General features: G+C 36.9%; 5 protein-coding genes, 3 non-coding genes and 4 pseudogenes across 43 annotated transcripts; 9 read left to right on the top strand and 3 right to left on the bottom strand.

The window, feature by feature from the left end:
• The first annotated feature begins 29,217 nt into the window (after nucleotides 1-29,217).
• On the top strand, nucleotides 29,218-41,918 carry CTHRC1 (collagen triple helix repeat containing 1). Its single transcript, XM_010354524.2, has 4 exons — nucleotides 29,218-29,516; nucleotides 33,838-34,059; nucleotides 36,144-36,360; nucleotides 41,406-41,918. Exons 1-4 carry the CDS (start codon nucleotides 29,367-29,369, stop codon nucleotides 41,546-41,548), a joined length of 732 nt encoding a protein of 243 aa, XP_010352826.1. The 5' UTR covers nucleotides 29,218-29,366; the 3' UTR covers nucleotides 41,549-41,918.
• A 1,737-nt stretch (nucleotides 41,919-43,655) lies between these two features.
• LOC115899866 lies at nucleotides 43,656-43,762 on the top strand. Its single transcript, XR_004059454.1, has one exon. It is a non-coding gene; the product is annotated as a U6 spliceosomal RNA (small nuclear RNA).
• Nucleotides 43,763-57,377: 13,615 nt separating this feature from the next.
• Nucleotides 57,378-73,426, bottom strand: SLC25A32 (solute carrier family 25 member 32). The gene is made up of 7 exons (XM_010354521.2): nucleotides 73,071-73,426; nucleotides 65,935-66,085; nucleotides 63,146-63,231; nucleotides 61,566-61,726; nucleotides 60,344-60,457; nucleotides 59,924-60,069; nucleotides 57,378-58,965 (listed from the first exon to the last, which is right to left on the bottom strand). The coding sequence occupies exons 1-7, from the start codon at nucleotides 73,222-73,224 to the stop codon at nucleotides 58,830-58,832; spliced, it is 948 nt and encodes a 315-aa protein (XP_010352823.1). The 5' UTR covers nucleotides 73,225-73,426; the 3' UTR covers nucleotides 57,378-58,829.
• Nucleotides 73,427-73,498: 72 nt separating this feature from the next.
• On the top strand, nucleotides 73,499-100,745 carry DCAF13 (DDB1 and CUL4 associated factor 13). The gene is made up of 11 exons (XM_010354523.2): nucleotides 73,499-73,802; nucleotides 77,910-78,109; nucleotides 78,632-78,739; nucleotides 83,716-83,805; nucleotides 84,714-84,869; nucleotides 88,258-88,335; nucleotides 90,351-90,433; nucleotides 92,438-92,602; nucleotides 97,726-97,861; nucleotides 99,226-99,389; nucleotides 100,563-100,745. The coding sequence occupies exons 1-11, from the start codon at nucleotides 73,499-73,501 to the stop codon at nucleotides 100,648-100,650; spliced, it is 1,572 nt and encodes a 523-aa protein (XP_010352825.2). The 3' UTR covers nucleotides 100,651-100,745.
• A 61,472-nt stretch (nucleotides 100,746-162,217) lies between these two features.
• RIMS2 (regulating synaptic membrane exocytosis 2) lies at nucleotides 162,218-954,985 on the top strand. Of its 35 annotated transcripts, XM_030937577.1 has the most exons (30): nucleotides 162,357-162,532; nucleotides 326,888-326,920; nucleotides 327,304-327,390; nucleotides 371,162-371,372; nucleotides 390,601-390,612; nucleotides 442,921-443,231; nucleotides 563,307-564,232; nucleotides 599,586-599,794; nucleotides 601,311-601,430; nucleotides 604,601-604,700; nucleotides 605,517-605,640; nucleotides 607,897-607,943; nucleotides 611,146-611,258; nucleotides 620,823-620,953; nucleotides 624,491-624,662; nucleotides 630,456-630,609; nucleotides 655,251-655,319; nucleotides 670,152-670,308; nucleotides 684,689-684,805; nucleotides 709,335-709,514; nucleotides 710,393-710,502; nucleotides 733,152-733,184; nucleotides 758,703-758,803; nucleotides 784,253-784,425; nucleotides 841,459-841,700; nucleotides 939,157-939,298; nucleotides 942,901-943,013; nucleotides 943,683-943,784; nucleotides 945,133-945,272; nucleotides 952,160-952,378. In XM_030937577.1, the coding sequence occupies exons 1-30, from the start codon at nucleotides 162,357-162,359 to the stop codon at nucleotides 952,376-952,378; spliced, it is 4,824 nt and encodes a 1,607-aa protein (XP_030793437.1). The 35 variants fall into 35 exon arrangements, with proteins under 35 accessions (XP_030793447.1, XP_030793437.1, XP_030793438.1 ...); XM_030937578.1 differs by lacking the exons at nucleotides 326,888-326,920; nucleotides 327,304-327,390; nucleotides 390,601-390,612; nucleotides 599,586-599,794 and adding exons at nucleotides 599,389-599,456; nucleotides 617,336-617,383; nucleotides 693,992-694,057 and having other exon boundaries at nucleotides 733,143-733,184; XM_030937580.1 differs by lacking the exons at nucleotides 326,888-326,920; nucleotides 327,304-327,390; nucleotides 390,601-390,612; nucleotides 599,586-599,794 and adding exons at nucleotides 599,389-599,456; nucleotides 693,992-694,057; nucleotides 711,326-711,358.
• On the bottom strand, nucleotides 233,405-303,443 carry LOC104655134 (annotated as a pseudogene).
• On the bottom strand, nucleotides 237,426-237,532 carry LOC115899865. The gene has a single exon (XR_004059452.1). It is a non-coding gene; the product is annotated as a U6 spliceosomal RNA (small nuclear RNA).
• On the top strand, nucleotides 334,788-335,911 carry LOC104655170 (annotated as a pseudogene).
• On the top strand, nucleotides 340,564-340,663 carry LOC115899840. The gene has a single exon (XR_004059438.1). It is a non-coding gene; the product is annotated as a small nucleolar RNA U13 (small nucleolar RNA).
• Nucleotides 444,947-445,688, top strand: LOC104655125 (annotated as a pseudogene).
• LOC115899858 lies at nucleotides 508,617-508,714 on the top strand (annotated as a pseudogene).
• An 80,599-nt stretch (nucleotides 954,986-1,035,584) lies between the features above and the next one.
• On the top strand, nucleotides 1,035,585-1,052,422 carry DCSTAMP (dendrocyte expressed seven transmembrane protein). Of its 2 annotated transcripts, XM_010354493.2 has the most exons (4): nucleotides 1,035,615-1,035,651; nucleotides 1,044,321-1,045,361; nucleotides 1,050,618-1,050,926; nucleotides 1,051,872-1,052,422. In XM_010354493.2, the coding sequence occupies exons 2-4, from the start codon at nucleotides 1,044,333-1,044,335 to the stop codon at nucleotides 1,051,944-1,051,946; spliced, it is 1,413 nt and encodes a 470-aa protein (XP_010352795.1). In that variant the 5' UTR covers nucleotides 1,035,615-1,035,651; nucleotides 1,044,321-1,044,332; the 3' UTR covers nucleotides 1,051,947-1,052,422. The 2 variants fall into 2 exon arrangements, with proteins under 2 accessions (XP_010352804.1, XP_010352795.1); XM_010354502.1 differs by lacking the exon at nucleotides 1,050,618-1,050,926 and having other exon boundaries at nucleotides 1,035,585-1,035,651; nucleotides 1,044,321-1,045,159.
• The last annotated feature ends 23,442 nt before the right edge of the window (nucleotides 1,052,423-1,075,864 follow it).

A 1,075,864-nucleotide genomic window follows, 5' to 3' on the forward strand; every position in this document is an offset into this window, starting at 1 on the left:
TCACACACACTCAGGTAAATGGGTCTGCTCTGAAGACCAAAGTTTGCCTTGAGTGATGTGTTCTAAGATCTAATCTTGGGAGGATCAGGAGTCCAGGAACACAAGCAAGCCCATTTGATTCTCACAATAAGCCACATTCTCCAGTGGCAGGTTTAACATCAACATACATTCTCAAAAATCAGGGGGAGGTATAACTAAATGAGTACTCACTCAGACAAACTACAGAGGCATTTGGTAAATCTATTTGTAAATAAAGTGAAAAAGAAGAGGCTCTGCTTTCTTCTCAGCCCTGTGTTGCTAATTAGTTAGGGAAAAAATTGAAAGAGGTCATATGCACAATCCTGTGTCAAAATAAGAATTCCTGTTACCCTGGAAAAATACTCTGGTTTCTCACTTATATGAACTCTTACACAATAGTTGGTCCAGAAACAATTCAACTCATCGAAAAATGAATAGCAATTTTAAAGTGGAACTGAGGACCTATGCAATAAAGCTACAAGAAAAAGAAAAGAAAAGAAAAGAAACAAGACAAACAAATGGCAGACACAGAACACCTCCCAGAAAATATTGCTATAGGGCAGATAAAATGTTTGACAAAACATGTCATTTTTACAAGTTTTAGAAATCAGTGAAACAACACTGTAAAAGAAATAAACAACATAAGAGCTTGAAGATGACATGGGGAAAAGATACAAGGAGGCAAAACATGAATTACTGCCAAAACTCAGTAAAGAAATAGAAAAGAGTTGGAAGCAGCACAGAGGATAACAAACATTTCCTATAACATGGTAATGGACATAGAGAAGAGGACTGAAAATAGTAAAATAAATAAAAATGACTAAGAGTTAAAGACATTGAAAGAGAACATGGTAGTTATAGAAGACAAAGAAAATTAGTATTTCTATAACTAGTGACCCCAAAGAAGATAACCAAAATAACAGAACATATAATATCTAATAAGAGGCCAGGCACAGTGGCTCGTGCCTGTAATCCAGCACTTTGGGAGGCCCAGGCAGGTGGATCACTTGAGGCTAGGAGTTTGAGACCTGGCCAGCATGGCAAAACTCCATCTCTACTAAAAATACAAAAATCAGTCGGGCATGGTGGTACATGCCTGTAGTCCCAGCTACTTGGGAGGCTGAGGCAGTACAATCACTTGAACCTGGGAGGCAGAGGTTGCAGTGAGCTGAGATCGCACCACTGCATTCCTTGGAAAACTGTGGCAACTCAACAAACACAGGGCCACGAAGGCCCAACTCTTTTAGAAATGACAGTTTGGGTCTTCACTTGGAAAAAACCAAATGAAAGGCTGGTGGACGAAGAGGGAAACGTGGGGTGGGTAAGGGAAGAGGCAGCTATAGGATATGAGCTTAGGCCTCAGAACTTGCCCCCTTTCTGACACTACCTAGATGAAAGCATTGGTTTGTTGCTGATTTAAGTTTTATTTCAGGAGCATAAGCATTACCCTACAGTAGTCATGGTGATATTTAAAGGATTTTGTTACTTTTATCCAAAAGAAAAAATAAATATTTTAAAGTTTTTTTGTTTTGCTTTGGTTTTTGAGTCTCGCTCTGTTGCCAAGGCTGCAGTTCGGTCGTGCGATCTTGGCTCACTGCAGCTTCCACCTCCCGGGTTCAAGCGACTATCCTGCCTCAGACTCCCAAGAAGCTGAGATTACAGGCACAGGCCACCACGCCTGGCTAATTTTTGTATTTTTAGTAGAGATGAGGTTTTGCCATGTTGACCAGGATGGTCTCGAACTCCTGGCCTCAAGTGATCCCCCTGCCTCAGCCTCCCAAATGCTGGGATTACAGGCATGAGCCACCACACCCATCTTAAAGTATTTTTATATCAAACAATTCTTGCTGTGCAGCTCCCAACACATTGGATCAACGAAGGGCATTCACCCCCTCAGGAGAACATCAGATACAGCCAAGAGCACAGGGGTCAGGGGATGTGAGTGACTAAACGTGTCCTGGCCCCATACAGCCAGATCGGTTGCAAAGAGGAAAGTTGCCAGGGTGGGTGTGGGATTCCTGAGACCTAAACTGGATCCTGGCTTTCAGACTGGAAAGATCCCAAGGCATCAGACTATCCAAAAAGAGAACTGCTTGGGCAGGAAGGAGCTCTAAGGGCTGAATGTGGGACGAGGCAGGGAGAGGGCCAGAGGCAGCCACCTCTCCAGAGTGCCCCTTGACTCCCTGCTTCATTGATGGACTCTAGAAATAGCCAAGTGCTCCCAGAAATAATCACAAATTATGGTATCTGTCAGGCACCATCTCACGGATAAGGATCTAATGGAAAACACTAAAGGTCCTTGCTCCCATGAAACTTACATTCCAGGAGGTATCAGAAAATAAGCAAGTTACTGAATAAACAAACAAGGTCAATTCATATAGGGAAGGTATTAAATACTGGAATATTACTCAATGATGTTAACCAAAGCATCGTTTATAACAGAAGCTGAAGTGTCTACAAATATGCAACTGGTTATATACTTTATTCCATTCCGTGGAATACTGTGAAAATACTAAATTAATTAAAAGACAAGGAAGAACGGTAAGTGTTCATAGGGAAAGATGCCCACGATTCACTGTTAGTGAAAAAAGCAGGTTATAGCATCATATGTATATGATAATCCTATTTGGTTTATATTCTAATGCAGTTTTATATGTATAATGACTAGAAATATATGTACCAAACTACACACAATGGTTATTTTAGAGGAGTGAGATTATGGTGGGGGTCAATAGCAGGGAAAACTTTTACTTTCTGCATTGTGCACTTCTACATTGTTTGATTTCAAAATAAATACATGCTATTCCCCACCTACCTCCAAAATAGGGGTGGAGGAAGAGAGTGGTAGCTCAAAGTGGTAAGAAAGAACAGCCTGTTTTGCAAACTTCTATTACTTGTTTAACTAATTTGATGCTTCAGGTAAATAGAGGCATATCGCAGTTCAAGCTACATATCAAGATATAAATGAAAATAAGCAACTTTATGAATTTAATTATCTTAAACACTATTCTAGAAGTTTCCAAATTATTTATTACCAGATAAACTTTTTTTTTCAGTTTTGTAAAAGATAAAATATGCTTGTTTCTGGAACACAACATGTAAAATTTCATTGATTCTATATATGATATTAATGTATAAAATGCAAAGTTGGTTTTTACCTTCTACTATAACTTGGTTTATAACTGAACTTTGATGAGTGTCATGTGTCTCTGGATAGACATCTTAGAAATATTTGATGTGTTTTAGCCCTATACAGAATTCTAAGTTAAATATTTCAAGATGGCTTTGGTCAGCCAAGCCTGACTGCTGGTATGCAGACATGAGCAAATCACTAAGAAAAATAATTAAAACCCTTACTTTGGATAGGCAGCTTGGAAACCAGCATATCTGTTGAACGTATTAACAATGACTCATAGCCACATGAGTTAAATATACTGAGGAATTAAGTGTTTAGCTCATAGTTCTGGGTGTCCTGAGGTCTGGGATTACTATAACTCCAACAGAAAATAGTGATTGGATTAGATACTGGACTCGACTCCCAACTTCAAGGCCAAGAGTTTGCTAATAATGTACCCTGTAGGACTCAGACAGGAGGGGAACCTCCCTGCCTCCTTCTGCCTTCTGTTTTCCAGGACTCTGTCAGGCAAGAGGGGGAAAATATCTTTGCAGCAGGCCGTGGTGTGACTTGGATTATTGCTTCAGATGCAAAGTCCAAAAATCTCAGAACAAAAGTAGTTCTGGTGACAAGTTGTAATGAGAAAGAAAGCTGTAGGTGACAAGTTGTAAGGAGAAAGAAAGTTGTATTTTCTCGCCATCTTAGGAGATCCCCAGGAGCGCTCAGGACAATGCAACTTGTATCTGGGCCTCCTCCAGCAGGGGAAGCAGCAGACAGGTGTCTGCTGGCAATCTGTCACCTTCTCTTTCTGCGTGCTCCTGACCTTGGGAGTCACAGCTCTGCAATGGGAACACTCCAGAGCTCTGGGCCTCCAGGGACAAACTATGCTCTGGAAAGGAGCTGATGTGCTTGCTCACCTCAAACTGTAAATGCTGTTGGGGTATAATCTTTCCAGATACATGGGGAAAAAACTGTAGAATTTTGCTGATTGAGAAAAAGAAAAAACTACTAATACACGCAACAATGGATGAATCTCAAAAACATTACACTGAGCAAAGGAAACCAGACACAATGCGCACACAAAAAGCACATCGTCCAGAAGTGGGCGAGAGACAGGTTAGCCTGGAAAGGGTCATATGGTTGTATAGGCATGTCTATCATCTCTCCATAAAATATGTGGGCCTATGTCATCTATTTGGGCTTCATCCAAAGTTCTGAGGAAAAAGGAACAGTCATCTTTAACATATCTGTGTCCTCAACCAAAAGCTGTCAATTGCCAACTCAGTATCCATTTCCCCATTCTTTTTCACTGCAAAACTCCAATTTACTTAAGTAGCAATTCTATTCTACATGGGGAAATTAGTCCCAGGAGTTTCTTCTTGATTTGCCTAAGTCTATTATGGTTATCTCATTCGCGGGATTAAGGATTATTTTAGGGTTGAGTATGTGGCCTCCTTCTGGCCAATGAGATGTGAATAGAGCAGGGGGCTCCTGAGAAAGATTCTCTTCCTCAAGAAAGAAAGAATGCAAGAGATGGTCCTCTTCTTCCTCTAGGCATTGTTGCATCCATCAGGGACACCTGAGTCAGCTGTCTCCCAGGGAGGATGATAGTGTGAGGACAAAGCCAGAATCTTAAAATGTCAGAACCTAAAGATGGAAAAAAAACTTGAATCTTTGATGATGTGGTTGAGCTCTGAATTAATTCAACCCAGAGCAGCCCTCCTTCTGAACTTCTTATTAAAATAGAAAATAAATTTCCTTCTTGTTTAAGTCATACTGAGTTGGAGTTGATATTACATGCTGCTGATAGCACCTTAACTGATTTAACAATTGACTTTTTGCGCGGCGATGCATATTTCCCAATGTAGTGTCTATCACATAAAAGACACTCAGTCAATGTTTGTTGAAATATTATAAGAAATGTATATGGCTTGGCACAGTGGCTCACGCTTGTAATCCCAGCACTTTGGGAGGCCAAGGCAGGCAGATCACTTGAGGTCAGGTGCTCAAGACCAGTCCGGCCAACATGGTGAAACCCCTTCTCTACTAAAAATATAAAAATTAGCCAGGCATGGCGGTGCACACCTGTAATCCCAGCTATTTGGGAGGCTGAGGCTGAAGAATTGCTTGTACCTGGGAGACAGAGTTTGCAGTGAGCTGAGATAGCTCAACTGCACTCCAGCCTGGGTGACAGAGTGAGAATCTGCCAAAAAAAAAAAAACAGTATATATCAGACACTTGGATAACTACAGATACATCATTCCATCCAAATAAATCTGAATTTGAGCTTATTTATACTGCAAAATGAGTAGAAAATTAAGAGGACATGATGTAGGATTTATGTGGAGTGAGGCCATCTGGGAATCACTGATGATCAAGCATATCAGGGAGCTGGGCACAGTGGCTCGTGCCGGTAGTATCAGCTACTCAGGAGGCGAAAGCAGGAAGATAGCATGAGTCCAGGAGTTTGAGGCTGCACTGAGCTATGATCACACCATTCCACTCCAGCCTGGGCAACAGAGAGAGACTCTGTCTATAGATAGATAGATAGATAGATAGATAGATAGATAGATAGATAGATAGATAGATAGATGAATGAATGTAGCAGGGAAAGCAACAGTAACCATCTGGCTGGGGAAATGTGATTTACAACTACAGGAACTTCAACCTTCAGTATGAAATCCTTGAAAATTCTGCTATAAACATGAGGGAATGATGGCAAGGCAGAATAAGTGACAAGCTGCAAGTTTTTCTGAATCTGAAGGCTGGTTAAGATTAATCAAACAGATACTGAGCCTCTAGAACAAAAGATTGGAAGCTTTTTGTTACACCCTGAGTTCCTCTACTCTTAGGTACTTAGATAAATCTTTGGTACTTAAATAGATCCATACAGATCTGCTTTGCATATTGCCACAGCCAAAGCAATTTTTACAATGAAGGTGATAGCAATTCCAGTAAGCCTTTGTTCAAAAGATTACCCAGAGCCATGGTTTCGTGTGGACCTTAGTCAACACTGTACTATTCCACCCAATCATCCCTATTGATTTAAAATGGACTTTACTTTTTTAGAGCTATTTTAGGTTTACAGCAAAATTGAGCAGAAGATGCAGAGAATTCCCAAATCCTCCCTTCCTTCTACTGTCAACATCTGCCACCAGAGTGGGGCATGTGTAGCAAGTGATGAGCCTATATTGATGCATCATTATCATCCAAAACCCATAGTTTACATGAAGGTTTACTCTTCATGCACTTGGCAAATGTATCATGACATACATCCACCATTATAGTATGGTACCGAGTAGTTTTTATGTCTTCTTTATAAGCTTATAAACTGCATATGCATTTTATTTTTACTGGTGTAACTAGAGCAGGCAGAATAGAAGAGGGAATGGAACAATCACCTTACACTTCTTTCAAACAGATAAACAGTGAAGATTTATCACAAGAATTGAGACTTTCTTTTTTGGTGCAGAAACAAAGAACACACCACTGGAAATAAAGACCAGTGAGGAAACAACTAGTGAACCGAAGTGCAGTAATGATGATTATTATAGAGGTATGACAGCAATCATGAAGAGCAATTTGAAATAAATGCCTAATAATTGAGTTTCTGCTAAAGAACCAATACTCCAGGAACTTAAAGACATACTAAGTCTAGGAAAAGAATCTGAGCATTGTGAGAATCTGAGACTAAGTTTCATCTGAGGAATTAGCAAGAGATAACAAACTGCTTGTGCAAATGACTAACCAGAAAATCCAGTGTGTCAGTGACATTTTCCAGACATACACAAGGCTTCTTTAGTAAGAGGGACCCCACACATGATCCTCCAAAGAGGAAAAAAAGCACATTCCATCAAGACTATTGTGAAATCCTGGGAGATAGGAAGCAAGCATAATATGGACAATCCACTGAGTAAGTGGGGAAGTTTGCAAAGTTTCTTGGATTTTGCATAAAACATTTATAAAAATCTTCTCTGGAACATCCATTGCAACTACAAATAAGCTGAGGCTACTTACCTAAAAACAGAGCTGGGTTCTGTGATTAGCTTTTGTGTGCTAGAAAAACTACTGGTACAAGAGAGTGGGTATCATGGGTTAACATCTATGAATGGCTCTTGATGATACATCCTTCAAACTTGGGGACTTATTTCCCCTGGTACTTTATCCTAAGCCCAACTCCTGGAGGTCTCTCATTTCCAAAAGATAACTAGAGCTGAAATAACTGGTAGGAGGTTGGGTAAACAAGCCAAAGACTTTGCTGTGGTTGACAGGAAGGGGAAAATGGTAAGAGGGTCACTGCTAAGTAAGACTGTGTTCTGTGGCAGACATTCTTATGTTGTGTGCTCAGCAGTCAATCACCACACCACCACTCACCCTTCTTTTTTGCTATAGAACCCAAATGTTGTTCATTATCCCCCAGGTGGCCGTGTCCTTCAGGGGAGACACTGTCTCTTTCTAGCCTCGTGGGGTTAATATCCCTTGCCAAGTGACTTGTTTTAGGAAACAGGCATGTGAGACAATCCTGGCCAATGAGACAGGAGGGAAGCCTGCAGGAAGGACTCTGGGAAGAATTTTCGCACTTTTGAAAGGGAACACACAAAGGATCTTTTCATGTGTGGGAAGGTCAGGAAGGAGGAAATGCATGCTGTGGACAAAGGCTAACGGCAAGGAGATGGGCAGGAGAAGAACAGCACCAGGGTGCCAAGAAAATCAATGAGCTCCAAAGCCCAAGAGATCACCAAAGATTCAGGAGACGATGCAGTGCCAAAGTCTCAGGCTGAGGAACAGAATCAATAGTCCTAGAATCTAGGAAGACAAACAGGTGCTTCACAGGGTGACACTTACTTCTGATCTCATACTAAGGATATTTATTCTCTGTTGTGCAGTTTAACTCCATTGCACAGGTGTGTGTGGGCTCAGCTGTGTGTGTGAGGTAAAGGAGAATGTGAGTTACTCCCACGTGGGTGGATCTTGGTCACAGCACAGACTAAGGTCCTGCTCCTATCACAGGGCCCTCTCCCGGTTTTTGTCCTACTTCTCTGGCCTCTTCAATGGAGCTCTTTCCTTCTTCTGCCCATCTCATAGTCATCTGTTCTCAAAATATGGTCCAGGAACCCTTGGGGGTCCCTTGGGCACTTTCAGGGAGAATGTAACAAAATTATTTTCATAATAATACCAAGGTGTTATTTGCTATTTTCACTCTCCTCCTCTTACACATCCAATAGTGGAATTTCCAAGAGATATGATATGACTTTTTTTTGTTTTCAGAATATAGCTTTTTAAATTAAAACTTGTTATTTATTCTAACATATAATGGGTTAATTACTGCTATCTTAAAATGAACTAAAAAAGAATTTTTAAATTTCTCTGTTTCAAATTCTGATGTATGGTTCCTTGACTAGCACCATCAGAGCTTATTAGAAATGCAGAATCTTGAGCCAGGTGCAGTGACATGCACCTGCAGTCCCAGCAATTGGGGAAGCTGAGGCAAGAGGATCACTGAAGCCCTGGAGTTTGCGGCTGTAATCTGCTATGATTGCAACTGTGAATAGCCATCGCACTCCAGCCTGGGCAACATAAATAGACCTTGTTTCTTAAAATAAAAAAATAAAGAAATGCAGATTCTTGGGACCCTTCCCAGAACTATTAACTCAGAAGCCCTGGAGGTGGGACCCAGCAATCCTGTTTCACAAGCCCTCTGGGGGACGCTCATGCACATGGAAGTTTAAGAAACTCTGCTGTCATACACCAGTCCCCCAACATTTCTCCAAGGTGAGCAGAAACACATTCCCGAGTCTTCTGAACACAAGTCCCCAAGAGGCCGTGGCTCCCACATGGGTTATGCACCTGTGTTAGGGTACTAGGGCTGTCATAACAAAATACCTCAGACTGGGTGGCTTAAACAACAGAAATTTCTTTCCTTACAGTTCTGGATGCTCAAACTCTGAGATGAAGGTGTCAGCAGGTTTGGTGTTCCCTGAAGCCTCTCTCATTGGCTTGCAGGTGACTGCCTTCTCCCTGGAGCATCACGTGGTTTTATCTCTGTGCGGGTGCATCCCTGGTGTTTCTCTGTGTGTCCAAATTTCCTCTTCTTACTAGAACACCAGTCATATTGGACTAGGCTCACCCTAATGACCTCATTATAACTGAATCATCGCTTTAAAGGCCCCGTCTCCAAATACAATCATGCTCTGAGGTTCTGGGGGTTAGAGCTTTAACATATCCACTTTTGAGGAGACACAATTAAGCCCATAACAGCATCTAACTGTCAATAACTTCATTTACGCTATTGGTGGGGGAGCATCCAAGAAAGCTGGTAGGCTCAAGAAACTGAGGCTTCAGAAACATCCTGCTCAGAAATTGCTCTCCTGTCTAGTGACAGAGTACTTAGGTTTATTGTTTGCCATGTTAAAATTCAAATATTCCTAGGAAGCATTCACTGAAACACTAACTGCTTTCCCCATATAATCATGTTGCCTTCTCTCTGACTGAGATTAGGTCTAAGGAACTAGGAATTCAGGCCTGATGTGAGCTGTAAAGTACAACGAAGTCAGTAATCCATGATGGCAATTTGGAGATGGGTGGAGAGACACACAGATGCTATGGAGGGGATCCCTGGGGGAAGGTGGGAAAACCTCCGTGGGTCTATTTGGGCTCATTGTTTAGATCACTGTGGAGCAGGAGAAAGAGGAGCAGTGAAGGGCAGTTGGCTTGGATTTTTTGATTGTTTCTGCGGAAGGGGAAGGAGAGTGAGAGCAGGCACATAATGAATGGTTACAATAGGCCTTCAGAAGGAGAGGTCGAGGGGAAAGTGAGTGTTATGTACAGTGATGGTCCCTACTATCATTGGCAGGGTCAAGTAATCACCCTGCTCCCAGATTCTAAAACTGATGGGAAGAAAATGTCAGTTTACTAATGGTAAAGCAGGCTTATAGAATGCAGCTTGGACAAAAGCCAGCCTCCTGAAGCACCCAAACATTGCTGCAAACCCAGCCTCAGTATGTCAGATAACTGGCCAAACCTACTGGAGCCCAATAAATAGGCCCAAATCTTCACCATCTGCTCTGCCACTTCATCGCAGTCCTTCTTCATGGACAGACTACTAGATTTCCTTTCTTGCACCTCCATCTCCTTTCTCCACAAAAGATGCTTGAACCAGGCCCTGCATGTCTCCATGCACTACAGTTCTAGCATAGAGTTGAACATCACACAACATGTGCATTTCCAGACAAGACTAGGCCTTGAAGCCCAAAGATTTGTTGTTGTTGTTGTTGTTGTTGTTGTTGTTGTTGTTGTTGTTGTTGTTGTTTGGGATGAAGTTTTGCTCTTGTTGCTCAGACTGGAGTGCAATGGCACTATCTCGGCTCACCTCAACTTCCACTTCCCAGGTTCAAGCGATTCTCCTGCCTCAGCCCCCAAAGTAGCTGGGATAACAGGTATGCACCACCACGCCCGGCTAATTTTGTATTTTTAGGAGAGATGGGGTTTCTCCATGTTGGTCAGGCTGGTCTTGAACTCCTGACCTCACATGATCTGCCTGCCTGGGCCTCCCAAAGTGCTGGGATTACAGACATGAGCCATCGTGCCTGGCCGAAGCCCAGAGGTTTTCAACATCCATTACTCATTACCATTGCATCTGTAAACACATTTACTAAACTTCCCTCATCCCAGAACTATAGCATCATTTGCACATTGGTTTGCATCCATACCAAAATGCCATACTTCCATATTTAGGTATCTGCCCTCTAGGATGAGACATAAGAAATAAGTCAGGCTACTTAGCCTCAGTGTACCTTCCGGCCCTGTCTTCCTCAGCTACCTTGGCTTGGTGGTCATCTCTATGTTGATGAGTCCTCCACCAAGCTTCAGAACTGTCTTTCCAACTGCCTGTAGGACAGCTCTCTCAGATGTCACTCAGGCACATTCAACCCAAAATGTCCAAGATTGCATTTGTTTATTTACACCCTGAAAATTGCTCCTTTTGCTATACTTTATATCCCAGTTTATGATCACAATCCATGGATTGTCCCCTAAGCTAGAAATCCAGAGAGGGGAGAAGAATCACTGTGGTCTTCTCATTCTGGTTGCATTCCCTAGATTTTTCTCACCACCCAGCTCAGTTCCTTGCCATCTCTAACCTCTACCAGTGGGCCCCAACCTCTTTTCTCCCAAGAAACAAATATTCATGCATCATCAGAGCTTATGTGTGCAGGACACTCTATGGCCATCAACACGCAGCACTGATGAAACAGGCTTCAGATCCTGGGCAGCTTCCAGGCCCTGTAGGAACCAGAGACCATCCTCAGACTGATCAGACACAGCACTGTGGCTGAGAGCCACTGGCTTGCATGACAGCAATAGCTTTCTAAATGATCTTCCTGGATATAACGTGGCTCCCGCAAGTCCTGCCTCTCCATGCAACCAAAAGTTTCTGCCTAAACAAACCTGACCAGGCCAGTCCTAGTTAACAACCACCCAAGGTTTCCCACAGACTCCAGGACAAAACCAGGGAACACAGAGCTCACCATGCACTGACCCCCACTAGCCCCTTCCAGCCTCATTTCTGGGCATGCTCTGCCTTGCACCATAAACTCTGACAACCCCAGCTGTACAGCTTCTTAAATGTGGGGTTGTTCCCTGCCCCTGCCCTTTGCCTGGCTAACTCCAACCTGCTCTTTATAATGGCCAGGTATTATCTCCTCTAGGAAGCCTTCCATGGCCTCTTCCTCTCTTCAATCTCCCCATCTCTGGCAACCTATACTCACTTTTACCATGGCATCAATCACCCTGTTCTACACTCACCACATTAGAAATCTTTCTGTCTTATCATCTTTCCTCAGTGTCTAGCAGGAACCTAATTCATAGCAGGTGCTCCATAAATGTTAGCTGAGTGAATGAAAGAATGAATTCCAGGAATAACGGAGAAACCTCATGTGACAGAGTTAACAGGGCACCATATGTTAGAGGCAGTACAAAGTGCAGGAGGTGATTTACACCGTTGCCAGGTGAGGCAGGGCTGGGGGTGGGGGGAGGGGTGTGGGATGTCCTCACAATGGAAAGTCCTGCGATAAAATCGAGAAAAAAGTGGAGTGTCTAATCCCTGCTTTTTAAAGTATGGGATCTGTCCCCCACAGCCTTGCCACTCTTAAACTGTCTGTGATTCAAGACTGTTTTGAGACTAGGCATCCAATCTCAGGCTCTAAGACATGTACTACCTACCAAGCTCACTTTCCGGGAGTTAAACATTGCCTTCTCATATCCTGTTTCTAGAATATAATCTTTGTCTACCAAAATCAACCACAATTGCCATATGCAAACTACCCTCAAATAGGGGGCTCACAGAGGTACCGCTGCACATTTAGACAGTACCTGTGTTCCTGCCTACTCACCACCAGGGCAACTGGACTATTATCACAATGCAAACATCAGCCCAAAAGGCTCGCTTCCACTCTTGGCACTCCCTGGGATGCAGCAGATCATCTCAGGGAGGTTACACCATCCCCTTGAGCACAACAGACCAAGGCTTTCCTCTTCCTTCTGTGACAGGCCTTCAGGTTTTTGCATCTTGCTTCCCTTAGCTAGGCTTCTTCATTTTTTCAACAATTCCTTCTTTTGAGATGGTTTCCCTTCACAATCATGCTCACTTTACTTAGGAACATTCCTCTGCTGTATTCACAAAATGTTGCTCTTAAACTGTGATGTCTGGAGTAGAACCCGGTACTGGAGAGGTGTTCTTAAGAATGCACAACAGTTGATATCTGTCACTGCACTTATTTCTTATAGTGGTTATAATGCCACTAAAATGGCCTTGGTTTTCAGTAGCCATATCAGCCCATCCTTGATAATTGTAAAATATGGAGCAATATAATGATAATTAAGCCAGGCGCAGTGGCACACACCTGTAATCCCAGCACTTTGGGAGGCCAAGGCCGGCAGATCACCTGAGGTCAGGAGTTCAAGACCAGCCTGGCTAACATGGTGAAACCCTGTCTTTACTTAAAAAATACAAAAATTAGCTGGGCATATTGGTGTGCACCTGTAGTCCCAGCTATTCAGAAGGCTGAGGCATGAGAATCATTGGAATCAGGAGGCAGAGGTTGCAGTGAGCTGAGATCATGCTACTATACTCCAGCCTGGGCAACAGACTGAGACTCCATCTCAAAAAGAAAAAAAAAAGATAATTAGAGTAGAAATGCATGATTTTGTATTTGTCTATGTGCATGAATACGGGGTGGCAAGGCAGGGTGACTGGGAGGTAGCCCAGGAATGTTATATTCCAGCCATAACCTTGAAATCTTGTCAGACGCTTAATACAGGGTTACCAAGATGCAGAGGTTCCTGGAGACATATTGAGCAGATGCTGAGGATATAGCCTGGCTCTTAGAAGAATTCTACCTAAAAGAAAAGGTAGAAAGGAGTAAGGTAAGGGTGTAAATTTCCTGTGATACCCAATGGAGCAATCACCTTAACAATTAAGGCCCATGCCAAGCACTCCAGTTATCTGATGAAAAAATTTTACAGTGAAACCATGAAGCGGTAGAGCCCCAGGTCATCCCTTCTTATCCCTAGCATGAGAGTCACACACAACTGACAGTAGCATCTAACCTGGTACATTTAAACCCCAAAAGAAAATTCATATATAGCTGGGATTAGTAGAAGTGTATATCTGCTTAATGGATACATGAGAATTTTTGTTATCTCTCATTTTTCAGTTTCTGGTGATTTTCTTCTGTATGAGAATTCATTGGTTTTCACTTAGCAAGTGAGTAATTCAATATCTGCATGCTTCCCCCTCCCCATTATACCCTCATCTATTCAGCTGATATTTTTCTTGCTTTGGAGCATGCAGCTAGAGCATTATATTAGCTATCTCTTTTAGCTTTGGGTCATCTATAAATTTTGAAGCATGCTTTTCTATACAGTCCATAAATCAAGGGGTCAACAGTGTCCACAAAAATAAGAATCATTGGCCATGTGCCATGGCTCTTGCCTGTAATCTCAGCACTTTGGGAGACTGGGCGGGCAGATCACTTGAGCCCAGGAGTTCAAGACCAGCCTGGGTAACACTGTGAAACCCCATGTCTACCAAAAAAAAAGTACAAAATTTAACCAGCATGGTGGTATGTGCCTGTGGTCCCAGGTACTTGGGTGGCTGAGGTGGGAGGATTGCTTGAGCCCAGGGGGAGAAGGTTGCAGTGAGTCATGATTGCACTTCTGCACTCCAGCCTGGGCAACAGAGTGAGACCCTATCTCAAAAAAAAAAAAAAAAAAAAAGAAAAAAAGAAAAAAAAAGTAGGAATCATTAACTAGCCAAGAATTAGAAGGAAAAGGTGATAAAAGGATGTTTCTGATAACTTTGATAATACTACTACAGCATCTGATAATATTGCCAATGGATTATTTTCAAATCACAGTAAAGAACATGGGAAGGCAGTTTGCCTAGACTTAATTTTAATTTTCTAAACAGTGGTTAGCAAGTCTTAAGAACCAGTAATCTCTTTGCCATATTGACAATGAATTATTCCATTATCTCTTGTTTTGTACTTAGAATAGTTACCAATTTCTTGTTTTGTATGTGTATTAGTCCATTCTCACACTGCTAGAAATACCTGAAACTGGGTAATTTATAAAGAAAAAAGGCTTAATTGGCTCACGGTTCCACAGGCTATATAGGAAGCATGGCTGGGTTGGCCTCAGGAAACTTACAATCATGGTGGAAGGGGAAGCAGGCATGTCCTACATGTCCAGAGTAGGAGAAAGAGAGTAAAGGAGGAAAAGCTACATACTTGTATTAAACAACCAGATCTCTTGAGAACTCACTCACTATCACCAGAAGAGCAACAGGACAATCCACCCCCATGATCCAATCACCTCCTACCAGGACCCTCCTCCAGAATTGGCGGTTACAGTTCAACATGAGGTTTGGGAGGGGGCACAAAGCCAAACCGTATCAGTATCCAAACCTCTTAATGTTTCTCTCTCCTGTCACCCATCAGTTGCATTTTTTTTCACTTTTTAGCATGCTTTATTGGATAGTTTAGGGAGAGGTGAAACTGTATTCAGCTTGCTTTGTCATTTACTAAAAGCCCTGTGAAGTGAGGGAGAAGATTAAAATTATTGGCTTATTTCAATTTCCACTACAATAACATGACTTTTTACCAACAATGCAATCGCATCTCTAACAGAGGAGCTGGAGAAGAATAACAAGAAATCATAGTGCAGCTGATGGAGTTGGAGATTTGTGGAAGGAGACTGGAGAAGTGGACATATTTTTTAAACATAAGTGTTTTGAGATGCAGTTTTAAAACTTCTGCTTACTTTGGCTTCCTTTTATCAAAAACAGGTAGTTCATTGTACTTTGAAAGAGACAAACAGGCTGCAAAGAGTCATCTGAACTGCCGAGAAATGTCTTTAATCTTGACCATTTTCAAACACCGATCTCCACAGTGAACAATTTTCTGAGGAATTCTTACAAAGCAGAGTCTGTTCGGAGGATGCTGATTTAAAAAACCTCTGTACACAGAGCATAATGAAGAGGGGAAGAAAGTGCATGGCTTCAGGTAACTTAATAAAAAGGGAGAAAATTTGACCTGAAATGAAAGACTACCCACGTTGAAAGCATATAGTATGCTATGATTCAGAATAAATGAAATAGAATTCTTCCAGGTCTAAGAAACCAGAGCTTCCCCCCAAGCACTGGTTTAGCTTGCAGCTGTATAAATATGCAGAAATAAAAAAGGATGCATGTAAAACGTACTTATCCATAAATGCAGGCCAGGGACTTTCGGTCATCTTTCACCAATAATTTAAGGTGTATGATTTTCCATCAACTTGTATTCTCTTAGAACTACAAAAATTCCAATCACTCATAAACTGGTAAGGATGGCGTATATTTAATGTCTATCAGTACAGAGTGTGGGTAGGTTAACCATTTAATACCAATCCAAACAGCCTGGTAATCTAGGTGTTTGGGAATGTGGGTGAAGATGCCACACTGTTGGATTTTATGGCTACTTGTGTGCGTGTGAACATGAGCCAGTGGAGGAAGAAATTCAGTAACCTCCTTCTGGGACTGATTGGTGCTGTTTGCCTTCAGATCTATTCTTTGATCTTCCCTGGCTCTGCTCCAACTTCTGCAGGCTGTTTCCCAGGCTCCTGCTTCATAGGCCTTCAGTTGGGCATAGCCAATCAAAGATTGGAGGATAGAAAGAAGAGAGAAGCCAAAATATTCCTCATCTGACTTCTCTGCTACAGGTGGCTCTTCTGGCAGTGGCTTCTTTTTCATGGCTCCAGCTTCCAATGGACAAGCCCAACATGATTCCAACTTTGATTGGACACCTTAAGTCTCTCCATCTTAGGGGTGGTAGCAGTTTACAAGCTACTGCCAATCTGGGGTGGAGGTGCCTAACCATGCTCTGTTTAGCTTGTAGTCTGTGTGGATGATCCATTTCTCACATTAAATTTACTCTTTTAAAATAATCAGAGTTGTTTCTGTTTCCCAGGTGGACCCTGAATGATAAAATTGATGTATAGGTTAGGTGTTTTCCACTGAATCATGACTTCCTTTAATCTAGATGGAATCCCCTAATTAACTTACTAAAGTAACAATAGCTAATATGTCTCGAGCACTTTTTTTTTTTTTTTTTTTTGAAATGGAGTCTTGATCTGTTGTCCAGGCTGGAGTGCGGTAGCGTGATCTCGGCTCACTGCAACCTCCACCTCCCGGGTTCAAGCAATTCTCCTGCCTCAACCTCCTGAGTAACTGGGATTACAGGTGCGCACCACTACATCTGGCTAATTATTGTATTTTTAGTAGAGACAGGGTTTTGCCATGTTGGCCAGGCTGGTTTCGAACTCCTAACCTCATGATCCACCCACCTTGGCCTCCCAAAGTGCTGGGATTATAGGCATGAGCCACCATGCCTGGCCTCCAAGTTGGTCTTCACATAATAATTGTATGAAGAAGGTACTAACACTAACCTCATTTGAGGAACTTGAAATTCAATTAGATTTTAGATAACTTGTCCAAGATCATGCTCATTAAGTGGCTGAGTCAGAATTTAATCATCGTTTTTATAACCAAGGTCCAGTGTTCTCACTTTTAATCACTGTATTATGTTGCCTTTGAACATATTGTACTTATAAAAAATGTAGCTAGGCTGGGTATGGTGGCTCACACCTATAATCCCAGCACTTTGGGAGGCCAAGGCAGGAGAATCACTTAAGGCCAGGAGTTTGAGACCAGCCTGGGCAACATAGCCAGACCTTGTCTCTACAAAAATAAAAAACAAAAAATTAGTCAGGTATGGGGTACGTACCTGTCATCCTAGCTACTTGGGAGCCTGGGATAGGATTGCTAGAGCCCAGGAGTTTGAGGCTGCAATAAGCTATGATCACGCACGGCACTCCAGCTTGGGCAACAGAGAAAGACCCTGTCTCAAAAAAATTTAAAAAGTGGATAAAAGTCAAGTATCTTACAATTAAAACAAACTCACATTACAGAAAATAAAAGAACTTACGGAATCATATAACTGAAAAGTACCAGCTCACTTCAAGACAGGGTCCAAACGATGTTTTGGGTCTTTATGTCTTTCTTTCTCTCTGTCTCTTGGAAGAGCTCGCTCCAGTGGCAGACAAAACAGCAACTGGCAGCCCAAACTCATATTCTGCCAGCTTAGGAAGGCCAGCAGAAAGAGCCAGCATTTGCTGCTAATGGCTTTAAAAATAAAAAATCCCAGGGAGAGCCCTGATTAGTCTGGTTAAGATCATCTGCTCATCTCTGAACCAATTACTGTGGCTAAGTGAATGGGGCCCTGAAGTTGTTGGGGCCTGGATAACACGTCCCCTCTCAGTGGTGGTGGGTCAAAGCAAAGCCCTACTTGACCTACAGAGAATGAGAATGGGTTCCTTACTCTAAAGAAGAATTCTGTCACCAGAAGAAATCAAAGAAGTGGTTTTAAAAACACAAAGGCAAAGGCTGTTCAACAGAGGAGAGTTCACATTCCTTCCCAACCTCAGAAATATGATGAATTCCCTAGACATTTCCCACTCTTGGTGGGTTATTTTCTACAGTTTTCAACTCTAAGCCCTCCCTCTATACCCTGCTCTGAAATGCTAGGTCTAGAGGCTAAAAACTACATCTCCCAGATGTTCTTACCAGCTGGCTTACCACCTGTTACAGTCTAATGATTGGACAATTGGAGGCACTAGAAAGACATAGCAAGGCACAAGGAGAGAAAAAGTAACCACTTCCTGTTACAGATTTCTGCTAGCTCCACAATAACAGCAAAGCCTAGTCCAGCTTCTCTCACCACTTCCAGTGCCAGCTGTGCTTTGCCCCCGTTGATGGTTCAATCCCTCCGCACTTGCTGCTCCAGAGAGAAGTCTAAGAACTGAGTCAGAGTAGGGGTGGACCTTCTTCTAAGTTCAAGCTTCTAGGACCTCCTCACAGACACTTCCTCCCTTTTGTTTCTCCAGCCCTACAGATGGTAGCCACTTCCATCAGTACCCATCTGGCTTACCTCAGCATCCTAGTTTTCCAACAGCTGGGTAATCAATTTCCTGTATTGTGTCTACTCTGGTTGAAATATCTAGCATGGTTTATGCTACTCTGACTAAACAGGTTCTTCTTATCTTCATTCCAGTGACTGTCCCATTGATGCTAAAAAATTGGCACTTGCAGCCTGTTTATATCTCTATTTCAGCTATACAAAGTTTATGAGCTCTTATAATTAATATCACCACTTTTTAATTATTTTCTTTTTATAAAATAGAAATGTACAAAATAGTCGAACAATCGCACAAATACCACTATACAAGGATAGACGTGCTGTTGGAACGGAACTTTTGACTGGCAGGCAGTAATCACATGATACTTTGAAATGTTTATCATTGGCTGATACATGAAAGATACACTTGGTACAAGGATGACTGAGAAACAAGTGACCACTTAACATTTTAAAAGTTGAGAACTGCTTGTATTTGCTTTCCTGCAAAGGAAATATAAAAATTTTGGTGGCCACCTATGGCCATTAGCATAATTAGAACATTTTTATTAACCATCTTCATCTTCTTGAGCAAGCCCGATACAGTTTTGTGCTTTAAGGAGACAAGTGATGAAAATCAAAAACTTCTAACCATAGCTAGTCACCTCATACAGTAGGCAGAGTTCTAAGATGACCCCCAAAATTCCTGTCTTCTTGTAGACAAGTCCTGTATAATCCCCTCCCTTGGGTGTGAGTGAACCTGTGACTATGATCTATGTCACTGTCATGATTATATTATATTATATTATATTACATTATATTATATTATATTATATTATATTATATTATATTATATTATATTATACAGCAGAAGGATTTTCCAGGTATAATTAAGGTCCCCAATCAGTTGACTTTAACTTAAAAGGGAGATTATCCTTGGTGGGACTGACTTAATTGTGTGAGCCCTCAAAAGGGACTAAATCCTTCCTGAAGTCAGACATTTAAGACATGAGATAGAGCTCCTTTAAAGGGGGTCACATGGCAGGAATCTGAAACCAATTTCTGGTACCTGAGAATGAGCCCTAACCCACAGAGAGCAAAAGAATGGGAACATCAGTCATACAGCCATAAGGAAATAAATCCTTCCAACATTCTGAAGAAGCTTGGAGGGGACTTTTTTTTTCTTTCCCCCAGTGGAGCTTCCAGATGAGGATGTACCTGGTGAACACCTTGACTTCAGCCTAGGATAATACTGAGCAGAGGACCTAGGTAGCCATGCTGAACTCCTGACTCACAAAAATGGTGAGATAGTAAATTTGTGTTATGTTAAGCCACTACATTTGAGGCAACTCATTACAAGTAATAGAAATGTAATATAATATATAGGGGGGTGGGAATTCCTTTTGCAATAGCAGCAAAATATATAATAGTCACAATAAGAAAAGGGCACAGTGGCTCATACCTGTAATCTCAGCACTTTGGGAGGCCAAGGTGGGCAAGTTCAAGACCAGCCTGTGCAACACGATGAGACCACATCTCTACAAAAAAATATAAGCCAAGTGTGGTAGTGTCTGCCTGTAGCACCAGCTATTCAGGAGGCTGAGGTGAAAGGACTGCTTGAGCTCGGGAGGCAAAGTTTGCAGTGAGCCATGATCATGCCACTGCATTCCAGCCTGGGCAACAGAGTAAGACTCTGCCAAAAAAAAAAAAAAAAAAAAAGAAAGAAAGAAATGCATAAGCTAAATTTTAAAAATTATAAAACTTCACAGATCAATAAAAGGGAATTTAGAAAAATGGGGAGACATATTATGTCCCTATGAGGAAAGATTAAGTGTTTTAAATACATCGGTATTTAAAGAATTTTTATGTCCAATAAAAATGCATTAATAGCCCAATAGAAAAAAAAGTGAAGGACTTGAACAGAAATGTTGGAAGACTTGGAAATAGCCAATAAACTTGGAAATGATCAATAAATATGGTCAATTTTAAAGTGGCAAACATTTCAAATACAATAATATTTCAAGTTGAGGGTGTAAGAGATGTGTGCCCTCATCACTGCAATGGGTGTATCAAGTGGTATAATTTTTATAAAACATAATTTTATATTGCATATCAAGAGTCTTTAAAAAGTTCATCCTCTTTGATTTAGTAATTTCACTTCTAGTATTCTATCCATAGGATATAATGACATGTGTGCTAAATGATTTTGTAGAATGATATTCAATGCAGTGTTTTTTATAAGTTGAAAATAGCCTATGATAGCAAAATTTCCAGCATCTATTCCACTTCAAATGATTGAACTAAGTCAAACTACACTCATTCCCCTGGATAATAATTGGTTAGGAAACTGACATGTGGTCTAATCCTGGCTGAAGACATGACTAAGTTCTGTAACATGACTTTGGAGGAGATTCCTTGTCCCTAACAATGACAGAGAGAGGAAACTATAGCTCATCTTTTCTGGATATTCTGTGCCTGAATGTGGTGTCTAAGACCATCTGATTATCAGGAGGAGAAAGCCAGAGGGTAAAACTGACCCACTGAAGATGATAGAACAGAATGATGGAAAGACGTGGGCATTCTCTTGCCTCAGGGTCTTTGCGTTGGAATACCCACTGCCTGGAATGGTCTTCTCATAGATACCTGCACAGCTTACTTACTTCCCTACCTTCAAGCCTTTGCTCAAATGCCACCTACTTAAGAGACCAAGCCTGACCACTCTATGCAAAATTACAATTGGCTTCCTCTATACTGCCACTAACACTTTTAGTTCCTCTTCCATCTTCTATTATATTCTATAGAATTTATCACCAAACATACTTATATAATGTATTTATTATATCTATTGTTTACTGCCTGTCATGACAAACTAACTTTTAAGCCCTTTGAGGGCTGGGACATTTATTGTTATTATTTATTGATAAATTCCTGTAGCCTTGAACAGGGCTGAGAACACAGTGGGACTTTGATAAACATTTGTTCAATGAATGAATTAATGAATCCAGCAGTAGTGATGGATTCAAGATTCAAAACTTGGATCTACTGACTTCAAATTTAACAACTGCCCCCCTTGATGGTGTGCTGCTTTCAAACAGAAGAAAGGCTATTAAGGGCACAAGTGAATGGACTTGCTATGCATAGTTTTAGAAAGCAAAACCAGGGTATATGTATCAAAACTACATGCAGCTTCTTAAGGGAACAGTTTCTTCGGCTAATCCCAACCCACATTCTCCATAGTGCAGCTCGCTGCTAACTCTAGTTTTACCATTCCCTTGGGGTCCTTTCACTTTAAGCCCTTTTTGTCTGTATGACAGCTGAGTCCAAAGCCACTTTTTTGCCTTTGTTTCTTGTTTTTGTTTTTTAGAGACAGGGTCTCATTCTGTCACCCAGGCTGGAGGGCAGTGGTGTGATCACAGCTCACTGCAGCCTCCAACTCCTAGGTTCAAGCAATCCTCCTTCCCCAGCCTCCCAAGTAGCTGGGAGTATCGGCACACAACACTATGTCCGGCTAATCTTTTTATTTTTTGTAGAGTTGAGTTCACTATGCTGCCCAGGCCGATATTGAACTCCTGACCTCAAATGATCCTCCTACCTTAGCCTCCCAAAGTGCTGGGATTACAGGCATAAGCCACCATATCTGGTCTGCTTTGCCTTTAAGCCTTTCAACCTTTGGCTCAAGTGTACACAATTCTTTCCTCAATCTCCAGTAGTCACACTGTGGAAGGCTACAATATTCAAAAAGAATATTATTAAATACTGTACAAGAACTAAGAATTCTCCAACCTTAGTACAACCCTGCTTTGACACTTTGACCTTTAGAAAGTTCTTTGAGCTCTCCGAGTTGCCTTTAATTATGTGCATCAATCGTAAAATAAATGGATTGAATTAGATTATCTCTAAAACTCTTGCGAACTCTCAAAGCCTATGATTCTACTCTACCAAAGAATTAGAACTTGCATCACATGAACTAAGCGGTGATAAACTACATCCAACGGTATTAACCCATTCATTTCCCTTTTCAATTCCTTTCAATGGAGAGGTTTTTTTTGTTTTTTTTTGTTTGTTTGTTTGGGAATGTGCATTATATGTGCATGAAAAATACTACTTGAAGCTACTTCTAATTATTAACTACTTAAGAATTTAAATTTAAAAATCAAGTTTTTCTTAAGTTTTTGAGCTCAACATGGAAGATTCAGGTTCAATTGACTCATTTATTTAAAAGATTCAATTTACCTAAAATGTAGCTATATTTAAAAACTGAGTTAAATCATTTTACACATTTTAAACAGCACTTACAAATTTAATATATCTAATTTTCTCAAATGCCAAATGCCTATCAGGGCAAACTTTAAAATCTAATGAGAAAGCCTGGCACGATGGTGCTGTAGTTAGTCCAGCTACTCTGGAGGGTAAGGTGGGAGGATTGTTGACCAGGAGTTCTAGACCAGCCTAGACAACATAGTGAGACCCTGCCTCAAAAACTGAAAAATAATTTTTAAAAAATCTAGTAAGAAGAATAATTTAAAACACCCAAGCTCTTCTTTTAAATCTAATAATCAAGCTTATAAATGTAGTAGTTAAGTTTTATCAAACATTTAAAACTTTTACAAACTTGACTAAATTTTGTTATTCATTTCAAATTAATATCAGAAATCTAATGTGTTACATGTTCTTAAATGTCTCAAATGTTTCAATAACATTAGAATATTAATGTTTAACTAAAACATGTCATCATAATTGTTAAAAGACTTATTCCTAAAATTAGGCTTCAAAATTAGAATCTACAAAAGGCTGTTTGTTAATTTGTGGTTCAGAAAGGGTCACTCTGGAAATAGCCTTCATGATACAAAAATAATCCATAATCTCTAAACAGAGCTAAAATCTATAATGGTAGAATGAGCTCAAGTTTTAGACCAAGAAAACTCAGATAGACTGAGAGAGTACATTCCAGGGATGGAAAGATAAATGCCTTTGCAAACCCGTAGAAGTATAAAAGTAAGCATAGAGACAGTGTAGTTAATAAAACCATAGTGGTATACTTTTGTGCTAATTTTAGGACCTCAGAGACAGGATATGTGAAAATCCTCTTTATGCTGTAAAACATTTATACGTTATTATATATTATCTTTACATTCATGATATCTGGCTTACTTTACATTGTAATTTGGTCAATTCTGAGAATGTATAGTTTAAAAATGCCTGGATGTTAATGCAGGGCTATCGTTTTGCTGAAACCCAATCTGGACCCTACATTTACACAGAGCGACCATCTGATGTCAGTGGGTGATAGTTGCAGCAACAGCAACAGCAACAGCAGGCACTGGAACTGGAATTGTCTAAAAGACAGACTCTTGGGTGGTTCCTTGCTCTCCTTTCCAGCCCGGAGACTGCTGCCATCACAGTGATTTGGCTGCTAAAAGGCAACAGCTGGGACTTTGTTCAGTTTTATACAGGGCCAGTTTCTTTTCTTTTTCTTTTTTCTTTTTTTTTTTTTTTTTTTTTTTTTTTTTTGATACTTTAAGTTCCGGGATACATGTGCAGAACGTGCAGGTTTGTTACATAGGTATACACGTGCCATGGTGGTCTGCTGCACCCATCAACCTGTCACCTACATTAGGTATTTTCCCTAATGTTATCCCTCCCCTAGCCCATCTCCCCAACAGGCCCTGGTGTGTGATGTTCCCCTCCTTGTGTCCATGTATTCTCATTGTTCAACTCCCACTTATGAGTGAGAACATGTGGTGTATGGTTTTCTGTTCCTGTTAGTTTACTGAGAATGATGGTTTCCAGCTTCATCCATCTCCCTGCAAAGGATATAAACTTATCCTTTTATATGGCTGCATAGTATTCCATGATGTATATATGCTACATTTTCTTTATCCAGTCTATTATTGATGGGCATTTGGGTTGGTTCCAAGTCTTTGGTACTGTGAATAGTGCTGCAATAGACATACATAAACATACATGTTCATGTGCCTTTACAGTAGAATGATTTATAATCCTTTGGGTATATACCCAGTAATGGGATTGCTGGGTCAAATGGTATTTCTGGTTCTAGATCCTTGAGGAATCACCACACTGTCTCCCACAATGGTTGAAGTAATTTACACTCCCACTAACAGTGTAAAAGTGTTCCTATTTCTCCACATCCTCTCCAGCATCTGTTGTTTCCTTTTTAATGATTGTCATTCTAAGTGGTGTGAAATGGTATCTCATTGTGGTTTTGATTTGCATTTCTCTAATGACCAGTGATGATGAGCTTTTTTCCATATGATTGTTGGCCACGTAAATGTCTTCTTTTGATAAGGTCTGTTCATATCCTTTGCCCATTTTTTTGATGGGTCATTTGTTTTTTTCTTGTAAATTTGTTTGAGTGCCTTGTAGATTCTGGATATTAGCCCTTTGTCAGATGGATAGATTGCAAAAATTTTCTCCCATTCTGTAGGTTGCCTGTTCACTCTGATGATAGTTTCTTTTGCTGTGCAGAAGCTCTTTAGTTTAATTAGATCCCATTTGTCAATTTTGACTTTTGTTCCCGTTGCTTTTAGCGTTTTAGTCATGAAGTTTTTGCCCATGCTTATGACCTGAACGGTATTGCCTAGGTTTTCTTCTATGGTTTTTTATGGTTTTAGGTTTAATGTTTAATTCTTTAATCCAACTTGAGTTAATTTTTGTATAAGGTGTAAGGAAGGGGTCCAGTTTCAGTTTTCTGCATATGGCTAGCCAGTTTTCCCAACACCATTTATTAAATAGGTAATCCTTTCCCCATTGCTTGTTTGTGTCAGGTTTGTCAAAGATAAGGTGGTTGGAGATGTGTGGTATTACTTCTGAGGTCTCTGTTCTGTTCCATTGTTCTATATCTCTGTTTTGGTACCAGTACCATGCTGTTTTGGTTACTGTAGCCTTGTAGCATAGTTTGAAGTCAAGTAGTGTGATGCCTCCAGCTTTGTTCTTTTTGCCCAGGGTTGTCTTGGCTATATACGGGCTTCTTTTTGGTTCCATATGAAGTTTAAAGTAGTTTTTTTCTAATTCTGTGAAGAAAGTCAATGGTAGCTTGATGGGAATAGCATTGAATCTATAAATTAGTTTGAGCAGTATGGCCATTTTCACAATATTGATTGTTCCTATCCATGAACATGGAATGTTCCATTTGTTTGTGTCCTCTCTTATTTCCTTGAGCAGTGGTTTGTAGTTCTCCTTGAAGAGGTCCTTCACATCCCTTGTAAGTTGGATTCCTAGGTATTTTATTCTCTTTGTAGCAATTGTGAATGGGAGTTGACTCATGATTTGGCTCTCTGTTGGTCTGTTTTTGGTGTATAGGAATGCTTGTGATTTTTGCACATTGATTTTGTTTCCTGAGACTTGCTAAAGTTGCTTATCAGCTTAAGGAGATTTTAGGCTGAAAAGATGGGGTTTTCTAAATACACAATCATGTCATGTGCAAACAGAGACAATTTGACTTCCTCTCTTCCTATTTGAATACCCTTTATTTCTTTCTCTTGCCAGATTGCCCTGGCCAGAACTTCCAATACTATGTTGAATAGGAGTGGTGAGAGGGGGCATCCTTGTCTTGTGCAGGTTGTCAAAGGGAATGTTTCCTGTTTTTGCCCATTCAATATGATATTGGCTATGGGTTTGTCATAAATAGCTCTTATTATTTTGAGGTAAGTTCCATCAATACCTAGTTTATTGAGATTTTTTAGCATGAAGGGCTGTTGAATTTTGTCAAAGGCCTTTTCTGCATCTATTGAGATAATCATGTGGTTTTTGTTTTTGGTTCTGTTTATGTGATGGATTATGTTGATTGATTTGCATATGTTGAACCAGCCTTACATCACAGGGATGAAGCCGACTTGATCGTGATGAATAAGTTTTTTGATGTGCTGATGGATTCAGTTTGCCAGTAATTTATTGAGGATTTTTGCACTGATATTCATCAGGGATATTGACTTGAAATTTTCTTTTTTTTGTTTTTTTGTTTTGGTTTTGGTATCAGGATGATGCTGGCCTCATAAAATGAGTTGGGGAGGAATCCCTCTTTTTCTATTGTTTGGAATAGTTTCAGAATGAATGGTAGCAGCTCCTCTTTGTACTTCTGGTAGAATTTGGATGTGAATCCCTCTGGTCCTGGGCTTTTTTTGGTTGATAGGCTATCAATTACTGCCTCAATTTCAGAACTTTTTATTGGTCTAGTCAGAGATTTGACTTCTTCTTGGTTTAGTCTTGGGAGGGTGTATGTGTCCAAGAATTTATCTATTTTTTCTAGATTTTCTAGTTTATTTGTGTAGAGATGTTTATAGTATTCTCTGATGGTAGTTTATATTTCTGTGGGATCAGCGGTGATATCCCCTTTATCATTTTTTTATTGTATCTATTTGATTCTTTTCTTTTTTCTTCTTTATTAGTCTGACTAGTGGTCTTTTTATTAATCTTTTCAAAAAACCAGCTCCTGGATTCATTGATTTTTTGAAGGGTTTTTCATGTCTCTATCTCCTTCAGTTCTGCTCTAATCTTATATCTTGTCTTCTGCTGGCTTTGGAATGTGTTTGCTCTTGCTTCTCTAGTTTTTTCAATTGTGATGTTAGGGTATCAATTTTAGATCTTTCCCACTTTCTCCTGTGGGCATTTAGATCTTTCCCACTTTCTCCTGTGGGCTATAAATTTCCCTTTAAACACTGCTTTAGCTGTGTCCCAGAGATTCTGGTATGTTGTGTATTTGTTCCCATCGGTTTCAAAGAATTTATTTATTTCTGCCTTAATTTCGTTATCTACCCAGTAGTCATTCAGGAGCAGGTTGTTCAGTTTCCATGTAGTTGTGTGGTTTTGAGTGAGTTTCTTAATCCTGAGTTCTAATTTGATTGCACTGTGGTCTGAGAGACTGTTTGTTACGATTTTCATTCTTTTGCATTTGCTGAGGAGTGTTTTACTTCCAATTATGTGGTCAATTTTAGAATAAGTGCGATGTGGTGCTGAGAAGAATGTATATTCTGTTGATTTGGGGTGGAGAGTTCTGTCAACGTCTATTAGGTCTGCTTAGTCCAGAGCTGAGTTCAAGTCCGAATATCCTTGTTAATTTTCTGTCTCGTTGATCTGTCTAACATTGACAGAGGGGTGTTAAAGTCTCCCATTATTATTGTATGGGAGTCTAAGTCTCTTCGTAGGTCTCTAAGAACTTGCTTTATGAATCTGGGTGCTCCTGTGTTGGGTGCATATATATTTAGGATAGCTCTTCCTGTTGAATTGATGCCTTTACTATTATGTAATGTCCTTCTTTGTCTTTTTTGATCTTTGTTGGTTTAAAGTCTGTTTTATCAGAGACTATGATTGCAACCCCATACAGGGCCAGTTTCATGGGCATTTGACCTGTGCTGTCACACAGGGCCAGGCACTTAGAAGGACCCCACACACGATTTATTGCTCTGTTGACACCATTTTGCAATTCTGAATAATCTTTTAACAAAAGCCCCTGCATTTTCATTTTGCACTGGGCGGGGCAAATTATATAACCAGCCCTGGCTTTACAGTTCATTTGGATTTTTGCTGCTTCTAGAAAAACAAGTGAGATTTACCTGTAGTTAGCTACCAACCCAGGAGTGGGCATTCTCAGAACTGCCCTGACCTGCTTCCCTGCTAGACCGTTTCCTCTCTTTAATATCCATCAGCTGGACTCACCAACTCCGGAAAACCTGTAGGGGTCTATAAGGAGACCCCTGCTGAGCTGAATTTGACTTCACAGTATTGCCATCCGTCACAACCTCATGTCGTTATGGGTGTGGCAAGACTTCTGTTATGCCTGATTCCAGCCAGTTATATATAAAGGATCTCCTGCTCCAACCTGGCCCTACCTGGTGGGTACCCTGGGCCCTGAGAATGCTTTCTTCTAGAATGGACAGAACAAAGGAGGACAGAGGGGGTTACAAAAAGATAATATCCATCAGAGGCAAAGAGTATTCAAAAGTGAACTTCTACCATTTCCACTGGATGTTGATTAACTTCCCTGAGCCTCAGTTTCCTCATTCGTTTATGAGAGTAGCCCAGGAGGCATTAACCCTCCCAACCCGCCAGGATTGCTGAGAGGACAGAGTACGCGTGCAAGGTTTTGCATTATGCCAAGAACTTAGTGTGTTAGCACTTTTGAAAACAGCGTTTACACATCATTTGGATCGTGGAACTCTTGGAAAACCTGATACTTATGGTTCCTTCCAGACCCCGCCCCGCCCCCACCTTCCAGCCTCCAAAAATGTCACCCCCCAAAAAACAAATAAAAAGGCTTGCCGACCCAAGCCGTAGACTGACGGCCCTTGAAGGTGGCTCCTGGACCCAGGTTAAGCCACGTGTCTCTAAAATGTTCATTTAGGCGGCGCTGTCTTCCCTGCTGGAGTCCCTGACCTGCGGCTCCTGACCACGGCTACTCCGCCCCGACCCTGCAGGCGGGCTCTCCACTGGGGTCTGCGCAGCCCCACGGGGGTCCTGGCAGGCAGTGCGACTGCAGTAGGAGAGGGCGGGCTCCGTCTTCGGTCCGCCCCACGCCCGGCTCGGGGTGGGGGCTCGGGGCCTATTACGGGATGGAAGCTCCGGGTGTCGCGGGGGCGGGAGGTATTGAGGGAGGGAGAGAGGCCCGCGGGTGAAAGGCGCATTGATGCAGCCTGCGGCGGCCTCCGAGCGCGGCGGGGCCAGAAACTGACCACGTTCAGCTCCTCGGTCTCCTCCTCCGCCTCCAGCTCCGCGCTGCCGGGCAGCCCGGAGCCATGCGACCCCAGGGCCCCGCCGCCTCCCCGCAGCGGCTCCGAAGCCTCCTGCTGCTCCTGCTGCTGCAGCTGCCCGCGCCGTCGAGCGCCTCTGAGATCCCCAAGGGGAAGCAAAAGGCGCAGCTCCGGCAGAGGGAGGTGGTGGACCTGGTGAGTCCGGGGGAGCCGAGCCGGACCGCCGCTCTGGTGGAGGGGACCTGGCCGCGCGCCGCACAGGCAGGGCGTCAGTCCGGGTGTTGGGGGTGTCTGCCTGTACAGCTGTGTGTCGTGTGTCTTGCTGGGCCTGGGTGTCATGCTTTTTATTTACAGGTAAAGAAGGACCTTGGTTATGCGTGCAGTGAGTCTTGGAACTCAGAGGCGAGACCAAAATGGGAGGCCATCGTGGAGCGGGCATGCGATATGGGCCCAGTGGGACTCCCTGAAGTACAGGGAGTCTCCCAATAATTTCTGGCCCCAGGGGTACCCCTTGGGAAGGGTGGGAGGGATAGGGTGGCAGTGAGAGTAGGATGAGGAGCTTGGGTAGGTCCGAAGTGGACCTGGGAAAAATCCTGGCCTCGCTGATCCCATGGACCTGGACCTGGGCCAGGGCGGTGCAACGTGTCCTTTGTTGGGGCTGGTGGCCACGTCTGCCTGCGAGAGAGAAAAACAACCCCCACAAAGCATCCGTCCAACTCTTTGTAACTTGAAGACTATGAGTCACGTTGGGTCATCTTCCTAGGGAGTATGGGCTGCAATTTACTTTGTTGGACAACCACAGCTGGGACTAGGAATGGTTCAGAGGGTTTAAGGCCGGAAGGGGAAATGAAGGGGCCGGGCGCTAACCCCCTAAGGACCTCTTTTGCTTCTTCTGTTTAAACCAAATGGGCAGTCAGTCCTTACACACACCCTGGGTCTTCGGATGTGGCCGCCAGGTAGGAGCATCACAGTCAAGCTAGGGGAGAAAACAGTTTCCAGGAAACTGGAAATGAACGGCCGTAGTGCTTTCCAGGGGCTCATCTGTGGGAAGGTATGTTTGCTTAAAATCCTTCCCTCTAAAAATCAACAAACCCAGTGGAGAGCGGAGAGGTTCTCTGCCCTGTGATATGAGGGAGCCTTTCACAGCTACCATAGTCCTTGGCATATCATAAACTTCAGTCTCACTTAAAGACAAACACGACTTACAGGCATTGCAAGACGTAAGTTGGGGCAATTTTTTTTTTTTTTTTTTTAAAGAAAGGTTTGAATTTGTTAAGCTGCCATTTTAAACTGAGCTAATATACCAAGTTCCCTGGCAGCTAGTTCTATATTGGATTCAAAAGTGCTGGAAAAAAAATTCCCCCCATTTCACTATAGCACTTTTTGGTGACAGGCTGTGTAATTTTTCTCCACAAAAGGGGACTATGTGTTCAGGCAACAGTTCTATTTTAAGTGTCCAAATTATTAAAACTGTACCAAATGAGTGTGGTTCATGTCTAGTTTGCATTTTATGAATTTGTAGTTATGATACACAAAATGCCCATTTTTCCTGTGAAGCTTGCTATTTTTCCCCCTTCAAGGATTTACGGTACCTGTGGTTTCCTACAACTCTAGCCAGACTTGGAGAAGATTTTGCAGTCAGGCTCAGGTGCATCCTGTAGGTTGAATTTGGTTTTGCTGACAGAAAAAGTCCACAGTCATTAAGGTTTCAGCAGATTCTGTAAAGCAACTTCTTTGTATAGGATCTTTCAAAGCGTTCCTTTCAAGCTTCCACCAAGGTCTGCCCCCTGGTGGCCAGCGAAAGAAACAGGGGCGTATAAAAGTGCGCTTCCCTTCAACATTTTTTTTTTCATTCCACAGACATTTACTGAGAGTACTAAGCATGTGTTGGGTTAGCATTTTAAAGTAGAAGACTGATGTAACACCTGTGGAATCGAGTCAAGTAAAGTTATATAGTTTCTGAAATGTATCTTTTAGATGAAAAGGTGAATAAAAATTCCCAATATGGCACGATGGACATGTTGGGCCAGATAATTCTTGTGGGGAGTGTCCTGTGCATTGTAGCATATTTGGCAGCATCCCTTGTTTGTACAGACTAGATACCAGTAGCAACCCCCCTGCCAAGTTGTGACAACCAAAAATGTCTCTAGACATAGCCAAGTGACCCCTGGAGGACAAAATTGTCCCTGGTTGAGATCCACTGATATATAAGAAAATAAAATTTAGTCTGTGTAAGCATCTTGCCCTGAGGGGAATAATGGTTAAAAAAAATCAAAGAATATCAGAAGCAGTCTTATTCCCATTTGAAATGTATATCTAAACATTGTATATATCTGCTTGTGAAAGTGAATTAAATTACTAACATAAAAATAAAGTCTAAAACACACCAAACTTTTGAAATATTTCGTACTTTTAAAATACTTTATTTAGTGTGTCTGAATACTTTTGCAATTGTTAAATGCTTTTTCTTTTCTTTCTTTTTTTTTTTTTTTTTTTTTTTTTTTTTTTTTTTTTTTTTTTTTTACTATTTCTCTGACAGTAAATGAGTAGTAGTGTCTTTTTCTTCTTACAGTCAGGAAAATGGCAATGTCAAAGACTTAAAAAATCATTTATCAAACCAAAACTCAAACTGGCGATGGAAAAGCAAATTGATTAGCAAACATCAGTCTAATTATATCAGATTTTTCCCAGATAACTATTGGATTTTATCATCCAATCCCAGATACTGTAGTCAAAAGATAAGCTTTGAAGTTACTTTAATATCTAAGAAACTTTGTTTTTTGTTTTCACTGGAAAGTAGTTATACAGAATGATAATACTAGGCAACTTACACAATTAGAGGAAATGTTAGAGTAAAAATTTAAATGGATTGGCTTGGGTTTTGGAGTGTCTAATAAATGGCACCTTTGTTCCTAGCTGAACCAATTCAGGTGTAGACACAGGAATTAGACAGGTGGAGCACAAGATATCACCTTTACCACTGATCATACAGCATTGGTGTGTATGGCTTATGTGTGCTAGGCTGGTGGGTTTGCTAATGCTCTCTTCCCCAGGTCTAGACCCTGAAAGGTCCACCCGGGGCAGTGGACACACTTACCCAGAGTCGCTGCCTTGCACTGGTCTTGGGGGAATCATAGGAATAATAATGGCTGACACACGCAGTGTTTGCTGTGTTCCAGGCATTGTTCTAAGCACATTTTATATATTATTCACTTAAATCTCATACAAACCCTATAAAGTAAGACTCTTTATTATCATCCACATTTTACAGATAAGGAAACAGGCACCAAAATGTTGAATAACTTGCCCTGTCTCGCAGAGCTAATGTAAGGTGGCGCCGGGATAAAATCCAAAGAAACTGGCTCTAGAATTCATGCTACAAGATATCCTTCCCCAAAACTAACATAGAGAATCCTAGTCCTTACAGACAGTTTGACAGATTGTGAATGGTCCTCTGTTGGGAACTAATGGTCAGCTGAAACTAGGGCACTTACTGCTTCTCCTTGGGGAGGAGGGGTGGGGTGAGAGGCCAGAAATGTTAAGCACTGCTTACCCCGCTTAAAAACAGGGAGAAGCGGCCGGGTGCGGTGGCTCAAGCCTGTAATCTCAGCACTTTGGGAGGCCGAGGCGGGCGGATCACAAGGTCAGGAGATCAAGACCATCCTGGCTAACACGGTGAAACCCCGTCTCTACTAAAATAAAATACAAAAAAGAATTAGCCGGGCGAGGTGGCGGGCGCCTGCAGTCCCAGCTACTCGGGAGGCTGAGGCAGGAGAATGGCATGAACCCGGGAGGCGGAGCTTGCAGTGAGCCGAGATCGCGCCACCGCACTCCAGCCTGGGCGACAGAGCGAGACTCCGTCTCAAAAAAAAAAAAAAAAAAAAAAAAAAAAAAAAAAAACAGGGAGAAGCAGGGATTTTCATATCCAAGTTGGAGATACTGCTGGTACAAGATAATGATTGACTCTTAAGATTTTATTTTATAATTATGTTCCCTAGGAATTTATCTTAGGGAAATAATTCAAAAGAAGAAAAAGGCTATATGGATAAAAATAATATTCATAAGAAAAAAGTAGAAATAAACTATGTATCCAAAAATAGTGCAATGTTTGCATAAAACTGTAAAAGTCCAAGTCTCTTTGCAAGATACAGAGTTAGAAGAAAAAAGCAGAATATCAAACTATTTCCACCTTGGAATACAGCTATTTAAAATTGTATATGCTTATAATGAGCAGTAGAAGGGAGCAGGTAAATGAAATAATTTCGTCCTCCTCTGATGTGTGTGTGTGTACCTGTGTGTGTGTAAGGTTTGTGCACTAAAAAAAAAATGAAAGAAATCACAGTATTTTAGAAATAATTTGAAAATGAATTCTCTATAATAACTCATCTAGAACATGGGCGTGTGGTATGAAGGGATTCTTGACTCCAAGCGCTCAAAATAAATGCAATTCTAATCATACTGAGTCTTTGACTCTTAAGTGGTGAGAGTTTTCTTTGCCTTTTCTTTCTCATTATAGTATAATGGAATGTGCTTACAAGGGCCAGCAGGAGTGCCTGGTCGAGATGGGAGCCCTGGGGCCAATGGCATTCCGGGTACCCCTGGGATTCCAGGTCGGGATGGATTCAAAGGAGAAAAGGGGGAATGTTTGAGGGAAAGCTTTGAGGAGTCCTGGACACCCAACTACAAGCAGTGTTCATGGAGTTCACTGAATTATGGCATAGATCTTGGGAAAATCGCGGTAAGTAAAGTTTGAATTATTTTAAAATTGAAACAAAATTTAAGGGTTTTCATATTTTAGTGTTAATTTTTAGGTGACATTTTATTATTATTTTTTAACTAAAAAGACTTAAAAAAGAGAAGTATGTAGCATGTGACTTTTAATCTAAAACTAATGAAAAACTTTATAACATTTCAGAATTTCATAAAGATATTTCTAAGACAAATGCATATCATTTTAATCATAGTATCTAAAATAACATACTTTTTAAAAATGCAAACAAAAGAGAGCATATGTGTCTGTGTTGGACAGTAAGCAACTTTCCAATCTTATCCTAAAGTAAATTTAAATTTAGTCTAAGAAAATTTGCCCTGGCTTCAGACATAAAGGTGGGAAACAATTTCCAAGAAATTACCACATTGATCTGGAAGCAGAAGTCCACTGGTGTTTGTCTTTATTCAGGTAGCATGCCCAGCTTAAAACTGCTAAGCCTAAGAGAAGTGAAATGGGTTAGATGTGAGATACTACAGCAATTATTTTAAGTTATTCTGCAACATGAAGGCTGAGAGGTGGGGAATTACTCAAAATAGCCTGTCTGGTAATGTATTTTGACTAATGTTTCAGTCACTTTGATTAGTGTTTGCTTCAAAAGTAATTGGCAAGTCCACTGGCATGGAAGAGAGTTGAAGAAGTTGATGCTATTTATACGTCTCTTTTCTCTTGTTGACCAACTCTGTATATGGTTCCATATTCACAACATATTACTTCATGATTTTGCTGCTACCATCAAGCAATTACAAGAAATTTTCGTTTCATAAGACTCTAAGATTTTAAGCTGCACTTTGTATAATCCCTATTCCTTATCTCAGCTTTTTCTGCTCTATTATCTATAAGAGTTTGAGACTATCTTAATTTAATTGTTTTGTGATAGAATTTCTATGTAGCTTCCATAGTTATGATGACTCTGACTTTTTCTGTGTTCATGTGTGTTTCTAGAAAGCATTTTGTTAAAATGTTCCCTAGTTATTTAAACATCTGACATTGATAGACTTGGTTGTTTATAGTTGTTCATCAAAGGTTACTGAGTTCTTTCTAAAAGCTATCCTTGTGGGTTCTGAATTATTAATATATTTTCAAGTTCCTTTTAGCAATGGTCAGGATGGGTATCAGAACCTTCTACAAGTAAAGGATAATGGGTCCATGAGTCAATAAACAGTCAGATTTGCAATGACCAATGAGAAAATAAGCAAACAAGAAACCTGGGCCTTATCATTGTGTCATATAGATAAAGACTAAAAACTCTGCCTATCCTTTACTCCCTCATACTGTTTGCTGTTGCTCGAAAAGAAACAGATCAAGAGTGAATACGAATGGACAGCACTAGTCTAGAATGTAAGTTCCATGAGGGTAGGGATTCTGGTTTGTTAACTGCTCTATCTGTACCATCTAGCACATAGCAGGTGCTCAGTAAGTATTTTTTGAATGCAAAAAAAGAGGAAATACATAAATTGAGTTTATCAAAAGTACTAAAGGCTAGCCTTTTTTGGTAAATCTGAAAGATACCCTCAATGGGGTGAAAAGTTCTAAGAAAGCTGCAATTTGATTTTCTTAGAGTTTCTATATCAAAATCTCTTATCTAGCTTGCAGAAAATCTCTCTCCCTCTATAAAAGTTAAGTTTTTTTTTTTTTTTAATTTTTTTGAGACAGTCTTACTCTCTTGCCCAGGCCAAAGTGCAGTGGCACAATTTCGACTTACTGCAACCTCCACTTCCCGGGTTCAAGCGATTCTCACACCTCAGCCTCCCGAGTAACTGGGATTACAGGCGTGCGCCGCACCACACCCCGCTAATTTTTTGTATTTTTAGCAGAGATGGGTTTCGCCATGTTGGCCAGGCTTGTCTCAGACCCCTGGCCTCAAGTAATCTGCCCCCCTCGGCCTCCCAAAGTGCTGGGTTTACAGGCATGAGCCACCACGCCCAGCCGAGTTAAACTTTTTAAATACATTTTGGGGAAAAGGATAGTTAAGTAAAATTCACCAATCTCAAAAGCTCTTTTTAATTAGAATAGAAAATGTTACTTAAATCCCATTTCTATGTTTGTGACAGGAGTGTACATTTACAAAGATGCGTTCAAACAGCGCTCTAAGAGTTTTGTTCAGTGGCTCACTTCGGCTAAAATGCAGAAATGCATGCTGTCAGCGTTGGTATTTCACATTCAATGGAGCTGAATGTTCAGGACCTCTTCCCATTGAAGCTATCATTTATTTGGACCAAGGAAGCCCTGAAATGAATTCAACAATTAATATTCATCGCACTTCTTCTGGTATGTAAAATTGCGACATTGTAAGATATACCTCAGATCTAAGTAAGATTAGTTTTGAGTCCCACTATCATGTTGGTTCACTAACCTACTGTAAAGGCACCTCTACAAGTTTTCAATGCATGGTTCTCCACCCTGGGTTGTACTTCTGCATTACCTCTCGATCTTTTAAAAATATATAGATGCCTGGGCCTTATCTCTGATGAACTGACTCAGAATCTCTAGCCGTAAGACCACAGCTTCTGTGTTTTGTTTGTTTTTTAATATTGTACTTTAAGTTCTAGGGTACATGTGCACAACGTGCAGGTTTGTTACACATGTATACATGTGTCATGTTGGTGTGCTGCACCCATTAACTTGTCATTTACATTAGGTATATTTCCTAATGCTATCCTTCCCCCTCCCCAGTCCCCACAATAGACCCTGGTGTGTGATGTTCCCCTTCCTGTGTCCAAGTGATCTCATTGTTCAATTCCCACCTACAAGTGAGAACATGTGGCGTTTGGTTTTCTGTTCTTGTGATAGTTTGCTGAGAATGATGGTTTCCAGCTGCATCCATGTCCCTACAAAGGACACAAACTCATCCTTTTTATGGCTGCATAGTATTCCATGGTATATATGTGCCACATTTTCTTAATCCAGTCCATCACTGATGGACATTTGGGTTGATTCCAAGTCTTTGCTATTATGAATAGTGCCACAATAAACATACGTGTGCATGTGTCTTTAGAGCAGCATGATTTATAATCCTTTGGGTATATACCCAGTAATGCGATGGCTGGGTCATACATATGGCATTTCTAGTTCTAGATCCTTGAGGAATCGCCATACTGTTTTCCACAATGGTTGAACTAGTTTACAATCCCACCAACAGTGTAAAAGTGTTCCTATTTCTCCACATCCTCTCCAGCACCTGTTGTTTCCTGACTTTTTAATGATTGCCATTCTAACTGGTGTGAGATGGTATCTCATTGTGGTTTTGATTTGCATTTCTCTGATGGCCAGTGATGATGAGCATTTTTTCACGTGTCTGTTGGCTGCATGAATGTCTTCTTTTGAGATCCCCTGGTGATTCTGATGTGCCCCAGGCTTGAAAATCAATGAGTTAAATGACATGGCAAAATAGCCAGTAATGCCATAGAGCAGTGGTCTTTCAACTTTGGCTGCATGTTGGGCTCACTTTAGGAACTGTGGAAACTTTAAAAAGAAATGCCTATCCCACCCTTCCAGAGAGTCAGATTTAATAGGTCTGGGTACAGACTTGGCAATGGGACTTTCTAAATATTTCTTGGTTGGCCGGGCATGGCTCACACCTATAATCCCAGCACTTTCGGAGGCTGATGCGGGCAATCACTTGAGCCTAGCAGTTTGAGACAAACCTGGGCAACATAGTGAAACCCCATCTCTACAAAAAAAAAAAAAAAAAAAAAAGCAAAAAAATTAGTCCCAACTGCTAGGGAGGCTGAGGTGGGAGGATGGCTTCAGCCCAGGAGGCGGAGGTTGCAGTGAGCTGAGACTGCCCCACTGCACTCCATCCTGAGTGATGACAGTGAGAGTCCCAGTCTCAAAAAAAAAAAAAAAAAAAAAAAACAACTCCTGATTATTCTAATGTTCAGCCAAAATTGAGAACTACTGGCTCAGACTAACTGATTTTTCTGCCTTATCCTTTAAAAGGGTGGATACTGTCTGCCAAATTTGTAAAAGAGAAAATTTTTATACTATTTCTGTATTCTCTGTTTCCACTTAGTATGAGAAAAAAGACATTCAGTGGTCACTTAAACTGTCAGAAAAATATCATTGGGTTGTTTTATGTACTTATGTATTTGTTTATTTATTTATCTATTTTAGAGACAGGGTCTTACTCTGTTGCTCAGCCTGGAGTACAGTGGCAGGATCATAGCTCACTGCAACTTTGAACACTTGGCCTCAAGTGATCCTGCTGCTCAGCTTCCCAAAGTGCTGTGATTACAGGCATGAGCCACCATGCCCAGCCTGTTTGTTCTATTTTAAGATTCATTAAAGAAAGTTTAGAAAATACCAGAAAGTAGAAGAGTTAAAAAAACAAAAAACAAAACAAAATGCAAATTATTAATCTCATCCTCTAGAGACACCACTATCAATATTTGTTTGTCGGCCATTTTGGTTTCTTGAGTTGCAGTGGATGGCACACCATGACAGCACAGCCTGGTAGCATCAGAAAGTGTACATACTGTTATATTCATATGCCTTTTCATAGAAGAAAAATAAGAAACTGTACATATGGTTAGCATCATTCCCTTGATTTCTTGGACAGATTTTTCACTAATCTTATACTTAAAAATGGTTGAGGGGAGGGAGGAGATAATCTCACTCTTCCCTTCCCTCAGAAATAACATTTTAGCATTATTTGGGGCTCCAAGTTAGATACTGAACCCCAAAACCAATTTATTCCTAAGCAATCAAGGGCATCCCCTCTACATTTTCCCTCAGATCCTCACAATATCCTTAAAACATAAAGAAGAGATTTTAACCCCCCTCTCTTTGCATATTGAGAAACCCAGGGAAATACAGCGTCTTACACAGGAAAGTAGAATTGGTGTTCAGGAGAGCAGAAACCAACTCCCTGTTCTCTTGGCTTCCAGTTCTCTTTGTAATCAGATTAAAAACCTTCTTCACTAAGTCCTTAGATATGTGCTTCCCATCTAAGAAACAGTCTTTAAAATAAGAATCTAGATATTAAAAATAAAATTTGATTAGGAAGTGATATGTTTAGACAGTGGTTGATATAAGCAACTTACATTCTATTATCTTTAAGGTGTGTGTTAATATTTTGCTAATGTAAGCCCTTAGGCCCAGGAACTGTGACTTATACATGCATATACTTTATAAATAATTTAACATAGCATTTCCCAACCATTGTGTGCAAACTCATTTGGTGTGATCAGTTGGGTGGAGTGTCACAAGTAATTTGTTAAGAACAGTTTTGTATTATTGTGGATTAAAAGTTACCTCTGTAATAGAATCACTTTCTCTGACATGCTGATAGTCTCTCTTAAGGGAAAGGAAAGGGGTGCACTTACAGTTAGCATATCAGAGGATGGCTTAAAGCCTTGATATGCCCGTGGGAGTTTGACAAATGGTTGTCATCTGTTACACGGGTCTAAGAGGAAAACAGGTTGAGAACTCCCAATCCAACATATCGTTTTCACTTAACAAGCTATCATACTACATTATCACAGCAAAAATGTTCATTCAACATTATTTCATCTGCTAAAGACCATGAAGTGACCATTTGACTCTCCTTAGATGAGGCTGATGCAAGACCCAAGTTTGTCTGATGTTCTTAGGCCATAGGGGGAAGTGAACAAGTTTCTAGGCCATGGCTATCAAGACCTTGGGAAAACATGAGCATTTCTAGGCATTTCCACTTGTCATGGTACTAAGAATACCAGATTAAATGGGATTGTGGTCCTACTATTTAGTTTCCCCAACTTGGGAAGAGGCCTGAACCAGAGACAGGTCCCTGGATTCTGAGAGACTTGCCTTGGATTTACTCCTGTGATAGTTTATGTAAGCAGATTGCTTCAGACCTACATCCCTGGGTCTCAGCAGGAATGCAGTAACCTCAATCAAATAGGAAGCCTAACTAGTCACATGAAGTCATCCACTACAGTGCTTATATACCAGGATTCATTTTCTTTCTTTTTTTAAATTATTATTATACTTTAAGTTCTAGGGTACATGTGCAAAACATGCAGGTTTGTTACATAGGTCTACATGTACCATGTTGGTTTGCTGCACCCATTAACTCATCATTTACATTAGGTATTTCTCCTAATGCTATCCCTCCCCCTGCCCCCAACCCCACGACGGGCCCGGGGTGTGATGTTCCCTGCCCTGTGTCCAAGCATTCTCATTGTTCAATTCCCACCTACGAGTGAGCAAACTATCACAAGGACAGAAAACCAGGATTCATTTTCTTAAAGAATCTGCCAACCTACAGTTTCTTCTCCAGCTTTACACATACATCAAAGGTACCATGTCTTTTTGCCTGCTAAAATGGTCACTAAGAGATTTTTTTTTTTTTAATTTAAGAGAAGACTTTGGTAAGATGGAATGCAACTTGTATTGTTAGTAGTTGAAAGTCCAGAGGACATGTGAAAAGGTGCATAATTACAATGCATAAAAACACAGAGGAAAAGCAGGTTTGTTTTTTTTTTTTTTGGTTTATGTTTTTTCACTATGAGGAAATTCTGTGTAAAATGGGATTCCCAGATTGAAGGACTGGTGTAATGATTATGTAGAATTTCTTTTAATGTTATAAAAGTTATTTCTTCTGGTGGGCACACTGGCTTATGCCTGTAATCCCAGCACTTTGGGAGGCCGAAGTGGGCAGATCATGAGATCAGGAGATCGAGACCATCCTGGCTAACACGATGAAACCTCATCTCTACTAAAAATACAAAAAATTAGCCAGGTGTGGAGGCGCGTGCCTGTAGTCCCAGCTACTCAGGAGGCCGAGACAGGAGAATTGCTTGAACCTGGGAGGCGGAGGTTGCGGTTCGCTGAGATTGCGCCAGTGCACTCCAGCCTGGGCAACAGAGTGAGACTCCATCTCAAAAAAAAAAAAAAGTTATTTCGTCTACTTGTCTAGCATCACTTATCAGATAAGTGTTGGAAAGGGTTTTCTTTTTTAAAAAAGACTTGCATATCAAATGAAAGTCTTGGCTTTAAAAAGTATAGATAGCCTTTCTTTGTTTACTCAAATAAATTGCTTTTTTGTTTTAAGCTATCTCTGTAACTATGCAAATTCTGGTTTTAAGATTGAAACCTGTAAGAACACTGACTGTTAAACTTGTATCATAGAATGGATATGTATACATCTTTTAAAAATATTTATGTATCAATTTAGAAAAAGAGGACTTTATTATGAAAACCTTATCAAGTATTAGAATGTTTAAGTAGCATTACATTAAACAGAATTACAAACTAGCTTTCTAAAGTTATAAAATTAAAGGATTTTGCTCTTTGTTCTAAAGAAAGATGTAACTTTCATCTTTGTCTTGCAGTGGAAGGACTTTGTGAAGGAATTGGTGCTGGATTAGTAGATGTTGCTATCTGGGTTGGTACTTGTTCAGATTACCCAAAAGGAGATGCTTCTACTGGATGGAATTCAGTTTCTCGCATCATTATTGAAGAACTACCAAAATAAATGCTTTAATTTTCATTTGCTACCTCTTTTTTTATTATACCTTGGAATGGTTCATTTAAATGACATTTTAAATAAGTTAATGTAATAAACATGGTTACAGACCAAAGTGTGACTTCACACCGTCTTTAAATCCAGCATTATTCATTTTACTCTAATCAAAAGTGGTTTCAATATTCTTTTTAGTTGATTAGAATACTTTCTTCATAGTCACATTCTCTCAACCTATAATGTGGAATATTGTCGTGGTCTTTAGTTTTTTCTCTTAGTATAGCATTTTTAAAAAATATCTAAGCTACCAATCTTTGTACAATTTGTAAATGTTAAGAAGTTTTTATATCTGTTAAATAAAAATTATTTCCAACAACCTTAATATCTTTAAATTAATTGCTACTAAAATGGAGTTTCTAGTACTTTATATCTGAAAAGTTTAACATAAATCCAATTTGTATTTATTCATTTAACTCTCATTTATATAATTTTTAGTACATATATAATATGATTCCATTTTTAAAGGAATACAAAGAGAAAGTGGTATTTACATGTCAGGAAATATATCAGCACTTTAGGAATTTTATCTTTATTTAACAGAGAGTAACAAAGCATGGATTCTATCCTCAAATTCCTTAACATTTGGTAGAGAATATCAGACATATATAGAAATGACAATAAATTAAAGGTTAATATGTTGATTACTATAAAAGTATTGAAGTGGGTGATGTGGTTCAAAGGAAGAGTGATCATTTCTGGCTGAGGTGATCAGAAAAAAATCCATGAAGGCAGTATACATGTAAGATTGGTGAAGTTAAGTTCTGGGCTTGAATTGGAAGTATCTGTATGAACTCATAAAGTACTTTATCTTAAATAAAGCTACAAAACAATAACAAAATCTAGCTTTGTTTACTGAAAAGGCCCAGAAACAATTACCGATCCAGTAATGCCCAGAATGTGACTCCCATTTCCTACTAAAAGGAACTAAAAATCATTGAAGAAATGGGAGATTTCACCTATGGGGCAGGAAATGTACAATATGACCGTGGAACATTTTGTCATACTGGAAAACAAGGCAGCTATGAAAAACAACTCAAAAAGATCCAAGAGCCAACTTCAATTGGTTCTCACTGTTAAAGATGATACAATTTAAGCATCAATAAGAGAATAACTGCAATGGTTTAAAACATCAAATGTTTAAATACATGAGTTCATAATACATTAAAATAAAAATTATTGGTCAACTTACAGTATGCCAGCAAACCAACTTGTTACTTTGAAAATTGGTAAATAGAACCAAACATTTCTTCTGCTTTCTCTGTATGTACTGTATCTCTGAGTAACCAAATTGTTGATGAAGAGAAATTTCTCTTTCTAAAAGTATACATACATACACACAATATTATATGTCTTGTAGTAACATCACATGTTGGTGGTATAGTTTGTAAATGAAGAAAGAATGATAAAATTCCAATACTACCTTTTTTTCAACCCCTCATGAAGGGACCTAGTAATGAACATCAATGACTGATAACATTCCCAAAAGAGATAGACCAGCTATGTCCCTCTAATGAAAGTATATAACAGCACTTAGGAAGTAGTTATCCAAGACACAAGTAAGCCAGGATCTGATTTAGCCTCTAGTTCTAACCATTAATTTGTGGGAAATACAGGGGATAGAAGAGCATGTTCATTGACACCACAGGGATATAATCAGCAAAATCCAGACTGTGGGAAACTTGAATGACATAGTTGATATTAAATAATTATTATTTGTGCCAGGTAATAGTATTGTGGTTCTTTTTAAATAGTACTTTTATCTTTTAGAGATACTGAAATATTTAAGATAAAGTGATGTGACATCTTGAGTTTGCTTCAGAATAACCTAGAAATGGGAAGTAGAAGGAGATATTATTTCTAGATGAAATAATATTGCAGATAGGGAGATGTTAACCAAGATGGGTAAAAATTTTGACAAATGGGGAAAGTTGTTAAGAATAGTTTTGGTAGAGGCAAGAACATTAGTAAAAACACTGGGGTATTAATAAAATAGAAATTATGTTTTTAGGTGGGTTGAGCTTAAGTAATGTGTGTAGAAACAGTAAGAGACAAAGGTGGTATGCTCATTTCGGCAGCACATATACTAAAATTGGAACGATACATAGAAGATTAGCATGGCCCCTGTGCAAGGATGACAAGCTAATTCATGAAGCGTTCCATATTTTTGCTGGTACCATTCCTTCTGAAACTATTCCAATCAATAGAAAAAGAGGAAAACCTCCCTAACTCATTGCATGAGGCCGGCATCATCCTGATACCAAAACCTGGCAGAAACATAACAAAAAAAGAAAATTTCAGGCCAATATCTCTGATGAACGTCAATGCAAAAATCCTCAGTAAAATACTGGCAAACCAAATCCAGCAGCACATTAAAAAACTTATCCACTATGATCAAGTTGTCTTCATCCCTATATGCAAATCAATAAATGTAATCCATCACGTAAACAAAACCAATGATAAAAACCACGATTATCTCAATAGATGCCGAAAAGGCCTTCAACAAAATTCAACACCCCTTCATGCTAAAAACTCTCAGTAAATTGGGTATTGATGGAATGTATCTCAAAATAAGAGCTATTTTTGACAAACCCACAGCCAATATCATATTGAATGGGCAAAAACGGGAAGCATTCCCTTTGAAAACTGGCACAAGACAAGGATGCCCTCTCTTACCACTCCTATTCAACATGGTATTGGAAGTTCTGGTCAGGGCAATCAGGCAAGAGAAAGAAATAAAGGGTATTCAAATAGGAAGAGAGGAAGTCAAATTGTCTCTGTTTGCACATGACATGATTGTATATTTAGAAAACTCCATCGTCTCAGCCGAAAGTTCCCTTAGGCTGATAAGCAACTTCAGTAAAGTCTCAGGATACAAAATCAATGTGCAAAAATCACAAGCATTCCTATATACCAATAACTAACAAACAGAAAGCCAAATCAGGAGTGAACTCCTATTCACAACTGCTATGAAGAGAATAAAATACATAGGAATACAACTTACAAGGGATGTGAAGGACCTCTTCAAGGAGAACTACAAATCACTGCTTGAGGAAATAAAAGAGGACACAAACCAGTGGAAAATCATTCCATGCTTATGGATAGGAAGAATCAACATCATGAAAATGGCCATAGTGCCCAAAGTAATTTATAGATTTGATGAGATCCACATTAAGCTGCCACTGACTTTCTTCACAGAATTGGAAAAAACTACTTTAAACTTCATATGGAACCAAAAAAGAGCCCGCATGGCCAAGACAATCCTAGGCAAGAAGAACAAAGCTGGAGGCATCATGCTACCTGACTTCAAACTATAACACAAGGCTACAGTAACCAAAACAGCATGGTACTGGTACCAAAATAGATATACAGACCCAATGGAACAGAACAGAGGCCTCAGAAATACCACCACACATCTCCAACCATCTTATTTTTGACAAACCTGACACAAACAAGCAAATGGAGAAAGGATTACTTATTTAATCAATAGTGTTGGGAAAACTGGCTAGCTATATGCAGAAAACTGAAACTGGACCCCTTCCTTACACCTTATACAAAAATCAACTCAAGATGGATCAAAGACTTAAACAGAGACTTAGGACCATAAAAATCCTAGAAGAAAACCTGGGCAATACCATTCAGGACATAGGCATAGGCAAAGACTTCATGTCTAAAACACCAAAAGCAATGGCAACAAAAACCAAAATTGGCAAATGGGATCTGATTAAACTAAAGAGCTTCTTCACAGCAAAAGAAACTATCATCAGAGTGAACAGGCAACCAACAGAATGGGAGAAAATTTTTGCAATCTATCCCTCTGACCAAAGGGCTAATGTCCAGAATCTACAAAGAACTTAAACAAATTTACAAGAAAAAAACAACCCTATCAAAAAGTGGGCAAAGGACATGAACAGATGCTTCTCAGAAAAAGATATTTATGCAGCCAACAGACATATGAAAAAATGCTCATCATCACTGGTCATTAGAGAAACGCAAATCAAAATCACAATGAGATACCAACTCACCCCAGTTAGAATGGCGATCATTAAAAAGTCAGGAAACAGGCCAGGCACAGTGACTCATGCCTGTAATCCCAGCACTTTGGGAGGCCGAGGCAGGGGGATCATGAGGTCAGGAGATCGAGACCATCCTGGCCAACATGGTGAAACCCCATCTCTACTAAAATACAAAAAATTAGCCTGGTGTGCTGGTGCGTGCCTGTGGTCCCAGCCACTTTGGAGGCTGAGGCAGGGGAATCACTTGAACCTGGGAGGAGGAGGTTGCAGTGAGCCGAGATTGCACCACTGCACTCCAGCCTGGTGGCAGAGGGAGACTCTGTCTCAAAAAAAAAAAAAAAAAAAAAAAGGAAACAACAGATGTTGGAAAGGATGTGGAGAAATAGGAATGCTTTTACACCGTTAATGGGAGTGTAAATTAGTTCAACCATTGTGGAAGACAGTGTGGTGATTCATCAAGGATCTAGAACTAGAAATACCATTTGACCCAGCCATCCCATTACTGGGTATATACCCAAAGGATTATAAATCATGCTACTATAAAGACACATGCACACATATGCTTATTGCAGCACTATTCACAATAGCAAACACTTGGAACCAACCCAAATGCCCATCAGTGAGAGACTGGATAAAGAAAATGTGGCACATATACACCATGGAATACTATGCAGCCATAAAAAAGGATGAGTCCATGTCCTTTGCGGGGAGATGGATGAAGCTGGAAACCATCATTCTAAGCAAACTATCACAAGAACAGAAAACCAAGCACTGCATGTTCTCACTCATAAGTGGGAGCTGAACAATGAAAACACATGGACATAGGGAAACATCACACACCAGGGCCTGTCGGTGGGTGGGGGAGCTAGGGGAGGAATGATATTAGGAGAAATACCTAATATAGGTGGCAGATTGATGGGTGCAGCAAACTACCATGGCATGTGTATAACTATGTAACAAACCTGCATGTTCTGCACATGTACCCCAGAACTTGAAGTGTAATTATATATATATTTATAATATATATTATATATATTTATTTATACTATAAATATATAAATATATATTTTATATATAAAAGAAAAATAAATGGAAGTAAAAATAAATGTATAAATATACATTTATATATTTATTTATATTTATATATATTATATATTTTTTATATATATATAAAAGAAAAATAAATGTACATCAGGGCAAAAAAAAAAAAAAAGAGTCAAAGCTGGTAAAGGAGGTTGAGAAAATACTGTGGAGGCCATGAATGCCAGAGTTATCTGTAGAGCTGTGGAGAGCTATTGACAGTTTGGTGTAGAAGAACATTATATAAGAAAAACTCATTCCAACAGCTGAGTTAAAAAACAAAAGTTAGAGGTACGAAGAGTAGAGGAAGGCCAGCTTAAGAGGCTGTTAAGACAACAAAAAGACAAACTACTTAGTCAAAAGATTTGCAAAATAAATGAATAGGCATTTCCCCAAAGAAGATATATGAAGAGCCCACAGACACATGAAAACATGCTTAACATCATTAGTCATTAGGATAGTGCAAGTTAAAACTATATTGAGATACCACTTTACATCGACCAGGATAGTTATCATCAAAAAACGGAAAATAAGTGTTGGCAACGATATGGAGAAAATGAAGTTCTGATACATTGCTAGTGGGAATACAAAATTATACAGCCATTGTACCCAGAAGAACTGAAAACAGTGGTACAAACATAATCTTGAACATGAATGGTCATAGCAGCGCTCTTCACGATAGCCAAAACGTCAACACAATCCAAATGTCCATCAACTGAAAAAGAATTGATAGTCAAAATGTGGTGTATGAATACAATGTAATATTATTCAGGCATAAAAAAGGAATTAAGTGTCAGTACATTCTTATAACATGGATGAACCTCAAAAATATTACACAGACAGACACAGAAGGCAACATGTGGTATGATTCTATTTATATGAAATGTCCAGAAAAGGCAAATCCATAGAGACAGAAAGCAGATTAGTGATTGCTAGGGGTTAGAGGAGGGAATAATAGAGAATGATTGCTTAATAGGTATAAGGTTTCCTTTTGGAATAATATAAATATTCTGAAACTACAGAGTGATGATGGTTGTACAACACTGTGAATATACTAAATGCCAATGAATTGTGCACTTTAAAGTGGCTAAAATGGCAAATTTATGTTAGATATATTATCCACAATAAAAAAAGGTTACTGGAATGGTATGGGCTTTGGTGATGACCATAGGAATAAAAGAAAGAATAGATTTGAGAAATGTCAAAAGTTGCCACTCTAAAGAACACACCTCTGCCTCCTGGGTTCAAGGGATTTTCCTACCCCAGCCTTTCCAGTAGCTGGGATTACCAGTGTGAGCCACCACACCTGGCTAATTTTTGTATTTTTAGTAGAGACCTGGTTTCACCATGTTGGCCAGGCTGGTCTCAAACTCCTGACCTCAGGTGATCCATCTGCCTCGGCCTCCCAAAGTTATTTCTTGTGTAACAACCTAAAAGCACAGGCAACCACAGCAAAAATGGACAAATGGTATCACACCAAGTTAAAAAGCTTCTGCACAGCAAAGGATACAATCAACAAAGTGAAGAGACAACCCGCAGAATGGGAGAAAATATTTGCAAATTATCTATCTGACAAGGGATTAACAACCAGAACATATAAGAAGCTCAAACAACTTTATATTAAAAAAACTAATAATTCAATTTAAAAATGGGCAAAAGATTTGAACAGACATTTCTTGAAAGAAGACATACAAATGGTTAACAAGTATATGAAAATGTGCTCAATATTACTGATCGTCAGAGAAATGCAAATCAAAACTACAATGTGATATCACCTCACCCCAGTTAAAATAACTTTTATCCAAAAGACAGGCAATTAATGAATGCTGGTGAGGATGTAGAGAAAAGGGAACCGTCATACACTGTTGGTGGAAATGTAAATTATTAGAGTCACTATGGAGAATGGTTCGGTTTCTCAAAAAAACTAAGAACTATCATATGATCCAGCAATCCCACTGCCAGACATATAACCAAAAGAAAGGAAATCAGTATATTGAAGAGATATCTACACTCCCATATTTATTGCAGCACTATTCATAACAGCAAAGATTTGGAATCAACCTACCTGTCCAACAACAGACAAATAGATAAAGAAAATGTGGTACTTATACACAAAGGATCCTGTCATGTGCAACACATCGATAGAACTGGAGCACATTACATTAAGTGAAATAAGCCAAGCACAGAGAGACAAACTTCACATGTTGTCACTCATTTGTAGCAGCTGAAAATTAAACAATTGAACTCATGGAGATAGGCAGTAGAATGTTGGCTACCAGAGGCTGGGATGGGTAGTGGGGAGTCGGGGGAGAGTGGGGATAGTTAATAGGCACAAAAAATAGAAAGAATGAATAATATCTAGTATTTGATAGCACAACAAGGTTACTACAATTAAGAATAATTTATAGTACATTTAAAAATAGCTAAAAGAGTATAACTGGAATGTTCGTGATGCAAAGAAACGATACAGGCTTGAGGTGACGGATGCCCCATTTACCCTAATATGATTATTACATGTCGTATGCTTCCTGAATCAACATGTCTCATGTACCCCATAAATATGTATCTACTATGTACCCATAAAAATTAAACATTTCAGAAAAGTGGTTCCTTGAGATGGAATCTACTCCTGGTGAAGATGCTGTCAATATTGTGAAATGACAACAAAGGATTTGGTATATTACATAAACTTACTTGACAAAGCAGCAGCAGGGATGGAAAAAATCAACTCCAATTTCGAACAAAGTTCTACTGTGAGTAAAATGCTATCAAACACCACCACAAGCTACAGAGAAATCTTCCATTAAAGCAAGAGTCAATCGATGTGGTAAACTCCATTATCTTATTTTAAGAAATTGCCACAGCCACCCCAACCTCAGCAACCACTAACCTGATCAATCAGCAGCCATCATGAGGCAAGATCCTCCACCAGCAACAAGATTACAACTCACTGAAGGCTGAGATGATTGTCAGAATTTTTTTTAGCAATAGAGTATTTTAAAATTAAGCTATGTACAAGGTATTTCTAGACATAATGCTATTATACACTTAATAGGCTACAGTATAATATCAACATAATTTTTATATACTGGGAAATCAAAAAGTTCACATGACTCATTGTGATATTCACTTGGTTGCAGTGGTCTGGCACTGAACTATAAAAATATCTCAGAGATCTCAAAGGTATGCCTATATACCTATAAATCTCTTAATAAATGAGAGGAAATTTATTAGGGGAATTGGCTCACCCAATTACAGAGGCTGAGAAGTCTCACAACAGGCCATTTGCAAACTGGAGAACCAGGGAGGCCAATGGTGTAATTTTCAGTTTGAGGCTGAAGCCCTGGGAACTCGGGGCGGGGGTGTGCTGGTGTAAGTCCAAGTCCGAAAGCTGGAGAATCTGGAGTTCTGATGTCCAAGGGCAGTCAAAGAAAGGTGTCCCTTCTCCAGAATAAAGATCACATTCACCTTTCCTCCCTGCCTTTTTGATTGAATGCGGCCCTCAGCTGATTGGACTGCACCCACCCACACTGAGGGCAGATTTTCCTTCCTCAGTCCACTGATGTAAATGCCGATCTCTTCTGGAAACACACTCATAGACATAGCTAGAAATAATGCCTTAAGAGCTAGCTGAGTAACCCCTAGCCTAGTCACGTTGACATCTAAAATAAACCATCACAGACTTATCTCATTATTGCACCTAATAACCGGCTTACAGACATTTTGCTTCCTGTCCCGGCAACTCTGAGTTTGCTGGTTTGGAGAGCTTAGTACCCACGAGGGGAACAAAATAGTGGTTCCACTGAGTTGTAGGATGAGACAGGTTATCAGTTTCCTATTGGCTGCATAACAAATTACTACAAATTTAGTAACTTGAAACAACACAAATTCATTTATCTCATGGTTTCTGTGGGTCAAGGGTCTGGATACAGGTTAGCTGAATCCTCTGCTCAGTGTTACCAGGTTGAAATTAAAGCATTGGTTGGGCTATGATCTCATCTGAGACTTAGGATCCTATTCCTAGCTCGTGTGGTTGTTAGCACAATGCAGTTTCTTGCAGTTGTGATTAAAGTTCTCGTTTTTTTTTACTATTAGCTGAGGACTGTTCTCAGCTCCTAGAGGTCACCTTCAGGTCCCTATGGTCCCTACTTTCACAACAGGCTGTTTTTCTTCTAGACCAGCAGGATAACTCTTCTGCTTTTAAACAACTTGCCTGATTAGATCATACCTACACAGGATAATCTCCCTTTGGATTACAGTCAACTGATTAGGAACCCTTTGCCATATAGCATAATCATGGAGGTGCTATCCAATTATATTTACAGGTCTCAACCATCCTCAAGGGGAGATTACACAGGGTGTGTACAAGAGAGGGAAAGTTATGGCATTCATCTTAGAATTCTGCTTATCAGACTGCCACCTGGTCATTTTGCACTTCATATAACACTTAACCAATGGATGAAAAAGAGGGGGTTAATTTATTGGCTGCAGTGATTGATCTCAATTTCCAAGGTACATTGGTTTGCTTCTGCAAATGGAAGCAAGGAGGACTTTCTGGAACCCAGGAGATGTTCTAAGATGCCTCTTAATACTTTCATGTCCAACTGTAAAGGTCAAATGGAAAACCACAAGAATCAGAAAAGGGCAGGATGATTGAGGATTCAGACCTTTCAAAAAGGAAGGCTTGAAGCCCTCTACTAGGCAAAGAACCCACAGCAGCTGATTCTGACTGTGGGAAAGGGAAATATAGAGGTAGTTGGAGGCGGAAGCTATAGATTATCAACCATAATTTTGTGACCAATCACAGAAACAAGAACTGTAGCTCTGCATATTTTCTCTTTGCTTGTATGCATGTGTTTATTTTTATTTTCTAATTTCTCATTCTCCCTATTTTTTATTATACAGGTTCCTGAAGGTCAACTTTACAATTCAGTCTTAACAGAAAATTAGGTGGGATGATGATTGAATTGAGGAGTAATTAATATATGCAGCAATGAATCCAATGACTGTTGAGACTTTGTGTCTTATTTTGGGGAACAGCAAGAGCTTCACTTATCAGAAGGATAACTATCTTGCTAGGCCAAAATATAGTTAGTTGCTCTGTTGTTGTGCAGGAGTTCAAATATGTGTAGAAAGGTGCGTATGGAAGCTGAGCAGTCCAAAGGGCCCCCTTGTCAATTTATCGCTTCTCAGCTCCAAATTCATCCTTCAGTATTTACTCTGTGATAACAGATTGATCAATAAGCATTTCTCCTTTACAACAAGAATAAGTAGAGGACATTGGAGGGGCACTGCAGGAGGAAAGGAATTTCTCATCCTGGTGTCGGTGTGCTCATTTTTTTTTTTTTCTTTTTTGCTCCCACTGCAAGGTCAGTGGTGTATGCATCTGGTGGTGTTTTGCTCCGGTTGCACACAGAATATACAGTCTACCTTGCAGTCCCAGCCTAGGAAGCCTGGTGACCACCTTGCTGCAGCCCTCTTGAGATGCACCCCACATGCTCCTGGCCAGGTACCTGTAGCAGTGCCCTGACTCTCTCTGTATGCCCACCCATTAATCTCAGCTTTCCTTTCTCCTAAAGGTAGGCTTCTGAGGTCCTTCCAATGTGTGTAAGTTCTGCCCCAGTTTTACACCTGCAGAAATGTCCTAACTCTTTCTGCAATCTGCTCACTAACCTTGGCTTGCCTGTGTCCCAGAGGACTCTTTCCTGTTTATCAGACAATTCTAAACCACCTCTGGCCCGAGGCACTCCAGCAAACTTCCACATCATCCAGTGGTCTGCAGCCACAACTTCTCCAATAAAGTCTGAACACCAGAGGGGGACTCTCTTCCAACTTTGTCCTTCTTTGGCTACTCAACCTTGGCCCTAGAATAGTTTAGATTCTCTAAACATATTTATATTGTTCTACCACAGCATAATAATCCTTTAAACTTAGCGTATTTAAATTACGGTGTGTTCTGTCTCCTGGTTGAACCTAGACTGACAGATGTAATTGATTTGATTGTTAAGTTTGGGATAGGGAAGTGAGCACGAGTGGCACTTTCTTTCCCTCCTCTCTCTTTGGAAATAAGCTGCTTACAGAGAAAATGCATTCTGCCCCACTTCTCCTTGCTGTAGCTTTCACAAGAGCAGGCCATAAAATAGTCTTAGTTCAGTGTTGTCTGCGGTTTAGATGGGTATATGATTCTGGGGCTTGGTATAAGGAAACCTACTTTTACATCTATATAAGCCCCATTTTCTCTCTAATTTTAGCTTTATCATTAATAAAGGCAATATCCCATGCTCCCTCTACCTCTTGTCTATGTCTGGATTGGCTTGGAACTTGGATGGGAAAGAGATCAATGTGAATCACTTAACAAAAACAGCTTGCTGCTTTTCCTTTTGATATGTTCAATGTGAACAGGTTTTATAATTTCCTAGCCTTTACAGTGGTACAAGTCCAATATCATAATATTGAAATTTAATACTAAACACAATTCTGGAATATTACATCTCAGAAAATCCACCAGGGAGAACTTACAAATCATTCAACTTTTGTACAGTTGGACCTTCCACCATAAGCATATTTTATTTTTCTAAGTCTATCAATCTTCTACCTTTGTGCTTTTCATGAGTTGAATAATCTCTTTAACTTATATAAATATGAAACGATGTTTTCCTATAAAACTGAACACATTTTAAAGAAACTACGTGATCACACAATGGTCCCAAAGTGCTCAATTTTCATAAAGTTGACTTCAATTTCCACAAAAACAAGAGTCCACCTAGAACAAAACAGCTGATGAGGAAGTGACATACAGAATTCAGGGTATCACAGATTCTGTGCCATCCGGGAAGTTTTCAGTTGCAGCAAGTGATAGAAAAACCAAACCGAGACTAGCTTTAAAAATACAGAAAGTCGGCCGGGCACGGTGACCCACACGTGTAATCCTAGCACTTTGGGAGGCCGAGGTGTGCGGATCACTTGAGGTCAGGAGTTCGAGACCAGCCTGGCCAACATGGTGAAACCCTGTTTTTACTAAAAATATAATAACTAGCAAGGTGTGCTGGCACACGCCTGTAGTCCCAGCTACTTGGGAGGCTGAGACAGGAGAATCGCTTGAACCTGGGAGGCTGAGGTTGGGGTGAGCCAAGATCACGCCACTGCACTCCTACCTGGGTGACAGAGCGATACTCCATCTCAAAAACAAAATAACCCAGGAAATCTACTGGGTCACCCACTGAAAACTCCAGAAGTACATGCTGCTAGGTGTACGGGTTGATGCAGAATCCCATGTAACACAACAAAGTACCTAGTTTTCTTTCAATTTCTTATTGTTACTTCCTTGGTGCTGACTCCATTTTGGACAAACTCATTCTGTTTAATCTACGATTCTAAATTGGCTTTGAGAAGCTCTAAAAATTAGCTGTAAGTTCTTTCACCTTGAGTATAGTGACATCAATTCTCTTTGCTGTTTCATGAATGAGGAGGTTCCTCTGTCACCCCTAATGAGGATTCATGAAACAGCAAAGAGAGAATTTATGTCACTATAATCAGGGTGAAAATGACTTTAAGAGTCACTCTGACCAGACCAGCTTAAGTAACTATGCCAATTCCAAACTACTCGTTATGGATAGAGATGGCACATTCAGATTTGCTCTGTTTATTAGGGCCTACCTCTGGTGCAGGTGAGGCTGATCCCATCTAAATCACAAAACTGAGAATGGAGGGAGGGGGTGGGTTTCAAAAAGAAATTCAGGGGCCAGGTGAGGTAGCCCATGTCTGCAGTCCCAGCTACGAGGTGGGAAGATCCTTTGAATCCAGGAGTTTGAGCCTGCAGTGAGCTATGATCATGTGATCATGTCATTGCACTCTAAACTGGGTGACAGAGCAAGACCCTGTCTCAAAAAAAAAAAAAAAAAAAAAAAGAACTTCAGACTACTACTCCAAGAAGGAAGAGGAGACATGGATGCTGTGCAGCCAATCAACAGTATTCACTACAGGTACTTCCAGAGTTTTTCTTCTATTTAGTCCTTTAGAATGAAATTTAAGACTTTAACCCCAAACTTCACATAATTTCTACACGTTACCTAACACATCTTTGGAAAACAGGCATAAAGGTAACTAAATCATCTCACAGGATTTTGTTTGTATAAGCTATTTTACAATAGCCAAAGAGACCTTGTTTTAAAAATGGTAATAATACATACTTTATCTGGAGGATTTTATATTAAGTGTCCACATTCAAAAGACAATATTAACTCTGATGACTCATAAACTCCAACATACTTTTCAGTTGATATCCCTTTTTTAGTGTTTAGAAGACATAACTTTCTAAATATTGTCACACTACAAAAGCACATATTGAAATGTAATAGCCTTCTTTTCACAAGGCATGGTACCCATCACTGTCCATTGTCTTTGATTACATTCTCTGGTGCATAGCTCCAGCAAGTTTTTTTTTTTTTTTTTTGGAGAGAGTCTCGCTGTGTCACCAGACTGGTGTATGGTGGCGTGATCTCAGCTCACTGCAACCTGACTCTCTGGTTCAAGCTATTCTCCTGCCTCAGCCTCCAGAGCAGCTGGGATTACAAGCATGCACCACCACGCCCAGCTAATTTTTGTATTTTTAGTAGAGGCGGTGTTTCACCATGTTGGCCAGGATGGTCTCGATCTCCTGATCTTGTGATCCGCCCACCTCAGCCTCCCAAAGTGCTGGGATTATAGGTGTGAGCCACTGTGCCTGTCCCCTTATCCTGTATCTTTATCTTCAAGGGTTTCCCCTTTGCCAACCTCTCCTACCCACACTCCCTCGTAGAATTGCAGTACATTTACAAGCTAAAGTTCTTTACCTTCAACTGCCAAAATCCAGGAAAGAAGAGTCCATAGTGAAATGAATACTTACAGTCACCCCACCCCCTAAGTTGCTTGCAATGCATCATCAGCCTCTATAATTTGAATCTGCTTTATCAGTGGCATCAATCTTCATCCTATTGAAGTATCTATTGGTTGACTAACACTTTGTTTCGAATTTGTTCGTCTTATCTGACCAGTCTTCCTCTGTCACCCCCAAGCAGTAGCCATGTCTCTCTATTCTTTAATTACTCTCACTTCTCTTTTACCCAATAAAGCCCACACAGGTTGTCAGGCTCCGAGTTCTCATGTCCTGGTCCCAATCTTCCAGCTTTCTCTTCCTTTTCCTTTTATTATCACGTTGACAACTCACTGTTCAAGGCAGGTCACCTGTGCTTTCCTTTTTCCATGGTTCCCTCTGGAATTTTCATTCAATGCCCAGCTTAAATGTTTCCCCCTCCATGAACCCTGCTCTAGTTCCCCCAAGTTACAATTCACCACTTCGGACTCCATCAACCAGGTCCAAGCTGCCACCTGCTCATGACTCGACATTTGTAAAAGCTTCCTAACTAGTATTCCTGCTTTTTTGCCTTTCTCCTGTTTCCTCTATACAATCCCCAGAATGATCTCTCAATCGAAACTCTTTACCATGGCCTATAAAGCCTGGTCTCTGCTAACATTTATTGGCCCAGGCACACTAAGAGCTTTTTAAAAATTCATTAATTTAATCCTCTCAATAATCCTACAGCTATGTACTTTTAATATCCTCATTTGCAGCAGATGCTGTTAGTGACTTACCCAGACCCCTTTTACAGGACTGCTGCACCCATACCCTAGCTGCTGTAGGTGTTGGCTGGTAAGAGTTGACACCTCCGCCCTTACTTGGAGGATTGCCCTTGGCTGAGAGGTACCTAGTCACTCCTCCATCCCTTCTCCCCATAGCCAGTGGTCAGTGACAACCTGATGTGGGAACCTAATGGCTCCGCCCCTTCACCTCTGGGCAGGACATCTGCTGTGGCCCAATTTATTCGGCAGAGTGCCCTATAAGGTCAGGCTGAGGCTACACTACTCCTGAAACTCTCCCAGCCTTATCCTGTTTGCTTTACTCCATTATAGATTTCTCCTGAAAGTGCTCCCTCAATCACTTGCCCAAGAATCCCCATCTCTGGCATTGTTACAGAGGAACTGATCTAAGACACCATTTTACAGATCAGGAAACCTAAGACAAAGAGGGCTGAAGTGACCTGCCTAAGGTCAAACAGAAAATGGGAAAGCTGAATTTTGAGGCCAGAGGGCCTGGCGGTCCAACCTGAGCTCCTTCCCACCATACTGCAATGGCCACTTCTCCAACCTCCTCTCTCTCCTCACCCATCCCCTCTAGCCAAGTTAATTCCTGCCTCAGGCCCTTTTTACTTCCTATCCTCTCTGCCTAAAATGTGTTTCCTCTCATTGTGGCTTGCTTCCTCACTTCTTTCAAAATGTTCCAAATATTACCTCAGAGACCTTTCCTGACCCCAACCATAATACCTAAGATAGCAACACTATTCCCCAAATTCTGCTGTAGTTTTATTTATAGCATTAAATACCTGAAATTATATTATGCATATATTTCCTTTTCTGTCCCTTACACCAAGATGAAAATTGCCTGAGGGCAGGAATACTGTCTGGCTTATTTGCTATATCCTCAGTGCTTGGCGACATACCTGGCAAAGAGCAGGAACTGAGTGACTATTGGTTGTTGAATGACTGAAATTGAGTTCTCTTCTCTCAGAACTCTTACCAGGCTTTGTGAGATATTCCTTACATGTTCTTAATCTATAGCTGTGATTATTTAATGCATTTATCACACAAGCTTGTATGCTCTCAGAGGACAAGAATTATGTTTTATTCATTTGGGAGTATATAGGAGGTTTTTAAATAATAGTGCTGTCTTAAACACCAAATATCAATTGCAGTTCATTTTTTCCATATGGGGACCAATACCAAGATTTCATATGAATTATAGTATAATCCAGAAGTATGAAAAAATACATCACATTTAACTGATAAAGCATTCATCTGCATGTTACAAGATATTACAGTAAATACAACTAGGTACTTATCATTTTCTCTTTACTTTAAAAACAATGCCACTTCCAAAATATAAAAAAATAGACCTATTTTTAAAGAACTACTTAAAGATGGCTTTGAAAACAATACTGTTTTATTTACAACGAATAGATGGTAGTGCAACAGCACTCGTGGATGTTTATGATAAATAAAAATACTAGTATTCTGGCATCCTTTGGGAACAAGGCCCTTTTATATTTATAGATGTCTACAATGACTCATAAAAGTAAAAATCAATAAAGGCTATTAATTTGTATTTCAACCTGAATTTGAGAAACCAATGAAAATTAATCATTCATTTGGGATCTAGATCCATATATCTGAAAACTAAAGTATAAAGTTTCTCCTTTCCATTCACTTTGTCGACAAACACATCCCAAACATTTCAGCATCTGTAAAAGGTGATTTAGCATCTGTAATAAGTGATTTATAACTATATATGCTAAATAAAGGTTGACACAGCTGGATCCTAGAAGCTCAGACTTTATAAATTTACAATAGATTAAGTATTTATGCCAAAAAACAAGAAATTAATCTAGAATTTTATTTTAAATTATGGAAGTCTCTGGGGAAAAAAAAATAGCAATGGGATGACAACAGATGTCAGATATTTCTCTGAGAAGTATATAGTTTCTCCATTTTCACTAGGTAGTGCATCCCAACTGAATTAAAACTAAAGCATATTTACAGTGGATTTTTTCTCACTAAAATTTCCCAATTCTAAAATGGTCTGGATTTGGTCAACACCTTATTCAATAAATCCTTAATTCACCTTGAGACATACAAAGACATTCTTTTAAGGAGCCATTTCCTTGGTATTGCACAAAGGTTAACTTTAAAGCAATCTAGGCAATTAAGTTCACAAAAAGAAGTACATTCATCTAATCCATTTAGCAAATGTTGTGAATCAGCTTCCACCAATAAAAGGCAGAAATCTGTGAAACTCTATACTTCATGTCAGTTTTAGCACTGTGTGGATGGCAGCCATTTCAGGCAGAGGTACCCAAGTTCCATACATATGGGGAAGGCAAAAAGCAGAAATACATTGCGGAAGACTTAGCAGTTCTCTGACTTCTGATGACTATAGACCAATTTCGAATATGAGCCACGTTTCTATGCAGAATTCTTCTTTTATGCCTTAAACACAAAAGAGCTTGTTGCTGCCTTGGGCAGATATACTGGAATTGTCCTCTTTTAGCTTACTTTCTCTTTTCTCTAAGGTCAAGTAAAAAATGTGAGACGTTTTCATATACCACAAAGGTAATACAGCAGGCTGGAGTCACTCTAATCAAATTAGGAGCAATTCCCTTGTAAAATCCACCGATGCCTTCTTTCCTTTAGAGGGAAAAATAGATAATGCTTAATTTTCTATAGAGCTAGCTTGAAAACATGAAAGTTTTAACTGACACAAGGCATGGAGCAAGCAGCAGTCAAACCTCACTCTGATTTAAGTTCATGTTTTCAATGTCCTAAATTAATGTCGTTTATAAGCCATTTATAGGGATTTACATTCCTTTTATGGATGGACTGAGGAAGAGAGGGTCAGAACATCTCAAAACTGAACTAAAAAGTCCTTTCAATTAGCTATCTTTCAAACGTTTTTAAATGTATGAATAGGCAGGAGCTTTAATTGACCTAATGTAGGCATTAAAAAACCTCACAGCTTGGATAAATACTAGCCAACATTAAATACAGCACATACAAAGATAACTCTATTTCCTTAATGCCAATAATATGGAATATGGCCTAGAAATTTGTCACTTAGGTGTTCATTAAATATTTCTTGAACTGAATTAAATTTAAACATCCTAAATGTTCCGCTCTGTTCTTTTAGAATTAAAGGGAAATATGGTGATGTCTGCCTATAATAATTTAATCTCATACTGAAGAACAAACCATCTCTTTCCTATATGGAAACAAGTATTTGTAAAAGTTATGGTGCCAGTAGCAGGTGTGGAGCCTTCTTGAATGTATTAAGCTAGCTTATGACTTCTTATATTCAACACCATTCAGATATTTTATAACACCTAAATTTTATTTTCAAAAACAATTTCACACATTTGATTCTTATAACAACCTATTAGCCTAGAAAGTCTTATTTTACAAATGAAGAAATTAAGCCTCTGAGAGATTAAGGCCATGGTCACATACGTAATAATTGGGAAAGCAGGGACCACCATCATGTTTTCACCACAGCAAACTGGCCTTCGCTATAAAACTAGTATCAACAAGATGGTCTAGGATATGCAAGGTACCTTATCAAAACAATTTTTGATATAGCGCATGCTCTCACCTCCATGTCTTTGTGATTACATCTATTACACCACTGTAAAACATGTGTTGATCCTGAAGACGAGCTCTTACAACTTGATATGGGTATGTTGCTGCGACAGCAAATATTTTGGATAGTGCTGCAACAGATATATATTCTACTGTGCTCTAAAATGGCAACACAAAACAGTTTTTTCTTTAGACAGGATTTCTTTTAAAATACAGAAGTAAAAATTATATAGAAAAAACATTTAAATGGATCTTCAAGGGATTCTATTTTTGACATTTGTGTGGCATCAGCCTATAAATATTTAACTATAAATCAGTGGCAAAGCCAGTACTCATCATCACAGCACTACCACCGAAGTAAGCATGACAAAAATTTCTACCTATTAAATACCCATAAAAGGAAATGATACCATTTTTACAAGAATCATCTTACCAACTGGGCTTCTGGTAATCTATTGATATGCTGGTTGTACTTCAACTTCAGCAATTCATATGCCATAAACTGAAGGGCACCGTGTGATGTTCCAAACAGCCCAGGAACAAATCCCTACAAGGGAATGATTTTTAAAAAGCAAAACAACATATGTTTGAAGAACAATATATTTAAGTAAAATACTTTCTCTTCTCTCTCATTACAGCACTTTATGCAAATTCATTTAATTTTGCACAAGTCACATTTTTAAAATATGGGGTTAAAAACTTGTAGTAATATAAAGAAACAGGTAGTATTCTCTTCTACTTTATTTTTAAAGGTTTGGATGTTCATATATTAGTTTTTCTTTAAACAGTAAACATATAAAGAAGACCCACACTGTCAAGATTTGAGGCGTTGAGTGGGAAATTAAATTCTGGAAAGTTAAGAAACTAAAGGTAATGGTAAATCAATGAACTGTGCATAGGTATTCCAAAAGAATAAAGCAGAAAGTGATGAAAAAACATAAAATTGAGTAATATATTTACAAAATTCTTGCCCACAGGTCAGTAAAATCCTATCAGCCTCAAAATGATTTTAAAAGCTATTACTCAAATCTTGAAAAACAAGCTGAAATTCAATGTGTCTAACTTTGATTTTAAACTATGTATGCTTAAAAATTTCTTTATGGGGTAAGCAATAGATGGGAATAGAAGATAGAAAAAGGGAAAATAAAAAGGAGTTATAAAATCAGAAAACAGATTTGACACTAGGAAGAAATTTTTAAAATATTACAACAGGCAAAAGGTTGGGTTTGTGTCGTTATTTTTAATTTATGTAAGATTTGAGATGAATTAAAAAACTCAATAAAATAAGATCCTGTTAGGACTGCTACTGTCTTCTCCAGACTACATTATCCCAGGTTCCCAAGAGACCACAGCTTCCAAGGAATGGAGTAAGGAATAAGTGACCTGGTTGTGTAACTTATCAAATAGATACTTGACAAAGTTTTAGACAGATCTCATGCCCACCAATGTCATGATGATACATCCTATGTTAATGGGGACAAACAGCTTAAAGTACAATTTCAGTATTATTAACTATATTTCGGTTTTCATTAAACTGTTTCTTGCTTAAGTTTGGCTTCTTTTCAGGACTTACTATAGGTCATTCAGAACTAAGACAACAGAGCCAATGGAAATTGCCATTTTCAGTTATTTAAAATATATTGATAATTTATTACCTTATATAATCCCCGCACACCTTCATACTTATATATTTTCACAAGTGTATCAAACATTCCTTTATACTGTCGTTGTGGGGCGTTAATAACAGCATCATACTGTAACATAAGGCGAGTTTTTGTTACCCATAATGGGTTTGTGATGCAGAGGGTCATGGCTCCTAAAATGAGATTTCAATAAGATTATTCAGCATACAGATACTTTCGCACTTACGACAACCCAAATTAAAAACAGCACATTTATGTAAAAAAAAAAAAAGATAATGCACAGGACCATATCTGAAATTGTGAAATGTAGTCTCTGAGGCACAGTCTTAGGGTCAAACAGTAGACGTCATTTTTGGTAGTCATAAAAAGTTCCTCATGCAGTTAGTGAGAGGTAAATTAAAAGGAAAATGGAAATGTGAAATGCTTTCCCTTTGAAGTGTAAGGATAGCAAAAATGTCTTGACTCCTAAATAATGTGGCCTGGTGCAGAGAACAGATGGTAAGCAGATACAGACCTCAGGTGTAGCACATGGTATAATCCGAGAGGGGTTTAAGATAGGCGAAAAGGACCAGGAATCTGGCACCCCAATAATCTGTGCATGTGAAACATATTTCTACCCCAACTTTATCACAATCTTTCTCAAATCCAAAGTAACTACTATGCCTCAAAAATTAAATAATTATGTAATATAATAAGTCACATTTTACATCCTTTATAGAGTGACAATTTTTTAAAAAAACTCATCTGGTTAAGTTTTTCATTTGCCAGGTTTCCTAAGTGGTCCTTTATGCAACAAATATTTGGTCCTGTTATGACTCAGGTTTTTGCTAGTGGCTATTTATTCAAAAATGACTAAGTTAGTTTCTGACTAATCAAACATTAAGAAATCAAGGTATTAAAGTAGGAGTTATAAAGACTTATGGCTCTTACTGTTTTTTTCTTCTGGATAGTATACACAAGTGAGGCGATTAAACAAGGCTACTAAATTGTAAAATTTGAAAACTAAAATTATACTTTAAAGAAACACTATACCAAATCATTTTAAACCATTAGGGATTCATAACTTTTCTAAACTTTACCACTCTGTCGTAAATAAAATTCTTGAAATCTGCACAGAGTAATAATAAGAATTTCTTCTAAGAAATTCCATGTAACAGCTGGGCGTGGTGGCTCACGCCTGTAATCCCAACACTTTGGGAGGCTGGGGCGGGCGGATCACGAGGTCAAGAGATCAAGACCATTCTGGCCAACATGGTGAAACCCCATCTCTACTAAAAATACAAAAAATTAGCTGGGCTTGGTGGCGCGTGCCTGTAGTCCCAGCTACTTGGGAGGCTGAGGCAGAAGAATCGCTTGAAACTGGAGGGCAGAGGTTGTGGTGAGCCAAGATAACGCCACTGCACTCCAGCGTGGGCAACAAGAGCAAAACTCCATCTCAAAAAAAGAAAAAAAAAAAAGAAATTCCATATAACTGATTTAACACGGTTAGATGGGCATATTTAAACTGAGGTGTTCAAAGAAAAAAAATCAAAAACAGAAACTGAAAATTAAGTTTGGAAGGTGACATTTTTATATTTCACACATTGCCTTACCAGCTTCAGCAGCTGAGACAAGGTATTCTGTTGCCTCTAACCGTTCAGCTCTTCCTTCTGTCTTATATGACTTGATGGCATTGTAACTAAAAGAATTAAATGCGAGCAGTTTAATTTGAACAGGTGTCATAAAGTCTGTTTTAAAGTGTATGTAACTCAACAGCAGTACCCCAAAAGCAAAAGTCAATGCATAATGCAACCACAAAATGAGACCTTTTTCAAGAATGAATTTGCTGGAAGTGGTTTGCTGCAAGATTATACCACCCCTCCCTCTCAAATGAATATGGCTAGCAATACAAATGTAAAATATTTTAATCAGACACTCTTCAATTAATCTCAAAAGACAGGAAAACCGGGAGGAGGTGAGAGTACAGTAGTGGTACACAGACTGGTCATAAAAGACAAAAGGGACCAAAGAAGGAGTACCTAACAAATATATACTGAACACCTGTGTTCAGCTACTATAGTTAGCTTTCTAATAGACGATAAAAAGATAAACATGTGATGAATTTTTCTTAACAAATTAATAAGGACTATTAAGTGGCACACAAAAAATAATAAAAGACAACACAGACAATAGAAGAAATTCAGGAATTATGACTGAGACAACAGAAAGCTTTGTGTAAGAGGTAGTATTGAGACAGGCAGTTTCAACAGGGAAAAAGATGAGCATGGTGAAAAGTAATAAAGGTGGGTGGGAAGACAGGGAAAACTGACCACACTTGAGTGGTAGACTGAGATTTGCATTTTATTTGGTAGAATATACCCATTAAATGTTTCAGAGTAAGGGAGTCAAATCGGCCTATTTCCTTTAATGCCAATTTCTACTCTTCGCTTGGATGACGATGTCAAGTGAACACATTCTTTTTTTTTTTTTCAGAGACAGAGTCTCATTCTATCACCCAGGCTGGAGTGCAGTGACACAATCATAGCTCACTGTAACCTTGAATTCCTAGGCTCAAGCAGTCCTCCTGCCTCAGTCTCCCAATGAGCTAAGACTACAGGCATGCAGCATCATGATGCGAGACTAATTCTTTTTTAAAATTTCTTGAAGAGATGGGGGTCTCACTATGTTGCCCAGGCGGGTCATGAACTCCCAGACTCACGTGATCCTCCCACCTTGGCCTCCTAAAGTGCTAGGATCACAGGTGTGAGCCACTGCACCTGGCCCAAGAAATCCTTATCGTGAAAATTTTATATGGCTTGTCCTTAGACACTGTCTTGGAGAATCTATATAACTTGAATTCATAAAGCGTGTGTGTGTGTGTGTATATATACATCTATATATGTCAAGGGGTATGTGTGTAGTTTCACACACACACACCTCTCTAAAGAGAAGAAAAAGAGAAAAAACATTTAAACAACTTTAAGGCTGAATTTTATTTTGCTTTCACTTAAAAGTTACTTTAAGATTGGTTTGGATACTGCCATAAACATATGCGAGATCAAGCAAAATATATGACACAAAGAAGACAAAGGCAAATACACTAGATAGATATTGATGTTTTCCTAACAATGAAACCTATTGAAGCAAAGAAAAGCTTCCTTATTCATGGTTTCAGTTTCACGGATCAGAGGCATGCTCAGAGCAGCGCATGCTCCTGCAATACAGTGTGATGATGCTTTGTGACAATGCTCTTTTTCACTAAATAAGCTGAATGTGCCTGCCACAGGAACTTTCCATGGCTTCTTCAGGAGGCAGGTGAGAGCAGTTATTTTAAATGGTGATGACATCTGACTGGTGAAGGAGGAAGGAAAGGAATGAGCTGGGAAGATGATAGGGCAGGTCAAACAAGAAGAAACAATTTGCCTCAAACCCTTTCGGCCATGCACTGGCTTTTGCTTTCTGTTCCCAACAGGGATTTCCTATGGTACATATTCATATGAGGACCCCAAGGTCTATCCTCTCCTGCTTTTCCACCTTCATCATAAACAAATGTATTTTTGTAAGCCATTGCAAATATTTTGGGAATCTGGCTGAGGATAAACAAGTAATTAATGATACTTGTATTTATAAATTTTCTATTTATGAAATTAATGAATATTAATAAATTAATGAAACTTGTATTTATAAATTTTCTATTTGGGGCACTCTGCAACTAATCTCTGATAAATGGAGAAAATAACATAGTTATTTAAACAATCTTTCTTTATCAAAACTGAATACCAAAGAGGGCTGAAATCCACAGGATTCATTTTGGACAACAGCTGCAAGCTCTTCCAGTCTCTACAACACTTTCCAAAACCACTAATAAATAACAAACCGACTGATTCAACTTTTTCTAATCTAGTGATATTTTGACTCTACTAGAAATGCTCAAGAGTGTGTACTGATATGGCCAAAACACCTAATAAAACACCAAAGGGGCCCTACAATTTCACTGCAAATTATCTGGAGTTGGCTGTTTTTCAAATGGCTTTAACTAAAATAAAAAGCTCTCTTTAATACGTATTTAGCTTACAAAAGTAATCAGATAAACATTTCATCTTCCTGAATTCACCCCACAGAAATGGCTTCTGTAAGAGTATTACTCCACCTCATCTCTTAGCGTTTCTCCTATTAAGAACTTTCTTCCAGACCAAATAATGCCTCTGATAATCAAACTAATAAACCATTTTGAATCAAACTAATCAAACTAACTAATAAGCCATTTTGTTCTTTCTGATCCTTCCAATTCAGAGAAACTGATTAAATGACTCATCTTATTTCATCATGTGACATGTAAAAATCACTAAAAACAAAAATTCCTTTTTTATTTAATATTGTAAAATGTCCCAAATCTACTCACAAGAAAAAGTAGAGTCCCCAGGATAAACCTGCACCCCACACATTTGGGGTTACTCCTTGATAAAGTCCTCGTAGTCCATCAAGTTTCCAAATAGTAGTCAAGCAATGTAAAATTCCATTATATTTTGGTCTCAGTTCCAATCCATCGCTCACTGCATTAAGGGACATACAAAGTCAGGTAAGAACAAAGTTCTAGCTCTGTATCACATATAAACACAGATACTGCACAATCGGTTATATAAAGGAGATAGAAGAAAAATTTTTTTAGATGGAAAAATTATTTTCCAGGCTTATATATATATTTATTATATACATTTATATAAATATATACATACATATATATTTTTTGTGACAGAGTCCCACTCTATTGCCCAGGCTGGAGTGCAGTGGCACGATCTTGGCTCACTGCAACCTCCACTTCCCAGGTTCAAGCAATCCTCCTGCCTCAGCTCCCCTAGTAGCTGGGATTACAGGTACGCACCACCATGCCCAGCTAATTTTTGTATTTTTTTTTTGGTAGAGACAGGGTTTCACCATGTTGGCCAGCCTGGTCTCGAACCCCAGACCTCAGGTGATCCATCCGCCTCGGCCTTCCAAAGTGCTGGGATTACAGGAGTGAGCCACCATGCCCAGCCCAGGCTTTAATATTTTAAAACTACATTCATGAATTTATTCAAGTGTTTATTGGGGGCATACCAAGCACTCAAATAATATTTTAGGAAATATTAGATTAGTTCTTAAATAATCCGAAAGTCTCTTAGGTAACTAGGTTTCGACACCTAGGTTTTGTTTTCGCTCCAAGGTTAAGGATTTGAATGTTAAAAAATATTACTCAAAAAATAAACTAGCTAGGAGCCTCAATTATATCGAGTGCTAGCAAGACCTGAGGAATGGCAGGAAAGAAAATGCAGAGGATGGGGTAACTTTTTTCCTGGAAATTCTTTTTATCCTCCCCACCAACATACGTCAAAATCCAAGTAGAAAGTAGAAAAGTATTTCACTTGAACACATTCAAAATTGAAGTAGTTTTCCCCATCCCTTCCGAAGCTGCTCTTAACTCGAGTGTTCCATATAGCTCAACAAACGTTATCATCATCTACATAGATGCCCACGCCAGATACCTGGGGACTATCCATGAACCCTCCTCCCTCCCATCCCTTTTTATCAAATAACAAGTCTTTCTGATTCTATATCACAAACTTCTCTTGCACCTGTCTATGTCTCAGTTCACACTGCCATCATCCTACTTTGAGATACCATCCATTTTCAACTAGCATCATCAGCATTTAAAGTAGTCTTCTTGCCAATTTTGTAAAAAATATAATCTAGATTATAAATCTGGCCCTTTTTCATTTCACCTCTCTGTAGGAAACAGAAAGCACATTCAAAACAGGGTAACTCTAGGGCATGAGGGAGAGTTAAAAGGACTATTTACAAAGGTATGAGCAGGTTGTAGAAAACCACAAGGAATAATACAGTATCAATTATTTCTTTACTGTTTTGAAAAATCAATTATATAAGTTGAGTATTAAGTATCTCAGTAATCGGCAATGGCACTCTACATCATGCAAACCATTCTACATTATACTATAGTATATCCAAGCTTGTAATTTTACTATATATAATTTTGTATACAGCTTTGTTTTCCACTCAAGATTATTTGTGAGCATTCCCCCTTGTCATTCAATAGATTCCCCCAAATAAGATTTTAACATATGATATTATGGCTTTCCATCTTATAGATATCCCATAATTTACAGTCATTCCTCCATCTGACATATGAATTTTTTTTTTTTTTTTTGGCTATTACAAAAAGTCCTCTAAAGAACATTCTGTACAACAATTTGCATGAACACTTATTATTGCCTTAGAATCAGCTATTAGAAATGGAACTGATATGGGTCAATGGGTATAAACTTAAGTTGCAAATACATACTGAACCTGCCTTCCAGAAAGTTTATACAAATTACACCCCACTAGCCATATGAGCATCCCTGGTTCACTGTCCCCTTCCCACTACCTCACTGTGTATAATCCAGCCTGGCAAAGAAGAATCACTATTTACCATTGTCAGGCAAAGGGGGAAAAGTCAATTTCTTTCATCATTAACCCGGCAATGTTACAGCATGAAGGAAGATTGCAGTACATCAGGTTTTGTCAGAAGACCTGGGTTTGATATGTAACTTCCCTAATTCGCTACATGGTCTTACCCTTTCTGAGCTTCAGCATCCTCATTTATAAAATGGGGATAAGTCATGTAACTCACAGGGTTGAGGTTTATATAAGACAACAAGTTTAAAGGCAGGCAGCAGAATGACAGGCTCTTGAGAAATGTTTTCCTGCAGAGTTTATATTCTTTCTGATGCTTCCCCTGTATTCTGTGTGTCTCATTCTTCTGTATAGATCCCTTTTTCTAAGAACTTTCCATTTGCCTCTCAATAATAAACTCTTAATACCATTTCTCTCTTGAGGTAAAAAGCAAAACCAACCATAAAAACACTACCTGTTCTTTTCATAGGTATAAACCAATGCTGAACTATAATTTCCCTAACATAAAATTAAAATTGTTATATAGATGAAATACAGTAAATTTTTTCGATCTAAATCAGGGGTCCCCAACTCCCGGTACCAATCCATGGCCTGTTAGGAATTGGGTCGCACAGCAGGAAGTGAGCTAGGTGGGCGGAGTATGGGCGAAGCTTCACCTGTACTTACAGCTGCTCCCCATTGCTTGCATTACTGCCTGAACTCTGCCTCCTGTCTGATCAGTGGTGGTACTAGGTTCTTACAGAATCTTGAACCCTATTGTGAACTGTGCATGCAAAGGATCTAGGCGGCACACTCCTTATGCGAACCTATTGCCTGATGATCTGAGGTGGAACAGTTTCATCCTGAAATCATCCATACCTCCTTCACCCCCATTCATGGAAAAATTATCTTCTATGAATCAGTCCCTGGTGCCAAAAAGGTTGGGGACCACTGGCTTAAATAACCTCATGACTGTTTTAAAAACATTTGCCACTAATGAATTAGTATGTTGATCTAAGTATCTATCAAATAACTTACAATGGCCTATCATAGCACTAAAAAATGCCAATAGACACAAGCTGAAGATAAAAAGTTTGGTGCACAGAAAGGAGCCAAGACAGGACACTCATTTTAAATTCATTTTCAAAGAAAGACAATATAATGACTTTTTAAAAATTACCATCTAGCACTATCACCCTAACACAACCTGTTTAATTTGCTGGATATTAGTTTTACCCCTCCTTTCCTCTGTGACAGCTCTGTGACAATTAAGAGTTTGTCTCTCTTAAGAAAATTAATCTCCCCCCTACCTGTGCTCTATATTGGTGTCTTCAAAATTGCAGATGAATCAAGAAACCAATTGAACAGACAGCTAGTATCTTTTCTTTAAAATCAGACCGGAATTGAAAACAAATATAAATGACATTACAAGTAGTAAGGATAAGTAATGTTTCATGAAACTTGTGTTTCAGTAATGTTTGTGTGTATATGTGTATGCACTGGATAGCAAAGGTAAAATTTATTTCCCACTAAGTGTTTTGGTCAAAAAAGCTTGTTCTGGATCCTGCTTCTTCAGACAAACCCCCTTAGTTAGATACCTTACTCCTTATCCTCCTGCCTCCGTTTCCCAATATCTTCCTTGATTTCAGTTCTTTCCCATTAGTATTTAAACAGACTTAAGTTTCTCCTAAGTATTTCCTCTTTGATCCCAGTGCCTCCTCATCAGTTAAGTGTCTGCAATGAGAAAACCAGCCCCTCCCCCTCCCAATCTCAGCAGAGACTCTCTCACCCCACTGCAATCTGGTTTGAGCTTTACCAATTACTGCAAGCGCTCTAATTAAGAACCTTCAAAGGCACTCTGGAGTCCTTTCTTAAGAACCCCTTAATACACCTGATATTGTGTAAAGCCCTCTCTTCTCACACTATCTTGAATGTCCTCTTGCTTCTTCGCCAATAAATTTCCTGGGCCCCCTTTTCTCTGCCCATCCTTAAATGTTGATTTATAGGCACAATTTCCACCAAACAGGGGTGGTGTCTCAACCATTAAGCGGCTTCAACTGCCATCCCTGTGCTACTAGTCCTGATGTCTCATTCCTAACATCCTGCCCTACTAAGGGTTGCGGTCTTACTGCCAGTTTCCATTTTTACATGGCATAAAAGATAATGTCAATCTGGCAGCTTAACTTTCTGGAATCATTCTTTATTTTCATCTCTAGCATTTTAATTTACCCTTTAGCTATACTAAACTACCCACTCATGGTTTCAAACTAACAGCATATGTTATGGAAACAGACTTTCTGAGCTTGACTCCTAGTTCTAGCAATTACTTTGCAACCCTAAGTCACTTGATTACTCTCTGCCTGAGTTTTTCCATAAGATAGGAAAAATACTAGAACCTAACTCTAAAAATTATAAAGGATTACATGAGTTAGTACATATAAAGCTCTTAGAATTATGCCTGACATATTGCAAGCACTCAATAAGTACTAGCTTATTTATGCTACTGGATCTTGTGATACCACATACTTATACAACTTTACTCTGCACTACTGTCACTGAATTTTACATTTGGTTCCTTAATATTTTGGATGTAGTCATACTCTCTATATTCTTCACAAGAGCTCACACATATCTTTAACTTGCAGATTAGGCTTTTGGGTATTTAAGAAAATTATTATTTTTATATCTCATTCACATTCTTTGTTGGGACTCTCTCATCATTCTTGAGGGTTTAAAATTACACAGTAAAGTTAAAAGGAGCCTGAACAATCATCCAATCCAATCTTTCCACCTAATACAAGAATATCTTCTAATTTTTGTCATCCAACTACTATCTGAACCACTTCTGGTCATCATCAATTTCATTTCTGAGCACTACCACGTTGCCAAACCAAAATCTGCTTTCTTGTAATTTCCATTCAACCTGTGTCTGACCTTAGGATCAACCCACAATAAGGCAGCCCCCTTTCCCACATGGAAGTTCTCTAAATATCTTGAGTTTTTTTTCTCTCCTGAGCTAAACTAGTTCCTCCAGTCATTTTTCATATGAAATAATTTCTAATCTTTCTACCACCCTGGACACCTCTGAGTTCCAATTTATACTTGAACTCACAGAAAAATTCCAGGTTTGGTTTAACAGCGCATGCATTCAGAATTAACCCCCATATCCTGTCTTCATTAGATTTTAATTTTATTAAATGAGTTTAATTACATGGGAGCATAAAAACTACAGTATGTTATTCAGCATTGATGCTGATAATCAATAAATTTTTATTTGTTATTTATCTTCTTAAATTTTCCTCCTATCATCATTTCAGAGCTACACTGTGAGCTTTATTATTACAAAGTCCTGCTTCCACTCCTAGATTTAGGCCTCCAATCCAATCTCAATCTTTTTATCTGTCACCTCAGCCCCACTAGTCTTCCAATACTCTTCCCAATTCATCAAGACTGTTAATCTTCTCAGGTATCAAGAATTCCCTTTCCTCAGGAATGATATGCTTCAAAGCACTATCTAAATTCATCAGGCCAACCACGCTATTCTTCAATGATCACCTCGACTATCACCTCTTCTGCTCCTAGATAAAATGCTACTGAAGAGAGACACTAAGTCATACAGGCCTGCACCTGCAGCCAAGTCTAAAATTCTTGTAATGTTCAAACCATTGTATAACAGGGACTTACAGGGGTAGTATGGTGAGGTGTTAAGTGCCAGAGGGTTCCAGAGTTAGATTACCTGGGTTTAAATCCCAGATCCATCTTTACAAACTTGTGACTTGGGTAAGTTAGTCAATTTCTGTTATCCTCACCTGTATAGCAGGGATCATAAACTCACAGGATTGTTCCTGTGAATAGATTTACAGGATAATAAATGAGATAATGCATCTAAAGCATAGTTCACTGCCTTGCTCCTAGTAAACATTCGATAAAGATTACTTGTCAATAATTATTTGTGCATGCATCATAAAACTTCATGAAATTATATGCCTTTGTGTTTTTCTAGAGATAATATTTCATAATTTTCGATGATTTTCCTTCATAGAACGGCTTCTTGTTTCCTCCAGCTGTCAAAATATTAGCCCTTCTATGGGAAACCCCAAGCCCCAATCTTCCATTGAACCTTAAAGATACATATGGCCATCAGCATTGTAGAATTTTCTTGACGGTTTATGGGTATTTATATTTTGTATTCGTATTTCTTGATTTTATGTTGTCTAGAATTACCTTTTATATGACTAAGTCTAACGACTCCAATTAAATTCTAAGTTCCCTGAAGGCAGGAACTTTATTAGATACTTCTGTAGCCCATACAGCAGTCTACAAACATTAAGAGAACATAAATCAAGTGAACTGAATTACCTAATGCTAAGATAAACAACTTCTGTAGATTTAATTCTCAAGGCAGAACTTAACTTGTAACAACTTTATTTGGAAACTATTTTCTGCAATTTCAGTTATCAAAGATCATCTTCGAAACTCTTTTTCCAGACTTCAGTGTCGAGTTTAACTTCTAAAATGCTTTATTTCAACATATTTAATTCATCTAATACACTTAAAATAGTATTTCGATTCTAGCAACCTATTCTTTCACAGGACCTTGTACCATTCCATAACCGCCAAAAAACAACCATTCAAGAAAATTCTATTCCAAATCTCCCAACCATTCGCTGAAGATTACGTCCTATCCCAATACTAGTAGAGCTGCCAAACCACGTGGGTATGCTAAGATTTCAAAGTTCCTCCAAGAGTGAACGATTTGCACGTGTGAGGACTAAACCTTAAAATGTGACCATCTCTTATTTCACAAATCAGGCAAATCCCATCTTCTCTGCCAATGAGGATGTTTTTACTCAGACTTCTCTACATACACGCCCCCTCCCTTAGCCTTGAGGAGCGTGGAAGATCGACCGCAGGCCGACCCCTCTACAGAGCAAGCACATTTCCTCAAATCTAGTTCAGGTGAGCCAAGGCGGACAGCACCCCGTTCAACACTCCTCCTCCTCCTAGAACGGAAAAGGCGGAGGAGATTCAGGCCTCCTTTTGAATCTTTACCACCCGGTTTGGGCTGACAGTAAGAGGATGCAGCCCGGTGTCCGGGCGGGCTCTTACCGGCGAAGCGGATCTTCACGAGGTCGAGCGGGTGCAGCGCAAGGTTGGATAAGACGCCGCCGCTCACGCCCGCTACTAGGTTCTCATACCGGACGTGGCGGAATACCGTGCTCCACCCCGACGACCCGGACGCCGAATGGCCCTGGCCCGTCATAGGCTCGGGGCCCACCGACACCACGGCGCCCAGGGCCGCGGAGGTAGGACGCGATGCAGTGGCCGCCACCGTGGCGACGGTCGCCCCTTTTGAGCGCAAGTCCACCTCCGGGACCGGCGAAAGAATTCTTACGCCCAGGGCGCGTGAGCGAAGCCGCAAGACTCTAGTACTAAGGGGGCATGAATGGGGAGCAGCCACTACGTCACGCCGGCGGAAGGCGCGAGGGAAGGGAGGTGGCAGACTCGGCCGAGTCTCCGCCTTGCCTCGCCCACAAATGCTCCAGCGCACAGACGCGGAAGACACCGCACAGCAACAACCGCCCCTTGCTAACGTTTGCCAGCAAAACTACGGAGCGCCGCAGGATCCAGTTGAGCCAGCCGGCCTCCGCTCCGCGAGTCACGTGACTGGAAGTAGTCTGGGGAAAGCGGAAGTCTCTTGTGGCAGTAGGCGGCGGTGGGCGGAACTCGTACTGGAGAGCTCGTGGAGTCCGGCCGTTGGAGCAAGCAAGATGAAGGTGAAGATGCTGAGCCGGAATCCGGACAATTATGTCCGCGAAACCAAGTTGGACTTACAGAGAGGTAAGATAAGTTGGTAGGGAGAAAAGGACGCTTTCCGCGAGTCCTTGGGTCTAGCCTCGGCTTTCGCGGAGTAAAGCAGGGGGAGGCTGGCACTCCAGGCTGGTTCTTCCCAAGTTCCCTTTCGCTAAGGCAAACTTTGTGCTTACAGAGTCGCTGCGGAACTGGATAGCAAGTAAAGTCTGTTAAAGTCCTTTTTCTAAGAATTTCCTCTAGTCGTGAGTGGGAAATAGTTGTCTATAGTGGAGAAAGATTCCAGCTGCTGCTCTAGGAGTGTCTTCAGGTTCCTATTACTGAAAAGTGGACTTGAATGAACCAAATTCGTGGGTTGAAGGGCTGAGAGTTAAACAGGCTTTTAAAATCTTGCTACTGCTCTTCTTGCCACTTTACTACTTCACATTAGTTCTGGATGTTGGAAGAGACAAAGATGAATTTAAAAGCATCAGTTTTCAGTTTTCTCTTACCATCCCTTAAGACGTTTGATGAAAGAATAGTTAAAATGAAATTAATTTAATCTTCCTGGTCTGTTCCCCCATTGACTGCTAACCACTTATAAATTGTACCTTGTGATACCTAAATGACAAGGGACCAACCATGCATAAGCAGATTGTTCTAAGTAAAGAGACTAGCAGGAGCAAAGGTCTTCAGGCAGGAATGAGCCTAAGGCATAGAAAGAAAGGCTGTGTCATTAGAGTTTGAATGAGGGAGGTTACAGTAAGTGAGATGAGATGAGGCGAGAACAGTATTTCACTATTTTGATTGAGTAGTAGATATCAACATGTGTGTCAGCATTGCTAAGAAGTCTTTGCTCAAAAGATGTTTACAGTTTGTCACAAGGCAGTAATGTTTCTAAAATATAAATTAGATTTGTCATCATTCCCAGTCCTTGAATTTCTGGTCCCACCTTCCTTGTCACTTTTTGTCAGTCACTACGTTTCCCACAAGTGGTTTAGTATTCACCCTTGCCAATCTCAGTGCATTTCAGTCATCTTTTTTAAGGCTTCCTGTGGCACACACCCTTACCCAGTTTAGCCACTTTCTCTGGAAAACTTTCACTGAACAATAATCTGTTCCTACTTACCTCCTGCATGAGCCCCGACCCCTTCAGCACCCGTATTCTATGATTCTATCACTTCATCACAGTGTTTATCACATTGTCTCATTATTTTGGTTAATAGTCTTTCCCATCAGACTTAGCGTCCAAAAATGGGAAGAATCATGTTTGTGTATGCACTATGTTTAGACAGCACCTAGCACATAATAGTTGCTTTATAAATATCTGTTTCTCCATCTATAAAGATTCGTTTTTGCCTACATGAAGAGATTTAGAAACAAAATGATTATCTTGTTGGGGTTTAAAACTGTTGAAATTATTAAAATGCTAATTTTAGTTGTAGAAACAGCTGCTGACATCAGAGTAGATGGAAATTTTCTAGACTTCAAAAATAATCTTTGCAAAACTGATAGATGAGACTGAAAATTAAATATATTAAATAAATGTAGCCAACTATGGACATTATCACTTTGGGTATGCTTGTCTTTGTGAAGTACAGGTGGCATTCTGCGTTTTGCACAGTACCATATTAATTGAACCAATCACACTCTTTGAGAGGTTTACAGTGATTGAAATCACATCTGTTAACCATGAAACTTTGCAAAGTGGGTAATGGATTCCAGTATGCATGTCATCCAGTTAATACAGTACTGTGCGAAAGTGAGTACTGCCTGAATTTTTTTTGTAATAGTAGCCGTTAAAACCAAACATTGAATTAAGCTGAAATTAGAACCTTTAAATATATTGCGGTGTTAAATCAAGATTTTTCTTAACAAAAAAAGAACATATTTGGCCCGGCGCGGTGGCTCACGCCTGTAATCCCAGCACTTTGGGAGGCTGAGACGGGCGCATCACAAGGTAAGGAGATCCAGACCATCCTGGCTAACACGGTGAAACCCCGTATCTACTAAAAATACAAAAAAATTAGCTGGACGTGGTGGCGGGCGCCTGTAGTCCCAGCGACTCGGAGGCTGAGGCAGCAGAATGGCGTGAACCGGCGGGGCGGAGCTTGCAGTGAGCCGAGATGGCGCCACTGCACTCCAGCCTGGGCGACAGAGAGAGACTCCGTCTCAAAAAAAAAAAAAAAAAAAACTTTAATTACATGCCCTCATTAACATACACATATGTTGAGGAGAAGGGATCTGCTCAAAAACTGTGTTATTAACGGGGCGCGCAAAAAGTTTGAAGACTGCTATATAGGGAGCCTCTGGAAGTTTTAAGCGTAGGAGTGACATGTAAAAAGCTGTTTTAAGATGACATCTCATAATAGTATAAATTGCCACCAAATCAAGTAGGGATGATATTACAGTAGCACAAGTATAAGGTAATGAAGACCCAAACTGCCTGGGGATGCAGTGGCTCACACTCGTAAACCCAGCACTTTTTGGGAGGCAAAGGTGGGAGGATCACTTGAGTCCGGGAGTTCAAGAGACCCCCATCTCTACCAAAAATTTAAAGATTAATGGGGCATGGTGGTGCATGCCTCATGTCCAAGCTACTTGGGAGGCTGAGGTGAGAGGCTAAGGTAGGCGGATCACTTAGGCTCTGGAGGTTGAGGCTGCAGTAGACTATAGTCACACCACTGCACTCCAGCTTGGGTGACAGAGTGATACTGCATCTCAAAAAAAAAAAAAAAAAAAAAAAACAAAGTTACTAGAAATAGTTAAAGGGAAAGATGGATAAATGTTGCAAAGACATGATGAATAGAACTTGGAGTTTTGGTAGGAGGGAATATGGAAGATGGAATACATAAGAATGACCTAGGGTAGAGCTTTGTTGAATGTTAGGTATAATACCATTACCAGGGAGTCCGAAAGAAACAGCAAGGTGAAGTCATGGGGTAAGAAGATGCATTTACTTTTTACACATTGAGTTTTTTAGACATATGAGCTTAAAGTTACTAAGCATAATTATATATAAATATGTATATATTTATATACATATTTATATATAGAGAGAGAGTTTTGTTTTGTTTTGTTTTGTTTTTTGAGATGAAGTCACGCTCTGTCAGCCAGGCTGGAGTGCAGTGGCACGATTTCGGCTCACTGCAACCTCTACGTCCCAGGTTCAAGCGATTCTTTTGCCTCAGCCTCTCGAGTAGCTGGGACTACAGGCACGTACCACCCTCCCACCGGCTAACTTTTTGTATTTTTAGTAGAGATGGGATTTCACTGTGTTAGCCAGGATGGTCTCAATCTCCTAACCTCATGATCTGCCCACCCCAGTCTCCCAAAGTACTGGGATTACAGGTGTGAGCCACCACGCCCGGCCCTAATCATGATTATTAACCAAGACAATGTGTTTAACAGCATATCAGAACAGTTAAAACATAGATTCTGGAGCCATACTACCTTGGTTTGAATCCTGTCTGCACCATGTAATATTCAGGTTAGTTAACCTCTTTGTGCCTCAGTTTTCCCATCCATAAAGTGTGAAATAGTAATAGAACTTAACACATAGGATGCTGTGGAAATTAAACGATTAAGGTTTTTGGAACAGTGCCTGGCACCTGGTGAACTCTCATGTGAGTCTTTTTTAAGTAAGTAAACAAACATAGAAAGTGCTCAGTAAATAATAGCTGGGTAATATCATCATAATCACAACTTCATGTGTCTATCAGCACAGTATTTAGCACCAGAGATTAATAATGTTCCCTGCCCCACAGGAAGCTTAGAGTTCTGTTGAGCAAACATCATGCACATGTTTTGTCCCAGGAACTGTGCTAGGCATAAGGAAATACAAATGAGAAGTGTATTGGAAGCTCTGACAGTGAACACTTACCACCCAGTTGAAGAGTGTACTAGGACATATAAAAGGGAAAGGCTGTATGTATATATATCTAGGGTCTAATTGTTTTGCAAGATGTATGCATCCCATGATTTTCAAGTAATTTCAGAAAGATTTCTGAACAGCAGGTTTTCTACTTTTGTATTCTTAGTGTTAGATATAGAACAATGTCACTAACTAAATGCTTATTGAATAACAGAGTGATTAACTGAGGAAGACAGCAGGAAATATTAAGTGTGAATTATCAAGAAGAATAATTCTTATTTCAGTTCCAAGAAACTATGATCCTACTTTACATCCTTTTGAGGTCCCACGAGAATATGTAAGAGCTTTAAATGCTACCAAACTGGAACGAGTATTTGCAAAACCATTCCTTGCGTCTCTGGATGGTCACCGTGATGGAGTCAATTGCTTGGCAAAGCATCCAAAGAACCTGGCTACTGTCCTTTCTGGGGCATGCGATGGAGAGGCAAGTGTCACTCTAAATGTTGATATTTTCAACTAAAAGTAGTTATATTACAAATGTTTTTTCCTTTAGTTTTTAGTTACTGTAGGTTTTACTTTATTGGATTTCAGTTTACTTCTCAAGACTAAATTTTGTTGGGAATACTAAGTTTAGTATTTTCTTCTTTAAACCTAAGAAATTATAAATGCAGTAGTTTAAGGATCAATTTGATAGTAAATTAAATAATCATTTTTATAATTTAAGTATTTAAGTGTGAGTGTTTTCACAGAAGATGTCAACACCTAATTTCCTACTGTGGCAAGTGAAAAGGTTTTGCAACACTTTAAACTACAATCAACAGAGTATTTGCCAGATTGTATTTTTTGCTCGTCGATATACTTATCCATGTGCATTGCATTGTTTTAATCCAAAGGATTTTGGTTTTGGCTCCCCAGTAGAGTGATTTGTAGCCTTGTCAATGTTGAATTTATCCTGAACATTTTACATTTATAGTTCACTGAAATTTCCTGGTATGCTTTATCATAGGTTAGAATTTGGAACCTGACTCAGCGGAATTGTATCCGTACAGTACAAGCACATGAAGGCTTTGTACGAGGAATATGTACTCGCTTTTGTGGGACTTCTTTTTTCACTGTAAGTATAACACCATTAAGTCATTCAATTTGATCGACATAGGTAAGAATAATCTAATTGAATACATTTTTTTCAAGTTCATTTATTTGTTCCTAGGCCCTTTTGGAGTTTCACAATGCAAGGTAGCTTATTAAACCTTGAAAATTACTAGTTTTCTTTATGTAATTCAGCCTTCCCCATAATGTAACATGATTAAACTAATACTCAATTTACCACAGAAGTGGAATTAATGAGAGGTGAGTCTAGAAAGAGTTTGGCTTACTCTGGAGGATTTCTGGTGCTAAGATGAGTAATTTGTACTTCTGTTAGTCAGATAGTAAGGAATCATTGAAGTTTTGTGCCTGTGTGTGGCAAAATATCCAGAACGTAAAATTTACTATCTGTTTTTAAATACACAGTTTGGTGGCATCCAGTACATTCACATCACTGTGCAACCATCACCACCATCCGTCTTCAGAACTTTTTCATCTTCCCCACCTGAAACTAGAGTCATTAAACAATAACTCCCTTTTCCCCTCAGTCCCCAACCCCTGGTAACCAGTTTGCCTCTGGTGATTTTGACTATTCTGGGTACCTCATATAAATAGAAACATATTTTAAAGAATTATACCATTTTGTGTATGTGGAATAAGCCTTTTGTGTCTGGCTTTTTTTACTTAACATAATTGTCTTCAGGGTTTATCCATGTTGTAGTACATGTCAGAATTTCCTTTCTTTTTATGGCCAAATAACATTCCATTGTGTATGTCACGTTTTCTTTATCCGTTCATTCATCAATGAGCATTTGATTTGTTTCCACCTTCTGGCTGTTGTGAATAGTGTTGCCATGACCATTGGTGTACAAATACCAGTTCAAGTTCATTGAAGGTCTTTTTTAACAAGGGGAATGACAAAATCTGAGTTGTGCTTTGAGTTAAGTAATTTGACAGCAGTTAATGATTAGTTTGAAAGCCATTTTAATAGTTTGGTAGGCAATAATAAGAGGCTACCTTATTATGGAGACTGAAAACTAGAAATCACTGGTTGGATTTAGAAACACTTTGGAGGATTGAAAGGTTTGACAACTGAGAGGTGCCTGGGAAGAGGTTGGTTCCTGTTGCTGAGGAGCATTAGCAAGTTTGGAAGGGTGGCATTGGAAAGGATATGATGTGACAAACTGGACTGGTCATGGGCTGTTCGAGTGAAGATGTCTATCATACCTTTACAGATTCAGGTCTGGAGCTCAGGAGGGAGGTCAGAGCTGAACTTGACATCATCAATATAGAATTAATCCTTGAAGCCATAGTACGGCATCACTGGGAGGAAATGAAGAGGAAAATATAGAAATACAAAGATGTCAAGGAAGTAGCCTTGGAGAATGCCCACCTCTGGGAAGTGGGAAAACTCTGGGAGTATCCAGAGAGCTCAAAGAATCTGAATGAGCATAGTGTCCTAGAAGGAAGGAATAGTCAGTTGTGTGAACTACTACAAAGAATAATGAGAAATGAAGACTAAGAAAAACATTTTAGGAATGTAGAGATGTAAAAAATAGAAAGTTAAAGATCATGTAATTCTAGTCTTTCACTTCTAACACTGTTAGTTTGGTGTATGTCTTTTTAAGTGTTTTGACCTACCTATACAACAGTTTTTATATACTCATGCACTAATCAGTCAAATAGATCTTCCTTATTCTTGATTTACTGGTGACTTTTTAAAAAGCAGGTTGAACTGAGTTATAAAGTGTAGGTTGCAATCTAGGTTGGCTGGGTGCAGAAGCCAAATTACAAGAGAATAATAAAGGGAAAAGATGACTTCTGGGAAACCTGATAGCTACAATTTTAAAGATTGTCATGTGAAAAAGAAAATAGACTAATTTGTTGCTCCATAGAGAGGCACTGGAAATAGGTGTTAATGTTAAAAGATTTGGTTTTGGTGTAAAAACTTATTTGCTGTCAAAAAGCAGAATAGGCTACCTTGCAAAGCATTCAGTTACTTTTCACTAGAGGGGTGCAGATAAGCTGCCTGACCCTGCAAGCCCAATATTGTGCAAGGAATTGGTTGGCAAGTGGGAATGGATGACAACTAAGGCTTCTTACACTTGGTTATTCTTTTGGATATATTGATTAATAGCTCAGCCAGAAGACTTAGTGTATTATTTATTTATTTATTTATTTATTTTAATGCTTAAAATGAATAAAGGCTCATTTGCAGCATTATTCACAATACCCAGGATATGGAATCAACCTAAAGTGTCCAGTAGTGGATGAATGAATTTTTTTAAATAGTACACATACGTGCACACAGGAATACTATTCAGCCTTCAGAAAGAAGGAAATCCTCTCATTTGCAGCATACATGAATGAACCTGGAGGACATGATGCTGAGTTAAATAAGACAAATACCACGTGATCTCACTTGTGTGGAATCTAAAACAGCCAAACTCATAGAAATGGAGTAAAATGGTCATTACTAGGGGCTTTGACGGAGGGAGACTGGGGAGATGTTGGTCAAAAGAGACAAAATTTCAAATGGATAGAAAGTGTACAACATGGGGATTATAGTTAATAACAATATGCTGTCTTGACAACTGCTGTGAAAGTGAATTAAATGTTCTCACCGCAAAACAATAAGTATGTGAGGTAATAGATATGTTAATTAGCTTGGTTTAGCCATTCCACAGTGCCTACATATATCAAAACACAATGTTGTACATCATAAATATATATAACTTTTATTGGTGAATTAAATAAAAACATTTTAAGAAATGAATAAAGACTGAAAATGTTTCATATTCACCACTTATTTCCCCCACTTTATTTTTTTAAAGTGACAGGGTCTTACTATATTGCTCAGGCTGGTGTTGAACTCCTGAGCTCAAGCCTGTCTCAGCCTCCCAAAAAGTGTTGGGATTGCAGGCATGAGTCACCATGCTCAGTTCATTGTTTCTCCCTTTTTCAAAAAGTTTTTTTTGTTTTTTTGAGATGAAGTCTCTCTCCCTCTGTTGCCTAGGTTGGAATGCAGTGGCACGATCTCTGCTCACTGCAAGCTCTGCCTCCCGGGTTCATGTCATTCTCTTGCTTCAGTCTCCCCAGTAGCTGGGACTACAAGCTCCCACCACCACTCCTGGCAAATTTTTCTTTTTTTTGTATTTTTAGTAGAGATGGCGTTTCACTGTTAGCCATGATGGTCTCGATCTCGTGACCTAGTGATCCACCCGCCTTGGCCTCTGAAAGTGCTGGGATTACAGGCATGAGCCACTGCGCCCAGCCATAGAGATATTTTTGAGTAATGTGTGCTTTGTCAGAGATAAGACATGTGAAGATTACTTGCTGGTACAACTTAAAGAATGTTTTTAAAAAATTTAGTACACAGTGTTGCAAAACATAAATTTTTATTACATGAACTTCACTAAGATTTCCCAATTTGTAATACCAACAATTCCTTCTTCAGCATAACCAGCCTGGAGATGAGATGTTGTTGTAGCCAGGCACATGTTCTTGTTTGGCTACTCATTTCTATAAAATGAGAAAACCTTTCCCAGAATTGGTGGTCTGCTGAGGTTTGTACTCAATAGACTGCAGAACATTTTGGTCATTTACAAGGAAATTCAGTCTTGAGCTTGCAGATACTATCAGAAACTTGATGGAGGGATGCTGTCTTCAGGAATGGGATGCTCGGGGACACAGTTTACCCTGTGTTCTGTAGGTGCTAAAATGTCTCTTTGGGTCAAGCCAGGTCAGTCAAGACCTGGTACCTAGATTACATCTTACATTCTCCTGGTAGAATCAGGTTTCTAGAATTGAGTTTATAGTGCCAGTGGCTCAGAGTCAGAGTTGTTAATAAGATGTAGCCCTATTAAATACTTTTTGTCTATTACAAAGATGTTGTTAAGGATTCTGTTCATTGGCATCCTCAACAAAAGACATCCCTGTGTAATCTTAGTACCAAAACCTTTCCTGATCACTTACCTGTTCTCATCTCATGGGCACTGTAAAGGGTTTTGCAAGAAGTGTTTTCCTTTTTGAATTTGCTGCAAGGAAAGAGCTACATTCATATTCTTCCCATAGATAAATATATCTTTGTTAATGTTTTTATCAAAAAGTGGATATAGATTGTATCTAATATATAAATGTAAGATTTTAAGTTAAAACTAGCAGTTTGGTATATATGCAGTTATACAGTACCACATTTATGATTTTGTTTTCAACCTCAAACTATATTATATATTCTGTTTTGTAGTCTGTTTCACCTGATAGCTTGAACATGTCTGCCAAATACCCATGTCTAAATTACCATAGTTTGTTGCTTTGCCTTGATTTGGGCTAACGTGCCAACAATTCAGCTCACTGTTGCTGTTTTACTATTTGTGCAGCTGTCAGCACAGTGAAAAGACAAACTATGTCTTTACTAACATTATGAAAATAGTTTTGACCATGTAGACCCTGAAAAGTTCTCAGGGTCCTCCAGAGGCCCAAAGTTCACAGTTTGAAAACCACTGACTTAGTAGTTTCTGCAATTCATGCAGAAAAGGACTTTATCTATTTCAATATTATAACAATGCCTTCTCTCCAGTATTTTCATGTTTTTCATTTTAGTTTTTACATTTAAAACTACCTGGAATTTTATTTTCATGTAGGCATCAAATTGGCTCAATTTTTAAAAATGACTAACCTGATATTATAATACCATTTTTTATAATCCATTTTTTCTCTAAGTTGAAATGCCATGTTTATCATAATATGCATGACCTAACTTTGCCACTGTTCTTGTTTTTCTTTTGCTCTACTCATTATATTTTTAGTTTTATGTACTTTATATATTTGTCACAAATCTCTACTAAAACAAGGTGGGATATAAATGCATCAATAAGTATACTGGAATGATATGGTATGTTATCTCTTTTAAACAAGATAGTTATAATTTGATATATGTGTTGGCAAGTTTTAATTTATAACTGTTGTTCATTATCATCATCATAATAAAACAAATATTTCTAGGTTGGTGATGACAAAACTGTGAAGCAGTGGAAAATGGATGGGCCAGGCTATGGAGAGGAGGAAGAGCCATTACATACAATATTAGGAAAGGTACAAAAGTAAATTGACTAATAGCTTGCCTATTAAAATTCTTTTATTTGAAATTATTTTATAGTTATAATTTCCAGAGATGGGGAAGAAGATGCAAATAAGAAACGAAATACTTTAGGCTGTAATTGTTGACCCATTTACGCAATATTTAACGCAGCTAAGGTCCTTTGATGCTAAAGAATTTTAACAGGTTTTTTTTTTGATATTCATTGTAGTAGAGTTTGATTTCTGTTTTTAGTTAGAGGATACAATGAAACATTTCCTATAGCAAGACCATGGAGAAAAAGATAGACGTTCAGAAAATGCTTCAGCTTGTCCGGTTTATATCATCATAGATCTTACACAAAACTCAGAATTTCTTAGTTGAAAGACTCCTTTAGGAAATGAAGAAATTTAATAGTATTATGCATCATGTATAAATCTTATTAATGTTTCTACCAAATTATTCTGCAAATCAGATGATGGGTGGTTTTGTTTTATAATGTTTACATTTTTATATTCACCTAACAATTCTGAAATTAGATTTAATCTTTAAATTAAATATACATTTTAAAAATCACTTTGTCATTTCAGTATTATAGTTAGTATATAATATATAGGTTCTGCTTTAGGTTTCAAGAAGTTCTAAATGTTCTTAAAGGGGTAGGGGAATGGGGTATGAGTAGAGATAATTTGTAGTTGGAAACACGTTAGTAATTTCTAAAACAAAATTGGTTTCATTCTTAAAATGTCTTGTCTCTTTATGGTATTGTTTCCCCCTTTAAGTAAGGACTTCAAAGAAGTTTCTTTGTGAACAGGACTTTTCTCAAAAAAAGATAGTGTAGATAAATATGTTTAAAATATTATTCTGCAGATTTGAATTGGTAATGAAAACAATCCTCTTGATAACAATCTTTTTGCTTTTAAAGACAGTCTATACTGGGATTGATCATCACTGGAAAGAAGCTGTTTTTGCCACATGTGGACAGCAAGTAGACATTTGGGATGAACAAAGAACTAATCCTATATGTTCAATGACCTGGGGATTTGACAGTATAAGTAGTGTTAAATTTAATCCAGTTGAGGTAATGTGTTTTTTTAAAGTATGTTTTGCTTTTTGTTTCCTTATTATTGCTTAATAATTTCAGTTCTGTTTAGGAAACTTTTGAATGTATGATAGAAACTTCTGAATTTTAATGGTGTTTTGGCATTTTGTCAATTTTCCTGATTGTATATGAGTTCTGATACCTTTGCTCAAATCCCAACATGTTTCCCAGCAGTTTAGTCCCAGATACTAGAGTTAAGCATTGTTAGAGGAGTGGTGTGTGCATTTCCCCATTGGGGTAAAATCCAAGTAAATATAGTCCTGTTTTAACTTTAGTTTTACTCATGCCTTCAACCTCATGTGCCATAGATTATGTCATTTTACATTTAGGAAAATGTTAATTTTTCTACCCCACTTGGCGGTCAGAAGAAGGAGCATTGGACATCATTTTGTCTATTTGTAGTTGGTAAGGTACCAATGCTTCATAAAAACATTTGTGATTATTGTTGAACTGCATGGTAATTAGTTACAGTTATATTTTTCTTTGCTCAGAAGTCTGAATTGTGATTCCCAGTTCCTCCAGGCCTAAGGGAAGAGTTGGAGATTGGCCACTACATATTGTCTGTTTAGGTCTGAATTTAGGAATGGAGGCTGTCCCGAAGGCTAAGCTAACCCTTGGACTCCAGATCTTTCTCTGAACTTTTTCTTAATACATAACAATAGATGAACTGATTGTCCAAAATACTCAGTAGGGATACTTTTTTCCTGCTGAAAGAAAAGGCAATCACAGCATATCTAAGCCAATTTTAGCAGTTATTGTGAGGCTACCATTTTAGGTAGTATGACAGAAAAGTCCTAATATGCAAGTGTTATGCTCTTAAAGACTCAACCTGATAAAGGTTAGGAAGTAAGGTTGAGTCAAAATAGGTATAAACATTGTTTTATGAATGTACTGGAAAATGAGATGCTGCAGTGCAATGTGAGCTTGGCCTTGAGGAATTGCTGAGAAGTCAGAGGACACTCTTCCTGCAACTACCACATGCTTACACACACACTTTCTAGAGAGGCTACAGGTCTAGAATAGGTTGGCAAACTAGTCTGTGAGCCACATGTGGCCCCACTGCCTGTTTTTGTAAATAGAGCTCTACTAGAAAACGGCCATGTTCTCTTGCGTTCTTATTGTCTGTAGCTGCTTTTGTGCTATGATGACAGAGTTGAGTAATTGCCACAGAGACCATATGGCCCACAAAACCTAAAATACTTACTCTCTGTCCATTTACAGAAAAAGTTTTCTGATGCCTGGTCTGGAGTATCTGTCTCTATTATATCTTTCTCACTCTATCCTCCATCTTCCTTCCTTATGTTCCCCTTGGTTGTAGAAGAGAGAAATGGCATGGAAAGGCATCTACCCTTGCAGAGCAGGACCAACTGTAAAAGTTGATAACATAAGTGAACATTTTTTAAAAGTGCTCTCCAAATTGAAGATGGCGATGGTATTACTTACTAAAAAAAAAAAAACACAAACAAAACCCAGACAGACACTGGTTCTTACTATTTGGAGGAACAAAAAAGTCTTTTGCTTCTCTGTTTTGGTGAACATCTGTGTCAGAAGAGCTGATCACCAATTCTAAAATCATAATTATTGGGGATGACCTAGTGACCATGTTTTTCAAACTTGCCTGTATAACAGCTGTATTTGTTCAGCTGTTTTTTTTTTTTTTTTAATAACTATTAACCTTATGAACTTAGTGGTAAAAGTAAATGGTGTGCGTGTCTCTTATCCTATTTTAAATTTAATGGAAAGGGCATGTTGCTGTGAACAAATGGAGTGTATTTGTATTTGTCTCCTCTAATCATTAATAATTAATTTTCTCTGAAAATATTGAAGCGTAGAATTCTGGTAAAGCCAAAAGTTTATGCTGATCATTGGCACGTTTTACAGTGTGAAAGTTGGCATTTGGTCTAGGTAGATTGTTTTGCTTTGTTCAAAGTCTTTCTTTTTAGAAATGGAACCTGGTCAGACCCTGAGGTGACAATGACATAACAAACCAAGAAAGGTTGAGGGACCGCACTAGGGAAGTCTCCGAAAAGCAGCCATTAAGATAGCAGGTTTTCAGAAAGAACTGAGAGGAAATCATGATCATAACATTAGCTTTATGATATGTTATTTGAACTGTATACAGACAGTAGGAGGAGTTAGCTGGCCATGCAACTATTTAGTAAATAGCTCTTCTTGCAGCCCCCATACTTGCAATAGGAAGTAATTGTAGGCAGAAGCCAACAGTTGTGAGTGTCAGGAACCATGAGTGAGGAGGAATGATGCTACAGAGAGAGGGTTTTAGGGATCCACTGGATGATAAAGGGCTTATTTTTACTTAATGCCAAGGGGTTATGTAAGTACCATGCACATTTATAATTGACTTACAAATAAAATAATTAGAAAAATCTTCAAGCAGTTGGACAAAAGACAGGCCTAATTTATAGAGAGTTAAACATAAAGGAACATTTACTAATAAAACAATAAATTTATACAGCTAGGAAATGCTGTCATACAGATACTAACTTTTAAATGACACTACCCAGTGCTGCCCAGTTGCATTAAAATGGACGTATCCCACATTGTAGTGTATACTGGTACAGCTCTTTGGAAAATAATTAGCCCTAAATATCAAAAGACATAAAGTTGTTCATACCTTTTGATTCAGTAATGTCATTCATGAAATTTTATCGTAAGGAAATAATTCAAAAGAAGAGATAAATGTGGGGGGGGAAATGTTTATTGAAGTATTACTTATAACAGTAAAAAACAGGAAACAAGTCTTAAGTTGAAGAGTGGATAAGTAAAATACGTTTTATTACAAATTAGAACACAGTAATATCTGTACATTATCATCCCTGACATCTAAAATACATGCATGGGGGACGGGCACGGTGGCTCATGCCTGTAATCCCAGCACTTGGGGAGGCTGAGGCAGGTGGATCACGTTAGGTCAGGAGTTCGATACCAGCCTGGGCAACATGGTGAAACCCTGTCTCTACTAAAAATACAAAATATTAGCCCATTGTGGTGGTGCACCCCTGTAATCCCAGCTACTCCAGAGGCTGAGGCATGAGAATTGCTTGAACCTGAGAGGTAGAGGTTGCAGTGAGCCAAGATTGTGCCACTGCACTCCAGCCTGGGTGACAGAGCAAGACTCTGTCTCTAAATAAATAAATAAATAAATAAAATAAAATACAAGCATGGGGATTTTACAATGAAAATACTTGGTTTAAGTTGCTGAGATTATGGATGATTTATTGTACCCTCTTAAAATGGACTTTGTTTTTTAACATAAATATTAAGGGCAATTAAATCATTTGTTTACTGAATGGATGTGGTTTGCTGCCAGGTCTGGCTTTTAACTGGTAATTGTTATACTTGTTTTTAGACTTTTCTCTTGGGAAGTTGTGCATCTGACAGGAATATAGTACTGTACGATATGAGGCAAGCTACTCCTTTGAAAAAGGTGAGTTTCAGTTTTGACTTTTGCTTCTTACAGTTGGTATTATATATTCCTCTGTAAATAGAGTGACTAAAAATATGGAGCAAATATTTTCTCAGAATTAAAAAAATTTTTTGTACAGGTGTTCTTAGAACTCTCCATGATGCTAGCCGTGTTCTTTCAGCTCCTCATTGCTTTTTAGAGACTCTTAAATTTCTACTAGGTATTGTATCCTAGTCATCATCCTTGTGTCTTCCATGATACCAGTACATTTTAGGCCTCTAATTAATACTTACTGAATTGAAAGTTCTTAAGGGTATTGCATCCTGTTACTTAACCATGTAATAATATTCAAATAATATTCAATTAAATTCAAGCCCCATGATTATCATGTGACATATACAGTATTTTATTGCAGAAAGTTTTAGAACTCATTCACATAACCAGCTTTTTTTTGTTCAGTTACATGCTGATCAATACTAGTTTGACATTTAGGCAAGCACTATCCTGTTCAAAGTAACATTTCCTAACAATTCTAAAGTAATAATTTCAGGACTTAGATATCAAAGCTAATAATACAACCTTAAGCTAACTCTCCAAGAGGGAGACAGGTACTGTCTATAAGTAAGGAAAGGAGTGCCATGGTAAGTAAAAGGGTGTAAAGTTTATCTCAGGTACTAGAATTTTGAGTGACAGAAAGGGCTGGGCATCATTCAGATGCCACAAGTCTGTTTTCATAGTTCACATACAAAAGAAATGCTTTTAATACTTGCTTTTGTTATTCCTAAATCATTTTTACAACAGGTAATAAACTAGAGATATTAGGAGAGTACATTCATTGAAGTTTGAAATAGATAAATATGATAATCTTTCCAAAGTATCACTTATATCATTTCATTCATTCATGTGATTTAATGGGAAGATCCTGTATGACCTTTGGTCTTAGACTTTAAGCAAGTTAACCTAATCTGTGTTTCTCCTGTAAAGTGGTGGTATTAATAACTATCTCACAGCACTTTGCCGAGAATAAAACATGATACTTGAAGCATTTAGCAGAATGCTGACATGAGGTACTAGTTTAATAAATGGTCATTTCTTCCCCCTCCCACCTACCTAACACTCATTCTGTTTTTTTTTTTTTAATTTAGTTTATTTTTTGTTATTATTGCCTCCTGCTTTGCACATTCTCAGTTTTTAATGGAGCTCCATTAATTTTAGGTTGAAGAAAATGTAGCCTGGCTTTCAAGGTGCTCTGAAATCTGGTTCTAATTTGCAACTCATTTATTTCTTTTAGTCAGTAAGGTAACATTGAATTGGAGTTTGTTACATGTAGGTCACTTTGATAGATGTAGGGATTGTTAGACACTGCTACTTTCTATTGCTTCTTTGCTCCATCTGCTAGTCTATCAATGTTTCTTTTATCCTTTCTCTCATAAAAGTAGTAGTTCTTAATCAGGGGTTGTAGTCCCCTACCAGGTACAGTTCTGGGAATGCAAGAGGGACATTTAGTGGGAGGTCCCTGAGTGACAAAATATCCTACAGTGGATAGTCATACACAACAAAAGATAATCCTGCTCAAAATGCCAATAGTGTTCCCATTGAGAAACACTGAATTACTGATCCTTCACAGGTCAGTTCCAATCATACTTGTCTTTAGAAACAGTTCTCTATGTTAACCCTAAGCTCACCATTAATTTTGCCCCTAATTTGATACTTAGTCATTTGTTACTTTATTGTTTATATTTTAACTTTTATTATGTGTCACATTTTTCTGACTAAACTATAAGTTGTTTGAGATTAGGGGACTGGCAGTTAATCATTTCTGTTTTTATATTTACTACTATGCCTGTGTATTTAAGAAGCAATTACTGATTGCTTTCTCTTCCCATTGCACTGAGCTGAGTACTTTACACATAATAGGTGTTTATGAAATATTTGCTTAAATCAGTGGGGAAAAAAGCGAAAGGAAGTGGGAAATTCATCCATTTTAGAGGTAATTAATTTCATGGTAATGGGATAGTATATGCTTCCTTTCTCAGGTTATCTTAGATATGAGAACAAATACAATCTGTTGGAACCCTATGGAAGCTTTCATTTTTACAGCAGCAAATGAAGATTATAAGTAAGTTTCCCTCTTCTAAAAACTTGTGTATTTCTATCAGGAATGGCTTAATTGTGTAAGTCGTACTAATAAAATATATACCACTAGGTAGGTATACCTATAAAGTTTGAAAACTCATTTGTTTAGCTTTAAAAAGTTTTCCAAATTGGAGAAGAACTTCTTAGAAAAGTATTTATTTTGTCAGTATTTAGAATGATGTAGACCAAGGACAGTAAACAACTAGCGGACCAAATCCTTTCTGTTGCCTGTTTTTATAAAGGTTTGTTGGAATATGGCCACACCCACGTGTTTATATATTGGATATGGCTGCTTTTGTGCTATAATGCCTGAGTTGAATAGTTGCAGCAGAGACCTTATGGCCCACTTGCCTGAAAATGTTTGCCATTTGGCCCTTTACAGAAGAAGTTGGCTGATGTTTGATGTAGATCTTATAAATAATGACTGAACCATACATGTTTTAATGGAAATGAAAATATCTGCCTGCAATGTTTATTGCAATGAGTATCAGGTAGCTGATACTCATGTAGTCATCAGCTATCACTATTCAGTCAGACGGAAGAAAAATTATGGTTATCTTTTCAGTATCCATATAAGGTAGGTGGGACATGCACGTTATCCCCTTTTTAAGATGTTAAAGCAGGGAGATTAATCTCCCAGGGAGGAAGGAGTGTCTTCTCTTTTTTTGCCACAAAGCATTTATTATAGTGTTATGCCTTTGATAGATTCTTAATACATGTTTTTTTAACAAGGCAGAAGTTTGTTGGTGGATTGAACTTTAGATCTTCTGTATTGTTTTATGTTCCACTATATAGATTTGAAAGCAAAAAAGTAGTATTAGCTCATAAAAAGATTTATTATATGATGTTTTAGTGGTGCCAACTAAAAGCATCTTTTATGACTTTCTGCTAAAAATAGGTTTAGTCCAGGAGTTTGAGGTTACAGTGAGTTGTGATTGGGCCACTGCACTCCAGCCTGGCCAACAGAACAAGACCCTGGTGTGTTAAAATAATAAAAGAAGCTCAATTAGACTCTCATTAACTAGCAATACCAAACCACAGTAATTGAAGCTTTTTTTTTTTTAACCTTTATTGATGTTTTGAAATTAAGTGACATCTTCCAGTTAAAGGCAATAAAAGACAAGAGTAATACAGCAAAAAATCCAAACGTTGGGATTTTATTAAGCATTATTTATAATAAAATGTTGGAAACTATTAAAATATAGGGAAATATCGCAAGGACAGAAAACCAAACACCACATGTTCTCACTCATAGGTGGGAATTGAACAATGAGAACACTTGAACACAGGAAGGGGAACATCATACACCGAGGCCTGTCGTGGGGTGGGGGGAGGGGGGAGGGATAGCATTAGGAGATACACCTAATGTAAATGACGAGTTAATGGGTGCAGCATACCAACATGGCACATGTATACATATGTAACAGACCTGCACGTTGTACACATGTACCCTAGAACTTAAAGTATAATAAAAACATATAGGGAAATAAATTATTTGAACTTATATATACAGCCATTAAAATATTTTCAAAGATTGTTTAATAATATGGGTAATGCTCATTAATATGCTACGTGAAATATCAGAATATAAAGCTTTACATAGTATTTCAATTTTATTAAAAGTATGCGTTTAAATAGTATGGTGAAAAGGTTTTTTAAAAAATTATGCTGCACTAAATAACTGGCCTCTGGGTAGCAGAATTAAAGGTAATTTTTGTATCGTGTACTGCTTTGAAATTTCCACATTTTCTACAATGAGATTGATAAGGAGGAAAATGTGTCGGTGTATGTGTAAGTGGAGTCTTAAGGCATCATAAAAACTGCTGAAATTTTTCCTTATCCCTCACCTGCTTGTGTACAGCATTGAGCTTTTTGTTTAGATGTGCATTGTTTTGCATATGGGTCTTGTTTTCACTGGTATCTTTTAGTACTGCATATGGCATCTTTCTAGAAATAATGTGTCAAATATTTAAAAATTCTTTTACAGCTTATATACTTTTGATATGCGTGCACTGGACACTCCTGTAATGGTCCATATGGATCATGTATCTGCAGTGCTTGATGTGGATTACTGTCCCACTGGGAAGGAGTTTGTGTCTGCTAGTTTTGATAAATCTATTCGAATCTTTCCTGTAGACAAAAGTCGAAGCAGGTATGTGCCTACCAGTAAACCATTTATATTCTTATGTCACAACAATGGGGATACATTCTGAGAAATGAGTTGTTGGGCGATTTCGTCATTGTGTGAACATCATAGAGTGCACTTAAACAAAACTAGACGGTATAACCTGTTGCACACCCAAGGCTGTGTGGTCATATGGTGTAGCCTGTTGCTCCTAGACTACAAATCTGTTCAGTATGTTACTGTGCTGAATACTGTGGGCAGTTGTAACACAGTGGTATTTGTTTATGTAAACATATATAAACATAGACAAAGTACAGTAAACATCCAGTATTATAATCTTAATGGACCACTGTCATGTATGCAGTCTATCATTGACCAAAATGTCATATGACTATTTTGTTTCATTTTTCTTTGTCCTGATTATTATTTATCTTTTCTGAGAGGGTACCTGAAGTTTAATAAAGTTTTTTGCCCCAATACAGTTTAAGAAAAATTAGTAATAATACCTTACATTTGTTATTTTTTACTTAGTCAAATCCAACTCTGTACACCAAACCAAAAATTAAAAAAGAAATAAAAGTAAGTTTAAATTGTCAAGACCATCGTCCTCGATTTTACTTTAGTAGGTATATGGCTTGGTTGATGAGAGGTAGGAGATTTGAATACTCAGCTGTCCCATAGTCTCGTGTGTGTGTGTCTCATTCTGTAAGCATATTGAGTGTGATTCTAATATTTAATATTTGTATTGTGTTTTGTATAGTTTGGCCCTGTACTACATACTATATGTTATTAAATACAGTATCTATTTATACATCTATTGTGTCATATTTTTGTATAGAGGTAGTTTACCAGAAAATGATGGCATTTTAAGGGGTTTGCAAGGGGAATTTTGTTCTCTAGTTTTCGCTTCATAGACTGACTTTAAGTCCTGTACAGATACAGCCCCCTGTGTAGTGAATTATGGTTTACAAAGAGCTGTTATACACATTCCCATTGTTCCTTAGTAATGCTTTAGATGTGTTCCTGGAAGCATGCATAAAATAAATCCAAATAAATGGAAATAATTTTTCTCAAAAAATTATGATAATTGGATGGTTATGGTCATAGCCAATCTGCTTATCTAACTCTTTGCTGTTTTACTTGTGATATTTGTCTTTTTCCAATGTAATTTGAGGAAGCCATATGAATTTCTAAACCATGTATCGTCATTGTCAGCAGATAATTGTCATCATCACTGTTTATCTGATTTTGAAGGTGCTTCAGTTAGAAGCATACTGACAGGAGTGTTTTAATGGCTTTGATCTTCATTTCATCATTTCTGTTGTAGAGCTTCTGCTATGTGTTCCTATGTGACTACTGCTTCCTTTATCGCTGCCTTGATATTCTCCTAATTGTCATGAGGGGTTTTTTTGGGATTATTCATTTAGGCCCAAGGCAAGATTAATAGCTTCCATTTTTCTCACACCTCTGGAAAATGTTGAGAATCAAGAGAATATGGTCCTCCATCATTTCTTGGCACCACAACTTCCAAAGGTAGTAGGATAATATTTTTCCAACATGATACGTAAGTAGGCACAAAGAATGAGAAGAGAACAAAGAAAAAAACAGGACTGTGTAGTTACCTATGATTCCAAGGGGTCAGCAGCTGAGTTCCGGCTGAATTATTCCAAAGCTAGCATGGACAGCTGAATGTAGGTCTAGCTAGAAAGCTCACATTATTCCAAAATTGTATAAAAGGGTTCTTCTGGCCGGGCGCGGTGGCTCAAGCCTGTAATCCCAGCACTTTGGGAGGCCGAGACGGGCGGATCACAAGGTCAGGAGATCAAGACCATCCTGGCTAACATGGTGAAACCCCATCTCTACTAAAAATACAAAAAGCTAGCCGGGCGACCTGGCGGGCGCCTGTAGTCCCAGCTACTCGGGAGGCTGAGGCAGGAGAATGGCGTGAACCCGGGCGGCGGAGCTTGCAGTGAGCTGAGATCCGGCCACTGCACTCCAGCCTGGGCGACAGAGCGAGACTCCGTCTCAAAAAAAAAAAAGGGTTCTTCTATTTCATTTCCAAGGAATTGTCTCCTGATGTCGTTTGGAGGATTTGTAATCACAGTCTTAATATGTGTTAACGTCCTGTTGTGTTTAGATATAAATAGTGTTCCCTCTGACCTTTGCCTTTATCTGCTGGAAAGCCAGTTCTAATTTGTTTCTGTGGTTTGTTTCCTATCATTATAAACATCAGATAACTCGTGCTTGGATGAATAATCTGTATTTAAAAAATATTTTCCTTTAAAAGACCTTAAAATGTCTCAAGCATAATATTTTTAAAATAAATTTTGAGTAAATTTTTTAAAACTACAGTTAAGTCAGTATTTAGAAGTAGGCTTTTGTTGGAAGTTCATTCAGTATTTACTGAACAAACAAATTAATAGTGTTCACATGGAAAAATTAGTGTGACCGTGTATATAAAAAATTTAAGGCTTTAAAAATGTATTTGTCTCCTAATAATAGACTTTTTTTTTTTTGAGACGGAGTCTCGCTGTGTCCCCCAGGCTGGAGTGCAGTGGCTGGATCTCAGCTCACTGCAAGCTCCGCCTCCCAGGTTTACGCCATTCTCCTGCCTCAGCCTCCCGAGTAGCTGGGACTACAGGCACCCGCCACCTCGCCCGGCTAGTTTTTTGTATTTTTTTTTTTTGAGACGGAGTCTCGCTCTGTTGCCCGGGCTGGAGTGCAGTGGCCGGATCTCAGCTCACTGCAACCTCCGCCTCCCGGGTTCACGCCATTCTCCTGGCTCAGCCTCCTGAGTAGCTGGGACCACAGGCGCCCGCTACCTCGCCCGGCTAATTTTTTGTATTTTTAGTAGAGACGGGGTTTCACTGGGTTAGCCAGGATGGTCTCGATCTCCTGACTTCGTGATCCTCCCGTCTCGGCCTCCCAAAGTGCTGGGATTATAGGCTTGAGCCACCGCGCCCGGCCCCTAATAGTAGAACTTTTGGTGAGCTTAATAAACTTAGAATATATGCAGACATAAACATGTCTAGAAGTTAAGAACTCAGCATAGTTTATCATTGAGGAGGATTCTCAGTTACTTAAGTGACTAACCATTGGATTTGACCGGTCTACTGCATGAACAGATTATGTTTAATGGTTATGGAAGCCTGACTGAATTTCCCTACTTCAAACGCATTATACTGCTTTGGAAAAAAGGGCTTCTTAGGTACATGGAGATTATAAGAAATGAGTCTTCAAAAGCAGAGCATTGAGGGGGAGAAGAAAAAGCAGTCTATCATCTAGTTTTCATTTTAATAGGACATTCTTTTTAATCTTTTAAAAATAAATTTCTTATGGTTTATCAAAGTGCTTAAAACATACCTATCAGAAACAGTGTAAAAGACTAGTTTTGAGAGTATGGTTGAGAGATTTTTTTTTTTTTTTGAGATGGAATCTGACTCTTTCACCCAGGGTAGAGTGCAGTGATGCCACACGGCTCACTACAGCCCCTGTCTTCTGGGCTCAAGTGATCCTCCTACCTCAGACTCCTGAGCAGCACCACACCTAGCTAATTTTTAAAATTTATCTTTAGTAGGTATGGGGTCTCTCTATGTTATTCGGGCTGGTCTTAAACTCCTGGGCTCAAGTAATCCTTTTATCAAAGTACTGAGATTACAGGTGTGAGCCACCACACCTTGCCTACTTTAGAGATATTTTTTATAGGTATGAATATTTGATTTAGTCATTCTGTTTTGAGTTTTCTTTTACCGTGCATAGTTTATTGAGTCTATTTCCTTCCTGTTTATGTACTCTGCATTTTGAATAATTTAATCCAGACACAGAAATTTTATTTATCCAGAAGTTTCATCTTACTTTTTCTGACCTTGTATTTTACTTGCTTTTTAATGCCTTTCTTAACACTTACTAATATATTATCACCTGTGAATTCACCTAGCATATTTCACAGCCTTTTCTAATAGGTATTTGACATCTCCGTTTATTAAATGATTCCTACCTCAACTTATCAGACACTTCTGTAGCCTTCCCTTTCTTTTCACACATGTAAATCATCAACTCACTTTAATTAAGCTTTTTTTTTTTTTTTTTTTTTTGAGACAGAATTTCACTCTGTCATCCAGGCTGGAGTACAGTGTCATGAACTTGGCTCACTACAACTCTACCTCCCAGGTTCAAGTGATTCTCCTGCCTCAGCCTCCCGAGTAGCTGGGATTACAGGCGTGTGCCACCACACCCAGCTAATTTTTGTAATTTTAGTAGAGACAGGATTTCACATGTTGGCCATGCTGGTCTAATTAATTAAGCTTTTTAAACAATTTAACCAAAACAAAATTCTGGCATTAGATTCAGCATATCAGGAGGTACTCTTTGAAGACCATTGCATTTCTTTCTTTTTCAGTAAAATGAAGGGAGAAAAAAGTGTGTTGACCTGAATTGATTTGATATGGGGAAGAGGCCTTTTAAGATCAAGTCCTTTCTTATTGTTACAAAGTTATCTCAGTTGAACATCATATTTTGTTTGCATTTTATGCTTTTTTTAAAATTTATTTTTTATTTATTTTATTTTTTTTGAGACGGAGTCTCGCTGTGTCACCCAGGCTGGAGTGCAGTGGCGCGATCTCGGCTCACTGCAAGCTCCGCCTCCCGGGTTCATGCCATTCTCCTGCCTCAGCCTCGCGAGGAGCTGGGACCACAGGTGCTGCCACCATGCCGGGCTAATTTTTTGTATTTTAGTAGAGATGGGGTTTCACCGTGTTAGGCAGGATGGTCTCGATCTGCTGATCTCGTGATCTGCCCACCTCGGCCTCCCAAAGAGCTGGGATTACAGGCATGAGCCACCGCACCTGGCCGCATTTTATGCTTTTATTCTGTGAACTTTTCTGTACATCTGATTTTGCTTAGTTTGTTCATATTTATTTCTCTTACTAGATAGTAAGGTCTCTGAGAGCAGAGATTTGTTTAATACCCCAGCACTTAACACAGAATGTTATTAGTTGGGTTCAATAAAAATGCATTGACAATAATTTGAATTTTTATTTTATACTCCTATAGGACTCAGAAACGATCTCCTGATACTTAATAGGCAGTGGTTACTCAAAGAAAATCTGTACCAAAATCCAAAGGGTTTTAACTTAATTCCTTTTCTATAGGGAGGTATATCACACAAAGAGAATGCAGCATGTTATCTGTGTAAAATGGACTTCTGACAGCAAGTATATTATGTGTGGATCTGATGAAATGAACATTCGCCTGTGGAAAGCTAATGCTTCTGAAAAATTGGGTGTGGTAAGAGAATTCATTTTCTTTCATTGTCATAAAGCTGATTTCTAATTTTATTAGATATTACATTGTGAAAATTTACTTTTAGGTATTTTTGGGTATTTTGATCAAATTGACATAGCTATGATAAAAAATAAGTTAGCAATAAATGGGCAAGGTTGTATTGATAATTATTTGTTTTTTTTTTTTTTTTTTGAGACGGAGTCTCACTCTGTCACCCGGACTAGAGTGCAGTGGCCAGATCCCAGCTCACTGCAAGCTCCGCCTCCCGGGTTTACGCCATTCTCCTGCCTCAGCCTCCCGAGTAGCTGGGACTACAGGCGCCAGCCACCTTGCCTGGCTAGCTTTTCATTCTGATCTGTTGGAGACACTGTACATTCAAATTGACATTTAAGACCTTCAGAATACCTTTGTTAATTCAGATGTTTGATAATATGGAGTCTTACTGGTATTTTGTGTTTTGCTTGAGGTAGGGACAGAAGATGCAGGAACTAGAAGCTCAGAACTTAAGAGCTCATATCTCTTTTGTTAGAGAAATAGTCATCCAGCAACTCAAAGGCTGCAAGTCCCTGGGAGATCTTTTAATATCAAAGACACAATGGAACATTTAATAAATACAGAAAGCTTCAGACTTTAAAAAAGATTCCATGAAAAAATAGCAGGTGTTATCACTGGCTGGTTACCTCCAGGATAGGGGATTATGGTTGATTTTGTTTTGTTCTTGATGTTTTTCTTAATGTCCCATATTTTCTATAAGAAACATACAGAGTGTTTATATTAGAAATAAATACTAAGTTTAAGAAGTAAAGAGTAAGTGTGAATTATTATTTGCTACTTAGCCGTGATAGGAAAATCAAAGGCAATTCTGTTTTAAGTTTAATGATTGATAAGTATTGCATTGTGCCTAGGTCCATCCTTAAATGTTCCTCTAAATCATATCCTTAACATTTGTTAAACAAAGTCTAGTTCTTATGGAATTGGATACTTATTTTTACTTTTCTGTTTCATTATGTTTAACTCACCTCCCTACCCACCCCCAGAATTTTCAGTGAGTGATTTAGGTGTTTTTCTATGTTATTGATGCCTAGGGAAGGTCCAACTCAGTGATCCACACGGCCCTACTCCTTCAGCACTGCTGCTTTCTACTGGGTGGCATCTATTCTACATGGCGAGTGTGTTGTCTAAAAGGAAATTCAGTGCTTGCAGAGCTAGTGTTACTAATATAACCTTGTAAAGTGTAGAATTACATTGGCAATTTTGGTTGCATATCATAAAAGTTTAGGTTTGGGGGAAAAGGGTGCTTTCTAGTTTCTTTATACTGAAGCAAAACAACACACTATTCATTAAGATACCAAAATGTGTATTTTCAGCTTACATCACGAGAAAAAGCAGCCAAAGATTATAACCAGAAATTGAAGGAGAAATTTCAGCATTATCCTCATATAAAACGTATAGCTCGTCATCGACATCTACCAAAATCTATCTACAGCCAGATTCAGGAACAGCGCATCATGAAAGAAGCTCGTCGACGAAAGTATGTTTTGAGGCATTTGACTCTGTCTATTACCCTTTTCTGACTTCTGCTCTAATCTCACTGAAAACAAACAACTGCCATTCAAGGGAGTAGTTTATGTGCTGTTATTTAATGGTACATTAGTGATGTGTTTGAAGACTTCTACAGAAGGCCTTTCTTTGTTTTTTTTTTTTTTTTTTTGAGACGCGGGAGTGTCGCTCTGGAGTGCAATGGCACAATCTAAGTTCACTGCAAGCTCCGCCTCCCGGGTTCACGCCATTCTCCTGTCTCGGCCTCCTGAGTAGTTGGGACTACAGGCACCTGCCACGATGCCCTGCATTTTTTTGTATTTTTAGTAGAGACGGGGTTTCACCGTGTTAGCCACGATGGTCTCGATCTCCTGACCTCGTGATCGCCCACCTCAGCCTCCCAAAGTGCTGGGATTACAGGTGTGAGCCACCGTTCCCAGCCCAGAAGGCCATTTCTTTTTCCTTTTCCCAATAAAGGGAAGCAATGACTATCTGAGAATGGGAGAATTTCCATTACCTGTTTTTGAGAATATGTTTAAAGGACAAACAAGGAAAATGAATTACCAAAATAAGAAAACACTTGCTCATATTAAAAATTATTGTAAATAATGTTTTAAAAAATAATTTCTGATGTAGCTGGAATTCAGAGATTTTGTGTACTTCCAAGTTAAAGAATTAATCTATAGTAGAGCTCTTAAGTAAAAAATTTTCTAATATACTTTATTATAACATGACATCTATCATTTTGGATATAGAGCAGAGCTACTGCCACTACCACCATTTCCCCTGTGAAATATTCTTCTCTTTGAAATACTTGAAGTCATGCATGAAATTCTAAGAGGTCTTTATTTTTCATTTAGAATATACAAATGGCTATTATTTCTCTGTCTTTGGGTAGATGTTGCGGTAGAATCACTTTTAGAAATTGTATTAACTGTGGCAGTTTTTAGACTTAGTGAAGGACCCTGTTAGGTAAATAGGATAAGAAGCAATTAAATAAGTAAAGTTGATTTCTTGGTACTAACTTCCTTTTACCTATTGTCATTGTGAAACTATTTTTTTAAATAGATGTTTTTCTAGTGAAAGAAAATGCTTTGATTTTTCTGAGAAAGTTTTAAGATGAATTCTCATAAACTTGCTTATATTTTGTATGTTTTATTTCTAGGGAAGTGAATCGTATTAAACACAGCAAGCCTGGATCTGTGCCAATTGTGTCAGAGAAGAAGAAACACATAGTGGCAGTTGTAAAATAATTGGTATTCCTAACAATCCTGATGTATAATTATTTGTTACTTTTGATTTGAGAACTCTACAAATAAAAGTGCTGGTACTAGATTAATTGCAGACATTTTAGTTCTATGTGTAGAGCTTTATTGTTATTCCTTTTAGCTACCCTGAAAAATGATCCCTAAAGGTGGCCTAGTTGATAAGACTATCTGTTTTATCCTTAATCTGCATTCTTCTTTCATTGTAGAATACAGTATTTGCAACTCATTTTTTCTTGTTTTTATTACAGATAAACTTTCTTTCTGATCCATTATTGTAGACACTGTACCTTCAAATTGACATTTAAGACCAAACCATCTCTTAAACGTTATCTTTAATATTACTTTGAATAATGCTTGCAATGTTTCTTCCTATGATTCCACATAACATTTAGAATAAGGATGTCAATTTTTTACAACTGAATTTATTTCTAGTGCTTATATTTGGCTTTTTGACTCTTTCAAAACAATCAGCCTGCATTTATATAAATTTTATAAATAATAATCTAATTTGGGTCAAGTTAAGATATTAAAAGTTCCTTTCAGCGTTGAAACTTTGGCCTAATTTTGGTAAATAATTTTCAATCGCACTAAATCCTAAATAGCTGTGTGACATAGGTTTTTTTTTAATCATCAACTTAGTAAACTTTATTATAAATATGTATAAATCCAAATTTTAGGAAATTGTAAGTAAAGAAGAGATTTTAAAATCCAAAGAAAAGAATGTGTTAAGAATAGTCATCGGCCGGGCGCAGTGGCTCAAGCCTGTAATCCCAGCACTTTGGGAGGCCCAGACAGGCGGATCACAAGGTCAGGAGATTGAGACCATCCTGGCTAACATGGTGAAACCCCGTCTCTACTAAAAAATACAAAAAACTAGCTGGGTGAGGTGGCGGGCGCCTGTAGTCCCACCTACTCGGGAGGCTGAGGCAGGAGAATGGCATAAACCCGGGAGGTGGAGCTTGCAGTGAGCTGAGATCTGGCCACTGCACTCCAGCCTGGGCGACAGAGCAAGACTCTGTCTCAAAAAAAAAAAAAAAAAAAAAGAATACAGTCATCACTCTGTATCTGTGGGAGATTGATTTCAAGACCTACAATGGATGCCAAAATCCAAGGATGCCAAAGTCCTTGATATTAAATGGCATAGTATATGCATATAACCTCTGCATATTCTCCCAAATACTTAAAATCATCTCTAGATTACTTATAATACCTAATACAATGTAAATGCTAAATAAATAGTTGTTATACTGTATTGTTTAGGGAATAATGATGAGAAAAAAAGAGTCTGTACATGTTCAGTACAGATGCAATTTCTTTTCTCCAAATGCCTTTGAGCCACAGTTGGTTGAGTCTATGGGTGAGGAACCCACAGATATGGAGGGCCGACTGTACATTATCATTTATAGGAAAAATGTGAAGTGTGCACGGGAATGATAAAGATCAAAATCAAGAGTGGGAGGAGGATGCAGTCAGGGTGCAGTACACAGGAGATTTCAACTCTTTTGGTAACATTTTCTTAAGCTGCATTTTTTTCTTTTTTTTATGCTTTCTTGGATATCTGAAATATATTTTTCTTAAGGCTGGTAAGGGATCAACCATAGTTTTTAATTCTGATGATTTTTTTGTTTTTGAAACTGAGTTTTGTTCTTGTCACCCAGGCTGGAGTGCAGTGGCACAATCTCGACTCACTACAGCGTTTGCCTCCTGGGTTAAAGCAATTCTGCTTCAGCCTCCCGAGTAGCTGGGGTTACAGGCACCCACCACCATGCCCAGCTAATTTTTGTGTTTTTAGTGAAAACGGGGTTTCACCATGTTGGCCAGGCTGGTCTCAAACTCCTGGCCTCAGGTGATCCACCCACCTCGGCCTCCCAAAGTGCTGGGTTTAGAGGTGTAAGCCACCATGCCCAGCCTGATGATCTATTGTAGGACTCAAATTACTTGATTTTTAGGTTGAATGAAGTTCACCTGTGCACCTATAGTGCTGTTAGTTTGTGTGTGGTTTCAAAGAATATGCAAATACTGATCCATAAATGTGAGCTCCTCTGTCAGTTTAAGCCCTTCAAGAAACAGATGACTAGATGGTATAAGACATGCAAGAGATTTATTGGAGGAACTCACTTGTGTAGGACAAAGAGGAGGGAGTAGGAGTAGGCAGGGAGAGCCTTCAGACTACCGTAAACCTAACACCTGTGATAAGAGAGGGAAGGAGGATTGGTAGGAGGAATCTCAGACTGTTGATGCAGTCCTACAGAAGGTCGGGCCAGGCTGATGGGGAGTCCTCGAGCCAAAGTTGCCAGCCAGAGGAGTTTGTGTTGCTTGCACTTATACCATCACTGTGCCGTCCAAGGCAGGGAGCAGCCCTGGGCCTTGCAGCTAATGTAGTAGTGAATCCAAAGGGGTGGCATCTAGGACTGCCAGTCAACTGGGCTTCCTGTTCCAGATTTCTAGATCTGCCAACGTCTACCTTTTTGCACCACATCGATCTGTCTCTTGCAGGTTTTGGGAGCAACTCCTCCATGGTTCCATTGTAATCTCTCAGAAGGTGGAGGTTGGTCGTGTGGTCAGTAACCCTTTTCCCTGAAGGACCAAAACAGATACTCATCCTCTTTGTCTTCCACTGCAAATTTTGAGCAGCTTATAATTAATTAAGGAGAAATAATTCCAGGTAGGAAAGCTGTTTCATCATATAGCAATATGTTAACCTTTACAGGCACTGAGAAGAAGCCTAACAGAAAAGAGCATCCGTCTCTTAAAGCCTTCCCTTGAGTAATCAATTCCAGTTACTTGGGCCAGTTTTCAAGTGATTTACAAAGTTGGTAGAATAGAAGTTTACCTTATTTTTTTAATTTTTTTATTTTTTACCTTTCCCTTTCACCACTTTACTCTGATCTTTCTCTTTTTCTGCTTTTCTTGCACATGTTTTGGCTTATCTAAAATCTGAGTGTACCTTAGCCCAGTTGATATACCACCTAAAAAATGAATGAACTGTAGTATGATGTTTGCCTGGCATCTTGTCAGGGCATTTGGTAATACTGCCTTGAAGTTGTTCCACCTGCTGAGTCACTGGCACTACCTCCTGCTACAACCTGTGGTTTCCATAGTGATGTCTCAGTGGCTTTCACACAACAGAACCTGACTGGTTAAAGACCTGAGCTGTTTTCTGTAATTAAAGTCTTACTCATCTAGAAATGGGAGCATGGTTTTGATCATTTTGAAATGCAACTTTATGAGTAAAAATCTTATGAAATAAAATGCACAGATATGTTTTAAGGACTGAGGTTGTTAGGGTAGAATCCTGAGAAAGAAAGTAAGGATGGTGGCAACATGAAAGGGTTACTAATGGAAATGAAGAAACATAAGTAAATACAAAGGATTTACAGTAGCCCTTCAGGTAAGAAAAGGCTTACTCCTGGCCTCAGGTGATCCACCCACCTCGGCCTCCCAAAGTTCTGGGTTTAGAGGTGTGAGCCACCATGCCCAGCCTGATGATCTATTGTAGGACTCAAATTACTTGATTTTTAGGTTGAATGAAGTTCACCTGTGCACCTATATGCCCCATTCTTTTATATTCCCCATTCATCATCATATTTTTAGAGAAAAGGAAGGGAAAAGACTTAAGGATTATCATGGGCAAGAAGAGTTAATCAGCAAATCAAGACATCTTGTTCTTAGGGAACATTCGTGGTCAGCTTGAATGCTTGAGCAATAAATTCAAAATTGATTGCTACCCAGTGAACATCAGTAATTCATACAGGGCCTTAAAGTCCCATATTAGAAAATACCAAATCAGTAATTAATTCCAGTGACAGGGATTTTGAAACATGGATCAGTGTTTTCTAGTTTTGGGGTATTGTGACACACCTAATAGTGCTAATGGTGCATACATTTTAAACATTGTTTGCTTTGATTCCCTTCCCTTAAAGTTATTTAAATAGATTAAGTCAGGGCCAAGAACCTGGATGAATTAATGATTTATTGAATGAGCATTTTTTCATTTAGTCAACATGTATTGAGTCCCAGCTAGGTGCCTTTTTAAGTCAAAGGCAATACCAGCTTCGTGGCCAGATGTTTTCACAAGCATTGAAGCCAGTATCCAGAAATGAGCTCATTATTTTGCTCCAACCCCTAAATTTCATCTTCTGTGTTCCCTGTCTCTGCATGACACACCATCCACAGAGATAGCCAAGACACAAACCTGGCACAAGTTTTATTAAATTAATACTAGTAACAATTGCAGCTAATGTTTATCGGATATCTACAACACTGCAAATGCTTTACATGCACTTAATTTAATTTTCCTAAGAACCACAAAAGGAAGGTCCTATTATCCATATTTAGTCTCAGTACTGTGCACTGAATCTATAAAAGATTCTAAAAGAGCTCAGTCTTAAATAAACATGAAAACAAGTAATTGCAGTACATTATGATGTCTTAGCAGGATACTATAGTAGCGCCCAAGAGGAAAGCCTGACTTCCTGCTGGGGAAAGAAGCCCTTCAGAGGTGAATGGCATTTATCAAACACCATTTGGTTCTGGGATATTGCATGAGTGAGTAGAAATACAGTAGGGCTGTCTTCAAAATCTGTGATCCGTCATTCAGATATGGCACTATTAATGAAAGAAACTTCCAGCAATCTGTATCAGAAATTCATTATCTTAGGTCAAATAATACACATTTGTCCCTTGTATACATGGGGGATGGATTCCAGGACCCTACAACCCTGTCCTGCATATACCAAAATCCATACATTCTCAAGTCCCCAAAGTCGGTTCTGTGGAACCCCTGGGTATGAGAAAGTTGGGCCTTTGTATGTGCATGTTTCACATCCCATGAATGCTGTATTTTTTATCTGTTTGAAAAAAAAATTCTGCATAAGTAGAGCTGTGCAGTTCAAATCCATGTCATTTAAGGGTCAACTATAAGATTTGGGCTAATATTCTCCAGAGAGATAAGCAACTTATGGGATAGAACTTTCATTAGGGTACTTAAGATTAATGGGTCAGAAAGCACAAAATATAGATCTAGGGGGTCTTAGGGCAGAGGATAAGAAAGGGCAAGTATTAGGTAAAAATGAAGGTGGGTGTGAGAAATGGAGGCACGGAGCCAGAGCTGAGTGTGCTGCAAATCCTGTGGATGGATGGGACCATGACAAGATCAGCCAGCAGCGACAGGAAGTAGGCTTATAGCAGGTATACACACATGCCCATGCATACCGAAAGGAACAGAGGGCAAGCCAGCAGCAAAATATATACATTGTAATACGCATAAACACACACACACATATATGTATCTTCTGCTCTTTACCCACCGTAATTCATCCACCCAAGGAGAAAATCAGTTTTATCTGTAGGGCCAGCTTTAAAAATAGGCCTAGCTTTAAAAATAGGCCTGGATGATTTTATGATTTCCTATTCTGCCTTCAGTGAATAAAACATCTTTACTGCAACTGAACACAAAGATTTAAAATACAGTGGTTAGTTGAGTAAACAGTTTTCTTGTAGACTGGGGATCATTTTGTTACAGGGAATGATATTTTCCTCAAGGCATTTCAAGCAGTTTGTGAGCAGGAATCTCACACAGAAACCCAAGTACAGGAACCCCAATATAGCTGGGCCAGACATCCAGGACTCTGGAGCTGGACACTAGATAGCCACAAAAATGAGACTTTTTGTGCCTCTATTCTGTACATTCTCTGCTAATTACCTTGTCCTTCCTCACAATTTCTACTCTTCCATAGCTTCAGCTCTTCATGTCCCAAAATGGCTGCCCCAGACTGACTTGACATCACTTTGCAGTTCCAGCGCCCCATCAGTTATCCACTTACCTCTCTGTCTTTCAATTTCAGTTCCTAAGAGAAGAAAACTTAGCTAGAAATGTGTATTTAGGGGAAGGGTCTTTTGTAGCAGTGTTCCATCAGAGGCCCTGGTTAGCAGCTTTCAGATGTCTACCTTTGACAGCTGTCTACCTTTGACAGCTGTCTTAGCTTGGGCTAGAAGTAGGGGGTCTTCAAAATGAGCCGTGGGTAGGCAAGCCTATAAAATGCTTAGTACATATCAGTTGATCATCAAAATAAATAGCAATACCAAATCAGTATTTTCACATGGGGAGGGAGGTGAAGAAACTAAGGAGTAAGTAGCACAGATGGCCTTGAGTCAATAAAGGGCACTGGAAGAGGGGCAAATGTTAACTTTATTTCCACTGCCTGTTTTCCTAGATCCATAATTCTAGGCCGCCTGATATACACCCCAAAAAACAGCTCATAGGCTCAGTCTTGCCTCTGGTGCTACTGAATGAAATAAGAAGTATAATGAGGGCTTGGAATCCAGTTAAGCTCCCTAGACCCTCTGTGTCTCCCAGGTCTGGGTGTAGATCCCAATTGACATTTTTTCTCCAAGTGGCTCCACCCTGAGCCCCTATGTTGAGTAGTGTCATGGAACCCTGACTAGCTCCTACCAAATCTGCTTCCTCATGGCTGCCAGCCATGCCTGGCTTATTACTGGCATAATGGACACTTTGGTATATGTCTTTCCTGGTTCCTAAATTGAACTACCACACAGAAACCCTCCCTCTGTGCTCTGGCCAACCACCGATGAACCCCTGAATTCTGCCCAAACTTGCAAAACCACACTGCTGAGAGTACTGCAGGCATTCCTGGTAAATGCAACCCTTAATTGGCCAAGCAAGAGCTGAGGTCTTAGCATGCATTGCACCCGAGAAGAACACAAATTTTGCAGACTTCATAATTATCTCAAAGGGAATTTTATCTTCACTTTAGCAGGGATGAAATAGAAACTTTATATAGAAGTGTTGCTCTCCAGCTAACACATTCAGGAAACCTTGCTTTGCATCATTTATGAAGGTTTTTGTTGGGTTTAACACCTTGAACTTCCTTATGAAGAAACTTGTTTCCCTCGAGGACTTATTAATCAAAACATCACACAAAAGTTCCCTTAAACAATTAGAATTGGGAGGAAGATAAGCCCAAATATTGCATTTGTCATGACAATACATGTTCCTCAAAGCTATTCTCAAAATTTCTAATTTTAATTTTAAAATTCACTTGGATTTACGTGTGTTATTACAGCATATAGAATCCCAAATATAAGAGTTTCAAGCTCGAATGTAAGTACTAAGGAATTAGAACAAATATATTTGAGTTTAGTTTCAACTCTATAGGAAAATAGGTTAGGAAATTAATTTGTAAAAAGCAGTCTTGTTAATTAGATTTCTTTCCAGGTGAAATATGAAGCTTTGAAGAGCATTATCCAATCTGATTTATAATGAATGAATGCACTTTCAGCTGTAACAAAGAAATTTCCTATTTATCCATCTGGGACTTTCAAATCACTATTCATTTTATGAGAAAAAAATTTGAAATATTTTCTAGAGGAAATACATATCTTAAAATACTTTTACTAGTCATGTTTTGCTTAAGTTAGAGTAAATAAGGTAGAAGAAATTAATTGCTCCAAATCTGTTGGTACTCTATAATAATCAATTATGCCTCTAGTGAGTGATTGTAGGGCAAAACACCTCTGAAATTCAGTCATGTCTTATGTCAAATGGGTATATGAAGGTGGGCACACCCACACCTTTAGAGCTGAGGATTTCTAATGAGACAATGCTGTGCCCTAGGCAAGTAGCAATCTTGATAAAGATATCTGCTTCAAGATCTAAGAATCAAAGTCAAGTGTAGGCCTGAGTGGTATTTGTTATTTGAGTTACCACCATCAGTGGAGGTAACTCATGGGCAGAGCTCCTTTGCTGCCCTTAAAAACATTTCTGAAATCTTTGGCTGAAATTCTACCCCTTTATTACCATACTACTTTTATAAATTATCATAAGCAGTGTGCATAAACATTTGTCCTTTCCCTGGCTGCACAGCATCTATTTTGATGGAATCCGTACTGTGTAATTCTTGGAAATGATGGAGCCAGAGACTTCCTTTCCCTACTCCCTTAGGGACAAAGCCAATTGGGTGTTCCTGCCCAGGATGTTGCATCTGGGGTTAGTGAAGCCAGTGTACAGAGACAGCTTTGAAGTGACAGGGAGATGCGTCTAGTTACAGCAGTGGCAGTCATGTCCATTGAGATATCCCAAACAGACCATTCCTGCAGTAGGACCTTGGCCTAGTTCCTTCTCCCTAACCTTCCCTGGCCCCTATCAAATTTCTAGCCTTCAAATCCAGCCTTCCTGTCCAATCTTTGAGCCATTCTATACCTTTGCAACAAATTCCTTTTCTACTGAAGTTAGCAAAAGTCAATTTCTGATGCTGTAACCTAGATGTGTATAGTCCTTGGCCAATTAATTAACTAGAAACCTACCTTGTAGAAGTTACATTAGCGAGGTTCTAATTAATTAGCTTTTCTTAAGTAAATCTTGCCTTCCTGATAATTATTTTTCTTAAAAAAAAGATTGGTGGGGAATGCTGCAAAGAAGGTAAAGCCCTGCACTATCTTGATCTGAGTATCTTGCATATGAACTACTTCTGGTTTGGATAGGAATTTTTTTCCTCCTATTGGGGCTGTACATTTCCTTCTCTCTCTCTCTCTCTCTTTTTTTTTTTTCTTGGTAACTATGTCTTGTTCTTCCCAAGACCATTTTTTTTTTCTCATCTCCTGCCCCTTCCCACATTCCTACCACTGATGCACTAGTTAGCCCCAGTTGGCGAAGGAAGGGGGATTCTGCAGAAGGAAGGAGCACAAAGGAAGGGAAAACTTTAGTCAGCATCTGGGAAGGGGAGAAGGGGCAGGAAGGAAAGCCTGTCACATTTTTATTTTAGTAAATTTCACTATTCTATATTCCATGCCCAATTTCTGCTTTCCACTTCTTAGGATAAAGACATGAGGAAAAATAGAAGAGGAATGGAAACCTTCTTGTCACAACTTCTTACTCTCAGTCCCTTATTTTCAACTAGACTACAGGGGACTGCATTGTTTATTGTTAACTTCTCAGCACATAAACGGCATCTACCACATGATGTGCTCAATTGAGTTTATTCAATAATTGTGATGGATCTCTTCAGCATGAAGAGGTCCACCAACATTCTTCCCACTGTTATCTCAAGCCGTCAATCCCTGCCTTCTCCAGCTGTCATACAGCCTACCTGCCCCGCAACACAATAGCATTTAGCCTCTCCCACCTGCCCTTGCAACATGTAGAAATTCCTATTCTATTGTCTTTGCCAGTTTTAAAAGAAAAAAGAAAGGAAAAAAAATTCCTATTCTAATTACATTAAGGCTTAAAATAAGTTCTTGTGAACTGGTTTGGAAATTTATCCACAATTTATATCTTGTTTGTTCATTGGAAAATATAGGGGCCTGGTGTAGTGTCTCATGTCTAATCCCAGAGCTTTGGGAGACCAAGGCTAGAGGATCACTTGAGGCCAGGAGTTTGAGAACACCCTGGGTAGCATAATGAGACCTTGTCTGTACAAAAGAAAATAAAATCCTAGGCGTAGTGGTATGCCTGTAGTCCTAGCTGCTACTCAGGAGGCTCAGGTGGGAGGATTGCTTGAGCCCAGGAGTTTGGGGCTGCAGTGAGTTCTGATCACACCACTGGACTTTAGCCTGGGTGATAGAGTGAGATCCTTTCTCTGAAAAAAAAAAAAATATATATATATATATATATATAATATATAAAATATATATCATATATTAAGATATATCATATATAAAACATTTTATGTATAATATATATAAATATATATATAAATATATATTTATGTATGCCACGAGTCAAACAGTGGTCTTACAAATAATCTCTCATAAGGTGATTTCAGGTAGGTTGTGAACTGCCTTTCCAGAGGAAGTCAAGTAGAAGAGTACTAATGTCAGCAGTGATGACTTATTAAGTAAAGGAGGCTTCAGTTTAAAGTTGATTTGAGTTTTGATGAAGAAAATATTTTTGGCCGGGCGCGGTGGCTCAAGCCTGTAATCCCAGCACTTTGGGAGGCCGAGACGGGCGGATCACGAGGTCAGGAGATGGAGACCATCCTGGCTAACATGGTGAAACCCTGTCTCTACTAAAAAATACAAAAAAAAAGCTAGCCGGGCGAGGTGGCTGGCGCCTGTAGTCCCAGCTACTTGGGAGGCTCAGGCAGGAGAATGGCATAAACCCAGGAGGCAGAGCTTGCAGTGAGCTGAGATCCGGCCACTGCACTCCAGCCCGGGCGAAAGAGCGAGACTCCGTCTCAAAAAAAAAAAAAAAAACAAAACTATTTTCTTTATATTTGTATTGTATTTATAATTGATTAATATATCAATGTACTAATAACTATTTCCATTCTTCAAATTCTCTATTCTTTAAATTCTGTCTTGAGCAGTAAATCTGCACCAGATAGCCGAAATGAATTTTAGTAAAATGTTTAAGAAGTATATTTGACAGTGCCAAAGAAGCTGTAGGGGAGCCCCCAACTTGCAGACTCTGCCAACAACCACCAACATTCTTCCCCTCTGTCATCTCAGGCCATCGATCCCTGACTCTCATCCAGCAGCCATACATTTTACCTGCTCTGCAACACAATAGCATTTTTCTACTAGTTCACTTAGTTATTACCCAGACAGTAGACTTATACCTTTGGATGTCCTTGGCTGTCGCTTCATCAAGTCACAAGGTCCTAAACATCATCTAAACATCTTTCAATCTTTCCTCTTCTATTCATCACCACTGCCAACACCCCAATCTAGCTCACCATCATCTCTCATTCAGACTATAGCAATGGCCCCCTAATCTGTCTTTTTATGCACATTTTGCCCCCTTTTAATTTGTTCTCCACTCTTTAACCAAAGTGATCTTTTTAAAAAGCAAATTTCTCTCACAACTCTCTTCTTAAAAAAATATTTCACTGGCTCGCTATTGCCATTATAATAAAGTCCAAAGTTTTTAACCTGCATTATCAAGGCTCTACCCTCTCCATCAACATCTTGGGTTCCATCTCATGCTACACTCCTCCTCTATGTCTGTGGTGGATTTCTCTTAGTTCTTTGATGACGTTTTATTTTCTCCTGCCTTGAGACCTTCCACAAATGTCTCCTCTGCCCTCACGGCTTGTCTCACATTCTTCAGGTGTGCTCAAACATCATTTTCTCAGAGAAAACTCTCCTGACCCCACAGGGCAGGTATGTCTTTGTCACATAATCCCATGGCACTTCTCTGCTAACTGCGAGCCCTAAGAGGACAGGGACTATGCCTGTCTTATCCTCATTTGTCTTCTCTAATTCCTGACCTCTCTACTTTGTCACATCCACCAAAACTCCCTCTTTCGCCTATGCCCTGAGGAGATATTATGTTATTATTTTCTCATTTCAAATTCCCTTAGAGAAAAATATCCCACATTTAACATCCTACAGCCCTGAGAGTCGTGAGAGAAGTATCTAATCAACCTATTTCAACACTCCATTTTGGAGAGGTGAAATGGTATAGTAATTAACATAGTGGTCCCTCAAGTTAGACCTTGAGTTCAAATCCTGACTTTGCCAATGACAACAAGTGTGACTTCAAGTAGATTGCTCAACCTCTAGTCATGACAGAGTTTCCTCATTTGTAAGACAGTAGAAATACTTACCTTAAAGGGTTGTTAGGATAATTAAATGAATTAATATATGTCAAACGGAACAGCACCTGTATATAATGCATGCTATGCAAGTATTTGCTATTATCATTTTGAACACAGACTCTGGGCCACACAGACTAGCAAAGTTAATTCTATGAGGGTAGGGCTTATGGTGGCCTTGTTTATTTTGGTTTACTCAATGACTAGCACAGTGCCTCGCATTAAATAGTTGTACATTAAATATTTGTAGCAAGAATACAAGAATGAGTGAATGAATGGTCATCATTCATCAAATATCATAATGGATAATAGCAGAAAAGATACTAACCCTTATTAAGAAATTTCCATAAACCTCCTGTCCTTATGTGAAAAATGAGGGAAATAATAGCTTCTTTACAGGACTCTTATGAGATTTCAGTGACAATTAAGTATGTAAACTGCAATACCAGTGCCCAGCACACTAAGCTCAACAATCACGGGCTTTTCTCTCTGCACTCAAAAGTTAGTAGGTCTAACTCTTTTCCTGGGTTCCAACATTAGGTTCTCAGTTTGGCATCCTTGGATGTCCTCTTTATTATGGCATTTGTGACAAGATGATGTCTTCTCAACATCCTATTGTTGTTATAAAATCTCTGTGAAAGGTCAGCAGCCTCCTCTGCCTTCCATATTAACCAGCACTTTCCCTGTCCAGAAGTTATTGCATCTTACGGATATTGAGAAGATTAATGGAAGTGATTAGAATGTACTTTCCGAACATAAAGCATTGTACTGTAGGAGTTTGTCAAAGGGGATTAATATTACCACATATCTGTAGAAGAACTTCATGAAGACCCTGTGTATCTCTCAACTTTAATGACTAAGATTATAGATATGATAGAAATCTGTAAATAGCATGGAAAAGCAAATTTATTGAAGTCTAGGACAACTGCATTACCCAGCTGTATACAGTGTGTTCTTTCTTCAGAGGCTGCAATAAATGAAAAAGATGGTTGCCATAGAGATAAACTGTGCCCTTTGGCTAGCTGATTAGAAGACCATTTCAACCTAGTATAAGAGAATATATTTTGTCTGTAAGTGGTATTTACAGATAATTTCTATCACAGTTGTAACCCAAGTTTTTAAAGCTGAAATGTTAAACCTATAAATGTTGAATTCTATAAAGGCTTTTGTTCCTTTGGTAAAATTTATTTTAACATTTATATGCTTTTTTCCCTTGGAAAATGTGTTTTTAAAGTTCTTCCCCCTAGGATACTATAAAATCTTCCTTGAAATCTACTCTGCCACATAGTTGGCTTAATTTACTTTAAAGCTAATATTTTATTTTTTGAATCATTTGTCAGAGGCAATATGGTGTATCACAAAAGCTGCACCAGCACAGGAAATGCTTATGAAACATGGAAAACCCATTTAATAACATAGTAATGGGTTTTCATAGTAATCAGTTAGCACAAAGATTTGTGGATGGTAATATTCAGATCCTTATGTAGTCATTTAATCTGTTCTTCAAAATTCAGAAAGTAATTACAAATACACAGCCGGGAAAATCTGCCAGTTGATGCAAGCATTTGCTGCAGGGAGAAAATTTGTCAAGGTTAAGCTTATTTTGTCTGGTCGGGTAAGATAGGTTCTGTGGATAACAAAGAGGAAGCTGGATTATTTTGTAAATTGAATGAATTTTATGTCATAAATCTGACCACTGTTCCCTGAAATATTGCTGCATAAATCCAGTTTTTAGGTGTGATAACTTAAAAGATTTGTATTCCCCAGGGAAATAATTTTCCTGACGTTGGGGATTCAGTCACAAATTTAATTTGCCCGGGCCAACGTTTAGAAAATTGCTTTCTTCTATGCTGGTGGTGACTATGTTTATATCACTTTGCATGTGCGTGTGTGCATGTATTTAACTGGACATTTAAAAGTAGGGAGAATAGTAGAGAAAGAGTGTCTTACCAAATATCCTGGATTCCAAATCGTGACCCCTTCAAGTTCTAAATTTAGGTAAGTAAATGGTCATGTAGCTTGTTTCTCATCTCTCCCATTCCCAACCCGCAGTGTCTTTCTCTTGAATGTAGTAAAACCAAATAGATCAATATACATCAAGATCTTTAGGACCTGAAAAGTAAGGCCACAAATCATGAAGGGGAGAATGTCAGTTTTCTTTTTTCCTGTGATGTAGTGAAACTTGAGCCACTACGTACTTCCTAGGTTGACAGCTGAAATAAAAGTCAAAACATTGTTCATGTTCTTGTTTATTAGGCCTAAAATTAGTTATTTTATTTCTTCATCTAAGAATCTCTTTTACATTTGTACAAGGAAAAGTGTGGTAAATAGTGAAAGCTGGCCAGCCTAAAGCCCATTCCCAGCCCTCTTCTCTATCTGCAGTCCTCCACTAGAGAGGCTGAAAATGCTGAATATTTTTTTTTCTACTTCCCTTGCACCTAGGGGTGGCCATGTGAACCTGTTCTGGCCAGGGTGGCATAAGCAGAAGTCTACTATGAGGTTTCTTTTTCTGGGAAAGCATTTCTTTCTTAATAAAGGAACAGATGTTGTTGGTACTACCTCTTCCCCCGCCTCTTCTTTATGCCTTAAATGTGAACCTGATACCTGTTACTGTGGTGACCATATTGTGACCATGAATCCAAAAGAATAAGGTGAAGGATTGTGGAATGAAAAAACAGAAAAGGCCAGGGTCTTTTAGGACATCACTCACCAGGAGATCCAACCTGCTATCTCCTGTCTTCTAATTATGAGACAAATAAATTACTTTCAGCTTAAGCCAGTGTTAGTTTGATTTTCTGAATACTTAACAACCAAGAAAACAGTCTAATGACAGACTTGTTTTTAAGTTTCAGTCTAAAAACCACCCCCCACTCCAAAGGGTAAGTGAATACTTTTCATTTATTATCTATTTTAGGTAAGATTGTTCTATCTGTAATAATCATTATAACTTTTCTTTGATTCAGTAAGTAAGCTGGACCTTTTTGAAAGGATGGAAAAGAAGTGATAGTTTGGTACTATGCAAACAGTTCATTATCAAGATGTGCATGTAACACAGTTCAAGAATCATCCTCCAAGTGATAATAACTTTTTTTTTTTTTTTTTTTTTTTTTTTTTTTGAGACGGAGTCTTGCTCTGTCGCCCAGGCTGGAGTGCAGTGGCCGGACCTCAGCTCACTGCAAGCTCCGCCTCCCGGGTTTACGCCATTCTCCTGGCTCAGCCTCCCGAGTGGCTGGGACTACAGGCGCCTGCCACCTCGCCCGGCTAGTTTTTTGTATTTTTTTAGTAGAGACGGGGTTTCACCGTGTTAGCCAGGATGGTCTCGATCTCCTGACCTTGTGATCCACCCGTCTCGGCCTCCCAAAGTGCTGGGATTACAGGCTTGAGCCACCGCGCCCGGCCAGTGATAATAACTTTTAACCAGTTTGGAAATGAGGCCGATTACAGACCATGAAGGGGTAGGGTTCAGGTGGCTTATCATATCAATGCATTTTCTTTGGAAGGTAATGAAACTGACTTCTATAAAGCGGAAAGCACATCCTCTCTGTAAGGATTCTTAATTCTTCTACCTCAATTTTGTATTGAATAGATACAAAATAGAACTCGCTCTCTTGACAGGCTCCTCTGTTTTTAGTAGAATGAGGTACAGCTCTTCCAAAGCACCTTTTTTGTGGACTCTGGTCCTAATAAGTACTCCACAGAATAGCAGATGTACTTCTATAGTTTCTAAGCTATCAGCTGCCATGCCATGTATCTATCAGCTTTGTCATCTGACACTATCAAGTTCCCCATGATCTCGCAGTCACTTCAGATAGCCAGTCTAGTTCGTTAATGCCACCTGTTCTGAACCAATTCTCCATCAATTGTTCGCTGATTCTGGCTTCAAATTTGTACATCGGATCATTCAATAACAACTATCAACTGCTTTTTGTTTTAAGTTGAGGTTAAATTCACATAACACAAAATTGTCCAGTTTAAAGTATACAATTCAGTGACATTTTATATATTCACAATGTTCTACAACCACTAACTTATCAAGTTCCCAAACATTTTCATTATCCCAAAAGAAAACCCTGTACATATTGGCCAGGCGTGGTGGCTCACGCCTGTAATCCTAGCACTTTGGGCAGCTTGAGCTCAGGAGTTTGAGACCAGCCTGGGCAACAGTTTCTACTAAAATACAAAAGAAATTAGTGGGGCGTGGCAGCGTGCGCCTGTAGTCCCAGCTACTTGGGATGTTGAGGTAGGAGAATTGCTTGAACTCAGGAGGTGGAGGTTGCAGTGAGCCGGGATTGTGCCACTGCACTCCCGCACTCCAGCACTCCAGCCTGGGCGACAGAGTGAGACTCTGTCTCTACAAAAAAAAAAAAAAGAAAGAAAAGAAAACCCAGTCACTCAAAATTATTCTCTCCTTCCAGCCTGACACAACCACTAATCTGCTTTCTGTCTCTATGGATTTACATATTCTGGATATCTAAACTAAATGGAATCGTATATGTGAACTTTTGTGTTTGGCTTCTACTTAGCATACCATTTTCGAGGTTCATCCATGTCACAGCATGTATCAGTACTTTGTTTCTTTTTATGGCTGAATAATATTCCATTGTGTTCATATACCACATTTTGTTTAGCCATTCTTTCATTCACAGATATCTATGTCGTTTTCACCTTTGGGCTATTGTGACTAAGTGCTGCTGTAGACATTCATGTACAAGAATTTGTTTGAGTACTTATTTTAATTTTTTTTGTCTATATACCTAGGAATAGAATTGCTGGGTCATAGGGTGATTTTATGTTTAGCCCTTTGAGGAACAATCACACTGTTTTCCACAGCAGCTGCACCCTTTTACGTATCCACCAGCAACATACAAGTGTTCCAATTTGTTCACATCCTTACCAATGCTTATTTTGCTTTTTAAAGAAAATGATAGCCATTCAATTAAATATAAAGTTGCATCTCATTGTTGTTTTGACTTGCATTTCCTTAATGACTAACACTGTTGAGCATCTTTTCATGTGCTTGTTGGCCATTTGCATATCTTCTTTAGGGAAATGTCTATATGAGTTCTTTGCCTTTTTTTTTTTTTTTTTTTTTTTTTTGAGATGGAGTCTAGCTCTGTCGTGCAAGCTGGAGTGCAGTGGCGCGATCTCGGCTCACTGCAACCTTTGCCTCCCGGGTTCCAGAGATTCTCCTGCCTCAGCCTCCCGAGTAGCTGGGATTACAGGCACCTGCCACCACACTCAGCTAATTTTTGTATTTTTAGGAGAGATGGGGTTTCACTGTGTTGGCCAGGCTGGTCTTGAAATCCTGACCTTGTGATCCACCCACCTTGGCCTCCCAAAGTGCTATAAGTACAAGTGTGAGCCACTGCACCTGGCTTCTTTGCCCATTTTTAAATTGGGTTGTTTGTCTTTCTATTGTTGAGTTCTGTATATATTCTGGAAATAATTCCTTTGTCAGATATATGGTTTGCAAATATTCTCTCCTATTATATGAGCTGTCTTTTCCATTTCTTGATAATGCCCCTTGATGCTCAAAAGTTTTAGATTTTGAAAAAGTCCAGTTTAGTTTTTCTTTTGTTGTTCATGCTTTTGGTGTCATATCTAAGAATTCATTGCCAAATCCAAGGCCCTGAAGATTTATCATTATATTTTCTTCTAAGAGTTTTATGACATCAAATACTTATGTGACATTTTCAGCATGACTAACTGAAATGAAATGTTGAAAAGGAATATAGTTTATGCACTAATCTGCTCCAGAGAGCACTTACCTAGTGCCAAAGGCTTTTTGTTTTCAATACTATGTAATTAGATGTTGGTCTTGAGTTCTGCTACCTAGACATCACATTGTACTCTTAGCATCTAATTAACAGAGAATGTTAACTGATGACCTAAGTGAGAAAAATACAATTTAACAAGAAGGTCAGCATATCCCTTGGACTTGGAAAATAGACAGGTGGTTCAAGGACAAGGTGCCAAGCTTCTTACCAAATGAAGACTTGTGGCACAAACCACTCTTTGCTATGTTGAAAATACCTTAGCTACCACCTAAACTCATTTTATTTCTTAAACAGCTCCATTAGTGAATAGCTTTCATTGAATGTCATGACAGAGACTCCACCAGTAAGATATAAGTCATAGCCTTGAAATGTAGTAGGGCTGCCCTCATAATGATATCCAATAGACAAGGCCAGCCTTTGGAAAATTAGACTAGAGATTAAGTTTGTCTTTAGTATCTATTGTACTTACTGAAGTTTCAAAGAAAGCACATCACTCTGACTAGACTGGGCCCCAAATACAAGTGATATAAGTTTTCTTGGTGGAGGAACCATTGACTTTTAGCTTTGTGGGCTGAAAAACTAGATTTTTTTTTTTTTTTTACTTCCTACAAAGTGTGCAAGTTTAGGGGGAACACATTCATTCTAACTTAACTCACAAAAGGATGCTTTATAAGTCAGGAAGTCAGTATCAGAACTTATGGGTGGCAGAATTTACATCTCCCCAGATGCCAGTATTGGCTATTTGCTACAACTTCTTTCTCTTAGTGGTAAATCCACTTGAGAGAACAAATTGTTGGTGCTGTGCTATGGTGAAAACAGTAGAAGGGTGTGTGATGGGTCCAGGTAAGAGGGATCTTCACCTGCTCTCTTAACTCACAGTATGAGTGTACTTGCATAAATATTAGTTGGTTTTCCTCAAAGAGGTCTGTCTTTCAATAGGTACCTGTTCATTCCCATATAGATTTTCTCTTTTGTAGCCCTGATAGAAGTATATTCAGAGTATCTATCTAGGAGAATCTATCAGGACCTACAGTTGTACCCATATCAGAGAAGATCATGCTTTTCTCTTAATCTAAAGCCCAGTTATCAAATTGCTGCTCCTCTAGAGGGCTTATACTTCTAGTAATCCAGCAGTTTCAATAACTTAAAATAAGCCCTGAAGTCATCCATGTAGGAGGAAGTTAGTGATACTTTATTTTCTCCTGCTTTTTTTTCTCTCAAAAAAGCAAGATTGAGAGGCGGGGTGCTGTGGCTCACGCCTGTAATCCCAGCACTTTGGGAGGCTGATAGGGGCGGATCACCTGAGGTCAGGAGTTTAAGACCAGCCTGGCCATCTTAGTGAAACCCCATCTCTACTGAAAACACAAAAATTAGCGGGGCATGTTGGCACGTGCCTATAATCCCAGCTGCTTGGGAGGCTGAGGCAGGAGAATCGCTTGAACTTGGTAGGTGGAGGTTGCAGTGAGCCAAGATCATGCCATTTCACTTCAGCCTGGGCGACAAAGGAACTCTGTTTCAAACAAATAAACAAACAAAAGCAATATCAAGTCTGAAGCAAAAGTGAAGTGGGTCCTAAGTGCATTTAATACCTTCCCTTCCTGCATTGCAAACTACAATATTACTGTGGACAAACAATATATATTTCAGGGTTTCTCAGAATGGGATCTTGGTATCACTAGTAGTACATTGGTTGATTTTAGCTTTTACCCAGGTGAAGAGCTTTTATTTTTTAAGGTTATGCATTTATGTTAATGTGTGTTAGCAAAAGACCTAACTAGCTTATCAAACTCCTGGTGTCCTAGATATTGTGGCTTAGAATGAAGCTAAAGTGTAAAGAATTTTTAAAAATTGTTTTAAAGAATTATATTAAGCAGATAAGAATGGTATGAGAATATGGCAAAGATGACGAAGGTAGAACTCAAAGACTAAAATTTGGGAATTTATTTCTCACCTTATATTAGTAACAAAGTTTTAGCAGCATTTACACAATGTGTCTTTATAGCTGATTTGACCCATCCAATGAATCCCATTCTATTCCCTATCTCCTACTTTATTTGACTGGTTATACTCATAAATGCTTACCCCTCCGTCACTTGACATAACAAAATATCAACTTCATTTGGAAAAATGCTTACTATGGCAACCTCTCCATGGGACATCTTCTTTCAATTTTCCTCTTCGCTCAAGCATTCAGATTCAGCATTTATCTACAGATGCACTCCCTGTGATTATGTCTCATCCTAACGTTCTCTTATCAGTAGGTCACCCTTGCCTTTCTCTAGCCTTTCTTTCTGTTCACCCACTCCTGAGATGCATCTCTCTTGAAAACTTCCATTTGGGAATATATTTCTCCATCTTGAACTAAATAAATGTGCATTATTTTCCTCTCCATGACATTCCTATGCACTCTTCTTGCTAGTTCTTTCTGCCTACTACAACACTTGATGAAAATAATTACAACAAAAATAGTTAGATATAATTACTGGCTATTTTTATATAATTAGATGTAGCTTGCCCTGGTCTATTTTAGGTGTGTTCTTACGTAGACGTTGACATTGGTCTTCTAAAGTGAAAGTGCCCTTCCCTCTGGAAAGGCTGGATAAAACTAGTATCAATTTGTTTTCTTGCATTTCTTTTCTCCTCCTGTATGGCAGCACAACAGTAATTTGAGGCATTTGACAATATCACTGAGTACACTACAGCTTTTTGAAAAATCCAGTGACTTCCTTAATTGGACTAAGAGACAGTGGCTCTATTTGAGCTTGTTTATAAACCACTTAATGGGAGTTATTTCTGCAGGTGCATCTAATTTTTATTAGTTTTAATATCAAGTTAACTTTTCCTCGACTTTACCCCCAAATTATATATAGGATGTATAATTATATATAGGATAGCTATATCCTATTTGGAGCCTTAATGAATTACTGCACTCTTCTATGCAGTTCCTCAGCATCTCTACTCCCTGGCTCTAGGCCATGCCCTATAGTAAGACCTTTCTATCTCAATCAGGTGCTCAATTGTAAAGTAATTGTTGTTGCTAACCAGATTTTGGTTGATTAAAACTTGTGATTCAAAAAGATAATTCTTCCCTCAATGAGTGTGTGGATTTAAGGATATAGTACTCCTGTCTATATGGAGGCAGCAGTAATTGAGATGTAAATGGGTTTTATGTTGTACTAAGTGGTATAGGATTAAGGTTCTGAAAATACTGACAGGAGAAGGCTAGAGATATAACTATGAGAGAAAAGGATGGATAGAATTAAATCTGGATGTGAGTTAGAGAAACACTTGGGAAAAGCTCAGGAAGCATGGGAAACTGGAGCAGACACAGGAAGTTGCAAGGATGCTTGGAGAGTCCAATGAGAGAAGGGCATAAGCTTTATACAGATCAGTTATCTAGAAAAGCCTTGAAAAGAAGCAGCAGCTTCAATCACTTCATCTAAGCAGACTGAAGGAACCTTGAGATGAGAAATTTGATAAAGAGCTTTAGGATGGAATCCAAATATTAAATACAACTGCCCAAGCAGTATCTGAAGGTTGCAGAGAACATTTTATCTTCAGTTGGGAGTGAAAGCAGTAACTGGTGGCTAGGACTAAGCTGAATTACCAGCCGGCCTGGCAGTGAATTTTGAGGAACAATCTATTAAAATTGGGTTTAGTGAGTTAAGAAGCATCAAAGCTGTTTTAAGTTGCCACACTGTATTCCTGTGACTCTGAATATTCTGAAATTTCCTCACTGCAGAACAATGTCATGTTAAAACCCAAGTGACTGACTGGACGGAAATAACAGGAGCCAGAAAGCAGAGAAAGCTAGAGACATTCAAGGATAATAAAAAGAAAAAGCCTTGGTCCATAAGGTGGTGACGGAAATTTACCAGTCATGGAATTCTAGGAAGATTCTCTCTAGGGGTTGCTCTGATACGTTTTTGTACCAAAGTACAAAGATAATTATTTTGGGGTGTGGGATATTTCTAGTACCCTTCAAATCATGCCCATGTCTAGTGCTGAGGATGAACTGAGGTAGGTCAAGGTACACTTAGAAAAAATGCACATAGAAATCCCATGCATAACTGGAGTATAAATGAAATACTTTTATATATGTTTTCTTTCAAATCAAATTTACCCCATATTAAAAGTTAAATTAAAAAACCACAAAGCTAAATTCTCTAGCCTTCATTTTTCTGCCACAATTCCTCTATTATTCCCTGCAGTCAAAGGTTCATGTTATAATTTGGAGTTGAGGAGCAATAATATGTTTTTGATTGCTTATGATGTAAGTTTCTTTTAACTTGTTTTATTTTGGATTTGATAAAATCTCAAAAATTTTTCTCAGAGCCTTTTCCCTCAAAATACCAATTATATTATAAAACAGGGTTTGTTTGTTTTTCTAGTTTTTAAAACAAAGCTGCTAATTGACCCCAGTGGTTAACATAGGCAGCACAAAATACTGATTTTGGAATGTGGAAAATTTATTAAAACGAAGTGGCTTGCATGGTAGAATCAGAACTGTACCAACAAAGAAAAGCATGGCATATGACACTGTGCTTCCTCAGAAATGGGAGGCCCATGTCAAGTGTTAGGCATAGCTTGCATCTGGCACAGGGACAGCCATCAATCAAACCTGGGGATACTCTCCTGGGCTATTTTGTGCTTCGATCCCACGCACTGCAATGGGGTAAAAACTTAGTGCGGGCCAATCAGTCAAGGGGAGAAAGAGATCATCTATCAGGGATTTGACATTTGCACATGCAAGACCGTGGAAGCAGCTAGGGTAGATGGGGATGATAGATAAAACATTTTTTGAGAAGGGAACAACCACATTAAAAAGCTGCCACACCTTGTCTTCCTGCTCTACCATTTCTCAGTATCAATTTCACTCTGCTTCCTCTGTGTCCTTCCATTATGATATTAACAACTGCTGGCCGGGCGCGGTGGCTCACGCCTGTAATCCCAGCACTTTGGGAGGCTGAGGCGGGCGGATCACAGGGTCAGGAGATTGAGACCATCCTGGCTAACACGGTGAAAACCCGTCTCTACTAAACATACAAAAAAAAAAAAATTTAGCTGGGTGTGGTGGCAGGTGCCTGTAATCCCAGCTACTCGGGAGGCTGAGGCAGGAGAATGGTGTGAACCCGGGAGGAGGAGCTTGCAGTGAGCCGAGGTTGTGTCACTGCACTCCAGCCCGGGCGACAGAGCGAGACTCCGTCTCAAAACAAACAAACAAACGAAAAAACTGCTATGTCTCATGTTAGATATTGTTGAGGAGTCACACTATGGTTGACCCCTAAAACTCGTCATTTCCAAGGTACATTAAATGAGAATTCATGTTCCCCACTAACTCCTTCATGTGCCTTCCCAAACACAAATGCATATGTGCCTGATGTTCAGGCTATATATAGTCTTCTGTGACATTTTTTTTTTCTCCACTAAGGTGTCCTTGGTTTTCACCTGTAAATGTTTCCTGTCCCTGTGAAATGGCTCTGTTTAGACACCATGTGCTCTCCACTACACATATTTTGAGCACCTATTTACTATATACCCCAAATGGATATACATAGAGAAGAGCCTGCAAATAGGTATGATTTCCCCTTGTGTCTGCAGCTTCCAGGAATTCTAAATTCTCTAGCTCACAGTCAGCTTTTAGCAATATCCTTTAAAAATGCTTGTATTCTTCTTATCTGCTTGCATGACACCTGGGGTTTCTTCCTCCTAGGCTGTGCCACAAGTGAGTCAATATTCCCACTTATCACTCCTTGGAAGTTTGTCTCTCCTTGGATTTCAGTATACTTTGTTGCCCTGTGATAGCAGATCCTTGATGGGTTTAAGAAAAGTTATGATTATGTTGATTATCTGCTTTTCTTATTTGTTAGGATGGAAGCAACCTTTTTTCCAGCTTTCTACATTCTAGATGGGAGTGGATTATGTTCACTTTTTTTTTTTAGACAGAGTCTTGCTCTGTTGCCCAGGGTAGAGTGCAGTGGTATCATCTCGGCTCATTGCAACTTGCGCCTCCCGGTTTCAAGCGATTCTCCTGCCTCAGCCTCCTGAGTAACTGGGATTACAGGCGCATGCCACCAAGCCAGGCTAATTTTTGTATTTTTAGTAGAGATGGGGTTTCACCATGTTGGTCAGGCTGGTCTCGAACTTCTGACCTCGTGATCCACCCGCCTCGGCCTCCCAAAGTGCTGGGATTACAGGCATGAGCCACCACGCCCGGCTGGAATTATGTTCACTTTTAAATATAATTGATTTGGGCTGATGGCAGGATAAGGAAGCAGATATTTCCAAGAAGTAGTTGCAAATATAAGACACAAGATAAACAAATTCAGATGTCTTCTTGTTGACGAAGAGGGTCAAACTCTGTAAAATATTTGAAGAGATTTATTCTGAACCAAATATGAGTAACCATGGCCTGTGACACAGCCCTCAGGAGGTCCTGAGAACATGTGCCCAAGGTGGTCAGGATACAGCTTGGTTTTGTATATTTTTAGGGAGGCATGAGACATCAATCAAATACTTTTTTTTTTTGAGACAGAGTCCAGCTCTGTCGCCAGGCCGGAGTGCAGTGGCGTGATCTCGGCTCACTGCAACCTCTGCCTCCTGGATTCAAGCAACATTCCTGCCTCAGCCTCCCAACTAGCTGGGATTACAGGCACACACCACCACGCCTGGCTAATTTATTTTTGTATTTTTAGTAGAGACGGGGTTTCACCATGTTGGCCGGGACGGTCTTGATCTCTTGACCTCATGATCCGCCCTCCTCCTCGGCCTCCCAAAGTGTTGGGATTACAGGCGTGAGCCACTGCGCCCGGCCTATTAAATACATTTAAGAAATACATTGGTTTGGTTCAGAAAGGTGGGACAACTCAAAGTGGGGTGGTGGTTTGGGGGTTTCCAGGCTATAGATAAATTTAAACATTTTCTGGTTGGCAGTTGGTTGAGTTTATTTGAAGACCTGGGATTAATGGAAAGGGATATTCAGGTTAAGATAAATGATTGTGGAGACCAAGTTTTATTGTGCAGAGGAATCTCTCAGCAGACTTCAGAGAGACAGCAGGTTGTAAATATTTCTTATCAGACTTAAAGGAGTGCCTGGCTCTTAGCTGATTACCTCCTGGATCTGGAAAGAAAGAAAGGAAAACAAAGGAGAAATCCACATTCTCTACAGAATGTGGATTTTTCCCATAAGAGACTTTGCAGGCCAATTTCAAGTATGGCAAGGAAATATATTTTTGGGTAAAACATTTTTTCCTTGTCTTGCAATGTGGCACCAGAGTCAGATTGAACAGTTAGTCACAATATATAGGGTCAAACAAAACCCATCTGATGAGAATCTATGGTTTGTAGGGCATGACTCCCCAGACCCCTTAGATAGGAATTTAGGCAAAATAAAAAATCTGAGCTTAGTCCTCAATATGTAGAAGTGATAAACAAAGCCGATAGAATAGATAATATTTTAGGAAAAAAATAAAATGAAAAAAAAAATCCCTGATAATTGGAGACTCAGAATTAAATCACTAAACTTACTGCAAAAAGGATAATATTTGTATGTATTGTGTGTTTGATGGGAAGCAGATGGTTTGACAAAATAATAATTATACTTTCCTTGTAGTCTGCTGTCATTCCAGTTTTATATCTGATTTCCAGCTATCTATCCCTTTTAGTTAAGCAGAACTGTTCCTAGTGAATCATCTGAAGGTTTTTCCTCTCTTCTTTCTCAGCAAGTTAATATTGATGTATTTGGGCTTTATCAACAAAGAAAGAAATTACTGTTTCTTTAATTTTTTCCTTTGAATTCCTTTCATTATTTAAAGTGGTGATGCTTCAAATAGCTAAAGACTAATTTTTTTTTAAAAATGGTGATTCATTCATTTCCTCTGCCAGAGCCACATCTCAGCCTCAGGGCTCAAGGATGGCAGCAGCATGAGGTTAATTCTGGACTCAAAGGCTGCTTGCTTGAAAACTGTTAGCTTCACTTCTCATCTCCTTGTGGGCAGGGAGCTGCCACTGATTGCATTTACAGAATAACAAATGAGGATTAAGCTTTCTATTTGGGAGATATTTTGAGCAAAATTAAACATGGTGTAGGCAGGGTGGATTAGATTGAAATGATCCCCATTCTGACAAAGCCCTTAAAACACACACACACACACACACACACACACACACACACACACAGCTAGTATTCACCCTCAAGAACAAGGTAAATCACAAAACATCTGCAGTGTCCTACCAGTTTTCCAGTAATTGCAATAGAGTATAATTAAGGTAACTAAGTCTATGGACTCTGTGTTTAAATGCTGGCTGTACCACCTGCTAGCTATTTAACCTTGAAAACATATTTGACCTTCCTAAGTTTCAGTTTCCTCCAATGTTATATTGGGGTTAATAATGACAGCTAACATTCATTGAGTATATATCATGCCCAGAGTGTCCATTCACTTATTTATTTCTGACTTAACAAATTGGAAGATGGGTCAGAAGAAAATACTCAGACTTAAGCCCAAAGTTATGGAAATTACAGAAAAGATAGTAAAAGATACATTGACACAGCAAATATGCTTAACACATATGCATCTGGAGTCCCAGAAGGAGATGTGAAAGAATATGAAGTTTATTATTTGCCACCCACTGCTTTAAGTACTTTACAGATCTATCTTATTTAATCCTCATAAAAACTCTCTGAGGTAGGTACTATTCTTGCCACACCCATTTTACAGATGAGGAAACCAAGGCACTAAGTTAGGTAACTTGCCCAGGGCTACACAGCTGGTAAGTGGTAGAGCTGGGATATAAACCCAAGCAGCCTGAGCTGTGTCCACATTTTAAACCAGCCTTATTCTGAGGAGGAACATATGTCAACTCATTAAATGCTCACCAATAAGTCCTATGAGTACTATCATTATCCCCATTCTATAGGTGAAAGAGGTTAGGCAATTTGGCCAAGACTACATAATTAGGTAATGATAGAGCTAAAATACAATGCCAGACAAGTCTGTCTCTAAAGCCCACAATCATATTTTTTATGCTCTATCCTCTGTCAGTAACAGTACCTTCATCATAGAGTTCTTTGAGAATTAAATGGGAAAGGTATTTAAAGCACTTAGTCCAGTCCTGGCATACACTCAGATGTTATTATCATTTACTATTACTATTACTGATTGTCCTCTGATAGCTGTAGCTCCCTAAGAGCTCAAGTTGCAATCGCAGTGAGGTGGGAGTAGCAGGAATGTATAGCACGCTGCCTGAATATGACACCCTGCTCTTAGCAGGTTCCTAAGATGAGGAAACTATTAGAGTTCCTAAAATGAGGGTCCTTGCTAGAGATTCCATGTATTTCAGTTCATTTACTCCCATTGTCTAACTGCGGTATAGAAGGTGACTGGATACCAGAAAAATTGTAGGGAAAGAGGAAGGGCCTTTAATCCTTTGCTGGGAGTTTTAAAATTTGATGTAATTTCAATCTGTCTTGACTGAGAGCAAGCTAGCACAGAATACCACATCACACTCCACAAATGATGCTAAAGCATTTATAATAGCAGGAGTTTTTTTTTTTTTTTTTTTTTTTTTTTTTTTTTTTGAGATGGAGTCTCACCCTGTTGCCCAGGCTGGAGTGCAGTGGCACAATCTCAGCTCACTGCAACCTCCGCCTCCTGGGTTCAAGCAGTTCTCATGCCTCAGCCTCCCAAGTAGCTGGGATTACAGGCACATGCCACCATGCCTGGCTAATTTTTACATCCTTAGTAGAGATGGGGTGCTGCCTTAATTTCTCCTCAATTGATTTATAAAGAAATGTATCTTATCAAAAGACCAAGGAAGGAGGATTTGTAAACAAAGAAGATTTCAGGAATTTGCAGGTTTTACATGTTCTTCTACCTCAGATATATAGCTTACTCTTTTTTTTTGGGAAGGGGCACAGAAAAATTTATGTACCTTGTTAAATAGCAGTAGACAATAGTTATGGTCTGCTAGCCCCATCTGGTTCCCATGAGAAGTAAAAAGGTCTATAAAGGCATTGTCAGGGAGGTTTTGGCCTCTTGTAAGAGATTTTCCTGAGGTTTGTAAATAACCAAGTGTTCTGCTTATTTACTACTTTGTGGCACTGGATCAAATAATGTATGTTGATACATAATACATAGATTAATGCATTTTCCAAACTCATGACCAGCTTGAAATATTGTTATAGATCTTACAGTCTAAAAAATAATTTTTAATATTTTGTAATATTTTTAGAGATATCAGTGAAGGATTTAAAAAATAAGAGACAGAGAGTATAATGTAAAAATTTTCTCATGGAATATTTTTTGTTACCAATGTGAATTTATTGATACTACCTTGATGCTAATAGTGAATTCTTTGAAGGCAAGGCATTCATTTGTTTTTTAGTTCACAGGGAACCTAACATAGTAACTTGAATGTAATAGATGCTTCATTATTGTTTGTTGAATGTATGAATGATCAAATAAATAAATTTAGTACCATCCCTATGTAAGTTCCAACAAATTTTAAATCATAAATAACTAAATAACACCATTAAAATGGATTCAGGAAAAACTGAAATATTTTTAATTGTATTTGGGCCATGTAATAAATAGAATGGTGAATACAGTGAGATATTAGTAATAAAAATTGAATTATTTTAATACGATGAATTATCACTGAAAGCATGTCATTTGCATATTTATTTTACATATATTAACAAAACATTAGCAAAAAACAAAAGGGCAAACAAGAGAGGGAAAAAAGTAAATATAAAGAATTGGTGATTCTATTCACCATTTCATGTGATAGGAGACGTGAATCTACTCTCTCTGAAGGCCATCTTAGTTTCCGTATGCCTCCAGTAGGGTGTGCATCTATATTTGGTGCTTGAAGAGACATATTTTTGTACAAAGCGATCCTTAACCAAACCAACTGTTTCATTTGGTTGTCAACCACAGAAACATTGGAGGACAAAAACTGGCAGTATTGTTCTTATTGAGGGAAGAGATGTTGGTCTCTTATATAGGAGACTTCCAGTACTATGTTGAGGATATCTGTGTCTATGTTCATCAGGGATGTTAGCCAGCCATTTTCTTTTCTAGTAGTTTCCTTGACTGGCTTTGGTATCAGGGTAATGCTGGCCTTGTAAAATGAGTTTGGGAATATTCCCTCTTCTTCAGTTTTTTGGAAGAATTTGTAAGAGTTTGAGAAGGACATCCAGTTTGTTGACATATCATTGCTCATAGTAGTCGCTTATGATCCTTTGTATTTTTTCGATATCCATTGTAATGTCTCCTCTCCAATTTCTAATTTTATTGGAATCTTCTCCCATTTTTCTTGGTCCAGTCAAAGGTTTGTCAATTTTATCTTTTCAAAAACCAACGCTTAGTTTTATTGATCTTTTCTATTTATTTTCTAATCTCTAGCAATATGATGTCTTAATTACACCTGCAAAGATTCTGTTTCCAAATAAGACCACATTCTAAAGTTCTGCGTGGGTATGAATTTTTGAAGGACACTTTCCATTACAACAGATATTGGTTCTACACTAACAGTCGTAGAGGAACAGCTCCATGCTGGCACTTAATGACCTTCTGTGTATCCACATAGGCCAAGTAGGCAAGTTGAACTGCAGCGAACTTCAGAGGATTCTTGTGATTTTGCCTGAACACAAGAGAATGGGAGGCTTGTGAGTTCTTACAAGGCCATTTCCTACTTGCCTCCTACCTATCTACCAAGGATGATGTCTTGAAACAGTTTCTCATCACGTTCTGGGTTTTTATAAAGTATGAGGGTTTCTGCCTTGTTCTTAGCCCCTACTTAGGGCACAGCTGCACCTTATAAAACTACTTATCTGTACTGTGTCATTGGCTTCTCAGCAACAGCTGTCTCATCATTTGTATGGCAGTCATCTGGCTCCTTATGTTTTGGTGTAGCCATGCCCAAGGTCTGCAGGGACCTGGTACCTTATGATCCTCGTCCCTTTGTCTATGTAGGTAACAAACAGTCTGAATCTAAAAAGGACTTGTTTCTTTTATTGGCAAAATCTGGTAGTCAGACCTTGCTTTTTGTTTCATAATAATAATAAAAAAGGCAGTTACTTTATACATATCCTAAATAAGTAAAAAAAAAAAAAAAAGAGAGACAACTTGTTCAATGAATCATTTGGGGGAAAACTGGCTAGATATTTAGAAAAAATCTGCATCTCTACCCCATTTGAATTTTTATTGAAAAATTTTATAGGGACAAAGTCTCACTTTGTCACCAGGCTGGAGTGCAGTGGTGCAATCATAGCTCACTGTAGCCTTGAACTTCTGGGATCAAGCAATCCTCCTGCCTCAGCCTCCTGAGTAGCTGCGAATACAGGAGTGTGCCACCACACTTGGCTATTTTTTTTTCCCCACAAATTGTCCAATAAACATTTATTATTCATAATTAATGAATGGAACATTAAAATAGCATTATTTTTAATCTACTAGATTGGAAAGATTAAATATAATTGTAATATCCATGCTGGTGAAGGTGTGGACAACAGCACTCTTGCCTAGTTGGTGGGAATATAAGTTTGTGCAAACTTCGTTGGAAGACAGTATTTGGCACTCATTTAAAGTTGTATAATATAACCTACCATTTGACCTATTAATTCCTCTTCTAGGATACACTTTCATGAATACATGAAGGTGTGCGAAAAAATGTTCATTTGATGAACAACTCCCTATTCACTTCCTCCCCTAGCCCCCAGCTTCTGGTGACCAATATTCTACTCTCTACTTCTGTGAGTTCAACTTCTTTAGATTCAACATATAAGTGAGCTCATGAGGTATTTGTCTTTCTGTGCCTGACTCATTTAACTTAGCATAATTTCCTCTAGGTTTATCTATGTTGTCGCAAATGACAGGATTTCCTTCTTTTTAAAGGCTGAATAGTAATTAATTGTGTATGTGTACCACATTTTCTTTATCCATTCATCTATTCATGAACATTTAGGTTGGTTCCATATGTTGGCTATTGTGAATAATGCTGCAATGAACACAAGAGTGCAAATATCCCCTTGATGTATTGCTTTCAATTTATTTGGATGGACACTGAGAAATGGGATTATTGGATCAATGGTATTTCCTTTTTTAGATATTTGAGAAACTTCCATACTGTTTTCCATAATGGCTGTACTAATTTACCTTCCCACCACCAATGCACAGAGTTCCCTTTTTTCCACATCTTTGCCAACATTTGTCTTTCATCTTTTTGATAAAAGCTGTTTTAAACAGTGTGAGGTGATATCATGGTTTTTAATTTGCATTTCCCTAATTATTCATGATGCTGAGTATTTTTTCATGTACTTGTTGGCCATTTGTTTGTCTTCTTTTCAGAAATATCTGGTGTTTGTCCATATTTTAATTGGGTGTTTTTATCTTGCTATTGAGTTATTTGAGTTCCTTGTATAATTTGAATATTAATCTCTTATTATATGTATGGTTTGTAAATATTTTCTCCCATTCTATGCACTGTCTCTTCACTTTGTTAACTGTTTCTTTTGCTGTGCAGAAGCTTTTTAGTTTGATGCCATCCCATTTGCCTATTTTCACTTTTGTTGTCTGTGATTTTGGGGTTACAGCCAAAATGTCATTGCTCAGATCAATGTCATAGAGCTTTTCCTCTATGTTTTCTTTTAGTAGTTTTACAGTTTCAGGTTTTACATTTAAGTATTTAATCCATTTTGAGTTTACTTTTGTATATGGTGTGAGGTAAGGATCCAATTTCATTCTTCTGCGTGTGGATTTCCCAACATCATTTATTGAGGAAACTTTCTTTTTAACATGTGTGTTCTTGGCACTTTTGTTGAAAATCAATTGACTGCAAGCCTTTGGGTTTATTTCTGGGCTTTCTGTCCCATTCAATTGGTTGACGTTAATGTTTTTATAACATCATTGTGGTGTTTTGATTATTATCGCTTTATAACATGTTTCAAAATCAAGGAGTGTGTTACCTCCAGCTTTGTTTTTTTCACTTAAGGGTACAAAGTTTGAGACAGATGGGAGGAATAAAGTAGGGACTTGAGATCTGTTAATGTATTGTATATTCCAAAATAACTAAGAGTAAATTTTGAATGTCCCATCATAAAAATGGTATTTTTTTAAGGAAGGTATGCAAAGTTGATGAACATGTTAATTAGCTTAATGATAGGTAAGCAAAGTGATGAATATGTTAATTAGATTAATCTAATTAGCTTTAGTTACAATAAATCTACTTTGTCTGCATATATCAAAACACTGGGCCAGGTGCAGTGGCTCAAGTCTGTAATCCCAGCGCTTTGGAAGGCCAAGATGCATGGATCACCTGAGGTCAGGATTTTGAGACCAGCCTGGCCAACATGGTGAAACCTCATCTCTACTAAAAATACAAAAATTAGCTGGGCATGATGGCAGGTGCTGTAATCCCAGCTACTTGGGAGGCTGAGGCAGGAGAATTGCTGGAACCCGGGAGGCAGATGTTGCAGTGAGCCAAGATTGTGCCACTGCACTCCAGCCTGGACAACAGAGCAAGACTCTATCTCAAAAAACAAAACAAAATAAAACATTGCATTGCATCCCATAAATGTATACAATTATAATTTGCCAATTAAAAATAATATTAATAAAAAAGAGCATAGGAAATTACCACAACACAGAATATTCAATGATTTGTGAGAAACCAAGATAGAAAACTAACCATAATAACACAGAGCAGGTGTGCAAGTGATGTTCCATGGATGTGACATCTAACCTCAGTGATTCTGTAAATCAATAGTACCTATGTCTGGGTTACTTGGCAGAAATGACGATCACAAGTGAAAAAACAAATCAGGTAAATTGATAAACTGGTGACAATCTAATTCAATTGTCTTCTAATATTACCTAGACTTCTTTAGGTAGGTTGTCCAGGAGACAGTATTTGCTGATATTTGTGCCTCTAAGAATGTACATATGTTTCTATGATAATAATGCATAATTTGCAATATGATGGAATGATACAAATCTAGGGAGCCAAAATCCTGTATTAGTCAACTCTGCATTCTTTTTCAAGTGAAACAATATTTATTGAGCACATATTATATACCTGACCAATCTGGACACTGGGAATACATCAATACACAAGATAAAACTCTTTCCATCATGAAAATTACATTCTGGTAGGCGAGAGAGTCAAAAAAAAAAAAAAAAAACAAAAAACAAAAAACCTATAAACAGAAATATATGTACAGGTTGAGCATCCTTAATCCAAAAATCCAAAATCCAAAATGTTCCAAAGTCTTCAATGTTTTGTGTGCCAACATGGTACCACAAGTAGAAAATCTGATGCCTGACCTCATGTGACAGGTTTCATGAAAAACTTTGTTTCATTTACAAAACTATTTAAAATAGCACAAAAAAATTACCTTTAGGGTATGTGTATAAGGTATATATGAAACATAGATAAATTTTGTGTTTAGACTGATTTCACCCCCAGGATATTTCATCATGTATATACAAATATTCCAAAATCCACAAAAAATGTGAAATCCAAAACATTTCTGGTCCCAAGCATTTCAGATAAGGGATACTCAACCTGTAATATAAATTCAGGTAGTGAGAAGTTCCATGAAGAAAAATAAAGGGAATCAAGGATATTGAGAATGACAAAAGGCAGGTGATCTAATTAGAAAACATGGTAAGGGACGGTTTCTCTGAAGAGGTAGCATTGAACAGAGACCTGAGACATATGACTCTACAAGGCAAGAAGCTTCCAGGCAGTGGATGGAGTGCATACAATATCCCTGAGACACAAGTTAGCTTCATACAGTATATATGAGGAAGACTGAGAAAAAGCCAGTGTTCCTGAAGTGGGGAAAGAGACAGAAAGACTGGTAGTCAGGACCCAAATCACATAGGGTTTTGTAGTTCAGATTGTATTCTGCATATTTTAGAAAGCTTTTAGAGGCTTTGGAGCAGAAAAGCAACATGATTCAGGCTACATTTTGAAAACATCACTATGGGGAAGAGATCCCATGGGAGACAAGACTGAAAGCAGGTAGACTAGTTGGGAGGCTACTGCTGTGGTCCAGGCAAGTGCTGACAATAGTCTGGGCCTGTTATGCAAGTTGTAGTAATGGTGAAAAGTGACCGGATTTTACATATAGATAGATAGATAGATAGATAGATAGATAGATAGATAGATAGATAGTTGTTGTTGTTACTGTTGTTGTTTTTGAGACGGAGTCTCACTCTGTCACCAGGCTAGAGTGCAGTGGCGTGATCTTGGCTCATCGCAACTTCCCCCTCCTGGGTTCAAGCCACTCTCCTTCCTCAGCCTCCTGAGTAACTGGGACTACTGGCGCGTGCCACCACACCCAGCTAATTTTTGTATTTTTAGTAGAGGTGTGGTTTCACCATGTTGGCCAGAATGGTCTCCATCTCTTGACCTTGTGATCTGCCCACCTTGGCCTCCCAAAGTGCTGGGATTACAGGCGTGAACCACTGCGCCCGGCTCATAATATATTTTAAAGGTAATGTTGGCAGGTCTTGCTGATAGATTGGCTGAGGGATGTGAAAGAAAGAGAGGAATCTGACCTTTCTTATCAAAAGATATAAAATAGTCACTAAAATTTAGCTGCATGAGAATATGTACTACCAGGATATCCTACACCAATGTTAAGGTGAATGATAGAGTTGAAGTTTCTCAAACTACTTAACCTTAAAGTAATAAATTAATGACTGAATTCAACCATCAGTTTCCAAATAAATGTTTGAATTAATTCTTAAAGAAATAAAATACATTAACCAGGTGTGGTGGCTCATGTCTATAATCCCAGCACTTTGGGAGGCTGAGGAAGGAGAATCCCTTGAGGCTAGGAGTTTGTAATCAACCTGGTCAACATCGTGAGACCTCGTCTCCACAAAAAATAAAAACATTAGCCAGGCCTGGTGGCAGGTGCCTGTAGTCCCAGCTACTCGGGAGACTGAGGCAGGAAGACTGGCTGTAGTGAGCCAATATTGCGCCATTGCACTGTAGCCACTCCCCCCCAAAAAAGTGCATTGTAGCATCGTTTGTAATAGCAAGAAAACTGGAAACAACTTTAATGACTATCACTAGGGGATTGGTTAAATAAACTATGGTACACTGATATAAATGGCAAAGTATGCAAAACATTAAGAATGATATAATTCTACAGTACTAATATAGAAAGGGTTCCAAGATACATTTTAAAGAAAAGTGCAAATTGGTAAAACAATGTGTACATTATAAACTCATTTGCCTTAAAAATTACATGTATATGCTTAGCAAATTTCTGAATGATTTTAAAAGACATTATTAACACGGGTTACCTTTGGAGAGTGGGAGTGGGAATAAGAGTGGCTGGAGATAAATAAAGAAACTTTTGAATTCCTTTTTTGCAATGAGTATAGTGTATTTTATTTCATTATTTAATTTAATTAATTTATTTAGAGACAGAGTCTTCTCTGTCGCACAGGCTGGAGTGCAGTGGCGTTATCCTAACTAATTGCAACCTCAGACTCCTGGGCCCAAGTGATCCTCCCACCTCAGCCTCTGGAGAAGCTAGGACCACAGACATGCACCACCACGCCTGGGTAGTTTTTTGTTTTTGTTTTTTTGTATTTTTCATAGAGATGGAGTCTTACTATGTTGCCCAGGCTGGTCTTGAACTCCTAGGCTAGAATGATCCTTCTGCCTCAGCCTCCCAAAGTGTTGAGACTATAGGCGTGAGCCACATCACCCGGCAAGAATAGTGTATTTTTAAAAAATCTATTTAACATAAGTTGTAAAAACTTACACTGTATAAGTACTCTGTAAATGTCTAAATTTACACAAATCTCTAAAGATTTTTCCCAAATCACAGTCTTCAAATTTAAATTTCAGTTTTATTGTGAGTCAAAGCACTAAGAATAAACAAAGGCCCAGCACATTTTACATACTATTGGAGAAAAAAGGAGTTAAAAACACGGCCCATGTGATCAAGTAGTTTCCAATCTTTCTAGCAAAGCATAAAAAAGCAAGTAGTTGTCTGCACCAACTGTAAGGCCAGAGTGATTTCAGAAATATGAGGCATGTATATTGTTTTAAGAGTTGGAATAACTGGAAAAAGTTTCATCTGGCTGTGAGACTTGAACTGAACTTTGAAGATGAGAGAATTTAGAGGGGAGGGAAGCAGTAAAGTCATTTCAGCAATATGCCAACACTCGTGCAGGCATTAAAGCAGGAATGTGCTTGGTATCATGGGGAAAGTGCCTAGGTAGTTATCTCTGCCTGAAGCAAGTGTATGTTTTAGGCATTAATGGGAGATAAAATTTATGCATCTTTGGCTTACGGAGAGCTCTAGCTTCTCAGAAAGAGAAGCTTGGACTTGATATTCTAGGCAATGTAGATTCTTAAGCAGGATGAGTAGTGACATGATGAAAATCATGTCTTTCTTAATTATTAGAAAGATTAATCTGGTAGGCACATATAAAATAGATTGGAGTAGGATGACCTATACTGGGGTAACAACAGCGAGGAGGAAAGAAAAAGAGTGAAAGTAGAGAAAATGGTTAAAACAGAAAGACTTACGAATAGTATGAATATACGGGATGAACTGGAGGATAGAGTCAAAAGTGCGTCTTAGTTTTTCTAGCCTACATGCCTAGAAGAATTGATAAATTTGATAATGCTCTACAAGACACTTTGCTAACTGGTTGAAGCTAATGGGAGCCTTATTTCTCTACCCTTTATCTACCTCCTAGGTATCATCTTTGCTTCCCTAGTATATATAATATATATAACATTTTATATATATTTTAGGATTTTTCCCTAGCCATTTATTTTATTTTTTCTCATTTATATTTGTAAATAACCAATCCCAAATTCTCCCTGTTCTCAATGCCATTTCTCTTTTAACTTCTCGAAACTTTCCTCTAACTAAATTTTCATATCTTCTTCTTCTATCTCCTATTATTATTTCAAATCTGTTAAATTTCATATTCCCAATTATTACTTGAGGCCATTAGGGAGTTATCTTTGTACCAACCCAGCACAGCACCATGTGGAGTAGAAGTTAATCATCAGGTACCATGGGGATTTATAATTAAATTGAAGATGATGATAATAGTCAAAGATGTCCCCACATCTTTCATCTTGTTTTTCTGAGATTTATTTATGCCATCTCGTTCTCTTAGAGAAACCATATGGGTTGACATGCTTAAGAATGACCTTATAAACTTCATAAAAATATTATATGCTGAGCCACAATGAAATGTCCTTTTCTTATAAAAGGTAAAACACAAAATCTTCTAAGGTTCATTCAGTGAAAGTTCTAGAAGAAAAATTTCTAGGAGGAGAAGCTGACTAAACTACCTTCAGTTTTCCACCTTTACTCAACTTTCCTTGGGAAGATTTGTGCTGTTACAATTTGAATTATGCTGGGCACTAAACTCTGGCCCAAATGTGAACAATATTTAGGTGATTATTTTGAAAACTTCATTAGATATTAAAATAAAAGAAAAATTAAAATAGCAAAGAAAAATCAAGCATAAAAGATATGAGTTTTGATGATGAGATAATTATAACTATCCAGCAATCCTAAAGAATTAATTCAATTTTGAAAGCATGGTTTCCTTCCCTTTCATGTTCCTGCCTCCATACGACAGGGCATCTCATTTACCATCACAAAAGAGCTGTTTTCTTGACAAACTGACTCATTCTTGGGCCAAGGCTTAGGAGCCTGGTTTGAACTTCTCAGACTAATTAAGATCTTCCCACCTAGTTCAGGTTTTAGCCTGAGGTATACAACTTACCCATAGTGTTTTACTGGAATTATAGTTGACACAGTTATTTATCCAAAACTTTCTTACTGAGGTTAACAGATCTGAGCATTTCTCAGTGAGGTTAACTTCTTGAGTGTTCTGTGAGACACTGACTTAAAGGACTATCATCATCATCATCATCATCATCATCACAAAATGATATGAATCATTATCACCATAACACATACATAGTGACAACAGAGTAGTCCTTTCATAGAAACACATAGGGAATGAAGAAGGAAAAAGTATCCTGGGTAGACAGTTACGACCTCCTACCCTCTGAGTTTGAAAAGTGTTTAATCATTTTCATTTTTTTCTAAAAAAAAAAAGAAAGTTAAATTAAAATGTTCATTTGGACCAGGCATGGTGGCTCATGCCTGTGATTCTAGCAATTTGGGAGGCTGAGGCGGGTGCATTGCTCGAGTCCAGGAGTTCGAGACCAGCCTGGGCAACATGGCGAAACCCCATTAAAAAAAAAAAAGGTTCATTTGCAGGTGAGCTAGAATGTGAAATAATGTTTCATTGATTCACTTAACCAGATAGATTTAAAGTTTTTTCAACATTTATGTTAATAATAAAAGCTAAAAGCAGTAGAAAAAGTTCCTCAACATTTTAAAAGAAAATAATATTCCTATACCTGGATTTTTTTTTTCAAGTGTCAATATTTTGATTGATAGGCAATCAAAAGGTTGCCTATCAGTTGTTGGCTTATTATCAGGGCTTATTGATTTTAAATTAAATTCAACAAATATTCAGTGGTGTAAAAGACACTGTGCTAAGAGAATAGGCCAATATAAAGCAACACAAGACACTTTACATATTTTCTTTTTCTTTTTAATTTTTTATTTTTGAGACAGGGTCTCTTTGTTGCCCAGGCTGCAGTGCAGTGGTGCGATCTCGGCTCACTGCAACCTCTGCCTCCTGGGCTCAAACCATGCTCCAACTTCAGTATCCCAAGCAGTTAGGACTACAGGCATGTACCTCCATGCTTGGCTAATTTTTGAATTTTTTTGGAGAGACAGGGTTTTGCCATGTTGCCCAGGCTGGTCTCAAATTCCTGGACCCAAGGGGTCTGCCAGCCTCAGCCTCTCAAAGTGCTGGGATTACAGGTGTGAGCCACTGTGCCCGGCTGACATTTCACATGTTTTTAAGGAGTTCATAATAATCCAGTGGAAAAGACAGAACAACTATCAGAACTAATACCTTGGAATGTATTTTTTAAGGTTTGAGTTAGATAAACTGTAGTAGTTATTTGAATACTTATTGTTTATTGAATCTGCTTTTAGAAAGGAGTTTTAACATGTTATTAATTATCACCTCTATTCTTTGCTATGGTAAATTTAACTTTACAAAGATCCTTCCTTCCTTTCATTATTAGGAGTATATTTAATAGAGAGAAAAATCAATAGATGAGTGCTAATGATCTTAATTTATAAATAAAATGTTGCATCACAGATAGCTGATTTTACTTTCTTATTTTGCAGTGCAACAATTCAAGGATAATTTTTGTGAATATTTCAGGTCAATCATATTTGAATTAAAAATTTAAATTAAAAAATTAAAATGCCAGCCATCTGTAACTCTACAAATAACAGTTGTACTGTGAAGCCTTTATTATTAGAGACATATAATATTCCCCAATTTCAAGTCATAACATATGTAAAATATATAACATGTGGTTTCCATTAATAAAATATTTTGTATAGAAATAGCAAAATATTTGTACACAAAGTATTGGGTCTGTCATTACTTCCATTTGCAAGGGATGAAGACTGCCAATATTAAGTCAGGTTTACAAGAGCATCTTGGGTTGTAATAGTTAGGGAAGCAATAAAGAGGTCAAGGGAACAGTTATAAAAGAAATGAATAGAATATGTTTTCCCAGGTGCCACGTGGGGAAAAACACTTTGCTAGATCCAAAGGAAATAAGAAACTTAAATAGACATTTTCAAGGCTAAAAAACCTACTGATGGAAGAATAAATATAATCATCAAACACAGCTATTAGAAAATCATATTGGAGGCTGGGCCGAGGCAGGTGCATCACCTGAGGTCGGGAGTTTGAGACCAGCCTGACCAACACGGAGAAACCCCGTCTCTATTAAAGATACAAAATTAGCCAGGCGTGGTGGCAAATGCCTGTAATCCCAGCTTGGGAGGTTGAGGAAGGAGAATCGCTTGAATCCAGGGGCGGAGGTTGCAGTGAGCCGAGATCAAACCAGCCAGGGCAACAAGAGTGAAACTCCGCCTCAAAGAAAAAAAAAAAAGAGAAAATAATATTGGCCTCAAACTCATTCTGAAAGCAGAAATGGGATTCTGTGGGCTCTTGTTTTAGGGAGTGAAGTTGCCTGAGTGGGCTTTGGGAGGCTGACACCAGAGGAGTACTTGAGGCCAGGAGTTTGAGGCCACCTTGGGCAACACAGTGAAACCTCAACCTACCAAAAATAAAAAATCAGCCAGACAGGATGGTGCATGCCTGTAGTCCCAGCTACTTGGGAGGCTGAAGTGGGAGGACTGCTTGGGCCCAGAAGTCCAATGCTTCAGTAAGCTATGATTGCACCACTGCACTCAAGCTTGGGCAACAGATTGAGACCCTGTCTCTAAAAAAAAATAATAAAATTTAAAAACAAACAAACAAACAAAACAAGCAAACAAAGCAAGTCAAGCCCGTATTTATAGAAACTGACACTGTGGCCAGGTGCAGTGGTTCACACCTTTGGGGGCCACGGCAGGCAGATCACTAGATGTCAGGTGTTCAAGACCAACCTGGCCAACACGGTGAAACCCTATCTCTACTAAAAATACAAAAAATAGCTGGGCATGGTGGTGTGCGCCTGTAATCCCAGCTAATTGGGAGGCTGAGGCAGGAGAATCGCTTGAACCTGGGAGGCAGAAGTTGCAGTGAGCTCAGATCATTCCACTGCACTCCAGCTTGGGCAACAGAGTGAGACTCCATCTCAATAAATAAATAAATGAATAAATAAACTGACATTGGCAAAGAGGTTGTCTTTAGTTAGGCCTTAAAGACAATGGAGTGGATACTGTCTGTTGGCTCCATAGCTAACAATCATTACCTGCCTTCCCATTACTAACAGTATCCAGACTTTAACTTGGATAACATATATTCTTTACCACAAGCTCAAGTACTTTGGGGAAAGCTGATCCCACTTCAAGCTTCAGCAGGGGGGCTGGGGAGGGGGCTGTGGCTTCTTTAAAAACAAACATTGGTACATTCAATTTCTCCTGCTTACGTCATTTTTTGGCTGGAGGTGGGGATGGGTAATGGGAAGGGGAGAACATGACCCAACCAGGGTGAATTTCAGGACCCTTGTTTGAAATGCCAGCTAAGAAATGTCTGGGAAAACACCAGGAAGAGAAAACATCTCTGTTCCTCCAACACCATGTTGGATGGATGTGAAGCCTGGAACCAATAGTGATTTTGCTAGATGTAAGTTGAGGGCCAAGGAAATATATGGAGGAGGGTACTGCCAAGATACCTGCAAAGAAACAGAAGTAGAGCCACTGGATCAAGCCAATGTGAAGCCTATCTTACTGCTGGACCAATATATTTTCTTACTGTTTGACTCAGTTTAAGTTTTGTTTGCTTGTTTTGTTTCATGTAGTTGAAAGCCTTCTGATTTAGATGGTTACATTTGAAATAAGTAAAGAAGTTAGAGTGTTTCAGAAAAAATAAGAAATGCAAGTAAGTTAGAAACTCCTGGAAGATAAAAAGTAGACCAATATTTTGAAGATGGAGGGTGTATACAATGTAATGGTAAAGTGTAAAAATGTCCAAAAAAAAAAAAAAAAAAAAAAAACTGGTTCAGAGGCAGATGTAGAAAACTGTAAAACTTGAGCTATGGATTTTGGACCTTTTGTAGGCAAGGTGAGTTAATGGGTTTTGACTGGGGAATGTAAAAATAATAAACATTTACTGACTACTTATTATGTACTGGGCATGATACTTATATTATCTCATTTAATTACTGCAATATTTAACAAAGTCTTATAATTTTTCCTGTTTTGCAAATGAGGAACATGCTTAGTACTGTGGGTACTAAGCAGTAGAGCTGATATGAAACCCTTGCATCTGATCTCAGAGCAGGCACTCTTAACTAATGCTTTAGTCTGCCTCATAATAAAAGTGGTGTTTTTAAAAGATTAATTTGATAGCAGCAAACAGAATAATTTGGAGGAGAAGAGTAGAAGAGATTGAAGCAAGGGAAAATAGTTCTTGCATAAAATTTTAGTACAACTGAAATATTACAAAGAAAGAATTGATGTATTAATATCTGATAATTGATAGTATGTAAGAATTGATTAGAAATAAGGAAACCATAAGGAATAATCATGGATGTTTTTAACATTCCTTCCTTGGGAGATTTGTGGAAAATGATGACACCAATGACAGAAAAATGGAAGTCAGACAAAGAATTGGTTTTTTGTTGTTGGAGGAGATAGTGTATAAACTCTGTTTTAGATATATTCAGTTTGAGTTGATAGTGAAACCCTCAAGTATAGATGCTATAAAGACAAACGGGAATGAATAACTGAAAATGGAGACACAGTTTTAGATATTAGCTTCATTGAAGTAATAGTTGAAACCATAATTTTATCATTAATCTTAAAGTGAAGGTAAAACAAAGTAAGGGCATCATCATTATTTTTTAAAAAATTCCTGCATACATCTAGGGACCTTTTGGTTGTTTGCAAAAACTTTTGTTATCTACTTGGGAGGCTGAGGTTCAAAAATCTCAAAACAAAAAAACACAATACAAAAAAAACCCTTTTGTAATATTTATAGTGAACTTGGGTAAAAATTCTGCAATATTCTCTCATGAGTGAAGAAATGATAAGAAATAACATGTTTATGGTTGTACCTTATCATGAGCATGAAGTCAATACATGCTTATATATTGTAACAGGAACTTCATTGATAAAGTAAATAATTCCTATAAATGTATTATTTTAACAGTGGGATGGTCAGAGTCCTTCTATTTCACTTTTGGTGCTATTTATTTTTTCAAAGATTGTCATCTATAGTGTTAGGGTAAAATCTGGATATATCTCAATCATCTCTTTATAACATTTAAACAATTCTATTTTCCCCTATTTTTTGTGACCACATTGCAAATATAAAATTTATCACTTTCATGCTACTATTTTTTTCCCTTATGCTATCTCTATGTGATTTTCATTGTGATTCTGAAATCAACATCATTTGCTAACTTTTACGTTTCACATTATATACATATATATTGAGACAGAGTTTCACTCTGTTGCCCAGGCTGGAGTACAGTGGCACGATCTCAGCTCACTGCAACCTCTGCCTCCCAGACTCAAACGATTCTCATTCCTCAGCCTCCTGAGTAGCTGGGATTACAGGTACGTGCTACCACATCTGGCTAATTTTTGTATTTTTAGCAGAGACGGGGTTTCGCCATGTTGGACAGGCTGGCCTGCAACTCCTGGCCTGAAGTGATCTGCCTGTCTTGGCCTCCCGAAGTGCTGGGACTACAGGAGTGAGCCACTGCACTTGGCCCACAGCATTTTTTTTTGTGTGTGAAAAAAATTGCTTAAAACGTAAAGATTTCAGAAATTAGTTGACATTAACAAAAACTAAAAAAAACAATACTTTCTGTCTACTGACATAGTTAAGTATTATGATAATTTCCCAGCATCTATTTCACCCTTCCCTATTATGTGGCAATCATGTGGTTTTGTTGGGTCAAGCATATCAGGTAATCCCACTCCCTTGCTACAGAGATAGGTTCAGGTTAGTCAGACTTAAGTCATAAGAGCATGGCATGCCCTGGCCACAGGGATGAATAGAATAAAAGGTGCTCAAATCACTGCACAGTTCAGAATTTCTATTGAATGGATTTAGGAGTAGACTAGCTCAGATGTGGAAAGGCCCTGACCGTTTTTGTCAGCCATATTATGTCCGTGAAAGGAATCATTGTTAATATCAATACCATAGACAGCGAAGTACAGAACCAGAATGAAATTGAGTCCTGACATAATAACTAGGCTGCTGGAGGCCAAGTAATAAGGTTTCCATCTACCTGCTATAGCTTCTGAATAGTAAGCAGTTTTTCTATCAAGTGTGGGTTGGTATCCCTGCTTGACTTAAAATGAGTTTTACAGCTGTTGGGAAACAGGAAAAGGGGCTGGACTACACAAAGACATCCAAAATTAACACAAACACACATGGGTTTCCTGGTATGTAAATTCTTTTTGAGACTGGAGATCTCCCATTACAGAACTTAGTACATAACAGATTCAATAACCAAACTTTGTGACCTCTCAATATTAAATGACTAAATGTGCAAAAGAACCACCATTATATAGGACAACAAAAGCTATACATTTTCTATGAAACAGTATGTGCACAGATTTTCAAAGCTGTGAAAATACAATAAAGAACACAACACATTTTGGTCACTTTATTAAATTACATTAAATAGTTTAAGTTTCAACTACCAAACAGCACTTTGAATGGTGAAAACACAGATAGTATATTGTCATGCTTGAATGCTTTTCTTTAAAAATACAATTCCAGTCCTTATATATATTATTAAACAGCCTTAAAGGAAGAAGTGACATCTTTTCTACAATACCTAATATACTCAATGCAGAATATTTTGTAGTCTTCCCTTAGCTATGCTCATTTTCCCTCCACTTTCATAAAATCAGATCTATATTTATGTGCCCCAAACAAAACTTTAAGAGCAGATACATATCTGTCCCAGTAGCCCTTGTTTCCTTCGAGGGTAGCATGTTGTGAGGCTGTACAGACTTATTCTAACAGTAAAACAGGTCAATCCTTTTACGTGTTTATTACACTCCAAAATTGACCACATAGTTGGAAGTAAAGTACTCCTCAGCAAATGTAAAAGAACAGAAATTGTAACAAACTGTCTCTCAGACCACAGTGCAATCAAACTAGAACTCAGGATTAAGAAATTCACTCAAAACTGCTCAACTATATGGAAACTGAACAACCTGCTCCTGAATGACTACCGGGTACATAACGAAATGAAGGCAGAAATAAAGATGTTCTTGGAAACCAATGAGAACAAAGACACAACATACCAGAATCTCTGGGGCACATTTAAAGCAGTGTGTAGAGGGAAATTTATAGCACTAAATGCCCACAAGAGAAAGCTGGAAAGATCTAAAATTGACACCCTAATATCACAATTAAAAGAACTAGAGAAGCAAGAGCAAACATATTCAAAAGCTAGCAGAAGGCAATAAATAACTAAGATCAGAGCAGAACTGAAGGAGATACAGACACAAAAAACCCTTTGAAAAATCAGTGAATCCAGGAGCTGGTTTTTTGAAAAGATCAACAAAATTGATAGACAGCAAGACTAATAAAGAAGAAAAGAGAGAAGAATCAATAGACGCAGTAAAAAATGATGAAGGGGATATCACCAACAATCCCACAGAAATACAAACTACCATCAGAGAATACTATAAACACCTTTACGCAAATAAACTAGAAAATCTAGAAGAAATGGATAAATTCCAGGACACATACATCCTCCCTAGACTAAACCAGGAAGAAGTTGAATCCCTGAATAGACCAATAACAGGCTCTGAAATTTGAGGCAATAATTAATAGCCTACCAACCAAAAAAAAGTCCAGGACCAGATGGATTCACAGTCGAACTCTACCAGAGATACAAGGAGGAGCTGGTACCATTCCTTCTGAAACTATTCCAATCAATAGAAAAAGAGGGAATCCTCCCTAACTCATTTTATGAGGCCAGCATCATCCTGATACCAAAGCCTGGCAGAGACACAACAAAAAAAGAGAATTTTAGACCAATATCCCTGATGAACATCAACGCAAAAATCCTCAATAAAATACTGGCAAACCAAATCCAGCAGCACATCAAAAAGCTCACCCACCATGATCAAGTGGGCTTCATCCCTGGGATGCAAGGCTGGTTCAACATACACAAATCAATAAACGTAATCCAGCATATAAACAGAACCAAAGACAAAAACCACATGATTATCTGAATAGATGCAGAAAAGGCCTTCGACAAAATTCAACAGCCCTTCATGCTAAAAACTCTCAATAAATTAGGTATTGATGGGGATGTATCTCAAAATAATAAGAGCTATTTATGTCAAACACACAGCCAGTATCATACTGAATGGGCAAAAACTGGAAGCATTCCCTTTGAAAACTAGCACAAGACAGGGATGCCCTCTCTCACCACTTCTATTCAACATAGTGTTGGAAGTTCTGGCCAGGGCAATCAGGCAGGAGAAAGAAATAAAGGGTATTCAGTTAGGAAAAGAGGAAGTCAAATTGTCCCTGTTTGCAGATGACATGATTGTATATTTAGAAAACTCCATCATCTCAGCCCCAAATTTCCTTAAGCTGATAAGCAACTTCAGCAAAGTCTCAGGATACAAAATCAATGTGCAAAAATCACAAGCATTCTTATACACCAATAACAGAGAGCCAAATCATGAGTGAACTCCCATTCTCAATTGCTTCAAAGAGAATAAAATAACTAGGAATCCAACTTACAAGGGATGGGAAGGACCTCTTCAAGGAGAACTACAAACCATGGCTCAACGAAATAAAAAAGGACACAAACAAATGGAAGAACATTCCATGCTCATGGATAGGAAGAATCAATATTGGGAAAATGGCCATACTGCCCAAGGTAATTTATAGATTCAATGCCACCCCCATCAAGCTACCAATGACTTTCTTCACAGAATTGGAAAAAACTATTTTAAAGTTCATATGGAACCAAAAAAGAGCCCACATTGGCAACACAATCCTAAGCCAAAACAACAAAGCTGGAGGCATCATACTACCTGACTTCAAACTATACTACAAGGCTACTGTAACCAAAACATCATGGTACTGGTACCAAAACAGCATGGTACTGGTACCAAAACAGAGATATAGACAAATGGAACAGAACAGAGCCCTCAGAAATAATACCACACATCCACAACCATCTGATATTTGACAAACCTGACAAAAACAAGAAATGGGGAAAGCATTCCCTATTTAATAAGTGGTGCTGGGAAAACAGGCTAGCCATATGTAGAAAGCTGAAACTGGATCCCTTCCTGACACCTTATACAAAAATTAATTCAAGATGGATTAAAGACTTAAATGTTAGACCTAAAACCATAAAAACCCTAGAAGAAAACCTAGGCAATACCATTCAGGCCATAGGCATGGGCAAGGACTTCATGTCTAAAACACCAAAAGCAATGGCAACAAAAGCCAAAATTGACAAATGGGATCTAATTAAACTAAAGAGCTTCTGCACAGCAAAAGAAACTACCATTGGAGTGAATAGGCAACCTACAGAATGGGAGAAAATTTTTGCAATCTACTCAGCTGACAAAGGACTAATATACAAAAGCTACAAAGAACTCAAACAAATTTACAAGGAAAAACCAACCCCATCAAGAAGTGGGCAAAGGATATGAACAGACACTTCTAAAAGGAAGACATTCATACAGCCAACAGACACATGAAAAAATGCTCATCATCACTGGTCATCAGAGAAATGCAAATCAAAACCACAGTGAGATACCATCTCACACCATTTAGAATGGCAATCATTAAAAAGTCAGGAAACAACAGGTGCTGGAGAGGATGTGGAGACATAGGAATGCTTTTACACTGTTGGTGGGACTGTAAACTAGTTCAACCATTGTGGAAGACAGTGTGGCGATTCCTCAAGGATCTAGAACTAGAAATACCACTTGACCCAGCCATCCCATTACTGGGTATATACCCAAAGGATTATAAATCATACTGCTATAAAGACACATGTGCATGTATGTTTATTGCAGCACTGTTCACAATAGCAAAGACTTGGAACCAACCCAAATGTCTATCAATGATAGACTAGATTAAGAAAATGTGGCATATATACACCATGGAATACTATGCAGCCATAAAAAAGGATGAGTTCATGTCCTTTGTAGGGACATGGATGAAGCTGGAAACCATCATTCTCAGCAAAAAACCAAACACCGCATCTTCTTACTCGTAGGTGAGAATTGAACAATGAGAACACTTGGACACAGGATGGGGAACATCACACACTGGGGCGTGTCATGGGTAGGGGGAAGGGGGAGGGTTAGCATTAGGAGATATACCTAATGTAAATGACAAGGTAATGGGTGCAGCACACCAACATGGCACATGTATACATATGTAACAAACCTGTACATTGTGCACATGTACCCTAGAACATAAAGTATAATTAAAAAAATAATTAGGCTGCTGGATTAATCAATTCTCAATTCTGATATCTATTTCTGAATTTTCTAGTTACATGAGCCAATACATTTCCTTATTGTTTGTCATTTTGTATTGAATTTTCTTTATATGTTACTGGAAGTGTCCTAAGAGGTAGAGCTTTCTTTTTCTATTGATAAGCTAACTGTTGTTATAGAGGAAAGCCCTGTAGATTCCAGCTTTACACCTCTATACTCAGTTCTTCCTTCTTGACTAAACTACTCATGGCAGTTGCATAAGGCTTTGAAATTGAGCTTTATTTATTCCTTACTTACATGCGAGGAGTATGTCTGTTATCATTCTCACAGACTTACTTACAAATGAGCTCATTCCCTCAGGGGTGTTATGATCTTCCGGGATTTCCAAAGCATGATGTTGTTTCTTAAGAGAAAATGATGTTGTTGAGCCTGCCAAGATTTCCCCACCTTCAATATGGTTTACAAAAATGCCATTTCTTAATTCATTGACCATCACGTTAAAAAAAATTAAAGCATCTTACAAGAAAAAAAATACACATTTTAAAAGTAGTAAACAAAAAATAAAAACAATGGGATGTTTTCCTTGTCGACTCCTTGCAACACAGATGCCTAACTAATCCTCAATCAGTGCTGTTCAATAGAAATTTCTTTCAAGGTGAAAATATTTTATATCTGCACTATGCAAAATGGCAGCCACTAGCCACATATAGCTATGAGCACTTAAAATGTGGTTAGTGTAACTGAGGAACTGAATGTTTAATGTTACTTAATTAACATAATAAATTAATCTATGTTTAAATTTCAATAGCCACATGTGGTTAGGATGGCTATGGTTAGTGCTACCATATTAGACAACACAGCAAAAGATCACCCCTAGAATACTGCAGGGTTAAATAAGTGGCAATTGAATGCTGTAGCATTTCTACAGTTTTTTCAAGTGCACTTCTACAGTTTTTTCTTATCTTTGAGATGTTGTTCAATGTGCATTTAATGAGGTTTTGTTTTGTTTTCTTTTCATTCTTTTTTCTTTTCTTTCTTTCTTTTTTTTTTTTTAAAGAGACAGTGTCTCACTATCTTGCCGAGGCTGGAGTTGAACTCCTGGGCTCAAGTGATCCTCCCATTTCAGCCTCCCATCTCAGCCTCCTGAGTAGCCGGGACTATAGGCGAGAGGCACACCTGGCTTATTTAACAAGATTTTATTAACTTAAATCGAATTGAGACTACTGGATTACTGTGTGGGCTCCTCTCTCCTTCACCTATCACAGCTGTCTGGTCACCAAGTCCTATTCATCCTACATCTTAAATACATCTTAAAGATACCCTTCCTTTCCATCTTCATCACCACTGTTTTCTTTCTATTTGGCCTTTATTATTGCTTCTAATATTCCTCTTTATACCACTCTTGCTTCTTTCCATTTCATTTCCTATCTCCTCATAGAATGAACTCCCTAAAAACAATCTCACCATAACACTTCCTTGCTGTAGAATACACTTCCCCCACTTAAAATGTGGCCCAAGACCAGCAGTATAGGCATCAATTGGAGCTCATGAGAAATGCAGAATCTCAGCCTCCACTTCAAACTAACTGGATCAGAATCTGCATTTTAACAAGATCTACAAAGGTGTTTATTATGCAGATCCAAGAAGCACTGTTGCAGCATGAAGTCCAAACTCCTTAGCATATCTTGAAGTGTCTACATGATTTGGTCCAGCTCAGTTTCCAGCCTCATCTCCAGCAACTGCTCCTTCTGTGCTTCTTCAAACCTACACTCCGGCAGGGCGTGGTGGCTCCCGCCCGTAATCCCAGCACTTTGGGAGGCCGAGGCAGGTGGATCACGAGGCCAACGTGGTTTGAAACCCTGTCTCTACTAAAAATATAAAAATTAGCCAGGTGTGGTGGCACACGCCTGTAATCCCAGCTACTCAGGAGGCTGAGGCAGGAGAATCGCTTAAACCCAGGAGGCAGAGGTTGCAGTGAGCCGAGATCGGGCCACTGCACTCTAGCCTGGGTGACAGAGCAAGACTCTGTCTCAAACAAACAAACAAAAAACAAACAAAAAACTCTATACTCCAAGTCATACGAAATAATGTGCAATTCTGTGTATCCAACTTTGTTCCTCTGTCGAAATAACTCGGCTGGGCGCGGTGGCTCAAGCCTGTAATCCCAGCACTTTGGGAGGCCGAGACGGGCAGATCACGAGGTCAGGAGATCGAGACCATCCTGGCTAACAAGATGAAACCCCGTCTCTACTAAAAAATACAAAAAACTAGCTGGGCGAGGTGGCGGGCGCCTGTAGTCCCAGCTACTCGGGAGGCTGAGGCAGGAGAATGGCGTAAACCCGGGAGGCAGAGCTTACAGTGAGCTGAGATCCGGCCACTGTACTCCAGCCTGGGCGACAGAGTGAGACTCCGTCTCAAAAAAAAAAAAAAAAAAAAAAAAAAAAGACGAAATAACTCCTTTTTCCAGGTCTAGACCCAACTGAAAATTTTTTTTTCTATGCTTCTTCATAAGAATTAGGTATCTCCTCTTTGTACTCTCACAGACTTTTATAGATATTACTCTTACAGAACATACCACAATGGATTATAAGTATTTATGTGTCTCTTTTGAGGGCAGGCATTATTTCTTACACAGCTATGGTGTTCTCAATAGTTCTCAGTACATGCTTGCTGGTTGAATAATGTCTTTCAGAGGTACATATTAAATAATTGTAGTATTTCATAGAATCATTACATTTGAAAGCAATACAGAATCTTACTGGACCGGGAGTGGTGGCTCACGCCTGTAATCCCAACACTTTGGGAGGCCAAGGCGGGAGGATCACCACGTCAGGAGATTGAGACCAGCCTGGCCAACATAGTGAAACCCCCATCTCTACTAAAAATACAAAAATTAGCTGGGTGTGGTGGCGCGTGCCTGTAATCCCAGCTACTTGGGAGGCTGAGGCAGGAGAATTGCTTGAACCAAGGAGGTGGAGGTTGCACTGAGCCGAGATCATGTCACTGCACTCCAGCCTGGTGACAGAATGAGATTCCATCTCAAATAATAATAATAATAATAATAATAATAATAATAATAATAATAAATTCTTACTGATCATGTTATAGAGGATTTTTATTTTACAAGGGGAAAACTAAAGCCTTCAAAGTTGAATGACTTTTACAAAATTATTGGCATGGTAACATTTTCTTTATATTAGACACCCCATAAAATATGCAGCTAATAAACATGATAAACTTATTTTTCTTTCTCTGGTATAGGGATGAACTACGTTTCTCTCCACTAGTAAGATAAAGAGTCTAATAAAGTTGGGTTATTCTTGATTTCTTCTGTTAATCCTTTCTTCACTCTTCCCTTCTGGGAAATGACAGGGCTTTTTTCTATCTCCTTTTCACTTTAGTGTTATATGATGCTAATCAGAAAGACAGTGAAGTAATTAGGGATGCAGTACCATCAGTACACAGCTGATAGTAAGCTTTGCATCTCCTTTCATCAGATCTAGGATGAGGTTTCTTGAATTTCATAGTGCCTGGCAGAGTAAAGGACATGGAGGAAAGCAGCTGGACCAGGCACTATCTAGATAAGATTAAATCAATCCTCGTAGGCACAGGGAGACATCTGAAGCATAGAGCAGCCAGTCACATTGTGGAAGATAAACCCACCTTTTGTTTCAGAAAGCCACAATTGTGGGAAATCTTGGATTGCAGGCTATTCCTAATTTCCCAGATTTTGCCCCAAACTTCTATAGTCGCCTCCTATATGATTTTACATAAACGGTGATTATTTTTTTTTTCCAGTTGGTAAGCTTGCTATGACTTTATCTTCTTGCACTGAATATCAGGCCTATGTTGATTACTTCTATATCAATTATAATGCTTGTCTTACAAATCCCTGGGTAGTTTGACTCTTTTTTTTTTTTGCCATGAATCTTTATAAGAAGATGGGCTTGGTATTCCTGGTATTCCTATTATTGATAGTTATTTCTGAATTCCAGCTGGTGTCAAAAATCTTTTCCTGGGGAGAATATAACCTAATTAGAGTGATTTATTCTTTTCTAGTGGGGAATTCATTAACTTAATTTCAACCAACATTTATTAAATGTCTACATGTAGTATTGCAGTTACAGGATGGTCATGACATACACCTTTGCTTTAGGAACATATTGTCTAGATTTTTAAGATTTTCCACACCCATTACATATTGTGCATCTGAGTCTAATTCATGTTACACTAAATTTAGCAAGACTATGTAATGTGAAGTGCAAACTGGGATACTGTGGGGAGTGAAAGGAGTTGTAATTAATAATCATACCTGATCAACAGGTTAAATAAAGACTGTCTTGGGAAAATGAGATAGTGTCAGACAAAGTGGAATACATGGTCACCTTAATTAAATATCAGTTTCTGTTATACTTGTATTTTCACATTTTAAGTACGATAGTTATTAGGGACCATGTTGGGTTAGATATAACTACTTTATGACGCCTATTATATGCCAGGCACTACAATAAAAGTGTGCTCAGATTTAGTCAGGGAAAGCAAATATATGCATGCAATCATATTGAGCAAATGCATATAGTGGAATGAATACTGGACAGGGAGCCAGGAGACCTAGATTTGAAAATTAGCCTTGAATTTCAAGCACTCCCTTTGGTCACATCATTTAACCCCTCTGAGGCTCAGTTTTCTTACCTGTAAAATGGAATGATACTAATTTTTCATAGAATGAGAAGGTAAAAAAATGTGACAGCACTTGACACAGTATGTGTCAAATAATTAATGCTTGATAAAGGGTTATCTGAGTTTGCTGATGTTCTAGTTTAATGAAAGACAACCAGAAAGGAAGCTAGAAGACTCACTCTCTTTGTGAAAACTTATTATGCAGATTTTTTTCTGATCTTCCATTGCCAATCCTGCGAGTCATATTATTTTGAAGCAAATCTCAGATATCACATCATTTCTTCTGGAATTATTTTAGTGTTTATTACTAAGGATTTCTTATTTTTAATATCATTACAATACCATTATTATCCTAAAATTAACAATAATTCCCTATTATCCTCAAATACCTACTGTCCAAATTTCCAATTCTCTTATAAAAGTTTTTTCCAGTCTTTTAAATAAATTCAGAGTCCACAGGCCAGGCACAGGGGGAGGTCGAGGCAGGAGGATCACTTGAGACCAGGAGTTTAATATTGGCTTGGGTAACACAGTGAAATCCTGTCTCTGTAAAAAGTTTTTTAAAAAATTAGCCAGGTGTGGTGGTACCTGCCTGTGGTCATAGCTAGTCAGGAGCCCAACACCAAGAGGACCACTTAAGCCCAGGAGGTGAAGTCTGCAGTGATGCAGTGAGCTATGATTGTGCCACTGCACTCCAGCTTGGATGACAGAGCAAGACCCTGTTTCTAAAAAAAAAAAAAAAGAAAAGAAAGAAAGCAAAAGAAAAAAAATTCAGGTTCTAAATGAAATTTCATGAATTATTTGCACTTGGTTGATGTATTTTAGTTGCCATGATACACCAGTCAGAATGGCTATCATTAAAAAGTCAAAAAGTCAAAAAATAACAGATGCTGCTGAAGTTGCAGAGAAAAAGAAGCGTTTATACACTGTTGGTTGGAGGGTAAATCAGTTCAACCATTGTGGAAGACAGCACAGTGATTCCTCAAAGACATAAAAACAGAAATACTATTTGACCCAGCAATCCCATTACTGGGTACATACTCAAAGGAATAGAAATTCTTCTGTCATAAAGACATGCAATCAACCTAAATGCCCACCATGGTAGACTGAATTAAAAAAATGTGGTACATATACACCATGGAATACTGTGTAGCCATAAAAAAGAATGAGATCATGTCCTTTACAGGAACATGGATGGAGCTGGGGGGCCACTATCCTTAGCGAACTAACACAGGAACAGAAAACCAAATACTGCATGTTCTCACTTGTAAGGGAGGTAAATGATAAGAACACACGGACATGAGCTAAATGATAAGAACACATGGACACATACAAGGGAACAACACATACTGGTGCCTATCGAACAGTGGAGGGTGGGAGGAGGGAGAGGATCAGAAAAAAAAAAAACTAATGGTACTAGACTGAATACCTGGGTGACAAAATTATCTGTAAAACAAACTCTCAAGACACAAGTTTACTTACATAACAAACTGAACTTGTACCCCTGAACTTTTTCTTTCTTTCTTTCTTTCTTTTTTGTTTAGAGACGGAATCTTGCTCTGTTGCCCAGGCTGAAGTGCAGTGGTGCAATCTCAGCTCCCTGCAACCTCTGCCTCCCAGATTCTAGCAATTCTCCTGCCTCAGTCTCCTGAGTAGCTGGGATTACAGGTGCAGGCCACCACGCCTGGCGAATTTTTCGTATTTTAGTAGAGACAGGGTTTCACCGTGTTGCCCAGGCTGGTCTCGAACTTCCTGAGCTCAGGCAATCCACCTGCCTCAGCCTCCCAAAATGCTAGGATTACAGGCATGAGCCACCACGCCTGCCTTACTCCTGAACTTAAAAGTTAAGTAAAAAAGGATAAAGATGTAATTAAGAAAATAATAACATCAGTTATGCTACGTCTCTACCTCTAATATAGTCCTGTTTCACTTTACAGACATGCTTATTGATTGCTAGGAGGGAAGCAAAAATAGAAACAACTTTATAATGCTATAAATGAAAGATGAAGTCTGGGCGAGGTGGCTCATGCCTGTAATCCCAGCACTTTGGAATGCCGAGGTGGGCGGATCGCTTGATGTCAGGAGTTTGAGACCAGCCTGGCCAAAAATGGTGAAACCCTGTCTCTACTAAAAATACAAAAATTAGCCGGACGTAGTGGTGGGCGCCAGTAATCCCAGCTACTTGGGAAGCTCAGGCAGGTGACAGAGTGAGACTTCGTCTTAAAAAAAAAAAAAAAGACAATTATTATGTTCCCACTTTTAATATGAATAGCTCTACGAGTTTTATGACATAACAATAAATAACTTCCTATATTGCTAAATACACAAAAAGTAATTAATAATGCTTACCTACACTAACATCCATTAAGCTTTTCATTATTTTTTGGCCTTGAATTCCAATAATTAAACTTTACTAATCTCTAGCTTCTTTTCCAGGAACAAACAATGTATGTTTCTCTCTGAGATTGTGCTCTTTGGCCATCGCTAATATAATACTATTATTTTAATTAAAATGAAATTATAGTCCTATAACCAATAGCCATGTACTTTGAGTTGCTTCTACAATAATGGTGATTAACTTTGGATGAACCAGTCATATTCTCTCACCCAGTTCCTGGTCAAGAAATAACATGTTGTCATCTGACAACTGGCAAAGATTAACAGTCAGCTGTGGCCACTGCACTGACTGACTCACTCAGGGATTTAAACCATGACCTTGGCCTCATTATCATGCTGTTATAATCTACTGAGCAAAATAGTTACAAAAATAAATTCTGAAAGCAGGAAGCAAAATTCTGTTATTTGTGTCTCCAGGCCCAAACCATTATGCATCTGAGTCCATTGAGTAATTCTACTAGTAGGCATTTTAGACATGGGTGAAGAACTGAAAGCAGGATATCCTCCTGAAAATCAAAGCTGATCATGTCAGTTCTCTCACTAAAAAACCTCCACTGTCTAATGATGTAAGTTCAAATTCTTCAGCACAGCATGTAAGATTGTAGCATAATCTTACCAGAACCAATTTCTCCAGCTTTATGTTTTGCTACAACTCCTTGCCTCCCTTTCTTCATACTCTAACAACTGTAATTTTCTCATTATTTTGTGACTGCTCATGTATTTTTTCAGTATATATTTATTGAGTCTCCATAATGTATGAGACACTCTGATAAGCCCCTGGGGAAACTGAAGTTAAAGGCACATTATTTGATCTTAAAGAATTCATGGTCCAGCCTAGGAGACAGACAAGGAAATAAATGGCCGCAACACACTGTGACAAGTGCTATCTATAAGCACAGTAGGTATACTGGTATGACAGTTTAGGGAAAACACGTGGAATAAAGGGAGAGAGAGGGACGAGTATATGGTGAAGACAAAGAAATTAACTAAGAAAGTTATGAGAGAGGGAGTAGAAAAGGTGATCTAAGTTGAGGGAATAGAAAGTCACAGAGATGAGAAAATTCACATATTCATTAAAGTGCAAGTAGACTGTCATGGCTGAAGAGGAGGATGTGTTTGTAGGCTGGCTTGGAGGCAAAGCTAGAGAGGTAGACAGCAACTTAATCCTAAAGGAATCTGTACAGCTTGGCAAATACTTTAGATGTTACTTATTTGCACTGCTTTTCCCTTTTTTTGAGAATGCTTTTTCCCTTTTGCTGCCCAACTTAGACAAATATAATAATGTCAAATCCTCTTTCCAGAAAGTCATTGAACAAATATTTGTTGGAACACCTACTATGTGCCATGTATTGTTCTAAGTGTTTGGGATACATTAATACAATTCATACTCTGTCCTTGTGCTTATATTGAAGTACAAGGAAGTAGATGGTAAATATAATAAACTAGTATATATTTAACTTGGAGTAAAAATACAGTTGTCAGAGAGAGTGGTAAGTGCTGTGGCAAAAAGAAAAAGTAGCGTAAGGTAAAGATCATCATAATGACCAGGGAGGGTGTGAGGCAGGTAGGAGTATTTGACAATTGAGCAAAAGTTTGAGGAAGAGGGATTTAGCCAAGTGAGTATCTTAGTGAAGGGTATTCTAGGCACAGGGAACAGCTCAAGGAAAGCCTAAAAGAAAGTACTAGGAGATGAAGTCATTGATCATGTGGGACTTGTAGGCCATTTAAAGAACTCTTGTGAATGAAGTGGGGAGCCACCTTGGGATTTGGCCAGCAGAGTGTTTTGATCTAATGTTTTAGGAGGCTTCCAGTTTGGCAGTGTTGAGAAGAGACTATAGAGCTGCAAGCATAGAAGCAGGGAAACCTGTTATGAGAATCTATAGAAATGCCCACCATCTAAGCATATTTACATGCAGTAAGGGGTGCTGCAATGATTCTGAGCATCGTGAAACACCCAGGTTTTGTAGCAGAGTACTAGGTCCTCAGTAAATTCTAGTGAGGTAACTATTTTAGTTTGTGACTTTAGATATACCTCCTAATACTTATTTACTTACAAGTAGCCCTTACTCATATGTAAAAATGAAAGTCCACAGAATTATAGATTTCAAGAGCCTATAGGAACTGCAGAAAGGACCTGCGGTTTTTTTGTTGTTTGTTTTTTTATTTTTTGAACTCTGTCACCCAGACTGGAGTGCAGTGGCCTGATCTCAGCATACTGCAACCTCCGGCTCCCAGGCTGAAGTGATTCTCCTGCCTCAGCTTCCAAACTGGCGGGGATTACAGGCGTCTGCCACCAGGCCCGGCTACTTTTTTGTATTTTTAGTATAGATGTGTTTTCACCATGTTGGCCAGGCTGGTCTTGAACTCTTGACCTCAGGTGATCCACCCACCTCGGCTTCCCAAAGTGCCGGAATTCCAGGTGTGAGCCACCATGCCCAGCCTGTTTGTTTTTTAATATATCTTTCTTTATGTTTTTGAGAGGGAGTCTCGCTCTGTTGCCCAGCCTGGAGTGCAGTGGCATGATCTTGGCTCACTGCAACCTCTGCCTCCGGGGTTCAAGTGATTCTCCTGCCTCAGCCTCCCAAGTAGCAGATATTACAGGCAGCTGCCACCATGCCTGGCTAATTTTTGTATTTTAGTAGAGATGGGATTTCACCATGTTGGTCAGGTTGGTCTTGATATCCTGACCTCAGGTGATTCACCTGCCTTGTCCTCCCAAAGTGCCAGAATTACAGGCATGAGCCACTGTGCCCAGCCAGCCTGTTTGTTTTTTAAGACAGGGTCTCACTCATCACTCAGGCTGAAGTGCAGTGGAGCATTCATAGCTCACTGTAGCCTTGAACTCCTGGGCTCAAGGGATCCTCTTGCCTTGGCCTTCCAAAGTGCTGGGATTACTGGTTAAACCACAGTGCCTGGCCAGGACTTGCATTTTGGGATTAGTTGATGGCCTGTCAAGACCTTGAAAATTCAGTGATGAAGACAGTTGTTACTTCTAAAGTTCAACAAGAACATTGCAGTTTTGACTCAACTTTAAATGTGTTCATACACTGAGGCACAGGCCAAAGTAAAAGATAATGCTGTACAGGACACAGTCAGATGAAGATTTTAAGTAAAACACTGTACCAAAACAAACTAAACACCTCTAAGATCCATATTGTAGAAAGACCAAAAGACAGAGATCTTGTGAATACATTTTACTTTCTTTACTTCCGAGCCTAGCGATCTTCTGTCAAACTGGGGCAAGTACTTTGAAAAGGAGTTCATTTACGCTAAAGTCAATTTAAAAATTCTATATGATATATATTCTATGTATGCGACATAGAAATACTGTGACAAATTTTTACTTCGTCCAGGTGTGTGAATAACAGTGGAAGATTGTTTAAAAGACTTCCTTCTACTCCTAAGTAGTCCCTTTAATAGGAAAAACACATCTAGTTGTAGTAAAAACTGTAAAAAGGAAACACAGTAACAGTAACCTCACTGACTTCTGCTTCATTCCTGTAAAAAGTCATATGTTCCAGTGATACTGGCTCATGCCCATTGTATTTCATGAGCTGGCACTGTCTTCAGGTAGGTGAAGCATGGGTGGGGTTGCAGGGAGATACAGCCTCAGGCACCCAGCATGCTAACCATATGGCTGCTAGAAAGCAGTGCAGGGCCCAGGGGGTGACCCTCTACTGTAAAGGAAGCCAAAATCGTCTAATTTGGACTGCGACTTTGAAGTTCACATTTTATAGACTCAAAATAACTAAGCTATTTTAACCTCAAAAAGTTTAAACCTCAGAGCAGTGTGGATATTCTGGTTTCTGGTTCTGCTTGGGTTGATAGTTAGCTGGGGTGGGGGTGTTTGTTTTTTTCAAATCTGGCACAGAAATAGTTGAATAAGGTAGACTGTTCCACCCATTCCTTTTGATTATTTTTAGTTCTGCTCTCTGCTCTTCTGAAGGAGCAGTTAGTGCATTTTAGCAGTACTGAGGGTTTCCTAAGCAAAAGTCAAAGATACATGTATTTACTGGTACATGTTATTGTGTATGAGAGGAAAGTATGGATAGTAAACGTCAATTTCAATTTCAGGTAAAAAATTCTGTTCTCTTTTAAAGTGTTGGTTTTAGTTGTCGCTTTTTTTTCTTCTTAGTTTGCCACTTTTTTTTTCCTTCTCCGTTATCTATTTTACAATGCATATAGTGTAGTTCTCAACATTTGTTATACCTTAATCACTTGGGGAACTTTCAAACTATATTCATGGCCAGGGTCCTAACACCAGAGTCTGATTCATTTGACATATGGGCCCAGGTGGTATTTTTGAAAAGAGACCCAGTGAATCTTCAACTCAGATGACTGGAAAAAAAAAAAAAAAAAAAAAAAAAAAAAAAAAAAAAAAAGTGAGACAGGTAATTTTAGAGTGCATCTAGGATTGAAAACCAGCATGGTTTCAAAGTGGCTTAAAAATATCTAGGTTCTAGTTCCAGCCCTGCCACTTACCAGCTGGCTGTTCTTGGTGGTCTTCTGTTTCCCATAGGATGATGAGGTTAGATTAGAAATTCATAAAAATTGTTGAACTCTAAAACAAAATTAAATAAACTGGGATTCATATAATTTCATCTGGTTTGCTCAGCTCCAAAGAGATGAAAATGGAATGATCTGGAGTATGAGAGTGTTGCTTGAAACAAATGAGTAATAATTTAAAAAAACAGCTCTTAAGTAAACTTTTCCCTCTTCCCAATTACAAGGCATGGGAGAAAAGAAAAACAGACATTTAAGCTTAGAAATCACAGGAGACTTTCAGGGCTGCTTTGCCTGTCCCCAGCTCTCTTAAGTGGGGAGCTAGTCAGATGGTACCTGGGGAACAGAGGGAGGAGGGAGAGCGCTTACTACACACCAAGAAGGTAAATATAATATAAACCCCAAAGGCTTTACGTTACTCATCAGACCACAATACGGCTTGGTACTAAGCAGCGGGCGTGTGGAAGGCTGGGTGGGGTGCGCACACACGCTCACCCGTGTGTACACACGCACACATAACTCCCCCCATCCCCCCGCGCACATACACCCCAGCTCAGTCACAGTCACCGGCATTGCTTGCCCAGGGCGCCCGGAAGAGCAGACGAGCCACCCGGCCCCGCCCCGCCCCCTCCGGGAGGGCTCTCGGGGCGGCGCCCAGCCCCGCGCAGAGCAAAGGACAGCGGCGGCCACCTCCGTTCTCCAGCAGCTGGTTTCTCGTCTTCCTTTGTCCTATGTCACTGAACCCATCTCCGTGCTTCGAAAATCTGACTCTAACCCGATCTCTTCGCGTCTTCGCCTCTTCTTTCTAGACTAGAGTGAGCGCCAAAAAGGGCCTGATAGACAGAAGCCGTTGGCCCCAGCACCGGCCCAGCCCCTGTCTCTGGACGATTCTTACTCTTTTCACCCTCACAGCCTCCAGTGGTCGCTCATCTTCGCACTCTCCCAGCCAACCCTAAGTCTCCTCCTCTCTCCCCGCGCTGTCCCGCGTCCTCCCCTCAGGATCCCTCCGCACATTCTCAGCGTCCAGCGCGGTTTTCCACAACTTCCTCACGCCCGGCGCCCCTCGCCCTGTCCCTGCCCTCTACACCACCTGCGTTCCCCACTCTCTCCAACCTTTCTCCCCCGCTATGCCCCCTGGCGGGCCTCCAGCTCTCTGCCCCTTTCCTGGCCCCCATCCCTGACACCCCAGGGACCCTTCCTCCCTACTCACGTCCTCCCTCCTTCCAGGATCCCGCCCCGACACTTCGGGGGCCCTCCCGCTCGCTACGCGCACTCTTTCTCTTCAGGTCCTGACACCCGGGCGCCCCCTCCCCGTCACCCGCCTTCAGCTCCAGCCCTGACTCTCGGGCATCTTGCCACCCTTACGCTCCCCGCCCCACCCCGGTCTCCCCCACTCCCCCGCCTCTACCTCCCTACCTGACACACCTGGCACCCCTGCCCCCACCCCCGCTCACACTCTTCCCCCCACCCCCGACATCTCGGGCGCCCCCTCACACGCTCGTATTCTCCACACTTCCGTCCCCGAAAACTCGGGCGTCCCCTCCCTTCAAGCTCAGTCTCCCCTCCCTCCCCGACCCGCCCCGGCCCCAGCCTGGAGATCGCGCTTGGGAAGGGCGGCTGCCGCCTGCGGGGCGCCCGCGGTGCCCGGGCCTGGGAGGCTAGGAGGTGACGCGGCCCTCGCGGGCAGAGCCCGGGAGGCGGAGGGGCGGAGGAGGTGCGGGCGGCTGCACTGAGCAGCGGCGGCGGCGGCGCAAGGCGCGCGGGCCCTCCGCGCCGACTCCATGGACCCAAGGGGCGGCGGCGGCGGCGGCGGCTGAGCGACCCTGGGCCGGGCGCGTGATGAAGAGGGGCCGGCGCCAGACCCTGCTGCACGTAGGAGCTCGCCTGGATCCGGGCGTTGGCAGCCGAAGGGCCCTGGCCCCGGGACTCTCCGCCGCTAGCCCCTGTCATACCTTCTCCACTTTCGCTTCTCCACTCTAGCCGGGGGTGGAGTAGTGGGGTGGGGTTGGGGTCTCCGCGGCGGCTTCCGGCCCCGCGGCCCTCTCCCGGGCGTGCCTGGAGTTCTCCCTCTGTGGCGCGCGGGAGCCCTTTGACGCGTCAGCCGGCGGGACGGCTGAGTTGCTTCTCTGGGAAACCGTCCCCGCTTCCTCACGACCCTCCCCGCTCCCGCCTGGGTGCCCCCCGGGCCGGCAGTACTCTGCCTCCGGGCACTCGAAGCGAGTTCCCGGGGGGCTGGTTCGCAGGCACCCCTTCCCCTCCGAGGCGGCGCGCGCGCTCCCGGCCCCGACCGCTGCCGGACACACTCGCGCCCCGGTCCGCCTGTCGCCCTCCCGCCTGCTCCCTCCAGTCACCCCCACCCTTAGCTGTCTCCGCCACCTTACTCCACCACCCTCCTCCGCCTCTCCGCGCACTCCGCGTCCCGGCCTCCAGCTCCCCTTTCCCTTGAACCGCTCACTTCACTGCCCGTCGCCCCCGGAAAGAAGAAACATTTCCCGAAGCGCACTCTTCAGCCCTCCCTTCCCACACGCTCGCCCTCCCCTCCCCCTGCTCTTTCTTGGGGGAGGGGGGCTGTCGCCTTGGATTGAAGGCCATTGATTTGTATGTATTTGTCCCAGCGCTGGAGGCTGCCCCAGCCGCCGCGCCTGTGCCGCTGCTGCCAGTGGAGTTGCCTCCCCGCTTCCCTAGGGTGGTTCGGCTCCACCAAACATGTCGGCTCCTGTCGGGCCCCGGGGCCGCCCGGCTCCCACCCCGGCAGCCTCTCAGCCACCTCTGCAGCCCGAGATGCCTGACCTCAGCCACCTCACGGAGGAGGAGAGGAAAATCATCCTGGCCGTCATGGATAGGCAGAAGAAAGAAGAGGAGAAGGAGCAGTCCGTGCTCAAGTAAGGACCTGGCTCCATATTCCCGCCTCTCTCCCTGCCCTCCGCCCCCTCGGCCGCTGCCCTGCGGCCGCCTGCGCGCCCCAGTTCGCCGCCCTCCCTCCCGCCGGCGGCGCCCAGGCCACGAGGGCTGCGGCCAGCGCCGGCCGCCCGGGCTGTTTTCTGGGTTTCTGAGCGCGGGGGTGTGTGTCGGGTAGGGAGGGCGCCAAGGCCGGCTGAGGTGACGGTGGCTAGCCTTAGGGCGGTGTGACTTTCCCTGGCGCCTTTCCGGATTTCCCCGCTGGTCATCTTGGCTCCAGGGCCCCAGCGGGACTGGGGCTGAACCCAGGCTCTGCGCGTACCCTTTCCTTTCCCGCCGCGCGGAGGCTGTGACTGGGGCACAGAATCCAATATGGCCGTGCACAGGTGCTCCCTGGCCGGACCCAGGCGAAGGCGCGCTGGCAGGGGATGCGGACGCTACCCTGGTCCCATGCCTCCGCGGGGCGGCTCCACCAGCAACGCGGGACAGAGCAGGGCTGCCCACGGTGGCTGCGGGCAGCGGGCGGCGGTGCGGGCTAGGGGCCTAAGCTCTGTCGCGTCTCGGGTGGGTGTGCGTCCGCCGCCATCTTCCAGCCCCTCCCCCTCGGCGAGTGCTAACACCCTGCACTCTCCTGCTCTTCCTGTTTGCAACTAGTAAATCTGTTTAATCCTGAAGAGACTCCAGTTCCTACCATCACTGCAGTTTGGGATACTCCCTACCTTGTGAAGTTCTACTATTCGTGCTCACAGTCTTGACAGCCCGGGTTTTTCCGAGGGTGGGAGGAGTGAAAGCAGCACCCAGGCATCCGTTTACCGGCTCTGGAACTTCAGCACCAGGGAACTGTCCAGACAGGGTTATCTTTAGCTCTGAGACTCCTTTTCTGGTTAGTCTAGCAAAGAGATTTGTTTCTACAAGGTTTGCTTTTGAATGTTTTATGGTTATTTTATTTCTCAGTTACTTCGTGAAAGAGGTTGTTTTTTATGTTTTTCCAACTTGGCTTTTTTCTTTTTTTGAAATGAGTTATTCAGATGATTCTTTTGCGTTTTATCAATTATACGTTTCCCATATTCTCTACAGAAATATACAATTGAAAGTTTAGAGTTCCTCTGTGAAGGAACTAATACACTCACCTCAGGTACATTTTAAAAGCAGGTTGTTGAATTTGGTTGTCTTTCATGTACTTATAAAGAAACAGGTTTCATTGTCAATAGATATATATTTTCGTATTTTAATGAAAAATACAACTTTAAATAATTTATAGTAACAAATATTCATAAATCTTAGAGAAAGATACTATTTCTCACAAAATATTGAGTGGCTAAAAGAGCAAATATGTTCCTGACATAACTGAAATTAAGAATTTCTTCATGAAAGCTAATTTCTAGGGTTGAATACTTATTTGGGAATGCTATTTATTAACAGCCTTGGGATATGAAGAAATTAAGAGACTTAAGCAGTTTACTCCAACTATTGGAAAAATAAAGCATTATTTTTAGAAGCTTTTTGAGCATGCTTCTTACTGTGCCTGACTTTATTTTGTATGCTAACAATGCCAAGCTTTTGATGACTTGCAGTTTGATATTTAAATATATGAACTTTTGCCTTTTACTATCATTGATAAAAATTGGTGTGGCCAAAATGATGCTCCAGTTAAATGTAGTTTTATTTTTTTGACTTACCTATTTAAATATAAAATGTGTTTTTATTTCTTCATAGTAGAAATACTATGTGGCTAGTTCACTGTAGTTCTAAGTTTATTTATTGTTTTAATATAGAAATTTAAGTGGACTTTTAAGTATTAGGATTATTCAAAATGAACAGTATGTTAGAGATGTTGTAAAAGGGTTTTCCAGGTAGCTACATGTGTATATATTATATCTGTATGTAAACCTACATACTATTCAAATACATATAATATTTACGTATTCATGTTTACATAGTTTAGATAGAAACAGATGTTCTCTAAATACATATTCATACAATCTATAAAATTACACTGATGAAAAATATATATTCAGATTTATTTTAAATATTTATTTGCATTGCTTCCTAACTTAGTCTTAGGAAGGGGTCGTACCTCAAAATGGCTTTCATGGTTTCACAATTCTTGTTATATTTATTTTAACACAGTTATTTGGGGGTTAAAGCATAATATATTTGGACATTTGGTTTTAAATGTTTTTAATTTCTTTTTGATAAAAGAGTAGGCAAGGAAATGAGGAAATGAATAGACTTTATAATAGAATTATAGTAATGAGAGACAAAAATCGTTTTGAAGATTTTGATGGTTTACTAAATAATACATTGTCTATATTGAGTATTAAATAACAAATACATAAGAAAAATAATACTAACATTCTTCAATGGTTACTATTTCCCATGAAGTTTTAGGGTTCACTTACCTGGTCATTACTATCCTTTGTTTCTTTTTAGTGCTGTTCATTACATTGGAAGTTAACATGTATTTTAAGAGTAGAGAGAAAAATAAACTGAAATTTAAATGCGTGTCTGCTGCCTTTTAACAATTATGTTAAAAAGTACGTTTGATGTGTGAAGATATTGCAATGGTTAGATAAAAATATTTTTGCATGATCTATGAATTTCAATGGCCATATTAAGTATTCATGCAAAGTGGAGAAAAAGGAATTTGAACCTTATTAATATTTAATATATAGATGACAATACCTAGATGCATATAATTTTTAAGTAAATATGCATATAGTAAAAGATTCATGCTTGAGATATTTTTAATAAGAGAACTGAATGATCAAAACTGAGACCATTATTATTATCTTTCACCTTAGGAGCCTGAATAATTAAAAACTACTCCTAATTATTAGTAATTTCTTCAAAGTTCAGCTGAACATCCACATAGGAAGTCTATCATAATCAAATAATACCATTTTACATGTGAGCAAGGTACTATAATTTTGGAAGCATTTAAAAATCTCAGTAGAACCCCGATCAGTAATTACTTTAAAAAATCCTTTCATGTGTTCCTGTAGCAGTTTTAATTTGGCTAATTCCATTTATCAGTAAAATTTATAATGTCCTTTTACTGACTAAGGTTTTGTTTTTTTCCAATCTTCCAAGACATCTGAATGATTAATGTTTTTAAGTCTTATCTTTAAAGATTGTAAACTTCTTGAGGGCAAGAATCAAAATTTACCCTTTTTTTGAGTTTGTGTTTTGCAACATCCTTAACACCTGCACATAATAAATACTTAATAAATTGTTTATTTGAATTGTGGTAATGTTAATGAGGTAGCTTATCAATTTTGTGGGACAATGAAGAATCACTGTTTGAAAGAAAAGCATAATTTATTAAAAGTTGAATTTCCAGTGGGATTTTTTGTGTAATTGTGAAAAAATGTCTGAGGAAAGCAAACCCACTAAATCAATAGAGAAGTATTCCTTCAGTCAATACTGAGTTTCTAATATGTACATATCATAGCCTTTCAGATAAGCTTTTTGTAACACAAATTAGAAATTATATGTTTCTTGATGTGTATATTTTCATTCATAGTTTAGATTTTCTGTTAAAGGGTTAATTTGCTCCCCAAATAAAGGAAGGCAAGAAGTAAAAATTTTCCTGATAGATTAGGGTAACAATTAGTATATATATTTAACACATATATAGTGAGCAGTTCTCTATTTTTTAAAATAATTCAATTTTAAAAGTATTTTCCAAAGTTAATTTATAAAATTTTGAAATAAAATTTCTTTTTTTTTGAGACAGGGTATTTCTTGCTGTGAGGCCCAGGCTGGAGTGAGGTGGCACAGTAACGGCTCACTGCATCCACGACCTCCTGGGCTCAAGCGATTCTCTTACCTCAGCCTCTTGAGTAACTGGGACCACAGGCAGGTGTCATGACACTTGACTAATTTATTTTTTGTTCTTGTAGAGATGAGGTCTCCCTATGTTGCCCAGGCTGGTCTTGAACTCCTGGGCTCAAGTCATCCTCCTGCCTTGGCCTCTCAAAGTATTGGGATTACAAGTGTGAGCCACCTACAGCCCCCAAGTTTCTTAGCTACCTATTTCCCTCACCCAGAGCCAACTACTGTTACTAGTATATTTTATATTGTCTACTCTTCCAGAGACAGTCTATGCATAAGAATGCATGTGTATATATAATATTGTGTGTGTATCTGTATATGTGTGTATGTGTGTGCTCATACACGTATATATGTATGGATGTAAACGTAAAAACACAAATGTGTCCTACAGTTTGCTTTGTAGGAGGTCAGTTCCACATCTGTGACTGCATAGCTGCTTCGTTAATTTTAATGGATATAGTATGTATGGTATGTAATTTAAATGTACATACATTTCCTACATGTATGAATGTGTATTTGAGACAGATTCCTGGAAACAAAGTTGTTGGGTCAAAGGGTTAGTATATTTTAAATTTAATAAATATTGTGAAATTTACTTTTGTAGAGGAAATGCGTATAAGTGACGTGTACTAAGGGGACTTTCCCACATCCTTGCCAACTTAGTGTGTGGCAATCTTTACCAATATTTCAGTGAAAAAGATGCCACTGTAGACTTATTTGCTATTTTCTTATTAGAGAGATTGAGAGCCTTTTTAAAAAAATTTGGTTAGAGCCATTTGTATTCCCTTTTCTATTAGTAATTTTTAGTGATTTTTAGAGATTTTAGTGATTTACATGTTATTTATTTTAGGACCTTGTTTATGCCTTTTTTGCTGGTCAGGGTTAAAAAAATTTGAATTTATTGTAGTTTTGTTTTATGGATTTTGGATTTGTGATATTGTTAGAATGACCTTCCCTATTCTAGTATTTTTAAAAACTACCAATTGAATCATGAATACTTTTAAATAAACATTGCATATGTAAACCAATGTTGCCATTGCCAAAAAAGTGAAAAACTATAGTTTTTAAGGATTCAAAATGCATTCTAAAAAATTGATAGACATTTTATAAGAAAACAAGCAAACAAAAAATTGATTTACATTTTATGAGAAAGTACCCAATAAATTTATATATATTCTATATTTTAAAGTAAGGGCAATTAAATAATATCTTCCTCTTGACAATAGATTTTGATAAAGAACTAATTGTATTGTGCGATGAAGAAAGAGGTAGTGGAAGCAAGTTTGATAGACCAGATTAATTTTGACTTGACACCTTACTTTACTAATTAATAATGGCAACGTCTTGCTTATATTATTAAACTCTGAGTTTGCTCATCTATACTATTTGAGTAATAACACCTATTTTGAAGGATTGTGATTGTTATAGACTAAGTATCCTGGTGTAAGTAGTTGTGCAATAAATAATCATTATTGTTAACTGATATAGCTAGCTCTCTTGAAACCTTAGTATTATCATAGGATTGCTGGGTGAAATTTTCTTATTTTCTAAAAATTGAGAGATTCTTTTCCTTGTCTATTATGAAGTCAAAATATGCCTGGAGGGCTTTTAAGTGACTTTGTTATTTGTTTGCTGAACATAACAAAATATATAATAGTTTTGAACAACTTGAAAGTAGTTTCCTCAGCAAACAAATAATACAGTTTATATATTATGAACATATATCTATATTATATATACCTGTCAAAACTATTATTTTTCGTACAACATGGTGCTAGCTAAATGCTTTTTAAGGCATTTGGAATTCACAACTTTTGTATAGTTACATGGTTATAAACATTTAGTATTTGTATATAATACAAATAATTTGATAGGTTCTGCTAAACAGACGAACTGGAAAAATGCTCCTTTAGGCACAGGAAGAATGCCCTTTAGCATTTTTTTTCTTCCATTGAAGCTTATGTTCAGCTTATGTTTGCTTATGTTCAAAAACACGTAAGAGTAGGGATGGGGAGAGGGTGGGTGACAACTTGAAAGTAGTTTCCTCAGCAAATACCATTCTTAAGGAGCCTGATAACTAAGACATAGCAGTGAAAATAACACTGACATCAAGTTATTGGTAATTAGCAAGATACTGATAGTCAAAGGTGAATTGAGGGGACTTACTTGTGGAAACTACTTTGTAATTGACTTTAAATTTTTCTAGGTTAAACTTTTTACTCTATTATTTAACTAAAATCTGTATTTACGTATTTGTCTTATTCACATTATATCTAAGAACCCAGAGAACCATATTAGGTTAAGCTAATTCTGAAGTATGGTTATTGAACTTAGAACGCCTCACATCACCCCTCAAATACATGTATTAGAACTTAGAACTTCACATCACCCCTCAAAAACACGTAAGCTTTGTATGATTGCTGGTTTCTCATCCTTCTGGCTTAGCTTCAAATTTGGATCTTTAGAAAGCTCTTTTCTGACCACTCTTTCTTACATAGATTCTCTCCATTATTCTTTATAACAATACCTTTTGTATATCCCTAATTATGCTTCTCAAAATTTATAATGATTTATTTACTTGTTTATAGTCTGGCCACCCTGCTAGATTATCAACTCAAAGAGAGCACACACCATGTCTGTTTTGTTCACTAATGCAGCCTCAACTTCTAATTTAATACAATGCCTTACACATAGTAGTACTCAAAAATATTAATTGGGTGAATGAACACACACTGGGAATGAAATGCTATGTTCATCTAGGTGGTACCAGCTTTCAAGGTGAACTCCAATAATCTTAAAAAAAAAGATTTGCTCATGTAGTAGTGCCCTTATTTTTGAAATCAAATGTAATTTTTAAACATATGCCCATTTTGCATATTTTCCATGGAAGGAAACTTACAGTGTTTGTGTATGATTACAGCTTATCTTTCTTTTGGACTAAGAGCATATCTTTTTTTGACTAGAAACCAGAAGAACATTGTGATAGAGATCATTTTTTAATTTAAGGAATATTAGGAATTAGGGAAAATTTGGCTGTAAATTACTTTAAGAGAATTAATACATTTTCATTGTGTTTAGCACAGCTGAGTGATAAGGAGTACACAGAATGCTTTGGATAGAAATAGTTCATGCCCTCCAGGGACAGACCATCTAAGGCCAACCATAATCATATGAACACATAAAAATGTAAAGTGTCATGAAAAAATACCAGTAAGGTGTACATTATAACCATAGTAAAAAATACGTCAGACTAATCTTACTAGTAGTTTCTTGCCTCTGTGGTATTGCTTGATTATATTGTGTTGTATTACATGGTGTCACATAGTTTGTCCTGTTAAAATATCTGAAAGTTTCACTGCTAGATATTAAAAACTTTTGTATTCTCTAGTCATCTAATGAAATGCAGATATCTCTGGGTGTTGAAATAATTTAACTATTATTAGGTAATTCTTAAGGAGTTTATTGTAAGAAACATAATAAACCACATGAAAATTTTGCATGGTAAGTGCAAGGAGACTACTGTGCACTACAGTGTATCATGGATATATTTTACAAGAGGAGCACCTGATTCAGTCCTGGGAAGATGCCATCTAGGCTGAATCTCAAATGATGAGTAGATGTTAACTGGGCAGATTGTTCTCTAAGCAAAAATCCTAAAACTCCCAATTCCTCTTTGCCCCCCAAACCCTTCATTTGTAAACAAAAACAAAAGAAGACGACGATGCAGGACATGGTCAAGAAATTTGCTTGAAGTGGTTCAGAAGAGCACAGGTTTAAATGGAGATGCGTCAATAGAGGAGACTGGAAAGATGGCAAGGTTCAGACCCTAAAAAGCCTTCTATGCTATTCGTTGGATTTGGCAATAGGGAGTCATGGGGGGATTTTAAGCAGTGACACAATATAATTAGACTTCTGTTGGAACAAAAAACACTCATTTAATAGATTGGTTAGAAGGTGTAATACTAGAGATAAGGGCACTATTTAGGAGATTCTTACAGTAATCTAGGTAATAAATGATGAAGATATGAAATAAGGCAGTAGAGGTGGAGGTGGAGAGTCAAGACAGATTTCTGAAAAATTTAGGAGCCAAAATTGCCAGGATTTGATGGTTGTGTGTTAAGGGTCAGGTAAACTCGTATGATACCAGACTTGCTTAACTGACTACTGTACATAATATGTATCTGCCTGTATCTGCTTATCTCACTTATCGTTAGCTCTGTGAAGTCATCTGGTCCCAGGACCAGTGTTCTCTTGAGGGAGCAGTTGTGAAGTGGCTTATTTTATTGTTTTAGTTATTCTAGAGAGTTTGTAACATTGATATGAGTACTAGAAGTGACTACAACTTGGGATAATGGGATGGTAGTAAAAAGGGCCAAAAGGGAGAAAGAAGAAAAGGGACAAAGAACAAAAGGGAGAAAGGAAGATTAGGGCTCTTGGAATCCATTCATAATTAGAAGGAACCCTTCTTAATATCTTAGTTTATAAAACTTTTTCTACTGGATATATTCACACCATGTAATCTTTTCAGAACTTCAGGACTATCATCCTTTTGTTGAATATTCCCTACTTCCATTGATAACTTAGTCTCAATGAATTTCTCACCCTCTGGTTTTATTTCATTCTTTGTATATTTTAAACTATCACACAATCTTTGTTTTATGTTAGGCTTAGCAAGGACAAATTTTCTTCCCTGTATATATTTCTGTATCACCTCTAAGGGAATTTTGGAAATGTGCGTGTATTTTAGGAAAATATAGAGAGGAGATTAGTTATGGAAATGACATGCTGAAGTCGGTGAAGAATCTGTGCATCTTTATATTAGCTTACTGAATTATTGCAGAATTTCAGAAAGTGCTTGTGTTATAAAAGGGAGATAAATTTTGGGTTTTGTAATGGAAAATTCCAGAAATAGGAATTGAGGTAGGCTTACGGAAAGGGGAAAATTAATAAAAGGTTTTGATACAGGAGTAATATATTATTTTACCTACTTTCTTTCTAATATGGGTAACCTACAAAATTGAAGACAACTAGATAGTATAAATTAATTGGCCAAGAACTAACAACTGTAATACAGTTTATATATTATGAACATATATCTATATTATATATACCTGTCAAAACTATTATTTTTCGTACAACATGGTGCTAGCTAAATGCTTTTTAAGGCATTTGGAATTCACAACTTTTGTATAGTTACATGGTTATAAACATTTAGTATTTGTATATAATACAAATAATTTGATAGGTTCTGCTAAACAGACGAACTGGAAAAATGCTCCTTTAGGCACAGGAAGAATGCCCTTTAGCATTTTTTTTCTTCCATTGAAGCTTATGTTCAGCTCAAAGAGAAAAATAGTTTGGTAGTTTCTTGCATCCTGTAATTAGGCTTCTGGGAGGCTAAAACTAGGGAAAAAGGTTACACTAAACAATATAACTAGGTAGTAGAATAACCACAATGGTATTTGGTACTTTGGTATTGTTCAGTTGACAGATGGAGGTGGTGCTCACATTCATTTTGTTTTGTTGGCATATGTGGTATCTATTATGATTTTTATAATACTTTGCTTCCCAGGCACATAGATGAAAATCTGTTTTATCACACATAATTCCTTTTAACCAAAAGCTGTCTTCAATCTGAAAGAATTAATTAATGCTTTTATTAGCACATTTTTTTTTTTACTGGGCCAAAATCTAGGTGTAGGCAGGGCTGCATTTCTTTCTGGAAACTATAGGAGGATTGTTTCCTTGCTCATTTGGGTTGTTGAAAGAATTGTGTTCTTTAAGTTATAGGACCGAGATTCTTGTTGGCTATTCAGCTTAGGACTGTTCTTACCTCCTAAAGGCCTCTTTCTGGTACTTGCACGTAGCTTGCTATATCTCTGAACAAGCAGTGGGGTATTTTGAATCTTTATCACGATGCCATCTCTCTGACCTTTCTTCTGTCATTGCATCTCTCTCTGCCTCAACTAGAAAAGATTTTTTTCTCTTTTAAGAACTCATGTGATTAGCTTGAATTCACCTAGATATTCTGGAATAATCTTCCTGTTTTAATCATATCTGTAGAGTTCTTTTTGCCATATAAGGAAACATATTTATGTGTTCCTGCGATTAGCACAGAACATCTTTGGGGGGCCATTTGTTCTCCTTATGACATTCCGCTAAAGAGTGCTAGTAGATATAAATTTGGATATATATTTTCTACAAAGTAGATACTGAACTACTCTTATTTTTTAAAGTGTATTTTGTATTCAGAGATACAAATTCCATAATATCTCTGAAATAATATTTTACTATATACGTATTACTATAGTTTCTAATAGTATATTGCCCTCAAATTACCACCAATCTGCATTCCACTTTTTATTTAACAGTTTCCTCCAGAGTTAAAATGTTGATTTAACTGGGTTTGGGGTGGAGGGACTGGGGGCAAGAAGTGTGAATTGTTCTGTGCTCTGTACATAAAGATTAAGTACTATTCCTAAGTAGTAGTCATGTTAGTTAATACTTATATTTGTTTTTATAGGGAGAGGAGTAAATAATTTTACCATATGACTAACATAGTGAAGAGTCATTGAAATATTTTCATATGCAGTATTTTCATTATCCGATGGTCATGTTAAAAGACACAGCATAGCTTTATATTCCAGTATGAGTAAGTAAATATTTGAATTTAATTTTTCCACAAGAAGTGGAAATTCTTGTGGCATGTTTGGTTGAATAGCCATACTCTACATAAGTGTGCCTTCATATATTATTTTTTGTAATTTTTACCCAAGAGTCTGGTTTAATGAAAAGATGTACAGTACTATATGTTATGATTAAACTTCATGACAGGGTTTAGGATATAATCAGTTGTTTAACTTTGGCATATAAAGATTAAAAGCAGCTATGAAATAAAGTAGAAAAAGAAAGTAATCCAAGATTTTTCTTTAAAACTACTAATGTAAATATATGTTGCAGTTAACAGTATGTTAGGGTAGAGTAGATAGCAGAGTCCAGTCATGATAGAAACTATAATAGTAATTTGAACAGGGACATTTTAATATAAAGGATTACTACCTGTAGCAGGGTGCAGCCCTCTTGTAGGGGTGAGGTAGAGTACCTACGACAGAAACAAAATTCAGAGAAGCCCTTCCTGCATGTCTGAGGCTGAGATTCAACCCTCATTGGAGGATGTGATTGTGGCCCACTGAGCTGTCTCAGGCTGTGGCAGGCAAGCAGGACATCATCTGTGGGAATGTTGGTGGGACTTGCTGAGAAGCTGGCTGAGGTGCTTAGGAAACTCATTGGGAAGCCACCTCAGGGTGCCAGTGAGACTTCTTGAGAAACTGTCTGCTGGGGTGCCACTGAAACTTGGGTATCTATAAGCTCCTGGCAACCATGTGCTGTAGCAAAAACAATAAAACACCTGGAACCTTGAAGTCCTTTTTTCCTTTAATGTCACTATGGCTCCCTCTACTGACAAAGTTTAACATTTTGCCAACTGCAAAGGAGAAATGGTGACAGAGTCCAGATTCACTATCACAAAGCAGGTCAAAGAAGGGTGGATTTGGAGCCAAGAGGCAATAAATTTATAGTAGGCTATGTTATCCCCAATATTTGTACCTTAAAACAACAAAAATTTATTTCTTTTTGACGTTATATGTTTTCTCTGGATCCCTTTGGGTTTCTACTCCATGTCATCATCCTGGGGCACAGGTTAGTGGAGAAAATGCTTTCTGGAACATTCTGAGCAGCTGAAAAGGGAGACTGCGGTGAATCCTAAGTTATCTCTTAAAATTTCCTCTCAGAGGTATGCATACAACTTCTGCTTGCATTTTGTTGGCCAAAGCAAATTTCATGATCATGCCTACCTAACTCAGCATGGAAAAGTGCAATCCTATCACGTATAGAGGGAGAACCAGGAGTATTTGTTGAAAAATATAACTATCACAGGATTGATAGAATTGGCATTAGAAAAGTGGGCAATCCTTAGGATAATTGTAGTTCCCCCTTTACAATTTTGTCTTATTTGCTTTATACTTTCTTTTTTTTTTTTTTTTTTTTTTTTTTTTTTTTTTTTTTTTTTTTAAGTTTCTGGTTTTCTTTTTTTTTTTTTTTTTTATTATACTTTAAGTTCTAGGGTACATGTGCATAACGTGCAGGTTTGTTACATATGTATACTTATGCCATGTTGGTGTGCTGCACCCATCAACTCGTCAGCACCCATCAATTCATCATTTATATCATGTATAACTCCCCAATGCAATCCCTCCCTAAATTTTAGTGAAAAATGTATCAACATAAAAATTGATGATGCCTTTCACTTCTGAGTTCGTGAAGTCAACCTAGACAATGAGCTTAGTCATTTGTGCAACATAGTGAACCTGATCAGCTAAATCAGCAGGAAGTTTTTTTTTTTTTTCTGAAGGTTAGGTACAAATAGACTTTTATTTTTAAATTTTGCATTTTGAAAATGTTGCATTAACTAATTCTTATAAGATATAGAAAGTGACAGGGCTGGAGCCTGCTGTCCAGGTCATGTCATTCCTGGACGTATGCATGGTCCTTGGACTGGATTTCCCAGGATGTACCCAGAATGTATGGGCTTGGAGGCTGCCTGCAGTCGGCAAGTGCTCTGGGTGAGCTGGGCTGGGGAGTTACAGGTACATGTAATATGAAATGACTGTATAGGATTTTTTCCCATTATGGTTAGTCTTGGATAGGGGATAGAAAATGAGATTTAGATATTCGGATAATAGTCCTGGCTCCATCATTTATAAGAGCAAGACTCTGTCTCAAACACACACACACACACACACACACACACACACACACACACACAAACAAAAAACAAAAAACTTCTTTTTTTTTTCTGATTGATAGAAACTGCTTTTATGCTATTAGAATTTTAAAATTCATCCTCCTTAAATTTTACTTCAAAGCTAGCATAATCTTTAACTTACTTCCTTTTCTTTCAGTGACAATTGTAATATTGAAATTTCCTCTGATAATGCGAATGGTATTCTAATCCATTTGAACTTTAAAAACAATATAAAATATTTAAAAGTAATGTTGGTATTCCACAAGTATATGTGATGCTCTGCTCATCTTAATAATTTTTCTTTAGGACTCATGTTGCAACATTTGACTATCAATGATATTGACTATCATTGACTGTCACTCATACTGTAACATTGTCTATCACTTTCATCTCACTATTCTGAAGCTAAACTGTTGCTTTGAATCTATAAACTTTGTCATATTCATTAATATACTTCCACACAGTTTATGAAAATTTTTTATTAAGTTCATTCAGATGTTCTAAACTCAGTTAAGCCATTTTTTTGAAGTCAATAACTACCTTTCAACAGATCTGTACAGTGAGAATAACTTATAATTTCAATGATATTTTTAACCCATAAACTTCAAAATAAAAGCTTTTCCTTTCATAGACAACAAACTTAGGTATGGAACAACAGAGAACAATATTCTGATCTTGTTTCTTTATATAAAGCCAACAGTAATTGGGACTGAAGCAGCTTGGAATTGATAAGATTTTTCATTTTGATAACATTTGATGTGGAATTCATATCTAAAGGCAAAATTTTACATTCAAGAGCTCTGGAAATAAAATATTACTTGAATTTCAGATTTTTCAGAATGAACTCTGATTATAGAATTTTTCTACTTGTCATCACACATTTATACAATATTTCTATAATATTTTATAACTATTAATATTTCAAAATCTTAATTTACCAATTTGAATATATTTTGTTTTTGGTACATCTTTGCAGGACAAATACCTTTTTAGTTATTCCTCTTTAGTGGCTCCAGTGTCAGTTATTACCTTAATACTGTTTACTAACTATAGATTCATTAATCTGCAGTGAAAACTTTAGTTAGTAATTTTGGTTAGTGTTGTCTCTATATCCTCTCATGTGCCATCTATACACTTACTAATATCATTGAAAGTGACACATGTTCTTTGTCTTTTTTTCTTTTTGGTTCATCGATTTCAAATATAGTGTTGGCAGTTGGCAGTTTCTATGTAGACTTCTAAATGAGAGGTTTTGTATTATGCTTTGTTATTTTAAACCTGCAGACATTTAAAAAAGTTAAAATCTTGCTTTGTGCAAGGCGCAGGCATTGTTTATTGGCCCCATAACTTTAGGTACTAACTTCTTCATGCAAATAGGACACTTAGTTTGAGGAAGAGAGGAATTATAGAAGTACAGGAACCCAAATTTGAGAAATGTATTATATTGCTGAAATAATGATTTACTTCAATAACTAAAATTTCAAAAATTGCATACTTGTACTCATACTTATATTTTCAAAAAAGTCTGCAGTCCCTTTACTGAACTTATTTAATTAAATTGTTACATTATTTTTTATTTTTAAAATTAAAACAATCCATTATGAAATTCTGTCACGAATGACTGTCTTGGTAATTGTTAACATTAAAAGCCAATAAGAAAGAAATAAAGAGGACCAGAATGAAAGAGGGAAGAAAAGAAGGAAATATAAACAATAAAAAGATTGACAAAATAATTTATATCCTATGTGGTACATCTAATACTAGATGTTGCTATTGATGCAGTGTAGTAATCCTACACACTTTATGTGCTGGAAAAATATAGAAACAAGAGAATATGAAAAATAAATGTTTTACATGTGTATATAAGACAAAGAATTTCAGTGATAATAACCCAATTGGGACAAAAGTAATAATTAGACTACCTGAGATGATTCAATGGGAAGGTCAGGGCAGAGATGCTACATGGTGCTGCTTCTACAAAGCCATATACACTCTACTCTCTAAAAGAATTTAAACAATGGATATCCCCTTATACATGTTTAAGTCTGCATCTAAAATTTTCCAGCAATACAGCATAGGGAATCAAAGATAATGATTGTTTTTGGTTTAAGTATTTATTTGTTATTCCTTTAAACAAATGCATTTTGAGCGTCTGTTCTATACCAGCCACTGTACTAATTTAGGAAACAGAGGAATAGGACACAGTCTTTGCCCTTGAGGTGCTTATCATTTAGTGGGAAAGAGTCATGTAAATAAATAATCCAAATGCATGATAAGTGCTTTAAAGTACTTATATACCAAGTGTTGAACAGAGGAAGGGGCTAGTATATGAACATGGAGGATTTAAGGAAGTCTTTATAACCAAAGATCACATTCAAACTGGCCTTGCAGGAAAAAGTATATGGAGAAGGAGAAGGGCATTTTAGACATATGCAAAGCATGGACTGTGAAAAGCATAGTGCATAGGGTCTTTGGGGAATAGCCAATATTCCTATATTGCTAGGTGCATGGAAGATGGAAAGAAGGGATGGAGTGGTAGAAGGTGAAGCTAGTTGGTGAGAATCAGTTACAAAGGGCATCAAATGCAGGACTGGTATTCAATTGGTATGCACCAGTACAGAGACACTAATTTTTAAAAACTGAATCACTTTGATGCAGATTAGTAAATATTATGGAGAGAATAAATTATCTAATGATGTTGTCTAGTGCAGTCTTATAGAATTATGGAACTTAGTAACCTTGCTGGTATGTATTAACATGGTCCTTGGAAGGCATGTACTGCCTGGAGTGTCAGTGCCTGCCTGATACGCTGTGTTTTTTGTGCCCTGTTGGTGGAGGCAATGAGAGGCTGCAGTGCAAATGGTTTTCGTGGTAACTGCATTTTGGGGGGAGTGTCCTGAGGCATAGTGCTTTCAGTCTCTGTGGAAAACACAGAGCTAGATCAGGGGTATCCAATCTTTCGGCTTTCCTGGGCCACATTGGAAGAAAAAGAATTGCCTTGGGCCACACATGAAGTACACTAATATGATAGCTGATGAGCTTAAAAAAAATTGCAAAAAAACTAATTAATATTTTAAGAAGGTTTACGAATTCGCGTTGGGCCACACTCAAAGGTGCCCTTGGCTTGCGGGTTGTACAGGCTCAATCTAGATGTTTATGTGACTATGACATGCCGACAGTCTGCCCAGTTGTTTTAAAGTTGTAGCAAAATGGTGGGTATCAGGGACCTAATGACTCTCATTTGAATTATGAACGTGTCAAGAGAAGTTTAATATTTTTCTAAATATCCCCATGGCTCTGTTAAGAGATTGACACTTTCTAAAACTGAACAAATGATTTGCAAGTTATTAGAATGACTGTATAAAGAATTTATGCTATAACTCTGATGTGTCCAATCTTTGGACTTCCCTGGGCCACAATGGAAGAAGAGGAATTGTCTTGGGCCACACATAAAATACACTAACACTAACAATAGCTGATGAGCTAAAAAAAAAAAACTCATAATGTTTTAAGAAAGTTTATGAATTTGTGTTGAGCCTCATTCAAAGCTGTTCTGGGCCACATGTGGCCTCCGGGCCACGGGTTGGACAAGCTTGTTGTAACTCTTGTCATATGGAAAGCAGGTATCTATATATCTACATCTATAGTTTATTTGGAAAAAAGAAAATATATTTTAATGTTAATTTATATATTGATTTTTGTATTAATTTTATATTGCTGTATCAGTTGTTAAATATTTAGAATCACCTATGGTTCTAAGTCATGCTAAGAAATTTGAATTTATCTTATTGGCATGTTTGATCTGTAGTGAAAGGTTTTGAAATGAGATAGTGATAGGGCCTGTTATAATATGTTAACAAGTGACTTCTGATGACTTAGTGTAAAGTCTCACTAGCATGAGAATTCTTACCAGTGCTCACTAGCATGAGAATTCCTACCAGTGCATTTTCACCGGTACTGCCTTGTATCCTGGGATCTTGTGTCTCTTCTGGGTTTGTCCTCTGTATTGCTGCAGAGTATATTCTTAAAAATGAAATTTAAATAATTAATTTTATGGCCGAAGAATCTTTTTAGGCTTTCTATTGCTTTGAATACAATTCAAGCTCCTTTTGCATACACAGTCCTTCACAGCCCCTCTCCAATTTGTTTTTCCAGCTTCATCTTCCATACCACCTTTTCATGTATCTTTACTTATAGTTATAATAAAACTTTTACTGTTTTTGGAGCATTGAAGGAGTAAAGGGGACCCTTTCATAATATGGAATAAACAATTCAGTGAATTTATTTATTATATGTACTATGTATCCTGAAATATTTGAAATTGGGACCAAATCAGTGTTGCTTTCATTTTAAAATCACCTTTGGAAGAAATTCAGACCCCATTAAAGACATAAAACTCTCATTACTCATTTTCTTCAACTTCAATAGGAAATCTTATGGAATTGTTTTGGAACACATGCTTCCAATCTGCCACCAGATTTTGCAGCAGGAATTTATATAATCATGCCATAGCTCAAACTGTCTCACAATTTACCATATGTTTCAATATTTCCAATGTTTTCAAACACTCTCCTCTCTTTCCCACCCCTTCCAGTTCACATTTCTCAGCTTTGTCCCAGCTCTTACCCCACAATTCTCATTCATTTCTCTGATTCATGGTTAATCCTTGTTATAGCCTTCCAGTTTGGAGTTCATTCTATACTGGTTCTCTTTCCTGGACCTTTTTTTAGTCAGTTAAAATAAGCAATGCTTAATCCTGACTTTAGAATTCTTGATTTTCTGACTTGGGTTCTGATCTCTCAGATCTCTCAGTACATGTTTTCATGGCTTTACTACTTTTTTTTAAACCTCTGTTTAAATTTACCAGAGCCAGAAACATTATGGTTTAGACTCAGGCTGGCTCCTGTAACAATATAATATTTTCAGTAAAATTTTTCCTCTTAGAAACCCTGTATTCATCTGGTTAGAGCTGAGGGGAATTTCTGTAGTCTAAATCTAATCAATTAAAATGGCTTTTTATGAGTAACTGGATTTTTATGACTGCAAATATTGCTTTCCTGCTTATTTTCCTTCTAATCCTGTATTTACTTAGCTGGTTCGAGGAGTCAAGGCAGTACAGTGTATGTAAGGAAAGGCTTTGGCATTAGTCAACTCTGGGTCGTATCCTAGTTTCCCAGTTACTAATTTTGTGACCTTGAGCAAGTCACTTAATCTCTTGGACTCTGTCTCTTTATCTACAAATTAAAAACAATGACTATTTCATAGGGTTGTGGTGAGATGCAAATGTAATGTGACGGGCACACAGAAGACATTCAATAAATGTTAATAGGAAAATAGATACTATGTATTTTAGGCTACTTTTTCTACTATTATTCTTGTGGTCTACATCCCCATCTGAAGTTAGATTCATTTGTTTATATGAAGGTCAGTCTTGATGGTTAGAACGTGAGCCTAGAGTGAGAGGAAGTGAGAAGAATACAGGTGAAATTCATCTGAGTATTTGTCCTTGAACATTGTCTTTACTAGGGAGTTTTTGAGATTGTTGATAACAGCAAATTGCTCTGTTGGGGTAAGAAGGTGTTTTTTGTTTGTTTAAACATTTTTAAAAATAAACAATGTGCTGAAAATAGTTAAACAGAGTGTCATCTTTGCTCTTTGCTTGCCATTAGTAATCTGACAATTATAATTTTAAAGTATTTTCATAACTATTTCAAAATAGTAATAATTTAAAAATAGTTCTAAAAATTCTGCAAACAAGCTTATTCACATCTAAGCCCTGCTGTGGACTTACCATGTAGTTTGACAGGTATATATTTCAAGATTGTTCATGACTTTTTCAAATTTTATGCAAACAGTAGTATTCTTAAGTTTATATTCTGTTTTGACCATTCTAAGTACTGAAATCACCATCTTTCAAATACTTTCATCTGGAGCTCTGATTACCTTATATAAACATAGAAAGTTCGAAGACTATTCATTTTTATCTCAATTTTCATTATAAAAATGCAATAATAACAATAGTTTTTAAAATGAAAAAAGTGTGTGTAACCTCACCATCCTATACAACTGTTCATTTTTACATCTTCCTCTCTATTTTTATCTGTATGTATCATATGTTTTACATAGATGCAGTCATGGTATATATACAGTTTTATATTTTGCTTATTTATTATAATTTTTTACTTAATAGGATATCATAAATATTTCTTCCATGAATAGATTTTCTCAGCCATCTACCTCAGCATCTGTCACATGCCAGCCATATTCAATTAAATGGGTTCTTCTCCATTCTAGTTTTCAGTAATTGCAGGAAATTTCACTGCAATTAAAACAAAAATATTCAACATTTTACTATTCATTTTTGCTGTGTGTTTTGCTTTGATTTCTGCTCCGGTGTTATGCCAAATGTGGGACATAACCCTATTTCCTGGACTCTAAAATTTTACTCATATCAGGCAGCTGCATTAGTAGCATTTCTCTGGAGATTTGGGGATAAAGATGATGAGGTTCCCACAGAGTGGATAATTCAAAATTGAATTAGACTTTCTTATTCTGAAAAAAGAAAAACCACTTTGGGCATTGCTACCCACTTGTGCCCATTTTGTTGCCCCCTGCTTCTTCCTGCTCTACCTTTCTTCTCTCATTTCTTTCCCACTCTCCAATCTCTATTAGTTTTGTAATATCAGGCTAGTAATGTTTTTTTCTTTCAGTCTATTTTCTGTTGGAGTTTCCTTTCAACTCTGCAGTGGTTTATCAAAGTATTTTCCTAAATGGACAGTTTCTTCCTCAAAGAAAAAATCTTCAATATCATTTGGTAAAGTATTTTTCCTCCATTTTGCTGCATAGTCTTTTCTATAAATTGTTGCTCAATATAGAATTTTGTTGGTCTTTAGGGGATTCCTTCAGACTTAGGTTTGCCTAGACCTAACTAATATTAAGATTTCCGTAAGGGTTTTACTGTATCTACTTAAGAGAAAGGTGAAGAGCCATTAGGTTGTCATTATAATTAGATTTCAGCAGTTTTTTTTCCTAAGTTCATATGGAGTACAGTGATACTTTGATTAACAAATTCTTCGAGGATATAGCTCCTTTAAAATAGCCTCAGTAAAATAGAAGAAAAGATTATTGGTCATGTTAAACAGAGTTGTTCTGATTCTTGTGGCTCTAAGGCAGTGTTACTAATGGCAGTGTGGTTTCTATTTATCTGCCCAAATTTGATGATAATGAGGCCTGGGTCATCATAAAGTAGTGAGCTTGTTGGAACTTATCTTGTGTTCTTTGTTGTTTTCCCATTTGATACCTTTCTTTTTACCACTTACAAATGACTTGTTCCTTTGGGTGTCTGATGCTTTCCAACTCTTTATTCTCTCTTCAGTCCCTAGTGCATTAGAAAAAGAGTAATCTATTATTTATGTTTTTCCAAATGGGAAATAACAATACAATAACCTTAAAATTTCTGAATGGCTAATAAGTTATAACCTTAAACAGATATTTACTTACCGGTTAAGCAAGTTATTGGTAACTTACATTTTTGTGGAGACTGAGAGCAGAAATTGAGTGTGATATAGCGTTCTTTTCCTCCTTGAGTTTAGTACAGTGCCTGACACATAGTAGGTGTAAGTAATGAATTAATGAAGGAATTAAAGACACTTTATTTGAAGAGTTTCAAGAGATTGATAGAAGAAATGAGGGGGTACAATGACGGGATTTTAGAATCATAGTAAGAATACTTTAAAAACTGACCTTGAATGTAAACTGGAATTAATAATTTTGCTGTGACCAGGAATGATGATGGGATGTGTGTGTTTATGTGTGTGTGAATGTGTGTGTGCGTGTACGTGTGTGTGCGGTATGAGAGAGAGGGAGAGAGAGAAAAACGGGAGAAACATATGGGAGATTGTTTACTCTTTACATAGAGGATGTCTTGAGTCTTCAGTATCCATTCTGTGTTAATGCATTATTTGCCAAACTGTGCAGATTCACCATTTGATTTTGGTTCACTTGCCACCTATTCTTTGCCTAGGTAAGATGTGATTGACTTTGACTGCAGCTATTTGGGTCTTGCCCATGGACTTAAAGTAATTTTGTGTGTGTGTGTGTGGTGGGTTAGGATTGAGTCATTCTGTGATCATTTGTTATTTTTAAAATATCTGTCTTGAATAAGGAAAGTAGGTAAGTTGAAAATGGACCAGTAGGTTGGGGCAGGATTAGGCAGGGACTTATATGACATGGCAAGGAATTTGGCTTTATTCTAATTATACTGACAATGTAAAGCAGGCAGGTTGAGGGGTATGATATTGGGGGATGTGATGATAGTGTTTTAGAGTGAGGGCAAAAGAGGTGGTAGATTTCTGGCTCAAATAACAGTTCAGTTTTGAACAAATGTGAAGTTTGGTTTGTGATATCAAGTAAATAGATGAAGTCGTATGTCTCCCAAGACTTGTGATTATTTTTTTTCAATTTTTCAGGTGAGCTAAGATATTTTGACATTTTATTATTTCTGTTTTCTAAAATATTTACTATGTTTCTCTTTTTGCTTATGGAATAGCGCTGATAGATTTGAAATAATACGTGAAGTACAACCCTATAGGTATGAGTTATAATTTCTATTGTAATTAAAATTGTTACTTGCCTTTAGTCTTCAGGACTAAGATGATTTTGCTACCCAAGAAATGAATTGTGGTGTTTGTGGAAAATATTTTCTAAGTACTGACAACTGTAATTATAATAAAAATTGGATTATATTTTAATAAAGATTTATAGTTTTAGAGGGACTTTCTGTTTTTGCATTTGAACTGCTGATTGTTTAAATTAACAATGGTCCACCTTCATTTGCCCCAAGCGTTATTAAAATACATAACAACATAGGTGTCATTGGTATACTTAAGGAATAGGCTAAGAAGGAAAAAAAAAGGAGTTGAAGAGAGAGTATAGAGAGTTGGAATGGATGAATGAGAAAGAGGAAGAGTGGACAAGAAACACAAAAATGACAAGGTTTCTCTTTTGGCTCGTGGGATAGTGCTGATACATTTGAAATGAAACATTTGAAATGAGGAGATCCATGCCACCGAAAGTTGTGTGATTAAGAAAACAAAAGCCACACTAAATATTTTAAACAAAGAAAATTTAATATATAGGGAATCAGTTGCCAAAAGTCCTGGTAGGGCTGGAGAAGCAGAAAATGGACAATGAATTTATCAAAAGATCAGTAACTGCAGGAAGACACTACTGCTCCTTGGGCTGGGAGAGAAAAAAAGAAAAATGGTGTTAAACAGCTAATAAGTACTATGATGCTAAGGTTGTTGGAGTACTACTGCTACCCTTGAAGCTGCTGCTGCTGCTTTGCAGGATGCCATGAGCCTGTACTTCTACTGATCCAGAAAGCCTATAGCCCTGTTGATGATGCTGAACTCACCTCAGAGGATGCTGAAGCCTGCAGTCACCCATTGCTACCCCTGCCAGAACTGCACTGTTGTTGCAGTAGCTAGAATTTGCATTGTGGTTATCTGGTGCTGCAATTGCTGCTAGAACCAGAGACCATGGGCAATCTGCTGAGTTACATGGAATACTGATACTGCTCCTGCAGGAATTAGAAACAGAAGGAAGAAAATAAAATGATTTACCTTCTCCTGCCATCCAGTTTTTACCAGTGTTTCCCAGTGGTAGAACAGAGTTGGAAACCAGCTTTCAAGGGAGTGTGACAAATGTAATCTTTAGAGAGGACAGTCTGAAATAAGAGCAGGAATGCGTTGAGAGCTAATATAAAGCCAGCATAGGAAGAAGTTACAAAATATTGATTCTTTAATCATAATAAGAAGAAAGAAACATTTCTGCAAATTTTCTGAATGATGTCAAAACTCTTCTTTTTTTTTGTGGTTAAGTGATTAAGTTAAACTTTGAAAGTGAGATAGTTCTTCATTGAAGTATCAAGGTATTTTTGTTTCAGGCAACAAAAATGGCCCCTGTTAACTTTAACAGAAAATAAGTTATTGTAAGCCCTAAGGAATAGCTCTAAGAAAAGTTGACTAGTCCCTGGAAAAGACAGAAATTAGGTTAGCTCTGGATAGCTGTTTGCAGAAACTAATGGATGGCCTGTTCAATGTGCTACCCACTGTTTACATGGATCAGCTTCACTATTTGCTGCTTAAAGTTCACATTACGTGGAAAGAGGCAGTCTGGCCTAGCTTGGGTTAGTTACCTACCCTTGGACAGAGGAGGGTATGGCACCTTGATTGACATCAAGACTGTATTCAGTAATTGAGGACTAGTTCTCAAAGAAAATTTGAGATATTAGAGGAGAATAGATAATAGACAGGCAAAAATGACAAAATATCTACTAATTGAAGCTTGTTTTAAATTAGCAGTAGGTAGCTCAAAACCATACCTGAAAGTTCTTGAGCACTTAATATGTAACAGGCGCTCTGATCTCTTTTAATAATATCTTTGAGGAAGTTGTCATTATTATCCTCATTTTACAGATGAGAAAAATTGAGAGGTGCACTTCTGATGATGGTGGATTAGGCAATTTGGACTAACTCTTCCACTGAGAACAACTAGAAAAGCTGGAGCAAATATAAAAATCATCTGTTTGTATCAGAGAGCTAACACATCATTGAAGACTGTGGGGACAAGATCCTGGAGAAGAAGGAAACCCAAAAGGTGAGCTGTGCATTTGAAGCCTCTTTCTACTATGGGAATCTCCTGTTTCCAGTAGAGGTGGCCAAGAGGCTGAGAAGCTAAGAAGAGCTTTTGAAACACTCATGGGGTGGGGCTAATGGAGCAACAGTTTGAATTCATGGTCCACAGAACAGGGAGATCGCCTGCTAAATCCGCCAGGCTTTGGGTTAGGACCTGAAGGGTGATTCCTTAGGAGTAAGGATGAGCTGCGAATTGAATGGTCCACATACAGAAGAAAACCAGTTTAGAACCATCATAGTCTTTAGATTACAGACACCTAAGATTGTTAATGAATCTAGCTACTTGTTAAAGCAAAAGTAAATTCCTTCTGATGGAAGATAATACCATCCTAGGCCTCAAATAATTTCTACAGTTTTTACTTATAATGTCTTACATGGATACAAAATAATCAGGTATATAAGACATAAGTTATATGATGCCATGTAACTGAAACTAAGATAAACAATAGACCATAGTGATAGACCAACAGGGTATTCAAATAATGGAGTTCTGTCACTGAATTTTAAAACATGAATCTGTTTAGACTAGCAAAATATAAGAATGAGTGCTTTGGCAGAGCACTGTACATCATGAAAATTAAAATCAAAATAAAAAAAACTGAAAAAGGCAATAAATGAAATCAAGAACTCATTGAATGTATTTAACAGCATTAAATACAGGCAAAGAGAGAAATAGTTAACTAGGAGATATGAGAAAATATGTGTAATAAAGCACAGAAATATAACCGTATGTAGGAGAAAGAAAAAAAGTAATAGAAATGGGGAGTATGTATAGTTGGAGTTTCAGAAAGAGAGAATGAGAGTGCAAGAGACCGATACCAAATATTTGAAGAAATAATGGCTGAGAATTTTTTCAATACTGATGAAAGACACCAAGCCATAACTTCACAAAGTACTGTAAAATTACGAAAGAAAAATAAAAGAAAACCATAGCTAGGCATATCACAATAACTGCCAAAACCCCAAAACAACAAAAATCCTAAAAGGATCCAGAGGAAAAATGTAGCCATTTTCAAAGTATCCCCAATAATGTTTACAGCTGATTCTCAACAGAAACAATAAAGGCCATTAGACAACGGGCTGATGTCTTCAAAGTGCTGAAGAAAAAAACTGCACAGTTAGCATTTTGTTTCCAATTAAAATAGCACTCAGAAATAAGGGCAAAATAAAAGACATAGCAGACATATAAAACCAGAGATATGTCACCAGCTTCCCACACTTAAGGTAATACAGTTATCCCTCAGTATCAGTGGAGAATTAATTCCAAGACCCCTTGCAGATACCCAAATCTGTGGATGCTCAGGTTTCTAATATAAAATTGCATAGTATTTGCATATAGCCTATGCACATCATCCAGTATACTTTAAATAATCTTTAGATTGCTTACAATATCCAATGCAGATTCTATGTAAATAGTTGTTATACTGTATTTTTAAATAAATATTACTTTTTATTTTTTTCCCCAAAATATTTTGATCTATGGTTGGTTGAATATGGATGCAGAACTCATTGATATGGAAGGCTAACTGTATTAAAGAGTGTTATTCAGATAGAAGGAAAATGGTCTCAGACAGAAAGCTAGAAGTGGAGAAAGGAATGAGGAAAGATGACAAGTATAAATGTGTGGATAAATAGAAATTAATGTTGGCTGTAAAACAATAAAATGTCTTAGTGGGTTTTAAATATATGGTAAGAATTAAAAATACATGATAGTAGGATATATGTTGGGACAGTATAAATGGTTTTAAGTTACATTGCCAGGAAGAAGTAAACATATATATGTTAGGGTTTGATGATTTGTAGATGCATGTTATAATTGCTGAGTTTATTTTAAAATGTTAGTAGCATAATGTATACCTTCCAAGCTAGTAGAGAAGAAAAATATAATAAAAAGTATTTAATTAATTAAAAAAGACAAACAAGGAGAGGAAAATAAATATAGAATAGTTGGAGGCAAATAGAAAGTAGTAAAACAGTAGATTTGACCACAAATCTATTAACACATTGAATGTAAATGGACTAAGTGTTATAATAAAAAATTGACAGGATAAAAAACAGAATCCAACTATATGCTATTTATGAGATGTGTCTAAAGTCTCTTTTATAGATATTTAAAATATATAGAAAGATTAAAAATAAAATGATATTAAAAATATACTTTGCAAGCACTAAGCAAAAGAAATCTGGTGAAGCTGTATTAATATCAGATAAAGTAGAATTTAAAGCAAAAATATCACTAGAGGTAAGGAGGGACATTTCGTTTTAAGTTTTAATTCACCAGAATTTATAATAAATGTATAATACCTCTAATTTTTATGCATCCTAATATAGGCTAAAATATGTAGAAGGAAAGTTTTACAGAATTGTAAGTAAAAACAAAAACAGACAAGACAAATCTATGGTGTTAGAAATCATAATGATACTGACTGGGAGGCTGGGGCTAGAACTGTTTTATTTTTTGCTTTGAAATGCTGGTTACATGGATGTATTAAATGTGAAAATTTAATGACCTTAACTTTTATGGTTTATGTACCTTTCTGTCTGTATGTTATACTTTCATTAAAAGTTTATTTTAAAAATGGACAGAATTTAAAGGTTAATACAAATTATAATGAGAAACATTAACACACAGACAAAACAAAACAAGATTATCAGTAGATCAAGCAGACAAAAAATAGTAAAACTATAGAATATATGAACAAAATAATAAATATGCTGGCCTTTACTGGTATATACAGAGCACTTTACCCAATGACTACAGAATACCTTTAATGTGCACACTAAACAGCTGCAGAGTACATATTCAAGGACACATGGAATACCAAAATCGACCATCTCCTATATTATAAGGCAATTCTCAAAAAAATCAGAAGATTGAAATATACAGTCTGCATTCTGATGAGAGAAATATGCATTCTCTCATCACCATGCTGGAAATCAATAATGAAAATAATAAGAAGATTCTTATATATTTAGAAATTAATAAATAACCTTCTAAATAATCCAAAGATTAAGGAACAAATCACAAAGAAAATTAAAAGGTATTTTTACCTGGGAGTTTCTGGGTTGCTGAACACCTGGAGTTGCTGGGAGGTGTTACACCTGGAGAGGGCATGGGAGCTCTGCATGCCCACACCCTCATACTTCACCCTTTATATTACAGTGCATATCTGATCCACTCTTTGGTTTTGTAGACCTATGAGTTAAGAATGGCTTTTACATGTTTAAATGATTTTGAAACATCAGAAGAATATGACATAAAAAATATGGAGTTCAAATTCTTATTCAAATGTCTGTTCATATGAATTGGAATTTTAATAAACTAGTAAATGTTTTAATAAACATTTAAATAAACTAGTAAATCTACCATATAGGTAGTGTTGTGAGAATTAAGTGAAAAAACTAATGAAGTTTGTAATACAGTCCATAACCATGGTATTTACAGGTGCTAAATATTTATTTTCTCTTACACCCTCTCTTTAACACTATGTCAGCAGACTTTGTACCTGAGGCTACATAAAGACAAGAAAAATAATTAGTTAGAAATGACACTGTGCAATATTAAATAACTATAGTCAATTTAGGCATGAATTATATGCAATAAAGTACAATAAAATGCAGATATAACTATTGTGTACTTCTAGTGTTAACTTCTAATTCTCCCTCATTAAGTTATGTCAAAATGCTGAGCCAGGCATAGCTGAAGGAAATAGCTTTGTTATGTTCCCAGTTAGATCATCTTATTTCATTTTCTGGCTCTTCATTGTACACAAATATGATCTTCTTTTTCATTGAAACCTACTTCCCACTTATTACACCATAGAATTGTGATTTAGTAGCTCTGAGATGTGGTCTCAGGAGTGAAGGAAAAACTTTTCTGAATGTTCTGATTTCTCTATTTGTCATTCCATTGATTGGTTTTGGTGGGGAGTCAGCAAGTACTGCTTATGGGCAAAATCTGATCAACTTTTGATTAAAAATATAGCAAATTAGGAATTGATAGGAGCATAGCTAATCTGATAATAAATATTACAGTGCATATCTGATCCATTCTCTGGTTTTGTAGACCTGTGAATTAAGAATGGCCTTTACATGTTTAAATGCTTTTAAAAAGTCAAAAGAAGGATATGACTTGTGAAAAATATGGAGTTGGAGCAAAGCTGTGCTCATTTGTTTATGTATTGTATGGGCTGCTTTTGCACTATACTGGCAGAATTGAGTTGTTGGGACGGTGACCATATGTGGCACACTTAACTTTACACTGCTGTTTGGTCCACTGCAAATTGCAGTGATATGGTTACAACTCAGCAGCATTTTGAGTGCCATGAATATAGCTGTACTATGACAGTTCTGTTTCGTTTTTAATTACTGGTGAATACACATCATGTCAAACAATAAAAAAAGAGAAACCAAAAAAATAGAAAAAATAAGAGAAAATGGACTTCAAATGTGGTTTTAAAGTACAGTAGAGTATGAGTTGCTAAGTTAGATGACAGAGTATTGAGTTTATTATGTATTAGTGCTGTAGTTATAGTAAAGGGATATAATATATATTGGCATTACCAGACTAAGCATTGATCACAATATTCTCAAGTAGGGAAAATTAGAAAATTTAAAATGGAATATAAGCAGATTTTCTTTACGAAAGTAATAAATGAAAATGAGGCTGTGACCAAAAAGTAAGTTTCTAAGTGGTTCTCATGTTAGCCAAGCAAATAAATCCATTTCAGATGGTTACTTAATTAAATCATATTTGTTTTTTTTTTTTTTTTTTTTTTTTTTTTTTTTTTTTTTTTTTTTTTTTTTTTTTTATTATACTTTAAGTTCTAGGGTACATGTGCATAACGTGCAGGTTTGTTACATATGTATACTTATGCCATGTTGGTGTGCTGCACCCATCAACTCGTCAGCACCCATCAATTCATCATTTATATCATGTATAACTCCCCAATGCAATCCCTCCCTCCTCCCCCCTCCCCCCTCCCCATGATAGACCCCAGTGTGTGATGTTCCCCTTCCCGAGTCCAAGTGATCTCATTGTTCAGTTCCCACCTATGAGTGAGAACATGCGGTGTTTGGTTTTCTCTTCTTGTGATAGTTTGCTAAGAATGATGGTTTCCAGCTGCATCCATGTCCCTACAAAGGACGCAAACTCATCCTTTTTTATGGCTGCATAGTATTCCATGGTGTATATGTGCCACATTTTCTTAATCCAGTCTGTCACAGATGGACATTTGGGTTGATTCCAAGTCTTTGCTATTGTGAATAGTGCCGCAATAAACATACGTGTACATGTGTCTTTGTAGTAGACTAATTTATAATCCTTTGGGTATATACCCAGTAGTGGGATGGCTGGGTCATATGGTACATCTAGTTCTAGATCCTTGAGGAATTGCCATACTCTTTTCCATAATGGTTGAACTAGTTTACAATCCCACCAACAGTGTAAAAGTGTTCCTATTTCTCCACATCCTCTCCAGCACCTGTTGTTTCCTGACTTCTTAATGATTGCCATTCTAACTGGTGTGAGATGGTATCTCATTGTGGTTTTGATTTGCATTTCTCTGATGGCCAGTGATGATGAGCATTTTTTCATGTGTCTGTTGGCTGTATGAATATCTTCTTTTGAGAAATGTCTGTTCATATCCTTTCCCCACTTTTTGATGGGGTTGTTTGTTTTTTTCTCGTATATTTGTTTGAGTTCTTTGTAGATTCTGGATATTAGCCCTTTGTCAGATGAGTAGGTTGCAAAAATTTTCTCCCATTCTGTAGGTTGCCTGTTCACTCTGATGGTAGTTTCTTTTGCTGTGCAAAAGCTCTTTAGTTTAATTAGATCCCATTTGTCAATTATGGCTTTTGCTGCCGTTGCTTTTGGTGTTTTAGACATGAAGTCCTTGCCCATGCCTATGTCCTGAATGGTACTACCTAGATTTTCTTCTAGGGTTTTTATGGTATTAGGTCTAACATTTAAGTCTCTAATCCATCTTGAATTAATCTTCGTATAAGGGGTAAGGAAAGGATCCAGTTTCAGCTTTCTACTTATGGCTAGCCAATTTTCCCAGCACCATTTATTAAATAGGGAATCCTTTCCCCATTTCTTGTTTCTCTCAGGTTTGTCAAAGATCAGATGGCTGTAGATGTGCGGTATTATTTCTGAGGACTCTGTTCTGTTCCATTGGTCTATATCTCTGTTTTGGTACCAGTACCATGCTGTTTTGGTTACTGTAGCCTTGTAGTATAGTTTGAAGTCAGGTAGCGTGACGCCTCCAGCTTTGTCCTTTTGACTTAGGATTGTCTTGGCAATGCGGGCTCTTTTTTGGTTCCATATGAACTTTAAAGCAGTTTTTTCCAATTCTGTGAAGAAACTCATTGGTAGCTTGATGGGGATGGCATTGAATCTATAAATAACCTTGGGGAGTATGGCCATTTTCACGATATTGATTCTTCCTATCCATGAGCATGGTATGTTCTTCCATTTGTTTGTGTCCTCTTTTATTTCACTGAGCAGTGGTTTGTAGTTCTCCTTGAAGAGGTCCTTTACATCCCTTGTAAGCTGGATTCCTAGGTATTTTATTCTCTTTGAAGCAATTGTGAATGGAAGTTCATTCCTGATTTGGCTCTCTGCTTGTCTGTTGCTGGTGTATAAGAATGCTTGTGATTTTTGCACATTAATTTTGTATCCTGAGACTTTGCTGAAGTTGCTTATCAGCTTAAGGAGATTTTGGGCTGAGACAATGGGGTTTTCTAAATATACAATCATGTCATCTGCAAACAGGGACAATTTGACTTCTTCTTTTCCTAACTGGATACCCTTGATTTCTTTCTCTTGCCTGATTGCCCTAGCCAGAACTTCCAACACTATGTTGAATAGGAGTGGTGAGAGAGGGCATCCCTGTCTTGTGCCAGTTTTCAAAGGGAATTTTTCCAGTTTTTGCCCATTCAGTATGATATTAGCTGTGGGTTTGTCATAAATAGCTCTTATTATTTTGAGGTACGTTCCATCAATACCGAATTTATTGAGCGTTTTTAGCATGAAGGGCTGTTGAATTTTGTCAAAAGCCTTTTCTGCATCTATTGAGACAATCATGTGGTTCTTGTCTTTGGTTCTGTTTATATGCTGGATTACGTTTATTGATTTGCGAATGTTGAACCAGCCTTGCATCCCAGGGATGAAGCCCACTTGATCATGGTGGATAAGCTTTTTGATATGCTGCTGAATCCGGTTTGCCAGTATTTTATTGAGAATTTTTGCATCAATGTTCATCAGGGATATTGGTCTAAAATTCTCTTTTTTTGTTGTGTCTCTGCCAGGCTTTGGTATCAGGATGATGTTGGCCTCATAAAATGAGTTAGGGAGGATTCCCTCTTTTTCTATTGATTGGAATAGTTTCAGAAGGAATGGTACCAGCTCCTCCTTGTACCTCTGGTAGAATTCAGCTGTGAATCCATCTGGTCCTGGACTTTTTTTGGTGGGTAGGCTATTAATTGTTGCCTCAATTTCAGAGCCTGCTATTGGTCTATTCAGGGATTCAACTTCTTCCTGGTTTAGCCTTGGGAGAGTGTAAGTGTCCAGGAAATTATCCATTTCTTCTAGATTTTCTAGTTGATTTGCGTAGAGGCGTTTATAGTATTCTCTGATGGTAGTTTGTATTTCTGTGGGGTCAGTGGTGATATCCCCTTTATCATTTTTTATTGCATCTATTTGATTCCTCTCTCTTTTTTTCTTTATTAGCCTTGCTAGCGGTCTGTCAATTTTGTTGATCTTTTCAAAAAACCAACTCCTGGATTCATTGATTTTTTGGAGGGTTTTTTGTGTCTCTATCTCCTTCAGTTCTGCTCTGATCTTAGTTATTTCTTGCCTTCTGCTAGCTTTTGAATGTGATTGCTCTTGCCTCTCTAGTTCTTTTAATTGTGATGTTAGAGTGTCAATTTTAGATCTTTCCTGCTTTCTCTTGTGGGCATTTAGTGCTATAAATTTCCCTCTACACACTGCTTTAAATGTGTCCCAGAGATTCTGGTATGTTGTATCTTTGTTCTCATTGGTTTCAAAGAACATCTTTATTTCCGCTTTCATTTCGTTATGTACCCAGTAGTCATTCAGGAGCAGGTTGTTCAGTTTCCATGTAGGTGAGCGGTTTTGATTGAGTTTCTTAGTCCTGAGTTCTAGTTTGATTGCACTGTGGTCTGAGAGACAGTTTGTTATAATTTCTGTTCTTTTACATTTGCTGAGGAGTACTTTACTTCCAATTATGTGGTCAATTTTGGAATAAGTGCGATGTGGTGCTGAGAAGAATGTATATTCTGTTGATTTGGGGTGGAGAGTTCTATAGATGTCTATTAGGTCCGCTTGGTGCAGAGATGAGTTCAATTCCTGGATATCCTTGTTAACTTTCTGTCTCGTTGATCTGTCTAATGTTGACAGCGGAGTGTTGAAGTCCCCCATTATTATTGTATGGGAGTCTAAGTCTCTTTGTAAGTCTCTAAGGACTTGCTTTATGAATCTGGGTGCTCCTGTATTGGGTGCATATATATTTAGGAGAGTTAGCTCTTCCTGTTGAATTGATCCCTTTACCATTATGTAATGGCCTTCTTTGTCTCTTTTGATCTTTGATGGTTTAAAGTCTGTTTTATCAGAGACTAGGATTGCAACCCCTGCTTTTTTTTGTTCTCCATTTGCTTGGTAGATCTTCCTCCATCCCTTTATTTTGAGCCTATGTATGTCTCTGCATGTGAGATGGGTCTCCTGAATACAGCAGACTGATGGGTCTTGACTCTTTATCCAGTTTGCCAGTCTGTGTCTTTTAATTGGAGCATTTAGTCCATTAACATTTAAGGTTAATATTGTTATGTGTGAACTTGATCCTGCCATTATGATATTAACTGGTTATTTTGCTCGTTAGTTGATGCAGTTTCTTCCTAGCCTCGATGGTCTTTACATTTTGCCAAGTTTTTGCGATGGCTGGTACCGGTTGTTCCTTTCCATGTTTAGGGCTTCCTTCAGGGTCTCTTGTAAGGCAGGCCTGGTGGTGACAAAATCTCTAAGCATTTGCTTATCTGTAAAGGATTTTATTTCTCCTTCACTTATGAAACTTAGTTTGGCTGGATATGAAATTCTGGGTTTAAAATTCTTTTCTTTAAGAACGTTGAATATTGGCCCCCACTCTCTTCTGGCTTGTAGAGTTTCTGCCGAGAGATCTGCTGTTAGTCTGATGGGCTTCCCTTTGTGGGTGACCCGACCTTTCTCTCTGGCTGCCCTTAAGATTTTTTCCTTCATTTCAACTTTGGTGAATCTGGCAATTATGTGTCTTGGAGTTGCTCTTCTGGAGGAGTATCTTTGTGGCGTTCTCTGTATTTCCTGAATTTGAATGTTGGCCTGCCCTACTAGGTTGGGGAAGTTCTCCTGGATGATATCCTGAAGAGTGTTTTCCAACTTGGTTCCATTTTCCCCCTCACTTTCCGGCACCCCAATCAGACGTAGATTTGGTCTTTTTACGTAATCCCATACTTCTTGCAGGCTTTGCTCATTTCTTTTTCTTCTTTTTTCTTTTGGTTTCTCTTCTCGCTTCATTTCATTCATTTGATCTTCAATCGCTGATACTCTTTCTTCCAGTTGATCGAGTCGGTTACTGAAGCTTGTGCATTTGTCACGTATTTCTCGTGTCATGGTTTTCATCTCTGTCATTTCGTTTATGATCTTCTCTGCATTAATGAGTCTAGCTGTCAATTCTTCCACTCTTTTTTCAAGATTTTTAGTTTCTTTGCGCTGGGTACGTAATTCCTCCTTTAGCTCTGATAAGTTTGATGGACTGAAGCCTTCTTCTCTCCTCTCGTCCAAGTCATTCTCTGACCAGCTTTGATCCGTTGCTGGTGATGGGCTGCGCTCCTTTGCAGGTGGAGATGCGCTCTTATTTTTTGAATTTCCAGCTTTTCTGCCCTGCTTCTTCCCCATCTTTGTGGTTTTATCTGTCTCTGGTCTTTGATGGTGGTGACGAACTGATGGGGTTTTGGTATAGGTGTCCTTCCTGTTTGATAGTTTTCCTTCTGACAGTCAGAAGGACTCTCTGTTGGTCTGTTGGAGATTGCTTGAGGTCCACTCCAGACCCTGTTTGCCTGGGTATCAGCAGCAGAGGTTGCCGAAGATAGAATATTGCTGAACAGCGAGTGTACCTGTCTGATTCTTCCTTTGGAAGTGTCCTCTCAGGGGTGTACTCCACCCTGTGAGGTGTGGGGTGTCAGACTGCCCCTAGTGGGGGATTTCTCCCAGCTAGGCTACTCAGGGGTCAGGGACACACCTGAGCAGGCAGTCTGTCCGTTCTCAGATCTCAACCTCCGCGTTGGGAGATCCGCGGCTCTCCCCAAAGCTGTCAGACAGAGTCGTTCGCGTCTGCACCGGCTCCCGCTACTTCCCCTGTTGGTCTTCAGCTGTGCGCTGTCCCCAGAGGTGGAGACTACAGAGACAGGCAGGCTTCCTTGAGCTGCTGTGAGCTCCACCCAGTTCGAGCTTCCCAGCGGCTTTGTTTACCTACTTAAGCCTCAGCAATGGCGGGCGCCCCTCCCCCAGCCTCGCTGCTGCCTTGCGGATAGATCGCCGCAGACTGCTGTGTTAGCAGTGAGGGAGGCTTCGTGGGCGTGGGACCCTCCCGGCCAGGTGTGGGATATATTCTCCTGGAATGCCTGTATGCTTACAGCGCAGTATTGGGGTGGGAGTTACCCGATTTTCCAGGTGTTGTGTGTCTCAGTTCCCCTGGCTAGGAAAACGGATCCCCTTCCCCCTTGCGCTTCCAGGTGAGGCGATGCCTCGCCCTGCTTCAGCTCTCGCTGGTCAGGCTGCAGCAGCTGACCAGCACCGATTGTCCGGCACTCCCTAGTGAGATGACCCCAGTACCTCAGTTGAAAATGCAGAAATCACCGGTCTTCTGTGTCGCTCGCGCTGGGAGTTGGAGACTGGAGTTGTTCCTATTCGGCCATCTTGCTCCGCCCCTCCATTAAATCATATTTGATTGTAGAAACTGAAAAAGTGTATCTAGAGAAAATAAACATTAAGCCTTTTGGTGGGAACAGTTTCTCAAAGAGTTGAGGGTATTGGGAGCAGCATTTCTAGTCAGTTACAAAACACAACAAGTGATTTTGAATGGTTTTCCTTGACTCTTGCTGACCTGACAGATGTTACCAATACTTTTCTGTTGTTTTTTATTTAGGAGTTAGTATTGAGTTTTAATAAGCCTCTGTGAATAGTCAGTATGGAACAATGAGTGGCAAGAACATTTTCAAATAATTTGAGAAAACATTAGTTTAGTACAACCTGAGGTGGAATCTGCTAAGATGTGTTAAAAACTGATAAAACATGGGAGGCTGAGGCAGGAGACCTGCTTGAACCTGGGAGGCGGAGGTTGCAGTGAGCTGAGATCATGCCACTGCACTCCAGTCTTGGTGACAAAGCGAGACCCTGTCTTAAAAAAAAAAAGAAAAAAAAAAGAAACAAAAAAACCTGATAAAAGATAAAAATAATGTATGGAGTAGAAAAAAGGCTTAGTTGGACAACTTTTCAAAGCTCGTAAAAATTAAGGTGTTTAGAGCTCATGGTTATTCATTGTGTTATTTATGAGTAGATATTCTGCAGAAAATATTTGAATCATCATGTGTTATTGAGTCACTAGTGTCAACAGTGAACTTCATTCCTTCTTATAGGAAAATTTTGTGCATTTTTGTCAGAAATTGAATATTATGACTCGCTCTATCAAATAGAAGTGTGATGGTCTAGCAGTCATAAAATTTTATTTCAATTTTTTGAGCTCAGGGCTGACATTGAACTGTTTCTGAAAAATGCACTAAGCCCTGTTATTGAACACTGGATGGCTCTGGAAATTTGCTTTTGCTGCAAAATTGATAAATTTCTGTGTTCAACTTACAAGTTCCACATTCAGGGTAAAACTGTGCTTACATGTGGAGTTTGTAAGTTCTACCATGGAACTTAAAGTCATTTCAATGACAATAATGTTTATCACAAATAATTTCAAGCTACTTTATATGCTTCTTATGCTGTCGATAGTTAAGTAGTGAACTCCTCATTCCCACACAAATTTTCAGTTGATATATTTTCCAAGCTCAGACTATAGTATCAACCTAATTTTTCAAACTTTGAAGCAAGTACAAAGGACATTTACATATTTCAAAATGTATTTAACTGTGTAATTGAGGAGTTACTATCCTACTTTCATCTGCAATGTATAATGTATAATAACATGCTAAAAGGCAAATATCTGGAGAAGTCTCAAACTCAATTCTATAAGTATCCTCTAAGTGATGAATATCATCAATTAAAAACATTCTCATTGTTTGATATCAGTACATATTTGCATTTCCTATCTGTGCGAAAAGATATTACTAAAATGAAATACACAAAATCATATTACAGATCAGCATTAACCAAAGGACATTTGCAATTGATTTGGATCATTTGGAATACTAACTTTGAATCCCAATTAAATGAAATATTTTCCCCCCAAAGAGAATTCCATTATTCTCATCAGTAGACCTGTATTATTACCCTCAATTATTTGAATTTTATCAATAAGGATTTTGTAGAAATTTGTTTTTTATTCTTTTAGCACTACACATTATCATTAATTTTGCCTTTTGACTTACAAAGCCTCAAATATTTACTGTCTGGCACTTTACAGAAAAAAAAAAAAGCTTGCCAACCCTTGATTTAGGCCAGTAAAAAATACCAGTTGAGACTTATTTGAAATCTTTACATTGTATTGATTTTCTTCTTTGAATGAACAAGATAAATTTATTTCTCTTTAGCTTGAAAATACCCAGTTTACTGTTGCCTCTTTCTGGCTAAAAGAATGTTTTTTCGCCTTTGATTATAAATTGTTACTTATGACTTTAGAATGTACTTATGTATGGTTAATTTCAACAGCTACCTTTATCATCAGCTCTGAATGTCAGAACTTCCTCTTTGTGAAATTTTATCCTAGTTTTGTAAGCATTAACTGTAGTAGAGGTTACACTAGCAGAAGTAGAGTGAGTTTGGAGGAGTAAGTGTAAATGCTTCCTCTTCCCTTGCTATGCAGCCTATCGATTGCCCTTAATTATTTCTACATAGTTTAGCAATGAGCTATACTGCTAGAAAAGCCTTCTCTCTACCTAAACTTTTGACTCTGATATTAGAAACTACCAGCAGCCTTGCTCAGAAATGTGATTATTCATTCCATATGTGGCAGATCAGGCTCAAATATATCTACAAGATTTTAATACTATAATGTGTAACCCCATTATTGAGTTGATTACAGCTAGAAGAACTGATTTGAATGCCCGCAGAGCTTTGCCAGAATTCAACATTGGCGTTTGGCTAGACTCCAGGAGCCAGTGGTGTACTTTGGCCATCTGTTCTGCTTCCTCACCTTCAGTTCTTGCCAAACTGTGGGGCAACAGTTTGGTGCATTTTGATTAATGATAGGTTTAGCAATGGGTGATGGCTTAGTCTTTCAGGTAGCTAAATGCGACAAGATAAGTAGGGCTCAACTTTAACAAGCTTCCGAATACTCTGAGATTAGTGTGATGAACAGTGTGAAATAACATAAGGAACAAAGTTAAGAAGGAGCTAAAATTTATAGAGCAGTAGGCATGGTGTGAGGTGCTTTATGTGTATCATTTTATTACAGCAAAAAAATCCAGGAGGAAGGTGCTACTATGCTTATTTTATGGATGAAACTCAGAGATCAAGTAATTATGGTAGCAGATAGTATGTTAAAAGCCGAGTCCATCTGTCTTCAATATTTGTATTTTTATGATACAGTTGACACAAGTAGAGACTATAGAAAAAGTAGAAGAAGCCAATAATAAAATAGTAGTTTGGGTCACCTCTGACTTTAGTGTCATGTTGTGTTTTACTGGGGAGCCAATTGTTTGGTTCAGACTTATTTTCTGGGAATGGAAACTACAGAGATATTCTGATAACCTACTTTGGTTGTAGGAAGTTCTAGGAAGATGCTCTCTTGATTTTGTATCAGCAGAAACACACAAGGGCACTTTTGTGGGTATTGGACCAAATTAAAAATTTAAGGTTTATTTAAATACTTTTATAAATGTGATTTATGGTAGAGAAGACTTTAAGACTCTCCATGGACCTAAGAACAAGCAGTAAGAAAGGAGAAGTATTAATATAGAGTATAGAAACTGTGAAATAATCTTAAGATGTGCATTGGTCACTGTATCAGTCCATTCTTGCATTGCTATAAAGGAATACTTGAGACTAGGTAATTTATAAAGAAAAGCAGGTTAATTTAATTAACCTCATGGTTCCACAGGCTGTACAGGAAACATGATGCTGACATCTGCTCAGTTTCTGGGGAGACCTTTCAATCATGGTGGAAAGTGAGGGGGAAGCAGGCACATCTTACATAGCCAGCGCAAGAGCAAGAGACAATGAAGGGGGAGGCGCTATACACTTTTAAATAGCTAGATCTTGCAAAAACTCACTAACCATCGTGAGAACAGCACCAGGAAATAGTGCTAAACTATTCATGAGAACTCTGCCCCTGTGATCCAGTCACCTCCCACCGGGTCCCACCCTCCAACACTGGGGATCACAATTCGATGTGAGATTTGGATTGGGACATAGATCAAAAACATATCAGTCACACTTTGAAGAATGTCTATTTTTGGATTGTAAATTTAAAAATGACAAGAATTATAACAAAGGAAAACTGCAACACTTGACAATAGGTTGTAAAACAAAAACCAAACTCACAACTGATAAATTAATTCTCTAATCTATTTATTGAACTTTTAGTTCACTATATGGCAGCATATTTGCCAGGTACAGGGGATACATAGATGAAGAAGACATAGTCTTTGTGCTAATCTCTATTAAGTCTCAGTTTCTCACCCATAAAATCAGTTTGTAATACTTAGCTCAAATTATTTTGCATCTATGTGAGGTTTAAATAAGAAAATACATTAAATTCATATAAAGCACTTGGCTACATAGGAGCTCAACTAACACAATAGTAAAGGAGACAGAAATTAACTGTGATTATGTTGTAGTTGAGGTTTCTACAAATACTATATGGTTAACGCCTCAGAGCAAATGGCATTGAATCCTGAAGAAACTTAAATGAAATTGGAAAAATTTGATTTTTGGAATTGAAAACTTAGAATAGTTCAAAATGTGTCTCACCGAACACCTGCTTTATTCAGAGATATTGTTAAGGATATGACAGTTTTAGTAAGATCTAACGTATTTGTCAAAGAGTAGTTCTTCAATCTTTCTATTCTACCAGTACAGCAATTTCAGCAATTTGAGACCTTGAGATTTGAGTTCTAAGCCTGGTTTTTAAACATCTGACCTTTAGCAAATTAGTTTTTTATTTGCCTCAGCCTCCTTATATAAAGTGAGGATAATAGTACTTCCTTCATAGGATAGTACTTACCATGTCTGGCTTGGTAAGTGGTCAGTAAAGGGAAATTATAATAATGATTTTTAATAATGCAGTAATATTAAGTAGTCAGGTAGTATTCCCTGATTGCTGCTTGATTATAGTCTTTGCCATGGTCTTTTGCTTTAATCTTCCCAACTAAGGGGAAAATGGAAAGGTTTGTTTTCTATGCCATATTTTTTTTTTCTGCCAAATGAGAATGGGAGATGTTTACCAATATACTAACCCTGTGCCTCTCTGGAGGGCTATGCGATATATTTTGGTTACCTGCAAAAAAACATAACTTTTTGAATTTTATGGCCAACACAGTTAATTTCTGTTTTATCAAGAATATATGGAATCATGTTTACTGTAGTATGAGATATTTAGGATAAACATTAGAAAGAATTTCCTGATATAATCCTAGAATTGATATAAAATCTCTCCTATGGTCTTTAAAATGGCATATATGTGTATATACATACAGCATAGTTAGGCTTTGACCTATTTGATAGAGACCAACAAAGACCCAGTTAGATGCAAAGCCCTGTTGCTTCTTCCTTTCTTTGTAATATTGCTTTTCTTTCTGTTTCTTTTGTTAATATTCTAATAACAATCTTATCTCATTCTGGAATTATTGCAATTGTAACAGATTTCCTTATATTCACCTTTTATTCTTTTTTAAAAATTTTATTTTTCCATAAGTTATTGGGATGGGGTGGTATTTGGTTACATGAATAAGTTATTTAGTGGAGATTTGTGAGAACCTGGTGCACCCATCACCTCAGCAGTATACACTGCACCGTATTTGTTGTCTTTTATCCCTTACCCTTCTCTGCTCTTCCCCCCAAGTCCCCAAAGTCCATTGTATCATTCTTTTTTTTAGAGACGGAGTCTCGCTCTGTTGCCCAGGCTGGAGTACAGTGGTGCAGTCTCGGCTCACTGCAAGCTCTGTCTCCCAGGTTCACACCGTTCTCTTGCCTCAGCCTCTCGAGTAGCTGGGACTACAGGCACCCGCCACTACGCCCAGCTAATTTTTGTATTTTTGATAGAGACGGGGTTTCACCGTGTTAGCCAGGATGGTCTCGATCCCGTGATCCACCCACCTCAGCCTCCCAAAGTGCTGGGATTACAGGCGTGAGCCACTGCGCCCGGCCTAGTCCATGGTATCGTTCTTATGTCTTTGCGTCCTCATAGCTCAGCTCTCACATATCAGTGAGAACATATTATTGTTTGGTTTTCCATTCCTGAGTTACTTCACTTAGAATAATAGTTTCTAATCTCATCCTAGTCTTTGCAAATGCGGTTAATTCATTCCTTTTTATGGCTGGGAAGTATTCACCTTTTATGCTTTGCATATTATATCCACGTTAATTTTTCATAAGTTATTTTTTAGAAAAATTAGCTAGGAGTAATGGCATGTGCCTTTGAGCTCAGCTACTTGAGAGGTTGAGGCAGGAGGATCACTTGAGTACAGAAGTTTAGGGCTGTAGTGTGTGATGGTTGCACCTGTGAATAGTCACTGCTCTCCAGCCTGAGCAACACAGGGAGACTCTGCCACTGAAAAACGATGACATTATTTTCCTACTAAAAAATCTTTGATGGCTTCTCATTCATTTAGGGAAAAAAGTCCAAACACTTCTGACAGGCATATAAAGGCCTCAAAGACACCACCAAGATGGCAGAGTAGGAGATACCAGCCTTTATTTCACACACACAAAAACAAGTATAGACAGCTATCCATAAACTGAAATAGGTCTGAGAGGGCTCAAGCGTCCAATAAAGTATCTGAAGCAACAAAGTGGAGCAGAAAACATGGAGAATATCCATATAGGAATGATCACTGGAGAACTGGCTTACCTGAGATGCCAGGAGATGTCTAGGGGCAGGAAAGAAAGGAAGAGACTATCAGTATGAGCTATATTGTTGAAACCACCATCATCCCCAAGAGCCTGCTTCACAGAGCATGCAGGCATTTTTTGCCACCAAGGTAACCAACAGTCATTCCCTCTAAGGGATCCCAGAGAGGGCCACACAGCTGTATATTCTTCCCCTGCCCAAGAAGCAGCCACTGTTAAGTTGCTTCAGGAAAGGAAATGCTCTCTCTCTTCCAACCCTTCCTGTGCCCTAACCCCTGAGCTGCAGTCACCTTGAGAGTGCCCACACACACTTCAGACTCAGGCTCTGTGGCTGCACTGTGCTTGTTCACATTCCAGACATTGGAGCCATTGCCATAGTGAGTTAATTTGCATACTGGGCCTTGGAGCCAAGCTCTTGCTATGCATGCCAGTGCTCTAGGCACCAGCTCAGTCACCTAATGGAGCAAGAACCTGACCCAACCCTGGAGCCATAGTAACTCTGTGCACATCTACGTTCCCATTCTTGGCTGCTTGGCTGCTTCACAAGCATCACATACTATTACCAATATGGCAGTGGGGTTGCCTGTGCCACAGACAACAGTGCCATTTCTGCCCTGGATCTCAGAGTCATAGGTACTCCACACATGTTTGTGCCTCAGGCCTCAGCTCCATGGGTACTTTACAGGTGCCACTCATCTGACACTGTTGCCACCACCACCATCAGTGGGCTCATAAGCCAGACCCAATGTGAAAAGGGACCCCTTTAGTCACAACTTCCTCAGTGGGAGAAAAAGAAATTGGGTGGATCTTAGCAGTCATCACCACTGAAGACTCCAATCCTTCCCACCATTGTGGCCATCCACAGTGTTGGCCGCTGAGGCTCCTGCAGTCTTCATCAGCACTGACCTCAGCTGCCAGAGCTCTACAGAGACAACATAGCTGCAGTCTCGCTGGTGCCAGAACATCTGTACTCCACTCATGCAAGCACCCTTGTATCCCCACCTTAGGGGAAAGTATTTCCGCAGTGAAACTAGCTTATAAAGTCTTGAAGAGTTGGCTGCTGTACCAGATGTGCAGCCATCAACATAAAATGACAAGCAACATGAGAAAGTGAGGTATAACACCACCAAAAGAACATACTAATTTCCCACTAACTGATGCCAAATAAATGGAGCTATATAAGCCTGCCTGAGAAAGAATGCAAAGTAATTGTTTTAAGGAAACTCAGCAAATGTCAAGGAATACAGAGAAATCGTTCAACAAGCTCAAGAAAACAGCAAATGAACAAAACACTTTTGAGCTGGAAATTGTAAGTAAGCAAACAAAAAAGAAATCTGGAGGAGAAAACACAATGAATGAAAAATGCAATAGGGAGTTTCAGCAGCAGAATTGATCAAGCAGAAGAAATAATCGGTGAATTCAAAGACAAGTTACTTGAAAATATACAGTGAGAGGAATAAAAAAGAAACAAAAAAGAACAAAGAAAGCTTATGGGATTTATGGGACAACATCCAAAAAGCAAAGTTTTGAATTATAGGGGTTTGAGGAGAAGAGAGAAAGGGGCAGAAAGTTTATTTACATAATAGCAGAACACTTTACAAATTGGGGAAAATATAAATATCTAATTACAGGAAGGTTAGGGAGATCCAGTCAGATTCAGTCCATATACGACCACATCAAGACACGATCAAGCTATCAAAGACACAGAGAGGATCCTGAAAGCAGCAAGAGAAGAGAAGCAAACCACACATAATGGAGTTACACAGTAAGGCCAACAGCCTGCTTCTCAGCAGAAACCTTACAAGCCAGGAGAGAATGGGATGATATATTCAAAGTGCTGAAGGAAGTATCTGTTAACCAATACTTTACCCACAAAGCTCTTCTTCAGAAATGAAGGAGAGGTAAATACTTTCCCATACAAACAAAAGCTGACAGAGATAATCACCACCAGACCTGTCTTACAAGAAATGCTAAGGAGAGTTCTTCTAGCTGAAAGAAAAAAAAAAGAAATGCGAAGGAGAGTTATTCAAACTGAAAAAAAAAAATGCTTTTCAAGTGGAATGAGAAGGGTGCTAACTAGTAATATGAACACATATTAAAGTATAAAACTCACTGGTAAAAGTAAGTACACAGTCACATTCAAAATACTCTAGTACTGTAATGGTGGTGTGTAAATCGCTTATAGCTTTAGTATGAAGGTTAACAAACTATTAAAAATAGTAATAACTACAATAATTTGTTAAGGGATATACAATGAAAAAAGATATAAATTGTGACAACAAAAACATAAAATGTTGGGGAGGGGTGTAGTAAAAGTATAGCTTTAAAAATGCAATCAAAGTTTAGCTGTTATTATGTTAAAATAGTCTGTTACAACTATAACATATTTTAGATAAACCTCATGGTAAATACAAAATGAAAACCTATAGTAGATATATAAGGCTAAAAAGTAAGGAATCAAAGCACACCACTGCAGAAAATAATCTAATCACAAAGTAAGATGGCTGGAGAAGGAAAAAGGAACAAAAGATCCACAAAACAACCAAGAGCAAAGTTAGAGGGAAGGAAATGGTAAACTGACAAACCTTTCGCTGGACTGTGAAAGGAAGAGAAGACTCCATTAAATGAAGTCAGGAATTAAAGAAAAGATATTTCAACTCAGACCACAGAACCACAAAAGATCATAAAAGTCTACTCTGAATAATTATACACCAAAAAACTGGATAAACTAGAAAAATAAGATTAATTCTTTAACACGTATAATCTACCAAGACTGAATCATGAAGAAATAGAAAATCTAAACAGATCAATAATGAATAAGGAGCTAGAATCAGTAATGTTTCCCATCAAAGCAAACCCCAGAACCTGATGGTTTCACTGCTGAATTTTACTAAACATGTAAAGAAGAACTGATAACAATCTTTCTCAAACTTTTCAAAAATAAATGAAGAGGAGTGAATACTTCCAGACTTATTTTATAAAGCTGGCATTATGCCAATATCCAGACACGGCCACTAAAATTAAAAATTTCTTAAAAATTTTAATTACAAAGAAAATAAATTCACAGGCCAATATTCTTGATGAACATAGATGCAGAAATCCTCAACCAAATACTAGCAAACTGAATTCAACACCATATTAAATGGATCATCCACATGATCAAGTGGGATTCATCCTAGGATGCAAGGATAGATCAACATACACAATTCTGTAAATGTGATACACCACATTAACAGAATGAAGGACAAAAATCATATAATCATCTCAATAGATGCAGAAAAGCATTTGACAAAACTTAACATCCTTTCATGATAAGTAAAATTCTAAAAAATTAGGTAGAGAAAGAATGTACCTCAGGCGTTATATCACAAACTCACAACTAACATCATTCTAAATGGTGAAAGTTGAAAACTTTCCTCTAAGATCAGGAACAAGACAAGGATGCCCACTCTTACCACTTCTAGTCAATATAGTACTGGAAGCTTTTGCCAGAGCAATTAGGCAAAAGAATGAAATAAAGGCACCCAAACTGGAAAGGAGGAAGTTAAATTGTCTGTATTTGCAAATAATATGATCTTATATTCAGCAAACCCTATAGACTCAGCCAAAGAACTACTAAAACTAAGAAATGAATTCACTAAAGTTGCAGGATACAAAATCAACCTACAAAAATCAGTAGCATTTTTGTGCAGTAAGAATGATGTACCAGATAAAGAAATCAAGGAAATATCCTGTTTACAATAGCTACAAAAAAAAATCTAGGAATACATGTAACCAAGGAGGTGAAAGATAAGTACACTGAAAAGTATAAAACATTGATGAAAGAAATTGAAGATGACACAAATAAATGGAAATTTCATGTTAATGAATTAGAAGAATTAATATTGTTTAAATGTTCATACTACTCAAAGCTATCTACAGATTTAATGCAATCGCTATGAAAATTCCATGATATTTTTCACAGAAGCAGAAAAACAATCCTAAAGATATTTATGGAACTACAAAAGACCCTGGAGAGCAAAAGCAGTTTTGAGCAAAAAGAACAAAGCTAGGGCATAACATACCTGATCCTAAAATCTCCAAAGCTATAGTACCAAAAGAGCATGGTATTATAAACAGATATATAGACCAGTGGAACAGAATAGAGAGTGCAGAAATAAATTCAGGCATTTCCAGTCAATTGATCCTTGACAGAGATGCCAAGAATACACAATGGGCAGAGGGCAATCTCTTCAATACATGATATTGGGGAAACTGCTACTCACATGTAGAAGAATAAAATTAGACCCTTATGTCACACCATATACAAAAATTAACTCAAAATGGGTTAAATACTTAAATCTAAGATCTGAAACTCTTAAACCTCTAGAGGACAACATAGTGGAAAAGCTCCATGACACTGGTCTGTACAATGATTTTTAAAGGTATGATCCCAACAGCGAAAGTAGCCAAATGGAATTACATGAAACTAAAAAGCTTCTGTACAGCAAAGGAAACAATAGAGTAAAGAGGCAACCTACAGGAATGGAGAAAATATTTGCAGACCATACATCTGATAAGGGGTTAATATCCAGAATATATTAGGAAGTCAAACAACTCAATAGCAAGAAAACATACAACTCAATTTAACAATGGGCAAAGAGCCAGGCAGGCAATCTCTACTAGAGCTTCTGGCCCAGCAGTCCCGCTTTTGTGTGATTTCAACAGGTAGTTGCAGACTTCTGTTGTCCAGGGAAGCGCCTGAATGGCAGGGCAGGTGACTTTGCCTACCCCTGCTGCTGGTAGCCAGGTGGGCAACACCTACTACAGCTTCCAGCCCCACTATCCCTCTTCTGCCTGAGCTCAGCTGGTGGGTGCAGCTTACCCTTGTCCTGGGAAGCAGCTGTGTAGCAGGGCAGGGCAAGTGGCCCTACCCACCTCCACTGCTGGTAGCCAGGCAGGCAGTGCCTGCTAGAGCTTCCAGCTTTGTGAGCATGTTTCTGCCTGCATTTGCTGAGGGGAGCAATCTCCTGTTGCCCCAGAGACACGTAGATGGCAGGGCAGGCAACTCCACCCACCCCCACCTCTTGTAGCCAGACAGACCACACCTGCTAGAGCTTCCAGCCCAGTGGTCCCACTTCTGCCTGAACTCTATGTGCCGCCACAATGCCATGTTCCCCTGTGAAGCACTCAGACAGTAGATTAGGGTCAAACTGGTGAAGATATGGCTTGTCTGCCAACTGTGTACCCTGCCTGAGGGAAACCCTGTGCACCAGAACACCCAAGAAAAGAAATACAGGCATGGAGACAGTAATTGGAGGGGGCTCCCACAAGACCCACGAGCAAACTAGAATCAAAGCCAGTTGAATGAACCCAGCTTATACCACAATCAAACCCTCAAGGTCATCAAAGAAGATAAAAGCAAGAAAAAAAAAAAAAAAACCCCAAAAAACCCATCCAAAGAACAACAACTTCAAACACTGAGGGAACATCAGCCCACACATATGAGAAAACCAGTGCAAGAACTCTAGCTACTCAACAAGCCAGTGTCTTCTTACCTCCAAGTGACCGCACTGGTTCCCCAGCAATGGTTCTTAACCAGGCTTAAATGGCTGAAATGTCAGAAATGGAATTCAGAATATAAATAGGAATGAAGATTGTCACCATTCAGGAGAAAGATGAAACTCGATCCAAGGCATCTAGGGAATATAATAAAATAAGACAGGAGATAAAGACAAAATGGCCATTTCAAGAAAGAACCAAACTGAATTGATAGACTCGCTGTATAATGCAATCACAAGTATTCACAGCAGAATCGACCAAACTGAGGAAAGAATCTCAGAGGTGAAAGACCCGCTCTCTGAAATAATTTAGACAGAAATTAAAAACAAAACAAAACAGAGTGAACAAAACCTCTGAGAAATATGGGATTGTGTATAGAGACCAAATCTACAACTCGTTGCCATCCCTGAAAGAGAGGAAGAGAAAGCAAGCAACTTGGAAAACATATTTGAGGCTATCATTCACAACATTTTCCCAGCTTTGCTAGAGAGGTGAACATTGACATCCAGGAAATGCAGAGAATCCCTGTGAGATACTATACAAGATGACCATCACCAAGACACATAGACATCAGATTCTCCAAGGTTGAAATAAGAGAAAAAATGTTAAAGACGGCTAGAGAGAAGGGGCACATCCCTTACAAAGGAAACCCCATCAGGTTAACAGTGAATTTTTTAGCAGAAACTCTACAAGCTACAAGAAGCGATTGGGGGCTTATTTTCAGCATTCTTAAAGAAAAGAAATTCCAATAAAAAACTTCATATCTAGCCAAACTAAGCTTCATAAATGAAGGAGAAATAAGATCCTTTTCTAACAAGTAAAGTCCTTAGGGAATTCATTACCACTGAACCTGCCTTACCTGCCTATCTCTCTGGTCCTTAAGAGAGGGCTAAAAATGGAAAGGAAAGGCTTACTGGTCACCACAAAACACACTTAAGTACATAGATCATTGACACTATAAAGCAACCACACAATCAAGTCTGCATTAATAATCAGCTCATTACACACTGACAGGATTGAACCTGCACATATCAATACTAACCTTGAATGTAAATGAGCAAAATGCCCCAATTAAAAGGCACAGGGGGGCAAGCTGGATAAAGAAATAAGACCCAATTTTATATTGTCTACAAGAGACCCATCCTACATGCATTGATACCCATAGGCTCAAAGTAGGGGGAGAAAAATCTACCAAGCAAATGGAAAACAGAAAAAACAGTAGTTGCTATTCTAATTTCAGACAAAACAGACTTTAAACCAACAATGATTTAAGAGACAAAGAAGAGCATTACATAATGGTAAAGGGTTCAATTCAGCAAGAAGAGTTAACTGTCCTAAATATATATGCACTCAAAACAGGAGCACCCAGACTCATAAAGCACATTCTTAGAGTCCTATGAGGAGGCTTAGGTAATGACATACTAATAGTGGGAGACTTCAAAACCCCACGGACAGTATTAGAGACATCATAGAAGCAGAAAATTAACAAAGATATTTGTGACCTGAACTCAACATCTGACTAAATGGGCCTAACAGACAGCTACAGAACTCTTCACCCAAAACCAAGAGAATATACATTTTTCTCATCTGCACATGCCACATACTCTAAAATTGACCACACAATCAGTCATAAAAAAATTCCTCTGCAAATTCAAAAACACCTAAATCATACTCAGCACAATCTTGGACCACAGCTCAATGAAAATAGAAATCAATACTAAGAAAATCACTCAAAACTGATCAGCCATGAAATGTGCTCTCTGTAGGGATAGTGGCTGTTCTCCCTGAGTCCCTGACTCCCAGCCCCATGAAGCAGTCCCCATCCTATTACCTTCTGATCCCTGCTGCTTTCTGACCAGCTTTGCTTTTCATCTGTGCCTTTAGGAAATGTTTTCTCAGGCCTTGGCAAACAAGGTACATCTTAAGATTGTGTCCTGTATGTGATCACAATTATCTTGAGTTATACGCTGCCTCACTGAGACATCCTAGCTAAAATTAAGGCAGTTTTCCCCTTAGGCTTCCAGTAAACTCCCATGGAAAGTGTTCACAGACACAGAAAAACAAATTGACCAAGTCGGCAGAATTCTTAGTTTACAGAGGTAAAAGATGTACTTTTCATGAAATCCTAGGCCACTGGTATTTGTTAGGATTGAGTGGAAAGAGGTTTCCCTGTTCCTTTAGGAAAGTGAATTAAGAAAGAACAAGTGACAAGAACAATAGGGACTTTTTCTTGGTCTCATGTTATCCTTCCCAAAGTAGAAGAGAGATTCCTTCTCTAGATCTCTGTATCCTGTCACACATTGCTGGTTTTCAACAAATGTTGAATAAATGAGTGAATAAAGATATTGGAAAAAAAAAAAAAGAAAATCACTCAACACCATGTTGATTACATGACAATTAAACAATCTGCTCCTGAATGACTTTTGGGTAAACAATGACATTAAGGCAGAAATCAAGAAATTCCTTGAAACTAATGAGAACAGTGATACAACATACCAGAATCTCTGGGACACAACTTAAGCAGTTTTAACGGGGAAGTTTGTAGTGCTAAATGTTCACATAAAAGCATTGGAAAGATTTTAAATTAACAACCTAACATCATACCTAGAGAAACAAGAGAAACAAGAGCAAATCAACCCCAAAGCTAGTAGAAGACAGAAAATAACCAAAATCAATGCTGACCTGAAGGAAATTGAGATACACACAAAAATACAAAAGATCTCTGAATCCAAGAGTTTGTTTTTTGGAGAAATAAATAAGAATGATAGATTGGTAGCTAGGTTAATAAAGGGAAAAATAGAGAACATCCAAATAAACACAATCAGAAATAACAAAGCAGACATTACCACTGACTCCACAGAAATACTAAAAAACCTTCAGAGACTATGATGAACACCTCTATGCACACAAACTAGAAAACTTAGAAGAAATGGCTAGATTTCTGGAAACATACCACCTGCCAAGATTGAACCAGGAAGAAACTGTATCCTGGGACAGACCGATAAGGAATTCTGAAATTTAATTAGTAATAAAAACCCTACCAACCAAAAAAAGCCCAGAAGCAGATGATTCCACAGTTGGATTCTATCAGATTTATAAAGAAGACCTGGTACCATTTCTGCTGACACTATTCCAAAACAATTGAGGAGAAGGGACTCCTCCTTAACTCATTCTATGAGGCCAGTGTCATCCTGATACCAAAACCTGGCAGAGACGCAACGGTGACAAAAAACTTCAGGCTAATATTCTTGATGAACACAGATGCAAAAATCTTCAACAAAATACTAGCAGACTGAATCTGACAGCACATCAAAAAGCTGATGCACCACAATCAAGTTGGCTTTATCTCTGGGATACAAGTTTTGTTCAACATATGCCAGTCAACAAGTGTGATTCACCACATAAACAGAATTCACCACATAAACAGAAACCACATGGTCATCTCAACAGATGGAGAAAAGTCTTTCAATAAATTCAACATCCCTTCATGTTAAAAACCTGCAACAAACTAGGCATTGAAGGAACATACATCAAAATAATAAGAGCCATCTATGTAAAACCTGCAACCAATATTATACTGAATGGGCAAAAGCTGGAAACATTTCTCTTGAGAACAGGAAGAAGATAAAGATGCCCACTGTCACCATTCCTATTCAACATAGTGTGGAAGTCTTAGCTAGAGCAATAAGGCAAGAGAAAGAAATAAAATGCATCTAAATAGGAAGAGATGAAGTCAGACTATTTCTCTTTGCCAGCTATACGATTCTATACCTAGAAAACCCCATAGTCTTTACCCAAAAGCTCCTAGATCTGACAAACAACTTCAGCAGAGTTTTAGGGTACAAAATCAGTGTACAAAAACCAAAAGCATTTTTATACATCAGCAATGTCCAAGCTGAAAGCCAAGTCAAGAATGCAGTCCCATTCAGAGTAACCACAAAAAGAATGAAATACCTAGGAATACAGCGAACTAGGGAGGTGAAAGATCTCTACAATGAGAATTACAAAACATTGCTCAAAGAAATCAGAGGTGCCACAGACAAATGGAAAAACATGCTGTGCTGATGGATAGGAAGAATCAATATCATTAAAATGGCCATACTCAACATTCAATTTCAGGAAATACAGAGAACACCACCAAGATACTCCTCGTGAAGAGCTACTCCAAGACACATAATTGTCTGATTCAACAAAGTAGAACCGAAGGAAAAAAGCATTAAGGGCAGCCAGAGAGAAAGGCTGGGTTACCCACAAAGGGAAGACTATCAGACTAACAGCAGATCTCTTGGCAGAAACTCTACAAGACAGAAGAGAGTGGGGGCCAAAATTCAACATTCTTAAAGAAAGAATTTTCAACCCAGAATTTCATATCCTGTCAAACTAAGCTTCATAAGTGAAGGAGAAACAAAATCCTTTACAGACAAGCAGATGCTGAGAGATTTTGTCACCACCAGGCCTGCCTTACAAGAGCTCCTGAAGGAAGCACTAAACATGGAAAGGAACAACCGGTACCAGCCACTGCAAAAACATGCCAAATTGTAAAGACCATCGATGCTAGGAAGAAACTGCATCAATTAATGAGCAAAGTAATCAGCTAACATCATAATGACATGATCAAATTCACACATAACAATATTAACCTTAAATGTAAATGGGCTAAATGATCCAATTAAAAGACACAGACATGGCCGGGCGCGGTGGCTCAAGCCTGTAATCCCAGCACTTTGGGAGGCCGAGACGGGCGGATCACGAGGTCAGGAGATCGAGACCATCCTGGCTAACACGGTGAAACCCCGTCTCTACTAAAAAAATACCAAAAAAACTAGCTGGGTGAGGTGGCGGGCGCCTGTAGTCCCAGCTACTCAGGAGACTGAGGCAGGAGAATGGCGTGAACCCGGGAGGCGGAGCTTGTAGTGAGCTGAGATCCGGCCACTGCACTCCAGCCTGGGCGACAGAGTGAGACTCTGTCTCAAAAAAAAAAAAAAAAAAAAAAAAAAAGACACAGGCAAATTGGATAAAGAGTCAAGACCCATCAGTGTGCTGTATTCAGGAGACCCACTCATGTGCAGAGACACACATAGGCTCAAAATAAAGGGATGGAGGAAAATCTGCCAAGCAAATGGAAAACAAAAAAGAAGCAGGGTTGGCAATGCTAGTCTCTGATAAAACAGACTTTAAACCAACAAAGATCAAAAGCAACAAGGCCATTACATAATAGTAAAGGGATCATTTCAACAAGAAGAGCTAACTATCCTAAATATATATGCATCCAATACAGGAGCACCCAGATTCATAAAGCAAGTCCTTAGAGACCTACAAAGAGACTTAGACTCCCACACAATAATAATGGGAGACTTTAACACCCCTCTGTCAGTATTAGACAGATCAACAAGAGACAAGGTTAACAAGGATATCCAGGAATTGAACTCAGCTCTGCAGCAAGTGAACCTAATAGTCATCTACAGAACTCTCCACCCAAATCAACAGAATATACTTTCTTCTCAGCACCACATCACACTTATTCCAAAACTGACCACATAGTTGGAAGTAAAGCATTCCTCAGCAAATGTAAAAGAATAGAAATTGTAACAAACTTTGTCTCAGACCACAGTGCAATCAAACTAGAACTCAGGATTAAGAAACTCACTCAAAACTGCTCAACTACTTGGAAACTGAACAGTCTGCTCCTGAATCACTACTGGGTACATAACGAAATGAAGGCAGAAATAAAGATGTTCTTTGAAACCAATGAGAACAAAGATATAACATACCAGAATCTCTGGGACACATTTAAAGCAGTGTGTAGAGGGAAATTTATAGCACCAAATGCCCACAAGAGAAAGCAGGAAAGATCTAAAATTGACACCCTCACATCACCATTAAAAGAACTAGAAAAGCAAGAATAAGCACATTGGAAAGTTAGCAGAAGTCAAGAAATAACTAAGATCAGAGCAGAACTGAAGGAGATAGAGACACAAAAAATCCCTTCAAAAAATCAATGAATCCAGGTGCGGGTTTTTTGAAAAGATCAGCAAAATTGATAGACCACTAGCAAGACTAATAAAGAAGAAAAGAGAGAAGAATCAAATAGATGCAATAAAAAATGATAAAGGGGATATCACCACCGATCCCACAGAAATACAAACTGCCATCAGAGAATACTATAAACACCTCTACGCACATAAAGTAGAAAATCTAGAAGACATGGATAGATTCCTGGACACATACACCCTCCCAAGACTGAACCAGGAAGAAGTTGAATCCCTGAATAGACCAATAACAGGCTCTGAAATTGAGACAGTAATTAATAGTCTACCAACCAAAAAAAGTCCAGGACCAGATGAATTCACAGCCGAATTCTACCAGAGATACAAGGAGGAGCTGGTACCATTGCTTCTGAAACTATTCCAATCAATAGAAAAAGACAGAATCCTCCCTAACTCATTTTGTGAGGCCAGCATCATCCTGATACCAAAGCCTGGTAGAGACACAACAAAAAAAGAGAATTTCAGACCAATATCCCTGATGAACATCGATGCAAAAATCCTCAATAAAATACTGGCAAACTGAATCCAGCAGTACATCAAAAAAAGCATATCCACCATGGTCAAGTCAACTTCATCCCTGGGACGCAAGGCTGGTTCAGCATATGCAAATCAATAAACATAATCCATCATATAAACAGAATCAAGACAAAAACTACATGTTCGTCTCAATAGATGCAGAAAAGGCTTTCGACAAAATTGAACAGCCCTTCATGCTAAAAACTCTCAATAAACTAAGTATTAATGGGACGTATCTCAAAATAATGAGAGCTATTTATGACAGACCCACAGCCAATATCATACTGAATGGGCAAAAACTGGAAGCATTCCCTTTGAAGACTAGCACAAGACAGGGATGCTGTCTCTCACCACTTCTATTCAACATAGTGTTGGAAGTTCTGGCCAGGGCAATCAGGCAGGAGAAAGAAATAAAGGTATTCAATTAGGTAAAGAGGAAGTCAAGTTGTCCCTGTTTGCAGATGACATGATTGTATATTTAGAAAACCCCATCGTGTCAGCCCAAAATCTCCTTAAACTGATAAGCAACTTCAACAAAGTCTCAGGATACAAAATCAATGTGCAAAAATCACAAACATTCCTATACTCCAGTAACAGAGAGCCAAATCATGAGTGAACTCCCATTCTCAATTGCTTCAAAAAGAATAAAATACCTAGGAATCCAGCTTACAAGGGATGTGAAGGACCTCTTCAAGGAGAACTGCAAACCACTGCTCAATGAAATAAAAGAGGACACAAACAAATGGAAGAACATTCCATGCTCATGGATAGGAAGAATCAATATTGTGAAAATGGCCATACTGCCTGAGGTAATTTATAGATTCAATGCCATCTCCATCAGACTACCAATGTCTTCACAGAATTGGAGAAAACTACTTTAAAGTTTGTATGGAACCAAAAAAGAGCCCACATTGGCAAGACAATCCTAAACCAAAAGAACAAAGCTGGAGGCATCACGCTACCTGACTTCAAACTATACTACAAACTATACTAAAAACTTTGGCTACAGTAACCAAAACAGCATGGTACTGCACCAAAACAGAAATATAGACTAGTGGAACAGAACAGAGGCCTCAGAAATAATACCACACATCTTCAACCATCTAATCTTTGACAAACTGGACAAAAACAAGAAATGGGGAAAGGATTCCCTATTTAATAAATGGTGCTGGGAAAACTGGCTAGCCATATGTAGAAAGCTGAAAACTGGATCCCTTCCTTACACCTTATACAAAAACTAATTCAAGATGGATTCAAGACTTAAATGTTAGACCTAAAACCATAAAAACCCTAGAAGAAAACCTAGGCAATACCATTCAGGCCATAGGCATGGGCAAGGACTTCATGACTAAAACACCAAAAGCAATGGCAACAAAAGCCAAAATGGACAAATGGGATCTAATTAAACTAAAGAGCTTCTGCATAGCAAAAGAAACTACCACCAGAGTGATCAGGCAACCTACAGAATGGGAGAAAATTTTTTCAGTCTACCCATATGACAAAGGGCTAATATCCAGAATCTACAAAGAACTTAAACAAGTTTACAAGAAAAAAATCAAACAACCCCATCAAAAAGTGGGTGATGGATATTAACAGACACTTCTCAAAAGAAGACATTTATGCAGCCAACAGACACATGAAAAAATGCTTATCATTACTGGCCATCAGAGAAATGCGAATCAAAACCACAATGAGATACCATCTCACACCAGTTAGAATGGCAACCATTAAAAAGTCAGGAAACAACAGGTGCTGAAGAGGATGTGGAGATATAGGAACACTTTTACAATGTTGGTGGGACTGTAAACTAGTTCAACCATTGTGGAAGACCGTGTGGTGATTCCTCAAGGATGCAGAACTGGAAATACCATTTGACCCAGCCATCCCATTCCTGGGTATATACCCAAAGGAATATAAATCATGCTGCTGTAAAGACACATGCACACGTATGTTTATTGTGGCACTATTCACAATAGCAAAGACTTGGAACCAACTCAAATGTCCATCAATGATAGACTGGATTAAGAAAATGTGGCACATATATACCCCGGAATATTGTGCAGCCACAAAAAAAGGATGAGTTCTTGTCCTTTGTAGGGACATGGATGAAGCTGGAAACCATCATTCTGAACAAACTATCGCAAGGATAGAAAACCATACACCGCATGTTCTCACTCATAGGTGGGAATTGAACAATGAGAACACTTGGACACAGGGTGTGGAGCATCACACACTGGGGCCTGTCATGGGGTAGGGGGAGGGGGGAGGGATAGCATTAGGAGAATGCTAACTCATCATTAAATGATGAGTTAATGGGTGCAGCACACCAACATGGCATATATATACATATGTAACAAAGCTGCACGTTGTGCACATGCACCCTAGAATTTAAAGTATAATTTAAAAAAATGGCCATATTGCCCAAAGCAATTTACAGATTCAGTGCTATTCCTATCAAACTACTAATAGCATCCTTCACAGAGTTAGGAAAAGACTATTTTAAAATTCATATGGAACCAAAAAAGAGCTCAAATAGCCAAGGCAATGCCAAGTAAAAAAAGAAAGCTGAAGGCATCATGCTACCTGACTTACAGCTATACTACAAGGCTACTGTAAACAAAATAGCATGGTACTGGTACAAAAACAGACACATAGAGCAACGGAACAGAATAGAGAGCCCAGAAATAATGCTACACACCTATAATCATCTAATCTTCAACAAAGTCAACAAAGTCTAGCAATGGGAAAAGGTCCCCCTGTTCAATAAATAGTGCTGAGATAACTGGCTAGTGTTTGTGAAATATAGAAGCTGGACCCCTTCCTTGTACTGTATACAATTAGCAAGTTAAGATGGATTAAAGACTTAAATGTAAAACCTGAAACTCGAAAAATCCTGAAGATAATCTAGGGAATATCACTCTGGACATAGGCCCTGGTGAACATTTAATGAGGAAGACTCAAAAGCAGTTGCAACAAAAATGCACATTGACAAATGGGATCTAAAGTACTTCTGCACAGCAGAAGAAACTGTCAACAGAGTAAATAGACAACCTGCAGAATGGGAGAAAATATTTGCATACTATGCATCCAGCAAAGGTCTAATATCCAGCATCTGTAAGGAATTTAGACAAATTTACAAGTAAAAAACCAACAACACCATTAAAAAGTGGGCAAAGGACATGAACAGATGCTTTTCAAAAGATGACATACAGGCAGCCAACAAGCATAGGGAAAAATGCTCATCTTACCATTAGGGAAATGCAAATCAAAACCACGATGAGATACCATCTCACACCAGTCAGAATAGCTATTATTAAAAGGTCAAAGAATAACAGATGCTGGTGAGGTTGTGTAGAAAAGGGAACACTTATACACTGTTGGTAGACATGTAAAAGTTCAGCCATTGTGGATGGCAGTTTGGTGATTTCTCAAATAACTTAAAACAGAAGTATTATTCAACCCAGCAATCACATTATTGGGTACCTACTCAAAGGAATATAAATCTTTCTATCATAAAGACACACGGAGATGTATGTGCATTGCAGCACTACTCTCAATAGTAAAGTCATGGAATCAGTCCAAATGCCTATCAACAGTAGACTGAATAAAGGAGATGTGATACATACATACCATGAAATACTGTGCAGCTGTAAAAAGAGGATCATGTCCTTTGCAGTAACGTGGATAGAGCTGGAGGTCATAATCCCAAGTGAATTAATGTGGGAACATAAAAACAAATACCACATGTTCTCATGTGTAAGTATGAGCTCAACATTGAGTACACATGGACACAAAGAAGGGAAAAGCAGACATCAGGGCCTACTTGAGCATGGACAGTAGGAGAGGGAGAGAATTTTAAAAACTTCCTATCATGTGCTGTGCGTATTACTTGGGTGATGAAATCATCTGTACACAAAAGCCCCAAGAAATGCAATTTACCAGTATAAAAACCCTGCACATGTACCCCTAAAGCTAAAATAAAAGTTAAAAAAATGTGCAAAGGACCTGAATAGAAATTTCTTGAAAGAATACATATCAATGGCCAATAGGTATATGAAAAAATGCTCACCTTCACTAATTAACAGGGAAATGCAAATTACACTCACAATGATATATTACCTCACAACTATTAGAATGGCTACTATAAAAAAGGTAAAATATATGCTTTGGAAATTATGTTGAGAGAAGGTAACCTTTACACATGATTGGTAGGAATGTAAGTTAGTACAGCCATTATGGAAAAGAGTATGGAGGTTCCTCAACAAACTAGAAAGAGAACCAATGTATGATATAGCAGTCGTTTAACCAAGTATATATCCAAACTATATGATTTCGTTGGTCAAAGAGATATCTGTACTCCCATGTTCATTGTGGCATTATTCACAACTCCCAAGATATGGAATAAACCTAAGTGTTCATCGACAGGTGAATAAAGAAAAAATATGGCCTGGCATGGTGGTTAATGCCTGTAATCCAAACACTTTGGGAGGCCAAGGTGGGAGGATCACTTGAGCCCAGGAATTTGAGACCAGTGAGGTGTGATTGTGTCACTGCCCTGCAGCCTTGGTGTCAGAGCAAGACCCTCTCTCTTAAAAAAAAAAAAAAAAAGACAGAAAAAAAAGAAAAAGAAAAAAAGTGCTATAAATGCACAGTGAAATACTATTTAACCTTTTAAAAGAAAGGCAATTCTATCATATGCAACAATGTGAATGATCTCAGAGGATATTATGTTAAGTGAAATAAGCTATGGACAGAAAGACAAATACTGGGTGATTTAACTTATATGTGAACTCTAAAGAAGTTTAATTCATAGAAAGAGAGTAGAATTCTGTTTACCAGGGACTCTGTGGTGGGGTTGAAATAAGGGGATTTGTGAGATGGTGAAAGGACACAAAATTTCAGTTAGATAGAAGGAATATGTTCAAGACATATATTGTGTAACATGGTGACTATAGTTAATAACATATTGTACAGTTGAACATTTCTAAGAGTAGATTTTAAGTGTCACCACACAAAAAATGGTATGTGAGGTAATGCATTTGTTTTATAGCTGGATTTAGTCATTCTACAATGTATACATGTTTCAAAACTTGTGCACCATGAATATATGCAATTTATACTACTTGTCAATTAAAAAATGAAGATAAAAAATTCCTGTAAAGCTTGATCCAAAATAGCTACTCAAATGTAAAATGACATACTTTCTCAAGTTATTTTCAGCTTAAAACCCCTTTTACAAGTTATCTCATCTTATACTTGCAATGATCCCATAATGTAGAGGAAATAACATTATTCTTACAGATGCAGTAACTGAAATTTAAAGAAGTAACATTCAAAGTTATACTGGGGTAGCCAGGACTCGATCTAGATCTTTTGAATTTATACCTACCTCTTCTCCATAGGAAATTTTGTGTATTAGTTAAGACTGGCATAATGCTGTGTCGAGATCACTTTAGCCATAGAACTCAGAGAATATTTTGTAAGCTAGTATATATTTTTTATAATATTGAGGAGTCACTGCCAGAGAGTTGAATGTGTTCTCAGTAATTTTGTGTTTTCTTCGTATACCACATGTTTCTATAGGAAAAAAATATATTGATAAAGGTTAGGTTCCCAGAGTTAACCCCAAAACCTACCTAACAAATAGGTAGTTTTAATGACAAAGCAGGGTTTGTCATTTGTTGTAACATTATAGTATTTTATCTACATTAGCTTCTATGGATCATGGCAGGAACCTAAAGCTACTCCTATGGGAATATGCATTATGGGTTAAAACAACTGATTTAGGAAAGATAATTTTAGAATATAATCAACTTGAAAATTGGATGTGGATAAATAGAGTTAGGATCAGTGGTTTAGGAAATACAAATCAAAATATAAATTTCTGATTGGAGAGAATTAAATGGGAAAATGTATGTAAAGTACTTAACACAGTGTTTGCCTCAATAAATGCTAGTAGATTCTCAAAAACTGATAGCTTATTGTCTCTCTTCTTGAAGGGGTGGCCTGCCCCTCCACACCTGTGGGCGTTTCTCGTTAGGTGGAACGAGAGACTTGAGAAAATAAATGAGACACAGAGACAAAGTATAGAGAAAGAAAAAGTGGGCCCAGGGGACAGGTGCTCAGCATACAGAGGACCCACGCCGGCACTGGTCTCTGAGTTCCCTTAGTATATATTGATAATTATCTTTACCATCTTAAAGATAAGGGAGTGGCAGGATAATAGGATCATTGTAGAGAGAAAATCAGCAGTAAGACATATGAACAAAGATCTCTGTGACATGAATAAGTTTAAAGAAAAATGCTGTGCCTTGATATGCATATGCAGACATCTCCATAAACCTTTTAACAGCATTGCTCCAGCAAGTCCCACCTTATGCTGTAAGGCGGTTTTTCTCCTATCTCGGTAAACAGAGCATACAATCCGGTTTTACACCGAGATGTTCCATTGCCCAGGGACGGGCAGGAGACAAATGCTTTTCTCTTACTTGAGATTAAGAAAATGGTGATGACCTTTAACCAGCAAGCAGCCTTTAGGCACTTGTTTAACAAAGCACATCCTGCACAGCCCAAAATCCATTAAACCTTGAGTCACCACAGCACATGTCTCTTGCAAGGACAAGGTTGGGGGTAGGGTCGCAGATTAACAGCATCTCAAATACAGAACAAAATGGAGTCTCTTATATCTACTTCTTTCTATATAGACACAGTAACAGTCTGATCTCTCTTTCTTTTCCCCACATCTTTTTTAAGGATCATATTACTGATCCTTAGTGATTACTGACACTACAATATAATCTCCATTCTGTCTCCTGCTGGCTAGGATAGGAACTACCTTATCTTAACACTGGACTGCTAAGCAGTGCGTTTTCGAAAGCCCTTTCGAGACTTTTCTGAACTGCCAGCATCAAATATTCCATTCACTGTGAATATGCTAACTCCTGAGAATTTTATAACCTTAACCTGTCTTTCTGGGCCTTCTTGGTCAGGAAAAATGTCCGTGTGTTCATTCTGATTTTCTTATTTTCTTTCCCACTTTTAGGGAAAAACACAGAGTAAACATAGTTGTGCATTGGTTTTAGACTTTGTGATATTTTAAAACATGTTTTATATATCATTTAGAATATATTTATCACCTGCTGTGTTCCAGGCACTGTTCTAGAAATTTGGGACACTACAATGAATAAAACTATCAAATAAACCCTTGATAATTTCTACCATACAGGAGTTTACATTCTATGTCATTGCTATTTGCATAAGTAATGACTGTAACAATCTTATGGCCGGAGTATGTTTTTGTTTTTATTCAACACTTTTCACTTGTAACTAACTGAATTGTAACTCCTTGATTTATAACTAAATTACAAACTTTTCAGTTATAATTTAGGCCTAACCATGCACAATTTTGAAAATATACATAAATCAAGCATAATAAAATAATTTCTAGTATTATAGAAAGAGTACTGAAAATGAGTAGTCTGTGCTCCAGTTACAGCTCTCCTGTAAATGAATGTGCAACCTTGAGCAAGTTACATAAATTCTCCCAACCATGGGTAAAATTAAAATTTAAGATTGGATTGTCTCCAAAGTTCCTTCAGTTGTAAAAATTTCTGTGATCTTGAAGTTTTCAACAGGTATGTAAAGTACCTTTGTTTTTTCTTTTTTTTTTTAACAAGTCAGCAAAGTAAAATTTCAGTTTATTTTTGGACCACATTGTTTTACAGGTAGGCATTAACTCAAAACAAACAAACAAAAACCCCAGCAATTTGAAATTTGATAGACAAAAGAGGAAAAAAAAGAAACCTTGTTTTTATTTTTATTTTAGTTTGGTTTAGTTTAGAGAGAGAGTTTCACTCTCCCACCCAGGCTGGAGTGCAGTGGCGTGATCTTGGCTTACTGCAACCTCTGCCTCCTGTGTTGTTCAAATGATTCTTGAGCTTCAGCCTCCTGAGTAGCTGGGATTATAGGCGTGCACCACCACGCCTGGCTAATGTTTGTATTTTTTGTAGAGATGGGGTTTTGCCATGTTGGCTAGGGTGGTCTCAAACTCCAGGCCTCAGGTGATCTGCCCACCTTGACCTCCCAAAGTATTGGGATTATAGGTATGAGCCACCGTGCCTGCCCCAAATCTTTTATCTTTGGCTTTTTTAACCATTTCATACAAACCAATGACTAAGTACAGCTAAGTACATACACGAAAAAATTTACTGGAATGCTTGGGATAAGATAGTAATTTTGTCATAGGTTTTGCTTTTTTTAAACAAAATTTTTCCTCCTTTGAGATTATAAATATGAACATGGTCACACCACAAGTAAAGTCAGAAGTAGGACAGAGAACAATCCGAAGGGGGGTTTGGTCATTGGAGATCACTAAAAATGGCTGACCCAAACAATATGTACAAAAATATAAAATGTAAATTAAAAATACAAACACATTTCCCTTTTAAAGTACTTTTAAGAAAACAAGCAGGGCCTTGGAAGTTTTAGTTCTTTTTTCTCCTCTGTCACAAATTCTTGTGGTTTTGTTTGGGTGGTGGAGAGCACTGCTGGGCCTCTCTCCCCAAAGGTGACCATGTGTTTAGATTCTGAGATAGAAAATGGAGAGGAAATATATCATGGTGGCCTTTCAAATATTTTTTAACTTTTCTTTCTTTTTTTTTCTTTTTGCTGTCTGATCATCCTTATTTGGTCTATTTTGGTATCAGCATCATCATCCTCTTCAGCTACCCATTTGCCCATAGCAGCCTCAGCTCCCTCATCTTCATCTCCATCCTCTTCCTCACCATTATCTTCTTATTTCTCTTCCTCTTCCTCCCCACCTTCTTCTTCTTCTTTTTCATCTCTCTCATTGCCAGCCTCCTGCTCCTCATTTTCCTAATTAGCCTTCCTATTAGCAGGGGCATCTCCTCCATTTTCTGCCTCCCCATAACTTCCTTCTCCTTTATGCCCTTGGTGGTGATCTCACAGCTGGTGTCCATGGCTGCTTCACGGTGGAGCATGCCAGTGATCTGATACAGGGAATTAAAAAGAAAGCGAGAGTTCAGGGACTCTGGTGATAAAGCTTCAGAGTTTCCTGCTGTGGATGTGGCTGCTGTGAGAAGGGAGCAGGACTGAGAACAATGCAAAGATAGATTTTAAGAGCAGCCAGTGAGGCTAAATTATCTTTTCTTTAGAATGCGCTCTTTTCCTAACGACACTGTCAACTCATGGAGGATCCAGAATTTAAGTCTCATTATAAGTTAAAACTAGTGCCAGCACACTGAAGACATTCAATACATACTTAATGAAATTATAGCAATATGTGTTAGATTATAAAAAACTGGAATGTCTGAGGTTTTATTCTATGGACAAACTAACAAGTTAGCCTGCCATGGTTTCAAGATGCTGGCAGAAGAAATGAAACTCTGGGTCAGAGATAAAGGAGAGTTGATTACTCACAGCAATAATAGTAGGCAGTGTATCATCATTTGTTTCAATTCGGTAAGCTCCTATTCCAACAGGGTGCAATAAAGAGGGCCAGATTATACCTGCACATGCAGTGAGCTGAATTATAGGAGAGGAGCTCTCAGGCTAGGGCGTCAAATCTTTCATAGCATGTAGTAAGTATGCTTTACTGCCCTTTGACCTAGAAGGAGACATTGTTTTCCAAAGCTGACCCCAAATCTGTCACTGAAGCAGAGCTTATCTTCCAAGTGTTTACGGTGCAAATGAGATAGTTCAGAACAATAAGTCATGCATCTTCTTACAGGATATGAAGAAACAAGGGACATCCATGAATTGCCTTCCAACACAGAGTATTAGAATTATTGTTATATTAAAGGATAAAATAGCTGGGCATGGTGGCATGTGCCTGTAGTCCCAGCTACTCGGGAGGCTGAGGCAGGAGAATCACTGAACCTGGGAGGTGGAGGTTGTAGTGAGCCAAGATTGCGCCATTGCACTCCAGCCTGGGTGACAAGAGTGAAACTCCGTCTTAAAAAAAAAAAAAGAAAAGAAAAAAAATATATATATAAGTTTAGACTTGATCTTATCTATCTCTACCAACTAAAATATTAGAAACTGATAAACATGTGCCCTTTTTATAAACAACCTTCAGAAGGGAGCACATTCTGAAAGCAACATTTAAGTAAATTCTTGAATGTTGCTGAATATACAGATTGAACAATTAACTATACTTGCTCATTGACTCAAGGAAAGGATGGAAAGGTAGCTCATATAATAATTCAAGTGTTTTACATATAAAGTAATTGGGCTGTGTGTCAATTTCTGGGGATTCAGAGATTGTTAAAGAACACAAGATAAACACATACAATCATTTGAAATTTAAGATCTGTTTTTAAATTTCAAGACTAAGTTTATTTCAGACATTTCTTTCATTTATCAAAATTCTTAATGAAAAATGAAACCCCAGATACCATATTTATGTTATTTTGAGGTTGTGTTAATAAATATAGGTGTTCTTTTTCTGTTAAGTGGGAATTGTTAGCAACTTCACTAGTAGTGCTTGTAAACAGACAACAACAACAAATCCTACAAACCAGACATCAGTGAAAACAAACCAACAACCAAAAATTACTATCTGTACCTTTAAATTCCTAAGCATTTTTTAGAGTTTATTTGACAAACTTAGGTTGGATTTAAAATTTAGCTCAGTGACTCAGTTGCAGCTGTTCCAAATAATTGGTCATGAGCTTTTTATACTAGCTGGCTTAATCTAACAGAGTGCAGCTTCCTGTGGCTTTTTCCTCTCAGTGACCAAGAATCTGAAATATATATATATCTTAAGAGATTATCTTAGTCATTCATATTTAAGAATAACAACTTAGTATAGGCTTAACAAAAGAGCAATTTTTATATACTTTTTATTTTAGATAATTTTGATCTGGCTAGATAAAAATAATAGGAATTCTAAATAACTATGTATTTTAAAAATAAGAAACATACCCATTGAATCAATCTAGAAAATCCAGGCATATGAAAGAAGTACTCCTTTAGGTTAGAAATAGCTACTTTAACACTTGTTATATAGCCCAATCACTGTGTCTTGATATCTGATTTATTGCTTCTGTAATGATTAAAATTATTTCTCTGTTATGACAGTGATAGAAGTCAAGAGATACATAAACATTACCAGTTCTTGCCCATCGAAATACATTTCTTGTTTAAAAAAACCCCCCAAACCACGGCACCACTTCTTTTCTCATATCAGCAACAACAAAACTATGGCAACAACAAAACTAGAGCAACAAAACAAAAAAGTGTGCTCCCATTATATCTTGAGTTAATAAATGTTAGCTTCTTGACTGCCATAAAAGTGAGTTAATGCCTACCTGAATGAGTTACTCAAGATCTTTATATGGGCAGGTGTTTTTTCCCTATCTTTGTTTTTATGGCCTGTATGAGTCCATTTTCATTCTGGTGATAATGTACCTGAGACTGGGCAATTTACAAAAGAGAGGTTTAATGGACTTACAGTTCCACATGGCTGGAGAGGCCTCACAATCATGGTGGAAGGCAAGGAGGAGCAAGTTACATGTTACATGGATAGTGACAGGCAAAGAGAGAGCTTGTGCCGGGAAACTTGCTCTTATAAAATCATTAGATATTGTGAGACTTATTCACTATCATGAGAACAGCATGGGAAAGACCTGCCCCCATGATTCAGTTACCTCCCACTGAGTCCCTCCCACAACATGTGGGAATTCAAGATGAGATTTGGGTGAGGAAACGACCAAACCATGTCATTCCACCCCTGGTCATTCTCAAATCTTATGTCTTCACATTTCAAAACCAGTCATGCCTTCCTAACAGTCCCCCAAAGTCTTAACTCATTTCAGCATTAACTCAAAAGTCCACATTCCAAAGTCTCATCTGAGATAAGGCAATCCCTTCTGCCTATGAACCTGTAAAATCAGAAGCAATTTAGTTACTTCCTAGATACATTGGGAGTACAGGCACTGAATAAATACAACTGTTCCATATGGGAGAAATTGGCCAAAATGAGGGGCTACAGGCCCCATGCAAGTCCAAAATCCAATAGGGCAGTCATTAAACCTTAAAGTTCCAAAACAGTCCTTTGACACCATGTCTCACATCTAGGTCATGCTGATGCAAGAGGTGGGTTCCCATGGTCTTGGGCAACTCCACACCTGTGGCTTTCAAGGATACAGCCTCCCTCCCACTGCCTTCATGGGCTGGTGTTGAGTGTCTGCAGCTTTTCCAGGCACACAGTGCAAGCTGTCAGTGGGTCTACCATTCTGGGGTCTGGAGGATGGTGGCCCTCTTCTCATAGCTCCACTAGGCGGTGCCTCAGTAGGGACACTGTGTGGAGACTCTGACCCTACTTTTCGTTTCTGCACTACCCTAACAAAGGTTTTCTATGAGGGCCCTGCCCCACAGCAAACTTGCCTGGACACCCAGCCATTTCCATACATCGTCTGAAATCTAGGTGAAGGTTCCCAAACCTCAGTTCTTGATTTCTGTGCACCCACAGGCTCAACACCATATGGAAGCTGCCAAGGCTTGGGGCTTCCACCCTCTGAAGCAGCAGCCTGAGCTGTACCTTGGCCCCTTTTAGTCATGGCTGGAGCAGCTGGGACACAGGGCACCAAGTCCCTAGACTGCACACAGAAGGGGTACCCAGGGCCTGACCCACAAAACCAGTTTTTCCTCCTAAATCTCCAGGCCTGTGATGGGAGGGGCTGCTGCAAAGGTCTCTGACAAGCCCTGGAGACATTTTCTCCATTGTCTTGGTGATTAACATCTGGCTCCCTGTTACTTATGTAAATTTCTGCAGCTGGCTTGAATTTCTCCCCAGAAAATGGGATTTTCTTTTCTATCACATTATCAGGCTGCAAATTTTCCACACTTTTAGGCTGGTTCCTTTTTAAAACTGAATGCCTTTAACAGCACCCAGGTCACATCTTGAACATTTTGCTGCTTAGAAATTTCTTCCCACAGATACCCTAAATCATCTCTCTTAAGTTCAGAGTTCCACAGATCTCTAGGGCAGGGGTAAAATGCCGCCAGTCTCTTTGCTAAAACATAACAGTAGTCACCTTTGCCATTCCCAACAAGTTCCTTATCTCCATCTGAGACTACTTCGTCCTGGATTTCATTGTCCATATCATTATCAGCATTTTGGTCAAAGCCATTCAACAGGTCACTAGGGAGTTCCAACCTTTCCCATATTTTTCTTTCTTCTGAGCCCTCCAAACTGTTCTAACCTCTGCCTGTTACCCAGTTCCAAAGTCACTTCCACTTTTTTGTGTATCTTTTCAGTAGCACCCCACTCCTGGTACCAATTTACTGTATTAGTTCATTTTCACACTGGTATTAAAGGACATACCCAAGACTAGGCAATATACAAAAAATAGAGGTTTAATAGACTTACAGTTCCACATGGCTGGGAAGGTCTCACACTCATGGCGGAAGGCAAGGAGGAGCAAGTCACATCTTACGTGGATGGTGGCAGGCCAAGAGAGAGCTTGTACAGGGGAAGCTCCCTTATAAAACCGGCAAATCTCATGAGACTTATTCACTATCATGAGAAGAGCACAGGAAAGACCTGCCCCCATGATTTAATTACCTTTCACCAGTGCCTCCCACAACACATGGGAATTCAAGATGAGATTTGGGTGGGGGCACAATCAAACCATATCATGGCCTTAAATTGCAGTCCACATTGTTGCACTGCAGTGCCTAATTCTGTTGCATACTCTTGGTCTTAATTCTCCTGCATAGGAGAAGAACATAACTTTTGTTAAGACATGTACTAAAGTTAATCTCTTTGTTCAACTCATCCGAAGTGTGTTTATTTGAAATATGGTTCCGTGCAAAATTTAACTGATGTAAAACAACTCCATCAGATTCTGTACCTTTAAATGAGTATTGTCTTCTTCAAAGTAGTCACCTTGGGAGACTATGGGTTTATTCCAGCCATCTGTCACTGTTGGTATTAGGGTTCTCTAGAGGAACAGAACTAATAGCATAGATGTATATATAAAGCAGAGTTTATTAGGGAGTATTGACTCACATGATCACAAGGTGAAGTCCCATAATAGGCCATCTGCAAGCTGAGGAGCAAGAAAGCCAGTCTGAGTCCCAAAACCTCAAAAGTAGGGAAGCTGACAGTGTAGCCTTCAGTTTGTGGTTGAAGGTCCAAGAGCCCCTGGCAAACCACTGGTTTAAGTCCGAAAGTCTAAAAGCTGAAGAACTTGGAGTCCGATGTTTGAGGGCAGGAAACTTCCACCATGGGAGAAAGATGAAATCCAGAAGACTTGGCCAGTCTAGTCCTTCCACATTCTTCTGCCTGCTGGCAGCTGATTAGATGGTGCCTACCCAGATTGAGGGTGGGTCTGCCTCTTCCAGTCCACTGACTCAAATGTTAATCCTTTGGCAACACCCCCACAGATACCCAGGAACAATACTTTGCATCCTTCAATCCAACCAAGTTGACACTTAACCATCACACTGCTCTTATCATTTTTTAGGAATTAGGCATTGTTATCTTTTTGAAGAGTGAGAGTGAGGAGAGAGAGACTGAACGTTATATGACACAGCTCTACAGCCTTTTAACCACACGTGTAGAGAAGCCTCATACTGGGGACTTTTACTGGGTTCTATTTATGTTGTCATCTGAGACTTGACAGACATATGGGCTAAAGACATGTATGTGTACAGAAGTTCACTGTTTCTCATTAAGATTTACACTAGCCTAGGAACTACATAGCATCTGTGCCCTGGTTAGTGACAGAATGAATAGTCTAGGTGCAGTTTATAAAAGCTGCCATACAGCAACTCTCTTTAGCTCCAGTGGTCTTTGTTAGATGTCAGCGTACTAAAGTGAAGGAGAGAGGGAGAAGGAAATCTGATTTTGTGCTGTTTAATTTTTTTTTTTTTTTTTTTTTGAGACAAGGTCTCACTCTGTTGTTCAGGCTGGAGTGCAGTGGTGCCATCTCAGCTCACTGCAGCCTTAACCACTTGGGATCAGGTGATACTTCTACTTCAGCCTCCGAAGTAGCCAGGACTATAGGCATGCACCACCACACCTGCTAATTTTCTTATTTTTTTTTTAGACACATTGTTTCTGCCATGTTGCCCAGGCTGGTCTTGAATATCTGAGCTCAAGTAATCTGCCCACCTTGGCCTCCCAAAGTGCTGGCATTACACTGCACCTGGCCTTGCAAATGTTTTGATCCTATGAAATTTTATGTAATTGTATAAAAAGGAGCAGGTTGAGAAGAATGACATGTAGAATTTTACTGAAGGTGTAAGTCAAGAATAGGTCTACTATACTGTTAGTATTGGTGCTATAGTCTTATGGAGTATCAGTGATGTCAGTGGGCTTAGGGAGGCCTCTGAACACCGGTGAGACGTTGACCCCAGCCACTGTCCAGGTTCTTGACACCTTTGTAAGAGAGTTCAAGGACAAGTCAAAGCAAAAGTAAAAAGTATTTTTTTAAAAGTGAAAGTACACACTCAAGGGTGGGAGTATAGGCCTACTCAGGAGAGTATGTGGTGCCCAATGTGTTTGGGGTTTGTCCAAACCAAAAAAGGTTTTTCAAATTAAGAGGCAGAATGATCATAAGGATTTCTGGGAAGAGAATGAGATTTCTTGGAATTGAGGTGCCACCGAGTTTTTTAACAAACATGGGTATACTTGGAACTGTCATGGTCTGGTGAGATGTGGTTTAGTATAATAATGAGTTTATAATTGAACCTGGGGTACAATTTAAGTCAAATCCAGTGCCATGTTAGATCTAGCTAGTCTTAACTGGTATTTCTTATATCCTGTTTGTTAGGGTCTTATTGGCTCCTCCCCCTTCCCCATTCCTGTAGCTGGTTTCTGTGTTCCTTCTATGTTAGTCATGTGAAATTGTTGCCTGGTATTTCCTGTTTCTTCTGTGACCACCCCATATTCCTGTCTCATAAAGAAGCCAGAAAAGGGCTCTCTTTCTCAGTTGTTTCAGGCATACGTTCAAACTTGTCATTTTCTATAGATTTTCAACACTGCTCTGATACCCTTCACTCTTCGCTGGTGACCTGACTTCCTACTTTGTTGGGAAAATGGAGTCTATAACATGTGTACTCTCAGTTTTTCTACTTTCCACTTAATATTGCTTGGATATATTTACGTATATTTGTATTTTGTAGTGAACATTTGTTGATGACTTCTCCCAAGATAGAAACCTGTTCATCCTATCTAATTGTATTCTAAATTTCCTAGCCATCTAATTTAGGTGGTAATTACTCTGGAACAAGATGTATGGAATCTTCAAGAGCAAAAATGGTCTTATTCTATATCCTTTCCTGTATCCTTGTACTGATTATTCTTATCCTTTACTAACCCTTCATTTTCCTGGCCAATTCTTACTCAGTTATCTCCCTTTCTGTCTCCTCGAATCCCTTCATTGAGATAATTCACATACTGTATAGTTCAGCCTTTCAAAGTGTAGAGTTCAGTGCTTTCTAGTATATTCTCAGAGTGGTGCAACTATAACCACAGTCTAATTTTAGAACATTTTGTTCTTTTGTTCCTCCTGAAAGAAACCCTGTACCTGTTAGTACTCCCTCCTCCCTTTTCCCTTCCCTCATCCTAGGCAACCACTAATCTTTCCATGGATTTGCCTGTTCTGGAGATTTCATATAAACAGAACCATACAGTATGTTGTCTTTTGTGACTTCTTCTTTCATTTAGCATAATGTTCTCAAGGGTCATTCACGTCATAACATGTGTCAGTACTTTACTTCTTTTTTTATTGTGATAAAATGCACATGTAAAATTTTACCATATGGCATTTGGTACATTTGCAGTGTTGTGCAAACATCACCACTATCCAGTTTTGGAATATTTTCATCACCCCAAAAGGAAACCCTGTGTTCATTAAGTACTCACTCTCCATTATTCCCTCACCCCAGCCACTAATCTGGCAACCACTAGTCTCTTTCTGTCTCTCTAGATTTGTCTATTCTCGATATTTTATATAAATGGAATCATACAGTATGTAATTTTTGTGTGTGCCTGGCTTCTTTTAGTTAGAATAATGTTTTCAAGATTCATTCATGTCATACATGTATAGTACTTTTTTGTTTTCTTTTATGGCCAAATAATAATCTGTTATATGAATATGCCACATATATGTGGACAAATGTCCATCAGATGATTTATTTCCACTTTTTTGACTATTATGAGTAATGCTGTGAACATTCATGTACAAGTTTTTGTGTAGATGTGTGTTTCCATTGTTCTTGGATATATACCTAGGAATGGAATTGCTGGGTCATATGGTAACTCTAGGTTTAAGTTTTTAAAAAACTGCCAAACTTTTCCAAAGTGGTTGCACTATTTTACATTCCCACCAGCAATGTGTGAGGGTTTTACTTTCTCCACATCCTTCCCAACACTTTTTATTTTCTCTTTTTGATTGTGTCCATCCTGGTGGGTATGAAGTAGTATCCTACTGTGGGTTTGACTTGCATTTCTCTAATGACAAATGATGGTGAGCAACTTTTCATGTGTTCATTGGCTATTTTTATATTTTATTTGAAGAAATATGTATTCAAATCCTTGGCCTGGCATGGTGGCTTATGCCTGTAATCCCAGCACATTGAGAGTTTGAGGTGGGAGGATTTCTTGAGCCCAGGAGTTCAAGACCAGCTTGGGCAACATAGTGACACCCTATCTCTACAAAACAAATAAATAAATAAAAATAAATGAAATAGAAACAAAAAAATTAGCTGAGCTTGGTGGTGTGCCTCTGTAGTCCCAGCTACTCAGGAGGCAGAGGTGGGAGGATTCCTTGAGCCTGTGAGGTTGAGGTGGCACTGATCTGTGATCCTGCTACTGCACTCCAGCTTGGGTGACAGAGCAAGACCCTGTTTCAAAATAAAATAAGAATAAAATAAAGTAAAATAAATTAGAATTATGGTTTAGAGATGGTTCAATCACAGTTTTATAACCTTGTTTATCAAGAGTGAAAATTGGAAATTATTAAAAGTAGCTAAAAAGGTAACACATACCAGTGTTTAATGTTTCTGTAACTGTTGGTAAGGCTTACATCTAAATCTGATGCAGAATTCTTAATGGTATTGGAACAATCCTTTTCTCAGCCACATAGTATTCACTGGTGCTATAAGTCTGGAAGAGACTGGCTGTGGGTACTACTTCTTGTCTTCAGCTGTAACTGTGATCAGCTGTGACTGTGCAATATCAGCAAGTGCACTTTGTATCTTTTCTAGAAGCATTTCCGTAGATAAACAATATGTAGAAGCCTCATGGTTTTGTTCTAGCTTACATAAGCTAGTAGCCTATAAACCAGCTGTAGATTCTTCACAGGGTAAGGAATCTATCAAAACATCAATGTCTTTTACTGTTTGTGCAATCAGTGCTGTAAAAAGCTGAGCATACTCTTCTGTAGGGTTAGCTGGCTGGTCTTTGTTAATTGCTGTCTCAATATTATTAAAAGAGGCAGGAAGATCACATTGCTGCAACACATCAGTGGCATTACAAAACTGATCTGAAAGCGAGTTCATGGTGTCTTACAGCTGCATGAGCTGATCACCATGTTCCTCTCGCTCTTTTCACTTTCTTGATGGTGCCCTTTGCACAAAGTTTTAAATTTTGATGTCCAGTTTATCTTTTTTTTTTTTGTTTTTGTTGCTTGTGCTTCAGTGTCATATCGAAGGAAACCATTACCTACCCCAAGGCCATGAAAATTACTTTTATGTTTTCTTCTAAGAGTTTTATGGTTTTGGCTTTGACATTTAGGTCTTTAATCCCCTTGGAGTTAATTTTATATGATGTGAAATAGGAGTCTAACTTCATTCTCTTGTATATGGATAAACAATTTTCTCAGCACTATTTGTTGTAAATACTATTCTTTCTCTCCTGAATAGCCTTTGCACCTTTGTCAAAAATCAATTCATCATTGATATAAGGGCTTATTTCTGGACTTCAGAGCAGTAGAACTGATCTGAAAAAAAGCTAACTTGGATTTTGATACTAATTGTATCGAATCTGTGGGTCAATTTCAGGAGTATTGCTGTCTTAACAATATTGCGTTTTGTGGCTTATGGACATGGGGTGTCTTTCCATGTATTTAAATCTTCTTTAATTTTTTCCCAATAATGATTTGTAGTTTTCAGTATACAAATCTTAACACTTCTTTTGTTAAATTTGTACCTAAGTGTTTTTTTCTTTTTGATTTTTTTTTTAAAAAGATACAGGGTCTTGCTCTTTTGCTCAAGCTAGAGTATAGTGGTGTTGATTTCAGCTCACTGTAGCCTTGAAATCCTGGGCTCAAACAGTCTTCCCACATCTGCCTCCTGAGTAGCTAGGACTACAAGCATGTGCTATTACACCTGGCTAATTTTTTTTTTTCTTTTTGCAGAGACAAGGTCTTGCTATGTTGCCTGGGCTGGTCTTGAACTCCTGGCCTCAAGCAGTCCTACTACCTCAGCCTCCCAAGTTGCTGGGATTATAGGTGTGAGTCATGATGCCTGGCTCATGCTATTTTAAACATGCAGTTGTTTTCATAATTTCATTTTGGAAATGTTCATTGCTAGTATCAGAAATACGATTGATCTTTGAATATTGGTCTTGTATCCTGCAATTAGTTTTAATCTACTCAGTTCTTAAGACTTCTGTCAAATGTCGCGTGTTCCAGGAAGTTTTTACACATCCTTTAGGACTGCATTAGGTAACCCTTCTTTATGTTGCCCTAAATCCTTTGCCATACCCTCATTATACAATGTACCTCTATGCTGCTTTGTTGCTGTAGGTTTGTTTGTAGACCTCTCATCTAAACTCTTAGATTGGTTTTCAGTACTGATGTTGCCAGCAAATTCTCCACAAAGAATAGAGTTTTGGAAAAATAGCACCGATGAAAAAATAGAATTGAAAAATGTATGAATTATCTCATTCTTTGTTACTTATTTGTTCATTATCAAAAGATAATTTTTTGAGTTCTTTAAATGAGTTAGCTAAACTCACATGAATATCGAATGCTCTTATAAATAAGTCTCTCCCATTTCATAAATCCTCTGATGCTTTGCTTCTCTAAACTTTTCCAGGAAAAAATTTTTGCAGGAGATTGTAAATGTGTTTAGGGGTGGAAAAGGTCGATAATGCTCCAGCACACTGGCAGTACCTTAGGAGCATGGAATTGTGTTTTATTTACTGGTAGCATAGTCCCCAGTTGTTAGCATGGTCCCTGATAACATGATAGGTATCAATAAATTAATTATTGAATTTATGTTTCTACCTGCAAATCTTGACGATAGTTTGTTCAAAAATAACACATTTATTGAGCACCTACTAAGTGCCAGTCACTAGTCTAGTCTCTGTTTTGTGTAGTGATTAGAGCTTTCATGGAGCTTAGCTTCTAGTAAGTAGGGAGAACTCAATATTTCCAGATAAAGTTTGCAATTAAAAGTAATTGCAACAGCTCAACTACTTTTGCACCAGCCTAAACATTTACTGACAAAAGCTATTGTTTTTACTGTTTTTCCTATACCAATGACTCAAAATAAATATTTTGGAACCTTCTTTGACTGCTGTTGTACTGTCCTAATGACCAATTGGTCTACTTATAATTTTTCCTTTTTCTTAAGTATCTGTATAAATTCTCACTCCTTTTTCTTATCTGTTATGATCTGTCATCAATGTTAGAGAACACAGACCTGTTAACTAGATTATAAATTCGACAACAGCAGCTATGATGTGTATATGCTGTAGTATTGTGTTTGGCACATACTATGTATTCATTAAGTGTTTATTGAATGAATAAAGAATGTCACTTTGATCTTAAAAACATCATGGATACCTATGTTCAACAAGATAAAATTTCAAATCCCCTAGTATACAACACTCTTAATAGTCTGATCAATTTACCTTTCCAACCACATCTGCATTGTTCCCCCTTTCCCACCTTAACACTTGCAAGCCTCCTTGAAGTTTCTTGAAAATACTGTAATAGGATGTTAATGGAGATGGAATATTAACTTATCAACTGGGAGTGTAGAATAAGGCTGCCTTCCTTTTTTTTACTTTTGTTGTGGATACTGTGACAACAAATAGTGAAAACCTAATTGACACACATAGATTTCTTATATATGGCATATATATTTGTCATATGTATGTTTGTATATGTATATATGTACCTACTATATGTGTATATCTGCATTTCTATTCTTTTTGTGATTTATGGGCAAAAGATGTTATATTAGTACTTTTTGTTTTGAGTAAAAAAACTCACCTTAAACTAGCATAAGGGAAGAAAAATAAATTTATTTGTTCATATAACTGGAAAGTTCAACAGATAACTGGATTCAAAGCCTCAGAGAATATCTTTAGGAATTCTTTCCATTGGTCTCTTGGTTCTGTTTCCTTTTGTTTGCTTCAAAAATTTTCTTCTATCTGCTCTGCCACTGGGAAAGACACACTGCTTCCATATTTAGGCTGCATTGTCCAAATTTAGTAGTCCCATTACATATTTATAATGCAAATAACAAAAACAACAGCAACAATAATAGTAATAGTGTGTCCAGAATTGGTTCCTTCCAGTGGGTTCTTGGTCTTGCTGATTTCAAGAATGAAGCCGCGGACCCTCGCGGTGAGTGTTACAGTTCTTAAAGATGGTGTGTCCGGAGTTTGTTCCTTCCGATGTTCAGATGTATCCGGAGTTTGTTCCTTCCGATGTTCAGATATGTCCAGAGTTTCTTCTTTCTGGTGGGTTCGTGGTCTTGCTTGACTTCAGGAGTGAAGCTGCAGACCTTCTTGGCGAGTGTTACAGCTCATAAAAGGTGGTGTGAATCCAAAGACTGAGTAGCAACAAGATTTATTGCCAAGAGTGAAAGTACAAAGCTTCCACAGCATGGAAGGGGACTGCTGGCTCAGGAGGCCAGTTTTTATTCCCTTATTTGGCCCCACCCACACCCTGCTGATTGGTCCATTTTACAGAGCACTGATTGGTACATTTTACAGAGTGCTGATTAGTCTGTTTTTACAGAATGCTGATTGGTGTATTTACAAACCTTTAGCGAGACACTAGACACTGAGCACTGATTGGTGCATTTTTACAGAGTGCTGATTGGTACGTTTACAAACTTTTAGCTAGACACAGAGCACTGATTGGTGCGTTTTTTTTTTTTTTAAATATGGAACCCTTCACGAATTTGCGTGTCATCCTTGCGCAGGGGCCATGCTAATCTTCTCTGTATCATTCCAATTTTAGTATATGTGCTGCGGTAGGGAGCAGGGTGCGTTTTTACAGAGTGCTGATGGGTGCATTTGCAAACCTTTAGCTAGACACAGATCACTGGTGTGTTTTTACAGAGTGCTGATTGGTGTGTTTACAAATCTTTAGCTAGACACAGAGCACTGATTGGTGTGTTTACAGTCCTTTAGCTAGACAGAAAAGTTCTCCAATTCCCCACCCAATCCAGAAGCCCAGATGTAATGGTATTGATAACTAATATTAAAATGTATTTAATGCTTTTTATATGCTAATTACCATGCCAACACTTTATATATGTTATACTGTATTTTATCTTCATAATAGCTCTTTGAGGAAGGTATTATTAGTAGCTACATTTCAAAGATGAGGAAATTAAGATACAAACCAATTAAGTTACTTGTTTGATTATTTAACTAGTTAGTGATAGAGCCAAGAATTAAAATCCAGGCAGACTCTGTGCTTGCCACTATGCTATACTGTCTGCTTAGGGAAGAACTCTTATTATCTCTGCTTTGTCTGTCACATGCCCTTCTCAGACCAGTCACTCTGTGCAAGGAAATAATGGTACCATGTTTACTCAGAGCTGGGTCATGTGCCTAGGCCCATAGCCAGCCTTACTAGAACCACATGGCATGGAGGAGAATGTTTCCCTAAAGAAAGTAATCTTGGGTATATTAAAAAAAAACTCCATGTGTCCACAAAATAAACATTTTGTTGACCATGATGCTTAACAACAGAGAGTTCTGTATTCATCGTTGAAAGCTCAGTGGCATCTGTCAGAGGCTAACAGTATTGTCAGTTTTTTGTTTTTGTTTTTGTTTTTGTTTTTTTTTTGAGATGGAGTCTCGCTCTTTCGCCCAGGCTGGAGTGCAGTGGCCAGATCTCAGCTCACTGCAAGCTCCGCCTTCCGGGTTTATGCCATTCTCCTGCCTCAGCCTCCCGAGCAGCTGGGACTACATTAGCTGGGACTACAGGCGCCCGCCACCTCGCCCGGCTAGTTTTTTGTATTTTCTAGTAGAGACGGGGTTTCACCATGTTAGCCAGGATGGTCTCGATCTCCTGACCTCGTGATCCGCCCGTCTCGGCCTCCCAAAGTGGTGGGATTACAGGCTTGAGCCACCGCACCCGGCCTCAGTATTGTCAGTTTTGATTACAGACTCATTAAATGAGTTTTGTCTCTTTTAGGTGGGATCATTTGCTGGTAGTACATTGTTTGAGTCATTAAATAATGCAAATCTTAAACTAATTAACTTTTGAAAACACATCACTTTGGGAAGTTTCAAAGTGGTTTAAAGCCATCTATATTTTAAAGGAAATTTGATTTGTAATAACCTTAAAAAGTCTTAAATGGAAAAAAAGGAAAATGAAGCAGATAAAATAATGACAAAATATACTTTTCTAAATATTATTTAGACTACTTTAAAAAATATATTGAAATTTAATCCAGATAAGATCACGCTTGTTAAAGCATAATGACTAGCATAATTTTAGTGATTAAGATAGAGTTTGTCTTTTGCCTTTATTTTTCTTTTTGATTTTAGATTCAGGGTATACATGTGGAGGTTTGTTACATGGATATATTGTGTAATGCTGAGGTTTGGGCTTTTGAACCCATCACCCAAATATTGAACATAGTACGCAATAGGTCGTTATTCATTCATTACCCCTTTCTTCCCTTCCTGGCTTTGGAGTCCCAGTGTCTATTGTTTCCATCTTTACGTCTATATGTACCCATTGTTTAGTTCCCACTTGTACATGAGAACATGTGGTATTTAATTTTTTGTTTCTGTGTTAATTCAGTTAGGCTAATGGTTTTCAGCTGCATCTGTGTTGCCACAGAGGACATGATTTCATCCTTTTTTATGGCTCTGTAGTATTCCATGTTTATCTGTCTGTCTATCTATCTATCTATCTATCTATCTATCTATCTATCTATCCATCCATCTATCTCACATTTCCTTTATTCAGTCCACTGTTGATGGGCACCTGGGTTGATTCCATGACTTTGCTGTTGTATATAGTGCTGCTATAAACATACAAGTGCAGGTGTCTTTTTGGTAGAATGACTTCTTTCCTTTCGTTAGGCACCCAGTAATGAGGTTGCTGAGTTGAATAGTAGTTCTATTTTTAGCTCTTTGAGAAATCTCCAAACTGCTTTCCACAGGAGCTGAATTAATTGACATTCACACTAACAGTGTGTAAGCATTCCCTTTTCTCTGCAGCATTGCCAATATCTGTTTTTTTTTTTTTTCCACTTTTTAATGGCCATTGTGACTGGTGTGAGATGTATCTCATTGTGGTTTTATATGCATTTCTCCAATGATTAGTGATGTTGAACATTTTTTTCATATGTTTGTTGGCCACTTGTATGTCTTCTTTTGAGAAGTATCTATTTATGCTCTGCCAACTTTTTAATGGGGTCATTTATTTTTTATTTGTCAATTTAAGTTCCTTATAGATTTTGGATATTAGTACTTGGATACATAGTTTGCAAATATTTTCTCCCATACTGTAGTTTGTCTGTTTACTCTGTCGATAGCTTCTTTTGCTGTACAGAAGCTCTTGAATTCAATTAGATCCTAGTTGTCAATTTTTGTTTATGTTTCATTTGCTTTTGAGGTTGCAGTAATAAATTCTTCCCCTATGCCAATGTTCAGATGAGTATTTCCTAGGTTTTCTTCTAGGATTTTTATGGTTTGAGGCCTTACCCTTAAATGTAAGTCTTCAATTCATTTTTTTTTTTTTCCCAGACAGAGTCTCGCTCTGTTTCCCAGGCTGGATATGGTGGTGTGATCCTGGCTCAGGTCCTCCGCCTCTCAGGTTCAAGTGGTTCTCATGCCTCAGCCTCCCAAGTAGCTGGGACTACAGGTGCATGCCACCACGCTCAGCTAATTTATACATACATACATATATATATATATATATATATATATATATATATATATATTTTTTTTTTTTTTTTTTTTTTTTTTTTTTTTTTTCGGTAGAGACGAGGTTTCACTATGTTGGCCAGGCTGGTCTTGAACTCCTGACTTCAAGTGATCTACCTGTGTCAGCCTCCAAAAGTGCTGGGGTTACAGGTGCGAGCTACCGCAGCCAGCCTTGTCTTTAATCCATCTTGAGTTAACTGTTGAATATGGTACAGTTAGGGATCCAGTTTCATTATTCTGCATATTACTAGCCAGTTTGTCCATTACCATTTATTTAATAGGGTATCCTTTCTCCATTGTTTATTTTTGTTGACTGTCTAAGATCATTTGGTTGCAGGTGTGCAGCTTTGTTTCTGGGTTCTCTATTCTGTTATGTTGGTCCCTGTGTCTGTTTTTGTACCAGTACCATATCGTTTTGGTTAGTATAGTTCTGTAGTACAGTTTGAAGTTGGGTAATGTGATACCTCCAGCTTTGTTCTTTTCACTTATAATTCTTTGGCTATTTAGGCTCTTTTTTGGATCCATATGAATTTTAGATTTTTTTTTAATTCTGTGAAAAATGATGTTAGTAATTTGATAGGAATTGCATTTGATCTGTAGATTGCTTTGGGCAGTCTGGACATTTTAATGATATTGATTCTTCCAGTCCATGAATATGGAATGTTTTTCCATTTGTTTGTGTCCTCTGTGATTTCTTTCATCAGTGTTTTTTAGTTCTCCTTATAGAGATCTTTTACCTACTTGGTTTGATGTATTCCTAGATATGGGCAAAAACAAAGGTTTTTAGATAATTAATTGTATTATTTTCACTGGCATGTCAGTATTGTATTTATTTGTTTCAGGTTTTTGCATCTTAAATGTTCCCAGTTAGCCATTGACTTCAGCAAGCTATATATAAATATATTTTTTCCTGTGTAAAAGTGTTTCATCTGGCCAGTGTATGTATGCTTCATTCTTTTGCAAGTTGAACTGTTTACTTATATTGTAATCTGCTTAGAATGACCTAAGAGATAACACTTACTGGATGCTATTCAAATAAAAACTGGATATCATATTTGCCCTAGGTTCCCCCACTTTAATACATAAAAAGATATTTGGACAAACCATAATAATTCTGGTATGGACTGCTTTTGCCATTCTTTTTTATAACAATGAATCTTCAGACAGTTCTCTCCAACACCAGTCTTTGTGTAGTTTCCACTAAGCTTTGGTATATAAAAGCAAGTATCTCACAGACTGATATTGTTCATAGCCTTGTCCTGAACTCCTTGCTTTAGTTTATTATGGTTGACTTACTCTTATTTTTAAGAGATGAATTTCTCTGTTTATTTCTTCACTTTATTCCTCTGATATGGAACTATACCAAGAATGTCATTTGCTGTCTATAATGTTTGGATTCACTGCAATTCCATTCTGTCTTTCTAAGCTGTCTTTGGTTACCCTTCATAGATATGCTTCTTGGTCTTCCCTGGTTCTTGGGACTCTCTGCATTGTTTCAGTGTTACACAAGTGGTACTTGGCTGGTAGACATTTTCATGAGCTTTAGTAATTGTAACTGGTGGGTTAAAGGAAAGCCCTTGGGAAGAGAAATACATTGTTTACCTTAGAACATTCTTTGATTTAAATGTTTACTTAGCGTACACCAAATGTGTACTTAATGCTTAGGATCTGCCGAAGATACAAAGGAGATAGGAGATATTTCTAGCCCTTGCTGTGAAGTAACTTTAAATCTAGACTTTTGACTATATTACATTGAATGCCTATGATAGCAATCACAATATCAGCATTATAGCTCTTAAAAATTTTTACATGGAAGGATTCTTGGCAGAGTCACAAGAATGTGTCCCTTTTTTACTATCAAAAGGTCCTAATTTATCTGACAATGGACTCATATCCAGAATATATAAAACTCACACAAATCAATAAGAGAACATATTATTCAATTAAAAAATGGGAAAGACACTTATGAGATTACTAGATAAAAGAACTTATATAAATGGCCAATGAACATGTGGAAAGTGCTCAACTTCGTTAGTCGCAATGGGAATACAGAATAAAACCACAATGAAACACTACTGTATACCCACTAGAGTGGCTTAAAAAAAGAGACAATATTAGGTGTTGTAAGGTTATGAAACAATTGCTACTCTGATACATTGTTTTTAGCAGTTTAAACTAAATTTAGCCGTTTTGGAAAATGGGCAGTATCTACCAAAGCTGAACCTATGATATCAAATTTCATTCCTAGGTCTATACTCAGCGGAAATGAATACATGTACTCACCAAAAGAAAAGTCAAGAATTTTTACTGCAACATTGTTTATAATATTCCTATATTAGTTTCCCATTGCTGCTGTAACAAATTACAACAAATATTGGTTTCAAAGGTGGTGAAGTGAAGCTGGCTACACTCCCCCCACCACAGGAAATACATATTTATATAATATGTTTATGTTTTGTATATAATTTATATATATAAACAGACACATATATATGTATATACACACATACATAAAGCACTGAGATTATCACCAGTAATATTCCAGAACTCAAATATGCAGAAGAGACAGTTCCTGAGACTACAGAGAATTGAAAAAACTCTGAACAGATTAAGAGAATTGGACTTCCGTGATGCTTCTCCCCACAATCTGCCTGGCACCAAACATGCAGAAAGTTTCCCCAAAACTACAGTTTCTACACTGGAAAGAGTGAGATCAAGGTGGATAACTAGTTTTCCTTCTAACTTGAGTTTCCTAGCAGGAGACTGTCCCTGCCTCAACCCAGGGAAAACATCAGGAGTACTTGAAGGAAAAATTATCCTTGAGAACAACCAGACACCTAAGTGGGAGGGCAGGACCACTATCCTCAGCATGGAAACCCTGCTATGTAAGTCAGCCAAAGGAGATGCCATGCTGTAGGAGGTTTGTTCCACAGGTCCCCTGGGCGTGAATCCCTAGCCAGCCTTCCTACACTGTAAGGCTATCCCCTTTGGGACTCATCTGGGATGGGTGGCACTCTGAATGTTTACTACAACCAAGGCAAACTTAGGTTTAATGCACCAGCTAGTGCCAAAAAGGACATAGCCACATAGCAGAAAAAACAAACAATCATAAGAAACAAAATCAACATGTAAATTGCAAAGCATCTGTAAGCAAACATATCCAGTAAAAACCACAATAAGCCAGATAGGTAAGACTGGAATAAATAACTAATCCTTGAATACAAAGACGTAAATGTATGTTCACAAGAAACAACAGCAGACAGAACCATGATCTCCTCAAATGGAGAAAGAATGAAACCAGTGGCTGACCCTAATGAGACAGTCATATGTGAACTCTCTAAGAATTCAAAATACCAGTTTTAAGGAAACTAAATGATCTCCAAGATAACATATAAAAACAAAAAAAGAGCCCATATAGCCAAGACAATCCTAAGTAAAAAGAACAAAGCTGGAGGCATCATGCTACCTGACTTCAAACTATACTACAAGGCTACAGTAACCAAAATAGCATGGTACTGGTACCAACACATACATAGACCAATGTAACAGAACAGAGGCCTCAGAGATAACACATCTACAACCATCTGATCTTTGATAACCCTAACAAAAACAAGCAAATGGGGAAATAATTAACCTGTTTAATCAATGATATTGGGAAAACTGACTAGCCATATGCAGGAAACTAAAACTGGACCCCTTCCTTACACTTTATACAAAAATTAACTCAAGATGGATTAAAGACTTAAATGTAAGACCTAAAACCATAAAAACCCTAGAAGAAAACCTAGACAATAGCATTCAGGATGTAGGCATGGGCAAAGACTTCATGACTAAAACACCAAAAGCAATGGCAACAAAAGCCAAAATTGACAAATGGGATCTTATTAAACTAAAGCACTTCTGCACAGCAAAAGGAATTATCATCAGAGTGAACAGGCAACCTACAGAATGGGAGAAAATTTTTGCCATCTATCCATCTGACAAAGGGCTAATATCCAGAATCTACAAGGAACTTAAACAAATTTGCAAGAGAAAACAAACGACCCCACCAAAAAGTGGGCGAAGGATATGAACAGACACTTCTTAAAAGAAGACATCTATACAGCCAACAGACACATGAAAAAATGCTTATCATCACTGGTCATCAGAGAAATGCAAATCAGAACCACAATGAGACACTATTTCAACCCAACACTCATAAGTGGGAGTTGAACAGTGAGAACACATGGACACAGGGAGGGGAACATCACACACCGGGGCCTGTCAGGGAGTCGGGGGCTAGGGGAGGGATAGCATTAGGAGAAATATCTATTGTAGTTTACGAGTTGACGGGTGCAGCAAGCCATCATGGCGTGTGTATACCTGTGTAACAAACCTGCACGTTCTGCACATGTATCCCAGAACTTAAAGTATAATTTTAAAAAATTTAAAGTATTAATACAGTTACTGTGTGATCTATCCATTTCATTTCTTGGTATTTACCCAGTATGGGTGAAAATAAATATTTACAAAAATGAAAAAACAATTCAGAAATCATCAGAGAAATTTGACAAAGAAATTAAAATACTTTTTAAAAGCCAGACAGAAACCTTGGACCTGAGAAATACATTTCCTGATCTGACAAACTCATTAGAGCCTCTCAGTAGCAGAAAATGGATGAAGCAGAGGAAAGAATTAGTGAGTTCAAAGACAAGGTTTTTGAAAATACTGAAATATGAAATACTGAAAATAGAAGAGGAATAAGAAAAAATTTAAAAGGAATGAAGATCATCTACAAGATATAGGAAATTACCTTAAAAGAGCAAATCTAAGATTTATTGATGTTCCAGAGGGAATTGAGCAAGAGTGAGTGGAAAGATTATTTAAAGAAATAACAACAGAAAACTTTCCTAACCTTGGAAAAGAAATAAATATCCAGGTGCAGGAAGGTCAGAGAGAACACCAAACAGATTAGAGCCGAATAAGAGTACCCCAAGGAATATAATCAAATTCTCAAAGGTCAAGGACAAAGAGAATTCTAAAAGCAGCAGGAGAAAAGAAGCAACTAACATATCGGCCAGGCATTGTGGTTCACGCCTTTAATCCCAGCACTGTGGGAGGCCGAAGCAGGTCGATCATTTGAGGTCAGGAGTTCAAGACCAGACTGCCCAACATGGTGAAACCCCATCTCTACTAAAAATACAAAAATTAGCCGAGTGGAATTGGTGTGCACCTGTAATCCCAGCTACTTGGGAGACTGAGGCAGGAGAATCATTTGAGCCTGGGAGTTGGAGGTTGCAGTGAGCCCAGACCACACCACTGCACTCCAGCCTGGGTGACAGAGTGAGCCCCTGTCAAAAAAAAAAAAAAAAAAAAAAAAAAAAAAAAAAAAAAAAAAAAAAAAAAAAAAAAAAAAAAAAAAAAGCAACACATAAAGGAGCTCCATTTTTTATGGCAACTGACTTTTCAGTGGAAATCATACATTTCAGGAGGGGAGTGAAGCAACATTTTCAAAGTGCTGAAGGAAAAAATCTGCCGTTTTAAGAATACCATAGCTGGGCACAGTGGCTTACACCTGTAATCCCAGCACTTTGGGAGGCCAAGGCAGGCATGTCATCTGAGGTCAGGAGTTTGCGACCAGCCCTGGCCAACATGGTGAAACTCCGTCTCTACTAAAAATACAAAAAAAATTAGCTGGGCATGGTGGCACACACCTGTAATCCCAGCTACTCAGAAAGCTGAGGCAGGAGAATCGCCCAAACTGGAAGGTGGAAGTTGCACTGATCTGAGGTTGCACCATTGCGCTCCAACCTGGACAACAGAGCAAGACTCTGTCTCAAAAAAAAAAAAAGTGTTTAGCAAACACTATCCATCAGACATGAAGGAGAAAGTCTTTCCCAGATACACAAAAGCTGGGAGAATTCACCACCACGAATATGGGAAGAAATACTTAAAGGGAGCCAGTTACAATGGCATGTGCCTGTAATCCCAGCTACTTGGGAGAAAGAAGTGGGATAATTGGTTGAGCCTGGGTGTTCAGGACCAGGGCAGCATAGTGATACTTTCTCTCTCTCTCTCTCTCTCTCTCTCTCTCTCTCTCTCTCTCTCTCTCTCTCACACACACACACACACACACACACACACACGAAATGCCAAAGGGAGTTATTCAATCTGAAAGGAAAAAATACATGCAAAAAGAAAACATCTGAAGGTATAAAACCTACTGGTAAAATTAAGTACAAGGACAAACCCAGAATAATAGTGTAATTACAGTGTGCAATCCATTCATAACTTTAGTATGAAGCCCAAAAGACAAATCTAACAATAATAATAGTTACAGCTACCTTTTAAGAGAAAGTCTATATACGTATTTTGAGACAACATAAAGTCAAAATGTGAGCGGATCGATTTCAAGTGTAGAGTTTTTTTTTTTCTGTTTTCTTTGTGATGTAAGGTAAGTTTTCACTTCTTTAAAATAAAATAACTTCTTAACCTATAAGATGTTTTTTATAAGCTTCATGGTAACCACACTGCCAAATCTTACAACAGATTCACTAAAAATAAAAAGTAATGAATTAAAATATAATACCAGAAGCATTGCTTAACCACTGTATTAGTCTGTTCTCACACTGCTATAAAGAACTACCTAAGACTGGGTAATTTATGAATAAAGACTCACAGTTCTGCAGGCTGTACAGGAAGCGTGGTTGGGAAGCCTCAGGAAACTTACAATCATGGTGGGAGGGCAAAGAGGAAGCAAGTATTTCTTCACATGGTGGCAGGAGACAGACAGAGTGAAGAGGGAAATGCTTCACATTTTTAAACAACCAGATCTTGTGAGAACTCACTCACTATCATGAGAACAGTAAGGGGGAAATCTGCCCCCATGATCAAATCACCTCCCATCAAGTCTCTCCTCCAACACCGAGGATTACAATTCAACATGAGATTTGGGTGGGTACACAGAGCAAAACCATATCAACCACCAAAGGACACAGTAAGAAAGGAAGATAGGAATTACAGAATGACTAGAAAACAGGCAACAAATGGCAGTAGTAAGTCCTTATCAGTTACAACCTTGAATGTAAATGGAATTAATTCTCCAACTAAAAGGCATAGAGTGACTGAATAGCTAAAGAAACAAGTACCAACTGTATGTTTCTTACAAAAAACCCACCTCACCTGTAAAGATACACATAGACTAAGCTTGAAGGGGTGGAAAAACGTATTTTATTGCAATTGGAAACCAAAATCAAGCAGAAGTAGCTATACTTAGATAAAATAAACTACAAATCAAAGACTATAAATACAAAACATGTGTGCATGTGTGTCTGTGTAAAATGATAAAGGGGATCAATTCAACAAGATGACATAACAATTATGCATTTCTGTGGACGTGACACTGGAGCTCCCTAGTACATAAAGCAAACATTAATAGACCTAATGGGAGAGATAGACTGCAATGCAATAATAGCAGGGTACACATGCAATCCAATCTAACAAGCTTTAACCATAAAGAAATAGAAAACCTCAAACCAGTAATGAGTAATGAGATCAACACTGTAATAAAATGTTTTCCATCAAAAGAAAAGCCCACAACTTGATTGCTTCATAGCTGAATTCTACGATACATTTAAAGATGAACTAATACCATGTCTACTCAAATTCCTCAAAAAAACTGAAGAGAAGGGAATACTTTCAAACTCATTCTACTAGGCAAGCATTACCCTGATGCCAGAACTAGACAAGGACACAACAAAATAAGAAGACTGCAGAGCATAAATGTAAAATTTTCAACAAAATACTAGCAAACCAAATTCAACAACACATTAAAAAGATCATTCACCATGGTCAAGTGGGATTCATCCCAGGGAATCAAGCATGAGCCAACATATGTAAATGCATAATACATCACATTAAAATAACCAGTAACAAAAACTATATGATCATTTCAGTAGATGCTGAAAAAGTATTCAATGAAATTTGACATCCTTTTATGCTAAAGACCCTCAACATACTGAATGTAGAAGGAACATAACTCAAAATAATAAAGGCCATATGTGAAAATCCCCCAGCTAACATCATACGGAATGGAGAAAAATTGAAGGCGGTTTCTTTAAGATCCAGAACAAGACAAGGATGCCTGCTTTCACCACTTTTAATTATCATAAAAGTGAAAATCCTGGCCAGAGCAATTAAGCAAGAGAAGGAAATTAAGGGCATTCAAATTAGAAAGGAAGAAGTCACATTAGGTTTGTTTGCAGATGACATGATCTTATACTTACAAAAATGTGAGGTCAGAGGAGGGGCAACATGGTGGATAGAAGCCTCCACCAATCATCTCCCCCATAAGGATACCTCACCACCAAAGGCCGCAGTGTGCCGTGTCTCCAGGTAAACTTGAAAAGCAGTCTAGGCCATAAGGACTGCAACTCTAAGGTGAGTCCTAGTACCGAACTAGGCTGAGAGACAGTGAATTGGGGGTGATGGCATGCAACATACTGAGACACCACTGGGGCAGCCGGGGAATGTAGGCATCACTCCTCCCCTAAACTCAGGCTGCACGGCTTGTTGCTACAAAAGAGAACTCTTCCAATTGAGGAGAGGAGAGGGAAGAGTGGAGAAGACTTTGTCTTGCATTTAGAATACCAGCTCAGCCACAGCAGGATAGGGCACTCGTCAGAGTTGCGAGGTCCCTGTTCCAGGCCCTAGCTCCAGGTTGACATTTCTAGACACATCCTGGGCCAGGATGGAACCCACTGCCTTGAAGGAAAGGACCCAGTCCCGGCAGCATTCAACATCTGCTAATTGAAGAGCCCCTGAGCCCTGAATAACCAGCAGCAATACTTAGGTACTACATTGAGGACCTTGGGTGAGCCTGTGAGACTTGCTGGCATCAGACGAGACTCAGCACATTACCAGCTGTGGTGGCTATGGGGAAAAACTCCTTCTGCTTGAGAAAAGTGGAGGGAAAAGTAAAGGGAACTTTGTCTTGCACCTTAGGTACCAACATAGCCACAGGGGGATAGAGCACCAGGTGGACTCTTGGGGTCCCCAATTCTAGGACTTGACTCTTGGATGGCATTTCTGGATGTGTCTTGGGCCAGAGGGGAGTCCATGCTTGGAAGGGTAAGTCCCAGGCCAGTCAGCATTCACAATAAGCTGACTTAAGAGACCTTGGACCTTAAAGGAGCATCTGAGTTAGTCTAGCAATACTCCTTGTGGTTGGCAGGTAATGATGCTACAGAATGAGGCTCCTCTGCCTTTGGAAAGAGGAGGGAAGAGTGGAAAGGACTGTGTCTTGTGGTTTGAGTACCAGCTCAGCCACAATAAAATGGAACACCAGGTAGACTTCTAAGGTTTTTGACTCTAGTCCCTGACCCCCAGATGGCACCTCTGGACCCACCTTGGGCCTGGGGGACCTCCCTGCCCTGAAGAGAAGGACACAGGTCTGTCTGGCTTTGCCATCTGCTTATTGCAGAGCCCCAGGGCCTTGAGCAAAATAGGAAGTAGCCATGGAATGGTTGCAGCAGGCCTTGGGCAAGCCCCAGCGCTGTGCTGGCTTCAGGTCTCACCCAGTGCAGTCATAGTGGTGGTGGCCACAGGGGTGCTTGTGTCACTCCACCCTCAGCTTTAGGTGGCTCAGAACAGAGAGAGAAACACTTTATGTTTGGGAGAAAGACAAGAGAACAGTGTCTCTGCTTGATAATCCAGAGAATTCTCCTAGTTCTTGTTTAAGATTCTCAAGGTGGTACCTCTATGAGTTTGCAAGAACCACAGCATTACTGGGCTTGGGGTGCTCTCTAAAACAGATAAAGCTTAGATCACAACATCAAAATCCCTTCAAATATCTGGAAAGCCTTCCCAAGAAGGATGCCTACAAATAAGCCTAACTAATGTACACTACAGTAAATTGTTATGTCATCTTCAATGCCTAGACACTGAAGATCTGCTAGCATCAACACCATCCAGGAAAACATGACCTCACCAAGTGAACTAAATAAGGCACCAGGGATCAATCCTGGAGAAACATATGTGACATTTCAGACAGAAAATTCAAAATAGTTGTGTTAAGGAAACACAGCTATTTTGAAATCAAAGATAACACAGAGAAGAAATTCAGAATTCTGTCAGATAAATTTAACAGAGATTGCAATAATTAAAAGGAAGGTGAAATTCTGGAGCTGAAAAATGTAATCAACATACTGAAGAATGTAACAGAGTCCTTTTATAGCAGAATTGATCCAGCAGAAGAATTAGTGACCTTGAATACAGGCTATTTGAAAATATACAGTCAGAGGGGACAAAAGAGTAAAGAAAAACAAACAAACAGTGAAGCATACTTACAGGACCTAGACCTAGAACTAGCCTCAAAAGGGCAAATGTGTTATTGTCCTTAAAGAGGAGGTAGGTGGATAAGTGTAGAAAGTTAATTCTAAGGGTAGCAGCGTCAACATGTATCACGTGAGTGGGGAAAAAAAACACAGCGGGATAATAACAAAGAACTTCCCAAATCTATAGAAAGAGATTAATACCCAAGTACAAGAAGGTTATAGAACTAAAGCAGTACACCCTTTAGCATATTTAAACAGATTTAAACTGAAGAAGACTACCTCAAGGCATTTAATAATCACTCCCAAAGGTCAAGAATAAAGAAAGGATCTGAAAAGCAGCAAGAGTAAACAAACAAATAACATAAATAGAGCTCCCCAATATATCTGGCAGCAGACATTTCAGTGGAAATTTTACAGGCCAGGAGCAAGTTGCATGACATATTTAATGTGGTAAAGGAAAAACACTTCTATTGTAGAATAGTATATCTGGCTAAAATATCCTTCAAGGAGAAGTAAAGACTCCCAGATGAACAAAAACTGAGAGATTTAATCCTTACTAGGCCTGTCATCAAGAAATGCTAAAGGGAGTACTTCAATCAGAAAGAAAAGGACATTAATGAGCAATAAATAATCACCTGAAGGTACCAAACTTACTAGTAATAGTAAGTACACAGAAAAACAGACTGATTTAACACTATAACTGTGGTGTGTAAACTTCTCTCATCCTAAGTGAGAAGACTAAATAATGACATAATCAAAATAACTACAGCATTTTAAGATATAGTTAGTACAATAAGATATAAATAGAAACAAGAAAAATTTAAAAAGAGGAAGGATGACGTTATGGCATAGAGTTTTATTAGTTTGCCCTTTGCTTGTTTGTTTATGCAAACAGTGCTAAGTTGTTCTCAGGTTAAGATAATGGATTATAAGATAATATTTGCAAGCCTCATGGTGACTTCAAATCAAAACACATACAATGTATACACAAAAAATAAAAAGCAAGAAACTAAATCATACCACCAGAGAAAATCACCTTCGCTGGAGGAAGACAGGAAGGAAAGAAAGACGGAAGAGAAGATCACAAACAACCAGACAACAAATTTAAAAATGGCAGGAGTAAGTCCTTACTTATCAGTAATAACATTGAATGTAAATGGACTAAACTTTCCAATCACAAGATACAGACTGGCTGAGTGGATGAAAAAACAAGATCCATTTGTCTGTTGCCTAAAAGAAACACACTTTACTTATAATGACACACAGACTGAAAATAAAGGGATGGAAAAATATATTCCATGTCAATGGAAACTATAAAAAGAGCAGGAGTCTGTTGATATGAACAGACATTTCTCAAAAGACATTTATGCAGCCAACAAACATATGAAAAACAGGTCATCACTGGTCATTAGATAAATGCAAGTTAAAACCACAATGAGATATCATCTCATGCCAGTCAGAATGGTGATTATTAAAAAGTCAGGAAACAACTAATGCTGGTGAGGCTGTGGAGAAATAAGAAAGCTTTTACACTGTTGGTGGGAGTGTAAATTAGTTCAGCCATTGTGGAAGACAGGGTGTTGATTCTTCTAGAACCAGAAATACTATTTGACCCAACAGTCCCATTACTGGGTATATACCCAAAGGATTATAAATCATTCTGCTATAAAGACACATGCACACATATGTTTATTGCAGTGGTATTTACAATAGCAAAGACTTGGAACCAACCCAAATGCCCATCAATGATAGGCTCGATAAAGAAAATGTAGCACGTATACACAATAGAATACAATGCAGCCATAAAAAAAATGACTTCATGTCCTTTGCAGGGACATGGATGAAACTGGAAACCACCATTCTCAGCAAACTAACGCAAGAACAGAAAACCAAACACCACATGTTCTCACTCATAAGTGGGAGTTGAACAATGAGAATGCATGGACACAGGGAGGGGAACGTCACACACTGGGGCCTGTTGGGGGATTGGGGGGAAGGGGAGGGAGAGCATTAAGATAAATATCTAATGCATGCGGCGCTTAAAACCTAGATGATGGGCTGACAGGTGCAGCATACCACCATGACACATGTATACCTATGTAACAAACCTGTACATTCTGCACATGTATCCCAAAACTTAAAGTAAAATTTAAAAAAATTGCATCAATCATTTAAAAAAAAGAGCAGGAGTCCCTATTCACATATCAGGCAAAATCGATTTCAAGATAAAAACTATAAAAAGATACAAAGAAGGTTGCTATAAAATGATAAAAGGGGTTAACTCAGCAAGTGGATATAACAATTGTAAATCTATATGCATCAAACACTGGAACAACCAGATATATAAAGGAAATATTGTTAGAGCTAAAGAGAGAGATAGGCTCCAGTACAATAATAGCTGAAGACTTGAGCACTACACTTTCAGCATTGGACAGATCTTCCAGACAGAAAATCAGTAAAGAAACATCAGACTTAATCTTCACTATCCATCAAATAGATCTAATAGTTATTTACAGAGCATTTTATCCAGTAGCTGCAGAATACACATTCTTTTCTTCAGCATATGGATCATTCTCAAAGATAGAACATATGTTGGGTTACAAAACAAGTCGTAAAACATTCAAAACATTGAAATCATATCAACTATCAAGCATCTTCTCTGACTACAATGGAATAAAACTAGAAATTTATAGCAGGAGGAATTTGGGAAACCAAACAAACACATGGAAATTAAACAATATGCTTTGAAATGACCAGTGAGTCAATGAAGAAATTAAGAAGGAAACTGAAAAATTTGTTGAAACAAATGATAATGGAAACACAATGTACCAAAACCTATGGAACGCAGCAAAAGCAGTGCTAAGAGAGAAGTTTGTAGCTCTAAGGACTTAGGTCAAAAAATAGGAAAAACTTCAAATGAAAAATATAATAATGCATCTTAAAGAAATAGAAAAGCAAGAGCACACTGAACCCAAAATTAGTAGAAGAAAAGAAAGAATAAAGATCAGAGTAAAAATCAATGGAATTGAAATGAAATAACACAAAAGATCAGTGAAACAAAAATAGATTTTTTGAATTGTTAAAAAAATTGACAAATCTTTAGCTGGAATAAGAGAGAGAGAGAAAAAAAAAAAAACAGAGAAGATCCAAATAAATACAATCAGATTGAAGAAGAAGACATTACAACTGATATTGCAGATATTTAAAGAATCATTACTATGAACTACTATATGCTATTAATATGTTATCAATAATAACATTGAATTTAAATGGACTAAACTTTCCAATCAAAAGATATAGACTGGCTGAATGAATGAAAAAACAAGACCCATTTATCTGAGCAACTATATGCCAATAAATTGGAAAATCTAGAAAAAATGGACAAATTTCTAGACATATACAACCTACCAAGATTGAACCAGGAAGAAATCGAAAACCTGAACAGACCAATAACAAGTATGAGATCAAAGACATAATAAAAAGTCTTTCGGTAAAGAAAAGTCTGTGAACCTCATGGCTTCATTGCCAAATTCTACCAAGCATTTAAAAAAGAGTGGATACCAGTTCTACTCAAATTATTCTGAAAAATAGAGGAAGAAAGAATACTTCTAAACCCATTTTACAAGTGCAGTATTACCCTGATACCAAAACCAAAGACACATCAGAAAGAAAAAAGAAAAAAAAAGAAAGAAAGAAAGAATAGAAAGAAAGAAAACTATGCACCAATATTTCTGATGAATATTGATACAAAAATCCTCAACAAAATTCTATATAACTGAATTCAGCAATACTTTAGAAGGATCATTCCTTATGACAAAGTAGAATTTATCCATGGAATGCAAGGATGCCTCAACATACACAAATCAATGTGATATCTCATATCAAGAGAATGAAGGATAAAAACCATATGATTATTTTAGTTGATGCTGAAAAAACATTTGATAAAATTCAGCATTTCATAATGAAAAATCCTCAAAAAAGTGGGGATGGAAGGAGCATACTTCATAATAAAAGCCATATATGACGGATGCACAGCTAATATACTGAATGAGGAACAACTGAAAGCCTTTTCTCTAAGACTTGGAACATGATAGTGATGCCCAGTTACACCAGTGTGATTTTACATGGTACTGGAAGTCCTAGCTATATAGCATTCAGACAAGAGAAATAAAGGGTATCTAAATTGGAAAGCAGTTGTCAAATTATCCTTGTTTACAGATGACATAACCTTATTTTTGGAAAAACCTAAAGACTCCACAAGATGACTATTAGAACTGATAAACAAATTCAGTAAAGTTGCAGGATACAAAAGCAACATACGGAAATCAGTAGCATTGCTATATGCCGACAGTGAACAGTGTGAAAAAGAAAAAAAATCCTATTTACAAAAGTGACAAGTAAAGTTATCTAGAAGTTAATCAAAGAAGTGAATGATCTCTACAATGGAAACTATAAAAACACTGAAGAAAAACATTAAAGAGGACACCAAAAAATGGAAAGGTATTCCATGTTCATGGATTGAAAGAATCAATATTGTTAAAAGCTCTACCCAAAGCAATACAACCCAAAGCAGTTTATGGATTCAAGGCAATCCCTATCAAAATACCAATGGCATTCTTCACAGAAATAGAAAATTATCCTAAAATTTATATGGAACCATAAAAGACCCAGAGTAGCCAAAGGTGTCGTGAACAAAAAGACCAAAACTGCAGGAATCACATTATCTGACTTCAAATTATAGTATAGAGATATAGTAACAAAAACAGCATGGTGTAGACCAATGGAACACAATAGAGAACCCAGAAGCAAATCCATACATCTACAGTGAACTCATTTTTGACAAAAGTGCCAAAAATGTAAACTTGGAAAAGGGCAGTCTCTTCTTTTTTTTTTTTTTTTAAAAATTTTTTTTTTTATTATACATTAAGTTCTAGGGTACATGTGCATAATGTGCAGGTTTGTTACATATGTATACTTGTGCCATGTTTGTGTGCTGCACCCATCAACTCGGCAGCACCCATCAATTCATCATTTATATCAGGTATAACTCCCAATGCAATCCCTCCCCCCTCCCCCATCCCCATGATAGGCCCCGGTGTGTGATGTTCCCCTTCCCGAGTCCAAGTGATCTCATTGTTCAGTTCCCACCTATGAGCGAGAACATGCCGTGTTTGGTTTTCTGTTCTTGTGATAGTTTGCTAAGAATGATGGTTTCCAGCTGCATCCATGTCCCTACAAAGGACGCAAACTCATCGTTTTTTATGGCTGCATAGTATTCCATGGTGTATATGTGCCACATTTTCTTAATCCAGTCTGTCACAGATGGACATTTGGGTTGATTCCAAGTCTTTGCTATTGTGAATAGTGCCACAATAAACATACGTGTGCATGTGTCTTTATAGCAGCATGATTTATAATCCTTTGGGTATATACCCAGTAGTGGGATGGCTGGGTCATGTGGTACATCTAGTTCTAGATCCTTGAGATATTGCCATACTGTTTTCCATAATGGTTGAACTAGTTTACAATCCCAGCAACAGTGTAAAAGTGTTCCTATTTCTCCACATCCTCTCCAACACCTGTTGTTTCCTGACTTTTTAATGATTGCCATTCTAACTGGTGTGAGATGGTATCTCATTGTGGTTTTGATTTGCATTTCTCTGATGGCCAGTGACGATGAGCATTTTTTCATGTGTCTGTTGTCTGTATGCATGTCTTCTTTTGAGAAATGTCTGTTCATATCCTTTGCCCACTTTTTGATGGGGTTGTTTGTTTTTTTCTTGTAAATTTGTTTGAGTTCTTTGTAGGTTCTGATATTAGCCCTTTGTCAGATGAGTAGATTGCAAAAATGTTCTCCCATTCTGTAGGTTGCCTGTTCACTCTGATGGTAGTTTCTTTTGCTGTGCAGAAGCTCTTTAGTTTAATGAGATCCCTTTTGTTGCCGTTGCTTTTGGTGTTTTAGACATGAAGTCCTTGCCCATGCGTATGTCCTGAATGGTACTACCTAGGTTTTCTTTTAGGGTTTTTATGGTATTAGGTCTAACATTTAAGTCTCTAATCCATCTTGAATTAATTTTCGTATAAGGAGTAAGGAAAGGATCCAGTTTCAGCTTTCTACTTATGGCTAGCCAATTTTCCCAGCACCATTTATTAAATAGGGAATCCTTTCCCCATTTCTTGTTTCTCTCAGGTTTGTCAAAGATCAGATGGCTGTAGATGTGTGGTATTATTTCTGAGGACTCTGTTCTGTTCCATTGGTCTATATCTCTGTTTTGGTACCAGTACCATGCTGTTTTGGTTACTGTAGCCTTGTAGTATAGTTTGAAGTCAGGTAGCATGACGCCTCCAGCTTTGTCCTTTTGACTTAGGATTGTCTTGGCAATGCGGGCTCTTTTTTGGTTCCATATGAACTTTAAAGCCATTTTTTCCAATTCTGTGAAGAAACTCATTGGTAGCTTGATGGGGATGGCATTGAATCTATAAATAACCTTGGGCAGTATGGCCATTTTCATGATATTGATTCTTCCTATCCATGAGCATGGTATGTTCTTCCATTTGTTTGTGTCCTCTTTGATTTCACTGAGCAGTGGTTTGTAGTTCTCCTTGAAGAGGTCCTTGACATCCCTTGTAAGTTGTATTCCTAGGTATTTTATTCTCTTTGAAGCAATTGTGAATGGAAGTTCATTCATGATTTGGCTCTCCGTTTGTCTGTTACTGGTGTATAAGAATGCTTGTGCTTTTTGCACATTAATTTTGTATCCTGAGACTTTGCTGAAGTTGCTTATCAGCTTGAGATTTTGGGCTGAGACAATGGGGTTTTCTAAATATACAATCATGTCATCTGCAAACAGGGACAATTTGACTTCTTCTTTTCCTAACTGAATACCCTTGATTTCTTTCTCTTACTTGATTGCCCTAGCCAGAACTTGCAACACTATGTTGAATAGGAGTGGTGAGAGAGGGCATCCCTGTTTTGTGCCAGATTTCAAAGGGAATTTTTCGAGTTTTTGCCCATTCAGTATGATATTAGCTGTGGGTTTGTCGTAAATAGCTCTTATTATTTTGAGGTACGTTCCATCAATACCGAATTTATTGAGCGTTTTTAGCATGAAGGGCTGTTGAATTTTGTCAAAAGCCTTTTCTGCATCTATTGAGATAATCATGTGGTTCTTGTCTTTGGTTCTGTTTATATGCTGGATTACGTTTATTGATTTGCGAATGTTGAACCAGCCTTGCATCCCAGGGATGAAGCCCACTTGATCATGGTGGATACGCTTTTTGATGTGCTGCGGAATCCGATTTGCCAGTATTTTATTGAGGATTTTTGCATCGATGTTCATCAGGGATATTGGTCTAAAATTCTCTTTTTTTGTTGTGTCTCTGCCAGGCTTTGGTATCAGGATGACGTTGGCCTCATCAAAGGAGTTAGGGAGGATTCCCTCTTTTTCTATTGATTGGAATAGTTTCAGAAGGAATGGCACCAGCTCCTCCTTGTACCTCTGGTAGAATTCAGCTGTGAATCTTTCTGGTCCTGGACTTTTTTTGGTTGGTAGGCTATTAATTATTGCCTCAATTTCAGAGCCTGCTATTGGTCTATTCAGGGATTCAACTTCTTCCTGGTTTAGTCTTGGAAGAGTGTAAGTGTCCAGGAAATTATCCATTTCTTCTAGATTTTCTAGTTTATTTGCGTAGAGGTGTTTATAGTATTCTCTGATGGTAGTTTGTATTTCTGTGGGGTCGGTGATGATATCCCCTTTATCATTTTTTATTGCGTCTATTTGATTCTTCTCTCTTTTCTTCTTTATTAGTCTTGCTAGCGGTCTGTCAATTTTGTTGATCTTTTCAAAAAACCAACTCCTGGATTCACTGATTTTTTGGAGGGTTTTTTGTGTCTCTATCTCCTTCAGTTCTGCTCTGATCTTAGTTATTTCTTGCCTTCTGCTAGCTTTTGAATGTGTTTGCTCTTGCCTCTCTAGTTTTAATTTTGATGTTAGAGTGTCAATTTTAGATCTTTCCTGCTTTCTCTTGTGGGCATTTAGTGCTATCAATTTCCCTCTACACACTGCTTTAAATGTGACCCAGAGATTCTGGTATGTTGTGTCTTTGTTCTCACTGGTTTCAAAGAACATCTTTATTTCTGCCTTCATTTCGTTATGTACCCAGTAGTCATTCAGGAGCAGGTTGTTCAGTTTCCATGTAGTTGAGCAGTTCTGATTGAGTTTCTTAGTCCTGAGTTCTAGTTTGATTGCACTGTGGTCTGAGAGACAGTTTGTTATAATTTCTGTTCTTTTACATTTGCTGAGGAGTGCTTTACTTCCAATTATGGGGTCAATTTTGGAATAAGTGCGATGTGGTGCTGAGAAGAATGTATATTCTGTTGATTTGGGGTGGAGAGTTCTACAGATGTCTATTAGGTCCACTTGGTGCAGAGATGAGTTCAATTCCTGATATCCTTGTTAACTTTCTGTCTCGTTGATCTGTCTAATGTTGACAGTGGAGTGTTGAGGTCTCCCATTATTATTGTATGGGAGTGTAAGTCTCTTTGTAAGTCTGTAAGGACTTGCTTTATGAATCTGGGTGCTCCTGTATTGGGTGCATATATATTTAGGAGAGTTAGCTCTTCCTGTTGAATTGATCCCTTTACCATTATGTAATGGCCTTCTTTGTCTCTTTTGATCTTTGATGGTTTAAAGTCTGTTTTATCAGAGACTAGTATTGCAACCCCTGCTTTTTTTTGTTCTCCGTTTGCTTGGTAGATCTTCCTCCATCCCTTTATTTTGAGCCTATGTATGTCTCTGCATGTGAGATGGGTCTCCTGAATACAGCCGACTGATGGGTCTTGACTCTTTATCCAGTTTGCCAGTCTGTGTCTTTTAATTGGAGCATTTAGTCCATTAACATTTAAGGTTAATATTGTTATGTGTGAACTTGATCCTGCCATTATGATATTAACTGGTTATTTTGCTCGTTAGTTGATGCAGTTTCTTCCTAGCCTCGATGGTGTTTACATTTTGGCGTGTTTTTGCAGTGGCTGGTACCGTTTGTTCCTTTCCATGTTTAGGGCTTCCTTCAGGGTCTCTTGTATGGCAGGCCTGGTGGTGACAAAATCTCTAAGCATTTGCTTATCTGTAAAGGATTTTATTTCTCCTTCACTTATGAAACTTAGTTTGGCTGGATATGAAATTCTGGGTTTAAAATTCTTTTCTTTAAGCTCGTTGAATATTGGCCCCCACTCTCTTCTGGCTTGTAGAGTTTCTGCCGAGAGGTCTGCTGTTAGTCTGATGGGCTTCCCTTTGTGGGTAACCCGACCTTTCTCTCTGGCTGCCCTTAAGATTCTTTCCTTCATTTCAACTTTGGTGAATCTGGCAATTATGTGTCTTGGAGTTGCTTTTCTCGAGGAGTATCTTTGTGGCATTCTCTGTATTTCCTGAATTTGAATGTTGGCCTGCCCTACTAGGTTGGGGAAGTTCTCCTGGATGATATCCTGAAGAGCATTTCCCAACTTGGTTCCATTTTCCCCCTCACTTTCAGGCACCCCAATCAGACGTAGATTTGGTCTTTTTACATAATCCCATACTTCTTGCAGGCTTTGTTCATTTCTTTTTCTTCTTTTTTCTTTTGGTTTCTCTTCTCACTTCATTTCATTCATTTGATCCTCAATCGCTGATACTCTTTCTTCCAGTTGATCGAGTCAGTTACTGAAGCTTGTGCATTTGTCACGTATTTCTCGTGTCATGGTTTTCATCTCTGTCATTTCGTTTATGATCTTCTCTGCATTAATTAGTCTAGCTGTCAATTCTTCCACTCTTTTTTCAAGATTTTTAGTTTCTTTGCGCTTGGTACGTAATTCCTCCTTTAGCTCTGAGAAGTTTGATGGACTGAAGCCTTCTTCTCGCATCTTGTCAAAGTCATTCTCTGACCGGGTTTGATCCGTTGCTGGCGATGGGCTGCGCTCCTTTGCAGGGGGAGATGCACTCTTATTTTTTGAATTTCCAGCTTTTCTGCCCTGCTTTTTCCCCATCTTTGTGGTTTTATCTGCCTCTGGTCTTTGATAATGGTGACGTACTGATGGGGTTTTGGTATAGGTGTCCTTCCTGTTTGATAGTTTTCCTTCTAACAGTCAGGACCCTCAGCTGTAGGTCTGTTGGAGATTGCTTGAGGTCCACTCCAGACCCTGTTTGCCTGGGTATCAGCAGCAGAGGTTGCAGAAGATAGAATATTGCTGAACAGCGAGTGTACCTGTCTGATTCTTACTTTGGAAGCTTCCTCTCAGGGGTGTACTCCACCCTGTGAGGTGTGGGGTGTCAGACTGCCCCTAGTGGGGGATGTCTCCCAGTTAGGCTACTCAGGGGTCAGGGACCCACTTGAGGAGGCAGTCTGTCCCTTCTCAGATCTCAGCCTCCGTGTTGGGAGATCCACTGCTCTCTTCAAAGCTGTCAGACGGAGTCATTTGCGTCTGCAGAGGTTCCTGCTGCTTTTGTTGTTGTTGTTGTTACCTGTGCCCTGTCCCCAGAGGTGGAGTCTACAGAGACAGGCAGGTTTCCTTGAGCTGTTGTGAGCTCCACCCAGTTCGAGCTTCCCAGCGGCTTTGTTTACCTACTTAAGCCTCAGCAATGGCGGGTGCCCCTCCCCCAGCCTTGCTGCTGACTTGTGGTTAGATCGCAGACTGCTGTGTTAGCAATGAGGGAGGCTCCATCGGCGTGGGACCCTCCCGGCCAGGTGTGGGATATATTCTCCTGGTGTGCCCGTTTGCTTAAAGTGCAGTATTGGCGTGGGAGTCACCCGATTTTCCAGGTGTTGTGTGTCTCAGTTCCCCTGGCTAGGAAAAGGGATTCCCTTCCCCCTTGCGCTTCCCAGGCGAGGCGATGCCTCGCCCTGCTTCAGCTCTCGCTGGTCGGGCTGCAGCAGCTGACCAGCATCGATTGTCCGGCACTCCCTAGTGAGATGACCCCGGTACCTCAGTTGAAAATGCAGAAATCACTGGTCTTCTTTGTTGCTCGGGCTGGGAGTTGGAGACTGGAGCTGTTCCTATTCAGCCATCTTGCTCCGTCCCCCCAGGAACCTGCTTCGCCCCCCCAGGAACCGCAGTCTCTTCAATTAATGGTGCTGGGAAAACTGGATATCCATATGCAGAAGAATAAAACTAGACCCTTGTGTCTCACCATATACAAAAATCAAATCAAAATTGATTAAAGACTGAAATCTAGGACCTCAAATTATGAAACTGCCACAAGAAAATATTGGGGAAAATATTTAGAACATTGATTTGGGCAAAAGTTTCTTGAGTGATATCCCACAAACACAGGCAACCAAAGCAAAAATGAACTAATGGGATCACATCAAGTTAAAAACCTACTGTAATGCAAAGGATACAATCAATAAAATTAAGAGACAACCCACGGAATGGGAGAAAATATTTGCAAAGTACCTGTTTTCACCACTGTGATTCAACATAGTACTGGAGGTCCTAGCTAAAGCATTCAGACAAGAGAAAGAAATAAAGGGAATCTAAGTTGGAAAGAAGATGGCAAATTATCCTTGTTTGCAGATCACATGATCTCATATTTGGAAAAACCTAAAGACTCCACAAGAAAACTGTTAGAACTGATAATGGGACAATAACCAGAGTATATCAGGAGCTCAAATAACTCTAGGAAAAAATCTAATAATCCATTTAAAAATGGGGAAACAGTTTGAATAGGCACTTCTTGAATTAAGACATACAAATGACAAACAGGCATATGAAAAGGTGGTCTATATCATTGATAATCAGAGAAATGCAATTGAAAACTATAATGAGATATCATCTCACTCCAGTTAAAATGGTTTATATCCAAAAGACCACCAATAAGAAATGCTGGTGAGGATATGGAGAAAAGGGAACCCTTGTACACTGTTGGTGGAAATTTAAATTAGTACAACCACTATGGCAAACAGTTTGGAGTTTCCTCAAAAAACTAAAAACTGAGCCACCATATGATACAGTACACCTACTCCTGGGTATATAAACAAAATAAAGGAAATCAGTATATTGAAGAGGTATCTGCACTCCTATGTTTGCTGCAGCTCTGTTTTTACAATAGCTAAGATTTGTAAGCACCCTAAGCGTTTATACACAGAGGAATAGATAAAGAAATTGTGGTATATATACAAAATGGAGTACTATTCAGTCATAAAAAAGAATGAGATTTACTCATTTGCAATAACATGGACAGAACTGTAGATCATTATGTTAAGTGAAATAAGTCACAGAAAGAGAAACATGTATTCTCACTTGTTTGTGGGATCTAAAAATCAAAGCAATGGAACTCATGGACATAGAGAGTAGAAGGATGGTTACCAGATGTTGGAAATGGTAGTGGGGGCTCTAGCGGGAGGTGGGAATGGTTAATGGGTCCAAAAAATAGAAATAATGAATAAGATCTATTATTTTATGCACAACGTGGTGACTGTAGTTAATAATTATTTAATTGTACAGTTTGAAATAACTTAGATTGTAATTGGATTGTTTGTAACACAAAGAATAAATGCTTGAGATGATTGATATCCCATTCTTCATGATGTGCTTATTTTGTATTGCATTTCTGTATCAAAACATCTCATGTATCCCATAAATATATATACCTACTATGTACCCACAAAAATTAAAAAAAAAAAGAGAAAAACCTCAACGTATCACCAAAAAACTGTTAGAACTTTTAAACGAATTCAGTAAAGCTTGAGGATACAGAAATCAGTATCATTACATACACCAATAACAAAAATCTGATAAAAGAAATCCAGAAAGCAATTTTTGCCAGGCATTGTGGCTCATGTCTGTCATCCCAGCACTTTGGGCAGTGAAGACGGAAGAATCACTTGAGTCCAGGAGTTCCAGATTATCCTGGGAAAGATGGTGAGACCCTGTTTCTACTATATATAGATGTAGACATCTTCGAGGGTTATTCTGCCTACCATAATCCCCAAACTTGAAACAGCTTTGAAGCAGAAGGCCTTTTGAGTCTACCTCTTTAGTCTCTATTTTTCTTTCACTTTGTTTCCACTGCCACTGACTTTTCTTTTTGGCTAAAATGATTGCAGCTAGTCCTTCTGACTTTTAGTGTTGTGCTTCTATTCATTTTCTACCAAACTTTCTTACATTTTATAACACAAAGACTTAAATTTGAGTTATTATATTATGTAATATGTAGAAATGTAAACTATAAAATACTATGCTTGTGTTTTTTAATACAACTATAAAGTTTTATGAATTAATTACAAACCAAATTGCAAATCTGTTAACATTCAAATTATTAATATGTATGTAACAGTGATACTTGAATATTGCTCCATATGAAATTTAAGTTGGAAATAGTAAACCATGTGTTACATGATTCACTTCCACTACTTTTTACATGTTTGGACCAATTTAAAGCCTTTTACTCATTCAGCAGACTAATATCATTTGTATTTCTCGATAGAAATGCTATACATAAACATTTAACTTTGTTATTTTTTCATAAGTGTGCTATCATTAATGTGCTATTTGGCTCCTCTGCAGTCATAAACACCAGTACAAACAAAGGCATGGAAATCTTGTACTTGATTTTGACACAAGTGATCTAAGATATCATTGTGTTACTATTTTAATTTTAATTTTTTATTTTTTGAGATGAGATCTTACCTGCAGCCCAGGGTGGAGTGCAGTGGCATGATCTTGGGTCACGGCAGCCCTAGACTCTGGAGTTCAAGCTGTTCTCCTGCCTCAGCCTCCTGAGTAGCCGGGATAACAGGCGCCTGCCGCCACGCCCAGCTAATTTTTGTATTTTTTAGTAGAGAGGAGGTTTCACCATGTTGGCCAGGCTAGCCTTGAGCTCCTGACTTCAGGTGATCCGCCCACCTCGGCCTTCCAAAGTGCTGTGATTACAGGCGTCAGCCACAGCACCGGGCCATCTTCATATTATTATTTTTAGGTGTTTATTAAAATGAAAGTACTAAGTATAAGATTCTCACGGGGCAGCAGTCCCCAACCTTTTTAGCACCAGGGACTGGTTTCGTGGAAGACAGATTTTCCATGGACAGGGATTGGGGTGGGGATGGTTTCAGGATGAAACTGTTCCATCTCAGATCATCAGGCGTTAGGTTCTCAGAAGGAGAACCCAACCTAGATCCCTCCTATGCACACTTTCCAATAGGGTTCATGCTTCTGTGAGAATCTAATGCCGCCACTTTAATCCGACAGGAGGTGGAGCTCAGGCAGTAATTCCTGCTGGCTGCACCCCTTCTGCTTTCTGGCCTGGTTCCTAACAGGCTGCGAACTGGTACCCATCTGTGACTTGGGGGTTGGGGATCCCTGTGAGAATTCCTGGAACCTAGGCTATATCCCCGAAGCCCCAGGTGTCTGTAGATCTTTGAGAAAATCTCATGTTTTAATGCCTTAACATTGTTCTTTGCATGCTTTCTTCCTGTGAAACTCTGCTACTGCAGATCCTTACATCTGTCAGAATTTTTTATTTTTTTCCAACAATTTATCGTGAAAAATTTCAAGCATACAAAAAAGTTGAAAGAATTTTATAGTGAACACCCATATACCTGCCACCTAGATGTTAACAATTAATATTTTATTATACTTGCTTTATCATACCCATCTATTCCTTTATACATTCATGAATCTATTGTATATTTCATCCACTTCCCTGCCCTTAGGAAGGCTTTTTTTTTTTTTTTCCCCAGCATGAATTAGTTTTGCTTGTAGAGAAACTTCATATTAATGCTATGTAGACTATATTCTTCTGTGTAAGGCATATTTCACTGAGGATAATGTTTTTGAGATTCATTTATGTTATTGAATGTATCAGGTAAATTTTTAGGATATTTCCTAATTTGTGGTTCTTGTTGAAGTCTTTTTGTAGACATATGTTTTCTTTACTTTTGGATAAATACCTGTAAGTGAAATTGCTGGATAGTAGGGCAAGTTTATGTTTATTTTTATGAGAAATTGCCAGGCTTTTTTCCAGAGTGCTTTTACTATTTTATACTCCCACCAAAAAAGGTATGAGAGTTCTGGTTTCTCTGTATCTTCACTAACATTTTGTGTTCATTTTATAATATGTAGAGGTAGCTCACTGTGGTTTTAACTTGCATATCCCTGATGACTAAAGATGTTAAACTTGTCCATGTGCTTGTTGATCATTCATACATATTCCTTCATGAACTGTCTGTTCAGATGTTTTGCTCATTTTTTGCATTGGGTTGTTGGATTTTTTTAATCAATGAGTTTTTAAGTTCTCTTTATTCATGCTGGATATGAATTTACTATCTCATCTATGTTTCACAAATATTTTCTCCCAGTCTATGCTTGTCTTCTCATTTTCTTAGTAATATCTTCTGATGAAAGTTAGTTTAAAGTTTTGATGAAATTGGATTTATCACTTTTAAAATTCTGTGATTATTGTCTCTGTGTTCTTTCTAGAATACCTTTGCTTACCTCTAAATATCACAGATATTCTGTTTCCTTCTAAAATCTTTATAGGTTTAACTTTTATGTTTAGATCTATAATCCATGTTGAATTAATTATTGTACATGGTATGAATTGAGGGTTGATACTCCTTTTAAAGGTTTTCCCATCTGGATATCCAGTTTTGCAGTATTAGTTGTTAAACAAAATTTTTTTTCCTCAATGGAGTGCTTCAGTGTTTTTGTAGAAAATCAAATTATTTCATTTTTGGCTCTGTATTCTGTTCCACTGATTTATTTGTTAATCCTTATGTTAGGGCCACACTGTCTTCATTACTATGGATTTAGAATAAATATTGAAGATGGGATGTTTAAACCTCTTACCTGTTTTTCTCTCTCAGGGTTGGATTAATATTCTCTGTCCTTTTGTACATCCATATAAAGTTAAGAAAGAATCAGCTAGTCAATTATTACAAAAAAGCTTAGTGAAATTATGATTGGGATTGCATTGAATCTTTAGATCTATTTGGAAAGAATTGACATTTAACAATATTAGAACTTCCCATTCATGAATACTGTATACCTCTTGATTTATTTACATGTTCTTGGAGAATCTTAGGACATGTTGCCCTTTGATGTCATGGGAGCAGGTGGTGTAATCAATAAAACTTAAAGAAGAATATTTTGAGAAAGTGTTTGAGGTTAGAAATCCTAATTTCTCACTATAACATTTTCACAATTTTCTTTCTGTTTATTTACTTTTTTCTCCCTCCAAATACTTCTACCCTTAATTTATTATAACAACCATTATCCTATGTCAAGGAGTAATGATTCTACAAATACAGTATTTTCTTCCATTTCAGAGATGTTTATTATTGATAGTTTCATTTACCAACTTCATTTTCATCTTGTAAGCTCTTGGTATGTTGCAAAGTAGAGCACTCATCCCAGTGCACCTAAAATCATTTAGTGTCCATGGCATCTTGGCATTGAGTAATCACCTAGATAAATATGTTTTCCCTTAATTTTCAACAATATTAGATAAAACAAAGATTCAAAACTATACAAAGCCAATATATGACATAGAACAGTGGTTCTCAAAGTGTGATATGTGGGCCATTGGCAGTCTTCAAGATCATTTCAGGATTTATGTGAAGTCAAAACTATTTTCATAATCATACTAAGGTTTTATTTACCTTTTTAATGGTGTTTATATTTGCATCTGGTGCAGAAGCAATGCAGGTAAAACACAAGAATAAGATATTAGTATTAAACATTTTTTAATACACATTTTTCACCACAAGGCACATGCAGAAAATGAAAGTCAGATTGACTTAAGGTCTTTAATAAAGCAGTAAAAATTATTAATTTTATTACATCTCGACCTTTGAGTACACATTGTTTAAATATCCTGTGTGATGAAATGGGAGGTACACATAGAACATTTCTACATATTGGAGAATGATTATCCCACAGAACTTGTACAGTTATTTGAATTTTGAGCCAAACTAGTTGCTTTTTTTTCATGGGACTCAATTTTTATTTGAAAGAAGTGCCAAACTGTTGTTATTTACATTTGGGTGTTTGAAGACATTTTCTTGAAATTGAACCAAGTTGAGCCTGTCACTTAAAGGAAGACAACTGACAGTATTTGTTGCCAGTGATAACATTTGAGCTTTCAAGTAAAAATTAGAATTTTGGAAAACTTGTTCACCACCATGAATGTGACAGTATCTTGAGTTTTGAAGACTTCTCTGATGAAATCAGTGGTGATGTTAATGATATAATTTTGGATATTGTGTGATGGAATATGTTAACATTTGGAATATTTGAAGAACTTCCTCCAACTGACCAATGTGTGCTGCTGCAAAATTGTACATGGGTAAAACATCTATTCAAAGTGCAAGAGGGACCAAAATATTTTAATGTAACAAAGTACAGAAAGTTCATTGATATGGTTTTGGTTTTTACATACAGTTAACCTTTCTGAAATGACTACCTGCTGATTTTTGGTAGAGCATATTACCAAAAGATATCTACAATGACCTGAACAAATTATTAAATATTCTTTCCTTTTCCAATCAAATATCTATGTGAACCCAAATTTTCTTCATTTACTTCAACCAAAGCAATATGTTAGGACATGTAGAACATAGAAGCAGGTATGAAAATCTAGCCACCTTCTATTAAGCTAGACCTTAAGAGTTTTGCAAAAATATAAAATGATATTATTTTCCCAGTAAATCTTTTGAGAAATGTAATTACTTTTAATTAATTAATGTTAATATAAACAGTACATAACAGGTTACAACTTATGTTAGCATGCAATGGACTTACTATTAATAATTAAAAATCAATTTAAAAATAAATAGAAAATTTAGTTTTAATTTCTAATAAAGTAGATAGAAATATATATATAACTTATTAAACAAAAACACATTCAGATCCTCAATAACTTAACTAATATGAAGGGATTCTGAGGCAAAAAATTTGGAGAACTGATGAAATAGAGGAAAGACATAGTATTTTAGATGTACAGTTGATTCTAATTTTTTTAGATTCTGTATTTGTGAACTGACTTACCTGCTGAAATATATTTGCAACCTCAAATTTAATACTTACAGTACAGCACTTTCACGGTTATTTTTGGGTGTGTACATGCGCAGAACAGTGAATAATTTGAGTAACTCCAGGTGGATGCTCCCAGCTGAGGTTCAACAAAGAGACACTGCCTTTTTGTTTCCTCTGTGATAACTGTTAACAAGTGTCCTTTTTGTGGCCTATTTAGTGCCACATTTTTTTTTTCATTTTTATGCTCTTTGTTGGTAATTTTGCTATTTAAAATAGCAAAATTAAAAAGGTATAATCTAGCGTTCTCAAGACAAGATGTTCCTTATGGAGAAAATACATGTGTTAGTTAAGTTTCATTCAGGCATGAATCATAGTGCTAATGACTATGAGTTCCATATTAATCAATCAACAGTATGTATTAAATAAGGCATGTTTAAACAGAAACACATATAAAAAAATCCTATGAGTTGATCGGTTGATGAAAATGTGATCAGAGGCTGATAGGAAGCTAACCCTACATATTCCTCCTTGGGAGCAGTAGTTCAGTATTTGCTAATTCATTGTTTATAGCAATTTTATACAACACCTAAATGGTCTGTAAATAATGAGAATCAACTGTATTTATGTTCTCTGATAAAAGGGAATGCAGATTGCGGCTGGACAGCATATCCATAGATACTTATGGAAATACAGGATATTAGTAAATTGTAAACGTTTCTAACCTCAAGACAAAGAAAGAAAATACAGACAAAGTAGGTTGGTGATTACTTGACTTCAAATCTTTAGATTTGTTTCTAAGTTGCCTAACCTTCATTTACAATATCTAAGTTATGTTTCACCTGGCTGCCATCCGTATAAGACATGGTTTCGAGAAAGTCCATGAAACCTGGGAGCAGTTCAGTGAGATTTGAAAGCCAAATAGCTCATGATTATTCATTCTGAGGTAAATTTTTGCCAGTGTTCATCCGCATTCTTTTCATTTCTTTTTCTCGTTGTGGTAAGATTATGTTCTGTAAGTAGATGACCATGTCATGTAAATATAAAATGGATGGTTTATGCTTCTGCAGAATTTAGTGTTATACTTGGTAAAATTATAAAAGTTTGATATATGTAATTCTCATTGTAGAAAATTACTACAGTAATTTTTATTATTTATAGACTGTCAAATCAGAGTTTCTCTTTTCCCTTTGTTTGTCTTTTAATATTAATATCTATTTGAAGTGTCCACGTTAGCAGATTTGTGATTGTACAATTAATCCTCATCATATAAACACATATCCTAGTTTATGTATATTTCCTTACAAATACACAGTAAAAGGTAGAATTTCTCATCTTATTTTCCATAGTTACATCAGAATTTCTAGAAATACAGTGTCTTGTCCCTCACCCTCAAGTTTTTCATTCAGATTCATGAGATGGTAGAAAGTGTAATAATAATAATTGGCTGTGGGGCCCTGATATTTGAACCTTGACAGAGGGAAGTAAGAAGAGTTAAGGTTTAGAAAAGGATGGACTTACTCTTAAATCTATAAAGTAAGAAGGGAAGTGTTAGGGCTCTGGAAAATTCCAAGAGAGAGACCTAAGCAGTCATTTGGATTTGTGCTTAGACATGACAAACTTCAAATTTAGAAACGGCAGTATAAGAAGAGGCAATTTTCTGTACTTAGCAGTTGGGTCAGTCAGTTCATTCTTCTTGGGGAGCAGTGGAGCATCTCAATGGAAGAGACATAGTTGTTGCTAACCTTAGTGATTTACCTCAACCCTCCAAATAGTATGATATTTAGTCATAGTATAATTTTTTTTTTTTTTTTTTTTGTTTTTTGTTTTTTTGTTTTTTTTGAGACGGAGTCTCGCTCTGTCACCCAGACTGGAGTGCAGTGGCCGGATCTCAGCTCACAGCAAGCTCCGCCTCCTGGGTTTACGCCATTCTCCTGCCTCAGCCGCCCGAGTAGCTGGGACTACAGGCACCAGCCACCTCGCCCGGCTAGCTTTTTGTATTTTTTAGTAGAGACAGGGTTTCACCGTGTTAGCCAGGATGGTCTCGATCTCCTGACCTCGTGATCCGCCCGTCTCGGCCTCCCAAAGTGCTGGGATTACAGGCTTGAGCCACCGCGCCCAGCTGTCATAGTATAATTTTAAGAAGAAATGAGGACTTCCTCTTCGATCACATCCCACAGAACACCTCTTCCATCTTTCTTTTCCTATGAATAAACAATAGGAGGTTTTTGTTCTTATTTTTGGTAACTAATTAACCTACCAAGAAGTTACTTTCAATATTTCTCTTTTACAAACCATGTTGCTGTGAACATGATAGTTAATTCATGGACTGTAGAGCATTTATACCTTTTACTCTTTTAGATCTTTCTAATCTAATCTTCTGAAATTTGTCTTAATTTGAACTTATTTTCATATCTTTTTTCTTTTACAAACAACTTTTATGTACTTCTTAAATAATAAGTCAATTTATTTAATAACGACAATTTCTAAATTTCAAAATTGTTCAGGATATTATCAGTGCTGTATGTTTTATTTTTTGAAATATTTATTTAAGTTGGTATGTGTTTACATGTTACTAACTTGCTTATTGAAATTATTTAACCGTAAATAATACTTTGCCAATTAATTTAGGCGATAGCCAATTAATTTAAGTGATCACCAATTAAGATGACAGCAAATACTCAAATACTTTATAAACCTTGGGTTTTTGTTTTGTTTTTGTTGTTTTTTGGTAGAGGTGGTGCACATTTGCTTAATACTTCACTGGATTGAATAGGCTTTGCTGAATTGCCATGTGGTGAATTAGCTCTGCTTATAAATATAAAGATCTCAAATATTAACAATTTCTTTGTGTTGGAAAAGTTCAATATCCTCCTTCTAGCTATTTGAAACTATATATTGTTAACTGTAGTGGATATGCTAATTACTTTTATCTGATCACCATACATTATATGTGTTGAAACACTACTATGTACTCCTTGTACATGTGCAATTATTACTTGTCAATAAAAAATAGAATTAAATATCTGGCTGATTATAAAAAATTAAAATTTGACCTGAAATTTGACTTTTTTTGTTACATGGTACTGATTCCTGTAAAAATAAAATAATAATAAAGAAAAAAGAATAAAAACCTATCCAGTCATTTTTTAAAGACAAAAGCTTAAGCACTTTGCCAAATGGTTGTTATTTTGTAATAATTACATCACTAATTTGCTGAGCTCTATTGGAAATACTTTATTCGTAAAACATAAAAGAAGATAGTTTCCACATAATATGAATCTTAATATTTTTTCCACCAAAACAGTGCAGTTATTTCCATAGCATTGTTGTGTTGTGTACATGAAGTATTAAAGAAGCCAGGAAATGATTTGGATAACAATGTGGTAGAAATTAAATTTGATTCTAAATTCTGGCAGTGGAAAGTTAACAAACAGCCTAAGAACATATGCTTATTTTCTCAGTTGAGCATTCTAATAAAAAAAGATCAAAATTATTGGTAGAAAAGAAGTGCTTATTAATAGAGCATAATAGATAATGACCATATTTTCTTTATAGTGAGTTTTAGCTGTATATAAAGTTCTAGTTCTCTGATAGCCTGAGAAAACACACATAGTAGCACAGTTTCAGGCCTTTCTGCTCTCATGCATAAGACAGCCAAATGCCATCAGGCTTTTTACTTTCTGGCATGCACATTATTTTCTGTTGGCCTTGTTTCCTCTTGTGTCCTTGTTTATGCATACCCTTCTGGCTCTAGCTCCATTTAGCCTCCTGCTTCAGGTTCTACTTGTTTTCCTGGCTCTGGCTGTGTTTATTTTCCAGTCTCTGCTTCCTTTGTCAGCCCAGTAGGTCCCACACCTCCTGCCTCTCTGCTTACTTAATGTTCATTTCCTTTTCTCTGTTCAATGTTATACTTTCCTTCTGTCCCTAATAATTATCCCTCTCCTTTGCACTCCTTTATATATATAGAACTACAATGATTTGAAACCTGTAGGGTGACTAACCAACCTACTATATCTGCATCTATGATAGGTAACTATGAAGGCACCTCGTGTTATTTGGTTATTTTTTTGTATTCAGCTGCTCTCTGAACCTTAGGAATATTCTGAATGTTGTCCAGAGGTTTTAAGCTATAGTCATCTGTATAGAATAATGTTTTTTAAACTGTGGGTCATGAAATCAATTTGGTGTGAATAAAACTATTAATTAAGAACAAGATGTAAATTGAAAATAATAGGCTATGTCGTGGGATATTGCACTTAGCAAGTATTTCATGGAATTTTATTTTTAGTTATATGTATTTCTGTAAGTATCTATTATATGTAAATGTCTTTCTTGCTATGGGTCAAGTTCAAAAAAGTTTGAATGTAATTGTATGTAAGATATACTTTTTAGGCTTAGCTGCTTTCAAAGTATGCTTATTTGGATCAACCACTTTATATGTTTGTGATCAATTTTAGAAACATTCGTAGAAAGCCTTGGAAAAGTGGATCTGAACTAAATCAGATTTACCATAGAAACCTTTAAATTCCATCACAACTTTTATATGAGCCCCAGAATAACATTACTGTCTCTGAGGTGCTTAGATCAACTTAATTTAGTGAAACCACTATAAAAGCTGGGATTCCAAAGCAATTCCTGATCATATGGACATTTGAAGCTCTGTTGCAGCTCTTTTGGTCTTGTGCTACATTTTGAAATGAATAGGCTGAGAGAGCTAAGATGAATGCATTGAAAGATATCAAGATATTGAAATAAATCCTATTCATCTTCCTATTCATAACCTTGCAAAAATGGAATTCATTGAGATAATAATTTTATTTGTCAGAAAAATATGCGCTAGGAGATTTTATGCTGTGGCAGGATTATTAATTGGGCCGATTCAAGTGGCAGAAGTGGTTAATGAATTAATAACAAGTAGTGCTAGAAGCAAAACCTTACCTGTATACTCTGTCCTGGCACAAGGACATTATTGTTACTTGCCCAATTGGGGAGTGTTCTTTGACATGATGATATAATGGTTTTCAGTGGCACATCTTGATCTCAAAGTCTTCCAAACCAAGAGCATCTCTTCCATAGTTTAAAGTACAGAATTCTGGGGTTTCAACAAATACTTGTTCCAAAAGTAAATAGGAGATAGAGCTTCTTTTAAAGGAAAGTCCTGGCTTTGCTGACAGGTGGTTCTATGATCTGCTTCTGTCTATAAGTAGGATGACCAAGATAGATAGGATCTTTATATTTTTTACAATAAGTTATTGTTGTTACCATTGATGTATCTGTTAGCTAAAACATATTGATATTTCTATTAACCCAGAAGACCTACTCTTACTGGCCTCAATTTTGAATATTTTCTCCTCTCAATTTTTGCCAAGAGCTAGGGAGAGACAGCTGTTATGCAAAAGTTGTCTTAAAGGCGTATTAAAACTCTTCTCCTTCCTCTATTTTTTTCTTCTTAAGAACAACAATAACACTACTGCTACTACTTAACAGTTATACAGCACCTAATATACGAACCAGGACCTTTGATCTGTATTTGGATTTTATTCAAATACAAATGAACATTAGTATCTATTGTGAAATAGATACTAGTTTTATTCTCCATGAGACGGAGTCTGGCTCTGTCCCCCAGGCTGGAGTGCAGTGGCGCGATCTTGGCTCACTGCAAGCTCCGCCTCCCGGGTTCACGCCATTCTCCTGCCTCAGCCTCTTGGGTAGCTGGGACTACAGGCGCCCGCCACCACGCCCGGCTAATTTTTTGTATTTTTAGTAGAGACGGGGTTTCACCGTGGTCTCGATCTCCTGACCTTGTGATCCAGCCGCCTCGGCCTCCCAAAGTGCTGGGATTACAGGCGTGAGCCACCGCGCCCAGTCTCTCCATTTTTTACAAATGAGGAAATTCAGGCTCCGAGAGGGAAGGGAACTGTCCAAGGTATCACAGGTAGGTAGTGATGAAATCAGCATACAAATCTATTATGTTTGACTTCAGTCTGTATTGTTTTTATTTATTTTATACATAATGTATATTTTAATATATAAATAAATATATATGTGTGTATGTATATATATTTTTATATATATATATTTTTTCTTTGAGACAAGGTCTCATTCTGTTGCCTTGATTGTCATGCAAGGGTGTGATCTCTGTTCAATGCAACCTCCATCTCCGGGGCTCAGGTGATTCTCCCACCTCAGCCTCCAGAGTAGCAGGGACTATAGGTGCACACCACCATGCCCAGCTAATTCATTATTTATTTTTATTTTTTTTTGTAGAGACGAGACGTCACTATACTGCCCAGGCTGGTCTTGAACTCCTAGGCTCAAGTGATCCTCTTGCCTTGGCCTGTGAAGTGCTGGGATTATAGGCATGAGTCACTGTACCTGGCCATTTTTTATTTTTAATGTTTGTGCATACATAGTAAATATAGGGTACATGAGATATTTAGATAAGATATGCAGTGAATAATAATCACATCATGGAAAATAGGTATCTGTTCCTTCAAGTCTTTATTCTTTGTGTTACAAACCATCCAATTATACTCTTGCAGTTATTTAAAAATTTACAATCAAATTATTTTGACTATAGTCATCCTGTTGTGCTATCAAATACGGTCTTATTCATTCTTTCAAACTATTTTTTTGTGTCCATTAATCACTCTCATCTCCACTAACCCCTCACTACCCTTATCAGCCTTTGATAACTCTCCTTCTACTCTCTATCTCCCACAAATTTTTACATCCCACAAATTTTTATATCCCACAAATGAGTGAGAACATACAATGTTTGTCTTTCTGTGCCTGTCTTACCCCCAGTTGCATTCATGTTGTTGCAGATGACAGATTCTCAGTCTTTTAATAGCTGAGTAGTACTCCATTGTGTATAAATAGTACATCATTTTCTTTCTTTCTTTTTTTTTTTTTTTGAGGCGGAATCTCATTCTGTCACCCAGGCTGGAGTGCAGTGGTGTGATCTTGGCTCACTGCAACCTCTGCCTCCCGGGTTCAAGCAGTTATCATGCCTCTGCCTCCTGAGTAGCTGGGACTATAGGCATGTGCCACCATGCCTTGCTAAGTTTTTGTATTTTTAGTAGACATGGGGTTTTGCCATGTTAGCCAGGCTGATCTCGAACTCCTGACCTCAATTGATCCGCCTGCCTTGGCCTCCCAAAGTGGTGGGATTACAGACATGAGCCACCATGCCTGGGTCACATTTTCTTTATCCATTCATCTATTGATGGATGCTTGGGTTGCTTGTAAATCTTGTCTATTGTGAACAGTGCTACAACAAACATAGGAGTGCAGATATCTCTTCAATATGCTGATTTCCTTGTTTTGGCTGTGTAACCATCAGTGGGAGTGTTGAATCATATGGTAGCTCAATATTTTAGTTTTTTTTGAGGAACCTCCGAACTGTTCTCGTTAGTGGTTGTACTAATTTACATCCTCACCCACAGTGTATGAGGGTTCCCTTTTTTCACATCCTCTCTAACATTTGTTATTGCCTGTCTTTTGGATACAAGCCATTTTAACTGCGGTAAGATATCTCATTGTAGTTTTGATTTGTATTTCTCTGATGAATTAATCAATGAATCAATGATTTGAACACCTTTTCTTATGCCTGTTTGTCATTTGTATGTCTTCTTTTGAGAAATGTCTATTCATATCTGTTGCCTATTTTTAATGGATTATTAGATTCTTTTCCTATAGAGTTGTTTGAACTCCTTATATATTCTGGGTATTAACCCCTTGTCAGATGCATAGTTTGCAAAATACTTTCTCCCATTCGGTGGATTGTTGCTTCAATTTGTTTATTGTATCCTTTGCTATACAGAAGCTTTTTAACATGATGTGATCCCATTTGACCATTTTTGGTTTGGTTGCCCGTGCTTATGGTGTGTTGTTGAAGTCTCCAGCTATTATTTTATTTGGGCCTCTCTCTCTCTGTAGCTCCAATAATGTTACCTTTGTATATCTGGGTGTTCCAGTGTTGGGTGTGTATATATTTACAATAATTATGTCCTGTTGCTGGATTGAACACTTTATCATACAATGACCTTCTTTGTGTCTTCCAGTTTTTATCTTGAAATCTGTTTTGTCTGATATAAATATCGTGACTTCTCCTCTTTTTTGGTTTCCATTGGCATGGAATATCTTTTTTCATCCCTTTATTTTCAGTCTATATGCATACATATAGGTGAAGTGTGTTTTTTTGTAGGCAACAGATTGTGGAGTTTTTTTTTTTTTTTTTTTCATCCATTCAGCCACTCAGTGTCTTTTGATTGGAAAGTTTAGTCCATTTATATTGTTATTATTGATAAGGACTTACTCCTGAAATTTTGTTATTTATTTTCTGGTTGTTTAGGTGGTCTTCTCTTCCCTGTCTTTTTTAGTGTAAGTGATTTCCTCTGGTTGTATGATTTAACTTTTTGCTTTTTATTTTTTATGTATCTGTTCTGTGTTTTTCGATTTGAGGTTACTGTGAGGCTTGCAAATACTTTCTTATAACCTATTATTTTAAACTCATGACAGCTTCACACTGATAACGTAAACAAACAAACCTGACAAAATCTAATAAAAATTCTACCCTTTAACTTCATCTTCATGCTTTTTAATTTTTATTATTTATTTATTTTTTTGAGACGATGTCTTGCTCTTGTTGCCCAGGCTGGAGGGTTGGAGTGTAGTGGCACCATGCCCGGCTAAGTTTTGTTTTTGTTTTTTTGTATATTTAGTAAAGACGGGGTTTCACTGTGTTAGCCAGGATGGTCTTGATCTCCTGACCTCGTGATCTGCCCACCTTGGCCTTCCAAAGTGCTGGGATTACAGGCATGAGCCACCACACCCGGCCCATGCTTTTTTAAAGTTACGACTTTTATTTTAGGTTCGGGATTATGTATGCAGGTTTTTATATAGGTAAACTGCATGTCATGGGTGTTTATTGTACAGATTATTTAAACACCTAGGTAATAAGCATAGTACCCAATAAGTAATTTTTTTTTTCTGATCCTGTCCCTCCTCCCCACCTTCACCCTCAAGGAGGCTCCAGTGTATTTTGTTTTCTTCCTAGTATCCATGCATTCTCATTGTTTAGTTCCCATTTACAAGTGAGAACATGGCAGTATTTGGTTTTCTGTTCCCGCATTAGTTTGCTTAGGAAAGTGGCTTTCAGTTCCATCCATGTTGCTGAAAAGGACATGATCTCCTTTTTTTATGGCTTCATTGTGTTTCATGGTGTGTATGTTCTACACTTTCTTCATATAGTCTATTATTGATGCACATTTGGGTTGAATCCATGTCTTTGCTACTGTAAATAGTACTATTATGACCATACACAAGTATGTGTCTCTATGGTAGAGGAATTTATATTCATTCTTTTTGGTATATTCCCATTAATGGGATTGCTGGGTCAAACGGTAATTCTGTTTAATGTTATTGTGTAATTGTCACGCTGTTTTCCACAACGGCTGAACTAGTTTACAGTCCCACCAACAGTGTATGTGTTTCCTTTTCTTAGCAGCCTTGCTAGAATCTATTATTTTTTGACTTTTTAATAATAGCTATCTGACTGGTGTGAGATGGTATCTCATTTTGGTTTTGATTTGCATTTTTCTAATGATTAGTGATGTTGAACATTTTTTCATATGCTTGTTGGCCACATGTATGTCTTATTTTGAAAAGTGCCTGTACATGTCTTTTGCCCACTTTTTAAAGGAGTTGTTTGTTTTTTGCTTGTAAATTTGTCTAAGTTTTTTTTATAGATGCTGGATATTAGACCTTTGTTGGATGCATAGTTTACAAATATTTTCTCCCATTCTGTAGGTTGTCTGTTTACTTTGTTGATAATTTCTTTTGCTGTACACCTCTTTAGTTTAAGTTCTATTTGTCAGTGTTTGTTTTTGTTGCAATTGCTGTTGGCATCTTCATCATGAAATCTTTGCTAGGTCCTATATCCAGAATGGTATTTCCTAGATTATCTTCCAGAGTTTTTATAGTTTCAGGTTTTACATTTGAGTCTTTAATCCATCTTGAGTTCCTATTTGGATATGGTATAAGGAAGGGGTCCAGCTTTAATTTTCTGTAAACACTAGTCAGTTATCCCAGCACTATTTATTTATTAGGAAGTCCTTTATTGGGCTTGTTTTTGTCACCTTTGTCCAAGATCAGATGGTTGTAGGTGTGTGGCATTATCTCTGGTTCCATTGGCCTATGTGTCTTTGTAACCGTTCCATGCTGTTTGGTTATGGTAGCCTTGTATACTTTGAAGTTGGGTAATGTGTTGCTTTCAGATTTGTTCTTTCTGCTTAGGATTGCCTTGGCAATTTCTGCTCTTTTTTGCTTCTGTATGAATTTTTAAATAGTTTTTATTTCTAATTCTATGAAGTATGTCGTTAGTAGTTTGATAAGAATAGCAGTGAATCTGTAAATTGCTTTGGGCAGTATAGCCATTTTAATGATATTGATTCTTCCCATCCATGAGTATGGAATGTCTTTCTATTTGTTTATGTCGTCTCTGATTTCTTTGAGTGGTATTTTGTAATTCTTATTGTAGAGGTCTTTCACTTCCTTCATTAGCTGTATTCCTAGGCATTTTCTTCATTTTGTGGCAGTTGTGAATGGAACTGCATTCTTAATTTGGCTCTCCGCTTGGACATTGTTGGTGTATAGGAATACCACTGGTTTTTGTACATTGATTTTGTATTCTGAAACCTTGCTGAAGTTGTTTATCAGATCAAGGTACTTTTGAGGATAGAGTAGGAGGTTTTATGGATATAGAACTATGTCATATGCAAAGAGGGATAGTTTGACTTTCTGTCTCCCTATTTGGATGCCTTTTATTTCTTTTTCATGTCTCATTGCTCTGGCCAGGACTTCCAATACTGTGGTGAATAGGAGTGGTGATAGAGGGCATCCCTGTCTATTCTGGTTTTCCAGGGGAATGCCTCCAGCTTTTGCTCATTCAGTATGACATTGGCTGTGGGTTTGTCATAGATGGTTCTTATTATTTTGAAGTATGTTCCTTCAATGCCTACTTTACTGCAGGTTTTTAACATGAAGGGATATTGAATTTTATCAAAAACCTTTCCTGCCTCTATTGCGATAATCTGTTTATAGTCCTATTTATGTGATGAATCATATTGATTGATTTGCATTTGTTTAGCCAGCCTTGCATCCCAGGGATAAGAGCAATTTGATTGTGGTGTAGTAGCTTTTGGATGTGCTGCTGGATTTGATTTGCTAATCTTTTGTTGAAGATTTTTACATGTATGTACATCAAAGATATTGGCTGGAAATTTTTATTTTCTTTATTTTCTTTCTTTCTTTCTTTCTTTCTTTCTTTCTTTCTTTCTTTCTTTATTTTTTATTATTATACTTTAAGTTCTAGGGTACATGTGCATAACGTACAGGTTTGTTACATATATATACTTGTGCCATGTTGGTGTGCTGCACCCATCAACTCGTCAGCACCCATCAATTCGTCATTTATATCAGGTATAACTCCCAATGCAATCCCTCCCCCCTCCCCCCTCCCCATGATAGGCCCCGGTGTGTGATGTTCCCTTTCCCGAGTCCAAGTGATCTCATTGTTCAGTTCCCATCTATGAGTGAGAACATGCGGTGTTTGGTTTTCTGTTCCTGTGATAGTTTGCTAAGAATGATGGTTTCCAGCTGCATCCATGTCCCTACAAAGGATGCAAACTCATCGTTTTTTATGGCTGCATAGTATTCCATGATGTATATGTGCCACATTTTCTTAATCCAGTCTGTCACAGATGGACATTTGGGTTGATTCCAAGTCTTTGCTATTGTCAATAGTGCCGCAATAAACATACGTGTGCATGTGTCTTTATAGCAGCATGATTTATAATCCTTTGGGTATATACCCAGTAGTGGGATGGCTGGGTCATATGGTACATCTAGTTCTAGATGCTTGAGGAATTGCCATACTGTTTTCCACAATGGTTGAACTAGTTTACAATCCCAGCAACAGTGTAAAAGTGTTCCTATTTCTCCACATCCTCTCCAACACCTGTTGTTTCCTGACTTTTTAATGATTGCCATTCTAACTGGTGTGAGATGGTATCTCATTGTGGTTTTGATTTGCATTTCTCTGATGACGAGTGATGATGAGCATTTTTTCATGTGTCTGTTGTCTGTATGCATGTCTTCTTTTGAGAAATGTCTGTTCATATCCTTTGCCCACTTTTTGATGGGGTTGTTTGTTTTTTTCTTGTAAATTTGTTTGAGTTCTTTGTAGATTCTGGATATCAGCCCTTTGTCAGAGGAGTAGATTGCAAAAATTTTCTCCCATTCTGTAGGTTGCCTGTTCACTCTGATGGTAGTTTCTTTTGCTGTGCAGAAGCTCTTTAGTTTAATGAGATCCCATTTGTCAATTTTTGCTTTTGCTGCCGTTGCTTTAGGTGTTTTAGACATGAAGTCCTTGCCCATGCCTATGTCCTGAATGGTACTACCTAGGTTTTCTTTTAGGGTTTTTATGGTATTAGGTCTAACATTTAAGTCTCTAATCCATCTTGAATTAATTTTCGTATAAGGAGTAAGGAAAGGATCCAGTTTCAGCTTTCTACTTATGGCTAGCCAATTTTTCCAGCACCATTTATTAAATAGGGAATCCTTTCCCCATTTCTTGTTTCTCTCAGGTTTGTCAAAGATCAGATGTCTGTAGATGTGTGGTATTATTTCTGAGGACTCTGTTCTGTTCCATTGGTCTATATCTCTGTTTTGGTACCAGTACCATGCTGTTTTGGTTACTGTAGCCTTGTAGTATAGTTTGAAGTCAGGTAGCGTGATGCCTCCAGCTTTGTTCTTTTGACTTAGGATTGTCTTGGCAATGCGAGCTCTTTTTTGGTTCCATATGAACTTTAAAGCCATTTTTTCCAATTCTGTGAAGAAACTCATTGGTAGATTGATGGGGATGGCATTGAATCTATAAATAACCTTGGGCAGTATGGCCATTTTCACGATATTGATTCTTCCTATCCATGAGCATGGTATGTTCTTCCATTTGTTTGTGTCCTCTTTGATTTCACTGAGCAGTGTTTTGTAGTTCTCCTTGAAGAGGTCCTTGACATCCCTTGTAAGTTGTATTCCTAGGTATTTTATTCTCTTTGAAGCAATTGTGAATGGAAGTTCATTCATGATTTGGCTCTCTGTTTGTCTGTTACTGGTGTATAAGAATGCTTGTGATTTTTGCACATTAATTTTGTATCCTGAGACTTTGCTGAAGTTGCTTATCAGCTTAAGGAGATTTTGGGCTGAGACAATGGGGTTTTCTAAATATACAATCATGTCATCTGCAAACAGGGACAGTTTGACTTCTTCTTTTCCTAACTGAATACACTTTATTTCTTTCTCTTGCCTGATTGCCCTAGCCAGAACTTGCAACACTATGTTGAGTAGGATTGGTGAGAGAGGGCATCCCTGTCTTGTGCCAGTTTTCAAAGGGAATTTTTCCAGTTTTTGCCCATTCAGTATGATATTGGCTGTGAGTTTGTCATAAATAGCTCTTATTATTTTGAGATACGTTCCATCAATACCGAATTCATTGAGAGCTTTTAGCATGAAGGCTGTTGAATTTTGTCAAAGGCCTTTTCTGCATCTGTTGAGATAATCTTGTGGTTTTTGTCTTTGGTTCTGTTTATATGCTGCATTACATTTATTGATTTGTGTATGTTGAACCAGCCTTGCATCCCAGGATGAAGCCCATTTGATCATGGTGGATAAGCTTTTTGATGTGCTGCTGGATTCGGTTTGCCAGTATTTTATTGAGGAATTTTTGCATTGATGTTCATCAGGGATATTGGTCTAAAATTCTCTTTTTTTGTTGTGTCTCTGCCAGGCTTTGGTATCAGGATGATGTTGGCCTCATAAAATGAGTTAGGGAGGATTCCTTCTTTTTCTATTGATTGGAATAGTTTCGGAAGGAATGGTACCAGCTCCTCCTTGTACCTCCAGTAGAATTCGGCTGTGAATCTTTCTGGTCCTGGACTTTTTTTGGTTGGTAGGCTATTAATTATTGCCTCAATTTCAGAGCCTGCTATTGGTCTATTCAGGGATTCAACTTCTTCCTGGTTTAGTCTTGGGAGAGTGTAAGTGTCCAGGAAATTATCCATTTCTTCTAGATTTTCTAGTTTATTTGCATAGAGGTGTTTATAGTATTCTCTGATGGTAGTTTGTATTTCTGTGGGGTCGGTGATGATATCCCCTTTATCATTTTTTATTGCGTCTATTTGATTCTTCTCTCTTTTCTTCTTTATTAGTCTTGCTAGCGGTCTGTCAATTTTGTTGATCTTTTCAAAAAACCAACTCCTGGATTCACTGATTTTTTGGAGGGTTTTTTGTGTCTGTATCTCCTTCAGTTCTGCTCTGATCTTAGTTATTTCTTGCCTTCTGCTAGCTTTTGAATGTGTTTGCTCTTGCCTCTCTAGTTTTAATTTTGATGTTAGAGTGTCAATTTTAGATCTTTCCTGCTTTCTCTTGTGGGCATTTAGTGCTATCAATTTCCCTCTACACACTGCTTTAAATGTGACCCAGAGATTCTGGTATGTTGTGTCTTTGTTCTCACTGGTTTCAAAGAACATCTTTATTTCTGCCTTCATTTCGTTATGTACCCAGTAGTCATTCAGGAGCAGGTTGTTCAGTTTCCATGTAGTTGAGCAGTTCTGATTGAGTTTCTTAGTCCTGAGTTCTAGTTTGATTGCACTGTGGTCTGAGAGACAGTTTGTTATAATTTCTGTTCTTTTACATTTGCTGAGGAGTGCTTTACTTCCAATTATGGGGTCAATTTTGGAATAAGTGCGATGTGGTGCTGAGAAGAATGTATATTCTGTTGATTTGGGGTGGAGAGTTCTACAGATGTCTATTAGGTCCACTTGGTGCAGAGATGAGTTCAATTCCTGATATCCTTGTTAACTTTCTGTCTCGTTGATCTGTCTAATGTTGACAGTGGAGTGTTGAGGTCTCCCATTATTATTGTATGGGAGTGTAAGTCTCTTTGTAAGTCTGTAAGGACTTGCTTTATGAATCTGGGTGCTCCTGTATTGGGTGCATATATATTTAGGAGAGTTAGCTCTTCCTGTTGAATTGATCCCTTTACCATTATGTAATGGCCTTCTTTGTCTCTTTTGATCTTTGATGGTTTAAAGTCTGTTTTATCAGAGACTAGTATTGCAACCCCTGCTTTTTTTTGTTCTCCGTTTGCTTGGTAGATCTTCCTCCATCCCTTTATTTTGAGCCTATGTATGTCTCTGCATGTGAGATGGGTCTCCTGAATACAGCCGACTGATGGGTCTTGACTCTTTATCCAGTTTGCCAGTCTGTGTCTTTTAATTGGACCATTTAGTCCATTTACATTTAAAGTTAATATTGTTATGTGTGAACCTGATCCTGTCATTATATTAGCTGGTTATTTTGCTTGCTAGTTGATGCAGTTTCTTCCTAGCATCGAGGGACTTTACATTTTGGCATGTTTTTGCAATGGCTGGTACCTGTTGTTCCTTTCCATGTTTAGTGCTTCCTTCAGGATCTCTTGAAGGGCAGGCCTGGTGGTGTCACAATCTCTAAGCATTTGCTTGTTTGTAAAGGATTTTATTTCTCCTTCACTTATGAAACTTAGTTTGGCTGGATGTGAAATTCTGGGTTGAAAATTCTTTTCTTTAAGAATGTTGAATATTGGTCCCCTCTCCCTTTTGGCTTGTAGAGTTTCTGCCGAGAGATCTGCTGTCAGTCTGATGGGCTTCCGTTTGTGTGTAACCCGACCTTTCTCTCTGGCTGCCCTTAACATTTTTTCCTTCATTTCAACTTTGGTGAGTCTGACAATTATGTGTCTTGGAGTTGCTCTTCTCGAGGAGTATCTTTATTTCCTGAATTTGAATATTGGTCTGCCTTAGTACGTTGACGAAGTTCTCCTGGATGATATCCTGCAGAGTGTTTTCCAACTTGGTTCCATTTTCCCCGTCACTTTCAGGCACACCAATCAGACGTAGATTTGGTCTTTTTACATCATCCCATACTTCTTGGAGGCTTTGTTCATTTCTTTTTACTCTTTTTTCTCCACACTTCTCTTCTTGCTTCATTTCATTCGTTTGATCTTCAATCGCTGATACTGTTTCTTCCAGTTCTTCGAGTCAGTTACTGAAGCTTGTGCATTTGTCATGTAGTTCTTGTGTTATGGTTTTCATCTCTATCAGTTCTTTTAAGGTCTTCCCTGCATTGATTATTCTAGTTATCCATTCATCCATTCTTTTTTCAAGATTTTTAGTTTCTTTGCACTGGTTATGTAGTTCCTCCTTTAGCTCTGAGAAGTTTGATTGACTGAAGCCTTCTTCTCTCAACTCGTCAAAGTCATTCTCCGTCCAGCTTTGTTCCATTGCTGGCAATGAGCTGCATTCCTTTGGAGGGGGAGATGCGCTCTGATGTTTTGAATTTCCAACTTTTCTGCACTGCTCTTTCCCCATCTTTGTGGTTTTTTTTTTTTTTGAGACGGAGTCTCCCTCTGTCGCCCAGGCTGGAGTGCAGTGGCCGGATCTCAGCTCACTGCAAGCTCCGCCTCTCGGGTTCAGGCCATTCTCCTGCCTCAGCCTCCCGAGTAGCTGGGACTACAGGTGCCCGCCCCCTCGCCCGGCTAGTTTTTTGTATTTTTTTTAGAGACGGAGTTTCACCGTGTTAGCCAGGATGGTCTTGATCTCCTGACCTCGTGATCCACGCGTCTCAGCCTCCCAAAGTGCTGGGATTACAGGCTTGATCCACTGCGCCCGGCCCATCTTTGTGGTTTTATCTGCCTTTGGTTGTTGATGATGGTGACGTACTGATGGGGTTTTGGTGTGTGTTTCCTTTCTCTTTGGTAGTTTTCCTTCTAACAGTCGAGACCCTCAGCTGTAGGTCTGTTGGAGTTTTCTTGAGGTTCACTGCATACCCCATTTGCCTGGATATCAGCAGCGGAGACTGTAGAAGATAGAATATTGCTGAACAGCGAGTGTTGCTGTCTGATTCTTGCTCTGGAAGCTTCGTCTCAGGGGTGTACCCCATCGTGTGAGGTGTGAAGTGTCGGTCTGCACCTAGTAGGGGATGTCGCCCAGTTAGGCTACTCAGGGGTCAGGGACCCACTTGAGCAGTCAGTCTGCCGTTCTCAGATCTTACCCTCTGTGCTGGGAGATCCACTGCTCTCTTCAAAGGTATCAGACAGGGGCATTTACCTCTGCCGAGGTTTCTGCTGCTTTTTGTTTAGCTATGCTCTGTCCCCAGAGGAGCAGTCTACAGAGGCACGCCTGCCTCCTTGAGCTGTGCTGGGCTCTACCCAACTTGAGCTTCCTGGGGACTTTGTTTACCCAATGAAGCCTTAGCAATGGTAGGTGCCCCTCCCCCAGCCTCGCTGCCTCCTTGCAGTTAGATCTCAGACTGCTGTTCTAGCAATGAGGGAGGCTCCGGGGACGTGGGACCCTCCGGGCCAGGTGTGGGATATAATCTCCTGGCGTGCCGTTTGCTAAGACCCTTGGTAAAGTGCAGTATTAGGGTGGGAGTTACCCGATTTACCAGGTGTTGTGTGTCTCGGTTTCCCTTGGCTAGGAAAAGGAATTCCCTTAGCCCTTGCACTTCCCAGGTGAGGCGATGCCTTGCCCTGCTTCAGCTCTTGCTGTTCGGGCTGCACCAGCTGACCAGCACCAATTGTCCGGCACTCCCCAGCGAGATGAACCCAGTACCTCAGTTGAAAATGGAGAAATCACCCGTCTTCTGTGTCTCTCACACTGGGAGCTGGAGGCTGGAGCTGTTCCTATTCGGCCATCATGGGCACCTGAGCATGTATTTTCAAATAGCCTATCTTCAAGATCAGTAATTCTCTCTTCTGCCTGATCTATTCTGCTATTAAGACATTCTGATGCATTCTTCAGCATGTCAGCTACATTTTTATAACTCTAAAATTTCTGCTTGATTTTTAAAAATTATTTTAATCTCTTTGTTAAATTTATCTGATAGAATTTTGAATTCCTTCCCTGTGTTATCTTGAATTTCTTTGAGTTTTCTTAAAATAGCTATATTGAATTCTGTGTCTGACAGGTCACATGTCTCTCTATTTTCAGGATTGAGCCCTGATGCCTTATTTAGTTTGTTTGGTGAGGTCATACTTCTCTGGATGGTTTTGATGCTTGTAGATGTTTGTTGATCTCTGAGCATTGAAGAGTTAGGTATTTATTGTAGTCTTCACAGTCTGGGCTTGTTCCTGCCTGTCTTTCTCGAGAAGATGTTTCAGGTATCAGAATGGACATGGGTCTTAGGCCCAATACCACTGTGGTTCTTGCAGACTCATGCAGGTACCACTTTGGTGGTCTTGTATAACATCTGGAAGAGTTCTCTGGATTACTAGACAGAGACTTGTTTTTTTTTTTTTCCCGTCGAGACGGAATCTCCTGCTGTCACCCAGGCTGGAGTGCAGTGGCGCCATCTTGGCTCACTGCAATCTCTGCCTCCTGGGTTCAAGCAATTCTATTGCCTCAGCCTCCCAAGCAGCTGGGATTACAGGTGCTAATTTTTTGTATTTTTAGTAGAGATGGGGTTTCACAGTGTTTGCCAGGCTGGTCTCAAGCTCCTGACCTCGTGATCTGCCTGCCTTGGCCTCTCAAAGTGCTGGGATTACAGGCGTGAGCCACTGCACCTGGCCGATACTCTTATTCTTTTACCTTACTTTCTTCCAGACAAATGGAGTCTCTCTCTGTGCTGTGCCACCTGGAACTGGGGGTGTGTTGATGCAAGCACTCTTGTGGCTACCACCGCTGATACTGCATTGGGTCAGACCTGAAGCCAACAGAGCACTGGGTCTTGCTTAAGTCCCTGGTTACCACCTATGTGTATTCAAGGTTCTAGGATTCTACAATTAGCAGATGGTGAAGGCAGGCAGGTTTGGGTCCTTCCCTTCAGGGTGGTGAGTTTCCCCAGGCTCCAGATGAGTCTAGAGATGCTTTCTGGGAGCTAGGATTTGGAGTCAAAACCTTAGAAATTTGTCTGATATTGTATTCTACTGTGGCTAAGGTGACACTTAAACCACAATATAAAGTCCCTTTCACTCTCCCCTCTCCCTTCAACAGACAGAGGAGTCTATCCCTGTGGGCATACCAGCCCTAGCCCACTGAGGTGTTGGGGAGGATTCTGCCAGGCTATCGCTGATGTTCATTTAAAGCCCAAGGGCTCTTCCATAAAATTGTGGTGAATGCTTCCATGTATCAGACTCACCCTTCAGGGCAGTGGGCTCCCCCCTGGCCTAGGGCAGGTCCAGAAATTTTCTCCAAGAGTCTAAGCCTGGGGTCAGGGACTTCACGGGCCTACTTATTGCTCCACCCCACTGTGGCTGGACTGGTACCTAAGATGCAAGACATAGTTTCCTTTAGGTGTCCGTCTGATTTTATCAAACAGAAGTATTTCACTATAGCCACTGCAGCTGGGAATGTCCCGGGTTGCATCTGTAGTCAGTGCATTTCAGACCCCAAGGCCCATGGCATACTTACCTAGGTATCACTGCTGGTTATTCGGAGACTAAGGGCTCTTCAAGAGTCACCAGGTGATTAATCCTCGCAAGACAAGTACTGGATTCTTCCTTCAAGACACACTCATGGTCCTGGGTGTGTCTAGTAATGTCACCTGGTAGCTAAGGTCAGGAATGGGGTCCTCATGACTCTTCTCAGTGCCCTATCCTGCTATGGCTGAGCAGGTATGTATTCAAGATTCAACACAAATTTCTCTTTACTTTTCTCTCTCTGCCTATTAAGCAGCAGGAATGAAACACTTTTATTACTGTGAGCTCCACTCTTGGGTGTTCAGGAAGGGATGGTGCAAGCACTACTTTTACCACCCCAGCTGGTGTCTCCATAGGTCACGTGCCTCCCTAGGTCACGTGCCTCCTTAGTCCTCTGGCTCGAGCCCATCCCAGCACTGTAAGTTGCCTGGGAATTGCAGTCCTTATGACCTAGACTGTCTTTTCAGCTTATTTAGGATCCTAGAGTACTTCTGCCTGTGGTAAGTCTTGCCAAGAAACTCGAGTTCTGACCATAAATGGATGGGCAATTTCCCCCTGGCCAGGTCTGGTCCAATTGCTCTCTCCATGCCTGGGCACTGGCTGAGCCCATCACAGCTTTGCTCTCCACTATGACAGGGCAATACTGAGATCTGTGTAATGTCCCCCAATCACTCTGCTCTCCCTTCCCTAAGTGCACAGACTCTGTGCTGCATGGTCTTTGCTAGTGCATTCGAGAGGCATGGCACTGACAATTTAAGACTGTCTCTTTGATCCTTCTCATGCCCCTTTTAATGATATAGAGTTAAAGCCAGGTACTGTGATTGCTCACTAGATTTTTGGTTCTTGAGATAGTGCTTTTGTGTGTGCAGATCGTTGTTGGAATTTGGTGTTCATGCAGGGTAACAAATCATGTAGTCTTCTATTCTGTCAACTTGCTCTGCCTTCCTCCAGAGCTTGTATTCTCAAATCATGGTGATTGCAGCAACCCTCCTTTCTATTCAAGTTTCTAAAATTAATCTTTATAATGAGAGTGATCATCACAAAGGAGTATATCTTAGTATATCTTTCTATCTCCATAAAAAGATTCAATATTATGCTTGTAACAGTTGCAGAAGTCCCATGAAATTAACAGCTGTGTCATATTCCTATTAATACATGTTTCAGGGTAATGCTGTTGAGGACATTACCTAATATGATGTTTACTGCCCTTTATATGAAGACTTTTGTGACACATTTCTAACAGATATTAAACTTTTGACTTTACAACTGAGTTGGTATTTGTTGGAGAAATTTCTATCTCATTACATTTCTCTGTTTCACATGCAATGCTAATTAGGTCTTTTAATTATGTTTGTATTATATTATTTGCTCTTACTGGCTATAATTAGCATAATAAAGGTCTTTTTAAAACGTACCTTTTAATGCTCTAAAATTGACTACATAATTGGACATAAAACAATCCTCAGCAAATGTAAAAGAACTGAAATAATACCATGCACACTCTCAGACTATAGTGCAATAAAAATAGAAGTCAAGACTATGAAAATTGCTCAAAACCTACATAGAAATTGAACAATGTGCTCCTTCATGACTTTTGGGTAAATAATGAAATTAAGGCAGAAATCAGGAAGTTATTTGAAAATAATGAGAATAAAAATACAACTTACCAGAGTCTCTGAGACACAGCTAAAACAGTCTTAAAAGGGAAATTCATAGCACTAAATGCCCACATCAAAAAGTTACAATGATCTTACATTAACAACCTAATTTCACAACTGAAAGAATTAGAGAAGCAAGAACAAATCAACACCAAAGCTAGCAGAAGATGAGAAATAACAAAAATTAGAGATGAATTGAAGGAAAGCAAGATACGAAAAATCATTCAAAAGATCAACAAATTCAGGAGTTGATTTTTAAAAAATTTAACAAAACAGGCCACTAGCTAGACTAATAAAGAAGAAAAGAGAGAACATCCAAATAAACACAATTAGAAATGATGAAAGGAATGTTACTACTGACACCACAGAAATAAAAACAACCATCAGAAACTACTACAAACACCTCCATGCACACAAACTAGAACGCTTAGAAGAGATGAATACATTCCTGGACACACACACCCTCTGAAGACTGAGCCAGGAAGAAATTGATTACATGAACAGACCGATAATGAGCTCCAAAATTGAATCAGTAGTAAATAGCCCGAAAACCAAAAACACCCAAGACCTGATGGATTCACAGCCAAATTCTACCAGATGTCCAAAAAAGACGTGGTACCATTCCTACAGAAACTTGAAAAAATCAAGGAGGAGGGATACTTCCCAACTCATTCTACGAGGCCAGCATCATCTTGATACCAAAACCTGGAAGAGACATGATAAAAAAAAAGAAAGCTTCAAGCCAAAATTGTTGATGAACACTGATGTAAAAATCAACAAAATACTTGCAGACTGAATCCAGCAGCACAATAGAAGGCTAATCCATCATGATCAGGTAGGCTTCATCCCCGGGATGCAAGTTTGGTTCAACACATAAAAATCAATAAATATGATTCATCACATAAGCTGAACTGAAGACAAAAAAAAACACTTGATTGTCTCAATAGATACAGAAAAGGCTTTTGATAAAATTCAACATTTTTTCATGTTACAGACTCTGAATAAACTAGGAAATGAAGGAACATACCTCAAAATAATAATAGCCACCTGTGACAAACCCACAGCCAACATTATATTGAATGGACAAAAGTTGGAAGCATTCCCCTTGGAAACTGACACAAGACAAGGATGCCCTCTCTCACCACTTCTATTCAACATAGTTTTGGAAGTCCTAGCCAGAGCAGTCAGGCAAGAGAAAGAAATAATGGGCATCCAGATAGGAAGACACGAAGTCAAACTATCTTTATTTGCAGATGACATGATTCTATATCTAGAAAACCCCATAGTCTAGGCCCAAAAGCTCCTTTAGCTGATAAACAACTTTAACAAAGTTGCAGGATACAAAGTCATTGTAAAAAAAAAAAAACACTAGTATTTCCACACACCAATAACAACCAATCTGAGAGCCAAATCAGAAAGGTAGTACCATCCACAATTGCCACACAAAAAATAAAATACCTAGGAATACAGATAACCAGGGAGGTAAAAGATCTCTACAATGAGAATTGTAAAACTCTGCTCAAAGAAATCAGAGAAGACAAAAACAAATGGAAAAACATCCTGTGCTTATGAATAGGAAGAATCAATATCATTAAAATGGCTATACTCCCCATAGCAATTTATAAATTTGGTGCTATTCTTATCAAGCTACCAATGATACTCTTCATAGAACTAGAAAAATCTATTTTAAAATTCATATGGAACCAAAAAGCCCAAATAGCCAAGGCAATCCTAAGTAAGAAGGACAAAGCTGGCAGCATCACGTTACCCAAGTCCAAACCATGCTACAAAGCTACAGTAACCAACCAGCATGGTACGGATATGAAAACAGGCAAATAGACCAATGGAATAGAATAGAGAGCCCAGACATAAGACCACATGTTTATAACCATCTGATCTTCGACAAAACTGACAAAGACAAGCAATGGGGAAAAGAATTCCTATTCAATAAATGATGCTGGGCTAACTGGCTAGCCATATGCAGAAGATTGAAGCTCCTTCCTTATGCCATACCCAAAATTCAGCTGAAGATGGATTAAAGACTTAAGTGTGAAGCCCAAAACTATAAAAACCCTGGAAGAAAACCTAGTTGATACCATTCTGGACATAGAAATGGGGAAAGATTCCATGACAAAGACACCAAAAGCAATCTCAACAAAAGCAAAAATTGACATGTGATCTAATTAAATTGAAGAGCTTCTGCACAGCAAAAGAAATTATCAACAGAGTAAACAGACAACCTATAGAATGGGTGAAAATATTTGCAAAGTATGCATCTGACAAAGGTCTAATATTCAGCATCTACAAGGAACTTCAACAAATTTATAAGAGAAAAACAAACAAGCCCATTAAAAAGTGGGCAAAGTACATGATCAGACACTTCTCAAAAGAAGATGTATATGCGTTCAGCAGGCATATGAAAAAAATTCAGTATCAGTGATCATTAGAGAAATGCAAATCAAAGCCACAATGACATACCACCTCACACCAGTCAGAATGGCTATTACTGAAAAGTCAAAAAATAACAGATGCTGGCAGGGTTGCAGGGAAAATGGAACACTTATAAAGCATTGGTTGGGGTGTAAATTGGTTCAACCATTGTGGAAAGCAGTATGGCAATTCCTCAAAGAGCTAATAGCAGAAATACCATTTGACCCAGCAATCCCATGGGAATATAAATCATTTCACCATAAAGACACATGTATGCAAATGTTCATTGCAATGTTGTTCTCAATGGGAAAGACCATGGAATCAACCTGAATGTCCATCAGTGACAGACTAGATAAAGAAAATGTGGTACACATACTCCATGGACTTTCATGTGGCCATGAAAAATGAGATCATATCTTTTGCAGGAACATGGATGGAGCTGGAGGCTAAGTAATGCAGGAACAGAAAACCAAATACCACATATTCTCACTTATAAGAGGAAGCTAAATTATAACTTACAAACACAAAGAAGGAAACAACAAACACTAGGATCTACTTGGATGGAGAGGGTGGGAGGAGGGAGAGAAGCAGAAAAGATAACTATTACAAAAACCCTAAGGAAATGGTTTGGGGAAGAACACAGTAAGGCATATGATTAATTTTTAAATTGGCATTACAGTTAATGTATGTTGTAAAAGACATTAGAGTAGGGACAGGATGAAAAGAAGTTTTCTGAAGCTGGAGAGACCCAGACACTTACAAAAAAGGCAGAATCTGGTAGGATGAGAGGAAGGGAATTATTCTGTGAGACCATTTTCAAGGCTGTAGTAACTATGACTTTTGTCTATCCATCCCATTTCCCACCCCTCTTCTTCTGATTCCTCTAGAGAAACTATTCCCTGACTACATGTTTCCTTAGGGGCCTCTCAATGGCAGTATCCTGTCATCTTCACACAGATGAGTACTTACCCAGATCATTCAGTTCACATGTGCAGTCTTCCCAGCTGGGGGACTACTTTAAGAATGAACACATGACCCAAGTGGAGCAAATGAGAGTTTTCTCTGAGGGTAATGCAAGGACATTGGAAGACAAACCTATTTTCACTCATGGTCGCTAAGCTTGAGAATTTGGTTCAGGGATATTGTCACCCATCTTGACTACCACATAGAGGGAACTTGTCTGTAAAACAGACAAAGAGAGGCAAAAAGGTAGAGAAAGAAAAGTTGCCTGAATGACAGTGTTTGAACTTCTAGATCCAGATATGCCTGAAGCCAATCCATTTCTGGATATGTTCCCGTGTTATTTGAGTCAATAACTTCACTTTTTACTGGAAACAAAACAAAACAAAACAAAACAAAACAAAAAACAAAACCAATGTGGAAAACAGTGAGTACTTGAAAAGAGGAAACGCTCTTAAGTAACAAGAGAACCAAAACCAAGAGATATGGCAAGAAATATATGAAGTAAGATTATCTTAGAAAAGTATCTTTGTAAAATTTATTATTGTCTGTTTTGTAAAAACTGCCTATTTCAGAAAAAAAAAGCAAAGTTGTATTTTTTAAAAACCAAGCTAAAATTCTAGATGATATCAACATTGTGGTTGAGGGAGAGTAGTTGTACATCAAAGAATCATGAAAATATATTTAAATATTTATCTTATTAGAGAAATTATGTAGATATTAACATACTTAAGAAGTAAAGATATGCAAATAAATGTTTGGAATCTTGGGGAAATTCCCAATATTTGGGTCTGAATTAAGGAAAAATATTCTAAGAACAAAATCAAAATCAAACTTTTAAGCAGCAGAAAAAAAATCTTCTGCATTCAAGGGTAGTAAACAGTGGGGAAGAAAAGAAAGAGCAGTAAAATAAATCAGAACTACAAAAAGGAGGCAGGAGAAGAAAACAGATCACTGAGAGAAAGACTTCTACTTTCTCTGTAAATGTAAACCTAAATGAAATAACACATGACAAAGACCAACCACTTTCTCGCTTCCTTCACCTCTACCATCAGTACTCAAAGCTACCACTACTACTGCTTGCCCATAGGATTCTCCCTTTAATCTGCATTTTGGCTTCTCTACTTTTATAACAGTTCCTAGAAAAGGCTATGTATTTTTGTGCTACAAGATACATGTACATAGCTGGAAATACTCAAAGGGAGAATATGAACATTTCTATGAAACAAACACATAATTTTCTGTATAATACCAAATATTTTATCATTTATATACACCTATAAATGGACTTATTTTTGCATTTTACCTATAACATACAGACTAGTGTTTTAGAAACTATTGCTCCTAAACTCTAGCTGTCACCACCCTTGCCTATGAGAATGAGCCACTATACTTATGAATAATAAGGTAACATTTGTCAAACTGTTGGTCAATAAAGTGATTGTCAATGAATGCTGAAATATTTTCCATATTAAAAGTAGTCAATAAATGTTACAATAATCAATCCAGGTTGTGTATGTGGCAACTTTTCAATGTCAAATTGTTTTTCATCTGACACCAAAGATGTTCCTTCACTGCTAGATGATATTTGCTCAGGGAATACAAGCTTAAATTTTTTTCTAAGTTAAACATATATATGACAATAAACCCATAATGAAAACTCAACACAAATTACTTTTAATTCTTGTTTTAGATGAATATGAAAAACTGAATGTTGACTACATCATTTAAAAACATATATATCCCCAAATTTCTATGACTGCTTACTCAAGTTTATCATTATTAGTTTGTGGTGAAAACCTGTTTTTTATCCATCATCCAAGGGAAAAATGACAGCAACCGATTAATGTAAGCAACTGGAATTCCAAAACATTAATTTTGTGTAAGAGAGTGCAAAGAGAATGGGCAAAGGAGATTTAGACAGACCTAGTCGCTATTCTTAGTTACATTATTTGGTATTTATGTGATCATCAGGAACTTACTTTATTTCATTGAGTTTCTGTTTATAATTAATAAAATTGTGATCATACCAGATAAAGGATAGTAAGTGCATTAAATAAGATATATAGAAAGTGCCTGGCATATAGCAATTACTCAGTAAATAAGAACACCCTTTTCAAAACTAAATTTTCTTTTCAAATTTTAAAAAAATTATTCCTTTAAGTATTTACTGTGAACATATTATCCTAAGGGAGAAGAATAGGTAGATAGAACAATGATGTGGGAAGGAAAATTTCACTCCATACTTTTTGTAATTTTTGAACTATGTGACTATATTATATATTTGAAACTAAATAAATGAAATTTAAATAAAAATAATAAAACAGTAAATTGAAAAATATAGTCAAATAAATATTACACATGAAGTCCTAATAATTTTATGTGATTCCCCTGAAAGTAGGGATTATGTCTTATTTATGTTAGAAATGCTTGTTTCTTGTTGCCGTAAAGAAGTAGCGCTTGAACATAAATTTAATTTCCTCAGCAAGACCATTTTTACTTCCTGCAGAAAGGATACACCTGCCAGCAGTTTTGCCATGAGAGTACACTGAACAAAGGAGACAGGGTCAAGACCACCCTACTGCTATGTCTGGTTTCTGTTGGCTGGAACGGAACCTCACATTCTGTATTTGTCCTGATTGGTTAGCAACTTAGAACTGTTTAAAAGAGGCAAAGGCAGAGGAGAACAAAGGAAGGAGGAAGTAACTTGTGGAATGTTGAGAAAGGTAAAAACACCTTCAAATAAGGAAGAGGAATAGGCTATGACCTAATGCTTGCTTGTACCAGTATAAGCATGCCAGGGCAAATATTTAGGCTAAATTATGGGAGCTAAGAACATAAAGTTCATTGATTTTTTCATTATGGCTAGCAGATATTTAAGAATGTTAGCACAGGTCCTTGAATAAATTTTGCTTCTAAGAGAAGTTACTATTTATTCCTAATTAGATGGGGAGGAAAGTCTTTGAAGAGGAACCCCTACTTTACTTTTTACATTTATCTCTGGGACCCAAAATTTTTGAACAATGCTTGGCACATAGTAAATATTCACAAACATCAGAACAAATGGATGTAGGAGAAATGGTTGTATTTTTGAGACATCTATGTACATTTTGATCATATATGTACAGTAGAAAAAATAAAACTGAAATTAACTCTTATTGTTTCTAAGTACCTAAGTTATATAATAGAATATGAGTACAGAAACTTAATTTACTGGACTATCAGTGTAACCAAAAATAATTGGTTCCCAAATGATATATTTAATGCTTGTGTGTATAAAAATAATCCAAAAATATTGTGATTTGCCATAGTATCTTTTTTTAAAATTATCATTAATTTCTAGAGATTTGTAGAGAAAAGTATATTTCTAACAGTAGAAAAATTATTCACAAAGAATAAGGTTATCACCCTTTATGGAAGAGAAGACAAAAGTAAATTATGAAAGAAGAAAAAATACTTTTGCTGTAGTGGATTATAAGAATTTATGATTTAAAGTAGAGCAACAAATTAGTGTTAGAAAGGTATCTATGTCTGATTAAATAAATACAAACAATGACACATACATTATATTCTGAAATTTTTCAGCATCATCACTATAAGTCATATAAACCTTGAGTCCAGAAGAAATGTGAAGATACTATCTGGAAGATTACCTCTAAGTGTTTTTTTAATGCATAACATTTTAAAAAGACAAATGCAAAACACATAAAAATGTTATTAGTATTTGAGTGACAGTGTCAAGATTGTGGGGAATTTTATCTTTCCTGTTTCTATTTTTCACTTTTTAAAATAATTACATATATGTAACATTTTTAAGATGCCATCTGGGTTTAAAAAAAGTAACCACCCACTGTACACTATGATTGTAGCCAGGTCATAGATTGAGCAATCTCATACACACAGATGCAAATTCCGTTTTCAATAGTCCTCAAGAAAAGGGATTTGCAATTAGCACCACCTGTTTAACAAGGGTGCTGTGATTCAGTCTATCTACCTTATTTGATAACCTTATGTGCTCTCCTATCTTCTCTCCCCTGCTATCAAATGGAACACCAGCCACAGGCAGTTGGCTAAACAGCCAGGGAAACTGCTCTAGTCACTCAGGCATTTGCACATGTCTAAAACACTTTATGTCCTTTTGTGATAAAATTACTCAAAACATAAAGAAAGGAAGTAGCAGCAATAAATCATGCTGGCGTAGTACAGGTTATTTATTCTGAACAGGATGGCTGACAAACGAACCTGCTGTCACAACATATGAGAGCACTTAAAATAATGAGAATTTCTGAAACAACTTGAAAAGAGTAAAGAAAGACACTGTCTCTGTTTTATCCATAAGACAGTCTCAAAGCAAATGCAGGTGACAGATTTGATCTGACATATTGATGGTTAAAAAAAAGCAACATGATCTCCCAGTGTGGTTTTGCTGGTTTTTATATGAAAGAGTATGGGCTTCTGAGTCAAGCAGACTGAGGTTTTATGCTAGCCCTAACATTCATCCCTAGTAAGTTATTTAACCATTTTATTACCCATTTGTAAAAATGGGGACTACAATAGCTACTTTATAGACTGGTAGTTGGGATTAAGTAAAATAATAAAGTACAGAACACATTTTATGGCTATATAAAATTTTTTAGATGTTTGAAATAATTTCTAATTATAAAAATATGTAGTATGTATGGCAAATAATTGGCTCTCAATAAATGTTGAATCATTTTCTTGGTACAGACATAAATATTAAAGTAGGGTTTCTTCAGTTTTTTTTTTTTTTTTTTTTTTTTTTAAAGAAAGGAACTAGAGGTTATCAAGTATCAAGTTCAGACCTCTACCTCTAGGGAGATCTATCACATTAAATAAATATCCTCTGATGACCTTCAGCACAATGGTACAAGAGGGATTTTTCTCAGTGTCTAAGAGAAAAGAAATTTAAAAGGGAAAATATGATCAATTAAATCCAGAATAGACTAAGTTAATGTTAATTGTAAAAGAAAGACTCACTTCTAAGGACCTCTCTAGTTTAAATGGCTAAAAGCTACAAACCCATAGTAAGCGAAACTCACAAACAAAACCCATTATGATAGTTAATTTGATGTGTCAACTTGACTGGCCAAAGGATGCCCAGATTAAACATTATCTTGAGGTGTTTCCAGATGAGATTAGCATTTGAAAAGCTAAACTCAGTAAAGTGAATTGCCCTTCCCAGTGTGTGTTGCATTATGCAATCAGTTGAGGGCTTGAACCAAATAAAAGGCAGAGGAAGGAGGAATTCTCCCCATTTGCTGACTGCCTGCCTGCTTAAGCTAGGACATCCCTCGGACTGAGATCTGTATCCTCAGCTCCACTAGTTCTCATGCCTTCGGACTCTGACTGAGTTACAACACTGATTTCCTAGCTTGCAAATGGCAGACTGTGGGACTTCTCAGCCTCCATAATCACGTGAGCCAATTCCTCGTAATAACTCTCCCTTTATATAAGAATTTCTTTTGCTTACTGTCACCGTGAAATTCTTCAGGGAATAATCTAACTTTGCTATGCATGTGTATATGTGTAATATTAATAGTGGATATCATTTGCTTGTTTGATTTTATTCTATTTAATACACAAACATTTTATATAATGACTTACTATGTATCAGGCACTATTCTAAGTATTTACAAATATTAATTCATTTAATCCTCTTCACTCTAATGGTAGGGACTCTTATCCTCAATTTAAAAGATAAGTCTTATGAGTGGTTTTCATCTTTATACATATCTGTATTTTCTGATTTTAACCAATGAATATTTATAGACACATACATATACACACAAATAAAATGGTGCACAGAAAATACTAAGCCCCTTTTTGGCAGAAGAATGTGGAAGGGTAAAGGAAATAAAGTAAATATGTAAAAATAGCATTTTTACTTTTTAAATATAATCAGTTTATATCCTGTCAGATTCTTTAATTTTATTTCTTACTTCAACTGGCTGTCTTTCTTGTTCATCCTGCTACTAACTCATACAGTGTTTTTAGGGGGAAGGAGGTTGGCTATGTAAAGGGCTGGGGCAGGAGTGTTTGTTTATTTTGCAGTATAATGCAACCTTCTTTTTTTTTTATTATTATACTTTAAGTTCTAGGGTACATGTGCACAAAGCAAAGTTGTCCATCAACATTTTTTAAGCACCTACTATATCAGGCACAAAGTCAGGGCACTTAAGGAGTACTGAATAAGGTAGATACTAAGACTCAAAGTATCCTGCCCACAATAAGTTCACATTCTGGTTCAAGAGCTACATTCTAGAACAGAGCACTGAGAAGGCAGAAATGAAAAATGGATTTAATAATATAACATTTTGCTTTTGTCTTTTTATTCATACAACAGCATAAAATCAAGGATAGAATTCTTTACATTACCTAACGCAGTAACTTACAGTTTACAAAATGCTTTCCCATGTGTTTATTTGTTGTCCTTAGAACAACATATAAAGGGAGAATTATTTCTAATGATAAAGCCTGTTTAACACAGTATGAACCAAAGCTTGAATAGTTTGAGTGACATCTGGAGATCACAGTGATAAAGGGTATAATGATGAAAGAAAGCAAAGTAAGTTAAAATTATCTATGTTAATTCAGCAAACATTTAACAGACATTTATTGAATGCAGGCAGGTCTGATGTAGTTATAATTGTACATCAATGAACTACATAGTTTGTAGTCCTGCTGGCTTTGTAACATTATTCTGCTTTTATGATAGATAGATGCATACATACATGAATACATTATATAATACATATAAAATGTAGACATACATTTATTATGTGTATATATGTGTATGTGTGTGTAAATATATATATACACACACTAGTAGAGTTAACTGTTCATATATTTATCTTTTCTCAATAGGGTATGAACTCCTTGATAATAGGAAACATGTTTCATTCATCTTTATGACTTCAAGACCTAGCAAAATACCTGTCATATAATAAGTACGTGATAAAGGTTTTTTAAGTGCATAAGTGAATTATAAATTCTCTATATATTAACACTTTAGATGGTACATTATCTGAAGCATAGGGACACAGTTTAATTTAAATATATGTGTTAACTCTCATGAAAATGTTTCATTCAGGTATTTGTATTAAGAGAATTGTTGAATGTTGAAAACCTGAGTTTTGATTCATAGATTGAAGATATTCAGTTCTTAATAAAGCATGGTTACAAAGCTGTCAACCTCTTCTGTTACCAACTAATTGCAATTATTCTTTACTGCCAGTTTTTCTTTGATGTGTATAAAAAATGAATAGGGCAGTCATTGAAGAAGCAATATACTAGCAGCAGCCAAGAAAGAAAAATGTAGTAATAATAACTAAATATTCCAGACTAACTGCAAAAATATGAACATCAGCAAACAATTATTACAATAATGTAATATAGGACACAACATAAAAAACTACAAACAAGTTTAAATTATTCTAAGCAGCTGTTTCACATAAAAATGATACAACTGAATGTTTTCCAGTAATGCATATATTGATCTAATACCATAAAAAATATTGATGTCTACTGGGGGAACCAGCCCCCAATATTTCAATATAGGTTCTTTCTACTTTCCCTAAGTGTCGGCCAGTCTGAGAAATAAAGAGAAAGAGTACAAAGAGAGAAATTTTATAGCTGGGCCTCCAGGGGTGTCATCACATATTGGTAGGACCATGATGGCAACCTTGAGCTGTGAAACCAGCAAGTTTTTATTAGGGATTTTAAAAGGGGAGGGGGTGTACGAACAGGGAGTAGGTCACAAGGATCACATGCTTCAAAGGGCAATAAAGATCACAAGGCAAGGCAAAATTAGAATTACTGATGAGGGTCTATGTCCCACTGTACACGCATTGTCTTGATAAACATCTTTACAGGAAGCAGGGTTTGAGAGCAGACAACTGGTCTGACTGGAATTTACCAGGCTGGAATTTCCCGATCCTGGTAAGCCTGAGGGTACTGCAGGAGACCAGGGCATATTTCAGTCCTTATCTCAACCGCATAAGACAGACACTCACAGAGCAGCCGTCTATAGACCTACCCCCGGGAATGCATTCCTTCCCCAGGGTTTCAATTATTAATATTCCTTGCTGGGAAAAGAATTCAGCGATATTTCTCTTACTCGCACATCCATTTATAGGCTCCCTGCAAGAAGAAAAATATGACTTTATTCTGCCTGACCCCGCAGGCAGTCAGATCTTATGGTTATCTTTCCTTGTTCGTTGAAAATTGCTGTTATTCTGTTCTTTTTCAGGGTGCACTGATTTCATATTGTTCAAACACACATGTTTTACAATCCATTTGTACAATAGCGGTCCTGAGGTGATGTACATTTTCAGCTTATGAAGATAACATGATTAAGAGATTAAAGACAGGCATAAGAAATTATAAGAGTATTGATTGGGGAAGTGATAAATGTCCATGAAATCTTCACAATTTATGTTCAGAGATTGCAGTAAAGACAGGTATAAGAAATTATAAAAGTATTAATTTTGGGAACTGATAAATGTTCATGAAATCTTCACAATTTTTGTTCTTCTGCCTTGGTTCCAGCTGGTCCCTCCATTCAGGGTCCCTGACTTCCTGCAACAGATGTCCTTTAAGAGTTCATCAAGAAAGTAAAAAGAGAGATCAGTTTTACAGTGGAGAACTACTGACTTCACATGCTATAACATAATGATTGTCAACCCAAAATAGTAATCAGTTAAGCTCATTTTATTTGGTGTAGAAAAAATAATCATTTATACCTTTCTTCATGCTTTAAATTTAGATGAAGCATACTTTAGGTGCTTTTAATTTATGTCAACCTAGTGCTTTTCAAAACCTAAATGCACCTGCTCTTTTATGTAACTGGGTGCCAAATTTACAACTCTCTTCATGGATTCAGGCTCTCCAAAGTTACTGAGCAACTGCATGTATACTATCTAGACCTCAAACAATTTCACAATCCAGAGTTACCTGTAATTAATTTTGTTTAATCATTGTAATATTAACAAATTAGGTACTTTATATAAGGCATTGGGGAAAATAAACTGGTGAGGAAACAAAACATTAAGCGAACAGTAAATAAACTATGGCTGGTTCCAGACAAGTTGGGTATGCGCACTCCACTTTATTTTCTCTACTAATTGCAATTTTAAAACTCTAGACAAAATTCAAAAAGCAACTAATAGAAGACCTTACAAGAGAAAGAAAATAAAGTGGACTGGATAGGAACTTCAAGAGAAAACCCCTGGGAGTGAGTGGGAGTGAGATCCCTTCTTTTTTTTTTTTTTTTTTTCGAATCGGAATTTCACTCTTGTTGCCCAGGCCTGGAGTGCAATGGCATGATCTTGGCTCACTGCAACCTCCGCCTCCTGGGTTAAGGCAATTTTCCTGCCTCAGCCTCCCGAGTAGCTGGGATTACAGGCATGTGCCACAACGACCAGCTAATTTTGTATTTTTAGAAGAGATGGAGTTTCTCCGTGTTGGTCAGACTGGTCTGGAACTCCCAACCTCAGGTAATCTGCCCACCTCAGCCTCCCAAAGTACTGTGATTACAGGTGTGAGGCACTGTGGCTGGCCCCTGGGTTTTTCTTTTTGTTTGTTTTGCCCTCTCTATACCCCAGCATGGGCACTAAAGAGACCCACAACCCAGAAACATCAACAGACACATACTAAAAAAAAAAAAAAAAAAAAAAAAAAAGTCCCAAGGAAAGCCTGCTGTCTCTAGCTAAAGGATCAGAAAAAGGACAGCCAACAGAACAAAAACATTTTGATTGTACTTGCCTGCTCCAGGAAAACAGCATAAAAACAGAGACTCCTTCCTCTCCCCACGGAGCACTGCAGCTTCCCAGATTGTGAGCAGAGCTCTGTCCACCAACCACAGCCTGAAAAACCAAGCAGCACCCACTCCATACCTGTGGGGATTGTGGTAAGAGCCCTTTTATCCTTGCCCTGCAATAGTGAGAGAGGCCCCTGTTCCCAGATACAGGTTCTCAGCAGAAACTGTATTGCATCCTTGCCCTTCAGTAATGAGATAGTACCTCTTCACCCCCAACCCACACCGGCTGCAACTGGGTGCTGCAGCCAACAGATTGTGGACAGACCCTCTCCTTCATCCCCATGATGCAATCATGAGCCAGAATACCATGTCCTCTCAATTAGAGAGCTGAAGGAGGATTACTGAGAGTGTTAGAGGGAAGAATTTTTATAATCTGCATATGAAGTCCTGGACAGATCCCTGAACAGACAATGCAAGAAGCTGACCAAAATCAAAACAGCAAACACTTTAAGAACTCAGCAGTGGTATAAAATAACTCCCAGGTTTTAGATTGGCTTCGGGATAACACATAAGTGGGGCAGACCAGAAGCACATTGGAAAGGCTTTGAAAACTAAACTGACATTTGAACTGCAGCCCACAAAAATAAGCAAAGATATGTATATGTCATCTAACAGGAAGTAAAAAATAGGAAGAAGGGTATCATAAAATAATATGTAAAAGGTACAGGATACCATTTAAAACTACTTGTCATATTCAGAACTAGGAAAATTTCAATTTCAGTGAAAAAATACAATTAACATATGCCAACACTAAGATGATATAGATGATGATTAATTCCAAATATTTTAAAGCAGCTATCATTAAAAGGCTATCACTTTAGAACTAAAAAATGGAATAACCAAAAACCATACTAGATGAGCTCAATAGCAGAACAAGATGAAATAGGAAATAAACTATAAACTTGAAACCTGAGTAATACCAATTTTAAAATCTGATGAACAGAAAAAAGAAATTAACAAATGAACCATCTTGGATACTCTGGCAGTACAAAGGAAGGCAGGGAGATGGGGAGTAAAATATCTAATATATGTATCCTCAGAGTCCCAGAAAAAAAGGAGAAGAGCACAAAACTAAAAAGAAATTTTGAAGAAATACGAGCAAAAGCTTCACAAATTGGGGGAAAGTCATAAACATACAGATTCAAGAAACTGAGTGAACCAATGTCAGTCCAAACCAAAAGAAATTCCGGCTGAGATACATCATAATCAAATTTCTGAAAACTGAAGACAAAAAAAAAAAAAAAAAAAAAAAAAAATTCTCGAAAGCAGCCAGAAAGAAATGATGCCTAACATAGGAGTAATAATATTTTGACTAGGAGAACAGCAGCAGATTTTTTCAAATGAAAGCAGATTTCTCATCAAAACCCATAAAGACTGGAAGTAAATGGTTACATTTTTGAAATGCTGTAACAAAAGAACTGTAAATTCAAAATCTTAAATCTATCAAAAATATCCTTCAAGAGTTAAGGTGAAATACAAAGCATTCTCAGATGAAGGAAATCTAAGAACATTTGTTATCCACAGGCTTGCTCTAAAAGAATGAATAAAGGCAGTTTTAGAAACAGAAAGATAGGAAATAATAACAGGAAACTTAGAACAACCATAATGAAGAAAGAGCAATAGAAAGAGTAAGTATTTGGGTAATTATAAGAGAATATTTTCCTTTTGAGTTCTTTATGTTTGATGGCTGAAAGAAAATTACAGCACTGATGGGTTTCTCAAAGTATATAAAGGAATATTTAAGACAACTATATAACAAAGAGGACAGGTAGAGAGGCTTATAAAATAATAATATTTCTAGATGTGGCTGGGTGTGGTGGCTCATGCCTGTAATCCCAGCACATTGGGAGGCCAAAGTGGCCAGACCATCTGAGGTCAGGAGTTTCAGACCAGCCAAGCCAACATGGTGAAACCCTGCCTCTACTAAAAATACAAAAATTATCTGGGCATAGTGGCAGGTACCTGTAATCTCAGTTACTTGAGAGGCTGAGGCAGGAGAATCACTAGAACCAGGTAGGCAAAGGTTGCAGTGAGCCAAGATCGTGCCGTTGCACTCCAGCCTGGGCAACAAGAGCAAAACTCCACCTCAAAAAAAAAAAAAAAAAAAAAATTTCTACATGCTACTTAGAGTGGTAAGATGTTGAAAGACTATGATAAGTCACACACACACATAAACACACACACATATTCCTAGAAAACTATGAAAAGAGATGTGCCCCAAACACTACAGATGAAAGAAAATGAAGTACTAGAATAATAAAATATGCTGCAGTAACCCAAAAAAGAACAGAAAAAAAGGAACCAAAAAAAGAAAAACAGTGAGAACAAGTGGAACACAGCCCAAAATATCATTCTAATGAGCAGTGAATTGAGCTGTTTTTGTTTTTTTAATATGCTTGTTGGCTGCATGTATGTCTTCTTTTGAGAAGTGTCTGTTCATGCTCTCTGCCCACTTTTTAATGGACTTGCTTGTTTTTCTCTTGTAAATTTGGTTAAGTTCCTTGTAGATGTTGGATATTAGATCTTTGTCAGATGCATAGTTCACAAATATTTTCTCCCATTCTGTAGGTTGTCTGTTTACTCTGTTGATAGTTTCTTTTGTTGTGCAGAAACTCTTAAATTTAGTTAGATCCCATTTGTCAATTTTTGCTTTTGTTGCAATTGCTTTTGGTGTCTTTGCCATGAAAACTTTGCCTGTTCCTATGTACAGGATGGCATTGCCTAGGTTTTCTTCCAGGGTTTTTATAGTTTTGGGTTTTATATTTAAGTCTTTAATCCATCTTGAGTTGATTGTTGTATATGGTATAAGGAAGGGGTAAGGAAGGGGTCCCACTTCAATCTTCTGCTTATGGCTAGCCAGTTAACCCAGCATCATTTATTGCATAGATATTCTTTTCCCCATTGCTTATTTTTGTGAGTTTTGTTGAAGATCAGATGGTTGTAGATGTGCACCCTTATTTCTGGGCTCACTATTCTGTTTCATTGGTGTACGTGCTTGTTTTTGTACCAGTACCATGCTGTTTTAGTGACTGTAGCCTTATGGTATAGTTCAAAGTCAGGTAATGTGATGTCGCTGGCTTTGTTCTCTTTACCTAGGATTGCCTTGGCTATTTGGCCTCTTTTTTGGTTCCATATGAATTTTAAAGTAGATTTTTCTAGTTCTGTGAAGAATGTCATTGGTAGTTTGATAAAAATAGCACTGAATCTAAATTGTTTTGGGTAGTATGGGCATTTTAATGATATTGATTCTTCCTATCCATGAGCATGGGATGTTTTTACATTTGTTTTTGTCTTCTCTGATTTCTTTGAGCAGTGTTTTGTAATTCTCCTTGTAGAGATCTTTTACCTTCCTGGTTAGCTGTATTCTTAGGTATTTTATTCTTTTTGTGGCTGCTCTGAATGAAACTGTGTTCTTGACTTGGCTCTCAGCTTGGACATTGTTGGTGTATAAAAATGCTGTTGACTTTTGTATGTTGATTTGGTATCCTAAAACTTTTTTGAAGCCATTTGCTAGGTCTGAGCTTTTGTGTAGAGAGTATAGGGTTTTCTAGGTGTGGAATCATAAGTTGGCAAATAGAGATAGTTTGACCTCATCTTTTTCTATTTATATGCATTTTATTTCTTTCTCTTGCCTGATTCCTCTAGCTAGGACTTGCAGTATTGTGTTCAATAGGAGTGGTGAGAGAGGGCGTCCTTGTCTTGTGTCAGTTTTCAAGGGGAAAGCTTCCAGCTTTTGCCTATTCAGTATAATGTTGGCTGTGGGTTTGTCATAGATGACTCTTATTATTTTGAGGTATGTGCCTTCATTTCCTAGTTTATTCAGAATTTTTAACATGAAAGAATGTTGAATTTTATCAAAAACTTTTTCTACATCTATTGAGATAATCATGTGTTTTTTGTCTTCAGTTCAGCTTATGTGATGAATCATATTTATTGATTTTTTTTTTTTTTTTTTGAGGCACAGTCTCACTCTTTCACCCAGGCTGGAGTGAGGTGGTGTGATCTTGGCTCACTGCAACCTCCGCCCCCCGGGTTCAAGTGATTCTTCTGCTTCAGCCTCCCGAGTAGCTGGGATTACAGGCACCTGCCACCATGTCCAGCTAATTTTTGTATTTTTAGTAGAGATGGAGTTTTACCATGTTGGCTAGACTGGTCTGGAACTCCTGACCTCAGGTGACCTGCCTGCCTTGGCCTCCCAAAGTGCTCGGATTACAGGCATGAGCCACTGCGCCTGCCCATATTTATTTATTTATTTATTTATTTATTTATTTATTTATTGAGATGGAGTCTCCCTCTGTCGCCCAGGCTGGAGTGCAGTGGCACGATCTCGGCTCACTGAAAGCTCCACCTCCCAGCTTCAGGCCATTCTCCTGCCTCAGCCTCCCGAATAGCTGGGAGTACAGGCATCCGCCACCACACCTGGCTAATTTTTGTATTTTTAGCAGAGGTGGGGTTTCACTGTGTTAGCCAGGATTATCTCGATCTTCTGACCCTGTGATCCACCCACCTCAGCCTCCTAAAGTGCTGGGATTACAGGCATGAGCCACTGCGCCCGGCCTTTTTTTTTTTTTCTTGAGATGGAGTCTCGCTGTGTCGCTCAGGCTGGAGTGCAGTGGTGCCATCTTGGCTCACTGCAACCTCCACCACCCGAGTGCAAGCGATTCTCCTGCCTCAGCCTCCCAAGTAGCCAGGACTACAGGCACGTGCCACCATGCCTGGCTATTTTTTTTTTTTATACTATAGATGGGTTTTTTGCCATGTTGGCCAGGCTGGTCTCGAACTCCTGACCTCAGGTGATCCACTTGCCTTGATTTCCCAAAGTGCTGGGATTACAGGCGTGAACCACTGTGCCCGGCCTGATTTTTATGTGTTGAACAAACTTGCATCCTGGGGATGAAGCCTACTTGATCATGGTGGATTAACTTTCTGTTGTGCTGCTGGATTCAGTTTGCAAGTATTTTGTTGATTTTTACATCATGTTCATCAACAATTTTGGCCTGAAGTTTTCTTTTTTTTTTCTCTTGTCTCTTCGAGGTTTTGGTATCAAGATGATGCTGGCCTCATGAACTGGGAAGCGTCTTCCCTCCTCAGTTATTTCATATAGTTTCTGTAGGAAAGGTACTATGTCTTCTTTGGACGTCTGGTAGAATTTCGCTGTGAATCCATCAGGTCTTGGGCATTTTTTGGTTTTCAGGCTATTTATTACTGATTCAATTTTGGAGCTCATTATTGGTCTGTTCGGGGAATCAATTTCTCCTGGCTCGGTCTTGGGAGGGTGTATGTGTCCAGGAATTTATCCATCTCTTCTAAGTTTTTTTGTTTGTGTGGGTAGAGGTGTTTGTAGTAGTTTCTGATGGTTGTTCCTGTTTCTGTGGCATAAGTAGTAACATTCCCTTCATCATTTCTAATTGTTTTTATTTGGATGTTATCTTTTCTTTATTAGTGTAGCTAGTGGCCTATTAATTTTTTCAAAAAACCAACTGCTGGATTTGTTGATCTTTTGAATGATTTTTCATGTCTCGATTTCCTTCAGTTCAGCTCTGATTTTTGTATTTCTCATCTTCTGCTAGCTTTGGGTTGATTTGTTCTTGCTTCTCTAATTCTGATTGAGTTGTGAAGTTAGTTTGTTAATTTGAGATCTTTCTTACTTTTGATGTAGGTTTTTAGTGCTGTGAGTTTCCCTCTTAACACTGCCTTAGTTTTGTCCCAAAGACTCTGGTAAGTTGTGTCTTTGTTCTCATTATTTTCAAAGAACTTCTTGATTTCTGCCTTAATTTCATTATTTACTCAAAAGTCATTCAGGAGCATTTTGTTTAATTTCCATGTAACTGTATTGTTTTGAGCGACTTTCATTGTGTTGACTTTTATTTTTATTGTTCTATGACCTGAGAGTGTGTTTGGTGTGATTTTGGTTATTTTACATTTGTTGAGGATTATTTTGTGTTTAATTATGTAGTTGATTTTAGAGTATATTCCCTGTGGTGATGAGAAGAATGTATATTCTGTTGTTTTTGAGTGAAGAGTTCTGTAAAGGTTTATGAGATCCATTTGGTACAATACTGAGTTCAGGTTCTGAATATCTTTGTTCATTTTCTGTGTCAATGATCTGTCTAATTCTGTCAGTGGAGTGTTGAAATCTCCCACTGTTATTGTTTCATAGTCTATGTCTCTGTAATTCTCTAGGAACTTGCTTTATGAATCTGGTTGCTCCTGTGTTGGGTGCATATGTATTTACAATAGTTAGGTCTTCTTGATGAATTGAACTCTTTACCGTTATGTAATTTCCTTCCTTGTCTTTTTTGATTTTTGTTGGTTTGAAATCTGTTCTGTCTGAAATGAGGATTGTCAACCCTGCTTTTTTTTCTGTTTTTCATTTGCTTGGTAGATTTTTCTTCGTCCCTTTATTTTGAGCCTGTGAGTGTCATGTGTGAGATGGGTCTCTTGAAGACGTCATACTATTGGGTCATTTTTATCCAGCTTGCCACTCTTTGCTGTTTAAGTGGGACATTTAGCCCATTTGCATTCAGGGTTAGTATTGCTATATGTGGATTTGATCCTGTCATTGTGCTGTTGGTTGATTATTATGTTGGCCTGTTTGTGTGGTTATTATGTTGGCTTGTTTATATGTTATTATTTTGACTTGTTTGTGTGGCTTATTTTACAGTGACAGTGGTCTTTGTGTTTATGTTTGTTTTTGTATTAGGTGGTAGTGGTCTTTCTTTTCTATATTTAGTGCTTCTTTCAAGATGTCTTGTAAGGCAGGTTTGGTGGTAAGGAAGTTTATCAACATTTTCTTATAGAAAAGGCAGAGAGGCTTTCAGTTGCCCCTGGAGGCTCTGTCCAGGGAGTTGCTGAGTTGGTACTGACTTAGCTCTGGTGGGGTGTGATTGGAGGCCCAGGCCTGGATGACCCACCCGGTGAGGAGATATGGGAATGGGCAACCACATAACACTCTGGCCACTTTTCCATAGGGCTGCTTCAGTGTGCTTGGGGCCCTTTCCAGTCCCTAGTCACCTTGGATTTTCCAGAACCTGGAGGTGTCACCAGTGAAGGCTGCAAAACAGCAAAGATAACAGCCTGTTCCTCCCTCTGGGAGCTTTGTCACAGGGAGGTACTGACCTCTTATTGTCCCAAGGGCACCTGCAGGAAGTGGCTGGAGACCCCAGTTAGGAGGTCCTGCCCAGTGAGCAGGAGTAGGATCAGTACCTTCTTAAGAAAGAAGTTTGGCCACATTTTGGCTGAGCAGCTGTGCTGTGCTGGGGGTCCACCTCAGCCCCCAGTCATGTCACACACTCTGAAGCCTAAAGGCTGGAATGGCTAAGTTGTCCAAACAGCAAAGATGGGAGCCTACCCCTTCCTCTAGGAGCACTGTACCAGGGGGAATTTAGATCATTTTTGGCTGGAGAGCTCGGGCAGGGAGTGGTTGGAGGCCTTAGTTGGGAGGCTTTGCCTAGTGAGGAGAAACAGGATCAGGCACTCCCTTAAAGCAGCAGTCTGGCCTCGTTTTGGTAGAGCAGCTGTGCTGTGCTGGTGGATCCCTTCTACTCCAGGTCAGCTCACACTCTCCATAGTGTGAAGACTGGAATGGCTAAGATGCCTTAACAGCGAAGATGGTGGCCTGCCCCACTGCCTGGGAGCTCCTTCTTAGGTAGGTGCAATGCTGCTACTGGTAGCTGGCTGGAATTTCAAGCCAGTTGGTTTTATCTTGTGAGGTGCTGTGGAAGTGGGGCCTGCGGGCTGTTGCTGCTCAGTGCCCTGGAGTCAGTCTGTTTCCTAGGGGTATGCACAGAAGTCTAACTTCCCAGTTTGCTGGAACTGCCGCTACTTTTGTCAGAAATTGCAAGTATCTATCGCTCTGGGGTGTCCATGCATGCCTGAACAGCTGCTCTTCTGAGACTCCATGTAGCTTGGTTTGTCAGACTGAAGGCCCTGGTTGAGTGGGTTCACAAGGAGATCTCCTGACTGAGGGTTGTATAGATCTGTGGGAGAAATGTGGTTTCCCAGGGTCACTCATTCACTCACTGCTTCTTTGGGCAGGGGAGAATTCCCTGGGTCTGTGTTGCTCCCATGTGGGCCATTGCCCTGTTTTGCTTTTCTTCATTCTCTTTGGGTCAGGTTGTTTTCCTGATTAATTTCAGCGCAAGTACCTGGATGTTATTGTTGAAGGTGTATTTATTTGGCCCTTATATTCCTTTCCTTGAGAGCCATGCACACTAGCTCCTTCTAATTGGCAATCTTGGCCACTCTCCTTGCTTTTTTTTCTGTATAAAACTGCCTCACAACAATCTGCATTTTGGGGAGGCACAGCCTTCAAGAAAAATGAAAATGTCCTCTTTAAAGAACAAAAGGAATGTTTGGCTCACATAAGGAAAGTTCTCACCCAAGTTCTCAATCAGATCTATTTATGCAAACGAAGGATTCAAGCTTGTTTAGTTCTGATTGGCCAAGATAGTTGAGCCCTTGATTGGGTGACTTCTTAAGACCCAAACTAGAAGGCTCTGTGAGATGTTTCTTCTAAAGGGCTAGTGATGGGTCATTTCTTGCCAGGTTTTCTTGGCTTTGGTCACAGGAACTGTTCTGGCTTATGGGAGTAAAGTAGGATGTTTATCTAGATTTGCCTTTTCTATGAACAAATGGCATGTAAACACTCTTCTTTCACTCCACCATGGCCGCTTTGTTCTGTAATCTCAATTTGGGTATTTCTTCTATTAGTCACAGTGAGTACATCTAGTCTGGAGTGCTTGGAGTCTCATTTACAGTTTAACTTCACACTAATGTGTTAAGAATTTTTGCATCTGTGTTCATTAAGGATATTAGAAACTTTCTTTTCTTGAATTTACTTTTTCTAGTTTTGTTATCAGAATAATAATGCTGGCTTCACAAACTGAGTTGGAATGTGTTCCATTTTTTGAAAATGAGTGTGATTTTTGTGAAAGATAAGTACTTGTGAAAGATAAGTATTACTTATTTTTAAAATGTTTTATAGGATTCACCATTGAAGCCATGTGGGCCTGCAGTTTTTTGTGGGAAGGTTTTTTGTTTTGTTTTAACTTTTCATTTTGAAATAATTTTAACTTTTTAGAAGAGTTGCAAAAATGGTTCAGAGAGTTCCTGTATCTTGTTCACCTAGGTTTCTGCAGTCAACAATTTACACAATTACAGTGTATTTATCAAAACAAAGAAAACAGCATTGGTACAACACTATTAAATAACTGTAGGATTTATTCAAATTTTACTATATTTTTTACTGACGTTCTTTTTCTTTTCCAGGATTCAATCTAGGATAAGTGCATTTAATTGTCATGTCTCCTTCATCTCTTCCAATTTGTGACAGTTTCTCACTCTTTCTTTGTTTTCATGATTTTGATTCTTGTGAAGAATACTGGCAAAAGTTGTGAAAACAAAGAAAAAGAGTGTTCCTTAATTTCAGTTTTTATAGATGTTCTTCAGTTTGGGTTTGTTTTTATTTTTCCCCTGATTCAACTGGAGTTTTGAAGTTTTTGGAAGAATACCACAGTGGTATCACATCATACTGGGGGCTAATTTTGATCATATTGTTAGAGTTGTGTCTCTCAGGTTTCTCTGCTGTAAAGTTATAATTGTTTCCTTTTTATTTTCTCTTAGTTGCAAATGAGTCACTAATTTCAGTCGCTGTTTAAGGGGAGAGGAATTAAGCTCCACCACTTGAAGAATGAGTATAAAATAATTTTTAGACATCTATCTAAACCACAGTAATTAATAAGTATTTGGGGGGAGATACTTGAGGCTATGCAAATATTGCTTCTCCTTTAAGTTTTGATTTCTAATAGTAGCATATATCAGTGGATCTTACCTACAACAGTTACTACTGTGATGTTCTAATGATGACTTTCTATTTTCTTCATGACTTTAATGTTTATTATTTGGCATTCTTCTGTAAGGGAAATATGTGCCATCTCCTCTAATTATTTATTTATCTATATCAGTACAGATTAATGGATATTTATTTTTCGAGGGAGCATTATAATCCATATGGGGTTTTTGTTTGTCCTCAAATAGTTCCAGCTTTGGCCATTGGGAACTCTTTCCGGTTGATTTTGTGCTTTTTGACATACTCCATGTTTTTATGTTTTTGAACAATTTCTTATTTTCTGGCATTACAAGATAATCTAGGTTAACTTTGTATTTTTTTCTGCCTACCTGGAAAATTAGCCATTTCTCAAAGCGTCTTTGATTGGAGAATGGTATTTAGAAACAAAGATCTTTGTACCAGATGTGCTCATTGCAATTGGGATGTCACTGTTTCTAGGCTCTCTCAGCAAACAAAATGAGGAAATACTTGTATATATAAACTTGTGTAGACACACATATCTATATTTATTTCTCAACCTCTATTTATTTATTCATCTATCATCTACCTTTAAAATATGTAAATATGTGTGATTTTATACTGATATGTCTGATTCTAAATTTAGCACTGCAGGCAGTGTTCATTCTAGCCTCCTCTCTTTGTTTATTTGTATTCTGTGGCAGTTATTTACTCATTGCTCAACCACAGTATAAATGTAGAATAGTTTCACAATTACTAACTTGTATAGTATGGAAACAAGTTTACCAGAGTACAATGCTTATGTATTGTTATTTTTTGTCTTTGGTATTACAATTATCTAGTTAAAATATCCTTTCCTAATGTTCTTTAGGACACCTCCTTTATTCCTCACTCTCTTTTAACTAACTAGGTTATATTGTACCTTTTAAATACAATTTGATCAATTTGTCACATTTTGTATTCCTTCCAGGGATTTTTTAAAAAACTTTGCAAACATTAACATTTAATGTTTATGATGCATAATTCCATGGGTTTTGACAAACACATAATTATCCAGCAGCACTATAGAATAGTTTCAACACTCTAAAAATTTCCTTGTGTGACTTCTTTGTAGTTAATACTTCCCTCTATCATTGACCCATTAGCCTCTACTCTGTTTTCTTTATCTATAGTTTTGCCTTTCCCAGAATGTCATATAATTTGAATCAAACCTTATGCAGCTTTTTAGTTCTCAATTGTTTCTTTTAGCAAAATACATTTAATATTTAGTCATGCTGTTCATATCAGTAGTTTATTTCTTTTTTATTGCTGAGTAGTATTCCCTTGTATGGATTTACCATAGTTTGTTTATTCATTCACCTCTTAACATCTTGGTTGTTTTCAGTTTTCTGAGATTATGAATAAAGCTGCTAGAAACATTGATGTATAGGTTTTTGTGTGAACATGTTTTCAGTCTTCTGACTACATACCTAGAAAGTGGGATTGCTAGGTCTTTTGCCTTTTTATATAAACTTTGAGTCATTGTTGATACGCACAAAACAACTTGATGAGATTTTGACTGGGATTACCATGTTTCTATAGATCAAATCATGAGAACTGACATCTTAAAAATGTTGAGTCTTTTTATCTGTGAGCATGACATACTTCCCTATTTATTTAAATTTTCTTATATTTATTTCATCAGAGTTCTGTAGTTTTCCTTTTATAGATTTGGTATATATTTCTTTGGTTTATATATTGATTCAATTTTTGAAATAGATGTAGACATGTCCTTTTGTGAGCATTGGTACATTGTATCTTTCAAGGAAATGGTTCATTTCATCAAAATTATCAGATTTGGGATAGTGTTCTTACTATTTTTTTATCTTTTTAATGTCATGTGATCAGAAGTGATGGACTGTCTTTCATTTTTTATATTAGTGATTTGTGTCTTTTCTTTTTTCCTTTATTAGCCTAGCTAGGAATTTATCAATTTATTGGTCTTTTCAAAGAGGCAGCTTTGGTATTGTTTATTTTATCTATTGATGCCCATTTTCAAGTTCATTGATTTTTAACTTTTATTATTTATTTTCCTCTGCTTACTTTAGATTTTATTTTCTTTTTCTAGTTTACTAAGGTAGAAGCTTTATTGATTGTAGATATGTTTTATAATATATGCATTAAAATGCTAGACATTTTCATCTAAGCACTGATTTAGCTGCATCTCACAAGTTTTGATAGATTGTATTTTCGCTTTCATTTAGTTAAGCATATTTTTAATCTATTTTGAGACTTGACTCATGTATTTTTAGAAGCGTATGGTTTAATTTCCAGATATTTTGAGATTTTTCACTGTAGTTTTGCTGTTAATTTCTTATTTAGTTCCTCTGTGAACTCAGAGCATACTTTGAATGATTTGTATTCTTTTAAATGTATTAAAGGGCGTTTCATGGCCTAGAATGTGGTCTGTCTTGGTGTATGTTCCCTGGGCGCTTAAGAAGAATGTGTATTATGTTGTTGTTGGATGGAGCATTATAAAATGTTCATTAGATCAATTTTATTTATGCTGTTCATTTCAACTACATCTTCACTGATTTTCTGCCAACTGTATATGTCAATTATTGATAGCTGTGTAAACAGCATCTGTAACAGTGGATTAATCTCTTTATCATTGCAAGTGTATCAGATTTTGCCTCCTGTATTTTGATACTTTGTTGTTATGTACGCACACATTAAGGATTGTTATGTTTTCTTGGGGGCATTCATCCTTTTATTACTATGAAATACCTTGATTTATCTCTGATAATTTTCCTTGCTCTAAAGTTGGCTTTGTTTGAAATTAATGTGGATACTCTAGTTTTTGTTTATGTTTAAAGTGAGTTTCTTGTAGAGACAATACATTGCTTGGTATTATTTATTTCTTCAATTTCTTATTGATATATAATGGATATACAAATTTTAGAGGTATATGTAATGATTTAATACATTAGTATATTCTGTAAGATTAAATCAGTGTCATTGGGATGCTCATCACCTTAAATATTTGTCTTTTCTTTATGCGAGAAACATTTGAGTTATTCTCTTCTATTTTGAAATATACAATAGATTATTGTAAACTATTATTACTGTACTGATCTATCAAACACTAGGTCATATTTCTTCTGTCTAACTGTATATATGTACCTATCAATCAATCTTGCTTAATTCCCCATTCCCATGGGGCTATAGCTTGGTTATTGTTTGTTTGTCCCTACCAAATTTCATGTAAAAATTTGATCCCTAGTATGGCAGTGTTGGGAAGTAGAGCCTAATGTGAGGTGTTTAGGTCATGGAAGTGTATCCCTCATAAGTAAATTAATGCCCTTCTTGGGAGTGGAGGGTGAGTGAATTCTCATTTTGTTCATTCTCATGAGTTTTGGTTGTTAAAAGGAGCCTGGCACCTCCTGCCCTCTTTCTTGCTTCCTCTCTTTCTGTGTGATCTCAGCATAGCACCCCTTCACCTTCCACCATGAGTGGAAGCAACTTGAAGCCCTCATCTGATGCAGATACTGTTGCCATGCTTTTTATAAAGTCTGCAGGACTATAAGCCGAATAAACATTTGTTCATTATAAATGACCCAGCCTAATGTATTCCTTTATAGCAACAAAAATGGACTAAGACATTGTGTCTTTTTGTTTTCATCCATTCTGATAGTCTCTGCTTTTTAATTGGTATATTTAGACCATTCACATTTAAGGTGACTATTTTTAGTAGGATTTATGGTTACTGTATTTGTAACTGTGCTGCATTTATTGCGCTTGTTTTATTTCTTATTTTGTCTTCTAATTTTTCTCTTTCTTCTTTCCCTTTATTTTAGCATTTTATATGATTCTATTTTCTCTCTTCTTTTAGCATATCAATTGTACTTCCTTTTAAAATTTTATTTTGGTGGTTGCTTAAGAGATTGTAGTGTTTATTTATAATGAATCCAAGTCCACTTGAAAATCACACTGTACAACTTCACAAATGGTGTAAACCTGGTAACAGATTATTCACAATTCCTCTCTTCTGTACCTTATAACATCACTATAATTTATTTCACTTATCCATAAAATACTATCACAGAACACAATATTGCTACAGTTCCGTATTTGACAAACTGATAGATTAAGAATAAGAAAAATAAAAGGTTTTATTTTATCCTTATTTATTCCTTCTCTAATGCTATTCCTTTTATTAAATGTACATCAGAATTTCTGATCTATATAATTTTCTTCTCGCTGAAGCAAATGAAAAACTTCTTTTTAATATTTCTTGCAAGGCAGATCTGGTGACACATTTTTACAATTTTTGTTTGTTTGAGAAAATATTTCTTCCTGACTTTTGAAGGATAATTTGACTGGGTGTAGACTTATAGGTTGGTTGGTTTCTTTATTTAACACTTTAGATATTTCATTCTACTTTTTTCTTTTCTGTATGAACAGAAGTCTGATGTAATTCTTATACTGTTTCTCTGTACATAAGGTGTTTGCTTTTTTTCTTTCAAAATGTCATCTCTGTCTTTCATTTTCTGCAGTTTGAATAGTATATTCTTATTTGAAACATTTTTTGATATTCATCCTGTTTTGGTGTTCTCTGAGCTTCCTGGATTTGTGGTTTAGTGTTTGTCATTAATTTTAGAAAATTTTCAGTTGTTATTACCGAAAATATTTTTTGTTCCTTTCTTCTCCATCTGCTATTCCCATTACACATACGTTATAGTTTTTATAATTGTCCCTCAGTTTTTGAATATGCTGTTCCATCTTTTTCACTGTTTTGTCTTTTTGTTTTTCAGTTTTAGAAGTTTTTATTGACATATTTTCAAGCTCATTGATTGTTTTTTTGCCCAAGTCTACTGCTCTGTTGATGAGTCTGTCAAAGGCATTCTTTATTTCTATTGTTTTCTCTTTTTGGCATTTCCTTTTTGATTCATTCAAGAGTTTGCCTCTCTTTGCTCATAGTGCCAATGTGTTCTTGCATGTTGTCTATGTTTCACATTGGAACTCTTAATATATTAACCACAGCTATTTTTCCCAGTCTAGCAATTCCAAATTTTCTGCCATATTTGATTTATGCTTTCATTGTCTCTTCAGAAATTTTTTCTTGCCACTTAGAATGCCTTGTAATTTCTTATTGAAAGCTGGACAAGGGTTACTCAGTAAAAGGAGCTTAGGTAGTTAGCTTTTAAGTGTGACGTTTTATGTTTATCTGGACAAGAGTTAGACTATGTTTACTGTTTATTGTAGCTGTGGCGTCAGAGGCTATAATTTTTTCTATTGTCTTTGTGTTTATCTTTTTTTTTTTTGCTGTTTTGTGTTTCTGTATTGACTCCTTACTAAATAGTTTCTGAGGATTGCAGTTCTTTTAGTTGTTTCACCTGTTATTATATAAGAACTCTACTGATTTGGGGGTAGGTGTAGAGGGAGGAGAGGCATCTGATAGTTCTGTCATTGGGCCTCAGTCTGTCGATAAGCTTGAGTTGAGTATTTTCTTCTCCCTACATTGAAGGCTAGAAAGGACTGGAATTTGCTATTTTCCATTGTCTACATTGAAGGCTAGAGGAGGATGGAATTGGGTATTTACCTTCCTCAGGCCTGTTAAGCTTTGGCAAAACATCGTCTTTTATAAAATATTTTCCCTTGAGAGAAGACCTTGTTAAAAGAGAGAGCTTCAAGTGCATTTCAAAATGGTTACTTTCCTTCTCCCCCTATTGGATGCAGGAGAGGATTTTTCTCTGATTTTCACTGAGAGAACCTGGTAGAGCTTCTGGAGATAAAACTTATGCAAGTGTGTTGGCACCCGTAAAACTGAGAAACTAAGGTTTGGAATTTGAAACTTAAAAAGTAGTCTACCCTGAGCCTCTGGCAATTAATTATAAAGTGTTGTGGATATACTGGTTCCACCTGCATGCCTCTGCTACTGGGTTTTGGTTCTGGTAAGCTGTGCAACTTGGTATTTGTCTGTTTAGTTTTTGTGGCAGCAATTTGCGAGGTCACATTAATTTGTTGATGATGCTAACAAGAGTTGTTGATTTTCAGTTCAGCTTTTTTTCTCGTTTTGAGGATGGGAGTGATAATTTCCAAGCTCTTTATATGTCAGATTGGAAACCAGAATCTCCTCATCAGCTTCTTGGAATGGACGAATGTAGGCGTTCACTGTTAATAATGTTAGCATATTGTCAGAGAAATAGGTGATGTAATTAGTTTCTCATATTACCAATTTTTAATTCATTATCTCAACATTTTAATTTTGGTGAGATACTTTGCAGTGTGATTTTATCTCAAATATTGGCAAAAGGAGAAGAATAATTTTATACTTTTAACTGTGTTTAAAGACATTTTATAAAATATAAATCTTTTAAATATTTATACATATTTTGTTTGGGAGGATGATGCAAATGTTTTACATTTTATATATAGATATTTTTATGAAACCCAGTTTTAATAATTTAGAGTTTTATGCCTATGTTTTCTAGTGAAGATTTTGAAATTGGAAACTGATTTTTAGATTAATGTCAACATTTATGATACAAACTTGTCACTGATTAAGAGCAACATGATTTCTTGCAGATTCTCACCCAGGACTTCTTTAACAAGTAAATGAGCTCATTTACATGTTTATTTCTGTATTTCTTGTTTTTCGCAAACTATTCTTTGGTGAAGGATCATTTTAATTGTTCTTCATTTTAATGAGCTCATATGGTAATCTTTCTTTGCCATTATCTTTTTATCTTTTTGTGAATGTTTTGTTCTAAAAAGAGATTTTTGTCTTTTTCTCAAAGAAATACAAGTTTTCTAAATACAATTCAGTGTCACTATAGTTTGCTTGTGTTTGAATGTTTATATGACATTTGGTGTTAAAATAACAATCTTTTAAATATTAATCCATTTGTGACTATATTTAAATTCTAAATGACGTGACTTTCGTTCTTGCAAATAAGATATTACACTCTGAATTTTATAAAGAGAATACAAGATATAATTTTATTGTTAATATAGAAATGTATACCAGTTATATTTGTTATTGTGACACAAATATGTCTAAGAGTATGCCTTTCATTTATTGCTATATCATTAAAAAATGAACACATTGTGAAAGTGAATCAATTTGATCTAAAGAGAATTTAATTTACAGTGTTAGGTATAGCCTTCTAATGAAAGTCTAGGATTTTGCTGACCAGTTTTCATGACTAATTATTAGTTTCCCTTTGAGAAGGTAAAAACTAATAAACTGATCATGTAGTCATAAGTTTACCTCAGGATAAGTTCTAGGAAATTGTGGAAGTCAAATTTCAGAGGTCTTTTTTGTTTTTTTTGAGTTGAGCTTTTTGGATGAGTAGGATTTTTTTTTCTTTTTTTGGATTTTTTTTTATTATTATACTTTAAGTTCTAGGGTACATGTGTATAATGTGCAGGTTTGTTACATATGTATACTTGTGCCATGTTGGTGTGCTGCACCCATCAACTCATCAGCACCCGTCAACTCGTCCTTTATATCAGGTATAACTCCCTCAGAGGCCTTTATTATGCTTGTGTATAATTTTTCTCTACCTTATAATATCCAGTCTTATTTCATTTTGATATTCAGTGATCTATATTGGGTCAGTCTCCCTTAATTTCCTGAATATTGTGAAAGCAATACACACTAATAGGTCTGTAGAAGGAATAATTTAATTTTAATAAAGGAATGTTAAAAAATGAATAATATTAATCCCAAGAATGACTCACTAAATGTGTGCCACATGAGGTGGAAGGTTTTTTTTAGTTAGGTGTACCTAATTTTTCATATCATATGCATCATGAATTGTCTCCTTTTTTTTTCTTCAACTTTTATTTTAAGTTCAGGAGTACATGTGCCAGATGTTCAGGTTTGTTACACAGGCAAATGTGTCCCATGGTGATTTGCTGCACACATCATCCCACAACCTGTGTATTAAGCCCAGCATTCATTAGCTATTCTTCCTGATGTTCTACCTCTCTCCACACCCAGCTCCAGCAGGCCCCAGTGTTTGTTGTTCCCCCTGTGTGTCCATGTGTTCTCATCATTCAGCTCCGACTTATAAGTGAGAACATGTGGTGTTTAGTTTTCTCTTCCTGTGTTGGTTTGCTGAGGATAATACCTTTCAGCTTTATCCATGTCCCTGCAAAGGACATGATTTGGGCTGAGACAATGGGGTTTTTTAGATATAGGATCATGTCATCTGCAAAGAAACATAATTTGACTTCCTCTCTTCCTATTTGAATACCATTTATTTTTTTCTCTTGCCTGATTGCCCTGGCCAGAACTTCCAATACTATGTTGAATAGGAGTGGTAGGAGAGAGCATCCTTGTCTTGTGCTCATTTTCAAGAAGAATGTTTCCAGCTGTTGCCTATTCATTATGATATTGGCTGTGGCTTTTTCATGTATGGTTCTTATTATTTTGAGGTATGTTTCTTCAACCTAGTTGATTGAGAGTTTTTAACATGAAGGGATTTTGAATTTTATTGAGGGCCTTTTCTGCATCTAATTAGACAAATTATGCATTTTTTTACCTTCAGTCCTGTTTATGTGATGAGTTACATTTATTTATTTTTGTACGTCAAACCAACCTTTTATCTTGGGAATGAAGCCTACTTTATCATGGTGGATATGCTTTTTGATGTGCTGCTGAATTTGGTTTGCCAGTATTTTGCATTGATGTTTGACAATTTTTCCATCGATGTTCATCAAGGACATTGGCCTGAAGTTTTTTGTTGTTGTTGTATCTGTGCCAGGTTTTGGTATCAGTGTGATGTTTTTCCATTGATGTTCATCAAGGACATTGGCCTGAAGGTTTTTTATGTTGTTGTATCTGTGCCAGGTCTTGGTATCAGTATGATGTTGGCCTCATAGAATGAGTTAGAGCGGAGACCCTCCTTTTCAATTTTTTGGAATAGTTTCAGTAGAATGGTACCAGCTCTTATTTGTACCTCTGGTAGAATTCAGTTGTGAATCCATCTCGTCCTGGGCTCTTTTTGAGTTGGCAGGCTATTTATTCCTGCCTCAATTTCAGAACTTATTATTGGTCTATTAACAGATTCAATTTCTTCCTGGTTCAGCATTGGGTGGGTGTATGTATCCAGACATTTATTCATTTCTTATATATTTTCTAGTTTATGTGCATAGAGGTGTTTATAGTATTCTCTGATGGTTGTTTATGTTTCTCTGGGGTCAGTGGTGATATCCCTCTTATTTCTGATTGTGTTTATTTGATTCTTCTTTCTATTAGTCTATCTAGTGGTCTATTATATTAATTAAAAAAAAAAAAAACCCAGCTGCTGGTTTCATTGTTTTTTTTTTTTTTTTTTAAGAATTGCTTTTTAATATTTGTTATCACCTTCAGTTCAGTTCTGATCTTGGTTATTTCTTGTCTTCTTTTAGCTGTGGAGCTTTCTCTTGGTTTGCCAGTTCTTTTAGGTGTGATGTTAGGTTGTTAACTTGAGATGTTTCTAGCTTTTTGATGTGGGCATTTAATGCTATAAATTTCCCTCCTAACACTGCTTTTGGTGCATCTCAGAGTTTCTGGTACATTGTGTCTTTGTTCTCATTAGTTTCAAAGAAGTTTCTTATTTTTCCCTTAATTTCGTTATTTACACAGGAGTCATTCAAGACCAGGTTGTTCAATTTCAATGTAGTTGTGTGTTCTTGAGTGATTTTCTTATTCTTGAGTTCTAATTTGATTGTGCTGTAGTCTGAGAGAATGTTATTATTTCAGCTCTTTTATATTTGCTGAGGAGTGTTTTACCTCAGATTATGTGATACATTTTAGTTAGATAAAATTAAGTGCCATGTGGTGATGAGAAAAATGTATATTCTGTTCTTTTCTTGGTGGAGAGTTCTGTAGGTATCTATCAGGTCTACTTGATTCAGTGCTGAGTTCAGGTCCTGAATATCTTTGGTAATTTTCTGTCTCAATCTGTCTCATATTGACAGTGGGGTGTTAAAGTCTCCCACTGTTTTTGTTTGGGAATTTTAAGTCGTTTTGTCTCTAAGAACTTGCTTTGTGAATCTGATTGCTCCTGTATTGGGTGCATTTATATTTAGGATAATTAGCTCTTCTTGTTGAATTGAACCCTTTATCATTCCATAATAACCTTCTTTGTCTTTTTTGATCTTTGTTGGTTTAATGTTTTTGTTTTGTCGGAAACTGGAATTGCAACCCCTGTGTTTTCTGTTTTAAATTTGTTTCGTAAATTTTCCTCTATCCTTTTATTTTGAGCCTATTGTGTGTCTTTGCATGTGAGATGGGTCTCTTGAAGACAGCATACCAATGGGTCTTGGTTTTATAACCAGCTTGCAATTTTGTGTCTTTTAATTGGGGCATTTAGCCCATTTACATTTAAGGTTAGTATTGTTATTTGTGAATTTGATTCTGTCATCATGATGCTAGCTGGTTATTTTGCATACTTGTTTATGTGGTTGCTTCATAATGTCACTGTTCTGTGTACTTCAGTGTGTTTTTGTAGTGGGTAGTAATTGTTTTTCCTTTTCATATTTAGTGCTTTGTTCAGCAGCTCTTGCAAGGCAGGCATGGTGATGGAAATTCCCTAAGCATTTGATTGTCTGAAAAGGATCCCTTTTCTCCTTCACTTACGAAGTTTAGTTTGGGTGAATATACAATTCTGGGTTGGAATTTCTTTTCTTTAAGAATGTTGAATATTGGCCCCTAATCTTTTCTGACTTCTAGGGTTTTTGCTGAGAGGTCCTCTGTTAGTCTGATGGGCTACATTTTGTAGGTGACCTGACCTTTCTATCTGGCTACCTTTAACATTTTTTCTTTCATTTGTATATTGCAGAATCTGATTATTATGTGTCTTGGGGTTGATCTTCTCATGGAGTAACTTACTGGGGTTCTCTGTATTTCCTGGATTTGAATGTTGGCCTTTCTCTGTTGGGGAAGTTCTCCTGGATGATATACTTAAGTATGTTTTGCAACTTGGTTCCATTCTCCCCATCTCTTTCAGGTACGCTAGTCAGACTTGGGTTCCATCTTTTTAAAGAATTTCAAATTTTTTGGAGGTTTTGTTCATTTCTTCTCATTCTTGTTTATTTTTTTTCTGTTCTTGTATGTCTGTCTTATGTCAGAATGATACTCTTCAAGCTCTGAGATTCTTTGCTTGATCTGTAGTTCTCATGTTGTGTTTTTCAGCTCCATCAGGTTGGTTATATTCCTCTCTAAACTGGCTGTTCTGGCTATCAGCTCCTGTATTGTTTTATCATGATTCTTAGCTTCTTTGCATTGGGTTACAACATGCTCCTTTAGCTCAGCAAAGTTTGTTATTACCCACCTTCTGAAGCCTACTTGTCACTTCATCCATCTCAGCCTCAGTCCAGTTTGTGCCCTTGCTGGAGAGGTGTTTTGGTCATTTGGAGGAGAAGAGCCATTCTGGCTTTTTGAGTTTTTAGCATTTTTTTGTTAATTCTTTCTTTATGGGCTTACCTACCTTTGGTCTTTGGGGTTGGTGACCTTTGGTTTGGGTTTTTCTGGGGTCTTTTTTATTGATGTTATTGTTTTTTTCTGTTTGTTTTTCTTTAAGTGATTGCACTGTTTCGTGGGGCTGCTGTGGTTTGTGAGGGGTCCCCTTCAGGCCCTAGTTGCCTTTGTTTTTCTCCTACCCAGAGTTATCACCAGTGAAAGCTGTGAACCAGCAAGATGGCAGCCTTCCCTTTTTTCTGGAAGCTTGGTTTCAGTGGGGCACTGACCTGTTGCTGGCCCAAATATGCCTGTAGGAGGTGACTGGAAACTCCTGCTGGGAGGTCTCACCCAGTTAGGAGGAACAGGATCAGGGATCTGCCTAAAGAAGCAATCAGGCGGGCCTTTGGTAGAGCAGGTATGCTGCATTCAGGGGTCCCTTCTTTGTCTGGACCATTTGAATTCTCCAAAGCTGACAGGCTGGAATGGCTGAGTCTACTGAACCGCAGAGACAGAGAACCACTGGGAGCTTCATCCCTGAGAAAGATCAAAGCTGTGTCCAGAGAATCCTTGCTGGAGTGGCTGAAGCCATCACAGGGAGGTCTTGCCAAGTGAGGACGAATGAATTGGGTTCCGCTTAAAGGAGCAGTCTGGCCATGATCCGTCAAGGCAGCTATGCTGCTCTCTGGGGGACCCCTCCTCGTCCAAACTGCCTGTATTCTTCAAAATTGGCAGGCTGAAATGACTGAGTCTACTGAACCACAGAGATGGTGGTCACCCACCCCCCTGGGAACTCAGTCCTGACTCAGGCAGACTCCAACCTGCTGCTACCAGCTGGCTGGAATTCCAGGCCAGTGGGTCCCAACTTGTGAGGCACCATGGAAGTGGGGCCCACAGAATGATGCCACTTTGCTTCCTGGACTCAGTCCCCTTCCTGGGGGCATTCACACATGGATCTCCTGCCTTGCCACAGATTCCGGGGCCAGAGCATGCAAAACTCCTGGGTCTCTCTGTGTGTCTAAGCAGCCGCTCTGCTGAAACTTCACATAGCTATTGGACCCAAAGCCCTGGTGATGTGGGCTCACGAGGAGATCTCCTGATCCATTGGTTGCAAAGATCTGTGGGAGAAGCATGGTTTCCTAGTCAGGTCACACAATCACTGACCACTTCCCTTGGCTCTGTGCTGCTCCCAGGTGTGCTATTGCTCCACCCTGCTTCTCTTTATTCTCTGAGGGTCAAGTTGTTTGCTTAGTCAGTTTCAATGTGAGAACTCAGATATTTCAGTTGAAGGTGCTGAACTGACTTGCTCCTTTCATTCCTCTCCTTGAGCACTGTGAACTGCAGCTGCTTTCAATCGGCTGTCTTAGCTTTCCACAACTGTCTACTTCTAAATCAGTTTCTGACTGTGAATTTTTAGATTTTTGTAATATAAAAATATCTTCTCATCTCAGAGAATTAGAAAGCAGTTTCTTCTATATGCTATTTTAGACAAGACTTTATTGAACTCAGCAGAACTAGAAGTGAAGCACTGACTTATTATAGTTATTTATATACTATTTATTTAAATTCATTTTCAGTCTGGAATAGTTGTTTGCATAATTAACTTATGAATATTTCTAATTTAATATACAGTTATTTTAATAGCTATTTTAAGAGAGTTTGGATACTTGCTCTCCCCCACCCCCTATTCCTTTCTCTGCTTCTTTAGGCATAAAGAAATTCATTTGTGGCCGGGCGCGGTGGCTCAAGCCTGTAATCCCAGCACTTTGGGAGGCCGAGACGGGCGGATCACGAGGTCAGGAGATCGAGACCATCCTGGCTAACATGGTGAAACCCCGTCTCTACTAAAAATACAAAAAAAAAACTAGCCGGGCGAGGTGGCGGGCGCCTGTAGTCCCAGCTACTCGGGAGGCTGAGGCAGGAGAATGGCATAAACCCGGGAGGCGGAGCTTGCAGTGAGCTGAGATCTGGCCACTGCACTCCAGTCCGGGCGACAGAGCGAGACTCCGCCTCAAAAAAAAAAAAAAAAAAAAAAAAAGAAATTCATTTGTAAGCCTTTAAAAAATACATTCATAAAACTCTATGTTTTATTTAAAATACTTATGCCTTACCTCAATATTAAGGAAAAATTAAGAAAAGGAAATCTATTTGTGCTTAACCAAATGTAATTGTGTTTAATATAGTATGTTAACATAATTATTTTAAAATCTTTAATATCAATAAAAACATTCAGAAAACTTCAGGACTAAATCATTGCTTTAAAACAGAGGTAGAATTTTAATATTAGTTTTCTGTTGAGAACAAATGATTCAATTTCTCTTTTTTTGTGTAAAATTGATTGAAATGTATAATTTCAATATATGGCAAAGCACTAAGTCTTTCTATATAAAATTCTTATTTTTGGTGTCCATTTTATATGAACACAAATTTGTAAATAGAAATCTCTTCATAGTACAGTGCACTCAGTTGTGCAAACTTATCTTTTTAGGGTCAAAGAAGAACACAAACCACAGCTGACACAGTAAGTAAATGTATTAAGAGTGTAGTAGGCTTGACTTCTGTACTTTTGCCACATACTGCTTTCTGGTATTAGCTTATACTAATACTGGATAGGCTGCAGCTAGTGTGTCTTCTGCTTTCTGACTCTCTGGCTTGTAAGAGAGCTGCCTGCAGCTTCTTACTTCACCCACATAGTGACTGGATGTAGTTTTTTGCTGCCTGCTTGTGGACTAGTTAAGTGTTCAAATTTAATTTCCCTACATTTTGACTGCCTGGATAATTGGAGCTCACATTACCATTGGCTGTAGCTTTTGTGCCTGTGTATTTTTATTATGGATAAGAAAACATTAACCTACATTGTTATTCATTTGGTTATTCAGTCACATTATTTGCTTATTTAAACAGGTGGTTTCCCTTTAGTGGAATCACTGAACTGGTAAATAACGTTCTTCAGCCCCAGCAAAAACAACAAAATGAAAAGGAGCCCCAGACGTAAGTAAGCTGATCTATATAGACTAAATATTATCTCTGATAGTATAACATACTGAAAAGTATGTGTTAAAATACTGTCTTTGGAATAGTATGCCCTCAGAAAGGAAATTGATACTATTACCCTTAATGGAAATCTAAAAAGATGGCAAGGATAATTAACAGGGTAGTAAAAAAGAAGAGGTAATTCCCCCTACCCCGCTATATTTTAGTATAAATAATGTAAGCCATACTTATTCAGTAAAACATCCTTTTCCAACAATGCAATATATAACTAGAGTGTGTTTCTTTCAAAAATTATTCTAGAGAACGTGAAAAGACATTAACCCCCAAATTCAATCTTTGGTCAAATAGTTTTGGAAAGGTGGTTTTAAAAAAGGTTAAGCAAGTTTCTTTATTATAATTATTCTGAGAACCCAAATATGCTCCAAGGGTATTAGAACATACACTGTTTAATACATTTATTTGACCACTGAATCCTGTTTTTACTAAACATTTCATTAGATTATGAAACATAATTTGGGAAATGTGGCAATATATTCTCACACTGACCTGAAACATTAAAGAAGTATTGATATCATTTTTTTTGTTAATAGATTAAAAACACTGTTTAGAAAGTTGTTCACTTCTGTATCATTTTAATTTTGTGCAAGCAATATTATTTATGTTGTGAAGTTGAGGTAGCTCAGGATGTGAGAGAGACCGCATATATTTAAATTCCAGTCTTCTGACAGTTGCCATAATATTCAGAGGTGCTCCAACCACTTAGCCTCAGTGCTTCCTTTTGAATTATGACTTCGGAGAAGCTGGTTTGGTTGTAGGAATGGACAAGTTGAAAAGTGACATGGACCCCAGGAGAGAATGAGAATGACGAGTATGATGAAACACTCAGAAAAACATTCATGTTTTGCCTTTAATGCAGAGTAAAAGATAAACATCTTTTTTGTCTTGTTGCTATTGATGAGGATAATCTCCTCATCCATTTTATGCTACTTTGCATACATTTTATATTATATTTTGTCAGGGTTTTAGTTTCAACTGAAGTAAAAGTATGATGTGATATACTCTTCCTAATAGTTAATATGTAGTTCTCAAATTGGAACTTTTCCTGTACTTAAGGTCATTGAAGTCAGGCCAGTATTTGTCTTGCCTGCTGTTTTATTCTTGGCATTTAGCAGAATGCCTAATACATAGTAGGAACTCAATAAATATTTCTTCATAATTGATTTATCATATTTTATCCTTTTATGATACAGGAGTTTTATGACATAAGGAGTAAAATTAAATTTAATAATTTCTTTTCTAACTAGCAAGCATTATGTTAAAATGCCACACAATGTCATTGTTTTGCTTTTTCACTATGGCACTGAAGCTTAAAATAAAATAAAATGGAGAAACCAATAACAAAACATAATTAGATATAATTTTGTCTTGGTTTTAAATGAGTTCAGTTATGTATCTTGTGTGTGAGGTTTTGAAAATAATCAAGATTGTGCCATATTATGTATTAGATTACCATGGCCATTAAATAAAATGACAGATATTTTGTGACTTTAAAAAAATGATATTTAGACTGGGCGCGGTGGCTCACGCCTGTAATCCCAGCACTTTGGGAGGTCGAGGTGGGAGGATCATGAGGTCAGGATATTGAGACCATCCTGGGTAACACGGTGAAACTCCATGTCTACTAAAAATACAAAAAATTAGCCAGGTGTGGTGGCGGGCACCTGTAGTCCCAGCTACTCGGGAGGCTGAGGCAGGAGAATGGTGTGAACCCGGGAGGCAGAGCTTGCAGTGAGCTGAGATTGTGCCACTGCACTCCAGCCTGGGTGACAGAACGAGACTCCGTCTCCAAAAAAAAAAATGATATTTAGATTACTGTAACAAAGTGACATTTGATCGGCATAAACACAAAAGAAATCACTTTAATAATAAATATAATCTAATCTGCTTTGATTTTTGGATAGGAAGATGGTAGAAAAAAATAGCACTTTTGGATGATTTAAAAATTAATTCTTGACTAATTGGTATTATTTCAATTAAGATGTCTTTGACCACTAATTCATTCTTCCTCTATGATTTATGTAGTTTTAAAAATTCAGAATCAATATATTCTCTTAATAGTTACATTCTTCATCTTACATTCTTGTTACATTGAAGATTTTTAGTATTTGTTTTTCTAGAAGCCTTCCTTTTGTCTTTCTGAACCACAGACCAGGGTTACTTCGGAATGCCCTTTAATTCACTTACTCTCTGTTTGAAGTTATAAGGCTTCTTCTTTCTAGGTTATCTTGTTTCTTTCCCAATATGAATACTGTCTGAGTGGGATAACTTCCTATCTGCTTACTTTCTATTATTCATCCATAAAATTATTTTAGGGAGCTGAATTCCAGGTATTCATTTTAAGTTTTAAATGTTGAAAAGTATTTTTTCATATTTTGTGCAAATACTTTCATAGCAGAATAACGAAATATTCTACCAGATAGCTAGTATTAAAAATCTATTATGTTTCCTAAACAGTAGTTCCATTTTAATCAATTTATATAAATTCCATTTTGTGGTTGTTGAAAAATGTAGTGATGATGTAGGCTTCTTGAGGTCTGTATTTTTGAGGTTTGTTCATTTCATATTCTTTAGCATAACAGAAGATTTACTTATTTTGATTTTGGTAATTGATGTGAAATTATAGATATAAGTAGACTATTGTATTCAACTTTTCATGAGAATTGAGGCATAGAAAATTGAATGAGCCTTTTGTTTTAGTTGCCAGTTAATTCACCCTTCGTAGAAACTGCTTAATATATAAATTAGATAATTTTAGTATTTCTTTCTCTTTTCTTTTGCTATCTTTTGTATCAGCATTAAAATGAGGGAAAGTTTTCTGCAAAGACAATATAACGTAACAGGTTTTATGTAAGGTATAAAACAAGCCTCTGGATAATTAAAGATGGAAATACTAGGAAAAATGATAAATGCCTTATAATGCGGCTGTCATTTTAACTTTGTATCTTCAATACATAGCAAAATGGTAAAGGTAATTAAGAAACTTTTCTAATGCAAATACATTAAACTAATCAATTGGATTACTTTACTTTGAATTTTATATTTTAGTTTTATTTATGTTTTGCTATGATTAATGTATGTTTGAAATACTAGGAAAATCTAAGATTTGAATTATTGGAATTAGATAACCACCTAATATAATAATCCTCTTTGGTTGTAAGGTCTTTTAATAGAAACAAAATGTTAAAGGGAAGAGTGTTTTAAGCATAGGGAACATGATATGTGAAAGTCTTTAAGTAGCAAGGTCACAAAGAAGACCAACGTGGGTGTAGTATAGTAGATGAGAGGGAGTGTGGCAGGAGATGAGGTTCCAGAGGTAGGACTCAGATAGGGCGGTGGTTTTACAGAGAATGATAAGGAGTTTGAATCTGAGTCTCAGTATACAGGGAAGATATTTAAGAGATTTAAACATGGGAGTGACATGATTTACTTTATTTATTTATTTTTATTTTTTTGAGATGGAGTATTGCTCCGTCACCCGGGCTGGAGTGCAGTGGCACCATCTTGGCTCACTGCAAGCTCCACCTCCTGGGTTCAGGCCATTCACCTGCCTCAGCCTCCTGAGTAGCTGGGACTACAGGTGCCCACCACCACGCCCGGCTAATTTTTTGTATATTTAGTAGACATGGGGTTTCACCGTGTTAGCCAGGATGGTCTTGATATCCTGACCTTCTGATCCGCCCATCTTGGCCTCCCAAAGTGCTGGGATTACAGGTGTGAGCCACCGCGCCCGGCTGGGTTTACTTTATGTATATAAAGATCATTCTGACTGCTCTATGAGTAGCATGAGTGAGAATAGAAATGGAGAGAGCAACGGAAGAGGCCTTTTTTGAAGACTTTGCTAGTGATAGTGATAACCTGGACCACATTGATTACAAAGAAGATGGAGAGAAGTAAACTGAGAATATATTTGAAGATTGAAATGATATGATTTGTCGGAGGAATAGATTTAGAAGTTGTTGAAGAAGGGAAAAGAACCAAAGATGACTCCCAGATTTCTAGTTGAAAGAACTAATTGGGTCATGATGTTATTAAATATGATCAAGAAGAGGAGAAGATGAACAGGTTGGAGGTATAAACTAAAACTTACATTCTGAACTTTTAAAATTTAAGATGCTTATAATTATCCAGCATTAAAGGAGAGAGATGGACTGGCCAGAGATATATGTTTGAGAGTGGTTAGTATGGCACATAAGGCTAGAAAAATGCATAAAATTACCTAGAAAGAGAGTGTGTGATAAAGAGCAGACACAAAGATTTGTTAAGCTCTGAAGAATCCTTATACCTATCCTGGGTCCTGAGATAAAAAGACTATGGTTCCTACTCTCAAATAGTTCATGGTTAAGTGGAAAAAAGAGACAAGCTGATAACTAATTAAAAACAATCGTGTGGGGACTTCTGGTTTTCTTTTTGATAGGTGAAAGAGCGTGAAAGTTGTCACTGCTGTTCTCACAACAAGAAAAATGCTGATCTGAAAACCAACAACTTTTCTTAAATCCACCAGAAAATTGAGGTCACAGGGCAAATCAAGCCCTGAGTAGTGTAGAGAGAGGGACAAATATAAAGAATAAGTTTACTGGGTGAAGAAACCACAGATTCTGTTAGGAAAACTTAAACTATAATTGATGAACTGCTGGAAGCTGAATGTGGACTAACTTAAAAGTTAAAACTTCCTGGGGTCCTAGCCCACAATTGTGGGAAGCCCCCACAATTTTTAGGTTTTACTTCTAGGAGTACCATGAAGCTCTGAAAGTGAAGATCAGAGAAAAGTCCCCTCATGCTTCCAGCTGGGGGAAGGGAAAGTAACCATCCTGAAATAGTCCAGGGGAGGAGTAATCATTTTGACATACTCCCAGAACTTTCTGTTCCCCACCTTCCCTCAAGAGAAACAACTTTACCAGAGGTGAATCAATATGAGAAAAGGAAAATAACTCCAGTCTTTAGATTTTCCGCCTCACCTAAGGGGGACAAGAAGCTGAGAATCACTTTCAGAGTCACAGCCCAAGAGCACAGGTTCACTAAAACTGAAACCTATTCATAGGAGTAGGTTTCTCTTCCAAGTGGCAACTCAGATTTAGGCTGCTGCTTTCTTGTAAGCCATCCGGAACACATAGCTTCCAGAGTTGCTACACCAGTGGAAGACAGAGAACGGAAAACTCACACTTACTCTTTTTTTTTTTTTTTTTTTTTTGAGATGGAGTCTCGCTGTGTCGCCCAGGCCGGAGTGCAGTGGCCGGACCTCAGCTCACTGCAAGCTCCGCCTCCCGGGTTTACGCCATTCTCCTGCCTCAGCCTCCGAAGTAGCTGGGACTACAGGCGCCCGCCACGTCGCCCGGCTAGTTTTTTGTATTTTTAGTAGAGACGGGGTTTCACCATGTTAGCCAGGATGGTCTCGATCTCCTGACCTCGTGATCCGCCCGTCTCGGCCTCCCAAAGTGCTGGGATTACAGGCTTGAGCCACCGCACCCGGCCCACACTCATTCTTAATTATGTAAGACAGAAGTGTCATAGGTCACTTTTGCTCACAGATTATTGCCTAAAACTTCTCACAAAGCACTATCCTCTATATAATGAGTTCTAGTAATACCTACAGTTAGTTTACATTTGATTCTTATTTATTGCAATGAGATAGAAATTTTAGGATGTCAAAAGATAAAGATTTGCCAGAAGAATAGTTACTGTAGCAAGGATTGCTCTGGCAACAAAATTTTTCTGGAAAGGAATTTTGAGGAAAGAGACTGTTTGCAAATGGGGTAGACATAGTTTTCAATGATAGAGGAAAGTGCATTCCAGAAAGCAAAGGGAGGATCCTAATTTTATAGCAAACGTTTCTGCCCATATTCTTAATCCAGTTTCTTTATGAAAATGAAGGATTCAAACTTGCTTCCTTCTCATTGGTTAACACAGCTCAGTTCTGACTGGTTGTTACAGCTGGGTTCTGATTAGTTGATATAGCTGAGCCCTGATTGGTTCGTTTAGGTGAGCACAAAGTTCAGGAGAGGTGTGGGTTTTCTGGAAACTCAGAGTATGTGATGACCGCTACTTAGCAAATGGCAGCTTGGCTGTCTTTAAAATCTTTAAAATCTAGGCCCAGTTAGCCACTTGAATTCCATCTTGAAGGATTAGTTCTTTCAGGTTCACATTTGTTCACAACTCCAATACAGTAGTTGCTTCTACCGTAACTGCTATAATGACTGAGATCAAGGTCTATTTTTTACAAGACTGAAGGTTAGATTATAATGTAAAGAAAATTCAAACGTACAAGTGTCCTCAGGAAGGAAATTTGCTACTTGTAGTGTTTTAAGTAACAGCTATTAGGTTGGTGCAAAAGAAAATTACTTTCAATGCCAAAACTGCAATTACCTTGCACCAACCTAATGTTAAGTTTTGTCAGTGAGATAACAGGGAGATTTTTGCCTTCTCTTAGGTGGTAATGAAAGACTAATGGAGATAAAGAATGATAACACTGACAATATGTGAATGTATACACATATTCTGAGAAGCCTTTAGTTGGTCACCTGGGATGCTAAAGCACACTAATAAATAAGATTAAAAGTAAACAAAATTATTTTAGAAAGGAGGAGCCCAGAAACCAGGAAAGTTATAATCTTCTGTCTTGGGTGGAAGCTGTATAGTTTGGTTTGTCATTTGCTTGATCCGGGAGTCATTAGCTGTTTTTTTTCCAAAGATCATCTGCTTCTGGACTCCCATTGGAGAAGATTTTCAAACCCAGGGAAAATGCTGTGTGTCTTTTTAGTTGTGAAACATGAATTCAAGGGTCAACGTTTTGGGGCTTTTAACTGAAGTGCTAATTATTAGCATGACTTATTACACTCTTTTCATTAAGTGTCCAGGACAGTTTTTCTCCCATGTCTCCTCCAGAGTGCTAAATCTGCAGATCTCAGGTCATAGAAAGTTGCTTAGAAGGATGTTTTGGAAAGACTGCTTTTACCTGTTGTTGACAAGACTGAGTGCATCACGTGGTTTCTTTGCTTTGTCTACTCATCTTAGCTTGCAATAGCAGAATATAGGATCAAAGGTGAAATTTAAAAATATGTGGGGCAGTCCATTATTCATTCATAAGGAGAGAGCAGATGGGTCCCCAAAAATGTTTATCTTTTTGTTTTGAAGGCTAATGGTGATGGAAATTGAAGAGTCCTTGAGGATATTTAATTTTAATTTTAAAATTTCACTTGTTATTTCTACTTTTTCTGAAGATTAAGAATGATATAGCAAAATATTGTTTTTGTAAGCTATGTGCTGCTTACGGTGCTTGACTGGTCAAATAAGTTGATATGGAGGCAGTCACAGTGGTGCCTGTGAGGACAGAGAAGGGAATGAGTGAAGAGGAGCAAGACTCTGGCACTACCATGGGCTGCGGGCTGCCTAGTGTAGAGAAAGTGCTGGCCACTAATCCTGGCAAGACACCTATCAGCCTTCTGCAGAAGTACAGGACCAGAATAGGGAAGAACACCTGTGTACAACCTTCTCAAAGCCGAGGGCCCACCAGCCTAATTTCACCTTCCGGGTCACACTGTTGGCGACACCAGCTGCACTGGTCAGGGCTCCAGCAAGAAGGCAGTCAGGCACAAGGCAGCTGAGGTGGCCCTCAAATACCTCAAAGTGGGGAGCATGTTGCAGCCAGCCCCAAAGGACAGCAGTTCTTTTTCTCCCCTAGACTCTTCACTGCTTGGGGACGCTCTGTTTTTTACTGCTGCAGCAACTGCTACCCCAGTTTCATCTGTTGTCCTAACCAGGAGCACCCCCATGGAAAAGCAGCCTCTGCTCCTCCCTTCAGCAGTCCGAGTGCATCCCTATTGGTGCTCTTCAGGAACTGGTGGTGCAGGAAGGCTGGTGGTTGCTAGAGTACACAGTGACCCAGGAGTCCAGGCCAGATCACCGCGAATAATTCACCATGACCTGATGAATGGAGTGTTTCATTGAGATTGGCAGTGACACTTCCAAGTGTCACGTTAACAAGGTGTAATGCGGTGACCAAAATGCTGCTTCGAGTGCACACGTTGTCTCTGGATGCCTGGGATGGCAATGAGGTGGAGCCTGATGATGACTACTTCTCCACTGATGTGGGCTCCCGCCTGGATGGTCTTCGGAACCAGGGCCCAGGCTGCACCTGGGATTTTCTACAAAATTCATTGGAGAGAAGATCCTGTCCTTCTGCAATTGCTCCCTGGGCTCCCTAGGTGCTCTGGGCCTTGCCTGCTGCTGTGTCCTCTGTGAGCTTTCTGAGAAGCAGGCCTTCCACGTCAGTTACCTGGATGTTGAGGAGCTGAGCCTGAGTAGACTCTGCCAGTATCTGGTGGAACTGTCCATCCAGCTGGTGGTGATGAGTGGGAATGAAATCAGCGGGCTGTCTACTAGGGCCCGGAATAAATATGCTGCTTCGTGGATAAAACAAAAACAAAAACAAAAACAAACAAACAAAGCTGATACGGAATTGTGAAATGGTAAAGGCAGTTCCTGGACATAGATGTGTTTCCAGGTCCAACATAGATAATCTTTAATCTGAATAATATAAAATTTACAGAATCTTTTTCATACCTTAGAATCATATTAAATGCTGTGTGGCTCAAGGCAGGGATAAGTAAATAAACTTTTAAAATGACAAATGAAAGATTGCTCAGAAAAGGATATTTAAAAAAATTGATAAAAGCAGCAAAGTGCTTATTGCTAAGTAACATAAAACATACAATGGAAAGTGCACAGATTGAAAGTATAGAAAGTAGCACTGAGATCAAGAAGCAGAACATTAACAGCCCTCCAGGATTTCCTCATGCTCCCTTTCAGGGAGAACTGTTTCCCATCTCCAAGGGTAACTTTTATCCTTTAGCCTAGCACCACTATTTTCTGTCCAGCACTGTTATTTTGGCCTATTTTTATTTAGAGTTTACAGAAAGAATCATACAATGTATTCTGTTGGTTCTGTATTGTTTTGCTCAATATAATGTTCATGAGATTCAGCTATATAATTGCATGCAGTTGTATTTCATTCATTCTGAGTGCTGTGTGTCCTCCAGTATCTGAATATACTACATTTTATTGATCAGTTTTACTATTGATATGCATTTGGGTTTGTTTCTAATTTTTGCCTATTATGAATAGTGCTGCTGTATACATTCTGATGTCATTATTGTTTTCCTATTAGTTTGGAGGAGAATTTTGGAGTTATTTGTGAAAGTAAAGTACTTCAGCTACTTCAAAATACTTTAAAATATTAAAGCTAGTAACTCTGTAATTGCCCTAATTTCCCATTTAGTTATTTGGTAATACTATAGATGCTGTTTGTTGTTGTTGTTGTTGTTTTTTGGGAGACAGAGTCTTGCTCTGTCACCCAGGCTGGAGTGCAGTGGCGCGACATCAGCTCACTGCAACCTCCGCCTCCCGGGTACAATCAGTTCTCCTGCCTCAGCCTCCCGAGTAGCTGGGACTACAGGCATATGCCCGCCACCCCTGGCTGATTTTTTTGTATTTTTAGTAGAGATGGGATTTCACTGTATTTCCCAGGCTGGTCTCGAACTTCTGAGCTCAGGCAGTCTGCCTGCTTCACCTCCCAAAGTGCTAGGATGACAGGTGTGAGCCACTGCATGTAGCCTAGATGCTGTTTTTTGAGCATGCCTTACTATTTGATGTTTTGGTGCCTTTGCATCTGGCCTAGAAAGGGAGAAAAGGTGTGATATGATACGATTTGTTCTAAAATACAAATTTTGATATTTCACTTGTTATTTCTACTTTTTCTGAAGATTGAGAAAGACACAGAGAATGATATTGAGAATGATATAGACCTGGGGTGTCCAATCTTTTGGCTTCCCTGGGCCACATTGGAAGAAGAATTAATTGTCTTGGGCCACACATAAAATACAGGAACACTAATGATAGCTGAGGAGCTAAAAAGAGTTTCCAAAAATGTTATAATGCTTTAAGAAAGTTTACAAATTTTTGTTGGGCTGTATTCAAGGCTGTCCTGGGCCTCATGTGGCCCATGGGCTGCAGGTTAGACAAGCTTCATACAGACGGAAGATGTTTTTGTATTAGCTGTGTGCTTCTTATGGTGGTGATTTCTTCTAAAATACAAATCAGAGCATATCACTGTGCATCATACAGTATTCGAAAGTTTATAGTTAATGACATCAATTGAGATTAAGTGCAACTAAGTTTACACAAATTGTAAAAAATGCAAATAATGTTATCAGAGTTTTTTCTTTTTATGTTTTGTGTGAAAAACACATGTTATTATACCTAGGCAACAGTGGATAAAAGTGTTTTTGCTCTCCAATTTCTTTTTCAAAGAAGTACTTTTTTTGGTCAAGCAGAAAGCAGTTATAGGTGGAATGTGTATAATGAACTCAAAATGATTCTTGTATTTATCACCATATTTTTATTTCAGAATTGAGTTGATACTTTTCTTCAGGAAGCAAATTCAGAGAAGCAATGAAACACCTTTTCCCTTTGGAGTCAGGAAGGGTTATCTATCTATCTATCTATCTATCTATCTATCTATCTATCTATATACAGTCATATAAATATAGTCATTCTCTAGTGTCAATAGCAAGCTACAAATGTAATTTTTACATATTTTTTAATCTCAGTCTCTAATATCAAGATTATTTTATTTTGTGAATGGAGTAATAATGTCAGCTCTGAAGATTCTGTATCTAGCGACTACATAAATTTTTCAGGAGGAGGCCAGGTGCGGTTGCTCATGCCTGTAATCCTAGCACTTTGGGAGGCCGAGGCGGGCGAATCACGAGGTCAGGAGTTTCAGACCAGCCTGCCCAACATGGTGAAACCCCGTCTCTACTAAAAATACAAAAAATTACCTGGGCATAGTGGCGCATACTGTAATCCAGCTACTCAGGAGGCTGCGGCAGGAGAATTGCTTGAATCTGGGAGGCAGAGATTGCAGTGAGCTGAGATTGCGCCATTGCACTCCAGCCTGGGTGACAGAGCATGAGATTCTGTCTCAAAAAAAAAAAAAAGAATTTTTTAAATTTTTCTGGAGGGAAAGACTCTCTTAATTTAATTACCTTTTCAATACAGTTTCAGTTATGATGGCATCATGAAACAAAGCCATTTGTATTAAAGATGTGTATTACAATAGAGAGAAATAAAAGGTATTCAATTAGGAAAAGAGGAAGTCAAATTGTCTCTGTTTGCAGGTGACATGACATATTTAGAAAACCCCATTGTGTCAGTCCCAAATCTCCTTAAGCTGATCAGCAACTTCAGCAGAGTCTCAGGATACAAAATCAATGTGCAAAAATCACAAGCATTCTTATACACCAGTAACAGACAAACAGAGAGCCAAATCATGAGTGAACTCCCATTCACAATTACTACCAAGAGAATAAAATACCTAGGAATCCAACTTAAAAGGGATGTGAAGGACCCCTTCAAGGAGAACTGCAAATCACTGCTCAGTGAAACAAAAGAGGACACAAACAAATGGAAGAACATTCCATGCTCATGGATAGGAAGAATCAATATTGTGAAAATAGCCATACTGCCCAAGGTAATTTATAGATTCAATGCCATCCCCATCCAGCTACCAATGACTTTCTTCACAGAATTGAAAAAAAACTACTTTAAAGTTCATATGGAACCAAAAAAGAGCCCGCATAGCCAAGACAGTCCTAAGCAAAAAGAGCAAAGCTGGAGGTATCACACTACCTGACTTCAAACTATACTACAAGGCTACAGTAATCAAAACAGCATGGTACTGGTACCAAAACAGGTATGTAGACCAATGGAACTGAATACAGGCCTCAGAAATAACACCATATATCTACAACCATCTGATCTTTGACAAAGCTGACAAAAGCAATGGGGAAAGGATTCCCTATTGAATCAAGGGTGCTGGGAAAACTGGCTAGCCATATGTAGAAAGCTGAAACTGGATCCTTTCCTTACACAGTATAAAAAATTAATTCCAGATGGATTAAAAACTTAAATGTAAGACCTAATACCATAAAAACCCTAGAAGAAAACCTAGGCGATACCATCCAGGACATAGGCATGAGCAAAGACTTCATGACTAAAACACCGAAAGCAATGGCAACAAAAGCCAGAATAGACAAATGGGATCTAATTATACTAAAGAGCTTCTGCACAGCAAAGGAAAGTATCATCAGAGTGAACAGGCAACCTACAAAATGGGAGAAAACCTTTGCAATCTACCCATCTGAGAAAGGGCTAATATCCAGAATCTACAGAGAACTTAAACAGATTTACAAGAAAAAAAACAAATGCATCAAAAAGTGGATGAAGGATATGAACAGACACTTCTCAAAAGAAGACATTTATCTGGCCAAAAACACATGAAAAAAAGCTCATTGTCACTGGTCATTAGGGAAATGCAAATCAAAACCACAATGAGATACCATCTCACGCAAGTTAGAATGGCGATCATTAAAAAGTCAGGAAACAACAGATGTTGGAGAGGACGTGGAGAAATAGGAACACTTTTACACTGTTGGTGGGAGTGTAAATTAGTTCAACCATTGTGGAAGACAGTGTGGCAATTTCTTAAGCATCTAGAACTAGAAGTGCCATTTGACCCAGCAATCCTATTACTGGGTATATGCCCAAAGGATTATAAATCATGCTATTATAAAGACAGAGGCACATGTATGTTTATTGCAGCACTGTTCACAATAGCAAAGACTTGGAATCAACCCAAATGTCCATCAGTGACAGACGGGATTAAGAAAATGTGGCACGTATATACACCATGGAATACTATGCAACTATAAAAATGGATGAGTTCATGTCTTTGCAGGGACATGGATGGAGCTGGAAACCATCATTCTAAGTAAACTATCACAAGGACAGAAAACCAAACACCGCTTGTTCTCACTCATAGATTGGAGTTGAACATTGAGAACACATGGACACAGTGTGGGGCACATCACACACCAGGGCCTGTTGGAGGGTGGCAGCCTGGGGGAGGGATAGAACTAGGAGAAATACCTAATGTAAATGACAAGTTGATGGGTGCAGCAAACCAACATGGCACATGTATACCTATGGAACAAACCTGTACGTTTTGCATATGTACCCTAGAACTTAAAGTATAATAAAAAAAAATGTGTGTTAGAGATTCTTTCACAGTTCATAAGTGTGAATGGGTGTTTAATGCTCATTTGAGATGTTCCTCCCTCAAACCTTGGTATGATGTTTGCACATTACCCATCTGGTGTTAAAAAAAGAAATGTGTGAAAGATAAAGGATTAATATTGATAAAGAGCTTCATGTGACTTCTGGCATAAAGTCTTTTTTAGCCAGTAGTTCAGAAATGGTTTTGAGATATGCTATGAGTCTAAAAAGAATGAATCAAATATCTGATATATTTGAGATAGATTTGTAACCTTTCTCAGCATTGTCTTAGTGATTTCTATAACTAGTGATGTTACAAACTTAATTGGATATTAGATAATATGGGGAATAATCCTTAGTATTCTACCCCACGCTGACTTTCCAGCTTCTTCTATTGTATTTTCCTCCCTGTTTTCACCCCATGCATACCTTATTCCAAATGAGAATACTTTCAACTTCCTGAATTTTCCATTTGCTTTCATACTTTGCATATGAAAAAATACAAGCCTGAAATTTATCCTTCATTTTATGCCTGTCACAATTTTGCATGTCTTTCATGGCCAAAATGCTTAAAAACTAAAAAATGTTTTTCTTCTATTAAGTTTTATCAACACCGTTCACAACTAATGCTTCTTTTCCTTGTGCTCCAGTAACATTTTTCTTATATGTTAATACTTATCTAGTACATGTTTCAATTGACTTGTTAGAATAAAAACTTTAGACAAATTAAATTTAACAGAGTTTAATTGAGGAAAGAATGATTCCTGAATCAGGAATCCCCTAAACCAGAATAGGTTCAGAGAGACTTTGGCACTGCCACGTGGTCAGAGAGGATTTATGGACAGGAAAAGGAAAATGATGTGTAGAAAATTAAAATGAGGTACAGGAATAGCTAGATATGTTAAAATTCAGCATTTGCTACAGTTGGCCACAGGTGGCCAACTGTTGGCTGAAACTCAGTGATTGGTACAAGAATAAGTTGCAGTCTGTTTATACATCTAGTTAGATTATGGTTCACTATGTACAGAGAAACCTTTAGACCAAACTTATAATGAGGGCAGTTTTCAGCTAAGCTTAATTTAACAATTCCCTTCATTTGGTCAACCTGAGAGGTTGACGAAAACTTTATGCATTGACATCATTCTTTAATGATCATTCTTTAAGTACATGGTAAATGTACTTGCTTGGTCTCAAATCTCACTAGAACATAACAGAACAGTGGGTTTTGTAAGTCCTCGTAAACAGGACTTTAACTTACTTTTTTTAAAAGATATCCTAGAGGAGACTTCCTTATTATGCTGGAATGTTCTGTTTTCAAGAGAGAAAATCATTTCGGGTCTTTTATGGGGGGGCTATCTGCGTCTTTAAAGTTTCAATTTGATTATGTCACATTTAGCATGAGTGACTCCATTTTGATTTGATCCGGTCTGGTCTGTTAAGGCCTAGTGTATGAGCTCAGTCCAAAACAATGACCTCCCATAATTTTGTTTAACTCACTCCTTTTGGTCAGGTTTTTACTTAGGTGAGAGTGTGACCAAAGCTTGGGTCATTAGCACTACTCTTAGTTACCATCATTTAGGGTTTCCAGTCACAGTATGTCATTCATAGGTTATGGTGTTCTCATAATCATGCATTCCTTTGAGTTTTTGTTGTTCTATTTGAAAAGAAACCATTTGACCTTCTATAGATGACTGTATGCAAACATTTAAAACTTTTGAGAGAATACAGTGCACCAGGGAGACTACTGTTATGACTGTCAGGAGGATAATACCAAGAGTTTGGAGTATGCCTTAGCCAGGATCCTCATGAACCAAATCAGCTAAAATCAAAGACCAAAGAATGAACTAGATAAAGTATCTGTTTGTTTCAACCAAGCAACCTATTCGTTAATCCCCTACAACAGAATCTCTGTAATACCTAATGTATGTATCATGTGCAACAAGAAGTGCCAGTAACTGCACAGATAATTCTCTGTTCAGCAGTAAGTTATAATTTTATATCTAGCATAACTTTAGCAAGATAATTTAAAGAAGCTTTTTGTGCAGCCATAGCCTTTGCAGTAGAATCTGCTGTAGAACCTGCTATAAGGAATACATTTTTAATAATTGCCTCATTTACTCCAAACTATGTCAAAAGAGACCACCCATCTTCAATAGTGAAGGCCTTCTGGCAGTTTTCTCTTTAACTGATGATGTAGGTTAAGAGGAGTGGACCACTGTTCTGTTTCTGACAGATTATGAAGCAACAAAGGTATCATTAACATTTCTTGAACACGTTGTTTTTCATCTTTCATCTATCAAAGCATAGGTTTTCCATAAATAAGTTTGGCTGCAAAATCACCCACAAATAAAAGTATACCTCATGAGTGCACACAAACTCCTTTCCAGTTGTGTTGTTCATAGAGGTATAAGCAAGGAAAATTTTAAGAAGTAAGAGTTTCATGATAGCAGAGAAGTCTTGATCTGTGATCTTGTGAAAGCTGTCTGCATCTGGAATGTCATCTGCTTCTAGGGAGAAACTTCCATGGTTAGCTTTACCTTAAGGTCTCCAATGGGTGTATAGTTCCAAGAGTCTGTAGGGGCTCTTCTGAGTTGTGAGATTACAAGCTCAAGGCTCACAGTCCCACAGTTTTGTTGCAGTGTGGGTTACAAGGGCAGTCTTTCCTTGATGTTTCCAGAAGACCAAATCTCTGAGTTTTAGATCACCTGGGTTTGATTGCCCTTTGTTGGTAGACCACGACAAGCTTTCTTTAACCTGGTGAAAATACACTTTGGCATAATACATTAAAGCCTGTTAGAGTTTAGTCATATTAGAGTTTAGGAGTGGAAGATACATGAGGTTCTATTGTTAGGAGCGTAGGCCTTCCAGTGACGATTTCATAAGGGATCAACTTATATTTTCCTCTGGAACTTGATCTGATTGTTATCAATCTGCAATATCTTTGACCAAGGCAACCTAGTTGATTTAATTAGCTTTGCCTAATGTTATTATATTTGTAACATCTTATTTAACTATTTTACTGTCCAGTGAAACAAGTACCTTTATCACTAGAGATTTTTCCAGGAATGTCCCATGAAGGAAATACATTTTCTGATAACCTTTTAGCTACTCTTACAGGATTAGCCTTCTTGTATGAGAAAGCTTCTATATAACCAGAATATATGCACTGAAAACAACAATGGAATGAAATCTCTCTATGTTCAAATGGCCCATCAGGTAGCAGAAATATACCTGAAGTATATTTGTCACAAGTCATTTTGGTAATTTAGAAGAGTCACCACACCAGTATGTGAGTGTGTGCGTGTGTGCATGTATGTGCACGTGTGTGTATTCTATTTGGATCATTTTATCTCCTCCGTGATGAGTCATGGAGTATAGACTATTTATTTATTTACTTATTTATTTAGAGATGGAGTCTTGCTCTGTCACCCAGGCTGGAGTGTGGTGGCACAATCATAGCTCAGTGTAGCCTTGAACTCCCAGGCTCAAGCAATTCTCCCACCTAAGCCTCCTGAGAAGCTGGGATTACAGGTGGAAGCCACAATGCCCAGGTAGAGCTTTTAATAATGGAGGTTTAAGTACTTAGGAAATACCAGGTGACTGTCCAGCCTCTCTCTGTGAGTCTACACTTAACATTGGATTTATATTCTCTTAAATACCAATTTTGTTTCTCCAAATCAAGTGTGTAGCATTGTTTTCTAGATGGATTATCATAGTTTATTAATCTGTGTTTTCATGCTGCCGATAAAGACATACCGAAGACTGGGTAATTTATAAAGGAAAGAGGTTTAATGGACTCATAGTTTGATGTGGCTGGGGAGGCCTCACAATCATGGTGGGAGGCAAAATTCACATCTAACATGGTATCAGGCAAAGAGAGAATGAGAGCCATGCGCAAGTGTTTCCCCTTATAAAACCATCAGATCTCATGAGACTTATTCATTACCAAGAGAACTGTATGGGGGAACCCCCCCCCCCGCCATGATTCAGTTGTCTCCCCCTGGGTTCCTCCCAAAACATGTGGGAATTGTGGGAGCTACAATTTAAGATGAGATTTGGGTGGGGACATAGCCGTACCATATCATTTCATCCCTGACCACTTTGAAATCTCATGTCCTCATATGTCAAAATCAATCATGCTTTCCCAACAGTCCCTCAAAGTCTTAATTCATTTCACCATTAACTCAGAAGTCCACAGTCCAAAATCTCATTTGAGACAAGGCAAGTCCCTTCCACCTATGAACCTGTAAAATCAAAAGTAAGTTAGTTACTTCCTAAATACAATGGGGGTATAGGCATTTGATAAATACAACCATTCCCAATGGGAGAAATCGGCCAAAACATAGGGGCTACAGGCCCCATGCAAGTCTGAAATCCAGTGGGACAGTAAAATCTTAAATCTCCAAAATGATTTCCATTGATTCCATGTGGCTCACATCCAGGTCACACTGATGCAAGAGGTGGTTCCCATAGTCTTGGACAACTCTGCTCTGTGGCTTTGCAGGGTACAGACCCCCTTCTGGCTGCTTTCATGGCCTGGCATTGAGTGCCTGTGGCTTTTCCAGGTGCACAGTGCAAGCTGTCAGTGGATCTACCATTCTGGGGTCTGGAGGATGGTGGCCCTCTTCTTACAGCTCCACTAGGCAGTGCCCCAGTGAGGACTCTGTGTGAGAGCTCCAACCCCACATTTTCCTTCTGCACTGCTATAGCAGAGGTTCTTTATGAGGGCCCTGCTCCTGCAGCAAACTTCTGCCTGGATATCTAGGCGTTTCCATACATTCTCTGAAATACAGGCAGAAGTTCCCAAACCTCAATTCTTGACTTCTGTACATCCTCAGGCTCAACACCAGGTGGAAGCTGTCAAGGCTTTGGGCTTGCACCCTCTGAAGCCATAGCCCAAGCTGTACCTTGGCCCTTTTTAACCATGGCTAGAGCAGCTGGGATGCAGGGCACAAAGTCCCTAGGCTGCACACAGCCTGGGCCCAGCCCACAAAACTATTTTTTCCTCCTAGACCTCTAGACCTGTGATGGGAGGGGCTGCTGCAAAAGTCTCTGACATGCTTTGGAGATATTTTCCCCATTGTCTTGGCAATTAACATTTGGCTCCTTGTTACTTAAGCAGATTTCTGCATCTGGCTTGAATTTCTCCTTAGAAAATGGGTTTTTCTTTTCTGTTGCATCATCAGGCTGCAAATTTTCTGAACTTTTATGCTGTTTCCCTTTTAAAACTGAATGCTTTTAACAGCACCCAAGTCACCTCTTGAATACTTTGCTGCTTAGAAATTTCTTCTGCCAGGTACCCTAAATCATCCCTCTCAAGTTCAAAGTTCCACAAATTTCTAGGGCAGGGACAAAATGTTGCCAGTCTCTTTGCTAAGAAATAAGAGTCAACTTTGCTCCACTTCCCAACAAGTTACTTATCTCCATCTGAGACTACGTTAGCCTGGATTTCATTGTCTATATCGTTATCAGCATTTTGGTCAAAGCCATTCAACAAGTCTCTAGGAAGTTCCAAACTTTCCCACATTTTGCTGTCTTCTTCTGAGCCCTCCAGACTGTTCCAGACCTCTGGCCTGTTACCCAGTTCCAAAGTTGCTTCCACATTTTCAGGTAGCTTTACAGTAGCACCCCACTCTAATGGTACCCGTTTGCTGCATTAGTCCATTTTCATGCTGTTGATATTGACATGCTTGATGCTGGATAATTTATAAAGGAAAGAGGTTTAATGGACTCATGGTTCCACATGGCTGGGGATGCCTCACAATCACGGTGGGAGGTGAAAGGCACGTCTTATATGGTGGCAGGCAAAGAAAGAGAGCCAAGCAAAAGGGGTTTCCCCTTATAAAACCATCAAATCTTGTGAGTCTTATTCACTACCATGGGAATAGTAGGGGGGAACCGCCCTCATGATTCAGTTATCTCCCACCGGGTCGCTCCCAAAACGTGGGGATTATGGGAGCTACAGTTTCAGGATAAGATTTGGGTGTGGACACAGCCAAAGCATATCACATTGGTAATTTGACTTGGATCATGGAGTTCATTCAAGTAGCACTTCTTAATAATTTCAGTGCTGGCTGATTTATTATGAAAATCTGGCAAAGTATTTTCTTGGTATTCAATTAATTATTGTCCTCCTTGGGTTAGCAGTTTTATAAATCAGTTAGTCTTTTCATTGGAGTGCGAGGAATCCTTACTTAGTCCAAATGATATGATCCTAAAGTCATCAGAAACCTGTATTCAAAGGTGCTTCTTATGGTCCTTTCTACCCTTTCCATGAACTTCCTCAAAGACACAACACTTTAGGATTTTATTTGCTTGTAAAGAGTTGTTTTAAAATGTATCAGAATTAAGCACTTAACAGTGGACAGGAATTAATATGATCATGGTCAAAGACACAAGTGAGAAGAAAATTTGGTTATTTCTGTGGCCTATAATAACTTAACATAATAACTATAGTTATGACTGATTTCCTACCAAGATATAATAGAATTTTAGGAATCTCATACAGTTTTGGAATGTATATTAATAACATATTCATAAAAATATAACTCAAAGAGGGTAAAACATTTCTTATTTGACAATGCTTCCCATATGCTTTTTTTGTTGTTGTTAGATGGAGTCTCGCTGTCGCCCAGGTTGGAGTGCAGTAGCGCCATCTCCACTCACTGCAAGCTCCGCTTCCCAGGTTCATGCCATTCTCCTGCCAGAGCCTCCCAAGTAGCTGGCACTACAGTTGCCTGCCACCACGCCCAGCTAATTTTTTTATTTTTAGTAGAGACGGGGTTTCACCATGTTGGCCAGGATGGTCTCGATCTCCTGACCTCGTGATCCGCCTGCCTCAGCCTCCCAAAGTGCTGGGATTACAGGCGTGAGCCACTGTGCCCAGCTCCCATATGCTCTAATATACCAAATAAGTCTGTTCATCTCTCTCTTGAATGTTTCAGGGTCCCTCTGTAGCATTCCAAAGTAGTTTGAGGTCACAAAAAGACAACTTTTAATTTGAAGTTTGATTTGGGGAAGCATATCAAATATGTCAAAGGTTTAAAACAATTAAAATAGGATCACTAGTCATTGTAAATAATATTTATTTAGCCAAAGGGATAAATAAAAGGTTTTAAAAACCAAAAATCTGTTTTCAGTTTTCCAAACAATCTGGAGACCTAATGAAGACAATATGGGACAGTATCTGTGTCTGCCTTTCTCTTCTATTGTTTTTTTTTTTCCCACAGTTTACTCAAATGTTGAACAGAAATTTATCTACTATCTCTTATTAATATTATATGAAAATCTTGTTCAAAATAAAAAACCAAATGTTACTTATTAACAGATAATAATGTTATTATCAATTATATTAGGCCATTCTTGCATTGCTATAAATAAATACCATTGATTGGGTAATTTATAAACAAAAGAGTTTTAATTGGCTCACAGTTCTGCAGGCTTTAAAGTAAACATGGTGCTGGCATCTGCTTGGGCTTTTAGGGAGGCTCCAGGAAGCTTACAGTTCAAGGTGAAGGGGGAGCAGGCCAGTGCAGGAGCATGGCTAGAACAGGAAGAAGAGAGGGTGGTGGGGAGAGGTGCCACACATTTTTAAAGATAACCAGAGTTAGTGAGAACTCACTCACTATAGGAAGATAGCACTAAGACATGAGGGATCCAGCCCCATGACCCAAACACTTTATACTAGGCCTCACCTCCAGCACTGGGGATTACGATTCTACATGAGATTTGGGTAAGGACAAATATCCAAACTCTATCATTCCATCCCTTGTCCCTCCCAAATCTCATTTCCTTCTCACATGGCTAAATACAATCATGCCTTCACAATAGCCCCCCAACATTGTAACTTGTTCTATTGTTTAAAGTCCAAAGTCCAAAGTTTCATCTGAGACAAGGCCAGTCTCTTTTACCTATGAGCCTGTAAAATCAAACAAGTTATCTACTCCCACAATACAAGTGGGGTATAGGAATTGGGTAAACATTTTATCCCAAAAGGTAGAAATTGGCCAAAAGAAAGGGGCTACAGGCCTTATGTAAGTTTGAAACCAAGCAGGGCAGTCATTAATTCTTAAAGCTCCAAGAAATCTCCTTTGACTCCATGTCCTGCATGCAGGACACACTGCTACATGAGGTGGGCTCCTATGGCCTTGGGCAGCTCCACCCCTGTGGCTTTGCTGGGTACTGCCCCTGTAGCTACCCTCATAAGTTATTGAGTGCCTGCAGCTTTTCCACATGCAGGATTCAAGCTCCCACTGGATCTACTATTCTGGAATTTGGAGGATGGTGGTCCCTTTCTCACAAGTCTACTAGGCAGTGCCCCAGTGGGGATTCTGTGTGGAAGCTCCAACCCCACATTTCTCCTCTGCACTCTCCTAGTAGAGATTCTCTGGGAGGGCTCCACTCTTAGGAGGCTTCTGCCTGGCCACCTGTGCTTTTTCATACATCCTCTCAAATTTAAGAGGTGGCTGCCAAGATTGCACTCTGTGCCTGCAATCTTATGTGGAAGCTGCCATGGCTCATGGCTTGCATTCTTCAAAGTGTCAGCTCAAGCTGTAGAGCAGCCAGCGTGCCAGGTGCCATGTCTTGAGGTGCCACAGGGTAGTGGTTTTTGTTCTCCCAGGTCTCAGTGCGGGTGATAGGAGGGCCTGCTGTGAAGGATTCTGAACTCCATCAAGGTTTTTTCTCCATTGTCTTGAATATTAGCAGGGGGCTCCCATTTAGTAATGTAAATATCTCTAGTAAGTTGTTGCTTCACAATCAGCTTGAATTCCTCTTCCAGAAAAGCTTTTCCTTTGCCACATGGCCAGGCTGCAGATTTTCCAAACGTTTAGGCTCTGTTTCCTTTGAAATACAAGTGTTGACTTTAGATTATTCTTTGGTCCCACATGTGAGTATAGGTTGTTAGAAGCAGGGAGGCCACATCTTGAACTTTTTGCTGCTTAGAAATTTCTTCCTTCCGATACCCTAGGTCATCACTCTGAAGTTCAAACTTCCACAGGTCCCTAGGACATGAAGAGAATGCAGCTAAACTCTTTGCTTAGGCATAACATGCGTGACATTTATTCCAGCTCCCAGTAAGGTTCTCATTTCCATCTGAGACCTTGCCAACCTTGATTTTAGTGTCCATACCACTATCAGCATTTTGGTCACAACTGTTTAATCAGTCCCTAAGAAGTTCCAAACTTTCCCTCATCTTCTTGTCTTCTTTTGAGCCCTCCAAACTCTTCTAACATCTGCCCGTTACCCAGTTCCGAAGTTGCTTCCTCATTTTCAGATATCTTTATAGCAATGCCCTACTCCTTGGTACTATCCATATAGAAGTTAATATTGCTAAAATCTTATAAACAAATCCATCCAATCTCAGCTTTTGACCACACAAGATTTTCATAAACCTTTTATAATCTCTTAGAAATATTTAAATGTTTTTATTTTTAAGTTTTTAAAAATATATCTATATCATTTTTATTCTTTTAATTTGGAGCAAACTTTAAGTAACTTCTAGATGGGCAGAATTGATTTTCTCAACAAACGCATATTTTTATCCCTTTACAACTTTTCTCACTAAAAACATCTTACTTTTCTTTATACACTCTGTCTACAGAATTGTTTTTCCTATATCTAGTAGTTATAGTTACACACATTAACTAAAATTTTAACTCTGAGTAACCCTAGTTTTTAGCAAAAACCTAGCGTAAGTAATTTTGAACTGTTTTATATCAGCATTTGCAGATGAAAATGATTTTATGACTTTTTGAATTATGTTTTCTCAAATTTTTGTTTATTAATTGATTTAATTTTTTAGCATTTTTATGTAACATAAAAATAAGATGCCAAAGTATATGACCTTGAATTTATGTTTAATAATTAATGTTTCAGTATTTTAATCTACTTACAAATGAATCATTTTTTGATTATTTGTTACTTAATTTAATATAACATGATTTGAAGATTTTAAGTTACTGAAAAGATTAAATGATTTTCCTGCCTCAGCCTCCTGCGTAGCAGGGATTACAGGCACCTGCCACCATGCCCGGATAATTTTTTGTATTTTTAGTAGAGATGGGGTTTCATTATCTTGACCTGGCTGGTCTTGAACTCCTGACCTCAAGTGATCTGCCCGCTTTGGCCTCCCAAAGTGCTAGGATTACAGACATGAGCCACCAGACCTGGTTCTGAAAAGAATTTTGAAATGTGACCCTCTCTAAAGTCTTTCCTAGTAGTCCTGGGTCTCAGGTAGCCACATGGCATCCTGGATGGCTATGAAGGCCAGGGCCCATTTGGGTCCTGAATTTACATATTAGGCATAGAACTCAGAAGAGAAGACAGCTGTGAAGGTGATTCCTGTTCCATGCAACCCTTTGCAGAATGGCTAGGAGGCAAAAGTGGACCAGGGAGGAAGGGGCCATAATGGGCTTGACTCGGCCCTGCAGCTGGTGGTCTAAGTACTTGAGGACATATCTTCAGGTCCTACCTTGGATGCCTGTCCAGATCCCAGAACCTAGAGGCTTGAAACATAAACATAAGTTCACCGTCAAATTAAACAAGTATTAAAAATATTAAGGAAGCACCTGTTTTATGACCTTAAAACATGTAACAGAGATAGCATAAGCCTGTCTGACCAGTACACACAGGCAGAAATTACCGAATTATATTTAACTGACAATTTTGAAGCCAATTTTGAAGACAATTAAAGTTGTTTTACCAGCAGTTTTACAACTACTTTTATTTACCAAGTATTAGCACATGCACATAACACATATAGACTTACAGACATACAGACACTCAGACAAAAGCAGATCTTTTAGCTTTTATAAAGAATTCTGTTTTGTGGACTTTTAAATAGTTTTTCTTTTCCCTGTTTACTCTATCAGTCTTCCAATTACCTGTTTTTTTTTTTTGTTTCTTTTTTTTGTCCTAAGCAATTATTAGTTAAGCAACAATTTGTCTTTTAAAGTGATGACTCTTAGGTGAAAAAAAGGTAGAAAATTTATGTGTGAAAAGCACAGAGCTGAGACTTCAGGCCTAAATATTGTATCTCCATTTATTCAAACCAAGGAAAAAAGGTACATAAAGACCCATTTAAGACAAGATGGCCAGAAAACTACCTTAAACAAAGGTAAGACTTGTTATGTAAATTAAAACAATGGTAAGAGTTTCTAGTGACCCAGTCTTCCCTTTCATACACCCTTGCAAATGGAAATTTCCTTATAGATGTAAACTTTTTTGCAAAAGGGTTTTTAATATAGACTGCTAAATGCCAGAAAGGTATATTTTCTTTTTTTTTTTTTTTTTTTTTTTGAGGCGGAGTCTTGCTCTGTCGCCCAGACTGGAGTGCAGTGGCCAGATCTCAGCTCACTGCAAGCTCCGTCTCCCGGGTTTACGCCATTCTCCTGCCTCAGCCTCCCGAGTAGCTGGGACTACAGGCGCCCGCCACCTCGCCCGGCTAGTTTTTGTATTTTTAGTAGAGACGGGGTTTCACCGTGTTAGCCAGGATGGTCTCGATCTCCTGACCTCGTGATCCGCCCGTCTCGGCCTCCCAAAGTGCTGGGATTACAAGCTTGAGCCACCGCGCCCGGCCAGAAAGGTATATTTTCAAAACAATTTAGTTCAATAGGTAGTCTTTTAAACTAAGCTATTGTTTCTTAGCTAAAATTACTGAGCTCAGGGTAGAGCCCCTCAAGTAATAGGGCAAAGAAAACCTTTATGCCTGGATTTAGCATGTGTGGCTCTTAAAAAGAAGCAAGTCTGCTTTACCTGAGGGCCTACCTTTTATAAACACTTTATCCAGAATAACTTTCTTTTTCCCTTCAGAACAGGATAGTAATTAAGCCAAAAGTTAAGGAGATTCAATTCTTATTATCAATTAGCTGCTTAAACTTTTTATTTGCCTTTTAAACAGTCTTTTTTTTTTTTTTTTTAATAAAGAGGGAATAACAATATTGAAATATTTTTAGAAGCTTCTGCATATCAATAGGCATATCTGGGTGAGCCTAATTCAGGAGCCCTCATTTTAAAATATACTTCTTGGCTGGGCAGGGTGGCTTACACCTGTGATCCCAGCACTTTGGGAGACCAAGGCGGGTGGATCACTTGAGGTCAAGAGTCTAAGAGTAGCCTGGCCAACATGGTGAAACCCTGTCTCTACTAAAAATTCAGAAAAGTAGCCGGACATGGTGGCGCACATTTGTAATTTCAGTTACACAAGAGCCTGAGTCAGGAGAGTAGCTTGAACCCAGGAGGCAGAGGTTGCAGGGAGCTGAGATTGTGCCACTCCACTCCAGCCTGGGTGAGAGTAAGACTCCGTCTTAAAAATAAATAAAATATACTTTTAAAGTGTAGTGTTGTTCATTTGGAATGTTTCAGTGAATTTTTAAATTACCTTTAGTAAGATTTTGCCATTTCTCCAAGTGTTTCCTGCTTTTGGGGCTTAATACTTATACATGTAAATGTAGGTATAGTTGGAAGTTGGCGTACTCAGTTCTTTAGAAATTAGGATTCCATTTGCACATGGAATCTTGGCTTTGCCTCTCAGATCCCCTTGATCAACTTGGCCAATGATTTTTTCCTACTCAAGTATGTAAAAAAAAAAAAAAAAGAAACAAAGGGGATGGTACTCAAAAGTCTTTAAGAACTCCTGAAAGCTGGAGTTCACATCCCCTGCAATATTGCCATTTACTGCCAGTTTCTACCTGACCTAGTCAGACACCTTAGGCCTCTAACTGGATTCAAGCCAGATAATTACCAGATAGAGTGTGATCTGGGACCCAGTTTAGTTTCTGTCATGACTTCTGAACCCAGTTCAGATAAAAAATTTGCTCAAACAAACTTAGATAGCTCAAAGCAGAAATCCATGGATCTTAAGAATCCGAGAGAGAACTTACCCATAGTCCCCAGTTTCTGTGAGAGCAATGGACACAATGGCCAAGCAGGTACTTTGCTCGGTTACTCAGTGCTCCTGGGGCTCACTAGAAAGTCTATTTTGGTTCCCACTTCTGATACCATGTGTTAAAATTAAAAATTTTGGACAAATTAAATTTAACAGTTTAATTGAGCAAAGAATGATTTGTGACTCAGGTAGCCCCCCAACCAGAACAGAGTCAGAGAGACTCCAGTACTTCTGTGTGGTTGGAAAAGATTTTTGGACAAAAAAAAAAAAAGAAGTGACATACAAAAATATAGAAGGGATGTATAGAAGGAGCTGAATTAGTTACAGTTAGGTGCTTGCCTTATTTATTTATTCTGTATGTATGTGTGTATTTATTTATTTATTTATCTAGCTATGCTTCACTGAAACTCAGTGATAGTTACAAGAGTAGGTTACAGTCTGTTTATACATCCATTTAGGTTACAGTTCACTATGTAACTGTACTCCAGACAAATATATGGCGAAACCTTTAGGGCAAATTTATAAGGAGGCAGCTGTAGGCTAAACTTAATTTAATAGACTTAATTATATTTGTTTCCATGTCTGTCTCCTATCTATGCATGTCCTTATCTATCTTATTTTACTGATGACAAGAACAGGGTAATATTCAGCTTTATATTTTTCTCTATCATGTGTCAAATAGTATATACACAATACATATTTATTCATTATTAATGTAAACATTCAGTAAATATTTATTGAGAACTTGACTGTGAGCCATGTATTATGCTAGTCACTGGGATAAAATGGAAAGCAAAAACAAAGCAATTCTCATGACTTTTCTAATTAGAGAGGTAGAGATTAATGAGATAATTACATACATGAACAAAAGGTGCAACTCCAGTAAATGTCATATAATACAGTGCTTTGAAAATATTTAACAGAGGGATTTGACCTAGTCAGTGATGTTAAGGAATACCTCTCCAAGGAAGTGATGTTGAAGTGCACGAGAATAAGGAGGAGTATGGAAGTATGGTTATATTATCTTCATGACATTGTTAGAGAACTTGCTTTTTCTTTCTTTCTGAAACAACATATAGAACATGGAAATATTTCTTAGAGGTCCTTAATCTGTTTTGTATATGAATCCATTTGACAGCCTGGTGAAGCCTATTGACTGTTTCTCAAAATGTTTTTAAATGCACAAAAGATAATACATGCAATTAAAAATGAAGTCAATTCAATTGAAATACCAATCTATTCATGGACTATCTGGGGGTGGATCACAAGTTAAGATAGAAAAATTTGAGTTAAAAGAATCACCTGTAATCCATACAGGTGGTTACTGTTTTTCTGAGGATTGGCAATAAATGCAGATAGATGTTTTTAGGTGGTAAGACTCAACACTGTGAAGATGTCAATTATCCTAAAAGTAATCTATAAATATAATGCAATTTTAATAAAAATCCCTCTAGGATTTCCAAGAAAGTTGGATAAAAGTGTTATAATATTTATATGGAGGAACTCATTTTACAAATAGTAAGTTTCCATGAAGAAGACCAGAGGCAAACCCATTTTACCAGATAGCAAAGCAAGTTACAAAGCCAGAATACTATATATCCTGAAATATATGGATTCTCCCCTTCCCCTGAAACCATCCCTCTAGTAAAAGGAAACTGCTCGATTTGATTCCTCATAAATCTTATCTTATGAGGAGCTCTTAATTTCTTTGTTTTGAACTACAGAGAACTGCTTGAAGAGAACATATTGTCCTGAAAGGACCTCAAACTAGTTTTGTATACCTATGCCTATAGAGAAACAAGAAATTTAACATCAATCAAATTCACAGTGGTATGACCTCACAGTAGCAAGTGTTGGAAATCCTAGTAAACAAACTTTTTAAAAGATTACTTAAAAAAGGAGTAATATAGGTAGTTAACTTTTGGAGAATATGAAAACACACTTACAATATGAATAGGGAAACAACAACAACAAAACTATGTGGCTGGGAAAAAATTTTCCAGGAACAGCAGTAAACATGAATTGAAAAATTCTCATTATTTCACAGAACTCAGAAGTGAAAAAATGTTTACTTTAGAAAATACGAAATTCATTGAGTTTCCTTAGTGATGAGGGAGACTTTTATATAGAAGATATACATGAAAAATTTAGATACAATAACTTTATGAGATAAGAAAGTAGAAAAAATTTCTAAATTTATATTTAAATATTTATTTGTAATAAAAGTTTTAAACTAATTTTATGATTATATCTTTGCCTCTTTTATCTGCATCAAGAATTTGCAAAATATGGCCTGTGGACCAAAATCCTGCCTGCTGTCTGCTTTTGTAAATAGCATTTTATTGGAATATAGTCAAACTCATGTTTTCATATTATTGATGGTTACCTTTGCATCCCAGTGGCAGAGTTGAGTAGCAACAGAGACTGTATGGACCACAAGGCCTAAATTACTTACTATCTGGTGCTTCACAGAAAACGTTTGTTGACTTCTGATCTACATCACTAGAAAGTTATATATTCAAATTTATATATTTAAGATTTTTTTCATCTTTAATTTTATTTGGAGTTTGGTTGTTGTTATCTTGTTCTTGAGTAAAAGCAGACACAAACACCATTGAAACAGAATGCAGAGTTCATAAACAGACCTATGCATATATGGGAACTTAGTATATGATAGATTGAGATCACAAATCAGTGGAAGAAAGGACAAACTAGCTAGTATATGATGCTTGGAATTTAGAGTCTCTATATGGAGAAGATTAACATTAAATCCCTGCATCACAGCACATATAAAAATAAACTTCAGATTGATTAAAAGTCTAAATATGACTAGTAAAATTATAAAGCTACTAGAAGAAACCACAGAAATTTTTGGTGCCTGACTTAGGGTTAGGTAAGGTTGTTCTGTTCTGTTTTATTTTGTTTTATATAGCCAGCCACCAAAGCCACAAATGATGAAGGGAGAAATTGCTGTATTTGACTACCTCAAAATTAAAGATTTCTGTTTAACAAAATTAACAATCTGAGAGAAGAAATTTCCTATGTTCAACTATGTATATATAGGCTATATAGTGTATACTCCTGCATATCAAGAATAATAATACAGGAAATCCAATCCAGTAAAGGATATGAATAGGCAGTTCATAGGAAGGGCAGTCAAATTGGCTGGATTTCACCGAAATCAGAAAACTATGAACTAAAAAATGGGACATCAATTAATATCCATCAAATCAGCAAAAATTTAAAAAGTTGAATAATAATCACACATTGGCAAGGATGAGAGGAAACTAGAATATTCATACTTTGCTTGCAGATGTACTAACAGGGTTAATCCATTTGGAAGAGCAGTTTAAAAGTATCTAGTGAACATTAGTATGTATATCATATTTCTGCATAAATGCCCTAGGGAAAACTTTATATGCATTTAACAAATATGGCATAGATATATTAAAGAGTAATGAATTATAAAGGGCCAACTTAAAGAAATGGATGAATAAAATGTGTTTATCCAAACGGAAACATTATACAGCCATTAAAATGCTTGAACTAGATGCAGCAGCTATAGGGGTAAAGAGCACGAACTCTTGGAACAACACTAAATTTGGATTTGGCTTTTACAATTTACCAGCTGTTTGACTATGAGCCACATAATTTGTCTGTAGAATAGGGACAATAATATGAATAATGGTAATACTATCTGTTTACCTGATACATAGTAAGTACCATGCATATTAGCTATGGCTTATCTATTTAGATTTTAATATAAAAATGTAAAATTGAGTGACAGAAATAGATGGAAACCAAGTAAATGGCACATGCCATCTATGCAAATATACAAGACTGGTTTCCTCAGGGAAGGGAGATCAAATTGGGGAAGGGAAAATAGTTAAATAGAACAAGAACCAAGCATGGGCAGTGCTACCAAGGGTATGATCAATTATATTATGGATACCTAAGGTTTTAAAAAAGAGAATTAAAAAAAGTGTACATAGCAATCCATTCATTCATTCTAGACAGAGGCAAGAGCATGTATAAAATACAGACTAAAATGGGATGAAAGAAAAAGAATTGAAAGAAAGAAAGACTTTAGCAGAAGGTGGGAAAAGAAACTGCAAAAAATGAAGTTAAAGATGTGTATCCAAGGTTTTGTAGGTCCTCATAAGATTTTTCTTCTTAAGGACAATTAGCAGTGAGAGAAGAATAACTCTTTTTTTAAGTAGAGAGAGTTTTTTCTGTAGTGTAGAGTAGATTGAAGGGAAGAAGCATGGATGTGAGTAGCCTAACTAGGAGACTATTCTCTAGATTAGGTGGGAATTGATGTTAGCAAGATCTATAGTATTGGCAGCATATAATGGAGAGAAGTGGAAGGATTCAAAGCACATGTAGGATGTCAAATTGAAATAACTTATTGGTAGATAAATTATGCATTTGAGGGAGAGAGACAATTCCAGAATCATTCTAGATTTCAGGCCTGTATAATTGAATGGTGGCACCATTTACTGATACAGGGAACAATGTTCAGGACTTTATGCTGCTTCCACTCTAACAGAAAACTGAAGGCGAGTGGGCAGGTGTGAAGAGATCACATGGTTAAAGAGGAAGCAAGAGAGTAAAACGAAGGAAGCCAGAGTCTTTGACAATTCACTCTTGTGAGAACTAATCCATTTTAGTGCAAGAATTCACTCACCCCCAAGGAAGAGCATTAATCTATTCATGAGATATCTATCCCATAACCCAAACAACTCCTAGGCCGCACCTGCCAACACTGCCACATTGGGAATCAAGTTCAACATGAGTTTTGGCGGAGACATTCAACCCATAGCACTTGGTAAATTGTCTAGTAATCCAGTGTCTCTGGAACTGAAACAATATTGCTCTTTCTAATTTTTCTGTCTTGTTTTTTCTCCCAATGGGGTTTAGTCATTTACTGAGAAGCATCTCAAAGATAGGAAATGTATCAACAGTGTTGCAGTGGAAATGTACAGTATGGCACAAATGTACAAATATGTGTCAAATTTCTACACTTGGAAAGATGATTCTTCTAAATGGTGGGAGAAGCTCTGATGCAGAGCTCATTCATTTGTGGTCCTGATCCTCCTGTAGTGGTGCTTGTTTTGTGTTAGCAGAGCTTCACTTAAACCTGGTGTGAGATTATCAGGGAAAAACAGGGTATTATCTGAAGTGACAGAAAAAGTTAATAAAATTGGTTTTAAAACAGTTTTCATTGATATTAGGTGTAGAAAGGAAGTATACTTTTGTGATGAAGTAGATATAAGGACTCCTGGAATTTTATCTTTTAATTTACTGGCTGACTTTAGGTTAGCACTTTGAAATCTAACTTTTCTTAATGTCAGGTTTTTTGAGCTATAGTTTATTTACAGTAGAATTCACCTCTTATGTATACAGTTGAGTGAGTTTTGACAAACATAAAGTCTATCAGCATAATCAAGATATAGACTATTTCCTTTACCCCAAAAGGTTTCTTGTGCCCATCACTCCACTTCAGCCCCTGGCAACCATTAATCTGATTTTGCTTTTCCCAGAATGTCATATAAGTGAAACTATATCATAGAGAAGTATGCAGTCTATGGTACACAAGCCAGTTCTATCCCACTGCCTGTTTGTGTATAACCAATAAGTTAAAAACAGTTTTTTACACTTTTAAATGGTTGATTAAATTTTTTTAAATTTGTGCTACTTTGTAATTGTAAAAACAATATAAAATTCAAATTTCAGTGCCCATAAATAAATCTTTACTGGAACACAGCTACACTCATTCATTTATATATTGTTTATGACTACTTTCTGGTTCAAACTTTTTTTTTTTTTTTTTTTTTGAGACGGAGTCTCACTCTGTCCCTCGGGCTGGAGTGCAGTGGTGTGATCTTGGCTCACTTCCGCCTCCCGGGTTAAAGCAATTCTCCTGCCTCAGCCTCCCGAGTAGCTGGGATTACAGGTGCCCACCACCATGCCTGCTGATTTTGTATTTTTGGTAGAGATGGGTTTCACCATGTTGACCAGGCTGGTCTCGAACTCCTGACTTCAGGGATCTGCCCACCTTGGCCTCCCAAAGTGCTGGGATTACAGATGTGAGCCACTTTCCCTGGCACATACTTTTATATCCTATTAAAAAAATATTTTCTTAACCTATCTAAGAAGTCTTTCCCAAGACCCAAATCCCAAGATCACAAAGATTTTCTTGAATGTTTTCTTCTAGAAGTTTTATAGTTTTAGCCATTATATTTAGTTTTGCAATTCATTTTGAGTTAGTTTTTGTATAAGGTGTAAGATGCAAGTTGAGGTTTTTGTTTTTTACACATGGATTTTCAGCTACTATTTATGTTAGTCTGTTTGCATTGCTATGAAGAAATACCTGGGTAATTTTTAAAGAAAAAAAGTTTTATTTGGTTCATGGTTCTGCAGGCTGTACAAGAAGCAAAGTGCTGTCATTGGCTTCTGGTGAGGCCTCAGAAACCCTCCATTCATGGTGGAAAGCAAAGAGGAAGCAGATATGTCACATGGCAAGAGAGGGAGCAAAGGCAGGGAGTAGTTCCAGACTGTTTAAAACAACTAGTTCTCCTGTAAACTAGCAGAGGAAGAACTCACTCTATTAGCATGAGGAGAGCACCAAGCCATTTATGAGGGATCCACCCCCATGACCCAGACACCTCCCAACAGGCCCCACCTCCAACATTGGAGATCAGATTTCAATATGAGATTTAGAGGGTACAAAACATCCAAATGATATCATTAGTTTTACATGTAAATTTCTAATTGCTTAAAAGACAATTTTTTTTCTCCATTGAATTACTTCAGGACATTTGTAAAAAATGTTATGATCACTAAGTATTGTACTACTCCTGGACTTCCCATTGCATCCATTGATATGTATCTTTATCCTTTGTCAATACCATGTTTACTTGATCACTACAGCTTTTATAGTAAGTCTTCAAATCAGGTACTTTGAGTCTTTCACCTTTCTTCTTTTTTAAAAAATATTTTTGTTTATTCCAGGATTTCACTTTTTCACATAAAGTTTAGAGGTAGCTTGTCAATTTTTAATAAAAACAATGCTGGGATTTTTATTGGGAATGGCATTGATTGAATAGATTGATTTGAAGAGAATTGTGATCTTAACAATTTGAATCTTGCCATTGGTTAATGTGGTATATTTTTCCTATTATTTAGGTCTCCTTTGATTCTTTTATCAGTGTTTTATAGTTTTCACCATAAGAAGCTTGTTCCTATCTTGTTAGAGTTATACCTGGATCTTTTTTCTTTTTTTCTTTTTTGCTGTTGTTGCAGACTGTTTATAAAAATATTCATTTTCAGTTGGTCATTACTACTAAATATAAATGTAATTGTTTTTTGTATATTGATCTTGTGTCCTGTGAGCTTGCTAAATTCATTTAGTTGTTACAAGAGGTTTTTTTTTTTTTTTTTTTTTTTGCTCGTTTCTTTGAGATTTTATACAAAGACAAGTAGGGCAACTGCAAATAGTTTTCTGTTTTCCTTTCTAATCTGTAAACTTTATTTTCATTTTATTTTCCTGCCTTAATGTAGTGGCTAGAATTTTCAGTTTGATGTTGATTAGAAGTAGTGAAAGAGAACACCTTGCTTTATTACTGATCTTAGGGGGAAGCATTCAATTTTTCACCATACAGTGTGATGTTAGTGGTAGACTGTTTTACAGATGCTTTTACTGTGCTAAGGAAGTTTCTGTCAATTCCTAGTTTGCTAAGCAGTTGTGTGACATGCTTTCTTAGCAAATTTTTAGGTAATCATATTAATATGACAGATTATATTGCTTGAATTTAAAATATGTATCCAAACTTACATTCCTAAGATAAACATCACCTGTTTGTGAGGTATTATTCTTTAACACATTTTTGGATTTGATTTGCTAATATTTTTAGTGTTGAGGATTTTTACAAAAATATCTGCTTATGAGAAATACTTTATTGGTCTATAATTTCTTCCAGTATCTTTGTAATTTTTTTTAAGAGATGGGGTCTTGCTTTGTTGCCCAGGCTGGAGTACAATGTGCAGTCATAGCTCTCTGCAGCCTTGAATTCCTGGGCTCAAGCAATCCTCCTGCCTCAGCCTCTTGAGTAGCTGGGACTACAGGGATATACCACCATGCCTGGCTTCTTTGTGTGGTTTTAGGGTCAGAGTAATACTGGCATTAAGAGATTAGTTGGGAAATGTTCCATCCTCTGTTTTCTGGGCGAGACTATGTAGAATTGGCATTATTTCTTCCTTCAGTGTTTGGTAACATTCACCAATGAAACCATTGAGAACCAGAGTTTTAGATTTGGAAGGTTCTTATACTATGAATTAAAGTTATTTAATAGATATAAAGCTTGTCAAGCTATCTTTTTTTTTTTTTTTTTTTTGGTGAATGAGTTATGCTAGTTTCTGTCTTTCAAAGAAAGACATAGATACATATGGGCATATGGTTGCTTATAGTATTCCTTTGCAGTCTTTTAAATTAATTTAGATTAATTGTGAATTCTGTAGTAATCTCTGTCATTCTTGCTATAGGTAATTTGTGTCTTGTTTTTTTCATCATTCTAACTTGAGGTTTATTAATTTTAGTGATTTTTTTCTTGAATTTTAAAAAAGTTTTAAATTTAATTTTAAATTAACAAAAATTATGTATACTTATACAACATGATGTTTTCAAGTCTGTATATGTTGTGGAATGATTCAATCCAGCTAATTACCATATGCATTACCTCACATACTTATTTTTGTGGTGAGAACACGTTAAGTCTACCCTCTTATGATTTTCAAAATACAATATATTGTTATTAACTATAGACACCATGTTGTACAATAGATCACTTGAATCTCCCATCTAACTGAAATTTTGTGTCCTTTGACCAACATCTCCCTAACCTCCCATACCCCAGTCTCTGGTGATCATAATTCTACCCTCTACATCTATGAGTTCAACTTTTTAAGATTTTACATGTAAATGAGATCATGTACTATTTGTCTTTCTGTGCCTGGCTTACTTCACTTAACATAATGTCCTCTGAGTTCACCTGTGTTGTCACAAATGACAGGACTTCTTTCTTTTTTATAGCTGAATAGTGTTCCATTGTGTATATATAACACATTTTCTTTATTGATTCATTCACTGATGGATACTTACTTGATTTATATCTTGGCTATTGTAAATAATGCTGCAATGAACATATGACTATGGATATCTCTTCAACATAGTGGAGTCTTTAGGGTTTACTAGAGATAAGATCGTGTTGTCCACAAACAGAGACAATTAAATTTCCTTTTCAATTTGGATGCCTTTTATTTCTTTCTTATGCTTAATAGCTCTTGCTAGGATTTCCATTACTGTGTTGAATATAAGTTGCAATAGTTGGCATCCTTGTCTTCTTTCTTGATCTTAGAGGAAAGGTTCCAACTTTTCACCATTGAGTATGATGTTAGCTGTGGGTTTGTAATGTAACACCTGTATTGTGTTGACATATTTCTTGTATACCTAATTTAAGAGTTTATTTATCACGAAAGGATATTGAATTTTATCAAATGCTTTTCCTGCATCTGTTAAAATGATCATACGGTTTGTGTCCTTTATTCTGTTAACATAGTGCATCACATTGGTAGAATTGTATATGTTGAACTATCTTTGCATTCTGAACTGTCAAGGCATCCAACTTAATCATGGTGGATGATCCTTTTGTATGTGCAGTTGAATTCAGTTTGCTAGTATTTGGTTGAGGATTTTGCATCTATGTTCATCGAGAATATTGGCCTGTAATTTTATTATTTTTGTAGTTTATTTTCTGGCTTTAATATCAGAGTAATGCTGGCCTCATAAAATGAGTTTGGATGCATTCTCTTCTATTCAGTTTTTTGGAAGAGTTTGAGAAGGATTGTTATTAGTTCACAACAGTGTCTTATGATCCTTTGTATTTCTGTGTGTGAACTTTAATGCCTGATTTCATTTACAGCAGCCTCCTTTTTCTTAGTGTAGCTATAAGCTTGTTGATTTTATCTTTTCAAGAAAACAACTCTTAGTTTTATCTTTTCTATTTTTTAAAATTTCTGATTTCACTGATTTCCGCTCTGATATGTATTATTTCCCTCCTTCTACTAACTTTGGGCTTAGTTTGTTCTTCTTTTCATAGTTTCTTTGGTCGTAATTTTAGGCTGTTCATTTTGGATCTCTCTTCTTTTTTTGATCTACCCATTTATTGTTATAATTGTCCCCTTAGAATTGCTCATGCTACATCACATATATTCTGGTGTGTGTTGTTTCCATTTTTCTTTGTCTCAAGGTATTTTTTTAACTTGCATTTTAATTTCTTCTTTGACCCACTGGTCATTCAGGAGCATATTGTTTAATTTCCATGTGTTTGCATAGTTTCCAAAATTTCTCTTATTATTGATTTCCAGTTTTATTTCATTGTGGTCAGAGAAAATACTTGATATAATTTTATTTAAAAAAAAATTTTTAAAGGCTTGTTTTGTGGGCTAACTTACGGTCTGCCCTTGAGAATGATCTATGTGCTAAGGGGAAGAATGTGTGTTCTGCAGTCATTGGATGAGATGTTCTGTAAATACCTATTAATTCCATTTGGTCTGTAGTGCAGATTAAGTCTGATGTTTCTCTGTTGATTTTCTGTCTGGATGATCTGTCCAATGCTAGAAGTGGGGTTTTAAAGTCTTCAGCTATCATTGTATTTAGTTCTATCTCTCTTTTTAGCTCTAATAATATTTACTTTCAATATCTGGATGCTTCAGTGTTTTGTGCATATAGATTTATAATTGTTACATAGTTTTGCTGAATTGATCCCTTTATCATTACATAATGACCTTCTTTGTTTCTTTTTATAAATTTTGTTTTGAAATCTATTTTGTCTGATACAAGTATAGCTACTCCTGCTCTTTTTTTGGTTTCCTTTTGCAATAGGAAATCACCTGAAGGTACAAAACTCGCTAGTAATTGTAAATGTGCAGAAAAACACAAAATATTATAACACTGTGATTGTGGTGTTATCTTGAATAGAAAGATTCCTTTTTCCATTCCTTTATTTTCTGTTTATGTATATCTTTATAGGTGAAGTGTGTTACTTTTAGGAAACAGATCATTGGGTTTTCTGTTTGTTTGTTTGTTTGTTTTAATACATTCAGCTACTCCATGTGTTTTTTTTTTTTTTTTCTTTGAGATGGAGTCTCGCTTTGTTGCCCAGGCTGGAGTGCAGTGGTGTAATCTCAGCTCGCTGCAACGTCTGCTCCCTAGGTTCAAGTGATTCTACTGCCTCAGCCTTCTGAGTAGTTGGGGTTACAGGCATGCGCCATGATGCCCAGCTAATTTTTTTTGTATTTTTAGTAGAGATGGGGTTTCAGAATGTTGGCCAGGCTAGTCTCAAACTCCTGACCTCAAGTGATCCTCCCACCTCAGCCCCCGAAGTTCTGGGATTACAGGCATGAGCCACCGCTCCTGGCCCCATGTGTCTTTTGATTGGAGAGTTTAGTTGATTTACATTCAATGTTAATAAGGATTTACCCCTGCTATTTTGTTTTTTATGGTTGCTTTATGGTCCTCTCTTCCTTCTTTCCTTCCTTCCTGTCTTCTTTGTAGTGAAGGTCAGTTTCTCTTGTGGTGTGCTTTAATTGCTCGTATTTTACTTTTTGTGTATCTGTTGTGTGTTTTTTCATTTGAGGTTACCATGAAGTTAACAAATAACATCTTAGAATCCATTATTTTAAACTGATGACAACTTAACACTGACTGCATAAACTAATAAGCAAAAACAAAACTAATAAAAATACTATACTTAACCTTTATTCTCGTGCTTATTATCTTTGTTGTTTCTGTTTATATCTTATTATAGTGTCTATGTCTTGAAAAGTTTTTGTAGTTACTATTTTTGATGCATTCATCTTTTAATCTTTCTATTTAAGATATCTGTAGTTTATACACCACAATCACAGTGTTATAATATTTTGTGTTTTTCGTGCATTTACTATTACTAGTGAGTTTTGTACCTTCAGGTGATTTCCTATTGCTCATTAACATTCTTCTTTGAGATTGAAGAACTCCCTTTAGCACTTCTTGTTGAAAGGTCTGATGCTGATTAAATCCCTCAGCTTTTGTTTGTCTGGGGAAGTCTTGATTCCTTTATGTTTGAAGGATATTTTTACTGGATGTACTATTCTAGGATAAAAGTTGTTTTCTTTCAACACTTTGAATAATCATGCTACTTTCTCTTGGCCTGTAAGGTTTCCACTAAGAAGTCTGCTGCCAGACATACTGGAGCTTCATTCTATATTGTCTCTATCTTTTCTCTTGGTGCTTTTGGGACTCTTTCTTTATCCTTTACCTTTGGGAGTTTGGTTATTAAATGCCTTGAGGTAGTCTTCTTTGGGTTAAATCTGCTTGGTGTTCTATAACTTGCTTGTGCTCAAATATTGATATCTTTCTTTAGGTTTGGGAAGTTCTCTGTTATTATCCCTTCGAACAAACTTTTACCCCTATCTCTGTCTATACCTTTAAGGCCAATAACTCTTAGATTTGCCAATTTAAGTTATTTTCTAGATCTCGTAGGTATACTTTAGTGTTTCTTATTCTTTTTTTTCTCTTCTGACCATGTATTTTCAAATAGCCTGTTTCCAAGGTCGTTAATTCTTTCTTCTGCTTGATCAAGTCTGCTGTGAAGAGACTCATGCATTCTTCAGTATGTCAGTTGCATTTTTCAACTCTAGAATTTCTATTGATTCTTTTACATTATTTTAATCTCTTTGTTAAATTTGTCTGATAGGATCCTGAATTCCTTCTCCATGGTATCTTGAATTTCATTGAGCTTCCTCAAAGCAGCTATTTTGAATTCCTCTGTCTTAAAGGACACATATTTCTGTCTCTCTGGGATTGCTCCCTAGTGCCTTACTTAGTCTGTTTAGTGTGGTCATGTCTTCCTGGATGGTCTTGATGCTTGTGGGTATTCTTTGGTTTCTGGGGATCTAAGAGTAGAGTATTTATTGTAGTCTTCACAGTCTGGGGTTGTTTGTACCCATTCTTTTTGGTAAAGCTTTCCAGGTATTTGAAGGGACTTGGATGTTGTGATCGATGTCTTTGATCAGTGTAGCTGTGTCATCACAAGGGGCCACACCAATCCCAGGAATGTTGCAGACTCATAGCGGTACTGCCTTGGATAAGGTCTTGGGTAAAATCTGGAAGAATTCTCCGGATTACTAGGCAGAGACTCTTGTTCTCTTTCCTTATTCTCTCCCAAACAAATGGAGTCTGTCGGAGTCTCTTTCTCCTCCCTCTCCCCTCTCCCCTCTCCCCTCTCCCCTCTCTCAGAAATGGTATTTCAGAGCCAGGGCCAGGGCCTGGAGTCAGTGGGGGCCTCACAGCTCTGCCTGGTACCATATTCTACTGTGGCTGAGCTGGTATCCAAGGTGCCAGACAAAGTCCTTTATACTCTTCCAAGTGAGGGATAGAGTCTCAGAATTGTGAGCTCTGCTACCTGGGGTTGAGGGAGGGGTGATGCAAACACTCCCTTTGCCACCTTGGCTGGTATCTCACTGGGTTGCATGCTCCCCTCATTCACTGGCTTTGAGCCCAGCACAGAATCAGGAATTGCCCAGGAATTGTGGTCCTTGTGGCGTGGACTGCCTTTCAGGTTTATTTAGGACCCCAGACCCCTTTAGCTCATGGTGATGGGGCTTGCCTTTGCCTGAACTCTGGTTCCTACTGCTGGGATGGGCAATTCCCTTCTGGCTAGGGCTGATCTAAATGCTCCCTCTATGAGGGGTGGCTGAGTTCTGCCTGGTGTTGCTTTCATCTGTGACAGGTCATCACTGAGTTTCAATGCAGAGTCCCACAATTACTACACTCTCCCTTCTGTAAGTTCGCAGATTCTCTTCCTGCACTCTGTGGCTGCTGCTGATAGGTGAAGGAGGGATGGCATTAAGAATTTAAGACTGTCTTTTCTACCCTCTTCAGTGCCTCTTTTTTATATATAAAGTTAAAACGAGGTACCGTGATTGCTTACTTGATCTTTGGTTCTTATGACAGTGCTTTTTTGTGTGAATAGTTGTTCAATTTGGTGTTCCTGTGAGGAGGATGATTAATGGAGGCTTCTCTTCCATCATCTTCTTATACTTCCTTGCTGGAAATGATTGCTTTTTTGGTAGTGTTTTATCTCCTTGGTTTTTCATGATTATGCTTACCTTCTGCTGATGTCTGTGTATGTAGGAAGTAGGGACTTATTCCATCTGTTTAGATTGTCTTTGTCTGGAAAATGTCTTCACCAGTCAGCCCATGTGGTGATTCTGGGCAAGCTGTTTGCATGGTTGGTAGGTGGGCTTGTTGCTGGAATTCTTGAGCAGACTGAACCAGTGCCTGGGTCAGCAGGTGTGTGTCCCTCGTCCCTGGGTTCGTTGGGTTGGGCTTTGATCCTGGAACCTCTGTTGTGAACCGATTCATTTGGTCTGTAGGCTTTGTCCTCAAATCTGTTTCTGTGGGAACTGACCTTAAACTTGGGCCCACAGAGGCTGACCTGGCATTGAAGTTGCCCTTGAGCCTGTGTCAGGAGGGGCTGGCTAGGTATTGGGATGGCATTAGTGCACAGGTGCACTGGGATGGACTTTGTGACCATGGGACCTGACCTGTTACTTGGTTGGTCCTGGGGCCTGAGTCTTTTAGGGTGGAACTTGTTTTGTGTCCACAAGAGTGGATTTGGACACTCTTTCCATATGGTTTGTCTTGGCACTGGGTTCTACTGCCATACTATTGGTCTGTTGGTCTGTTGGAGTGTGACTTTGCAAGGGCTGGCCTGGAGGGTGGGGCCTCAGGGACCAACATGGCATTGTGTATGCCTAGAATCTGTTTTTGCAGGTTCTGACCTTTGCCTTAGACCAGGATGCTAACCTGTCGCTGTGTTGGGCTGTTTGCAGTGGTATGGGCCGCTGTTTTACTGGGCTGGTCTGAAACCTGAAGGAAGCCTGGAGGCTAGGACTACGGGGGCGGTCTTGTGCTGAGTGGGCCTGTATCTTGTATCTGCAGGTGCCACCCTGGAGGCTGGGTCTTTGTGTGCTGGCTTGATGACTAGGGCTTTAGGCACTTGTGCTGTGCTGGGACATGCCTTGTAACCTGGGGCCATGTGAGCCAGTATAATAATGGGAGTATTCAGGAGTCCAGGATGGCTGGGGCTGTCCTGGCTCTGTAATATGCCTGGAGGTTGCATGTAGACCTTGTCCACTGGACAGGCCTGGAACCTAGAGCTGTGGGATCTCCAGGGTGGGCTGGGAGGCTTGGTGTGCAGATAACAAACAGCCTGGATCCTGGGCTACAGGGGCTGGTTTGGTGCTAGGTGTGCCTGGAGCCTATATCCACAGTGGCTTGTCTGGAGGCTGGTTCTGAGGATGCTAGCCTGATAATTGAGCTACAGGGCCTGGCCTGATGCTGGGGTGTGCCTGAAGCCTGGGGTCATGGGAACCAGGCTGGCACTGAGGGCATTGTAGAAGTCTGGAGTCATCCTAGAGATTGAGCAGGCCCAAAGACCAAGTCTGGTGGTCAGGCATGGAGCCTGGGGATGTGGGATTTGTTCTGGCACTGGAGTGGACCTGGAGGCTTTGTCTGTGTGAACAACCCTGATGTCAGACTGTGGGGGTCTGCCTAGCACCTCATTTTACAGTAAACAATTGCGTGGTATTGGAGTTCAAGGCAGAGTTGAGTGTTCTGTTCTCTGTTTTTCTCCCTAGCAATGAGTATCTCTGTTTATCTCTGTGGTTGGGGAGGGATGAACAGGAAATGTTAAACTGTCCTTCTTACCCTGTTCAGTGCGTCTTTTATTTTTTTTTGCTACACTCAGTTGCTATAATCTCCCACCTGGTTTCCTTAGGGCTCATGAAGGTGTTTTCACATGTGGATAGTTGTTCAAATTGATGTTGCTGTTGAGGGACAAATGTTGGAAAGTCCTATTCTCTTAACTTGCTTATGTCAGTCTGCATTGATTTTTTTCATAAAACCAGCGTTTGGTTTCATTGATTTCTGTTCTAATCTCTTGTATTTCTTCTGCTTTCTTTGGGTTTAATTTTCTATTTTCTTAAGATTTTGAGGCACATTTTGTTTTTAATATAAGCGTGTATTTCTTTTTCTAGGTCTCTTTTTCCATATGGTACTTCCAAGGAGTATCATACTCTTTCTATTTTAAGAACTTCCTTTAAGTTCCATGCAGTGAAGGTCTACTGCCAATGAATTTCTTCAATACGTGTCCATCTGGAAGAGTTTCTATTTTTAAATTTTATTTATAATTTTTATTTACTTATGCATATTTTCCAAAGCCTAATTTTACCGTGTATGAGATTCTGGGTTGACAGGTTTTTTTTTTTTTTTTTTTTTTTTTTCTCTCAATTTATAGACATGACTTCAAAGCTTTCCAGCTTGCATGGTTTCTCAAGAGTAATCTTCTCTAATTCTTATCATTGGGTCTCGCTACACAATGTGTATTTTTTTTTTTTTTGGCCGCTTTCAAAGTTTTTTCTTTATCTTTGGGTTTTAGCAGTTTGACTATGAAGGCAAACTAGGGGCATGTGTTTATGTTTGGTATTTGATTTGACATTTGTGCTTCCAGGGATTCTCTGAGGTTCTTGTGTTTAATTTGGTGTCTTTCATTAGTTTTGGAAAATTTTTGGTCATGATCCCTTCAAATATTTCCTTCATTTCTATTCTTTTTCTGTGAACAATTATACATATGGTAGGTTGAGTTAACTCTTGGATGCACTGTTGTTTTCTATTCCCCACTTATTTTTATTTTTATTTTAGTTTGGATAATTTTTATTGACTAATTTTTAAGTTTATTTATATTTGCCTCAGCACTTTCAAGTCTACTCAAGAGCCCCTAAAATGAAGGAATTCTTCATTTTTAATAGCATGTAAATTTTCTTCCATTGGACTGGAGCGCCTATGTAATATTTTTTCTCTCTCTGGATTCTTTATATCACTCTTATTGAGACTGTGTCTCAATGATTTGAAGTTCATAGGTCTTGACTTCACTGTGTAAGTCAAGTTAGCTTTCTGTATTTCTGAAGTTAAATGGTAGAAAAATAATATTGTAAGTATTTTAGAACATATGATTGAAAATGTACTCCAAGTGGTAGATAGAAATTTAGAAATATAATCTCAAGAAATATTTCCATAAACATGTATTATATTAATTGGTTATTTAATATGTATGTTAGAAGGTAGAGACTGGGTATGTTGGTTCACACCTATAATCATAGCACTTTAGGAGGCTGAGGCAGGTGAATGCCTTGAGGTCAGGAGTTCGAGACCAGCCTGGTCAATGTGGTGAAACCCCATCTCTACTAAAAATATGAAAATTAGCTGACATGGTGGTGTGTGCTGGTAGTCCTAGCTATTCAGGAGGCTGAGGTGGGAGAATTGCTTGAACTGGGGAGGCAGAGGTTGCAGTGAGCCAAGATCGCACCACTGCGCTTTAGCCTGGGCAGCAGAGCGAGACTTCGTCTCAAAAAAGAAGGTGGAACTAGTTGCAATACTTTTGCAAATAGTGTGCCATGAAAAGTGTTAATTTATCATCAGAAAATTAAATTTTCATTCTTTTTATTCTCATCTTGTATATTTTTTGGTTATAAAATTGTGTCTATAAATTGTGATAATTTTTCCTTTAGAGATCATCAGGAAACCAATTTTTTTCTTACTTATTTTCTCTGCAGAAAACTGCATCAGCAGTTTGAAATGTATAAGGAACAGGTAAAGAAGATGGGAGAAGAATCACAGCAACAGCAAGAACAGAAGGGTGATGCACCAACCTGTGGTATCTGCCACAAAACAAAGTTTGCTGATGGATGTGGCCATAACTGTTCATATTGCCAAACAAAGTTCTGTGCTCGTTGTGGAGGTCGAGTGTCATTACGCTCAAATAAGGTACAGAAATGAAAATTACAATTCTCTTCTAGTTAAGCTTATTGTGTTTATCCATTCGCGTTACAGAGTATGTTAATTCAGCCCAAATAATGCTTTGTTGAAATTAGCAAAAACAGTATTTTAAAATGCTTGTGGCCAGGCGTGGTGACTCACGCCTGTAATCTTAGCCCTTTGGTAGGCCGAGGCGGGCGGATCACTTTAGCCTAGGAATTCTAGACTAGCCTGGGCAACATGGTGAAACCCTGTCTCTACAATAAAAAAAAAAAAAAAAAAAAGACACACAAAAATTAGCCAGGCATGGTGGCAGGCTCCTATAGTCCTAGCTACTCAGGAGGCAGAGGTGGGAGGATGACCTGAGCCAGAGAGGTCAAGGCTGTGTTGAGCCATGATTGTGCCACTGTACTCCAGCCTGGGTGACAGAGTGAAACCATGTCTCAAAAAAAAAAAAAAAAGTTTGGGCCAGGCGCGGTGGCTCAAACCTGTAATCCCAGCACTTTGGGAGGCTGAGGTGGGCAGATCACGAGGTCAGGAGTTTGAGACCAGCCTGGCCAATATGGTGAAACCCCGTCTCTACTAAAAAATACAAGAGTTAGCTGGGCATGGTGGTGTGCGCCTATAGTCCCAGCTACTCAGGAGGCTGAGGCAGGAGAACTGCACTTCAGCCTGGACAACAGAGACTCTGTTTCAAAAAAAAAAGTTTGTGCCAGTAAATTCTTTAGACTTTGCATTTATCTACTTACTAATCTTACCACCTACTTATTTATTTAAGTAATTTTTAAATAGGAAGCTATTGTTTTATATGCATTACTTAGACATAATTGTGGAAATTAGTTCCCCTGTGTGATTTCATTTCTTCATTTTCTTCATTAATCCCCATTTTTCATTATTTTGTTTTACTAAGAACTAACCACTTCTAATTGTTTCCCCTGGATTACCTGATTATGATTTTTTTTTCTTGACTAGGTACATTGACTAGAAACTGCAGTATAATTTTGAATAAAATGGATGATAGCAGACATTCCATTGTATTGTTCTTAATCTTAGGGAGAAAGCCCTTAGTCTTCACTATTAGGTATAATGTTAGCTGTACACTTTTCATAGATGCCATGTATTCCTACTTTGCTGAGTTTGTTGTTGTTGTTTGGTTGGTTTTGTAAGATCAGGAATAGATGTTGGATTTTGCCAAGTGCCTTTTCTGCATCTGTTTAGATTAATCATATATTTTTTTATTTTGTTTGTTAATGTGGTGAAATACATTGGTTGATTTTTATATGTTAAATCAGCTTTTATTACTGGGATAAACCCCATTTTGTCATGATGGATTATCTCTTTTATATATTAATGGATTTGATTTGATTATTTTTTTTTTTAGGGATGAGTGTCTTGCTATGCTGCCTAGGCTGAAATTGAACTCCTGGGCTCAAGTGTTCCTTCTGCCTCAGCCTCCCAAGTAGCTAGGATGACAGATACATGCCATGGTGCCTGGCTGATTTAATACAATTTTTTTTTTACAACTTTTGCTTCTATGTTCATGAGGCATGTGTCTGTATTTTTCTTCCTTGTAATGTTTTCTTTGGTTTTGGTATTGGGATAATGCTGGCCTGATAAATATGTTGGGAAGTATTTCCTCCTCTTCAACATTTTGGAAGAGATTGTGTAGAACTGGTAGATTTCACCAGTGAAGCCATGTGGGCATGCAATTTTATTTGTTGGGAAGGTTTTTAAGTAAAGTTTGTTTTCTTAGTGGATATGGGGTTATTCAGGTTATCTTTCCCGAATAAGGTTTCATTGTTATATCTTAGTTTGTCTACTTCCTCATAAGTGGTTGAATTTATTGGCATGAACTTGTTCATGGTATTCCGTTATTAGTCTTTTAGTATCTATGGAATCTGCAGTGATGCTACTTCTTTCATTCCTGATATTGGTAATTTGTATCTTTTTTGTTCCTGCTCAACCTGGCTAGAAAAAGGATCTTACTCTGTTGCCCAGCTGGATTGTAGTGGCACAACCACAGCTCACTGCAGTCTTGACTCCCTGGGCTCAGGTAATCTTGTCACTTTGGGCTCCCGAGTAGCAGGGACTATGGGTGTGTGCCACCATGCCCTGCTAATTTTGAAAATTATTTTTGTAGTGATGGGCTCTTGCTATGTTGCCCAGGCTGATCTTGAGCTTCTGGCCTCAAGCAGTTCTCCCACTTTAGCTTCCCAAAGTGCTGGGACTACAGGTGTGAGCCACCACGCCTGGCCCAGATTTTTGTTTTATTGATTTTTCTTTGTTGTTGATTTCTGCTTTGATCTTTGATCTTTTTTCTTTTCTTTTTGTTTCTTCTCTTGTCTTTTTCTGCTTACTTTGGGTTTAATTTTATCTTTTTTACTTTCTTAAAATAGAAGCTGAGGTCATTGCCTTGATACTTTTCTTTCTTTCTAAATTAGGAGTCACATTCTATAAATTTTCCCTAGGTACTACTTTACTGGCATCATCACAATTCTTGTGTGTTGTTTCTTCATTTTATTAAGTTAAAAATACTTTCTCATTTTTCTTTTCTTCTTTTACCTATAGATAATTTAAAAGTGTGTTATTTATTTTTCAATATTGTGGGGTTCCTAGGGATCTTTTTGTTAATGATTTCTAATTTACCTCTCTTGTGGTCTTAGAATATACTTTATATGCCTTGAATCATTTGGAATTTGTTGATACTTATTTTATGGCCCAGAATATAGTTGACTTTGGTAAGTGCTTTATGTGCACTTAAGAAGCATGCATATTCTTCTGTTTTTGGCCAGAATATTTTAAAATGCCCATTCAAGGCCAATTTCATTGATAGAGTCATTTAAGTCTGCTATCTCACTGTTGATTTCCTGCTTATTCTATTAGTTGTTAAGAGAGGGGTTTTAAAATATATAATAATATGTAGATTTGTCTATTTCTCCTTGGAGTTCTATTAGTTATAGTTTTATGTATTTTTAGGCTCTGTTTTTAGGGACATAAACATTAGGATTGTTATATCCTCTAGTTTAACAGACCCCTTTTTATTAAGTGATATTCTTTATTTTTGATAATATTCTTTGCTCTGAAATTCACTTGGTCTAATATATATATATAGACCAAGTCTCTCTCTCTCTCTCTCTCTCTCTGTGTCTCTCTCCCTCTCTATCTAGATATATATTTGGAAATGGAATTACATATATGTATTGCCTTAGGTATTAGCATAGTATATGTTCTTCTATTATTTTACTTAAAATTTATTTGTTTGAAGTACCTTTCTTATAGCCAGCATATAGTTACTGGATCTTGCTTTATTATCCAACCTGACAATCTCTTCCTTTTTATTGGATGCTTATAAAATGTACATTTACTGTGATTATGGATATGGTTTCATTTGATTACATCATCTTGCTTTTTGATTTTGTCTTATGTCATCTGTTCTTGGTTTTTTCATTTTTAGCCTTTTTTGAGATTGCTCAAGTATTTTTATGATTCATATTTTCTCCTTTGTTGGCTTAATAGCTGTAACTGTTTTGTTATTTTATTAAGTTATTCAAGATCTGTAGAATACATAGTTAAATTATTGTTGTCAACTTTCAACTGATATTACACTATTTCATGCGTATTATAAGAAGCTTACAATAATGTTGGATTCTATGTTACTGGTGTCATATTTTACTTTTATTCATTTTATAAACCCCACAATATATTGTTATTCTTTTTGTATAAAAAGTTTATCTTCCAAGAGTTTCAAATATTAAATAATTTTTGAAAAGAACTGTATTTATTCTTATAGTTGTTTCTGGCATTATTTATTTGTTTTTGTAGATCTGTAATTATATCTGGTATCATATTTTGTCTGTCTTAAGTATTTCCTTCAGTATTTCTTGAAGGGCAAGTCTGCTGCTAATGAATGGTTTCAGTTTTTTTATGCTGAAAATTTTGCCTTCATTTTTTAAAAATATATTTTTGCTGATTGTGGAATTCTTGGTTGACAGTTTTTGTCTTTCAGTATTTTTAAATTGAAAATTTATGGATACATAATGTTTAATAGTCATACATATTAATGTGATACATGTGGTAATGATAACAATTGTACAATGTGTAATGATTAAATCTGGATAATTGGGATATCTGTCACAGCAGACACTGACCATTTCTTTGTTTTGGGAACATCCCAAATCTTTTCTCCCAGCTATTTTGAAATATACAGTGAATTACTGTTAACCATAGTCTCTTTCTTGTTGTAACTGAGCACTGAACTTGTTTTTTCTATCTAATTATATTTTTTATACCCATTAACCAACCGCTCTTTATTCCCACTTCCTCCTACCCTTCCCAGCCTCCAGTAATTACCATTCTATTTACTACCTGCATGAGATCAATTTTTTTCCCCCACATATGGATGAGAACATGTGGTATTTGTCTTTCCGGGCCTGGCTTGTTTCACTTAACACAATGACATTCAGTTCCATCTGTGTTGCTGCAAATGAGAGGATTTTATTCTTTTTTAGGGCTGAATAATATTCCATTGTGTATATATACAACATTTTAAAATTCTTTCATCTGTTGATGGTCACTTAGAGTGATTTCCTATCTTGGCTATTGTGAATATGGTTCAATAAACAGGGGAGTACAGGTATCTCTTCAATACATTTATTTCCTTTCTTTTGGGTACAGACCTGATAGTGGAATTGCTGGATCATACGGTGGTTCTATTTTTAGGCTTTTTTTGAGGAACCTCTATACTCTTCTCCATAGTGGCTGTACTAATTTATATTCCTACCAACAGTATACAAGTGTTCACCTTTCTCTGCATCCTTGTTAACATTTGTTATTTTCTTTTTCATAATTGTGATTTTGATGAGGGTGAGATGATATCACATTGTGGCTGTAATTTGCATTTCTCTGATAATTAGTAATGTTGATCATTTTTTCATATACCTGTTGGATATTTGTATTCTTTTGAGAAATGTCTATTTATATCTTTTGTCCATTTTTAAATCTGATTATTTTTTATTTTGCTACTGAGTTGTTTGAGTTTTTTTGTATATTCCAGTTATTAATCCCTTATTAGATAGATAATTTGTAAATATTTTCTTTCATTCTGCGGGCTATCTCTTCACTCTGTTGATTGTTTCCTTTGCTAGGCATGATCTTTTAGCTTGATATAATTTCATTTGTCAATCTTTGCTTTTGTTGTCTGTTTTTGAGGTCTTATACAATAAATATTTGCCTAGACCAATTTTTTTTTTTTTTATAGTAGTAGTGAAAGAGTTTCAGATCTTAAGATTTAAGTCTTTATTTTGATTTGATTTTTATATACGGTGACAGAATTCTAGTTTCATTCTGCATATGGATACTTAATTTTCTCAGAACCATTATTTAAGAGACAATCCTTTACCTGGTGTTTATACTTGGTACCTTTGTTGAACATTACTTAGATGTAGATGCATAGATTTATTTCTGATTTCTGTGTTTTTTTCCCTGGGTCTGTGTCTGTTTTTATGCTAGTAACATGCTATTTTGGTTACTCTAGCTTTATAGTATATTTTGAGGTCAGGTGATATAATTACTCCAACTTTTTTTTTTTTTCTTTGTCTTTTGGCTAAGAAATGCTTTGGCTGTTTAGCATCTTTTTGGTTCCATTAGAGTTTTAGGATTTTTTTTTTTTTCTGTTTTGTGAAGAATGTTATTGGGTGTTTTTGTTTGTTTTGTTCATCCACTGAGTTCAAACGATCCTCCTGCCTCAGCCTTTTGAGTAGCTGGGACTATAGTATTCATCACCATACCTGGCTAATTTTTTGATTTTTTTTTGTAGAGATGAGGTCTCACTATGTTGTCCTGGCTGGTTTCACTCTCACACTTCTGTCATTGTTTTTTGTTTGTTTGTTTGTTTTGTTTTTAAGACAAAGTCTTCCTCTTTTGCCCAGGCTGGAGTGCAGTGGCATGATCTCGGCTCACTGCAACCTCCACCTCGCAGGTTCGCATGATTCTCCTGCCTCAGCCTTCTGAGTAGCGGGGATTACAGGCATACCCCACCACATCCAGCTAAATTTTGTATTCATAGTAGTGACAGGGTTTTGCCATATTGGCTAGGCTGGTCTCTGACCTCAAGTGATCAACCCATTCAGACTCCCGAAGTGCTGGAATTACAGACATGAGCCACCAGGCCTGGCCTGTCATTGGTATTTTAATAGAGATTACATTGAATCTATAGATTGCTTTTGGTAGTTTCAACATTTTAACAGTAGTAATTCTTTCAATCCATGATAATAGGATACTTTTCCTTTTTTTTTGGTATTCAATTTATTTCATCAGTGTCTTATAGTTTTCATGGTAGAGATCTTTCTCTTCTTTAGTTAAGTTTATTCCTAGGTATTTTATTTTATTTTATTTTATTTTATTTTTGTAGCTACTGTAAATGGGATTGCTTATTTGATTTTTTTTTTCAGATTGCTGCTGGCGTACAGAAATGCTACTGATTTTTGTATGTTGATTTTGTATCCTGTAACTTTACTGAATTTGTTTGAGTGCTAAGTGTTTTTGGTGTCATCTTTAGGGTTTTAACATAAGACTCTGTTATCTGTGTAAAAGTCTAATTTGACTTCTTCCTTTCCAATATGAATTCCTTTTGTATATTGCTGTTGCCTAATTGCTTTTGCTAGAATTTCCAGTACTATATTGAACAAATGTGGTGAAAGTGAGTATCCTAGACTTGTTCCAGATCTTAGAGGAAAGACTTTTAATTCTTTTTCCCTTCCATATGGTGCTAGCTGTAGGTTTGTCAAATATGGCCTTTTTTTATTTTCAGGCATGTTTCTTTTATATCTAGTATGTTCAGAGTTAAAAATCATTGTTAAAAGTGTTTATTGAAATGTACTATCATGACTGTATGGTTTTGGTCTTTATTTCTGTGATTGTGATGTGTCACATTTATTGAATTGTGAATGTTGAACCATCTTTGCATTCCTGGCATGATCATGGTGATTGATCTTTATAATGTTTTATTCAATTCAGTTTGCTACAATGTTTTTTAAGATTTTTGCTTGTATGGTCGTTCTTCAGAGATACTGGCCTGTAGTTGTCATTGTTGTTGTTTTTGTGTCTTTGCCTGTTTTCATTCTCAGATTAATACTAGCCTCATAGAATGAGTTTGGACGTAGTCTCTCCTCTTCAAAATTTATTGGCAGAGTTGGAGTAGGATTGGTATTAATTCTTCTTTTAAATATTTGATAGAATTCAGCAGTGACTCCATGAGGTCTTGGGTTTTTGTTTGATGACAGACTTTTCATTATGGTTTTAATCTTTTTACTCATATTGGTCTGTTCAGGTTTTCCATTTAATCATGATCCAGTCTTAAGAAATGTATCCATTTCTTATGTATTTTTCAATTTTTTTGCATATATTTGTTCATAGTAGTCTCTAATGATCCTTTGTATTTTCATAGTATCAGTTTTAATGTCTTCTTTTTTATCTCTGACTGTATTTATGTTGGTCTCTTCTTAATTACCTAGTGAGAGGTTTGTTAATTTTGTTTATGTTTTCAAAAAGCCAACTTTTCCTTTCATTTTTCTTTTGTGTTTTTGTCTCAATTTTAATTATTCCTGCTTCTTTATTATATGTTTTCTTTTATTAATATTGGGTTTGATTTGTTCTTGCTTTTCTAGTTCTTTAACATGCATTATTAGGTTGTTTATTTGAAGTCTTTCTACCTTTTTGATGTAGCCATTTATTGCAGTAAACTTCCCTCTGCTTTACTGTATCCCATCAGTTTTGGTAATTTAGCATTTCCATTTAAATTTGTTCCAAGAAAGTTTTTAATTTGCTTCTTAATTTCTTTCTTTCTTTTTTTTTTTTTTTGAGACGGAGTCTCGCTCTGTTGCCCGGACTGGAGTGCAGTGGCCGGATCTCAGCTCACCGCAAGCTCCGCCTCCCGGGTTTACGCCATTCTCCTGCCTCAGCCTCCCAAGTAGCTGGGACTACAGGCGCCCGCCACCTCGCCCGGCTAGTTTTTGTATTTTTAGTAGAGACGGGGTTTCACCGTGTTAGCCAGGATGGTCTCGATCTCCTGACCTCGTGATCTGCCTGTCTCGGCCTCCCAAAGTGCTGGGATTACAGGCTTGAGCCACCGCGCCCAGCCTGCTTCTTAATTTCTTCATTGACTTATTGGTCATTCACAAGCATGTTGTTTAATTTCCATGTATATGTACAGTTTTCAGCATTCCTCTTGTTACTGATTTTGAATTTGTTCCTTATGGTCAGAAAAGATACCTGATATGATTTTTACTTTAAAAATTTGATTATGACTTGTTTTCTGGCCTAAGACATAATCTGTTCTGGAGAATGTTCTATGTGCTAATGAAAAGAATGTGTAGTTTGTCACAGTTGGATGAAATATTTTGTAAATGTCAGTTAGGTTCATTTGGTCTAGAGTTTTAGTTTAATTCTGGTTTTTTTGTTGTTGATTTTTCTGCCTACATGCTGTGTTCGTTACTAAGAGCAGGGTGCTGATGTTCCTCAATATTATTGTATTGCAATCTATCTCTTCCTTTAGATATAATAATATTTTCCCTATATATATTTGGGTTCTATGACATTGGTTGCATATAGATTTACAGTTTTTATATCTCTTGAATTGACCCCTTTATCATTAAATAATGCCATTTTTATAGCTTTTTACTTGAAATCTAATAGCTTCTGCTGATCTGTTTTGTTTTCTACTTACATGGAATATCTTTTCCATGTATGTATGTCTTTAAACAAGTGAGTTTCTTGTAGACAGCATATAGTTGGATCCTTTTTTTTTTTTTTTAATTCATTTCGCTTCTCTGTCTTTTAAGTGGGGGATTTAGGCAATTTACATTCGATGGTATTATTGATCAGTAATCACTTACTACCATTTTAAAATTTGTTTTCTGGTTATTTTGTAACTTCCTTCTTCCTTTCTTTCCTACTGTCTTCTTTTGTGGATAAGTGATTTTTTTTTTCACCTGGTATTATATTTTAATTCCTTCCTTTTTATTTTTAGTGAACCTATTATAGGTATTTCTTCATGGTTTCTATTAGCTTACAAAATACATTTTATAGTTATAGAAAGTTATTTTAAACTGATGACAACTTCCCTTTGATTTCAAAGAAAAGAATCAAGCAAGCAAAGTGAAAACTACACTTTAGCTTCATTTCCCCATTTTCTCTTTGTTATCTCAAATTTAATCTTTTAAATATGCCTTTCTCTCAACAGATTGTTGTAGTTATTATTTTTGGTAGACTTTTAGTCTTCATGCTAAAGATACTACATGCCATGATTACAGTTTTTGTGTAGTCTGAATTTGCCTGTGTAGTTACTTATACCAGTGAGTTTTATGCCTTCACAGGATTTTTTTGGATCATTGTTTCTTTTTTTTTTTTTTTTTTTAAATTAACTCAATTTTATGTTTCTTGTTAAACAGGTCTGGTGGTAATGAATTCCCTCAGGTTTTGTTTGAAAACTTTTCTCCTACATGTTTGAAGGATTGCTGTGTTGAGTACAGAGTTCTCTGCTGCAAGTTTTTCCTCTAGCACTTTGAATATGTCACCTCACTTCCTCTTGGCTGCTACATCTGCTGCTACGTCTGCAGCCAGATGTATTGGAGTTTTTTAATATGTTATTTGCTTCTTTTCTCTTGCTGTTTTTAAGATCCTTTCTTTGTCCTTGATGTTTGAAAGTTTGATTATTATACATCTTGGAATAGTCTTATTTGGGTTGAATCTGCTTGGTATTCTTTGACCTTGTACCTGTATATCCATCTTTTTCTAGGTTTAGAAAGTTCTCTTATTATTTCTTCAAATATATTTTTTACACAGTCTCTTTGGCAGCCCCCTCTACAAGGCCGATTACTCATATATTTGTCCCTTTTATCCTATTTTCTAGATCGTGTAAGTGTGCTTCATTTCTTTCATTTATTTTCTTTTTTATCATATGTGAATTTTCTAATAGCCTGTCTTCGAGTTACTGATTCTTTCTTCTGCTTGATCAATTCCACATGGAGACATTCTAATGCATTTCTTATTAATCATTGATGTTTCCAGCTCCAGGATGTGTTTGGTTGTTTAATCGGTTCAGTTTCCATGCTGCCTTTTTTTTTTTCTGAGAAATATCTGAATTCCTTCTCTGTGATTTCTTGAAGTTCATTGAGTATCCCCAAAATAGCTATTTTGAATTTCTTGCTTGAGAGGTTACGTATCTCTATCACTCCACAGTTGGTTACTGGGAACTTATTTAGTAAATTTGGTGAGGTCGTATGTTTTGGATTGTTCTTGATGCCTGTGTATGTTTGTTGATGCCTAGGTATTGAAGAATTAAGTATTTATTCCAGTCTTTGTAGTCTGGCCTTGTTTGTTCCAGTCCTGCAGAGGGTCCTCCAAGAATTGTTGAGGGTACTGAGTATTTACTTAAGCCGGTGGTAATTGTAGCCATTTCAGCACTAGAGGGTACTCCAAGCCCATGTGTGCTGCAGATCCTCGCGATCCAACCCTGATGGACATAGGGAAGATAAGGTTCCCAGGCAAAGTCTTTAGCTTTCTTCTCTCCCTTTTCCCCCAGTGAAAGGGGTCTCTCTCTGCACTGTGTTGCCTGGAGTTGGGGGATGGCTGACTCGGCACGCCTGTGACCATAGCAAGTGACACCTTGCTGGGTTACATTCGAATCCCATGGCATCTCAGATCAGCACGGTACAGGGGCTTGCCCAAGGACCCCGGCCACTATTGCCTGACTGCAACTGATGTTTACGTAAGGCTAAGGCCACTGTAGTCAACAGGCGGTGAAACCTGCCGGGACTGGGACTTGGGTTTGTGCTGCCGGAGCAACATATTTCCTTTTGGCCTAGGGTACGTCTAGAAGGGCCATCCAGAAGCAATGGCCAACTGGGAGCTTTGGGATCCTGCCTGGTGGTTTATTTTACTGTAGCTGGGCTGGTACCCAATTGTAAGAAAAAGTTTCCTCTGTTTACTCTAAGAGGAAGGAATCTCTGCGCTGTATTGCCTGAAGTTGGGAGAGGAGTGATGCAGGCATTCTTTAATAGATACGACCAGATAGTTTCGTGCTGGGTTGCGCTTGGAGTACACAACCTTCGAGAGCAGTGCAGTGGCAGGGTTCACCCAAAGACTGCAGTTGCTGTGGCCTGGATGCCACTGAAATTTATTTGCGGCTCAAGGCCACTTTTGTTAGCCTGTGGTGAACTGGGCCGGGATTTGGGTTCTTTCTGCTGGGGTGGCAAGTTCTCCTCAGCTCCAGGACTTGTTCTAAATGCTCCCTCCAAGGGCACTTGTGCGATTCTGCCTGGTGTTAGTGTTCCACTCTAAGCACATATTCTTTCTTCTGGCTGTGCTCTCTAAGGTTGGGTGAGGAGTGGTGTAGACAATGCTGTTCTTTTCATCCTCTTCAATGCATCTTTTCTTGTTACTATGCTAAAACTAGGTATTGTGATCTCTCACATGATGTTTTAATTTTTTGTGTAAATAGTTGTTCGAAGTTGATGTTCTTGCCAGGGACATGATCACAGGAGATTCTCTTTCACCATCTTGCTCCGCCTTCCCTAAATCATTCTCTCTTTCAATATTTTAAAGGCACTGCTTTTTTGCCTCCTCCCCTTCACTGTTTCCATTGAGAAATATATCATTCTCATCTTTGATTTTCTGTGCATAATGTAGCATTTTTTCACTTGCTGCTTAAGTATTTTTTAACACTTGTTATGTGCAATTAAATTATGGTTTTTTTGGTGTGTTTTTCTTTGTGTCTCTTTCGTTTTGAGGTTAGTTGAGGGCCTGGGGGACTTTTGGCCATTATTTTTCAAATATTTTTACTGTTCCCTCCTTTCTCTAGACAGCTTCAAGAATTTCTGTTCCCAATATATTAGGCAACTTAAAATTGTCATACAGTTAGTTCACTTATGTTCTTTCCTTTAATTTTAATTTTATTTTTTCCCTGTGTTTTATTTTGTATTCCTTATATTATTGTGCATTCAAGTTTACTTGTCTTCTACAATGTCAAATCTGCTCTTTATAGAATTCAGTGTATTTTTTAAACATCGCAGACATTGTAGTTTTTATGACTAGAATTTTAATTTGGGACTTAAAAAGATACATTCTATGCTCTATGTAACTTTTAAAACATATAGAACACAGTTATAATTATTGTTTCAATATTCTCCTTTGGTAATTCTAACCCCCCTTGAGTCCAGGTTAGTTTTGCTTGGTTACTGTCATTACGGTATGTGGGTTTTTTTTTTCTTTCTCTTTTTGTACTTTTTTCATGTGTGGTAGCTTAGGTTGGATGACAGGTGTTATATATTTTACTTTGTTGGATGTTGGCTATTTTTGTGTTTCTGTAACTGTTCTTGAGCTTTCAGATGTAGTTAAGCTACATGGAAACAGTTTGATACTTTTGCACATTCTTTCAGGGTTTGTTAGGTGTGTTTGGAGCAATGCTCAGTTTTAACACTAATTATTCTCCTCTACAGAGGAAAGACTGAGTCTTTAACCAATATCCCGTGAATTATGAGTTTTTCCAGTCTTGCTAGTAGGAACAGCTATTTTCTTTCTAATTCTTTTAGATGTTCTTTTTTTTCCTTTAATCCCATTCCCTTGAGTATTTTTCTCACATGTATGTTCACTGATCATTACTGAACTGAAGACTTGAAGAAACCCCTAGAATTCTGTTGGGTTCTGCCTCTGTGCAGCTTTCTGTATCAACTCTGTCTCTTTATATGTTGAGGGTTAGCCTGATGGGGATGGTTTATGGAAGAAGGATGGAGCCAGAGGCACTACTCCCCACTTATCTCATATTTTCCTTAAGTCTGAGGATTTGTAAAGATAATAAAATATAATCTAGATTTTAGCTCAAGGAAGACATCCCTGGATTTCTTTCATTAGTTTTTCTACATTTTTATTCAAGCAAGAGACTTGTCATGTATAAAGCTTGCCTATATTCTAAATAAAAAGACTATGGAATTTAATTTTTTTTTTTTTCAAATTTGATCATCATGCTTAGTTGCCTTATGTAGAAGTCTTTTGTTCTCAACAGGTACTAAATACATTGATTTATCATAGCCCAAAAGGATTAATCTCAATGAAAGCTGGTCTTACTAAGCTTATGAAATAGAATAATGAGAACACAAATATTACATAGCTTATGATTTAATTATAAAGCTATTTAAAAATTCTCTTAATGATCTTTTAAGAGAACACAATAAAATAACCTTTTGTTTTAATTTTGAGGCTCTTTCATGTGGAGCCATCCTTAACATTTAATTAATTCTCTTGAGGTACATTTAGGACATAGAGAATAAATGAAGGGCAGGACATATGGAAGTACCAACACAACAAAATTTTATGAAATATTGGTTCTCTTTGTTTCCTTTTAAGATGATACCCTCTTAATAAATAAAAGCCATATATTTAGTCAAGTGAAAAAATAATGACTTTATAAGGAAACAATTACTTTGTAATGATTGGATAGTGATAGTAGAAAGACATTAAAAGTAATTTACAATAAGGATTATTTTAAACGTCAAAGTGTGGCAACTTTAACTTTTTGTTTCTTTTGCTTTTTGGTAAGAAAAATATATTACAACCTGCTTAATCACTAATTTTGAAAAAAATAAATAATGTACATTTTCCATAATTGTATTATTTAACTTAAAATGTAACATGAATTTTTTCACTTCATAAATTATCAGATTTTAAGCATAATGACATAATTTTATAATGGTTATAAAGGAAAGTGATTTTTAAAAATTTTATTTTATTTTTAGAAAGTGATTCTTAAGCAAGTTCTTTGAAATATATTAATATACATTGCCAATTTGGGGGTTGTTTCTCTTCGGGAATCTCTGGGTGAGTTCACAAGTTCTTTATATTCTGAAATATATTACAGCAGTCTTGAAAGTGAGGTAGTATATCACTAATGTGGAAGGAATGCTTTTTGGGAGTAAGTGGTGTGAATAACTTCAAGGGCAAAGTTTTTAGTAATGTGTTCTTAAAACTGATCTACTTTAGAATACTTTCTTTTTTGTGAATCTTTCTTTTTCAACTCACTTTTACAATTGTTCTATTTTTCAAAAGAAAGGTACATTCCTCAACCTTACCTATTCTGAATCTAGTTTTTATATAGTACATTGGCTCAGGGTGTAGAAATCTCTGGGGCACCACACAAAGTGACAATTCCAGAATGTGTTGTCCTTAGGGAGAGTTCAGAGGCAAAGCAATGAGAGGGTTTGTAAGAAATATAGAAGGGGGCAGTGCCTTATTTAATTCAGGCAACAGATTTTTGGCAAGATTCTATTGCCTCTTCGATTGTTTTTAGAATTAGAAATTGAATGTGAGATGGCCATTTGTGAATCATTATAATAGCTATTTTAATTTAAAAATGGAGTTGGACTCTTTTTGATAGGAAGCCACATTTGATGGTTTAACAGTGTGGAGTGGTTTGCCAAATGGGTTATACAGTAGACATTTTCTATATATATTCCGTGTATAAGCTAAATATGCAGTTCCGAGATTTGATGAAAATATATCGGGCAGGTGCAGTGGCTCAAGCCTGTAATCACAGCACTTTCGGAGGCCAAGGTGGGGTGGATCGCTTGAGCTCAGGAGTTTGAGATCAGGCTGGGCAACATGGTGAAACCTCATCTCTATCAAAAATATAAAAAATTAGCCAGGCGTGGTGGTGAGTGCCTGTGGTCCCAGCTACTTGGGAGGCTGAGGTGGGAGGATCGCTTGAGCCTGGGAGGTGGCGGATGGAGTAAGCCAAGATCTGCCACTGCACTCCAGCCTGAGCAACAGAGCCAGACCCCATCTGAAATATATATATATCACACTTTTAAAATGTACTTGTACAATATACAATATATCTGAAAATGCATCCTAACCATTTAAACTTTAATTTTCATTTTTTTTTTAAGAGATGTGGTTTCACTCTGTTACCCAGGTTAGAGTGCAGAGGTACAGTCACAGCTCATTGGAGCCTTGAACTTATGGGCTCAAGGAATCCTCCTGCTTCAGCCTCCTGAGTAGCAGAGATTACAGGTGCACACCACCTCACCCACTTAATTTCTAAACTTTTTTTTTTTTTTTGTAGAGACATGGTCATGCCACCTTGCCCAGGAAATAGTCTTGAACCCCTGGACTCAAACAATCCTCTTGCCTTGGCCTCCCAAAGTGCTGGGATTTCAGGTGTGAGCCACCATGCCTGACTTAAAACTTAAATGTTAATTTAAAAATGTGTGAGGAGTATATAGTTTTAGAGATTTATTTTAGATTAGAGATAAAATACTTGTAGCTCACTGGACATATGGCAAAGGCAAGGTATGCTTGGTTATTGGTACATCTACATTTGAAAGCTGCTTTTGGTATCCACTTGTTCCTAATCTCTTGGTGTCAAGGATTCTGCTTAGTACATGATGTGCTCATCAGTAGTTAAGCTCCTTATTGGTAGATAAGGTGAGTACCAAGTTAGATAGATTTCATTTAGCATATATAAGGAAGATTAATCATAGAATCTATAATGAATTCTAATCGTAATAGGAGACTATACAACAGTTTAAGATATAAAACATTCATGATACCACCAAAACTGCAGGATGGCAAAACAGTCTGTAGATACAGGAGCACAAAGGAAATGGAAAGCAGGCAAGACATGTAAGGTGGGTTAGTCATTGGTCATGAATTCCTTTGTCCCTTTTAAATGGAATACCTAGTTAACTTCACCCAATTTCTTTTCAGAGATTCCTAACAGAAACCTTTAATTTCAAACATAAGCAAAAAGTAAATGAACAATGAAAGAATGTTTTTTGAAGTTAAAATAAAAGTATAGTAATAATCCTTATTTTAAACTTATTTTATGTTAAAATCCATTAAATAGGACATTGGATTTTTCTCCCCCTCCCCTCCCCTCCCGTCCCCTCCCCTCTCCTTTCCTTATCTTACCTTTCCTTTCCTTTCTTTTTGATGGATTATCACTCTTGCCCAGGCTGTAGTGCAGTGGTGAAATCTTGGCTCATTGCAACCTCTACCTCCCGGGTTCAAGTGATTCTCCTGCTTCAGCCTCCTGAGTAGCTGGGATTACAGGCGCGCACCACCATGCTTAGCTAATATTTGTATTTTTAGTAGAGATGAGGTTTCACCACGTTGGCCAGGCTGGTCTCGAACTACTGACCTCAGGTGATCTGCCTGCCTCGGCCTCCCAAAGTGCTGGGTTTACAGGCATGAGCCACCATGCCCGGCCTAATGTCTTGTGTTTCTAAGTTCTTTGTAGTAAATATATTAGAATACTGCTGAATCCCACTTAGTCCAAACAGACTTTCTATGTATTTCCTGTTGCTGGAAGAACCCCCAAATCTACAGCTCCTATAATTTTCAACTTTTTAATTGGCCCCACTATCTACTTTGTCATCTAAGCCAGAAAGGTAGGAATCATCTCAGATTTCTTTCCTTTCCCAACATTTTTTGATTTTATCATTTCCTCTTTCTCTATGTAAACTACAGGTACTGTCTCTTTTAGGTTCTCATCTTCTGTCACTTAGACTAAGGCCAGTCTTCTAATTGGTCTCTCTGCTTCAGTTTTGGCCTGTTAATCACATCCTTCAAATACTGCTGTAGTGATTTGTAAAATGCAAATTTGGTTATTTTTACCTTCTGCTTAAAAATGATTCAGTGATTCCTTATCACCAGAGAGAGTCACCACTCTCTGATGTATTCCTTGCCTAACTGTAGGCATGAGATGAGCTTCACTCCATTCTAGATGTCTTAACTGGATTATACTACTTGCACTTCTCTTATCTCTGCCTTTTTTTTCTTTTTTTTTTCCTGAAATACTTCTTTTATTCCCTCTAGATCCCACTCCCAGTCCACAATTCTTACCCACTTGATGAGCACTTACTTATTTTTCTGGATTTAAGCATCATCTCCTTTATGATGCTTTCTTTGGGTATCTCATGTGAATTAACTACTCACTTTTTTGTGCCACACTGGATTCTTCAGACCTTCAGTCTAGTACTCTTAAAAGTTTGTTATTATTAGTTGATTAGATCTGTTTAATTCCCCTTGACTGCTGTAGGCTTCTATGTGATTGGCACATAATGGGTCAGTGAATTAATGGAAGAAATAAGTCTAGTGTACTTACCATGGGCATGTTATTGTGGGGTAAGCATTGCGTTTAAGTACAGCTCTATGCTGTAGCTCAGCACTGTGATAATGTTTTATGGAAGATGGCAATCTAAATTTGTGGATGAATTAAAAATATAAACTATACAGATAGAATTTAATTGTTGTTATTCTTGGATAAAAGAAGACCAGCCCTGAGAGAGAATATTGTAGTGGGGTGAAAGGTATTTTTGGGTTGATTAGAGAAGGTAGTCAAGAAGTGAAAGGCAAGTGATGGTAGTTTAACTACATAGAATATAGAGCACTGATATAGAGGGAGGGATCAGAAAAATGGAATATTCTATCTGAAGAAGGATTCTGAGGGGAAATTAACATTAGTTTCCTAGGAGACTGGGGAACTAATCATGGAAAATTGCACAAAGAATAATTATTGACAGATGATTTTGTCATATGTAGTCTGAAATGGTGCCATGACAATCAAGAGGAAATATAAGAGGGGGAAAATAATAGAATCAGTGATATGTGATAATAAGAAGGTAGATTTGGGAGTAATACTTAAAGTAAATTGGTCTTGTGGAGAGGAAGGGTGACTGATTATTAGAAGTGATAAGATGGTAAGGATGGCCATAAGGATGGTTGATTATGAGAAAAAAGTAGTTGGTATACAGTTTTTTTAGATAATAAAATAGGATAAAATGTTAATAACTATTTAAAAGAAATTTTAACACATAATTATATTACTAAATTTTTAATGACTATTCCTGGGCATACTTCAAGTTACCACTGGAGTTTCCAGGTCTAGTTATTATGACCTAAAATAATTAGCTGATCAATTAAATTATAGAGAAAAGAGATATAAAATCAACCAAGGACATTGGCATTATATAGAGGCAACACTATCGAGTGGCTGTAGTGCAAGATCTGAAGTGAGACAAGATGTTGTTTTTGTTTTTAATTTTATTTTAAGTTTCAGGATACGTGTACAGGATGTGCAGGTTTGTTACATAGGTAAATGTGTGCCATGGTGGTTTGCTGCACCTATCAGCCCATCACCTAGGTATTAAGCCCACATGCATTAGCTATTTTTCCTGAGGCTTTACGTCCCCCACCCCTACTGCCTACCCCCCACCAACAGGCCCCAGTGTATGGTGTGTTGTTCCCGTCCCTGTGTCCGTGTGTTCTCATTGTTCAGCTCCCAAAAATGTGGAATTTTAAGATAGGACTGTGCAATTGTCTTTCCTCTGAGTCACAAATGCTGTACTATCACCCATATTTCAAAGAAACAGTGATATCTCAAAACACATGATTTGGTTTTTAATTATTGTAACTTCTTGTATCAGTCATTATTATTGCATTATCACTTTCACTGTTATTATTACTTTATGTTAAAGAAAAGAGAAATGAAACAATTGAGTTTACTTTGTAGTTTATTTAAATGACCTTTTGACTAAAATGCGTATTTTCTTATTTTCTTTTCCACACTTATCATATTGGGAAACAGTGACCCCAAATTACCAGTGGTAATCATAATGACTTTAAAAAGGTTTTCTTTTTAGTTATATTAAGTATAAAAGACTTCTGAAAAAATTGGGACAGAGATAAACTTCAGAAGCAATATGTATAATTCATGTAAAATTACATTTTATCGACTTTTAATAGTATATGATGAAATTAAACATTGATGCTATGTTTTTTATTGTCTTTGTATATAAAACTTTTTTCTTAAACATTTTTAAGTCTTTTGAGCTCAGTGTTTAACTGATTTTGTTTGTAGAAAGAGCATTCTTTTTTTTTCCAATGTTTGGATATTTAATTGCTTTTATGGAAATTATTTTGTTTATGTATCTTAATATATTCTCTTATGTAGCATGCTTTTGCTTGAATTGAATGAAATGTATGGAAAAAAATTCCCCCCCTAAAATTTTTTAAAATCTAAAATTTTAGATTTCAGTCAAAATGTAATTTAGACGTTTTCAGAATTTTAATTTCACTAAAAAAACTTGTAAAAACTCTTATTTGTTTTAAGAATGGAATTAATTATTTCTTTTTTGTTTTGTCTTTTCTGTCTTTTCTAACTTGCTTTCGTGGATATTCACTCCAGGAGGACAAAGTGGTTAGAGTCTTTTTTTCTGTCTAATATTAGTTTTTCCTTATTGTTGTTATTGCCAGTTTTAATTTTATAGCTATATTTGATTGATATACTTCTCAGTGTTTTGTTATAGTTATGATGCATGGTCATTGCTAAACATTATGGCATATTTAAGCATGCTATCTGCTTTTACTGAAAAACTTACATTAAATTATTTACACTTTTTATATTATAGATAAAAAATTGATTATTTGATTTTTAAAGAGGCTTGCCTTTTTAGAATTTTTTTCAAGGAGACCTCATAGCATTACTCATTGTGATAAAATTTCTATAATCTTCTATTATGCTAAACTCATCGTTGCACTGATAAGGTTTTAAAATCTTATCTTTCTGACTTAGTATAAAGGTTTAACTGTTGTAATAATGAAGTAATAACACTGAATACGAATTTTCTGAAGTATGTATTTGGCAGTTGATTATAAGTATTTCATGTATTTTATTTTTCTCATATGTTTTAGAATTTGGTAAAATATTTATCTTGTTATCTTCATGTTAAATATTGGATATATTTATACTTTAAAAATAATCAGGTGGATACTACTAGACTACAGGCTAGGTTTTAATAATCTGTTAGTGTATGCCCTTAGTGATCTGATTTGAATTTGGATTTGCCATGGAGACTGATGACTCCCTGCAAATACAGATAAAAATCCTTTTATCTGATTCTTTTGGATGAGTCAGACTTAAACTTGAGGACTTTTCAAGTTTACCCATTTCAAATTGGCATAAAACTCAAAGAGAATATCATTCAGCTGATAGTTTCTAAATAGTGTCTTCTTTTTTTTTTCTTTTACCAGCTGGAGCCTTTTTCTTCCCCTCCAAGTCTTTAGTTACTCAGTTGGGGATGATGTAGATGGTGGCAAATATTGAATGTGGGCTTAGAATACAATCTCTGAGTAGAAGAAAGGTTACTGCAATTTCTTTCTTTTTCTTTCCTTTAAAAAAAAAACCTGTAGGAATCCTACCAAATTTTAGATGCAATTTTGAAGATACATGGGTCAATTTCTGTAGACATGTCCCAGACTATGCATCATCCTTGATCTGGGGCAGGTTCCCTAGAGAACCTATAAGCTATCTACCAGCCCACCTGATTTTCTGACTCACAAGCAGCATAATTCAGGCAATTTATAACCTTTAGAATATCTGGTGCTGCGTTTGTGTACAGAGTTAATGCAGGATGCATAATGGTCTAATTATTGTTTGTGGCTTCCGTAATGAATTCTGACACCTGCCCCAGAAATGAGGCACTTAATGATGATAAAACCCAGCTCTAGAAATGACTTTTATGTATTGATAAGATTTCATAATTTAGCAGTCTATATTGTAAACTAAAGATTGACTACAAGATAAAAGTATAATTTTGTGTGGATTTGGGACATTGCAAATAAAATTCAGCAGGCCTTTTTATAATACTATATACATCACTGTTCAATAGAACTTTCAGCAATGATGAAAATGTTTTACATCTTCACTATCCGATTCAGTATGTTCTAGTCACATATAGCTATTGAACACTTGAAAAGTGGCTAGTTGACTGAGAAACTGAATTTTAAATTTTCTTTAATTTTAATTAATTTTAATTTAAATAACCACATGTGGCTAATGGTTAAAGTAAACCTAAGTCTAGATAGCAAATTCTATGAGTTTTCAACTTCTAAGGCAATATAGAAGCTCTTGAACTCATGCTAGCAATATGATGTATATTCTAGCAGTGGATGTGAATGCCATACAGACTCTAAGAAGAGTATACTTGTTAGTCCCAGTCGTATCTAATGCCAAGGAGGATAATGGGCAAGGGACATTCTGTCAAGGTAGAATCAAGGGATATGAAAGACAGTCACCAAGGGAAAATATCTAGATAGCTCAATCAGGGGCAGCCAGATAGGCTAACCAATGAAACTAAGCTATTGTTCATATATGGGTTGCTGTGTGCTGTGGACAGTTGTTGCTGTATATTTATGATTGTTCGTATTTATGAATGAGAGTTTTTATTACAGTTACCCTGTTTTTTCTCAATCATTGTGTATTAGGTGAATTGGGAACAGGTATAATTTGTCTTCTAGTGTATAGTTGAGTGGTTCACAATGATGCACACTGGGCCATGATGGTAAGATTTGTTTTTCCTCAGAGATCCTGGATTTGGAATTAGATTTTATAACTAGATGAAACTTTGGGATTACCTCCTTTAGGGAGGAGGTGAATGTATTACATGCAAAATATACATATGGAATGTTGAAGAGCTGAAAAAGGAGACTGTTATCGACTCTGCTCAATGGCTCAACAGCCTTTTTTGTGTGGGGGGGTGGGGAGGAAGGTGGGGGTCACTCACTCTGTTGCTCAGGCTGGAGTGCAGTGGTGTGATCTCAGCTTACTGCAACCTCCACCTCCCGAGTTCAAGCGATTCTCCTGCCTCAGCCTCCCAAGTGGCTGGGATTACAGGTGCCCATCACCACCCCCGGGTACTTTTTTTGTGTGTGTATTTTTAGTAGAGACAGAGTTTCACCATGTTGGCCCGGCTGATCTAGAATGCCTTGGCCTCCTAAAGTGCTGGGATTACAGGCGTGAGCGACTGCGCCCCTCCTCCAACAGACATTTTTAACTTCCTTCCCTCTTGCAGTCCCCACTGGAAGAATATAAACTATTCTTAGCTTTCCGTGTAACTGGGAATGGCTGTGTGACACAGTTCTAGCAAATGAGTTATAAGAAAGTATTTGAGGACTGCTGGGAGGTCGTGAGTTAAAAAAAGGATGTAGCTGGCACAACCTTTTAGTGCAAAAGTAATGTTTTGACTTGACCAGCCATTTGTGATGATGAAGTAAGGGCCAAGAGCACTGGAGTTATTAGTCATGACATTGTTGAGCCACTGATTCGATGTAATCAGATACTTTTCCCAATGTCAGAAAAATATTCCCTTCCCAAATTTGTTTCTGTCACCAGTAGTAAATGTTTTTTTGCTTCTTATACCTAAAAATACTCCTAATGGAAACACTAGTAAGATATGCAGTGTGCAGCAGGGAAGCCATATAAACATCTAGAGTTGATTTTCTTCAGAAATGCAGAAGTGCAGTAAAGGAAGTGCATGATGATCATTGCCCAGTACTCATCTATATGTTTTTGCCTCTATACATGTTTTAAGAAGTAGGATCATTTAACATACTTTCTCATTTATTACATATAAATAGCCTCAGGCTGTTAGTAGTAAATTACTATGAACATGTTGGTCTTAGAGATTGAATTTTTCCTCAGTTATGAATTATTCTATTTTATATAGGATCAAAATAAAGAGAATTGAAATTTTTTAAACATAATTTTACATTTTCCAGACCTTTTAGGATGCATAGAGCAAATAAGTAAACTTACGCTTTATGGTAAATTATTTTCTCACAGGCCAGAACATGTATCTAACTGTTCATCTATTACTAAATACTGACCTTGGCATGTCTAGTGAGAACCACATGAAATTAAAGTTTTGGAACAAAATTAAGCCCATTTCACTGTCTAGAGTGAATATCATGTCTAGAGGCATATCATCTGTTTATAGAAAGACAACTTTAATATGGGTGTTAAATTATTCCTTTTTCTCTTTTTACAACAGTTATTAGTTTTCTTAGGATATTGGTATCTCTTGAGACAACACTAGATAAAAATTTCACTTGTTATTAACAGGTTGTTAACTTTTATTGTACATGAATAATGTTACTAATGATCATGATTATTGAAATGAAGATTGTGGAAGGGTGATATATGATCTGCAGTAATTCTCACATTTCAGAAGCATACAAGTTATCTCTTGGTTTGCAGCTGCAGCTACGATATTCAGAGGAAGGTGCTCTGTGTTTTCAATGTAATCTCTTTCTGATTAAGCACATTATACCTTCATAATTTAAGCACATAGGCCTTCATAACCTATGTATTCTTCTAGCTGCTCATTGTTATTCTCATATAGAGTTGCAATTTAGCATATACTTAAAAGTATTTTTCACATTACATCATTTTTGATTATTCCATTTCATCTGGGCAATGGCTGTGTGGAGCTGGAGCTTCATTCTAGTAAATACTGACTTAACAGTGGTAGATTAATTTATTTTAATTTGCACTTCTATTTATTAATACAGTAACATGTAAATCACCTTAACAAAATCGTTCTAGAAACTGAATATAACAGTCTGTCATAGCAAACTCATAAAAAAATCGCAAGTTTATATATTACTACTACCATTAGACCTATTGTATTGTAAACCTGACGAAGACCAGCATTCTTACATTGTTTAACTAGGAAATTAGACAAACATCCAGAGTATTTTATCAGCAACATAGAAGTATTTTGGACTGTATTATTCAGACAGCATACTATTCAATAAGAATATGGGACAAAATGAATCTAGAAGGCTAGAAGAGTTTTGAGTAGTTTAAAAGACAGAAAGAGACTACTGACTATTTGTTTGAATATATTATACATTATGAATCTTTTTTCTAAACTTAGAATGTATAATTCTAAGTTCAGAAATTATAATTTTAAAAATTATATATTTTATATATAAAAATTTATATATTAAAAATTATATATTTTATATATTTTAAAATGATTTTTATTATAAAATTTAATTATAAAATTTAAAATTATAATTATAAAATTATAATTTTAATTCTAAGTTTAGAAATTATAATTTTAAAATTTTAAAATTCAAAATTTTAAAATTTTAATTAAAAAATTTTTTTAATTTTAAAATTTAAAATTTAAAATTAACATTAAAATTAAATTAATTTAAAATTAAAATTAAAATTATTTAAAATTAATTAAAATTTTAATTATAAAATTAAAATTTTAATTTTAAAATTTAATTATAAAATTAAAATTTTAATTATAAAATTTAATTATAAAATTTAAAATTATAATTATAAAATTATAATTTTAATTCTAAGTTTAGAAATTATAATTTTAAAATTATAGTTTTAAAAACCATTCACCTGCTTGCATATTTAGAATAAATGCACAAATGGACTTAGAAAACCTGATTTAGGTCTTGATATGGTTCAGATTTGTATCGCTGATCAAATCTCATGTTCCGTTGTAATCCCCAGTGTTAGAGGTGGGGCCTGGTGAGAGGTGATTGGATCATGGGGGTGGATCCTTCATGAATGGCTTAGCACCATCCCTTTGGTGCTGTTCTCCTGATAGAGTTCTTACAAGATCTAGTTGTTTAAAAGTGTGTAACACCTCTCTACTCCTCTCTTTTGCTCCTGCTCTGGCCATGTAATATGTCCTGGCTTCCCCTTTGCCTTCCGCCATGATTGCATGTTTCCTGAGGCCATGTTTGTTTGTTTTCTGAGGCCTCCCCAGAAGCCGAGCAGACGCCAGAATCATGCTTCCTGTACAGCCTGAGAAACTGTGAGCCAATTAAACCTGTTTTCTTTATAAATTATGCAGTCTCAGGTATTTCTTTATAGCAGTATGAGAATGGACTAATACAGTTCTCCTATAAAAAGGGATTAAAATTCACACTATGAAAAGTCTGTGAATTAAAATATCCTATAGGGCAATTATAAAAAATGTATATGACAACTGAAAATATTAATAAAGAACATACGGTGAAGTTTTATAGAAGATGATATTAGTAAGAACTGATTCAAAATGACTTTCAGTTTGGCTGGAATAGAGTTCACAGAAAGTTGGAGAGATGACAAAGCATACTTATAATTGCAGCATACCTAACTTTTTGTGAGCAGGCACAGGTCATACATTTTTATTATACATTTTACTGCTTTTTTATCTTTTAGATAAGTTTGCTTTGAGCAAGTTATTTCACTCGTGAATACCATTCCATCCAATCTATAACTGAAAATGAAATCTATTTTCTTATCCTGCATGGGATTCCCATAACTATAAAATACCATCAGTGAGAGTTTATGAGCTCCTGAAGTGGGAGAAAATGTCAGTGGCTATATAGGGTTGGTGAATTTGAGAGTTAAAGAGAATAAAAAGATAGAGGAGTCAAGGATGACAACTAGCTTTCTGCATTGAATGAGGATATTTGTGCTGAAACCAGTATATGGAAGATGGAGGAGCCTTTTTGGGGTGGTGGGGGTCAGAGGGTGAGGGTAGGGAAGGCAATGATTTTATGAAGATATTGAATTTGAAGAGCCTTCAGGAAACCAGGGTAGATATGTTTATTAATAATATCATTTAACATTTATTGGCCAGGTGTGGTGACTCACACCTATAATCCCAGCACTTTGGGAGGCCAAGGTGGGCAGATCACTTGAGGCCAGGAGCTTGAGACTAGCCTGGCCAACGTCATGAAACCCCATCTCTACTAAAAATGCAAAAAAAAAGTTAGCCTAGTATGGTGGTGCACGCCTGTAGTCTCAGCCACATGGGGTGAGGGAATGATTTCGGAATTATTCAAAAACATTACAGTTATTGTGCACTTTATTTCTATTATTGTTACATTGTAATATATAATGAAATAATTATACAATTCATCATAATATAGAATCAGTGGGAGCCCTGAGCCTGTTTTCCTGCAACTAGACGGTTCCACCTGGGGTCGATGGGAGACAGTGACAGATCATTGGGCATTAGATTCTGGTAATCAGTGAGCAACCTAGATCCTTCCCATGTGCGGTTCACGATAGGGTTTGTGTTCCTATGGTAATCTAATGCCGACACTGATCTGACAGGAGGCAGAGCTCAGGCGGTAATGCAAGTGATGGGGAGCTGCTGTAAATATAGATAAAGCCTTGCTTGCTCCCACCACTCACCTCCTGCTGTGCAGCCCAGTTTCTAACAGGTCATGGATTGGTACTTGTGATCTGTTGGGGGTATCCTTGATCTAATAGGTTCTGCATAGATTCTTCTCTTGTTAGCTTTGTTGGGTCTTTCCAGGGCCTTGATTTAATCTGTCTGACTAGGACAGAGCTGGGAAAGAACACCATATGGACCAGGTCTTTTTTGTATGAAACTGTTTGTGATTTCTCTTGTGATCTCTGGCAGAGTAAATGGATATATTTTCATTTTCAAGACCAGTCTGACCAACGTGGAGAAACCCTACCTCTACTAAAAAATGCAAAAATTAGCCGGGCATGTGACCCACCCGTAATCCCAGCTACTTGGGAGGCTGAGGCAGGAGAATCGCTTGAACCCAGGAGGTGGAGGTTGCAGTGAGCCGAGATCCTACCACTGCACTCCAGCCTGGGTGACAGAGCAAGACCCTGTCTCCAAAGAAACAAACAAAGAAACAAAAAGAAAATGATTTGTGGGTTGCTTTTTGTTAAAAGTTTGCCTTACCGAGGACTTCCTTACCCTCACTATCTGCCTAAATAATTTCTTAACTCCTGTACCATCAGTGCTTTATTTTGATCTTTTGATGATGTCATGTTTCTCTGATTATTCACGATCTTTTGGACTTGTACTGGTGTGGGCACATTTGAGGAAGGAAGCACTTCTTGTTCTCTTTACAAACTGGCTTCAGCAGGAAAAGGCTTTTACCAGTTAGCCTGTTCAGAGATTCTAGACCAAGTGTCTTCAGGATCCATGGGCAGGCTTGCTGCTGGAGTCTGTGGGTCAGATGGCTTGGTACCTAGGTCAGTGGATGAGCAGGCCTGACTCTTGTGCCCACAGGGGCTGGCATGTTTCCAGCATATGTGTGTGTCCTGAAGTCTGCATTCATAAGGACTGACTTGCAGCCTAGGGTATCATGGGCTGGCCTGGTCCTGGGTGGATCTAGAGCCTGGGACTGTGGGTGCTGGCATGGAGTCTATGTCCACAGGTACTGGCCTGATGACTGGAGCTACCAGGTCCAACCTGGAGTCTGAGGCTGTGGGGGCTAGCCTGGTGATGGGACTTGCTTGGTCCCTGAGTCAACATGAAAGGCTTGAAGTCTAGGTCTATAGGGTCTAGCCTGGAGCCTGAGGCCACAGAGCTGGCCCAGCACTGGAAAAGGACAGGAACCTTGGTGTGTAGGGGCTGGTCTTATCCTGATGTGGGCCTAGAGTCTGAGTTCACTGTGGGGGAGCCTGGAGCCTGGGGCCAGGAGGAATGGTCTGGTGCTAGGGGAAGCTTGGAGATGGGATCCACAGGAGCTGGCTTTGTGCCAGTGGTCCCTGGGGAAGGCCTGATGCTGGGGTACCCACTGAAGTCAGGTGCTTATTTCACTCTCTTCCCCACTCAACCCGCAGAAATTATCTCTCTTGGCACTGTACTGCATGGATGTGAGGGAGGGGTGATGTAAATAATGTGAAACTGTCCTTCCTACCCCTTTCAATGCGTCTGTTCTTATTTCTGTGTTCCACCCAGGTACTATAATCACTTACCTGGATTCCTTAGCTCTTATGAATGTATTTTTATGGTTGGATCGCTGTTTAAATTGATGTTTCTGAGAGGGGGTAAGGGTAGGAAAGTCCTACTCTGCCATCTTCCTGATATCACTCTCTGCATTTCTCTTATTGTGTACTATTCCTTTCTCATTTATATTACTATGTTTGTATTTTTAAATATGGTTTCTTTGTTAAAGAACATAATTCTTTATCACATATGCTGAAAATATCTCAGGTTTTATTTTTTCTTTTGACTTAATTTAGATGTAAAACCATTTAATTGCCTTTAGTCAAATTTATCAGTCTTTTTAGCATTGGATTTTGTTACACATAGTAAAAGTTTATTTCAATATTACAAAAATAAATTCTCCAATATTTTATCTTTTTTGTAGAATAGTTATTAAGTTTTAAAAAATTTTTATGGCTTTGATTTATTCAGAATTCATTTTGATGTACAAGATAAGATATGGATCCTACTTTATTTCATATTGTTACTCATTTGTCATAATACTATTTATTGAGTAACCTATTTTTTATCCAGTAATATTCACAGCTACTTTTTTCATATATGGAAATTCCCATATGCATTCTGGTACATTTCTGGTCTCTTTAATCTGCCCATTGATTTTTCAATTATTTTGCCAATACAAGTACCACATAGTTTAATGACTGTGTCTTTTTAGTATGTGTTACTAGTAGCTTGTAGCAATGGTCAGTGGCATACTAAGGGACTGTTGTTGGGAGTGGACCACCCTGGCTATAGACAGTGTGAGGTGGATGAACTGTCTGTAGAAAATATTTTAAAAATATGGAAAGGGACTAAAAATTGGCCTGCTTATTAACTCCATATGTGAACAAAACTAAATTTAATACTAAATTTAGTGTTAAAATACTCCTCCGCACTGTGGCAGATTACAACTCCTATCTCCCCAACCCCCACATTTGTTTCACTACTGGAGTTAGTTTCTTCACATTACTCTTCTTTACAAAAATTTCCTGGCTATTTTATTTCCTTTCAGTAAAAAATTGAAGTGTAACTTGCACATAGTAAGATGCACAGAATTTAAGCATAGTTTGACGAATTTTGAAAGATATGTATATTCCCAATGTGCCTAGCACCACACCAAGATACATATTGTTTCCATCATCCTAGGAAGTTTATGCATGCCCTTTTCCTGTCAGTTTTTTATCCCCATCTCCCAAAAGACAATCACCCTTCTGACATTTATTACCATAGGTAGATTTGTCTGTTTTTGAACTTCATATAAATGGAATCATATAATATGTAGCATCCTCTTTCAATTCAAAATCTGTGAGATTCATCCATGATGTTGCCTATAACTGTAGTTTGTTCCTTTTTATTGCTGATACTACTTTATTATATGAATATGCCACAATTTGTTTATCCATTCTTCTGTTGTGGGAATAAGGATTGCTTCCAATGTTGTTGGCTACAATAAAGCCACTATAAACATTTGTGTTCAGGTCTTTTTGTGGGCTTTTATGTTTCTTTTTGGTAGAACCTAGGAGTAGAGTATGCCGGGTCAAGAAGCTGGATTCAATTTTCATTGCAAACAGTTTTGCAAAGGTCATATGCAATTTTATATTCTTATCAGCCAAATATGAACACTCTGGTTGCTCCCTAACTTCCCCAACATTTGGCTGGGTTACTGGTTTGGCTTTTTATTTCCATTTTTCTAATGACCAATGATGATGAGCATTATTTGTGTTTTTTTGCCATCCATATTACTTCTTTTGAGAAATGTCTGCTTCAATCTTATGCCTAAATTTGGGTTGTTTGTCTTTTTATTATTGACTTACAGATGTTCTCACTCTATATATACCGAACAAATATCATATATAGATGGTTCCTGACTTATGATGGTTTGACTTATAATTTTTAACTTTACAATGGTGAGAAAGCAATATGCATTTATTATGCTCCTTGACTTATGATGGAGTTACATCTAAATAAACCCATCATAAGTTAAAGATATTGTAAGTTGAAAATAAGCTTTTAACTTAAGATATTTTCAGCTTAATGTTGGGTTTATAGGACATATCCCCATTGTAAGTCAAGGAGCATCTGTTAAGGATTGAGAATATTTTCTGTCTGTGGCTTGGGTTTTCATTTTCTTAATGACGTATTTTGGAGAACAGATAATTTACATTTTGATGATGTCCAATTTATTAACTTTTTCTTTTATGGTTAGTGCTTTTTGTAGCCTAAGAAATCTTTCCCTGTCTCAGGGATGCAAAGATATTCCCCTGCTATACTTTTTTAATTTAGTTTTCTTTCTTTATTTTAGAATCAATTTATTTAGTCCTAAATAGCCCATATAGGTGTGTTTTACTGGGGTCACATTTAATTTATGGATACGTTTGGGAAGAATTGTCATCTTTATGATATTAAGTCTTCATATTCAAAATTAGAATGTTTTTAATCTATTCACCTTCCTTTATGTCCTTCAATAGGATTATTTATAATATATATATATATAGAGAGAGAGAGAGAGTGTGTGTGTGTGTGTATATATATATATATATATATATATATTTTTTTTTTTTTTTTTTTTTTTTTTTTTGAGACGGAGTCTCACTTTGTAGCTCAGGCTGGAGTGCAGTGGTGCTATCTCAGCTCACTGAAACTTCTGTCTCCTGGGTCCCAGTTAAAGCAGTTCTCCTGCTTCAGTGTCCCAGATAGCTGAGATTGTAGGCATGCACCACTATGCCCAGCTAATTTTTGTATTTTTAGTGGAGACAGGGTTTCACCATGTTGGCCAGGCTGGTCTTGAACTGCTGACCTCGTGATCCGCCCACCTCGGCCTCCCAAAGTGCTCGGATTACAGGCGTGAGCCACCGCGCCCAGCCAATTTTATATATTTCTTAATAATTTTATTTTAAGATTATAAATAAAATATTTTTACTACTTCTACTTGTTTTTATATAGAAAGAATATTGTGTTTTGTGTGTTATTAATGTATACAGCTACCTTTCTGAATGATATTATTTGAATTTTTTAGTTGTTTCTCTTGAATTTTAACAATATGCAACCATGTGACCAGAAAATAATAATTTACCTTCTTTCTCATTTATTTCTCTTGTTTAATTGCATTAGCTAGACTCTTGAGAATAATGTGAAATAACAATATATTCACTTATGAAACTCAAATAATCTATATAACTTGTCATTTTGTTATATTTTAAATTTTACTTGATGATGGTTTGCAAATATTTTCTTCTATTCTGTGGGTTGTCTCTTCACTTTGTTTATTTCCTTTGATTTGCAGAAGTTTTTTTTTTTTTTTTTTTTTTTTAACTTCATGTGATCTCATTTGTCCACTTTTGCTGTGGTTGCCTCTGCTTTAAGGTATTACTCAAGAAATCTTTGCCCAGACCAATGTCCTGGAGTGTGTCCTACCTGGTAGTAGTTTCATAGTTTCAGGTGCTAGATATAAGTCTTTTGGCAAGAGATTGGGATCTAGTTTTATTCTTCTGTATATGGATATGCAGTTTCCCCAGCACCTTTTATTGAAGAGACTGACATTTTCCCAGTGTATGTTCTTGGCACCTTTGTCAAAAATAAGTTCACTGTTGATGTATGGATTTGTTTCTGGGTTCTGTATTGTGATCCATTGATCTATGTGTCTGTTTTTATGTTAGTACTGTGCTGTTTTCATTAGTGTAGCTTGGTAGTATAATTTGAAATCAAGTGATGTGATACCTCCAGTGTTATTCTTTTTCCTTAAGATAGCTTTGTCTATTCTGGGTCTTTTGTGTTTCCATACAAATTTTACTATTTTTTTTTTATTTCTGTGAAGAATCTTACTGGTATTTTAATAGGGATCTCATTGAATCTGTCAGTTACTTTGGGTAGTATGGACACTTTAACAAGATTGATCTTTCCAGTCAATGAACATGGAATATCTTTTCATTTTTTTGTGTGTGTTCTCTTCAGTTTCCTCCATTAATGTTTTACAATTTTTGTTCTAGAGATCTTTTACTTCTTTGGTTAATTCCTAGGTGTTTGATATTATTTGTGTTTATAGTAAATGGGATGGCTTTCTTGATTTCTTTTTCAGATTTTTTACTGTTGGCATATAGCAATGCTACTGATTTTGGTATGTTGATTTTATATTCTGGAACTTTACTGAATTTATCAGTTTGAATAGGTTTTTGGTGGAGTCTTTAGGTTCTTCCAGATGAATTCTTTTCTGGTTGCTCTATCTAGGACTTCCAGTACTATGTTGAATAAAAGTGGTGAAAGTGGTCATTATTGTCTTGTTCCAGATCTAAGGGGAAATGCTTCTAGTTGTTCCCTGTTCACTATGTTACTAGCTGTGGGTCTGTCATACATGGCTTTTATTTTGTTGAGGTGTGTTCGCTCTATACCCTTTTTTTGGGGGATGTACCCTTCTTTTAGTTTTCTGTGCCCTTTTTAAAAAGTTTTTCCCTGTACAGTGTTATGCTAGATATAGTCCTGTTACATACGGCTTTTATTTTGTTGAGGTATGCTCCTTTTTTTTTTTTTTTTTAAGATTTCTATCTTGAAGGAATGGTGAATTGTATCACTTGCTTTATTGTTATCAGTTGAAATGATCATGTCGTTTTTGTACTTCATTCTGTTGACATGATGTAACAAATTGATTGATTTACATATGTTGAGCCATCCTTGTATCCCTGAGATAAATCTCATTTGGTCATGATGAATAATCTTTCTAATGTATTGTTGAATTTGGTTTGCTAGTACTGTGTTGAGAATTTTTGCATCAATGTTCATCAGTGATTTCGGCCTTTAGTTTTTTTGTTTTTCACTGTGTCTTTGTCTGATTTTGGTATCAGGGTCATAATGGCCTCATAGAAGTAGTTTGGAAGTATTCCCTTCTTTATTTTTGGGAATACTGTGAGTAAGATTGGTATAAGTTTTTCCTTAACTGTTTGGTAAAATTCAACAATGAAGACATTGGATCCTGGGCTTTTCTTTGCTGGGAAACTTTTAATTATGGCTTTGATCTCATTACTTGTTCTTGGTCTAGCCAAGCTTTGGAGTTCTTCATGTTTGGATCTTGGTAGGTTGTATGTGTCTATGAATTTATCTATTTTTTCTAGGTTTTCCAACTTATTGGCATATTGGTGTTCATAGTAGCCTCTAATGATCCTTTGACTTTCTGCAATATCAATTTTAATATCTCCTTTTTCATGTCTGATTTGATTTATTTCAGTTTTCCTTCTTTTTTTCTTAGTCTGGCTAAAAGTTTGTTTATTTTGTTTACCTTTTCAAAATACTAACTTTGTTTTATTGATCTTTTGTATTTTTTCATTTTATTTTCATTTATTTCTGGTATGGTTTTTATTATTACTTCTACTAATTTTGGGTTTGGTTTTCTAGTTCTTTAAGATGCACTGTTTGTTTAAGTTTTTCTACTTTTTTGGTATTCGCTTATTGCTATGAACTTTCTTCTTAGTACTAGTTTTACTGTACCCCATAGGTTTTGGTATGTTGTATTTCCATTTTCATTTGTTTCAAGAAACTTTTCAGTTTCCTTCTTAATTTGTTCATTGGCCTACAAGTCACTCAGGAGCATTGTTTAATTTCCATGTGTTAATATGGTTAGTAAAATTCCTCTTGTTATTGATTTTTAGTTTTATTTCATTGTGGTCAGAGAAGATACTTAATATAGTGTTAGTTTTTCTTGAATTTTTAGACTTGTTTCGTGGCCTAGCATATGGTCTATGCTTGAGAATGATTCATGTGCTGAGGAAAATAATGTATATTCTGTAGTTGTTGGATGCAGTGTTCTGTAATTATCTATTAGTTCCATTGGGACTATACTGCAGATTATGTTTGATGTTTCTTTGTTGACTGCCAGGATGATTTGTCCAGTGCTGAGAGTGGGGTGTTGAAGTCTTCAGGTATCATTGTATTGTCGGTGGGTGGCAGAGGGGTTGGGTCTCTCTCTCTTTCTTTAGCTCTAGTAATATTTGCTTTCTATTTCTGGGTGCTCCAGTGTTGGGTAATTATATTTTTGCAGTTGTTATATATATAGAGGACCGCTAATAATATTCGCTTTCTATTTCTGGGTCCTCCAGTGTTGGGTGATTATATATTTGCAATTGTTATATTCTTTTGCTGATTGACACCGTTATCATTATATAATGACCTTCTTTGTCTCTTTTTATAGTTTTTGTCTTGAAATTTATTTTGTCTAAATATAGCTAACTTGTACACTTTAACCTAATTTCCCCACTTTTTAACTTTTGTTGTTTCTATTTATATCTTATTATACTGTCTTTGTTTGGAAATTTTTTGTAGTTACTATCTTCATAGATTCATCTTTTGGTTTTTCTACTCAAGTTATGAGTAGTTTACACATCACAATTGCATTGGTATAATCTTCTGTGTTTTCCTGTGTAGTTACCATTAGCAATGAGTTTTGTACCTTCGGATAATTTTTTATTGCTCATTAACATTATTTTCTTTGAGAGTGAAGAACTCTAGTATTTTCTGTAGGACAGATCTGATGTTGATGAAATCTCTCAGCTTTATTTTGTCTGGGAAAGTCTGTATTTCTCCCTCATGTTTTAAGGATGTTTTCACCGTGTATTAGTTCATTTTTATGTTGCTGATAAATATGTATCTGAGACTGGATAACTTACAAAGGAAAGAGGTTTAATTGACTCACAATACCATATGACTGGGAGACCTCACAGTCATGGCAGAAGGCGAGGAGGAGTAAAGTCACATCTTACATGGATGGTGGCAGTCGAGAGAGAGCTTGTGCAGGGGAACTCCTCTTTATAAGACCATCAGATCTTGTGAGACTTATTCACTATCATGAGATCAGCATGGGAATGACGCACCCCATGATTCAGTTACCTCCCACAGGGTCCCTCCCATGACACATGGGAATTGTGGAAGCTACAATTCAAGGTGAGATTTGGGTGGGGACACAGCCAAACCATATCACACTGGATGTACTGTTCAAGGATAAAAGTTTGTTTTTTTTCTTTCCCACTTGAAAGATGTCATGCCACTCTCTCCTAGTCCATAAGGTTTCCACTGAGAAGTCTGCTGCTAGACATATTGGAGCTCCATTCTATGTTGTTTTGTTTGTTTCTGTAGCTGAAAAGAAGCTTTTATCCTTGACCTTCAGGAGTTTGATTATTAAATGTTTTGAGGTAGTCTTCTTGTAGTTAAATTTTGGTATTCTAATCTTCTTGCACTTTAATATTGATAGCTTTCTGTAGGTATAGGAATAAACTTTGAACAAACTTTCTAACTCTGTCTCCTCTTTCAGGCCAATTAACTCTTAGATTTGCCATTTTGAAGCTATTTTCTAAATCTTGTAGTCCTGCTTTATTCTTTTTCATTATTTTTTCTTTTGTCTCCTATCACTGTGTTTATTCAAATAGGCTGTCTGCAAGCTCACTAATTCTTTCTTCTCCTTGATCAATTTTGCCATTAAGAGACTCTGATGCATTCTTCAGTATGTCAGTTGCATTTCTGAACTCCAGAATTTCTGCTTGATTCTTTTTTAATCATTTCAATCTCTTTGTTAAATTTGTCTGATAGGATTCTGAATTCCTTTTCCATGTTATCTTGAATTTCATTGAGCTTCTTCAAAACAGCTATTTTGAATTTTCTACCTGAAAGGTCACATATCTGTCTCTCATGCCTTGGTCTGTTTGGTGAAGTCGTGTTTTCCTGGGTAGTCTTGTTGCTTGTTGATGTTTGTTGATGTCTGGGCATTGAAGAGTTAGGTATTTATTGTAGTCTTTACAGTCTGAGGTTGTTTGTACTTGTACTTTCTTGGGTAGGTTTTCCAAGTATTCAAAGGGACTTGGGTGTTGTGATCTAAGTTTTTGGTCACTGTAGCCATATCTATGTAAGGGGGCACCCCCAACCCATTAATGCTGTGACTCTAACAGACTCACCTAGGTGCTGATGCCATGGTGGTCTTGGGTAAGATCTGGGAGAATTTCATGTATTACTAGGCAGAGACTCTTGTCTTCCCTTCGTTTCACCAAAGAAATGGAGCCTCTCTTTGTGCTGAGCTGCCTGGGGTTGTGGGAGGGGTGACACAAGCACTCCTGTGGTCTATACCACTGTGACTGTGCTACGTCAGATCCAAAGGGAGCAGAGCTCTGGGGGTTGCTTAAGGCCCGTAATGACCACTGGTGAACATATTATCTATGTTCACTCAAGGCTCAAGGGCTCTATAGAAATCAGCAGGTGATCTTGAAATATGTTTACTTCGAATCCTTAATTTAATTTTGAAAAACCTGTTACTTCATCACATATTTTTAAGATGACATCTAACATTTTCATTGTATGTTTAAGTGGTTGCAAAGGGTACAAATTCTAGCATATTATCAATATGACCTTTTACAGTAAAACTGTTACAGCCTCTTTAAAAATGTATCCAGTGGAATATAAATAGCATAGCAGTTTGATAACTTCAGTTAGCCTTAAAAATGAAACAAACACATGAACAAACTTTTTGTTTAACAATTGAAAGTTTTCTTTCCTTGTTTTTTATTGAATTTTTATTTACATTTCCTACACATGTAATATATTTTTTGCTAGAATTTTTAAAAAGATAACCTTTTTATATTTTTTCAACAAAATATGTATATAAGTTGAAATTAAACATTTTAAGAATTTCAGTGACCATAAGTCTTAAAGTTTTGAAAACTATCTATTGGATTGAGTTTAATTGTAATAATTATTAATACACAATTGTTTAAAATAAGTGCAAATTTTCATTACAAGTAATTAAATATAAGACATAAAATTTTACTAGAAATTCACTTCTTAATGTGACAAAAAGGACTGGTTTTCTTTCAAAATTGTTCATAAATCCATGGACAAATATTACTTAGTACAGACCCAGATAGAATTCAGCATCAATTCTATTTCTGTTTCCTTCGTTTTTATAGATGCAAATGCTGAGGAAATATGTTCACATTAATGACTAGATGTGAATAGAAGGAGTTTGGTTAAAACAATTCGCTCAATTCTTTGAACTCTTTCCAAATTATGTGAACAAAATTATAGTAATCTATCATCACAAATTATTTTTAATTATATATCAGCTGACTATTAATTTAGGTTTTTCCTCAACTTGTTGAAAGCAAATAATTGAAAACACTAGGCTTGCAAAATGATTTGTTACCCAGTTGGTGAGTCATTCTGTCTGTTTCCGGGACTTATACCAAAAAAGCTGTACCAAGACTTATCAAATGACTATTTAAACTTAACCATCCTTTCACTTAGAGGCACCTTGTTTAAGCCAATATGCTAAAAAGGATTTGGAAAATGCTAAGTTTAGTGTCCCTGCCAATTACAATTACTATTGATAAAGTTATTTTGCCATTTCACATGCTTTAAATTATTTTTATAAGTATCTTAGAACTGTATATTTAGCTTTGAGTTTGTAGAAAATGTGAAACGTGAGCTAATTGCCAAAGCTGGTCCTGTTGTCAAACCAATCAGCCACAGGAAACTGTCAGAGAAAGTCTCACTTTACTTTGCAATTTAAATAAGTATGTTAATACAGATCATCTGAGAATGTGATTACGTACTGTGACAAAAGCTATGTATGAGTGCACCCTGTTTACTTACTCACCACTTGAGAAAATTCAATATTATATGTATTAATGCTGTATTAATAATAGTTCCCATGTTAATGGTAGCATCTGATACTCCAATCAGGACTCAACTTTTTAAGAACAGTTTGTTTATGAATATGAATGCTTTCAATGTAGGCTTTAAAGTATAGGTGTTATCCATTAGGCTATTTCTTATGATTATCCATTGAGTCAGCTCCATTCTTGAGATGGATATAAAGATCCTGAAGATCCTTATATATTTAGCCAACTAAAACCAAAACAACCCAAATGTGAGTATTCAGTTTTGAATTCTCTTAACTAGTGGATTCCTGGGCAAGTCTCTTGTATGTGCCATCATTTCATCAAATACGTTATTTTTGTTATGATTGCAAATGACTGGAACCATATGTACATAATGAGTCTGTAAGTAATATCTTCTGTCTACCATTACTTTTGCCACAATCTGAATAATGCCTCCTGCAGTTTTATAAACTCTACAAAGTTTAATGATATCTGTAAGGGTTTAATACAATTGCACTGACAGACTTATCAGGCAACATCCTTTTAGCTTTTCACTTTTGTAGCAGACATAGTAACCCTTTTGGTCATATAAGATTTCCTAGCTTTAGTAGTAAGCAATATTAATTTATAAAAGCTCTCCAAAGCCAGTCTTGAGTAACTGTTTGTAAGTTGCTAATACCATCTGTTTTCTTATAATGTGAATAGTTTTCTTTAGGGTTTGAATGTTTTGCCAATAAATGATGCTTCAAAAGAGATGGTTTCATACTGTTTCCTTTGACAACAATGTCTCAAGAGCAGAATCTCTTGGGTCCTCTGGAGCAGTGCATTCTTTCATAATTAGGAGTCACTTTCCCAGGAAGATTATATGTCTGAGGACATTATCTTATATATACTCATACCGTTCTTCTTAATGCTTTATGAATTCTAACAAATTTCAAGTTATTAAATAGCATTAGTTTATCATTAGATAGCATACCATGAACAGGCTTTTTAAGGTCTGATCTACATTATTAGCAATTAAGATATTTTTATAAAGATATCAGTTAAAAATAATAATCTCAACTGCTCCTTACCCTCAAATTATATTTCCCAGTATTAGTGGAAATAGAATTAAGTTCTTTTTATGCCCTCTTCCAAAATTTTTGTTTAGCAAGTACCTTGTTTTAGTCATGGGTGTGTAACTGTAGCATCACTAATGTTCTCTGGACACAGAAGAAAATTCTGCACCTTTAATAAGCAAGTACTTTTGTTAGCTATTGACACAACTCCATTTATGTCAATATCTAATCTACAAATGCATTCTGTATTTCATGTATATAACAGGAATCAGCCACATATTTCTGTCTTTTCAAGATATTTGGCAATTGACTATAATGAATACTTTAGAGATCTATTGAGAAACTAAGTTAAGAAAATTATGATGACTGCAGAATTATTGCCAGATAAATTTGTTTATCTGCAGTTTCTATTCCATTGGGTTAACAGTGTCTGATTTGAAAATATTCTTTAAAAATTGATAACTCTGGATTATTAGGATGAAAAACCCACATTATAGTTTACTCAGCTATCAAGATCATTTAAAAATGACATAACTGAGCTGAAGTTTCTTTTTTGTCATCTCCTATAATCAGCATCTATATTTCTTTATTACTTGTCTTATGACTTTATTGATATCACAGATTCTTTTGTTTACATTTATATTGTAAACATATTAATTTATGCTCTATGGAAGTATTTGAGAAAACCTGGTTTTATCTGGTCAGATAGTATGCAAATTTAAAGAGAATGAATCTAAAACTTCCCCATTAAGTGTAATCTTTTTTTTTTTTTTTTTTTTTTTTAATTTTTTTTTATTTTTTTTTTTTTTTTTTTGGGTACAGCAACTTTTTTTTTTTTTTTTTTTTTTTTTTTTTTTTTTTTTTTATTATACTTTAAGTTCTAGGGTACATGTGCATAACGTGCAGGTTTGTTACATATGTATACTTATGCCATGTTGGTGTGCTGCACCCATCAACTCGTCAGCACCCATCAATTCATCATTTATATCATGTATAACTCCCCAATGCAATCCCTCCCTCCTCCCCCCTCCCCCCTCCCCATGATAGACCCCAGTGTGTGATGTTCCCCTTCCCGAGTCCAAGTGATCTCATTGTTCAGTTCCCACCTATGAGTGAGAACATGCGGTGTTTGGTTTTCTCTTCTTGTGATAGTTTGCTAAGAATGATGGTTTCCAGCTGCATCCATGTCCCTACAAAGGACGCAAACTCATCCTTTTTTATGGCTGCATAGTATTCCATGGTGTATATGTGCCACATTTTCTTAATCCAGTCTGTCACAGATGGACATTTGGGTTGATTCCAAGTCTTTGCTATTGTGAATAGTGCCGCAATAAACATACGTGTACATGTGTCTTTGTAGTAGAATAATTTATAATCCTTTGGGTATATACCCAGTAGTGGGATGGCTGGGTCATATGGTACATCTAGTTCTAGATCCTTGAGGAATTGCCATACTGTTTTCCATAATGGTTGAACTAGTTTACAATCCCACCAACAGTGTAAAAGTGTTCCTATTTCTCCACATCCTCTCCAACACCTGTTGTTTCCTGACTTCTTAATGATTGCCATTCTAACTGGTGTGAGATGGTATCTCATTGTGGTTTTGATTTGCATTTCTCTGATGGCCAGTGATGATGAGCATTTTTTCATGTGTCTGTTGGCTGTATGAATATCTTCTTTTGAGAAATGTCTGTTCATATCCTTTCCCCACTTTTTGATGGGGTTGTTTGTTTTTTTCTCGTATATTTGTTTGAGTTCTTTGTAGATTCTGGATATTAGCCCTTTGTCAGATGAGTAGGTTGCAAAAATTTTCTCCCATTCTGTAGGTTGCCTGTTCACTCTGATGGTAGTTTCTTTTGCTGTGCAAAAGCTCTTTAGTTTAATTAGATCCCATTTGTCAATTATGGCTTTTGCTGCCGTTGCTTTTGGTGTTTTAGACATGAAGTCCTTGCCCATGCCTATGTCCTGAATGGTACTACCTAGATTTTCTTCTAGGGTTTTTATGGTATTAGGTCTAACATTTAAGTCTCTAATCCATCTTGAATTAATCTTCGTATAAGGGGTAAGGAAAGGATCCAGTTTCAGCTTTCTACTTATGGCTAGCCAATTTTCCCAGCACCATTTATTAAATAGGGAATCCTTTCCCCATTTCTTGTTTCTCTCAGGTTTGTCAAAGATCAGATGGCTGTAGATGTGCGGTATTATTTCTGAGGACTCTGTTCTGTTCCATTGGTCTATATCTCTGTTTTGGTACCAGTACCATGCTGTTTTGGTTACTGTAGCCTTGTAGTATAGTTTGAAGTCAGGTAGCGTGACGCCTCCAGCTTTGTCCTTTTGACTTAGGATTGTCTTGGCAATGCGGGCTCTTTTTTGGTTCCATATGAACTTTAAAGCAGTTTTTTCCAATTCCGTGAAGAAAGTCATTGGTAGCTTGATGGGGATGGCATTGAATCTATAAATAACCTTGGGGAGTATGGCCATTTTCACGATATTGATTCTTCCTATCCATGAGCATGGTATGTTCTTCCATTTGTTTGTGTCCTCTTTGATTTCACTGAGCAGTGGTTTGTAGTTCTCCTTGAAGAGGTCCTTTACATCCCTTGTAAGCTGGATTCCTAGGTATTTTATTCTCTTTGAAGCAATTGTGAATGGAAGTTCATTCCTGATTTGGCTCTCTGCTTGTCTGTTGCTGGTGTATAAGAATGCTTGTGATTTTTGCACATTAATTTTGTATCCTGAGACTTTGCTGAAGTTGCTTATCAGCTTAAGGAGATTTTGGGCTGAGACGATGGGGTTTTCTAAATATACAATCATGTCATCTGCAAACAGGGACAATTTGACTTCTTCTTTTCCTAACTGGATACCCTTGATTTCTTTCTCTTGCCTGATTGCCCTAGCCAGAACTTCCAACACTATGTTGAATAGGAGTGGTGAGAGAGGGCATCCCTGTCTTGTGCCAGTTTTCAAAGGGAATTTTTCCAGTTTTTGCCCATTCAGTATGATATTGGTTGTGGGTTTGTCATAAATAGCTCTTATTATTTTGAGGTACGTTCCATCAATACCGAATTTATTGAGCGTTTTTAGCATGAAGGGCTGTTGAATTTTGTCAAAAGCCTTTTCTGCATCTATTGAGACAATCATGTGGTTCTTGTCTTTGGTTCTGTTTATATGCTGGATTACGTTTATTGATTTGCGAATGTTGAACCAGCCTTGCATCCCAGGGATGAAGCCCACTTGATCATGGTGGATAAGCTTTTTGATGTGCTGCTGAATCCGGTTTGCCAGTATTTTATTGAGGATTTTTGCATCAATGTTCATCAGGGATATTGGTCTAAAATTCTCTTTTTTTGTTGTGTCTCTGCCAGGCTTTGGTATCAGGATGATGTTGGCCTCATAAAATGAGTTAGGGAGGATTCCCTCTTTTTCTATTGATTGGAATAGTTTCAGAAGGAATGGTACCAGCTCCTCCTTGTACCTCTGGTAGAATTCAGCTGTGAATCCATCTGGTCCTGGACTTTTTTTGGTGGGTAGGCTATTAATTGTTGCCTCAATTTCAGAGCCTGCTATTGGTCTATTCAGGGATTCAACTTCTTCCTGGTTTAGCCTTGGGAGAGTGTAAGTGTCCAGGAAATTATCCATTTCTTCTAGATTTTCTAGTTGATTTGCGTAGAGGCGTTTATAGTATTCTCTGATGGTAGTTTGTATTTCTGTGGGGTCAGTGGTGATATCCCCTTTATCATTTTTTATTGCATCTATTTGATTCCTCTCTCTTTTTTTCTTTATTAGCCTTGCTAGCGGTCTGTCAATTTTGTTGATCTTTTCAAAAAACCAACTCCTGGATTCATTGATTTTTTGGAGGGTTTTTTGTGTCTCTATCTCCTTCAGTTCTGCTCTGATCTTAGTTATTTCTTGCCTTCTGCTAGCTTTTGAATGTGATTGCTCTTGCCTCTCTAGTTCTTTTAATTGTGATGTTAGAGTGTCAATTTTAGATCTTTCCTGCTTTCTCTTGTGGGCATTTAGTGCTATAAATTTCCCTCTACACACTGCTTTAAATGTGTCCCAGAGATTCTGGTATGTTGTATCTTTGTTCTCATTGGTTTCAAAGAACATCTTTATTTCCGCTTTCATTTCGTTATGTACCCAGTAGTCATTCAGGAGCAGGTTGTTCAGTTTCCATGTAGTTGAGCGGTTTTGATTGAGTTTCTTAGTCCTGAGTTCTAGTTTGATTGCACTGTGGTCTGAGAGACAGTTTGTTATAATTTCTGTTCTTTTACATTTGCTGAGGAGTACTTTACTTCCAATTATGTGGTCAATTTTGGAATAAGTGCGATGTGGTGCTGAGAAGAATGTATATTCTGTTGATTTGGGGTGGAGAGTTCTATAGATGTCTATTAGGTCCGCTTGGTGCAGAGATGAGTTCAATTCCTGGATATCCTTGTTAACTTTCTGTCTTGTTGATCTGTCTAATGTTGACAGCGGAGTGTTGAAGTCCCCCATTATTATTGTATGGGAGTCTAAGTCTCTTTGTAAGTCTCTAAGGACTTGCTTGATGAATCTGGGTGCTCCTGTATTGGGTGCATATATATTTAGGAGAGTTAGCTCTTCCTGTTGAATTGATCCCTTTACCATTATGTAATGGCCTTCTTTGTCTCTTTTGATCTTTGATGGTTTAAAGTCTGTTTTATCAGAGACTAGGATTGCAACCCCTGCTTTTTTTTGTTCTCCATTTGCTTGGTAGATCTTCCTCCATCCCTTTATTTTGAGCCTATGTATGTCTCTGCATGTGAGATGGGTCTCCTGAATACAGCAGACTGATGGGTCTTGACTCTTTATCCAGTTTGCCAGTCTGTGTCTTTTAATTGGAGCATTTAGTCCATTAACATTTAAGGTTAATATTGTTATGTGTGAACTTGATCCTGCCATTATGATATTAACTGGTTATTTTGCTCGTTAGTTGATGCAGTTTCTTCCTAGCCTCGATGGTCTTTACATTTTGCCAAGTTTTTGCGATGGCTGGTACCGGTTGTTCCTTTCCATGTTTAGGGCTTCCTTCAGGGTCTCTTGTAAGGCAGGCCTGGTGGTGACAAAATCTCTAAGCATTTGCTTATCTGTAAAGGATTTTATTTCTCCTTCACTTATGAAACTTAGTTTGGCTGGATATGAAATTCTGGGTTGAAAATTCTTTTCTTTAAGAACGTTGAATATTGGCCCCCACTCTCTTCTGGCTTGTAGAGTTTCTGCCGAGAGATCTGCTGTTAGTCTGATGGGCTTCCCTTTGTGGGTGACCCGACCTTTCTCTCTGGCTGCCCTTAAGATTTTTTCCTTCATTTCAACTTTGGTGAATCTGGCAATTATGTGTCTTGGAGTTGCTCTTCTGGAGGAGTATCTTTGTGGCGTTCTCTGTATTTCCTGAATTTGAATGTTGGCCTGCCCTACTAGGTTGGGGAAGTTCTCCTGGATGATATCCTGAAGAGTGTTTTCCAACTTGGTTCCATTTTCCCCCTCACTTTCAGGCACCCCAATCAGACGTAGATTTGGTCTTTTTACGTAATCCCATACTTCTTGCAGGCTTTGCTCATTTCTTTTTCTTCTTTTTTCTTTTGGTTTCTCTTCTCGCTTCATTTCATTCATTTGATCTTCAATCGCTGATACTCTTTCTTCCAGTTGATCGAGTCGGTTACTGAAGCTTGTGCATTTGTCACGTATTTCTCGTGTCATGGTTTTCATCTCTGTCATTTCGTTTATGATCTTCTCTGCATTAATGAGTCTAGCTGTCAATTCTTCCACTCTTTTCTCAAGATTTTTAGTTTCTTTGCGCTGGGTACGTAATTCCTCCTTTAGCTCTGATAAGTTTGATGGACTGAAGCCTTCTTCTCTCCTCTCGTCCAAGTCATTCTCTGACCAGCTTTGATCCGTTGCTGGTGATGGGCTGCGCTCCTTTGCAGGGGGAGATGCGCTCTTATTTTTTGAATTTCCAGCTTTTCTGCCCTGCTTCTTCCCCATCTTTGTGGTTTTATCTGTCTCTGGTCTTTGATGGTGGTGACGAACTGATGGGGTTTTGGTATAGGTGTCCTTCCTGTTTGATAGTTTTCCTTCTGACAGTCAGAAGGACTCTCTGTTGGTCTGTTGGAGATTGCTTGAGGTCCACTCCAGACCCTGTTTGCCTGGGTATCAGCAGCAGAGGTTGCCGAAGATAGAATATTGCTGAACAGCGAGTGTACCTGTCTGATTCTTCCTTTGGAAGTGTCCTCTCAGGGGTGTACTCCACCCTGTGAGGTGTGGGGTGTCAGACTGCCCCTAGTGGGGGATTTCTCCCAGCTAGGCTACTCAGGGGTCAGGGACACACCTGAGCAGGCAGTCTGTCCGTTCTCAGATCTCAACCTCCGCGTTGGGAGATCCGCGGCTCTCCCCAAAGCTGTCAGACAGAGTCGTTCGCGTCTGCACCGGCTCCCGCTACTTCCCCTGTTGGTCTTCAGCTGTGCGCTGTCCCCAGAGGTGGAGACTACAGAGACAGGCAGGCTTCCTTGAGCTGCTGTGAGCTCCACCCAGTTCGAGCTTCCCAGCGGCTTTGTTTACCTACTTAAGCCTCAGCAATGGCGGGCGCCCCTCCCCCAGCCTCGCTGCTGCCTTGCGGATAGATCGCGGCAGACTGCTGTGTTAGCAGTGAGGGAGGCTTCGTGGGCGTGGGACCCTCCCGGCCAGGTGTGGGATATATTCTCCTGGAATGCCTGTATGCTTACAGCGCAGTATTGGGGTGGGAGTTACCCGATTTTCCAGGTGTTGTGTGTCTCAGTTCCCCTGGCTAGGAAAACGGATCCCCTTCCCCCTTGCGCTTCCAGGTGAGGCGATGCCTCGCCCTGCTTCAGCTCTCGCTGGTCAGGCTGCAGCAGCTGACCAGCACCGATTGTCCGGCACTCCCTAGTGAGATGACCCCAGTACCTCAGTTGAAAATGCAGAAATCACCGGTCTTCTGTGTCGCTCGCGCTGGGAGTTGGAGACTGGAGTTGTTCCTATTCGGCCATCTTGCTCCGCCCCTCAAGTGTAATCTTTGACACAGTGTTTTGATATATAATCTTTACCATCCTAAGGACATATCCTTTTATTCCTATTTCTATTACCAAGTTAAAGAAATACACTTGTATTTCTAGTTTTCTAATAATTACTTTAAGACATAAATGGGGTTGAACTTTATTAAATGCTTTTTCTTCATTGATTGAGAGAATCACATGTTTGTTTTTCTCCTTTAGTCTATTAGTATGTTGAAGTACATTTGAATTGGATCATCCTTACATTCAAGGAGTTAAATAGTATTAATTATAATATGATAGGTTTCCTAGTTGTGTAGGATTTTTTGTTGTTTTTTGTTTGTTTGTTTTTTGAGATGGAGTGTCGCTCTGTCGCCAGGCTGGAGTGAGTGGCAGGATCTTGGCTCATTGCAACCTCTGCCTCCCAGGTTTAAGTGATCCTTCTGCTTCAGCCTCCCGAGTAGCTGGGACTACAGGCATACGCCACCATGCCCAGCTGATTTTTGTGTTTTTAATAGAGACGGGGTGTCACCATGTTGGCCACGATGGTCTCGATCTCTTAACCTTGTGATCCGCCCACCTCAGCCTCCCAAAGTGCTGGGATTACAGGCGTGAACCACTGTGCCCGGCCAGGAGTTTTATATTTAAGTTTTCGCTTATATTTTGGCTCCAAATATATGTCAGTGGAATTGGTATGTGCTTTGCTTATCTTGTGTCAAAATTATATTATTTTCATAAAATGAGCTGTATGGCTTTATTTTTTAAAATTTAATTTTATGGAACAATTTACATAAGATACGAATTAATGGTTCCTGAAAAGTTTAGTAGGATTTACCTGCAAAACTAGCAATTTTTATATGAACCCTACTGATATGCCTTCAGCTCATTCCAAATGGTACCTGCAAATTTAATGGTTCCTGAACATAACAATAGCATCCTGTACCTCTATGCCTAAGGGCATTTTATGGCCAAGGGAACAGGCCTAACCTGAAGGGGAGAGACAGGCATGCCAATGAGCTAATATATAAATACCCCAGACCCCTTGCTCCTCAGTGGGTTGATTCTGAGAAGGTCTCATCATGGCCAAACTTTGCCCTTAGAAATAATCTACTCTTTAATTGACATCTATTGGCTTTCCTCCCTTTCATGTTTCACTTCTCCACTCTGACTATACTTTTTTGGATTGTCATTCAAATAAACTTCTTTGCATCAAATGTTGGGCTCAGGATCTGCTTGTAGAAAAGCCTGAAATAATACAAAAGCCATCTGGGCCTAATATTTTCTGTAGAAGAGCTACATTAAAACCTTTTTTAGTTGAGATATTTATATAGTAAAATTAACTATTTTAAAGTGTATAAATAAGTTAGTGGTTTTTAGTACCTTAACAGTGTCATGCAACCATCACAATTTGTCCAGTTCCAGAACATTTTCATCATCATCTTCCCAAAAAACCCCTGTACCCATTAGTAGACACTCCCTTACTTCTCTATACCCCTGCAATCACTAATCTACTTTCTTCTTCTATGGGTTTATCTATACTGCACATTACATATTATGCTTTTAGGGCTCATCTGTGTTGTGACAAGAGTTAGTACTTTGTTCCTTTTTATGGCTGAATTATATTCCATTGTATGGATATACCACATTTTGTTATTCATTCATCAATTGAAAGACACTTTTGTTGTTTATACTTTTTGGCTGTTGTGAATAATGCTGTGCACATTCATTTGCAAGTTGTGTAAACATTTGTTTTCAATTATCTTGGATATTACCTAGGAGTGGAATTCCTGGGTTATATGGTAATTCTATGTTTAAGTTTTTGAGGAACTACCAAGTTGTTTTTCACAGTAACTATATCATTTTACATTCCCACCAACAATGTACAAGAGTTACAGGATCCTCACATCTTCACCAACACTTATTTTCTGTTCTTTTAAAAAAATGATATATATTTCAGTGGATATGAAGTGGTATCTCATTGTGGCTTTTGATGTGCATTTTCCAGTGACTAATGACATTGAGCATTGCTTCTTGTGCTTCTTGGCCATTTGGATATGTTCGTGCAGAAATATTCAAGTCCTTTGCCCATTTAAAGTTGGGTTGTTTGTCTTTTTATTGTTGAGTTTTAAGAGTTCTTTATATATTTTGGATGCCAGACCCTTATCAGATATATAATTTGCAAATATTTTTTCTTATTCTATGGGTCATCTTTTCATTTTCTTGAAAATATCCTTTGATGCCCAAAAGGGTTTTTTTTTTTTTAGTTTTTTTTTTTTTTATGAAGTCCAATTTATCTATTTTTTTTGGTTGTTTGTTCTTTTGGCATAATATCTAAGAAACAGTGCCTAAACCAAAGTCATGAAGATTTATTCCTATTTTTTCTTTAATAATTATATAGTTTTAGTTCTTACATTGAGGTCTTTGGTCCATTTTAAGTTAATTTTTGTGTATGGTATGAGTTAGGGGTCCAACTTCATTGTTTTGCATGTGGATATCAAGTTGTTCCAGTGCCATTTATTGAAAAGTCTATTCCCATTGAATGATCTTGGCTCCCTTGTTGAAATTCAGTTAACCATAGATGTACGGGTTTATTTCTGAACTCTCAATTCTATTCCCTTGATCTGTATGTCTATCCTTATTCCAGTATCTCACTGTCATTATAACTGTAGCTTTGTAGTAAGTTTGAAATCAGGATATCTGAATTGTATAAGAGGTCTCTGGTACCTTATTAGTTCCTACTGGTATATTTTAAAGAGTAGCTGTATTTATTTTATTCTATTTTATTTTTAACTTTTAAGTTCAGGGGTACATGTTCAGGTTTGTTACATAAGTGGACTTGTGTCATGGGGGTTCATTGTGCAGATTATTTCATCACTCAGGTATTAAGCCTAATATCCATTAGTTGTTTTCCTAATCCTCTCCCTCTTCCCACCCTGCAACCTCTGAAAGGCCATAGTGTGTGTTGTTCCCCTCTATGCATTCATGTGTTCTCATCATTTAGTTCCCACTTTTTTTTTTGAGACGGCGTCTTGCTCTGTCACTCAGGCTGGAGTGCAGTGGTGCCATCTGGGCTTACTGCAACCTCCGCCTCCCGGGTTCAAGTGATTCTCCTGCCTCAGTCTCCCGGGTAGCTGGGACTACAGGTGCGTGCCACCACACCCTGCTAATTTTTTGTATTTTTAGTAGAGACTGGGTTTCATCGTATTAGCCAGGATGGTCTTGATCTCCTGACCTCGTGATCTGCCTGCCTTGGCCTCCCAAAATGCTGGGATTACAGGAGTTCCCACTTTTAAGTGAGAACGTGTGGTATTTTGTTTTCTGTTCCTGTGTGAGTTTGCTAAGGATAATGGCCTCCAACTCCATCTATGTCCCTGCAATGGACATGATCTTGTTCTTTGTTACACCTGCATATTATTCAGTGTGGTACGTGTACCACGTTTTCTTTATTCAGTCTATCATTGATGGGGATTTAGGTTGATTCCATGTCTTTGCTATTGTGAATAGTGCTGCAGTGAACATGTGTGCATGTGTCTTTATAATAGGATGATTTATATTCCTTTGGATATATACCCAGTAGTGGAATTGCTGGGTTGAATGGTATTTCTGACATTAGGACTTTGAGGAATCACCACACTGTCTTCCACATTGGTTGAACTAATTTACACTCCCACCAGCAATGTATTTTCTCCAGAACCTCAAAAACTAGTTACATTTAAACTGTTTTTCTGAAATGTTATTATATGTTGTTAAGAGTATTATACATAGAAATGGATATTCATCCAGAATAAATAAATGTGTCCACCTCCCAATAAAAGACCTAGTAAGGTTCTAAAATCAGTTGGGATATATCAAAAGTATACCTCAGTTGAACAAATCTGGAAACTTCTGAGATAAGCAATCCAGATTATATTTTCATTTAAATATTTAATTTTAATGCACATAAAATAATCTTAAATATTTTGTTTCTGTGTTTTGAATTTTATTAAAAGTATTTTTATTAGAAACATTTTATAATAAATATAAATAATAAAGTTCTTATATGTTTATTTTTTTCTTAAAGACACTTTCATGAAAGCACATAGTATTTAGATTGTAGAAATTTTCTAAGCACACATATTTTAAAGGCAGTAATGTATAATTGTTATATACCTATAGTTAATATACTAATTCACTAATTTTTTGAACACATTTTGGTGTTTTTTAGGAACCTGGGAAATAGTAGTGAACTAAAACAAACGATTCTTACCTTCCAGAGAATATATTCTAATTAGGAGATGCAGACAACAAATGAGATAAATAGTATTAGAAATTGTAAGTGACTTTGAGAAAGTGTAAACGAATACATTTTTAATTTTTGTGGCCATAAAAAGTGATAATTGAGCTTGAAAGGGATGAGGGAGTTAGTGCTGCATATGTTTAGAGGAAAGGCAGTCTAGAAGGACATAACAGTAAGTATGGTACAAACAATAAGACCCTATGGTGGGAGCATGCTTGAAATGTTGGAAGAAGAGTGATGAACCCAGTGTATGGCCAGGGCAGAGCAAGTGAGCATGGAGCAGAGAAGCAAAAAATGGTAAGAGACAGGTTTGGGGAGTGAGACTGTAAAGAACTTTTTGTGTCATTGTAAGGACTTTGGCATTTATTTGGAGCAAAACAGGATGTATTAAAATGTTCTGACCAAAAAAAACAACAACAACAACAACAAAAAACCAATATGACCTGCTCTTACTCACATTTTAACACATTTTAAAGCCTTACTTTGATAGTTTTGTTAAGATACATTAGTGGAGGTATGAAAAGAATAGAAGCTGGAAGATTAGTTATGAAGAAATAATTTATATGAGAGATACGTGGTGACTTAGGCTAAGGTAATTGTGGTGGAGTTGGTGAGATGTCATCTTTGTGGATATATCTTAAAAGTGTAATAGGAGATTCTCTGATGAAATATATGTAGGATATGAGAGAAAAATATTACTCCCAAGATTTTTGGCCTGAGGCAAACTGGAAGAATGGTAAGTTGCCATTAACTGCTATGGGTAAGACTGCAGATGGAGCAATTTCCTCGTGAAGGTCTGAAATTCACTTTTGGACTTGTTACATTTGAGATAAATCAAAATACAAGTATACTGAAGCTTAGATATAAATAAGGCTGTGTTTTTAATTTTGTGCTGTGGTAGTGTTGTGATATAGTTTATCTTAGAATAGTAAATCCTCCTTGGTGGGCAAAGTTGGACTTGTCTTGCATTTGGAGTAGGTCAGATGACTATACTTGATTAGTGATGTTATTGCTTTTTAGCAGTATAGGAGAAAGAAGCACACTTCGCAAAGGGAAGTTCATATATTAGTCCATGGCTTCTGGAAATTTATTTGCAAGAAATCATGGAGGATCTCAAATAGTTTTGTCCATTAACCTTAAAGTTTTCAAGAATTAGCAGGGTGTGGTGGCTCACACCTCTAATCCCAGTACTTTGAGAGGCTGAAGCAGGCAGATTCCTTGAGTCTAGAAGTTCAAGACTAGACTGGGAAACATGGTGAAACCCTGTCTCTACAAAAAATTAATTAAAAAAAATTAGCTGGATATGGTGGTGTGTGCCTGTAGTCCCAGCTACTTGAGAGGCTGAGGTGGGAGGATCACTTGAACCTAGGAAGTTGAGACTGCAGTGAGCCGTGATCAATCACACCACTGCACTCCAGCCTGAGCAACAGAATGAGACCTGTCTCACATACATACATATATACATACATACATACACACACACACACATACATACATACCAGTGGGAATCTGAGAAACGGGTGAATGAAGCTTTATACCCTCAACTTTTTTCTCTGAATTAACATTCCTTCTTTAAAAATTTCTTCTCTCCAAGGTTGTTCTGGTGATTTCCATATAACCAAATTTCATTGCTATTTCACCATCATTGCCTCTAGTTTACATCTCCAATTCTCTTCAATTTGTATAAAGCATCGTCTTCTTTACCATCTGTTAATTTTTATATAATTATGTCTTGTCCTTTATCTTTTATAATTTATCCTCTTCAGAAATTTTCGTGTTCCAATCACTATTTTAAATGAAACCTTCTATGTGAATATACTTTCTATTTTTTTTTTTTTTTTTTAGACAATTTTACTCTTGTTGCACAGTCTGGAGTGCAATGGCATGAGCTCAGCTCACTGCAACCTCTGCCTCCCAGGTTCAACCAATTCTCCTGCCTCAACCTCCCGAGTAGCTAGGATTACGGGCATGCGCCACCACCCCCAGCTAATTTTGTATTTTTAGTAGAGACGGGGTTTCTCCATGTTGGTCAGGCTGGTCTCAAACTCCCGACCTCAGGTGATCTGCCTGCCTTGGCCTCCCAAAGTGCTGGGATTACAGACATTAGCTACCGTGCCTGGCCATATGCTTTCTATTTTTTTTTTTTTTTTTTTAGATGGGGTCTCGCTCTGTCGCCCAGGCTGTAGTGCCGTGGCGCGATCTCAGGTCACTGTAAGCTCCGCCTCCCGGGTTCACGCCATTCGCCTGCCTCAGCCTTCCGAGTAGCTGAGACTACAGGCACCCGCCACCACGCCCAGCTAACTTTTTTGTATTTTTAGTAGAGACGGGGTTTCACCATGTTAGCCAGGATGGTCTCGATCTCCTGACCTCATGATCCGCCCGCCTCGCCCTCCCAAAGTGCTGGGATTACAGGTGTGAGCCACCGCGCCCAGCCACTTTCTATTTTAAGAAAAACTAAACTCTCTTTTCATTTTTTAAACCATGATTTTACTTTAATATTTTTAATTTTGGGATACATAGTAGGTGTATATATTTATGGGGAACATGAGGTGTTTTGATAGATGCATACAATGGGCAATAAGCTGTATTAGTCTGTTCTCATGTTGTTATGAAAAAATACCTGAGACTGGTTGTAAGTCTGTTTTCATGCTGCTCATAAAGTCATACCCAAGATTGGGCAATTTACAAAAGAGAGAGGTTTATTGGACTTACAGTTCCATGTGGCTGGGGAGGCCTCACAATCATGGCAGAAGGTGAAAGGCCCATCTCACATGGGGGTAGACAAGAGAAGAGAGCTTATGCAGGGAAACTGCCCTTTTTAAAACCATCAGATCTCTTGAGAGTTATTCTCTGTCAGGAGAACAGCACGAAAAAGACCTGCCCCCATGATTCAATTACCTTCTACTGGGTCCCTCCCACAACACATGGGAATTCAAGATGAAATTTGGGTAGGGACACAGCCAAACCATATCACTGGGTAATTTATAAAGACAAGTGGTTTAATTGACTCACAGTTCCACTTTGCTGGTGAAGCCTCAGGAAACTTACAATCATGGTGGAACACATCTCTTCACAGGGCAGCAGAAGAGAGAATGAGTGCCAGCAGGGGACATGGCTGGCACTCATTCTCTTATAAAACAGACCCTTATAAAACCATCAGATCTCCTGAGACTCATTAGCATGGGAACAGCATGGGGTAAACCGCTCCCATGATCCAATGATTTCCACTTGGTCCCATACTTGGCACGTGGGGATTATTACAATTCAAGGTGAGATTTGGGTGGGGACACAGAGCCAAACCGTGTCATAAACACATCATAATGAATGGGGTCTCCATCTCCTCAAATATTTATCCATTGAGTTGCAAACAATCCAGTTACACTCTTTAAGTTATTTTAAGATGAAATGACTTATAGTTTTGTAATTTAAGCATCATAACTGGCAAATTCTTGTATATAATGGAAAAGAAAACTGTCAACTGATAGTATATTTGGTTGTATTTATGTCTTTAGTCTTTGAATCAGTAAATATGTGATGGAAAATAATTCTTCTAGTTAATATCACCACATTTTCTAATGGGGAATTATGATACTTTTCCAACTGATTCTTTTTCTTTTACTGAAGTTACTAAATTTTTAATGGAAATGTTTTGTTTCTTAGGGGAAGAAATAGGTTAACAATGTAATACCAATATGCACTGAATCCAGTTGGGCCATATTGAACAAAGTGCTATAGCACAGACTAGTGGGAAAACTTAATAACTGCAAAAATGTTCCATTTCCTTAATCTTGTAGGATATACCCACTGTTTTAACAACTGTCTTAAAAAAAAATTACTTGAAGGAATTTAAGCTTAGAACGCAATTCTGAATTAAAATAAGATTTTTAAATTTTATATTTATTATGAAGGCAACAATGACCTATTCTGATAATAATCAATAAACAATCAAATGCTTCTCAATGACTAATTTACTTTGGAAACCACTTCCTAGTTTTTTTGATGAAGTTTCATTTAGAACAGAACATTTATAAAATGAATTTTATACTCCCACTGCTTCACAAGAAAAGGCCTGAAAATAAGCTATATTGTATTTGTAAAATTATATTTGTGTGAAAATTTAGTAATTCTCAATTAACTGATATATTTATGTCAAATGCACATTTACTTCCAGTGTGATTATGAGTATCAATAAATATTTCCATTAGGTTCAACTAACCTTCCTTCGTTCCAAGTTGGACATTCCTAGTTGTACATACCCATCTCCTCCTACTGTTTTTCCTTACCTGTCATTTTAAAATTTTGAAATATTTCAAATATATCAAAAAGTTTAGAGAGTAATACCAATTATATGTATCTTAATATTTTGCTATAGTATTTGTTTTTTGTTTTTGTTTTTTGAGATGGAGTCTCGCTCTGTCGCCCAGGCTGGAGTGCAGTGGCCAGATCTCAGCTCACTGCAAGCTCCGCCTCCCGGGTTTACGCCATTCTCCTGCCTCAGCCTCCCGAGTAGCTGGGACTACAGGCGCCCGCCACCTCGCCCGGCTAGTTTTTTGTATTTTTTAGTAGAGATGGGGTTTCACCGGGTTAGCCAGGATGGTCTCGAACTCCTGACCTCGTCCCGCCCGTCTCGGCCTCCCAAAGTGCTGGGATTACAGGCTTGAGCCACCGCGCCTGGCCCTGCTATAGTATTTGTTTTGTATTTTTTTAGGAGTACAACAATTATTTTAAATACTTATTCCATCCATGTTTTTATTTGTATACTTTATGCTTATAGACTGGTAAACCATATATATTACTATTTTACAAGGTTTTTAGTTTTATGTTATCATACTGTATATGTTTTTCTGAAACTTGCTTTCTTTATCTCTATATTTTGAGAGTTGTCTCAAAATTTAGATTTGTCTGAATCCAATTCCTTCTGAATGTTGAATATAATTCTGTTGCATGAATATGCTACAGTTTATGCATTGTCATGCTGATGTAGGTTATCTAATTTTTTTTTTGTAAAATTGACAGTGCTCAATGAACGTCTCTGTTAATGGCTTCTTGTGGTTGCTTGAGAATTTCTCTAGGGTAGAAGTTAAGATTTCTAGGTCATAAAGTATAGATATCTGTTTTCAGTTTCACTAGATACTGCAGAATGGCTCTCTAAACTGGTAGAAATAATTTACATTCTTGAGGGGAACGTTTGCATTGGTTGCTTTACTTCTCCAGTTTTTGATGTCAGAATTATGAATATTGCCAAACTGATGAGTGTGAAATGTTAACTAATTGATTTAATTTTGCATTTTCTGACTGATGATATTAAGCACCTATTTATTAATCACCTGTATATAGTCCAGTTGGGCTTCTCTCTGGAATTACATACTCATTCCTTGACCTAGTCTTTTTCTTATTAAACTGTGGGAATTCTTCAGATATTCAAAATGAATATCCTTTGTTAACTCTATATTGCAATAAAACTCCTCCCAGATTGCGAGAGAAGGTTTTTACTCTTTTTACTTTTTCATATTGTTTTACTATTCAAAAGTGTTAAAAAACCTTAATGTAATCAAAAATTTCAGTTTATTATAGTTTGTGCTTTTTGTATCTGGGTCAAGAAATCTTCTGTTTTCATTATTTCATAACGATTTTCTGGATTTTTTTTCTAAAAGCTTTGAAGTTTTGCCTTTCATGTTTCAGTGTTTAATCCATTTGAAATCGATTTTTTGTATATGGTGTGAGGTCAGAATCTCTTTTTTTTCCTAAAATGAGACAACCAGTTGTCCCAGCCATATGAATTTGATAGTGCATTGTTTCTCCACTGATTTGTAAAGTCAACACTGAAGTATATGAGAGTCTGTTTCTGGAGCTTTTATTATGTTGCATGTTCTAGTTAGCATCTGTCAACTAATCCCACACCACCTTAATTTTTGTCACTTTACAATAAGAAGAGCAAGTCCACCTTAAACTGCTATTTCTCTTGAGAACTATCATGATTCTTCTTATCTTTGGTTCTTTCATGTTTATTTTATAATCAGCATGATAAAATCTGTGGAAAACAAGATAGGAGTTTTGATTAAAATTGCATTGAATTTTATAGATTTAATTTGGGCAGACTGACATCCTTTTAGTATTTGTTCTAGTCATGCCAAAATAGTAAATCCCTCCACTTACGTAAGTTCTCTTTTAGGGCTTTCAATGAAGTTTTTTAGTTTTTATTATTATTCTTCTTCTTCTTCTTATTATTATTATACTTTAAGTTCTAGGGTACGTGTGCATAACATGCAGGTTTGTTACATAGGTATACATGTGCCATGTTGGTTTGCTGCACCCATTAACTCACGATTTACATTAAGTGTTTCTCCTAATGTTATCCCTCCCCCTGTGCCCCACCCCCGACAGGCCCTGGGGTGTAATGTTCCCGGCCCTGTGTCCAAGTGTTCTCATTGTTCAATTCCCAGCTATGAGTGAGAACATGTGGTGTTTGATTTTCTGCCCTTGGTATAGTTTGCTCAGAATGATGGTTTCCAGCTGCATTCATGTCCCTGCAAAGGACAGGTACTCATCCTTTTTTATGGCTGCATACTACTCCATAGTATATATGTGCTACATTTTCTTAATCCAGTCTATCATTGATGGACATTTGGGTTGGTTCCAGGTCTTTGCTATCGTGAATAGTGCTGCAATAAACATAAGTGTGCACGTGTCTTTATAGTAGCATGATTTATGATCCTTTGGGTATATACCCAGTAATGACATCACCGGGTGAAATGGTATTTCTAGTTCTAGATCCTTGAGGAATTGCCACACTGTCTTCCACAATGCTTGAACTAATTTACACTCCCACCAACGTGTAAAAGTGTTCCTATTTCTCCATATCCTCTCCAGCATCTGTTGTTTCCTGACTTTTTAATGATTGCCATTCTAACTGGCATGAGATGGTATCTCATTGTGGTTTTGATTGGCATTTCTCTAATGACCAGTGATTATGAGCATTTTTTCATGTGTCTGTTGGCTGCATAAATGTCTTCTTTTGAGAAGTGTCTGTTCATATCTTTTGCCCACTTTTTGATAGGTTTGTTTGTTTTTTTTCTTGTAAATTTGTTTACGTTCTTTGTAGATTCTGGATATTAGCATTTTGTCAGATGGGTAGGTTGCAAAAAGTTTCTCCCATCCTGTAGGTTGCCTCTTTACCCTGATGGTGGTGTCTTTGCTGTGCAGGAACTCTTTAGTTTACTTAGATCCCATTTGTCTGTTTTGCCTTGTTACCATTGCTTTTGATGTTTTAGTCATGAACTCCTTGCCCATGCCTATGTACTGAATGGTATTGCCTAGGTTTTCTTCCAGGGTTTTTATGGTTTTAGGTCTAACATTGAAGTCTTTAATCCATCTTGAGTTAGTTTCTGTATAAGGTGTAAGGAAGGGGTCCAGTTTCAGCTTTCTACATATGGCTAGCCAGTTTTCCCAGCACCATTTATTAAATAGGGAATCCTTTCCCCATTTCCTGTTTTTGTTTGGTTTGTCAAAGATCAGATGGTTGTAGATGTGTGGTGTTATTTCTGAGGCCTCTGTTCTGTTCCATTGGTCTGTATCTCTGTTTTGGTACCAGTACCATGCTGTTTTGGTTACTGTAGCCTTGTAGTATAGTTTGAAGTCAGGTAGCAGGATGCCTCCAGCTTGGTTCTTTTGGCTTAGTATTGTCTTGGCTGTGCAAGCTGTTTTTGGATTCCGCATGAAATTTAAAGTAGTTTTTTCCAATTCTGTGAAGAAAGTCATTGGTAGCTTGAAGGGGATGGCATTGAATCTATAAATTACCTTGGGCAGTACGGCCATTTTCATGATATTGATTCTTCCTGTCCATGAGCATGGAATGTTCTTCCATTTGTTAGTGTCCTCTTTTATTTCGTTGAGCAGTGGTTTGTAGTTCTCCTTGAAGAGGTCCTTCACATCCCTTGTAAGTTGGATTCCTAGGTATTTTATTATCCTTGTAGCAATTGTGAATTGAAGTTTGCTTTGTGTATGCTTACTTGTGTATGCTTCACAAAGTTCTCTTGATGATTTTTTCAGCTCCATCAGTTCATTTATATTCTTCTCTAAACTGGTTATTCTATTTAGCAAGTCATCTAACTTTTTTCAAGGTTCTTAGCTTCCTTGCATTGGGTTAGGACATGTTCCTTTAGCCTGGATTAGTTTATTATTACCGACCTTCTGAAGCCTACCTCTGTCAACTCATCAGTGATTTGGCTCTCTGTTTGTCTGTTATTGGTGTATAGGAATGCTTGTGATTTTTGCACATTGATACTGTATCCTGAGACTTTGTTGAAGTTGCTTATCAGCTTAAGGAGATTTGGAGTGACACGATGGGGTTTTCTAAATATGCAATCATGTCATCTCCAAACAGGGACAATTTGACTTCCTTTTTTCCTAATTGAATACCCTTTATTTCTTTCTCCTGCCTGATTGTCCTGGCCAGAACTTCCAACACTATATTGAATAGGAGTGGTAAGAAGGCATCCCTGTCTTGTGCCAGTTTTCAAAGGGAATGCTTCCAGTTTTTGCCCATTCAGTATGATATTGGCTGTGGGTTTGTCATAAATAACTCTTATTATTTTGAGATACATTCCATCAATACCTAGTTTATTGAGAGTTTTTAGCATGAAGCGCTGTTGAATTTTGTCAACAGCCTTTTCTGCATCTATTGGGAAAATCATGTGGTTTTTGTCATTGCTTGTTTATGTGATGGATTATGTTTACTGATTTGCGTATGTTAAACCAGCCTTACATCCCAGGGATGAAGCCGACTTGATCATGGTGGATACGCTTTTTGTGATGTGCTGCTGGATTCGGTTTGCCAGTATTTTATTGAGGATTTTTGCGTTGATGTTCATCAGGGATATTGGTCTGAATTTCTCTTTTTTTTGTTGTGTCTCTGCCAGGCTTTCATATCAGGATGATGCTGTCCTCATAAAATGAGTTAGGGAGGATTCTGTCTTTTTCTATTGATTGGAATCGTTTCAGAAGGAATGGTACCAGCTCCTCTTTGTACCTCTGGTAGAATTTGGCTGTGAATCCATCTGGTCCTGGCCTTTTTTTTCGTTGGTAGTCTATTAATTATTGCCTGAGTTTCAGAGCCTGTTATTGGTGTATTCAGAGATTCACCTTCTTCCTGGTTTAGTCTTTGGAGGGTGTATGTGCCAGAAATTTATCCATTTCTTGTAGATTTTCTAGTTTATTTGCACAGAGGTGTTTATAGTATTCTCTGATGGTAGTTTGTATTTCTGTGGGATCAGTAGTGATATCCCCTGTATCATGTTTTATTGCATCTATTTGATTCTTCTCTCTTTTCTTCTTTATTAGTCTTGCTAGCAGTCTATCGATTTTGTTAATCTTTTAAAAAAACGAGCTCCTGGATTCATTTTGAAGGGTGTTTTATGTTTCTATCTCCTTCAGTTCTGCTCTTATCTTAGTTATTTCTTGCTTTCTGCTGACTTTTGAATGTGTTTGCTCTTGTTTCTCTAGTTCTTTTATTTTTATTTTATTTGTTTATTTATTTTAAAACTTGTGAATGATTTATTTATTTATTTATTTTTTATTATACTTTTAAGTTCTAGGGTACATGTGCACAACGTGCAGGTTTGTTACATATGTATACATGTGCCATGTTGGTGTGCTGCACCCATCAACTCGTCAGCACCCATCAACTCGTCATTTACATCAGTTATAACTCCCAATGCCATCCCTCCCTGCTCCCCCCTCCCCTAATAGCCCCAGTGTATGATATTCCCCTTCCTATGTCTAAGTGATCTCATTGTTCAATTCCCACCTGTGAGTGAGAACATGTGGTGTTTGGTTTTCTGTTCTTGTGATAATTTGCTGAGAATGATGGTTTCCAGCTGCATCCATGTCCCTACAAAGGACACGAACTCATCCTTTTTTATGGCTGCATAGTATTCCATGGTGTATATGTGCCACATTTTCTTAATCCAGTCTGTCACTGATGGAAATTTGGGTTGATTCCAAGTCTTTGCTATTGTGAATGGTGCCGCAAATAAACATACGTGTGCATGTGTCTTTATAGCAGCATGATTTATAATCCTTTGGGTATATACCCCGTAATGCGATGGCTGGGTCATATGGCATTTCTAGTTCTAGATCCTTCAGGAATCACCATAGTGTTTTCCACAATGGTTGAACTAGTTTACAATCCCACCACCAGTGTAAAAGTGTTCCTATTTCTCCACATCCTCTCCAACACCTGTTGTTTCCTGACTTTTTAATGATTGCCATTCTAACGGGTGTGAGATGGCATCCCATTGTGGTTTTGATTTGCATTTCTCTGATGGCCAGTGATGATGAGCATTTTTTCATGTGTCTGTTGGCTGCATGAATGTCTTCTTTTGAGAAATGTCTGTTCATGTCCTTTGCCCACTTTTTGATGGGGTTGTTTGTTTTTTTCTTGCAAATTTGTTTGAGTTCTTTCTAGCTTTTGTATATTAGCCTTTGTCAGCTGAATAGATTGCAAAAATTTTCCCCATTTTGTAGGTTGCCTGTTCACTCTGATGGTAGTTTCTTTTGCTGTGCAGAAGCTCTTTAGTTTAATTAGATCCCATTTGTCAATTTTGGTTTTTGTTGCCGTTGCTTTTGGTGTTTTAGACATGAAGTCCTTACCCATGCCTATGTCCTGAATGTTGTTACCTAGGTTTTCTTCTAGGGTTTTTATGGTATTAGGTCTAACATTTAAGTCTCTAATCCATCTTGAGTTAATTTTCGTATAAGGAGTAAGGAAAGGATCCAGTTTCAGCTTTCTACTTATGGCTAGCCAATTTTCCCAGCACCATTTATTAAATAGGGAATCCTTTCCCCATTTCTTGTTTTTCTCAGGTTTGTCAAATATCAGATGGCTGTAGATGTGTGGTATTATTTCTGAGGGCTCTGTTCTGTTCCATTGGTCTATATCTCTGTTTTGGTACCAGTACCATGCTGTTTTGGTTACTGTAGCCTTGTAGTGTAGTTTGAAGTCAGGTAGCATGATGCCTCCAGCTTTGTTCTTTTGACTTAGGATTGTCTTGGCAATGTGGGGTCTTTTTTGGTTCCATATGAACTTTAAAGCAGTTTTTTTCCAATTCTGTGAAGAAAGTCATTGGTAGCTGGATGGGGATGGCATTGAATCTATAAATAACCTTGGGCAGTATGGCCATTTTCACGATATTGATTCTTCCTGTGCATGAGCATGGTATGTTCTTCCATTTGTTTGTGTCCTCTTTGATTTCACTGAGCAGTGGTTTGTAGTTCTCCTTGAAGAGGTCCTTGACATCCCTTGTAAGTTGGATTCCTAGGTATTTTATTCTCTTTGAAGCAATTGTGAATGGAAGTTCATTCATGATTTGGCTCTCTGTTTGTCTGTTACTGGTGTATTAGAATGCTTGTGATTTTTGCACATTAATTTTGTATCCTGAGACTTTGCTGAAGTTGCTTATCAGCTTAAGGAGATTTTGGGCTGAGATGATGGGGTTTTCTAAATAGACAGTCATGTCATCTGCAAATAGGGACAATTTGACTTTTTCTTTTCCTAACTGAATACCTTTTTTTTCTTTCTCTTGCCTGATTGCCCTAGCCAGAACTTCCACCACTATGTTGAATAGGAGTAGTGAGAGAGGACATCCCTGTCTTGTGCCAGTTTTCAAAGGGAATGCTTCCAGTTTTTGCCCATTCATTATGATATTGGCTGTGAGTTTGTCATAAATAGCTCTTATTATTTTGAGGTACGTTCCATCAATACCGAATTCATTGGGAGTTTTTAGCATGAAGCGCTGTTGAATTTTGTCAAAGGCCTTTTCTGCATCTGTTGAGATAATCTTGTGGTTTTTGTCTTTGGTTCTGTTTATATGCTGGATTACATTTATTGATTTGTGTATGTTGAACCAGCCTTGCATCCCAGGATGAAGCCCATTTGATCATGGTGGATAAGCTTTTTGATGTGCTGCTGGATTCGGTTTGCCAGTATTTTATTGAGGATTTTTGCATTGATGTTCATCAGGGATATTGGTCTAAAATTCTCTTTTTTTGTTGTGTCTCTGCCAGGCTTTGGTATCAGGATGATGTTGGCCTCATAAAATGAGTTAGGGAGGATTCCTTCTTTTTCTATTGATTGGAATAGTTTAGGAAGGAATGGTACCAGCTCCTCCTTGTACCTCTGGTAGAATTCGGCTGTGAATCTTTCTGGTCCTGGACTTTTTTTGGTTGGTAGGCTATTAATTATTGCCTCAATTTCAGAGCCTGCTATTGGTCTATTCAGGGATTCAACTTCTTCCTGGTTTAGTCTTGGAAGAGTGTAAGTGTCCAGGAAATTATCCATTTCTTCTAGGTTTTCTAGTTTATTTGCGTTGAGGTGTTTATAGTATTCTCTGATGGTAGTTTGTATTTCTGTGGGGTCGGTGGTGATATCCCCTTTATCATTTTTTGTTGCACCTATTTGATTCTTCTCTCTTTTCTTCTTTATTAGTCTTCCTAGCGGTCTATCAAATTTGTTGATCTTGTCAAAAAACCAGCTCCTGGATTCATTGATTTTTTTGGAGGGTTTTTTGTGTCTCTATCTCCTCCAGTTCTGCTCTGATCTTAGTTATTTCTTGCCTTCTGCTAGCTTTTGAATGTGTTTGCTCTTGCTTCTCCAGTTCTTTTAATTGTGATGTTAGGGTGTCAATTTTAGATCTTTCCAGCTTTCTCTTGTGGGCATTTAGTGCTATAAATTTCCCTCTACACATTACTTTAAATGTGTCCCAGAGATTCTGGTATGTTGTATCTTTGTTCTCATTGGTTTCAAAGAACATCTTTATTTCTGCCTTCATTTCGTTATGTACCCAGTAGTCATTCAGGAGCAGGTTGTTCAGTTTCCATGTAGTTGAGCAGTTTTGATTGAGTTTCTTAGTCCTGAGTTCTAGTTTGATTGCACTGTGGTCTGAGAGACAGTTTGTTATAATTTCTGTTCTTTTACATTTGCTGAGGAGTGCTTTACTTCCAACTATGTGGTCAATTTTGGAATAAGTGTGATGTGGTGCTCAGAGGAATGTATATTCTGTTGATTTGGGGTGGAGAGTTCTGTAGATATCTATTAGGTCCGCTTGGTGCAAAGTTGAGTTCAATTCCTGGATATCCTTGTTAACTTTCTGTCTTGTTGATCTGTCTAATGTTGACAGTGGGGTGTTGAAGTCTCCCATTATTATTGTATGGGAGTGTAAGTTTCTTTGTAAGTCTCTAAGGAACTTACAGCTTTATTAATCTGTGTGCTCCTGTATTGGGTGCATATATATTTAGGATAGTTAACTCTTCCTGATGAATTGATCTCTTTACCATTATGTAATGGCCTTCTTTGTCTCTTTTGATCTTTGATGGTTTAAAGTCTGTTTTATCAGAGACTAGGATTGTAACCCCTGCTTTTTTTTGTTCTTCATTTGCTTAGTAGATCTTCCTCCATCCCTTTATTTTGAGACTATGTATGTCTCTGCATGTGAGATGGGTCTCCTAAACAAAGCAAACTGATGGGTCTTGGCTCTTTTTCCAATTTGCCAGTCTGTGTCTTTTAGTTGGACCATTTAGTCTATTTACATTTAAGGTTAATATTGTTATGTGTGAACTTGATCCTGTCATTGTGATATTAGCTGGTTTTTGCTCGTTAGTTGATGCAGTTTTTTCCTAGCATCGATGGCCTTTACATTTTGGCATGTTTTTGCAATGGCTGGTACCTGTTGTTCCTTTCCATGTTTAGTGCTTCCTTCAGGGTCTCTTGTAGGGCAGGCCTAGTGGTGACAAAATCTCTAAGCGTTTGCTTGTCTGTAAAGGATTTTATTTCTCCTTCACGTATGAAACTTAGTTTGGCTTGATATGAAATTCTGGGTTGAAAATTCTTTTCTTTAAGAATGTTGAATATTGGCCCCCACTCTCTTCAGGCTTGTAGAGTTTCTGCCGAGAGATCTGCTGTTAGTCTGATGGATTTCCTTTGTGGATAACCCGACCTTTCTCTCTGGCTGCCCTTAACATTTTTTCCTTCATTTCAACCTTGGTGAGTCTGACAATTATGTGTCTTGGAGTTGCTCTTCTCGAGGAGTATCTTTGTGGTGTTCTCTGTATTTCCTGAATTTGAATGTTGGCCTGCCTTGCTAGGCTGAGTAAGTTCTCCTTGATAATATACTGAAGAATGTTTTCCAACTTGGTTCTGTTCACCCCATCACTTTCAGGTACACCAATCAAATATAGATTTGGTCTTTTCACATTGTCCCATACTTATTGGAGGCTTTGTTCATTTTTACTCTTTTTTTCTCTAATCTTGTTTTCTTGTTTTATCTCATTGAGTTGATTTTCAATCTCTGATATCCTTTCTTCCACTTGATCAATTCAGCTAATGATACTTGTGTATGCTTCACAATGTTCTCGTGATGTGTTTTTCAGCTCCATCAGTTCGTTTATGTTCTTCTCTAAACTCGTTATTCTATTTAGCAATTCATCTAATTTTTTTCAAGGTTCTTAGCTTCCTTGCATTGGGTTAGGACATGTTCCTTTAGCTTGGAGGAGTTTGTTATTACCGACCTTCTGAAGCGTACTTCTGTCAACTCATCAACGTCATGCTCCGTCCAGCTTTGTTCCGTTACTGGCGAGGGGCTGTAATTCTTTGGAGTCAAAGACTTGCTCTGGTTTTTAGAATTTTCAGCCTTTCTGCTCTGGTTTCTCCCTATCTTTGTGGTTTTATCTACCTTTGATCTTTGATGTTGGTGTCCTACAGATGGGGTTTTGGTGTGAATGTCCTTTTTGTTGATGTTGATGCTATTCCTTTCTGTTTGTTAGTTTTTCTTCTAACAGTCAGATGCCTCAGCTGCAGGTTTGTTGGAGTTTGCTTGAGGCCCACTCCAGACCCTGTTTGCCTGAGTATCACCAGCAGAGACTCAGTTGGAAACGTAGAAATCACCCGTCTCCTGCCTTGATCCTGCTGGGAGCTGCACACCGGAGCTGTTCCTATTCGGCCATGTTGGAATGGATCCTCAGGAGGGTTTTTTTTTGTTTGGAGGACTCTTGTATGTTATTTTCTTTTCTTTCTTTCTTTTTTTTTTTCTTAAGACAGGTCTCACTTTGTCACCCAGGCTGGAGTGCAGGGACACATCTTGGTTCACTGGAGCCTCGACCTGCTGGGCTCAAGTGCTCCTCCTGTCTCAGCCCCCCCCCAAGTAGCTTGGGTGGGCCATGTCACTGTGCCCAGCTAATTTTTTAATTTTTTGTAGAGGCCAGGTTTTGCCATGTTGCCCAGGCTGGTCTTGAACTCCTGAGCGCAAGCAATCTGCCCACCTCAGCCTTCCAAAGTGCTAGGAGTATAGGCATAGCCACCGTGCCCAGCCTATTATTATTCTTTATAACAGACGTCTTTAAAAATTTTATTTAATGTTTTGTCATTGGTTATAGGTGGTGTATAGAAATCCTGTTTATTTTTCTTAATCATGATTTGATCGAGGAAACTTACTGAGCTCCCTTACTACTCAATATTTTGGCTGTAGATTTTTGCATTTTGTATCATAATCAAATGACGTTCTTAATCAAATAGTGTTCAAATAAGGACAGTTTTATTTCATCCTTTCTCGTGTGTGTATGTGTGTGTGTCTATGTGTGTCTGTGTGTGTGAGAGAGAGACAGAGAGAGAGAGATTGAGGAGAGATTTACTTGGCTAGCATCTCCAATACAGTGTTGAACAGAGGTGGTGATACTGGGAATCCTTTGCTCATTTCTTACTTTAAAAGGAATGCTGTTACCTTTAATTCTTAAATATAAAATGGGATATAGAGTTTTTGTAGATATCCTTTCCTAGGTCAAATCATTGCTAATTTCCATAATATTTAGTTGCTAGATTTTATATTGTTTTCACACAAATGAATCTTGCATTTTATGAATGCTGAATGGTTTTTCTATGTGTATTGATAACGTCATTTTATTTCTATTTTAATTAAATAATCTGATGAATTTCATTAATATGTTTTTTGAAATTAAACTATTCTTGCATCTTTGGTGTAATCTCCCCTTTGTCATGGTAGGTTCGTCTTTGTTCATTTCTTTCTCATATATATTTGCTATATAAAATTAAGGATTTGGTTCAAGATTTTAAGACGTATGCATTCACTTCCACTTGTACTATTGGGCTATTCACTTTAATTTTGTCTGTGGTAGGCAGAAAAATGGCCCCTCTAAAGATAACCATGTCTTAATTCCTGAAACCTATGAATGTTATCTTACATGGCCCCCAACTCTTCCCTTTCCTCAAAAAAGATGCAGATGTGATACAGTAAAGATCTTGAGATAGGGAGATTATGCAGGTCAGCCCTAAATGCAGTCCCTTGTATCATCAGTGCATATGTATCTGTGCACAAACACAGAGGAGAAGACAATGTGAAGATTTAACAGAGAGTTCAAAGATGCTGTTCTTGAATATTGGATTGATGTGGCCACAAGCCAAGGAATGATGATACTCACCAGAAGCTGATTGCCAGAGGAGACAAGGAACTGGTTTTCCCTAGAGCCTTCTGAAGGAGCGTGGCCTTGTTGATATCTTGATTTTGGTCAGGTGATACTGAAATTGGACTTCTGGTCCCAGAGCTGTGAGGGAATACATTTCTTGTTGTTTTACGCCACCAGTTTGGGGTAATTTGTAACAGCCAATTCAGGAAATGGATCCACTGCTATTTTCTGATATTGCCATTAAAAATTTCTCATAAATTGAATCATGGAAGTTTCCATTTTTCCCCCTTCTATAATATTTTGTATAAGTTTTAGATAGCTATTTCTTCAGTGATTGGGAGAAGTCAACTGTGAAACCATCTAGGACCTCCTGTCTTTCTCTCTCTTCTTCTCTTTCTTCCTTCCTCTTTCCTCTGAACTTACTTCTTCCATATTAATAATTTCGTGGTTGCCTTCATGCAGTCTCTGGGATCTCCAATTCAGAACCAGATATTCATTAATGAGCTGGGGTCTTGCCTTAATCATGGTATTGTGTGATATTGCAAATTAATATATTAGTGATATTTTACATTAGTGATCTTATAAATTCATATACATAAACCAAGTCTGTGGAGGCTTTGTTCAGTGTCAGAGTTACAAGTGTGTCCCACTTGCCTAAGCCTAAAGCTTCTAGGAAGGTGTAGGTTGAGATTTCCACAGCATTTTTTTCAGCTTTTTTTTATTAATGAAGAAGGCACCAGGCATCCAGAAGTGAACATGAATTTCAGTTTCTCATTTCACATGGAGCACTTCTAGTTCTGCTAAACCATAAGACCTGTGCTCTTATTCACTGATACCTGCTTTTTGGCTGGGGACATAGTAGGCCTGAGGCTTTAGCTCTGCTCGTTTCCTTTCATTTGTTTTTTATTTTTATTTATTCGTTTATAAGTTAAAATTCTGGGTGTAGAAACAACAGTCTTTCTTTTGAAAGACATGTCTGCTTTCAGCAAAAAAAGGTTAAAAGTTTAGATTTATATCATGGCATACAACAAATTACTTACATAGGTAGAGGTAAAAATAGAGTTTGGGGAAAGTAATAGAGAAGGTTAAAAGTTTAAATTTAGGCAAAGTGGTAAATCTCAGTATAATTTTAATTATAATGTATCTGAGGCTTTAAGTGCAAGTTACATTGCATTTCTTTGCAATTTTGTATTTTGTTTTGATAAATAATAATGTAGATATCTAAAATTTTTAGTAATACAAACTTAATGGCATAATGTATGATTGTATTTTCAGCTTAATTGTCTTGTTTTTATTATCATTTCCTGTCTTTTAATTAATATTTGGCATTTACAGTTGTCAAAACTTGGAAGATGTATTCATCATATTAATTATGAAGCTGTTAAAATTTCTACTTAATTATCTGATTGTTTCAGTTTTCTTATTTAACCAGTTATTTATTGTAAGTTTACAGAACTTAATACTTAGTAATTTTATCCATCCCAGTTCTCTAATTTAATTGGTTGAGTTTCATTTGCTATTTCTTTGGAGCATACCCACATACTGAATGAATACCTCAATAATTCTGATAATGCCATCTGTTTCTTTTCAAAGGAAATAGCTTAATATTAACATGCTTTAAATAGTGTGTTAAAGTTCAACCTTAGTAGCAGTTTCATGTTTTCAGCAATCCCATGCTTTGTTCCCTGTGACTTGCTAAACCATCTGTTTTCTAGTTTCTGATATTTACTCCAAGCCCTTCTACCTTTGATCTGTTGTGCTGTTTCTTTTGAGAGCTATTATTGGTTGATTTTGCTATATTCAAAACTTGCACTTTTAACTTTTTTGTTTTTTGAGACAGAGTCTCACTCTGTTGCCAGGCTGGAGTACAATGGCAAGATCTCGGCTCACTGCAACCTCTCCCTCCCAGGTTCAAGAGATTCTCCTGCCTCAGCCTCCTGAATAGCTGGGACTACAGGCACGTGCCACCACGCCCAGTTAATTTTTGTAATTTTAGTAGAGACGGGTTTTCACCATGTTGGCCAGGATGGTCTCAAATCTCTTGACCTCATGATCCTCCCGCCTTGGCCTCCCAAAGTGCTGGAATTACAGGCATGAACCACCACGCTTGGCCACTTTTACATTCTTTAAGTATCAGCCCAGGCTTCCTTTTCTATCTTCTTCAGCCTTCCTCCTTCCACCCCACAACTCCTGCCTAAAGCTGGGAAATCAGCCATTTTATCAGAAACCAGAAGCTACCAGGACTTCTCTTTCTCGAGGTGTATCTGGTCCGTACTTTGTACTTGGGCAAATATTAATCTCTGAACATAGCCGACAATGTTCAAAACACGTGTAATGCATATATTATATTATAATTGCCTTCCTATTTAGATTCTTTTATCAGTTAGCTGGCGTCTTTTTTCTCCTTTGCCATTAAGGCAATGGATGGCTTAAGGGATGAAATCGATGAAATGGGAAGATTGAAGCTCATTACTTCAAGCCTGAGGGTATTTGAGGAAAGTATTAGGTATACAGAAAAGAAAAGTCAAGGAAAAGCTTGCTTCTTCTATTCTTCTATATTGTAGGGGAAGAGAAAGAAGACAGGTGAGGCCAGTAGATGATTAGAGGTATGTTCCAGTCTCTTCTTTCCAGGCTTTGACCCAGGATGAGGATGCATTTTGGTTAAATTGAAGGACACCTTTACTCTTATTATTATTTGAGATCCATGGAAGGGAATCACCCTTTGGGATGCCCTAGCATCCTTCAGGGGCATAAGTACTTCAGAATGAACTTGGCAGTGCATCATGATTCAGAAAGGCCAAGAAAAGGCCAGACTTGACTTCCAGAACTATCCTTTGTTGTAGTGTGGCATGAGCATAACTACATGTCCCAGACATGACACCCATCTATAGTGAGGGATGAGATAACTTTGCAGAAGAAGCTGCAGAGTAGACAGCTTGTGCCATAGAGAAATAGAGGATCATTCAGGGACTAAGAGAAGTTGGCAGTGCTGTGGGAACTGAAGTGAGATTAAGTTTTTTGAGAAGTACAAGTCTGTCTAAGTTGAGAAGAATCAGACTATGGATTTGATGAGCTGCAGGTTGTGTAGCAGCATAAGCCTTGCAGAACACCTGAATACTTTCTTGGAGAACAGCCAAAAAAGGAGCAGAAATATAAGAAATAGAGAATTTGTCCAAAGGAGCTATTATTTATCAGCCTACAATTTACTGAGTGGCTTTAAAGAAGAATCTGGCAGAATTACCTGGAGGATTTGGGGAAAAATATTACTGGGCACTGCCCCAGAGTTTCCTATTCAGTAAGTCTGGGGTGGGACCTGGGAATTTGCACTTCTGGTGATACTGATGCTATTCTCCCTGGGATATTCTTTGAGAAGCTCTGCTCTAAAATACATTAAGTAACCTGCTTACCTTGTGAAAAATTTTATTTTTCAACTGCTACAAAGCAGCAAAATGCTGTTTCTGCAGATGATAGTGATTGGATAATTGTCTGTCTCACAAGCTCTCATTTCTGTTTCATTGTTGATTACCAGGCACGAAAGGATGCTCTTCTTCAGTACTCTGAGTGTGACCTAATTCAGATAAATTTATATCTTAAAATAATCTAAAATATATTATCACTGAAGCATAAATAACAACTTGTTTAAAATAGAAAAGTTGAAATTCAAACTTCATTTATTTTTGCATTATTTTGTGGTTCTGTTTTGAGTGACTTTTTAAAAGAGATCTGCAGTACTTGCGTTTGTCACAAGATGGCATCAAAAGACTGAGATGCTGACTCAGATTTGATTTTTGAGACTGTTGATGGGTTAGGTATATTTCATGTCTATTCAAATCAATTATAGCAAAATAAATTTGAACAATGAGGCATATTCTTTTTAATTTCAGTGAAATAATGGTGTTTTCACATCAAAATACTTATAAAAATAAAATACATACATATGTTGATATTATTTATGACTAATTCTTTAGGAAATTAAAGAACATACATCTTGGCCTAATAATATCAAATATATTATTACCATATTTCCCCCAGTAGAATTTTAAACAACTTAAACTTAGCAAACATTTATATCTTACCATTCTATAATTTATAAGGTTTTATTATGTTAGTAGAAGATGTAGTTCCTGCCTTCAATAAGCTTCAGATTTAATTGGGGAGAAAAGAAATGTATATACAATTCAATGAAAGAAAAAAATAATAAAAATGAGCAAGTACAATGTTGTGTGATAAGATCTGTACAAACTATGAACTGGAATAATGGACAATAAGATAAAAAATCTACGTGGTATTTTACAGAAACATTTTTGTGTCAGTTGAAAACACCATGTTGAACCTTTTACTGTGATTATCTATACTGTTGTAATTTATTTTATGTGAGAAAATGTTTAGCAACCTGGAGAGCTGTGTAAGAGTAAGTATTTGACATAAACAAAACATTTAGCACTCACACACTTGAATTATGAATGCTTATTTTATGATAATATGACTTTTTAAATGATTAATTGAAAAGGATTTTTCGGAAAAGGGTGAAGGGTTTTCTGGCCACAGAGATATTAATTACAATATGTTTAGATTTCTGGAATCTGAAAAATATATCTGTTGAAAAATTGAGTATAGAATAGTTGTGCTGGGATTTGGGGAGAGGAAAAGGGCTCTTGCTGTTTAATGGGGTGTAAAGTTTCAGTTTTGCAAGAAGAGTTTTGAAGATCTGTTTCACAATGTGAATATACTTACTGCTACTGAGGTATACAATTAAAATGGTTAAAATGGCGAATTTTATTTTGTGTCTTTTGTCACAATAAAAACATCAAGTGCATTACTATAAATTATTAGCAATTAATAGGTTTTTTTATAGAGGATCAACAAGGCTTGTAGCTTTATTTTAGCCATTAAGTGCTACTTGAAAAAAATAAAAGCCCCCTTAAGAATAATATAATTGCTGATAGAATGTTAACCTAATATTAACAGCTAATTTTCTTTATAACAAGTAATATTCTAGATATTTTAAATAAATTATTTCTAATATTCAACCTCAAAATACAGGGAAATTATCATCTTTATTTCCCTATTTTATCATTAAGGAAACTAAGTTTTATAGATATGAAGGTTCAGTTCCTTGTTGAAAGTTGCAAAGTTTCTAATTTTGGAGTTGGTATTTAAACCCAACTGTCTAGCTTCAAAATCTATTTTCTGTGTGTTACACAATGCCTCTAATTTAAATAAAACTAATTAAATAGTACAAACGAACAATCAGCAATTTGGGACTCTAGTTTGCTATCTCTGTGGTCAATAAATGTTGTCTATTTCATTAGAATTATTCAGAAAAATTAAAAAAGTATGTATTATTTAATTTACAGTAGCAGTTAATTAGGATTATGTTTTAACTTCAGAAGGATAACCATACAATTTTTTGTTTGCTTGAATTTTTGTCTCTTTTTGTTTGTTTTTAACTTTTGGGAACACTAATTTTTTCCCCCTATGTCTTCATGTGCAGGTTATGTGGGTATGTAATTTGTGCCGAAAACAGCAAGAAATCCTCACTAAATCAGGAGCATGGTTTTATAATAGTGGAACTAATACACCACAGCAACCTGATCAAAAGGTTCTTCGAGGGCTAAGAAATGAGGAGGCACCTCAGGAGAAGAAACCAAAACTACATGAGCAGACCCAGTTCCAAGGACCCTCAGGTGACTTATCTGTACCTGCAGTGGAGAAAAGTCGATCTCATGGGCTCACAAGACAGGATTCTATTAAAAATGGGTCAGGCGTGAAGCATCACATTGCCAGTGACATAGCTTCAGACAGGTAAACATTTTGTTTAATCTTTAGGCAAATGTTTTACTTTTAGTCTTCATTCCAAACAGAGATAACAATACATGAAATGTTTAGGGAACGGTGAGTTGTCTAAGTAATGTAAACATTCGTATGTTTTACATAAATACTGTATGTGATGTTCAGGACTTGACCTATCATAGGTTTGAACTGTCTTAGATGGGATGTGGGAGTGTTAGGTTATCAGATAGATTTCCCAGAATAAAGAAGTGAAATAAAACAGGGAACTTAGAAGTTTTTGTCATAGGAAAGACAGACTGGCATTGGACTAATGGGAATGAAGAAGAGATGGCTATAAGACACTTTATAGAGGTTGGATTGATGGGACTAGTTGGAAGTGGGAGTTAAGATAATGGGGAAGGTTAACAATATCTCCAAAGGCTGTATCCTGGGCTGAAGGATGATGTGGTTTTTCAAGCAAGTATATGCAGACCCAACATATACTTGGGTCTAACTCTGTTGTAACTATTTTGGCTCAGTTCTATGGGCTTCTCTGTGTTCAAAGTGTGATACTTAAAATAGTAAATAGGGCTCTTATATTTCCTACCTTTGGAAGGAGAATAAAGGATTTTGATGGGAAGATTCTTTTTCTTCCTTATTTATTTATTTATTTTCTTGAAACGGAGTCTTACGCTGTTGTCAGGCTGGAGTGCAGTGGCACGATCTTGGCTCACTGCAATCTCTGCCTCCTAGGTTCAAGTGATTCCCCTGCCTCAGCCTCCCAAGTAGCTGGGACTACAGGTGTGCACCACCATGCTTGGCTAATTGTTTGTACTTTATAGAGGCAGGGTTTCACCATGTTGGCCAGGATGGCCTCAATCTCATGACCTCGTGATCTGCCCACCTCAGCGTCCCAAAGACCTGGGATTACAGGTGTGAGCCACCGTGCTCGGCCTATTTTTCTATACCTTATTTTTCTGTTTGAATAAAGATAAATTTAAATTTGGTTTATACTATTTCTGTTGCCCAGAAGTAGCAGGTACATTTATTTCTGTGGTGAATAAGTACAAAGTCATGCATTTCTGCAGAAACTAATTGTATATATAGTATGGTGGGTTCTCAGGTATCAGTTCTAACAAGTAAGACCACTGGGAGTCATTTTAGATGGTGCCTAAAGTCACCACTCCAATACGTTGCTGGATCTTAAGAGAAAAAGAAAACAATGACTGCACCAGTTCTTTTACAAAGTGGTAAAAGGGAACAGTATATGTAATCCTATCTCTGGGGAAAGCAGTCATCTTAATCTTGTGGAGACTTCTTCTGGGAGACTGGGTAGAAAGACCTCAGAGTTATCCTATATAGAGGACAAGAAAGTTGGAGTATTTATTTATCAACTCTCCTTTGTTGTTGGTCCAGGGCTGATCCTGGGAATTGTTAACTCTCTGAAACTCACTGGCTAGAGAAAGCGCTCAGGGAGAGTGTAACAGACACTTATAGTAAGCCGATATTACTATGTAGGGAATGGTGAATTATGAGGCAATATGGTTGGGTTGCTGGTAGTATCCGCTACACAATGACTTCAGAGATCAAGAAAGTTCCCCAAATGGCAGTTATAATGGTCAAGGTATATGAAAAAAATAGATAACCAATGGAGATAGGATTTTTTAAAAATGAGTGAATGAATGACTAAATAAAATGGATAATGAGCTCTTTTTCATGGCACCTCGGAGGCATTCACCTGCTTCAAGATGAAACTGGACATCTTCCCAGCCACTGGCTGCCAGAAACTCATTGAAGTGGACAATAAATGCAAACTGCTCTTTTTATGAGAAGCATATGGCCACAGAAGTTGCTGCTGATGCTCTGGTTGAAGAATGGAAGGGTTATGTGGTCCTAATCAGTGGTGGTAACGACAAACAATGATTCCCCATGAAGCGGGGTATCTTGATTCATGGCTGTGTCCACCTGCTAATGAGTAAGGGGCATTCCTGTTACAGACCAAGAAGAACTGGAGAAAGAAAGAGAAAATCAGTTTGTGGTTGCATTGTGGATGCCAATTGGAGCGTTCTAACTTGGTTATTGTTAAAAAAGGAGAAAAGTATATTCCTGGATTGACTGATACTACGGTGCCTTGTTGCCTGGGGCCCAAAAGAGCTAGCAGAATCCTCAAACTTTTCAATCTCTCTAAAGAAGATGATGTCCGCCAGTATGTTTTAAGACAGCCTTTAAACAAAGAAGGTAAGAAACCTAGGACCAAAGCACCCAAGATTCAGCGTCTTGTTACTCCATGTGTCCTGCAGCACAAATGGCGGCATATTGCCTGAGAAGCAACATACTAAGAAAAATTAGGAAGATGCTGCAGAATATGCTTAACTTTCGGCCAAGAGAATGAAGGAGGCTAAACAGAAGTGCCAGGAACAAATTGCCAAGAAATTCAGACTTTCCTCTCTGCGAGCTTCTACTTCTAAATCTGAATCCAGTCAGAAATAAGATTTTTTGAGTAACACATTGATAAGATCAGACTCAAAAAAAAAAAAAAAAAAAGGAAAATAGGAATATAGACTCCATTTGTTTAAAAATTAACCACATGAGATAGCTTTTTGTGGAGCTTAGAGAGGCAGGTTTAGGAACAATACAACGAAATACTAAAACACTAGGTCACATAATAGAATATTAAGTTTTGGAATGCATTTCATCAGGAAGTTACGCATGTTAAAAATAAATTCAATAAATTTATGAGTAATTAATTCATCATTATAGACAAGGGAAAGCCTATCTGTAATCTTTGTGTTTTTTGTTTTGTTTTGTTTTGTTTTGAGACAGAAGTCTCTTTGTTGCTCAGGCTGGAGTGCAGTGGCATGATCTCAGCTCACTGCAACCTCCGCCTCCTGGGTTCAAGCGATTCTCCTGCCTCAACCTCCCAAGTAGCTGGGATTACAGGCACTCGCCACCATGCCTGGCTAATTTTTTTGTGTTTTTAGTAGAGACAGGGTTTCACCATGTTGGCCAGGCTAGTCTCATACTCCTGACCTCAGATGATCCACCCACCGCGGCCTCCCAAAGTGTTGGGATTGCAGGCATGAGCCACTGCGCCTGGTTGCCTATCTGTAATCTTAGAAGAAGGTGGTAATGAGAACAAATAAAAATTTTATATTCCCTATTGCCTCTTTCACTCACAAGTACTGGCCTGAATAAACAATTGAAATTGATTTATTGTGGGGAGCCGACAGGTTGTAGTTCCTTTTAGTCTTTTCTCTTTTGCCTGGTGCTTTGGCTGCTATTACTAATAAATTCATGCTAAATGACTCAAAGCATACTGTATATCTTCTTTCCAAATCTTATAAATGCCCAACCAATAGCTCCTTTTGTTCACAAAAATTACTTTTAGTCAGGAAAGAAGTTAGAGTTTAATATCAGATTTGGTAGTTATGCCTAGAAAATGGAACTCATTATAATTTACATAAACGTTTATTTGGGAAACACTTTAAAGAGTATTTCTTTTATTTTGAAATGCAGATTATACAGTAGTTAATTAGACATTTATCTGTAGCCAGTATTGAGTCCTTTGAATTTTTTCCCCTACAGCAAGGGGTCAGCAAACTATGAACCTGGGCCAAATTTGACTTGCCATTTGGTTTTTGTAAACAAAGTTCTTTTGGAACACAGCCACTGCTGTTCATTTACTTATTGTCTACGGCTGCTCTCAGCTACAGTTTCATAGTTGAGTTGTTGTGGAAGACGATATGGGCCTCAAAACTGCAAATATAGGACGGGTGCAGTGGCTCATGCCTGTAATCCCAGCACTTTGGGAGGCCGAGAAGGGTGGATCACCTGAAGTCAGGGGTTTGAGACCAGCCTGGCCAACATCTTGAAACCCCATGTTTACTAAAAATACAAAAATTAGCTGGATGTGGTGGTGTATGCCTATAATCGCAGCTACTTAGGAGGCTGAGGTGGCAGAATCGCTTGAACCTGGAAGCTGGAGGTTGCAGTGAGCCAAGATCGTGCCATTGCACTCCAGTCCAGGCAACAAGCATGAAACTCTGTCTCCAAAAAAAAAAAAAAAAAAAAAAACTGCAAATATTTGCTCTCTGATCTTTTACAGAAAAAGTGTGCCAGTCCCTGCCCTAGAGAGCAGTTCTCTTAGTGTTGTAGAAATTTCTCCCTTTGCCCATTTTCTTTTGTCACCATTTAAATTTTTTCAATTAAACCTATTTTTTTTTGTTCCTTTATCTCCCACCCTGCCTCCCAGCTTCTATCCTTCTCTCTCTGTCTCTCTTTCTTCTTTCTTATCAGAATGGGTTTTCTTGCAGTATTTGAATTGGACAGGGAAGTGGAGGTAATGCTAGGAATATGATTTCAGTTTAAAGCATTAGTAATTTGTTTTTTCAATACCATTCAGAAACCAGTGGCTTCAGAAAGGGAAACTTCAGTTCAACTTAATTTAGATCTCTATGGACTTGTAACTATATTTGAGACAGAAAAGTATGTTATTCTTTTAAGGAGCTTTGATCTGTAACGTGATGCAGTAGTTTTGACCTTTTTAAATGACTTGTTATTTCTCTCACAGGTTTTGGTACAGTGTTTTACAGATAGGCCATTAGTATTTATTGAATGAATGAATATCAAGTTGGCCCTAGACCTTAGCGTTGAGTAGGCAAATACTTACTTAACATATACTCATAAAATTGCAATTCTTTATCAACTTAGATGCAAAATATTTTTGAGTTTCAAGTATGTTTTTATTTCAAAATAACTTGTGAAATACATTTTAAAACTGGATTTTTTTCTGGTTAGGAAAATAAAAACAGTGAAAACTAAAGTAAAACTGTTTAAAAACATTTAGCTGATATTTCTTACATTTGAAATTATTTAATAGTTGGATGCTTCATAATTTTCGTAGTTGAAAATAAGTGAAATGTAGGAAAGTTTTTTTATTTGCAAAATTTTACTATTTATTTAATATGTAGCAGTTTCTACAACATTTAGAGAAGTTAAAAAGTAAGAAATATGGATAGTTTGTTTGGTAGATGAGAAAGAACTAGAAGTCAGAAAACCTAGGCCCATAGTGTCATCATTTCTAGATGTTTATTTTTTTCTCTGTGTCTCCGTTTTCTCATCTCTGGAATGGGAAAAGACAGTCTAAATCCTGAGAAGACTTCCAGTTCTAAAATTCTTTATTGTGTTGTATTTTAAGCTCCTCTGCCATGAGATAAACTTGAAGGCATTCTCTTTCGCTATTTTTTCTCCTATAACTGGTTGTTGTATGACAAATTAATGCAGGATTGTCTTCGTTCATATTATAATTCATTGTTATAATTCATTCATTCAACAGATATTTATTGAATTTCAGTATAGTATTTGTTTCTACATTTTACTGCTTACATGATGACTCTTAATGAAAATACCAAGGGTAATAAAAATATAAAACAATTATCTTGGATCTAAACTGTAAAGTTTTAAGGTAGGTTCAGCATGATGAATATTTAGCAGTTTGGTAATCACCATTTCCTTGTTATCTAATACTTATGACTTTCCAAATATCTCTGTGACATTGATTATTTAAAAATAAAAATAATATTCAAAATATGTACTTAACACTTCTGCTTCCAGTACAGATGGAATAATAGTGCCTGGATTTACTCTTATACAATAGGCATAATAAAATAAAATAAAAGGCATCTAGATTGAAAAGAAAGAACTAACACTTTATTCACAGAGAACATGAATATTTGTAGAGAACATTAAAGGGATCTATAAAATTGTTACTAGAACTGGTGAGTTTAGTAAGGCTGTAGAATATAGTCAATATCTGATAACCATTTATATTTCTAAATAGTAGCAAGGAAACACTTATAAATAGAAATTTAAAAAAATTTTAAGACCATTAAAAATACAAAATAAATTTATACTAGCACCAAAAAATGAAGTACTTAGATATGAATCTAACAAAATATGCACAAGGTTTGTGTGTTGAAAACACTGAAACACTGATGAAAGAAATAAAAGAAAGTCCGCATAAATGGAAAGATAAACTGTGTTCACGGATCATACAACTCAGTATTGTTAAGATGTCATTTCTCCCTAATTTGATCTATATATACAGATAGATTCTAAAATTAAAATAGAAATGTTTGAAATAACCAAAACAGCTTTTACGAAGAACAAAGTTAGAGGCCTAACACTACCTGATTTGAATACATTTTAAGTCTACAGTAATCAAAACATTGTGGCATTGGCATAAAGACAAATGGATCAGTGAAACAGAATGGAGAGTCTTTATATAAAGCCATTCATGTATAGACAAGTAATTTTTGACAGAGAGGCAAAGGCAATTCAGTAGAGAAGGGATAGTGTTTTCAACAAATGATGCTGGAATAACTGAATATCCATATGCAAAAAAGTTTGAAGCCTAGTTCTTCTTATTGTATAAAATTAACTGAAAGTGGATCATAGAGATACATGTAAAACCTAAAAGTATAAAACTTCTGGAAGAAAATATTGGATAATATTATTTGATCTTGGTTTTGGCTAAAACTGTAAAGCTTGTAGGAGGAATTAGAGGAGAACTTCTTCCAGATTTTAGAGTAGTCAATAATTTCTTAGACAAGACGCAGAAAGCACTAATTCTATAAAATGAAAAAAAAAAAAATCCGCAACAAATTAGACTTCATCAAAATAAAACTTTTATTCACTGAGACACTATTAAGAAACTATATAACCACATTGTATTTCAAGAAATTTCAAGAGAAAATATTTGCTTATTGCTTAAAATGCATATTGCTTAAAAAGGTATATAAAGCACTCTTAAAATTCATTAACTTAAAATAACTGTAAAGTATAAGAAATTGGAATAGGCTGTTTATAAAAAAATATAAATTGCTAGTAAGTACAAGAAGTGTCCTATGTGTTTAGTTATTTGAGAAATACAAATCAAGACTATAAAGTGCCAGGAGCGGTGGCTCACGCCTGTAATCCCAGCACTTTGGAAGGCAGAGGCGGGTGGATCATCTGAGGTTGGGAGTTCAAGACCAGCCTGACCAACATGGAGAAACCCCATCTCTACTAAAAATACAAAGTTAGTCGGGTGTGGTAGTGTATACCTGTAATCCCAGCTATACTCAGGAAGGCTGAGGCAGGAGAATCACTTGAATCCGGGAGGTGGTGGTTGCCGTGAGCCAAGATGGCGCCATTGCACTCCAGCCTGGGTGACAAGAGCGAAACTACATCTAAAAAAAAAGACAACCCCCCCCCCAAAAAAAAACTATAAGGAGATATTTTGATATATCCACTAGGAATGCTATGATTTAAAACAACAAAAATTCTGACAACACTTACCTTTTGTGAGAATTAAGAGGAATTTGACTGCTAACATCTTGCTAATGAAAGTATAAAACAATTAAAATGGTATAAACATGGGAGGCTGAGGCAGGCAGATCATTTGAGGTGAAGAATTTGAGACCAGCTTGGCCAATATGGTGAAACCCTGTCTCTACTACAAATACAAAAATTAGCTGGGCGCGGTGGCACATGCCTGTAATCCCAGCTACTCAGGAGGTTGAGGCACGAGAATTGCTTGAACCCGGGAGGCAGAGGTTGCAGTGAGCTGAGATTGCACCACTGCACTCCAGCCTGGGTGACTGAGTGAGATGCTGTCTCAATAAATAAATAAATAAATAAATAAATAAATAATAAATAAAGTGGTCTAAACATTAGAAAAGTATTTGACAGTTTCTTATAAAATTAAATATACACTTTTCCAATGACCCAGCAGTTCTGCTCCTAGGTATTTAATTAAGAGAGATGAAGTAATATATCTACAAAATACTTGTATGATAATGTTTATAGCAGTCTCATTCATAGAATTTCCAAAGTGGAAACTTCCCATATGTCCATCAACAGGAGAATGAATAAACAAACTGTGGTATATTCAAGTATATTCAAATAAGTGTATTATTTATCAATGAAGTGAGGGAACTATTTACATGCACAGAAACATGGATAAATCTCAAAGTCATTGTGATGAATGGAAGAAGCTAGACACAAAAGAGTACATATGATATGATTCCATTTATATGAAGGTCAAGAAGAGATAAAACAAATCTATAGAAAAGAAATCATAACGATGTTTTCCTTGAGGGAACTTTCTGGGGTGATGGAAACCTTCTGTATCTTCCATAGGGATATGGATTACTGGGTGATGTATTTGTCAATGGCTATTACAGTAGTAACATTTAAGATCTGTGTACTTTTAATTGCATGTAAATTATATTTAGTAAAAAATTAAAGGAGAATTATGTGCATAATTGCTACATTTTAAAATCACTGGTTTCATTGAAATTTTATTAGTAGTAAATGTTTAAGACTTATTGTGAAATCGAGTCTAAATTAATGAAATTTTCTTTATAATCAGTGTTTCAATAATGGATCTTTTCAGTAGATTCAGATGCTTATATTTATAGAATACTGATAGTGTACCCAAAACCAATCAATTGTATTTAGAATTTACTAAGTGTGCATTACATATGGTTTAAGGACTATCTGGGTAGTCTGCTTTCATGAAATCATGATCATGATTGTCATGACTCTTTTTCGAAGTGGTCATCTGTGCTATGTGGTAAGAAAAAATAGCATAACCATGAGAGAAATAAGATAAAATGTTGTAAAGGGAAATAATTTGTAAAAGGAAAAAAAGTATGGTTAAGAAAAAGGTTAAACTGTAGAGCTAAGGAACTAGAAAAAATAAATCACCAATGTTTTTCTTAGGTGAAAAAAGATCTAGTAACCTGGAAGCAAATGATCTCATAACCTTTATTCCTAGATATTTCTTCTTATGCTTTTTGGAATACAGGTAAAACAAAAAGGCAACAAAAATGGCTATGTCTTTCGTGCCACTTTCTATGAATTTATGCACATTCAATAAATGCTTGGTGCATATGATGAATGAGAGAAGACTATAATAATTAACAAATGTCTTTAACATGACTGATGTCTTTTCTGTAGCATTTTTATCTTTTATTGAAAGGATGATTAATAGACTTGAAGACAAATAATGATCTGTTCTTATATGGCCAATGCTTAATAGACTTTTTTATTTTCAAGAATATGATATGAGCTCTGAAAGACAAAATATCTCCCTTAAAAAGGATGTTTAACGTAGTATAATAATTGGTTTTACTGCATAGAAGTCAGTTTGTTCTCTTGGAATACATAACTTAAATATTTCAATTTTTAGGTGAAAAAAAGAATCTCTATTTCTATTTTGAACTGAATTAAACTTGAACCATTGTCAACTTTCCTTCATTTAAGTGACCTATAAATAGAGTTGCAACATGTGCCAGCTTGCCTAGGACAGTCCCAGTTTACACATGCTGTCCCGGCATTCTGCGTAGATTGACATTTGTTCTGGATTTTATATGAAGTATTTTATTAAGAGTTGCATTAAAATAAGCTGGGGTGAGTTTGGAAGGTCCCCATTTTGTACTTACATACTGCTTCTGCCATGATTTCATACTGTGTGGGATGCATGTGTGGTGAAGAGTTCTCAACTGAAATATCAGCAATAATCCATCTTTTTCCTAACTTTTCAGATACAAGACAGCTAACATTTCTTTTTAAAGGACAGGATGCAAGGTGCCACTACTAAAACGAAGTGTGATAGAAAGATCTTTGGTGGTGATGGTAGAAGTATTTGACATTGCTGTGCCATTTGCCTTTTGATGTATTGGTCAGTTTTGTCATGATCCATTTTTTGGCCTTTGAGAGGGGAGACTATAAGGTTGTTGGAGATTATAAATTAGGGTAGGAAATAGAGGCTGAACAGTCCTGTCATAGAATTTACAGAAGGTAGTCTGGATTTTTTTTCTGCAGTGGTTTGTCATTTATTGTATAGTGTAAATTTATAAATATTTGTGTATTTTATTATTTGGTAATTTTAAAAATTTGCAATAAATATTTCAGCAGCAAGATGCTAAAAATGAAAATGCGTTTTTACTGATGAATGTGGAACTTGTGCAAATTTTTTGTTGACATTTGCTATCCACTAGGGGGCTAGTAGTCACAGAATACATCCTTGCAAAAAGAAAAATATAAACCTGTTGAAGAAGCAACATCAATTTCAAAAGTTAGTAGAATTATTTTAATAAAACCCAGCGATGACAAAGATGTGCAAAGTGCATTTTATAAGTTAGCTGTGAAGCATGACTTTTCCTTTAGATTAGACAACTGTTCTTTTTAATTTTAGTCAATTTCAATTCCAAGTTGTGTGTATGTGTGTGTGTGTGCAATCAAAAAGTAAATCATTGGCTCCATTATCAGAAAAACTTTACTATACTAGTAAGTGTTGACATTTTAAAAGGCATTTTAAAACCAATGCTTTTCAACACTAAGACATTTAAATTTTCTCTACAAAAGAAAGGGATGAATTGAACAAATTAAACAAATTTCATTATGCAACAGTCATGTGTATCTTCTTCCTCAGTGTATTCCTAGCACCTCACACAGTAATTGATACATAGTAGTGCTCATTAAATAGTTGTTGAAAGACTGAATGAATAGATAAGTAAAAAAGCTTAAGAAAAAAGAAGGAAGAATTATAAGTATATTAGAGTGTCTGACAGAACCCCAGGAAAAGAATGAAGATAGACCTTACAAACAATTAGTTATGGACTCAAATGCTATGAACTGTATCCCCATATCTTGCCTCTGTTTTTCAGTATATCTGTTCTTTTGTGTCTTTCCAAAATGTTTTCACTGGTCAGCTGTTCTGTGTGGAATGAAAAATGGTCATCAATAGAAATTTGTGAATAAATGAAAGAAAGGAGTTTTGTACTGGTCTTCATATTGAAAATCAGTACATTATTGGCATATATATCATACATCCTGCTTGGGAATTAATATGATAACTTAAATAAAAGCTATTTTATTTATTTTGGTAACTGAGAGATTCAGTAGTCAAAATGTTGTGATGAAAATACAGTTGAGGTCTAAGATAGCATATAGTTGAACAGTGCTTTATGCTAATTAGGGTTGATAGAAAATAAATACCAACTGCCATTTGAAAGCTGTTAAAATATTTCATCATTTGATTTCATAATGGTATGCATATGAAAGTATTTTTAAATGGGCTGTATGCATTTTGATCTGACATTGGTTATCAAAATTGATCTGTGGACCATAAAAAAATCATCCTCTCTTAAAAAGATACAAATAGAATTTTGTTTCATGCCTCTTAAACTGGGTACAAAGACAAGGGTAACAACTTCTGAACTCAATCGTAGCATATAATTTTAAGTTATCTTTTTTTGCTGACATTTAAAAATGTCAAAACTTGCCATGACTTTGACATTTTTAAAAAGTTTGTTACTTTTCTTCATAGGTTGGAAGTAAAAAAATGAAGTAACATGAAAAGTACACATTTTTATTTATGTATTTTTGATTTTTTATTGATATATAATAGATATACATATTTTGGGGGTACATAGGATATTTTGACACATTATATAATATGTAAAGATCAAATCAAGGTAGTTGGGATATCCATTACCTAAATATCTTATCTTTATGCTGGGAACATTCAAATTATTCTCTTCTGGCTATTTTGAAATGTACAATTGATTATTGTTAACTAGTATCATCCTACTGATCTATCAAACACTAGGTCTTATTTCTATCTAATTGTATATTTGCATCCATTGATCAACCTCCTTATGCTCCTTCCCTCTGCCCTTTCTGGCCTCTGGTAACCATCAGTCTACTTTCTAGAGATCTTCATGAGATCCACTTTTGTAGATCCCACATGAGTGAGAACATGTAATATTTGGTCTTCTGTGCTTGGCTTATTTCACTTAACATAATGACCTCCAGTTCCATCCATGTTGCTGGAAATGACAGGATTTCATTCTTTTTAGGGCCAAATAATATTCCTTTCTATATATATGTCACTATATATATATATATATATATATGCCAGGACTTCTAGTATTTTATTTTTTATTATTTTATTTTATTTATTTATTTTTTTGAGACGGAGTCTCGCTCTGTCGCCCAGGCTGGAGTGCAGTGGCCAGATCTCAGCTCACTGCAAGCTCCGCCTCCCGGGTTTACGCCATTCTCCTGCCTCAGCCTCCCGAGTAACTGGGACTACAGGCGCCCGCCATATCGCCCGGCTAGTTTTTTTGTATTTTTTTAGTAGAGACGGGGTTTCACCTTGTTAGCCAGGATGATCTCGATCTCCTGACCTCGTGATCCGCCCGTCTCGGCCTCCCAAAGTGCTGAGATTACAGGCTTGAGCCACCGCGCCCGGCTAGGACTTCTAGTATTATGTTGACTAAACATAGTGTAGTGAAAGTAGGCATCCTTGTCTTGTTCCAGATCTTAGAGGAAAGACAGTTTTTCCCCATTCGGTATGATATTAGCTGTGGTTTTGTCATATGTGGCCTTTATTCTTTTGGCGTATGTTCCTTTCATATTCTGTTGAATTTTTTTTTTTTTTTGTAAAGGGATATTTACATCCCTTGAAATTATCAGATGAATTTCTCTTGAAATTATCAGATGAATTGGAGTTCTTTTGTATGTTACTTGCTTCTTTCCTCTAGCTGCTTTTAGGATCCTGTCTTTATCCTTTACCTTTGAGGATTTGATTATTAGATGACTTGAGTTAGTATTATTTGGGTTGAATCTCTATGATATTCTCTGACCTTCCTCTACCTGGATATTTATATATTTCTCAAGTTTTGGAAAAATTTCAACATTATTTCTTTGAATAAGCTTTTACCTGTTGCTCTTGTTCAACTCCCTCTTAGACACAAATAATTCTTGGATTTGGTCTTTTCTGATACTTTTCTATTTCATGTAGATCATCTTTATTATTTTTCATTTTCTTCTTTCTCCTCTTATCGTATTTTCAAATGGTTGTCTTAGAGCTCTCCGATTCTTTCCTCTGCTTGATCCATTCTGTTTTTGAGAGCCTCTAATGATTTTTTTCAGTTCAGCTGATGTATTTCTCAGTTGCAAGATTTCTGTTTTTAAAAAATTATTTTAATATCTTTGTTAAATTTCTCAGATGAATACCTGAATTGCTTTTCTGTGTTAACTCGGAGATCACTGAGTTTCCTTAAAAATGCTATTTTTATATTTGAGAGAGCTCACATACCACTCTCTCAGTGGCATCAGTAACTGGTTCCTTGGTTTGTCCATTTGGAGAGATAATGGTTTCCTGTTTGCTATTGCTTTTGTGGATGTCTTTCTATGTCTTTTCATTGAAAGATTATTTATTCCAATCTGCCCTGTCTGGCTTGTTTTGTTTTTTACTTGACTTGTTTTCTTAGAGATTCTTTTTAATTTACCTGTTGATTTTTTTTTTTCCTAGGTTGCTGCCTTCTTTTTGGTGTTGGATGGTACCTTAAGCCAAAGTTTGCCTGGCTATAGTAAATGATTGGGTTGCTGCCCATCCTGAATGGGAAAAGTCCAAAGGGGATATTCTGGCAGTGTTGGGAGGCTGGCCAGGGGTTCATGCCCAGGGGATCTGTGGAATATACCTCCTGTAGCATGGTGCTGTGGACTAGCCCCTCTGATTTGGCATCTCCTTTGATTGAGTTAAGGAACAGTTTCCAGGACTGAGATTCAGTACAGAAATTGTGAGTTGCGCAAGTATTCCATGCACTTCATGGTGGGCAGATTATGGGGAAAGGCATCAAATATCTTACAGTTTTCTTGGAGTTTTTTCCCTTCTTTGTGGCCCTGGGAACTGTCTCTTCCTCATGTTTAAATTCTGGGATATTGCTGATGATAAATTGGTGCCGTATATTTGTTTTTCATTTTCTGTGGGGGTGGAGGGAGTGAAGCCAGCTTGGTTCTTTGTCATTTTGGAACCGGAGCAAAAGTATATATTTTTAGTAAAGTTAAAATTATTTTTTCATCAGCAAGTGTTAAAAGTTATTTTGTTCAAAATGACTTAGTATTGTTGCTATAGAGATGGCTTTGACAGGTACTTGAAAAAGTTACTATGCTTATTTATAAAAATGGTTTAAAATCTTGTTTCCATAATTACTCAAATTTTTTGATTTGCATGTTCTCTGTGAATGTGTTTTGGAGTAAATTTTAAGACTTCTCAGTTCTTGGAGAAGAATTTTCTCATGTTTCAAGGTTTATTTCTTCTGTATATTATCTCTGCTATTGTTTGTTTGTTTGAGACAGAGTTTCACTTTTGTCAACCAGGCTAGAGTGTAATGTCGTGATCTCGGCTCACTGCAACCTCTGCCTCCCAGGTTCAAGCGATTCTCCTGCCTCAGCCTCCCAAGTAATTGGGATTACAGGTGTGTACCACCGTGCCTGGCTAATTTTTGTATTTTTGGTAGAGACAGGGTTTCACCATGTTGGTCAGGCTGCTATCGAACTCCTGACCTCCAGTGATCTGCCTGTCTCGGCCTCCCAAAGAGCTTGGATTAAAAGTGTGAGCCACCACACCTGGCCTTATCTCCCCTATTCTGTATATTTACTGCATACTCCAGCTGCTCAGTTTCTGTTTTCTTTTTTTTTTCTCTAACACTGTTACTATTTTCGTTTGAGTGTGTATTTTTATAGACATCCTCTGCAAATATAAGAATATGTATGTGCACTATATATACCTATTTCTTTGAAGTGATACCATACTATATATAGTATTTCCTTATCTTTCTTTTTTAATTTAGCAGCATATGTTGGAAATCTTTCTTTACCAGTGGATAGAGTGTTCTTCCTCATAAATTTTAGTGGATGTGTCATATTTATTTAGTCTGTAATAATGGACAGTTAGATTATTACCACTTTTTTTCTATTACAAATGCTATCATGATACATAAATCCCATGTGTGTGTGTGTGTACTTATAGTTTTGCATAATAGTAAATCTGTAAGATAAACGAAAATTCCTAGAAGTACAATCTCTTGGTTAAAGAATGTATGCAGTTTAAATTTTTGTAGTCATTGTGATATTGCCCACTAGAAAGGATACACAAAGTTATACTTCTATCAGTAGGTATTAGGGTTTTACTTTCTAATTAGCCAACACAATATTATATAACTTTTGATCTTTACCAGTGCAATAGATGAAAAATGATACTGCATTATGTTTCTAATTTTTCTTTTTTTATCATAAGTGAGTCAAACTGAGCATTTCTGCATATGTTTAAGAATAGTTTTTTCTTTTAAAACTCTGTTTATATCTTCTTCCATTTTTCTATTGAGTTTTTGGTTTTTATTTCCATGGATTTTTAGCATCTCCATTTACAATGTAGAAAATAACTCTTTGTGGAATGGACTGTATGTTAGTTTTCTGTATCTATATAATGAATGACCACACACTTAGAGGATTATAAAAACATACTTTTTAATTTCAGTTTGTGTAGGTCAAGATTAGAGTACAATTTAGCTTAGCTGGGTCTTCTGCTTAGGATCTCAGGAGGCTGAAATCAAGGTGTTGCCTGAGGCTGAAATCTCATCTCATGCTCAGGGTCCTCTTCAAAACTCCCTGGTTGTTGACAGAATTCACTGCCTTGCAATTGTATGACATGCCCTCAGCCCTTAGGGGCTACCCAGTATTCCCTATCAGATGGCCTTCTTCATAGCATGGCAGTTTGTTTTTTCAAAGCCAGTCTGTGCTGCTTGGGATCTCTCTGACTTCTGTCTCTGACCTCTAAACTCTCTTTTCAAGGGCTAACATGATTTATCAGACCCACCTAGGGCCTGATAAAATTAATTTCCCTTTTGATTAGTTTGAAGTCAACCAAGGAGGGACCTTAATCACATCTGCAAAATCACCTCACTTTGTCATATAATGTAACCTAATAATGGGAGTGATATCTCATCATATTCACAGACCCTGCCAACATTCAAGGGGAGGGATGATGACCAGGGTGTGTAACCCAGGTGGTGAGAATTGTAGGAGCCAGCTTAGAATGCTGCTCACCTCAGATTGCAAATACTTTCCCCTAGTTTATTATCTTTCAGTTTTGCTTATATTACTCTTTTTACCAATGCATAAACATAAACATACATTATGATGGATTGTATTCTTTTTCTTTTCTTTTTTTTTTTTTGAGACAGAGTCTGGCTTTGTCGCCTAGGCTGGAGTACAGTAGCACAGTCATGCTCACTGCAGCCTCAACCTCCTGGGCTCTAGCAATTTTTCCACCTCAGCGTTCCAAATAGCTGGTACTACAAGTGTGTGTCACCATGTCCAGCTATTTTTTTCTATTTTTTAATTTTTAGTAGAGATGGCATCTCTCTAGCCTGCTTAGGCCGGTCTCAAACTCCTAGGCTCAAGTTATCCTTCTGCCTTGGCTTCCCAAAGTGGTGGGATTACAGGTATGAGCCACCCTGCCCAGCCTATGTTTTTCTTTTATGGCTCTTGATTTATTTATTTTTAATGGAGATATAATTCATGTGTCATAAAATTAATGCTTTAAAAATATACACCTCAGTGGTGTTTAGTTTATTTTTGAAGTTGTCCAACTATTACCACTATCTAATTCCAGAATATTTCCATAAATCCCAGAAAACTTGTGCCCATTAGCAGTCACTTGTCATTCTTCTCTTTCCTCAGTCCTTTGCAACCACTAATCTACTTTATGTCTGTGGATTTGCCTATTCTGGACATTTCATAAAAATAGTATCATGCGGCCGGGCACGGTGGCTCAAGCCTGTAATCCCAGCACTTTGGGAGGCCGAGACGGGCGGATCACGAGGCCAGGAGATCGAGACCATCCTGGCTAACACGGTGAAACCCTGTCTCTACTAAAAAATACAAAAAACTAGCCGGGCGAGGTGGCGGGCGCCTGTAGTCCCAGCTACTCGGGAGGCTGAGGCAGGAGAATGGCGTAAACCCGGGAGGCGGAGGTTGCAGTGAGCTGAGATCCGGCCACTGAACTCCAGTCCGGGTGACAGAGTGAGACTCCGTCTCAAAAAAAAAAAAAAAAAAAAAAAAAAAAGTATCATGCAACCTGTAGCCTTTTGTTACTGGCTCTTTCAGTTAGCATAATGTTTTCAAAGTTCATTTATTATGTGGCATGAATCAGCAATTCATTCCTTTTTATGATGGAATAATATTTCATTGTATGTATATACCACATCTCTTTTATTCATCAGTTGATGGACTTTTGAGTTTCTCCTTTTTAGCTTTGTGAATAATGCTATTACAGACATTTGTATGTAACTTTTTGTGTGGACATATGTTTTTAATTCTCTTGTCTGTATTTTTATTATAAGCGTTCTGGGGAGTATGAAGTGGTTTTTATTTGTATTTCCCTAATGACCAGTGATGTTGAGCATCTTTTCTTATGCTCATTGGCTATTTATATATCTTCTTTGGAGAAATACCGAATCAAATCCTTTGTTGAGGTTCTACTTAAAAGGCCCTTTCTTCTTCACTAAGATTAATACATATTTCTGTTATTCTAATACTGTTATGATTTTATCTTTACATTGTAAAAAAAATTGATCTGTCTGAAATTTATTAAAGTATGGTGTCAGGTGAAACATGAACAAAGCCTCCAAGAAGTATGGGACTATGTGAAAAGACCAAATCTACGTCTGATTGGTGTACCTGAAGGTGACAGGGAGAATGGAACCAAGTTGGAAAACACTCTTCAGGATATTATCCAGGAGAACTTCCCTAACCTAGCAAGGCAGGCCAACATTCAAATTAGGAAACACAGAAGACACCACAAAAGAAACTTCTCGAGAAGAGCAACTCCAAGACACATAATTGTCAGATTCAACAAAGTTGAACCAAAGGAAAAAATGTTAAGGACAGCCAGAGAGAAGGGAAGCCCATCAGACTAACAGCAGATCTCTCGGCAGAAACTTTACAAGCCAGAAGAGAGTGGGGTCCAATATGCAACCTTCTTAAAGAAAAGAATTTTCAACACAGAATTTCATATCCAGCCAAACTAAGCTTTATAAGTGAAGCAGAAATAAAATCCTTTACAGACAGGCAAATGCTGAGAGATTTTTGTCACCACCAGGCCTGCCTTACAAGAGCTCCTGAAGGAAGCACTAAGCATGAAAAGGAACAACCGGTACCAGCCACTGCAAAAACATGCCAAATTGTAAAGATCATCGATCCTAGGAAGAAACTGCATCAACTAACGAGCAAAATAACCAGCTAATATCATAATGACATGATCAAATTCACACGTAACGATATTAACCTTAAATGTAAATGGGCTAAATGCCCCAAATTAAAAGACACAGACTGACAAATTGGATAGAGTCAAGACCCATCAGTGTGCTATATTCAGGAAACCCACCTAACGTGCAGAGACACACATAGGCTCAAAATAGAGGGATGGAGGAAAATCTACCAAGAAAATAGAAAACAAAAACAGGCAGGGGTTGCAATCCTAGTCTCTGATAAAACAGACTTTAAACCAGTAAAGATCAAAAGAGACAAAGAAGGCCATTACATAATGGTAAAGGGATCAATTCAACAAGAAGAGCTGACTATCCTAAATATATATGCACCCAATACAGGAGCACCCAGGTTCATAAAGCAAGTCCTTAGAGACCTACAAAGAGACTTAGACTCGCACACAATAATAATGGGAGACTTTAACACCCCACGGTCAACATTAGACAGATGAACAAGACAGAAAGTTAACAAGGACACCCAGGAATTGAACTCAGCTCTGTACCAAGCAGACCTAATAGACATCTACAGAACTCTCCACCCCAAATCAACAGAATATACATTCTCCTCAGCACCACATCACACTTGTTCCAAAACTGACCACATAGTTGGAAGTAAAGCACTCCTCAGCAAATGTAAAAGAACAGAAATTATAACACACTTTCTCTCAGACCACAGTGCAATCAAATTAGAACTCGGGATTAAGAAACTCACTCAAAACCACACAACTACATGGAAACTGAACAACCTGCTCCTGAATGACTACTGGTTACATAACGAAATGAAGGCAGAAATAAAGATGTTCTTTGAAACCAATGAGAACAAAGATACAACATACCGGAATCTCTGAGACACATTTAAAGCAGTGTGGAGGGAAATTTATAGTACTAAATGCCCACAAGAGAAAGCAGGAGAGATCTAAACTTGACACCGTAACATCAGAATTAAAAAGAACTAGAGAAGCAAGAGCAAACACATTCAAAAGCTAGCAGGCAAGAAATAACTAAGATCAGAGCAGAACTGAGGGAGATCAGAGACCAAAATACCCTTCAAAAAAATCAATGAATCCAGGAGCTGGGTTTTAAAAAGATCAACAAAATTGATAGACCACTAGCAAGACTAATAAAGAAGAAAAGAGGAAGAATCAAATAGACGCAATAAAATATAGTGAAGGGGATATCACCACCAATCCCATAGAAATACAAACTACCATCAGAGGATACTATAAACACCTCTACACAAATAAACTAGAAAATCTAGAAGAAATGGATAAATTCCTGGACACATACACCAACTCAAGGCTAAACCGGGAAGAAGTTGAATCCCTGAATAGACCAATAACAGGCTCTGAAATTGAGGCAATAATTAATAACCTACCAACCAAATTAAGTCCAGGACCAGATGCATTCACAGCCGAATTCTACCAGAGGTACAAAGAGGAGCTGGTACTATTCCTTCTGAAACTATTCCAATCAATAGAAAAAGAGGGAATCCTCCCTAACTCATTTTATGAGGCCACCATCATTCTGATACGAAAGCCTGGCAGAGACACAACAACAACAACAAAAAGAGAATTTTAGACCAATATCCCTGATGAACATTGATGCAAAAATTCTCAATAAATACTGGCAAACCGAATCCAGCAGCACATCAAAAAGCTTATCCACGATGATCAAGTTGGCTTCATCCCTGGGTTGCAAGGCTGGTTCAGCATATGCAAATCAATAAACATAATGCATCATATAAACAGAACCAAGACAAAAACTACATGATCATCTCAATAGATGCAGAAAAGGCTTTCGACAGAATTCAGCAGCCTTTCATGCTAAAAACTCTCAATAAACTAAGTATTGATGGGACGTATCTCAAAATAATGAGAGCTGTTTATGACAGACCCACAGCCAATATCATACTGAATGGGCAAAAACTGGAAGCATTCCCTTTGAAAACTGGCACAACACAGGGATGCCCTCTCTCACCACTCGTATTCAACATAGTGTTGGAAGTTCTGGCCAGGGCAGTCAGTCAGGAGAAAGAAATAAAGGGTATTCAATTAGGAAAAGAGGAAGTCAAATTGTCCCTGTTTGCAGATGACATGATTGTATATTTAGAAAACTCCATCATGTCAGCCCCAAATCTCCTTAAGCTGATAAGCAGCTTCAGCAAAATCTCAGGATACAAAATCAATGTGCAACAATCACAAGCATTCCTATACACGAATAACAGACAAACAGCCAAATCATGAGTGAACTCCCATTCTCAATTACTACAGAGAGGATAGAATACCTAGGAATCCAACTTACAAGGGATGTGAAGGACCTCTTCAAGGAGAACTACAAACCACTGCTCAGTGAAGTAAAAGAGGACACAAACAAATGGAACATTCCATGCTCGTGGATAGGAAGCATCAATTTCATGAATATGGCCATACTGCCCAAGGTGTTTTATAGATTCAATGCCATCCCCATCAAGGTACCAATGACTTTCTTCACAGAATTGGAAAAAACTACTTTAAACTTCATATGGAACCAAAAAAGAGCCCACGTTTCCAAGACAATCCTAAGCCAAAAGAACAAAGCTGGAGGCATCCTGCTACCTGACTTCAAACTATACTACAAGGCTACAGTAACCAAAACAGCATGGTACTGGTACCAAAACAGAGATACAGACCAATGGAACGGAACAGAACAGAGGCCTCAGAAATAATACCACATATTTACAACCATCTAATCTTTGACAAACCGAACAAAAAGAAGAAACGGGGAAAGGATTCCCTATTTAATTAATGGTGCTGGGAAAACTGGCTAGTCATATGTAGAAACCTGAAACTGGATCCCTTCCTTACACCTTATACAAAAATTAATTCATGATGGATTAAAGACTTAAATGTTAGACTTAAAACGATAAAAACCCTAGAAGAAAACCTAGGCAATACCATTCAGGATATAGGCATGGGCAAGGACTTCATGACTAAAACACCAAAAACAATGGCAACAAAAGCCACAATAGACAAATGAGATCTAAGTAAACTAAAGAGCTTCTGCACAGCAAAAGAAACTACCATCAGGGTAAACAGGCAACCTACAGAATGGCAGAAAATTTTTACAATCTACCCATCTGACAAAGCGCTAATATCCAGAATCTACAAAGAACTTAAACAAATTTACAAGAAAAAATCAACCCCATCAAAAAGTGGGGAAAGGATATGAACAAACACTTCTCAAAAGAAGACATTTATGCAGCCAACAGACACATGAAAAAAATGCTCATCACCAGTGGCCATCAGAGAAATGCAAATCAAAACCATAATGAGATACCATCTCACACCAGTTAAAATGGTGATCGTTAAAAAGTCAGGAAACAACAGGTGCTGGAGAGGATGTGGAGAAATAGGAATGCTTTTACACTGTTCGTGGGACTGTAAACTAGTTCAACCATTGTGGAAGACAGTGTGGCGATTCCTCAAGGATCTAGAACTAGAATTACCATTTGACCCAGCCATCCCATTACTGGGTATATACCCAAAGGATTATAAATCATGCTGCTATAAAGACACATGCACACATATGTTTGTTGTGGCACTGTTCACAATAGCAAAGACCTGGAGCCAACCCAAATGTCATCAATGATAGACTGGATTAAGAAAATGTGGCACATATACACCATGGAATACTATGCAGCCATAAAAATGATGAGTTCATGTCCTTTATAGGGACATGGATGAAGCTGGAAATCATTCTGAGCAAACTATCACAAGGACAGAAAACCAAACACCCCATGTTCTCACTCACAGTTGAGAATTGATCAATGAGAACACTTGGACTCAGGGTAGGGAACATTTTGGGGATAATATTTCACGTAATTGGGGTCCAATGTTAGTGTTTCCTATCATCAAAATTTCATCTGCTAACACTGATCTGTAATAAGAGGTATTTGATCTTCAAAAATTTTCTTTTCATACAGATAGGTACTGCCAAACACTGATATCAATTGATAAACATATAATCTAACTATGCATATTTATCCCTTGTAATACATTTCTAGGTTTTTACTAGATTCTTCTACTAAAAGCTTAGCATGTTATTATATTGCAGATTAGCCATTTCTAGTTGAAGGTCCTCAACTGCACAATTAAACAAATTTTGAAATACGGAGGTTTCTTTGTATTCACATTGAAGTCTGATAAACATTGCTGGAGCTGTAGTTTGAGCTTAGAAGATATTTCTACTGCAAAACTGCAGGGATAGAGATCTTGCTATTTTGTTTTAACTTTTGACACCAAGTCAAGTATATAAAACAGCTTGACATTAGTTAAGATTCAAACATTAATTGTTGAAATAACTTTACCACAGTATAAATTTCTCTTAAAAATAGTTATTTTTTGTCTCACAATTTTGGGTTAAGCTCATTAAGAAAAGTCACCAAATCTGGTGACTTAAATTTTCAAATTTTTCTGGACTTTGCTTTCCTGTGAGTTGATAATATTGTGATGGGTGTTTAATCTGGTAACATGTGATCCACATTGCACGGTGCCTTAAAGCTGTAACATTCAAAGTCCACTTTCCTTATCCTTTCTTGATATGACATAATGTGTGCACAGTTAATAAAAAATAAATGAAATGTCACAGCACAGTTGAGTGCATGCTACTCAAAACACTGTGGAGTCACAAACATGTCACTGTAATTTGCAGTTGCTGAGCAGCACTGCAAAGCAATGAGAGCAAACATGTAATCTGTCTCGACTACTCAACTCTGTCATAAAAAATATTGATGAAAGAATCGATAGACAATACATAAATGACTGGGTTGGCTGTGTTTAAATGAAATTTAGTTTATATACACTAAAATTTAACAGTGTGGCGATTCCTCAAGGATCTAGAACTAGAAATACCATTTGACCCAGCCATCCCATTACTGGGTACATACCCAGAGGATTATAAATCATGCTGCTATGAAGACACATGCACACATATATTTACTGTGGCACTATTCCCAATAGCAAAGACTTGGAACCAACCCAAATGTCCATCAGTGACAGACTGGATTAAGAAAATGTGGCATATATACATGATGGAATACTATGCAGCCATAAAAAAGGATGAGTTCATGTCCTTTGTAGGGACATGGATGCAGCTGGAAACCATCATTCTGAGCAAACTATCACAAGAACAGAAAACCAAACACCACATGTTCTCACTCATAGATGGGAATTGAACAATGAGAACACTTGGACACAGGAAGGGGAACATCACACACCGGGGCCTGTTGTGGGGTCGGGGGAGGTGGGAGGGATAGCATTAGGAGATATACCTAATGGAAATGATGAGTTAATGGGTGCAGCACACCAACATGGCACATGTATATATATGTAACAAACCTGCACGTTGTGCGTATGTACCCTAGAACTTAAAGTATAATAATAATAATAATAAAATGAAAAGTACAAAGAAAAAAAAATAAGCCTGTATTTATTGTTTTTCCCACCAGATGGCGAACATGCATCCTAAAAGCAAAAGATTTACAATTCTCTGTTCCACCTGAACTAGTTGTAGAGATTGTTTTGTTGACATCTGAGATTGTAGAAAACAAATCTTCACGTGTATCACTGCCTTTCATATTCAAATATGATATTTATTCCCAAATGTTTATCTCTAGTTCTGACATTTCCCAGTACTAGACTTGTATTTACAACTCCAAGTTTTTTAGTCTTACCTTTTGTTCCACAAATATTTCAAAATCAAGATGTTCAAAATGTAAGTATATACTTCCTCCCAAAGTAGCAGCTTCTTTGTTATCCCCTAGCCCATCTTATTCACCATCAATCATTCTTCTGGCCAATTAAAGATACTTAGGTATCATTTTTCTAATCTTCTTCCTCTTGATTTTTATAATATGTACATATTTATGATTTTGATTAATTTCATCCCCTTCCCCATCAACTCCCCATATTTATGATTTTGATTAATTTCATCCCCTTCCCCATCAACTCCCCACAATATATTTTTCTGCCTTTCTGGCCTCCTGTTTTTCAGCTTTATTTACTGCTCTCCATTTTCTACTGGGTTTCCTGCAACGTGATATTAAAGTGTAGATATGATGAAGTCATTAAATTGCTCACTTTTGATGCCTTCTCATTTTGCACTTAAAGTTCAAATTCTTAGCTTTCTAAGAGAAATGAACATTTACTGGGTACCTACAATGTTCTAGATTTTGTGAGAAAAAAAATTAATGAATGTAATTTTAATTCCCATAAAAATGTCATAAAGTGGTATTTAAGATATCCTTTTATACAAAAATAATTTTTAACATACCAAAATTAGAGGTAGAGTTTCCAGTGGAACATGGGTTTTTCTAACTCAAAAGCCTGTTATGCCCCTTTTGGAGACTCACTATTATCTACCTTTTCTCACCTTATCTCCCACCACTTTTTTCCCTTTCCCCTATAATCTAGCCTCAGCAGATCGCTGATGAATTTTTAAAAATCTTTCATCCTTAAAATTTTAAGTATTTGCTCATGTTTTTCCTCTTATCTAGAATTCTATTCTTGCTATGTATGTATTAATTCAACAAATATTTATTGAGTATTGATTGTGTGTCAGGTTTCTAGATGCTTAGAGTATAGCTGTGAACAAATAGACAAAACTACTTTTTAGTTGGGAAAGACAAAGAAATAAAAAAAAACTAGTATGTTGGATAGGAGTGTAGCTTTAGTCCTGTGCATTTCGCTGTCCAGGTTATGTGTAGCAGAACTCCAGGAGGCACAATTCACTTAGTGTGAGTGGCACAACTTGGAGTTCTGCACCTCTGAGGTCCTAGTGACAAGTGCTGTGGAGGAAGATAGTATAATAATATATGGGAGGAAGGAAAGGGATTTTTTTGTGGGGAAGCAGTTTATAATTTTAAATAGGGTGTTAGGGAAGGCGTTGCTTAAGATTTAGTTAAGACTTAAAGGAAGTTAAGACTTAAAGGAAGATATCTAAGACGTAGATATCTGAGGGAAGGACACTCTAGGCAGAGAAATAGCAAGTGTCAAGATTCTTAAGTGAGGGTGTGCCTTGGCATATCGGCCTAAATCTTACCTTTTTCTTCGAAGCCTAACTCAAGTATTCCTAGTTACATGAATCATTCCTGTATGTTTTTAAAGCAAGAATTACATTTTTGCTTAGAAAGGATACCTTTATTAATGCACTTACCACTATGTTATCTTCAGTATACTTGTCAATGTTTCTTTTTTCTCTTACTCAATTTCGAACAACTTGAGGGCATACTGTCTTTTACATCTTTGGATTTATACATACCAAGTTAAGGTTCTAGAAATTGAATACTAGCTGAATTAGAATAATTGAACTAAATCACTGAAAAAAGTAGTAGCTACCCATTATCTTCTTCATATCTTTTACTTGTTACAATTATCCTGTGTTTACAAAAACGGAATTTACTTAAAGAATCTGGTAATTTTCCCTGCCCCCTTATCCTCATTTCGCCCCAGTGTCTTTGTAAAATCATGTTAACATGCATAAAAGAATTAAACTGCTTGTTGCTACATATCAGATTGATCTTTAGTATTCAATTTTTTCTTAGAAACCTGCAATGATGATGGATCATTTAAAGTGTATTAGCATATTTTTATAAAAAATTGTTATGCCTATTTGCTTTAACCTGTCACATTCTAGCTTCATTTTAAATAATTTGCTTGAATGTCTTGCTTTTTTCCATGCTCTCCTATCTATTTTTGGGCAGCATGACTTATGTCCCAGTTTGTCACTGCTGGTCCTGGCTCATATATGTTATCTTGGCATAATTATTAAGAGCACCCTTTTCACCCTCAAAAGTATCCTGGGGTTGACAATGAATTACATGCTCTTCCTATTCTTCTTTGAGGCTTTCTATGTGATAGCTCATATACACGCTGCCCAATACTTGTTAGACTTATTGAAAATTCCCAATGGAATCATACTGCAGCAAATATTACTTCAGGTACGTAGTCTACAATATTGATTGAGTATATACTTTATATATAACAGTTTATATGGAGAAATACAAAGACAGTAGAAGATTCTCTGTGTCATATAAATTTAAAATCTAATAAGTCAGGATTAATGATATAGTTATATAAACATAAATATTTGAAATGGGCAAATATAAATATATGAAGATGTAATTTAGAAATATATAAAAGTAGTCAAATAATTGACTACTTTTATACATTAACAGATTTAAATGATGAAACCAAATAGGGAAGTTTGGGAGAAGTTTTGTAGATTTGCTAAAACCAAAGAAATTTTAATAAAGGAATTTTAAAAGAAGATACAGCGTTGTGTAAAAATAGCATGAAAGCAAGTTTATATAGTATAGACATTCCTATTTTATCAGTTTTTCTTCTGTCACTCTTATTTTATTTTGGTCTTCAGATACAGTGAGGTTTGTTAATCATTTGTCAATTTATGGCACTTCGGTGATTTGTGTTTTTTTCCCACTTAAATATGTATCTTTACATAATACAGAATATTGCTTTGTGTATGTATGTGTTTTAAATTACCTAAAGGATATGGTGCTTTAGATCTTACATTTTAAAAGATTCATTCATGTGGGAATATCAATTTGTTATTCCAGACTGCTGCATTATAATGTGGTAGACAGAATAATGGCCTCCAAAAATGTCCACACCCTGATCCCTGGAACTCCTGTATGTTACCTTACCTGGCAAAAGAGACTTTGCAGACATGATTAAGGTTATGGACCTTGAGATAGGGAGATTAATTTAGATTGTGTATGTGGGCCCAATCTAGTCACATGAAGCCTTAAAGGTAGAAAACTTTTTTTTTTTTTTTTTTGGCTGTGTCAATGAGATGAGATAGAAGAAGGACAGATTCAAAGCAGGAAAGGAACTAAAATGCCTATTGTTGAGTTTGAAGATGGGGGAAGGGGACCATGAGTCAAAGAATTTGCCAGCCTCTGGAAGCTGGGAATCTCCCTCAATTTATAGCCAGCAAGAAAATGGGGACCTTGGTCTTACAACCACAGAGAAGTGAATTCTGCCAATTGAATGAGCAAAAAATAGATTCCCCCTAGAACCTCCAAAAAGAAACTCAGCTGGCATCTTAATTTTAGTCCACTGAGACTTCTACCAGACTTTCTGACCTACATAAGTGTAAGACAACAAACTTGTGTTTTGAACCATTAAATTGGTGGTAATTTTCTTTACCTCAACAATATAAAATTAGTGGATACTCCCTTTTGTGAATACACTATATTTTATTTGACGTTCCATTAGTGATGGACAATCTAGGCTATGTCAAAACTCGTTACTATGAACAGTGAGTCAGTGAACATTCTTGTACATGTCTCCTTATGGACCTATGCAAGACTTTGTAGTCTGTCTATGTAGGTGTATATAATTAATGTGGCATAGGGTATGTATACTTTATTTCACTAGTTTTGTTCTCAAGAATGCCTCTGTCCATACTTCTACTTGTAGTGCTTAAGGATTTGTGATTTCCCGTATCATTACTAATATTTGATATTACTGAGAGTTTCATGTGTTTGCAGTCTGGTGGATATGAGGGGGTATTTTTGTTTTAATTTGCAGTTTCCTCATTACATTGAAGCTGAGGATCCCCTCACATACATATTAGCTACTTGGATTGCCATTACTATGAAGTATTTATTTATCTGTCAATTTGAAAAAATTAGCTCCACATCATTTTTGTCTGTTGTTTTTTTTAGCAGGCATTTTAATGTTGATGTAGTTAAATTCATTACTTTTTAAAATTTATAGTTTGTGTTCTTTTAGTCAGGATTAAAAAGTCAGTCATCATTCAGAATTCCCTAGAAATACTCTTTTACACTTCTACTACCAGCTTTAAAGTTTTTACTTTTCTCATGTATATTTTAAATTAATTCAGACTTTACTTGTGGACATGATGAAGTATGAATCCAAGTTTTTTTTTTCCCATATAGTGAGCCACTGTTCCCAGCAGAAGCTATTAAACAAACCATTCTCATATAACTGGTTTTTGCACTTATATATAATGTTTATAATGCACTTATATATAATTAGGCCACTTTTGAGCTCTCTGTTCTGTCTTATTGGTCTATTTTCTACCCTGTAATACTACCACACTGTGATTTTTTTTTTTTTTTTTTTTTTTGGTTCTTTGGCATTTTTTACATAAATGGTTGCACCACTTGTAATGAAAAAAGCCTTATTTTTACTTTTCAAGTCGTAAGCCTTTTGTTTCATTTTCTTATTCTATTTTACTGGCTAGTGCCTCCACTAAAAGAAGTGGTGAGGATAACATCTTTGCCTTCTTTCCAGTCCTAGGGTGAATGCTTTGAGTCTTTCACAATCAAATGTGATGTTAACTATAGGTTTTCCATAGATGTCCTTTATTAGACTGAAAAAATTGTCTTCTATTACTAATTTGCTGAGAATTCTTTCATGAATGGCTATGGAATTTTGTCATTTGCTTTTTTTAATGCCTCTATTGAAATGATCACATGGTTTTTCTTCTTTAGTCCTTTATATGGTGAATCATACTGACTGTTTTCAAATACAGCATCAATATTGCATTTCTGGGATGCTCCTCTTGGTCATGATGGTATTATTCTATTTATGTATTGCTGAATTGGATTTACTAATACTTTGTTTGAAAATTTTTAAGTTTATGTTCATGAGGGAGAGTTGTATGTAGTTTCCTTTCCTTGTAACATCATTGGTTTAATCAGGGAAATGCTGGCCTCCTAAGATAAGTTAGGAAATTATCTTCTATCTTCAGTTTTCTAGAATAGTTTGTGTAGAGCTGTTATTTCTTTAAATGTTTGATAGACTTTGCCTCTACTGCCATTTGGGCCTAGAGTTCTCTTGTAGTTCTGTATTTTTATTTATTTATTTATTCTATTTTTTTCTATTTTTGAGACGGAGTCTCGCTCTGTCACCCAGGTTGGAGTGCAGTGGTGTGATCTCGGCTCACTGCAACCTGCGCTGCCTCTGGCAATTCTCCTGCTTCAGCCTCCCAAGTAGCTGGGACTACAGGCGCACACCGTTACGCCCGGCTAATTTTTTTTTGTATTTTAATAGAGACGGGTTTCACATGTTGCCCAGGCTGGTCGCGAACTCCTGAGCTCAGGCAATCTGCCTGCCTCCGCCTCCCAAAGTGCTGGGATTATAGGCGTGGCCACGGCACCCAGCCAGCAATGTCTTTAAAAACTATGAATTCAGTTTTTTCAATGATTATACAGCCGTTCAGGTTATTTATTTATCCTTGAGCATATGGATATTTTTACAGTCTAGTAAATATATAGCCATGGTAGCTATATTTATTCTAGAGATGTCTAAATAATCATTTAAAAAGTATTCTTTCTTTTCCTTTTAAAATATTAGAAGCAGAATAGACATTTTCATACTCTTTTTCATCTTAACCTTTTTCCTATTCCATACTAATCTATATATCTTACACCTATATTTAATTCCAATTTCAACTCACTTTTATATCTGCCAGTACTATTGGGATAATTTTAGTGATCATTTCTCGTTGTTTCAGGCTGGACTTAGTGACTTTTTATTTTTCATCTGAGATATTCAATCATTGTCATTCACCTTTACCTTGCAGAAGTTTTGCCTTTTAGTCTGCTATCCACTTGTTTTGTCCTTCTTATTTAAAGTCTAGGGAAGTTGTTATCTATTTCCTGTAGGGCATGACTTCACCAGATAGTCCACTTTTGAAGCACTTGCTTTTCAATCATACTTTAACTATTGTAAGCCAATATCCAATGTCATAATCAGTGACATTTAACTGACCAAGACACTATGTTACTTGCTATTTCTTGACAATATCTGTAAATTCATTTTTAACAAGCTTTCTTTCAGCACCATATATTCATTTGTAAAATATATTTTGTTATTGATAATTGTATCAAGGAAATTGCTTTAGTAGTAAAATTACAAGCAAAGAAAAGCTAGTAAGGCTTTAAAATGGGGGTATTTGTTAGCCAATGTTGGTGGTTTTATTAGCCAACAGCACTCTTTTTTAAGCTGTTGTGGAGAGAATTTTAACACCAAAATGACCATTTTTGAGACTCTTTAATTTATTCCAACATTAATGTGTGTCTTAGATTACCCAAGTCTCTCATGCATTAACAACATAAAATTTAATAAGTTGTAAGGCGTTCTTAACTGATATTTGTGTATATGCTCGTATAATCCTTTTTCACAGATATTTTACAGATATATTGGCAGAAGTATATATGTGAGTGTGCATAGTGGACTGTGGGAGTACATTGCATCTAGTTGGGCTTTTATGGCAATATTAATGCTATATGCTGACTTCTCACCCACCTTTCCCCTTACCCTTTGGCCCTCCCAATACACACACGTGAGGTAGTTCTGATATTGGTCAAGGATATAATGGATAAAGACTACAAAATTTGGCAACCATACTAAGGTGAGGCAAGGGTAGGGGCTGGTGAATGTAAAAGTATTTGTTTAGATCTTTTTGTAAAGCAAATAAAACAGTAATAAAGAAAGTGATTTGAAATAAATTTCTTCTTTTATTTGCCTCACTGGGTATTTTTCTGTCTTAGAGCCAATGTGCTAAGACAGACCTAGGTTGAACCAGTTAGGAAGTACCTTTTGGAGGATCAAAGGGGAAGAAGAATGAGACTAAGGAGCTAGCCACTACATTGATCTTGTTTATTACTGAAGTTTAAGGAGCAGAAATAGTCTTTTCAAGGGTCATACAAGGTCCAGCCACCTCATTAGAGTTAAAAAAAAATGGGGGCGGTGGGGAGTTGGAATCAACACTTTTAATAAAGATGAAGATACATTTTCCTATTGTATATTTTTAATTTTCCAAGGATTCAGGCATTTAAGTTGGTCAATTCATAATAACATGAATTGAGCATCATGGTGGAACCTTTCAGATTTTTTACTCATTTACATTGAAGCATCTGCACTTATATTCTCTGCCTTCCTGCTTGTTACTATAGAAAAGATAAGCAATCCCTGCTCTAACTGTGTGTGGAACCTACCCTATTTTTATCTACTCAAGGACATAGTTCATGGAATTCTCTGAAATGCAGTATGAGATTGGGTGGGGAATAAAGTTTTATAAAAATAATTATCATAGTTCAAATTTTTATGCTAAATGATATGGAATAACTGAATAACTTGAATAATTTTCATAATTTAAAACGTCTTTTATATTGGGAATTTGACTTCTGCTTATTCTGTTTAAAACTAGTGTTATGTGTCAAATGTAAGAGGTAACTTAGACGAAAGTGGTGGTTCTCAAACTTTTTGGTCTTGGGGCCTCTTTACAATCTTAAAAATGCTTGAAGACCTCAAAGAGGTTTTGTTTATATGGATTATATTTATTGATATTTATCATATTAGAAATAACTGATAAAAAATTTTAAAATATGCATTTATTAATTAATTTAAAAATAACAGTAAACCCACTGTATGACAACTAACTGTATGCGGTAGACAGAATTCTAAGTTATGTACAATGAGTCTTACCCTTCCCTTGGGTATGTATAAAACCTGTGACTTGCTTCTAGCTAGTAGAGTATGGCAAAGATGTTGGGATAGTCAGTTATATAGTTTTATTACATTATATGAGATTATGTCTTCAATTGGAGCAAGAGATTCTTCTGCTGGTTTAGAAGTAAATAAACTGCCATGTTGTAAAAGGGCTGTGAGAGAGCCATGCGTCAGGGATCTGTGTGGGGCCTGTAGGAGCTGAGTAGTATGTTTCTGACAGCAAGCGAGAAAGTGAGGACCTAAATCTTTGAGCCACAAGGAACTGAGGCATGCCAACAATCACATGAGCTTGCAAAAGGATCCTGAGCTCAGAAATAAACGTGGTCCAGTGGACATCTTAATAACAGCCTTCTGAGGCCCTGAGTCAGAGGATCATTTAAACTGTACTTGGACTCCTGATCTATGGAAACTGTAAGATAATAAATATATGTTTTTTAAGCTATTAAAAATGTGGTTATTTGTTTTGCGGCAATGGAAAACTAGTACAGCATATTTCAAAAAAAGTAAAGAAAAATTTAGTGAGAAAAGTGACACTATTTTACATTTTGGGGAAATTCCATTATTGTCTAACTTAGTGGAAGACAGCTTCTGTATTCAGTATATCGAGATATCACACATAATTTAGCCTCTGAAAAACTCCACTGTACACCCAAGAGAGAACGAGAATCAAAAAGGCAAATAACATTTTAGTATTATGCATATAGGTTTGACCCTGCAGATCCTCTGAAAGGGATTTGGGGATTCTACTGAGGGCACTGGATTACACTTTTAAGAACTGCTAGATTTTGGAATAAATTTTCAGTAGTCTCCTCCTCTACCACCAACAGAGTATTGAATTGTATGTGGACAAGATTATATAAGATAACGTAACATATATGGAACACTCAGCTTCCTTGACTGTTTTTCACTTGATTTCTGCTTTTATCCTTGAGTTTGTCTATGTGGTTTATTTTCTCTACTCCTTCTGGTAAGAAAATGCAGTAGATCCTTACTGACTCTCATTTCTAGGAGGAATAGATAGAAATATGTTTAATATATAGTGAATTGAGACAGTTTGTCTAAATCATCCTGGCATACTTTGACTGTAGTATTTACCTGCAAAGGTGCTGTAGCCATTGAGAGATTTGATTTAAAAAGATTTGATTTAAAAAGAGGAGTTTTTAAACTGTAGTTTTTCACTTATAAGAAGTTTATAGGAATTTTCTTTTTTTTTTCTTTGAGAGTCTTGCTCTGTCACCCAGGCTGGACAGAAGTACAGTCATAGGTGACTGCAGCCTCTAGCTCCTGAGATCAAGCAGTCTTCCTACCTTAGCCTCCTAAGTAGCTAGGACTACAGGCGAATGCCACCATGCCCAGCTAATTTTTTATTTTTGTTAAGATGGGGTCTGACTGCATTGCCCAGGCGAGTCTCAAACTCCTGGCCTCAGGCAATCTTCCTGGCTTGGCCTCCTAAAGTGCTGACATTACAGGATGAACCACCACACCCAGCCTTATTTTTTAAAAAGTGTGTGTATCTATTTTTATGTATGTGTTTTTTCTGTATGTGTAATACTTAATAATGGTACTAATTGTTATTTCTCTTGAGTGTTTTTGTTTAATTTTGTGTGACCATTTTTATTCCTAGGAATCCTGAAGAGTGAATTAGTCCCATGCATCTCAAGATAGCTTAATACTTGATAAATTCGCTATTGTCCTAAGATTTGGGATGCAGCTTGGTGTTACAAACATTAATATATTGTGTGGATTTTGTCTTTAGTAATCTGCAGCTACTTTTTTTAAAAAAATAACCAAGTCAGCAAAAATAAATACTACAGAGAATCAAAATTGTTGTTACATATAATCAACTATTTTTATTTCCGTGATACATACCTGAGAGTTGTTGATATCTATTATTTGACACAGTTGGAAATTTTAAGGTATAATTTGGAACTCTTTGTTTGGAAATAAGGTCTTTCAAGGTGGGTTTGAAGGTTATTGGTAGAACAGTTCTCACTTTGCTTACCTAATTACACAGTACTTGAGCTGGAAAATTAAACTTTATTTTGACTTCCTAATCCCTACTAATGCAATCTCTCTTTCACTTTTTCATTTTTTCTTTTATTACATTTCCACCTGAACTTTTCAATCTATTTCTTAGAGTTAGTTTTCACCTTATTTTTCCTCATTGATATTTTCAAATTCCTATTGAGTTTTCTGTATACTCAATCTCTTTAATCACTTTAATCTTCCTTTTCTCTGCCTCAGTTGTGATAAAGCAGGATTAATAAATTTTAGTTACATCTCTCAGAAATATTTATAATATTTTTCACATAACCAAGATGGCAAGACTACAGTGTGTAGGGAGTCAAAATTGTTGCAATGTAAAATAACTTTTTTATTTCTGTGATATATATCTGAAACTCACTTATATGAAAAATTTAACATAAAATTTATGTCTAGAATAAAAACCCCTGTCTAGAAATTGGTAAGACAACAGATTCTCTTCTATTTGACTTTGTTTAATAAGAATTAGAGTCACGAGGGTGGGAGGTTTATGAAGATTTGATTTGTGCCCTTGCAATATTTCTTTTTTCTGCCTAAACATGTTTGAATCTATGCTTTATTGTTTTATTCTCTCAGAAAGTATAAGGCTTAAGAGTTATGTTTATCTTCAAGGCTGAAGGCCTTGTTCTTTTTATCTGTATTTTTATATCACCTTTGGCTTTTAAGTTCCAAGGACCCTTAAAAACTGTAACACTAACTTACATTTTAAATGAGAGTTCCATAAGAAGTTGCTGAATGACAGAGATACAGTAGTACCACGTAAGAAGCACTGGACTATAAGTCACAAGATCTAGGTACTAGTTCTAACTTTGTGACCAACCATTTGGTCCAAAAAGCCTTGGATGAAACATCATATCTCTTTTCTGTAGAAGGAGGAGGTTTAGATTCTATTTTAAATGTGATGGGATCTTATCTTAGATAAATCTAAGAGTTACTTTTTACTCCTATCTTGACCATGACCAATCAATGACTAAGTCCTGTTGATTCACCATCTACCTTTTAAGTCTGTTCTTTTTTCTCTATCTTATTATGATCACTTTAATCCAGGCCAACTAAAATCTTGCCTGGACTATTACATTAACTTTCTAAATGATCTCTCTGCTTCCACATACAGTAAGATAATATTTTGGTGTATTTATGGTTATATATCCTCCTATGTATTTCTTGTTAACTCCTGAATCTTCTCCATTCTGGCTGCTAGGACTTGATACATCTGTTGACTCAAAAAGGATTGTTACAGCAGAACACATAATTATTCATGGATTTGATTAAAAATCAGAATCTCAACACTTTTCCATGCTCTGTAGGATGTGGCTACTGTTTCTTCTCCAGCTATTTGATTTCTCCCTGAATTGACCTCTTGTGGTTCTTTGATTTTGCCATAATCAATGTCATCTCTTGATCTTTGTATATCTTTGTATATGAGTATTTCATATCTGGAATACTCCTTTGTCCCACTTTTGGCTTGGCCAATGCTTATCATTTGGTGTTTTTCATTTTGAATCTATTTTTGTTGTTTGTTTGTATAGGAAAACTTCCTATGAACTTCTGAACTCCAAGACTATTTCAAGGTAACCTATTATTACAAGTTTTCTTAACATTTCTAATCTGAATTCTCAATAACACATATAATTTCTTAGTCTCTGTCTTCCCTGCTATACTACAGATAAAAACTCCTGTAAGGGCTGGATGGTGTTCTCCCTATTTCCTTTTTCCTTTTCTTTTCCTCTTCTTCCCTCCTCCCTCCACTCCTTTTTCTTTCTTTCCTGCTCTAGTACTTAGAAAAGTACTTCTGATACTTTAGTCAGTATTTAAATACTTGTTGAGTGAATGAGTGAATTTTGAACAGTGATTTATTCTCCCAATACCTGCATAAAGCACAATACCTTGAATTGCTGTAACCTTAAGATTCACCACCTTTGGCTGAGGACTGGAATTCAGACTGAGGGCACCATCGAGTGGGGAGGCGCCATCCTCAAGTGGCTTTGTAATCAGCACATATTACTGATGAAAGGATATGAGTAGACTTAGAGGACTGTGGAGGCATATTTGGTATGCCTGGTACTTGCACATTTATAGGAGGTCATTTAGCAGGAAGCTGACATCCTGCTAAATACAGGTAGGGTAAAAAATCCAGGGAAATTTGAGATATTAGTCTTGATGTAATCCCTTTTGTAACTAAAGCACGATGGAGCAGAAGGCATTTGGGATTCAGCATAAAATTTTGAAGGAACTTTGTAAGTCAGATAATCTTAGCTTGTGCATAATTCAGTCTTCCTTTATACAAATCCCTTATGTCCTCTTCTTGAATACATTCAAGGGCAGCAAGGTGGAACATAACAGCAATTGCTTGAGCCTTTGTCACAGGACTAATTCTAACCAGTTCACTCTTCAGTAGCTCTCCAAAGACTTCTGCCTATATTGGAATAGAAAAAAATGTTCCCATTAGAATCACCATTAATATTGCCTCTAAGCTGAGCCTCCTTAGAGGCAATTGTATTAGTTCTAGTGGCTTCCTGGGCTGTGCTGACAAGGAAGGTGGGCAGGGAAAGATAAAAAAGAAAGAAAGGAGAAGGGAGGCAATGAAAGAGTCAGCCAAGTACCTTCCAACTCACTGTTTCCCATTGACACTCAATCAGTGGCAAGCAGCTAGTCAGTACTTGCAGCGTATTTAACTGAATGTATTATGTAGCTGGCAGTGACAATATATTCTAGTTTATGAGAAATGTTCTGTCATATGCAAGTTCTAGTGAAAACAAAGTACTTTAAACTTTATTGTTATATCTTTATGTAGATATTTTTTCTTCAGTGTTGAACCTAATGATGTCCTTTAAAATCCTAATGTTCTTAAAACTTCTAAGGCACTTTTTTCTGACAGCCAATGTCAAAGTGAAACAAATATTTGTATTTATAGAATAGGTAGCCTTTGGGAGAAAAGATCCCTCACCGCCTTTTGTTCATAGTGTAATGAGTAGAGAGAGGAATTATATAAAAGAAAGGAATTATGAATGGGCACTCTTGGAGGCCAATATTATTCCATAGTATTTCATTTGTTCACATATTTTGCTGAAACACTTTTAATAGTTGTGCCAATGATTACTATTTCTAATATCTTATTTAATAACAATGTGCACTCAATATTTGTTTCTCGAGGAATCTAGGTGCACTTGGAAGTTACTAGGTAACAGGTGACTTGTAGAGGCAGTTTGCAAGTTTAGGTGTGAGTCCTTGAAATCCCAGGGCTATAAATATTCCTTATATTGTTGGCTCTTGGTGAATGTAACTATTGGAGATGGAGTTGAAGCTTATTTATGTTGATATAGCTCCCTGAAATTGTAATGTTGCTTTCAGTGGTTCTCTTGTTAGTTACCAAGGAAATACATACTTGGAACTAGCAGTCCTAACTCTGAAAGATTTTCCAAATTGTTTTTTCAGGGATCTTGGTCCTTTTTCTTTTAATTGGTAGAATCTCCAGGTGTCACTCTGGACATTCTCATTGTGGAGCTTAAATCTAGGTTTGGTACTCTATAACTAACTCTTGTATTCAACAAGAAAGATATTTCTGCTGTTGCCAGCTTTTATTTTTATTTAATTAAATTAATTAATTTACTTTTGAGTTGGAATCTTACTCTGTCACCCAGGCTGGAGTGCAGTGGCACGATCTTGGCTTACTGCAACCTCTGCCAGCTGGGTTCAAGTGATCCTCCTGGCTCAGCCTCCCAAGTAGCTGGGATTACAGGCACCCACCACCACACCTGGCTAATTTTTTGTATTTTTGATAGAGACGGGGTTTCACCATGTTGGCCAGGCTGGTCTGGAAATCCTGGCCTCAGGTGATCCACCCACCTCGGCCTCCCAGAGTACTGGGATTACAGACATGGGCCACCACGCCCAGCTGTTGCCAGGTTTTAGGTGTTGGAACTGCTCTCGCAAAACCTGCTTTTGTACTGGATTATTAAAGCAACCTAGTAATACTTTTGAGAATAATGCCCCTCAAACCAAAGCAGAGTAGGATTAGCCCTTACACTTCTGGCTTAGAAAGAAGAGTGAGAGAGATCACAATTATGGTGCGGCTTCACACATTTGTGGTGGCTTTCACCATGCTTCCCCTTTCTTTTTTGAATTAGATGCCAGAAACTGTTGTGTTATTAGTCTGTTCTGCAGCAATGGTCAGAATTATCGATAGATACAGGGTTAAGTCCCTAAGCAATGCTATAAAATGTTTTTGTACATCAGAAAACAACATGTTTTTTTCAGCTGGCCATCAACAAATTTTTAAAACTTATGAAAACTGATGTAACAATTTTGGACTGTTTCCTGATTTTTATCTGAAATTTTATGAGTAGAAATGTACTAGTCATCTTTAGATTTGTAGTGTGGTTATTTAGGTCTAGGCTGTTCTTCCTTTCTTCCATTCCTGAGTGTACTGTATGGTTCATCCTAAGTTGAAGCATAGATCAAATTATTACATTATTATTATTATTATTATTTTTGAGATGTAGTTTCGCTCTTGTCTCCCAGGCTTGAGTGCAATGGCACGATCTTGGCTCACTGTGCAATCTCCACACACTGCGCGATCTCGGCATACACCTCCACCTCTCGGGTTCAAGCAATTTTCCTGCCTCACCCTCCCAAGTAGCTGGGATTATAGGCGCATGCCACTATACCTGGCTAATTTTTGTATTTTTAGTAGAGGCGAGGTTTCATCATGCTTCCCCTTTCTTGTGAATTAAATGCCAGAAACTGTTGTGTTATTAGCCTGTTCTGCAGCAATGGTCAGAATGTCGGCCAGGCTGATCGCGAACTCCTGACCTCAGGTGATCTGCCTGCCTTGGCCTCCCAAAGTGTTGCGATAACAGGCGTGAGCTACCGTGCCCGGACCAAATTACCTTTTTTGAATGCCTTCTTCTTCCTCCTTTTGTTAGGAATTCCATCATCTGCCTTTTTTCTTATATGTTATCCCTGAGGTCAATTGTTCTATGATCAGTGCCTCAGGGAAATACAGAATACTTTACAACAGAGTACTTTAATGTGCAAAATATATGAAGATACTGTTTTCAAAATGTTTGTCTTTGGACTATCTTTCTTATAACCCTTAGATTTTTATCAGTCGGATGCTTCAAGTAGTTAGTGGAACAAGAATAATGCAATGGAAGAGAGAATGCAGTTGTTTCAATTATATAGTTGGGACTACAGATACAAATTTTAAGAAAAGGAAAAATTCCTTTAGCATTTCAGGGATTTTTGTTATAGATTATACATGGTGTATATCTTATGATTTTAATGATTCATTAACTTTATTTAGTTATTTGTTTATTTTCATGTGTGGAATATTTTAATAGAAATGCTTTGGTACTCTTAAAAATTAAAACTAAACCCAGCCTGTAAAATCTAAGTGTGTCATGAATTATCGTGGCTTATCAGGTTAGAGACTTGTGTTGTTTTTAATTCAAGAGCATAACTTTCCAATTTTGATTCTTTTATTTAATTTTTGAGTTGGTGTTAACTTTCTTAAGATATTTAGCTTAGCCACTAGGCATTTATAAACCAAGATTCTTAAATAATTTTAATTTAAGAATTTACACTTCTTTTTTTTCTTATTTATTTATTTTTATTATACTTTAAGTTCTAAGGTACATATGCACAAAGTACAGGTTTGTTACATATGTATACATGTGTCATGTTGGTGTGCTGCACCCATTAACTCGTCATTTCCGTTCGGTGTATCTCCTAATGCTATCCCTCCCACCTGCCCCCACCCCATGACAGGCCCCAGTATGTGATGTTCCCCACCCTGTATCCAAGTGTTCTCAATTTTCAATTCCCACCTATGAGTGAGAACATGCAGTGTTTGGTTTTCTGTCCTTGCGACAGTTTGCTCAGAATGATGGTTTCCAGCTTCATCCATGTCCCTACAAAGGACATGAACTCATCCATTTTTATGGTGCATAGTATTCCATGGTGTATATGTGCCGCATTTTCTTAATTCAGTCTATCTTTGATGGACATTTGGGTTGGTTCCAGGTCTTTGCTATTGTGAATAGTGCCACAAAAAACATAAGTGTGCATGTGTCTTTATAGCAGCATGATTTATAATCCTTTGGGTGTATACCCAGTAATGGGATGAAAAAAGGAACATGCATTCGTATGTTCATTGCAGCACTACTCACAATAGTAAAGACATTGCATCCATCTAAATGCCCATCAATGGTAGACTGCATAAAAAAAAAGTGGTACATATAAGGAATGGAATACTATGCAGCAATGAAAAAGAACAAGATCATGTTTTTTTGGAGGAACATGGATGGAGCTAGAGGTCATTATTCTTAGCAAACTGATACAGGAACAGAAAGCCAAATACTGTATGTTCTCACTTATGAGTGGGAGCTACATGATGAGAACACGTGGACACATAGAGGGGAACAACAGACACTGTGGCCCATTGGAGGGTGCAGGCTAGGAGGAGGGAGAGGTTCAGGAAAAATAATTAATAAGTACTATGCTTGATATCTGGATGATGAAATAATCTGTACAACAAACCTCCATGACACAAATTTACCTATGTAACGTACCTACACATGTACCCCTAAACTTAAAAGTTAAAAAAAACTTAAAAAGAAAAACAAAAGAATTTACACTTCAAATATTTTTGAGGATGATGTAAAGAAGTTAGTGCTGAGTTTTGGTTTCTCTTGTCATTTGGATGTTTCATAGTACTAATTACACAATTTGAGTTATTACAGAATTTTAGGAACTTACTGTTTAAGAAGGAGAAGTCAGGCACAGTGGCCCACACCTGTAATCTTAACACTTTGGGAGGCTGAGGAGGGAGGATTGATTGAGGCCAGGAGTTCAAGACTCACCTGGGCAACATAGTGAGACCCCCCATATCTACAAGAAAATAAAAAATTATTCAGGCATGATGGTGCACACCTATAGTCTTAGCTACATGGGAGGCCAAAGCGAGAGGATCAGCTGAACCCAGGAGTTCGGGGTTACACCCAGGTGACACAGCAAGACGCTGTCTCAAAAAATATATATCTATACCTATATCTATATTGATATAGAAGGGGAGAAACCATTGCTAATGATACAGCTAATCACATGAAAGCTAATAATCTACTATTTTATTTACTTGAGCATTGCTAAAGAAAAGTTCATGGGCCAACATCATATTTAATATGTGATGGTTAATGATTGTATTATAATTTTAGAGTTCTCCACTGTTTGTAAATTAAATTTTGAGCTTTACTTGTGGCTAGTGTATCAAAAAGTATAAATAAAAAAATTTGTCATGTTCTTACCCAGAAATAATCAATATTATCATTTTGGTTTATATTGTTGCAGTGTGCTCTCAGATTTTGAACATTTAAAAACCTTCTGAGATATACTACTAAATATTTATTAAAATGTTGTACCAATGTACACTCCTACCAATAAATATGGTATGAGACTGTGCATTTTTTGATCCTCTGGTCAATATTTTGTCAATTTAATAGGAAAAATACATTACCTTATTATTTTTATTTGCATTCTTTTGATTGCTTTTAGATTGAACTTATTCAAGTGTTGATTAGTTTTTTAGATATCTTCTGTCATGAATTGCCTTGCTTCCAAAAGTTCCTTAACACATCTTCTGTTAGAACTCTTATTATCACTGTCATTTCCAGTGAGACACTAAAAATTCTAATAGAACATACATAGAGAAAGCAATTGCCATCATCTATACCATTTGTAAGAGTTAATGTCTCTCTGCTGGACTCAATGTAAATATGGAGCTGATGCTTGGAAGTCCTTTTGAGTTTATCTAATTTTTCTGGAAAAGGATAATCATAAGCCCGACATCCTATCAGCATTAACGGATAGAAGGATAGAGACTTGGACAAGGAAAATATAAATATTTGTCAAATGAGTAAGTGTGATAAATAAAAGATACTTGAGCGTAATTATTAGAATTCAGATACCAGTAATTTGATTCCCTAAATAGTTCATAGTGAGTTTACTTCCAAACACTTTATAATTTATAAAATGCATTGGTACTTACGAGATTTTAATACAGTAATTTCAGTATGAGGTGATATAGCTTATTTTATATTTGGTAAAACCATCACTCAGATACATAAAGTAAATATGCTGAGGTAATATAGCTAGTTTGGGTTGGGGTCAGTACTTAAAACCAGGCTGCCTGACGCCAAATACAGTGTTCTTTCTGTTCTGACAGAAGTCTCCAGTATTTATGTTACATGTGAACCTGCACTATATTGAAAATTTAAAACAAACATTATCTGTAAACATTCTTTGTAATATTCAGGATATCCATAACAAATTACAAAGTCCATTAAAAGCACAATGTTTTTGATTGCAAATATTGGTTACTCCTGTGTTTATGACCCTTATAAGATGATGTGGCAGACTAAAAATAAATAAGCAAAAAAACCCTGTAGAAACTGAGAACCAAATGAAGTCCTGAGGTGGTTTCCTATCCTGTCTATGTATGTTATTGAAAAAGAATTAACTTTTTGTTAACATGTAGGCATCCATTTATTCAATAAATGTTTAATGAACTGCCTACTCTGTACTAGGCACTATGCTTGATGAGTGACACAAGAGTGCAGGACTTAAACTCATGGAATTGAGGGTAAAAGATATTAAACATTTTTTTCAAGTAAATATATAGTCACACATATCAAATGCTGTGAAGAATGAGCACAGGGTATAATGAGAATGCATAATAGGGGACCTAATTTAGGTCAGAGAAAGTCTTTCTAAAGGAGGGACATTTGAGCCCTTAAGGATGAGTAGGAGCAGGTTAAAGGGTGGTAATGGAGAAGGAAGGTGGAAGAAATCATTTCTGGGATACTGAGGGAACTAGAAGAAAGCTGCTCGGTAGTATGGGTGTTGTATAGTGAGAGCTGGAAAAATAAGTCTCCGAGGAAGGCAGTTGATATATCATTGACTCTTTCAAATGAGTCATTTTTAAGTCTCTTTCTAGTGTTTACATTACTTAGACCACTTTGATGCTTTTTCTATGACTTGGTCTTCATACGCAATTTTGAAATATAAAAGAAACCTTTTTAATAACAAATGTTGTTTTGCAGTATGATCACCTTCTTACTTAGTAGACTTGTTTCTAAAGGGCTTCTGATTATTGATAAAAATTAAATCTATTTAAAAGGGGAGACTTTAAATTTTTTCCCATCACAGATAGTATGAGCTGTGAAATTGACTTGAAAATAAGAATTTTTAAAATGTTTGTTTACGCTTGTAGAAATTGACCTTTCATAGATGTGAAAAGTCAACTCATAATCAGAGGCTTAAAAATTAAAGCACATCAGGTTGCTTCTGCTTGAGGTAAATGGAAGAAGCCCATTTAAAGTTACTTGTGAGTTAAAACATTTGAGATATTTGCTGTAACTAAAATACCTTTGATTAGGACACTGACAGGTAGTTTTCCTATTCATCTATCGAAATTGGCCATTTTACAATAGGTGTGCATGTGTGTGTGTGTGTGTGTGTGTGTATGTGTACATGTGCACATGTGTGTACATGTGTAAAAAAATAGAATCATAGGGAGGGAGCATAGAAAATGGAGTCCAAAGCAAAGACTCCAAAAGCAAAAAAATATAAATTTTTTTGAAAAAAAATTCAAAATATGTTTGCTATCTTTTATAAATTATGTGATATTTAATTCAATACAGCTTCAGGCCAGGCACAGTGGCTCACGCCTGTAATCCCAGCACTTTGGGAGGCCAGGCTGGGTGGATCACTTGAGGTCAGGAGTTTGAGACCAGCCTGGCCAATATGGTGAAAGCCTGTCTCCACTGAAAATACAAAATTAGCTGGGCGTGGTGGCACACTCCTGTAATCCCAGCTACTCAGGAGGCTGAGGCAGAATTGCTTGAACCCGGGAGGCAGATGTTGCGGTGAGCACCACTGCATTCCAGCCTGGGTGACAATGAGTGACACTGTCTCCAAAAAAAAAAAAAAAAAAAAAAATTCATTAATTTAAAAATAAATAAATAAAGCCTCAGTTTCTTTTCATCCATAAAATGAGAGTGGCATTAGCACATACAATGTTTTCTGGATATTAAAAAATAAATTTGGAAGTGCTTTATAAACTGAAAATACTTTATGATTTTTAGGCATGTATGTGTGTTTGACAAATAGATTTGTGTATGCCTGTAAAAATCTGAAATAATAAATAATATTGAAGTAATAAAATAATAAACTGAAATAATAAAATAGGGACATTCTTAGTTGAGAAGAAACCCATAATTGAACATCTTGTTTTTAAAAATGGTTGTTTAAAAATTTATATTATTACATGTTTAATTTGTGTTGTTCTTTTGTGACATGATTATGCCAAAAAAGAATTCATAGCTTTTAAAAACTTAATGTATTTAAATGTCTGTTTATTGATAGTGTGTGGAAAAGGATAAAAAGGCAATGAGTTGAGGTAAAAAGGGCAAAAAGGGCTGGATCTACTAAAGAAATGTCAAAGGTTAGGAGCTATTAAAAGTCAATAAGTATACTAAACATCTCTGTAAGTGAGTTGATATTTAAAATTTGGCTTACACACTAGTTTTAGAGATCTGTTATAGAAAGATAGCTGCCCTTTGGTATAGGATAACCTAAATGTTTATCAGAAACAGAATTATTCAATGATAATAGATGATGATGGGGTGGCTTTCCAAGACCGTAGGAGCCCTCAGGAAACATTTTCTTCTACAAAATACTATGACCACCATTATTGAAATAAATTAGTAATAACTGATGAAGTGTCTCCGGCCTTGACTGTAGGGATTTTCCTCCGCTTGGATTTGGAGAGAAGTTTTAATTTAGTGTGTGGTGTTTGGGTGAATTTTAATTGATAAGCTATCTTTTTTTCCTAAAATTATGTGAATAACCATGTAGTCACTATGTATATAGCCTTTAGAAAGGAACTAGATTCAACATTATCCACTTTGCTTTAAAAATAAATAAATGGAGAAATTTTAAAATGAGAAATTAAAACACCTAAGTACATGTTTTCCAAATGTACTTCTCTTAGAAGCACGGCATTTTAAATGCAGATGATAAATGCTCTATTGTTGATCATATTTTCATTGCTTCATGACATCAAAAGAAGAATCTACGACTTATTTTTAGAGTGTTCTGGTCCTTTGCAGCAGCTTGCACGTTGAAGAGATACACTCTGTTGCTGGAGTTATTTGTTTTTCAGGAAAAGAGAAAAGGGTTGGGGAAATGCATGATTTCTCTTATTCTTACCCAGTAGTAGCATTGAGAAGATACCTTGTTCCCATTTTTATTACTTCTGATATTTTATTGCTGGCAGCCAGATGTGCTAAAACTCCTGACGACAGCATCTATTCATTGCGTGTTTTTAATAGGCTTAGAGAAATATGAGTAGAGTACATGAGAGCAGCTCAGCTTCACACTTCAGCTGGGAATGCCCAAAAAGCTTACTGCTGTTTAGAATTCTTGCTACAGTCAGGAGAAAGCCGAAAGCTGCACGGGTACTGAATCTCTTACAACTGAATTAGAAGAATAATGACTGTACAATTAACTATCAACCTCTGTTCATTTAAGCACAGTTTTTACAGAGCTCAGGAGAAATATGGAACTTGATTGGCATGTTTTTATTTGATGGTGTCAGCAAATAGATGATTTTAAAGACAGGTGGTAGAGAAAAATAAGAGAAGGGGGAAAAAAAAGAAAGAAAATGCAATTTGAGACATTGCGCCAGGTCTGCAATTCTGTTTTATCTCATTTTCATGGGGTTTTTTCATCCCCACCAAATATCTTACAAAATGAGCTTTTTGGACAAACACTGAACAATGCAAGGTGAGTAGAGCTAAACTCTATTTTCTTTTAATATTGTTGTTTTCAGAATAATAATCTTATGTGCCTGTAAAAATTGTTTTGTATTAAAGTGCTAGTATTACAAAGGTGTTGTCTTTTTACTGTAAATTTAAAATTTTACGTAGCATTCTTAATTTGATTTTAAGAAGGAAAATAAGCTTACTTCAAAGCAGAAAAAGCATCTTAAATTTAACTAGCTTGACCTCTGAAACGTAATACAGATATCAGGCTGTTTCATTATTTTGTTTTCTAAATACGTAAAATGACTTAAAAATGCCAGATAGATGTTTTCTTTGTGATCATGGCAGTGATTACATTGCATATATAAGGATGGGGCCATATAATCATATGTGATTTGGTTGAAAATGTGAATTAGCAATCGTGCATGCTCCTGTGAAACATGTGGTAGATGTTTTCTAGGTTTAAGAGATTTCTCTATGCAGGGTAGCTCGATAATCACTTTTAAACAAGATATATTGTGGAACTGCGAATAATGCTTTGCATTAGGTCGGCTAATTTGGCAGGATTCTTTGTTATAAATTCCTATTGCTTTTTCAACCTGATCATTTTCCTGTGGTGAAGCCTGTTAAATTATGAACATATCTTTCAGATGGTTTCTCTGGCTTACACTAAAAGATATTCTATTAAAGAATGCTTTTGGAATGCAGTTTTATCACCCAGTTCTTTGCTCATTTAAGTTGTTTGGCTTTTGACAATTTCTCATGTTACATACTTAGTATAAAAAAGACCCCATTTTAACTAAATATATGTGGAAAAGACTGAGAAAGAAATTCTGTGAACATGGCAATGTACTGAAACCTTCTGGAAACTGATGGGGAACTAATAGTGCATAAAACATTGAATGGTTTTACTCGTCTCTTCTTTTTAGTATCTCTGCACAATGTGAGGCATCCTGTTTTGGAGATTTAAAAAATACCTGTTATACAATATGTATCTTAATTTAGCAAATGAAAACAAGGCTTTTAAAATTTGTTGGCATTTAAAATGTTTACTGATGATAAATATATTTACAACCTTTACTTTGAATATGGGATAACATATCTATTTCTTATAAAATTTCACTTTCTTTCCTCAATCCAGTTTTATTCAATAAATGAATTGGATTTTGTTTATATTTTATCTTGAGACTAATTAAAAACATAAAACAGTATATGAAATGTTAGGATATGCTAAATTGGATATCTATATTTTAAGATGCTTTTTTCCTTTTTTAAAGTAATACATCAGTTTAGTGTCTATAATTTATGAAAAAATATCTATTTTATGTTATATTTAAATTAAAAAGCAAGTATGGCTTTCTAAAAATTTCCATGTCCTGAAGCTACCAGAGTTTTAGGATTTGTACTCATCCTTTATAAACCTTTTCCTTGTTTTAATTCCATCTTTTTTTTAATGCTAAGAATTTATGTGTAAACTTATTAATATTAGGGTTTAGGTATAGAAATTATGCTATTAACAGCATAGTAAAGAATTGGTTTTAAAGTAAGTATTATTAATTTAAAAATCTGAAAATAACTATTTTTTGAGGAAATTGTGTGCATCCCTATCACTGTGTACTTGCTTTGGCTTCAAGTTTCTTTTATTGTTGGCATGCCTCTAATTTCAGTAAGAGCCTTTAAAGCTGTCATTAAAATCTGGACTTTTATGCTGCTGCCCTTAAACATTAGACTATGAAGTTTTTAATAATCCTATATGACCAATATGGTTTAACTTATATTGATTATTATCTAAAATTATCCCAAACTACCAATTAATCAATAAAGAATTTATCTTGCTTTAGGGGAAAAAATCCCTGCCTTTATATGTCCTTAACTTATTAGTCTTTAAAAATCATGTGACCTTATATCACAAATACATCTATGCATCTTCATAAATGATCAGCTACTTGATTTACTTTTAAGATCAATCAAAAAGTTCTGCAAATAGTTATTGTTTTAGAAGTATGATGAGTGAAAAAATAAGTATATGAATTTTATGCTTCCACATATTTTAATTTTTTGGTTATTTTTTGTGTTCAGTTTAGATACAAGGGTCTTTTAAACCTTTTATTCTGCTTATATTCTTTTAAACAATATAAGTGCTTATGTATCCTGCATAGGTATTAACATTTTAGTTAACACTAAAGTGGAAAGTAAAGATATAGACTAAAAAATTATTCTTGAACAAAAATATCATGGAAGAAGAATGACCTGAATATGTCATCAAAATATCTCATATGCAAGAATTTAAATTTTTTTTCTGAATAATGGACCTTTCAATTAGACCTCTATGATCTTCTTAAGCATCAATTTAAGCATCAATTATATAACTATCACCTCTGGAAAGAACAGTGTTGGTTGTTAGTACATGAATAGTGATCATTTAATTGTTTGGAGTAGTTGACATGGAATATTCAGTATTTGTATTGTGACATTAACTATAATCTTTAAATTGATAGAAAAATAGCCATCAATTTGGACAATTAGATATTTTATTCTGAATTGCTTTCTAGTAGGGATTACTAGAATAGTACTATGCATCATCTGTAGACAATATATTATTAAAAGGGGGCCCTTTCAAGTAGTTTTTAAACTAAGACTTCTGTTTGGTAGCTAATCTTATTCTCAAATCTGCAACTCAACTTTCATTAGGATTTTAGATGGTGAGGCAGTTGACTTCTATGACATATTAGCAATAAAACATTAAAGGATGAAAACCTTCCGTAATAACTGCTCCAGAAAAATTTCCAAGTTCAATTTGTCAAAGGAGGAAAGATTTTTAAATCCACCAGTAATACTGTATGTGTCATAAGTCTCCCAACTGGAGATTAATATAGATTGTTAAGTGAATTCATTAAGTAATGATTAAATGAAATTTATCTATGAGTAATAATTATTAAAATATTTTAGACTAACTTTTTGTTGGAAACCGTACAGCACAAACCTTATTTTCATACTGAAAGTGTTTAGCTTATTCTCTTATTGTATGGTTCTTGAGTGCCATTTTAGTGCATGAAGGAGGCAGCAGGATTCTTTGTTCTTTTGCAGCTAAAATGAAACAACTGGAAGTCTAGCAAAAAAAAAAAATCGTCTTCATCCTGCATAAACTCACTTGACTCACTTAATAGGTTTTGATGAAATGCCACTTTAGTTTAATTTTTTGTTATCAAGTTTTCTCATTGTAAACTCTCTCAAGTGAAATTACTTAATCAGGACACAAAGATAATTGCTTTTATCATTAATAAAAAAGTCAAGTACTGAGTTCAATGTGAAATCTAATTTTTGTCAGCTTGTCTTTGGAAGCAAACATAAATATTGAGATGCTAGAAGATGTATTTTTTAGCATGGTTCACTGCATTGAGTTATCAATTGCTTTGGGCAATATTCAAATAAACATGCTAATGATGGCTATTTTTTGTGATAAAATTCATCCTCTAAGTTTTTCCATTTGCCAATTTTTAGCCATCCTTTTTATACAATAAAGAGATCTGTATTTTCCTCTAGATGTATTTCTTTGCCACTGAATGTGTGACAGTGAATTTGCTGTGCCTTCTGGCCACACAGGGGCATAATAGAACTGGAATTTATTTAGAGTAGATATTAAAAACAGTCTCTCCGTATACGTACAATGAAATATGCAGACTTTCATATTTAAAAGTAAGCAAAGAAAAAATATTAGTAGACTGAAGAATATTTGAATTTTTTTTTTTCAGTTACAAATAAGATAACCATATGATCCAGTTTGCCTGGAGTACTCCCAATTTATGCCTGCAGTCATCCAGTGATTATTATTAGTACTATTCTCTCTCAAAGGTGTTGCAATTTGAAAGTAAATTACAGGGCTACTCTAATTATAAAAGTGAAATATAAAGCTTAAATTCACTTAGTTTAAGTGGATTCTTTTCCATTGAAACATTGACACTTTTCTAAAACATTAATATTTTAAGTAAAATGTGATTTGCTAAATAAATGTTTATTTAGTATTATTTTTGGTCAGAAGTTCTAAGTTATTCCTGTAGCATTTATTATTGATTTGGTTTACAATCAAACCAGTAATTTGTGTTCAGGAATTTTGGCACAGATAATGATTCTTCATCATGGTACGTTAATGACTACTTTGACATTGAAAGAACAACATGCTTACTTTTCATAGTTCTCAGGGTGCTCTCTACACAGTGTGCTTTGTTTGGACTTGGTATGATTCCAGCACAACCGATTTTTCATATTGCAAGAAAAGTCTGTGTTACGAGTTATAAAGCACCCAGTCATCTAATATACACATTTTATGTACATATATATACTTTATTAAACATACATAATTGTGGTTATAAAATATTTTTATAACTATAACATTATTCATTATAGACATAAAAGCGTATAACACAATTATCTATTTAGACTTCTAATCAAAATGGCTTTTGATTTAGATATGTGTGTCATTAATATTTTCACAAGAATACCTGTGGACCTTAGCGATGTACTACAATTATTAGTATAGGTCCTTAATCTGACACTGATCTACAGTCTTTAAGCATTTTCTTTATTGAAAACAGTTTTATAAAGCTACTGCTTTTGGTGATGACTGACAGGTAAATGTTAACTCTACTTTTAAATTATCAACTTCTGTATGATCATAAAGGATTTTAAAAGTTGGAAATAATTACTAGTAAACTTCTTTAATTCTGGCGCTACTCACTAAATAGTAAAATGAATTCATTTCATGTGGGCTATAGGCTTTCTTCTTATCCGTCTATGAATTACTCACAAAAAATTCATGGCCCCAACAAAAGAATTCCACAATTTCAGTTTTGCTTTCAAATTTGAGAAATTGTAAGTATTTTAGAAAAATGTGTGAACATTTCTTATAGGGCAAAATAGAAAAACCCATTGCATGTTAAAAATTATAGTATCTTAAAATATGAGGGCTCTTTATTTTGCCTAGTATTTTTTAAACTATGCTTTCTGTTTTGGGCAGAGAACACTTTCAAGGTCTAACTCAATATGTAAAGCAGATAAAAGTAGAGCAACTCCGGTACAGAAAGTGGGATATGGGACCCATGTTTGGTTCTAAGAAACATATTTGGAGACTTTTTTATTCTACTGCTGTCATTTTACTCTTGAACAAACTAAAGTCCAGCTGCTTACTTAAACTCAGGACAGTTACTTATATGGCTTTAAACTTTTCATTTCATTGTAAGTCCTTTGAAATGTCAGACATAGAGTTAATGGAAAAGGACAAGGAAAACTGCTGCGTTTAAGTAAGGATTTATTTGTGCCTGATTTTTCTACTACACATTGTAGCTTTGTGTTGGGTAGTATTGAACATAGCAGTTATGCTCATATCTAGGGTCTGCTGCTTACTGGCTATGTGTTACTGGTAAAGTTGCTGTCCTAAGAACTCCTTGAGTTAGGGGCTACATATTTATTAATCTCTGAATTCCCACAGTTATATTCTTCACACTCCTTCCCAGTCAATACCCACTCCCCTCAGCCTCCAGAACCAACTGTTGTACTGCTTTTCCCCACTAGTGTAGATTAGTTTTGCTTGTTCTGAAACTTCACATAATCAAATTTTATAGAAGCTGCTCTTTTTTGGTAAGGCACTTTACTCAGCATAATTTCATCTATTTATTTGTTTTTATTTTTATTTTTTGATGTGATCTCACTCTGTTACCCAGACTGGAGTGCAGTGGCGTGATCTCGGCTCATGACAACCTCCCCTAAGCTCAAGTGATCCTCCCACTTTAGCCTCCTGAGAAGCTGGGACCACAGGCAATGTGCTACCATGCCTAGCTAATTTTTTTTTTGGTAGAGATAGGGTTTCACCATGTTGCCCAGGCTGGTCTCAAGACCCTGAGCTCAGGCGATCCACCTGCCTCACCTCCCAAAGTGCAGGGATTACAGACATGAGCCACTGCCCCTGGCCTACTCAGCATAGTTTTAAAACATTCATTCATATTGTGGTGTGTGTGAGTAGTTTTTTCCTTTTCATTGCTGAATAGTATTTCTTTTTATGAATATACCACACTTTCACGTAAGTCTTTTTGTGGTCATCTATTTTTATTTCTCTTGGGCAAATAACTAAAAGAGAAATTTGTGGATCATAGGGTGGATGTATGTTTAGTTTCATAATGCCACATCATTTTTAAAATCACATTTAAATGATACTTATCTACAGTTTTTAAGTATTTTCTTTATTGAAAGAAGTTTTAGACTCCCACCAACAATGATTGAAGGTTTTGGTGATGCCATATGCTTTCCAACATTTGGTGATACAGGTTTTTAATTTTTATCATTCTGGTGAGTTTATAGTGGCATCTTCTTATGATAATTTTATTATATTTGCCTCATGACTAACAACTCCAAGAACTTTTTCATACTGTTGTTGGCTATTTGTGTATCCTTCTTTGTAAAGTGTCCAATATTTTTAAAATTAGGCTGTGTTTTTATTAAATTCACTAGTAAGTGAATGTGTGTATATATATATATATATATATATATAATGTATGTTTTCTCCCATTCTGTGGTTTGCCTGTTTATTTTCTTAACAATGCCTTTTGATGAGCAGAAGTTTTAATTCCAATAAAATGTGATTTACTAATTGTCTCCCCTTGTGGTTTTTATTTTCTGTTTGCTCTCTAAAAATCCTTGTTAACCCTTAAGTCAGGAAACTGTCTTTCTCTGTATCTTCCAGAAGCTTGAGTTTTAGATTTTTGGTTAACATGTATGATCCATCATAAATTAATTTTGTGCATATAGTGTGAGGTAGGGGTCAAGATTAATATTTTTTTCTGGATGGATATCCAGTTATTTCATTACCATTTGCTGAAAAGGCTTAAAGGTTTCTATTCCTCATTGGATGGATTTGTCACATTTGTAGAAAATTGAATAGTTGTACAAGCATGGTTCTATTTCTGATCTGTGTAATACGCCAGTCTTACTTTTTGTAATCTTGATGTCAGGCAGTGTTAATCCTCCACCTTTGTTCTTTTTGTCCAATAGGTTAGATAGTGCAGGTCTTCTGCATATATATATTTCAAATATATATATATTTGAGATATGGTCTCTCTCTGTCACCCAGTGGTGTGATCGTAGCTCATGGCAGCCTCCAACTCCTGGACTCAAGTGACCCTTCTTCCTCAGCCTCCCAGTAGCTAGAACTATTTTTGTAGAATTTTGTAGAGACAAAACTTTTTTTTTTTTTTTTTTGTCTTGCTATATTGCCCGGGATATTCTGGAACTCCTGGCTTCAGGCTATCTGCTATACTTCTGCCTTGGCCTCCCGAAGCACTGGGATTACAGGCATGAGCCACCATGCCCAGCCTCATATATTTTTTATAATCACTTTGTTAATTTTGATTTGAAAAGTTTGCTGGGATTAAATCTCGGATTGCAATGTATTTTTGTAGATTGATTTGGAGAGAAATAACATCTTAACATTGAATCTTCCAGTGTTGTATCTCTTCATTTATTTAGGTCTCCTTAAATTTATCCAAACAATGTTTCATAGTTTTTAGAGATCTTGTATGACTTTGTGATAATTTCCATATTTTAAGTTTTTTATCTCATTATAAATGGAATTCTTTTTAAAATTTCAATATCTAGTTGTTTGATGCTAGTATATTAAAATCTAACTTATTTTTAATATTAACCTTTTATCTTTTAACTTTTTCAAATTCACTTACTAGTTCTAATAGTTGCTTTGTAGATTTGTTATGCTATTCCTTGTAAACAATCATATCATTTGCAGAGACAGTTTTATTTCTTTTCTAGTATTTATGCTTTTTATTTTTTTATTGCCATATTATAATGCATACAACCAACAGTATAATGTCAAACAGAAGTTGTGAAGTCTCTTTGTTAAATAATAGTTTTTTTTAAAAAAAATCACAAATGGGCCAGGCGCGGTGACTCACGCCTGTGATCCCAACACTTTGAGAGGCCGAGGCAGGCAGATCAAGAGGTCAGGAGTTCGAGTCCAGCCTGACCAACATGGTGAAACCCCGTCTCTACTAAAAATACAAAAATTAGCCGGGCATGGTGGTGTGTGCCTGTAATCCTAACTACTCAGGAGACTGAGGCAGGAGAATCACTTGAACCCAGGAGGCGGAGGTTGCAGTGAGCCGAGATCGCGTCACTTAAATTCTTTTTTTTTTTTTTTATTGTATATGCCTGCTGTTTATTATTATTATTTTTTTTATTATACTTTAAGTTCTAGGGTACATGTGCATAACGTGCAGGTTTGTTACATATGTATACTTGTGCCATGTTGGTGTGCTGCACCCATCAACTCATCAGCACCCATCAGGTCATCATTTATATCATGTATAACTCCCCAATGCAATTCCTCCCCCCCCCCATGATAGGCCCCAATGTGTGATGTTCCCCTTCCCGAGTTCAAGTTTCCTCATTGTTCAGTTCCCACCTATGAGTGAGAACATGCGGTGTTTGGTTTTCTCTTCTTGTGATAGTTTGCAAAAGAATTTAAGAATTTTAAGAATCGCGCCACTGCACTCCAGCCTGGGTGATAGAGTGAGACTCCATCTCAAAAAAAAAAAAAAAAAAAAAAGGAATGGGTGTGCATTTTGTGAAGTGCTTTGTCTTCAGTAACTGAAATTATTACATAATTCTTATTCCTGATTCCATAATAATGCTAATTGTATAAGTTTAGTTTCTGAATATTAAACCAACTTTGCATTTCTGGGTTAAATACCACCTCATGGGATATTTTCCATGTTATATATTGCTGGTGTAGATTTTCTGTGATTTTCATAGGTTTTTTTTTAGCATTTATGTTCATGAGAGATTTTAGTTTTCTTAAGTTGAAATGTCCATGACAGGTTTGGGCATTGGGGTTATTTTGGTCTCATGAAATGAGTTTGGCATTTGCTTTTTCTCTACTGGATGAACAGTTGGTATCAAGATTGGTGTTATTTATTCCTTAAATATTTGATAGAATTCACCAGCAAAACCATCTGGACATAAAGTTTTCTGTATGTGAAAATTTTGATAAAGTATTCAATTTCTTTGGCTGCATGTATGTCTTCTTTTGAGATGTGTCTGCTCATGTGCTTTGCCTATGTTTTAATGGAGTTTTGGGTTTTTGCATGTTAATTTGTTTAAGTTCCTTATAGATTCTGGATATTAGACCTTTGTCAAATGCATAGTTTACAAATATTTTCTCCCATTCTGTAGGTGTCTGTTGATAATTTCTTTTGCCGTGCAGAGGCTCTCTAGTTTAATTAGGTCCCACTTGTCAATTTTTGGTTCAGTTGCAATTGCTTTTGGAGCCTTTATGTCATGAAATCTTTGCCAGGTCCTAGTCCAGAATGGTATTTTCTGTTTTTGTTTTTTTAAAGTTTTGGGTTTTACATTTATGTTTTTAATCCATGTTAAGTTGATTTTTGTAGGTGGTGAAAGGAAGGGGTCCAGATTCAATCTTCTGCATATGGCTAGCCAGTTATATCAGCACTATTTATTGAATATGGAGTCCCCTTTCCCCATTGCTTTTTTTGTCAACTTTGTTGAAGATCGGATGGTTGTAGTTGTGTGGCTTTATTTCTGGGTTCTGTAATCTGTTCTGTTGGACTTTATATTTGGTTTTGTACCGGTACCATGTTGTTTGGTTTAATGTAGTCTTGTAGTATAGTTTGAAGTTGGATAATGTGATGATGCCTCTAGCTTTGTTCTTTTTGCTAAGGATTGCTTTGGCTATTTGGGCTCTTTTTTGGTTCTATGTGAATTTAAGAATCTTTTTTTTTTCTTTTTTCTAATTTTGTGTAAAATACTGTTAATAGTTTAAAAAATGTTAAAACAGCTCTAATCATTAGAGAAATGCAAATCAGAAACCAGCATGAGATACCATCTACACCAGTCAGAATGGCTGTTATTAAAAAGTCAAAATAACAGATGCTGGCAAGGTTGTGGAGAAAAGAGAATGTTTATACACTGTTGTTAGGAACATAAATTTGTTGAGTCACTGGGGAAAGCAGTTTGGAGATTTCTCAACCCAGCAATCCCATTACTGGGTATATACCCAAAGGAATATAACTGTTCTACCATAAAGGCACATGCATGCATATGTTAATTGCAGCACTATTCGCAATAGAAAAAGCATAGAATCAATCCAGATGCCAATCAATAATAGACTGGATGAAGAAAATATACGTATACATCATGGAATATTATACAACCATAAAAAGTATGAGATTATGTCCTTTGCAGCAACATAGATCGAGTCGGAGGGCATTATCCTAATCAATTTAATGTGGGAACACAAAACCGAATACTGCATGTTCTCACTTACGAATCGGAGCTAAGCTTGAATACACATGGACACAAAGAAGGGAAGAGTAGACACTGGGGTCTACTTGCGGATGGAGGATAGGAGGAGAATGAGCATGGAAAAACTACCTATCAGGTACTATGCTCATTACATGGGTAATGAAATAGTGTCTATACCAGATCCCCAAGTAAAAAACCTACACATGTACCCCCAAACTGAAAATTAAAGTTGGAAAGAAAAAGGTAATAACAATATGATGACAAAAATAATACAAATTTTAAAAAGAATTCAATTTCTTTAAGATAAATAGGATTGATTAGATTTTCTGTTCAATCTTTCTCAATATGGTCAGTTATGTTTTTCAGTAAATTTTTATTTTTATTTAAGTTGACTAATTTGTTGTTATAAATTTCATATTTCTTTATATCTTGTTAATATCTGTGGATCTAATAGTGATGACCCTTGTTTTATTCTGATACTGTTATTTTGTGATGTGTGATCTTTCTCTCATTTGCATATCAGTTTACCTAGGAGTGTATCATCTTTTTTTTTTTATTTCGTTACTTTTCTCTCTTGTTTATCTACCATTTCAATGATTACTGTTCCTGCCTTAATTACTCCTTTTCTTCTACTTATTATGGATTTAATTTCCTCTTCTTTTTAAAGCTTCAGAAGGTGGAACTGTATGATTTCTTCTGATTCATGGATTATTTTAAAGTATGGTCATTTCTAAAGATTTAATTTAAAAATATCTTATTATTTTTTATGATAACATTTTATTCTGGTGAGAGAAATATCTTACTATTTTTTTATGATGACATTTTATTCTAGTGAGAGAACATACCTGTATAATCTCAATCAGTTTAAGATTATTGGTATTGGTTCTACTGCCCACTGTGAGGACTATCTTGAACATTCCACATGTATTTGAAAGGAATGGGATTCTGTACTTGCTGGATGTTGTGGTCTATAAATATCAATTATGTCACGATGTTTAATAGTATTGTTCAGATCTTATGTCTCAATGACTTTTTATCCTATTTTTTCTCTCAATTGCTGAAAGAAATGTGTTAAAAAATTTTAACTATGATTATAGAATTTATCATCTTTTTAATTCTGTCAGCTTTTGCTCTATGTGCCTTAAAGCTCTGTTACTGGATATCTACACATTTGTGATATTTATGTTTTATTTTATTTTATTTTTTTTTTCTTGAGACAGGGTCTTGCTCTGTTGCTCAGGCTGCAGTGCAGTGGTACAACCTTGGCTCACCGCAGCCTCATCTTTCCATGCTCAAGCAATCCTCCCACCTCAGCCTCCTGAGTAGCTGGGTCTACAGGTGCAAGCCACTGCACCTGGCTAATTTTGTTTATTTTTTATAGAGATGAGGTCTCACTGTGTTTCCCAGTCTGGTCTCAAACTCCTGAGCTCGAGTGATCCTCCTTCCTTGGCCTCCCAAAGTACTGGGATTACAGGCATCAGCCACCGTGCCTGGCCTATGTTTTCTTGATTAATTGACATTATAGGAAAAGCTTTGTGAAATGTTTCTCATTTCCTTGGTATTACTGTTTGTGTATAAGTCTTATTAATATTAATGTTTTTTTGTACTTGTTCTATGTTTATTCTTGGTTTACAGCATTTGCTCCCCCTTCCAAATATGAATAGTCAATGATTTTTTTAAAAGACTCATATCAAAGTAAAGAGAAAAGAGGTGAGAAGCCTCCTCATCTTTGACCTGCAAGAGGGCTTTTCTTTTCCTTCTATGTGGCTAATAACACACAGTGTCAGGGAACACTCATTGGAGAAAAACCAGTCGCAGAGTGACTCAAGGTCAGTGGTCCTTTCTAATTGTGTAACTCTGAATAGTCCAAGCCAGATCCTAGGCTTCACTGAGCACTGACCTCAACCAATTGGCCTACTCTGAACACAGAGGAGCTCCAGAGAATTTTCACACCTTGCTTTGCTTCCTTTGCTTTTTGCTTTCATAATGATATGAAATCTAATTTTTGTAAACTTGTCTTTGGTAGTTAATAGTATTAAATACCATTTTGGGGGCATCTTTTCTGGGCTTTGTCTTTTACATTAATTGCCGTTTTTTTTCTTTTCAAACCCTGCAAGGTGGTATTACAAGTTTCGTCATACCATTAAGAAAGTGAGGCTCAGGTAGAGTCCTGACCAGTGATTATTCTTTTGCTGAAATGGAAAACCCAACTAAAAATGGCTTAAGGAAAAATAGTATTTATCAGTTCACATAACTGAAAACAAAACAAAACAAAACAAAACAAAACTGATAGTACTAGTTTCAGCCTCAACTGGATCTATGGACTCACAAAAAGCCTCAGAGTCCTGTTTTTGTCTCATGGGTCTAACCCTTAGTTGAAGGTGGTCAGGGAGATCACTAGGATAGCTCAGCACCCTATGTCCTTTCCTTTTTATGTCTCAATAGTGAAAAATGCTCCTGTTACAAAAACAAAAACATCTTATTTGATATTAATATAACCATGTATGCATACTGTTTCTCTAGTGTGTCTTTTTCTAGTCATTAACTGTCAATGTATCTGTGGCTTTAATATGCAATGTATCTTTTATCACTTTAAGAGCATAATTGGCTCTTACTTTTTTCATCCACTTTGACAATTTTTGCCTTTTACATAGAGTATTTAGTTCATTAACATTTAATATAATTATTGATATATTTGAATTTAGGTATTTGTTTTATGGATTTTGTTCCACTTTTATTTTTGCTTCTTCCTGCCATATTTTTGAATTATATGACTACATTGTGGAACTCATTTTTTTTAACTTTTATTTTAAGTTCAGGGGTGCATGTGCAGATTTGTTACAGAGGTAAATTTGTGTCATGGGAGTTTGTTGTACAGATTATTTCATCATCTGGGTATTAAGCCTAGTACCCATTAGTTATTTTTTCTGATCCTCTCCCTCCTCCCACCCTCCACCCTCCAAAAGGCCCCAGTGTGTGTTGTTCCCCTCTATGTGTCCATGTGTTCTCATCGTTTAGCTCCTATTTTTAAGTGAGAACATGCAGTATTTGGTTTTCTGTTCCTGTATTAATTTGCTAAGGATATTAGCTTCCAGCTTATCCATGTCCCTGCAATAGACATGATCTCATTCTTTTTTTATGGCTGCAATTTTTTATTTATCTATTTGCTTATTAGCTACATATATTCTTTACCATTAGTTCTTATTGGTTGCACTTTCACAATCTATTTACAATCATTCACAATCTATTTAGTGTTTATATTGTGCCATTTTATGTGAAATACTTTAAATAGTCTTATGTATTTTAAACAAATCAAGAGAAATGAGTAGTCTTTTACATTTATTCACATATTCCTCATTTTAAGTTTCTTTTCTGAAGATGCAGATTTCCATCTGATAGACTTTTTCTTCAGCCTGGAGAACACCCTTTAGTATTACTTGAAATGCAGATATTCACATCTCCATTTGCTTTTACCTGAAAAAACCTTTACTTAGTCTTCATTCTTTATGAATATTTTTGGTGGAAATAGAATTCTATTGTTGACAGTCTTTTTTGTTTATTTTTAAATTTACGTTTCTGTAGTTTAAACTGGCCTTCATAAATTTTTGATGAGAAGTAAGTGGTTCATGATGACAAGTCATTGGCACTTGATAGTCTTTCTGTATTTAATTTGCTTTCTTTGGTTTCTTTCAAAAATTTATCTTTATCTTCTGTTTATAACAGTTTTGTTATGATATGCTTACATGTGTGTTTTTATTGGATTTATTTTGCTTGGGTTGGCTGTACTTTGTACGTGTATAAATTTATGCTCTGTTTTAAACCAAATTTTAATTTTTAACTTAATTTAATAAGTTTGGCCATTGTTGTAGCGTTTATTCTACGCTGTTTTCTATTTTTCTTTTGATTTCTCAGTTATTTGTATTTTAGACTTTTTATAGATTATCCCATCAGTTCTTGGAATTTTTTTCAACTTTTTTCTGTGTTCTTTAATTTTAAATTTTATGGATTTTATTTCTTTCAGAATCTCTTATCAAAGGCAAAGCTCATCTAGTGAATTATTAATTTCTAATGTTTTATATTTTGTTCTAAAATTTCCATTTGTTTCTTTTTTTATAGCCACTATATCTCTGTTGCGATATCCTATCTTTTTACTCATTTTGAGAATCTTACCTTTATTTCCTCAAGCATAGGTGTTATAGTGGCTTTAAAATCTTTTTCTACTAATTTTAATATCTGGGTTTATTATCTCACAGTCTTCATTCGTTGTTTTTTCTCTTGAGTGTGGATCTTGTTTTCCTATTTCCTAATATATCAGGTAAGTTTGAAGTGTATTTGGACATGACTGATAATGCTTTATAGGCTCTGATATTAGTTTGTCCCTCTGAAGGATGCTGATATTTGTTTGTTCGTTTGCTTGTTTATGTATTTATTTATTTTTTGAGAAAGAGTCTTACTCTGTTGCCCAGATTGAAGTGCAGTCTAGTGATCAGAGTTTACTGCAGCCTCAACCCTCTGGGCTCAAGTGATCCTCCCACCTCAGCTTCCTGAGTAACTGGAACTACAGGCATGCACCATTTTTTTTTTTTTAATTTTTTGTAGAGACAGCGTTGATTATTTTTAAAAGAAGTTAGTTTGAGCTTTAGCTATTAACTCTGTTTCCCTTGAGATGACAGTAGCTTAAAATGTAATTTAATTGTTTTAATTTTATCTGCGCTTTTATTTTTTGTAAATTATAAGTCTTTTCTTTTTTCTTGTTTTAAGAAATGGGGGTCTTATTCTGTCACCTAGGCTGGAGTGCTGTGGCACAATTATTGCTCACTGCAGCTTCAAACTCCTGGGTTGAAGGAATCCCCCTGCCATGGCCTCCCAAAGTACTGGGATTGTAGGGGGCATACCACTGTGCTCAGCAGAGCTCCTTGAAGTCTTCTTGTGTATGCATGAGATTTTGGCAGTGTTTTTTATACACATAATTTTATTTTTTCTTTCTTTAGCTTTCTTTTTGTCGTATCTCCCTCACTTTCCAGTCTGTTTTTGCTCAAACTCCTTCCTCAGGTTTTTCAAGTCAGTAAGCCTCTGAGGTCTTTTCTTTCTTTTCTTTTCTTTTCTTTTTCCTTTCCTTTTCTTTTCTTTTCTCTTCTCTTCTCTTCTCTTCTCTTCTCTTCTCTTCTCTTCTCTTTTCTTTCTTTTTCTCCCCCTTCCTTCCTTCCTTCCTTCCTTCCTTCCTTCCTTCCTTCCTTCCTTCCTTCCTTCCTTCCTTCCTTCCTTCCTTTCTTTCTTTTCTTTCTTTCCTTCTTTCCTTCTTTCCTTCTTCTTTCTTTCTTTCCTTTCTTTTCTTTGAGACAGGGTCTCACTCTATCGCTCAGACTGGAGTGCAGTGGCACTGTCTCGGCTTACTGCCACCTCCTGCTCCAGGCTCAAGCAATCCTCTCACCTTAACCTCCTGTGTAGCTGGGACTACTGGCATGCGCCATCCTGCCCAGCTAGTTTTTGTATTTTCTGTAGAGACAGGTTCTCGCCGTGTTGTCCAGGCAGGTCTTGAACTCCTGGAGTCAAGCGATCTGCCCACCTCGGCTTCCCAGAGTGCTGAGATTACAGCATGAGCCACTGTATCTGGCCAAGACTGAGTTTTCTTTTTCTTTTTTTTTTTTTTTTTTTGAGACAGAGTCTTACTCTGTTGCCCAAGCTGGAGTGCAGTGGCGCGATCTTGGCTCACTGCAGCCTCCATCTCCCGGGTTCAAGAGAGTCTCCTGCCTCAGCCTCCCAAGTAGCTGGGACTACAGGCACGTGCCACCATGCCCGGCTAATTTTTTGTATTTTTAGTAGAGACAGGATTTCACTGTGTTGGCCGGGCTGGTCTTGAACTCCTGACCTTGTGATCTGCCTGACTTAACCTCCCAAAGTGCCGGGATTACAGGCATGAGCCACCGCGCCTGGCCAAGACTGCGTTTTCTAACATATATTTAGCCTCCAGGTATTGATTGAATTTGGTTAAAATCATAAAAATGAGAAATTCACTTGGTGTCATCTTCCTCCAAGAATCAATTGCTCTCCAGTATTTTTTGTCTTTTTGTTATTGAGGGCCTCAAATTTTTGTGTGTTCATACTTTGTCCAGGATTTTTACTTACCATCTCTGGCAAGGTTAGCTTGAGCGGAGCTGACTGGCTATTATCAAAAAAAGGAATCTGTTCTTTTGTATTTTAAGTTGTATTGATCGTATACTTGCTGGTGGGAATTATATATGTGGCTTCTTCTGTAATCCTCAGCTTCATTCTTTATAATTTATTGTGCTTTTCTAAATATCATTGGTTAGCCTGTTGTTCAGTGGCTGATTTGGAACTGTATGTCCTAATTAAATAATCACTATATTATCAGAGTATACTGAGAATATATAACGTTTAAATATTCTTTCTTTACTACTTTACTTCATCTAGATTCTAATGACTATTGCTAATAACAAAACATGAGCAAGATATGCAGAGACTTTCTTCATAGAAAATGCAAGATTGATGTGACTGATCTAATTTTAAAAGAAAACTTCTGATAAGATAAAATGAAGAGACAAAATCTATCATACTTTTTCATTACCTTCTAACTGGGTGGGCATCCATTACAAAGACAATTTCCACAGGGAATTTTTAAAGGAAATTTGATTTAGGGTTGTAGTGAGAATGAGTAGGTTAAAGATGAAATTAATTGATCAATTGATCTTCAACTGGTGTCCATCACAGTATAAGAAATGGAAAGTGTGTGCTGAAGAATTTTATGATAACTATTTAAAATCGTGGCTGATCTTTTAAATTAATACGTTTTCCAGCTGGGCGTGGTGTTTGTAATCCCACCCCTTTGGGAGACCCAGGCAGCAGGATCCTTGAGGCTAGGAGTTTGAGACCAGCCTGGGCAATATCGTGAGATCCCCCTCTTTACAAAAACAAGGAAAGAAAGAAAAAAAATAGCCAGTCATGGTGGTGTGCACCTGTCATCCCAGCTACTTGGGAGGCTGATGCAGGAGGATCATTGAGCCTAGGAATTGAACGCTGCAGTGAGCCATGACATGATTATACTACTGCACTTTAGCTTAAGTGGCAGACTGAGACCCCATCTCTAAATAAAAAAATAAATAAAATTTCCTATGCCACACAATGTATTTTTTGCAATAAGTTTCTCAGCAATAATTTTTTGGGTCTTTCTGAGTTATATCTTAATTTTAGAACAAAACATGATGAACATAAAAATAGGACACACTACCTTTTCTAGAGAAGTTGAACAGCTTGTTATAAAAACTATTTGCACAAAATGTAAATCTGATGATGAAAATTCACACAGAGAAATGTGTGCTTTAAAAAAAGTTACCATATTTCCCATGAAACACACACAACTAAGGACATTCTTATTTGTATTTTTTAGTGTTGGCATTGCAACAAATGTATAGATGAGCAGTTTCGATGAAAAGTGGTACCACGGTTTGATAGTACAGTGCACAGATTATATGGAATTGTTCACCTGCATGAACGCATGAATCTTTTAATTTTCTCTACATTTTTTTTATGATGGTTAATGCAAAGAGGATTCATTACTTTATAAAACACTTAATACAAATGCACGATATGTTAGTTGTCTAATGTTGTCTAATAAATTACCATAGCTTGGTGGTTTAAAACACTCCACCTGTTTACTATCTTGCAGTTCTGTAGGTCAGAAGTCCAGGTGGGCTTGTTTGAGTTCCCTGCTTAGTGTCCCACAAGGTTGAAATCAAGGTGTGGACTAGCATTGGCATTTATCTGAATTGTACTTCCAAACAATTCAGATTGCTGCCAGAACCCAGTTCTTCACAGATAATGCGCTGATGTTACTGTTTCCTTATTGGCTGTTAGCTGGGGACAGCTCTCAGCTTCTAGAGGATTCTTAACATTACTTGCCTCATAGTACCCCGCATTTTCTTTTTTTCTTTCTTTCTTTCTTTTCTTTCTTTCTTTCTTTTTTTTTTTCTGAGACAGTTTGTCTCCCTCCCATGATCTGGCCAGGCTGGAATGCAGTGGCAGTATCTCCACTTACTGCAGCTTTGACCTCCCTGGCTCAAGTGATTCTACTGCCTCAGGCCCCCAAATAGCTGGGACTATAGGTACAAGCCATCATGCCTGGCTAATTTTTGTATTTTTTGTAGAAATGGGGTTTCACCATGTTGCCCAGGCTGGTCTCAAACTGTTGAGCTCAAGAGATCCACCCACCTCCACCTTCCAGAGTGCTGAGATTACAGACATGAGCCACTGTGCCAGGCCGTTCCCTCTATTTTCAAAGCCAGCAATAGCATATCAGATCCTTCACCTGCTTGAAATCCTTCTCACTTCCTTTTCTGCTAGCAAGGTTTAAACTACATGTAAGCAAAAGTCATTAGAAATTGTGATTTAGAATTAGTACAGCTGTTTTTCTGAGGCATGTGACCCTACAGCATTATAGCAAAAGGAGAAGCCAAAGAAAATAGTCTGAATTTTAAAGTAATATTTCCTGCCTCTTAGCATAATTTATTATCCATATTGGTTTCAACAAGACTAAACTATTAGGTAGCTTTTGTTTTCATCATGTGATTTGTGAGAACACAGATATCAATCTCAACATCTCTCACTCTATTATATAATAATGTCAGAGTGTCTACCTCTGTATTACTTCTCAAAAGTTACATATAGTTTGGATAAGCAGAAGGTGTAGGACACCTCTGATTTTATTCCATTCTACTGTTAATCATGCGCAGTGTATTCTACACTTCTATTATTGCATGTTTCGCTTCTAGAATTGTCATTTTTTAAAGTTCCTATTAATCTGCTGAAATTCCTCCATCTGTTTTCCTACTTTATCCACTTTTCCACGAAGTCCTTTTACATATTCATTGTGTTATTTTAAAGCTTCTCTCTGCTAGTTGCAACATTCTGGTCATCTGTAGGACTGTTTCTAATGCTTCTATTGACTTTTTGTTCTCATGGTTATGGATTAATTTTCTTGTTTCCTTGGATGTCTTGTAACATAGTCTTGTAGGGTAAACACCTAAATGATGTATTGTAGAATTTTTATATTACGTTTTCGTCTTGAGGATGCTAATTTTGATTATGTCAGGCAGTTAAATTAAGGAGGATCACCTCGATCTTGTCAAAGTTTGGTTTTAGGCTTTATTTGGAGAGTACTCTTTTTTTTTTTTCTTTGTCATAGGGCACAGCCCTTACTTCTAGGGTATGGTTTTTTTACTCTTAATGCATGGCCTTTGTGAGGCCTCAGCTGAATGCCCTGGGATTTTTCACAAATATCTCTCCAAGCTTGCTTGATCAGAGAGTTTTATAGTAGGGTGTGACTTCTGAAATTTCTCTTCAACTTTCAGCCCTCAGCAGGTGCAGTCTGCCAGGCTCCAGATAGCCTGCATATGTACTGCTTAGAGTCTGGGCAGGAACAAGAGCAAAACTTCTATTCCTATTTCTGGAGCTTTTTCACTTAGCTCTCTTTTGTCCTAGTACTTTGCATCAAAAATTCTAGCTGCCAAGACCATACTTTCAGGGATTATTTCTGCAGTTCATTACTAAAGAAGTTTCTATGAATGTGTAGAGCAAAACAAAAACAAAAACAAAATTCTAGCTGTCTTAACAAGCCTGAATTTTAATCTCTATTTTTAACACCAGACTGTGCTTCTTATGCTCTGTGAAACCAATGCTTCTGCTTGGACTCCAGTTCCTAATACTACTGTTGGAAGATTGTTTCCAGGTGGAAAGCTAATGTGAAGCTTACCTCTTTCTTAAGAATCTTAGCCTTATGTTCTGTCTTGTCCAACACATTAAAGTGGTTGTTTCATATTCTGCCCAGTTTTACAGTTGTTTATAGACAGAAGACAAACCTAATACTAGCTACTCGGGAACCTGTTAATTATTTCATAATGTAATAAACATCCATGAAACTACCCTATCAAGCAAGAGCTAGAACCTTGGCAATCATTTCCTTGACTCCTCCAGTTTGTGGCTATCATGATATTCAGCCCCAAGTTCATCATTCCTGTTTTTTCTCTTATACATGTTTCTTATATGTACTTCTAAAAATCATTGGTTATTTCATCTTTATAAAAAGGCATTTTTCCCACTAATTTTACATTGCATTCATATTGTTGTGGGTTGTGGTAATTCATTTATTTTGACTGCTTTATAATATTTTAGAGTTTGAGCGTATCACAGTTTTTAATCCACTTTCCCACAGAGAGATTGTTGGGGTTGTTTCCATGCTTTTGGCACTGTAAAAGTGCTGCTGTGAACATTTTTGTGCATGTTTTCTGTTGCACATATGTAGGAACTTCTCGTGGATACTTTTCGTTCATATGTTAACTTTAGGAAATAATACTGAGGTATTTTCCAGTTAGTTTTAAGGCAATGACAGTTCAGTGTATTCCCTGTATACTGTGGGAATGAAATGGTTCAAGAGCAAAACCTTAATTAAAAAGTTGGAAAATTTAAACCAGGCAGCTGCTGGAAGGTACACTTGTTATTTTGACAAAAATAAAATTATAGAATAAGTGTATCTGAAGTGAACTTACTCAGAAATTTCTTTCTTTTCCTTTTTTTAAAATACCAAAACAATGTATAAAACCTTCCTGCATCAGTGAAGGAAGAGCTTTGAAACAGGCAGGAATGCTAGGTGTAGTTTACAGAGCAGGACTTAAAGAGCACAGGGTATTTTCATGGATAAAGTCTCCAGATTGCTAAGTATTGCCAGAGAAAACTATTGCTGTAGTGAAAACAAATTAGGCTCTCTGAGCTCATCTAGGTCCTTAATGCTGTTGTTAAGGAATTGTTTGTTTATTGCCAATTAATTAGTATCATGCGTCCTCCCTCTTCATATATTTTTATCAGGAAATTAATTCCTTTTTGACTTTTATATCCAGAAATAATAAATGCCAAGTCTCTAAAATGTATTTCAAGATCTGAAATTGCTGCTTTTTTTTCTTACTAGCTCAGAAGAATGTTTCCCTACTTTCTCTCATACATAATATTACTTTATAAATATCTCTTTTCAAATCTTTTTTATTAAACATTGAAAAATCTAGACTTGGTGATTTTCTGTCTTGGTATAAATGACCGTTATCAGCAACAGAGTACAACCAGATGAATCATCGTAAGAATTTCAATCTTCACAGCCTGATAGTACTGTCCAGTCTACATGTGGCTCCAGAAATGCAGGTGAGCCTTGTTAACCCAATCAGCTAGACATTTTACTCCATAAAATCTTACAGATGGTTCTGATGTATCAGAAGTCTCTTGGCATCTGTTTGAAACTCTCAAACTGCTTCTACCTATTTTGCTTGAATCCTGTTTGTGGTTACCCTTGGCTACACATCTGTAGACATTTGAGGGTTGCCATTAAGAAATAGCTTTACATCAACCAGCCTGGCCAACATGACGAAACCTTGTCTCTACTAAAAACACAAAAATTAGCCAGGTGTGATGGCACACACCTGTAATCCCAGCTACTTGGGAGGCTGAGGCAGGAGAATTGCTAGAACCCGGGAGGCAGAGGTTGCAGTGAGCTGAGATCGCGCCTCTGCACTCCAGCTTGGGCGACAAAGTGAGACTCTGTCTCAAAAAAAAAAAAAAAAAAAAAAGAAAGAAAGAAAGAAAGAAAGAAATAGATAGCTTTATGTCTTACACTTATTCAGCACTAACTTTACTTCTAGTGCAACTATAATTGAAGTGAAAAATAAACAAAAGCAACCAAATATGTATGAGATTATGGTAATCAGAAGAATAGAGCTTAACTCATTTTAAGTATGTTCATAAAATCTGGCACATAAAGCAAAAACCTAGTTTTCTATTGACTGCTTTTATAATTTCAGTTATTTGATATTAGAATAATGCTTTTTGACTGCCTTCATCCATATTAAGTGAAAAAAATACAGTTACACTTTTTGTTTTTGTTTTACATATAAGAAATAAAAAGGCATAGAAAGAAGAATTAAAGAAACTCTAAAGAAACTGTAGCAAAATGTTAACAGCAATTGCTTTGGGCTTTATAATTTTAAATATAACTAAAAATAAATAATGTGGGAATGAATTTTATGAAGATTTAGAAGATGGCCTCGCAAATAACAAACACTAAGTAAATAATAACTTATAATAAATTAATTATTATCAATTATTACTGCTGCTTACTGATTAAGCCTTTTCTTCTATTCAGGATTTCACTCTGAAAGATTTCTTGATGTTTAATTACTATGTCAAAATGTATCAACTTTTCTAAGACTTACTGTCTAATTGCTTTCCCAAAAGGTTTCTACCATTTCTACCATGAACACCTAGAATTGTTTTTCATCATTTTCATTGATTGCTTTCATATTGTCCTATTTGTAATTTCATTGGTTGTTATAGAAGTTTTTTAAAAAATTTAAACATTTACTCATCTGTGTTAGTCTGCTAGGGCTGCCACAACAAAGTGTGTCATAAACTGGGTGGTTTAAACAACAGGAATTAATTTCTCACAGTTCTGGATTCTAGAAGTCCAAGATCAAGGTGTTAGGAGGTTTGGTTTCTTCTGAAGCCTAGCTCCTTAACCTTGCAGATAGCTGCCTTCCTGCTTGTGTCTTCACTGATCTTTCCTCCTTGTACACAATCCTTAGTGTCTCTGTCCAAATTTCCTCTTAAGTATACTAGTTAGATTGGATTAGGACCCACCCCAATGGTCTTCTTTTAATTAATCACCTCTTTAAAGGTCCTATCTCCAAATACAGTCACATTCTGAGATACTGGGAGTTAGAGCTTCAACATGAAATTTGAGTAGATACAATTCAACCCACGAGATCATTTAATTATTAATCAAGGATAAATCGATATATTTTCATGAGAATTTAGTGCTTCTGTTTCTGTGCCTGCTTTCTCTAGTTATTAACCCCAACAATTTCATTGTTCTTGACTTTTTTTTGGTTTTAAACAGACAGGGTGTTGCTATCTTGCCCTGGTTGGATTTTGAACTCCTGAGTTCAAGCAATCACCCTGCCGCAGCCTTGCTAACATACACTCCAGGCATATTATGCACTCCAGGCATGCACCACTGTGCCTGTCTCTTCTTGATTCCTTAAATGTAATTTATTTTTCAGCAGACAGTGAATGCTTTCAGTAACTTTTAAAGGAAGGATATTGATTATGTTTTTTGAGAATGTGTCTGTGTGAGACTTTTCCCTCATATTCCTCTTATTCCTAGGCATATATGCTCTTTGAATTAATGGTTTTCTTCAAAGTTTTGTAGAGAGCTAAGTGATTATTCTTTTGAAGTCACACTATAATTAGAATAGTGCATATTGCCCATCTATAATACTTTATCATAACTATAGTGAAAACTGCCTTATTATTTCTCTTATAGGAATGAGTTTTACCACATGATACTATGGCATCTCTATTAATAATTATTTGTCTTTTATGTAATCTTTCAGAATTTTATAAAAATTTATGCTTGTTGTAATTAAAATAACTTTTTTTTGGCATGATTTGAATTTTCTTTCTGCTATGGTTTGGCTGTATCCAAATCTCATCTTGAATTCCCACGTGTTGTGGGAGGGACCCAGTAGGAGCAATTGAATTATGGGGGCAGGTCTTTCCCATGCTGTTCTCATGATAGCAAATAAGTCTCACAAGATCTGGTGATTTTAAAAAGGGGAGTTTCCCTGCACAAGCTTCATTTGCCTGCTGCCATTCACATAAAATGTGACTTGCTCCTCCTTACCTTCCACCACGATTGTGAGGCTTCCCTAGCCACGTGGAACTGTGAGTTCTCCATTATACCTCTTTCCTTTGTAAACTGCCCAGTCTCAGATATGTCTTTATCAGCAGCGTGAAAATGGACGAATACATTTTCCTTTTAAGACATCCTTGTTTGTGTCTTTAATTACTTTCACCAGTTTTTATAAGGTAATATAAGGTGAGAAATGTGCTGTATTTTTAGTGTGGTTAGCAGCTTCTAGTGCCTTGTATTTTGAAAAGAGAAAAATATTGTAGTCAGTTTAGTTTTCTTCTATTTCCATATTTCATTAAAGGTTTTAAGAGATTCACTTCAGCTATACTCAAACTGAACTGTCAGTCCCAGATATGGTTCATCACTCTTGAAGGTTGATTATGATTCTTTTCTTGAACTGTATTTAGTCTTAGTTTTCAAGTTCTCTCTTTAAAAAAAAATCTTTCTAAGTTATATCTCAAGCTCACTCCTCTTCTTTGATAATGTCATTGGCTCTGAAAGTCATCATATAGAAATAAAGCCACTTTGTTAGTAACTTTTCTTTGTAGTTTTTGTAAATTTATTTTTTCCTAAAAATGGTAAACCTGCAAATACCTTCACTTTTTATTTTCTTTGAACATTTTTCAGTGCTTTTTGGTTAAGAAGAGACAGAGAGAATGAGAGTTTATTCTCTAGTCTTTTTCTTTCATATTACTGAAATTATCTCTCTTTTGTTTCTGCTTCTTCCTATTACCTTTTTCTTCTACCTTAGCTATTCTTTCTGTTTGCCAAACACTCAGTAAAAATATTCAATTTTTAAGGAGAATATTACTTTATTGACTTCGTTGCATTTTAAAATGCTTTTCAACATACTTCAGCATTTCAGCATTTTCCAGCTCCTAATAGAGTAAACTTCTAGCTTCAAGATTATTTTTTAATTGTTTTTGTGGAAAAATACGTTTTCTTAGTTTCCTTATTTCTGTCAAGTCTGTTTTTTAACAAAATAAAATCTTATCTTATTCTCAAAATTATACAATTTTATTGTTGCTTGTGAAAGTTAAACCTACAGTCACTTCAATTTTAAGCAAGTTTTGTGGAGAATAGTCAAAGATCCTTTTTAAAAACATTTTTTACACATCGAAAATCTCTTGCTTGTACATCACTCTTTTTTATATCACTTTGTACCATTCTCCTTTTTTATGGGTATACTTGATTTCTGTAGCCAATGTGGTAGGAAAAGCAGAAGATACGGAGAAATGATCTATAATTCTTTCATTATTAGGAACCTGCCACCTTAATTACTACTATCCCTACCTGTTATTACTAGTGAAAATTATTTTAAAACAATCATAATGCTTACTAATATTTTGATGCCTTACAATTAATCAGTACTTTCACTTATCTTAGATAATCATTACTATGACTCTCTAAATCATGTAGTATTAGTATACTGTCATCATTTTACAGGTTTCAGAAATTATGTTTAGATAAGTAAATAATATGCCCATGATTTCACAACTGGCAGAAACTAGGACCCAAACCCAGGTGCTCTGACTTAAAATTATGTAATTTTTCATAGCCAGATACATGTCAAATATGCTTTTTGCTAGGTATAAGAAAAGGGGCTTGAAAGTTCCCACACTGTAGGAACTTAGCATATGTGGGGTAAAGGTTGGGAAGAGCAACAGCCTAAGGCAACATCTCCAATTTTTTATGGTAGTTCATATTTGAATAGAATAGGAAGATAATGAAGTCCACAAGTCTTAATCCCAAATGCCAACGTGGATTCCGATTAATACCTTACTTTGGCAGATTCTTCTCTGAGACAAGAATGGGGAAGAGGAAATAGATTTACTATTTGTCCATGCAATTTTGTTGATCACTTAGCTTCATATTAAAGAGGTAGGATATAATTTAAATGTAGAGCATGAAATTTGAAGTTGGAGAGAGACCTGGATTTTTTAAATAGCTTATTGAAGTATAATTGATATGCAATAAACTGAACATATGTAAAATACACAAATATACACAAGTATTCACCTGTGGAAACATCACCATAGTAAAGATAATATAGCATCAATGTAACTGCTGAAAGTTTCTTGTTTAACCCCTTGATAATTCCTGCTTCCTATCCATCTCTGCTCTGCTCTATCCCTGAGTAACCACTGATGTGCTTTCTGTCCTATATTAGTATGAGTTTTATGTAAATGAAATCATATTATGTACTCTTAAAAATCTGACAGCTTTCACTTAGTGTGATGAGTTTGAGATTCATCCATGTTATTGTGTGTATAAATAATTTATTCTTCATTTATTTTTAAATCCATTACTGAGCATTAGTATTCCCATATATAGATACACCAAAATTTGTATAGCTGTTCACTTGTTGATGGGCACCTTGGTTTTTTCTACATTTTTGGTGTTAAAGTTGCTGTGAATATTTACTTATAAATCTTCATATGGATATAAGCTTTCTGCTGTAAATATGAGGAGGCAGCAATTTCTTTGAAGAACTTTGCTTTTAATAATATGGAGGACCATATTATTTTATACTCTGATTTTCTTTCATATTTCCATTCATTTGTCATATATAATCATATATGGAATTTTTAGCTTTCGTATTTCTTTGTAGCTCTGCATTTATTAAACAAGAACCCCTTTCTGAACATAAATTCTAATGACCTATAGGATAAGCCACATTCAGTGGTTTATCCCTAGTTATGAGGTTTTTGCATTCGGTTTCATGTTTTGTTAAGCTTCTACCTGGTCCCATAGTCTGTTTCTTGTGAGTTATGGCAATGTTGATTTTATGTATTCCTAGTTTGCTGTGAGTTGTCTGTAAGGAAATGTAATGTACATTTTAAAGTTTTATATAAGTTACCTTCCCTACTAACGCTTCTCTTTTTTTCTGATTCTGTATTCTTGTTTGCCTGCTTTGCTGCTTTTTATAGTTTCTAACTGGATCTTGAGTACTTTCTTTAGTTGCAGTACTTTCCTTATTTTCTTTATCTTGACTCTTTTAGTTTCTCTTGAAATGCTTTCTTTCCTCTTTTTCATCTATTCCTAATTAGGAAATTTCTACTATGGTAGTCTTATGCTGGCATGTTGATATTAGTGGAGTAATACTGTCCAGAAGGAATCATAATGATAAGTGAAAGAAGCGTAAGTAGAGGCTGTGGATTTGAATATGCTGACTACTAACTAAAACATCAAAAATGCAAGAAAGGAAAGAGCAAGCAAGGTGATAGAGAATTTTAGCCTTTTTAGGAATGTTTGGTAACTGTTTTTCTGATTTATTTTATTTTTTTTTTTTGAGACGGAGTCACTCTGTTGCCGAGGCTGGAGTGCAGTGGCGCGATCTCACCTCACTGCAATCTCCCACCTCCTGGGTTCAAGGTATTCTCGTGCCTCAGCCTCCTGAGTAGCTGGGATTACAGGCGCCCACCACTATGCCTGGCTAATTTTTGTATATATATATATTTTTTAGTGGAGACGGGGTTTCAACATGTTGGCCAGGCTGGTCTCGAACTCCTGACCTCAGGTGATCTGCCCACTCAGCCTCCCAAAGTGCTGGGATTACAGGTGTGAGCCACCGCGCCTGGCCTGTTTTCCTGATTTTTAACTGCATTGAGATAGCCCTGGGCCCTAGGTAAATTTTCATTATGGCAAGAGTAATAGAGGGATTTGATCAAATCAAGTGACATAAATGTTACTTGCACTTCACCTCAAAAATTTCAAATTGAAATTTTCTTTCAATTTGTCCCTTATTGCTTTGTTCATTTTCCTGTTTTTCCCAATTTGTTTTGTGTTATATGCCAATTGAAGTGCTGCCTGCCTTTTTCTTCTACAACTGATTCCATACAGACTGTTTCTTCTCTGCTTTTTCACTTTTGCAGAGACTTGCACAACCTTAGACAAAAACTTGATTATATCCTTTAATTTTATTTGAGAACCTTGACCTTGGTGTAGGTAATAAATTTTATTAAGTCCTGTCTAGGATGCTGTGTGTCCATTATTTTCTTCCTGGGAAAATTAAAAAGCACCTGTTTCAAACAAAGGTCGCTATTTATCCAGTGCTTTTTATTTATTCTTTGAACTAATACTTGAGTACCTACAACTTGCCAAGTTCTTTTTTGGCACTGAGGAGGAAGGTAGGGAAAAAGATACTAAGGGTCTCTATTCTTGAAGAACTAATACTTACCTGTGACCTTAACTACAAGGAAAACTTGTATTCAAACAAACCGTTCTTAAACTAGGCCTTTTGTTTCACCTTGATTCTGCCCAATTGAAAAGTCATTTGCAGTTGACTGGCTGTGTCACTTCTTTTTAATTAAGTTTGCGTGAAATTTGGGGCCTGAGGACTATAAGTCAGAATTTTGATATTTAATTAATATTAATCTTGAAGTCTATTTTCTTTTTACTGCCTTGTGCTTGAAAATTCCAGTTCATTTTAATTTATGCTGAGGCTTAGAAAAAGAAAGAAAAAGAGGAGTATTGCCTAGAAGCAGAGCCTAAGACAAGAATTCAGGTGCATATACTTTGTAGTGGGAATGCTCTTCAGGAATAAACTGTAAGGGAATGGAGTGAAGCAGGATAGGGAAAGAAGAACTAGTCAAGGGCATGGTTTCAGGTTAAGCCTAGTCATGGGGGTGAAGGACTCCGAGCATAAGTCATTCCTCAGTTTTTTCTCTTATCTGTATGCCCCTATCAGAGCTATCCTTGGGCTGAGGGTAACCTCCTACATGAGATGGCTATCATTTGAGGTTATTTCTTTGGAGAACAGGGATACTATGTGCAATTAGCAGCCAATATTCACAGCAGCTGGAAGATGAGTGCACTATCCAGATAAAGGAGATTTGGATAAGCCACCAACAATGTGTACATTAGTGTACCCTTTGTACCAGTCAGAGCCAGTTGCCGCTGATAATTAAATTTACTCTATTCAGGCACAGGTCCTCCAGGATTCTATGCTCACAATTTCTGTTAACACTTGTCTCTGATCTTGTGATCTTAACTGATACTTATTTATATTTTTTTCCACTTTTACTGATTTAGATGACTTACCTGGTAGATTGATTCAGATCCTCATCCCTGCAGAGTCTGAGCTCCTTGTCATCATGTACTTATGGTTTCCCATTTATAGTTGCAGCGTGACTTGGGAATAACAAGTCACTCCAATGGCTAACCTGAATTTCAAACATATCCTCCCATACCCATTTTGTAGCAGCTGTATTACTTGCTCACAGTGATCAGGGTCAATTACTAATGCCAGAGTGATGATTATTATTTTTTCTGGCACAAGGATCACACAGTGACCGGGCAGTAGCCATAGCTTTATGTGTCCCCTGTTGAAGCATCCCCCACTTTAGGAACCAGGATTTCTTGATTCACAGAGCCTGAAACAACAGTATTGTACAGATTTCTCAAGTGGATACCTGGCACTAATGGTTAGTGGTACCACTCCTACTTCTATCCCTTGGTTCTTAGATCTGTGAATTCTACATATCTGGGGCATAGTAGCTTATGATAACCTTTGAATTAGGGAATATATTATGTCCTGAAGGATAGTGTCCCGTCCTGCAAAGTGTCCACTGTAAGCAGAGTCTTAGCTACATGTTTAATGGGGCATTTTACTGCTATATCAGACTGAAGAGTTCTGGATGGCACAGTATGTGGTAGGATTAGTGGATCTCATAATTAGTGTTTTTACTGCATTAACACTACAAAGAAACATATTTCCTTTGCTTTGTCTTAAATATGTGGTATCCCATGTAGGTAAAGCAGGCAGTCTATGAGCACATGTATAAAGGTACTTGCTGAGGTGCTTTGGGCAGGAAAGGCAAACTCATACTTGGAATGCCTCTTTATATCTGTGTGAATGAATTATTGACCCTTACAAGGTAGAAGGTATCTAGTGCAGCCAACTTATCACCAGATGTCCAGTTGTTTCCTTGAAGGGTGGAATCATGTTGAAGTTGGGGAGGGGTCTGTGATTGACAGATGAGGCATTCAGCAGAAGCCAGGGTTATATACATCATGTTAGGAGTAGAATATGCTGTTGGGCACATGCATTGCCTACATATCTGTCAGTATGGCTTTATTCTACTTATGGAGGTGGGTGGAGTTGGTGAGGACAGAGACCAGCAGATACCTCATGATGAATTCATTGGTTTTCTTGGTTATTTAATACCTCTTGTGTTAGATCTTCTCTAGTACACTTAAGTATGTAATGCAAAGATCCACACACCCTCAGCCCACTCCCAAAGCTCCATCCACATGCCTCTTTATTAGAACTCCTTGTCCTCAATCTTCCAGAAGCCCCCGATCAATCAGCTAAGCTATTCACCACTATTCCTGTCCATATGTGTTATGACCTCAGGCTTCTTTTCTTTTTACACAAAATGGATAACCAGTTTGTGAACTGAAACTCTGCTTATTGGGAGGATTTCTTCTCATTACTTTATTTCAAGGCCAACACTGAACAGGTCTGAAGTGAAGACGCACTCCATTTTTAGTTTACACTCACATACTGAGCTGATCCATTCACTATTTAAGCTTGGCCTTTTTCTTTTTTCTTCAAGTGGATATGAACTTCAGAGGCAGCACGGATGCAATAGTGTTAAGTAACTTGGTTGTCTGAGCCACATGTTTGGTTGTCTGGCCACAAGGAAGATGCGACATCTTCCTTGTCGCATCTGGACCTGCTCAACCTGAGGCCCAGATCAGCTACTTCCATTTTATTGGAAATGGAATGCTGCTGAGTCTCTCTGGTCTTAGGATTTGGTAGGTTTCATGGTGGGTGTTTCTGGATTCATAGTCACTTGATGTCTTGAGATCAGATGTTCCATTTCTACCCCGACTATGTGGCATGAATGGTTTTCTGCTTTGACAGTATGCTCTATTCTAGAAGCCTATGGGTTTATGTTGTTCTACCACAGGTGTCTCTAGTACCATGGGTTATATGGGATTGTATCATGTTCTGGACCAATTGTGGATCTCTGGTTTTGCTCTGGGGCCTACTCTGACAGGACCCTCACTTTAGCATAGAAGATTTGCTTAGGCTGAGAATTTAGCCTTCTCTGAAGTTCTCTCAATATTATAATTAAATTCTGTGACTAGTCTTTAGCTGTATCTTCTTTCTAACTTTAAGAGATGAAGAACCCTTTAAACAATGCTAGAGAGGCCTTTTGACTCTCATACTTTGCTTTATATTAGTGGATGACTTCCCTGACCTTGTCATTATTAATTTGTAATGCATCAGTTTGGCATTCAGCAATGACCATCTACTTCTAGTCTTTTACAATTACTGTTTCTCCCATACCTTTGAAATGATAGATGCCACATAATCCAGTGCATCCCTTGCTACCTATAATCTATTCCAATTCACTATAGGTGAAAATCTTAGCAGTTGCATTACCACTGTGTGGCAGGGTCCACAGACATATTCATTCCACTTATAGCAGTGATGGGGTGTTCATTTCTAGTTGGCCAGCAAGTAATCCAACTCCAAAATTTCCTTCCTAGTGTCTGTCTCTAGGCTCACTCCTGGCATTGTCTTAGGTCAAGTTCATTAGAAACAGAGCTTAAGACAGGGATTTCTGTACACATGATTTAATGAAGGAATGTTCTTCAGGAAAAATCTTTAAGGAGGTGATGGAACCAAGACAGGAATGAGAAAAGAGCTGAGGAAGCATGTGGTCTCAGGTAAAGCCTTGCCTTGGCTAATCCTCGCTGTTTGTGTATGGGGAAGTGTGTATTTTGGAGAATTGTTTTTTGAATGTAAATTGCAAGGCACTGTTTTTTCCTTTGAAGCAAGGGTGGCCAACTTTGGTATCACCATATCAGTAGGTCATTAGCTCTAAACCATACCTGGGGAGGGAATAGCAGTGCTACTTTCCAGTGGAGGTGACTTCTGTTAGTTGAGGGGTCCAGTTCTCTGGAGAACGGAAAATGTTTACCATTATTATAGCCAACACTCACAGCAGCTGCGGGAGGGATTCATAATACTGGTAAAGGGTAAAGACTGGTAAAGACATTAACAGTCTCTACCATAAGGAGAAACAAAAATTATGTATATCTTCCTGAAATACTGTGGCTTAGGAACTCTCTACAGATTTCAGTGTTTTACCATGTTATAAAAATTAACTCTTTTGTCTAAAGAGGGAGGTGGATATATTAGTCATTGAGTAAGTTGGTGAGGAAAAATGTTAAAAAGAAAAATGGTCCTAATATAGCTGTTTACATGTAACTTTGTTTAAGAGGATGGACGTAGCAAAACACGATTACTGAATGGATTCCATACTAGAAAGAAAACAATATTGAATATGGGGAAGTTTGCCAATATCTTATTTAACACGGTATTAACATTTTTGTTTTCACTCACTTTTATTTCACTCCAGAAATCATTCTTTATAATTTAAGGTAATATTCCTAATCTAGCCTTTACTGTTTAAATATAGTCATTCAGTTACATATGACTATATATTACACAAATAGAAAAATTTCCAAGATTTGTATCTGTGACTTCTATTTGTAGAACAAAAGAATGAAATACTATTCCATTTGAAGAAAACATTATTCTTATGCAATGAGTAATTTCAAAATATAATGTATACTTGGTATTGATAATAAATTGTCAAACAAAATTCTTACTCCATCATGATCAGGGTCCCCAAGTCGTTGACAATTCAGTAGATTTCCTCTGGTGCCTGTGCTATTTGGAGTCCTGTTACAGAGGCTGCTAAGTACACTGTCTGATAGGAAGGATCATCTTCCCAATGTAGCTCCCTGGTGCGTGTTTAGTTCTCCAATGAATGCCAGAGACCAAATGCTGTGGTTTTGGTTGAGGGTGAAGAGACTGGAGGCATGCTAGTTCTAATCTCTTTATCTTTTGTGGCCACCTATTCTTTTTGGATGACTATGACATTGTACTTTTATTTATATTTCTGGCTACAACTCTTAAACGAACAGAGCTAAGAAATAGTCTTGGAGTTTAGTAGGTAAGTCATATATTTTTAATGTGAATGATTGAAATGTACCAGATCTGCTCTGTTGCACATGATCTTCTTTATCTGAAAGTATATTTAGAATCCTATATGTTTCTTATCCAGTATTCACTACTGGATAAAACAACCAATTATTGAGTATAAGGTGCATTAAATATGTTTCCCTGTGTTAAATCTATGATGTCCTTGAGTGGGGAAAGCTTTTTGTAAGTTTTAGATAAATGCTAAAGAATATCCTAATTATTCACTTAGTTGGAGTTTTGGAAAAGTAACTTACAAACTCATATGGTTTTTGCATTGTAAATTATTTTTGTCAAATCTGATGTGAATTTTTATATTCAGGCATAATGGGAAAGATGCTTAGAGAACAACTATTAATATTTATTTAAACTTTTCTTCATGAAGTAACATGGAAGATCAAAAAGGAAATGAAGTGACCAGCCATAATCAAACGTTATGTATCTAGTTTCCTTTTTGATAATTCTTAGAGTTAAGGAACTTGGTTTTAAAATGGTTGTGAATATTCTGTTGGTATGCAGTAATGTATTTCTATTAAGAATTATAGGCTATATGTTTTGCTAGTTTATATAAAGTTCCCTTATAATTTTGATAATTCAGAAATATTTATATTGTCAAAACATGAAAAAATCTGATAATATAAGAGTGATTCCTTAAAATAAGAATATAAGAAAAATAACATAAATGAAAAATATATATTCTATATAGTTAGAACAGTGAGATTTCAAATATATGACTAAGAGTAGAGTATATTTTCTTCCTTATCTTTATGTACTGAAAATAGTTTGATTTTAGTATTCTTATAGTTGCTAGCTGCAGACCAATTGTGTATGTATAGATGTGTATGCCTGTGTCTATACAAATGCTATGTACACACACACACACACACACACACACACACACACACACACACCACAAACAGAGGCAACTCAAAAGTTTAAGTTTCAAAGAATGACACTTTTCGACTGTAATAAATTAAACCAAACAAATTATGTGCACTGATATGCAAAATGGGACTTTATTCATATTATGATTTCATTTGCTGCATATATTTTTTATTGCAGTGCAAAGACATGTAGAATATGAAAATGAATTGCACTTTTAGAAAAATCATTAATTATTTTATGGTTCAGCACTGTAAAGAACAAAAAAAAAATTAGAACCAGCTAGATTGCATCTTTCTGTATCTCTTGTGTGTAGATGCTACAAATCGTATTCAGGCAGATGGGCATTTAGACCAATCCTCCACTGCAGTTTCTGTATTCTTCTCCCTTACTCCAAGATGGGATAGACACTAATGACTTCCCCCCAGAAAACATTACCTAGATAGTGAAGAGGCTGTTTTAACGTAGGATTGTGATTGCAACTTCCAACAAGATTGGATCCTGTTTTTTCTCTTATGTCAGAAAAGCTGGTTTGCCTGAGGGGAATTAGCATTAATAAAACTAAGAAGCGAGCTAGTGACAAAAGAAAGTAGTATGGATATAGTAACGACGGACTCACATAGGGACTTGGGGGCTAATTTTAACAATTTAATCATGAATTAATTAAATACATTTAAAAATGATTTCATTTATTTGAAGTCTGAAACTAAGATTATAGGTAGTATTACAGTAGAATTAAATTTTTTAGGTTACAAAGTACTTTCTTTTATTTTTTTACATTTTTTTTAAAGATACAAGATGTACATGTGCAGGTTTGTGCTCAATTGCAGTATACCTCAATGGGTATATTGCAACCAGGTTGCAAGCATGGTACCTAATAGATAGTTTTTTGACCCAAACCTCGCTCTCTCCCTCCTGCCTCAAGTACAGCACAGTGTCTGTTGTTCCCATGTTTATGTCCATGGGTGTTCAATATTTAGCCCCCACTTGTAAGTAAGAACATATGGTATATGGTTTTCTGTTCCTGCATTAATTCACTTAGGATTATGGCCTCCAGCTTTATTCATGTTGCTGCAAAGGACATGATTTACTTCTTTTTCATGGCTATGTAGTATTCCATGATGTATATGTACATTTTCTTTATCCAATCTGTCGTTGATGGGCAATGGTTGATTCTCTGTCTTTGCTCTTGTGAACAGCACTGCCACGAACATATGAGTGCATGTGTCTTTTGGGTATAATGATCTATTTTCCTTTGGGTGTATATCCAGTAATCAGATTGCTGAGTGAAATGGTAGCTCTATCTTAAGTTCTTTGAGAAATCTCCAAACTGCTTTCCACAGTGGCTGAACTAGTTTACATTCCTATCAACAGTATGTAAGTGTTCCCTTTTCTCCACAGTCTCACCAAAAAATCTTATTTTTCTTACTTTTTAATAACCATTCTGACTGCCATGGAATAGTAAGTATCTCAATGTGGTTTTGAAAATGCATTTCTCTGATGATTAGTGATGCTGAGCATTTTTTTCATATGTTTGCTGGCTGCTTGTATGTCTTCTTTTGAGAAGTGTCTGTTCATGTCCTTTGCCAATCTTTTAATTTTTTTTCTTGTTGAATTGTTTCTGATGCATAGTTTGTGAATATTTTCTCCTGTTCTGCATGTAGTCCGTTTACTCTGTTAGTAGTTTCTTTTACTATGCAGAAACTCTTTAGTTTAATTAGGTACCATTTGTCAATTTTTGTTTCTGTTGCAAGTACTCTTGGGGATTTAGCCAAAAATTCTTTGCTAAGGCTGAGCTGACAAGGGTATTCTCTAATTTTCTTCTAGGATTTTAATAGTTTGAGGTCTTACATTAAACTCTTTAATCCATCTTGAGTTAATTTTTATATATGGTGAAAGGTCAGAGTCTGGTTTTATTTCTCTGCATATGACTAGCCAGTTGTCTCAGCACCGTTTATTGAGTAGGGAGTTCGTTACCCATTGCTTGTTTTTGTCAGCCTTGTCAAAGAACAGATGGTTGTAAGTATGAGGCTTTATTTCTGAGTTTTATTTTCTGTTCCATTGGTCTATGTGTTTGTTTTTGCACCAGTACCATGCTGTTTTGGTTACTGTAGAATTATAGCATAGTTTGAAGTCAGGTAGTGTGATGCCTCCAGCTTTGTTCTTTTTGCTTAGGACGGCTCTGGCTATTCGGGCTCTTTTTTGATTCTACTTGAATTTTAGAACAGTTTTTTTTTTTTTTTTTTTCTAATTCTGTAAAGGATGACATTGGTAGTTTGGTAGGAATTTCATTGAACCTGTAAATTGCCTTGGCCAGTATGGACATTTTAACAATATTGATTCTTCCAGTCCACGAGCATGGGATATTTTTCCATTTATTTGTGTAGACCCTGATTTGTTTTTATCAGTGTTTCATAGTTCTCCTTCTAGAACCTCCTTGGTTAGCTATATTCCAAGATACTTCGTTTTCCTTGTGGCTGTTGTAAATGGGATTGTGTTCTTGATTTGGCACTCAGCCTGGACATTATTAGTGTATAGAAATGTGACTAATTTTTTACATTGATTTTGTAATTTTTATCATTCTAGTAGACTTTTGGCAGAATCCTTGGGGTTTTCTAGGTATATAATTATATCATCAGTGAGAGAGATAGACTGACTTCTTCTTTCCCTATTTGGATGTCTTTTATTTTTTTCTCTTGCCTGATTGCTCTGGCTAGAACTTCAGTAATATGTTGAATAAGAGTCGTGAGAGTGGGCATCCTTGTCTTGTTCCATTTCTCAGGGAGAATTGTTCCAGGTTTTGCCTAATCAGTAAGATGCTGGCTGTGGGTTTGTCATAGATGGCTCTTATTATTTTGAGACATGTTGTTTTGTTGCCTCGTTTGTTGAGGGTTTTTTTTTTTTTTTTGTAATCATGAAGAGATGTTGGATTTCATCAAAAGCTTTCTCTGCATCTATTGAGATGATTATACGCTTTTTGTTTTGAATTCTGTTCCTGAGGTAGATCATATTTATTGATTTATGTATCTTGAACCATCCTTATATCCCAGGAAAAAGCCTGCTTGGTTGTGGTGTATTAACTTTTTGACGTACTGTTGGATTCGTTTTGCTAGTATTTTGTTGAGGATATTTGCATCTATGTTTATCAGGGATATTGACCTGATGTTTTCTTTTCTTATGGTGTATCTGTCAGATTTGGCTTCATAGAATAAGTTAGGGAGGAGCCCCTCACTTTTCTGTAATATTTTCATTAGGATTGGTATTATTTCTTCTTTGTATTATTGGTAGAATTCAGCTGTGAATGCGTCTGGTCCAGGGCTTTTTTGGTTGGTAGGCTTTTTATTACTAATTCAATTTCAGAGCTCGATATTGGTCTATTCAGGATTTCAGTCTATTCCTGATTCAATCTTGGGAGATTGTGTTTTTCCAGGAATTCATCTATTTCCTCTGTGTTTTCTAATTTTTGTGCAGAGATGTTTATAGTATTCTCCGAAGACCTTTTGTATTTCTGTGAGATCAGTTCTAATGTCATCTTTATATTTTCTGATTGTACTTATTTGGATCTTTTTTGGTTATTAATCTAGTTGTCTATCAATCTTGTTTATTTTTTCAAATGACAAACTCTTGGTTTCATTGATATTTTGTATGGATTTTTGCGTCTCAATTTCATTAGAGTCTTCTCTAATTTTAGTTATTTCTTTTCTTCTACTAGCTTTGGGATTGATTCGTTCTTTTTGTTCTAGTTCCTTTAAGTGCAAAGTTAGATTGTTAATTTGAGATCTTTCTAACTTCTTGATAAAGGCATTTGTCACTTTTCTCTTAACTTTCCTCTTAACACTACTTTAGCTTCATCTCAGAGATTTTGGTAAGTTGTGTCTTTATTTTCATGAATTTGGAAGAATTTTTTTATTTCTGCCTTAATTTCAGTGTTTACCTATGAGTTATTGAGGAACAAGTTGTTTAATTTCCATAAATTTGTGTAGTTTTGAGAGGTGATATTGGTTTCTGTTTTTATTGTACTGTGATGCAAGAATCTCTGTGATATGTTAATTTCTTTTATTTATTAAGACATGCTTTATGACTGAGCACATGGTCAATGTTAGAATGTGTTCCATGTGCAGATGGGAACAGCGTATATTTTGTTGTTGTCGGGTGGAGTGTTCTGTAGATGACTGTTAGATCCAGTTGGTCAAGTGTCAAGTTTAAGTCCAGAATTTGCTTGTTAGTTTTTTACCTTGATGATCTGTCTAATACTGTCCGTGGGGTGTTGAAGTTCCTCAGTATTATTGTGTGGTTGTCTAAGTCTTTTCGTAGGCCAACAAGAACTTGTTTTATGAATGTGGGTACTCCAAAATTGAATCAGATGTTGCATGCATGTGTATTTAGAATACTTATTTCTTCTTGTTGGATGGTACCCTTTATCATTTTGTAATGTATTTCTTACTTTTTAGTAGTTTAAAATCTGTGTTAATCTGATATGGGATAGCAACTCTGTTATCTGATATAGGGTAGTAACTCCTGCTCATTTTTGTTTTCCATTTGGGTGGTAAATCTTACTACAGCCCTTTACTTTGAGCCTGTAGGTGTTGTTACATGTGAGATGGGTCTCTTGAAGACAGAGATGGTTGGAGCTTGTCTTTTTATCCAACTTGCTGTGTCACAAAGCACTTTTATGTACAAGTTTTAACTTACTAATATGTCACAGAGAATACAAAACTTCTGTGTTTCAGATGTGACTTTTATACTGGAATGGCAACATGAAACATTTTTATTCAGAAGAAGCTGTCTTGTCTGCTACACTAAATTGATTTTCAGTTGTAGCTGATTAATTTGTCAAGAATACGTTCACAGGGCAATTTGAAAGGAGGGGATTAAAAAGAGGAAAGTTGGTGGCCTTTCATAGTTTATGCACATAGTTTATGCCTGAAAGCATTCATTTGTTAAACAACCAAAGCACTGATTCTACTTATGATAAATATGGCATATATCTAATACTAGCTACCATGAACATTAATTGAACATTTTAATTAATAGTTTGTTTAGTTCAGTTCGCCATCTTTCAGTCCTGGTGGGATAATATAGATAGCTCAGTTTATTTTTTATTTTCTATTTTTTCTTTGAGATGGAGTCTAACTTTGTCACCCAGCCTGGAGTGCAGTGGCACAGTCTCGGCTCATTGCAACCTCTGCCTCTCAGGTTCAAGCAATTCTCCTGCCTCAACCTCCCAAGTAGCTGGGACTACAGACGCATGACTCAGTTACCTTTAAAAAGATTTTCAATAAATTTAAGCTGAGTTTTTTCTTTTAAGTATTTATGTATAGGTAGAGACAATCAATATCATTACATTGAATTTTGAGTTTTTCCCCTACAAATCTGCAGTCTGTCTTCTTTAAGGTGTGATAATAGCTGAGATACAGTGTTATACAAAATTTTACTCAGGATGCTTCATGAGTTACCAAAGTTAATGGATAAGAAATCAGATAAGGGTTTAATTATTGATTTACAAATCTAGGTTTTCAAATATGTGTTTCATTTAATGAAGACTCTAAGGACATGACTAGTGCCTCAGAATCTTTTATTGAGCTGTTTGCTTATTTTGTTATGAATAGGACAGTTATAGTTTATTGAAATTCTTCAAATCAGTTGCGTATTATAATGCTCACTTGTTTTTATTTTTGTCTTTACGCAGCCATTTGTTCATATATATTATAAAAAACTGTTACTCAATATTTAACTCAATATTTAATATTGTACTTATTTTAAAGGTCTTCATTTATCAATTTTTTTGGAGTTGTGAAGCTTATGTTTTGCTTTGAAATATTTTTGTTTATTTTAGGATATGTATGTATATGCAGTTGTATGTATTCTGGCCATTAGTTTAATCTCAAAGTAGTTGTTGATCATTAATTCCCCATGAGATACCCAATATTTAGTATTTTAAATTTTATCATACAATTATTGTTATATTCTAATCAATTTGTTGTTTTTAGAATTACACTTAATTGGAAAATCAAAATGATAGTCACCAAATCAAGAGATGTGTCAATACTCTATGTGATCTCATTATATCCATTGCAACTCTCTTCTCACTTTATTCCTCTACTATGCATTCTCCTCTACTATAGAAGACACAAAACAAAAAGCTCATCTTTTCATTGTAACTTCAGGTAGCCTTGTGACTCCATTCTGGACAAAGAGAATGTGGTCAGCTAGTGCAGCTTCTCTGGCTTTGACCTTTCTCCTTCCTAAGGAGAAATATCTGAGCTGTAATATCCAAAGTCCAGTATTATAGTGTAATAAGTTAGAGAGAGTCTGATGTCTTTTGGGCATCATTTAGTGCTGCACCAGGCTTAGATTGACTTCTTGTTGTACAGAGAAATAAATACCTCTCCTGTTTAGATGTTTTATAGATTTTCTAGGACTTGCAGCCAAATGTAGTCTGATAATTAGATTAACTTTTTGAGATGAGCTTCAAAAACATTTGCACATTGTTGCTAAAATAGGCATGAGACATTGGCCTGGTGAAGCCTGTGTAACCATTTTATATATCTCCTCAGAATACATTTTTGGACACAGTGAATACTGTTTTAACATTTTAAATCCCAGTCATGTCTAGCATAATGGTTTGTAGCTAGTAGAAAATTAAGATATATATGAAGGAATAAAAATTGAGTGAAACAATTTATAAATTATTGGGTACTGCTGGCCAACTTTCCAATTGTATTTTAATATTAGTAGACAGATTATCATGTAAAATCAGAAAAATTAAGTTAAGGAGAACCTTAGCAAAAAGATTGGCCGAGCTCATCTAATTCAGAACCTAGCTACCTAAAGTTATTTTTATTTCTCCTAGCTGAATAGTATAGGAAACCTTAACCATATATATTTATACACATATATATGTGTGTGTGTATATATATACACACACACACATACATATACATACCTATACACACACACACACACACACACACACACACACACACACACACACGGGATCATAATATACAACAGAATAGTCTACAGAATTATATGATTATAGTGGAGTAGAACTAAAGGGAATCTTCATTCTCTAGTCTGAGCTATACATTTTACAAAGAAGGGGAAATAGAAGCCCTCTGGAATATATTCATTGAGCTTGTCATTCATTTATTTGTGTGAATGGGTTCGATCTGAAGTAGTTCTTCATAGAATAACAATAGATATAGATAATTGAGGTTTGAATAAATTTTCAGGATAATAAACTCAAGTACTACAAGATAGATCATGAGACACAATTGTTATAATTGGATACAGAGAGGGTCTTTTTCTGTTGGCTTGGAATTACAGACTGAAATCTAATGTGGGCAAAAAAAGCATTAAGCATCTTATTAAAAAGAGTTCTGGCAACTATTGGGTCCCGATACTCTTCTCCGGGTTTTCTGAACGGAAAGAAACTGACGATTACCTTCAGCCCTTAAACCCACTGGAACCTTCACTTTTTGTAATAAAAATGAGGACTGAGGAAAGGAAAGGGGTAAGAGAGCAATCTGAGAAATAAATCTGGAGCCTAGTGGAGAATGCAGAAGCTTTCTCCTCCCTTTTCCACCACTTTGGGGAGGTATGTACTATTTCCTCCCACCCCCACTGAAGGCCAAATGAAGGGAATCTCCAACAGAATTTTTTGTAGCAAAAAAAATTCTGTTAGAGGAGCTAACAGAAAGGGGATGATAGCATTCAATTCCCTGGTTAGCCATCTACTTAAGCAGTACAGTTACCCATCTATCTATCCCTATTCTTATTTCAACACAGAAAAAGATCATTGAAAAGAGGTTAGGTGGATGGGTGTCAGAGAGCAGCCTGTATTTCCATTTGTGGGGTGGAAAGGAATGTTTATTTGGTATTCATGATTGGCAAGATTATATAGTAGGAACAAGCAAATCTAGTATGTCAATGCTTAACATACAAAAGAGGTTTACTTTTTGTTCTTGTGTAGTTCACTGTGGGTAAGGGGGACTCTCCAGGGTAATTACTTCTTATGTGGTCTAGCAGTCCAGGGTCCAACATCTTGAAGCCATACTGTCTAGTGCATGTGGGCAGGGGGAAAAGACTGGAGAATAGGGCATGGGCTTTTTACTACCTCAGCACAGAAATGATAGGCTTTCTTTAGGAATTCAGTGGACAGGCTTCATCACTTGACCCCTCCCTAATGGTTGGAAATAAGATGTGCGTTCCTCTCTGTGCCAGAAGGGGAGGAAAATTTCATGTCACAAGACCCTGGTAATATCTACTGTAATGAATTTTCCATAGGTCTAATCAGCATCATTGAAGATGGCTATAATTGAGCTATTCTAGATGTCATTATGGAATGGGAAAGGGAAGTTCAACAGAACATAGTTGAGTGCACTGATTGGAGAAAAATAATAATATTCTCAAATTTATTCCCTGTTGAACTGAGATGGCTCACTGATCTGCACACATAAGGGAATGGCATGTTTTGAGATTGCAGGTTCTAGAGTAAAACACACTGGGCCCAAATTTAGGTTTTTGTCACTCCTTAGTGGTTCATCTTTTATTTAAGTACTCTGTTTCACTTTTCTGATTTGTACAAATGATAATGTAATAGAACCTTCTTCATGGAGTTGTTTGTGAGAATTAAATGAGATAGTGCAGTAAATCACCATGTGTAGTATTTAGCAAATAATACATATTCAATAAATATTAACAACCACTGTTATTGTTAGCCATTTGAGGACTTAGTGAAAGAGTACATACACTAGGAGGTAAATTAGAGATAAAAAAAGAAGTATGTGGGAAAATATGACAAATTTTTCTTAATTCAACATTTCTTCTAGGGTCAAGTAAGGGAAACTTTACACCTCCCAGTGAGCAGAAATATTGTAAAATAATGCTTTTTTCCCTACCCAATAATTTTAATACTTTGTGCCTCGGTTAGCAGCATCTTGCACTATGACATTCCTATACACACATAAGCATTTTATCCAAGTGCAAATGTTAAAAGCAGCATAACTTAAACAATTATCTATACAAAGGTAAGTAGACACAGTATATTTTTTCTTTTTAAAATTTGTTTTTATTTTTTATTTTATTTTAGATTCAGGAATTACATATACAGGTTTGTTATATGGATATATTACATAATGGTGAGGTTTGGACTTCTTGCCCATCAACCAAATAGTGACCATCATACAGAATAAGTAATTTTCAGGTCTCCCCCAACTCCTAAACCCCTCCTTTTTAGGGTCCCCAGTGTTTATTGTTTCCATTTTTATGTTTATGTATACTTGTTGTTTAGCTCCCACTTATAAGTGAGGACATGTGGTATTTGATTTTCCGTTTCTGAGTTATTTCACTTAGGCTAATGGCCTCTAGCTCCACCCATGCTGCTGCAAAGGAGGTGATTTCATTCTTTTTGTGGTTGTGTAATATTCCATGTTGTATATATATACCACATTTTCTTTCTGCAGTCAACTGTTGATGGACACTTAGGTTGATCCCATGACTATGTAATTGCAAATCATGCTACAACAAACATATGAGTGCATGTGTCTTTTTGATATAAAGATTTATTTTCGTTTGGGTAGATACCCAGTAGTGGGATTGCTGGGTTGACTGTAGTTCTTTTTCAGTTCTTTGGGAAATCTCCATACTGTTTTCCACAGAGGTTGTACCAATTTACATTCTCACTAACACTGTATAAATTTAACCTTTTTCTGTGCGTCCTTGCCAACATCTGTTGTTTTTTGACTTTTTAATTACAGCCATTCTGAGTGGTGTAAGACGGTATCTTACTGTAGTTTTAATTTGCATTTCTCTGATGATTGGTGATGTTGACTATATTTACATGTTTGTTGTCTGCTTTTATGTTTCCCTTTGAGAAATGTCGGTTCATGTCCTTTGTCTACTTTTTAATGGGGTAGTTTTTCTCTAGTTGAGGTGTTTGAGTTCCATGTAGATTCTAGATATTAGTCCTTTGTCAGAGGCATAATTTACAAATATTTTCTCGCATTCTGTAAGTTGTCTATTTACTCTGTTGGTTTTTTTCTTTTGCTGTGCAGCAGCTTTTTAGTTTAATTTTATTATTTATTTCTGATTATGTTGTATTTGCTTTTGGGCTCTTAGTCATAAATTCTTTGCCTAGGCCAATGTCTGAAAGAGTTTTTCCTAGGCTTTTTTCTAGGACTTTTATAGTTTCAGGTCTTACATTTAATTATTTAATCTATCTTAAGTTAATTTTTATATATGGTGAGAGAGATGGATTCAGTTTCATTCTTCTTAATGTGGTTATCCAATTTTCACAGCACCAGTTATTTAATATAGTGTCATTTACCCATTGTTTATTTTTATTGATTTTGTTGATGATCAGTTAACATTACAATCATTACAACATGTTTGTAGATGCTCGGTTTTATTTCTGGGTTCTCTGTTCTGTTCCATTGATCTATATGTCTATTTTGTATGAATTCCCTGCTCTTTTATTACCCTATTCTTGTAGTATAATTTGAAATCAGGTAATGATGCCTCCAGCTTTCATTTTCCTTGGATTGTTTTGGTTATTCAGGCTCTTTTTTGCTTCCATATGGCCTTTAGAATTTTTTTTTTTAATTTTGTGAAGAATTATGTTGGTATTTTAATAAGAATTACATTGAGTCTGTAGCTTGATTTGGGAAGTTTGGACATCTCCATGATATTACCTCCTGCAATCCATGAGCATGGGATGTTTTTCCATTTGTGGATGTCATCTATGATTTCTTTTATCAGTGTTTTGTAGTTCTTCTTGTAGAGATCTTTCACCTTCTTTGTTAAATGTATTCCTAGGTATTTTATTTTGTTGTAGCTATTGTAAATGGGATTGAGTTCTTTATTTGGTTCTCAGCTTGAGGTGATATTTGTGTATAGAAAAGCTACTGATTTTGTGTAGATTGATTTTGCATCCTGAAACTTTACTGAAGTCATTTGTTAAGTCTAGGAATCTTTTGAGTTTTCTATGTGTAAAATTGTGTCATCAGTGATCAGAGATAATTTGACTTCCCCTTTTCCTATTTGGATGTGTTTTATTTATTTATCTTCCTCTTGCCTGATTACTCTGACTGAGAGTTCCAGTAGTGTATTGAATATAAATGGTGATAGTGGACATCCTTATCTTGTTCTGGTTCTTAGGGAGAATGCTTTCAACTTTTCCCCATTCACTATAATATTGGCTGTGAGTTTGTCATAGATGGCTCTTATTATTTTGAGGTGTATTTCTTCGATGCCTAGTTTGTTGAGGATTTTTATCATGAAGGGATGTTGTTAGATTTTTTCAGAAGCTTTTTTTGGCATCTGTTGAGATAATCACATGCTTTTTGTTTTTAATTCTCTTTACATGGTGGTGAATCGCATTTTCTGATTTGCTTATATTAACCATTCTTGCATCCCAGGAATAAAGGCAGCCTGATTGTGGTATATTAATTTTTTAATTTGATGTTGGATTTGGTTTGCTAGCATTTTGTTGAAGATTTTTGCCTCTATGTTCATCAAGAATATTGACCCAGAGTTTTCTTGTGGTATGTCTGCCAGATTTTCGTATTAGGCTGATGCTGGCTTCATAGAATGAGTTAGGGAGGTGCCTCTCCTTAATTTTTTGGAATATATGCAGTAGGATTGGTGTAAGTTCTTCCTTGTATGTCTGGTAGAATTTGAGTATGAATCCATCTGATCTCGGGCTTGCTTTTATTGTTGGAAGTTTTTTTGTTAATGATTCAATTTCATTATTCATTACTGGTCTGTTCAGGATTTAATTTCTTCTGGGTTCTTAGAAAGTTGTATGTTTCCAGAAATATATCCTAGGTTTTCTAGTTTGTGTGTATAGAGATGTTCATAGTAGTCTTTGAGGATCTTTTCTGTTTCTTTAGTATCAGTTGTAATGTTACCTTTATTGTTTCCGATTGTTCTGATTTGAATCTTCTTTTTGTTTGTCCTGGTTAATCTAACTAGCAGTGTATCAATTTTGTTCATATTTTCAAAGAATGAAGTTTTTTTTTGTTTGTTTGTTTGTTTTTTTGTTTTTTGTTTTTTTTGATGGAGTCTTGCTCTGTCGTCCAGGCTGGAGTGCAGTGTTGCGATCTTGGCTCACTGCAACCTCGCCTCCTAGGTTCAGGCCATTCTCCTGCCTCAGCCCCCCGAGCAGCTGGTACTACAGGTGTGTGCCACCATACCAAGCTAATTTTTGTGTTTTTAGTAGAGACAGGGTTTCACTATGTTGGCCAGGCTGAGAACCAACTTTTCATATTACTGATTCCTTGTATGATTTGTTTTTGGTCTCAGTTTCATTTAGTTCTTCATTATTTTTTTTTCTTCTGCTACTTTTGGGTTTGGTTTATTCTTATTTCTCAAGTTGTTCAAGTGTCACATTCAATTGTTAGTTTGAGATCTTTCTTTCTTTTTTTTTTTTTCTTTGAGGCAGTCTTGCTTTGTCGCCCAGGCAGGCTGGAGTGCAGTGGCATGATCTCGGCTCACTGCAAGCTCCTCCTTCCAGGTTCACGCCATTCTCCTGCCTCAGCCTCCCGAGTAGCTGAGACTACAAGTGCCCGCCACTACGCCTGGCTAAGTTTTTGTACTTTTTGGTAGAGACCGGGTTTCACTGTGTTAGCCAGGATGGTCTCAATCTCCTGACCTCGTGATCTGACCGCCTCGACCTCCCAGAGTACTGGGATTACAGGCGTGAGCCACTGCGCCCGGCCCTTTCTATCTTTTTGATGTAGGCATTTAATACTATACACTTTCCTCTCAACATTCTTTTTGCTGTATCACAGGGGTTTTGGTATGTTAGTTTGGTAGGGGTTTCTCCTCATTTGTTTCAAAAAATTGTTTGATTTCTGTGTTAATTTTATTGTTTACCCAAAAGTCATTTAGGAGCAAGTTGATTAGTTTCCAGGTACTTGTGTGGTTTTGAAAGTTCTTCTATATGTTGATTCTAATTTTCTTCCACCATGGTCTGAGAAAATGCTTGTTATGATTTTGATTTTAAAAAATTTCCTGAGACTTACTTTATGCTAAATTTATAACCTGACATATGGTAAAAAAAAAAAAAAAAATTAATGGTTTTCATTATTGAGCACTTGCTGTGTGCTAGGTATTGTGTTAAGCACTGGACATATATTATCTCATTTAATTTTATTAATTATTCTTAAGAAAATTAATTTCTTATTCCCACTAATAAATCAGTAAACTGAGGTCATACAAGTAACAGAGAGTTACAGCACTAACAATCACAGAGCATCACGTGTGCCTGACTCTAGAGCTTGTGGCTTGTGGCTTGTGCTTGTGCACCAAAGTATTCTGTCACACCATTTATTATTTAAAAGTTATTTTGGAAAAGCAAAATAAACTCCTTAAGAGAACTTAATTAATTAAATGATATTATCTCTCATCATCAGTAAGGCAAATGAGTTGAGCTTTATATTCAGAATGGATTAATGCTAACCATATTATACTTTATAAACAAGACCAAATAACAGTGTTTCCCGAACTATTTCCCTTCATAGCAAACATAGAAAATATTAATATACATTGTATACTTGAATAAACATACGGGATTTGGAGATGTTTATATGAGGTTTGGTAATAATTTTTACTATAATTTTATCATAATTATAAAAATAAAAATAAATACAAAGTCTCACAAATTATTATAACTTTCCAACTACCATTAAAATTTTTAATGAGAAATTTGAGTTTCTCTGTGAATATAACTTTTCAATATCAATTTTTTTTTCTTTTTTGTTTTGTTTTTTGAGATGGAGTCTTGCTCTGTCTCCCAGGCTGGAGTGCAGTGGCATGATCTCGGCTCACTGCAACCTCCGCCTCCTGGGTTCAAACGATTCTCCTACCTCACCTCCCAAGTAACTGGAATTATAGGTGCACACCACCACACCCAGCTAATTTCTGTATTTTTAGTAGAGACGGGGTTTTGCCATGTTGGCCAGGCTGGTCTTGAACTCCTGACCTCGGGTGATACGTCCACCTCAGCCTCCCAAAATTCTGGAATTACAGGTGTGAGCCACCACGCACAGCATCAATATCAGATTTTATGTTTCAAATGGCTACCTTCATTTCCTGATAACTTAATGTATTTAAATATGATGTCTTTAAATTCTTTATGTTCATTATTAGAAAAAAACTTTCCTTAAAAGGTGACAGAAATAGAAGATTACTGCCTTTTCTCTGATTAACAGAAGCACTCTTTTTTTTTCTATTTTGAGAATTTGGATAATATTTTTTAAAAATTGATTAAAGTGTAATATTTTAGTCTTTAACACCTCTTCATTTTCTAACAGTGGAAAATTGTATTACTGTGATAATACAATTGGGTTTAGTATCATTTCAACTTACTTCTACAAGCATTTCAATTATTTCACTTGCTCTTCAGTGCATATGGATGTTGCTCTTTAGGACTCAAATGACAAATTTCATAATTTTAGTTTCACTTTTCCAAATTAGGTTTTTTATTCTGAATTTATAAACTTTCTTAGAAAACAGTAATATTTTTAAAATGCAGTCCTTAAAATTGTCTAAGAAGTTCATTCTGGTGCTCCAAAATGCCATGTTTATGTGTATCATCAACAAAATATTTTCAGATTACTTGTTTTGTCCCCTAAACTCTTCAGAGCACTTCTTGTGAACAGGGACCACATTCATAATGTAACAGCAGAAAGTGAGTGATATGCTGATTCTCTTTCTTTGTATAAAGCTGACAATAACAGGACTACAATGTCTTAGATTTTATTTAGACAATATTTTTATAATATCATTTAATGTGGAATTCATGTCTACATGTAATGGCTTTTCTGAGAATAAAACAATTACTTGAATCTCAAGGTCTTCAGAATGAATCTTTGTCTTTACACCTCCTGTCATTGCACAAGTATACAGAGTTGTGCTGTATTTGCTTAAAACCTAATTTTTTCCCCCTTTTTGGAAACTTATTTTGGTACTTCTTTGCATAACAAAGTATGTGTGAACAGTCATTTCTCTTCAGAGACTCCAATTTTGCTACTTACCTAAGCACAGGTACTAATGTCAGTAGATGCATCATCTGTCAAAGATTTGTGCTTTCATAAACTTTTGGATTAATGTTGTCTTTGTATAATCTGACATGGTAATATGTTTACTAATGCTATTCAAAGGAGAGACCTCTTAACATTGGATATTATTGAACAAGATGACAAGTGAATCTGTAATTGTAGGAAGTATTTTGGCTTTTACTACTGATTACACAATCTTATAACCACATTTTTTGAACTTAATCTCACACTTTCATGACTTTTTTTTTTTTATTTTCAGGTGTTAAAATATTTAGAATAGCAGAGCTCGGTTCATATAGGATGAATATCTTGTCATAAGGTTCTGTGTCATTTACTTAGCAACACCAATTAACGGGAAATACATTTAGGTTACAGAAAGAAAGAATTATTGCATATACATTTTTTAAAATGTGATATAATCCTTACTAAATGTTTAATATAAAAATTTGAAATTATGATTAAAATAAGTTTTTACTTAACTAAACTTCAAAATTTCAGTTTAATAAAAATTAAATCTGTTTTAAAAGGAAGTATTTAAGGAGATGCTAGCCAGTTATAGTTTCAGAAAATCAAATTTTCTAAATATCATTAAGATTGTCAACATTCTTAAGGTTTTATAAATTGTGTCAACTAAAAAATAAGCAAGTAATAAGCAAAATTGAAAATTGTGAAATAACATTCATTTAATTTAATAATTAATATTCTGAAATATTCACAAAATACAATTATTATATATTCTCCTTATGATACAAATATTTTGAAATATCTATTCTGAAAACATAAATGTTTATAATCCATTTTAAAAATTGGCTTAAATAAATTATATTCAGTTACTCTTTGTCATCAGAACTAACCTTTTAAGTTTCCTAAGGCAAATAACTAATTATAAAACAATGTAAGGAGTTAGTCTTTGATTAATAGTTAAGGTAAAAAGCTAATAATGAATACATAAATGCAATAATAAATGCCAAAGTAGTAATTGAGAGGAATTACAAAATTAGTTGTTCTACTTATGCTTCTATGCTCTGAGATAATAATAATTATGATAATAACCTTGACAAAGATAGCATGTACTTCTAATGTTAGAAAAATCTGTGAAAAAATAAAATTAAATAAAAAATAAAATTCCATTTTTCTGCAAAACAAAGAACTTTAATAATCAGAGTTAGGCTATGAAGTTAAGAGACTGGAATGATTCACTGGGAAGGTCAGAGGTGCCTGCTACTTACTTTAGTCAGTATAAAACACTTTCTGGAGATGCCTGCTACTGAAAATTTATATACCAAAATAATAATTACCATTGGTATTATGTCTTTCTAATAACTTTTATACTGAAGATTATAATTTTAAGGCCATGATGCGTAATAATGTTCTGTTACAATTTGTTTTTGTCTTAATTTGTTTATTCATTCTTTGTTCATCATATAGCCAACATTTACTAGACATCTTTGGTAGTGCTAGAGATAATTTTCAACAGTTGGGATCACAGAGATTATAACAACGAAGTCATTTTAATTTTTTAGCAGTCTTGGTTGGATACATAGACATAAATTGATTTACTAGATAAGGTTCTAGTATTATAAATTTTTTATTTGAAACATTGTCTTAACTCATTAGTGATGATGAAAACTACAAGGTGAAAACCTAGAAATCATCTTAGTTTTCCTTGAACTTGGATTCTTTTGACTAGCCCAGAATGAACGTAAGTGAATACATTCTTATCCCTGCTTCTGTTTTATTATTAAAAAAAGAAAATACATTATAGACTTTACTCTCTGGATTTTTTTCTCCTTTATGGTTCCTGAACTATAAATTTTGTGTGTTTTTTTAATTTAAGTTCTAAAAGGTCATGAATCTGTGCAGTATCTTTTTAAAGAATCTCCTCTTGAATTGGGAATGTGTTTAGTAGTCATTATTAGTGATAATAGCATGAGTAAATTCCCATGTGTTAAGATTAAACAAGTTTGATTAATTTTTTTGTGGTTTTTCAGACAGTATTATCCAAATTAAGTAAAAAGTTATGGTTTTATGTAAATTTTAGTTTTTTCTTTGTAAAACTTTTATCACTTAATAGAATATCAAAAACATTTATTTGAACCTATTAAATATGTTCACTTGATATAACTCATGAGGAACTTGTGACCATGTTTCCCTATATTTTGTTGAGTGACGATCTGTAAATAGCTACAAATGTAGTCCTATTGTGGAATAAGACATAGAAAAAACTAATATAAATATAAGCATTATCATTATTAATTTGGCATATATGTTAAGTATTTAACTGCAAATACTTATTTTATACCAAAATTCATCATAACTATTTAACTGCAAGTACTTATTTTATGACAGATTTGTTATTTTTTATTTTTCTCTTTTTGTATTATTTTTCCAGCTCTTTAATTAGCTTTAAGATTGACAGTTTCCCTGATATGTGCATTTCATGTATGAGGAGTGTTCACATTGTGTTTAAGAACATAAGCCTTGGAGGGAGCCTGAAGAGCTACTGTTGATGTCCACCAGCCAAAGACAACCAGAAACACTTTTTTTTTTTTTTTTTTTTTTTTTTGAGATGGAGTTTCACTCTTTCGCCCAGGCTGGAGTGCAATGGCATGATCTCTGCTTACTGCAATCTCTGCCTCCTGAGTTCAAGCTAGTCTCCTGCCTCAGCCTCCTGAGTAGCTGGGATTACAGGTGCCCACCACCATGCCTGGCTATTTTTTTTATTTTTAGTAAGAGATGGGGTTTCACCATGTTGGTCAAGCTGGTCTCGAACTCCTGACCTCAAGTGATCTGCCCATCTTGGCCTCCCAAAATGCTGGGTCTACAGGTGTCACCACCACACCCAGCTAATTTTTTGTAGAGACCGGGTTTCACCATTTTGGCCAGGCTGGTCTCCAACTCCTGACCTCAGGTGATCTGCCCTCCTCAGCCTCCCAAAGTGCTGTGGTTACAGGCATGAGCCACCACGCCTGACAAGGAACACATTTCTAATAAAAAAAAGTTGGCTACAGCAAGGCAGGACACAAACCTTATGAAACTGTGGGTTATCTCAATAAGAAGGAGTTAAGGGGCACTTATACAAGTTGGACTTGTATTAGGTGATTTGAGGGAGGATTTTAAAAATGGAGTCTTTGTTGAATTTGATGCTGTTAGAGAGTGGGGACAGTTTGAGGGTCTTAATTTTAATATTGGAGATGGGACAAACAGAACAGTGGTAGAGTTTGTACTGGAGAAGAAGTAATAGTCACTTGTGGCAGTTAGGGGAGGGGCATGTTTGGTTATTTTTGGTTGCATGGCATCTTTGCCTTTATCTCTGTTCAGGCAGGATGATGGAATAGTACTGTTTTTCCTTTGTTCTATAACAGTTACAGTGAGCCTTTGGCTGATGTTGATATTCTGTGAAATTGTTTATGTGTACTGGGGGGAATCAGAGCCCAACTGGTAGCAACTATGTCAGCTAACAGCTGATAGCAATAAGGACAGCTTTTTTTTTTGTTTTCACTAGTTTTAAATTCCTTTTCTACTATTTACCAGTTGTGTGATTTTAGGCAAAGTAAATAACTTTGGGCTCAGTTTACACATCTGAAAAATGGGGATGATAATAATAGTACTTCACAGGATTATTTTGAAAAATGAATTAGTGGATACATGTAAAGTGCCCATAACTCAGTGCTAAGTTTAGCTAAACCACTCTTTTTTTTTTTTTTTTTTTTTTTTTTTTTTTGAGACAGAGTCTCATTCTGTCGCCCAGGCTGGAGTGCAGTGACCGGATCTCAGCTCACTGCAAGCTCCGCCTCCCGGGTTTACGCCATTCTCCTGCCTCAGCCTCCTGAGTAGCTGGGACTACAGGTGCTTGCCATTTCGCCCGGCTAGTTTTTTGTATTTTTTAGTAGAGACGGGGTTTCACCATGTTAGCCAGGATGGTCTCGATCTCCTGACCTCGTGATCCGCCCGTCTCGGCCTCCCAAAGTGCTGGGATTACAGGCTTGAGCCACCGCGCCCGGCCAGCTAAACCACTCTTACCACCACCACCACCACCACCACCACTACACCACTGCAATAATAAAAAAAAATTATAACATTCTTTATCACACACATTAACTAATGGCATAATGTCTTCAAGTCTTCATACCCATTATAGAAATAGAATCTGCCATGTAGACTTTTATTAGTGATGGGAAAACACTGTCAAATTCTTTCTGTTCAATGTTGTTTATTAAATATATTTATTGGTCAATAGAACATATTTTTTCTACAAACTTTCTTTTTCCTCTATTCCAAATCTTATTCATTTTGCCCCTCAAGAAAAGAAAAACAGTCAATGTTTATTTTTTCTTACTTCCTGCGTCTGAGGTTCCACAGAATTAACCTCCTAAATATATTTTGTTTCATTCTCTTCCACTGTTTTAATTCAGGACCTCATGGTTTCCTGCTTGGATTATTGGAATAATCCAATTGATCTTTATGACACTAGATTTGTTCCTGGTCCTCAGGTTTAACCATAGGATTACAACCAGAATATCTGCTAATACAAAACATCTGATGATATCCCTTTTGTCTACAGGATAAAAGTTCAGAATGCTTGTCATGTTTTATAAGCCTTTTTCAATTTTTACCCAACTTTCATTTATGGTCTCTGCTGCCACTTCTGATTTTGATCCCAATTTCAGTTTCTACTTAACTATTTCCTGCATCTTATTTTTGTGCCATTTCAAATTCTTTGTGCAAAGAAGTATGATATAAATAATTCCAAAAGAAAATAATGTAAAAGGGCCAGGCGCGGTGGCTCATGCCTGTAATCCCAGCACTTTGGGAGGCCGAGGTGGATGGATCACCTGAGGTCAAGAGTTCAAGACCAGCCTGGCCAACATGGTGAAACCCCATCTGTACTAAAAATAAGCGGTGGAGAGCGCCTGTAATCCCAGCTACTTGGGAGGCTGAGGCATAGCTTGAACCTGGGAGGCAGAGGTTGCAGTGAGCTGAGATTGCACCACTGCACTCCAGCCTGAGCGACAGAGCAAGACTCTGTCTAAATAAATAAATAAAGTCAAGTCAAAGGGATTTTGTATAATATAAAAATCTAGTATAATTTTGTTTTTTTGTGGATACAAATGTGTACATTCAGTTATATATTCTAGTGCCATCTAGTGGTAACTACTTTCAGGTTTTTTATTTTCCATATTATCTACTACTTTAAATGCAGTCTGACACTCTTCCTGCTTACTGTCATTACATTAGCCATTAGATCTTTGGAAACCATATTTACAAAGGTTTTTTTAATGCTCTGACATGTTCTGATTTCATAAACACACTTAAACTCTGTCACAACGTGCAACTCAAAAGACTGTAGGATTGGGGTAGAATGGCATATTCAAAGAATTGTATTGATTTTTGGGTGTCTTTAAATTAAAACCAAAGGTGTTTGGTTTTTTTTACATTTAGTTCTTTTGGAAAGTAAAATTAACTCTATAGTTATAATGCCAAGAACGAATTCTTTCTTTCTCTCCTACTGTCTTGTTTTCTCAAACAGTGACTGAGTCAGACCCTACGTTAGGTATTCTTTAATAAAGTCTCTGGATGAACAGCATTAGCAGTTTGGCTACCCGTTGCACATTTTTTTCTAGACTCTTGCCTAACTGTACAGGGGTGTGTAAGCAGTGATGTCCTAGTAAATACTTGACAACAAGCTCACCAAAGAAAAAAGACCTGATTTACAGCATTAGCGTATTTCCATGGTGTCAGTATCCATGGCTGAGTTTAAGCTACCGGTGTGACATCACAGAACACAGAATTGGGAGGAGATACTCATGATAGACTCTTGGCTCCAGCAGCCACTGATTAAGGAATTATGACGTATGTTGTACTGTTCTATCTCTTATTTGAAGTCACTCTCTCCTTGGCTTGTATGTCATCAGACAACCTGCATATATTTTTGTTCCTAGACCATTTGTATCTATTGTAGCCTTTTATTTACTTGTTTATAACAAGTTTGTTGTTTATTTACTAATGAGCTAGATGTCTTAGAGAGTTCTCAGTTGAGACGAGTCGGCTTTAGTTGACATTATGTTTAACTATATGTAACATAGATCTCATAACCACATGCTTAAATAAAGAAGTTTATGTTTTTCTCATGTAAAAAGAAGTCTGGAGGTAGACAGCTCAAGGATGATACTACTGCTCAAGGAAGTTAACAGAGACCTATGTTCCTCTTGCTTAATGCGCTCCTACTACAATGTGTGGCTTTAAAACTCAAGATTAAAAGAGGGCTATTGTGTTATAGGTAGTAGGACCACATTACAGTTAAGAAGTTGGAGGAATAAAGTATGAAATGTATCAGCCTATTGGGCTTATGTCTTTTCACTAAGAATACGTAGCTTTGTAGAAACTGTACCTAATAAACTTCTATCTAAATCTTATTGGCCTGAATCACCGCCACGAGAAAACCCAGAAAAGAAATTTGTTAGACCAGGCACACTGCTGCCCAGAATAAAATTTGGATTCTATTTGTAAGAAAGTAGAGAGATTAGATATTCAGTAGGCAACCAACTATATTTGCCACATTCTCTTTGCCTTTGGTCCTTTTATGGATTTTATAAAGCCATTAATTCTTACTGCTATCTTATCAACTTTCAGTTTAAGAAAAGTATTATTTGAACCCTAAATCATGAAGTTCTGGGTGCACTAGAGCTGCTTTAACCGAACACAATTCTAGACTTAAAATGTTTTGGTAGATAGGGTATCCTCCTTTTTTCTCATATATTCCCTCCCTAATGGATGGAGCTACTTTAAAATAATATTCCTGGCTTCCTCCTACTGCCTCTTCTGTTCTGCCCCTTGGGATAAGGAAGTGAGCCTAAGTAGCAATTTCTTTGTTTTTCCTCTTTCTCTTGGGAACAAGATGCTCACAGAGAACGTACATTCTCTCCTGTTGCCTGCCACAAGTTTTATAGAAACAGGCTGTAAAATAGTCTCAGACCAATGTAGTCTGTGCCTGGATGGGTGTGTCTGTATGATTCTGAGTTTTTGTATTAGGAATCCCACTTTTTACATGGAGACCAGTTTTGCAATTTCTGTTTTGTCAGTAATGGAGGTAATATTTCATGTGTCATCTACCTCTTTTTTCTGTTTCTGAATTAGGTGAGCAGTTGGCCAAGGGATAGTTTACTGAGAATTACTTTAAAAAGGCAGCTTGTTGCTGTCGCTTGAAACATGTTGCATGTGGTTTGTTGTTATCTCTTTCTAGCCTTAAATAGAATAAGCCCAATGTCAGAATTATCATGTAAAATTCAATATTAAATATACAATCTTTTGATTTTTAATCTCAGGAAAGATTTTCATCTCATTAAGTGACTATTTTTACTGTAAAACTGGAAATACTTTAAAGAAACCATATGACTACAGCATATATAAAGGTGCCAAAGTGCCTATATTTCAGAAAGGGAAAAAAAAACAATTTTCATAGAAACAGAGCTCAGAAGCATCATGACAGCTGATGAGAAAGCAACATACAGATTTTGGGGTCTGTCTATGTCACAGATTCTGTGTCAACAAAGAAAAGTTTAGGTTCAAGTAATAGAAACCCCAAATGAAGCTGGCTTTAAACTTAAAGATAATTTGTTTACCTCATTGAAACTTCAGAAGTACATGAGTTGATTCAGGTGGGGATTGATCCTGAATCTCCAGTAAAGCGACTTAGAACCTAATTTCTTTATTTCTGTTTTTAATTGTCACTATGTGGATATTGACTCCATTTGGGGAAGGCTCTCTGACTTATACCCTTAAATTGTCTTCTAGTAACTGTGAGAGTTACATGAACCCTAAATCGTGAAACAATAAGTCTATGGCTCAGTACCCTCAGACCAATGTCCTTAAGAGGCACTGTGGTTGGACCAGCTTAGGTCATTGTGCTAGTCATTTTGAACAGGAATGGTACATTCTCATTAGCTCTGCTAATCATGGCTCAACCCTGAAACAGTTGAGGCCAGTTCAATCAAAACCACAAAGCTTAGAAGGGAGGAAACATTCTTTCTGTTTCAAGAATAAAGATAAATAGATAACAGAAAGCCAATAACAAATATTCATTACAGTTGCTTCCAGCGTACATTTCCTATTTTCTTCATTCAGAAGACATAGTAACCCTAAAAGTCACCTACTTTTAGCTTGTAATCTAACATGTTTTTAGAGAATAGATATAAATTAAAGGCTAAACAAGTAATTTCACAGTGTGAAATTATTTTCTATCAGTTACTTTTAAAATTGCTAAAGAAACTTTTCTATAAAAGTTTTAAAACACATAATTTGGAGGAATTTATGTTAAAAACATGTCCACATTTAAAAGAAAATTCTAACTGTGTTGTCTAATCTGGTGACTCATCATTCTCGTGGTCTCAGACATGCCTCTTAGTTGATATCCCTCTTTTAATGTGGTGTTTAATAAAGAACACCATGTTTAAAATATGATCAGATCACATACAAATACTTGTTGAAATTTAACAACCTTCTTTCACAAAGCTCAGCCTCACCAACGTCTTTGGTTGCATCTGCTTCTTCATCTTATTTGGGGCCTAGCTCCAGCAAGCACCACACTCTTTTGTTTCTTTCTTTCTTTTGGTTTTTTGCTGGCTCTAATGCATCACTGGCAGAGGAAATTTCTATAGGAGTATTGCGAAAGAAACTGGAAAGAAGATAAGAGAGCTTTATTGAAGATAGATTTACTTCAAGAGCAGAATTATTAAAAAAAGATTAAATTTTTTTATTTCTATAGTTTTAGGGGTACAAGTGGTTTTTGGTTACATGGATGAATTGTGTAATAGTGAAGCCTGAGCTTTTAGTATACCTGTCCCCTATATATTGTATATTGTACCCAGTAGGTGATGTTTTGTCTCTCACTCCCATCTCACTTTCCCCAATTCTGAGTCTCCAATGTCCATTATATACTCCGTGTACCTTTTATACCCATGGCTTAGCTCCCACTTATGAGTAATAACATACAATATTTGGTTTTCCATTCCTGAGTTACTTCATGTAGGATAATGGCCTCCAGTTCCTTCCAAGTTGCTGCAAAGGAGATGATTTCATTATTTTTTATTGCTGAGTAGTATTCCATGGTATGTATGTACCACATTTTATTTATCCACTCATCAGATGATGGGCACTTAGGTTGATTCCTCATCTTTGCCATCATAAATTGTACCGTGATAAACGTGTGCAGGTGTCTTTTTAATATAATGACTTCTTTTTCTTTGGATGGATACTCTCAGTAATGGGTTTGGTGAATTGAATGGTAGATCTAGTTTTAGTTCTTTGAGAAATGTCTATACTGTTTTCCACAGAGGCTGTACTAATTTACAGTTCCATCAGTGGTGTATAAGTGTTCAATTTTCAGCACACTTGTGCCAACATCTATTGTTTTCTGACTTTTTAATAATGGCCATTTTTTTTTTTTTTTTTTTATACTTTAAGTTCTAGGGTACATGTGCATAACGTGCAGGTTTGTTACATATGTATACTTATGCCATGTTGGTGTGCTGCACCCATCAACTCGTCAGCACCCATCAATTCATCATTTATATCATGTATAACTCCCAGTGCAATCCCTCCCTCCTCCCCCCTCCCCCCTCCCCCCTCCCCATGATAGGCCCCAGTGCGTGATGTTCCCCTTCCCGAGTCCAAGTGATCTCATTGTTCAGTTCCCACCTATGAGTGAGAACATGCGGTGTTTGGTTTTCTCTTCTTGTGATAGTTTGCTAAGAATGATGGTTTCCAGCTGCATCCATGTCCCTACAAAGGACGCAAACTCATCCTTTTTTATGGCTGCGTAGTATTCCATGGTGTATATGTGCCACATTTTCTTAATCCAGTCTGTCACAGATGGACATTTGGGTTGATTCCAAGTCTTTGCTATTGTGAATAGTGCCACAATAAACATACGTGTACATGTGTCTTTGTAGTAGAATAATTTATAATCCTTTGGGTATATACCCAGTAGTGGGATGGCTGGGTCATATGGTACATCTAGTTCTAGATCCTTGAGGAATTGCCATACTGTTTTCCATAATGGTTGAACTAGTTTACAATCCCACCAACAGTGTAAAAGTGTTCCTATTTCTCCACATCCTCTCCAACACCTGTTGTTTCCTGACTTCTTAATGATTGCCATTCTAACTGGTGTGAGATGGTATCTCATTGTGGTTTTGATTTGCATTTCTCTGATGGCGAGTGATGATGAGCATTTTTTCATGTGTCTGTTGGCTGTATGAATGTCTTCTTTTGAGAAATGTCTGTTCATATCCTTTCCCCACTTTTTGATGGGGTTGTTTGTTTTTTTCTTGTAAATTTGTTTGAGTTCTTTGTAGATTCTGGATATTAGCCCTTTGTCAGATGAGTAGGTTGCAAAAATTTTCTCCCATTCTGTAGGTTGCCTGTTCACTCTGATGGTAGTTTCTTTTGCTGTGCAAAAGCTCTTTAGTTTAATTAGATCCCATTTGTCAATTTTGGCTTTTGCTGCCATTGCTTTTGGTGTTTTAGACATGAAGTCCTTGCCCATGCCTATGTCCTGAATGGTACTACCTAGATTTTCTTCTAGGGTTTTTATGGTATTAGGTCTAACATTTAAGTCTCTAATCCATCTTGAATTAATCTTCGTATAAGGGGTAAGAAAAGGATCCAGTTTCAGCTTTCTACTTATGGCTAGCCAATTTTCCCAGCACCATTTATTAAATAGGGAATCCTTTCCCCATTTCTTGTTTCTCTCAGGTTTGTCAAAGATCAGATGGCTGTAGATGTGCGGTATTATTTCTGAGGACTCTGTTCTGTTCCATTGGTCTATATCTCTGTTTTGGTACCAGTACCATGCTGTTTTGGTTACTGTAGCCTTGTAGTATAGTTTGAAGTCAGGTAGCGTGACGCCTCCAGCTTTGTCCTTTTGACTTAGGATTGTCTTGGCAATGCGGGCTCTTTTTTGGTTCCATATGAACTTTAAAGCAGTTTTTTCCAATTCTGTGAAGAAACTCATTGGTAGCTTGATGGGGATGGCATTGAATCTATAAATAACCTTGGGGAGTATGGCCATTTTCACGATATTGATTCTTCCTATCCATGAGCATGGTATGTTCTTCCATTTGTTTGTGTCCTCTTTGATTTCACTGAGCAGTGGTTTGTAGTTCTCCTTGAAGAGGTCCTTTACATCCCTTGTAAGCTGGATTCCTAGGTATTTTATTCTCTTTGAAGCAATTGTGAATGGAAGTTCATTCCTGATTTGGCTCTCTGCTTGTCTGTTACTGGTGTATAAGAATGCTTGTGATTTTTGCACATTAATTTTGTATCCTGAGACTTTGCTGAAGTTGCTTATCAGCTTAAGGAGATTTTGGGCTGAGACGATGGGGTTTTCTAAATATACAATCATGTCATCTGCAAACAGGGACAATTTGACTTCTTCTTTTCCTAACTGGATACCCTTGATTTCTTTCTCTTGCCTGATTGCCCTAGCCAGAACTTGCAACACTATGTTGAATAGGAGTGGAGAGAGAGGGCATCCCTGTCTTGTGCCAGTTTTCAAAGGGAATTTTTCCAGTTTTTGCCCATTCAGTATGATATTAGCTGTGGGTTTGTCATAAATAGCTCTTATTATTTTGAGGTACGTTCCATCAATACCGAATTTATTGAGCGTTTTTAGCATGAAGGGCTGTTGAATTTTGTCAGAAGCCTTTTCTGCATCTATTGAGACAATCATGTGGTTCTTGTCTTTGGTTCTGTTTATATGCTGGATTACGTTTATTGATTTGCGAATGTTGAACCAGCCTTGCATCCCAGGGATGAAGCCCACTTGATCATGGTGGATAAGCTTTTTGATGTGCTGCTGAATCCAGTTTGCCAGTATTTTATTGAGAATTTTTGCATCAATGTTCATCAGGGATATTGGTCTAAAATTCTCTTTTTTTGTTGTGTCTCTGCCAGGCTTTGGTATCAGGATGATGTTGGCCTCATAAAATGAGTTAGGGAGGATTCCCTCTTTTTCTATTGATTGGAATAGTTTCAGAAGGAATGGTACCAGCTCCTCCTTGTACCTCTGGTAGAATTTAGCTGTGAATCCATCTGGTCCTGGACTTTTTTTGGTGGGTAGGCTATTAATTGTTGCCTCAATTTCAGAGCCTGCTATTGGTCTATTCAGGGATTCAACTTCTTCCTGGTTTAGCCTTGGGAGAGTGTAAGTGTCCAGGAAATTATCCATTTCTTCTAGATTTTCTAGTTGATTTGCGTAGAGGCGTTTATAGTATTCTCTGATGGTAGTTTGTATTTCTGTGGGGTCAGTGGTGATATCCCCTTTATCATTTTTTATTGCATCTATTTGATTCCTCTCTCTTTTCTTCTTTATTAGCCTTGCTAGCGGTCTGTCAATTTTGTTGATCTTTTCAAAAAACCAACTCCTGGATTCATTGATTTTTTGGAGGGTTTTTTGTGTCTCCATCTCCTTCAGTTCGGCTCTGATCTTAGTTATTTCTTGCCTTCTGCTAGCTTTTGAATGTGTTTGCTCTTGCCTCTCTAGTTCTTTTAATTGTGATGTTAGAGTGTCAATTTTAGATCTTTCCTGCTTTCTCTTGTGGGCATTTAGTGCTATAAATTTCCCTCTACACACTGCTTTAAATGTGTCCCAGAGATTCTGGTATGTTGTATCTTTGTTCTCATTGGTTTCAAAGAACATCTTTATTTCCGCTTTCATTTCGTTATGTACCCAGTAGTCATTCAGGAGCAGGTTGTTCAGTTTCCATGTAGTTGAGCGGTTTTGATTGAGTTTCTTAGTCCTGAGTTCTAGTTTGATTGCACTGTGGTCTGAGAGACAGTTTGTTATAATTTCTGTTCTTTTACATTTGCTGAGGAGTGCTTTACTTCCAATTATGTGGTCAATTTTGCAATAAGTGCGATGTGGTGCTGAGAAGAATGTATATTCTGTTGATTTGGGGTGGAGAGTTCTATAGATGTCTATTAGGTCCGCTTGGTGCAGAGATGAGTTCAATTCCTGGATATCCTTGTTAACTTTCTGTCTCGTTGATCTGTCTAATGTTGACAGCGGAGTGTTGAAGTCTCCCATTATTATTGTATGGGAGTCTAAGTCTCTTTGTAAGTCTCTAAGGACTTGCTTTATGAATCTGGGTGCCCCTGTATTGGGTGCATATATATTTAGGAGAGTTAGCTCTTCCTGTTGAATTGATCCCTTTACCATTATGTAATGGCCTTCTTTGTCTCTTTTGATCTTTGATGGTTTAAAGTCTGTTTTATCAGAGACTAGTATTGCAACCCCTGCTTTTTTTTGTTCTCCGTTTGCTTGGTAGATCTTCCTCCATCCCTTTATTTTGAGCCTATGTATGTCTCTGCATGTGAGATGGGTCTCCTGAATACAGCCGACTGATGGGTCTTGACTCTTTATCCAGTTTGCCAGTCTGTGTCTTTTAATTGGACCATTTAGTCCATTAACATTTAAGGTTAATATTGTTATGTGTGAACTTGATCCTGCCATTATGATATTAACTGGTTATTTTGCTCGTTAGTTGATGCAGTTTCTTCCTAGCCTCGATGGTCTTTACATTTTGGCATGTTTTTGCGATGGCTGGTACCGGTTGTTCCTTTCCATGTTTAGGGCTTCCTTCAGGGTCTCTTGTAAGGCAGGCCTGGTGGTGACAAAATCTCTAAGCATTTGCTTATCTGTAAAGGATTTTATTTCTCCTTCACTTATGAAACTTAGTTTGGCTGGATATGAAATTCTGGGTTTAAAATTCTTTTCTTTAAGAACGTTGAATATTGGCGCCCACTCTCTTCTGGCTTGTAGAGTTTCTGCCGAGAGATCTGCTGTTAGTCTGATGGGCTTCCCTTTGTGGGTAACCCGACCTTTCTCTCTGGCTGCCCTTAAGATTTTTTCCTTCATTTCAACTTTGGTGAATCTGGCAATTATGTGTCTTGGGGTTGCTCTTCTGGAGGAGTATCTTTGTGGCGTTCTCTGTATTTCCTGAATTTGAATGTTGGCCTGCTCTACTAGGTTGGGGAAGTTCTCCTGGATGATATCCTGAAGAGTGTTTTCCAACTTGGTTCCATTTTCCCCCTCATTTTCAGGCACCCCAATCAGACATAGATTTGGTCTTTTTACGTAATCCCATACTTCTTGCAGGCTTTGCTCATTTCTTTTTCTTCTTTTTTCTTTTGGTTTCTCTTCTCGCTTCATTTCATTCATTTGATCTTCAATCGCTGATACTCTTTCTTCCAGTTGATCGAGTCGGTTACTGAAGCTTGTGCATTTGTCACGTATTTCTCGTGTCATGGTTTTCATCTCTGTCATTTCGTTTATGATCTTCTCTGCATTAATTAGTCTAGCTGTCAATTCTTCCACTCTTTTTACAAGATTTTTAGTTTCTTTGCGCTGGGTACGTAATTCCTCCTTTAGCTCTGAGAAGTTTGATGGACTGAAGCCTTCTTCTCTCCTCTCATCCAAGTCATTCTCTGACCAGCTTTGATCCGTTGCTGGCGATGGGCTGCGCTCCTTTGCAGGGGGAGATGCGCTCTTATTTTTTGAATTTCCAGCTTTTCTGCCCTGCTTCTTCCCCATCTTTGTGGTTTTATCTGTCTCTGGTCTTTGATGGTGGTGACGTACTGATGGGGTTTTGGTATAGGTGTCCTTCCTGTTTGATAGTTTTCCTTCTGACAGTCAGAAGGACTGTCTGTTGGTCTGTTGGAGATTGCTTGAGGTCCACTCCAGACCCTGTTTGCCTGGGTATCAGCAGCAGAGGTTGCCGAAGATAAAATATTGCTGAACAGCGAGTGTACCTGTCTGATTCTTCCTTTGGAAGTTTCCTCTCAGGGGTGTACTCCACCCTGTGAGGTGTGGGGTGTCAGACTGCCCCTAGTGGGGGATTTCTCCCAGCTAGGCTACTCAGGGGTCAGGGACACACCTGAGCAGGCAGTCTGTCCGTTCTCAGATCTCAACCTTCGTGTTGGGAGATCCACAGCTCTCCCCAAAGCTGTCAGAGTCGTTCGCGTCTGCACCGGCCCCCGCTGTTTCCCCTGTTGGTCTTCAGCTGTGCGCTGTCCCCAGAGGTGGAGTCTACAGAGATAGGCAGGCTTCCTTGAGCTGCTGTGAGCTCCACCCAATTCCAGCTTCCCAGCGGCTTTGTTTACCTACTTAAGCCTCAGCAATGGCGGGCGCCCCTCCCCCAGCCTCGCTGCTGCCTTGCGGATAGATCGGGGCAGACTGCTGTGTTAGCAGTGAGGGAGGCTCCGTGGGCGTGGGACCCTCCCGGCCAGGCGTGGGATATATTCTCCTGGTGTGCCTCTTTGCTTAAAGCGCCCTATTGGGGTGGGAGTTACCCGATTTTCCAGGTGTTGTGTGTCTCAGTTCCCCTGGCTAGGAAAACGGATTCCCTTCCCCCTTGCACTTCCAGGTGAGGCGATGCCTCGCCCTGCTTCAGCTCTCCTTGGTCAGGCTGCAGCAGCTGACCAGCACCGATTGTCCGGCACTCCCTAGTGAGATGACCCCAGTACCTCAGTTGAAAATGCAGAAATCACCGGTCTTCTGTGTCGCTGGCGCTGGGAGTTGGAGACTGGAGCTGTTCCTATTCGGCCATCTTGCTCCCGTGAATATTAATGGCCATTCTTGACTAGGGTAATATGGTACTCACTGTGATTTTAATTTGCATTTTCCTTGTGGTTAGAGATGTTAATAATTTTTTCATGTTTGTTGGCAACTTCTATATCTTCTTTTGAGAAATGTCTATTCATGTTTTTTGTCTACTTTTAGTGGGATTATTTGGGGTTTTTTGCTGATTTGTTTGACTTCTTTGTGCAATCTAGATATTCGTCCTTTGTTGCATATACAGTTTGTGAATATTTTCTCCTGTTCTCTAGGTCTGTCTGCTCTGTTGATTATTTCTTTTGCTGTGCAGAAGCTTTTTAGTTTAATTAAGTCTTATTTATTTTTGCTTCTGTTGCATTTGCTTTTGGGATATTAGTCATAAATTATTTGCCAAGTCAATGTCTGGAAGAGTTTTTCCTAAGTTTTCTTCTAGAATTTTTATGGTTTTAGATCGTATATTTAAGTCTTTAATCCCTCTGGAGTTAATTTTTGACAATGGAGAGAGATAGGGATCCAGTTTCGTTATTCTGAATGTGGCTATCCAATTTTCCAAGCACCATTTATTGAACAAGGTATTCCTTCCCCAGTGTATGGTTTTTTTTTTTTTTTTTTAATCCAAACCTTTATTTAAAAAAAAAAAAAAACACCTTTTGAAGAAGTAGGGTGGTCTGATTCTTTTTAAATTTTTGTTTCCATAGGTTTTTGGGGGAACAGGTGGTATTTGGTTACATGAGTAAGTTCTTTAGTGGTGATTTGTGAGATTTTGGTGCACCCATCACCCGAGCAGTATACACTGAACCCAATTTGTAGCCTTTCATTCCTCACCCCCTTCCCACCCTTTCCCCCTGAGTCCCCAAAGTCCATCATCCTTATGCCTTTCATCCTCATAGCTTAGCTCACACTTATGAATGAGAATATACGATGTTTGGTTTTCCATTCCTAAGTTACTTCATTTAGAATGATAGTCTCCATTCCTATCCAGGTTGCTGTGAATGCCATTATTACATTCCTTTTTGTGGCTTAGTAGTATTCCATTGTGTGTGGACTGTATATATATATATATGCAAAACATTTGTTTATATATTTATATATTTTGTTTTGTTTATATATTTTGTGCTTTTATAAATAGAAATTGGTTTATTAAAAGCTTTTTGTAGGAATTATAGAAATGGGTATACACACACACACACACACACACACACACATATGCATATCAGTTTCTTTATCCACTCGTTGATGGATGGGCATTTGACTGGTTCCATATTTTTGTAATTGTGAATTATGCTGCTATAAACATGCATGTGCAAGTACCTTTTTCGTATAATGACTTCTTTTCCCTTTAGTAGATACCCAGTAGTGAGACTGCTGGATCAAATGATCGTTCTACTTTTAGTTCTTTAAGGAATCTCATGTTTTCCATAGTGGTTGTACTAGTTTACATTCCCACCAGTAGTGTAAAAGTGTTCTCTTTTCACTGAATCTACACCAACATTTATTATTTTTTGACATTTTGATTATGGCCATTCTTGCAGGAGTAAGGTGGTTTCACATAGTGGGTTTGATTTGCATTTCCCTGATTATTAGTGATGTTGAGTATTTTTTCATATGTCTGTTGGCCATTTGTATATCTTTTTTTGAGAATTGTTTATTCGTGTCCTTAGCCCACTTTTTGATGGGATTATTTTTTTCTTGATTGTTTGTTTGAGTTCCTTGTAGATTCTGGATATTAGTCATTTGTCAGATGTATAGATTGTAAAGATTTTCTCCCACTTTGTGGATTGTCTGTTTACGCTGCTGCTAGGTGTATAAACGTTTTGTTGGTTATAGGTATTTGGCTGTTATTTCTAAGTTATCTGTTCTGTTCCATTGGTCTATATGTCTACTTTTATACAAATACCATTCTGTTTTATTTACTGTAGCCTTATAGTTTAATTTGAAGTCAGGTAATGTGATGCCTCCAGCTTTGTTCATTTTGCTTAGAATTCCTTTGTCTATTCGGGGCTCTGTTTTTGGTTCTATATGAACTTAAGGATTTTTTTTAACTCTGTGAAAAAATGATGCTGATATTTTAGTAGGACTTGTATTGAGTCTGTCGATTGCTTTGAGCAGTATGATCATTTTAATGATATTGATTCTTCCAATCCATGAGCATGGGATGTTTATTCATTTGTTTGTGTCATCTGTGATTTCTTTCATCAAAGTTTTGTAGTTCTACTTGTGGAGATCTTTCACCTCTAATATGGTTAACCTTTGTGTCCGCCGCAAAATCTCATCTTGAATTATAATCCCCTGATGTTTAGGGAGAGACCTGTTGGGACGTGATTGGATTTATGGGGGTGGTTTCTCCTATGCTGTTCTCTCGGTAGTGAGTGAATTCTCACGATATCTGATGGTTTTATAAAAGGTAGTTTTTCCTGTACTGACACACACTCACTCTTGCATGCTGCCATGTAAGACGTGTCTTTTCTTCTCCTTCTGCCATGATTGTAAGTTTCCTGAGGCTTCCCCAGCCATGGAGAACTGTGAGTCAATTAAGCCTCTTTCCTTTTTGAATTACCCAGTCTTGGGTATTTATTTCTAGCAGTGTGAGAACAGACTAATGCAACCTCCTTGGTTAAGTATAGTCCTAGGTATTTTATGTGTGGTGAATCCCACTTATTGACTTGTATATGTTGAATCATCCTTTCATGCCTGGAATGGAACCTACTTGATTGTGGTGAGTTATCTTTTTGATATGCTGTTGGGTTTGGTTTGCTAGTATTTGTTGAGGATTTTTGCATCTCAGTTCATCGGAGATATTGATCTCTATCTCTCTCTTTTTCTTGTGTCCTTTCCTGGCTCTGGTATCAGGGTGACACTGGCTTCATAGCATGAGTCAGGTAGGATTCCCTCCTTCTTAATCTTTTCTTTTTTTTTTTTTTTTTTTTGAGACGGAGTCTCGCTCTGTCGCCCAGGCTGAAGTGCAGTGGTGCGATCTCGGCTCACTGCAAGCTCCGCCTCCCGGGTTTACGCCATTCTCCTGCCTCAGCCTCCAGAGTAGCTGGGACTACAGGCGCCCGCCATCTCGCCCGGCTAGTTTTTTTTGTATTTTTTAATAGAGACGGGGTTTCACCGTGTAGGCCAGGATGGTCTCGATCTCCTGACCTCGTGATCCACCCGTCTCGGCCTCCCAAAGTGCTGCGATTACAGGCTCGAGCCACCGCGCCCGGCCCCCTCCTTCTTAATCTTTTGATGGTTTCAGTAGTATTGGTACCAGATCTTCTTTGAATGTTTAGTAGATTTCCTGTGTGAATTCACCTGGTCTTGAGCTTTATTTTTTTGTTTGAAGATTTTTTTGTTGCTGATTCAGTCTCACTACTCATTATTGATCTCCTGAAGGGATCATCAATTGTGCAGCATTTTCTAGAGATTTGAATATTTAAGAACCTTAATCTTTTAAACACAAGTTGAAAATACTGTCATGAATAAAATAAAATAAAAATTAATTTAGCGTCTGATTCATAGAATCTTTTTGTTGTTTTGTACTTTAGGATCCAATTGTAATCTTAACTGGATAATATAATTGTAATAATTATTCTCATGAAAACCTCTTAGATCCTAATTTGGGTCCTCAAAAATTTGAATGCATGGGAAGTAGTTCCAAAAGCAATAAACAAAAGAAAACATGTTAAGAGTAAAGAGTTAAAAATGGGGAAACTAGTCCTGAAAGGTGAATAAACATTCTAAAGAGAAAAGGAGAAGGAAATTGGAGCCCTAGAAAGATCAGTAGAGAGTGAAGGGAAAACAGTGGTGGTATTAAAGGTGATACAAATGAAAGTCTGGGGTAGATGAATAAGAGAAGCTAGAAACAAGACGATTGATAGAGAAGGGCATTGGCACCAGAGTGTGCATTACAGTTAGAGGAACATCACCAAGAGAACTCACTGAGGTGGTAAAGTGAATGGAAGGAAAAGTAAAGAGGAAGAAGGATTGCTATTAACTGCAGTGTTTCTGAAATTTTCTTGACTTAAGAATAAAAATAAGCTGTGGGCAAATGGATTTTTTTTTCAGTTTAATATGAACTGTGGGGTCTGTATGGTTGAAATTTATTATTGGTTTTACATTCCTATGAAAATGAATTATTTTGAAATTTTATTACATTTCTCTTTGAATAATCTGCCAGTCTTTATTAGAAATCTGAGAGGTAAAAAAATCACATTCTCTATCCACATGTTCCCCCCCCCCCCCATCTTTTCAAGACCTACATTTAATTCTAAAATAAAATTATAGAGGTGAATACCTATACAAATAGTTGAATGGTGCTACCATATATTCCTAGACCCTCATTTAAACTTGCTGTTTATGAGATCTAAAAACAGCACAGCCCTTTTTAATCTTTTTCTCCTCATGTAACACTGGCCTTTTCTCAGTTTTATATAAAATTATTTGCAATCATTTAAATATAACTTTCAGAGTTGTAATATTAATATCCAGATAACTGACTTTTGCTAGGAAGGAATTTGTGTGGCCTTATTCTCTTTTTAATTTTTTTTTAAATCACTGAATGAGCATTGAGATGTTAATTGACAAATTAAAATGAGCAAAATTTGATTTAAACTTAGTGTCTAACCAACTTCTTAGTTAATGGAGCACATTACTTTTTATTAAATTTCTACAAAAACTGCTGCTTCTTGAACCTTTGGGGAAACGTTGCCTGTTTACTAAGATTAAGAAATTTGTTATTGAATAATTGAAAAGAAGTTACAGAATAGGCCTGTTAAACTGTTACTGTACATTTTATGGTGAAAGCTAAAGCAGTACAATTATCAATAACAAGCACATAGACTAGTTGTTTTAGAAGTACTGCAATTCATATAGGAGAGGGTGATTTATAAATTTCTGAATCCATCAGTTTCAAGCATAGTGCCCAGAAATGCCTTGGATGTAGCTTGCATTTGGTGTTCAGTATTGTGAGGCACTAATCAGCTAAGTACCATAATCCTCCTTACAGGGTACATTCTTACTTGATCTGGAGCTATATACAGCCACATAGTAACAGCATTAAAGAATAACCTTTTTCTTAACAGGCCCATCACTAGAGGATTCTATGACTCCATCCTTGAATGAGTGTTGTTTTTGTGTAATTTTTTAGTAACTGAGTTTTGAAATAAAACAATTGTAAGCAAGTAGAGACTTTCAAATCATCTGATTAAGGATGGCTCCTATGATTTTGCCAGGGCTAGAAGGATTAAATGAAAGCACTGCCTGGCACACTGTTGATGTATTTTTGTCAACATGATGCTTCATGCTCGACAGATGTGCATTGGTTGAACAAAGGTAAAACAATAAAAATAGATTAAATATTAATTGTGATATGTAAAAATTTATATATTTTTGATTTTTTATAAATAGAAATTGATTTATTAAAAGCTTTTTGTAGGAATTATAGAAATGGGCCTTTGTTTTCATGTTTTACAGGATCATATACTTCTGTTAAATCCTTGATTTAATGTGTTTTAACAGCTTAAAATTTTAGAATTTGGTTGAAATGTTATATTTAAACTGTATGGTTAGTTAGCATTGTGTAATTGTATTCGTGAAGTATTATATTAGTTTATTTAGCAATATCCGTGCTTTATACAGATTTTTTAAAACAAGTAGGTATTTTTTCAGGTTATTGATTTTTCAAGTGTGATTTACATCTTTTTATTTATAAAGTAACAATTTTTTAATAATCTCTACTATTAATGCTTATGAGTCACAAAAATTTTCATATAGGTAGTACTTAATTTAATGTAAAATTTAAATTTACAAAAATTAGTAATCTTCAAATTCTGCACTGTATGTCCAGTGTTATAATTTTTAAAAATTGCATATTTCTTCAGTTGAGTTAAAATATGTAAATATTACAATGTAGGTTTCCGTGTAATTTTTCAATGTTTATAAATGTTTTCAAATGTTCATTAGACTATATTTTCAGAGATTTGATGATTATTTTATCAATATGGTTAGTATTATAGGTGGTATTAGTAACACAAATCACTTAAGATGGTAAAGGCTGTAAATATTAAAATGGAAGTTATGGTAAAAACATGAATTAATTTATGGCATGTAAACCCTGGATGCCTTTGGGAAATCTGGAAGTGATTTTAATTGGGAAAGAAGCTTCATTGGAATTTTCCCATCAGTCAGTATGCTTTTTGGACATGGAATTTAAGGAGTCTAATTTGTAGGATTTCCTACACATACTATTTTGCATAGTTAGAATAACATTTATAATGGAGCATCAGATGTGTTATACAAGCTAGAATATTTAGAAATAGATTGAATAGTCCACATGACAAACAATTGTAAGCAAGGAATAGAAATGATACTTATTACAGTAGATTTAGGATGTTTAAAATGTGGTTTTCCATAAACTGTTTCTAATTAAGGAGAGAATACTATGGTGAAAGAGAAAACAATTCTAACAATGCAGGTGGCAGTAAAGAGAAGTGAATTGATATTAGATAAATATAAAGTGAATATAAATATATACTGATACTGTTATAACAGAAATAGGGATTAATAAAATGCATAGGAGTAAAGATTAAGGCACTATATGATGCCACAGACACATTTTATACTAAAGAAAGGCATAATTTTGGATTCTGCCTCTTAATTTCTCAGGGTCTTTGAAGGATTAAGTGAAATGTAAAATCCTAGATGAATTGTTCCTTTTCCTTTGTATTATAATAGATGAATTAAATACTGCTAAATGCCTTATGGTTCTTTAGAGAAATGTATAAATTATCAATGATATTGTTTTATCATCTATTAAATGTTTTCCACCTGATGATAATAAATGCTAAGTCTTGTTTATAAAGGCCAGTAGCAAAGATATAGACTAGAAACACATTACTTGAATTTACATTGATTTTATTTAGTTCCTGAAAGAAATATAGTATCATGAAATATAGAAGTTTAAAATTTAAAGGACAGTATATATGAAGTAATTCATAATATAGTTGGTAAAAATTGTTTGATAAAATATTTATTATTTAGAAATGATTGCAGGTTCTTCATTGTTTGATACATATATTGTTAGAATGAAAGTGTGCCTTGTTTCTTATATAGTACTATAAGTACTATATAAGAAAAAGTACTATAAAGTACTATACCTTAAAGTGTATTTTTGAAAACCTAAGTCTTTTTAATAGTGACAATAGTCATCCCAATTCCCGATTATAACCACTGTTCTATTTTCATAGTGGTTATAATCTTAAATCCAGTACAAATCGACATCTACAGTATGATTCACATATTTCTGGCAAATTTCATAATCTCTAGAACAATGTGATTGCTGGATTTAACAATGAATTCAATTTTCCTAAGGTATGATTTTTAAAAAATACCTAGATGGCTTGCTAGGAGCTAATTACTAATAACCTTTCTCTTGGAACTGAAGTCCTCAATAGGAAATAAATATTCTTATTTTTCAGTAAGATAAAATATACTGTATTCACTTTATACTCTACTTTCAAAAATTCATGTTAATTCTTTAAGATAGGAATGAAGTGTTCCTTTTTTTTGTGTGCTTCTATAATACTCAGTTTGCATTAAATATATTATGGGAAATCCTTAATGCATTAAGCTTTCATGTAGGCTTATTAACTTGATGAATTTGTGGTATCAATAAAATCATACTACCTACGAAATGGAAGATGGTTTTAGAATCATTCACCCTCTTAAGAACAAGGAATGTATCTTAATCATTTCTGTATTCCTAATTTATATGATAGTGTGTGGCATTTATTTCTTACCTAATATATGTTTATTAAAGTAACATATGAGTTAACATGTAAAATGTATGTCTCTCAATTTAAAGCACAAACTCCTAAGGATTTAATGGTTATATAGTTTGAAATAACTGGCTAATTACAAAAGTATGACTAAGAACTGTAGATTCCTTAAATCTGATGTTCTTTTCATGATAGACTACTATCATGCTAGAGTGTTTTTTTTTAGTCAAATGTATAAAAGTAATGACAAAAGTAAAATGAATGATGCACAGTGTGCACACACGTATATACACAAACATAGGGTGCTGCTTACTGTAAATTTTTTTGAATGTTTTGTTTTGATTGTAAATTTTAAACTGTAGGAATCTATGGTTTTATTTAACAATTGTAATCTAAAAGATTTGTAATTAAGTCTAAATTTTTATATATAAATGTAAATGCTAAAAAATGTCACATCCACTTTCTTAATTATGAAACATTTAAGGGATAGACTAATTTTTTCACTTTCTACAGTAGTTATTCCTTTATAGTTCCAGGTTTGAGTTTATCCTGGCTTTGTACTTACATGAGATTTGAAAGGTGGAGGATATACAGAAGCCATTATTGTCACATGTTAGTTGTTGGCTAGCAGATGGGCAGATATAAAAGTCTTAGTGGCTCCTGGGCAAACTCCTGCTAATTGGCCACCCTGATGCTTTAGGTGGTTGAGATAATTGCTGGCATATGTCCATAGATTCTTGACATTCACAGCAGCTTTCTAATGTCCATTTTGAGAACCCTTGTCTTTGCATCTTCAGGCTAAGATCATCAGCATTAACTTTCCTGGCCTTTATTCCTGTAGCCCATTCAACTGTTGTGTAGCTTCTGGTTCCTGAATTAAAACCCTTCCTACCTGGAAAACCTAGAATAACTTCTGTTTTTGTTAGTGAACCTAATTGATAGATTGACAGACTGTATTCCAAATATGAGGGAAAAAGATTCTGTGACCCAGGGGAGATATTAGAGAAGAGTGCTGATTTTTCCAGGTTGGGTCATTCTACTCTGTCCTTTCTCTGTTCTTGCTTTTGGGCTAATAAACCATTGACTAAGAAATTCACAACTGAACTGTTCAATCTTAGTCATCTTTAACTTCAACTGACTTCACTCTCTCATTATCTGCTGTTCATGTCCTGGCAAAATCCCCATAATAGTTTTCTAAACCTTTTCTGTTATCTTCAGGATTCTAATCCTATTGCTTTTCATGACTAATAGTTGATATTATCTGAGTTTATTCCAGAGAAAAAGTTGGTGTGAATATTTTGTTAACAGGGTATTATGTGTGATTGCAAGGTTCACTAGGTTTTACCAGTGTTAGAAGGGTAAGTTGAGACGGTAATAAGCAGTTTCTTCTTCTGAGACTATAAGGAAATATGAGGGGTCAGATATAGAGACTTAGTAGAATAATATCAGCAAGCTGGCCTTAATCTAAATGAAGATGGAATAAAAATAGTAGTTTTTCTGATTTCTAGGATTTTTGTAATGAATGGATCATTATTATTTATCTATTTAAATTGCTTATCTCAAGTTAGATCAATAAAAAAAGGTTGGAGACATGATGATAAAATGAAAATTTAGGTGGACCAATACTAGGAATGAACTAGACAGATGATGAATGAAAACAATTTTTAAGAGCCAGCACTTAGTTTTAGTAAGAAAGTATTCAACTCTTGAGCCAAATCAGTTTGGCTTCATTACATTTTCAGGTAACTTTCATAACATGTTAGATATAGAGAAGATGGAAGAAAATATTTTTCTAAGCTGCTGAATAATAGTTGGTGGATAGTGGAAGTGTATGTAGCAAGCCAAGCAAGGAAATTAGAATAAAGGCTATTTTATAGCAGTGGAATATCATATTATCTAATTTTGGAGCATAAGCATATTCCAGATATAGTGTTGCAGGCACTTAATAACCACAACAAAGTACTTATTTGAACTTAATATAATGAATACTACTAAAACCATTGTTTTGGTATGCCTTTAAAATGAAATTTTAAAAAGGCAAAATGACTACTTAGTTATCCATCAACCTGGCAGCAAATCAATGAAATGTAAAATTGATAAATTTTTGCTCTTCTCATTGTTCTTTTCCTTTGGTTACTTAGGAAAAGAAGCCCATCTGTATCCAGAGATCAGAATAGAAGATACGACCAAAGGGAAGAAAGAGAGGAATATTCACAGTATGCTACTTCGGATAGCGCAATGCCTAGATCTCCATCAGATTATGCTGATAGGCGATCTCAACATGAACCTCAGTTTTATGAAGACTCTGATCATTTAAGTTATAGGGACTCCAACAGGAGAAGTCATAGGCATTCCAAAGAATATATTGTGGATGATGAGGATGTGGAAAGCAGAGATGAATACGAAAGACAAAGGAGAGAAGAAGAGTACCAGTCACGCTACCGAAGTGATCCAAATTTGGCCCGTTATCCAGTAAAGCCACAACCCTATGAAGAACAAATGCGGATCCATGCTGAAGTGTCCCGGGCACGGCATGAGAGAAGGCATAGTGATGTTTCTTTGGCAAATGCTGACCTGGAAGATTCCAGGATTTCTATGCTAAGGATGGACCGACCATCAAGGCAAAGATCTGTATCTGAACGTAGAGCTGCCATGGAAAATCAGCGATCTTATTCAATGGAAAGAACTCGAGAGGCTCAGGGACCAAGTTCTTATGCACAAAGGACCACAAACCATAGTCCTCCTACCCCCAGGAGGAGTCCACTACCCATAGATAGACCAGACTTGAGGCGTACTGACTCACTACGGAAACAGCACCACTTAGATCCTAGCTCTGCTGTAAGAAAAACGAAACGGGAAAAAATGGAAACAATGTTAAGGAATGATTCTCTCAGTTCAGACCAGTCAGAGTCAGTGAGACCTCCCCCACCAAAGCCTCATAAATCAAAGAAAGGAGGTAAAATGCGCCAGGTTTCGTTGAGCAGTTCAGAGGAGGAATTGGCTTCCACGCCCGAATATACAAGTTGTGATGATGTTGAGATTGAAAGTGAGAGTGTAAGTGAAAAAGGTAAGCTTTCTAATTACACATTTTGCTGTAATTGATTAGATAAGCGTTTTTTATAGGTTGTATTTCTGAGTGAAAATGTAATAGGTATTACTAGCTTTATTTTAAGTCTTTTAATGGTATCGAACGTGTGAAGAAAAGTTCATGTTATAAAAAGTATCTTCTGTTGTTCATGTATAAGAACAACAGAATGATGTTCTATTGATTTTTAAAAATTGCTTTCTTGCTTTGTTTCTGAAAGTTTTCTTGTATCACTTGACAGCATATTTCAAAAATATCCATTAACTGTAGTTTTAAAAGTAACCTTAATTTTTTGTCTCCTTATAAAAGTAACAATATGTTCCCTGTAAAACATCTGAAAAAGTCTTCAAAGCATAAAGAATGAAATGCAAGTTATCCATATTTCTTTCCCCCAGATATAACCATTGTTAACCTTTTATTGTATTTTCCTTCTTTTTTTTCCTATGCATGTATGGTTTATAGATTTATAAAATTGGTATCTTGCTATGTATAATTTTGTATATTGATGCTTTCAATTGTTATCACATCATAAGTGGTTTTTTTTCAAACCATTAGGTGTTCTTTAGTAATACATTTTAAATAGCTACACTAACATTCTATCATAAGATTATACCACAAACTAAATATTTCTTTATTTGGGGCATTGCCATGGCTTCCATTTGCCAGTGTAAATTATAATGGTTATCTTTATACATACTTTTTGCCTACATCTCTTGAGTATTTCAAAAATATATATTTGTACTTTGGATTATTTTAAGCTTTAATTCAGATTACCAAATTGCTTTCCAAAAAGGTTGTAACATGCTTTACTCTTGTCAGATGTACTTGAGTTTTCAGTCTCAATTCACCAAATCTTTGCCAATTGAATAGCCACAAAAATGCTATCTCTTTGTCATTTTAATTTTAATTTGATTGTAAAGTTGAATGTTTTATACATTTATCTGCATTTGATCTCTTCTGTGAATTATCTGTTCATTCCTTTAATTCTTTCTGCCCTTCTTTCTCTGGGTATTAGTTTTTCTCTTATTGGTTTAAAAGCGCTTTTTTTTATTATTTATTTATTTATTTATTTATTTTATTATACTTTAAGTTCTAGGGTACATGTGCATAACGTGCAGGTTTGTTACATATGTATATTTGTGCCATGTTGGTGTGCTGCACCCATCAACTCGTCAGCACCCATCAATTAATCATTTATATCATGTATAACTCCCCAATGCAATCCCTCCCCCCTCCCCCCTCCCCATGATAGGCCCCAGTGTGTGATGTTCCCCTTCCCGAGTCCAAGTGATCTCATTGTTCAGTTCCCACCTATGAGTGAGAACATGCGGTGTTTGGTTTTCTGTTCTTGTGATAGTTTGCTAAGAATGATGGTTTCCAGCTGCATCCATGTCCCTACAAAGAGGATGTGGAGAAATAGGAACACTAAAAGCGCTTTTTATATAGTTAGGATTTTACCCCATTTAACTGTTATTTGCCAAATACATTTCTCATTTTAATGTTTACCTAGTATTTTACTTTGTTTATTTGAAACTATTGAATTTAATGTAGCTAAACCTTTGAATTTGGTGAATTTTTTTCCATTTTTTCATCTTTAAAAGCTTTTTATTCACTTCCAAATCAATTCAGTATTTAACTGTATATAATGTCATTTTAAAATTATTTTTTAACCATTAACTTGTTAAACATTCTGGAATTTATTTTGGTATATGAGAAAAATATCCCAGATTGATGAGTATCATACCAGTACCTCCTACCCCCAATTTCCTTATACCATTTGATGAATAGTCCATTTTTTCTTTATAGAATCAACAGGAATCACTAAGGGAATTCAAGAACAGAGCTAGATATGAAATGATTATGGAATCATTTTACACTGTACCAAAATAGTTAGCTAGAACACATAAATTAAGACTTTCCATTCTGAATTAAAAATAAATACTATGATATAAAAATAACTAACAAGAAATGAGGGGCCTACAGGAACAGTGGTAAAATTTTACTGAGTAGCATAAGGAAGATGTGAGTAGCGGTTCATTTCATGTTCCTAATTAAGAAGGCTAAGTAGTATAAAGATGCAAGCTCTTTGCAGATAATCTCTTGGAGTTAATAACATTCTAGACATAACACCAATTGGACCCTTGAAGTATTTTATTTCTGAAGTTAATCTGGAAGAAATAACACTTGTAAGAATAGTTAAGAGTAGTGAGGGAGAACTCACTTGACCAGATAGTATAAAACGACAATAATTGAAAATGTGGTACCGATAGATAATTTGGACATATCAGTGAAATTTTAATATATTAAAACTAATAAATGATAAAATATAAAATGCACAACAATCCAAGAGGGAAGAGATAAACTATTCAACAAATAGGACTGGGGAAATGCATATGCAGTTTTAAAAAATCAAGTTAGGGATATTTCATATTTGTTGCATTCAAATGATAAATACTAAGAAAAACTTGCTTATTAAAATATAGTTATCTATAAAGAGCAACTGTCAATCTTAATTAATTTTTTATGGAGTATGTACAAATTTTATTTTCCCTAAGCTGTAGTACTTCCTTAAGTATATTTAATCATCTTTAGTTTGGTCATTTTTCACATTTGCCAGAGTATATCATGATACTAAAAAATAAGAAAAAGGATAGTTTTGTTATCTGTGGTGCTTTGGTTTAGATTCTATCTGGTAGGTATTTCTGTTATCCTTTGCTAAAGTAATGCCTTCACTTGTACCACATAAAAATGTAAAAAACCCAGAAATGTATCAATTCAGTGCTTGAAAGCTTTTTTATATGTGATATCTTTATTTTAGTATTCTGAAGTATCAACTTATAAAAATCTCATATAAGTAAAAAGGTATATATGAGTTAAATTAAAATCCTATTTGAAACAAATTAGCAAAGCTAAAACACTTACCAAATATAGAAAAAAAAATGCCTCTCACATTTTTTTATTCCCAAACTTGAACTTCTAGTAGACACTGTTGAAAATAGTCCTCTTTCTCATGTATTTAATCATTTGTTTCACAGAGGACAGTTTCTGCCAACATGTATTCAGCAGAAAACTGCACTTTAATTTGAATTTGGAGGAATAAACTTGAATGAAGTAATCTTTTTTATGTTTAATATTTCCCCAATAATTGACTTCAGTGAGGATAAATTGTAGCTGTTGAGACACTGGGATATTATGGGAAAGAGATTGAATTATATCATGTCTTGACTTTTCATCATTAAAGTAGCATTTTTTTAATTATTTGTGGAAAATTGGCAATTTGATTTGGGAATAAATTACCTTTAGAAGTATCTAACATTGTGGTTCATCTTTGATAGTTAACTAATGTTTGAAAATTCTTCCTAATAGTTAAAGAAATTTTGTTAGTGAATTTTAAGCCTGTTTTTCTATATTTTTGTATGTAGAGACATCATTCTGAGAACCAACCAACTTTTAAAAAATAATCACCACTTTGTTTTATTATCCTTACACTAAATAACTCCAAAGAATGTGTTTTATAACTCCGATATCTTTCTCCTTGTCTTTACTTTTCTGTTTCTTTTCAATTTTGTGCATAATCTTTCAAAAATATGCAAGGCAAATTTTCATAAAGTTATCTAATTTTAAAATGTTAACAACACTTTATAGATAGCACCAAGCAACATTATCATTGCAAAATAATTTTTTTCTAGGTCCTAGTACATCATAGCTTCTACTACATAGCAGGATCTTTCCTGGTCTATAAATAATAAAATTCCTTGGAAGTTGGTAGCAAGTTTATAATTTACTCTACCTAATTTTTTTTTTCTCTGCTGTCCTTTTGGATAGTCTGTTTCTTTTCTTCTTCTATCTTTAAGTTTGGCTCATCTCTTACTTGTCACTTCAGATGGATTTCATTATTTTAAATATATAGAGTTTCACTCAAATTTATAATAGATGTCATTTCATTCAGTATATTCTGTTAAATGATGCTGCTAATTACAATGACTGGGCCATTGTTTGTGTAACAAAAACAGAGGTTTCATGGGAAGAGTATCAGTTTGGAATAAAAGAGGATGATCAAACCCTTCACTAACTATGTGATTTAGTTCTACCTTTTTAACCACTCTAGGTCTGTTTCTTTACCTATAAATCTGTAAATCAGGATAATAATATCTCTATTGTTCAGTCATTGTAAGGATCAGATGAGACTGTGTATACACAATACTCATCATACAGTATTCAAATCATTTTTGGATTACTTAATGTTCTGTGATAGTTAGGACTTCTATAGGACAACTCTCAAGAGCTCTGAATGAAAGTATAATTGTGGTCATATGGATGTGCTCATTTGTGTTGGTTTCACCTCTTCCAAGATCTGTCCTAAATTGGACGAAGCTTGTTTTCAGGGTAGAAAGAATATGCTTAACTTGTTGAGATGTAATTTTAAGATGTAATTCAGTGTCTTACTGAATACTGAACACCTATTTACTCATTTTTCTGCCAAAAACTCTTTCAGTACCTATCATTTGCAAGGTGTTGGATTGGATCCAGTGGAAAATGTAGAAATGAGTTACACATTTTTTCTATCCTAGAAATTGAGAATCTAAAATAACTAGCAATATAAGGCCATTATACTAAACAGGTACCATAGGACTTCAGAGGAAAGAAGCATTAGTTGTATTTACTGATTTTGCGTGCTCTGTATGTCTTGTAACACTTTTCTTTTACTCAATGTGATATAGTTTGCTTTTTATAACACTAAATTGATCGCTTTCCCATACTTTGTGTTGGGTTAGGAAATTGGAAACTGACTTTTTTTTTCATTTGTTTGTTTGTTTGTTTGTTTTTTTGCCTTTGGGTTATAGAAGGAGGTAAGTCTTACATTGCTAATGTCATGGTATTTCTGAATTTAAATATTTTGAACATTCCTCTCAAAGTTTAAAATATATTTCTTTGTAGCCTTTAAAAGTAATATTGGATTTCTAATTTTATCTATTATTTTCTTATTGAGTAGTCTATAGCAGGTTTCTTGACCTCAGCACTACTAACATTTGAGGCTGGATAATTGTTGTGTTGCACTATCTCATGCATTGTAAGGTATTTAACAGCATCCCTGGCCTCTACCTACTAGATGCCAGTAGCACTCCTAATCACAGTTGTGACAGCCAAAAATATCCCCAGACATTACAAAATATCTCTTGTGGGGCAAAGTTCACCATCTCCAACCCTCGTCCTCATCCTTATCCCCTTCATTGGGTCTCCTCCCCACTTCACTTTCAGAACCAATTGAGAGGATCATAACCATCAATTTTTAAAAAAGAGTAGACTAGAATAGAGTAGAAAATATCAAAGTCAAGTTCACAGAGTAAGGGTAATTGTGTTCAGTAAATTTTTGCTTTGTTACAATGTAAAATATATATATTTCTTTCTGTAGATTATGACCAAAAATGTTTTAAAGTTACTCACTTATATTAGAATTTTGTGACTCACTTGATGCTCGTGTTTCACTTTTAGACCCAGAGAAAGGTCTAGAAATTAGTTTCAGTGGTGAATTAATATCTCGTATAATAGATTCTGAACTTTTCCTTAGATATATTTTAATCTTAATATTATAATCCAGTGTAATTTTTCACTTTAATTAAATAGCCATGTTGTTAACCATTTAACCAACTGCACAAAAGATGCCCCATTTGATCTTCTTTAAGTTACTATCTGTTGTGGGGAGTTTTAGCTTCTTCTGTATTCCATGGCGTAATCTGACTATTTTTACCTGGTAGTTGCAGGCCTTTATTTTTTTCTGTATAAAATTTTGTGTAAAAAGTGGCCTAGAAAATGCAAGAATACATGTGTATGGTAGTTTTCTAGCTATAAATTATGAAATATTTGAATCAATTCTTACATGTGAAATTAGCACAACACACTTTTACTTATTTTGTAAGATGAGAGGGTGAATAGAGATGGTGGTGGATTAATTCCACCTAGCATAGAAGGAAGGAAAAATAGACTACACCTTTCAGATAGAAGCATGATCCTTTAAGCTTTAAAAACAAACCCCAAAAATGTCGACTTTGTATTTGTCTGAATTTAGATGTTGTCAGTATCATTAGTGAAATTTACTGTCTTACATAGTCTCGTAATTTTTTATAATTTTTAAGTAATGAATTTACTATATGTTTGTAAAGAAAATAGGCTGTTGAAGAAGCAGTGTGAGAAAAATATTAATTTATGGTATCTGAGACCAATTAAACATCTGAGGAATTCGAAACTAACTGGACTCAAAAATTTTTAGGACAAGTTCTAATAATAAGAATATGTTAAAAATTTTTAGATGGCTAGATAACAATTTTTTTTTTTTTTTTAAATTTGAGACAGGGTCTCACTCTGTTATCCAGGCTGGAGAGCAGTGGCATGGTCATAGCTTAGCGCAGTCTTGACCTCTTGGGCTCAAGAAATCCTTCTGTCTCAGCTCCCCGAGTAGCTGGGACCACAGGCTTGCACCACCAAGCCCAGCTAATTTTTAAATTTTTATTAGAGATGAGGTCTTACTGTGTTGCCCAGGCTGGTCTTGAACACCTGGGCTCCAGCAATCCTCCTGCCTCAGCCTCCCAAAGTGCTGGGATTACAGGAGTGAGCCACTGCGCCTGGCACAAATTTTAATTGAAAGTGAAAGCTGTTATGTTGGATTAGAATTCAGTAGAGGATGCCTAGATTTTAATATTTAGTAGAGCTTTAAACATTTGATGATTAAATTTGTTCAATGGATAGAAAATGTATACTTTTATGGACGATATATTATATTATTATTATTATTATTAATTGATGAGAGACATAAAAGAGCAAATGCCCTTATGGTATTACAAATGGTGTATAGGGCATTTATAATTGAGTTGAAAAGCATTGAAATAGCAGACAAGTTGGGTCTAAGACTAATTCAATATTTCAAGAGGTATAGAGTAGATTCATTCATTCATTTATTCATTATTGCTTTCAACTAAAATATATCAAATGTCAATAATATGTAGTACTAGAGTATGAAACATGAAATAAGATAGCATTTTTTCTTGCTCCAGAATTCCACCTTTGGGGTACAGGAGTAAAATCTTGGACTGTAAATTTAACTGCATATATGGTTGACTCATCCTAGAAAATCGTATCTGGGATAGGCTTTTATTTTTGTTAGCCTGTGCTAGAAATATTACACAAGTGAAAGGATTTTAGAGTTGATTTAGCAGCAAAACAACTTGACTTCTTATTTAAGCCTCAACCTTTTGGATATACAATGTAATTTTACTGCATGTGGAAGATTATCCATTTATTAGGAAGTCTCACTTGAGAAAATGATCAGATAATGCAGTCTAGATTAGGGATAGTTAAACTATGGTTTGTGGGCCCAATTCAACCCATCACTTTTCTCTGTGTCTCTTGTTTTTGAGCTTGGAATGTTTTTTACATTTTTGGATGTTTATGTGATATGAAAATCACATGAAATTTATTTATTTTTTATTATACTTTATGTTCTAGGGTACATGTGCAAAACGTGCAGGTTTGTTACATATGTATACATGTGCCATGTTGGTGTGCTGAACCCATTAACTAATCATTTACGTTAAGTATATCTCCTAATGCTATCCCTCCCACCTCCCCTGACCCCACAACAGGCCCCGGTGTGTGATGTTCCCCTTCCTGTGTCCAAGTGTTCTCATTATTCACTTCCTATCTATGAGTGAGAACATGTGATGTTTGGTTTTCTGTTCTTGAGATAGTTTGCTCAGAATGATGGTTTCCAGCTTCATCCATGTCCCTACAAAGGACACAAACTCATCCTTTTTTATGGCTGCATAGTATTCCATCGTATATATGTGCCACCTTTTCTTAATCCAGTCTGTCACTGATGGACATTTGGGTTGGTTCCAAGTCTTTGCTATTGTGAATAGTGCTGCAGTAAACATATGTGTGCATGTGTCTTTATAGCAGCATGATTTATAATCCTCTGGGTATGTACCCAGTAATGGGATGGCTGGGTCAAATGGTATTTCTAATTCTAGATCCTTGAGGAATCGCCACACTGTTAAATTTTAGTGTATATAAACTAAATTTCATTTAAACACAGCCAACCCAGTCATTTATGTATTGCCTATCGATTCTTTCATCAATACTTTTTTTATGACAGAGTTGAGTGGTCGAGACAGATTACATGTTTGCTCTCATTGCTTTGCAGTGCTACTCAGCAACTACAAATTATAGTGACATGTTTGTGACTCCACAGTGTTTTGAGTAGCATGCACACAACCATGCTGTGCCATTTCATTTATTTTTTACTAACTGTGCATACATTATGTCATATCAAGAAAGGATAAGGAAAGTGGACTTTGAATGTTACCGCTTTAAGGCACCGTGGAATGTTTATCACGTTACCAGATTAAACACCCGTCACAATATTATCAAACACAGGAAAGCAAAGTCCAGAAAAATTTGAAAATTTAAGTCACCAGATTTGGTGACTTTTCTTAATGAACTTAACCCAAAATTGTGAGACAAAAAATGACTATTTTTAAGAGAAATTTATACTGTGGTAAAGTTATTTCAACAATTAATGTTTGAATCTTAACTAATGTCAAGCTGTTTTATATACTTGACTTGGTGTTAAAAGTTAAAACAAAATAGCAAGATCTCTATCCCTGCAGAATTTTGCAGTAGAAATATCTTCTAAGCTCAAACTACAGCTCCAGCAATGTTTATCAGACTTCAATGTGAATACAAAGAAACCTCCATATTTCAAAATTTGTTTAATTGTGCAGTTGAGGACCTTCAACTAGAAATGGCTAATCTGTAATACAATAACATACTAAGCTTTTAGTAGAAGAATCTAGTAAAAACCTAGAAATGTATTACAAGGGATAAATATGCATAGTTAGATTATATATGTTTATCAATTGATATCAGTGTTTGGCAGTACCTATCTGTATGAAAAGAAAATTTTTGAAGATCAAATACTTCTTATTACAGATCAGTGTTAGCAGAAGAAATTTTGATGATAGGAAACACTAACATTGGACCCCAATTACGTGAAATATTATCCCCAAAATGTACAGGTCTATATTTCAAAAATTGCAGTCAACTATTTATATTTTAAGTTTCATCAATAAAAATTGTGGAAATTTGTCTTCACTGTTATTACTTAAGACCTACATAATAGCCTCGAATTTGCTCTTTTGCTCCTAAAATATTTGCTATTTGGCTCATCAGAGAAAAAGTTTGCCGATCCCTGGATTACATGCATTGTTCATTTTCGATAGTTATCTTGAGATCAGTTGATGATATTTTCTAAAAATGAGCAAATAATCATTAATACTTTTTTAACTTTTAAAAACTAAAAAAATTAAGTTTTAAAAATTAAACGTTGTTTTAATTTATTATGCCTTTTTCTGCTGGACATTTGTTTTCTTCAGAATTTAAATTACTTTGCTTCACCCTTTAAGCAATATAATTTATTTTAGGAAATAAAATTAGGTGTACTTACTGAGTTGTTATCATATTTTCCTGTAATTCCTTGACAAGGGTTTTGTTTTGTTTTGTTTTTTTCATTTTTGAACGTATTTGTAATAGCTGCTTTAAAATCTTTGTCTGCTAAATCCAACATCTATCCCACTGAGAGTCAGTGTCTTAGCTCAGACCGCTATAGCAAATTACCATAGACTGGATAGCTTAAAAAGCAGATGTTTATTTTTTACAGTTCTGGAGGTTGGGAAGTTTGAGATTAAGGTACTGGCAGATTCAGTGTCTAGTGGAAGCCCTCTTCCCAAGTTGCAAATAGCTCTTTTTGCTGTATTCTTTTTTTTATTTATTTTTTATTTTTTATTTTTTTTTTATTTTTATTTTTTTATTTTTATTTTTATTTTTATTTTTATTTTATTTTTTTTAATTATACTTTAAGTTCTAGGGTACATGTGCATAACGTGCAGGTTTGTTACATATGTATACTTATGCCATGTTGGTGTGCTGCACCCATCAACTCGTCAGCACCCATCAATTCATCATTTATATCATGTATAACTCCCCAATGCAATCCCTCCCTCCTCCCCCCTCCCCCCTCCCCATGATAGGCCCCAGTGCATGATGTTCCCCTTCCCGAGTCCAAGTGATCTCATTGTTCAGTTCCCACCTATGAGTGAGAACATGAGGTGTTTGGTTTTCTGTTCTTGTGATAGTTTGCTAAGAATGATGGTTTCCAGCTGCATCCATGTCCCTACAAAGGACGCAAACTCATCCTTTTTTATGGCTGCATAGTATTCCATGGTGTATATGTGCCACATTTTCTTAATCCAGTCTGTCACAGATGGACATTTGGGTTGATTCCAAGTCTTTGCTATTGTGAATAGTGCCGCAATAAACATACGTGTGCATGTGTCTTTGTAGTAGAATAATTTATAATCCTTTGGGTATATACCCAGTAGTGGGATGGCTGGGTCATATGGTACATCTAGTTCTAGATCCTTGAGGAATTGCCATACTGTTTTCCATAATGGTTGAACTAGTTTACAATCCCACCAACAGTGTAAAAGTGTTCCTATTTCTCCACATCCTCTCCAACACCTGTTGTTTCCTGACTTCTTAATGATTGCCATTCTAACTGGTGTGAGATGGTATCTCATTGTGGTTTTGATTTGCATTTCTCTGATGGCGAGTGATGATGAGCATTTTTTCATGTGTCTGTTGGCTGTATGAATATCTTCTTTTGAGAAATGTCTGTTCATATCCTTTCCCCACTTTTTGATGGGGTTGTTTGTTTTTTTCTCATATATTTGTTTGAGTTCTTGGTAGATTCTGGATATTAGCCCTTTGTCAGATGAGTAGGTTGCAAAAATTTTCTCCCATTCTGTAGGTTGCCTGTTCACTCTGATGGTAGTTTCTTTTGCTGTGCAAAAGCTCTTTAGTTTAATTAGATCCCATTTGTCAATTTTGGCTTTTGCTGCCGTTGCTTTTGGCGTTTTAGACATGAAGTCCTTGCCCATGCCTATGTCCTGAATGGTACTACCTAGATTTTCTTCTAGGGTTTTTATGGTATTAGGTCTAACATTTAAGTCTCTAATCCATCTTGAATTAATCTTCGTATAAGGGGTAAGGAAAGGATCCAGTTTCAGCTTTCTACTTATGGCTAGCCAATTTTCCCAGCACCATTTATTAAATAGGGAATCCTTTCCCCATTTCTTGTTTCTCTCAGGTTTGTCAAAGATCAGATGGCTGTAGATGTGTGGTATTATTTCTGAGGACTCTGTTCTGTTCCATTGGTCTATAGCTCTGTTTTGGTACCAGTACCATGCTGTTTTGGTTACTGTAGCCTTGTAGTATAGTTTGAAGTCAGGTAGCGTGACGCCTCCAGCTTTGTCCTTTTGACTTAGGATTGTCTTGGCAATGCGGGCTCTTTTTTGGTTCCATATGAACTTTAAAGCAGTTTTTTCCAATTCTGTGAAGAAACTCATTGGTAGCTTGATGGGGATGGCATTGAATCTATAAATAACCTTGGGCAGTATGGCCATTTTCACGATATTGATTCTTCCTATCCATGAGCATGGTATGTTCTTCCATTTGTTTGTGTCCTCTTTTATTTCACTGAGCAGTGGTTTGTAGTTCTCCTTGAAGAGGTCCTTTACATCCCTTGTAAGCTGGATTCCTAGGTATTTGATTCTCTTTGAAGCAATTGTGAATGGAAGTTCATTCCTGATTTGGCTCTCTGCTTGTCTGTTACTGGTGTATAAGAATGCTTGTGATTTGTGCACATTAATTTTGTATCCTAAGACTTTGCTGAAGTTGCTTATCAGCTTAAGGAGATTTTGGGCTGAGACGATGGGGTTTTCTAAATATACAATCATGTCATCTGCAAACAGGGACAATTTGACTTCTTCTTTTCCTAACTGGATACCCTTGATTTCTTTCTCTTGCCTGATTGCCCTAGCCAGAACTTCCAACACTATGTTGAATAGGAGTGGTGAGAGAGGGCATCCCTGTCTTGTGCCAGTTTTCAAAGGGAATTTTTCCAGTTTTTGCCCATTCAGTATGATATTAGCTGTGGGTTTGTCATAAATGGCTCTTATTATTTTGAGATACGTTCCATCAATACCGAATTTATTGAGCGTTTTTAGCATGAAGGGCTGTTGAATTTTGTCAAAAGCCTTTTCTGCATCTATTGAGACAATCATGTGGTTCTTGTCTTTGGTTCTGTTTATATGCTGGATTACGTTTATTGATTTGCGAATGTTGAACCAGCCTTGCATCCCAGGGATGAAGCCCACTTGATCATGGTGGATAAGCTTTTTGATGTGCTGCTGAATCCGGTTTGCCAGTATTTTATTGAGAATTTTTGCATCAATGTTCATCAGGGATATTGGTCTAAAATTCTCTTTTTTTGTTGTGTCTCTGCCAGGCTTTGGTATCAGGATGATGTTGGCCTCATAAAATGAGTTAGGGAGGATTCCCTCTTTTTCTATTGATTGGAATAGTTTCAGAAGGAATGGTACCAGCTCCTCCTTGTACCTCTGGTAGAATTTAGCTGTGAATCCATCTGGTCCTGGACTTTTTTTGGTGGGTAGGCTATTAATTGTTGCCTCAATTTCAGAGCCTGCTATTGGTCTATTCAGGGATTCAACTTCTTCCTGGTTTAGCCTTGGGAGAGTGTAAGTGTCCAGGAAATTATCCATTTCTTCTAGATTTTCTAGTTGATTTGCGTAGAGGCGTTTATAGTATTCTCTGATGGTAGTTTGTATTTCTGTGGGGTCAGTGGTGATATCCCCTTTATCATTTTTTATTGCATCTATTTGATTCCTCTCTCTTTTCTTCTTTATTAGCCTTGCTAGCGGTCTGTCAATTTTGTTGATCTTTTCAAAAAACCAACTCCTGGATTCATTGATTTTTTGGAGGGTTTTTTGTGTCTCTATCTCCTTCAGTTCGGCTCTGATCTTAGTTATTTCTTGCCTCCTGCTAGCTTTTGAATGTGTTTGCTCTTGCCTCTCTAGTTCTTTTAATTGTGATGTTAGAGTGTCAATTTTAGATCTTTCCTGCTTTCTCTTGTGGGCATTTAGTGCTATAAATTTCCCTCTACACACTGCTTTAAATGTGTCCCAGAGATTCTGGTATGTTGTATCTTTGTTCTCATTGGTTTCAAAGAACATCTTTATTTCCGCTTTCATTTCGTTATGTACCCAGTAGTCATTCAGGAGCAGGTTGTTCAGTTTCCATGTAGTTGAGCGGTTTTGATTGAGTTTCTTAGTCCTGAGTTCTAGTTTGATTGCACTGTGGTCTGAGAGACAGTTTGTTATAATTTCTGTTCTTTTACATTTGCTGAGGAGTGCTTTACTTCCAATTATGTGGTCAATTTTGCAATAAGTGCGATGTGGTGCTGAGAAGAATGTATATTCTGTTGATTTGGGGTGGAGAGTTCTATAGATGTCTATTAGGTCCGCTTGGTGCAGAGATGAGTTCAATTCCTGGATATCCTTGTTAACTTTCTGTCTCGTTGATCTGTCTAATGTTGACAGCGGAGTGTTGAAGTCTCCCATTATTATTGTATGGGAGTCTAAGTCTCTTTGTAAGTCCCTAAGGACTTGCTTTATGAATCTGGGTGCTCCTGTATTGGGTGCATATATATTTAGGAGAGTAGCTCTTCCTGTTGAATTGATCCCTTTACCATTATGTAATGGCCTTCTTTGTCTCTTTTGATCTTTGATGGTTTAAAGTCTGTTTTATCAGAGACAAGGTTTGCAACCCCTGCTTTTTTTTGTTCTCCATTTGCTTGGTAGATCTTCCTCCATCCCTTTATTTTGAGCCTATGTATGTCTCTGCATGTGAGATGGGTCTCCTGAATACAGCAGACTGATGGGTCTTGACTCTTTATCCAGTTTGCCAGTCTGTGTCTTTTAATTGGACCATTTAGTCCATTAACATTTAAGGTTAATATTGTTATGTGTGAACTTGATCCTGCTATTAGATATTAACTGGTTATTTTGCTGGTTAGTTGATGCAGTTTCTTCCTAGCCTCGATGGTCTTTACATTTTGGCATGTTTTTGCGATGGCTGGTACCGGTTGTTCCTTTCCATGTTTAGGGCTTCCTTCAGGGTCTCTTGTAAGGCAGGCCTGGTGGTGACAAAATCTCTAAGCATTTGCTTATCTGTAAAGGATTTTGTTTCTCCTTCACTTATGAAACTTAGTTTGGCTGGATATGAAATTCTGGGTTTAAAATTCTTTTCTTTAAGAATGTTGAATATTGGCCCCCACTCTCTTCTGGCTTGTAGAGTTTCTGCCGAGAGATCTGCTGTTAGTCTGATGGGCTTCCCTTTGTGGGTAACCCGACCTTTCTCTCTGGCTGCCCTTAAGATTTTTTCCTTCATTTCAACTTTGGTGAATCTGGCAATTATGTGTCTTGGGGTTGCTCTTCTGGAGGAGTATCTTTGTGGCGTTCTCTGTATTTCCTGAATTTGAATGTTGGCCTGCCCTACTAGGTTGGGGAAGTTCTCCTGGATGATTTCCTGAAGAGTGTTTTCCAACTTGGTTCCATTTTCCCCCTCACTTTCAGGCACCCCAATCAGGCGTAGATTTGGTCTTTTTACGTAATCCCATACTTCTTGCAGGCTTTGCTCATTTCTTTTTCTTCTTTTTTCTTTTGGTTTCTCTTCTCGCTTCATTTCATTCATTTGATCTTCAATCGCTGATACTCTTTCTTCCAGTTGATCGAGTCGGTTACTGAAGCTTGTGCATTTGTCACGTATTTCTCGTGTCATGGTTTTCATCTCTGTCATTTCGTTTATGATCTTCTCTGCATTAATTAGTCTAGCTGTCAATTCTTCCACTCTTTTTTCAAGATTTTTAGTTTCTTTGCGCTGGGTACGTAATTACTCCTTTAGCTCTGATAAGTTTGATGGACTGAAGCCTTCTTCTCTCCTCTCGTCCAAGTCATTCTCTGACCAGCTTTGATCCGTTGCTGGCGATGGGCTGCGCTCCTTTGCAGGGGGAGATGCGCTCTTATTTTTTGAATTTCCAGCTTTTCTGCCCTGCTTCTTCCCCATCTTTGTGGTTTTATCTGTCTCTGGTCTTTGATGGTGGTGACGTACTGATGCGGTTTTGGTATAGGTGTCCTTCCTGTTTGATAGTTTTCCTTCTGACAGTCAGAAGGACTGTCTGTTGGTCTGTTGGAGATTGCTTGAGGTCCACTCCAGACCCTGTTTGCCTGGGTATCAGCAGCAGAGGTTGCCAAAGATAGAATATTGCTGAACAGCGAGTGTACCTGTCTGATTCTTCCTTTGGAAGTTTCCTCTCAGGGGTGTACTCCACCCTGTGAGGTGTGGGGTGTCAGACTGCCCCTAGTGGGGGATTTCTCCCAGCTAGGCTACTCAGGGGTCAGGGACACACCTGAGCAGGCAGTCTGTCCGTTCTCAGATCTCAACCTCCGCGTTGGGAGATCCACGGCTCTCCCCAAAGCTGTCAGACAGAGTCGTTCGCGTCTGCACCGGCTCCTGCTACTTCCCCTGTTGGTCTTCAGCTGTGCGCTGTCCCCAGAGGTGGAGACTCAGTTGAAAATGCAGAAATCACCGGTCTTCTGTGTCGCTCGCGCTGGGAGTTGGAGACTGGAGCTGTTCCTATTCGGCCATCTTGCTCCGCCCCCGCTCGAACCTGCCGCGACTTCGCTGCTAATTCAGAAGGAGCGCGAACCACCCGGAAACCCGGCCAGGAGCTGCGGGCTCCAGTCCGGATAAACGTGGGTGTGGGGGCCGCCTACCGCACCTGCAAATTCTGCTGTATTCTTACATGATGTGGGAGAGATAATCTGTCTTGTGTTTCTTCCTATAAATGTACTAATTCCGTCATGAGGGCTCCACTCTCATGACTTCCCTAAGACTTCACCTCAGAAACTATTATATCGGGGATTAAGGCTTCAACACATGAATTTGGCAGGAGGGGCATGCAGTCATTTAGTACATAGCAGTCAGTTGCTTTGAATGATTTTTTTTCCTAGTTATGAGTAATGTTATCCTATTTCTTGGAATGTCTTATAATTTTTGGTTGAAAATTGGGCATTTTAAATGATGATCATGTAATAACTCTGGATTCTTACAGATTTTCCTGAGGATTATATTTCTTTTTTCTTTTCCCTTTTTCAGTAACTTTCTTGGACTTAAAATGTAGAATTTGCCTCCCTGTGGTATGTGTCCCTCTGAAGTCTCTACTCTTTGGGTCATGATCCAAATTGTTAGCCAAAGATTGGGGCAGAAGTTGTACTCAAATATCTTGAATTTGAAAGCCTCCACCTTATGCCATTTAATCTTTGTGTGGTATATGGACACATTTAAAGTTCAGCCAGTTCTCAAGTAACTCTTGGGTTTTACTTTCTACTATGCTCTCTCAGGATCTCCCCTGTGACTAAGAAGTGGTATAATTTCTTAGCCTGATATATGTGGAGAGTGTATTTAGCTTTTCTGAGGGTATCTTATTTCCATGGTCTTCCTGTTAAATTTCAGACTGATCTGTTTCACCCTTTGTTGAACCACAACATTAGGCTAGAAAAAATTGCTGGTTTTCTGTTTCTTACTGGGTTTGCCTCTTTTAGCTGAAAAAACCTTGGGTTTTCAGCTCCACTCCAAATCAAGTTTATGTCTTCTGGTAGCAAAAAAGCTGCTGGTTTTCCCAGCCATCATCACACTGATAGATTTATTGATCCTTTCAGTAGACCCCTTCCATGTATGTACTCTGGTAGAAGAAAGTTATGGAAGCAACCCTAGGTAAGAAGGTAACATATATCTGTTGTTATTATCTGAAGCTCTAGAAGTTTTTCTCAATTTGGTATCTGCTTTTGTTTGGTTTCCACAGCCATGCAATTGTTGTGACCAATTTTTCAAGACTTATACTTGATTTTTGTGAAGAGAAGTAGTTAACACTTTGTGCTACTACCTAGAAATACCACCTTTTGCATGATTTTGTGAGTCTGGAATTCAGGCAAGGTTCAACTGTGTAGTTTTTCTTCTTCATATGATGCTATAAAAAGTTAACACTGGTGGAATTTAGTTGGTGGTATGAGCTCATCTAGAGTGTCCAAGATGACTTCTTTTGCACATCTGGTACCTTAGCAGGGATGGTTAGATGGGATTCTGAACCAGTGCACCTACTTTTGGTCTCCCTAACATAGCAGTTTCCAGTTAGCAGGACTTCTTATATGGTGGCTCAGGGCTCACAGAGCTATAATTCTGAGACACCACGTATTCTGTCCTAGCTTTGAACTCATGTGGCATCATTCCTACCATATTCTATTTGGTATTAAAGAAAAGTCACAGAAAATACATGGAGAGGGAGCTACAGAAGGGCATGAATACTGAAGACATGGTTTGTTCAAGGACCATCCAAAGAGCCCAGTTACCCAAAGGGCTTTAAAGCATGATACATACATCTTTTTTTTCCCCCTTATTCCCATGGATATTTTCAAAAACCACTTCTCCAGACATCCTTTTCTTCAATCTTGTCAATTTTTTTTCCTTGTTGACCTATTAATTTGCCAAGCCATTTGCCCTGCCTATGTGTTTGTATGTATTCTTACTTCATGGCACCTTCTTTTTCTACACAGAGTGGATGGCCATCTGAAGCCCTGCCCTATTTTCTTCATTGCTTTCTTTCAGGGCCACTCTTGAATAGGGCTGTGGTACAGCACCAGTCTACTTTTGGCTTTTATACACATGCTGAGCTATCCCATCAGTGAACCAGGCATGATGTTTGTCCTCCTTTGTCAGGTAGCCATAAGTGGCCCCTTGTGTCGCCATAGATGTGAGCTGAGGGAGAGATGACAACACAATATTACTAGATGGCATGGAAGTCTGGGTTACCTTCATAGGCGTTTTACTCATACCCTCTGACCCTACTGCTGCGCAAACATGGATCACTACTTCTGTCTTATAATGAATCATTGTTTGGCTTGTCCAGCCTTTCAGTTTGCAGACCTAGCAGATGCTAGCTTATAATGGGCACTTCTAGCTGTTTGGTCATTGATGATTTATGACTAGATCTTTGCCCTCCGCCAGGGCTAGGAGCGTACCAAGAACTGTTTTCCAAGTAGTATATGGGTTTCCACTGCAGACTACATGGCCTTGTTCTAGAAAGAAGTGTGTACATTGTGATTGTCCTAGTGAGACTTGCCATAAGTTGTATATGGCTTCTTTTCCCACCATAGATGCATCTAATACCATACAGTCTGTTACATCATGTGGCCCAAGTGACAGGATTGGACTTTATCTAAAGCATCTTCTTGCTTTGTGTTCCATTTTGAGCTGGAAGCCTTCTGTGATTCTTGGCAATTGAGTCCAAGCAATATTCCATAGTGTGGAATATGCTACCTTCAGAATCCAAATAGATAACCTACCACACAGTGTACTTCCTTCTCATTGGTGGTAAGTACAAGAGGTAATAATTTATCCTTTGTCTCAGAGGGGATGATCTGACCATTCCCATGACCACTAGGTCTCTAAAAATTTCTCTGGTGTTATAGGCCCCTGAATCTTTATAGGATTTACCTCCTACCGTCTAAAGAGTATATGACTAAAGAAGACTTCAAATATAATTACTACTTTCTCACCATGTAGTGAATCAATATGATGTTCTGTGGAATGTCCCTATGGTCTCAGTCTTTTTGGACTGTATTATGGTAGAAGGCAACAGAATTAGCATAACCCTAGAAAGAACTTTTTTCCATCCCAGGTGTATATGAGTAGTTCTGGTCGTTCTTGATAGGAATGGAAAAAAGCACATTTACCGATTCAGTGTCTGCATATCTTGTACTTGGGGTGGTATTAATTATTTAGGGAAGATGCAACATCTGGCAAGTTAACCTGAGATGGGGCTACTACTTGATTGAGTTTATAGTAGTCCACTGTCATTTTTCAGGATGTATCAATGCACCTGTTTTTTTTAGGGGGGCAGACTGGTGAATTGAAAAAGGAATATAATGTGGGCCATCACCTTTGTGTCCTTTTTTTATGTGTAATTTTCACCAGTGGGAGATGGAATTTTCATAGGCTGAGGCTGGACTTTCCCCATTATGGTAGTTCTTTTTGTTTGTTTGAGATGGAGTCTCACTCTTGTCTCCCAGATTGGAGTGCAATGGTGTAATCTCAGCTCACTACAACCTCCACCTCCCGGGTTCAAGTGATTCTTCTGCCTCAGCCTCCCAAGTAGCTCGGATTACAGGTTCCCACCACCACGCCCAGTTAATTTTTATATTTTTAGTAGAGACAAGGTTTCATCATGTTGGCAAGGCCATTTATCGTAGTTCTTAATTCCACAGGCCAAGGAACTAATGTAGAGGTTATTCTGAATACCAAGTATGTCCATTTGGAGACTGCTGTAATTACCACTAAATGGCATCTGTGGAATTATTGAGCCCACCATGGGCCAGACCTGGGCCAGGACTCAATTTATTACTTATTTTCTATATACCTCTAATTTAAAAGTGGGGTTATGATGACACTGGGATTTTCAATGTCACTGTCAACTAGGTTCATTGTGTCCAATGGTTCTCAAAATGTGTGGGTTATTTCCTTTCCTGTGTTTACTGTTACCTGAGAAAATAGCTGAATTCACTTTCTGTGATGTTAGAGTTCTTCCTCCAGGCAACTCATCCTTTCTTTCAGTCACAGGATTCCACGTCTGAAAACTGGTTTAGATCCAGAAACTATGCAAGGAGTTTTGTCTTTTTATTGGGGTGGTTTCCTTTAGCCTCCTGATCATCCATAATTGTTTGTTTTGATTATATAGATTGGGCATATCCTCATTGGTTGCCCATCTGTCTTGCCCCTAGGGATGCTGTGCTCAATGATCTTCTCCTTAGCTTTGTGTGTCAATACTCTGTGGCTACACTCCTGCCTTGACACTCATTATAATAATGGCACTCACTATGTATTTGATTGCTAATAGCTGTCAGCTGGCCTCTATTTCGGGCTCCTCTTTATCTGATTGTTTTTGGGGACCCCAGGTAAGTAACAGTATCTCTTACTGTCAGCCCTGTCAGTCAGAGGAAAGCCAACACTGGTATTCTCAATGATGCTGGTGTCTGCCTCCGCAGTGTGTTTCTTATTTCTTTAGCAAATGGAGGGGCATCTGAATCCTCAGATTCAGAGGATTCAGGGGATCTAGTTTTAGGAATTTCAAGTACATGGAGCTAAGATGTTCCCATCTCATGCCTCAGGTTTCCCTGCTATCAGGAGTCTGCCCTTAGTATAGCAAACTTGCTGACATTGAGAATTTTACTTTCTTTAGAGCACGTACTTTTATAATTAACATTTGAGCTTGATACTTAGCTGTTTATGCCCACTAGTTGCAGGAAATGAGACTATATGCTTCCAAGAAAATCTATATACATATTTAAATTATGTATTTTACCTGTCTATCTTTCTAGAATGTTAATTTCTTAAGCTCCTATTTATACCTGTGGAACTAGAACAGTTTCAAATTGTGTAATTATTAAGATAAATTCTAATAGATGCCATATATACAATCATTTCATCAATTACATGTTATTAAATAAGAATATGTTGGTAATACCAAAAGAGCAAGATTTTAAAAAATAAGCTAATTATGGATAATGTTTATCATCCTATTTCAAATTCTACTGTACTTTATCCAGCCATGCTTTTGTATTGGAACTTAAGACTTGGTCTAAGCACATGGGGCCTCTAGATCTACTGACATTTTGGTTTGATTCATATTCTAAAATCTGCTGCTTTCAGAGCTGGCAATGAATTAAGAGCAAATTACCAGACACTTAGCGGCTTAAAGCAACAACACATGTTTATTATCTCACAGTTTCTGTTGGTTAGGAGTCTTAGCATGGCTAAGCTAGGTTTCTTGCAGCTACAATCAAGTTGTCATCTGCACTGCATTTCTCTCTGGACACTTGATGCAGGGAAGAATCTGATTCCAAGTTTAATAAGATTGTTGGCAGAATTTATTTCCTTTTGACAAGAAGCTGCCATCAGCTCCCCCACATCTCCTAAAGTCTGTTAGCAGCTCGTAGAAGGTATCCACGGTTCCTAAAGGCTGCCTGAAGTTCCTTTGTAACATGGACTTTACATCATGGCTTCTTACTTCATTAAACCAGCAAAGAGAGTATCTAAAACAAGTCGACTAGCAAGGCAAAGTCTTATGAAACTTAACAGTGTCATGGGAGTAAGATCCCATTACCTTGCCATCCCCCTACCTTGTTTATGAGCAAGTCACAGGTCCCACAAAGACATGAATACCATGAGGTGGGCATTATGGGCTACCATCTTACAATCAGTCCTCTGCACAGTGTCCAACAGTTGTCTCTGAAGCAACTCCATGGAATGTAGCTTGCAAACCATTGTCTTGCATAATATACCCTATATAAAACCTTTTTGAGTTGGACTTTGTGTTACTTTAATACTTTACTAGAACATTTTCTTTGGAGTGGGAAAGACTTAAGACTTATTCTCAGTTTTAGTGACTATCTTATGAGGGGAAATGACCCTCCAGGAAGGTTTCAGCATTATATCTCAAAATACAGTTCCTGGGACACTTGTCCTCTGAGAAAGCTTCTGTGTTTCAATTAAGTTTGTGGAAACAATATATTATATAATCCTCTTAGTGAAGCATGGTGTCATTATTATTTGAAAAAAGTCCTACACTCAAGAAATCTATTTAATTGTACTTAAACCAAAGTTTTCCAAAGTTATTTGATTAGAGAACTTTTAAATTACTCAGTGCCCTTTAACATTTTGCAGAACCAGTATTCCATGGAATACACATTGGGAAATGCCCACATATATAACCTGACAAGTTGAAAAGGAGGACAGAATACCAAGAAGAGCAAAAAAAAAAAAAAAAAAAAAAAAAAAACAACAACAACAACAAAAACATAAAAGGGTCGTAGTTAAATGTTCCCTACCTAATTAGAATGAAAGTTAATATTTTTTAAAAAATGATGATGATATCATGAACTTGGTATGACTACACTTTGCAAAGAGCTTCCATTACTATCTTATTTAAAACTCTCAGCAATCTGTTAGATATCACAACTAATTTTTTTCAAAACAGATGAGAAAATGAGGCCTATGACTTGCACAAGTCATAAAATTGATAAGAAGTGAAGTCAGTATTTTAGTATAGCTTTTCTAGCTTCAACTATAAAACTCTTTCTGTTACAACATGCTATTACTTTATAATCATGATGAAGTTGTTGAAGTTGTTGAAGAATGCCTTTATGTACTATGTGATTTAATTTTTAAGTATTAACCCAAAAATGAAAAGCAATGATATAAAACAGTTAATAAACTGTTGTCTTAATGTAATGAGTGTATGAAAAAATGTTGTAAATAGAATATATGAACATTTTTTCTCTGTGTATAGAACACACATACACACATAATTAGGTTAGTTTGTATTTTACAATAGAGGTAAGTGAAGGGGAAATTTTAGTCAAAGGTTCAAATTTTTAAATTTTTTTTTGTCAGGTCCTTATATTTAAGTATGTTTAACTTGTGCTAATAGAATAACTGAATACCAGAGTTAGACAGGATTTAGTGTGCTTTTTGTGTAACTTCCTATCTGAAACATTGACCTTCTCTCTATATCGTGCTGACAAGTAATACTCTAGCCTTTTCTTTGAACACCTGTTGTGACGGAGTGGTGACAGTCTATGAAGGCAGCAAAACATTATTTTAAGATTTTTACTTTGAAGTATTTATAGATTTGTAGGAAGTTGGAAAGATAGTTCAGTGAGATCCTATATATGCTTCACCCAGTTTCCTCAGAGGTTGTATCTTGCATAGCTATAATTAAGAAACTAATACTGGAACAATGTTTTTATAGTTCTAGGACATCTTATCACATATATGGATTCATATAACCACCACTTCTATAACAGTGAAGAACTACTGTATTACAGCAAAGATTGTTATTACACTTCCACTTTCTAATGACATCTTAGTCCCTCTCTACCATCCCTGACATCTGCCAACCACTAATTTGTTCTTTATGTCTACATTTTTATCATTTAGAGAATGATATATGAATGAAATTATACAGTATGTGACATTTTGAGTTTTTTTCCCAATTCATATAATGCCCTTGAGGTCTATCCATGTTGTGTGTATAGTTTTTTCCTTTGTATTTCTAAGTAGTATTCCATAGATATGCTACAGTTATTAGTGGATATTTCGGTTGTTTCCACTTTTTGGCTGTTATAAATGAAGATATCTTCTTTGGTGAAATTTCTGTTTATATAAAGCATTCAGCCTTTTATCATTAAGTATGATCTTAGATGTTGGATTTTTATTGTTGTTCTATGTTAGCTTGAGCCAGTTCTCCTCGGTTATTTTTTAGAGTTTTTAAAAATCATGAATGCTTTTCCTGCATCAGCACTGAATGGATAAGATCAGGTAATTTTTTTTCTTTAACTTTTTAATATGTGGATCACATTGATTTTCAAATATTTGACCAGTCTTGCATTCCAGGAGTAAACCTCATTTGGTCATAGTGTATAATTCTTTGTATATATCACTGAATTCTCTTTGCTAATATTTTGTTAAGGATTTCTATGTTTATAATCATGAGGAGTATTGGTCTACAGCTCATTTATAGTTTGTCATTTTCTTTTTTGTTTTCTGTTTGTTCCTTCTATTGTTAATTTTGTTGTTTTCTTTTCCTTGCCTTCCTACGGGTTATTTGAACTTTTTTTAAAATTTGAAACGCTTTGTGAATTGTGTTTTGATTGACCTAGAGTGTTTAAGTGTATTTCTTTTTGTAGGTTTTTTGTGTGGTTGCTTTAGGTAATATATTACATGTACACAATGTATCACATTGTATTGGTGTTGAGTTTAACTAGACTGGAATGTAGAAACCTTAAGTCACTTAAATTCCTTTATTTTCTCCCTTACCTCATAATGGACTTGTCTTAAATATTTTCTTTATATATGTTGAAAACCACATCAGACAATGTATGTTCTGCCTTTAAATATCAAAAACATAGTTTAGAAAACTCAAGAGGAGAAAGAAAACCCATATTTTTGCTTAGTATGTTCTTTATTCCTGCTTGATACTTTCAGGTTCCTTCTTCTTTGTTTCTCTTTTGCTTCAAGAACTTCCGTTAGTTATTTTTTTAGGGTAGATCTGCTGGTGACAGAATCTCTTTGTTTTCTTTTGCCTGAGAATGTATTTCTCATTCATTTCTGAGAGATAATTTCATCATATTTAGAATTCAGGTTGACATTTCTCTTATTTTAGCAATTGAAAAATATTGTGCCACTTCCTTCTGGCCTCTCAGGTTTCTGATGAGAGGTCCGCTATCATTTGAATTGTTTTTCCCTTTTAGGTAAGGTATTGCTTTTTCTTGCTGCTTTTAAGATATTTCGTTGTTAGTTTTAGTTTGATTATGGTGTATCTTGTAACAGATATCTTTGGGTATTGTTTGTTTAGGGTTTTACATAGTTTCTTGAATCTATAGGCTTATATCTTTGGCCAAATTTGGGAAATTTTCTGTCTTTATTTCTTTGAATACTTTTTTCTTTTTTAACCCATTCTCCTGGACTTACAATGATATGAGTGTTAGACTTTTTGCTATAGTTTCTTGGCCCTTGAGGCTCTGTTCGTTTTCTTTTCTTCTTTTTTTTTTTTCTTTATTCTATTTTCTGTCTGTTTTTCAGATTGGGTAATTTTTATTGTTCCGTCTTCAAGTTCACTGAGTCATTCCTCTGTCCTCTCCATTCTGTGGTTGCTTTTTGTATTTCAGTTATTTTTGTATTTTGCATTTTGTATTTCAGTTATTTTTCAGTTCTAAAATTTCCATTTGGTTCTTTATGTGCTTTCTAGTTCTTGTTATAGAACTGGAAAGCACACTAATACATTTTTGTACTGTTACTAAAAAAAGATATTTTATTATCTTAGTTCTATACTATTAAGCTGCAAAAAATAAGAATATCCAGTGATAAGTAGTATTAGGTCTATAATAATAGTCTTAATAGTTTTTAGGACTATTTTCTATATGGTTTACCATTAATTATCTTATTCTTACAGGGACATTAATTTTACTCATTCAACAAGTGTTTATTTAGTACTTATACATGACAGTTTTTTGTTTTGTTTTGCTTTTGTTTTTGTTTTTGTTTTTGGAGATGAAGTCTCGCTTTGTTGTTGGCCAGGCTAGAGTGCAATGGCACTGTCTCAGCTCACTGCAACCTCCGCCTTCCAGGTTCAAATGATTCTCTTGCCTCAGCCTTCCAAGTAACTGGGACTGGGAGCTACAATGCACCATGCCCAGCTAGTTTTTGTATTTTTATTAGAGATGGAGTTTCATCATGTTGGCCAGGCTGGTCTCAAACTCCTGACCTCAGGTGATCCACCCGCCTCGGCCTCACAAAATCCTGGGATTACAGGCGTGAGCCACTGCGCGCAGAATATAGGACAATTTTTTTTGTCAATCAGAGGTTTTAACTTTAGTTTCAAATGGTTAAACAGCTTATGTTTTTTATTTTCAGGACAAAAGAATTTACATTTCTGCCTTTTTGGTAGGTTCCAAGCACAGAGGGAGAAGAGAAATTTTGAGTTGAATTTTCTTACTGTCACATAAACCAGTTAAGAATTTTTATTTACAGGCTTCATACTGTTTTTTCTCTAATGCACAGATTTGTCAATGCTTTGTTGTGGGACAATACTGTATTTTGAAAGGGCTACAGGTTTTCTGAGACACAGATACCCTTAGCTTTTTGGGTAGCCATCCAGGCATGGGCATAAGTATCCCATGTACTGGTCATCTCCATATACTCCAGTGTGTTTTACTAATATTGTAATTATGAAAAAGCTTGGGAAGCACTTCTCTGGCCCATAGGTTAAAGAATGGGGTTCTTTCTACAAATTGCATATTGTGTGTGTTAGATAATAAAGCCTATTCTCTTTCATAAATGAGTTTCCTAAAAGAATTGTCTCCAGTAATTCTCAAACATCTGACCATAATCATCTGGAAGGCTTGTTAAAATACAGATTGCTAGGCCCACTAACACTTTCTGATTCATTAAGTCTAGGGTGGCACCCAGAATTTACATTTCTAACATGTTCCCAGGTGTTGCCGATGATGCTATTTTGAGAACTGCAATTTGAGAACCATTCATTTACACACAACTTTTTCTACTTTTCACTTCCCTTTGTTTTTTGGTTTCTTCAACCTGATTTTAATTTTCATCATTCTATCCAATTGTTCTTCCTGACATCTTTTCTAATCTTCATGGTTGCCAAATCCAATGCATATTTTTAACCTCCTCATCTTATTTGATATGTAAAAATCATTCAGGATAGTTTATTTCTTCTTTGTTTTAGGCAACTCTATTTGATTTGGAGACCTCCCTCTATCTCCCTCCTTCCTTCCTTTTTTTCTCTGCATGCTGTTTTTGAATCTTCTCTCTTTCTTTTTTTTTTTTTTCTCAAATCAAACCCTAAATGTCAGAATTCAGTTTGGGTTCTCTTCATACCTTATTTTACCCTCTATCCCTAAATGATCTCACTTACTCCTGTCTGTATGTTAATAATTGCCAATTTATGTCTCCAGATCAAAACTTTAAGTTTTTTGTTTGTTTGTTTGTTTTTTTGAGACAGTCTTGCTCTGTCTCCAGGCTGGAGTGCAGTGGTGTGATCTCAGCTCACTGCAACCTTCGCCTCCAGGTTTCAAGCAATCCTCCTGCCTCAGCCTCCTGAGTAGGTTGGACTACAGGTGTGCATCACCACACCCAGCTAATTTTTTGTATTTTTAATAGAGATGGGACTTCACCACGTTGGCCAGGATGATCTCCATCTCTTGACCTCATGATCCATCCACCTCAGCCTCCCAAAGTGCTGCGATTACAGGCATGAGCCACCATGTCCAACCAAAACTTTAAGTTTTATTACACCCTAGCCAGTTTCCTTCTTGTATGTCCACTAGATTCAAATAATATATCAAAATTCAACCACCATATTTAATAAATTCCAAGAAGAACATTTTTATATCCTGGAAGTTATGAATCCTATAGTCAATGGTGTCATATATTTTATGAAATAGATTCCCTCTTACCCTTCCCTAACAAAAAGTGCTCTTCCTCCAATCTTCTCCATCTCATAAATTTTTTCTTCCATTCAGTTATTAATGCCAGAAACTGGGGAGTTGACCTTGACTCTTTAGTCTTTCTTAACACTGTTATTTCTACCTCAAAAACATCTCAGTCCCTTTTTTCTTACCATGTCTATTGCTATTATCTTTATTCAAGCCATAATTACCTTTTCCAAGGGTTATTGTAAATGTCTTTTAACTTTTGGTGTCATACAGCCTAGTCTCTATGTAGTACTTATATTCATCATTTAAAAATGTTAATCAGATTATGTCACCATTACACTTAAAATCCCTCAATGGTTGAAATTTAAAATCTTTAATATGAAATAAAAGACTTATCTAAGTTGTTCTGTGCTGCCTTACCAGTTTCACTTAGTACCTATTCTTCTTCATTCTTTTTGGTTCAGAAACCATTGTGTTCCTTCAGTTCTTTTACAGCACCATGTCACATCTTTCAGTTCTCATCTTAAACATTATTACTGGCCGGGTGCGGTGGCTCAAGCCTATAATCCCAGCACTTTGGGAGGCCGAGACGGGCGGATCACGAGGTCAGGAGATCGAGACCATCCTGGCGAACACGGTGAAACCCCGTCTCTACTAAAAAAATACAAAAAACTAGCCGGGCAAGGTGGCGGGCGCCTGTAGTCCCAGCTACTCGGGAGGCTGAGGCAGGAGAATGGCATAAACCCGGGAGACGGAATTTGCAGTGAGCCGAGATCGTGCCACTGCACTCCAGCCTGGGCGACACAGCGAGACTCTGTCTCAAAAAAAAAAAAAAAAAAAAAAAAAATTATTACTTTAGGGGTGTTTGCTGACCCCAAAGTCTAAATTAGATCTTATTGTACTCTTTCATAGTGTCTTGTATTTTCCTATATGACACTGATGATTTGTTCTGTTTCTCTATCCCCACTCTGTGGTAAGCATATTTCATTGTTTTACCCTTTACAGTAGAGCTTAGCACAATACATAGCAAATGGAAGGTGTTCAGTATGTATTTTTAGAAAATAAAATTATAAATAGAATTTTAAAAGATGTATGTGCATATATAGACTAAAAAGATATTAAAGATAACAAATATTTTATATTTTGAAATACTGAGCAAATAAGCATATAAGTTTGGAAATAGTGGATATACATTCTTAGTTGCCAGTAACATAAATTATCTGACAAAATTTTTTTTTTTTTTATTATACTTTAAGTTCTAGGGTACATGTGCATAACATGCAGGTTTGTTACATATGTATACTTGTGCCATGTTGGTGTGCTGCACCATCAACTCATCAGCACCCATCAACTTGTCATTTATATCAGGTACAACTCCCAATGCAATCCCTCCCCCTCCCCCCTCCCCATGATAGGCCCCGATGTGTGATGTTCCCCTTCCCGAGTCCAGGTGATCTCATTGTTCAGTTCCCACCTATGAATGAGAACATGCGGTGTTTGGTTTTCTGTTCTTGTGATAGTTTGCTAAGAATGATGGTTTCCAGCTGCATCCATGTCCCTACAAAGGACGCAGACTCATCGTTTTTTATGGCTGCATAGTATTCCATGGTGTATATGTGCCACATTTTCTTAATCCAGTCTGTCACAGATGGACATTTGGGTTGATTCCAAGTCTTTGCTATTGTGAATAGTGCCGCAATAAACATACGTGTGCATGTGTCTTTGTAGTAGAATAATTTATAATCCTTTGGGTATATACCCAGTAGTGGGATGGCTGGGTCATATGGTACATCTAGTTCTAGATCCTTGAGGAATTGCCATACTGTTTTCCATAATGGTTGAACTAGTTTACAATCCCACCAACAGTGTAAAAGTGTTCCTATTTCTCCACATCCTCTCCAACACCTGTTGTTTCCTGACTTCTTAATGATTGCCATTCTAACTGGTGTGAGATGGTATCTCATTGTGGTTTTGATTTGCATTTCTCTGATGGCGAGTGATGATGAGCATTTTTTCATGTGTCTGTTGGCTGTATGAATGTCTTCTTTTGAGAAATGTCTGTTCATATCCTTTCCCCACTTTTTGATGGGGTTGTTTGTTTTTTTCTTGTATATTTGTTTGAGTTCTTTGTAGATTCTGGATATTAGCCCTTTGTCAGATGAGTAGGTTGCAAAAATTTTCTCCCATTCTGTAGGTTGCCTGTTCACTCTGATGGTAGTTTCTTTTGCTGTGCAAAAGCTCTTTAGTTTAATTAGATCCCATTTGTCAATTTTGGCTTTTGCTGCCGTTGCTTTTGGTGTTTTAGACATGAAGTCCTTGCCCATGCCTATGTCCTGAATGGTACTACCTAGATTTTCTTCTAGGGTTTTTATGGTATTAGGTCTAACATTTAAGTCTCTAATCCATCTTGAATTAATCTTCGTATAAGGGGTAAGGAAAGGATCCAGTTTCAGCTTTCTACTTATGGCTAGCCAATTTTCCCAGCACCATTTATTAAATAGGGAATCCTTTCCCCATTTCTTGTTTCTCTCAGGTTTGTCAAAGATCAGATGGCTGTAGATGTGTGGTATTATTTCTGAGGACTCTGTTCAGTTCCATTGGTCTATATCTCTGTTTTGGTACCAGTACCATGCTGTTTTGGTTACTGTAGCCTTGTAGTATAGTTTGAAGTCAGGTAGCGTGACGCTGTCAGCTTTGTGCTTTTGACTTAGGATTGTCTTGGCAATGCGGGCTCTTTTTTGGTTCCATATGAACTTTAAAGCAGTTTTTTCCAATTCTGTGAAGAAACTCATTGGTAGCTTGATGGGGATGGCATTGAATCTATAAATAACCTTGGGCAGTATGGCCATTTTCACGATATTGATTCTTCCTATCCATGAGCATGGTATGTTCTTCCATTTGTTTGTGTCCTCTTTGATTTCACTGAGCAGTGGTTTGTAGTTCTCCTTGAAGAGGTCCTTGACATCCCTTGTAAGTTGTATTCCTAGGTATTTTATTCTCTTTGAAGCAATTGTGAATGGAAGTTCATTCATGATTTGGCTCTCCGTTTGTCTGTTACTGGTGTATAAGAATGCTTGTGATTTTTGCACATTAATTTTGTATCCTGAGACTTTGCTGAAGTTGCTTATCAGCTTAAGGAGATTTTGGGCTGAGACAATGGGGTTTTCTAAATATACAATCATGTCATCTGCAAACAGGGACAATTTGACTTCTTCTTTTCCTAACTGAATACCCTTGATTTCTTTCTCTTGCCTGATTGCCCTAGCCAGAACTTGCAACACTATGTTGAATAGGAGTGGTGAGAGAGGGCATCCCTGTCTTGTGCCAGTTTTCAAAGGGAATTTTTCCAGTTTTTGCCCATTCAGTATGATATTGGTTGTGGGTTTGTCATAAATAGCTCTTATTAGTTTGAGGTACGTTCCATCAATACCGAATTTATTGAGCGTTTTTAGCATGAAGGGCTGTTGAATTTTGTCAAAAGCCTTTTCTGCATCTATTGAGATAATCATGTGGTTCTTGTCTTTGGTTCTGTTTATGTGCTGGATTACGTTTATTGATTTGCGAATGTTGAACCAGCCTTGCATCCCAGGGATGAAGCCCACTTGATCATGGTGGATAAGCTTTTTGATGTGCTGCTGAATCCAGTTTGCCAGTATTTTATTGAGGATTTTTGCATCGATGTTCATCAGGGATATTGTTCTAAAATTTTCTTTTGTTGTTCTGTCTCTGCCAGGCTTTGGTACCAGGATGCTGTTGGCCTCATAAAATGCGTTAGGGAGGATTCCCTCTTTTTCAATTGATTGGAATAGTTTCAGAAGGAATGCTACCAGCTCCTCTTTGTACCTCTGGTAGAATTCAGCTGTGAATCCATCTGGTCCTGGACTTTTTTTGGTTGGTAGGCTATTAATTATTGCCTCAATTTCAGAGCCTGCTATTGGTCTATTCAGGGATTCAACTTCTTCCTGGTTTAGTCTTGGAAGAGTGTAAGTGTCCAGGAAATTATCCATTTCTTCTAGATTTTCTAGTTGATTTGCGTAGAGGTGTTTATAGTATTCTCTGATGGTAGTTTGTATTTCTGTGGGGTCGGTGGTGATATCCCCTTTATCATTTTTTATTGCGTCTATTTGATTCTTCTCTCTTTTCTTCTTTATTAGTCTTGCTAGCGGTCTGTCAATTTTGTTGATTTTTTCAAAAAACCAACTCCTGGATTCATTGATTTTTTGGAGGGTTTTTGTGTCTCTATCTCCTTCAGTTCTGCTCTGATCTTAGTTATTTCTTGCCTTCTGCTAGCTTTTGAATGTGTTTGCTCTTGCTTCTCCAGTTCTTTTAATTGTGATGTTAGAGTGTCAATTTTAGATCTTTCCAGCTTTCTCTTGTGGGCATTTAGTGCTATAAATTTCCCTCTACACACTACTTTAAATGTGTCCCAGAGATTCTGGTATGTTGTATCTTTGTTCTCATTGGTTTCAAAGAACATCTTTATTTCTGCCTTCATTTCGTTATGTACCCAGTAGTCATTCAGGAGCAGGTTGTTCTGTTTCCTTGTAGTTGAGCGGTTTTGATTGAGTTTCTTAGTCCTGAGTTCTAGTTTGATTGCTCTGTGGTCTGAGAGACAGTTTGTTATAATTTCTGTTCTTTTACATTTGCTAAGGAGTGCTTTACTTCCAATTATGTGGTGAATTTTGGAATAAGTGCGATGTGGTGCTGAGAAGAATGCATATTCTGTTGATTTGGGGTGGAGAGTTCTATAGATGTCTATTAGATCCGCTTGGTGCAGAGATGAGTTCAATTCCTGGATATCCTTGTTAACTTTCTGTCTTGTTGATCTGTCTAATGTTGACAGCGGAGTGTTGAAGTCTCCCATTATTATTGTATGGGAGTCTAAGTCTCTTTGTAAGTCTCTAAGGACTTGCTTTATGAATTTGGGTGCTCCTGTATTGGGTGCATATATATTTAGGATAGTTAGCTCTTCCTGTTGAATTGATCCCTTTACCATTATGTAATGGCCTTCTTTGTCTCTTTTGATCTTTGATGGTTTAAAGTCTATTTTATCAGAGACTAGGATTGTAACCCCTGCTTTTTTTTGTTCTCCATTTGCTTGGTAGATCTTCCTCCATCCCTTTATTTTGAGCCTATGTATGTCTCTGCATGTGAGATGGGTTTCCTGAATACAGCAGACTGATGGGTCTTGACTCTTTATCCAGTTTGCCAGTCTATGTCTTTTAATTGGAGCATTTAGTCCATTAACATTTAAGGTTAATATTGTTATGTGTGAACTTGTTCCTGCCATTATGATATTAACTGGTTATTTTGCTGGTTAGTTGATGCAGTTTCTTCCTAGCCTCGATGGTCTTTACATTTTGGCATGTTTTTGCAATGGCTGGTACCAGTTGTTCCTTTCCATGTTTAGGGCTTCCTTCAGGGTCTCTTGTAAGGCAGGCCTGGTGGTGACAAAATCTCTAAGCATTTGCTTATCTGTAAAGGATTTTATTTCTCCTTCACTGATGAAACTTAGTTTGGCTGGATATGAAATTCTGGGTTTAAAATTCTTTTCTTTACGAATGTTGAATATTGGCCCCCACTCGCTTCTGGCTTGTAGAGTTTCTGCCGAGAGGTCTGCTGTTAGTCTGATGGGCTTCCCTTTGTGGGTAACCCGACCTTTCTCTCTGGCTGCCCTTAAGATTTTTTCCTTCATTTCAACTTTGGTGAATCTGGCGATTATGTGTCTTGGAGTTGCTCTTCTCGAGGAGTATCTTTGTGGTGTTCTCTGTATTTCCTGAATTTGAATGTTGGTCTGCCCTACTAGGTTGGGGAAGTTCTCCTGGATGATATCCTGAAGAGTGTTTTCCAACTTGGTTCCATTTTCCCCCTCACTCTCAGGCACCCCAATCAGACGTAGATTTGGTCTTTTTACATAATCCCATACTTCTTGCAGGCTTTGTTCATTTCTTTTTCTTCTTTTTTCTTTTGGTTTCTCTTCTCACTTCATTTCATTCATTTGATCCTCAATCGCTGATACTCTTTCTTCCAGTTGATCGAGTCGGTTACTGAAGCTTGTGGATTTGTCACGTATTTCTCGTGTCATGGTTTTCATCTCTGTCATTTCATTTATGACCTTCTCTGCATTAATTATTCTAGCTATCAATTCTTCAACTCTTTTTTCAAGATTTTTAGTTTCTTTGCACTGGGTACATAATTCCTCCTTTAGCTCTGAGAAGTTTGATCGACTGAAGCCTTCTTCTCTCATCTCGTCAAAGTCATTCTCTGACCAGCTTTGATCCGTTGCTGGCGATGAGCTGCGCTCCTTTGCAGGGGGAGATGCGCTCTTATTTTTTGAATTTCCAGCTTTTCTGTCCTGCTTCTTCCCCATCTTTCTGGTTTTATCTGCCTCTGGTCTTTGATGATGGTGACGTACTGATGGGGTTTTGGTATAGGTGTTCTTCCTGTTTAATAGTTTTCCTTCTAATTGTCAGGACCCCCAGCTGTAGGTCTGTTGGAGATTGCTTGAGGTCCACTCCAGACCCTGTTTGCCTGGGTATCAGCAGCAGAGGTTGCAGAAGATAGAATATTGCTGAACAGCGAGTGTACCTGTCTGATTCTTACTTTGGAAGCTTCCTCTCAGGGGTGTATTCCACCCTGTGAGGTGTGGGGTGTCAGACTGCCCTTAGTCGGGGATGTCTCCCAGTTAGGCTACTCAGGGGTCAGGGACCCACTTGAGCAGGCAGTCTGTCCCTTCTCAGACCTCAACCTCCGTGTTGGGAGATCCACTGCTCTCTTCAAAGCTGTCAGACAGAGTCGTTCAGGTCTGCACAAGCCTCTGCTGCTTCCCCTGTTGTTTTTTAGCTGTGCCCTGTCCCCAGAGGTCTACAGAGACAGGCAGGTTTCCTTGAGCTGCTGTGAGCTCCACCCAGTTCGAGCTTCCCAGTGGCTTTGTTTACCTACTTAAGCCTCAGCAATGGCGGGCGCCCCTCCCCTAGCCTCGCTGCTGCCTTGCAGTTAGATTGCAGACTGCTGTGCTAGCAATGAGGGAGGCTCCGTGGCCGTGGGACCTTCCCGGCCAGGTGTGGGGTATAATCTCCTGGTGTGCCCGTTTGCTTATAGCGCAGTATCGGGGTGGGAATTACCTGATTTTCCAGGTGTTGTGTGTCTAAGTTTGCCTGGCTAGGAAAAGGGATTCCCTTCCCCCTTGCGCTTCCCAGGTGAGGCAGTGCCTCGCCCTGCTTCAGCTCTTGCTGTTCGGGCTGCTGCAGCTGACCAGCACCAATTGTCCGGCACTCCCCAGTGAGATGACCTCAGTACTTCAGTTGAAAATGCAGAAATCAGCGGTCTTCTGTGTTGCTCGTGCCGGGAGTTGGGGACTGGAGCTGTTCCTATTCGGCCATCTTGCTCTGCCCTGACAAAATTGTTTTAGTTTACTTTTTATAAGAATGTGATTTCTGAAAAAAGTTGAAAAATTATATCAAAATATTAAGTGATTCATGATGTTTAAGTAAAGTTTATTTTTAGTAATATTGAATGAATCTGTTTTATAATTTTCATGCAAGTTACTATTTTGTGACAACAATTTTTTTAACCACCCAAATTTCTTAGGAGGTTTTAGCATGATGAAGAATATCATACTGCATTTCAGAAGTGGCATTTAATTATTTGACTTTTTAAAATACGGGTTATTGGCAAACCAATGTAAATGTTTTAAATGTCCCTTAATCTTTGGAGAACAAACTCATGTCTTTAGACCAACATGGGAGTAAAAAAAATAGCATGAATAACAGACATAGCTGATAGTCTTTTTCAGCATATACTTTTTTTTGTTTCTATTTCCGTTTATTATTATTTCTCTTTTTGCAGGATTTTTGTTCTGTAGGGTCTGTCTAGAGATATAAACCTTATATTATACTTTTTATAAATTTTACACGTTTTAAATATTAGCTTTCTTTTGGCATATATATATATATATATATATATATATATATATATTTATACAGACAAAGTTCTCGAGACCAGACAGGATCACACAGTTTAAAATGTTTATAATGTCTCTGTCTGTCCCTTTTTTCACCATCTCCTTTACTGCGCTCTTTTGTCTGACTCTCACAGGAGACATGGATTACAACTGGTTGGATCATACGTCTTGGCATAGCAGTGAGGCATCCCCAATGTCTTTGGTGAGACATGTGGAGCCTTACTATTTAATTTTCGTTATCATTTCACTTTTCCTTTTTTATTTACACCTTTGCATGTTTCTTTTTTGTTTCTTTCTTTCTTTTTTTTTTTTTTTTATCCCATACCTGTAGGGGACAGTCAAAAGGGAAAAAGAAAAACTAGTGAGCAGGCAGTTTTGTCGGACTCTAACACCAAGTCTGAAAGACAAAAGAAAATGATGTACTTTGGTGGCCACTCTTTGGAAGAGGATTTGGAATGGTCTGAACCTCAGATTAAGGACTCTGGGGTAGATACGTGTAGTAGCACAACCCTTAACGAGGAGCATAGCCATAGTGATAAGGTACTGAGATTGTGGAGCCTGCCTTTTAACCTGCTCATTTGGTCTTCGTTTGCTCTCTGTCACTCATTAAAACAGAACATAATAAAAGGACAGGGCATCTCAAGGGTCACTGTAGCATTTCTTAAGGTGCAGAAAAGAAAAACAAAACCAAACTAAACAAACAACAAACCAAAAAAACCTCTTGCTTAGTTTGCTGTTTTTATTGTTTGACGGCATACCAAAAAATAAGTATATAAAAATAAATCTTAGGAACAAAGGAATGTTTTGTCTTTTGTTGCATGAGAGAACTTTGTAGTGTTATTAAAAACCACAAATAAGAAATAATTTTTGGATTGGCTTATTTGATTGCTTGCATATGTTTTCCTTGGGATGAAAATTAAATTATTAATAGTTTGAATCCCAGACAAAAGGGAGATAATTGGGTCTGTTTGCACAGAAAAAGTTGTTTTTCTTTTTTCCCTTTCACTGTCATTTTGGTCTTTTGTTTTATTGTCATAGCATTTTAATGTAGTATTAATTAGTATTAGAGCCCTTGCCATCTGCTTTGATATTTATTATGTTTGCTTTTAGGATAGTGGGACTTTTGAAATCTTTTTACCATATAGATGTGATTGACTGGAACTTGCATTTTGCCTGCTAAATTTTGCATGAAGATATGCCTGTTACTTTTTGATAACTATGAAACTATGATTACACAAATCATTTACTTTCCTATTGAGTGTATCATTCATAATAGAATAGTGTCATTATTTACAGAGGCCTTGGTTCAGCCCTGAGAAACAAAGAAACTACTAATGTTTTCAAGGTTATTTAACAATGGATATCATTGAATTATCTAGTAAAGGTAATTTACTAAATAGATCAAAAACCTGAAAGAATCATGAAAGAACTTCTGAGAAGTGAGAAATGTAATCTATTCCCACCTGTAAATGAAGCCTGTTTCTCTCCCATGCAGATTCAGTTGGGAATTTATTGGGGCTTATGTACACTTCATTATTTTAATCTAGAAACCTCTTCAAAAAAGCCCTCATCATAGGGTCAAATTTAATGTTTTAGTATGATTTGACTTTTTAATTGCTACTGTAATACAGTCTTTCAAAATCTTCCAAATGTGTTTGAAGAGGAAATTTTCATTTTTAAATGAATTCACTTGCATAGAATTTCAGTGTATCTTTTCTACCTGTGAATTTTTATTTTTCAGTATGTAGATAATTAGTTGCACGCATTTTCAAAATTTCTCAGATTTTGTAGAGCTATTCATTATTGTGTTAGAGAACTGTAAGAATTGGAAGTAATTGGATTTTGAAAAAGACTTTGAGATTATACTGAGGTTATAAGCATAATATAGTACACCCTTATGAGCAGTGCTTTGAAATGAAAGCTGGTTTGTGTAATCATGACACTGGAATTCTGAAGTTTAGAGAGGTCATACAATCAGAGACTATTTGTCATAAATTGACAAAATCATTTATTTATTTTGTATTTATTTATTTTGTTTGTTGATGCAAAATGTCAGCACCCTGTAACCTGGCAACCATCTAAAGATGGAGATCGTTTAATTGGTCGCATTTTATTAAATAAGCGTCTAAAAGATGGAAGTGTACCTCGAGATTCAGGAGCAATGCTTGGCTTGAAGGTATGTAATAAAATGTATGATATTTTGGCTCTATACTCTTATAGGTTTGCCAGAAAAGCAAAGGATAACTTTCAACCTGTACCAATTTAGTAGTGTATTTTTCCATTTTCAATAATTTGTGAAGATTTGCACTCATTATCTGAAACATTTCATTTTCCCACTATTATTTAAGAAGTTGCCATAATTCCACAGTAATACTTGTGTACATATAAATTTGGAAGACATTAAAAGTAACCTTATTAGAATCTCCCTGAATCTGAAATACAGTGGTCAAACTCATTTTAACTATACAGTTTATTCTTTAAGTCTAAATCTGTGTTTATATTTTATTAAAGTGATAGTTTTCTATAATTACTCAAAATGATAACTTGGGAAATGTAATATGTATATTACATATGTATATATATAATTTTGTATAAATGCTGTAAAATGTGTGTATGTGTGTGTATGTGCATATGTGCACTTAAGAGAGTACTGTTTGAATTCTAAAAACAAAAATAATTATCCTGGGAAATTAAATACAAATGTTGATTTATATTTTACTGTAAAATACCAGGAAATTATTTGGTAAATACATTAAATAGAGCTTTGTTTGGTTTTTGTGCATCTAGTATACCCAATTAAAACCTGAAATGAAAAAAGAATATGCTGGGTGTCATGGTTCATGCCTGTAATTACAGCACTTTGAAAGGCCCAGGTGGGAATACTGCTTTGGACCAGGAGTTTGAGACCGACCTAGACAACATAGTGAAGTCCTGTCTCTACCAAACTTTTTTTTTGTTTTTTGTTTTTTGTTTTTTTGAGATAGAGTCTTGCTCTGTGGCCAAGTCTGGAGTGCAGTGGTGCGATCTCGGCTCACTGCAACCTCTGCCTCCTGGATTCAAGTGATTCTCCTGCCTCAGCCTCCCGAGTAGCTGTGACTATAGGCGTATACCACCACGCCCAGCTATTTATTTATTTATTTATTTATTTTGTATTCTTAGTAGAGATGGGATTTCACCATGTTGGCCAGGATTATCTTGATCTCTTGACCTCGTGATCCACCCACCTTGGCCTCCCAACGTGCTAGGATTACAGGCATGAGCCACTGCGCTCAGCCCAAAAAATTTTAAAATAGCTGGACATAGCAGCACATGCCTGGAGTCCTAGCTACTGAGAAGGCTGAGGCAGGAGGACTGCTTAAGCCCAGGAGTTTGAGGTTAGAGTGGGCTGTGATCACACCACTGCACTCCAGCCTGGGCAACAGAGTGAGACTCTGTCTCTCTCTAAATAAAGTAAATGTTTTAGAGCTAAGCCATTCCTATAAAAATTGTCCTGTAGAATATAAGAGATATTAGAAAACTTTGGATGTAGGTAGAAGTGGGCTATGTATTAGGTCTTTCTTTCATTTCTTTAAAGAAATACCTGAGACTGGATAATTTATAAAGAAAAGAGGTTTAATCAGCTCATAGTTTTGCAAGCTTTAAAGGAAGCATGGTGCCAACATCTGCTTGGCTTCTGGAGAGGCCTCAGGAAGCTTACAATTATAGTCAAAGGTGAAGGGAGAGTACACATGTCACATGGCAAAAGCAGGAACATGAGAGAGTGGGAGTGGGAAGCAAGGTGCCACATAGGTTTAAATGACCAGATCTTGCAAGAACATTTATTGGGTGGCATCCATGTGCTTGCACTCACCTGAGCATTTTATATCTGTTATCCTAGTTAACACTCACAATAGATGAGAAATAGGCTTAGAGAGGTGTTTAACTTCCCCATGGTCACAAGATGGTGACGATGGTGGAATTTAAAATCAGATTTGACCCATTTCCAGGGACAGTGAGATGTGCCTAAAGTCCCAGCTACTTGGAAGGCTAAGGCAGGAGGATTGCTTGAGCCTAGGGTTTCAAGTCCAGCCTGAGCAAAATAGTGAGACCCTTTGTCTTAAAAACAATTTTTTAATCCAGAGATGCCTATTATAGTGTTAGAATAAAGATTAGGAAGTCTTGGCTTCAATTCCAAATACAGGAGTTACTAGTTACATGAAAATGAACAAATAAACTTCTCTTAGCTTTAGATTTCTTATCTATTCAATGAGGATAATTGAATTGTTGTAATATGATTAAATAAACAAACATACAAACATTTAGTAAAATGCCTGGCAAGCTTTAAGATATCAATAATCATTGTAGCTAGTGTAATTAATTAATTATTATTAATGTTTGTTAAGCCAAGAAAGTTTTTAAATATTTACTTAAGGATATAAGTCAATCAGAGCTATACATTTAATTTTCAGATTCAAACATAGGACTAATTAGTTTATTAACTGAATTGCAGCTATGTGTAATTCACTGTAATTATGGAAAAAATGCGTGGAATAAGATACACCCCATGATTTTTGAATTCAAATAACTTTCACTCTGTTTAGAAGAGAAAAACCAATTCATTTCAGTCAGTGAAGTTAGTTGCTATTATTTGCTTCACTTGCCATCAAATTGAGATATTTGACTGAATGGTGGTTGATTAGAATCAAAGCATTAATTTTGTAAGATATACAAGTATACATATGACTCCACAGCATTATTCCTAACATTTTTTTCATTTTCTAAAAGTTATATTTTAATAGAAACATAAAAATGAAAAATTGAGATTCAGATGGTCTGAAGTTTATATTACTTCTGATGCGATTAAGTAAATTTTGTAATTTTTTTCAAGTAAGATCCATCATCATTATGCACATTATCAGTGTTTCTAAAAGATTACCAATGAAAGTTTGGTGTTATATCCTAATTATAGTAAAAGAAACAAAAATTTTGTATTAAAGTGTTTACATCTATAACTAGAAATGTTTATATAATTAATATGATACTGTAAAATATGTTTTTGGAAATGACAAAAGCAAGAATTTTAGAATAAGGACAAAAATTACCAATTGTTATGTTGTTTCTAAGTTATGCAACATTTTAGCAAATAGTGGGTATTAAATGGCAAAACAGTTGGAATATGTGAAAAAGACCTAGCTTTTAGGGCACGTGCTAACCTAATAGAGACAATAAATTATTTAAGAAATCATTTTCTGTACATTAAATTAGCGTTTTAGGTGTTGCAAATTGTTCTAGGTATTTTTTACCTGAATCTTCAACTATGCTCATTTCAACAATATTCCCGTGTTAATATTTTCCTCTTTTAAACAGGTTGTAGGAGGAAAGATGACTGAATCAGGCCGGCTTTGTGCATTTATTACTAAAGTAAAAAAAGGAAGTTTAGCTGATACTGTAGGACATCTTAGACCAGGTAGGGTTTTACCTTTGATTATTTACATTTAAACTGTCCAACTTTAGTAGTTATGAGTTATTTTCATTTATTTAGAAGTGATTTGACAATAACAAAGAGCTCATTTAACTTAGATATAAATCTCTATTCATTAATGGAAAGTCAAAACTATTATTTCTTGAGTCATAGTAGATCAAAATCATTTTTATATTGACTATATCTTATTTTTTTCTGATGGGTATTCTAATCTGTATATAATATTAACCTATTTTGTTTCCCATAAGACCTTTTTCTTTTGAGAAAATTCTAACATAGTTTAGAACAAACTTTATGGACAAAGGCATATTTCCTACCATGTGTCACCCCTTATCTCTTTGGTAATGGATACTATTGGAGAAATCCTTGAGTACCTTAAAGAGGATTTGATAAGATACTAATTATTAAGGTTTTTACAAGAGAGTTTAGACAGTGGAAACCCTTTACAAAAAAACAAGGTGCTCAGTTGCACATATATTGAGAAACCTAGAGTATAGAGTCATAAAATCTTTCAAGAGGCAACTGATTTTGATTGTTGCTTAGAATTCGAATTTCTATTAAGAAATCACATAGAGATAATGTTTATATAATTTTTTCCTCTAATCATTGTCCTTTTCTGTGAAATATACTAATCACCATAGTCATAAAATTTTGTGTCACTGGAACTGTTCTGAGTATGTTTCATATTGTATAATGGTTATTTTATCCTGTGGAGTTTATTGAAGTTTAAGATGCTGTTAAGTGTAATTTATTGGATCAAATTTTCTTTATGAGATGATTATTACTGACTACACACTATAGGTGATGAAGTATTAGAATGGAATGGAAGGCTATTGCAAGGAGCCACATTTGAGGAAGTATACAACATCATTCTGGAATCCAAACCTGAACCACAAGTAGAGCTTGTAGTTTCAAGGCCTATTGGGTAAGTTGGTTTCAGTATTTTATATGTGTGTGAAGTTGAATACTGTTAAACTATTTGTAATGTGCCATTTAATAATTTCTGATTGCTTTATGGAAATAAATTATCTTGTAGACAATAACTTTTTCTCTTTCCTTACCAAAAGCACCACACCAAAAATAATATCTCTTTATCTGATCATATAGATGGTAGAATATACAGTTACTTACAAAAGAAGAAATATTTACGTGTTTATTCATTTTATTGTAACACCTTAAACGGTGGTTATAGGATTTAGTAGGGGAAGGAGACTATAAATCATCTATAGTCTACACATTTTACATTTTCCAAAATAGAGATTTCAACATAGGAAAGAAAGGGCCAAAGGACATACAACTCCTAGATCGAGGTAATAGTTTATGGAAAAACATGACATCTTTTTTAACAAGGTGAACAAACAGACCCAAAATAAGCAAACATCAAAGTACTCTTTGGCTTTGTAATTTATACCTCTGTTTTATAATGCCTATGCATTAAATGTAATGCCTATAGATTAAAATTGACAATTTCCAGACATTGGCAATAAATGTTAAAGAGGCAACTGAATTACATTATATGCCAAGGTAAAATATATACCTGTATCAGAGTAAAAGTAACAGAAAAATATTACTGTTAGTGAATTATTAAATGGAGATTTAGGGTAAGAGCATTCTAGGGTGAAGCCTACAGAAATCATTTGTTGTAGAATAGTAATGTCTAGTTTTAATTCATTTAGGAAATGATGGGCCTGTATTATTTTTATCTCTTTTTTGAAAATGCTGAAGAAAACGACTTAGGGTGGTAGCTTAGTTTTATTGAAATGTTCCTTTTAAAGTATTAAATCTGGTACTTGAAACTGTATTCATTTTTTATTTTGTCTTTTCATAGTTTTGTATCATGGTAAAACTGCAGTGTATAAGATTAGTGTATTGATCAAATATATTTCTTGGTATTAAAGGATCTTCAAGTCTTGTTTTTGTTTAATATTTTAAATAATTTATAGTCCTTTATGTAATTTACTGAATGAATGTAACGATTAATATTTACTCCTTGTGTCAAATCTCAAATAAAAATATACACTTATTTTTGGTGTAAATATAGTTCCATGGTAATGTTGAGATTTCCCCATAAGAAACGTGTTTGTCTTTTCTCAGTGATGTTACTACATTTTATAAGTTTCCGGTGGCTCCTGCCTGTTATCCCAGCATTTTGGGAGGGCGAGGCGGGTGGATCCCTTGAAGTCAGGAGTTCAAAACCAACCTGGCCAACATGGTGAAACCTTGTCTCTGCTCAAAATACAAAAATTAGGGTGAGGCAGGAGAACTGCTTGAACCCAGAAAGTGGAGGTTGCTGTGAGCTGAGATCACGCCACTGCACTCCAGCCTGGTGACAGAGTGAGACTCTATCTTTAAAAAATAAAAATAAATAAAATAAAATAAAATAAAATAAAATGAAAGTTTTAATCACAACATGAATATTTTACTTTTTATTTTGGTGATATTTTATTTGTACTTTAATGTTACTGATTTAGAACTGCAGGTAAAACCAAAGAGCAGAAGAGAATAAAAACATATCTGTAAAACTTATCTTGTTTAATACAAATTTTTTATAATGGATAATTGTGCAGTAAGACACATAGAAAATAAAGTCTCTTTTTAAAAGTATGCTGTGGATGCATATGAATTTTATTTCCTTTTAAATAGTTGAGGTTGGCCCAGAATACTTTTATGAGGAATAAGTACTAAGGCTTGTTTCTTATTTATATAATACCACTATTATACACAGTTTTCTTCATTTTTTTTTTTGTTTTTTTTTGAGACGGAGTCTCGCTGTGCCGCCCAGGCTGGAGTGCAGTGGCCGGATCTCAGCTCACTGCAAGCTCCGCCTCCCGGGTTCACGCCATTCTCCTGCCTCAGCCTCCTGAGTAGCTGGGACTACAGGCGCCTGCCACCTTGCCCGGCTAGTTTTTTGTATTTTTAGTAGAGACGGGGTTTCACCGTGTTAGCCAGGATGGTCTCGATCTCCTGACCTCGTGATCCACCCGTCTAGGCCTCCCAGAGTGCTGGGATTACAGGCTTGAGCCACCACGCCCGGCCAGTTTTCTTCATTTTACACTGTCCTATTAATAGATTGATAATGATAAAAAATATGAGTTGCATTAATTGTTGAAACAGTTTCTCTTTCTTTCTTTCTCTCTTTCTTTCTCTTTCTTTTTCTTTCTTTTTCTTTTTATCATTTCAGAGATATACCTAGAATACCTGATAGCACACATGCACAACTGGAGTCCAGTAAGTTTTATTTATTCTAGAAGAAAATGTTATTTATAATTGCATTCATCAGAGGTCAGATGAAGTATTTAGCTAGTAATGTGAAGTAAGTAATATGACAACCTTGCTATCAAGTATGTAAGCATATAAAGATGGAAAATTTAGTATTATTTCATGTCACTGTGGGAAAAAATACAAAAATGTAGAGTATTTTAAGTTTCTTTTAAACATATTATCTTATTACAGATTTTTAGATAGCATGATTAAGGTATACTGCAATAAACTGCACATACTTAAAGTACACAATTAGGTAAGTTTTGACATACATATATACCTGTGAAACCATCATCCCAACAAAAAATCATGAACATAGTCACTGCTCCCAAAAATTCACCCCCAAAACTTCCCCTAGTTTTAAAATTTACTATTTGTAACCTCATCCTCATTAAGTGGGGGGAGATGCTTAGAATAAACTAGTGAATAATTACATTTATTCTAATTTATGTTTTTGGAAAGTGGGATAACAGTTCTGATTTAACATCAGAGGAGTAGTGGAACAATAAATACATAAGTTTAATGTCAAATTTATCTATAATTTTAAACATTATTGTTAGTAGTATTTCAGATGTTAAATTATTTTTTTCAATGAAGTAAGTTTCTTTATTGATTGAGAGTACAGTAAGGGATATTGGGAGAGAGGAAAAAAAGGATTGCAGTTTGAAATATGTTGATCAGGCTAGACCACATTGAAAAGGAAGGATTGAAGGAAACATTTGGAGTGGCTGCCTGGGGGGAAATCTTTCCAGGTACAGGATGTGTGGATGCAATGGCAAGAAAGCCTAAGGTGCATTTAAGGAAATTCAAGGAGGCCAGTGTAGCTGAATGGAGTGAGCAAGAGGAAGAATGGTATGAATGAGGATAGAGGAATAATGGGCAAATTGCAAAGGCCATAAACCCACTCTAAGGACATTGGCTTTTACTTTCAGGAAAATTGGGAGCTATCTAGGATGGTTTTGAGTAGATACTTAGTGTTGAAACCTGGCTAATAGGTTGCAAATAGATTAATAGAGTCGAAGGTAAAAGCAAAGAGACTAACTAGTGAGAAGGCTAATCTAGTGGCAAGATAGTGGTGATGTAAACCATGTTGGTAGCAATGAGGATGGTGAGAAGTGGTCGGATTCTCTATATACCACAATAATTGAGAATGCACTATTAAAATAGATGTTTTTTTACTTTCATATTTACAATTACAAGTTTCTTTAAAGTCTTTATCAGAGTAGTCCTTTGAATGCCATAGCTCTATACTTGAAAATATAGTCCCATGACTTATTTGATTTAGTATCTTTGACTACATGCTAAATGATTTTATCCAAAATAATATCATGATCACATAAAACTGTAACATAAATAATCAAATTATAATTATTATAAAATGATATCATCATTATCCTTATTGCTCCCATTTTATTTAGTACTTATAACTGTGCTTGATGTTGTACCTATACCATCACATTTAATTTTTACAACAATCCTATGGGGTATGTTAAAATTTTTATTCACCTTTATTACATCTCTCAGATATTGTATGAGCAACATGGAAACCTTTATCTTATTTTAGCTATTTAAAAAGACCCTAGGCTGTAATTCCAAAATAGTTTCTGAGGAGACAGGGGTCCTTTCTCAGATTAGATCCACTCTTTTATTCTTTAAACATTGATGTTTTTCCAAGCCCCTGTCCTTAACCATCTTTATTCCTGGTTCCTCAATAAATTCTTTTCTTCTTATGGTTGTAATTGCCAGCTGTATAACTTCTAAGTTTACATTATCAAAAGGAGGTATCATTGTCCCTACATGCCTGGATGTTCAAAGAATACATTCTGTTGTGTCTTCTGCTGCCTGAAGTTTAACAACCTTTATTGTAAAAACAACGACAACAACAACAGCAACAAAACCCAGCTTCTTTCTTAGCAGAAAGGTTTCATTCGTGCTACTTGCTAGTAATATAAAAGGTATCACTGTTACTTCTAATCCTAAGCCTTGCAGTTTCCCTTTCATTTTACACCGTATTCTCTCTAGAGGTGAGTTTTATCTACCTTCATTTCCAATTAGGCATACAACTCTACAGGTTAATTTCCAACACTAGTCTCTACTTGGACATTTGGTCCCATCTGTAGTTCCACTTAACTGCTTTACATCTCCCATTGGATGTCTCAGAGGTGTTGTAGGTTCACTGTGTTCCCAATTAAGTTTTTATACATCCATTCCCTTAAACACAGGTCTTCCTGGCCAAGCGTGGTGGCTCACGCCTGTAATCCCAGCACTTTGGGAGGCCGAGGCGGGTGGATCACGAGGTCAGGAGATCGAGACTATCCTTGCTAACACGGTGAAACCCCGTCTCTACTAGAAAAAACAAAACAAAACAAAACAAAAAATTAGCCGGACGTGTTGGCGGGCGCCTGTAGTCCCAGCTACTTGGGAGGCTGAGGCAGGAGAATGGCGTGAACCCGGGAGGCGGAGGTTGCAGTGAGCCAAGATCAGCCACTGCACTCCAGCCTGGGTGACAGAGTGAGACTCCGTCTCAAAAACAAAACAAAAAACAAAAAACAGGTCTTCCCCAGTGTTCTGAATCCCAATGAATATCAGCAATGTTCTGTCCAGAGAACATGACAGACATACAGGGAATATTCTTATCCCCAAGAATGAAAATAGTGACAATAAATATTTAATATTTTATTCCTTTTTTTATGCCCCTCACTTCTTTCTGCCAGTATAATTTGTTATATTGTTCTATACATAATTTTAAAAATTTAATAATTTTGTACTTATTTTCTTATTATTTACAAATGTAGTCTTTCAGTTGCTTTATTGATTTATGTTTTGATTACTCCTTGTTTCTATTTTTAAATTTTTCTTAATATGTCATCATAAGATATAAATACAGTACACTTAACAGATAGTAACTAAGTCCTGAGGTAGAGGCCTGTCCCTACTATAATTGGCACAGAAAATGGTTCACTATTGATCTTAAGAGAATCCCTATACTGCACTTTTGCTTCCAAAAAAAACGCTTTAAGAATATTTCAACATTGTGTCTAAGAAAATGGACTATATAATGACATTTTGTGGACATCAAAAAAATAAATAATTTAAAAGTTATATGGCAAAACTTACTAAATACTTGTGAAGAGCCATTGTTATTTGTTATGTGTAATTATCGTTGCAGGTTCTAGCTCATTTGAATCTCAAAAAATGGATCGTCCTTCTATTTCTGTTACCTCTCCTATGAGTCCTGGAATGTTGAGGGATGTTCCACAGTTCTTATCAGGACAACTTTCAGTATGTAGTCATTACATTTACTCTTCTTTTCAGAATATCAAATAGTACTTTTAAAATACGATGCTAGTTTTTTACAAACCAAGTTATTCCTAGAACATAATTGTGCTTTTAACCTCCCACTTTATCATTCCTTTAGTTTTCGAAATCCAATTTTGATTGTTTATCATACTGCTTTATTTATTAGAGTTAGATTTTCTGGAATTTAATAACAGTTAGATTTTGTGAAGGTACCTAAACTCTTTTGTATGTTAGTAATTATAACAAAATTCAAATTCATAATTTTTGCTCTGTACCTTAAGATGACTATAATGTGTCATAGATTTTTAAGAGAAGTAAAAATGTTGCACTATGTAAAGATGGTATTTCAGATAAAAGTAAATATGAATTCTTCACTGCTTTTCAACTTTAAGGATTTTGGTGTCAGTTTATAGTCATCATTGGAGTTCAATATTGCTATGAAATATAGTGATACTTGAGATGTTTTTGTCAATAGACAAAATGAAATGAACAGAGAAATATATAATGGATTGCTGAATACTTCAGATAACTTTGCACATTAAGTGATCCCTGATTTGAACATTTTAAAATAAAACTTAAATATTCATTTATGCATTTTATATTGTGTTGATATCAGAGGAGCTTTACAAATGTAAGTCTTTACTTTTTATTCATTTGTTCTGTTGTCATTCCCTTATTAAACCATTTAAAAGTAGTAACATAATAAATTTATTCTTATACATTAGAAAAATACAGGTTGATATTACCAGTATTGTTGGTGATTACGAAACTTGAAATTTCATGAGTATTAAAAAGATATTTAGGTTGTCAAAATTCAGACATTGAATTTTGGATTAACAGAAAGTTACAGTTAAAAACTAAATTATTTGAGGCTGATATTTTAAGCCCAGAAAAGATAGCTTTTTGTTAAATTAGCTATGAAATTTTTCCTTTGATTTTTTTTGGGAGGAGGGTGGGAAAGGGTAGTTATTTGTTTTTTTCTGAAGTATTTTCATTAATTAAAAGGAGTTATAGGAAGTATATGCAAAAAGGAAAAAAGTTCATTCGCAGTCATTAAAAAAGTCATTAGACATGTCTTTTTTAGAATGATTTTGACCATAAAGGTGACAATAACAGAAAAGTTATATAAGAAAGAATATGTGATGCTATTAGGAAATTGTAAATGTTCCACTAAAATAAATTTCTTCCCTTATTATTTTTTTTCCTTTCTATTTCATAAACAGAGTGAACTTTTTCATTTGAGGCTAGTGGTCTTTTTTCAAGTCTGCAAAATAAGTAGCATCTTTCTACTTATTCTTACATGTATCGACAGCACATATGTTGTCATTTATAGTTACAAACGTATGTTTTCTTCTACTATGCTATAAAATGCTAATAAAAGTTGTTTCTTATTATGGATCCATTTCAATAGTTCATCCTTAAATAATGTTTTTGGGGCTGGATGATCCCAGTCCATAAATAAAACTGTGTTTGTGGTGTGTGTGTGTGTGTCTGTCTGTCTGTCTGTGTCTGTGTGTATGTATAGTTTGCTTGAGTTCGTAAAGAAGGAGTGGAAGTTAGATTTTCTATAATAAGTAAGTATCACTTTGTTTTCTTATTTGAATCCCAAGGTCTTACTACAGATTGGACTAGGAGGGGAGGACGAGAAGCATAGTTCAGGGATTTAGACAAATTTCAAATTCAACTATTTTTTTCATGGTTCAAAATTAATATGGTAAAAGGTACAACTGTTAAATATTTGGGGGAAATATAAACTTAAAAGTTTCACTTCTAAATTTATGTATAAAGTTGTAAAGTTATAGTATTTAGATTTATAAGTGGTTTTGTAATTTAAAATGTGTACTATTTTCTCCTTTTCTTATGACTTGGAAGGAATATGTTCCACTATGATATTATTAGTAAAACTTTTAGCTGTATCTGTTTTGAAATTATTCACACATATGCCCATACCCTACCCTATATATAAAAAATGTTGGTTATAAATATACTGCATATTTATTGTGGGAAATCTGGAAAGCACAGAAAATTAATAAGATGTAAAAATCAGCTATAATCCTGACACTGAAATATAACCATTCACTACATATAAATTTTTAAACAAAACTGAAAAAAAAATACTATTTTGAATCTTGATTTTTCTCTTAGTAATATTGTGGACTTTTTCCTGTCTTTAAAAATTCCTCTTAAAATTGTTTTAATGGACATTTTAATACTTCATTGTAACCTAATTCACTATTATAGGGTACCTTGCTTGTTTCTAACTAATTTTTATGAATAATGATACCGTGGAAATCCTTGAATATAAATCTTGAATATTTTTGTTAGGACAAAATTCTATTGTCAGAATAACTTTCCAGAAATAAAATTACAATATAAAAGGCAAAGGAAAATTTTAGGATTTTTGAAATCTATTTTCAAATTTTTCCTTCAGAAATGATTTTACCTAATTAAACTCCAATCATCTACTTAAGAAATCTGTGTTAAGTTCTGACCCCCACATCAGGTATAGTGCTAGTCACTGCGAATACAAGTTTTTACCTTCATGTAACTTATGAATTTTATTCTTATATTTTTGCATCCAGGAAAACATAACTAAGATGCTATCTGGTATATAATAATTCCCTTTATATTTAATCCTGTCTCTATCAGCCTGGAGACAATTTTGGTTTGCTCTAATGATGTAGAGGTTGGAAAAATATATCTACATATATCAACCCTAAGGAAAACTAGGAAGTCATAAACCAACATTACAATTCCTTTTTCCTTCTTTTCTACCTTTGGACATTTTTGCTTTTGGTTAGTTTTTACTTGGGCCCATACTTCACTTACAAAATTATGATATTGCTAATGCCTGAGAACAATGATAATTTTTATAGTATGTGAGCTGGCCTTCCTAATACTCTGTCAGTTCATGTCTCAAATAGAAAATATATACATATAATATCATTCTCAAAGGAGGTGATTATAAAAAAAAATGTAAATTTGTTGTTTACATTTTCATGCTCAAGGCTGTTGATTTTTTTAAATGTATGCAATTTATTTTCTCTCCATTTTTGAATTGTCCTGCTGTTTATTATTCTACTGCATAGCAGTGAAAATGCCATTAATGTATTTGGTGAAGAAAATCAGCATGAATTCAGGTTTATGCCACGTAGGCTGTATGTTAGCTTTCTCACTGACAGCACTGCCTTATTAGGACCCTATTTTTAATATGTGTTCTTCCAGAATTTAGCTGTTTTTCTCCTTCAGTTGATTACTTTTGTAGTTAATAGTTTCAATTAGTTTATAGTCTTTGACTATTTTGATAATAGGGCATTAAAAGAAAATATAGCTTTCAATTCTTTTCAAAGTGAGAAAAGGCTCAGAATTCTCTTTCTGTGGGAACATATTACCCAATTGATACTACTGTTAATCATATTTTATTTCATTTGCTTCATGATCTGTGGTTGATTTATGGTTGCAGTGTTTTTCCAAGTTACTTTAAAAAATATCTTTTGACTCCATTTTAAGTAAATATTACAAATATCCATTTTATATGCCCATTTGAAAGGAATACATAATTTAAGGAGTGGTATATGTCCTTTCTATCTCCCTGGAAACTCCATAGCCTTTTTAAAACTTTCTATAAATGAAAGGTTTTTTTTGAGCTTTTATCTGTTACACTTCATTGTTATAACTTTGTTATTCTGAAAGTATTGTATGAAAAGAATGTTCTAAAGATACTAGTACAATTAATAGTGGAAAGTGATATTAAAAATGCAAAATGAATTGTGGTGTGCAAATTCAAATTCTTCTTTTGTATGAAGCCTGAATTGTTTAGATATCATCAGGTCTCTCATGCTTACAATAAATGAATTAATAGTAATTACAAATTACAGTGAGACACATAGTGTTTTGCCATCCCTATCTGAAATATCCATAGAGACAGAAAGCAGTGGTTACTAATGTACAGCGAGATGGAAAAATAGGGAGTGATTATGTAAAGTACAGAGTGTTCTGGGATGATGAAAATATTTTGAAACTGGAAGGAGGTAGTAATTCTGTGGTAATTCCACAGAATTCTGAACACAGTATTTGCCACTGAATTGTATACTTTAAAATAGTCAGTTGTATGTCTGGTGAATTTTACATTAATTTAAAAAAATATTGTCAACACAAAAATATATTTTTATAGCCATATTTAAAATATAAACTCATGGGTGAAGATTAAGTGTAAATTGCCATAGGTTTTAGAAGGTTGATTTCAGAAGTCTGTGAGATGCATGTATGAGTTCATTTTAGAACATGGAAAAATGTTTGCTTTAAAGGATTAATGTATTTGAAAGTATTATTTCTTTTAAAGGGAATCTTTTATTTTATGACATAATATTTACTTGTAAAAATATTCTGTAACCTTAATATTTTTGGTCTAAAACAAGACAGGTAGGAGGACAGGGGAAATAAAATGTATTTCTAAAGTACCTTGTTTAGTCCCTTTTTTCAACATGCCAAATTTCTCTGTGAATTTCATATATCCCATCTGTCATTTGCTAAAGCATTATAATAGCCTGTGGTTATGCCGACAGACGTCAGTAACACACTCCACATCTGAATATTTCTTTCTTCCTTTGGGAATATTTCCACATAAAAAGGAAGACAGCTTAGATTTGAAACTGCCTTGGTTTTGAAAGAGACAGACAGAGAGAAAGAGAGAGAGAGAGATTGAGAGAGAGAGAAAGATGACTCATGATTGAATGACAGTCTGCTTTTAAGTCTGCTTTCCTTTGGGTTTTAGATTTATGTCTTAAATAAACGTGTCTGATCAATGCCAACTGGACTGAGCAAAAATACTCTTAGTACTCATTATCTGTTTCCAGTTAGCAGTGGAAAGAGAGAAGCCTTTATTTATGACTTTGAAGTAGACAAGAGAGACATCCATAAGAAATGTGAGGAATGGGATAGAATCTTGGTGATAGAAGCAGAATTAAATGCCTTGAAATCCATTCCCAAACCTGATTATGTTCTGATTTAGCTGTTGGAATGCCTAATAAAGGTACAACATTCTGATTATTGTGGTGTCTTTTGGAAACTTTCAAAATGAAAACAAAAGTCAGTAAGAGAAAGGAAATTTGATTTGATTCTGAGAATTTGATTTAGTGATTTAATTAGAACTGGGTTCTATTTTCTGTCTTACACTACCTTGCTTTTTGTTTGAGTATGGGCAAGTATGTCTAGCCCTTTTCTGTGTTTCCTGACCTACAAATTGTGAGTAGAAGCAACTACCTCATAAGGTTGTTGGAAATACCATGAGGCAATAAACTTACAATAAACTGTCAATAAAGCCTTGAAAAAGTGCAACAAACTGTATAAGCAAAAAGAGATAAGATATTGTCATTAATAGGTGTGATTAGCAATAAACAGTGTTACCTTAAGTGGTACATAATAAATGTCTGATGATGGCGTTTCAATACTAGAACCTGATAGGGATTCATCAAGTATGAATCAAGTAATTAATCCAATGCATTTCTGCACACTTTTATTTTAATGTGTTTATTCTTTTAAGAAATTCTAAAGCCAATTTGGCTAATAGTTTTTGGACTTTGGGTAGACATACTTTGGAGAAGTCACACATTACTTCCACAGATGGGTTTTCACTCATAACTCTGTAATACATTTTCAACTAACTTCTTTTTGTACTGTCCTATTTTCTGTGTAGTATGTTTAAGGATAAAATATGAAATTTATTGATTCTTGGGTTATGCTTTTAATCATTCTTTCAAAATACATGAGCCCAAATATATTATTTTATATACAGTCTTAATTCTTGTTTTGTGAACTACATTTGAAAAATTTGATTATATAAATTCTAGTATTTTGTATAGTTTTTAATGTTTTTTGGCATTGGACAAAATTAATTTATTCATTACTCTGAAGTACTTAATTTCGATAAATATTGTCATGGAAAAATTGTATTTAAGGGATAGTTGTATGTGTTTGTTTTTACTTTTGGTCTTTTAGTTCCAGTGTGTTGTCCTTTTTGGTTTTGTTTTATTGCTTTTTTCTTTAATTTTGCTTACCAGAGCCAAAGCCTTAGTAGAAGAACAACGCCTTTTGTTCCTAGGGTTCAGGTAAAGGCCTTGTCTGCCTGATAGAAACTAAAGTTGTGTTTAACCCTTATTTGTATGTTTTTGGAAAATGCGTTAGTAGGAAAACTTTTTTTGGTATGTTGCTCCAACCCATATTATTGACTTTCAAATCATTTTATTAGCCAGCTCATAAAAATTTGCATGGGGATTAGAATATTGAATAAAAATTTAAAGAGACAATCTTTGTTAGTGATTTTATATGATAAACTAAATACTAAACCTTATAGATTTCAAAGTGGCATTTAATGTAGATTCTACTTATATATATGACATTTACAGAAATAGCTAATTTTATACTGTTGATATTTTTCCTTGTTACACTAAGGTTGCTGTCTCTTTAAATCACTCATTATGTCACTTAACATCTATATTCTCTTGCATTTTCCAAGTAATAACTCCTTGAGGAGATGCAAATAAATTTGTACCTTATTTAAAATATGAATTTTATGCATATTATATATAAGGTTCATTTTTTGCAAAGTATTTTACTTTGAAAGAACAAAATTATAGTCCAAATAAAATAAGTTGGATTTATTTTGTTAATATTTTTCCATTGTAGTTTTATTTAATTTTATGTAATAGTTGGGTACAAGTTGTTTGCCTCTTTTCATTAGGAACCCCTTATATGGTAAAGTAATGGCAATATAGTTTTTTTTTAAGTAGTATTATGCTTTCCTTGCTTTGCTGCATGTTGTTTTTTAAAAATTTGTTGCTTCTGAGTAATACTTACTTTGTTTAAATTTTAAAAATTAAATTATTCTTGTTAATATTATACAATATAAAATATTTACCTATGCTGCTTAGGTCCTACTTAGGAAAATTAAAAATAGTTACATGCTAAAGCTGGAATGAGAAATATTTTAAAACAATTTAAATTATACTAATATTTTTATTAATGAAATTGGGGCTGAACAGAAACTATGTCAGAACCAGAATTGTGAAGATATGTTTGTTATATTTGGGGGAATCAACAGCTATATTTTAAACACTTATTTAAAAAGCACAGATAAGAAATTAAGAATGTTATAAAGTGATGTACCTAATAAAATCTGTTTTGATTATGTGAACTGGATATCTATTAAAAACTTCAATGCAAGTCCTATAATATAAATAAAAATTAGGGCTATATTCAAATACTCAGTTTAAAGCAGTCTATTAAAAGGTATAATTTTGGTCAAATAATTAGTAAAGTTAAAATGTGCCTATTTGCTGTTTAAATTATTTTAATATTTGTACATTTGTAATTTATAATTTAGTAAACTCTAAAATATTATACCAAAAATAAGCCATATGTTTACTCTGTATGAGAAATGGATAATATTACTAACTGATAATATTTTGGTTTTCCATGGCATAAGGAAATCTGAAAAGAATACTCTATCAGACTTTTGAAATATATATCTCAAATGCTAGTTTTAATGATTTTAAAGGAGAAAAAATATTGCTGGTGGAGATGGCAACAAGTACTTAGTTTAACCCCCCAAAAGGTTCTCATAGAAATCAATAATTTGCTCTAATAATTTTTAGCTTAGTCTCATAATAATTATTGTTTCTTAAACGTAACACTTATTGGAAATAAATCTTTTTAGCCTTGCAGAATCTTTTTTTTTTCCTTTGAGATGCTTAATATTCATGTCATGAACCTCAGAGAAAGCTTTTTAATGTCTTAGAAAAAATGAAGCCATAAACTCTTTAAAACTGATGAAAATAGAGAATACCATAGAAATCAGTTGGGTTTTTGTCACATATTTATGATACTATCTATAACACCTCTTTGATCTCATATACAATCAGACATTCCTGCATTTCTCTCTTTTTCACTCACATCTTTTGCCAGAAGAATAGTCTCCTTTTGGCCCCTTTTTCTTATCTGTATCTATGTTCTAATATTATTAGAAAAGCAAATATTTGAACTGTTTTCTTTTCATATATTGGAGACTTTTTTCTTCAAGTTGTTAATCTCTTAATCTAAGGCAGTGGTTCTCAAATTTTAATGCACTTGAGGATCACCTAGGGACCTGTTAAAATCCAACTTCCAGGGCCTCGTTCTGATTCAGTAGGCGAGAGGTGGGCCCAGGAATTTGTAACTTTTTAATAAATAAGTGAGAAAATACTGACATGGAAAGTTTATTAGCCCAATTTAAGAAATACTTGTCTAGGGTCTATTTTTGTACTTAGCAGCTCCATTAGAAAAATTTCTTCTTATTCAATAGCAAGATAATACCTACATTAAATGTAAAAACATAAAAATTGATAACTATAATTTAAATAAGTTGGATATTTCTTACTCTTATTCCTATAAAAGGGCTGATTCCATTTGGCAAAAAAAAAAGATGGAAATAATTTTATATACTTTTTTGGACTGTCAGTTTACCTTTTCTGACTCAAAAGTTGCTCAGTGTCTCTCTCATTCTCTAGGATATGAAGTGAGGGACTCAACAAAGCTATGTTGGAATTGGAATTGAACTGCTAGTGTTTCATGTATAACCAGTACTGATTTGTAACTGTTATTCTCAAGTTCCAAATTTTGGTTCCATTTCAGTTTCAACATAGTGGTTAGATATGTGCTGAGTTCTGGGCCGAGATGTGGATCAGAGCCATAATTATCATAGATCCTGACATAGTAGAATCAGACAACTAGGTGTGCAGGTGTGAGGTATGTGTGTGGGAGGTGATAACTGTTAAATCAAGTAAATTCAGCAGTTGGATATGAAGTTCTCTTCCCTAATTATGGCACAGGGAAATTGTTCTCATTTTCTTATCTCAAATAATAAAATGTACTCTTATTATCCTAAGGATATTATTCATCAACTTCACAAAAGAATGAGACTTAATGTCTGAATAAGGAAAAATTTTAAAGATGAATTCATTATCATTTTAAGTTCAAACTGAAGGAATCTGTTGACTAAAGCTACTAGTAAATCCCTTTTGCTTATAATATTTTAAATGTTTTTAACTGTGAAACAACATAAAACATTTACTTGAAAATTCCCTATGAATGTTATATAAACAGGATATTATCTACTCAATTCATTTTGAGCACTTATTCTGAACTCAGTTTTTTTTGTAGGCGAACCAAAATGAGCTAGTGATTCTTGCATAAGTAAAGATACAGATCAATCATTTTATATAAAGTCCTTAATTATGATAATGTAGTTATGTACATGTTAATAAGCAATCACATTAAGATAATAAAAAGCCCACATGCTTGATCAGTCAAACTGAAATGTCTGAATCATTCTTTTATTCATTGAAGTTATTATAGTATATCCTTTTATTTTTAACTAGCCACAATTTACTAAGTAAAATTTATATTCTGTGCTAATGATACTGTAAGAGAATGGGGTGAAGATTGGAAAGGTAAACATTGTGTTTGTGTAGTAAATGTTTGAATTGATAAATTAATATTTTTGCTTTTCAGATAAAACTGTGGTTTGACAAGGTTGGTCACCAATTAATAGTTACAATTTTGGGAGCAAAGGATCTCCCTTCCAGGGAAGATGGGAGGCCAAGGAATCCTTATGTTAAAATTTACTTTCTTCCAGACAGAAGGTAAGGATATAAAACAAAAATAAATGTTCTGAAAATAAATGAGAAAATGTTAATAGCAATGGGTATTTCAATTCTATATCATTTATTGGTATCATACTAGTGAGATATGTGAAGTTTAACATAAACGTGATGGTTCTTAGGAATCCAAATAGTGACAGTAAATAAGATTTTTAAAAACTTAAATGTTGTATATGTGATTTTAAATATTAATTTTAGGCATGTGTGTATTATTTCTTGTATATATTTTCATTATTCAAAATCATTAAAAGTTATGCTTCCTAAAATCAAATTTTTAACACAAATTACAGAGTCAAAAAGCTAAAATACTAGAATTTTTAGTCAAAAATACTAGCTCTTTTAGTCAAAAAGCTAAAAATACTGCTAAAAAGTGCTCATTTCTCTGCAATTTCTACCTCCTCTTACCAAGATATTATTTCTCTCTATTCTATAAATTTAACAAGTTGTTTTGTATTCATCACCTTATATCGTCAAGAAAACTTACCACAAGTCCCAGAATCACCTTCTTCAAGCATTATTTGTTTTGTGTTTATTCTAATCAATATAAGTGGTATTGTTCTACCCTTAATTTTTTTTCTTTTTGTTCTACCCTGATTTGATTGGAGAAATACTTTATCTGAAAATAAATCTAATCACTCTGAATTTCAGGCATGTAAAAAATAAAAGAGACTATTCAATAGGCATCATGAAAAAAGAAAGAAGGAATGATACCAGTTACCTTTCCCCGATTATCTGTCTGCGTCCCTGCCTCCCACGGCAGAGTGCTCTCAAGATCTCGTTATTTTTTCTCGGGTTGAAAGTGGATAGGCACAGATGTGATCTTAAACATGTTTATACACTTTTGGATTCTCATTGATTTAGTTATTTGGTTCAAGTAGAAAGTCATCAAGGTTGAGTTCGGTACCAAAGTGTCACCTGAACAACAATCTCAGCAAAGAAAAGGACAAAAGAATAGACAATGAACAAAGGCTTTGCATTTTATTTGATACATATTTTGAAGTTTTATACTCTTTTTATATCTTGAAGTTAGTCGCCAGTTAAAATACATTTCTTCTTCTAATTTTAAGTGAAAACATCTAGTGTTTACATGCTGTTACTGAATTACATTTAATGGAAACCAAAGTTCTAGTAACATGAAAATAAATTTTTAAAAAAGGATTAGGTTGGATTTTATTGTTTTTAAAAATTAACTACCTTCTCAGCAATTTGGTGATTCATTAAAAGATCAATTATTTATTTTATTATAATTAGACTTTTATTTTAAAATGATGTCTATAGCATGCTTATTGATCTTAGTGTTTAAATATCTTTAGCACCTTCTCAGTGTTTGACTTAAGCAGTATGCTTTGATTCTGAAGGCTTTATTTATACTTCTAGAGAAAGTAAAACTCATTTTTTTTTAACTTGCTGAAAATAAGGTTATTTTTAATGGTTTTTTTTTTGTGAATTGGTGCTTGGGTACGTACTAAATTGCCTTATTAAATTGTAGTCATGTATGTTAGGTTTATAAGAAACTTCAGAGATTGTCTATTCCTCTTCCTATTCAACATAGAAATCCTGTCTAAAATTTTCATTCTTTATCTGAGAACTTTTTTTCTGTCCTTAAGAGAAAGTTCATGACTTCCTCTTGTTTTTCCTTTCAGATTCTGATAGAAACCATTTTTGTTTGTTTGTTTGTTTTTGAGACAGAGTTTTGTTCTTTTTGCCCAGGCTGGAGTGCAAAGGCGCGATTTCGGCTCACTGCAACCTCCACCTCCTGGGTTCAAGCAATTCTCCTGACTCAGCCTTCCTAGTAGCTGGGATTACAGGTGTCTGCCACCAGGCCCAGCTAATTTTTTGTATTTTTAGTAGAGACGGGGTTTCACCATGTTGGCCAGGATGGTCTCGATCTCTTGACCTCGTGATCCACCTGCCTTGACCTCCCAAAGTGCTGGGATTACAGGTGTGAGCTACTGCACCTGGCCGGATATAAACCATTCTTGAATTAGATAGCAAGGCTCCTGTTAAATACTTTCATCCTGGCCTTCTTGGAAGAACCTTTATCTCTTGACAGGGTCTCAAAATTCATTCGTCATCAATGAAATATGAGTAGATGTTAAATAAATATTTGTTAAAGCTGTAAGCAAAGGTAGGGAGAGAAAGATCGTACATCACAGTCCTTGTTTCAGATAAGTTATTCCCATACACATTATCACTTCTTTCCATGTATAGAGATAAAATCTCCTACATGGGTTTGCAATGTCATTTTTCTGCCAATGCCTTCATGGTTAATAAAGCTACATTGCATGTTATCTTGTCCATGTGTATTAACAAAATTCATTATCAATTTGTATATTTAAAGTCATCTTTCTGCCACATTATATATGTGTGCTTTGGAAACATATAATACCTCTTCATCATTCAAGTAAAATCTATATTAAACTTAAAATTCCAATGAGAAGAAGTTGCATTACTTCCCAATTTCAGAGACAATTCTACCCCTTCTTAGTTCTCTCTCCTCCCTATTTCCCAAAACTCTTGGAACCGTGTTGTGCTGAGATAATTTGTAGCAGTTGATACTGTTCTAACTGGAGCTTGTCTGTCATTTTAAATAGTTCTCTTAGGTAGCTTAAATTGTATTTCCTAGAAAATTGTATTCCTGTCCAGCCAGTGATCCTGTCTAATAAGCAAGATTAATGATCTCCAAATAGGCTGGATGTACCCTAGGTGATGTACAGGATAATCCTTTCATGGTCGGGAAGAAATATTTGAATGTTTAAAAATTTTTATTTTGTTATTTTTAGTTTCTGTTTTAGTCTATTTTCCAATATGAACAGTATGTTAGTATAACAGTATGGTGACACACGTACAGAGATATACAACCAAAAAGAACATGAAAACCTTTGAACTGGCAATCCCATTTATTGGGATGGTTATCTTGCATTTTCAACTCTTTGTGGTGACTACCTCACATAGAAATAAATTTACAATGTTTTAAAATAACAAATATATGTCAAATAAATATGAATTTCTTATATTTAAAAAAGTATCTTTATAAAAATAGATTATAATTGGTCATTAGCTAGAACTTTGTAGATAAGAAGTTGTGAATATCACAATTTACTCATCTTTTTGTACAATGAGACTTCTGTAGTTTAAAGGAATAGTATATGTAATGTTTCTGGTTAATTATCATTTAGAAGGTTTTCAGTAGGGCGATGTGTTAAAAAATTATTGAGTTAAGATTCTCAGGTCTAGTTTTATTTAGATTTTGAGAAAGATTAAGTTTTCAATAATTTATCATGGAAAAAATTTTACATTTATTGTAACTTCGCTATTATTGTCATATCTATAAAGTGTGATATATTATACACCTTAAATTTTTCATAATAATTTTAAAGGTTATAACACTTGCAATGTATGATAATTTGATGGTAAAATGTCACCTGACTTGTTTACTGAGAAATTTTAAATTAAAAAATTTTAGGATAAAACTTGTGGTTCTATGTAAGTTCATAATTTGTTGGTTTTTTTCCATAGTGATAAAAACAAGAGAAGAACTAAAACAGTAAAGAAAACATTGGAACCCAAATGGAACCAAACATTCATTTATTCTCCAGTCCACCGAAGAGAATTTCGGGAACGAATGCTAGAGATTACCCTTTGGGATCAAGCTCGAGTTCGAGAGGAAGAAAGTGAATTCTTAGGCGAGGTATCTGGAGTTGTTTTAAAGTTTATGCTATTCATGTTATCCTGAATGCTTTTATTTATATAACTGTCAGTATAATTTTATATGTAGAATATCTGCAAAAGTAGGCACAATTTCTTTAATGGAATGTATTTCAGCTGCTGCTTTAGGACAAAACTTGAAACTATAGAAAACAGTGGTTGTACATATTCTGACAGATTTTACATGTCAGTTCTTATTTTAGAACTCTCAGTGTTGAATGATAAAAGATTTGTATTTCACAAATATATTGCTTTGTTTTATAGTGATATGTATATATTTTGGTAGTTTACTGAACAGACTGTACCACTAATAAGTACAAACCATTTATTTATGGATTATTAAACCATTTATTTATGGATTATTTTCAAGCCCTGCAATGTAACAGGCACTGTGCTATAGACTGAGCCTTCAAAGTTAAATAAGGAGTGTTACTTACTTCAAGGAATTTACAATTCATTGGTGATACAGACACATGAATAGCAATTAGAATATAACATGCCAATTGATATGAAGGGGAAAATGCAATAGGAATACATAATTGCTGTGCAGAGGAGGGCAGGTGGTCAAAGCAAGTCTTCACAGAGAGAGAGGAATTTAGCAAATTCAAGGGGAGTGAAATTCCTGCAGAGGGAATAAGAAGACATCAAGGTGAGGAGATACTGGTCAATTGCACTGAAATTGGAAGGGAATGTGGTAAGAAATGAGGTTTGAGGCTTAAACTGAGACCTGGGCATGTCACTTAATATGTAAACAAATTTGGATTTATCTGGTCAATAATAGGAACCAATAACCAATAACCAATTCTCTCTTTCCCATCTCTATGGAGTCTCGCTTTGTCACAGTGGCACAGTCATAGCTTACTGCTGCCTCAAGCTCTTGGGCTCAAGTAATTCTTCTGCCTCAGCTTCCCAAGTAGCTGGGACTACAGGTACCCACCACTATGCCCAGCTAATTTTATTTTTTTTGTAGGAATGGGATCTCGTCATCTTGCCCAGTCTCATATTTTCTTTAAAAAGAAAATGGTTTGACTGTACTTGAGAAAAGTATTTCCAACTGTAATGTGGAGAATGATTGAAGAAGGCAAGATGGGAAGCACTTATCCAGCTATTAGCATGTTAAGTTACTCACTTTCAGCCTTTTTCAGTGTGGTTGGTGTATTAGTTCATTTTCACGCTGCTGATAAAGACATACCCAAGACTGAGAAGAAAAAAGGATTTAGTGTACTTACAGTTCACATGGCAGAAGGCAAGGAGGAGCAAGTCACGTCTTACATGAATGGTGGCAGGCAAAAAGAGAGAGAGATTGTGCAGGGAAACTCCTCTTTATAAAATCATCAGATCTCGTGAGATTTATTCACTATGAGGAGAACAGCATGAGAAAGACCCACCCACATTATTTGATTACCTCCCACTGGGTCCTTCCCACGACACATGAAAATTGTGGAAGTTATAATTCAAGAGGAAATTTGGGTGGGGTCACAGCCAAACCATATCATTCCATTCTGTCCCCTCCCAAATCTCATGTCATCACATTTCAAAACCAATCATGCCTTCCCAATAGTCTCCGAAGTCTTAACTCAGAATTAACTCAAAAGTCCAGAGTCCGAAGTCCAAAGTCTCATCTGAGACTAGGTAAGTCCCTTCTGCCTATGAGACTATATAATCAAAAGCAGGTTAGTTACTCCCTAGATACAATGGGGGTACAGGCATTGGGTAAATACAGCCATTCCAAATGGGAGAAATTGCCCAAAACAAAGCCTCATGCAAGTCTGAAATCCAGTGATGCTATCAAATCTTAAAGCTCTAAAATAATCTCCTTTGACTCCATGTCTCACATCCGGGTCATGCTGATGCAAGAGGTGGGTTCCCATGATCTTGGGCAACTCCGTCCCTGTGGCTTTGCAGGGTATAGCCTCCCTTCCGGCTGTTTTCATGGGCTGCCATTGAGTGTCTGTGGGTTTTCCAGGTGCACAGTGCAAGCTGTAGGTGGATCTACCATTCTGGTTGGTGGCCATCTTCTCACAGCTCCACTAGGCTGTGCCCCAGTAGGGACTCTGTATTTGGGCTCTGACCCCACATTTCCCTTCTGCACTGCCCTAGCAGAGGTTCTCCATGAGAGCCCCACCCCTGCAACAAACTTTTACCTGGACATCCAGGCATTTCCATACATCCTCTGAAATCTAAGCAGAGGTTCCCAAATCTCAGTTCTTGACTGCTGTATACCTGCAGGCTCATCACTCTGTGGAAGCTGCCAAGGCTTGGGCTTGCACCCTCTGAAGCAATGGCCCAAGCTGTAGGTTGGCTCCTTTTTGTCACAGCTGAAGCAGTTGGGACGCAGGACACCAAGTCCATAGACTTGGTGTCACAGCATGGGGACCCTGGGCCTGGCCCACAAAACCATTTCTTCCTCCTAGGGCTCCAGGCCTGTGATGGGAGGGGCTGCTATGAAGACCTCTGAATTGCCCTGGAGACATTTTCCCCATTGCGCATAGGCGATTAACATTTGGCCCCTCATTACTTATGCAAATTTCTGCAGCTGGCTTGAACTTTTCCTCAGAAAATGATATCTTCTTTTCTATCATACTGTCAGGATACAAGTTTTCCAAACTTTTATGCTCTGCTTCCCTTATAAAATGAAATGCCTTTAACAGAACCCAAGTCACCTCTTGAATGCTTTGCTGCTTCAACATTTGTTCCACCAGATAGCCTAAATCATCTCCCTCAAGTTCAAAGTTCCACAAATCTCTGGGGCAGGGGTAAAATGCTACCAGTGTCTTTGCTAAAACATAATAAGAATCACCTTTGCTGCAGTTCCTAAAAAAATTCTCCTTTCCATATGAGACTACCTCAGCCTGGACTTTATTGTCCATATAGCTATCAGCATTTTGGGCAAAGTCATTCAACAAGTCTCTAGGAAGTTCCAAACTTTCCCACATTTTCCCGTCTTCTTCTGAGCCCTCCAAACTGTTCCAACCCCTGCCCATTACTCAGTTCCAAAGCACTTCCACATTTTCAGGTATCTTTTCAGCAGTGTCTCACTCTACTGGTATCAATTTACTGTATTAGTTTGTTTTCATGCTGCTGATAAAGACATACTCGAGACTAGGAAGAAGAAGAGTTTTAATGGACTTATAGTTCCACGTGACTGGGGAGGCCTCACAATCATGGTGGAAGGCAAGGAAGAACAAGTCATGTCTTACATGGATGGAAGCAGGCAAAGAGAGAACTTGTGCAGGAGAACTCCTCTTTATAAAACAATTAGATCTTGTGAGATTTATTCATTATGAGGAGAACAGCATGAGAAAGACCCACCTTCATTATTCAGTTGCCTCCCACTGGGTCTCTCTCATGACACAAGGGTATTGTGGGAGTTAAAATTCAAGATGAGATTTGGGTGGGAACACAGCCAAACTTTTTGTTGGTTTTTTGTTTTGTTTTGCTGCGTAAATTAAATGGTAATCTCATGGGAAAAACAAGTCTATAGAAATATTGAAGTGAGTGTTGTCAGCTGAGGAACCAAAGAGTGGTAAACTAAAAATGCTTCTGTATTCCCAGCACTTTGGGAGGCCGGGGGGTGGGGGGGGGGGCAGATCACCTGAGGTCAGGAGTTCGAGACCAGCCTGGCCAATGTGGCAAAACCCCATCTCTACCAAAAATACAAAAATTAGCTGGGCACGGTGGTGGGCTACTGTAATTCCAACTACTCAGGAGTCTGAGGCAAGAGAATCGCTTGAGCCCGGGAGGCAGAGCTTGCAGTGAGCCAAGATCACGCCACTGCACTCCAGCCTGGGCGACAGAGCAAGACTCCATCTCAAAAAAAAAAAAAAAAAAAAAAAACTAAACTAAACTAAAATCCCTTGTATGACCTTTGGGAAGAAGATTCACACAGTTGTTAGGAGCAGAGATTCTGGAGCTAACTGACTGGGTTTATATTCCTGGCACTACCACTTCTTAGCCTTGGGTCTTTGAACAAGTTATTTGACCCATCCGTGCTTCAGTTTGTTCTTCAACCAAGGAGGAATAATACTTTATGCAACTCAGGGTTAATATGAGAATTAAATAAGTGTGTTGTATTGTGTGTTTGTAATACTTTGGAACCCAGTACCTATAATTTTGAAAATGACTAGGGAAAATTTAGAAAGAGTGAAATAACTCCAGGCATGGTAGCTCACACTTGTAATACCAATCCTTTGGGAAGTGGAGATGGGGATAGCTTGAGACCAGGAGTCCAAGACCAGCCTAGGTAACATAGCAAGACCCCCATGTTTAAAAAAAATAAAAAAAGAAATTAGCTGGGCATGGTGGTGCATACAGTAGTCGTAGCTACTCAGGAGGCTGAGGTGGGAGAATTGCCTTACCCCAGGAGTTTGAGGCTGCAGTTAGCTATGAGTTAGCACCCCTGCACTCCAGCCTGGGTGACAGAGCAAGACCCTGTCTCAAAAACAAAAAAGAAAGAATGAAATATTAACTTGGCTGTGTTGCTTCTTTACCTCCCTTAGGTAAATAGTAATTTATCTTTATGTGGCCATTCTTGTAAACACAAAGCACAAACACTGTCACTTGCACAACCTCCTAAAAAAAATAGACATTAATTTCTACAGACTTATATTTTGGGTAAATTTTTAAAAATTCGTGTTATAAAATTTGTATTGTAATATGGTTCATGTTTAAAATCCATTCTTGTTTTTTTCTTTTCTTGTTTTAAATCTTTAGCAGGATGGTATGATAAATTCAGAATTTTAAATTAGACAGGCTGATTCAGTTTACACCTCTTTCACTTAAAAGCTGGTGTGACCTTAGATAAGTTCTTTTAACATTTGTTAGCCTTGGTATTTTTGCTTATGAAAATTAAACAATAAGACAAAGCTAGTAATTTTTAAAATAATTATGGCAGATAATATGGCACGGTTCTTAATACACAGTAGACACTTCAAATTTGTTTTTCTCTTCCCATTTAAAAGTTCTTATAAAAGTTAATTTTTTTTTAACTTTTAAGTTCAGGGATACATGTGGAGGTTTGTTACATAGGTAAACATGTTTAATGGGGTTTGTTGTGCAGATTATTTCATTACTGAGGTATTAAGCCTAGTACCAATTAGTATTTTTCCTGATACTCTCCCTTCTCCTACCCTCTACCCTCCGATAGGCCCCAGTATGTATTATTTGCCTCTGTGGGTCCATGTGTTCTCATCATTTAGCTCCCACTTAAAAGTGAGACTGCGTGGTATTTGGTTTTCTGTTCATGCATTAGTTTGCTAAGGATGATGGCCTCCTGCTCCATCCATGTCCCTGCGAAGGAATGATCTTGTTCTTTTTTATGGTTGCTTAGTATTCCATGGTGTATATGTATATTAGTATTCCATGGTGTATATGTATATTTTCTTTACTCAGTCATCACTGATGGGCATTTAGGTTGACTCTAAATAAAAACGCTTTTAAAATTCTAAAATGATATGCAAATATTAGTTATTATTACAGTCATTTAAAATGAAAAGTGTTACTTTTGTAACGGTAAATTTGATAGCCTCTAGTAATGGGTAGTCAAGGGTCAAAAAAATAAATGTCTTAGATATTTAAAACTACTAAATCACTAAGAAGTTATAAAAGTTTATTTATTGTCAAAAGCATATTGACAATTTTGCAACATCTAAATGACCTTGTTTTTCATGTAATAGCATTACTATTACAATTATTACTACAAAAGTTGTAGGACTATTTAACGTAATTTCTTTATTACTGGTATATTATGACAGTCCTTTGTCTCTTGGGTTTGTAGATTTTAATTGAATTAGAAACAGCATTATTAGATGATGAGCCACACTGGTACAAACTTCAGACGCATGATGTCTCTTCATTGCCACTCCCCCACCCTTCTCCATATATGCCACGAAGACAGCTCCATGGAGAGAGCCCAACACGGAGATTGCAAAGTAAGTTTTACCGAAATTCTTTCATATTTTTATTGAATTTTCCTAATCTTGAGTTATATATATGATAAAGAATTTGAAGATATCATTGTGAATATTAATAGTCATTTGTTAGTATTTCCATAGCTATTATTAAAGCTTTTGAATTGTTTGAAACACTAAAATAAGGTTGTACCCATAGCAATCACCTATCACAATGTTGAAGTGGTTTATATTTGTATTTTGGGTGATATGACACCAAATAAGCACATTTACATTTAAATCTTAGTGCTTAGAATCCTAAATATAGGAATAAGATGGCTAATATGAATTTAGCCACATAGCTGTATGCACAAAATTATCATTTCCTCCTTTATTACTCTAGGTATTTTATGAATATGTAGTATACCAAGTATACTATAGTGGTTGAAACCATGAATTTTAATTTCAGACTACCCTGGGTTTAAATATTAATTCTTACACTTTAGAACTGTATGTCTTGTGGCAGATCCTCTCTCTATGCCTCACTTTCTTCATTCGTAAAAGTGAAATAGTAATACCTGCCTTACAGGGTAGTTATAAGAATTAATTAGTCTCAATAATATAAACTGATATTATTGTTATTATTGTTATTATTATCATCAACATTACATTTTGCCCTGGATTTTACAGTCTGAAATGTAAAATAGAATTACATCATTCTATAGATGCTTAAAATAAACTCAGAAATATTTTCCACATTGAATAATGACATTTTAAGCTCTTCACTCCTAAAACTCAGGTCATTATTTTTCTAATGAATCTACTATTGGAAACTGAGGTATATGTATACTGTTTTGCATAGTATTCATGGGGTGGTTATATCTTTGTGGAGACAGCATGCTCCAGTTTTAGCAACATTTTGTCAAGTGCTGCAGGAGTCATTGACATTAACCAAATTTTGGAAGTTTAAATTTATAAGCACAAATGCCATGTCATTTATTAATCATGGGAAGTATAGCTGGCAATTTGACAAATGAGTATTGTCTATCTGAATCACACACTTCTGCTGAATAGAAGAATATATTATATATATATATTAGAAGACTGCATGATTAGTAGAGAATTAGAGGTAAAGATTGATCTTATGGGATACTTAGTAGTCATAGGAAAACCTAGAGAATTATTTTCAATCCTTTTTAAAATAACCCCTTTACTGGAATTTTATTTCCACTTAATACAGTCTTGTACCTTTGGATGGTATTAATTGAACACTAATTCTACAGCATCAACTTCTTTCAGCCTCCCCACACAGTAAACACTCATCCACTTCTATTTTCAAATGCCATTACGACATCCTTTGTCATAATAATCATGTTACAATGAACTGTATGTAAATTAATTTTATTCTTTGTGACCATTGTATCTATTTGGTACTTTCTCTCTGAATTACAGTGTAGGATGACGGGTTACTACATAATGGTTACTACTATATGTACCAACCTAATGTAATTTATATACTAATTCTTAAAGTTTATAGGCTGCTAACGCTAGCCAACATCTTCTTTTCATTCGGGACTGGGCTTTCTTTCCATTTTTATTGCAATAACTAGTAGACTTGAGGACTCTCAATACCTGAAACACTTAAGTCTATCAACATTTTTCATTTTTTTCCCATGCTACTTAGGAATGAGAAAAAATGAGATTAGAGTACTGGTTAGCTGTATGTGTCATGGATTTTCATGCAGTTATTATAATTTATCTTGCAACTTTTAATATTTTCACATCCCCAAATGATCTTTCTGGTACTTAGTCAGTAATAGTATTAAACTTACCCGTGGGTGACATAATGACTCCATGTTGTACCATGTCAGTCTTGTCACTACCAACTAACCTCTAATAAATAATTTATTAATGATATGTAAGCCTGAAGATAAGTAAAAACATGTACATACACATAAAAGAAAGAAATAAAAACTAGGAAATAACATTTAGGAATAGATAGAAAGCTAAAAACAACATTACCTTTGGCTAATTAGGCTAATACAATACATTAGTCATAATGGAAGGTACAAGTCAGAATATGAATAAATTACTAATATGTTATAAACTCCTTTGGTGACAAGAACCTCCTTAAGGGTTTTTCTTCATCTAGTGGATAAATATTGCATTTAATTTTAAGTATATGTATCATATTTCAAAGATCATGCCTTCCACCATGATTGTGAGGCCTCCCCAGTCATGTGGAACTATAAGTCCATTAAAACTCTTCTTCTTCCCAGTCTCGAGTATGTCTTTATCAACAGCAGAAAATGAACTAATACAGTAAATTGATACCAGTAGAGTGAGATACTGCTGAAAATATATGTTGATAGAACATATAGGTGAACAGTTATCATTAAAAGTGTATAATTCCCCTTTGGGGAATTATACTGGAATACAATGAACAATTCTATGCCAAAAAGTTAAACAGCATGGATGACACGGATAAATTCCTGGAGAGCCACAAATTGCAGAAACTGATCCATAAACAGCTAAAAATCTGAATAAACCTATAATAAGTAAAGAAGTTGAATTAATGAATTGATAATGAAAAAATCTTCCCACAAAGAAAAGCCTAGGCTTCACTCTTGAATTCTTTTAAACCTAAGAAAAGAAACACTAATGTTTCTCAAATTCCTTGATTAGAAAGAGAAAGGGAATACCCACCAATTCATTCTATAAGGCCAGTATTTCCCTCATGCCAAAGTCAGACAAACACATTAAAAGAAAAGAAAACTACAGACCAATGTTCCTCATGAACATACACACAGACATCTTCAACAAACTATTAATGAATCGAATCCAACAGTATATACAAAAGATTGTACACCATAGCCAAAAGGGATTTATCCTAGTAACGTACAGTTGGTTTATTATCCAAAAGTCAATTAATGTAATTCAACATATTAATAGAAAAAGGAATCAAAACCACATGAATATATGAAAATATGAAGAAAAAGCTTTGGCAGAATTCAGTGCTCATTCACAATTAAAAAAAAAAAAAGTGAATGGGCATGGAAGAGAACATAGTAGGCCTAGAAAAGAACCCTCCACAAAGTGTGCATAGAAGAGAACTTTCTGGTAAAGACCACCTATGAACACCCTTTAGATGACAAACCATATTTCATGGTAATAAACGCTTTCCCTCTAATATTGATAACTAGGAAAGGATGTCTCTTCTTATCACTTCTATTCAGCAGTGCACTGGAGATTGTAGTTAGGACAGTCAGGCAAGAAAAATACATAAAAGGCATTCAGAATGGTGAGGGAGAAGAGAGAGAAACTGCGTTTATTCACAGATAACATGATTCTATATGTAGACGATTCTAAAGAACCCACACAAAAACTACTAGAACTAATAAACAAGGACAGCAAGGTCCCAAGATACATGAACAATATAGGAGAATCTATCCATTAACATTTTGAGAATGAAATTAAGAAAACATTTTTGACCAAGCGCAGTGGCTCATGCCTGTAATCCCAGCCCTTTGGGATGCCAAGGTGGGCAGATCACTTGAAGTCAGGAGTTTGAGACCAGCCTGGCCAACATGGTGAAACCCCATCTCTGCTAACCATACAAAAATTAGCCGGGCATGGTGGCAGGCGCCTGTAATCACAGCTACTCAGGAGGCTGAGACAGGATAATCACTTGAACTTGGAGGGCAGAGGTTGCAGTGAGCTGAAATCATGCCACTGCACTCCAGCCTGGGTGAGAGAGTAAGACTCCATCACAAAACAAACAAACGAAAAAAAACAACAACGATGAATTAAATTTTACAAAAGAAGTTCAAACTTGTACACCAAAAAATCACAAAACATTGTTCAGAGAAACGAAAAAGAGATATAAATAAATGGAGATGTATTCCACATGCATGAATTGGAGCAGCCAGTATTATTAAGATGATAGCTCTTCTCCCAATTAGTCTACAGATTAAACCCAATTCCTATCAAAATCTAAGCAGGATATTTTGCTGAAATTAATAAGCAGATTCTAGCCTTTCTATGAGAAAGTATAAGATCCAGAGCAGCCAAAACAAATCTGGAAGATGTATATTTCCTCATTTCCATATTTATTGTACAGCTACAGTAATTGCAATGGTATAATACCGGCATAATGATAGACCTATAGATAAATTGAACCAAATTTAGAATTAAAAATTATATTCATGGTCAGTTGACTCTCAACAAAGGATCCAAAACAAATCAATGGAGGAAATAGTTTTGTTTTGTTTTGTTTTTACTAATAATTCTGGAACAATTTAATATCCACATACAAAATACTCAATTTAGACCTGACCTCATGCTATACACAAAAATTGACTTAAAGTGGATAATAGACCCAGCTGTAAGAGTTGAGACTATAAAAGTCTTCAACCTACAAAGAACTCAAACAAATTTACAAGAAAAAACAAACAACCCCATCAAAAAGTGGGCAAAGGATATGAACAGACATTTCTCAAAAGAAGACATTCATACAGCCAACAGACACATGAAAAAATGCTCATCGTCACTGGCCATCAGAGAAATGCAAATCAAAACCACAATGAGATACCATCTCACACCAGTTAGAATGGCAATCATCAAAAAGTCAGGAAACAACAGGTGCTGGAGAGGATGTGGAGAAATAGGAACACTTTTACACTGTTGGTGGGATTGTAAACTAGTTCAACCATTATGGAAAACAGTATGGCAATTCCTCAAGGATCTAGAACTAGATGTACCATATGACCCAGCCATCCCATTACTGGGTATATACCCAAAGGATCATAAATCATGCTGCTATAAAGACACATGCACATGTATGTTTATTGCGGCACTATTCACAATAGCAAAGACTTGGAATCAACCCAAATGTCCATCTGTGACAGACTGGATTAAGAAAATGTGGCACATATACAAGATGGAATATTATGCAGCCATAAAAAAGGATGAGTTTGTGTCCTTTGTAGGGACAAGGATGCAGCTGGAAACCATCATTCTTAGCAAACTATCGCAAGAACAGAAAACCAAACACTGCATATTCTCACTCATAGGTGGGAACTGAACAATGAAATCACTTGGACTCGGGAAGGGGAACATCACACACCGGGGCCTATCATGGGGAAGGGGGAGGGGGGAGGGATTGCACTGGGAGTTATACCTGATATAAATGACGAGTTGATGGGTGCTGACGAGTTGATGGGTGCAGCACACCAACATGGCACAAGTATACATATGTAACAAACCTGCACGTTATGCACATGCACCCTAGAACTTAAAGTATAATAATAATAATAATAAAAAAGAAAACATAGGAGAAAAATCTTCATTCCTTTGGGTTATGCAGAGTTTTCCCCAAAACAACACTGAAGGCTTGATCAATAAAAAATAATACATTGGACTGCATCAAAATTTAAAATATTTGCTTTTGAAGACATCATTAAGAAGATTTTTTTAAAGCCTCAGGCTGGGAGAAAATGCAGTCACGTGGCAGCTAATGACCAGATTACTTTCTGAGAAATGTGCCATTAAACATTGTCATCATTGCATGAACATCATAGAGTGCACTTATACAAGCCTAGGTGGTATAGCCTACTATACACCTCAGCAATGTGGTATAGTCTGTTGCTTGTAGGCTACAAACCTGTACAAGCATGTTACTATGCTGAATACTATAAGCAATTGTAACACAATGACAAGTATTTATTTATCTAAATGTATGTAAATATAGAAAAGGTACAGTCAAAATATGGTATAAAAGATTAAAAAATGATATACATGAATAGAGTACTTACCATGAGTGGAGACTGCAGGACTGGAAGTTGTTCAGGGTGAGTCGGTGAGAAACTTGGTAAGTGAATGCAAAGGCCTAGCACATTATTGTATACTACAGTAGACTTTATAAACATTGAAAACTTAGGCTACACTTTATTTATAAAAAATAAAGTGATTATACTCTGACATTGTGATGGCTATGACATCAATAGGGAATTTTTCAGTTCCATCATAATTGTATGGGACCACTATCATATACAATTAGTTGTTTACTGAAACATCATTATGCAGCACATAATGTTTATCTGTGAATCTTATATTTGACAGAGGACTTGTATCCAGAATATATAAAGAGCCCTTAAAATGCAATAATAGTAAGAAGATAAATAGTGCTGTCAAAAAGTGGGCAAATACCTGATAGTCATTTGAAAGAATAAAATATATGGATCAAAAATAAGGCCATGAAAAGATGCCCAACATCGTTAGTTATTAGTGAAATGCAAATTATGCCATAATTATATTATTTAATACCCACTAGAATGAATGTAATAAAAAAGAAAGATGATAACAAATTTTTGCAAGAAGGTGCAGAAATTGGAACCCTCATCCATTTGCTGATGTAAATGTGAAATGGTACAGACACTTTGGAAAACAGTTTGGTCTTTTCTTAAAAAGTTAAAAATAAATTTAGCATATGACCACTAATTTACCTTCAAGAGAAATGAAAGTGAATGTTCACTGAAAGACTTGTACATGAATGTTTACAGCAGCATTATTCACAATGATTAAAAGGTAGAAATAGTCGAAATATTCATCAACCAGTGAATGGATAATAAAATATGGTATATCTGCACAACTGATTACTATATATAACAAGAAAGAAGATACTGCTACATACTACAATGTAGTCAAACCTCAAAAATATTATGCTAAATGAAAGATGCTAGATGCAAAAGGCCATGTGTTCTATGATTCTACTTATATAACATGTATAGAAGTGACAAATCTATTGAGACAGATTAAGTTAGCAGTTGGCTGGAAGTAGCAATAGACAGTGACTGAAAAGGGGTGTGAGTAATCCTTTGGCGGTGAAGGAGATATTCTAACATTAGATTATAGTGATGTATACACAGATTTTAGAATTTACTGAAAATTTCTGAACTGTATACTTAAAACAAATATTTATGTTATATAAATTATACCTCAATTTTAGTCAAAGCCGGCTATAGTGACTCACACCTGTAATCTCAGCACTTTGGGAGGCTGAGTAGGAGAATTGATTGAGCCCGAGAGTTTGAGACCAACCTGGACAACATAATGAGACCCCATTTTTATTTTTTAAAAAATTACCCAGGTTCAGTGGCATGCACCTGCAGTTCCAGCTACTTGAGAGGCTGAGCTGGTAAGATGGCTTGAGCCTGGGAAGTCGAGGCTGCAGTGAGCCATGATCACACTGCACTCCAGCCTGGGCAACAGAGTGAGAGACTCTGTCAAAAAAGAAAGAGAGAGAGAGAGAAAGAGAGAAAGAAAAGAAAGAAAAGAAAGGAAAGGAAGGAAAGAAAAGGAAGGAAGGAAGGAAGGAAGGAAGGAAGGAAGGAAGGAAGGAAGGAAGGAAGGAAGGAAGGAAGGAAGGAAGGAAGGAAGGAAGGAAGGAAGGAAGGAAGGAAGGAAGGAAAGGGAAAGGGAAAGGGAAAGAAAGGGAGAAGAGAAAAGAAAATGCAGTGATAAAACTACAGGATAGATACAATCTCAATTACAGTAAGAGATTTTAGTACTCCTCTATCAATGTTTATAGAACAAATAGAAGGCTTGAAGGATTTATGTGACATTTACAAAACATTCCACAAATCAGAAAACACCTTCCCTCCAAGTTCATTGAGAATATTCACTAAGGTAGACCTTACTCCTGCCCAAACAAGTACCGATAAATTTAAAAGTACTCAGGTCAAAGTGTGTTACCTGATCATGATAGAAATAAAATAGAAATCAATAACAGAAAATCTCTGGACAAGCTTGAAATATTTATAAATCAAGTAACACTTCTAAACCATGAATCAAAGGAGAAGTTAAACAGGAAATAAAAAATTATTTTGACCTGAATGAAATGAAACCTAATGTATCGAAATTCATGGGATACAGCTAAAGCAGAACAGTAGGGAAATGTATAGCATTCAGGACATATATTATTAATACCAAAAAAAACTCGAATCAGTGACAGGTTTTCACCCTAACAAACTTCAAAAAGAAGAGCAAAATAGACTCAAGTAGAAGAAAGGGACTAAAAGTCAAAATAGAAATAAGTGAAATAAAGACAGAAAGTCGATTGAGAAAGTAAATGCAGCCAAAGGTTGCATCTATTAAAGTATCAATACAATTGATAAGCCTTTAGGCAGAATGATCAGCAAAGAAAGAAGACAAATTATCAATATCAGGAAAAAGGTGATATCAGTACACATTCTACAAATATTAAAAAGACAGTAAGGGAAAACTGTGAACAACTTGATACAAATACATTTGACAACCTAGATGAAATAGAAAATTTCCTTGAAAGACACAAACTTGAGTCTCTCTCAAGAAGAAAGAAATAACTTGAGTAGCCCAATATCTATTTGAGAAATGGAATTTGTAGCTAAAAATTTTCCCTCAAAAAAATTTCAGGCCCAGATGACTTTATCAATGAAGTCTGCCAAACATGGAAGGGGGATACAATACCAGTTCTTTACAAACTCTTGCAGAATATTATAATGTTGGGAATACCATCCAGCTCATTTTATGAAGCAAACATTACTCTGATACCAACAACTAACATATTAAAAGAAATCTGTAGACCAATAAACCTCAGGAAAATTTTAGCAAATTTAGCATATTAAATTTAGAAATATGTTGTAAAATAAAAATATAGAAAATTGAATCCACAATACATAAAAGGCATATCTCATGACCAAAGGTTTTTATACCACGGATGCAATGTTTGTTTAACATTTGGAAAACAGAATGTCAGTCATCATATTAAACTGAAAAAGAAAAAAAATATATAATAGTCTCAAGAGATCATCTCAAGAAAGAGCACTTGATAAAATCCAATGTTCATCCCCGTAAAAGACCCTAAGCAAAGTAGGATAGGAAAGAACTTTCTCAATCCAATAAAGAAAATGTATCAAACCCTACAGCTAAATCATATTGGTAAAAGACTGCATTCTTTCCTCCCAAGGTCACAAATGAGAAAAAAAATGTCTGCCCTCGCAGCTGTTACTGAAAGTTGTAATTGTGGTTCTAGCTTGTATCATAAGGCAAGAAAAATCAAATGCATCCAGATTGAAAAAGAAGTAAAAGGGTGCTTATTTGCATACATGTTCATTCATATAGAAAGTCAGATGGGATCTGTGCAAAAACTATTAAAAGAAGTGAATCTATCACGGTTACTGGATATAAGATGAAGATACAATATCAATTATTTCCATGTACCGGAAATAAACAATTGAAAATTGAAAAATACAGTGCCATATCAAAAAGTCAATTCACCACGAACAAGTAGTCTTTATCCCTGGGATGCAAGATTGGTTCAACATGCACAAATCGATAAATGTGATTCATCACATAATCAAAACTAAACACAAAAATCACATAATCGTTTCAATAGATGCAGAAGTGGCTTTCATTAAAATTCCACATTCCTTGATGTTTAAAGCTCTCAAGAAAGTAGGCATTGAAGGAACATACTTCAAAATAATGAGAGCCACCTATGACAAATCCATAGCCAACTTAATAGTGAATGGGCAAAAGCTGGAAGCATTTCCCTTGAAAACTGCCACAATTGCTGGCGAGATGGCCAAACAGGAACAGCTCTGGTTTGCAGCTCCCAGTGAGATCAATGCAGAAGGCAGGTGATTTCTGCATTTCTAACTGAGGTACCCAGTTCATCTCACTGGGACTGGTTGGAAGTGGGTGCAGCCCAAGGAGGGCAAGCCAAGGCAGGGTGGGGCGTTGCCTCACCCAGGAAGTACAAGGGGTTGGGGAACTCCCTTTCCTAGCCAAGGAAACCCATTAGGGACTGTACCTTGGGCTCTGGCCCAGATATTGCACTTTTCCCATGATCTTCACAACCCGCAGACCAGGAGATTCACTGCAGTGCCCAGGCTACCAGGGCCCTGGGTTTCCAGCACAAAACTGGGCAGCCGTTTGGGCAGACACCAAGCTAGCCACCGGAATTTTGTTTTCCATACCCCACTGGCACCCAGAATGCCAGCAAGACAGAGCCATTCACTCCCCTGGAAAAGAAGGCTGAAGCCAGGGAGCCAAGTGGTCTGGCTCGGCCGATCCCACCCCAATGGAGCCCAGCAAGCTAAGACACACTGGCTTGAAATTCTTGCTGCTAACACAGCAGTCTGAGCTCTACCTGGGACTCTTGAACTTGGTGTGGGGAGGGGCATCCACCATTGCTGAGGCTTGAATAGGCGGTTTCACCCTCGCAGTGTAAACAAAGTAGCCAGGAAGTTTGAACTGGGTGGAGCCCACCACAGCTCAGCAAGGCCACTATTGCCAGACTGCCTCTGCAGAATCCCTCCTCCCTGGGAAGGGCATCTCTGAAAAAAAGGCAGCAGCTCGTCAGGAACTTATAGATAAAACCCTCACCTCCCTGGGACAGAGCACCTGTGGGAAGGAGCAGTTGGGGGAGCCGCTTCAGCAGACTTAAACGTCCCTGCCTGGTAGCTCTGAATACAGCAGCGGATCTCCCAGCACAGTGTTCCAGCTCTGATAAGGGGCAGACTGCCTCCTCAAGTGGGTCCCTGACCTCCGTGTATCCTGACTAGGAGACACCTCCCAGTAGGAGCCGGCAGACACCTCATACAGGAGAACTCTGGCTGGCATCTGGTGGGTGCCCCTCTGGGACCAAGCTTCCAGAGGAAGGAACAGGAGACTGCAGCCTCTGTTGCTGGACTGCAGCCTCTGCTGGTATTACCCAGGCAAACAGGGTTGGAAGCGGACCTCCATCAAACTCCAGCAGACCTGTAGCAGAGGAGCCTGACTGTTGGAAGGAAACTACCAAACAGAAAGGAATAGTATTAACATCAACAAAAAGGATGTCCACTCAGAGACCCCATCAGACAGTCACTGACTTCAAAGACCAAGGTAGATAAATCTACAAATATGGGGAGAAACCAGTGCAAAAAGACTGGAAATTCCAAAAACCAGAACGCCTCTTCTCCTTCAAAGGATCACAACTCCTCTCCAGCAAGGGAACAAAACTGGATGGCGAATGAGTTTGATGAATTGACAGAAGTCAACTTCAGAAGGTGGGTAATAACAAACCCCTCCCAGCTAAAGGAACATATCCTCACCCACTGCAAGGAAGCTAAGAACCTTGAAAAAAGGTTAGACAAATTGCTAACTAGAATAACCAGTTTAGAGAAGAACATAAATCACCTGATGGAGCTGAAAAACACATCACAAGAACTTTGTGAAGCAACACAAGTATCATTAGCTGAACTGATCAAGTAGAAGAAAGGATATCAGAGATTGAAGATCAACTCAATGAAATAAAACAAGAAAACAAGATTAGAGAAAAAAGAGTGAAAAATGAACAAAAAGTATGGGACGATGTGAAAAGACCAAATCTATGTTTGATTGGTGTACCTGACAGAGACGGGGAGAATAGAACCAAGTTGGAAATCACTCTTCAGGATATTAGCCAGGAGAACTTACCCAGCCTAGCAAGGCAGGCCAACATTCGAATTCAGGAAATACAAAGAACACCACAAAGATACTCCTCGAGAAGAGCAACCCCAAGACATATAATCATCAGATTCAGCAAGGTTGAAATGAAGGAAAAAATGTTAGGGGCAGCCAGAGAGAAAGGGCAGGTTACCCACAGAGGGAAGCCCATCAGAGTGACAATGAATATCTTAAGCCAGAAGAGAGTGGGGACCAATATTCAACATTGTTAAAGAAAAGATTTTTCCACCCAGAATTTCATATCCAGCCAAACTAAGCTTCATAAGTGAAGCAGAAATAAAATCCTTTACAGACAAGTAAATGCTGAGAGATTTTGTCACCACCAGGCCTGTCCTACAAGAGCTCCTGAAGGAAGCACTAAACATGGAAAGGAACAACCAATACCAACCACTGCAAAAACATACCAAATTGTAAAGACCATCGACACTACGAAGAAACTGCATAAACTAACATGCAAGATAACCAGCTAAGATCATAATGGCAGAATCGAATTCACACATGACAATATTAACCTTAAATGTAAATGGGCTGAATACCCCAATTAAAAGACACAGACTGGCAAATTGGATAAAGAGTCAAGACCCATCGGTGTGCTGTATTCAGGAGATCCATCTCACGTCTCACGAGCAGAGACACATATAGGCTCAAAATAAAGGGTTGGAGGAAGATCTACCAAACAGATGGAAAGCAAAAAAAAAAAAAAGCAAGGGTTACAATCCTACTCTCTGATAAAACAGACTTTAAACCAACAGAGATCAAAAGAGACAAAGAAGGCTATTACATAATGGTAAAGGGATCAATGCAACAAGAAGAGCTAACTATTCTAAAAATATATGCACCCAATACAGGAGCACCCGGATTCATAAAGCAAGTTCTTAGAGACCTACAAAGAGACGTATACTCCCACACAATAGTAATGGAAGACTTTAACACCCTGCTGTCAACATTAGACAGATCAACGAGACAGAAAATTAACAAGGAGATTCAGGACTTGAACCCAGCTCTGGACCAAGCGAACCTAATAGACACCTACAGAACTCTCAACCCCAAATCAACAGAATATACGTTCTTCTCAGCACCACATTGCACTTACTCTAAAATTGACCACATAATTGGAAGTAAAACACTCCTCGGCAAAGGCAAGAGAACAGATATCATAACAAAGTCTTTCAGACCACACTGCAATCAAACTAGAACTCAGGATTAAGAAACTCCCTCAAAACCACACAACTACATGGAAACTGAACAACCTGCTCCTGAATGACTACTGGGTAAATAACGAAGTGAAGGCAGAAATAAAGATGTTATTTGAATCCAATGAGAACAAAGACACAGTGTACCAGAATCTCTGGGACACATTTAAAGCAGTATGTAGAGTGAAATTTATAGCACTAAATGCCCACAGGAGAAAGCAGGAAAGATCTAAAATTGACACCTAACATCACAATTAAAAGAACTAGAGAAGCAAGAGCAAACACATTCAAAAGCTAGCAGAAGGCAAGAAATAACTAAGATCAGAGCAGAACTGAAGGACACAGAGACACGAAAAACCATTCAAAAAATCAACAAATCCGGGAGCTCGTTTTTTGAAAAGATCAACAAAATGGATAAACCACTAGCCAGACTAATAAAGAAGAAAAGAGAGAAGAATCAAATAGATGCTGTAAAAAATGATAAAGGGGATATCACCACCAATCCCACAGAAATACAAACTACCATCAGAGAATACTATAAACACCTCAACACAAACAAACTAGAAAATCTAGAAGAAGTGAATAAATTCCTGGGCACATACACCCTCCCAAGACTAAACCAGGAAGAAGTCGAATACCTGAATAGACCAGTAACAAGTTCTGAAATTGAGGCAGCACTTAATAGTCTACTAACAAAACTAAGTCCAGGACCAGACAGATTCGCAACCAAATTCTACCAGAGGCGCAAAGAGGAGCTGGTACCATTCCTTCTGAAACTACTCCAAACAATAGAAAAAGAGGGAATCCTCCCTAACTCATTTTATGAGGCCAGCATCTTCCTGATAACAAAACCTGGCTGAGACACAACAACAACAAAAAAGACAATTTCAGGCCAATATCCCTGATGAACATCGATGCGAAAATCCTCAGTAAAATACTGACGAACTGGATCCAGCAGCACATGAAGAAGGTTATCCACCATGATCAAATTGGCTTCATCCCTGGGATGTAAGGCTGGTTCAACATACACATATCAATCAATAAACATAATCCATCACGTAAACAGAACCAATGATAAAAACCACGATTATCTCAGTAGATGCAGAAAAGGCCTTCAACAAAATTCAACGAACACCCCTTCATGCTAAAAACTCTCAATAAACTAGGCATTGATCAATGGAACATATCTCAAAATAATACAAGCAATTTGTGACAAACCCACAGCCAATATCGTACTGAATGGGCAAAAACTGGAAGCATTCCCTTTGAAAACCGGCCCAAGACAAGGATGCCCTCTATCACCACTCCTGTTCAACATAGTATTGAAAGTTCTGGCCAGGGCAGTCAAGCAAGAGAAAGAAACAAAGGGTATTCAAGTAGGAAAAAGCTAGATCAGATTGTCTCTGTTTGCAGATGACATGGTTGTGTATTTAGAAAACCCCATCATCTCAGCCTGAAATCTCCTTACACTGAAAAGCAACTTCAGCAAAGTCTCAGGATACAAAATCAATGTGCAAAAATCACAGGCATTCCTATACACTAATAACAGACAAACATAGAGCCAAATCATGAGTGACCTCCCATTCACAATTGCTACAAAAAGAAAAAAATACCTAGGAATCCAACTTACAAGGGATGTGAAAGACCTCTTCAAGAATAACTACAAACTACTGCTCAAGGAAATAAGAGAGAACAAAAACAAATGGAAAAACATTCCATGCTTATGGATAGGAAGAATCAAAATCAAAATGGCCATACTGCCCAAAGTAGGTTATAGATTTAATGCTATCCTGATCAAGCTGCCATTGACTTTCTTTACAGAATTGGAAAAAATGACTTTAAATTCCATATGGAACAAAAAAAGAGCCCACGTAGCCAAGACAATCCTAAGCAGAAAGAACAAAGCTGGAGGCATCACGCTACCTGACTTCAAACTATATACAGGGATACAGTAACCAAAACAGCATGGCACTGGTACCAAAACAGATATATAGACCAATGGAACAGAACAGAAGCCTCAGAAATAATGCCACACATCTACAACCATTTGATCTTTGACAAACCTGACAAAAACAAGCAATGGGAAAAGGATTCTCTATTTAATAACTAGTGTTGGGAAAAGTGGCTAGCCATATGCAGAAAGCTGAAACGGGATCCCTTCCTGACACCTTTTACAAAAAAATTAACTCAAGATGGATTAAAGACTTAAACATAAGACCTAAAACCATAAAAACCCTAGAAGAAAACCTAGGCAATACCATTGAGGACATTGGCGTGGGCACAGACTTCATGATTAAAACACCAAAAGCAATGGCAACAAAAGCCAAAATAGACAAATGGGAAGCTGATTAAACTAAAGAGCTTCTGCACAGCAAAAGAAACTATCATCAGAGTGAACAGGCAGCCTACAGAATGGGAGAAAACTTTTGCAGTCTGTCTATCTGACAAAAGGCTAATATCCAGAATCTACAAAGAACTTAAACAGATTTACAAGAAAAAAACAAACAAATGCATCAAAACGTGGACGAAGGATATGAACAGACACTTCTCAAAAGAAGACATTTAAGCAACCAACAAACACATGAAAAAAAGCTCATCATCACTGGTCATTAGGGAAATGTAAATCAAAACCACAGTGAGATGCCATCTCATGCCAGTTAGAATGGTGATCATTCAAAAGTCAGGAAACAACAGATGCCGAAGAGGATGTGGAGAAATAGGAACGCTTTTACACTGTTGGTGGGAGTATAAATTAGTTCAACCATTGTAGAAGACAGTGTGGCGATTCCTCAAGGATCTAGAACTAGAAATACCACTTGACCCAGCCATTCCATTACTGGTTATATACCCAAAGGATTACGAATCATTCTAATGTAAGGACACATGTACACGTCTGTTTACTGCGGCATTGTTCACAATAGCAAAGACTTGGACCCAACCCAAATGCCCATCAATGATAGACTGGATAAAGAAAATGTGGCACATATACACCATGGAATACTATGCAGCCATAAAAAGGATGAGTGCATGTCCTTTTCAGGGACATGGATGGCGTTGGAAACCATCATTCTCAATAAACTAATGCAGGAACAGAAAATGAAACACTGTGTGTTCTCACTCATAATTGGGAGTTGAACATTGAGAACACAGGGACACAGGGAGGGGAACATCACATAGCAGGACCTGTTGGGGGTTTGGGGGCAGGGGAGGGATAGCATTAGGAGAAATACCTAATATAGTTGATGAGTTGATGGGTTGATGGGTGCCGCAAACCACCATGGCACGTGTATACCTATGTAACAAACATGCATGTTCTACACGTGTACCCCAGAACTTAAAGTATAATAATGAAAAAAGAAGACATGCATGTGGCCAAAAAGCATATAAAATAAGCGTAATATCACTAATCATTAGGGCAATGGAGATCAAAACTACAATGAGGTACCATTGCACACCAGACAAAATGGCTATCATTAAAAAGTCAAAAAATAACAGATGCTGGCAAGGTTGTGGAGAAAAGGGAACACTTACACATTGTTGGTGGGAGTGTAAATTAGTTCAACCATTGTGGAAAGCAGTATGGTGATTCCTCATAGAGCTAAATGTAGAACTACCATTTTACCCAGCAATCCCATTACTAGGTATATTCCCAGATTAATATACATCATTCTACCATAATGACACATGCATGTGAATGTTCTTTATAGCACTATTCACAATAGCAAAGACATGGAATTAACCTAAATGCCCATCAATGACAGATTGGATTAAAAAAATGTGGTACATATACACCACAGAATATTATGAAGCCATAAAAAAGAACAACATCATGTCTTCAGCAGGAACATGGATGGAACTGTACACCATTATACTTAGCAAACTGATGCAGAAACAGAAGACCAAATACCACATGTTCTTACTTGGAAGTGGGAGCTAAATAAAGATAACTCATGAACACAAAGAAGGGAACAACAGACACTGGGATCTACTTGAGGGTGGAGAGTGGGAGGATAGAAAGGAGCAGAAAAGATAACTGTTGGACATTGTGCTTAGTACCTGGGTGATGAAATACTCTGTAAAACAAACTCTTGGGACACGAGTTCACCTATGTAACAAACCTTCACATGTACCTTCCAACCTAAAATAAAAGTTTAAAAAAGAATAAATGAGCTTAAAAAATGCTATTCATAAAGAAAAGACAATAGAAGAACTTGATGTTTTTCTTGAACCATATACAAAAAAATGAACTCTAGATGAATTAAAGACTGAAATATAATTTAAGCCTCAGTGAGGAAGCCAAAGCATTTAGTGCTAAAGTACTACCAAATAAGATATTTATTTTAAAGATTAAACTTTACAAAGTGGTGGGAGAAACTGGGAATTCTTTTAGGAAGGTTTGTAAGACAGTGGTTGAGGAATCTGAGAAAAGTCACTTGCCAAAGACCCCAAAGAGGATCTAGTGAAAAAGTCTGTGAAAGTCTGTTGTCTCTTCATTTAGTAGTGGTTCTGGAAGTCTCTGTGGGACAGAAGGATAGACTGGTTACAAAAAACACATCCAAAAAGGAAAATCAAGGAAAATTGGAATCCATGTAGACAAACTGGAACCTGTGTTTATCTCTCATCCCTTCTCATCCTGATTTTGTGGGCCATCTACAGAAGCAACTGCAACTGATGTCCTTTGTTATGAATCTCCAGGTGTGCTTAGCTCAGGTCTGGGAGAAGATTCAAAGAGGGTATTTATCAGGATCAGACAAGCATCTAAAATCCTAGACTTCGATTTTATCACACCCACTCCAGCCTGGGCAACAGAGCGAGACTCTGTCTCAAAACAAAACAAAACAAAACCAGAAGAAAGTGAAAGGAGAAAGTGCAAAATTGCAATTATAGTGACAGTCTCTCAAAAATGCACACACAGACAAATGTATATGGATTATTATTTTTTCTTTTTTATATCATAATAGGGACATGTTATTACTATTTTGTATACTCTGCTTTCTGTCTGCTTTTAATCTCTATTGTTTTAATGGTTACTTTTGAAATATTAACATGCATACCTAAAAAAGTTTTTTTTTTTTTTGGAGATGGAGTCTCACTCTGTCACCCAGGCTGTAGTGCAGTGGTGCAATCTTGGCTTACTGCAACCTCTGCCTCCTGCCTCAGCCTCCCTAGTAGCTGGGACTACAGGTGCACACCTCCATGCCTGGCTGATATTTATTTATTTTTTCTTTTTTTTTTTTTTTGTATTTTAGTAGAGATGGGGTTTCACCATGTTGTCCAGGCTGGTCTCAAATGCTTAAGCTCAGGCAATCTGCCCGCCTCGGCTTTCCAAAGTGCTAGGATTATAGGTGTGAGCCAGCGTGTATCTCTACCTTTTTTTCCAAACCATATAAAATTTTGCAATTTGGTAAGCACCCTCTTCCCTATCATCTAACGTATTACTAACAGAAGTTTACCTCTGCCTCCAGATTAATTATCATTATAATTGTCATTTTATTCATTCAGGTTCTTTTAGCTTTACCAAAATTTTTACCTTTTTTTTTTTTTCAATCACCCCTTCATTTTGGGGTAAGTTTATTTTTGAAGTACTTTTTACAGTCATTCCTTCACTGAAGAATTGGGAAAAGGCTTTGTTTTTCTGAATATTATTTTTTATTTTTTATTTTTATTTTTATTTTTTTCGGTTGTGGGACTGAGTTTTGCTCTTGTTGCCCAGGCTGGAGTGCAATTTTGCAATGTTGGCTCTCAGCAACCTCTGCCTCTCAGGTTCAAGTGATTCTTGTGCCTCAGCCTCCCGAGTAGCTGGGATTACAGGCTCGCGCCACCATGCCTGGCTAATTTTTGTATTTTTAGTAGAGACAGGGTTTCACCATGTTGGCCAGGCTGGTCTCCACCTCCTGACCTCAGGTGATACACCTGCCTCAGCCTCCCAAAGTACTGGGATTATAGGCGTGAGCTACCGCACTTGGCCTCTTGGGTTTTTTTGTTTTGTTTTGTTTCGTTTTGTTTTACTATATATATAACATCCTAGAATGACTTTTATTTTCTCTCAGTGTCTTGATAATGTTATTTTAATATATCTGACTTTCGATTTGGCAGAAAAGAATCTCCATTTATTTATGTCTTCTTTAACTTGTTAGCAGTTGTTTGGGTTGAATTGTGATCCCCCAAAACGATATGTTGAAACCTAACCCTCAATACCTCAGGGTGTGAACTTATTTGTAAATAGTGTCTTTACAGGAGTAACCAAGGTAAAACAAGGTCATTAGGGTGGGCCCTAATCCAATATGACTGGTGTCCTTAGACAGGTAGGAAATGTGGACACAGAGACAGACAATGCACAGAGGGAAGACAATATGAAGATATACAGGGAGAAGATGTCCATGCGACTAGAGTGATAAGTCTACAAACAAAAGAACACCAAGGTTTCTTGGCAAATACCAGAAGCAAAGAGAGACAAGGAAGGATTCTGTCCAGAGCCATCAAAGTGCATGGCCCTGCCGAGACCTTGATTTTGAACTTCTATCCCCCAGAGATATGAGACAACAGATTTCTGATGTTTTAAGCACTCAGTTTTTAATATCTTGTTATAACAACTATAGGAAACTAGTATAGCAGTGTTTTGTGGTTTGGAGTATACATATTTTGGACATTTTATATTAAATTTATTTCTAAATAGTTCATGATTTTGGAAATTCTTGTAAATGACATGGTTTGGGAATTAATATTCTGTTTGTATATTGCTATTCTGTAAGAAATATTCATTTTGATATTGACTATGTATCCTGCAATCTTGCTAAATTTTCTTACTAGTCTTAATAAGTTTTGTACAGTTTCCTTAGGACTTTATATTTACATGATCATATTCTTTCTTGCTTTCTAATCTGTATACCTTTTATTTCTTTTCCTGGCTGTATTGCTCTTTTTAGGACTTGCAATATAATGTTGAATAGAAGGACCATCCTTGGAGTGAACATCCTTTACATGTTCTTTGTCTTAGGGGGAACATTCAGTATTTCATAATTAAGTGTGATGTCAGCTGTAGGTTTTTTTGTAGATACCCTTTATCAGTTTATAAACATTCTTTTTTTACTAGTTTGCTGAGACATTTTATCATGATTGGGGGTAATAATTTTTCAAATTATTTTCTAAATCTATTGAAATATTTTTCAACTTGCATTAATTACATGGAATAACTGCAATATACAAAAGTAACACTAGAGAGGAAAATTAAATTTACCACCACTTACGGAGATTCCAATATAATTTGCTTTCCATCATTGACAGGTCAAGCAAACAAAAATTTAGGAAAGTTACAAAAGAATCAAGCAGCACAATTAACAAGTTTAATCTCATGGTCAAATAAAGAATTCTGCACTTAATTAATGAATTCACATTCCTCTGTTACAACCATGAAATATGTGTGTTATAAATATACTATTTTATAATTCCTTTTGACAAATTTTAAAAATTAACGTAATATTCTCTAATATTATGTTATCACATCAATTGTAAAAAGAAAGATAAATTGTACCCGTGCTTTTGAAAATTTAAAAAAGTAGAAACATATTGTAATCAGCATTTTTTTCAAGCTCTAGCATCTCTGAAATCATGAGTAATCACTCAGTTGATAGTGTCTTGGATTTAAGAAATATGGTAAATATCTTATAGTCCTAAGAAGAAAATGTCTAGAATAGAACTTTAATCAATATACTACATATAAATATTTGAGTAATATAGGGAAGTGCTAATAGAGGAATGTTCATGTTAGTAAACATTAAAAGGCAGAAAATTATAAAGTACTCATCCAATGTAAGAGTTTAGGGGGAAAAATAGTGAAACAAATTTAAAGCAGAAGGAAAGAAATCATAAAAGTAGGAACAAAAATTAATAATATGTGAAACAAATTTCTAATTGATAGGATAATGGAGCCCAAAAGTTCACCCCTTGAAATTAATAGCAAGATAAACCTTTAGTGAAATTTATTGATAGAAAAAAAAGAAGTTTCAGGATGCAAAGGAAACATAATTGATATATCAGAAAATAAATTGATAACAAAATAAAATTGTGATAATTACAGCAAACACTTTGAAAACTTAGAGTGAATAAATAAAAATGCAAAAATTCCTTTCAATCCCAGTGCTTTGGTAGGCTGAGGCAGGATGACTGCTTGAGGCCAGGAATTTGAGACCAGTCTGGGCAATATAGCAAGAGCCCCATCTCTGCAAAGAAATTTAAAAATTAGCCAGGCATGGTAGTGTGCAACTGTAGTCCTAGCTACTCAGAAAGCTGAGACTGGAGGATTGGTTCAGCCTCGGATTTGAGGTTACAGTGAGCTATGATTGTGCCATTGTACCCCAACCTGGGTGACACATCAAGACCTTGTCTCTAAAAGAATAATTAAGAAGTAAAAATCTAAAATCCGTAAGAAATATCACTGAACTTAAACTCAGGAATGAAAGAATTGTTTATCATATCAATATATATGTAATATACATTTACATATAATTTTCCAAATAAGTATATTAAATTATAGAATCTGCACGATTAATTCAATAGATGCAGAAAACACATTTAATAAAAATTACATCTCACTCTGCAAACTAGCAATATAGAGACATTCCCCAATGTGATAAAGTGTAACTTTAGCAAATACCATTTCTAAGGGAAAAATATTAGAAAACTTGTATTTTAAATCACAATTTTAAAAAGAATGTAAAATTTTTCTGTTTTTTTTTTTTTTTTTTTTTTTTTTTTTTCCCACCATTGTAGTTATCAGCATAGCAAGGCAGGAAAAAAAAAAAGAAAAACATGTAACGATTGGGGATAATGATTGTCTACGTGGAAAAATTCAAATTAAACCATAATCACTTTAATAGAAGTAAGAAGAGAGAGAAAAAGACTTTAACAAGGTGACTGGTTAACATTCACAATGAAATTGCATTTCTGTGTCTGAGCAATTAATTTAGAAAACATAGTTCTTAACTGTATAGCTAATAGCAATTGAAATTATAAGATAGAAAGGATATATCCAACAAATGTGGATAATTTGAGTAGCCAAAATTAAAAGTTTTATAGAAAGGCCAAACTTAGATGGAGAAAATGCCATGTACCTGACTACTGAAACAATGCTGTAAAATATGGCACTTCTTTCTAAATTAATTTATTGATTCAGTGAAATTCAAAATCAAAATCCCAATAGGATGTTTTTGTTCAAGATGATAACTTGAATCTAAAATTTATATGAAAGAGTAAAGGGGCATGATCCAAGATGCAAATAATAAGGTGGATGTATTTGCTTCAATATGTAACATTGTAGTAACAAACACAATGAGTTATTGATTTGTGGATAGACAGCCTGTACAAGGGGCAAAAAATTAGAATACAGATCATCCTATAGGGACTTTGATTTGAATTGCATTAGATTCTTGCAGATAGAATACATTTATTGATGACAGAGGTGACATCACAGATTATTTGGGAAAGGTGGAAATATTAAATAAACAATACTGAGATATGGGTTAGCCATATGGAAAAAGTGAAATTGCATTTATGTCTCATACTATACACTAACTCAGTTCAAGACAGATGAGGATGTAAATGCAAAAAGCAAAATTTTTAAATTTTCAGAAGAAAATATGGGAAACTCTCTCTTTGCTTATAAAGCAAGAATTATATATAGGACACTGAAAACACTAATTTTGGCCAGCTGCAGTGACTCACGCCTGTAATTCCAGCACTTTGGGAGGCCAAGGCAGGTGGATCACTTGAGGTCAGGAGTTTGAGACCAGCCCGACTACCATGGTGAAACCCCATTTCTACTAAAAATACAAAATTAGCCAGGCGTAGTGCTGGGTGCCTGTAATCCCAGCTACTCGGGAGGCTGAGGCCAGAGAATCACTTGAACTCAGCAGGCAGAGGTTGCCATGAGCCGAGATAACACCATGCACTCCAGCCTGGGCAACAACAGCAAAAACTCCATCTCAAAAAAAAAAAAAAAAAAAAAAAAAAAAACCACTAATTTTAAAAGAAAATACTGAACTTAATAACCTGTTTTCGTCAGAATGTCGAAAGATGAGACAATTAGAGGGAACTGAATTGGAGTATGTTTAACTTATATAGGGTTAATATCAAACAGATAAAATCTCAATCTAGAAAGGAATCAATACAAATTTGAAGGAGGCAGCATTTACAAACTAATATGCCACTTCTCCCATGTACCCACACACGGTACAGCTTACAAAGGCTGATTAAAATAAACATCATTTGCTGTTGTCATTTTTGATCTGATTTTTTACAAATACCGAAAACTTGTAATCTTTCTGTTCTGGAGTGCACCTGACGTAGTAAACCTATCCTTGCCCATTTACAGACAAGCTGGGTAGCAATTCTCCTTAAGTTCTCCTCAATAGCCCATTCATGTGATACCCCTTCTGTCCCAAGTCTTTTTAGAATGTATGTCTGAATTCTGTAAATGCTTTTGTGCCCAGTCTGTTGCGATGTTGTCAGGTAATTCTAGTTTAATATCTATTGGGGCTATAAAAGCTTCAGATTTGATCATGTCTAAAGCTTTATGAACATAAGCATTTGGAATGAAAATAATAAAAAGAGTTCATTCAGTAGGGCCATATGATAAAAATGATAGGTGTCTTCTTCCTCACCATTATAAGGAGAAAATGAGAACTTCAGTTTCTGGCAGTAGAGACTTTCCCTGCTGGCAAAGCACAGGTAGTAAAATAAACAAATGAAAAAATTTATCGGGTGCCTCCAAGAGTAGGTTGTAAATACTTGAGGGTAATTCTGGGACATTTTAATGATCTCTGCCTTAGACACCTCATGCAATGTGAGTTCTCAGTGTTTTATAAACCATACATGAAAGCACTTATTTTCTGATAAAACTGATTTACATGTAAAAAATAATGTGTACTGTAAGAAAATAGACAATATCTTTTTGAAATAGCAACACTGTCTTCATTCATTAAATGTTTTCTGATACCAAGGAAGGGAAAAAATGCTTTAATAAAGAATTCTGTTGTGTAGGGTGTGTCTGTTCCTGAAGCACATGGAGGTGAAAAATATTTAAAAACAAATAACCACAGGTTTGTTTTTATATGCAATAATTTCATATTTAAGCATGTAGTCAATCTGCTTTAGCTCTTAAAGCTCTGGTTGATTTAGTTTGATGCTATTTTTGCCATAGTAAGATTCACATTTAAAAATTTTGCTATAGATTTGTTTTGTGAGGAAAAACACAAACATGGTGCTCTTGAATTGTAATAACTATGAGTGCCTTTCCTAGTTTATTTCATAGAAAACATACCAAAATTCACAATTTTTATGTATTAGTATTGTGAATGACTTTTTTCTTATTGTCTTTTCAAAGCAATAGAGAAATAACTAAACTACATAGTTTTTTTTTAAAGGATATTTAAGATGTCTTAAGTGAGTTTGCTTTCTGAATTATGCTTTCTCTCCATGAGCATGAAAAATAAGGAATTGACCATAGTCAATGTATTGGTCATGCATATTAGAAAAAGACGCATTAATGCATTGGAATATGACACACTGTGTTTTGAAATTTATCTGATCTTAAGTGTCTTTATCCATAAGCATCTAAAATTAACTTGACTTATCTATTTTCTAATATATTTTATCAGTGTTGGATAACTTACATGTATTATTTAGTATTTAATGTTATTTTAAGCTTTAAACCATTTAGGAACTTTATCTTATATATTTCCAGAATAATAATTATATAAATTGTTAACTCCTCATTACCCATATCCTCACATCATGAAATGTATGTGAAAATAAATGACGATAAGCTCATAATGACTTTTCTTCTGTACACATTTTTTGTTATTAGCTGATTCATTCAGAATATTTTCATTTGTTTTTCAGGTGTTTGGGGAATTTTCTTCCCTAAATAATCAGAATTTTTAATTATTGCTGTTGTTTACTTCATAGGGTCAAAGAGAATAAGTGATAGTGAAGTCTCTGACTATGACTGTGATGATGGAATTGGTGTGGTATCAGGTAAGAATTTTAGAATTATTTTATAGTATTAAAACTGGAGTACAATTTATCATCATTTACCATAAAAGTAAATAAGTAAAAGAGAAAGAAATAACTCACCTCCTCACCCTCCAAAACAGCCTATGGCAACCTATGACAACTTAAACCCCTGAGTAATCCCAATTGCTGGAACACCTGTACCAATTAGACTGAATAGTCTTGAAAGATGCCAGATAAGTAGATCTCAATAAATTTTCTATTTTAAGACAATAATAAGGATTTTACAATAAATTGGAAGAGTTCTTGCATAATTCAGACTTTTTTATACTACACTAATATGGTGGAAAAAAGATGAAATCTTTTTTATGTAACCACCATATCTAAATATGTCAAATATTTAAATGAGAGTTTTTGAAACTTTAAAATTGTTTTTATATTAAATATCACGTACAGCTAGATTTTGAAATTATAGTATTGTAGTTTAACGTATTTGCCTCATTTTAAAGTTAGAAATTTATCCAATGATTTAATATTTTAGGTAAGTATATATCTTTTCTCAAGTTCTGATGACAATGTTTACATGTAATATGCTTATTGTAAAAAAAAGTATTCTATTCCTTTTGAAGTTAAATAACCTAATAGATTTCATAATTATGACTAATTTTACTCTAAAGAAAATATATGTAAGACATGCCACAGTTGCATTAGTGATTGATAATTTTTTTTGCCAATTTTTGTTAAAAATCAGTTAGCATGCCTTTATCACTGTACCACTTTTTAAAAACTCAATGACTATTTTTTCCCTTTCTTTGTACTAAGGGTGAACAGTATAAGACTACAAAAATTCTTTTCATGTATTATGGTTTAGAAGAGTTAAAACTCATAAAGTAGTTTTGAGAAATATTTCTCATGATCGCTTTCTTGGAGATCATTAAATATTTTTCCTATTTGTATTCTATTCCTTTGTTATTTGACTATTCCATTTCTTATCTTTTGTAAATATCTAGTCCATCAGGTTTTCTTCATCCAAATTATTTCCATTCAGATCGTTCATCTTGATGCCATTTTGGGATGTTTCTATCCTTTTATTTTCTGTTTTCAAGATAACAGAGAAGTATTTATTTAATATGATCATTTTAAGTTTTTCCCTTCTATAAAAGGAGTTGTATTTTTTGATAAAATTGTTTATTTTTCATTTATTTGTGTTAATAGTTTCTGGAATAATTTTTTGATACTACAGAATTGTGTTTAGAAACCCTCCCCACTTTGAACTCAAAGTGCTTACTCTGGATTCATTAAGTCTCTTAATATGAAAAACATTCTTTCCAGTCTTGACATTATTGTTATTATTATTTTTCCAGTCAGAAACTGTCTGGTGAATCATTTAATAAGACTGAAAAGACTGCCATGAAATATCCTATTTTTTGCTATTTTGAAATCCAATGTGATTTTGAGAAATAGATTTTTAATGATATACTACACTTTATTTTTTATTGATTGATTGATTGATTTTTCAGACAGGATCTCACTCTGTTGCCCAGGCTGGAGTGCAGTAGTGCAATCACAGCTCACTGTATCCTCAATTTCCCCAGGCTCATTTGACCCTCTCACCTCAGCCTCACCAGTAGCTGGGACTACAGGTGCACACTACCTAGTGTGTGTACTGACTAGGGTCACTAACTAGGGCACCTTACCTATTGTGTGTACTAACTAGGACTAACTAGTCCCTTATTTTTTCTAATCCCAGTTAAATTTTGGATATACTACACTTTAACAATACCTTTAGTACTCAAAAATTAGTATGATGGTATTGTAGTTTCTGAAATTATGGTACATGTAGTTTTTTTTTCATAACCCATCACTTGAGTAAATGCTGTAGGAATTACATTTACGTAAGACTTATGATAACCAAGACTTAAACATATATTCATTCTGTTAAATATTTTTCTTACATTTCTTCTTTATGGCCTTTTCATTTTACAGCTCTAATATTGAGTTTTAATAGAGAATAAATGCTTTAATCAGTAGCTTATCAAATAATGTAAGGGCCACCAGATAAAATAAATAATATATTTTCTGGGTAAAGCAACCCGCATGTGAAATGCAGTGTATACATGTACAAAATGCACACCCCACCTCTCTTAATAATATTTAAACACATAGTATGAGTCAATAAACCAGCAAAATCTATTGATAGTTTGTTGCTTATATGCAGAGATTTCTTTCCAATTGCACATTGAATAAGGTCAAATTCAGAGTATCAATTACAATCATTCATAATAAACCTGAGCTATCAAAATTGTTCTTTTTTTTTTTTTTTTTTTTTTTTTTTTTTTTTTTTTTTTTTTTGAGGCGGAGTCTTGCTCTGTCACCCAGGCTGGAGTGCAGTGGCCGGATCTCAGCTCACTGCAAGCTTCCCCTCCCGGGTTCCCGCCATTCTCCTGCCTCAGCCTCCCAAGTAGCTGGGACTACAAGCGCCTGCCACCTCGCCCGGCTAGTTTTTTTTTTGTATTTTTTAGTAGAGACGGGGTTTCACTGTGTTCGCCAGGATGGTCTCGATCTCCTGACCTTGTGATCCGCCCGTCTCGGCCTCCCAAAGTGCTGGGATTACAGGCTTGAGCCACCGCGCCCGGCCCAAAATTGTTCTTAAGTAGGAACTGTTTCGACCAACTTATTCAGTTTTTCTAAGCTTGCAAGGCAGATGTCTCAAAAACTAACTATGCCAGAAGTAATATTTTGCATGTGTTTTTTTAAATTTTAGGGCAGCATTAGGTTTATAGCAAAATTGAGAGGAAGGTATACAGATTTCCCATATGTCTTCCTACCCGAACACATTCATACCCTCTCCCATTATCAACCTCCTCCACCAAACTGGTATGTTTGTTACAACTGATGAACCTACTTTGACACATCATAATCACCCATGGTCCATAGTTTACACTGGGGCTCACTCTTGGTGTCAAACATCATTGGGTTTGGACAAATGGATAATGACATGTATCCATCATTATATATCATGCAGAATATTTTCACTGCCTTAAAAATTCATCTTTCCCTTTCTCCTAACCCCTGGCAATTATTGATCTTCTTACCGTCTCCATAGTTTTGCCTTTTCCAGAATGTCATATAGTTGGAATCATACAGTTTGTAGCCTTTTAGACAGGCATCTTTCACTTAGTAATATGCTTTGTCTTTTCATGGTTTGATAGCTCATTTATTTTTAGTGCTGAATAATATTCCACTGTCTGGATATACCACAGTTTGTTCATTGATTCATCTACTGAAGGGCATCTTGGTTGCTTCCAAGCTTTGGCAATTATAAATAAAGCTGCTATAAACATCTGTTTGCAGGTTTTTGTGTGTACATAACTTTTCAACTCCTTTTCGCAAATGCCAACCAGCACAATTGCTGGATCGTATGGTAAGAGTATAGTTTTGTAAGAAACTTCCAAAACATCTGTACCATTTTGCTTTCCCATCAGCAATGAATAAGAGTTCCTGTTGTTCCACATCTTGCCAGCATTTGGTGTTGTCAGTGTTCTGACCATTCCAGTGGGTGTATAGTGGTATCTCATTGTTTTTGTTTGCATTTCCCTGATGACATATGAGGTTAAACATCTTTTCATATGCTTATTTGCCATCTATTTAATTTCTTTGGTGAGGTGTCTGTTCAGGTCTTTGGCCCATTTTTTTTTCATTGGGTTGTTTGTTTTCTTGTTGAGTTTTAAGAGTTCTCTGTATATTTTGGACAACAGTCCTTTATAAAATGTGTCTTTTACAAATATTTTCTCTCTTCTGTAAAGCAGGAATTCTCTTGACATTGTCTTTTGCAGGGCAGTTTTAATTTCAGTGAAATTCAGGTTATTAATTATTTCTTTCATCAATCATGCCTACACTATTATATCTAAAAATTTATCGCAATACCCAAGGTTATTTATGTTTTCTCCTATGTTACCTTCTAGGAGTTTTATTATTTTGCATTTTATATTTACATATATGATGCATTTTGAGTTAAATTTTTGAAGAGTGTAATGTCTGCATCTAGGTTCCCTTTTTTGCATGTTGACATCCAATTGTTCCAGCACGATTTGTTGAAAAGACCATCATTGCTCCATTGTATTGCTTTTGCTTTTATGTTGCCAGAGATCAGTTCAATATATTTATATCAGCTTATTTCTAGGCTGTCTATATGTTCTATTGATTTATTTGTCTATTCGTTGACCAATCAGTACCACAGTGACTTGATCACTGTAATTTCATTGTAAGTATTGAAAAGTCAGTGTCAATTCTCCAACTTTGTTCTTCTCCTTCAATACTGTGTTGAATCTTCTGTCTTTTGCTTCTCCATATGAACTCTGGAATCTGGTTATTAGACTCCACAAATTGATATGCTGAGATTTTGACTGAGATTGCTTTGAATCTGTAGGTCAAGTTGGGAAGATTGGACATCTTGACAATATTGAGTATGTCTTTATATGGAATATCTATTTATTTAGTTCTTTTTTATTTCATTCATCAGAGTTTTGTTATTTTTCTCATGTAGATCTCATATATATTTTGTCAGATTATACCTAAGTATTTCATTGTTGGGGACTGCTAATGTAAATGGTGTTGCATTTTTAATTTCACTTGTTCATTGCTCATATATAGGAAAGGTATTGACTTTGGAATATTAACCTTATATCCTACAACATTTCTATACTCACTTATTAGTTCCTGGAGCTTTTTGTTTATTTGTTTCAATTCTTTTGTGTTTTTACATCGACAATCATGGCATCACAAAAAGAGTTTTATTTCTTTCTCCCTAATCTGTATGCATGTATTTTCTTTTCTTTCTTATTGAATTATCAAAGTACTTCCAGTACAGTGTTGAATGCAAGTGGTGAGAGTGGACATACTTACCTTGTTTCTGATCTCAGTGGGAAAGTTTTGAGTTCTTTTTTTACTGGTAAATATGATGTTAGCTGTAGGGTTTTTTTGTAGATATTCTACATCCGCTTGAAGAAGATCCCCCATATTCCTAGTGTACTGGGAGTTTTTAGTAAATTCAGGATGTTGTCAGATTGTCTCTTCTCCATCTATTGATTTAGTCATGTGATTTTTTTTATAGCCTGATGATGTGGTGGATTACATTAATTGATTTTTGAATGTGGAACCAGCTTTGGGTATCCAAGATTAATCCCACTTATTGTGTATAATTCCTTTTATACATTGTTGGATTCAGTGTGCTAACATTACATTGATAATTTTTGCATTGATGTTCATGAGAGATATGTTCTTTTCTTTTAATGTCTTTGTCTGGTTTTGATATTGAGGTAATACTGGCCTTATAAAATGAGTTAGAGAGTAGTCTCTTTGGTTCTGTTCTCTGAAAAAGATTGGAGAAAAGTGGAATAATTTATTTCTTAAATGTTTGGTAGAATTCACCAGTGAACCCATCTGGACTTTGTTGCTTTCCATTTTAGAAGGATATTAATTATTGATTCAATTTATTTAATAGATGTAGGCCTGTTCAGGTTGTCTATTTTTGTTTGAGTTTGACATAACTGTGTCTTTCAAGGAATTGGTCTAGTTTCATCTACATTATCAAATTTGTGGGCATAGAGTTTTCATAATATTCCTTTATTATCCTTTTAATGTCCATGGGATCTGTAGTGATGTCCCCTTTTTCATTTCTGATATTAGCAATTTTTATATCCTCTTTCTCTTAATTAGCGTGGCTAGAGGCTAATTTATTCTATTAATCTTTTCAAAGAACCAGATTTTGGTTTTGTTGATTTTCACTATTGATTTTCTGTTTTCAATTTTATGGACCCTAATTCTACTATTTATTTTCTTTTTTTTTTTTTTTTTTTTTTTTTTTTTTTAGTAGAGACGGAGTTTCACCGTGTTAGCCAGGATGGTCTCAATCTCCTGACCTTGTGATCCGCCCGTCTCGGCCTCCCAAAGTGCTGGGATTACAGGCGTGAGCCACCGCGCCCGGCTAACTGCTTACTTTGCATTTAATTTGCTCCTCTTTTTCTATATTTCTGAGATAGAAATTTAGATTATTGATTTTAGGTATTCCTTTTTTTCTAATATACATATACATTCAGTACTATAAATTTTCTTCTAAGTGCTGCTTTCACTGCATCCCACAAATTTTGATAAATTGTTTTCATTTTTATTTATTTAAAGATATTTTTAAATTTCTCTTGAGATTTCTTTCTTGCCCCATGTGTTATTTAGAAGTATATTATTTAATATGCACATACTTGGGGATTTTGCAGTTGTGTTTCTGTTACTGCTTTCTAATTTATTGTCATTGTAGACTCAGAGCAGCATTGTATGTTTTAAAAATTAATTTGCTAAGGTGTGTTTTATAACCCAGAATATGCTCTATTTTAGTGAATGTTCCAGGTGAACTTAAGAAGAATGTGTATGCTGCTAATTTTTGATGATGTAGTCCATAAATGTTGATTATATCCAGTTGATGGTGTTTTTGAGTTCACTTATTTTCTTACTGATTTTCTGCCTGCTTGATCTGTTTTTTTGTTTGTTTGTTTGTTTTGAGATAGAGTTTCACTCTTGTTGTCCAGGCTGGAGTGCAACAGTGTGATCCCAGCTCACTGCAACCTCCGCTTCCCAGGTTCAAGTGATTCTCCTGCCTCAGCCTCCCAAGTAGCTGGGATTACAGGCGTGCACCACCACGCCTGGCTAATTTTTTTTTTTTGTATTTTTAGTAGAGACAGGATTTCTCCATTTTGGTCAGGTGGGTCTCGAACTCCTGACCTCACGTAATCCACCAGCCTCAGCCTCCCACAGTGCTGGGATTACAAGCATGAGCCACCATGTCCAGCCTGTTTGTTTTGCTTTTTGAGACAGGGTCTGGCTCTATCACCCAGGCTGGAATGCAGTGGTGCAATCTTGGCTTACTGCAACCTCTGCGTATCAGGCTAAAGAGGATCTGTTCATTTCTGACAGAGGGGTGTGGTAATCTCCAACTATAATGGTGGATTCTTCTATTTCTCTATGTTCTTCTATCAGTTTTTGCCTGACATATTTTGATACTCTTCTTGTTAGAGGTATACACATTATGAATTGTTATGTCTTCTTGAAGAATTGGCTCCTTTATCTTTATGGAATGTCCTTCTTTATCCCTGATAACTTTTTTGCTGTCATGTCAGCTTTATCTAAAATTAATGTACCTGCTTCTGCTTTCTTCCTACTCCTGCCTTTTTTTTTTTTTTAAACAGAGTCTGGCTCTGGCTCTGTCACTTAGGCCCCCGGCTGGAATGCAGTGGTACAATCTCAGCACACTGCAGACTCCACCTCCTGGGTTCAAGCAATTCTCCCATCTCAGCCTCCTGAGTAGCTGAGACTACAGGCATGGGCCACCACATCTGGCTAATTTTTGTATTTTTAGTAGAGATGAGGTTTCACCATGTTGGCCAAGCTGGTCTCAAACTCCTGACCTTAGGTGATCTGCCCACCTCAGCCTCCCAAAGTGCTGGGATTATCATGCCCTGCCTACTCCTGACTTCTTTTGATTAGTATTACCATAGTACTTTTTTTTCATTCATTTAATTTATATGATTGTTTTCATTTAAAGTGGGTTTCTTATATAGTTGAGCCTCTTTTTTTAATTGACTCTGACAGTCTCCTTTAGTTAGTGCGTTTAAGTGAGTTACGTTTAAAATGATTATTGATATAGTTGGATTAATATCTACTGTTTTTGTTACTGTTTTTCTTTGTTTATTTTTGTCTTCTATTCTTTTTCAGTTTTTTTTTTTTTTAATTGAGGATTTCATATGATTCTGTTGTCTTTCCTTCCTTGGCATATCAGTTATACTTCTTTTCCTTACCTTTTTTTGGGTAGGTATTCTAGAGTTTGTAGTAGCCATTTGCAATTAATACAAGTCCGCTTTCAAATAATTTTTCATAGGTAGTGTTAGTATCATATACTTAGAAAATCCCAATTTCTTCCTCCCACTTCTTGTATCATTGCTGTCATTCATTTGACTTAAATTTAAGCATACATAATTGAATACATAGTTGCTATTATTACTTTGAATAAATTCTTATCTGTTAGATAAATTAAGAATAAGAAAAATAAAAGTTTTCAATTTTACTTTCATTTATTCCTTCTTCAGTGTTCTTTCTTTCAATATGTAGCTTTGAAATTCTGAGCTATGTCTTTTTCCTTCTCTCTAAAGAAAATCAGTTTAATATTTCTTGTAATATTGTTCTACTGGCAACAAATTCCAAATTTTTGTTTGTCTGTGAAAGTCTCTTTCTCCTTCACTTTTGAAGGATAATTTCACAGGTCATAGGATTCTAGGTTGGTGGTTTTTTTCTCCCAAGCCTTTAAATATTTCACTCCGCTCTCTTCTTACTTGCTGCGTAGCTTTTCTAGAAAAATCATTTGTAATTCTTATCTTTGTTCTTCTACAGAGGAGTGTTTTTTTCTTTTTCTCTGTCTTCTTTCAATAGTTTTTCTTTTTTCTCTCTGTTGTTGTTATTATTTTGCATTTGTCCTGCTTGGTGTTCTCTGAGCTCCCTAGATCTGTAGTCTGTGGCTTGGTTCCTGACATTAATTTGGGGAAATTTTCAATCATTATTCTTTCAAATCTTCTGTTTCTTTCTCTCTTTCTTCTCTATCTGGTATTCTCATTACAAATATGTTATACCTTGTGTAGTTGTTCTACAATTCTTGAATGTTCTTTTCTGTTATTTTTTCAGTCCTTATTCTCTTTGCTTTTCAATTTTTGAAGTTTTTATTGACATATCCTCAAGTTCAGAGATTCTTTTCTCAGCTGTGTTCAGTCTACTAATAAGCCCATCAAAGGCATTCTTCGTTTCTATTACAGGTATTTCTTTTATCTCTGGCATTTCTTTTTAGCTCTTAGAATTTCTGTCTTTCTGCTTACATTGCTCATCTGTTCCTGCAAGCTGTCCACTTTGTTTATTAGAGCCCTTCATATATTAATCATAGTGGTTTTAAATTCTCAGTCTTATAAATCCAGCATTCCTGCTATATCTGATTCTGACACTTGCTCTTTTTACCCAAATTGTTTTTGCCTTTTGGTATGTAATTCTTTCTCCCTTCCTTCCTTCCTTCCTTCCTTCTTTCCTTCTTTCCTTCCTTCCTTCCTTCCTTCCTTCCTTCCTTCCTTCCTTCCTTCCTTCCTTCCTTCCTTCCTTCCTTTCTCTCTTTCTCTCTTTCTTTCTGTCTCTGTCTCTCTCTCTCTCTCTCTCTCTCTCTCTCTTTCTCTGTTTCTTTTTTTGACAAGGGCTCACTCTGTCACCCAGGATGGAGGGCAGTGGCACTATCCCAACTCACTGCAACCTCTGCCTCCCAGGCTCAAGTGAGTCTCCCCGCTTCAGCCTCCTTACTAGCTGGGACCATAGGTGTGCACCATCATGTCCAGTTAGTTTTTGTATTTTTTAATAGAGACAGGTTTTCTCCATGTTGCCCAGACCGGTCTTCAACTCCTGGCCTCAAGTAATCTACCTGCCTTAGCCTTCCAAACTGGTGAGCCACCATCCCCAGCCTGTAATTGTTTTTTCTTGATAACTTTTTATCGATAGGCAGACATGATGTGCTGGTTAAAAGAAATTGATGTAAATAAGCCTTTAGTAATGTGCTGGTAAGGTGGGGAAAGGGAAGCATTCTATATTCCTACAATTAGGTCTCAGTCTTAGTGAACCTGCGGATTGTGAAAATTACAAGTGGTTCTCATTTTTTCCCTCCTCCCTTAGGTGGAACAAGATGGTTAGAGTGGGCTGGAATTGTTTCCTTCTCCTGTGTGGAAGGCAAGAGTGGACTAGATTTGGGTATTTCCCTTCTCTCAGGTTGGTTAGGCTTTAGTTAATTAGTTTCCCCTGAGGGAAAGTCTTGTTAAGAAAAGCAGAGCATTCTGGAGTATTTCAAAATGGTTCCTGTTTCCCTCTCCCTCCCGGAAACAAGAGGAGATTTTTCTTCAATATTTACTGTGGGAACCTGGTGGAGTTCTTAGAGGTAAGTCTAACAATATTGTAGGAGACCTCAATGACTAGGTTCCCGTGGAGCTTATAACTCTCAGACTTGTTCTTAACTGATCCTCTAGCAGTTTGTCATTTGAAGGTCAAGTTTTCCTACTCTGGCACTGGTTCCCACACTGCTTTCACCTCATGAGTATCTTCTCCAAAAGCTGTGACTCCCTGTTTTCACCTGTCTGTCTCTTCAATCTTGGGGGCAGTTGTTTGCCCTGTGTCATCCCTCTTTTACAGATCCAAGAAAATTTGTTGCTTTTTCAGTCTGTTCAGCTTTTTATTTGCTGTTAGGACAGAGTGAAAACATTACAAGCTCCTTAGAAACTAGAAGTTCCTCCATGTGTTCTTTATTTGGCTTATTCTGATACCAAGTCTTTTTAAGTCAGAAGTAACTTTGACATTTGCATTGTTAATATTCTTTAAAGTAAGTTGAAACTTTGATATGGAAATTTTTCTCAAGTTAGCAATTCTAGGCATGGAGTTTGCCCCGACAGTATACTGAGCAACAGGAATGGGAATGGTTATAGACCATCCCTTTTAACCTATTGATGCACTTCACAACTTGAATAGACTACATATAGATAAAATACCAAATCTAGTCATGTAAAATTTTAGAATTATTTTCTACTGTGATCTGAAACAATACATACAAATGTAAATAATTTCTTTCCCATTGAAAAGGTTGAGGATTTAATTATGTCTAATTTTGGAGAGATACTTGTATATTTATTTTTAATCTCCATGTGACTGCATCATTTGAGTTCTTGAAGTAACTTCTCCTTTTCTCAGTAGTATCTCTTAAAGTCAGTAACCAGACTTCTTTTCTATCTATGTATGTAATCTTTCCTTGGGTTATAATGATGATCTTTTTATAAATGACTTCCAAATGTTTAGCAACAGTCCTAACATCTTTCTCAAGATTCTTTTCAACATATTTAATATTTGACCTATGCAACTGAAACTACCCTCATTCCCCTTCTCCAAACTAGTCAACCTCAATAAACTTTTCTTACTCTTATCTTAGTAGTATAGTTTTTTTGTTTTTTTGTTTTTTGTTTTTCCTTTTGAGACAGAGTCTTGCTCTGTGGTCCAGGCTGGAGTGTAGTGGTGTGATCTTGGCTCACCGCAACCTCCACCTCCTGTGTTCAAGCAATTCTTCTGCCTCAGCCTCCTCAGTAGCTGGCATTACAGGCACGTGCCACCATTCCCAGCTAATTTTGTATTTTTAGTAGAGATGGGATTTCACCATTTGGCCAGTCTGGTCTTGAACTCCTGACCTCAAGGGATCTTCCCACCTTGGCCTCCCAAAGTGCTGGAATTACAGGCATGAGCCACCATGGCCAGCCAGTAGCATACTCTTGACTTCCTAATAAGCTAAATTAAAAAGTTAAGGTGCATTAATTGTTGCTCTTTTTTTGCTTTTTTATCTAGTCACAAAATGTAATTGATTCATGTTGGCATGGCCTGAACTCTATTCTTGGATCTTTCCTCTCTCTTACTCCTTCTTGTAGTGATCTCAAGTCTGTTTAAAGTCCCATGCCTTTAAATAGTTATCTATATGCTAAAACTCCCAAATGTATATCTCCAGTCAATTCTACTTATTTTTTCTTTAAATCTTTATAGTTTACTGCCCACCTGACATCTTCACTTGGAAATGTAGTAGATATCTCCAGCTTAACATGTCCAAAACTAAACTTTTGATCCTTTCCACCAAACCATGTCATTTGATAACTTCATTCTTCTCCTTGAGTCAGAATTTTAGATTTGTTCTTGTCTCTTCTTTTTCTCTCTTGTCTCTCAAATCTTTCACAAAATTGTCTTTATTGCTATGCCTTCAAAATACATCCACTTCCATAATCTCCATTATCCTAGTTCAAGCTGCTGTTATTGCATGTATGATTTACTACCTTGTCTAGCCTTAAGCAAAAGTTAAAGCATGCACAATTTCTGCTTAAAACCCGCTAATGGGTTAAAATCACTCAGATTAAATGCCAAAATGTTTGCAATAATGTACAAGCCTCTACATAATCTTCCCTCTTCCCTCCAAATGTCTCCAATATCTGCTCTTCATCACTTGCTCCACTCCAAGCACCCTATCCTCCCTGCTGTTCTGTGAACATGTGAGATGCACTGCTACCTTGGGGCCTTTTCCCTTGTCTTGGAACCCTTCTCACTGTGTTTATCAGCTTGGAAAAACATCTCATTCAATTCTTTCTGAAATGTCACCTTCTCAATTTGTGTTATCTAGTCTAACCACCCTATATAAAATTACAAAATGTCCTCCTCTTCTGGTATTTTGATTTTCCTTTTTCTTGTTCTGTTTTACTAAATGTATAGTATATATAGCCACTAGCTGTATGTGGTTATTTAAAGGAACTTAAAATAAACATGTTTAAATTTTAGATTCTCATTATACCATCCAGATTTCAAATGCTCAATAGTCATGTATGTCTAGTGGCTACCAAATTGGACAGCACTGATAGAAGAACATTCCATCATTTTAGAGTTCTGTTGGACAATACTGTTCTAAGTTTTATAAGAACAATTAATCTTGTTGCAATCTCTCTAACCTTCAGTATGAATTGTATACTGATGTCAGCTTCATCTTCCTAAAGTATTACTTCCATCATCAGAGCAGAATGTAGTATTGGGACACAGTGAGAGCACTGGAGTCAGAAATATCTTCTTTTAAGTCTCAACCCTGGTATTTGACACTTAATTTAGATTTTTTTACCTCTGTTTTCTCAAATGAAAATGTAGGTAATATCTTCTTGGCAGAGTTGTTTTCTATTATATAGTGTATGTGTTCCTGGGAAAACCTTATGCTGTGCAAAATCATGAACTAAAAACAACAGAGCTCTGGAAAAAAAAGGTTAGGAAAGACCATTCAAAACTCATGCAGCTTTGAAAACTGAAGAGTAAAAATTAAAATAACACAATTAAAAAGTCATGTTAAATTTTAAGCAATAAAAATATTTACTATATAATAGGAGTCTAAAATAAAATGAAGGTATCTAGATGAAAGTAGTATATCTAGATGGAAAGAAGGATAAGTCTGCAAAGTTATGAACTCAAGGGGACTATCCACAAACACCAGTAAAGATTCACTCAGTACATATATCTAAGACAGAGTTTGTGACCAAAGAGCCAAAAGGAGGAACATGAGATTCTTGGGATGAATGGGCATTGTGTGCAGTTCTGTATTTCTCTGGTTTGCTGCATCCCGCTGTGTTAGTGTACTTTACATTCAGCTGCAATTATTTGGAAGTTGTAGTGGACACTGTTGATGTTCCACCCTTATCCCCTTTACCAGCTCGTTTACTCATCCAGTTACGGGGAGTGTTGGTTGTTAACAACTAACAGCTGTCCCTCTCTCTGAAGAATTGCCTGGTCAAATGGGAACCACCTCATCCATAAGGTTAAACACCTTGCCGACTCTCCACTGGCAGTCTTTAGCCAGTGAGTGGCTAGCACAGGAGTACAAAAATCCAGGCCTCTTACCTTGAAGTCAGACCAACCCTGGGCAATCGTTCATGTTTCAGAGCATACAGTTGGATCAGACTGAGAATACATCATTGCTTAGTTTCTTCCCTTTTTTCTTACCCTATTCTGCTCTTCTCCTTTTTCCTGAGGACACTACTTCACTTATCTATGTGCATGTGAATCCTTGTTTCTAGGGAATCTAATGTGAGATAATACTGTAAAACATTATCAGGATAGGAAATATCACATATGAACAGTTGTTTCTGAGTTATTTCTGAAGCAAATGTCATAACAGAACACTTTTTTAAAGTGCATAGCAGGGTTCCTAGCACATAGTAAAACATCAATTAATAATAACCACAAAGAGTATGATGAAGATAATGGTGGTGGTGGTGATAATATTACTTCCTGCTCAGAAATTTTCAGGCTCTTTCCATTACCAACCTCATGATGTTTTAGATATCTACAACTTGAGTCAAACTTACTTTTCCTGCTCATTTCCATACTGCTGCCCCACATTGAACTGTTGTTTTTCTGCCAACTTAGAAGTCCTTCTACTTTCCTTCCATCTGTCCACAATACCAATTGCTTTCTAGTACTCTTTTAGATAGTATCTCTTCTAATATTCTTTGTGTAAATGTGTCAAATCACTGGGCTGTTACTTTCCTCTGATTTGTCGTATTTTTATTCTCAGACTTCTACTGTATATCAGCCCTGTCATATACTGTAAGAAAAATGGCAGCCAGGTGCAGTGGCATGGGCCTGTGGTTCCAGCTACTTGGGAGGCTGAGGTGGAAGGGTCATTTGAGGCTAGCCTAAGCAACATAGTGAGACCTCCATCTCATTTAAAAAAAAAAAAAAGCAAAAGCCATTTACACATGTACTACAAATGGTATTCGGGGTGTTTTCTAAAACTTTCATGACTTAAAGAAATGATCTTAATGTTTAGGAGTTTTTTATGAGCTTAATAATTTTAAATAACAATTGTTAAGAATTATTTGAAGCTTTTCTAGGTCATTGAAGAGATGAAAATATTTTTAGAATAAATTTGAGTCTTTTATTGGAGATGATTAACTGTATGTAAAATTTTAGTCTAAGTTTATGTAAAAGCTTTACCCAGCACAATGCCTTAGATATAGTAACTATTTAAATATTTGGATATCTGTCATTCCTTTTTAATTTATGTATTCATAAAATGTTTTGTCATAATATTATGGTTTATCCTTTATACTTTATATTGAATATATTAGAAGTCTTTCAACTTCACCAACATTTTGTTTTTGAGTAAAGTACAAAAGATACAAAGGACTTAGTGTATATATATAACTATAATATTTATTAATTTTGTACCTTTAGATTATCGACGTGATGGTCGAGATCTTCAAAGCTCAACATTGTCAGTGCCAGAACAAGTAATGTCATCAAACCATTGTTCACCGTCAGGGTCTCCTCATCGAGTAGATGTTATAGGAAGGACTAGATCATGGTCACCCAGTGTCCCTCCTCCACAAAGGTAAGATAGACTACTCATTTTATTTGTAGGGTGGCTGTATTACTCAGAGGGACAAAACTAATAGGATATATGTATATATGAAAGGGAGTTATTAGGGAGAATTGGCTCATGTGATTATAAGACAAAGTCCCACCATAGGACTTCTGCAAGCTGGGGAAGGGAGAAGCCAGTAGTGGCTCAGTCTGAGTGTGAGTCCATTTTGAAAGCCTTAAAACCAGGGAAGCCGACGGTGCAGCCTTCAGTCTGTGGTCAAAGGCCTGAGAGCCACCAGCAAGCCACCGGTGCAAGTTCCAGAGTCCAAAGGCCAAAGAACCTGGAGTTGGGTATCCAAGGGCAGGAGGAGTGAAAGGAGTCAACCAGCACAGGAAAAAGAAAGAAGCCAGAAAACTTAGCAAGCAAGGTTATCCCACCTTCTTCACCTGCTTTGTTCTAGCTACATTGGCAGCTGACTGGATGGTGGATTGGGTGGGTCTCCCTCTCCCAGTCCACATATTCAAATGTCAGTCTCCTCTGGCAACATCCTTACAGACACACCTAGAAACGATACTTTACCAGCCTAGGCATCTTTCATTCCATTCAAGTTGACACCTAATGTGAACCATCGCAATGGCATTATAGACCTATTTATCACGTATCATTAATAATCTCTAAAGATAAGAGATTCTTGTGGAAAAAGAATTTAAGGAAAAACAAGATGGTTTTATTTATTTAAGGAAAAACAAAATGCTATTCAAGGAAAAACAAGATGCTATACAATAACCTGCACAACGAGAGTAAAATGAAATATGACTTATTTTGTAATTTTAGACAACCTATATGTTATTTTATTTTAAGAGTTCAAAATAACTCAGAAGAACCAGTTTTCAATCACATATTGATGTGAGTATATCTAGGTAGAACCAACTAATTATATTCATGAATGATATAGATAATTGGTAATTTAATATATAGGAAAAAATGAAAATTTGACTGATGTTTAAAATTAGTAACAAATATCAGAATAATAATTTTTTTCTTTGTTTTTTTTTTTTTTTTTGAGACAGAGTCTTGCTCTGTCCCCAGGCTGGAGTGCAGTGTTGCGACCTTGGCTCACTGCAGCCTCCGCCTCCTGGGTTCAAGCGAGTCCCCTTCCTTAGCCTCCCGAGTAGCTGGGATTACAGGCCACACCACCATGCCCAGCTAATTTTTTGTATTTTAATAGAGATGGGGTTTCACCATGTTGGCCAGGGTGGTCTTGATCTCCTGACCTGGTGATCTGCCTGCCTTGGCCTCCCAAAGTGCTGGGTTTACAGGTGAGAATAATAATTTTTAAAAGCATGTGCAGTGGGACGAATGGCTCAGAAAATCTGCAGCTAGCAGTCTTACACTTACTAGAAATCTCTGATTAACCCAGTTAAGTACAGACAAGCTTAATGGAATAAGAATCATGCAAATAATAGGTGAAGCTAACAAGAAATATGTGCATAATTTACATTGTACATACTTGGAATGTTTAAGAAATTTTGACTGGTTAGAATGACACACTTATACATCCTATTTTAAATAAATAATTGAGTATTTGACTAAGAATTTTAATTGAGTCTTAATTTTACACAGAATATTGGAATGTCTAAGAGAGCTTTAGATTTATTATGTTTGAAGGATATAAGCCACTAAAATAAGATTTATGTAACTTAGACAATTGCAGAAATTAAAAAGAATATCTGATATATTAAGTTGATGAACATGGTTTAAAATGTTTGAAGATGTTGAATTAACAAAGTTTATAAATGGGACCAAAATTATTAAACATTTTTTAAAAGTACTTAACTGTGGTACACTTATCAATATAATAACATGTGTAATCTGAAATTTAAAGTTTGAGAACTAGTTTTAAATTTGTAACTTTAATAAACTGAACCCTACCATCCTCTAGGAAAATAAAAGAATGCCTATGTACGAGGAAAAACAACAATGTTTTTGTTCTTTGTACACTCTACTCAACACAGAACACCTTTGTGACCAGATTTGTGGGTATTTTTTCCCACACCAAGCAACTTGCCAGCAGATAGCACCTAAGAATCCTATAATTCAGTTCAATTCTGACACTATACTCGAAATTGTATCAGATTTCATATGTTAAAGGGTTAAAGGCTCAGTCCCACAAGACTGTCCCCTACTTCAAATGCCAATTGCAAGTCCCAGATTGTGACCTATCCAGTTATAAATTGGAGTTTCCATAGCCCCTCTCCTTAATTTGATAGTTTACTTGGACAGCTCACAGAACTCAGTTAAACACTTTAATTATGTTTGCCAGTTTATTATAAAAGACATTTTTAAAAATGCAGATGAAGAAATGCGTAGGATGAGATTTGGGCAACATGGAAGCTCATCAGATCTTGTTCAAAAGTTTCTATAGAGTTTAATCTCCAGCCCTCAACCCTCTTTCTGTAGGTCAGTAGGTGGGGCTGAAAGTTCCAGCCCTGTAATCACTTGGTCTCTCTGTAGACTGGTCCCATCAAGAGGATATCCAGGGGACCCACCCTTAGCAATCATTAGCATAAACTCAGAAGTTATCAGAGGGGATCAGTAACAAAAGACACTATCACTTAAGAAATTCCAGTGGTTTTAGGAACTCAAGACAAAGACCAAATGTGTTTCATATTATATCACACTTTACTTTTATCAGGTAAAGAACATTTGAACAGTCCAATAGAAGATAGGAATATCTATCTTTTTAGATATTTACTGTTTTAGATCAGATTATGTTTCATATGATAGAAAGCCCATCATAACAGGAGCTCAAACATAAAGTGTTTATTCCGTGATGAAACAGAAGTGTGTAACTAGACAATCCAGGGCAAAAATATTAGCTTAAAAAAAGGCATCATTGATAAATTATAGAGAGAAATAACATTTTTAAAATACAAGTAACCTTATCATTCCTAAAATAAGATCCACTAACATATCACTCATAAGCAATGTCCTTAAAAGAACACAGAGAATATGAAAACAAAGGGATGAAAAAATATAATGAATATATATCAACTAAAAGGAAAGTGAGATCCCAATTTCAATCAGAAGAATAAAATGAATGCAATGTCAAAAGTGTCATAAAGGACAAAGAAATATATGTTCTAGGAAAAATTACTGAATTCAAAATATATAACCATTACTACCACTTTGAATTAGACAGTCTGTACTTTGCACAAAGACTGGACCAAAAGCCAAGAAAGGGCCAAACTGTAGCTAGAATTTTGCTCAATTGTATGCTCATAAGGCCATTTCTGTAAAGAAGCAGTACTTTTTCAAATTTGCCCTAAGGCATTATAAAAACTAATAAAAATACCTGGGTGTAATGATCATGGACAAATTTGTTCCTTAACATATAAAGAGCTTCTAAAGATAGGAAGCAACAACTGGTAGGGTTATAGAAAGAAATAAATAAACAATTTTAGTTGGAGGTTTTAACATATCTCTAACAGAAATCAATAATCAGGCCCCCCCCCAAAAAAAATTAGCAATGACTTAGAAGGTTTGAATAATGTCAAATTTATTGTGTGACTCAACTATGCTATATTTTGTGTATATATCTTTATGTGTATCTCAATATAAAATTACATACCATTAAAGCAAAGAATATAAATTATTTTTAACACAACATAACTTTACAAAAATAACTGGTAACAGAAACTCGTTAAAAAGTAAACCTCAATAAATCCCAGATAAATCATTTTCTCTGAATATTATTCAATAAACTTATAAAGCAATTTTGCAAAGATAGTTTTTAAATTCCTAGAACTTAGCTAAAATACTGTGAAATAACTTTTGATTATAAGTGAAATAATTGAGATATTAGGAAATACTAGGATTGAATGACAAATGAAAATGATGTAAGCATTTGTGGGACACAAGCAGTATTTAGGAAATTTTTATCTTAAAGGATATTTATCAAAAAATAGGAATGCTTCAAAATGATGAAAGAGGATATTACCTCACAACTGTTAGAATGGCTCTTATCAAGAGGCAAAAAATAATATGAGATGGCAAGGACGTGGAGAAAAGGGAACCCTGGTACACTATTGATTGCAATGTAAACTAATACAGTCATTATTTAATGAAAACAATATGGAGGTACCCGCCAAAAATTAAAATGGAACTACCATATGATTCAGTAGTTCCACTACCGAGTATCAAAGGATATGAAATCAGTATGTCAAAAAGATACCTGTGAGGGGACAAAGCAAGATGGTGGAATGCCTACATCGTTCATATCTTCACAGGAATACCAAATTTTACCAGCTATCTGCACACTGAAAAGCACTATCACAAGACCCAAAAATCAGGTGAGCAAACACAGTACCTGGTTTTAACTTCATATGATTGGAAGTGACATTGAGGAGGGTTGGAGAGACAGTCTTGAATCACCAATGCCATCCTTCTCCTATCCCCCACCAACAGTTGTTCAACATGGAAAGTCTGTGCATTTGGGAGAGGAAGAGCGCAGTGACTGGGGAACTGTATATTGAACTCAGTGTTGCCCTGTCATAGCAGAGAGCAAAACTGTGCTGGGCTCGGCCAGTGCCTGGATATGGAGGGAGCATTTGGACCAGATTTAACCGTAGAGGAATCACCCGTTCCATCAGTCAGAACTTAAGTTTCTTAGCAAGCCATGCCACAGTGGGACAAAGTGCTCTGGAGTCCTAGGTAAACTGGAAAGGACACAAAGACTAGAACTCCTAGGCAGCATCTAGTGCTGGGCTGGGCTCAGAGCCAGAGGACTAGGGTGGCACATGACCTAAGGAGATATCAGATGGCATGGCTAAAGAAGTGCTTGTACCACTCCTCCTCCAACCCCAGACAGTACAACTCACTGCAATTAAAGTGTCTCCTTCCTTCTGTTTAAGGGGAGGAGAGGAAAGAGTAGAGGGCTTTGTCTTGCATCTTGGATACCAGCTCAGCCACAGTAGGAGAGGGAACTAGGCAGAGTCATGAAGCCCCCATTCCAGGCCCTAGCTCTGGCATATTTCTAGACAAACACGAGCCAAAAGGAAGTTGCTGCCTTGAAAGGAAGGACTCAGTCCTGCAGGATTAATCTCCTGCTGAATAAAGGCCCCCTGGGCACTGAATAACCAGCAGTGATACCCAGAAATTATGCTGTAGGGCATTGGGCTCTGAGATGTGCAGGCTTCACGGGTGACTCAGCACATTCCCACCTGTGGCAGCTATGATGAAAGACTGCTTCTGTTTGAGAAAAACAGAGGGAAAACTAACATGACTTTGTCTTGCACCTCAGATGTCAGCTCAGTCACAGTGGGTTAGAGCAACAGGCTCATGGAGTCCCTGAGTACAAAGTTAGTATAAGCTTAGCATTTCTGTACCTGCCCTGGGCCAGAGGGGAGCCTATTTCCCTGAGTGGTGAGTCACAGGCCTGGCAGCATTCACCACAAACTGACAGAAGAAACCTTGGGCTTTCAGTGAACATTGCAGTGGCCTGACAGAACCCCCTTGTGGGCCAGTGATGGTATATCCCACAGGGAGAGGCTCTTCTGCCTGTGGAAAGGGGAGGGAAGAGCAGAAAGGACTTTATGGTGTAGTTTGAGAGCCAGCTTAGCCACAGTAGAATAGAACATTAGGCAGATTTCTAAGGTGTTTGACTCCAATCCATAGCCCCCAGATAGCACCTGTGGATCTGCTCAGGGCCTAGGGGAACTTACCACCTTGAAGAGAAGGACCCAAACCTGGCTGGCTTTGCCATCTGGTGATTGTAGAGCCCTAGGACCTTGAGTGAACATAGGCAATAGTAGCTAAGTAGTGGTTACAGTGGGCCTTGGGTAAGACCCAATGCTGTTCTAGCTTCAGGTCTGACCCTGTACAGAACCAGTGGTGGTAACCACAGGGGTGTTTGCATCACCACAACCCCAGTTCCAGGGAGCTCAGCAGAGAGAGAGAAAGAGACTCCATTTGTCTGGGAGAAAATAAGGGAAAAGAATAAGAGTCTCTGGTGATCCAGAGAATTATTCTGGATCTTATCAAAGACCACCAAAATGGTACCTCTATGAGTCTGCAAAAAACAGCATTATTGGGCTTGGGGCCCAAGTCCCTTTGAATACCTGGGAAACCTTCCCAAGAAGGATGGGCACAACAAGCCGAGACTGCAATAAATACCTAACTCTTCAATGCCAAGACACCAAAGACATCTATAAGCATCAGGATCATCCGGGAAAACATGACTTCTCCAAAGGAACTAAATAAGGCACCAGGGACCAATACTTGAGAAACAGATGTGACCTTTCAGATAGAAAATTCAAAATTGCTGTTTTGAGGAAACTCAATGACATTCTATATAACACAGAGAAGGAATTCTGAATTCTATGGTAAATTTAACAAAGAGATTGAAATAATTAAAAATAATCAAACAGATATTCTGGTGTTGAAAAATGCAATTGAAATACTGAAGAATGCATCAGTGTCACTTAAGAGCAGAATAGATGAAGCAGAAGAAAGAATTAGTGACCTTCAAGAGGCCATTTGAAAATGCAAAGAGCAAACAAAAGAAAAACAAATAAAAAACAGTGAAGCACACCTACAAGATCTAGAAAATAGACTCAAAAGAGCAAATCTAAGAGTTATTGACTTTAAGATAGATAGAAAACAATACAAAAGATCAATGAAACAGGTTTTTTTTTTTTTAAGATAAACAAAATGGACAAACCTTTAGCCAGACTAACAGAGGGAAAAAGAGAGAAGACCCAAATAAACAAAATCAGAGATGAAGAAGGACACATTACAACTGATACCACAGAAATTCAAAGGATAATTAGTGGCTACTGTGAGCAACTATATGCCAATAAATTGGAAAATATAGAAGAAATGCATAAACTCCTAGACACTTACTAGATTGAGCCACGAAGAAATCCAATAGCTAAACAGATCAATAACAAATGACAAGATCAAAGCCATAATGAACAGTCTCCCAGTAAAGAAAAACCTGAACCCAATGGCTTCAATGCTAAATTCTAACAAACTTTTAAAGAAGAACCAATACCAAATCTACTCAAACTATTTCAAAAAATAAAGAAGGAGAGAATACTTCCAAACTCATTCTACAAGGCCATTATTACTTTGATACCAAAAGCAGACAGACGCATTAAAAAAAAAAAAAAAAAAAAAAACTATAGGCCAATATCTCTAATGAATATTGATACAGAAATCCTGGAAAAAAAAAAAAAACAAAAAACAAAACAAAACAAAAACACTAGGAAACCGAATTCAACAATACATTAAAAAGGTCGTTCATCATGACCAAGTAAAATTTATCTCTGGGATGCAAGGATGATTCAACATACACAAGCCAATTAATGTGATATATCATCAGAATGAAGTACTAAAACCATATGATTATTTTAATTGATGCTGAAAAAGCTTTTGATAAAATTCAATATCCTTTCAAGATAAAAACCCTCAAAAAACTGGGGATACAAAGAACATACCTCAACATGATAAAAGCCATATACAACAGACTCACAGCTAGTATCATACTGAATGCGGACAAACTGAAAGCCTTTCCTCTAAGATCTGGAACACAGCAAGGATGCTGTGAATAAGAGTGAATACCACTCTTATTCAACATAGTACTGGAAGTCCTAGCTAGTGCAATCAGACAAGAGAAATAAATAAAGGGCATCTAAATTGGAAAGTAAGAGGTCAGGTTATTCTTGCTTGCAGATGACATGATCTTATATTTGGAAAAACCTAAAGACTCCACCAAAAACTATTCGAACTGATAAATTCAGTAAAGTTTCAGGATACAAGATCAACATACAAAAATCAGTAGCATTTCTATATGGCAACAGTGAACAATCTGAAAAAGAAATCAAGAAAGTAATTCCATTTATAACAATCACAAATAAAATTAAATACCTAGAAATTGACTTAATGAAAGAAATGAAAGATCTCTACAATGAAAACTAAAACATTGGTGCAGGAAATTGAAGATGACACACACAAAAATAGAAAGATATTTCATATTCATGGATTGGTATAATCAATGATGTTAAACTTTCTATACTACCCAAAGCAATCTACAGATTCAGTGCAATCCTTATCAGAATACCAATGGTATTCTTCACAGAAATTGGAGAAATAATTCTAAAATTCGTGTGGAGCCACAGAAGACCCAGAATAGCCAAAACTATTCTGAGCAAAAAGAACAAAACTGAAGGAATCACATTCCTTTCTTCAAATTATGCTACAGAGCTATAGTAACTGAAAAAGCATGATACTGCCATAAAAACAGACATGTAGACCAGTGGAACACAATAGAGAACCCAGAAGCAAATCCATACACCTACAGTGAACTCATTTTTGACAAACATGCCAAGAGCATACATTAGAGAAAGGAAAGTCTCTTCAATAAATGATGCTGGGAAAACTGGATATCTATATGAATAATAATGAAACTTGACCCCTATCTCTTGCCATATACAAAAATCAAATTAAAATGGATTAAAGACCTAAATCTAATATCTCAAACTGTGAAACTACTACAAGAAAACATTCAAGAAACTCTCTGGGGCATTCATCTTGGCAACAATTTCTTGAGTAATACCCCACACACAGGCAAACAAAGCAAAAGTAGACAAAAGGGTACGGTGGCTTACACCTGTAATCGTAGCATTTTGGGAGGCCGAGGCAGGCGGATCAAGAGGTCAGGAGATCAAGACCATCATGGCTGACATGGTGAAACCCCGTCTCTATTAAAAAAAAAAAAAAGAAATTAGCCGGGCGTGGTGGCGGGTGCCTGTAGTCCCAGCTACTTGGGAGGCTGAGGCAGGAGAATGGCGTGAACCTGGGAGGCAGAGCTGCTTGCAGTGAGCCGAGATCGTGCCACTGCATTCCAGCCTGGGTGACTCTGTCTCAAAAAAAAAAAAAAAAAAAAAAAATAGACAAAAGGGATCGTATCAAGTTAAAAAGCTTCTGTACGGCAAAGGAAATAACAAAATGAAGACACAACCCACAGAATGGGAGGAAATATTTGCAAAGAAACTATCCATCTGAAAAGGGATTAATAGCCAGAAAGTATTAGGAATTCAAACAACTCTATAGGAAAATAATTCCAATAAGCCAGTTAAAAAGTGGGTAAAAGATTTTAATAGAGATTTCTCAAAAGAAGACATACAAATAGCAACCAGGCATATCAGAAGATTCTCAACATCACTGATCATCAGAGAAATGCAAATCAAAACTGCAATGACATATTATCTCACCCCAGTCAAAATGGCTTATATCCTAAAACAATAACAAATGCTGGTAAATATGTGAAGAAAAGGGAACCCTTGTACACTATTGGTTGGTATGTAAATTAGTACAACCACTATGGAGAACGGTTTGGAGATTCCTCAAAAAACTAAAAATAGAGCTACTATATGATCCACCATCCCACTCCTTGGTATATACCCAAAAGAAGGGAAATCAGTATATCAAAGAGATATTTGCACTGTTATGTTTGTTGAAGTACTGTTCACAATAGCCAAGATCTGGAAGCAGCCTACATGTCCATCAGCAGATTAATGGACACAGAAATTGTATTTATACATGATGGAGTACTATTCAGCCAGAAAGAAGTGAGATCCTCTCATTTGTAACAACATGGATGGAACTGGAGGTCGTTATGTCAAGTGAAATAAGCCAGGCACAGAAACACAAACATTGCATGTTGTCACTTATTTGTGGGATATAAAAATCAAAACAATTTAACATATGAGATGGAGACTAGTAGGATGATTACCAGAGGCTGGGATGGGTAGCGGGGGTGAAGGGGATGTGGCGATGGTTAATGGATACAAAGAATGGAAATAGTAAATAGAACCTAGAATTTGATAGCACAACAAGGCAACTATAGTTAAAATAATTCAATTGTACATTTAAAAATAACTAAAAGAGTATAATTGGGGCCAGGCACAGTGGCTTACACCTGTAATCCCAGCACTTTGGGAGGCCAAGGCAGATGGTTCATGAGGTCAGGAGTTCGAGACCAGCCTGGCCAATATGGTGAAACCCCATCTCCACTAAAAATACAAAAATTAGCCGAGCGTGGTGGTGCACGCCTATAGTCCCACCTACTTGGAAGGCTGAGGCAGGAAAATCGCTGAAATCCGGGAGGTGGAGGTTGCAGTGAACCAGGATTGCACCACTGCACTCCAGCCTGGGCAACAAAGCAAGACTCTGTCTCAAAAAAAGAAAAAAAAAAAAAGAGTATAATTGGATTCTGTGTAACACAAAAGATAAATGCTTGAAGGGATGGATTTCCCATTTTCTATGTTGGGATTATTAGGTATTTTGTGCCCTTATCAATATATCTCCTGTACTCCATAAATACATACACCTATTATGTACTCACAAAGTTAAAAAATTAATATTTAAAAAGATATCTGCACTCCCATGATCATTGCAACATTATCCACAACAGAATTGATATGGAATGAAACTGTCATCAACAGATATACAGGTAATAAAAATGTTAATATACACAATGAAATACTATTCCAACTTTTAAAAAGAAGAAAATTCTGTCATTTCTGACAACATAGTTGAACCTAGAGGTCATTATGTTAGGTGAAATAAGCCAGGTATAAAAAACAGATACCAGATGATCTAACCTATATGTAGAATCTAAAAAGTTGCAGTCTCTGAAACAGAGAAAAGAGCCTGGTGGGGTGAGATGATTGGGGAGATATAGGTCAAAAGACTCAAAATTTCACTTAGACAAGAGGAATAAGTTCAAGAGATCTATTGTATATAATGGCAACTATAGTTAATATATATTTGAAAATTTCTGAGAGAGTAAAGTGTTCTCACACAAAAGAATAAATATTTGAGGTAGTGCAAATGTTAAATAGTTTGATTTAGCCATTCTGCAATGTATACACATATCAAAACATCATGTATACCATAAATATGTGCAATGTTTACTTGTCATATCAAAACATCATGTATACCATAAATATGTGCAATGTTTACTTGACAAAAAAATTTTAATGAAAATAGAGAACTAAATAAACACTGAATTTAGGAAACAGTACAGAACAATGGAGAAAGTCCTGAAGAAATATGAAGGAGGGAATTAATAAAGATTAGGGAAAAATCAGTGAAACTGACACAAAATGAGGCACAGACAGTAAGAAAAAGAAGTGAAAAGAATGTTTGTTAACCCAAAAGTTAGTTATTTGAAAAGATTGGTGACATCAATACAATAAAAGGAATGTACATGAAAAATGAGCAGTATAAATAAATAAAACATTGAAAAAGGGAAACAACTACAGATAAGAAAAAGACTTTAAAAATAATAATCATTATGAAATTATGTTACTAAATTTGTTAATCTAGGCAAAATGGTTAAATTTCTGAAATAGATATATTAAAATTGGCACAAGAAGAAATGAAAGTTAAATAAAATAGCAACCAATGTTCATGACCAGCCTGGCCAACATGGTGAAACCCCATCTCTACTAAAAATCCAAAGCAATTAGCCAGGTGTGGTGACAGGCGCCTGTAATCCCAGCTACCTGGGAGGCTGATACAGGAGAATTGCTTGTACCTGGGAGGTGGAGGTTGCAGAGAGCTGAGATTCTGCCATTGTATTCCAACCTGGGGAAGAAGAGTGAAACTCAGTCTCAAAAAAAAACAATTAAATAATAATAAAAAATAACAACCAGCAAATAGGTTGAAACGGTACTCAAAGACAAACTACTGTCTTCCCCCGATCCATCCATAAAGAGAATTCCAGACTAAAAAGTTATTATGGGTAAGTTTTGACCAAGTGTTTGAGAACTAATATCTGTTCTATACAACTGGCTCTAGAAACAGATAAAGAAGGGAAGTTGCCTAATTCTTTTTCTGGAACTAACATAACCTTAGTTCTAATTCTTAAAGTATAATAAAATATATATGTATTCCATTTTCATTTTTTTTTTTTCAAGGACAGAGTCTCACTATGTTGCCCAGGCTAGCCTCGAACTCCTGGGCTCAAGCAGTCCTCTAGGCTCAGATGCTGGGACTATGTGCCTCTGTGCCCAGCTTAAGAAGCCCATTTTAGTTACAAACATATGTAAAAAATCTTACTTTAAGTAAATCTAACCATGAGTTTAAATCATGGCAGTGAGACACCAGAAAAATTGTTATGATAATTCATCATATTAATGGACTAATGGGGAAATAAATCTTACTAGAGGCAGAAAAAGAATTTTATTGTTCAACTTCTATTCACATAAGATAGTAAACTAGAAGAAAACCACCTACACTTCGTAAAGGCTTAATAAAGCAAGCATTATAATGGAAAAACTTTAGCAGAATTTACATTAATAGCAGAAATAAGAGATGGATGTTCATTAATATTGTCACTGTTTGAAATACTGCTTCAGGTCCTGAAAAGTGTTAAGGAAAGGAAATAAAGAGATTTCAGGATTGGAAGAGAAGAGGTGAAAAATCATCATTATTTGTTAATGATAGGATTATCTACACAGGAAGGAAACCCAATATAATCAAAATATTAAAACTTATATAGGAGTTCTGCCAAATAGCTGTCTATAGATCAACTTATAAAATTAGCAATTACTAATTGGAAAATATAATAAAATGTAAGTGCTATTCTCAAAAGTAACCCAAAGTATCTAACAATTCACGTACTAAGAATTCACAGGATCTTTTTAAGTAAGATGTAAAACTTTGGGTAAGTAATCAATGAGAGATACGCCCTATGCATGGGTAGAATTACTTCCTATAATAAAGATATCAATTTTCCATAAATTAGTTTATAAATCTAATGCCATAACAATCAAAATTTTATGTGCAAATAAAATACCAATAAATCCATTTTGAAAGAAGAAGAGAAAAATTTGCCAGCAGGCAAGAATAATTAAAACTAGGATGGAACTTGAATAACAGCAGCAAAATAGACATATCAAAGGGAATCTTTAGTAAAAGAATAATATATATGCATTTACAGTGATATTTATGTGTGAACTTGACATATGATGATAAAGTGGCACTACAATTAATATGGAAAGGGTGGGTCAGACAGGATAGGAAAATTAGCTCACCAGTGGAATAAATTAAAAACTGGACTCCTATCTTTCATCCTACAACATGACATGCCATGTCTTAATTGTGTTTTAAAGAGCTGTTGCATGTCATCAAGGATGAGGTAAGAGTTGAAGCAAGAGATTACTTAGGTAGCTTTTTTTTTTTTCCTTTTTTTTGAGACAGAGATTTGCTCTTGTTGCCCAGGCTAAAGTGCAGTGGTGGGATCTCCACTCACCGCAACCTCCACCTCCCGAGTTCAAGTGATTCTTCTGCCTCAACCACCCGAGTAGCTGGGATTACAGGCGTGCACCACTACGCCTTGCTCATTTTTTTTATTTTTTTATTTTTATTTATTTATTTATTTTTTGAGACGGAGTCTGGCTCTGTCGCCCAGGCTGGAGTGCAGTGGCCGGATCTCAGCTCACTGCAAGCTCTGCCTCCCGGGTTTACGCCGTTCTCCTGCCTCAGCCTCCCGAGTAGCTGGGACTACAGGCGCCCGCCACCTCACCCGGCTAGTTTTTTGTATTTTTTAGTAGAGACGGGGTTTCACCATATTAGCCAGGATGGTCTCGATCTCCTGACCTCGTGATCCGCCCATCTCGGCCTCCCAAAGTGCTGGGATTACAGGCTTGAGCCACCGCGCCCGGCCCATTTTTTATTTTTTAGTAGAGACGGGATTTCTCCATGTTGGTCAGACTGGTTTTGAACTCCCGACCTCAGGTGATCTGCCCACCTCAGCCTCCCAAAGTGCTGGGATTATAGGCATGAGTCACCACACCCAGCTTAGGTAGCTATTTTTATGGCATATTCACAATGATGGTAATTTGGACTAGAGTGGTATCAAGGGAGATGGCGCAAAGTGTGCAAATTTTGACTTGTTCCCCTAAGCTCTGAACTCATGTCCAACCACCTATGAGGCATCCCTATCTGCAATCCTATAGGTCACGTATACAAATGTGTCTAACACTGAACATATTTTCTCCGTACAAATCTACTCATCCTCTTGAGCATATTATTGAATATCAGTACTGGAGACCTGGTAGTCATCCTTTAATAACTTTGATAGTCCTTATCATATCCCCACTGTTATTAGTTTAATTTGAGCTCCTTATGCTGCATCTGTTATAGCAGTAATCTTATTTTACTGTCAACCTTCCACTGAAACTTATACCTTTAACCAGAGATGCAATTAGTGAAAACAAAATTTGGACTTCACCATATAGTGATTTTGTCTTTTTCTACTGTGCTTTAAAATAAACCTCATTTCTTAGTGTTTCAAATGGTTTACTAAGATACTTAATAGATCTTGTTGTTGTAGTCGGAATGTGGAACAGGGGCTTCGAGGGACACGCACTACTACCGGACATTATAATACAATTAGCCGAATGGATAGACATCGTGTCATGGATGACCATTATTCTCCAGATAGAGACAGGTAAATGTGATTAAATACTATTAGACCTTATTAGTAATATAATCACTGCTTTCAGGAAGGAGTTACCATAAAATGTTTTCACATATTCCTTTATCTTAGTTTCTAAAACAATGTTTTTCTGTTACAACGCTTACATTATTTCTTATGACTGCCACATTGTTAAAAATAAATAAACACAACCTTTTCTCTGGTAAGAAAAAAACAAAATTATCTTTCTCTTGCCATTTTGGTTTTTTGTTTAATCAAGCCAATTAAGTTAGTGAATCTGTATAAGTGATTATAATGTTAATTATAGTGAAACCAAGATGTTTTATTATTTTTGTCATAACCAATTATTATATATAAATACTTTCATGAGACAAATATTTTAAAGTCTTTTACATTCATCAGAGAAACTGGTGTGACTTTTCACATATAGAAGAAGTATTGAGACAGAGTCTGATTTGTTTAGGAAACATTTTATGATTCATGAAGAGGTTTTTCCTCATGGCTTTCAGTAAACCTTTTAAGCATCTTAAAGATTGATTGCTGTATTTGGAAGAGCTCTCTGAATTTGCTCCATTAAATGTGACAAACTTGGAAGTAACATGGTATGTTATAATGCTTACATTAACTACTATTAATATTTTTAAGTTAAGCAAATTGATAAACTCTAATTCATGCTTTGGTTATACGTGAAGTAAGTGCCATTATATTTCCCCAGCTCTTCAAATGATATGATAAAATAATGAAGGAACTCAGAATTTCCTTTGTATGCATCCTAAACTGATTTTAGGAAGAACATTTGGGGGCTTTTAAATAAGCTGATATGAGAAATTACTGTTTACATTTATACACTTAATTTTTTTGTCTAAATTAAGATTATACTTAATTCATGCTTATTATTTCACTGTGATTTAGTATACTTCTCCAAAAGTAAAGAGAGGATATCATAGTCTTCAATAGTGTCTTAACAAGTATTGGTTTTTGTGCCTGAGATCTAAGAAGAAATTATATATAAGAAGTTATTAAATTAATATTGCTTTTAGTGATAAATGAAAGTTAATGTAGTATTTTATTTTCTTTTAATTTGCTTAACTTTTTCTTAGTAATCTGTATCTTTAGGGGTAATTACAGACATGCTACCTATAGAAGTTGATACTTATCAAGTACAATACTGTAATAGAAAGAAGAGTAACTATGTTGGCATGATTAGGAGTTGAAAGGAGTCATATTAGGATGAATGAAGAGGTATTTTAGTTGCCTAATAGCATTTTAATGAGCTTGATTGTTTCTGGAAATTATTTATATACCAAGTCATAAAATTCTTGTTCCTTGAAGGCTTGTTAATGGAAATGATGAGAGAGAAAATTCTGAAATGAATTTAAACTTTCTTCAATTTTATGTAAAGTTTTATTTTAATGAAAAAATGGACTTTTCTTTAAGACAAGCAAATACTGTCTAAATCTTGCAGAAAAAGATAAAATTAACATCTAGAATTATACTTATAAATAAAAATGATTGCTATCATGTAAAATGCATAATACTTTATAAATATTTAAAGGCAAATGACCCTAGGTTTAATGGCAACACAACTTCCTATTAAAGCCTAGATGATTAATCCTTGGTATTAGTTAATATGGTTATATTAGGTAATTATCATATCAGAGAGAGCCTACAATGTGCATTTTTATGTCTATCCCAACTTATGTCTACAACTGAAACGTCATTTTTTTATTTAAAAAATTTATAAATCTTTTAGTTTAGCAAAAATGTTCATATAATTGTTTTCTGAAGTTTTCGAGAAAATTGATCCATGTGATTTTTATTTCTCTTTTAGAGCACTGTTGATGCCAGATCACAATTTATCTTAATTGTGAACTGCCTTAAATCCTTTTTTCAAATAAGTAAAATAGAATTTTATTTAAATAGGAATATAAAACCATTTCTAATATTATTTGATTATCTGTGTAATCATTAATAGGAATTAAAAAGTTCAATATTATATATATAATCTATCACATTATTAAGCAACAAGTTCTTAATTTCTGCTTTATCTTAATATTCTAAGAGTTTTGGTAATAAAATGCATATGGGTGAATTATGATTTTTAGAAAATAAGAATACTCTAAAACTCTTACAGTGAATTTTCATGAATAGCATTTTAATCAATAATAATGTTGATTAAAAAGCCTAAGAGAATTTCCTTTGAGATAATAATAGTAATTTAGGTCTTTTGAGAGGTACAATAAATAACTTTTCTTGTCAGTAAGAATTGATGCACTGGACTAGAATATATTTTATTGAATGTAATATTATTTTATTGAATCTTTTTCATAGGATTTGAAACCAAATGGCCTTGATTTTGAATGCAGGATTTAACCTCTTGTTACCTGTGTCTTTGGGAAAATTAACCTCTTTGACACTTGATTTTCTTATCTGTAAAATTAGAATATCAATATCAACTTTACTGAGTTTTGTAGATTAAATGACTCGTATCAACTTTATTGAGTTGTGTAGATTAAATACACTGCCTCCAATTGTATAGTAGGTACTGAAAATTCCTGCCTTAAACTTACCATTTTAAAAGGCTATATTCACTTGCAAATAATTTACATTTAATGTGCTTAGTAATCAAGAAAAAAGAGAGAGAGAAATCAGCCAGTTCATGTAGTGTTGTTGTTGTTTTGTTTGTTTGTTTGTTTTTTGAGACAGTGTCTCACTTGGTCACCCAAGCTGGAGTGCAATGGCATTATCTTGGCTCACTGCAACATCTGCCTCCTGGGTTCAAGCGATTCTCCTGACTCAGCCTCCCAAGTAGCTGTGCCACCATGCCCAGCTAATTTATTATTATTATTATTATTATTATTATTATTATTATTTTGTATTTTTAGTAGATATGGGGTTTTGCCATGTTGGCCAGCCTGGTCTCGAACTCCTGACCTCAGGTGATCCACCTGCCTCAGTCTCCCAAAGTGCTGGGATTACAGGCATGAGCCACCACACTCGGCCCATGTAGTTTGTTTTGTTTTGTTTTGTTTTGTTTAAGTTTTGTATATAATGAATGTAGGGCATGAGTTGGACCTTGAAAAATGGGCATGTTTATTCAGGCAAGACCAAGAGCAAGGATAGACTATATTGAATGAGAAACGATCCTATTTGATATTCATTAATAGTACTTGGTTAAACTTGGGTGGTGTAAGGAGAAGATATAGTATTTATATCCTTTCTATAGGTAATATAAAAATAATTTATACATAAAATTTTTATTAGGTCTTTGTTTCTCTGCATATCTCACTGTAGTATCATTAGTCAAAATCCTATTCTGCTTTGCAAAGTAAATAGATGCTTTATAAGTAATTTAGAAACCTGGATACAAGGACTCAGCTAAAACAAGGAATTATTAAGCATATCTTTCATCTTCTACCTCCATTCCCCCACTTTTTATACCATTATTTTTCCGATAGGTCCTGGTAACTGCTACAACTAGGAACATAATTTTTCCTGAGGCAGACTATGTGGCCTTAGTATTAGAAATCAATACAAAAATTAGCAGGGTGTGGTGGCAGGTGCCTGTAATCCCAGCTACTCAGGAGGCTGAGGCAGGAGAATCACTTGAACCCGAGTGGCAGAGGTTGCAGTGAGGCGAGATTGCGCCTGGGTAACAGAGTAAGACTCTGTCTCAAAAAAAAAAAAAAAAATTATTTTAAGAACTTTTTGTTTACTTGAGTTAGTTTACTATTAGAATAAGTATAGAGTATTAGTATTTCTGTAACGTGTCAGAAGTACTCCATACTATGCATTTTTGTGTCTATCCTGGAGGCCAAAATACATTAGGGCATTTATTTCCATGGAGTATACTTTTAGTATCATAAGAATACAATTAATACTGGCAAAAGATAAATTACTTTACAAACTTTTTTCTCCTATACATTCAATAATAAATATATATTCTAAAAAGGAAAATGCCCTATTATATGGACCACTGGCATACCTTACACACTTATGCTATTTCTCTATTCCTTGTCAAGAAGTCACCTACCAGAAAGTATAACACACACTCATAACTATTTCACCAAAAACAATAGTCTCTTTTTTCCTTTCAGTTGTCAATTATGAAGGAAATATATCTCTAATAGTTTAAAATTATAAAGTAAATGAAAAAAGAAAATTCACTTTACAAAAATAATACAACATTTTATTTTACTTATTTTATTTGCGTATTTCAGAAACATTTTAAGATAGTTAAATCATACTGAGTAGAATGTAAGGACTACAACATAAGGAAAACATTAACAATATTAAAGACACATGCCAGGCACAGTGGCTTATTCCTGTAATGCCAGAATTTTGGGAGGTTGAGGCAGGCACATCACTTGAGCCCAGGAGTTCTCAACCAGTCTAGGCCATATAGTGAGACCCTATCTCCACACACACAAAAAAATAAATAATAAAATAAAGTAAAATTATCCCAGATGTGGTAGTGTGCACCTTTTTTTTTATCCCAGCTACTCTGAGGTGGGAGGATTATATTAGCCCAGGGAAGTCAAGGCTGCAGAGAGCTGAGATCGCACCACTGTACTGCAGCCAGGGTGACAGAGCACGACCCTATCTCTAAATAAATAAATAAATAAATGAAAATTTAAAAAGTTTTTGCATTAAGTAAGGGTTGTTGGAAACTATAGTTTTACTTAAGAATGGAATATTTTATCACCCATTTTTGCAGTTCTTTTTTGTATGGACTAAAGTTATTCCTAAAGGGGACATTCGGCTAATTTAATATAGTAGAAAGACAATTCATTATAAATATAATTTTGTGTTGTCTTTTTTTTTTTTTTTTTTTGAGACAGAGTCTTGCTCTGTCCCCCAGGCTGGAGTGCAGTGGCGCAACCTCCGCCTCCTGGGTTCATGCCATTCTCCTGCCTCAACCTCCCAAGTAGCTCACTGCAACCTCAGCTCACTGCAACCTCCGACTCCTGGGTTCATGCCATTCTGCTGCCTCAGCCTCCCAAGTAGCTGGGACTATAGGTGCTCGCCACTACGTCCGGCTAATTTTTTGTATTCTTTATTAGAGACGGGGTTTCACCGTGTTAGCCAGGATGGTCTCGATCTCCTGACCTCGTATTCCGCCCGCCTTGGCCTCCTAAAGTGCTGGGGTTACAGGCGTGAGCCACCGCGCCCGGCCTTGTGTTGTCTTTAAAGATTATATTGCTTAAGAATCCAAGTGTCTAGAAATTGGATTAGTAATCTAGTTTAATACTCTAAATAGTAATTTTTTATCATGAGCCTTAGAATCCATGACTTCTTTATTTTGTTTTTGCTTTTTAAAAGTTATTAAATGTATTGTTTTTCTGTTTTTTTCTTTTACAGTGATTTACTGCTCAGATTGGACTAACTGCAGTTTTAATATAACTTACTTTATTTGTTTAAGTCATTATGCATATTTAAGGCACTATGCATACTTATTGCTCAAATTTTATAATGTCCATTAATTTTGGAAAAAAAGTAAGCATGGTTCAGTGGAGAAGTGTAATATGTTTTAAGGTTGTACCAAGTGGATGCAGCAAAGGACTTTGAGTATGGCTATAGACCTTAGGTAGATTTTAGAGGGCTTACTAAAACACAATGGTAAATTTTGTATAATGTTCATGCATGAGTTTTTATAGTTTTCAACAGAACCTCAAAGAGGGTCATGACCAGATAAGGTTAAGAACTAACATGACTAGAGACAGAAAAGAAGAATAAAATAAACTGATGCTTGATAAAGGTGATTCTTGCTTAATGGCTGCTTTGGCTTTATAGAGACAAAGTTAATTATAAGACTCTTCAAGGAAACTATTAGAAATTGGATGATTTTATATATATATTTTATAAATTTATAAATTTTAACAAGCTTTGAAGTTTACATATTTTCTGTTATTCTTAAGTAATTTTGGAGAAAACCTATTCCTTTTAAAGCAGTAAAGCCCAACATCACAACTGTTGGGTATTATTTCTCTTCTTCATAAAGCTATGAATACTTTTTTAAATATTTTCTTACATAGGCTCATAATCTTTCAGAAATTGGGTTAGTAATCTAGTTTAATACTTTGAATAGTAATTTTTTATCATGAGCCTTAGAATCTATGACTAGAATGTTTCTATAATTATATGAACCACATATGAACCACTGCTGTTTTTTGAGAGAAGGTTCATCATAAGAACAGTATAATTTGGATTTTACTTTTAAGTGCAATCCAAAATATACTTGAGTGGGTCAGCCATTGTGCACAAAGATTTAAAACAGACATTATCCTGGTCTAGCCAGACAAATTATCATATATCTACTAATTTGAAAATGTTGGAAACTGTGTGGCAGAAGGATAATAATATTGGAACAGATTGGAGAGAAAATTACTTGGTCGGGTGAACTGGAAAAGGCATTACAGAGAAGCTGGACTTCAAAGATTGAATAAGATTGTGAAAAGTGAAGCAGTGGAGATGGAGAATGGTGGGCATTCTTGACAGAATGATGAACATGAACAAAGTCTTGAGTCAGGAAAACACATGGTAATTTAGAGAATCTTAGGTAGTCTGTTGTACCTAGATAAGAGGTAGTGGTATGGGGAATGGAAAGGGGTAGAAGATGAAGATTGAAAGTAGTTTAGAACTTTTAGGGAATTTATACTTGTTTTTTCATATTAGGAACCAGTGAAGGATTTTTAGTGAGGTACCTATATGATCAGAAAGCATAATGTGCAAATAAACTTCTGTAGACAGGATGAAGATTGGATTGAGTCAAGGGAAGACTGGGGTCTGAAGGTAGGAAGACCTAAGAGAGGGTTGTTTCAATAGGCATAGTAAACCTGATTTAAGATGTTGGCAAGACAAAAGGTAAAGGAGAGAAATCTGAGTTATTTAGGCATCAGAACAAGCAAGGTTTGTAAATCAACTGAATGTGAAAAATGAGGAAATGGAGGAGTTAAATTCTGAGACTGTAAAACTTGGTTTATTAAATAAATATTTTAATCCTTAGTTGAAGTTGGAATTGCAAGAGATTACAAAAAGAGGAATAGCTGAAGTATTATATTAAGTTCCAAAGGGAGATTAAAGAATTATGTTAGAAATTAGAAGGGACTTCAGAGATGATGGAGTCTTATGTTTTGTAGCGGTACCTGAGAGACTGCTATGACAGGTAAAAATGAGGCTAAATGGATAGGGATCTAGGCTTCTTACTCTCTTTAGCCAGCATCATTCTGATATTATTTGATTACTGTATATTGATTCTATATCAAATTTTGTTTGAAAAAAAGTGATCTGCTAAAAAAAAAAAAAAAAAAAAGAGTTTGAACACCACTGCTTGAACCTCCTCATTTCACAAATTGGCACCAATGTCCAAATAGGCAAAGGGTATTGTTCCAGTCTCACAATGAGCATGTGTTTTCCTGAAGTGTCTACCTGTCACTCAAGCATTATGTGGAGAGCCCAGAAGCAGATGGAAAAGTGTTGTGCCACCCAAAGAATAATCAGTAATAAAGCAGAGTTACTGTTTACACCATAAAAACAATTGCATTACTTAGAAAGAATGTGTTGGAATATAAGATCAGGAAATGAATCTTGGAAAACCACTGCCTCTCTACAGAGAAAGGAAATCCAGTACATTAAATGCATGAAGAACCAGTCATATAGGTAAGACACCAGGCTGTATGTACAAATGTGTTAAGAGCCTGAGTTTTGAATTAAGAAAGCCCTGAGTTTGAAACCCAGTCCTGCCACTTACTATGTAGCTCTGAACAAGCACTCACAGCCTCAGTTTATCTGTCTGTGCAATAGTGGGAATAGTAGAACCTACCTCAAAGAGTTGTTATGAGAAGTAAATGAGATAATGTAGGCAAAGCTTTTAATGGTGTACTTGGCATATAGTTCAGTGTTAAATAAATACTATGTTTAATAGCCAGAGAGGTTTTGGAAACCAAAAAAGCAGAGAGTATTAAAAAATAGAGATTTGAAAATCAATGTCTAATACCAAAGGTAAGTGGACTATGATGAGGATTAAGAGGAAAAGAAAGAATTTTGGGGGGATTTCACATTCATAAGGTAGCTTCGAGAGTGTGGTAGAAGCAGAAGTCAAATTACAGTAAGCTTAAAGCATGAAAGTAAAATCTGGCAGAGGTGGCAAGAATTGTAGGCATGTATTTTAAGATGTTCTATATTGAAAAGAAAATGAGCGAGATGCAGTGGCTTGAACAGAAGGAAAGGTTAGCAGGGGTTTTATTTTTAGGATTAAGTGCAGTTGAGGAAGGGAAGGCAGAAGAGAATAATAAATGAAGCAAGGTCATATGGGAAGCAGGATTACAAGTAGAGGCATCTCTTTAGGTGCAGAAGACAAGGACAAGTGAAGATTTAAATGTATGTTTACTTTAGAGATAGAATTGTGGAAGTTGAGAGAGTTCAAGGTTCATTTCCATTGTTTACGGAAATATGATAAACTGCTAAGATCAATTGTTTTAGTATTAAAGGTTCTAAGAAAGTAAGAAATTTTAAATTAGTGCTTTGGAAAGAAGAGATGGGTAAAAGATCAGTGTGCTGCTTGAATTGCTTATGGTAGTTATGAGGCAAGAAAGGTAGCAAAGCCAATAGCATGTAATACATAATACATAATAAACATAGTGAATGGAAAAATGAATGGCATCCAATAAATGTAATAAATACAATTAATAATCAAAAGTAATCTGGATCAGTTTGCTCTTAATTAAATGTAATTGTTAAAGCCCTTTGTAGTTATTTTTAATTAATAATAATTAAAAGAGAAATAATTACCTTATAAATTTCCCAACATTTATAAGTATTTGAAATTACTTCATTTATTATTTCCTTCTTAAACTTTCTGCTTATTTTATTTTTCTCATCTCATCTTTCCTTCTAAAAAAATGGTAAAGCATCTCTATCATATAACATATTCTAGATGGTGCTAAAGACGTTTGAGTAATAATTGATAATGTTATATTTTGTTGCATTTTATTTTAAAATATTTAGAATATTTTAACCTTTGGCACTGTCATATTACAATGAACGCTGGGTGGAGGGGGCAAGCTTTCCAATAACAGTTTCCATTTGCTTTGCTTACTGTCTGCCTGTCTTTTTAAATCTCACTTTTTAAATTAAACTATACTTTTTTCACTTCTTTCTTGAGTCTTATTTATATTCTTGTTTCTGCCATGCTTGCAGTCATTTTCTTACTCTACCTCGCTCCAGATACAGTCAGACCATTGACCATCATCACAGGGATGGCAGGTATATTTTTCTTACAATTGAGTCTGTTTGTGGAATTGCTTGTGCCTGTGTATTGATATGATGTAGGTCACTTTTATTTCTGTTTTTATGTACATACATATATGGTTTTTAATGAAATACAGAAATATCACCCATATAAAACAACATGAAATAAAACATATTAACTAATTGTAGTAGGACATCAAAAATACAGTGTCCCTTTTGTAAATTAGGATCATCTCTTTGGTGATTCTAAAAATTTAGTTCACCAGGAATTACGGTTAACTCTCTATTATCTATAAAGATAGAGTAACAGTATTCTCTTTAAATTAACTCCAATTGACTACTCACCTTCCTCAGCAGAGTCCATAATTAGGTATTTAGATGGCATAGGTCTTGAAAACTCACTTTTTCACCTCACTACTCCAGAGTAGAGGAATCTGTCCTTGAAGTGCTTAGGTTGAATTGATTTGTTTGTGGTTACCTTGTCAGAGGTGGCTGTGATCTACTCCTTTGTCATAGTAGGTAATCCATATCTGCAGAGAATACTGAGTCTGTGAGAAAACACTTGTTCATTTCTACCCTACCACCATTTCTCTTTCCAAAGTGGGAATTTGCGGTGAATCATAGATAGTACAGCTACAATGCCTTAAGGAAATATAATTTACATTGGAGGGAAATCTCAGTTTCCTGGCATGTAACTGCAAGAGGGATTAACTAGAAAGAGAGGTTAATCAGAAAGAAAAGGGAGAGAAGATCTCTAAAATTTGAAAAGTTCTCAAGGCTGTATGAAGATTTAGAGATTTGAGCCAGTGACAACATTTGAGATCTTTTAGGTAAAGAAATAATGTAGGGGAAGGGTTAGCTAGTATAAATTAGGAATTATGTGCCATGATTGGTCACCTTGACTATTGTTTCTAAGTGATTCGGAGTTATGTGTGACTTCCTTCATCCCTATGAAATTAACTAAGAGTTGATAATAAAAGAGTTTATAAAAATTATTAAAAACTAATGAGTCAATTTGTAAGTATTTTATTTATGTGGGTAAAGGTGGAAGGAAACATAAGAGGTAATAGCAACTGCAATTTACTAATAACTTTTGTAATATCTTTCAGCAAATATAATTGAAATTTAGTGCCTTCCAGTTTATTATATAATAGTTATTACTATATTTAATTTTCTTTTGTAATTTTTTACTTTTTTGTTATTCTGCTTCAATCCTAAATAATTATCTTTTGTTGTTTTTTGTTTTTACTGTTGCTATATATTACATTCCCATTATTTTTTACTTTCAGTAATTATACATTTACCTTACAAAAATATGGAAAAGTAGTTATGTAACTGTATTTTGATAATTGGCTAAAGCCTTTTTAAAGGTGGGTGACATACATGAATGAGACATTACTGATTATAGACTTATTGTATATACTCTGGTGTCTCTTCATTTCATTCTAAGTTAAAATCATATCACATCACTTTTTCAATAGTTTGTATTTTCTTAGTTATCAACAAATAGGTTGTTTGCTTTATGTTACTTAGTTTCTCCATTCACCAATGTAGCTAGAATTAGTTCTTGATCATCTCAGTTTTGCACTTTTCCCCAGATTCTCAACTTCAGCCTAATTGGCCCGTTTTGAAGAAGACATTTATGAATTGTCTTTCTGTGCCACAGTTTGGTTTGTGCTGAGGAAACAGAGATCATTAATGTTTATATTAAAATGTAACATAGAAAAATCTGTTTCCACAAGCAAGTTATCAAATATCTAATGTAGGATTTACTATGTATATTTACATGTATATGTAATATTTATTTTATATGTATTAAGGTATTTGCCTTGCCTAGGACAACAGAAACTCTTGAGGGTCTAAGTCTAGTGACCTAGACAATATGGGTAGAACTTGTAAGAATGAAGTTCCTTAGTTTTTTTTTTAAATATTTTGTACCCGTTAACCAACCGCTCTTCATCTCCTTCTCTCTACTATCCTTCCCAGTCTTTGGTAACTACCATTCTATTCACTGCCTCCATGAGATCAATTTTTTAGCTCCCACATATGAGTGAAAACATGCAATATTTGTCTTTCTGTGCCTAGGTTATTTCATTCAATATAATGTCCTCCGTTTTCATTCATCTTGCTAATCATCCATTTCATACATGATTTTATTCCTTCTTTTTTAGTTCATACTACATTGTGTGTATATATATCACATTTTCTTTATGCATTCATTTGTTGATGGACACTTAGGTTGATTCCATATCTTGGCTATTTTAAATAGTGCTGTAGTAAACATGGGAGTGCAGGTATCTCTTCAATATACTGATTTCCTTCCTCATGGATATATACCCAGCAAAGGAATTGCTAGATCATATGGTAGTTCCATGTTTAGATTTTTAGGAACCTCCATGCTGTTTTCTATACTGGTTGTATTAATTTATATTTCCACCAGCAGTGTACAAGCATTCCTGTTTTTCTTCATCCTCTCCAGCACTTGTTATTTTCAGATTTTTTTTATAATAGGCATTTTAACCTGGGTGAAATGATATCTCATTGTGGTTTTGATTTGCATTTCTCTGATAATTAGTGATGTTGAGCATTTTTTTATATACCTGTTGGCCATTGTATGTCTTCTTTTGAGAAATGTCTATTCAAATATTTTATCCATTTAAAAAATCAGATTATTATTGTTATTTTGTGCTACTGAGTTGAGTTCCTTATATATTCTGGTTATTAATCCCTTGTTGAGTGAATAGCTTGCAAATATTTTCTTCCATTCTGTAGGTGTCACTTCACTTTGTTTATTGTTTTCTAAGCTGTACAGAAGCTTTTTACCTTGATAGAATCTCATTTGTGAATTTTTGCTTTGGTTGCCTGTGTTTTTGAGGTCTTACTCAAGAAATCTTTGCTAGATAGAAGGAGTAAAATCTAGTGTTCAATAGCACAGTCAGGCAACTATAATTAATAATAAGTTGCTGTATATTTTAAAATATCTGGAAGAGAAGATTTGAAATGTTCCCAACACAATGAAATGTAAATGTTTGAAGCGATATATATCCCAATTACCCAGATTTGATCATTATATATTGTATGTTTGTATCAAAATGTAACAGTACCCCATAAATAATGTATAACTATTATGTACCCATAATTTTTTTGAAATATTAGCTTTCTTCTAATTTTACTACATACAAATGAATGTGTATTAGTTACAACACAATGTAATAACATGACATCCTTGAATCTACTACCCAAACCAAGAACCAGAACATCTAATTAGGTATCTCACATTTCCCTGCACTCTCCTTGCCTATTATATCCCTGTGCCTCTTTCACAGAAGTAATAAATGCTATGCTGAGTTTGCAGTGTAACTTCCTCTTTTTTTACTTTTTTTTAAAGGGACTTTGATCATTTGTTATTTACTTTCTAAGTTTCTCATCCTTCTGACCTCCATCCCAATCCACTTTGAGATTCTTGGACTAATCTTTTTTTGGACATGTGTTGAACGTGTGAATGCTGACCTAGTAATCTATCCATTCTCCTGTATTTATTTCTGTAATGTTTTGTGCTTGTTATTTTTATATCTTGTACCTTTTGTGTAATGCAAGTAAACACAACCACCCCCTACCCTTCCTTGTTGCTGTCGTTTGTTGACCTCTTAGTAATATCATTTTATTCACGGATGATTTTAGAACCTGGCTTTAGTCTTCCTCAACATCACAATTCCTGCCATCAAGCCAGAGTAATGTCAGCATTTACCTCAAGAATGTATTTAGCACCCACTCACTTCCTAAACTTTCTCTAATGTAGTGAGCTTTATCTCCAATTCTACTTTGGTCAGTCACTCTCATGACCATACTTTACATTTTATTATCAGTAGAAATTGTTCTAGCTCTGAAATCTTAATTTGAATACTACGCTCTTGGACTCCATTATTGCACACTTTTTTTCTTATTGTTTCATTACCTTATTTCTACTTCACTTGTTCTTCTGTCTCAGTAGAGAATGCTACTCTCTTGACCCCTTTATTTTCTTGCTGTTAGCCTCCATCTTTCTTTATCTACTTATATTTCCAGAAGTTGAATCCATTCTCAGAAATATCCTCAATGCTGTTGCTACATTGTTCTTCTTTTACGTATTTAACAAGGTTCAAACCTGGATTACTTTCTTTCTCTTGTAGAATGGTTTTTGGACTAGATTGTCCAAATTCTTACTTACTTGAGTCAAAATAATTGACCACTTAAAATAGACAATAAAAAGTAACTTTTTCATTGAGAGCTGTGGGAAAAAAAAGTAGCATCAGTATTTAAGTATTCAGTTGTCTAGCATATACTTTCAACTGGAAATTGTTTCCTAGGAATAAAATATGTGTTAATAGCTTCAATTGGGCCATAGTTTGGCTATATGATATCTGGAACTTTCTAAATGAATGGGATGAATGTAGTAAATTCAACATGACATCTCCAGTTATGCCCACTCCATTAGAAGAAGCTGGGCTTTCACTGGTCTGTCTACCGTAGTGTATAACATGAAAAATTATGAGGACTACCTCTTTTGGAACAGAAGAATAGAGACTTAAATAAAATAATGTTTGCTAAGCTTTTTTTATATTACTTCATGAGACAATATTAACTAACAATAGAAATCAAAGCAAGTCTTCTGGCCAGGTTATGCTAACTAGTATGAAATAATATTTGGTTCATTGTGCCTTTTAAAATGCACTCATTTGAACAAACATGTTTAGGATGGATATCATGTTACCCTTTATTAATATATCTTTATTAAAATATACCCTTTATTTTAATAAATATAACCTTTTTTAACATTTACCTTTGTACCCTACTTATTTTTCTAGTACTCATCTCTGCTTAGAGCTATACACAACATATTAAGGAACTACTAACATCTGTGGTGGGCAGCTAGATTTTTATGTAAAGTGTCATGGAAGAGACAGCAACTCAGCTGTATCTTAAAGAATAAATAGGAATTATTTAGATTCATGTGGAGGTGAGGGAGGATGTTTGTGACATTTTAAAGAATGTATGAACAGGGTCACAGAAGTAATAAATATCGTATTTTAGAATTGTTGTAACATTATTCGCAAGGTGGGAAATAGGAAGAAATGAATCTGGAATGATAGAGAGGGTTCCACTTATGAAGAATCTCTTGTTTTTTATTATTATTATTATTGAGATGGAATCCGCTCTGTCGCCAGCCTGGAGTGCCAATGGCAGATCTTGGCTCACTGCAACCTCCACCTCTCAGGTTCAAGCAATTCTCCTGCTTCAGCCTCCTGAGTAGCTGGGATTACAGGCATGTGCCACTGCATCTGGCTAATTTTTGTATTTTTAGTGGAGATGGATTTTCCCAATGTTGACCAGGCTAGTCTCGAACTCCTGACCTCAGGTGATCTGCCCACTTCGGCCTCCCAAAGCGCTGGGATTACAGATGTGAGCCACCATGCCCAGCCTGAAGAATCTTATATACTCTTCATAAATGTTAAGGAACTTAAATCAAAGACTGTAGGTTCTAGAGGTACCTTGAAGGGGTTTAATTAGGAATGGTGATAACAAGCTTGTTCACCTTAGAGTACCTACCTACAGACTATGTGAATGATTGATTTGAAGAGAAAAAATGAAAAGAGAGACATGTAGTGGATGGAAGAACTGAGAGAAAATAGTGGTTTTAATAAACTAAAATCAGCAATACTTGATAAATAATGGTTTGGATTTTGAGAGAGTGCAGAGTCATGAAAAATTCCCAGTCTTATACCTTGGATAACTAGATTCATAAGGTACCTTAGCAGGGTCCAGGTGGGTTCTTAGGGGGGGAATCAGTTTAGGTGTGAGACAAGTTCAGTTTTGGAATTACTGAGAAAACCAAGAGGAAACATCTAGCAAGGAATAGAGTAAACAATTTTAAAACTTGAAGTTGCCTAAGCTACACAGAGTAATTTCAGAGTAAATTCACTACTAATGGTAAGCAGTCATAAAATGTAAGTGAAATCAGTCTGAGAAACAACCCATGAAATGAGAGCTTAGAAGTTTTTCCCTGCCTGAGAAACATTATCATTAAGTGGCAGAGGGAGGAAGAGGAACTTCTGAACTACATAAAGAAGAATGAGAAAAGTGGAATGACGAGAGCTAAAGGAATAGTTTCAAGAAGAAAGTAATAACATTACTTTAAAAATAATGAATGAAAAATGCCTGTTGGATATGTCAAGTGAGGTGTCATGGATGACTTTAGCTCGGATAATTTTAGAAGGAAGGTGAGGGGGGAAAAAAGGTTGCAGTAGCCTAAGTATGACCAGGAGATAAGAAAATGAACTTATCAAGAAAGTGTGAAGGAGAAGAATTAGATAGCATATGTGATATCAAAAGATGTTTATTTCCCTTCGATTAGGAAATATATCCATGTGTTCACACACTGGAGCAAAGGATGTTTTAGAGAAAGATAAGTCAAAAATACAGAAAAAAAGAGAGAATGATTGGAAGAAGAGTCTTAGGAGAGGTAGGAAGTAATCAGACTAAACACACGGGTGGATTTTGTGAGCAGAAAGAAACTGTTATTTGCCACTGAGGCAGGAAGAAAATAGATGGGAGAAGTGAAGCTAAGTAAAAGGATACTAATAGAGAGAAATCAAGTTAGTTATTAAACCGTTGTGAGTGTTTTAATGACTGTGTGAGTAGGAAGATTGGTTAGAAGGGAATCTGAGTGTTTTATGGGAGTGGTTCAGATGATCAGTCATAGAGTTCAGGGTGGATAAGGAAAGAAGAAAGTCAAAGATAGTGATATACACTGGCAGGAATTTGTGGGACTGATGCCAGAATAAAGTAAGGGTTATTGAAGTCTTGAAAATCTGGAGATTGGGGTTCATGATTGTTCAATGATTTTCTGCCTTTGCATTGAAATCTTCTAACACTACCATAGTCAATCCCTAAAATTAGCAATGATTAAGGGATAGTGATTGGAAGTTGGATAGATAATAGCAACCTGTATTGACAATGAACGTTACTGCCAAGTGGAATGCTTAAGAGAAGTAAGGACTATGTCCATTATGGTTCAGAGGGTAATAGTCAGAAGTGTCTCTAGAGAGCCACCTTCCCCTCCTGGATTCCTGGACTGTGAAATGTGAAAGAATAAGTAGCTTCTGCAGATGAAGGCTACAATGGAAGCAGAGGCTACACAGTTGAACTAAATGTTATTTGAGGCAGGAATATGCAAAAACCATCCTGCAGGAAGGTTGATGTTTAAGGAAGTTTATTAATAGTGGAATAAGGGTTCTCAAAAATACAAAAGAGAATTAGAAGAGATTAAGAATGATACAGAAGAGAGAATAGGAAATGAAGAATTTAGGGAGAAGAAGATACCAGGGGGCAGTGGGGATTGCCTTTTCCTTGATAGCCAACAATCACAGAGATAAGATAATTGAATAGAACTGATTAAATTAAAATATTCTAAGTTAATTGTCAGTTGTTTTAATACCAGAACTGGCTGAGGGTTTCTGGAAAGGTTTGACCTGTGTCCAGATTAATGATGAGGGCTGCTATGAAGTTTGAAGAGAGGCAATGATGGTCTTATCTCAAGATGGGTATCATAACTAGAACCCTGGTTAAAGAAAGGATTCTGACAAAGCTAGTGGAGTCATGGTTCTACACATAGACTGTTTTCTTAAAGATTCCCTACATGGAAGGTAGTGCTGAGTGCTCTTAGTCAATGTGATGTAAGCAATAACACACTTTCCCATCTCCTATCGTTTTTAATGTTAGTTTCTCTACATTACCAGTCATCTTCTGTCCTCTTACAACTGTTTTGTTCTCCATCAAAACTAACTTCTTTTTACATTTCTGACTCTAGCCTGTCTTAGTTTCTCTGGAATTTTCCTGCATTTATTATTTCTTGTTTCTGTTGTATTTCAATCTTTCTTCCTTTACTGATTTTATTTCTCCTCAAATTACTGTTGAAGTTGTCTTAATAATACCTTCCGGCCAGGTGCAGTAGCTCACACCTGTAATCCCAGCCCTTTGGGAGACCGAGGTGGGTGCATCACCTGAGGTCAGGAGTTTGAGACCAGCCTGACCAACACGGAGAAACCCCATCTCTACTAAAAATACAAAATTAGCTGGGCATGGTGGTGCATGCCTGTAGTCGCAGCTGCTCAGGAGGCTGAGGCAGGAGGATCGCTTGAACCCGGGAGGTGGAGGTTGCAGTAAGTTGAGATGGCGCCATTGTACTCCAGCCTGGGCAACAAGAGCAAAACTCCTCAAAAATAAAAATATAAATAAACAATAATAATAATAATACCTTCTTTCTTCAAGCTAACTTGAGAGTGGTCTATTTCTCTCTCTCTCTCTTTTTACTTGGGTCAGATATCTCGAGTATGTGTTTTTACATATGCTTCCTTCACTCCTTCATCAGCTCCTAAGCCTTAACCTTCTACAGTTTGACCTCTGCCTCCAGGGCTTTACTGATATTATAGATATAAATATATATATTTGGGTTTGGGTTTTTGTATGTGCCTTTTTTGAACTATTTAATTTCTGTTAATAGATCATCATTTCATTTCTGAGGCTGAAAATTTAAAAGGTTTTTTAAATATTTAATTTATATGGTGATTTGTCTAACATTTTTGAGAGAAAAAAAATCCCTACTATCAAAGAAAACACAGTTGAGTGAAATTAGCAGGCTTAGAATAAAGACAGCCCAGTTCAAGTTCCAGCCCAGAAAATATCAAATTCTGTGAATTCGTCCAAGCTTCTATAAGCCTTAGTTTGCTCATTTCTAAAGTCAGAGAGTTTGGATTATATAACTTCTGAGATTCCTTCTATCGCTAATATTGTTTGCATGCTTCTGAATATTATGTATGTTCTCTATATTTTATATTATATATTTTGTGTATTGTGATTTGTAATGTTTGTCATTCATACCTTCTTCTCTGTTTCCACCCTTATTACTACAAGTCAGAGCCTTTTCCTAATCTAGCTCATTCTCTGCACTACTGTTGAATTATTCTTCTTAATTTATTACTTGGAAATTACCTTTGTTCAGAAGTTTTTCTTGTTGAAAATTAAACTGTTTAAACCTCTTAACTAGGCATTAAAAATTGTCATAAATTGATTCCGATCTAATTTTTTAGCTAACATTTTACCATATTCTACTTTGTTATTCCTAGCCTTTCCATTTGACTGTTTTATCTTCCATCATCTATGTGTCTGCTGAAATTTCCCCATCTGTTTATGCATGCTGTTCATCTTTTTTACTACAGTCTTTACCATATCAAGCAGACTTATTTCAGATTCCCCATTTGATAGTTTCAACACCTATACCATCTCTTAGTCTGCCTCTGTTGGTGGCTTTGTCCTTGACAGGTGGGCTTTATTTGTCATGCTTTTTTGTGTTTCAAATAAATTTGTGTTGAATGTTGAGATCCTATCATCAGTAATGACTGAGGCCGATAGTATTTATGCTTGAAAATGAGCACAACTTTTGTTCTGTTAGTTGGGGGGTTGGGGAGCATTAAGCAATCTTCAGACTGCTACATCTGAGTATGAGATTTGGACTGGTACTATGAAGTGACCGCTGCTGGCAGCAGGCAACAGTGCATTTGAGAGATTTGCATTATACCCATTTCTCTATCCACATAAAAACAGCAAAACAAAAGGAATGCTGGTGAATTGTTCAAAATTGATCAGTGAAACTATTGAATCTGTATTCTAGCTTGAGAGCCATACCTCATCAGATATACTGATGTAATACAATAGCAATTCATAACTATATTGTTTAGAGATATACCTTTAAAAATGTTTGCTATTTTATGGAATCTGAGAATCTAGGAAGTCATAATCAAGATCAATACGTTGGTGGAATAACTTTAATTTTTACGTTTGACAAATCATTATTAAATTTGAACATTCACTGAATATGGGAACTACCTATTTCATAAAAATAAGGATTTTACAGGTAAGATGTAATATTATCTCAGTTTTCTTAAAATTTATATTTTAAAGATGTATTAATTTGTTCTGCATTAATTATACTGGGTAAACAATCCTGCTTTGTGGTTTTGTTTCTGTTACTTTTTAAATAAAAATTAAGTAACAGTGAAAATTATAAATATTTAATATACTCAAAATATCTTCAAAATATTTACATCTTATATGTGTGTGTGTGTGTGTGTGTGTGTGTGTTTAATAATACAGTATATGTTATTGTTCAGTATTGTATTTGTCCCTAATTTTCTTGAGGAAAATGAAACATTTGGTCATTTCTTCATGCAATTTTCAATAATGAATATATTTTTTAAATACCTTTGTAGATGTGAGAATACTTCTCTTTTTGATAATAAAATAATAGGCTTGTGGGTAATAGTAACTTTTTTCCTACATGAATGGTGTCTTGCTTTGTCACATCAATATATATATTATACCATTTTCACATTTTAGATTGTTATTAACTTGGCTGACTCTAAATATTGTTGTCATTTTTGAATAAGCTTATTTACTTTTGACTAATATAGAGTCTTTACATCTAACTCAACAGAAAGATTCTGTAGAATAATGCTGTATGCCCAATGATAAATTAATCTCCAAAATAATATAATATTCCTATTTGTGCACAATACCTATTTGCTTATTTACCATGATTTCTATGACAAATATTTTGTATCTTGCAATCCTCTTAACATCAGAAACAATGCTAAAATAATAAGCTAGAGTTTTTAAAAAGTTAGTCTTGCAATTAGTGATGGACATGAAAATTGTAATTTTAAAGTTGTCATAATTACTTTAAATTATTTGTTATATACAAATATGTATATATGCTATATTAATTATTCTAAAATGTTTCATTTTTAATGTTTTCTAGTATATTTTATCATGTATTTATACTTCAGTTATAAAGTTAATGCCCAGAAAATCCGTAGATATTCAAGATATTTTAACAAAAATGAAATGTTTCTGCTGGGTATTTTTTTTTTTTTTTTTTTTTTTTTTTGAGACAGAGTCTCACTCTGTCACACAGACTGGAGTGCAATGGTATGATCACAGCTCACTGCAGCCTCGACCTCCTGAGTTCAAGCATTCCTCCCACTTTAGCCTCCTGAACAACTAGGACTATAAGTGTTTGCCACCACACCCGCTAGGTTTTTTTTGTATTTTTTGTAGATACAGGGTTTCACCATGTTGCCCAGTCTGGTCTCAAATGCCTAAGCTCAAGCCATCTGTCTGCCTCAGCATTGAAAGTGCTGGGATTACAGACATGAGCCACTGTGTCTGGCACTTCTGCTATTCATCAGCTTGTTCTATACAGTATGGATATAGAGAAGTCATTTCTTGCTCCAAACCTGAGACTATACTTGTCCTTCAGAGATATATCCAATTTTTTTGAATTTAAGATGTCAGCTTTATAAAGGAAAAGAATAATTCCTAAGTAGCTTTACTTTTTACAAGTTTACTTTTCAAGAAAACCTATTACATTTACTTATGACATCTTTCCAATATAAACATGAAATAAGTCTGATTTAATACAGACTAGGTTCTGAGTTACATATTGGGAAAATTTTCACTGATTTCTGAGTTTTAGTATGCTTAGTATTTATCATACCTATAGAGATACTCTGCATTGAGCTTACTTTGATCTGGAGTTGTATCATTGTGAAAGATATGGATGGATGGATGGATGGATGGATGGATGGATGGATGGATGGATGGCAATAACACTGGATTATAGACAAGAGTGCCCACTGACCTCTTCTTCCCTAATAGAGGGAAATCCCTTGCAAGACAGTTCCCTTGCATACAATCCCTTGTCCTTTCATTGAATTAGGAAACCTAAAGTACATTGCAAAACTGATAAAATAGGTAGGAAGTTGCATCACATACTTGGAAATTTTTAAAAATATTTTATGAGCAACTATGTTGCCCTGAAAAAATGATTCAAAACTGACAACTTCACTGAATGATTATAAAATTATTTTTCCCTTAGAATGACTGAAAATAAATACTAAATCACATTCTTTCAGTTTGTTTTTCTTATGCATAAAGATTGCTATTTAAGATGAAGGTCTTCTGAATTGTTTTCTTTATTGTGGCCTATTGTCAGTTCATCCTCATCTCAAAATCTGCATATGCTAATAATGTGCTTTTAAGACTGGGTTGTTAACAATAGTATGTATTGTTATAACATTGTTAGTCAACATAAATTAGTGGAGGAGCTGCTACAGAGTATCCTTTGTGAATGCATACAGTTTAGAATAACAGCCATTAGATAATGATGGACAGTAGCCTAGATCAATTCAAGTGCAAAAAAAATTAATTATAAATAGAAATTAGAAAATGTAAACTATTCAAAAAGATGAAACAGTGATAGATATTAAATCACTTTTTAAAAGACAATGGAATTATTTACGTAAGAAAGATTTAAATTTACAGGTGAGGGGGCCCTAGCTTTTTCAGTGGCTTATCCTTTGGTAATCTGATAAAACCATGGCCACTGTTTTTGGAATAATATTTTATATGCATAACATAAACTAAGGTAAATAAAATGATTACAGAGGAAACGACTTATTTTGAAATAAAGACTCCAAGTTAAGAACCCCAAGTGGGCCCTAAAATATTTTAGGCCTTGCAAGTGTTTATTATTTCCCACTTTTCAGTTGCTGCTATTCAAACTTAATTAAATATTCTCATCTTTAAATTAAAACAAATTCAGAATTTTGGTGGGAGTTTGTGAGTGTTATATCTCAGTCCCTTTAAGGGGCCTGATATAAGACTGGGTAATTTAGGCATTACTGCTTTAAATTTTCATAGCAGTAACATTGTGTCTAAGCTAGTCAGACCTATTTTTATCCAATGTGGGAGCAGGAGCCTGTGTCAGCCTTCTCTTGTGTGCTGTCAGTTTAAAATACAGTAGCTTTCCATTCCCCTTAACTGTGTTGGGACATTTGGGGAAATTTCTACCTTCTACTGTGGTTCTTTTCATTTTTCATTTATCAACCTATTTTCATTTCACACTATGGTATTTATTTAATATATACTTTGTATTTATGGACAAAACTATATAAGTAAAATGTAAAAGATGGGTTAATTTTCAAACAACTTTTTATAAAGAGACATTTTTTGTAAGGGCTACTTCCTAAGGAGTGACCTCTGTTTTATAAATAATGGTCTCCTTTTGAGGACATAGGACATAGCAACACATTTAAAATAATTCTCTGGTTTTCACTCATTATCATATTTTTCAGTTATTAAAAATCATTCTTCACAAAGAAGTGAAACTGCATATCCTAACATTTACTCCACTTTCCACTTGGAAAAATTTCTTGATGGAATCAGAATAAATGAAATTATATATAAACACATGAAATATTAGTCTAATTTTCTGTTAGGGTAATTGTAGCTATTTCCCAAAGTTTTGTTATATAATAAGATGTTTATTATTAATGTAAGATAAATCTTTAAAATAAATGTAAAGATGGGTACTCTTAAAAAATAGGTTTTAAGCAATTTAAGAAATAATATATAAAGAGATATACCTTTTGTTTCTGTTTATTATGATGAAGATATATAAAGATGTTAGACTAAAAACATGTAGCAAACTACTGAACACACTTATTTCTAAAGAAAAGTGTTCTTTAATGAGAACACTTGGACACAGGAAGGGGAACATGTGGGGTCGGGGGAGGGGAGAAGGATAGCATTAGGAGATACACCTAATGTAAATGATGAGTTAATGGGTGCAGCACACCAACATGGCACATGTATACACATGTAACAAACCTGCATATTGTGCACATGTGCCCTAGAACATAAAGAATAATTTTTAAACAAGTGTTCTTTTAAAATAGTTTTTCAGAAACAAAAAGACAGCTATGATATTTACACTATGAGGTTACCTTTTCATTTCTCTTGCCATGTAACTGTTACTAGTAATTAAATATTTTTTATATATTTACATTTAATGTCAGTTATTTTGACATGTCCTGGATGCACTTATGCGAAAATACTGAACTTAGAAAGTAAATCACATGATAGTATATGGATTTAAAGGTATTTAAAAATGCTCTGACTTATATGTTACCCTATGACTTAAAATGTTAAATAATAACAAGATATGGTGTAGAATAAAGCCAATATTCACTTTCTAAAGTCACCTAATCTAATATCAACTAGTACACAATTGTTTGCCATATAATTCATGACATTTGGGAAATTATGTCCTTTTTTCTTTTTTTTTTTTAATTACTTGCATTTTTCATTATCCAAATTAAGGTTGAGATAACTTATAGGTAAAGTGGATGTCATTGAAACATTAGCTTTGAGGGAGACTAATGCTTTCTTGACTGTCGGTATTATATAAGCATTTCCATTTTTGTGCTTACAACTAGATGGGGAGGAATAATTTTATTTGAAATATACTTTGGCATGTTTTACTTTTGAATTCTGGAGCCAAAGCTAGTGTTTTTAAAGTCATCTCCCAAATTGTGGGGCTGGTGTTAGAAAACATTTATTGATCATGTTAGATGTAAAAGTATTATGCTGGGTTCCAGGGATAGAAAGGTCAACAATGAGAGGTTGCTTAAATTTAAGGATACTTCCTTCAACAAGGATTAAGTTTTGGTATTAGATTTATTTGTGGTCAAAGAGATCATGTTGTTTCAGAATTATTGTTTCAGTTAATACCCATTCTGAATTGAATCAGTTGGCATAGCTAAAGTGCACCGAGATAGACAGCCAGTTAACCAGTTTTCTACAGAGTGATTTTTCTTGTGGATCAGGTTTCAATATGGCTGCGGACTTCAAAGTCATCCTATTTTCTTATAACCCCATTTTGATTCTTCTGTTTAAATGTTCAGGTGTATAGTGTTTTCTGAAAGCCTTTTTATATCTTAGTTGGTATAGTACTAAACAGCTTCAGGTGCTACAGAATTAATGCTTATATGGTTTTCTTCACTCTTGAAAATGTTAGGAAAAGTCATTGAATTCTTTAAAATAGAATAATTCACATCATTTCACGTATTCCATTTAGGGAATTCATTTTGGAAAGCAGGCAGTTTTGTTTGTTGTTTATTATGACTGAGCGACTATTATCTTTGCTGGAAATTACTTTGAAAGGCAGATTTGGTTTTTTAGAAATTCTTAAGAAATTTCCTTTGAAATTGCTCAGAATATGTTGGGGAAAAGAAAACTTTTTACATACTCCATAATTTTAAACAGTTACCTTTTTCAAAATCAGTTTGATGCATCATAACCAAATAGCAGAAGGGCACTAAAGATCAACTGAGCTGCTTTTTGACTAACGTTTCAGGGATTGTGAAGCAGCAGATAGACAGCCATATCACAGATCCAGATCAACAGAACAACGGCCTCTCCTTGAGCGGACCACCACCCGCTCCAGATCCACTGAACGTCCTGATACAAACCTCATGAGGTCGATGCCTTCATTAATGACTGGAAGATCTGCCCCTCCTTCACCTGCCTTATCGAGGTGAAAGATAAATCAATCAGACTAATTTCCCCTTTGCCCCACCAGCACACCATTTTATTTTCCCAGCGGCTAAATGGTCTCTTCTATCATCTTTGGCTGATCACTAGTAATAATCGATACTAACCTTTCAATGTAAACACACTATTTATATTCAGTGGATATAATAGTGTGTGGCTACCATTGTAATTTGTTTATTAACTGTCCTGACTGCATTTGTTTTGTGATTTCTCATTAATCAGGAGTCCTGGGTAAATTCCGTCATTAACTGTCATGTTCCTCTCCTACAGAATGAGAAACTATTTGTGTCCATTACACATCACTTTTCAAATCATCATAATGATTATAAATAAAACTAGATTTTTTAGTTTCTATTGATACTACTGTTATGTATTAACCAATATTTTCCTTAGTTGAATCTTGAATTGTTCAGGGTTTTATTTGTAGTTTCATGAGATGTTTTCTAATAAAGGAATATTTAATATAAGCCTGAGTAAAAATCTCTGGATCAAGGGAGAAAGGTTAGTGTTGAAAGTTTGAAATCTGGTAGAAAGAAAAGTACAGTCTTTTCTTTCTTGATCTGCAAAATTGTCCTCTTGCTTTCAATGGATAGAGTACTAATTTACATTAATAATTCCATGGATTTTACTGTAGGATTTTGTGTGCATGTATGTGTATGTATGCATATTACACCAAAAATAAACATCTTTTGCTATTTAATCATTCAGATATCCATATTTTGTCCAGTTTTCCTAACCTTTTAATCTGCAGCTAAACTTCTTTTTAAATTGTATTTATACAGCTATCATATGAACCAAATGTAGGTATTAAAAATATGTAACTCATTATACTGAAAATTAATATTAATGGTGTGTCTTTAGGTCTCATCCTCGTACTGGGTCTGTCCAGACAAGCCCATCAAGTACTCCAGTGGCAGGACGAAGGGGCCGACAGCTTCCACAGCTTCCACCAAAGGGAACATTGGATAGAAGTAAGTTTTATTTCTAATTATGTCGTTTAGGAAATACACATGGAAGCTAAGGTGAATCAAGATTTTCTTACTTTTGTGTTAGTTTTCTTCTTTTGTTAATTGTATGCCTTGTCTTATTTGATAATAGTTATATTTATAAATATTACGTATTTTTGCATAAAAATTTGTAATATTTCCAGGTAAAATAAGGTATCTTTATTGCTCTTGCACATTTTTAAATTTGAATAAATGCATCTTAAAAAGTAAACATAATACTCTTAAATGAGCTGTTGGATAATATTTCTTTGCCACAACTAAGTTTATGTAATTGTTGATAGTTATATAAAGTTTATTAGTAACTAGCCAAATCAATTTTCACACACTGCAAAGGACTGGTTAGCTGATGCACAACAATGGTGATCCTTCTCAATACTGGAGAACAAGAAAAAGGTAATCATGAATATACAATGAAAGATGCATGTTGTACTGATGTTTTTATTAATTTTACATTTTTGCATAAGAAGCACTATTTGCTGACACACACATGAACATACTTCCCAAACATCTATAAATTCTTGGATAAAGGACCTCTAAAAACAATGGATAACTGAATATAATGGTTTTTAAGATCATTTTTTCAATGATCCCTTTATTTAGTAACTGGATGTGCTTTGCAAATAATACATATATATTTAAATCATTTAACTTTTCTCTAGTAGATAATACATTCTGTGCCTTTGGAAATTTCTGTTGTTTTTAACCCCTGTGCTTTGGTTCCCTTTTTTTCCTTTTTTTTTTTTCTTTTGTTTTTGTTTTGTTTTTTGTTTTTATTTTGTTTCCCTAGACAATGGAGTCAAGGAGATAGAACCTTATGAAGGTCTGTACATAAAGGAGGGTTTGTTTTGTGCTAACAGCCTTTTTGGGGAGCTAGTAAGCAAAAATAAACCCAACTGCAATTGATGTCCCTTTGTTGTATAGACTTATATACAGTAAAATTATTTTGTTTTATGATATCTGACAAAGTATTCAACTTTTTTTTTAACTTGGAAATTATGCCAAGGAGTTAAATTTCTTTGATTGATCAAATAAGAATGCAAAGAGTTTAACTTCTTTTAAATGACCAGATAAAATGTGCTCTTTCATAAAATTTTTATGTACCTTTTAACCAGAATACTAGATTTTGAGTAAGACTTTAACCAAAGATATCAATTGCAGTCTACGTTTACATCATTGAGGATGTACACATAGTGTAGTTATATTTATCATCATATATTTCATTTTTTATTTATGATGATGTTTTTAATTATTAAATTTGGCTTTCTAGAAAATAAAGTTGTTGAATTAGATAGTGATTGTGGCTTGTGTTTCCAACATCATTTTTCATGTTGTAGCAAGACTGCTTACAGTATATCAGAGTTAAATATGATACAGTTTTATTATCAAACACTACGTTATAACTCAGAAGAAAATACTGAATGGTGATATATGGAGTGTCATACATTTGCTAGATCAATACAAAATCATCTGCCTGTTATGGAAATCTGAAATTAACTTTGTATCTTTAAAAACTTGTTGACTGTTTACTGATGAATCTCTAGCACATAGAAGAATGCCTGGCACATTGTAGACCCTCAATAAATCTTTGTTGAATAAATTCATGAAATATTTATTTAAAAAGGGAAAAGCTACCTCAAATAGTATACAAAGTACCACTACAATAATCTTGTCATTCTATATATGTTTATATTAAAATTCATATTTCTGTAAACTATTTGTAACAAATTTGTAAGTGTGCTGCATTTGAGCAGCAATACTTTTATACCCTTATATAACTTGTTGATATAAGTTGTGTTCTTGTTAACTGGATGATGGTCAACTTCTGTTTTGTCATTCTTTCTATTTCCAAGTACCATAATTTTGAACAATCCAGTGATATTGTGACTGATGGTCTATTATGCTGCCTGATAAACAGACTTCACAGCATTTTTATAGTTCTTAATTATTTGCATAAAATTGGGGGCATAGAATTTTAAATCACTTTTCCTAAGGAAAGTTTAGTAGTATTTATGTAACTTTTTTTCTCTTCAGTGTTTTTAAAGATGGAGTTTCAACATCATTTATTGGCATATAAAGTCAGAAACTATAATTTGTGTACATTTTTAAAATTGAATTTTTAATGTCATTTATAGCAATAGACTGTTGAAATACAAGTAGCTCTATTCTTTGTAATAGTAAGTATACTAGAAAACAGAGCCTATTGGTGATGCTGAAAGTCAGGGTTGGTGAAGTTTCTGATGGGCTTCTCAGTAAAGATTCTCTTTACTATTGTTTTTGACCCTATAAGATTAATTAAAACCAAAATTTTCCTTTAAAGTCCCCAATTATGATTTTTCCATTTTTTTTAATTTCATAAAAGAAAGAGGGGCCAAAACCTCCCTTATCCTTTTTAGTATTAAAAAAAGGGGTTTTGTTTTACATAAAAGTATGGATGATTTTTTAAAGTGTTTTTATAAATGTTGATATGGAGACTTCAGTAGATTATGCAAACTTTTTTAGTTTTAAAGAAGATATATAATATTTCTTTTAGAAATCTCAACTTCAGTTAATCTTCAGTAAGTAGCACAAAATAGACTTACCAGTTGATGGTCTAAATCAAATTATGTTTGGATTATCACCTAAAAAGTTAATTGTGAGAAGTTGTAATTTAATGACATTATTTTAGAATTAAAGTATTGAAATATTTATTTTCAAATCCTTTTCAGCAGCCAACAAATAACCAAGTCATACTTTAACTCTTTATGATTTTGATTATTTTATATTTTAGTCTTATGTATTTAGCCACTTATCTTTGTTTAGAACCAGAGAAGTAAAATAAGAATAATATAGAAAGCACAATGCACTAAAAAATTATAAGGCATTGTTATTATTTTTCCCTTTTATGTACTGCCATTTTGTAAAATGTCATTTTCTCTTTTTCTAGAAGAAAAGTTATATAACATTTTTAGTAATATACCAAGTTTATATATAAAGTATTTTGCCTACTTTACCCAGTTATCCACATATTACAAATATTTTAAAAGTCACAGTTTCCCTTTTACAAAGTCATCATAAAAGCAGACAATGTGATAAGTAACCAGTAAATTCATTTACTTTTCTATAGCATGTCAGAAACTTATTAAAAATAATCTATTGGGCCAGGTGCAGTGGCTCCCGTGGCTCACATCTGTAATCCTAGCACTTTGGGAGGCTGAGGCGAGTGGATCGCTTGAGCTCGGGAGTTCAAGACCAACCTGGGTAACGTGGTGAAACCCCATCACTACAAAAAAATACAAAAATATCCAGCATGGTGGTGCACTCCCGTAGTCCCAGCTACTCAGGAGGCTGAGGTGGGAGGATCACTTGAGCCCAGGAGACGCAGGTTGCAGTAAGCTGTGATTGTGCCACTGCCCTCCAGCCTGGGTGACAGGGAGACTCTGTTTCTAAATAAATAAATAAATAGATATTGGTGTATTTATCTTCTGAATAATTTAGAATTTTTTATTTGTTTAGTTTCTTTGAAGAGTAACAGATACACCTATTTGGTCTTATATTTTTCTTTACCTTTGCTTATGCAAGTACAGAAGTTAATGAAGAAACTGAGCATGTGGAAGAGCAGGGGGAAGAAAAGCAGGGAGAAGAGGTCAAGGCAGGTCTGTCTGACTGCATATCTAAAATAAATAAGCGAATGTTTTCAAATATGACTTTTCAATTTTACATAAGACTTTAGGCTCCAAATTTATAACTGCACAATGAAGAATAGATTGTTTTTCAGCACTAACTTTAAGATAAATTACCTAATTTTATTAATGAATGGGTATTACTTAAGCTATCTAGGCAATTTGTCAGAATATGTAATTTACCCAACTGGCTAAATATTTTCCCTGATGTTTAAATCAAACTAGAATTATAGATAGTGCCCCTGACCAAGATATACACCTACCCTTTACCCAGCTTTACACTCATTTGTTTATTCAAAAAAATTTAACGAGTACCTACTAGAAAACCATATTTTATCATGTGTTGTGGTGAGTAAAGGTTTGTTGAAGCTTTAGCACCTTCTCCCATGGATTTTGAATATAGTAGAAGCAAATTATAAAGAAATATAGAGCAGAATATAATTCCATTAAAACATTTATAGACCATGATCATTTTTTCCATTATATTTTTTCCTAAACTAAAGCAATTATAGGTTTCTCTTCTTCATCCCAGTTCAATATTGCTCTAATATTTATTGTCAATCATAATTTCTCCCCATCTTTCTAAATGAAATGCATACCTTTTATTTTTGTTGTTTTTAAAGTCCCTATTATGTTTATCTATCATAATGTTTAATGTTCGTGAAATGATTTTAAAACTTAAAAGATTCCAGCCTGGCCAACATGGCGAAACCCCATCTCCACTAAAAATAAAAAAATTAGCTGGGCCTGGTGGTATGCGCCTGTAGTCCCAGCTACCTGAGAGGCCGAAGCAGGAGAATCGCTTGAACCCGAGAGGCAGAGGTTGCAGGAGCCAAGATCATGCCACTGCACTCCAGCCTGGGCAACAGAGCGAGACTCTGTCTCAAAAAAGTTAAAACATTATATAATCAGTAAATCAGTGTATTTTTATATACTACTTTTATCAAATTTTCACTATTTTTATTTGAAACTCAGAATTGAATACTAATCTTACCCAATTGTCAAGTTTAATTGTAACTTTCCTTGAATAATACAGAATATCTTTAATTTTATCAAGTGTTTAACTGAGCACTTTTTATTTATGAATAATAGAGTGTTCTTTTTATGCCTTTTTTTCCTCTGCTTTCCATGGTGTGGAAGCAATACCATTACGTATATTATACCTAAGATATATTTTCATGGAAGCATTCTTTCAGTGGAATTTTTAGTTTTACAACTGAAAACATCTCTTAAGCTACTAGAATTGCTCATTATCAGTAACTTTTCAATGTCATAAAGGTGACAAATATCAAAGTCATCTGATAATGGAAACAGGCAAGTTTAATTGCATATTTCTAGACATGTAGAATTCCTTGGGTTCTGAATATCTAGTATCTAACTTCTAGAATGTCATTTTTCTTCCATTTTCCCGGAATAATTTAGGAATCACATTTTTATGGAATACTATAAGAATGAATTTCATTTTAGCTTAGCTGTTAAGGTAATGTTTTTCCATTAGCTCATTCCTCTGCATCTCATATAGTCCATACAAACACTGCAGCCTTTCATGCCATTAATTGTCTTCCACATTAAAGTCATTTTTTAAGATAGCATTAGTTTGGGGACTTCAGCGATAGTTAATATCACTCTTCCTTATTTTAAATTAATTAAGATACAGATGCCCATGTGCTAAACCAGTTTGTTGCTGGTGTTTTATTGTCAAAAGTAATTAGTAAGTTGCATCAGTTTTTAAATTAACATAAAAGCATAACTATATACTGTAAAAATGATTTTTCACTTATTTGGTTTTTATTACTTCTCCTATGAGATAGGAAGTATATACTTTTCTCTTGTGTTCATTAATATGGGATGTCATGTGTAGTGCATGGATTTGTTTCCTTATTGTGTGATTTCATCTTTTTTGATGTGCTTTGTTTTTATTTTGGTTATTAATGATCTTAATCATTAATCACTGTTGTCTGTTTTCAATATTATAAAGACAATGAGGGAGAAACACCAACACCACCTACTAATGGGAAAAAAGGCAAGTCTTAAAATGAAGTTTATGGTGCCTTTCTAGATATTAAACACTCCGTATTGACATTTGTAATATACTTGAATTGCTTTTTAAAATAAGCGTAAGTACAAGTATTCGTCTCAATTTAAGTTATCCAGTATTTAATATGTCTATTCTTTTTTATTTATTTCTGAATAGGAAATTAGTCTTTAAAATACTTACCTTTAATGATTCTGATACAATTCTATTTTATTGAAATGTAATGGCATTAAAATTGGAAGATTAACTTTGTTGATCATGTTAAGGGAAAGGATTCTGAGGAAGATACTAATGGTCATGTTATACATTTACAAAATCACAGCATGGATATTTTTCAATCCAGAAATCGTTTTAAAATTGAATTATTTTAAAAACATTTTAAAGTAGAAGTTTAAAGTAGAAAATGAGAAATTTAATCATAAGTTTAACAATAATATAAAAGGAAGATTTATAACATTTGTGGATTTTTCATAATTCTATATACATGAATTAAAACTGCCTGGAAAGTAAAAAGATGATTGATTTTAATACTTAGATGTGATTTTCCTATAATTATTGCTGACATAATTCTGTAATCTGCCACAACCAAATTCTATCAAAATGGTAGAACTGTGTATGTTTTGCAGTAATTGATTATCAGATATGTCTACATATATTGATTTAGAATATTAGCATTTTAAAATGATTTTATCAAAAAAGTAACATCCCGTTCTATATCATAAAATTTGGCTCAAGCGATTCTCCTGCCTCAGCCTCCTGAGTAGCTGGGATTACAGGCGCCTGCCACCACACCCGGCTAAGTTTTGTGTTTCTAGGAAAGACAGGTTTCACCACGATGGCCAGGCTGGTCTCAGACTCCTGACCTCAAGTGATCCTCCTGCCTCACCTCGGCTTCCCAAAGTGCTGGGATTACAGGTGTGAGCCACCACTCCTGGCTTCAGATTTCTCATAAAGTCTTTATTTCGCAAAGGCAGTTTCACATGTAAAGTTTTCTAGTGACAATGATTGTTGACACCTCAGTTATAAATTTGTTTTTATATGCACACTTATGAATTTGTGTTTTTATCGTTATATGAAATCCTCTCCACTGCAAAACATTGCTATTGCTATATAAATCAATCCAACATATGATATAGTTGAACCTAGAAATTAATGAATAAATTTGTAAGATGAGAACTCTGCACATATTTCACATATGCTAACTTGGTTTTTACTTGGCTTAATGTTTTGATTATTTACCTATAATTAAGATTTATTCAATGTATCCTTTTGCTATCTTCTTCTGAGAGAAAGGCTTTTTATTTACAGTTTATTTTTATATCACAATAAAGTTCATGAGTAAGTTTAAGGGAGGACGTTGTTTTTTTAATTGGTTAAAGCATATTGTGGATATGTTAAAGTATATTGTTGTAGCAGGTGCAGTCAGAAGGATAGTTGGGGCTAGAGGGGTGACTCATATATGAACTTATAGATCATAGTTGGGATTTTGGTTTTTATCACATAAAATGGGAAAGTTTGGATTAAAGTGACACAATACCCCTTTTTTTTTTCAGTAAGATGATTTCAATTGCTACATTGAGAATGCCCTCAAGAATTAAGATTGCTAACAGGGAACATTGTTAGAAGGTTTTCACTAACCCCAGAAACAGATGATACTGGCTTAGACCAGTGTGATAGCAGTATAAGTTGTTGGATTCTGAATAGATATTGAAGATAGAGCCAACAACATTTCCCAACAAGGTAAAAGAGAAAGAAAGATTCCATAATGACATCCAAGTTTTTAGCCTAAGTAGAAAAATAATGGAGTTTCTATTAACTAATACAGGGAAATACTTGAGAATAATAGATCGAGTGAGAATATCAGGTGCTCAGTTTTGGATATGATAAGTTAGAGATGCTGTTAGACATCCAAGTGAAGATGCCAAATTAAATATGGTCTACATTTCATATTAGAGGTGTAGACTGTAGCTATAAATCTGGGACTCATCCATATAAAGAGGTGTTTACACTGCAAGACTGGTTATCAAGAGGACAAGTGGACACATGTAGGTAGATAAAGAAGAGGTCCAGGAAGTATAAACTGGACCACTTTGATACTTTGAAGTTGAGAAGATGAAGCAGCCAGAAATGAAGAAAGTGGGAGAAGAGTAACAAGTTAAGAAATTACTTGAAGGAGAGAATTATCAAGAATGTGAAACAGTCAGCACACTTAGCAAGTAGGAAGTCACCATGTTGACCTTTATTAGGAGCAGTTTTGGTAGAGTGATAAGGGCTAAAGGACTGATTAGAGTAGATTCAAGGGAAGAGAGGAATGGAGACAGCAAGTGCAGACACCTTTGAAAGGCTGTAAAGGGAAGAAAAGAAAAATATCTAGAGCTGTGAGGAGAGGTCGAAGAAACAGAATATATGAAGGATATGTGGGAAACTTCTTGTTCCTTTGGCTTCTTCTGAATCCAGGTCTGCCACTTTGCTGTGTAATGCCATGTGGCCTCGAACCGTGTGCCTATAGTTCACCAAGATATCTATCAGTGTTCTGTGACATAGCTCCTTGATTTAGAATCAAATACTTTTAGATTTGGAAGGAACATTATAAATCTTTTGATAAAACTATTTTCCCTTATAGATAAAGGAGGAGAATTCTGGAGGATAACTACCTTTCTTCAATCCACATAGCAGCAGATCTCTAGTCTAGACTGTTAATCTCATGTGTTGATATACCATGCCTCTTCATAGCGTTCTATGACACTGTTCTAGATTGTGTTCTCTTTGCATGGACTTCAATCGGTTTTTTGTTTGTTTGTGTTTTGTTTTTTGCTGTTGTTGTAATTGTTGTTTTTAGACATTAGCTAAAGATGTAGTTCAACCAATATCTACTATTTTAAATGTATTATACTAGATAGCCATTAAGGATGCAAAGATAAATAAGACATATTTCTTGCCTTTAGGGAGCTCCCAAGGGAAAAAATAATATAATGATAAGAAATAAAACATAGCTAGTAAAATTACTCTATAATGTGTAACTTATATAAGGTGTCTTAAGATCGTGGTACATACTCAGGGTCAATTTTATAAGGAGAAGGTAAGTTTTGAGAGGTTCTGGGTAGGTTTTCAGTCCCAAATATTTCTCCCATTACCTGTCATGGTATTTCATATTCCGCTATTACCTAATGGCTTATTTGCGTAATACAAAGCTTTTAGCCTTTCTAGAACACTGAAATATAAATATTCCTGAGGGCACAATCCCAAGCTATTATCACATACACATCTTCATAGAAGGCAAGTGGGTGGAGGAAATCAAGTGTAGGAAAAGATGTGGCAGACTGCTAGTTGTCTTGGAAGGGTTATAATGGCAAAATCTGTCCATTCTAAATTATATTATTTGCTGTGTAGATATGCTATAAATTTACTTTTTAAAATAATTTGGTATATTAAAATTGCTTAGAACAAATAGTTGTCACATAATAGGCCAGGTACAGTGGCTCACAGATGTAATCCCAAAGCTTTAGGAGGCTGAGGCAGGAGGATTGCTTGAGGAAAGGAGTTTGAGACCAGCCTGGACAACCTAATAAGACCCTGCCTCTATCAAAAAAAATTTTTTTTTAATTACCCAAGCGTAGTCGTGTACACCTCTAGTCCCAGCTACTTGGGAGCTTGAGGCAGGAAGATTGCTATACCCAGGAGTTTGAGGCTCCAGTGAGCTGTGATTGCACCACCACACTCCAGCCTGGGTGACAAAGGGTGACTCTGTCTCTAAAGCAAATATACAAACAAATAAGTTTGAAGTTGGGAAGATGAAGCGGAACAATACTTGTCGCATAATAATTACTATATAAATGTTAGTTATTATTACTATAATTTCTTAGTAATATCTTGCTATGATTTTGTATTTTCAGCAAAAAATCTGAAAATTTTAGTTCCATATTTAAAGTCAAATTAAGTCTGATTATGATCACCCTGAAGCAGTTGTTAAACATATATATATGTGTGTGTGTATATGTATATACACACACACATATATACATACACACACACACATACAGTAATGTACCACATAATGCTGTTTTGGTCAATAACAGACTCCATATACAACAATAGTCTCATAATATTATCATACTATATTTTTCCTGTACCTTTTCTGTATTTAGATATGCTTAAATACATATATACTTATCATTGTGTTCTAATTGCCTGCAGTATTTAGTATAGTAACATGTTGTACAGGTTTGTAGCCTAGGAGCAACAAGCTATATCAAATAGCCTAGGTATATAGTAGGCCACCCCATCTAGGTTTGTGTAAGTACACTTTGTGATCTTTGCACAATGACGAAATCACCTAACAATGCATTTCTCAGAACATATCCCTGTCATTAAGCAATGTATGACTGTATATAGTTTCATAGATTTTTGGAAATTAGTAATCATGATGCTATTCTTAATCAAATGACTTGCATAAGAAACAATACCAGGGTGGAAATAAATAGGATTGGATTGCAGCATAAGTTATCTCATAATGTGCTAATACATTTCTACATATTTCAATGCATGTGTAAAAATCAATATACAAATTTTAGGATACTTTTCTCTAGGCCAGAGAACTGTTTAATCCATTAGGATTTAACAAAAAGTAAGAATTTTTGGAAATGTGGCTGATAAAGTCTAAAGTATCAAATAGTTTTCTTTCCAATTCTTTATGTTTTATTATTGTTTGTTAATTTTGTTTGGTTTTGAAAAGTTAACATCTACAAACTTCCTAATTGACTGTTAGTGATTAATTCTTTGCCAGGATTATATAGACTAAACCCTACCATATCACCTATTAAAAATACACAATGAGATTGAAAAAAATATATATTTTGTTCCTTTAATGTGTACAATGTCTACATTGTTTCAAGTACAGATAACCTTATAAATAAGAAAGAAAGAAAAGGAAGGAGGGAGGGGAGGGGGAAAATAAAAACAAACAAATGTATTTAAAAAGTTTACAAAGGAACCAAAAGTGATAGTTATTTTGACAGTCTTTGTAATTAATGATTGCTTCTGCAGGCATTCTAGATATTGGATACCATTTAGGGTGATAGGATACAATAGTGATAGAGGATCTTGGCTTTGTTTTGTTGCCTCTCTCTATTCTAATGAATGCTACTAGGGCAGGGAGAATGTTAGCACCCATATCTTAACTTCCAAATTTGACTAATATCTACCTAGGAGTGGATTTTATAGTGGAATTGGTGGATATTTCCTAACTATATCATTCCTTCCCAACTTAGATAAATGAACATGTGTCCAAAATTAATATGAGAGAGATTCAGGGATACTTTAAAGTACCAAGGGATTTATCATATGTTTTTGAGCAGGATGGACATTCAATCACATCTGTATTAAGAAAAGTAACTTGGTGACAGCAAGCAAGATGGACTTGAAAGAGAAGAAACTGAGGGCATAAGACCATTTAGGGCAATTCAGTCATCCAATATTTGATAGCCTGAACTAAAGCAGAGGTTGGAATAAAGCGGAAGGAATGCACTTAAGATTTCCTCTCCCAATTCATAATCCATAAGCTAAAGTGTACCTGTTGTTTAAGTGAAGTACTTGTAAACGAATATTTCTAATTTCTTTTCCTAACCTTTCCTTTCATTCTGGGAGACCGTTCCCCTTAAATATACTTTTGTTTTCCTTTTCTCATCTTATTTCTTCTATACTTCCAAAGTCCCAACTGACTAATCAAATTTAGGAAAGAACTCCCTTTCACCTCATACCTTCCTGCAAACTTAGTTATTCTTCAAGGCCATATCATTGTTGACTTCCTAAATGCAATCCTTAAATCATCTTCTCTTTGTTGTTGAAAGTAACTTAATCTTAGGAAGGTGATATGATACAAGACAAAGAGCTTAGTTCTTGAAACTTTGCCTCAGGGCCTGCTTTACAGTGTACTAACTGTGTGACTCTAGACCTTTGCCCCAAGTTAGTTCATCTGAGAAAAGGAAATTGTAACATATTTCTTCCATTCCAGTATGCTACTTTGAAAATCAAGTGATGTAATGAGTATGAAATTGTAAGCAAAGATAATTTTTCAGTGCTTATTCTTATCAGTCAGCTCTATTTTCTCACCTGTATAAACCACCTAATAGAAGGTCCCATCTGTGTTTTGTAGGGTCAAACGTGATGCCATCTGTGAAAGCACATTGGAACATATAATATTATATAAATCTTACCAATAAATGAATTTATGCTATTTTATTTTATTTATAGAGAAAGGGTCTCACGGTCACTCAGGCTGTAGTGCAGTGGTGCGATAATAGCTCATTGCAGCCTTGATCTCCTGGGCTCAAGTGATTCTCCCACCTCAGCCTTCCAAGTAGCTGAACTACAGGCACATGCCACTATGCCTGGCTAATTTTTTAAAGTTTTTTTAGAGATAGAATCTCTTAAAAAAAAGATCTAAAAAAAGAGAACCTATGTTGTTCAGGCTGGTCTCAAACTGTATGCTCTTTAAATTATAGTGTTCAGATAGAGTTGGCTACATGGTGTGATAAAGACTAGCTGGAATATAATTACTTTGCAGACATATGGGTTTCTTAAATATTACTTACTAAAAAGTCACCTCATAGTTAAGTCTCCATGAATATAATCACTCTTCAAATTACCTAATATTTATTAAATTAAGCTTTAATCTATAAATTAAAGATGGGATACATACAATGACCATTTAAGAATTTCAAATCTTAAAGCTTGTTCCTCTGTATTTTATTGAATTTTAAAAACAAATAAATTAATAACTTTTAATTACATGCCATTTTATTAATTCTGTTCTTTTTATGACTTTAATTCTGTTTGGGATATACTGAAGGTAAATTTTAGTGCTTTGGAATTTGAAATTTATTAAGCAGAATTTTAATGTCACATTTCTATATTTAAAATGTTAACTGCATATTACATAGTTTATGTGAGAATTTAGGAAAAATATCTCCCCAAATCCCATAGATCCCTGAAGTATATTTAGATTCTTGTTATACACATTATCTAATGTTTCTGATAAGCTCTGATTATTATTTTTGATTTATACTAGAAGTTACATGGGAAGATCAGCAGAGAAAGGTGAATGGTACAATAAGTGATGACAAACCATTGCCGAAAAAGAAACATCAGTCTGAGCCAGGTTTGTCAGAGTTTGGAAACCATATGGAAAGCATAAGACTACAAGCATTGCATTTCATGCTTTTTAAAATGTGTGTGTTCTTGTTGTACCTCATTTTTCTCATTTTGGTGTGAACTTGATAGTGTGTAGATTCCATTTAGATTAGAGAGGTAAATACTTTATTTCAAGATTTGTTTAGAAAACTAATTACACATACTTTGGGAAAAATATAATTATTTTATTCTTATGACGATTAGTTCTTTAGGGAAAAAATGATTAATTTAAACAGATGGTCATCCACTTTACGTATTTGATTACGTTGACTAAAACTGAAGTACTTTAATGCAGAGGTACTTGCTTCCCTAAAAAGTACAATAAAAGCTCAATATACTATCTAAAGTTTGTCTTTGTAGGATATTTCTATTATTTAACTGCAAATGCTATTGAGATATTTATACCATATATTGGTAATTATTTATTTACAATCTCGGGAGATAAAATATGTTGCCAACCACAAGGAAGAGGGTTAGCATAGTATGTGAATTCAATAAGGAGTCTCTTCAAACTGTTAATTCTACCAGTGAATTGAAACAAAGTGTTTTTGTTTACTTCTCCCTTTCTTCTTTTTTTATGGAGAGATATGATTAACCCATTTATGCTGGAGGTTGCACAGTTTTTGTGTGTGAAAAATCAGACCTTGGCAATGAACTTAAGCAGTAGGATATAAATAATTCCCACAAGCTTAGCATTCCAATTGTGGAACACTAGGCATAAATGGGTTAAGTAGAAGACAAACTTGAACCAAGAATAAAATTTAAAAAGGCAAAGTGCAGAGATAATTGATTAACTAAAAATCCAGTACTACTTTTAATTAGTAATTGGATGAGAATACATTGAATTTTTCATTGAAAATTTAAAAATTCAAATGGAGTTTTACTAATGATATTATAATTAAAAATATGTTGTGTCTGTAGTAATAAAGTATTTTTATGCGCTGACTCATTTCATGTTAAAGCTCTAAGACCCATATTTTAAAAGATGTCAATGTAAAAATTAAACTAGTGTTTAACAAGTATTTGTTGCCATCCTGCTGTATTCCAAGCATTTTAGTTGGCACTGACTTATTAGTGTAGACAAGACAGATAGCAATTACCTGTCTTGCTTATTATATCTGCATATTATGTCTGCAAAAATACATAATTTAAAAATAATTATACTCATGATTAAGCTATTACAATTGTAATAAGTGCTTTAAGGAGAATAGGGTGCTTTGAGAAAATGTATCATATAACATAAGTCTGAAGAGCAAAGAAAGATGGCATAGTGAAAACTTAATCTGTGAATTATTTTTTAGTAAAACAGTACATACTGAAAATGTAATAAAATAAACTGGAATTCACATTGGGAATTTAAATTTATTCATAAAGTTGGAAGAAAATAAATTTTTTTCAAATCTTCGGTTAATATCAGTTTATTGGGAAAATAGTGATTAGCTTAATATATTTAAGGATATTTTTAAGTAAACAAGATAAATATAAAATCAATGTTTTGTTATGATTTATATATCAAAAATTATTACTGTAAACCTCTCCCCTTGCTACATTGTATGATACAGGTTATCCTTGATCATAAACTATTATTTATTTGTTGTCCACTTTGTCATCATGTCCAATACATGAATATGTTTGTGGCCATATATATCTATGTAAATAAGTTACATTGTATATTAAAACACAAAACAATGCAATGTTTAAAAAATATTTTGACATCTCAGAAACACAACATTTTAAAGATCTACTTTAAATATTTTATTTAGTTGAATTTAACTATAGTGCCTTAATGTCATAGTTTAAAATGATTATAGTTTTTTTTTGTTTTGGCGATTATGTATTTTCCTGTATCCTAGAAAATTGGTCCTGGAAATTGAAACCCTAAATGTCGTAAGTAAGTATATAATATTGTAAGGCAGTAAAAACAATGTTAAATTTTAGTACTTCATAAATATTCTTATCTGTTTGTTTCTAAAAGGAAATTAGGATATTTAAAGAATGTGTTTAATTATGAAAACTTTGGAGTAATAAAATGGGAAGAAAGTAGTAGGATACAGGTATAGCAGATTATATTGCAACATGTTTATATGAGCCTATGCTTTACAGAAGACATGTTTGGAATTATTTCTTTTATGTTTAAGTGCATTTATGATATTAATAATCTATTGATTATAAACAGTGCTTAATATCTAATTTGTATGTGCTGAAATCTAAGAAACCCACTTCAATAAATTGCCAAAGATTCCTCGTCAAAGGGTTGGTTAATTTGGCAAACTTGTGGGATCAGAAAAACTGTATGGGATTGAGCCCAAACTTGAGATGGAAAGTTGGCTGTGCATCAATAGCATATATTGTTTTCTTTTTCAATTGGTGTTTTATGAAAATCTATGCCAGAACAATTTATAATGCCTGGGAATTTGCCATTTCTGGAATGTTTACTAGCAGTAAAAATAACACTTGAATTTTTTATTTTAAATGTGAGACTATAGAACCAAAGAGCTAAATGGCATGACATGGACTAGTAAATGAGTTAACAAGTATTTGGATGAATTTTGAGTACTATGACTAATATCTGCTTTTTTTAAAGAATAATCTTAGTATTTCTTAACTGGGATGTCTTGAGAGGATTATCAGCAAAAGAAGTGATTTGCTTGCAGTATCTTTTTTTTTAAAAAAAAAAAAAAACAGAGTTTCACTCTTGTTGCCAGGCTGGAGTGCAATGGTACGATCTTGGCTCACTGCAACCTCCACCTCCTGGTTCAAGCGATTCTCCTGCCTCAGCCTACCAAGTAGCTGGGATTACAGGCACCTGCCACCACGCCTGGGTAATTTTTGTATTTTTAGTAGAGATGGAGTTTCACCATGTTGGCCAGGATGGTCTCAAACTCCTGACCTCAGGTGATCCACCCGCCTCGGCCTCCCAAAGTGCTAGAATTATAGGCATGAGCTACGGCGGCCGACCCTACTTGCAATATTTTTATCTTAATTGACATCAGTATAGATAAAGATCACTGGGAAATGTAATATTTATCATATTAATATCTTTCATGTGAACATAAAATATATGAATCCTATGCATTATTTTAAACCCAAGCTTTTATGAATAATTTTTAGAGTAAATCATTTAATGTCTTCCTCCTGTAGAATGTGGATTAGAAATGTTTAGGCCTTAAAGTTAATAAAATATTTTGATTGTAAATCAAGGATACATGAGCGTGGATAATCTGTTGTTTATCTTTTCAATAAGCAATCTGATCCCAGATAAGAATATTATGATCTTTAATAATTCGGTAATATTAAATATTGAAAAAAAGCTTTAAGCAATTGAATTTTATAATTTTTTCTTTCTGCGTTTATCTTTCCTTATAGTAATTAGAAATGTTTATAAGAGCATATTTCCACATAAAATATTTTAGGCTGATATTTTATTTACCACACAAAAAAGTAGTGGGAAAGCTACCTTAAATTAGAAGTTCTTCAGGCTTAATGAATGTTTTGGAATTGATACCATTTTGCATATTCTCCAAAATTAGTCTTAGAAACTAATCTTGGACTGACATAGTTCAGAATTTATTTACTTGGACATATAACTTTAAAATGATTATGAGCTTTGATTTGTTATTTTCTAAGTGTAAGTTATGCTATATCTAGGAAAATCTTGAATTGACACAGCTATTGTTATTGTAACTGAAACCATAACGTGCTCTTATCTTGTATCTTATATGGAAAATAACTCTTTTTTTTGCAACTAAACCCTTTGCTGATATACTGTATGATTTTACAGTATTTTTGAAAGCTGAAAATATTCAGAGTAACAAATTGTTAATATTTTAATATTTAAACTATAATATTTTAATGTGTACATAAGCCCCTAGATTTGGCATTATTTGATTTAATTAATGTATTAACCTTTAAATTTTTTCTAACATGGACATTTCCATACTGTGTTCTTTATGGAATTTATAATTATAGTGTAAGTAGGGGTTTTTTTTGCTTAATTTTAACTTTGAAATTATCTTTAGGAAAAGTAAATATTCAATTAAGTGTTTTGTTAGTGAATTTTATACCGTAAAATTTTTTTCTTGAGTATTTTGATATTTTGTACTTTTGTTTCTTTTTATTCTTGAATGTTTAAGATTTCTTGAAAGTAGGAAAAATTTATTTTAGTCTAAAGCAGTATTCCAAATCAGTCTTCTTATTAAGTGCTAGTTTAAGCCATCCAGTCTGGAAAAGGGAATCGGGGTTCTGTTCTTGGTCATTATCAGCAGCTTGATAATTTCTGGTAATTTCTGAATTGTTGTAAAATAAACATATTTTATTCTTAATGGAAAAAAATGATGTAAGACAAACATGTTTTATATGACAAATCAGGTGGTAGAATTTGGAATTAAATACTACTAATATCTTAAGAAGTAAATAACACATTCTTTCATAGTAACCATGAAGTGAAATTTCATGATTTATGAAGTTAATTGCTCATTTGAAATTAGTTCAGTTTTCTCTGCATATACAGATAAGTTTGTAATACCAAGACTGTTTTTCAGTAACCATCCTTCTTATGATAAACAGCATGCTATAGTTTGGAAATAAAGTGTATTTTATTTTATTTTATTTTTATTTTTGAGACGGGGTCTCACTGTGTCACCCAAGCTGGAGTTTAGTGGCATAACCCCGGCTCACTGCAAGCTCCACCTCCTGGGTTCATGGCATTCTCCTGCCTCAGCCTCCCATGTAGCTGGGACTACAGGCGCCCACCACCACGCCTGGCTAATTTTTTGTATTTTTAATAGAGACAGGTTTTCACCATGTTAGCCAGGATGGTCTCGATCTCCTGACTTCGTGATCCTCCCACCTCAGTCTCCCAAAGTGCTGGGATTATAGGCGTGAGCCACAGTGCCCGGCCTGGAAATAAATTATTTTAAACTCCCTCAGTACATACTCTCTTTTTTTCTGCATTTAAAAATGTATTACATGTTGGATTTCAAAGACAAAAATCAAAGAAAAACAGCCTGCCCAAAATAGGAAGGCATTTAAAAGATAACCTTTTTAGGCCAGGCACAATGGCTCATTCCTGTAATCCCAGCATTTCAGGAGGCCAAGGCGGGCAGATCATGAGGTCAGGAGTTTGAGACCAGACTGACCAACATGGTGAAGCCCTGTCTCTACTAAAAATACAAAAATTATCTGGGTGTGGTGGCATGCACCTGTAATCCCAGCTACTCAGGAGGCTGAGGCAGGAGAATCGCTTGAACCTGGGAGGCAAAGGTTGCAGTGAGCCAAGATCATGCCACTGCAGTCTACCCTGGGTGACAAAGTGAGACTCCTTCTAAAAAAAAAAAAAAAAAAGATAACCTCTTTATGTAACTATAGTGAATTTTTAAAAATAGCAAAGTATTTGAAAACAGTATACCTAATTTAATAGATGGCCATTTAATAGGTTGAAATTATTGTAAATGTTCAGTAATTTTATGGTTGTAGACAAAATTATTGGAAATAATTAGTTTAGAAATGATTACTTCACATCGTTTGGATTGAGAAATTTTTCAAAAAGGTTTTGTCACTGTGGAGATGTTCTAGTTTGTCATCTGTAAACTTGGTAAGCATTTAGTTTTTATAGGAGACTTCTATTCTGACTTTTGTATCACTGAGACCCTCTTACTAGGTTCTTACTTAGGCTTCTTTTTTGAAAGGTATCTCTCCTTCCCCCAAAGGAAACATTCTAAGACTCAGCAAGCCCTCACACTATGGTTAGCTTCTAATTATGTTCAAATTCTAAAATACACTTAGAACCTTCATGCTTCTGTTTCATTGTGTCAGGAACCTTGTTAACATAATGCTTGTTTCTATGAGACATAGACATATTTTGTTCAACTACAATTAAATCTGGTAACAGTACCAAATGTATGCCTGTTGTAAATGGTGGTAAGTGAGAACATTAGCCAATCAACAGAATTTCAGATAGATATCAAATACCCTTGGTGCAAACTGCATTTGTGGATAAAGAGGCCCCATGTGTTTGTCTTTTTTAAATTGATTACAGATGATCATTTCTATTTGAACGTGAGATATGTGTTCAGTTGAAACATAACAATAGTTAAAACAGTATTACATTGGCAAGGGAAGAATTCTTAGTTTGTACAAAATTTTCATAAAAGCTCACATCATATTCTCATGAGCTTACTATATTACCAAATATGCTTGATGAAAATGATTTTATACATGCATTAATATCTATATATGCAGATATGTAGATATACAGTCATGTGCCACATAATGATGGTTCAGTCAAGGATGGATGCCTATATGACAGTGGTCCCATAAGATTATAATATTGTATTTTTACTGTATCTTTTCTATGTTTGGATATACAAAATATAATTGTGTCACAGTTGCCTAAAGTATTGAATAGAATAACATTCTGTACAGGTTTGTAGCCTAGGCAACACAGGACTATATCATAGCCTGGGTGTGTAGTAGGGTATACCATGTAGGTTTGTATAAGCACACTATATGATACACAATAATGAAATCACACCCATCTTGCTTTTTATATTAAATAGTTTGCAACTTGATGGTATCTTAAATTTTAAAATATTTGTTGTAAAATAATTTACCATAAGTGATGAAATAGTGCTTATGAGTTTATTCAGTATAATTTATGTGTCTTTGATTTCATTGTAATTTATGAAAATATTTTATTTTGTATGATGGAATGAACAAAAAACGCTGTACTTGTTTTTGTTTTTACAAAGAAATTCTTTATATTTTCTAAAACAAAGATCCAGCCATAATTGTGATAGTACCTGGGCACCTAGAAGAGGGAATACTGTTACTATCCTTAATCAGTCTTAACCGGTTATTGATTAGATGAAAAGTTGAGTTTATTAGTTATAGAAGAGTCTGGTAACTGGTTATTGGATAAATGAAAAAGAAAGAGTTCTCATTAGAACCCTTCATTAACTACACTAAAAAGTAGAATATTTGACTGTGGCATGGTAATGAGAAATATGGGAGAAGTAGAGGGGATGCTTTTAGCTTCTTTCAAGGTTCACCGAAGTCTCCTAGTCATTATAATACTATATGCAAAATAAGTACTTGTTGCATATTATCATTTGCCTAAGACATGGCTGCTTAAGTAAGGTAGTTGACTATATGTTTCTCTTTTAAAATGAGGCTGTTTAAATGCAATAGTACATAATAAAAGTATAACCACAGGAAATCCAAAAAACCAAAAATATATTAAATGTATATGATACAACTATATGTATATATTGAGATTTTATGTATTACATTAATTTTTATTTGCTAAAGTTATATTTTTATGTAAGCTTAGTTATGGACTCATTAATGGATCATATTCAGATAAACTATGGCAAATGACTTAATTGATACTTTTAGTTAGTAGTGAAATCATTTTCAAAATATTTCATTTTCATCCCCTTATTGGTCATATAAATTTTGTACTTCCTGAAAAAAAGTTTTTTATTGACTCTAAGATAAGTTTTGCCATATTCCTTACAAGAATGAAAGCATTGGTGAATTACTTGACAGTTGCAGAATGTGCCACTTTGAAAAAAATGTTTCTAATTAAATACTATATAATAAAATGTCCAGTTCAGGCGTCACCATGAGGAATTATTTTTTCTTCTTTGACTTTGTATTTTACATGTTTTTATTGGGTCATATAGTATCTAGTACAAAGAAAATTGACCTGGTAATCAGGAGACCCCTGTTCTATTTCTGGCTCTGCAACTGAACTTGTTTTTTATCATTGGGTAAGTCACTGGAACTATGTGTGCCTCTGTTACTCACTAAAATTAATTAATGAGTGAATCGAGAGTAATTTTTCATATTTGGATCCATGTAATATGAAAACTATTGGATTGATAACACATAAAGTAATCCAAAATATAGGAAAATACTAGATGAAGAAAGAAGCTTCATTTATTTGTGTAGTTTTTATACTTTCTGCAAACAATAAAATCGTTTCTTAGAGATGGAATATATGGAAACCATTATTTCATCCACTTCATACCAATTTCATTTTAACATGTGAGGAAACTCTTTTAGTAGTGTGGAAAATGTGTATCTAGGGAAATTTTCAGTATAAAAACACAATGCAACATATGAAAGTTGGCATTAGCCTAGGTTATTAATAAACTGTGATTGTCCTACCTTATTCTTTGAGAAGCAGGTGGATTGATGATGGAAACAAAAATATAGCATATATCATTTTAATGTGTATTAGTACATTTCAGAAGAATATGAAGATTTTTTTTCTAGTGGTTAATCCTGTTAGCAGTATGGTTTGTAATTTGTGATTAGATTTAATGTTTTATTTTCAACAGGTGAAAAAATGTGTTCATATAATAATAAAAATGATATTAAATTTCAAAATGTCATTTCTTTTCCAGTTTTCTATAATTCATACTAAGATTTCTGGCTTTTTCTAAGAAAAATTGTTTTGGTCATCTTAGCTAGTACTAATGGACTTAGTCTAATGGAAGGTTTTTATTTTATCACTATTCATATAAAGAGATAAATCTGTTTTAGGAAATCATTCTCTAAAGAGCTATAATTTTAATATGTTGATATTGCAAGTATATTTTGATGCAATATGCTTTGCTGTATACATCACTCAAAAAGAATGATGCAACTATTGCAGAACTTAAATGTGGTGTTTGATTTTAGAATTTGTAGTAGCTGATTCAAAGCTAAGTGTGTAAATTAAAATAGAAAATTTTGGTTTTGTGGCATATTGTTCATCTGTGTCAATCATATTCAGTCACTAATATCTTTGGAAGAAATTTTTTCTTAGAATGCTGATTTTAACAGACATTTTTCTGTTTTGAAGTCACTGTGTAAAATGTTATTTGAACTTCTTCACTAGCACTGGGGGAAAAAGTATTTCCAAAACATGTGTCATATCTGTTATAGTTGATGGATTTGGATGGATACATTTTAGCATAAATTTTAATAATCTATAAAGTGGCATTTGTAAGAATCTGTTGAATGAATAGGATTAAAAGGGAATATGATCAAAGAAAATTTGTCTACATTGAAGTTTAGTTTGGATTTTTAATGCTGAAATGAAGCCATATATTTCAGCTACTCTTGTAATAAAGACTTGTACTATAATTATTACTTCATAAAATTTTTATGATATTTTGCTGTATTGAAATAATTCAATTAAATATTGGCCTGATGACCATTCTTTGTTTTTGTGTGCACACTGGTTTACTGGGGAAGCATAAAAGGAATAGAAATCTGTTGAAACTATTTTTATTGCTCTTTTTGGTGATGACTCAATTAAATCTTTTCTTCAGACAATTAAAAGTTCAAAAGCATTGTAACAGACTTTAAATTAACTCAGTAATGTCTTGAACAATGTGGTCATACAACTAACACTGTTTTTACTAATGGTATCTTTCTTCAGCATTGGTGTTCAGGATTTGCTGTACGTAAATAATTGTAAACTTTTGGATCCTCTTTATTTCTACACTAACTTTATTTTTCTGAATCTGCTAACCTATAGTAGCAAAATCAACTTGCCATTAGTTCTTATGTATTTTTGTGGAATGCATTTGATTATATCTTCCCTAAAACTGTACACAGGATTCTTTCTCAAAATGATTTGAGGCCCTTTCCATCAGTGTCACTTTTTACCTTTTGAGTACATCCACTCACTCCCATCTCCTTTGTCTATGTCTGTCCATTACACGATGTGATCACAGAAGAACTGGACTCTACAAGGAGAAGATATGCAGGTCTGTCTCTTCCGCTTTTTTTGTTATTATTTTATTTATCTAACTTGTCCTAGAAATGTTTAATCATTTTTTATTCATTTCATAATTTTTCATTCCTTTGTAATATAACAAAATATTAAATCTTATGAGCATTTTAATTTAGGCATTTGTATATTCAGCTATCAACAGCAACTGCTCCAATTAGATGGATAAAAGTAAAATAATTAATTTTTAAAATATGTATATATGTAATTTTTCCATAAACTGAATAAAGGCAAATGGAATGTGTGTGTATGTATATGCTTAGGTACACACACATACACAGATATATATGTTTGGTTTCAAGCATTTTAGACTTAAAACTAGTTTTCAGTTTTTTAAAATAATTTCAAAAGTATTTGATTTCTAACATGAGTTCATCAGTGTTCTACACTGTGGAGAATACCAAAGACCTAATACCCTAAAAAAGCTATCAATATCACTGAAGAGTTAAGAGATGTGGATAACATGCTCTGTTTATGTGTCAGTGCAGCTTATTCTGACAATATATTCTACGGAGATATAAACTGAAATAAAGCTTATTTCAACTAGATAGTCAGAAAAAGTGTCTTGGAAGAGGTAACACTTGAGCTGAAACTTGAACATTCATTAAACAAATTTGGTACTGTTCTAGGTGCTGGAAGTAACAGGAGACACACAATAGCTCCCTATCCTTGCAGGTCTTTCCTAGTGTGAGTGTATGTATGTGTGTGTGTATATATATCCTTGCAGGTGTTTCCTAGTGTGAGTGTATGTATGTGTTTGTGTGTATATATATAATGTATGTACATATATAAAAAATATAATGGAATCAGAAAAGATGGTATGATTCCTTTCCCTGGGAAGGATAGATATTAGTTCAAGAAAGACTTCGTAGAAGAATTTGGTTGAATATTGAAAGCTAGAACACTGTTAGCCTCTTGTGTAGAGAGCATTTCAGGCAGAGGAAACAGTATGGCCAATAGCTTCACACAAGTTTAGGCAAAAGTCGGCAGAGACCAGATTTATAAAGATTATGTAAGTTACTGAAATATATAAAGCAACAGAATAGGTAGATATTTGTTTCTAAAAGATTAGTTTGGCAGTTATGTAAAAGATGGACTGCAGCAATATAAGCAGAAAGATCATATATGGGGATAGTGTAATGAATCAGTTAAGAAATGATAATGGTCTGAATTAAGGTATCAGTAGAGGCAATCAATACATGAGAAGTTATATAAAGATATAGAACCTACAAGTCCTGGTCACTGATCAGACTGGATATTATTGATGCAGGAAGAAGAGGAATAGGATGATTTCAGGTGACTGAAATGTTTGACGGTACATTTTATTAGGATAGGGAATATATGTTATACAAGTTTCAGGGGAAAGATAGAATTCACTTTTAGAAATATTCACATATAAATATCTTGTAGAGGTGATTGGTTTTCTGGAATTCAGGAGAGAAGTCTGTGTTAAGAGACATAGACTAGGGTAGCATATCAGCATTCAAGTGATGCCATTGGAATTAATGGAATTGTCAGTAGCATATGAAGAGTAACAGAGACAAGAATCAAAATTTGGGGATCACTAGCACTTATTTACATTTAAGGAATGGATGAAAGAACAAAAGCCAGAAAACTGTGTTGAAAATGATTAAAGACAGTATGATATTCATGAAAGAAGAGAGTTTTAAAAAATCTATGATAGAAGTGAATCTTAAGAAAGGGGTATAAGCAGTGGAGACAAATTCTAGAGAAGACAAATATGTTGTTAAATGGTAGAACTAGTCAATAATGATCTTTGCCTTATTGATTCAGTAAAGTTGTGGGTAGAAACCAAATAGAAGGGAAAGGAGATGAAAAAGAAAAAAATGAAGGTAATTAATACAAAATAGGCTTCTTGATGGCTTGGGGAAATTTTGACTTATTCTCAAATGGTTCAGGAAAAAAACATTAATACTTAGAACAAATGATAATGCAAATAGGCCAAAATGCTAACTTGGTGAATCTGAGGGAAGAGTATATGGGAGTTCTTTGTACTATCGCAACTTTCTATACATGTAAAATTGTCTCAAAATTAAAATATACCCCCCCCCAAAAAAAGAATACCATGGGAAATGAGACAGGGAGCTCACCAAGGATCTCCTGAAGAATGGTTATAGTTTAGCTGAGTGGAGACCCTAAATTTGTGATGGCATTGGTTCTCTAAGATTGTGTAATGATAGGCTCATTAGCACACTTTGGATGTAGTAATTAATCATTTGGATCACAGTTGGAACTTTGTGGGCAGTTATATAGAAAGTAGAGGAGAATAGGGATATTTAGCGTGGCTGGCAAGGGAAGTAGTTGAAGTAATGTTCAAATGGATTGGGAAGGATGTTGTGTTAAATCATGTTTTCATGTAAAATCATGCAGAATGTTTGATGAATTGGGAGAGAAGGTCTCAATGAAAGAAATGAAATGTATGGTGATTACTAAGGCAATAGAAGCAAACTAAGCAGGTTATTATGAGAGACAATTTAATTATCTTTAGAATTTTCAGATGTTGGACAATTCCAAATAATGTGAAGACATAATGTTTGTTTTGAGGAGTGAGTTTCCAAGATGGAGCATGGATTACAGTTTGGGAATGCAAATAAAGCAACAAATTTTGATGCTAGCATTTTTATACAGACATTGAAATTATTGAGGGCCTCAGCTTGATAGATATGTGAAGGAAATTGCCTGGAATATAGATGGTAGCAACAAGGAAGAATAATGGTATGAACATAAAAGACATAGACTTCACATAGATTAGAAAAGTAAACATGTGGAAGCAGCAATTCATACCAAGAAGAATGCTGATGCCATTTCCGAGCTTCTATAGTATATATGTAAGTTAAAGGATTTTGAGCGCTTCCCCTCAGAATGTTTCTGAGGGAGATAGTATTCTTGAAGGGTCAACATTCCATTCATGATACGAAGGGAAATGAATGTTCTCTGATGAAGTTGAGGGATATATTGTATTTAAGTAAAAGGAACAGGGTTTTAAACCACAGTAGAAAAGATTAGGAGGTCTCTAAGCAATGCAGAAAGAATTAGAGAAAGCAGCTCAGGATAGTAGGGTTTTGACGTACCAACTGGAAAATGTTAAGAATGAGTGCTGGTTGGAAGGAATAAACCATGTAATTTAGTAGTAGCAAAACAAGGAGAATAATAAGGAATTTAAGCTTAGAGGGGGAAGAAAATTCAGAGGTACAACTTAAAGGTTGAGCAAAGGAATCTTTATGATATGCATAAAGGCAGAGGAAAAGGACTTGGTTGAGAGCATTTGAAGACTCCAAAGAGGAGAGGATTAATAATGGAAGCAACTTTTCTTACAAAAAAAAAAAAAATGATATCTAGGATGTGTGTTGAATGTTTAAATTTATAGAGGCAAAAATGTTTTATTGTCTTCAAATATTAAGTTCTAAATTAATTATCATAGTTAACTAAACATAATTTGAAGTCTTTCTTAATATACACTTCTAAAATTGTAATGGTAGCTATAGATCTATAACACCCATTTTCCTCCTAGTATGATGAAGTTGAAGCCTGAGCTTCCTGGATTTCTGTTACAGACCCCTAATACTGTAAGGGAGACATGGTCTGTATAACCAGCATTGTATTTGAGATTCTAAAACTCACATAAGCCTAAAGATAAATAAAGACTAATGCATTCTCTTCCAAAGTAAGAGTAAAGCGAGAATAATACAGAGGATAGGAAAACATTCAGAGAAAAAGGAAATCATTTTAGAAGAGGAAGCAGTAAATTTTGTGACAAGCAATTCAGAATGTATTTCACCTGTTTAATAAAAGCAAACTAAAGTTAAGGCTTTTCAAAAACTGACTGTAGTATGTGGCCAATAAAAGGTAATATCTTTATTATTCTGTCACTCACATCTCTAATGATATGCAGGTTGGTTATCTTTCTTTATAAATTTTAGCCCAAAATATGATGGAGAAATAATTTCACAAGTCCAATTACTTCACTAACATATTTGGTCAAAGTATATGTTTTATGTTTTAAACCACAATTATAAGACCTTCAATTGCATTACAAGGTCCAATTACAATCACTGCATCATTCTACACAATAAATGGAGGATTACACATCTGAAAGCAGCAAAAAATGTTGACTTAGCACTTGCAAATCGTAATGAAGTTTCTTTTAAATGAGAAGTAGCATGCTTTATTAGGGTGTATTAGACCTTTTCTTACTCATATGAAATTTCATATGACAATTTTTTAAAATCATCGTTAAGTCTAATACAAAATAATTTTTTAAAATACTATTTGTTAAGTTACATAAACCAACATCTTAAGTTTCAATTACAAAAATTTTTAGAATTACTTCCAGACCTGATTTAGAGCATCTGACAAGATTGGTGCTTGTATAATATACGTTTTACTCATAAGGAGATCTCAGCTTAAAAAATGTTTTGTCAGCTGTGTTTCTCACCAGTCTCTTAGATCAATTATTATTATTGTGATATTTATTTTTGTTATGATATTATGTTAATAATTATTAAGTTATTATTATAGTTGGATCTGTGCTACCTTAAGAGTTTGAGAAAATATGTTATAAATTACTATTTCAGACTGATCCATTTGTCTTCCAGATACTAATGTTAATTTGAAAAGCTTAACAATTCAAATGGAATAGATTTCAAACATTTCTTAATAAAAATACAGTTGGGAATAAGTAACATATATTTTGTGTTGTAATTATAATGTTTAGTAAAATAATCACTTCCTGTTAGGGTTAGCTAAGTGAAACTTCTAAAAATTAATACAATTACAGTATTCTTTTCTGTTTTGGTTCTCTGATTATTCTGAATGTTGCCCATTGATATGTATTATCTTAGTCCATTCAGACTGCTGTAACAAAATGTCATAAGCTAGGTGGCTTATAATGCACAAAAATTTATTTCTTACAGTTCTGGGGACTGGAAAGTCTAAGTAAGATCAAGGTGCCAACAAATTTAGTGTCTGGCTAGGGCCTGCTTTCTGGTTCATGGACCGCCATCTTTTTTTCTCTTTGTCTTAATATGGTAGAAGGGGCAATGGATCTCTCTTGGCCTCTTTCATTATGGCACAAATCCCACAACACCCACATGACCTAATTACCCGCCAAAGGCTCCATCTCCTAATATGCTCACTTTAGTGGTTAGGGTTTCAACATGAGTTTTGAAGAGACTATAGCATGTATCATTTCAAACTTGTATATCAATTCTTGTCAGATTTGAGTGGCATATATGACATATTTTGAATGCTCTGTGCTTTTATATGGCATATTGTTACACTTATGTCCTTAAAAGTAAAGAGAAGTAACATTCATTATAGTAGTAATTTAATATATGTGCATGCACAGACACATATAAATGCACATATAAGCTGTTCTTGAAATTTTCCAAAATCTTAATTATTATCAATTGTATTTCACATTCTATCCATTTTATAGATACTCTGTGTGCATTGATTACATCTTTTATTTGATTAACTCAGTATTATTTATGAAAGTCAAAGACGGAGATACTCAAGATGGCTCAGTCATGAAAACCTTATATAACCCTAGTACCCTAAAATCTTGAAAATGCAAATCATTCAGTCTATAAGGAGGCACAAAGTGTCAATGCTATGTTCAATACTGGGATAGATAGTTTAAAAGTATATAGGAATATTTTATATAAGCTTAAGCTTAAATATTTTATTAAGTATTATACATCTAAAAAAAGTCTCAAATGAAATATATATGTATATATAAAATATCACATATGACAGCGTCTGTTGATAAAGTATAATACTTAAGCTCAATTTACTAAAGCTTATAAATATTCAAATAAAAGAAAAGAATTAAAGCTCTTGGAACTGAAAAGAGTAAGGATACCCCAACATGGAGCAAATAACTATGGAACAATTAGCTGTTTAGTGATTAAGTCATTTAAAACGAGGTTTGGAATGCACCATTTTGTAGTTATTTTTAGATATAAAATTTCATCTACACTAGAAATTAAATCCTGAATTTAAGATGTTACTGCTAAATTATTAATGTATTACTCATACATTCTGAATACTATAACATTCTATTTTACCTACGCCTATCACCCACCTTAACTCTGTGTCCTAAAAATTTCAGCTGTTAGGGAAAATATTTGTTCCTGTGAGAAATGTTGGTCTGAAAAGCAGTATAAGAGCAGATTCTGGAACTAAACTGCCTCATCAGCTCCACCACTTACTTGCTCCATGATCTTGTGAAAGTTACCCTGTGCCTCAGATTCCTCATCTGTAAAATGGGAATAATTATAGTACTACCTCAAATGGATATTGCAAAAATTAAGTTAGCCAAAATATAATGTGCAAACACATGAAAACTGTGCCCACTACAGAGCAAGCCCTATAAAAGAAGAATTTTATTTTTTTACAAAAATACATGAAAACTGAATTTTTATTTCAAATCATCTGCATTTTGATGTGTATGCATTGTTTCCATTATCTAGAATTAATTCTTTGTTATATGCATTAAGATATACTAGTTTGTGATTGCTAGTTTAGGAGATAACTGACAAGCAAATCTATGCATCAAGCTTATTGCACCTGTACTCTTAAGCTTTATTATTTCTGAAAAAACATAGTTGGGTGGAAGAAGCAAGAGTGTTGAAATCAGACAGGTGTGAATTATTATTCAGGTTCTGCCAGTCACTAGGGATATGACTTTGGGCTGCCTGCTTAACACTTCTTATTAATCTTAGTAAACTCCAGCTAGATTAAGGGGTTAATTATGTTTTAATGAAAGCATAAAATATTTATTTCTATGAAAAAAGAAAACCATCCTAAAACTAAAAGCAATGAAATAAATTTAAAAAGAGGAAGAATCCTGAGTGCAACATGGCAGGTATAAATTTCGGAATATCAAAATAATCATAAATAAAAGGCACACAAGTTGGGAAGATATTTGCTGCAACTCAGATAAAATGTTAAAAGCCTTAACATCTGAATAACTTTTACAAAGTATATATTCAATAAAACTCTAATAGAAAAAATGGGCAAAGGATATATACAGACATTTCTCTAAACAAGACATGCAGTGGTAAGTAAACATATGAAAAAATTTCATTTCAATCATGACCCAATAAATACTATTTTAAATGAGATATCATGTCCACCTATTTAAAACGCCATGGTGATGCCTGTATGTGGAGAGAAAAAATTTGAAAAAAACCATGGTAAGAGTGTGATAACAGAGTAGCAGTGAAATTTAGCATACCTTTCTGTAAAGCACTTCTGCAATATAAATGAAGAACCTTAAAAATGTTCATAAACTTTGGACTCTGTAGAAATAGAAATTCAAATAAAAGCATATGTATGATATATTCACTAAGCATTATTTGTAACAATAAAAATGATCTTACCATGAATATTAAATAATGGGGCAATGGCTAAATAAGTTATATGCATACACAACCATTTAAATGAATAATTTTTTTGCCATATACATTAGAAACACATTTCTTTTTTGTAATTTGAAAGAAATTGGAAGTAATATCTGTAAAGAACTTGTTACAAAGTTTCATCCACAGTAAAAAATCAAACAATGGTAGCTCTTATTATTACACAACTCAAATTATGTCAAGAGGTTATTTTTTAGATAAATACATTATTAACTCTTTATAATTTATGTTTGTTATAAGCAAAATCAGTAGGATTTTGAATCCAGATTTAATACCTCAGTAACCTGTAATGATGAATTAGTAAGGAGTTTGTATAATACCCACTTCCAGGATTATTTTTAAAAAGAGAAAATTTCTTTTAATAGTAGAACTGGGCATTGGACTATACCTTGAATACTTCATTTGTTCATCCGTAGCACCAGAAACAAGACAAATTACTTCTAGATTTTTCTTCAAAAATAAAAAATAAAAAGGCCGGGCGGTGGCTCACTCCTGTAATCCCAGCACTTTGGGAGGCCAAGGCGGGCGGATCACGAGGTCAGGAGATCCAGACCATACTGGCTAACACGGTGAAACCCCGTCTCTACTAAAAATACAAAAAATTAGCCGGGCGCAGTGGCTCACGCCTGTAATCCCAGCACTTTGGGAGGCCTAGGCAGGCAGATCACTAGGTCAGGAGATCAAGACCATCCTTGCTAACACGATGAAACTCCATCTCTACTAAAAATACCAAAAATTAGCTGGGTGTGGTGGCGGGCGCCTGTAGTCCGCCAGGCGGACTGAGGCAGGAGAATGGCGTGAACCCGGGAGGCGGAGCTTGCAGCAAGCCCCCAGGCGAGATCCCGCGGCTGCGCTCCACCCTGGGCGACAGAGTGGAGACTCCATCTCAAAAAAACAAACAAAAAACCGAAACCATGCTTTTATTAAAGAACAATAAAACAAGCAAATGTTTTATTTTCTGTTGCCCTGTTTAGAGGCATGTTGGTATAGGCAATAAAACATGAAATTTGAAGGCCAATGTGATCTTGGATAAGTTTCCTAATTTCTCCAATCTCAGTTTCATCATTGTTAAAAAATAAGGTTGAGGGTTGATAATTTGTATGTGTACATATGTGTATACTTTCAACCAACAGGAAAAAATAAATGACCAGCCAAAATGAAAAATTTTCCACTTCAATAGCAAGCAAATAAATTTCAAAAAAGGAAAACACACAAAAAGACATAGTCTACCACTTTTCTCATTTAGGATTGAAGACTTGTGTTTAAAATTAGAGAAATTTTTCATTAAATGTCTAGCAGGTGACCAGAAGCATATTGTTAATACAAATCATTTTAAACTATTCAAATTCCTTCTTTAAATAATTTTCTAATGCCCAAATGTATACTTTGTGCTCACAATTGTAGTCAGTTCTAGATTTCAGGTGTTAGTAGTGAAAATATGAGTCTTTACTAAGATAGGAATGCAATTCCAAGACTATTAAAATCTCCTTATAAAATGGCCAAATAACCTGCAAATTTGGCTACGCTAGATTCAAATCATTCCTAGTTATTATATGGTATATTAAAGTATAATACAATATAATTGCTCTCCATAAAGGAAAGTTATTTCTGAAATTCTTATTCTCCTACTATAAAGATATCTTATATTCCAAAAATTTATTTGTTCAGCAAATATCTATTAAATATGTATGCATCAGGCCTTATTCTAGGTGCTGGAGACATAACAGTGACATAGACATACAAGATCTCCCCATATGGAAATTATCTTTTTGAAAGAAAGTAGTCCCTAAAAAGTTAAACTTAGATAGTTTTAAGTGCTCTTATTTAAAATTCTTTTGCAATCTAGTGGGATTGGGATAGGGAAGCAGCTATTTTTGATGGAATAATCCAGGAAGTCTTATCTAAGGAAGTGATGTTTGAACTAAACCAGAAGAGTAAGAAGAAACCAGATATGTAAAGTAGCCAGGAAATACATCACACTAAAGACCCTTAAACAGAAGATAAAGTAAGGGAATTAAAGTTTAGAAGAGGAGAATAATTTATGCTATAAAGTATTTTTGCGAGCAGGCATTTAAGCGTCAGTGAAGGATAAGGGAGTTTTTAAACTTTAAGTTTTACAGGAAGATGAATGAGTAAAGTGTAACACTGGATGGCAGTTATGATTAAAATATATTTGTTAAATTTTCTGAGTTGAAATGAAAGAGTACATTTGTAATAAGCCAAGTTTGTGATCAAGGATTTAGTAAATACTAACATGTACACAATACTTAATATTCATTAGAACATAGTGAATTTAAGTTATGATTTTTTTCGGATCCCTTTCTTCCTCTTTGCCCATTTAAAACTCTATACTTCTATATCTGTGATGAAAACATAACATATACGAAGGTAAATTGGCCATGCACGGTGGTGCATGCCTGTAATCTCAGCACTTTAGGAGTCCAAGGCAGGGAGGATCACTTGAGGCCAGGAGTTTGAGACCAGCCTGGACAACACAGCAAGACCCCATCTCTACAAAAAATTTAAAAATCAGCTGGGTGTGGTGGCACACGCCTGTAGTCCCTGCTGTTTGGGAGGCTGAGGTGGGAGGTTGTCTTGAGCCTAGGAGTTGAAGGCTACAGTGAGCCATAATTGCAGCACTGCACTCCAGCCTGGATAATGCAGCAAGACCCTGTCTCAAAAAGAGTGTGTGTGTATACACACACACACACATATATTTATATATTTGATTAATACATTATGTTGCATAACTTATGGGAAGAACATAGTTATAGATTATAGATCGTGCTAGTATGAAGGAGGTTGATAGGCTTGTTTAGAGTAAAGGGGTGAGAATTTAAGGAAATCTGTAAAAATATTAAAGAATGACTATATTATAGCCCAAAGTTGGGTTCATGGGGAAATCAGATGAAATATTACCAAAAAAAATGGACAGAGGAGAAACTGCTCAAAAAGAAAAGGGTAAAGATGTCAAAAGGAAGGAAAGATGCTGGAAAAAGAGGAAAGAATGAAATAAAATCTGACTCTGCATGTGTGTGTATGTGTGTGTGTGAGAGAGAGAGAGAGAGAGAAAAGTCATTTCATGACAATATTTTCGATCATAAGTTTTGGAGAAGGACACGTCAATCTCTGTCACCTACTAGTTATATGATCTTGTGTAAATTGTCTACTAAGTAAAATTGAGAAAAAAATAAGTCCTATCTCATATAGTTGTGCTGATTAAGTGACAGACTTGTAGTACATGCAAAACTCTTAGCACGATTCCTGGGATATACAGAGTATTATTATTTTTAAGAATTTGATTTTTCAGAGAACAGTAGTACTAAGTTCTAAAATAGTAGATTTTAACTGTGTAGTCTCTACAGCTTTCTTACATTTCATTTTCTATGCCTTCAGCAAGTAGAATTCTAGACTAAAAACATTACTGAAGAAAAAGAAAAAGCTAGACATAAATGTGGTCAGTGGTTACCTGGGCAAGCAGGAAGAGGACTGACATCAAAGCAGCATGAGGGAATTTTTAGGGTGATAGAAATACTCTGTATATTGATTGCGGTGAGTTTACATGACTAAATCCAATTGTCAAATGTCACAGAACTTTGCACTAAGTTGTGTGAACTTTATGTAAATTATACCTCGATAAATCTGACTTTTAAAATTATTGAAAATAGGCCGGGCGCGGTGGCTCAAGCCTGTAATCCCAGCGCTTTGGGAGGCCGAGACGGGCGGATCACGAGGTCAGAAGATCGAGACCATCCTGGCTAACATGGTGAAACCCCGTCTCTACTAAAAAATACAAAAAACTAGCCGGGTGAGGTGGCGGGCGCCTGTAGTCCCAGCTACTCGGGAGGCTGAGGCAGGAGAATGGCGTAAACCCGGGAGGCGGAGCTTGCAGTGAGCTGAGATCCGGCCACTGCACTCCAGCCCGGGCGACAGAGCGAGACTCCGTCTCAAAAAAAAAAAAAAAAAAAAAAAAAAATTATTGAAAATACAGAAAATTAAAATGGATTTTATATAATACTAAAATAGTTCTAATATACTAATAGAAAAAAATAATTTACCTAATCTGACACATCCCAAGCAACTAAGATCCCTTGCCAAGATAGGGGTCCACAGGGCCATGGTAATGGGTGGGGTTAGCCTGCAGCTTCAGAACTCAAAGTGAAAGAGACAAGATGACTAAGGGGTTTAGCTAGATATCAAAGAAGGGACTAGAGCTTTGAATCTCAAGCACTGGGCAAGAAACCAAAAAAGATCGAGATATATTTAGGGCTGACATAGTGTCTGAGAGCAGGCAAGACAGTTAACAAAGAAATAGATTCTGGATATTGTAGATATTCATTGATAATGATTATAGGAGAAGAAGAGATATGAGATATAATTTTAACTTGTTTGGGGCAAGTTGAGTTTTAGGTGCTAATGGCAAGTTTTAGGTGCTTGGGGATGACTAGGAGACAACTGGAAATGTGAGTCTTAGAGCTTACAGGAAAGGTAGAAGCTGAAGGATAGCGCCTTCAGTATTGATGGGACATTAAAGATATAGAATTAAATAAAAAACTACTCAGGGATAGAATAAAAAAGGAAAACTATAATAACACTTTGGGAAATGCATAAATTTGAAAAATCAGCTGACAACGATGAGCCAGCAAAGTAGCTTGATAAAGAGTGAACTGGGAGAAAAGTACAGGGCCAAACAGTTGAGGAAAATGTCAAGGACAGTGTAATAATTTTAGCAAATGCTGAAGAAAGGTCCAATACAATGGTGCTGAGGAATGATCACTTGATTTGGCAAATAGGGTTTTTCTAGTAACCTTTGAGAGATAAGTTTTACAATATCCACCCAGCTACAGTAATCAGTGATTAGGTTTTTCTTTAAAGTCACCACAAATTAAGTAGAGGGAATTCTTATTAATGAACCACCAGTAAACCACACAACATGTTGCATTGAACTCAATATTGGAGATACAGTAAGAAGCTCCCTATATTTGGATATTCTTACTTTATAGCTCAAATATATAAGGCTCAGTTGAATGAACCCAGATGCTCAAGTTATGTAAAAACTCATTGTTTTTATTCTGGCTGCAATAGGTCCCACTTAAAAAACTTGGAATGATAATGAATGATTGATGGCTAGATTGTTAATTACACATATTACAGATCTTCTCTTGGGAAATTCAGTATAAGAACTAGTTCTGACAGGGAGCTTGGGAATGTTTTAGAGTAGTTGAGGAAGGAGGACTCAGTGATCAAAACCAATTTTTATTGTGCATTTTCTCAAATTTCTTAACCCTTCTTTTAAAATGCAGTCAACATTTTGGATAATTAAATCACTTAGTATAAATTGTTTTAATATGTAATTGAGTGTAACACTGTATGCAGGTACTATATTTATTTCTAGCTTACAGATTGAAAAATTGAAGTACAGGTTAGTTAAATAAATTACCCAAGCCGTTTGAAGCTGGAATTTTAACCAAAGCAATAACTTTGTGCCAGAACCCATGTCTTTAAAGCCAAGAAGACCAAACAAAGAATGGGGACACTGTGCAGAGAATATTATGAGAGAACAATACTAGAGGTCTGGGAAGGGGAAAGCAATAAGAGAGGAATTCAGAAAGGGATATTTAACATCCATGGAGACCAGCTCACTCTAGTTTGCGATGATATGTAAGATCCTTGATGTAACTAGTTTTCACACAAGGGCATTTGAAGGGTTAAAAGTCATTGGAGCCAACATTACATCGAGAAAAAAGAAAAAAATTAAATTAAAAACTCAGTCCAGTTTCTCCTAGTCTGTCCATCTAATTCTCATCCTTCTTAATCTGAGAGTGACCCCATCTAATTGTTAATTCCTCTTTATTCTCAGTATTGAATGGAAACATTTTATGAGATTTCCCTATTCATGAAACATTTAAGATGCATTCCTTTGAATTCTAAGGTAATGTTACACTACATGACATTAGCTGCTCTGTGTAGTCATTCTTGTACACTTAACCAATAACAATGAGCAGCAGCATCTCAGGAAGAAGCAATACAGTTTGGTGTCCAAGCATGAGTACTATCTAAAATCCATATATCTAAATATTTCTTTTTGTCATTAAAAATAATTATTTCAATTTAAGGGTGATCCTAATTTGTCTAAAAATGTTATATCACTTTGTAAAAAAAAATTAGCCAAATGGATAAAATGTAGCAAAAGTTAAAATGTGCTTCTTTCCTTTTAATCACAATATTGCTACATAAGCTTCACTGATTTTATTCTATAACTCAAGTGTATAATCATTTTCCAGGATGATCACCATGAATATAAGGAGGAAATTACTTTCACAAATCCTTCTTATCTGTTCTTATATTAGAGTCATATCACATTTGCAATTTATAATCATAATTTATTTTAGTGATGTTTCTTTAAGTATCAAATATTTTATTTTTCTCTGTAGGTTTGCACAATTTAATTTTCCAGGCACAGTTTAATCATCTTATTTGATGTGTGTTGTTTGCAACATGGTATTAGCATAAAGAAAATTAAATATTTTATAACATCAGTGAAAATATGAAGTGATATATCTAGCAACTAATATTTTTCATTTAGTAATTTGCCCTATTTCAGTCTTCTCTCTCCATTTATGATTCCACTCTTTTTGAAGGAGGAGAAGAGCGAAGTTAATTATATCAAACTTTCATTAAGGTTTGGGGGACATGATCACATGTGTTGTGTTTGGATCCTTTTAAGAGTATACATAGTATCATAGGATTCTATTATGAATTTTTTCTCATGTGCCTGTTTGTCTGCCTGACATGGAAGGTAAAAGATATATTTAATACTCTCAAAAATATTTTATATCATAATTTTAATGCCATAGTTAATATAATTTAAATTTAGTTCACAAATTTTATTTAGTTCATACATTTAGATCCCAGATGTGGAATACAGTGGTATTTGATAATTATGTCATATCAGAACATTAAAAGATGAGGATAAGATGTACATACAGGGTGATAATACATGCTACTCTGTTAATCATATCTCCTTTAATGTGGGTTTTTAGCAATCATGTAAAAGGTAGAGTGTTCCAAAGTCCATAACACAAATGGGGAATAGTTTATTAACACAGTGAATTTGACTGTTATTTGTATCTTTTATAAACAATTATTGTACCTTTTCTTAGAAGCAATTTCAATAACCATTGTATTTCTTCTCTGAGGGACTTTTCATTTTAAAATTTAGTTTACCCTCAAAATATATCTTGCTTTTTCAAAGATACAGGAATTGTGACTAACAAGTTAACTAAGTTACTAGAAGGTTAGTAACATTTTCTTCTATACCTGTCACTGTATATTATGAAAAAGGAAATGTATATAGAGAAGCATTTGCACTTTAGCCTAAAAGATCCTTCTAGATAAGAGCACTCTTGTGACTCTTTTTCCTGGACAAAGTTCCTGGTTTAATGAATTTTTCAATATAATCAGTGTTTCATACGTCCTGTCTGTCTCTCCTGGGCTCTGGCTAACCCTCTCTTTCTTCCTGTCTTCCTCTCTTTATCTCTGTCTTTCCCTCACTTCTTCCTTTATTCCATTTTCTTCCCTGCCTCTGCACACATATGAATATTTTGTAAACGGAAATGTAATGAACGCAGTACCAGGACAAATATTAAAAATTTCTAGAGCACTTTACACTATCTATATTAATGAAATAAATATGATAATATAAAACAAAAAACACTTAAACATCATTTGACTTCAAAGTCAACCAACTGACCAGGCGTGGTGGGTCATGCCTGTTGTCCCAGCACTTTGGGAGGCCAAGGTGGGCAGATCATGAGGTCAGGAGATTGAGACCATCCTGGCTAACACGGTAAAACCCCGTCTCTACTAAAAATACAAAAAATTAGCTGGGCGTGGTGGCATGCGTCTATAGTTCCAGCTACTCGGGAGGCTGAGGCAGGAGAATCGCTTCAACCCAGGAGGCAGAGGTTGCAGTGAGCTGAGATCGTGCCATTGCACTCCAGCCTGGATGACAGAGCGAGACACTGTCTCAAAAAAAGAAAAAAAAAAAAAAAAAAACCAAAGAGTTATGTAGCAGATGGGATTGTAATGAGTATCTAGTCCAAAACTATTCGTTTTACAGATGAAGACTTTTATGCTCGAAAGTGACATGTTTGTAGGTACAGGACTCGTGAAGCCAGGACTAAAACCCAAGTCTTGTCTCTTTTTTATCTTTTCAACCAATGCTGTTTTTAAAGGTTTTCTTTAGCTGGGCACAGTGGCTCATGCCTGTAATCCCAACACTTTGGGAAACCAAGGTGGGAGAATTGCTTGAGCCCACGTTTTTGAGACCAGCCAGGGAAACATAGCGATACCTCATCTCTACTAAAAATAAAAAATAAAAACAACTGAGCGTGGTATGCACACCTGTGGTCTCGGCTACTCGGAAGGCTGAGGCAGGAGGATCAGTTAAGCCTGGGAGGTCAAAACTTTATAATGAACTGTGATTGAGCTACTGCATTCGATCCTGGCTGACAGAGCAACACTCTGTCTCAAAAAAAAAAAAAAGTTTTTATTTAATCCTATGTATCATAAATGTGCCCATTCCCTAAATCTGAGCAGTTTCAAGGTCCCATGAACTCTGTGGTGGTTACTTCCACTGTACTCTGCAGGCATAAAACCCTAATCTTCCCCCATGGACCAAGTACGTCCTTATTTCTTTTTTCTTTTTCTTTTTCTTTTTCTTTTTTTTTTTTTTTTTGAGACAAGGTCTCACTCTCAGGCTAGAGTGCAGTGGCGCAAACATGGCTCACTGCAGCCTTGACCTCTTAGGCTCAAGCAATCCTCCTTCCTCAGCTTCTCATGTATATGGGACCACAGGCACATGCCACCACCCCAGCTAAATTTTTGATTTTTTGTTGAGACGAGTTCTCACTTTATTGCCCAGGCTGATTGCAAACTCCTGGGCTCAACCAGTCCTCCTGCCTCAGTCTCTCAAAGTGCTGGGATTACAGGCGTGAGCCATCTCACACAGCTACATCCTGATCTTTAATATCAAAACCTAAAATAATACTAAAATCTAAGTCCTCTGGATAATAAAATTTCAGTTAGTCTGTTCACTGAATTTAGAGATCAAAAACAAACATATGCTATTTTCTTAGATTACTAGATCCCTCCTAATCAACTTATATCCAAAATAGTTTAGATATCAGTTTCTTTTTACTATAGGGAAAGGGGTCTGTGGTATTTGTCTATACACCTCCCTTGAAGTGTTTTTTCATGAATGTGGTGGAGAGTTAGTAGAGAAGCACAAGACAACTACACACAGTAACAATTAAGCTAAACATCTAAAATAGGTTGTTAAGGTTTAGAGCCCAATTTAAAAGACTAGCATTCATAACTGTGAGCCTGGAGGTAATACAATTTTGTAAGTTTCTTTCCTTTTTCATTTCATTCCCTTTTTTCATTAAAGCACATGTGGAGTTCAGGTTTCTTACAACATTCCTAGGAGCAAAGGAAATGTTATTTTTAAACATTGTTGTAAGCAAAATCAAATTAATATTCCTCTATTCCAAATGTGTCAGGTCCTAGTAAAAACAATAGAAAAATGCTCAACATTGATTGATTTGGAAGTAAATATGCCTCAAAACTAGTGTATCTTAGTTGAACAATTAATTTGTTTACTCTTTAAAATAAAATATTTCAGTTTGCACTAGTACAATATACTAACATAATTTGGTACATGATTCATGCTTTTCATGAAGTATTCTTTTCCATGCTGCTTCTCAATTTGTTCTGGTTTTTGTTATTCCTTGCATTACCATCTACTTTTAATAAATAATTTAACGAAAAGCACTCTTGTCCAGGTACGATGGTTCACACAAGTAATCCCAGCACTCTGGGAGTCCAGGGTGGGCGGAACTCTTGAGCTCAACTCTTGTGTTTGAGACCAGCCTGGGCAACATGGCAAAAACCTACCTCTAAAAAAATACAAAAAAATAGCCAGATGTGGTAGCACACACCTGTAGACCCAGCTACTCAGGAGGCCAAGGTGGAAGGATCACTTGAGCATGGGAGGTGGAGGCAGCAGTGAGCAATGATTGCACCACTGCACTCCATCCTGGGCAGCAGAGTGAAATCCTGTCTCAAAAAAGAAAAGGCATAATTTTTTATGAAGTTCTAGTATATAATATATGAAGTTTCATTATAAAATTATAAAATATTTCATTCTAGGTAAGTGATTCTGAAGAAATGATTTTGAAGTACCTTTTGAAAAATTTCTTGAATAAATCCTTAAGTCTCACATCTGAAAACACTAATAAGGAAAATTTTAAAGCATGACATCATTTTTTGCATTAATATTCATAAAAATTGGAAAAATCTATAGTTTATTCAATTTAGAATGATTTCTTTTTATATATCACTTTCAATTAATACATCCAAATTCTTTGTTTAACAAATATATGTCCTTATGCTAAATTAAGTAATGAATAATTTCACATCTGCATTTTACAAAGCATTTCACATTTATTTCCAAAACATTTTAATCAAATTACAACAAAAACATACGACTTTCAAACTGGATAATTTGTTTTGCACATAAACATTGTATCTTGTATTTTTTATTACACTTTTCTTCCTATAAAAGTAACATACAGTTGTGTAAAATTTATAAATCATGTATTAACCTAAATAAGAAATCAAATAGCATTTATACATACTTTCAATACCCAGTAATAACTACTAACATTCTGGTGTATAAGTCTTCAAATCTTTTTTGTTCTCTGTCTTATTTATAGGTTGTGTGTATATATATTTTTATAAATATATATTTATCTTTAAAATTGTTCTAAACTATGCTATTATTTTTACTGTTTAATCTGTTTCATAATTACTAATTGCAATATGTTTATAGTATATGAACACACATGTACAACATCCTCATCATTTTTTATGGATGCGTTGTATTCTATAGATATACCATTATGCAATTAGATAATTACCTATTTTGCACCTTTAGGAATTTTTTTCGCAATGGCTTTACAATTATCAAACAATGGTGTGATTAGTATGCTTGTGTATACATCTTTGCACGCTGACATTTCTTGAGGAAAGCTCCTGGGAGGTGAAATTTCAGGGTCAAAATTCAAATGATCAAAATATAGTCAAAAATTTGATCAAAAATGATAAAAAAAATCATTTTTAAGTTTTTTCATATACAGTGCCAATAAGTTATATTTTAAAGTAATTTTTTCGCAGTTTTTAGGTAGTGAAAGAACAATTAAAATATTCATTAAAATTGGCCAGGCGCGGTGGCTCATGCCTGTAATCTCAGCACTTTGGGAGGCTGAGGTGGGCAGATCACGAGGTCAAGAGATCGAGACCATCCTGGCCAACATGGTGAAACCCTGTCTCTACGAAAAATACAAAAATTAGCTGGACATGGTGGCGCATGTCTGTAATCCCAGCTACTCGGGAGGCTGAGGCAGGAAAACTGCTTGAACCCAGGAGGCAGAGGATGCAGTGAGCTGAGATCGCACCACTGCACTCCAACCTGGCAACAGAGCGAAACTCCATCTCAAAAATAAATAAACAAATAATTCATTAAAATCAAGTATTTTATTTTCTTCTTGAGTGGCACTGCCCTTTAAAATACAGTTATGACATAAAATATTACACATTCTTATGAGACATATTAGCAATTTCTATACTTCTCTGTTGAAATTGTTCTTTTTATAGTATATCTCATTGAATCTAGAAAATAAATATGTGTAGCCATGCTTTCCCATCTGTAATTGCCACCTTGAAGTGAGCCAATAGCTGTATACACTGATGATACCTTTTTATTCACTGCACTTCATTTGGTACATATTTAAATGGTGAATTTAGCATTGAGGGTCCACAATTTGGCTTTTTTAGTTTTGTTCATTTTAAATATGTTATTTCTGTCATTCTCATTATTTATTGTATCTTCTTTTGTGTCTATTCCACATTGTTTGTATTTTCTTAAAAGTTCATAAAATGCAATTTAACAAGATAGTTATCAAAATTATTTTTTCTTCTCAATAGTTCAAGTTAATTAACTTTAATTTTTTAAAAAAAGTATCTTTTCTATATAAGTAATATAGTTCTTTAGTTTCAATTAGAAACAAAACCTCAGATAATATTTTGATTTATGTTCAGATTATATTTATTATATCACTCTGTACTTTTTAAAAATCAATTAGATTTATTACAGCTACACTTTGTGTATTTTGTTATCAATTATTTGGGTAGTTTCAACAGAAAACATTTTGTGTTTGGGAATCCTTCATTACTGATTACAACTTCATATTTACACCAGTACCTTTAATTCTTAAATTTAACTGAAAAACAAACCTAATGTGTACTTTTTAAGAGAATACTATTTAGAATAAATTTCAGTATAAAGTGCAAATGTTTAATGATCATCCCACAAGTTCTTGATATGTTATGTTAAAAAATATGAACAATAGGCCGGGCGCGGTGGCTCAAGCCTGTAATCCCAGCACTTTGGGAGGCCGAGACGGGCGGATCACGAGGTCAGGAGATCGAGACCATCCTGGCTAACACAGTGAAACCCCGTCTCTACTAAAAATACAAAAACTAGCCGGGCGAGGTGGCGGGCGCCTGTAGTCCCAGCTACTCGGGAGGCTGAGGCGGGAGAATGGCTCAAACCCGGGAGGCGGAGCTTGCAGTGAGCTGAGATCGGGCCACTGCACTCCAGTCCGGGCGACAGAGCGAGACTCCGCCTCAAAAAAAAAAAAAAAAAAAAAAAAAAAAAAAAAAAAAAAAAAAAAAAAAAAAAAAATATGAACAATAAAATTTGTTTTCTAAACTCCAGTTATTTCAAGGCAGATGTTAGTTTTGTAAAGACATACAATAATCAAAAACAACTCCACACACATATGACTGTTTAGCAGAAGCCTTCATCAAATAGCCAGTTAGTGCAATTCTTTATCTCAATTAAAGGAAATTTTTTTTTAACTTAAGGTTGAATATTTATATAAAAATAGAAGACATGGGGTAAGGAATAGAGGGAATGTTTTTAAATCACTAAATTATCCACAAGAATTTGAAGTACTAATCAATGCCATTTCTGATTTCCAAGATGTCTATAATTGCAAATTTCTAATTTTTTCCTGAAGTTTGAGGTTCTTTCTTGAGTTTTCATATTGGGCTTAAGAGTTTTCCCTCTTAAGATCCTCGGATTTGAGCATTTTGTTTAAGATTTCAAGATGGATGACTGAGTCAACAATCCTGCCATATTCTGGTCGCTGTTCAGCTTCCTTGTGGATTACATCACTGCTAAACCTGTGCCCTTACTTCAAAGAAGTTTGGGGTATGAAATTGCGTTGGGACTCCAGGGGCATGCTCATGCTCTTTCACTCTCTCTCTCTCTGTCTTTCTGTGTGTGGAGGAGTGTGTGTGTGTTTGGAAAAGCAAACTTAAAACGATTACTGTTTGCATACTACAGAAATCACTGAAAGTATACTGATGATCTTTGTAGTGTGTGCATGTAGTAAAACCTAAACAACCACTAGCTGGCTGCCAGCTAATGTGGCCATATTCAACTATATCTTTGATTTAAAAAATCCACGTATAAATTAACTTTTTTTTATATTGGATGCCATAGCAGCTTTATCAGTATAACTTTAACTTTCCGGGCACATTAAATAGCTTTTTAAAGTTCAAAATAACTATAAAATTAATTTTTTATTTAAGAACAAGTAAATCTCTTAAAAGCCTTATATCAAAATAAATAGCTACAGAATATGTGATATGATTTAAGAAAATAAGTTAAATCAAGAACAACAAAATATTGGCTTTTTTAAGTCAGTGGCTGAAAATGGGCCAGAAGTTTCCAATTTAAAAAATGAATATTTTGAGATATTTATTAATTCCAGAACATCCACATATACTGTCTTTTTTTTGTGCTCTGCCTTAAAATTTATAAAGTAGAATAAAAGTCTTTTATAATTTAAGAAAGGAGATTACTATAAATTAAGAGAAAGGAAGAAAAGTTTTGTTTAAAATGTCATTTATTGAGTAGGAATGCTAAGATGTATAGAATTTAGGAGTATTTATATATATATATATATATATATATATATATATATATATATATCAAAAAACAGAGGGCCATTTCCAGCATAATTTAAATCAACTATAGTATTTATGAAACAAGATATTTATGCAACAAGATATTATATTTTCTCTATTTAGTTAATGATTTACTTATATCAAAAAGAATTTGAGATAACTTGAATATTAGTTTAATACATTATACATTAACAGATTATTACATTAGTATATATTTACAAACATGTAGAAGCTGTCATTGTAAATGTATTTCTCGAAGAAATTGGGTTGTCCCATTACCATCTTTATCAAATTTTTTTACAATTTGAAAATATCTTGGTATTCGATTTGATTTCTAAGATATAATTACCCTAATTTTTTAAGCATACTTGAATTACAAAACCATATCAAACCACTAAGAAGTCTTCTGAAATAAGCACAGTTCATCACATATAAGAAAATGAATCTTAGAGATTCCAAGATAAACTTACTCTCTAAACCTATAAACCAGCATTTTTCAAAATTTTTATTTTGGAAAGTTTGAAATTATTTCAACAAAATATTAACAGATGGAGAAAAAAGGTAAGTGTTCGGTGGTCGAGTGATTATTCTTTATTATAGGGTTTTGAGGGCCTTGTATATACAGATTTTTACTGTGAATCTGAGAGAAAGAGAGAGGAAATTGAACAAAATTCATTCACTTCATCACTTTCATTTATTTTCCTTTTATAGAGTGTATATAGTATATCAGAGCTGAAACAAAGTTTAGGAATTATGTGGTCCTTTCCTCAACTAGTGAACAGCCCTTCTGTTTTATTGATTTCTCTAAATTGCTTTTCATTCCAAGGGAGAAAGACTAAGTTTGGTTGAAATCAAAATATTATTACTGGATTATTTTTCTTAGATAGAGCAAAGGACCAGCAAAGAAAAATCACCTTGCTGGTGAAGAATCCTCTATGCTGGATCACTTTATCAATAGGAGACTTTTCTTTCTAAGGTTTTTATTCTACATGGAGTGTTTTCTTTTTGGGAATAGCTTCTACAAATATAGAAAAGGAATGGAAGACTTCATGTGAACCAAATAATTTTTGGGTAGGGAGACCTGTTTGGTTACTGTTTGCCCCAAGGGTTTTATTCTCCTAGGAGGATTTGAATTTATAAGGTAAAAGGATATTTACTCAAGTTTGCTGACTAAAGTAGTCCTTTGAGATTTCACTGGTTAAGACTCCATTGAAGAATTTTCCCATTTGGGAACTGTCTATAGATGATTGGGTCTGGAGATGAGAGATTTGTTTGAGAATGTAATTTAGCTGATGACATATTTAAATGGTTAGAAAGCTCTGTTTGCATCTTGTTTGGCTTATCCAGCAAATACAGATTAATATTCTCCTTAGATCTGCCAGTGGTCTGTTAAATAAAAGTTATATTGTATAAATCTACCTAATTTTTAAACCATTTCTAAAGAGAAAGACACTTTTGCAAGCACTGTTAAACCAATATGCCAGAGACCAAATCTGACTCACTACCTGTTTTGTAAACAAAGTTTTATTGGAATAAAGCCACACTTATTATGTATGCATTGTCTGCAGTTGCTTTCATGCTAAGGTGGCAGAGTTGTGGCAGAGTAACAGTTTTCATATGGTTCACAAAGTCTGCAATATTTGTCATTAGGCCCTTTACAGAAAAAGTTTACCAGCTACTGCCAGTGTTATTCACATTACTACCTAGTAATCAGAAGGAATTTTAATGTAGCTTTCCTAGGATGTTGCCATCCAGAAAATAGTCTAAATATTGGAAAATGTATATACCTGTTTCTATGTATATATTTATCCCTACATATTTATATCTATATGTGTGTGTGTTTAAACTTGTCAATTGGTGCTATTTATATTATATCAACATGAAACTTTTTGAGAAACTTTCCAAACACACCTTTTAGCTAATATTCTTTTAGGACCCATAACTTTGTAATGTTGGGCTCATTTTTTTTTTATTGACTTGCCTTTGGAGAAAACATGTTTACCTGAAAGTATCTTTTGAAGTATAAAGAATTCCAAAGTCGTATTTTAATAGACTAATAGATACCTGTATTTGACTATATTTCACATTTACATCATGGAAGCACTCACCTGGTTTTATATGTCATTCAAATTATATTAACCTAGCATTATTATTCCTCACTTTCAAATTTGACTCAGAGTCAGTTACTCAAATCATTATTAACACGTGACTATTACAAGGAAGAAATTGTCTCACTTTATCGAATAGTTGATTTAAATTTGCTGGTATTTAGAGGTAGTATTTGTTTTTTTTGTATATTTATTTAAGATTTCTTTTTGAAACATTTTCTTCCCTTTTCAAATTATTTTAATTAACCAATTTTCCTTTAAAATTTGTTACTAACAAGAACTATCTAATATGCAATGAGATTTTTGCAGGGCAGAGAGTAATACTAAAAAATTAAAACATTAAAAATTTAAAAATATTGGCTCAAGAGGGGATACCATAACTTCTAGTTATACTGGTACCTTTTTAATCCCCTTTTCCTTTACTCCATTTAAAAAATCAGGTAAGTATTAACATACCTGTTTTTTAATAGGCACACTTATGTCCAGTTGTCTTTACTGCAGTTTTAAAGTCATGATCTTAAGCAAGGGGTATGTGTGTGTACGTTGACATTCCTACCTAAACACGCTGTGTAATTTACTGACATTTTATTATGGATATCCAGTTGAGTTCGCTAAGCTCATTTTTCCCAGTATGTAGATTTATAGTATATGATCGAGATTTTTAAATTATATATATATGAGAAATTGAATATTCCTATAAATCTTTTTTTAAAAAATCATAAATACACTTTTTTTTGAGATGGGATCTCACTGTGTTGGCCATTCTGGAGGGCAGTAGTGTGATCATAGCTCACTGCAGCCTCCCAACTCCTGGTCTCAAATAATCCTCCAGCCTCAGCCTCCCAGGATACTGGGACTATAGGCATGTGTCACGACACCTAGCTAATTTTTTGTTGTTGTTGTGGAGACAGGGTCACGCTATGTTGCCCAGGATGGTCTTGAACTCCTGGTCTCAAGCAATCCTCCTGCTTCAGCCCCTCAAAGTGTTGGGATTATAGGCATAAGCCACTGTGCCTGCCCCGTAAATATACATCCAAAATGCTTTTTCATGTTTTCTAGAATTTGCTAGCTGAATTTAGTTCTTGTTCTAACCCAAATTTTTTAAGACCTTCTGAATATTTACAACTGATATGTTTTGAGGTAGCACCTGTTATAGAGGGCATTAATGTCTTTCTGTAAGAGGCTTGCCATCTCACTTTCTTAACTCTTTATATTCTAATTTTTTTAAAAAATTGATTTCAGTCATACTTTGTGCCTTTACTGACATGGTATGCTATCAGCAGTATTATTACAAGAACCTCATTGTTGATACTAGTTCTAGAAAATTCAAATTCAAAAGTTTCTGATACTTGGATTCACACATATGCTGGGGCAAACTGCTTCAATACATAGCCTAATTTTATGATAATCGTTTCTAAATGCAGTTCTAAAATTGTATTTGAAAGCAACTTATAACTTTAATACCTATAAATAAATCATGATGAATTAAAAGTCAAAGTTCACATGATATTACTATTGTCAAATTTCTGTGCAGTCAAATATATTCCGGACATACATGTAGCAGAAATTATTTTCTATTTAATGAAGATTTGTTATCTTCTCTTTAAACTTATTTATATTTTATTCAGATTGAAATTATTTTACATATTTAACATCATGTTTTTACTTACCAAATTGTATACTTTAAATAAATCTTTAAAATTATATGACATTTAATTCGTACATGCTATGTTGAGTGAAAGTAATATACCAGCCTAGCATTTCTTCTTTTATGCATCCTGTAAGTCCGACTCAGAAATAAGAACTGAACATTAATTTTATGGGTTTTTTTCTACTCGATAGGTACTATGGATATAGAGGAGAGAAATCGCCAAATGAAAATTAACAAATACAAACAGGTAGCCGGATCAGATCCCAGACTGGAACAAGATTACCATTCGAAGGCAAGACATTTTTCTTTTTAAAAGTTGTAAAATAATCAATCATATGAAACAGATTCTTTCAAACTACTAAACGCAGATTAGTCAGACACAAACATATAATGCCATGGCCCTATGATATTATTAAGTGCTAAAATTTATGTGTTTGTATATAGCTGTTAGCAATAGAATTTGCCTTACTTAAAAAAAATTATAAAATACAAAAGATTAAACATCTGAAGGACTAATCTTTTAGAATGTTTCATTTTATAAAATCTATAGCCCCTCAAAAATGTTTAAGAACTTAAATGATCTTATGGTTTTCTTTCATATAGATTTTTCTCATTTTATAGTATTTTAATTGAATCTCGTTTATTACTGAATTATTGGAACAAAATACAAATGGTGCCTGGCTTATAATGGATCAACTTACAAGTTTCTGACTTTAGGATAGTGTGAAAGCAATACACATTCAGTAGAAGCCACATATCAAGTACTCATACAACCATTCTGTTTTTCACTTTCAGTATTCAGTAGATTACATGAGCTATTCAATACTTTATTGTAAAATAGGCTTTCAGTTAGATGATTGTTGCCCAACTATAGGCAAATGTCAAGTGTTCTAAATGTGTTTGAGGTGGGCTAGGCTAAGCTGTGATGCTCGGAAGATGTATTAAATGCATTTTCAACTTACAATGGGTTCATTGGGACATAACCACATCATGAAGGAAACAGCATCTGTACATATTCATGAAGTGCTGTTAGAGGTTAAAAAGTCTTTTAGTATGAATCTTTTTTTAACTACTTTTTGGGAATAAGTTGAAGTATGAGGTCTACCAAGGGAGGAAATAAGGTATTAATTAATTGGTTGTTTTGTTTGTTTGTTTGTTTGTTTGTTTTGAGATGGAGTCTCACTCTGTTGCTCAGACTGGAGTACAGTGGTGTGGTGGTGCAATCTCGGCTCACTGCAACCTCCACCTCCTGGGTTCAAGCGATTCTCCTGCCTCAGCGTCCCAAGTACCTGGGACTACAGGCATGCACCACAATGCCTAACTAATTTTTGTGTTTTTAGTAGAGACGAGGTTTCACTGTTTTGGCCAGGCTGGTCTCGAACTTCTGACCTTGTGCCTGTCTAAGCCCAAAGTGCTGGGATTACAAGCATGAGCCACTGCACCTGGCCTATTTCATTGTTCTTGTACTCCATTACCTTTTTATATTCAAGACATTTTTAGTTTCTTGATATTATTCATGGTCAAAGTCATGAAAATACTTTGTTCTAATATAGCTATTGAAGATTTAATAAAAGACTTAAAATAGTAAACTTTACTCATAACATGTAACTGTTATATGCTCTATGACTTAGTAATTGAATCATTATAGTTGTAGTATTTGTGGTCTCTGTGTAATAGAGAAAAGCAATTTGGATTTTTTAAAACTTAGGCCTGTTTTATCCTTACATAATCTTCAGTTTCTATTACATTACATCCCTTCATAACCTCAAGAACTAATTAAGTAAAGCATGAGTGGCTATGTTGGGTATACATATGTAGCAGGTATGTACGTATGTACCAGTTTCCAGCTTCTTCAATAAGACAACATAGAGAAGGCAGAGATTCTTAACATCAGCATCTACTTCTAAATTACCAGTGTCTTCCCCAGATTACATTATTACCAACATGGTGCATACAAAATTATTTATCACAGAATTCTGATATACTGGAAATGTCACAGGACTAAAGCTAGACGAAAGTAAATTTAAGACAAATTAAAATAGCCTTGGCTTTACTCAATAGGTTCTAAATTTCCAGAATTTTTTCACTAAAATGAAAATATGAATAACTTCAAACAGGCACAGTGAATTGTATAGAAAATTGTTCTATAATGCTATAATATTTTAGATACATTCCTAACTATTTGAGTTGGATATCAGAAATGATATCTGTGTTTTTCGTTTGTTTGTTTTGTATTGTTGCCTAGAACTAAATAGACACACCTGACCTTTTGTGGTTTTTTTATGCTGTAGTCTTGTATCTGTTCACCTTATATAATCCAGAGGCTAAAGCATAAAGTCCTGATAAAATAAGATATTAAATTTTTTGTAAATATGTCTTCAGATAACACAAATTAGTTTGTTGGTTTATATTTTACTATACTTCAGGAAGGAATGTAGATGATTTATAAAAATACTTATAATAGTCTCAATAATATTGTCAATGAAGAAAAGATCAAGAGAAAATGAAGTCAGCTTAAAACAAGGTAACTCCAGAAGTAAAGTCTGTGAAAAAAAAAATGCATAGTGTAAGATCCTACATACCCACTACATGTGGATTATATGTCTACCCTGAGCTTCCAAACAAGCAGCAAAGACAGAAAGGGAAACTTGATCAGTTATATGATTTATATTGCTCATACAATAAAGACAAATTTCTTAGAAGCAATAGCTGTGATTCTTGTTATAGAAACCTGACAGAAATTTGTTAAAGAAGGATGGACCAAAGGAATACTATAGGCATAGCTGGGATTTCTTTTTAAATTTTGATTTTACTTCAATTCATGAATAAATGAATGCCTTAAGCTTCAAAGTTTTATAACTTTGACAGCAATCATTTTAAGTTGGGAAAAAATAAATACTGGTAAAAATTATTTGTACTAAGCATTATAATTTCCTAGATATTCTCTAAAGCAGTAGATCAGAAGCAGCAACATCACTTAGAGACTTTTAGAAATGCAGTTGTCTGGGGCCCTTTCAGACCAATGGAATAAAAACTCTGGAACTGGGGTCCCTGTGGTGTGTGTGTGTGTGTTTGTTTGTTTGTTTGTTTGTTTTTGAGATGGCGTCTCGCTCTCTCACCCAGGCTGGAGTGCAGTGGCACCATCTCAGCTCACTGCAACCTCTGCCTCCCGGGTTCAAGTGATTCTCCTGCCTCAGCCTCCCGAGTAGCCGGGACTACAGGCACGCACCACCATGCCTGGCTAATTTTTTGTACTTTTTTAGTAGAGATGGGGTTTCATCGTGTTAGCCAGGATTGTCTCAATCTCCTAACCTCATAATCTGCCCACCTCGGCCTCCCCAAGTGCTGGGATTACAGCCATGAGCCCCCGTGCCCGGCCGGGTCCCTGTGTTTTAACAAGTCTATCAGATGATTCTGATGTAGACTAAAGTCTGAGAATTACTGCTCTAAGGTGAAGAACTATTGTAAAATTATCCTTTAGATAACTGAGTTGACTTGCTCAATTAGGGTTTCAACTAGAAGTCAGAGGTGAATGATGTCTTCAAAAAATGGAGACATTTTGAGAATAAATGATCTGACATCTTTATAAGGCCTCTAATAATGTCTGACAAATCCTACTGAATGTAGGATACTTATCACTCTGTTTTCTAATGCCAGGATTATGCAGGCAGCTTACCTCAAAATAAAATCAAGTCTCTTAAGTACAACTTTTTAAGGGGATCCAAAATACAACACTATTTTGTACCACAACAAAGTACTTCTTGATGTGGAACTATCTTTGCTGGATCACCTATCTCCCCAGCATGTGGGGTTCATCTTCCTCTGATATAGGTCAAAGAGAAAGTTACAGAGGAATCTTCTTCAGACATATATAAGTTATATTAATTTTCAATTAATTCCTTAGATTAAAATTTTCAACATCATTTCTCTCTTTTATGATGAGGGCTATTTAGCTTATATTTACATTTTTTACTTTTTATTTTGATAACAAATGCAAATTATAGAGCCTCCGATTGAGCTATGTGTTTTAACATTAGATCTAGTTGCTGAAGAAAATCATTTAACAAATAAGGGAACTAAGATATAGCAAGGTTATGCAATCTATCCAGGTTCACATAGCTGCTAAGTCATGGAAAGTATTACTTGTAGCTAATTTAGTTTTTCAAATTTGACATAACTGTGATGAAATCCAAAGCCTCAGACATATAAAGCATATACTCTCTCCTAAGCTGTATTCCTGAAATTCCAGTGACATTGTGAAGCCCTGTGTGGAATCTAATTGTTAGCCTAGGTTTAAAAAAAAAAAAAAACCATACAGTTCACATTCTAAATGGCATTGCTCTCTGAATTTCTCAAGACTTCTGCATTGATAGTTTTAAATAATTCCTACTAAATTTAAAGAAATCTTCTTAGTAACTCACTTTGAAAGCATCTATAGAGCAATACCTATTAAGCCACTGTCTTTCTAAGAATATTTTCAGTATACTAGAAAACTTGAAAGAAGAGAGTCTATTTTTAATAAGAGCAGCAAAGGCAAATACAGACATGATTTCTAGTTAATTAGTGGATGGTTTCTCAGGGAGTTTCCCTCAAAATAGAATTTATTATACTCAATGTACTCTTGCATGCCTCTTGTACTCTTTTTATCCCAGCTTGAATGTGTTTCATCTATTCTTGGCAACAATTTAAGGATCAACATATTCTTTCTATAAAATCAACTTTCCTTTTTATTTTCTCAGAAAAATGTGATTTATGAAGTATAACAGTGTAAATTATGGTTCACCACAGGTCAGCTACCCTTCTGTGAGTTATATAATGATAAATTGGCATAATTATTAATACTTAAAAGTCCAATAATGTATTTATACTTGGAAATTAATATGGATGATTTGATAATGCTTATTTAAACATATGAGCTTTAGTTTTTAAATTTGCTATATTTAATATTTTTAAATGTTCCCAAAAGCAATATTGTTATGAAGATACTCTTTGAAGAGTGGCCCCATAGCATTTCAACAAATAAGGCTCATTTAACAAATAATGTTTGTTGGCACAGTATTTATTGGAACTCAAAGCTTATTTCTCTGGAAAAACAGTGCTCTCTTTTAAGGAGTATGTTGTGGCAATACTTCTACAAAATTATCACAAAAATGTCTTACTCCTATTATAGCAGTTATGTCATAATTTTCCATTCTCCTATTTGTCTCCCTGGAATTAAGAAGCAGTGTAATCCATGAGTTGCCCAGATCTCTTCAAATGGAGGCCAGAAGCCTATGATAATCTATTTAACCCATAATAGAACACACTGGGTAGAACAGAGGACAATGTAGTAAAAGAAAGGAAAAGAAAGTTTGTCTACATTTATTGTGCATGCCTGACCCTAGGCACTTTTCACCTACATCCTGTCACTTTTTTCCCAGGCTTCTAGTCTTTTAGGCACCCATTCACAGATCTCAAAGATGTATTGGGGAAAGCAGTTTGATTAAACTAGTTTACATTAAAATATGAATGACAATACAGGGATTCATTTTTTTAAAAGCCCTTATAAATACAAAATAAACTGAAATTGGTGGACTTATAGGCAGTATTAATAGAAAATATTTCAGATAGTTGAAGTATGTTTGGTCAAGTAAAATACCACTGTTATCTAAACTGTTTATTTCTTTTGATTAGCGCTTATGCTCTTCTCAACACTGAGAAGACACATTCAGTGCTAACCTTAAGTATTTTACATTGATATTCGAAGCACAGGCAATGAGGGGAGAAAAGTTGAGGCTTGTTAGAAGTGGTCATATATGAGCTCTTTAAAAATTTAACGTAAGTCAGGAATACTTTTAAGTCTCAAATATCATCAGAATGTGGCAGCAGTGGGTGAATGGTGTATTAGAAAGGGCACAGCTTGGAGTCAAGTGGACTCTGCCTGGGTGGCTTGGGGTTGGTTTAACCTCACAGCTTTTTTAATCTATTAAACAAGACTTTGGTATCTATTTTATAGGGTAGTAATGAGGATTAAATGAGATGATGTATATAAGTTGTTTAGCACCTAGTAAATGCTCAATAAATAATGCAGCTAATATTAGTTATTATTTTATAGTAACAACAGCAAATATAATCAGAGACAACAAAATGAGATGATGTATATAAGTTGTTTAGCACCTAGTAAATGCTCAATAAATAATGCAGCTAATATTAGTTATTATTTTATAGTAACAACAGCAAATATAATCATAGACAACAGATATGAATCTGACAAGACCAAAAAGAAATGATAAAGAAATGACTAAGATAAGGAAAATGATTTTACTATTTTTAGTGTGGCTCAGATATCATTGAATGTTCCCTTTATTCTCAAATAAGGAGATTCAAGCAGCAGAAATCTAAAAGGAAAATTGAAATTTAGAGGAAAAGAATTTATGAATCTTAAGGGGATATGAAGTTTTTTTAATTAAAAGAGACTGGAACATAATGTGTGATGAAAAATTACAAACCAAATTACTGAAATTAAGAAATTATGCTATCATGGTTGACATTAAAGGTGACTGGTCCTTGATGAAGTGATTCATAGACATGCATATGGTTATAGGTGTTTTCAAAGAAATACTCATTAATAGTGATGACATAAATGGACCTGAAAACTAACACCAAGTTTTTAAAAGGCAAATTTTAAAATGTAGATTAGATAGCCTTATACATATTATCAAGAAGAAACATGACAATACATGAATTTAGATATAATGTAGACATGAAGAAATAAGAGTTATGTTTTAATTTTATAGCAGTGATAGAAATAAAATACTTGGGGAAAAGTATTTTTCTTAGGGAGAAAAATTGAGTTGCTGTTAGTATGTAACTCAGCCCAGTAACATAATGAGGTAGATAGAGCCAGGCCTTGTGCCTGCTACAGGAAGAGCTGCTGCAGCATCAGTTCTCAAGCTACCAAGAGAACCTAGTATTCATGTAAAACAGACATCATTGTGCAGGTGTAAGATGGAATCCTCTGATAAATAGAACAAAAGGATTCTAATAGGCATGATCTCATGGAAGCAGTCTCTATTCTACAAGGTCCTCAGGGAGTACAATAAGATGTTTTAAATAGAAAGTAATCAATGAAGCATTCTTCCTTGGAATAAGCAATCTACTGTTTCATGAACAGAAGTTGGATTCAGATTTTCAAAAAAAAACCCTGCTTGGCATAGTCTAACCAGATATCCAGCAGAAGAGTTTTCTATTTTTGGATTAGAATTAAGATCACTTACTCATGATTTTCAATTCAAGCCAAGTCAAGTAATCTTATCTTGTACTGATGAAGATGTCAGAGACTATGCCAGTGGCTGTACCTGGATTTCTTCAATGAAACACATCACTTCTGTAAACTCTTATTTTACTTTTTCATATTTTCCTATAATTTTATTTATTTCTTCATGCCTCAGCAAGCAGATAACTTCAGGTTCTATAGCAGAATCCCAAGAAAAATACCTGGAAATCAGTGAACTGCTGATATGGGAGCATAAGAGAAAAAAGGACAGCCTACATTACTTGGAAGTATTCTTAAATGCCAGACTAGCCTACGAAACTATGAGAGTATGCTGAGCCCTTGATGGTACTGCCACCTGCTATACTCCCCACCTCTCCACCAGCTGAGGATACATTTGACCAAGTATTATACCCCTTTGATTGCTTCTTGGCCCCAAACCAGGCCACAGTCTTCTAAGCTGTCTAAGTTGCTTGTCCAAGCCAGCCATCCTCCAGGATTTTAATTAATCATTTGATGTATATGTTTTATTTTTACATCACCCTGTGGTGCTTCCTTTACCAAGTATATTTATGAAGATACATAAACTTAGATTTTGAGATCTAGGTTATTAAACTAGCAAATAAGAGCAGCATTATGTAATATAGCTGTAGAAGTGCACAAGGATGCTAATAGTAATCTTATCAAAGCCTGATTAAAGGCTTCAGTCACACTTACAAAATCACCAAATGGTTATATAGCCTAATTAAAAGAGTCATAGTTCAAAATGAAAAAGGATTACATTACATTTTTAAAATCATTTATGTCCTATTTTCCCCCTTCTATAGTTTTTTTAAATTCATGTTTGCAAGGATAGGTTTCTCATTTGTGTGATATTAAACATCCATCAAACTAGCATTTAAAAGGAACTAAAAATTTCTGTATGTGTTTATTTAATTTCTTCCATTATGAGATAAGTAAAAGAAGGAGTGATGTCAAGAGAGAAGGAGCCGTTGGAAGTATAATTTCTTACAATTGGTACACAATATTGTTAATTATTATTACTATTGCAGCCACATTTATGGCAGAAATTCTGAAGTCTTGTTAACAGTACTAGAGATATATGGACAGTTTGTTAATCACTCTTCAATGTATTTTTAGTGATTAGGGTTAAATAAAGACTACAGAGTAGTATTAAAAGTGTAGCCTCCATAACCAAACTGTCTAGATTGAAATCCTACCTCTTCTACTATCTGTATGACCTTGGGCAAGTTACTTAACATCCTTGTACCTCGGAGGATTGTTTTCTTTTATCCTTTTTTTTTTTTTTTTTTTTTTTTTGAAACAGAGTCTCTCTCTGTCACCCAGGCTGGAGTGCAGGGGCGTGATCTTGGGTCACTGCAACGTCTGCCTGCCGGGTTTAAGTGATTCTCCTACCTCAGCCTCCTGAGTAACTGGGATTACAGGCATGTGCCACCACACCCAGCTAATTTTTTTGTATTTTTAGTAGAGACAGGGTTTCACCACGTTGGCCAGGCTGGTTTTGAACTCCTGATCTCAAGTGATCCGCCCGCCTCGGCCTCTCAAAGTGCTAGGATTACAGGCATGAGCCACCATGCCCAGCCAGATTGTTTTCAAGATTGTCTACATATAAAGATAAAACTCTTAGAGCAGAGCTTGATATGTAATAGCAATCAGTAAGCGTTAGCTGTGATATGATAATGATGGTTGTGGAGGTGGTGGTGGTGGTGGTGGTGATAATGATGACGATAGGAAAGAAGGATAAAAGGAAGAATCACTGTTTCCAACAGCTAACTTCCTCTTACCAAAGCCCTTGGGGGTTCAGGTGTATATTTGTTGTCATCAGGAATCTTGTAGAGATAGATAAGTATATCTTTAAGGTAATCTTAAAAACAGGTGGGGAGAAAAGGATGAAAAGCTTTTAAAAAATGGTACTTTTAAAAGCCTAAAATTGATTTGTCTTTTTTGCCAATCTATCCAAATTTTTGTCTACCCCAAATTCTTATCATATAGTTTATATTCCCTAGCAAGCTGATTGTATTTAAATTTTAATCTAAGTATGTATCTATTGGTATAGATATACCTGTAGGCAGATATAAAATTATATTATATTTATACGTAATTTATACATCTGTGTTTACACATACACTTACTCGTACCCTAAAGCTCTGAACCAGAGAATTTCCATCCTCTATGATTTAGCTGATAGAAGCAACAACTATTCACTTATTCCTTGCCTCATTGGAAGAAATTCTCATTTATTTCTTGTCTCTCCTGTTACATAAAAGATCTACAGTTAAAAACTTGGTTGTGGCCAGGCATGGTGGCTCACACCTGTAATCCCAGCACTTTGGGAGGCCGAGGCAGGTGGATCACCTGAGGTCAGGAGTTTGAGACCAGCCTGGTCAACATGGTGAAACCCCATCTCTACTAAAAATACCAAAAATTACCTGAGTGTGGTGGACGTGCCTGTAATCCCAGCTACTTAGATGACTGAGGCAGGAGAATCGCTTGCACCTGGGAGGCAGAGGTTGCAGTGAGCCGAGATCGCTGCACTCCAACCTAGGCAACAAGAGCGAGACTCCATCTCAAAAACAAAAAAAAGAAAAAAAACAAAACAAAAAAAAACTTGATGGTAACTAATTTTAATGAAATTTTAGAGATTTTATGTTTTTATTTGTGATTAATCTTTGATTTTAAAAGTTTCTAGTTTATGTTTCTTTTTCCTTAACATCCCATATTAGTTGATTAGGGCTGCTATAACAAAATACCGTAGAAGGGGTGGCTTAAAGAACAGAAATGTATTTTCCTAGTTTTGGTGGCTAGAACTTTCAGGTATTGGCTAGGCTGGCTCCTTCTGAGGCCTTTTCATGGCTTTCAGATAGCTGCCTTCTTGCTGTGTCTTCACTTTGTGTGTGTCTGTGTCCTAATCTCTTCTTATAAGGACACCAGTCATATTGGATTAGGAGCTACCTATGTGACCTCATTTTACCTTAATTACCTCTAGAAAAGTCCTAGCTTCAAGTACAGTCACATTCTGAAGTACTGAAGACTAGGACGCCAGCATAGGAATTTGGGAGGAACACAATTCAGTCTATAACACATCTCTACAAAGTAGCTAATGATTTTTTAAATTAAAACTTTACTGCATTATGAAAGCATATTTGATTATAATGTGAATAGGGATTTTTAGGCAACTAACTGTAGCTGTTTTGCTTTGAACTTTTTATTTCTTTTTTGATTTTATTACTTTTCTCTATTTCTTCCTATTTTTACAACTGCCTTCTCAAATCCTAAGAGATAAAATATTTTGGTTTTGTGTTTGCAAATACATCTTAAAAATTTGCTGTCTTAGCCATGAAAAACCATATTTAAATATGACTCACGTAGCCATAATTTTATGCTGATATTCAAGCATGGGTCCCTTTCTTTTATATGTATTTGTGAGTTACCATATATTCACATTTAAGCCAGGAAATATAAAAAGACTATTTTAAATTATGAATAAGTCATCCAGTGTTGCAGTATTATTTAAAAAAAAAGTCATTTAAGATGATGAAAACAGCAACTTGTATATTATAGAATACTGTAGAATTATAGCAGAAATTTTAATTTGTCCCTTTTTAGTAACATAAAGTTTCTAAATACTGACAAAAGAAAGAATTGTAGATAAGTTGCATGCACCTACTTGCAGGTCAATCTGTGGAGAATAACTGCCATTGCCAAGAATGCAGTACCCTCCTGTAATCACTTAAGAATATAAAGGAGAAGTGTTTCCTTTTACCTTCAGCAAAATAAAAAGTAATAATAATAACTGTGTGACTTCATCTTTGCTTTCATCAAGCCTCCAGAGTTGCTAGCTTGTTAACAGCTAGAATATTCTACAGGGAATGAATTATAGTAGACCACAGAAGGGAAAGAGGTCTCGCTTTATAAAATCAGGGAGGATATGGGAAAAGAAGGAAAAAAAATGTGGTCAAATAGAGCAGATACATTCTTTCCAATCAAATTTCATATAACTGAAAGGATTAAGCATGGAGATATATGTGTATATATATATGCACACACATATACATATACATATATGAAGTAAAAGAATATAGAAAAGAACAGATAGGTGAAAACATATATACCTTCTGAACCATCCATGGCATTACCACATAAAATACATATATTCTGTTTTATATGTGGATTATTTATGTCTTTTATATTAAACTATACACTTCTTGAGAAAGGTGACTATATTATTCATGTTTATAGTCTCTCAGTAGCATGTACTTTGCCTTGGCCACAATAAGCACTCAATGGGATTAATTTTAGTGAATGAACATGGACGTGGATGCTGAGAGAAAACTAAAATGGTAGGATAGGATAGTTTGAAAAAGGTTCTAGAGAAGGTGAATTTTAAGCATTTTGTATCAATATAAGAACAAAATATGATATTTAGAAGAAGATATAGGTGAATTATTGCGTAATAGTCAAAAGCATGTTTCCTAATGGGCATACAATTATTGATTTCCATCTAGAGATAATCATAGTGGAAAGAATACTGAGAAAGAATGGGAAGATTGGGCTTTTAATTTTGGTTATGCCATTCATGTAATAAGACTTTGGATAAGTTGCCCAATAGTTCTTCACAACTCAACTTTTTTCTATCTACAAATTGAAGAAACCTTATAAGCTATAAAGTGTTAAACAAATATGTGGTACTTTGGAGGCAGCATTGAAAAGACCACTATGAATTAACATTTGGGTTTTAATCAGTCTCATCATTAATTAAGTAAATTATTTAATCTCAGAGTCTAGTCTTAAAATTAGATTTGAAATATATTTTCTGTATTTTGTTTCTTTCAATTCTAATGTTTCATTCATTGAGTACTCTCTGATCAGTGTAAGGCTCTCTACTAGACATGTTCTCACAAATTCCTGAATCTATATAATTTTTAATGAACTTGTGGCATAATAACTATGATTTAGAGAATAAATTTATATATGTAATGTTTCACATATTTCACATGAAGTAATTGATAATTAAGTTTGAATTGACACTTGTGTAGAAACCTTTAGTCAATAAAGTCAGTCATCCAGGGTAACATGGAAACATCCACATCTGTAACTTCAATTTAGTTCAACTATTTATAATGCAAATGTATCTACAATTTTGTTATGTAATGGCTTTGTTCATCAGCACAAAATTCAGTTGTAATTTTCTTTAGTTGGAAGGATTACAGATATCATTTATTAGCAAAACAAATATATTGTTTTATTAAACATTTGGAAATTTGATTACTTCTATTGCATCAGTTTTGAAGATTGTAAAATAATACTCCAGTCTGGAAATAATATAGCTAACCTTGAAATATATTTCATATGAAGGAAGGGACTTTGGTGATAACTTCAGAGAATGGAAACATCTCTATAGCACTAGGTGTAGCAAATGGAGGTGTCCATTAATCATAGTTATTTTTTAGTTATTTTTTAACATGGGAGGTAGGAGTAATAAAAAACAACTTACAGTTGAACTCCATTCTGATGGATAAATCAAAACTTACTACCTCAATATAACTTCCTGAGTAACAAAGAAATGGCTGTGATTTTATGATTGACCATTTTCAGATCATTTTTATGACTCGGAATGCTTACAAACAAGGCCAACAGTCTCCAGGGTCCAGTCACATAAGAACATGTTAATTCTTAAGCCCTTTTCGATTTTCTGCCAAAAAAAATCACCTAAATTTTAAATGAGTTTAAAGGGGTTATTTCAATAGAACGTAAAACACGTTTTTATTCAATAGAACATAAAACATGTTTTTCTTCAAGTTAGTTTATATGATATTGTTGTTAAAGTTTTATTTTGTTAAAATCCATCCAATTATACTTACAAGCAATGTCATTTTAATGCTGTTTTGTATTCTATTATTTAGGTCATTTTAGACAGATTTTTCAAAATTTCAAAAAGGGCTGAAAATCTTTATTTTAAGCATTTCCCTAAAGTTGAAAACAATATGAATATTTTCAAAAGAAATAAGTTCTAAACTTGCTTGCCCAGTGTCCCATTAAAATGAATACAAATTATCACTTTTAATTAAAAGTAAAAACAAATTTGATAATAAAAAAGTGAAAAAAAAGTTTAATGAAAAGAAATAGACCTTATAATAACAAGTTGTATAATCTTAGTCATCTCTATTTCTCAATTTTCTCATCTGTAAAATGAAGAAGATAGATTACATTCTCTCTGAGGTCTCTTTTAGCTTTGAAGCTAAATATGGTGAATTTGTGAATGATTCAGTGATGAGTAAATAACCAAATGTGTGGTTCAGCACCAGGTAACTTTCCTGGGCTGTTCTCTTGAACAACAACAACAACAAAAAATGGTTATATGAGTCTTCTTTCCCTCTCTGTTTTTTAAGACATGTGAATTTTTTTTGTTTGTTTGTTTTGTTTTGTTTTGCAATTTTAGTGGTCATTTAATGGTCATTGATTATCTTTCTCTTACCTGCAAGTCAAAACTTCATACCTGGGGTGTTGCTGAAGCTCATCAGCTGTAATTCTGGATTCTGGTTCTGCAACATTAAAGAAGAGAAAATGCCAGAGAAATAACCATGTGAATTACAATAAAATGAAGGAAATAGTGAGTAAAGAAGGAATAAAGGAAGGAAGGGAAAGGGGATAAAGAGAGGGGAAAAAAGAAAAGGAGAAGAGAATTAAAGGAAGGAGAGAGGGAAAGAATGGAGGAAGGCAGGCTAGCATATCCTTTCAATCCAAGAGTTCACTGTCAAATTAGAGAAAGGCATGTACATAAGCAATGATGGTACAAAATAGGCTGTGCTGAGTGATGTAATTTTTAAAAATACACATACAAAGGAAGAATAGCAAAAGAAATATTCATTTGGCTGGGAGAAATCTGGGAATAGAATAGAATAGAACACATGAAGTCAAGGACTTGTCAGGCTGAGGAGAGAGCTTAAACAAAGTTATGGCGTTACATGAGCACAAGCCATGTTTAAGAAACAGCTAATAGTTCTTTAGTGTGGAAATATACAACAAATGGGGAGGATATGTATTAGGAGAAAAGAATGGAAAAGTTGGCTGGGACAAGATTGTGGAGAACTTTGAATCTCTCAGTTAAAAATATAGAATATTCTACTACATTTTAAATTTTATGGTTGTATTCTTCTAAAATTTTTAATATTATTTTAAATACCCATATTATTTTAATGTCTATATCTTATATGTTAACATCTATATATCTATATTATTTTAATATTTTAATATCTATGTTACTTATGTTCTATATTATTTTTCTATATCTTATACAACCCATACAGAATTATGGGTTTGGAAGATTTTTGAGGAAGTTGCTGATACGAACAAATTTGTGCTTTTAGGAGGTAATACTCTAATGATATACTTAAGATGCATTTGAAAAGAACATTACAGACAAGGAATCCCATTAGGAGGCTATTGTAGTAGTCCAAGCAAGAGGTAATTGTTAGTCTTTGTTCCTGCTTTGACTGTTGGCTGCATCCCAAAATGTCTTTCTGTAAGCCCAGTTGATGCTTCTCTGTCTTCTCACACAGGGAACAAGAGTAGTGGGCCTCTTCAGATTTCCAACAGAATGTAATTATATTTGCCCTATCCCTGAATTTGATAGATCAGAGCAGTTCTCAGGCCCCTTCAGGTTTTTTAACATTACATAGTTATTCAGGCTATTATTTAGCCTTGATTCTCTTCAACACAAGTACTTTGAGTTATGCTATTACTTTCTAAAGTACTAATAATTGAAAGGGAACCTTATTTCCTATCTCCAGCTCATACATTTTTGTTGTGTTTCTGCCTGCTTCAGATTCCCAGGGCATTGGTCCTACTGCTATGTTCTCATGTCTTATTTCTGTTGCAACTTTTGGGATGCTAGCTTGCCACGTGATATCTGTAATATCTATACCCTATATCCCAATCATTTAGATATTCTTTAAACATTCATAAAAATCATATAATCCATGTAATGTTTAAAGAGGATCACAAAGGGCCAAGTGCTAGGAGTTTTTATAGCTAGTGACAATTTCTTTATGACTTTTCTTAATTCCAGCTAGATCTTATGGGTTTCTGATTTGAGGGCTTGAAGAAGCATTTAGTCATAATAATAACATAAGGGCTTTCAACTGGGCGCATTGGTTTAGATTAGCAGCAGGCATTTTGTTCTACCCTCTGGGGCTTGGATAGACATGAAATTGTATGTATGTGTCAGAATATTATTAATATATGTAAGGGTCTGAGAAAAACAGACTTTGAGAGTATTTGTTGACTGAGGCAGATATTTCAGATGACATGAGTTTGAGCTATTACTGAATAATAAAGGGTTTAAAAATAAATCTAAGACTAAAGCTATTGAAAAAAATATTTATTTTATGTGGTTACATCTATATCAATACACAGCTAAGTGTTAATGTTATATTGCATATTATCTGTAAAAGGTTAAAAAGCTGTTTTATCAGATGTGAAAAAGAAAACTATATATAAGATATTTGAAAGTTGTTTGTAAACCATAAAAAGTAATTAAATTTTAATTATTATTAGTGTTATGGTGATAGATTGTTATAGTCCTCAGTTTAACTTTCCTTAGTATCAAGTATAAACATAATTATAAAAACTAACTGACCGGTCATGGTGGCTCATGCCTATAATCCCAGCACTTTGGGAGGTCGAGGCGAGTGGATCACTTGAGGTCAGGAGTTCAAGACCAGCTTGGCCAACATGGTGAAACCCCGTCTCTACTAAAAATACAAAAACTAGCCGGGTGTGGTGGCAGGCACCTGTACTCCCAGCTACTCGGGAGGCTGAGGCAGGAGAATTGCTTGAACCTGGGAGGCAGAGGTTGCAGTGAGTTGAGATCACACCACTGCACTCCAGCCTGGGTAACTGAGCAAGACTCTGTCTCAAAAAAAAAAAAAAAAAAAAAAAAAAACCTAACTTGAGTAGAACGGTTTTAAGAATGAATAAACCTGAATTTCCAAGGCAGGTTTGGTATTATCCTACTCTAAGTAAATAAACCAATCTAGTGTGAAAGGACAATGCCCTTTTGTTTTTTGTTTGTTTTTTGTGGGACATGCAATTAGGTATTTTTATAAAGTATTTATAAAGTATTCATAGCCATTTTCATGTTTTTTTCAAGTCAAGGTAAAATTTTTGAGCTTATGGATTAATGATGATGTATATTTAGTATCATAATCTACAGCTTCTTTTATTTCATCATGGACTATGCCTAATTAATTATCATGGTAAATACTTACTATGTGTCAAGACCTGTGATCTCATTTAAAACTCATATTGGTCCTATTAAGAAGGTATTGTCTCCACAATGTGAATCTAGAAGCAGACTTAAAGAAGAGACTTGCCTAAGATTGTGTAGCTCCTAGTAAGTGGAAGAGCAGTTACACACCCATATCTTTCAGCTCTTAATCCCTTGTTCATTATGGTATACTGCCTGTTATCTAAATTAGATGACTATTATGATTTTCATCAATATTGTTGCTTAGGGAATATGTTTATACTATGAGGTCAGAAATTTTTTTCTGATACAGACCAGAAAGAGTTTGCATTCAGGAAAGTATGTCAGTCATGTTTGCACTCAGCTGTTTATAACAAAACACCTGACAAAATTATCTGAATAAACAAGGAATTTTACTTCATACAAGAAATCCAAACAGCCCAGGGCTGGTACTGTTACTTAAGACCCAAGCACTCTGTCCCCATCATCACAGAATGCCTGCTGTAGCTGTAGGCTTGGGTTTGAACTCCAATAAGAAAGGGGGAAAAAAAGGGAAAGACATATGGTCATACCAGCTATGTTAGCTCACTGTAATCAGAAACACAGTAGCTCTCCCTAAACTCCTCCCCTAGATTACTGCTTATATTTCAGAGGTCACACTCATATCAAATGATCACCTTACATACAAGGTAGAAAATGAAGTTGTTTTGTTTTGTTGTTATTAAAATCAGTGTGAATTCTTTTAATAAAGACCAAAGTGGGAGAGGGAATATTGAGTAGGCATTCAGCAGCAACTGCCACAAATAAATAGGTATTAAATATTCTAGTTACCAAAAGGAAAGACCAAGGACCCATTCATAACCCCCGATAGCTAAATATTTAGATAATATTTGTTTCCATTACATGACTAAGTAATATTTCTTGACTGATTAGAATGGAGGATACTGGGGAAGGAGGAGTCAAAGATAATTCACAACTTTTCTAGGTTTTAGTTGGATATTGAACCTATAGTGCAGGCAACATAAGAGGTACAGGGAGAGCTGGTTTAGGGTGAAAGAATAAATTTGGTTTGGGCTATATTGAATTTGTTGTGCCAACAAAAGAATGTACAGGAGATGTCCTGTCAGCATCTGGAAATACAGGTCTGAAGCTTGGGAAAGGTGAGAATAAGGATTTTATTAGTCATTACTTGGTAATTAAAATGGGTAGATGATGGATTATATCATCCTGGGGTACTATATTATAGTTAAAAGAAGGCTAAAGATGGGAACTTTGAGAAAATGTAATTTAAAATCAGGTTAGGGAAAACAAAGCTGGAAAAGGAGATTAAAAAGTAACACTCAGGGACATAGAGTAGAAACCCTGAGTGGCATTATCTCAGAAGTCATTATGGGAAATTTTCAAGAAGAGAGGGGAAAGAAAAAGACTAAAAAGATACCACTGACTAGTAAATTAGGATGTTATTGGGGAATTTTGTTCTGGTGGGGTTTTGTTTTTGTTTTTGTTTTTGTTTTTGTTTTTTTTGAGAAGAGTTTTAGTACATGATAGAATGGCTTAAGAGTCGTTGATTCTCTTGAAGAACATGGCAAATTCATTTGTTAAGGGCAAAAACATAAGCTTTGCAGCTACCTGAGATCTCTAAACCTGGGGTTTCATTGCAGCACTGGCATTTCTATCTCTGAAAACTGAGAAATCGATAGAAGTAAATTAAGATTGTTTCTCAAGGAGAAGCTGATTACTAATAGACATTGAGTTCCCACAAAGCCAAGCCTTAGGGAAAGTCATAATTGACTACTGGCAGTAATTCTTCCTCTGTAAATTCTCCAGGAAAAATTATTCACCTCATAAATTTCCTTCACATCAAGCAACAGCTGATTCATTTGTAAGTCTTGGCATACATGCTAATGGCTACCCTTTCTTTGCAGCTTTTTACTTTAAGCTGTTCTTGCTATTTCATGTTTCAAAGACTTCTCTGGATGAGTCTATTTCTAGATCTCTAGAATGGAGAAAATACCTTCTTCACAGATCCAATGTGAACTTTAAATGAGATAACAGATCTTGATACATAGTAAATATTTATTGTCCCTTACTCATTCTCTCCTCAGGAGTCTTAGTGAGCCCTATAAACAAAGCCTGTATTCCTAAACCCCACAACCAGTGGTGTGCCCAAGTGTCTGTTCAGTGACCACTTGGTAACTTGAAATCTGCCATAATGGGAGTATTTATATCATGGAAATCAGAAAACTCCATAAATTGGAATTTGTTTCCCCAGAAAGCTAGTTGTTAAACATTTACTGTTTAACAGCACTGCCTATACCCACCACAGAGAATGAAATAATTAGGTGACTAAACCCTATACAGCTATCAGTGTAGTATCTTGTGCACTGATTTGGTACTTCATAATGGAATAATGCTTCAGTATATAGCCCAGATAAAGCAAATCATTCCATTCATTCATTGTGATCATTAAACATTCATTGAGTTCCTTCTAAATGCCAGGCCCAGATGTAGATAATAAGATTACTGAAATCAACAAAAGTCATTATCCTCTGGGAGTTTATAATCTAGTGGGTGGGTAGATTACAAATAGATTGATAAATAGCTAGATAGATGATTGATACATGGATGGATGGATAGACAAGGGAGAAGTACACATAATACCACATGATAGTAAAGGCATGAGTAAAGTAGTTGAGGATTATATAGATATAATAAAGGCATGAGTAAAGTAGTTGAGGAACATTCAAAGCAGTTATTAATTCTCTTTGAAGGAGTTAAGGAAGACTTCACAGAGGAGGTGACATCTTAAACTGTGCCTTAGAGGATGACTAGACCTATGTAATGGAGAGGGTGTTGAGTATGGCTCATCCTACCTAACTGTACTTCCTTTGGACTCCAGCTATCACAAAGACTACCTCATATGGTTTGGGAGAATTAAATAAAATAATCCACATATATTATTTACAACAGTACGTTTCACAGGGTATACAAATAATAACTGTAGCTAGTTTAATTACTATATCAAACTGAAGAGGCCATCAGGCCTGAAGACCAACAAGGGAGAAAATTCAGTGCCTCAGTCTCCAGTGAAAATTTTATATACTTGACTCCTTTCCAGACTGAGGCATGATGTTCATTGGGCTCAGCTTTACTGCAGCCTCCTTCCTTTTGAGCTCTGCAGCTATCAGAAATCTTTCAAGCTGGGATTTCATTTGCAGAATTTTGTTTACTAGACTAAATCTTAAATAAGTCCTCCAATGTCTTTGGCATTTTCTCTCTGCCTTCTTCTCCCAATTTTAGACCGTTATCGCACAATACCTTCTTTAGAAGTCATAGCTAAACAAAATTATCTGACAAGTACATTTTTTATACAATTCAGCATTCAGATCAGGCACTGATAAGAGCCTTGGGTAGGACAGAGAAAAATATCATCTTGAAGTAGCTCCTCAAAGAAAAAGTACCTGCAATTGTGTTACTATCGAAGAGTAACAACTGTTTTCTTTCTGTTATTATATGAAATTAAAACAAGATGACAAAAATGCACATGGTTATTTAATGACTGCAGTGCCAGAATTCCCTCTGCCCTCTTCTTTCCTCTACCTCCCCTAGACTGATATCAAGAGCCCTGTCCAGAACTTCAGCCTAACTTTTATCTTCCAAATATTACGTTTGCCTTAGTTTTCTTCCCCGCCCGCCCCCTGGTCTTTTGACTAACTCAGTATTTCCTTCTTGAATATGATATTATTCAGGTATCCAGGTACTTCTTGATAACATAAGACTTGTTTTTCTTCAAAATTGGGCTTCTATATTATCCAGTATTTTGCTATAATTAAATTTTTTATTATTGTTTTATACAATAAATGGTTGTTAACTGGTGAGATTTGTAGAAGACAAGTGATATTTAAGGACATTCATAATCCTGCCTCCATCTTTTGTCTGAAGATCAAACAACCAGAGTTCTTGAGGTGCTTTAGCAAAATCAGAGTTGGAAATGGCCTAAGAACTTCAAATGACTACTGGAAAAAATGAAACTGATTTTAGAAATTGTAATTTATTTTTTAAATATATCATTCTAACACTTTAATAATAGCCTTCTTTTCAATAGAGCTCTGCAGGTACACTGTTACTTTCCACTGATGTTAGATATATAGGAAGAACATTAACTTTTCCAAGCCACTTAGGAACTCTTTAAAGTCTGGAACATCCTGAAGAACAATCATTTCCTGTAAATTTTTCTAGTTCATGATCTTAATAGTAATGTACAGAACATTAAAATGTTGTCCGGAAAAACTTCTTTACTCTCTTCCAAGATTTTAATGATCTTTAATCAGAGCACAGTTTTCAGCTAAGATCATGTTATCGTTCTTTGTTTTTGTTCCATTAAAGAGAATGGTTAACAGGCCATTCGTTGTTCATCTATCAGCTATATTGTAATACATGCTAATTATTTAAAACATTATGTATTGTATAGTGCCAAGACAACACCAACCATTTCCTAAATAAATAAATTTACTTACTCACATTCATAGCTCATTACCTTGGTATAATAACAATTCAGCTGCTTCTCTCTCATTGTTGAAGTATATAACTTTTGTTTATCATATTTTAGGAAAAGTAAAACTACATTTATCCATTTTAAGTGTTGACTCTATTATTAAGTCGTTTAGTACTTAGATTTCTGGGGGTGGGGGTTGAGTTGTATATGTGAATATGTTAAATTCTAAATATGTTAAAAATGTATTCTTCTGAAATTTTATTTATTAAAAATATTTTTCATATTCTTTCTCACTGTCCAGATTTCTCATTTTTAAAAGCATATGTCCATTTGTAATGGAAACCTGAGCTAATCCCAATGGTAAACATGCTCAGTGGCTTAGAAGTCAACAGAGAAATACATTTGATGAAAGCCTTGGGTAGATAGCAGAATCATCATTAATCACCATTAAACTAGAGCCTTTAGCTAATTTCTATTCTTTCTTTATATAAACTATTCCATTCAGTTTCCTTCTATTTAATGACCTTCTGCTTTAGGCATTGGAAATAAGCTTTTGCTATTTGCTAAGCATACTATTATGTATTTTGAATATATTTTTCTCAAAAATTCTTAAACTGGAGTGTATTCTTATCTTCCTAGTAAGAAGGCTAAAACTCATAGTTTAAATTAAATTAAGTTAAATATTTGACTCTTAGGTGCTAAGAGACACACAAAGATGAGGAAGATACTGTGCTGGCCTTCAGGTGTTTGTAGTCTAATGGGGGTTTGAAAATTAAACATGAACACATTTACATACACATGCATACATCTATGTATGTATATACAGAGAGAGAGAGAGAGAGAGAGAGAGAGAGAGAGATAGATAGATAGATAGATAGATAGACAGACAGACACAGCCCTATGACAAGAGGTCATGTGTGATGAATTATACACACTGTCTCTTGTCGTAGGGCTGTGTGTGAATAAAAGGCATAAAACCTTTACACTATTATAACGCTGTGAAAAAAGGCATAAAACTACAATATGAGGAATCTTATCTTTCCTTAAATTTTGCATATCTAAAATTTTAGCTCAGCAAACTGGATGATCTGAGAAGTCTTGGATAAAGATGTGCACAGTGCACACCATGCTAACCTGTCTTTTAAAAGCTAAACAAATTAAAGCCTGTATGCACCTATGAATCATAGCAACAAGACTAGACATCATGACAGACCTAAAAAAACAAAGCCTAGAGTAGACAAAATCAGAATCCTAACTACTGAAATTGAAAAGCCAAATATTTTAGGAAAAGTAAAATATTAGTTCGTTAGGTTTCTAACTAATAAGTAGTTAGGTTTCAGATATGAAAGAAAAGCAAATTGGACAAAAACCAATCAGGAAAGCATGGGATACATGAGTACCTAGTGGCTTTGGATGTCAGGATAAGGTTCTAAGACAAATATTAAAAATAAGACATGTTCTATGTCGGCCAGGAAGTGTCATATATTTCCTGCTGAGATAAAGATATTCTTCATCCTGCAGTTGGGAATCAGTGTTTCCCTATTAGGTAATGGGATATGGATGAACCTGGCCAAATGGGGAAGGTGAAGCCTGAGGACATACTAGGAGTCAGTAGTAAAGTTGGGTTTAAAATTTTAATTTTGTTTTATAAACATATTTTCTGAAGTAGATATCTTGGATATATGTAAAAATAATTATGTTTTTGTAGCTTAGAATAGTCTTAATATATTTATTAAATATTTCTACCTAATATTCTTTAGCTAAAGATATTCCTGAAATTTACATAAGCCAGTATTTGGCTACTATTTAATCATCATCATCATTATCATTGTCATCATTTGTCATCACTTGTTATGTGTCAGATATTGTGCTAAGTGCTTTACACACATTGTCTTGCTTAATCCTTGCAGCAAGCCTTGGAGACAGGCACAATTATTATCCATATTTTAACAGATGAAAAACTGAGACTCACAGAAGCAATTGATCCAAGATCACAAACCTAATAATCTATGTAGCCAGAATTCAAATGATTCAGTCCCATTCCAGAGCATTGGCTCTTAATGATTACATTATTGCCCTTACTACTGCCAGAGTTAAAACTTACAGTTTTCCTTTTGAATTTAGATGATACAATAATCCCATGAGCAAAAACAAATAAGAAATATATTACCAAAACTGCTTTCATATTCAATAATAAATTACTTTAAAAGAAAGAATAGCAGCTGTTCTTCTTTTTTATTATAAATTATAAGAATCAGAGAAAAGTCCCCCATATGCAGTATAGTATCTGTTGAACAATTTTATAGCTTTGAAAAATTTCTTAAAACTTTGATTTTTGTATGAATAAATGCCCAAAAAACATATAAGTAAAATGAAATCTTTCCACATATACCTTACCTTGAGATCACATTTACTTTCAATACATTTTGTGAAAATATATAGATATATCATTTATTGTATTATATAGTATACAATATATTATTATATAGCGTACATATTGTATATATTATATAGACAGATATAACATGGATAATGTTGACCCCATTCATTTAAATGCTATTCTAGGCAATGGCTTTCATCATTGTCGTTTAAAGCAAAATGTTTGGTATTTTAAAATGACTTTACTTGAAAAATAATATTATGATCTAAATTGTCTTTGAATAAATGCGCTGTATATTAATAATGTGTCTTTTAAAATTAAACCCTTTGGCTCTATTTAAATAGATATTTCCTCAGAAAAGGCAGAAATTTTTAGAAGAATTTAATTGTATGCTTTTGATAATTGAGAGTTTATCTAACAAGATAGAAAGTTAAAGTGGACTAAGAAAGGCTAATTCTCACCTAATTTGAATATTTGTTGCTAGGTTAATGGATTTAACTAAAATTTTATGGAGCCTTAGAAATAATTTCTTTACGTTTGAAGAAGAGTCAACTTTTAAAACGGATAGCTAGATACTGAGAGGTTCTGGAAAAAAACAATCAACAGATAACTTATATCGCATTTACTGTTTATGCTCTGTTGCCACTCAATTTATCTTGGTCAAAATGTTTATATATATCTAATATTTGCAATGAATTGTCATTCGTGGGGGATTGTTTATTAGGTAATTATTCTCTAAGACATAGCAAGTGGTTGATATAAAATAATCATCTTTCTTTTTTTTTTTTTTTTTTTTTTTTTTTTTTTTTTTTTTTTTTTTTTTTTTTTTTTTTTTGAGGCGGAGTCTCGCTCTGTCGCCCGGACTGGAGTGCAGTGGCCAGATCTCAGCTCACTGCAAGCTCCGCTTCCCGGGTTTACGCCATTCTCCTGCCTCAGCCTCCCGAGTAGCTGGGACTACAGGCGCCCGCCACCTCGCCCGGCTAGTTTTTTTTTGTATTTTTAGTAGAGACGGGGTTTCACCGTGTTAGCCAGGATGGTCTCGATCTGCTGACCTCGTGATCCGCCCGTCTCGGCCTCCCAAAGTACTGGGATTACAGGCTTGAGCCACCGCTCCTGGCCAATAATCATCTTTCTAAGGCTTTATGGAATTTGCTAATATCTGTGATTAGAAAATTCTCCTTTGCAAAATTAACTAGATAAGAGTGTTTCAGCATTAAGTTTGAAGCACGTCTAAACAAATCAAAATCAATTAGCAGATAATCTCTTAACCCAGTAATAGTCATATTTGATGTTTATAGTAAGAATACTGTTGTATCACCAAGTTATAATAATACTGTAATACTACAGGCTACATTTACTTACATTATACCAGATACCACATATGTCTTAGTTCTAGGCCTTGCATAAAAAGATATTATTATCCTTTTTTTTTATAAGAAGCCTTTTGCAGATTAAATGATTTGCTCAGATTTACTCAACTAGTGAGAGTTTTTCTTACTTCAGGTTTCCAGACTCCAAAGTCTATCCTTTTTACATCTCAACAAAACGACTCTTAGCAAATGATTTTTTGTTGTCAAAATAAAGTTAAATTTTGTCCATTAGTTTTTACATTAAATGTATTTTATGAGACTAGGTCATTAACATAAAGCCTTTACGATGGTTTTTAATTTACCAGAATATCTGAACACCCAAGAATACCCTGCAACCCTGGCTGTGCCAGTTAACTATCTGATTATTTCAATTCCAGGAAGTTTGAGCTATTGTAAATAATAATGACTTTTTCTAGTATTTCTAGGATTCATCAAAATCCAGCAGCCACTCTGAAATTAAACTTTCTCTTTTCTCTTGGCTTTTCTAAAAAAGTTAATGGTTGAATAATTAGATTTTATATTATCTCTAGGTTTTCAGTGAAGCATAATGGATTAATTGATGGCTACTAGAATTGGTTTCTATAAGTGATAATGGCAGCTTTATTATACTTGGGATTTTTAAAAACTTTTATTAAAAAATAAAATTTTTATACTTCCTAACATTAAGCCAAATGCTCATTTCCCAGATCTTACCTAAATGTTCTTTCCTGAGGCCAGTGCTTTTTTGAAACTATTTTAATGGCCTTCATTGGGGTGTGGTAAAAACATTCTAATTACTTTGCTAAAAACAAAGGTTTCATATAAATTGAATTTTTCTTTTAGGATAATTGCCATTCACTTTTGTTTTATATGCAACTGAGTGGGATTTTGCAGCTTCCTCTGTGGACAATGAAAGTGCTGAAATAGGAGAAAGCTAATAATTGCTTTGTGTGGTAATACTGACAACTTCTGCATATTTGTCAATCTGTGTTAACAGTATCGATCAGGATGGGATCCTCATAGAGGGGCAGATAATGTTTCTACTAAATCTTCGGACAGTGATGTAAGTGATATATCTGCGGTTTCAAGGACTAGTAGTGCTTCTCGTTTCAGCAGCACAAGCTACATGTCTGTCCAGTCAGAACGCCCAAGAGGAAACAAGAAAATCAGGTGAGTAAGGGGATTTCAACAACAAACTTCTCCAAATATGTTTTAGAAGGTCCTTGTGTTTCTTGGATGAACATAAAATTATATATTTCTAAAAGGTTAATCTATTTTAAAGCGAGGGGAGCTCAATTTCAGTACATACTACTTTTTAATATATTTTAACACACATTTCGGACTTCTTGCACCAAAAAAAAATGTTATGGAACTGTGGATAATTTTGCTTACTAGATCACTGGAAATCATACCTTTCTTCATGTTTGTAATTTAAAAATTAAGATCTTTTATTACATCTTTACTGAAATAAAAGTGATGGCTGAGACTTGAATTTTTCATGTTCCAAGGAACATGAAAATAGTATATTTTGTTATTAGAAAATGTAAGAATAATACTTTTTCAGTAGTATGCTTTCCCATCCTCTTGAAATTTTTATGTATGCATAGAAAAAGTACTCATCTTCTCAAGAAAATTTATACATGTAGTATATAAGTTAGTATAATTTGTGTTTCTTACTTGTCCTATAGATTTTATAGATGCCTAAGCTAAATTTTGTTTTACTCTTATTGGATTAAAAAATTTATAATAGGGAGATCACAGCTTTTACCTTTTTTCATGTAATTTTATAAAAGGAAAATGATTTAAAAACTGTTACAATTAAGTGCTATTTATACAGTGCTTCTCTAGTATACACTGAAGTTTTCAACATTTAAAAGATATAATTTTTATTATGTTTTGATAGTTTTATTACCTTTCTGTTTAATTTCATAAGTGTTTTTTCTTGACTTTCTTTCTTTTTTTGTGTGTTTATTTGCATGCCTTCAATTTGTGTTGCTTTCAAAAGACCAAAGGGAATAGAAGAGGGAGGGAAAGAAGGGGATAAGCATGAAGAGATAGTTCATGAGAAGGAAGAGGTAAAGGAAGAAAGAATTAATGAGAATGAGAAAGGGAAAGAGATTGCCAAAACATGTAATAAGGAGAAAAACAGAGAATCAGGAGACGAGGAAAAAACACAAGATATACCCGAGCAAGGGAAAGAAAAAGAACAGTGGAATAAAGAGGATTTGCAAAGGAGATTCTCACAAGATGATGCCAGGTAAAATATGTTATTTGTAGGCATTTCCCATTAGTAATGTAGTCTTTTTTACTATTCCTAAAAATTATTTTGCCATTTACATTTGCTTTATTTTCTTGTGTTTTATCTAGTTAGCTTCTAATAATACTAATTAATATGTTGATAAACTATTATCAAATAGATTGATTTATTAAACAGTCTTGAATTTGTATCCACTAGCTCTGAGAGTCTGATTTATTTGGTTACCAAGTTCGTTATGAATAACTGAATCAAATGTAAATTTCCCTGTGTCTCTTTTAACATGAATTACTGTATATCTTCTTTATCTGTAAGGTCTAATAAAGATCATTGAAAAGAGAAACTTGAAAATTATTTACCAATATTGAAAACTGCTTCAGACACAAATAAGGCAAAGTTCTTTAAAATGAACTTCTGAAGTGGCTGAAAAAAATTGAGTTTACTTTACAAGAAATATTATGTCCTAGAAACTTCAAAAATGAATGAGAAAACAGGTAGCAAACAGTAGACTTTATTCTGGCTCTGGTTCCCTTGCTTCTTCTTAGTTTTCTGGTAGGTTCTAGTGCAATTTGAGTCCTGCAGAAGATTACAAAGCAGGAGCAATGTTTTTTAATACTCTGAAAAGAAAGAATAGATGCCTTAGGGTTTATTAGAAGGCAAACATGGGTTGTGCCTTTCTTAAACTTGTACCATTAGATGAATTTCTGCAGAGGGAACTTTGAACAGGGAGAAAGGCAGGGAAAAAATACAGGCAGCATGGCATAAAAACAACTGTATTTTAATTTTCATAGCACAAGCCAGTAAGTAAGTATGAAGCTATCTTTACAGTATTATATGTATGACATACAGTCAGCTTAGCACAAGTGTGCAGCAAGACTTTATCCTTCTGCTTGAGGATATGAGGTTGTTCTAATTACATTTATATGAGACTGAAAATTGTAAATTATATACAGTTTGGAGGGATTGAGTTTTCTAGTAGTCCAGAATTTGATTTTGTATAGGTACAAAGCCTGCTCAATAAAAGCACACCTTATTTATAAGCAAGATTTTGCCTTACTATATCTAAGCCCAATCTAAAATTGTGCTTTTCTCACTTTTCTCACAGTGAGACAGATAATTGGGATAGATCTCTACCCATTGAGTATATGATTCAGTGATTTAGCCAGTGTCCCTTCACTTGTTATCTTAGATATATTTAACTGTATTTGTGCTCTATGACAGTTTCTCTATAACAGGCATTAAACATAAAAATGAATCTTAAGGCATATTTTGTTATTTGAGTCTAAATTAGTAATTTCAAATCTGTCTTTGGTATTCATCTAACTTTTGATAATTACATTGGTTTACTAATAAAGATGACCATTTTTCTGATTTGTTGGGCATAGGATTATTTCATCACTAATTCACAGAGAAAAGCTTTCCAAGGTGTCCTTGGAAAGATACACAGAGTTTCCTTTCTTCCAAGAGCAAAGAAAAGAATGAGTCTCTAATGTGTTTTCTACATACTGTAGAGATGAGAACACATGAGTCCCTTGGTGTTTGCCTGGAGCCCAGATCCCACACTGCCATACCTGGCTTGCTGGGCAGAGATTCAGAGACGACTATAACCTTAAGTTTCTGGTTTTTAAATAGTACTCGCTTCATTATTTCTTCAAAAAAAGAGCACATTATTTTCCAAGGAAAAGGAAAAATGGTATATTCTAGAAATGCAGTTCATCAAAGCACTACACTTTGCTTAAGTAACTGTGTAATACTTCTGGAACTGTAAACTAGAGGAGACCAGGTTGATCTCTGTAGGGAACATATATCCTGGAACATGGCAAGAAGTATCAATGGCAATTGTTTATAAGAAAATATTGGGGCCGGGTGCAGTGGCTCATGCCTGTAATCCCAGCACTTTGGGAGGCTGAGGTGGGAGGATCACGAGGTCAGGAGATCAAGGCCATCCTGGCCAACATGGTGAAACCCCGTCTCTACTAAAAATACAAAAATTAGCTGGGCTTGGTGGTGTGTGCCCATAGTCCCAGCCACTTGGGAGGCTGAGGCGGGAGAATCGCTTGAACCCAGAAGGTGGAGGTTGCAGTGAGCCGAGATCGCGCCACTGCACTCCAGCCTGGTGACAGAGTGAGACTCCATCCCCAAAAGAGAAAAAGAAAAAGAAAATGTTGGTAGCACTCATTAATCATTTCAACATAGGCTTTTGAATTTGCTTTTACTTCTTAGAATAAATCTCAGTCTTTATTGTGAGGGAAAATATGTCTGAGTATTCCAAGCATCATTTTGTTTTGGTAGTTAATAAACACAATCATAGATTGTTTAAATATTAATAACAGCTTATGTTCTTATACAACATTATTGTAAATAATCTTATTCTATAATACAGGCTGAATATACCATATCTGAAATGCTTGGGACCAGAAGTGTTTCCGAGTTTGGATTTTTTTCAGATTTTGAAATTTTTGCATATATATAATGAGATATATTGAGGATAGGACCCACGTGTAAACACTAAATTCATTTATGTTTTATAAACACCTTACACACATAGCCTGAAGGTAATTTTATCCAGTATTTTTAATACTTTTGTGCATGAAACAAAGTTTGTCTGCATTGAACGATCAGAAGCAAGCAAAGACATCTGTCTCAATCACTCATGTGGACAGTCTGTGGTTGTTTGGCATCATCGCCATTTCTGACTCTGAATTTCTGTAGTCCCAACCAATAGTCACTTTTTAACACTTATTAACACATAAATACTTAACAGTAAAAAATATGACAAACTGTTAATACAGTGAAAGGGTAATGTGTTCAGGGAACTAAGCAGCATAGTAGCATCACCAGAATACCTATATCAGCTGTTAAGCAATAGCAAAACAAAAACAAAAACAAAAAAATGGCAGGCTTTCAATCTCTCCCTGCAATGTCATGTTTTGATTTAAAGGCTACTGTGCATTGTGGCACTCAGAAAGTTTTGGATTTTGGAGCAGTTAGGATTTCGGATTTTCAAATTAGGGAATGCTCAACCTATATATGATTAACATTTTTTATATTTTATTTGAAATATAAGTGTTATTAAGGGTGGTCCAAAAGTAATTGCAGCTTTTGCCATTACGTTTAATGGCCATTACTTTTAATGCCATTAATTTTAATGGCAGAAGCCACAATTACTTTTACACCAACCTAATATGAAGAAAAAAAGCTTACCTCAAAGTTTAATATTTATAGCAATGCTAGTACTTACAATTAACACAGTAACTAAAATAAACAGAATCCATTATAATTACTGTTTTCATTAATTAGATCTAATTGTATGATACAGATCTTACTGCATGATTATGTTCATTTTATAGTAAGTCACATTATAGTAAGTCTACTGAATGTAAAAGGAGAAATGACTAGCAAAGAGTAAGTTCCAAAACAGTTTAAGTGTTTAAATATAATATTTTTTCCTGTTGAGTAATGAGTAATATATTTATACTTAGCTATATTTACACACACATCAAAAATTAAAATTTAAAAAGTTTAATGAAATTAAACATGTTAAAATTTCTAAGCCTGAGAGTGATGCAGTTTCTTAGCCATGTGTGGATGGATGTTTGAGGATAGTTCCATATCCAAAGTGTCATCAGGATGGCCTTAACAAATTCATAAGAATATTTGATGAAATATTCAGAGAAAGGCAATCTTAAGTAATTTGCAATGGAAGATAGAAAAAAACTAATACTGAAAAGCATAGTATTGTCAAAAGCAACAATGTTGGTAACTTTGTGTTCAAACTAAAAATCAAGAAATTATTTCTCTATATACTTATGGTTCTCAGGCATATCTATAAATGCTATGGAATTATCATTACTCTTTTTTAAGAGAATTGCTGTTTTTAAGCTAGAGAATTTTTTAAGGAAAAAATTTGTCATTAGTTCAAATTTTCATGAATACCCGATTGTAAGAGACTTAAGCCATTTCAATTATCTAGCAAAAGATCTCATAATCTTTAGAAGGGCAAGCAGAATAATCATTAATGAAACATTTATTCAAAGTCATTGCTGCTAACATATTCTACATCAGAGTTAGTGTGAAAACAGATTACATAGCCATGTGATATAACTTTATATATACAGCCTATTTATGCCTATATTATAGAATTTTAAAGGGGAAGCAGAGGTCTCTTGAAAATAGTTGTGATTAGGACTCTAAAATACGAAGATTGTCATCCTGACTGTCATGTACACCTATCCATTTTGTCTGTCTGGGCTTTTTAGCGTGTTAAACAGAGGAATGGATTTTTCAATGATTCACATATTATCATTCCATAGCTTAGATGATAGTATACAGCAAACAGGAAAGTGAGCATTGCCTTTTATACTGATGATTTGCCTTTATTATCATAAATTCAAGAGGTAATTGGTTCTTTGACCACTGGTAAAACAAAGAGCTGAATGTAAGTTTCTACTATTTGGTAGATGTTTCCAGACAGTATTTAATATTCCATTCCAATATTCTATCAAGTTTAGTTGTTGTTGTTGTTGTTGTTGTTTTTAATTTTCTGGAAGTGTGTTTCAGTGCCAACTCATCCCAGAGGGTATGATGGGCTATGCTTCTCCACCAAGTATTACCTGTGGCTTGTACTTTCTTTTTTGTTGTTGTTTTCTTCTTTGTCACTAAGGCTATCTTCTGTTTACCACCAATGAAAATCTTATAAGCCCGAATAACTTCTACTCTGTTTTATGATTGTGCATAATACTCAACTGGGAACTTTTTAAAAGTACTTGAACATCACTCCTAAAGTTGTGATTCTGCATTTTTAAAACACCACAGGTGATTATGATGCCAGTAGAGTGTAGGTGCTATTCCTCCTCTCTTTTTGGTTGCTTGTATTTCCTAATGAAATTTCAGTTCAACTTGTCAATTCAGGGGGAAAATTTCTGGGATTTTGATAGAGATTGTGTTCCGTTAGGTCAATTTGAGGATTGTTGCCATTTTAAGAATATTAAGTCTTCTAATCCATGAGCACAAAATGTTGTTCCATTTATGTTTTCTTTATTTTTCTGCCCCATATGATCTGCAGAAACATTTATTTTTTCTTTACTTTCTCATTTTTTTCTCTTTTTTTGAGACAGCATCTCACTGTGTCACCCAGGCTGGAGTACAGTGGTGCAATCATGGCTCACTGCACCCTCTATCTCCCCAGGCTCAGGTGATCCTCCCACCTCAGCCTCCTGAATAGTTGTGACTACAGGAGCACGCCACCACACCCAGCTAATTTTTTTAAAAAATTTTGTAGAGATGGGGTTTGGCCATGTTGCCTAGGCAACATGACTCCCTCCTCAGCAATCCTCCCTCCTCAGCCTCCCAAAGGGCTGGGATTATGGGTGTAAGCCACCATACCCAGCTTCTTTACTTTCTTGCAATGATGTTTTGTAGTTTTCAGTATATACATATTTTACTTCTTTTGTTAAATTTATTCTAAGTAATTTGTTTAGATGCTATTGTAAATTGAATTGTTTCATTACTTTCATTTTTCATTGTTCATTGCTAGTGTATAGAAATACAATTAATTTGTGTATGTTGATCTTGTATCCTTGCTGTACTCATTTATTAGCTGTAATAGTTTTTTGTTGATTCCTTAGAATTTTCTATATAGGAGACCATGTCACCTGCATTTAAAGATAGTTTTACTTTCTCTTTTTCAATCTGAATCCCTTTTATTTCTGTTTCTTGCCTAATGAATCTCCTCTACTATGTTGGTTAACTTATGGCTAGAACCTCCTCTACTATGTTAAGTAGAAGAGACTCATGGAAAATTTTTAAAGAAACAGCAATAGACGTATAGAATTACTTTTACAGTAGCTATCCAAGCATTTTTGAGGATATTGTCTCTTATGCTACCAACCATTTTAGAATAATCTGGGTAAAACTTTAAGATTGTATTATTATCTCTCTTAAAGAACTGATATAGCTGTCTTACTGATAAGAAAACAATGTAGCCCATTGTATTTTCTTTTTTATCTAGTGTGTCGGCAAGTTCAAGTGAAATGTCAAAAACATACTAATCCCATTCAATTTCTTTATATATATATATATATATATATATATATATATAGAGAGAGAGAGAGAGAGAGAGAGAGAGAGAGAGAGGGAGAGGGAGAGAGAGAGAGTCTCACTCTGCTGCCCAGGCTAGAGTGCAGTGGCACAATCTCGGCTCACTGCAACTTCCATCATCCAGGTTCAAACAGTTCTTCTGCCTCAGCCTCCCAAGTAGCTGGGATTACAGGCATGCTCCACCATGCCCAGCTAATTTTTGTATTTTTAGTAGAGACAGAGTTTTGCCATGTTGCCCAGGGGCTGGTCTCAAACTCCTGACCTCAACTGATCCACCTGTCTCGGCCTCCCAAAGTGCTGGGATTACAGGTGTGAGCCACTGTGCCCGGCCTTCTTGGACTATGTTAATACTACCATATTAGATATAATAATTGAAATTTTTCACCATTGTCCATTTTTTGTTGTACACATTTAAGGTGTAAAACGTGATGTTTTGATATGCTTATTTTGAGATATATATATATATATACACACACACAAACACACACATCTATACATACACATAGCATTTACTGTAGTCAAGCAACTTAACATACCCATTGTCTCATATAGTTACCTTTCTTTCTTTCTTTTATTTTGTGTGTGTTGGGGTACCTAAAATCTACTCTCTTGTTTGCCTCCTTTTTGAGGGTTTGTTTTTCTACTTCTATTTTATTACAATTACAAGTTATGTAACTTTTTGTTACATAACTGAAATTATGTATGCTGCTAAATTCAGTTAGCTGTTTTTATATTTTATCAGGCAAACTTTATTTAGAATTTGATCTCATTGCCAGTCTCTTCTTGAAACATTTTGTTTGCCCTCTTGGCTTTTATGATTATCTCTTAGTTCTCCATACGCTCTGGCCACCTCTATCTTCTTTGTGAGCTTTCTGTATGTCCACCATGTTGACATTTTCCAGGATCCCATCCTGGGCCCTCTTTTCTTCACTATCTATACATATTATCTTGATGGTGCATTCTGCTTCATGGCTTCAAGTAGCATGTATATATTGATAACTTCCAAATCTATACTTTCAACCCAGTTCTTCTTCCTAAGTATCTGCCAGATCTGTCCACTTGGGTTCTCGACATCTTCCTGTATGTCCTAGGGGCATGCTAAGCTCATCATGTAAAATTAAATTCATTATACCTCTCACCAAACCAGCAGCCAAAATAAATAACTTATTCCTTCTTCTATACACTCAGTCTCAGTGCATGGCCTGGTATCTTTGCACCTGCTCAAACCAGAAACCTGAGCATCACTCTTGATTAGTTCTTCCCCACTGGGCACAATTCCTTCCCTCCATTCACCAAATCATGTTAATTCTAATGCTTAATTGCCTCTGAAATATGTTTATTTCTCCATAATCCCATTTCTCCTTCATAATTTGAGATATTATCTCTCATGGAGATTAGTTTAATAGGAAATTCTTATCTTAAAAAATAACATAAATCTAAGCTGTATTAGTCCATTTTCATACTGCTATGAAGAAATACCTGAGACTGGATAATTTATAAAGAAAAAGAGGTTTAAATAACTCACAGTTCCACATGCCTAGGGAGGCCTCACAATCATGCAGGAAGGTGAAGGAGGGGCAAGGCATATTTTACACAGCAGCAGTTAAGAGACCATGTGCAAGGGAAATGCCCTTTATAAAACCATCAGATCTCATGAGATTTATTCACTATCACAAGAGCAGCATGGGAGAAACCCGTCCCCATAATTCAATTACCTCCCACCCAATCCCTCTAACAACACATGGGGATTATGGGAGCTGTGATTCAAGATGTGGTTTGGGTGGTGACACAGCCAAACCATACCACAAGCTCATTAGGATAATAGCATAAAATATGAGTAGTCAGTTTGTCTGAAGTAGTTAATTTGTGAAAACATCAGAGAAAAAGATCTCTGCTTTGATAAATAGATAAGCAATGTGGTATATCCATACAATGGAATATTATTCAGCTGTAGAAGGGATTGAACCACTGATTCATACTACAACATGGATGAAGCTTGCAAAACTTACACTAAGTAAAAGAAGAAAGGCACAAAAGGCCATATATTGTATTATTCCATTTATATGAAATGTCCAGAATAGGAAAATCCTTAGAAAAAATAAGTAGATTACTTGTTGCCAGGGGTTAAGGGGAAAGAAGACTGGAGAATGACTACTAATAGATACAGAGTTCATTTTTGGGCTGATGAAATGTTGTCAAAATAGATAGTGGTGATAGTCACACAACTTTGTGAATGTTCTAAAAGCTACTGAATCATATACTTTAAAAGAGCATATTTTATCACCTATGAATTATATCTCTTTAAAATGCCAAAAAGAAAGTCTCCAAAAAAAAGTGGGGGAAGGAGAATCTATAGTCTTTGTTGCTTCTTCTATAAATATGATTTTAGTGGTGATAATATGCAAACAATATTTTGTTTAGGGTTTAGTTTGTTAAGCATCTTTTCTTTTATTCTAATACTCCTTCCAAGCCTCCTTTCCCTAAAATATTAATACATCTTTTTTCTATTTTTTTCATTCGTGCATATATTTTTAAATTTCCAGAGTGCTGAAGATGAATAAAACACAGACCTTATGCTCAAGAAAAGGTGATTTTTTTTCCTTTCTGTTACTGTCCAAAAGTTATTCTTTGGACATAAATATAATCATTGGCATTAAAATTGTGAACTGTAAACATATTGAAGATTCTCATTTAATAATTACATATATTATTCTCAAAAATTTAGGAAAATTACTAGGTTAAATGTTGATATGCCATCATATTATTTTCCTATATGGTAAACTTGAGTGTACACATGACTTCACAGTCACTATATGGGACCCTGCAAGTGAGAAATTTGGGAATAGGTAACATACATGGTCTGAAGAAAAGATCTATCTGTAGATAGAGGACTGAGAAGGCACATCTACTAGAGTAAGAACCTGAAGATGGAGGAGATGGGATCAGAAACATAGCTGGATAAACTGGCTTGAAAAAGGAAAAACAAATATGAAAATAGATGTTATTAGATAAGGAGTTGGGAGGTTGGTTAATACTGCCTGATGGCCTTAATTTTCTCAATCACATAAGAGGTAGGAATATAAGAGTTTAGAAGTTGAGTTAGGGGGTTTGGAGATTTGGAATAACTACTGAAGAAAATATGAGAAGTAGCTGACCATGGACAAATTAAAGGGTTGTTGAATAGTTCTGCAAGTTGGAGACAAACAGTTTCAAGAGACACCAGCATGAGAGAGCACTGTGATCTTTCTTAGCAGCATTGAGACAGGTAAAGTGTAGAAACAGTTAAGTCACACTATAGCATTTATTGAGGAGTGGAGTTTTGATGGATGGAGTTGTTGAAAAAATAGCAGTAGAAGGAAACTGAGAGTGGTTGTATAAATGTCAGTGCTAAATGAGAAGGAAGACAAGTTCATGTGGGAACTGATGAAGTAGGATAAAATAGATGAAATCCAAGAATTGGAAAACTATATGATATAGTAAAAATAGGGTTCAGGGAGGTAAGAGATTTTAGTTATAATATGTCTTTGAGGCTTGTATGATGGCTCATGTCTGTAATCCCAGCACTTTGGAAGGTCAAAGCAGTTAGATAACTTGACTCCAGGAATTTGAGACCAGCCTCTTCAAAAAATACAAAAATTAGCCAGGCATAGTGGTGTACACCTGTGGACTTAGCTACTTGGGAGGCTGAGATGGGAGGATCCCTTGAACCAGTGAGGTGAAGGCTGCAGTGAGCTGAGCTTGCACCACTGCACTCCAACCTGGTTGACAAAGTGAGACCCTGTCTCAAGAAAAAAATAAAAAGAGAGAGAGAGAGCATGTCTTTGAAATGTAAGATTTTATGTAGATGCTATTCTATTAGTTGAAAAAGTATATGACACAGCATTGGAGTGAATAAAGTGTTAACGGAAGAGAAGATAAATATGAAGATAACTGAATTTATGTAGGTTTGGGATCATTGGGCAGTTGGTTAGGTTTTTGTAACGGCTATTTAAGTCCTTTAGGATTGTGGTAAAATTGAGAATTGAAGAAAAGTCTAAACCAGCTCTCAAGGACTTCAGTAAATGAAAGAATGACCATTAGAACCAGAAAGGGAATAAAAGTGGTGGGGCTTCGGGAGGGGCAGAGGTATAAGTTAGCATAGCCAGTTGTCATAAACTACAAAGAAATTTAAACTTTTAAATAAAAGTGGAAGGTAAGTATTCAAGAAAAAGTAGCAACTAGCCAGAAATATTACAACCTAGGAAGAAGGATAAGTATTTGTTACTAGAAAGAACCTCAGGGAAACAGCGTGTTCAAGGAAGAACCAGGTTTTAATTAAGATAAGATAAAGGTTGATATTGCATTGTGCATAGTGGAAAGGGTTCCCCTTGCTATTGGTGTCGCCACACTTTCAGGGTGACTATTTCTAGTAACTGATAGTATTTCTAATTCGATACCGTATCTCTCTTCATTGATATGAAATTGGACATCAGTGTCAATTAAAAAGAAAAGTTTTAATACAGAGTCTCATTTTGTCATCCAGGCTAAAGTGTAGTGGTGCTATCATAGCTCACTTCAACCTCGACCTTCTGGGCTCAAGCAATCCTCCTACCTCAGTCTCCCAAGTAACTGGTACTATACAGGTACATGCCACCATGCCTGGCTAATTTTTAAAAAAGTTTTAGAAGGCCAGACACGGTGGCTCATGCCTGTAATCCCAGCACTTTGGGAGGCCGAGGTGGGCAGATCATGAGGTCAGGAGATCGAGACCATCCTGGCTAACACGGTGAAATCCCGTCTCCACCAAAAATACAAAAAAAAAAAAAAAAAAAAAAAATTAGCCGGGCATGGTGGCATGCACCAGTAGTCCCAGTCACTTGGGAGGCTGAGGCAGGAGAATTGCTTGAACAGGAAGGCAGAGGTTGAAGTGAGCCGAGATTGCACCACTGCACTCCAGCCTGGGCAACAGAGCAAGACTCTGTCACAAAAACAAAAAAAAGAAAAGAGAAAAGAAGAAAAGAAAAGAAAACATAACATTTTAGTACAGACAGTGTCTCACTATGTTACCTACCCAGACTTGTCTTGAACTCCTGACCACAGACAATCCTCTCACTGAAGGCTCCCAGAGTGCTGGGATTATAGGCATGAGCCCCCCAGCCTAAAATTCATTCTCATATCTTACATAAGTTTTAAGAGACTTACAGTTTTACTTTGTAATATAGTTAGTAACTTCTATTTATTTGTATTTCTGTGATAACTGTTATTCTTTCCTTATTCAGAGATGCCTGAACAGATTATTTTTTACTGATTAATTTCCTTATAGAAAAAATAACAATTTAGAGTTATATACATTAAAAATATCCATTATCATTCATTAATATATTCAACTTTTGTTTTATGGCATTACCATTAATCTACAGGTAAATATTATTTCTATTAACTTGTCTGCTATAGGGATAAAATGCATTTCTTTGCTCTTTTCACATTTAATTTCTAACATTTTTCCCACTGATTATACATTAAGGAGTAAAATGAATTTAGTATGAAAGTAGAGAAATCATGAAATTGGAATGAATTATACTGTATGAAATAATTACAGTAGGAAAGAAATACTGCAGTAGCTTCCATCACATTCAATATTTATTTTTAAAAGCAAATAAGGGCCCAGCACGGTGGCTCACACCTGTAATCCCAGCACTTTGGGAGGCTGAGGCGGGCGGATCACAAGGTCGGAGATTGAGACCATCCTGGCTAACACGGTGAAACCCCGTCTCTACTAAAAATACAAAAAGATTAGCCGGGCGTGGTGGCGGGCACCTGTAGTCCCAGCTAATTGGGAGGCTGAGGCAGGAGAATGGCATGAACCCAGGAGGCAGAGCTTGCAGTGAGCCGAGATTGTGCCACTGCACTCCAGCCTAGGTGACAGAGCAAGACTCTGTCTCAAAAAAACAAAAAAAAGCGAATAAGTACAATTAGTCTATAGCTGTTACTCAAACTAAATGCAGTATTCTGACCAGTGACTCCCTCATAATCATGTTTATGCCTCATGATAAACAAATTTAACATACAGAAGTTCAAATTTTATAGATACAGTAAAAGAAAAAGTTTGAAATAAAAAAAACTTTCATGCATGAGTATTATTGTTAGATGCCATGACATCAGTATAGTGTGGTACTATAGTATGACTTTATTTTCAGATTCTGATTCTCCATACAGAAAAAAATGGAATCTAATCTTCAGGATACAAAAGTGAAAAAAAAAAAAAATCCAAGAACACCTGGCCTGAGACTTTAGGATTTTAAGGAAGAAACAATTCCAGTCTTTATTTTTTAGCCATATCTTGACTTCACACCTTTGCACTTCTTCTTGACCCTTCTCATTCCAGGATCTTGCCTTTGTTCGTTGTGCGTATGTTCACGTTGGCTCTTCTACCTGAAATGTGGCTTCTGGTTTCTTTATGAGTAAAGTACCTACTCATCCTTCACCACTCAACTGACATGTGAATTCTTCCATGACGCACCTTCTCTTCTCTTACTTCACAGATTATATATAATATTCTTTTAAAATAATAGTTTCTCTTGTGATACCCATTTTCTCCCCTGTGATACAGTTATTTAAGTATATATTTAATCTATCATGGTTGATTAGTTGAGTATAGTATATCTCTCACTTTTATCTTTATTTTTCTGCCTCCCAGTATCTACGATATTTCATACATAGTAGGGACTCAATAAAAGTTTGTATATGAATAAATTAGATTGCAGTAAAACAGAGAAAGTTTACAGGTGTGAAGAGCTCCAAAGGAATAGAGCTTCCAACATAGTACTTCTGACATAATGCAATACCCAATATGCTTGTCACAGTCTTCTTTGACAAAAGTTTTTAAATAGTCCAGGACAGGCTGGTATTGGTGGCTCACACATGTAATCCTAGCACTTTGGGAGGCCAAGGCAAGAGGACTGCTTGAGCCCAGCAGTTCAAGACCACCCTGGGCAACAGAGCAAGACTCCATCTCTACAAAAGCTTTTTAAAAATTACCCTGTGATCTCATATGCTGAGGCTGAGGCAGGAGGATAGCTTGAGCTCAGGAGTTCAAGCCTGCAATGAGCCATGATCAAACCATTGCATTCCAGTCTGGGCAACAGAGAGAGATCCTGTCTCAATAAATAATAAATAAATAAATAGTCCAGGTGGTCTTTCCCCTGCCCCCCACAATGGAAATGAACTTCTATTTCAGGAATCAGTGGAAATTACTTCCTAGTAATGTATTTCATGGCTCATATGTATTCCATTTAGGAACACTTTGGTTGGTTGGTTGGTTGATTTACTGATATATGATGAATAGTCATTCCCCTCATCTTTGCATCTTTCAACAGAACTCTCTTTACACTATTTACACTCTTTACACTTTTGGGGCATATTCAAAGGTTGGTATGAGTTTGCTTAATGTTTAAATTTTAATGGTGTCTTTTGTTATTTTTTCTTTTTTTTATTTAAGAGACAAGGGTCTTGTTTTATCACCCAGGCTGTAGTACAGCGGCATGATCATAGCTCACTGCAGCCTCCAACTCCTTGGCTCAAGTGATCTTCCTGCCTCAGCCTCCCAAGTAGCTAGGACTATAGGCATGCCTGGCTATTTTTTTTTTAATTTTCATTTCTGTTGAGATTGGATTTTGCTGTGTGCCCAGGCTGGTCTCAAACTCCTGTCCTCAAATGATCCTCCCACCTTGACCTCCCAGAGTGCTTGGATTATAGGCATAAGCCACCATACCAAGCCTTTTGTTATCTTTTCTTATGGTTTTCTCCCACTCTTGTTAGATTTCATACAGGATTTTTAGATATAATGTAATTATCATTTGGAGATGGCAAAAATAAGAAAATTTGTAGAATTAGTCTTCTGGGACTTTCTGTGAAAATATTTTGAATAGATACATAGTTGTCTGAAGACAACTGTGTATTTTCTAGATAGTCTATTATTTACTCAGCTTTCTTTTACTATTTCTGTATATCACAGTGTGAATTGCTACCTTATATGGTACACCTGTCATATATAGAGACTGAGAGTTCTGATCTGGCACCTTGAGGATTAGACTGGCTTGCATTGCTAAGCTGTGAATGAGAACTTCATGCCATGTTACACTGACTCATAGTAAGCATACAGTGAGTCTTCATCATTTTTCATCATGCGAATTTTTAGTATTATAAGAAATAATACTGCCTGTAATCTCAGCACTTTGGGAGGCCGAGGCATGCGGATCACGAGGTCAGGCGATCGAGACCATCCTAGCTAACATGGTGAAACCCTGTCTCTACTAAAAATACAAAAAAATTGGCCAGGTGTGGTGGCAGGCACCTGTAGACCCAGCCACTTGGGAGGCTGAGGCAAGAGAATGGCGTGAACCCAGGAGGCGGAGCTTGCAGTGAGCCGAGATTGCACCACTGCAATCCAGCCTGGGCAACAGAGTGAGACTCTGTCTCAAAAAAAAAAAAAAAAAAAAAAAGAAAGAATGCTTTAAGTTCCCCCAAAACATGCATGAGAGGTAATATAGCATAATGATTAAAAATTAACTCTGTATTCTAACAGAACTCGATTGAGTCCTTGCTCTGCCAGTTTCTAACAATATAAACTTGGGAAAATAACAGCCACTCTCTTCATATGCTGGGGATAATAATAGTAATTTTCTTAGAAGGTTGTCATGAGAACTCAATGCAATAATGCCCTTAAGGCACTTAACACTTTCTGGCACATGACAAGTGTTTCATAAATAGTAGAGATGGGTTTAAAAAAAAAAGGAATCAGAAAGAGGAAAACTAAATTTATGAAATTCTCACATATTTTAGCTTTTTAGAACTGCATATTCCATAGAAACTTTCCTCACACTTTGCCAGATGACAATTCAGAATAGGATAGATCCATTTTGCATTTCATACAAGAGAAAATATTTTCTGAAGTACCAAAAGATTTCATTATAATTTCACAAAGTAATAGGGTAGAGATTGTGGACAATGTTTATAAGGTTTGTTTCATAGTTTGATATGGTTGACCTTTAGTGGTTATGGAATTAAAATTATTTCATTTCTTAAATTGCCTTCATTTTATTCAGCAAATAATTTTTAACATCTGTATGCTAGACTCTGTGCCAAAATAGGGAAAATAGTTGTTAATAAAACCTATCCTTTTCCTCAAAGAGCATAAAGTCTAGAGGGGAGATGGATAAGTGAACAAATGATTACAATATAGAATAAAAAGTATAAAAAGTGGCCAGGCGCAGTGGCTTAAGCCTGTAATCCCAGCACTTTGGGAGGCCGAGGCGGGTGGATCACGAGGTCAGGAGATTGAGACCATCCTGGCTGACATGGTGAAACCCCGTCTCTGCTAAAAATATAAAAAATTAGCCGGGCGTGGTGGCGGGCACCTGTAGTCCCAGCTACTCGGGAGGCTGAGGCAGGAGAATGGCATGAACCCGGGAGGCGGAGCTTGCAGTGAGCGGAGATCACGCCACTGCAGTCCAGCCTGGGCGACAAAGCGAGACTCCGTCTCAAAAAAAAAAAAAAAAGGATAAAAAGTAATTAGATTGATTTGAAAATAATACTTCCCATTGGTAAAGCATTTTATAATCCTCTTAAGAATTTCACTTAAAGCTCTCTTTGAAGCTCAGATTGATGGAAAACTGATGTTATAAGAGGTTATCTAAATTGCCCAGTATTACGTAAGTGTCAAAGTAGTGATACAAATCATACCGTTTGTAACCAAAGTTCAGGGTTCCTTCCACTTCACTACAGAATACCTTTTGAAGACATAAACTGTACGAGAAAAGATAAGTGAAACTCAGCCCTATATAAGGCAGAAAAACATTCTCAAACGAAAATCTATAATTTCTTGCTGCCTCTAACCATTAAAAAGTCTTTTTCTGAATGAATAGCTTAAGAACATATTTGAGAAGCTTAAACAGTTTTTCTTGTCCTTGATCCAAACCAAGCATAAGGTTTTTAAATTATAAGAAACATGGTAATTAAAACATTACATATTATTTTGCACATGAGCCTCATGGGTTCTCTTGTTTAGTCTTTTTAATATATTCCAGCTATGTGAATCTGAGAGGGTCTCTAGCTAAAATCAGTGAACAAGGTAAGAATATGAGGTATGAATACTTAGAAATATAAAATTGAATCTTTAAAATCAGTGCTTTTCAAGTGTATTTTCAGAAAGTTAATCCCATGCACTGCTGCTTTAAAAAAGTTATTCCACTATCAAATAAATTTGGGAACTACTACACATACAGTCCTTCTCATCAAGATTCATAGCATACCTGAACACTCTGAGAAGCGCTATAATAAAGTTGTATTTAAACCAGCACTTTCCAAACTTTGTTTATAGTGGAACTATTTTAGTGTAATATTTTCAGAGTTATTCAGGAAATGTGTTTAAAACTCATTGACATGCTTTAGTTTTTCATTTCAAACTTTGGCTTCTATTCTTTTAGTAAAATAAATATTTTTATTCTTGCTGAGTTTAAGCATAAAATTATGGTACAAAATATGGGATTGTCTAGAAAAGATCTTTGTAACTGAAAAAACTTACTGTAGGGATTGATATTATCTCTAAAGAAGCTGACAGATGGAACTAGGAAATGAATTGTAAAATCAAGTAAGGATTAACAAATCCAGCAAAGAGGAAAAATATTATCCAAGGACTACAAGATGAGATTTCTCTCTCAAGCAATGACACTAATAGAGAGAATATAAAAATAGTTTATATAGTTCAACAAATATTATGAGAATTGATCATTTTTGCTGACTTCCCATATATATTTTAAAAATTCAGTCTGTCTATTGTTTGGGGAATCACTTCAAACAAAGCAATTAAGCCACAGTATAAAGAGGTGGAATTGACAAGTGGCCCATTTTCTTTTTTTGTTTGTTTGTTTGTTTGTTTGTTTGTTTGTTTGTTTGTTTTTGAGACTGAGTCTCACTCTGTCACCCAGGCTGGAGTGCAGTGGCATGATCTCGGCTCACTGCAACCTCTGTCTCACAGGTTCAAGTGATTCTCCTGCCTCAGCCTCCCCAGCAGCTGGGACTGCAGGTGCCTGCCACCATGTTCGGCTAAATTTTGTATTTACTAAGAGAAGGGGTTTCACGGTGTTGGCCAGGATGGTCTCCATCTCTTGACCTCGTGATCCGCCCGCCTCAGCCTTCCAAAGTGCTGGTATTACAGGCATGAGCCACTGTGCCCAGCCTCCCATTGTCTATCTGTCTGTCTTTTTCTATGCTTCCAACAATACATTGACTTGGAACCATTAGCTGTAATAAAGGAGATTACAGCTCTAGAGCTCCCTTTATGTCATATATACATGTGTGCATGCATGTATATGTGTGTCTATATATACATGTGTATATACCATGCTCTAATCTAGCACATGCTTAGAAGACTCTCTCCCAGTTTCCGTCTTTATGAATTGCTCTATCCTTTTCTTGCCCTAATGTCTGTTTATTTCTCTTTGTCATTTTCATTTCCAGGTTGGTTTTACATTGTTATTTAATGATTATGAGTCCATTATACCCATATCTAATATTTCAGCACATCATTAAAGTTTCCTATTTCTGTTATTATTTGGAATATACCCTCTTCATTAAAAGAATTAATTTTACATATTACACAAAATGAGCAAATTTTCTTATATTTGTCAAATAAGATATTCAAGGTCACTCAATGTAATAACAAGTGACTATTATAAGGAGATATTGTAAAATATTGCTACCTCATTTCCTGTTACACTTTCAGAGTCTTCACCATTTTATTTTAATCATGATTTTAACAAATAGTAATGTTAATATCTCATTTGTAGGGTGCTTTTCTGGCTAAAAACTGATTTTATAGCTCATGCATATATAATATATGTATATATGTGTAACATGATATTCATATACTGTATAGATATGTTTCTATATAATACCTAATATATGATATATACATACATATATGATATATGTATGTATCATGGGATTTTAACAGCAAACTTGAGAGACTGACAGACCAGATTTTATTATTTACATTCTGAGATGGGGATTCTCCTGGTTTAAGATTCTGTTGCTGCTCTAACTAAATAAATTTAGAATTTAGGTTCAATCTAAATAAATGATTATAACTACAAAAGAAAAAGAACTTGTGTTTCAGGCATGCTTCTTTCAGAGAACAATATTTAGGGCATACTGAAATTTTAGCTTCATAGGAGCAAAGTCTTCATCTGTTCTGAGCACTGCTGTATCCCCAGTGCCTGGAACGCTGCCTACCACAGCATAGGTCCTCAGCAAATACCTGTTGAAGAAAGAATGCGTCCCTATTTCAGTCATTTTTAAAACTTCAATTTTTCATTAAAACTACTGAACTTAGACAATAAATGAGAAAGATAATTCTAAAAATCAAATTTTAAATATCAAACTATTAGGCAAAATGTAGTGCCTTTTTCATTAATCCTTTAACTGTGGTGAAATATAATCATCACATTCCTTTTGATCATACTTTTCTGCTAATGATTCATTCTTAAAATTGTAACATAGTACTTCTCTTTCATAATTAGATTATAATATCCAGAAAACCATAAGCCATCATTGGAAAGGACTTTAGAAGTTAACTATCTAGTACTCTGAACTAAACTAGAACTTTTCCTATATCACTGGTTCTCAAATCAGGCTCATGAACAAAACACTGGGGGAGCTTTCTAAAAACATAAATTTTCTGGCCTTGACATGAGAATTCTATTCCAGTTTGTATCTAAATGTGATGAATGCTCTAACGCTATACGATATCACTAACAGTTGATGTCCAATCTGCTTGAACAGTTCAGAGCCCCTCTACCTTATGAGGCAGTTCATATTCTTGGACATTTGTAATTATTATAAAGATTTTTCCCAATTGGGCTAAATCCTACCTGCCTATAACTTCTTTAAAGAAGACTACTCTTTACTTGGGAGGTGATTGCAAAGATATTAATTTTAAAATTATGTTTTAATTGAGCATGTATCTTACGCATTTCTGTATTTATGATATGTTTCGCAGTTTTTAAAACATGAAAACAGGATTGGAAGAAAGAATTGCATCAGGGACCATCATTTTGGAATTGGCCCTAGTTATGCTTGAACCCACTGACATACACACACATACATATATATATTATATACATACATGTAATATGTACATATATAACAGTTCTACTTTTATTAGTATAATTCATTTTTCATAGAGTTTTTATGCTCCAGCCCTAGACTGCTGATCCCAAATTATGTTTTTTTTTCAAATAGAAGAGACTATTCCCACTATCAAATTTTGTTGAGAGCCACAAGAAGATATGTAAACAATTCAGTGATTTTTTTAAATCCAGTTTTCAGTCTTTCTACCACATTATAAGATTAGATAATGGATTAATGGCATACAAAAAATTAAACGCAAGGAAAATATATTTTCATAATCTATTTTGTACATATTTTATTTTAATGTGGCTTGAATAGTTAAATTGAATAAATTTAGATAAAGACCTGAATTTGTCTCTGACAAATAAATTGTTCTGATATTAGAATTCCTAGTTTTTGTCAATGTTATTTGAACTGAAAAGTAATTTTCATGTTCTCCAAATGTGTTTAAAATACTTTTACTGTTATTTTAAAATTATTATTTACCTTTAAGATAAAAACAACACCTAAGAGAAATTCTATTTTGGCATTTTAAATTATATGCATTTCTGCATTAAGAGTTTGTCATGTTCCATTTATATCTGCATTTCATTTGCTATATACTAGTTGTTTCTCAATTTGTGGTTATTACACAATTTGGTATTAAATCAATACATCATGTATTCATCTTGTATTGAGAGGTTTCTTTGCCTTTAGTACAATTTTAAAACATTGTCAGTTTGTTGTTACTATATGGAAACACAGAAAAAAGGATGACAGATGAAGAAGAGAACAAAAAGATGTTGAAAGGATTAGGTACTATTATTTTCCTTAAGGAATATGTAAATTATACTATAAAGCATTTTATTAATCTTTTCGTTGTATTAAATAACATTAGTACTATTTAAACCCATTAGAAATTTGTTCATAAATGTTAACCATTAATATTCCTGTTAGCCAAAGTAAGATTCTAGGAACTACATCACTGACTTTGAGAAATCTGGCAATTGCCTTTTTTTTTTTGTATTGATGGATTAGATATCCATGTCTTAATTATTAGCATAGTTACTGCAGAAATGACAGATTAAAATATCAATATGCTTACAGTGTTTTTATTCAATTTTTATAATCATTTAAATTTTTCATCTACATTAAAGTATAAGCTTTAATAACTACATTTTTAATTTTTAAGCTTTAATAACTTTTCAAGCTTACATTGAAGGATTGCAAATATTTAACTCTAATAAAGTGTAAGAACATCTGAAAGTCAATATATCTTTGTAAATTGAAAATAACTAGATGCATTGTCTCAGAATATTACTGCATAATATTTTCTAATAATTATTCTGTAGTAACAAAATGTAAGAGTACTGATCTGAAGCTAAGATTATAAATGTATTTCAAAATGCATTCAATTTATTATAAACCCTAAAATGAAATGTTAATAATGGTGATGAAATTCTTAAACTTTCAACAAAATAAGTTGCATAGGAATAACAGCCTTTCGCTTTTTTAAATTTCAGAAATAGTTGTGTATTCAATGAGGCATTTTGTTCATTAAGTCAAGTGTAGTTTCTTCAGTGCTAGCTTGACAATAGCATGCTTGATGTCTTTACTGAATCACTAAATATTTATGTTTCCAGTATTTGCATACTTATAATGAGAATTACATGCAGTAAAATGATCTTTCAAATGGTTCAGTGAGGAAGGAAGGATTTTTTTTTTTTACCGTTTATTATAAACTAAATCTTTAATTATTCTTAACAATATGGAAACAGTTGCTCAGTAAATCTGGTATTAGCCAACTAGAAGTAAACTGACTAGATTTTGTATTAACCATATTTTACCAGAAATAGGAAAATGAACATAGAAACTGCCTACATCAAGATAATAGATTTCTTCTAAAGGCAACTTTCGCAGAATTTTCTCCAGACCATATTACATTTAATTTCTTGGGACTCCTACAGTTACAGTGATATAATAATGGTATGGGGAACTCAAACTTAAAGGCCTAAAGGGGCCAAGCAGGTAATATAAGTGATTGAAGTAAGTCAGGCTTAAGAACTTGGTAGTGTTGGGAATGGTGGTGAGCTGGAGAATGTATGCACCTATTAAAGGGGGAAAGTGCTGTTCCCCTTAAGCTAGTTATTGACATGCAGCAGTATTGACAGATCTGCTGCTTCGGGAGACCAGAAACCCTAATTCTTATGTTAACTTTCTAAACAACTCTTTTGGCCAAAGAAAGTATATCGGTGGGCCAGATCCAATGTATGGGCCACCAGTTTGCAGCTACAGTAGTAATTATTGTTGGAATGATGATCCTCCATGACAAAAATTTCCAAACAATCAAAAAGGGAATAAATCATATTCTTCTTTTTGTTATTTCTAAGTCAGAAAGCTGCTCGTATGTTTTAGAACAGTCTTTAGTAATATGAATAAAAGTTAACCGGAAGATTGCATTTCTAAAATATTCCTGTTAATGAAAGCTTGGTGGTTATAATTTCACTGTACTCTTGTGTGTACGTGTATGCGTTAAAAGCGAATTAAGCCGGGCGCGGTGGCTCACGCCAAAGATCCCAGCAGTTTGGGAGGCCGAGGCAGGTGGATCACGAGGTCAGGTGATCGACACCATCCTGACTAACACGGTGAAACCTCGTCTCTACTAAAAATATAAAAAAATTAGCCGGGCGTGGTGGCGGGCGCCTGTAGTCCCAGCTACTTGGGAGGCTGAGGCAGGAGAATGGCGTGAACCCAGGAGACAGAGCCTGCAGTGAGCCGAGATCGCACCACTGCACTCCAGCCTAGCTGACAGAGCAAGACTCCGTCTCAAAAAAAAAAAATCAAATTAAACTCTGGCTCTGCCTCATTTTTCTCAGATAACAAGCAAAATAATAGGATCTTCTATAAATTGTGTAGAATACTATTAATCCATAGTATTTCACAGGTATGGAAAGAAATGTTGTAATGGATTTTAAGTCTCTGGAAGTAGAGCTAATTATAGAAATGTTAAATATGTATAAATAAATTATCTTGCCCCATGTAGAAATTATGTTTTCTATTTTTTGTAATATGACCACCTAGATTAAGAAGAAATTAAATTAAACTTTATTGATATTGCTAGAAAATGGAAAACAGTTAAATCTGTTCTGAAATGGTTTTAATAAAAGCAGCTCTTTAAAATGCAAAATTATATGATTGATTGGTTTAGGATTTATATTTGTATAAAGTGAGTTAGGCTGAGTTTTGTACCTTCAGCTAGTAGTTTTAAAATTTGGGAGACACTATAAAATTTACCATGAAAGATGATGGTTTCAATTTTGTTTTTAACCCTGATAAAATGTTGTGTCTGAAAACAGAAGAGCATGACATGGTTATACTTATAAGAATAATTTGGAAAGGTAGATAAGATGTCTTTAAAAAATCATATTTCTTTATCAGTCTAACTTAAGTATAAATGGTAATTATAATATACTTCTCAGATTTGTTTTTTAATGATAAAGAGCTTTTCTTATATCATTCTAAGTATAATAAAGTACATATTGCGTGAATTTGGAATAATTCTGCATACACTGAGTAACATCAATAACTATTCATTGGAAATCTGTTGACAGCTTTGTCATTCTTTTTTTCTGATCTAGCAACTCATAAATGTATTTGTATAAGATTAACTCAATTTTGTTTAAAATTCATCACACTTGATGGGCCCAGTGACTCTCACCTATAATCCCAGCCAATCAGGAAACTGAGGCAGGAGGATCACTGGAACCCAAGAGTTTGAGTCCAGTGTGGGCAACACAGCAAAATCCCCATCTCAAAATAAAGCAAAACAAAATTTATCACTTTGCATATATTAATAGTTTTAATTATGTCAATAACATAGCTGAGCACAGTGTGTATTTTAGCATGTACTTCTGTAAGTTTTGGATATCTTATAATCTAATGTATTCACACAGGACTATAGTTTTAAGATAATGGACTTTAAAATTTATATAAGAATATATACCTTTGAAATAAATTTCCTTTTATTTTTTAAACAGAAGCAAGGTCTTGCTCTGCCAGCCAGACTGTAGCACAGTAGCACCACCATAGCTCACTGTAGCCTCAAACTCCTGTGCTTGCACCACCATGCCTGGCTAACTGTTAAATATTTTGTAGTGATGGTATCTCTCTCTGTTTTCCAGTCTGTTCTTGAAATCCTAGCCTCAAGCAATCCCCCCTACCTGGGCCTCCCAAAGTGCTGGGATTACAGGCATGACCCAGCACACCTAGCCAAAAATTTATCTTTAAAATTTTCTAGGGAATGTAATTGTGGGCAAAATAATCTTTACATTTTCTATTTGTTTATATGGAGTATTGTCTTCTGCTTTATTTTATCAAAGAAACCCTAATATCTTAATGTATATATTTGGGAAATGCGGTCTTATTCTAGTGCTTAGTTCTGACATATCTACATAGCCTTATTAAAAATTTAGTTGTCCTTGGGCTGCCTAATATCTGTATATATTTAAGTATTTAAATGAATAACTTAAGGGAATTCTTAAGCATTGAATTGATTTTTTCTTAGTGAGATTTACGTTATGATTACAGAGATTGTTTAGAATCATATCAAGAACTTAAATGGAATTGGAAAACAGTTCTGGACAGAATACGAACTTCTATTGGCATTGACAACTGAATATTTCAGCACTGCAAACAAATTATGAGAAGGGAGTAAAAATACTTCCAATAAGTAACAAAGTTCCTCGTCATGATACAGGAGTTTCCTTTTTTAAGCCTATTTTACCTGTTTATTATAATAGATAAAATATGAACATTTTAGAATATTTTATATAGTGTGAGATATTCTTATTACATAAAGGAAGAACTTATAAGAAGTATATAAGAATTTCTTAGGCAAAAGCTCAATACCAAAGATTCTCCCAACTTCCAGTTGATAATTACCAGAATTCTTGGGGTTTTTGTTTGTTTGTTTTTTGTTTTTTGTTTTTTGTTTTTTTGAGACTGTCTTGCTCTGTCGCCCAGGCTGGAGTGTAGTGGTGCAATCTCAGCTCACTGCAGCCTCTGTCTCCCAGGTTCAAGCAATTCTCCTGCCTCCCAGGATTACAAGTCCAAGCAATTCAACCTCTCAGGATTACAGGCATGTGCCAGCATACCTGGCTAATTTTTGTATTTTTAGTGGAGATGGGGTTTCACCATGTTGGCCAGGCTGGTCTCAAGGTGATCTGCCTGCCTTGGCCTCCCAAAGTGCTAGGATTATAGCCATGAGCCACCGGGCCCGACCAAAATTCTTATGTTTAAGTTTTCATGGTGTTTTAGTCACCTCAGGGTGCTATAACACATTGACTGGGTGGTTTAAAAAAGAGAAATTTATTTTTCACGGTTCTGGGAGGCTTGTGCCAGTATTGTGGGATTCTGGTGAAAGCACTCTTCTTAGTTTGCAGATGGCTGTCTTATCGTTGTATCTTCACGTGGCAGAAATCAGAGAGAGAGAGAGAAAGCAAGGTCTTTCTTGTCCCTTCTAATAGGAGCAGTAACCCTATCTTGAGGGCTCCACCCTTATGATCTAATTATCTCCCAAAGGGCTCATCTACAGATACTGTCACATTGAGGATTTATGGTATCAACAGGAATTTTTGAGGGACACAAATGTTCAGCTTATGGTTGGTGTACATAATACATATTCCTTTAATTACTGTATAGAATCAGAATTTAGGCCAGACGCAGTGGCTCAGGCCTGTAATTCCAGCACTTTGAGAGGCTGAGGCGGGCGGATCATGAGGTCAAGAGATCAAGACCATCCTAGCCAATGTGGTGAAACCCTGTCTCTACTAAAAATAAATAAATAAATAAATAAATCAAAAATTAGCTGAGTGTGGCGGCATGCGCCTGTAGTCCCAGCTACTCAGGAGGCTGAGGCAGGAGAATCGCTTGAAACCGGGCAGTGGAGCTTGGCAGTGAGCCGAGATCGCTCCATTGCACTCCGGCCTGGCAACCGAGCAAGACTCTATCTCAAACAAACAAATAAACAAACAAAAGAACCATAATTTATTGTACTTTAGGCTTTTGGTATGCTATAAATCTGGGTTTATATATATGGCAGTTAAAGAAAAATGCTTAGCAAAATACACTTTGCCCATAAGATTGAAGAGTAAACATTTTCAAATAATCTTAAAAAGTCGCTGTATTCTTATTCTTAAAAGTAAGATTTTCTGAATGTTAAAAATATTATTTTTAAGTTAAAAAATATGGTATATTATATATTATTTACTTTTGTTTACTTTACAATTTGGTTTCTGAGTATTCTCTCTGAAATAAAATTACAGTACAAATAAAACCTTTCTTCTTTAGTAGTGTATTGTCAACTTCTACCCAACGGGGTCTATGAATCAAGTACTACCAGGCTAACACTCCGTAAGGGCCAATTTACTATTCTTACCTATCATATTGCTGCAGTCTCACTCAAAAGCCATGGTAACTGAAAAATTACACTAGAACCTTCAAAAGGAACACATCTTGTTGCTTGAACAGCAAATGCAAATGAACGTATTAATAAAAGATTATTTTAGAGCTTCATTTTTACTTAAGGACAGTAAGCTACTGTATTTTTAGACAAATGTAGGGCACATTGTAAAAACACAGAGTTACTGTCCAATAAATTTTTTTGGATATTACCTTATGGTATAATAGAGACAGCACTGAATTGCATAGATTCTAATTTCATCTTGACTCTTAGCACTCTGTGAAATCTGAGGCAAGTATTTTCATTTCTTCAGGCTTCAGTTTTCTCACTCATGTAGAGAGCAAACCAGATGATCTTCAAGTCTCTTCACTCACAAAACATGTAAAATCATCATAATGTTAACATTTAAGTAGCATTTAATGTAAACATGAATATTTAAAATCCAAAGAATATGAGCTAGATCATAATTTGTAACATAGAAAAGTGAACGCTTAATGCTTTTTATCCAAAAATGATATTATTATTGAATTATATTATTATTTGAACAATCTATTTAATTCCTAACGTTAGTCATTGACAATTTCTTGAAAAGGTGTCTAGTAACCTTTTCCTCCGTTTTTCTTTCACCATTGAATAGTTTTCAGGTATATTTCTAGACTGTGATGTTTGTGACTGTATGTTAGTAATTTTGGTATCCATCAATCAGAAATAATAATTCGTTCTCCTCAGAAGTGTGTATTGCCTTAGATTAAATAAGTAACCTGTTAGCAAAAAAAGTTAAAGGATATTGTTATTCATTATTTTAGTTCATTTTATAATACACAGTGTATGATCAAATTAAGTGACGATTTTTATCTAAAAATTCTTAGACAAGTTTTCTGGGAAAAAATGATCTTACAACAGGCAGCAACTTAAGAGTATTATAAATTAAGATACAAAGAAGAGGGTAAAAAAGGAAAAAAAAAATTAGAAGTATCACATTATTCCCTGTCAAGACATAGCCAATTAATTTCATTGTCTTTGGGGTGACAGCATTGTTTATAGGAATTTTTCTAAAAGATCCAGTTCTTTCCCTCTAGTCACCAATCCTGAAAGAAATAAACATGGAGATTAGCTCACTACTCTCTCACCTTAGCAGTATTTTACAAGAAAGTGAGCTAATCAACCTTCTTCTTTCTTTCCTTCTTTCTTCCCACACCATCTCTTCTCTTTCTTTCTTTTTCTCTCTTTTTTTTTCTCTAACCATTTTTCTAGCTGCTGCACATAGGCAATTACGGTACTTCATGGTGAGATACTGAAATACATGAAAACTAGTTGTTGCCTTAAGAAGGTCAAGGCTAGTGGAGGATATGGACATTTAAATAATTATAATACAGCTATAATCACTGCTATTATAAAGATATATTCAATTGTTGAATATTCCAAAGTGATATATATTAAATAACTACTAATTCCATATTTTCATTGAATAAGGAAGTGCAAATAAATAGGAAAGAATCTGGGGAGATACCACTTAAACCACAGTGGAACAGAGGATTTCTAAATACATTAAGGCAGAAGTTCTGAGACATGAATTTACATCCCTAATTCTGCCATATCCTGGCAAATGGTATGTCATCTCAGACCACTACCTTTTTCTTAATGGTAATATTTTGTCATGATCAGACTGTTACTATTAATCTAAAAATTAATTTTAATTTGGTTTCAATAAGGTTCTAGACTAAAGCAAAAGCAAGAAAGGGATAAGAAAGGGAAAAATACAAGGCTCTTACAAAGTATGTGTAAATAGGTTTTGGTATTTGATTGAATTACTTAGCTCATTTATTTAATAAATATCTATTGAGTGCTTATTAAGTACCAGGCCCTATTCTCGAGGCTTTTAATAAAATAATGGCCAGGCACGGTGGCTCTGGCCTGTAATCCCAGCACTCTGGGAGACCAAGACGGGAGGATCACTTGAGGTCAGGAGTTTGAGACCAGCCTGACCAACATGGTGAAACCTTGTCTCTACTAAAAATACAAAAATTAGCTGGGCATGGTGACACATGCCTGTAATCCCAGCTACTTGGGAGACTGAGGCAGGAGAATCACTTGAATCCGGAAGGCGGAGGTTGCAGTGAGCCGAGATCGCACCATTGCATTCCAGCCTGGGCAACAAGAGTGAGACTCCATCTCAAAAAAATAAAATAAAATAATAAAGTAATGAACTAACACACAAAATCCCTGTCATCATGGAGTTTGTATTCTGATGGAGGGGGGACTGACAAAGAAGTGCAAAATATTAAGTATAAGATGATAATAATAGAGAAGGGTGACAGTGTGTGTCAGTCAGAGGAGATGGAAGCATTGCCTCACTTCCCAGAAAGGAGAATTGGATTTAAATCCCAGAAGTAAGTGGAGATTTAAGAGTTCTGAGCTTTGTGGGTGATTGAAATTAACAGCGATAAAGGGGATATATAATGAGATTTGCACTGGTAATCTGAAAGCTGATTATTAGATGTGAAGCTGTAAGTGCTAGGGTTAGGGTGGGAGTTTGTTTTTACCTGGAGCATGCAGAGTTCTAGGGCACATTTCCCTCAAACATATAGGGCTGGAGGGGTCTTACACAAAGCAGTTCAAATTCAGGGTTCCCTCTTGAGCTGAACATAGGAAGCAAAGGGAAAGAAAGAAATAGCAATGACATCAGTGCTCCTATTTTGGGTAACTGTGATTATTGAAAGAAAATTTGGGATGTTAAGAGGGTTAGGAGTTTTCAGTGGATGAAGAGTAATTGATTTTAGAAATTTTGAATTTTCATGTGAGGCCTGAAATTGGCCTGAACCTAATTGGAGACTGGGTCTGCATATTTCTACTTGATTCATACTTAATCTGGTGAAAGGAAATAAGAGCAATCTATGTTATTAATGAAATAAGTATTAACTTCATGTTTAACTTCAGCTTTTAAAGTAATGGTAGTTTTAAAAGACATTAATTATTCCACCTTCAGATTATTTTAAACAACTCTTCAAATGTTTACATTTTCTATTACACTATGTACTTTCTGAATAGAGTACTTACAATCAAGTTACCTTTCTTTTCAGAATCCCAAAAAACATGATTCTAAAGGAAGTTTTATTGTATTGCTGAATAAAGAATATATGATTTACCAAATGATGCTATATTTTAGTATCTTAGTTTTCAATGTGCTGAAGTCATTGCATTGTTGCCATGTTATTTTATATAATATAATTTCCAAAAAATGCTCAATACATTAGACCAAAGTTGAATGACATTTTTAGACAAAGAAAAATCTGCATTTGAAAATGAAAGTGTGGAGATTGTCATTTTAAGGGAGATATTTAATTATTGTTTATAAAATATGGTATAATGCTAACTTTTACTCAATATGTATATAATTTTATTTTACTAAATGTATGTGTAGAGGAAATGATCTTATGATATTTAAACAACTCTAAAAAGCATTTCTAATTATTTTAGGCAATAATTCTGAAAAGTCTGGTACACAGAAAAATCATCTATATCTTTTATTATATAGAATGCACTAGTTCATTCTACATAGTCAGGAGTTTCCTCCATTAAAAAAAATTAAAACTTTTAAGTATGAAATTTTATAGTAGTTGTAAGAATCAATGAGTATGACAGGTATTATTTACACTAAATTTTTTATTATGTGCATCAATGGAGACAGTAGGCTGATACAACAGTAGACTTTTTTTAGAAATAGTATTTGATATGCAAAGTAGATTTTTCTGTTATTTCTTCAATACATTCCATGTAGTAATAGGACATGGCCAAATGTAAAACATTGGTAGATTTAAAAAAAAAAAAATACAAATGGTGATTAACTAGTATTTTTAAACCAATTTAAACATATAGGCCTGATAATACTTTAAATTATTTTCAAAGCTCAAAATGCAAATGGACAAATGTTTAAAATGCACTATAATACAAAATTACTTCAAATCTTACAGGAAAATAAGAGAATAGTAAAGTCAGAAAGTTAATAAGATGCAGAATAAAGTTAAATCAGCTAATTTCCAAATAAAATTTCTATACACCAACACATGAAAAAATTCTAAAGTGGATTTCCTTATACTGTCTGCCACGTACAATAAAGCAAAACTCAATAAAATAAAGTATGCCTATATGTGGAACCAACAACAAAAGTGGGCCTGTGCAATTATACCAACTGCTATACTAAAAATAACATCTTGGTATTTTTTAATTTAAAAGCAACCAGTGCAAAAATTTTTTTTTAATTTAAAGATATGCAATCATGTCTATATATGAGAGAAAAACAAAACTTTTTTTCTGAAATACTTCTTAAGTGTATGGTAATCAGAATGACACAAATAAGCCAATATGGTTCTAGATATACTAAGAACTAACTGAAGATAATGCAGAACATATTTAACCAAAAGGGAAAATGTGGATAGCTGGGGCTGGAGAAATCCAGTATTATCTATTATCTGCTTTCTGCTTGCCAGTGGACTTAGAAATTTAACCATAAAATTTTTTCTAAGCACAGGAAAGGCAAAACTAACAAAGTGAGATTAAAAATATATCCCTTGGTTAGATGAGTGAGTTAGTGAATTCATTTTACCTTTTCTCACTCAATGTCACTTTTCGTTAGCCTCTACCAGGGTTCTCATATGATTTTTGTTTGTCATTCGCAATAGAATCACCAGAGAAACCTCAAAATGAAATATCTGGCCCTCATGCCAAAAGTATCTTATTAGAATTCCTGAGGCTAAGACCACAGACTGTATTCTTGAAAAGCTCTTCAAGTGGTTGTGGTGAATACTAAAATTTGAGAACTATTTTTCTAATTCATTTAGAAATTGTGTACTTCATATGCTCTTCCAATTGGACAATATAATTCAAGGGCAAAATTTAGTGTGTGGCTTTTTGCCCAGATGCCTTGGAGAATGTCCAAATTTATTTTCACCAAAAGCTTTGCCAAAAGAGAAGCAGATCTGTCCAACCTGCAATAAAAGGAGCTGAAGACCAATGATGACAATAGCATTTTGTGATTTATCAGTTTGCCCTATAGAGAATAAGGAGCACTTTGATTTAATGGTCATGTCTATAAATGTTTTACCTTTAAATATGAAAAACAAGAAGACAAAGCAGAAAAAAAATAGATCAAATCATAGTGAGTGGGGAGTAGCTGCAGCAGGAGGCAGTGGAGGTGGTAAGCAGCAGACTACCACCCAGAAAAGAGAATCAGCAGTAGAGGAAAGATTAAAATCTAAACAGCATATAGAATTGTATTGTGCTACCCGTGGTAAAGGACTATGTCTGCATACATATAAATCAGAATGTCTAGACCGTGTTCTTTCTGAGTTATTGTAGCTGAATAGAAAATAAGTGTCTCTATGTTCTTGTCAAGTTAAAAGTCTAAACACTTTTGAATGACAATTGACTGAGCAATATGTATTTTAAGAAAACGAGCTTCTTCACTTCAAGAGAGGCAGCACAAACGCTGGGGCTTTTGTTGAAGCCCTGATTCCAACACCTTCCTCAAGTTTTATGATTTCTCAGTTTTCTCATCTTTAATCTAGATAATCATAGTACTTATATCAGATTCTTTATGAGGTTTAAATTAGTATATGTAAACTACTTAGAATAATGCCTAGTACATAATAAATGGTTATTGTTATCTTTGTTACTTTTCAAACTAAGAGACAAAATTAAAGAGCTTAAGTAAAATGTCAGCAAATCGTAAAGCTTTAGAAGGATGCTGTGGCATTACGAATAACATCTCTGTTACCACAGGAGATATCTTAAATGACCCTAGATAATATTTTTTTAAAAATTGATATATTAATGATGAACAACTTACACCATTATATTATATCAGTAAATCAGGTGTCTCCAGTTTGAAAACAAATGAGAATTGACTACCTGTTCTTAAATGTATGGTATTCTTGGTGACAAAAAATTATAGTTCTAAAACCTTTCAAAAGGTCACACATCTTTAACTACTCAAAAACTGCAAGCTAAATCTAATTTTTTCATTTGTGGGGAAAGTTTTCAGAGCCCCAAAATAGTTGATGAATAAATGAATAGCTGTTGATTCCTGAAGGTCTTTTCCAATTTTATGAGAAGTGAAGTTGTAATAAGAGGCTTATCTTTGCTGGCCGCCTTTGTGTTTACAAAGTTTCTCCTCCTCAGAGGCAAAGTTTAGTGTTGGCTGACTTAGGTTTCTTGTGATTGAGGCTAGCAGGTGGACTAGATCAGTGATCCCCAACTTTTTTGGCACCAGGGACCGGTTTCATGGAAGAAACCGGTTTTATGTCTTACTGTGGTTGAGAAAAAGCAAGTCTATTCTAATTTTATTTACTTAATGAAAAGTATTAAAAGTATGGAAGCTGAGAAACTGTTGTCAAAATGCAAAATAAAATGTTGGCCAATCAAAAAACAAGCAAACATGTATAAATGCAAAAATAGTTTTTTTACTGTGTTTTCTTACCTTTTTTGCAACTGTAATGAAACATAATTTTCAAACTCACTTGGGGATATCAAAACTTTTCAATGGCTAGATAATAAATAGTGCCAGCCAAATCAAGTGATAGGTACAATCTGATTTTAAATATAACCCATGGGGTAATAAAATGCATTGGGGTTTTGCTGATAGGGCCTAAGTCCTCCAATAAAGTACAGTACTCAAGCAAATGGTCTCTAGAACCAGGTTAAGTTGGCTTTACGTTAGAACCACACATCGGCTTGTGACCTTCCCAAATATTCATTTTCTTCAACAGCAAAATAGGAATAATTACCTAGAATTATTAGAAATGTGGAATGAGATTTTTAAAATATTTGAATGCTTGTAACACAATACCTACCATGGGGTAAGCATTCAATACATGTCAAAGTTAGAAGCTGTTGTTTTTATGCAGTGGAATCAAGATGCTTTGAATGAAACTGAAAAGTAGCACATTGATGGCATTATAAAAATTATTTTTAAAAAATGCAAGAAATAAACTTCTATAAAGCTGCTTTGGTCTTTTATTTCCTCAGTACTTTTCAAGATAGAAAAATCCCTGCAAGTACACTTGCCTCAAGAGCTAAGGGATTAAAGAGGAAGGGCAAGTTTTCAAGCTAGTTTTCATCCGTGCTACTTTGAGGCTAGTGCCCATTCAGCTCAAAGTTCTAAATTACCTGAAACACAGAATAATAAATAATATTTATAATTGTTATCCTTTTATCAAGAAAAAGTTAAATTATTTCAGTGGCTTTTGTAAAATGCAGGAAAATATGTAATATCCTACTTTTAAATTTTAGTTAAGTATCAACTCTCTAGAATGTTCATTTTTTTCAGGTTAACTTTTTCCACAAGTATGCCTGCTTTTGACTATTCTAAAATAAAATACCCTAAATTATCTTATTCTAAAAGAAAACCTTGGCCACTTACAGCTGTACTTGTTTTAATTTAAGTTATAATTACATCAGAAGTGACCTAAGGATTCACAAGAAAAGGATAAAACTTGAAGCAAAACCATTAATTCAGCAGACATCTCTTGAGTCTTAGCCATCTGGGCTCAATTCCAATCATTGTTCGGCCCAGAGCTGGTTCCTAGTAAGAGTTCGCTATACTGGAAGAGTGAATGAACAGGCAAATCAATGAATGAACAGCATGTGTTGTATATAGCGTTGTGTTAAGAGTGCAGACTCTGAAACCAGACAGTTGGGTTTGAATCATGGCTCTCTCACTTACTATCTTGTGTGAACATGTAACCTCGAATGAGTTACTTAGCCTCACTGTGCCCACTTTTCTCATCTATGTAATTATGATGATAATAATAGTTCCTCATTGGATTGTTTGAGGATTAAGTTAAAACTAGCAAAGCACCTACAACATATACCGCATAGTAAACAGTGATAAATGTTTGCAAAAATAAAAAAATAGAAATATAACTTTTGCCCTCAAAGACAAAACTTATACATGAAATGCCAGTACTTACAAAATCATGTACTACTAATTTAACATTACTGGGAATGAATACCAGCTTGGTAACTCATCTGTTGCCAACTGATACTGACTCTGCCCAAAAGCAGCATCTCATTTCCCAAATGCAGGTCACAGGGGATTTGGATCTCTTCCAGAGTAACACTCAGCAATTGCTTCATCAGAGTATATCTTAACTCATGTAGCCTAAGTTTCTACAAACAACAAATAAATTTTTATCGTATTAAATGACATTAAGCCACTCAGTTGAAACAGGTGAAACAGGGAATTTCTTCTGAGGCAATTTGAAATGATAACTAATTCATTGTACCTAGGGAGATCACCAAATCTGCTAATTTTAGAAGTGGGAATGATCTAGCACTAAATTTAAATTCTTCCCAGTCACTATCTGATCCACAGGGTTGTACAGCCAACATGGGCAAGAATGAGTATGTCCAGTTTTGGGATGGTGGGGTATTTATAAATTCCTCTGTGCTGATGAGTTGGATATTTGATCAAACAATTGCCAAAGGCCTTTACAAGAGTAATACTTTTTAAATAAATAATGAGTTTTACTTTCTAAACTTTGAGGAATTAAGATACATAAAAATATTATATCTCTTACATAACAAAATAAATAGTATTGTTTAACTCCCAGCTGTGCCCCATTTCATTAAATTTTTGTTTTCTTCAGTATGCTAGACTGAATTGAAATTAAAAAATAGTTACACCTGTTTTAAATAGAGTGGCTAAATATCTTTTACATTTGTAAGAGGAAAAAAATGTATTTGTTGTTTATAGAATCTTGGGCTCAATGGGCTAAAATGTGACCTAATTTGCAATTACTGAATGTTATTCTAGACTAGATGTAAAAATAATTTCTTCCTTCAATTATGTCTTACATCTTGATTTTAAAAGTGGCTGAAGAATAAAGTGGTACATTTTAGACTAAATTGTTTGAATGAAGGGACAAAAGTGAGACTTAAGAAGAAGATTTTATGGCCAGACACAATGGCTTATGCCTGTAATCCCAACATTTTGAGAGTGAAGCAGGATAGATCCATTGAGCCCAGGAGTTCCAGACCAGCCTGGGCAACATAGTGAGAACATGTCTCTATTAAAAATTAAAAAAAAAAAAAAAATAGCCATGTGTGGCAGTGCAAGCCTGTAGGTCTAGCTACATAGGAGGCTGAAGCAGAAGGATCACTTGAGCAAAGGAGTTTGAGGTTGCCATCAGCTCTGATAATACAACTACACTCTGGCCTGGGAGCGAGCAAGACCCTGTCTCAAAGAAATAAATACGATTTTAAAACAAATCAATAAAAACATTTCTCGACATCCTGCTGTAGGCGTTAATTGTCTGCACATTGTTGAGATTATAATCTAAATATAACCTGTGGTTCCTGGAAGATGGAAGGATTAGATTAAGTGGAAGAAGGAGGAAACTGTGCCAGATGGGGTGATGCATTCTGTATCATCATAGAAGCAGAAATGGGTTCATCATCAGACAACAGCTTGGCCTACATAGAACTGAGGACTGTTGTGAAACATACAGATGGGCAGAGGAGATTTGTGTGATTTCTTCATTTCTTACTGGAAATTCTTTATTATTTGATGTCTTTACCATTCACTTAGCACTTGCCATATTTTGCCTTGGGATTGTTTTTTCTTTATGCTTCATCTAGCAATCTAGGTTATAAGTGACTTTAGAACAAATGTTGTGTCTTGTATTTCTTTTTAATTAGCATAGCATTGACTCCAGTGCCTTATACATAGTAGATGTACAAATAATATGTGTTAATTGGTTGACATCTATATATTTCTAAAGCATTTATTATTCAGCTGAAGTAACACTGACAAAATATACAAATGCCATGAGGGCAAACAATTGCAATAGAAGAATTTCCATAATGGATATATAGTAAGATCCTGAGAAAACACTGTAATTGATATTCAAAAATTCACTATGTCAGATGCAATGTGGAAATACTAGGTTCATGTAATGGTCTGGGTGAACCTGTACGCCTAGCAGTCCTGGGGCATACCCACTGCCCAGATTCCAGCTACAATTTGACGCCACCTGGTGGCAGTTTTTGACTCTAGTAAAAATACCCAAAATAAATATGATTCTGAATCCTGTAGCTGACTGAAACTTTCAGCGTAATGGCAGAAGTCCAGGTGCCTCTTTCTTGGTTTCCCAAGCCTATGGAAGAGGATTGGGGGACCTACTTTCCGTCTCCCGGTTTCTCAAAATGGGCTTGGGAGCCTTGCCATCCTCACCACATCCCCCTCGTAGGAGATAAGAATTTTAACCCACCAATTTGCTAACAGGTGCTTAGGCAGAAGATGACAGCAAATTGGCAAAAGTGTTATCTAATTTCACATTACTGTAGAAAATGTTATTGCAAAGTTTTTCTGTATATACAGTAGGCATAAAAGAAAACGCATCAAAGTTATCCAAGCTGGGGGGTGGAGATTAGGTAAGACTTCACAGAGGAACTCTTATTCAAGCAGAGACTTAGTAAGCCAAGTGGCCATGTGCAAGAATGGTATTTATGAAAGAGACAAAAGCAGATGTAAAGGCACATAAAACTGAAATTATGCAGGTATTTCAGATAACAACATATAGTTATGTATTTCTAGAGCATTTAATTTGAGAGGGAAAAAAGAAGGAGGTGAAGTCAATGTTAGGCATAGGTCAGAGCATTACTCATTTTGTGGGCCATGCAACGGAGCTTCTGTTTTATTCTATAGATGAAGAAGTCATTAAAGAAATTCTCTCAAGAATTTTATCTATAAAATATTACTATGAACACATCTTTCTCATCCATAAAATAGACATCACAGTATAATAGCGCCTACTTCATAGAGCTGTGTAAGTTAAAGAGAAAATGTGTGAAGTATTTTGCATAGAGTCCAACATGGATTATTATATAAGTGGTGGCTATTAGCATTATTATTAATATTACTATAATTAATTATTGGAGTGGGCAAGGCTAGAGGCAGAGATAGGAAACTAAACCAACCTCAACTTGGATAGAGAGAGTAAGGATAAGAGAACACATATCTTAAATTTCTTGGATTTTGATATGGGCAGTTAGATGAATGATGATGTTCCTCAGGTAGTCTGAGGAGGAAATATATATGAATGCATGCATATGTTAATACATTATTTAAAGTAAATATGTTATATTTGATGACACGTAGACAATTTGGAATAATCAACTAATAATCACTTCATCCACTCGCATGTATATGAAAATGAAATTGAGTTGGGTTTCTTTACCCTTAGAAAAGATGGTAAGTGGTTGGAAGCAATTAAGCAGTTATTGCTCTAGGAGGTGCATAATACATTAAGCTAAAAACTATTTTAAATTTGTGGAGGAGAGAAAATTGAATCTTTCAAAATAGGAAAATAATGGTGAATAAGGGGAAAGGCAAGACAGAAAAACATATGCACAGTGGATGGCAACTAAATTTGACCGAGGCAGGAACTGAAGATTGGGGTTTATTGGGAGTATTTCTGGCAAATACCTTTGTGTAAATTAGATTAACTTAAAACCAAAGAGAGTGATTTACATTTAAAACTATAAGCACTATAGAATTTAGAAAAGAAGTAAACAATGGGATCCAACTGCCATTTTTATGGTATTATTGTGATTATGAAAGAATGTATGAAAGATGAGAGGATAAAAGTAAAGATTCTAATTCTTAATTGCAGCTAGTAATTTTCTAAATTCATAAAATACGTATTTTCTGTTTCAGTTACAATCAAATGCGTATACACATTCAAATAATTTTGAAAGTTATTCATTTTCCTTGTCTTATTTTCTATGTTAAATAATTAGAACTAAGATAAATGCATTTTAGAGTATTCGTTATTTTCGTGGATGGAATATTCATGTTCTTTATTAATCTAAGCTTATTCATTATTATTTTAAAATTCTGCTTTGCAGACTTTCTTTTTGGGTCATTTTATAATTTGTCTTTTGTAACAGAATTAGATTATATTCCATAATATCTATTTCCTTAAATTTATAGTTGAAGAACTGAGGTCAGAGAAATCAATATCATATGTCTCAGGGTATATGCTGTATATGCTATCTCTAACGTTGGAACTCCAGTCTCATGAGCCTAGGTACTTACTACCTACAGTTGCTAATCATTTGAAAACATAGAAAACATACCTTTTAATAGGCCAAATACCATAAAACATACCTTTTAATAGGCCAAATACTTGAATTTCCAAACTTTTTTCTGACCTGGTCTATTACAGGAGGGAATGAAAGCAAAAATGTTGACCGAGTAGACAGAGATAAAATAAACCTCTGACGGTAGGTGTTATAAAATTCCTGACTAAGGGATATAGGAGGACAGATAAGCACAATTACCACAGCATATCATACCTGTATGGTAAAGTATTATGGTAACATAAAAAGCTGTATGGTAACAGCTACATGCAGACAGTTTTGACAGGTCTGAAATAATTGGGCGAAACAAAAGGAGTGACCTGAATGTTGTTTACTAAACATTAAATGAAGACTTAGTATTTTTTCACATGGCATGTAGTTTGTATTCTGTAAGTCTCTGCCAACAATTCTCAAAATGTGCTTGATGGATCTGTACCATCAGCATCACCCGGGAATTTGTTAGAAATGCAGTTTTCAGGTATCACCCCAGACCTAATGAACCAAAAACTTTGTGTTTTAACAAGCCCTCCAGGTAATTCTGATGCAGGCTAAAGTGTGGCAATTCCTGTTCTAAGCTAAGGGAAATTCATATTCATCTTCTTATACTACTGGTAAAGTTGGCAACTAAAAAACTAAGTTCTAGTTTCAGACTGCTGGGTTCCAATACTAGCAACAAAACTTTCAGCAAACTTCATAACCTTTCTGCCCTTCACATTCCGCATCTGTGTTTGTACCATTTTAAGTGGAGCATGTAACATGTGAAGGTGCTGAGTTGGAAAAGAGCTTGACATTTTTGAGAAATTTAGAAGAGGTCACTGTGGCTAAAGAGTTGTTCACAAAGACAAATGGCTTGACATTTAGGTGAAAGAGAAAGGCAGAGACCAGATCTCCAAAATCTTGTAGGACCCTATTAGAGAAGAGAGTGGGATCCTGAGGTCCTGTGGAGGAATTGATTTTTCCAAAGAGAAGGGACACTTTTTGTTACAGGCAGAAGAAAGAGAGGATAGGGTGCAGAACAATTAGGTTTATAGACTGGTATTTGGAAGATAAGGGAATTCCTTCTGATATTTTATATTATATGGATTTTGGATTTTTCCCAAGTACAATGAGAAGACACTGAAGAATTTTACTAGTAGACTGCCATAAAATGATTTGTATTTTAGAAAAATCACGTGGCTTCTATGTGGAGAATGAGTTGTAGTTGGAACATAAGCATGTAGGATGCTGTTGCAGTAAAGTAGACAGAGTGGCATGGATTTCAGTGGTCAAGGTCTGGATGGGGAGAAATGGAAGGATATGTAAGATATTTTAGAGATAGAATTTGTAAGACTTAGTGATAGATTAGGTGTGGGGATGAAGGAAACGGGGAAATCAAGGGTGACTCTGGATTTTTACCTTCAGCAACTAGGTAAATAGTTATACCCTTTACTGAAATAAGGAACACTGAAGAAGGAATATGTTTGAGAGAAAAGATTAAATTCAATTTGGAACAGATCAAATTTGTGATATTCTGTGTAACATCTGAGTGCTTGTTACAAGTAGGCAACTGGGTAGATAGTTCTGAAGTTCAGAAAGAAGCTCAGCCTACTACTTAAATTTGGAGATTATATATATTTACAAATATTCATTAATATATGATATATAGTATCATGTATCATACAAGGAGACCTCAAAAAAGTTTGTGAAAAAATGGAATTAAAAGATAAAAATTTTTAAAAATAAATGTTATTTCTCAACACAAGCCCCAGCAAATTCAAGATACTTTGGGGCCAGGCGTAGTGGCTCACGCCTGTAATCCCAGCACTTTGAGAGGCCAAGCTGGGTGGATCTTTTGAGGTCAGGAGTTCAAGACCAGCTTGACCAACAAAGTGAGACCCCCCCCCCCATCTCTACTAAAAATACAAAAATTAGCCAAGCATAGTGGCGAGCGCCTGTAATCCCAGCTATTTGGGAGGCTGAAGTAGGAGAATTGCTTGAACCCGAGAGGCAGAGGTTGCAGTGAGCCAAGATCGCACCACTATACTCTAGCCTGGGCAACAGAATGAGACTCTGTCTTAAAAAAAAAAAAAAAAAAAAAAAAAAAAAAAAAAAAGACACTTTGGAAGTGATAATACCAGTGAGTTAGTTTATCCCTAAGAAATTTAACCATGTCACAGCAGTCTTGTTTACATTATTAACTGAAGAGACATAGGTGCCCTTTAAAGAGTTTTTAAGATTGGGAAACAAAAAGAATTCAGAAGGAGCCAAAGCAGCACTGTAAGGTGAATGGCTAATGATTTCCCATCAAAACTCTTGAAAAATTGCCCTTATTTGATGAGAGGAATGAGCAGGAACATTGTTGTGGTGGAGACTTCTCTGGTGAAGCATTTCTAGGCAGTTTTTCTGCCCAGAAAAAAGCTTTGGCTAACCTTCTCAAAACACTTTGATAATAAGCAGATATTATGATTCTTTGACACTCCAGAAAGTTAGCAAGCAAGATGCCTTGAGCATCCCCCAAAAACAGTTGCCATGACTTTTGCTCTTTACCAGTCTGCTTTTGCTTTGAGTGGACCACTTCCATCTCTCAAATGTCATTGCTTTGATTGTGCTTTGTCTTCAGCATCGTAGTGCTTAAGCCATGTTCTGTCTCCTGTTACAGTTCATCAAAGAAATGCTTCAGGATCTTGATCTGACTTGTTTAAAATTTCTGTTGAGCCAGGCGTGGTAACTGACGCCTGTAATCCCAGCACTTTGGGAGTCCGGGGTGGGTGGATTGCTTGAGCCCAGGAGTTTGAGACCAGCCTGGGCAACATGGCAAAAGGCCATCTTTACCAAAAATACAAAAAATTAGCTGGACATGGTGGCATGCACCTGTAGTCCTAGCTACTTGGGAGACTGATGTGAGAGAATCACCTGAACCGAGGAAATCAAGGCTATAGTTAGCCATGATAATGCCACTGCACTCCAGCCTGGGCAACAGAGTGAGACCCTGTTTCAAAAAAAAAAAAAAAATCTGCTGGGCGCTGTGGCTCATGCCTATAATCCCAGCACTTTGGGAGGCCGAGGCAGGTGGATCACGAGGTCAGGAGATTGAGACCATCCTGGCTAACACAGTGAAACCCTGTCTCTACTAAAAACACAAAAAATTAGCTGGGCATGGTGGCGTGTGCCTGTAGTCCCAGCTACTTGGGAGGCTGAGGCAGGAGAATGGCATGAACCCGGGAGGTGGAGCTTAGAGTGAGCTGAGATCGTGCCACTGCACTCCGGCCTGGGCAACAGAGTGAGACTTCATCTCAAAAAAAAAAAAAAAAAAAAACCAAAAAAACTTGATTGAAAACTCTGCTTTTATCTGCAGGTAATCTGAATCCAACAGGTTTGGCACCCATTGAGTGGAAAGTTTACTCAACTTTAATTTTTCAGTCAGAATTGTATAAGCTGAACCAATTGATATGTCTATGGTGTTGGCTATTGTTTGTGCTATTAATTGTTCATCCTTTTTGATTAGGGTACAAATAAGATTAACTTTTTTCTCACAAATTAATGTGGATGGTCTACCACTGGGGGCTTCATCTTGAACATATCATCCTGTCCCTTCTTAAAACAAGTCATCCATTTGTAAACTGCTGATTTCTTTGGGGCATTGTCCCCATAAACTTTTCATAAAATATTAGTGATTTGACCATTCTTCTACCCAAACTTCATCCTAAATTTGTTGTTCTTGCTTCAATTTAAGCAGAATTAATGTTGCTGTGAAAGGGGATCTTTTCAAATGGATGTCTTATCCTTCTTAGTACCTCAAAATAGATCCTATTCAGACATGTTATAACAAGTTAGTATGAACTTATTTTTGGTGCAAAAAAAATTTGAAATTCATGAAGTTTTTTTCATAATATGAATTTTCCATGAATTTTTGAAAACCTCGTGTATACGGTGTAAGGGAATTTCATCTGGTAGCTTCTATTTTCTCTATGAAATGTAACGAGTAGTCTGCAGAGAGGAAATCAGAAGCTGAGAGGTTTGAATAGCATGAAGAAGGTAGGTATGCACTCCTTATTGTATGAGTGGGGAGAATATGTATGCTGTAATTTTGAGGCCAATGTTAGTGAACTATAGTGGAGCAACTGCTCTGCTGCATTTTTTTCAAGAATGCTGATATGGGCCAGGCATGGTGGCTCATGCCTGCAATCCCAGCACTTTGGGAGGCCAAGGCAGGCACATGGCTCAAGCCCAGAAGTAGTTAAGACCAGCCTGGGGAACTTGTTCAAACTTCGTCTCTACAAAAAGAAAAAAGTAGAAAAAATTCATCAGATGTGGTGGTGCATGTCTGTAGTCCCAGCTACCTGGGAGACTGAGATGGGAGGATCACTTGAGCCCACGAAGTCAAGGTTACAGTGAATTGTGATCGCACCAGTGCACTCCAGCCTGGGTGCCAGAGTGAGACCAGGTTTTTAGGTCTCCCAACCTAAAAACAAACAAACAAACAAACAAACTGCTGAAATGTTGAGATGTACACAGAGAAGCAGCATGTGGTAGGATTTATCAAGCAGTTCAGCCAGTTGGATGTCTTACGAGGAGGGAGACTCAGAAAGTTTAAGATATTTACAAAAGAGTGATTGAAATGATGGGCTATGGAACCTAAGTTGGTTAAGTATAAGTGAAGAGGAAGGGGCTGATATTGGAAAAAAAGTGGAGGGCTCAAGGTTCTCATAATGTTGAAGAGTAAAGATAACGAATTAATTAAGCTAGAAGGAAAGGAGACAGAAAGCCTTGTAGCAACCTTCTGGATACTGTTGGGGTAATGTTCTGGATAATGTTATTCCCATTTTATACAATATGGAAACCAAGGCATAAAGACTACTTTGATTATTCAGTTACGACTTGATTAGTGTAGCTATGTCTTGAATGTGAGTTTTCTAATTAAATTCAGTTGGCTTACCAGTAGATAATTACTCTGCTTATTAAATATACAAATCATCCATATACTTTGTTCAACACTTTTGCCATAAATGTGTTCAGGTTACAGTGGCGACGTTTTTGATGACCCATTTATTGCCTATCTTATGTCTCTACTCTCACTGAGCATTTTTATCCAATTTTAATTAACATTTAGCTAGAAGCAATAATACAGCACTTAAATTGTCATCCTTAACAGACAAAAAGGGGTGTATGGGAAAAATCCACATTTTGGAATTTTGAAATGTTTTCTAGGGATAATCTAAGGAATAAAGGGAATTTCCAATGTTAATAATTATTTACCAACAAAACTGAAGAGTAAATTTATTCATGTGGATTGTGTATAGCATTTATGCCAGAAGTGTATAACTTTTTATTTAGTGCCAACCATAATATTTGACATTTTGTAGTTAATAAATTAGTCTGTTCATGGAATCAACCTAAATGCCCATCAGTGATAGACTGGATAAACAAAATGTAGTACATATGCACCATGGAATGCTATGCAGCCATAAAAACGAATGAGATTATGTCCTTTGGCAGGGACGTAGATAGAGCTGGAGGCCATTATCCTTAGCAAACTAACACAGGAACAGAAATTTAAATACCACATGTTCTCACTTATAAGTGGGAGCTAAATGATGAGAACACATGGACACAGAGAGGGGAACAACACACACTGGGGCCTTTTGGAGGGTGAAGGGTGGGAGAAGGGAGAAGAACAGGAAAAAATAACTAATGGGTACTAGGCTTAATACCTGGGTAATGAGATAATCTGTACAACAGATCCCTATAACACAAGTTTACCTATGTAACAAACCTGCACTTGTACCCCTGAATTTAAAAGTTAAAAAAATTCGGCTGTACTCACATATTAACAATAATCTGAAAATTAACAAATAAATTAGTCTATGAAATTAAATTTACTTGTATATTCATTATTATCAGTCATCTGCATTCCAAGATTATTTTATGAATGGTTTTTATTGAATTACATATTTTTCACATTTGAAATTACCAAAGGTATGGGGATTATTTGGCTATATGAAATCTGAGGGACTGTTTCTTCGAGGCCACAGACCTTCTCTGGTTATATAAAATAGCTGCTTCTTCAAATAAATCTAACAAGTTTGTTTCTATTTTTAGTAAAGCCTTAATGCCTCCGTGTAATTGTAAATATACATAATAATTAGAGCCAACATATCTTAACCATATTCTAGACATTGTGCTAATTGCTATATATATGTTACCTCATTGGGGTTGCTTCGTTAATTCATGAGGATTACCTCATCACAACCTTGAGAGAGTTACATTTGTTTTCAAGATAAACTCATTTATTCAACAAATATTTGCTGAACACTTACCATGTGGCAAACATTATTTTAAAACCTACAATTTACCAATGAACAAAAGAGGAAAAGTCTTTGCCCCATTTAGCTTACAATCGTGTATATAATAAATAGATGGCATATGATAAATAGCAGAAAGGTATATAATCAATAGAAGATACTTAGAAGTGAAGCATAGTTTTATTCTTGACATCCTCACTGAATAGATTGCCTTGTTTATTTGTTCATTTGTAGGTTTGTGTAATGAGATCACAGATGTAACAATGCTTCACATTTGTGTTAGAAATTCTACATGTTAGAAAAAAATGATTCACCCTTTCTTACAAACAATCCAATGATACTCTTTTAATTATTTTTAAATGTATAATAAATTATTGTTAACTATAGTCACCCTGTTATGCTTTCAAATACTAGATATTGTTCATTCTAATCATATTTTTGTACCCGTTAACCATCCCTATTCTCCTCACTTGCCACCTCGCCAGTACCCTTCTCAGCCCCTGATAACCATCATTCTGTAATCTAGATCCATGAGTTCAGTTGTTTTAATTTTTAGCTCCCACAAATAAGTGAAAACATGCAAAGTTTGTCTTGCTGTGGCTGGCTTATTTCACTTAACAAAACATCCTCCAGTTCCATCCATGTTGTTGTAAATGATGGGATCTCATTCTTTTATGTGGCTGAATAGTACTCCATTTATATGTGTGTACATTTTATTTATCCATTCATCTGTTGATAGACACTTAGGTTGCTTCCAAATCTTAGCTATTATGAATAGTGCTGCAATAACCGTGAGAGTGCAGATATCTCTTCAATTTGGGTGTATATCTCACAATGGGATTTCTGGATAATATGGTAGTTCTATTTTTAGTTTCTTGAGGAACCTCCAAACTTTTCTTCATAGTAGCTATACTAATTTACATTCCCACCAACGGTATAAGAGGGTTCCCTTTTTTGCACGTTCTCGCCAGCATCCATCAACTCTTTTCTCAATAAAATCCATTTTAACTGGGGTGAAATGATATTTCATTGTAGTTTTGATTTGCATTTCTCTGATGATCAGTGATGTTGAATGCCTTTTCATATACTTGTTTGCCATTTGTTTGTCTTCTTCTGAAAATTTTCTATTTAGATCTTTTGCCCATTTTACAATTGGATTATTACATTTTTTCCTATTGATTGAGCTTCTTGTATATTCTGGTTATTAATCCCTTGTCAGACGGGTAGTTTGCAAATATTTTCTCTGATTCTGTGAGTTGTCTCTTCACTTCGTTGTTTCCTTTGCTGTGGCAGAAGCTTTTTAGCCTGATGTGATCCCATTTGTCCATTTTTGCTTTGGTTGCCCGAGCTTGTGAGGTATTACTCAAGAAATCTTTGCCCAGACCAGTGTCCTGGAGAGTTTCCCCAATGTTTTCTTTTAGTAGTTTCATAATTTGAGGTCTTAAATTTAAATATTTAATCCATTTTGATTTGATGTTTGTATATGGCAAGAGATCGGGATCTATATTTTTAATATCTATATTTTTCTGCATATGGATATCTTGTTTTCCAGCACCATTTATTGAAGAGACTGTCCTAACCTCAATGTATTTACTTGACACCTTTGTCAAAAATGACTTCAGTGAAGGTGTGTGGATTTGTTTCTGGGATCTCTATTGTGTTCCATTGATCTATATGTCTGTTTTTATTCCAGTATCATGCTGTTTTGGTTAATAGAGCTCTATAGTATAATTTGAAGTCAGATGGTGTGATTCCTCCAGTTTTGTTATTTTTGCTTAGAATAGCTTTAGCTATTCTGGGTCTTTTGTGGCTCCATATACATTTTAGGATTATAGTTTCTATTTCTGTTTAGAATATTGGTATTGTGATACAGATTACATTGAATCTGTAGATTGCTTTGGGTAGTATGGACATTTTTAACAATATTGTTTCTTCCAGTCCATGAACATAGAATATCTTTCCATTTTTTGTGTCCTCTTCAATTTCTCCTGCCAGTGTTTTGTAGTTTTATTATAGAGATCTTTCACTTCTTTGGTTAGGTTTATCCTAGGCATTTTATTTTATTTGTAGCTATTATACATGAGATTACTTTCTTGATTTCTTTTTCAGATTGTTTACTGTTGCCATATAGAAATGCTACTGATTTTTGTATACCAATTTTATGTCCTGCAACTTTCCTGAATTTGTTTATCAATTCTAATAATTTTTTTGGTGGAGTCTTTAGGTTTTTCCAAATATAAAATCCTGTCATCTGCAAACAAAGATAATTTGACTTCTTTCTTTCCAATTTGGATGCCCTTTGTTTATTTCTCTTGTCTGATTGATCTAGCTAGGACTTCCAGTATGATGTTGAATAATAGTGGTGAAAATGGGCATCCTTGCCATGTTTCAGATCTTGCAGGAAAGGCTTTCAGCTTTTCCCCCTTCAGTATGACACTAGCTGTGGTTCTATTGTGTATGGCTTTTATTGAATTTAGGTATGTTCCTTCTATACCCAGTTTTTTGAAGGTTTTCATCCTGAAGGGATATTTAATTTTATCAAATGCTTTTTCAGCATCAATTGAAATTATCATATGCTTTTTGTCCTTCATTCTGTTGATATAATGTATCACATTGATTGATTTACATATGTTGAACCATCTTTGCATCGCTGGGATCAATCCCACTTGGTCATGATGAAAGATCTTTTTAATGTATTGTTGAATTCAGTTTGCTATTACTGAAGATTTTTGCATCTTAAAACCATGACATGTGCATTCTAACCACTGTATTATTTATAATATTCTCGAATATTTTTCTCTCTTTACATGTCATAATTTTTACCCACCATTCAAGACTCAAGTTTATAAAGCTTTTCTCATCTCTGATTCTCAATAGTATCCTTCCCTCTAGTGAAATTTCCTAACACTGGGTTTATGTCCCTTTTCTCTGTACTTATAACTTTTCTTTTGCTAATTTGTATAAGCATTTTCACTCATATTTGTACCCCTAAAGCATATGCCCCTTAGATCATAACTATGTCTCATGTCTTATTTATTGTTCTTATTGACCACAGGGCCAAAGCTACCATTTGCCTAAATGGAGGCTTTGCACAATTTAGAAAAAGTGGCACCTCTAGGTAGATAATTAGAAATGGATACTTGCTTTGAACAGAACAGTTAGAGAAAATTCCCTTTTTATGTGAAGAAAACAATGTATTCTTCCTTTTTGTCAATTTCAGCCCCTGTATGCCAGAGCATGGAGGGCAGGTACCATTTTAGCCCCACTTGTGTCCTTGGGACCTAACACCAAGTAGATACAAGGTAGATGTTTGCTAAAGGAATCAATCAATATGTGGCAAGATGTTTACTATGGTTTAAATTAGCTGAGTCCAGAAATGTTGGAACTAAAAATTCAAGGAGAAAAAGAAACAAAATGGAAACCAGGTCATCTCTCTAAGGATGATTAAAAAAAAAAAAAAGTAGCTGAGAAGAGAAGAGATACAGTTTTTGTAAGATACATGTTATAATGAAGACATTTTAAAATCATGGTTTTTGTATACATTTTTATCTTAAATCCACAGAGAAAGCAAATAACACCTATTTTTGAAACATGTACATTTTAAATGTAGTTTTTGTGTTTAATTGTTTTTAAGGAAGACAAAACACAGCTAGCAAGAGTGCAGGGACATATAACTAGCATAATAAAAGATACTGAAAAATTATCCTTTGATAATAGACAAATGATTAGGAACCATGAGCATGGTGTAATAAACAGAGAAACATATGCTTACGATATATAACATAATACATTTAAAATTTTTCTTTAACTTCCTTCAAACTCATGGTGGAGGGAGAGGTCTATTATTCAATAATTTGGTAGATAATTTATAAATTCAAGAGATAGTAAAGGTTCAATATATAGACAGACTTAAGAATTTTAGCTGGGCGCGGTGGCTCACGCCTGTAATCCCAGCACTTTGGGAGGCCAAGGCGGGCGGATCACGAGGTCAGGAGATCAAGACCATCCTGGCTAACACGATGAAACCCTGTCTCTACTAAAAATACAAAAAATTAGCCGGGCGTGGTGGCGGGCGCCTGTAGTCCCAGCTACTCAGGAGGCTGAGGCAGGAGAATGGCGTGAACCCGGGAGGCGGAGCTTGCAGTGAGCTGAGATCCGGCCACTGCACTCCAGACTGGGCGACAGAGCGAGACTCGAGTCTCAAAAAAAAAAAAAAAAAAAAAAAAAAAGGTTTAAATGAATTTTTTTATATTCAGTTAATAAAGGAATATTCCTAATTTCCTTAAAGATTTAGCCTTCATAAATTTATCACTTTTAAGGAAGATAGCCATGATCTCTCCAAAATGCCCTTTGATGTTATATTTGGAGTCATAATACCGAGCTGAATCCCAAGTCTCCTGATACAAGAACCTGTGCATTCTAAGTTCTCACAGTCTTAGGGCAGTGCTGATGTAATACCTGAATAGGCAGTTAAATATGAGTAAGTCATGCAGGCTGTGCATTTGTCCCCACACTGGTAGGCCTTATCCTATCTACAATGCTCACCTTCACTTCATTCCATTTATATTTAGTTTTGTAAATTTTCTCCAACAAACATTCTCATTCCTGCCTCAGGATATTTGCACTTGCTCCTCTCTAAGCTTAGAACATGCTTCTTTTATCTGACTGGGTTCATCATTCAGAGCTCAGATCTGAAGGCCTTCAGAGAGGCCTTCCTTGACAACCTTATTTAATGTTGTCCCCAAACTTTTCAGTCCCTTGTTATTTTATTCCATCTTATTTTCTTCAGATCACATATCACTATCTAAAATTATCAATTATTGGCCGGGCGCGGTGGCTCAAGCCTGTAATCCCAGCACTTTGGGAGGCCGAGACGGGCGGATCACGAGGTCAGGAGATCGAGACCATCCTGGCTAACACGGTGAAACCCCGTCTATACTAAAAACTACAAAAAACTAGCCGGGCGACGTGGCGGCGCCTGTAGTCCCAGCTACTCGGGAGGCTGAGACAGGAGAATGGCGTGAACCCGGGAGGCGGAGCTTGCAGTGAGCTGAGATCAGGCCACAGCACTCCAGCCTGGGTGACATCTCAAAAAATAAATAAATAAAATAAAATAAAATAAAATAATCAATTATTTACTTGTTTACTGTCTTTCACTATGACAGTATGAATGAAAGTTCCATGAAACAGGAGTATTCTGTCCTTTTCTATGCTATACCTCTTAATTTTGAGAATAGTGCCTGCTATGTAGCCTACTACTTTTAATTTAGTTTTATTTCAAATAATTTTTTATTTTATTTTATTTTATTTATTTATTTATTTTGCGATGAAGTTTCACTCTTGTTGCCCAGGCTGGAGTGCAATGGTGTGATCTTGGTTCACTGCAACCTCTGCCTCCTGGGTTCAAGGGATTCTCCTGCCTCAACCTCCTGAATCGCTAGGATCACAGGTGCCTGCCACCACGCCCAGCTAATTTTTGTCATTTTTAGTAGAGATGGGGTTTTGCCATTTTGGCCAGGCTGGTTTCGAACTTCTGACCCCAGGTGATCCACCCGCCTCAGCCTCCCAAAGTGCTGGGATTACAGACATGAGCCACTGCGCCCGGCCGAAAGTAAATATCTTTTAAATAAGAATGTCCAAATCCTAGGAATGTGACATGTTAAAAGGGAGCAAACTTTAAGAAACAAATCGTTTTTTTAAAAAAGAAATATTTAATACATTGGAACTTTTGGCATTAACAAGCTCTTGGGAAAGGAATTTTGGAAATTACAGGCCTCCTGGATGCTCCTTAAATTATCCCAATTAAGCAGTGACCTACCTTGTGACCCCTGAAATACTGCTTCCTGCCATGAGACCTAAGACTTAAGAAGGTTAAACACAAATTAATTACTAAAGGCTATAATCAAGGCAGATGTTTTTGACTAAATATACTTTGTTAATTAGCCAAATATTTCTCCCTAACCCTGGACATTTTGTGGCATAGACACAGACACACACACACACGACCTCTAATACATTTAGATACTATACTAATACATTCAAGCATATTAACATAATGTATTTATATATAGTACTTGCAATAATGTTAAAAATACTAAACTTTAAATTTCTGTCATCTCCAGAAGTCAAAGAATTAGTATGAAAAACTCGGTTTTTACATACTCTTCAAAGAGAGGTTTTCATTTAACTAAATTAAGGTTTCTTGACATTAGAGTTGACCGTTGGAATTTCAGTTGTAAACAAAAACCAAGTTCTTATGCAGCCATATTTGTGTTTTACATGCTGATACTTGCCAGCAAATTAATCAAAGAGACTATGTCATATCATTTTTGTATCCCCATATTTGTCATAATAGGTGTTCATTAAATCTTTGTTGAATAAATGATTACTAGTTTACTAGCCTAAAATCATAGATAGTAATTTGAGTTAAAGTGAAATAAAGTTTATTATGTAGTAAATTAGGATAATAATAATTTCAGCTACCACGTTTTAGGAAAGAAATGGTATTTAATATAGAGAAGTTTTTACATAAAAGGAGAACTTTAGACAGAAGCCAGATTTTTTGTTGTTGTCATTGCTGTTTTTTTCCCTGCAAAGAACATGCGAGAAATGGCACTTTAAAATCCAGACATGTATCCAATAACTGCCAACTGGTGCGATGAAGTATGAATTATAATAGTAACAGGTATTCAGTTAATTTGTGGTACCTGGCTCAGGGAGCACAACAGTGGGAAGAAAAAGGAAGTAAGCCTTTCAAGATAACATGTTTAGGAGCTTGACCAGTCCTACTGGGTTTGTTTCTAATCTACCAGAATGCTATTGTCTTCAAACTCTTGAACACTACAAGCCCTCTCTATTACCACTTCCTTGCCAAAGATGTTATAAATAGTTTCACTCCTGGAACTATCTCTGTCTACTTTCTATTCTTCAATGTCTTTTCTGTCCCTGTGCCACAGTCCTAATACTCCATTGTATTAGCTGTTAGGCCTCCATAGAATCACCCCAGTCTTTCATTCCTTGGTAAACTATTTCCAGACTATCTTCTCAGCTCTAATATGATGAAATATTTGTTTTGGCATGAATATGCATTCTTAAGACTCAGAATTTGTCTTTGTCTCATCTTTGCTATTTATTATCTTGAAGCCAAACCACTTACCTCTATTCATTCAAACCTATCAATGAAAACTTTTGGCCCTATAGCATATAAACTTCATTTAATTTAATCACATCTTCCAATGATCCCTAATATGCTATTTATGTATTTGGGGAATACTCATATTTCACTTGCTTTGTGGTTATTTGTTACTTTTCTCCTAATGATTGACAATACTAGATTTGCCTTCTTCTTTAACCATTCAGGATACAACTTTTCAACAACTATAATTTGGCCATAAATCAGTCTCTTGTATTGGCAGTTTTATATATTTAACTTTGATAATACTAAATATATAGTTTTTATTGTTTTTCTAAAGCCAAAAATTATAAATATGCACAAAACAATATTTAGAAATGTAAAAACAGTGTCCCTTTCTAGAACTGAACACCCTATATCAACACTCAATATATTGTGTAGTAATCTGTTAGGATTAGCTAGAAATCCATACTGTACCTTTAACCCGTGACATGACCTAATGTGGGTTGAATAATTACATAAAAGAAGTGATGTTGGTCCTTGATTGCTTTTTTCATTTGTCTGTTTTAGTTTTTTTTGATTACCAACACTTTTTATGTTTATTCTGGAAAAAAACAAAATAGAAAAAGACAAACTTTTTTTAAAACATAGCTATCAACCAGAAAAAATTAAAATGACTTTTAGCAGACTGGTCACAATGTATCATTTCATATTTTTGGCTACGTACATTTATATTTTTCTCCTAAAAATAAAATTTTTCTGAACACATAATTTTATTTTTCATCATATTCTCTTCATTCTCCTTTTGTGCAGATGACTGGTACCTCATCTCATGAATCTAGGCTTTTCAAATTACTTAGTTTAGCACAAAATGTTTCTTCTTTTTTTATAAAACTATTTTTGAATTTCTGTCACTGGAAAAACTCTGGGATGTGAATTTGTCTATGTCCCCTACTAGTAGGGTGAATCCATATTTAATACATATGTCACCCAAAGCTAAGTTACAAATATCTGCTTCTCCCTCCCCATCCCCTGCCATCAAGAATATCTTTTTATGTCCATAAACATTTATATATAACAGCATTTTCAAAAGTGCATTGTCTTTTATTGATGAACATAATTTATTTAAACACCCACTATTGTTGGACATTTGTGGGTTTTCTCCCCATGTTTTTATTTTGTTTTTTTTTTTTTTTTTTTTTGCTATTATAATCAATTGTGCAGTAAATATCATTATAGCTAAATCTGTACACATTGCTAAGTTTTCCCTTGTGATAAATTCTAAACTAGAATTGCCAGGTTAAAGGGTAGGCTTATTTCTTTTTAAGGCTTTTGACATATATTGCCAAGTTGCTCTTTAGAAATCTATCACTGAGATCCCACCAGAAGTATTGAAACATACTGTATTTCCAAACCCTTATAAAATTTCTCTTTTAAAACAATTGCTAATGTAATGCATCTTTTCCTAACCAAATTGAGCATTTTAAAATATTGCCCATAATTACAAATTCTTTACTACAAAGTATTTCATAAATCAAGAGTCCCAAAACTTTAAACACTTTTTCATAAATCAAGAGTCCCAAAACTTTAAAAATTTTGGTAGCTTGTGACCAGACACGGTGGCTCACGTGTGTAATCCCAGCACTTTGGGAGGCCAAGGCAGGAGGATCACCTGAGGTCAGGAGTTCACGACCAACCTGACCAACATGGAGAAACCCCGTCTCTACTAAAAATAAAAAAAATAAAAAATAAAAATAGCTGGACATGGTGGTGCATGTCTGCAATCTCAGCTACTTGTGAGGCTGTGACAGGAGAATCGCTTGAACCCAGGAGGTGGAGGTTGCAGTGAGCTAGATTGTGCCATTGCACTACAGCCTGGGCAACAAGAGCGAAACACCATCTAAAAAAAAAAAAAAAAAAATGTAGCTTGTTTTTTTACATTTTTTGCTTATAGTTTTAGATGATGTGCGGTGAAGAAAGAAAAGGAACCCTAGCCTCAACTTTTCTCTCATCAAAACAAACCACTCTAGTGCCACTATTCATAAACTCATCCCTAGTGATCTCTAAGTTCAAGGAACTAAAAAGAGTATCCATCTTATAAAACATTTAGTAACCCCTTTTGGGCCAGGCTCGGTGGCTCACGCCTGTAATCCCAGGACTTTGGGAGGCCCAGGAGAGAGGATCCCTTGAGTCCAGGAGTTGAGACCAGCCCGGGCAACACAGTGAGATTCTGTCTACCCTGCCCCCCGCCCCAAAAAAAACTAGCCGGGTGTGCTGGCATGCACTGTAGTCCTAGCTACGTAGGAAACTAAAGCAGGAAAATCACTTGAGCCCAGGTGTTTAAGGTTACGATGAGCTGTGATTATACCACTGCACCCTAGTCTGGGTGACAGAGCAAAATGCCATCTCTAAAAATGAATAAAAATACATAACTCCTTTTGTAAATAATGCTTTATTAAAGTTGTTAGGTTGAAGAGAAGTGTACTTGTTTCAAACCAAGTTCTTATTAAAATATTATCTACAAAATGATGTATCAGTTCCAATTAGTATTTTATTGTAGTAGCTTATTTGATTTTGGTCAAGTTCTTTATGGCCTTGATATTCAAACATAAAAATTCAAATGCAAAAATCACAAGATACAATTTTGTGAATGTATCTTTGACATCCTTGGTAATTAGTAGATTAGGTGGCTCTTTAGAAAAGTATATGTTTTCAGTGAAAATTTCTTTTTCTTTTTTCTGAGACAGGATCTCACTCTGTCATCAAGGCTGGAGTACAGTGGCACCATCTCGGCTCACTGCAACCTCAACCTCTCGGGCTCAGGTGATCCTCCCACCTGTGCCTCCCAAGTAGCTGGGACTACAGGCATGTGCCACTATGCCTGGCTAATTTTTTACTTTTTTGTAGAGATGGGGTCTCACATGTTGCCCAGGCTGGTATCAAATTCCTGAGCTTAAGCAGTCATCTTGCCTCAGCCTCCCTAAGTGCTAGGATTACAGGCGTGAGCTACTGTGCCCACCCAAAAATTGCTATGTAACAGAAACACTAGTTTATTCTAACTATGGAACATATGTTATGAAGCCTTAGTTTCTGTTAAACTTTGGCCCTTTTAAACTATAACAAGCCTTGTCTTTTTACTGTCTATCAAAATCAAACAAAGTTGAAAATTATCAGTTCAGGATATTACAGAAACATATTCTCTTCTCTCTTCTCTTCTCTTCTCTTCTCTTCTCTTCTCTTCTCTTCTCTTCTCTTCTCTTCTCTTCTCTTCTCTTCTCTCTCTCTTCACCTGCCTGTGCCTTCTCTCTCTCTCACACACACACACACACATACACACATGGACTCTCTCTGTCCTGTTTCTGACTATGTATGCCACAGTTTTTCTTAAAATGAATGTGAGGGATATAATAGTATACTTCACTATATATTTTTTTAATTTCACACTGGGTCTTTTCCCTCTTAAATACTTGGAGAAGATATTACATAGGTTAACAAAAGTAATATGTGGTCCTAGCCTTTAACCAGATTTTACTCTAGGATAGAAAACACTTTTTTTTTGGAAGACCAAGATATTGAATTAGATATAAGAGTTCACCTCAATAGGTTAGTTTTCTAATTCCCATCCTTTAAGTAATGTTTAAAGATATTTCTGTTTCTTGATTCTTATTCTTTTTTATTACTTTACATATTAAACATTCATTATCAGAACCAAAATAAAACTTCCCCAATACTGAGTCAAAAATTGATGTGTAAATAAGTCTTTTCATTCCTGCAAAACAGACTTCTTCCCTCAAATTCCTCCTAGGTTTATGGGGACTAGCTAGATAGCCTCCTTCCAGATTCTTCACTTTCTAATCTACCTCTACCATACCCCAGAAATCGTGGAAAAATCCAAAGTCATTTCTTTAATTACTCCCAGTTGCAGTATTAGTCTTGCAGTAGATTATTAATCAGCTCACATGCCTCAGTGATTCATTGATTGCTTTCTGGTGCACTGTCTGGAAAACTGATAATGATTTTTCTTTCTTTCAAAAGAATGCAAGAAGGAAATCTTTCTTTTCTTTATTTTTGTAATATAGATTTATATCAGTAATGATGAAATTAAGTAAAGTGAAATAAAGTATTTTTTAATTCAAAGCTAATGAAAATAGCAAGTCTTTTTAGAAAATTTAACCATTATTAGATAAACCTTATTATGAGAAAAGTTACAGGGCCACTCTTGAAATGGATACTATATTATTGGCCTTTTTTAATTTTTTTGGTAAAATTTTCCCACTTGTCTAATTTCTTTTTGAAAGCAACAGTAAAGTACAGAAGAATGTTTTTGTAAACTTCTCCCTTATGTTGTATGCCTACCTAAAGGCATACTTCCACTTGCAGGACAGCATAGTGTCTTAAATGAACCCACTGATTTCTCATGAATTTTTTTTCAGTGACCATGCAAACTTGCACCTTGTCTTTGACAGTAGAAATAAAATCATAAATCTGATTTTGCATATTTGCTGTAAGGTTGGCCCAGAGTAGCAAAGCACAAAATCAAGACCATGGTACTTGAAATTTTTTAAATCCTAAAAATATATTCCATTAGATGATATAATTTAATTATACTCTAAATGTTTTATCTAAAATGCATTTTCTGTCTTTTCCTTTTTACTCTTGTCCTCACTTTTAACGATCCATCGGCTGACAGTGTCTTTACATCCAAAATGCAAAGCAGACAAATGGGCATATCAGGGAAGAACATGACAAAAAGCACCAGCATCAGTGGAGACATGTGCTCACTGGAGAAGAATGATGGCAGCCAGTCTGACACTGCAGTGGGCGCCTTGGGCACCAGTGGCAAAAAGCGGCGCTCTAGCATTGGTGCCAAAATGGTAGCTATTGTTGGTCTGTCACGGAAAAGTCGCAGTGCTTCTCAGCTCAGCCAAACGGGTAGGAATTTTAATGTTACTTTTAACTTCATATTTGAGTTGTCATTACAAGATATATTTCTCTTCTCTTACTCGTTTTATTGCAGTAATATGTGGATGATGACATGTTCCAGAGGGAAAGGGCATTTTAAACTAGTTAACCTTTCTGAAATCAACAATGATGTTTTTTCCAGTGATCAATGAGCCTGCTTCAAAATGAACCTTGGCTAGTGTTCTTAAAATGTAGATAATGTCTTTCCTCCTCAGCGAAGAGTTATGCTGTGACACCCAATTGCCAGTTGCTGATCCTTTGTAAAGATAATCTGAAATGGGGGATATTTGCTTTTCTTTAGGTTCCTCAAGTTGGAACCAGCTAAATTAATTTCCATTCCCAGCAAGATACTGTGAAGATGATTCCTCATATTTTGTGTGAATAATACAGTTCTTGTATTGCTGACAACCCAACTTCCTTTTCAGTTTGTAAGCAACATTTGCCAGTAGTTATCAATTTTCTCACTGCAATTTTTATTTCCCTGTTAAAACTTCAAACAGCAATATTCTCCAGCAGCAGGGATGGAGGAATTTTCTGCTGACAGTGAAGATATTCAAAGCTTTGCTACTTTAAAATTCAGTTGCTAAATCACATCTGCAAAAACAAATTATAGACAACACTCCTACTCAGAAAAGCCCCTGTTGGCAATTAAGAAATTTGTGAATCAGAGCAATGTCTTTTTTTCAAATGGGTGTTGATAATTAAACATTAAATCCTTGGTATCTTGGAAATAATAGCATATCTTCTACTTAACAAACAAATGCATGTAATATGGTGTTTCTTTTATTGCAAAATAAATTATAGGCAGCTGGATTAAATCTAATTTATGCTTGACTACTAGGACTCTCATACATAGAAGTCAGATATAAATCTACAGCACAAAATAATTTAAAGTTACTTTAATTCTTGGACCCGGCTAATCTTGATTTTTACAAACTATAATTGTAATTCTGGGAATTTAGTCTTATTTAACAATATTATATTCAAATAATTATTTGGCGGTATTTTTTATATTCTGGTTGTAACTAAAGATATTTAAAGTGATTTTTGTTATAGGATTTTTTATTGTTTTAAAATACTATTTTGCATTTTAATGTATAAATAGAAGTTTAATTTATGGACAGTGAACATACAGATCATACTTTAGTGACTTTTAAAATTGTTAATATTTATACATCATTAACTATGTTGTGCTAATATGATACATGTTGGCCTTTTGAAATTGAGATTTTTTTATACTTCTCTAATAGAAGTTCATTATATTTTTTTCTTTAAAACTTACAAACATCTGTCAATCTAAAATTTCTCTAAAAAGTAAAGTCTACTAATGTTTTTTAAATTAGGAACCTCAAATGGACGTTAATAAGACTACAATTTAGAAAATATATGAAACTAAATAATTAATTCCATTCATTCAGGGTTGTTATGTATAAATATTGCACACTTACCGTGTGCCAGACACATGAAGAAAAAAGATGAATAGGAAATCATTTATAACCCAAGTTGCTTACAGTCTAATAGAGGACAGATACTTAAACAGATTGCTTCAAGGTCATACACCAGTGGTGAATCTAGAATTACATAGAAGGTACACTGGATGCTCGGAGGAAGGCCACTTGACTCAACCTGGAATTCCAGGAATGAATTCCTGGAGATGATACCTAATCAGAGATATCATCTCAGTGACTGGAGTGGCTGCTAACCAGGTAAAAGACAATTAGAAAGGTGTTCTAGATAGAAACCATAAGAAACAAGGCATAGATCCATGATATGTGCAGGAATGATAAGCAGTTACATAATTTTAACATAAAATATTGGACTGAATAGCTAGAGATGAGGCTAGTAGGTAAATAGAGACCAGGTCATAGAGCATCTCAGATCATAGTTATAGATGATAGGAAGTTTTAAAAGGTTCTCAGTAGAGGATTGATATGGTCATATTTGTATGTACTTTATGTACAGTTTTTAGCCCATTCAGGCTGCCATTTGTTTATGTAACAAATAATTTTTGCATACCTATCATTTGCCAGGGACTATCCTGAAGAAAACAGAGACAGAAATCCTTCTTATCTTGGAGCTTATATTCTAGTGGGGCTACAATAAAGAGGTAAACTTAAGTCCACACCTGGAAAAGAGCATTTAAGGATGAATTAATGGAGAAGTACAATAATTCAGACAAAAGATAAGATCCTAAACTAAGCCAGTTGTAATAAAGATAGAGAGGGGATGATAGATTCAGGGAATTTTTAAAGAGCAAAATTAGTAGTTAGTTACCTGATTAAGTGACTAATTGGATATGAGGAGGTGAAGGAGAGAAAATTCTAAGATGACTCCCATATTTCTGACTTGCATCACTGAGTGGATGGTAGTGCCATTAATGGATATTGGAAATATAAGAGGAGTGGTTGGGGCATGGTGACTGATGCCTATAATCACAGCCCTTTGGGATGCCAAAGCAGGCAGATCAGTTGAGGTCAGGAATTCGAGACCAGCCTGGGCAACATGGCAAAACCCCATCTCTACAAAAATATAATTAGCCCTTCGTGATGACTCATGCCTGTAGTCCCAGCTACACTGGAGGCTGAGGCATGAGATCACTTCAACCCGGGAGGCAGAGGTTACAGTGAGCCGAGATTGGCTGCTGCCCTCCAGCCTGGGTGACAGAGCAAGACTCTGTCTTGCACTCCCACCCACACACACACACAAAAAGAGAGAGAGATGTTGGGGAAAGAGGAAGAGAATGAATCTTTGATTTAGGAAATTTTGAATTTGTGATATCTGTGAAAATTTCCAAGTGGAAATGTCTAGAACATTTAAATAAACACTTTTGAAGCTTGTGTCAGGACCAGGGACATAAATATGAGAGTTACAAAGTTTAGATAATACTTAAATTCATGAATATGGCTGAAATTGCCCAAGAAGAATGATACAGATAAAATAGCAGTAGGCCAAGACAATGCCCTGTGGAAGATTAGCATTTTAGAATTGTGTGGAGGAAAAGTCCAAGAAGAAGAAGAAGGAACAATCACAAAGAAAAGACCAAAATTATGAGAGAATAGTATCACAGAAGTTAAGATGTAGAATATTTCAAACACAGAAGGGTCAGTATTTCTAAATGACCAATTTCATGTCTTTACATTTTTGGCATAACTATCCCATATATCTTTCTTTGATAGTATTTGTATTACAAAATTATAGATCTATTGACCATACATTGAGATTCTGTAACAATACCAATTTGGTTTTCATGTATGAGTAGTTATAGGTTTTTATCTCAAAAACCTTGACGTGTTGGCAGATTTAAGAAATGTAGTCTTGTTTTTTGTTATATCATAAAGTTCCTTCCTATATATTACATAGCAAATGATAAAGTCTCTTTGTCATTGTCTTCATTACTATTCGGTGATATTATAATGGGTACATTTTTAATAGTTCTTAAAATTTGCAGTTATTCATACCTACTCACCTAATAGACTTGACCTGCTGACAATAGAATTCAGATTATCTCTCATTTTAAAGCCCAAGTTTAACTGTAGCATAGCCAAAAATTACTGGACTTCAAACTTTCAATGGATTTCTAAGTTCTGTATTTGTGTGCATATGTATATGTGTTTAAAATAAGATTTTAATTATGCTTTATTTTCTTAAGAAAAAACTGGAATCATAAGCTCCAAAAGTATTTGAAACAAATCTTCAAATTTCAGTATTTGAGCATATGATCTAGTAGCTTAGATATTAAATTATCAAAAGTAATTATCTACAGCAATGAACTAGTTTTATAATGCTGTATCTTATAATAGCTTCTTTCTTCAGACATAAATATATAAGATGTATTGAGTAACTTGCCTGAAACAAATAAATTCTTTGTGTGTTTTCCACTAGTATGTTTGTATTTTCAAAGATTTGTTTAGTATTCTCTTTATTTTCCTGGTCTCTGTGTGAAGATCTATATGTAATTAAGTTAAAGAGTCATTATGTCATGAATGATATATCATAATGATTTCAATTTTTTGAGATGGTATTTACTTTTGTAAAAATAAATATTATTGTACCATCATGGATTTCAAGATCAGACAAGACAACTTACCAACTTACCTCCCTTCTGAAGAGTAGAAACTCAGCAAAACGGGGTCTTCCTAAAGAATAGTGAAATGATTCTGGATGATATCACAGTAATTATATGTAAATAATAATTGGCAAAGGAGAAACATTTTATAAAGGTATGTTGACCAACACACATAGTGGCTAAGTTATATCTCTCTTCTGTCACACTATTTGTATGTTCCATTGCCTGTTAATTGGAAGCTCATCTTTTAAATCACTGTTTCTAAAGAATTGAGTATGACTTGATAGGCATTATAACCTAGTAGAGAGCATATAGAGGGAATAAGGAGACTTGAAATCTATTGCTTACTCTGGGTTATATATTAAATATGGACTCTTTAAAAACTTACCCAGCAGATCTGAGTCATATTATGTCTGTCTGACTGATGGAATTGACGTGTGCTATCCTAACAGCATTTCTGTAAAGATAATATTTTTAAATGTATGAAAAGTACATTGAAAACTTAATATCACATGGTAGATATAAGACATCAGTAGCCAATTTATCCTCATGGGGGAATCAAGAATTCTGTTTTAGACATGATTTTTATTTTGAGATGTCCATTAGACATCTAAGTACAGTTATTACATGATTAATTGCATAGATTAATTCAGAGCCCAGTAGATCAAAGCAAAGGGTGTAATTTAGGAGTAATCCACAGGTAGCATTTGAAGCCATGGAACTGGATAAGATTATTTATGGTAACTTCAATCAAGAAGAAAACCAAAGACTGAGCCCTAAGACATTCTACCATTTAGAGGTCAGGACGAGGAAGAAAATTCATCAAAGACTTAAGAGAAAGCAACCATTAAAGGAAATGTAAAAAAGGATATCTTAGAAACCAAATGAAGAAAATATTTTAAGAAACAGGACATGATCAACTGTGGCAGGGGCTCTGACAGGTCAAGTAAGATGAAGACTGATAATTTACCATTGGATTTGGCAAGATGGAGAAATTTGGTAAATCTTGACAAACCTTGCAGTGGAGGACAAAGCCTGATGGGAGCTTGTAAAGAAAATGAAGAAGTGAGTCAGAGTCAGTGAGAATAAAAATATGAACACCTAATGCTTTTTAAGCACTTATTATGTGCTAGACACAGTTCAAAGCCTTTACGTGTGAATCATTTAAACCTCACAACAAAGTTATGAAGGAGGAATGAGTTATTATCTCCATTCGATAGATGGGGGGAAAATGTAGGGAGACAGGAAATAAATTTCTCCAGTTTACCCAGCTAATGTCATGGGTAGAAGTTGGAATTTGAATCCAGGCAATCTGGATCTGGAGACTTCACTTTTAATTTTTCTATTACAGTCTAGAATAGCACTGTTCAATAGAACTTTTGGCAGTGATGGCAATCTATATCTGCACTGTCCTGTACAATATGGTAGCACTAGTCACATGTGGCCATTGAACACTTGAAATGTGGCTAGGGTAAGTAAGTTAACTGACTTTTTAATTTTTACATTTTTAATTAGATTATTTTAAATTTAAATAGACACATGTGACTAGTGATTACTGTACTGGACAGCACAGTTAAAAACAATTCTTTCTAGGATTTTTTTAAACAAATAAGAAATAGAAATTCTAAAATGGAACTATAACTTGGGGGAGAGATAATCAAAGAAGAGCTTTGTTTTTTTAATAAGAGGGACTTACTTGTGGGAACAATTGGGTAGGTGAGATCCAGAACTTAAGTGGAGATCATTGGTTGTAACCTGTGGTCACTCAGGCATCTATGTATGCTCTTTTCATCTTGTAATAATTTATAATTTCACACAGTACTTTGAAGTAACTCTTGTTATAACATTTAGCAACTGTAATCATTTAGTCATCTATCTCTTGGTTCAACTGTTTTTCTTGTTTAGTTTCTTCTTCTCAGTGTCTGGTGTTATATCACATATGGTGATCCTCAGTGAAAGGCCCATGAACTCCATGAGGCTACATGATTCACTTCACTGGGGAATGGAAAGAAATAGTAGAACTTACTTTTAATTTTTAATCTAAAAAACAAAAAAGAAATTAAGCTTTACAAATATTTAATATATGGCTTCACCTAGAATTCTCACTCTAAATGCGAGATGGTCTCATGCGTTTCTGAGGGTGTTAGTTTTAACTAAACTAATAATGAGAAAATAGGAAAGTGGCTTAAAAAGGTTATAGCGATGAAACTGTGGTTTGAATATAATACCAAGTTTGCAACTTTTACTCCTAGTTAAGCTCTTCATTAGCCCCCAGTGAAGACAATACAACACTTTAAGATCTGACAAGAAGTTTACCAAGAAATTCTAAGTTATCAAAAAGATTAATAAAATATGGATTTACACCTACTATTATTAACAATAAACCTTACCCTAGGTTTACACTTTACATGGCCTATGGTGTGTCTCTGTGATGTTTCTTTTTCAACTGTGACATAATTAAAACTATATGAGAAAACTGAACTTGGAAGCAAACTTTCAAAATACTGTATTTACCTAACATACATTACCTGCTGTAATGTATACAAACCCTGAAAACTTAATACAAAAGTTCATTTATTGATCAAATATCAGTCCAAAGTAGATATTTCCAGTCACCTTTTCTGTAGTCATGCAGGGCTCAAGACTTCTTTCATCTTGTGGGCTTTCCCTCTTAGAAGGCCTTAGAACCCTTTCTCTTCAGCCAGTACATGGGAAGTTTTTACGGACAGGAATTGGAAATGGTAACATCACTTCTGCTTCTATTCCATTGGCTGCTTAGTTACAAAGCTGATGCTGGAAAATGGAACATTGGGAAATATAGCCTTAGAGAATGCCCAGGAAAAAGAGCAAACAGGTTTGATAAGCAAACTACAATCTAATACTGCCACATAGCATTAAGCCACTGTTTTCAGAAATTATAAGGCATTTTACTTCAAATATTTTTCCGAAGAGCATAAGACTTATTTTATTATTCAAATAACTATTTGCAAATATTTATTTAATTTTAATCACCTTTTAAAATATCTACATATATTTTATGTATTGTAAAAGTATAGTAGGATATGTGTATCATTTATAAATAATTTTTTACAGAACTAGAAGTGAGATTTTTAGAGGTTTAAAACTACTGACCTAGTATGTAATAGCGCTAAGTGGATGTTTGCTAAGGAAACATAGAAAAACTCAATTGCTAGCCAACTCACTGTAATCCTGGAGCCATCCTTCCTAATGCTTACTTTTTTGGACAGCATTCAGACCAGGTTATACAGAAAGTGACTTGATGTATGCCCTGTTAATATACAAGCCTACATTAAATACAATAATATCTGTGGAAACAACTAAGTAATAAGAATAAAAGAGATGTTAAGTAATAGTATTATCTTTTCACATCATCACAAATCTCAAACTAACCCTATAGGATATGGCATGTTAATGTAGGATTCTAACAATGTGTTTTTACCACTAAATTTAGGCATATTTCTTGCCTTTAAAATTGTAACTATGTTTTAGCCCTTATAATACTATCATTCATTATTTTAAAATATTGACTCATGCTACTCTATGTTATTTACTAACTTCAGGTGGCTCAAGTATTGTAGGTGAGGTAAACATAACATTTTCTGGAAGTGAAAGCTGGTGTTAATATATCATAAATTGTGTTAAGGTACTTATGCAGCATCTAGGCTCAGCATGTAGCTAAGAAAGATAGCAGTTTCATTGTTCATGGAAACAAATTTAGTATTTCTTAAATTTGAATTGGATTTCATATTATTTCTTCTAAAAAACATATTTTTAAAATACTTTTAATTGTGGTAAAATACACGTGACATAAAGTTTACCTGTTAACGATTTTAAGTGTACCGTTAAGTGTTATTAAATATGTTTATTATGTTGCGCAACCATCACCACAATCTATCTCCACAATTATTTTCGGTTGCAAAACTTAAACTATGTATCCATTAAGCAATAACTCTTCATTCTCCCCTCTTCCCAGCCCTTGGTAACCACCATTTTACTTTGTCTTTGTGAATTTGACTGCTCTAGATATTTCTACCCATCAGAATTTGCTTCTTTTTTAAGGTTGAATAATATTCCATTATGTATATGTACATGTATACACCACATTTTGTTTATCCATTCATCTGTCAGTAGGCACTTGGGTTCCTTCACCTTCTGGCTATTGTAAATAATGCTACTTTGAATACGGGTGTACAAATATTTCTAACAGGCCCTCCTTTCAATTATTTTGGGGATATACGCAGAAGTGGAATTGCTGGATCGTATGATAATTTAATTTTTGTTTTTTGAGGAACTGCCATACTGGTTTTCTAATTATTACTATTATTATTATTATTGTTATACTTTAAATTCTAGGGTACATGTGCACAACGTGCAGGTTTGTTACATAGGTATACATGTGCCATATTAGTTTGCTGCACCCATCAACTTGTCATTTACATTAGATATATCTCCTAACGCTATCCCTCCCCCAGCCTCCCACCCCCTAACAGGCCCCAGTGTATGATGTTCCCCTCCTTGTGTCCATGTTCTTATTGTTCAGCTCCCACTTATGAGTGAGAACATGCGGTATTGGGTTTTCTGTCCTTGTGATATTTTGCTGAGAAGGATGGTTTCCAGCTTCATCCATGTCCCTGCAAAGGACATGAGCTCATCCTTTTTTATGGCTGCATAGTATTCCATGGCGTATATGTGCCATATTTTCTTTATCCAGTCTATCACTGATGACATTTGGGTTGGTTCCAGGTTCTTTGCTATTGTGAATAGTGCCGCAACAAATATACGTGTGTATGGGTCTTTATAGCAGCATGATTTATAATCCTTTGGGTATATACCCAGTCATGGATTGCTGGGTCAAATGGTATTTCTAGTTCTAGATCCTTCAGGAATCGCCACACTGTCTTCCACAATGGTCGAACTAATTTACACTCCTACCAACAGTGTAAAAGCATTCCTATTTCTCCACATACTCTCCAGCATCTGTTGTTTCCTGACTTTTTAATGATCACCATTCTAACTGGTCTGAGATGGTATCTCTTTGTGGTTTTGATTTGCATTTCTCTGATGACCAGTGATGATGAGCATTTTTTCATGTGTCTGTTGGCTGCATAAATGTCTTCTTTTGAGAGGTGTCTGTTCATATCCTTTGCCCACTTTTTGATGGAGTTGTTTGGTTTTTTTCTTTTTTCTTATAAATTTGTTTAAGTTCTTTGTAGATTCTGGATATTAACCCTTTGTCAGATGGATAGATTGCAAAAATTTTCTCCCATTCTGTAGGTTGTCTGTTCACTCTGATGATAGGCTCTTTTGCTGTGCAGAAGCTCTTTAGTTTAATTAGATTCCATTTGTCTATTTTGCCTTTTGTTGCCATTGCTTTTGGTGTTTTAGTCATGAAGTCTTTGCCCATGCCTATGTCCTGAATGGTATTGCCTAGGTTTTTCTTCTACGGTTTTTATGGTTTAGGTCTTACATTTAAGTCTTTAATCCATCTTGAGTTAATTTTTGTATAAGGTGTAAGGGAGTGATCCAGTTTCAGCTTTCTACATATGGCTAGCCAGTTTTCCCAGCACATTTTATTAAATAAGGAATCCTTTTTCCATTGCTTGCTTTTGTCAGGTTTGTCAAAGATGAGATGGTTGTAGATGTGTGGTGTTAATTCTGAAGCCTCTATTCTGTTCTGTTTGTCTATATATTTGTTTTGGTACCAGTACCATGCTGTTTTGGTTACTGTAACCTTGTAGTACAGTTTGAACTCAGATAGTATGATGCCTCCAGCTTTATTCTTTTTGCTTAGGATGGTCTTGGCTATGCGGGCTCTTTTTTGGTTCCACATGAACTTTAAAGTAGTTTTTTCCAATTCTGTGAAGAAAGTCAATGGTAGCTTGATGGGGATAGCATTGAATCTATAAATTACCTTGGGTAGGCCATAAAAGCTGTTTTTTTTTTTCATAGAAGCTGTACAAGTTTATATTCCTACCAGTAGTGCACAAGAGTTCTAATTTCTGCAGATCCTTGCCAACACTTAATGTTTTTTGTTTTGGGGGGGTTTCCAATAATAGCCATTCTAATGAGTATGAGGGTGGTATCTCATTGTGGTTTGGATTTGCATTTCCCTAATGATTAGTGGTATTGAGCATCTTTTCATATGCTCATAGGTCATTTGTATATCTTCTTTAGACAACTGTTTATTGGAGACCTTTGCCCATTTCTTAATCAGATTTCGGGGGGGTTTTGTTGAGTTAAAAATAAACTTTTTTAAAATAGAAAATTGTAAGCAGGTTTTTTCAATCTTAGGAGTCATCTGGCTGGGCACAGTGGCTCACGCCTGGAATCCCAGCAGTTTGGGAGGCCAAGGAAGGCGGATCACCTGAGGTCAGGAGTGCAAGAGCAGCCTGGCCAACATGGTGAAACCCCGTCTCTACTAAAAATACAAAAAGTAGCTGGGCATGGTGGCGGGCACGTGTAATCCCAGCTACTTGGGAGACAGAGGCAGGAGTATTGCTTGAACCTGGGAAGCGGAGGTTGCAGTGAGCCGAGATGGTGCTACTGCACTCCAGCTTGGGTGACAGAACAAGGCTCCATCTAAGAAAAAAAAAAGAAAAAAGAAGAATCATCTGTGTATTAACAATAACATGTATTATAACTTATTTGCACTTGTTCAAATCCCATCAGACTATAAATTTCTTGAAAGAAGCAGCTATATCTCATTCATTTGTACATCTCTGGTACCTAAGATAATAGTTGATATCTACAAAATACTCAGTATTTGTTGGAATGCATGTATGAATAAATGAGTGAACAAATGAATGAATAACAATTTAATCTCTTACAGAGAAGGTAACTTAAAACTGTGTTCCTCAAATTATTAAACTGATACATTGATGTTTTGAAGCTATAAATGCTCATATGGATATATGTCAAGTGTTTCTTATTTATCATCTCATATTCTAGTGTTTCATTATTGTTTATGGAAATAATAAGTAGAACTCTTTAAAGCTTTTGTTAAGGAATACTTAACATCTACAGCTACAAATGCAAATTATCTTGAATTATCCCTTTCCAAACATGAAGGTTGCAGTCATAATCAAATTATTAATAATTTGCTAATGTTTTCTTATGGTATTTTAATCATTTCCCTAAGCCACAAATTTTATTCATACATTTTTTCATTAAATAAACATTTTTATCAACTACACTATTTGTAAGACTCATTTTAGTGGATGCTATGGAAGACAACTTGACAAAACATTGTCCCTACTATCTCATAGCTTCTCTATTCTTAGGATCTTAAAATCTACTAGAGGAAATGAGTTTTTGGCTTGAGTAAACGTAAAACAAGGTGGAACATGATGAGGATTAGCAAGATTCTGTAAGGGAATGTGGCAGAATGGAGAAAACATAAATTTTAGAGTTCAAGCAGGCCTGAATTCAGGTCCCAATTCTGCCACATGGGCAAGTTACTTAATTTCTCTGAATCTCTATTTCCTCAGCTTTAAAAATTATGGACTCTATCATCCTACTTCATGAGGTTGTTATGAGCACTTATACTAAGCACTTATAACTTTGTCTAACATATACTAAGTTTCTACTAAATGACAGCTGTTATTATTAATATTATTGTTAACATAAGTTTAGCTGTTATCATTAATATTATTATATTATCATTAATGTAATGGTGGAAATGATTCCTTCCAGCATTGTTGCCAGGGTACTAGTTGATCTTAACCTTGAAGTGTGGATAATGTTTACATTGTGAAGATGCTGAGAATATGGCCTGGATATTTTGGACATGGGAAATATTAGACTCAGAGATATGGAAAGGTATCTTATGTATGAGCAGGCAGAGAGTATTTGACACATAGTGATAAATGAGACTAGCAATAGAGATTGGGGCTGGATTACAAATCATGTTTGTTGAAGGAGTTAGAGCCATAGGGCTGGCAATAGGGATCTATTGTAGAATTTCAAGCAGGGTCATGACAACATAAATTAGAAATATTTTGTCAGTAAGAAAGACTATAGAGATCAAGAATAAGATACTTTTTTTTTTTTTTTTTTTTTTTTTTTTTTTTTTTTTTTTTGAGACGGAGTCTCGCTCTGTCGCCCAGGCTGGAGTGCAGTGGCCGGATCTCAGCTCACTGCAAGCTCCGCCTCCCGGGTTCACGCCATTCTCCTGCCTCAGCCTCCCGAGTAGCTGGGACTACAGGCGCCCACCACCTCGCCCGGCTAGATTTTTGTAGTTTTTGGTAGAGACGGGGGATACTTTTTTTAAATTAGAGTAGAAATGAGGAGGGCATGATCTATGGTGTATTAGTTTCCTATTGAGACCATAACACATTATCATTAACTTAGCAACTTAAAACAATGCACATTTACCGTGCCATCTTAAAACAAGGTGAGCTCTACTGGCTTCTCTGCTCTGTGTCTCACAAGACCAAAATCAAGGTGTCATCCACGCTTGGATTTTATCTTAAGACCCAAGGCAAGACTCCATTTCTGAGGTCATTCAGTTGTTGGTTGGAGCTCAGTTCCTTGTGGTTGTGGACCTCAGGTTCCCATTTTCCTGGACACATGACCTCCTTCATCTTCAAGCTGACAAAGGCACATTGAATCCTTCTTGTGCATTTAATCTCTCTGCCTTATCCCTTCTGCCTTCCAGTCAGAGAAGGTTCCCTGCTTTTAAGGGCTTATGTAATTAGATTGGGCCCACTCAGGTGATCTAGGAAAATCTCCCTATTTTAAGGTTCATAACCTTAATTACATTTGAAAAGGTCCTTTTGCTATGTAATGTGGCATATTCCCAGAGTCCAGGGTGCAGTGCATGGACATCTTTGGGGGACCATTCTGTCTACCAGAAATGATAGTATTAGATGAAACGGTAAAGAGATTCAAGAAATACTGTAGACATATTTTTGAAGTTATTATTTACATCCTGTGTGCTTCCTGGGAGTCAATGCAAATAGAAATAAACGTTAATTTTCATAACTTACCTTCCTTGACCAAAGAACACCCACCAGTTATTAAGATTTAAGCTTTTTTTCTAATATAAAATTTAGAAGGGAATTTATCAGTCATTAAATAACATAATTAGCAATACCATGAATTTGTTGTTTAATTTTCACAACATGAGATGTAACTATTATCATAACCATTTTACACATCAGGAAACTAAAATGCAGTTTCATGGTTGACAGATAAAGCTCTAAAGCTGGTATTCTTTATATGACCCCCATTATTGCTAACAGTGTATTTTTATAATTAGCTTTTTTCATGTTTTTGGGGGAGGGAATCTTTCTTTTCAAAATAAAAATTCCTCAGGAAAGTACTTTTAATTTAGTATAAGCTTTATATAATTTAGTATAAGCTTTATTTAATTTAACTGGACATATTTTAAGATGTAAATAGCCAACAGGGATTGTCCATGTTAGTAATCAGTAAAGGAGTGGTAATTGTAAATAAACCATAAAGAATTTAATTCTGAGCCAAGAAACACATACAAGAAAAAGAAGTCTTTAATTTCTTTAAAATTTATAAGTGCCTTAAGGTTTTTGAGCATCAGAGTATAAACAGAATGCAATTTTAAGGCCATTTTAAATGAAATCCCCGTACATTCTGAATTGGTATGTGGGGCTGCTAGATGCTATTTACTCAATTGAGTCCTTTCCTTGTTACCTACTAGAAAGACTTCCAAAGACACAGTTGCAGTTATTTGCTAGAAATATAATAAAATCCTAGCTAAGCAGTAATGATACTAGGAGCAATGATATCAGGAGTATGGAAAAAGATAAGACTGTTGGCTCATTGTCCCCTTGGGCTTTGAAAACTATCTGGCATTGCAGACTTCATAGAATGAAAAGCACTAAGATGAATCCATCTTCCCTCTTTGATGCAGCTCTAAGTGGACAAATTCTTCTAATATTATTCTTGGATGAAGTGGTTTTTTTTAACTGACACTCTATTATTCACTGCCATATAAACATTTAATATAACATATTATTATTCAGTAAATATTTGAACTTCCACTAAGTGACAAACAACATGGTATGTGCCAACTAGGGTCCTCCTCATATGGTATCTCTGTTCCAGTGGGAAAGACAGGCCTTAACAAATACATAAAGTAATAATTAGTCAACATTACAAAGCTTGCCTTGATGAAAAGTGCCAATGATATATGAGTGTATTGCAGACGATACTAACCTACTATGTCTCATCTTTCTATCCACAAAGACAAATGACCTTTTGATTTAAAATCAGCTGTATAGGATCTGAATTTGTATACTGTGCATACAATGAGGAAGAGAGGTAATAGTTTCTAATGTAACCTAGGATATGCTTGGGACTAATACAGTGGAAAAGTAGAATCTAGTGTATTTCTCTTAGGCATTAAAGTTTGGTGCTAACATAAGAATGTAATTTCTGTAGCTTTTAATCCAAAGATTTAAAAGGGTGGTTTTGGTTTTGATCTTGTAATGTGAGGAATTTATTGCTTTTTACTTGAAACTTCATAATTGCTTAGAAAGTGAGAGTAGGATATGAGAGCTGATACAGAAGTATGAGTTGAGATGAGGAAATGTTCTGATGACGAAACTGATGGTGAGGCAACATGTAATATAGAAGTATAAGAAAGAATAGAAAGAATACCACAGAGAGCCTCCAGGAAAGGCACTGTGCTCATAACTGAGGTATTGAGGAATTTTACTTCACCACCTTTCACCCAAATCCTCCTTTCCAAAGGAAATACAGTAGCCCAAAGGTAGGGGAACAGCAGCCACCCACCTCTTATCAAATCATTTCCAGTCTCATTGACATTTGAAGTATCTCAATTTCTTGTCTCTTTTTGTCTTCCTTTTCCTACTGCCAGCAGTCATTTTATCCTGGAATTAGAGCCATCTGTGTGAAAGAAACGATAAGTGACCGAAGTTTTCTCATTTGCTCTCAGTCAGAATTCCTCTTCATTTAACCAATCAGTTGTGAAATTATCTTACTGGAAGCACTAGTTTGATAAAATTCTGCTTCAATACATTAAAATAGATTTCTGTTTAAAAAAATACACAGATTATTTAAGAACTCTGCATTTATTTGATTTATTTCATTTGGAAAGTTTTTTTCCAGAAAAAGGACAAAAATGTTTTTTACACAAGTGAAAATACCTGTATTTTAAAAATAAAAATAATAAATTTAATTAATGAACAATGAAAGATATGCCATTTCAACTATTCACTATAGCAAACACATGAAATCAACCCAAATGCCCATCAATTATAGATTGGATTTTAAAAAAATGTGGTACATATATACCATGGAATTCTATGCAGCCACAAAAAAAAAATGAGATCATGTTCTTTTCAGGGATGTGGATGAAGCTGGAGGCCGTTATCCTTAGCAAACTAATGCAGGAACAGAAAACCAAATACCACATGTTCTTACTTACAAGTGGAAGCTAAATGATGCGGACTCATGGACACATAGAGGGGAACAACATACTCTGGGGTCTTTGGGAGGGCAGAGGTTGGGAGGTAGGAGAGAAGCATGAAATGTAACTAATGGATACTAGGCTTAATACCTGGGTGATGAAATAATCTGTACAACCAACCCCCATGACACACGTTTACCTAACAAACCTGCAAATCCTGTGCATGTACCCCTGAACTTAACATAACAGTTAAAAAAAGGATACGGCATTTCAGATAACTAAATACATGTGACTATATGTTCGAAAGTTCACTTCTTATTTCTAACTGAAATGGTAAACTGGAGTTTATTTCCTTTCTCAAGGAAGAATAATATTCTTTTCTTCCAAATTATACAGTACAGTGCACAATTTTAAAGCAATGCAGAATCCTCTTTAAACTGCGTTCTAGGATTAATCCTACTAATTGTCAAATCTTTTTATGTTTTATTGTGATGAAGACCAAGTGGTTTGCATTATTTGTATATTTGAATACACTTTCATATATTTAACTATGAATTAGCCTTCTTATTCTGAGTTATCCAATCTCAATCACAATAAAATTCCCTCACAGATTTTACATACTGGATTATTCCTCTTTTTAATCATTTTAAGTACATTTATTATTCCTTAGACTTACTCCTTAGATGTGTATTTATTTTGCATTTATCTTAACGTGTAGAAACTTCAAGTGGGAAAAATTGTAACATCTCATATAAAGATACTTTTTTCTGTGTTTTTTTAATGGAATATTCGTGTGTGTCAATGAAACCTTATGCTGACTCTGTACCTCATTTTGAATAAGAGAACTATGTTAAATTCTTTTAGTTTTAATCTGCTGTATCTTTTTGGTCCTTTATGATTGTTCCATCAGTCTTTATCTATCCTTGGTATAAACTGCTTTTTTTCTTAAAATAATCCACATTAAGTTTTATCCTATTTTCAGTGAAACATTTAAATATACTAAGGTTAGTTTAGATTCCATTTTTCTCAAATATTGCTTAAAATTTTAAATAGAATATCAGACTAGCACTAAGCACTTAGATTTTTTAAAACTATACAAATTTCTAAATATCCATTCAATTATGATTAACTGTGTTTCTATTAAAGAAAAATGGTGTTGTGCAGGCACTATGGAAAATTTTAAAATTACACAAATTACATAAAAGTTAAACAAATCATAGACCTACACTCAGAAAGCTTAAAATCTATTAGGGAAGAGATGTTAGATAGCCTATCAGTAGCACAAAATGCTGTAAGATTTCAGAAAGATCACTTCTTACTGGAATGGTATTTTGGATGGCTTCTTCAGGGTTTGTAATTTGAGCCAGACTTCAAAGAATAAATCATATTTCAATGAAATGAGATAGGAATGCACATCAATCATAGGGAACTTCAGAAGTGTAGAGTAAGTTCAGAAAAACATTTAGTATGCAGCAGAGAAAGACAAATGATCTAATTTGACGAAAGTATTGGTTTCCAAACTTTTTATTTAAGCAATTGGAACCCATTTAACTTTTAGAAGCACAAGACAATACAATCTCTAAGGATGTCTTTAGAGCATACTCAAGGAACTAAAACTATGTTCAAGACCTCAAGCATAGAGTATGAGATAGAGTTATAAATATAAACTAGAGTCATACAGTTTTATATTTATAACTCTATAGTTATATTTATATATAAATATGCTCTATAAATATATCCCAACCTTCCCTTCTGAGTCCCCAAAGTCCATTATATCAATATTATGCCTTTGCATCCTCATAGCTTAGCTCCCACTTATAAGATATGCCATTTCAACTATTCACAATAGCACTTATAAGTTCTTACTTACAAGTGAGAACATACAATATTTGGTTTTCCATTCTTGAGTTACCTCACTTAGAATGATGGCCTCCAGCTCTATTCAAGTTACTGCAAAAGACATTATTTCATTCCGTTTTATGGCTGAACAGTATTCCATGGTGTGTATATACCACATGTATCTACTCATTGGTTGATGGGCACTTAGATTGGTTCTATATCTTTGCGATTGCAAATTGTGCTGATATAAACACCTGTGCATGTATCTTTTTCATATAATGACTTACTTTCCTTTGGGTGGATACCCAGTAGTGGGATTGTTGGATCAAATGGTAATTCTACTTTTAGTTCTTTAAGGAATCTCCATATTGTTTTCCATAGTGATTGTAGTAATTTACATTCCCACCAGTAGTGTAAACATGAAAAAATGCTCGTCATCACTGGCCTCAGAGAAATGCAAATCAAAACCACAATGAGATACCATCTCACACCAGTTAGAATGGCAATCATTAAAAAGTCAGGAAACAACAGGTGCTGGAGAGGATGTGGAGAAATAGAAACACTTTTACACTGTTGGTGGGATTGTAAACTAGTTCAACCATTATGGAAAACAGTATGGTGATTCCTCAAGGATCTAGAACTAGAAGTACCATATGACCCAGCCATCCCATTACTGGGTATATACCCAAAGGATTATAAATCATGCTGCTATAAAGACACATGCACACATATGTTCATTGCAGCACTATTCACAATAGCAAAGACTTGGAATCAACCCAAATGTCCATCAGTAACAGACTGGATTAAGAAAATGTGGCACATACACACCATAGAATACTATGCAACCATAAAAAAGGATGAGTTCATGTCCTTTGTAGGGACATGGATGTAGCTGGAAACCATCATTCTCAGCAAACTATCACAAGAACAGAAAACCAAACACTGCATGTTCTCACTCATAGATGGGAACTGAACAATGAGATCACTTGGACTCGGGAAGGGGAACATCACACACCAGGGCCTATTATGGGGAGGGGGGAGGGGGGAGGGATTGCATTGGGAGTTATACCTGATGTAAAGGACGAGTTGATGGGTGCAGCACACCAACATGGCACAAGTATACATATGTAACAAGCCTGTACGTTATGCACATGTACCCTAGAACTTAAAGTATAATAATAAAAAAAAAGTGTTCTGTTTTCACCACATCCATGCCAACATATATTGTTTATTGACTTTTTAATTATGGCCACTTTTGCAGGAGTAAGTGGATATCTCATTGTGGTTTTAATTTGCATTTCCCTGACAATTAGTGATGTTGAGCATTTTTTCATATGTTTGTTGGCTATTTGTATATCCTTTTTTGATAACTGCCTATGTTTTCTGACCACTTTTTGATGGGATTATTTGTTTTCTTCTTGCTGATTTGTTTGAGCTCTGTGTAGAGTCTGGATATTAGTCCTTTGTCAGATGCAAAGTTGGTGAATATTTTCTCCCACTCTGTGGGTTCGTCTATTTACCCTGCTAATTATTTATTTTGCTGTACAGAAGCTTTTTAGTTTAACCAGGTCCCACCTATTTATCTTTGTTTTTGTTGCATTTGCTTTTGGAGTTTTAGTCATGAATTATTTGCCTAAGCCAATGTCTGGAAGAGTTTTTCCAATGTTGTCTTCTAGAGTTTTTATGGTTTCAGATCTTAGATTTGAGTCTTTGATCCATCTTGCATTGAGTTTTGTATAAGGTGAGAGGACCCAGTTTTATCCTTCTACATGTGACTTGCCAGTTTTTCCAGCACCATTTAGTGAATAGGGTGTTCTTTTCCCAATATATGTTTTTGTTTGTTTTGTTGAAGATCAGTCGCTGTAAGTTTTTGGCTTTATTCCTGGGTTCTCTATTCTGTTCCATTGGTGTAGGTACCTATATTTATACCAGTACCATGTTGTTTTGGTAACTATAGCCTTGTAGTATAATTTGAAGTTGCATAATGTGATGCCTCCAGATTTGTTCTTTTTGCTTAGTATTGTTTTGGCTATGCAGTCTCTTTTTTGGTTCCATATAAATGTTAGGATTTTTTTCTATCTCTGTGAAGAATGATGATGGTATTTTGATGTGAATTGCATTGAATCTGTAGATTGCTTTGGGCAGTATGGTCATTTTCACAATATTGATTCTACCCATTCATGAGCATGGGATGTGTTTCCATTTGTTTGTGTCATCTATGATTTCTTTCAGCAGCATTTTGTAGTTTTCCTTGTAGAGATCTTTCACCTCCTTGGTTAAGTATATTCCTAAGTATTTTATTTTCTTTGTGCAGCTCTTGTAAAAGGAATTGAGTTGTTCATTTGATTTTCAGCTTAGATGTCATTGGTGTGTAGCAGTGTTACTAATTTGTATACATTGATTTTGTATCCTGAGACTTTCTTGAATTTGTTTATCAGATCTAGGAGCTTTTTGGATGAGTCTTTAGGGTTTTCTGGGTATATGATCATATCAGCGACAGTTTGACTTCCTCTTTTCCAATTTGAATGCCCTTTATTTATTTTTTAATCTGCTCTGGCTAGCACTTCCAGTACTATTTGAATAGAAGTGGTGAAAGTGGGCATCCTTGTCTTGTTGCAGTTCTCAAAAGGGATGCTTTCAACTTTTCCACATTCAGTATGATGTTGGCTGTGGGTTTGTCATAGATGGCTTTTATTACTTTGAGGTATGTCACTTTTATGCCAAGTTTGTTGAGGGTTTTTATCAGAAAGGGATGCTGGATTTTATCAAATGCTTTTTCTGCATCTGTTGAGATGATCATATGATTTTTGTTTTTAATTATTTTTATGTGATGTATCACATTTATTGACTTGTGTAAGTTAAACCATCCCTGCATCCCTGTTATGAAACCCACTCAGTCATGGTATATGATCTTTTTGATATGCTGCTGGAGTTGGTTAGCTAGAATTTTGTTGATGGTTTTTGCATCTGTTAAATATGTTCATCAGGGATATTGGTCTGTAGTTTTCTTTTTTTGTTGTTGTTAAGTCCTTTCTTGGTTTTGGTGTTAGGGTGATACTGGCTTCATAGAATGACTTAGGGAGAACTCCCTCTTTCTCTGTCTTTTGGAATAGTTTCAGCAGGATTGGTACCAAATTGTCTTTGAATGTCTGATAGAATTGAGCTGTGAATTCATCAGTCCTGGACTTTTTTTGTTGTTGGCAATATATGTAATTTACTGATTCAATCTCATTACTTGTTATTAGTCTGTTTAGAGTTTCTGTTTGTTCCTGATTTAAACTAGGAGAGTTGCATATTTTCAGGAATTTGCCCATCTCCTCCAGATTTTCCAGTTTGTGTGTGGAAAGGTGTTCATAGTAGCCTTCAGTAATCTTTAGTATTTCTGTGGTATCAGCTGTAATGTCTCCAGTTTCATTTCTAATTGAGCTTATTTGGATCTTTTCTCTTCTTTTCTTGGTTAATCTCGCTAATGGTCTATCAATTTTGTTTATCTTTTCAAAGAACCAGCTTTTTGTTTTATTTATCTTTGTATTTTTTTGTTTCAGTTTCACTTAGGTCTGCTCTGATTTTTGTTATTTATTTTCTTCTACTGGGTTTGGGTTTAGTTTGTTCTTGTTTCTCTAGTTCCTTGAGGTGTGACCTTAGGTTGTCTAATTTGTGCTCTTTCAGACTTTTTGAAGTAAGCATTTAACACAATGAACTTTCCTCTTAACACTGTTTTTGCCAGAGGTTTTGATAAGTTGTATCATTATTATCATTCATTTCAAGGAATTTTTAAATTTCCATCTTGATTTAATTGTTAACCCAAAAATTGTTCAAGAGCAGATTATTTAATTTCCATGTATTTGTATAGTTTTGAGAGTTCCTTTTGGAGTTGATTTCCAGTTTTATTCCCCTCTCATCTGAGAAGATACTTGATATGATTTTAATTTTCATAAATGTATTGAGACTTGTTTTGTGGCCTATCATGTTGTCTCTCTTGGAGAATGTTCCATGTACTGATGAGAAGAATGTATATTCTCCAATTGTTGGGAAAATTTTCTGTAAATGTCTGTTAAGTTCATTTGTTCTATGGTTTAGTTTGAGTCCATTTTTTCGTTGTTGTTGACTTTCTGTCTTGAGGATCTGTCTAGTGCTGTCACTGGAGTATTGGAGTGACCCCACTATTATTGTGTTGCTATCTATCTCATTTCATAGGTCTAGTAGTAATTGTTTTATAAATTTGGGATCTCCAGCATTAGCTGCATATAAATTTAGGACTACAGTATCTTCCTGTTGAAATAATCCCTTTGTTATTATATAATATCCTTCTTTGTCTTTTTTTACTATTGTTGATTTCAAGTATGATTTGTCTGATATGAGAATAGCTACACCTGCTCACTTTTGGTTTCCATTCTTGTGAAATATCTTTTTCCACCTCTTTACCTTAAGTTTATGAGAGTCCTTATGTGTTAGGTGAGTTTCTTAAAGATAGCAAGTATTTAGTTGATGGTTTTTTTATCCGTTCTACCATTCTGTATCTTTTAAGTGGAGCCTTCAGGCCACTTACATTCAACATTAATACTGAGATACAATGTACTATTGTACTCATCATATTAGCTGTTATGTACTTTTTTTTTTTCATTGTGTTATTGTTGTATAGATCCTGTGAGATTTATGATTTAAGGAAGTTCTCTTTTGGTATATACTGAGGTTTTGTTTCAGTATTTAGAACTCCTTTTAGCATTTCTGATAGTGCTAGTTTGACAGCAGCAAATCCCCTCAGCATTAGTTTGTCTGAAAAAGACTTAATCGCTCCTTCATTTATGAAGCTTAGTTTTGCTGGATAGAAAATTTTTGGCTGACAGTTATTTTGTTTAAAGAGGCTAAAGATAGGACCCTGATCCCTTTGGGCTTGTAAATTTTCTGCTGAGAAGTCTGCTGTTAGTCTGATAGGTTTCCCTTTACAGGTTGCCTGATGCTTTGGTCTCAGCTCTTAACATTCTTCCCTTCATCTTAACTTTAGGTAGCCTGATGACTATGTGCCTTGATGGTGATCTTTTGCAATGAATTTTCCCAGAAGTTCTTGGAGCTTTTTGTATTTAGATGTCCAGATCTCTAGCAAGGCAAGGAGGTTTTCCTCAACTTTTTTTTTTATTTGAAAATGTATTTCCTCAAATAAATTTTCCAAGCTTTTAAACTTCACTTCTCCTTCAGGAATATTAATTATTCTTAGGCTTAGCTGTTTTACATAATCCCATGTTTTTTGGAGACTTTGTTCATATTTTTATTCTTTTTTCTTTGTTTGATTGGATTAATTCAAAAGCCTTGTCTTTGAGCTCTGTAATTCTTTCTTCTACTTGTTCTATTGTTGAAACTTTCCACTACATTTTGTATTTCCCTAAGTGTGTCTTTTATAACCAGAAGTTCTGATTGATTTTTTTTTTTTTTGTTATATATATCTCTGGAAATTTTTTCATTTGTGTCTTGGATTTTTAAAAAATTTCTTTAATTTTGTTTTCACCTTTCTCTGTTATCTCTTTGAGTACATTAATAATCAACCTTCCGAATTTTTTATCTGGCATTTGAGAGATTTCATTTTGGTTTGGATCCATTACAGGGGAGCAAGTATGATCTTTCAGTGGTGTTATAAAGCCCTGTTTTCTCATAATAGCAGAATCACTTTTATGGTTTCTGTTCATTTGGATAGACTATTTCTTGAAATTGTTCTTGAATTTATTTTCTATTGGACTGTGTAAATTTCTTTTTTTCCCCTCTTAAGGATAAGAATTTAATGTTTATTGTTTATTATAGCCTAATTTGATTTTTGGCTGTTTTATATGAAGCCTCTGGATGAGTTCCTTATAGAGAGTCTTTGTGTGTTAGCTTTCCCAAATGCTGCTTGTAGTAGTCTGGTACTTGTTGTGTGGGCAAGTTCATTGTCTCCTATGGGGTTGGAATGACGGGAATCTCTTGAAGCTTATCTCATTTTCTCATGGTGTGTACTTTATGTATTTAATTTTTCTTCAATGTTTTAGTTACTGAGTTGATGATTCAGGCTTCAGGCCAATAGGGGAGGTATCCCTTGGGTAGGCAATTGTTGTAGCTAAAGCATATGGGTAGATATAATACCCAATGGTAGACAGAGGTCCCAGACTTGATAAAGGTAACTGGAGGAGCTCTCAGTTAGGGCAGCATCTAATTTAATTCTTAATAAATGTTAGCTTTTAAGATGTGAAGAAGTCTAGATCATCAGGACTTAAAGAGGAAATACAGGATAGAAATGGGAGGTACCAACTGTAAAGAAACAAAGAAGAAAAAACCCTAGTTTTCGGGCTAGCAAAGTGTTGGCCACAAGCCAGATTTTACCTGCTGCTTTTATGTTTGGTTGGGTTTTTTTTGCTTGATAAATAATTTTTATTTGATAAATAAAGTTTGCCCGAACACGGCCAAGTTCGTTTGTTATTGTATATTGTCTGTGTTTACTTTTGTGCTCCAGTGGCTAAGATGAGTAGTATCTGAGCATCTGTAGATCAAGGAAACCACATGATCCACAAAGCCTAAAATATTTGCCATATGGCCCTTTACAGAAAAAGTTTGCCTACCTATTCTAGTTGATGCTTTTGGATATTCGAACATTTATACTCCAAAAATGAGATAAATCTTTTTGTGTTTAAGCATAAAGGGAAGTGAATATTGAAGATGTAGGAGAGGATATGACTAAGTGTGGAAATAGATTCCCAAACATCTTCTTGGATAATTTTAAAATCTCAAAATATTAGAAAGAACTTTAAATGTCACTTAGTCCAGCCAGTGTTCCACCTCATACTTAATTTTCAGTTCTTTCCAAACTCCAGAAGGAGTTCTCTACTCTAACTATGTGGATTACATGAAAATTGCCCAGTCAAGAAGTTTGTCTCCATTGTTGTGAAAGAGTGGCGTTTTCCACTAAAATAACCTTGAAATGTTACCAGTGTCCATACATTTGCTATCTAACACATTTTTTGTAGTCTCTGCATAAAATTACAACTTTCCTGCTTACTACATCTGCTTTTGGTGCATTTAACAATGCCTCCGCTCATTTTTGGTCTTTTATTTTCTGATCAATGTAAGTGTTTAAGACTGTGAAACAAGTGTAACAGATTTAATACTCATACATGAAAGAAAAATTCTTTAAAATGAGTATTCATTTTCAGTCTTCTACTTAATTCAGAATGCTATTGGAAGACCCTTGTTTCGTACCTGTTACCTAGAATTAATCTTTCTGGGTTTTGGCATTCTTCAAGAAAAATGACATAAGTAGGCAGTTAGGCTGTGCTGCTTCCTGATCTGTGCAGTTTGGGAAGTCTGCCCTTTGTGGATAATTTTAAGTTAACAATGACATTATTGTTTATTTTAATGAGCACTCGATTATTTTATTGAAGTAATATTTAATGTTTTTACTATGGTTTTGATCATGAGAGTTTCTATAATGCTATGAAACATTTTTTACAGAACAAAGAAAAAAGTTATAAGCTATTGCTTTCTTAAAATCTTTACTACCTTAGCTCTTCTGATTTTTAAAATTAAATCTGATTCTAGGACTTAGAGTTTCATGGTCTAGAAGTAGTGGGTAACATTAAAGGATTTATTTATTTATTTATTTTGAGACAGAGTTTCTCTCGTCTCCCAGGCTGGAGAGCAATGGCGTGATCTCAGCCCACTGCAATCTCTGCCTCCTTGGTTCAAGCAATTCTCCTGCCCCAGCCTCCCAAGTAGCTGGGATTACAGGCATCTGCCCACCACGCCCAGCTAATTTTTGTATTTTTAGTAGAGATGGGGTTTCACCACGTAGGCCCGGCTGGTCTCGAACTCCTGACTTCAGGGAATCCACCCGCCTCAGCCTCCCAAAGTACAGGGATTACAGGCGTGAGCCACTGCACCCGGCCCTAAAGGATCATTTTAACCATTACTAAAGAAGTTTAGGAAAAGGAAAGAGAAGTGATATTTAAATCAGGCTCTTAGACTAGTTGATAATAGGTTTCTTGACATATTTTGTTGCGGGGTATGGAGGTTAAATGGCAAGCTGAAAGATTATGGGCTTAAAAAGGCACAAAGAGCTAAAAAAATAAATAAATTCAGGAGTAATGACAATATATTACCTTCTTAATATTGGTTTACTGCCATATTCATTTAGAAGAAAATGCGGTTTTTTGTTTTTTTCTTGAGACGGAGTCTTGCTCTGTCGCCCAGGCTGGAGTGCAGTGGCGCAATCTCGGCTCCCGGGTTTACGCCATTCTTCTGCCTCAGCCTCCCGAGTAGCTGGGACTACAGGTGCCCGCCACCATGCCTGGCTAATTTTTTGTGTTTTTAGTAGAGATGGGGTTTCACTGTGTTAGCCAGGATGGTCTTGATCTCCTGACCTCGTGATCCGCCCGCCTCGGCCTCCCAAAGTGCTGGGATTAGAGACGTGAACGACCGCGCCCGGCTGAAAATGCATTATTTCTTAAGCCAAATAACAACGAGAAGGAGAAGCAGGAGAAGGGATAGTCATTTATTTGAACATCAGCTATGTTCTTGGTACTTTGCAAAGCACTTTGTAGTTTATTAACTTTTTAAAACCCCATAGTTGCTCTTTAAAATAGGTATTACGGTTCCTGATTTTACTTCTTACATGAGGAAACTAAAGAAGCAACAGAAAGAAAGGTGTTGCGGGGAAGAAGGAAGGAAAAGAAACAATAAATGATTTTGAGTTAAGTCCTGCTAAAATTGTGAAGCTGGAGAATTTTCTGATATTCTCCACTTTCTGTTCTCTTTGAATAGGGCTCCTTTCCTTTCTATACCTGATCCCTATTAAGTGTTTTCAGATACTTTCACCCTTTTTATTTTCTCAGGAACTAATTGGCTAATACATTTCCATTAAGATCCAGAGGGGTTAAAATGCTTAACTACTCTCTGCAAGTATTTGAAAACTCTTAAGCCAAAATAGTGAATTTGTAGTAGAGATTTTAGTCATTGACAAGTAGAGAGAAAAGTCTGTAGAGACAGAGAGTCTTCCTGTATCTCCAAAATCACCTCTGTGATGAATATGTACTCTTCTTTCTTGTACATACACCAAGTGCACCTTTGAAGAGCTGCCATTTTCATTAAGCCAAAAGATGGGTTATCTGCTAAAATATAATTGCTTTAGCATGAAGAGTTTTCAACACTTTTTTTTTTTTTCAGAATTATCTGTCATTTATTTCCTACACTTCAGGATCTTTATTTTCTTTCTTTTTTAAAATTCCCTGTTAACTTTAAAAATTTTTGTGTGTACATATTTTTACTGTAGGTGTATATATTTAGGGTACTTGAGGTATTTATTTTGATACAGGCATATAATATGTAACAACCATATCAGGGTAAATGGGGTCTCTATCCCTTCAAGCATTTATCCTTTTATTGTGTTACAATGAAATTATACTCAGTTATTTTAAAACGTATAATAAATTATTGCTGACTGTAATCACTCCATTGTGCTAAACTAGATCTTATTCATTCTGTGTGTTTTTGTACCCATTAACTGTCCCCACTTCCCTTTTCAACAACTTTTAAGGTGCAATAAGAAACACTAAAACTTCTCCAGTTACATTACTGAAAAATGAGTCCCCAAACCACATTGAAATTTACTCATAAAGGTGGATTTTGAAGAACAGAGGCTAAAAGAGAAAGAACAAGTAAAGAAAAGTGTATCATGATGAGTCATATAAAACTTTCACACCTGAGAGGAATTCTTTTTGTAAAAATTGAAGAAGCGTCACCAAACAGGCCTAGTAATCTCTAAAGATTCTGGTTGTCACAGTTTCTAGAGGTGGCCGGTCACTGATGCATGCTCTCTTCTTGCATTTTTTCTTTTCCTCAAAGACTGAAAAGAACTGAGTCAAGTTGCATAATTCTCTTTATATTAGGACATGCTATAGTAGGATGCGGCTATATCCTAAACTGGTCCTACTCAACTTCTCAGGATGGCACATTCATATTCTCATTCTCTCTCTCTATTTCTCTATCTGCAGTTCTGTCTGAAGCAGGAATTATAACAATCTTGAGTGCCTCACACCATTGTTTCACAGTTTTATATCTGTAATTCTAACTTGCTTATACCTGGGCTACCCTGCATTGACTCCTGACAATATGTGCTCCCTTACTTCTTGTTTCTTGGCCAATACTGATACAGCTTTGCCTGTATCTCCAACTCTGGCTTTTTTCCTGTCTTCCATTCAGACCTCATCAAAATAAGTAAGATAATTGGTAGAGTCCCTAAGCATTTCCCTTCTGATTGTAATAACAAGCTGAATCAGGATCCAACCTAGAAACCATCTCTGATTGTATTATAAGCTGGACCACCTACCACTGTCAACATTATTATACTCCCCAGACTATTCCTGCACAGCATTACTGGCCTGGCATCAAATCATAGTGAGCATGGTTCCATTCTCCCAGGCTTTAATCCTGGTCCTCAAACTATTGGTTTATTTATTCTATCCTTGCTGTGAAGTTATAGTAACCATAGTAACAGTACAGTATCTTCATAGCTTTGGAGAGTCAAGCTAAGCCTTTTTATAATGAAGAAAATATATTTAAACATTGTATGCCAATGAAAATGATTCATATAATTATATATGAATATATAATCATATATTTTTATATCATTATATATGATAGTGAAAGAAAAAATGAAACATAAATAATTGAATGACAGCCATATTCTTTCCACAAGACTTTCTCAATATTTATGTAGGCCGTAGAAGCTATGAACTTGTACATAAAGGATATAAACAGCACCAGGTTTTATGTACTACTCCTATTTTATCATTAGCAGCCTTTCAAAATAGTTGCTGACTAAAAGCAGTATGGTTATTTGACATACGTAAGAAAGCGACAAATTCAACAAGTGAATTTGTTTTGAAATACATAAGGTCAGCAGACACGTGTATAGATCACATCAATGGGTTAATCAACTCATAGATGTGTTTAAATATGTTTCATATGTTTATAATTAACTATAATTATGGTTAATAATATAGTGTATTTCATTTGCATCTAAAGGAGATAACCACAATTCTTAAAACTTGAATTACTTTTCTCTGTGAAATAAGACTGGTAGTAAGAACATTTTGTGGATGTGAAACTGAAACAACATATTAAATGACTTTCTCAAGGTTTCATAGTAATATTAATTATGAAATAAAGACAAAAGTTAGTTCATTGTTTAATAGTGTGGTGATGGTGCCTTTGTAGTAGGAAAATTTCTTTTTAAATTTATGGCTATATTCTATATAACAGCTATTTCCATAGGGACTACATTAGGATGGCAAATTTATGTACTTCATATGTAATATTTTTACTTTTTTCTGAACTGAGCTGACTTCTCCTTGCTTAATAAGATCGCACACATTGATGCCCAATTTCTAACTTTTACATGTTAATCAATATGAAGTGCTACTGAAAATTTTTCATAACATAAACAATTACAAAAGTAAAATAAATTTAAATGTTTAAATATGATCTCTTCAAATCGATCACACAGGCAAAGAAGGAATAATTACACATTGGATTCCTAGATATAAGATAATCTGCTATTTTCAAATGATCATATAAGAAAAACACAAGTAAACAGATTGAAATTCTCGTCCCAGCTACTCGGGAGGCTGAGGCAGGAGAATGGCGTAAACCCGGGAGGCGGAGCTTGCAGTGAGCTGAGATCCGGCCACTGCACTCCAGCCCGGGCGACAGAGCGAGACTCCGTCTCAAAAAAAAAAAAAAAAAAAAAAAAAAAAAAAAAAAAAAAAAAAAAAAAAAAAAAAAAAGAAATTCACTACTAACTACATAGATATAGACTATAAATAACTCTATTGGCTATATATTGTCTGATTGTAGACCTCCTGAGGACAGAGACCATATTTATTTTTTTACTTTAAAATGCTGGCCTCAGTGTCTATCATTAAATTAATATTTGCTAATTATATAACCATAACAAACAGAGGAAAAGTGGTATTTGATAATAATCTCTCCATAATGCATTTCTCTTTGAGTTTGGTTCTAGACTTGAAAGAAGATGTCACAGCTTTAATAAAGAATTCTAATGATGGTGTCTACCATATGGAAGCAGACAAGAAATGAGCTAGAGTCTGGGAGACTCTGAGTTTTCTATTGCTACTATAAAAAATTGCTACAAATTTAGAGGCTCAAAACAACACAAATTTATTATTTCATACTTTCTTAGATCAGAAAGAAGTTCAGAGACAGTGTGACTCAGCTGGTTCTCTGCTTAGAATCTCACAAAGCCAAAATCAAGGTGCTGGCAGGACTAGATTCCTTTCTGGTGGCTCTGGGGATAAGTCCCTTCAAATTTGTTTAGGTTGATGGCAGAATTTCCATTACATGTGGCTGTGGGACTAAAGTCCGCATCTCCTTGCTGCCTGTCAGCTGAGGGTCATTCTCAGCTCCTAGAGCTGGCCTTCATTACTTGGCTCATAGCACCCTTCCATTTTCAAAGTCAGCAATGGTGAGTCAAGTCCCTCTTATGTTTTCAGCCTCTAATCTTTTCCACCTTGTCTCCCCTCTGTTTCTTTCTTCTGAAAAAACTGTGTAACTGACTCTTCCCGCCTTCCTCTTCTCTTTTAAGGAGTCAGTGATATTCGGCCCACAGGGATAATCTAGGACAAACTCCCAATGTTAACACAATTACCTTGTCTAGTGTTTGAATAGCCACAGGTTGGAATCTTAGGGGGACAGCTTTAGAATTCTGCCTACCATACTATCTCAACAACAGTAAGCCATATTATGTAAATAAGGTTATTTAGTTTCACATCAAAATCTACATTTTGTTGTTGCCGTTGATACTACAAGCTTTAGTGAGTCTATATTTAACTGTTCCAGTTTTTCTATGCTTCAGGGAATTAAGAAAAAGGTACACCCCATCATGCATACTTAAAACAGATTAGAGGAGGAAGATACCAACATGGTGGTAGCAAGAGCAGTTAGCAGAAAAATCTCAAAGAAGTCCTTGGATAATAAGAGAAATTATGCTCAGGTTGTGCCTCTCCAGGTGGAAATTCTTACATCATTGCTAACGGGAAAATCTGGATTTTTATTTTATTTAGGAAAATGAGAGTATCTTTGCCATTGCTAAAGAATATCAAGATAATAAGCAATTCCTAAACACTGTCTGAACTGATGGGCTTAATTATTGAACCATAGTCCTGGTATAATCAGAGACAGTGGCCTTTATTTTTTTGCCTCTAAGTCATTGAACATAGGGAGCTTGGGCATAACAATAAGAATGGCTCAGGTTAATCTATAAAATAGAGGTTTTTATAGTCTTCTATGAATTAAGAATCAGGATTTTCTTGGTTATATTCTTATTTCAAGGACAGCAAAATGGGGATTTTAATAGTTTGGTAATAGCAACTGCATGAAATATCAGTGCAATGAAATAATTAGATTTCTATAACTATAAGCCTCTTGTAATCACTCAGTTATTCATACTTATGCTTATTATCTTATCAAAGATTCTAAGAAAACATTTCCTGGATTTGTACAGAAAAATATGACTCCATTGTTCTGACCAGTCTTTACTAATAATAATGCACAGGAGAATCCATTTTCACTTGATAAAATATGGGATTTTGTGCATAATTTTATGTAACCACTCATTATTTACTGCACAAAACTTTCTTCTCTGAAATTTACATAAAATCTATTTCGTGCTTAGTAAACTTAGCTACTGAAGTTAAGTGGCTCAGCTGGGAAAATATAGTAAAATAATAGCAAATTATTTTCAAACTGTAAATCTCTAATGAATATACACCTATTCATAATTATTACCTTGTTTTTTCCAGGAAAACATGCATCAAAAATATTCCATTTTCTGTGTTTTTAATTTATAAAACCAATATCTAATTTTATTTTTAAAAATCAAAATAATACAAATACCTATAATAGAAAATAAAAGTTGCTTCCTTACTTACCTACCTCCTCTGCTTTTATCTCATCTCCCAAAGATAACCCCTGTTAACATTTTGTTGCATAATCATACAGACTTTATCATACATTGCAGTATATACTCTCTACATGTTCTATTGCAATTTGCTTTCTGTTTTTCACTTAAAAATATAATTTAGAATCTTCACAGGTCAGTACATGAAGATCTGTCTCATCTTTCAGGGAACTCTGTTGAATATTCTCCTACTGCATAGATTTAATGTAATGCCCTATTGAAGGGCATTTAGGCTTTTCTATATAATGCTACCGTGAACATACTTGTACTGACCTAATGTATGTATGATTTATCTGTAGGATAATTTCTGCAAATAGAATAACTAAAAGGGCATGCTCATTTTTTAATTTTGAAAAATATTGCAAATTACCCTCTAAAAGTATTATACAATTTACATTCTCTCAGAGAGAATATGAGAGAACTTAATTTTGCCCACTCTTGGCCATGCTAGTGTAATATTTTCTTAGTGAGTTTTTTTTAAAATCTTTGCCAATCTGGTACAAATTTTCATTTTCATTTTATTCAGTACTCAACAACAGATTATTAATTGGAGCAGTTGCTTGAGATATGTTCAGAAAAGATACTGTATTTGTTCCCTGGTACTCCAGAAAGTAGATCAATATGACTAGCTGCTTTCCAAAAACGGGAAAGAGGAGAAGCAATTGTTTCCTTCCCAACCCCAAATATGCATTGTATGTTATGTTGTCAAATAAGAAAACAAAATTAAGCTTTCATTTATACTGTTGCTTTGTAGCTCTTTGAAGCATAAGCTTTAATCTATGACTCATTGCTTTTTAAGGTCATTGCAGTATTTAATGTATTAATGTGACATTGGATCTTTGGCCAATCTAAAATCTTTTTCCAGCTATCAGAATTTTCAAAGGAATAAGAAGTAAATTTTTTAAATGTATTAACAAAGTAACTAGGACAAGGGCAAAAAAGTAATCAGAAGCAATATTTATTAAGGGCTTTTATGCCTGTAGCATTCTAATTCTTCTCATTTAAATGTGCTACTGATTAAAAGTGGACAATATGAAGCATTACGAAAATAGAAAACTTTTTTACTTAAAGCAGAGTTTCCCAAAGTGTATCCTACAAAACAATAATTCTTTGGAAGCTATTAGGTATTAAGCAGAAAAATAAGGCTTCATCGTCAAATAAGTATAGAAAAAAATATGAGTTAAACAGTTTTAATCTGTGTTTTTTTAATTGTAGGACTTCATAAAGTCCTTTATTATGTTTGTGTGCTTTGTGACTCTCCAAAAGCAAAATAGAATCAGTGACTTTTTCCTGACTTACTTTGATGAAATAACCCTTTGTCTATTGAAGCGTATCTTGGAATTAATATTCCTTAGAGTATTTTGGAAAACATCTAAACATCCTTAAATTTAAATTGCAGCATGTGTTTTTAAGAAAAGATACACTTAGAAGTAAGTAAAAAATATTATGATTAATTCAGCATTCTAAGATATTGCTTGTTATCATTGTGGGGTCATAGAGAAAATAAGACTTTTCACAGTTAAGAATACCGTGACCCAATGACTGAAGTAGGTAAAATCTTTAATCTGAGCCATCAACCCTTTCTGTTGTAACTTCATATTATGTATCCCAAACTTAAACTGTACTCATGAGTCCATTAAAGGAGCTATAATTATGGTAAAATTTTGGGAAAAATTATGTCAAGATAACAGAAAATTCCACAAGTGTTTGTTTAATTTCACAATTAATTTTTCTCTTAAAAGTACTTTTATTTTAGATAATTTTTTATTATTGCTTTTGAACTATAAGGGGAAAAGAGTATAACCCAGGATTTTGTGAAAATAATGGCACATTTTACTAAATTTACCAAATTAAAATGAAAAAAGTTTATTTTTATGCATTAATCTTTGGGTAACATTTGTTGAATATAATTTTTTCTGTACTTCAACATTTATAATCATTTATTTCTGAAGGAATATTTATGTTTACATAGCCTTTTATTTCCCCTTAAAAGTTAATGATGCACTTTTTACAAATTAAAGTTACTACTACTCAAGGCAAATGTTAAATGTAGTTTGAGAGTGGTAAAATATCCTTTCCTTGAATCAGATCTTAACTGGTAGGCTTTTGCTTTTATGTTAGATCCATTTAGTACTTTTTTCATTATGGAAATATTTTATATAATTTGAGGAATGTCATATTTGAAAGTTATAATATTTGCCCTAGGAGATAAATATTTTAATGTACCATTATTGCTGAAACTTTAAATCCCACAAACTACTGTTAATATTAGGAATATTTTCTTCTAATCCATTAGCATGTTTTTATACAATGGGTTCTGTGTATATTCCAAATAATATTGTGACACAAGTATATTCTTATCACAGACATTTTGGTTACAAAGATAATCTGTCATAGAAATATAATACAACTTAAATAGCATTGTATTTTTAAAAACGTACTGAATTTAGAAAAATATCTTCTTTTTAACAGCTTTATTGAGATTAATTCATACAGCACATATTTGCATATTTAAAATGTACAATCCAGTAGGTTTTAGTGTACTCAAAGAGATGTACAACCATCTCCACAATTTTAGAACACTTTTATTACCTCAAAAAGAAACCACATACCCTTTAGCTATTCCTCCCCATCCTCGTTTCACCCATTCATCCCTCCTGCCCTCACCTTAATCAACCACTAATCTACTTTCTGTCTCTATAGATTTCCCTGTTCTGGACTTTCATACAAATGGAGTCATATAGTATGTGGTCTCTTATGACCGGCTTCTTTCACTTAGCATAATTATTGCACATCTCAATTCACACCAGCCACATTTCAAGTGTTCAGCTGCCATGTGTGGCTTCTGGTTGCCATATTGGGCAGTGTAGGTTTAGACTTCATCGCTTTCATAGGTGTACATTTTCTTCAGCCTTGGTTTTCTCCTCTATGAAGTGAAGATAATATCCATTTCAATTGGCTAAGATCAAGTTATATAATTTATGTGAAAGTATTTCTACACTGTTTACGAATATTGATGCTTAATTACCTTTAATATAAGCCATGGAACAGCTGCAGCTATTCCAGTAATCCAGCTAAAAGCACACTCTTCCTTTGAGGTTTAGGGGGGAAAAAAGAAATAAATGAGGCATTAAAAATGAATCTGTAAGGATATAGAAGTGACTAAAACTTTTACCCATATTAAATGTTGTTTGCAGCTCTATATTCTGCTCTGCCTGATAGTGTACAACTAAACAAAATAAATCCAATCACTTAGCCCACTAGCTTTCCAAATAATTAAATGATCGAAAGGACTGCTTTCTATGGCAGAATTGATATATTTTTTCTAATTATTTAATCTATGTTCCGTATTAACTTTGGCTGTCAAGAAATTCAAAGTTAAATTTGCAATTCAACTATAGCAATGAAGTAGGACTTTATAATCTGTGTGTTTCTACTAATTTACATAATTATTTTTGTTATCTTTTTTACTATATTTTACCATTTTTTCCATTTTTATTACATAAATCCATACATTTTATAAAACCGAGAATATAAGTAATCAGAGACAGAGATCATGCTGTTTTTCAGATGCTTAAGGTTAATAAGATTGACATTCTAATTAGACAATTTTGAATACTAAAATACTAGTAACACCATAATGCAGAAGTTCCAGAATACCTTGGGGGAAAAAGTGAACATTATTTTGAAACTAAACTTTGACTTTTTTTAGAGAGAAAAATCTGAGCTATTAAGGAATATAGAGATGAAATTATTAGGAAATACTACAGGTATTCATTTTTTAAAAATTGAATTCTGAACAACTCATCAGAGTATAAAATAATATGATTTTATCTCCTGCACCTAAGATCTACAACTTTTGCCATAACTGTTTGAGGTGAAATTTTAGAGTTTATTTTTAAAAGTCTCATTAATTTATGTATTATCACTATTAGAAAACTTTGGGGAAAGTGGTAGATAGACTTATCTTTTAAATTCTGGACTAGAGTTAAAAACTGTGAAAGCAATGTATTTTGGTAAAACTTCCTGTGACACTTATTAACAGCTTTAGATTATGGAGGTTTTCGAGGAAAAAATTTTGTTCCTTTAATTGGTGCTGAAACATTGTATCTTTTCCTATGGCCGTGGTCTATAAACATGAAAGCATGGGAGGTGTCCACACACCCCACAAAAGGAAAAGAACAATGTGCCATCTATCTGTGTCATAACTTGTACTCTAGCTCAGTTACGTGGGAAATGTATATAATGTGACTTTTTGTCTTAAACAGGTCATCTATATGACCAGAGACAAAGTAACAATGTTATTACATGAAATGTAGACATACGTATTTCTGAGACTGTTTTCTCAAGTCATCATATCCACACTCTACTTAGTTTGCTTATACTAAATTGGGTAATATGCCTCTAAAGAACAAAGACTTTGTCTTCTGTGTAAATTACTATTATTCTTAAGGCACCTATACTCAAATTCATGTGTAAACATGTTTCATGTAATTTTAATTACTTGTTACCCAGCTAAATTAAAAACTACTAGAGAAAAACACCATTTATTATAACTCTTTTACCTACCTCATGATATCTAAACAATGTTTTTATTGAAAAGCGTAAAAAATATGTCTTGCTTGATTCGCCATAATATCCTTTCTGATAGTATCAAGGTGAAAGATTTCACTAACTATAGACCTAATTCTCTAGGATTTCTCTTTAGAACTGTTTCCAAATAGATTAAAGAAATTTTCAATGTTTATTAGTAGTTGTTAGTGAATGACTTTTATTTTGTTTTGTTTTGTTTTGATACAAAAAGATACAGTAAAAAATCAAGATAGCATGATGGACTTCCTAGAAATCCTTAGTAAATCAAAGACTTAGTAAATCAAATATTTTTAGAAGTAATAAACATCAAGTCAATTGACACTCATCCGCCTCCTTTAAAAAGTACTGTGTTTAAGAAAGCTTTTAATATGTATGTACATAGGTATCATGATAAGAAATTAGATTCTAGCAAAAGTTTATAATAGGGAAGAAGAAGATAGAAATTTATGGTCTATGGAATGCTTTTTTGTTTTACTTACATTATTTTGGGTGCACCAATAGTACTAGCTAGTGTCTGTTATGACTGGCGGGTTATAAAATATTTTCAGAGTTAACCCTAGTTTGTATGAAGCATAATTGCCTTGATTATATCTTCTTATTCTTATGAATAAATGAAACTGTGTTTAAATTTACAGTTACATTTTCATTTCACACCAGGAACCTAATTTCAACTCAATAAGCCCTGAGAATAAGGCATACAATCTTGCTTAAGCCAGTTATTAATTACATTTCATAGTAAACAAAAATGATTCTTTAAACTTGTATGTTGTTCCTTCCTGGTAATAGTGGATTATGTGTAGGTTTTCAACTATCCTAGATCTCAGTAAACTTTCAAAGCTGTCAAAGAATGAAGAGCTATTCAACAGGCCAGATAATATATAGGTGTTATTTCCAAAGGGCCAAAAGCATTTTTAGGTTTGCCTGTATCAATGGTATCTGTAGCCAAAAATTCTGACAAGAGGTACTAATGCAAACAGTAAACATTACACTACAAGAGGGCCTTCGGCTATGGAGATAGAAATTAAAGAAATTTGTCATTAAACCTTCAAACAATAAAGTGGGAAAGGACATGAATACACATTTTACAAAAGAAGACATACAAATGGCTAACAGATATATGAGACAATACTCGTTATCATTATCACTAGTCATTAGAGAAATGCAAATTAACCACAATGAGATATTATGTACGCCAGTCAGAATGTCATTAAAAAGACCAAAAATAAGAGATGTTGGCAGGATATGGAGAAAAGGGAACCCTTAAACACTGTTGGTAGGAGTGTAAATTAGTACAATCAGTATGAAAAATAGTATGAAGATTTCTGAAATAACTAAAAATCGAATTACCATTCAATCCAGCAATCTCACTTCTGGGTATCTACCTAAAGGAGAAGAAATCATTATATCAAAAAGATACTTGCACCCATATGTTTATCATGGCACTATTTACAATAGAAAAGATACAGAATCAACCTCAGTGTCCGTCAATGGATGATTAGATAAAGAAAATGTGGTATATATATGGAGTGGAACAGTATTCAGCCGTAAAAAAAGAATGAAATCAATTCTTTGCAGCAACCTGAATGGAACTGGAGACCATTATCTTAAGTGAAAAAAGTCAGACACAGAAAGGTAAATACCACAATTTCTCAGTTTTAAATGGGAGCTAACTCATGTGTACACATGGACGTACAGTGTGGAATTACAGATAATGGAGATTCGGAAGAGCGAGGGGATGGACGATGAGAAATTACCTAATGGGTACAATGTACATTATTTGGGTGATGGATACCCTAAAAGCCGTGACTTCACTACTATACAACCTGCGCATGTAGCAAAATTACACTTCTACCTGGTAAATTTATACAAAAGAAACCTCTGAATGATGTAATAAACATCTAAAGCTTCAATATAAATGTATTGTTTTATTCCTCACTAAATATTTTCTTAGCTAAAATATTTCTACTACTCTTTACTCCGAGGGGTTTGACTTCTAGCGATGCCAGAATAGAGGATACAGTGTACAGAAACAGCTGGGGAGAATTAGTAGCTCCTTTTGTCTGTAGGTCTGACTACCATGTCACTTCATTCTCAGAACTCCAGAGGCTCTCCATAGCCCTTCATGTTAATATCCAAGCCAGTCGCTTCTGTATTAATGCCTTCCACTAACTAAATCCTTTTGTCCTTTTAGGCCTCACCTACTCATAGATTGCTGGATTCAGTCCAGAGAGGGTCTCCTTACATAAGGCCAGATTTTTTTACTTATCTATATTAGAGAGTATTTGATATTCCATCTCCTTGGCCTTTTGCCTATTCTAGGACCAAGTCAGGATCCAAAAGTAACATTTTTGACCTAAAAAGGCCAGACCTCTAGCGTGACTGCCACAATCTTCTAGATTTTCTAAAGTGCAGGAAAAGATATTGTTCAAAGGAAAATATGACTTGCAGGAAAATACAGGAAATAACCTATTTGTACAAATTGGTTTAGGGGAAAAAAGGAAAGAAGATGGGAAAAAAATAGTACTGACAGACTGAGAAATGAAACAAAGCCATAGTTCTAGTCTCACATCTCAAGTTATATGATTTTTAATATACTTTGTCTTAGAAGCAGTCAACTGGTTGATTTTGTTTTTTTTTTTTTTTTTTTTTTTTTTTTTTTTTTTTTTTTTTTTTTAACTTTTTTTTTTTTTTATTATACTTTAAGTTCTAGGGTACATGTGCATAACGTGCAGGTTTGTTACATATGTATACTTATGCCATGTTGGTGTGCTGCACCCATCAACTCGTCAGCACCCATCAATTCATCATTTATATCATGTATAACTCCCCAATGCAATCCCTCCCTCCTCCCCCCTCCCCCCTCCCCATGATAGACCCCAGTGTGTGATGTTCCCCTTCCCGAGTCCAAGTTTCCTGATTGTTCAGTTCCCACCTATGAGTGAGAACATGCGGTGTTTGGTTTTCTCTTCTTGTGATAGTTTGCTAAGAATGATGGTTTCCAGCTGCATCCATGTCCCTACAAAGGACGCAAACTCATCCTTTTTTATGGCTGCATAGTATTCCATGGTGTATATGTGCCACATTTTCTTAATCCAGTCTGTCACAGATGGACATTTGGGTTGATTCCAAGTCTTTGCTATTGTGAATAGTGCCGCAATAAACATACGTGTACATGTGTCTTTGTAGTAGACTAATTTATAATCCTTTGGGTATATACCCAGTAGTGGGATGGCTGGGTCATATGGTACATCTAGTTCTAGATCCTTGAGGAATTGCCATACTGTTTTCCATAATGGTTGAACTAGTTTACAATCCCACCAACAGTGTAAAAGTGTTCCTATTTCTCCACATCCTCTCCAACACCTGTTGTTTCCTGACTTCTTAATGATTGCCATTCTAACTGGTGTGAGATGGTATCTCATTGTGGTTTTGATTTGCATTTCTCTGATGGCCAGTGATGATGAGCATTTTTTCATGTGTCTGTTGGCTGTAATCTATGCAAAAGTCACTGTATGGTTCTTGCCTTTTCCTTCATGGATTTCATGAGGCAAACTCTTTGTAGAAGTATACATATGGAAGCTGTTATTATGAATTCCAAAATAATTCAATGTATTCACTTGGTTTGTTGTTTGAGGTTAATTCCTCTTCACTGTGAGAATTTCAATTCAGTGCTTATAATATGAACAATATAATGATGATAATAGTGTATTTGAGAATAAATCTCAAGCAACATAGTGACAGGCAAGTAGTTTCCTGCTGCTAGTGAAATATCAATGCAGAATTAAAATAGGCTTAGAAAATAAATCTGTAGGTGAAACTGACACATTTCAAAGCTGACATCTTTTATTCTATCACTACATTCAGATCTAGCATAGAAATGTAACTCTATTTTTGTTTAGATCTGTTCCTTCTTGAAAACTAAATCTCTTTCAACATTAAAAGCAACACACTTGTATTTCTTAAAGTTTTATTTGGAAGCATGAAATCCATCTTATTTAACTAAAGGTTTCCTCATATTCATATTTTTATTGAATTATTTAAATGATTTTATGATTAAGAGAATAAAATATATTTCAGATACATTGTTTACTGTTTAGAAATCAAGAGATTCTATAGAGGTAAGAACTGCCAAACTCTTTAGGACTTCACCTTGATAATATTTGACAGGCTTGGTATAAAAAATGTTCCCCTTAACAGTGGATACTTTTCAGGACCACACATATTTCCTAGTAACTTTTTCAAGAGAAGAGTTTTTTTAAACTTCTTTATTGTGAAATAATTTATGGACTTACATGAAGTTGCAAAATTAATAGTGAGAGTCTCATGAACCCTTCACCTAGCTTCCCTCAGAGAGATGAGCTGCAGATATAACACAGGAGATGTAGAAGTAATCACATATAATAGAATTTATAGGATGAGAATGGATGTAGCCTAACAGTTTGTTCAATACGACAATACTTAAATGATCGGTACTAAATTGATACAGTTCAGCTTGAAGGCCACTTTTATTAGGGAAGGTGAAGTAGGAATGAAGAAGTGGGACTTTTAATGGTCTGGATGGATGGATGGATAGATAGATAGATAGATAGATAGATAGATAGATAGATAGATAGATAGATAGATAGATAGACAGACTATAAAATCATCTAGGTATAAAGTTGATCTTTCTAATTTTTTATCTAGAGCTATCCAGAGCTTAAAAATTTCTCAATATTCCCAGCATCCATTTCAGTAGTGTTTTTCTTTGAATCAGTAGTTTAATTTTAATTGCCATATATAGTTCAAAAAGAGTATAATAAACATATCTAGTATCCATTATATGCTAGGCTTATAGAAGTTCCTAGATACCCAAATATGAATAAGATTTGTACATTTCCTATGGGTGAAACACTCAAAATTTGCCAAATTAAATATATGCCCAATATGAGAGGTATTCAATGGTTTTCGTAGTAGGCATTGTGCAGAGATGTAGTATCCAAATGACAGTTTACTCTAAATGCATGGGAAATGGTCACAATATGTAAGCTTAAGAATAGGATGCAAACTTATAGAGTATGATTCATTTTTATTATATTTAATTACAGGTAGTAAATATAACAAAATGTTATTTCCTTCATTCAGGCAGTAAAAGTGTGGGGGTTTATTTCACTAGACTCTTCAGTACTTTCCAGGCTTTCTACAATAAACATATGTTGCTTTTAAAATTATATATCTTTTTCTATACTGAAAAGAAAGAAGCAGTAGTTGTATGGACTGGGACTGCTAGTGAGCATAATGAGTCTTGTGAAGTACAAATATTAGCGTTTCATAGGGCTCACCCATGTCTATAAATTGTTCATCCTTCCATAACTTTAATTGCTCTTCATAAATTAAATTTATGTTTTTTGTATTTCAAAAAATAAATTGTGAATTTATTTGATATTTCAAATTATTTTGTGTATTTCAAAAGTAAATTGTGAATTCTTAACAATTATTATTTTAAGAACAATAAGCAGCCAGACTTTTCTGTAAGTTATCCTGCAAGATGGATGTTTTTATAGGAATCAAAGAAAGAAAAAGAAGCCTCCAATAAGTTTCAAAACAAGGAATAGGAAGAAGGTGCTGGAGAAGAGCACCTGTTCTTTCCTTAAACCATTTACAGCTTTTGGCACTAGAGACACATTCGACCACCTACAAACACAGGTCTCTGATAGAGAATAAATCATTTGCCCTTTGTCATCAGGACACTGGTCTATCTTCCTGATCCAGGAATGGGACAGAACTGCACTCACTTAGGTGTGTCCCTTTACTTCTGTTACTCTCTTACTGTGTAACTGATTTATTATCTGTTATTATCTGTTTATTATCTCTTACTGTGTAACTGAATATTATCTTACTGTGTAATATTTCTGTAGAGGTCCAAAGAGTGAAATCACCAAAAGATCCTGGCGTAAACTCTGGAAAGTTTATCTAAACCAGATAGAGAGAGAGAGAGATAAATTACAAATATATACATTTTTATATATATATACACACACACATATTCTAAATGTATTTCAAATATATGTATACAATTCCAAATATATATTCCAAATGTATATATAGTGTCTCTATATATGCACATTTAAATTATACATAGTTTCCACAAAATGCAGAATAATGACTATAAAATTATAATTTGAGGTAGTTTATATTTTAAGTTAATTATTAAATTATGAAGTAAACCAGTTTTTAATCTGAATCTCTGAAGACAAAAAAAAACCCAATAATTACTTTGCTTCAGAGATCAAAATAGAATATCAGAGCTGGAAGGGACCATCTAATCCAACTACCTCATTGATTGCTTGAATCTTCTCACATCATCTACAAGGGTCATTGACCTCCAGTGACAGATAATTTACTACTTAAAGATAAGAGTGACAGACATACATTACAGCATGGTGGCTTATGTCTGTAATCCCAACACTTAGGGAGGCTGAGGGGGAGGATTACTAGAGGCCAGAAGTTCAAGACCAGCCTGACAACATAACGAGACCTTCTCTCTACAAAAAATTAGAATATTAGCTGGATGTGGTGGTACATGGCTGTAGACCTAGCTGTTCAGGAGACTGAGGTGGGAGAATCATTTGAGCCGAAGAGTTCAAGGCTGCAGTGGACCATGATTATGCCATTGCACCCCAGCCTGTGACAGAGTGGGACCCTGTCTCTAAAAAATATAAATTAATTACTTAAAAATAAAAAGATAAGGATCGTTACTCTATCTTTCTAGGATTGGATCCTTACTTCATCTTTCTAGGAGCTTTTAATATGATTTGGATCTAGCTCTCCGTGACTTTCATCCAATGGTCTAGTTCTACTCTTTGGACTCATTTAGCTCCTATATGATACTTCTGAAATAAGAAAGTTCTGGTGTCTTGCCTGGATTTCCTTTTTAGGCTTTGTCCTTTTTGTCTATATGATGCAAGTCTCTGAATATTTTGATTTGTCTCCTCCAAATGTATTCAAGTTTGCCTGTATTTCTCCTTAAGTTTAGTACTGAAAAGTGAGTGAGGCTCTGGGTGTGTAATGACTGCATTGATGTAGAGCGGGCTATCTCCTCTTTTCCTATAGATATGAGAGCATGCATTTTTTTTGGCAGCCTATGAGCACATTGACCTTTTGGGTAACTACTTAACAACCTCACCGTTTCATAGATAATTTCAACCCTTCAAAAATAAGAAAGATACAGTTGCTACTGGCAGACTGAATTTTTGATAACAGGTTGTAAATATTTTATAGTTTCATTCCTCCAATCTCACTTTAAGCATTTGAAGAATGATAAATTTAATTCTTCTCTTTTTTTGTTTTTGTTTGTTTCAATCTCTTCTTCTGGTATGGGAAGCAGTAGACAGAGGTGATAAATATAGAATCAAGCAAATATATGTGGTCATTTCATAAGAAGGTCCAGAGAAGGCAAAGGTTTGTTACCTAAATCATTATGCATTTTTAGAGTCTCTCTTTTAGCAGGATCTAGTTTCTCTTATTTCCAACAAAAAAAAATTATTTTATTGCAAGCTGTCGATTGAAACATAGTCTCTATTTTGAGGGTATTTATGGTGGGTTTCTCAGCACAGTGAAAATCAAGCCTATCATTCTAAGTCTTAGTTTTGTAAAGATTATGCCATGGATTCTGCTTCTGAAATGGAGACTTTTGCACAAAATTTAGCTGTTTTAAATTCCCATGTTTATGAATCAGCATACTCTACCTAATAGGTATTTTTGTGGTGAAAATCATCTTCTTTTAATTCACTAGTTTCATATATATGAGTCTCAGAACTCTGATTTAGTAAAGTGTGACACTAATCGTACATATGTAGAGTGAGTTCTGTGCCTTTCCAAGAAACAATTGAGCTTACGACCAAAAGATAAAAGAAGTTTAGCAGGAAGTATATTGAAAATAGAACATGATTAGAAAGCCAAAAGAAATATTTAGAAGCTGTAGCAGTTTCAAGGAAATTATTATCTAAGTGCCAATTAGTTTGTATTAACCAGTCTTTAACCCTTATGATATTTGGCTCTTTCTAATTAGCTAATAATGAGCAATTAAATAGCACAATGAAAATTTGTTAGTGTAGAGCTCATCAACATAGCCCTAGAGCAAAATTCTTTTATTATTATTATTATTACTTTGTTTATTTTTAAGACGGGGTCTCACTATTTTGGCCAGGTTGGTTTCGAACTCCTGACCTCAGCCAATCCTCCTGCTTCAGCCTACCAAAGTACTAGGATGACAGACAGGAGCCTCCATGCCCAGTCACAAAATTATATTTAAGTAAATAATCCTATGCCCTGAAATAGAAATTCATTTCCCAAGAAGAGCAGTTATCCTAGAAAAATGTTTGTTCCCAGAAGAATTAAGCCTAGTGAAAATTTTCACTATACTGTGTATGAGCCAAAAAATGTGTAGTTTTACTATAAAGAGAAGCTAGGGTATTTATGCAAGTTAATTCATTAGTAAGCGTTCTCTCAACTGCAGGCAGTAGTGATAGGCATTTATGAATTCCAGTAGGAAAAACATATGAAATGCAAATATCAACAGTATCTGCATTGAAAGAATAAGGCCATTTGTACAGTATAATACAGTATTTAGTACTGAGTGATATACTTTAAAAATGCTTACTTTGTGAAACTGATAGATAGAGTGCTAGTCTGAATTATTTTGTAGTAATTATTATAGACTCTGAAAGGAAAACTCACTGACAGCATTTGTGTCTAAGAAATTCCATTAAAAGAAAGCATAACAATCATATTTTGATAGGAAAGTTCTGATTTTATACTTTAAATTTTATTTTCTAAAAAATATTTCTTGTTACTTGAGCAGTAGTATTTATTTATCATTGTGATACAATAAGGTGGAGATAAAAAAATTTATTTTCTCCATTTTATTTTATTTTATTATTATTATTATTATACTTTAAATTCTAGGATACATGTGCATAACGTGCAGGCTTGTTACATATGTATACTTGTGCCATGTTGGTGTGCTGCACCCATCAACTCGTCCTTTACATCAGGTATAACTCCCAGTGCAATCCCTCCCCCCTCCCCCCTCCCCATAATAGGCCCCGGTGTGTGATGTTCCCCTTCCCGAGTCCAAGTGATCTCATTGTTCAGTTCCCACCTATGAGTGAGAACATGCAGTGTTTGGTTTTCTGTTCTTGTGATAGTTTGCTGAGAATGATGGTTTCCAGCTGCATCCATGTCCCTACAAAGGACGCAAACTCATCCTTTTTTATGGCTGCGTAGTATTCCATGGTGTGTATGTGCCACATTTTCTTAATCCAGTCTGTCACTGATGGACATTTGGGTTGATTCCAAGTCTTTGCTATTGTGAATAGTGCCTCAATGAACATATGTGTGCATGTGTCTTTATAGCAGGATGATTTATAATCCTTTGGGTATATACCCAATAATGGGATGGCTGGGTCATATGGTACTTCTAGTTCTAGATCCTTGAGGAATCGCCATACTGTTTTCCATAATGGTTGAACTAGTTTACAATCCCACCAACAGTGTAAAAGTGTTCCTATTTCTCCACATCCTCTCCAGCACCTGTTGTTTCCTGACTTTTTAATGATTGCTGTTCTAACTGGTGTGAGATGGTATCTCATTGTGGTTTTGATTTGCATTTCTCTGATGGCGAGTGATGATGAGCATTTTTTCATGTGTCTGTTGGCTGTATGAATGTCTTCTTTTGAGAAATGTCTGTTCATATCCCTTGCCCACTTTTTGATGGGGTTGTTTTTTTCTTGTAAATTTGTTTGAGTTCTTTGTAGGTTCTGGATATTAGCCCTTTGTCAGATGAGTAGATTGCAAAAATTTTCTCCCATGCTGTAGGTTGCCTGTTCACTCTGGTGGTAGTTTATTTTGCTGTGCAGAAGCTCTTTAGTTTAATTAGATCCCATTTGTCAATTTTGGCTTTTGTTGCCATTGCTTTTGGTGTTTTAGACATGAAGTCCTTGCCCATGCGTATGTCCTGAATGGTATTACCTAGGTTTTCTTCTAGGGTTTTATGGTATTAGGTCTAACATTTAAGTCTCTAGTTCATCTTGAATTAATTTTCGTATAATGTATTACTAATATAGAAGTGGTTCAGCTAGTGCCACAAATGAGTATCATTCAAAACAAAATTGCTGCTCTACTTCCTCACTTGAATGAAATATAAGAACTTGTCTTTCTGGAGATGAAACCCAGAATTTAATGCCGAATAGATCCATGTGATATTTTTTCAAGATCTTAAATTCAGATTTTAGTTTTTTTTCTTTTAGCATGAGTAAGCATCATAGAAAGTTGTGCATTTATACCTTCTTTCAACAAATATTCCTTGAGCACCTACTGTGTGCAAGCACCGTACCAGTTGTAGAGGATACAGCAGTAAACAAGACAAACACGTGGTACCCACTACCACGTGGCTTCTAACTTAGCTGAAGAGACATTTAATGTATCATTACGCTATAATGAGATGTGCTATTGATAAGAAAGGAGGCGGCACAAGGAAACACTTAGAGAAACTAGAGAAAACAGGGTGGAGAGAGCTTCACACAGGTCTACACTGAGAGAAGAGTCTGCTTCTTTTTCTATTCCCCTCTCTCTTTCTCTCTCTCCTTCCCTCCTTTCCTCCCTTCTTCCCTTTAATCTCCATTCTCCCTCCATCTGTTAGAATGGTTATTCTAATTTTCTACATGTTTAATGTGTACCTTCGGTGTGTGTATGTGCTCTTGTAAAATAGTATTGTTTTATATAACTCATAAATGTATTTGTGTATGCTTTTTAATTTAGATTCTCTTTTTACTTTTCTGATTGAGTACTGTGGTTTTCAGATCCTCTTCCTGGTTTTATTCCTGTATTTCTAATTGTTGCATTGTACTCTGTGGTATTCATTTACTGCATTTTTCCTCGCTGTTCTTCTGATGCCAGACGTCCAGATATACTCCAACTCCTGCCATCACAAATAACATTGAGTTGAATATCTTCATATATCTCTACTTATGAGCCTGGGTGAGAATGTCTTTTGGATTTACAGAGTCGAGCCTTCAATGTGTGTTTAATTAATTTGGGGCCAAGGTCTGACAGCTTCTTCATCAGATTGCCTGCTTTCATCTACCTACCTACTGGCAGTGCGTCAGGATCCCTGTATCGCAACATTTCTGCCAAAGATTGGTATTACTTCCTAATTTTTAACATGCCAATATCAGTACATCTAATATCAGCATTAGTGATGGCTAGCATAAGTGACAGCAATTAGTGATATATCATTGTTTTGTTAACTTGTGTTTCTCTGATAACTAATGAGTCTGAAAATCTTTTCACACAAGTCAATCTTTCAGTGTGATCTTATGTAAATTTTCTATTCCTAACCCTTACTCATTTTTATTGGGGTTTCTATCTTTATCCTTTTGGTTTTTGAGTATTTCTGATATTAATACCTTCTTTGACTTGAGACATTATAAAATCTTGCTAGCTGTAATCTGGAAGGTTTTTATTGTTGTTTTTCATTTGGAATGTGATGCGGTAAAATCTGGAAGAATCTAGAATACCACAAAGCAAGACTCTTCACTATTAAGGCAGTATAGGCATAGTGCCAAGAGCCAAAGATCTCCAAATGGTCTTTTTTCACAATGACTACGTTATTTTTCAGCCTGCTTAGAGTACTTTCCCATGGCGAATAATCAGTATTAGGAGAATTTCTTTCATTCTTTTTTTTTTTCAAATGAGCAAAATGCTCCTATAGACCCTTTTTGCACTTGAATCTTTATTGCATATAATTTATCTGTAATCTTCAGACATTGTGGCTCCAAAATTCATGTGTTGGGGCAAGCTTTCTGCAAATATTTTACCAAAATTATGAGCAATTAAGGTTTTTGATATTATAAATATTACTGGGCATTATTTACTTTCTATGCTCTTACAGCTTTTCAAAATCTTTATGGTGATTTATAATCAGTGACATTTTTTCTTGAAAACATCTTTAAATCAAGACTGAATGTAAAATTAAAGACGTTTTCGAGCTATACTACATATAAAATACGGCTTTAGACATAGGGTGGGGACATGAAGGTGAATGGAAATACATTTTTAAAACATAACAATCTTGCTCTTGAAGTTCAGTTGGATATATTCACTCACTCATTAGCAAAAATCATTTCTTGACCATCTAGTATATGGCACAAAAATTGTCTGACCCAGAATGGGTGTTCAATAAATACTTGGTGAATCAGTGAATAAATAGACATATTATAACATAGTGTTTGATACTATTTGGTAGAGGCAGACTCCAGATGGTATGGAATCTCAGAGAAGAGGCATCTACTCCGACCTAGAGAGACTGGGAATTGTTCCCTGAAAGATACCTGAGCATATTAGTAGAAAATGTCCAGGTAAAGAGAAAAGGAGCAAAGAGGACATTCCAGGTACCTCACCTTCACAAACATGTAGGAGTTAAGAACCTCTGATATGCAAGACAACTCACATAATTCGGTATTACTGAAGCTTAGTGTGAGAAACAAGAAGAAGCAACAGATAAACACGGATAACAGGTGTGCCTTTTAGGCCAAGGAAAGGGAAACTGCCGAAAGCTTTTTAAGCAGAAGAGTGATGTGGCCTAAGCTGCCTTTTAAATACATCATTCTGGCTTCATGAAGGGTGAATTGGAAAGTATTTAGATTGGAGGTGGAACAACAGAATGGTAATATTTTTAATAATAGACATTAGAGATTGTGAGGCCCTGAATTAGGGATTAAGAAGAATTGATTTTATAGATATTTAGAAGGTATGAATTAGGGCTTGGTGATTGATTAGATATGGATGGGAAGTTGAGGAAGAGGTAGAATTCAAAGGTGACTCCCAGTTTTCTACCTTGGATGACTGAATGAATGAATGGTGCTCTCACTGACTAAGTGAGAGAACACAGAATTAGGAGCAAGTTTGGCAAAGAAAATAAAGCACTTGGGGATATTCTGAGTTTTGATACCTCAGGAACTTTCAAGTAATGATGTGTAGTGGGCCTCTGAATAAGAAATATTAAATAATAATAAAGTGTAAGGGTGGCAAAATTTTATCTCCATTCTTTTTTTTTTTTTAGAAGGATCTCTCTCTGTCATCCAGGCTGGAAGGCAGTGGCTTGATCTCAACTCACTGCAACCTCCGCCTCTTGGGTTCAAGCAATTCTCCTGCCTCAGCCTTCCGAGTTGCTGGGACTACAGGTGCATGTCACCACGCCTGGCTAATTTATTGTATTATCTACTAATAGAGATGGGAGACAGGTATTCACCGTATTGCCCAGGCTGGCTTGAACTCCTGAGCTCAGGCAGTCTGCCCACCTCAGCCTCCCAAAGTGCTGGGATTATAGGCATGAGCCACCATGCCCAGCCTTATCTCCATCTTTTTAGGGTTATGGCTGGGCCCAAGAATTAAATTGGCGCAAGACAGATTAACAGGACAAATGTATATAAATTTATTTAATACAAGTTTTATATAATTAAAAGACTTTTTATGAAAATATAGAAATTTACATAGTTGTGGGGATAAAATGCTTAGCTCTTTAAATATTGAGAAGATTTCTTTTTCTTAAGTAATCAAAAACCTAATATGAAGATAACATAAAGCACAGAAAATTATTTTTATAAAACATGAAATATTTGTTTTTTAGGTAGGTAATTTTAAAAGTAAAGAGAAATCTTTCAAAATGTTTTTCTACCAAGAGCAGACCAATACTCCAAAAAACACTTCATCTTTTTAACGAAGACCAAATTCCAAAATCTTATAGTGAATTTATTAAATTTAGTCTGCTTGAACATGCAAGATTCTCTCTTGTTTTTTCTTTTCAACTTTTTATATGCATTCACTTTTAATGTTTGATTCACTGATTGATTCTGAAACAACCTTTGAATAACCTTTAAACCTAAACAAATTACTCTTTCCTTAATAAAAATATCTTTCCTATGTTCAGCTTTTCTTATCAAAAATATATCTTATTTTCCTTCTAAGCTTTGTATGTAGCATTGTTTTCTGTTATTATTACTTGTAGCTTTAATTACATACATCAATTAGAATTTTTAACTCTTAGTAATCTTAATTTCTAGTGAAAACTAGAAAACTAAGAAGTAATTATGAACTGATATATAACATCATTCTACATATTAACACCATTTTATAATTTCTAGAAATATGTTTGATGATAGTACAGTTTTTCACTGTGGCACAGGATGTGTTTGCTAACAGACCCAAATGTCCTTTGTTCTGTAATAAGAAGCCCAAAGTTTATAAGCTTAAACTTACATTTCACAATGAATATTTTTCAGTATTATGTCCTATTTGGAAATGATATAGATACTTAACAAATATCCATCATTTAATTTAACTTAGTATAACTTTAAAGTTTTACGCTGCCAAAAAGATTTTGAAAATAATTTTTAAGTAGACATACTCTAAAATATATAATTATTGAAAAGCTTATTTATAAACTTCTATCCCACTTACATTTATTTAATTTACTTAGTTTTAACAATTATCTTTGAATTGTTCATGAAAATTTCATGAAACACTAAACAAAGCTAATCATTGTCTTATATTTTTCCTATAGATAAATCAGGCAAATATTTTAAAAATCACGGACACAAAGAACCTAAAAACTAAGACATGTGGATCTTTTAATTCTTTTTATTTTTTCGTTGTTGTTTTTGTCATACATTAAGCAAATTATTTTGATTGTATGTTTTGTTCTTAGGTTGAATTTATTGAATTTGTAATTCTACAATCTTAAACATAAGCTTTTTTTTTTTTTTTTTTTTTTTTTTTGAGATGGAGTTTTGCTCTTGTTGCCCAGGCTGGAGTACAATGGTGTGAACTTGGCTCACTGCAACCTCCATCTCCTGGGTTCTAGCAATTCTCCTGCCTCAGCCTCCCAAGTATCTGGAATTACAGGCGCCCACCACCACACCTGGCTAGTTTTTTGTATTTTTAGTAGAGATGGGGTTTCACCATGTTGGCCAGGCTGGTCTCGAACTCCTGACCTCAGGTGATCCACTCGCCTGTGTCTCCCAAAGTTCTGGGATTACAGGCGTGAGCCACTGTGCCTGGCCAACATAAGCAATTTTATTAGTAAATTCAGGTAGAATAAGTTGTATGTCTGCATTATATTTAATGTTGACAACTCTGAAGACAAACCTTCTTTAAACTAACACGTTTAAACCAACTTTTTATTTATCAAAGATTACCCCAGATCACATGATCTTGAAAACTTAAAACTCCTCATTGAGGTCTGAGGAGATGGGACTGGATTTTGCAAAGGTAGTTTAAGCCAGGGACTCAGAGAGCCAGAGGATCTTCTGGGGTTGGCAGTCAGGGACAGAGAGTTGGAGGTTAAGGGGAGCATAGATGGGTAGAAAAGGAGAATTTTTGGCGGGTGTGTATTTTAGCTTTTGTTCTAAGTCTGATTTCTATTTAATCTTGCTAAGGGTGTCCCTAAGGCTAGCCATCACATTTTTTGTGTCCTCTTTTTAATTTAATCTTTACGTAGGTACCAATGAGACAATTTCTTAGGATGTGAGCTCTCTAAAAATAATAATAATAATAATAAAATAAATTTTTAAAAAAACTTTAAATACAACAGTCAAAATCTTCAAAAGTATACCTATTTTAATTGTGATTCAAAATCAATAAGCCTTTTTTATGGTTCAAAATCAATTATCCGTTTATGGCATTATTATGGATGTATGCATTATATCCCAAAGATGGTACAGAAGATGCAGTTCGCCTCAAGATCCAAAGTTTTTGCTAAAAAACCAAAGACACTCATTGTTAACAAGGCAACAAAGGTTGAGACAATCAAGACAAATTCTTCTAAGTGCTGGCAGAGTCGCAAAAAGAGACACTCCATGTTTCAGACCCCTGGCCAGCTAGCTAGCTGCCTGATGCAAGCCTGAGAACTTGTGCCTCTGTCATGGTGGAAACCACAGAGAATATTTTCACTGATCACAAAGTCTAGTTTTCAAGACATAAAACAAGACAAAAAGAGAATCTCATTCTATGATTTTCCTCCTTAAGAGAAACCACACAAAAGACAGAGACAAGGAAAACAAGGACTATTTGTGGGAGGCTGTGGATCGATAAGCAATGGCTACCCAGAACCAAATTCACAAGAGTCACAATTGAAAGAACTAATTCTTACAAATGTTTTTCTCCTGCCAATCCAGATTTGGAAGGAAGGAACAAAGAAAAATATTTTTTTAAATATTTTTTAATATTTAAAAAATATTAAAAACTTTTCTCTCTCTATGAGGCATTCTAGACAGAGATCCAGGAGGGCTGATTTTGGTAGGAATTTCTACCTTCTGGCTTTTGTCAGTTCTCCTGGGATCCTATCCTCAGGGTCTGGAGTGAGTGGGGCATCCCAGCCTTTTAGGTCCAGTCCTCATCACCAGAGCCTGCCAAGGGAGCACAATTCCACCACCATCTTCTTAGGGTCCTGGATGGGCCCAAGAATTGCACTGATATTAAATAGATTAATAGGAGAAAAGCATACAAATTTATTTAATACAAATTTTACATGGCAGGGGAACTTTCATAAGGAAATAACCCAAAGAAGCAGTTAAAGTCAGTTACTTATATAATGAATTGAACAAAGAATAGTAAACTATGAAGAAGCAACTAAATTATGGAGGAAGGCTTAAAATATAACTGTTATTTTAACAAGATCTATATAGGATTTTCTTGGTTCAAATTTCCCATTCTTGATGATGAGATGTAAAAGGAGGGCATCTTTCACATGGGAATTTCATCTTCTATTTTTAAGAAACAACACTGTTAGAGTGATCTTTTCCACCAGCTGCCACTCAAGTGTCTTTAACTGAAATCATCAGTATGCCAGAGTGGTAAATTTTTAACTACTTCAGCAGGTAGTATGTGATAAACTCCCAAAGAATGAGTAAGAGAAAGGAATTTCAGAGTAGGAAGGGATGCCTGTGGTTCAGTGGATTCAGAGAGCTGGTGGAACTGAACTGAATCTTGAAGGATGGACAATATATCAATAAGCAGAGATACAGGAGAACATTCTATGAGCAGCACACAATAATGTCTTTAACAGGCTCCGTATATGCAAGGCTGCTGGGACCATAAGCCTAGGGTTGGGAGGAAAGCAACTTGAACTGGGTGGTGTTGGAAATGCCATGGAGTTGGGCCCCCTTCCTGAAGACCCTGACTTGAAGTCTAAAGTGTGCTTTAAAGAGGAATGTCATGAACCTGGGTCCTACTTGGAGAAAGGAGGTAGGGAATGGCATGACAAGAGAAATTGTCTAGAACTGTCAGTGTTCAGACTCAGACTAGAAGCCCTATCATGATTCTGAAGGTCCAGAGGCTAAGAGCATGAGGAATCAAATAGCTTTCAGCCCCAGGATATAGGAATGGTCAGGGCAGGGCTTAGTCTGACAGGAAGAAGTTTTGGACAGGAAGATACATTCTACAACTTACTAATGGATCCAAATGAAGAGAAATAAATGAGAAGCAAAGGGGTATGCTGAGTGGGGAGGTGGGCAGCGAATAGAGAGACTTAGTTAAAACTGTGTGTGTTGAAAAGTAGGAGTAAAATTGGAAAGCTCTTTGGTTGGAAGCCCTGAATTCCAAGATTGGTAGATTAGATTTTGTCCTGTCAATTCACTTAATAGTTTTTTGTTGTTGTTTTCCTTAGAAAGAAACTTATTTTATAAATATATATATTCTAGGAAAATAAATCTGGCAGAGATGTCTAGAAAGGATTAAAACAGAGAAACCGGAGGCAGGAATGCCAGTGAGCAGACTGTGAAGGAATCCAAGCACAAAGTAGTAAGGTCTAGGGCCATGGCATGAGGCGTGGAAATTGAAAAGAGGAAAACTTAACATATGTATTTTTAAATCTGAGTTGGTGCCAGAGTCAATAGTCATTTTTACCTTAAAACTATGCCAGTGTGAGGCCGGGCGTGATGCTCACACTGTAATCCCAGCACTTTTGGAGGCCAAGGAGGGTGGATCACTTGAGCCAGGACTTGGAGACCAGCCTAGGCAACATGTTGAAACTCAGTCTCTCCAACAAAAAAAAAAACACACACACACACACAAACACTAGCTGGGCGATGCTCATGGCACGCACCTCTGGTCCCAGCTACCTGAGTGGCTGAGGTGGGAAGATCACTGGAGCCCAGGAGGTCGAGGCTGCAGTGAGCCATGATCTTGCCGCTGCACTCCTGCTGGGTGACGAAGGGAGACCCTGTCTCAAAAACAACAACAAAACCTAGCCAGTATGTACTAAAACAAAGGTTGTTTTTGTTTTTGTTTTTCTCTCAACTTTTAGGTTTAGAAGGTACATATGTAGGTTTGTTACATGGGTAAATTGCATCACTGGGGTTTGGTGTACAAATGATTTCGTTACCCAGATAGTGGGCATAGTACCCAATAGGTAGCTTTTTAAACCTTCTCCCTCCTCCCACCCTCTCCCCTCAAGTAGGCCCTGGTGTCTGTTGTTCCCATCTATGTGTCCATGTGTACTCAATGCTGAAACAAAGCTTTAATCCTAACATAGGAAGTAACTTTTAAAACATAATTAGATATGTGCGCTTTGTCTTATTCTTTTTGTGGGAAATTTTTAATTGCTGCATAGAATTCAGGGCTTTCCAAGCTAATTTAGTAACAACTTAGGGTTTCTGTATTTTTTCAGAACCATCACAAAATTCTAAAAAGATTCTCAAAATAAGTTTTAAGTCTCTTCAATTGAATGTATGTCATTAATGATATCTAGGAGAAGAATATGGTCATAAAAGCTAATGCATAATTGAGGAATGTAAAAAATTCGGCATCATAGATTTAAATGATATTGAATTGACACATCTTAGAAATGCAAGATCCTATGTTTCTATTATATTTAATTAAGTAGCTAGAAAATTACACAGTTAATTTAGTGTATTCGGGCTTAAAAAATTATCCAGGCTTCTAGTACTGAACCCTTTAAATGATGAAATGAGAAACATGTTCACTTTTGATTTGCTTCCTGATAAGTGGAGATATAAAAATGAGTTTGGAGCATCTATTTTCTTTGGTGATGTGAATGAGTTACAATTCCATTTTGTAGAGCTTTTTAAGTATCAAAAATAGAATTTGTAATGATTTAGAATGCTAATGTAGAAAAATTAATTTCAAAAGCTACAATCCACAGTAATAGTATTCAGATGACTCATTCAGCTCTATTGCAGAAGCTAGTATTAACAGTTTTCATTTTAAAATATTTTCTTTAGAAGAAGAATGAAATAAGAGTTGAAGTATGCCTGTTGGTAATACGTAGTTTCTTTATTAGAATTTGTTTAGATTAAATAGTGTCCTTAGAAGCAAATCAGTGAGCTTATCATTATGGTAGGCCCTGGAAATTAGAATAACATCATTAATAAAATGGAATTTTTGCCTTTAGGAAACTTGAAGTCTTATGTATATAAAAATACAATAACAAGTGTGTTTTTAAGAGATTATATAATTTACCTTTGTTTAAACTGAAAGCATGATACTCAGAATTGGTATAGACATACCAATTTTTAAAAGAGCAGACGTGCTTAGGACATATTTAACTTACAGAAATTCACTTTACAGCTGAATTTCATCATACAAAAAAACATGGTATATTGGGACAGCAAAACTGTGCAAGATTTTTTTAAAATCTTAGAATAGATCTAAATAATCCTAAGTGAATTCCTTAAAGTTTTTAAAAGAGACTGGTGAAAGCTTTTGAAAGCACTGTAAAGCTAAAGATTACAGGACACTTTATCTTGAAGCATACTATACAAAAACCGTACCACAGACTGGGTAGCTTAAACAACAGATATTTAATTTTCTCATAGTTCCTGAGGCTGACTGCAAGTCCAAGATCAAGTGTCCAGCATGATTGGTTTCCTCTGAGACCCTCTCCTTGGCTTCAGATAGCCATTTTCTTGCTGCCTCTTCACATGGCCTTTCCTCTGTTCCAGTCCATCCCTGCTGTCTCTTCTTATAAGGACACCAGTCATATTGGGTTAGGGCCCCATTCTAATGCCCTGTTAGCCTAATCACCTCTTTAAATACTATCTCTAAATATGATTATACTCTGAAGTACTAGGGGTTAGGACTTCAACATATAATTTGGAGGAACACAATTTAATCCCATAACACATGTGAAGAGATATAAATCACAATAAATTTTCTCCACTTGAGTAGGAATAAGTATGGAATGAATTGTAAAGGATAGTGTCTCCACTTAAAGACTCTCATGACTCTGGAAGTGCAAGATGTTGGGAAGTGTGTTTCCTAAATATTTAGAAGAGAAGTGTAATTGATTCCCTTCACGTGAAGTTGTATTCATAGACAGATTATACCAGTACTTTCTCAAGACACTTTCAAATCTAAGATATTGTCATTCCTCCCAGTCCCTCAAATACAAAATGATATATCAGGCCTAGAAACATGAGAACATTTATAGTAGTAGTACATTTAGTATAAAATAAATATCAAGTTATTTTATCAGACATAAATTAATTTCAGGAAAATAAAATAATATACTTTTCATACCAAAAAATTTTATCATGTAATGTATTATGTGCAGAAAAGAATTAAATTGGAAAAGATGTGTGAAAAAGCTTTTAAGATAGTAAATTTCTTAAACTTCTAGTTTTGTCATGTCTCATAAATATATTATGGCCCAAACACAGAAATGATCTCTAAGTGAAGATACTAAGTGAAGAGAGCAACTAAGGATCATTTAAAACCAGTTGAATTTTTAATACAAGTTTTAGGAGTTATTAGACATGGAACTAGACACTGTACTTTTTTTTTTTTTTTTTGGGACGGAGCCTCCCTCTGTCATCCAGGCTGGAGCTCAATGGCGCGATCTCACCTCACTGCAACCTCCGCCTCTTGGATTCAAGCGATTCTCCTGCCTCAGCCTCCCGAGTAGCTGGACTCACAGGCACCTGCTACCATGGCCGGCTAATTTTTGTAATTTTAGTAGAGATGGGGTTTTGCCATGTTGGCCAGTCTGGTTTCGAACTACTGACCTCAAGTGATCTGCCAGCCTTGGCCTCCCAAAGTTCTGGGATTACAGGCATGAGCCACAGCGACTGGCCTACTTTTTATTTTAATTACACTAAATAAAACCATTGAAGCAATAAATCCATTAGAAACTATTTCTGAAACATTCAAACGGTTTTTGCTTTGGTGATTTTTATAACAATGGCTACAGCTACTTCTCAACTGATTAAAGGGATGAGGCAAAGCCAATAGTTTGAGTATTTTTAATTGACAGTTCCTAAGTCTACAAAGTTGCCCCATGTGGCTATAGCAGAAATAGTTGATGCAGAAGGACTCTCTGTCTGCCATTTCACCCACATTAAAAATGCTAGATAAAACAGCAAAATAATTTTGGAACATAAATTTGTCCTGAGTATACTTGGCCATAAAACCTGTGGGCAGTTGTTAACATACAGACTTACATTAAAATATACATATATATGGTGTACAGTATTCTACATTGTGAACCTATCTATATATGCAATATTAGAGAAGAATTAAAAACTTTGTAAGTGCATGTTACATGCTAAAAATCTTTGTGATATTTACATTATAATCATGAAGTAATGCAAACTAGGTAATAAACCTTTAGTCCTGAATGTGGGATTAACTTGAGATGGCTGCTTTGCCAAGCTTAGTTTTACTTAATCAAAAACCTGTCTTGACATGACACTGTTATTTTAGTGTGTAATGTTTGCATATGGTGTTCTTCCTCTGCCTCACAGGGGTGTTGTACAGAAGCTGGTGTTAAATTTCTATGGACAGTATTAATTAAATTTGAATATATTTAAAAAATTACACAGAGTGCTCATAAAAATATTAAATACTTGTCTGGAAAACTGACTTCAATTCCTCAACTGCAACCTCTAAAGCACCTGATTTAAAAACAAAAATAAAAAATTACTTGACCTTTTTAGCAAATCTATGAGTATGTTTTGTTTGAGGAAGGAGAGAAGCTATGACAAAGCTAGAAGTCAGAAGAACTGAGCCCAGAGAAGAATCCTGTAAGAGGCTTGTATTTAAGGAAAGTAACCAGCTCCAAATTACAGTCCCTCTATAAGTTTGCCTATACATTTTTTAAATGCACTTTTAACAGTCCCTGAAATTTCTCTAGTTAAGGTTATTGTTTGAAAATAAGAATATCTCTGAAAGATGAATAGACTCCACCAGTTTATTTTAATGCTAAATAAGCCTAAGATGACCAATACTTTAGGAGCAGAAGTCTTAATTGAAGGAGGCAAGATATGGAGCTAATGGTTTTGGAATTTCTGAAGACTTCGGGCATCAGCCTTGGTGACATACTAAAGTGAGAGACAGAGTTTACCTTTCAGATCTACCCATCTGGAGATGCTCAGAGATGTAGGGAGATAAGAAAGCAATGAAGAAAATTTTTTAGGAATGTGAAAACTATACCTTTTCCCTATTTCAGAGTGTTTTTAGGATTTTCATTGTACTAAAGAATAGAGACGTAAACCCTCTTCTATTTTCTCATTTTTAAATTTTCTTTCTCTTCTCTCATTCTCCCCACTATACTATATAATTACCGGATTCCAGAATCAGAACACAAGCTGATACTATATTAAATATAATATATCCTTCTTGGTGAGGAGCACCCTGACTGTCACCTTCCACCACTCCCTTACTGTGCTATTATGTTGTTGTTTTCAGTCACACTCATCTTTCATCTTACTGTATAATTCACTGGCTTATTTCGTTTGTGGTTTGTTGTCTGTTTCCCCTTGCTAGAATGTGAGCCTTGAGGGGGCAAGGATCTTTGTTTTGTATACTAATGTATCTGAAGTACTTAAGATAGGAGGCGCCTAAAAATTCTGTTAAATAAATGAAATATCTGAAAGACTATCTTGTAGAAGAGGAATTAAACTTCTTGCATGTATGTCTGAAGGACACAAACTGGAAATGTGTTAAAGTTGCAGTTATACTGATTTGACTCAATAATTAGACTTGAGTAGCGAGAAAAGCTTAAAAATACAATCCTGACATATATAATAAAAAATGAAATTGATTCTAATCTTTCAAAAGTAAAGGGAAAGGCTATATAAGAAACCATTTTAGGCTGAGCGGGGAGCTTGCAATCACTATGGTTTTTAAATACCAAAGAATGAAAGAGAAACAGAGGGACATACAATTAAAGATTCAGGAAAATTATGAAGGGAAATGATGTAGAACTATAAGTACAATACCACAACGGCTGAAGTCCAAATGACCTGCAGATTTTTTGTATAGGTAGAAACACCAAAAACAAGCAAGAAGGAAAAGACAAGAAAACAGGAAGCTGTGGAGAAAGTAAAATGATGTATTTTAAATATTTTAAGGCTCCCCCATGAAAGAGGACATTTTTACAATTACAGAAGGCACAGCTAGAACCAATTTCTGGATTTTACAGTGAGGTAATTTTTGACATCATAGTAAGAATAATTATTTATTAATTAAAATCACAAATCTTCATCACTGAAAATTGTTCAAGAAGAGTTTATAGGTAGAAATATTACACTGCATAAAATATTAAGTATCTATTACCTCTTTTGTACTTTGGAATTTCACTGGCTCTTTGTTTGGAATGAGGGCCCTATACTTTGAGTGAGAGTGTTCTCAAGGAAAATTAAAGGAGATTCTTTTAAATTGAAAAAGGTATTTATGCAAAGTATTTATTCCTCTTCTGATCTGTGCATACACATATCTCTCTTTTTTTAAATGTTGTTCCGGGACCCTTTTGGGAGTGCCATAAATCAACATAAAATTCAGAAGGCCCATCCATGTTTGCCCATGGCTTCTGGATTATTGTGTGGAAGTGCAGTATCACAGGGCCTTTCCATCTGACCTTTGCACAGAGGCAGGCTGCTCATTTCTTTTTCTAATTCAAGTTATATTTCTTTCACTGAAATTGACCTGTCAAGAATAGTGCTACATGGTACAACCTGAAGTAATATGTCCTAATGTTTTAAGTAAGGAGCCCAGTTCAATTATGTAGGACCAAAATGCATCTCTGACATAGACATTCTTGGGATTAGGAGTAAGTTGATCGACTGCAATCTCATGTCTGTTGAAATAAAACTTACATTATAGGCTTAAAACTTAAGAAATATTTCCTCTTCATGTTTGACATTGTGCTTCTTCAGATGAGGACCTAGATTTTAAAATCATTCGAAACTAGAGACACACAGCCAAAATCTAATTTATTTTATTACATTAACTAAACAAAATAACATGTTCTATATATTAGGCACTGGATAGGGAGAAAGTGTGCAGTAGGGAATAAAACAGAGAGTCTTTTTTTCTAATAAAGGTTACAGTTGAGTGGGGGTGGGAAGAGAGTAAAATATAAACAAAGACATTTATAAATATACCTTTGGAATAATATTTATGAGAAAAAGAATAGGACATCATTTAAGAAAATAAAATGGCCTTCTACTTTAGATTGGATTGCCAGGAAAGGCCTTATAGGAATGGGAAGTAAACCAATAACAAAAGATCATGAAGCAGAAAAGAATTTGGCCCTGTTTGAGGAATAAACCAGTGTGATTTCAGTCTGGTAATCACCAAGGAGTACGACTTGTGATAAAATTAGACATACAGGTCCTCTGAGGTTATGCTATGTGTTTGTATTTTATTTTCATTGCAGGGAAAAGACACTGAAGGGTTTTTAAGAGGTTTGTGACATGACCCAATATGGATTTTTTTTTTGGGCGGTGGGGGTGGGGAACAGAGTTTCGCTCTGTTGCCCCAGTTAGAGTGCAGTGGCACGATCTTGGCTCACTGCAACCTCTGCCTCCCGGGTTTAAGCAATTTCTGGCTAACTTTTGTATTTTTGGTAGAGATGGGATTTCACCATGTTGGCCAGGCTGGTCTCAAACACCTGACCTCAAGTGATCCACCCACCTCGGCTTCCCAAAGTGCTAGGATTACAGGTGTGAGCCACGGCGCTCGGCTGGATTATTATTTAAAGATAGTCCTAACTGCTTTATGAGGAATATCTTGGGGGCAAGACTGAAAGTATCTTGGAATAGAATTAAGAGAAATGGATAGTAACGAGATCTGTTTTAGAAGTAGGATCGACAGAATTTTTATGATGATGATTGGACAAGAGGAGGCACATGGTAAGGGAAAGTAAGGAATAAAGGAGGATGTCCAGATTTTTTTTGTTTGAGCAACTATTTGGCTGCTGATGTCATTTATCTAGAGAGGGAAAATAAGAAAAGAAGTAATTTCTGTGGGAAAGAAGTCAAGAGTAGATTGAGAAGTCTGTGAATTATTCTAGTAGTGATGTCAAGTAGACAGCTCTGAGACTCAGATGAGAGGTCTAAGCTAGATATTTACATTTGAGTAAATGGTTTTGGTTTTTAAAACTGGAAATGAAATTATATCCTCTGGAAGGAATGTATAATAAAAGAAGAGGGCCCAAAATTGAACATGAAGGATGTGTTACAACAGGTGTTGGAGGTGTACATTTGATAGAAGAGGTGAAGTCAGCCAAGGGTTTTTTTTAAGAGGATGCCACAGAGATAGGAAGAAAACTAACAAGAATGTGATCTTATGGAAGTCAAGAGAAGAAAATAATTTCAGATTAAAGAGTGTTCAACTCTGTGGAATACTGCTCAGAGAGCCAATAAGACAAGGACTTGAAAGTCCCATTGGATATGACAACAAGCTGGTCATTGGAACCTTCTAAAGAGCAGTTTTATTTTTATTATTTTTGTTGTTGTTTTACTCTTTTCTGAGTCATTTTATGCCTCTATAATTTGATTTTTTGTGATAGCCAAAGTAATTTCTTTTCAGATTTTCTCTTTAGTGCCCTTTTCCTGTTGAATACTATGCTTTCCCAAAGTTATGTTAGAACATGAAAGTCCTACAATTTTTAAAATGAATGTCTCATGATCTTGAAAGTGTGGCATTATTATGTTCAAAACAGGAATACTTAAGCTGTCTTCTTTTTGCTTTGTTGCTGATATTTTAAATGCTTTTGAACTGCATACAAAATGTTCCAAATACATGTTGGTCCATTATTCTCTCTTTACTTTTAACTACACAGCAATACATGGTTTGTCTTCTCTGCTTTTCTGTGTTTACCAGTTCAAATAATAATTAATGGATGACAGTAATAGATTTAACTAATGATCAGTTCATGAATTATACTGTCTACTACTTCTGCTAAGCACCATATTTGCACATGATGCTATTTGATAAATAATATTATTTAATAATGAATGGTTGAGTAGTCAATAAGTTCTACTAAGCTTGCAATCAGTTGTCTTTCATAAATACTTTCAGTAGAATGCCTTTTGATGGGAATCATTCATTGGCACTTCACATATATTTTTCTAAGAAAATATTCAATATGCAGAAATGTAAGAAGTTTTTAAATGCACAGTTTAACTATCTAGGCTTTACCCAGATCTACACTAATGGATGTGTATGTAGCCTTTTATCTTCTTTATACTTCAGCACTTGTGAAATGGGGACTAATAGTGACTAGTTTCATAGATACGTTTTAGAGATGAATGTATAGTTTTTTAAAAAATACTTGAGAGAAGTCATTGTATAAAACAAAATTATTGGCTGGGCGCGGTGGCTCATGCCTATAACTCCAGCACTTTGGGAGGCCAAGGCGGGTGGATCACCTGTGGTCAGGAGTTCAAGACCAGCCTGACCAACATGATAAAACCCCATCTCTACTAAAATTACAAAAAGTCAGGTGTGGTGGCGTGTGCCTGTAATCCCAGCTACTTGGGAGGCTGAGGCACAAGAACCACTTGAACCTGGGAGGTGGAGGCTGCAATGAGCCTCCACGCCAGTGCACTCCAGGTTGGGCAACAAAGAGAGACTCCATCTCAAAAATCAAAACAAAAACAAACAAAAATTACTATGGCCCGGCATGGTGGCTCGTGCCTGTAATTCCAGCACTTTGGGAGGCTGAGACGGGTGGATCGCTTTGAGCTCAGGAGTTGGAGACCAGCCTTGGTAACATGGCAAAATCCTGTCTCTACTAAAAATACAAAATTTAGAGGGGCATGGTGGCACGCACCTCTAAGCCCATCTACAATCCCAGCTACTTGGGAGGCTGAGACAGGAGAATTGCTTGAACCAGGAGCAAGATCGTGCTACTGTACTCCATCCTGGGCTATAGAGTGAGACTGTGTCTCAAAACATTAAATAAAAATAAAAATAAAAAATAAAACAGAATTATGCATCAGACAGACATAACATCAAAAACCTTTAAAATTAAACCATGAGGAGTGCCTAGCATAGGAACCAGAAAAGTTTGTTGTTGTTGTTGTTGTTGTTGTTGTTGTTTGAGGCAGAATCTTGCACTGTCGCCCAGGATGGGGTGCAGTGGCGTGATCTCGGCTCACTGCAAGCTCCGCCTTCCAGGTTCACGCCATTCTCCTGCCTCAGCCTCCTGAGTAGCTGGTACTGCAGGCACCCACCACCACGCCCAGCTAATTTTTTGCATTTTTGGCAGAGATGGGGTTACACCGTGTTAGCCAAGATGGTCTCGATCTCCTGACCTAGTGATCCACCCGCCTCAGCCTCCCAAAGTGCTGGGATTACAGGCGTGAGCCACCGCTTCCGGCCCAGAAAAGTTTTTATAGGGTTTCTTATATTACATTGAACACTGTTGTTGACGTGACTGTCAGTGATCGTTTCATTAGCAAATTTTTAATTTGTATGTAAAAATGTGTGTATGCATATATACATATGCATAGAGAAGATTATCAAAAACATACAGCTTGGAGAATTATTTTATAATTATTGGAATCACTAGAGAAATGAATACATGTTGATAATAGATTCTCATTGGCTTGTTTAGATTCAAGGATTGTTTAGATTCAATACATTTTTCTTAACAGACTCCACTATGAGAAAAAAATGGTGTTTTTCTTCCACAAAAGTTTGTGTTAAAACAAATGAGAAAATGTGTGGAAGTAAAGATGAACTTAGGTTATAGGGGGCAACTCCCTTCTGTTATTCATTTCAAAAGTTCAGCCACAGTGGGGTCTAAGTAAAGGAGATACCATGATTTGGTAAGTCCCAGATAATCATAGGGTCAGAGTAACTGCCATCATGAGATTCAGAGTAATGTTGAGATGGACTACAGATGCAAGGAGGACACAGATATAAGAAGATGGAAGTAGGTGAAGCTCTAATGCTGCAAAGGACTGGGGCAAACTGTCTTAGAAGAGTGACAAAGGAGTAGTCACCCCTGCCATGATAATTTTATTTATTTTAGAATGTTCAGGTTCTATGACAAGCACCTTCTCAGTCACTACAGAAGGCAGAAAACTAACCCTTTGTCAGCTAATCTTAACCTGTAATCTGAAGTTGAGAATAAAAAGGATCATTTTTAATAAATGAAATTTAATATAATAAATCCTTTATTACTGTTTTAAAGTTGCAGTTACCTTGAATTGTGATAAAATGTGTAACAACTACATTATTTAAGATCATTGTCCTTGAAATGTCTTCCAGTGTCTATTTAGATACAATATAAGATTTATTGAGATATAAATATGTTTTGCCTCACCCAGAGAACCTATAAAATGCTGCCTTCATATTATGAAATATAGTGTTAATTGAAATGAAATTAATGTAACAGTGAATTGCAAAGACTTTTTTTCAGATGTTAGATCAATGCCAAATATCACAAAGAGATGCATAACGGAAAATAAAGGAACTCAAATTTTACACCACAGATTTTCTATGCTGATAAATGGTGGTGGCTAGACAATAAATAAACATTTTTGGAGGAAAGCTGTTACCAATCTTAAATTTTAATATGCAACATTAATATATATTTACATATTATATATGCAATCTAGTTTAGAATATTAAGCTTTTTTCTCCTATATTTTAAAGACTGAACGTCATGATATAATGTTATATCTTTTAAATTTTGTAAGTAAAGGAGTATAAACTTCACTTGGCTATTTTTATTTTGATGAACCCATTTTTATGATTAGCCCCGCAAAAAGTTTGAGTCTCCATATATTCCCCTAACATCAAACTAAAATCGATAGATGACTGAAATTATTGAGAATCATTGTAGAGTAAACCACAGCCTGTACCAGCCACTCCCAAAGTGAAATCACTTTCCCTGAAAAGCATGCTTTTCTCGGTGAGAATTTTGTCTCTTTCTTTCTCTCTCTCTCTCTCTGTATCTCTCTCTCTCTCTCACACACACACACACACACACACACACACACACACACACACGCACCTATGTCCTTTCTTAACTAAAACTATATCATGATTTCTTTACTTGAGAGAACAGTATACTTTGTTCCTCTGATATTTGTATACTTCACTAATTAGTAAGCTAGGTTTTAAAAGGTCTTATAAAGCACTTCAGGAATTTAGTGCTATTATAACTGAGTGGAACCCAGACTGAGTGACCTAAAAAAGTGAACACTCTCCTCATAAGAGATGATAATTTCACTATGCTATACAGACACATTGAGAACTGTGTTGAGATGTATGAGAAATTGTTGAGTTTGGGGGGTGTTATAGCTCTCCTTTATACATGCTGTCCCCTCTACCTGGAAAATCTTTAACTCAATTTTTTCTTTACCTGTAAACACCTTTTTATCCTTCAAGTCTCACAATCAAAGAAACTTTCTCAGAAAAGTCCCAGCACTTTGGGAGGCGGGTCACCTGAGGTCAGGAGTTCGAGACCAGCCTGGCCAACATGGTGAAACCCCATCTCTACTAAAAGTACAAAAATTATCCAGGCATTGTGGCACATACCTGTAATCCCAGCTGCTCAGGAGGCTGAGGCAGGAGAATCACCCGAAACGGAAGGCAGAGGTTGCAGCGAGCCTAGATCATGCCCCTGCACTTCATCCGGTGCAACAAAGTAAGACTCCGTCTCAAAAAGAAAAGTCTTCTTCCTTCTGTGACTTCCCCAAATTCCGATCTAAATTAAGTCCTCACTCTCATTACACTTTGCAGTCTTCTTTCATGGTATTTAACAATAATTGTGAGTTAATTTTTGTGATTATTTGTTAATGTCTGCCTACTCATTACTTTGTCAACTTTATGAGGAAAAGCATGCATTCCTGTTTGCTCATTACTTTGCTTTCAAGCTTAAGAAAGTGCCTGGGAAATAGTAGTAGTGGTCAACTAATATTTGTTGAACAGATAGAAGAGAAATGAACGGGCCAGATGCAGTGGCTGACGCCTTAATCCCAGCACTTTGGGAGGCCAAGGTGGGCAGATAACAAGGTCAAGAGATCAAGACTATCCTGACCAACATGGTGAAACCCCATCTCTACTAAAAATACAAAAATTAGCTGGGCATGGTGGCACGCCCCTGTAGTCCCTGCTACAGGGTTCAAGGAGAATCACTTGAACCCCGGAGGCAGAGGTTGTAGTGAGCCGAGATTGAGCCATTGTACTACAGCCTCGCAACAGAGCGAGACTCTGTCTCAGGGGAAAAAAAAAAAGAAGAGAAATCACAGCAAGTAGAATAGCTTTTGGGTTTGTTAATTTGGTTACATTGCAGGCTGTAAATCATGGATCAAGACTTGTGGCTCCTTTGCAAATGTCTTTTCATAGTTTGTTGTGAAGTATGGGAAAGGAGATTGGGGTTTGAAATGTTATCCCATTAGAAAGTTGAGGTGCCTAAGGAGTTGCCAAGCAGAGGAATCCAAGTTATAAAGCAGTGGTCAAGGAAATTAGAATACATACTGATTTGCTTCTCCTTGTAATTACTTGTATTTATTAGAGAGTTTCTGTTTTATACCACAAATTTACCTCTTAGTGAGACTGTTTTTCCTGGGTAATAGTCTTGTTAGATGTGAGCTACTCACCTTATTGTGGACCTGTAAATGAAGCAAATTATATGGAACCACTTTGAATTGAATTTTAGGAGGAAAACATGTTTAATCTGTATTATTGTTTCCTACTATAAAGTTTCGTATCAACAAGACAGACAAACTCTTATTGAAATATTTTTTTTTCTTTGAGACAGAGCCTCACTCTGTCACCCAGACTGGAGAGCAGTGGCATGATCTCGGCTCACTGCAACCTTCACCTCCCAGGTTCAAGTGATTCTCCTGCCTCAGCCTTGTGAGTAGCTGGGATTACAGGCGCCCACCACCACGTCCAGCTAATTTTTGTATTTTTGGTAGAGATGGGGTTTCACCATGTTGGCCAGGCTGATCTCTAACTCCTGACCTCAAGTGGTCAGCCCACCTCGGCCTCCCAAAGTTACAGGTGTGAGCCACCACACCCGGCTCGAAAGACATCTTTAACAGAGTACCTTAAGTGGGAATCAGCTGATGATGATTTGCTTAGATTGGTTCCTGAGTTGGCTACTTTGCCCACAGCCTTAACTGTTTACCAAAAATACTGAGCTACAAATAGAACTACCTTCAGGCAACAGTTCACTTATACCCAATCTAGGTGATGTTTGACCTGGATCTGTATAACATGAATGTTTTCCATGGGCTCTTTTTTTCCAATATGCTATTGCTTTGACAGACCCCTCACTCTTCTCTACTGCCTTTGGTCTTTAATAACCTTAGATGACTTTATTACAAATCTTATGTCTTTGTGCATAATAAAAAATAAGGTGTCTGCAATTTAAAAAGTCAACTGGACAGTTAAGCAAAAACATCTATGAAAAATGCCAAATTTTCTGTTTTTATGTCAGCATGATATCAAGCAGTATAAGCAACTTATAACCATTTATATCCAACTAATATATGACTTAGTTGAACAAAGTGGTAATCAAAAGAAGTCTTTATTGCCATAAATGTTGTAATGAATACATGAAGCTTAGCTAGTAATGAAAAAAAGGAACAGGAACAAGTCAGAACTAGACTTTAATCATGGTTAAGGGAATTTTTTATTTTTCTATTCATACCTAATATTATTCTAGTCACACTGTGGTGTAAGGAGTAAATGAATAGTGAATGAATAAATAATAAATGAATAAGGAAAAGTGTAAATATGCACACTTTTTACAAATATTGCATAAAGTTATTGGCGTTGGTATCTGAAACTTAAAGTTTTTAGATCTTGCCATATATTTGTGTAGAATGCTTACACTCACAAAATCTCAAAGTGCTGTTCATCTCATAATGATATGAGAAGTTGCTAGGTGATGTTCATCTGGAATTTCAAGGAAATTATAATAGTCAGGAGACATATTTCTTCTTTTCTCAAGTGTTTGAGGATATTCTTCTAACATTGCCATGAAGACTTTGTATGAATTTATCACAAAGCTGGAGCATCCTTGGAACAGTGGAACAGAATGCATGAGCAGGGAGTTTCTTAAACTTGGAAACCATCCTTGCCACTACCACTGCCCTAGAGAGACTAGGAAAAAGAGAAGCCCTCATGAGAAGCCCAAACTCTTGCCCATTTTCAAAGATCAAAAAATAGGCATATATAGTAGTTATTATGGGCAGAGTAGAGAAACTTCCATTTTTAATTTTCTTTGTCCCTGTTTTCTGCCTACCAAACGTCCTTCAAAATGTTTGGTTTATGATTGACTATACTTCATTTTTGGAAATATACTTTCATGGGTGGCCAAATAGCAATGAATTGCAAATCTCATGAATATATATTTCCTTTCTTCTCTGGAGGCTGAGTTGTTCATGTGATTTTTGGCTGATCTCATACCCACACGCCAATTCCTAAAACTTCTTGAAGACATTCAGTGAAAGTTTTAGATTCCTGGTGATAGCTAAATAAAGATTTACATAAATATGCCATATAAGAAAACAGAACTAATCATGTTAAAAGTTCCTTGTTGTAATCCCAGCACTTTAGGAGGCTGAGGCAGGAGGGTCACTTGAGGCCAGGAAATCGAGACCAGCCTGGACAACATGGTCTTATCATCATGGTCAACAGTTCTTATTAGCAGTTTCATTGTCTAATTGTTGATCTCAGCAGAGTCTCTTCGGCTGTGTCAATTAGCAATTAAAGACTATGGATTATGGAGTCATAAGGCCTGGATTCAAATCTTGGGTTTGCTCCTTGTGACATTGGACAAAATTATTTGTAACACTGTGCCTCAAACTTCATGGGCCTATTCCTGATCTCATTTCTTAATAAGCTATGTGACCTTGAGCAAGAGACATCCTCAATGTGCCTTGATTTCCTCATCTATATAATGAGTATACTAAAAATAATATCTCCGTCATAGGATTGTGTGTATATTAAATGAGTGTATGTGCTGGTAAATAAAGTTGTTGAGGAAAAAGGCCTGGCTTATAGTAAGTGGGATGTAAGTGTTAGCCACTATTCTACTAGAGTGTGAGCTTCGTGAAGGTAGAGGAGGATTCTATCCATATTTGTTCACTGCTGTATCCCCAGTGACTAGAATAGCACCTGGCATGTGGTAAGCACTCAACAAATATTTATTGAAGGAATATGCATCAATTTTCTTGTCTGTGAAATGAGAATAATGGGATTAACTACCTTATATAGTGTTTATGAAAATTAAATGAGGTAATACATATGAAGAACTAAAGTTACCTATTATCATCATCATTATTATAAAGGGCCATAATCAAAATTAGAGTCCAGATATTTGTTCTTCCCCTGTATTATCTAGCTACTCTGCTTTTATGACTCATTATTTTAATCTTTAGAGTTTTTTCCCCTTCATTCCTGAGTCAAATCTTACCATTAGTTTTTATCTTACTCAATAAGTTTATTTTCTTACTTCCATGGATATATTATCATAAATCTCATTGCAGAAATAATGAAAATACTAATTATTTAGTATTCTCATACTGTAAATATCTGGGGTTTTGTTTTGTTTTGTTTTGTTTTGTTTTGTTTTGTTTTGTTTTGTTTGAGACAGGGTCCTGCTTTGTTACCCAGGCTGGAGTGCAGTGGCATGAGCATGGCTCACTGCAACCTTGACCTCTAGGGCCTAAGTGATCCTCCCACCTCAGCACCCCAAGTAGCTGGGACTACAGGCACGCACCATCACACCTGGATAATTGTTGTATTTTTTTGTAGAGATAGGGTTTCACCATGTTGCCCAGACTGGTCTTGAGCTCCTGAGCTCAGGCAATCCACCCAACTCAGCCTCCCAAAGTGCTGGGACTACAGGCCTGAGCTGATATGTCCAGCTTGTAAATGTTTTTTGACCTCATCAATTTTTATGCAAGTTTTGGGTTGACTAGCTGAAGTATAACATCTGCTCTTCACTCTTGAAAACTGCTGAGTAAAAACCAAAAATACTTTTGAAAACTGAAATCACAAAAGCTTAAAATTTATTTGTACAATATTGACATAAAACTGGGGATGGAAGAAAAGATTATATATTTTGGATTTCATATTCACATCAAGGGTAACTTCTCAAGACCATTAAATACCGTTAGCAATTTGAAGTCAGTTTAAAAACATCAACTTCATGGGTTTATCTCTCATGACTTAAATGCAAAGATATTACATTACAGCAAAAAATAAAAATAAAGTAAAATAATTTAGGATCCTGAGAGGTGGTTTTTAATAAACCAAACCAAAATATATCCACAAATATTCCTATTTAGCATAAAGACACTTGTATGTAAGGAATTAAGTCACAGTCACAGGTAATTGATCTCAGTTGTGAAAACTACTATCATATCAATCTTCACAACTGATGAATCCTCCTATTACCAACAAGTGTATATCAAGAGGAAAGAGGTTAGTTCAGTCTGCAGCATGATTTACAACTTTTCCTGAGAAATTCCCATCTCTCTCAGCAACTAGCCTTTTCTGAGTTGACTGGAAAACACTTAGTGATGGAAGTAGCCATTTGTTTTTCTACTTCTTTTTAGCATAGCCATTTTTTTTCCCATAACTTCCCAGAGGGACTTACTTTCTCTTCCCTTCCCTTGGTATTAGCCAGCAGCTTGTATTCTCCTCATCACCAACTACATTAGTGGTCCCCAACATTTCTGGCAACAGGAAACAGTTTTGTGGAAGACAACTTTTTCCACAGACCAGGAGCAGGGGATGGTTTCAGGATGATTCAAGGGCATTACATTTATTATGCACTTTGTTTCTATTATTATTACATTGTTGTATATAATGAAATAATTATACAACTCACTATAATGTAGAATCAGTGGGAGCCCTGAGCTTGTTTTGTAACTAGACAGTCCCATGTGGGGGTAATGGGAGACAGGGACAGATCATCAGGCATTAGATTCTATAAGGAGTGCGCAACCTAGATCCCTCACGTGCACAGTTTAAAATAAGGTTCGCACTCCTGTGAGGCAGAGCTCAGGTGGTAATGCAAGCAATGGGGAGCAGCTGTAAATACAGAACAGATGAAGCCTTGCTCACTCACCCACCACTGCTCACTTCTTACAGTGTGGCTCGGGGTAGGTTGGGGACCCCGGCTTACATCATTTGTAGCATAGAAAAGGGGGAGACTGCCACAGGCGTAACCATGTTCCTGATGGAAGTAATACATGGTCTAGACATGACAGAACTACTTCCTGTAACAACTTTTCTGAGTATTTACTTCAGTGACCAAACCTCTATTTCAGGAATAAACTAATTTCACGTAATTTAAAACTTCGGTGATTCTTTAAAAACTATTACAAAAAGTGATACATAAATGACGTGTAACTTTCTAGCCCTGTTAGAATTGATGGGACTTAAATACATATAGGACTATTTAATATAAATGTTTTTATTTTTAAAAAGAATATGGATTTAATGTTGGTATATAGTTTGAATAATCACTATGGTTTTACAGATGCATTGTCAACATTTATTTTGGACAAAGTAACTTACTGCCCAGTTAAAATCATATTTATAATCTACGATTTATGTAAGTTTATGTGGTATAAGATATCTGTGATATGATGTACACGACACTGAACCTGAAATTGGGAACCCTGAGTTTGAGTCTTGCTCTGCCACTTTCTAGTTAAGCAAGTCATTTAATGTTGAGTCTTTATTGGCTTATTTATAAAGAGATAATGACGACATTCTGTCAGGACTGATGTAAGAATTAAGTGGCATAATTACTATGTTTTATAAACTCTAAAATACAACATATCTATAAAAATGTGAGTACACACTTGTCAAATAGGATACTATGATAGTTTATCCAGTTATATCTGTTTATCTTTTCTTCAAAAAGGTGATTTTTATGTTTAATAGTGCAGTCTTTTTTCAAGGCCGTATTTTGCTTTTAGATGACAATTTATTGTGTATATTTGTGACTCATTTTTTCTCTATCTTTAAATTAATGAGAAAGTTATAAATAATTTGAAATACTGGATGATAATGATTCTGGAATTACAGTTAGTAATTTTATGTAATAAAACTATATAGTGGCCCATTGCTTGAGAACTACATGCAAAACTACATATACTACTTGTATATTCTGATGTGGAGGAAGGACATTTTCAATCTTTTATCAATTGTTTATTTTTATGTTAATTTATAAATTCCTTAGGGGGTGACAGTACTTAGAATGAAATCAAAGAATAATAAATCAACCTATTAAAATATATATAAACCAGAAATATTATTTAATGTTATACATAGGAAAACAATTGAACTTAAAAATTTTTTTAAAAGTAGAATTCTAAATTTTCTCAATAATTTCAGTATATTCCATAAGCTATCATTCAAGACTAGAAGTCTCTGGCCATTATTGTGGGTCTATCTCTCTGGTACCTCTGTGCCAACACTCTTTCCTTAAAGCTTTCTTCCCCTAAATAAGATTATTTTCTTCCTTCTCTTTCATTCTTTCTACTCTACCTGTACCATTCTTCTATCACTCATCTGTATCTGTAAGATCCTAGGAAAAAAGTATCAAAAAGCTTCCCAGGACAACCTTGTTCTGAAACTGCAAGAGGGAAGTGGTGGTCATGTAGTAGACACATCTAGACTATTCCAGAGTAACTTTTTCCTGGTTCATGAAACCAGGTTATTAACACAGACAAGGCAGGGCCCAGGCAACTCAGGCATAACCACTGATTCCATTCTCAGACTCCCATTCCTCAGGCAGTCACTAGCAGAAACCCAAGAAATCTTTTTCCAAAATGACTTTCAGCCATCATTGTGATGTCCCTGAGTACCAAAATAAAAGTTTTCCATGCATCCCCAGCCAATTTATTTTATTTTATTTTATTTTATTTTATTTTATTTTATTTTATTTTATTTTATTTTATTTTCGAGACACAATCCCACTCCGTCACCCAGGCTGGAGTGCAGTGAGACCATCACTGCTCACTACAGCCTCAACCTTGCAGGCTTAATTAAGCCTTTGTCCTGTCTTAGCCTCCTGAGTAGCTGGGACTACAGGCGTGCACCACCACATCTGGCTAAATTTTTACTTTTAATTTTTTCTAGAGATGAGGTTTCACTATGTTGTCCAGGCTGGTCTCAAACTTCTGAGCTCAAGTGATCCTCCCACCTCAGCCTCCCAAAGTGCTGTGTATGCAGGCATAAACTACCTGAGTGCAGCTTGCCAATTTATTTCTTTAAGATTCTCTGTTCAGTCCCTCTTCCTTGATACCTTTCCCCTGATCTGAAGTTAAGGATGTCCAGTCAAAAGTACTCAAATTTTTCTAACCAAGTAACAATCTTTAGGAGAGTCTGACTGGTTGGTAAAGTTCCCCATTTCTCCAAGTATAATTAGATTTGTATGGTAACAGCTGTTTCCTCTTAAATATAAATATATTTTCTATATTTGTTTTACCCTTTAAATTTTCTCTTAAAGTACATATTTTATTACATTAGATTCATGTTTTTCAAACTTTTTCCAAAGTGAGAAACATTTTACATCACAGCTCAATACATACATGCGCACATACATAAGCATACATATTCATAAAACAATAGTGCACTTGATGTACTAACCATATGGGTTGAACTCTGATACTGTATTTTTTTAATTCTTATCAAAACTTAATAAGTTATTTTCATGACTCACTTGTGTCCCACAGTTTAGAAGAACATTAGGTGACCTTTAATAAAGTCCTTGCAGTTTCTAAAATTCTATGATTCTTATAGTGAAAATCTCATTTGATAAAATTTTCTAGTCTCTGAATAAAAGTGATGTGGTTTGGAAAAGTACTCATAGCGTTCTCTGGTTTTATCAATGTTGTTTTGAAATGCTGATTATTTGAGGAAGATAAATAACAAAAAGGAAATTGGACTAACAGAGAGTTGTAGGAACATTAATGAGAAAGGACAAGTCTATCAGGAAAACAAAAGCAATAAATCTGGATGAACCTAAGTCTAAACAGCTAAAGTTGTTAATTTTTCTTACCACGGAACTCTTATTTATACGAAAGTTTCCTAATTTTAAGTGGATTTAAAAGGATTATTACTTGTATGCATTTTTCATACCTTCTAAATTGTGATGTGCAATGGACAAAGAAAGTCCTTATCATACCTACAAGGCTCTGCATGACCTGTGTCTTTCTCTGACTCTTGTCTCTCTGTCCTTCATTCCTTTCCACTCACTCCAACTGCCCTGGCCTCTTTACTGTTCTGTGGTCACACCAGGACATCACACCTCAGGGACTTTGCACTAGAGGTTCTCTCTGCCTCAAACTTACTCTCTTCCTGGAATATCTGACTAGCCGCTTCCTCAGGTTCTTCATACCTCTGTTCAAATGTCATACTGTCAGTGAGAACCCACCCTGACAACTCTTTTTGAATTGCAGTGTCCCATACCCCTTAACTTAATTTTTTATCTGCATTCATCTCCTTTTTAGCATTATATAATTTACTGATTTGTTGTGTCTCTCCCCTGCAACTAAAATATAAGCTTCATAAGAGCAGGGATTTTTTAGCTGCTTTGATCACTGTTGCATCATATAAACATCTACCATGGTACCTGGCATATACTAGGAGCTCAATTAGTATTAATTGAATGAGTATTTGAATCTTTCAGCATATCAAGCAAGTAGCTTGTGCATATATACTATATAGGAACTATTTATTGAATAAATGAACCATTTTAGATTGTATAATTCACATTTTACGTTGAAATCCTCTGTTACACACGCCCAGTGGTCATGTTTGACAGGGTTAGGACTGAATAGTAACCTACCTTCCCACCTCCCTAGATTGGGAAATAGGTGGAATGACTTGTCTCAGGTTACAAAAAGTAAGGCAGTCATCTGACTCCTGGGAAAACGGAATTAAAGTAACAAATCTGCACGTTATGCACATGTACCCTAGAACTTAAAGTATAATTTAAAAAAAAAAAAAGTAGCTTTAGGTTCCGGGATAGAGATGTGCAGTTTGCAGATGCATCATGTAATGTTGCTTATAAACTACTTTGCTCTACTATGTTTGTATTGTTTCCACATTTATGTTAACAGGATGTTACCTTTTGCTTAGATGTTAAGCCTTACAATGTTGTCATTCTTAGCCATACTGGGTAGATTATTTAATTTAGAGAAAGAAGGCAATAAAAATTCCTAAAATTAAAAGAAAGTTGATAGACATCATTGTGCTTTTCAGTGTTTCTGTTTATCGGTTCTTGATTTCTTTAGTTCACTTTTTATCATTTTAACATTTAACAAACGAGAAAGCTTTAATTGTAGGTTTTCGTGGAACTTGGTAAAAATTGAGGAGCCTTTGTGTCATGACTTGAAGAAAATTTCAGTATTTTTTGCCTGTGTTTGAGGAGCGTTAAAAAAATTGTGAACCTGAGGAAAGGGAAAGTGACTACCAGAAATTTACCTGTGTACTCATCTGAGATGCCTAACTCACTGCATCTAATTCGTCACCACTCCCTGGCCTTAACCACGCGGAGGGAAGAGGAAACAGCGGGAGCTACTCGGCACAGCTGCCCGGTACCTGAGGCGCGCGCCCCGGAGCCACCAGCCCGCCGAGGTGCAGCCGTGCCGCCACCTCCCCCTCCGGCCGCTGATTGGCGGAGACCGCAGCATCAGCGGCATCTCCCTGCGCGGGGAGAGCAGCGAGACTCCAGCAGTTCCAGCCTCCAGGATTCTCAGCTCCCTCCCGGGCGAGACCTCGGACGTTCACTGCGAGCAGCCGCTCCGCCCGCCACCGCTTCCATCTCCTCCTCTAGACCCCTCTCCAATAAAGTAGAGGCCCCGGCGGCCAGGAAAGCCACGTCTTCTCCGGGCTAGGTCAGGGAGGCAGGGGCCAGAGCCTCAGGGTCCCGCGGCACCAACCTGGCTTCTGGCCCACTGGTCCTGGAACCGCTGCGGACGTCGCGCTCCAGCCGCCAAGACGCCGCGTATCTTGTACCGCGGGAAAAGCGGGTCCTCGTCCAAGATGGGCCGGCAGGGCTTGGGGGGTGCCGGCGCTGCAGGGCGCTCCATGCAGCGCTCCCAGAGCCGGAGCAGCCTGTCTGCCTCCTTCGAGGCACTGGCCGGCTACTTTCCCTGCATGAACTCCCTGGAGGAGGAAGAAGGAGGTGAGACACCCCTTCCCCCGTAGTTGGTGTCTCTATCTGTTTAGAAAGTCAGTGGCTGGAGGGTTGTCAGGGGCAAAGAGAACTCCATGTAGCAGTGTCCCAGCTCCTCTGTTCTCCGGGACTGTGCCGGGGGGCGAGAACCCTAGAGCCCTAGAGCACGTCAGCTGAGCAGAGAAGTTGTTTCTTGGTTATTTGGAGAGCTCCACAGGCGCCGACTTGGGAAAGGCTCTCCTAGTGAAGTTGTATTTTACAAGTGCTTGGAAGTTGAATGAGAATGTAGACTGTGGGAGGCAAGGCGGCGCCTCTTCGGGTGCACCCCACTCTGTTTTGGTTTACTCTTCGCAGTCCTGGTATTAACATTTGGCCTGGAGGACAGAAATACTTGAAAACTAAAGGGAAATGCAGCAGCAAAACTTTGAAACAGGAGTCTCAACCTATGAAAACCCAAGATCGGGTGAGGGGAAGGAGTTACACAATGGACAGACAGGTGGAGGGTTGATAGTACCGAAGGTGAGTTTGTGCTCAAGGCACAATCTCTAGTGTTTCAGCAATGCCGTTGTAATTGCGCTAGTAAAAAACGAGGAGGAGGACTCGCTGTTTTAAACTTTGCAGCAGTTGGTTTGGAGTTCATAAAGTTTTGAATAACATAAGATGTATTTTCTTCATGAAGAACTTTCCTGTAAGATTTAACAACTAACACTGAAAACACAATTTGTAAATCAAAATGAGATTTGACTGGTAAATAGTAAGTAGTGTCCCAACATTTGAAATATTTATTAATTTACTGATAGGCTGGTTGCAAACTGTGTTCATTTTTAGATGTATATCCAGAGTAGGTTAGTTATCATGATGTTAACTCTATTTTTGTAAATAACAGGGTTGGTTTTGCTTTTATCCTGTGACAACCAATGACCTCTTATTAGGACATCTGTAGTGAGCCCTGATTTGAAAGAAATTGCCTGTTCTAAAAACAGATTGAAATAATTTTTTTTCTGCTATTTTTCCTGATGGGGGAGGGGGGAAAGTAGAAGATGGAGGATTGGTAATATGTCTGGAAAGTTGTCTTCAAACTAATTTATTAGCTAGAGCTATCCAAGTTTCTTCTAGGTTATTTGTTGCAATATCAGTTGGCTATAAATCAATATAGATTTAACAGCAGGGTACTTCCGATATAAACATGATTTAATTTTCGTACTAGTCCTTTTCTGTTCTTGTTTGTACATTTACATTTCACTTGCTTCCTATAATTAAATATTTAAAATTCTAGGAAATGTAAACAAGTCAAGAATTAAATTGAGTAAATGAATGATCATAATTGTAGCTAAAATTTTTAGTACTTATTATTAGTCCGGCACTGTTCTACACTTGACGTGTATTCTTTTAGGCCCACAACCTTATGAAGCAGTACTTTTATTATCCTCATTTCACAAATGAGAAGACTGAGGCAGAGAGAGTTCCGAAATTTGCCCAGTGTCACCAGGGTGGTAGGTAACAGAGCCAGTGTTTGAACCCAGGCAGTCAGCAATTCAGCTTCCAAGCTATACTAGATTATTATGTTCTTATATTTGGCCACATACCCATACCTAGTAAGTGATGAGGCTAGAATTTAAACACTTGTGCCTGAAAATACATATTTAAATAAAACATAGGTTATTATGGACTCATTTCCCAAATTTTTATTTTTACACCAAGTCTTCAGTCTTGAGTTTGCTTCAGATAAGGTATCATCCTTTTTCTTTAAATTACGATTAGGATCGTTGAGTTTACAAAATATCATTCCAGAAACCTTTCTGAGACAAGAAAAAAATGTATATAAATATGAAATTACTTCAATATTTAAAGTATGTTTGCTTAACCATGGCTCACACAGACTAATCCCAAAGGAAATTCCTACATCTACACATGGAAATTGGAGCAGATTTCTATCCCGTAATATGGCTTCTTAAGTTGCCAAGACAAAATGTTTTATATGGGAAGCACCGTTTTTAAAGTTAACCCTACAGTTCTGTACTAGTAACTAAAGAGGAGACACTTTCCATATTAGTGTCTCCAATTAGAGGAGACACTCTAATTCCATAAATTAGAGGTTTTTCCATTGGCTTACATTTTTACAGCCACGAGAAGAAATCTTAACTTTTTTCTTTGATTTTGTGATTCTCTTAACACCTTTAAAAGTCCTGGGATTTTTGAAGATATTTCAACATACTCTGCAGGATTGTAAAAGTTAGAAACCGTTGGCCTAAAGCAGTGCTTCTCTACTTTTTTTTTCTTTTGAGACACCCACACAGGATACATGAAGGTCATGTGGATAACATACTCAGGATTGTGTTACTATTACCATAACTGTGGGACTCATTTATAAAGAAAGTAAATCTATCCCACCATATGATTTTCACACTGGTTAAGAGCAACTCGTCTAAAGAGCGCTGATCTACTAACCAGTGTGATTTGACTAAATTAACCAATCAGTTCAGTAAGCAAGTCTGATTTTAAAACTAGTCTTTTTTTTATTCTTTTCAGAAAGAGTGCAATAGCTAAATAATTTCAAGTATACCCTGTCTTCCAGTTCCATATTCACATTTTCTTCTTGTACAGCGTATCTGGTTTCCATTCTACACAAAAAGTGCTGAGAAGTCTACAGAGAGATCATTCTTTTCATTTATCCACTCATTCATTCATTCAAAAATATTTATTGAGGGTATTTGATGTGTTAGAAGCAATGAGTCTCTAATGAATTCGGTAGATACGTTCCTTTCCCTCTTAGAGTTTACAGCCTAATGGAGATAGGTAGACATTAATAGAAATATCTATGTAATTATAACTGTGACAAGTTTTAGGAAGGTAAAGTGCAGAGTGCAACAAGAGATTATAAGAAAACCTAATTCAGGAGGTAGAAAAGCATGCCCTGAGAAAGTGAGGGTTAAACATTGATTCAGGTGTCAGTGATAACTCTCAGTTTCTCATGAACCAAGCCAGTACCAGCAGCCTCCCACACACCTTTGAAAAGAATTTTCCTGGAGCCCACAACCAGTAAGTGGTGGAGTTAAGATATAAACCCCACATCTGTTTTTGAAATTTATAATCTAACTGCTCTATATGTTGCTTCTTCATTATTTTACGATATTTCCTTTTAATATGCTATGGTCTTGAAAACCAAGTACAGTAATAAAAGTTACCATTCATTGTGCACTTTCTATGTGCCACATTCATTTAATTTCATGACAATTTTTCAAGGATGTTACTATTTTCCTCATTTTACACGTATGGAAACTAAAACGCAGAGAAGCTAAACAACTTGCCCACAGATCATAAATCTCAGTGAAGCTTACTTCAGTGAGGATGAAAGGGACATTCCCATAAACAAAATAAATTAAGATTGTTGATGGTCTTTGTGGAATCGTTTTTGTATATTGGACCTCTTTTTTTTTTTTTTTCATCCTTTTCCCTGAGTATATTCCAGGTAGATATTCTCCAGATCTCTGGGTTCTTTTTTTTTTAAGTGAAAGTAGTAATAGTACCTTACATGTTATTTAACAGTTTATAAATTATGTTTACTTATTTTATCATTGAACCCTTTGAGATAAGAATTATTTTCACTATATAAACTACTTGGCCTCGCCACTGAGTCCACCTCCCTAATGTAGAATATTACTGTGTGTGGAGTTTTCAAACATTAGAGACAAGTATAAGAAAGAAGGAACTATTTCAAGGAAATGTTACCATTCCTAAATAAGAGAAGCAACCCCACAACTTCTCACCCTAGATCCAAGGGCAAATGATTATGGCCCTATAATGTAGGAAAATGGCACATTTTCTAATACTTGGGGGATCTGGTTTCTCAGAAGCTATCTTAATGTTACACGTGGCTCTGGGTTAGTGATTCTTGTTTAATTATCGTCCATATGTGATGAATTTGGCCTGCCTGATTTTATGATCTGACACCTTTGGTTCAAATATAGTTTGGCAGTCATACAGAAGAGACCCTATCAGCTTAATACTATAAAACTGAATAAATTAACTCATCTAACTTCTTTTACATCACACTAGCTTAAAAATAAATTATAGGGGCCGGGCGCGGTGGCTCACGCCTGTAATCCCAGCACTTTGGGAGGCCGAGGCAGGCAGATCACAAGGTCAGGAGATCAAGACCATCCTGGCTAACACGGTGAAACCCCGCCTCTACTAAAAATACAAAAAATTAGTCGGGCGTGGTGGCGGGTGCCTGTAGAACCAGCTGTTTGGGAGGCTGAGGCAGGAGAATGGTGTGAACCTGGGAGGCGGAGCTTGCAGTGAGCCGAGATCGCACGGCTGCACTCCAGCCTGGGTGACAGAGTGAGACTCCGTCTCAAAATAAAATAAAATAAAATAAATTATAGGAAAACCATCTAAGAAACAAGAATAGCTTTAAGATCACCAGAAAACTGAGGAAAGAGTCTTTGCATGTGATAGTGAAGCTATGAGGAATTAAAATAAAATTGACTAAATAAACTGGAATAAAAAGACCTATTTAACTCAGCCTCACTCTTTAAGAGGTTTATTCACCCAGCAAGAAGAGTATAAAGAGACATATCTTATTCTAATCTTTGTATATAGTAAATAATATACTTAATTCTTAATAATCAGTCCCATTTGATTAAAATAGTTTAGAACTTTGCCCATACTCCATTGAAATAAAAAAATTCTTCATATATTTAAATGTAATCCTCTTAAAGTGCAAACATCATACCTCGCACAGTGGTATTCAGTGTCTATTAATAATTAACAGTATATAGTTCCACCATTCTTTTCACACTGAATATCAGTATAACCGACTGCCATCCATCGATTATATTTATACTGTTTAAAAATGTAACATGTGATAGAGACTTTTTCAAATGCAGTGATCATAGTTTTTGCACATCTTCATGAAGCCAACCTTGGAGGCAGGACATGGATAGACAGTTATAGGCAACTAAGGATCTTTTTATAGGGGATATTATTTTTTCTAGATTATGATTGTGTGTAATAAATCATTCCATAAATGAGTTCATACCATATTCAAAAATAGCACAATATTTTTGTAACAGACAAAATGAAGCAAAAGATTTTAGAATTAAGAAAAGTAAATTGAGTAACAGTTCCACTCAATGCTTATCAAATATTACCTTTTTCATGTAAGATTCAGAATCTTTCACCACCATGTGTCCAAATAGTATCTTTAATTTGAAACTTTAGTAGACTGAGTTCTATAAAGAAAAAGAACCCTTTAATGTAAAAGTAAAATTAAACCCCTATTGGCTTTCATCCTTTAACAGGTTCACTAAATTCAAAAACAGTAATGGGAACGAGTTTCCCTGTGGAGACATCTTATATATAATGACTTATAAAGGAAACCCACTAGAAAGTTGTAATAACAGCATCCCATTTCTTCCAAGGACTATGTTTTAATGTAAATGTTCTCTGCTCTTATTACATAGACCCCTATTTATGGATCAGACAAGATCATTCTGTATATTTGTTCTCTTTCATACTGAAATGTTTTTGATTGGGGAGGAGGGAGATTTACCTAATGCTGTGTATATATAATATTATTTGAACAAGTAGAAAACAAACTAACACAAAAATGATAGTATAATTCTAGTTTGGAAGTATCACTCTTTAAACAAAAACAGGGTATTTAATGTAAATCATGCTTTATGCAAAGATAATTTACTAAACTCATGAGCAGAAATCCCACCAGGCCTCACATGGACCCAAACTGGGAGCCAGAAGGCTGTTGGGAACCCATGAGCATTCTTTTCCCATTTCTTGCCATTGATTCTGTCTTTGCATGGCTGCTTTTTTCTTTCTCAGCAGCTAACTCTCTCCCTTGCTCTGTTACACAGACCATGTGGCCTGTGGAAAATGGCTGCCAATGGCATCCAAGTTCATCTGTCACAGTTCCACCCACACTGCATATTACTGTCTTTCTCAGTCCCACTCCCAAATTCCCAAAGAAGAAATTCCACTTACCAAGTTTGGTCCATCCCAATACAGCCAGAAGGCAAGGCCATGTATATATAAATTTAGTCACCAAAAATGCATTTCTCTGGGCAACTAAGAAGGGAAGTGGTTATTATGAGCTTTGTAGACATCACTGAAGGTGTCTGCTTTTGTCTGGGTCATCAAGAACAAAGGATTTGAAGTACCATTTTTTAAAATTTAGATTTTGTGCCAGGAGTGGTGGCTCACACCTGTAATCCCAGCACTTTGGGAGGCTGAGGTGGGCGGATCACCTGAGGTCGGGAGTTGGAAACCAGCCTGACCAACATGAAGAAATCCCATCTCTACTAAAAATACAAAATTAGCCAGGCGTGATGGTGCATGCCTGTAATCCCAGCTACTCAGGAGGCTGAGGCAGGAGAATCGCTTGAACCTGGGAGGTGGAGGTTAGGGTAAACCGAGATCACTCCATTGCACTCCAGCCTGGGCAACAAGAGCAAAACTCCATCTCCAAAAAAAAAAAATAGGTTTTGTTTAAATGAGACTAAAAGGAAAGGAAATTTTATTTTAGCAACTTAAAAATAAAGTTATCAGCTGGGCACGGTGGCTCACACTTGTAATCCCAGCACTTTAGGAAGCCAAGCCAGGTGGATCACCTGAGGTCAGGAATTCGCAACCAGCATGGGCAACATGGTGAAATCCTGTCTCTACTAAAAATACAAAAATTAGCCGGGCATGTTGGTGGGCCCCTGTAATCGCAGCTACTCAGGAGGCTGAGGCATGAGAATCGCTTGAACCCAGGAGGCGGAAGTTGCACTGAGCCAAGATCAAGCCACTGCACTCCAGCCTGGGCGACAAAGTGAGACTGTGTCTCAAAAAAATAAAATAAAATTATCGGTTGTTCCTTTATTATTCCTGTAAACCACAGGCCAGGAAAGTAACATGCATCAGTGAAGTAGGATAGGAATAAAACGAAAGGGAAAAGACAAGGACTCAAAGAGCTGGAGAAAGCTTACCTATCTATAAAAGAAGGATGAATAGTCAGTTCTAGCTAGTTGATGCCAAACTGAATGTCAACCCAAGGTTGGAAAATTTAGTCTTTTTTTTTTTCCTGAAGGAAAGTTATAAGTCTGGTTGTTTACTTAAAACTTTTATATTTTAAAATGTTGGCACATGAATAAAAACTTTCAAACATTATTTGGGCCAAACAAAACACACTTATTGACCAAAGTGGCCTGACATCTAAGACCAACATTTTGCAACTTCTGCCAAGGAAATGCTTCATTCCCAGCTTTTCTCAGTTCTCTTTTTTCTTTCCCATTCTTGTTGTCACCTTGGTAGTGTGGGACACATGAGCTCATCTTTGAAGTGATCTGGTAACCCCCAAACCTGCTCTCTCTCTCTCTCCCTTCTGGACCAATCCAACATCACTGCTCCTGTGTCAGTTCTCTTAAACACCATTTTCATCTTAACACTACCCTTCCTTCAAAAACGTCAGTAAATTTACATCTCCTACTAAATAAAGCCTTTAGCCCGACATTCAAATTCTTTAACAGTATGAGACTTTATTTTTTTTTTTTTTTTTTTTTTTTTTTTTTGTGGTTTAGCATCCCCACCTTCCAAGGCTAGTAATTGTATAAAACTAAGCCTTCTTGCTCTTTGTCTCCAAAGTTTTGTTCATGCCTTTCTTTCTATTCTTCCTTTACCACTGTATATATATCCTGTCTAATTGTCCTTCAAAGCTCAGCCCATATCCCATCTACTGTGTGAAGTATTCAGAAGCTATAAGAGCTTCTGTAGGCAGAGGAAAAACTGTGTGGCTGAATTGGAAATCCTGGGTCCACCGCTTCCTGCTGGTATGGACTATGAAGACAATTTCTTTCAGCTTTAGTTTCCTCATTTGTATGTAAAGTGTACATAACAATACCTATCTTGATGAATATCGTGAACTAGTATTATACTTACTATTCCCTTATAATCCCATTTCAAAATATTTTTGCCTTTTCCTGAACCTCTAAATATGTGTTATCTACTACATGAGGTATTAGCCACATGTGACTGTTTAAATTTAAATAAATTTTTTAAAATTTAAAATTTTATTCCTCAGTCCCACTAGCTACCTTTCAAGTGTTCAGTAGCTACGTATGACTAGTGATTACCTTATCAGGCAGTGCAGAATTATAGAACATTTATCTCATTCACAGAAAGTTCTACTGGACAATGCAGCTCTAGAAACTTATTACCACTCATAGAGCACTTAGCGCATATTGCCTTGCATTGTCATTATTTGTGTACTGTCTTACCTACTAAATTTAAAAATCACATAGTTGGGAATTATGTGATCATGTATTACAAATTTGTTATCTCCCACAGTACCTTACATTCAAGAAGTACTTAACAAATATATAGTGAACGAATAAATGAACAAGTACCTGGTCGGTTTCTATGTTGTTATTGTGGAATGGAAAGAAGTTATTAGATCTAAAAGGGACCATACTGATTAGGTGATTGTTTGCATTCATGCAGGTACAAGAGTACTTGAATGTTATGCATTCTTTGTGCTACACCTAGAGGTTGTGTGTACTTAGCTTAATATATACTAGCAACATATTTTTCTATCATGCATTACAAAGAAACATGCATATGCAACATGTTTCCTTTCAGGTGTCCAGATGCAATCAACAGAAATCAATTCTGGCAATTTAGGCAGAAAAGAAAGGTATTAGCTAAGGGATCCTGGATAGGTCATAGAATCTCTAGGAAGGCTGGAGATTCTGGGCTGTAGGTTAGGAGTGATGCCCAAAACCATACTGCAGGTTAATCCTGCTAAATTATCACTGCTACTTGGCACAGACATCACAGCTTGCACCATTGTCAGAACTCATGGCGAATCACTGCATGCTGCTACAGGGTAGGGTCACTTTGGGAAAATATATTCTGGCCGCCACCCTCATTGGAGTGAAAGCCTGTGGTGTCTCTGCTTCTTTGCTTTATTAACTTCAGATTCAGAGTTTGGAAAAGTAGTGCCTCAACCATGTGCTTATGCCCTAATTGCAAAGCAGGGTGGAAAAGTGGCACCTGATGATTTCAACTTCTATAATTAAAGGATGGGATACTTTTCAAATGTAGAAGGAAAATTTAAATGCTGGTAAGCCAAAAACATTAACAAATATCCACTTTGTAATATAAAATAATTACCAATGGTAAGAAAAAAAAAACTAAGCTCAATATGATTAGCTCTTTTTAATTCTTTTTAAATAAGAGTTTGTCATATTGTTATTTTCCTCTTTGTTCATTGAGCATAAGCAGACAAGAATGGGGTAAAATCTATGGAAGAAATCTAAGGTAAAGAATATGGTGTACTCGATTTCAACTTTTTCTGCAGATTTGATCACCCAATATCCATGCACTCTCTTGTTTTTTCATATAGAGCATAATAAATTCCCCCTCAGAAGGACAACCTTAAAATCTTACCCCACTGTTCGAAATCTAGAATCTTTGAGCAATGTGTAGTCCTCTTATATCTAGATGTGGCTTTTCATGTTATAGTGACCTGCAAGCCTGAAAACAAGTTATCTGCCTCCCTTTTCTGACTCTGTTAAATGTAATTTAAATGTATGGTAGCCGCAGAATAACTGAAATAAAAATTCCCATTTAGAAAGGAGAGAATAGGAAACACAAAACAATCAGCCATCTATAGGAGTTATCAATCTCACTTGGTAGGAATGGCAGAGATTGACAGTAGAGTATGTTTCTTAGTTTACTCATCTGGCAACCCTGGTTCTGTTTTCAGGAAGGTGTTTCTTTGTTGTTTATTCTCTATGGCCATGAAGGTTTGTATTGAAGAGGTGGCTCCATTGCTGTCATAGCCTGCTTCTTTCTAGTACAGGTTTGGAAACTCCATTGTTATCTTATGGGTTCAACAGAATTTTGTAAGGTAAGCTAGTATTTTTTTTCTATACCAGTAGTGCAGAAATTCAGTAGGTTTACAGTCTGTTTGCTTCAAATCAGTTTCAAGTGTGAGTCTCTTCAGCCAAATGCCTCATTAGACACAGGCTTTCAGCCTAATGACTCAGACATTTTAGTTTCTAGCCTCTGTGCCTTACTCGCTTCCTTTGCTTTCAACTTAATGGCAGCCAGCTTGATATCATCTGAAAAAAAGGATTTGGGTGGGAAGTCAACCCCTTAGTTCAATTTGGCCAATAGGCTTTCTCCCCTTACATGGCAAGGCCTGTTATTTATGCATAGTTTTTTTCTGCAGATTTATTATAATTTCGTATGTTATTCAGTTTCCAAAACTATGCAGATTATAGGATCTGATTCTTTTTCAACACTGTTTATTAAACACCACTACATGTTGTATACTCTATGGCATAGGCTAATTATGATTCCAGGTTTACACCAAAGTACTCTGACCTGTAGAAAGATAAGTTACCTGCCCAAAATTTGCAAATAGTCAAATAGGAACTTGAATTCATATCATCTGATTCTAAAATGGCATGTTCATCTGACCGTAAAGTATTGCCTCAAAATATCTAACTTGAGAGTTATGAAGAGTTTGGTAATATTTCGCCTCCATTCTTGAGACAGAAACAGGCACAGGTATCAGTGAATTGATGCGTGATCAAGTACAGATCTGAAAGTTTAAAAAAAAAAAAGCCAAGGAGTGGGGTAGTGGGTATGCAACTCTATCTAAGTAGTTTAACTGTGGATCAGGAATGGATTATTTTCTAATGGGCTTTTACTTGATCCCCCTTAGTGTAGTAATAGCAACATCAGACAAGAAGAACAAGAAAGTACCAAAAAATTACAAATGCCAAAAGAGTAACAATGACAGCTATAATTTCTTATATCTAAATGTGTTAAGAATACCAAAATGATAAGTCTTACTTTTATTGAAAAAATGTAATTATCTTACTGCAGAAGAGTCTTAAGCTTATTTCTTCATAAGGTCTTTCTTCTCATTAAAAGTCGGTATTAACAGTTACAGGAACCCATAATGGGAAATGGATATGCCTGTCCTCCTCTGGCTTGATACCTCTGTTTTGCAAATGAGGATCAAGACACACAAGAGGTCAAGATCCTTTTCAACTCCACATGTTGGCAAATCCTCAGTTTTTCACGATGTATTCAGTCCTGTTGACAGCTGTGGTATCGTTTGATGAAACCTCTAATTTTGGGTGTGGGTTGGTCCAAAGTAGCATGCTGAGAGATTGAAATGCATATGTATATTGTAGGGAATAACTTTCTAGCACATTTGTTTCCATTTTTATCATAAATACATGTTACCATCATTTTCATGAAGTCAGAATTTGGCAATGAAAGTGACGTTTCCCCATTTTTCATGAGAGACCAAAAATCGTGAATGATCTGAGTCTCAACACTACCCATAAAACAATGTATTTTAAGTTTATTTGGACATGCAAGGAGAACCTGAGATGAGGTTTCAAGTCACTGATTATTCTGGAATTAGAAATTTGTGTCGAAAATACTAAGTGAAGATGGAAGCCCAGCATGCTTTGAGAAACAAGCATAGGTTTTGACATTGCCAAAATTTGAATTCAAATCTCATCTATATCATTAGTCAACTGTGTGAATTGGGCACTTTCCTCATATGGAAAATGATAGTAGTCATCACTGCCATACAATCTTCTTATGAAAACTAGAGATAGGTAGATTTTATATCCAAAGCATCTCCACATAGTTGTAAGTCGTGAAACAATAGCTCTTTCCCTCCTTTGTTCTAAATTGAGTAGTTGAGTTTTTCCCAACTTTTATTTTGAAATATTTTAAATATGAAAAAAGGAATAATACAACGAGCATCCACTACATAGACTGACAGAGTTTACTGACTTTATCTTTTCTCTTTGTTGCTCTTTTCACTCATGCACACACATGCATTCACACACATACACCACATACATGTGGTATGTATTTTTGCCAAACATTTGAGCTTAAGGTAAGTTGCAGACATCATGATAAATCATTAAGTACTTTTAGCATACACCTCAAATTTTTAAAATATATATAAACATAAAATTAACCCAAAAAACCCTTTATTATCTCATATTCATTCCGTATCAATTTCTTCAGTTCAGTTGTCCCAAAAAAAAGTTTTTTAAACCTTTTTGTTGTTTTTTTCCTTAATCCAGGATTCAGTCAAGGTTTATTCATTGTATTTGGTTGTTATGCTTAATCTAAAACAGTACTTTCCCTTTTATTTTTCATGACATTGACTTTTGAAGAATCCAGACAAAACTGTCTTGTAGAATGTCCAACATTCTGGATTTTTTTTTTTTTAATCATTCCCTCTATTCCCTGTATTTCTGGTAAACTGGAAGTTAGACCTAGAGATGTGATTACATTGAGGTTAAATGTCATAGGTGATATAAACTTGATATAGTCCATCAATAGACACATAATGTCAAGATTTCTTACTCCTAGGCATGCTACATTTCATCACTTGGTTAAGAGGTGACTGCCAGTTTCTCTCTGTGGAAAAGATATATTTTTCCCTTTATAATTACTAAACAATTTCCGGAGTAATACTTTGGTACCACATGAATATTCTGTTCTCTAAAAATTATCCAATAATTTTAATATCCAGTGCTGACCCTTGCCTGAATCAATTATAACACTGGGACTGAGAATTTTAATTGAATTTTTTTGAAACATAATCAAAGTTATAAATACACTTAAAATGTATATTAAGTCTGTCCTTTTACATTATGTCATACAGTCTGGATTAATACAGTATTGATAACTTATTTTCTTACATATAGCATTTTCACATATGATGTGACATTTTCTACTTTTCTATAGACAAGTATTTTCAATTTATGTATTGTTTTTACCAAAAATAAGTGGATATATTAATGGATATGCGAATACTATTATGAGTCATACTGCATGTAAATTTTATATACAAAGGCAGACAAAAAGTAGTTACAAATGTAAAAGAATATCAGGAATTAGAGATATAAAAAATTTGTTTCCAAGAAGAGCGTAAGGAGACATGATGACTAAATATAATGTGGTATCCTGGATCAGAAAAAGCACTTCAGGTAAAAACTAAGGACATCAGAATAAAGTATAAACTTTAGTCAATAGTCATATATCAATATTAGTTCAGTAATTGTCACAAATTTACCATACCCATGTAAGATGTTAATAATAGCGAAAACTGGATGTGGGGGTGCTAGAATTCTCTGTACTATCTTTGGCAATTTTCCTGTAAATCTCAAACTATTCTAAAATCAAATCTTTATTTAAAATTATTTTAATGTGTTTTAAATGTGAATCTGAATTTTAAGAACAATGATTAAAATATTTTAAGCATGCTTATAAAACAAAAGCCATGAAAACAGTTAAAAATAGAGTATCAAATTCAGAGTTTTTAACAGAGCTGTATTCAAAATGGCCAATTTTTAAATGATATTGAAAACAAAAAAGTAGACAAATTTAAAACTTTTACAAGAAAATGTAATACTGTCTATTGTATGTATCTGTCAGAATAGGTTGTAATAACAAACAACTAAAAATATTAATGGCTTAACACAAAAACTTTATGTCTCACTCCTGCTACATGTCCATTGAGAGTCCTCTGTGTGGCTGTACTCAGGCTGATGGAAGGAGACATAGTGAGTCATACATACATCAGCTGCTAAATCTTCCACCCTGAAGTTACATGGGTTAGTTTTGCTCACATTTCATTGGACAAGCAAGTTACATGACCACACCTAACTTCAGAGGTGGGAAAAAGTACATGAATACATGAATAGCCCTAACATCTACCATAGTTATGACCTCTGCTTGAAGCTCACCATGCTGTAGCTATTAGATATATAACTTTTATAGTATTAAATAGTTGTGACAAAGCTTTTGGAATGAATGGATACATGTTAAAGTCTGAAACAATTTTGAGTGTCAATTGTTCATTTTTAATTTCAATTTTATTTTAATTGTAAATGCAGAGCCTGGATTAGCCCAAACGAAATTGTTGGCTCTTTGTCTTTATTTTGTTTAGACTTTTAGAGATTTGAATTATATTTATGATAGTAGCAAGACCTGAGAAACTAAGTGTATGAGCTTTTACACATAGTTCGAGTAATCCATGACAGTGTCCCCATATTGAGGTCTTGAAGGACCAAATAGATAAATAAATCAACATCTTTCATATCTTGATATAAAATGCTGATGGGAAGGAAGTTATAAAATCTGCTGAGGGGCACTATTTACAATAGCAAATACTTGGAACCAACCCAAATGCCTATCAATGATAGACTGAATAAAGAAAATGTGGCACGTATACACCATGGAATACTATGCAGTCATAAAAAAGAATGAGTTCATGTCCTTTGCAAGGACATGGATGAAGCTGGAAGCCGTCATTCTTAGCAAACTAACACAGGAACAAAAAACCAAACACCACATGTTCTCACTCATAAGTGGGAGTTGAACAGTGAGAACACATGGACATAGGGAGGAAATCATCACACACTGGGGCCAGTTTGGGGGCAGGGGGCAAGGGGAGAGAGAGCATTAGGACAAATACCTAATACATGTGGGGCTTAAAACCTAGATGATGCGTTGATTAGGTGCAGCAAAGCACCGTGGCACATGTGTACCTATGTAACAAACCTGCATGTTCTGCACATGTATCCCAGAACTTAAAGTAAAATTTAAAAAAAAAAAAAAAAATCTGCTGATGGGAGAGAAGTCATGTCTACAGAGTCTACCACAGAGGTTGATGAAGGTGCTGGAGACAATCGTTATATTTAAATTTTAGGAATTAAAGGAGCAAGGTGGAAGAGAGTAAAAGTACAATTTACAATTATTAATGATTCTTAAAGATGAAAAAGTCTTCTACCAAAGACAAACTAGCCACTCAGGACCTCAACTTTCTCATTGCTGTAATAAGGGAGTGCATAAACTACATAGGTATACTGGCTACCCAAGATTACTTCCTAAAATCTGTGAGTCAATAATTTTAGAAATTCTCATTGTAATGCATTTTTAATTATTTAAATGTAACACAAATGGTTTTTAAATTATACTAACTCTGAGAAATGGTAATTATGAATAAAATGCAAAAATAGCAACTTGTTAAGGCATATAAATTGTAGTCTGAACTAAAATGTAAAGTCAGTTTTCATAATCTGCCAACTATTCTTCATCCTGTTTCCATAAATCATTTTGCATACTGACATTGAGAAAAACCCTAAATCCAAAGTAAGTCTGTCTGCAGTAGATGAGACCTTGCAGGTGGGAGCAACCAGGAATGGGTTATGTGAATCCAAGATTTGAAAGGAGGTCACTATGACATTAAGTTTGACAATGCATTGTAAGCCCTGCCTTGGGTGGGGCTTAGAATAGTTTCCAAGTCCGTAGCAGAAAGGATCTTTTTGTTTTTGTTGTCAAGTAACTCAAAAGGTTTTCTGGTTTCCAGATATTATTAGGGGAAACTGACCCTTTGGTCTTTTGTTTAATCAAATGGCTTTACTGAGGGTGCCAGGTAAATGAGTCATCAGACTAAGCAGAGCAGAATAACAAGGACACCTCCTGTGTTCTGCTTTCTGCCTGTGATATTTTGCAGTTCAAGAATTTGATTTTTACCTACAAGCATCTTCTCCAAATGTACTTTGGCTTAAAATACCTAATACCAAAATGAGTGATTTAAGGCCTCAACAACAACACCATCTGGGCCTTACCTGAGTATTTTTTGATGTTTCAATACACACAAACACACACACATATATTATACATATATGTTTATGTATGTGTATATTTATATGTATGTGTATACTTTTTAAAATGTACACTTTTTAAAATAATGGCTAAGTTTTTACAGTTTTGATGGTCCACCCCTAAGTCATAATAGGATATTTTAATAAGTCTCCTCATTTAAAAAACTTATCTACAAAGGACTCAGAACTTACTGTATTGGTTTTGTATTACAGTGTAACAATTATCACAAATTTAACAACTGAAAACAACACCCATTTATTAATTCACAGTTCTGTAGGTCACAAGTCTGGCACGATTGGCTGGGTTTTCTTTCTAGAGCATCACATAGCTGAAATGAAGATGTTGCCTGGGCTGAGTTCTTGTCTGGAGGTTCTAGGGGAGAAAATCAGCTTTCAAGGCCCTTTAGGTGGTGTACAGAATCCAATTCCTTACAGTTGCAGGCCTGAAGTCCCTATTTTCTTGCTGTCAGCCAGGCATCACTCTCAGCAGCTAAAGGCTGCTCTCACATCCTTTCCATGTGGCCCCTTCCCTCTTCAGGCAGACAGAGGTACATTGAATTTTCTTGTGTTTCACATCTCTCAGATTTCTTCTTCTGGAACCAGCCAGAGAAAGCACTCTGCTTTGAAAGGGCTGGTGTGGTTCAGTTAGGCCCATTCAGATAATCACCCTATCTTTAGGTTGACTGATTAGTAACCTTAATTACATCTGCAAAATCCCTTTTACATGTGGAGTAACATAATCATGGGTATCATCTTAGAGTTCTCCCTACCACATTTTCTTTATATAGACCTTCACCATTATATAGATTCAGTTTTTAAGTTAAATAACATGACAAATCATTTGGAACATTAAATGTGAATCATGGTAATGAATGACATTCAAGTTAAATTAGTTTTACTGTGAATGTAGCTAAAGATTTTGTGGTGCTGAAAAATTAATTTTAAAATAAGCCTGTAAATCTATTTGATAATGGAACATTGAAAAAGACATGTATTAAAGGGCTACTATAAATGTTCAGTATATTTTGGGATTTATTTGATTATGTCAGATGATAGTGACTAGCGTGTCTCCTCAATGTATGGTGTTAATCATGGTCTTGGTTATACATTAATACACAAACTCATAGACATTAGAACTCAAAGATATCAGAAATCATGTGCCCTCCTCCCCCTCCCTTTTTCATAAATAAGGAGCCAGAGACTCAGAGAGGGGATGTGACTCAGAGAGGACAATAGATAGAGCTCACAAGTTAGTGGTAGAGTCAGGCCTAGAATACTTAGTTTCAAATTCCCTATCTGGTAATAATAACAGTACAATTAATTGAAGCTTTTCTATGCATCAGGCACTACCCTAAATGCTTTAAATGTATCGTTTTCCTTGAATACTCACAAAATTCCTACCTCATTCCTAATGAGATAGGCTTATTATCGTTGTCATTTCAGTTTGAGGAAACTGAGTCACAGAGCAGGTATGTAACTTGTTTAAGTGTCACCCACCTTGTAAATGGTAGAGTGGAGACTAAAAGAGAAGCAGTTTGATGATCCCAGGACCTGACTCCTTCACTGTGCTCTGCTTTTCCCATCCCACTAAGCTGCTTCTAATAGGGCCTTCCATATGCAGTTACAGCATTAGCACAGTATAATCTCCATAGACAGCTGCACAGGCTCCCCATTTAGTTATATTCTGACAATGAAGTACTGAATAGCAGAAAATTTGGAGTCTGGGAACTGTCTACAAATGCTGGTTCTGTCACTTACTATGTTGCTTCAGGGAATTATGTAAAGTTCTGGGGCCCTTAGATGCTATATCTGTAAAATTGGGATTTTTAGCATCGTTATGAAGGGGATACATGTAAGAAGCAATCTGTAAACAAAAGAATTACATGCTGATCGTATTATTCTTTGACAAGTGGTGCTGGTTCTCATAACCCTATAATGGCAGATTTTCAAGTCGCTTTTGCTGTGATAGAGTCAGACCTTAAATTAAAAACTGTAGATCTTTGACATTGCAGAGTCTTCTGTGTTCTGAGATCTTTCAGAATCTCATTTCCTTTCTAAGTCATATGTTTCTTGTACATATCCTCATTCCACATGCTCAAATTTCACTGAAGTTTTATGTCTCATTTGATGGCAATTTTTTCACAAGGGCACTGTTCACAAGAAATGAACATTAAAGCTACATGGAGAGACACACTTGTACAAAATTGTATTACTTCTTGCTTGGGGTGTTTGTTTTGGGGACAGAGTTAGCTCTGTCACCCAGGCTGGAGTGCAATCGTGCAATTTCGGCTCACTGCAACCTCTGCCTCCTGAGTTCAAGTGATTCTCCAGGCTCAGCCTCCCAAGTAGCTGGGATTACAGGTATGGGCCACCACACCCGACTAATTTTTGTATTTTTAGTAGAGACAGAGTTTCACCATGTTGGTCAGGCTGGTCTCAAACTCCTGGCCTCAAGTGATCCACCTGCCTCAGCCTCCCAAAGTGCTGGGATTACAGGTGTGAACCATCATGCCCAGCTTACTTTTTGATATAGTTATTTGAGGACCACTCAAATGAAATCATAAATATTAACTTCATGAATATCAGAATGTACTCTGCATTCTCATTCTTTTATTTCTCCTTAACATTCTCCCTCATTTTTTAAAACACGTATGTGCGGTTTTGGGGTGGGGGTGGGAGCTTGGTTGTTGTTTTGTTTTTTCCTACACCATTTGAAAGTAAATTGCAGAATATATAACATTTCAGGTCTAAATACTTTAGCATGTATCTCCTAATAAGAAAATTCTTTATAATACATGTCATTATTCACCTTAAAAAATAACAATTTTCTAATATCTAATGTCAAATGCATATTCAAATTTACTTTTATACTGTTTTGCATATAGAGTTTCTTGTTTTGCTTTCCCAAACAAGAAGTTCGAGTACACTCATAGCATTTGATGGTTAAATTTCTTTGATATATTTTAATCCAGAATAATTCCCTTACCCTATTTCTTTGTTTGTTTTCATTATATTAACTTCTTTTAAGAGACTAGGTCAACTCTCTTGAACAATAGTCCATGTTCTGGATTTCTCTGATTGTTTTGTGTATGTGTGTCTATCATATATCTTGTTACTCTATCACCTGTTTTTGAAAACTTGAAGTTGGCTCCAAAGATCTGATAAACAGGTTGCATGTTTTTGTCTAGAACAACTTGACAAATGATACTGTGTATCTTATATCCTGAGGTGCATATTATTGTCCCCTCTTAGTGCTTCTAAGTTTGATCACTTGATTAAGATGGTGGCAGTTGGTCTCCCAGTGTTAAAGTACTTTTTTTTTCCTTTAACAATTAGAATAATTTATGGAACAATTATTTGGCTGATATGAGTATCCTTTCTACAACCTTTCATCTAATAGTGTTAGCCTCCCTTGATGAGCCTTGCTTATATCATTTATTCCAATGGAGGTTGCAAATTGGTACTTTTAAAATTTTATTCCTTTTACATTAACTAATATTCTGCTGTAAAGAAGATCTTTCCCTCATTACTAGGGGATGTTTTGTATCTTGTTACAGTTCATATCAGTACAACATGTTTACCATCAGTTACCTAAAATATCAGCCTTAGACCGTGGAACTGAGTTACAGATCAGTCATGATTTACATTTCATATATACTCTTTAAAGCATTTCAGTGTACATTAATGTTGGAAGTAGAGAATGGATGAAATTTAAAGCAGTATTTCAAAATGGTAAGTACTTGTAAGAGACTTGGTGAAAAGAGATTTCGACAAATCACTGGTAATATCAGCAAATGTTTATAGACCTAAAAATAACTTACTGCCGGGTGCGGTGGCTCATGCCTGTAAGCCCAGCACTTTGGGAGGCCGAGGTGGGCGGATCACAAGGTCAGGAGTTCAAGACCAGCCTGGCCAACATAGTGAAACCCCATCTCTACTAAAAATACAAAAAATTAGAAGGGCATGATGGTGGGCACCTGTAATCCCAGCTACTCGGGAGGCTGAGGCAGGAGAATCACTTGAACCTAGGAGGCGGAGGTTGCAGTGAGCAGAGATCACACCACTGCATTTCAGCCTGGGCAACAGTGCAAGACTCTGTCTCAAAAAAAAAAAAAAGTTATTAATACCAGGCACTAAAAGAGCTAACTGTATGGTCATATCCCAAAAAGCTATCAATATTCACAGTGTGGATAAATATTTAAGCCTGACAAGAAGTAATCGAGTACAAATCATTTGTACTATCACCCTCTTGCTCAAGCTTTGGTAGCCTCTCAACTTCGCATCTCAACACTCATAGCTTTTGTAATTTGGGCTCAATTTTTTGTGGAACCCACTCCCCCATTACTTTACATGTGCTTTGGTCATTGCACCTCCCTTAAATGCATGTGGCTATCCCTATCTTTGCACCTTTGCCCATGCCGTTTCCCTTGCTTACGAAGCTCTCTTCTCGCCTCTCGTTAAGTCCCAATCTACCTATTTTTCATGCCCAGCTCAAATCCTACACCCTCTATGACACACCTTCTTCCCTGACCTCTCCAGATAGTACTTCCTATCTGTGTCACATCTGTAGTACTTGACTCAGTTTCCTGTTTGCTCTTCTAATTGGTTTCTATTAGTAAATCACATCACCAAACTATTAAAGATCCTTGAGGACGTGACTATCCGTGAACAAAAATTAAAAATCTCTTTTCACATCATTTTGGTGGGTTTTTGCATTCCCCTTGGAATATTTTTCTGAAAGTTACCAAAAGATGTGAAACTGTTGGCAAACTAGGCTCTCTCCTTTGTGTAGATTCTTTCTCCTTCTAATATCTATCACCCTACAAAAACAGACTTTCCTGTAAAAGTTAAGACTGGAATTTGAGGATTACTCACCATCTGTTTCTTTGTAAATTGTGTGAAGGCCTGGTTCTTTTACTATGATTAAAAGAAAGGGGAAAATATGGTGAGCAGAAATTAATCTGGCATTTAAATATTACAATGAAAACAAAAGATAGGCATAAATTAACCTGGCATTTAAGTATTACAATGAAAATAAAGCTTATTTTTTTTCCTTACGTTGAATCTTTTTGTTACATTAACAATTTGAACACTGTTTTAAATGGAAATAAAACAATGGTGTTTTGTGCTTACAGATTTTTTAGAAAATTTTCATCCCACTCAACGTGACATTGTTTAAAATTGTTTTAAATACCTTTTCTTTCTGTCTCCTTAATAAGAGCACTTTGTATTTACACAGTTCTTTGCATCTGATGATCTCAGAGCCTTGGCTGATATTTCTTACCAGATAGTGATGACAAAGCTGTTACACTTTTTGTTTCTATCTCTGCAGAAGCAGGAGGTAAAAAACTAAGGAGCACTGTCCAAAGAAGTACAGAAACAGGCCTGGCCGTGGAGATGAGGAACTGGATGACTCGACAAGCAAGCCGAGAGTCTACAGATGGCAGCATGAACAGCTACAGCTCAGAAGGAAAGTGAGTGAGGCTGCGTATGATGTGTGTCTCCTCCGTGCCTCACCTATCTCACTCTCTGTGCTTCCACAGAGACTTTCTAACTCTCATGCTCTTCAGAACCACTTTAATTTTCACTGGTTGAATTCCTGTGAAGAGAACTTTGCTCACCTGCCACTGAGCAATGTGACGTATCTGGCTTTTTATATCAAGTGAAATAAGTTTGAGAATAAAGCGTTTTGCCTTAATGGCAAGTTGCTAAAATGTGACTCTTACAATGCAATGCAAATATAATATTTTGCCCTAGCTTGAAATAATATATAAAAGCCCAAAAATAATAAGCATGCATGCCATACCATGTGAACAATGCTAGTTCTAAGAATCTCCATCCTGAGAATGATTGCTAAAAAACATGGAATGCTGGTGTATACTTAGTTCCATGTTGTAACAAACAACTATAATTATTTAATTATATTAAATATAACAGCCAAAAAGAAATGCCACCAAAAAAGTTGCGGAGCCTTTTATATAGTTATCATGTAGCTTTCCTTTGAATCAACTGTCTCAGATATTTTTAAAGCATTTGTAGCTTGTGTAGTTCTGTCACCAACAAATTAATAGTACTCAGCAACTAAAGATCTGGAAGTGGGGCTGTAAAGGATGTTAATAAAGGAAAATGGGGTTTACTGGCCTCACTGTCATCACCATGAAAGTATTAGATGTTTAGATAACCTATGTGTGGCCAGTTTACAGATGTGAGGCCATAGGAGCTGTTGGCACAGCATGAATGGTATGTCTCAGGATAATTTGCCTAGCACGATAACATAAATACAAGAGATATAAATGGTTTCTATACATTTGTAAGTAGGCTTATACGGGATACTTATAGAAACAGACTAAAACATTTGTATTAACTGAATATTTGAGAGTTGAGGTCGGGGGGAGAAATAGATTCGTTATTCATTAAGGAAGTCTAAAAAGAGAGGGAAAATCAACCGAAAAGTAAACGTGCACTGAGCACTAATCATTGCAAAGAACTACATTAGGTACTGTTAGGGATATAAAAATGTTTACACTGTAGCCCTTGCTCAAGATGTTTATAGTCTTACTGGAAAAAGAGGATGAATACCCATAAATTCATTCAACAAATATTACCATACCTTCCAGTGGACCAGTCACTATGCTGTACTTTGGGGATATAAGTCATAGAGGGGAGGGAGTAAATCTCCATGGCTAAGATCACAGGGTTTGCAGTCATATAGGCCTGGTTCTCTCAGCTGGGTCTTTTCTTTTCTTTTCTTTCCTTTTTCCTTTCCTTTCCTTTCCTTCTGTAGAACTTACAGTATTCCAGGCTTGGTTCTAGGTGCTAGAGATACAGCAGTGAACAAAGCAGACCCCACCCCTCACAAAATAAAATACTCTCCTCACATTTACACTCTAATAGAGAAGACAAACAAGAAAAAATGTTAAAATGTATATAAAAGAAAAACTAGTAAAATATATAGTAGATTAGATAGCATATGTGCTAAGGAGAAAAATACAGCAAGGAAGAGAGATGATCAAGAGGTTGGAGGTAAGATTTGACACAGGATAGATGGGGAAAGGGGAAAGGAGATATTCGAATGAAGATATGAAGGAGTTTAGTGAGCAGAGGGATATCTGAAGGAAGAACATTCTAGAAGGAAGATTGCTTCAGAGGCCCTGAGACAGGAGCTCCCCTAGTGTCAGCACCAGGGAGGAAGGGTGAGAGCAGTAACAGATGAGGAATTAGGGCATGTGGCAGGGGTGAGGACAGCTTATATAGACTTTATGTATTGTAAGGACTGTGCTGTTACTGAGTGGGGTGAGAAGATGGTGGATGGTTTTGAGCAGAGGAGTGACAGGATCTGACTTCTGTTTTTGGCAGATCAGTCTGAATGCTGAGGGGGCAAGGGGCCAGGACAGCAAGGGCAGCAACAGGGAGAGCATTCACAAGGCTACTACAGGAATACGGAAGCTAGGGAATGGTGGCTTGGACCAGAGTGTAGCGTTAGTGAGGTCAGATTCTGAATGTATTTTGACAGTAGAACAAGTAAGATTTATTGGTGCATTTGATGTGGGTAATGAGAGAAAAGACAGTATATTTGTTTGCAAGGGCTGCCGTAATAAAATACCGCAGGCTGGGTGGCTTAAACAACAGGAATTTATTTTCTAACAGATCAGTAGGCTAGAAGTCCAAGATTAAGGTGTCTGCAGGTTTGAGTTCTCCTGAGGCTTTTCTCCTTGGCTTGCAGATGGCCCCCTTCTTGTGATGTCTTCTCACAGCTTTTTCTCTGTGCGTACCTACTCCTGGTGTCTCTTCCTCTTCTTACAAGGACATGGGTCATATTGGATTAGGGCTCCATGCTAGTGGCCTCATTTAACCTTCTCTCTTTAAAGGCCTTATGGCCAAATACAGACATATTAAGGGTTAGGGCTTCAACATAAGAAATTTGGGGTGACATGATTCAGTCCATAACAGAGAGGAAGGTTGACAGATGGCTCCAAGGTTGAGCAGTTGGAAGAATGAAGAATGAAGTTACCATTTATCAAGATGGGAATCTTTTGACAGGACCAGAGTTTGGATTTTTTGTTTGTGTGTTTGCAGTAGGGGAACAAGAGCACGGGGAGAGTCAGTTTTAAACAATTTGAGTTTCAGGTGCCTATTACATATCCAAGCAGATATGTAGACCAAGCAGTTGGAATATAGGTCTGTGGCCCAAGGGAGAGATCCAGGCTGGAGATGTCAATCTAGGCAATAGCAGCATAGATGGCATTTAAAACCGTGAGACTGGATGAGATTATCAAGGGAATTCAGACATAGAAAAAAGATAAGAGGTCAAAGGATCAAGCTCCAGTGTTTGGTGGCAGAACTAGCACAGGAGGTTAAGGCTGAATGGCAGAAGGGAAAAAAGGGAAACCAGGAGACTGGATGTGCAGAAAGCAGTGGGACACAGTGCTTCAAGGAAGAGGGGGCAAGGTCAATTGTGTCAAATGATCCGAGAATTTTAGTGGAGTGGCAACAATGAAAACATGATTAGACTTTCAAGAGAAAATGAGAGGAAAGAAATCGAAGACAGCACATAGAGACAATTATTTCAAGAAGAGAAATGGGGTAGTAACTGGAGAGGGAAATGGGGTCAGGAAAGGGATTTTTTTATATGGTGGAAGAAATAACAGCATATTTGTATGCAGATGGGAATGATCCAGAAACATTTCTTCGTGTATGAACTAGGAGAAATAATAGAACATATCATAGTGCAGCTAAGAGGACTAAATATGATAAAGCCTGTGATGGAGTAAGTGCTCAATATGTGCTGAGTGTTACTCATAGAAATCACAGTCTGCCCTTGCGACCAAGGAAGAGAAAGGCTCACCAGCAGAAGCCTGCAGTGCAGTGTGACAGGTGCTTCTGGTGTCATACGTGGGCTGCTGAGAATATGAAGGAAGAGCCCTGGGACATGGAGCGGGGTGTTTGGATCCAGTAAATATAAGTGGCAAAATAATAGGACTAGTTTTGCCACGATAACAAGGCTAGAATGAAACCAAGCTTACCTGAAAATAAATAGGGATTGGGGATTTAATTTCATATGTTATTTTGCTTTCAGTCTGATTTTCCCTGGTGTTCGCTTGGCCTCTGATAGCCAATTCAGCGATTTCCTGGATGGCCTTGGCCCTGCTCAGCTAGTGGGACGCCAGACTCTGGCAACACCTGCAATGGGTAAGGATTTCTGCCACATGATTTCACTATTTTGTTTTAGATTATTGAAAAGGAAATTCTCTAAATTTCATAGAATCTTCTCTCTCTCTCTCTCCCTCTTTTTTTTTTTTTTTTTTTTTTTTTTTTTGACAGAGTTTCACTCTGTTGCCCAGGCTGAAGTGCAGTGGCATGACTATGGTTCACTGCAGCCTCAACCACCTTGGCTCAAGAAATCCTCCCACCTCATCTTCCCAAGTAGCTGGGACTACAGGCACATGCCACCATACCCAGCAAATATTTTGACTGTTTTTTTTGTAGAGACAGGGCCTCACTGTGCTGACCAAGCTGGTCTCAAACTCCTGGCCTCAAGCAATCCTCCTGCCTCCACCTCCCAAAATGCTGGGATTACAGGCATGAGCCACTGGGCTCAGCCCAATAGAATCTGTAACAATATTATCAACAGGAATCAAGACCTTAGATTTTAGCAATAAAAAATATTTAACCATTATTTCTCTTTTAATTTTAATGCTTTTTAAAGGAAGATAGTATTGATAGAATTTTAAGTATATTTGAATTTAAGAAAATATATGGGAAATGATGAAATGATGTTAAACCAAGGTCTTTGACTCAAGTATTTTCCTTAGTGCATTTGTATATTAAAGCACATTTGTTTCTTCCTCCTTCCATTAGGTGACATTCAGGTAGGAATGATGGACAAAAAGGGACAGTTGGAGGTAGAAATCATCCGGGCCCGTGGCCTTGTTGTAAAACCAGGTTCCAAGACACTGCCAGGTAAAAACAAAAGAGATTTTTCTATTATTGTCCATAATCCATATTGTTTCAACTTAGAGACCTTTTGATTGGTTTAGACCTTTGATTTAGTTAATCAAGGTTATTAATGGATAGTCCATTATGACTGGTTTGGGGCTGGAGTCATTTGTGTGTTTATCCTGAATGAGTGTTCAATGAGGATGATCCGGTGGGGTTAACGTAAGTTGTTAAATAAGTACGTACGTGGTAGAAACCACTGCAAAATAAAAACCATCCCACTTAGAAAATTCATTTTGTCACACCATGTACACAGGGAGTTCTTTTTTCTTATTAGCTAGTCTTTTGTGTTGTTCTTCAGTTTCTCTAGAGCTTCAAAATTCTCCTCAGGAATCCGTAAGGCTCTGGAATTAGAATAAAAATAGATACAGGCTCCAAAAGTAGCATAAGCTATGTATGCTGGATATTCTAATTATAAGACTTTTACTTCCTATAATCTGAGGAAAGAGAGGCACTATTATAACTTCTTATGCTACATATTTCATACTGAAATGTCATTATAATCTAAGGCGCTTGAAGCCATGGAAGGTGCCACAGTGCTCCAAATACATTGTATAGAGATTGTTTGATAAGATGGATAAAACAATTCCTGAGGATTCTGAAACTTGATTTCTAGCGTCAGCATCTCTACTGATTGACTTGTAACTTTGACTCAACTTTTCTATCCTTGCAGAAAGTTTTAATTATATAATCTATTGTATAACCTTGTACTGGTGATTAAGACAGTTGTGTTTATATGTCTTAGAGCTAGTCAACTCATTCTGCTATAAAGAATATCATGATTTGTACATGCATAAAAAATGGTTTTTAAGAAGTGTCTGTTGGATAAATTTTAAGCCATAGATTTTCTAATTAGTTGCCTCTTAGCTAATTTGATCAATATCATATGAAATTCCACTACTGTTATACCCACACCACCACCAATAAATAAGTACTTTTGAGTGATAATCACTATTTGTGGGGATGAGTGAATGAAACAATGTAGCTTCAAGCATGTTAAATAGATTTAAGTATTGATAAATTAAAGACTGAGTAGGACATCTCTCAGGACTGGAAGCATTTCACTTTATTTAATGCAGTGTGTAAACCTGTATAACCAGTTGATGAAAATAATAATAATAAACTCAGGGGCTATGTTAACATCCCCTAAAACTCTCTGAAAGACACAGTCATCCACTGTTTATCTAGTGATTTTGACAGAATGCGGCTAGGCCAGTGGCATGATTGCTAGCTCTTTCAGCCAAAGATTAAATTGTGGTAAATGTCACTGTGAGTTGGCCATTTCATGTCCATCTATCTTTTCTTTCCCAAGCACCATATGTAAAGGTGTATCTATTAGATAACGGAGTCTGCATAGCCAAGAAGAAAACAAAAGTGGCAAGAAAAACGCTGGAACCCCTTTACCAGCAGCTATTATCTTTCGAAGAGAGTCCACAAGGAAAAGTTTTACAGGTATCTACCTAATTGTTTATCCCTTACCTAAGAAAGCATTTTTCATGGAGTCAGACGTTACACCCCAAATCTTTTCTGTTGTATTCTTTTATGTTCCTCACAACTGAAATCCTTTGGAAACTTTTCAAAGTGGTGACCAGTGCTGTAAAGCAATGTATGTTGTCATTTTCTTTTTTTTTTTTTTTTTAATATTTGGGTAGATTATAATTTTATTTTATTTTTTTTTTTTTTTGGTTTTTTTTTTTATTATACTTTAAGTTCTAGGGTACATGTGCATAACGTGCAGGTTTGTTACATATGTATACATGTGCCATGTTGGTGTGCTGCACCCATCAACTCATCAGCACCCATCAATTCGTCATTTACATCAGGTATAACTCCCAATGCAATCCCTCCCCCCTACCCCCGCCCCATGATAGGCCCCGGTGTGTGATGTTCCCCTTCCCGAGTCCAAGTGATCTCATTGTTCAGTTCCCACCTATGAGTGAGAACATGCGGTGTTTGGTTTTCTCTTCTTGTGATAGTTTGCTAAGAATGATGGTTTCCAGCTGCATCCATGTCCCTACAAAGGACGCAAACTCATCCTTTTTTATGGCTGCATAGTATTCCATGGTGTATATGTGCCACATTTTCTTAATCCAGTCTGTCACAGATGGACATTTGGGTTGATTCCAAGTCTTTGCTATTGTGCATAGTGCCGCAATAAACATACGTGTGCATGTGTCTTTGTAGCAGCACGATTTATAATCCTTTGGGTATATACCCAGTAGTGGGATGGCTGGGTCATATGGTACATCTAGTTCTAGATCCTTGAGGAATTGCCATACTGTTTTCCATAATGGTTGAACTAGTTTACAATCCCACCAACAGTGTAAAAGTGTTCCTATTTCTCCACATCCTCTCCAGCACCTGTTGTTTCCTGACTTCTTAATGATTGCCATTCTAACTGGTGTAAGATGGTATCTCATTGTGGTTTTGATTTGCATTTCTCTGATGGCGAGTGATGATGAGCATTTTTTCATGTGTCTGTTGGCTGTATGAATGTCTTCTTTTGAGAAATGTCTGTTCATATCCTTTGCCCACTTTTTGATGGGGTTGTTTTTTTCTTGTAAATTTGTTTGAGTTCTTTGTAGGTTCTGGATATTAGCCCTTTGTCAGATGAGTAGATTGCAAAAATTTTCTCCCATGCTGTAGGTTGCCTGTTCACTCTGATGGTAGTTTATTTTGCTGTGCAGAAGCTCTTTAGTTTAATTAGATCCCATTTGTCAATTTTGGCTTTTGCTGCTGTTGCTTTAGGTATTTTAGACATGAAGTCCTTGCCCATGCCTATGTCCTGAATGGTACTACCTAGGTTTTCTTCTAGGGTTTTTATGGTATTAGGTCTAACATTTAAGTCTCTAATCCATCTTGAATTAATTTTCATATAAGGAGTAAGGAAAGGATCCAGTTTCAGCTTTCTACTCATGGCTAGCCAGTTTTCCCAGCACCATTTATTAAATAGGGAATCCTTTCCCCATTTCTTGTTTCTCTCAGGTTTGTCAAAGATCAGATGGCTGTAGATGTGTGGTATTATTTCTGAGGACCCTGTTCTGTTCCATTGGTCTATATCTCTGTTTTTGGTACCAGTACCATGCTGTTTTGGTTACTGTAGCCTTGTAGTATAGTTTGAAGTCAGGTAGCGTGATGCCTCCAGCTTTGTTCTTTTGACTTAGGATTGTCTTGGCAATGCAAGCTCTTTTTTGGTTCCATATGAACTTTAAAGCAGTTTTTTCCAATTCTGTGAAGAAACTCATTGGTAGCTTGATGGGGATGGCATTGAATCTATAAATAACCTTGGGCAGTATGGCCATTTTCACGATATTGATGCTTCCTATCCATGAGCATGGTATGTTCTTCCATTTGTTTGTGTCCTCTTTGATTTCACTGAGCAGTGGTTTGTAGTTCTCCTTGAAGAGGTCCTTTACATCCCTTGTAAGTTGGATTCCTAGGTATTTTATTCTCTTTAAAGCAATTGTGAGTGGAAGTTCATTCATGATTTGGCTCTCTGTTTGTCTGTTACTGGTGTATAAGAATGCTTGTGATTTTTGCACATTAATTTTGTATCCTGAGACTTTGCTGAAGTTGCTTATCAGCTGAAGGAGATTTTGGGCTGAGACAGTGGGGTTTTCTAAATATACAATCATGTCATCTGCAAACAGGGACAATTTGACTTCTTCTTTTCCTAACTGAATACCCTTGATTTCTTTCTCTTGCCTGATTGCCCTAGCCAGAACTTCCAAGACTATGTTGAATAGGAGTGGTGAGAGAGGGCATCCCTGTCTTGTGCCAGTTTCAAAGGGAATTTTTCCAGTTTTTGCCCATTCAGTATGATATTGGCTGTGGGTTTGTCATAAATAGCTCTTATTATTTTGAGGTACGTTCCATCAATACCGAATTTATTGAGCGTTTTTAGCATGAAGGGCTGTTGAATTTTGTCAAAAGCCTTTTCTGCATCTATTGAGAAAATCATGTGGTTCTTGTCTTTGGTTCTGTTTATATACTGGATTACATTTATTGATTTGTGAATGTTGAACCAGCCTTGCATCCCAGGGATGAAGCCCACTTGATCATGGTGGATAAGCTTTTTGATGTGCTGCTGAATCCGGTTTGCCAGTATTTTACTGAGGATTTTTGCATCGATGTTCATCAGGGATATTGGTCTAAAATTCTCTTTTTTTGTTGTGTCTCTGCCAGGCTTTGGTATCAGGATGATGTTGGCCTCATAAAATGAGTTAGGGAGGATTCCCTCTTTTTCTATTGATTGGAATAGTTTCAGAAGGAATGGTACCAGCTCCTCCTTGTACCTCTGGTAGAATTCAGCTGTGAATCCATCTGGTCCTGGACTTTTTTTGGTTGGTAGGCTATTAATTATTGCCTCAATTTCAGAGCCTGCTATTGGTCTATTCAGGGATTCAACTTCTTCCTGGTTTAGTCTTGGGAGAGTGTAAGTGTCCAGGAAATTATCCATTTCTTCTAGATTTTCTAGTTTATTTGTGTAGAGATGTTTATAGTATTCTCTGATGGTAGTTTGAATTTCTGTGGGGTCAGTGGTGATATCCCCTTTATCATTTTTTATTGCGTCTATTTGATTCTTCTCTCTTTTCTTCTTTATTAGTCTTGCTAGCAACCTGTCAATTTTGTTGATCTTTTCAAAAAACCAACTCCTGGATTCATTGATTTTTTGGAGGGTTTTTTGTGCCTCTATCTCCTTCCGTTCTGCTCTGATCTTAGTTATTTCTTGCCTTCTGCTAGCTTTTGAATGTGTTTGCTCTTGCCTTTCTAGTTCTTTTAATTGTGATGTTAGAGTGTCAATTTTAGATCTTTCCAGCTTTCTCTTGTGGGCATTTAGTGCTATAAATTTCCCTCTACACACTGCTTTAAGTGTGTCCCAGAGATTCTGGTATGTTGTATCTTTGTTCTCATTGGTTTCAAAGAACATCTTTATTTCTGCCTTCATTTCGTTATGTACCCAGTAGTCATTCAGGAGCAGGTTGTTCAGTTTCCATGTAGTTGAGTGGTTTTGATTGAGTTTCTTAGTCCTGAGTTCTAGTTTGATTGCACTGTGGTCTGAGAGACAGTTTGTTATAATTTCTGTTCTTTTACATTTGCTGAGGAGTGCTTTACTTCCAATTATGTGGTCAATTTTGCAATAAGTGCGATGTGGTGCTGAGAAGAATGTATATTCTGTTGATTTGGGGTGGAGAGTTCTATAGATGTCTATTAGGTCCGCTTGCTGCAGAGATGAGTTCAATTCCTGGATATCCTTGTGAACTTTCTGTCTCGTTGATCTGTCTAATGTTGACAGTGGAGTGTTGAAGTCTCCCATTATTATTGTATGGGAGTCTGAGTCTCTTTGTAAGTCTCTAAGGACTTGCTTTATGAATCTGGGTGCTCCTGTATTGGGTGCATATATATTTAGGAGAGTTAGCTCTTCCTGTTGAATTGATCCCTTTACCATTATGTAATGGCCTTCTTTGTCTCTTTTGATCTTTGATGGTTTAAAGTCTGTTTTATCAGAGACTAGTATTGCAACCCCTGCTTTTTTTTTGTCCTCCATTTGCTTGGTAGATCTTCCTCCATCCCTTTATTTTGAGCCTATGTATGTCTCTGCATGTGAGATGGGTCTCCTGAATACAGCTGACTGATGGGTCTTGGCTCTTTATCCAGTTTGCCAGTCTGTGTCTTTTAATTGGAGCATTTAGTCCATTTACATTTAAGGTTAATATTGTTATTTGTGAACTTGATCCTGCCATTATGATATTAACTGGTTATTTTGCTCATTAGTTGATGCAGTTTCTTCCTAGCCTCGATGGTCTTTACATTTTGGCATGTTTTTGCAATGGCTGGTACCGGTTGTTCCTTTCCATGTTTAGGGCTTCCTTCAGGGTCTCTTGTAAGGCAGGCCTGGTGGTGACAAAATCTCTAAGCATTTGCTTATCTGTAAAGGATTTTATTTCTCCTTCACTTATGAAACTTAGTTTGGCTGGATATGAAATTCTGGGTTGAAAATTCTTTTCTTTAAGAATATTGAATATTGGCCCCCACTCTCTTCTGGCTTGTAGAGTTTCTGCCGAGAGATCTGCTGTTAGTCTGATGGGCTTCCCTTTGTGGGTAACCCGACCTTTCTCTCTGGCTGCCCTTAAGATTTTTTCCTTCATTTCAACTTTGGTGAATCTGGCAATTATGTGTCTTGGAGTTGCTCTTCTCGAGGAGTATCTTTGTGGCGTTCTCTGTATTTCCTGAATTTGAATGTTGGCCTGCCCTACTAGGTTGGGGAAGTTCTCCTGGATGATATCCTGAAGAGTGTTTTCCAACTTGGTTCCATTTTCCCTGTCACTTTCAGGCACCCCAATCAGACGTAGATTTGGTCTTTTTACATAATCCCATACTTCTTGCAGGCTTTGTTCATTTCTTTTTCTTCTTTTTTCTTTTGGTTTCTCTTCTCGCTTCATTCCATTCATTTGATCCTCAATCGCTGATACTCTTTCTTCCAGTTGATCGAGTCGGTTACTGAAGCTTGTGCATTTGTCACGTATTTCTCGTGTCATGGTTTTCATCTCTGTCATTTCATTTATGACCTTCTCTGCATTAATTAGTCTAGCTGTCAATTCTTCCACTCTTTTTTCAAGATTTTTAGTTTCTTTGCACTGGGTACCTAATTCCTCCTTTAGCTCTGAGAAGTTTGATGGACTGAAGCCTTCTCTCATCTCGTCAAAGTCATTCTCTGACCAGCTTCGATCCATTGCTGGTGATGAGCTGCGCTCTTTTGCAGGGGGAGATGCGCTCTTATTTTTTGAATTTCCAGCTTTTCTGCCCTGCTTCTTCCCCATCTTTGTGGTTTTATCTGCCTCTGGTCTTTGATGATGGTGACGTACTGATGGGGTTTTGGTATAGGTGTCCTTCCTGTTTGATAGTTTTCCTTCTAACAGTCAGGACCCTCAGCTGTAGGTCTGTTGGAGATTGCTTGAGGTCCACTCCAGACCCTGTTTGCCTGGGTATCAGCAGCAGAGGTTGCAGAAGATAGAATATTGCTGAACAGCGAGTGTACCTGTCTGATTCTTACTTTGGAAGCTTCCTCTCAGGGGTGTATTCCACCCTGTGAGGTGTGGGGTGTCAGACTGCCCTTAGTGGGGGATGTCTCCCAGTTAGGCTACTCAGGGGTCAGGGACCCACTTGAGCAGGCAGTCTGTCCGTTCTCAGATCTCAACCTCCATGTTGGGAGATCCACTGCTCTCTTCAAAGCTGTCAGACAGAGTTGTTTGCGTCTGCAGGGGTTTCTTCTGCTTTTTTGTTGTTGTTTAGCTATGCCCTGTCCCCAGAGGTGGAGTCTACAGAGACAGGCAGGTTTCCTTGAGCTGCTGTGAGCTCCACCCACTTCGAGCTTCCCAGCGGCTTTGTTTACCTACTTAAGCCTCAGCAATGGCAGGCGCCCCTCCCCCAGCCTCGCGGCTGCCTTGCGGTTAGATCGCAGACTGCTGTGCTAGCAATGAGGGAGGCTCCGTGGGCGTGGGACCCTCCTGGCCAGGTGTGGGGTATAATCTCCTGGTGTGCCCGTTTGCTTAAAGTGCAGTATTGGGGTGGGAGTTACCCGATTTTCCAGGTGTTGTGTGTCTCAGTTCCCCTGGCTAGGAAAAGGGATTCCCTTTCCCCTTGCGCTTCCCAGGTGAGGCGATGCCTCGCCCTGCTTCAGCTCTCGCTGGTCGGGCTGCAGTAGCTGACCAGCACCGATTGTCCGGCACTCCCCAGTGAGATGACCCCAGTACCTCAGTTGAAAATGCAGAAATCCCCGGTCTTCTGTGTCGCTCGCGCTGGGAGTTGGAGACTGGAGCTGTTCCTATTCAGCCATCTTCTGTCATTTTCTTTAAAGAGATTTATATGGCTCAAGCCTGTAATCCCAGCACTTTGGGAGGCCGAGGCGGGCAGATCACAAGGTCAGGAGATCGAGACCATCCTGGCTAACACGGTGAAACCCCATCTCTACTAAAAAATACAAAAAACTAGCCGGGCGAGGTGGCGGGCGCCTGTAGTCCCAGCTACTCAGGAGGCTGAGGCAGGAGAATGGCGTGAACCCGGGAGGCGGAGCTTGCAGTAAGCTGAGATCTGACCAGTGCACTCCAGCTTGGGTGACAGAGCAAGACTCCGTCTCAAAAAAAAAAAAAAAAAAAAGAGATTTGTAGACGTGCAAATCCCCACCACACATAAATTCCAGTCTCTCTGGATTTCTTATGACCTTAATGCTTTGATGTCAGAAAATTAACTGAATGTACTTTAGTATTTTCATACATTTTACAACTTTTTCTATTTACACAGTTACACTGACGTCACTCTACTTTTTATTTTGCCAACAGATCATCGTCTGGGGAGATTATGGCCGCATGGATCACAAATCTTTTATGGGAGTGGCCCAGATACTTTTAGATGAACTAGAGCTATCCAATATGGTGATCGGATGGTTCAAACTTTTCCCTCCTTCCTCCCTAGTAGATCCAACCTTGGCCCCTCTGACAAGAAGAGCTTCCCAATCATCTCTGGAAAGTTCAACTGGACCTTCTTACTCTCGTTCATAGCAGCTGTAAAACTGTTGTCACAGCAACCAGCGTTACAAAAAAAAAAAAAAAAAAAAAAGACAAATCACAGGTTGCAAACCCTGGTAACACTGCATGCTTAATGTTGTGTCTTCTGAGCCTGTTTCTAGGGATACAAAGCGATCCTGTGTTCTCAGAGGAAGTTGCACACATTGTGCCCTAAAGAAGGCCCTCAGGTGAAAGAGCAGAGCTGTGAAGAACTATCAGGTTTGGAATTCAATGACATTGAAGTTCTGGTCCAATCTGAAGCCATGGATTAATCTCAAAGAATCAGTCAGTTTCATGCAACAGAAGCCCTTTTCAATGGCACCTTTATATTTTTATCGTTCGTTTTTCTTCATTTATCTAACCCCAAAGCCCTGATATGCCACAGAAATGGAGCTATACAGCCATGAAGCCATGTTACAGGTCAAGGAGTGAAATCCTAGGAAGCATCAGGTGAAAAGTAGGAGACCAAAGAAGTGGTCAGGAACAATCATCAGCCCTCCTCTGGCTGGGGATCAGAGCAGTCTGTCCAGCAGGAAGAGTGGCAGACTCTGTAGCTCCACGGGCACGTCCTTTACTAATGCCAAGATGTGTTGGACTCTGAAAAGCAAAATTCTGTGGCTACACTGTACTGAATGAAATTAAAGAAACTTTTTTTGCATGGACACAGATAAGCTGAATACTTAAATTATTTTCTTGGGGCTGCAACTTGCAAAAAATAAAAATAAAAATCAGCCATTTTCAACAGTTTATATTATTTTTAAAAATAAATTTCACTAGTGCATGGTTTTAAAAAGGAGAGAGAATGCAACAGGGTGATACAAAGATACACCATGTTTATTCTTTAATCATAGTCTGTGTTTTGGCAGACACTACAAATGGAAATACTTTCTAGAAGATATTTAAAATTCTCTTTATGTGACAAATAAGTATAATATATTCAATTTATCTCCATGTTAAATATACAAATCTTATGAAGTTCAATATGTGCAAATTTTTCACATCTTTCTCCTCTCACTTTTCCTCTTCTCCCTCTTTTAATCTTTTCTTTCTCCCTGCCAGAGTGAACCTTATACTAAAAAATTACAAGTTTTGATCTGATCCTCTCTTATACCCCATGTTTGATTCAGAGCTGTAGATGCCTCTGAATTTGCAAATTTCTCAAGGGAAAAATAACTTTAAGAGCTTTCTTTATTTCAAGCATGTTGAAAAGGATTTTGCAACATGACTTGGGAGTACATTAAAGTAAGTCAGCATGTATTTGACAAAGAAGATATTTGAACTTTTGCAGTTTATTGTACAGTGCATGGTAATTTTTTTTCACCTTTAAAATTCAGTTTACAGGAAAATTCTAAAATCATGTTGCCATTGTGATGTCCAGTAAATTTGTTTTTAGCACCAGCATTATTCATACAGGGGTTAAAGTATTATTTGTAGAAGGTCTTAGGTTCTGTTTGTTTTTTAATCAGTTAAAACAATTTCTTTAGTCAGTTTCCATTTACTATGTGAATAGAAACACTGCTAAAAATTGGAGCCCTGAAACACGGGGCTGTTTATTCATTCATTTTTCTGTAGTAAAATTCAACTTTTCACAAATTATATTTCTAAAGAAATATAGCAAACATAAATCTGCAACAATTTTAAAGCTCCAATTTTTAGGTGACTCAAACAAAGTCAGTATGCTTATTAATAGTTATTTGATGCCATCACCAAAAGTCGATGTGAAAATCTCCTAAAGTCAAAACCCCTGCCTTTGATTTTACAGACAGTTATTACCATTGGGTGGTGCTGCAAGGTCAAATTTCTCCTAAGTTCCCCTATTTAGAGGAAAAGTCACTGGTTATTGTAATAAACCACCCATGGTTCTTTATGTACATTTTGATAACACATTATTATAGCTTGATTTTAATTCTTTGCTTTAATTTTTGAAATCCACATCTCATTTGTTTAAATTAAGGCCATGCACAAATTTTTTTTTAGTTCAGTGCTGACCATTAAAAACTATCATGCTTGATACGGTGCAAAAGTTAAAATGAGTATCACTAAAAATGCCTTCTCTTTATGTGGTGCAATATGAAATACACCAAGACTGTGTCTTGACATTCTGATGGACCCAGGTAAAGTTGTTAAAAGAATGAATAAAACTTTATTAAAATAATTTAGACACCTGTGTACCAGCAACAATTGATTTAATAGACCTAGAGTGTCTATACTATCCCTTAGAATAAAGGTTTATGATTTTCCTGATACTAAGATGCAGTCACATAATCTTTTGTGCATATTCCTATACAAATTGTTTCTAATTTTAATAAGAAGGACATGACTGTATGGAATATTTGTACATACTTGTCATTATGCAGTATTTATTTAAAAGTTGGTGTGTTTTTTTTTTATTTTCACATCTGCACCTCGACTTTGTGGTTTAGTCATGTAACTAGCACTATGCCAGTGACCATTGTTGCCCTGTACATAGTATGTTTGAAAAGTAAAGGGAATTCCAGTTGGAAAAAAAGGGCAGATTAGTCCTGTAATGAACACCAACTAATGTAAATCAAATTCATTCTGGTGATGGTATTTAACACTTTAAATAAAACATTTTCTTTACAGATATCTACAATGCTTTCTCTGACTTTTCTCCCCACATAGCCCTGAGCCTGCTACAGCTCATTCCCTGAACTCATGTATCATTTAAAGAATGAAATCACCGTTTCCTACTTCTCAATAACATAAGTAGACTGCTGGTCTTAGCAATAGCCCTCAGTAGAGCACTTCTTTAAAATGCCAAAAGATTTCTGCTCACACTATTAAAAGTTGCTGTATTTTAAAAGGTTGTTATTTTGGATTGAGTTGCTTTCTGATTAAATGACTCAGCAACTCACAGATTTTATGAGTGAAATTTTTAAGTTAGTCATGGCCTTCACTGACAGCAGAGTCACAAATACTCAGGCACAGGCTCCGCTAGCCCCTGGGTGAAGATGGTGAAGGCATAGCTGGCTTTATGCATATGTGTTTCTGCTAAAGTTTCAGTTTTGCTTTGTGGGGGTGGAGGGTGTGTTTTGGGGGTAGGGAGGCGTGTGGTAACCTGACATATAACAACCTGTCCAGAGACTGGCTTCTATGTGTGGATATGAATGGGTGACAGGATTTCTCCATATCCTTCTGGGGCAGTTCCTCAACTGGGAGAAGGAAACCCTGCGGAGTTCTCATGGGAGTCTGCTTCAGGTCTGAAATTTAAGAGCTAGTTTGAATTCACATTTATTTAGTAATCTAACTGAAATCTAAGTCTAGCTGTCTCTCCATTCTTGGAAACAACCATTTCCTCCATTTCCAAAGACTCAACTCCAGTCCATTTCCCCATACCTATCCCGTATTTTTTTTCCATTATCCCATATATACCCGCACTTCAGTGAATTGCTTTTGTTCATACATTCCTGTTATAAAAATTCCCTTCCCTTTCTCATGTGCCCTCTCCTGAAAAGCTCTTCTACTTTTCTCAGTAATAATACATATGAGTCCCTTCTTGCCACTCCCAGCTCACGAATAAGCTCTTTTGGCAGCTCCTGACAAAACCCTAACAACACAGCTGCCATTGACGCCAACACCTTCACTTTCCCAGGGACCCCAGATGCCGAGGCTCCATAGACAACAGTAAAGGATATGATGTTCTTGTAGTGGATATGATAGAATTAGGCAAGAGATCACCAAAGCTGTCTGCCGACTACTGATGTAACCCTTGTCATTCTGTGCATGTAAAAATGATGTGCTCAACGTGTTTGTCTCAACTCCCTCAGCTCGTGATGCCCTCAGTGTTCTGTGGGCATTTATACACTGAAGAAACGGGAGTTCGTACAACCCACCTCTGGATTGTGAAATGTGTATTGAGAAATACTTTGCAAAAGAGAAATTTTTTAAGTGAACAAACAACAAATCCGTGCCACTCACATCTTCCATATGCCCTTACTCAGGTCACTTATTCTCCAGGGCATTCATTTCCTCACCTGGAAAATACGGAGTTTGAGGTAGATTCTCATCTATCATGAAATCAACACTTTAACTAAAATGTAAGCTCCTTCAGGGCAGAGACCATATCTTCAGTATCAAAAACTGTTTGACACATAGATGTTCAATAAATATCTGTCTAATGAAGGTTTATTTAGTCCTTTTTTTTTTTGGAGGCACTATTTCAGGCATAGTAGTGAACAAAACAAACATTAGCCCTGTCGTCATGGGGCTTTAATTCTTCTAAAGAAGACACATTGGGTAAACAATTCCAAGTGTGATAACTCCTAAAGTGAAGCCCCCAGAATGCTACAGGAGTATACAGCAAAGTGTTTCAACCCAGTTTAGACATTTAGGGAAAGCTTATATCTAAAAAATGGACAGGAGTTAAACAGAAGGAGATGATGGCAATGGGAAGCAAGAGTGAGATGAAGACTATGTCAGGCAAAGAGAACAACAGGCAAGAAAGTAGAGAAAAGGGAATCATTACCACTTGTATTATAGTGTCTAAAACAGTGATGAGCACATAGGAAGTGAATGAGTTGAATGAATGCATCTATAGATTCCTGAATTTGGGCTATTTCTAAAGCATTGAGAGTTTTATTGGGAAGCTAGATTTGATTTAAACTTAATGTGAAATCTATTTCTAAATGAGGTAATTGATAAGGTCTCATCTTCGGTTTCATTATATTTGAAATGGTTCTCAGAATGCTACTTAGTCCTTAATCCCATTAAATGGTTAGGCCTTTGAACACAGGAATCAAAGCCAGCAATTCCATACCCAGCACAGCACCTAGCTCAATGCCAAGCACATTATAGGTGCCAGATATCCAGCATTAACAGTGAATGTCCCTCTCAAATATTCTCAGATAGATTATTGTCGGTCAGGCGCAGTGGCTCACACCTGTAATCTCAGCACTTTGGGAGGCCGAGCTGGGCAGATCACTTGAGGCCAGGAGTTTGAGACCAGCCTGGAAACATGAGAAACCCCATCTCTACCAAAAATACAAAAATTAGCCAGGCACCTGTGGGAGGCTGAGGCACGAGAATCATTTGAACCCTGGAGGCTGAGGTTGCAGTGAGCTGAGATCATGCTACTGCACTCCAGTGTGGGTGACAGAGCAAGACTGTGTCTCAAAAAAAAAAAAAAAGATTGTTGTTATAAACATGGAAGATTCTTAAGTCCTGAAATTTATGTTCATAGTTTGTATACGGTTACATCAAAAAGACTTTAAACCTGTCGTGTCCTTAATGGATTTTGAGCGCCAGCTTCCTGTAATCCTGCCTTGGGGCAAGGGATCCTATTGCTTAGTATCTTTTCTAGTCCATCCAGATTGTTCCTCTGAGACCTGCCATTCCCCTGGCCCCATATGATGGTGGTATAGAGGGTGCAGACTCTTAAACTGGGTCAATCTTTACCTTGCCTGTGAAGATTTGTTATTTTTTGTTTTATTTTGTTTTGCCTTGATACCAAAGAGGCAGTCCATCTCCAGTGACAAAAACTATCCCATTGTGAGGGAAAAGGCAGGAGCTTCCAGTGACAGTGTTTTCTGATATATGATGAAAGTTGGTTTATGCTAAGAAAGTCAACAAAACCAAGTGGAGGCAAGACTTGGAGAGAGAGTCCTACAGATTCCACGTTCCTAGTTCCATTACAACTGAGGATCTGTGGCATCCCTGCTCTTCCAAGAAAGCTCACACAGTGTAGCTGTAATTAGTTGGGTTCCTGCTGCTTGAGGTCATGAGTCCTAATTAATATATTTGGCCAAAGATGATTCTAATGAAACTAGAATCTTGAAGGAGCCATTGGGTTCACCTAGGGCAACCTCTTAGCATGAAGGGAAACCCTAAGGGGTGGCCATTAAGCCTCTGCTTGACAAATGGATGGAGAAATAAATGCTGCAATCCATTTCATTCCATAACATTTAGCCTAAATTGTATTCCTTAACACTTAGCCTAAATCTCCTTCCAGTATTTTATACTTCCTGGGATAGCACTACCTTGCAGAAATGTACAGCAAATGGCTGATCGGTTTTCCATAGATAGTCCTTCAAATATTTTAGTGAGCTATGTTATTATCCCCAACTCTTACAAAGCAGAATAGCATGTTGGCTTAAAATTCCTGTTCTAAATAAGAATGCCTGAGTTTAAATATTGTTTTCTCGTTTGCTGTATAATAACTATGTAATAATTCTATAGCCTAGAATAAGCCACTTATCATGTCTGTTTTCTTATCTATTAAATGGGGAAGTAGAGATAATAACAGTACCTGACTCACAAGGTTGTTGAGAGGATTCAACAATGTAACATAGACGAGGGACTAGCACAATACCAGACATACAGTTACTCAGTAAGTATTAGCTATTGCTATGGTGGTGGTGATTGTCATTATTACTATTAGTTTTACTACCATTAGTTTTCTTTTCTCTTCCAGGCACATATAATGCCTTCAACCACTTGTCACTTACTAGAAACCTCATCATCTTATCTGTCCTCTAAATATACCCGCTCCATTGGCTTAAGCAAATGACTCCGGATGAGTGCTGGCTCAAGAAGAGTACTATGGACTCTGCTTTGTAAACACAACCTGTCATTCTGTTGCCGTTTTCTGCAGCTACCTCACATAGCCTTTTCAGACTAGGCTGGTAGTCAAACAAATCTCTCAGATCCTCCATGTGAATTGCTTTCTTACCCGTCCTTGTGGAATTTCATTTTTAGCCAAGCATAGATATAAAAGTTTTCTTGCTAAATTTTTTTCTTATTGGTTTTGTCCAATATTCCAGCCTATCAAAATCATCACAACTGCCCTAAACCTGCATTCACTCTGAATTTTACTGAAGGCTTAAGACTTATAAAACATGTCAGCTTTCACTGCCAGCTCTGTGTCATGTGCAGATCTGATAAGGATGTTTCCTCTATTTTGATTCACATCTTTGATAAAATGTTGACTAAAATAGGGCCAAGATCAAAGTTTTGTAACTCTTTTCTGGTAATATTAATTGATATCAATAGTATTGTCATCTAACACAAAATGTGTTACATTTTGTAACACATCTACAAAATGACTTTAATACACAAGATCCAAATCAACAGTGTCCAACCTTTTTGGCACCAGGAACTGGTTTTGGAAGACAATTTTTCCACAGACTGGAGTGGTTGGGGGATGGTTCCGGGAGATTCAAGCACATTATGTTTATTGAGAATTTTATTTCTATTATCATTACATTGTAATATATAATGAAATAATTATACAACTCACCATAATGTAGAATCAGTGGGAGCCCTGAGCTTGTTTTCCTGCAACTGGATGGTCTCATCAGGGGTGATGATAGTGACAGATCATCAGGTATTAGATTCTCATAAGGAGTATGCAACCAAGATCCCTCACATGTGCAGTTCACAGTAGGCTTTGCACTCCTATGAGAATCTGATGCCACTGCTGCTCTGACTGGAGGCTAGCAATGGGGAGCAGCCATAAATACAGATGAATCTTCCCTCACTAGTCCACTCCTCACCTCCCACTGTGCAGCCCAGCTCCTCACAGGCTATGGGCCCGTACTGGTCCATGTCCCAGAAGTTTGGGACCCTGATCTAAATCAATCCTTATGACTACTTTATGAATGAGTAGTAACATCAACTTTATTGTGCGGATAAGGAAACTATAGTTCATGTAGTTTAAATAATGTGACCAAAGTCCCCCATCTGAGAAGGGCCATATCCAGATGAAATGTGGGTCTTCTGACAATAAACTGCGTGGGTCCATCAATTGTAGGGCCACTTCACTTGACCATAATCCACCACACAGTTCCCCACTTTATCCACAGAGAATTCATTATGGCCTTCTCAAATGATTTGCAGAAATACTGATATGTTTTCCTCATAGAGTAATCTAGGTGCCAACACAAAGCATGTCAGGCAGGGCAGGGTGGGGAGCGAGAAGGAGGTTGCTGGTTATATGCCAACTTTTCTGAGTTACTATTGGGACTTGACTAGAACATGTATATCGACTTGGCATAAAATGGGCACCCATGAATGGCCGCTCTTTTTCTTATCATGAGCCTCAACTCTTGTGTTGCTTCCAGTTAAAGACTATTCTAGTTGCACACAAGAGAAGCAAGAGAGAACTGAAATGCTTCAGCATTTTTCCCTTCATTATCTTTGAGTAGTAGAAGGGATCTGCCCCTTCCTTAACAACTCCTTGGACCCAAAGGAAATAAAAGGAACATTTTTATCAGCATTTTATTCAGCATTTTTTCAGCCATTCTGGATTCTAACCCTCTGCTTCTGGCCACTCTTCCTTCAGGCGCACTCCCTGGTTCTATTTGCCCTCATTACGGGTCCAGCCTCCTCCTTTTATATTTATTTGTTAAAATCTGAGTTAAGCAGTGGTGGCTGTCTGTAATTAGACTGGCTTTGGCTTTGGTTTTGTTTATATATTTGTTTATATGTTCGTTTCATATAGGCAAATATTTATACATACCTACTTTTTCCCTTTCTTTCTCATTGGAATTTTAGAATAATAATTTTATTTTTTTCTAGATTTTTCCATGCATCTTTGGCTATTACCACTCCTGCCAAGGAATCATCCTTACATCCTCTGAATTTTTTCACACATCAATTAAAAATTCTAGGACATGTGTCTGATAACGACCAGCATCCATTTTCCTCATTGTCATGACTATAAAATGAAATACTGACTTATTCCCAAGTGTGTCAGTGACAAATTTCTACATCATGAACTATTATTTTGTTTTTATTTCTTTAAGAATTATATTCTATTGGCTTGTTCCTGGACTGACACTTACTGGCTGTTCAGCCCTGACAATGTCATTTATATTCTTTTAGCCTCACCACCCCCATCTGCAAAATGGACATCATAAAACTACCCAGTTCACTGGGCTGGTAAGGGGATTAAATGAGATTCTGTATATAGAATACATAGTACCATAAGTGCTGTAAAATTAGTGTTCACAAATGCCAATTATTAGCATAGGTAATTGATTAGAATGTCTTGAAAACCATTTCATTCTTTGCTGCACTGTCTCATCTAAGGCACAAGTCTTCTAAGGGAAACAGAGACCCTTCTGAACACTGGGGACCAAGCTGGGGTGTCCCCTGCTGGATTTGGAGATGACTCTGCTGAACCTCCTCATAGCAGACCTTCCCTGGAGAGGAAGGAACCCCCCACAGGCTCAGCAGTCCACTGCCCACCACTACTTAAAAGAGAGACCCCAGTGAGGAATCCCACACTACAAGGCAGCTCCAGGCCTTCTCAGAAAGGAGCAGCTGGGCAGACAAGTCCAGCAGTCATCCAAAGGATAGGGCTTTAAAAATGCCCCAGCAGAGTTTCACACCCTTGGGCTGGCTCTCAGGGTCCTGGAGAGTCAGGGATGGCAGAGGACACCTCAGCCTCTGGAATATCACACTACATAGGAAATGGTGACCTCAGAATCCTCCTGGGTGGGTCCTCACATTCCTTATCACACAGCTTCTCTGGTTATTTCCTAAGCAAGAAATAGGTCAGGCTCTTCTCTAGTTCTTACCGCCAAAGGCTGGGCTCCCCGTGTCATAGGTCTGACTGGTGGGCTGCTGGGGACAGCAGGCTTCTTGGGTGGGCTCACAGTCACCAAGGACTGCAGGGCCCCTGTGGACTACAATGGAACTCTGGCAATATGTTGGGGTTACCGAGAACCTGACCCTGTGACAACTCGGTCCCTGTCTGGGTAGTGATGAAGGACAGGGACCTGTGTCTGATGAACAGTCATGAGCTTCCTTGGCAAACCTTACGCTCTTACTGGAGAAATATTGAAACTGTGGGGAAAGAGACGCGTTGTCTGGGATATTCTTGATTTGTTATAAAACTTCATGTGCTAACATCCATGGAGCTTATACAAGTTGTTTGTGACATGGTAAAAAACTAACAAAAAAATCCTAAAACTTTGGTGGTGGGGTGGGGGGGCATCCCGAGCGTCCTGAGATGCGATGAGTGCTGCGCACTTAAAGTTGAAAATTCAGTCAACTTGTCAGTACAAGCCTGGTTAGGGGAAAATCCCAAACTCACGAAACCAGAAACCTAGATCTGCAGGGCTTTCTCAGAGAGGAGAAGTGATGGGGTTCCACAAACAGGGCTACGGTCTTCAGATCCACTGGGAGACAGGCTCTTAAAAATATCCAGGAATCATTGTCCTTCTAAAAGGACTGGTCTTCTTTCAACAGCCACCTCTAGATACTCATAAACTCACCTTTTCTGTCTTACATCTTTTCTATTGTCACGACGAATCCCATTTTGGTCCTCAGGTATAAACATTGTGGGCTCTTCATTCAACACTGAACCTCAAACCCTGTCCCTCTTTTTCATGGAAGAAAAAAGGAAATGAGGGCAGGAAAAGGGAGAGGAAAGAAGAGTGTAGAAAAAGAAGGAACCAGGGGAGAAAATGTCTCAAAACCACCTACCCCTTAACTGGAATTTGGTCTGTTTTTCCCCGTCTAGAATTGTAATCCTTGTTTTCTCAGATCTAGCTCAGAGTGAGGCAGGAGAGTAGGTGAATGTGAGTGAGAACCAGAAAGCAAAATGGAAACAGAAACAAACATACGGAGGCTTCATTTAATTACATAGTTACTTCCAGGGTCTTCCCGAAGAGCTGAGTGTGCCTTGAAAGGGTCAAGGAGAGGTGTCATGGCTTTAAGAGGACACTTAAAACCTACGGCCGAATAAACCTGGGGATGGACAAACCACACTCACAGAGCGTGGGACCACAGCAACGTTGCAATGGAAAGGTCTTCCTTTGGAACACGATGTGTGGCAATGGGAATGCCTTGCAGGTACTGCTATCATCCACTGCAGAATCGTGTGTCCATTATTTTTCCTTTCTCTTCTTTTACTAACAAAGTATCAGAGTACCGGTCTGCCCAGTCAGTGATATTTTTCTCATCTGTTGGGCAGAGTGGTTTATCAGCTGGATTTCAAACATGCTATTTTCTACCTAGGAAATAGGATCATGGGGCATAAAACACAGGATAGGCCCCAAGAACATACCGGTAGGCACTAGCAAGTAGTCGCCCTGGCAAGAGCCTGCGTAATGTGAGAACTTTTCAATCCTTGGTTTCTAGGTGGTGAAACTCTTTACCAATTGCCACTTGCTCCTGACTCTAGTACGCAGTTGGTCTTCTTGATTCTGAATAACACAGTACATGACAGTCTATTTCCTGAACTGTATTTTTAAAACATATTCTGTTCAAGCACTAGCAATGACATGGTGGATATCATTCCAGACCTCAAATAGCTTACCTGAATATGACCAAATTGTATGCCTCTATAGCTAAAATATGATGTGTCAGTTGCTAGATAAGATCTGCTAGACAGGATCTTAGAAGCATTGGTTAATTTTATTTAGGAAGTCTGCCCAGAAGAGGTGAGCTTTTCTGTCTACTGTTTACTCATCTGTAAATTGGGGTGCACAATGCCCACTACAAAGGCCTTTGAGAATTTAAATGACAAAAGAAATGACAGCCCAGCATATAATAAGCACTCAGCCAAAGTTGTTTCTTTGTATCAATCAAGCATTGCACTCAGCCATGGGTAACAGAGTCCTCAGTAAAAGTAACCTAAAATTATAGAAGCTTATCTTTAATTCGGGGTTACTTCCCAGTTACAAGATGGTAGCTGCAGCTCCTGCTATCTACATTCCAGGAAAAAAGAGAGAGGGGACGAGGGAAGAGTAAAGGGACCAGCCAACTGGGCAGCTACCTTTAAAGATTTCCTGGACCTGGAAGTCCTGCCCAAGATTTCCAGTCTAAGGAGGAAAATATTAATGGTTCAATATTTAACCATTAAATATGATGCTCTTTTGTCATATTGAGGAAGTTGCCTCTTATTTTAAATTTGTTGAGAGTTTTTTTATTTTTTATCATGAATGGGTGTTAAATGTTGTCAAATGCTTTTTCTGCTTATATTAAGATGCTTGTATGGGTTTTTTTCTCCTGTACTCTGTTAATATAATGAATCACATTGATTGATTTTCCAATGTTAAGGCATTTGAAAATTTGGCAAGAAAGCCGACTTGATCATGATGTGTTAGCTCTTTCTATAGCGCTGGATTCAGTTTGATATTTTCTTAAGGATTTCTGCACCTACATTTATGACAGATACTCATTTTCAATTTTCTTTCCTCTAATGTGTTGGTCTCATGAAAAAGCTAGTGGAGCAGTGTTTCCCTGCTCTATTTACTGAACCAACTTGTTTAATATTGATATTACTTCTTTCTTAAATATTTGATAAAAGTCAACAGTGAAAACATCTAGACTTGAAGTTTGTTTTCTTTGTGGAAACATTTTGACTATAAATTAAATTTGTTCAGTAGATAAAAGGTTAATAGAATATCTGTCAGTTTGGGCTGTATTTTTCAAGGAATTTGTCAATTTTATATGTTTCCAAATTTTTCATTATAAAGGTATGTGTAACGTTATTATCCTTTTAATGTCTGTAGAATCTGAAATGATGACCTCTCTTTCAGTTTTGATATTGGTAATTTTCTCTCTTTCTTGAGCAGTCTTACTAAGAGTTTATCAATTTTTTAAATCTTTTCAACATACCTATTTGGGGATTTGTCATATTTCTCTATTTTTTTTCCTGTTCATTGATTTCTGTTATTATTTCCTACCTCTAATTACTTTGGGTTTAATTTGTTCTTTTCCTAGTTTCTTAAGATGGAAGCTTAGATCATTGTTTTAAAATCATTCTTCCTTTCCCATATAATCTTTATAGTTATACATTTCCTTCCAAACAACGCTTTAATTGCTTCTACCAAACATTGTTATTTTCATTACCATCCAGCTAAAATGTTTTGTCATGCCTATGATTGCTATTTGAATCCATGGGGTATGTAGAAATGTACTAATTCCAAATATTTGGATATCTATCTTATTGTTATTGATTTCTAAGTAATTCTGTTTTGGCCAGAAAACAAATTCTTTAAGATTTTGATCTTTTGACTGTTGAGGCTTATTTTACTTTTGAGCATAGTGTTTATTTTGGCTGACATCACAAGTGTACTTGAAAAGAATGTACATTTTGCAGTTGTTGGGTGTAGTATTATTGTTCTATGAATATTAATTAGGTCAAGTTGATTAATACTGTTGTTAAAATCTTCTATATCCTGATTGTCTAATTCTGTCAGTTAGTGAGAGAGAAGTATTAAAATCTGTAACTATGTTTGTGGGTGTGTCTATTTCTTCCTTTAGTTCTGTCAGTTTTTTTCTTCATGTATCCTGAACCTCTGTTATTAGCTGCATAAGATATATGATTGCTATATCTTCCTGTTGAATTAAATTGTTTATCATTATATGCAGTATCCTTTTATTACTGGTAATATTCCTCATCTGGAAGTTTATTTTCTGTTGATATACCTATACCTCGTTCTTATGCTTACTGTTTCCATCCTTTTACTCTTCACCTGTTTGTGCCAGTTTATTTAAATTGTTTCTCTGTCTCCTTTAGGATTATATGGCTGCCTTTTGCTTTTTAATCTAGTCTGATAGTTTCTGCCTCTTAATTGGAAAGTTTGACTCATTTACATTTAATATAATTAATAATATGGTTGGGTGTAAGCTACCCTCTTGTTATTTATTTCCAAGTTATCTTATCTAGTTTTGTTTATCTGTTTCTTCTTTTCCTGTCTTTTGAATTAATATGTTTTTATATTCCATTTCCATTCCTCTATTTGCTTTGTGTTAATACTTTATGGTTGTTTCCAGATAGAGTAGAAGATGGATCCTTAACTTATTACTGTCAATTTAGAGTTAATATTTCACTAGTTCACATCAAATGTAAGACCCTTACAACAGCAAAATTCTATTTACTCTGCCTAACCTTTTTGCTACTGTTGTCCTTTAGTTTGTCTACATAAGTAATAAAATTCTATAATGCAATGTATTATTTTTGTTTTAAATAATTTGTTATATTTCAAAACATTCAGAGAAGGAAAAAACATTTCTTTGTATTTCTAATAACATTTACTTTTTCTGGTTCTCTCATTCTTTCCTGTAGATCCAAGTTTCCATATGGTGTCATTTCCTTTCAGGCTGAAAATTTCTCTTAAGCATTTCTTATAATATAGATCTGCTGGCAATAAATTCTATAGGCTTGTTGTTCTGAAAATATCTTTATTTCATCCTTTGAAGTATAATTTTAATGGATAAAGAATTTTACGTTGAGTGTTTTTACCCCATATTATACTATTTCGTTAATGGTGGGTTCTTTTGGTCCTGTCAGATTTGTTTCATTCTTTGAACTTAGAGCATGGCCCTCATTCCTAAGGCCTAGTCTTTCTGGAGACAAAACTGCATATCTGAAGTATTCACTGAGCTGTCTCCACTCTGGCTTGTCTGGCATACAAACATCTCCCAGCTCCACCTTTCAGTTTGCATCCTCAAAATGCTGGCCTCTGGAGTTTAGCCCTTTCATGTACCATCCAGCTCTTGCCAAGGAATTGAAGGGAATTCTTGTGTTAACTTCTGAGATCACTACTCTCAACAGCTCCCTTTTCTCAGGTACTCTGGCCCACAAATTCCAGCTGCTTCCGTAGTCCAGAATGCTTCCTTCCTACTTCTTAGCTCAGCAGAATCACAACTTTGCTAGGCTTGTGCCTCCCTATGTTGTACCAGCTAAGTGTTCCCAGACAGAAAGACAGAATGCCCATGGGCTCATCTCTTGAATTTCCTTTTATCAAGATCACAGTCCTGCTCTGTGTGAGGTTTTATGCCCCAAAACAATTGCTTCGTATATATTATTTGGTTGTATAGTTGTTTTCAGCAGAAAGGTAAGTCCAGTACTTTTATGGTTAGAAGCAGAAATAAACAGCCGGAAAGTTTACATATTTCTTTATTTTTATTGATAACGCTACTAACAGCAGCATAATAACATCAACTCTTGACTGTTTTATAAAGTCTAATTTTTTAATTTAATTTTTAAATTTTAGAACATATAAAGAATTATACTTCCAGGTTAAATCTTTGTCTGACTATTCCTAGTATCCCCAGAGGCAACGACTATTGTGTTTTTACATTTATCGCTTCTATGTGTGAGTATACTTTTCCTATTCATGAATTTATCCTTAAACAGGAAAATGGATAAGTAACTGAAATGCTTAAGTCTTGTATTAGAGAGATGCTTTGGAGACAGACGTTGTGTTAGAAAAGGAGGCCGGGCGCAGCTGCTCATGCCTGTAATCCCAGCACTTTGGGAGGCCAAGGCAGGTAGATCACCTGAGATCAGGAGTTCGAGACCAGCCCAGCCAACATGGTGAAACCCCGTCTCTACCAAAAATACAAAAAAGAAAAAAAAAAATTAGCTGGGCGTGGTGGCGGGTGCCTGTAATCCCAGTGTCTTGGGAGACTGAGGCAGGAGAATCACTTGAACCCAGGAGGCAGAGGTTGCAGTGAGCAGAGAGCACCCATTGCACTCCAGCCTGGGCAACAAGAGCAAAACTCCATCTCAAAAAGAAAAAAAAAGAAAAAAGAAAAGAAAAGAAAAAGAAAAAGAGATTCTAGAGCCAGGAACGTTAATTAGAAGATTGTTGAAATTATCCACAATGAATGTTGGTGAGGAAGAAGTAAGGGCAAAAATAATAGATAAGAAGGCTGAAAGGCCATTTACAAGGAAGGGATAACATTAAATTTGATTTAAAGCTTGAATTTTAAGTATGTTTATTGGTGTTATTTAAATATTGGTGTTATTTAAATATTTCAAAATTATGTCCTGTTAAACATTTAATGTGTGTCTCTTGTGTGCCGTGTACTGAAATTTATGGATGTGATGTTAAGCAAAAATAAAATCATAATTTCTGCCTATACAAATCTTTCTGCTGTGCTCATAGTCTCTTCTGAAGGGACAAATGTACGTAGTCATTTTTCAGCCCAATGTTTAGCAGGTATGCATTGGTACAGCCATGCCAGGTTTATATAGTCAGAGCCCATTCTAATTGATTGACATCTTGTTCTAAAATGTTGGTTCTTCATTCTGATTGGCTGATACCTCTTATGTATCAATTGTTAAATATTTGACTATCAACATGAATGACAAATAGCGTGACATTTCAAAGATAAGTTCAACCTATCATAGTCTTTCTTTCATTGAAATAATTAACCCTACAACCCCAAATGATGGAGGATCAGAAACGTGATTAAACAGAGGAAACTAATTGATAGCAGGATGAAAGAAGCAGACATATGAAGTGCAATTGTATCAAAACCATGATGTATCACCAACACTCTGCCAAGATGTTTAGACCCATCTTGAATCAAGACTGTGTGAAGTCCAGCCCTATTTTAGTTCTTCTCTTCTTGGATATCCAAGAGATTCTCCTAATCACTTCATGTAATTCCTCACAAGAAACACCCGCCTTCCTTAAGCTATCTTGCTTGAGTAAATCTCCGTTTATTTAGCCAAGAGACAAGCTAAACTGTAACATCATCTATAATTCAGATAATTTGTCAAACCATGACATGAATATATTCATCAAATCTGAGCACTGTATGAGTACAGGAAGTGGCATAAACATTAAGAACAGATGTGCAGCTGGAAGTCCGGAGACATTTTCTGACCATACTGGGTAAAGGAATTTATTCTAGTTCTCTTAACTTTGGGTCTTAAGAGATGATATCAAGCAATAGTTCTCAATCTTCAATGTGCATCAGAATCTCTGAGAAACCCTTGTTAAAATATGAGTGTCTGGGCTCCATTGCCAGAGATTCTGATTCAGTAGGTCTGAGGAAAGGCCCAAGAGTATGCATTTCTAACGAGTGCCCAGTGGTACCAATGCTGCTGGTCTGGGGAACCCACTTTAAGAACCACTGGCATGGAGAATTCTCAGAGTAAGTTCATTTTAATGTTCATCTGTTTCTGGTTCCTGCCTTTACAGAGTCACCAGCTCCATGGTAACTTATTACTTCACAAAATTCTGCCATCCATATTCCCAAGGTTAGAAGGTGTTATGGTTAATATTGACTGTCAACCTGATTGGATTGAGGGATGCAAAGTATTGTTCCTGGGTGTGTCTGTGAGGGTGTTGCCAAAGGAGATTAACATTTGAGTCAACGGGCTGGGAAAGGCAGACCCACCCTCAATCTGGGTGAGCACCATCTAATCAGCTGCCATAGCGACTAGAATAAAGCAGGCAGAAGTTGGAAATAGCAGACTTGCTGAGTCTCCTGACTTTCATCTTTCTCCCATGCTGGATGCTTCCTGTCCTGGAACATCAGACTCCCAGTTCTTCAGCGATGGGACTCTTGGACTTACACCAGTGGTTTGCCAGGGGCTCTCGGGCCTTTGGCCACAAAATGAAGGCTGCACTGTCAGCTTCTCTATTTCTGAGGTTTTGGGACTCGGACTGATCTACCACTGGCTTCCTTGCTCTTCAACTTGCGGACAGCCTATTGTGGGGCTTCACCTTGTGATCGTGTGAGTCAATTCTCCTTAACAAAGGAGATATATCCTATTGGTTCTGTCCCTCTAGAGAACCCTGACTAACATAGAGAGGTAGAGTTGGAAGATAATATCCAAGAGCAACGAGAAGGTAATAAATAAGCCATTACATTAATAATGATTTTCTTTCTCTGGAAGAAATGACAGCAGAGAGATTTGAGGGTTTCCAGAACTTGCAGTGCTGTCAATAAAGAGCCATCCGTATACAATTGAGGTCTGGCGGTATTTATCTAATATACTATACTGGAAAGGTTAATGATGGAGAATTACAGATGTTTCTAATATTTAGGTGTTTTATTATCACCAGCAGTACATCTCTAAATCAAACAAAATGAAATTTCATAACCCAAGGGTGAACCATTTTTTATTAGTTGCAAAACTAAAAACCAACAACACTAATTATTACCTAGCCTTGATATTGTCCTCTGTTTTGTCAAAATGTGAAATTCTCACATGAATTATCTTTGCTTAGCCAAACAACTTTTCTGTGAATTGAGGTCATGTCCTGGTGCTTCTTCACTCAACTAACAGTTATGGAAAAACAATGAGGCTTCGCCACTGCATTCTGGGGGATGAGGGGGGAGCCAAAAATGTGCAGGATACGGTGACTTCATGTAAAAAACTCACTGTCCAGTAGGGGAGATGAGACTCCTGGAGAAATTATTACTGCAACAACAAGAAATAGAGCACAGCAGGTGCCTTAGGGGTCCCAGGATAGTGGAGTCACTTTTGATTGGAGGGATCAGAGATGTTCCTATGAAGAAAGTGGCATCTCAGCAGAGTTTTAAAAGTGAACTTGAATTTTGACATGAGTATGTGGAAAGAAAAGGATTTCAAAGACAGAAACTTAATTCTAAGAGCACTGAGGCAAATAAGCTCAGGGTATGTATTAGTCAGGGTTCTCCAGTGAAACAGAACCAATAGAGTATGTATTCATCTGTTCTTAAGCTGCTAATAAAGACATACCTGAGACTGGGTAATTTATAAAGGAAAGAGGTTTAATGTACTCACACTTCCACGTAACTGTGGAGACCTCACAATCATGGCGGAAGACAAAGGAAAAGCATAGAAATATCTTAGATGGCAGCAGGCAAAGAAAGAATGAGAGTCAAGTGAAAGGGGAAGCCCCTTATAAAACCATCAGATCTTGTGATTTATTCATTACCACAGGAACAGTATGGGGGAAACTGCTCCCACGATTCAATGATCTCCCAGCGGGTCCCTCCCACAACATGTGGGAATTATGGGAGCTACAATTTAACATGAGATTTGGGTGGGGACACAGCCAAACCATATCAGAGTATATACTCATTCTATATATAGAGAATGATTTTTTTATAAGGAATTGGCTCATGTGACTATGAAAGTAGAGAAGTCCCACAATCTGCTGTGTGCAAGCTGGAGACCCAGGAATGTTGGTAAAGGAAATTCCTGTCCAAGCCTGCAGGCCTGAGAACCGGGGGAGCTGTTGGTGTAATTCTCAGTCTAAGAGCAAGAGAAGACCAATGACCTAGCTTAAGTAGGAAGAGAGAGAGAGTTCATCTTCCTCTGACTTTTTGTTCAGAGCCCTCAAAGGTTGAATGATCCTAACACTGGGGAAGGCAATTCACTTTACTCAGTTCACCAACTCAAACAAATATCTTCCAGAAACATCCTTACAGATGCATCCAGAAATAATGTTTAACCAGGCCAGGCATGGCTGCTCACACCTGTAATCCCAACAGTTTAGGAGGCAGAGGCAAGAGGATCACTCAACATCAGGAGTTCAAGACCAACTTGGCCAACATGGTAAAACCCCATCTCTACTAAAAATACAAAAATTAGCTGGGTGTGGTGGCACGTGCCTGTAATTCCAGCTACTTGGGAGGCTGAGGCAGGAGAATCACTTGAGCCTGGTTGCAGTGAGAGGAGATCGCACCATTGCACTCCAGCCTGGGTGACAGAGCAAGATTCCCTCTCAAAAAAAAAATGTTTAACCAGATATCTGGGCATCCTATGTCCCAGTCAAACTGACACATAAAATTAACCATCACAGGATATATCCCATTTATAGTGGGCCATGTGGTTTTTTGCTCATGTAAGATCCATGCAAAGGAGTAGGGGAAATGAAATTAGAGGTGAGAGAATGCAGGGTCTTAAACACCAGATCAAGAATTGAGAGTTTATTCAGTAGATGATAGGGACACACCTGAGTTTTGAGCAAAGGCATAATATAACCTAGATATTTACTTTTATCACATTTATGAATGGCTAATGACAAAGGAAGAATAATTGATCATAAAAGGGAAGAGAATGAAAGCAGCAAAATGACTCAAGAGGTACAATAGTGCAAGAATTAAGGGACCAAAGCTTGAAGCAAGGAGGCACCTGTGGGAACCATAAGGCAGAGTTGCAAATAAAGTGGGGACAAAATGTAATATAGTCTTAACAATGGAGATACCTTCTGAGAAATGTGTCATTAGGTGATTTTGCAGTACTGCACACATCACAGAGTGTACTTACACAAACCTAGATCATATATTTATGAAAAACAAATTTCCCAGCAGCATTACTGAATATCAATAATTTCCCCTGCTTGGTCTGCAATGCCAGTATCAAGTGCCACATATCAGGCTTCTACATTTGCTCCATTATAATCTTATGGGACCACCATTGTATTTGTGGTCTGTCATGACCAAAACATCATTATGCAACACATGATTGTAAGTGATTGAATGAAGTTTAGGTTTTTAGAAGAGTGTTCGTACCATTGACCAAAATAAAAAAATTAGGAAGATACTTCTGCTTCTGGGTTAGGGAGGAAAAATAATGAATATAGATACAGATATGTTGAGCTTGTACTTCTACAAGTAAAATCATATAGAAATGTTGATGGCAGCTGGAGAAGTAGAACTTGAGCTTCAGAGAAAGAAACAAATTGAGATGTATCAGTAAAGATAGATTCGGTTATGCTACAACAGTAAGCTACATGAGCATCTTAGTGACTTGAAACAGTGCTGCTTATTTGTAACTCATGCTTCATATTCATTGTGGTTCATCAGGGGCATTGTGTCCATCCTAGTTACTCAGGAGCTCCATTTAATAGAGGCTGTATCTTGATGTTACCAAAATGCCAGGGGTTCAGTCTAGGTCCTGTTGCTTGCAGCACAGAATGCCAATCACTGAGGCAATGAGTACTGACAGGGAAGAGGGCTTTAATCAGGTGCTGCAGCCAAGGAGAATGGGAGATAAAGTCTCAAATCCATCTCCGTGACTGACTAAAATTGGGGGGGTGCATATAGCAGGAAAGCAGGGAAGGTGGGAAAACAGGAATTCGTGGAGGTAAGGAAGCAATCATGATGGATGAGGGGTCTGGAATATCATTGTTCGGATGAAATGATCCGGTGAGTTTTAGTTTCTTGCCTGACAGTAGATTTCCTGAGGAGAAAACTCAAACGAGACAAATGTAAGTTTCAAGTTTTAAGTCTAGGGAGGGTCAATTTCTATGTTTATTCAAACATCTGTAAATGTTAGTTCTATGGGACAATTGGGATGATTTCAGTCCCCATTTCCAATAGATCAGTTCCTCAATCATGGGGAATCTGGTCATCGATATTTCTGGCTGCTTCATGCTGAGGAGGGATGTTGTGGGATCATGAGGAGGCTCGGAAATGTTGCCCCTATGATTGGAATCACTCAGGGGTACTTTTGTCTTGGTTTTAGAGCAACATTTTAAACCACATTGACTAAGATAATAAATTACATAGATAATGCAAATGTAAATAATGCCAAAGAATATGGAGTCGATCCCTTGGGGAAGACAAGAAAATGTTCCTGAAAGCTGCATGTTCCCTTTATGATTTCTTATCTAGGGTCTTTGGGCTTTGAATGCTAGCCTAAGGCCCTCCGAAGGTTCACAAGACCATGACTGTTTTCCCTGGAGGAATCCCAGAGGGACCGGTTTTACTCAAGTCTGGTGAATCCAAGCCTCAACACTGATTAAGGACAGATGGGTGGCTGGCCAGCAGCACCTCAAAAGGACCGACCCACTGTGGTTGCAGCTGGTCCTCAGCTTGACTTGGTTCTCTGGTTTCAGTTTCAAAGAGTGAGGAGGCACATCCATAGGGAACTGGAGCCTGTTGGAAGTAAACTCAGAGAAACTAGTTAATGTATTTCCAAAGGGTAAAGTTAATACCCCTGCTGTTATAAAGCCAGTCCCCCCGGCTTGCCTAGGAAGCATATCATCTGCTTCATCTGACGTGCTCCACTCGACATTGATAAGTGGAGTTGAGCAGTTTTCCTTCTCAGGGTAAACAGATCTTACTGGCTTTAAGTATTCAGTAAGTAAACAGATATTAATAGCTTTTATCTAGTCAACCAGGCTGGCTGTTCTCTTGAGAATAACTTCTTGTGTGTCTGCATTATGTATATTTATCTGTGATTGTTCACTAGCGAGTTGTAGGTTCTGAGTCAACCAAAACATGCTCTTCTACTCTGCAGCATTTAAAACCAAAGACATTGCTCTTCAATTAGTTATTCTCACAACCCATTTTAGTAAAGGTTTCTGAGGAAGCTGATGGTACCCATCTACAAAACATTATCTTTTTACATTATACCCTCTGGTTTCAATAACTACTTGATTTTGCCTTTCCCCGACATTGACTACCTTTTTGGAAACTGCAGGTCTCCGAGGTAATTTCTGGTGCCCTGGCGTAATTTTCCCTTTTGTGGGTAGCTTTGAGGCTAGTGATCTGAGTCCAAACAGTCTCACATCTGAGGCTGGTTTCGTTTGAACGCCCAACTCAGCACTCTCTTACTTTCTTTCAAAGTATTATAGATAACAATAACTAAGGAATTGAAATTTTTTTTCCTCATTAGTTCACATTTCCTTATGTATCCAGTGAGCCAGCTCCCCAGGAGCTTAATCTAGCTGTAAATTCCATTGGCAATTTTTAGCTTTAATAACTGAATGCAGCACAGCTGCAGCTCCCTATGATGGGTGACCAGAGTGCCATCAAGAAGCAAAGGTTAATTTAATAACAGGTGTACTCTAGTGTTTTTCTTTTTTTTGAAACACAATTTTTCTCTTTCCCATCCCCCATTTCTACCAAAGACAAATCATAGTAGACCCAATGTATTTGCAAAAGTAAGTGTTAGTCTCATTCTAGGTGGCCTCATTACTTGCATAAAATACAGCCAAAACTATTGTTCTCACAGGCTCTTTTAAATTAGGCTCTGCTGGAACTTTTCATAAAGAATCTCAGATTTTATAATAAAGACATCTCAAGCCCAACCAAGGATGTATCTGTGCCTGAAGATACTTGTATGAATTGGGTGAATTCCTCTCTTTTTGAGGTCCCAGAATAACTTGAGGCTTCTGGGCCTGTCAGAAAGTGGCATTCTTTACTTACCACAGGCCAGGAACCCTGCAAAGGAACTGTATAGACCAGGTACCAGGCCAGCATTTCCAAGGGGCTTTCATAGGCTCTATAAGTCAGCATCAATTCCTCAAAACATTCTGCTCATATCTGAAAATACATTATTCCAGTCAAAGCCTTGGTAAAATAACCAGTGCCTCCAGTTGTGTCGTTATAAAAGAAAATAGATTCTTATTAAACTTCTACAAATAACTATTGCTATAAATTAGGAATACACACAAATAGTTTCCAAATTTTGGAGAAAGTGGGTAGAGAGAGAAATATGCTTCAAATTTTGATCACAAGATATACTCCACTCAATAGTCAAAGACTATACTTAGCTCAAAAGGGGAAATAAAAGCCTCCTTGACTCCAAAAACAAAAACCAAAAGAACCAGCAATTTGCAAAAGTAAATTTTGGACTATAGCTGATTGTAAGCTGCTTTTTGAGAAGAATCAAAATGAAACAATAATTGTGGATGACAAAAGTCTTAAGACACCCATAGTTAAAGACACAATTGACAAGGAAATTTGGTTATTTATGTGACAATTTAACATAATAATCATAATGATTCCTGATAATATACTAAGATAAATCAAGATTTTAGGAATCTCATACAATTTTGGAACACATTTATATAAATATAACCCAAAGAAAGCAAAACACCATTTCATATTTGACAAAGCTTCCTGTAAAATTTTAACACATCAAATGAACATAATATGTCCCTCTTGGACTTCAGGGAATCCTACTATCTAAAAAGATAGTTTTAAGTCAAAAGACTGAATTTAGAACTTGAAATTTTGATTTTGGAAAGTTTGTCAAATAACAAAGGTTTAAAACATTTCATATCACAAAGTAAGATCACAGGTCACTACAAAATAGGTATTCATTTAGCCAAAATAATAATTATCAAATAATAAGGCCTAATAAAGGCAGCATGAGGCCAAACTAAAAGTCTCTCTCTCTTTTTCCTCTTTTTTTCCTGCAGTTTACTCAAAAGATAAACAAAAATCTTTTATTATCTCTTATTAATATTATATGAACATTTTATTGAAAAGATAAAAACAAATTTTACCTTGGTATGATGTATTATTCATGTTAAAGCTAATTTCAATAAACCTTTGTAAATAATTCTAAGTTTAATAAACTTGGCCACAGGTAAGATTTTCATAAGCCTTTTATAACCTTTCACAATTTTCTATGAAAGAGCAGATCAATGCTGTAGGAGAATCCTGTGATTCTGACACAGTGGCCCAGACACTGGCCTTGCAAAAGTGTGCTTTTGATATTGTTTACTTTCTAGAGAAACTCTGAACTAATCTTATCCCTCAAAATCAGCCCTTACAATCTCACATGCCCACCTCTTCTGCAATAGTCCCTGGGCCAAGAGAGATCAAACACTATTAACTTCTGGCCTCATGTCTTATGAAAGCAGTTCATTTTGATTGCCATCTTCTGTCAGGTCTGAAGATGAGGCTTTGATTGGTGTCAGTGTTCAAGATTTAGCAGAAGGCAGTGCCTTTTTCAGACCCAGCCAAAGCTCTGTAACTTAACAGCACAAGGACTTTATTAGCAATAGAGAAAATTACATAGATGTAAAACCCTTAATTCCTCAGTTCCTCTAAGTCCCAGTATTCCTAAGCAATCAAAAACCTAATAATGATGACACAGGAATTATCTTGGTAAAATGTAAAATTTGTTTTTGGGAGCATATACCAAAAGGCAAAGAAAGCCCTTCCACGGTGTGACTGCTTCTTTTTTTTTTTTTTTTTTTTTTTTTTTTTTTGAGACAGAGTCTCACTCTGTTACTCAGGCTGGAGTTCAGTGGCGCAATCTCAGCTCTCTGCAACCTCTGTCTCCTGGGTTCGAGTGGTTCTCCTGCCTCAGTCTCCTGAGTAGTTGGGATTACAGGTGCCCACCACCACGCCTGGCTAATTTTTGTATTTTTAGTAGAGACAGCATTTCACCATCTTGGCCAGGCTGGTCTTGAACTCCTGGCCTCAAGTGATCTGCTTGCCTCAGCCTCCTAAGGTGGTGATTTCTTCTCTTTATGGGAAGCTTATTTAGGTAACCTGAAAGTCAAACCTGATGAACAATTTCAACATAGCAAGAAAAGCCAAGAGTATAGAATTAAGTTATTCTAGAGGAAAACATTGCTTTTCTAGACCTTCAAAATAAACATTCAAGCATCAGGCCACAACATCAGTTAGAATAGGAAGAAAAATAAAGTTACAGGAGCTGACAAAAAAGTTGAAGGAGAGAGTTATCGACTCAGTGAGAGAGGAAAAAGCTGAAAACAGCAAGACACAACAAAGTAGAATTTCAGAGATAGAACTCTGAGAAGTTTTCAAAAAGAAACAGATTATAGAATTAAAATCAAAGCCTCTTATACAAGATCCTTTCTCATACAAAATCATTCTCTTTTCCTTATAACCTTTCTTTCCAAAAATACATCTTCATATCCATAACTTTTTAATGTGTCTTTCCCCTACTTACTGGTTCCTTTTCTTCCCCTTGTTTCATAAATAACTTTTCCAAGTCCATAATTTGAATCAACCTTTAGATAACTTCTGAATTTAGACAAAATTATTCTTTTTCTCAATAAGGACACATCTTCTTTGGCATGCTCTATATACAGAATTATATATTAACTAGAATTCTTATTTTTAGTAACCTAAAATTTTAGTGAAAACCTAGGATGTAAGAAATCCTGAACTGTCTATCAGAATTTAGCATTTCACAGATGAAACCTTTCCACAATTTTTAAAATCATAGTTCTCTAGGTCATAACCCTTTCTTTATTAGAAATGACCCAGACATCTAATGAGTTTCCAAAATAATTATAAGATTTTTAAATCCACAAAGATTCCCTTACAGTATTTATCCCATTTATATTTCATTCATTTTTAGCAGTTTATCTAGATGACTTATGAAAACAGCAATATCAGAAAAAACTAGTAATGATTTCCTTGTTTACCATTTTTATGACCAGTACTTATTAGGCATTCATCTAGGTAAGACTCTTAAAGGCACACACATAGGTATTTTCACCCATACCGTAGAAGATTCACCTGTTTTTGTTAAACCAACAACATTAAATTAGTTTTATTCATTTAAAAAAATCACAGAAAGATCATTTTGTTCTTGGCTGGCTTTGCAGTCTTATAACCTTTTGTGCCAAACCCTGACACCTTAAAATTTTTAGCAGAGACAAATATAAAACTCAGACAAAAATATATGCTGACAACTCTGAAGACATTTTTATTTTTATTTTACTAATAATCTTAAAGTCAGCTTGCTTATTACACATTTACTTTGGTCATGTACATTTGAAAAATGCTTGGACTTATTTATTCAACTTATGAGTGCTCTTTTAGTTACAAGCCATTTTGGTACTGTATGAAAACACATAACATTCAGACACATGTACACACATATAAATAAAGAGCCAGTAGCTTTTACCTTGGAATACTAGCCATGAGATAGCAATACAGACTCACCAGTCTGTAAAAGATAGCTGGATCCAAACGATTTCTGACAAAATTGGAACCTGTCCACATGGCTAAACTTGATTTGCTCTGATAGGTAATCTGATGAAGGCTGTGAACCAAAGTTTTGGGTAAAGCAGTTTCCATGGTAGTTAGATTTCCTTTCAGAGGCCAAACTCTCCCAAACTCTAAAGAATACTGGGACCAAACACACTACAGAAGTACATTATGTACTAACCAGGCCCAACCCTGCTTAGAACAGCAGCAAAAAATCCTGGATACATGGAAGTCCCTCCTGCTTTCCCGATCAACAGCAAAATGAAGACTGCACTATAATTCAAAGACCTTCCGAGAAGAGATGAGATCTGGCACTTTCGGTGTAGGATGGCCAAGCCCACAACTATATTCAGACCAACCTTGAAGGATGCATCAAAGTGGGCTGAACTGTGGGATCAAATCCCGACCTCCCACAACTGCATCAAAACACACACAAAACAATCAACAAAATGTAATACAACTGTTGCAGCAGCAAACAAGGGCCAAAAAGGCCCAAACTGAAACAGCTGAGGTGCTTCCTCTCTCTGTCTGTTGGGCTTGTTCAACCTGCAAACAGAAAGTCTTTTGAAATTTCTCAAACTGAGAGGAGCTGATCTCACTGTCTGGTAACCACAAAAGACACTCAATTGCCAGGACACACAAGCAATTACTAACAAGCCCCAAGAGTGTCCAAACTGAAACAGTTCGAGTGCTTTCCTCTCTGACAGTTGGGCTTGTTCCATCTACAAATGGAAATTTCTCCAGAATTTCCCAAATTGAGAGGAGCTGATACTGCTGTCTGAGCCCACAAAAGACACTCACCTACCCAGACACTGATGCCAAATTAAAAAGGCTGTTCTTAGGCAATTAAGAATGCAGTTGGAGCTGGCAATGGTGGGGTTAGAGAGAGACTGAAACCAACCTCCGGCCAAAAAAAGGTGGGCAGCTCCTTAGGAGGGCTTTTGAAACTCTGCCAGCCCACTGTGGTCAAGCCACAAGAAGCATGTTCCCAGTTAGGGAACCAAAATTTGTTACTGAAACAGCAGGGGTTTGGTCTAGGTCCTTGTATCAGTCTGTTCTCACATAGGTATAAAGAACTACCCGAGACTGGATAATTTATGAAGAAAAGAGGTTTAATTGACTCACAGTTCCACAGGCTGTACAGGAAGCAAAGCATGGCTGGGAGGCCTCAGGAAACTTATAATAATGGTAGAAGCTGAAAGGGGAGCAAGTACGTCTTACCATGGCGGAGCAGAAGAGAGAGAGAGCAAAGGGGGAGTTGCTACATACTGTTAAACAACCAGATCTTGTGAGAACTCACTCACTATCACAAGAACAGCAAGAGGGAATTCCACCCTTATGATCCAATCACCTCCCACAAGATCCCTCCCCTAACACTGCGAATTACAATTCGACATGAAATTTGTGTGGTGACACAGAGCCAAACACTATCGGTCCTGCTGCTCACTGTATAGAAAGCCAATCACTAAGTCAACGAGTATTGCCAGGGAAGAAGGCTTTGATTGGGTGCTGCAGCCAAGCAGAACAGGAGATAGTCTCAAATCTGTCTCCCCAACTGACTAAAATTGGGGGGTTTATGTAGCAGGCAAGGTAGGAAAACAGGAATTAGAAAAGAGTAAGGAAGCAATTATGATGGATGAGGGGTCTGGCATCTCACTGGTTGTGGTGATCTGGTGAGTTTCAGTTCCTTGCCTGAAAGTAAGTTTCCTGAGAAAGAAACTCAGATGAAACAAATGTTAAGTTTCAAGTTTTAAGACTAGGGAGCCTCTATTTCTATGTTGATTTAAAAAAATCATAAATATTTGTTCTAAATGACAATCAAGTCAGTTTCATTCATATATTCTCAATGATTACAGAGAAAAGGAAAGGAGAATAAGGGAAAGGAGCCAAGCATTGGCTTACAAAATTTCTGCCCAGAAGTGACATATGACATTTTTTTCTTACATTTCACTGGCAAAGTGAGTCACATATCATTCCTGAGATCTGATGAATGCAGAAAAATGATTCTACATGTGCCTATGGCAAAAGACCACCATTTGTAAACTTCTCTACTGACTTCCACAGGTGCCATCCATGTAAAAGACAATGATGACAGAGCAGGAGGTGCCATCTTTGATGTAAAGAGGAACGAGAGAAAATCAAAGCTCTAAAGATACAACTTCAAAGAACATTCTTATTTATATGAGAGTAGGAGGAACACATACTCGAGAAGGGAAAATAAAAACACGTAGACAAGCAAAGGGCTCAGTTTCATCTAGGGTAACATCTGTGAGAAGCATGTCAAGAAGTTTCCTCAGTGCCCAATCTGGAGGTAAGTTGATGAGGCAAAGCTGAGGCAAAGCTGGGTCTAACATTGAAGAAGACATGGCTGGCCTTCAGGAGAGCTGCTTCAGGGAGGCAAGGGGGCTGGATAAGAAGCCAGTTTGAGAAGGGAGCCATCAAAAGTGGGGGTGGAACTCTGAACTACGTGAAAAAGGAAGGGAAACAAGATGGTTGCTTAAGGTAGCAGCAAAATCAAAGCCACTTTGTTAAATCAAACCTGACACAGTTTTTGATTCATCCATTCAGCAAGTATTTATTGAGCATTCACTCTTGCCAAACGCTGTTTTAGGAGCTGGGAGAGAGAAAGCAAGCTAAGTTTCCTGTTCCCATGGAACTTATCTTCTAGTGCAGCAGTCCCCAACCTTTTTGGCATAAGGGTCTGGTTTTGTGGAAGACAATTTTCCACAGACTGGGGCATGGGATGGTTTCAGGATGAAACTGTTTCATCTCAGGTCATCAGGCATTAGGTTCTCATAAGGAGCACACAACCTCAATCCCTCACACGTGCAGTTCACAACAGGGTTTGCGCTCTGATATGGTTTGGCTGTGTCCTCACCCAAATCTCGCCTTGAATTGTGATAATCCCCACATATCAAGGACAGGGCCAGGTGGAGATAATTGAATAAAATGGGGGAGGTTTCCCCCATACTGTTCTTATGGCAGTGAATAAGTTTCACAAGACCTGATGGTTTCATAAATGGGAGCTCCCCTGCACAAGCTCTCTTGCCTGCCACCATGTAAGATATGACTTTGCTCCTCATTTACCTTCTGCCATGATTGTGAGGCCTCTCCAGCCATGTGGAACTGGGAGTCAATTAAACCTCTTTCCTTTATAAATTACCCAGTCTCGGGTATGAATTTATTAACAGTGTAAGAACAGGCTAGTACACGCTCCTGTGAGAATCCAATGCCACCACTGATCTAACAGGAGGCAGAACTCAGGTGGTAATGCTCGCCTGCACCACACACAGCTTGCCTACTGCTGTATGGTACTGGTCCATGGCCCAAGGGTTGGAGACCCTGTTCTAGTGGAGGCAACATACAATAAACAAGTAAGCAAAGAAATGAATGAGTAAAGAGATAATTTCCCATTATGTCTAGTTCAGATAAGATAAATTATATTTAGTTCTTCCTTCCCTTCTGAAAGGAAGTAACCATGTGGGTGGGAGGTATGAGGTGAAGAGCACATTCACACTAGTCAGGAAAGGTCTCTCAGGATGTGACATGTAAGTTGACTCCCAGAGGACAAGAAACATCAGTCAAGCTGATTTTGAGGTTTTGAGCTGGAGTGTTCCATGGCATGCAAAATCTCCAATGGCAATGTCACAGGGCAAACCCCCAAACTGGGGTTCATCCCAGGAGGCCACATGGGTTCTTGTCTTTGAGCATGAAGGAATTCAAGAGCCAGTCAAAAGAGTAAAGTGAAATCTAGTTTATTAAGAGGGTAAAGGAATAAAAGGGTGGCTACTCCACAGGCAGAGCAGCCCTAGCATCTTCTAGTTGGCTACTTGTATGGTTATTTCTTGAGTATATGCTAAATAAGGAGTAGATTATTCATCTGAGTTTTCCAGGAAAGGGGCAGGGAATTCCCATAACTGAGGGTTCCTCCCCATTTCAGGCCATACAGGGTAACTTCCGGACATTGTGATGGCATCTATAAACTGCCGTGGCACAAGTTGGGATTTTCTTTAGCATGCTACTGTATTACATAACTAGTGTATAATGCACAGTGAAGATGACCAGAGATCACTTATGTCACCATCTTGGTTTTGGTGGGGTTTGGCTGGCTTCTTTCCCACATCCTGCTTTATCAGTGGGGTCTTTGTGACCTGTATCTTGTGAAACCAGCCCTGCCAAACTCCTATCTCAAGATCAAGCTCTCACAGAAAATGGGGACTAGATGGAAATTTTAAATGTCTGGGTTTGTATACTTGCGTGTCCATTTGTGTGTAAATACCTACTGTAAATGAAGTTTCTAGAAGACACTTCTCAATATGTAAGATTCATTAGTTTAGAGGCATATGCCTTCTCCCTTAGGTAACTCTGCCACAGAATCATCTTCAGCAGTGTTGGAGCTCAGAAACCATTCTCCAAAATATGGTGCTTTGACATGCTGAACTGTAGAAGAAGCCTCAAGGTCTCTCCGAGCTTCCCCTCTCCCCACCGTCTTTCTCAAAGCACAGGACAAAGTTGTTAAGTTCCATTATCTCCCTTAAGTCTGGACCCCTCTCCCCACCAAAAAGGAGAACAAGTATTTTTTCTTCCTGTCACTGTAAGACCAAGAATGTAACCACACCTGAACAGACCTTTTCACAAGCTAATGTCTGCCTTTCGGGCTTATTCAAATCCCAAAGAGAAGTGTTTACAAGTTAATCTCTGTTCCAGGATCCATGGTTCTTCCTAGCAAGCCTTTACTGCTCCTCAAAAGAATTCCTCTTCTCCCCTTCCCATAATCTGTTTTGCCAGGATGCTATAGAAGCCTCCAAACCCCTTGGCAGGAGGTAATCACTTTGTGATTCTCCTCATGAATGTGTTAATAAAATTCGAATAACTTTTCACCAACTAATCTGCCTTTTGTGAGATGATCTTTCAGTGAACATTCAGAGGGTAAACAGGAAGTTTCCCTTGGTCCCAACAGCTGTTTGGGAAAGATGGCTGCCAGGTAGCAATCTGCTGAAGTGGATTCTCTCAGTGTTTTCAATAGTGCAGACTCTTTATGATTTTTGAACCAGCCCTTACTGGCTTAACATGCAATGCATCTTCTACTTGGATTTTCCCTAGTTTCAGATGTACAGAATTTAGTCATATACCTGTATGAGGCTGAGCTTTCTCAAATATTACTGTGGGACTTAGGAAGGATTTTCCTGGGTCTGTTCTTTTACCTGTGTGGGTTTTTGAAAGAGAAACTTAAACAGATCTCTGTAGAACTCTATGACTAGCCTCTGTAGCTTTAGGAGATGAAAGTATAAACCAAAATGTATCTGAGACAATCTCAGTCAACTTAGAATTTTATTTTGCCAAGGTTAAGGACATGCCCGTGGCACAGCCTCAGGAGTTTCTGACATGTACCCAAGGTAGCTTTGATACAGGAGCTAGAAAGAAATTATTTAGGCAGTTAGTGAGGGTAAGAGAGTCTTCGGCAAGGTTTCCCTTTTAATAAAAAGCAGCCCCCAAATCATTTTTTTTCTAACAAAGAAAAGCCCGAAAAATCAAGCTGCAGACATAAAAAAGCAAGCTAGAAACTTGAACGGGTGAATGCCAGCAGCTGTGCCACAACATGGAGACTCTGTCTTTCCTTTTCTTTGTCAACCACGGGTATAGTAAAGAAGCAGGCAACATGGCGCCAGCCAGGTAGAGAACACATCTGCATAATAAAAGACGAGGGTGGGGCAGCCAGCATCTTCGTGTGCTATGCAAATGACACACCTGATCCAACCAATCTCTCATCCTCTATGTAAATCAGACATCACCTCCTCAGACTCATCTATAAAACCACCTGCATTTCACCATGGAAACGGAAGACCCGCTCTGGATCCCCTCTCTGCAGGAGAGAGACCATTTCTCTTTCTCTCACCTATTAAACATCCACTCTTTTTTTTTTTTTTTTTTTTTTTGAGACTGAGTCTCACTCTGTGGCCCAGGCTGGAGAGCAGTGGTGCGATCTTGGCTCACTGCAATCTCTGCCTCCTGGGTTCAAAAAATTCTCTGCCTCAGCCTCCCGAGTAGCAGGGATTACAGGCATGTGCCACCACACCCAACTAATTTTTGTATTTTTAGTAGAGATGGGGTTTCACCATCTTGGTCAGGCTGGTCTTGAACTCCTGACCTCGTGATCAACTGCCTCGGGCTCCCAAAGAGCTGGGATTACAAGCGTGAGTCACCACACCTGGCCTTAAACATCCACTCTTAAACTTACTCCTTGTGTGTTCGTGTCCTTGCTTTCCTTGGCTGCGAGGCAACAAACCTGGGGTATTATCCCAGACAAATGGCTCTGCTTCAGTTTGGCTACAGTTTGAATTTATACATTTTAGGGAGACATAAGACATCCATCAATACATATAAGATATACATTGGTTCAGTCTGCAAAGGCAGGACAACTTGAAGTGGAAGTAAGAAGCGGGGCTTCCAGGTCATAGGTGGATTCAAAGATTTTCTGATTGGCAATTGGTTGAAAGAGTTTATCTGCAAACCTGGAATCCATAGAAGGAAGTGTCTGGGCTAAGGTAAGGAGTCGTGGAGACCAAGGTTCTTATTAAGCAGATGAAGCCTCCAGGTAGCAGGCTTCAGAGACAATAGATTGTAAATGTTTCTTGTTAGACTTAAAAAGGTGCTAGACTCTTAGTTAATTCTCTCCTGGATCAGAAGACAAGACCTGGAAAGGGAAGGGGAGTCTCTGCAGAATGTAGACTTTTCCCCACAAGACACAGCTTTGCAGGACCATTCTAAAATATGTCAAAGAAATGTATTTTAGGGTGCCGGCCCGTAGTGGCTCACGCCTATAATCCCAGCACTTTGGGAGGCTCGGGTGGACGTATCACGAGGTCAGGAGTTTGAGACCAGCCTGGCCAACATGGTGAAACTCCGTCTCTATTAAAAATACACAAATTAGCTGGGTATGGTGGCGCATGCCTGTAATCCCAGCTGCTTAGGAGGTTGAGGCAGGAGAACTGCTTGAAACGGGACCCAGGAGGCAGAGGTTGTGGTGAGCCGAGATCACGCCATTGCATTCCGGCCTGGGCAACAAGAGTGAAACTCTGCCTCAAAAAAAAAAAAAAGAGGAAGGAAGGAAGGAAGAAAGATATTTTAGAGTAAAATACTTTGATTTCATTCAGGGCCTGCTATCTGTCATGTGATGCTATACTAAAGTCAGGCTGGGATTTGAAGTCTTATTGCTACAAAAAGAGTCTTAAGATCTCTGTTTTGATGTTAATGCTGGTCAGTTTTCCCTTACTTCCGAAGGGTGGAGGGTATAATGAGGCATGGCCAACATCCCTGACCCTGGCTTCCCATCCTGGTCTGAACTAGGTTTTCAGGTTAACTTTAGAATTCCCTTAGCTGAGAGGAGGGGTCCAATAAAAGGGTTGGAAGGCTTAGAATTTTATTTTTAGTTTACAAAGGTAATCATTTTGGCCATTATGGTCTGAATTAAATTGCCACTAGGAAAAACTATGTATATTTTAAAGTTGGGATGATGCCATTGTGGTGGGATAATCTGGAAGAAGCTTAATTTGTGTTAACTTATTTCTATTTATTCTTAATATTTGCCTATTTTCCCCCTGCTATAATGTAGCTTCCTGAAGACAAGAATACTTGTCTGTTTTGTTCCTGGATATTTCTCCAGCTCCTAGAAAGTGCCTGACCTGGAGAAGGTGCTCATGAGGCATCCAGTGAATCAGTGTTTCTTCTACTTGTGGGACTGTCCTACCAGCCCCCTATTGACTCCAGTAGGTATGGTACCATGTCTGAGAGGCCAGAGAAGAGACCTGGAGACATAGGATTTATTGGCATGGGGGGGTGGGAATTTATATACAGAGAAATCCAGTGGAGGCAGGCTGGACAGGAGAACTGCTATTGTTTGTAAAAAGCATGTTGTGTATAAAGCATTTTCACTTAGCACCCTCTACCTGGCAACCTCCATTTAACCCAAAACAAAGGGCCTCAACTCCCTGTATGGCCTGTGTTCCAAAGAATGGACTGAGGTTTTAGATGTCCATCATAGATAAAGCAAATCTCTAGGTTGGCCACTCAGATTCTGTGAAAGAAAAATCTTGGGGTCCCAAAATTACTAAGCTAAAGGGAAAAGTCAAGCTGGGAATGGCTCAGGTAGAACCTCCCTCCCATTCTATTCAAAGTCATCCCTCTGCTCACTGAGCTAAATGCATATCTGATTGCCTCCTTCTAAAAGGCTTATCCGAAACTCAATATTCAACCTTTTATCTCTCCCCTACCTGTGACCTGGAAGCGCCCTCCCTGCTTCAAGTTGTCCCCGCCTTTCTGGATGGAACCAATGTACTTCTTACATATATTGGTTGATGTCTCATGTCTCCCTAAAATGTATAAAACCAAGCTGTGCCCCGACCACCCTGGGCACATGTCATCAGGACTTCCTGAGGCTGGGTCGCGAGCCCACGTCCTCAACCTTGGCAAAATAAACTTTCTAAATTAACTGAAACCATCTCAGATACTCAAGGTTTGCAATTCCTTAGCTTGCAATTCTGAACACATATTCTTCTTAGACCATAGGGTTCTTCTTAGAGTATGCTTGCTATTGCTGTGGGGTGCATCTGCCGTACAGGCACTGCCACATTCCTCCTTGTGCCAGTGTCCTGACGTCCCAGGAAATGCACCAGGCAGATCCAGGCATCTCTGACTGAGGTTGAAGGTTCAGGTCCATTTTTGGTCCGTGACATCTTTTCTTTTCCCCCCTCACTACTGACTTGAAGGGTTAGCTCTCTCAGGGCTGACTCTGAAAAGCAGTGTCACTTTTCTGCGTGGGCAGAGAACTTGCTGCTGCTTTGTGCCTGTTGCTAGAATTGGCTCTGAGCAGAAAGGTCAGGCCTAGCTTTGTGCTGAGACTTAAGGGATATAATTGTTTGGAATTTTCTGCGAGGTGAGCACCTATGCACTCCTGGAGCTGATGCCCTGGGGAAAATGGATTCCAGCAGAACAATCAGTCGAGTGGCTCCTAAAGCTTTGATTTTCATGGGTCTGAAAAGCTATGGGGCTCCAGGAGCATTTGAATAAGGATGATTTAGGGAGATCTACATAATGTTTGTAGCTTTGCAGTTCCCTCCCAGACAACCTGAACTAATGTGTGAGAACAGAGAAAGTTGATTCCCAGAAAGCCAGTCCTTAGGGCCTGAACCCGGCAGGTCCACTCTCCCATTTTCCATCTCTCCAAATCCTCAGGGCCAGCACAATCCTGCCTCTGGGAAACACCCTCTAACCTTTATTAACCACCGGAATTTCGCTCTCTCTAAATTCCCTGGCTACCTACTATTTTATCTGTTCAATTAACATAGACAAGGCTCCTACTTTGTTCCAAGCAAATGAAAATGACAATGCCATCATCCTCCCCTGGTGGGAGTTTGGCAGGGAGACACATGCTCATCAGAGCATGCATCACGCATTAATTTTGTTGTTGTTGTTGTTGTTTGTTGTTGTTGTTGTTGTTGAGACGAGTCTCCCTCTGTCTCCCAGGCTGGAGTGCAGTGGAGTGATCTCGGCTCACTGCAAGCTCCGCCTCCCGGGTTTAAGCCATTCTCCTGCCTCAGCCTCCTGAGTAGCTGGGACTACAGGCGCCTGCCACCACACCTGGCTAATTTTTTGTATTTTTAGTAGAGACGGGGTTTCACCATGTTATCCAGGATAGTCTCGATCTCCTGACCTCGTGATCTGCCTGCCTCGGCCTCCCAAAGTGCTGGGATTACAGGCGTGAGCCCCCGCGCCCGGCCAACGCATTAGTATTAATGTATACTGCCTTAGGATGCTTTTCACTTCATCTGCATGTGTATACATCTATGTTTTCATTACATATGTATGAACTGGTTTTTTCATAAGACTATAAGCATTTGAGACATTTTGAGATTGGGGCTGTATCTTATGTGGTAATTCACAGGGTACAGAGTATAAAGCAAATCTAGGATCATTCCTTTTGAAATGGAAAGTAAATGGCCTTGGGGAGATAGAGTGCTGTGGTCAGAGCATCTTGTGGAAGAAACGCAGCAAGTCACTCGTGTGTAATAATGAAGTATTCGTGGTTGGTTTCACTTGCACTTTTTCCACTTGAAAAAATCCCCATGAGTTATGAAGCTAGAATGGAACAGAATCCTACTGCTGACCACAGAATGCACTGTGGACTGATCATTTCCAGGTGTATCTTTTCAGGGAAGCCAAATAGATAATTAAGAAGCAATGAAGGATTTTCCTAAGGGAAAAAATTAAATTGAATCTCTGTTTTATACCATACACAGATATAAATTCCAAATGAATTAAAGATCAAGATGCAAAAAGAAAACCCAGATAGCTAATAGAACACCTCTTTATATTCTTGAGATAAGACCTTCCTAATAAACAAAAAAATACCGTAAAGCCATAAAGAAAAATATTGAGAGATTTGAGCATATAAAATTAAAAACTTCTTCAATAAAGAAAAAGTATTTTTTAAAAAATCACCAAGGAGGAGAATGTTATCCATACCATATAAAGACCAATGAGAAAGGTAAATTTTTAAAAAGCAATCTATAAAAAAGGAGAAATAAAATGACATAGGCTGGGCACAGTGGCTCACACCTGTAATCCCAGCACTTTTGGACACTGAAGTAGGTGGATAATCTGAGCTCAGGAGTTCAAGACTAGCCTGGGCAACATGGCGAAATCCTGTCTCTACCAAAAATACGAAAAATTAGCCGGGCGTGGTGGCGCATGCCCATAGTCCCAGCTACTCAGAAGGCTGAGGCAAGAGGATCACTTGAGCCCAGGAGGTGGAGGCTGCAGTGAGCCAAGGTCGTGCCACTGCACCCAGCCTGGATGACAGCGTGAGGGTCTGTATAGAAAATAAAATAAAATAAAATAAATGACATAAACAGAAAAGTTACAGAATACAAATGGCCAATAAACGTGAAAAAATGTTAACTCTTACAAGTGTTCATGGACAAATCTATTCTTTGTTGATAGGTTTGACAGAGTTTAAAATGATTGACAGTGCTAACTCTTGGTGAGGTTGTGAAGATTTCCTCACACACTGCTGGAGAAAGTGTAAATTGCCCTCTCCTTTTGGTAGGACAATCATGTAACATCTAACACAATTGTAAATGCACATATCTTTTCATCCAGGGTTTCTCTTCTTGAAATTTACCCTTAGATGGGGTCCAAGAAGATTATACACAGAAAAAATAAGCTACATAAGGTGGAACAACATGTGTGATATACACCATTGATGTCAATTTGTAAAATAAAACATGATTGTTACATATATTATATATATGTAAACAATGATATTTACTGCAGCTTTTTTTTAGAGTAAAAAATTGAAAACAACCTCATAGGAGAATGGTTAAACTAGTGATGGTCTAGTCATAATCAGATGACTAGGCAGAGCCTTAAACAGTGAGACAGAAATTTATTTTAAGGCATGTCATTACATGAGAAAAGCAAAATAGAAAAATACAAGGTCTCTTTTATATCTTTTAAAAAAACATATTGCATCATATGATGTTTTTCCCCCACTTTGAACATCAAAAATCTGAATACATCTTAAAATCAATAACATCATAGATTAATTGGCAATGTTTTTTCTTTCTTAGTGGTACATAAAATCATTGCATGCCTTACAGACAAAAAGATCATATATTTGTTAGGAATGTGGTGTATATATACATAAATTTATTATGCAAATGAGCTTTTTCAAAGTCAGGAAGGATGCCTACTACAATGTCCATAGGAGATAATCTGTAGGATGTGTCTGATTAAACAAGGTAAGGGGATGGGAATGTTTTACTTTATATGTTTCTATGTTTGAATTTTAGCTACATGTGAAATAGAATCCCATTTGAACAGTTAAAAATATATGTGCCTAGAAAAAAAATCTAGTGGAATGTAAGCCAAAATATTATCAGTAGTTTTCTCTGGGTAGAAAAGTCATAATTGACTTTTATTTAATTTTTTGGTTTGTTGGTATTTCTCAATTTTCTTCTACAGTTAATATATATCAATGTATACATATTTTAAAAGACAGCATGAAATTCCAAGGCCTGCTGCATTAACTCCATCAGTAGCAACAGACATGTCAGGAAGCCCTGGCCATCAATATACAAACACACTTGCATCCCTGCTCACCTACACAGAGAACCACTTAGGTAATCATGGGCAGAGATGCCTACACTTGTCCTCACCTGAGTGTGTTTATCATGTCATGGGTACCAAAGACAAGTGAAATAGGTCCCTGCTCTCTGGGAGCTTCTAGCCTAACTCAAGGTGTAGGTTAGAGAGGATGTATACAATATGGAGAGCCCTGGCCCAATCAGTTGACTTGCTGCTGAGACAATCTCATTTGGCTACAATTTGGAAAATGATAAACCACCTGCCTGATGAATTGTGAGTTCCTTAGGTAAGCTAGCAGGATGATTGGGATGAAAAACACTCAACTTCATTAATCCCAGGATCTTCAATTGTGTGACTTAAGCTAAATCTGTGTTTTTATTGCCATTAGTCTAGTTTTGTCTTTATCATCATAAAATCCATTTTACAATGTGATTTTATAAAATAAGGTACCTTTCTCTGATTAAAATCTTTTAGATAGAAAGAAAGAAGAAAGAAAGAAAGAAAGAAAGAAAGAAAGAAGAAAGAAGAAAGGAGAGAGAGATGAGACGAGAGATAGAAGAAGGAAGGCAGGAGGAAGGAAAGGTGAAGGAAGGAAGGAAGGAAGGAAAGGAAGGAAGGAAGGAAGGAAGAAGGACGGAAGGAAGGAAGGAAAGGAAGGAAAGGAAGGAAGGAAGTAAGGAAGGAAAGGAAGAGGAAGAAGGAAGTTACGGAAGGACGGAAGGAAAGAAGAAAGAAAGAAAGAAAGAAAGAAAGAAAGAAAGAAAGAAAGGAAGGAAGAAAGAATTTTATTATTTTGAGATACTGTACCTCTTTGAAGTCATCTGGACTGGGTTTCTTCATTTTGACTAAAAATGAGAGGGCAAGTTCATCAGGGCCTCTGCTTTGAGATGCCATCAGTGGAAGAGAGAAACCGTGGGTCGTTGCTACCATGGCAGAGCCTCCTGTTCCTTGCCAATGGCAAAATTTCTTTAGTGATCACATGGATCCAGTGCTCTCAGCAATGATAAGCTGTTTGTGTATTTCTTGGTTGCTTAGAGTAAACAAAGAATTTATTTTGGCTCCAGTGATGTTTCAGACCTTCTCCTACTTAAAATCAGGCTGACTTTGAATCATACATTTTTGTTTCCACACATAAAAATATGATGCCATTGTATCCCCAGATGTTAGAGACCTAAACACACTCACTTATCCTGTTAGCAGTTTTCTCCTCAGCTGACTCCATTTGGGGAACAGGTATTCACTTCCTCTTTCCAGAGAGGAGCTCAGCAGACCATAGCCACATGTTGCAAGGCTCAGCTGGACTCACAGACCCAAGGAAGAACAAGGAGAAGTCTTGTTCTTCTGAAGAGCAGTCTGGTGTACACGTAAATACGCCAGACCACTTGCATAGAAAACATAGGCTGTTGGGAAAACTGGAAAGAGATTCTAAGGATGAGAGAGTGACTGAGAGGAACGGGAGCAATGGTAACTCATAATTATCTACGAAGGTAATGAGAGGCAAAAAGATCTTTAATAGAGTGAGAAAAAAAGCTAACTACCAACAAGTGACAATTAGGCTGACAGCTGACTTAGCAGCAATGATGGAAGTCAGAAAACGCTAGAGAAGTATCTTCAAAATGCTGATATAAAATAACTGTCAACCTAGGTTAATACATTTTGTAGAAATATTTCTCAAGAAATATTTCTTGAGCAAAATAAACACATTTTCAGATGAACACTGAGAAAGTTAACCTCCAAACTCACACTAATGGAAAATCTGTCATACCATAAAAAGTTAAGAGAAAAGAAGAAAAAAAGGATTCCAGAATCTAGTTCTGAGATACAGAAAGAAATAAGTTGTAATTGTATATAAAGAAACAAATTATTTTAAATTGTAAGTTTGGAAAAAATCTAAAACATGTTATACAAAATAATATTTAACTTGTGGCGTCAAAAGAGCTAACACAATGGACAATTTCTTGTTGGGGTTTTCCTAAGGTCTTTGTATTATTTGAAAGGTGAATTAAAGACATTGATGAACTTTCCATTCTTTAGGATGCATGTTGTAGTTTTTAGAATAACCATTAGAAAAAGAGAGAGAAAAAGAATAGAATACAGGAAAAATTTAATCTGTTCCAAAAAATGACAGAAAACATGACTTTAAAAATTGGGATAAATGAAAGCATATAATACAATGTTGGAAGTAAGCTCAAATATATCAGAAGCCTCAAAACATGAAAATGGGCTGAATTATTTACTTAATAATTAGGAACTGTCAAAAAATATTCTGCTATAGTCTAAGATATGACACATGTAAAACCTAAGAACAGAGAAAGGCTTAAAATAAAAGGACAAAAGCAATAATATTTCAGGCAAATACTAACACAAATAAAGTCACTGTTGCTCTATTATATCAGTAAAAACTTTGAGGCAAATAGCAGAAGGCCAGCGCATAATAGAAAAAGTTGAGTTCAGCAGAATATACCATTCTAAAATTGCATAGACCTATTAGTGAAGTTTACAATATGTAAAGAATACTTGATGAAACTACAATGAGTAATCGACAAGCAAAACCATTTAATACACTTGATCCAGTGACCATATGTTGAACCCTGAAACCAAAATAAAGTTGGTTCTTTGTAAAGGTTGATACAATACCACATTCCGAACAAATATATAATCCTTTTGTTTGTAAGGCATGCAATGATTTTATGTACCACTAAGAAAGAAAACCTCTGGTGGGTTTGACCTAGGGGGAAAAAAAGGAGAGAAAAAGATATAAAAACCAATATTAGAAATGAAAAGAGGCTGGGCATGGTGGCTTAAGCCTATAATCCCAACACTTTGGGAGGCCAAGGCAGAGGATCACTTGAGCTCAGAAATTCGAGTCCAGCCTGGCCAACATAGTGAGACCTTGTCTCTACAAAAAAAAATCGAAAATTAGCTGACTATTGTGGTAGATGCCTATAGTCCCAGCTATTCAGAAGGTTGAGGCAAAGGATCACTTGAGCCCTATTGTATCTCTTTGAAGTCATCTGGACTGAGTTTCCTCATCTTGACTAAAAACGAGAGCACAAGTTCATCAGGGCCTCTGCTTTGAGATGCTGTCAGTTGTTAGAGAGAAGCTGTGGATCGTTGCCACCGTGGCAGAGCCTCCTGCTCCCTGCCAATGTTGAAGCTTCTTTAATTAGGGAGGTTGAGGCTGCAGTGAGCTGTGATTGTGCCACTACACTCAGCCTGGGTAGCAGAGCAAGACTGTACCTCAAAAAAGAAAAAAAAAAAAAAAAGTAAAAGAAAAATACAAAAATTGGGATTGGGAGGCTGATGTGGAAGGATCATTTGAGCACAGGAGGTAGAGATTCTGTCTCAAAATATAAAAATAAAAAGTAGGAATGAAAAGTCAACTAAAGATACAACAGAAATAATGAGAAAATAATAGGAACACTGTAATGCATTTAATGCAACCTGATGAAGTTAGGATTCTCATCTATTATGTTTTTCACACACTACAGTATCTCCAGTGCCAGAACTGTAGTCATTATTATTGAGTAAATAAGTTTGAAAACTTAGAAAAAGGATAACTTATCTGAAAAATATAATTTACCAAAACTAACTCACACAAAAAACGGAATCTGTATTTTGAAACGTTTCCAAAAAGGAGAGGTAAATAGGCAGAGCACAGAAGATTTTTAGGGCAATGGAACTACTCTGCAATACTATAATGGTGGCTACATGCCATCACAAATTTGTCCAAATCCATAGATTGTATATCAAGAGTGAGCCTTAACCTGGGCTATTGACTTCGGCCAATAATGCTGTGTCAATGCAGGTTCATCAGTTATGGCAAACGCTCCGCTTTGGTGGGATGTTGGTGATGAGGAAGTCTGCGCTGTGGTCGGGGAGGAGGCATATGGGAACTGCATATTCTGCTCAACTTTTCTGTGAACCTAAAACTGCTCTTAAAACATTAAAACTAAAAATAAACAGTCCCAAAAAACCCCGAAACCTACCCAAAAAGGGAACGCTAGGCTCAGATGCTTTTAGGAGTAAATTCAACCAAATTTTGAGGAATAATTTTTTCAACTTATAGAAACTTTTCCAGAGAATAAAAAGAGAAAACACTCCCCTTCTCTGAGGCTAGTAAAATATTGATTCCAAAACTAGATAAGACAGTACAATAAATAAAAATTAAAGCCTATGTCACTCGTGAACATAAAAGAAAAAATTCTATACAAAATATTAGCAACTCAAGTCCAGCAGAACATAGCAAAATAATAAAACATGATCAGACTGGGTTTATTCCAATAATGCAATGGTAGTTGAATACTAAAAATCAAACAATGTAATTTATCACACTCATAGATTAAAGGAAAATAAAATAGGATATGCTCAGTAGATGTAGTTAAAGCAGTTAATAGTTATTTAACAGTCTTTTATGATTAAAATTTTCTTTTAATCTCTTAGCAAATTTGGAATAGAGAGAAAGTTTCTTAACCTAATAAAGGATTCCTAAATACCAACTCTAAACCTACGGGCCCAATAGTGAAACATTAGAAACACTTTTGAAAAATTAAAACTAGAGGCCGGGCGCAGTGGCTCATGCCTGTAATCCCAGCACTTTGGGAGTTTGAGACCAGCCTGGCCAACACAGTAAAGCCCTGTCTCTACTAAAAATACAAAAATTAGCTGGGCATGGTGGCAGGCACCTGTAATCCCAGCTACTCGGGAGGCTGAGGCAGGAGAATCACTTGAACCCAGGCGGTGGAGGCTGCAATGAGCCTGGATCGTGCCATTGCACTCCAGCCTAGGGGACGGAGCGAGACTCTGTCTCAAAAAAAAAAAAAAAAAAAAAAAAAAGAAAAATTGAAACTAGAAAGATACTGGCCCATCCCACACCAGCTATTACCACTGTGATCCAACCACACTGGAACCAGTGTAGCCCTGGCTATAGTGAAATAAAAATGACAAAAGATACAAAGATTGGAAAAGAACAAACAAACTATCATTATCTATGTAAGATTTTCTACATGAACAAAACCTCATAATCTAAGGATTAATTATCAGAATTCACAAGAGAGTTTATCAAAATTCCTGCTACTACTCAAAATGCCAAAATCCTTTGCACTTTCAAATATCCACAACAAAGAGTTAGAAAATATAATTTTTTAAATATGCTAATTAAAATATCACAAAATAACTGAAACCTAACAAAATAGATATAGGGATAAATCTAACAAAAATGTGAAAGATCTTCATAGATAGAATTATAAAGCTTTCCTAAAAGGTATTAAAGGTCAGCCAGGCGCGGTGGCTCACGCCTGTAATCCCAGCACTTTGGAAGACGGAAGCAGGTGGATCACGAGGTCAGGAGATCGAGACCATCCTGGCTAACACGGTGAAACCCCGTCTCTACTAAAAATACAAAAAATTAGCCGGGCGTGGTCCGGGCGTCTGTAGTCCCAGCTACTCAGGAGGCTGAGGCAGGAGAATGGCGTAAACCCGGGAGGCGGAGCTTGCAGTGAGCCGAGATCACGCCACTGCACTCCAGCCTGGGGGACCGAGAGAGACTCCATCTCAAAAAAAAAAAAAAAAAAAAAAAAAAAAAAAAAAAAAAGATGTATACTAATGTAGAAAGATAATATGTTCATGAATACAGTGACTTAAATATAAAAAGATACTTATCCTCTAACTGACCAATAAACAAAATGTAACTCCAATCAATCCCAACAGGCGGTTTCACGGGCCTTGTTAAACTGATTCTATATTTGTATAAAGACCATAGCAAAGACGCTCTTGAGTGAGAACAAAAGTGGGGAGACATTGGTCTATAAAATGTAGAGTTATTTTGAGGTGGTAGTAATTAAAAAGAGTGATGTTGGTGCAAAAACAGACAAATAGATCAACAGAACAAGAACTAGGGCTCAGAAATAGACTCATATGTATTTGAAAACTTGATATGCATCTGACATGGCATTGTAGACCAAAAGAAAAAGATACACAATATAAATGTGTTAGCATTATACACAACTAATTATTCATATGAGAAAAAAGAAAATGTATCCCTACTTCACACCATACGCAAAGATACTTCCAGATGGATCAAGGACTTAAATATGAAATACAAAATATTCAAAGTTTCATAGTAAGACAATATCTTTATGACCTCAGGATAAACAAGAATGTTTTAAGTAAGTCACAAAAAGTGCTAAACCTAAGGGAAAACACAGACAATGACAATTACATTAAAATTAAGATTTTCTATTCATAGGAAACCATCTAGCTTCCAAAAAATCTATTTTCGGAAAAGATACTTGTAGTATAGAAAATGACAAAAGGTTAGTATCCATAATTTAAAATGAAATTCTACAAATTAATAAGAAAAAGATAAACAATAGAAAAAAAGAGCAAAGGTAATGAATAAGCCTGTACTAGAAGAGAGGATAAATAGCCAATGACCACAAGAAAACGTGTTCAACCTCATTAACACTCAGGAAATTGAAAATAAAATGTCAAATAGATAAAATTTCTCACCCACTTAATTTGCAAAAATTAAAGTCTGGCAATATCAAGTATTGTTGGAATTAAGCTACAGGGAACAGTTAGTCACATATTGTCATAAGGTCAACACAACATGGGGGACATTGACGACTTCGAGAACAGTTGGTGGTTGGTGTGGGCAAATGCCCAACCAGAGAAGATTTTAAGAGATGATGGGAGGAGAGGAACTGAAGGCAGCAAGTATAGATGATTCTATAAAGGAGAGAAAATAAATAGGTAGTGCCTGATGAAAGAACTCAGGTCAAAAGCAGTTTTCTATTTCTCCACCCTCCCCACGCCTTCAGATGGGAGAAATGGCAGAAAGCGGAAATTTTTGATGCAGGAGAGAGACTGATGGAGTGATGCCCTTGAGTAGGTAAGAGAGGATGGGATGAAGGCATAAGTGGAGGAATTGACTTTAGATAGCAGCATGAATGGTTCACCTACAGGAACTGAGAAACCACAGAGGCTGCAGGTACAGGTGCTTGCACATGGGTAGGTGTGGTGGCAGCAGTGGGTAGAAGCCCTCTGGTGATTCTATTTCCTTGGTGAAATAGGAATCACGATCATTAGCTGAGAGGATTGGGGAGAAGGTGCTGGAGGTCTGGGAAAAGAGAAGCTTGAAATTTTCATCCAGAAAAGCACGAGGTCAAATGGGTTTGGAAAGTATAGTAAGATTGCCCAGAGGCACTAAAAGCCCATTTGAGACCATGGTCATGAGTTTAAGGTTAGACCAGCCAGCAAGATTGTGTGTTTTTTGTTTTGTTTTGTTTCCAGCCACATTCAACCACGTGAGAGCAGGTGCAGAGGAAACAGAGATTTTCATTTAACCAGGATTGTTTCTTTGCTGAGCCAGCATGACAAATGGAGAGCGGCAGAGAGTTGAGGATATACCAAGAGAGTGATTATAATGATTAACCAGGGAATTCTTGCAGAGGAAGATGAGGAAATAGGATATCAAGTGGATGAGTGATAGGATAATAGCTTTAACGTTCTGCTACACTCAAAAGATGGCTGGAAATGGGGGACTGACAGGAGTGTATAGGAAAGATTAAAGGTGGTGGTCAGGGTAGGATGCATGGAAATGAGATGAGAAGCAGTTTTGATTATTGGTAATAAATGTATCTTGGAAATAGAAGTAAGGTAAAATGGAAGAGGGCTTTTAAAGGAGAAGAATTTAAGGAATTGAGAGTCTAGGATGATGGAAGAATCATCTTTATGTAAATCTACACAAATTAACAGGGGCTTATGTTGTGCAGAGTGATGATGCACTAGGAGTTATAGTCAATAAATAAGTAGGGACCCTAGTCTACTTCTAGGTCAAGTGGTGTGATGGCTATCGGGAAAAAACATCCACCACTTCAAAGGGTTGCAGGGGAAGCAATAAATTCAGAGGAATATGTGAGAAAACTTTATTTTAAACCATATCAGATCATTTTTTAAAATGAGATTGCCTATATTCTGAAATACTACCAGTTCATTTTGAATAGCTCAAGTTCCTGCTTTACTGATTAATTATTGAGACCTGTTCAGAATATATACTTGTCTTCTCATTTATCAAACATTATTCATTCAGCACATTTTTATTCAATGCATACTCAACAAATATTTGCTCTAGGTACTTAAAATCCAACAATGGGAACAAAACGAAGATCCCTATCCTTGTGGAGCTTATATTCCAAGTTGACTTATTTTATTTTCAATTTTGTGCAGAAATCAGAGCTCTGGGTTGTCTTGCTTAAGCTATTTTGCTGCAAGTACAGTGAACAAAATGGAGTCAGTTAAAAAGAAAATAAAAACTGACGCACCAAAGCTGGGCACTGAGTGGGAACATTTTCCTGCCAAGCAGGAAACACAGTAAATACAGGGTGTAGGTAGGTTCCCAGGGATGGGAAATGAATAAGATCTTTTAGAGCCTTAGTCCATTCTATGTTGCTGTAACAGAATACCTGAAACTGGATAATTTATAAAGAATGGAAATTTACTTCTCACAGTTCTGGATGCTGGGAAGTCCAAGGTTGAGGGGCCAGCATCTGGTAAGGGCCTTCTTGTTGCATCATCCCATGCCACAAGGAAGAAGAAGGGCCAGGGAGCATGCAAGACAGAGAGAGAGGGAGGGGGCCAAACTTATCTTTTACATCAGGAGCCCACTCTGGCGATAACTAACTCATTCCCACAATAATAGCATTAATTCATTTAGGAGGGCAGAGCTCTCATGATTTAACTAACTCTCAAAGGTCCCACCTCTTAATACCATCACAATGGCAATCAAATTTCACGATGAGTTTTGGAGGAGACATTCAAACCACAGCAGAGCCCAAAGACCAGGAATGATTTCTGTCCCATATTAGAAAGCAAAGTCTCCATGTGCTGTTGACTGACTGAAGAGGTCTAGGTTTGTCAGGCGGGCAAGAAGACTGTGTTACCGGCAGAGGGAATCCGAGTCACCAGGCACCAAAATATGTTAGTGGTAGAAGGTATTTGAGTTACTGGTGGTAAATCCATATGAGTCAGCAGGAACCTTAATTCTTGCCTCCTCAGAAGAAAATAATTTGACTGAGAGGCATAAGACTGAAAAGGAGACTGAGGCAGGTTTCATAGCAGGAGTGGAAGTTTATTAAAAAGCCTTAGAGCAGGAAAGAAAGGAAAGTAGGCCGGGCGCGGTGGCTCAAGCCTGTAATCCCAGCACTTTGGGAGGCCGAGACGGGCGGATCACGAGGTCAGGAGATCGAGACCATCCTGGCTAACACGGTGAAACCCCGTCTCTACTAAAAAATACAAAAAAAAAAAAACTAGCCGGGCGAAGTGGCAGGCGCCTGTAGTCCCAGCTACTCGGGAGGCTGAGGCAGGTGAATGGCTTAAACCTGGGAGGCGGAGCTTGCAGTGAGCTGAGATCCGGCCACTGCACTCCAGGCCAGGCGACAGAGCGAGACTCCGTCTCAAAAAAAAAAAAAAAAAAAGAAAGGAAAGTATATTTGGAAGAGACCCGAGCTGACATCTTGGAGGTCCAGTGCAGGATGTAATTTAAAATTTCATATGCTGGCCTACTTCCATGTCTTGTGCCCCTTTCCCTTCATTCTTCCCTTAGAGTGAAACACCCGTATGCACAGTGCCCTGCTTGTGCTTGTGAGGTGAGCATGTGCACTGTGTTTACTGGAGTTGTGTGCATGCTCACTCGAGGCTTTCTTCCATTTTCTGGTGGAATGCCCCTGGAAGGTCATACTCTGCCATTTTTCCTCTTAATCTACATGCTTGAGCCCACTTGCCCAATTCCTGAGATCTTATTGGAGCCTGCCAATTACCTATTTCAGGTATTTGTATCTATTGGAAAACTACCTCTCCCTGGCACCAGCTGTAACCTATGATCATTTTAGAGAGGCAATGTGACAACTGCTGGACCATTACCTGATGGTTGCCTGACATTCCTAGTGGGTTGGGGGGAGTCCTCTCCTGCTCCACTCATGCCTGACTAGCTAACTACTGTAACAGCTAGAGGCAGTCAGCTGTGGATGTGGGCCACCCATCCAGGAGCATGGTGTCCAGCTGCCTCTGCTGCATGTGTGACCTGCCCAAGTTGGTTCTATGTAGGTGTTGGCAGGCTGATGGCCAGACCAGGAATGGTTGGCCATCTACTATCAGACTCAATCTGAAGTAGTTTCCTAGGGCTGTCAAAACAAAGTGCCACACATTGTGTGGCTTAGAACACCAGAAATGTATTGTCTCACAGTTATGAAGGCTGAAAAGTCTGAGGCCAAGGTGTCACAGGGTCACGGTCCCTCTGAAACCTGCAGGGGAATGCTTCCTGGTTTCTTCCCACTTTGGTGGTTTGCTGGCAATTTTTGGCATTCTTTGACTTGTACATGTGTCCATCTAGTGTTCCATCTTCACACGGCATCCTCCCTGTGTGTCTTCCCTCTGTATGTGTCTATCTCTATGTTTAAATTTCCCCCTTTCAACAAAGATACCAGTCATATTGGACTAGAGATCCCACTAAAGACCTCATCTTTTACCTCTGTAAAAACTGTATGTTCAGTTCTGAGGTATTAGGAGTTAGGACTTCAACATATCTTTTTTTTTTTCTTTTTTTTTGTTGAGATGGAGTCTCACTCTGTCTCCCAGGTTGGAGTTCAATGGCACAATCTTGGCTCACTGCAACCTCTGCCTCCTGAGTTCAAGCAATTCTCGTACCTCAGCCTCCTGAGTAGCTGGGTTTACAGGCACACGCCACCACACCTGGCTCTTTATTTTTTTTTTTTATTTTATTTATTTTATTTTTTTTATTTTTAGTAGAGACGAGGTTTCGCCATGTTGACCAGGCTGGTCTTGAACTCCTGATCTCAGGTGATCCACCTGCCTCGGCCTCCCAAAGTGCTGGGATTACAGGTGAGAGCCACTGTACCTGGCCTTAATAACTCTGAAGGAAATAAAAATATTTTACCCTAAAATATATTTTTTATATGTAAATAAATATAAATGGCTGCCACAAAGCCAGCAAACAGAAGTGACCTCACAAAGCTGGATTTTGTGGGGAAAAATTTGCATCTGTGGAGCATCTTCATCAAGTGTAGTCAGGCCCTTTCCATGCCTTTCCAGGATCTTAAAGAGGTTGAGAGTCTGACACCTTTAAAAGTCTAAAAAGAATCATTTACCATCTATTCTGTCAGAGGGAGGCTTCGTCTACATAACAAGGCCATCTTCGCCAGCCAAGCCTCTTCCTTTCTCCCTCCCATAACCTGTCTCACCACTAAAACTTAGTTTTGGGGCATCCTTTGAGTTCATATTTTTTCTATAATCCCAAGATGACACAGAAGCTTCTAGAACATATTGTTGGGTGGGATCTTCATTCTGAAGGCTCCCATGTATACACATTAAATAAATTGTATGCCTTTCTCCTATTAATCAATCTGCCTCATGTCAGTGATTTTTCAGTGAACTTTTAGGGAGCCAGGAGACTATAGCCCCCACATTTTGAGGACATAATTCAACCCATAGCACAATCTCAATCCTAATTGATGGTTCTAAACTACAGACCTTACCTGTGTCTAACTGCCACTGCATCTTTCCTTTCTATCTCCCATTGAAACTGCCTTTGTAAAGTTATGACATAAGAGAAATCTGACATGGCTGACTCCATTTTGCTTCTAGTCTTACAGGCTAGCTGTCTTTGCACATTCCTGGGTGTGGGTCAAGCTAACTTCGGGAGAAATTTAATTTATAGTAGCCCTTTCCCAAAACTAAACTGCTCTTGTAAAACTAATGAAAAGTTTTACAAGAGGACATGATGTAGGCATAGTTAAAAAATTATCAGCCATTATTCCAGAGGTCACAAGAGTTGCAACTTCTCCAATTACTCCTGCAGATAACATCACTATTAGAGAAACTAAGATTGGCCTTTTGAGTTGTCTTTTCAGGTTTTTGCATTTCTGACAACTGGATGGCCCCACCCAGACTTGCCAACCAGCCCTGAGGCCCCCACCCAGGAACAGATTCAGTTCAGGAGGACAGCTTCAATTCCCTATGATTTCATCTCCAATCAGTCAGCACTCCCCACTCCCTGGCCTCTTACCCAGCAAACTATCTTTGAAAAACCCTTAAACTCTGAGCCTTTGATGAGATTAATTTGAGTAATAACTCTGACTCCCATGTGGTGTGGCCGACCTTGCATCAATTAAACTCTTTACTGCAATGCTATGGTCTTAGTAAATTGATGTTGTTTGTATTAGTGGGCAGGAAGAACTGATCAGATGCAGTTATGCCATCATTTCAAACCCCCTGTATTAGTCCATTCTCATGCTGCTAATGAAGACATACCCAAGACTGGGTAATTTATGAAGGAAAGAGGTTTAATTGACTCACAGTTCCATAATGCTGGGGAGGCCTCACAATCATGGCGGGAGGTGAAGGAAGAGCAAAGCCACATCTTACATTGCAGCAGGTAAGAGAGAGCTTGTGCAGGGGAACTCCCATTTATAAAACCATCTAATCTTGTGAGATTTATTCACTACCATGAGAACAGTATGGGGGAAACCACTCCCATGATTCAATTATCTCCGCTTGGCCCTGCCCTTGACATGTGGGGATTATTACAATTCGAGGTGAGATTTGGGTGGGAATACAGCCAAACCATATCATGCCCAGGGCCAACATCACTTGCAATTCCATACACTTACGCAGCTTGTTAGGACTGAATTGCCCTCCACAAAAATTCATACATTGAAGCCCTAACCCCCAATACCTCAGAGTGTGACTGTATTTGGAGATGAGGTCTTGAAAGAGGTGATTATAAGCTAACATAAGGTCATGAGAGTGGGACCTAATCTAACCTGACTGGCGTCCATATAAGAAGAAGACATTTGGACACCAGGGATGTACACAGAGAAAAGGTCATGTGAAGACACAGTAGGAAGGCAGCCATCTACAAGCCAAGAAGAGAGGCGTCAGGAGAAACCAAACCTGCCCACACCTATCTTGGACTTCTAGCCTCCAGAACAATGAGAAGACACGTTTTTGTTGTTTAAAGAGCTGAGTTGCCAAGATAGCTGAATAGGAACAGCTCTGGTCTGCAGCTCCCAGCATGATTGAAGCAGAAGACAGGTGATTTCTGCATTTCCAACTGAGGTACCTGGTTCATCTCATTGGGAATGGTTGAACAGTGGGTGCAGCCCATGGACAGTGAGCTGAAGCAGGGTGGGGCGTCACCTCACCTGGGAAGCTCAAGGGGTTGGGGGATCTCCGTTTCCTAGCCAAGGGAAGCTGTGACAGACTACCTGGAAAAATGGGACACTCTCGCCCAAATACTGCACTTTTCCCAAGGTCATAGCAACCAGCAGACAAGGAGATTCTCTCCTGTGCCTGGCTTGTGGGTCCCACACCCACGGAGCCTTGTACACTGCTAGCGCAGCAGTCTGAGGTCAAACTGCCAGGTGGCAGCCTGGCTGGGGGAGGGGCGTCCACCATTGCTGAGGGTTGAGTAGGTAAACAAAGCGGCCAGGAAGCTTGAACTGCGCAGAGCCCACTGCAGCTAAACAAGGCCCACTGCCTCTAGACTCTCCCTCTGTGGGCAGGGCATAGCTGAACAAAAGGCAGCAGACAACTCCTGCACACTTAAACGCCCCTGTCTGACAGCTCTGAAGAGAGCAGTGGTTCTCCCAGCATGGCGTTTGAGCTCTGAGTATGGACAGACTGCCTCCTCAAGTGGGTCCCTGACCCCTGTGTAGCCTAACTGGGATACACCTCCCAGTAGGGTCTGACAGACACCTCATATAGGCGGCTGTCCCCTGGGCCGAAGCTTCCAGAGGAAGGATCAGATGGCAATATTTGCTGTTCTGCAGCCTCCACTGGTGATACCCAGGCAAACAGAGTCTGGAGTAGACCTCCAGCAAACTCCAACAGACATGCAGCTGGGGAACCTGACTGTGAGAAGGAAAACTAACAAACAGAAAGGAATAGCATCAACATCAACAAAAACATCATCTATACCAAAATCCCATCTGTAGGTCACCAACATCAAAGACCAAAGGTAGATAAAACCACAAAGATGGGGAGAAACCAGAGCAGAAAAGCTGATAATTCTAAAGATCAGAGCGCCTTTTCTCCTCCAAAGGATCACAGCTCCTTACCAGCAACAGAACAAAGCTGAATGGAGAATAATTTTGACAAATTGATAGAAGTAGGCTTCAGAAGGTTGGTAATAACAAACTTCTCTGAGCTAAAGGAGAATGTTTGAACCCATCGCAAGGAAGCTAAAAACCTTGAAAAAAGATTAGATGAATGGCTAAATAGAATAAACAGTGTAGAGAAGATCTTAAATGACCCGATGGAGCTGAAAACCACGGCATGAGAACTTCGTTACACATGCACAAGCTTCAATAGCCAATTCGATAAAGTGGAAGAAAGGGTATCAGTGATTGAAGATCAAATTAATGAAATAAAGTGAGAAGACAAGGTTAGAGAAAAAAGAGTAAAAAGAAATGAACAAAGCCTCCAAGAAATATGGGACTATGTGAAAAGACCAAATCTGCATTTGATTGGTGTACCTGAAAGTGATGGGAAGAACAGAACCAAGTTGGAAAACACTCTTCAGGATATTATCCAGGAGAACTTCCCCAGTGTAAAAAGGCAGGCCAACATTCAAATTCAGGAAATACAGAGAACACCACAAAGATACTCCTCGAGAAGAGCAATCCTAAGACACATAATTGTCAGATTCACCAAGGTTGAAATGAAGGAAAAAGTGTTAAGGGCAGCCAGAGAGAAAGGTTGAGTTACCCACAAAGGGAAACCCATCAGACTAACAGCAGGTCTCTTGGCAGAAACCCTATAAGCCAGAAGAAGGTGGGGGCCAATATTCAACATTCTTAAAGAAAAGAATTTTCAACCCAGAATTTCATATCCTGTCAAACTAAGCTTCATAAGTGAAGGAGAAATAAAATCCTTTACAGACAAGCAAATGCTGAGAGATTTTGTCACCACCAGGCCTGCCTGATGAGAGCTCCTGAAGGAAGCACTAAACATGGAAAGAAACAATTTGTACCAGCCACTGCAAAAACATGCCAAATTGTAAAGACCATTGATACTATGAAAAACTGCATCAATTAATGGCAAAATAACCAGAGAACATCATAATGACAGGATCAAATTCACACATAACAATATTAACCTTAAATGTAAATGGGCTACATGTCCTAATTAAAAGACACAGACTGGCAAATTGGATAAAGAGTCAAGACTCATCAGTGTGCTGTATTCAGGAAATGCATCTCATGTGCAAAGACGCACATAGGCTCAAAATAAAGGGATGGAGGAAGATCTACCAAGCAAATAGAAAGCAAAAAAAAAGCAGGAGTTGCAATCCTACTCTCTGACAAAACAGATTTTAAACCAACGAAGATCAAAAGAGACAAAGAAGGCCATTACATAAAGGTAAAGAGATCAATTCAACAAGAAGAGCTAACTATCCTAAATATATATGCACCTAATACAGGAGCACCAAGATTCATAAAGCAAGTCCTTAGAGACCTACAAAGAGACTTAGACTCCCACACAATAATAATGGGAGACTTTAACACCTCACTGTCAGTATTACACAGATCAATGAGACAGAATGTAAATAAGGATATCTAGGACTTGAACTCAGCTCTGCAACAAGCAGACCTAATAGACATCTACAGAACTCTCCACCCCAAATCAACAGAATATACACTCTTCTCACCACCACATCGCACTTATTCTAAAATTGACCACATAATTGGAAGTAAAGCACTCCTCAGCAAATGTAAAAGAACAGAAATCACAACAAACTATCTCTCAGATCATGGCGCAATCAAATTAGAACTCAGGATTAAGAAAATTAACTCAAAACCATACTACTACATGGAAACTGAACAACTTGCTCCTGAATGACTACTGGGTAAATAACAAAATGAAGGCAGAAAAAAAGATGTTCTTTGAAACCAATGAGAACAAAGACACAATGTACCAGAATCTCTGGAACACATTTAAAGCAGTGTGTAGACAGAAATTTATAACACTAAATGGCCACAAGAGAAAGCAGGAAAGATCTAAAATCGACATCCTAACATCACAATTAAAAGAACTAGAGAAGCAAGAGCAAACACATTCAAAGGCTAGCAGAAGTCAAGAAATAACTAAGATTAGAGCAGAACTGAAAGAGATAGAGACACAAAAAAACCCTTCAAAATATCAATGAACCCAAGAGCTGGTTTTTTGAAAAGATCAACAAAATTGATAGAACACTAGCAAGACTAATAAAGAAGAAAAGAGAGAAGAATCAAATGGATGCAATAAAAAATGATAAAGGGGGTATCACCACAGATCCCACAGAAATACAAACTACCATCAGAGAACACTAAAAACACCACTACACAAATAAAGTAGAAAATCTAGAAGAAATGGATAAATTCCTAGACACATACACCCTCCCAAGACTAAACCAGGAATAAGTTGAATCTCTGAGTAGACCAATAACAGGCTCTGAAATTGAGGCAATAATTAATACCCTACCAACCAAAAAAGTCCAAGACCAGATAGATTCACAGGCAAATTCTACCAGAGGTACAAAGATGAGCTGGTACCATTCCTTCTGAAACTATTCCAATCAATAGAAAAAGAGGGACTCCTCCCTAACTCATTTAATGAGTCCAACATCATACTGATACCAAAGTTTGGCAGAGACACAACAACAAAAAAAGAGAATTTTACACCAACATCCCTGATGAACATCGATGCGAAAATCCTCAATAAAATACTGGCAAACCAAATCCAGCAGCACGCCAAAAAGCTTATTCACCACAATCAAGTTGGCTTCATCCCTGGGATGCAAGCTGGTTCAACATATGCAAATCAATAAATGTAATCCATCACATAAACAGAACCATTGACAAAAAACACACAATTATCTCAATAGATGAAGAAAAGGCCTTCAACAAAATTCAATAGCCCTTCTTGCCAAAAACTCTCAATAAACCAGGTATTGATGGGACATATCTCAAAACAATAAGAGCTATTTATGACAAACCCACAGCCAATATCATACTTAATGGGCACGTATTCCCTTTGAAAACCAGCACAAGACAAGGATGCCCTCTCTCACCACTCCTGTTCAACATAGTGTTGGAAGTTCTGGCCAGGGCAATCAGGCAAGAGAAAGAAATAAAGGGTATTCAATTAGGAAATGAGGAAGTCAAATTGTCCCTGTTTGCAGATGACATGATTGTATACTTAGAAAACCCCATTGTCTCAGCCCAAAATCTCCTTAAGCTGATAAGCAACTTCAGCAAAGTCTCAGGATACACAATCAAAGTGCAAAAATCACAAGCATTCCTATACACCATTAACAAACAGAGAGCCAAATCATGAGTGAACTCCCATTCACAATTGCTACAAAGAGAATAAAATACCTAGGAATCCAACTTACAAGGAATGTGAAGGATCTCTTCAAGGAGAACTACAAATCACTGCTCAACAAAATAAAAGAGCACACAAATGGAAGAATATTCCATGCTCACGGATAGGAAGAATCAATATTGTGAAAATGGCCATGCTGCCCAAAGTAATTTATAGATTCAATGCCATCCCCATCAAGCTACCAATGACTTTCTTCACATAATTGGAAAAAACTACTGTACAGTTCATATGGAACCGAAAAATAGCACACATTGCCAAGACAATCCTAAGCAAAAAGAACAAAGCTGGAGGCATCATGCTATCTGACTTCAAACTATACCACAAGGCTACAATAACCAAAACAGCATGGCACTGGTACCAAAAAAGATATATAGACCAAGGGAACAGAACAGAGGTCTCAGAAATAACACCACACATCTACAACCATCTGATCTTTGACAAACCTGACAAAAACAAGAAATGGGGAAAGGACTCCCTATTTAATAAACGGTGCTGGGAAAACTGGTTAGCCATATGTAGAAAGCTGAAACTGGATCCCTTCCTTATACCTTATACAAAAATTAATTCAAGATGGATTAAAGACTTAAATGTTAGGCCTAAAACCATAAAAACTCTAGAAGAAAACTTAGGCAATACTATTCAGGACACAGGCATGGGCAAGGACTTCATGACTAAAACACCAAAAGCAATGGCAACAAAAGCCAAAATAGATAAATGGGATCCAATCAAACTAAAGAACTTCTGCACAGCAAAAGAAGCTACCATCAGAGTGAATACCACCTACAGAATGGTATAAAAATTTTGCAATCTCCCCATCTGACAAAGGGCTACAGAATCTACAAAGAACTCAAACAAATTTACAAGAAAAAAACAAACAATCCCATCAAAAAGTTGGCAAAGGATATGAACAGACACCTCTCAAAAGAAGACATCTATGCAGCCAACAGACACAAGAAAAAATGTTCATCATCACTGGTCATCAAATAAATGCAAATCAAAACCACAATGAGATACCGTCTCATGCCAGTTAGAATGGCAATCATTAAAAAGTCAGGAAACAACAGATGCTGGAGAGGATGTGGAGAAATAGGAATGATTTTACACTGTTGGTAGGAGTGTAAATTAGTTCAAGCATTGTGGAAGATAGTGTGGTGATTCTTCAAGGATCTAGAACTAGAATTACCATTTGACCCAGCAATCCCATTATTGGGTGTATACCCAAAGGATTATAAATCATGCCGCTATAAAGACACATGCACACGTATGTTTATTGCATCACTATTCACAATAGCAAAGACTTGGAACCAACCCAAATGTGGCACATATATACCATGGAATACTATGCAGCCATAAAAAAGGATGAGTTCATGTCCTTTGCAGGGACATTGATGAAGCTGGAAACCATCATTCTCAGCAAACTAGCAAAAGGACAGAAAACCAAACATCATATGTTCTCACTCATAGGTGGGAATTGAACAATCAGATCACTTGCACACAGAGTGGGGAACATCACATACCAGGGCTTGCACACAGGGTGGGGAACATCACATACCAGGGCCTGTCGGGGGGTGGGGGACTGAGGGAGGGATAGCATTAGGAGAAATACCTAATGTAAATGATGAGTTGATGGGTGCAGGAAACCAACATGGCACATGTTTGCCTATGTATCAAATCTGCACTTTGTGCACATGTACCCTAGAATTTAAAGTATAATAATAATAATAACAATAATAATAAAGAGTTGAGTCTGTGGCATTCTATTATGGCAACTAGAGCTGACTGATACATTGTTCCATTTGATAGTTCTCCCAGGCACTGCCCCAGGACTCACTCACTGCCACATATCATCTCTTTTGACTCACATCTCTGAATGTCAGTGTGTAACACCCATACAGTAATTTTCATTCTCAGTTTAGGTAGGTAAGTGATATGGTTTGGCTGTGTTCCCACCCAAATCTCATCTTGAAATGTAGCTCCTAGGTGTCTCATGGAAGACACCTGGTGGGAGTAAACTGAATCATGGGGGCGGGTCTTTCCCATGTTGTTCTCATGGTAGTGAATAGGTATAAAAGCATCACGAGATCTGATGGTTTTATAAAGGGGAGTTCCCCTACACAAGTTTTCTTGCCTGCCACCATGTAAGACGTGACTTTGTTCCTCCTTCCCCTTCCACCATGATTGTGAGGCCTCCTCAGCCATGTGGAACTGTGAGTCAATTAAACCTCTTTCCTTTATAAATTACCCAGTCTTGGGTATGTCATTATTAGCAGTGTGGGAACAGACTAACACAGTAAGCATAGTTTGTTATGCTTCTACCAGCAGGCTGGTGTGGCCTTTGATGCCCACAGCATGAGGCAGCTATGTAAGGGGTTGACGGAAACAGAGGGAGGAATGGGTTTCAGCCATGGTTGCAGAGAATGGGAAAGTGGATCATGTGGACATTAGGCAGCTCAGCTGCAAAGCAGCTTGATGGAAAAGCTCAGTTCATTCTTAAAATTCTTCCTTATTTCAGTAGGTCCAGAAATGGAGAAAGGGGGAAGCCGCCCTTCCTAACTCTCCTCTATCCTCCACATCATCCCTGACATTTCTTTGATTTTCCCTCCTTGGCTTTCTCCTGGATACAGCTTCCTTTCCTTAATGGATACCCTTATGTCCCTCTCTCCTATGGTACTTTCCTTACTCTTCTAGCTCTCCACTGGCTTCCTGATCTTGCCTAGATAACAATAGTTAAAGCTGCAAAGAGACCTAGGTGTGAGCACCTCATTGTTTTGGACTCTGTGGCCATAGCTGTGGATGAGATTGATTTAGGAGTTTACATTCTTGGGTTTTGGAGGCAGAAGATAAACAAATAGGAAACTATCAGAGTGTAATGTGCTGAGAATTAAAATGAAGACATGAGATTGCAACTGCGTGCTCCATCAGGGGATGGCTTTAGATTGGGTGGCTTTTGCTGCAGCTCTTGTGATGTTGAGGGTGGGGGGAACTGACAATTTATGATCCACAACACCGTTAACCAGGTTGAGAAACTATCAGATACACTGCAGAGTTCTGCATTTTTGGCTGTAAGTTACAAAAGAAGTGAGCAAGTTTTCTTATCTATACCAGAAAAAGGTTGTAACCAGGCCTGGTTAGAAAATGAATAAACAGTGATTCCAAGTGCCATTTTCTTTGTCTGTTTAGAGAATTTTTACTTATCACAAAGCTTTCTTACGAGGTCTTTGATAAGGCAATGGCATGTTATTAAAAGCTATTATCTAAGAAAACAAAACCAATAGATGCATGTTTTATCCTGATGCTATCTTTAAGTGGCAGACGTCCAGGGACATTGGAGAGTAACTTGGGATATTAAAGCCAGGCACTGTCCCTTGGGCCTCAGCCCTAAGTTCAGAGTGTCCTTTCACATGCGGCACCTTTGTAGAAACATCCTCTTGCCCCAGGGACAAGTTGCTGAGGGCCAGGAGGATTCAGTCCTCCAGGTCTTGGAGGAGCTCCAAGCTCTTGGCCTTGGAGGTGCTCAGAGGTAGCCCTTGGTGTGGAGGTGGAGAGGGAAATGGGTGGGGAGCATAGGTGGTGCAGGAGCAGTTGGAGCATCCAGACCCTCCCTCCAGAGGTGGCTGGACAGGTTTGGATCTTGTTGCTAATGTGCATTCCAGGACCAGCACACTGACCTTAGGCTCAGGAAGGGACTTACTGGTCAATTGCTTCTTTTGTGGGGCCTGCCAGGATTTGAAATGAAGCAGAAGCTCTTATAACATTCAGCCATAAATCTAAATCTTTTTTTTTAACTCAAGCAAAATAGTGAGATAACTTGACATTTTGCATGCTTAAATTTAGAACAGATGACAGAAATTGAATACTCACGTCATAAGCTGCTTCATTTAAACAAACACACAGAACCAGACTCTGCTTCATGTGACTTGGATCTTGAGAATGCTTCACTCTTTGCCAAAATTTAAAACCCTTAAGGTGGCTAATAAATATGGGCCTGAGAATGAGGTCACCTGACCTCCAGGCCTGGTTCTTTCTTGGCTGACAAAGCCATCCCTCTGGGCCTCAGAAAATCCTTCTCTGAGATGGCCTGGTGTGGTGGCTCTTGTGCCCAGAGGGCACACACAGTCCAAAATGAGCACACACAGTGGTGAGGACATACCTCAGGGTCTGGGAGCATGTGAACAGGGGAATATATGAGACTACCTTACAATTTATGCCTACTATGTCTAATAATGGTTGTCAATAACTGCTGGAAGCATGCTTTGCTTGTCTTTTTTTTTTTTTTTTTTTTTTTGAGACAGGGTCTCAGTCCATCACCCAGGCTGGAGTGCTGTGGCAGGGATCACAGGTCACTGCAGCCTCTAGTGTAATCACTCAGTGGGTTCTTCCTGTCTACTGCACAGACAAAACCAGTTCACTGAGACCATGATACCACAATTAAGAAAGAGTTTAATTGACGGGAGGCTGGCCATGTGGGAGATGAGGTTATCACTCAAATCAGTCTCCGCAAGAACTCAGAGGCTGGGGTTTTGATGGACAATTTGGTGGGTAGGGGGCTAGGGAATGGGTACTGCTGATTGGCTGGGGATGAAATCACAGGGGGGTGGGAAACGGTCTTTGAGCATTGAGTTTGCCTCTGAGTGGGGCCCGCAGGATTGGTTGAGTCATGAGTCATGGGTCCAGGTGGGGTCTATCTATAGGAGCAATTGGGAAAGTCACAAATCTTGTGCCCTCTGATTATATGACTCCTGAGTAGTTAGGGATTATATAAACTATGTCTATATTTTAGCAGAATTCACGTCCCTCCCATAATCTTAATCTCATAGCCTTTCATTAGTTTTTGGTCCCTGAGCAAGGAGGGGGTTAGTTTTAGGAAGGGACTATTATCATCCTTGCTTCAAGGTTAGATTCCTTCCATGATTAGCTTGGCCTATGCCCAGGAATGAGCAAAGTCAGCCAGCCAGCCTGCGAGGCTAGAAGCAAGATGGAGTCAGCCATGTCATATTTCTCTCACTGTCATAATCTTTGCAAAGGCAGATTCACCAACTCCTGGGCTCAAGAGACCTTCCTGCCTCAGCCTCCTGAGTAGCTGGGACTACAGACATGTACCACCATTCTGGCTAATTTTTAAAATTTTTTTATTGAGACAGGATCTTGCTATGTTGTCCAGGCTGGTCTCAAATAGTTGGCCTCAAGTGATCCTCCCACCTTGACCCTCTAAAGTGCTGGGATTATAGGCCTGAGCCACAGCACCTGGTTTACTTTGCCTGTCTTAAATCTCCTGAGTCTCATGATAACCTTATGAGGTATTACCTCATAAGGTTCTGAATAAGGATTCTGAAGCTCAGAAAGGTTAAGTAACGCATCCAAGTTCACACAGCTGTAGGTAAGGACCCAGGCACCTGAGTGCACACACTTGCCTCGTAGTCTCTGAGCACTTCCCATCATCACTGAATGGAAGGATGGGAATGGGATAGAGCTGTGATTCTGATCCACAGACGCTCCCCACTGGGAGTGGTCATCTTTGGTTCTGTGTCAGCACTAGGGAGAGAGAGTTACTTGTTGGAGGGCAGGAGAAGGCATGAATGGAAAATGAAATGAATGATTCACTTGAGAAAAAAAATTATTGCTCCACCACCATGAGAAAGGTACAGTGTTTTAAAATTTCCCTTTTGAGAACATTGAGGCTGATCCTAGAAAAATGAATCTAATGGAAGAAAAAAAGAGAGGCAAAGGGAGCCCAATAATTTGGGTATAAACATTCCATTTTAAACAATCTTTTCTCCTTCAAATACCACCTTTTCTCACCTTTGTGGGAAGACCCTATAATTTTAGACTTATCTCAACTGTTGCTCCAAAGGCTGGCTGGGGTTGTCAGGCAGGACCATCTGTGCTGGAACGAGGTTTCCTGCAAAGACACGATTTTCACTTACTAAGAGCTATATATGACATCATGCACTTTCAACAGGAACTTCTTCACTTTTGCATGTCTCTTCCTTTCCTGCCTAAACAGATGCCTTCCTGTTATTCTACAAGCAAAACAATGGTGAGGCACATTATTGGATAAGCTGTTTCATTTTCGTGGGGCACAGCTGGAGAACCCATATGTAGAGATCTAGCCAGAGTTGATTGCTGGCTTTGCCTGAGGACAGAGCATCCAGACCAATGTCAAACATTTATTCAAATCCAGTGGGTCTAGTCTTTCCAACCCTTTCTTCATGATCTCTACTCAAAAGTTATTAGAATGAATTCATTTAGCTTTTTGTGGGTTTTCTTATGGATATTCGTTTTTTCTGACTGCCTGGATATACATGTACATCAAGCCTTTTGTCACCTAATTTAAGTTCAGTTGATGGACATGTACAAGGCAGGTGCCCTGGAGATGAGGAAGGAAGAGGTTGGGTATCACAGAGTAAAATGATGGTCCCTTAACTCTGGAGGCTTGCATTCAAATTAAGTACCTATCTAATGTTTAAATAGATCAATTCAAATAAATGCATACATAAAGTACCAGAGGGTCATCCATGTTGGTGCCACACTGTTAAATAATACTGACCAGGAGAATATTATTATTAATGTAATAGTACACAACACCATTTATTGAGCATATGGTATGTGCCTGGCAGTTGTAAGGTGGGCACTATCCCTGTTTTGATAACAAAACAACAAACTCTGGGTGTTAGTCCATTCTTGCGTTACGATAAAGGAATACCTGAGGCTAGGCAAATTATAATGAAAAGAAGCTTAATTGGCTTACAGTTCTGCAGGCTGTACGAGCACAGTTCCAGTATCTGCTCGGCTTCCGGTGAGACCTTAGGAAGCTTGCAATCATGGTGGAAGATGAAGCAGGAGCAGGAGAAGGGGGAGCAGTCACATGGAGAGAGAGGGAGCAAGAGAGGCAGTGGGGGAGGGGATCACACGCTTTTAAACCAGATCTTACATGAACTCAGAGGGAGAACTCACTCATCACCAAGAGGATGACTCTAAGCCATTCATGAGGGATCTGCCCCCATGATCCAATCACCTGCCACCAGGCCCCACCTCCAACACTGGGGATTGCATTTCAACCTGAGATTTGGAGTGAACAACATTCAAGCCGTTATCACTCTGTGAAGTGCTAAGGTCACAGAGCCGGTAATGGCAAAGTCGCAGGTCTGCATCCAGGTCCTATATTCTGAGCCATGAGGCTATGCTGCCCCTGACGAGGAAGCCAAGGCATGGACTGGCAATGTGACACCATGCATGGGCGCAAAACCTGCTAATGAATTAAGCAAAATGGTATTGTAAAAAAGAGCTGTGTCTGAGGACCTGGGTTTGGGCCCTTTCTGCAGTTTTCTACTTGTGACATTAGGAAAATTGTAGAATAATTCTTTGCACCTCAGTTTCCTCATTTCTCCAATTTTCATACGAGTAGCCAACTCTTACATATGTTGAATAGGAAAATACATGTGCAAAGTCCTCACCAACTACTATTAACAGTTTGGATGAGTACGCGCAAAGCAAACGTGGTTGAAACACGGCCTATTTTAACTACTGGTGAATAAAGAAATAATGCATCTAGGAGGTACCTAAAATAGCATTAGCTTCAACCTTTGTATACTGCAAACAAAATCTGTGTCTGCTCCCTGGGCTGGTAGATCCTTGGTCCTCCATACCCCATTCTGGTGGCGTGCAGAGTGAACCTAGAAACTCCCAGTGGAAATCAATTCACAGAATCACCAGGAATGAAGATGCTATTTCTGGATATATGGGGCAAAGCTCTGTCTTTCCCACTATTTTATGCCTTAAATCACAGAGAAGAAAAACTGTGAGATTTACCTGCCCCAACAGAACTGAGGGAGTGTGCGTGGAAAGACTCACACAGAAATTGTAAAACATTTTGCTTTCTTGCTTCCCTTCACCCACAAAGGCCCCAGACCCCTTTAGGAAGATTCAGAAAGTGAATCGCTGGTGCTTTTGAGTGGGCGTGGCCCCTGGCAATCGCTGTCGTCATCAGCTCGCTTCCTGTGCCATCGCAGGCCCCAAGGGCAGGGCTGGCATGACTGCCTGTGTCATTCCTCTTTGCTTTAGTTGTCCAGGGCTATGGCTGAGCCCCAGGTGCTGTGGTGCTGTCACATTTCATCAACAGGGGCCCTGTCAAAGAATTCCAAAGAAATCTCCAAGTTGCCTGTCAGAAATGAAACCAAGCACCTCTGTGCCCCAAGCCATGTCCGGCCCAGCCCACATCACCCATGAAGGTTCCAGTAGTAAGAACAGCAACGACCCACTGAGTTCTTCCTTTGTGCCTGACTCTGGGCGTGGGGCTTTTCCAGGGCTGCCTCCAGATCTCCCAGGTAGCCAGCGGGGAAGGCTCTACCTCATTGTGCAGATAAACAAATTCAGGCTCACAGAGGGACTGGGCTGGCATTGGAACCCAGGCAGACACTTCTGCTGAACTTCCTTCCAGTTCAGCAAGGTTAAGACTCGGATTGATTCGTACCTGAAAGTAGCGCAGTACTGGAGGAGTTCACATCTCTCATATTAGCAGTTAGTCAAACTTTTGCTAGATGTCTGACTCCGCGTTTTACAAGCAGTATTGCATTATTTTTCACAACAGCTAATGATACCCCCCTTTAGGGAATGAGGGTTCTGGGAACTTAAGTAACTTCCCCATGGGCCACAGCTGTAAGGAGCTGAGCCAGGATTCAAACTCAGGCCTGTCTGAGCATGAGGTCCTTGCTCTGAACCACTGTCCTCTACTGGCTTTTTCTGCGGTTCTCCGACATTCGTCTTAGGAACTCATCAAGCCAGGGCTGCCCCACATGGCAGGCAGAGAGTGGGAAGACAGCCAGGAAAAGGGCAAGGGGCATGGAGAAGTCCTGCTCGGTTCTTTGGCTGCCAGCTGTCCCTGTTAAGTCTGACTGGGAACCAGCTCTATGACATGTGCCAGGCATTGGTGTGGTGCTTTCACATTTATTAGATTGTTTCAGTCTCAGGACAAGCTTGTTGAGCAGCTGCTATCACCTCCACTTTACAAACAAGGACATTGAGACGTCATAGATTAGATGATTCTCCAGGTCACATAGCTAGTAAGTGGCAGAGCCTGGGTGGGAACTGTGGCTCTAGACAGTATTTGAGGAGTAGCTCCTTTGGCAGACACTCTTTGTTGATTGACTCAATGGATAATCCCGCTCCCTTATCCTGGGCATCTCTTTAAGAAGGGCAATTGCTTCCTTTCTCAGTCCCTGGTCTGATCACATGACAGTTCAGACCAATGGGATGTCAGCAGAAGTCCATTAGGAGCTTCTGGGAAGGCTGCTGCTTTTTCTGAAGAAAGGGATAGATGCCATTTAACTCCACCTCTTCCCGCCTTCTTCTTGGTTTAATGGGGTCACATCCTTGAGTAGCACCAGCCATCTTGCAAACTTGTATGAAAGGCCAAGAGCAGGTGGTCCTGACATCACTGAGCCACCGGATCTACACCGTCAGCTGCCTAGCTGTAGGCTTCTCAGTATGTGCATCAAATACATCCCCTTTCTTTTTAAGCCCCTGAAAGTCTGGCTTTCTCTAACTTGCAGCCAAGCATACTCTTGATGAATGCAGGTCCTTATGGGACAGAATAAAGCAGGAGCAAGTCTTGTGATGCCCTGGTCAGGTGAGTTCTATTGATTAGTAAGCACCAAGATAAGAGTCCATTCATTCGCCAGGCATGAAGCCCTTGGATATGATAATAAAACTCTTGGAATAATGAGAGTCATGTGAAATTGGTATTTTGTTTCTCCAAACTAAAATATTAGATCAATGGTCAGGCACAGAACACGAACTGAAGTTGATAGACTTTCAGGAGCAAACTTGTCAAGGGCTGTGGTCCTCTTTGAGACCCCTTTAGAGCCCATCAAACCCTGATGAAGATCTTTCTGAGAAAAGCAGAAAGGAGAGCAGTCAAGGAGGACAGAAGTCAAAGTTGGAGACCCTGAGATATTTCCCAGGGAGTGCCAGAAACGTGGGGATGTTGATGACTCTGCCTGACTCTCCCCTTGTCCTCCACTCTTTCTCTCTGTCACTGGGTGCAAAATTGGCAATTTCATGCAGGGGCTAACAGTGTAGGCATCAGGTTGTCTGAGTTCAAACCTCAGTAATGAATACAAACCAATTATGAGCGTTACTATCCATATAGCACTGGACAAGTTACTTAAACTCTCGAAGTCTGTCCTCCGTCTATAAAACAGACTAATAACAATGCCTAATTCACAGGGTTTTCATGAAGCTTAAATTAGATAAGCCACACCATGTACTTAACTCAGGCCCTGGCTTATGGTCATTGACAATGTTAGTTACTGTTAGGGTCTCCAGCAAGAGCAGATGGCTATTTGTCCATGGTGCTATTATCACACAAGAAGGCCTTCTTGCCTCCAACTCTCCTGCTTTCTGCTTGAGTCCTGCTGTGCTGACCATCATGTGCTCACACTGTTAACTCCCCTTGAAGTCAGAAAAGCCAGTGTTGGGGATGGTGGACAGTCAGAGCCTTGGCCGCTTTCCAGCTGAAGGCCTTGGCCAGTGGCCTTGAATTTCCCAGCACTAACCTGTTTATACCCAACAAGGCAAACTACCACAGAGCGAGTCAAGACAAGAGCAAGGGTGCCAGGAAAGAGCCAGCCCATGAAATAGAAATGGGTCAACCAGGTATCTTCTGGGGGCCCCATTTTGTCTTATGGTTTGAGATTGGGATAAAATTGAATGTAATAAATTTAACTCTGAGTGAGACAACATGGGATTTTTTTTTTTTCTCCTCATTTAAGTCTGGGCAGTTTTCCTATTAGTCAAGAGAACAAGCCATACATCTCACCATGGACACGAGTGCTGGGCACACAGTGCACTGTGCTGCCTCCCCTGTTTCCAGAGAGGGTTGATGGATCCTTCCCCTCACATTTATTTCAGCCTTTAACGTGGCACAGTAGCATTTCAACAAGACAGAAATAGAAGACAGAAAGGTTGGTCCTGTCAAAAGCTCTTAATATAATTATGAGTCCAACCTCCCCATGCACCCCCCAACCTCCAGGAATAATTAGGCTGCAAGACGCTGGGAACCAAACTGAGGTCTGGGAGGAAAGAGACAGGCAGGCTGAGGACAGGCTGATTAGCGCAGTGGCTGCTGCTGTTCTGCAGGAGGAGGACGCTGAGATGCCGCAGCCCTGCGGGCTCCCTGGGAATTCTGCTGGTTCATAAAAGCCCCGGTTAGAGCTTGGCTCATCCCAGGCAGCAATTAGTGACTCTAATAATTTCAGCTGATGCATTTGGGCTGCCTCCTCCCCCGACCCTGAACACTTCATAGTGCACAGAGTCTTTGCTGCAGGTTAGTTCTGTGAAATATGCCCTCATTGCACCTTTCCACCCACAGTGTCCACAGAAGGAGGCCGAGGCTCTAGGCTTCAGGCCTGATGGGGGCCTCAGAGGCAGGCCCAGCCCAGAACATCCAGCCTACCAGCAGGAAAGCAGATTCCCTCTTCCCTTGGACATTTGCTTTATGTTTAGTGTTTAATTTCTCTTTGAAAGGCAATCTACAGAACGAAGAAAAGCAGTCCCCAAAGTCCATTCTGAGCTGTCTCTTCTCCAACTTAATTTCCATTCTAATGTTTATGTGGCTCCCACCCGCAGCTGGCACTTGTGATTCCATTTCTGCAGCTATTCTCCCCAGGGTCTGCTATCTTGTCAGGGGCTTTCACTGTACCATTTCAGGGTTTGGAGCAGAATTACAGAGTTTGGGTGTTGATGGGGGCAGCTCAGGAGTGGTCCAGCTCCCTGGAAATGAGCTCCCCCAGCTTCATTCTCTCCAGCCCCAAAGACAAGTTGCCCTTTTGTTCTGCTGGTTGCCACCTGGACTGCAGAGCACCTATTCTAGACTAGTGGCGAAGTGGCAGCTCTCTGTGCTCTGTACACAGAACAGACTTGGGTCCCTGGAACCTGGTTCTCCATAATTCTGCACCTGGCTTCTGTCAACAGTGGTGCTCACTGTGTCTTTAAGAGGCACTTCAGTTTAGCCTTTTAAAATACTCTCTTAAGCCAAACCAGATTGCCTTGGGTTTGAATCTCAGAACTGCCACTTACCAGCTATATGAATTTGAACAATTTCTCTAACTTCTCTATGCCTCGGTTTTCTCACATATAAAATTGGGTATCAACAGTACAGGGCCTTTGTTAGCATTAAACAAAGTAATAGATATAAATTTCCTGGAAGAGTGCCAGGCTGGGTGTGGTGACTCACGCCTGTAATCTCAGCACTTTGGGAGGCCAAGGTGGGAGGATTGCTTGAGCCCAGGAGTTTGAGACCAACTTGGGCAACAAAGTGAGACCCTGTCTGTACAAAAAATACAAAAAATAGTCAGAATTAACCAGGTGTGGTGGCATGCACCTGTAGTCACTGCTACTCAGGAGGCTAAGGCAGGAGTATTGCTTGTGCCTAGGAGTTTGAGACTACAGTGAGCTATGATTGTGCCACTGCACTCCAGCCTGGGGTCACAGAATGAGACCCTGTCTCAAAAAAAAAAAAAAAAAAAAAAAAAGCGTCAGGCATCAGTAAGGGTTGGATGTAATTGTTATTACTATTAGTAGACTTTCCTGGGAGGATGGAGCTGCAGTCCCCAGCATGTCCAGCAGGGTGCGCCCTGCAGTTCAGAGGCACAGAGGGTGCAGGAGGTGGCCTCACTGTGGGCTCCCCTGCACGCCAACTGCTGGATACCCCCTTAATGGAGCCCATTGGACCAATGAGTGCTTCCATCCTTTCACAGACTCCATGTCTATCTTTCTAAACCATCGTGCCTGAAGACTCCTGGAAGGTGACTTGTTTGTGAGGAAGGCAAGAGAACAGGAAGACAGGGAGGAAATCACCTGGATTCTGATTCCCATCCTTGGAAGGGCTCAGTCACTGGGCAAAACCTTCACTACTGGCAAGAGGCATAACGGGCATTTTCATCCACACAGACCGGCTCCGAGGGTGCCCCCACCCAGCGTGATGAGCCCTTTGGGGAGTGGTCCTTTTGCCAGGGGCTGCTCTGTGCCATCCCGGGCTTTGGAGCAGCGGCTGGTGTGGATGATTCCACCAACGAATCTCTGAAATCAGAAATGAGGCTGTTTCATAATCTCCAAAGGCTGGAGACGTTCCAGGCAGTGGAGAGAGAAGCTGGCCTACTTTAAAGAGCTTCAGAGAAGGAAATTCCCAACTGTCTGCAGACATGGGAAGAGCTGCCACCTTCAGGCCAAGTGTAGATGACAGGCCTCTTCCTAAAACTCTCAGCCACCTGTTCAACCCCTGTGGGACCCCACACTTCACAAACCTGTCCCCTGCCTGCTGGCAGGGAATTCCTTGGATCTAACCAGAGCCTGCGCCCTGCTCACTATCTATCTACGTGGTCTCGCTTCTGGGCAGGTGTGGATAAAGTCTCTCTGTGCCCCCACTAAATTAGGTCCCCAGGTAGGAGGACATGCAGCTGTCTCTGGCAGCCACTCTCCACATTTGCCTAACTTGCTTTGTGGCGCACTCTGCCAGCTGCCTACGTTAGCGGCTGCTCCACAGCGCAGAACGCAGATTAGAAGTCTGTGGGCTCTGCAGGGGTCCAGGCTGCACTGACCTCCTGCAAGCTGGGTGGGGTAGGGTGAACTCCAGGAGTGTGGGTCCCCTGAAGGCTGGGCTTGGGCCCTGGAGGTGGGCAGACCTCTATGTCTGCAACCTGCCACCCAACCCCTCCTTGGGCCTTCAATACCCTGGAGTCACCCATCAGAAAGGCCAGGCCTCTTGATTGCCTGTGATGATCTATTTAGGCTCTGTTTATATCATCTGTTTTAGGCTGACTTTCCCAGGATCAAAGGCCCACCAGTGTTGTTTCAAGTAGACAAGGCAGCCCTAGGTTGATTTGAGAAGCTGCTGGTCTTTGGTGTCAGTCACTACCCAGCCACAATCTCCTCAGGGCCTGGCTTTCCTGCAGTCTGTCCCACCAAGCTCAGTAAATGTCAAGGATGTAGCCAGTTGGAGTGATGTGGGCCCTATAACACTTCCCTGCCATTCCCCTGCTATGGCTCCTTAATTGCCCCTGTTAAAGATTCAACTTCCTGAGTCCCCTATGGAAGAACAGGGGTGAGGTGTTGGTACAGCCCAGGTTTTGGGGCCAGATCTGGGCTCCAGAACATGGGCGATGTGTAGCCTTGTGCAAGAGGTGCCTCTACTCCTCAAGATGCCCACCTGTGCGGTAGGGTGAGCAATGCCTCCTTTAAAAAGGCAAAAGATGTATACGATCTGAAGAGAAACCAGATTATGCAATGTCTAATTAATCACTGTATGTGAAGGAGTGAGAATGTATAGAAACCTTCTGAGAAGACATCCATTGCACACACTTGATACTCATTAGCCACTATGTAACTGCCTGATAGGTTCTTCTTGCCTGCTGCACAAACAAAATCAATTCATGGAGACCCTGGCGTTGCAGTAAAGAGTTTAATTGGTGGGAGGCTGGTCACACCACGTGGGAGACAGAGTTATTACTCAAATCAATTTCCTCTGAGTCTCAGAGGTTAGGGGTTTTCCAGAGATAGTTTGGTGGGCAGGGAGCTAGGCAATGGGTGCTGCTGATTGGTTGCAGATGCAATCATAGCGGTGTGGACAATGGTCCTCAGGCACTGAGTCTGCTTCTGGGTGGGGCCATGGGACTGGTTGAGTCACCAGTCAGGGTCATCCAGTTTTCAGAAATGCAAAAACCTGAAAAGGCATCTCAAAAAGCCTATCTTAGGTTCTATGATAGTGATGTATTCTGCAAGAGTAACTGCGGAGGTTGCAAATCCTATGATCTCCAGAATAATAACTGGGTAATTATTTAGAGTTCAGGCCCTTCTCATCTCCTAACTCGTTGGGCTTTCATTAGTTTTACAAGGGTAGTTTAGTTTGGGGGAAGGGCTATTATCATTTAAACTATAAATTAAATTTCTCCCAAAGTTAGTTTGGCCCATACCCAGGAATGTGCAAAGACAGCCTGCCTGTGAAGCTAGAAGTAAGATGGAGTCAGCCATGTCAGATTTCTCTTACTGTTATAATTTTGCAAAGGTGGTCTCAATTTGCTGAATTATTACACTAAGCCCATGACTGTTTGGTGAGCATGGCTGCTGGCTGGCTGTGAGGCCTTGCTGAAAGGAGGCTGGGTTAGTTTGAGCTGGGAGAAAGGGTAGGAAGTTGCCTTGAGCCCAGGCACTGCCAAAAAAAAAAAAAAAAAAAAAAAAAAACAGCAACAAATCCAGAACTCCCTGAAGCAGAAGAGGGAGGCATGAAGGGCATTTGGGATAGAAAGTAGGGAGGATAGTAAAGGAGCCACAAATTTATTTGCCTGTGTTGTCATTTATTGCCCAAAGATGGCTCATCCTCAGGCTGAATACAGGTTCTGAGGTCTTCTACCTACCCAGCCTCCCCAGTTCTGGCCCCACCTTGCAGCCCACTCATGTCACATCATCTCGTGGCCTTGCTCTTTGCAGAGGCAGCAGATCCCCTGGGATATCCCTGAGAATGCAAACACGGGTCCTTCTACATGTCGGGGCAAAGGTTGGGCAGAAAGAGGGAGGTTTTAAAGGCATTCAGGAATATTTAAGTGGGGGGAATCCTGCGGAAGAATGAGAGGGGACAAGAAGAACTTTCAGCTAACAAGGCTCCTAGAGCACCCTGGAATCAACTAGTACAGCTTGACCAGCCAAAAAAAGGGAGGAAGAGGGACAGAGATGTGTGTGCCTGAAAGATCAGGCTGTTGGATGCAGGCTGCCTCGCTCTTGGTTCTGGGAAGGTTCTCGCTCTTGCTGGCTGGAAGAGAGGTTGGTCCCACAGAAGAGCCTACGTCACCAACTATGCCTCTGGCTGTGAGCACCATGCTGCCTCCCCCAGGGCTACCTACAGAGGGACAGTGAACAAAATGCAGGAGCTGGGCAGGCGTGCAGGGCAGCTGGGCCAGGCTGTGGTGGAGGCAGAGCCAGCTGTCTGCCTGCTCTCCTTCCTGTCTCGAATTGGCCCCACAAGGATCCGGCACCTCCTATCCCAATTCTGCCCCAAGAGAGCACCACCAATAAAATTACAGAAGAGGCACATTGGTGCATCATCAATGCTACAGACATACATAAGGTAATTTCCCCGATACCTGAGCTCCCCAGCATGCCAAATGATTTAATTATTCATAACCACCGTCCATAACTACTGATCGTCAAAGCAATGAATGAAGCTACTGGAGTTTTTGCTGAAAGAGGTGAACCGGCATGCACTGTCCCAGCCAGTCTGTTCTGAGCTGTCAGGCGCCTCTTCCCCCATTAGTCCCCAAAGCACAAAGCCCTCTCATCAGTCATTTCTGGCCTTATCTTATCAATCCTTTTAATAGCAGGCAGTAACAATTTATTAGCAATTTTCCAGAATCCCTGCCTCTTGGCTAGATGTTTTTCCATCTTGAGAGCTGAAGTCATATTTCTTCTAAATCTGGCTGTCTTCAAGGTACTCAGGGAGGCCAGGCTGAGAGAGCTGTGATGCCTACAGAGAAGGAACAATTAAATTAGGACAGTAATATTATTTTAATTTTTCCACTAATTTTGTGGTTTCAAATGAACTGGGCACGGGGTTGGGGGGCAGGGGGGATTAGGGGACCCTACAGAGACCAGATGAAGAAACAAGTTTTATTTCAATCTTCTGTTGAAATCTTTCTTTCCATTTTTTGTTCTCCCTTTTGAATTTGATTTTTAAAAATGAGGCCCCAGGAGGAAGGACCTAGGCAGCGCGTCAGGGGCTGGGTGGGGCCGGAGCTCCTGGAATCGCAGCGCCTGGTCCTGCTCTAAGCCCCTGTACCTGTGACTCAGGCTTTTTGGTGCCTCAGTTTTACCCAGTAGAAAAAAAAAAAAAAAGCCTAGGGGAAGAAGAAGAAGCCACTTCCCTATTCCATGACCCGTGAGCTGATTCATGAGCGCTTCTCATCTCTAGAATGAGGAACTGCAAGGGTGACTGGAAACGTGGCCAACCTCCCGCCGCCGCGCCCACCCGGGCCGCCAGACTGCGGGAAGGAAGAGGAGAAATCTGGCCGCGGGGGGCGCTAGGGAGCCCCTTCTGGCTTCCGGACTGCGGGCCCAGCCACAGCGGTGGAGACTGGGCCAGGGCGGGCGTCTGGGGCTGCGCGAATGCAGCATTTATCCTGCTACTGGCCTAAGGAACAGAAGCCACGAAGACAGCCCCGCAGCAGGACGAACTCTCCAGGCTTCCGGGCCAGAGTCACAAAACCGCAGCTGGAACAGCTGCTTCCCCAGGGAGAGACTCGTGTGTCCTAAGGACACTTTCCTCACCCCAGGAGGCTTTGTCGCCCCTCCTCCTCTCTGCCCCAGCGTCCCTGAGGTCCTTGGATCATCTCATCCCAAGGCGGTGGGTCCAGGGCTGACACGTGCAACAGCCACTGTGGGCTGTGCCGGCCAGTTCACCGTCCTCCCCTTTAATCTGTGCAACAATAATAGATATTATTTAGTTCAGAACAAAAAACAGAGGCTCCACAGAGAATAAATGACTTGTCCAAGACCACCCAGCTAGTGACTGGCTTCGAATGCATGTCTGTCTGCTTTATTATTTATTTTTCCAGTATTTATATTATAGTAAGCTATCGATGTCTATAGTTATATAAATATATACATATTTATTAATTAGTGATTAACATATACTTACAATTTATGTTAATATAATTATGTAACTTTAACATAATTTGTAGTTGATATGGTTGAGCTCTGTGTCCCCAACCAAATCTCATCTCAAATTGTAATCTCCAGGTGTGGAGGGAGGGACCTGGTGGGAGGTGATGGATCGTGGGCTGTTTTCCCTATGCGGTTCTCCTGATGGTGGGGGAGTTCTCACGAGAACTTGATGGCTTAAAAGTGGCAGTTTCCCCTGCTGTGTCTCTGTCCTGCCGCATGTAAGCCGTGTCTTGCTTTCCCTTTATCTTCTGCCAGGATTCTAAGTTTCCTGAGGCCTCCCTAGTCTTGCAGAACTGTGAGCCAATTAAACCTCTCTTGTTTATAAATTACCCAGTCTCAAGTAGTTCTTTATAGCAGTGTGAAAACAGACTAACACAGTAGTTAATTTTATTTTTTATTATTGCTGCTGGAGTTTTTATGCTGTTTATTTTTCAAATAGGCAATAGTTCATGTGATTCAAAATTCAAAATATACCAAAAGGAATTCAATGAGAAGTCCCCTCCTCAACCTATGTCCTCGGCTGCCCAGGTCCCTATTCAGAGGTAGCCACAGTTAATTAGTTTCTTGGCTATCCTTTCAGAGATGGAAACAGAGAAAGATAAAAACAATATGCCTATATATTCTTTTTTACCTTTTTTATACAAATGCTGTGTACAATACACATCATTCTACTCCTTATTTTTCTTCCCCACTTAGTATTTTTTCACACTTAATATTTCTTGGAGATCATTCCATTTCAGTATATAAAGAGCTGCCTAATTTCTATTTATGGCTCCATACTATGAAGATATCATATTAAATTATGTTTCAATTTTAAGGTAAATACTTCCCCGACTCCCTTCTTGTCTTACATATTTATTGTAAAGTTTCCATCTTCTATCTAACTGAACTTTCCATTTTGAACCTTGATTCCCAGTACTGTGACCTATTGGTTGGCAGAGTCTCTGCCCAGCCTCGGTCTGGGCCCTTCTACAAACTGGAGTCCTAACTTTCTGCAGTGATGCCTCCTCCACTGCGTGCTGTGGAATTGGGTCCACCGCTGCTCCGTGATCAAGAAGCGTTTCAGATGTTATCCCACCATGTGCAAAGCCCGTGTTTTCAGGAGTCAAATGAGGTTAATGATCACATCTTATGAATTTAAGAAGAGGACGTTGGGAGAGGCTATAACTCTTGATGTCACTCTGACCCACACATTTAATAATTTTTAGTTATAGGGATTATGGTATAATAAAATTGTAATGCTGGAAATGACTCACCTGATTATACCCTGCAACACTGCAATGGACAAAGAAACACAGAGCAGTTAAGTGAGTTGCTTGAGAACACACCACTGAATAGTGAGAGAGGGGTCTGTCATGACTAGAAAACGATTATAGCATTTCCTACCCTGGTTGCTGGATATGATGCCATGTGGCCTGGGAAACAATTACCAGACAGCCTCTCAAGGTGAGCTCAGGATGTTTACAGAACTTTTACCAAGGACCACTGTGATTTATGTTATTACCGACATTCAAATGCTGATAAAAACACTATAATTTTTGAACATATGTGATAAATGTTTGAACAACATTTTGATGAAATTCATAACATGGTGGTTCTTTTTTTTTTTTTTTTTTTCAGACGGAGTCTCACTCTGTCGCCCAGACTGGAGTGCAGTGGCGCGATCTTGGCTCACTGCAAGCTCTGCCTCCCAGGTTCACACCATTCTCCTGTCTGCCTCAGCCTCCTGAGTAGCTGGGACTACAGGTGCCCCCCACAACACCCAGCTAATTTTTTGTATTTTTAGTAGAGATAGGGTCTCACCGTGTTAGCTAGGATGGTCTCGATCTCCTGACCCCATGTTCTGCCTGTCTCAGCCTCCCAAAGTGTTGGGATTACAGGCATGAGCCACCGTGCCTGGCCATAACATGGTGGTTCTTAATGAATGCTGACATAATGGAAACATCAGGAAAGATCAACAAGTATGCAACTCTGGTGGGTGAGCTAAAACTGCCTCTATTACATATTACATCTCTGTACTAAAACTCTCATTTTACGTAACATATTTGAGTGGGTTACCACACTGGGAATTCCTCAAAGTCAGGGATGGTGGCTTGTTTCTTCTATAACCCTAGTGACTAGCTTGTCACATGCAAGTTAGACAGGACACTGTATCACTGAATTCCTAGGCCTGGTGGGAGCACAGCAGGCCCACCAGGCATAGTAGGCAGTGAAGCTGAAAAGAGAGGCAGGAGAGGGTCAGGTAGGTCACAAGAGTCATGGGAAGGAGTTTGAACTGAAAACTACAGCAATGGGGAGCAAGTGTGCATATAAGCAAGTTGATTCTACTGAGGCCAGGTACAGGGGCTCACATCTGTAATCCCAGCACCTTGGGAGGCTGAGGCAGGTGGATCACTTGAGCCCAGGAGTTTGAGACCAGCTTGGGCAACTTCGCAAAACCCCATCTCTACTAAAAAAGACAAAAGTTAGCTGGGCGTGGTGGCATGTGCCTGTAATCCCAGCTACTTAGGCGGCTGAGGCATGGGAATGGGTTGAATGGGAGGCGGAGATTTCAGTGAGCTGAGATCACACTGCTGCACTCTAGCCTGGGCAGCAGAGAGACACTCCGTCTCAAAAAAAAAAAAAAAGTTGACTCTACTGAGCCAAGGAACAGCATAGAAAGTTCTGAAAAAAATATACATCTTATATGAATTTCTTACATGATAAACCTGAAATTTCAAATCAGTGAAGAAAATATGGATTGATTATTTAATAAATAATATTGCGCCAACTGTTGAACCATTTGGATAAAAAGCAATATTAGATCCTGTGGTAGACAGAATCATGGTCCCCCAAAGAGATCCATGTCCTAATCCCCAGAACCTGTAAACATGTTACTTTGCATAGCAAACAGATATGACTGAATTAAGGATCTTGAGATTGGGAGATTATCCTGGGTCTGGGTTCTAGGTGGGCCCAATGTAATCACCAGGTTCATATAAGAGGAGGGCAGGGCCTCACGTCCAGAGAAACAGAAACGGTGATGGAAGTAGAGGTTAGAGTGATGCAATTGCAGGCTTTGAAACTCAGAAGAAGACACTAGCCAAGGAATGTGGGTGGCCTAGAAGCTGCAAAAGGCAAGAACACACATTCTTCCCTAGAGCCTCCAGAAAGGAAAACAGCCCTGTAAGACCCATGTCAGACTTTTGACATCCAGAACTTTAAGATAATAAATTTGTGTTGTTTTAAGCAACTGTTTTTGGCAATTTGTCACAATATCAATAGGAAAGGAATACAGATCCCAAGTGTCTATCAACATATTGATGAATAAACAAACTGCAGTATATGTCCTCACCAACACTTGGTATGGTTAGTCTTTTTCATTTTAGCCACTCTAACAGATGTGTAGTGCTGTGTTGTTGTAGCTTTAATTTGCATTTGTCAGTAACTAATGATGTAGAGCATCTTTTTATGTAATTATTTGCCATCCTAGTATCTTCTTTGGTAAAATGTCCATACTGGTCTCTAATTCCTTTTTGATACAACTGTCACAGTAACAGGATTTCTGTTAAGATTTGTCTTCTTTACAAAATGAATGGAATACTACTCAGCAATAAAAGGGAAAAAACTATTGATAATTACAGTGGATGAAAAAAAGCCAGGTTAAAAAGACAAAAAAGAAGACACACTATTTATAGTTAGTTTATAAGTTTATGTGTAACCCTTGTTTATAGTTATCCCTAGTTTATAATCTATCAAGTATTATTAGATAGATTAAATGTTTGTATGGGATACCCCCAAGACATAACAAACAAACAAAACTTGTGGAAAGAGGAGAATTTTATTAGTATAATTTCAAAGACAGAGTTATAGCATTTTTAAAAACCTCTGTGTTTAAAAAAAAAACCTGTAAATCAAATTACAAACTAGAAAAATATTTGAATTGCATTAAATTGATAGAGAATTATCTTTGAATGGTAGAGTTAAGGATGCTTTTCTACAATGAATGTGCGTTACTTTTCGTAAAGAAGACAAATCTTAACAGAAACCCTGTTACTGTGGCAGTTGTATCAAAAAGAGTTAGAAACCAGTATGGACATTTTACCAAAGAAGATACAAGGATGGCAAATAATTACATAAAAAGATGCTCTACATCATTAGTCACTGACAAATGCAAATTAAAGCTACAACAATACAGCACTACACATATGTTAGAGTGACTAAAACGAAAAAGACTAACCATACCAAGTGTTGGTGAGGACATGAAGCAACTGCAATTCTCACACTGCTGGAGGGACCATAAAATGGTACAACTGCTTTAGAAAACTTTGGCCATTTCTTAAAAGTTGAGCATACAGCTACCATTTGATTCAGCTGTTCTACTCCTAGGTGTTTCCCCCAAAAGAATGGAAGCATATGCCCATAAAAAGCCTTATATTCAAATGTTCATGGTAACTTTACTTTTAATAGATCCAAAGTGAAAACAACCCAAATGCCATCAACAGATTTATGAATAAAACAATTGTAGACTATTCAGACAAAAGAATACTACTCAGCAATAAAAAGGAATAAATTACTGACATATCCAACAAAATGGATAAACCTCAAAATAATACCAGTGCATTAAACAAGCAAAATTTAAAAAAAAAAATGCACTGTGTGATTCCATTTATACAATTCTAAAAAATACAAACTAATCTATTGTGACAGAAAGCGGATGAATGGTGGCTGGAGATGGGATGGTGTGGGGAGGGACAAGAGGAAGAGATCACCAGGAACTTCAGGGGATGATAGATATATATGTTCACTAGCTTGATTGTGATAATGTTTTCATGGGTGTACACATACGTAAGAACTTAAACTCATCAAATTATACACTAAACATGTACAGTTTGTGGTATGCCAATCATACTTGAATAAAATGGTATTTAAAAGTGGCTTGACCATGAAAAGGCATGGGGAAAATTTAAATGCATACTACTAAGAGAAAAAAGCCAATCTGAAAAGACTATATACTGTGTGATTCCAATTATATGGCATTCTGGAAAAGGCAAAACTGTGGATACAGTAAAAAGATCTGTGGTTGCCAGGGGTTAGTGAAGAGGGAGGGATGAATAGACAGAGTATAGAGGATTTTTAGGACAGTGAGAACACTCTTTACGATTCCGTAATAATGGGTACATGTCTTTATGCATTTGTCCAAAGCCATAAAATGTACAATACCAAGAGCAAAGGCTAATGTAAACAATGGACGTAGGGTGATTAGTGCCAATGTAGGTTCATTGATTACAACAAATGTACCACCCCAGTGAGGGATGTTGATAGTCGGGGAGGCTGTACCTGTGTGATGATGAGGGTATGTGGGAAATCTCTCTACTTTCTGCTCAACTTTTCTGTGAACCGAAGACTTCTCTAAAAAATAGTCCATTTTTAAAAGTGGCTTGAACAATTAGGATATTTATTGTCTCCCAAATCAGGGGTCTGGTGGGTAGAGAGGATCGAGAGTTGGTTCAATGGCTAAAGGTGATATCAAGGGCACAGATGCTTCCCATCTTCTGGCTCTGTCTCCCTTCGTGTTATAAAAAGTGTTGCAGTTGTTGAAGTCACACATGCGGGCACAACAGTGTCCAGTAAAAATGAACATATTCCTTCCTATGCATCGTTTTAAGAGAAAGGAACGCTCTCCTATGAGCTCCTCATAGACTTCCTCTTGGGTCCCATTGGTCAGTGTTGAGTCTCATATCCCTAATCTGACTGCAAGAAAGGGAGAGGGCTGCAGGGCAAGCACCCACTGGGGCCACACAGGCTCTTGCAGAATTCTGTGCCTTTACTCATGCTCCTTCCCTCTCGCTTCTCTTGGCTCTCCCTTGACCCATCTTCTATCCCTGGGAGCATTCAGGAATCCTCCTTTCAGCTTCCTCAGGCCTTTCTATGTAACTTTATCATCCCTCTGTGTAGACTTTTGTATGTGTGCATCTGTCTTAACAGCCAGACATGAGCTTCTGCAATCTCTCCTCTTGCATCAGGGGAGCCCAGGGACCTTGTACAGGGCTTGGTGCACAGCCATGCTTGAAAAAAGTGGTCTTGGATGGCAGAAAAAAGCAGATGGAGCTTTTCCCATCCTGGGGAAGACAAAAAGGCCAAGATGGGGAAGCAGCTTCAGTACAGAAGTGAGTGCAAAACACTAAAATGTTTCATTATAGAAATAGCGGACATGGTCAAGATCTATCATTGCGAAGGATATAACTGATGATCTCAGAAGAACACAGCTGGGAACATCAGTCTGCGATGAAAAGGAGAGTACTTTAGGGCAGAGACAGCACAGCTGAACTCGTAGAATACAATTCTCACAGTCTTCATTTGACATGTGAAACTTATTACCTCTAGTAGGTTATTCAGGAAAGACTATAACAATTATTTTAAAAATAGAGATGTGGTCTCACTGTGTTGCCCAGGCTGGTCTCAAACTCCTGGGCTCAAGGGATCCTCTTACCTTGGCCTAATAAAGTGCTAGGATTACAGGTGTGAATCACCACACCTGGCCATAGCAATTTTTAAAGGGTTAAAAGCTACTAAATGGACAAATTGACAAGTCGTGTCTATATCAGACCATGCAGCTTCACAAAACATCCTCTATGCTGGTTTCCTGGGCTGGGTGAGTCATGGGTCTAAAGTGAGCCTAGTGTTATCTCTGCTTCTGTGACACACCAAATCTAAAACCACCTCTGCAGGACAGAGATTCCTTGATGGGAGGAGAAAGAATAGAAGATGCTCCCGACCTTAGGGTCATACAGTAATTTCAGCAGTGACTACTCCTTGCTGGGCCCCTGAGGCAGAATCCCAGAGATGTCCTGGAAGTTCAGGCCCTGACTTCATTTGGTCAATGGCCCTGGCGTTAAAATCAGCATGGTTTCTGCTTCTCAGGCCCTCTTAACCAACCATTGCTGTTCTGAGGCTATTCTTCTGAGAAGTGCAGGTGGATACTCAAAGAGTCTAGCTCACTAACTGCAGACTTTCAAAGTAATTAAACAACATTTGAGCTGATCAGGTTAAAATTCCCAGCTGAGCATAGCTTTTCCATTCTCTAAGTTCTCTAGGAGCGCAGGAAAGAAATCTTGCAGCACCAGCTGAATCTCATCTGCCTATATCACAGCCCCTCCACCTTAAGTTGCACCCATCTGTAGGGGTCTCTGAGTTTTAAACCCAATTGACCTCCCTTTCTTTCTTTTCCTCTTTCTCCCTTTCTCTCTCTCTCTTTTCCTTCCTTCCTTCTTTCCTTTCTTTCTTTCCTCCTTTCTTTCTTTCTTCTTTCTTTCTTTCTTTCTTTCTTTCTTTCTTTCTTTCTTTCTTTCTTTCTTTCTTTCTTTCTTTCTTCTTTCTTTCTTTCCTTCCTTCCTTCCTTCCTTCCTTCCTTCCTTCCTTCCTTCCTTCCTTCCTTCTTTCTTTCTTTCTTTCTTTCTTTCTTTCTTTCTTTCTTTCTTTCTCTCTCTCTCTCTCTCTCTCTCTCTCTCTCTCTCTCTCTCTCTCTCTCTCTCTCTCTCTCTCTCTTTCTTTCATGTATCAAGTTTGCTACCTACCTCCTGACCAAACCAGGCCACATGGTTAAGCCCAGATTCAAATCGGGTGGGAACTACAAAGTTACAAGGCAAAGGGCATGCATACAGAGAGGGTATTAATTGGGATCTACCACTGCAGGGTGGTAAAAGAGAATGAAAATTGATATGGTGGGGAATACCTTAGCATCTACTAAAGGAGTCATCAGGAAGATATGAGATATCCTGTGAAGGCTTCCCAAAGGAAGGAGAGGAAGGGAAGACCATTTCAGTTGGAAGAAGGATACATTGTGGGAGTAAGTCATTTTACTGGAGACTATGAACACTTACGTAACCAATTCCCAATTGATGGACATGTGGGTTGTTCTACATATTCTCTATTACAATCAATGCTGATCTGTGTATCTAGCTATCTAGCTGGCATAGAGAAGTATATGGTAGATTTGTATACACACATACACATACATACTGCACACACATACCATGCAAATATAAGATAAATTCTTAGAAATGGAATGACTAATTCTAGTAGCTTATAAATTTGTACAGGTATTGTCACATCAGCCTTTTCCTTTCACTCCCAAGCTTGGGAATTACTGGGGACTCTCAAAACCAGGTCCCTGACTTCACTTTTGGTTGTGGGGGCTGGGAGCCCCTCCATTTCCTCTTCCAAGTTCTTTCTTCTAGCAGCTGCCCCCAGGTTTGCTCTCCATGATCCAGCAACCTCTGTCTGCACTCCTCTTTCTCAGAAGGCTCCATCTCCTCCTTCCCCAAGAGGGTTGCAACTGCCCTCAGCTTTCCTCCCTCCCTCCTCAGAGAGTACCAACATCTTCTCTCTCTTATCTTTGTTCTTCTTTGTGAGGCTGATATGCTAAATTTCATCTAGTCTTCCCCAAACTCAAACCACTACATCTCTACTGCTGCCTTCTCCCTCTCCATTTCCATCCCCATCACCACTACAAAGGAATCCTGTCCAGTCAAGCCTGTTGGCTTGCTCCTCCCCTCTTCCCACTCCAGTTCACGCTCCAGCCCACTGAAGAGTGATGCCCACCCCCAGGCCCCTGCCTAAATGGCTCTTCCAGAAACACCAGTGACTTCCCACTCACCAAAGTCTGGGGCTGTTTCCTCAAGATCCTGCCCACTCCCTGACCCTTCCCTTCCTTGGGGCCACCATGGCTGCTTCTGGATGACTTGATCAGACACCCACATTGCAGTCCCATCCTTCTTGTTCAAATGAAAACATCTCACTTCAACAGCTCTCTTCATCTCCAGGACTAAGTCAGCCCTTTACACAAGGGACTCATGAGGGTCATGCAGTCTGTGTGCCCAGCCTGAGCCCACGGGTCTATTCTGATCCTTCTTTTTTTTTTTTTAAGATAAAAGTTCTTGCAGGTATAATAGGGATCTCCATCAAAAAGCAAAGAATAATTTTGTAGAAAGGTTTTGAGACTTTCCTAACTCTCTGAAACTACACAAGCTGGTCCTTTTGACTTGGAAACTAAATTTCTAAGATGGAAAGTCACATGTATGAGTGGGAGGCATGAAACCAATTACGTGACCTGTCTGGGGTCATGAGTGCAGAGGCGGCTCCTACGTGCCATCTGCCTCTTGGAGTGTGGATGGGAGGTGGGTATGGCGGATGCTTGTCATTTCCCAATGGCTCGAGTGGACGTGGGGAGCATGGGAGTGAGAGGAAAAGAGGAAAGAGGGAGAGAGGCCGTCCAAGCTTTCACAACTCACTCTCTTGTGTTTGAAAATATCTGATTTCATTATTTTCTATAATTAATTTCTAGAGCATCTATCTGAGGAAAATGCTAGAAAGAAATATGCTATTCCTTTGTATCAGTGTTACTCTTCATTGATATTAAATGACTTAGTCACTTTATGGGGGAAATACAGAGGTTGATTCATGGTGATGTGACCCTCTCACCACTTCTGGTTCCCTTTTTCCTGCTATATATCAAGACCTACAGCCCTTGGGAAGTGCATTTCTGCATTCGAAGAAGAACCTGAGAGAAACCTGTAAGTAAACTTTCGGAAAATCTTATTTCTAAAATTGCTTTTTAAAAAGTGCTAGTAAATTGGAATAAACAATTACAACCAGAGCATACTTTAAGGCTCCCTCTACCCCAACAGTCTCCCTATGTATGGATGTATCAGAAAGTCTTTTCATGTTGGTATCTGAATATCCTCCGCTCAGGGAAAACTGCAGCATGAATATCTTCTTACAGGCATAGCCTGGGTATACTCGAGCCACCCCCTGCTTTATGAATCCCCTCAGCTAAGCCTCCTGGTCGTTATGGGGAGCCCTAGGCTGGCTCAGTCCTGCCTCCCTGACGACGCAGCTCTGGGTGCCTGGCACACACAGCAATGGGCTGAATTGTTCAGTAATTGCTATTCTGTTTACCTAGCAGCGTTCATTAATCTTTTCTTTCTTGTGTGAAGGCTGTTTTCACAGAGGAAGGCATTTGCTGGCTTTCCCAAGGCAAGAACGATGAAAACAAAGTCATGAGGAGTTCTCTCTACCTGAAATGAAGGCCGCAGCTCCTGCTCAAGCTATTTTGGCAGTCTGAGAGAACGGTACGTTCTGAACCACATTGTAAGTTTGCAAGAGCTTATGAAAAAAGAAAGGGAAAAAAATGAAAAGGAAAAGAAACCGACCATTCTTCTTTTGTTCCACTCCCAGGTGCTGGGCTTTGATGTTCTGTCTCAGAAGTGACTTTAGAACGCCAGCTCCAAGAACCAGCTCCGCTGCTCACTGCACTTTTCATTTCAGAGAGCACGGGGCTAGCGGGGACCTGAGAACTCAGCTAGCACATGGGAGTTGAGGTCCAGGAGGTGACGTGACCTATCTGAGGCCACACAACCTGGCTTGGGTAGAGGCAGGCTGGGCCACAGGCCTCCCTGTTTGGCGCTATTTTCCTATTCTGCTCTGCCCTTTGTTCGAATTCCTTTTAAAATGAGATTCACATCAAGCCAATGAGGGAGGCTGATGGGCTCAGACTGGTTTCCCGCAGGGGACTGGCAGGGCTGGTTGAGGAGTACAGAAAGAACAGAGTGCTTGTCCGTTTGGGTTTATTGTCCCCTGGGGTGTCTGCAGACCTATCTGGGCTTGTTGAGCATAAGCCATTGGCTTCTGCACAGGCAGAGTCAGAATGAACTGGTATCACCTAATGGGAATTGCGGGACATCAGATGAGGCGGGAGCTTTGGAAATGGGGAGAGAGGGGAGCAATAAGATGCTCCCATGGTCATTGTCTCTTGGCCTTTCCTCCAGAGAAGGTCACACTTCTTCCTCCCACACTTTCACTAGCAGTAAGCCTGTGGGTGTCTGCTTGCCAGCTCTGGAGCCACATTGGTGATGTGCAGCTTCAATAATCCCCAGTCTAGAAAGCTCCTAGGGTGGGCCATTCGTGTGGAGGTTCTCATTATTTCATGGCTCCATTTTTTTGTGGCTGCTGACTGGACCTTGTATCTGAAGCAAGGACGCATTCATCCGCACCTTGAAAGTTGATCTGTGCTCAAAGGACAGTGCTCGGGAATGCCGGTCTCCTTGACTCATCAAAAAGGTGGCCAAACAGAGCTCTGTGAGTGGGGGCTGTGAGCCCTGTGCCCTCCATGCTGGGGCTCTCGGTGTTCCCACTGACACAGATCTCCTGCAGGGAAAACAATCGAGGTGTAGGCACCTTGCAGAGGTGTCTGCTAGCTAGCGTGGGCAGGGTTGATGTGGAAGTCTGGCTGTTTCTGTTTCCCATGGCAACAGCTTGGCCCTGCATTAAAGCAGGTAAATGTGGGCTCAAGCCAGATGCCCAGACGGCATGGTTGTGCAGGGCTCTCGGTTCAAATCAGGGTTCTTCATCCCTAACCCTGTTCTGCTATTTTCCTGTTCCCTTCCACCTAGCCACACAAAAAGCGTTTTAACCCCATGGAAGAGGGATAGGGCCCTTGGTGGCACTCTGCTGTGGACTCCAGCTAAGGCTTCCCTGCCTGAGGTGTGGTAGAAACTGCAGTTCTGAGATAAAAGCAAGAAAGAGGCCATTACTCTTGGGATAGTGCTGTCGGTAAAAGCCAGAAGCAGGTATTGTATCCTGGGGACACAAGCATGTTGAGTCAGTAATAGACATTATTGACAATGGAGGCAAGGTAAAGAGAAATTACAGGTTAAAGGGACCAGGTAAACTTTTAGAAGCTGCCAGAAAAAAAAAAGATGGAGAGGCAGAGGTAGGGACTTTGTAAGCACAAGGGAGGGGAATAAAACAGTTAGAAATCTTTGGGTAAAAATAAACATTTCCAAGGTATAGAGGAAAACCTTTATGTGTGAGACTGGAACTTAGTTTAAGCATGGTTTTTAAATGTCTCCAGGGATAAAAGGGGAAAAGGTAATTCAGAGGAATGGAGAAGAGGAGGGCTAAGGTGAGAAGTGGGCCAGAGAGGAGAGAAGAGAGCCATGTGAGTGTCATCTGTTGATCAAGGCTGCACTCTCACAATCCGTGGCCAAAATCAGCCGTCAGAATGTTTAAAAATAATTTGAGCCAACAGTTTTTTAAGAACAAGAAGATGTCACCCAAAGAAATCTAGATTTCTGACTTGAAAAAAAAAAAAGTCAGAAAATCTGGTGACTGCCTCTGTAGAGAGCTTTGAAGAAAATCTGCTGGGTTGGAGGCTGCTGTTCCTGCAAGTTAAATGGGGGCGTGGGCTCTCCAGCACCCTAGAGACCCATGGCCCACTGTCCCACACCCCACACTCCCAAGGAGTATCTGAATCTCCATACTTCCTTCACTGTTTCCAGTGCTTGTCTGACCCCTGTAGGCATTTGAAAATCTGAGTGCTGCCTGCACGGGACAGGATGAGCCCCCATTCCTGATCCAAGCTCAACAGGGAAGGTGAGACCAACACCGAATGCACTTTTCTTCCCCGTCCCTGGGAGAGACAGCCCTTGATCTGGACCTCAGACCAGGATGGGCCTGCGTCCAGGGTGCCTGACGTTAAGGGGTGAGCAAGGTGAGCCTAACACTGGCTGTTACAGTCTCTGAGTAAAACATAGGGGTTCATGAGCTGCACGATGCTGCAGAGCAAGTGTTTACCTGGGGAAAGGAGAGCTGTAGTCAGCTTTAGAAGGCTCAATAAAGCTGTGCTGGCAGAGGAGGGGAGGACCCTGGATGTGGTTGACAATGCAGGACAGCTCATCCTGGCATGGTGAATCTGCATTTCAGGATGCGTGCGTGATTGGGATCCTGGGAATACATTTCAACCAAATTCAGAAGCTGCTCTATGAAGATCGTGTCAAAGAGGGGCTGAGCGATTGTCCATTCTGACCCCTCAGGGTCATTTAAACATGAGTTAAAATCCTGGCTCTTGCACTTATTAGGTGTGTGAGCTTTTACCAAGTTATTTAACCTCTCTGAGCCCCAGTTTCCTATCTAAAAAGATATAGCTACAATAGTACAGGGTTAGAAAGCATGTATATCAGATGCTGTGGCCAGGCATAAAGGAACACCGTAATAACTACCGTTTATTATTAGGAGTATTTCACTAAGTCTCAGACATTGACACAAGCCATAGTTTGTCCGCTTCTCTAATTATGTATTCTGTGGTGACTGAGGGCCAACTGGGTACTGTTATGGGCAGAACGTTTGTGTCTTCTGCCAATTTGTTTGAACCCCCAGTGTGGTTGTATTTGGAAATCGGGTCTCTAAGGAAGTAACTAAGGTTAAATGAGGTCCTAAGTGTGGAGCCCTCATCTGATAGGATTAGTGTCCCTATAAGAAGAGGAAAATGTAACTGCCTCACTATTGTGTAAGAGAGAGACAACAGACTGGCAGCCAAACAGAGCAGTGGGTAAAATGATTTCTGGGTGCCATGTTGGAAAGGTCTTTGTACTTAATTAAAGGTAACACAGTGTGAAGAGATACCAGAGAGCTCACCCATCTTCTCTCCCTGCCATGTGAGGACACAGAGAGGAGGCAGTTGTCTGTAAGCCGGGGAGGGGTCCTCACCAGAACCCAACCCTGCCAGACCTTGATCTGGAACTTCCAGCCTCCACCACTGTGAGAAATCAATTTCTGCTGTTGAAGCCACCCGGCCTGTGGGATTCTGCTATGGCAGCACTGGCAGATGACAACAGGTACATGGGAAGTTTTAATTCCATTACTCAGGAACTGTAGTGGAATTTTAAAACAGGACTCATGAAAAGTCAGAGATGAGATATGAATGTGATGGGAAATGTGTCACCAAGTGGTGGAAAACCGGGGGTCTCACTCCTAGCTTAGAGTCCCTTAGCCTCTTTGGATTTTATTTTCCTCGACTGTGACTATCAGCCAGGGAGGTGTCAGTCAAAATCATCTGGACTTGTGCTATCCAATACAAAGGCTCCAGTTATTTATTTAACTTTAAGTAATTTAAATTTTAATTAATCTTAATTTAAATGTAAATGATTTATTAAAATTAAAAATATCATAATTAAATAAAATAACACTAAAATTAATTAAATTTATTAATTAAAATCAAATAAAATATCAAATTCAGTTCCTCAGTGGCATGAGCCCTGTCAAGTGCTCAATAGTCACATGTGGCCAGTGCCTCCTATGCTGGACGGCGCATATATAGAGCACGCCCAGCATCACAGACAGTTCTATCAGACAGCGCTGAATTCCAGAGCTTGTTACCTGAAGCCTGGCCTTCATGAGAGCAGCTTCAGCAGCACCTGGGAACTTGTTAGGAATGCCAACTCTCAGGGGCCACCCTAAACCTTCTCAATCAGGATCTGCATTTTCACAAGATTCCCTCCAGTGATCACATACCCAAGTCTAAGAAGCTCTGAGCTATGATTCCCTCCAGCTCAAAAAAGAAAATTTACGAATCTGGGTATCTGCTTGACAAAGTCTTTGAGAAAGAAACCACCTGCTTAGCTTATCAAAATTCCAATTCACCAATTTGCCTAAGAGGAGAGAATTGAAAGATCTGAAGGAAGATCAGCAGAATGGCCGCACCTCCACAGGAGCCAAAAAGAAATCAGCAGATGTCTAAAGGAGGCATGGATGGCGTCACCATGCCTGGAGGGTGGTACACCTTGGAGGTTGGTACAATCTGGCTCCTATCTCTTTTTTTGTTGTTGTTTTTGAAAAAGAGAGATGGGGTCTCTCTCTCTTGCCCAGGATGGTCTCAAATTCCTGGGCTCAATCAAGCAATCCTCCCACCTCAGTGTCCCAAAGTGCTGGGGTTATAGGCATGAGCCGCCACGCTCAGCCTCCAGTGCCTATCTCTAAGCCTCCCGTCAGCTTGGGCATTCAATCTTTGCCTAAAGAGCAGAGAATGGACAGTCTTCATTTTCTGTGGCAGTAAAGAAACAACAAGAAATGAGTTGCATTTGCTGGGGACCTTTTATCCAGAGAGTCTTAAGGTTCTTGCTAAGGTTCCCCTCATTAAACCGAAAGGAGCAGGTAGGTCATATATTCAGTTAGGGAAAATGAGGAACAGAGAAGAAATCAATGGCTCAGTCAACGATGCCAAAAGGGCAGACTGGAACATCAGCCTCTGGGCTCGTGGGCCTAAATTCTGCTCTGGGGCTTGAACTGTAAAATAAGAGAAGATACCTTCAGTCCTCTCACCGCAGAAAGTTTTGGTGTCTGGTGACGTGCTGTTTTCAACACAAAACTAAGCAGGATAATATTAGAGCTGTTGCCTGTTAAGAAAACATGTTCTTCTTACAGGACAAAATTGCAGTCGTATATCTTATTTAATTGATATTAGATTTTATTGCAGAATGTTAAAATGTTAATGTGTCCATAAATCTTTTTCATACTTTCAGAAAAATGTCTGTATTAGGAACACACTGTACAAGGATGAAGGCAAGAGAAAGGAAAAATGAATCCAGAATACACATTATTAATATTTTAGAAAGGAAGCAAAATGATGCCTCATAAAGGAAATTAGAAAAAAGTTAAGCAGCTGGGATTTCTGATTTCCTTTAAAGAAGAATCTGCTAGTTTGAGACATATCCTTACAGAGTCAACTATTTTGATGCAGGGAACAAAAAGTGAGCAGATAATGGAAATGGGCTTGTGATATCCAGGTCAGCTCTTAACAGCCACTGGCAGAAGGTGTGATGCCTCCAGCAGGGACAAACAGTGAGCTGAGGGTCCTGTCACATGACACAGAACCATGGAATTGGGGCATGGTACAGACAACAGAGCCTGGAAGTCTGGCCTGAATCCTGCTGTGCCATCTCCACTGTGTGACTGCTGACAAATTCCAGTAAGCACTCCAAGCCTCAGTTTCCACTGTATCAGATGCAAATACCATCTGCAGGCTTAGGGCAGGGGTAGAAAGATGCTTTATAAAAAGTGCCTACAATGTAATAGATAATTAACATCTTCTAGGGTATCAATCAAGTAATGGTTTGGGGTCAAACCCAAAGCAATGGGAGAGCAAAGAGTCATGCCTGGGAGGAGAGGCCGCAGCTCCTGACTTCCTCTGGTGCTGGGTGTCCTGCCCTCTGCCCACCCACCTGCAGAGTCCTCTTGCCTGTGCCGTGGAGCCTGTCTGACTCAGTCCACAATGCCAGGGAAGGTTCAGCAGCACAGGGGCCTATGGTAAGGCCCGTCTCTATCTTCACCCTTCAGTCCAAACTCTGATTCCAAAAGGAAGCAAGCTTGCAGGAAAAAGGAACTATGGCCTTTTGCTGGCCCCCATTTTAATTACCATTCTAATTCCCTTTCCTGCTGATGCTGTCAGAACATCCTCATATGTGGGATCTGGACTCTACTAAGGCCAGTTCCACATGGCAGTGACCCCTCTTCAACACTCAAGTTCACCTCATATCTCTTTTCTGCTCTGAGCATTTCCATTCAGATTATACGGCAGGAACTGCAAGCACTCTCTATTCTTGGTGGAGAAATTTACACATTTACTCGTAACCTGCCTATTCCCCCCATTTTATTTCTGCCCTTCATTAACCTCATTCGGCCTGAACACAGAAAGAATAATTTCCTCACCTCTGTTTGCTCAGTGCACAACCTCTAGCCAATGCCTGGGTTCATCTTACAAGACAAATGTAATTCACTGGCTCTCACTATATTCAGCTACTCCGTAAATTCAGACCCATCCTATTTAATGAGAAGGGATTTATTTGAGATTGTTTAAAAATTGATCAATGTCCACATTAAAATCCCATACATATGATATAACGCTTATTAGATATTTTCATGTCAATCAGGAGAGAATATCGATTTTATTTTATATATATCACTCCAAATGAATCCAAGTCTCTCTGAGAGCATCACAGACCTACATCTGTGTGGCTGATGGTGTGTTAGCAGCTCCACAGTGCCTTCATTCTAATTATTCCAGGTCTAGGAAAAAAGAAAAAATGATTATCTCAGTGACACAAAATAAATATTCTTCTTCTTTTCTTTGTAAGAGTCTCAGGAGGAAACTCTTCTCAGAGGGCAGGGGCATAAGAGGGAAGAAGCCATGGTTACAGAGCGGAGACACAATGGCCTCAGTCCAAAGCTGCATTTAAGTTTGGATGCCCTTGGTGTGCTTTCTGGTCTGTAAAACTGAGCACAAGGAAACAGACGATTATTCAAGAGTAAGCTTTCATAATGCAGTTTATTGACATTTCAGCCTATCAGCCTAGGGCTCAACTATTAAGGCTTATGATATAGGACTGTTACTCTTATCAATAAACAATGACTCTCTAGCAGACCAGTAGAGAATTCAGTGGCTTAAAATAAATCAGCATTTATGATGGCTCACGTGTCTGTGGTCAGCCGGTGGGTCGGCTGAGAACCAGCTGGTCTCCGATGGCCTCTCTCACATCTGGCAGTTGGATGGCTATTGGCTGAGCTGATGGAATTGCCTGGTCAGGTGCCTTTTGTCATCCAGCATTCCAGCCTGGTATAACAGGCTCAATAATGGCCCCCTCAGAGTTGTCCATGTCCTACTGCTCAGAACCCATGAATATATTATCTCACATGGTAAAAGAGACCCTGCAAATGTGATTAAATCTCTTGATGAAGAGATTATCCTGGATGATCTGGGTGGACCCAGCATATTCACAGGGGCTCTTGTAAGAGGGAGGAGGGAGGATCAGAGTCTAGAGAGAAGATGTAAGGATAAAAGCAGAGGGAAGATGCAGTGTTGCTGGCTTTGAGATGGCAGAAAAAGGGTCCATGAGCCAGGAAATGTAGGTTGCCTCTAAAGCTGAAAGAGGCAAGGAATCAAATTCTCCCCCAGTGCCTCCAGAAGGACCACAGCATTGCAGGCCCATTTTAGACTCTGACCTCCAGAACCGTGAGAGAATAAATATATGCTTCTTTAAAACACTCAGTGGTTATCTGTTACAGCAGCGATAGCTGGGAAATGCAGCTGGACTTAACACAGCAGGAGCAGAGTTCCATGAGAGCACGTGGAGAGAGTCCAAGGCCCAGGATCATCACTGGCATTTCTGCTGCATTCGATTGGGCAAAGAAGTCACAAGGCCAGCCCAGATGCAAGGGTTGGAGGAATAGACCTCATCTCTTGGTGGTGGAAGGTGGAAGAAGCTGTAAAGTCATATTTCAAGGGAGAGGACACAGGAAGAGTAAATAATTATGGCCACTTTTTCTGCAGTCAGTCTACCCCCATGGCCTTTACGAAGGTCAGAGGACATTCAAAAGCAATTTCTGACCTTGGTTTCTTTTTCATTTTCAGGACGCAGGGAGCATGGGTATCTGGACCTTAGGCACTGATATCTTCCTAAGTCTTTGGGAGATTTACTTGTCTCCAAGAAGCCTTGGACGGATGGACTTTATCCAGCATTTAGGAGTTTGCTGTTTGGTTGCTCTTATTTCAGTGGGCCTCCTTTCTGTGGCCTTCTGCTGGTTTCTATCATCAGTCATGGCGGCTGCTGGCTTCTGGATTATCACATGTGTTCTGCTGTGTTGCTCCAAGCATGCACGATGTTTTATTCTTCTGGTCTTTCTCTCTTGTGGCCTGCGTGAAGGCAGGAACGCTTTGATTGCAGCTGGCACAGGGATCGTCATCTTGGGACACATAGAAAATATTTTTCACAACTTTAAAGGTCTCCTAGATGGTATGACTTGCAACCTAAGGGCAAAGAGCTTTTCCATACATTTTCCACTTTTGAAAAAATATATTGAGGCAATTCAGTGGATTTATGGCCTTGCCACTCCACTAAGTGTATTTGATGACATTGTTTCTTGGAATCAGACCCTGGCAGTCTCTCTTTTCAGTCCCAGCCACATCCTGGAGGCACAGCTAAATGACAGCAAAGGGGAAGTCCTGAGCATCTTGTACCAGATGGCAACCACGACAGAGGTGTTGTCCTCCCTGGGTCAGAAGCTACTTGCCTTTGCAGGGCTTTCGCTCGTCCTACTTGGCACTGGCCTCTTCATGAAGCGATATTTGGGCCCTTGTGGTTGGAAGTATGAAAACATCTATATCACCAGACAATTTGTTCAGTTTGATGAAAGGGAGAGACTTCAACAGAGGCCCTGTGTGCTCCCGCTGAATAAGGAGGAAAGGAGGAAGTATGTCATCATCCCAACTTTCTGGCCGACTCCTAAAGAAAGGAAAAACCTGGGGCTGTTTTTCCTCCCCATACTTACCCATCTTGGCATCTGGGTGCTGTTTGCAGCTGTAGATTATCTGCTGTATCGGCTCATTTTCTCAGTGAGCAAACAGTTTCAAAGCTTGCCAGGGTTTGAGGTTCGCCTGAAGCTGCACGGAGAGGTAGGGACCCACAGGTACTTCTCATGGTGTATCCTGGCTATTTGCTGGTCTGTCTTGCAAAAGATCATGAACCTCCCAAGGCAGGGAAGTGGCTTATTCACCTTTGCATCCTTGGTGCCTGGCATAGTGCTTGGCACATAGAAGGAACCCAACAAATGCAGGTTAAATTGGATTGAAGTACCGATGTTAGGGTGTGATTCTGCATTAGTTCCCTGTGGCTGCTGTGACAAATGGCCAATAATTGAATGGCTCAAAATAACAGAAGTTTATTCTCGGATAGTTCTGGGGGGAGAAGTCCAAAGTGAGTGTCGCTGGGCTAAAACCCAGGTGCTGTTGCCACTCTTTGCATCTTCCAGATTCTAGTGGCCAATGGCATCCCTTTGCCTGTGACCACATCACTCCCATCTCTGCTCTGTCATCGCATCACTTTCTTCTTTGCATGTGGAAAATCTCTCTCTGCCTCTGTCTTAAAGAATGTATATGATTGTATTAGGACTTTCCAGTATAATCCAGGGTAATTTCTCTATCTCAAGATCTTTGACTTAATAACATTTGCAAAGATCCTTTTTCCAAATAAAGTAACATTAACAGGTTCCAGGCACTAAGACCTTGTATCTGTAGGGCATCCTCCAGCCTCCTACAGTCAACAAACACTCAAATGTGGAAATAAGTGTCTCTGAGGTTGAACATGAAGTGGATTCCCAAGCAAGACTATCTGGCGGGAACCTAAGAGACAGGGATTTAGGACCTGCCTTCTTCTCATCCTCAAGCTTGGGCAAGTAGACTTTGAGCACCTCCTCTGAGCGAGAACTTTGCTGTGCATCCTGAGTCATTATCAAACACAGGAGGATTCCCCAGGCATCGGCGCAATGTTTAAAAGGATGATTGTTGAAAAGGGCTCCTAAGTCACCCAGTAAAATGGCTGGTGCTAGTAGCTGGTAGCACCCACTTTTAAAAATGCTACACAGCTACACTTTGGTGTTTTGAGAGAGATTGGATTACTAGTTCTCAGCCTTAAATGTGTGTTAAGAATTTCTTGAGTTGGATATAGAGTTTCAGGCCTCGATTTACACAGATTTTGTTTTAACTGGGAGAGCATTTTAAATGAGCATGCCTGTGATTTCAAGGTAGGTGGTCCACAGACCACATTTTGAGAAACTCTAGCCTAGATATTGGAAAGCAAGGACCCTCCAAACCAGAGGTCCTCAACCTTGGATACAGAGTTGCATCACTGTGGAGCTGAACTAACCAACTCAATACCTCTCTCCAGAATCCCCAGAGAGTCTGTTTTAATTGAACTGGGGTGAGAGATTTTTAAAACCTCCCAGAGTAATTCTAACGTGCAGCCAAGATTGAGAACCCCTGTTCTAAACCCTTCACTCCAAGAACAAAGCCAGAAAGTTAACTCCTAATTGCCATCAGATGGATCTGTGAAAAATCTTCATTAGCCAGGACAGCATCTGTCTCTGAGCTGGTGCCTCCTGCATCTTGAGGGATCTGGCTTTCTCTTCTCTATTCTCCCTCTCTCTCCTCTTGGCAACCATGGACAAACAGAGAAGATGGTGGGGATGGGGCATCCCATCGTTTATCATTTCTTTTCCATTTTGTCTGTGGATATTTGTGCTTATGTTGACATTTCAGAGGATCTGGATATTGTCAGACACTTACCTTATTGTTTTTTAACCCAGAAATTGCCAGGCTGAATGACATGGCGTGTGTATGCACATGTGCAGGTGTGTATGTGCACGTATGTGATGCATGCTGGGCTTAAGTACACTAGCCCAGGCTGGCAAAAATAATGCAGGTGAACCCCAAAGTTGGGGCTTAGCCTAGGAGGGTTCTTGGCTTTGCTTGGGAAAGAATTCAAGAGTGAGCTGACAGTGAAAGAAAGCAAGTTTTTTAGAACAGAGTACAGCAAAATGTCTGCTCCACAGGCAGAGAAGGACTACCCCATAGGCAGAGTGGCCCAGAGTAGCACTCCTGGATTGTTGGTCTGTTGTATTTATACCTAGTCTTAATCATATGCTAATTATGGAGTGAGTTATTCATGAGCTTTCTGGAAAAGCGGTGGGGAGTTCCCAAGCCATATAAGACAACTTCTGGGTTACTGCCATGGCATCATTTGTAAGCTGTCATGGTGCTGGTAGGAGTGCCTTATGCAAATATATTATAATTAGCATATAATGAGCAGCGAGGACAACTAGAGGTTTTTTTCATCACCATCTTGGTCCTAGATGATTTTGGCTGGTTTCTTTGTTATATTCTGTTTCTATCCACAGGGTCATGACAGAGGCTCAGTAAACAAGTCCTGCTGATCTCCTGCCTCAAAAACGCCAACAGCTCTTTCTTTTTTTAAAAAATTATTATTTGTAATTTTTATGGTTATTTTTAATTGACACGTAATCATTGTACATATTTATGGGGTATCCAGTACCTGTTTCCATGGGTCTGATTTGCCCTACTGTTCCTCAAGCTGCACTAGGCTGTGCCAGCTGCTGGGGAAATCACAGAGGAAAAACGGCCACAATGTTGCCTGCAAACCCTCCCGTGAAGCCCCACTTGCCATTTCTCTCTTTCCCTCTCAGGGCCTCAAATCCCCCTGCTGCATCCACACTTTTCCTCCCCTTTCGTCTGGCTCAGCAGATCTAGTCCCATGGCTCCTGCCCTCCTAAGCCTGGGCTGCTTCTCAGAGTTGATTATTCTGAGCTCTCTGCATCCCCTGAAGAATCCCGTTAATTACAAGGCACGCTGTTGCTCTAGCTATTTGGAGCGGTGGATAATGGAAGTAGTGTTTTAGCTGAAAGCCAAACAAGAATTTCAGACATGCTTGATCTTTAGGGGTGGCCAGGAAAAGGGCTTCGCTCCTTCCCTCCCATTCCCCTCCTGTGTTCTCCTTTCTTGGCTTCCCCCCTCAATTCTCCCTCTCTCTCCTATGTTTTTCTTCTCTCTCATTTACTTCTCTCTTAGCCAGTACCCATGCCTGTGTTGTGATTCTCACCATGTTAGATAGAGGGGGAAAAAAGCAAGTTCTGCATTCCAAAAAAAATCCAGCTTTCCAATGACAATGTCCTGACACCTTCTACTTTGAGCACTGCTGATTCCTGGGGGTGCGAAGATGTCTAGTTTGTGAGGGCCTCCTTGAGGGGCTTATGTCCTGGGAGGGAGGTCACTGTGTACACACGTGAAACAGCAGGGTGGTGGGCACTGGAACAGATGTGAGTACGAGACTGCTCTGGGAGCGCTTCTCAAACTCTCTCATGCTGTATCTGAGAGACTGCGCTGCCAAGAGCCAGCTTCTGCATGACTGGCGATGCCCTACCCTTATGCCAGAGCGCCCTTGGGGGCTCCTGGTATTCACCATTGCCTCACATTTGCCAAGGAAAAGTCACGCAGGAAGAGAAACACTGGCTCAAGGTGTTGCCAATATTTCTTTCTCACTTTCGTATGATTTTAAATATCTATTTTAAATAAAGAAGATGGGAAATGACCCAAGTAGAGCTAGCTCTGTGGGTGGGCAGTGTAAATAAAAATAGCCAGAGTTTCTACTTACTGAGCACCTGCTGTGTTCACTGCATTTGGCAGCATTAACTTTTCAGGAGTGGCTGACACCAGAGCCTGCCCTCCATTCATTGCTTAGTGCTGTGCCAATAAATTGTTTATTTAACAGAGGAACATATCTATTAAAACATTGGGGTACCATTTAGTATATTGCTTGGCATTTTGAAAGAATTAATTTGTCTTCCACATTACCCTCAACCAACCCCATACAAAAGTGTCGACTCAAACTTTCTGAAGCACTGATTCCCAACTGCAAAATCCCCAGTTAAATTTCTAGACAAAATAACTTTGTCCCAGACCGAACACCCGCTGCTTTCTTATTGCAGGATTTCTCATCACGAACTCAATCGATGTGTTTGTTTCTTCACTAGTATTAAAAAGAGTGCATTTGCTCTGGGGACTGAACTCTTTCTATTTAATTGTAGGCAGACTATTTTTTTAATAAGAGAAAGGGAGAGGCAACACAAATGTTTTTCATTGCTTTGGCACCGTGCTGGGGAAATTATAGATTTGACTTGACATTTGTGTAGAGGTCCCAGGTTTGGGGTTTCCAGAGTCTCCACAGGCACCGGGATAGATCCAAGGTGCCCAGTGTCCTCTGGGTGTGGTTGGGATCTTTTTGAGAAGTCATTTACCTTTTCCTGGCCCCAGGGCTCTGTGGCACTAGAGTGATAATAACTTACTAAGCACCCCAGTCTGTAAAGCTAATGTTCCTTCCCCAAGGTGTTTAATTTACACTGGGAGTAGTTTATTCATGGGCAGGATCTGGTCCATTAACTCCTGTTTTGCCAAATTAGAAAACAAATCCACTGAGAGATTAAATGATTTTCCCAGGTCAGAGAAAGAAAGAGCTGGATCAGCACACACTCTCTTGTGGGTGGCTTGGCTGGGTGGCTCAATGTCATCTCCTGCCCTCTGTGGCAGTCTGCTGAGGGCAACTGGCTTATGCTCTTGCCTTCAAAAAGGAAGGAATGTACCTCTCATGAGCATCCAATAGGGATGAGAAATTTTCCTATTTTTAGGACCTGCCCAAACATGATTTTAGAGTCTCCTTCAATAACGTGGGCTCAAGGGCCAATGTATCAACCTAGAAGGGAATATAGTACCTAAATAAGAATAATCCCCCCTAAGCTCCAGAAGGCAGATGTAGAACATAATTTAATGCCTCAACATCTTTGTGACCTTGTGGTCTGCTTAAGGGGTATTGGGAGGATATGATGGGGTCCTAAGGGGCTATGTTCTAAAGCAATCTTCTCCCTGAGTTTAGCTGACTCCCCGCTCTTTCTTTTGTCCCATATGTCCTAACATGTAGAAACAAATATTCCATGAAAATGAGTTATGTGATCAAATTTGTTAGGAAAACTGGCTAAAGTTAAAAGATTCCTCTGCCTACTTCTCAGAGCCTTCAACAGTCTAATGGGCATTGTGATTTTCAAAAGAGGGGATAGAGTGAAAAAATGTATTTAATACACTTCTGTCAAGGGAATCTTTACTGTATTTCTACAAACCCACTTCAGAAAACACTGCAATAGTTACAAATAAGACACATCTCTTCTCCTTTGCTCCAATCGTAACACACAAAGGAATATGTGACAGTTCCTTTGGCCAAAGCCCGTGTGCTGCAGGGAAGTACTGAGAAAGACAAGGACTGAGTACAAAAGTGGCATGCATCATGATTATTTTATTCTTTCATTTTAGAAACAAGGAACTCAAGATATTTTCCATGATTCTTCCTTTAATATATCTGTGTTTGAACCCAACTGTATCCCGAAACCAAAATTCCTTCTATCTGAGACCTGGGTTCCTCTCAGTGTTATTCTTGTGATATTAGTGATGCTGGGACTGTTGTCCTCTATCCTTATGCAACTTAAAATCCTGGTGTCAGCATCCTTCTACCCCAGCGTGGAGAGGAAGCGCATCCAATACCTGCATGCAAAGCTGCTTAAAAAAAGATCAAAGCAGCCGCTGGGAGAAGTCAAAAAACGGCTGAGTCTCTATCTTACAAAGGTAAGGCCAAGATGGTGGTGTAACCTCCAATTGAGGAAGTATTGAGTTTGAGAGGGAAATGGGAAAGGGGACTTCAAAGCACTTAATGCTTCAGCTTCACATCAGGGCTTGTATCCCAGGAGTAGATAGGACATTGGGGGAAAACAAACAAACATACGTGGCTAGGGCTCTTACCTCTGTGAATTGAATGCTGATCCAAAGGATACTACAAGTTATTCTTAATATATTCATTTCAAGTAAGTATGTTCAGTCATTGTAGAGTGGCGACTGGAGAGGTCCTTAGTGTTGACTATTAAAGGACAAAGCACAATAAGATATGCTTTCCTAGGTAAAGAAAAAACAGACAGGGAAATGTCTACTATAGCTTTGTAAATGCCAAAGAATTTGTTCATTTTCCAGTGTATGTGTATGTGTGTATAGAGAGAGGATAGATAAAAATATAATAATATATATACAAATATATAAATAAAAGCATAGACTCATGCATGTATAAAATGGACATATATCAAAATTTTATGTAATTTAATACATACGTATTAATGAGGGAGTGGTAAGAAAAATTACAGCCAAAGAATAATTCAAAGAACACACAGATATATAAAGGCCATCAGGAATACCCAACGAATTTGCTTAATAGATGCAAAACTGTCTTTTTCTTTAAGGGTGGATGGGAGGGGTCAGTTGTACTCTACTGGGCGGAGTTCATATGCAGGTCATGGACAAGAATCACTCACATTGTTTCTATAAGCCATCTGCAACTTACAGAGTTGGGAAATAGCCCATAGACAATGGAAGACCAACATAACCCACAAAAATAAGCTTGTTTATTTCAGTCTTTTGCTGTTTTCCCCAATGTCTTTAACCCCACAATGAAAAATTTATGTCAGAGGCATTTTAAATGACTCCAACTCCAATGCCCATTTATCCACTTTTCTGTCTCTTCAGATTCATTTCTGGCTTCCAGTCCTGAAAATGATTAGGAAGAAGCAAATGGACATGGCAAGTGCAGACAAGCCATGAGATACCCTGGGTACTCCTCAGCCACATCGCACCAGCAGTACTCCTCAGGTCTATGATGACAGTCACTATTCATGCTGGATAATAGAGAACTATGTGACTCAGTCCTCTCAGGAGTCTGAGTTTACAGAGCCACCTTGCAGCACGTGGTTATGCCTCAAAGCCAAAGAGCTGCCAGGTAAATGGTTATGTGGTCTGTCTTCCAAACAAACCACATGATCTCGCCTGTGTCACAATGTAATAGGACTCTAGCTGGGTCCCCTGGTGATGAGTTTCAGCATAGAATAATGTTCAAAGAAAAGAAAACAAAAACAGTTGAAATCTCTACGACAGCCTTACAGTGCCAAGGGGAACATACATGTAAAAAGCCAGCAAACTATCTTCAAACTCTTCTGTCCTTAATGTCTTGCATGTCTATTGCCTCCACAATGGTCTCTTTCCTCCCTGCCCCCTTATTAAAGAACGCTTTCTGAAACCCATTCCTAGCAGCTCCTAGTTTCTTCTTACCATCACCTGCACTTCTGCCCTCTACCTGCCTCTATTTTGTTTTCTCCTCTTTTAGCAAATCCCCTGGCTGATATTTATGACAGGTGGCCTACGGACCATGTACATTAAAATTTCATACAATTCTTGTTAAAGTGTACATTTGGGCCCCTTTTTGTCTTTAACTACACTCCAAATCACTTTTATTTTTATTATTTTATTTTTTATTTTTTTGGAGATGGAGTCTCACTCTGTCGCCCAGGCTGGAGTGCAATGGTGCTATCTCGGCTCACTGCAATCTTTGCCCCTACAGGTCCAAGCAATTCTCCTGCCTTAGCCTCCCAAGTAGCTGAGATTACAGGCGCCTGCCACCAAGCCCAGCTTCTATATATATGTATATATGTATATTTGTATTTAGTAGAGACAGGGTTTCACCATGTTGGCCAGGTTGGTCTTAAACTCCTGATCTCAGGTGATCCACCTATCTTGACCTCCCAAAGTGCTGGGATTACAGGGGTAAGCCACCACGCCCAGCCCCCATATCACTTTTAATGAGTCACAGGACACACTGTCTTTTTCTGTTAGGCACGTTTGCCCTCAGTCTGAAGTGCTCTTCCCTGTTGGAAGGACAGACTGGAAAGCAGTGCTGTCACCAAAGGCAATTTTGATCTTGAAAACAGGATTTAGACTCACTCATTAGGGTCCATCTCACTTGGATGGGAAATGCTTGTTTAATTGCAGCTTACTCACTTTGATTTAAATGAATGTGAAGTTTCTTGAGACATCCATTGTGAAATGTGCTGTTAATCTTATAGAGGCAGAAAGGTACTGCCCAAGGCAATTTCATAGAGCACCCTTTTTTCACCTCTAATTGTAATGGCCTATAAAAGTATATTGCATTATCGCCTAAGTCACCATTTCTCATCTCACAAATCTCAGTCTGGTTCCATATTTTGTTAGGGGCTATGAAGTGTCTTTCTGATGTGCTTAATAACTCTGTTGTCAGTTGAGTTTCTCTTTGATAGTAAGACATGGTAATTCTAAACACCTTCATGAGAACAGGTCTCTTTTATTATTCTACTTGGGATAAAAAATGTTATCTTTCCTCTTCTGAGATTTTGTATCTACCACTTTGTCTTTTGGGACCTAATCAATCATAATTGTAATATGGGATATGTTGAATTCCTCACATGTTACATATTTTTGTCTTAATTCACTTAAGAGAAAGAAGTACACATATCTCACCCTAAGAAAGTAAGAACTAGCATTCTCATGCAAACTCAATAATAGTGATTCCCAAAAGGTAGTAAAGACTACTGAAGTCAATTGTTGAGATTATAGTATGGAAGAGAGGAACTGGCTGAAAAAATGAGTGTGGGTTGAACGTAGTTATATGTCTATATTTAAAAGCCTATATTATATTAGGCTAATATAACCCCCACACAGTGGGGAGGAAAAATTCAAATTAACAGGTGGCTGAGGCTTTTCCAAGTTTTCCCAGTTCAAAACCCGTTTTGGTTTCAATCCATCATGATTACAGTGACATTGTTAAAAGCAGGAAAGAAAAGGAGGTAAGTAATTAGGTAGTGGGGACAATTTATGACCTTTTATTATCTCAATTCTGAGTGTCCATGAACTTTACTTTTGTACTCAGGGAGCAAAAGAAATCAGAATTGAATTTGTCATTGGAGCACTCTGTCAAATGCAAATAGAAAACAAAAAAGGCAATGACAGAAATGAAAGCGTAACAAGCCACAGTCACTGCAATTAAGGCAGAAGGTGTTTGCACCACTTTACTGGATGCTGAGGAAGTACATTGTGGTGAGGGAAGTGCCCCTACCACTGCACTCGGCCTCATTCGACAAAGACAGAAAAGAGCATGCACACTGACCAAAGCGTGGGGCTCAGGTGGTGGACAGGTTTAGAGGGCATAGAGGAGGACCAGGAAAGACTGAGACAAAGACGCAGGCATTGCCTGCTCACTCATTCTCTAGAGTTATGGTTCCCAAAGCTGGCTGATCATCAGAACCATTTCCAGAGGTTAAACAAATAAAATAAAATTACAGACGCCCAAACCTCAACTCAGATATACTGACTTAGGTAGGTAGAGGGAGGGTCCTGGAAGTGTGTACCCTAAGGAACTTCATGGGTGATGCAGATGATTAGGTCTGTTCATTAACCACTGGTTTAGAGAATTGTGGCAAGCCTTGGAGAGCAGGGATTGCTGATTAAGTAAAAACACATTACATGGTATCTATGTAATTATCTGTGTGAACATGCATACAGGACTTCGATTCTACCTGTTGCTGAGCCATTCAGTTTCTTTGATTCTACCTGTTACTGAGCCATTCAGTTTCTCCAATAATGCCAAATGCAAATTTCTTGTCAAGAAATGTATTGTTCTCATCATCTGCAGTCCAACTCACTTACTTGTGTAAACAAGCACCCAAACAAAAACAAAACCCATGACAACACCATGAAGTATACAATTTTAACTTATAGTTACTTGCTTTTTAAATATGATTTGGTACCAAATACTATTTTTTAATTAAACGATTTCAATTTAGAGGATAGTGTAACACTTTTTTAAGAAAATGAAAGGTCACCTTGACTACAACAACCACATGATGTAATTGAAAGAATTATAGAATCTTAGAATGGAGAAGGCTGGATTCAAATCCTCATTCTGCTAATTGTTGGTGACATAAACTTAGCAACTTCACTCTTATCTCTCTGAGTCTGTTTTCTTATGTATAGAATGGGGCTGAAAAATACAAGTCTCCCAGCATCTTTTTGAGAACTAAATGAGATGACATATATAAAGCCTCTAGAATACTTGCTGTCTCAGATAAATAAATGTTAGCAATGTTAGCTCTTTTCTTCCTCTTTCTTCTTTCCCATAATTCCCTGCCCAACCCCACTTTCTTCAACTTTTGACAATAGGGTCTGATACAAAAAGAGTGGAAACAAAAAAAAAAAAGGAGAATTTCAGTCAAACTTGATATACAACAAGGGTCGGCAACCTTTTTCTGTGAAGGACCGGACATCAGAGCGACTCTGATGCAACTACTCAATTCTGCCATTGTAGCAAGAAAGCAACCATAGACAGTAAGTAGACAAATGAGCATGGCTGTGTTCCAATAAAACTTTATTTGCATAAACAAGTGGCAAGCTGGACATGGCCTGTGGTTGACACCTGATAATACAGAAAGGCTTTTTAGAAATACATGAGTTGGTGCAGGACATGATGCAATGGGGACTCAAAGTCAGAAAAAACAAGGTTTGAGATCCCTCTTCGCCACCAACTAGCTGGATGACTTTGTAAGTCACATCACCTCTCTAAGCTCAATTTTCTCATCTATAAAGATCAAGGAGTTTAGCTAAAGAATCTCTGAAATCTCTGCCATCTCTTTAAGCCTATGATTCTTCGGGAGACAGCAGTGTCCTGGAGAGAATCACCAATGGACTGTAACTCAAGTTTCAGCATTTGATGTGTTTGTTCTTTCACAGTTGATCAATGAATCATAAAGAACAACAGAAGCGCTCCACTCCTAAGTATGATTTATTTGATGAAAAAGGGAAAAAGCAACATTTGGTCAAAATAAATGTTATTTTCTCCACAGACACAAAGAAGCAATCAGAATGGTTACTCAATTCTAAATGTCATGTGTAATTTCATATGGCTTAAAGTCAGATTGCCATTGAAAGACCTGCTAATTGAAAGTCTTGCTTTTTTCTAAGTGAGCAGTACTCTCACTCTAAATGTGATATGTTAATCAGGGAGTAAAAAAAAATCAATCAAAATTGTTTTTCCAAAGGAAACCATTGTGGAAGTATGTTTGTACTGAAACAGTAAGTGTGCTATGTCCTGCAAGAAGAAATGTTAATATGTACTAGAAAATAAATAGTAAGTTGTTTAAAAACACATGTGATGAAAGAAAGGGTACTGAATTAAAAATTGGTCTCTAATTCTGGTACTGCTATGAAGTAGCTTAGCCAAAGCACTTCTCTCTCGACTCAATTCAGTTATTCATAGAAAATATCATAATAGTTATTAGTTAGTAAGCCCTTAGTAGGCACCAGACACTGTTTTTTTGTGAATTATTTCGTTTAATCCTCACCCAAACCCCATGAGAGAGGATCTGCTGCTATTGCTGTTTTGTAGATGAGAAAACTGAGGCACAAAGAGGCTAACTTGTCCACGAGTTACCTATAAAGCATTGAGAAACCTCTGTTGTCGTTCCTGATTCCTTTCTCCAATAAAAAGCCTATTGCTAGTGCAGGGATATCTATACAACTAGAAAATTGTTTTCCTGAAAAATCAGCATAATTCTAAACAGTCCTCACTGTTCTTTAGAGTGCAAAAAGTCACAAAATCATTAATTCGGCTTACACAAATGAATGATTTCTCTGTCTGCATTCTTCAACCATGAAATCCTAGACAACTTCCAGAAAGCTGTGGCCCAGAACACCCTGATCCCACTCAGAACACTATTTATAAGAATGCCCTGTATGCAGTAGTCTTTACAGTTTTTCTTTTTCTCAAATGTTCTCTAGCCTATGTAGATGACATTTATGCAATTCAGAGAAAGATGCTTCAACAGGATTAGTCAGCAGCAAAGTCCTCTGACGCAGCTTCTGTGATCTAGTTAAAAATAGGAAAGAGGATGTTTTGCATAAGTCATCACCATTGTGTGGTATTGGAGAATTGACCACTGTTTTGGTTCCCACATCCTGTTACTTTATCTAAAAACAGATGAAAACCCTGTCCCTGAATTCTTGGACAAGATCTTTTGCTTCTGTGACCTCAGGGCTCAGGTTCTTCTTGTTCTGGGCTCCTTTGGTCACTTCCCTTCACCCCCTGCCATTTACAATCCCAACTCTCAGTCTTGGGCTCAGGGCCTCTGCTTTCCTTCTGCCCTCCCAGGAATTGCAAACCAGGGGCTAGAGGGGTCAGGTAGATAATAGGAAGCCAACCAGGTGGATGAGGGTAAATTAGACTTCGCCCTTTCTTGAAAGGAGGGCGTCTCTTACTAAATCTCTGACAGATCGACTGGCTTTTCCCAAAGCAGGCAAAAATCCAGATTGGTAGAGAAACTTGCCTAATCTTGAAATGTTAGAAATAAATTAGAATATTAATTTAAAAAATAGAGTGGAGGTCAAATCATAAGCTTTTCAGTTTGTGATCTCTGCCCCATACCCTCTCCTATGAGGAAGTTGTGTGTTACCAGCTATAGAATGAAATTCTACAAAATCTAGATAAACCCTCCCACTTTTTCCAGTTCTTGATTTCTAATTTGGAAAGGGTATGGGATGATGATAGGAGTCCTGGATTCTGATTTTGGCTCTGCCCTTTGCTAACTATGGAACTTTGGATGAGTTAGCTTCACCTTTCTGGGACTCAGTTTCCTCATCTTTAAAATGGGCAATTAGAGGCAATGAGCTTGAGAGCTCTATCAAGCTCTATTAGCCAGTGAGTCTGATAGATCTTCATTCTCATCTCCCCTTCCTTGCCCTTCCTGATCTTAAATACCAATTCCCCACCACAGTGAGTGACCCGAATATTTTCCTGATTTTCTCAGTTTAGAAGTTAGCTTTATTTGTAACTCTCTTGCTGTCTAACACTCAACCAGTCCTGTTGCTGCAGCATCCCTTAACCCTCCTCTCCACCCCACAATGCTGGCTGTCACCATCATGTCCTCAACAAATCACTACATTTGCTTTCATCTCTACTCCAGCTTCTCCATCGCCCCTCAGCTTTGCAGTCCCTTCTCCAGAAACGAAACAAAAACTAATTTAAAAGCACTTGGTTCAGAGCTTTTCCCTGGAAGAGAATGTACGTGGAAATTTACAATCCCCATTTCTTATCACAGCCAATCCCCAAATTGCCGCTGCCCTTGAAGGTTAATGGGCATCTTTAAGTCACAAGCTGGGCATGAGGGGAGGTGCTCTCAAGTGGTCCCTCATTAGGAAATCAAACATTCATACCCCAGGAGGAGCTATAAATGTTTAGACACTATCTCAAATATGTCTCTAATGCATTATGGACAGCAATGTTACCAAATGCCTGGAAAGGAAGAACTCTCTAGTACATTTTTTTTCTCACAAAAGTAGGGAAAGTTTCTCTCTCTTAAAAGTAGAGAAAGTGTTATCGCCCAAAAAACAAATTCCTATTTATCATTGGCAAGGCTGAACCTTGAAGGCAGGAAGATTCTGGAGAATTCAAACCTCTCCCCTTTATCTTGTTTTTCAGCTGGTGAATGTATTCAAGCCGAATTCAGTGTGTCAGCAGTATCACGCTCCCTCCAAAATCTCTAGTGAAGAATCTTCCCTTGTCTTTTCTGTCTTCTGTGGTTGCTCGCACTCCCCAGCATTCCCTGGTTTATAGCATCATAAACCAATTTCTGCTTCTGTCTTCACATGACTGTCTTCTTTCTGTGTCCAACGTTCTCTCTTCCTATAAGAACAGAGTTATTGAATTACAGTCCACCGTCATCCAGTATGACCTCATTTTAATTTTATTACATCCACAAAAACTCTATTTCCGAATAAGATTATATTTATAGGTACTGGGAGTTAGAGCTTTGTATTATTCCTTTTTCACACTGCTATAGACATACCCAAGACTGGGTAATTTATAAAGAAAAAGAGGTTTAATAGACTCACTGTTCCACGTGGCTGGGGAGGCCTCACAATCACGGAGGAAGGCGAAAGGCACATCTTACATGGCAGCAGACAAGAGAGAATGAGAGCCAAGTGAAAGGGGTTTTCCCTTATAAAACCATCAAATCTCGTGGGATTTACTACCATGAGAACAGTATGGGGGAAGCTGCCCCCATGATTCAATTATCTCCCACCAGGTCCCTCCCACAACACATGGGGATAATGGGAGCTACAATCTGAGATGAGATTTGGGTGGGGACACAGCCAAACCATATCAGGCTTGAACATATCTCTTGGGGAGGACACAATTCAACCTGGTACAGTGAACAACCAGCAAAGAATTTCCCCTTCAAGAATCATGCTATGTGTATTATGCGGAATCAACTCTTTAGAACGTAACATTTACGAGTCAGTCATAGCACAGCTGCACAGTTAGAATGAACTTTCTATATTTTTGAGTGTACCTCAGCTCTCAATGCAGACAAAAAAGAGTAGGAGAAATCAATATTGGGTTTTTGATACAGTCAGAGGGAAGTTGTTCTAAGGAATTTGGGATTATATCTCAGCCACAATAAATGGTTTGCTACTTAGAGGCTCATTGAGCATTCAGGAAAGGACCTACATTTGCTTGAGATGATGTTCAGGACCTAGACAGAAGACCTCAGCAATACATTGAACTGAGCCATCAGAGGCCATATAGAGAGAGATACCAAATGTGGGAATCAATACAGGGTTTTATGGGAAGGCAGAGAATGGTGGTTAAGGACCTTAAGTAAGGAATAGGTTCAGCTGCTGCACCAAGGAAATGCCTATCCACACCAGCTGTGAGTAGCATATGTGTGGCAGACTGTTTTGCTAGAAGAGGTGAAAATTCACCTTGAAAAGAAAAGGTGAGGTGATCCTCAACCAGTATTAGTGGGCCCCATCTGAGTATTTCTTAAAAGTCTTACATGTTTTAGCCTGGGAGCGCTGGCTCACGCCTGTAATCCCAATACTTACCGAGGCCAAGACGAGAGGATTGCTTGAGTTCAGGAGTTCAAGACCAACCTGGGCGACATAATGAAACCTCATCTTTACAAAAACTACAACAAGATGTAACAAAATTTGCCAGGTGTGGTGGCACATGCCTGTATTCCTAGCTACTCGGGAGGCTCAGATGGGAGGATCACTTGAGCCCGGCAGGTTGAGGCTGCAGTGAGCCAATATTGTGCCACTGCACCACAGGCTGGGAGTCAGAGCAAGACCCTGTCTCAAAAAACAAAAACAGAACAAAACAAAGTATTACAAGTTTACAAGTTTACAGTTGAAGAAGAGACTATGGTAAAAATACACACACACACACACCATAAGAATAGAGAATGGCTCAGCACGATCCATCCTCATTAAAGGTATGCAAACCATGTTAGGGCCTTGGAAAACACAAATAGACCAGTCTAATAAAAATGCCATGGTAAAACAAAATTAAGTGTTCACTGTGACTCTTGTTTCTATATTCGCTTGCAATGATGTTCAGGTCTTCTTCAGTCTTGACGGTGAGCCTACCAGCAGCCAGATGATGGCAGTGACCAGGAGGTGACAGAGTCTACTGAGATGGGTGAAAGTTTGAGAGCCAGACATTATTTTTGGAACCAAATGCTTCTCCCAGAGACTCTTTTCAGGGCTGGCTTTCAATATGTGAGAAGAAAACAGTTTTGAAAAGAGTCAATGAAAATGGCTGACAAGAATTGTTTCTTGGCGAGGAAGTTGTGAAGAAATTTTATATTTCTAGTTTAAAATGCGTTTAAATGCATTTTCAAAGTTAATTTCTGAGAAGACAATGTTCCCTTAATTTAAGAGATTCTGTATCAAGAGTACATGTAAATACGGCTGGGAATTGCCATGGTTAGAAATCTGAATAAAGTACAGCAGTGCCTGGGAACTAGAGGCCAATTGAGAACAGCATAATGTAGAAGTGAGTTGCCAAGGGAACGAGCCTCCAAGTGAGACACGACCATCCTGCGGGCGGACACCATATAGAGAGATGGGAGGGGGACCAGGAACGTGCTAGATGGCCAAGAGTCTTCAGGAGGGACAATGAGACAGCCTTCCCATTAGCTATCTGCCACCAGAAAGAAAGCCAACTGCTTCCAAAGCCACCAAAAAGGGGAATACAATTCAGAGCTTCTTGAGTATTTTCAATCTGACCGTATTCATTTGTCATTCAAGTGTTGGGTTACTCCAAAGAACACTCACCGAGTGCCTTCTGCATGCCAGGCACAGGTGTAGGGCTAGAGACTAAGGAGGCACAGTAGCTCTCTGTCTCTGGTTGCTCTCTGGAAGAGTAAGACCCAAACACAGCCACTGGCTCACTCCTGGGAATGGGGCTTCCTTTTGCCCTGCAGCTCTGGTCCTTTTGCAGGGGCCTGCCAGGTCGCCTTCCTGGCTGAGGGGCACCCTGACCACTGTGCCCAGTATTCCAGCTCCTTCAGAACTGATCTTGGCCTCCACGTCATCCCCATGGCAGGTCCAGCACCTGTGATCAGCCTCCTCTGTGCTCCGCTGACCTCCTCCCATGCTTCCTGCTGGGCTTTCTCAGAACTTGCCTGGAATGTCCACTTCATTTCACCATCCTGGTCTTTCCAACTCTGTGTGCCTTCCTCATCCATTCTCATGCTCAGTCCCAGCCTTGACTTTGGCATTCTGCTCCTGGCTCTGGCTTTTGCATGTGACCTTCAATAGGGATGGGATAGTGACTCATGGAAAATGCTCAAATCAAAGCTGTTACCCTAACCCCTTCCTCTGCACATCAGTGAACATAACCTTCAGCTTCCTCCCGTGGGACCGGACACCACCTCCTCCTGCTCAGTCGCCAACGATAAGCTTCCTGTTCAGGTCCTCGTTATTTTCTTCATTCCTTAGCACCCTCTCCTCAACAGTGGCCTTCTGTTATTACTGTGATCTCACCAATCTATTTTGAAACTTCCCGTTGCCTTTACAATCTCGCTCATGCTGCATCTTCTTTCACTACAAACCAACTTTCCTTCCAGAGCAACCGACACTGAGCGAGACGTTCATATTGTGATCACACTGCACTCGGATTGCTTTATTGTTCACAAACCTCCTCTGTTATGGTCCTTTAACAATGCGGTAAAGTAACCAAGGCAGGTATTTTCACCTCCAATTCACGGATCAGGAAGTGAGGTTCCGAGAGGTTAAGTGACTTTGTCCAGGTCACACGCTGAGAAGTGATGAAACCCATCTTCTCGTTCTAAGCGGGCTCCTTGTCCCTGTCACGTGTCATGTGGCACTTGAGGCTCTGCCTTTTGTGGCACTGAGTCTGTGCCACACCTTGCCCCACTCCTGTTCTAAGACTTCTTCCTTCTTGGTATGAAGCCAGCATCCTCCAAAGAATTTCAATAAACAGAAACACCAACTCATGCCTGCATTTTCCTATTTCCCATTAGACCCAGTGGCATAACCGCATTGTCTTAGGCCCTCCAGCTAAGCTGCAGGATGCTCCATTTTTTCCTTTTTGCCTACAAACGAAACAACGAGAAAATCCTGGGAGGCTCTCCCTGTCTCAGGAGCTCCCTTGAAATCCCAGCCCTGCCTGCCTAGCATTCCTGCCTGCACTCCGAGAAGCCTCTCCCTGGTACATTTTTATTATAAGCGCCCCGAGGGCTGTGTCCACATTTCCTTAATATTCTGGAAACCTCTCCCCCTCTCCGCAGACCTGTGCAGGGCGGTACATATTGATTGGTGCGGGCGTGCTTGTTCTTTTGGGAAAGAGAAAGCAAGCTTCTTGCAACAAGAAATCCCAAGACAAGAGAATTATTTACAGTGAGTGGCCCCAAAGTGTAAAGCGACTCAGAGGATTGTAAACCACTTAAGAAAAGGAAACAGAGGTTGGGGAGGCGGTGGCAGGGAGAGAGTAAACAACTCCCAGGGCCCCTGTCTGCAGCGCCCAGGGGAGGGGAGAGGCCGGGAGCCGCCTCCGGGGGCCCCCGGGGCCGCCCCTGGGACAGCTGAGTCAGAGACAGGCCCTGCCGGAGCCTCTCTGGGTAAGGAACAGGACCGGAGCGCGCTCGGGGTAAGGGAAGCTTGCGCTCCTTCAGCCCCTTTCCAGGGCCTGCGCTGACTCATGGAAACGGCGCTCACTGGAGCCTCCGCAGTCGCTGTCTTTACCAGCTGACGCCCCGTCCAGCTCTGCGCGGGTCGCGTTGCTTGCAGTCTCATCCTCTCCTCGCCCACACACTTCCGACGACGCTCCTGGTTTCCAGGGAGGAACCTGCGGTCCGGGGTGCAGAGGTCCCTTGACCCTGGCCTCCCAGCCGCTAAACGCTGCTTGTTGGACTCCCAAACGCTGTAAAAATGGGGCTCTCTTACCTCTCTCTGGCATTTGATAGTTTTCAAAGCGATCTGTGCCTCACAACAACTTTGTGAGGAAGACTCGGTGAATGCTACCACCTCCAGTTAAAGAAATGGAAGCTCAGAGAGTTTCATTGACTTCCCAAGGCCACCCAGCTTAGAAAGGGAGCAGAGACTGGCGTAGAGAGAGTCCCTTGGACGCTGTTCTTAGGACAGGCAGATCTAACACTGTAGTCACATCTCATGACCGTAAGCAACGTCGCCTTTTGGAGCTCGCTTCCCACAGAGTTTGATTCTTGGAGAGTGGGCATAAGAGAGGAGACCACCCCTCATATTGTCTTATGCCCAATTTCTAACTCCAAAGAAAGAAGTAAAAACTAAAAGGCAGAAGTGAAATCCACAGGCAGACAGCCCGGCCCCGCACCATGGGCCTGGTAGTTAAAGATCGACCCCTGACCTAATGGGTTCTGTTATCTGTAGATTACAGACATTGTATAGGAATGCACTGTGAAAATCCCTATCTTGTTTTGTTCCGATCTAATTACCGGTGCATGCAGCCCCCAGTCACGTACCCCCTGCTTGCTCAATCAGTCACGACCCTCTCACACACACCCCCTTAGAGTTGTGAGCCCTTAAAAGGGACAGGAATTGCTCACTGGGGAGCCCGGCTCTTGACACTGAAGTCTTGCCGATGCCCCCGGCCAAATAAACCCCTTCCTTGTGTAACTCGGTGTCTGAGGAGTTTTGTCTGCCACTCGTCCTGCTACAGGCAGAGGATGGAAGTAGATGACCTCAGAGGCAGTAAGGATGGAGCACGCAGGGTGCCTTGCCAGGCATAGAGAGGAGACTCCTTGAATTAAGGAGTTGCTTTGATCCGGGAAATGCTCAGTTACAGAACTTAGGAAGACAAAGCTGTTTCCTAATACATTTCTGGTTCTCAGAGTAGATGACTGCTGATTTCCAATGTGACTTTTTCACAGACCCTCCCTGATCATCTGGAAGGACTCGGTTCTTTACCTCTGGGAAGAAGACTGAGGGGTATCGCAGGTGGGCTCCTGAAACCTTTTACTGCCATTCGGAGACATTTGCCTTTCAACTCCCTTCTCTCCAACTTTCCTTTAAACTTTTTAACCACCTAAACTCCCAAATCCCTCATTTATATTCACCAATTTATTTTAAAATGGTTATGTGAAGCCTACTTCCTTTTTCTAGTTTTTCAAAAATTGTGGTAAAATACATACAAAATTTACTATTGTAACCACGGTAGTTTTAGAATGTACATTTCAGTGGCTTTTAGTACATTCACTGTATTATACAACCATTGCTACCCTGTAATTTCAGACTATCTCTGTCAACCCCAGAAGAAATCCTGTGCCCGTTGAGTAGTCACTCCCCATGTCTCCCTTCCTTTGCCCCTGGAAACCACTAATCTGCTTTCTTTCTCCACGTATTTGCCTGTTTTGGATGTTTCATATAAATGAACTCATGTATGTGACCTTTTGTGTCTGGCTTCTTTTACTTAGCGTAATGTTTTCAAGGCTCTTCCATGTTGTAGCATGCATCAGTACTTCACTCCTTATTTAATAGCTGAATAATATTTCACTGCATGGATATACCACATTTTGTTTATCTAGCTGACAATTGATGGACAGTTTTTGTTGTCTCCACATTTTGGCTATTATGGATAATGTTATCAACATTCGTGTATGGATTTTTGTTAGAATGCCTGTTTTCAGTTCTTTTGGGAATGTCCCTAGGACTGGAAGTGCTGGGTCACGTGGCAGTTCTGTTACACTGATGGAGGAACCACCCAACTGACTTCCACTGCTGTGCCTATGCTTTGTCTGGCATCACCTCAGGCACTGGGATGCAACAATGAGTAAGACATGGTCTCTGCCTGGTCGAATTCATAGCCCAGCTGGGGAGACTGGTACGTGGTAGGGGCAATTACATGAGTGTGTAACTGTTGACTTTGTTTGCTCAAACCCAACCCTTTAAGAGGCTCTGTCAAGGCAAGGACTCTGATGGGAACAGTGCTATGGGATATTAGAACTCCAGTCTCTTGCAGAATATCTGTGGCCAATGGAACTCAGAATATGTACCATGTCCCATAGAAGCTGAGGAAAGACTGTGACACAGTCGAGAATTGCTTTCGGGCTTGGAATTGGCATAGAAACAGGGAACAAAAGGTAGCGCCATTGATTTATTACAAAGCATACTTGTAGGCAGAAGATAGGAAGGCACTAGGAATAGTCATTGTTAACTGAGTGCTTATCAAGTGTCAGATGCTGTTCAAAATACTTTCATATAAGCCTCATGAGAATTCAGTGAGGTAGATGAAATACCAGCATTTTAGAGGTAATGACATGGAGCCACAGGGTTTCAGTGGCTTGTTCCAGATCACATAGGGTTGGGGCTGTGTGATTGACTGGAGAGTTAGAAATCTCTGACCATTTGCTTCTGGTCAACCAGCTGAGTGGGGAGAAGGTAGAGGAGTTGAGAGAAGCAAAGGGGTGTGGTTGGTGAGATGATTGAACTGACATAACTGGGGTACACACGGGTTCAAGAGTTTCAATTATTGGCCGGGCGCGGTGGCTCAAGCCTGTAATCCCAGCACTTTGGGAGGCCGAGACGGGCGGATCGCGAGGTCAGGAGATCGAGACCATCCTGGCTAACACGGTGAAACCCCGTCTCTACTAAAAATACAAAAAACTAGCCGGGCGAGGTGGCGGGTGCCTGTAGTCCCAGCTACTCGGGAGGCTGAGGCAGGAGAATGGCGTGAACCTGGGAGGCGGAGCTTGCAGTGAGCTGAGATCCGGCCACTGCACTCCAGCCTGGGCGACAGAGCAAGACTCCCTCTCAAAAAAAAAAAAAAAAAAAAGAAGAGTTTCAATTATTATCCTAGATTGGACTGTCATTTTGCAGTCATTAGACTGAAATTGATTTTTAAATGCCAGAACATTCTCTTGCCACCTAAGCATGATCATCAGAGCTATGGGATCTGGCCAAGATTTAACCTGAGAGAAAGAGAGAGGGCAGGGGAGAGGGGAAAGAATGAATGCACAGAATAGATTTGAAGGGACCATAGGAGAAAGTTAAATAGAAAAAAGTTACTTTATGATTGTCAAACCCTGCTCATGCACAAAGGGGTGATTTACATTCTGGGAGCCTTAGACATAACCAGGAAGAAAGAAATAGTCAGCAAACATTTGCTGGGGAATTGAATGAATGATGTGCACAGTACTCAAAGGTGCAGGTACATCTCAGGGAAGAGACACGGAGCCAGAACTTGACACTGTTTCACATTTTAAATTGTATTTAGTTATTTGTACCTGCCTCATTTCAGAAAAGATTGGAAAGTGCCATCTCACATCATCTTCACTTCATTGCTCAGTGTTGTATTTCTAGATTAGAAAACAGGAGCACATTCAGTGGCAAAATTCATGGGATTCTATTAACAGCCTGGTAAACTGGGAACTTTTACATGAATCACATCTGCAGAATTAGATGTTCCTGCTCAGAAACTGCAGTTTCCAGTCAAGAAGAATTCACTTTCATATCTCGTTACTTAATAAATTAAAAGTCTTCCCCACTTGCGGTGTTGAATCTTATGATTATCCATAGGGCTGCTATTTTCAGGTGACTTATTAGCTGTGACTTCAGGAAATAAGCTCCCTGGTAGAAATAATGAGAGCTGATTTCTATGAGCACCTAGTGTGTGCTGCTGCTGTGCTGGGTGAATTCTTTACACTATCTTATTTAATCTTGAGGTGGATGCTACGATGATTCCAGCTTACAGGTAAGGAAATGGAAGCGTATTCTCTCTATTTGGAGAAGACTCACAAATTTAATCTTGGACTCAGCTTTCTCCTCTGTGTGTTCAACACCTTCTTTGCTCTCTCTGCTTGGATATCTCACAGGCATCTCAAATATAATGTGTCCAAAACCCAGCCTCTGATCTATCTCCTGAAGCTGGTCTTGTTTTATTTGAGAATGGCAGTAATATCCATCCAGTTTCAAAAGCCAGAAAAAGAGGAGTCATCATCTTTGGTTCCCTTTTCTTGTTGACCCAGTCCTTTACGGTTGGTTTTTTTGTTTGTTTGTTTGTTTTTTGTTTTTTGTTTTTTTTTTTGGTCAATGTAACCAATGAAATGTTCCTCAAATGTCCCACTTTTCATCTCTACCACCACCACTACCACCACCCTTGTGCAAATTATCACCATCTCTGGCTTAGACACCTGCAGCGGCCTCCTTTCTGGCCTGTAGGTTTCCATTCTGGTCCTCTCCAATTCATCCTTTGTGCTATAGCTCCAGTGATCCTTACGGAATGCTGTTCTGATCAGATCAGAACTCTGCCTAAGACCCTTCAAAGGCTTCCTATTGTTCTTAGGATGAAGAAAAACTGTCCTGGTTCCTCTAGGATCATCTTTGTTTTTCTCAGGCTTTCTCGGTCTCTCTCTTTCTCAATCTTAATCTCTCTCTGTCTCATCTTTCTCTTTCATTTTCTCCCACTGCACCCACCCCATACTTTAGCCTTCATTTTTTACTCACCCTTCCAGGTCCTCACCCTCCCCAGCTCCAGCTGCACACATGGCTCTCTGCAGCAAGCGTTTCCTTCCCTCTTTTGCCTGGTTATCTCCTACCCATTCATCAGGTCTCAGCTCTTACATCACTTCCTCAGGGAAGCCCTCCCTGACCACTCCCCAAATCACCAAATCTTTTCTTTCAGGTTCTTGTTTCACTGTATTCCCCTTCTTTGTAGCACTACAGTTATATATTTAGGCTGGCTTGTGATCAATTGTCTGTTTTTCCCAGGAGAGCAGAAACAATTTTTTTTTTAATTCACAATTTTATCACTGGTGTCAATACCTGGCACATAATATATACTCAATAAATACTAGTTGTCTAAGGGCAAGAGCTCGCAGTGAATAGGGGAGCGAGGAAGGCAGCTCAGTGTCATATATCCTCTGAGCCTCCCTTTCCTCATCTGTGATATGAAACTAAAAGCTCTTTCTGTCCCTAAATTTCTATCTTGCCCTTATTTCTCATCTGAATAAACTTTAAGTCTGAACTATGTTTGGATATAATGAAGACTTCATCCAGCAAACAACTCTCTTTCTCTGTCTATTATAATACTAGTTTTGAGGAATAAACACTTTCAGTTTAAGTTGGGTTTTTGTGAAAACAAAGTTCCAAAACATTTATAACTTTAGAAGAGTGTTGCAGAAGTGTTTTATTGCAACGATTGTTGACATCTCATTCAGCAGTAATTAACTCAAATAATATATTTGGGGAGACTGGAAGTCTTATCGTTTAAGTGGCTCATGAGAAAACTGGAAAAGAAAACAGCAAGGTCTATTTCTTAAGCGGTTTTGTAAATTACCTGAGGAACAAGATTGTGCTTCTGTGCACCTCAATGATTAAAATAAGAAATCACTTTTTTTTTTTTTTTTTTTTTTTGCGATGGAGTCTCGCTTTGTTGCCCAGGCTGGAGTGCAGTGGTGTGATTGTGGCTCTCTGCAACTTCTGCCCCCTGACCAGGTTCAAGTGATCCTCCCACCTCAGCCTCCTGAGTAGCTGGGATTACAGGCTCTCAACACCACATCTAGCTAATTTTTGTATTTTTAGTAGAGGTGGGGTTTTGCCATGTTGGCCAGGCTGGTCTCAAACTCCTGGCCTCAAGTAATTCACCTACCTCAGCCTCTCAAAGTGCTGGGATTACAGGCGTGAGCCACTGTGCCCAGGCAGAAATCACTCTTTAAGCCAGTGTTATTAGTCCTTCCTCATGCTGCTAATAAAGACATACCCGAGACTGGGTAATTTATAAAGGAAAGAGGTTTAATTGATTCACAGTTCTGCAGGGCTGGACAGGCCTCAGAAGACTTAGCAATTGTAGTGGAGGGAGAAACAAACACATACTTTTTCACATGGTGACAGCAAGGAGAAGTGCCGAGCAAAACGGGGGAAAGCCCCTTATAAGACCATCGGATTTCGTGAGAACTCATTCATTGTCATGAGAACAGCACAAGGGTAACCGCCCCCATGATTCAATTACCTCCCACCACACATGGAGATTATGGGAACTACAATCCAAGATGAGATTTGGTGGGAACACAGTCAAACCATATCAATCAGGGAACCCACAAAAGTAAACAGGAGGGCAATAGTCTATCGCTATTGGCTGAAGAGTTTGTTTTGTCTTTCAGTTTTAGCGTTGTAATTGTAGTATTGAGCAGCAGTGGCCATCAGGTGTAACTCAGAGGAGACTGGAAGTTTCTAAGATGACATCAGATGGTTTCGTCCTGCTTTGATGTAGAGCAATAAGGCAGTCAAGCTCAAAGAAATAATAGTAGCTGTCATTGATTGAGGGCTCACTTCGTGCTCAGGGCAATGTTAATTGCTTATGTCTTAGTTAATTCTCCCTCAAACCCAGGGGGTAGGTATTATTGTTGCCCCGTTTTACAGATGAGACTCATGAGGCTGAGCAAATTTAAGTAATTTGCCTAAGTTACACAAGTGGTAAGTGACAGAGGGAAGTTTTTAATCCAGTCAGTTTGATTCTAGATTTTGTGCTCTGCACCCTTCCCTATACCGCCCGTCGCACCTCCTCCCACGGAGGTGAAGACTGGGAAGCTGAGAGCAGAGCTGTAACTTCCACCAGTCCCACAGGCAAATGGTGCAGAGCCGGGGCTAACGCCGGGTTTCTGGAGTCAAGCCCGCTCTGCATCGTGGGAAGTGCCCCTGGCAGAGATGCTGATGGGCATGGGACAGCCCAGGAACAGCGTGTCCTCATTGACTCTGCTTCAAGTTCAGTTTCCGGATACTGGAGGGCCGGCGTGGCCAGGCCCCCACTGGTCTGTAGCACTTTCTCGGCAGCCGAGCGACCCCCACCAGGAGAAGCAGCCCACTCACAGGCCCTTGGCACCATGGGTCTCTCCCACCCACCGCTCGCCAGCCTCCGTTTCCCACCTGTGCTCTTGACTTTGGGTTCAAAAGGGAAAAACATCAAATTTGGATTCAATTCTCTTAAATAAGATGTTTAAAAGAAAACAAAACAACCAACCTTCAGGCTGCTCCAAGAGAGACGTCCGTACTGAATGCTAGATTTCTCATAAGGAATCAAGTCTGAGTCCATGATAACTGCCACTGATTTCAGAAAATCATTTCTTATGCTTTGGCTTTTTATGTATTAGTAATTGGAGAAAGTTTTTAGCAAGACTGTAGAGATGAGATGATACACTTTAGTGATATTGGCTTGGAAACTGTTTACTGAAAAGACTTAATACACCTTGGAAACTCCTTTCCGTGTCATCCTGTGTAGCCTGAAAAGTTACAGTTAATGGACCTCTCTGTGCCTCAGTTTCACCATGTATAAAGTGAGAATAATCTCAGTGCTCGCCTCATGTTGTTGGTGGAAGGATCACGTGAACTAATGTTTGTAGAGGATTTGGGGCTTGTTAGATGAGCCCTTAATAACTGTGAGTTCCTGATATTTTCTCCTGAGCTCTAATGATGTTCAGGTTCTTTTTTCTTCTGAGCTCTAATGATGTACATCATTCAGGAATGGATTATTTCTAAAGTCTTGACTAACAGATACATTAAAGGGGTGATGTGAAGTCAAATGGACCAGAATTCATCTCCTGGGTCACCCACTCACCTGCTGAGTGCCTCTGGGCAGTTACTCAACCTCTCTCAGCCTTCATTTTCTCATCTGTTAAATAATAATAATATCAAATAATAATAGTTAATATTAATAAAATAATATTGATTATTAATAATATTAATGAAATATTAATATAATATATAATAAACAATATAAACATAATTAATATATAATAATATAATACATAATAAATATAATAAACATAATACAATAAACAATATATACTATATTATTTGTATTATATATAGTAATATATTATAATAATATTATATATTATATTATGATATATATTATAAATATTATATAATAATTATATAGTATATTATAATATATATTACATATAATATTGTATAATATTATATATATCATTATATTATATATATAATATTGTATATAATATATCATTATATTATATATAATAATATAATATATCATATATCATATATTATAATAATTATTAATATATTAATAATTAGTAATATTAATTATTATACAATATAATTAATCATAATTATTACATAATATATAATAAAACATTATATATTATAGATAATACAACATGTTATATATATAAATATGTAATAAAATAATAGTAATAATATTCCCCTCATAGGGCTGCAGAGACAATTAAATGATGGCATGTATACAGACCTTAGCACAAGTCTGGGCACCTAATAAGGGCCTAATAAATATTATCATTAAGACTCTATTGAGCACATTTATAAGTTTTATTAAAGGAAAAGCTAAGGTCCTATGTGCTTGTGAAGACTGCATCCTGTCAAAAGGCAAAAAACCCCACAAAAACTGACAAACAAAAATGTAAACCACTGCTTGAAAACACCCTGAATGCTTTTTCACTCCCGCAGCTGGTTATGCAAGCTTGCCTAAGCCCACAGTCTCAGAAGGCCACTCCCCAGTGCCATTTATATTTTTACAATCACCATTAACACTGGGACGGCTCTTAAGACAAATGGAGTCCTGACCCCTGGACACAAATAATGATTTGTAGTAGTGTTACTTTTCTTTCATGAATTATTCCTCTCCTCCTCCTCTGTCATCTTCTGTTCCCAAGGTTAATTCATTCCCTCATCAAGGATTTACTGAGCACTTCTCTGTGCCACTCCCTGTGCAAGGCATTTGAGGACCAGTGGCAGCCAAACTAAGGAGTTGGCTTCTGTGTTTTATAAACAGTTGGTGTTTAATAAATGATGGACGTTCTGTGTTTCTTTTTTTTTTTTTTTTAATTTTAAATTGTCCACAGATATTCTCCAAAACGAAGTAAAGGGAGAAAGTGCATTTGACAAAAATAAACCTAATTAAATATTTGCCTTCAGGGGGCTCTGTATTGGATACATGGGAATGAAAAGAGTGGCAGTCATGGTAGGGCAAGAGAAGGAGACAAGGCTGAATCTGTCCACCACTGAGGGAGAGCTGGGGCTTTGCATGTGCCATCCCAATGTGTCCTACCATCCCGTGAAAAAGAGGTATGATTAATTACTCTTACTTTGTCAATAGAGAAACTGAGGCTTAGGAAGTTTACCTATCTTGCTTAACTGGCTCTTGTGACTTTAAAGCCTCTGACAAGTTCTTAATCATTCCCCTGTAGGATGCTGCATCATGTACAGAGAGAATGGAGAGAAAACGGCCTGCTGTAGTTGGCCTGGATGCTGACACTGGGACCTGCTGCACCTGCATGGGTCACTTGAGAGTGAGGCTCTACCCATTCCCCTATTTCAGTCTGCACTCCTACTCAGACAGCTCACAATGCTAGCGCCTAAGACCCAGGCCCACTGACCCTCTCCAGGCCCGCCTGACGCCCTCACCCTGTGCCTGGGCTCACTCATCCTTCCCATTCTTGGCTTCCATGCTTCTGCAGCTGCCAAAGGAGTTGGAACTACAAAGCGTGGTGGACTTCCCCACAGAAAGAGAAGAACAGTCGACTTTGGCAGTCTCTGGGTAGCACATCATTTATTAACTCACTGCATGGCTGTTAACACAGTCATCATAGCTAGCACTTGTTGACCATACAGTCTGAGGTTCGTAATCTTCACGGCGTCTATGTGTATTGGGCAGATACCCTTATCATTCTCCTCTTACAAATGAAAAAATGGAGGCTTAGAAAGATCAATTAATTTACACAATGAAAAGGAGCTCAGCCTCATTAGCGCTCAGGAAATGCAAATTCAAACTTCAATAAGATCCCTTTTACATGGATCTGAATGGCAAAATTAGTAAATTGGACAATATCTGATATTGATGAGAATGTGGAGCAACAGAAACTTGTACACTCTCTTAATGAGGGCATAACTCACCACTTTGGAGGACAATTTGCCAGTATTTAAGTGAGGAGAGAAAGGGCCCACCTTAGGATTCACCAGTCCCACTCCCCTATGCTAAAGGCATGTGCCCTGGAGGAGCTGTCACACGTCCATGAGGAAATCTGCACAGAATTGCCTATGACAGTGTTGTTTGTGATAGCAAACAATCTATCACAAACATGTTTATGATAGGAAACAATCTAAATGTCTTTTAAACAAGAGAATGCCTAAATAGATTGCGGTGTGGTTATTACCATGCAATCCTACACAGCAATACAGTAAATAACCAGAACTAGGCCTATGAAAACAACTCCCAAACATGTTGACCACAAAAAAGCAGGAATCAAGACAACACATACTGTGTTGTGCTTTTATTAGATTTAACCACATGCAACAGCAGTCCCCAACCTTTTTGGCAACAGGGACTGGTTTCATGGAAGACAATTTTTCCACAGACTGAGGGTTGGGAGGGATGGTTTCTGCATAAAACTGTCCCACTTCAGATCATCCGGCATTAGATTCTCATAAGAAGCACATAACCTAGATCCTTGCAAGCACAGTTCACAATAGGGTTCGCCCTGTGAGAATCTAATGCTGCCACTGATCTGACAGAGGTGGAACTCAGGCAGCAATGCTTGTTCGCTGCTCACCTCCTGCTGTGCACCAGTTCATGGCCCAAGGGTTGGAGACCCCTGACATACAAAACAATGCTTAGAAATATGTACATACATAGCAAAGGTATAGGCTGGGTGCAGTGGCTCATGCCTGTAATCCCAGCACTTTGGGAGGCCAGGGCAGGTGGATCACTTGAGGTCAGGAGTTTGAGACCAGCCTGGGCAACATGGTGAAATCCCATCTCTACTAAAAATACAAAAATTAGCTGGGTGTGTTGCAGGGAGCCTGTAGTCCCAGTTACTCAGGAGGCTGAGGCATGAGAATCATTTGAACCTAGGAGGTGGAAGTTGCAGTGAGCTGAGATCGAGTCACTGCACTCAAGCCTGGGTGACAGGGCGATTCTGTCTCAAAAAAAAGAAAAAGGTATAAATGATGGACACTGGAATAAAACAGCAGATCAGGACACTGGTTACCTTGGAGAAGGAAGGGGCAAACCACAGGGAGAGAAACACAGGGGACTTCAACTGTATTGGTACAGTTTTATTTTCCACACTGGGTGACAGGTTCAGAGATGTGGTTGTGTTAATTTTGATGCCTTTTGTATGTTTCAATAATCTCGTATTTCAGTTTTAAAAATTTATCAAGGCCTCACCGTTAGTCAATAGAGGAGCCAAGTTTAGGGCCCACCATGAACACATGGTTCCCTCCCAATCCATCACAGTACCTAGGGGAGGAGGGAGGCAGTGGAAGGGGAATATGGAAAAGGAATGTTACTCATTCCACCTATTCTTTCTGCAGACCTTAAAAATGCAATTGTTTAGTGACAAATCTTTTATTGCATAGTGAGGTAGCCTTGAAAACTATGGTATTAAATATTAATAGCTTGAATTATGTTTTCTGTTGCTTTATATTATTATTTAGACCTATCTTTCCATAAAAATATTGCAACAAACTCTAATAAAAGCAACAAAGGGATTTCCACATTCATTTCAAATGTCTTTATTGATGCAGAATCCTATAGCTATTTCGTTCTCCCACACAGATCTGTCAAATAGATAATGACCTGCGCTCTCCATTTAAAGCAGCCTTACACTAAAATGTTCTACAAAGTTTGTCCCGATTTTGTTAAGAGCTCTCACTAACTTTATGAATTTGAGAACTGAACAGGAACTCCTTCACTTCCTCCCTTATCTGAATATTAATAAATATCCATTGAATATCCATCAATTGCATGGTAGTCTGCTAGATGCTACTGAAATAATAGTGAACCAGACAGGCCCTGTCCTGAAGAAGCTTTCAGTTTCCTAGAGGAGACAGACAAGTAGAACAGGTGTTATAGGGCAACAAGATAAGGCATGGTGATGGGTGTATGCTTGGCCTCCTACGGAGGAGCATGTCAGATCTGGGTAAGACTCTTAGTGGGGTGCTATTTCAGCTGAATACCAAAGGATGAGTGGGAATTGACTTCGGGGTAAGAAAGCAATTTATATATTCCTTTTGAAAGGATTCAGTAGTCTTATTGTTGACTTCCCATTGTCAACCAAAGTAGAGAGAAATAAATATTTTAAAGTATCTCTTAACCTGAGAAAAAAGAGCTGTAGTTTGATTGAAACAGAAGGATTTTCTTCAGGTGCAGCTCACCGTCCTTTCTCTGTGTGCTCAAAACAAATCACAATTGGGTAAACTGAATTTCTACTACCCTTTGTTAAATGTACAAATATACTCCTAAGTGAGTATGTTGGGGGCAGACGCACCTGCAAGGAGAGCATAATCGCCCCGATTTTATTCCCTGTTTTAAAAATCCTGCTTGACCTAGTTACCCAGGAGAAGAA

Source organism: Rhinopithecus roxellana, chromosome 9, assembly GCF_007565055.1.
Source record: "Rhinopithecus roxellana isolate Shanxi Qingling chromosome 9, ASM756505v1, whole genome shotgun sequence".
Lineage (NCBI taxonomy): Eukaryota > Metazoa > Chordata > Mammalia > Primates > Cercopithecidae > Rhinopithecus > Rhinopithecus roxellana.

Coding starts and splice junctions, on each gene's coding strand:
- CTHRC1 (XM_010354524.2), top strand. CDS start 29,367: ATGCGACCCCAGGGCCCCGCCGCCTCCCCGCAGCGGCTCCGAAGCCTC. Junction 29,517..33,837: donor AGAGGGAGGTGGTGGACCTG/GTGAGTCCGGGG, acceptor TTCTCATTATAG/TATAATGGAATGTGCTTACA. Junction 36,361..41,405: donor TATTCATCGCACTTCTTCTG/GTATGTAAAATT, acceptor TTTGTCTTGCAG/TGGAAGGACTTTGTGAAGGA.
- DCSTAMP (XM_010354493.2), top strand. CDS start 1,044,333: ATGGGTATCTGGACCTTAGGCACTGATATCTTCCTAAGTCTTTGGGAG. Junction 1,045,362..1,050,617: donor GCCTGAAGCTGCACGGAGAG/GTAGGGACCCAC, acceptor CTTTCATTTTAG/AAACAAGGAACTCAAGATAT. Junction 1,050,927..1,051,871: donor TGAGTCTCTATCTTACAAAG/GTAAGGCCAAGA, acceptor CTGTCTCTTCAG/ATTCATTTCTGGCTTCCAGT.
- DCAF13 (XM_010354523.2), top strand. CDS start 73,499: ATGCTCCAGCGCACAGACGCGGAAGACACCGCACAGCAACAACCGCCC. Junction 78,740..83,715: donor GTGGGACTTCTTTTTTCACT/GTAAGTATAACA, acceptor AAATATTTCTAG/GTTGGTGATGACAAAACTGT. Junction 92,603..97,725: donor GTAGACAAAAGTCGAAGCAG/GTATGTGCCTAC, acceptor CCTTTTCTATAG/GGAGGTATATCACACAAAGA.
- SLC25A32 (XM_010354521.2), bottom strand. CDS start 73,224: ATGACGGGCCAGGGCCATTCGGCGTCCGGGTCGTCGGGGTGGAGCACG. Junction 61,727..63,145: donor TGTCTCAGCTGCTGAAGCTG/GTAAGGCAATGT, acceptor ATCTCATTTTAG/GAGCCATGACCCTCTGCATC. Junction 58,966..59,923: donor GTAATCACAAAGACATGGAG/GTGAGAGCATGC, acceptor TTCCCTCTAAAG/GAAAGAAGGCATCGGTGGAT.
- RIMS2 (XM_030937577.1), top strand. CDS start 162,357: ATGTCGGCTCCTGTCGGGCCCCGGGGCCGCCCGGCTCCCACCCCGGCA. Junction 620,954..624,490: donor TACTTTCTTCCAGACAGAAG/GTAAGGATATAA, acceptor TTTTTTCCATAG/TGATAAAAACAAGAGAAGAA. Junction 943,014..943,682: donor TCTGGCAACACCTGCAATGG/GTAAGGATTTCT, acceptor TCCTTCCATTAG/GTGACATTCAGGTAGGAATG.